The sequence below is a fragment of the Mixophyes fleayi genome, chromosome 10, assembly GCF_038048845.1.
Source record: "Mixophyes fleayi isolate aMixFle1 chromosome 10, aMixFle1.hap1, whole genome shotgun sequence".
Taxonomy (NCBI): Eukaryota; Metazoa; Chordata; class Amphibia; order Anura; family Limnodynastidae; genus Mixophyes; species Mixophyes fleayi.
In genome coordinates this window covers 53,739,738-54,893,170 of record NC_134411.1, presented here as the reverse complement: position 1 = coordinate 54,893,170, position 1,153,433 = coordinate 53,739,738, and the positions used below count along the sequence as shown (strand labels likewise).

Here is a 1,153,433-nt window from a genome sequence, read left to right as displayed (position 1 = left end):
GCAAATTGAAAAATATTCCAAATGCACTGACATTATCAAAAACAAGAGGTTGTCACACGCTAAAACTCCAACATGTATATGATGGAGAGGATGGAGGAGCAGCCGTATGTGTAGTGTAATGCAGATCTGTTGAAGGTTTTTTATATATTTTATTGTGGTGCCCAGTGCCCACTCCTCTACGCAGTCCAGATACATTTATTGGTGCGAATCATAAAAGTTCAGGGTTTTTAATATATATTGTGGTGACCCACTCCTCTACGCAGTCCAGGTACATTTATTGGTGCGATTCATAAAAGTTCAGGGTTTTTAAGATATCTTGTGGTGACCCACTCCTATACGCAGTCCAGGTACATTTATTGGTGCGATTCATAAAAGTTCAGGGTTTTTAATAGATATTGTGGTGACCCACTCCTCTACGCAGTCCAGGTACATTTATTGGTGCGAATCATAAAAGTTCAGGGTTTTTAATATATCTTGTGGTGACCCACTCCTCTACGCAGTCCAGGTACATTTATTGGTGCGAATCATAAAAGTTCAGGGTTTTTAAGATATTGTGGTGACCCACTCCTCTACGCAGTCCAGGTACAATTATTGGTGCGAATCATAAAAGTTCAGGGTTTTTAAGATATTGTGGTGACCCACTCCTCTACGCAGTCCAGGTACAATTATTGGTGCGAATCATAAAAGTTCAGGGTTTTTAAGATATTGTGGTGACCCACTCCTCTACGCAGTCCAGGTACAATTATTGGTGCGAATCATAAAAGTTCAGGGTTTTTAAGATATTGTGGTGACCCACTCCTCTACGCAGTCCAGGTACATTTATTGGTGCGAATCATAAAAGTTCAGGGTTTTTAAGATATTGTGGTGACCCACTCCTCTACGCAGTCCAGGTACATTTATTGGTGCGATTCATAAAAGTTCAGGGTTTTTAATATATATTGTGGTGACCCACTCCTCTACGCAGTCCAGAAAGATACCTTGTTGCAACGTTTTGGACTAATAACTATATTGTGAGGTGTTCAGAATACACTGTAAATTAGTGGAAATGCTTGTTATTGAATGTTATTGAGGTTAATAATAGCCTAGGAGTGAAAATAAGCCCAAAAACTTGATTTTTAAACTTTTTATGTTTTTTTCAAAAAAAATCCGAATCCAATACCTTAAATCCGAACCGAGACCTTTCGTCAAGTGTTTTGCGAGACAAATCCGAACCTCAAAAATAACGAAAATCCGGATCCAAAACACAAAACACGAGACCTCAAAAATCCCCGGTGCACATCCCTAGTATATATGTATGTATTGTGGCAAAGAGGAATATTTGCCACAGTTCCCTGTAAGGGAACAGATAGGAACACAGTTAGTCTGCAGCAGCAGCCTGCAAACAGGGTTAAGTTTTCCCTAGTTTCCTCTCTTAGCACACATACAAGCAGGTGTTCCACATGGGTGTAATTGGTTTGCTGTGATTTGCTTGTAGTGCTTGGGGTGGAGGATAAAGACAATGTCTGTATGTGTGGGTGGCACCACAGATGCCAGTAAGTGGCCGGCGAGTAGACAGGGAAGTAATGTCTAGCCAGATGTAGGTGGTGGGGATTTCCGTGTACTGTTACTGGATATGATTGCTGTACCAGCATTGGAGCTGTTTTACCATCCTAATAAACATCTAAATGGTTCAGCATACCTGTGTCCGATTCATGTGAATGGTGTACTTTCGCACAGTATATATATATATATATATATATATATATATATATATATATGTATGTATATTGTAACAAACACGTCCTTCTTGTAGCACTTCTGACACCTTCTGACACCACTTGTAGTACTTCTGGCACTGACAACCCGCAGACATCAGACACAGACAGCTTCAAATCAAACGGTTCTTTATTGTTTGCGCCACAATAAAGAGCAACTCTTAGTCAGGATGAAATCAGTAAACAATACCCTTTGCTTACACTTCCTGGTGACCCTAATGCTAACTATATACAGTCAGCTCTTTACTGACTGGCCAGCTCTCCCAGCATTAGTCACACACATAAATGAACAACACAGTCCTTTAAACCCCACTCAAACACAGCAATCAAACCAACCACAGACAATAAATCAATAGCATACATACGGAACACCTGTGTGTTTGTGTGAGATGGGAAAGACTGTGTGGGAATAAACTCTATAAGCAGCTTTCCCTTGCAGACTTCCCGGGACCTCACCTGTCCCTATACAGGAAAGGTGTAGCAAATAGGCCTCTTTGAAACAATACATATATATATATATATATATATATATATAAAATGTATGTATATATGTGTATATATATGTATATATTAGAGATGAGCGCACTCGGATTTCTGAAATCCGAGTCCACCCGAACGTTGCCGATCCAAGTCGGATCCGAGACAGATCCGGGTATTGGCGCCAAATTCAAATCTGAAACCGAGGCTATGACTCATAATCCCGTTGTCGGATCTTGCGATACTCGGATCCTATAAATTCCCCGCTAGTCACCGCCATCTTTACTCTGGCATTGATCAGGGTAGAGGGAGGGTGTGTTAGGTGGTCCTCTGTCCTGCTATATCTCGTGCTGTTCAGTTCTGTGCTGTGCAGTGCTGTGTCCTGTTCAGTCCAGTGGTGCTGTGTCCTGTGCTCTGTGCTTCTCTAAGGGCATAGTTATTTCCCCAATATTCCCAAGTGTTTAAAAAAATAAAAAAAAGTTATTTTAAAAAATACAAAAAACTAATTTTTACTTTTTTCAATTACAACAAAATTTGCACAACCAATCCTGCAGTATAAGCCCATTGGTACTGCAATATTACCAAGTTCACACATTCAGCAGTAAAAGTCCAGTGGTACTGCAATATTACAAAGTTCACACATTCTGCAATATCAGTCCAGTGGTGTTGTGTGCTGTGCTCTGTCAATTTTGAGTTCAGTGGTGCTGCTGGGTCCTGTGCTGTGTCCTATTCAGTCCAGTGGTGCTGTGTCCTGTGCTCTGTGCTTCTAAGGGCATAGTTATTTCCCCATTATTCCCAAGTTTTTAAAAAATGAAAAAAAAGTTATAAAAAAAATAAAAATTAAAAAAAGAAAAAATAATAATAATTATAACCAAATTTGCAAAAACAATCCAGCAGTATAAGTCCATTGGTACTGCAATATTACCAAGTTCACACATTCAGCAGTAAAAGTCCAGTGGTACTGCAATATTACAAAGTTCACACATTCTGCAGTATCAGTCCAGTGGTGTTGTGTGCTGTGTTCTGTCAATTTTGAGTTCAGTGGTGCTGCTGGGTCCTGTGCTGTGTCCTGTTCAGTCCAGTGGTGCTGTGTCCTGTGATCTGTGCTTCTAAGGGCATAGTTATTTCCCCATTATTCCCAAGTGTTTAAAAAATTAAAAAAAAGTTATAAAAAAAAAATACAAAAAAATAATTAAAAAAAAAATTAATTACAACAAAATTAGCAAAACCAATCCTCCAGTATAAGCCCATTGGTACTGCAATATTACCAAGTTCACTGATTCAGCAGTATAAGTCCACTGTTACTGCTATTACAAAGTTCACTGATTCAGCAGTATAAGTCCAGTGGTACTGCTATTACAAAGTTCACTGATTCAGCAGTGTATAAGTCCAGTGGTACTGCTATTAAAAAGTTCACTGATTCAGCAGTGTATAAGTCCAGTGGTACTCTCCTGTGCCGCACATAATTTTTAAAGGCTTCGCCGAGTGTGTGTGGCTTAGGGGTACGCTCTCTTGTGCTACATATAATGGTAAACCAAAATTTGGAGGATAAAGTAGGGAAAGATCAAGACCCAACTCCTCCTAATGCTGAAGCTGCTGCCACTAGTCATGACATAGACGATGAAATTCCATCAACGTCGTCTGGCAAGCCCGATGCCCAATCTCCTAGTACAGGGCATGTAAAATCCAAAAAGCCCAAGTTCTCAAAAAATAGCAAAAAGAGAAACTTAAAATCATCTGAGGAGAAACGTAAAGTTGGCAATATGCCATTTACGACACGTAGTGGCAAGGAACGGCTTAGGCCCTGGCCCGTGTTCATGACTAGTGATCCAGCTTCACCCAAGGATCTAAGCCCTCCTCCTCCCCCCCCTACAAAAAAATTAAGAGAGTTAGGCTGTCAGCAACACTTTCTAGCTCCACAGTCTGTGCAGCCTGTTTTTTTTTATCTTCAAAGTATTTATATTTACAAGCCTTGCAATCTAAATTAACTAGAGGTAGTGACGTGGTAGAACTCCAAAAGGCAGTTTGGAAGCCCCTGTACAAACTGGCTCTATTTTTTAACTGAGTTGTTCCCCCTCCAGTGTGTACTCGGAAAGAGTTTTTAGTGCAGCTGGGGACCTGGTCAGTGAGCGGCGAAGGAGGTTGCTTCCTCACAACGTTGAAAAAATGATGTTTATAAAAATGAATAATCAATTCCTCAATGAAGTACAGCACTGCCCTCCAGACAGTACAGAGGGACCTGTGGTTGTGGAGTCCAGCGGGGATGAATTGATAATGTGTGAGGAGGAGGAAGTACACACTGTAGGGGGAGAGGAATCAGAGGTTGAGGATGAGGACAACATCTTTCCTCAGTAGAGCCTGTTTAGTTTGTACAGGGAGAGATGAATTGTTTTATTGGTGTGGGGGCCCAAACAAACCAATCATTTCAGCCAAAGTTGTTTGGTAGGCCCTGTCGCTGAAATGATTGGTTTGTTAAAGTGTGCATGTCCTATTTCAACAACATAAGGGTGGGTGGGAGGGCCCAAGGACAATTCCATCTTGGAACTTTTTTTTTTGCATTATATTACCAATCAACAGTCGTTTGCCATGTTCAAAAAGTAAAACCAAATTTAAACAAATTCAGGAAATTAAACCAAAAGTAAAATGCCCTGTCATAATTTAAAACAAGAGGGATTGACGTGCTCTAGAACTACTGTATTGTTGTTTATATTTTATAAACACTACACTTGAAAGCTTGAGTCTTTCAATGAAAAAGTAACTCTCCATTGCACGAATATTTGCAACAGGGACAATTTTAGGGTTAAGAAAGTCAACAAATAACACTTTGACGCTGTCTGTCTTTATAAACACTACACTTGGAAGTTGGAGGAGATAATGTGGCCCCGGCACCAAATTTACTACCGGGGCCACTCCACTGTGCAGTCCATATTTAGGTGTATCAGATATTAAACAACGTTGACAGTTGATGCCCAATTTTTAAATTATATTGTTGGCGCTGTAAAAAATTGTGTTACAGGCACACCACACTATGCAGTTCATACCCTTTTTTGGTGGAATTCTGACCCGTGGAGGGTTTTTTAATTATATTGTGGCCTCGGTACCAAATTGTGTACCGGGGCCACCACACTACGCAGTCAAGAAAGATAGATGCGTATCATAGATAAAGTACATTCAGTGTTGTGGGGCAAATTGAAAAATATTCAAAATGCACTGTCATTATCAAAAACAAGAGGTTTTGACACGCTGAAACTCCAACATGTATATGATGGAGAGGATGGAGGAGCAGCCGTATGTGCAGTGTAATGCAGACCTGTTGAAGGTTTTCTATATATTTTATTGTGGTGCCCAGTGCCCACTACTCTACGCAGTCCAGATACTATTTTTGGGAGTAATTCAGACCTGTTAAAGGTTTTCTATATATTATATTGTGGTGGCCAGTGGCCAGTCCTCTACGCAGTCCAGATAATATTTTTGGGTGTAATGCAGACCTGTTGAAGGTTTTCAATATATTATATTGTGGTAGCCAGTGGCCAGTCCTCTACGCAGTCCAGATACTATTTTTGGGTGTAATTCAGACCTGTTGAAGGTTTTCTATATATTTTTTATTGTGGTGCCCAGTGCCCACTACTCTACGCAGTCCAGATACTATTTTTGGGTGTAATGCAGACCTGTTGAAGGTTTTCTATATATTATATTGTGGTGGCCAGTGACCAGTCCTCTACGCAGTCCAGATACTATTTTTGGGTGTAATGCAGACCTGTTGAAGGTTTTCTATATATTATATTGTGGTGGCCAGTGGCCAGTCCTCTACGCAGTCCAGATACTATTTTTGGGTGTAATTCAGACCTGTTGAAGGTTTTCTATATATTTTATTGTGGTGCCCAGTGCCCACTACTCTACGCAGTCCAGGTACTATTTTTGGGTGTAATTCAGACCTGTTGAAGGTTTTCTATATATTATATTGTGGTGGCCAGTGGCCAGTCCTCTACGCAGTCCTGATACTATTTTTGGGTGTAATGCAGACCTGTTGAAGGTTTTCTATATATTATATTGTGGTGGCCAGTGGCCAGTCCTCTATGCAGTCCAGATACTATTTTTGGGTGTAATTCAGACCTGTTGAAGGTTTTCTATATATTTTATTGTGGTGCCCAGTGCCCACTACTCTACGCAGTCCAGATACTATTTTTGGGTGTAATTCAGACCAGTTGATGGGTTTTAAATTATATTGTGGGGAACACTCCTCTACGCAGTCCAGAAAGATACCTCGTTGCAACGTTTTGTACTAAAAAAAATAAATATTGTGAGGTATTAGGTGTTCAGAATAGCCTTTAAATTAGTGGAAATGATTGTTATTGAGGTTAATAATAGCGTAGGAGTGAAAATAAGCCCAAAAACTTGATTTTTACAATTTTTAGTTTTTTTTCAAAAAAAATCCGAATCCAAAACCTTAAATCCGAACCAAAACCTTTCGGTAGGTGTTTTGCGAAACAAATCCGAACCCAAAACATCGCGAAAATCCGGATCCAAAACACAAAACACGAGACCTCAAAAGTCGCCGGTGCACATCCCTAGTATATATGTGTATGTATATATGTGTATATATATGTATATATGTGTATGTATATATGTGTATGTATATGTTATTAAAGTAATTCTATAGTTTTCAAATAAGCATTGCATAGGCAATTTTATTGTGTTTCTAACGCACAAAGTGATTTATTTTAGCAGATGTAAATAGTTAACAATTCAATACATTATTATATTAAGATACAGTACAGTACGGCCAATACCAAAAGATACATACATACCGCTTCACTACACTGCACTAATCACGGGCACCAGTGGACAGTAGTTCACCCTTGAATACTGTGATCAGAGTAGACTGAGGCTAGTGGGGGTGCAGCTATGATTATATATACAGTCAGTGTTACAGAGTGAACAATGGAGATGACGTGGCTTGCTTCTATAGGTCCAGACATCAGATGGGTCCAGAGTAAACAGGTCATAGGCTGGTTCAATCTAAGGAATCCAAAGGTGGGGGGTCATCTCTCCAGGGGATGTGCTCCATTTACAATTAGTTCATTAGCATTTAAGGGTTAGTATCATATTAAAGGTTTATTACCTAACATCAATAACTAGAGCATGCAATGTGCGATCTCTTCGCCGAATGCACCGGACAGCTGCTGATGATCAGGGGTTTAGTATGATATCAGACATGACACAATTCCTATGACCTGAACCTTAAATAACACTAAAGTGTGCATATAATCATAATATATAAACTAATAATAAACCAAATACTGTCAGCTCATAAATCACTTTGGAATGGAATCTATAAATACATATGTGAAAATAAATGTTATAGTGCGTGTGCGTGCGTGCGCATTTTTCTGTGCGATCGCACCATGCCACACGTTACGTGGCGTACGGATCGCAATCGCATGGCAAAACAATATTAACCAATATACTTTCGTTCATCCAATTATACGACTTCGACAGTCCATACTTTGATAGTATAATAAACTATCACCTTAAAGATGTTATATGCAGGATTTCCGTACTACGTTTCATTGCTATGTAATGCAAGTCCCCCTTGGTGTATGACCATGCTGTTTGTAGCTCTAAACGAGTTATCATGAGAGAGAGTCTTAATCCTCAAAACAATTTCTTCTTTTACTATAGACCGTACACTTCTGGAGCTTGGAGATAACCTTTTGTATGCCCTTCAAGTGTGCAATAAAACACGTAATACATTATTTGGAAAGGTACAAAGTACAATAGAACATGTATCAGCTATACAGAATACTCTACTATAGTTCTTCAAGTTAAACAGGTTCATCTGTCCAACGCATGTCTTTAAGCTCAGAATACATTTAAACACTTCGGGCTAGATTTACTAAGCTGCGGGTTTGAAAAAGTGGGGATGTTGCCTATAGCAACCAATCAGATTCTAGCTTTCATTTATTTAGCACTTTCTACAAAATGACAGCTAGAATCTGATTGGTTGCTATTGGCAACATCCCCACTTTTTCAAACCCGCAGCTTAGTAAATCTAGCCCTTCATGTTCATCGATAACATCATCCTATTTCTATCAATAATGCCATATACAATCTCCTTCAGCTTGCATTAATATACACACTTCTAATAATGTCATCAGTTCTTTTCATCAACACTTGTGGGCGGGCTATTGTCTGCTCGTTCTTCCCAGTCTCCCAATACTCAGGTTTTTACAGTGATCGGCTTGTAAACTATTGGGAGACTCCAGACTAAGGGACCTAGGTGTTGTACTTTTCCCCTAGTGACCTCCCACCCTTAATTCGGGTACCTCAAGAATATTTAGTGGGAAGAGAACTAGTCCTGTGTCACTGTATAAAGTCCTCTATGTAGTGTCCTAATCATGTGCTGGTATTGCTATAAAAAGATTTTTCAGTCGCCCCCTAGACTAGAATAATGCTGAAGACCAATGTATATCAATCGATTTTCCCTCTACCAACTCACATGCCATTCTCAGTACCTCACATTCAGCTACTTGACTATGTGAGAAAGACAAATTGGTCTATTTCTATAACACTTTCTTCAAATATAACAGTATCCAGTACATATCTGTCTAACCGTGAAAAAATATAAAATACGAAAATTCTACCTTTTCTGGGGTTTCATCATCATCATCATCATCACCATTTATTTATATAGCGCCACTGATTCCGCAGCGCTGTACAGAGAACTCACTCACATCTGTCCCTACCCCATTGGGGCTTACAGTCTAAATTCCCTAACATACACACAGACACAGACAGAGAGAGAGGGAGACTAGGGTCAATTTTTGATAGCAGCCAATTAACCTACTAGTATATATTTTTTGGAGTGTGGGAGGAAACCAGAGCACCCGGAGGAAACCCACGCAAGCACAGGGAGAACATACAAACTCCACACAGATAAGGCCATGGTTGGGAATTGAACTTATGACCCCAGCACTGTGAGGCAGAAGTGCTAACCACTTAGCCACCGTGCTGCCGTCATATCTTGTGGCAAAAATCCTACTCCAATGTTCTACACAGAGATGCATATCTGTATACCTAACCTCCAGCAATCTCCTCCTATCCACCCTTTGTTCATACATATAAAGGCACATTTTTGTACAGGAGGCACAAAACACAAAAAAACAAAACAGATATGTAATCTATAAAAACATGACTCGTATTTCCTCACAAAAAACTTTCTGCTTAAAATTAGCAGCTTCTATACACATAACACCAAACCCCTGACTGTTTCTGTAACTCATGTCAATCTAATGTGTGTATCCCTGAATTTGTCTTATGTAAAAAAAAAAAAAGATATGTCTTAGCCCTATTGATGAGACTGTGTCTGTCTTTTTTATTTATCTCTACCAGAGCAGAGAGAGAGAGAGAGAGATACTAGCATAGATGTAAAGAATTGAGAAATACGAAGGCAATGAATAATAGGAATACAAAGACTTGAATACAATGGTTTGAAAACAACCATACATGCAGAAAGGGAGATTTTTTTCAGCAAAAATGACAACTGGATTGGGCTCTATGGAAAAATGGCTGTATTGTTTCACTAATCCCCTTAGCTATTCACCAAATTATGATCCCTTCCCATACTTGACTAGGGGGTCTTAAATCAACCATGCAATCCAGTGTCGTCCGTCATATGTTCATTAAGAACTCGGTATCACATTAACTACATACCTTTTCAACAGACTTTCTGACTTATGACAGAGAAATATAGAAATTAACTCTTGATGACTCATCTAGGATACATAAAACAATATTTTGGAGAAAAGTATGTACATACTTCATTTTTGGATAATGATTCTCAGCCAAACAAATTATCATGTGTCACTGCAGCCTAAAACAGAGAATGTTCCAATGATCCATTGTTAATTTGTCTGTCAAGAGTAATTATTCTATTTCTCTATCCCACCCCTTTAAACACTAAGGGCTAGATTTACTAAGCCGCGGGCCTGAAAAAGTGGGGACGTCGCACATATACAGTCAGTGTTACAGAGTGAACAATGGAGATGAAGTGGCTTGCTTCTATAGGTCCAGACATCAGATGGGTCCAGAGTAAACAGGTCATAGATGTGTTCCTTGGTTGCCGGGGGTGACAGTGGGGAGTGGTTGGTGGTTGCCGGGGGTGACAGAGTGAGAGGAGTGTGATACTCAGGACCGCTGAGAGAGATCCCTGTGTCTGCATAGACATCTGGATAGATGTGGCGATGAAAATGAAGGATGAGGTGATGGAGAAGAATGATGAGGTGGTGACATGTGGAAAAAACCACGTTAAAAAAGGGCGCTTACGTCGGGAAGCTTGATTTGACTAGAATGCATGAGTATCATGCACGGGTTAACTTGTATATATATATATATATATATATATATATATATATATATACATTTAACATCTTTATAAGAATAGGATGTTGTTTATAAGAACATAAATAAATCATAGTATCAACCACAGATAGGTTGGATTTTGAAAACAGTTGGGTCGTTATTATTATCATCACATATTTTTTAAGGTCTTTGTTTTTATTTTTTGTGTCAGTGCAAGAAAATTAGACACTAAATAGTGTTCTGTATTTTAATTTTTAATCTGTGAAGGTTATTATAACAAAATGTTAGTTATATATTCTTTGAATGCTATTTTTGTTTTATGCTATTCGCAATAATTGAATGGGTCTTTATTATTATATAAGTGGTATTTAAATAATGGAAGTTAGCGATATTAGATTTTATTTCAGCTAAGAGTACTATAAACACAGCATATGAACAAAAGATTGAACGATATAAGAGACTTCAAACTTTAGTCATCTGTCGGCTAATTAATGAGAACGAAGGTATATAACAGAAGCCTTTATCGGAGCAATCCACTACCTCTGATGAAATCACCTCCAGGTGATGAAACAAGTCAGTCAACGTGAGATTTAGACATCACTGTTCCTTACAGCAACTCCACGGATTCAGTGCGAGTCTTTGTCACAAACTTACTTGCTTTCTGCTGCTGATTTCCTGTCTCTGTGTACAGCAGCACTTCCTAGTTTGGGTAGTCACATGATCGTGGTGGCTTTTACTATCCACAGACTATATTAAGCTCACCTGGACACTGCAGCCTTGTCAGAGCAACAAGTTCACTTCCAGTTCCTGGCTCCTGTGCTTCGTGGATTGCTGTGTCTTCCAGTCTCCTGTGTCTTCCTGTGTGCTGATCTCTGCCTGTTAGACTATCCTGGCTCTCCAACCCCTGTGTACCGACCTGGCTTGCTGACCATCCCTCTATTCTTGTGACCCGTGTACCGACCCCGGCTTGTTTGACTCCGAGTTGCCTCCTGATTCTGCCTCACTCCATTCCTGTGCACCGAACCGGCTTGTCTGACTCCGCATCTTCCGCTCCACTCCACTGCACTACATCTTGGGGTGAACCTGAGGACCGCGACCTGTGACTCCTGGCAGCGAAGCCCACCCCGCCTTGCGGCGGTTCTTGGTGAACACCGGGAGTTCGTTAGACTCCGCGCCTCGGGTAAGCCAGCGCTAATCAAGATTAGTAGTAGTAGAATCCAGTATCTGTTACAGTTTGCTCTGACCATGGATTCCGCAGCAAAAGACCTGTTGGAGCACTTAGTGGGAAGGATGGATAAGCAAGAGGCTAACCAAGAGCAACTTTTAAAATTCCTCAATAGTTTATCCACCCGATTGGGGATGTTGTGCAGAACACCCTAGTGGCTAGCGGACCACCTGCACCGGCAGTGGCTACCCCAGAACCCCAGCCCGTAGCGGCAGATTCTTCCTCGCAGTTACGGACACCTAACCCAACTAAGTTCGATGGGGACCCCAAATATTGCAGAGGATTTTTAAATCCATGCTCCATAGAATTCAAGCTATTACCCGGGAACTTCCCTTCCGATAAAGCAAAACTGGCCTATGTGATTTCTCTGTTGTCCGGTCAAGCCTTAGCATGGGCTTCCGCTTTATAGGAGAGGGATGATCCCATTCTATATAACTTCAACACCTTTTTGTCCACTTTCAAGAAGATATTCGATGAGCCAGGAAGGGTATCTAATGCCGCTACCGGCTTATTACGTCTTTGCCAGGGAAACCAGTCTGTGGGACAGTATGCGGTCCACTTCAGAACAATGGCCTCTGAACTTCGCTGGAACGACGAGGCTCTAGTAGCTACGTTCTGGCAAGGCCTTTCAGACCGGATCAAAGACGAGCTGGTATCTCAGGAACTCTCTACGTCTCTGGATGATATCATCTCTCTCTGTGTCAAGGTTGATTTGCGTTTTAAGGAGCGTAATTCCAAGAAGAAACAATCTCGGCGCAGTATGATTAGCTTTGCCCCCAACTTCCAAACCCCTGTTCTTCCTCCTGAAGAGCCTATGCCACTGGGGAGGACCCGCCTGTCGGCCAAAGAAAGGGAGAGGAGATTTCGGAACAAGCTGTGTCTATATTGTGGAGAGAGTGGGCATCTTCTGAGTTCTTGTCCTAAACGCCCGGGAAAAGACAGGGCCTAATGAGTTCGGGAGCTGTATTGTTGGGCCTCTTCTGTCAGTCTCAGTCAATTCCTTGTACTAATGATTGCCTGTCTATCCCCATTTCCCTTCAGTTAGGACAGAAGACTTTCCCGCAGTCTGCACTTCTTGACTCCGGAGCCGCAGGAAATTTCATCTCTGCCGCAGTAGTTAAACAATTCGCTATTCCCACACAAGCCTTGGAACAACCAATCTCATTGCTGGCCATTGATGGGGAAAGAATTCCTGAGGGGTCCATTCTGGTACGCACTATTCCCCTCCCTCTCCAGATCGGAGCGCTTCATCGGGAAAAGTTCTCTTTTCTAGTAATTCAGAAATCTACTAACCCAGTAATCCTAGGACTTCCATGGCTTCATCTCCATTCTTCCACCTTAGACTGGAAATCAGGTCACATATTGTCCTGGGGACAGTCCTGCTTCTCTCACTGCCTTCAGAAAGTGGTCCCTCCAGATATTCCCAGACGTTCCCAAAAATTTCCTGTGACTCTTTTGCCTGAACAATACCAAGCCTTCTCTGATGTTTTTTGTCAACAGGAGGCCACTAGGCTTCCTCCTCACAGAATCTAGGATTGTGGCATTGACCTTATACCTGGTAAACCTATTCCTAGGGGCCGTGTTTACCCCCTTTCCCTTCAGGAGTCTAAGGCTATGGAGGAGTATGTCCAAGAAAATCTAAAGAGGGGCTTCATCCGCAAGTCTGCTGGCTTCTTCTTCGTAAAAAAGAAAGATGGGGGTCTCCGCCCTTGCATAGATTACAGAGGTCTGAATGCTATTACCATTAAAAATCGGTATCCTCTGCCACTGATTTCCGAATTGTTTGACCGTATTAAGGGTGACACCATCCTCTCTAAACTTGATCTCAGAGGAGCGTATAACCTCATACGCATTAAGGAGGGGGGTGAATGGAAAACTGCGTTCAACACCCGAGATGGCCACTTTGAGTACCTGGTCATGCCCTTCGGGTTATGCAATGCCCCGGCTATCTTTCAGGGCTTTATGAATGAGCTCTTTCAAGATCTCTTATATCAATCCGTAGTCATCTACTTGGACGACATCCTCATCTTTTCTCAAGATCTAGTATCTCATTGCAGTCATGTACTGGAAGTCCTCTCTTGTATCCGGAGAAATCATCTGTTTTGCAAATTAGAAAAATGTACCATCGAGCAGAAACAAATTCCTTTCCTGGGATATATTATTTCTGGCACCGGTCTGCAGATGGACCCCACCAAATTGAAAGCCATACTTGACTGGCCTCAACCTTCTGGTCTTAAGGCTACCCAACGCTTCCTAGGATTCTCCAACTACTAACGTCAATTCATTAAAGGTTATTCTTCTCTTGTGGCTCCCATCACTGCATTGACCCGTAAATCTGCTGATGCTAGCAAATGGTCCACTGAGGCTATCCAAGCCTTTATATCATTAAAGTCTCTCTTCTCATCTGCACCCATTCTTCAACAGCCTGATTGATTACGTCCTTTTATCCTGGAGGTAGATGCGTCTTCCGTTGGTACTGGAGCCGTACTGTCACAACGTAGCCCTTCTGGCAAACTTCATCCTTGCGGATTCTTTTCCCGTCGCTTGTTACCTGCTGAGAGGAGTTATGGGACTGGCGACAAAGAGCTCCTGGCCATCAAGTTGGCTCTCTCCGAATGGAGACATCTACTAGAAGAGGCACAATTTTCAATCACCATATATACCGGTCACAAGAATTTGCTTTACTTACGTACTCCCCGATGTCTAAACCCTCGGCAAGCAAGGTGGTCCTTATTCTTCTCACGCTTTGATTTCAACATCACCTTTCACTCAGGATCCAAGAATACGAAGGCAGACGCCTTATCTCGCTCTTTTGATCCAGCTGATATGGAACCTATGGAGGACAATAAATTTATTGTAGACCTCTGTCAAGTATTGGCAACTACACTCCTGAACAAATGTTGCCCTCCGGGCAAAACATTCATTCTGCCACGTCTGTGCACCCAACTCCTTAGCTGGGCTCATCACTCTCTCTTCTCTGGGCATGCTGGCATCCGCAAGACCTGGGACTTGTTGTCCCGAAGTTACTGGTGGCCTTCTTTACGGGAGGATGTGAAGAAATTTGTTTCTGCTTGTTCCAAATGAGCTCAACACAAGACCTCTAGGAAAATACCTTATGGATGTTTGCTCCCATTACCCATTCCTGAATACCCGTGGTCACAGATTTCAATGGACTTTATCACAGACCTTCCACCTTCCAAATCCTGTACTGTGGTGCTAGTGGTCACAGATCGCTTCTCTAAGACAGCCCACTTTATTGCTCTTAAAGGCCTTCCATCTTCCTCCTCCTTAGCCGATATTTTTATTAAAGAAATATTTCTCCTCCATGGCTGTCCTCAACATATTGTTTCCAATCGTGGATCACAGGTCATATCAAAATTTTGGAGGTCCTTCTGCAGTAAGTCCTGAATTAAGCTTGATTTTTCCTCCGCATATCATCCCCAGTCCAATGGGTCTACGGAGAGAACCAACCAAGAATTAGAAAAATTCTTAAGAATATTTATCTCAAGTAATCAAGATAACTGGGTGGATCTTCTCCCTTGGGCCGAGTTTGCCCATAACAATCATTTTCATGAGGCCATCTCTAACTCCCCCTTTTTTGTTCTTTATGGCTGCCATCCTAGACTACCAACCTTCTCTCAAATTACACCTTCTGAAGTTCCGGCAGTGGACTCATTGTTTCGTAACTTCTCTTCTATTTGGGAACAAACCAAGAGGAATTTAAAGAGTGCAATCATTCGTTCCAAGAAATCTTATGATAATAGGAGAAGAGTAAGCCCAAGCTTTTCTATCGGTGACAGGGTATGGCTATCCACGTAAAACATTTGTTTAAAGCAGGGGTGTCCAGCCTTTTAGCTTCCCTGGGCCACATTGGAAGACGACGAGTTGGTTTGGGCGCTCCTGGGTAAAAGCCACTGATCTGCACGCTCCCCGTCTACTCAAACTGTTCCATAAAAAATTTCCCCTAAAACCCTGTTAGGTGTCCGGAGTCCACCCTTAAGGGAGGGGGTACTGTCACAAACTTACTTGCTTTCTGCTGCTGATTTCCTGTCTCTGTGTACAGCAGCACTTCCTGGTGATTTCCTGTCTCTGTGTACAGCAGCACTTCCTGGTTTGGGTGATCACATGATCGTGGCTGGGAGGCGGCTTTTACTATCCACAGACTATATTAAGCTCACCTGGACACTGCAGCCTTGTCAGAGCAACAAGTTCACTTCCTGGTCCTGGCTCCTGTGCTTCGTGGATTGCTGTGTCTTTTAGTCTCCTGTGTCTTTCTGTGTGCTGATCTCTGCCTGTTAGACTATCATGGCTCTCCAACCCCTGTGTACCGACCCGGCTTGCTGACCATCCCTCTATTCTTGTGACCCGTGTACCGACCCCGGCTTGTTTAACTCAGAGTTGCCTCCTGATTCTGCCTGACTCCATTCCTGTGCACCGAACCGGCTTGTCTGACTCCGCATCTTCCGCTCCACTCCGCTGCACTACATCTTGGGGCGAACCTGAGGATCGCGATCTGCGACTCCTGGCAGCGAAGCTCACCCCGCCTTGCGGTGGTTCTTGGTTAGACTCCGCGCCTCAGGTAAGCCAGCGCTAATCAAGATTAGTAGTAGTAGAATCCAGTATCTGTTACAGTCTTGTGCACCTCCAGACTATTCTCAGCTATTACCGCTACTTGGATAAACATACTCCGGTTATTTGGTTTTGCTTTTCAATTAAGGGGAGCCTATTGTTCCGGAGTTGTTCGAATTAAATTTACTGATTAGTTCTAGTGTGGCCACACTGTAATACACTTCAGGAATACAACACTGTTTTTAGCTGAGCAATTGGAGATTTGTTTCAAGGAGTATGATTACAATCTTCATATTCATTGTTGCCATTTTAACTTTTTTAACATTTTTAGATTCACACTATAACATCATATGATGCTAATTCAGTCATATTGCATTTACCTTACATCTTCATTGTGTGTTGCATTTAGTTCATATATGCTGTTTGGCCAGTGATTATTTGTCAACTGCATTTGCCATTTATTATTTACCTTATTAATTGTCCATTTGACATTTTTATTTTCATTTATTTTTAATTTGTTATATATTGAATAAATAACTATTGTATTTTTGTCTCACAGATTTATTATTGGGTGTTTAGTGTATTCAATTTCCAGCTGTTATGTTCGTTTAATTGCTGTCCAATAACGATTGTCCACTTCCAGTTATGTGGTTCCAAAGCACAATTCGATTTATTAGCAAAAAGTAGCAGAGTAACAAGTGAGAATAAAATAAGTACAGCCGTAACTTATCGCAGGTACTCTGGATCCAGTGTACAATCTTTCAGGTCTGAAGGCTGTGGTTAAGTAGACTGACTAGTGGGTCCAGAGCTTCTGCTTATATACAGTCAGTGAATACAGTGAAACATTACAGATGATGTAACAGGCCCTTCTCCTGCTGGGTCCCTGGCTTGTCTGCATCAACTGGTCTGCTGTGTACCGACCCGGCTTTTCAGTTGGCCCTTCTCCTGCTGAGTCCCTGGCTTATCTGCATCGGCTGATCTACTGTGTGCCGACCCGGCTTGTCAGTTAGCCCTTCTCCTGCTGAGTCCCTGGCTTGTCTGTATCGGCTGGTCTGCTGTGTACCGACCCGGCTTGTCGGTTGGCCCTTCTCCTGCTGGGTCCCTGGCTTGTCTGCACCGGCTGATCTATTGTGTGCCGACCCGGCTTGTCGGTTGGCCCTTCTCCTGCTGAGTCCCTGGCTTATCTACATCAACTGATCTACTGTGTACCGACCCGGCTTGTCAATTAACCCTTCTCCTGCTGAGTCCCTGGCTTATCTGCACCAACTGATCTACTGTGTACCGACCCGGCTTGTCGGTTGGCCCTTCTCCTGCTGGGTCCCTGGCTTGTCTGCATCGGCTGATCTGCTGTGTACCGGCCCGGCTTGTCGGTTGGCCCTTCTCCTGCTGGGTCTCTGGCTTGTCTGCGTCGGCTGGTCTGCTGTGTACCGGCCCGGCTTGTCGATTGGCCCTTCTCCTGCTGGGTCCCTGGCTTGCCTGCATCGGCTGGTCTACTGTGTATCGACCCGACTTGTCAGTTTACCCTTCTCCTGCTGAATCCCTGGCTTAACTGCATCAACTGCATATAAAACATTATTTTATATGCCATTATTTTGTTTTTCCTGATTGTACATTTACAAGTTTCTACTTTTTACCTGTTATTATTCTACTATTTATATGCCTTTATCTTGTTTTTCCTGATTTTATATTTACCAGCAACTAGTTTTACCTGTTATTATTCTTGCCTATTTTCATTGTCCTTATTACCTCTCCTTCTATTATTCTTTGCCTTCCATGCCCTAATTGGTTATTGTCCTCCATCTTGCTATTGTCTCCCTGCTTATTCTTACCTGTTATCCGCTGTCCTTACTATCTTACTGTTCTGCTATCATTCTTACCTGTCTTCATTGTCCTTAATATCTCACTGTACTGTTGTTCCATGCCCTCCACGCCCTAATTCGTTATTATCTTCCACCTTTTCATTGTCTTCCTGCCTTTGTTTTTACCTGTTTTTCACTGTCCCCACTATCTCACTGTTCTGTTACTCTCTCTCCCTACTATGCCTCCCCGCTCTCACTCCATACCCATACTCTCCCCCCGCCCTACCTCTCCCGTTCCTCCCCGCCATCCCCCGCGCGCTGCTCATCTTGCTAACCTCATCCCCATTTCCCCCCTCTCCTCTCCCCCTTTCTTCTGTGCCCTCTGGAATGCCAGATCCGTCCGCAACAAGCTGACTGCTATCCACGACCTCTTTCTATCCAACTCCTTTAACCTTCTTGCCGTTACTGAAACCTGGCTCTCCGATTCTGATACTACTTCCCCCGCTGCCCTCTCCTATGGTGGCCTCTCCTTCACCCACTCTGCCAGGGCTGGTGCCCACCCTGGCGGTGGAGTTGGCCTCCTCCTCTCCTCCACCTGTACTTTTCGTGTCATTCCCCCTGAACCCTCCCTCTCCTTCTCCTCTTTTGAAGCTCACTCCATCCGCCTCTTCTACCCCATCCATCTCCGCGTCACTGTCATCTACCGCCCCCCTGGCCCCACCTCCCTCTTCCTTGACAACTTTGCTAGCTGGCTTCCTCACTACCTCTCCTCCGATCTCCCCTCGATCATTCTCGGTGACTTTAATATCCCCATCGACAACCCCACCTACCCTGCTTCCAGCAAACTGCTCACCCTCTCTTCCTCCCTTGGTCTCACCCAATGGACCTCCTCCTCTACCCACTGCCTTGGTCACTCCCTTGATCTTGTCTTCTCCTACCTATGTAATCTCTCCGACTTCTCAATCTCTCCCTTTCCTCTATCCGACCACCATCTTCTCTCCTTCTCTCTCTCCTCTTCTCCTGCTCCCCTCCCCCTGCCCAAACCTACTCTGTCCATACGCAACCTCGATGCTCTTGACCCTGCCTCTCTGTCCTCCTCTCTCGATACTCTCTTTTCTCCCCTTTCCTCCCAGGCCTGCCCCAACCAGGTGGTCTCCCTCTACAATCACACCCTCACCTCCGCTCTGGACGCGGTCGCCACTGCCCACTCCGTCCACCCCCGCTGCTCCAAACCCCAACCCTGGCACTCCAAATTTACCCGCTTCCTCCAAAAATGCTCCCGTTCTGCCGAACGTCACTGGAGAAAATCCCGCTCCCTGGCTGACTTCCTCCACTTTAAATTCATCCTTTCATCCTACAGCTCTGCCCTCTCACTCGCTAAACAATCTTTCTTTAAATCCCTCATCTCTTCCCAGTCCTCTAACCCCCGCCGCCTTTTTGCCACCTTCAGCACTCTCTTGGCCCCCTCCCCTCCCCCCACCCCCTCCTCCCTGACTGCCTCTGATTTCGCCTCCTTCTTCTCCTCTAAAATCGAGGCCATCCGACTTGAAATCTCCTCCTCCACTCTCTCTTCCACCCCTCCCACTCTTCTGTCCTCCCCCCCAACCACCTTCCCCTCCACTCCTTCTGTCCCACCACCGGCGAGGAAGTCCACTCTCTAATTTTATCTTTCCCCCCCACTAACTGCCCCCTGGATCCCATCCCCTCCCACCTTCTTCGCTCCCTTTCCCCCACCACCTGCTCCCACCTCGCTCACCTCTTTAATCTCTCCCTCTCCACTGGCATCTTCCCCTCCTCCTTCAAACATGCTCTCGTATCCCCCATTCTTAAGAAACCTAATCTCGACCCCACTTCTCTCTCGAACTATCGCCCCATATCTCTTCTCCCTTTTGCCTCCAAAATTCTCGAGAGGCTCGTCTGCAGCCGTCTCACCTCCTACCTTTCTGAATACTCCCTCCTTGATCCTCTCCAGTCTGGTTTCCGCCCCCTCCACTCCACTGAAACTGCCCTGGCTAAAGTCACCAATGACCTCCTCTCTGCAAAAGCCAGGGGCCACTTCTCCCTTCTCATCCTCCTTGACCTCTCTGCAGCCTTTGACACCGTTGACCACCCCCTCCTCCTTCACACCCTCCAGTCTTTCGGCCTCTCCGGCCCAGTCCTGTCCTGGTTCACCTCTTACCTTACTCACCGTTCCTTCTCTGTCACCACCTCTGGGTCTCTACCCCCCATCCACCCTTCCAGTCGGGGTCCCTCAGGGCTCTGTTCTGGGACCCTTACTCTTCTCTCTATACACCTTCTCCCTGGGTGAACTCATCAGCTCCTTCGGCTTCAGCTACCACCTTTACACTGACGACACTCAACTATACCTCTCCTCTCCTGATCTCTCTCCCTCCCTCCTCTCTAGGGTGTCCGCCTGCCTCTCTGCCATCTCCTCCTGGATGTCCTCTCGATTCCTTAAACTTAACCTTGCCAAAACTGAGCTCATAGTTTTTCCTCCCTCTCATACCCCATCCCCTTCTGACCTCTCCATCACTGTCGACAACACCTCTATCTCCCCTGTCCCCCAACTTCGCTGCCTTGGTGTCATGCTCGACTCCTCTCTCTCCTTTGGCCCCCACATCCTCTCTCTTGCTAAATCCTGCCGCTTCCAGCTGCGCAACATCGCTCGCATCCGGCCCTTCCTCTCCCAAGATGCCACCAAATGCCTTATCCACTCTCTGATCATCTCCCGCCTGGACTACTGCAACCTCCTCCTCACTGGCCTCCCCCACTCTCATCTCGATCCCCTTCGATCCGTCCTTAACGCTGCAGCTATGCTTATTTTCCTCTCTCGCCGCTCCTCTTTTGTCTCCCCCCTCTACCTAGCCCTTCACTGGCTCCCATTCCCCTTCAGAATCCTCTTTAAGCTCCTCACACTCACCTACAAGGCCCTCGCCAACTCCACTGCGCCCTACATCTCCACCCTCCTCTCTATTCATGCTCCATCCCGACCTCTCCGTTCTGCCTCTGACCGTCGCCTCTCTTCCCCCTTATAACCTCCTCCCACGCGCGTATCCAAAACTTCGCCCGCGCTGCCCCCCTCCACTGGAACAAGCTCCCTCCCTCCATCAGAACTTCCCCTAATCTGTCCAGCTTCAAACGGGCCCTAAAAACCCACCTTTTTCTTAAAGCCTTTCTGTCTCCCACTTAACTTCCTACCTTATCTTCTGCCTCTGTCCCCCTACTCTCCCTCTCTCCCCTGCGTCTCTCTGTCTGTCCACCCCTCCCCTTAGATTGTACGCTCCTCTGAGCAGGGCCATCTCTCCTCCTGTTTCCACCACTTCTAACTCTGCTCTCCAGCTACTTAGCCCTCCTCCTCGAGGGTCCTCCACCCCATGTCCACTCTCGCTCCCTCCTCCCCCCTGGGGGTCTCCCTGTCTTCCGCGCCCTCCTTCTTGGGCCCCGTCATTTGCGGATCCTCCCTCCCACTTCCCCGCCCTCTCTAGCTGTGCATTGAGCGTACTGAGTTGCTGTGTTTACTGTACTGTGCTGTCTCCCATTGTATTGTGATTTTGTTTGTCTCTGTACGGCGCTGCGGATGCCTTGTGGCACCTTATAAATAAATATTAATAATAATAATGTGGCTTGCTTCCATAGGTTCAGGCTTCAGGAGGGTCCAGTGTAATGCAGGTCATTAGCCAGCTCAAACTAAAATATTCAAGGGTGGGGGTCAGCTCTCCTGGAGATGTATTCCAATTTTCCTGCCAAGAATTCAGTTTAAACTAGTCTATTTACATTACACAGACAATATCATTTTAATCATTTGTTCCCTACAATCTATCAATCTATAACTACTATACGCAATGTGCATTCTGTTTGTAGATAGAACCGGACGTCTGTGAATAACTTGGGGATTAGAATGGTACCAGACATGATATGTTTCCTGTGAACATTGGATATCACTAACGTGTATATAACTTATAATATCAACCATAGACATTGCTACACTTTGACATAAATAACTATGTGTTGCAACTACATTTAATATGAGCTAATTAAAAATTTGTATGTTCATGTGAATGTGTGTAAATGTGTGTAAAATTTTGCTGCCACGTGTTGCGGCTGAATACCCTCCTCCACGCCGTAGCGTGCTATATGCATAATTTCGGACAAAGACAATCAATTTGTTAGATATTAATTGAAATGACTTTATCCAATTTGCTGACTTCGACACAGAGCTGTCATTTGTTTTTTTCTTTCTGTTTAGTGAGACTCCACAGGTATGTACAGCTGCAGGCACTGATTCACTATCACCCTTCACTGAAGTTTCATATTCCATTGTGCCAGGTTTTTGTGCTTTACTTGTTCTTTAGGACACTTATTATCTGAAATAATCTGTGCTGTTTTATCTGGCTTAATTTTGTAAATACATCTATAGCAATAAGCATGATTTAAATGAATGTGAATTTCTGTTAGCAAGGAAACGGATAAAATATTTTGTAGGCACTGTGTATAGAATCATTTTCTCAATACTTGTGGAGTCTGTGCTCCTCCCTCAAATTAGCATGTGATGTGGGTAAGGCGTGGGTGTCGATGGGTGGGGGGTTGTTGCAGGGAGGGGGCTACCTGTTTCATCTGTACAGGGCCCCACAATTTTTGATGGCAGCCCTGATTGTACTGTGAAACATCAGAAATGCTGTGGACATCCTGCTTCAGACGTGTCAGTATCTTAATATACTTTCTGCATTAGAATAATGTACACAAGGTGCACTACTCCAATAATATAAATACATTTATACAATAAGTTATTTATTACCATCTTCCTGTGGGGGGATGGATCCAGCCTCATTCTGGTATCAGCAGCTGTGGTGTGCAGTAGTGTTTTGCAGAGCTCCTGACAACCAGTTATCCCTGGGATAATGCCCAGGGAAGCATGGAGGATCGTGAGGGAGGATTGGAGGAGATTCGCCAGGCTTCAGGGCATAGTCCAGGCCCAAGATCTAGGAAACAAGCCTGTGGGGGAGATTTGGAAGAGAATCCCCAGGCTTCTGGACCTTGCTCAGGCCCTGATTTATGCAAGCCTTATAACATCTTGGCAAGCAAAATTAATAAATTTGTTGCGGAAGACAGTATCCTGTCACAGGGACCTAATCCGGGTCCTATAGCAAATGAATTCCATCCAAACAATATCGTGGAGGATGTTCCAGCCACTCATAGCGATAGGAAAGAGCCCCTTTCACCGGGATTGCAAGGTCTAACTCACAGTGCCTTTGAGGAGATGGAATTCCCCATAGGGGTATTGGATTGTAAAGAATCCAGGAATGCGGATCCCGTCCCCACATTGATTGTGGGGATTGAGAATCAGCAGTGCCATTGCTGCAGCCAGGGGCTGTTGGAGAGGAGATGATGACTTCACAGCGTTACTCACCTGTGCAAAAGCAGATCACCGGTGTAGAGTCCATCACACAGCAGATTAATATAGCTGTAGCCCAGTCAGCATGCAGCACTGAAGCAATAGGTAGAAGGAAGAGGGCAGAAGATGTGTGTTTGCCAGATTCAGATGCAAGTGAGATTGATGAACCAACAGTTAAATCTCAAGCCCAGCAACTGGAATCTGCCATCATAAACATTAAAAGACAAATTCTTGTGAAAAAGAGAAGGCGCAACATTGCATTTAGTCCTGACAGAGCAGCTATTACTTTGGAGATTACAGGGATGGAAGAAATCCTTAAATAAAAGGAACAATTCCTATAGGATTTATTGTTTAAATTACAAGCCATGGCCTCTGTGGAATCCTTGTTAATAAAACAAGACGATTAAATCTCTTTACCTGCGAACTTGCCAGTTCCAGAGATGGGCAGTACAACAACAAATCCGCCCCACAACAATATCAGACTTTTGGAGGGTGAACTGCCAGTGATGGAGTCGGAGGGGGCAGTGGATGATACAGGTTTGGTTGTGAGTACTGTGACCGACTTGGCGTCCTCAACTCCCATGTTGCTTCAGGTGGAAACCGGAAGTCCTGATGTCCGGGGTGCGGCTATAGCGATAGCTGCAGAGAAACAACCTGCCCCAATATGCTCAGTAAGTTCTGTTATTCAGCAGTCAGGTGATGTCACAGCTAGTGCTTCTGTCCCTCAGCCTGTAATAGAGGCTAACTCTGTGAGCGAAGGTGACATGACAAGTAAGCCAACTGTAGCAAATGTTTTGTCAGACAGTGTAAAACCTGTTCAATCTAATGTTAATAATGTGAGCAATGTTCAGAGTACAGTAATTGACACAATTTTTGGACCTTTAAGTATGCATTTTAGAAATAAGAAAGCCTTACAATTGATAGAAAATACTGCCAAAAGCATGCCTGCGATGTTACCCCAAGTGTGTAAACAAGTTTCTGATGGTTGTCAAGTATTAACATTGAAGGGGGATAGCTCTGGTGCCCAGGAGGTTAAAAGGTTTATTGCTCCACTTGTTTCTTGTCAGGCAGTGGTTAATGCTACTTCAGCTGTTGCTAAAGCTTGCCTAACGAGTGAACCTGTGTCAGTTTTCATCTCTGGGAGGGAGCAGGGTGCTCAGGAGGTTAAGCTGTCTAATGCTCCAGTCAGGCAAAAGTTAATGATTCTCTGGCAGTAGCCACAACTTGTGCAGTGAACAAGCCCACTTTAGTTTCCACCCCAATTTCTTATGCAGGAGTTGTATCTGGGAGAACAGCACAAAATGTTCCAACAATGCCTGCTAGGGGACAGCCTCCCATAAGACGTAATGTGGTTCAACTTAAATAATTATGTGATAACTCTCCAGGCAGATATGCTTTTCTGGGAATATTCTTTTCTAGTTTTGAGATTTTGGATGCAGATCTGTTTGCCTGCATCCACCCAGTGGGGTTGCCTGAATATGATGTGAGTTTCATTAGTTACCAGGGGTTACAGGATTTTTGGGCCCAATGGGTGGGATGCAGGGGAACAGATCCGTGGTCAAAGTTTAGGGCTATTGCAATTACACGACACGAACGTGTGAAAGTAACCATTTTGGTAAGAAATAAATCTTTGCAAGTCTCAGATTTGACATTTTGGCTGAAACAGTATGCCAATATAATCCTTCTCTGATAAAAGTTCCTGATCCTAATCGGCACATCTGGGGTGGCGGTTGGTCAGCTACAGTAGACCTGCGGTACACAGAGGCTGGCCTGGAACATATACCATCATCAGCCTTTATTGGCTGTGACAGAATCTAGCATTTTTATCCAGGCCAGCCTAGGACGTGTCACCGCTGTGGCGACTTCCGCCACCTCAGTGCGAATTGTCCCTCGCAGAAATGTGGCCATTGCGGTGGGATAGGTAATGAAACTAAGTCCTGTGCAATAATACACCTCAACTTGTGAGGGGTTGAGGGACATCCGTTTAGTAGGTGCCCCTATGCCTCCCACAACAGTAGTGACAACACGGATCAGGTTTGGTTAGGATAGTAGAGCAGATGGTGGTTGGGGAAAGTACATCAGTGGTAAAAGGTTCTGCTCAAACCTCAGATCTTTTGAATGTGCCCAGTTCATCTCAGCCCGTTCCAGCCCATGTTCAAGCTTGGTGAAACAGTTGAGGTAGTAGGGGAGCAACCTTTTGCAGTCCAGAATAGGAGGGGGAGGAGGAGTCAGTTTCCGAAAGAGGGAAAAGAGGAGGTACTGTTAACATATCATTTCCTGGTATTTTCTAGTAATGAAGAGATGGAGGGGCAGGTTGTTAGGAGTGGGGAAGGTGAACTTGTGCTTAAACCAAAGGTTGCTAAGAAACAGAGGAAGACTAGGAACTTGTCCCTGTAGAAGGTTATGCCTGAGTATAAAAAGACGAAGGACAAGACAAAATCAAGGGTACGTAGTAAATCACCTGAGGTTAAGTCTACCAGGGAGGAGTTCTTGAAAAGTCCGGTAAAGTCTTGTTCTAGGCCTCTTTTTGTAGAAGAGCAGGACGCAGTTCTCTCTTCCTTAAGCCCTTCTGGCATTGTGGGCTGGGTTCCTGACCCGGATCTGTGTGACCATGGTCCTACTTTGGTGGCTCCTCTGGTTATTATGGATCCAGCCCCCCCAGTTTCTGGTCCTCCCGACCCACAGGGGGTTAATTTAGGATATTTAGTATTTAGTATTAGGGATAGGGGTGAAGATGAAGATGTCCTTGCCTCTGTTAGAACATGAAGTATTATTGTCTCCATAGACTCCAGCAATGAGGCCCCAGAATGCAAGGTGGTGGTTCTCTGGGATGATGACACCATGGCAGCTGGAGTTAGTATTAAGAGTTTCTCAGATGAGGATTCCATCAAAAAAAGAAGAAGTAAGCAGGGTCCTACTTTCTATAACTCAGAAGGATGGCTTTCCAAGCTGTAAAGTTTGCCACCATTAATGTGACATCCATGTTGTCCTAACATGGTCTTTGATTTTTTCAGCTTGGTTGAGGCTTATTTCAAATTTTTGCAGGAGACCAGAATAGGTCATTTAGCTGACCTTCATAAGACTAAAAGAGAGTGGAGGCGTGGGCCTTCATACTGGTCTCTTGCCCTCAAGCCATACGTTGGGATGGTGGTCCTTTTTACAAATATGATAACTGTCCAACGAGTTATAGAACTCCAAGTAGGTAGATGTATGATTTTGGATGTCAACCTGAGAGGACACAACCTGAGATTGATCAACATCTATAGTCCACAAACTAAATGGGAAAGGAAGTGTCTTTTCAGAGAGATAAACACATATCTTTTTCAGCCCGACAGATAGTCTTTGGTGGTGACTTCAAAACTATTATTAGGACCAAAGACAGGGAAGGTTGAAGGAATTCTCTGGGCTATGACTCCATTTTTCTAGTTAGTATGACGAGGCAGGCGGGTCTGGTGGATGTGCATATTCAACATTCTCCAGACCTCACGGATTTCACTTATTATAGAGGTAGCTCCAGAGCTAAAGCTGGTAGAGTTCTCCAACCATGGATACCTTACTGTATCCTTGAATGCTTCAGGGACTCTTGAGAAAGGTAGGGGCCTTTGGCACCAGAACTCTAAGCTTTTAGAGGAAGAGGTGATATTACAGTGCTTTAGGGACTTCTTTGAATCCCAAGAGACACTTTTGGAGGCAGGTTGAAGTGGGTCAGAGTAATGGGAGTTATTTAAAAAGAGGACCCTGGGTTTCTTCCATGGCCTGGTAGCTAAAAGCAACTTGCTAAGAGAAAATACCTATTCGGCATTGAGAAGGAAACTTGGATTCCTGATCTCTGAACAGGGAGATGGTAGGGAAATATCCAGAGTGAAGGCTCAGATGAGATAGGTGCAATTTGACTGGTTTTCTTCCTTGGTTCTCCTGAGGGAGACACCTGGTCTTGAGGATTTCAGCAGTTCACTTGAGTTTTTGGGCAGCAAGATAACGGTGGATGAAGTCATAATGGCCATTGACGAGTTGTCTAAAAAGAAATCTCCAGGCCCGAATGGCTTAATCTCCGAGTGTAAAGGCAATAGGGTTTCTGGGATCCGACTCAGAACCCCAGGGACTAGCTGTGGCAAGAGTGTAGTGGAAACTAGGGGGCAGGATGAATGTCTTGCTCATAGAGCTTGCTTGCATGTATACAGGATGATAGGGGAAGGAACCATACAGAAGACAACCGCTGGAATCAGTACACAAGCAGGTGCAAAGAAGGTGAATCAACACGAGGAATAACTAACCAAGGTATTTATTTCAGCAGGTAGAATGAAGCTGAATTCACACAAATGGTTATTGGTTTGTAAATCATATAACAGCAACAGATGAAGTAGAATGCACATGAATGGTTAATATTTTGCAGTTCATGTAGCAGCAACAGATGAAGTTGAATTCACATGAATGGTTAAAGGTTTGCAGTTTAAATAACAGCAACAAATGAAGTTGAACTCACTGAGAGAAGTCCATAGCACAGCAGCAGGTTGAGGCTGAATTCACTCAGAGGTAATGGTGGAGATCTGTACCCAGCGGGACGATTGAAGCAGCAATCTGGAAGAAGCTGAATACACATGAAGGGTAGAGCTCTGTAAACAACAGGCATGTTTGAGCAGGAAAACAACAGCAACTGTAGATCTGGAACCAGGAAGTAGGAAAGTGTTGCACTGGCAATTTGCTGAGTGAAGGAGGAGAGTCTTATAGTCTGCAGAGGAAGCCAGTTGGTGTTTAGACTCAGCAGGATGTTTAACAAATGTCTCACCCAAGATGGCAGCCTCCAGAACTGCAGACAGTAGTCACACTTATCCCAGGACAGAATGCCGCATACGACCAGGAGGGAGATGCACGGTGATATGGTACCGCTGAGTGGTGTAAACAGGGCTAAGACCCAGATTCGTGACAGTACCCCCCACTTTAAGAACTTTGTGGACATTCTGGCTCCACGCCTCATGGATTTTTTTTAATGAGAGCCTCCCTCCATGAGGGTTTCCACACTTATTTTGCTGTCCAAAGGGAAGGATCAGTCACGTATTGAGAACTGGTACCTATAGCCCTTCTCAATACCGACAGAAAGATTTTGGCAAAGGTGCTTTTTAATAGACTGACTCAGATCTCTGGTCAAATGCTTTCCCCCTCACAGTATTGCACTGTGAAAAGCCGAAGTACCTTTAGTGCTGTCCTGGGGGTCCGGGAGGCCATTGAGCGGTGTCAGGCTGAGAAGTGGGGAAAGTATCTTTTAGCTCTGGATCAGTCAAAGTCCTTTTGCAAGGGGGATCACGAGTACCTGTGGGCTCTGCTTCTGAGGTATGGTCTTCCAGTGCGGGTGGTGAATTGGCTTCGTACTATTTACAACAGGCTGAGAGCTTCCCTCTTGTGATTGTTTGGGTAGGTACATCCTTTGTGGTCAACTCTGTAGTAAGGCAGGGTTGCCCCCTGAGTCCCCTCTTGTATGTGTTTGCAATAGATCCTTTTATTCGAAGGATTGAAAGCGGCTCGATAGGAGGGGTCCTGTTGGGACTGGAGTGTCCTTTGAAGGTGGTGGCCTACGCGGACGATGTCACTGTAGTCTTGTCAAGACCTGCAGAAGCAATAGAGGTAGCAACTCTGGTCTGCAGGAACTCCGAGGCCAGTGGCTCGAAAGTAAACCAGTAAAAGAGTGAAGTTTTCTAGATGGAGGAGGAAGGTTCCGCGGGCCAGTAGCAAGATCAAAATTTTAGGAATCCAATTCGGTCCTGGCGATTATGCCATGCAAAACTTGGGAGAGGAGACTGGAAAGTGGAGAGCTGGGGGAAGTGGAAGCTTTCTCTGAGGGAAAGAGTAGACCTTGTTAAGATCTACCTGATCCCGGAGTTTGTGTACATTAGCTATGTGTGCCTTTTGCCGCAGTCTTTATGGTCTAGGGTTTATGCAGTATTCTTCCTTTTACTTTGGGGTAATAGACTGAACCTGATCAAGTGAACTGTGACCTACAGATCGAGGACCCACGATGGTGGCCTAGGTATGGATAACCCAGTGCTGTTCTTTCTAACAGCTTTTTTAAAGTTGCACCTTAGTAGTCTCTGTCTTGAGACTCCACCTCAATGGGTAGGTGGCTTTAGGGTCTGGGTGCATCCCCTTTTTAATGTTTGGATGGAAGGTGGCAGGGTGAGGACCTTCCGGGTTCGTCATGGGTATCTCTTGACCTATGTGTCTCTTGGTTTGAAAGTGACAAGGCGTTGGGGCCTGGAGGCAGGGGAAGTCAGAAACTTCTCTAGGAGGGAGTTGGAGAGGATAATCCTGCACTCTCACTTCTGGGTTCAGCTGTCACTGAGGGACTGCTCAGGAGATGTGTGTTCATAGGGTCTTTCCTTAGTTAATTCTGGGAGAGATTTCTCTGAAGTTTTGGGACATTGCCTGACTCTCTTTCCATGGGAGACTCTATGTGAGAGGGAACCTGAAGTATAGAAGTGCCGATGATCGTGGTTGTCCACGGGAGGAGTATCAGGGGAAGGAGGAGACAATGGACCACTTCTTGCTTGAGTGCCCCTTTAACATTGAAATTTACAGGAGGGTTTCCAGGTCCTTGGGCACCCCTTGCCTTACGGGGCACAGTTACCCTGAATGGGTCTACGGTGCATTCAAGGATAGGTGGCGGGATTTTGATTTTGAAGCATGAAGAGGATAGGAAGAATTGTGTATTGGAAGGCACTCAGCGATCTACTTGTTAAAAATAAAAAACTTGTACTTTATTAATATACTTAAAATAGACCTCCTAATTGAATAGCGAAATATTAAAGTGACTAAAGTGAATTAAAATAGCAAATTAAATTGCTATGCCCTGCTACTTGTTATCAATATATATAAAGCTAATCTATATATAATAGTCACTCCTCTTCTAATTATATATGACTACCTAAGATACCATTGCAACTGAAAATGTATGCTGTGTGTACTGAGGTTATCTTTATTGGAACCAATGGTCATATGATTATAGTTGACACAATTTATAAGGTAATGAGCTTATATATTGACTCAAACCTCTGGTGATGTAAGGAACATTTTATTATATAAGTATATTCTCATGTTTATATAAGCTCACACCAAGTTGAGTATTGATATATGTTATTATTAAGTAGTATTTCTGGGGCTAAAAGGAACTCTGACTAATGTTGATTAGTTTGTATAATCTAGTAATCCTTTGTCCCTGTAATATACTACTGAACTGCTAACAAACAGGCGCTTGATATGTCTGTAGTTCTCCTGCTAATATTGATAGTGCCGTTTGTGCAGTCCTGCATACACACACCAGTGGACTGCTACCAATCAAGCACCTGATATATCTGTTAGTTCACCTACTAAATAGCGGTAGTGCCGTTTGGCAATCATACACACACACATACATTTAGATTAATAAATGACCCATACAAGGGTGAGTGATAGTTAGGTTAATACAGGTAGCAAGGAGTGAATATTTGCAGCAGCAGGGTAAACGCCAACGCGCGTTTCGCTACATGCTTTTTCATGCCTTGAAAAAGCATGTAGCGAAACGCGCGTTGGCGTTTACCCTGCTGCTGCAAATATTCACTTCTTGCTACCTGTATTAACCTAACTATCACTCACCCTTGTATGGGTCATTTATTAATCTAAATGTATGTGTGTGTGTATGATTGCCAAACGGCACTACCGCTATTTAGTAGGTGAACTAACAGATATATCAGGTGCTTGATTGGTAGCAGTCCACTGGTGTGTGTATGCAGGACTGCACAAACGGCACTATCAATATTAGCAGGAGAACTACAGACATATCAAGCGCCTGTTTGTTAGCAGTTCAGTAGTATATTACAGGGACAAAGGATTACTAGATTATACAAACTAATCAACATTAGTCAGAGTTCCTTTTAGCCCCAGAAATACTACTTAATAATAACATATATCAATACTCAACTTGGTGTGAGCTTATATAAACATGAGAATATACTTATATAATAAAATGTTCCTTACATCACCAGAGGTTTGAGTCAATATATAAGCTCATTACCTTATAAATTGTGTCAACTATAATCATATGACCATTGGTTCCAATAAAGATAACCTCAGTACACACAGCATACATTTTCAGTTGCAATGGTATCTTAGGTAGTCATATATAATTAGAAGAGGAGTGACTATTATATATAGATTAGCTTTATATATATTGATAACAAGTAGCAGGGCATAGCAATTTAATTTGCTATTTTAATTCACTTTAGTCACTTTAATATTTCGCTATTCAATTAGGAGGTCTATTTTAAGTATATTAATAAAGTACAAGTTTTTTATTTTTAACAAGTAGATCGCTGAGTGCCTTCCAATACACAATTCTTCCTATCCTCTTCATGCTTCAATAATAGCTATTTGTGTAATAGTGCACCACCCAGTAAACTATTCTAACATTTGTAATTATATTTTGATACTGGAATAGCGATACCTAGTGCAGTGGTACCCTCCTTGTAGTAAAGGGATTTTGATTTTGGCAGCTTTTTTTATTTAGTTTAGTTACTAGATACTTCACTTGGAACGCTATGTGTCAGTTTTCCATCAGACAAAAGATCCTTCCCTGTGAAGTGGTGGTGGGTTACATCCTCCACGAGGTGTGGAAGATAAGAGATATGGAGAAGCGTCGGATGAACAAGGAAAACTGTGTCAGACTCTGGCGGGGTCTGAGGCCTCCGTAATGGGGTCACAGTCCGTTGGCTTTCTCTGTCTAAGGCTCTCTATTCTTTCACCCCTCCTAGATTTTCCGAATCAAATGTAATTTTTCAAATATGGCTTGGTTACTTCCTTTTTGCTTGAGTTGGAATTTTTTTGGCATAAGGGTTTGTATAGGTTTGATATGTTGTTATGATTTGATTTTTGTTGTTTTTTGTTGTAGGCACCCTTTCTGTTTTATGTTCTGTTTTTATTGATTATCTATTATGGACTTAAGCTGGACTTTTATGGAGAAATTTCCCCTAATATATATTTATGTTTTTATGCCTTGGGTGCTGCACTTGGATCAGATTGTTTATATAAGGTTGCAAGTTTAAATGAAAAAATGTTTTCAGCCACAGTAAGTATTATTAGCCTTTATTTATATAATGTGAGAATATTCTACTGTTCTGGAATTAAGGTTTACATGGCACACATACATATATGAACTTATACAAAAGAGCTTACAGTTTAAAGTGGTACATTATTTCAATGGCCTTGCAAAGCATGTCAACATAGCTACCATATTTATGTGACTTCCTCAGTGGGTTCTCTGTAAGAGTGAGTGTCTGTGCAGAGACGGCCCAGTATTCATCAGCTTTGGTCGAGTTGGATCCCATATTCTGTAATGTGATTTATTGGAAATCAGATGACCTAGCTGTATTGTACTGTTTAGCCAGTGACGTAGGTGGTGTTTGATTTTGCTGGTGGTACATTACCTATGACATCAACCAGGTTGTGCACATGGATTCCCTATGTTCTTGGATGTGCACTGTGGTGTGGGGTACAGGATCTGTATGCATCTCTGTTGTCTGAGTGGGATGATGTAGATTCTTTAAATCACCTTTCTCAGTTGGCATACTTTTCAGGTTAGGGTGCGCACACATCTCAGTGCTGGCTGCATTTGAGGGGGTCTAGTAGGACAAAGTACGGAGGTTGTAATTTTTGGGGCCTTAGTTGTGTGTGCAGACTATGGGAGTGTAGGAGGAATCTTGATGGAAAGTCCTTTATGTAGTGTAGTGGAGTTTTTGCATGTTAACATCTGTATATTAAAAGCATAAACATGACTTTTACGAGTGACTTATTTCTATAATGCCACTGTCATCATATATCAAATTAAAGGTCTTGGTGTGTAGATTTGCAGAACATGTGACCTGCTGGGTGGTCTGGAAAAGGTGACAGTTACTTTGTGCCTTGCTAGGTGACCTGGAACATATGACTTGCTGGTTGATCTGGAAACTGTTATTTGCAGCCACATGTATATCAGCACATCTTGCCGGCATATCAATCACGGACTGCTGTGTTATTTCTTTATTCACTTATCCTATCTTTGATAACAACAAACATGCCAATAGGCCACCCTTGAGGATGTCGATGTGGTGGACCACTTACAGGTCGCCCAGAGCGTGCAGTTCAAAGATCTTACAGTCAAGAATATTATCATCACAATCAACATATAACAAAAACAACTGATACGCTGCTTGCTTTGGATATTATGTATTCGCCACAATACTACTCTTTGGGTCCTATGGACATGCAATGTGTGAACTTTGGTGCCCTACACTATTGGTAGATGAGATTAACAGCCATTTTTCAGACTGCTGTCACAATGCAAAGGTTTCTGTCAGGATCTGCCAACGCTTCAACATCAGCATCATTTCAGCATGCTGTCTACTGGACTACTTTGGAGTTGATATTATTTGAATGTACCCTGAAGTAACTCTGAACCACCAGAGGTGCTGCTATCGTGCCTTCCTTATTCTCTCACTAGCTTGGTTTAACATGCTGCACCTGCTAATTATCTGCTCCTTATTTATGCCTGCCTTACTCAGTTCCCCTTGACTGGTCATTGATGTTGCTGCTCATGATATTGTTGTTCTCATTTGTTACTCCTGTTACATCTCCTGTTCCTGGGGACTACTGCAAGCTGCTAGCCAACATCCTGGTTTCTTTTCACTCTGCCTGTTAATTTGCACTAGCCGTATTCTTTGTTGCTAACTGTTTTCACTCTCACCCACAGATCCATTGTTTAGTGTTTGCATTGTTCGGTTTGTACCATTTTATGGACTATCTGGATCATATCTGCTCAATAAATGTTGTATGCTTTCACCATACTATGGACTACATAGCTGTCATTTCCAGCTCTCAGCACAGAAGTGGGACAGTTTTGTTGCCCGATTTTGTTGTTCCACAGTATTTAGCAGAACGGGTTATGACAAATACCCTCAATCTACATACTCATTATCTCCATAATATCCTCAGTTGCAACTCTGCATTTGTCTTTGCATCTTTCAAAGCTTATATTGCTGAGTTATCTGGCCATGGACCATACACCATTAAAATACATGATGCTGTACATCACTTAATAGGAAGCTTGCAGATATTGCAATTACTCCAACTTTTGCCCAACTTTATATCTTAGATATTCAACAGGCAAGTGAGCACCGTATGGCTAGAAATCCAAGCTGTAATAGAACATTGATGAATGATCTTAACACTATATTGCATCAAGTGAACTCTCTTGCACAGAGCATAATGATGATGCACAAAGTTGAAAAACAAGAGAAGGAAGATGCCCAAACATTAGATTGAGACAATTTTGAGTTACGTATGGTGATATTTTGTGACAAGGCAAGCGATAAGCATTGCTACAACACACCTAATGTCAGTGAAATGGCTGCTGTTTTTACCACTGTTAAAGGGGAACCTCCTTTATCCTGGGAACTGATGTTCATTCTAAAACTTTGCAAAGAAACAGTCTGCAAAATATTTCAACTGTTCACCCACTTCCTAAGCGACACTTTTTTCCCTTACTTGCTTAAATAACAGCAATTCCCTGTAATTATAGCATTCACCATGACAATAAACAAGAGTCAAGGACAAATTCTTCAAAAGATTGGCCAGTGGTTAGCAGAACAAGTATGTTTACACATGGACAACTTTATGGTGCATTACCCCGAGTGAAAACAGAAGCATCTATTAAAAGTAAAGTTGACCATGCTCAGCAATGTAACTTTGATTTAAGAATTTAACCAAATAATGTAGTGCATAAAGAAATTATTTAGTTCCTTTAATATAGTGATTTACAATATAGTTATTTATTCATTATACTCCATTGTTAATATTTCTACATGTAATGTAGTGAATAAAAAGTTATTGAATTCTATTAATAAAGTAATTTAGTCATTACATTTCGGTTTAATTTAAGGTGATTACCGTCGGGTTTCTCTGTAGTTATATAATTTTGTTAGTGTAGTAAATTGTTTAAGTATTTACAGTGAGTGTAGTCTAGGAAGAGATGGTTTAAATGAAATGAGGAAACTGAGGGAAGCCTTAATACACATCAGAGGTTACTGAACCTTACAACATTGAATTAAACAACATAACAAATAGACTTAACTTATTAAACAAAAATATCATAAAAAAGAGGTAACTATCAAGAGACACAGATGATTACAGAAAAGGAACACATAAAAAACTAACTATAGACACACATGGTCAAAAAATGAAAATCACAATCACACCACCACAAAGCACAAAACATGACTTACATAAAAACATAAATCATTCTACATATAGATAAAGCCAACCTCATAAAAGACCAAATCCTGAATTTACACATGAATAATATAATCATTCCCACCCACCTTCTACACTATAAAAACATGAAAGACCAGTCCAATTTCGTAAACCACAGAAAGACACAGCACAACTGGAGAATACCAGAGGAATACTAACCCTACCACAAAAATGAAAACACACAATATACCACCCAGAAATTACTAAATTCACACGCACGTGGACCACCTCTAACAATACCACAACAACACAACACAAGGAAACACTCACCAACCCAAAGAAAATATGCATACCACATCATATCCTCTCACAGGAAAACATAAAACCAACTAAAACACCATCACCACAAAAAATATTTTTAGAATTATATGACATGACCACAGATAAAGAAAAAATAGATGAAACCCAAGCATTAAAGCAAAAAAGACAAATAAAATCAAGGAATGTAGTGGAGGATAAAGATGTAGGCAAAAAGAAAAAAGCCCATGATGAATTAAACCAAACAAATACAAATTAGACATCTTTAATCTTAGCAGTCAAGCCCTAAACACTAAGGGTGTGCACCGGCCACTTTTGGTGTTTTGGGTTCTGATTAGCTTGAGGTTTTGGGTTCTGATTTGTTTTTCCAAAACACCCCACGAAAGGTTTTGGTTCTGATTTTGGGTTCTGATTTTTTTAAAAAAAAGCATAAAAAGTGCTAAAATCCAGTTTTTGGTTTTTTTTTCCCCCACTCCTACGCTATTATTAACCTCAATAACATTCATTTCCACTCATTTCCAGTCTATTCTGAACACCTCACACCTCACAATATTGTTTTTAGGCCAAAAGGTTGCACCGAGGTAGCTGGATGTCTAAGCTAAGCAACACAAGTGGGCGGCACAAACACATGGCCCATCGTAGGTGGCTGTGTAGGCTTGAATGGCATACACACTGCTCCTCCATCCTCTGCAGCATATAGAGGGTGGAGATCAAGCGCGTCACTACCTCTTGTTTTAGTTGATGGCAGGGCAGGTTCATGCTTTTTTGATGTAGCAGGAACAGTGAACGTAGTTTAAAATCTGATACTAATATTTCTGCACTGCAGGAACAGTGAACGTAGTTTAATATCTGATACTAATATTTCTGCACTGCAGGAACAGTGAACGTAGTTTAATATCTGATACTAATATTTCTGCACTGCAGGAACAGTGAACGTACTTTAATATCTGATACTAATATTTCTGAACTGCAGGAACAGTGAAAGTACTTTAATATCTGATACTAATATTTCTGCACTGCAGGAACAGTGAACGTACTTTAATATCTGATACTAATATTTCTGCACTGCAGGAACAGTGAACGTAGTTTAATATCTGATACTAATATTTCTGCACTGCAGAAACAGTGAACGTAGTTTAATATCTGATACTAATATTTCTGGACTGCCTATTGAAGTGGAATCTCGACGGGATTTGGTACCGGGGACACAATACCTCCGTCTAAATTCCACTGCACAGATGGCGGACACCGGATGCACGTCTAACACCAACATAGCTGTTACGGCCGCAGTTATCCGCTTTGCCATAGGATGACTATATAGGAGTGGCACTACAGTGGCAGACAGGATGGCAGTTTGAAAAACTAGGCCCCAAAGAGCACATAATGCCAAAAAAAGAGTTGCAAGACTGAATGGTCCTTGGGCCCTTCCAAACCCACCCTGATGTTGTTGAAATAGGATATGCGCACTTTAACAAAAAAATCATTTCAGCGAAAGGGCCTACCAAACTGTGTCTGAAATGATTCGTTTGTTTGGGCCCCCACACAAGAAAAGCTATTTATCTCTCCCTGTACAAACAAAACTGGCTCTACTGAGGCAAGATGTCGTCCTCATCCTCATCCTTTGATTCCTCGCCCCCTTCAGTGTGTACTTCCTCATCCTCACACATTATCAATTCGTCCGTGCTGGACTCCGCAACCACAGGTCCCTCTGTAGTCTCTGGAGGCCAGTGCTGTTCTTGATTGAGGAATTGATAATTCATTTGTATGAACATCATTTTTTCAACGTTTTGCGGAAGCAACCTCCTTCGCCGCTCACTGACCAGGTTCCCCGCTGCACTAAAAACTCTTTCCAAGTACACACTGGAGAGGGGACAACTCAGGTAAAATATAGCCAGTTTGTACAGGGGCTTCCAAACTGCCTTTTTTTCCTGCCAGTAAAAATAAGGACTGTCTGACATGTCTACTTGGATGGTGTCAGCAAAGTAATCCTCCACCATTTTTTCAATTGTGACAGCATCCAATGTAGCGACAGTAGACATGTCTGCAATGGTTGGCAGGTCCTTCAGTCCGGACCAGATGTTCTCAGCATCCCCGCCAGCGGGACTTTTAGGAAAACTGAGCTTTTTCCTCGCAGCCACAGGTGTTGAAGGAAAGGAAGGAAGAGCTGTTGGCATGTCACGGTCCTCTTCAGAGGACAATCTCCTGACCAGCAGGTCTTTGCACCGCTGTAGACTTGTGTCCGCCAGAAACTGAGACACAACATACGCTTTAAACCGAGGATCCAGCACTGTGGCCAGGTAGTATTCCTCTGATTTTAAAAGAGTGACCACCCTCGGATCCTGGCAAAGCGTACAAAGGGCTTCATCCACAAGAGCTACATGCTTTGTTGAATCGCAATGCTTTAACAGCTACTCCCTCACTTTCTCCAGCTGCTTCTGCAACAGCTTGATCAGGGGAATCACCTGACTCAAGCTGGCAGTGTCGGAACTGACTTCTCGTGTGGCAAGTTCAAATGGCTGGAGAACCTTGCACAACACGGAAATCAGTCTCCACTTTGCTTGACTCAGACGCATCCCCACTCCTTTTCCTATGTCGTAGGTGGCTGTGTAGGCTTGAATGGCCTTTTGCTTGTCGAAGTCAGCAAATTGGATAAAGTCATTTCAATTAAAGTCTAGCGAACTTGGTTGTCTTTGTCTGAATAGATGCGTACGGTACGCTACGACGTACAAGGGCACGCTGCGGCGTGAAAGGGCGTACGCATCCACTACACGTGGCAGCAACAGTAATTGGTCTTTTACCATACATTCGCACAAACATGCATACTTATAAAATAGTACACATTAATGGTAGTTGCAACACATAGTCAGTTATGTCGAAATATAGTAGTATTTATATGTTATATCAGAGTTACATGCATATTAGTGAAATACACGGAACGGGTTGAAGGAATAACATCATGAGTGGTATCATAATGAACCTTGTTACATATCCTACTGTTTGGTTCACTCTGCGAGGGAATCACAGAGTGCAAACACAAGTTATGAATGATAGGGAATTATGAACTACTTAAGACTAAGGAATCTTGGCGGGAAGAGCAGAGCATACCCCCTGCAGAGATGACCCCCTCCTTTGGATTCCTTAGGGTGAACCAGCCAATGATTGACAACCCCTTGGACATTACTGAGACCTGGACCAATAGATGCAAGCTATACCATCTTCATTGTATTACTGTATTTGATTGTGTATATAAGCAGCAGCTTGTGATCCAGTGTGCAGACATCTTGTCCTCAGACTTCAAGATTGAATGACTGCACTGGATCCAGAGCGCCTGCGATAAGTAACCGCTGTATTTACTATTACTTTGCTTGAGCATATTATTCTACTTATTGCGAATAAATCTTTGTGCGTTGGAAACACAACTCGAGGTTCGACAATCGTTATTGGTTAGCGACAATACGCACATAACAATTCGGGGGCTCGTGAGCTTTGGAGGTTTCGTTGCCGATGATACGCAAGACTAACAGATTTCGGTTCCACAACAAAGGGTGGAGACGCGTCATATACGGGTAAGAACGCATTGTATTCAAAACCTGAATTTTACTCTGTGTTGTGAAACCGAATGTTCGTTTCGCATTATCTAGGGCACGCTAACTAGAACCTAGGGACAAAAGAGAAAACTGTTTCATTTTACTGTCATTGTGCGTTTTAACTGTATTGCATTGCTTAGCGTATGTGTATTTCCTGCTGTGCGTACGCGAACTTCTGGTAGATTTGCCACGTGGTTAAACAATCGTTTTGATAGTTATTATACATGCATAGTATAATTACTTGTGAAAGCCTCTGAGATATTATTACTGTTGTTGGGAACTTTTGATTTTCTGCGCAGAAAAGGTGTATAGTGTGTGATGTTGTAACGTAGATACACTGTTCATTATTCATTGTGCTCAGTTGCTGTCTGACGAGGCGGATTGCCCAACTGAAGGACGGTATACAGGGCAGGGTTTTCGCAAAGCGCTACCAATAGATCGCAAGGTTTGCTAATAATTAGTGTTGGTAGGCAGTGCGATCTAACCGCATCTTTAGTGTGAATTGGTGAAGCAGCTAGGAGGAATTATATTGGAAAGGCTGGTTGATTGTATCGACTTTGTTCTCCCAGTTATAATAAACTCAACAGATTTCTGTGGTTGAGCCAGTGCATCGAGGAGCTGATAGCCCTTGGGGCCCACAGTGATATTTCTGTATTAGGGATCCTCGCCTGGTGCGAGAAAAGCGAGTGAATGCAGCTAAAGGAAATACGTTCACCGAGCATTAGAGATCTCTAGCTGTGATTATACAACAGAGTTGGAATTGTTAGCCGGAAGGAACAGAGCATTGCGGTGTGTCTGTGTTCCGGGTAGAAGGTATATTGTTCAACATGGGTGCTAAGCATACGTTAGAGATGGTCAGTGTACTGCCTAAGGAAGGCCCTATTGGTTCAGCGAGGTTTCTCATGTGTAAGAAATATGGTGCATACGCAACTGTGTATTGTGACACGTGGGTCAAGATGACCAAAGATTGTGATAGGCCTTTCCCAACAATAGGAAGTTTTAATGCAGAGGTACTAAATACTGTAAAAGATAAAGTATGGTTGATCAAGTCAACGAAAAAGAGAAATAGACATAATGATTGTTTAAAATTGTGGCAAATGGAAGGTAACACGTGGCAGAGCAGCGAATGCTAACCGGAAGTAGGCGTGGCGAAAAGCGCACGCAAGGCGGATGTAACCGTTGAGAAGCGTGGTGAACTCAGCGCAAGCACGCCCCCGCAACCTTATGTGGCGGGAGGGGTAAGTACAGCCGTTGTTAAAACTGAAAATAGAAAAATTGCTAAGTTGTATCCTGTTTTAAGCCAGTTTAAATCAAGTGTATCTGAAGATGAAGATGAACCCACTGTGATTTCGGCCATTGCCCATGCTGTTAGTGTACTAGAGGCTCAGCGCAAGTATGAGAAAATGGCTGAGATAGGTGGGAGTAGAGTGATCACTAGGAGTGAAAGCGTTCTAAATCTAGAACCAGCAAATTCTGTAGTGTCCCCTGAAGGCAGTGAACAAGAGGGTGCGTACCCAGTCCGCACAATATCAGTTCCCAATGGGAAACCGGATAAGGATGGTGTAGTTCCTTTAAGAAATGTTACAATGCATTGTCCCTGGACTAGATCAGAATTACGTTCCATTATGACTGAATTCCCAGATCCTAGAAAGGAGTTAGCTAAATGTCAGAAATTTGTTAAAGACTTAGGAAATGCCCACGAACCAACCAATAAGGATTGGCGTGTAGTGTTGAGGGCGTGTCTTCCTCCCAATACTAACATACAAAAATGTATTGAAGATTGTTTGTTGGAGGAAGATGACACCTTGACTGATGAGATTAACCAAAAGAATATAGAACAAATTGTCAAACACTTAGCCATCTATTTTCCAGTAGTAGTAAATTGGAGTAAGATTTTCACCATTAAACAAAAGGATAGTGAAACAGCAGCAAATTACTTCACTAGAGCTATAGCAGCGATAACACGGTTTACTGGGATATCCAACATAAGTGAGGACCCACATCACAGAGAGGTAGCTGTAGGAGAACTGATGGATGGCCTTAGAGAAAATTTAAAGACGAGAGTACAAACCACATTACCTAATTGGAGAGGCGTCACGGTAGACTCTTAGGGAGTCTGCTGTGGAGCATGACAAAAACCTTTTTAGAAAAACGGAAGAGAAAAGTGATAGATTAATTACGGTAAGTATACAGGCTCTAGAAGGGGTGCATACACGACCACCAGCATACAACCCATATAACAAGAAACCTAAAGTGATCAGGTGTTTCAACTGTAACGAGGAAGGACATTACATGAGAGATTGTAAAAACTAAAGACTCAATACACAGAGGGGTGGGTCACATAGATATCCTACAAGGAGGGATTCACATAGACTAGAAGACTCACAATCAATAGTCAGCGCTAGGGGTCAGGTCATACCTGTAGTCTACAGCCAGTGAGGTTAACTGAGAGTCAGAGTGAAGAACCAACAATGATAGTTGACATATCTGGTAGGAAACAAACCTTTCTTGTAGATACAGGGGCGGCCCGATCTGTGATAACCTCTCCTTTCAATCTACAGGTGACCAATAAAACCATTCCAGCTATGGGGGTAACGGGAAAAGTGTTACATTATCCTCTAACTAAACCCGCTGAAGTTACTATCGGGCCTCTGCATACTAAGCATTCGTTTCTCTTGGCTGCAGCGGCTCCTACTAACTTGCTAGGGAGAGACTTGCTATGTAAAATGGGATGTGTCATATACTGTACTTCAGATGGTGTGTTCCTAGATATACCCGAGAAGGTCGCACATGAGGTACAGGATATATTGGACACCCCTCAAAGGTTAATGTTACACTCTACTGTTATAGAACACAGTCCATCTCAAGTAAAGGGGATGTTGCTGGAAATACCAGGTTCCCTATGGACCAGAGATGGACAGTAGCCCCTGTCACGTAGCCCCTGTCATGGTCAATCTAAAAAGTGGTAGGGTAGCTCCAAAAATCCCACAGTATCCATTAAAACCGGAGGTGGAACTAGGGGTATATCCTGTTATTGAGAGGCTGTTACAACAAGGGATTTTAATTCGTACAGCCAGTACAGCAAATAGTCCCATTTTCCCTGTGAAGAATAATGGGGGGAGGGGCTATAGATTAGTCCAGGACTTAAGGGGAATTAATAAAGTTGTTGAGAGCCAATTCCCCGTAGAGCCGAATCCAGCTGTCATCCTCATGCAGATTGCACCGTCTGCCAGTCATTTTACTGTCATTGATCTATGTTCTGCTTTCTTCTCAGTCCCTCTTCACCCTGACTGCCAATACCTTTTTGCATTCTCCTACAGGGGAGTGCAATACACATGGACCAGACTATCCCAGGGGTTTATTGACAGCCCCGTAATTTTCTCCCAAGCCTTACATGACTGTTTGCAATCCTTTCAACCCCACAATGGGTCTGTTCTAATTCAATATATGGACGATTTGTTGTTGTGCTCTGATTCTTTTATGTCATGTTTACATGATACTAAATTGTTGTTGCTTCATCTTTCACAAACAGGGCACAAGGTGGCAAAGGATAAATTACAGCCATATCAGACTAAGGTCAAATACTTAGGACACTGCCTCACTAAGGGGCTAAGACACCTGACAACCGACAGAATTGAGGCCATACAACACATGACTCTGCCGCAGAGCCAGAAGCAGATTCGTACTTTCTTGGGGATGTGTGGATACTGTAGATCCTGGATCCCACGTTTTTCTATTCTGGCATTACCATTGCAGGAGCTAGTCTCTTCCTCAAAACCAGAACGTGTTGTACACACAGAAGAGTCAGAGCAAGCGTTCTTTAATCTTAAAGATAGTCTGACTAGAGCACCTGCATTCGGAATACCTTCTTATGAAAAGCCTTTTGAGCTATTTTGTACAGAAGCTGATGGTTGTGCAGCAGGTGTCCTCGCACAGAAACATGGTGACGCTAGCAGACCGGTAGCATACTACAGTGCACAATTAGACAATGTGGCAAGATCACTCCCAACATGTCTCAGAAGTGTAGCAGCAACGGCTCTTCTGGTGAGTAAGAGCGAGGACGTAGTATTAGGACATAATTCAACTATCTATATACCCCATGCTGTATCAGCTCTGTTAAATTCAGCCCAAACCAGACATGTTTCTTCAGCTAGATTCACAAAGTGGGAACTAGCCCTGATGGCACCCTCAAACATCACCATCAAACGATGTAGCACCTTAAATCCAGCTACATACCTTCCATATGTGTCTCTAGAGACACAAAGGGTGGGAGGTGAGGAGACCCTGGTTGATGATGAGTTAGGCAAGAATACTGACACGCATGATTGTATGGAACACCTGTATCAGACCTTTACTGCAAGGCCTTTTACATTTTATACAGATGGAAGTTACCATAGACAGACAGAGACAGGAGAGCTATGTACTGGTTACGCTGTTGTAGACGATCAGGATGTGGTAGAAGCTGAACCCCTTGGCCCACCTCACTCAGCCCAGGTGGCGGAACTAGTAGCACTAAGGAGAGCGTGTGAATTGGCAGAGGGTAAATCAGCCAATATATATACTGACTCTAGGTACGCCTTCGGGGTAGTGCACGATTTTGGGGCCCTTTGGCATCTTAGAAACTTTACGACAGCAGCAGGTACACCAGTGGCACACTCACAACACATAAAAGGACTTCTGACAGCGATACAGTTACCCAGAACAGTAGCCGTCATAAAGTGCAAAGCCCATACCTTTGAAGAAGACCCAGTGTCATTGGGCAACAACAGGGCAGACGAAGCTGCTAAAAGGGCAGCAGGGAAACCTATGACTGTATCGACCGAGACTATGATGGTTTTTCAGACATGCAAAAATTAATTGAAATGCAAGATTTGTGTTCCCTGCAGGAAAAGGCGGTCTGGAAGGCGAAGGGATGTGGTCAAGAGTCCTCAGGACTCTGGAGAGATGGACAAGGTAAGCCTGTAGCTCCCCGAACATACTATCCAAGCCTGGCTGAAGCAGCACACGGCCTGACTCACCTGGGTAAAGAAGGTATGTGCAAACTGGTGAGAGCATACTGGTGTGCTCCCGGATTTTCCTCTCAGGCTGGTAAGAAAACAATGTCATGTCTTACTTGTTTGACCAAAAATGTTGGGAAAACTATTCCAACTGAGCAATCCCACATCCCTCCTACAGACGGACCTTTCCAGGTAATACAAATTGAATATAATAAATTACCACCGTGCAGGAATCTAAAGTATGTGTTAGTGTGTATTGATGTGTTTTCCGGTTGGGTAGAAGCATATCCGGCAGCCACTAATACTGCTGTGTTCACTGCAAAGAAAATTGTACAAGACTTTGTGTGTAGGTTCGGTATCCCTAGAATCATTGAAAGTGATAGGAGTACCCATTTTACTGGTGATATCTTCCAAAATATGTGTAAACTCATGGGAATCAGTAGCAGACTTCACACCCCTTACCGACCACAAGCCAGTGGTAAGGTGGAGAGAGTAAACGGTACTATAAAGAACAAGCCTAGTAAGATAATGGCTGAAACTGGGTTGGCATGGCCTGAGGCTTTGCCGTTGGTCCTCCATAGCATTCGATCCACTCCTAGACCTCCTCTTAATCTGTCCCCCTTTGAGATACTGTTCGGACGACAACCTCATTTGATCGTGAGTCCACAAGACGACTTGAAGTGTAATACTGAAGTGACTGTACAATATCTTATAAGAATGAGCAGACAGCTAAAACAACAACAATAAAAACTAAAAATGCTGTCACCTGGTATGCCAGAAACGAACTGTCATGATATTGAACCTGGAGACTATGTTATGATCCGCAATTTCTTACGTTCAAGTTGTTTAACAGACCGTTGGGAAGGCCCGTACCAAGTGCTGCTGACCAGTACTACATCACTGAAGTTTGCAGAGAGAGACACTTGGGTCCATTCCACCCACTGCAGGAGAGTCCATAATCCGGAGAAAGTACAAGATAAAACTAAGACCGACCACACAGAGCTGTCACTTGTGAGCCTGTTCCGGGAGACCTAAAGCCTGCAGTCGAGACACCTGAACCAGAGACGTTGCCTCAGAACTATCTTTCCAGCGATGGAGTGGCGGTTTTTGTTTTTCTTTTGTTCCAGGATTTTCCTTGTTTTTACTCTTCTAGGACATTCTATTTTTGTGAAGGAGGATGGAGGGCATCCTTTGGAGGATTATCACTCCCTGGTGGGTAAGTTGTTAAACCAAACCGAGTGTTGGGTGTGCTCTCACGTGCCTCAAGGGCAACATAATATAGGACTAGTGCCATTCCCTCTAAACATATCTGAAGTACTCGAATTGAGGGGTGGGAGGCCCATAGAAGGGAGGTACAATAACACTAGGTCCCCTAGTCTGACGCTTCGACAATACTCCATAGGCAGATCTTTGCTGTGCCTAAACATATCTCATGCAAAGCGCCTGGAGAATTGGGAGGCTGACCTGTCAGATCAGATAAAGGCTCGCCACACTCATTTTAGAGGGAGACTCACAAAGTCACTACTAGGCAGGAATGTTGATGGAAGTCACAGATTAGGGCGTATAACCAAACATAAGAAGGTATCCATTGGAAAAGTCTCTACAGATAAATGTAAAAATGTCATTAATGCCGACACATGTCTAGAACAAATGGAGACACTGGGCATAGGTAGTTTTATCAAAACTCTGTGTGATATAATTCATGGGCATACTGCTCCTTATGTTCTCCCTGATGATGTGTATTTTGTTTGTGGGAGGAAAGCTTATTCCTGGGTGAGTCCGAGTTCCAAGGGCTTGTGTTTCTTAGCTAAACTGGTTCCTGAAATCATGACTATTACTCATGAAAAAATGGTTGGTATTCACTAGACTACATCACCACCATACATACACACACAGTATGAACACCGTGGCAAGAGAAATATGATTCCTGGTGAGGAACCCATAGCTACAAAATTGATTAGTGAAACTGCTGGTTTCCAAGTTATGGTTGCTCTAGAACTCACCAGGATCGCTCGGGGAACATTAAACTTTAAATATATCCAAGACCTAGCCAAATTAATAGATAATATCACCGAGATGTATGATGACACTTTCAGGTATACTGGAAGGGAGCTACAAGCGTACAAGAAGGAGTTGGTGCAACATAGACTGGTACTAAATTATCTCACCTCTATTACTGGTGGGTACTGTGTGACACTGGCCACCCAGTTCGGTGTCAAATGTTGCACGTACATTACTAATAATACGGGTGACCCTAAAGAGGTTATAGACCGGAAGATGGATGAAATTTTACAGCTGAAATGGGAATTTCGAAAGAGCCATAATTCTTCGTTATATGAGGTCGGGGAAAAGGTGGCGGGTTGGTTCTCGTGGTTGAACCCTGTGAAATGGTTCTCCGGTCTGGGGGAGTGGGTACAGGAAATGGTTGCTAGTGTAGGTAAGCTCCTTCTCCTTATACTGGGTGTCATCTTAGCAATTGGGTTAGTTGTCAAATGTGTTCCTACTGTGTTGAAGTGTGGAAAATGGTCTCATAGGAGTAACATTGAGAAAGAGACTGAAAGGGTGGTACCAGATACCGGGATCATGGTCTGTGAAGAAGCATCGTATAAACCTGAACTTGAAACGGTGATTGGGTGATAGTTTAGTACACTATCAAAGGGTGGAACTGTCGAAGTCAGCAAATTGGATAAAGTCATTTCAATTAAAGTCTAGCGAACTTGGTTGTCTTTGTCTGAATAGATGCGTACGGTACGCTACGACGTACCAGGGCACGCTGCGGCGTGAAAGAGCGTACGCATCCACTACACGTGGCAGCAACAGTAATTGGTCTTTTACCATACATTCACACAAACAAGCATACTTATAAAATACTACACATTAATGGTAGTTGCAACACATAGTCAGTTATGTCGAAATATAGTAGTATTTATATGTTATATCAGAGTTACATGCATATTAGTGAAATACATGGAACGGGTTGAAGATATAACATCATGAGTGGTATCATAATGAACCATGTTACATATCCTACTGTTTGGTTCACTCTGCGAGGGAATCGCAGAGTGCATACGCAAGTTATGAATGATAGGGAATTATGAACTACTTAAGACTAAGGAATCTTGGCGGGAAGAGCAGAGCATACCCCCTGCAGAGATGACCCCCTCCTTTGGATTCCTTAGGGTGAACCAGCCAATGATTGACAACCCCTTGGATATTCCTGAGACCTGGACCAATAAATGCAAGCTATACCATCTTCATTGTATTACTGTATTTGATTGTGTATATAAGCAGCAGCTTGTGATCCAGTGTGCAGACATCTTGTCCCCAGACTTCAGGATTGAATGACTGCACTGGATCCAGAGCGCCTGCGATAAGTAACGGCTGTATTTACTATTACTTTGCTTGAGCATATTATTCTACTTATTGCGAATAAATCTTTTTGCGTTGGAAACACAAATCGAGGTTTGACAATCGTTATTGGTTAGCGACAATATGCACATAACATGCTGCTCCTCCATCCTCTGCAGCATATAGAGGGTGGAGTTCCAGCACGTCACAACCTCTTGTTTGAGGTGATGTAAGGGCAGGTTCAGCCTTTTTTGATGTTGCTCGAGTCTGCGGTAAGCACTGGCAGAATGCTGAAAGTGTCCAGCAATTTTCTGGGCCACCGCAAGCATCTCCTGCACACCTCTGTCACTCTTCAGGTAATGCTGCACCACCAAATTAACGGTGTGGGCAAAACATGGGACATGCTGGAAATTGCCCATATGTAATGCCCGCACAATGTTACTGGCGTTGTCTGACACCACAAATCCCCAGGAGAGTCTAAGTGGGGTAAGCCACTGCGAGATTATTTCCCTCAGTTTCTCTAAGAGGTTGTCAGCGTTGTGCCTCTTATTAAAACTGGTGATACACAACGTTGCCTGCCTTGGAACGAGTAGCCGTTGTGGAGAGATATAGAAATAGACAGGTTCTGGGCGCTTGTAAAGAGGTATGAAATCAGTTTAATATTGATAGAACAGTGTGAACAATGTGTTCCGGCCGGAACAGAACAGCATAAACTGTTATTGTGAATACAATAAAATTACATACATGTGATGCAGTACCAACAATTAAAACAAATATTGAATCAGACTCCAAAGGATTGCACATAAGTCTGTGGAGCCGTGGGAATATGCTGTGCAACAATGAATATATCAGCGTGGTATACAATATAGAAAAGATGTCCAACAGTGTTGATATGACAAAGTCCACTAAGCATAGGAGTGTGGTCATGTAGATAAATCAAAAACTGCATTGAAGATCACAAACTACGGAAATATGGGTGGTCTAGGATTAAACAACGGTGGTCCCGTAATAATCCTTGTTATAATGTCCAGTATTGTGAATTGAATTATACTGATGAAGTCAATACAGGTATAATGAAGAAGTCTGAAACAGTTACTCACTTTATGGTGCCGGGACATCTAGGTGTCTGTAATGCAGACAGGCACTCAGTGGCAGTCGTTGTGGAGATGCTGCTACTGATGCAGCTGCTGCTGTTGCTGCGGAAGGCGATGCATCTACCCAGTGGGCTGTCACAGTCAAATAGTCCTTCGTTTGCCCTGAACCACTTGTCCACATGTCCGTGGTTAAGTGGACAGTGGGTACAACCGCATTTTTCAGAGCACTGAGGACACTTGTTTGTACTTCTCTGTACATCCCGGGTATCGCCTAAAGTATTGGCTAAAGTCACCAATGACCTCCTCTCTGCAAAAGCCAGGGGCCACTTCTCCCTTCTCATCCTCCTTGACCTCTCTGCAGCCTTTGACACCGTTGACCACCCCCTCCTCCTTCACACCCTCCAGTCTTTCGGCCTCTTCGGCCCAGTCCTGTCCTGGTTCACCTCTTACCTTACTCACTGTTCCTTCTCTGTCACCACCTCTGGGTCTCTCTCCCCCCCATCCACCCTTCCAGTCGGGGTCCCTCAGGGCTCTGTTCTGGGACCCTTACTCTTCTCTCTATACACCTCCTCCCTGGGTGAACTCATCAGCTCCTTCGGCTTCAGCTACCACCTTTACGCTGACGACACTCAACTATACCTCTCCTCTCCTGATCTCTCTCCCTCCCTCCTCTCTAGGGTGTCCGCCTGCCTCTCTGCCATCTCCTCCTGGATGTCCTCTCGATTCCTTAAACTTAACCTTGCCAAAACTGAGCTCATAGTTTTTCCTCCCTCTCATACCCCATCCCCTTCTGACCTCTCCATCACTGTCGACAACACCTCTATCTCCCCTGTCCCCCAACTTCGCTGCCTTGGTGTCATCCTCGACTCCTCTCTCTCCTTTGGCCCCCACATCCTCTCTCTTGCTAAATCCTGCCGCTTCCAGCTGCGCAACATCGCTCGCATCCGGCCCTTCCTCTCCCAAGATGCCACCAAATGCCTTATCCACTCTCTGATCATCTCCCGCCTGGACTACTGCAACCTCCTCCTCACTGGCCTCCCCCACTCTCATCTCGATCCCCTTCGATCCGTCCTTAACGCTGCAGCTAGGCTTATTTTCCTCTCTCGCCGCTCCTCTTTTGTCTCCCCCCTCTACCTAGCCCTTCACTGGCTCCCATTCCCCTTCAGAATCCTCTTTAAGCTCCTCACACTCACCTACAAGGCCCTCGCCAACTCCACTGCGCCCTACATCTCCACCCTCCTCTCTATTCATGCTCCATCCCGCCCTCTCCGTTCTGCCTCTGACCGTCGCCTCTCTTCCCCCCTTATAACCTCCTCCCACGCGCGTATCCAAAACTTCGCCCGCGCTGCCCCCCTCCACTGGAACAAGCTCCCTCCCTCCATCAGAACTTCCCCTAATCTGTCCAGCTTCAAACGGGCCCTAAAAACCCACCTTTTTCTTAAAGCCTTTCTGTCTCCCACTTAACTTCCTACCTTATCTTCTGCCTCTGTCCCCCTACTCTCCCTCTCTCCCCTGCGTCTCTCTGTCTGTCCACCCCTCCCCTTAGATTGTACGCTCCTCTGAGCAGGGCCATCTCTCCTCCTGTTTCCACCACTTCTAACTCTGCTCTCCAGCTACTTAGCCCTCCTCCTGAAGGGTACTCCACCCCACGTCCACTCTCGCTCCCTCCTCCCCCCTGGGGGTCTCCCTGTCTTCCGCGCCCTCCTTCTTGGGCCCCGTCGTTTGCGGATCCTCCCTCCCCCTTCCCCGCCCTCTCTAGCTGTGCATTGAGCGTACTGAGTTGCTGTGTTTACTGTACTGTGCTGTCTCCCATTGTATTGTGATTTTGTTTCTCTCTGTACGGCGCTGCGGATGCCTTGTGGCGCCTTATAAATAAATATTAATAATAATAATAATATCGCCTGCCTAGTGAAGTGGAATCTAGACGGGATTTGGTACCGGGGACACAATACCTCTATCAACCGTCTAAATCCCACTCCACTGATGGCGGACACCGGACGCACGTTTAACACCAACATAGCTGTTACAGCCGCAGTTATCCCCTTTGCAATAGGGTGACTACTGTCGTACTTTGTGCTCATGACAAATGACTGTTGGACGGTCAACTGTTTGGTGAAAGACGTAGCATTCTTACGACTTTCCCTCTAGGAAGATGACCGACTACCAGCAGCAACAGCAGCAGCGGCAATAGTAGGCGTACCGCTGCAGGATTCCTCGGATGAATCCCGGATTGAAGAGGACGCAGTCTGGCTGGTGACATGGCCTGCAGGACTATATCTGATGGAGATCGTGGAGGAAGTTGACGAGGAGGGTGTTGGTGGTGTGTATCCAACAGGACCAAGGGATTTAGGTGTCCCTGGACTGCTGACGGTCCTAGCCACAGGTCCTGAACTAAACACTGAATTATGAAGGTTCTTCAGTTGACGTATAAGGGAGGATGTCCCTAGGTGGCCAAGATCCTTACCCCTGCTTATTTGAGCTTTACATAAGCTACATATGGCCATACATTTGTTGTCCGGATTGGGATAAAAATAACTACAGACCGAAGAGGTGGATTTTTTGGTCTTCTGACCAGGCATGACGATGGGCTTTTTCATCCTATGGACAACAACTGTTTCCCCCCCTGGTGCCTCATTTAAGATAACCACATCAGCATCCTCCTCATCAAGTACCTCCTCAGCACCAGATACATCAATATCCTCCTCCCAGTGTACATTAGCCAAATCTGTAACTGGACTGTAGGTGATCCTTCCAGCATATGCAGAGGGCATGCTGCAAATTGTGGAAGGAGCCACCTCTTCCCGTACAGTGATGGGAAGGTCAGGCTTCGCAACCACCAACACCCTTGGTCTCGCCTTGGGGATTTGTGATGCCATCTCTTTAAAAGGCAGAGTTGTTTGCTGTGTTGTTGATGACAGCTTAAGTCTCTTAAATTTTTTAGAGGGGTGGGGAGGAGGAGGGCTTAGATCCTTGGGTGAAGCTGAACCACTAGTCATGAACACGGGCCAGGGCCTAAGCCGCTCTTTGCCACTCCGTGTCGTAAATGGCATATTGGCAAGTTTACGTTTCTCCTCAGATGATTTGAATTTTCTTTTTTTACTAATTGTAGTGAACTTTGGCTTTTTGGATTTTACATGCCCTCTACTAGGAGACTGGGCATCGCCCTTGGCAGACGACGTTGATGTCATTTCATCGTCTATGTCATGACTAGTGGCAGCAGCTTCAGCATTAGGAGGAAGTGGGTCTTAATCTTTCCCTACTTTATCCTCCAAATTTTTGTACTCCATTATATGCAGCACAAGAGAGCGTACCCCTTAACCACACACACTTTGGGACTGCAGAAACAGTGAACGTAGTAATATAGATTGCAGTACCTATTTTTTGGGACAGCAGAAACAGTGAATGTAGTAATATAGATTGCAGTACCTATTTTTTGGGATTGCAGAAACAGTGAACGTAGTAATATAGATTGCAGTACCTATTTTTTGGGACTACAGAAACAGTGAACGTAGTAATATAGATTGCAGTACCTAGTTTTTGGGACTGCAGAAACAGTGAATGTAGTAATATAGATTGCAGTACCTATTTTTTGGGACTGCAGAAACAGTGAACGTAGTAATATAGATTGCAGTACCTATTTTTTGGGACTACAGAAACAGTGAACGTAGTAATATAGATTGCAGTACCTAGTTTTTGGGACTGCAGAAACAGTGAACGTAGTAATATAGATTGCAGTACCTATCTTTTTGGGACTGCAGAAACAGTGAACGTAGTAATATAGATTGCAGTACCTATCTTTTTGGGACCGCAGAAACAGTGAACGTAGTAATATAGATTGCAGTACCTATTTTTTGGGACAGCAGAAACAGTGAATGTAGTAATATAGATTGCAGTACCTATTTTTTGGGACTGCAGAAACAGTGAACGTAGTAATATAGATTGCAGTACCTATTTTTTGGGACTGCAGAAACAGTGAACGTAGTAATATAGATTGCAGTACCTATTTTTTGGGACTGCAGAAACTGTGAACGTAGTAATATAGATTGCAGTACCTATCTTTTTGGGACTGCAGAAACAGTGAACGTAGTAATATAGATTGCAGTACCTATCTTTTTGGGACCGCAGAAACAGTGAACGTAGTAATATAGATTGCAGTACCTATTTTTTGGGACTGCAGAAACAGTGAACGAAGTAATATAGATTGCAGTACCTATTTTTTGGGACTGCAGAAACAGTGAACGTAGTAATATAGATTGCAGTACCTATCTTTTTGGGACCGCAGAAACAGTGAACGTAGTAATATAGATTGCAGTACCTATTTTTTGGGACAGCAGAAACAGTGAATGTAGTAATATAGATTTCAGTACCTATTTTTTGGGACTGCAGAAACAGTGAACGAAGTAATATAGATTGCAGTACCTATTTTTTGGGACTGCAGAAACAGTGAACATTGTAATATAGATTGCAGTACCTATTTTTTGGGACTGCAGAAACAGTGAACATAGTAATATAGATTGCAGTACCCATTTTTTGGGACTGCAGAAACAGTGAACATAGTAATTTAGATTGCAGTGCCTATTTTTTGGGACTGCAGAAACAGTGAACGAAGGTAAATTTAGCAGTACTAATATTTCTGGACTGCAAGAACAGTGAACGTAAGGAAATTTAGCAGTACTAATATTTCTGGACTGCAAGAACAGTGAACGTAGGTATTGCAGTACTAATATTTCTGGACTGCAAGAATATATTGCTCTAGAATTTTTTTTATACTTTTTAAATTATTTTTTTATGTATTTTTTTTATTATTTTTGTATAATTTTTTTTTTCTTGTTTTTAAGATTTGTTAATAATTATAAAATTACTATGGACTTATCAGAACAAAGCACAGTACAAAAGCACCACTGGACTCAGCAGGACAGACACTGGCCAAAGCACCACTGGACTCAGCAGGGCAGAGCACAGGACAAAAGCACCACTGGACTCAGCAGGACAGAGCACAGGACAAAAGCACAGGACAAAAGCACCACTGGACTCAGCAGGACAGAACACTGGCCAAAGCACCACTGGATTCAGCAGGACAGAGCACAATACAAAAGAATAAAGCACCACTGGACTGATCACACAGGAGCAGGAGCACCACTACCCTACAACCTCCCTCTTCCCTGATCACAGCCCAAATGAAAATGGCGGCCGCAAGCAGCGTATTTATGACATCCGAGTCTCGCGAGATCCGACGCGAGACTTGGATGTCATAGCCTCGTTTCGGATTTTTTTCCCGGCCGGAAGTTCCCGAACAGTGCTCGGATCCCGTCGGATCCACACTGTTCGGGTGGGCTCGGATTAGCGGAATCCGAGCCCCCTCATCCTTACTAAACACACATCAATTAAGACTTCTTAAAAATGGACTAAGCTTTGCTCCGACAGCATACACATCAAGCTTTGATACATACATAGGCACAAGCAATTTCTGCAGAAAACTAACACTGAAAAGATACTTCACAAAAAAGCACTATAGACAAACTACCATAACCAACCAGAGACACAGCACAAACAAACCACACTCAAACCAAAATATAAATTTTATTCCCACACACGTAAAGGAAACACAATAACACTTTTTGAGAAACTGGTCAAACAGGACATACAAGACACATTCAAAAGTTAAGACCCTGTTATGTCCTTTTCTATCATCACAAATAAAGATTGCCTGATGCGATTAATGTGGTTCTAACGCACAAGAGATTTTTTATAGCGAAATATAACAAAATACAATAAAGTGTAGCAAAGTGTAACCAATACATTACGCAGCACACTGAATCCAGTAAGCAGCCATCAATCCTGATGTCTGCTTTAGCAAAGAGGCTGAGATATACCGTCCAGTGGCTTTTTATACAGTTTGAGTTAACAAAAAACAGGGATGATGTCACAATGTACACAATCATATACTAAGGTCTTTCTTCATTGGTTCAGGGTGTAAAATAGCCCAGTGCAATGCAGATCATAGGTCAGTTCAAACGATTCTAAGAAAAAACTTTCCCCCAGTCTAGCATTTCCATCAGTCCAAGGCAAGTCTCTGCTTGTATAACATTTAAACAATAACCTAGAGGAACCTTTCTCAATCAATATTCTCTTATGCTTGTTAACATGACCTCGTTTATGACAGCCTTCTTAGTTATCTATATTCCAATGAGTATTTCATCAATACTTGTGTGGCGAGCTATTGTCTGATCATTTGGTTCAGCTTCTGTTAGGAGCCGCGGCGGCCTCGGGCACCGCCGCGACTCACTTCCTGGTTCTAGTGAATATCCCGGCCATCTCCACGACGACCGGGGCATCACTTCCGGTTCTCGGGCCCAACCGTGGCCAAGGCAACGGATGGACGCCGAGTGTGACAAGCAGTGCGCCCCGGCAAGTGAGCCAGCTGGGCGCATGCGCTAGGATAGCCTGCGGGTTAATTAATGTCAGGGGCATGGGTTGTGATGTATTGCAGGGCTAGGCCCTGATTGGCCAAAGTCTGTATATAAGGCAGGGAGGGCTTAGCCTCCCTGCCGGTTATAGCGTCCAGTTTGCCTGTTAGCTTAACTTGCTCCTGCTCCTGCCTTGTATTGGTGAAAACCTGTCTGACTGATTACCTGTGTATGACCCCTTGCCCGGATTTGGACCCTGCCTGTGTATCTTGAGACGCTGACCTTCTTGCCTGTATCTGGACCTAGCTATCGTGCCTGTGACCCTTGACCCCTGATTGTGTATTGGTTTCCCTGTCTGCTGCCGGCCCTCGACCCTTGCCTGGACTTACTCCGCTTTCCTGGGTTCTCCCTAGTCGGTACGCACTTCACGACCCTCTGCTAGTCTGCGGCCAAGTCTGTCCCCACCACTAGGGGCTCCAGTGAACACCTGACTGGCAGAACAGACTCCGGGTTAAATGACCAGTAAGGTTTAATTCTTTATAAGGTAGTAACAGAAATAATTCCAGAAAGAAGGGGAGACTCTACTAATATAAATAGATATGTCCACATTCATTCATACAATCAAGTGCTTTATCAGCAAACAGAAGCGTGCCGCCTGAGTCTTCAGTGCTACATACCTGGGTTAACTAAGCCTAGCAGATTGTGCCTCTATATATAAAGAAGGTTGGGTAATCTGGCTATCCCCCGGATTTCCCACTGTTTGTAATCTAATAGAGAAAGTTCCTGAGTTAACTGTAAACTTTACCACCTAGTAGTTCATTATTATGCATGATAAGGAGAGAAGAGTCGACGCATGTGAAGCCGACGCACGTTTCACTAACAATGCTTAAAATTAGTGGATTTTTTGGTTAGGGCAGTGATGGGTGTATCTAAGGAGGAGAAGCCTTTAATGAAACGCCAATAATAGTTGGCAAAATCTAAAAACCTGCTGGACCGGCTTGAGTCCTATAGGTTGAGGCCAATCTAATATTGCCTTAAGCTTCCCGGGGTCCATTTGGAGACCAAAGCCGGAGCCCACATACCCAAGAAAAGCTGTTCTTTCTCAAAAACACATTTCTCTAATTTTCAGGACAATCTGTGTTGACGAAGCCGGCTGAGAACAATAGAGACTTGATAACAATGGGTGACAATATTGGTAGAGACTATGAGGATATTATCTAGATAGATAACCAGGAACTGATACAGGATGTCTCAGACGATTTCATTAATGAAATTCTGAAAACAGCAGGAGCATTCCATAACCCAAAAGGCATAACCAAGTACTCGAAATAGCCATCATGCATATTACAGGCTGCATATTCTTAGTTCATATTCATATTCATATTCTTAGGGCTCTGCCTTCCCTCCCCCAAAACTAGGTTCACCTGGTACACCCCATCCCTTGCCTCTGGCACATCAGGACAGAGGACCTTGTCCTCAATGCCGATTTACAGTTCTTCTAGGTCATATTGTACAATGGCCACTGATACAGTTCTGGATACCAGGAACTGGTCTTTGGTCCAGGGACATTCCCTCTGGAGGTGCCCTATCTGGTTGCACAGATAACACCTCTTGGAGTTCAAGTCCCAGGCTCTGGATCAGGCTGGTTTCTTTCGGGGATTTGGGGCAGAGTTATTTTTAATAAAGGGGGCCCCCGACCTCACGGCCCTGCTGGAATTGGCCGACTGCCCATTCCCACAGCTGCTTGACTGGGCACAATAAGGGCTCTCTACCTGGGATGGCTAGCTATATAATTTTCAGCTAGCCCCACTGCATTTTCCATTGTCTCTAGTTTTTGGTCTGCCAATTGTTCCCGGATTTCTGGGGCCATTATTAAGTTTAGTTGCTCCAGCATTATTAGTTTATTATTTTGCTGAGTGGGCCCCTTTTACCTCCAACCATTTCCTGCAAGCCCTCTGTAGCTGGCTGGCAAACCCTTGATGAGACTGAGACCAACCCTTATTTAAGGTCTGGAATTTATACTGGTAGGTCTCTACACTGACTTGGAATTTGACTATCAGGGCCTTCTTTACTATTCCATACTGCCAACGTTCTTGAGGACTTAGAGCCTGGTAAGCATCCAGTCTTCTTCCTGTCAAGTTGGCTCACAAATATTTGGAGCACTTCTCCTCCTCAACACCATGTACCCCATTACACTTTTGAATATTTGTAGGTGGGTAGTGACCTCCATCTCTGATTCCTTAAAAATCGGGACTTCGCTGTACCCCACCTGGGGTCTCACTCAGACCTTTTTCCGACCTTCCTCTTGCAGTCTGGTGAGTACCGCAATCGTCACCCCAACACCAACTGCCCTTTCTTGTTGGGTAGCTCTTTCCCCCAATATTGCCTGCCAATCTTGCATTTCTGGTGGGGTGCCAGCCAGTGGGCTGGTTTGCTTACCACTGGGGAGTTTCTGTAGTTTGTCCACGGCCTCACCCTCTTCCCATGACTCTTACATCTACTCAGGGTGAACCTTTTCCCATTCCATCAACTTGAAAACCAGAAACTCCCACAGATCTGTGTCCTCAAATTGAACCTCCTTTGTTCGGCAGAACTCCTTCAAATGTTGCTTACTGGCCTTCATATAGAACAGTTCTATGGCCCTCTGGGTACTTTAGCTCGCTGCTGTGGCCATCATTGCTAACTTTTCAGTAAAGTTTTCTGCTTGCACTTGTGCTGACAGTGTATTGCCTTAATTCCTTACAGCGTGTGACTGTTTTTGTCCCTGCACTCTACCCAAACGTTGGAACAGCACCCAATATGACTGAGCAGGTTCCTGATTTTAATGGTCTCATCTGGCACAGATAGATTATGACTAGTCAACATCAGTCCAAGTGCTTCTCCCAGGAAATACCACAGCAACAACCACAATGTCCCTCCAGGATTCCCTCTTAAAATCCACTGGTCCTTGACCCCCCCCTGGGCCAACCCTCTGGGCCATGATCCCTTTTCATTTGTGGTGGCTGAACTCTTGGTGGCAACAGGGGTGGAGGTAGAATATAACCTCACCAGTAAACTAATTGCTGTTTCCCTGCCATCAAGTCTAGTTTTGGAATGTGCTGGGACAATGGTCAGTCTATAATCAAATCCCACTGTCTGATTTTAGATTTCATAATCTCCCGTTCTTAACCACTTCCACTACAGCTGTTGTATACTTTCGGTGAGCAGTCTCCACCTCCCTCTTTGGTCACAAAACAATGCTGAAACCAGCCAACTGGCGGCATTTCATAAACTGGGTTGGCCAATATAGCCCATTTGGCCCACTAACTTACAGACTGGGTTGGTCCAATGTTCCGACTGTGGTGTCCATCTCGTCACCCCATTGTTTTTTTTATTCACATTATTAAAGTAATTTCATTGTTTTCCAAGCATTGTCTAAGCGATTTCTTGTGGTTCCAAAGAACAAACAATTTATTAAGCAAAAGCAAAGGTTTAGCAGTTCCATAAATAAGCTACAGTACAATACAGCCGATACCAAATACATACATGCATACGCTGCGCTCTCTGCTGGATCCAGCGAGACAGTCTTTCAGTCCAGAAGATTGTGGTCAGTGAGGACTGTCTTAGCTGATCCCAGGGAGCTGTATATATACACTCAGTGATACAGAGAAAACAATGCAGATGATGTGGCTTGCTTCTATAGGTCCAGGCTTCAGGAGGGTCCAGTGTAATGCAGGTCATAGGCCAGTTCAAATGAAAATATCCAAAGGTGGGGGTCAGCTCTCCAGGGGATGTACTCCAATTTTCCCACCAATAATCCAGTTAAACTAGTCTATTTACATTACACAGACAGTATTATTTAAAACATTTATTCCCTAACATCGCTAACTAGAAGATGCAATGTGCGATCCCTTTGGCGAATGAGCCGGACAACTGTGGATAAATAGGGAATTAAAATGATACTAAACATGACATATTTCCTGTAACCTGAACCTTAAATATCACTAAAGTGCACATATAACCTTATAATATATATAACTACAAACCAAATACCAACTGCTCATAAACGACTGTGGAATGGAACCATTATAAATATGAAATATATAAGTAGATAAATGTAAAAGTGCGAGTGTATGCGTGCGTGTTTTATCCTGCGATCGTGCCATGTAACATATGGCGTACTGATCGCAATCGCACAGTAAAACAATATTAATCAATATACTTTCTTTTATCTAATTATACGACTTCGACAGCTCCACCCTTTGATAGTAGAATAAACTATCACCTTAAAGATTTTATATGCAGGATCTCAGTACCACGTTTCATTGCTCTGTAATGTAAGTCTCCCTTGGTGTATGACCACGCCGTCTGTAGATCCCACACAGGTAATCAACCTGAGTTAAAATATACATTCCAATATTATCAACATTTTCTTTTCTTCAACACTTGTGGGGCGGGTTATTGTCTGTTCGTTCTTCCCAGTCTCCCAATACTCAAGTTTCTTTGTACTTGAAACAGTGATCGGCCTGCCAAATATTGGGAGACTTCAAACTAAGGGACCTAGCTGTTTAACCTTTCCCCTAGTGACCTTCCACACCATAATTCAAGTACCTCAGGAATAATTAGTGGAAAGAGAACTAGTCCTACTCGATATAATCTCTGAGGCACGTGACAGCACTCCCAGCACTTAGTTTGGTCTAAAACCTTACCCACCCAAGAATCATAATCATTCTCAAGGATGCCTGCTCAAGTCCGAATATTACTGGACTGACATCGCTGGATGCACCTCTCTTCAACTATGGGGTCAACGTACTTACGGACGGAAAACTCCTCAGACAATAGCCCCTTGCTCTTTCTCCAGGCTCCCAGGTTTCCGAATTTTCCTTTACCCCTAAATTGAATAGAGTATTTGGCTGGACCGATTGTACTAACACCTTCTCCTTCATCCCCAACTATTCAATATCACTACCTGAACCAGCCTCTGTCACTTGTTCACAATTGAAAGAATTGAATGTCCTGAAAAGAGAATGAGATGAGAGAAACACAGCACAGAAAAAACAGGAAAAACTACTACTTCATGCTGGACAACTGTCTTTGCAAGGTCCTTGGCTCAGGTGTTGTTAACTGCAATTGGGGCCTCCCAGAACAGATACACGAGTGTAATTGGTACTTTCTCCTGGTGTTGGCTCCTCTGTAGTGGATGAAATGGGTACCAATGTCTCTCTGCTACCCCTAAGGACGTGATGCTGGTCGTCAAAACTTGGTACCTGTCTGTCGAACAACCTGAGCATAGGAAATTAGAGTTCCACAACTTACTCTCCCAGTCCAACATCCTGACAGTTGGTGTAACACCTCAGGAGACAGTGTTTTGAACATTCTCGGTTGCTGTCTCATTATTTGCTTTTCCTCTGAAGGTCTAGAACAGTCTCTCCGTTACAAACTCATTACAAGAAAAGGTCAAAAACATTTCAAAAGACAAAAGGTTAAGAGGCAGTTTAGGAGTGATTTTGATAGTGGGGAGGACTAGTTGCCAAAGCTACCAGCCACTCCAATCAACCCTCACTCTATTCAATTCATTCTAGCTAGCACTGTTACTTTATTTTCCCACTGGTTTGTGGCTAATAAAAAGTATGTAACTCACTATCACTGCTCATATATTATACAGTTATTACCAATAGCATGAATACCCCTATCACCTTTTATAAATCTAGGAATAGCACATCGAATAACAAAAGCCCTGAGTATGACACAGCAATACATTAGAAACATTTCAATACACCTTTACCCAGATATATTTCATTGGTACACCAGTGCATACTTGAGCATCCTGCAAAGTGGTAATTGGATGATGTGGATTTGTTTTACCTGGAGAAAGTCCATCTGTAGGAGACGTATGGGATGGCTCTATTGGTATCATCTTTCCGACACACTCTTAATCAAGACAGGACATTGCCTTCCTACTTGTTTGAGAAGAAACATCTGGTGCACCCCAATATACTCTTACCAGCTAGCACATACCTTCTGTACCCAGCTGAGCCAGACCATGTGCTGCCTCAGCTAGGTCTGGAAGATACACTCTGGAAGCTACTGGTCTACCTAGTCCATCTTTCCAGGGTCCAGAAGACCCCTGACCACCTCCCTTCACTTTCCAGACTGTTTATTCTTCAGGTAACACAAATCTCATATATTAACTAATTTGTGTGTGTAAGTGTGTGTATGTGTGTATGTGTGTGTGTGTGTGTGTGTACACAATTTAAAACAATACAACAAAAAACAAACAAAACATAGATTTATCGGCTGTCTCATAAAACCCTGCTGTCTATTTGACAGCCATGTCCTGGTGTGACAGTCATGTACAGTCCTGTGTGTAAGTGTGGACTTTACTAACAGCCACTTCAGTTAGCAACTGTGTCACTGTCACAAGTCCTCCATGTAATGTCCTACTTATGTACTGCCATTGCTATATAAAAAGTTGGTTTTTTTCAGTCGCCTCAACGTCCCCCTCTAGACTAGAAAAATATTGAAGACCAATGTATATCAATTTATTTTCCCTCTGCCAACTCACATGCCATTTTCAATTCCACATGTTCAGCTACTTGGCTAAATGAGAAGGGCAAAGGGATCTATTTCTATAACACTTTCTTTAAATATAACAGTATCCAGTACATGTCTGTCTAACAGTTAAAAAAATTAAAAAAATTACAATTTTACATTTTCTAGGGTTTCAGTTATGTCAGGTCTTGTGGCAAAAATCCTACTCCAGTGTTCTACACAGAGATGCATATCTGTTTGTCTAACCTCTAGCAATCTCTAGCGATCTCCTGTCTCCACCCTTTGTGCATATATAGAGGCACACTTTGCACAGGAGACAAAAAGGCAGATATGCAATCTATAAAACATGAATCATATTTCCTCAACAAAAACCTCTGCTTAAAATCAGCAGCTTCTATACACATAAAAACAGACCCCTAGCTACTTCCGTGACTAGGTCAATGTAGTGTGTGTTGCCCTGATTCTGTCTATCTGATGTCACAAATGTTGTGTTTTGTATCTCTCTACAAGAAAAGAGTGGGATACTGACAAGGGATGTAAAGACTGTGAAATAGGAAAGCAAAGAAGTAATAAGAACACAAGGATTTGAAAACAAACAGAAAAGCAGAAAAGGAGATTTTACAGCAAACATAACAGCTGGACTGGACACTATGGGACAATGGCTCTACTTATTCCACTAATACCCTTAGCTATTCACTAGACTATGACCCCTCCCCATTCTTCTCAAGGTTAACTGGGGGTTACGTGTCACCCATCCAATGCAGTGTCGTCCATCGCTAGCTCATATGGAACTCGGTATCACCATAACTATATACCTTTGCGACAGACTTCCTGACTTATAATAGAGAAGTGAAAAATTAACCCTTAGTGACTCATACTTTGTATCTCACATGTGTTTCTACCTGAAATACATAAAACAGCATTTAGAGCAAAGTATGTACATACTTCATTTTTAATAATAACTATCAGCCAAATAAATTATCATGAGCCACTGCAACCTAAAACAAAGAGTGTTACAATGATCCATTATTAATTTGTCTTTCAAGAGAAATTTTTGTACTTCTCTATCCAACCCCTAAATCACTAAGCATATATTTCTTTTGTTTGTCCTTATCTATGAGAAAGAAAAAAAAACAAGATAGTCATTTTTAAACAACAACATTTTTACAACCAAAGAAAGAAACATTTTCATTCCTTACCATCGGCCAGCGATCAGGAAAGTAAATGCAAGACAACATAAAACAAACAAGCAATAACAACAAAGTATACTTTTAAATCATTTTCTTTCTAAACCTGCACACTGATACTTACCATGGATTACCATTTACCCCGCCTGGTTGTAGGACTACAGGTATGACCTGAATTTTAAAGTTGACTATAGTTCTCCATCAAAGCATTTACTGCTATGAGGTGTGGCGGTAACTGTTGGGGACACCCCTGAGACTTGTGTCCACGCTCTTTGTAGGTTACTGCGTGATTTCCCCCCAGGTATCCCTTTTTCTCTCTTTACAGTTCCTCCTCATGTGTCCCTTTTTAAGGCAGTAGAAACACGTCCTTGTCATTTCTGAACAATCCTTTGCTAGGTGTCCTATTTTAGTGCATCGAAAACACTTCCTTAGCTCATGTTGTTTCCTTTCCTCATATCGGGTGTTATTATACTGTGGTCATGTGTGCAGCCCCTCTTGTGCTTGGATACTTACCATCATTAACCTATCACTTAGTGTCTCTTTCTGTTTATTTATTTTTCTATTGTGTCCTATAGCTGACTCCCTGAGAACATTTACAGTGCTTCTTCTCCAGTTCGGTAACGAAGTTTCACCCTGCTTTTCAAATGTCCCCTGAGGCCATCCATTAAGTCTGAAACAGCAACCTCCCTGTAGTGTACATCATCCTTTATGTCTGATACCCCAGTGTATTTGGCCATCGCTATCAGAGCTCTGGAAAAATAGTCTGCTGCATTTTCATTATCCTTTTGTTTGATAGTAAAAAAATTTACTCCAGTCCACTACCACAGGAAAGTATAAGGCCAACTAAGAGATTATGCATTTAATATTTTCATGGTTATCACCCTCTGTTAAGGATCTATTCTGCTCCAACATACAATCCTTAATAAACTTTTGTATATCAGTATCGAGAGGAAGACAGGCCTTCAACACCACTCGCCAATCGTTATTAGTTGGCTCATACACATTACCATAATATCTAATAAACTTCTGACACTTTGCCAAATCTATCCTAGGATCAGGGAAATTAGACATAATTGAAAACATCTCAGATTTAGTCCATGGATCATGCATTGCTACATGTTTTATGGGAACTACACCATCTTTGTCCGTCTTCCCATTGGGAACTGCTGTTGTGCGGACAAGATGTAAACCTACCAAATCACTATATTCTGGACTACTCTCTGGAATTACTGTTGCAGTACAACGAATTTCCACCTTTCTATTAATTTTTATATTATTCTCAGTAATTTCAAACGCTGCCCCTGCTGGTGGGACTGTTCCTTTTACTTGTCCGTGTGGTGCCCCTTTCACGTTACTAGCATGGGCAATGGCGAAATGACGGTGGGTTAATTTCCATCTTCTGAAACATTACTCTTAACATGACTTAATACAACATACTGTCAGGCGTCATCCCGCTGTCTCCTTGGGACGGCCGCCTGCGTCACTGCCAGGCAACCAGATGCGGAAGATCCAGCCGCCCAGTGCACCTTCTGCATATGCGCGTCCCGTTGCTAGGCAACAGGACGCTATTGGTAAATCGCTGCGGCAGCTGAGAACAGCGCTGCCGCCCACTACATTTCTATTGGCCCCCTGGACTTTATAAGGCACTTCCTGTCACTACACCTGTGCCAGAGTATCAGCTGTTCCTGCCTCCAGCGTTTCTAGTGTGTTACCAGTTTCTGCATTGTACCTGACCTTCCTTGTTTTGCCTGTGACCTTTCTGACCCAAACCGTTTGACCACCCCTATTTGGATTACCCTTAGTACTGCGCTTCCTGAACGTTACCGACCCGGCTTGTCTAATCATCCCTCTGGATATCTTTGTGAACCTCTTACTACCAGAACGTTACCAACCCGGCCTGTCTGACACCTCTTTGTATCTCGCTGTTGACTCGTGGGAGGACTGCGACCTGCGTGTCCCTGCAACGGAGTCCATACCTCATTGCGGGGATCCCTGGTGAACACCAGGGGCACGTTAGATTCTGCACCTTCCTCTGAGTTGCGCCAACAATAGCAGGTACGCAATATAGTTGTGACAGTATACTCTGGCCATGACGACTGAGGGGCTGGCGAACCGTCAGCCTGAGAATTACTCCTGCACCTGGGTCAGCGAGTGGAACAACAGGAAGTGGCTCAGGCTCATCTCCTGCAATGCATTCGGGGTATTGGAACCCGTTTTGATGTCCTACAGGGTACGTTGTCCACCACTACAGCCATAACCTCCTCTACGTCTGCATCTTCCAGTGTGGCTAAGGTCTCTACAGCGGCCTCCTGTCTGCGCATTCCGACACCTGAAAAATTTGACGGAGATCCCAAGAAGTGCAGGGGTTTTTTGAACCAATGCGCCATTCAATTTGAGGACAATCCAGGGCCCTTCCCATCAGAACGCACCAATGTGGCATTTATCATCTCCCTCCTCAGCGGTCAAGCTCTTGCTTGGGCCTCACCATTATGGGAACGAAGGGATCCCCTCCTCAGCAGCACAACCTCTTTCATCGAGGCCTTTAGAAGAGTCTTTGATGATCCCGGAAGAGTCGCTTCCGCAGCTACTAGTCTGTTAAACCTCCGTCAAGGCGACCTCTCTGTGGGTCAATATGCAGTTCAATTCCGGACTCTGGCTTCTGAGTTAAAATGGAACAAGGAAGCACTGGTGGCAACCTTCTGGCAGGTTCTGGTTGATCGGATTAAAGATGAGCTAATTTTCAGAGAACTCCCTGCTGATCTTGATTCCCTCATCTCGATGTGTATCAAGGTGGACTTGTGCTAGCAGGAGCGCACGCAAGATAGCCTCTCTAGTAAACGGTTCATACTGCGGCTGGCGCCTCTGTTCCAAAATCCCATCCTGCCAGTAGATGACCCTATGCAAGTAGGACGTTCCAAATTGTCCCCGGAAGAAAGGGAGAGATGCTTCAAGCAATGCATGTGTCTTTATTGTGGAGATCCGAGACATCTTCTGAGAGTTTGCCCCAAAAAGACCGGGAAACACTTCCTCCTGAACGGTGGCAGGGAGGCCGCTTTAGGAGAATCCACTCTTGCTCCCTACTCCAAAAATTCACCAGAATTTCTTATGGCTGTCATCCTGAGCATCCCTAAAGGTCCCTTCTCCACCACGGCCTTTGTGGACTCCGGCTTCTCCGGGAACTTCATATCTGTGGATCTTGCCTCGCAGCTCCAAATACCATTGAAATCCTTGCCTCAACCATTATCTTTGACGGCAGTCGACGGTAGTCGTGTCATCAACGGCTCCATCTCCTCCGTGACCTCTCCAGTTCAGTTGATGGTAGGAGCACTTCATAGCGAGATGATCCAATTTTTGGTTCTGCTTAAGTCCATTAACCCCCTCATCTTGGGGCTACCGTGGTTAAAGATGCATTCACCTCAAATGGATTGGGGCCGTGCTCAAGTTACAGCGTGGGGTTCAGGATGTCTTCATAAGTGTTTGACCAAGGTCTTGCCTCTCAAATCCCAAATTATGGCTCACTCCAAGCTAACCAGTCTTCCTGGGAGGAGACCCACATTTGGAATAATCCCCAGAGGGTGGCGAATCTGGTTTCCTGGCATCGTTTCATCGACGATATTTTATTTATTTGGAAGGGTGATGAATCATCTCTAACGGAGTTCTGTCAGGAGTTAAATACTAATCCCCTTAACATTAATTTGACCTTCGATATAAGTAAGAAAGGAGTGAACTTTCTGGATCTAAATATTTAAATCCAGGAGAGGAAACTATTCACTAAAAATTATAACAAACCGACAGATTCCAACTCATTTATTCCTGTAGATAGTGGACATTACAACAAATGGCTTAATAATATTCCCATGGGTCAATTTCAGAGATTTAGACGTAACTGTACGGAACTGGAAACATTTAAGTCACAAGCATCACTTCTAAAAGATCAATTCGTAGAAAAGGGATATCAGGCAGAAGTTTTAGATAGAATTATGGACCGAGTACAGGATATGAAACGTGAAAGTCTTCTCATTCCAAAGGACAAGAAATTAAATAATCATTTGAAAGGTAATGAATTCAATACAACTGTACCGTTCATAACTCAATATAATACTAATTTTAGAGATGTAGAGAAGATTATTAACAGACATTGGTCTATCTTACGGGCTGATGCGGATTTAAGTGATGTTATTAAGGATAAACCCCGTTTTATATACAGGAGAGCTCCTAATCTGAAGAACATGCTGGTTTAAAATGTGTTACCACGAAACCCTTGGAAATAAAAAACAATACCAAGGGATTCTTTAGGTGTGGATCTTGTCTAACTTGTAAAAATACCAGGTGTCATTCTACTAAAATCACAGAAGTTCAATCCTATTCTAATGGATATATGCATAAAATTGAGGATATAATAACATGTAACACCAAAAATTGTGTATATTTGGTAGAATGCATCTGTGGAACCCAATATATAGGAAGGACAGGGAGAAAACTAAAAGATAGGTGGAGTGAACACATTAGAAATATTAGGAAGGGATATGAGCAACACTCCCTGTCTGCCCATTTTAAAGAGGTGCATAATTGTGATGTTACAGCTATTAAGTTTTTCTGTGGAATAAAAAAAGTAATTAGGGATTGGAGAAAGAAAAACTCTAAAGTAGAATTAGCAAAGTATGAGATGAAAATGATTTAATCTATGGGTACTTTAATCCCCAGGGGCTTGAACAAGGATTTCGAAATAAAATGGTTCTTGGAAGAATAATGAAGGAAATATCAATCCATGATAGGGTCTATCTATTTCTCTTCAATTTTGGGATGTATCTCTTTAAATGCCTGAAGAAAAATATGCACAGGGAGTTTTTGAACTTCATGGTATTTTAGCAAAATGTGTGTATAATATTTTAGATCACTCATGTATTTTGAAAAGATTCTGGGTTACTATTAGATGGTACACAATGTAACATAAGTAAATGTATGAGATTGATGTATCGTATATGGATCCTGCTTACGCACTGTCAATTACGAGTGCACTATTTAAGACTGTCCGGATGTTCACCAACTATGCCTTGATAAAGATTCTATATTCGAAACGCGTGGGCAAGGAGGAGGTGACGTCAGTGAAAATTGAGAAGGAACTCCCTTCCATCCAGCGGTAGCGGGACTTGTGGTTGAAACAGCCGGCGGTCCAGTAATCGGACATTTGACATTTAAAACTACATGCCTGCTATTTCCTGAGTGGGGGTAAGAGTCCACCCTTCTCAAGTGGTCCTGACTTTAAGTTTTACCCGTTGCATTGCGGCTGATGTCGATTGTTTAAAAATAAATGTATGTACGTTTTTACACATGGGAACGTATATTTTGTCTTTTATATTGCATCGGAGTATATTTCGATTTTAAAGGAGTGGAAGTGGACCAATTTATGACACTGCAGATGAATCGTGTATTTGCTGTCGAAGTCGTATAATTGGATGAACGAAAGTATATTGGTTTAATATTGGTTTGCCATGCTTTTGCATTACAACATTTAGTTATTTATATAATTTCATATTCATATTGGTTTCGTTACACTGTAATTTATGAGCAGATAATATTTGGTTTATTATTAGTCTATATATATATATATATAGTATGATTATATGTACATTTTAGTGTTCTTAAAGGTTTAGGTTATAGGAAAGGTGTCATGCCTGATATCATATTGATCCCCTAATCATCAGCAGCTGTCCGGTGCAGTCAGCAAAGAGATCGCACATTGTATACTTTAGTTATTGATATGAGAGAATAAACCTTTGTATGATTCTGGCTATGAAAGGAGCAGACCCCCTGAAGAGACGACCCCCTCCTTTGGATTCCTTAGATTGAATCAGCCTATGATCTGTTTACCCTGAACCCACCCAACGTCTGGACCTATAGAAGCAAGCTACGTCATCTCTATTGTTCACAATGAAACACTGACTGTATATATAATGGCTGCATCCCCCACCAGCCTCAGTCACTTCTGACACAGTATTCTAAGCAGATATACTGTCCATTGGGTCCCGTGGTTGCCCAGCGAGCGCAATGCGATAAGAGAGCGGTATGTATGTATGTAACTTTTGGTATTGGCTGTACTGTACTTTATCATAATATAATAATGTATTGAATTGTTGACTATTTACATCTGCTAAAATAAATCACTTCGTGCTTTTGAAACACATACAATTGATTGGGCAATGTTTATTTTAAAACGATAGAATTACTTTAATAATTGAGGGCTCGTCAGTTTAGGAGTTACGTTATCAGCAGGTATGCAACGCTCACGGATGCGTCGCATAACAGGAAAGAACGCAATGTGTTTAAGACCTGTGGTTCACTGTGTGTTGCGAAACCGAATGTCCGTTGTTGCATAGACGGAAGGAACGCTAATTAGAATCTATGGACAAGAAAGTAAAATGTTTCTTTTTATTGTCGTTTTGCGTTTTAAAGGGTATAGCATTGCATAAGGTATGTGTACTTCCTGCATAAAGTATGTGTACTTCCGGTATTGTTGCCACGTGTGTAAACAGTCATGATCATAGTTTGTTATCTATGCATAGTGTAATCACTTGGTAAAATCTCTGAAAAGATAGTGCCATTGTTTGGGAAATTTATTTTCTGTACAGAAAACAAAGGTTATGTGTGTGTATGTGAATGTTATTTATACATAAAGGCAAAAGTATAATAGGCAACTATAGGTTTTTACACGTGTGCCTAATACTAATCACGATGTTCACAGATAACAAAAATCTCTGAGTATATGCGGTTGGACCGCATGGCAGGGCCTTGATTGAGTATTGGGAGGGCAGTGTGGAACTATTTAAAATTGATAGCGCTTTGGTTCAGGTGTGTCTGACGGGCACGATAAAAAGGGGACCTGACAACAAAGGTTCTGTTCACCGGGTGAGCAGGATATAAAGAGACCTTTGTGTGAGTGGTGTTCTGTTCTAATAAGAGCAGGTGATAAAGAGACACCACAGAGTATGCATGGCATACTCGAAGCGGAAATAACATGTTTTCGCGGCATTCCCAAATATTAATCGCAAAGCTTACTGATAGTTAGTATCCTAGAAGAAGAAAGTTATATTATAGGTGCACTAATATTTTTTGATGATTGTGTTTAATTTTAAGATATAACTTTTATTCAGTGTTAGTTAAAATTTAGCGAAATATAGGTTAAAAAGAATAAAAATACTCGCTATCTGGTTGAGTATTCTCTATTAATAATAGGACTTATGCTGATAAAGGTAGTGATCGTAGCAGTGTTTATTACAGCAAATGTGCTTATTGTTTGTAGCCACTCCTTGCTAACATTCTCCTGATGTAAAATTAGGCTGTAGTATTGCTAATCAATGACATGTTGTATACTAAGCAATAGTAGCAATAGTAGTAGCGTAGCGGTAATAATTTTAATCAATGTATTTATTATTCATAGCCGTTTTGCTAACATTCTCCTGGTATACAGTGAGGTTATAATATTGCTTGGTCAATGCCAAATTGATTCCTAAGTAAATGAAATCTACTAGTATTTATGGAGATATATGATAGAGGGAGTGAATTGCTAGCTACCTACAGATACCACCGAACTAACTCTGGGTATATCGGGGTATGCTTTCAGCTGCCAATATAAGAGATATCAGCTTCACAGATAGCGAGGACGCCGACGCGCGTTTCGCTAGAGTCTGCTTTGTCCAAGGCAAGCTGAGGCACTGATCTGACGTCTCTTTTATACACTGAGGGATGTTCCTAAGTGATCACATGAGCGGAACTTTATCCAATCATATTATGTTATTTCGGAGGTGTGTGATTTGCAGATACGCTATCTTATATTCAAGCTGTTTACATTTGTTATTTGTGTGTATTTTCTTCTTGGGATCGGTCTCTAAGTATATTAAAATGCTCATTTATAAAGGAGAAGGGGAAGAGTTTCAAAATTATCATTATTTTAGCGTTTTTATAATACTTAAGGGGACATGTTTTTCCGATGAACTAATCAGGGCTAGATACAGTCTGGCTATATATTTTGAATAGTATTTTATATTTATTTCATGTTATAATTTATCTATTTATCTCGATCTTTTCTTTGGATTATATTATACAGGTATATATCTATCTCATATAAATACCGCTTATTAAGGTATATTTAATTGTTATTGATCCTGATTTACATAATTAGTGTTTCTAAATCAATTAGATTCTTAGATTTAGAATATTTGACATCTTTTGTCTATATGGTTCCAGCATTTTATTATAGATGGATCTTCTTATTAGTTCTAAATCATTTGAGTTACTGTATTTTATTATTAAATTGATGAAATTTGTGGTTGATCCTGTCCTTTTGGTATAGATTAATTCTATGAGTGACTAACTGTAAACAAACTATGTGTGTTAAAGATAATAATATTTATTAAAAAGTGATAATTATGTGATTAAGGTCATATTATAGAAATAATCATATTTAAAGTGACTCTCAAATGGATCTAAGTATCTAATATTGATTAATGTGAGTTAATGTATATACTTTAGTATGTGAAGGATATTATTTTGTGTAACAATTATTTCAAGTGAATACCATGATTTTATTAATCTATTTTTATTTTTATTTTATTTTTTATTTTTTATTTTTTATTTTTATTTTTATTTTTATTTTTTATTTTATATTTCATTTTGGGTATTTAAATAATAAAGTTATGTAAGTATAAAATATTGCAAAAATTTGTGAATTTAATTATTCAATTCTAGATGACAACAAGGAAACCGGACCACATCCAGTCTCACTTCAACAAGTGTAAGTATAAGTATATTATCATAGAGTCTGTGAATTTGTAAAGTCTGATGAGTTCTTTATTGATTCTTGATTTATTAATATTTACTATAGTTTATTTTGAACTATTTTGATTTCTATAAGCTTTTGTTTATATTTTATGTTAGTTCCCTAATAAGGGATATTAAGAGTGTATAGTGATGTATATTTTCTAGATAAAATTATTTTCTTGTATATATCACTAGCTGATTGCTCAGAGAAAGACCATGTAATTATTATTATCATTTAAGCCTCCTGGGTATACTGTTCCCATCTGAAAGATCATTTTAGTTTCTCTTTTGAGAAGTTCTTGTTTCATATTACCTCCTCTTATACCTAGGTTTAGCTTTTCCATGCCAAAGGCTGTTAGATCATTGGGATTGCTATTATGTATTTGAAGAAAATGTTTAGCTACTCTTGTTATTGTTTTCATTTTCCTGGTGTCTTGTTCAGCATTGCGAATATTTCCAATGTGTTCTAAAAGTCTTTGTTTGAAGGCTCGATTTGTCATGCCTATATACATCAGGTTGCAGGTACATTTCAAACAGTAAATTACACTTTGTGTGTCACAGTTTATGAAAGTATTGATTTTGTGACAATAGTTATATTTATCAGTGAATTCTTTAGTTTTTTTTAGTGTATTTGCAGGCTTTACATTTTCCACAGGGATAAAATCCTGTGGTATGGTGAATAGTACCTGTTTGTTTGGGTTTTTCCTGAAAATGGCTATGAACTAATATATCTTTCAAATTTTTTGATCTTCTCCAGCTTATGGCTATATTTTCTCTGAGAATTTTGTTAAGATCTTGATCCAGTTTCAAAATGTGGCTGTGTTTTTGTATAATTAGATCTATTTCTTTCCATTTATTATTAAAGGTACTTATAAATCTAATTTGTTCTGTTTGTTGATCACTTTTCGTCTTTTTCTGAAAGATTAATTCTTCCCTTTTCATTAATTTGGCTGATCTGTACGATTTGCCAATCAGTTTATTACTGTATCCTCTTTTTAGCAGTCTTTGACTTAGTTCATTTGCCCTTTTATCAAAGATTTCTAAGTCTCCGCAGTTTCGTCTCATGCGCAGAAATTCTCCTTTGGGTATACTTTTTATTGTGGGTGGGAAATGTGAACTAGATGCATGAAGAATACTATTCGTGGCTGTATTCTTTCTAAAATTATCCGTTGTTAGTTCTTTTTGGTCATTAATGATTATGGTTAGGTCTAGGAAATTTATTTTATCCATTTTAATATCAAAAGTAAGTCTGAGATTGATTTCATTTTCATTTAGATGATTGACAAATTCTATGAAGGTTTCCTTTCGTCCCTCCCAAATTATGAAAATATCATCTATATATCTCAGCCAAACTGAGATATATTGGGTATAGATTTCATTTTCCTCGACAAAAAACATTTTTTGTTCCCACCAACCCAGGTATATGTTGGCGTAAGTTGGGGCACATGTTGTCCCCATTGCAGTACCTCTTACTTGTAGGAAGAATTGGTTATTAAATGTAAAATAGTTGTTCGGTAGGATGAATTCCAAGAGAGATAGAAGAAAGTTATTGTGATCATTTTTGACTTTGGTTTCTAGGAATTGTTTCACTGCTTTTATACCATTAGAATGTTCGATACTAGTGTATAATGATTCAATGTCACAGGTACATAACCATGTATTTTCATTTACTGTGATATTTTGAATTTTACTTAGGACATCTAACGTGTCCCGTACATATGAGGGTAGAGTATATACGAATTCTCTTAGATGTTTATCCACATATATACTGGCTTTTTCAGTCAGGTTATCGATACCCGAGATGATTGGTCTACCAGGTGGTTTTTTCTCATTTTTATGAATTTTAGGGAGTACATAAAATGTTGATGTTTTAGGATTTTCTACCCATAGAAATTCATAATCTTTATTAGTAATGTATCCGTTATCCAAGGCCTGCTTTATCAGATTTTGATAGGTCTTTAGAATTACATTTGTGGGATTATTGCTTAGTTTTCTATAGCACTTGATGTCATTTAGTTGTTTATATATCTCTCCTTTATAATCTGTTATGGGCCAGATCACGATATTACCGCCCTTATCTGAGGGTTTTATAACAACATTATCCCATTCCTTCATTTCTTTTAATATTCTTCTCTCTTCAAAGGTTAAATTATTGCTCCCTTTCGGTGTGGAGGTTATTAATGTATCTAGATCTTTAGATACCAATTCCATATAAATCATAATTTCTGGACAGATCATAGGGTTAGGACAGAAAGTAGATTTCTTTTTAATTTCTGGATTTTTATCCACATTCTGAATGGGATTAATACCTTGTAATGCTTCTCTTTGTAATTCTTCAAGAGTAACAATTATATCTCGTTCTTGTGTATCAAACTGAGACATTGGCATTGGTAGAGATACATCTTGATTTTGAGATGATAAGGTATCTAATGTGGTATCTATTATGGTTTTATCTCTTTTACAGAAAAACTTTTTTAAAAGTAATTTTCTCCCAAATAGATGGAGATCTTTTTCTACTTCAAATCTATTAATATTATTAGTTGGTGAGAAGGATAGACCTTTTGAAAGTACATTCATTTGTGTTTGTGTAAGCGGTTGATCAGACAGGTTAATAATTTTTAATGAGTTGTTTAAATTTTCTGTTTCTTCTAATATTTTGGTTTCCTTCTCTGTCTCTGTTGGTTGCCTTCCCATTCTCTTATTCCTCTTTTTCTTCCTAGCCCTTCTCGTTTTCTTATGTTCATTCCTTCTTCTACTGGTCTTGTATTTTTGCCTAAAAAATTAATATGTTGAAGAGATTGAGTAACTCTATTAACGTTAGGTGTTTCTGATGTTTCCCCATCAGATGTTTCTGTTTCTGAGGTTATGAGGACCTTAATCACATAATTATCACTTTTTAATAAATATTATTATCTTTAACACACATAGTTTGTTTACAGTTAGTCACTCATAGAATTAATCTATACCAAAAAGGCAGGATCAACCACAAATTTCATCAATTTAATAATAAAATACAGTAACTCAAATGATTTAGAACTAATAAGAAGATCCATCTATAATAAAATGCTGGAACCATATAGACAAAAGATGTCAAATATTCTAAATCTAAGAATCTAATTGATTTAGAAACACTAATTATGTAAATCAGGATCAATAACAATTAAATATACCTTAATAAGCGGTATTTATATGAGATAGATATATACCTGTATAATATAATCCAAAGAAAAGATCGAGATAAATAGATAAATTATAACATGAAATAAATATAAAATACTATTCAAAATATATAGCCAGACTGTATCTAGCCCTGATTAGTTCATCGGAAAAACATGTCCCCTTAAGTATTATAAAAACGCTAAAATAATGATAATTTTGAAACTCTTCCCCTTCTCCTTTATAAATGAGCATTTTAATATACTTAGAGACCGATCCCAAGAAGAAAATACACACAAATAACAAATGTAAACAGCTTGAATATAAGATAGCGTATCTGCAAATTACACACCTCCGAAATAACATAATATGATTGGATAAAGTTCCGCTCACGTGATTACTTAGGAACATCCCTCAGTGTATAAAAGAGACGTCAGATCAGTGCCTCAGCTTGCCTTGGACAAAGCAGACTCTAGCGAAACGCGCGTCGGCGTCCTCGCTATCTGTGAAGCTGATATCTCTTATATTGGCAGCTGAAAGCATACCCCGATATACCCAGAGTTAGTTCGGTGGTATCTGTAGGTAGCTAGCAATTCACTGCCTCTATCATATATCTCCATAAAGACTAGTAGATTTCATTTACTTAGGAATCAATTTGGCATTGACCAAGCAATATTATAACCTCACTGTATACCAGGAGAATGTTAGCAAAACGGCTATGAATAATAAATACATTGATTAAAATTATTACCGCTACGCTACTACTATTGCTACTATTGCTTAGTATACAACATGTCATTGATTAGCAATACTACAGCCTAATTTTACATCAGGAGAATGTTAGCAAGGAGTGGCTACAAACAATAAGCACATTTGCTGTAATAAACACTGCTACGATCACTACCTTTATCAGCATAAGTCCTATTATTAATAGAGAATACTCAACCAGATAGCGAGTATTTTTATTCTTTTTAACCTATATTTCGCTAAATTTTAACTAACACTGAATAAAAGTTATATCTTAAAATTAAACACAATCATCAAAAAATATTAGTGCACCTATAATATAACTTTCTTCTTCTTCTTCTATAATACTAGTATTCAAGTTTAGGTGGCACCCCCAAGTTGATATACAAATAAGATTATACATTTATTGGGGATATTTTTTCAGATGACAACTAGTGCGATAGAATCTTTCTCTTTTCAGTCCTGATAGTTAGTATCCGTAAGCGGTGCGATCGGACCGCATGGTTGATTTAGTGCAGCCGTGATTGCGACTTGGGAGATGTGGGAGGAAATACGCTGCAACCACTGATATTCTTGATTGATATCGGGTGCTAATAGTGGTAAAGTACTCAAACTAGGAAGGGCATTGATATTTTTAAGGGGACGTACCTGTTGAAAACGTCCACGAATAAAAAAAATATCTAGTAGGTTCTGTTTAATAGGAGAACAGGTAAAAGTCTTTTTTTTTTGTAGCATTGAGAAATAGGTTGTTTTCACAATGGATGCAAAGCAAATGCTAGAGATAGTTCATGTTGTGCTGCCTAATGAATGGCCGGTTGGTTCGGCAAAGTATGTTATGTATAATAAATACGGTGCGTATGCTACAGCATACTGCGACAAATGGGTCAAGATGACCCGGGAGTGTGTGAAACCTTTCCCAAACATAGGTAGTCTTGATTCAGAGGTGTTAAATAATGTTAGAGATAAAGTACGGTTGATTAAATCAACAAAAACGTGAATTGAACATGATGACTGTTTAAAATTGTGGCAAATGGAAGGTAACACGTGGCAGAGCAGCGAACGCACAGCGGAAATAAGTGTGGCGAAAAGCACGCGCACAGCGGAAATGAGCGTACTGGAAGTGTGCGTTCCGGAAGTGTACGTTGCGAAGTGTGGCGAACTCAGCGCAAACACGCCCCCGATAAATTCGGTCGGGGCGGATAGTACAACCAATACCAAAAATGTAAAAACTGTATCTAGTAACTTGTATGATGTCTTAAGTAATGTTTTAAAGGAAGAAAATGTACCCACAGTCATTTCAGCCATTGCCCATGCCAGTAACATACACGGACAAGGTAAGGGAATGGTTCCACCAGCAGGGGCAATAGCTGAAATTGGTGAGAATAATGTAAAGGTTATCAAAGGGGGAGACATTCATTGTACTGCAACAGCGATTCCAGCAACTAGTACAGAACATATTGATTTGGTAGGCTTATATCCTGTCTGCACAAAAGCAGTTCCCAATGGGAAAGCGGACAGAGATGGTGTAGTTCCCATGAAACAGGTAGCAATGTATTTTCCATGGACTAAGACGGAACTACTTACAATTATGTCTGATTTTCCTGATCCTAGAAAAGATTTGGCCAAGTGTCAGAAATTTATTAGACATTTAGGTAATGCACATGAGCCTACTAAAAAAGATTGGCGAGTGTTGTTTAGAGCTTGTCTTCCTCTCGATACTGATATACAAAAGTTCATTAAGGGTTGTAGGTTGGAGAAGGATAAACCCTTAACTGAGGATGACAATCAGGATAATATTGGACGTATAATCACAGAGTTGGCCGTATATTTTCCAGTGACAATAGAATGGGGCTAAATATACACCATCAAACAAAAAGGTAATGAGAATACAACTGATTATTTTTCAAGGGCTCTAGCGGCCATGATTAAGTACACAGGAATATTGGATATAAGGGTAAATCCACATTACAGGGAGGTAGCTGTTGCAGCACTAATGGACGGCTTCCGAGAGGATCTAAGGACCTGGATACAAACCTATTTTCCTAATTGGAGAGGTCTCACGGTAAATGATATTAGAGAGCATGCTATAGAACATTATAAAAATATATGTAAAAAGGAAAAAGCACAGAGTGATAGGTTAATTAAGTTGAGTATCCAGGCATTAGAAAAACTACATCCACAACTTCAGAATTATAAAAACCACTATAAGGGACGAAAGAAACAGAAATTTTTGAAGTGTTTTAACAGTCTTAAGAAGGGACATTTGAGGAAAGATTATAAAGAAAATATTAGAGCCAAGGCTAGGAAATTAGGACCAGGCAAGGCAAATAATAATCTGTTGTAAGTATTAATGTGTACTTTTAGAAGAAAGAAACTGAGTTTAAAAGGTAATCTTTATTGATTTTGTTTGTTTCCTTTATGTTGTCACATGTTTGTTTTTCTAAATCGCTGGCCGAGGGAAAAGAATGGAAATGTTTGTTTTGTTTGCTGTTTTAAGATAACTATCTTGTTTTTCTTCTCACAGATAAGGGTACACAGAAGATATATAGACTTAGGGCTAGATTTACTAAGCTGCGGGTTTGAAAAAGTAGGGATGTTGCCTATAGCAACCAATCAGATTCTAGCTTTCATTTTGTAGAAGGTACTAAATAAATGAAAGCTAGAATTTGATTGGTTGCTATAGGCAACAGCCCCACTTTTTCAAACCCGCAGCTTAGTAAATCTAGCCCTTAGTGTTTAAAAGGGGAGAGATAGAGAAATAGGAAAATTACTCTTGAAAGACTAATTAACAATGGATCATTGGAACACTCTCTGTTTCAGGCTGCAGTGACTCATGATAATTTGTTTGGCCGAGAATCATTATCCAACAATGAAGTATATACATACTTTGCTCTAAAATATCGTTTATGTATCTCAGATGAGTCATCAACAGTTAATTTTTACATTTCTCTATTATAAGTTAGGAAAGTCAGTTAAAAAAGGTATGTAGTCAATGAGATACCGAGTTCTTAATGAACAAATGACGGACGACACTGGATTGCACGGGTAAGACCCCCTAGTCATTCTTGGGAGGGATCATAGTTAAATGAATACAGCCATTTCCCCATAGAGTCAGAGTCCAATCCAGCTTTCATTTTGTTGTAAAAATCTCCCTTTCTGCATGTATGTTTGTATTCAAATCTTTGTATTCCCATCATTCATTGCTTACTTATTTCTCATTCTTTACACAAGCGCTAGTCTCTCTCTCTCTCTCTCTCTCTCTCTCTCTCTCTCTCCCTCTCTCTCCCTCTCTCTCTCTCTCTCTCTCTCTCTCTCTGCTCTGGTGGAAATAAAATCAGACACAGTCTCAACAATGGGGCTAAGACATATTTTTATTTTTTTTACATAAGACAAGTTCAGAGATACACACACTAGATTAACATGAGTTACAGAAACAGTAAGGGGTTTCGTTTTCATGGGTATAGAAACTGCTGATTTTAAGCAGAAAGGTTCTGTTGTGGAAATACGATTCATGTTTTATAGATTGCATATCTGTTTTGTTTGTTTGTTTTATGATTCGTGCCTCTTGTTCAAAAATGTGCCTTTATATGGATGCACAAAGGGTGGATAGAAGATTGCTGGAAGTTAGGCATACAGATATGCATCTCTGTATAGAACATTGGAGTAGGATTTTTACCACAAGATACGACATGATGTGAAACCCTAGAAAATGTAGAATTTTCATGTTTTATATTTTCACTGTTAGACAGACATTTACTGGATACTGTTATATTTGAAGAAAGTGTTATAGAAATAGACCCCTTTGCCTTTCCCACTTAGTCAAGTAGCTGAATGTGAGGTACTGAGAATGGCATGTGAGTTGGCAGAGGGAAAATCGATAGATATTGGCCTTCAGCATTTTTCTAGTTTAGGGGGCGATGTTGAGTTGACTAAAAAAATCTTTTTTTATAGCAATACCAGCACATGATTAGGACACTACATAGAGGACTTTACACAGTGACAAAGTTACCAACTGAAGTAGCTGCTAGTAAAGTCCACACTTACACACACGACCATACATGGCTGTCACACCAGGGCGAACATAGCTGTCAAATGGACAGCAGGGTTTTATGTGACAGCTAACAAATCTATGTTTTGTTTTGTTTTTCGTTGTATTGTTTTAGTTTTAAAATGTGAACACACACACACACACATGCACACATACACATATTGGTTAATATAAGAAGATTTGTGTTACCTGAGGAATACACTGTCTGGAAGGTGAAGAGATGTGGTGAGGAGTCTGGTGGACTCTCGAGAGATGGACAAGGTAGACCAATAGAGCCATCCCATATCCCTCCTGCTGATGGGTTTTCCTCCAGTTAAAACAAATACACGTCATCCAATTACCACCATGCAGGATCCTCAAGTATACACAGGTGTACCGATGAAAAACGTCTGGGTAAAGGTGTATTGAAATGTGTCTAATGTATTACTGTGTCATACTCAAAACTTTTGTTATTCAATGTGATAGTCCTAGAGTTATAATAGATGATAGGGGTATTCATGTTATTGATAATAGAGGTATAATGTATGAGTAGTGGTAACAAATCACATACTTTCAATTAGCCATAAACCAGTGTGAACATAAAGTAGTGGTACTCGGTAGAACGAATTGAATAAAATAAGAGTTGGAACTTGATTGAAGTGACTGATAGCTTCGGCCACTAGTCCTTTCCCGCTACCAAAAGATCACTCCTGGGCAGACTCCTAACTTGTCAGTTTTTGAAATGTTCCTGACCCCTCGTGAGATGAGATTGTAACTGGGAGGCTAGGTTAGACCTTGAGAGAAGGTAAATAGTGAGACAGCAACCGAGAACGTCCAAAACACTGTTTCCTGAAAAGTCACACTAACTGTCAGGATGTTGGATTGGGAGAGTAAGTTGTGGAGTAATAATTTCTTGAGCTTAGGTTCTTTGACAGACAGGTACCAGGTGTAGGCTACCAGCATCACGGTTTCAAGGGTAGCAGAGACACACTGGTGCCCATTCCAATCACTGCAGAGGGGCCAACACTCAGAGAAGGGTCCAAGGGCACTCACGAGTCTGTTCTGGAAGGCCTTAAATGCAGTTAGTAGCACCTGAGCCAAAGGCTAAGACTGTTGTCTAGCATGAAGGTGTAGTTTTTCCTGTTTTGTGTTCTCTCATTTCATTCTCTTCTAAGGGTGGTTAATTCTTTTGATTATTAGCAGGTGGCAGAGACTGGTTCAGGTAATGCTAAGGAGGTATTGGGGAGGAAGGAGAAGTTAGTAGCATAATCGGTCCAGCCAATTACTCTATTCAATTCAGGGGTAAAGGAAAATTTGGAATCCTCGGAGCTTGGAGAAAGTGCGAAGGGCTATTGTCTGAGTAGCATTACGTCCGAAATTACGGTGACCCCATGGTTAAAAAAAAAGAGATACACCCAGCGATGCCAGTCCAGTAATATTCGGACTTGAGCAGGCATCCTTGAGAATGATTATCATTCTTGGGAGGGTAAGGTTTTAGACCAAACAAAGTGCTGGGCGTGCTCACACGTGCCTCAGTGATTATATCAAGTAGGATTAGTTATCTTTCCACTAAATATTCTTGAGGCACCCGAACTATAGGTGGGAGGTCACTAGGGGAAAAAGTAGGACACCTAGGTCCCTAAGTCTGAAGTCTCCCAATGCTTTGCAAGCTGATCACTGTTAAATTTGAGTATTGGGAGACTGGGAAGAACGAACAGAAAATAGCCCGCCCACAAGTGTTGATAAAAAGAACTGATGACATTATTAGAAGTGTGTATATTAACGCAAGCTGAAGGAGATTGCATATGACATTATTTATAGACATAGGATGATGCTATTGATGAACATGAAGTGTTTATATGTATTCTGAGCTTAAAGACATGCGTTGGACAGAAGAACCTGTTAAACTTGAAGAACTGTAGTAGAGAATTCTGTATAGCTGATTCATGTTCTATTGTACCTTGTACCTTTCCAAATAATGTATCAAGTGTTTTATTGCACCCTTGAAGGGCATACAAAAGGTTATCTCCAAGCTCCAGAAATGTACGGTTTATAGTAAAAGAAGAAATCGTTTAGAGGATTAAGACTCTCTCTTATGATAACTTGTATAGATCTACAAACAGCGTGGTCATACACCAAGGGGGATTTGTATTACATAACAATGAAACGTGGTACTGAGATCCTGCATATAAGATCTTTAAGGTGATAGTTTATTGTACTATCAAAGGGTGGACTGTCGAAGTCGTATAATTGGATGAACGAAAGTATATTGGTTTAATATTAGTTTGCCGTGATTTTGCAAAGCGTACGCCACGTAACACATGGCGTGATGCGATCGCAACGGTAAAATACGCACGCACACACTCGCATTACAACATTTAGTTATTTATATAATTTCATATTCATATTGGTTTCGTTACACTGTAATTTATGAGCAGATAATATTTGGTTTATTATTAGTCTATATATATATATTTATATATATATATAGTATGATTATATGTACATTTTAGTGTTATTAAAGGTTTAGGTTATAGGAAAGGTGTCATGCCTGATATCATATTGATCCCCTAATCATCAGCAGCTGTCCGGTGCAGTCGGCGAAGAGATCGCACATTGTATACTTTAGTTATTGATATTAGAGTATAAACCTTTGTATGATGCTGGCTATGAAAGGAGCAGACCCCCCTGGAGAGACGACCCCCTCCTTTGGATTCCTTAGATTGAATCAGCCTATGATCTGTTTACCCTGAACCCACCCAACGTCTGGACCTATAGAAGCAAGCTACGTCATCTCTATTGTTCACAATGAAACACTGACTGTATATATAATAGCTGCATCCCCCACCAGCCTCAGTCACTTCTGACACAGTATTCTAAGCAGATATACTGTCCATTGGGTCCTGTGGTTGCGCAGCGAGTGCAATGCGATAAGAGCGCGATATGTATGTATGTAACTTTTGGTATTGGCTGTACTGTACTTTATCATAATATAATAATGTATTGAATTGTTGACTATTTACATCTGCTAAAATAAATCACTTTGTGCTTTTGAAACACATACAATTGATTGGGCAATGCTTATTTTAAAATGATAGAATTACTTTAATATTGCTCTTATGTAAGTGTTTATCCTTAAAGGTTCATTGGCTTTGCAAATTATTATCGCCAATTTATTCAGTGATTCTCCTCCATCATTGCACCAATCACAGCCTTAACCAGGAAGGCCGCAAATCCTAGGATTTGGTCCCCGGAGGCCACTTCTGCCTTTGCAATATTAAAAAAGGCATTCTCTTTAGCTCTAGTTCTCTCCCAGCCTGACCAGGAACGACCCTTCTTCCTAGAAGTGGATGCATCCTCTATAGGCATTGGAGCTGTGCTATTTCAAAAATATTCTTCTTGCTCGCACAACCCATGTGGGTTTTTCTCCAGATGATTTCTTCCTAGCAAATACAATTATGGAATTGGGGATAAGGAGTTACTGGCCATCAAGGCTGCCCTGGAGGAATGGCGACATCAGTTGGAAGGGGCTATATATCCTGTTACCGTGTTTACCGATCATCGGAACCTGGTCTTCATTCAGGAAGCACGTTGCCTTAACCCGCGGCAAGCACGATGGGCATCCTTCTTTGCTCGATTCAACATGACTCTCACATTTTGCCCTGGTACTAAGAACGGACTAGCAGATGCATTATCTCGCTCATTTGACGATTCAGATCGCCTAAAACCCTTGGTTCCTCAATATATCATTGATCCTTCAAAAATTGTGGCTCTCACTAGAACCAAGTCTTCCTCACCTCCTCCAGGCCGGTCATTTGTAGAACCCCAGCTTTGGCTTAAGACTCTACAGTGGGCTCATTCATTCCGCATGGCCGGTCAAGCTGGAATAAAAAAGACTACAGCATTACTTTGTCGTCGCTTCTGGTGGCCTATTGTACGTGCCGATATATGCAAATTTGTTGCCTCTTGTATTACCTGTGCCCAACACAAGACTTCTAGAAGAGCTCCGGCAGGGCTGCTTCGTCCACTTCCTATTCCCAATGCTCCCTGGGAGAGTGTGGCCATGGAGTTCACCACTATCTGGGTGGTCATTGATCGTTTCTCCAAGATGGCACACTTTATTCCTCTAACTGTATTGCCTACGGCCGGATGTCTTGCAGATATCTTTATCAAAGAGATATTCAGGTTACATAGCTGCCCTAAGGAGATTATTTCAGACCGCGGAATCCAATTCTCCTCCCGGTTCTGGAGAACCTTTTGCCGCAATCTAAGTGTAGAACTAAAGTTTTCTTTGGGGTATCACCCCCAAACCAATAGGCAGACTGAGTGAATCAATCAGGATCTGGAAACTTTTCTTCTGTGTTTTACTTCTGACAATCAGAACAACTGGTCTCAATTTCTTCCCTGGGCAGAATTCTCCCATAACCAACATGTTCATGAATCCACAGGATTTTCCCCGTTCTTCGTGGTATATGGAAATCATCCTGTCTTTCCGGATCTCTTTCCTGTATCCTCCTCGTCAGTGCCAGCCGTAGATACCCTCTATCGAGAGTTTTCTCTTATTTGGGCCAAGACCAAGACAGCTTTACTCAAGGCCACACAGCATCACAAGATCTTTGCAGACCGTCATCGTAGAGCCACTCCCCTCCTGAAAGTAGGGGACCAGGTGTGGCTATCCACCAGGGACTTGAAACTAAAAGTTCCTTCGATGAAGATGGCCCCACGTTTTATTGGCCCTTACACCATTCTGCAAGTCATCAATCCTGTGTGCTTCTCTGAAATGTCATAATACCTTCCACGTATCATTACTGCGACCATTCATACTCAATAAATTATTTTGATCTCCCTGCCGGCCTCCACCAGTACAAACTTCTTCCGGAACAGAATTTGAGATCAATCGGATCTTGGCCTTTCGCAGTTTCATGGCAAACAACAATATCTCATCCATTGGAAAGGATACGGTCCAGAGGAAAGATCATGCTGGAAGTTCCAGCTGCCGGCGCGGACTTCTGCGCATGCGTGTCCCGTTGCTAGGCAACGGGACCCTATTGAATATTCGTGGCGGCAGCTGAGAACAGCGCTGCTGCCCATTACATTTCTATTGGCCACCTTGACTTTATAAGGCACTTCCTGTCACTACACCTGTGCCAGAGTATTCCTGCCTCCAGCGTTTCTAGTGTGTTAGCAGTTTCTGCATTGTTCCTGACCTTCCTTGTTTTGCCTGTGACCTTTCTGACCCGGACCGGTTGACCACCCCTATTTGGATTACCCTTTGTACTGCGCTTCCTGAATGTTACCGACCCAGCTTTTCTCATCATCCCTTTGGATATCCTTGTGTACCTCTTACTACCAGAATGTTACCAACTCGGCCTGTCTGACACCTCTTTGTATCTCGCTGTTGACTCGTGGGAGGACCGCGACCTGCGTGTCCCTGCAGCGGAGTCCATACCTCCTTGCGGAGATCCCTGGTGAATACCAGGGGCACGTTAGATTCCGAACCTTCCTCTGAGTTGTGCCAACAATAGCAGGTACGCAATATAGTTGTGACACATAGAAGTTACTGGTTACAGTTTTTAAATTTTTGGTATCGGCTGTACTTACCACCCCAACCGCATTTTGCAGTGGGAGTGTGCTTGCGCTCAGTTCTCCATGCTTTGCAACGTGCACTTCCGAAACGCTTACTTCCGGTACACATGTACCCTGCCAGGTGTTGTTACCTTCCTGTTGCCACAATTTTAAACAGTCATCAGATTCAATTCTCGTTTTTGTTGATTCAATCAACCGTACTTTATCGCTAATATTATTCAACACCTCTGAATCTAAATTACGGATATTTGGAAAAGCCTCACACAATCCTTGGTCATCTTGACCCATGTGTCGCAATATGCCGTTGTGTATACACCATATCACTTTATCACAAGAAACCTCGCTGAACCAATCGCCCCTTCCTTAGGCAGAACATTGACCATCTCTAGCGTATGCATAGCATCCATGTTGAACCAGAAATCTCTAAGCGGACCACAGGGACATCAGCTCCTCGATACCCTATCTATCCAGCAAATTCTTTCAACACTCTGCTACACGCAATCTACCGCTAGAGATCTTTAACGGCCGTGGACGGATTGCTCAAGCTGCGTCCACTCGCTTCATCTCGTACCAAACGAGGACCCATAACACAGAAATATCAACATGAACCACAGGGATATCAGCACCTCAATACCCTTTCTCTCCAACAAATCTGCTGAGTTTATTATCACTGATAGCAGTAGTAGAATCAATCAACCAACCTTGCCAATATAATTCCTCCAGCTGCTCTCCCAAGTCACAATCACGGCCTTACTGTCAGATCGCACCGCTTAAAGATACTAACTATCAGTAAACGCTGCGATTACTATTGGGCGCGCTTGCGAAATCTTTCCTTGTTTTCGCCACCAGTATACCTGCCTCGTATACCAATCAACAGTTGTGCAACCTGCCTGGTCAGACAGCAACTGATACTTTCTGTCTCTAGATGACAATAAATTAATTCTTTCTACTCACACACTTTTGCTTTCTGCGCAGAAAATCAATTTCCCAAACAGTAATTATATCTTTTCAGAGGTTTTAACAAGTGATAATACTATTCAAATATAATAGACTATCAGAACGAATGTTTAAACACGTGGCAACAACACCGGAAGTGCACAGACACAATGCCGGAAATACACATACGCTATGTAATGCAATACATTTGAAACGCAAAATGACAATAAAAAGAAACAGTTTTCTTTCTTGTCCTTAGACTCAAGTTAGCGCTCCTTAGATTATGCAAAAACGGACATTCGGTTTCACAACACAGAATGATGAACAGGTTTTAAACACATTGCGTTCTTACCTGTATATGATGCGTCAATCCACCCTTTGTTGAGGAACCTGAAATCCGTAGGTTTTGCTTATTGTCCTGTAGCGTAACCTCACCGCTAAGAGCCCCCAAATTATTAAAGTAATTTCATCGTTTTCCAATAAGCATTGTCTAAGTGATTTCTTGTGGTTCCAAAGCACAAATAATTTATTCAGCAAAAGCAAAGGTTTAGCAGTTCCATAAATAAGCTACAGTACAATACAGCCGATAACAAATACATACATACATACATACGCAGCGCTCTGCTACGATCTCTGCTGGGTCCAGCGAGACAGTCCTTCAGTCCAGAAGACTGTGGTCAGTGATGACTGTCTTAGCTTGTCCCAGGGAACTGTATGTATACACTACAGAGAAAACAATGCAGATGATGTGGCTTGCTTCTATAGGTCCAGGCTTCAGGAGGGTCCAGTGTAATGCAGGTCATAGGCCAGTTCAAACGAAAATATCCAAAGGTGGGGGTCAGCTCTCCAGGGGATGTACTCCGATTTTCCCACCAAGAATCCAGTTTAAACTAGTCAATTCACATTACACAGACAGTATCATTTTAAACATTTATTCCCTAACAACCCTAACTAGAGTATGCAATGTGCGATCCCTTCGGTGAATGTACCAGACAACTGCGGATAGATAGGGGATTAAAATGATACTAAACATGACATATTTCCTGTAACCTGAACCTTAAATATCACTAAATTGCACATATAACTTTATAATATATATAACTATAAACCAAATACCATCTGCTCATAAACGACTGTGGAATGGAACCATTCTAAATATGAAATATATAAATAGATGAATCGCGCCATGACATGTAACACGTGGCGTACTGATCGCAATCGCATGGTAAAACAATATTAATCAATATACTTTCTTTCATCCAATTATACGACTTCGACAATATAATTGTCCAAATACCCAGGCAATACACTGCATGCTATCACAACTGGTCTATTTCTTAAGGTCTGAAAAAAGCAGAGAACAACAAAATGCTCGTCGGCAGTGTATCCTTCCTCCTTCTCTATAACAAGTGATAGAAGTACTTTGGAATTATGTGGTATAACCATTCATTTTATTGTAGCATCTGCCCAAACCCTGAGAGTTAGACAATTATAGGTAGATAGAAAATCACTCCCACTCACCGATTGCATTCAGGGAACCGCATAAGCTCAAGCGGTAATAATCTCTGTCAGCTACATTTAGGAAGCTACGGATACTACATATTCTTTTAACCTATGAACTGTGATGGGATTGATTTGATTATTCTATACCATTTGATCTGTCAATTGTATGTATTTAACGGAGCCCACAATAATAGGATATCACTTTGGATTCTTATATACCGACCTTTACAGTATGACCAATTATAAGTGCAGTAATAATTCAATTGAAGGAAAATATGGAAATACACACAGATATTTTAATTCACTGTTTCATTCACATTCACTTTTGTATACTTTGCTGTTTTTATTAATATTAAACTATTTTGGTTTAATGTATTAAAGGTTAGGTTTTATCAATCAATAGGGGTATACACCATTCTATCTACTCGGTATTGAACAAGATTGTAGTGCACTATTTCATGCCAGTCATTTTTTCTTTCTATGTTGCTTTAAACTGGTCAGTGGTACCTTGTTGCCACGTAAAAATGTAAAGTATTAGAAGAATCTGTAGTAAAAATAATAGCATATAAGACTTACATGGTATGGAGTAACAGTCTCGTATGGAATATACTAGTGTTACAACAGTTTTTCAAGTTGCTATTTTTTAAGGTGACTGCAGCAAAAAAACTATAATTTCATTATCTATTTACGTGTACAAATACCCAGGAATTACACAGTCATCTCAACTGATATATTTTTACAATGCAATGACTGGCGCAAAAAAACCCCAAAAAACACTTTGTTCTGCACTTGTCCCTATCACTAGTGAGTCTGTCCATTCTCTCTAATTGATGCCCTTATTGTATTCGGAAGTCTCAATATCATGTTACTTGTATTGACTGTCCGTCACTTTATATTGAATGATGACTTAAGTGAAAAAAAACAATAGTACCACAAAAATGGGAAAAATTTCCATTAGCCAACGCATAGGTTTTGTAGATATGAGTCAAACACATGAAATAATGGACTGGCAAGCGTATGTTGGCAGTTGATAATGAAACCTGTAAATCACTTTTTTTCCCATTGTGACACACTAACCATATAATTTATCATAAGCTAAGTAAGTGGATTTGAAACTTTCAAAGTTTGAGGCACCCTTAGAGCATCCATAATTTGTTCAAGGCACCCCTAAGTGAAAATAATTTCCAAGTAGTCCCCCGCCTTGCTTACCACTGGCCCTGGTCGTGGCACTCTTGTTAAATTGCTGCAGGATTCCAGTGAGCCTTGGGGCACAGGTTAGGAACCACTGGGCTAAGTGTATGTGAAAATTCAGTTCTCCAACTGTCGCACAACTTCTAGTACTACCAGAACCTTAAAAAACAAGAGCTAGCAATGTCAATTCAGGAAATATAAACCATACATACTTTACACCTTAAACAATAATGACCAATGCAATCTGAAAACAATTGGTTTGGATTTTTTTTACAGTTACATTGATAAGTGAATAGTATGTGCATAAACGAAATAAACTTTAGATAACTGTCCATGAACCATCATATAGAAAGGCATTATAATCTCCTTTCAGAGCTAGATACATGTCCTTACAAACTAGAGATGGGCGGGCTCGGTTCCCCGAGATCCAAATCCTACCGAATTTAGCTTATCCGAGTACCGAGCCGAGCTCTCCCGCCCATTCGGAATCGAAATCGAGGCAAAACGTCATCGTGACGTATTCGTATTTCTGAGCTCGGTTCTCGCGAGATTTTAAAAGCATAAATACCAGCCTCCACAGCAATCCATCGCCATTTGACAGAGGGAGAGAGCAGGGTTTGGTCACACTGGCTATATCAGCGCAGGGACAGAGCAGTAATTGGACACATTACTGTTTCTATTCAATACCATTCTAATCTTAATACCAGATGTTACAGCAGTAAGAGGAGGATAGAGGAGCATTTTTGATCAATTTCTGGCACTCCAAGTGCTTTTGGGGTGTTCCCCATTCTTTTGCATCATTTTTCTGTCTGTCAAGAGTCCTATTTGTCAGCAGTGTAAAAAAAAATAATTTAGCAGTCCCAAGTGCTTTTGGGGTGTTCCCCATTATTTTGCATTAATTGTTCTGGCTGTCAAAAGTCAGATTTGTCAGCAGTAAAAAAAATGTATTTAGCAGTCCAAGTGCTTTTGGGGTGTTCCCTATTCTTTTGCATTAATTGTTCTGGCTGTCAAAAGTCAGATTTGTCAGCAGTCTAAAAAAAAATTATTTAGCAGTCCAAGTGCTTTTGGGGTGTTCCCCATTCTTTTGCATTACTTGTTCTGGCTGTCAAAAGTCAGATTTGTCAGCAGTAAAAAAATGGATTTAGCAGTCCAAGTGCTTTTGGGGTGTTCCCCATTATTTTGCATTAATTGTTCTGGCTATCAAAAGTCAGATTTGTCAGCAGTATAAAAAACAATTTTTAGCACTCCAAGTGCTTTTGGGGTGTTCCCCATTCTTTTGCATTAATTGTTCTGGCTGTCAAAAGTCAGATTTGTCAGCAGTCTAAAAAAAAATTATTTAGCAGTCCAAGTGCTTTTGGGGTGTTCCCCATTCTTTTGCATTAATTGTTCTGGCTGTCAAAAGTCAGATTTGTCAGCAGTCTAAAAAAAAATTATTTAGCAGTCCAACTGCTTTTGGGGTGTTCCCCATTCTTTTGCATTAATTGTTCTGGCTGTCAAAAGTAAAATTTGTCAGCAGTATAAAAACAATTTGTAGCACTACAAGTGCTTTGGTCTCATTATAATGGATTCAAAGCAGTCCACATATGAGCATAATCAGCAACCAGGTTCTGTCACCAGTCCTGATGGTAGTGTTCCCAGTACATCATCTGGGAAAGGCGATGTCAAACTACATAGTCTTTTGAAATCAGGCAAAAAAACACACACCTAATTTTTTTTTACCATGTTGAAGCGAAAAAGAAGTGTAACTGAGAAAAAGTTAACTGCCGATAAAAAAAAAATTGCCAACATGCCATTCTACACACGCAGTGGCAAAGAGAGAATGAGGCCTTCGCCTTTCTTGATTAGTGGCAGATCCAAAAATGTTACCGAGCCTACAAGTGGCGCACAACTACTGTTACGCGTCAAAGCCGAGCTGCAAGATAACATAAAAGGCATTAGAGGATAATGTTTGCTCTGAATCAGAAATAACACCAATCCCTGTGGAGAGTCCATCCAACAGTGGGATGTCTAATCGGGAGCATTCTGTTAGTGTACCCATAAAGAGGGGCCCCTTCAGCAGTTCTGCTGATGTGTGCCTGAACAGCCCGAGTGTAGCCGGTGATACACAAATTGAGGATGCCACTTTGGAAATAGAAGAGGATGAGAGGGAGATTTGTGTAGACGACGAGGGCGCTAATGAGGTTGTTGATGAGAATGAGGTTGTTTGTGTAAGTCCTGCACCAGTGGCAGCAGTTCTGGCACGTGACAAGAAAAAGGCCATTGTCATGCCTGGCCATAAAACAAAAAAATCCACCTCTTATGTGTGGAAATATTTCTACCCCAATCCAGACAACAATTGTATAGCCATTTGTAGTGTATGTCAAGCCACAGTCAGTCGAAGGAGGGACCTTAACTATCTTGGAACCTCATCTATGTTATGCCATTTAACTAGAGTTCATGGCAAAGTGTTGGGAAAAGCTGAAAGTTTTTCCAAAGAAAATACCAGCACTCCATCATCAGCTAGGACCCTCCGGTCACCGACAACCCGACAGCTACAAAATACACCCACCTCACAATCCTCATCAATCTCCTCAGTAGCGCTCGGAGTTAGCCCTGCATCCCACTTATTAAGGCTGGATGACTCCTGCAATATAATCAATTACTCTGAAGAAAGCGTTAGTCCAACCACTGCAGTTGTTGCTGCTGCTGGGGGGGAATCGTCAGCCCAGAGGCAGGCCAAGAAAATGAGCAGTCCTACATTTCAGCAATTAACTGTGAAACAATCATTTGCTAGGGGAAGCAAATATGACAGCAGTCACCCAGGCGCCAAGCGAATCACAGACGCCATGGCTGCCATGTTAGTGTTAGATCTGCATCCAATCTCCACAATAAACGCAGCTGGTTTTTCACAGTTAATTGAGGTTTTGTGGCCGCGTTACAGAATGTCATTGCGACACCATTTCTCCCGTAAAGCAATTCCACAATTATACCAAAAAGTGTGTAAAAATGTAGAGATTGTGCTGAAAAATGCCATTCTGCCCACTGTCCACTTAACCACAGATATGTGGACAAGTGGAAGTGGGCAAACCAAAGACTATATGACTGTGACAGCCCACTGGGTTGGTCATTCACCTTCACCAGCAGGAACAGCAGCAGCATTTACACCACTACGTAACATTTGTCACAGGCAGGCCACTCTTTGTATCACCGGCTTTGCTAACAGGCATACAGCTGACAATTTGTGATTGATACATGGCTTATACCACTTGGACACTCCCCAGGATATGTCATTTCTGATAACGCCAACAATATAGTGCGAGCATTACAGCTGGGTGATTTCCAGCACATTCCCTGTTTTGCTCACACCATCAACTTGGTGTTGAGCAAACAAATGACCGTGAGGTGCAGGAGATGCTTTCGGTGGCCCGTAAAATTTCAGGCCATTTCAGGCATTCAGCCACAGCATGTAGGAGATTGCAGCAGCTCCAAGAGCAGTTTAACGTGCCCTGCCACCAACTTAAGCAAGAGGTGGAATCTAGGTGGAATTCCACCCTGTACATGCTTTAGAGGATGGAGGAACAGCGCACAGCCATCCAAGCGTATTGTACAAGCCATGACATTGGAAAAGGAGGGGGGATGTATTTCACTCTGGCATTGTGGGGAATACTTTCAGTGCTGTGCAAGGTGCTGAAACCATTTGAAGTTGTGACACGTGAAGTGAGTGCAGACTCTGCTAGTTTGAGCCAAGTCATTCCTTTAATTAGACTATTGGAAAAGCAGCTTGAGAAACTGAAGGAGGACATGAAAACTAGCAATTCAGCATAGTATGTTGGCCTTGTTGATCAAGTACTTAATTTGCTTCACAATGATCCTCGAGTTATTAAGATCTTGAACTCGGATCAGTACGTTTTGGCCACTGTGCTTGATCCAAGGTTTAAGACCTACATTGAGTCTTTACTTGTAAATGAGCGAGATGTGAACTTTTGCAAGGAGCTATTGCTCAGCAAGTTGGCCGCTGAACTGGGCCTCGGCTTGACGACGTGTCCTCCTTCACTTTCTCAAGCTGCTGCTGCTCGTAAAAAATTAAATTTCCCAAAAAGAAGCAGGGATGACGCAGGTGGCAGACCAGAACAATTTAACATCTGGGCTGGTTTGAAGGATTTTTCAAAAAAATGTGTCACCTTTGTCGAAGTCGTATAATTTAATGAACGAAAGTATATTTGTTTAATATTGGTTTGCCGTGCGTATTGCGAAGCGTACGCCACGTAACACGTGGCGTGATGCGATCACATGGTAAAATACGCACGCACACACTCGCATTACAACATTTAGTTATTTATACAATTCATATTCATATTGGTTCCGTTACACTGTAATTTATGAGCAGATAGCATTTTTCTTTATTATTAGTTTTTATATATATATATATATATATATATATATATATATATATATATAGACATTGATTATATGTACACTTCAGTGTTATTAAAGGTTTAGGTTATAGGAAAGGTGTCATGCCTGATATCATATTGAAGCCCTATTCATCAGTAGCTGTCCGGTGCAGTCGGCGAAGTGGTTGCACATTGCATACTTTAGTTATTGATATTAGGGAATAAACCTTTTGTGTGATGCTGGCTATGAAAGGAGCAGACCCCCTGGAGAGACGACCCCCTCCTTTGGATTCCTTAGATTGAATCAGCCTATAAACTGTTTACCCTGGAGCCACCCTGTGTCTGTACCTATAGAAGCAAGCTACGTGATCTCTATTGTTCACAATGAAACACTGACTGTATATATATTCATAGCTATGCATTCAGACGTCAGTCAACTCTGACACAGTATTCTAACAGATATACTGTCCACCGGGTCCCGTGGGTGCGCAGTGAGCGCATGCGATTGCATTGGTATGTATTTATCTTTTGGTATTGGCTGTGCTGTACTGTACTTTATCATAATATAATAATGTATTGAATTGTTGACTATTTACGTCTGCTAAAAATAAATACTTTGTGCTTTGGAAACACATACAATTGATTGGGCAATGCTTATTTTAAAACGATAGAATTACTTTAACAATTTGGGGGCTCGAAGGTGAGTTACGTTACTGGCAGGTATGCAACGCTTACGTTATTCGGTTCCTCAACAAAGGGTGGATTGACGGACGTGTCACATAGCAGGAAAGAACGCAATGTGTTTTAGACCTGTGGTTCACTTTGTGTTGAGAGACCGAATGTCCGTTGTTGCATAGACTGAAGGAACGCTAATTAGAATCTAGGGACAAGAAAGAAAAATGTTTATTTTTATTGTCGTTTTACGTTTTAAAGTGTATTGCATTGCTGAGCGTATGTGTATTTCCTGCTGTGCGTATGCGAACTTCCGGTAGATTTGCCACGTGGTTGAACAATCGTATTGATAGTTATTATATGTGCATAGTATAATTACTTGTGAAAACCTCTGAGACATTATTACTGTTGTTGGGAACTTTTAATTTACTGCGCAGAAAAGGTGTATAGTGTGTGATTTTGTAACGTAGATACACTGTTTATTATTCATTGTGCTCAGTTGCTGTCTGACGAGGCGGATTGCCCAACTGAAGGACGGTATACAGGGCAGGTATACCGAATGCGAAAACCGGGTTTTCGCAAAGCGCTACCAATAGATCGCAAGGTTTGCTAATAATTAGTATTGGTAGGCTGTGTGATCTAACCGCATGACAACCATCAGTGCGAATTGGTGAAGCAGCTAGGAGGAATTATGTTGGAAAGGCTGGTTGATTGTATCGACTTTGTTCTCCCAGTTATAATAAACTCAACAGATTTTTGTGGTTTAGCCAGGGCATCGAGGAGCTGATAGCCTTTGGGTAACACAGTGATAGTTTCTGTGTTAGGGGTCCTTGTCTAAGACAAGAGGAAGCGAGTGAACGCGGCTTGTAGCGAATACGTCCACGGCCAGTAAGAGATCTCTAGCGGTAGAGTGATTGTAGCAATTGTTGAAATCAGTATATCTGTGTTCCGCATAGAAGGTTGTGGTAGCCGGGCTATTTAAGACACTGTTCAACATGGGTGCTAAGCATACGCTAGAGATGGCCAATGTACTGCCTAAAGAAGGCCTTAGGGATTCAGCAAGGTTTTGTATGTGTAATAAATATGGTGCATACGCAACGGCTTATTGCAACACAGGGGTCGAGATGACCAAAGAGTGTGTTAGGCCTTTCCCAACAATAGGGAGTTTTAATGCAGAGGTCCAAATAACGTAAAAGATAAAGTACGGTTGATTAAGTCAACGAAAGGGAGAAATGCACATAATCATTGTTTAAAATCATGGCAAATGGAAGGTAACACGTGGCAGAGCAGCGAATGTTCAGCCAAAGTAAGCGTACCGGAAACGAGCATTCCGGAAGTGTGCGTTGCTAAGCGTGGCGAACTGAGCGCAAACACGCCCCCGACAAATTCGGTCGGGGCGGGAAGTACAGCCAATACCAAAAATGTGAAAACTGTAACTAGTAACCTGTATGTTGTTTTAAGTAGTGTTAAAAGTAATGTTTCAGGACAAAGAAGAGGGACGGTCCCACCAGCAGGGGCAGCGGCTGAAAGTGATGAGAATAATGTAAAGGTTAACACAGGGGGAGACATCCATTGTACTGCAGCAGCAACGTCAGCAACTAGTTCAGAACATAGTCATTTGGTAGACTTACATCCTGTCTGCACTACAACAGTTCCCAATGAGAAAGCGGACAGAGATGGTGACGTTCCCTTAAAACATGTAGCAAAGCATGATACATGCACTAGATCTGAAACATTTCCAATTTTGTCTGATTTCCCTGATCCTAGGAAAGATTTGACCAAATGTCAGCAGTTTATTAGATATTATGGTAATATGTGTGAGCCAACTAATAACGATTGGCGAGTATTATTGAAGACCTGTCTTCCTCTCAATACTGATATATACAAAAGTTCATTAAGGATTGTATGTTGGAGGAGGATGAATCCTTAACCGAGGATGATAATCAGGACAATATTAGACAAATAATCACACGGTTGGCCATATATTTTCCAGTGATAGTGGACTGGAGTAAAGTTTTTACTATCAGGCAAGAGGATAGTAAAAATGCAACAGACTATTTTTGCAGGGCTCTGATGGAGATGGTCAAATATACTGTGGTATCAGACATAAAAGATAATGTAGATTACAGAGAGGTTGCTGTTAAAGTTCTAATGGATGGCCTCAGGGAAAACTTGAAAAGAAGGGTGCAAACTTCATTACCATACTGGAGAGGAAGTACTGTATGTGTTCTCAGGGAGTCAGCTATAGGACATGATAAAAATAAACAGAAAGAGACACTAAGTGATAGGGTAATGATGGTAAGTATCCCAGCACTAGAGGGACTGCACACACGACCACCAGCATACAACCCACATAACAGGAAACCCAGAATAGTGAGATGTTACAATTGCAGAGAAGAAGGACACATTAGGAGAGATTGTAAAAAGGAAAGTGACAATACACATAGGGGTGGGTCACATAGATATCATCCAAGAAGGAATTAACATAGACTAGAAAACTCACACCTGCCCACACATGTTATAGCAGCAAATGCTGTGCGTGAAAGCAATAATCAACTCTAGAGTTCAGGTCAGACCTGTAATCCTACAACTAGACAACGTAAAGTTTAAAACTGTGGTAAGTATTAGTGTGCAGGAAACGGATTTAAAAAGTAATCTTTGTTGATTTTGTTTGTTTGTTTTATGTTGTCAAATGCTTGTTTTCCTAATCGCTGGCCGATGGTAAAGAATGAGAATGTTTGGTTTGTTTGTTGTTTAAAGATAACTATCTTGTTTTTCTTCTCACAGATAAAGGGGACAAACAAGGAGTATAGACTTAGTTATTAGAGGGGTGAGATAGAGAAATAGAAGAATTACTCTTGAAAGACTAATTAACAATAGACAAATGGAACACTCTTTGTTTTAGGCTGCAGTGTCTCATGATAATTTGTTTGGCTGAGGATCATTATCCAGCAATGAAGTATATACATACTTTGCTCCAAAATATCGTTTATGTATCTCAGATGAGTCATCAACAGTTAATTTTTACATTTCTCTATCCTAAGTTAGGAAAGTCTGTTGAAAAGGTATGTAGTCAATGAGATACCGAGTTCTTAATGAACAAATGACGGACGACACTGGATTGCACAGTTAAGACCCCCTAGTCATTCTTGGAAGGGATCATAGTTAAAGGAATACAGCCATTTCCCCATAGAGTCAGAGTCCAATCCAGCTGTCATTTTGTTGTAAAAATCTCCCTTTCTGCATGTATGTTTGTATTCAAATCTTTATATTCCCATCATTCATTGCTTTCCTATTTCTCATTCTTTACACAAACGCTAGTACCTCTCTCTCTCCCTCTCTCCCTCTCTCTCTCTCCCTCTCTCCCTCCCTCTCCCTCTCTCTCTCTCTCTGCTCTGGTGGAGATAAAATCAGACACAGTCTCAACAATGGGGCTAAGACATATTTTTTTATTTTTTTTTACATAAGACAAGTTCAGAGATACACACACTAGATTAACATGAGTTACAGAAACAGTCAGGGGTTTTGTTTTCATGTGTATAGAAACTGCTGATTTTAAGCAGAATGGTTCTGTTGTGGAAATACGATTCATGTTTTATAGATTGCATATTTGTTTTGTTTATTCGTGCCTCCTATACAAAAATGTGCCTTTATATGGATGCACAAAGGGTGGATAGGAGATTGCTGGAGGTTAGGCATACAGATATGCATCTCTGTATAGAACATTGGAATAGGATTTTTACCACAAGATACGACATAATGTGAAACCCTAGAAAATTTAGAATTTTCATGTTTTATATTTTTTCACTGTTAGACAGGCATGTACTGGATACTGTTATATTTGAAGAAAGTGTTATAGAAATAGACCCCTTTGCCTTTCCCACTTAGTCAAGTAACTGAATGTGAGGTACTGAGAATGACATGTAAGTTGGCAGAGGGAAAATCGATTGATATACATTGGTCTTCAGCCTTTTTTCTAGTCTAGGGGGCGATGTTGAGGTGACTAAGAAATCTTTTTATAGCAATACCAGCACATGATTAGGACACTACATAGAGGACTTTATACAGTGACACAGTTACCAACTGAAGTAGCTGCTAGTAAGGTCCACACTTACACACACGACCATACATGGCTGTCACACCAGGGCGAACATAGCTGTCAAATAGACAGCCGGGTTTTATGTGACAGTTAACAAATCTATGTTTTGTTTTGTTTTTCGTTGTATTGTTTTAGTTTTAAAATTTGAACACACACACACACATGCACGCATACACATATTGGTTAATATAGGAAGATTTGTGTTACCTGAGGGATAAGCTGTCTGGAAGGTGAAGAGATGTGGTAAGGAGTCTGGTGGACTCTGGAGAGATGGACAATATAGACCAATAGAGCCATCCCATATCCCTCCTGCTGATGGGTTTTCCTCCAGGTAGAACAAATACACGTCATCCAATTACCACCATGCAGGATCCTCAAGTATACACAGGTGTACCAATGAAAAATGTCTGGGTAAAGGTGTATTGAAATGTGTCTAATATATTACTGTGTCATACTCAAAACTTTTGTTATTCAATGTGATAGTCCTAGAGTTATAATAGATGATAGGGGTATTCATGTTATTGATAATAGAGGTATTTTGTATGAGTAATGGTAACAAATCACATATTTTCAATTAGCCATAAACCAGTGTGAACATAAAGTAGTGGTACTAGGTAGAACGAATTGAATAGAATAAGAGTTGGAACTTGATTGAAGGGACTGATAGCTTCGGCCACTAGTCCTATCCCGCTACCAAAAGATCACTCCTGGGCAGACTCTTAACCTGTCAGTTTTTGAAATGTTCTTGACCCCTTGTGAGATGAGATTGTAACTGGAAGGCTAGGTTAGACCTTGAGAGAAGGTAAATAGTGAGACAGCAACCGAGAACGTCCAAAACACTGTTTCCTGAAAAGTCACACTAACTGTCAGGATGTTGGAATGGGAGAGTAAGTTGTGGAGCAATAATTTCTTAGGCTCAGGTTATTTGACAGACAGGTACCAGGTGTAGGCTACCAGCATCACGGCTTCTAGGGTAGCAGAGACACACTGGTGCCCATTCCACCCACTGCAGAGGGGCCAACACTCAGAGAAGGGTCCAAGGGCACTCATGAGTCTGTTCTGGAAGGCCTCGAATGCAGTTAGTAGCACCTGAGCCAAAGGCTAAGACTGTTGTCCAGCATGAAGTTGTAGTTTTTCCTGTTTTGTGTTCTCTCATTTCATTCTCTTCTCAGGACAGTTAATTCTTTTGATTATTAGCAGGTGACAGAGACTGGTTCAGGTAATGCTAAGGAGGTATTGGGGAGGAAGGAGAAGTTAGTAGCATAATCAGTCCAGTCAATTACTCTATTCAATTCAGGGGTAAAAGAAAATTTGGAAACCTCGGAGCTTGGAGAAAGTGCGAGGGGCTATTGTCTGAGTAGCATTACGTCCGTAAGTAAGGTGACCCCATAGTTAAAAAAAGAGATACACCCAGCGATGCCAGTCCAGTAATATCCGGACTTGAGCAGGCATCCTTGAGAATGATTATCATTCTTGGGAGGGTAAGGTTTTAGACCAAACAAAGTGCTGGGCGTGCTCACACGTGCCTCAGTGATTATATCAAGTAGGATTAGTTCTCTTTCCACTAAATATTCTTGAGGTACCCGAACTATAGGTGGGAGGTCACTAAGGGAAAAAGTAGGACACCTAGGTCCCTTAGTCTGAAGTCTCCCAATTCTTTGCAAGCCGTTCACTGTTAAATCTGAGTATCGGGAGACTGGGAAGAACGAACAGACAATAGCCCGCCCACAAGTGTTGATGAAAAGAACTGATGACATTATTAGAAGTGTGTATATTAACGCAAGCTGAAGGAGATTGTATATGACATTATCGATAGACATAGGATGATGCTATTGATGAACATGAAGTGTTTAAATGTATTCTGAACTTAAAGACATGCGTTGGACAGAAGAACCTGTTAAACTTGAAGAACTGTAGTAGAGAATTCTGTATAGCTGATTCATGTTCTATTGTACCTTGTACCTTTCCAAATAATGTATCAAGTGTTTTATTGCACCCTTGAAGGGCATACAAAAGGTTATCTCCAAGCTCCAGAAATGTACGGTTTATAGTAAAAGAAGAAATCGTTTAGAGGATTAAGACTCTCTCTTATGATAACTTGTTTAGATCTACAAACAGCGTGGTCATACACCAAGGGGGATTTGTATTACATAACAATGAAACGTGGTACTGAGATCCTGCATATAAGATCTTTAAGGTGATAGTTTATTGTACTATCAAAGGGTAGACTGTCGAAGTCGTATAATTGGATGAACGAAAGTATATTGGTTTAATATTGGTTTGCCGTGCGTATTGCGAAGCGTACGCCACGTAACACGTGGCATGATGCGATCGCATGGTAAAATACGCACGCACACACTCGCATTACAACATTTAGTTATTTATACAATTCATATTCATATTGGTTCCGTTACACTGTAATTTATTAACAGCTAGCATTTGATTTATTATTATATATATATATATATATATATATATATATATATATACATTGATTATATGTACACTTCAGTGTTATAAAAGGTTTAGGTTATAGGAAAGTTGTCATGCCTGATATCATATTGAGGCCCTAATCATCAGTAGCTGTCCGGTACAGTCGGCGAAGTGATCGCACATTGCATACTTTAGTTATTGATATTAGGGAATAAACCTTTTGTGTGATGCTGGCTATTAAAGGAGCAGACCGCCTGGAGAGACGACCCCCTCCTTTGGATTCCTTAAAATGAATCAGCCTATGAACTGTTTACCCTGGAGCCACCCTGTGTCTGGACCTATAGAAGCAAGCTACGTCATCTCTATTGTTCACAATGAAACACTGACTGTATATATATTCATAGCTATGCATCCAGACCTCAGTCAACTCTGACACAGTATTCTAACAGATATACTGTCCACCGGGTCCCGTGGGTGCGCAGCAAGCGTATGCAATTGCATTGGTATGTATTTATCTTTTGGTATTGGCTGTGCTGTACTGTACTTTATCATAATATAATAATGTATTGAATTGTTGACTATTTACGTCTGCTAAAAATAAATACTTTGTGCTTTGGAAACACATACAATTGATTGGGCAATGCTTATTTTAAAACGATAGAATTACTTAAATACCTTGCCCATAACTCCATCCAATATGAGTATAGACATGCAAAGGATGGTGGAGGATTATTTTCAAGAGGTAATTGATATGGAAATGTCAGACAGTCCCTTTCCTTACTGGGAGGAAAAACAGGCCTTTTGGAAACCCATGTACAAACTTGCTTTGCAATACCTAAGCTGCCCACCCTCCAGTGTTTACTCTGAACGAGTGTTCAGCACAGCCGAGAACTTAGTCAGTGATCGCCGTAGAAGGTTACTTCCCAAAAATGTGGAGAAAATTATGTTTATAAAAATGAACTACATCTTCCACGAGGAAGGCCTTCACTATCAAAGACATCCAAGCACTGACTGTTCTCTAATTGCGGATTCAAGCTGCAATGAATTGATGGTCTGTGATGATGACGTACACACTGATAAGGGTGAGGATGAAACTCCAGATGATGATGATCACATATTTTTAAAACTTTCTATTTAAGTCTAGGGTGCAATCTACCCCCAAAGGGGAAAGGGAATTGGGACATTTCCATATCACGTACCATCTTGAAAGGTTGTTGTTTTTGCAATTTCTCATTATGGGTAGGGTATCATACACAGACTGACCCCAAACTGCCTTTGTCCATTTCAATTAATATTGTACAGTCTATAACGGGTGATTTTTTTTGTATTTTTTACAAGTGGATGGGAGCCTATAGAGACAGAAACCAAACTGGCTTTCTCCATTTCAATTAATATTGTACAGTCTATAACGGCTGAATTCTTTGGTATTTTATACAAGTGGAGGGGGGCCTAGAGAGACAGAAACCAAACTGGCTTTCTCCATTTCAATTAATATTGTACAGTCTATAACGGCTGAATTTTTTAGTATTTTCTACAAATGTAGGGGGGCCTATAGAGACAGAAACCAAACTGCCTTTGTCCATTTCTTTACATATTTAACTATAAGTGTAGGGTGTAATATACACCCATAAATGATGGCTGCATTGCCAATATGCATAGATGGAGAGGAAGACAATCTGGTTTGTGTGGAATTAATGAAGGCCTACCTACCAGGAATTAAACTGTTTTTTTAGAAAATTTATTAGCTTTACAATTACATTGCTTATCCAAGAAACAAGTGCAGCACTAAATTTGGTTATTTTAGACCCAAAAACATTGATTTTCCAACAAAATAGCAAAACAAAACTAAACGAAACCACAACCAAAACCAAAACACGCAATAGCGGTTTTGCAAAACCAAAACCAAAACACAACGGTAATCCAGATCCAAAACCAAAACACAGGGGTCAGTGAGCATCTCTATTACAAACCAGATGACATCTAAGATTGTTGTCCTTGTTGATGTCGAGAATTGATCACTTAGGCAATTGTGAAGTGGAAATTGTAGGTTTTTAGTCATAGTCACATAATGCCTCTAATAATTTAACAGGAAAACTCAAAAATCCATTGCAATTCATCATTGCTATAAATATTAGTCAGTTGGAAAAAACACTTTCTCTAAATGACCGGTGAATTGTGATGGTTTGTAAAAAGCACAAATTCTGAACTCCAGACTTCCTCTTGGGGGTTTCCTATTGGCTAGTTTAACTGTCATGGGATTTTGACCTCCCTAGCATTATAAAAGCCTGGGAAAGAAGAATTCCAATGCCCCTACCTTGCCGGTGAACAGGTCTGGGTATACTAGAAAAGGACAAGCCCTTCGAAAGAGAGAATAGCAGGAGAGGTGATGTAATGAAGGAAAAGCCAGATTTCAAAGATGGCAAGCAGATTGAAGGAGCTAGAGAGAATAAAATCATGGATTGAGGCAAGTTTGTTACATACAGACATAGCTGGACTGCAAGAAGAGGCAGTAAGGAACTGCGGTTGGCAGAGAAGTGGAGAAGATGCTGATCTGGGAATGGGGTGCATAGATAAGAGAGGCAGGAGAGTAGAAGAGAGGGAACTGAAATTGGAGGGACATGGGGGGGATATGTAGCAACAGAGGGTAGCATAAAGAAGAGCCGCAATGGGATGTTGCATTTGTAAAAACCTACACTTAGAACAAAGACACACAAACTAACACTGGATAAACAGCCTAACAACGTTAATTAGCCTATGATAAGTGTATTAAATAGTGTAACCAATGTCATGTGATCATTATTTGGAGTTAACCACCACTAATCTCACTCTACAAAGATAGCAATTTATTAAACAAAAAGTAAGTTTAGAGAAGTAAGCATGTCATGATCTAAATAAAAACAGCACATCTAATCCTAATACAGATAATTGATGCAGTGATTGTGAAGAAGATTATATATAATCTATTATATATATCTATATATTTGTGGCAAAGAGGGTTATATGCCACACCTTTCCTGCATAGGGTAAGGTAAAATCCCAGAGAGTTTGTAGGTACAGGCTGCAGCCAGGATTAAATAACCAGTTAGGGCTAGATTTACTAACAGGCGAGTTTGCCTGCGGTTTAGCCATCGCCGGATTTACTAAAGGTGAAACCGCCGTCCAAACGGGCAGAAATGACTTTTTCCAAAACCACTACTTTAAAAATCGCCATGACGATTAGAACAATGTTGAACATATAAACAGCCAGATTTACTATGGAGGGGTTTGTCAAACCACCGGAAAAGCGCCATTCAAACGACCAAATTAAATGAGCTGCTTGTGAGCGGCGAGATTGCTCAAACAGCATGCTGTTTGAGCTATTTTGCCAGTGTGAACATATTTTTTTTATTTTTTATTTTTTTTTTGCATTTTGCAAAGTTGTGTTTTTGGGTTTATTTAAAAAGGTGTAATGCGTAAAAATAACCCATATTTCTTTGCTTTTTCTGATCAAAGGGTAGTGAGTTCTGCTCATGTGCAACTTTTAATAATCAGTGTTAAGTGTCAGACAGGTGGCAATGCGTACGTACCAATAGTGATAACTTTTTTACATTCAGTATAATACTGTTTTACAGGCAGGACAGACACATTTTTTGGTGTTTAACTTAAACAACATTTATTGCAGTACAGAAGTTCAAGTATAGATGAATTTTGCATCCCCCACAATGTACACACTCAAATTCTGATGTGTGCAGGGTACACGTAACAGAAGTGTAACAGACTGTAAATAGTGCAACATTTTTCAGAACTCAGAAAATAAGAAGATTTACAAAATATAAACAAATTATTTTACAGGTTGTTGGTTACAACCACACACATTAGCCTATCTGCGCCTTTTCGCAGGTACATCAGAGGGTCGGGTGACACTCTCTCCTGTTCCTCGGTCCCCTCTTGTGCGAGCACCTCTCCTTGGCGGAGTACTTTGCACGGAGCGTCCTGGTATACTAGCCAAACTGGTTTCAGTAGAGGACACTGGCAAAGGTAACCGTACCGTTATGTCCTGGTGAATTTGGGCAGCCATCTGAGTCACGTTGGCATTGACCTCCTTTACTGTGGTGTGTAAAGCCTCCACCGCACCAGTCATTTGAATCATGCTGACATTCGATTGCTCAATAGCTGCAGCTATACGATTTAATGCCGAAGGAATGAGGTTAGTACTGCGGTAGAAATGCCTCAAATGTCCCACAATATGAGACATATGACTCGTTTGAGTGTCCATAAACTGAGACTGCAGGACCTGGAATTTAGCAATGGATAGGGCCATTTCTCGCCCTGTATCCAGCTGAGGAGGTGCAGCTTGTTGCTCAGATGACTGTTCCGCAGGGCCAGTTGCTTGTTCCTGGCGCGTAGACACGAGGACATCTACCATCTTTAAAGTGATGACTGTGTGTTCCTGTGCATCGTCAGGAGGTGATATGTGCACAGACTGGCGCTGGCTTTGCAGAGATGCTGAGGTTCCTGTGGTGAAATAACCAAGATAAGTATATAGGAACTAACATGTTTGTCAATTGCATTCTGGACACTGGTCAAAAAAACATAACCTTTAACAACTAAAGAATGGTTAACAATGTCTATCTTCCTCCTCTGCGACCTGCTTAAGGATGCTACTCATCTGTTTTTGGAACGAAATCTCATTTTGCCTATGTGTTAGAGTGATGGGATATAAATGTAAATCATTTTTAATGCAAACTTTGATGGTGCTGGTAGCAAAATGTCGCAAGACAGAGATTTGGGGTTAGCTTTTACTATTTTAGTTCTCCCTCTGTGTAGTACATGAAGCTGTTTTTGCAAACCGTATATAAAACAACCACTATAACATTTACACCAACATTTTGTTTACCAAAAATATCAACAACTTTTTTTCTCCCCCAAACAGGCTACACGCACCTGCTTGTTCTTCAGGTGCAGAATCCCTGACAGATGGTGGAGGAGTTGATCTTGGACTCGAAGTGGAGTCTCTTCCAGGCGATTCTGGATATGTTAGAAAAAACAGACACTGTATTAGCAGTGACAATCATTTAAACATGTATAGAGTATATTTTGATAATGTGCTTTTCAAATACATTTTAAAATGTAAAAAAATGCATGTGTACTTGCAAAACAGTTATAGTAAAAATTGCAAACAACTCACCAGCTGGTTGTGCAAAATAAGGTGCATCTGTGTCCTGGACATTAACCCCCTCTACAATTTCACGTGGCAGTATGTGGAACAGCTCCTCCTCATACGTGTTATATTCCACACAAAGTGGTGGGCCACCACCTGTTCCTCTTGCTGCCCTCCTTTCCTCAGCGATTATTTCTTTGAGATATCTGGAAGGTATAAATAACTTGGGGACTGGGGCAAGCCAGGACTGTTGGATACAAATTTATTTGGGACATTTATGACAGTCATTTTGGATTGAAAGCTGCTGACAAAAGAAAGAAGACTTCATCGGTGAGTATCAGGGGATTTATTATTTATATAAAAAATATATGGTGTAAATGAGGGTGCTTACTGTGTTTATTGTGGGTTTTTTATTTTTATTAAATGTTAGTGGTTTGTATGAGGGTGTGGTGGTTTTTTAAACATTTTTTTTGTGGAACTACAGGTCCAAGCCAGCCATGGATATCAGGGCATGTTGGCACTTGTGGTTCTCCAAGTGCCAACATGCCCTGGCTGCCATGGGTATGCTGGTGCTTGTAGTTATACAAGCAGCAGCATGGACACACTTTTTTGGGCAAACCTGGCTGGCTGGGACTTGTAGTTCCACAAAACAAAATGGCACCCGTTTATTTTTTCACTATTTTTTGCTGGTATTACCCTACTACCCACAGCCCACAGGGGTAGGAAGAGTACTAGTGCTATCAGCACTGAGCTGGGTGTCTCTAGGGGGGTGGGCACTCATTTTTTTTGGCGGACCCCACTCCCTAGGGAATCCAGCCCAGCGCTGAACAGCCTGGGCTTGGTTAGTCATTATGGCAAGGGGACCCCTGCTGCGTGTCCCCCCTGCTATAGTGCCTACAACCCCGGCTGGTTTGCCTAGTGCTGGTTAAGTGAAAATCGGAGGGACCCCACACAAAATTTTTCCCTGATTTTCACGGAACCAGCAGTAGTCAGGCAGCACTAGGATTAAGCAGGAATAGCAGGGGGACCACACGTTTTGTTTTGTTTTTAATTTCATCTATTCTTTACAATTTTTACACTGACAGGCAGTGTAACAGTGATGTGTTTATACAACACGCTGCTGTCAAGCAGCATGTTGTATCTGCCGTGTTTGAAAGCAAACTCTCCTGAGTTTGCTTACTCGCAGCTTCATACATTTGAGAGTTGTATAGCTACAGTGGCAAACAGTCGGGAGTTTGATCTCTGGCGATTTTGGAAATAGCGATTTTGACAGAAGCACAACTCTGACGATTTTGCATGAAATCTCTGCTTCATACATCTGCGAGTTTCAACTCTCCAGAGAAAATCGCTGATTTTGAAAAATCGGATCTTGATACATTTACCCCCTGAAGGGCTGATGCAGTACAAGGTATTGCCGATTGGCCTGCATGGAATGCCAGCCACATTCCAGCGGGCAATGGACAAACTTTTGAAGCCTCACAGGGAATACGCCACTGCTTACCTTGATGACATAGTCATCCACAGTTAGCACTGAGAGTACCATCTATCCACGGTGGAAGCTGTCATTAAGTCATTAAGGTGTTGCAGCCTTAAGGCGAATCCTCTGAGGTGTGCATTAGCCATGCAAATGTCTAAGTATCTGGGTTATGTGGTCGGTCGGGTAAAGAAAACCCCAGGTGGATAAGGTAGAGGCTGTGAGGAATTGGTCTAAACCAGAGAGAAAATCTCAGCTACGGACTTTCCTGGGATTGGTCGTGTACTAAACTACCCGAGCCACCCCATTGACCGACTATTTTAAAAATTAATAGCCCAGACAAATTAGGTTGGTCTCAGTCTTCAGAAGCTGCCTGGAAAGACTTGAAAGAAGCCTTGTGCACCCCACCAGTTATACAAGCACCTAACTTCAGGGAGCATGTCTTTCTCCAGACAGATTCTTCCAGGACCGGTCTGGGGACAGTATTGTCCTAGAGGGTGAAGGATGAGGAGAGACCAGTTCTTTTCCTCAGCCGAAAACTCCTCCAGAGAGAAAAGAGGTATGCCACGGTCGCACAGGAATGTTTGGCCATTAAGTGGGCAGTGGAGGCACTCCAGTACTATCTACTGGGTAGACCGTTCACCCTGGTCACCGACCACGCTCCACTGCAGTGGATGCATTCCAACAAGGAGGTGAATGCCAGGGTCACGCGTTGGTTCCAGTCATTACAACCCTTTAAGGTAGAACATAGGCCAGGGGCTATATATAAAAATGCTGATGACCTGTCACGGAGAGGTGCGCTCTCCAGGGCAGCCGATTCGCCTGATCTGGCAAAGCCAGAGAAGGGGGAGGTGGCAAAAAATAAGTTTTTGCCAAGAACAGTATCTGCTTTGCCAAGTATGGCAAAGCTATGGAAGGGTATGTGGAAAAGAGGGTTATTTGCCACACCTTTCCTGCATAGGGAAAGGTAAAATCCCAGAGAGTTTGCAGGTATAGGCTGCAGACAAGATTAAATTACCACTTAGTCTTTCCCACAGAACACAGACACACAGGTGCATGATATGGATGTGCTTGCTGTGGTGTGTGTGTGTAAAAGGATTGTGGGATCTGGTGGGCAGGTCTCCCGATGCTGCAAGCAGCTGGACAATAGTGAGTATATATAATATATATATATATATATATATATATATATATATATATATATATACTAGCTGAAGTACCCGTCGTTGCCCATGTTTAAATCTTAAGTTATTAAGTTCACAATAAGTTGGATGTAACTGTTAACATTTTATAAATAATTAGCAGCATAGAAGCTCTTCCAACACCCCCATTAGGTGGCTGCCCAGTGTTGTTTTTGTTTTTATATTAAATGTTATCCAAATCCATCCAGTGGAAAGCCCAGAACAGGCTCCCCGGGTCAAAGTTCTGGCCAGCGTACACCAACGGGAGGACTGACTTCAACACCCTAGTGGATCTTCTGCGATCCAATGTTACCAGTCTGTAAAGTTATTATTCCAATCCATCTAGTGGAATGTTGAGAATAGGCTCCCGGGGTCAAAGTTCTGCCCAGCATACACTAAGCAGGTCTGTCCGGGACCCTAACACCCCTTAAACCTGGCCAGGATCCAACTGGACTAACTTTCATTGGTTTCATCCTAATCCGTGAAGGGTGTCTGAATGCAGAACTGGACAGACAAACAAAACAAATCCATTCAGTGGAAGTATCAGAACAGGCTCCTCAAGTTAAAGCTCTGCCCAGCATACACCAGCTGGAGGTTCGATCGGTATCTGATGAAGAGTATATAAATAATATATTATTTTATATCTCACTTTATAGCATATAGCAGAATTCAGCCACAATTGAATTAGAAGTTGACTAGGCACAAAACTCTCCCTCCCCCGCCTGTTACTGTGGAACTTGAATACTAGAGAAACAAGTTTTGAGCAGTTGGTCAGTTATTAGCATGTGAAAGGCTGTAGTCTGTTTCCTGTTGAAAGCTAAACTCCACCCACAAGAAAGGTGTTTGATACATGTTTCACAAAAATCAGATTAACTCTGGGACATATAGTGAAAGGGATGGTAGAAATCAGCGAGAAGAAGGCCAAGGCTTAAGAAAACAGGGAAAACAGGGCTAGCAAAGCAGGCCAAGAAGTACAGAGGGTGAAGGAACAGTAGAAGGAGCACACAAGGAAAGAGGGCCCTGCTCATGAGAGCTTACATCCTAAAGGGAACGGGGAGACACAAAAAGGGTGGTACTAATTGGGGGAGAGAGCCAGGACAAGGAAGTTAGGAGGAGGACTGATAGAATTGAATAAAGAAATGAATCTTAAGGGCAGTCTTAAGCCTTTGAGAGTAGATGCTAACCTGATGGAACGTGGAAGATCGTTCCACAGCAGGGGAGCAGCCCGGGCAAAGTCCTGAAGACGAGAGTGAGAGGAGGTGATCAGTAAAGTAGTGAGGCGGCGGTCACGGGCAGAGCGGAGGGGCGGGTAGGAGTGTAGGTAGAAATGAGATTGGAGATGTAGGGAGGGGAAGATTGACTAAGAGCTTTAAAGGTGAGGGTGAGGATTTTAAATTTAATTGTGTAGGGTATGGGGAGCCAATGTAGTGACTGTTGGAGGGAGACAGCAGATACAGAGCGGTGGGAGAGAAAAATGAGGCGGGCAGCAGCATTGAGGCTAGACTTAAGAGAGTCAAGGCGAGAATCAGGTAGGCCAGAGAGAACGAGGTTACAGTAGTCAAGGCGAGAGATAACAAGTGAGTGAACAAGGGTTTTCGTGGCTTCCGTGGTGAGAAAGGGACGTATCATTTGTCGTTGGTTGTAGGAAAGTTTGTATACAGATGTTAAATGTGAATGGAAGTGTCGGTGTTTAGTACAAGAGTTATTTACAGCTTGTGTTGGTTTTAAAAGTGAAGACTTTGGTGTGGTATGGAGAGTGTTACATAACTGCATGCCTTGTAATAATGTTGCAATGCTGTGTAGATATAGCATAGGTAATGGTATGGTGTTAGTCTGATTACAAGCACATATGCCTAAAATGGCTGACAATGTGTTGACTCCTGTAATGCTGTACAATTCTTTGAATTCCTGTTATATTTGGGATGGATTGTTGGTTTAAATGGTAGCATTTGTGATATACATAGTTCTGTGTGGTTCTGTGTGGTTTTAATGTTGTAATGGAAATTGCAAATGTTTTGTAATAGAAGTGTATGGAAGTAGTTTGTTTTTATAGTAGATTTATGGAAATGGTTGTGCATAGTTTGTTTGTTTGATAGAATGGTGGTGTTGGAAAAGCATTTCGTGGAAAGTGAAGAAACCGCGTAGATGGTATTGGAAAGTCTGCTATGCTGCTGAGGATTTAGATGCATAGCAAGTGATTGGATTGCTGAGGAAGTGGTTAGATTGTTAAATATAATGTTTTGTTAGACTGTTGGTTTAAAGGGTAGTTTGTAACTCTGAATCTCTAAAATAATGTGGTTTATTGCTGGAAATGTTGATGTACTTAATATGGCAGTAAGTTTAAATACCATGTGTTTCGAGCATGCTGAGTTGAGACAATAGAGGAAATGTATCTAGTATCTGGCAAGCCTGTAAAAGGGTGGCCATCTAGAAACTCTCATGTGAAGGGAATGTGGATAGTGAATAATGGCTGTTGGACTTTGACTGAGATAAGTGAAATGAAATGATAGAGAGATAAATGTGGTAGAGTATGTGAGAATATTTGGAAGGCTAACATGTGAGCTTGATTGTCTGTGTGTTCCCCCTCCCCCACACGTCTTCCCCATCCTCCTCTGCACACAAACAATGTATTCACACATCTAGAACAATAGGTAGGCTTCACACACACACACACATACACACACACACACACACACACACACATTCACACATCTTTAGAGAATAGTTAGTCAAAACACACACACAATGATTAAATCCCCATAATTCTCCCAGGAAATCCGTTTACAGTATCTTAACCCCCCAAAAAAAATTCTAGGATCCATTAGAATGCCCAGAACAGGCTCCCCAGGTCAAAGTTCTGGCCAGCGTACACCAACCTCAATCCCTTGGTATGTCTTCTAGGGTCCAATGTTACCAGTCTGTGTCAACCAAAACCATCCAGTGGAAGACTCAGAACAGGATCCATGGGTCAAAGTTCTGCCCAGCGTATACCAACGATAGGTCCAACCGGGGCCCTAACCCCCTTAACATCTGCCCAGGATCCAACTGAACCACCTCACATTGGTTTCATCCCAATCAGTACATGGGTGTCTGAATGTATAGCTGGACAGACAAACAAACCAAATCCATCTAGTGGAAGTTTCAGAAAAGGCTCCTCGTGTAAAAGCTCTGCCCAGCATACACTAACTGCAGGTCCGATCGGTACCTTAACCCAAAAAAATGTTTTCTGGGATCCAATGTTACCAGTCTGTGAAGTACTTGTCCAAATGTATCCAGTAGAAGGTCCATAACAGGCTCCCGTGGTCAAAGTTCTGGCCAACGTACACCAACCTAAATCCCATGGTATGTCTTCTGGGATCCAATGTTACTAGTCTGTGAAGTTTTCAACCAAAATTTTCCAGTGGAAGGCTCAGAACAGGCTTCCTGGGTCAAAGATATTTGCCTATGAGCAACCAAACAAACAAACAAACTTCCTTTTTTTTTTATATATATATATATATATATATATATATATATATATATATATATCGATGACACAAACGATTAGTGTAAATGGCGCTAGTTACAAAATCAAGTTTAATATATAAAAATAGTCCCAAATTGTGTTGTCCAAAATGCAACACTATATATGTATAGAATTTTTCAGAATATCGTACACAGTCTTCTTTTCAAACGGCAACCCAATTGCGTGATACCAGATGGTCAATCCGGAGGAAGATTCTACAAAAATAACAAAGCAAGGCACCTTATGGTGTAGTATTATAAATATGCAGAAATATATCTTAGAGAAGTGGTATGCATACAGAACTGTGAATGTGCACTGTGGGAAGAGAGAAGTAGTCCAACCCCCCCTCCTTGTCTGCCTCCCGGTCTGGGGGTGTGGGTGAAATGGAGACCACCATGTGAGAGGGCTGCAGGTGAGGCAGTGTCTGATTGCGTGAGCCATGTTTCTGTTATTGCTAGAAGGTTGAGGTTGTTTGAGAGGAAGAGATCATGAATGGAGGTAAGTTTGTTACAAACAGAACGTGCATTCCAAAGGGCACATTTAAAGGACTTTGGAAGAGAGGGGAGACAGGAGATGCGTTTAAGGTTCGCTGGATTTCTGTAGTGTTCAGATATATGCATGTGGGAGAATTGAGGGGGAACTGGATTAGGTGATATGTCACCAGCTAATAGAAGCTGGGATGAAGAAAGGTAGGTAAGATGATTGTAAGATGTGTGTTTTTTTAGTTTCTGGTGGCATGGTGCGGCTGTTAAAGTTATTGAATTTAAATAGGAAAACAGTTCATGAGTGTTCACTAGAGGTGAGTGAAGTAATGAAGGTGCAATGTGGACAGAGGTTTGTGTTGCAGGATGGGTGAGGGATGATATAGTCCTAAGGATAATGCCATGAAAAGAGAGAAAGAAAAATATTTTGGCAAGCATTGGGATTTATGAGTCAAATAGCAAAAATGAGGGAATTAAGAAATTACCTCATTGCAATGTCCAGTGTAATCAGATAAGTAGTGCAGAGCTATGCTGCAGCAAATGTAGTTTATCCATGGATGTCTGGATAGTATAGAGTAATGATGTGGGAGATGTGTGGGGGAATGGGTTGAAGTGTTGAATGGAGAGTAATAAAGAGCAGGTGATTGAATAGCTGAGTTTTTGCAGAGCTTGTCAGTGCTCATAACATGTTGTCAGTCCAACTGGTTCTCAGAATATATCTCTGGATCTCACCACATAAATGGAAACCAGTAATAGTGTAATATTTTTGTTGGACTCACTTGTACACCCAGTGATGGATAGGTATATATCAACAGACCAAAAATAAGGTCTACTGGCCAACTTATTATAGAACACCACACCAGTGGAATATTTCACACAAAAAATGTGTTTCTGAAACACCTATTTGTATTCCGCGTTCCAGAAAAAATATAAGTATAACTTATCTGTCACCGGTCGCCTGAGTCATCCTCTTGCATATAAAGGTATTTTCCTTATTTTATGGTATAAAAGAATAAGCGGCTTATCTGTATAGCCCGACGTGGGACTGCAGCAGTGGGGATAAATCTGGCTCTTACCGCCGATCACACATAGTATCCCCAAGCACTGTATACCAGCAGTCTTGATGTTCGCAATTGACAGAGTACCTCAACGCGTTTCGTCTAATCACAAAATAGACTTCCTCAGGAGTGTTTTATAACAAGAATGCTTTGGCGCTTGCTTATATAGTGTGCTCCACCATTTTTTCATGCATACCGGACATTACCAGTGCACATGTGCAAGGAACGGTGTTTTCTAAACCTTATTGTCAAGAGACATATAGACATTCATATTTCCTTAAGTGCGCATGAGTAAGGTTATCAACAAGCGGAACTTTATTGTTCCTATGCATAATGCGGTCATGAAATGTGGAGAACCGCATTCCCAATTACTCATCCTCAAAAGTAGAGATAATTAGTTTTCAACATATAGAATAAAAACATACATAATCATTAATATATATAGCATCACTTGTATGAACTAAAAATACAAATATATAAATATATAAATAGAAAGTCATATAAAAGACATATAAAAGACATATAAAAGACCAAGATATAAGCAGGGTAAGTGAAAATAAAATTTAAATATATATATATATATATATATATATATATATATATATATATATTAGGGATGTGCACCGGCGGCTTTTGGTGTCTCGTGTTTTGTGTTTTGGATTCGGATTTTCTCGATGTTTTGGGTTCGGATTTGTTTCGCAAAACACCTGCCGAAAGGTTTTGGTTCGGATTTAAGGTTTTGGATTCGGATTTTTTTTGAAAAAAGCATAAACAGTTCAAAAATCAAGTTTTTGGGCTTATTTTCACTCCTACGCTATTATTAACCTCAATAACATTCAATAACAATCATTTCCACTAATTTACAGTGTATTCTGAACACCTCACAATATTGTTATTAGTCCAAAATGTTGCAACGAGGTATCTTTCTGGACTGCGTAGTGGAGTGGTCCCCACAATATAATAAGAAAACCATCAACTGGTCTGAATCGCACCAAAAAATGTACCTGGACTGCGTAGAGGAGTGGTCACCACAATATAATTTAAAAACCCTGAACTTGTATGATTCGCAACAATAAATGTATCTGGACTGCGTAGAGGAGTGGTCACCACAATATAATAAGAAAACCATCAACTGGTATGAATCGCACCAAAAAATGTACCTGGACTGCGTAGAGGAGTGGTCACCACAATATAATTTAAAAACCCTGAACTTGTGTGATTCGAACCAATAAATGTATCTGGACTGCATAGAGGAGTGGTCACCACAATATAATAAGAAAACCATCAACTGGTATGAATCGCACCGAAAAAATGTACCTGGACTGCGTAGAGGTGTGGTCACCACAATATAATTTAAAAACCCTGAACTTGTATGATTCGCACCAATAAATGTATCTGGACTGCGTAGAGGAGTGGTCACCACAATATAATAGGAAAACCATCAACGGGTCTGAATCGCACCAAAAAATGTACCTGGACTGCGTAGAGGAGTGGTCACCACAATATAATTTAAAAACCCTGAACTTGTATGATTCGCACCAATAAATGTATCTGGACTGCGTAGAGGAGTGGTCACCACAATATAATAAGAAAACTATCAACTGGTATGAATCGCATCAAAAAATGTACCTGGACTGCGTAGAGGAGTGGTCACCACAATATAATTTAAAAACCCTGAACTTGCATGATTCGCACCAATAAATGTATCTGGACTGCGTAGAGGAGTGGTCACCACAATATAATTTAAAAACCCTGAACTTGTATGATTCGCACCAATAAATCTATCTGGACTGCGTAGAGGAGTGGTCACCACAATATAATAAGAAAACCATCAACTGGTCTGAATCGCACCAAAAAATGTACCTGGACTGCGTAGAGGAGTGGTCCCCACAATATAATTTAAAAACCCTGAACTTGCATGATTCGCACCAATAAATGTATCTGGACTGCGTAGAGGAGTGGTCACCAAAATATAATTTAAAAACCCTGAACTTGTGTGATTCGCACCAATAAATGTATCTGGACTGCGTAGAGGAGTGGTCACCACAATATAATAAGAAAACCATCAACTGGTCTGAATCGCACCAAAAAATGTACCTGGACTGCGTAGAGGAGTGGTCCCCACAATATAATTTAAAAACCCTGAACTTGTATGATTCGCACCAATTAATGTATCTGGACTGCATAGAGGAGTGGTCACCACAATATAATAAGAAAACCATCAACTGGTATGAATCGCACCAAAAAATGTACCTGGACTGCGTAGAGGTGTGGTCACCACAATATAATTTAAAAACCCTGAACTTGTATGATTCGCACCAATAAATGTATCTGGACTGCGTAGAGGAGTGGTCACCACAATATAATAGGAAAACCATCAACGGGTCTGAATCGCACCAAAAAATGTACCTGGACTGCGTAGAGGAGTGGTCACCACAATATAATTTAAAAACCCTGAACTTGTATGATTCGCACCAATAAATGTATCTGGACTGCGTAGAGGAGTGGTCACCACAATATAATAAGAAAACTATCAACTGGTATGAATCGCATCAAAAAATGTACCTGGACTGCGTAGAGGAGTGGTCACCACAATATAATTTAAAAACCCTGAACTTGCATGATTCGCACCAATAAATGTATCTGGACTGCGTAGAGGAGTGGTCACCACAATATAATTTAAAAACCCTGAACTTGTATGATTCGCACCAATAAATCTATCTGGACTGCGTAGAGGAGTGGTCACCACAATATAATTAATAAAAAACCCTCCACGGGTCTGAATTCCCCCAAAAAAAAATCTGGACCGGGGCCACAATATAATTAATACACCCTTAACTGGTCAGAATTCCACCAAACAAGTATCTGGACTGCGTAGTGGGGTGGCCCCGGTACACAATTTGATACCGGGGCCCCAATATAATACACTCTCAACTGGTCAGAATTGCAGGGAACAGATGGCGGACACCGGATGGACGTCTAAAACTAACATAGCAGTTAAGGGCGCAGTTCCTCTTTTTTGTGACTGCAGAAACAATTAACGTAGTAATAGAAATGACAGTTTTTGTTTTTGTTTTAAATATAGAAAGAAAGAAGGTAGTACTATAAATGGCAGTTATTTAGTTTCTTTTAAATAGAGAAAGAAAGAAGGTAGTACTAGAAATGGCAGTTTTGTTTTTGTTTTAAATATAGAAAGAAAGAAGGTAGTACTAGAAATGGCAGTTATTTAGTTTCTTTTAAATAGAGAAAGAAAGAAGGTAGTACTAGAAATGGCAGTTTTGTTTTTGTTTCAAATATAGAAAGAAAGAAGGTAGTACTAGAAATGGCAGTTTTTGGTTTTTTTTAGATATAGAAAGAAAGAATGTAGTACTAGAAATGGCAGCTATTTTTTTTTTTTTTAAATAGAGAAAGAAAGAAGGTAGCAATAGAAATGGCAGTTCCTCTTTTTTTGGAACTGCACAAACAGTGATGAAAATGAAGGTGGAGCTGGTGGCATGACAATCTCCTGACCAGCAGGTCTTTGCACCGTCGGAAACAGAGACACAACATACGCTTTAAACCAAAGATCGAGAACGGTGGGCAGAATGTATTCCTCTGACTTTAAAAGACTGACCACCCTCGGATCCTGGCAAAACGTACGAAGGGCTTCATCCACAAGAGCTACATGCTTGGTGGAATCGCAATGATTTACCAGCTCCTCCCTCACTTTCTCCAGCTGCTTCTGCTTAAGCCTGATCAGGGGAATCACCTGACTCAAGCTGGCAGTGTCAGAACTGACTTCTCGTGTGGCAAGTTTAAATGGCTGCAGAACCTTGCACAACACGGAAATCATTCTCCAGTGCGCTTGACTCAGGCGCATCCCCACTCCTTTTCCTATGTCGTAGGTGGCTGTGTAGGCTTGAATGGCCTTTTGCTGCTCCTCCATCCTCTGCAGCATATAGAGGGTGGAGTTCTAGCACGTCACTACCTCTAGTTAATTTAGATTGCAAGGCTTGTAAATACTTTGAAGATAAAAAAAGCAGGCTGCACAGACTGTGGAGCTAGAAAGTGAAATTAAATGGACCACGTTACTTTGGTGGCTATCTATGCCCCCCCCCCCCGCCCTACACTTGTAGTTGAATATAAAAAAAGCAGCCTGCATAGACTGTAAAACTAGAAATTCAAATATACAAAGAAATGGACAAAGGCTGTTTGGTATCTGTCTGCATCAGATCCCCTCTCCAATAGGAGTAAAATAGAAAACTATTCACCCGTTATATAATCTAGAATATAAATAGAAATTGAGAAAGGCAATTTGGTATCTGTCTGCATCATAATCATCAACATCCTCCTCAGCGCCAGCTACATCAATATCCTCCTCCCGGTGTACAACATTCACACCTTCATTAGCCAAATCTGTAACTGGACTGTGGGTGATCCTTCCAGCATATGCAGAGGGCGTGCTGCAAATGCTGGATGGAGTCACCTCTTCCCGTACAGTGATGGGAAGGTCAGGCTTCACAACCACCAACACCCTTGGACTCGCCTTGGGGATTTGTGATGTCATCTGTTTAGAAGGCAGAGTTCTTTGCTGTTTTGTTGTTGTTGCTGACAGCATAACTCTCTTAAATTTTTTGTAGGGGGGGAGGAGGAGGGCTTAGATCCTTGGGTGAAGCTGGACTACTAGTCATAAACACGGGCCAGGGCCTAAGCCGTTCCTTGCCACTACGTGTCGTAAATGGCATATTGCCAACCTTACGTTTCTCCTCAGATGATTTTAAGTTTCTCTTTTTGCTATTTTTTGAGAACTTGGGCTTTTTGGATTTTACATGCCCTGTACTAGGAGATTGGGCATCTGGCTTGCCAGACGACGTTGATGGCATTTCATCGTCTATGTCATGACTAGTGGCAGCATCTTCAGCATTAGGAGGAAGTGGGTCTTGATCTTTCCCTACTTTATACTCCAAATTTTGGTTTTCCATTATATGTAGCACAAGAGAGCGTACCCCTAAGCCACACACACTCGGCAAAGCCTTTAAAAATTATATGCGGCACAAGAGAGTACCACTGGACTTATACTGCTGAATCAGTGAACTTTGTAATATATCAGTACCACTGGACTTATACTGCTGAATAAGTGAACTTGGTAATATATCAGTACCACTGGACTTATACTGCTGATTCAGTGAACTTTGTAATATATCAGTACCACTGGACTTATACTGCTGAATCAGTGAACTTTGTAATAGCAGTACCACTGGACTTATACTGCTGAATCAGTGAACTTTATAATATATCAGTACCACTGGACTTATACTGCTGAATCAGTGAACTTTGTAATATATCAGTACCACTGGACTTATACTGCTGAATCAGTGAACTTTTTAATAGCAGTACCACTGGACTTATACTGCTGAATCAGTGAACTTGGTAATATTGCAGTACCAATGGGCTTATACTGCAGGATTGGTTTTGCAAATTTTGTTGTAATTACATTTTTTTTTTATTATTTTTTTGTATTTTTTTTTTATAACTTTTTTTTTATTTTTTAAACACTTGGGAATAATGGGGAAATAACTATGCCCTTAGAAGCACAGAGCACAGGACAAAGCACCACTGGACTGAACAGGACACAGCACAGGACCCAGCAACATCACTGAACTCAAAATTGACAGAGCACAGCACACAGCACCACTGGACTGATACTGCTGAATGTGTGAACTTTGTAATATTGCAGTACCTCTCGACTTTTACTGCTGAATGTGTGGTAATATTGCAGTACCAATGGGCTTATACTGCAGAATTGGTTTTGCAAATTGTGTTGTAATTTAAAAAAAAATTAATTAGTTTTTTGTATTTTTTTTTTTATAACTTTTTTTAAATTTTTTAAACGCTTGGGAATATTGGGGAAATAAGAACTATGCCCTTAGAAGCACAGAGCACAGGACACAGGACCACTGGACTGAACAGGACACAGCACAGGACCCAGCAGCACCACTGAACTCAAAATTGACAGAGCACAGCACACAGCACCACTGGACTGATACTGCATAACACAGCACAGCACAGCACAGCACAATTCAGCACAGAACTAAACAGCACAGCACAGAACTAAACAGCACAGCACGAGATCTACCAGGACAGAGGACCACCTAACACACCCTCCCTCTACCCTGATCAATGCCCGAGTGAAGATGGCGGCGACTAGCGGGAAATTTATAGGTTCCGAGTATCGCGAGATCCGACAGCGGGATTATGACTCCGAGCCTCGGTTTCAAGTTTTCATTTGGCGCCAATACCCGGATTTGTCTCGAATCCGACTCGGATCGGCAACGTTCGGGTGGGCTCGGATTCAGGAAATCCGAGTGCGCTCATCTCTAATATATATATATATATATATATATATATATACATATATGTGTATATATTCTTCAACACTAATCTAAAAAGGGGGCAATTTCATAGGATTCATTTAGGCGAAAAGGTGCCAGAGTGCCTAATTTGTAAATCCAATGCATTTCACATTGGGACAGCCTTCTTTGAAGGTCCCCACCCCTAACATTTAATTCCACATGTTCAATTGCCTTAAAATTCAAAAATTGTCGATCTCCATTATGTTTTTAAATGAAGTGTCTTGAAATTTTATTTTTAATATTTCTAATATGTTCCTGTATATGCAGCTTCAAAGGTCGTTTCCTTTTTCCAATATACTTGAGCCCACATGTGCATTCAAGGAGATAGATCACAGACATGGTCAAACAATTCTTCTAGTGTTTAATGTCAAATTTTAAGCTGTTATCATGATTAAAAAGGCCTTCTTTATGGGGTTCATATACTTGCATATGTTGCAGTGGTTACAATTGTTTGCTCCTCTACGGTCAAAAATTTGGTCAGTAATGATGTGGTATTTGAAATTATATTCTTTGGTTTGTAGAAATGTTTGGGGCTGTGATGTTGTAACCTTGTAAATACACTGAATAAGTGACATTAGATGCAAACTAGCAAAAAGGTTATTGTGAGAGAGAATATCTGTGTTGTAAGAAGAATGAAAGGGTGTAAATGTATGAAGCTCCAACTGTAAGTCGCCGGAAATTGGCGACTCTGCAGGGGATATTTCAAGCGGTGATGGTTTATAAAGGCAAGTTTGCCTTTACAAGCCATTGCCGCTAAAAATTTCCCCTGCAAAGTCGCCGATTTCCGGGGACTTGCAGAAATCGGGATTCATCATGCTTGCCAACTTTTAAGATTTCTCCCTCGGGAGATCGGGGGGAGAAGTCATGTGACAAGGGGTAGGAGGGAGCGGGGCAGGGTGGGGCCAAATGATGCAATTACGCCCCGCCCCCTCCATTCAATGCCGTGAAATTTGGCGAATTCGGGAGCTTTGCCTACTCTTCCAGGAGTCCGGGAGAAGTTCCTGAAATTCGGGAGCCTCCCGGGAATTCCAGGAGAGTAGGCAGGTATGGGCTTCATACATTTACCCCAAGAAGTTCTTTGTTAAAAATGGCTGACAGAGTCCCAGGCCATGTAGTATAGCTTTTAATAAGTGTTTGTTTATAGGTGATTGAATACTAATATATATTGTTATATAGGAAGCTATAAGTTAAATGAGATAAGTTAGTTTAAGTGTTTGGAAATACTTACTTGGGGAAGATTGCATGCATTGTATACATTGAAATAATATTGTATTTGACTGTGCCTATAATTGCGTAAGCTGCCATGCTGACTCTCTCCCTCCCCCCTACGTGTGTAAAAAGGACAATATGTAATGGCTGCTAGCTTATCAGATGTGTGATAAGAGAGAAAAGACTTTTTGGTTGCATATAGTTTGAAGTGAAATTACTGAATGTTACTGGGATGTTTGTAGACATAACCTCCCATGTGAGACCAAAAGAAAATTAATCAACAATGTATAATGATTGCTACATAGAGAGATATCTGTGATGGACTTGTGTTATTGTGTTGCATTGGATTATTGGAGACGTATTGCTAATAAAATCTGGACCTACAAAGGTTGCATTGTTAGGAAAATGGCCACCATTGAGTCACATGCTGCTAACACATGTGCCTGTAACAAAGCATGGTATGAGATCTGCCATTTTGGGTAGTGATTGAGAAATCTTAGTAAGCAGAGATGTTGTATTGATGAGATTTGTCTGCTAGATAAGACTTGTTGCAAGTACTATTGTATATATATTGGAATAGTGACGTAATATTCAGTATATAAACGCCACTAAGCATTTATATATTTTATATATATATATATATATATATATATATAGTGCAATTAGGATTATACAATGCAGCAACATGGGGATTGTGATAAATTCTGAGATACATACACACACAAAATTTGCAAGAAATTAATAAGATAGAGTATTGTACCTACACACAGAATGTCATCTATTATATGTAACATAGTAACATAGTTGATGAGGTTGAAAAAAGACACCAGTCCATCAAGTTCAACCTATTTTGGATCTCCTGCGATCCTGCACTTATATTTGAAATTAATCCAGAGTAAGCAACCGCCAATCTGTTTCAATTTTGAAAATCCCCCCAGACTCAATATTGCAATCCAATTTTTACCCTATATCCACTACTATCCTTTATTTTAAATTAACGGTCGTATCCCTGGATACACCTTTCCGCTAAAAATTTGTCTAACCCTTTCTTAAACATATCTATTGAATCTGCCATCACAACCTTCCGTGGCAATGAATTCCATATCTTGATTGCCCTTACTGTAAAGAACCCCTTCCTTTGCTGGTTGTGAAATTTCCTCTCCTCTAACCCTAGGGGATGACCACGTGTCCTGTGTATGGTCCTTGGGGTAAAAAGTTCCCATGAAAGCTCTCCGTATTGACCCCTAATGTATTTGTACATAGTAATCATATCTCCCCTTAGACACCTCTTTTCTAAAGTAAACATGCCTAAACTGGCTACCCTTTCCTCATAACTTAATGACTCCATACCCTTTATCACAACTGTACTGCATATTCAAGCTGAGGTCTTACCAACGAGTGCCAAAATTACACTGTCTTCCCTTGCATCTATGCCCCTTTTTATGCATGCCAATACTTTGTTTGCCCTTGCAGCTGCTGCTTGACATTGAGCACTATTGCTAAGTCTACTGTCTACGAGCACTCCCAAATCCTTTTCCATTATAGATTCTCCTAAATTAATTCCATTTAATTTATAGATTGCGTTCTTGTTTTCGATCCCTGAATGCATAACCTTACATTTATCTGTGTTAAACCTCATATTCCATTTGGCCGCCCAATCCTCCAGTTTATTTAAGTCCCTCTATAGAGAAGCTACATCTTGCTCTGATTTTATTACCTTACAGAGTTTAGTGTCATCTGCAAAAATAGAAACTTTACTCTCTAAACCATCACCAAGGTCATTAATAAATATATTAAAAAGGAGTGGTCCCAGCACGGAACCTTGAGGTACTCCACTTAAGACTTTTGACCAATTAGAAAATGTTCCATTTATCACAACTCTCTGTTCCCTATTCTCTAACCAGTTTTCGATCCAAGTACAAATTTTGATTCCTAGACCCAGTTCCCTTATTTTGTAAACCAACCTCTTGTGTGGCAGTGTATCAAAGGCCTTTGCAAAATCTAAGTAGACCACATCTACTGTCCTGCCCTGGACTAAGTTCCCACTAACTTCCTCGTAGAAACTAATTAGATTAGTTTGACATGACCTATCCCTCACAAATCCATGTTGATTCCCACTAATAATTTTATTGCGTACCAAGTAATCCTGAATACTGTCCCTTAAAATACCTTCCAGTAGTTTCCCCACTATTGATTTCAGGCTTACAGGTCTATAATTCTCTGGTTGCGATCTCGTCCCCTTTTTAAACAACGGCACCACATCTGCTATTCGCCAATCCCTTGGTACTGAGCCTGATGAGATTGAATCTCTGAAAATTAAGAATAGCGGTCTAGCTATTTCCGAGTTTAACTCCATAAGGACCCTTGGGTGTATGCCATCTGGACCTGGAGCTTTATTTATCTTAATATTCTTCAGTCGCTTTTGGACTTCTTCCTCTGACAACCAAGTATTAATTAATGGCATGGTTTCATTTCCATTTTTATGTATTACTCCTGCCATTTGTTCCTCTCTGGTAAATACTGAAGAAAAGAACGTGTTTAATACCTCTGCTTTTTCCTTAGTATCATTTATCAATTCACCCATCTCACTTCTTAGGGGTCCTATAATATCTTTTTTAATCCTTTTGCCATTTATATACTTAAAAAACTTTTTGGGGTTTGTCTTACTTTCTTTTGCAACGTGCCTTTCATTTTCTAATTTAGCCAATCTAATTTCCTTTTTGCATGTTTTATTACATTCCTTGTACCTATGGAAGGACTCCTCTGACCCTTCAGACTTAAACAAGTTAAATGCACGCTTCTTCCTTTGCACTTCTTCCCTTACCTTTTTATTTAGCCACATTGGTTTAGACTTAATTCTTTTACATTTATTTCCCATAGGAAGGAACTTATACGTGTATGTTTCCAACAACATTTTAAAGACAGCCCACATTTCTTCCGTATTTTTTCCTTCAAAGGCTTTGTCCCAGTCTATGCTCTTTATAGACTCCTTTAGCATATTAAAATTTGCCTTTTTAAAGTTTAAAGTCCTAGTTGATCCCTTATACTGTTGTTTCTGGAAACTAATTTCAAATGAGACCATATTATGATCACTGTTTCCCAAGTGCTCCTTTACTTGAATATTTGATATTACGTCTACATTGTTTGTTATTACTAGGTCCAGTATAGTCCGGTTCCTAGTTGGTTCCTCTACTAATTGGGACATGTAATGGTCTTTTAGCGTGCTCAGAAACCTATTTCCCCTAGCTGTACCGCAGGTCTCAGTACTCCAATCAATGTCCGGATAATTACAATCCCCCATAATTAAAATTCGACCTTGTTGTGTAGCCTTTTCAATTTGCTGTAGAAGTTAGGCTTCCTCAATCGTACTAATATCTGGCGGTTTATAGCATATCCCTATCAGAAACTTCTCTGAACTTTTTCCTCCGCTGGATATTTCCACCCGCAATGCCTCTATATTATCACCAATATTCTCGTATATAACTTCCTGAATACTTGGTTTTAATTCTGGCTCCATTTTAACAGAGCATGGTTGGTGATTAACCTAAATTTCCGGCCCAAACGGTAATACCTTAAAGTTTCTAATGCCCATTTAATTGCTAGGGCTTCCTTTTCAATAGTAGCATAATTTCTTGCATGCACATGCATGCACATTCAACTTCCTGCTTAAATAAATAAAAGGATGCTCCTCACCATTTTTACTTTGGTATAACACCACACTTATCCCTCATCCCACATTTGATGCATTTGTCTGCATAACAAATTCATTTTTAAAATCACGCGTCATTAGGACTGGTTGGGTGCACAATGCTACATTTAATGCCTGGAAAGCATTTTCTACTTCCAGACTCCACTTAATCATAACTGACTTCCTCCCCTTTGTGTCAATGGGACCGCAATGGTGGCATAATTGGGAATAAATTTTCTAAAATACCCAGTGATTCCCAAGAAAGCTCTAACTTGTTCTTTTGTTTAAAGGTCTTGGCCAGTTTTGTATTGCCTCAATTCTATTAACTTGGGGCTTTATAAGATCTCTGCCTATGGTGTACCCTAGATATTTCACCTCCTCCATTCCTAAATGACACTTTTTTGGGTTGGCTGTTAAATCCGAATCAAGGATTGAGTCCAACATTGCCTGTACCCTAGGCAGGTGAGATTGCCAAACAGGACTATGGATGACTACATCATCAAGGTATGCCGAAGCATAATGTCTATGGGCTTTAGTATCTTATCTTATCACGTTGTGTGTGGAGCAGCTGCAGCGCTGGTGATACGTCTGTCCTTCCATGATGTCCGGTATGTCGGTATCTAGGAGTGTGTGGGACCCCTGTGTGTATACATAGCAGCTGACTGGAAGAAAGATCCGATATCTATGGGCTGATAAACATTGCTAAGGAAATCTGCTTATTATATATATATATATTATCAGCTACCTGTGAGAAAGTGTGTCCTGTATATAGTTTGTTCCTGTGATTGTTTTCTGCTTGGTTTGACATCACATACTTCAAGTTTATAAATGATCATGGTCTGCTGACTCGGACCCGCCTGGGTCGCCTCGTGTCTCCCACTGCCTGGACTCGCCTGCTGTCTCCTGCCGTCTTCCCCATCCATCCTCTACACGTGGCTCCTCTCTGAACGCCGCCGCCGTCTCTGGTACCGCTTCCTGCTCACCCTTATCCGTCCGCTGTCTCCTGCCGCCTGAGCTGCCTGTGTCTCCTGGTCACCGACTGGTCACCGCCGCCTGGTCTTCCTGACAAGTTCCACTGGACACCCACAGCCTTGGCCTGCCTTTCACACTGCCTGCTGCCCGCTGCCGTTCCTGATCTCTGACCCTCCTGAGGACTACAGCGACCTGTGGTAATCGGCCCTGCACTCCTCTGGACACCCGTTGCCTGAAGCTCTTGTTTCTAAGTCTCCTGGCAATCACAGACGTCTCAGACTTTCTTCCAGCGACTTTGTCTCATCTCAGACTTCACAGACTTTCGCCCAGTGACTTTGTCTCATCTCCCGAGTTTGTTCTCATTCTCATTCTCCTGTTTTCACCCTAGTCCATATTGTTCTGTATTTATTGTTCTCGGCTTCCTTTGTAGGCCTTATTTTTATTTTTATTCCACTTGTATTTCTTTATTTATTTCTTTATTTATTATATTTTTATATTTATTTTCTCCATTCTTTATTTTTATTTTTCGCTCTCTATTTTTATTGCATTTACTGTACTTATTTTTATTTTTCGCTCTCTGTTTTTATTGCATTTACTGTATTTATTTATCTCTATTTGCATTTCTTATTTACTTATTTACTGTATATAATTATTTCTATTTGCTTCTCTTATTTACTGTATTTAATTATAATTTAATTATTTCTATTTGCATTTCTTAATCTATTCCAACAGCATTTTATTTCTCCCTTGGTACTCCTCTGCTCTCCATCTATTGGCCTTTCTTGTCTCTTTGTTCCCCGTTTACGCCTCTCTGTCTCATTTAACACGGCTTGCCTTGCCTAGCCTCTTTGCCACACCTCTCCCCACCGTCATTGTCATTGTTGGCTATTACTTTATTTAACTAACTTATCTCATTTCCTCTTGTCTACCTTCTGACTCCCCCTGTCCGACCCTGCTTCCGTCAAACTCCTTGCCCTTTCTTCCTCCCTTGGCCTCTCCCAATGGACCTCCTCTTCTACCCACTGCCTTGATCACTCCCTTGACCTTGTCTTCTCCCACCGTTGCAGTCTGTCCGACTTCTCTATCTCCCCCTTTCAACTCTCAGACCACCATCTCCTCTCATTCTCTCTCTCCTCTACGCCTGCACCCCTCCCCCCACCCAAATCTACCCGATCCAGGCGCGATCTCGACACCCTTGATCCTGCTATTCTATCCTCTTCTCTCGAAACTCTCCTCTCTCCCCTTTCCACCCTGTCCTGCCCTAATCAGGCGGCCTCCCTCTATAACCAAACCCTCTCCTCCGCCCTTGATGCGGTTGCCCCTGCCCAGCCCATCCACCTTCGCTGCTCCAATCCCCAACCCTGGCACTCCAAACTTACCCGTTTCCTCCAAAAATGCTCTCGTACTGCCGAACGCCACTGGAGAAAATCTCGCTCCCTGGCTGATTTCCTCCACTTCAAGTTTATCCTCTCCTCCTACAGTTCTGCCCTCTCGCTCGCTAAGCAATCCTTCTTTAAATCCCTCATCTCCTCCCAGTCCTCCAACCCCCGCCGCCTCTTCGCTACCTTTAACACTCTCCTGTCTCCCCCACCTCCCCCCTCTCTTCCTCCTTATCTTCCACTGACTTCACCTCCTTTTTCTCCTCTAAAATCTCAGCCATCAGACTTGAAATCTCCTCCACCCACTCTTCTGCCACCCCCCTCTCGCCCTTCCTCCACCTCCACTCTCCCCCCCTCTCCCCCCAGCCACCAACTCCTTCTCTCCTTCCGCCCCACCTCGGGTGAGGAAGTCCACTCTCTCATTTCTTCTTCCCCCCTTCTACCTGCCCCCAGGACCCCATCCCTTCTCACCTTCTTCGCTCCCTTTCCGCCTCCACCTGCTCCCACCTCGCTCACCTCTTTAATCTGTCCCTCTCCACCGGCATCTTCCCCTCCGCCTTTAAACATGCTCTCGTCTCACCCATTCTCAAGCAACCCAATCTTGACCCCACCTCACTCTCTAATTACCGCCCCATTTCCCTTCTCCCATTTGCCTCCAAAATACTCGAGAGACTTGTCTGCAACCGTCTCTCCACCTACCTCTCTGAACACTCCCTCCTTGACCCTCTCCAATCAGGCTTCCGCCCCCTCCATTCCACTGAAACTGCCCTGGCTCAAGTTACGAACGATCTCCTCTCGGCTAAAGCCATGGGCCACTACTCCCTCCTGATTCTCCTCGACCTCTCAGCGGCCTTTGACACCGTTGACCACCCCCTCCTGCTTCACACCCTTCAGTCCATTGGCCTCTCCGGTACCGTCCTCTCCTGGTTCACCTCTTACCTTGCCGACCGTTCCTTCTCTGTTTCCACCTCTGATTCTCTCTCCCCTTCTTCCTCCCTTCCAGTCGGGGTCCCTCAGGGCTCTGTCCTTGGACCCTTACTATTCTCACTATACACCTCTTCTCTGGGTGCACTCATCAGCTCCTTCGGCCTCAAGTACCACCTTTATGCTGATGACACTCAACTCTACCTTTCCTCTCCTGATCTCTCTCCCTCCCTTCTTTCCAGGGTATCCGCATGCCTCTCTGCCATCTCCTCCTGGATGTCCTCTAGATTTCTTAAACTCAATCTTGCTAAAACTGAACTCATTGTCTTTCCTCCCTCTCGTACCTCCTTCCCCTCTGACCTCTCCATCACTGTTGACAACTCATCTATCTCCCCTGTTCCCCAACTCCGCTGCCTAGGTGTCATCCTCGACTCCTCTCTCTCCTTTGCCCCTCACATTCACTCTCTCGCCAAATCCTGCCGTTTCCAGCTTCGCAACATTGCCCACATTCGGCCCTTCCTCTCCCAGGATGCATCAAATCTCTCGTCGACTCTCTGATTATCTCCCGCTTGGACTACTGCAACCTTCTCCTTATCATTCTCCCCCTCTCTCATCTCGCTCCCCTTAGATCTGTACTTAACGCCGCTACTAGGCTTATTTTCCTCTCTCGCCGTTCCACCTCTGTATCCCCACTCTACCAATCCCTTCACTGGCTCCCCTTCCCCTACAGAATCCTTTTCAAGCTCCTCACTCTGACTTACAAGGCCCTCGCCAACTCCACTGCTCCCTACATCTCTAACCTTATCTCTATTCACACTCCCTCCCGCTCACTGCGATCGTCCAACGATCGTCGCCTCTCTTCCCCTCTGATTACCTCCTCTCACGCACGTATCCAAGACTTCTCCCGCGCCGCTCCCCTCCATTGGAACAAGCTCCCCCGCTCCATCAGAACTTCCCCTAATCTGTCCTCTTTCAAACGAACATTAAAAACCCAACTTTTCCTTAAAGCCTTCCAGTCTCATGCCTAAACTCCCACCGGTCGGCTACCTCTCTTTCTCATCCCTCCTTCCCTTCTCCCCCTTCCTCGACTCCGTCTCCGTTTCTCCCGTATCTCCGTCTCATCCATGTGTCTGTCTGTCTTCCCCTCCCTTTAGATTGTTCGCTCCTTTGAGCAGGGCTCTCCTACCTTCTGTTTCCATCACTTTTAACTGCGCTCTCCAGCTACTCAGCTCACCTCCTCTCAGTCCCTCTGCCCTCTATCTCCTCTCGCTTCTCTCCGCTCCCCTCAGTTAGTCTCAACCTGTCATCTGTGCCCACCCTCTTGGGCCATAGTTACCTGCCTATACTCACTTTTCCCCTCCCTCTCTTTCATGCTGTGCCTGAGCCCCCAGAGTTATAGTGCTTACTGTTACTTGTACTGTGCTGTTTCACCTTGTACTGTGCCATTGTTTGTCCTTGTAAGGCACTACAGATACTTTGTGGCGCCCTATAAATAAAAATTAATAATAATAATAATAATTATAAATCATTCACTGAAACATGGCAGGTGCCCCATGTAACCCAAATGGCAACCTCTTAGACTGGAAGTTACCACCCCAGGGCAGGTTATGGACCAACCTCTCTGGACACATTATTAAATTAATGTGTACCATTTATGAGGGGGTGCTTCTTCCGACATATATGGAGTCATTAAAAGAAGAAAGGGTCAGACACTGAAGCACTCCAGTCCTATATCCAACAAGTATTGATTAAAACTAATCTTTAATGATAACTTTTAAAAGCACTCATTTGTACATTAGTGACAGGTGAAATATTTTTAAAAAATATAAATGTAGAGGTGAAAAAAGGAAGAAATAAGTGAATTTAAAATTTAGACCTTAGGGAGGGACTGATCCTATTAAGTCAAAATTTCACTTATAATATGGAAAAAGCAGTCCAATTTATAATACTAAGATTATAAAATGACCTATAAATACAAAAGTCATTTTTATCTTGATCCCCTATGTCATAATGAGAGAACCATATATCTAGTTAAAGTCTCTCTTTGAGATTCAAAGTATAAATAAAACAAAATATTGTTGTAAAAGGATTTTCACCTTGATTATGGGGTTTTAATCTCCTTAATATGTATGTATGACCATTTAATACCGTTATATATGACTATTACCGTCAACCAACTCCTCGCAAAGGTACTTATAAATTAACCTAAGAAATATAATTCTTATATTCCCTTAAATCCACAGGATTAATATTCATATAATAGCTTATGCTAACTTCATTTAAAGTGTGTTGTATTACATTATAAAACAGTAAACAGCGTCACAATATTTTACACAAATTATAGATTTTGGTGCCATATATTACACTAGTTGCCTGTAATATAAATATATAAGTAATTGTGTGTGTGTTTTGACTAACTATTGTCTAAAGGTGTGCGTGTGTGTGATTATGTTTTAAGCTATACCTATTTTGCCATCCATGTGAATGCATTGTGTATGTGCAGGAAGGGGGGGGGGGTAGACTACACAGACACACTCCATTCATCTCACATATCTCATTCAAAATCCAACAGCCATTATTTACTATCCACATTCCATTCACATGAGTTTCTAGATGGCAGCCATATTACAGGCTTGCCAGATACTAGATTCATTTTCTCCACTGTCTGAAACTCGGCCTGCTCTGAACACATGGCACTTCACTCTGCTGCAATATCAACCACACCAACATTTCCAGCCATAAACATAAACCACACTATTTCAGAGATTCAGAGATACAAACTACCCTTCAAACCAACAGTCTAACAAAGCAATCCAATCACTTACTATGCATCTAAATCCTCAGCAGCATAGCAGACTTTCCAATACCATCTACACGGTTTCTTCACTATCCCACAAAATGCTTTTCCGACACCACCAATCTATTTAACAAACAAGCTATGCACATACAAATACTATAACTATTTCCAAACAAAACTCCATTACAGCATTAAACCAACACAGAACCACACAGGACTATGTATAACACAAATGCTTCCATTTAAATCAACAATATATCCCAAACACAACAGGAATTCCAAGAATTGTACAGTGCGCAGTGTCCGACATCCTAATACATGTGCTCGCAATGACCTAATTTACTGCCAATGCAGTCTTATTAAACAACACAATCACATACAAATCAGACTAACACCATACCTATGTTATATCTACATAGCATTGCAACATTATTACAAGGCAAGAAATCAACACAACCTTCAAATAACTCTTGCACTAAACTCAGGCAATTCCATTCAACCTTCAAATAATCTTCCATATTACTAACACGAAATGATCATTCATTCTCATGGTCCAGCTCATACTCACCTTTCATTCATTCCATTCGAAACCCCCATCATTCCTACTAGTCAGGGCCTTTGTCGGCCATGACATAACTCACTTGCCTGCATGTCCACCTAGGAGCAATGGCAGCATGTCCCCTCAGTCTGGGGACCAAGCATGAAGAGAGCCTTCTTCCTTGTGTGAATGTGTAAACCCCCTCTTGTGGGCGGAGACTACCTTTCACAGGGTGCGGGCTACAGTCTTTCATATGCTAATTACTGACCATTTGCTCCAAACCTGTTTATCTGCTATGTACAAGCCTCATGTTTCCCAGTGGGGGAAGGAAGGTTTTGTTCCTAATCAGTGTGCTCATTCAACTATGGCTAAATTCTGATATATGTTATAAAGTGAAACATAAAGAATAGATTATTTATGTACTCTTCATCATTCCCCCTGGTGTCAGATGTCTGTCATTAAAGTTAGACTGACAGATATATTTTCTCATCTATTATCAGTGTTCCTAGTGATTGTATGCAACATTTATGAGTGTGTGGGAACATGTAATCAATAGGGTTACACATATATATATATATACTTTTGAGTTTGGAAATAATTATGGTAAGGCAATTTTTAGTAAAGAATATCAAGTAAGAAAGGGGTGGGACGCTAATGGATCTCTTACGTTGGCATGGCTGATGAAAAAACCTTGTCTTATTTACTAACAGTAGGAAAAAAGATCAACACATATCAAGGTACGCCCCAATAAATTATCCCTCAACAATTAAATCTAAGATCCGAAGGTTGTTCCTTCTTTGGTGTCTCTTCTTCATCTTCGCAAAGTACGATGGGGTAGTCTTGTGGGGTACAGTCATCTTTGACATCTGGTTTGGATCTCATTTGTGTCCAAGTCCTGCCATTCTACATAGTAACATAGTAACATAGTTGATGAGGTTGAAAAAAGACACCAGTCCATCAAGTTCAACCTATTTTGGATCTCCTGCGATCCTGCACTTATATTTGAAATTAATCCAGAGTAAGCAACCGCCCATCTGTTTCAATTTTGAAAATCCCCCCAGACTCAATATTGCAATCCAATTTTTACCCTATATCCACTACTATCCTTTATTTTAAATTAACGGTCGTATCCCTGGATACACCTTTCCGCTAAAAATTTGTCTAACCCTTTCTTAAACATATCTATTGAATCTGCCATCACAACCTTCCCTGGCAATGAATTCCATATTTTGACTGCCCTTACTGTAAAGAACCCCTTCCTTTGCTGGTTGTGAAATTTCCTCTCCTCTAACCTTAGGGGATGACCACGTGTCCTGTGTATGGTCCTTGGGGTAAAAAGTTCCCATGAAAGCTCTCCGTATTGACCCCTAATGTATTTGTACATAGTAATCATATATCCCCTTAGATGCCTCTTTTCTAAAGTAAACATGCCTAAACTGGCTACCCTTTCCTCATAACTTAATGACTCCATACCCTTTATCAATTTTGTCGCCCTTCTCTGAACCCTTTCTAGTTCCAAATTATCTTTTTTATAGAGTGGTGCCCAGAACTGTACTGCATATTCAAGATGAAGTCTTACCAACGATTTATACAGTGGAAAAATTACAGTCTTCCCTTGCATCTATGCCCCTTTTTATGCATGCCAATACTTTGTTTGCCCTTGCAGCTGCTGCTTGACATCGAGCACTATTGCTAAGTCTACTGTCTACGAGCACTCCCAAATCCTTTTTCATTATAGATTCTCCCAAATTAATTCCATTTAATTTATAGATTGCGTTCTTGTTTTTGATCCCTGAATGCATAACCTTACATTTATCTGTGTTAAACCTCATATTCCATTTAGCCACCCAATCCTCCAGTTTATTTAAGTCCCTCTGTAGAGAAGCTACATCTTGCTCTGATTTTATTACCTTACAGAGTTTAGTGTCATCTGCAAAAATAGAAACTTTACTCTCTAAACCATCACCAAGGTCATTATTAAATATATTAAAAAGGAGTGGTCCCAGCACGGAACCTTGAGGTACTCCACTTAAGACTTTTGACCAATTAGAAAATGTTCCATTTATCACAACTCTCTGTTCCCTATTCTCTAACCAGTTTTCGATCCAAGTACAAATTTTGATTTCTAGACCCAGTTCCCTTATTTTGTAAACCAACCTCTTGTGTGGCACTGTATCAAAGGCCTTTGCAAAATCTAAGTAGACCACATCTACTGTCCTTCCCTGGTCTAAGTTCCCACTAACTTCCTCGTAGAAACTAATTAGAATAGTTTGACATGACCTATCCCTCACAAATCCATGTTGATTCCCACTAATAATTTTATTGCGTACCAAGTAATCCTGAATACTGTCCCTTAAAATACCTTCCAGTAGTTTCCCCACTATTGATGTCAGGCTTACAGGTCTATAATTCTCTGGTTGTGATCTCGTCCCCTTTTTAAACAACGGCACCACATCTGCTATTCGCCAATCCCTTGGTACTGAGCCTGATGAGATTGAATCTCTGAAAATTAAGAATAACGGTCTAGCTATTTCCGAGTTTAACTCCATAAGGACCCTTGGGTGTATGCCATCTGGACCTGGAGCTTTATTTATCTTAATATTCTTCAGTCGCCTTTGGACTTCTTCCTCTGACAACCAAGTGTCCTTAGCGACTGTCTCAGGATCTCGTGTCATCTGCCAGAGATATCATCTGCTACAGGTTTGGCAACGCCTTAATTCTCATCCATCTTGCAGAAAAGAAAAAAATATCAGTTGTTTTGAAATTTTTAGTTTTTCCTACCCATCTTTCGTTTTGCTGCATCCAGTCCACTTGTAGCATTCTGATATCCTCTGCAGTTGTTCACTTCTTGGTTCCTAATATGGGAAGAAAAAAAAGATACACTTCTGGGAATTCACCCTTCCGGGCATAGTTAGTATCCCATCCCGTTCTCTCTGATGGCTTACAAATTTCATTCCAGGTGTTACTACCATTATGAAATTAAAAAAATATATTTTGCTGTCTTTTGCAAGAATTATGGACCAAACTTCACATAATTTCGGTTAGTAGGTGGCGTCAGGGATCTGTAGACTGCCTTATCTAATTAAATTACCATAAAAATTCCTTCAAAGTTTTCCTGTACCTGGGAAAATTTTAATTTTTTTATACCCTTCTTAGCATTACCATTATCCCCCTTTTTCTCATTTCCAATGATCTATGTATCTGTTGGGAAGGAGAAACAAAGGAATCCTGTTCTTAGTAACCTGTGTCGACAGAAAGAAATGTGAGTATACATAATACATTTATGTCACATATTGGTGATGGCAATTTATTCCCGTAGAACCTATTTAAACATTTAAAAGCTTTAGACATTTTGTACATAACCACCTGTGCTGGGTAGCGGATCTGTATATCCACTACTGATGTTCTCTCTCTAAGAAAACTGATTTAGGCACACTATTACCCCTACTGGCCAGCAAATATTAATGCAACAAAATCACTAACCACCATTTTGTTTTAAAACATTTACTGCAGTTGGTAAACAATTACTGCTTAAATCTACTATATGATCCATATCAGTCCCCCTGATCCTGGTGAATAAAACAACTATCCACTGGGGTTTTATGTTATTTAATTAGGTTTTAGAGGTATTTATGAACACAAACTTTTAAAAAATTGTGCCTTTCATCAACAAGCACTATCATTCATGCCCTGGGTTTCTCCTTGACTCTAATTAACCATGTTTACATACAATTGTGTGATTCCCTACCTAGTCCTTATATAATGTTACAGCAGTTCTGATGACATTTATCAAATGATGTGTAACCTTACATAAGTGGAAATTTCCATGTCACATTTTTGAGTGGAATATACCATTTTGCATTAGGATCCCCCTTTTATCCTTAGCAAATAAACACATTACCATTATCCAGGGGTTTCATTAATTATAATGCTACATGTTGCCAAACACATAATGACATGTAAAATTATCAGATCTATATTTTATCCCACCCATTTCCAGAATACAACTAACTCTAATGAAGGGGCTGCAATAAATACCTGTGACCACTAGGTAGTGTGTCTGTTACTAATATTATTTGTTCTTTCCAATATACCATTATAAATTACCTGTATATACCTGAGTTTTTAAAATGAGTAGGATTTTAAATACCACCTCTCTATTATCCCATATATCCTTATATACAGTTTTAAAACAAATGCATATATATCTCAGACATTGAAAGGACTAAATAAATTTTCATTAAATAGTTCACTGTGTATACTCTTCGTTCTACACAATACCTTAAATAATATAAACAGCTTATATAAATAAAGACACGGAGACTTGTGTAAAGTGGCACTAAAAACTATTTTATTATAACCTATTAAAACCTGGTGGCGGAGAAAGGGCACTGAAGATCAGCTCCAGCGATACCCAACCAAGCGTGGACATGGCAATATAGCCTTAAGTCCACCCACTTCTCTCATAACTCCACTGCTTGGCCGGCCCTAACCTGGCCTCAGAGTAAACTGCACTCACCTCACTACTCACTCCCCCTCCCTCACTGAGCCGGGTGAGGCCCCTCCCCACGGAAGGGACAAGAGTAACCAATTGCCTTGTAAGGGGACAGATACCTGCGACCAATCATGATAGAGCCGTCTATATCAGCCGCTGATTGCAGTGCCTTCCTCCCCACCAAAACTGTAAACTACTAACCAGCATTATGCTAAACCACCATAATACACTAACACTTCTTTAAAAAGGCGTGGGTGGGCGGGATTTTGCCAGCCGAGAGACTCACCCAGGAAATTGCATCGCCTACAAAGCCACAAGGACCTCCCCTCAGCATCACTGGCCAGACCTACACCCCACGTTAACTTTTTCAGGTAAGTGCAAACACGAATGCAACACTGTCACTATTTAATTTCGTTCGTCTAAAAGGGGACTCTCTTGTACTAAATAGTTCACTGTGTATGCTCTTCGTTCTACACAATACCTTAAATAATATAAACAACTTATATAAATAAAGACACGGAGACTTGAGTAAAGTGGCACTAAAAACTATTTTATTATAACCTATTAAAACCTGGTGGCGGAGAAAGGGCACTGAAGATCAGCTCCAGCGATACCCAACCAAGCGTGGACATGGCAATATAGCCTTAAGTCCACCCACTTCTCTCATAACCCCACTGCTTGGCTGGCCCTAACCTGGCGTCAGAGTAAACTGCACTCACCTCACTACTGACTCCCCCTCCCTCACTGAGCCGGGCGAGGCCCCTCCCCATGGAAGGGACAAGAGTAACCAATTGCCTTTTAAGAGGACAGATACCTGCGACCAATCACGATAGAGCCGTCTATATCAGCCGCTGATCGCAGTGCCTTCCTCCCACGCTGCCGGCCCTAAGGGCCAAGCAGCCCACCACCACCAAAACCGAGCACTCTCCACACCTCCAAATAAATGCATTCCATAAAAATACGCAACCCCTCATCCGAGAGGTGCACACCGTCTCTCCTATACAGATCCACCCTATCCGCTGTTATCTCAGGGTGATCTACCACAAAACCTCCAAGGGACTAAAGACCTTCCGAAGCGCACTATTGAGTTTCCGCTCCATTATCAGGATCTCTTTTAAAGGGATCTGTGATCGCCACAACAGCCTCTGAATCATAGCGGACCAGCCCAGGATAATTGATGGCCATGCCATGTTAATATAGTGAAGGTCCTCCCTCATTTGAATAATTAGCTCCAGGGACTTACCCTTACCCAGGTCATTCCCTCCAAGGTGGATAACTAATATGTCAGGGGCTCCCCATCAATCAATCAGCTGTCTTAACCAGGGCAAGAGACCTCCCCATACTAAACCCCGTTTACCTAACCAAAAAACCGTCTATCTCCTATGCTGGTAAACCTCGTCTGCACACCCGTCTGGTTAGCTGCCCAGAAAATATAAGAGTGCCCGATGAACCACACATCTCTTGCAGTAACCCCAGCATCTAAAAAAGAGACAAGAGTTAATAACCGCAGTCCTTACCGGACCATCACACACAGCACGAAGGTGCACATAGGAATTTTGACGCAGGCAGCCCATAAAACGGGCATGGAGAATAGCTGGCAAAGGAAAAGTAAACGGGGAGGAATGGATTTGGGTAAGGGTAAGTTACTCACACGAAGGTGAAACCCGGTCAAACCCCAGAGGCACACCACTAATCAGGCCTACGGAGAAAAAAAACAGGAGAAAGGCCTTCGCGCCCTCGCTCAACGCGACGAGCAGATAAGCCTTGAGTAACAGGATAGGGAATAGCACTAAAAAGTAATTGATCTGATGTGGCGCTCCACTCAGTGTGCAGCCTGATGTATGTAGAGGAGTATCCACTATTCTCCACAAATAATACACAAACATAAAATACAGTTAACATAAAGTTAGCGCGCACCTTCTCACATCTCACAGGAGATAGGGACTTCTGTACTCCCTTTACTGGATGGATGACCCTTATCTCTCTCCTCAAATGGAATTCCTATAGTCTGAAAATCAGACTCATGGAAATAAAACAAATGGAGAGATAATAGGGCAGATTGACTACAATATACATATAAAAGTCCACAGAGTTCCCGGAAAAGAAGTATATTCTTCAACCTCGTGATGAAAACGAAGGGATACCACCGTAATTCTTGTGACTTTTTACACCATCTCCCCCAAAGGTATATGCTTACAAGATGTTAGCTTTAATAAAGCATCTCTAGTAATCCTTTCTGTGTGCCACTTTCAAGTTCCTCCACAGAGTATTAGCATGATGTGCCAAAAGGAAGAAATAAAAACCAATCTGGTGTATTATCATAAAAACACCATTTGATAAAAATGTATTATCTCCAAAAAAAGAGATCTGTACATATAAAACATGACATCAAGGATATCCCAAAATGGTAATGTGTATACTCATACCAGATGTATTCAGGATATTCGCATGAAAATTTCCTCCACAATGTCAGTTCAAAGATGTAACGAAATCCCGCTTACACTTATCCTTCCAACGCGTTTCGACTCTAGGTCAGAGTCTTTTTCAAGGTAGGATAACAGTGTATTATCGCCTCTATATATATCCCTATTCGTAGCGCGTGTCTCATAACAAACTCCGCCCTACTTCCTTTTCCGTCTAAAACGAGACTTGGATTAATCCAAACAGCCCTCGTCGACTTCCGGTATACGTGTGTCCCATGACAAATTTTACCCTACTTCCTTGTCCTCTGAAAACGAGGCTTGGATATAATCCAAAAGCACTCGTCAACTTCCGGTGTAGGGAGATTGTGAACCTTAAAACTTTATTCACAGGAACAAACATATCCTAATATGATTGCCTGGTGGCTAAATAACGGGAATAAGAACAGCTAAATTGCTGTTTCAGATACTATCAAAATTTCAACCTACTTAAAAAGGTTATTATGCGATCCTACATACTTCTTTCTGAGGATACACATTTACCATGTACATATAAAATACAAAAATACAAAAAATACAAAATACAAAATATTTCTATTTAAAATTAAGGTGGGTATATGAACATGTTTGAACACACATGAATCAACAATCTGGGTACAAATAAGTCCACATGTACAAATATACATAAATAAGTGGATAGGTAAAATCCGGATCACTTGGAATCTGTAAATCTTCATATTTTCCTCTTCAATTACCATCATGCTTCCCAATAAGTTTTAATCAAATTCCCCAACAAGTGAAAGGTGTAAGGAGACATGAAAAGAGGAAAAGACAAGAGCTTAATTAGAAATGCAAACAAATTATCTGTTTGCATCATAAAACTATTGTATTCGTTATTAATTCAATATAGAGGTTTTGTATTTATATAAACCACTTCAATTCAAACTCTATATTAAGACCCCTAGGGGTTAAGGTCTTTAATAAAAAAATCCATTTCATTCCGGCCTTTGAAAGGGAGCCGCCGTATCTCTATTCTTCCAACTACTCTCTATTGTCTGTATGCCACAAAATTGTTTGATATGTTCTGGTTTACATATATGTTCAGTCTTAAAGTGATTTGACACTGAATGGGTCTCTAGACATTGACGATATTTTTTTTGTATGGAGAGGCTCAGAGACAGATCTCAAAGCTTTCTGTGAGCATTTAAACAGGAATAACCAGTTTATTGAACTTACCTTCAATTTTAGTGAGTCATGTATATATTTTCTGGATATTACCATCTACATAGATGAGAAAGGTATACAAACTAAAACTTATAAGAAGCCCACTGATACCATGGGGTATATCCAGTATGATAGTCATCATTATTACAGGTGGTTGGACAACATACCGTATGGTCAAATGAAAAGAATGAAACACAATTGCAGTTATGATCATGTTTGTAGGGAACAGATTAAAGATCTAAAGACAGTTTTTGCGAATAAGGGTTATGATGTTAATTCATTAAGTCAAGCGGAGGAGAAAGTGCTAAAAATTGATAGGGACAGTCTTTTTACTCCGAAAGAGAAACAAATTAAAGATTGGAGTCATAAGTATGACTGGGCGTTTATATCTCAGTTCAATAGGGAGTTTAAACATGTTGAGAGAATTATTAGGAAATATTGGGGTATTCTTTTAAGGGATAATATTATAGGAAGTTCATTACCAGAAAAACCCGTTTTTGTATACAGAAAAGCCCCTAATCTTAAGGATCAATTAGTAAGAAGTTCATTACTAGAAGAAAACAGGAAATCAATAAGAACTATTGGCTTCCACAGATGTGGACTGTGTCTTGCTTGTAAAACAGTAAAATCAAAATCCAGTAAGACTACATGTCTAGACATCAATGGATATCAACTCAAAATAAAACAGTTCATTACGTGCCACACGACTAATGTTGTATATATTATAGAGTGTTAATGTGCCAAATTCTATGTAGGGAAGACGTCTCGCCCCCTGAAAACCAGAATTCGCGAACACATATACAATATTCGAAAAGGTCTAGAGACCCATTCAGTGTCAAATCACTTTAAGACTGAACATATATGTAAACCAGAACATATCAAACAATTTTGTGGCATACAGACAATAGAGAGTAGTTGGAAGAATAGAGATACGGCCGGCTCCCTTTCAAAGGCCGAAATGAAATGGATTTTTTTTATTAAAGACCTTAACCCCTAGGGGTCTTAAAATAGAGTTTGAATTGAAGTGGTTTATATAAATACAAAACCTCTATATTGAATTAATAACGAATACAATAGTTTTATGATGCAGACAGATAATTTGTTTGCATTTCTAATTAAGCTCTTGTCTTTTCCTCTTTTCATGTCTCCTTACACCTTTCACTTGTTGGGGAATTTGATTAAAACTTATTGGGAAGCATGATGGTAATTGAAGAGGAAAATATGAAGATTTACAGATTCCAAGTGATCCGGATTTTACCTATCCACTTATTTATGTATATTTCTACATGTGGACTTATTTGTACCCAGATTGTTGATTCATGTGTGTTCAAACATGTTCATATACCCAGCTTAATTTTAAATAGAAATATTTTGTATTTTGTATTTTTTGTATTTTTGTATTTTATATGTACATGGTAAATGTGTATCCTCAGAAAGAAGTATGTAGGATTGCATAATAACCTTTTTAAGTAGGTTGAAATTATGATAGTATCCGAAACAGCAATTTAGCTGTTCTTAATCCCGTTATTTAGCCACCAGGCAATCATATTAGGATATGTTTGTTCCTGTGAATAAAGTTTTAAGGTTCACAATCTCCCTACACCGGAAGTTGACGAGTGCTTTTGGATTATATCCAAGCCTCGTTTTCAGAGGACAAGGAAGTAGGGTGAAATTTGTCATGGGACACACGTATACCGGAAGTCGACGAGGGTTGTTTGGATTAATCCAAGCCTCGTTTTAGACGGAAAAGGAAGTAGGGCGGAGTTTGTTATGAGACACGCGCTACGAATAGGGATATATATAGAGGCGATAATACACTGTTATCCTACCTTGAAAAAGACTCTGACCTAGAGTCGAAACGCGTTGGAAGGATAAGTGTAAGCGGGATTTCGTTACATCTTTGAACTGACATTGTGGAGGAAATTTTCATGCGAATATCCTGAATACATCTGGTATGAGTATACACATTACCATTTTGGGATATCCTTGATGTCATGTTTTATATGTACAGATCTCTTTTTTTGGAGATAATACATTTTTATCAAATGGTGTTTTTATGATAATACACCAGATTGGTTTTTATTTCTTCCTTTTGGCACATCATGCTAATACTCTGTGGAGGAACTTGAAAGTGGCACACAGAAAGGATTACTAGAGATGCTTTATTAAAGCTAACATCTTGTAAGCATATACCTTTGGGGGAGATGGTGTAAAAAGTCACAAGAATTACGGTGGTATCCCTTCGTTTCATCACGAGGTTGAAGAATATACTTCTTTTCCGGGAACTCTGTGGACTTTTATATGTATATTGTAGTCAATCTGCACTATTATCTCTCCATTTGTTTTATTTCCATGAGTCTGATTTTCAGACTATAGGAATTCCATTTGAGGAGAGAGATAAGGGTCATCCATCCAGTAAAGGGAGTACAGAAGTCCCTATCTCCTGTGAGATGTGAGAAGGTGCGCGCTATGTGTATGTTAACTGTATTTTAGGTTAGGGGATAGGAGGATCAAACAAACGGTAATGAAGATAAGGTTCTAGAGCTATCTGACAGTGACGAACAATAATAATGAAAGCATAAAGAGAGAAATAGGCAAAATAAACACAAAAGGCAATAACCACAACATTCCGTGTATCATTAATCAACTTTAAACATTAGGCCTAATGTAACTTTGATAAGACGAAGATTTCCATCTCCCAAGTGATTTTATAGCCTCCACCGAAGCCCCCGACAAGGCCGCGGAGGTGGCCGCACCAATTCTAAAGGAATGTGAGCTGAAAAAAGAAGGGTTAAGGCCTAGCAACTTTATCGCCTGTTTCAGAACTGCATTAAACTGATATCTTGTTAGCTGTGCCTTATCCTTATGTATCAGGAAAATTGAGTTAGAAGGCCTAATTAGACTAAATTGGGTGGTTAATTCGACTGGACACAAAGCTTTATCTTTTTGGGCCTGCAACTGTAACCAGCAACCTCTCCCCCTCTGTTCCGTTTGTGATCGGGCTATCTTACAGCTTAGATGATCCTCACGTATGACCATGTCCTCAGTAAGCAGACCTGCGGAGACCTGACCTGCCGCTTGCCCTACAAGCTCCGAAACCCTGAAAGCCCCCAAAAATGCCAGGCTAAACACAGTACGAAAAAGCAGGACCTCATACTCGTCCCAAGCCACATCCACTAAAATCCTCATAAGCTGGGCTAAAATCTGTATGGTAATCGGGTGGCGCGTGTCAGTAGTGGTCGGTCTCTTTTTTGCCCAACCTTTCAGAACCTTAGATATCAAAAAGCCTTTAGTTATGTCTACCGTGCCATTCAGCCGTGACATAAACGAAATGCCCGCCAGTGTAGATGACATACTAGCCTTAGATGCTCCCTCACAAAACTTCAACCACACGAACTCCATCACTGCATCCCGCTGGCCTGACTCCGACTGGTCCTTGGAGGCGCTGAACAGGACCCACTGCCGCCATGCTGCTCGATACACCCGCAAAGTCGATTGTGCTAGGCTGCGTTCCGCTAGACCTTTTATGCCGGCGTGATGATCTGCCAAACACAAGGAGGACAGAGAATGCCTCTGCTATCTGCCTGAGGGGCCAATTCACGAAATCTCCTCCATTGAAATCGAGACAAGGCATCTGCTATTTCGTTGTTAACCCCGGTGACATGACGTGCATTAAAAGTTATTTCGTATTCAAGGCACCAAAGTATCAGGTGACGCAACAACTCTATCGCCTGCGGGGAAGATGCGCTCTGGCTATTAACGGACTGAACTACCCCTAGGTTATCACACCAAAAAACAACGTGCTTGCCCCGTAGGGCGACAGCCCATAGCTCCATGGCAACAATAATCGGGAATAGCTCCAACACAACCAAGTTCTTAACCCATCAGCTTCTATGCCATGACTCTGGCCAAGCCTCTGCACACCACTGTCCACCCAGGTACGCTCCAAAGCCCTGCGATCCCGAAGCATACGTGAAAAGCTCAAGGGTAGTGTTGTTTACCGGGGGGGTGGGCCAAATCCTTTTACCGTTAAGCTCCTTAATAAACCTCTGCCATACCTGAAGATCATCTTTAATTTCCTGTGACAGCCGGACCACTGCATGGGATTTACTCTTTCCCGCTATGGCTCTTTGCAATTTACGACAGAAAACCCTGCACATTGGAATCACTCTGCACGCAAAGTTAAAAAGCCCCAGAAGTGACTGAACTTTTTTCAATGACATGTAGGGGGAGCTAAGCGCCAGCCCAATCGCCTTCCCCAATTTCTTCAACTTATCCTCCGGGAGCCTACAACAACCTATTTCTGAGTCAATCTCAATTCCTAAAAAGGCTAAACAATGGGAAGGACCCTCGGTCTTATCGCTGGCAATGGGAACTCCCATCACCGTAAAAAGGACCTGTGCTGATTGTAGCACCTCTAAGCAACAACTGGACTTGTCTGGACCAATAATCAAGAAATCGTCTAGGTAGTGAGCAATCCCCCTGTGTCCCGTTCCAGCCTAAATGCACCAGTGGAGAAAGCTGCTAAACCTCTCGAAAATGGCACATGAAATCGAGCAGCCCATGGGCAGGCAGCGGTCGACGTAAAAACCGCCGCAGTGTCTAAAGCCCATAAACCGAAACGATTCAGGATGGAGCGGCAGCAGTCGAAAAGCTGACTCTATGTCCGTCTTGGCCATTAGGGCCCCCTCCCCACACTACTGAACTAGGGCAAGGGCATCCTCAAATGACTGATATTGGACAGCGCTAACTGCGGGGTCAATGGTGGCATTTACTGACTCGCCTAATGGGTAAGACCGGTGTTGAATGAGACTGAACTTCCCTTCTGCTTTTTTGGGCACTACCCCCACTGGGGACACTACCAAATTGGGAATGGGTACGTTCAAAAAAGGCCCCAACATCCTGCCTAACCGGACTTCCTTTGCAATTTTTTTGTCCAGAATCTCTGGGAATATAAAATCTAATTTCAGATTACGGGGCCATGGTAATTTTAATTTTTTAAAAATAGGAATTCTAAAGCCAAAATGAAAACCTTCCCGAATTATGGCAGCGGCTTCGGCGTCACTATAATGTGACAGCCACTTATCTAATAACTCAAGCTTAACTGGGGATTTGGCCTTGACCCGGAGCAGTTGTAACAGCCCCACGTCCTCTCCCACCCTCAACTCTGGTGCTAACACACTCTGATGGGGGGGGAAACCTGCCACAGTTGGAGCAGGAGTGGCGGAATCTGCAGGCCGCCCCCCTCTGACAAGACCCTGAATTGAAAGCGAAGCACTTTCCTTTGCCGGGGAGGGTTTGTTGTGCCTTCCCCGCCCCAGGAAACCTCCTCCCTTGAGACACCCCCTGCCGCTGATTACTTGGCCTCAAGAGGTTCATCCACGTATCTATGTCTTTAAAGCCTAACGGCAACTTCTCCCGCCCCGTCATCTTTTTGCGAAACATCTCATCATAATTCCTCCAAATAACCGGCCCGTCCTTTAAGAAAACATCTGCAATTAGGTGTAGATACTTCCATACCTCCACCTGTTCCTCTGGCCTAAAATCAGTGTACAGGGTTGCGAACACACAAAAACCTTTCACCCACCTAGGGGAAGTTTTGTAACTCTCCTCCCCTTCACCATTCCTATCCATCACGGCCTCAAGACCTTTTTTGCCCTCATCCGTCAAGGTAAACATATCCACGGAATACCCTTTTTTGATTTTGTCTCTGACACTAGGTCTAATGCCATATAGTAGAGCCTCATTCTCAACTCTTCCCGAATCCCCAGCTCTCGCAACTATGTCGGGGCCTAGCGCCTGCAAGGGCCTAGCGGTTCGCTTCCCCACTAATTGTGTCTGTAATAGTTTAATCAGTTTGCGGGGCTTGCTACCAGAACCCGAGGATTCCTCGCTGGTTGTAGACTTCAGGGGGCTAACACCACGTGATTTATGTGTACTAGCAGAAATGTTCTCACCTCTCTCCTCTGTGACCTCCACTTCCGGCCCGGGTCCCACCGGCAGCCCGACTGCCGGCCACTCCTCCACACTTGCTGACACGTCTCCCGCTGCCCGATCTGCCGTGCCCGATGAAGATCCACTAGCAGCTGCCCCCGACTCCACCACACGACCTCCTGTACTTTGAGACCCCGGCTGCTGGTTCTGTGAAGCTGAAAGAACACCGTCGTTAGTTTCGAACATACCAGGAGAGACATTCCTTACAAAACCTGCGTCTGGTGTGTTTACACTACTAGGAACGAAAGTTGCAGAGGCGCTTGGCCTATATCGGGTCCCACCACGGTATTCAAATTCGTCCCTCTCAGGCCTAAGCCCCCAGTCCCCTCCTAAAATGCTACCTTCCAGCGTGTCCTGCCCTCTGTGCCAATGACCCCCTAACTCGTTACCCCCGGCCGGTGACAACCGCTACGCTACAAACTCCCTATCTCCACAACAATAATCAAAAACTTGGCCGCTCACCCCCTCAGGGTGGGGACCATGGCTAAAATTATCCGCCCTCATATCCCTTCGTCCCGCGGACCTCCGGTAACCGCTCTCCCTCATCTGTCTATCTTCCGGAGGGGATAACTGGTGACGGTACAACCCGCTCGCCGACCGTGCCGGCTGAGCGCCCGGCCCACGACTTTTAAAAACCGCCCCGGGTGGCCCCGGGCCTCCCACCCCCTCTGAGTACCAAAAAGGGCCTGCCGCCAAGCCCCAATGTCCTCCTCCCTATTACGGGCAAAAAAGGCTCTGCGCTCTCTGGATGCCTCCTCTCGACCCGAAGGGGACGTGTATAGTGATCTGCGTACAGGCCTGGACTGGGACTGAAACTGAGCCCCCCATGCCGACCCTCTAACACTGCCTGTCAAAAAAGGGCTAGGTGGGAAATACAATTGGTGAGGGGTCTGACAAAAGACTTCCTTGCCCTGTTCCCGAGATGCCAGCACAGGGTGGGTTAATGGCAATACCACCCCTGTGCTGCTAAACCTATTCTCACTTCCCCCCCTGGTGGACTAATGGCTCCACCGATGTTGCTGAGGCCCTCATGCTGCCGTGGGGAAGGGGGGTGACTGCCCCCCCACCGCTCTCACTGCCTGCCGCCCTGCTGCCTAAATGAATGACCCCCACAGCTATTCTGTGCCCCCCCCGCCCGCCGACCCGATTACGGCGACGGGAATGGACTCCCTCGCCGGAGGACGGGATCTGCGCATGCGCGCGCGGCTTGGCGGTTCATTCTGAACAACCGCACCGCGCCCGGCGGTCCCCCGCCTGCCTCGGGTCCCCGAGCAGGACGGGGGATCACTGGCCACCAATGCAGTTTGACACCGGCGGGAGGCACTGACCATCCCACCGCCGGAAGCCCCGCTGTCGCTTCGGGGCCGTGTCCTCCTCTCCAATATGGCGACAGCCGTCGCCTGGAGAGGGGGAGCGGAGGCGTGCAGACCTCACAACGGTCCTTCTAGGATGGGGCATCATAGGGGCACAAGTGGGCACATAATAACAAAAAGGACAAAGGGGGGGAGAGAGAGAGGGCGGGGGGTCAAAAACGGGTAGAGATATACGGGGGAGAAGATAATAAAAAAAAAGATGAAAAGAAAAATACACAAAGATAAGGATATATAAGAAAATTGAAGTGAAACAACAGTAAATAAACTATCAAAAGGAAAAGAGAAATCAATGCACAAAGATCAGTTAAAGTATAAACTTATCCTTATCTTTCCAGACGTCTTCTCTCCCAGGATTTTGCCAGTCGAGTGACTCACCCAGTAAATTGCATCGCCTACAAAGCCACAAGGACCTCCCCTCAGCATCACTGGCCAGACCCACACCCCACGTTAACTCTTTCAGGTAAGTGCAAACACGAATGCAACACTGTCACTATTTAATTTCGTTCGTCTAAAAGGGGACTCTCTTGTACTTGTTGACATAACAGCAAGGAAGTCTCCTTGTATACATGCAACTACCTCCAATGACAAAACCCCAATTTTACTTATTATTCCCTCTTAACCATGTAACAAGGGCAATTACCTGTTCAATGCTCTGAGTACATATATTACCTTATTACTCAGAATTTATAATGTTATATATTTTACCATCTAAAATCAGGTCTTTTGCAGCCATGTATTCTATACATACCTACCTGTGGCCTGCTTTACTAAAAAAAAACTTGATTTAGACATACTAACATCTGTGGCGACTTGAATAATATAAATATTCATATTTTACCTGCAGTGAACTGTGATCTGGTCCACTTAATTACACCCAGTTTATCAATACATAACCTGATTATAAGCTTTTTACTGGTGATTACTATCCATTTTAGCAGGGTTAAACAAACAGTTTAAGCATACCACACTTTGCAAGTTTCTAAAATAATTTAAAAAAAATAAAAATAAATATGTTCCCTGTTATAGACTTGTGTGTTAGTGATTTGTATGAATATCCCCCTGTCTACTGAGTGGAAATGTTGTTCTCAATCGCATAATGATTGGTAAATTCATCTTACAGATCTGGTTGCACCCAGCCAGAATCGCTAATAATGGCTTTACCGGGGAACCATTGGCAATGATCCACTCATAATTTAAGTGTCGCTGAAGCCTTCCCACTAATCAACTGTCAAAGGCATGTTTCTACAGAGTTTACAGATTGGAGTGCCTCTATGGATTACCTAGTATACTTAATCTACAAGAGACAAGCAACTTGAACTATCCATTTAACATCAAATATTGTAACAACCCAAAGTAAATATGGGCGTATAATACAATTTGCTCCTTTTTCGCTATTTTAGTCACGCTGAATAATACGCACCCGTGACATCTCAGATGTACTTTAGAGGCATCTTTCTACACAATCTTTAAAACAATCATCTCCTACCACTACAATACAGAACAGGGTGTCCCAGCTTTCACGCTTATGCGTTCCTGCTAAGAATCTGTGAGCGCTACTCCCGTGATTCTTTTGTTTGACCGGGTTCTATAATACCCAGAAATCACACATCCCTTGACAAAAAAATGCCAAGTATCCAAGATTACCTCTCCAAACCTATTCTGTAGACAAGGTGTACAGCTATAACATAATAAAAGAATGTATTGGGAAAAATATAACTAAATGAAAAATATATAAAGCCAATTAAATTATTATGTGATTAAAATGATCCCTAATTATCACATAATTCGCAAATTTGGTCATTCAAAAAGTCCTAATTAAAATGTAAATTGCCACAGGAGAAATTATAACTAACTTTGATTCTGGGATTAAAAAGGAAGTGGCATATAATTTTTCACAAAAAACAAAATTTTCTCCTGAGTATATTATTTCTGTTATATGTCCCCACCAGTCGACAGAACCAGATTTAAAATATAAATATAACCGCTAAGTCAACACAAGTCCTTCCAACTACACTGTATTATAAGGGAAGACAAAACAATAACCATCATCATTTCTTGCAGTTATCATGAAATAACTATCAGATTACTTTGAGATCATACATAATCCTTACATACTACACCTATAAATACAGAATAGTGCAACAGACATATACTACCACCATTATTAAACATCTATTTGCCAAAACATTATGAAAATTAAAATTGAAAATCATAATCATAACTGGGTTCACTGCACATAATTATGGATTCTCTAGACTTTTGAAAATCATGGGTTCTCTAGGCCTATGAAATTCATAATTAAAGCAGAGCTTGTTCGGGCGCCAATGTAAAAGGATTTTCACCTTGATTATGGGGTTTTAATCTCCTTAATATTCCTGCAAATGTAACAGTATTTTCCACAAATTATAGATTTTGGTGCCATATATTACAGTAATTGCCTGTAATATAAATATTTAAGTAATTGTGTGTGTATGTGTGTGTGTGTGTGTGTGTTTTGACTAACTATTGTCTAAAGGTGTGTGTGTGTATGTTTTAACCTATACCTATTTTGCCATCTGTGTGAATGCATTGTGTATGTGCAGGGGAAGACCACACAGACACACTCCATTCATCTCACATATCTCATTCAAAATCCAACAGCTATTATTTACTATCCACATTCCATTCACATGAGTTTCTAGATAGCAGCCATATTACAGGCTTGCCAGATACTAGATTCGGGCTGCTCTGAACACATGGCACTTCACTCCACTGCAATATCAACCCCATCAACATTTCCAGCCATAAAGCACACTATTTCAGAGATTCAGAGCTACAAACTGCCCTCCAAACCAACAGTCTAACAAAGCAATCCAATCACTTACTATGCATCTAAATCCTCAGCAGCATAGCAGAATTTCTAATACCAACTAAACGGTTTCTTCACTATCCCACGAAACGCTTTTCCGACACCACCATTCTATTTAACAAACTATGCACAACCATTTCCATACAATTACTATAGCTATTTCCAAACAAAACTCCATTAGAGCGTTAAACCAACACAGAACCACACAGAACTATGTATAACACAAATGCTTCCATTTAATCCAACAATCTATCCCAAACACAACAGGAATTCCAAGAATTGTACAGTATTACAGGAGTCAACACAGTGTCAGACATCTTAATACATGTGCTCGCAACGGCCTAATTTACTGCCAATACATAGACTACACAATCACATACAAATCAGACTAACACCATAGCTATGTTATATCTACACAGCATTGCAACATAATTACAAGGCATGAAATCAACACAAGCTCCAAATAACTCTTGCACTAAACTCAGGCAATTCCATTCAACCTTCAAATAATCTTTCATATTACTAATACCAAATGATTATTCATTCTCATGTTCCAGCTCACACTCACCGTTCGTTCATTCATTCCATTCAAAAACTCCATCATTCCTAGTAGTCAGGGCCTTTGTAGGCCATGAGGTAACTCACTTCCCTGCATGTCCACCTAGGAGCAATGGCAGCATGTCCCCTCAGTCTGGGCACCAAGCATGAAGGGAGCCTTCTTCCTTGTGTGAATGTGTAAACTCCCTTTTGTGGGCGGAGACTACCTTTCACAGGGACTAGGCTACAGTCTTTCATATGCTAATTACTGACCAATCACTCCAAACCTATTTATCTGCTAATTTACAAGCCTCATGTTTCCCAGTGGAGGAAGGAAGGTTTTGTTCCTAATCAGTGTGCTCATTCAACTATGGCTAAATCCTGATGTATATTATAATGTGAAACATAAATAATAGATTATAATTTATTTATTTACTTTTCATCAATTGTATTCTATTTTAATTTCTAGAAAGAATCTATTGCGTGTGTATGGGGGAAAAACAGAAGCATATGCTGTACTATTTATAATAACCACTAATCTGGAGACATTTCTCATATACATGAAATGGTTTTAAATAACAATTATTCAAGTTACAATCTATTTGTTATCTTTTATCTATTCATATAATATTGAAAGTATCTCCAAACTCTTCAACAATATATTCAGTTATTAGTGGATGATGTACACATGCTTTTGTTAGCAAACTGTTAGGTTTACCCACTGTAGGGATGTCTGTAAGAGGGGTGGAGGTTATACTTCACCCTCTCACTTGATGTCAAGCTAAATTAGCTGCTTGTAAAACTATGCTAAATCAGATTAGTGTAATTGTATTCTTTATATGAGAAATTCAAAAATAATCCAAGATAAATGTATTATGTTGCTGATTGATTTACTACAAGCACTAAACTTGATTTCTATTGTCCTTAACCGGGAGTCATGCTAATGGTCTGATCCCAGTATCAATTTAATAAATAAGGACACACACATAATCCTCACATGCACAACTATTACTTAATTCCTCTAATCCATGGCTCAGTGTCTATATCATGATTAATGATTGTTGCTTTTCCCGGTACATCCAAAAATAAGTCTCTGTTTCTTATGAGAAACTCTTTAGCCTCACACTGTTGGACAGTGTGAGAGGGTTTTAGCTACTATTACTTCCAGAAACCTGGTTGCCGGGAAACCAGAGTAGCTGACAAAGCTACTCTGTCTTTCAAAGGTTTTATTAGCTTCACATGGTAAATCTGTGCCGACTTTCTTTTCCCTGGTTGATATACCTTATTATTAACTTTTTTCCTCCACTTTTTCCATTATTTCAAAGGGTCCTTGCCATTTATCCAAAAATGTACTTTCCACTGTGGGCACTAAAACAAGCACTCTATCCCCAGGTACCAGGGTGTGTACTTTGGCATTACGATTTTACACCCTTTGTTGTGACTGTATGGCTTGTTCTAGGTGCTCACTTACTATCTTCACCACTGCAGCTATATTACAAATAACAAATCAAAAGGTGAGAACCCTGTGGAGGACTAGGGTACCTCTCTAATGGCCAGTAACAAGTAGGAAAACAAATAGTCCTAATTTTCCCCATCATTATTCATTACCTTATTTAGAATATGCTTTATGGTCTTATTAGACCTCTCTACTAACCCATCAGTCTGAGGGTGAAACACAGAGGTCCTTAGCTGAGTAACCTTAAACAGGCGGCACAGCTCTTTCATAGTTCTGGACATAAAAGGAGAATCCTGGTCAGTGAGAAATTCTTTAGGTATCCCTACTCTGCTAAATACATGTACGAGTTCCCTAGCAATAGCCTTTGTTGAAGTATTGCGCAACGGGAACTCTTCTGGATACCTGGTAGCGTAATCTAGTATCACCAGAATATTTTGATGTCCCCAAGCAGATTTTATTGGAGGTCCTACCAAATCCATAGATATCCCATAGAACGGAACCTCAATAATGGGTAATAGAACAAGCAGACCTTTATAATGTGGCCTGGGAGCATGGTGTTGACACTCAAGACAGGATGAATAGTAGTCAGGTACATCTTCATCATCATCATCATCAACATTTATTTATACAGCAGCAGCAGATTCCGTAGCGCTTTATAATTGAAATATCTTTATAAATTTTTAGCCAGAAAAATCGATGCAAAATTCTTTCTGTGGTTTTTCCTACCCCCAGGTGCTCTGCAGTTATGTGATCATGAGCCAGGTCTAAAACTATTAGCTGTTCCACAATATCATCTCCCATTTGGGATATTTGATACAACAACTCCTGATGCATTGCCATGTGAGGATATGACAGCCTACCATCGGGCTCTAGGGAGTTTCCATCAACCACTTCTACACTTTCTCTAACCTTTAACAGAATAGGATCCTTTAACTGCTTGGAGGCAAACATATCTTTTCCCGCTTCCAGTTCAGACATACAGTCAACTGATTCAACAACAATTCCTACTTTAGTAGAAGGTACATTTTCCTGCGCCCCTGTCAGGCGCCGCCTCCGCACTGACAGTAGATGCGAGAGGCCGATGCCTGTAAGTACCGATCTGCTAGGCAACGACACGCCTTCTTACTTCCGAGTTCGGCAGGCGCATGCACAGTTACTTCTGCTTCTCGCTGCTAGGCGACACACCTCCCACCTATCAGTCTACATTTAGGAGGTATTTATAAGAGACTCTGGCACCACTAAGGTGCCAGAGAACCAAACTGAATGCTGGATGTGTTCTCAGAGGCCTCATGGACAAAATAATGTAGGACTAGTTTTCACAAAATTTCTATTAGGTTCTCGAATTACAGGGCGGGGGTACCAGTAGAAGGGGGGTATAATATTACAAAATTGACACTGTGCCAATACTCAGTAAACTGGTCTTTGCTGTGACTGAATTAATGACTGTTTCTTATGATGACATGACTGACATTAACAGAACAATCTCACCTCCTTGCTTACTCACAGAGTATGAGCAGAGCCGGATTTACACCTCATGGGGCCCTAGGCAAGATATCGGTTTGGGCCCCCCCCTTCACACACACAATGGCCCCTCACACACACCCACACATAATACACACACACAGCGGCCCCTCACACACACACATAATACACGGACACAGCGGCCCCTCACACACACACACACATAATACACGCACACAACGGCCCCTCACACACACATAATACACGGACACAATGGCCCCTCACACACACACACATAATACACACACTATTAATATACTACCCTACCCCTCCCCCAACTTACCTTTTTTCCATCTAGGAGCTGTAGACTGGAGTCTTCATCCCCTTCACATATGGGATGGCACATGTGGTGCACGTCCCATGTGACACAGAGCAGGTCACACAGAGGAGGGAGGGAGAAGACCAGCCACCACACTAGCCCCATGTGGCCCCTCCCCCAACTCGCGGCACCCGACCCCCCTCCCCGATTCACGGCACCCCCCCCCATGCTTGAGTCGCGTGGGGGGGGTTGTGCCAACAGTCAGGGGAGGGGCCGATTTTTTTTTTTTTATTATTGTTATTTTTTTTTAAATTGCACCTGTCCCCCCCAGCTGGGCCCCCCGAGAGCCGCTAGGCCCTAGGCAGGTGCCTAGGTTGCCTAGCTGTAAATCCGGTCCTGAGTATGAGAGAAATACTCTATAATAAAGAAATATGATCCCAGGGGAAGAACCTGTAGCTGTAAATTTAATTACAGAATCCACAGGGTTTCAGATCTTGGTTGCATTGGACCTCACCAAGATTACTTGGGGAACCCTAAATTATAATAATATATAAGCCCTGGCTAAACTAATTGATAATATTACTGAGATGTATGATGACACATTCAAGTATACGGGTAAGGAGCTACAAGCTGTAACAAAGAGAGGGGTTTGCCACAGGCTTCTAAGAGAGGAATAAACTATTTGTCTGACTGTGCAGGTAAAAGGCTGTAGACCAAGTTATATAAAGGTGTAGCACTGCACTTAGGTTCAGTTACACACAGGTCTGAGATATATGTGTTACAAAGTGTAAGTAAGAAATGTAATTTAACTTACATGCATTGAGTTGTCTTCCACAGCAATAGCAGAAGGCTGACAAGGTGTCTGCAATCAACAGTGGTTGCAGGAGGCTACAGGGTATTTCTTTAAAAGGCAAAGGGGGAGTTCTGCCTATCCATTGAGCCAAGCCTGTTGGAGGAGTCTCAAATATAAAAACCTGAACTTTGCAATTGTGCATTGTGACCGATGCCAGCTAATGGCCGTTGACCAGTTAGGGAAGCTGGGAATAGTAAGTAGAGATGTTCACTGACCCCCGTATTTTGGTTTTGATTTTGGATCTAGAATAAGTTCATGTTTTGGTTTTGGCAAAACCGCCCTCACGTGTTTTGGTTTTGATTTTGGATCTGTATTATTTAGAAAAATAGCTAAAATATGCTAAAATCAAATAATTTGGCTAATTATCTCACAGGTAACAATATTGTTTTCATCCATTTTAAGACAAAGACTGCAGCGAGCTGGCTGAATGCTAAGCGAAAGACTCACTACACAAACACATGGCAGTTCATTGCACACATAGGAAACATTACACACAGCAGTGGCAGAAAAGAAAAGTGGTGCAAGATGGAATTGTCCTTTGGCCCTCCCATCCACCCCTACGTAAGATATTGAAAAGGACATGTACAGTTTAACAAAGCAAGCGCTCCAGCAACAAGGAGTGCCACTTCTCTGGCTAAAGTGCTTGGTTTGTTTGGGTCCCCACAAAACAAGCTACCAATAGCTTAGCTGCCTTAAGCCCAACAGTGCTGTCAGTGAACTCTACATTATTAAACCATGTCTGCTCGTGCTGCATCTTTAATCTCCTTCTCCCCTGTGAATACCTCCCTCTCATCCCTGAAGAACTGCCAAACTTATGTAGACACAGGAATGGATATTACGACTGGAGAGGCATGGCACCTGCTTCAGACAGACTTGTGGGCAACATGGAATCCATCATGTTGGAATACGCAGCATTGAACAGAGATTTAAACCAACATACAGGCACAGTTGAGGAGACTGTACTTAAGTTAAAATGTGACCCACTGGATTAGGTTCCGGATTCAAGAGAGCTTGTACATGAGAGATTCACTGCGCTTCAGAAGAATAATACAGAGGAGGCCGTGAGGAAGAGCGAGAAATATGTCCAGTTTGAAAAACAGCTAAGAGACCTGAGAAAACAAATCGGTGTCACCGAGCTCTGCAGATGAAGCTTTGGAAGATAAAACGAGGAGATCGCCGTCACTCAGAGCACTCCTATAACACAATTGGAGATGGTGAAACCAGTGAAAAACAAAGTATGTGGTCACACGTACGAAAGAGAAGCAATTAAAAAGATGATTGAAAGCAAACTTCAGATGGATAAATCCACCAGGTACCCAAAAATTGGCTGTGACCATTCTAACATGAGTATTTCGGATCTTGTTCCAGACAATGCACTATAAAGAGCCATTGACATTCACATCAAAAAGCAAGGACATCACTGAGCTTCGAATCTGTCCCAATCCCTAAAAAATTAAATATAGCTACTTCCTTTTGACGTAAAGTGCAGATTACAAACACATACTGATGAAACAGCAGGAAAGTGGAAGGTTTGAGTAATACATATACGCATCTATTTAGACATCCATGCTTATATTACTTCTGCAAGCAACATTGTTCTTTGCTAAAAAAAACTGTTGTCTTTATACTGTTAAAAATAATACTAATAACACTCCACCATTCTTTGGATGTTGATAGTAGGATCAGTTGGAGTTGCGGCAGAGGTGTCACTAATTTTGGTCAATTCTAAGACAGTAGACCAGACCAGGTGTCAAAATGTTGTGCTGAGTCATCTGCGTCATCAATGGGTGTCTTGGTGAAAGCTAAGTTTTGCAAAGCACACAACAGTATATAGCACATGTAGGTAACATTGGCATACAGCAGTAGCTAAAAGGAAAAGTGGTGCAAGACGGAATTGTCCTTGGGCCCTCTAACCCACTCTTATGTTGCATCTTAAAAAGGACATGCACACTTTAACAAACCAAGTACTTCAGCAACAAGGAGTGCAACTTTTGTGGCTGAAGTGCTTTGTTTGTTTGGACCCCAAAAAAACAAGCTGGGCTTAAGGCACCTAAGCTAACTGTGCTGTTAATTAACTCTACTGTGGCAAGTCATGCACCAGTGGAAGCTGTTCTTGCCTGTTATTGGTTTTATAAGACCAAAAAATCCACGTTATGTATGGAATTATTTTTACCCAAATGGAAAGCTCTTGGGAAAATCAGAAACTTATGCTAAAAAACAACAAACTGTCCAGCATCAGCTTCCTCCCTTCTCTCAGCTAGATCCTAGCACCTACAATCTACACCCCCAGCACCATCATCATCAATATCCTCACTAGTGATCAGAGTTAGGCCTGCATCCAAGTTGCTAAAGCGAGATGACTCCTTCCCTATCCAGTATTTCTCAGAAGAATCCTTGAGTGTTACGCCCGCTGCTGCGGGTGGATCTTCAACCCAGAAGCAGACCAAGAAGTAGACTACTAGTAATTTACAACAATTGACTGTTAAACAATCCTTTGGAAGAGGAAGCAGGTATGGCAGCTGTCACCCAGTTGCACAGCAAATCACAATATCCACCATTGATGCAGCAGGTTTTAGACAGTTAATTGAGGTACTGTGTCCCCGTTGCCAAATTCCATCTCAACACCATTTTACTAGACAAGCAATTCCTCACCTGTACCAGGAGGTTACAAAAAAGAAAATTATTGGGATACAAAATGCCATTCTACCCACTGTACACTTAACCACAGATATGTGGACAAACGGAACTGGGAAAACTAAAGATTATATATGAATACCTTCCGTGTTGTCACCTGTGAAGGGAGTGCAGATACTGTTAGCTTGAGTCAAGTGATTCCCCTAATTAGACTTTTTGAAAAGCAGCTTGAGAAATTGAAGGAGGAAATGAAACAAAGCAATTCCACTAACTATGTTGAACTAGTAGATCAAGTGCTTTATTTACTTCGCCAGGATCCAAGAGTTATCAACATCTTGAAATGAGATCACTACATTTTGGCAACGGTGCTTGATCCTAGGTTTAGGAGCCATGTCTTCTCTTTGTTTCCAACTGACCCAGATCTCAAGAGATGCAATGAGCTCCTGGTCAGCAAGCTGACAGCTCAAGTGTAACATGACACATCAACGTCTCCTCCTTCAGTTTCTCTGGCAACTACTGCTAGGAGAAAACTTAGCATTCCCAAAACGCCAAAGGCTAGATTTGCTAAAGTACGGGTTTGAAAAGTGGAGCTGTTGCCTATAGCAACCAATCAGATTCTAGTTGTTATATATTTAGTACATTCTACAAGATGACAGCTGGAATCTGATTGGTTGCTATAGGCAACATCTCCACTTTTTCAAACCCGCAGTTTAGTAAATCTAGCCCCAAGTTGTGATGCAGATGAGTCAGCACAACATTTTGACATTTGGTCTGGTCTAAAAGAAATGCCCAAAAATCATGACATCTCTGCCATAAAATTAACTAGAAATTCCATGAAGAAGGCCATTACTGGGAATTACATCAAAATACACAGACTTCTATGATGGTGGATTCCAGCGGGTTTGAATTATTACTATTTGACGATGATGTACACACTGATGAGGGTGAGGATGATGACAGTGTAGAGTACAGGTGCTGGGATCTAGCTAAGAGAAGGGAGCTAGCTGATGCTGGTGTATTGTTAATATTTTGCATAGAATGGCATCTTGGCAATTTTATGTTTTTCTACAGTAAACTTTCACCTTTATTAGAGAGGTTTTTTTTCTTTAAGTATGTAAAAGCTTTTATTTACATTTTTGTTTCCATGACTTGAAACCACTATCCACTTGAACTTTATCTTTAGCACATGACGTAGAGGGATTTGTATCATCATGACTAAGACTACAGAGTGAAAAGAACACTGTGACTGAAGACCCGAGGGTGACAAGAACACTGCCACCCCTCCTGTTTCTGTATGAGCAATGGCACAGAGCATTGTGACTGGAGAGTGACAAGGACACTGCCACCCCTCCTGTTTCTGTATGAGCTATTGCACAGTACAATGTGACTGCAAACTTTTAAGAACACTACCAGCCCAATTATTTCTCTTGTAGCACTGACAATGAGCAATGGCACGTAGACTGTAGACTAGCAAGAACTCTGGCACCTCTCCTGCTTCTGAGTGAGCTATATTAACACAGTACAATGTGGCTGGAGACTTTTAATAACATGCCAGGCCTAATATTTGAATTTTTGTTTCAGCACTGAACACTGCCAACTATCCTGTTTCTGGGTGAGCTATGACACAGTAGAATGTCATTGGAGACTTTTAAAAACACTGCCAGCCCTATTATTAGAATTTCTGTTTCAGCACTGAACACTGTCACCTCTCCTGTTTCTATGAGAGCTATATCTCTGTAGAATGTCACTGAAGCCTTTGAAGAACACTGTTAGCCCTATAATTTGTCTTTCAGCACTGAAAACTGCCACTTCTCCAGTTTCTGTGTGAGCTATAACGCTTTATAATGTAACTTTGGACTTTCAAGAACACTGTCACCCCCCATTTTTCTGTTTTAACTATGACGCTGTACCAACTGCACTGGAGACTGCAAACAACCCTGCTACTCCTTTTGTGTCTTTCTGTGAAATAGCGCCGGATCTCCGTTGAGGGCGGTATTTATAGAATTCAAAACTCGTGATATCCGACGATGCGACAATGACATTTTGCCTCGTTTTCAGTTCCGATGGTGCGCGAAATTACCAAGCCGGCTTGGATTGGTACTCAGATTGGCCATGTTCGAGTGGGCTTGGTTTTCCGAAAACCGAGCCTGAGCATCTCTACTAGTAAGTGGTAGGTTGCCTTGTCTCATCCTTACATTTGCTGTTTATTGTGTAGCAACAATAAAAGTACTTTTTAATTTTTAGGCAAGAAGTTGTCCATTTGACTGTGACATGGGCATCTGAGGGTCCCCATGTCACAGAAGGGAGCTCTTGCCACAAAGCTTACAGGAAAGAATTAGTACAACATATAATGGTACTAAATTATCTGCAACAATAAAAGTACTTTTTAATTTTTAGGCAAGAAGTTGTCCATTTGACTGTGACATGGGCATCTGAGGCATCTGGAGAAGAAGGGTTAAGTAGAGCTGCATCTTTACTGTGTGTAGCCCCGGCATCACAAGAGAGGCAAGGGAGCTTTTGAAATCCCTATTTGGGGATTTACACCTAGGGATTAACCTGCAGTTCTATCCTACAGTGACTGCTGTGTTCTGACTGGCCATATTTAAGTTATGGTAATAATTTATAGATTTTTTAGTATTATAATCTTAAATTGTACTTCAAGGAGGAATGTTTTTTTTATTATCTTTTTATCGAATAATGCTGTGATACAGGACCCTGTAGTACTACAGAGGTAGTACTACAGAGTCCTCTCAAACCTTTTATGTTTCTCTCAAATATAAAAGATTTGAGAGAAGTCCTTTAATGGGCTAAATGAATAACAACCCCCAAATTCCTGAATCTAGGAACAAATTTCAATTGAAAAAGCATACTTGGCATCGTCCCCAGAACCAAAGACCTGGAGCCCTGCATGACCAGATATATGACTGCAGTCTCAAAGTTTTTTCTTCTACTTTCCTATTTGTTGCAGTAAAATCAGAATTGGTGACATAGAGGTTTATTCTTTATGTTCCTTATGTCCCTTTGTCCCTTCTGTAAAAACTACAGTAATTCCTCTAGAATGTAAGCTCTCATGGGCAGGGTCCTCTCTACCTATTGTCTCATGTCTATATCCATCTTCCTCTTTTGCTACAAACTGTGTACGTCTCTACAGATTGTTACTCACACTCAGTTATGTTATTTGGTGTAACTGTTACCGTGTAGTTTTGATTTTGTTCATTGTATTAGTTATATGTTATCTGTAACTGTATGATTGTCCGGTACTACAGAATCTGTGGTGCCCTAAATATAAATAATAATAATAAAGTAATTTATACTCTTTGGAGGAAATTCAATTGACTGCCAGTGCACTATTACTGTTAGTACGGTAATCTTAACGCAGATTTTTGCTTTCGGCTCACAGAGGTGTGATCAAAAATCAGCGTTGAACTTACCATAACTAAAGGTAATAATGCTTACTATTACCGTAGTAATGTAAATAGTGGGCTGGTCGCGTTGTTTGTGTCAATTGAATTCCCCCTTGGTGTGATATCAGGAGTAGAGCTGGTCACTGACCCCCGTGTTTTGGTTTTGGATTCGGTTTTGGATCTGGATTACCGTCGTGTTTTGGTTTTGGTTTTGGTTTTGCAAAACCGCCATAGCGTGTTTTGGTTTTGGTTTTGGTTTTGTTTGGTTTTGTTTTGCTATTTTGTTGTAAAATCAATGTTTTTGGGCCTAAACTAACCCAATTTAGTGCTCCAACTGTTTTAGAGATAAGTAATCTAATTGTAGAGGTAATAAATCATCCAAAAAGCAGTTTAATTCTTCGTTGGTAGGCCTTCATTTATTATGCACACAAAACAGATTGTCTTCCTCTCCATCTATGCATATTGGCAATGCAGCCATCGTCTTTGCATGTATATTACACCCTACACTTATAGTTAAATATGTAAAGAAATGGAAAAAGGCAGTTTGCTTTCTGTCTCTATAGGCCCCCCTCCACTTGTTTACAAAACCAAAAAATTCAGCCGTTATAGACTGTACAATATTAAATGACATGGAGAAAGCCAGTTTGTTTTCTGTCTCTCTAGGCTCCCCTCCACTTGTATAAAATACAAAAAAATTCAGCCATTATTGACTGTTCAATATTAATTGACATGGAGAAAGCCAGTTTGTTTTTGTCTCTCTAGGCTCCCATCCACTTGTATAAAATACAAAAAAATTCAGCCGTTATAGACTGTACAATATTAATTGACATGGAGAAAGCCAGTTTGGTTTCTGTCTCTCTAGGCTCCCCTCCACTTGTGTAAAATACAAAAAAATTCAGCCATTATAGACTGTACAATATTAAGAGAAATGGACAAAGGCAGTTTGGGGTCACTCTGTCTATGACACCTTAAGGAGAAATTGCCAAAACAGCAGCCTTTCAAGACGGTACGTGATATGGAAATGCCATAAGTCCCTTTCCTCTTTGAGGGTAGATTGCACCCTACACTTACATAGAAAGATGTTATCATTATCATCTTCAGCTTCATCCTCACCCTCATCAGTGTGTACGTCATCATCACAGACTATAAATTCATCGCCGCTTGAATCCGCCATTAGCGAACAGTCAGTGCTTGGATGTCTTGGATGGTGAAGGCCTTCCTCGTGGAAGATGTAGTTCATTTTTATAAACATAATTTTCTCCACATTTTTGGGAAGTAACCTTCTACGGCGATCACTGATTAAGTTTCCTGCTGTGCTGAACACTCGATCAGAGTACACACTGGAGGGTGGGCAGCTTAGGTATTGCAAAGCAAGATTGTACATGGGTTTCCAAATTGCCTGCTTTTTTTCCCAGTAAGGAAAGGGACTGTCTGACGCTTCCATATCAACTACCTCTTGAAAGTAATCCTCCACCATCCTTTGCATGTTTATACTCGTATTGGATGAAGTTATGGGCAAAGTGACACATTTTTTAGAAAAATCATTCAAACCAGCCCAGATGTTAAATTGTTCTGGTCTGCCACCTGCATCTTCCCTGCTTCTTTTTGGGAATTTTAATCTTTTACGAGCAGCAGCAGCTTGAGAGACTGAAGGAGGACACGTTGTCAAGCTGAGGCCCAGTTCAGCGGCCAACTTGCTGAGCAATAGCTCCTTGCAAAGGTTCACATCTCGCTCATTTACAAGTAAAGACTCAATGTAGGTTTTAAACCTTGGATCAAGCACAGTGGCCAAAACGTACTGATCCGAGTTCAAGATCTTAATAACTCAAGGATCATTGTGAAGCGAATTAAGTACTTGATCGACAAGGCCAACATACTTTGCTGAATTGCTTGCTTTCAGCTCCTCCTTCATTTTTCTCAAGCTGCTTTTCCAATAGTCTAATTAAAGGAATGACTTGGCTCAAACTAGCAGAGTCTGCACTCACCTCACACGTCAAAACTTCAAATGGTTTCAGCACGTTGCACAGGACTGAAAGGATTCCCCACTGTGCAAGAGTGAAATACATCCCCCCTCCTTTCCCAATGTTATGGTTTGTGCAATATGCTTGGATGGCTTTGCGCTATTCCTCCATCCTCTGAAGCATGTACAGGGTGGAATTCCACCTAGTTACCACCTCTTGCTTAAGTAGGTGGCAGGGCAAGTTAAACTGCTCTTGGAGCTGCTGTAATCTCCTACATGCTGTGGCTGAATGCCTGAAATGGCCTGGAATCTTACGGGCCACCGAAAGCATCTCCTGCACCTCACAGTTATTTTGTAGGAAGCTCTGCACCAAGTTGATGGTGTGAGCAAAACAGGGAATATGTTGGAAATCACCCAGCTGTAATGCTCGCACTATGTTGTTGGCGTTATCAGAAATGACATACCCTGGGGAGAGTCCGAGTGGTATAAGCCATGCATCAATCACATATCTTAGTTTGTGTAACAAATTGTCAGCCATATGCCTGTTAGTGAAGCCGGTGATACAAAGAGTGGCCTGCCTGTGACAAATGTTACGTAGTGGTGTACATGCTGCTGCTGTTCCTGCTGGTGAAGGTGAATGACCAACCCAGTTGGCTGTCACAGTCATATAGTCTTTGGTTTGCCCACTTCCACTTGTCCACATATCTGTGGTTAAGTGGACAGTGGGCAGAATGGCATTTTTCAGCGCAATCTCTACATTTTTACACACTTTTTGGTATAGTTGTGGAATTGCTTTACGGGAGAAATGGTGTCGCGATGGCATTCTGTAACGCGGACACAAAACCTCAATTAACTGTGAAAAACCAGCTGCGTTTATTGTGGAGATTGGACGCAGATCTAACACTAACATTGTAGCCATGGCGTCTGTGATTCGTTTGGCGACTGGGTGACTGCTGTCATATTTGCTTCCCCTCGCAAATGATTGTTTCACAGTTAACTGCTGAAATGTAGGACTGCTCATTTTCTTGATCTGCCTCTGGGATGACGATTCACCCCCAGCAGCAGCAACAGCAGCAGCAGTGGGACTAATGCTTTCTTCAGAGGAATCAATAATAGTGCAGGAGTCATCCAGCCTTAAGTGGGATGCCGGGCTAACTCCGAGCACTACTGAGGATATTGATGAGGATGGTGTGGTGGGTGTATTTTGTAGCCGTCGGGATGTCGGTGAGCGGAGGGTCTTAGCTGATGATGGAGTGCTTGTATTTTTTTGGGAAGAACTTTCAGCTTTTCCCAACACTTTGCCATGAACTCTCCTTAAATGGTGTAACATAGACGAGGTTCCAAGATGGTTAAGGTCCCTCCCTCGACTGACTGTGGCTTGAAATACACTACAAATGGCTATACAATTATTGTCTGGATTTAGGTAGAAATAATTCCACACATAAGAAGTGGATTTTTTTTTGTTTTATGGCCAGGCATGACAATGGTCTTTTTCTTGTCACGTGCCAGAACTGCTACCACTGGTGCAGGACTTACACAAACAACCTCATCCTCATCAACATCCTCATTAGCGCCCTCGTCACCCACACAAATCTCCCCCTCATCCTCTTCTAATTCGAAAAGTGGCATCCTCAATTTGGTTATCACCGGCTACTCTCGGGCTACTAAGGCACACATGAGCAGAATGCTCACGATTAGACATCCCAATGTTGGATGGACTCTCCACAGGGATTGTTGTCATTTGTGATTTAGAGCAAACATTATCCTCTAATGCCTTACAGTTCTCTTGCAGCTCGGCTTTGATGCGTAACAGTAGTTGTGCACCAATTGTAGGCTGGATAACTTTTTGGGATCTGCCACTAATAGCCAAAGGTGAAGGCCTCATTCTCTCTTTGCCACTGCGTGTGTAGAATGGCATGTTTGCAATTTTTTTTTATCGGCACTTAACCTTTGCTCAGTAGCACTTTGTTTTCGCTTTAACACAGTAAAAAAAAATTTGTTTTTTGTTTTTTTGCACTGATATGGAAACACTCTGTTGTTTGACTTCACCTTGGACAGATGACGTACTGGGAACACTAGCATCAGGACTGGTGACAGAACCTGGTTGCTCATTCTGATCATATGTGGACTGCTTTGAATCCATTCTGAGCACAAAGCACTTGTAGTGGTAAAAATTATTTGGTAGATACTGCTGACAGATATGACTTTTGACAGCCAGAAATATTTATGCACAATTAGGGGGGACACCCCAAAAGCACTGGGGAGTGTTAAAAATTAGTTGGTAGATACTGCTGACAGATATGACTTTTGAAAGCCAGAAATATTTATGCACAATTAGGGGGGACACCCCAAAAGCACTGAGGCAGGGCTAAAAATTATTTGGTAGATACTGCTGACAGATATGACTTTTGACAGCCAGAAATATTTATGCACAATTAGGGGGGACACCCCAAAAGCACTGAGGAGTGCTAAAAATTAGTTGGTAGACACTGCTGACAGATATGACTTTTGACAGCCAGAAATATTTATGCACAATTAGGGGGGACACCCCAAAAGCACTTGGGAGTGCCAAATATTAAAAAAAAAAAATTATAAACCTCTATCCTCCTCTCTTCTCTAGCGATTGCAAGAAGAATATTGTATTCTCTGTCCCTGCTTTAATCAGCCTGTGACTACACCCTGCTCTCTCCCTCTGTCAAATGGAGATGGATTGCTGTGGAGGCGTGTATTTATAATCTTCAAGTATCGCGAGAACCGAGCCCCGAGATCCGACGACGTCGCGATGACGTTCGGCCTCGATTTCGATTCGGAACGGGCGGGAGAGTACCAAGCTCCTCAGCTCGGTACTCAGATAGCCATCTCCTATCGGGAGTGACTTGAATAGTTATAAGATGGGGATTTGCAAGTAAAAAATAATAAAAGTGGAGTTAAAATTAGTTTTTCCTAGTAAGTCCATTGAATTTGGGCAGATTAAATATATTCCAGTCATTGAGAAAATTAGATTTAAAATCTTTACTTCTTAATGGACTGCACATTTCCATTAGCAATATAAATCGACTAAAATAGGAATAACAAAAGCTAAGACATCTAAGTCATCTCATAAGGCAGAGGAACATACATTTAAGAAATACTTATAGAAACTTGAGGGTGCGGAAAACCCCCAACCCCCCCTTCACTGTTTTATGCTGTTATTCATACTTCTGACTAGACAAGAAAGCTTATAGACCCTGAATAACTCTTAGACTTGGAACCACCTCCTCCTTATAAAACAAAATCCTCTGCAGTGTAGGGAGCAATAAGTCAGGTACCTGTAGTCAGTCATAATGTTTTGTCCAGCCTTTGAAAAAATATTTTGAATGCTCTGTCAGATATTTGCCTCAGAAAAGCTGATTTATCATTATAAACAAACCATACTTGAAGATTATTTAGATAGACTAAAATAGACATATTAGCCTAATTTAGGTATCCATAATGCTCAACTAGCTACTACAGAAGCAGTGGTGAATCATTTTGCATAGAAACTACTACCTAACATATAACCAATGATACATATTTGCAGTTGCATGGTCTACAAAATCACCTGTAGAATGAGTAACTAATCACTGCTTAGCCTGTCAGAATAACAAAAAAGCAAATTCAGAAACCAAATTAACGGCATAAAAATTACAAAATCTTTTAGGAGGGAAAAAAGAAGAGAGTAAGGGATGGAGTACAGTAGGGAAATGGGTGAGCATTTCAGCCTCAGAGTGACCCTGACACCTGTCACTACTGTGAACAATTAGGGCAATGGAAAACACAATATAGGTCAAAAACTGTGTAAACCTTCAATGTCCTACAATATTTTCAACTTTAATGACTACTCCCTGGGTCCAGTTCCGCAATTATGGCACCTTTGGTCAACCTTAAATTTATCAGGTCCTTCTGTTGTATTACAAAACAAAAAGACAATTATTGTCGGCACCTATCCTTAACACTGCAAATTTGTTTGTATCTAGGAAATTAAAAATAGGAGGTATCACAGAGTCAGAGTTACCTCAAAGTATGCAGGTCCTACACTGACCTATATGCTTAAAACACCATTAAAATGCAGCTAAAATCAGATGCATTCACCTCCCATGTACAGAGACTTACATCTAGTAAGGACTGGTTGTTGAGAGAAACCCAAAAGGGCTAAAATATAGCTGACTAGACAACACAAGGCAATATTTTGAATCAAAATCAGAGAAGAAATAAGACAGCACTCGGTTAATCCCATTTTATACATGCTACAAGCTGCACAGCAATATAAGTGCCCTATATGTATACAAAAAAATGTTATTGGCACTTGTCCTTAACACTGAATATTTGTGTGTATCTAGTAGACATGTGCGCTGACACTCGTGTTTTGCTTTAGGATGTGGTTTTGGTTCTAACAGGTCTTTGTTTTTTGGTTTTATTACTGGTTTTGCCCAAAAATCATGTAAGGTTTTGGTTTTGGATCTGGATTCAATTAAAAATTGTGAAAAATAGGTAAAATGTTGTGACTTGTGGCTGTTTTTGCTCCTATATTTCTATTTATAGTTACCATTAATTTCCAGTCATTTTCAGTCTAATTTCTAATGGTCTTTTCAGAACTGTCAAATTTTCACCAATTTGGCCATCGTCTGCTGAGAGCTGTCTTAATAAAGGATTTTGTAACTTTTTTAGTATGGGTGCAGGCCACCTTCATCTATTTACTTTTATAATTGTCCAACTCTATTCATTCATACCATTGTCCATTCAATGACCTCTGCCTGTTTTTGTAGCATTAATGTCTATGATGGATTCCCTCTTATGTTCCAAATTATTATCTCTTGCACCTTACACACCCTACACTACAATTTTTTTGTTTATTATATCTAATAGGCTTGCTTCAGTTGGTGACATGAGAGATGACATTTTTTTTGCAGTTGTTGCAATGTTCTACATGCGGAAGCTGAATGTTGTGTTATGTGCGTATTGTCGCTAAGCAATAACGATTGTCGAACCTCGAGTTGTGTTTCCAACGCACAAAGATTTATTCGCAAATTGTAGAATAATATGCTCAAGCGAAGTAATAATAAATACAGCCTTACTTATCGCAGGCGCTCTGGATCCAGTGCAGTCATTCAATCCTGAAGTCTGGGGACAAGATGTCTCTACACTGGATCACAAGCTGCTGCTTATATACACAATTAAATACAGTAATACAATGAAGATGGTATAGCTTGCATCTATTGGTCCAGGTCTCAGGAATGTCCAAGGGGTTGTCAATCATTGGCTGGTTCATCCTAAGGAATCCAAAGGAGGGGGTCACCTCTCCAGGGGGTATGCTCGGCTCTTCCTGCCAAGATTCCTTAGTCTTAGGTAGTTCATAATTCCCTATTATTCATAACTTGTGTATGCACTCTGCGATTCCCTCGCAGAGTGAACCAAACAGTAGGATATGTAACGAGGTTCATTATGATACCACTCATGATGTAATTCCTTCAACCTGTTCCGTGTATTTCACTAATATGGATGTAACTCTGATATAACATATAAATACTACTATATTTCGACATAACTGACTATGTGTTGAAACTACCATTAATGTGTACTATTTTATAAGTATGCGCGTTTGTGCGAATGTATGGTAAAAGACCAATTACTGTTGCTGCCACGTGTAGTGGATGCGTACGCTCTTTCACGTCGTAGCGTGCCCTTGTACGTCAATGTGTACCGTACGCATCTTTTCAGACAAAGACAACCAAGTTTGCTAGACTTTAATTGAAATGACTTTATCCAATTTGCTGACTTCAACAGCTCCACCCTTTGATAGTGTACTAAACTATCACCCAATCACCGTTTCAAGTTCAGGATTATACAATACTTATTCACAGACCATGATCTCGGTATCTGGTACCACCTTTTCAGTCTCTTTCTCAGTGTTACTCCTATGAGACCGTTTTCCACACTTCAACATAGTAGGAACACATTTGACAACTAAACCAATTGCTAAGATGACACCCAGTATAAGCAGAAGGAGCTTACCTACACTAGCAACCATTTCCTGTACCCACTCCCACAGACCGGAGAACCATTTCACAGGGTTTAACCACGAGAACCAACCCGCTACCTTTTCCCTGACCTCATATAACGAAGAATTATGGCTCTTTCGAAATTCCCATTTCAGCTGCAAAATTTCATCCATCTTCCGGTCTATAACCTCTTTAGGGTCATCCGTATTATTAGTAATGTACGTGTAACATTTGACACCGAACTGGGTGGCCAGTGTCACACAGTACCCACCAGTAATAGAGGTGAGATAATTTAGTACCAGTCTATGTTGCACCAACTCCTTCTTGTACGCTTGTAGCTCCCTTCCAGTATACCTGAAAGTGTCATCATACATCTCGGTGTTACTATCTATTAATTTAGCTAGGTCTTGAATATATTTAAAGTTTAATATTCCCCGAGCGGTCCTGGTGAGATCTAGAGCAACCATAACTTGGAAACCAGCAGTTTCACTAATCAATTTTGTAGCTATGGGTTCCTCACCAGGAATCATATTTCTCTTGCCACGGTGTTCATACTGTGTGTGTATGTATGGTGGTGATGTAGTCTTGTGAATACCAACCATTTCTTCATGAGTAATAGTCATGATTTCAGGAACCAGTTTAGCTAAGAAACACAAGCCCTTGGAACTCGGAGTCACCCAGGAATAAGCTTTCCTCCCACAAACAAAATACACATTATCAGGGAGAACAGAAGGAACAGTATGCCCATTAATTATATCACACAGAGTTTTGATAAAACTACCCATGCCCAGTGTCTCCATTTGTTCTAGACACGTGTCAGCATTAATGACATTTTTACATTTATCTGTAGAGACTTTTCCAATGGATACCTTCTTATGTTTGGTTATACGCCCTAATCTGTGACTTCCATCAACATTCCTGCCTAGTAGTGACCTTGTGAGTCTCCCTCTTAAATGAGTGTGGCGAGCCATTGTCTGATCTGATAGGTCAGCCTCCCAATTCTCCAGGCGCTTTGCATGAGATATGTTTAGGCACAGCAAAGATCTGCCTATGGAGTATTGTCGAAGCGTCAGACTAGGGGACCTAGTATTATTGTACCTCCCGTCTATGGGCCTCCCACCCCTCAATTCGAGTACTTCAGATATGTTTAGAGGGAATGGCACTAGTCCTATATTATGCTGCCCTTGCGGCACGTGAGAGCACACCCAACACTCGGTTTGGTTTAGCACCTTACCCACCAGGGAGTGATAATCCTCCAAAGGATGCCCGCCTATATTCAGAGTACTAGGGGACTGGCATCGTTGGATGCATCTCTCTTCAACTAGGGAGTCTCATCAGACAATAGCCCCTCACACTGCCTCCGAGTTCCTGAGCTAGCACACTTTTTCATAACCCCTGGACCAAGTTTGATAATGGGCTGCTCTGAGTATCCTATTAACTTTTCTTCTGCCTCCATTTCATCCGTATCACTCCCAGAACTCTCCTCCGTCCTCCATCCTCCTTCACAAAAATAGAATGTCCTATAAAGAGTAAAAACAAGGAAAATCCTAGAACAAAAGAAAAACAAAAACTGCCACTCCATCGCTGGAAAGATAGTTCTGAGGCAACGTCTCTGGTTCAGGTATCTCGACTGCAGGCTTTAGGTCTCCCGGAACAGGCTCACAAGTGACAGCTCTATGTCGTCGGTCTTAGTTTTATCTTGCACTTTCTCCGGATTATGGACTCTCCTGCAGTGAGTGGAATGGACCCAAGTGTCTCTCTCTGCAACCTTCAGTGATGTAGTACTGGTCAGCAGCACTTGGTACGGGCCTTCCCTACGGTCTGTTAAACAACCTGAACGTAAGAAATTGCAGATCATAACATAGTCTCCAGGTTCAACATCATGACAGTTCGTCTCTGGCATACCAGGTGACAGCATTTTTAGTTTTTGTTGTTGTTGTTTTAGCTGTCTACTCATTCTTATAAGATATTGTACAGTCACTTCATTATTACACTTCAAGTCGTCTTGTGGACTCACGATCAAATGAGGTTGTCGTCCGAACAGTATCTCAAAGGGGGACAGATTAAGAGGAGGTCTAAGAATGGTCCGAATGCTATGGAGGACCAAAGGCAAAGCCTCAGGCCATGCCAACCCAGTTTCAGCCATTATCTTACTAAGCTTGTTCTTTATAGTACCGTTTACTCTCTCCACCTTACCACTGGCTTGTGGTCGGTAAGGGGTGTGAAGTCTGCTACCGATTCCCATGAGTTTACACATATTTTGGAAGATATCACCAGTAAAATGGGTACCCCTATCACTTTCAATGATTCTAGGGATACCGAACCTACACACAAAGTCTTGTACAATTTTCTTTGCAGTGAACACAGCAGTATTAGTGGCTGCCGGATATGCTTCTACCCAATCGGAAAACACATTAATACACACTAACACATACTTTAAATTCCTGCACGGTGGTAATTGGATATAGTCAATTTGTATTACCTGAAAAGGTTCGTCTGTAGGAGGGATGTGGGATGGCTCAGTTGGAATAGTTTTCCCAACATTTTTCCTCAAACAAGTAAGACATGACATTGCTTTCTTACCAGCCTGAGAGGAAAATCCGGGACCACACCAGTATGCTCTCACCAGTTTGCACATACCTTCTTTACCCAGGTGAGTCAGACCGTGTGCTGCTTCAGCCAGGCTTGGATAGTATGTTCGGGGAGCTACAGGCTTACCTTGTCCATCTCTCCAGAGTCCTGAGGACTCTTGACCACATCCCTTCGCCTTCCAGACCGCCTTTTCCTGCAGGGAACACAAATCTTGCATTTCAATTAATTTCTGCATGTCTAATGTCTGAAAAACCATCATAGTCTCGGTCGATACAGTCATAGGTTGCCCTGCTACCCAATTAGCAGCTTCGTCTGCTCTGTTGTTGCCCAATGACACTGGGTCTTCTTCAAAGGTATGGGCTTTGCACTTTATGACAGCTACTGTTCTGGGTAACTGTATCGCTGTCAGAAGTCCTTTTATGTGTTGTGAGTGTGCCACTGGTGTACCTGCTGCTGTCGTAAAGTTTCTAAGATGCCAAAGGGCCCCAAAATCGTGCACTACCCCGAAGGCGTACCTAGAGTCAGTATATATATTGGCTGATTTACCCTCTGCCAATACACACGCTCTCCTTAGTGCTACTAGTTCCGCCACCTGGGCTGAGTGAGGTGGGCCAAGGGGTTCAGCTTCAACCACATCCTGATCGTCTACAACAGCGTAACCAGTACATAGCTCTCCTGTCTCTGTCTGTCTATGGCAACTTCCGTTTGTATAAAACGTAAAATCTACATTTTCTAAGGGGGTGTCACGTATGTCGGGCCTTGCAGTAAAGGTCTGATTCAGGTGTTCCATACAGTCATGCGTGTCAGTATTCTTGCCTAACTCATCATCAACCAGGGTCTCCTCACCTCCCACCCTTTGTGTCTCTAGAGACACATACGGAAGGTATGTAGCTGGATTTAAGGTGCTTATCGTTTGATGGTGATGTTTGAGGGTGCCATCAGGGCTAGTTCCCACTTTGTGAATCTAGCTGAAGAAACATGTCTGGTTTGGGCTGAATTTAACAGAGCTGATACAGCATGGGGTGTATAGATAGTTGAATTATGTCCTAATACTACGTCCTCGCTCTTACTCACCAGAAGAGCCGTTGCTGCTACACTTCTGAGACATGTTGGGAGTGATCTTGCCACATTGTCTAATTGTGCACTGTAGTATGCTACCGGTCTGCTAGCGTCACCATGTTTCTGTGCGAGGACACCTGCTGCACAACCATCATCTTCTGTACAAAATAGCTCAAAAGGCTTTTCATAATCAGGTATTCCCAATGCAGGTGCTCTAGTCAGACTATCTTTAAGATTAAAGAACGCTTGCTCTGACTCTTCTGTGTGTACAACACGTTCTGGTTTTGAGGAAGAGACTAGCTCCTGCAATGGTAATGCCAGAAGAGAAAAACCTGGGATCCAGGATCTACAGTATCCACACATCCCCAAGAAAGTACGAATCTGCTTCTGGCTCTGCGGCAGAGTCATGTGTTGTATGGCCTCAATTCTGTCGGTTGTCAGGTGTCTTAGCCCCTTAGTGAGGCAGTGTCCTAAGTATTTGACCTTAGTCTGACATGGCTGTAATTTATCCTTTGCCACCTTGTGCCCTGTTTGTGAAAGATGAAGCAACAACAATTTAGTATCATGTAAACATGACATAAAAGAATCAGAGCACAACAACAAATCGTCCACATATTGAATTAGAACAGACCCATTGTGGGGTTGAAAGGATTGCAAACAGTCATGTAAGGCTTGGGAGAAAATACTGGGGCTGTCAATGAACCCCTGGGGTAGTCTGGTCCATGTGTATTGCACTCCCCTGTAGGAGAATGCAAAAAGGTATTGGCAGTCAGGGTGAAGAGGGACTGAGAAGAAAGCAGAACATAGATCAATGACAGTAAAATGACTGGCAGACGGTGGAATCTGCATGAGGATGACAGCTGGATTCGGCACTACGGGGAATTGGCTCTCAACAACTTTATTAATTCCCCTTAAGTCCTGGACTAATCTATAGCCCCTCCCCCCATTCTTCTTCACAGGGAAAATGGGACTATTTGCTGTACTGGCTGTACGAATTAAAATCCCTTGTTGTAACAGCCTCTCAATAACAGGATATACCCCTAGTTCCACCTCCGGTTTTAATGGATACTGTGGGATTTTTGGACCTATCCTACCACTTTTTAGATTGACCATGACAGGGGCTACGTTTGCCATCAGTCCAGTGTCCTGTCCATCTCTGGTCCATAGGGAACCTGGTATTTCCAGCAACATCCCCTTTACTTGAGATGGACTTTGTTCTATATCAGGAGAGTGTAACATTAACCTTTGAGGGGTGTCCAATATATCCTGTACCTCATGTGCGACCTTCTCCGGTATATCTAAGAACACAACATCAGAAGTACAGTATATGACACATCCCATTTTACATAACAAGTCTCTCCCTAGCAAGTTAGTTGGAGCAGCTGCAGCCAAGAGAAACAAATGCTTAGTATGCAGAGGCCCGATAGTAACTTCAGCGGGTTTAGTTAGAGGATAATGTTACACTTTTCCCGTTACCCCCATAGCTGGAATAGTTTTACTGGTCACTTGTAGATTGAAAGGAGAGGTTATCACAGATCGGGCCGCCCTTGTATCTACAAGAAAAGTTTGTTTCCTACCAGCTATGTCAACTATCATTGTTGGTTCTTCACTCTGACTCTCAGTTAACCTCACTGGCTGTAGACTACAGGTATGACCTGACCCCTAGCGCTGACTATCATTTTCTCGCGCAGCATTTGCTGCTATAATATGCGCGGGTAGCTGTGTGTTCTCTTGCCTATGTGTGTTTCTCCGTGGAGGATACCTATATGATTCCCCCCTTGATGTTTCTTTCCTTGCTTCTGGACAGAATCTCCTTATGTGTCCCTTTTTCTTACAACGAAAACATACCATTACCTTTGTGCTTGAGTTGTATGCTTGGTATGTTTGTGTTTGTGTGTGTATTCCTTCTAAAGCCTGAATACTCAACGTCATCGACCTATCACCTTTCTCTTCTTTCTTTCTAAAGATATTTTTGTCATGTTCCACAGCAGACTCCCTAAGAGAGTCTACTGTGATACCTCTCCAATTAGGTAATGAGGTTTGTACTCTGGTTTTTAAATTTTCCCTAGGACCATCCATTAACACTCCTACAGCTACTTCCCTGTGATGTGGGTCCTCTCTTATGTCAGTTACTCCGGTAAAGTGTGTCATTGATGCTAGTGCCCTAGAAAAATAGTCTGCTGCTGTTTCACTATCCTTTTGCTTAATGGTGAAAATCTTACTCCAATTTACCACTACTGGAAAATAGATAGCTAAGTGTTTGACAATTTGTGCTATATTTTTTTGGTTAATCTCATCAGTCAAGGTGTCATCTTCCTCCAACAAACAATCTTCAATACATTTTTGTATGTTAGTATTGGGAGGAAGACACGCCCTCAACACTACACGCCAATCCTTATTGGTTGGTTCGTGGGCATTTCCTAAGTCTTTAACAAATTTCTGACATTTAGCTAACTCCTTTCTAGGATCTGGGAATTCAGTCATAATGGAACGTAATTCTGATCTAGTCTAGGGACAATGCATTGTAACATTTCTTAAAGGAACTACACCATCCTTGTCCAGTTTCCCATTGGGAACTGATATTGTGCGGACTGGGTACGCACCCTCTGGTTCACTGCCTTCAGGGGATACGACAGGATTTGCTGGTTCAAGATTTAGAACGCTTTCAATCCTAGTGATCACGCTACTCTCACCTATCTCAGCCATTTTCTCATACTTGCGCTGAGCTTCTAGTACACTAACAGCATGGGCAAGGGCCGAAATCACAGTGGATTCATCTTCATCTTCTGATACACTTGTTTTAAACTGGCTTAAGACAGGATACAACTTAGCAATTTTCCTTTTTTCAGTTTTAATAACAGCTGTACTTACCGCTCCCACCACATAAGGTGGCGGGGGCGTGCTTGCGATGAGTTCGCCACCCTTCTCAATGGCTACTTCCGCCGTGCGTGCGCTTTTCGCCACGTGCGCTTTTCGCCACGCCTACTTCCGCTGTGCATTCACTGCTCTGCCACATGTTACCTTCCATTTGCCACAATTTTAAACAATCATTATGTCTATTTCTCACTTTTGTTGATTTAATCAACCATACTTTATCTTTTACATTATTTAGTACCTCTGAATAAAAACTTCCTATTGTTGGGAAAGGCCTATCACAATCTTTAGTCATCTTGACCCACATGTCGCAATATGCAGTTGTGTATGCACCATATTTCTTAAACATAAGGTACCTAGCTGACCCCAGTGGTCCTTCCTTAAGCAGCACAACATCAACCATCTCTAGCATTTGCTTCGCACCCATTGTGAAAACAACCTATTTCTCAACGCTACACAAAAATACTTTTTACCTGTTCTCCTTTCAAACAGAACTTACTAGAGATTTTTTATCCGTGGACGGTTTCACAGGCTACGCCCACACACCTCCTAACACAGAAATATCACTATGGACAACATAAATATCAGCTCCTCGATATCCTGGCTCTCCACAAAATTCTGTTGAGTATTACTGAACTGGTAGTACTGGAGTTTATCCGTTTGTACCAGCGTAATTCCTCCAGCCGTTCAACCCAAGTCACCAGCACGGTTGCAAAACCATGCGGTCCGATCGCACCGCTTAGCAATACTAACTATCGCTAAACCTTGCGATTGCCCTTGGGGAGAAAGTTTCCAAAAGCTTTTTAACTGTTCTCTTTTCAAACAGGGCTCTTGTTGCCAGTATACCTGCCTTGTATACTACCTCGGTTGCAAGCCCACCTCGTCAAACGGCAACCGATATCCCTGTCTTTTTGACAGTAAATCAACTTTCACTTCAAAATCATACAATCACCAAACACATACACCTTAGTTTTCTGCGCAGAAAATCAACAATGTTCCCAACAATAGTAATAATGTTTCAGAGACTTTCACAAGTGATTTATACTATGCATATATAACTATCAAATTGATTGTTTAACCACGTGGAAAATCTACCGGAAGTTCACGTACGCACAGCAGGAAATACACATACGCTAAGCAATGCAATACAGTTAAAACGCACAATGACAGAAAAAAGAAACAGTTTTCTCTTTTGTCCCTAGGTTCTAGTTAGCGTGCCCTAGATAATGCAAAACGGACATTCGGTTTCACAACACAGAGTAAAATTCAGGTTTTGAACACAATGCGTTCTTACCCGTATATGACACGTCTCCACCCTTTGTTGCGGAACCGAAATCCGTTGGTCTTGCGTATCATCGGCAACGAAACCTCCAAAGCTCACGAGCCCCCAAATTGTTATGTGCGTATTGTCGCTAACCAATAACGATTGTCGAACCTCGAGTTGTGTTTCCGACGCACAAAGATTTATTCGCAAATTGTAGAATAATATGCTCAAGCGAAGTAATAATAAATACAGCCGTTACTTATCGCAGGCGCTCTGGATCCAGTGCAGTCATTCAATCCTGAAGTCTGGGGACAAGATGTCTCTACACTGGATCACAAGCTGCTGCTTATATACACAATCAAATACAGTAATACAATGAAGATGGTATAGCTTGCAGCTATTGGTCCAGGTCTCAGGAATGTCCAAGGGGTTGTCAATCATTGGCTGGTTCATCCTAAGTAATCCAAAGGAGGGGGTCACCTCTCCAGAGGGTATGCTCGGCTCTTCCCGCCAAGATTCCTTAGTCTTAAGTAGTTCATAATTCCCTATTATTCATAACTTGTGTATGCACTCTGCGATTCCCTCGCAGAGTGAACCAAACAGTAGGATATGTAACGAGGTTCATTATGATACCACTCATGATGTAATTCCTTCAACCTGTTCCGTGTATTTCACTAATATGCATGTAACTCTGATATAACATATAAATACTACTATATTTCAACATAACTGACTATGTGTTGAAACTACCATTAATGTGTACTATTTTATAAGTATGCGCGTTTGTGCGAATGTATGGTAAAAGACCAATTACTGTTGCTGCCACGTGTAGTGGATGCGTACGCCCTTTCACGCCGTAGCGTGCCCTTGTACGTCGATGCATACCATACGCATCTTTTCAGACAAAGACAACCAAGTTTGCTAGACTTTAATTGAAATGACTTTATCCAATTTGCTGACTTCGACAGTTGAAAATGCCCAGAAAAAACCCTCACACACAAACACCGCGTGGCCGGCTCCTAATATTGGCTGGCCATCGAATGTGTGCGGTGGCCATCCTTAATTGTCTTCCACCACGTATTCACCGCATGCACAAGTGGTGAATAAAAATGTATTTATTAACATAGAATGTATAGTTAAATGAGAGCTGCTCTGATGGGGAAGGAATACCCAGCGCCTCATCAGTGAATGGGTTAAACACTGGTGCTAGGCACTGGGGGGGATATAAAAATATGTATTTAAGTTTTTAAATAAATTAATTAATGAAATTAATGAAAATATGCTGCAACACTGGTAATGAATTGGCATGCACCACTGGAAGGGTTACCTCCCGGCGTTTGTGTAAGTACACTTCCCCTGCCACTAGCTTCAATGAAAGAAAGGTATTGACCCCTCCAGGCTGATTCATGTGCAGACTGCCTTGAAATGTATTATTCCATCTGGAAATCACTAGGACGACAAACTACTATGTACTTGCCCTTATAAGGGCTACTTGAGATAATAAAAATATCACTGCTTCAAGATCCTATTTTGACACCTATTTACCTGCTGTAAATTCCTGTAACCTACAGACCAATCTAATCTTTTATCTGGCTGTTCTGAGGTTAGGACCCAGCATCCGGTACCAAAGCTTTGCCTGCTACCCCACAGCTCTGGCCAGTGTGTCAGAACAGGGGGAACCATCCACAGCAACCCTGATCTACAGGAATAGGTCAGGTCTACCAGCAAGGGGGTAAACTAGCAGCACAAGTAATCTAGAAGGAAGCCGTTCTAGGTGCTGGTGAAGGGTCTATTGGTGGCAGTAGGTGCACCTGCTATTGCATTTTGAGGTGTGCAATTTGGCAAGTGTTGGGATAATCCCAGGCAGCTATTTGAGCACCAGTCAGGACAGCCGAGAGGAGATGAATAACTGCAACCAGAAGAATGCACAGGGTGTCTGAGTACACAAACATGTCCAGGGCAGACCTTGAGACTCTGTACAGTGCCAAGGGCATTGATATCAGGCATTCAACAAACAGGGCAGTGATATGAGTGGTGCTGAGAGAATGGCACCTACAGCATGATACCCTGGCAGGGGAAACTAATGGCAGCAGTGACCAAGGTGGTGGTCCAGTTGAAAACCAGGAACAAGGTGAATCACACCTCCAGAGAGCAGCACTTTCTTCTCAACAGACTGCACCAGCAGAAACAGTCCTTCTGTCCTATGATGAGCGCAAGGTAGCCAGGCTAAGGATCCAGCCGGTGGCCTTAGAGAACAAGGCAACGGAAGCTGAGTGGGCACAGGTCAACGAGGCATGGCACCAAGAGAGTGCCAGCCATGCAGCCCTAGGGGAGGTGCCCTCTAGGGGATCAGGACTTTCACCTTTACATTGCCCTAAATTTGAGAACAGTGTTGGAAATATTGATGAGCACCTGCAAGAATTTGAAAAGACCTGCTTGCTACATGATGGACCCAGAGTGGAATGGGTCAAGTATTTGGATCCCCCACTGCAAAGAACTGCAGTGGAGGCCTACTGTGGCGTGCTGTTAGAGGATTGTGCAGACTATGATATAGTAAAAAGGGACCTTCTTAAATGGTACACTATTACCAGAGAGACCTATCATCAAACATTATGGGAACTTGCCAGTAACCGCCACATCACCAATGAGAAGTTTGCCAACTTGCTGCAGGAGTCTGCCAGGAAGTGAGTGCGTAGAGCAGGTGCCCAGACCATAAAGTGTGACAAACGAGAAACAGAATGATTAGCGTATCACATTCGTTTTGTCACAGGAGGTAATAGACCTAATGTGCCAAGAGCAGTTTTACCGTTGGTGTGCACCAGAGGTGAAAGAATGGGTGCTGAATAGGAAGCCAGCCACCTTGGATGTAGCCACCCAGTTGGTGAATCAATATGTGGCTGCTAGCCCACACTGACAGAAGCACCAGGTTAACAACCAACCCCAAAGGACTGTATAGTCAGGGGGACACCCCTTTTCTACGCACCCATAAAAAGCCAGTATCCAACAATTTGGGTATCTCTCGCCAGCCAACAACCCGCCTTGTCCCTAAGAGTAATCAGAGACGATCGGAGTCTAGGCTGGAGAAGAAGGGCTACAGCTGCGGGGAAACCAGTCCCCTAAGGAAGAACTGTCCCACAGCCTTGTACCCCAGATTTGTGCCACTAATCCAAGTTCTGGGGCCTGGCTGACTTGCATACCTGCTGAAGGTGAGCCAGTAGAGACTTTTTCCACCCCTGTCAGCCCAATGAAGTGTGGCATGATTGAAAGTGACTTGGAGGGAAGAGTCACTTGTTTTTCCAAAACACCCCCAAAAACCCTGCGGGGGAAGAACTCAATCACAGTGAGTGCCCATCTTATTGAATCTGCTGCAGTATTGCAGGGTCTCACTGCCAAAGTTACTGTGGCAGATGGACTGGATAAGGAAGTGCCTGTAGCAAGGGTGTATCTGAAATGGGGAGATGGCCAGGAGTTGGAAGATGTTGCCATTATGGATCGCCTCCCAACTGATGTGATCTTGGACAACAATGTTTGGGGTGGAATTGTGACCGCATTTCTTAACTTCATTACACAGAGCCAAGCTGCCACACTACATTCTTCAGGATGTACACTTGCACAACCAAACCCAGAGGAAAAGACTACAGTTGCTAGACAACAGTCATCGCCAGCAACCACAGCATCAGCCATCACAGAGAAAAAGACCACAGCTGCTACATCTTTAGGAACCAGGCAGCTCTTTGCCTCTGGAAAGACTACATCCCCTAGTAATGCAGAGGATGTTGTCTTTGGCCTATCAGATCTTGTGGGGTTGCCTGGTGATGCTCCTGCCCCTAGCAGTATGCCAGCTACAGCAGTGAGTATAGCTGACCACAGTGACCTCTCTTTGACTGACCCCACTTTGACTGATCCTAATAAAACCAACATAGACCCCCCCAGCAGAGTGCCCTGATTTAGATGATAGCGAGGGCTGCAGGGAAAAGTGATGCCACACTGTAAGGCATGAGGTGCCAAGTTGACAGCGGCCTTTCAAGGATGGCAAGGATGGAGGTGGTGAATGTGACTTGATGTAAAGGATTGCTGTACTGTGTATCTAGGATGGTAGATGGGGATAGACCAGTCTGTGAAACAAGTCTCAACTGGTGGTCCCACGGAGCTTTTGCGTGCAACTGATATCAGTTACCTATGAAATTCCTATGGCTAGACACCAGAGGAGGGACCGAACACTGAAGACAAAGAACTTTTTGTGACCTGGCAGGTTGGATGACATCCGGGCATACTGTAAGTCCTGTGATGTGTGTCAGCGACGTGGACGCCCTAGCGCTCATGCTCCCCTCAGGTCCTTTCCAATAGTTGGGGAACCTTTCCAGCAAGAGGCTGTGGACATATTAGGTCCCCTGCCTGTGTCCAGTAGATAAGTAAAGAGGTACATACTCACTGTGGTGGACTACGCTACTTGACATCCAGAGGCTATGGTTCTGTCTGCCATTACTGATATTATTTGATAGCGACGGTAGGCGGCAGCGAATCTACCATATGAATATGTTGAAGGCATACCACGAGTGTCTGGAACTGGTTGCAGCAGTTTGCTGCTTCACAACTGAGGAACAAGGGAGTGACCCATTTCCTGACTTCCTCAAGGATGCCAGAGGTGAAGGTGGTGTAGAGGAAATGGGCTGGGATAAGCAGTTCAGTGGCCTCAAGATTGAGGAAGTGCTGCTGCCCTCTGTGACTCAGTTTAGTAGGAAGCACAGTCAGACTTCCTTGGTGGTGCACCATGTAAACACTGGTGAGCATAGGCCAGTTAGGCAACCCGCTTATCAGGTCTCACCGGAGACCAAGGAGTGCATATACAGGGAGGTGCAGGAGATGCTTGAGCTAAGTGTGATCAAACGCAGTCAAAGGACATCCTCCATTGTATTGGTTCCCAAAAAGGACAAGACAACGTGGTTTTACATAGATTACTGCCAGTTGAAAGAGATGACCGTGTCTGACGCCTATTCCGTGCCCCGCATTGACGCTCCGCTAGACGAGCTAGCTGGAGCAAAGTATATCTGTCACGAATCACCCTAAAAGTTAAGTTACTAGAATCTGTTGTTGACTAGAGCTTCACCTTTAGCAACCAACATTCCCATAGAACCAGAGATGTTCGCTGGTACTTGGTTGTCCCCAGGACTTAACCTCGTGTAGTGGTAGCTTAACTCAGGTAGGTGGGCACCACAGTGGACTAGACAGTGGGATGCTGAGCAGAGATGCAGTATCTATGGCAACAGGGATGCAGGATACACCTGGAGCAGATAAGGCAGGTATACTGAGTTGCAATAAGATGTAGTACCAATCTCCACCAGTGTAACTGTTTGGCAGTGTTGAGTAGAAGTTGGCTGTAGTACGTAGTAGCCTGTGTGGAGATGGAGCTGAGGGCAACACAGTGCAAGGTGCCAGAGCAAGATCGAACTGGAATTCTTGAAGGAGAAACACAGCTGACACAGGTGAGTCTCATGGACTAGATAGCCAGTCACACGATCCTGTGGCTGGAAAATGATCTCGCAGATGAAAAAACGGACTCAAAACGCAGGCAAAGAGTTGGCCCAGGCAGCGTCAGGGTCACAAGCAAAAGGTCTATCCAGGCAGCAACCGGGGATGGTTGGGTCACAGGCAGAGGTCCAATCCGTGTATCAATGAGGAGTAGACAATTCACAGAAACAGGAGCACGGAGAAAAAAGTGTGTGAATGCTATAACTGGCAAAGATTCAGTGAAACTGACAGGTATCATTATTATTACCATTTATTTATATAGCGCCTCTAATTCCGCAGCGCTGTACAGAGAACCCACTCACATCAGTCCCTGCCCCATTGGGGCTTACAGTCTAAATTCCCTAACATACACACACAGACAGACACAAAGACTTGGGTCAATTTGTTAGCAGCCAATTAACCTACTAGTATGTTTTTAAAGTGTGGGAGGAAACCAGAGCACCCAGAGGAAACCCACTCAAACACGGGGATAACATATAAACTCCTCACAGATAAAGCCATGGTCAGGAATTGAATTCATGACCCCAGTGCTCTAAGGCAGAAGTGCTAACCACTAAGCCAATTTAAAGCAGTAGTAGCCAATCAGGGAAGGTGTCAGATGGAGCTGCAGGTGAGAGGAGTTCAAGTGATCACAACTAGGCTGACAGCAGCACTGCAGCAGACAGAAAGAAAACAGCAATTACCTGCTGTTCCTAACAATATCTCAACATCTGACTCAAGGAAAGGGTTTAGGCAGATACCAGTGACCCCAGAGACTCAAGAAAGGTCAGAGTCCATCACCCAATTTGGCCTGTTTGAGTTTAAGTCCATGCCATTTGGGATGAAGAATATATTAGACACTTTCCAGTGTGTGGTTGATTTTCTGCTGGAAGGGTATAAAGGCTTTGCTCAGGCGTACTTAGATGACATTGCCATTTGTAGTAAGTCCTGGGAGGACCATCTGAACCACATAGGGTAGGTGCTGGAGAAAATTCAGTGGGCAGGTCTGACCATCACAGCAGAAAAGTGTTAATTGGGAAAGTCAGAGGTGCAGTACCTGGACATCATGTGGGTGGAAGGTAGGGTTAAGCCAGAACTAGCTAATCTAGAGGCAATCCGAGACTGTCACCTGCCCATGACCCAAAGACAAGTACTGGCCTTCTTAGGGACCACAGGGTACTACAGGCATTTTGTCCCGGACTTTATTACTGTAGCGAAGCCCCTGACAGATCTCACAAAGAAGAAACTCCCCAATGTAGTTGACTGGACAGCTGCTTGTGAGCTGGCATTTCAGTTGTTAAAGGAAGCCCTGGTTTGCAGTCCAGTACTGTTGGCGCCAAATTATGACAGGGATTTTATTGTTCAAACTGATATTTTCATATAATGTACAGAATGAGTTAGGCATCATTCTGAACTAACTGGTATTTAGTGGAGAAAAACAGTGTGCTTTTGCTATATGACTGGGAGCAGTACTTAGTCAGGTGGGGCCAGATGGGCAGGAGCACCCTGTGACCTATTAGAGCAGAAAACTGCTGAACCAGGAGGTGAGGTATGCTACAATTGAAAATGAATGTTTGCATATTGTTTGCGCATTGAAAAAACTTCAACCTTACCTGAATGGATGACATTTCACGGTGGTGATTGACCACAACCCTTTAAAGTGGCTACAACACACCTCAGGGGGGAATAGCAGACCATTGCGGTGGAGCCTTTTAGTATTTTAGGTGGGAGATATAAAAGATAAATTTCCTGCCTTAGACAGTCTGGCATCAGGGAGTACAGGAAGCTGCCTCCCTCTTCCCGGCACTAGTTTCAATGAAAAAAGGTGTTGACCCCTCCAGGCTGATTCATGTGCAGTCTGCATGAAACATTCTGGGATGGTTAAAGGGGCAGGAGGCTGGATTACCTCCTGCCAAGATGGTCTCCAAAAATTTATATAAATAGCCCTGTTTTACCCTGAAATGTATAATTCAATCTGTACCTTCTGGAGATCACTAGTACAACAAACTAGTGTGTACTTGTCCTTATAAGGGCTACTTGAGCTAATAAAAGCATAACTTCTTTAAGATCCTAATTTGACGACTTCTTACCTGCTTTAAATTCCTGTGACCTACAGATTAGACCAATCTAATCCATTATCCGGCTGTTCTGAGGTTGGGAACCAGCATCCAGTACCAATGCTCTGCCCGCTACCCCACAGTTCTGGTCAGTGTGATCGGTCAAGGGGAACCATCCACAGCAACCTTGATCTAAAGGAAGAATTTACGTGTACCAGCCCAGGTGTCTAGCAAGGGGGTACCCTAGCAGCGAGAGTTAGCTAGGAGGAAGCAGTTTTAGGTGCCAGCGAAGGAGCTTTGTGGTGGCAGCAGAAACTCTACCTACTGCGTTTGAAGGGGCACAATTTGGGATAAAGTAGGGTGACGGAGGCAAGGCAAGGCCAGCTGGTCCTCTGCAACACAGACAGGGTGGCATAGGAGGTCCTTCCTGTCTCACATAGTTTCTTCCACTTAATATAAAACTCAATGAATGACCCTCAACAACATCACAAGTATTGAAACATACAAAAAAGCTTAGAATATAGTCGTTTATTGAAGGGGTTCTGCTGCTGACCCTCACACACAAACACCCAGTTTTTTCCCACTTATTATAGATGTCATTGCCCCGCACAACATTACCTTCACTAGTAAAGTTACATTTTTAAACAAAAAAAAATGTAATTGTTTTTCGGGTTCTGATGCTAATAGTCATACAACAAAAGCAAACTGTTTTTCTCCACTAAATACTAGTTAGTTCCGCATGATGCCTAAGTCATGTAGTACTCTATATGGAAACAATGATCGGCAAAGTTTTCTACCTCACTGATCTCTGGAGATTTAAACTGCAGATATCTCCAAATCCGAACCACTCATCTTTAGTATCTAGCAAATTGAAAACATTAGGTATTAGTTCTGATTTTGATCAAAATGTTTAAGTTTGCACCCTAGCGTAAAGGTTACCTCAGTGTATACAGGTCCTACACGGCCCTATATGCTTCAAACAACATTAAAATGCAGTTAAAATCAGACACTAACCTCCCATGTAGAGAGGCTTACATCTAGCAAGGGCTGGTTCATCCTTCTGTTGCATTACACTAGGAAAAGGTAGAGGTAGAAAGTTTTAAAACACAAGAGGCCTCATTTAGATGTTGACACTTTTTTCCCCAAATGGAAACAGCTTGTCACAAAAATATCATACTTATGTGTGAATGTTGTATCACATGCATTTCAAGATGCATCCAGCACAAAACAAATTTATTTCTACATCAGGTGTACAAGTATATACACTTATACAAACAATAGCATAGAGGTGCAGCTTCATAGTGTTAATTATGAAGGTAAAAGTCACATTACCATAGTTCTATACAACATAATGCCATGAAGTCGGGGAGTGAGAGATCGTGTCACTGGAACTATGTATCTACTTTGAAGTCCAGGAAGGAGTCGGTCCGGCTATATCAGAAGGGAGCAATAAGAACACAGGCAGAGTGAGTTACATTTTGACGGACTTCTGTGATTCAGGTGACTGGGTGATTTCCTTAGATTCATTTCATATAAATCTAAGGAGGAGTCTACATCTTTGGATATCACTATTCATTCATTTTTATCTACAGTGAGTTGAGATCTTACAGCCAGTGTCTCAATCTGGATGTGCTTACATATTTATGAACTGGATCTAATAAGTGATGGCCACACTTTTATTTCTGGTTGCGCATTACAATGTCTAATTGATTTTAATTTACAGCCGTGGTTGTTTATATTTTCCAGTACTGGATTCCATATCTACGTGGTATACTTGTGATTTATTGATTTCTCACACTGGTTTAATATTGTGTAGTGTTTTTTGGCATATGTCAAATTTCGGTGTTGAATCTATATAAATATTTTTGTATATTAATGTTCAGTGCCTCTTCTTATATCTCAAGAGAACACCTATGTGAATAAGGACTACTTTTCGTGCTCATCTAGCAGCGCAACCCTTATGTTCTGGTTGTTTGTGTCCATGACTATTATTGGTGGTTGTCAACAATCCACAACGGGTGTGCAGCAGCTGAGGAGCCTAATTGCTAGGAGCGTCTCCTTTTTATATATATATATATATATATATATATATATATATATATATATATATTTCTATATTTTTATATATATTTACACATCTTTATACGTTTATTTTTATTATATTATTATTATTATTACTCTTTCCCTTCATCTCTCCATCAACACTTTTGAGTCATCCCGAGGTGTTCTCTAGTGTGCGCCAATTAACCCCTAGTGGGCTATATATAATGTCATGAAGTGTCATATGCGCAAGAGAGAATAATATCTTGACAGTGTTAACTCTCCATATAAAATGTTATTAAATACACTCCTCCCCCACATCTGTCATTTACCCCTTTAGAAATCCAGTAGGAATATTCTTTACTGCAAAGGTCCAATAAGAAATGTGAATTGATGGGTACAACTTAACATAAAATAGCTAATAAAGTAAGTAAAACTAGTTAGTACTGGCAACTGTATTTTAGATTCTAGTTCCCTAAGTAGCTATTTCGCAAATATTTTCTACTCTAATATTTCTCATCACCTCTCAGGAGAAAGTCTAAGTGTCAGCCTTGCTTGATACTGGGGCTTCAGGAAATTGTATCCCCTCTTCTCTTATTTTCATGTATAAGATACTCACTAAGGCTCTGCCATGTGCCATCTCCATAATCTTCATAGATAGTAATAAGATGTCAGAGGGTACTATTTCTCTCTGAAACCTACCCATTCTTATGCAAAATCGGAACTTTACAGCAGGAGCAGAACTCTTTTTATGTTTTTTCAAAGGCTATAAGTTCCATTATCTTAGGGTCACCATGGTTATAATCACAAACTCCTGTTCTGGATTGGCACACTGGTTAGGTCCTTTTTTGGGTATTGAAATGCCACCTGAAATGTTTGCAAAAAGAGTTTTCTTGCCCATCTATTTCCGTGTGTTCTTCAGACACAGAGATTCTTTTACCCTTTCAATATTTGTCCTTCTTGGTCTTCAGTACAGACAGATATGAGACACTACTCCCCCATAGGGAGTGGGATTGTCCCATCAGTCTCCTACCTGGCAAAACACACCCAGAGGTCGTGCCTACCCTTTATTCTTAGCAGATTTCGGAGTATATACAAGAAAATCTGGAACAGGTGTTCATACAGAAGTCCTCTTCGCCTGCTGGTGCCATGTTCTGCTTTGTAAAGAAGAAAGACAGGTGTTCCCATCCTTGCATTGATTTTTGAGGTCTCAATAATATCACCATCAAGAATAGGTACCCCCTTCCACTCATCTCTGAATTATTAAATCAAATCAAGACTGCCACCATTTTTACTAAACTGGATCTCCATGGAGCTTATAACCTCATTCATATTAAGTGAGGCGATGAATGGAAAACAGTCTTCAACACTAGAGATGGCCACTATGAGCACCTAGTAATGTCATTTGGCCTTTGTAATGACCCAGCAGTTTTCCTAAGTTTTATCAATTAAATTTTCAGAAACTTATTATATCAATTTGTTCTGATATATTTAGATTGTCTAAATAATTTAATTTCTCTGCAAACAGCTTAACGCCTTAACGCACGGTAGGCTAGATGATCTCTCTTCCTTTCTTGTTTCTACCTCCAGATTACCTTCAGACTAGGCCCCAAAAACAGTGAGATGAATGCATTTTCCTGCTCTTTTTCAGACAAAGATTCTTGTTCTACCCTTAAAACTATATTAGAAGCCAATAGCCTTATAATCACAACAACCATTGATACCGCTAAAATTCATCCATGCCTAATCTTCATCCTAAACTTCATAATTGGGCTCATATTTCACATTTTTCTGAGCATGCTGGCATCAAGAAAACCATAGAATCAATTTCCAGGAGCTATTGGTGGATTAAGGATTTTGGATCTGCTTGTACTGTGTGTGCTCAGCATTCAGTGCATTCTGGAGCCCTGCTGGACCTTTGTTATCTTTACACATCCCAGATAAACCTTGGAATCAATTATCTATGGACTTCATCACTGACCTCCTTCCATCCAAGGGGCAAAATACAATATGGATTGTGGTCCGGCTTTACTCCCCTCAAGGGTCTTCCATCAGCTCCTAACTTGGCCTCCATCTTTAGCCTCCATATTTTCCACAGTTGTCCATTAGAAATTGTTTCTGATCAGGAAACTCAATTCATAACTAAATTTTGTCGCGCACTGTGTAAGAGTATCGCTGTAAAATAATTTTTTCTACTACATACCATCCTCAGCCTAATGAGCAGATCAAAGAGTGAATCAGGAACTCAAAAATACCTAACAATGTATATTTCTGCGAGTCAAGATAATTGGGTGGATCTTAGGCCTTGGTCAGAATTCACCCACAACAATATTTATCATGAGGCTTCCTCTATGTCACGCTATGTCATCTACTTCACTCAATATGGGTATCTCCAACCTCTACCTACTCTACTTTTGCTCCCTCACTCAGATGGTCTGATAGTTCAGACACTTCTTTGGAAATTCACAGATATCTGAGCTTGGGTCAGGTCCAGTCTTGAAAGAGTTTATTACAAGATCTTTGCTGACAGGAACAGACGCAAGACCCCAAGGTTGAAACTTGGAGATAGTGTGGCCAACAATTTGAGATTATATTTGACTTTTTAAAATTTTGCGAACGGTCAATCCAGTGGCCTTCAGATTTGAGTTAACACCATTTCACCACATCCAAAAAATTTTACACGTATCTCGGCTGAAGCGCTTAATGATCAGTTGCTTTTCTTCTTCTTGTTTACCTCCTTCTCCCACTGTATTTCAAGCAAGAAGAATTTTTGGTAAAATTGAATTTGTGAAATCTTCAGTGGCATCCTGTATTTTCTGGTGGATTGGAAAGGATATGGCCAAAAGGAATGCTCTTGGATAAAAAATTATCTGATGTCCATGATACTAGTTTTATCAATGACTACCAAAAGACAAATACCTTTTGTGTGTGTGGGAGGGTGGTACTGTCACATACGAGTGCCATGTTTTTTATGTACCAGTCTTAGCACTGGGTGTTTTCATTTAGGCCTGCATCCTCTGCTTCAAGCAACTCTTAATTTCTCTTAATTTGTAGTCATGTGGTCTCTTGCTTCACTTCCTGGTTCATTTAAACTGTGTACTCCTGTTACAACTGACATCACTTCCTAGTTTTAGGCATGTGCTTCCTGACACATGACACAGCCTCTCAGCTATTTAACCCCAACGCTATGCAGTAATCACAGGCAGAGTATTAGGTCTTACCTGCTCTAGCTTTCCCTGCTGTTTGCTGCAGTTTAATCATTCTGTGGATTGTCTTCATTTTGCCTCTTGTTTTGAACCTGTGCCTTTGACCTCGACTTTAGCTCATCTCTCGTTTGGAACCTGTGCATGTGACCTAAACCTTCAGCTTGTTTCTGATGCGGCTTTTCCCTGCTGATTTGGGACCTCCCTCTTGATATCATTCCACAGTTTGTCACATCAGGTGGAAAATAGAAGGCCACCACTTGTATGCTCCTGACAGCAAAGTCCATACCACTTTGTGATGGTTCCTGGAGAAAACCAGGGGACTTGTTAGACCCCACTCCTTGACTCTGACAGTGTCAACCCTGTATGATGAACAGGAATTCTATTCCCTCAGTTTGTACACTGGTGAGATAGATGTCCAAGGCTCACGACTTATGTCACAGAATGTAAGTGAAATTTTTATTTTTTAATCATTAAAAGATTCACATGTTCTATTGGGGGCCTTCTGTTTTCCATATCTAGTGTATTTGATTTTTACTTACTACACTGTTCGGGAGGGGAATGGTACCTCTCTGCTGATAGCATAGAAGGCATTAGCAACATTCCAAGGCCCAGATGAAAACCTTTATGGGCAGGATCGGCTTTTACCACTACTGGATTCTAACATATGATTCACTTGTCAAACACTTTCAGGTTTTGACTGATATGAATATTCCACCACCTTTACACTGGGATACAAAAGCAGAAGAAGCTTTTATACCAATCAAACAGACAATTTCTTCAGCACCTACTCTGGATTTTCATAAAATACTAAACCTTTCCCTCATCACAGTCGTTGCTTTAGGGCAGTGTTTCTTAGCTCCAGTCCTCACGCATCTCCAACAGTTTAAGCTTTCAGGATTTCTTTAATCAGAAGTTACTAAGTCTACTTTGCTGTATTAATAATTGTCCTTCCTGTTTTCACAGACAGAAATCCTCAAAACATGAGCTGTTGAGGTATGTGAAGAGTGGAGTAAAGAATCACTGCTTTAGAGTTATTTGCCATGGACACAAAAACCTCCCAATTGCACATTGCTGTGTTTGATTCAGTATCCTTTGGTTTCCCAAACTGAATAATCAAATATGAATTTCTTTACTGTCTTATGAAAACATCACTCTCACCCAAGTGTACAGTGTTGATCCCTGCTTCCCTCTTACTTTCACCTACTGAGGGATATACTCCTCATTGCTGGGCACAACACAACTTTCTATGCTACATATAGATTTGCAAGACACATCTTTATACAAACCTGATTTCATATTCTATCTAGATGAGTCTTGTCTTAGAAATAACATAGGGACATTAGTTGCTGGATATTTTTGTTTGGTCACAACATGAAGTAATTGAAAGTGGCCATTTGCCATTTGTTTACTTAGCCAAGTTGCTCAGTAAATGAATTTCACAAGAGGATGCACAGGGATTGTTTAGGGAAAAGTTGAAAATATTTACACTGACTTTTGGTGTGCATTTGATGTAATACATAATTTTGACCAACTATGGAAACAAAGTTGGTTCCTCATTTCAGGGCTGCAAATCAAACATGGTTCTTATGTTGCTCAATTTCTAGAGAGGAATTTCTATTGTCTTCTGCTGTTATTATTAAATGTATTGCAATCTTTAAAGCACACAATTATGTCTCCAAATTAGATGCATTGGCTCACTCCACTGCAAAAATTGTGTCTCTATCTCACACAATTAACCAACAGTTGATTTTACAACCATTCTCTTACCTTGCCACATTAGAGAATCCTTCTAGACTCCCAAATGAAGACCCTGAGTGAAAAGGCTAAATGGAGATTTTATTGTTGCATATTGCAGTCTGCTCACTTGCTACACTCATATAAGGCTATTGCTAAGTATTGCTTGCATGCGCCAGGGAGTATGACTTAACTGGTGAATCATGATTGATTTGCTTAAAATTATATATCTTTTGCTAAACAGTATTGTAATTTTTGTACTTATCAAGCATATAATGTGGCTAAAGGATGAAAAGACAAAAAAAAACAGCACTTCCATCACATTGGTGACATTTTGTAAATATTCAAGTTAATTTTATTCAAATCAAGAATGTTCTCCATGTGGCTTAAAGCTTACCTATTTGTAAAAGCAGATACAATCACTGTCAGCAAAAGAATGTTTAAATAGTTTTATGCAAAGTTAAGATACCTTTGACCATCAGCTCAGACTGAGGTATCCTACTTACTGGCAAGGAAACCAATAAATATAAGGAGCTAGAGATAAAACAGAAATAACATCCACATGCTTCAAGTCAGGTAAAGAGAAAGAATGGTATCTTGAAAAATCAAGGTTGCTAAAATTTGTAAAGAAACAGGTCTTAATGCACTCATGAACATGAGATCCACCAACAACAGAAAACTGGTTGTACAAATGACATCTACCCATATAACCTCTATCCAGATTTGACCTTCAATAGATTGATGAACTGAACTGAATTTTTTAAAGATCTTAATAAAATGTATTAAGATTTAAGGTTTTTCATGTGCAAGCTGCATTCCCTCGAGAACAGTGTCATTTGATCCAGCCAGGTGATTGTGTAAATGTGAAGGTGCACCAGAGGAAGTCCTCCTTGGAACCCAGGTGGAAAGGCCCATATCACATATTGTGAATCATACAGTTCCCAAGCTCCAGGATTAGATACGTGGATCAACACATCACATGAAAACAATTGCTTTAAACCCAGACAAGAATCCTGACATTAAGCTAGTTTTAGAACAAAGGATTATGTGTAATCAAATATGTCATCTTATGTGTAGAGAATACAAAATGGTCTTTTTATATTCAAGACGGTCAAGTAAAGTTCAACTCTTGATATGTTTGACACTTGTGTAGTCACCAAGAAAGAAAAAAAATAGAGATATACATATGTAATAAAATTAGGGATGGGAGTGTATCCTATAGTTTACATGAGGAATCTATGTTAGTGTAAATGCTCACCCCCTTGTATGTACCTGATTTGTAAAATAAAACTTAACTATGGTCATTTTACTTTATAGAAAACTCCAGTTCTTGATGTCTTCAATAATATGCAGTATCAAAGCTTAATGGAGTTAATTTAAAGAACTCAAAAGATAATTGGTTGGAGAGAGTGAATTTTTAAGGACACTCCTTGATATGCAGCCATTTTCTTACTTTTCTTAGAATAGGACCCATTTTGCGCCTTCAAATGACACTTCAGCGAAGAATCACATTTCCAGATACACTCAAGCAATGTAAAAGAAATTCAAGACACACAAACCTACCACATGTATTAAAGACAATCCAGATATTTCCTCACCCTCATAATTAAGGCAATAAATGATACTATACTGGAAAATATTTAAGGAGAAAAACAGAAGTATATTTTATTGAAAGGTGTAGGAAGGTGACCTTGATGTGACATTTACACTTTTCTATTGGAGATTTTCCCGATTTCCTTCACACGCCCATGTTGTGGGAGCGTCTTCAGAGAGCAGAAGATAAGCATGCACATTGAACCATGGTGAGCAAACCATCCAGAAGTACCAGCAGAAAAGCCTTGTGGTTTGTAGTTCACATCGGGTGCATTATGTAAATGATCCTCTATCTTCTTCTCCAAACAGATGATGTACAATGTGTACTGCATCATAGATTACTTATTTTGGATCTGTTTATTTTCTGTGCTTTAGAAAATACTACTGTGTCCAACCCCTATAAATGGAACTTTTATTTTCACCCATAATACCCCATTTAGGAATAGTTTTATTTTTTTATATAAACTTTGTGCATATATGTATTACATTCATATAGTATCCAGTTAAAACTACAATGGATTTTTGGCAGTGTGCCTTCCACATTACAATATTCTGGTTACCCATGGAAAAGTTACAATTAAAATAATAATAATTAATAACAATAATAATATTAATAAAAATCTCCCTATAAAAAAACTGTGATAACTAGTGATAAAATGTAACAATATACTACTTAAAAGAACACATATGTATGAACATTTGTAAAATAAAGCTTCTACAGATATGAAGGAAACATATATTTTTTCTCTATTAGTATGTATTAGACCTTAAGTTGTCAATACTTGTCAATACTTGACACTGGTCTCTGACTAACATATTTAAACTTGTAGAAACTGGCTATTCTCTAGCTAAATGTAGGTACATGTAAGAAAAAAAATTCTGAAATTATCTTACAACAGCAGTATGGCATTGGTGTGTATATATATATATATATATATATATATATATATATATTTATTTATTTCGGTGGGTTTACAAAAATATTTTAGACCATGTACATGTTAAACCAAAACAACTGTACTATGGCACAACACATTACAGAGCAGAGACTGTAGCCTGGGAAATATGTATGCCAACCCATGGATAATTTGACACAGTTCATAAGGTCAATGTTATTGGAGCCAATTTGTAGCTTGTAGAGCAGTGGGTTATCACTGTGGGAGGTGGGTGGGTGTCTTATGAGGTCCAAGGGTACATTAGTTGCATTTCCTTGTATTATCAGATTCAGATACAGATTGACATTTGCTGTATATAGTTTAGCAGGATGGGTTCATTTCTAGCCTAGGTAACAATAAATATCATACATGGCAAGTATAGCCTTCCCCATACGCATGACTGAACTGTGTTACCTTTTGTGGGTCTACTGGTCAGGTAGTTCCACACAGGGCTTGTCCTTAAAGAAAAGAAACCATTTAAGGTGGTCCCGGGTCTTGCAGTAGTTGAGGTCTGGGTAGTAATTGCAGGCAGTGAGCGCTCATCCATCAGCTAAACAGCAGCCCAAGCAGAAAACATGCAAGGGCCAAGGGACTGCACATCTACCAATCAATCTTCTCCTGGTACACCATTACCACCTTCTTCCTAAGCATCTACAGCAGCAGCCAAAATGTATCCCCCTGTTTCTCTTCTCATATATAACCATTATACAATGTTAATACAATTTATAACATAGGGAGGCATTTAGCTGGCAATCTGCAGAGAAAGGATGCAAGCAGAGTAACACATTTGTACATCAGTGCACCTTGTTTAAAGATAAATAGGTGGAGGACATATGTGTGACACAATAATGGTCTGTTTAACTTACATGGTTTGAAAGTGCCTTTTCCTAGTGCTACAAGCCCTATCTCCAGTAAGAGTAATCAAACAGAAGCAGTTGGTGAGAACTCCCTTTTAAAGGGAAGGTGGGAGTGTCACCTTCCCATCAAGCTAGGGATATGGGAGGAGTATTAGGTTTAAAAACCTGTTTATTTCATTGTGCAGTGTAACCGATGTTAGAAAAGCTGGCCGGTTTCTAGAGATCTGGTCTCTGTTTACTTAGTGTTTAGAGTCTCAATATACTGTATGGAATCTTTATGTTGTCAAGTACTTTACCATCCTGACATTGAAACAAAGTAAAAAGATAGAAGTTACTTGCGTGTGTTTCCCCAGAAGTGTGCTCTTACCACAAATGATACAATGCAGACTCTACTTCTGTTTTATGCTATATAGTAAAGTGGTCCCTACTGTTATCCATTATATATGTACAGCATCTTCTGATATATATTATATAATCCAGAGCCCCTCCGCATAGCCAGAGTCCTGATCAGATCTCAGAGATGTGGTCTCAGAAGGACGAAAGGTGAACCTGGTGCTCCACGCGGGCTATGCAGAATCCAGGCTGCATTGAGCTGAGTGCTCTCTCCATAGAGGAAATATGATCTGATTGTGTGTGGGGGTAGGGAGATTTTGGCAACAGGAACACCCCCACCCCCTTACAAACATGCCTCCCCAATAGCAATATCAAAAATGTGTCGTTTATTTGAAGTTTGAAATTGTGATAGGGTTATAAATGCAAGTTTTTCTTACTTTTTCATTTTTTTCTCTATTATTTTCGTTTTTAACTTGAGAAGATCCTGGTTTGATTGATTATTCTGTCATTTTGCAGAAATAAAGGATTCAGTGTAAACTGGATCTGATAGATCTGCTTCTATTACATCAGACCTTTTTGTATCTAATAGTACTAGCAGGCAGCAGAGACCTCATATAGTTGTCTACTACACTACCCCGGGACTACCCCCTGCTGGGTGAAGTTCTTGTAATCACCACTTCATATCTACTGTTTTAAAACAGCAGTACAGATTGAAGTAGCCACTGCACTGTCATATAAATATGGCATGTTGATGATTGCAGGTTAAATACAAATCTCATTTTCATATGTTTGTGCAAATCAAAGAACTGGCACTAATGGTGTTTCTGACCTGTAGGCTGTAACTCTAAATAAATAATGGAAATTACAATTGCAGGGGATTGAAATCCACCTAAATCTCATACTAATTAGTAAATTTAGGCTTTCAATCATTCAACATACTTTAGCAATGTAGAGCAGATAACCAAGAACTATCATGGATTTACTGAAACTTTAGGTTGGGAAGCTGATGAGTTAAAACTGAGAGATGCACACAGTTAAAAGACATGTAATTACAATGGAGACTTTCCAGCGATCATACCCTTCACTGCCGATGCATAGTGAGACCTCTTTTGGTAGTCTAGCGTCATATATGAAGTTCACAATATAAATAGGAGACAAAACAGTAAATATAAACAAACTAAGCAAGTCTTTTTTTAATTGAGTCAATTGCATTATTTAATTATATTTATCTTTATGCTTTCAAAAACAAAATATTTTTAAAATATTAAATAAAGTTTGTTAAAAAATATTCTTAAAGAACTTGTGAGGCATCTTTGAGTGAGTTTGTCTTATTTGTACTCATTTGATAATACCGAGAAATATAAATTACTTTTAAACAAAGAGTTTGTCAGGTGAAATGTGTCATTATTGACAACCGTCACAATCATGTCAATGCTTTACCCTGTAATCTGGCCATTCTTGTGGCACTTGCATTGCAATTCTGGTTTCTATGTAACCAGTATATTAGTATGAAACAGGGTAAATAACAATGCAGTTCGCCATAATATCAACTACTAATGTAGTGTTTACTTCTTAATTCTTCATATTCTTATACTTCTGCATCAAAATTAGTAAAATGTATTGACAGTGACAAAGGGCTATTAGCTGAGGAAACATGTGACACATATTAATATTTTAAGTTACATACTCAGGCATTCAGAGGTAAACAAAATGTAACTAAGGAGCCTGTAGAAAGATGGTTTTGCTAGCAGGATGGAAGTTATTCTTAACTGTCAGGGTGGTTAGACTGTGAAATTCCCTACCATGGAAGGTAGTGATTTCCTATTCATTGACTGTATTTAAAAAAGGATTGTATGCCTTTCTTGTAAAAATAAAATTGTATATGTGGCTACTAGAGGACATTATAGAGGAGATTGATCCACAAAATGAGTCTGATTGGCAGTTATATATTTCTTAAGTTAATTTGGTAACTGCTCACTGTGGGGTCTGGGGGATTTGTTTTGTATTGCTCTGGATCAACACAAATAGAATTTATAAACATTAATGGACCTTTGTCTTTTTTCAACCTTACTATATAATTATAATAACCAAACATAAGCATGTCACTTTGCAACCTTTTACAAATAAGGCCAAGTTTTCAGTTGTGGTTTTACATATTTTCTTTGCAGTAGATACACTGTAGTAACTAGGCCAAAATGTACCTTCAGTACTACGTGTCATAATGAGGTTCATACAATGCAGAATTTCATAAAATATTGTAGTTTGTGAAATTCTCATCCTTCTCCAGAAGAGACAAGAACACACATACCAGATCTTATCTATGAATGCAAAAAAAGGAGAGTGACCTCTACCCTTTGCTTGGATGTCGGAACAGCTTTGTTTATGTAGACAATTAATTTAGACATTCGTTGCAACTCACTAAATGAATGAATGAACTGATAATTTAACAATGACCACTAAACATTGTGCCCTGTTAGCAGCAATATGTGTATTTAGCTGTACAGCTCACTTTTTTTTAAATACACAAACATATCAAAATGTTAATAGTTATATCTCTTTCTTTGCTTTCGGTATACATAACATAGTACCACCCATTTTGAGATAAACTAATATGGCAGAACCCAAACTACAAAAGCTGAACTGATGTATATCAGTATAAAATACCCATGTCTCTTACACTGAGGTTTAATGTTTATTTTTAAAAAAAACTATGTGTGTTTACTTTCTTGTTAAGCAGAGAACATGCATTGTAAAACACAATATGCTCCAATCAGAATCTTATTTTTGGGATACCAAGCACTGCATAAAAATGACTATTTAAAGTAATACAATATTAAAGCAGCAACCACAAGAAAAAAATAGGTTTTTTTAACATAAATCACAGTAGCAGGCTATAAGAAGAATGATGGTAATTACCATTTTCCTTGGTTTGTTTCTTCAATCTGCTATTAATGATTTATAATTCTGCAGGGTTTGCACAGTGTCATGCAACTTCCATGGCACATGATATAATGAGCAGTGAGGCTTTGGAATGCCCCTTAAACTCAATCTGCTCTATGCACTGCAACACTCTCCCCTTCTTCTCCCCCACTGCTATCACAACATACAAAAAGATGCCTTTAATCCACAGTTGTTTTCAGATGCATGCTTAAAAGATACTTGCTATCTAGAGAAAAATAAACGTAAATGTGAGATTGCTGCTTTAAAGTACATACTTAGTGGAGTGTTGTAATATTTTAGATAATGAAGCAGAGTCTTATCCTTTGAAAATAAAAGGTTGTAAGACTGTTTTCTGTAGTCGTTATCTATCTTATGGTATTTTTATTCCTTGGTTCCATCCAGTGAATATATAGTTATATATTAATTGTCTCAAGTCATTAAAATGTTCAACAGTACTAGTCTGATCATCTAAACCATTTTAACTGTTTTAACCACCTTTCATAACCATCAGTGGCACTTTCTTCAGATAGTAAATGACAAGTTGTACATTTTTATTTCATTGAAGACTTAGGGCTAGATTTACTAAATTGCGGTTTGAAAAAATGGAGATGTTGCCTATAGCAACCAATCAGATTCTAGTTGTCATTTATCTAGTACTTTCTACAACATGACAGCTAGAATCTGATTGGTTGCTATAGGCAACATCTCCACTTCTTCAAACCCGCAGTTTAATAATTATACCCCTTGATGTCCGCTACACATCTACTGACAAACTAGACACCTGAGTAGCTGAGATGCCTTGAATTGTTGGCACTGTATATGTAAGCGGCGTCATCTACTTTTCATTGTGTTTTTTTTGCTATTTGTATTCACCTTATTAATTGTCAACTTCTTATCAAAGAAATGGTGATTTTATACTCAAAATACAGCAGTGTAAAGTATGTCTCAATTTGAATATAGACAAGAATAAGAAACTGAAATATAAAATAGTCCTCTTCATTAACAATCTCAACACTTTTATACAAGGCCGTAACATTTGCTTTATTGATATCTGATACTCTCTTTTCCCCAGTACCCAAAACCACTTATTTCTAGTCCATTTTATTTGAAGGTGTATTGGGAGAAAGCCTGGGGTGGTACAATGGGTTTTGTTTTCTTGAGGGGTGTGGGGCAGTAGATTTAGTCCACGAAGAAGTCAAACGCACGGCTCAGCGTTCAAAAAACCAAGACAACACCACACAAACCAGAATAGAAATAACCTTGATCTTTAAGAGGGCATAGAGGAAATTGAAGGGCAATGAGAATAAGGGAGGGGAGAGCATAACCAAGGCCAGTCTTGTTAGCCCTCTTTCCAAAATATTTTACCAAGTCTCTAAATATGGTTTTCTCAACACACTACCATCCTCTCCCCTCAATGGCTCCATGTTGTTTAAGGATTATAGTTGATTGATCTTAAGTGACCATCTCTCCTAATTTCAAATTGTTTGTCCATGGAAAGAGATCTCCATACTACACCCCTTATCTGGTACTGCCACCTTTGGCAGCAACAATGTTCTAGGAGGTTAATTGTTTATCTGTAATCATTTTAAAGAGTTTCCAACACAAGAGGTCAGTGGAAATCTTGGTGTTTTCTCCTCAAGAAGACACAAGTAGAAAGAGAAATAGGAGTGAGAAAGAGATGTATTTGATTTTTTATGGTTAAAGATAAAGTTTAGGTTGGGAACACTGGGAACAGTATTGTTAAAAAGTAGAGGCATCTCTTGTTCTTAGCAGTTTCATCAGATGATCAGCTTACTGTCAATTAGTAGAAGTCTGGCGGGTGTTCATCCACTGTTCGGTGATTTGATGAGCAGTGGATATGTCCATGTATGTTTCCTTAGTTACTGTAGATACAGTACAGTAGGTTGGCTAATTTTTGACATTCAAATGGCTGACCAAAGGTTAATGTCTGGATAACCCTTAGTTGGGTTTTTAACGGTTGGCAGTTGTTTAAGCAGTGGATTGGTTGATTAAGGTGACAGCCAACTGTTGACCTGGGGCTTAATCACTGTTGCTTAGTCAATAATTGGTCACAGCATGGGGTCAGTCTGGTATCTCCATTGAATGGTTGGTTTGATGTTGCCAACCATACTCCCACATTTGGGAGAGTCCATTTGAAGCTCTCACACATAATACTCCTTGTCCTTATTTTTCTTACTCTTACCAACTGTTTTGGTTGCAGGTGCAGTCTTTTCTTTAACCACAGCACCATTACTCTGGGCGGAGTTGCTGATGTAGTTCCGGCTTTGGTCCACCTGGTAGGACCCCTCATCCCTGTTTCTGTACTTGTACATTGCGTAGAGGAGAATAAGAATGCAAAGTGCAGCTGCTGCCACGATTCCTACAACCATTCCTGTTGTGCTGCTGGACTCCCTGATAACTTCCACTGCTCCGGGGGACCCTTTCTCCCCTGAGCCCGTAGGATTTGCTGTAGGGAAATTGTGGAAATTAGGGGAAGAAGTTATAGGTGGAAGCCTCTGCTTGTTCAGCTTGTCTAGCTGGAAAGAGGTAGGGATATGGGGGTATTGGTCTATGTTGGGTTTTGGGGGTTCCCTGTTATTCATTTTGCCGGCAGGGATGTTCCGGACAGGGTCTGGGGATGTGGTGGAGGTGAGAAGGTCATAGGGGGAGGAAGTTGAACCTCCTGCCTTTGTATTTGGTCGAGAGCCAGAAGGTCTCCTTGCTGCACTATCTGATCTGGACAGCAAGGTTCTATCTGTTACCAATGGGAAACTGGTATAGAAGTCCTCATCATCAGTAGGAGGAAAACTTGATTCAAATACCTCCCCTGAGGCATAACCAGAGACCTCTATCCCTTCCTCGCAATCACTATCCTCTTGCTCAGAAGGGCATGGTGGCCTCAAGTTGGAAGGAACACTCAAGGAATCTTTGGTGGTGTCCAGAGTGAGGACAGTTCGATAAGTAGGGGGAGGAGGTACAAATGGGGAGCGGGTAGCAATGGGAGGGGTATCTAAGGAATCTTCGGTAATTATGGGTAATATTAACTCCCCTCCTGTAAACAAAGAAGAGAAAAACACACAGAAAACAGCAAAGAAAACTGTGTGAGTAAAAACCTCAGAAGGTCAACATATGATCAACACACTACTATCTTCTATCTCCCTTAGAATATCTAAGGCTACCAGTTTCGCAGTGTCATTACTAAACCCAAAATGTTCTAACATACAAAGACAGCTCTCTAATAAACACTTTGTGACATCATTATATTATGCTAAATCTCTCAAGTATACAACTGAATAAAGACTAATAAAACATAATTTCTTATCTACTCTTTATATTTATACCCTTCTCTTACTATTTCTTGACATTAAATTCCCTGTCAATATGCTACTGCTTCTTTTTTCTAGATTTCTCCTTATCACCTCTGCCGTATTGCCCATGCTTATTCAGTGACTATTTCTCACGCTGTATACAGTATTTCTTTTATACCCCATAGTGACCTGCCATATCTCACATAAATGTATTTGCTACTGATCCATACTAGAATTAAATCATAAAAATATTTAATTAAGCCTAATGTATTTCCTATGCCATAGGTTATTACCTTGATGTTTATTATTTCTTAGTTACTTATCTTTTCCTACACTACTTGTCTTTATCCCAGTGAAGCTGCATTTTTCTACTTTTATACCTCACACTAATTCCACCCTCTCTTAAATATAATAGTCCTTACTCCATGTCTGATTAATTAATTGTATTACTTTCATGTGTTCTTTTTCCCCAAATCTAGCAAAATGTCTGCCTGCTTCCTCATTGGTGTACTTTTTATTTTATTTTATTTTCTCACTATTTTCTATCTGTACTGGTGATTTTATAAAATTATTACTACTTCCTACATCATTTGTGCTTTCTTAAAATATTTTGTCCGTTCACTTTCCTTATAAATTTCCCACAATCTATCCTATATCTACATTAACAACTTTATATCTCCAACATGCCTCCCGCCCCTTCAAACTAACAATTCTCCCCCACCTATCTACAGTAAATTACTCTGTTTATTTCAGCTGTCCTGTTCTCATCAAATAAAATTGATTCAGAATATTTAGACAACTTACATCAAACAATTGGCCACATGTGATTTTAGCATGAAGACAAAAAAAAAAATTACAAAAGAAACTGTGAAACCTCTGGGTAAAAAAAAACACTTCTTCTTTTATTTACTTTACCGTTTCACGGTCATTTATTTTACTCAAACATCATATATAAAATATATTTTATTATTATCACTATTTAATTAGAACTTATTTCAGACTCAGTATAGCTTAATGAGTGTTCCTCCATAAGCTATGCTGTCCTTAAAAAGATGTAAAAAACGTAATGTCCTTGAACATTTAAACTGCATAGAGATTATGTTATAAAAATAAAAAAAAAACAAAGCAAAAAAGGAAACTATTAAATAGGGGTAAGGAAGACAGAAACACCCCAATATATAAATATGGCCTTTAATAACAAAACACAATATTTACTAACTTTTACCAATTTTATAGCAATTCATTAAAGTTTAAAAAATGTATCTCCTACATTATATATTTGGTTTGCACTTTTAGATCTGTAAACTAATGCTGGATTAACTACTCAATATAATTCTCTAAAGCATTGTATTTACATACAATACATTTTGATATATTAAAACTATGCTAAATGCCTTCCTTTCCTAACTCAACTGGCTAAGTTTAGACAGTTCGGTTTCCTTTTAATAAATATATTGTCCTCAGTTCCACATGCTTACGTGTGAGGCTAAATTACCTAGCAAATTACTGCTCCTGGATTAAACTGCCTGACCAGATTCTCTTCTAACTGAACAAAAGAAATGGGTTTGCGATTGCTAGGCCTTCATTTGTGGAAAAGCCACAAAGCCTAGGCTGAGGGCATCAAGGTGGCACCATAAGCCTAGGGCATCAAGTTATCATCCTGTTCACTTTTAACGTTATTAAAAATGAATTATTTAGATTTATCATATGTAATCAACATGTGTCTATGATCATACAGACACATTTTTATTATTTATCCATGGGCTAAAAATTAGGTCTCAAAATATTTTCATTTGTTTATTTTACACAAGTAGGACTTGGCAGTGGTTGGGGAATTGGAGTGCTGCAACATTGGGAGCAGTGTCTATAAGGGGCACAAAATATAAATCTGGGCATTGAAATTATACCCTATGTAATACAGATTGTCCAGTAAAGAAGGTGAATTTTGACTGATTTAATACTCAAGAAACTAAAAGTAGGAACAATAGCTGTAAACCAATCATTGAGCTGTCTGCTTTAGGACAGTCACAATGCTGCCCAACTGGGTTAGAGAATAACATGTAAAATATAGACAACAAAGTGCTGTTTTTTCTCTATTTTTAGTTTTAAAATGTACACACAAGCAAATTTACTCAACTTTTTGAAAAGATCTTGTAAATCTGTAAATCTAACGCAGCCACTCAATGATTTTGGAAAGCCCCACAATTACTTAAGGTAAGGAAATATTTCAGAAGCAGACTTAAATAAAACCCAAATTGAAATATTGGTAAATCCAAATAATACATTTTAGTGATATATGATTTAATACAATACTATTTTGTTTTTGTATCTCTAGTATTTGGTTAATACTTTAAACTAACTATGTTAAAAAAATATATATTATTTCCCAAGTGTCACCGTTTTATTAAAATTCCTTCCGAACACCTAATACAAGTAACTGAAATTCATTCTGGGTGAATTTCCAAAATGAAAAGCAGGAATAAATATATTAGTTATTGCCGACATGATTTGGTTATTTTAATAAATTGGCATTAGGCTGTCAACCCTACATACCTCTTCCTCGCAAACATAATCACTGCTAAAAGTATGTTCTCCCCTTAATTCTTCCTTGGTTGTAACGCAGCTTCACTAAAACACGTTTGACTATTTTACTTTAGCCCTTTATGTTAATCATTGAGATTTTATATAGCCTTAATTCACTTAACAAGTGTCTATATAGCTTCCGTATACTGTATATCACATTACTCCTACTCTCCTAAATGATCATCTTAATGTATTTAATAACAAAATGCCTTTCTAGATGTCTTTCTTTATTAGTAGTTATATACAGCTAAACATCTTGCTTCTTCACTGGTGCTATATATGTACATTTATCATAACATCTCCTTTTTCTAGTTATATTTCATGAGACTTAGTATTTGATTTTTTAGATTCTTGTCCACCTAATGAAGCAATAATTTCCTACATTTTACTAATTTTCCTTTTCACTATGCATCCTATCTACCAATGTCATAGTATTTCTAATTATCTTGCTAAATATTCCTTTACGTTTCAAAAGGTTCATCTGTCCGTCCTACTGCCCTACCATACTGTATAAGGTTAAAATGTGGTGGGGTGTAACATGAAAGGGTTGGAGCTTATAATCAGTACCAATGGCACACTATATAGAAAAGGTAACAATTGTGACCTGGCATAAAAGTTGCTATTTAGGGGATATTTATAAAAAAAACCTGTTAGTGCAGCATTTATAAATGGTATTTTTGTAAAACCATATTATAAATGCCCCCATATATATTGCATCATTGTACTGACCTCCATTCTCTTGTGATGCTCTAAAATCTTATATATACTTTTACACCTTAATATTTAATGCCTACACTCCCTAACACTATCTCAAACTTCCTAACACAATACAATATATACCTCATAAAGCATCTTATTATAAGTGTCTCACAATGCCTTATTAAAGTAGTGTGTATACAATTTGATATTCAAAAAACACATTTTTTTTTCTTCCTCCTCTATATAAACTGCTCTACACACCATGAGATATTGTATCTTTGATTTTTTTTATTTTAAAAAGTCAACCCATACTACCTTATCGCTATGTGATTATAAATATGAAAATACATATTTCTTCCCTAATTTCTCCTTGTCCCATCATCCTTTGCCATACGTGTTCCTATACATGAAAATTCTCCCGATATCTACTCTCTCTTATTCAAATAATCTGAGTACATTTGTGCAGTGTTTTCCTATTTTCTTACTGTAAATTGGTAGTATCTTTCATGTATTGTTCTACTGGTTAATACTGTGGTGAAATGTTACAGTTTAAGTCTTACCAGTGCTGGGCTCACATTCTTCCAAATCTTCATCATCACTGGGACACTCAGCTGAAGCTACAAGAAGATCATCAGAGTTCTAAAAAAGAAGATAAGGGATATTTGTTAAAATATAAAGTGTTTCATTGAGGAAATGTATCATTGTAAAACTACGGCAAACAGTGTAAATCTTAGGACATCATCATTTGTCATCAGAAAGAATCCTTCAATGGGTTTTCAATCACTTGTTCCGTTAGCCGCAATCCAGTATCTCTATTCTGTTTGACAAGCATGCTGGTGATATTCGTAGTTACAGCAAAAAACCTGACTCCCCTGCAGGTATATCTTCCAATCTAATGCTTTTCATCACAGATTGTGACTTTTTCAAAAGGTGTAATTTGTGCCTGAAGGAAGTTATTTTAAGTGTACCCGAATATTTGCAATGGAGTACATATTTGTCTGCTAAATGTCTCTGAGTGAAATAGCAAAGTCACCTGGAATCCATGCAAAACTTGAGCCTGGGGTTGAACCACCTTTACTAGTAACAATTTAATGACTGTAAGTAAACATACAAAATACACATATCACACTTATCTAGGGACAAACGAAGGTGCAGAGAAATTTTGAGTAGTTTTATAGCCTAACAGGCCATTTCGCAGAGGTTTGAGGTTCAATTGATATAATCTTTAAGTTCCCCTTTTGCTTCACTATTCAGCGTAATTTAAATCAACATAGTATTCATTAATTCAGACTTTGCAGAATTTATAGTTTATTAATAGAGGTGGGATGACGACAGTAATTCTGATGTGTGTAGTGTTTGAGGTAGGACTGGAAAAACTTGAAGCCAAGGTAAATATTTTACACAGTGCTCTTATTTGTCTTGGCAGCACTTCAAATAATTACAATCACATTTCATTAATTTAAAGGAGTGCACCTTGGTTTCACTGTTTTGCTCATCTCTACATCTATCTATCTATCTATCTATCTATCTATCTATCTATCTATCTATCTATCTATCTAGCCCTATTATTGTGTTTGAAAAAAATATTATAAGTTATTTCACCATTTAAAAAAAATCCCTTATTTAACGAATAGAACTTACTCTTAGGATTGCCAACAGCTCCATATAAATTGGGACCACCTGTCCCAGTCAAAGTAATGAAGAGGAAGAACACAGACTAGCTTCCTTTTTCATTTTTATATGAAGGCACTTATTATTAGAGATGGTCACTGATCCCCGTGTTTTAGTTTTGTTTTTGGTTTTGAAACTGGATTACCGTCGTGTTTTGGTTTTGGTTTTGCAAAACCGCCATTGCGTGTTTTGGTTTTGTTTTGCTATTTTGTTGGAAAATCAGTGTTTTTGGGCATAAAGTAACCAAATTTAGTGCTCCACCTGTTTCTTGTATAAGTAAGGTAATTCTAAAGCTAATAAATTAGGAAGAAAACAGTTTAATCCCTGGTAGGCCATCCTTAATTCTGCACACAAACCTGATTGTCTTCCTCTCCATCTTAGCCTATTGGCAATGCAGCCATTGTCTTTGGGTGTATATTACACCCTACACTTCTAGTTAAATATCTAAGAAATGGCCAAAGGCAGTTTGGTATCTGTCTGTATCAGCCCCCCCCCCCCCACACACACACTTGTAGTAAAATAGAAAAAAAAGCAGCCTTCATAGACTGTAGAACTAGAAATTCGAATATACAAAGAAATGGACAAAGGCAGTTTGGTATCTGTCTGCATCAGCCCCCTTCCCCCCCCATCCACTTGTAGAAAAATAGAAAAAAAGCAGCCTGCATAGACTGTAGAACTATAAATTAGAATATACAAAGAAATGGACAAAGGCAGTTTGGTATCTGTCTGCATCAGCCTCCCCCCCCCATCCACTTGTAGAAAAATACAAAAAAAGCAGCCTGCATAGACTGTAGAACTATAATATACAAAGAAATGGACAAAGGCAGTTTGGTATCTGTCTGCATCAGATCCCCTCTCCACTAGGAGTAAAATAGAAAACTATTCAGCCGTTATATAATCTAGAATATAAATAGAAATTGAGAAAGGCAATTTGGTATCTGTCTGCATCATAATCATCAACATCCTCATTAGCGCCCTCGTCGCCTACACAAATCTCCCCCTCATCCTCTTCTAATTCCAAAGTGGCATCCTCAATTTGTGTATCACCGGCTACACTCGGGCTGTTCAGGCACACATCAGCAGAGCTGCTGAAAAGGCCCCTCTTTATGGGTACACTAACAGAATGCTCACGATTAGACATCCCACTGTTGAATGGACTCTCCACAGGGATTGGTGTCATTTCTGATTCAGAGCAAACATTATCCTCTAATGCCTTACTGTTATCTTGCAGCTCGGCTTTGACGCGTAACAGTAGTTGTGCACCACTTGTAGGCTCGGTAACATTTTTGGATCTGCCACGAATAGAGAAAGGCGAAGGCCTCATTCTCTCTTTGCCACTGTGTGTGTAGAATGGCATGTTGGCAATTATTTTTTTATCGGCAGTTAACTTTTCCTCAGTTACACTTTGTTTTCGCTTCAACACAGTAAATTTTTTTTGGGTGTGTGTTTTTTTGGCTGATTTCAAAAGACGGTGTAGTTTGATATCGCCTTTCCCCGATGACATACTGGGAACACTACCATCAGGACTGGTGACAGAACCTGATTGCCCATTTTGCTCATATGTGGACTGCTTTTAATCCATTCTGAGCCCAAAGCACTTGTAGTGCTACAAATTGTTTTTAACACTGCTGCAAAATAGTACTTTTTTCACAGCCAGATAAATTTCAGCTTAAGAATGGGGGACACCCCAAAAGCAAATGGGAGTGCTAAATATATTGTTTTTACAGTGCTGCACAAAAGTACTTTTTTCACAGCCAGATAAATTTCTGCAAAAGAATGGGGGACACCCCAATAGCACTTGAAGTGCCAGAAACTGAACAAAAAACCCTCCTCTCTTCTCTTACTGCTGTAACAATCTGGTATTAAGCTTTCAATGCTGTTGAATACAATCAATCACTGTCCCTGTGCTGATATAGCCAGTGTGACCTAACCCTGCTTTCTCCCTCTGTCAAATGGCGATGGATTGCTGTGGAGGCTGGTATTTATGCTTTTTAAATCTCGCGAGATCCGAGCTCAGAAAAACTAATAAGTCACGATGACGTTTTGCCTCCATTTCGAAACCGAATGGGCCTGCTTGGCTAGGTACTTGGATACCCTAAATTCGGTAGAATTCAGATCTCGGGGAACCGAGCCCGCTCATCTCTACTTATTATTCACATGCTGGGAACTCAGGAATCCCGAGTCTCCATCTATCCTATAACAACTATACAGCCAGTACTTATCTACCATGGGTGACAACCTCTTGACTTATGGTCTCTCCCTGCACCAACAGGTATGCACCTTACTCAGACAGCCAGTGTGCTTATCCTCTCCCTTCTCCTACCTCATACAGAGAGTCGCTGCTCCTGATCAATGGAGAAGCACCCAGTTCCTGAACGGCTGGGATTTGGTGACCTCATCATTGTTGCCTCAGGTGGCTCCCTGTGTGAGGAGAAGTGGCAAGAGAGGATGACACAGTGTGCTGCTGTGTGAGTAAGATAAGTATATAATTTTACTCAGACAGCAGCAACTGTCGGACATCAGCCTTAAATCCATACTTTGCATACTATTAGGAAGAGGCAATATCTGAGCTTCCTACCAAAGTGATGGAGAATTCCTGCTTTACGAAGGACTATGTGCCAGAGGCACTATCAGAACAATCACCTGCTCATGATGTGTATAAGAAATAAATGCTTGGGCCATCTGCCACAATAAGGGATATCAATGAGCTATCAACCTGGGTTTCCTGTCAAAAAAAATTATATAGCTAGCCATCTAAATTGAGGTCCTATGTCCAATATCCCAGAGATCCCGGAAGGGATATCAAGCAGTAAACACAGTGATGTGAGGCACCATAAATAGCATCATTTTGGCCCCACCACCAGGGTGTCAGTTTGCTCAGTCACTCTGTCTTATTATCTGATGAAAGAGGCTGATATCCTCCATACAGAGAAAAAACTGTTATTTGTTAATAAGTAAATAAACTTGCCAAGAGATGTTTGTTTGTGAGCTGGATATTAGGGCCTTCTACACTTAGAGAGGGATTGTGAAATGTATTAGTTATAGCCAGACAGGCCAGGATTTATTGCAGGGTTAGAAGCACAGTCTGAATGGATGGCAGCCAAGATGTGCAGCATGTACATGCTGCACATCTTCTATGGTCAGACTGTGCGCAAGTCATGTATGTTCTGTGCAGGCTCCACATTTGTCCTGCTCAGAGTCTGACATTTTGATTAAAAGACAATAGCTGAAAATGCTAGCATAAACTGTAGAGGTGAGCGAAGTTGCATGGATGGGCGTGTTGAAAGGACAGGATTGTCTAAAATAATATTTCTATAATTCAAAGGCAATGCTCACCACTTAAATTACACTGTTAGGAGAGTTTTCAGAAAGAGTGTACATTAATTGGCTCACTGTGGCTTCAGCTCAATCACAGGCTGATCTATTGCGTGGATGGAACAACCAGGAACACATTGGTATTGAATGAAAAACCAGAAACACACTGGTGTCTGTGCAATACAGAATACATAGAGATTTACACACCGCACAATGTGGTGGAGTATACACTCTTCCACACTGAGCTATTTAAACAACTGATATATAAACACATAAGACCTATAGCAACCCTCCCTCCTAGTGCTACCCCTTCACATTTGTCCCCACCCCCCCTCTTTTCCTTCTCTCACCTACAGTTTAACTAGCACATAGTTGAAGAACAGACAAACCACAAGACAAATATGAACACACTACAAGGAGAAAAGATGCATCCCTACTTGGTCAATTGATACACCCTTATCCTCATGCAGAACAAACTCATACTTCAAACTATTACATCCATACCAGGACAACTGATACATCCTACATTTAAATGTTTAAACATCTACTCTCACCCACACCCTGTTTACACCAAGCCCGGGTGGTTTGTTACACACAGGTAAGTTCCACGCCCCCATTAACACCCTTCTTCTCATATATACAGATCCACCAACACAGAACCCCACCTTGCATCATGAAACCTATCTGCACTAACAAGTTAAAGAACCTGGGGATCTGTGAAATTGAACCGTGAATGAGTTTCTCCTGCCAAACTCGGGTCTCAAAATAAGGTGAAATGTCATTGCCGGGGACATTTTTGCAAAACTCTTGTGAGTTTTCTCAAGTGCCACTTTAGAAAAGACAGCGTGTAGGGAGGAGGTTAGCTACGGTGCTCTGCTCAGCAAATAGCGTTCATGGTGAACAAAGGACAAAGGCAAGCAATAGAATCCTGTCATTATATTAAAGCAGTTTAGTAGAGAATAGTCAGCTACAATAGTTTCTGATCTATTGTTTTTTATTTCAAGCTTGAAAACACCTTACATGGACTAGTGGCTACTGGTTGTTGTTAATGCATTGCATTACATATATCTAATAGTACTAGACAGTATATACAGACTGAGTTAGATAGATATCATTCTGAACTAACTAGTATATTTGAGAAAAACAGTGCTTTTGCTGTCTGACTATTAGCAGCAGAATCAAAAAAACAAACAGATTTCTTTCTTTTAAAATTGAAAGTTTTTCTATTGAAAGTAATCTTGTGTGGGGCAGTGACAACTGAAATAATTTTGAAATGCACTGGGTGTTTGCATGTGAGAATTCAGCAGAAGTTGCCCACCCTAAAAAAGGATATAAATTATTATATTCTAATCTGTTCTATTTTTCAATACTTGTAAATTTTGGAGGGGTCATTCAGTGAAATCTATATTTAAAAAAAGAGTGTTTGTGAGGGTCAGCATGCAGCTGCACACTCCAATAAAATGCTATATATTATTATATTATAATATTTCTATTGTTCAATACTTGTCCATTTTGGAAGGGTCATTCATTGGAATCTATATTTAAAAAGGAATATTTGTGAGGGTCAGCATGCAGCTCCACATCTCAAACACGTTTTAACACTTTGGAAACTACTTTGGAAGGGTCATTAAGTGACATCCTTATTAACAAATGGCGTGTGTATGTGAGGGTCAGCAGCAGTTACAACCCCCCAAAAAAATATAAAGTTGTTTTTTAGAAGTATATTGTGGAGCAGTGTCATAAGAATTGTACAATAACTTTCCTTCTTTCCCTATCTCACTGGGCATTCCCCTGGTGTGGTGGCAGGAATTTACAAGTAGCTCAAATCTGTTGAAGTAGCATTACTCCTTTTGACAACCATGGATCACTATACAGATCTGGAGCAGTCCAGTACCAATACTGACAGTAATACTACTGTTACGACCTCTACTAGTAAAAACAGTAATGCGGGAAGAAAGTTGACAAAAGCATCCTCAAAATCCAAACACTATTTGTCAAATTCAATCTCAAACAAAATATCAGCTCTTGATGTAAGCAGGAGGATTAAAAGGGGATATTTTGATGAATGTGGTTATTTGTCCAAAAAAAGAAAAATAGCTAACATTCCATGCATCACCCGCAGTGGCAAGAAAAGCTTACACTTTTTGCTGGTAGTGGTCCTGCTACTGCTGGTACTGGTATACATACTAGAATGGACATTCCAAAACAGAGGTCTCAACACGGTTGTGCATCTTCCTCACCTTCCCATGCACCACCTTGTCAATCAGAGTGGACATCTATTGCTGATATCTCCAAAACAGCCAAATCAGTGCCTCAAGATAACACTGAAGCTGAAGAACAAACTGAGCACTCACAGAATCCCAAAGAGAGTCTAAGGATAGTATTCATAAGTGCTGTATGTGAATCTGAGTTTTCAGATACAGACATTGCAATAATAGAACAGCCTCCTTAGAAAGTCATCAACCATGTGGAAAAGAGAAGATAGATAGTAGTAATATTAGTGCACAGGAAAAACTAGTAAAGCAATGCAGCGCTAATCTCTTGCACATAAAGATATACAAAGGGAATGTGTACAAATGTACAACAACTGGAACATCGAGAGTCTATTGTAAAAATCACAAAGTCACTCAATCTATATGATGTCAAGTTTTTGTTTTTCATAGATGATGATATCATGAAAATAGTTCTTCAAATGACATGTATGTAGGTATCCTCAGACAAATATAGTACATATAGTGTAATACGTTCATAAATAGCTGTTCCACCCTGTGAGGATACTTCTACTATACTAAAAGTGCTGAAATAGTGATCATACAGCGATCCTTAAACCCATACAGGTATAACACAGAGATGAAAAGTAGGTGTTGTTCAAATTACACATAGAGAATATGAGCTCTTTCACCTCTAATAGTCATACATAGAGTAACAACACTGTTATTAATTAACCTCTCTCGTGAAGAAACTTACGAGAGTAAGCAGGAAGCTGTAGTTTCAGAATAAGAACTGTGTGGAAGGTATATATCCATTGTATGGTTGCTGTTAATTATTTTGTTAATATGTATTGTGAATCTATTTTGTTTCCATTCATTTGAGATATAAGAGTATTGGTATATAACCTTTCTTTTATAATATTAATCTTATAGATAATGGTGATCTGTATTATGATGAATTTAGATAAACTGACCTATAATATTTCTATTTTAGGGTATGTGTTACATTTACAATGTCTCCATACTTTTGTTTTACACATTTTACACACATTGACAGCCGCCTTTGATTTTTCACATAGAGTGTTTCATTAGGCTGTATGTCTATAGAGGAGTTGTTAACAAAGTTTTTTGATTGGAAGATGTGTGTCAAGCCTCGTTTTCAAATCAATTCTTCATTATAATTATTACACCTGTGGATGATAAACTCCCAGCCTGTTTAATTACGGATGTTAAGCGTCATTCAATCCAACAACATTATATATAAGGAGACTATTCTATGTATAAACAGCATAAGCCTTGACAAAGACCAGAAATTCACAGGTTGAAACACGTTGGCGGAAAGAAATTGACAAGACCATTTCTACGGAGTCCGTGCAAGTTTATATTGCCATTATTGCTACAGCAATAATGGTAATATAAACTTGGCGGCTTTGTATGTATTGAAAGCTATTTATTCTCTGGACTCTGGTAGGCGGCTTTGCCACTACTGTATATACGTTACACTTGCCGATTGTGGCGCTGTTTATCTAATTTTTTATTTGTATTTATTTTTGTTTTGTTTATGTATGAAACTTGTATTAGAGGATAAAGCACTATGGTATCCTTTCTTTCCCTTATTTCTTGATTGGAGTACAATCTGGGAAATATATAGGATAAGATTAGATAATCACTAACGTGTGAAATATCAGTGCCTGTTCTTATTCTGAAACGACATCTTCCTGCTTACTCGTGTAAATTTCTTCACGAGAGAGGTTAATTAATAACGGTGAATGAGTTGTTACTCTATATATGACTATTAGAGGTAAAAGAGCTCCTATTCTCTATGTGTAATTTGAACAACACCTACCTTTAATCTCTGTGTTATACCTGTATGGGTTTAAGGATCGCTGTATGATCACTATTTCGGCACTTTTAAGTAAAGTAGAAGTATCCTCACAGGATGCAATCGTTATTTATGAACGTATTACACTATATGTACTATTTTTTTTGAGGATAGCTACATACCAGTGAATTGTTGTTTGAAGAACTATTTTCCTGATATCATCATCTATGAAAAACGAAAACTTGACATCATATAGATTGAGTGACTTTGTGATATTTACAATAGACTCTCGATGTTCCAGTTGTATATTTGTACACATTCCCTTTGCATATCTTTTTGTGCAAGAGATTAGCGCTGCATTGCTTTACTAGTTTTTTCTGTGCATATATGTTATAGAGGATACTTGGTGGAATCCTTATAGTTATAGTATCAGCTGCTATCCTTGTCTAGAGCTATTAGTACCCTTTCATTATTTTTCACTCAGTAGTAATATTAGTGTTGATGAAGATTTATCCATAGAAATTGAGGAGGCCACTATGGAAGTTGCAAATGTGCAAGAGGATGAGGGGGATAACTGTGGATCTAAAAATGAATGTGTTGTACATGAACGAGATAATGAGGAGGATGATGATGATTTTGTTGCAATAAGGCAGCCACCAGTGTTACCACCAGCAGATGCCCATGACAAGGGCATAATCGTGCAAGGACAGAAGATGAAAAAAAGGTCCTCTTTTGTTTGGAAATATTTTTATCTAAACCCAGACATTTCTCAAGGCATCTGTAGTGTTTGTCATTTCAAAATAAGTAGGGGTAGGAATGTTACTCATCTAGGCACCTCCTCCCTCATACATAATTTGCAGCAAGATCATTCAAGTTATGTTTCCAAAACTGGCAAATTGTGTTTAGTAGCAAGCAGCCCAGCATCAGCAAGCAGCTGAATGGATAGACAGTTGCAATCCTCAAAGGCGTAAACACCTTCATCAACAACCTCCTCATTATTAGTATGTAGTCCAGCATCCAATTTTCAAATTCAAAATGACTCCCTTAATGCAATCCATGATTCTGATGATACATCTTTAAACACTACAACTGCTGCTGCTGGGGTGATACATCAATACAGAAGGGAAGCAAGATGAATAAGCATAATTTTACACAATTGTCTGTGAAGCAAGAGGAAACAATTATGATAGTCAGCATCCTGTATGAAGAATTCCGTTCTTGCTGCCAATTTGCCAACAGAATGTGTAGATTCCAGTGCGGATAAATTAATATTGTGTGATGATTATGATCATTACATCAGTGATGAGGATGGTGGTAAGGGTGATGATATGGTCATCAACATAGAGGAAGATGACCACTGTTAGCCAAATGACCATTAGTGATTTGTAAAAAAATAAATAAATTAAACTGCTATCTATTTAGTCCAGTTCATCGACCAACAACCAAAATTTTCTCTTTTTTGGGGTCCAAAGAAATCAAGCACTTCAGCCACAAAACTGGTAGCCCCATCTTGCAATATTTTACATTTTGGCCTTGGTCTATCAGCTTGTATAACAGTCGACAATTTCAGCTGACAACAGTATTATTAGGTCGCCAATTCACATGGTGGACAGTATGATTAGGTAGACAATTCAAATGTCGACATTATTATTATAGGGTTAGGGATAAGCTAGGGATATGGTTAAGGACAGTGATAGGGAAAGGGAAAAGGACAGGGTTAGGTACAATACTGCCTACATTTGAATTCTCAACCTAATAAATACTGCCTAAATTTCAATTGTTGTCCTAATAATACTGTTGATGTCATTATATTGTCAAACAGACAGGGTTATAAAGTTGACAATATTTTTTACACTTCACTAACATAACATATATTTATTATTTATACATTCCATATTTATATAAATGACATATTGATATACATAACATATTTTATACATGATATACTTATATACTTGCAAATATATACAAGTGATGAGTTCCCTTGTTTGATTCACAATGGCAGCATTTCCAGTCAGATCTACCTTACTCATACCAAAACAAGCACTTATAGTAAAACAAGGTGTTTGAAAGCTCTGCACTTGGCTCCCAGTTAATAATCTACCCAACAATAAATGTGGGGAGGATATTCATTTTTACAGCATTGATACAGCCAATCCAGGAGATATAGGGATGTGGCCACATAGTAAGATCCAATTTCTATTATGGGAGCACATATGAGTGGTGAGAGGGGGAAAACCTGTTGCGTGCCATTAGAAATCCAGAAGGGTGCCAAGGTCAGACCATTTGCTGAAATTATGGCATATGGGGAGATGATACAGAGCCAAAAAACCTCGGAAAAATTTACCAGAGAATCTCATCAATCTGAGTACCCCATCCAAAATAACCAAAACATTACATATTTTATACATTACATATTTATATACTTGCAAATATATACGAGTATTCCTTGTTTGATTCACAAGGGCAGTATTACGGCACACACTTATTTCTATTCAGCCAGGTCTACCTTACTCATAGCATAAAAAGCACTTGTACTAAACACGGTGTTTGAAAGCTTTACTTTTGGCTCCTTGTGGATACTTTATTCAACAATAAGTGCATAGTAAATAAACAGATGAGGGTGCAGGCCACCTTTGTCTATTTAGTTTTATCAATGTTTAACTGTATTATTTCTAACACTTATAATCCAATGAACTCCTCCTGTTTCTGTAGCATAACTGTCTATGATGGATGCTCTTTTACGTTCCAAGTTTATTGTATGCCTAAAGTTTTTTATTATGGGTGCACTCCACCTTCATCGATCATCATCCAAATTTATTTATATAGCGCCATCAAATTACATAACACTTAGCCATTTTTTGGAAAGCTGACAGATCATCTATTGTGTCCCCTAGTCTAGGGATTTTATCTTTAATTAAACTGTTATGTATGTGTGCCATATAGTTGTGCGACTGCACTGTCACTAATTTTAGCCAGTCAGATCGCTGAAAACTTTGGTGAAAATTGGGACAGTTGTAAAGAAATCATTGGAAAATAGACTGGAAATTACTAGAAATGAATGTTAATGCTATAAATAGCAATATAGGAGCAAAAACAGCTCAAAAGGACATTATTTTACCTATTCTTCACAATTTTTAATTAAATCCAGATACAAAGCCAAAACCTTTCATTATTTTTATTCAAAACCTGTAGCAAAGCTGAAACACGAACGTGGTTTAGGACCAACACCAGTTTCAAAACCGAAATACGAAGGTCAGCACACATCTCTAATAAATACTACAAAAATATAATCTACAGGCCTATCAATCTGTTGATCTTACTTAGATGTAATTTTCAACTCTCATTTCACTACTAGTAAGACAGCTTATAATTTATACATAGTTATTGTCAACAGCAAGAAATATGGTTAACATCCATAGACTGGGGGTACATGCTCTGTTACAGAGGAGGAAAGTGAGGGTAGGCAAACCAATCTGCTTTTATATATCATTAAATCTCATATCTAGCTAAAAGACTTAAAATTTTCCAGCACACACCTGGAAATAAATAGCACCTATTAAAGATTGTAATGAATAGAGAACCCTTAATTATAGCCATAGGTGGTAATGCAAATTAGCTGCCATTTAAAATTCTTATATAAAATTGAATTAGACGTGCAGAGAGGCAATACAAAAATAGATATTGACAGAGCTTGAAAGGTATCACTATAGTTAATCAGTGAAGCAAAAATCTCACTCTTTTATCTACCCCATTAACAATAATTTTGTATTATCTTCTCTGCGACTGTCAGCTACATGCAAGCAGGATTCAAACACTAGCTGCTCCTATTTTTAGCATGGTTGATGCTAGCGTTTGAATCTTGCCTCCACAAAGTTGACAGTTGCAGAGAAGGTAACACAAAATTAAGTTTGAAGTGGAATTCAGTCATAAATCTTCATAGCACTGTGTTACCCAGATCAACCAAGCTTAACTGAAATATCCAAACGAAGGTTAAAGCAACAATCCTACATAGAATTTTTTTCTTCAAATAGCAGATTATGTACATTTAAAGCATGCATCTGATAGCTGTCCTCTTACAAATCATTATCTCCTTTTCAAATTATCTCTGGAGTGAAGAATTGCGACAAGCAAGAAACACAGACACACGACTCTCAGAATGTTATGTGATGCCACAGAGGGGAGAATGAGGAGGATGATGTTACTGTGCACAGAGCAGATAAAGACACCATGTCATCTTGGAAAATATGCATGTTCGGTGGAATAAATTTAAGGGAAAAGGGAAATGTTCTTTAAAGAGAAGGTTCTACATTGGCTTTTTTCTCTTTAGTATATGGTGTCTTGTGCATTACTGTATGTATTTAAAAAAAAAAAAACATGGCTCCACTGTAGCCCAATTTAAATGTAATAGTGCATGCTGACTAACAGCTTAAGTCTGCATATGATATGATATGATATTTCTCCAATGTCAGCTTAACCCAGGGACCCTTCAACCAATTCTTACTTGAGAGGACCATATTGGAAAGACAGCCTTCTAAAAACACACCTAAATTCCCTGGAGATCTAAAAGACATATAGCAGAAATCTGACACACACAAATACACCCTCCACTAGTTTTCCAGTGCTTCTCTCACAATTTTATGCATGCTCTGTTTTCCCCAGGAGAGCCCTATTGCGTCTAACATATTAATAATAATAATAATAATAATAATAATAATTAGGGATGAGCGCACTCGGATTTATGAAATCCGAGCCCACCCGAACGTTGCGGATCCGAGTCGGATCCGAGACAGATCCGGGTATTGGCGCCAAATTCAAAAGTGAAACTGAGGCTCTGACTCATAATCCCGTTGTCAGATCTCGCGATACTCGGATCCTATAAATTCCCCGCTAGTCGCCGCCATCTTCACTCGGGCATTGATCAGGGTAGAGCATACTTGCCAACTCTCCCGGAATGTCCGGGAGACTCCCGCATTTTGTGAGAGTCTCCCGGACTCCCGGGCGAGTGTGGCAATCTCCCGAATTCTGCCCACTTCACTAGGAAGTGCCCCACTTCCTAGTGAAGTGGGCAGAATTAGATCCCAAACGCCGCGATTCCCGGTGAATCGCGGCGTTTGGCCCCGCCCCCGCTGTCAAATGACGCAATTTGCGTCATGACGTCACAGGGGGCGGGGCCGAAATGACGCGATTTCGGCCACCCCGCCCCTTCACGCCCCCCTCCACTGGCTGGCTCCCGGAAGGGAGCTGAAGAAAGTAGGTAAGTATGGGGTAGAGGGAGGGTGTGTTAGGTGGTCCTCTGTGCTGTTTAGTTCTGTGCTGTTTAGTTCTGTGCTGTTTAGTTCTGTGCTGTTTAGTTCTGTGCTGTGCTGTGCTGTGCTGTGCTGTGCTGTGTTCTGCAGTATCAGTCCAGTGGTGCTGTGTGCTGTGCTCTGTCCTTCTGAGGTCAGTGGTGCTGCTGGGTCCTGTGCTGTCTCCTGTTCAGTCCAGTGGTGCTGTGTCCTGTGCTCTGTGCTTCTAAGGGCATAGTTATTTCCCCATTATTCCCAAGTTTTTAAAAAATAAAAAAAAAGTAAAAAAAAATAAAAAATTAGAAATTAAAAAAAATATATATAATTATAACCAAATGTGCAAAACCAATCCATCAGTATAAGTCCATTGGTACTGCAATATTACCAAGTTCACACATTCTGCAGTATCAGTCCAGTGGTGCTGTGTCCTGTGCTCTGTCCTGCTGAGTTCCGTAGTGCTGCTGGGTCCTGTGCCGTGTCCTGTTCAGTCCAGTGGTGCTGTGTCCTGTGCTCTGTGCTTCTAAGGGCATAGTTATTTCCCCATTATTCCCAAGTTTTTAAAAAATAAAAAAAAAGTAAAAAAAAATAAAAAATTTCAAAAAAAAAAAAAATATATAATAATTATAACCAAATGTGCAAAACCAATCCAGCAGTATAAGTCCATTGGTACTGCAATATTACCAAGTTCACACATTCTGCAGTATCAGTCCAGTGGTGCTGTGTCCTGTGCTCTGTCCTGCTGAGTTCCGTAGTGCTGCTGGGTCCTGTGCCGTGTCCTGTTCAGTCCAGTGGTGCTGTGTCCTGTGCTCTGTGCTTCTAAGGGCATAGTTTTTTCCCCACTATTCCCAAGTTTTTTAAAAATTAAAAAAAAGTAAAAAAAAATAAAAAATTTAAAAAAAAAAAAAATATATAATAATTATAACCAAATTTGCAAAACCAATCCAGCAGTATAAGTCCATTGGTACTGCAATATTACCAAGTTCACACATTCTGCAGTATCTTGTGCTACATATAATGGAGACCAAAAATTTGGAGGATAAAGTAGGGAAAGATCAAGACCCACTTCCTCCTAATGCTGAAGCTGCTGCCACTAGTCATGACATAGACGATGAAATGCCATCAACGTCGTCTTCCAAGCCCGATGCCCAATCTCGTAGTACCGGGCATGTAAAATCCAAAAAGCCCAAGTTAAGAAAAAGTAGCAAAAAGAGAAACTTTAAATCATCTGAGGAGAAACGTAAAGTTGCCAATATGCCATTTACGACACGGAGTGGCAAGGAACGGCTTAGGCCCTGGCCCGTGTTCATGACTAGTGGTTCAGCTTCACCCACGGATCTTAGCCCTCCTCCTCCTCCCCCCCCCTACAAAAAATTGAAGAGAGTTATGCTGTCAGCAACAAAACAGCAAACAACTCTGCCTTCTAAAGAGAAATTATCACAAATCCCCAAGGCGAGTCCAAGGGTGTTGGTGGTTGTCAAGCCTGACCTTCCCATCTTTGTACGGGAAGAGGTGGCTCGGGAGGAGGCTATTGATGATGTAGCTGGCGCTGTGGAGGAACTTGATGATGAGGATGGTGATGTGGTTATTGTAAATGAGGCACCAGGGGGGGAAACAGCTGATGTCCATGGGATGAAAAAGCCCATCGTCATGCCTGGTCAGAAGACCAAAAAATGCACCTCTTCGGTCTGGAGTTATTTTTATCCAAATCCAGACAACCAATGTATGGCCATATGTAGCTTATGTAAAGCTCAAATAAGCAGGGGTAAGGATCTTGCCCACCTAGGAACATCCTCCCTTATACGTCACCTGAATAACCTTCATAGTTCAGTGGTTAGTTCAGGAACTGGGGCTAGGACCCTCATCGGTACAGGGACACCTAAATCCCGTGGTCCAGTTGGATACACACCAGCAACACCCTCCTCGTCAACTTCCTCCACAATCTCCATCAGATTCAGTCCTGCAGCCCAAGTCAGCAGCCAGACTGAGTCCTCCTCAATACGGGATTCATCCGAGGAATCCTGCAGCGGTACGCCTACTACTGCCACTGCTGCTGTTGCTGCTGTTAGTCGGTCATCTTCCCAGAGGGGAAGTCGTAAGACCGCTAAGTCTTTCACAAAACAATTGACCGTCCAACAGTCGTTTGCCATGACCACAAAATACGATAGTAGTCACCCTATTGCAAAGCGTATAACTGCGGCTGTAACTGCAATGTTGGTGTTAGACGTGCGCCCGGTGTCCGCCATCAGTGGAGTGGGATTTAGAGGGTTGATGGAGGTATTGTGTCCCCGGTACCAAATCCCCTCGAGATTCCACTTCACTAGGCAGGCGATACCAAAAATGTACAGAGAAGTACGATCAAGTGTCCTCAGTGCTCTTAAAAATGCGGTTGTACCCACTGTCCACTTAACCACGGACATGTGGACAAGTGGTTCTGGGCAAACGAAGGACTATATGACTGTGACAGCCCACTGGGTAGATGCATCCCCTTCCGCAGCAACAGCAACAGCTGCATCAGTAGCAGCATCTACAAAATGGCTGCTCATGCAAAGGCAGGCAACATTGTGCATTACAGGCTTTAATAAGAGGCACAACGCTGACAACATATTAGAGAAAATGAGGGAAATTATCTCCCAGTGGCTTACCCCACTTAGACTCTCATGGGGATTTGTGGTGTCAGACAATGCCAGTAACATTGTGCGGGCATTAAATATGGGCAATTTCCAGCACGTCCCATGTTTTGCCCACACCATTAATTTGGTGGTGCAGCATTACCTCAAGAGTGACAGGGGTGTGCAGGAGATGCTTGCGGTGGCGCGCAAAATTGCTGGACACTTTCGGCATTCAGCCAGTGCCTACCGCAGACTAGAGGCACATCAAAAAAGCATGAACCTGCCCTGCCATCACCTCAAACAAGAGGTTGTGACGCGCTGGAACTCCACCCTCTATATGCTGCAGAGGATGGAGGAGCAGCAAAAGGCCATTCAGGCCTACACAGCCACCTACGACATAGGCAAAGGAGTGGGGATGCGCCTCAGTCAAGCGCAGTGGAGACTGATTTCCGTGTTGTGCAAGGTTCTGCAGCCATTTGAACTTGCCACACGAGAAGTCAGTTCCGACACTGCCAGCTTGAGTCAGGTCATTCCCCTGATCAGGCTGTTGCAGAAGCAGCTGGAGAAAGTGAGGGAGGAGCTGGTAAGCCATTGCGATTACACCAAGCATGTAGCTCTTGTGGATGTAGCCCTTCATACGCTTTGCCAGGATCCGAGGGTGGTCACTCTTTTAAAGTCAGAGGAATACATTCTGGCCACCGTGCTCGATCCTCGGTTTAAAGCGTATGTTGTGTCTCTGTTTCCGGCGGACACAAGTCTACAGCGGTGAAAAGACCTGCTGGTCAGGAGATTGTCCTCTGAAGAGGACCGTGACATGCCAACAGCTCCACCCTCATTTTCTTCCACATCTATGGCTGCGAGGAAAAAGCTCAGTTTTCCCAAAAGAGGCACTGGCGGGGATGCTGATAACATCTGGTCCGGACTGAAGGACCTGCCAACCATTGCAGACATGTCTACTCTCGCTGCATTGGATGCTGTCACAATAGAAAAAATTGTGGATGATTACTTTGCTGACACCATCCAAGTAGACATGTCAGACAGTCCATATTGTTACTGGCAGGAAAAAAAGGCAGTTTGGAAGCCCCTGTACAAACTGGCTCTATTTTACCTGAGTTGTCCCCCCTCCAGTGTGTACTCGGAAAGAGTTTTTAGTGCAGCGGGGAACCTGGTCAGTGAGCGGCGAAGGAGGTTGCTTCCTCATAACGTTGAAAAAATGATGTTTATAAAAATGAATAATCAATTCCTCAATGAAGTACAGCACTGCCCTCCAGATACTACAGAGGGACCTGTGGTTGTGGAGTCCAGCGGGGACGAATTGATAATGTGTGATGAGGAGGAAGTACACACTGTAGGGGGAGAGGAATCAGAGGTTGAGGATGAGGACGACATCTTGCCTCAGTAGAGCCTGTTTAGTCTGTACAGGGAGAGATGAATAGCTTTTTTGGTGTGGGGGCCCAAACAAACCAATCATTTCAGCCAAAGTTGTTTGGTAGGCCCTGTCGCTGAAATGATTGGTTTGTTAAAGTGTGCATGTCCTATTTCAACAACATAAGGGTGGGTGTGAGGGCCCAAGGACAATTCCATCTTGGAACTTTTTTTTTTGCATTATATGACCAATCAACAGTCGTTTGCCATGTTCAAAAAGTAAAACCAAATGTAAAAAAATTCAAGAAATTAAACCAAAAGTAAAATGCCGTGTCATAATTTAAAACAAGAGGTATTGACGTGCTTTAAAACTACTGTATTGTTGTTTATATTTTATAAACACTACACTTGAAAGCTTGAGTCTTTCAATAGAAAAGTAACTGTCCATTGCATGAATATTTGCAACAGGGACAATTTTAGGGTTAAGAAAGTCAACTAATAACACTTCGACGCTGTCTGTCTTTATAAACACTACACTTGGAAGTTGGAGGAGGTATTGTGGCCCCGGCACCAAATTTACTACCGGGGCCACTCCACTGTGCAGTCCATATTTAGGTGTATCAGATATTAAACAACGGTGACAGTTGATGCCCAATTTTTTCATTATATTGTGGCCTCGGTACCAAATTGTGTACCGGGGCCACCACACTACGCAGTCCAGATACTTGTTTGGTGGAATTCAGACCAGTTGAGGGTTTTATTATTATATTGTGTGGACCACTCTATCTATACCACACTACAACTCTATACCACTCTATTTCATACTTTAATTCTATTTCATACTTTAATTCTATTTCATACTTTAATTCTATTTCATACTTTAATTCTATTTCATACTTTAATTCTATTACTAATTAATTACCATAAAGAGGAACAAAATAAACCAATTTTACCAAAAGTATAATATGACTTAGACTTACAAACACTACACTTGAAAGATCGTGCCTTTAAATGAAAAAGTCAGTCTTCATTGCACGACTATGTGCAACAGGGACAGTTTTTTGGGTTTACAAAGTCAAACAATAACACTTTGACCCTGTCTGTCTGGGATCTCAATGACGAATTGTCTGTACCATGTTTGGAGGAGGTATTGTGGCCCCGGTATCAAATTGGGTACCGGGGCCACCCCACTATGCAGTCCAGATACTTGTTTGGTGGAATTCTGACACGTGGAGGGTTTTATTATTATTATATTGTGTGGACCACTCTATCTATACCACACTACAACTCTATACCACTCTATTTCATACTTTAATTCTATTTCATACTTTAATTCTATTTCATACTTTAATTCTATTTCATACTTTAATTCTATTTCATACTTTAATTCTATTTCATACTTTAATTCTATTACTAATTAATTACCATAAAGAGGAACAAAATAAACCAATTTTACCAAAAGTATAATATGACTTAGACTTACAAACACTACACTTGAAAGATCGTGCCTTTAAATGAAAAAGTCAGTCTTCATTGCATGACTATGTGCAACAGGGACAGTTTTTTGGGTTTACAAAGTCAAACAATAACACTTTGACCCTGTCTGTCTGGGATCTCAATGACGAATTGTCTGTACCATGTTTGGAGGAGGTATTGTGGCCCCGGTATCAAATTGGGTACCGGGGCCACCCCACTATGCAGTCCAGATACTTGTTTGGTGGAATTCAGACACGTGGAGGGTTTTTTAATTATATTGTGGCCTCGGTACCAAATTGTGTACCGGGGCCACCACACTACGCAGTCAAGATAGATAGATGCGTATTGCGTATCATAGATAAAGTACATTCAGTGGTGTGGGGCAAATTGAAAAATATTCAAAATGCACTGACATTATCAAAAACAAGAGGTTGTCACACGCTAAAACTCCAACATGTATATGATGGAGAGGATGGAGGAGCAGCCGTATGTGTAGTGTAATGCAGATCTGTTGAAGGTTTTTTATATATTTTATTGTGGTGCCCAGTGCCCACTCCTCTACGCAGTCCAGGTACAATTATTGGTGCGGATCATAAAAGTTCAGGGTTTTTAATATATTGTGGTGACCCACTCCTCTACGCAGTCCAGGTACAATTATTGGTGCGAATCATAAAAGTTCAGGGTTTTTAAGATATTGTGGTGACCCACTCCTCTACGCAGTCCAGGTACAATTATTGGTGCGAATCATAAAAGTTCAGGGTTTTTAATATATTGTGGTGACCCACTCCTCTACGCAGTCCAGGTACAATTATTGGTGCGATTCATAAAAGTTCAGGGTTTTTAATTTATATTGTGGTGACCCACTCCTCTACGCAGTCCAGGTACAATTATTGGTGCGAATCATAAAAGTTCAGGGTTTTTAATATATTGTGGTGACCCACTCCTCTACGCAGTCCAGGTACAATTATTGGTGCGATTCATAAAAGTTCAGGGTTTTTAATTTATATTGTGGTGACCCACTCCTCTACGCAGTCCAGGTACAATTATTGGTGCGAATCATAAAAGTTCAGGGTTTTTAATATATTGTGGTGACCCACTCCTCTACGCAGTCCAGGTACATTTATTGGTGCGATTCATAAAAGTTCGGGGTTTTTAAGATATTGTGGTGACCCACTCCTCTACGCAGTCCAGGTACATTTATTGGTGCGAATCATAAAAGTTCAGGGTTTTTAATATATATTGTGGTGACCCACTCCTCTACGCAGTCCAGGTACATTTATTGGTGCGAATCATAAAAGTTCAGGGTTTTTAATATATATTGTGGTGACCCACTCCTCTACGCAGTCCAGAAAGATACCTTGTTGCAACGTTTTGGACTAATAACTATATTGTGAGGTGTTCAGAATACACTGTAAATTAGTGGAAATGCTTGTTATTGAATGTTATTGAGGTTAATAATAGCCTAGGAGTGAAAATAAGCCCAAAAACTTGATTTTTAAACTTTTTATGTTTTTTTCAAAAAAAATCCGAATCCAATACCTTAAATCCGAACCGAGACCTTTCGTCAAGTGTTTTGCGAGACAAATCCGAACCTCAAAAATAACGAAAATCCGGATCCAAAACACAAAACACGAGACCTCAAAAGTCGCCAGTGCACATCCCTAATAATAATAATAATAATAATAATAATAATAACGTGAAACACTTTGTTTTTAAATGAGAATTACTGCATAACAGCATATGTGTTTTAATCTTATTACATGTTTAAATGATAATTTGTACTGATAATTTGTATTCTACATTTCATATGATATATCCTTACATAATCTATTCTTAGGTGGAATGTGTTGAATTTACTTACATGGAGATGCTGGTCATTTCTATTCGCATAAAGGAGAGCACATCTTTTAAAATTCTCAGGAAACTAAAGCTGGCCACATGTGGCTCAATTTGGTTGTTTGGATTGTCAAATAGCCTGATATGCATTCATTTTGGCCACACATGGATGCAGATATTTACATCAGGTACAATTCTGAGTGAATGGGTCACATTATATATTTTGCCATTTTACAAACCTATATACCTAAAGATTATTTAATGACCTCATATACACATTGTCTATCATTATGGTACCACACAGTCAATCAAGTTGGCCAAAATTACCAAATTAGCTAATCAAATTTCCATGTCTTTTGAACTAAGAGTCTATTGTCACGGTCATCAGAAGATGCTTGTTCTCACCAGTATGTGATATTGATCCATAATCTTTCCCTTAATCTCAGCCAGATAAAATTACCTGTTAAAACAAATTATTGTTTATTTTCTGTAAACTCTAGAGACTGTTCTGCATGAAAATCCCAGGAGACCTGTAGTTTCTCAGATACTCAAACAACCCTGTCTGACACCAACAATCATTCCATGGTCACTTAGTGCTTTGGTTTTGTAACTGCTCTTGCAAAAAAAAAAAAATCACAAAAGGGTTTGGTTTTGGTTTTGGATCTGCATCTTAATTTCTTAGAATGTGGACTTTCAATTGTATTGTCAAGACATGTTTTGAACAACCAAATCTGCGTACAATGTGAGTATTGTACATACTTGTGTGGGAAGGGTAATTATTGGCCTATATGAACTGTTTGTTTTACATATTTCTTACACTTCACTAATAGAACATATAAATATTATTTATATACATTCCATATTTATATATGGGTCTTGGGGACCACCTCCGCTGCAAGTCTCAGACAGTCACCTTTACCCCGGATTTGTGCAAGGTGAGGGTTCAGTCCCCACACCACTGCATTTTCAGGTAACCTACAGGCCCTGTTCCCCAGAGGCATAACTGTCCATACCATGTTTTAAATCACACTTGAGCTTAGCCAAACAATGAATCGTGATTGACATTTTAATCTCAAACTGAACATGGCAATTGGATGTAAATAAACATGGCATATATATATGAGAGTTCCCTTGTTTGATTCACAAGGGCAGCATTACAATACAGATCGACCTTACTCACAGCTCCACTCTTGGCTAACAATGAATGTTCTGCCCATTGAGAAATGCATAGTACTAGTCTTTGAAGTTTTTGGTATGGGTGTAGGCCACCTCCGTCTATTTACTTTTATAGATGTCTAACTTTATTATTAATTCCATTGACCATCCAATGACCTCTGCCTGTTACTGTAGCTTCATTATGCATGCTCTGTACCATTCAAAATGTATTGCGTGCACAGTCTGAAGATTTGTAGTATGGGTGCAGGCCACCTTCGTTTATCATTATCATCATTTATTTATATAGATGCAATGTATTTGAAAGCTCCAACCTTGGCTGACAATGAATGCTCTGCCCATTGAGTAGTGCATAGTACTAGTCTTTAAAGTTTTTGATATCAATGCAGGCCACCTTTGTCTATCATCATCATTTATTTATATAGCGACAGCAAATTATGCAGCACTTTACAATTCGGTATCTACTTGTTTAAATACCTAGTTATGCCTCTGTCCATCTAATGATATCTTACTGTTACTGCCTCTGCACTCTCCGTGATGCATGCTGTCTTATCATTCCAAATTTAGTGTGTGCGTAGCGTTTCAACATTTTTATCTCTTGAACATTACATTAATTTTGTTTGTTGTTGTTGTTTAGTTTATCTAATGGGCTTGCTTCATTGATGGCATGGCAGATGACATTTTATTTGCAGCCACTGAAATGTTCTATATGCAGTTGCTAAATATCGTAAATATTGTTGGAGAGTGGCACTCTATATTCGGTCACATCCAGACTGCCTGTCGAGTGTTATTGAAACATGGAAATATAGTATATGAAAAAATAACACCGAGTTGATACATATTCCCAGGCATCTGGAAGTCATTTTATCTTTATAACTCCAGGCTTTGCAGTTTATCTAATTATAAACTATTCGCCTGTATGAAAGAATCTGAGAACCTATATGTGGAATAAGACTATTATATAATATATTTTGGGATTATATGTATGGTAGTAAGATATATAACCAACTATCTTGTATATAAGAGATAGTTCATCTCAATAGATAAATTAATTCCTATAGATATATGATATATGCCATGATTACTTGAGCCATTTTGGAAACACCCAGCTATTTTAAATATACACTTATTTATCACGTATGCACTTGTTTGTTATATCTCACTGAGATTTTTAATCAATTTTGTTCTTTTAACTATTAATAATAAAAGTTAAGTATTATACTTTTAAATTACTACCACTATAAAATGATTGTATATTTTGGAGTAAGTAGTGCATTATCTTCGGAAAACCTTCTTTTCTCCTTCCCTGTCAATAACATGTGTATCCATCAGCCCTGGGCTCTCTTCCTAAAACAACAGTTACACACCCTTTCTTTAATATAGATGTCACTGAATAAGCCTTTATAAATTGACAAGTATTTAAAAATAGAAAAGATTAGGATATATAGAGTATTTTTGGGGTAGGTACCTAAATTGAACGACCTGTATTTGGCTACATAACAGTTTCCAAAGGTGACCTTATCAGCCATCCCTCTATAGTCAAAATGTAAATAGGATAACAGCAATTTTATATTAAATGGTACCCGGCAATATTACACTATGAGCGCTCTCTGGCTCTGTTTGTTTCTTTATCTTTAGATTTCTCACGATCTGGTTGGGGTGATTGAGCTGGAGTAGCTGCCATCAAACTTGTGGATGCAATATTTTGAAGCACTTATTACAGAACTTTTGCTATAAAAATATAAATTTGCCCCCCATATTACAGTCCCATTAGTCATAATTATAGGCACCCAGGGCAGTCCAACAATTTTACACATGACCATGTTGGATGATATATGCTTAATTAACACATATGCCCTTGTTTTCAATGTGCTTGGTATCCTTCCATTATCTAAGTGTTTCCATTTCCTTTCTATAAGCTGTATTGTACCTTCATGGTTTATATTTTAGAATTTCATTTTGGGGGTTTGGTGGCCCCTTAGATGATAACACAGTAACACTAAAATCAGTAGAAGACACCTAGAGGGTGGAAATGGAATCTACAAGATACCAGAAATTAACTCAATATCGGGAAACATATTTAGGATAATGAAAAAATACATTTATATTGACTAATTTTATAACCTGAGACACAATTCAATATAGATCAATATAAAGGACAATGGCAGCATCAAAATTAACAAAAACCTAATAAAAATATTGTTAGCTTAACTACAATCATAATATCAGGAGCAGAGACGTTACAAGTATTTGGGAATTATATAGAAATCGACAATCAATAATGAGAATTTACAGATTTTTGGTATTGTAACAGAAGATACATTTGTAATACTATTAAAGTAGTTTACATTTTTCCACATCCAGTTCCATAAATATTTACATCAATAAAGGAAAGAAATGGAAAATTGTGTGATTTTAAATGCTTATTACATCTTCATTTACACATGGGCAACCTATACAGTGGTAGTCAGCATATCGATGCTGACTACACTGACAAGACTTACCCCAACATCTTCAGTCCAGACGGCTGCTACCCAACGAGGATCCATGATGACTCTTCTGTGAACCAACTTCAACCAATCCCGAAGAAGGAAGACGCCGACATAAGTTCATGACGTTACTGACATAGGCGACGCTGTTAACGGCACTCTTAAGGGGGTAATGTAAGTATGCGACCATGTACAATGTAGAACCCTTTGTAAACTACAATGTACATGACTGCATACTTACATTACCCCCTTAAGAGCAGTGTTAAGAGCGTCGCCTATGTCAGTGACGTCATGAAGTCGCGCCAGCGTCTTCCTTCTTTGGGATTAACTGAAGTCGGTTCACAGAAGTGTTGCAATGGATCCTCGTCGGGAAAGCAGTCGTCCGGAATGAAGATGTCGGGGTAAGTCTTGTCGGTGTAGTCAGCACCGATATGCCGTACCCCACCAACCTATAAACCCCAATTACTGGCTTTATGCATATAACTATTGTATGTAGAAATCTAACTTTGCTACTAAACTTATGATAAGGCAACACTAATGTGTGAAAAATCAAATGCAGAAAGCTTAATTTACCAACTTAATTAAATACAATTTAAATGATTATAATGAAAAAAGAAAATAAAGAAAATCATTGCAAGTATCTTTGAAATGTGACACTTTTACATCCACTATATATAAACGGAATATTAATCATACTCAGTAAGAATGAACAAACAATTGCACTTACAACTTGTTGGATTTATTTAGTTTGTTGCATTTTTTTAGGGGAATAGTAAAACATTTAGGGTAAAACACCATAACTTGTGGCATGGCTAATCATTTTGATACAGGACTAGAAAAACTTCAGGAGCCATGCAGTCAATGTGTCTAAGAATTTACTCTTAGTGCCTAACAATTGTGTTATGTTATATGATGCACATCTTCCCTGTCTCCTTAAGAGATCCTTCTGACTGCTAAATATTATATCTTTTTTTTCTGCCCATGTTTAAACAGTATACTTGGCCAGGAGAAAATGAAGAAGAACTGGGGAGTTTCATATGTGACATGTCATTGAGTAACTGTTTCTCAGTACAATGAGCCCTGACCAGCCAATGGCATACAGCATGCCCTGATATGGATCCCTCTTAATTTGAGCAATTAGGAGGCATCTCCTGTTTTGGCATGGTTTGGGTTCCCAGCAACACTTGAATGATCAAGCTGAGAATAAAGGTTACATTTTGGGTGGATTAATGATTTAGGGATGCTAAGAAAACACTTGACTGCTCAGTTAGGTTTGGTGGTCAACCAAGTTCTAGCACAGCAAACTTTTCAACAGCTTCTGCATTCTGCTAATAAAAGTGTACATCTTCTCACACAACAACTCAGTTGTTTTCAATAGGTTTCACAGATGTTTCACATAATGGGGTCTATATAACACAGAGAAAATAGCTGTTTTGTCTGGAGAACGGCTATCACTGGTATTCAATTTCTGAAGGTGAAATTGGAGATTTCTCCTGTATTATCCTACCTTTCGATTGTTATCGCAGTTCCCATAGAACTCATTGCTTTTTGCTGCACACTGACACCATCTCAGGACGGCTTTACCTTACCTGTTCCTATGGGATCCAGTGGAGCTGGAAATGCTTTGCTTGGTCCTCACTGGGGCATATTAAATTAAGCGCGAAGTGCCTCTGGAACGGACCCGAAGGCACTTTGCGTTACTGCAACACCGCAGATTTCCGTTCGCACCCAATAGGGTTGCAAAGGGAAATCCATGATGTTGCAGTACCGAAATAACAAAAAAAATGTGTAGCCGTGATGTTGTAGCTTAATTGAATATGCCCCACTAAGTTAGTTCACTCTGTGTATATGCGGACATTAGCCATGCATACGCAATTCTCATCCAGCATTTGCCGGCAGTGTTAGGCGCTAGTGTAGAGTAAAATTACTTCATTGTATAGGGCATTGCATTGGGCAGTCTTCTGGACAGTACACAAGTTACAGTAGATATGGGGGAAAAGTGTAAGGAGCAGATGGGCACAGAGGGAATAGCCTTAGTATGTATGTGTCCCTATTGTTAAAAAGTATCAAAAAAGATGCAGGAGGCCTAGGCGGCCACCAGGCCACGGGTCATTCCCTTACATATTCCATACAACCTTCAAGAATTCTATTCTTGATTTCCACTTTTGCCACTGGTATAACCTGATGTTCAGTTGCAGAATGATGTGCATTAGTAGTAGAAGAGAGAAATAATCCTCAAATGCTCATGACAAGCAGCAAAGATCATTAGTTGCTTGAGGCATTAGCAACCTAACCAAGTAGAACTTTGTAATGAGACAAAGCAAGCAAAACAAATATTTTTTTGACTCACTTTTATTTAAAGTTCTTGAAAGCCTCTCTTTTTTAAGTGTTTGTCATATCATCAACAAACTCAAAACAGCCACACAAAAAGTTTGAACCACAAAAACGGAGACATTTAGTCTGCACATCCAAACTTGTCAAATGTATGAAAAGGAGCATTAGTGTTGTGACTAACTTTATAATAATAGAGGACAACACTGCAGGTGGTGCACCTTTTCATACATTTGACAAATTTTGGCGTTTGGACCAAATCCCCCCTATTTTCTGTCTAGCATTTTGAAGGCTGTGACTAACTTCACTTTGACCCTGCAAGCACCCATTTTTCCCTTGGTGTTTTTATTTAGGGCAGCTGTCAGCTAGATCCTATCATCATCTATAACCTGTAGGCAGCTGCAACATAAAAAGTTATGTACCTTGTTATAGAAATGAATTGTTTGTGTAAGTGCCCATCTGAATTAGGTAACCATGTAACAGTAGACATACAATTCGATCAAAATGTGCACTAAGAACCTCATATTTATTTCTGATGTGAATGACAAATATTGTATTTTCTGTACAGTGTTGCGGATTTGGTAGCACTGTATAAATAAATGGTGATAATGATAATGACAGTAACAGAGTTAATAAACAAATATTTCTTACTGTAATTAGTATGCATTTATGGGCTCATGTAGAGTAGGACACAATTTCCATCTAAAAAGCAGATGTAAATTTCATCCGAAAGAAAGACATATTGTACACAGGTATGTTGAGCCAGATGCATCTAAGTTGATTGTCATCATTATCAGTTTGTATCTTACACCAGTGATTGAGCACTAGCAATTTTCCTGTCTCCTGACGTGTGTATGTGAGACTGAGTCTCAGTCTACTTTGCTCCATCATGCTCATAAACCCCCCCCTCTTTTCCCCTTTCCATCTCTTCAATCGTCAAGGGTCCATCAGCAAAACCTGTGACTTAGTTTACATATGGCCACAACCGGAATTAATGATTTGTGAGCATGCGCAGAAGTAAAATGCATATTATATTCAGCATACTTGTCAGGTGCCGTCCCTGCTTCTGCCTACTTGAGCAGAGATGGCTGAATGTTTACTTTCTTAGGGGCGCGATTGGTTGCTTGGCAAGCAGAATCGATTCTTCTGGCCAGGCAGCCAGTCACTTTGTCTAGCAACAGGATGTGATTCTGAGCTCTGGCGGTGGTGGACGGTAACATCACTGACGCCGGAGATTACCGTCCTCCTGCTCCACTATATAGAGAAGGCTCTGGGACTATTAGAGTGCCAGAGTATTTGGTCTGCCACTACTCCAGCGCTGTTCCTGTTCCGGTGTCCATTTCCTTCTCCCTGCAATGGCGTTCCCTTTTGTTCCTGACTCAGCTACTTCTGACTACTCACCTGGATTATGCGTGGGCTCTATATTGTTCCTCCTGGCATCTGACATTTGTCTCCCCCGACCACTCACTTAGATCAGCCTTCTGTACTTTGCAAACTGGCTGGCTTGAACTTGGACTGTCTGACTGTTCTCATTCAACAATTACTTCACAGGTAACTGACTTGGAGAACTGCGACTTGCGAGTCCTTTGCAGCAAAGTCCATACCTTCTTGTGGGGGTCCCTGGCAAAAACCAAGGTGCATTAGACTCCGTACATCCTAGCTCAGTAATGCTAATCCCGGCAAGTAGGCACCATTCAACTACCCAGCTCGAAACAATACTGCACTTTTCATCCAACTCTATGTGAGTCCTTTAGTGTCTAAAGTGTACTCCTGCATTCTTGTTCTGTATTATACAAAAAAATTCAAACTAGCCTTCTGAATGAATCTATCATTTCATTTTTCTGAACTTAAGTATAAAAGGAAAGCATTGGTTTCCAATAAAAGGTAAACAATCAATGACAATGTTACATAAACCTTATATAACTAACACCAGCCTTTACATGTTATTACTATATTATTTACTGCTACCATCAGAGTATTTGATTGATTGACACTGTAAAACAAACTCTTGGGGCTAGATTTACTAAGGGGCGGTTAGCTAAAACCATCAGTTTTCAGTCATTGTTTCCGATTTTAATATCGCCGGATTTATTAAAGGCCAAACCGCCATTAAAACAGCCAGAATGAACATTTTTAAAAACCACCACATTACAGATGATGAACATACAGACAGTCGGATTTCCTAAGCTGGGATTTGCAAGACTGCAGCAAAACCGCCATCCAAACAGTCAAAGCAAAAGAGGTCTTTGTGAGAGACAAGATTGCGCAAACTGCAAACTGTTTGAGCTATCTGGCTATTCAGAACAAAAGAGGAAGCACCATTGACATATAAATTATGGGGACAATAATTTTATTTATTGATTAAGGGGCAAATCAAATTTATATTTAACTTAACTGTTATTTTTCATTATATTATGGGGACAATATTATTGTATAATATTATGGGGGAAACATGAACATATAATTATATTAACTGGGCAATACTGTCTGATTGCTAATAGGGGCAATCATTTATTCGATTGTACGCCCTTTAGATTGCACGCTCCTTTGAGCAGGGCTTACTCTCCTCCTGTTTCCACCACTTTTACTTTGCTCTTTATCTACTCAGCCCACCTCCTCTTGGACCTTCTGCACTCCGACTACTCTCGCTTCTCTCTGTTCCTCTCAGTGGCTCTTAACCTGTCATCCGCACCCACCCTTTTGGGCTCAGGTTACCAGCCTGTACTGACTATCCCTCACCCTTTCTCTCTAGCTGTGTTTTGAGCTCCCAAAGTTATAGTGCTTACTGTTAATTGTACTGTGCTGTTTCACCTTGAACTGTGCTATCGTTTGTCCTTGTATGGCACCACGGACACTTTGTGGCGCCCTATAAATAAAAATGAATAATAATAATAATAATAATTTATGATGCACATATGCCCCCATGACAACAACATTAATTTTGTCCCCTAAATATAGTGAAAAGTAAAATTTGCTCACATAAGTTAATTAACAATTTTTTTTCCCCTTAATCAAGAAATAATGATTACCCTCATAATTTATATGTCAATAGTGCATCCTATTACATTCAGAATGGCAAGATAGCTCAAACTAATACAGATATATAGTGAGTGCTTTCTAGGATTTTTAGGTATAATACTGCTTCCTTAGAAATAGTAGGCAAAACAACAAAGGAGGGAGCGCAAAAAACCACATAAGATCACATATAAACGTGTGTATTAAAAAATGTATATAGCTCTTTGTAGAACAGGTGAAGGGAGGCATCAGGCATAGAAAGGAAAAGCCACTAAGGCAGGTGGAAAGTTTCCCAAATGCTGTCCCTTAAAACCGAGGCAATCCACAGTGGAGGTTCCAACCACAGTGGATTGCCTGTGCCCATGTTTCCTCCTTGTAGATGTGCACTATCCCCTCCTCTCACTGCTGCAGCATTGTCCATTTGGCTTTGGAGTGGCGGTTGCTATGGCACCCGCCACCAATGTTGCATGGCTGCTGCAGACACCCAGGGCCACAGAGCTGGCAGCCAGGCAGCCCAGCTCTCGGTGCTAGAAACAAGCCTCATGAGTGTCGGATGGGGGATACATATCCCCTTCTACCACTTGCTTGCAGACTCTGCAGTGGCACAGACAGTGCTTGAGTCTGTGCCACCCGGGGACCAAAGTTCTTCCTGCCAATCGGGGTCCCGCTCTCAAAGGGTTCTAGTAGCCCCACCCTCCCCCCATCAGTATAGTAATATATATATATATATATATATATATATATATATATATATATAGTCGATTTAGGGTAAAGTCCACTGCAGGCCCAGCCAATTGAGTGTTCTCAGCCCCAGTTTAGAGACTCCTAACAAGGGTTGCTACGCCTCTTTCACTGCCTTCTGTCATATGTCCCTGCCATGGGCTAGGTCATTTTGCATGTCTAACACTTTTCCTCTCTCCACACAGAGCAGGCACAGTTCTGCAGGAAGGCATTTGTGAGTAGAAGAATAATTCATACGGAGCTTCCGCTGCCCTCATCAAAGTACTTTGGCTCTTGGTCACTTTGTGAGATGGATCCTTTGACCTGCTTTGTGTGGGCACATCATTGTAAGTCCAGAAGAGGTGTAGTCATGCTGATGCCAGATTTAGCACCGGCCAATCATAAGGGATTATATCCTGGCACCAGTGGTTAGTGCTATATGTCCATGCACTGTATGCTGCTGCCTCGCAATTTCCCTTCTCTGCCACCCTGTCTATTTTTTAATAAACTGTGACCTTTAATAGCCAGCAAATTGACAGTGTTAGTGTCTTTATTTTAAGTACAGGTTATGTCTTAATGTGTGGGTGGGGTTTGGTGCAGCAACATTAATTGCTGCTGACCTTCAACCCATATTTCAGAAATAGAATAGACTGAAGGAAACATTCCCAGATTTATCTCTCCTTTCATACAAACAGTCTCCAAATTTAAGAAATCTCCTTGTTAGAAGTGCCCTTTCATCACCATCAGAGGCTGGCACCTTCCCTTGCAAAAACAAAAAGTGCAAAACCTGCATCCATGTCCTACCAACAAACACAGTCCACATACACAACACACAACGGGACTATAAAATCCCTGACACATTCTCATGTACATCCTTCAATGTGGTGTACATGATACAATGTACAAGGTGCCCTGAGGGAATTTACATTGGAGAGATCAAGCAGTAACTGCAATCCAGGATGAATCTACACAGACACACAATAAAGAAAAGTCTAGACACCCCGTGGATAAACACTTCTCTGGACCAGGACACAGTATGACAGATTTAAAAGTCCTAATACTGAAAGGTCTTTTTAAAAACAACAGGGAGAGAAAAATCTGTGAATTTAAGCTGATAAGAACATTCCACTCATTGACACAAGGGCTCAATCTAACACCTGTATTTATGACCCACTACTTGGACACACTTCACACCCCACAGAAAAGTGACTCCAGATCTCTGAACTCATAGGACTTTACGCTTCCATCCGTAACAAAAACATCAGTTTTAATACTTTAGCTTATCTTAATGATATCCCCCCCCCTCCCCCTGTATAAATGTATTGATGTTACAGTTCTTAAATGGCGCCTTTGTGCTCTGAAAGCTAGCAAATATAATATTATTTTTTTGGGCTAGCCAATAAAGGTATCCCTCCTATAATAATTTTGTCTTTTTTGACACAAAAGTATTTAACATCACATAGATTTTTACGGCTAACACGGTATTGCAATAAAAATTTTTTTGCTACAAATGTTTATACCTCTTATGCATGATGTACGGTACTATAGTGTTATGTTAATACAGGGGCAGAAGACATGCTTCTACACACATCTACACAGATGTTTTGGTTATGACATGGACGGGTTTCTCTCAAGTGTAGAACTATAACTGCAAACACTGTGATAGCACAGTGTTATAGAACATTGTGCAAGGGTGAAGAACGGAAGCAGTTCTAATAGTTCCTCAGGTGATGCACTGACAGTCTGTTTCTGGTGCATGGGTCAACCTACTAACCAAGATTTGTCCTGCCGAGAGTGTTAGTAGTGAAAAAGATTGTAAACACCACTATTACAAATATATTAGTAATAGTTACACAACAGTTATTTGCTACTAGCAGCATTTGGGCATATGAATTTTGTAGGCATTTGCAGTGTATACACATTAAGAAAATAGGTAAACACAGATTTCAAGCAGATAAAAAATAATTACAAGCACAGAGAATAGTCTGTAAAGTGTGGTAGTGATAGTATGGACTAATAACCTGGTTAATGGATTACATTTATCATTTATTTATACTGGATATTCTTATTTGTCTATCTTTAGATAGATTTAAGATATATGGCAACTATTTTATATGTCTATATGCTGTCACCAGCTATTTGCTGTGAATTATTGTGACTATTTTCTACACTTACCAGCAAAACGGAGATCAAGTCCACATCATTGATGCGAATGTACCATCTATGGACTCACTAGGAGCAAGTTTGCGGTAGTGTTGTTTCCACAGATCTCCCACAGGTGCGCACCTGTTTTTCTACTTTCACATCGGAGCTACACGCTGACACACCAACAGCGCCAGCACGGATGAGTTCAAGTCGGGACTTTCCTTTTCATCAGCGGATTCCAAGGTGACTTGTAAGTGTGTACTATTCATGCTTATCCCCAGTTTATCATCCAGTCCCCAGATACTTTCTTCATTCCACCTCATCGGCATCCTTGCCGTTTACCTAATCGATTTATTGTCTATGTCCAGCTACCAGTCCATTTCCATTCAGGATTCACACTGGATTGAACATTCTCCCATCATTTATGATAAGGCAGTACCATCTATTTCCCATCATATGTTGTGTACATTTTCATTTTTATGATCTAAGGGGCACATTTAACAAATGACGGTATTGCACTATCGTGCACTTACCGTGAAAATAGGTGAAGGAAGTCTGCAATTGATATTTAAGACAGCTCCGTTCGACTGTTCAATCTTCAAAACCACTAATTTTCGCTGCAGTTCGTTTTTTCTAACAGTCACCATTCAACAGAATGGTGACTGCTCCTGGCCGCAATCTAACAAGTCCCGAAAAAACATTTTTTTCGGGAACTTGTCATGTTAATGTACGCCAGCTGCAGCTGGCGTACATGAGGAAATCTAATGCTGTCAGCTCTGCTCCGGAGAGCAGAGCTGGACAGCGCATGTGTGGAGGGATCACATGATCCCTCCCTGTCACTCACAGCTCTCTCTCTACAACGATAGTTGCAGAGACAGAGAGGGGATCTGTGTACTGGACATGCGCACTTGAAGAGTGAGGAGAAGACCCGGAGACAGCGCTTCCGAAGAGGCAGGTAAGTATGGTTTTTTTTATCACTGAAACAGCAGTTTTTCGGAATGTGAGAAGTATTTCAATCCTTATCATTGCGATAAGGATTGAAAACTACTTTTCACTTTATGTGAATAATGATAAATGTGCCCCTATGTCAGTTCTCATGATATCTGAGACTTACACGTTTCATTGTTTGCATTTTTATTAAATTATACATGTTTTATCCGAGATATGGATACATGTGATTTTTTTTATATTGATTGATATTGCACTAATTGATACACATTTTGGTTGATTCTCTCCCAGCGCTGTATACATTCTTGTGTTTTATAACTATTTTATCTTAAACTGATAATGTTGTAGGTAAGTTTTTAGTAATGTTATACCTATTTTTTATCCATTCTTTATTACCTGCAAAGTTTTTATTTCTCCAGTATATGATCTGATAAAATTAAAAGTCAACAAAGCACTAGCTACCTGATGCCAAATAACATAATGTTTTGTAATTGAACAAAGGTTATAAGTAAGGGACATTTGAGTTTGCACTGACTTTTTTTTTATTTGCTTGTTAATTTGTTAATTAAGCATTAAGTTTAGTATAGTAAAATTTTCCTGTGCAAATGATTTTTGGTAGATTGAGGGATTGGGTGGGAATGATTGAGCAAGTGACAGATTAGATTCACTGTAGAATAATACAAAATGTGCATTAAGAGTACACTGTTGATCAGACTGTTAGTTGAATGCTTGATTGAAAAATTTAAGAGTATTTGTAGACAATTTACTTTAAATCTCACGCATTATCAATCAGTGAAGGACAAAGTTAACAAGATATTGTTGTGTATTAAATGGGGACACTGTTTTAAAAAACAAAATATTTTTTTTATTAGGCTTTACTTTGCACAATGCAACCTTAGTTCAGTAAAGCATGTTATAAATGTCTAATGAGTTGCAAAATCAAAAGGTCACAAAATAAATGAAAAGTATACATATAAGTTAAGTATTGTGGAAGCACTGGTATATAGTTCAGTTTTTGGGATATTGCATTTGTCTGTGTTTCTATAAGCTAGTTGATCATGGAATATTCAATGAAGAAAACATTGCTCTCTTGATTCAAAAAATGTAGTTCAAACAAAACTTGCAGCAGTAATTAATTATTGACCCCCTTGATAAACATGCAGACTCGACTGTCCAAATATCAAATATTCATAGAAAATAGCTAATAGACCACAGGACCTTCTAGAATATTTTATTCTGTAGATAGTCCATCATCCATTCTGTGTGGTACAAATTTGTTTTGTTTACATGGTAGAATTGATATAATATAATAATAGTGACTAGAGAGTCATAAATGACTTGTTACTTTGGTGTAAGGAAATAGTTTCCTACTTACCCTGCAAAAGTGTAAAATACTTAAATGTTTTCTTTTGTTGCTTACTAAATAAACATCAATATAATTTTTTGTAATTGCATTACAAACTAAAGACAAATAATGTGCATGGTTGCTCATAGTAGTTGATTAAAAAATACTTAAATAAATAACTTAAAAATAAACAGGAAAAATGACTGAATGACAGAATGAATTTTAATAATAATAATATTGATGCAATTTTAGAATAATTGGTCTTTATCAAATTAGTGATGCAATCATTGAGATGATACATTGTATCACTCACAGTGTTCCCCAATAATTTAATATCTTGGCCTTCCAAACCTGCCCCGCACTCTACCAAAAGGGAAATTAACAAGCTGGATGCTACTACATGTTGTGCAATCTGCACTGCTGTTGCTGGAAAAACTTAAATTGCCTAAAATGTAGATGAAATGAGGTAAGTTGTTTTCTGGGAACTGCATACTTAAGAACTCTTAGTGCTTTCAGTTTTTTGAGGCTTTACAAATCAGCCCCTGCAATTGTCTACATTCAGTATCGCTTAAGTGCAATTCAAATTGGCCCTTACTGTTCTATAGAATTATAAAATATATTACGTTAACCTTATCCTGAAATGTATAATAATTCTTACTTCAAACACTATTGTCGATTATTACTGAATATCGGAACATGTTATTACATGTTTGTATTAAGTACTTACCTGACTGGTTTCAGCTCAGGCATACAGGTGCCCAACAGGCTACTTCATTTAATCCTTGTCAAACTGTGCACGCTCTAAAGTGAGTTGTGCCACACCTTTATAGGTGTGTATACTATTGTCTCAATTGTCTTTCTTTTTGATGACCTTTGCCTTGTTTCTGAATCATTGAAGGACTACTGCCCTTGCGTTGATCGCTAGTGGTATCCTTACTGGATAGCAACTAAATTTATGTGTACATGACTTGGGGGAAACTAAATATCATTGTGCTCATTAAGTTCTATGGAAAAGGGTGCTGCTAAAGTTGAAGGACACAACATGAATGTTTTGAGATTATATTTACTATGCAGATGACTTCTAACAGTATATCCGTGAAGGTAACACACACCTTAGGAGTCATCTCTTCAAAATAAATTAACATATTTCAATATGAATGGTGTTGGTTGCCCCATATGAAAATGTCCAAAACTGTATTGCTTATTATACCACAATACACTATCTTTATTGAATCATTTATTTCATCCAATAACACAATAACTGTTTATCAACCTAAGTTACCAACACATTACATAATTTTTTTATGATCCATGCTATTATAAACTTTTATCTATAATTCAAAATGGTCTTGTCCTTCAAATTTTTCAGCACAGTGTCAATGCTGACCAAAGCTTCAACTACTTATCAACAATAAGCTGTCAAGTTGCTCACCTTTTCATATATTTCTCAAACTTCAATATATTCCATGTAGTCCCAGTCCACATACATCCTCAACATTTATATTGATCCTACGCTCTTAAACAGAACAATATTGGAGTGATTTTAAAAAATAAGTCCTTGATTTCATTGAAAATATACCAATTAAAAGCCCTGAATTCTTTATGGGAACCATTTGGTAGAGAAGCATATTCGCAGGCCTTCTCACCCCCTGTAATAAAACACGTCCCATGCAAAAGGTAACTGTTAAAAAAAATAATTATATATATATATATATATATATATATATATATATGTTAGGTAATCAGGGGAATAGGTACCATCTCCTGGGGGTAGATGGCGGCGAACACCACCAATAAAGTCAGACATGTCCATTATTTTTGGTAGAACTGACCTCAGCCAGTTTTATTTAAGCACATTCAAAACATAAATGAAAAGCCGCCTTTCCTCTCCGGCACTAAGACACAGACACATACCAAACACAATAATATCTGCTCACCACTTGCATGTTCTGAGGAGGAGGCATCCAACTTCCTCCTCAGGTCTGAGACAGTGATGGCACATTCTACCTCCATTTTAACAGGCACCACACAGGTGCAACTCCTGATCAGTCTGCTTACAGACTGGCAGACCAGAAAAACCCGGACTGGGCCTTATGTATGGAGCCCACCCTTCTCTTTATCCATACATAACACCAGGGACCCTTACCATGTTTTGTTACAGCAGGGAAACACCCTTTGGGAAGCTCTTCCCACATACCTAAACATTCTCCCTGATGTTTTAACGTACACAAAGCAGAAAGCCTGGGACACATACCTCTGCCATTTAGTCTCATTCCAGTGACTCTGTCACTTTATATATGCACATATTACTGTGCACAAGTTTTAGGCAGGTATGGAAAATGCTACAAGGTAAGAATGCTTTCAAAAATAGAAGTGTTAATAGGTTTTTTTTATCAATCAACAAAATGCAGGTACTTATCCAGCATGCAATACCATCAGGGAGATATCTGATTGGCGCCAACTTTATTCTGCAGCAGGACAACGACCCCAATCATACAGCCAATGTCATTAAGAACTATCCTCAGCGTAAAGTCCTGGAAGTGATGATATGGCTCCCACAGAGCCCTGACCTCAACCTCACCATCATCGAGTCTGTCTGAAATTACCTGAAGAGACAGAAGGATTTGGGCAAGCCTACATCCACAGAAGATTTGTGCCAAATTCCTTCAAAAACTGTGTGCAAGTGTACTTAGAAGAAGTGATGCTGTTTTGAAAGCAAGGGTGGTCACACCAAATAATGATTTGATTTATATTCCTCTTCTGTTTATTCATTTTGCATTTTGTTAATTAATAAAAATAAACTATTGACATTTCTACATTTAAAAGCAGCCAATCACATGTGGCCAGGAAAACTTCTTGTGATTAGCTGCCATGGGCTCACAGCATTGGTCATTTAGGGGTATATTTACTAAACTGCGGGCTTAAAAAAGTGGAGATGTTACCTATAGCAACCAATCAGATTTCAGCTATCTTTTTGAAGACTGCACTAAATAAATAACTAGAATTTGATTGGTTGCCTTAGGCAAAATCTCTACTTTTTCAAAACCACAGTTTAGTAAATATACCACTTTGTGTGTTAACACTGATGTGTACATTGGAGATTTTAAGAGGATTTCTCAGTTGTTGTTGTTGTTTATACTCTGTTGGTATAATGGGCAGAGGTCTTAGAGCAGGCCTGTCCAACCTGCGGCCCTCCAGGTGTTTTGAAACTACAAGCCCCAGCATGCTTTGCCGGTAGACAACCAGTTGATAGCTGTAAGGGCATGCTGGGACTTGTAGTTTCACAACACCTGGAGGGCCGCAGGTTGGACAGGCCTGTCTTAGAGACTTGTTTTCAATATAGCGGTACCACGGGTTTCTGCTCCAGGGTCCCCAAACTAGTTTGTTCTCCCAACCATTGGGTGCTTTTCAGCATGGGGCTTGTAGCTTATGGAAGGGGGTGTATTTCCCCCTTTTCTTATTGTTTTTGCATAGTAAAAAATATAAGATTGATATTTATGAATTTAATGTTTCTTGCTGGCTGTATTTGATACTTATTAATTTAAATTAATTTTAATTAAAACTAGTTTACATATATAGATTTGCTAAGTCCTGGTTTTCTGAGTATCATGCAAAAAGATAAGGACACACATTTTGTTCTATTCAAGGGCATACTTGACTTGAAAGGGGCTGAAAAGTGTTATCTGCAATTCAACCATGTTATACAATCTTTATCTGTTGCCTCTAGCACCATATTCAATTTGAAGACTTGCATAGTTAAAATAAACATTGATATATAACCTAACCCTAAAGACATTTACTTATCTCAATAATAGTTGGGACTAAATGTAATTAGATCATAGTGTCTTGCTAAAGGAACTAATGCAAGACTCATTAAAGTTAGCAAGGTTGGACATGCGGTTTAGGCCAAACTGTCTAATGAAACCAGATGGAAAACATCTGCATTGTGTAAGAGCACAGTGCTACGCATCATGGGGCCCAGGGAGGGAGCCAAAACAAATAATCAGGTCCCGCACCTAGAAAGAAAAAATGTTAATATGTAGTGCAATCACCGGTGGCTCTACAAGACTGCTATTGCATGCTGGTGCTTATAGCACTAAGCGTCTACTTTGAACCATGCTCATCGGGCCAGAACGGCACACCAAAGGAATGATGTCTGCTTCTTAAATGTCCCCCTGAATTTTTTAGGGTCAGGATTAACCTAATAATGAAATCTGATTGAGGTGAAGTGACGATGCTATTTATAATATTTAGGGGCAGATTCAAGTTCCTGCATTATTCTTTAGAACAAGGTGGGCCACGCACTATTACCATTTCTACAGTAATAGATGCGTATTATTACCTTTACTGTGGTAATTTCAATGCTGATTTTGGCTTGCAGTTCTATGAGCCGCGAGTAAAAATCTGCGTTAAAATTACCATAGTAATTTGAATTAAATCTGCCCCAAGTGTGATAAACAAATCTTTCGAATTCAGCAAATCAACGCAAATAGGGTTTTATGTCTTTCTACACCTAATGAGAAAGATTGTCTCAACATCGAGCATTCTATAGCTTTATTAAAAAATACAATAACATAATGGTAAAAATGTTGTTATCATTATTATTTACTATAATTGTTGTTAATAATAAATAGCTCAGAATTATCAAAAGCAAAAACATAAATGGCATCAGACTGTCCTTCTATGGGATGACAAAGTCAAATGTACGTTACTCCCATTAAAAAAAATTCAAAACTATTTAAACCTTGTCTGACACTTAAGGACTACATTGATTTGACTTATTCAGGAGAATTGAAGCTATTACAATAACCTGTTTGGACATGCTAATTCTATCAGAAACTATTTCTATGTAAAAGAGCCCAGCTGTGATCAATCCCAGCACTCTCACTGGGAATTCAATTCTGGGCACTGAATGCCAGGGGACCTATTCAATTCCAGGAGATGCAAGCAAAACTAAGCGTAATCGAGCCCTATTTCCAGGCGCAATGAGCATTGCGTGTCCTGGAATTTAATAGCCCCCAACGAGTATAATAGACGCGTAAAGTAGTTCTCTCAGAATTGAATTCCCCCTCAGTGTTTGTAAAGTATCACTAGCTATGGAATGCAGGTATTGTTTTACAATCTTCATGGTCAAGCTCCGTTTCAGGGTTGCTTCATTCAAAAGTTCTTTCACTTCAAAATCAGGCTTAAATCTGTTATTCCCCCTTACAGGGAGATGCAGCAAAATACTATTTTCTAGTTAACAGGCTTCCATAAATAATATGATTACCTGTACATACAGATAAAATGTTGGCAACTCGTATTACATAAATATCAATGCATTTAGATTACAGAATAATTCTACTGGTGCAAATGTCAGCAGTAGCATATATGTACTTGGAACGATATCCCACATCATGTCAGATTATCATCTACTCCCCAAGGCTTCAAGCATGCCCTTAAAACTAATTTCTATGCTCAAGCCTCTCAGCATTCCTCCTAACTTCTTTGCCTTGGCCATCACCTCCACTCACCCACTCAGTGCCACACTACTTGTGTCTTCACCTTCCTTTTAGGACGTAAGCTCTCATGAGCAGTATTCTCTATCTTCGGGCTCACCTTCTACTATTACTTCACCCTATGTACAGCTAAGCGTGCTTCAATAGCCCTGTTTTCATGATCTTAGGCCTATGTCATCACAATCACTCTCACTCACTGTTCTGTAAATAACTTGATCTGTATTACTAATTAAGTTATCTGTGTGTGATTTGTTAATTAGCACATGTCTGGTATTTATATAATTATGCTGTTTTCTTTTCTTTTCATTATGTAATGTGTTATGGATCATTGTACACGACTGTGTATATACTGTAGGTGTACCTTTTGTGGTGCATTATAAATAAAATATATTAATAATAATAATATACATAGGCTTTCTTTCCAAAGTGTAAAATAGGTTTACTGAACAAGATAATAGCATTTATGTAGGGGTAAAAGTTTGTACTGGTGCATGGAAGGAGTTGAGCAGAGTGAGGTCATTCCTTGGAAGACACCAATACATCTAGTTTTGCAGGGCAGTACAAAAACGAGGTTTCATCTTGTAATGTGAGAAGATTGATTTGGGTTAAGAGATGCATAGAGTGCATTTTAAAATAATTGAAAGGGGGGAATGCAATTGACCACGTTACTTGTGAAAGTAACACGGTCCACGCATTATTACCATTAGTATGGTCATTTTAATGCTGACTTTTGCTCGCGGCTCTCAGAGCTGCGATCAAAAATCAGTAATGGCAATAATGTGCATTATTACGTAAGTAACGATAATAGTGCGCGGGCCACGTTACTTTCACAATTGAATTCCCCCCACTGATACTTACACACCTCAAAAGGCCTTTTTTTGGTCTCATCCTGTACTTTTAACGGGATGCATCTTGCACCTCCAATTGGACTTCAGTGTAGAAGCATTTCTAAAAGCACTTTAAAATAAAGCTTCAAGCACACAAAAGTGACACAAGTAACAGTCCCCTTACTAGCTGATTAATTCAATTTATAGATGAGGTTAAATTGAGCAAGAAAAACTGAAGGTTTATTTAATGAAACTGGTTGTTCTAAAGAGGTTGGACTTTCATTTTATATTTACACTGTGGAAATCAAACACCTAGCCATTTACACTTATAGATGCAAAATCAACATCTGTATTATGCACCTTACAACAACAATTACTAACTTCATCCAATACATTATTCTACAAAATGTTATTTTCAATATTCCAGGGAAAAACTAAAAGCTGCAGTTAAATATATCCTAAATATCACTTGGAGACCCAAACTTTTCTCAGGTAGCAAATTCCCATATGTGTGGACTCACAACACTAGCTGCAGGTGAGAGCTGTCAGACTACTTTAACTACTTTAAAAATTCACAACACAGCTGTCAGAAAATAGTTCATAATGACAGCTAAAAACACCATCACTTAATTCCTGTAATCAGCACTCTGTTAAGAACAGCAATCTAGCTAGTCACCTCACCTGGACTACTGTGCAGCTTTCTTAACTCTGCAATCAGTCCTTCAGTGAAAAGGTTAAGTCAATCAGAATAAGTTATCTCACCTGCTTGTAGCCTTTGTAAAGTCCCTCAGTTCTACTAAAGCTTTGAAGGAGCAAAGTTTTGTTTTGGATTTCTCTGTTTGTGTATTGAAGATGATTTGCTTTATTTGACTGTATATCATGATTATACCTTCTCCAATCCTTTGACATTGGTTTCGTTCCCCAGTATTCTACCTTCTCCAATCACTTGACTTTGGCATTGTCCATCACTGACAATCCTTTCATCTCAACTTGTACCTTACAGCCAAATCATCTTACCTGGGAGCTGCCAGCACTGTGACACCTTACTAACTGGGTCTATTTTTTATACAACCATTTCTGACTGCGAAGAATATCAGTCAGGTTCTGAGATTCAACATATTCCTATTTACTATATGTAGTAATTTAGTGTTGCAGTGTTCGGATTCACAGACAATTTAATTTGGCTGCAGAATAGGTCAGGATTTGGTCATTCTGAATAAATGATACCGTACACTGTACAACATTGTCAGCTTGATGGAAAACATCCATATTAGTAACCAATTTCTGCCTGTATGTGGCCAATTTAAATTACACTACATGGACAAAAGTATTTGGCCACCCCTATTAATTATTGAATTAAGGTGCTTCAATCAGACCCTTTGCCAGAGGTGTATAAAATCAAGCACATAGCCATGCAGTCTTCATTTGCAAACATTTGTGATACAAAATGAGTAATTCTGAAGAAAGTGGAAGTGTTTAGGAAAAATAGTAACTCACCCTAAGAAGCATGGTCCATAAAAGTCGCCAACTCTCTCCTGATTCCATAGCTGAAGAGTTCCGAACTTCCACTGGCATTAATGTAAGCACAAAAACTGTACGGCGGGAGCTTAATGGAACGGGTTTCCAAGGCCGAGCAGCTGCATGCAAGCCTCACATCAATAAGACCAATGCCAAGGGTCGGATCGAGTGGTGTAAAGCACACCGGCACTGGACTGTGGAGTAGTGGAAACATGTTCTGTGGAGTGACAAATCACACTTCTCTGTTTAGCAGTCAGATGGGCAAGTCTGGTTATGGCAGATGCCGGGAGAATGTTGTCTGCCTGACTGCATTATGCCAACTGTGAAGTTTGGTGGAGGAGGGATAATGGTAAGGGGTTGTTTTGCAAGGTTTGGGCTAGGCCCCTTATCTCCAGTGAAGGGCAATCTTAATGCTTCAGCATACCAAGTCATTTTGGACAATGCTATGCTTACAACTTTGTGGCAACAGTTTGGGAAAGGCCATTTTCTATTCCAACATGACTGTGCCCCAGTTCACAAAGCAAGGACTACAAAGGCAGGGTTTGATGAGTTCAGTGTGGAAGAGCTTGACTGGCCCACACAGATCCCTGACCTCAAACCCATCAAACACCTTTGGGATGAACTGGAACAGAGATTGCGAGCCAGGCCTTCTCGTCCAAAATCAATGCTTGACCTCATAAAAAATCTGCACAGTGAATCAACACAAATTCTTCAAGAAACACTCCACCATATTGTGGAAAGCCTTCCAAGAAGAGTGGAAGCTGTTATCGCTGCAAAAGGGGAACCAACCCCATATTAAAGTATATGTATTTGAATACAATGTCATTACAATGCCTGTTAATGGTTGAGCGTCCAAATACTTTTGTCCATATAGTGTATGTTTCATTTTAGTCTTTGCATAAAACCCTAACAAGGTCTGTAGATATGTCCATGTGTTGTTGATTATATATTTCCTATCGGATATAAGCAAACGGAAGGAGAACTTACAGAGAAATTTAGGGGAACTTATGTTGGGGAAGGCTTAAAAATTGTTTATCAAGGATATCTCTCTTTGGAATGTTATACAATCAAAAAAAAAATAACATAATATCACTTCAGTAAAAATTAACCAAAGTAAAAAATATATATTAATAATCACTAATAAATATTAAGGAATTGTGCAGAAATTGGAATTTTTGGGCATATGTGGTAGGAATGGCCAAAAACTAAAAAAAAACCGCAAAAGCAGAACAAAACTGGAAAGCGTAAGCTAATTAAAATTAAATGAACACATACAGTAAGATGCCCCCTGAAAAAAAACATGTATGCAGAGAGAGCTATAAAATACCAATTCTATCCAAATGGTGGCCAAGTTTAGCATCTAGTGAAATTTGAATACTCTTTCTCAAAATAGGTGGTGGCATTAGAAAATTAACCATGTGCTGAGAGAGTATTAAGAGATATAAAATATCTATTTATATACTGTGGGTAGCGGTTAATACTAAAAAACATTTAACGATCATAAAACATATAACTATCGCCAATTAATTAAAGTGACAAGTTTCCAGGGTGTCATTAGAAATCTTTGGGTGATAGAGTCCTATAATTTGCTGCCAGGATGGATGAAGTGCCTAAATCAAGCCTCCAAATGACTTACATACATTTCACCTACAGCCAATGACTATAAATGGAATATGCTTTGCATTTTTTTTTTCTTTTTCTTTTACTGAGCAATAATATTTGGACCTTTGAAACTTCACTATAACACCTAGCAGAAAGTTAACTTTGACGTTCCACATCTATATCTAAAATAGGTGAGTTTATCACCATATGTGTTATACCAGCATCTCATAGTGTGCACTATTGTTTTCTTCTTTCTTTTGTTTAGATACCTTGGATCTATCAATGGCATAGCACGGAGAAAGAATTATATAAATTATAACGCTTAGAGTTGGTGAGTGCACTAGATTTAACTACAGTTTGGTTTAACTTGTTTATCAACGATACACATTATGTTATACTTTAACTCTTTTTTGGTCATTCTGTGCCAGACTATCTACCATATCACATTTAAAAAGGTCTTATTTATGGATAATGTGTGTGTATAGAAATAAGCAGTTATTGTAGTTGGTAAGAAAATGTGCAATACCAAAAAATATAAAGAAATCAGATTAGTGAGTAACTGAGGGAATGCAGATAATGTGGCATCTACTGGACCCACCTTCTCTATAGAGTGCTCGTACCAGGTGCTGCTCCCAAGTCTCAAAAACTACTAATCAACAATTTCTGCTCCTGTCATTCCCGGAATATTGAGGTTTGACCGAATTAACCTTTTTGTGTTCAGATTTTCTGCTTAAGTGATCTCGGCTAATTATTTCAGCATAGGATAAAATCAGCCTATATGGAAGGTGAGCATCCATTTATTAAGAAAAATATAGAGATCACTGTACTCTACAATAATTTAGCTATAATTTACTACACTATAATGGTTCCTCGTTTTTCTGTCTATACTTATTCTTATACTGTATGCTGTGCTATTCCCAGGGTTTCCAATCTTTCAAAATATTTCTGCTAATAATATTATAAATATTTACTGACAGCCAACATTTTTACATTAGCTTTTACTGTAACCTATGTGAGTACTGCTGCTTCAAATCAGAGAAACAAACTGAAACTTTCTAGATTTTAACATGGCAAAATTTAAGTGAAAGTGCCACTGGTGAAATATTGTGGCATCCTTATAATTAACAAGTGCCATTTATGTAATTCTAAAACCTATTGAAAAGTAAGATTAGTCGTATCTAGAATAAAATGAGGTATGGGAATACAAATATAAGTCTCTTAATAGGATTCAGGAAAGCATAACTAATGGTGTGGTTCATTTCTTGTGCAATTTTAGTTAGTAGAGTCCTCTCCATATTTTTCTTACTAGTGGTCAAAAAGGTAACAAATCTTCAGTGACTTCAGTCATTTTACTTGGGAAGTATGGCTGTTTTGTGCCTCTTTTTACTGCACAGAGCATTCAATCAGGGCTGCCAAGAGGAATTCAGGGCCCCGGTACAACAAATTCATGGGGCCCCCCTTATAGTCGAGCATGCAAAATTTTTTGGGAGTGTGGTCATGCATTTGGGGGCGTGGCAAATGTGCCATTGGGGCGTGGCTAACATCAAAATCACTAGGCTCTCAATTCGCCAGAGCGTCACTTGTGTCCAAGCACTCCTGACTTTCAGGACATCTAGCATCACAGTGTAGTATAGAAAGAATGCAGTGTGTACACAAACAGTTCAGTCTTGGCCTGCACCTTACATTGGGCACAACACTCCCCAAAAATTGGTATTGTCCCTACTAGAATCACAACATTTCACACACTCTGCTGCTCTCTCCTACCTGTTCTTCTCACTTTCTCCACCTGCGGCTGCTGGTTTCTTTTGTTGTGGCTTGTCCGGATCCTGCAATGTTGAAGGGCCTATTTGGGAAAAAATGTCTACATTTAGAAAATTGCAGCCAGCCCCGGCGTTAAATCAATAGCACCCACGATTAATAATTAGGCCTTCCGCCAGCCCCAACATTAAAATAATAGTATTCACATTTAATAAATAAACCTATTCCCTTCCTGCAAACAGCAATACCTATTTCTCGCAATCATCACTGCCATTAAATAACTCATAGTCACATTTAATAAATAGACCTCATTCTCCCTAAACTCACCCCCATATTCAATAGCCCGCAAACCACCCCATCTTAAATTAATAGTCTATAAAATTGCCTCACCATCACCCTACAAACAAAATAGCACCAATTAATTAGCCACCACCTACCTCACACACTACATTGCAACAAGCCCCCTGTGCCATCACACACACAATACTGTGCCCCTTCATCACTACACTGTGCCCCCTTATGCTCACACTGCACCCTCCATGCTGCTTTCCCCCTTCATTTTTACTCTGTGCCTTCCCCCTTTTTTTTTTTAATCAGTGCTTCTCTCCCCCTTTTTTTTTAATCAGTGCTTCTCTCCCCCTTTTTTTTCTAATCAGTTCTTCTCTCCCCCTTTTTTTTCTAATCAGTTCTTCTCTCCCCCCTTTTTTTTTAATCAGTGCTTCTCTCCCCTTTTTTTAAAAATCTCAGCCTCTCTCCCCCTTTTTTATTTTAATCTCAGACTCTGTCTCTCCCCCCTTTTATTTTTTTAATCTCAGCCTCTCTCCCCCTTTTTTTTTTTAATCTCAGACTCTCTCCCCCGTTTTTTTACTCCCTCTTCTTTATAGTACTGTCACCTTCTGTTTTCCTCCCCTTGCCTCTCCGTTTCTTTCCTTACCTTTTGTCAGCTTCTTTCTTTTCTTCTTTTCTCTTCTGTCTTCTCTTCTTTCTTCTGGCTTGGTCTTGTCCGGCGCTCCTTACTGACTGTCGGGCGTGACTTGATGACGTCACGCCCGACAGTCAGTGTGAATGGAGCAGAGAAGAGAGGAGGGACGCCGCGTCGCGACCACGTGAATTTTGTTTTTGTTTTTTATGTTACAGCTCCCCCCACCAACGATCTTGCCGGACCGCCCCCCCACCCACCCACCCCCGCGGTAAAAAAAATTTAAATTAAAAAACGCAAGATGGAAAAAAAAATACAAATAAATAAAAATTAAAAAATTTGCATCGGGGGGCGTGGCCTGGACGAGCATGGAGTAGCAAGCACAGTTACGAGCTCTCCATCCCAGATATCCTGTTGATCTCCGTTATAGTGGAATAAAGAAACTTTTGGACCCAAAACTGTGCATCCGAATAGTTGCTGTACATAGTGTACCTGTTTTGATAGTGCTCTTGCCATTTTACCCGAGACTGGAAGAGAAAGAGTTGAGCATCTAGGTAGAGGAATACTACAGGCAGTCTGTGGCAGTTTGTGGCAGTTGATGACTGCTGGAACATAGCGCCTCTGTAATACCACATACTGGCCTAGGTGAACACAGCCTGTGATATCCATCTGATACAGGTACATTTATATCCTTATATTTATATTTATATCCTTGTACAAGTGAGGAGTAACTGAATTTGGCTCTGGACTTATTTGATTATCATTATCAGTGTTGTTGGAGGAGATATACCTTTCTCTGTGAAGATAACTGGCTGCAATGCACTGCTAGCAATACAATCTGAGCTGTACACCTATATGTAATTAAAGCTATACAGGTTACAGGGTTGCATATAAACTTATAGGATAAATATCATCCCATCTTTCCTGTGAAATTATGGGCAAACATAACCAGTCCACCGCAGCGGGAAAATTGGACCGCTTTGCTCGCTCCTCCACTACAGCCTCTGGTTCAGGAGATGCATCACATCCCGTTACCCCCCCTTTGTCGGCTCCACTGGCGGACCCTGAAGTTACATTACAGCAGGTCCTGCAGGCCATTGGGGCATCTGAAAAGCGTGTTACGGATAAAATAGGAGAGGTGCAGGTGGACCTCTCTCTTCTCCGGCAAGACGTGCAAAAAATCAGGGAGAAAGTGGGTGAAGTGGAGACACGTGTGTCTACATTGGAGGACACTTCTGCACCAGTTGTGGGCCGGTTGGAGAGTCTGGAGTCACAAGCCTTTCTGTTTAAGCAAAAGCTTACGGTTATGGAGGGGCGTTTGCATCGCAGCAACATTCGGTTGGTTGGATTGCCCGAGAAGGCAGAAGGTGTCTCCCCAGAATCCTTCTTGGGAAAAATGGTTAATCCAATTGTTTGGTACAGATTCATTTACAGCCCAATTCGCAGTGGAGCGGGCCCACCATATTCCAACTCAAGCACCCCCTCCTGGAGCCCGCCCACGCACCTTCATAGCCAAATTGTTGCACTATCGTGACCGAGATACCATTCTACGCTTGGCTAGGCAGAAAGGTTCAGTGGAATACAATGGTCAGCGAGTAGCAATGTATCCTGATTTCGCTCTGGATGTACAAAAGAACAGGGCTCAATTCATTCCGGTGAAGAGAAGATTGAGAGATTTACAGATCCCATATGCCATGATTTTCCCTGCCCGGTTGAGAGTGGTTTCGGAGGGCCATACATCCTTTTTTGATACTCCCCGAGAGGCTGCAATTTGGTTGGACCGCCTAGCTGCTGCTGGACGCTGATGCTGGATGAGTACTTTTTTATGTCTCTCCTGATAGTCCTATGGACATTGCTGATTTGTCATTGATATTATGCATGGTATTTGCTATACATAATGTAATTTCTCTTCTGTGGTACAAAAAAAAAAAATGTATTTCGCTCAGGTGGGGTCTGTGATTTTCAAACTAATATTGAAAGGTCCACTGTAAAAAAAAAATAAATGTAATGGGCTGGAGAGCCCATGGCTTTAAGGCCGTTCTTTACCTCTCTTGTCTCAATTCGCCCCTTTTCCTTCCTTCCTTTTCCTTCCTCTATCTTCTGGTATTTTGCGGGTTGGCGGGTGACCTTTTTTGGTAGTGTGCTGGCCTGCTGAATATCTTAAGGTAATTTTAGTTAGGGTTTAAGGTATACTTAAGTTGGGTGGAGTATACAGAGTGGGGGTATGGGTTTAGTATTAAAGTTATTTAAGTTATGGGTAGTTTTAATGTTATCGCAAATATATAGACAAGGATTATATGTGCTTATAAGTATGTCAATGTATGCTCTGCAGGGGTGTGGGATGCGGGGTAGTGAGATAAGAGGGACTACTATTATATGTATTCTGGTACATCTGATAAGGAGCTGAAAATTCTCTCCTGGAATGTGCGGGGCCTAAATAATGCTGTGAAACGTTCTCTTGTACTAAGACAAATTAGAAAAAATGATCCTGATGTTGTTTGTCTATTGGAGACTCACTTACATGGTGATAGAATACTCGCCCTTAAAAAAGCATGGGTAGGTAGGCCATACCACTCTACGTACACGACTAATTCTCGAGGGGTCTCTATATTGGTACATAAACGTCTCTGCTTCTCCTTGGAAAAAATTCAAGTGGATGCAGGGGGAAGGTTTATACTGATGAAGGCTGTCATTAATTGGGTTCCGGTGATTCTGTTAGCTGTATATATACCCCCACCGTATAATGGTGAGGTGTTAAGGAAATGTGGAGAATTCATAGCATTGTTCCCAGATGTTCCAGCCATTTGTATAGGGGATTTTAATAATGTGATAAATGGAGAGGTGGACAGATGGCGAGAGAAAAATGCTGTAGTTGGCAACTCTAAGTCGGCTTTTTCTGCTCTGGTTGAGGAAATGGGGTTAGTAGATGTATGGCGTTTGAGGCACTCAGAAGATGTCCAATTCTCCTGCTTTTCTACATCACATAATGCATTTTCAAGAATTGATCTGGCTCTGCTGTCACACTCTCTGATACCGCTGTTGAGGAGCGTGGAATATAGGGCTAGGGGAATCTCTGACCACTCGCCCCTCTGCCTATCTATTGATTTTGCAATTGATAGAGGCCAGTCCTTTTGGAAATTAAATCCCTTCTGGCTCTCCTTGATGGGTACAGGAGCGACCTTGGTGACACAGTGGGAAGGCTTCTTTGAAGATAATCTGGTAACAGCAAGGCCACCTATAGTTTGGGACGCTTTTAAGGCTTTCCTAAGGGGGACATTAATTGCTGGCATAGCTGAAATTAAAAAATCGTCCAGACAAAAAGAACAGATATTAGAGAAAAAGTGTAAATCCTTAGAAGCACAATACATTGCGGACAAAACTGAGGTTGCAAGGGGAACATGGCAGTTGGCCCAGAGAGAGTGGGTAGAGTATGTATTTGAGAAATCCAAACGTAAATTTCTGTTTTCTAAGCATGTACGATATGCAGAGGACGATAGAAATGGTAGCTTCCTAGCTTATCTGACAAGGGCGGAGAGGGCAGATGCAGCAGTACCGGTTATCTGTGATGACAGTGGGGTTAAGAAGTATCTGATGCCTGATATTGTTGAGGTATTTCATAAATATTACATATAAGTCACAGGTCAGATATGACATGGATACGTTACAGCAGTATTTGAATGGTATCTCCCTTCCTGTCCTCTCCGATGATAGCAGGGAGTTTTTGGACTCACCCTTTACTCTTGAAGAGATTGATATAGCTATTATGTCATTCCCTAATGGTAAAGCCCCTGGAGTAGATGGAATCCCAATTGAATTATATAAAAAACACCGGCCCTTTTTTGTGTCTAGGTTGTTGGATACATTCAGCGAGCTGGGTGAGATTGGCGCTCTTTCCCCTTCAATGGCAGAGGCAATAGTGGTGGTGCTGCCTAAGTCAGGGAAAGATTTGTTGTACCCTGAGTCCTACCGCCCGATTTCACTTTTGTCAAATAATGTTAAGATTCTAGCAAAATTACTGGCTTTGAGGTTAAGTAGAGTGGTGCTGGAATTAAATCATCCGGATCAGACGGGATTTATGCCGGGCAAGTCCACGTCTATCAATCTTAGAAGGCTGTATACTCTCCTGCAGGTGCGGTCACCCTCTTCTGAGAGCAAAGTTAGGGTGTCCTTGGACGCAGCCAAGGCGTTTGACTCGGTGGAGTGGCCGTACCTGTGGGAGGTATTGTCCCGATTTGGAGTGGGCCCGGAATTTATAAAATGGGTTAAACTTTTGTATTCACATCCAGTGGCGCGGGTCTGTGTCAATGGGCATCTTTCTCAACAATTTCAATTAGAGCGGGGTACTAGACAGGGATGCCCGTTGTCTCCGGCCCTGTTTGCATTAGCAATAGAGCCGCTGGCCTGTAAGATCCGGCATGATAAAGAAATTGTGGGACTTAGATCAGAGCACAGAGACGATAAGGTGGCATTATATGCAGATGATATGCTGTTGTTCCTTTCAGATCACGACACTTCCCTAAAACATTTGCTGCGGGTGGTTGATGGATTCGGGTTTTTTTCCGGCCTAAAAATTAATTGGGATAAATCTAGCGTGTTCCCTCTGGGATGGGAGTGTCCCGTGACAATGCCAGAAGGCTTACAGTTAAAATGGGCATCGAAATTCAAATACTTGGGAATATGGATCTCTAATACCCCCGCTGAATATGTAGAACTTAATTTGCGGCCCCAGATCAAATACATTAAAGAAAAAACTCATGTATGGAAGAAGCTCCCACTTTCTGTCTCCGGTAGGATAAATTTAATTAAGATGATGGTGCAGCCAAAGTTTTTATATATACTCCAGCAGTCACCTGTATATATTCCACCCTCCATTTTCCGATGCATTGATAGCTATTTGATTTCATTGGTTTGGGGAGGGGGAAGGGCTAAGGTCAAGCTCAGCTCGCTGTATAGATCCAGATCTTCTGGTGGATTTGCACTTCCTAACTTGAAATTATATTATTTTGCCTCTCAATTGGTCCACCTTAAGGCATGGGTTTCGGACCCCGATTACCATGAGCTACATTGGGTGTTGGTACACCAATTTAATTCTAATCACACTCCCTTACAGTCACTGCTGGCGGGGCGGCTTGGTATGCGGGCTCCTCCGCTCCTGATTCAGGCAGTTAAGATTTAGACAATCTGTAATAAAATAATGAAACAAACTGACATTGATCCATATACTCCTATCTGGGGGGCAAAGAAATTTAAGAAGTTGAATAGAGTGAAGAGGGCCAGGGAGTGGTCTCGGTTGGGTGTGGTGTCGGTAGGTCAGCTTTATGATACAAATGTATTTAAATCCTTCGAACAGTTGGTTGGGGAATTCTCTGTACCCAGAACAATGTTTTATTCTTACCTTCAGTTACGACACGCCCTAGACACACAATTTAAAGGGGAGACTTTGGTGTTTGGGGTGGATCCACTGAGGAAACAATTACAGGCCTTGGGTTATAGAGGTCTGATCTCTCGAATGTATTCATGTCTTCTGTATGAATCCACTGCAGATGATTTGGATGGTTTGAGGAATCAGTGGGAAATAGATATTGGCCCTTTATCAGACAAGGAGTGGGAAATGGTTACAGACAGTACTAAAGGTTATACTTCATCATTAAAATTTCAACAAATACAGGTGTTTATCTTACACAGGGCCTACTTTACCCCTATTAGATTGGCAAAATTTCGCCCGGATGCTACCCCTAACTGTCCGAAATGCAATTCGATCAATGCTAACTTTTGGCACCTTCTATGGGAGTGTTCATGTATACAAATCTTCTGGCGAAGGATCAGGAGATGTATTCAGGTTACTGGAATTGAAGTGTCTCTTAGTTCACCGGCCACTTGTCTCTTTGGGCTCCGATTGAAGGGGAAAGTTAATAAACTGACAAAAATGTACATTTCACAGTTATTGATGTTGGCTAAGGTCTGTATAGCGAGGCTGTGGTTGGCCCCGACGAGTCCCACGGTTAAAAATTGGAAGGCACTGGTCAATACCACCATAAGGCACGAGAGATTTGTTTATACTAGCAGACAGGCTCTGAAGGAATTTGAGAATATATGGTACAGATGGTTAGAGTCTCCATTCTATCCTATGTCATCTAGTACAGATGCTCTATCTACTTAAATGTATGGCTACCGCAGTTCTTATAATAAGTATCTGAGTCCATGTAATAAACCCTGCATGTGTAACATACTTATGTATAAGCATTTACGATGTATGATCCTGAATGAATATAGCACATTTATTATTATTATGCTTTAATGTAATCTTGTAAATTCCGTCATTTAATTCTGATATGTATGCGATTGTTTTTCTTTTCTTTTTGTTGTTTAGTATGTTTATATCTTAAAAAATTTCAATAAAAATACTGGATTTAAAAAAAAAAATTTGCAACGAGGGCCCGGGCCGGGACCCCTGGCAAGCCCGGCCCGGCAAGCCCTCCCCCCCTCTCGGTGGCCCTGCATTAAATTATGATGCATTCTGATGTCATATGTCACGCTGTAGTGTTCTAGATTATACTATATTTTATGCATACTGTGCAGACTGACTCACAGTTAATATTGTGAAGAGAGCTGTTTAATGTTTTGTGAATAATTTCCCTTTTTGTATACATGGAAGTTTGAAAATGAAAATGGTCTTGTCATCAAATATTCCAAATGCCATTTAAATACTTTTTATGACATCTGGCTCTCTACCACATAGGTGGCACTCTATAGCGGGAAAATGGACAACAACAATAAACTGTGCTAGGATACAATTATAACATACAAGCATGAGCTGATTGGTTTATATTAAACACCAGTGTTTCAGATGCAACACTACTGTTATCATTGTCATGTCAGCTCTGATTATACATGGCAACTGGTACAGACAAATCTGAATAAACTGTTCACACAGCTAATGCATTTAGAAAGGTAATTCCAGAAACTAAAGCTATTACAGCCATATTTGTTTTTAACAGAGCTAATTAATTATGCTAATATGTAACCTAGATAAACCCTATTATTTTTAAAAACAGATCACATAACAAGCAGAGACAATGCTTCTGACACACTAATTCCAGCTGGAAAGAAATATTTCATTCATATCAGACTCAGCCTAATGTAGCAACATTTTGCAAGGGTTAGGTGATAAATATCAAAGGGTTAACCAAAGATTTCAACTGCATCAAGCTTGAAAAAAGAAGGAAAAAAAAATAAATACATCTCAATTCTCAGCGGCTTCTCCCAACCCGGGTAATTACTGCGCCATCACCATGGCAACCCCTAGACGGCTCTGTCAGCATTTTGTGCTGGGATTAGGATGTGACCTGAGGGGGGAAACAGATTCTGCATATCAAAAGCCAGAGAACGGGAGGAGGAATGAGAGCGGAAGAACTAGTGTGGGGGTAGAACATCTTGTTAGAGGGACTCTAACTGTGTAGGTGAGAGAACTTATGATAACATAATAATATGACAATAAAGATCACAGATTGAGAAAATTATGTAAGGAAAGACATTGTGATTATGAAAAAATTCCATAGTCACAAAAATAAGACACAAGGTATCCTAATGCGAAACATATAGATAGTTTAAATAGTTTGTCATTTTTTAGGATTGATGACATCGGTAATAACAAATTAAATACAAATAGTAGGTTCATGCTATTGAGAGATGAGCATGCCATACCAAAACAGGGTTTATCACCTTCCCTCCTCCCCTCTCCATTACTGTCAACAATGCCACAATTTCCTCAGTCTTACAAACTCACAGTTTTGGTGTCTCTCCTGACTCCAACCTCTGCCTATTCCTCCTATCCAGTTTCAGTCAAACTATTGCTAGAAAATGCCCTTTTCTTACCTAAAAGTAAAACAAAACTATTTAACTTTCACTCATCATCTCATATCAATTACTGCAACCTATTCATATCAAGGATTCTCCTTACCCATCGTTACCCTACTTCAATCCATCCATGCTGTAGCAAGAATGATATTCTCAAATTTTGAAATACTCTCCCTCATACCCTCTTAAATTCACCTGTGACCTGTGACTTACCTCCTCTCTGACAACCACCTCTCACATCCACCAAGTCTTCTCCTGTGTCGTTACCCACCTGTGGAATTCCCTACCACTACTGATCAGAATTTTTACCAACCTTACAATCTTTAAACACTCTCTGAAAACCAACCACTTTAATAGAGCTTATCTTACTCCCACCTATACTATTCATGCTGTACACCCATGCCACTGTCTCAAACTCCTCTCTGAGCCACACCCACTCCTCTTGTCTCGGCTCTTCCCGTTTCCCTCTAGACTGTAAGCACTATCACAAGCAGGACCCTCCCTACCATTGCTTTCACATCTGAACTATTTTGTTTAACCTGTGCAATCCAGTTTTATATATTATCTGTTTTCATGCTATCCTGAAAGCAAATGACAGCAATTATATTACTAATGAGATGAACTCAATTTTTTTTATTGGTGAATCAAACCTCATCTCTACTTACATAGTACCGGTAGTCTGACTATTACCCAACCTTTCACGGTAATGCTTCCAAACCTGCACACAGTTAAGCTCTTTAAACATACATCACATAAATATAAACTATCCCATAAATGAAATAAAATAGCTGATGAACACGAAGTACAGTTCTGGCCAGAAGCAATATATGCAAACATAAGTGCATAGTCATTTATGATTATCTATGCATGGCATTATATAGGTATTTATATTAGACCTGTGTGAATTTATGTTTATATATATTGCTTCTGGCCAGAACTGTACTATTTTATTTTATTTTATTTATGATACACACAATAAATTGATACTATCATTACCATTTTTACTTATACACACTGTTATATTTATCACACTTTGTTTACTCTCAATCACCTTCTACCTTTTGTGTCTGGGAAAGTTTACATTTACTAGTTGTTTTTCGGACGAGTGAATCCAACTCCCCTCAGTCTTCCCTAATTTGGCAGCAATACTGAATTTAATTATCAAGAAGTGCAGTTAAGCTACCACTTTTTGACTTTAAAGATGCATAGTGGTTCTGCATAAAAAGTGCATTCCTTTTGGGATAAACTTCTAGTGACCATACAACATGTTTTGAATTCTCCTTTCATCTGTACTTTTCATAAAGAAACAGGTGTTTAAATTTATGAGAATTATAGGTAACATGCATAGTTCTCAGAGAACTTAGTGAACACTATTCTGCCTTATGTCCCTGAATTGTTTTGCATCTGTTGTTCACTTCCCAAGTGCATGTGTTTTTCAAAAACACTTTTTATGTGCTTGCATCAGCCCCTTGCTATGTTTGTATGTGCTTTACATCTTGGAGGGAGAAGACAGCGTGTGCTCTGTCAAAGACTTATCTTTGAGCCATGTAAAGAAATCTGAATGACACATTTCTTCATTGGGAACATCAAGATTTGGGAGGTTTTCAGTGAGTGTCATAGAATAATTTTACATCTCCGTGTCACTCTCCTTATGAATGTACAATGTGATGTTTTCATGGTATGAATTCCATCTCTAAGAGTGCTCACAAATGCAACTATTTTTTTTTAAGCATAATACATGTTTGATGTGATCTTATAAATATCACTATGTGTATAGACAGTGCCGTAACTAGACATTTTAGTGCCCTGGGCGGGACAGGACACCGGCGCCCCCCATCTAAGTGGGAGTGACATTTGCCAAGTGGGTGTGGCCAACCTAATTTGGGGGTGTGGCTAGCACTTTACTGAAATAATTATATTACACATACTTACAAGTGCTTGATATATATATATATATATATATATATATACACAGTGGTGCGTTTCAAATAAATTAACAACCGTTTCTCTGCCCTACTGACCATTTAATGACCAGGAGGTTAAGGGGGATACAACGCAATACAGTGCTTGCAGGAGTGGACAGTATTTTCCCAAGGAGCAAACAAATGGAATTTGCACCACTTGTATCACAACATCATGTGTCCAGGTGTACATCTGCACCCCTTAGATGGATTTACCCCTAATTTTAAATTTGGCCCAATGTGTTTTAATGATGTGATCTGGTAATTGGCGACAAATACTTTTACACCTTTATTGTCCTGTGTGTCTACTCTGTGTGTTCTACATATACAATTCCTGCTAAATATTTAACTCATTCTGCATCTGGCCTTAAATGTTCCCAGTCCTACCCTAGATACACCACACAGCAGAATAATCTGACTGTCATGATCCCAGCTCTATTCATAGACTATAAAGTCTGCAAAATATGAATTTACAAATACATTTCAAAATGACAAATGGAAAAGATTACTCTCTAAAACTTCACACTTCTGCGGAATGGCGAAACGGCCTGTTTTGCCTGGAAGTTTTACAAAGATCAAGTTGGTGAGAAATTTCCACACAATTTTGTTCATCTCTGTCAACTCTACAGTGGGCACATTTACCTAGATGTAGTGGTGTGCCATGAATATGTTACTTTAACAGTGTTATGTGTAGGGCTTTCACCAAACTGAATACCCCAGAATGCCGTGACAAATATTATTTGGAGTCAATAATATAATGAGGCTATATAAAGGCTATAAAAGTAACAAACCTAGTTATGTGTTATAAATTTTACTACATAATCCTGGAAATTTACAAAAAAAATAGGAATACAAACATCACAGTCAAGTAGTGACATGTAAAATGGCATTAAATAAACGAAGGACACAGTGACTGCACAGTGAGGTGGTCTACACAGAATATGGACCTCTGCTGATGCCCCCAATTTATTATCCATAAATCAGACTTTTCTTCTTTATGCAAGAACCACAGTAGACATGTGACATCAGATCTGTCCTCAGGTTATTGGAACTGACACTCTGACACAGCATCTTCTGCTAGTAGCCACACAAACATAAATGTTAGCATCTTTTGTAGGTACCAGCGACATTGAACACAACATGAAACATCCCAAGCGACAAAAGAAAAGAAAATGATTTTATACCCAACCTTACTGGAGACGTTATTACTTATCTGTAGGTGTATGGAGAGGGGTAAGATATAAAGAGAGCACTGTAGGCGGAGGAAGAGAGAGAGAGGGGGGGGTGAAGGGGGGGGAGAGAGAGAGGAGGAGAGAGACGTTCTTCCGCAGTCCACCAACAGGAAGTTAGGCATTTGGAACGCAAGTTTGCGTTCCAAATGCCGAACTTCCTGTCAGTGGAACGCATATGCGTTCCACTGCGGGAGAACGTCTCTCCCCCTCTCTCTCTTCACCCCCTTCACCCCCCCCCTCTCTCTCTCCCTTTGCCTACAGTGCTCTCTTTATATCTTACCACTCTCATTCTGCATCTGGCCTTATCTGGCGTATCTACAGACTACAGTAAATGTCTAGATATAGAGCCTGGTAGCGGACAGCTGCCGCGCCCCTTTGGGCTCTGCGCCCTGGGCGACGGCACCGCCCGCACCACCCTAGTTACGGCTCTGCGTATAGAATACATAAGATATTAATTAAACAATCAAATTGAAAATATCATTCAGATGTATGATCATTAAAGTTTAAAATTGTTGATCGCATATGACTTTAAAACAGTTATTTTACTATGTATGCAGACAAAATGAATGGTTGTGATTAAGTGATCTCTTTTCTGGGGTTGCTCACTCCATCAAGATTGTAAGATTTAGATTTTTTTTGTGTTTAAGATTTCTTTCAAATATCACTTGTAAAATAGGGTTCTTGTATTGTATCTTACAGTCAAGTCCATAAATATTGGGACATCGACACAATTCTCATATTTTGGGCTCTATACACCACCACAATGAATTTGAAATGACACAAACAAGATGTGCTTTAACTGCAGACTTTCAGCTTTAATTTGAGGGAATTTACATCCAAATCAGGTGAACAGTGTAGGAATTACAACGGTTTCTATATGTGCCTCCCACTTTTTAAGGAACCAAAAGTAATGGGACAAACTAAACAATCCTACATCAAACTTTCACTTTTTAATACTTTGTTGCAAATCCTTTGCAGTCAATTACAGCCTGAAGTCTGGAAGGCATAGACATCACCAAACGCTGGGTTTCATCCCTGGTGATGCTCTGCCAGGCCTCTACTGCAAATGTCTTCAGTTCCTGCTTGTTCTTGGGGCATTTTCCCTTCAGTTTTGTCTTCATCAAGTGAAATGCTTGCTCAATCGGATTCAGGGCAGGTGATTGACTTGGCCATTACATAACATTCCAATTGTTAGCCTTAAAAAACTCTTTGGGTGCTTTTGCAGTAAGCTTCGGGTCATTGTCCATCTGCACTGTGAAGCTTCGTCCAATGAGTTCTGAAGCATTTGACTGAATATGAGCAGATAATATTGCCCGAAACACTTCAGAATTCATTCTGCTGCTTTTGTCAGCAGTCACATCATCAATATATACAAGGGAACCAGTTCCATTGGCAGCCATACATGCCCATGCCATGACACTACCACCACCATGCTTCACTGATGAGGTGGTATGTTTTGGATCATGAGCAGTTCCTTTCCTTCTCCATACTCTTCTCTTCCCATCACTCTGGTACAAGTTGATCTTTGTCTCATCTGTCCATAGGATGCTGTTCCAGAATTGTAATGGCTTTTTTAGATGTTGTTTGCCAAACTCTAATCTGGTCTTCCTGTTTTTGTGGCTCACAAATGTTTACATCTTGTGGTGAACCCTCTATATTCACTCTTGTGAAGTCTTCTCTTGATTGTTGACTTTGACACATATACACCTACCTCCTGGAGAGTGTTCTTGATTTGGTCAACTGTTGTGAAGGGGAAATAATTCTTCTGTCATCCACCACAGTTGTTTTCCGTGGTTTTCCGGGTCTTTTGGTGTTGCTGAGCTCTCCGTTGCGTTCTTTCTTTTTAAGAATGTTCCAAACAGTTGATTTGGCCACACCTAATGTTTTTGCTATCTCTCTGATGGGTTTGTTTTGATTTTTCAGCTGGGATTTTTCAGCCTAATGATGGCTTGCTTCACTGATAGTGACAGCTCTTTGGATCTCATATTGAGAGTCGACAGCAACAGATTCCAAATGCAAATGTCACACCTAGAATCAACTCCAGACTTTTTACCTGCTTAATTGATGATGAAATAATGAGGGAATAGCCCACACATGTCCATGAATAGGTTTTGTGTCCCATTACTTTTGGTCCCTTAAAAAGTGTGATGCACATATAGAAACCGTTGTAATTCCTACACCGTTCACCTGATTTGGATGTAAATACCCTCAAATTAAAACTGAAAGTCTGCAGTTAAAGCAAATCATGTTAGTTTCATTTCAAATCCATTGTGGCGGTGTATAGAGCCCAAAATATGAGAATTGTGTTGATGTCCCAATATTTATGGACTTGACTGTATATATGTTTATTACATACAATGCCACTCTGCTCAAACAATTGAACAGAGCTCACCTCCACCATGACTGAGGTGGCAGAGGTTCTTACTTACAGAGAAGGGAAGAGAGCAGTGCACACATTGCATGGTAATTATTAATCTTGCCATGAGATCACAAACAAGTTTAGTCATGCCTCCCCTCCATGAATACCTAACAGCAGACACCCATGCAAATCAGCTGAGCAAATTAACCTTTCATAAGAAAGCGAAAAAAAACAAAGAGGGTGACAATTATCAATATAGCCTCTAAGGGTCTGAGTCATTAAGGTTAGCAAAGCATAAAAAAGGAGTAACTTTGCAACTAGGCAAATCCATGTTGCATTGGAGCAGGAGGTAAATTTTAAATGTGGGACAGATTTATAGTTGGGGTAAGGCATGTCCTAGATCAATCTTAAATTTCAACGTAAAAATAAAACTACCAATTATTTATGTGTTAGATGAAGAAACAGACAGTATTTAACTTATGTGCAAAATAATAAACTAATGTGCACCTCTTGTATTGTAACATGGTTTGACCCAGAGAACCTTTACTCCTTTTTTTTGCCTTACTTTCCTTAATGACTCAGGCCCTAAATGTCTAGCTGGGTCCTTAGTGCATTCAGAACCTGTAGCAGTGGCATGGATTCCACCACTTCATTCTAAGCACCCAATTAGTTAAGGACCTCTTCCTAAGGTTAGGGTAAGACCTTCATTTGATGATCAACTGATGATCCCTTGTCACCTGTATATATATATATATATATATATATATATATATTTATCTTATATATATATATATATATATATATATATATAAGATAAATATATATATATATATAACCACAACAATAGATATACACTGGCGCTGTCCACCACATCAGTTAGTATTATATATAAAGGTTCACAATACTATATAGTATCAGAATAATAATTAGTAATTAGGAGTCCACAATCACTTCACTCATGTATGAGTGGCAGCCACGTAGAAGCCTGTATCCAGATGGTCAATCCAGAAGAAAATAGTCACTAGAACAAAGCACAGGCGGGGCGCCTCATAGAGTTATACCAGGACAACAAGGAAAAAATGTGTATGTATATGCGTACCGTCAGGTAAAGATGTATAATCTAGACTTGAGTGGATCCTCTTAGGGAGTTGTAACACTGGATCTCAGCTCAGGAACAATCCAAAGGCATGGAAAAAGGCAAACATAGTATAATATTGTAATGCAAAGGATAATGCACCACGTGAAACACCACAGAATGTTCAAAAAGGTGTGATATTCAAGAATGCACCAGGGTATATGTATAGAACAACGTAGCCCAAGAAATACTTCCGGAAAGACCAGTGGTAGTTTTCAGAAAAAACCGATGTTTGAAAGATATGATAGCTCCAAGTTTATTGGAGAAAACAACAATAAGTCATAAACCACCTGTATTAAATACCAATGGTTCAGTGAGATGTAATCACTGTAATATCTGCAAGTTTATGGATCCTACTAAAACTTATTTTTTCAACTCAGATAATAGTAAAAAAATTTTTATTAAGGATAGGATGGATTGTTTAACAACTTCTGTGATATACATGTTGGTTTGCCCATGCAAATTAAAATATATTGGCAAAACAAAACGTACTCTTAAATTACGTATACAAGAACACATTCGTAATATTAGGAACAAAATTAAAAGCCATTCTGTATCTAGACACTTTAATTTGATACACAATGGAGATCCACATGGTCTTAAATTTATAGCTTTAGAGCATGTTACACTGGGTAAAAGGGGAGGTGATTTGCAAAGGAAACTTTCACAACGTGAAATGTATTGGATATTTGAATTGGATACCTTATCCCCTACCGGTCTTAATGAAAACTATGAACTTGCCCCTTTTTTATAAATTTCCCCTAAGGTTCTTCCCTCCCCCTTCTTTCCTTCTCTCCCTTATAAACACTTGTATGTGAGCTTTTTCCATAAGTTTTGTTATCTATGGATCACATATTAGATGCATACTATATAGATATGGGTTATTATATTGAATGTCTTTTTAGACATGAAGTATGTATTTGCACTTTATAAATATGTCTTCTGATAATATAATGTGTGGTTCTTTTATACACAAGTCACTTTACAATTCATTAGAATTTTTATACCTTATTAATATTGTATATTGTGTTACATGGATTACATGTGATGGTTACCATCTAGTGCTGATAAATGACATCTATTTCTTATATAGTTTCCTTATATAGCACTATTTGTTAGTTCCAGCGGTACTCTCTGCCGCATATATGGTGATGTAATGTTCTTGTTCATAAGCATATATACTCTGGCGCTGTGTACGGATCGCATCTAACATGCTGTTTTATTGTTATTGTTGGGATTGCACATAGAATCCGTTTACAATAAAGTTTTTTGAATTTTCGATCCCGCGCCTGCGCACACTGTGGCGGACTGTGCACATGCGCCAAAATGGCGCACGGACTCGATAAAAAGCCGGTTAATCCGGTGTTACACATCTCTGTGCTCCTGAGGAAGTCTTGTGATTATCAAGACGAAACGCGTCGAGCCTTACTGTTGATCAGCTGTACCTGGTGAACTATATGTGAGTTCAGTATTACTTTGTTTATTAAATTTTATTGCTCTTTACAATTGTATCCCCTTCCATTTATTATACCGCCGCTGGAAGGGTGTCCATTGCACGAGATACAGCTGCTTTTAAAGGAAACATCTTCTGGCTATTTTGCCCATATTCCTGGGTATCCATTGTATGAGATACAGCTGCTTTTAAAGAAAAACATCTTCTGGCTATTATGCTCATATTTCTGGTACGCATATGAATTATTACCTATACACAAAGTGGTGTGTGTTTTCTTGGGCTACGTTGTTCTATACATATACCCTGGTGCATTCTTGAATATCACACCTTTTTGAACATTCTGTGGTGTTTCACGTGGTGCATTATCCTTTGCATTACAATATTATACTATGTTTGCCTTTTTCCATGCCTTTGGATTGTTCCTGAGCTGAGATCCAGTGTTACAACTCCCTAAGAGGATCCACTCAAGTCTAGATTATATATCTTTACCTGACGGTACGCATATACATACACATTTTTTCCTTGTTGTCCTGATATAACACTATGAGGCGCCCCGCCTGTGCTTTGTTCTAGTATATATATATATATATATATATATATATATATGTATATATATATATATATATATATATATATATATATATATATATATATTGATTGTCACCTCTTAAGGCACCTTTTTTCCTATGCAAGCAAACCTAGTTTATGTGATCTCTTTATAATTTAACCTTTCCATTAACCTTTATAATGAGGTTCCTCATGTCTGAACCTTTTCAGATTCTCATATGTCTTTCTTCTTTCTTACAGTGAGGTCATTAACAATGTATGCCATGTTTATGCTGCAGACCCATGGCTGACCCTTCATAAAGCCCTGTTTTATCAAATTATGTTATAAAATTATGTTGCACAATATATTTAAGAATAGCATCCCTCGGAATCCTATCATATACTCATACTCACATTCCCACCACACATATCAGGCTAACATGCAATAATTCCTGGATTTGACTTTTTTTTTAAATATTGGTGCTTTCCAGTCCAATCCAAACTTGTGGCACTGACCCATTATGAGGGTCCATCATATGAATTATTAGCCTATCAATTACTTCCTTTAGCACCGGAGAGTTGATGCCAAGTGTTTTATCTGACATAATGTTATTTGGGTATAACTGCAACATTTTCTGTTTATGAAGGTATAATTTGTACTACATTTTGTTGTAATTACAACATTATTTATATAATTACTTTTAGAAATCCACTATATGAACTCTGTACTCTTATTTCCTGGTAGATTCCCCAGTCTATAAGTTTCTATGTATCCCTGAGCTAACTGAATATTGCCCGCCGTCTAAAATTCATAGTTTTTGTAGCTTACTTACAAAACATTTTATCAAACCTTTTGTAAGATGTTACTCTGTTGTGACTGCGCTGCCCCTCCCCTGTTAGAGATATGTCCTGTTAGATAACTCATTCTGCGCAATCATTTATGCTAAGTGGCTTATTAAAGATAAAGCCTAAATAGAACTTTAATGGTGTCTTTTCCCCCATGCATATTAATGTCATAATCTCCAAGTGGGGGGTCCAAAATAAGTTTTTATATATACATAAACCACTTTCCATCTCCAATTTTTTCTATCTTTCCTAAAAATGTACCTTCCAAATTCACTGCCAGTCATAACTTTCTTCCAACCAAGTCTCAGTTACACCCACTATGTCATAATTCACTCTCAATATTATTAATTTTAGTTCACCTTTTTTGTTTGTCAAATTTTTAGTATTTGTTTCTATATGTCTGATATTTTTACTGTAACATTTAAGTTTACACAACTTTTCATCGCCCATTCTAATCCCTCACTAACTACTCAACCACCACTCCCCTGCTCCTTGCCTACACTATCTTGCACACTGCTTCTATTTTCTCTGCAGTTCTTAAAATTTCCTATACCCTTGTGAGCCTTTTCCAACTCATCCCTAATGTAGAGTCAATGGCTGGGGGTGAAATTGCCCCAGTTCTCCAAATCTCCACAAAAAAACGTACTATAACAACTTCTCAGGAACTTATTTACCTTCCTAAGCTACCACTGAGTTTCAGGTGGTGATAGGTAGCCCATGGGGGAGGAGACTTCTCAAACCTTGTCACCTATACAGTCTAGTTTTAAATATGGCCCCAGTTCTTTTCCTTTTCTTGCTATACTGTACTGTGTGTACTGGGATTTTTTCATACTGCACTGAGTGGCTTAGCTGAGTTATAAACATCTATGTATGACAGAAGCAACATTCTGAACAATGGTAAAAAACATAATACACTGGTGTAGGATGTAGCTTACAACCAATATAGTGTGATATTAGGAACTGCTATATATGGAAGGAAACAGACTGTGGGGAAGCTTATACAGCCAATATAGCAATCGCCTGATAACTGTTAAAACGATTTATTACAATGATTTTGTTAAACAGTAAAACAAGTCAATTACATATACAGAATGAAAGAAATACATGCTATTTAAAAGTAATTAAAGGCAAATTTGTCTCTGGCCTTACATATTAGACAAAACAAACAGGACTAAAGATCATGACCTTCTGCACCAACAGGTGTCTACCTGCCACTCTAAAATATATGTTTCTTCTTATGTTGACATTTTGCATTTCTGTAAATATTGCATCATATTTATTTTGCACCTTGTGCTTTGGATAACTACTTAAGTTTAAAACTATTTCTTCCTGTTTTTTTCTTGCTTGCATTACACTATATTTGCTCTGCAAACATTTACTTTAACTTTGCAAGGATAATAAATGTTCAATTAAGAAATGATATTAAAACTTGACAAACTTCAATCTTTTTTAAATTAATTGCTGTTCTCTTTTAGAAGTGCTGAAAAGTAATAGATTTATTAGAGAAGAGAGAACATTGTAAATATCCACTATAAAATGTCATATAATGCATGTATAACACAGATCTGACCAAAGACCACAGCCAACTCTGACATTACACATCTTGCTATTTGATCTTCATGGATCCTTTTTCAGCTCCTCAACAACCATATATGCCACAAATTGTACTAAGAGAGGTGCCATGGGAGATGCACTGGAGATGAGGCTACCCATACTCAAGAAGAAGGCAGGTGATGCTGGCTGCTTCCTACCTAAATTGTCGTTACAATTCTGCAGAGTGAATACACACTACAGAATTGGAACGACATTGTTCCATCATTGAACAATATTTTTAGTACAGTTTAAAAATCTCAATCAATGATATGATGTGCTTTGGAACAATAACTGTTCATCGTTCCCGTGTACACACTACTGTGATATCAGTCATTTATCATCTGATTGGCCCGATAATCGGCTGAACACACAGTAGTGTGTACTCAGCCTTACACAGGTGTTTTATAGGAGAACATATTACTTGTAAACTTGGATGCAACTATGTGTGGGTGTGATTCAATTAATTGATCCCCTAAAATATCCTCATGTTAACTTTGAACATTGAATTGAAGAGGTTCAAATCAGAATTTGAATATTTTGTCATAATTACCTTTTCAGTAGTGTGATAAAGGGGACACAGTGTGATGAAGGTTAAACTGTGTGATGAAGTGGGAAGCAGTGTGATGAAGGGGCCAGCAGTGTGATAAAGGGGCAAGCAGTATGATGAAGTGGCCAGCAGTGTGATGAAGTGGGCAGCAGTGTGATGAAGGGGACAGCAGTGTGATAAAGGGGCCAGCAGTGTGATGAATGTGGCAACAGTGTGATAATAGACAGACATATCTGTTATTTGATGCTCTTATTGTTGAGATTTTATAGCTATATAGTGTTTTATCTAAATAAAAGCTAAGAACAAACCTGACCGACTTGTTTCCTAAAATACATTAATTTGTGTGACAAATAGGGTTGTAGAGAACAGGGCCTGAAGAAGTCAGAATAGGAGAGGGGAAGGAGACATGACTGGAGGAGGGGAGGGGTCGGGATTAATTGATAAACTGCACTCCCCAACCCAAAAAAAAAGTCTAAATCTGCCCCTACTAACACATTCATATAACCTGGGTTATTTATCAAGTGCAGAAATGGTACCCAATGTTTATAATTGTGATCATATGATTTCCATTACATAGCCAGTGTGAAAGAGCTTGGTGCGTTTGTAAGTGTAGAGCCACTGACATCTCTTATTCTGGTTCATTACATGTGTATGGGAGATTTATATTTCAGAGTTTAGTGACTGAGCTGTGATCACCACTCAACCCTTTGGGATATTCACATGAGCTGCTATATTTATCTGTACGGGTAGCACTGAACAAGTTTATCTACAGGTTATCCTAATGGCAGCACTGCATTAATGTAGAGTCTGAATGGTGAGAGGTGTCTCATAGTAGTTAGGTGATTGATAAGTTGCATTTTTACCCTGAGTGATCGTTGTATTGAAGATTATACTGTATATTGCATTTTGTATATTACATACTGTTCAAATTGGGCCACTGGTTAAATTCAAATGTACTTTCCAATTTCCCCTCCCCTTCAATAAACACCTATTGGTGCTTTTTGCTTATATGCTCTGCTATTTTATTCCTGAGATGTCTGTATGGATTCAAGAGGGTCTTCCAAGTCGTCCACTGGCAGGATAAGCTACCCATATGCCCACAGAGTGCAGAGAAAACTTGAGTGGAGACACTGCGCCATCAAGTAAGTAACACATACACAGCAAATCTGCAACACCCCTTTTAGGGACAGAGAGAGGGGGTGTTACACTCATAAAACCAGCATTATCCTCTTCATATCAGTTTCTGCCTTATTATGGTTTCACCAAGATTTCTTTTGGTAGTATATTTTAAACAATTTTTTATTACTTATGGACCTTGTATAACAAAATATAGGCAACAAAAGAAAGTACATGTAGTGCACAATAATGTTCCCTGTAGTTTGTTTATTGCAATTCATGTAACCCTAGACATTTTTCCAAAAATTGATTTAGCTACGTCTCCTGAGCATAGCAGTCCCAAGTGTATTTATCTGCTGCATGGGGAACTAGCAAGTTGTGGCTTCCAGTTCCCTCCTCCCCATTTCCGTGCATCGCGGCCCATAGCTCGCTATTTCTGCCTCTCCTCTGAATACATTGTCACTTGCACCATACAGGTCTAATGCAATCAGTTCCTGAACCAAGCTCTCTGCTATGTTAACAGTCTGTACCTGTATGTGGATACTGTGTTTAGTCTATTCGATATTTGTGTGCTGTTATAATGTTGGTCCTCTACAAATAAATGTTAAAATGATGCACCCTGCATGCAATCCCAAACAAAAGATTTTCAAGAGCAAAGTTAATCATGAAAACTGGGCAATTATTATAATTATTGTTTATTTATATGGTGCTGCCATATTATGCAGCGCTGTACAGAATTTATTTATCATTCACATCAGTCTTGCTTCATTTATGGTCACATTCTAAAGTCCCTTACACACACAGACACACACACAGACACGAACACGCACACTAGGATCCATTTTAGTCAGCAGCCAATTAACCTACCAGTAGGTTTTTGAACTGTGGGTTGAAGCCTCCAAACATGGGGAGAGCATACCAACCCCACACAGATAGGCCCCTGTTCTCAATTTAACTTATGACCCCAGCTCTGTGAACTACTGTGCTGTAATAACAAGGAGCATTAAATCTGCTTTGTGGGGTAATTTTGGCAAGATTACAAACACACAAACTACTGAACCAATACTGAGTGATCAACACATTAAATGTTTTTTTTGTGTAATATGGTGCTTCATTGTTTAGGGAAAAAGACAAGTAAACAGTCATGGAGAATAAAACCTGGTTCTACATATTACATGACTTTTCCCCTAAAAATAACAAGAATAGCACAGCATGGCTGAAAAGAAATGCCTCGCGATTAAGGTCCTGGAGTCAGACGCAACTTCAACTGAACAGTGCAAAAAGCACTTTTAGCCAAGGATCCATCTCAGTTTGCATTCAGACTGAGAGCAACCTCCCTGCACTTAGAGCAGTGGAACGTGGAAGTTAGTGGGTGAGCCTAGCAATGTACAGGCCTGTTCATGCACTTTACATACTATGCTAAGTTGAAAGCAGCAGCAGATAGGTCTCAATGAGATGCATCTTTTGCGGGTGCTTTCTCTTTGGGCAACAGACTTTGTTGTATTAAAAAAATTAGTAAAAAATTATTTACATTTTTTTAAAAAAAGATGTGCACTCCCTCCCAAACAGCATAACCAACCCTTGTGCTGTTTGGGCGGGGAGAAGCACATTTTTCTTTTTAGATTCATTTATTTAGTCATTTACCTGCTTTACAGGGCTGCTGTGACTGATGCACTTAAGTGTATCATGCACACCGGCCCATAAGGCAGATAAAGTGGTGTGTTTGTGCGATTTGAATAGTATTCTGAGATGCACAGCTCTAACGATCCATATGACTGGAATACTGTGTAAATTACAGGATGCATTTTACACTTATGATTTCAGTGTCAATTGCATCCGACTCTACATCAGGCCTTAAGCGAGCACTTGAGGCTTTAAGATGCTATTTTCTGGGACAAGAATGCTGTTTAGTAACAAGGTTAGGCTGGGTACACACTACAGGTTTTTCACCCGATTATTGTGACGATCACACAAAAAATACAGTTAGGTCAAATAACTCATTAGTGTGTACGCTCCTAAGATCATGTTTTATATTTCCAAAACCACATCATATCGTTTGATTTGATTTTATATACAGACTAAAAATCTCTTTGAATTATGGAACAAATTCTGCAGTTTATATGCACTTACGTCCAGCAGTGTACACAGATCTCCATAGATTTTGTACAGTCACAAGCTTTTCAGCAGATGGTTATGACAGTTGAAGAGCACAGATCTGAAGGTGAATCTTGTAAAATGCATATAGTGTGTACACATGAATCTGCAGGCTGATTGGGACTTTCAATCGTTGGTAAAATCATTAATGATATCGCAGCAGGAGAAATGTTGGGTATTGTGTACCCAGTCTTACAAGGTTAAGTAGAGAGGAAGATAATATGTGAGGGCTACAAGATTGTACGGAACATCAACAAGGATAAATTATTCTGATGTAAGGTATCAGGATACAGTTTGAAATAGTTGTAGGTCCATAATACTGAGCTACAGCAGAGATAAGCAATATGCCCATTTGACTGATTGGAAAATGACTGTTGGCATAAAGTGACCATGGCCTGTTAAAGGTTAAGGCTTAGTGTTTTCAATCCATGTGATCCACATTCCGCTGACTTCTGTGTGATCACTCCTGTGGGATAACCGATCTCTATATTTCTATGCCCTTCCCTGCATACTCCATTTGGAGTGCAGTTATACAATGATTGCTGTATTCATCTGAATTAACAACAATTAATTATGTCTTACTTAAAGGAAATACATCTACATGTTGTTTATTTTCCATTGTCTGTAGTCCTGCAATCTCTGCATACCACGCACAGATATTAACTTTATTGTGCTTTTTTTTTTTATAACACTCTACTTGAACATAATTAAAATAAACCTAGTGTTGAGTGAGGAATCTGTTACAAGTTTACATACATGTATTTATGGTATGGAAGTAGATAAGAGTTTCAAGTCAATGAAGTCTTCTAATATAATGTAATGTAATGTACTTTGTTCCACTGTGTGTAATTGATGTTTGACCACCTGGTGGCAGCAGAGAGCACTGAGATGCTTTGAAGACTACTAAAAAAATCTGCACAGGAGAGAAAGTGAATCTATATTCTATCTGATTCAATTACAGAGTGATATGTCTCCCATTGCTTCTTAGAGAGTGCACCTTAGAATATGTATTACATCAGAAAAGGACAAAGAGGAAAAAGTATTCTGTATGGAAGTCCTCATTAGTCCTCAAACAATAAATGTATTTAAAATCATATCTTTAAGTTCTGTATTAAACCTTATTCACACATCTTGATGATCTTACCATATTTGCAAAATATAAAACATAATTGTGAGAAAGCTAGGGAAAAAATGTGCAATCAAGTTAAAAATATTAAAGTTCAGGTCCCAAGTCTAGCATGTTATAATATATATTATGTATGAAAATATGACTTGTTGACAAATATGTTAAGAGGGATTAGATATATTCAATAGCAAGTATATAGAGAAATTGCATCACAGTATTTTAATAGATTTTATTATGTTGCATAAATATCCTGTTCTATCCAAAAATAAATGATCAATTATGTCACTATAGCACAGACTATGGTATAATCTAAAATTAGTGTGTAAATTCTTCTGAGTCACTCCAATTCTATAAATGGAGCTAAACAATCCCAAGTATTATCTGCCTCATTATAGACAGAAGAGCACAGCTACAAACTGATGTTGCTGTCACTCCTCAGTGTCAGTGTTACCATGTTGCAGGTTACAAGTATTGATACTATCACAGAGGAAATAAACAATTCTCATGAGTCTTATTAAGAGCCTACTGACAGCCTATGACGATGTTGTAGCAGTGCCTATTTCACAACTTCATTCATGTACTCTATTTTATGCATTGAGGACTTCCTGGAGCCTATTCACCTATAGAGTGAACAGTAAAACAACTTACAAAAATGTACAACTTAAGTTTCAGTAATTTTCTTTTTGTACTAAAGAGCAACACATCTGTGATATTTTTTGACCCTTTGTAATATGTCATAAACGCATATGATGGAAGTAAACAATCCACTTAATAAATATGTATTTCCAATTTATATATGCAACTGACTGTTTATAAGACACATTGTACCTATTACTAATTGAGACAAACGCATACAGTACTATAAGGGAAAGCTGGTTAAAATCCTTGTCTAATCAGCTATCGTGTACAATGGTATTTAATATAACATCTGTTGTATGTTTTCTTATTTCATATGACACATTTTTCATGACACACAACACTTAATAATTATAGCACCTGTGGATCTGTTCCAATATGTCAGTCAGTAATGATTACACCTGTGCTCCAGCAAGTTATATGGAAAACATGCACTGTTAGGGGTACTTGAGGACTGAGTTTGGGAAACACTGGTCTAATACAAAGAAAATTGGCAAAACGTAGTTCTAATATTGTATCTTCAGCAGCAGTGGTGTGACTAGATAATATGGCTGCTCCCAGTATACAGGCAAACTGGAGGGCAGGTATTTTTGCATATAAGTCCCAGAATATTTTTTTTTATGCTGGTAGGTATGTGTGCCCCAACACACCTCATTATCTTTAACACCAAAATAAGTACAAACACTTTTTAAAATAAGAAACTAATTTTAAAAGGAATAATGTTAAATTAAAAACCACCAGTGGCAGATTAAGAAAACATCATTCCAAAAATGTGGTAAAATGATGAAAGAAGCCAGATGCTCTGTGCTCTTTCCACAAATCTAAGCCTGCCATTTTAACTAAACATCCCTGTTCCCAAGACAATGGTGAAATTGTTGCCAAGACAATAGCTGATGTTCACGCCTTTTTTAAATTGCTTAAAATCCTCATAAATTGTGAAAAAAATGGTGGTTCCAACTCCCAAATCTGCTAAACTGCAATATGCTATCAATTTCACATGATTTGTACTTGTGTCCAACATGTAATGCATGATGTTTATGGGAAAAGCTCAGGCGATAAATGTCAATATTATGCAAATCGAACTGTAAATCCTTAAAAAATAGCTTTGCAATACTTGCAACTATTCTGCAAGTCTACCGTCAGCAGATTCCCCAGTGTTTTTTATGCCTTCATGTTGCTCTTGCTATTATTTTACATATTTGTCCCTGTGTAGTATAGATGGAAAATAGTTCTGGACAGGATTTAATCCAAACTAAAGAAGATCCTTCAGAATAAGTAAATGTTTGGAATTCATAGAGTTCCGTGATTTTGTGACCTATGCTTTCTGCTAAATAAATCAATCAATTTTATTCACACTGTGGCACCTAAACAAGAACATTGGGAGACTTGTAGCTAATTTGCATTATATGCTCTAGATTTGAAAATCCTCTTATATATTAAGCCTGAAAGAATTTACATATATTTATTGACATAAAATATGTCAATATATCATTGTAATCAAAGAGCTAAATATAATGATTTTTTTGAGACTTGATTTACTTTATTTTAGACAATATAATATATCATATAAGTTTAACGTGAACAAAACCTTTAGAAAATTATTTTCTATAAGTGATTTATTATGTGTGAGATAAATTGAAAATAATGTTATCATTGATGGTTTACTTAAAGTTCAAGGATATTTTGAAAGTGTTAGTAGCATTTGTACGGCTTTATAATATATGACAAACTCTACTTATAACTCAGATAAATAATGACTAACCAATAATTTCATATGAGAAAACATAAGAGCACCATTGTAACCTTCCTGCCCTACTCTGTATGCATAATGTGTTGATGTACTGTCACTGCCCCGCCATATCATTTGGTGTCACTTTTCTTAGCGCTCAAATGGTTATTGCCATGTAAGGTTGTGCCTTTATTTTTTACATTTCAAACAATAAATTGAGGCCAAGATCATTTGAAACCAGCTTTCACTGCCTTGTCAATGTGGGACAGATAAAATGCAGCACCAACTAAGGATGTCAAACTGTGATTTTATTTTTATAAGGATGCTCCTCGAGCAGTCTACTTTTGTGGAGATTTTTACAATAAGTGTAAGATTGAAGATACATAACTGTCTCATGACACTATTGACAATATTATTGAAGATGCAGCATGTCTTTCTCACAAAATGTGTCTTTTGTGAAACTTTCCTACTAATTAAAGCTCATACAGCACAGTTGGTCATTTTGATCAATACATAGACATCATTATAAAATGTAGCACATTACCATGCATTATAATATATAACATGTCTTAATTTTGCAAATAGAACATGTTACCTGTTAGTTATCAGGACACTTACACATAATATTGTTTCCCATTAGCATAATGCGTACTATAATGTTTGGTAGTGCAAAGTGTGTATCAGTTACATTCTTCTTACCTGTGTGATGCTGTCTCTCATGGTTGGGGACCTCCCTTTCCTTGTGGTTGTGGTGGCCATGGTTGTGGTTGTCTCCATGATGGTGGTAGACATGTCAGCCAAAAGTGTAGTGGCTGTAGTCTCTGTGGTCATGACTGATGGAACCTCACCAACAAGCATTAGATTGCCCTCTGTCCTGACATTTGGATCACTTTCTGCGGCTAGGGACAGCACTTTTAGCCCATTGTAGTATAAGCCTGAGATCTGACCCTGGAATGGACGTCCCTGGTCCTTTCCACCAACTTTGATAACCGCCTGGCTGTTGAAGATGGTGAGCTGCCGACCTGGCGGGTGACAGGAGAAATGATCCATCAAGTTTCAATGTTAACTTGAAATTCACCTCAACAGATTATACGACCTATAAGATTTGATAAAATATTGTTTATTTATATATATATATATATATATATATATATATATATAAATATATTGTACAGCTGATAATGTATCACATTTATAGACATTTTCTGGCTCCTCTTGTAAAGATTAACAAACCAATTTTTAAAATACTTTTGTGACGCCTTGTCAGAAAGACCCGCAACTCAGCTGATTGTAATGATATTGGCAGAACATATCAAAATAATTTACTAACATAATTTAATAATAAAGTAAAATCATTTACCATGAGACATCTCTAGACCATCAAAGCCTCCAAAAAAATATTGTAATACAACATATATAAAGTTAAGTTCAAACAAGTGGTATATTATATATTTTTTTATCATTTTACCCCAGAAAGCTATGTTGCTCTAAAATGATGTTTTGTTTTGGTAAATAAATATGTAATCAAATTAATGTCAGCATATCCAAAGAGGACTTCTCTTGCTCATTGTGGCACTGAGAACACCAAAATAATATGCCTGTTAGCATTGATTTATATATGGGGGGTCATGTCATGAAAAATTAAAATACGTGCTGAATAAAATAAGCAATGCCACATAATGCTCTTTCCAAAATGCTTGCCACCAAGAGGGTGGCACTTTTAATTCATATAAGTGGATGATAATACATGAAAACAAAAACAAACTGTTATTTACGGTTTGACAAAATACACACATCACAATAACAATGACAATCATCTGGATACCCTTTTGATATAATGTTAACAATTCCTTGTGTCAAAGGTCAAAATAGATACACTTGTAAAAACTGTTAGTTCTAAATCAATGGGAACACATTGATATATCTAGTCTACTTGCACCTACTTAAGCCTAGTGTAAAATATTAACTACAAAACATTAACTAGATCACACCTCATTAAGGGCCTGATGTAGAGATGGATGCAATTTATACTGACATCGTAAGTGTAAATTGCATCCCCGTAATTTACAAAGGATTCCAAGTCAAGTGTAACAGTCACAGCGGCCTTGTGAAGTAGATAAATGAAATAAAATAAAAGAGTGAAAAAAAAAAAAGAAAAACTAAATTGTGCTTCTGCCCCCTGAATAGCACTAGGGTTGGTTAAGCTATGTGGGAAGGGGTGTGCGCCTTTTTTTTTTTTTTTTATTATTATTACTATTATTCATTTTTTACTTTTTTTAATACATCAAGGACTGTTGCACCAACAGAAACCAACCGGAAATGATACGTCTGCTAGACACCTATCTGCGACTGCTTTCAACTCATCATAGTATATAAAGTGTGTGAACACAGCTTTACAGTGCTAGGCTCACCCACTATCTTCCACGTTCCACCTCTCTAAGAGGAGAGGTGTACAAGGGGAAGATCCATCTCAGTCACAGTGAGATAGATCCTTGTGTCCAACTCTACATAAGGCCCTATGTGTGAACTGTGACCTTGCATACCCCAAATCTACCACTTCTTACTTTCCTGTGGCTTTGGTATATTTCTAATAAACGCAGTAACTTGTACTGTAAAGTACTCGGTGGCACTGCTCCCAGTAACTGATCTGGAAGTTAAAGAGTTATACTTAATCTAAAGGGCCCATTATCACAATTTTTAAGTCTAACAGGACACCGAGTACAATACCTAAAGTTCTGCAAATGTCAACAACCTTTTGTGATAACGTTGAATGAATACATTTTGTTTCTATTGGTTTGCAAACATGGGTGCATGGACCCATTCTGTTCCATGAGTTACTTCTGTAAAGACAATTTACATGACAAATGGATCCATGCAAAAAGAGCCACTTTGTTTTGTATTGGGAAGAGGGCTGGGGGAAGACAGACCATTTTTATTCTATATTTGAGTATTATTTCCTAACCTTTTTATATTAAACATATTTTTCTGTAGTTATTGTAAACTGTAATTAGTCTAAAATACTTTTAGTTAACTTAAAGGTTTAATACCTAAGATGGATCAGGTCCCTTCACACCAATCAAGTCCCCTATTCAACTAAAGTACTTCAATTAAAACACTGCCAATTCCAATGTAAGCTTCTGCATGGGAGAATATAGTGTTCAGTGATGAAATGATTGAGTGCTCAGGATGTGGCTCCAGTGTGAATGGCCCACACAGGAGTAAACATCTTTCCTTTTCTTCACAACATCAGTAGTCCTGGAAGTGGTGTTTACATCTTGTGTATAACAAGTGGTTAGAAACACACTGCATCAAAATCTAAAAAAGGTCTGACCACATATAGTATGACAATTACTTTAAGAAACCAGTAATTAGCCAGTTGAAATCCCATGGAAAGAAGTACTCGTCACACAGCGAATCTCCCTCGTGCCATATTCCTTCTAGTGTACGGGAAATGCATGCACCTGTTGGCTTTCAGCAGAAAGAGATGGGAATAAAATTTTGAGATTCTTTCAGCTTTATACATTTTATAAATGTTGTTTGCAGTAAATGAAAGTCAGATATTTTATTTTAAGTAAACGGAGCACCACCATATGACACTTGGGTGAAAAATAAGTGAGCAAAATAATGTCTGTCCATGCGTTCTTCTGAACAATTACAGGGAAAAGATAAAAAATAAAATAAAAAAATATCTATATACATGGGGGATATATTCTGTATCTCTTGCTTGGTATCTAATATATATAAGCCTAGCGGCGTGTGTTAGTGTGTGTGTGTGTGTGTGTGTGTGGAAAAAACTATTTTCTCAGAAAGGGCTCATCCAATTGACCTGAAATTTGGTATACTGACATTATTTGACAAAAAAATTATAATAGTGAAGTCAGTTAACTTCCATCATCCCCCCTTCCCCCCGTGGGAGGGATAGTAAAGGCTAAATTTACCAGTTGAGGGCTCAAACTCTTGACCGTGTGGGTATTTATTTACCAGAGCCTGTGTTTGGTCATGGACAATTGTATGTCGCATTTTCACGAGTACGGAGAAGCAGTGATGTGAAAGTGCAGGTTATGAATACTGCCCTTCAAGGAAGACTGATTGAGCACAGCGATAAGGTGTTTAGCAGAAACATTGTGTATCAAGAGGTTTTAGAACAGTAAGACAATGGAGATTAAGGATGTGGCGATGAAGATGAAGGATGAGGTGATGGAGAAGAATGATGAGGTGGTGACATGTGGATAAAACCACGTTAAAAAAGGGCGCTTACGTCGGGAAGTAACGCTCTTCCCCTGAGGAGGCCTGGCCTAGCCCCAAATGCATGACAAGAACCTTTTTAACACCTTAAGTAGCTTGATTTGACTAGAATGCATGAGTATCATGCACGGGTTAACTTGTGTGATATAAATTTTATTCACTCATAGAGGTATATTTACTAACCGGCGGGGTTGAAAAAGTGGAAATGTTGCTTATAGCAACCAATCAGATTCTAGTTGTCATTTATTTAGTGCGTTCTACAAAATGACAGCTAGAATCTGATTGTATGCTATAGGCAACATCTCCACTTCTTCAAACCCGCAGTTTAGTAAATCTAGCCCATAGTGTGTTTCACGTTATAACACTGTATGTGTGGTTTTATTTGGCATTATCATTTGAATTTGGCACCAGCACCTCACATGCCGGCAATTTTTGTTAACTGCTATATTTTGGATAATTGAGTTTGACTCAAATTGTTCTTTCTTGCTGCTTCTAATAGGTCCTGTTACTTTGCATTTTTTCTCTCCAACACAAGACATCAAATATATTTCACTGTCAAAGATCTTAGGAAGAACTTCTCATTGGAATCTTGGTGTGACTGATTTGCACACGTTTCCAGAGTATCGTGTTTCCAAGATAAGAACACATTTGGAATATGATTACTGGTAGATATCTCAAGGGCATTCTTTGTTAAAGTCTATCTTTTTAGTTAGACTCTCTCATTGAGAAACAATTTTTAAAATATTAGAAAAGTCCAATATAGGAACACCAACTGTTTCTTATATTTGGCAAAAGTTTTGCACATTGGAAAATGTCATCAAAGCAGCATTTGACGAAAATTGCAGGTCATTATCATTTAAAACATAGGATGGTTTAATAAGAAGGCTTTTTTCCAAACTAGTTTATAGACCATTCTAGACATAATTTGCTTTTTATACCATTTTGTGGAATAATTGTCATTAGCTGGAAGTCTGACACTCTCACATACGTTTGCAGAAAGTCATCTCACAAGGTTAGTTTATGATGGTCTATTCAATCCACTGAGGGAAAACAAAACATAGAAGTCAGTCCCAAAGTCCCCTATAGGAGGACACCTAGAACTATATATGGAGATTTATTTGGCAGAAGTCTGCTACCTTCAGCACCCCAGCTGTTAATGGCATCATGGGAGATATTGTTCGTCAGTGGTTAGCGTATTGCAGATTGCCCTGGCTTAGTGCATCCTTTCATTCACGTGAAATATGTTTTCAGTCAACTGGAATAATAACCCTCTAGATAATATCTAAACAAATATTATCTGTCAAGTTTAATTGCTCATTTAAGGAGGACGGATTGCATAGTTATTTATTTTTCTTTAGCTTGTTTACAGATGTACCCAGGGATTTTATTACTACCACATTTTCCTGTGTATTTTGCGTATTTGATTGGTTGAAAATTACCATCAATCAGATATATGTAAAATGGAGTTAACAATCTTGATATATAATTGACGCATTAAGGCTCACCTTCTTGCAAAAGGAAATTACCCCGTTTTTATTTATGTAAAACATTTCAGGGAGATTTTCTGCCCTCCAAGTATACAGTATAACAAAAACATGAATAATATATATAAGCTCCCATTTACTTTGTTCAAAGATTTGGTGCATATAGTTTACCTCTTTACCTTATAGTGCAAGTCTCCATTGTAAGGTTAATAAGCACTTGGTTTGCCTGTATGCAGACAATGGCTATATACAGAGGCAAGATAAGTATGTGCACCCTTGGCAATGACCTGGATTTCTGCATAAATTGGTCATAAAGTATGATCTGATCTTCATCTAAGTCACAAGTATAGACATACTGGGCCTGAGTCATTAAAGAAAGTAAGGCAAAAAAAGAGTAAATGTTCTCTGGAACAAGCCATGTTACAAAGCAAGGGGTGTGAATTAGTTTATTGTTTTGCACATAAGTTAAATACTGGCTACTTTTTCATGTAGCACACAAATACTTGATAGCTTTATATTTACACTGAAATTTAAAGCTGATCTAGGACATGCCCTATCCCAACTAAAAAATCTGTCCCCACATTTTAAATTTACCTCCCCCTCCAATGCAACATGGTTTTTCCTAGGTGCAAAGTTACACCTTTTTTTATTTTTTTTTACCTTTTTTGCACTCCTTAATGACTCAGGCACCCACAGTCTGCTTAAACTAATAACACACAAACAATTATACGTTTTGATGTACTTATTGAACGCACTGTGTAAACATTCACAATACAGGGTGGAAAATGTATGTGAAGCCTCGGAATTAATAGCAATAATCTCAACCAAATGTTTCCTGTAGCTGTGGATCAGACCGGCAACACAACCAGGACAAGTTTTGAACCATTCTTCCTAACAAAACTGTTTCAGTTCAGCAATATTCTTGGGATGTCTGTATGAACTGTTTTGTTCAGGTCATGCCCCAGCCTCTCAATCGGATTGCAGTTAAGAAGGCTAATTTTCTTCTGTTGAGGCCATTCTTGCTTGATTTACTTCTGTGCTTTGTTATATAACTCAACTTCTGTGTATTAGTTTAGCAATGCATCACATATCACATGTTGAATCTGTAAACACAGCAGAATGTCAGGCAGAGGTTAAGTTTCCTGTGGAATCCTTCAGAAGTTCTTCAGCAGCCCTCCATAAATTTCTTTTGTCACATTCTGTCTAAGCACCAGCCTCCCTGGTGTATTAGTGTGTTGTTTCCATGGGAATAGCAAATTACAGGAGCTCTTGTTGATAAGAAAGAATATTTTGCTGTACCTGGGCTGTGCTTTGATAGTGCCATCCAAGCTATAAGTCCCACCCAGACCAATAGTCCCTGTTCTCCTCCTTGCTCTGTTTCACTGAACTCCCCACCCTCTGCTTCCCCAGTTGCTGTAACAGTAGGTGCTCCGTATGCTTGCCAGCTTGTACTGCCCCCTACTTCGAGCACTGCTTTGTGAGCATTCTGCACTCTGCTCTTGCAGTCATCTTTGCATGATGGCTACTTCTAGGGAGGAACAATGCTGAACTTTTCATGTATAGACAATTTGTCTTACCGTGGACTGATAAACATGAAGGGCCTGATTCATTAAGGAAAGTAAAAACATGTTATAATGCAAGGGATGCAAATTAGTTTATTATTTTGTACATAAGATAAATACTGCCTGTTTTCTCGTGTAGCACACAAATTGATAGCTTTATTTTTAAACTGAAATTTAAAGTTGATCTAGGATATGCCCTAACACAACTATGAATCTGTCCCCACATTTTAAATTTAGCTCCCCCTTCAATGCAGTTTTTTATACTTTCCTTTCCTAAATGAATCAGGCCCAAAGTCTTTGGAGAGACTTTTGTAACCTTCTCAATCTTTATGCAAGTCAAAAATTATTAATTTTAAGTATTTTGAGATCTCATTTGTTAGAGGCATGACCCACATCAGGCAATGCATAATGTGAATAGCAAATTTCAATTTGTGAGTGTTTTTTATAGAATAAGGCAACACCTACAATCATGTCTCACTGACAGGTTAGCTAACTCCTGACGCCAGTTAGCCTAAGGGTTCACAAAAGTACTGTAATTTGGGTATTATTAGTTTAAGCAGACTGCGTTTGTCTATTCCTGTGACTTAAATAAAGATCAGATCACATTTTATGACCAATTTATGCAGAAATCCAGGTAATTTCAAAGGGTGCACATACTCAGGGCCGTAACTAGGGCTGTGCGAGAGGGGCGGCCGCCCAGGGCGTAACGCTGAAGGGGGTGCAATTTAGGAATATTTTAGGTTAATTTTGTTAAAATTGAGGGCTAGAGGGGCGGCATTTGTCTTTCTCGCCCTGGGCGCTAGAATTCTAAGTTACGGCTCTGCACATACTTTTTTGCAATTTTACACAAGGGGTAATTCCCCTTGCATGTGGTGAGCCTTCATTAATTGTTCCCTGAGCAACTGAAAGCTCCCAAACTATTCTTATTACTGGTGATGTCAGTAGTAAACTTTTTGTTATGCATTTGGATCCATTCATGTTTATGTGATTGGTGGATACGTCCCAAATAATCATTAGTTTTACCAAATCAATTTCAATTATATGTCACTTTATTTCCTTTTTTATTTTTACCAAATAATGACAAAGGTAACTTGGAAGCTTTTTGTAGAGTGGATTTAAACCCAGTCTGTGCTTCTCCCAAGTCATATTAAATTGAGGACAAAGGATGTCACTTCCTGTTTTAGTCTTTTTAAAAACAGGTTGGTGGGGAATTAGAGGCCAGCACAGGGTTTTCACAAGGCCTATACCATTTTCACATTTCAGCAAAATGTTTATATTTTATTTATATATATACATACTATATTCTACATAAGCTCCATTAGATCTATGCACTACTCTATCTATTTGTCTAATATTTGACTACACCCTATAACAAGCTGTGAAAGTTAATGTGCAATGATAGAAGTGGAAACAGAAAAAGCTTTTTTCCATATCTTTAACAATATTAACAAAATTTACAGTCTGATTGATCAAAGAGAGAGAAAGCCACTGTGATTGGTTAGTGGTGACTGCACCCCACATGGGATCTAGCCGCAACAAATTTATATCAATGAGGTTCACTGATAAAATGTATCAATAAACCTCATTGTATAAAATTAATTACGGCTAGTTCCCTCATGGGGTCTAGCAGCAACGATCAAAGCTTCTTTCTCACACTCTCTCACAGCAAAGGCACTCTGCATTGATTAGTTGTGGATAGGCCTCTCCTTCCATATATTTTCTTATATGGCACTACAGAACCCTGCGGATCATGTTCTACATGCACTTGCATGCTATGTCAGCCATGGCTAAGCTGGCACTTGAAGTTCTACAAACGGAAACGTATCCAAGCAGTTTATGGCTGCCAGAGCTTACTGGGACCAGTAGTACCACATACAAAAATGTGTTTTTGCTATAGTTTAACACTTTATTACCCCTTCACCGACAGGTGGGATGAGCCCCAGTGCATTCAGTATAGGTTTTTCTTTCTAGGGGGCGGGGGGACCCGAGTTATTTTTACAGGCCCAAATCCCCTGGGGAATTAAGTCCCATGCTAAACAGGATGTGTCAGTTCATCATGATCAGCATGGATTATTGCACCAGGGATTGAGCACCCTAACAAATATTCCTCCTAACAGGCATAGCTGCAGCCGCATCCACTTTTGATTATATTGCAATTACTTGAACATGCCTTTGCAGTTCTTGTTTGACACTTGCCTGACTCTTCACTCCCTGTCCTGCTACTCTAAGAATAAAGAGTCACAAATGTAAGATGTAGCTGATCTGCATATTTAGGCATGTGTACATATTTCTTGTCTTCATGCACTGTATTTTATGCAAAAATGGGTTGTAGGTCAATCTCGTCAGCAGACCGTAAGTGTTTAAACGTCTTCCCTGTTGATTTCATGTATGGTATGGGTTCAAGGTCACGTGTTGGTATAATTGTCATGGAATGAGTTGCATGGCTGGCAGAAATGTAAAGTAAGGAATGAATCATTCTGCCTTAAGTATTGTCATTTTATAAAAAGCATCTACAAATCTTCCTAGACATCATGGTAAAGATGGCCTGATGGCTGTCTTCATGTTCTTTTGAAAATTATTATTTGAAAGGAAACATCATGCCAGCAGGGCGGATATTACGAGGGTGGTTGCCATGTGTGTCCTACTCTTCTACAACTGTTGCTAGATGGCAAGACTCCCAGTTACACTTCAAAGACTGTCAGAATCTGTCATCCAGCCTTTTTTCTTCCAAACACAAGAAAAGTCGGCAAGCTCTATTATACCTATTTTATTCATGTATTTTTTCTGTTTTAGCATCTTGTCCTCTGCGTAAACGTACATGAACATATGTATATAAGTCTTTAAATACATATAAATGCCAGAATCTAAAACATGACAAGTTTGATGTTATTCTATGTCGATTCACATGGTCATTTCTAAACCATAAGCTCAGTGTGAACCCAATAAGGCAACTATGATCTCCCGCTAATTTAAAAAAGTGATGTGCAATACATCCACATACTTCTCATTATTTAAATATCACAACAATGTATATTTATAATATCTCACTAGCAATTAGTACAATTTAACATAAATATTAAATCATTTAGGTTGAGGTATGTATGGGTGGTTCTCAAAAAACATTCTATTTTATTAAACCTGAACTCCTCTGCGTCTCACGACACTTTAGGGTACAGATATCAAACCCATCTAGAAACATGCACTGCTTCTTCATTAATATCTTCACAAGGTCTCTAAATGTAAGCATCTGCTAATTCCCAAGGACATTACTTCATTTACAGGGTTCTAGCAATGATAACTCAGTGGCGTTGTTAAACAAACATTCTTGCTTAACGTATTGAACAAACTAGACATTAGTTTGGTTACTACTACTATAGTGGAAGGAGATATGAGATATTATATAGAACTAACACGACAACTGACATCCACATTGTGGGCCTTATATATAGTAATATAAAAAAAACAAATGCATAGATATATAATCATCCAAGTAGCATTAAATGCAAATTATGCGTGTATGCAAAAAAATACGGTAACAGCAATTGCTGTGTATGACTTCTTGTAAGAAATAAAAATATATAATATTATTGTGTGCTCATAGTTAAGTTATGGCAAGCACATAATGTTTGTAGTTCAGTTGCTTCCAATGGAAAATATTTATCTGACTGCTTCATATCAATGTGAATCCCATCTTTAATTGAAAAAACAGAGATACATTTCTTGGGATAGTACTTACTGTGGATTTTTAGATTCTTGTAAAGTAACTATTCACATTCACTCAACACATTAGGGGCCTGATCCATTAAAGCACGCAAAACAGACATATTTTCTGTATTTTTAAAAACACACGTAAATCAGGTACACGCGCTTCTGTATTCAACTGCAAGCGGATCTGAAGAAACGTCTGTTGTTGAATACGGCTATAGGTACACTCTGCTCTGACAGGCAGTATACTGCAAGATGCGTACATTACATGTGCAATATATGGACCCGGCAGAATGCACAAAAATAAAAAGGATTTAATTATGGTCTCCTGTTAATATTTTTTTTCTCTACTTGAAATACATTTATTATTAAGATATTAATGTCTACTGTACATTAAATGTATTTTAACAGTTGCTCAGGATTTCAAACACTTGTTCTAGCATGTATACACGGCCGCCATCACTATCACTTGACACTTATACCTGACCTGTAACTGGTGCAAGTGATACGACTGAAAAATAAGTACCTTGGAAATTCCTAAAGCTTGTATCATATGCCGCTGTTTGCTCTCGAGCTTGGAACGCCTTTACTGTACACTGACTACGTGCATATGCCCATTACCCTCCCCATTCCACCTATGAAATTGTAGCCTGTAAGAAGTTTTCTTAATACTGGAAGATGAATTGCATACACTTGTATTCTCTGGCGTATAGTTGGCTACTGGGCAAGCGCAGAGCTATATAATGCATAATACAGCATGTATCGGCATTTACGTTCCTCTTAATGAACCGGGCCCTAAGTGTGCATATTATTTCCCTGTGTTATAAAAGAAATGTAACATTCATCCATAAGTATTTGTGAATGCATGCCCCCTGCCTCTTCTGATCCGCCTCTATAAGCATAATAAGTGGTATATGCAGGGAGTGACTAACTCTGCATACATACTGTATGTACGTGTAAGTCATTTTTGTGGGCATGCGCAGTAGTGAAATTCAGATCGTACAATAAATAGACTTGGGTTCAAGTCTACATGACACCCTGTATGTGAAAAAGAAAGCGAAGTCTGTGTACATATAAGGACATAATTAACAATCATATAGTCCTCATGTGACAAATAATCCATAATAGATTTTATTGTGTCATTAAATATTAAATGAAAGCTAAGCTATCGCGAAGAGACCATGTATGAAAAAGTAAGCCATTATTGCTTGTATATCAATAAAGGAGGCTGCTAATCATAACTAATCTAAGTCTGGAGCAATCAGGGTGGTTGTGTTAACTTTGCTAAGGAGAAATCAGCAGTGATTTCAGGGAATCAATTGATGTTGCTCATCACTCTAGAAAGGTTTAATAGCCATTTCCAAGTCCAGCACATTACAGCAGGAAAGATTATTTTCATATGGAGAAATCGAACATAGTTGCCAATCATAGCAGTTGGCATCCTAACTAATTCTCCCAAACATTAGACAGTATTATGCATAAATAAATGGCAAAAAAAACCTAGAAGCTACATCCTAGGATCTACAGGCTTCAATCAAAGTGATTAGACTTTACATCAAAAACACCTGCAATTTCCAAAAAAGTGTGTAGACTTTTTTATATCCACTGTATCTACTACCTTGCTTTACTCTATGGATTATTTTTACTAAGAAAACCAACAAAAATTCATGCAGATAATCTTTATCCAATAAAGAGAAAGCTCCTGAGTTTAAAATCAATTACGGTTAGGACATTTTAGATATTCTCACCCTACTGTTACACCACCATAATATCTTTTCTCTATAGGTACTGAATAAAGACCAATCCATTAATCATGAAGCTTGGTCTTGCCACTTCATCCAACAGTCAAGTATCATTGTTAATTTGACCATATATGTTGGTGGGTAAATCAGTTGACATCCTTATGGGTTTTCTGCAGTGCTGGTATGTTAATGTCATATGCGAGTAGCATTCCTATCTGACACGTATTTGTATTACCACCACAAATGTGCATAAGGTGAGTCACTGACCAAAAATGAGTTAAGAAAGTTAATATTACAATTAGGAATATTTTGTTTTTAGATTTAGATGACACTGTAGATACAGAACATCATGCCATAATTTGCATTCTGGTAATGATAATTCATCATGCGCCAACAGTAAAGAAAATGGAAAATATTATAGTGGTTGGAAATGAGGAAAAATCATTGCAATTTATGCAAATCGGGCACATTATTGGATGCTCTCAACCAGCATATTTGTATGTATAAAGCTCTGTGTTAATGAAGCATAATGCATAAGCTATGCATATATATGAACAGCTAAATACACCGATTTTACACAAAGTACAATCTTTATAGCCTATAAAATACTAAAGAGAGTGTAAAGGGAAAAACAGGTGAAAAAGAGGTGTTTTCTGAAAGTAGAGACTGCAAAAAAAAAGAAGAAAAATCAACTGACACAAACAAATTAGACACTGAATTGTGATATGCAGTATGTTACAGTGGTTTTTTTTTACTGTACAGTTTTTACTTTAACCACATTTTTCAAGCTTATGTTATATTTCACAAAATATAGGACCTTTATTGTGGAGCTTTGTCATCTTACTGTGATTTGACTTACTATTGCTTAAACAGTATTTGTTTTTAATAAAAACATTTATGTTGATAACAAGCTTCAGATATCATTCATGTGATTTTAACTTATCGTTACTGTAAAAATGAGTTTCATGCTTTGCTATATTCATAACCTTTGTTATTTTATAACTAAGAGGTACATTGCAAATTATATTGCATGAATTAGTTTAGGTGTTGTATGACCTATATTTTACAATAGCACCGTCAATACATTATAAAGATGCTGATAGTTTGGTTTGCAAGCGAGGCACACGGGAATATGGCCATTCAGAACAATAGCTACATTGGATTAGCTAGGAACGTGCTGCTAGTTGTCTTTTCTAAGCTTAAAAAAATAAGAACTGGATCAGAAGTGGAAACCTTACTGACCAGAATGGGTTTATTAAAAGACATGCATACTGCTAAGGTGTTACAGGACAAGACAGTGATGAGAGGAGAGATTGGAGCTAAGGCAGCATCTGGAATTATCTCAGTGTTGGCACAGATCTCTCCAGCGATGCTGGAGACTCAGTTGTAAGAGAAAATGGCACCCTGGAAATGAAAAAGGACAAGACCAAATTAAATACTAAAAACAAGTGGAAGGTGATATTGTAAGATTAAAGGATGAAGTTAAAAAACTTCAATTGCTTCATGGGGAAAAAAAGGGTCACAATTTACAGATTAGAGGAATCCCGGATGAGATTCCAGTTTAGAACACTTGTTTTCTTACTTAGCACCTGAAGTGACTGAAGCGTTATGACCCATGGAAAGAAAGTAAAGAGCCTCCACAAATTGAATGCAACATAGCCAAAATGCATTATTCTGAGGTGCCATTATTTTAAAAGGAAGCCCACTAACCAGGCAGCATCTTTTAGACACGTTGCAGATATTTAATGACCTGTCGTCCATCACTCTAAATGTATTATCTACAGTATATATTATAGACTCTGATTGGAGGATATGAGCAACACTTCCACTTTTCCTTTTTAGAAGGTTTGATAAATCTACCTCTTGGTGTGTAAAAGTGATCAACCCCTATTTGTGCGGAAACATGGACTACAGGGACACAGCAGCATTTTGCCTTGTGTAAATAACTTTCCCCAGAGTAGTCCCACATCCAATTTTAAGTTTACTAATCACAAGAATTCCTTTGTATCCTTATCCAATTGCACCTACAGTACTTGAGAATTTTACAGCTTGTTTAAATGTGTCCATTTATTCCAGTGGAGCCCTGAGGGTTGCCAGGCTGCTATCGCAAGCTTTTTTGGCGAATTTAAGTGAAATTTTAGAAGCTGGCAAGTTGCTCTTGACTATGGCAGGAGAGCACCAAAGCAGGTTGCCCCTAGTCTCAGTGTCTAGGTTTGCCCAGGACAAAATATGGTGCTATTTATTTCCATTAATTTATTATAGATGTGTGGGATAATTTATATTCATCCTTAATGGTTTTCCATTGCTTACTGGTCAACTCCATTTTTTATTCTGTATGTTTGGTCTTCAAATTAAGAGTTGATTCAGCATACTCATTCACAATGTTTAAATTTGTCTCATTAAATGTAAAGGACCTCAACTCATCTTTTAAATGTCAGTTACCATTACAAGAGATTTGTTCAATTGGAGCATATTTTTTTTATACAGGAGAGTCTCTTTGACAAGTTGGAGCATTTTAGGTTTAGTGATAAGTAGTATCTTAAGTCATTTTTAGATTCAACTAACACGAAAAAAAACTGGTGTTGCTCTCCTGGTTGGATAGAACAGCCCCTGACAGGTTACAATGGTTATTGCTAATTTCCAAGACTATTACTTGCTATTATATGGTTCAATAGCACTGTGGCTTAGTGATTAGAACTTCTGCCTCACGGCATTGGGGTCATGAGTTTGATTCCTGACTATGGCCTTATCGTGAGGAGTTTGTATGTTCTCCCCATGTTTGTGTGAACCCACAAACACGGGGTGCTCCGTGCTGCGAGTGCTCTGGTTTTGTATCACACTTCAAAAACATACTAGTAGGTTAATTGGCTGCTATTAAATTGACCTTAGTCTCTTTCAGTCTGTGGGTGTGTATATTACGGAATTTAGACTGCAAGCTCCAATGGAGCAGGGACTGATGCAAGTTCTCTGTACAATGCTGCGGAATTAGTGGCACTATATAAATAGTTAATGATGATAATTCAATCATAACTCAGTGGTGTTCTTAAATGTCTGTGCCCCAAATGTTAAACAAATATGCTTCCTTAGAGTGTTGAAGTGGAAATTTACAAGTTGTGGTATGCAAATTGTAATGGGAATGGAATTTAAGAGTTTTACAAGTAGTAAAAGTGGCAATATGGCATACCACTGAATACCAGACCATTTTGACCACTGCTTTTTTACAAAGGACTTGATGAAGCTTGTAAATAGTTTTGCTCCTATTACTATAAAGGATGTGATTTTCATTTTTTATTTTCAATAGAAGAACAAGCAGGGCACCTAAATTTAAAATCTAGTTTTTCTCTCAAAACAGTTTAGACAGATAATTAACCCTTCCTCCCCTGAGGCTTTCTTCACCTCAATGCTGAGCCTAATTTAGCATTTTTTGTGCTGATCATATTCTAACATCAAAATCAGTAATTTGTTTGTGCAGTTCTCACTCACATTATGCCTTGGGTTTTTTTCAGACGAATTTGACTTTTCAGAAACTGTCAATAGTTTGGTTATGCCTCCTTGCACAACATTAAAAAATCTACTCCAAATAGCCCAAACATTGAAATGGCAAGAGAGTGCATAAAAATCAAAAGTGTGTATTTTTTTTTCTAAACACCACCAAAAAATTGATGTGAATCTTGCTTTGGACTTTTCCAAAACAGCAAAAATAATAGTAGTATTATTCTACACATAATAAAATCTGCACTTGAAAATTATGCATTTTTTTCTTAATAAAAGGCATAAAATAGGTAGGAATAATATGGGTAGCCCAATAAGACATACCATTTTGAAAACTAGACAAGCTACAGTATCAAACGAGGATAACCCTGACTTTATTGAAGCCAAGATGGGGGGGATATGGGCATTATAACCCCCCTTTTCTGGACTTCTTAACACTCTCTGCAGTGTAGAGCGTTATTGTCTGGTGATCACCAGGCAATAACTAGTAAAATGTCAGATCACTTGAAAGAAGGGACTGTCCTCTTTGAAATGAGGGGTATCTGTAGTTTATTAGAATCAGGATGCAGGAGAAATAGACATTACAACACCCCTCAATCATCCCTGGACTTCTTAATGTTTACTGTAATGTCAGGTCACACGTGATCAGCAGACAATAACTTCTAAGGGACCATATTGTTTTAAAGAGGGGACTTCTGTCTTTCAAATGAGTCACTAGGCTTCAAGATGGGTGATATTAGGCACTTCTAAAGCTCACCCTACACCTCCTGGCTCTTCAGTTTTTTCTGTAGTGTAGTGGCTGAGCGGTCTTAGATGTCATCACGCACCAGCGCAATAACATCTTCATTCTAGTGACGGAGCTAACTTTGGTGCAGCAGGGGCCCATGGAGATAAAGGGGCCCACTACATGGCAGATGCATAGGGTTCGGAGTCCAAGTACCCTCCTCCCCACCTCAATGCACGGGGGCCCACAGTTTGCTAGTTCCACCTCTGCTTCATTCATCGATACTTCCCCCAGACCCAAACTACAAGACATCCTCACTGTTCTAGCAATACAGTAACAATGTGTATATTTTTTTTCAAATTTGAATCCCATAAGTGCTAAGGACAAGTGAGACTCATCCTTAGCGCATTAAAGGTATATGTGGAGGACAAGTCCCACTTGTCCTTAGCACTAAAGGGGTTAATTTGCTTAAATGACCCCTGAAGAATCCAAAACCACTTGAGTAAGTAGTTTTCTTTTTATTTCCAACACAACTGGTTGCATTTGAGGATTATTTCTTTCCATCTGCTCTTTGTTTACATATTCCCTTTAATTTGCATAGTAATCATATTATATGATCTCATGCTCCCATTAAACATGACTTACATTTAGATCCTCTCTTTTTTAAAGTTTGAAGTTGGTGAGCGAATGAGGAAATCCACAAATACTTGCTAAACTTTCTATTAAATGTGGTTTAGTAGAACTTTTTCAGCTGTATTATAGATCTGTAGAGGAAGTCTCAAATCTTTGGGAGACACCCAAAGACTGCATAAGGGGCCACATATCAGCTTAATCTTCAAAACTTAATAGAGACAGGAAGGCGAGGCAATTAGAATTTACCTTTGTACTTACACGTTTAGAATCACTTCATTTTTGAAATCCCATTGTTAAGGGGTTGCAGCAAATAATTTCTCTCTGCAATCAGCTCACGGAATTAGCAATCCACAAAGTGGAGCAATCATTGATTTTGATGAGACAAAAATGATTAAAATTTAGGGTTAAGGCTCCAAACCAAAGATCGTTCAGTTTGCTATGCCTCAAAGAAGGCAGCAGTTATGTTCTAGAGATTTTATATGATCTGTGGTTTACTTTCTTGGATCCTGGCCTCATCTGAATTACAAAGACTATATGTGGTGCATTTAAAATACTTGAATGCAAAATAGAACCTGAAGGTTTAGCTGAGGCTTATCTGAGATTCTCATGGATATAGCAATGGAGAAGCCTCTAATTTTAGGCTGATACAGACTAAAAACTGTTCACAAAATTGCTGGCTACTTTACCTAAGTTAATTCACAGAAGTTAGTTCTATAAAGTGTTCTGAGTCTTAAGATAACACTAGAAGGATAGCAAATTCGTTGAACCACATAAAAGAACCCACAGTTATTCTCAGTTTGGACACCACAAAGACATTCAGTTGGCTTAACTAGATATTTATTCTGGAAATGTTTTATTTCAACACAATGGTAGTAGTCTGGTTTCCTCACTCTTTTCATTGTTTAATGTTACACACTATAAATACCCCCTTTCCCACAGATATTAGTTTGAGAAAAGAGCCACTGGCAGTAACCAGAAACATTCAGGCATTGCAGGAGCCCAGATTTGAGACAGAGAATTGAAGTTATCATTATTCACTCATGCTTCATTTAACAATCTGACACTAAACTTCTGACACTTATTAAGTTTACGTTTGGTGATAAACTCACATAGCCATGGCATAAAATAATTCTACAATGGATGTCTTTTCCATTATTGTGCGTACATCTCTGTTGAAATCATTGCAAAATAACTCTTAACAATTTCTTGAGGTATTCAAGAATTACTTATTTTGATATCAAAATTGCTACCACCTATGCATCTTTATTTGCTAATAATTACTCATCCTGGCTAAGGACCATCTTTATTTGCTAATAATTACTCGTCCTGGCTTAGACACCTTTATTATATTTCATCTAAGTAGCATTCCCTTTGACAATTGCACAGTACAATGTGTATGTGCTTTTCCAGGAGTTTAGAGGTGGAGCTTGCTACTCGGACCTTCTTAAATACTACTATGCTTCAAACTTGAAAGCAAGATCCTTATGGTTTACATTATAAGAATAGAAAAAGGGGGTGGATGTAGAGAAACTGTGGCTGGCTTACTGTCAACCCAATTATCTAATTTGTGGGGATAATCCAAACAAAAAACAGATACCACATTACCAGATACCACATTACATACCATACATTGAGTATCACAAAACTAGCCATAAGCAGCTTCCTAAGATTTCTTTTTTATTTAAACCTAAATTCATATTAGGTTATGAGGGTCTGAGGAAACAACCATATTTAAGGTGGAGTTGTTTTAAATAAAAATACATTTTTATTTATTACGATTTTACAGTTGACATATGGCTTAACTAACTCTAGAGGCAGAACATTACATCACCGGATCCCATAGCACAATTCTGGGGCAATTTTGGTCCACCACAGCCCAAGTACCCTGGCCTGGTTTTCTGAGCATGTACAGGGGATGAAGCATGTGCAGTAAAGCCCCAAATGGGCTTCAAAACATTTTTTTTAATACTCTGTTACGACAGTCCCTCACATAAACAAAAATGTTCTCCAATTTATACCTTTTGTTGGTTTTTATGCCTGCAGTCTTGTTCCAGAAACACGAATATATGATTAAGTGGGAACTAGAGCTAAGAATGGAAATGAACACGAGTATCTGGACTAGAATCTTGGACAATGCCTATAAGGATTTCATTTCTTAAATGTACAAAAAGAACATTTACAATATTATATGAAAGTCAGAACACCAACACAGTTCGGCACTATTTCTTTGAATGTTCCATTCTTATGCTGGAGATATGGTTTAGAGGAGGGAACACTATATTATTGAAATGTTAACTAATGAAACCCTTTTCTCTGGTGCTGTCTCCATTGATGTTTAAATTAGGAAAACAGTCCCAACAGGGTCAGGAGAGATTGTCAATCATATATTGCCTGTGGTATGGTGCCTGATTGCTCTCAAATGCCAAATCCCTTTCCCTGAATGTAAGATAAAAAGACTTACAGCTATTGTAAGGAGATGACTTATTTCAGAAAATCTGCGACTCTTGGGATCGATTTGAGGTGATTTCAGATGTCTTGAGGACATTAGTGTAAGAGTAATATCCTTCTATTTATTGCCTCTGGATGACATGTTTAATGACTTGGGCTTTGTTGTTTAGATGTGAATTTGTTTCTATTAGTATTTAATTTGTTATGTCTTTTAAAAAAATTTACTTGAATAAATTGGATTAATCTGAGATAAATCTCTGTTGGCCTATAAATAACAGTTCTGCAAACTCCCTCTAGAAACACTGAGTTTGCCCTTGTTTCCATTTAAAACTCAGAAAAGACAAGAAAGTTCAAAGTATTAATACATCTGAATATGCTTTTCTTATGTAACATTGACATTATAATGCATTTTAAATGGTGATTCCATATTTAGAAGCCCTGGAAAAAAAAATTTAAAGCTAAAATACATGTTCTGTACTTCCAATATTTATTTTCCACTTTCACATTGTCTTGTACATATGATTTTTACTATACATTACTTTATCGTTCTTATATGCAATTCAACCATGCCTTAATTTGATCAGATAGAATTGCAAAATATGACTTAAAAAAGCACAGATTGAAACTAGAATGATATAACCATGTATTTAGTAAATGTTGCAGGATGGTTTGCACAAGCCAATTAATTAATGCCTGAAGGCAGAAACTTTAATATTGGAAGTGATTTATATGTGTTTTAGCATTACTTTATTTTACAGGGACATACAAATAACTATTTTCAATCTAAAACATTTAGTAGTATGTTTGTCAAAGACATTTGACAAAACTGGATCGGAAACAGAATAACTGTATATAGATTCAGTACTAGCTGCTGCGCTAATGACTGCGTCATACTGATATTTTGTAGCCACAGATATAATGTGAGGCTTCAAGCTCTGAAATCAGCAGCAATAGATATATAGTAGTGTGAAAATACAGCATCAAACTAGTCTGATAATACTGCATAATGCATCTTGTAGCAATAATAACAACTGTTATCACCAGACCGCCTTGTAAGTTCTTTTTTAGTGATGCCACAATGTAAAATGCAGCAACAAAATTGCACAAATGAACATGACCTGAATTATCAATATTGTAACTTCACACTGGATGTCATATTACAAGCGCTATATGAACTTTACCTGTTTTGTTACACCATAATTCCAAATATGTGGGTGCTACTTGCTTGGGAACATGCAATTAAAGTGGAAAAGGAATTATTGAGAAGAAGATTCCTGCGGCCTCTAAATTTACTAGATGCCTCCATAGACTGTAATATCTAACATTATCCTTTAATGTCTGCAATCATGCACTTTTAAAAGAGAATAAAGAGAAAGTGATGGGAGAAGCGAATGATGACTCATTCCATTATTTTTAGCATTGATTTATTGCAGCGATGCCACCTAGTTCATTTAGGACAAGACTATGTACCATGACAAGCGCTATGGACTATGTTGGCGCTATATAAATAAATGATGATGATGATGGTGATGGTGGATGCTCATAAACATTATTAGAGTCTATGACTGTTTTCTATCCCACATCCCGCCTGTGTACGACCATTTGGATAACTTGCGCAGATGTTAGCATCAAGCTTGTAAGGGTAAGGACTCCCCAATGCTACGATGGCCAGAGCAAGTGTGTTAAACCAAATAAAGCATGCATATCTCATTCATATCTCATTACAAGTGCAATACATATCATTTAAATACATAAATATTAACTTATTGGTGTTTACAATATTTAATGACATGTATTAGTTTACTAATTTACTATATATACCAATAAATACTGAATTTATTTAATGAACAATAGCTAGAGAGTCCTGTTCATGATATTGGCTATATTTTTAACACTACTTGTATATAATAGTACCATTACTGCTTGTATATAGTGTTGTATATTTAAAATATATTATTAACTCAAGTCCTATACAATAAGAGGAGAAGATAATCTATATTTCTCCTCTTCTTATATAGCATATATATATACAACGACTTTACCTTCGACCGATGGTCTGATTGCTCGGACGATTAATGCGTATACACTAGTCACATTTTAGACGATTAACGAAAGACCGACTGTCCGTGCAGCATCTTTTCACAGTCATATTGTCCTGAGCAATGATTAGAATTCTGTACACACTAAAACGACTTATGAGGTCCATGTAACTATACCCCAAAGTAACACATTTTCATCACACATTATTTAGCACGTGTACAGTGTTCGTTCACAACCGCACATAAACAATTTTTTTTTTTTACTATTATGGATAATTTTGAAGAACAACAAGCAACTGCTCTTTTTCTGCTCACTGTGGCACATAGCTATAATTAAGGAGGCAGACATAAGCAGTACACATATAAATGAAACATTGTGTTTTATAACAGTACACTGACAAATGTTTATAATTAAACTGGCAGACATATGCTTTACACACTAATGCAATAGACACCTGCTATTGCTTTACCTCTAGATGCACCTAATTACCAAATGAGTAACGTGTGGACACCACACCACGTGGGACTATATACACTAACCCGACTTCTGACCGAACGATCAAATGTCGGCTGATAGGCCCAATTATTGAACGGAAGCGCTCCAGCGTGTACCCAGCCTTATTCTAGCAGCAATCTAAGTGGAGCGCTCTAAAGATCTTACATATTGCTTCACTTATCAGAGAAGGCAAACTGTTACACTGAACTACAAAACATAGGATGCAGAGGTCAAAAATAATATACATGAGTTAACAATCTCCAATAATCCACAAACAAGGTCATTATGAAACCTTCGCAAGTAAGAGTTCCTGGATGAAGAAAAAAATCTTTTCCTTTTAAAACACTATCTACAAGATACTGCATAGCTGTTATAGAAAGTCCTGTGGTCTAACAATGTTTTGCCTGAATGCCAATATATATCATTCAAATCAAACACTGCACACCTGCCAGATACCACTATTTGCAGTGGGAAATATGGTAGCGGTGGTGACATTTTATGGGAAGGCTTTTCAGCTGTCGCTACTGGTGAATTCCTATAGAAAAACTTGCTACCCTCTGCTGAAAAGCTCAACATAGGGAGGAAATGTGTCTTTTAACAGGTCAATGATTCAAAACACACTGCAAGAGCAACATTGCAGTGGTTAAAATGAAGAAAATAGATTTCCTTGAGTGGCCCATTTAGGGTCCTGGGGGTAAATTTATCAAGCTGCGGGTTTGAGAAAGTGGAGATGTTGCCCATAACAATCAATCAGATTCAAGTTATCACTTATTTGCATAATGACAGCTAGAATCTGCAAAATGGCAGCTAGAATCTGATTGGTTGCTATAGGCAACATCTCCACTTTTCCAAACCCGCAGCTTGATAAATTTACCCCCTGACCTTGAACCCATAAAATATATGAGACAAGACCTCAAAGTGCTGTCCATTATTGCTCCCCAACTAACATGACCCAACTTAAGCAATTTTGTAAGAAAGAACATTGTTCCATCTTTGTGTTCATCATCAATAAAGACTTAACCAAAAATACTACCGGTTGTACTAGCTGCCAAAGGTCTCTTTTTGGTAGGGAATCTATAACAATGGATGCGTAAATCAGAAATAAAGATCCCCATTTTAGAGATTCTAGTCTGCTTCATTTGTAGGTCCTTTATGGACAGGTGTCAAAATATATAATTTTAATACCATTTTTCTCACACTAGTAAACGCAATAAATAGGAATATGAATGGACATTTTCAGTACAATTACCGCATACCCACTAGCACAGTGTTTCCCAAAGCCAGTCCTCAGGGACCCCTAACAGTACATGTTTTCCAGATGACAAGTGACATAATTAGTACCACCTGTAGTATTGTTACAATGTGTCAGTCAGTAATGAATACACCTGTGCTCCATCAAAGAGATATGGAAAACAAGCACCGTTAGGGGTCCCCGAGGACCAGGTTTGGGAAACACTGCACTAACATTTTAACTTATAGTCGGAAGCATCTGTTTTGTGGCACTGTGGGGGCTGCCAGCTGCATTTATGTACATTTGCTGCAAGTGATCATATCGGGACAAATGGAGTCTTCTCCACTGACTGTAACTGTAAGCAGAACATTTGAATGCAGTTACCACACAATAACTTTTAAATTATATATATTTCAGACATAAAAGTACCCTTATTTTATCTAGTGAGTACTGCTTTTATAATAGAATGTTTCCTTTAAATGTATTTAGATATGTTAAATTAATTTATATATATGTAAATTGTAAGTGGTGTAAAGAAATCTTTCAATTACAACAGGAAGTTCTTGAGCCTTTAATTTTCCTTTAAGTAACTATTTTATTAAATAATATTCTGGAAGATTGTTCCAAAAGCTTTGCTGGAAATCAACAAACACAGACATCTATTTAATCACACGTAAATGATAGGCTCAAAAAATGAACTTCCTCTGCTCTGTTGAATTGCAAACTGAGACATTTGTTTACATAAAAAAAATGTTTGACTATTTATTATTTATTTATAATAATCATGGGCTTTGTTAAATAGGGAGAACCTTAAGGGCTAGATTTACTAAACTGCAGGTTTGGAAAAGTGGAGATGTTGCCTATAGCAACCAATCAGATTCTAGCTTTCATTTATTTAGTGCATTCTACAAAATGACAGCTAGAATTTCATTGGTTGCTATAGGCAACAGCTCCACTTTTTCAAACCCGCAGTTTAGTAAATATACCCCTCAATCCAGCAAGAACTCTCTTTAAATAGATGCTTTAATATGAACAGATCAGTTTCCAAATCTGGACTATTGAGAGGTATAAGCCAAGCTGGGAAGTCCTGATTTTTATATACTTTTCGCTGTGTATTATAGTCTGTCTTTTTGTGACCTTATTTGAAAGCCTCTCTGTTTGTTGGTCCCATAAATAGCTAAGCAGTTTACCTTCTTTGGTGGTGTCTGAGTCCTATCTGTCTCACTTTCCTGATGTCCTAACTTTCTGACCTGACAGCTACAAACAAGGTCATGTTATGTTGCAATTCAAATCTGTTGGGAAATAGAGCAACGTGACAATGCATTGACCACTACGCTATACTGTGCATGCAGCCCTCTTAGATTGCAATTATTTATGCAAAACTATTGGGCCTCATTTAGAGATAGGAGTAAATCCAAATAGATGATTCAACTTTGTACTTTGGCAAAACCATGTTACACTGCATGAGGGAGGGGGATTTAAATTGTGAAGAAATATTTAGATATTCCAGGGAGTGCACCCTAGCTCAACTCTAAATCACAACTGTTAAAATTAACCTGCCCAGAAGTATTTTCCCTGCATGCAAATGTATTAATTATTATTCACATGTTATTATTTACTCTTGGAGACACTTGCAATTATAAGCTTATAAGTACAAATTAAATATAGACTGGAAACCATACTTGACACCTTTTTGAGATTCCTCTCCAGGAGTGTATGGGCAGAAGGGGCGGGGCTCAGGGGAAATTGTGTTCTTTTGGTCTCACCCCTGTGATGTAATGGTGTTTACGTGGCATTTTACAACAGGGGCAGGGCCAAAATGACGTCATTCCCTGAGAATCACGTCATGGCGGTTCTAACCCTGCCCACTTCACTAGGAAGTAGGCAGATCCGGGAGTTCGGGAGACCAACCCAGTATTCATGAGTATGCTGTAAACTTTCTAGATATTTTGCCATTTATATTTTTGAGTTTGAGCTTCAGTTTGAAAATGATTGATATAGAATATGTCACCAATGGGAAAAAAAAAACATGTCCCTGCCCCAGAGAATCTTATGTAACTTACAACAAAAACAAGATAACACATGTTTGTGCTCACCTGAACAGGCTAATTTTCATATTATATATAAATATGACAACATTAGCAAACAGATTCACTCATCTCTAGCAAGTGGTACCTTTACTGACCGATAAATCAGTAAACTGAAGCATGTGCTAGCTAAAGTGTACTTACCTGTCTCACAAAGCAGAAGGGAGAAATAAAAAATTATTGTAAATAATGTAGATTTATATTTGATGGGTGGAAGTAAAATTGTTATATGATAGAGTAGGATGTTTTAACCAGTTTGCAAATCTACGCATTCATAGCTATATATTGCCAACAAGTGCCGATACAAAGGACAATTGTTGTATTTAAATGTTGCCATTTTTGTTAAACTATCATCTTGTTGAGTAAAATAAACTTTCAGTGGAATTATAATGCATTGGCTATTATAAAATGGATTCCAAGATGTTTTAGCCTAATAAGAAAGGAATTTAATGACTTCACATCACATGCCCTAATGAAAAAAATGTTGGGGTTTAAAAACTGTTGACTATTTTGCCTGAAATTTGAACCAAAATACTGTAATAATTTCTGCAAAACAAGCATTTTTAAAAGATACAGAAAACGCTTCTGAAAAAACTGTCTTCCATTGTTTAGAACATCAGGAAAAAATTATAAATGGATCAAAATGGCATTACACGCCCATATATTAACATAGCAGTAATGGTTCTAGAGATGTCTCCACAGCAAAATCTCTTTAGACCTTTATCCTTTTGATTACAAAAACTGTCATTGTAATAATAAATAAATAACATGAAAACATTGTCCCAAATGATACACGCATATACAGAGTGTAAATGTACAAATAAATAGCAGGAACAGTAATGTATGCAGATACAGTTGATGCTGAAAATCAAAGAAGAAGTTAGAGTGACCGATGATGGTATGCACTGTTGGTACACATTGGAACATATCAGTTTAGGGATTATCAGGATGCTAAAAAGAAATGTTAGTCATAGTTATAATTTTATAGTTTGGTGCACAGATATTTTGTAACCAGCAATGGACCTGATGCTGTGTTGAACATACGCTCGTTTTCAAAGGGTAAAATTCCAAAATTTGTATTACGCAAGTGCACAAAAAAGCTGCATGAATATATGTGTATGCAGATTTCTCATATTGAGACAGGAAAGGCGGGGCGGGGCAGGGAAAGGCCAGACTAACGTAAGTAAGGTAAGGGGGTGTTTGCATAAATGCGAACAGATGCAGACCCACACGGAGACACGTATACGCCTGTCAGTAGCCTTAGCAATTAAGGGTGCCTGAGGTCTGTTGCAAATACACAATGATGATGATGACGATCACCAGGGTTAGCTAGCCGTTTCTGATTGGATGGTTGCAAATTCACCTCTGAAGTTAATAGATGCTTTATTCATTGCTTGTGCATAGTCCATATGATTCTGTGGTCATATTTTAAAATAATTTGTTTTGGTACTTTCATTCTTATGTGAGAAGGAATATTATATATGTTGTATTATAGAGGGCTTTATATTCAAATCAAACATAATAGTGAATGTATTTTTCAATATCAAAACAAATGCTAACAAACTACTCTTGTGCTTATGGATGTATTTGTATGTGAGAGTATGTATGCCTGATGTAAACCTGGTTCATATGTGACTGGTGCACAGCTGGATGCATCCTGGGATGCATACCCTTCTGCATATGTGTTTAAATACGCTATTTACGCTATGAAGTGCAGGTTTTTAGAGCTTAGTATCTGGATGCATATGCTGTCATCTCCGCATCAGCTCCAAAATGTCTTAATGAAGAAATCCAGTCTTCAATGAAATGTTATACAATCACCTACCCTCTATTATTATTGTCTTAAGCTCCCCTGCACCTCACATGTTCAGTATAAAGGAGGCAATTATGTAATTATCTCTTGTTGTGTTTGGTGAGTTATAAATATACTATAAATAGCTTATTAAATAATATACAAATTGTGTCTTTAAAATACTATTAGTATTAATGAGGATATTCAGTAGACATATACTATACCATATGTTTTGAATTGTGACTAGCATCCCCTCGTCATACATGTATTACATGTTTTATAATGTGCCTATTCTAATAGGCCTAGCAACAAAGTGTCTTTGTAACATTGGAAAATTACATTCAAATACTGTGGAAAATGCTAGAAATTGCTTTCAAAAGACAGCACAACAGATTGTAAAAGTACAGAATCCATACTGTTTATCTTATTTTATTGTATTGAAATTAGACACATGACACAGTGTTGTATGACCTGATAGGTAGATCTTTATACAGACAATTCGCAATGCACTAAACCAAAGGATTAGTGTGTCTATATGAGAACTCTACTGCTGCTGTTAAAGACCCACCCTGACAATGCAGGGTGGAGAGAGAACTGGACTGAGATGTGGAAAGCAAGGAGTAGGAAATATATGTTATAGATTGTGAGAGAGGGGAGAGAAGGTAATAATAATAATGATAAATGAAAAAGGGCAACATGGTGTCATGCTCCATGCAACCATCGACAGTACCATGGTCTGTTTTCATTCGGACAAATGGAGCAACACTACATTTATCTCCAATGTTTAAGGGTACATGTACATAGGCATTTAACAACCCTCTGGCCAACATTGCTGTGTGACTGATCCCACAACCCACTGAATACTTTTTACCTTTGCATTCTAGCTGGTCCAATGTGAAATATGATGTAGCACATGCCCTTGTGTTTCAAACCTCATTGTCCCATAGATTGTAAGCTTGCGAGCAGGGTTCTCTTACCTTTCTGTCTGTATGTATTACCCTGTATTGTTTTATTAATGTTTTTTTCCAATTGTAAAGCGCTACGGAATCTGCTGGCACTATATAAATAAATGATGATGATGATGTGTTGCCAGATTAAAGCTGATTCTTTAAAATGGATAATTTGTCCCTATATGAATCATTGCCCTCTGGGCTATGCAAGGAGAATGTTCAATGAAGCATATATGGAATATCTACTATATAAATGGCTAGTGGCGTGTGTGAAAAAAAAAAAACAAGCTGCAGCGCCACCTGCTGGGCAGAGTTATACACTGACCTATATATTTCTTGAAGGAGAAGTGACAGTTGGGAGTGGTTGGTGGTTGCCGGGGGTGACAGTGGGGAGTTTTTCACACCTTAAGTAGCTTGATTTGACTAGAATGCATGAGTATTATGCACAGGTTAACTGACCTACTAAATTCTTAGTGTGTGTGGAAAAAAAACCTCAAAAAGGGCTGAAATTTGGTATACTGACATTATTGACGAGTTGAGGGGTCAAACTCATTTTTGTGAGGTAATTTTACCTCATGAACACACATGTGTACAGTGGCAGATCCAGGGGGGTGCGATCGGGGCAATCGCCCCCCCCCCCCCCTAGCAGGGGTTTGCTGCCGACTGCTGCACAGTATGTGCAGGTCCGTTTGGCAGTGACAGTGTGCTGCCCGGCTGCTCTTATTGTGTTTTAAACACAATCAGAGCAGCCAGGCAGCACACTGTCCCTGCCTGTCACTGCCGAGCGGACCTGCACATAGTGTGCAGCCCCCGGCAGCCTCAGAAGTCGGAAAGGGGGTGGGGCCTAAATCACCCCGCCCTAACATCTCCCCGGGGAACAAACATTTTCTAGATCCTCCCCTGCATGTGTAGCGGTGTGTGTTAGTGTGTGTGTGTCTGTGGAAAAAAACTATTTTCTCAGAAAGGGCTCATCCGAATGACCTGAAATTTGGTATACTGACATTATTTGACAAAAAAATGCATGAGTATCATGCACGGGTTAACTTGTGTATAAATATATATATATATATATTAGTTTTAGCTATGTTCCATAGAGCATTCACCGTGTTGTGCCCTGAGTGACTTTGTGAATGGTCATTGAAATCTTATTAGGTATCAGTTCTGTTTGAGCTGCATACTGGTTTGTTCAACAGAAGCTGAATGGATTACAGCACAAGCAGAGGGGAAATGTGGGCTTAATGCCCATGAGCACGCACCCTAAATCTGCCAACTTCTGATTATTTCTTTTACACACAATAGATTTGTAATTGTAAGTTTAGTGTTCCTGGTATATTATACTTTGAGATAGAACAACAGATAGTAGGAGAAGTGATCTATGTTATTAGAAGGAAAAATAAGCTATATATTGTTACATTTTTAAATATAGAGATAATGTTATTTGCAGGTGGAACATTGATTTTTAAAGTAGCTTTCAAGAGGTAGAAAGAGTTATATATATTTAGGGGCTGATGCAGAGTGGACATATGCCTGTCTACTCTGCATGTAGGTATACTTGCATTTAATACTAGTGTCTCCTTCCAGTTTGAAAGGTGGGACAGGAGATGGGGCAGACAAGCAGAGGCAGTGTACACTAAAGGTGCGTTCATGAAAAAGTGACTGAGTCTGACAAGAACACATACACCAATCAGCCACATAATTAAAAACACCTCAATAATAATGTATAGGTCCCCTTCGTGCAGCTAAAACAGCTCTGATCCATTGAGGCATGGACTCCACAAGACCTCTGAAAGTGTCCTGTGGTATCCGGCAGCAAGACGTTAGCAGCAGATCCTTTAAGTCCTGTAAGTTGCGAGATGGGGCCTCCATGGATCGGACTTGTTTTTCCAGAACATTCCACAGATGCTCGATTGGATTGAGATTTGGGGAATTTAGAGGCCAAGTGAACACCTTGAACTCTTTGTGATGTTTCTCAAACCATTCCCGAACAATTTTTCCAGTGTGACAGGGTGCATTATCCTGCTGAAAGAGGCCACTGCCATCAGGGAATACTGGTGCCATGAAGGGGTGTACTTGGTCTGCAACAATGTTTAGGTAGGTGGTACATGTCAAAATAACATCCAAATGAATGCCAGGACCAATTGTTTCTCAGCAGAACATTGCCCAGAACTCCACACTGCCTCTGATAGCTTGCCTTCTTCCACAGTGCATCCTGGTGTCATCTCATACCCAGGTAAACAACACACATGCACCCAGCTATCCACATGATGTGAAAGAAAATGTGATGCATCAGACTCGCCACCTTCTTCTATTGCTCTATGGTCCGTTTCTGGCACTCACTTGTCCATTGTAGATGCTTTCAGTAGTGGACAGGGCACTCTGACCATCTGCAAAACACTGTGTGTTCTGACACCGGGCTATCATAGCCAGCATTAACTTTTTTAGCAATTTTTGCTACAGGCACTCTTGTATGGGATTGAACCAGATGGGCTAGCCTACACTCCCCACACGCATTAACAGGCGTGGGCTGGGAGAGGGATGGCCAGGGGGCACACAGGCGGCCGCATCCCCTGTCATGTGATGTGGCCACCTGTGCGCTGACGCGGCAGCATCTCATGTTATCAGATGTGGCCGCGGGTAAAAAGGAGATATATTGCCTACCCCCGGCCCTAATAGCGGTCTGACAGAGCTGCCCCCCCCCCGCTGCCCCCTGGGCCAGCCCGCCCCTGCGCATTAATTAGTCTTGGGAGCCCATAACCCTGTTGTCGATTCACCGGTTGCCTTTCCTTTGACCTCTTTTGGCAGGTACTAAACACTGGACACCGGGAACACCCCACAAGACCTGCCATCTTTGAGATGCTCTGACCCTGTTGCCTAGCCATAACAATTAATTCCTTGTCAGAGTCACTCAGATCCTTACGCTTGCCCATTTATCCTGCTTCTATCTCTCCAATTCGAGAACTGACTTTTTTTGTGCTGCTTAATGTATCCCACTTGACAGGTGCCATTGTAACAAGATAATCAATGTTATTCACTTCACTTGTCAGTGGTTTTAATGTTGTGGCTGATCGGTGTATATGCCTGTCGGAAACGGTGTCTGTTGCTGAAGGGTTGGTGCAAGATGCATACTGAATATGATGATCATCAGCATGGACCTTGTTACTGCTAATAAATAAATATAAAATGATGTACCAGCACCAGCACCAGTACATCATGGCCTTAGTTGCAGCAAATTCAGATGGAAAAGCTGTGGCTGTAAGCATTAGGCTATAACAGGTTGGGCTGGTGGCACTGTTATAGGGAAATTCGCTGTGTGACAACCTCCTGTCATTATGTTTAGCATGGGGCTGAATTTCCTAGGAGCAAAAGATGTGCACCCCCCACACCCCGCTTGAAGGAAACAGACCTGAGACAGTACTAGGGCTCCTCCATAAACCCCTGTCCAGTGAGTTTTGGGGTAATAAATTTGTAAAATATAGATATTAGCATTTTTTACATGTGCATAATAAGATCTGTACACATAAATGCATGTTTTTATGTGAACACATTTTGTATATACATTTTTTGATGCAGATGCGTTCAACTCAGCATCATGGCCATTCATGTTTCAATGCATACAACAATAAGAGAGACCAGACAGAAGTGACAATTCAGGAACTGTTTTCTTACAAAGAGGTTATTTGTAAATACATTATCATTTAAATGATGTGCATATCATACCAAGTGTAATAAAATGCATATCATTACACAATTGTAAACAGTTATGGAAAACAATTTGTCATCATGATATAAAACTTACACCAAACTCTGCACCCAATAAATGTTGAAAAGAGGGAGAGAGTTATGAAGATACACAGCCTGGAAATCTGGTTGACTGCAATTTGGTCCCCAAGCAATGCAAAAAATAAAGCCTGAACAAACAAATTCAAAGAGCTATACTATAGCACTATAACACATAATATAATTATTGTCGTTCCCTGATGTTCTTATGTCACACTAGATGTTCTTGGGTCGCCTGGTTAATGCCTCTGGCTTCTCCTTCTTTTGTAGAAGCACTATCCTCACATTTTCATCTGTTCTGTCTCTGATGCTACTACAGAAATAGTGTAAATAGTGTATAATTACCGAACTGCAGCCTGCCCCTAGTGGCATCAAAATGATTGTGTAATAATATATGATAATATATGTATCATTTTGTATAGCTGGAACATGCAAAATAATTATTAAGCTACAATACCGATCTCACAGTCAAACATGCAGTTGTATATACACAGGGAAGCACTCTTGGAATAACACACCATGCATAGTATAACCATTTTAATGAACATATTATGCAGTGTTAAAACTCCAGCCATGACCTTGTACACTACACACAGCACTAATTGGATGCAAAGTTAGTAAATGAGCAATGTAGTCCACTCATACACACAATGACAATGTATATCATGTATATATACATTGGATATAGATGAAAAAGCATGGCCTTTACGTACAATTTTACATTATTCTATAGGCATCATAAAACACCTGCAGTGCCACTTGTTTTGCTGTATACATACAACCACACCATGACATGACATTTATACACAACAACAGCTAAAGGAACAACAGTATCATTCACTCATCTGCATACAGTATTACTTCAACACATTTATCTCTATAATGCATGGAGCAATGACTGTATACCTCATAACTTTTTCTTGCACACACAGGGGTACAGAAGGACATACAACTGGTGCATATGTAGATTGCTCTCCAGTACACTATTACTCTATAATGAACCTTAATCACGTTGCCACAGTTCACCACAGACATCCTTTCCATTACATTTATAATGGTAGTTACTGCCTAATACACATCACATGGTAACTGTCGTACTAGCAGTACTAGACTTTTCTGAATAACAGAGGCATTAACTTCTCTTACACAATACTACTCCAGTTATCAAATATCCTTAGTGACGACTGACACACATACACACTCAAAATTCAATCTGATAGTACCACATAGAGGAATCAGAAGCACAAAATAGTATTTTGTAAGCATGAGCCCCACCCCATTGTTTGTTTCATCCTCCAAGGCAGAAAATGTTAAAGGGACTTCACATCCTTAAATCTGTTATTGATCCCACTTTCTGCCTTTTAACCCCCCTACCTGCTCCTAGATCATTGAAACAGGTTTATAAATGAATTTATTTTTTTAACCCTCTGTAGTTAATTGTCTATTTACCAATTGGGAGTGGGAGTACTTCGAGTATTTTTTTTTTTAGAAAAATTAAAAAATTATCAGTTAATGTATTATTTAGTGGTTGGTTAGAACAGTCGCAATTCCTATTGGTATCTTTAGATTTTGTTAGTCTTTTTTTAACATTTATTTCCTTTTTTTAGTTTTGGTTGTTAGATACAGTACCTCCATTTTTTCCACTAATAACATTTGGTTTTGCTCTGCCAATCTTGTTTGGTGGAATCTTTTATTTGGAATTCTGTTGATGTTTCATTTTTCACATTAAAAAAAAAATGGTTTCTATTCAAAATGTTTTCATAAATCAACAACTTATGCTAATTCTAGGAACTCAAACCCCATAGATTGTAAGATTGCGCGCAGGGCCTTCTTACCTCTCTGCCTGTCTGTATTACAAAGTATTGTCTTATTACTGTGTTTGTTCCCAATTGTACAGCACTACAGAATTTGGGCGCTATATAAATAAATGATGATGATGATAATGATGTATACACTGAACTCTTGTTACAAAAGCATGGACTTTCTCTACAAATACTGCTTATGTATCAGTGGTTGAGTGACAGGAGCCCAGAGCGTACCCTGCCTACTATGTGCAGGCAAAATCTGTATAAATGCCAAATCACTAAGGGCGTAGCAAGCTACTGTGTGACATTATTAGAAAAAGCTAGTAATTTAAATTAAAACAAAATGATATGACTGATAAATAATGATTACTCTGAGGCTCTAACTGTGGTAGTAAAATCAGATGGTGAAAATGAAACTACTATTGTGTTTGGGGTAGGTAAAAAAAAAGTAACATGTATCTACAGGGCATAAACTGTATTAAAATGAATATGGGTAAAAGGTTAACCTACCATATTGGTAGTGCGCTTCCTCTCCCTCAAACCAAGAACTGAATGCGTGTGATGTTGGGGAAAAAAGATTTACAACACTATGTGGACATTTGTTGGTGATACAGAATTATTCTCACAATGGACCAAATAAATCATTGGTCACTACAGGTAAAGAGACACCATTGTAATTTGTCTGTGTTAAGATTTTTAATGCTTTGTGTGTCAATGAGTAAGATACTCTGATCACAGATCATTTCGATCTTTGTAATAGACATGGTAGATAGATACCGAAGAATAAATAAATAACTATTATTGCTCAGATATGCCCTCAAATTACAATGTAACCTAAGACAAGTATTGACATTTGAGTATTATTCATTTGGTCTATGAAAACAAATATAATGGGATATACTAAAGGTAATATAATTATTTTCACATTGAGAAATTTTGGACGGCAGGTTAAGTACATAGCAACACGAGGATCGATTTTGTAAATATGCTATATTTTGCATCAAAGGGACGATTTTTAAAACATACCACTTTTACTGTATATTAAGTGGTTCCGAGCTCTCCCCTTCAGTAGTTCCCATGGAGATTTATTGGAGATAAAAGCAGTAATCACTGCTACATGGGCAACGGAAGATACTAGAGGACAAATTATATATATATATATATATATATATATATATATATATAGCATGAGATATGTGAAGTGCATTACTGTAATCATAGTTATGTTCATAACACACTCCTAACTCTGATCGTCTCAGCTTGTAAGTTTTAATTTCCCTCCACATGCAATGTACTAAGGACAATGTAACAAGCGTAGCATATGGAGGGCAATATAAAACATGTAGAAATAGATCATGGATAAAAGGACAGCATAAAATGCAAACATAATTTTCTGTCTGACCTCTTACATGTAATATTAGGGGTCTGGTCCAGTAAGTTTAGTCGTCATTGACAGAAAGGTGAAGGTGATTATTGTTGATACAGACGGATTTTCAGTCTGGAATATATTGGAATTGAAACTATGAAAGGTTGTTATTTAAGGTTGTGGCCTAATCTTCTAGTTTTAAAATGCATTGTCTGCCTTGGCTGCTCCATTTATACAGTAAGCTTGATTAAATATAGCAAAATGGAAAAGAGATTGAAAATTAAGCTCATCACAAAAGGGAAAGGTAGAAAGCAAATTTAAATGGCATACTTTGGCCAATGACTTAAGTCTGTTTTTCTCCCAGACCAAATTTTGTTTGTGGTAATGCTGAACTTAAATTTACCTATTGTCTAACAATCCATTCTTTTGACAGACATGGATTAAATTTGGTCTGCAGGAATAAAGTTATGGTATGGTATTTATATTTTCACTCTTATAAAAACGGCTTTTATCTTAGCCATGCTACTCATAAATTAATCTAGACTCCAAAGTCATTATTTATATTTATTTTAACATTTATCAATTGTCTCTGCTAGATTGGAAAAATACTGAATAATCTTTTTCAATTATTATATAAACTGTTTTATGATGCTTAGCCCATTGGTGCTACTATACTGTATATAATAATTTGGTACAGCCAATAACAGTCTAAAAGCACTTACTGTATAAAAAACAACAAACATAGAAAACTGCATCATGTAACTGCATTTCTATGATGTGTGTGGGGGGGTCATAATTCAACCTTTCAGTGTATGAGCTTGTGTCTAAAATAGAACCTGTGTTTTTATGGCACTTGTGCAGACAGACATTTCACATTGGGCCTGTTGCTGAGTTAGAAGTAAAGCAAAAAAAGAAGTAGATTTGCTTCTGGACAAACCATGTGACAATGCAAGGGGTCCAAATTCATGCATTATTCTGCATGCAGGGAGAATACTGGCTGTTATTTATGTAAGCGCACAATACTGGGCAACTTTGTTTTTACACTGTAATGTAAAGTTGATCTAGGACATGCCCTACCCTGAGTATAAATCTATCCCCACATCTTAAATTTACCATCCCCTCCAGTGCAACATGGTTTTGTCAAGGCACAAATATGCTCCTTTTTGTTCTCCTCAGCATCAGCTCCATTGTCTGTCCATCTGTTGGTGAATTATCAAAAGTTCTATAGTTGTTCATAAATTTTAGGCCAAGTCAACAGCCCTTACAATGGACACTTATATTATATATATATATATATATATATATATATATATGTTGTTTGCTTTTAGCACTTCTGCAATACCTGAACCGTCATGAAGTTCAGCCGGCTGGTAGCAGAACATTCTTCAGTATATTAGGGTTAATAAATAACAATGTTTCGGCTTACAAGAGTTTCTAACTTTTATCATTTGCTGTTGTTTTGTTATATTAAGACACCATGTCCTATTCAATCACTTTGTGTTTTTTTTCAACTTTAATGTATTTTCATATTAAAGATTAACTACATCACATGCTGTGATATGATTTGTTTTGTTCTTGTTTGCTTTATGTTAGGTAAAAAGATAGTCAAAGATGACAAAAATTTGCTAATCACTATTTCTCAATTCCAGTCCTTAGGGACACAGTGCATATTGTCTAGATCATCTCATGGAAACAGAAGTTAAGTAATAGTAGCAGTTGTGGATATTTTAGAATGAGTCGTGAATTAATAAATTGTGCTCCATGTGGGACAAATGGTAAACGTTCTCTGTTTCTCAGGTCTTGAAGACCAGGGGGTATATTTACAAAACTCTGTGTTTGAAAAAGTGGAGATGTTGCCTATAGCAACCATTTAGATTCTAGTTATCATTTTGTAGAATGTACTAAATTCATGATAACTAGAATCTGATTGGTTGCTATAGGCAACATCTTCACTTGTTCAAACCCGCAGTTTATTAAATATACCCCCATGATTGAAAAAACACTGTGATGTAGCACATAGCTGCTAAAAGTGAAAAATTGTAACTTAGGATGTGCATTGGACTTTAAAAGAAAAAATTTGTATGCACAGGAAATTGTTTCTGAATAATTACTGAGTAAATAGAGATTCTCTGACATCCAATAGTTCCCCTTTCTCGTGAATGTATTAAAATCTGTTTTTCTTTCGATAGTAAGAATAGTAAGAATAGTAATTTTGTCATAGAGGAGAAAATATTTAAAATAGAAAATTTTGGTTGTACCTGATTGAACACTTGGGGCTAAATTGATCAAGCTGCGGACTTGAATAAGTGGATATGTTGCCTATAGCAACCAATCAGATTCTAGTTATCATTTATTTAGTGCATTCTACAAAATGACAGCTAGAATGTGATTGGTTACTATAGGAAACATCTCCACTTTTTTCAAACCTGCAGCTTTATAAAGTTACCACGTGGTCTTTTCCAAATCTATCATATAATTACTGGATGGGATAAGACTATTAGCTATAGACAGATAATGAAGCACAATTGCAAGTTTGATTCCTCATCCAACATTACAAACATTTTGTTTCTCGCACCTTATAATAGCCAGAGGGATTCTGGCACCACTACCAAATATGACTAGTGACCAAAAATCTGTGGAACTATCTTCAATAAAATAAGTATCCATGGAAGATATTTCAAGGGCCTAAGAACAAGAAGATAGAACCTCAAGATATTTCTCTTAAAATATTTGTCATGAACATCAGCAGAATTCCATATCCCTATCCCGTTATTGGAGGATTTCAATTTTTATTTTCAGCAAAGGGTTAAAAATCATTAATTCAGTTTCCTGCATTTCAGTGAATTTAAATTAGTCCCTTTAACGTTTTTTTATCCTTTATGTTTAAAATCTTTAAGTTCTCTCTCTCTCTCTTTCCTATTATTTTCATTTTTAAACATATGAGCGCAAGTAAGAAATATGTTTATCAGCTGTTTAGCAGAATTATTAGAAGATTAAATTTAGATTAGACTTGTGTACATATGTGTATACATATATATATAAATATATGGATATTTATATATACATATACATTAAATTTAGGTTTGCAAGGAATGAGAAGGAAAAGAGAATTCATTAGGTATTATCTAAACACCATTTAAGAAAAAAAATAAGGATTGTGAAAGATGAAAGAATAAAAAAGAAAAAAACACATATGATGAGATTAGACAAAAATCAATTGATCAAGTGATAATAATAATGCATATGTTACATATATATATATATTCCATTACATCTTGTAATATTTACCACTTACAATAGACTGTTCACCCAGTATGAACCTTTAATCCCAAAATAGACAACACCTTTTTTTAAGCTACAGCTACCAGCATGATCTTTCACAAGTCAAAGCATTAGGATCTGTCTCTCATAGTTCAGCAAAGTCTGGCAAGCCACAGGAGAACTACGCTGGCTGTAGAAGATTTGCATGTATTCATTTTGTGTGGCTGTTACTAGCAATTGTTTCTTCTTAAGGCTTATATCACTTCAGCTTTAACGTGTCTTTCTCATAAACTTTTACACAATTTTTAACTACACTGTTAAATATCTTGCTAAATTAGAATAACATGGTGTTCTAAACTGGGACTACATCACTTGGGAATGGTACGTTCTCAGCACAGAAATATAAAGACTCTCCAAATCCCTGCCATTTTACAGATCTTAAACCAACTTCTGTAAACAAACACTTCATAAAATGATTGCTCTCAAACAAGCTGCTCTTACTTTGTCCTAACTCCTGGGTTCTTGGTGTACAAATCCCTTTGAGAAATAGATAACCTTTTCTACAAGTGTGTAAACATTCTGTCTGAAATCAACCTGCCAGAAGCATATGTGAATGATGCCTAACATAATTAAGACTTTGTGGCATAGTAAAGATGATGTTTTTTTCCAATCCTTTTTCAATAATTGTATTGTTGACATTTGCAACAAGGCCAGGATAATCTGCAATGGTGACACAAGATCTACTGTAGACATTGCCTATCTTCCATTTTTGATCAGCTTTGAACATTACTGTAAAAATGTCCTAGATCTGCCCTAATCTTTACTGATAGCACAGTCCTGTTTATAAATCATTTACTATAGACGTACACTATAAAATGCTGTGATCAGCTCAGGTTATACAATCTGTCAATTCGATAGCAAAATGAACCTGTATTTCCACTACAGTGCACAGCAGCTATTTGCAAGGAAGCCAAAGCGTATATGTGCATCATTTTCAATAGTGTTTCTTTTTGATAAATAGACCATCTGACATATGCAAACAAGGATGTATGAATCAGCAAAACTTATATTCACAAGTTTACACATTCCAGTCTTCAGCAAATTGAACTGGTACTTCAAGAATGTAATAAATAACTGTCCAGGCATATGAATTGGCCTTATGTTGTGCAGATTGCACATGCAGTTTTTTACATTGCATTTGTTTAAATCTAGTATCTGGCTTTGGACAGAGCACACACATGCTTATTGAAGGAAAACACATTTTTCTGAGTTTTGCTTCTATGATCTTTAGCAATGCTATACCCCTTCTTACCTCCCTTGTCACCCCAGACATGAACATTCTGGAATCTAATGAAAGATACATGGTGACAATACATACGACAGGCTTGTCATAGGCTTAAAAACTTCAGGACTACCATGTTAACTTCAGTGGCTATCAGACTCCTTATAGTTTATATGTAGTTGAACGCATAGGAAGAATTTGTTCAAGCAGATTTCCATCTTCAAATTTTTTAATTTAACCCTTCCCTTTCCCCTCTTCCCTGTACTCATACTATTTGTTCAGTGCAGGAAGGTCCTTGCACAAACAACTGCTGAGGATCACTGTTGGTTAGCATCAGCAATGAGCTCTGTGCGTTGCTGGACGGAGTGTTCTGGCACACAGCGAAACATGACTGGTCGGATCTATCTATCTATCTATCTATCTCATTAAATCATATATATATATATATATATATATATATATATATATATATATATATATATATAAACTATAGTATTTATACATAGTACATCGTATATTTATATTGTTTTTATGAATGATAGCTAGATAGATAGATAGATAAATAGATAGATAGATAGATAGATAGATAGATAGATAGATAGATAGATAGATAGATAGATAGATAGATAAATAGATAGAAATATTTGAAAGATACTGAAGATACTTGGTCTACTGGAAAACTAAAAGCTTCTAGACTTTATAAGGCTTTATTAAGAACTGCTACTTGCAAGAAATACACATCAACCAGAGAGTATCAGCACTATATATGTCTGCTCACTGCATTATATGCCTGTAAGACAAGTTTCCACAATAAATAAATAAATAATAAAAATAAATATAAAAAGTGTATTGATGCCTTTGTGTATTGTGTCTATACTGGGTACCAGTATGCTTTCCTTAACTTGGCATTACATAAATGGATTCTTCTCCATCAACTACTTAAGCCAATTCTACAGTAATCAACTAGAAATTGTAATAATTATGTGTGGTATTATATTTTCTAAATATTTCATTCTAGAAACCATCTTTCTGTAGGCCAAAGTGTGTACTGTACTTGTGGAATTTTACATATTACTGCCTTTGGGCGGCCTCCTATTTTTCAATTTGTCCATGAATAATTCATTCTGGCTTCACTGCAGCCTGTTAGACTGTTGGTGCAGTCAGAAGATGACATTATAAACACGCCAATTTTTACCATGTCTGATTATGGCAATTTTGATAGGATCATCAGGCATTGTGTTTGTCTTAGGGCTGCACACACTGCTATATTGGGTCAAATGCCGAATATTAGCTGTGATATTCCAGCAAGTGTGACCAGTTTTAGACATGCAGAAATGTTTACGGTGCCCTATCCTGAACCGCAGCATGGCAAATAGTAAATAGTATCTATCATGTTGCATTAGGGTCTGAATGTCTCCCATAGCTTCTCTCAAAGAGGAAATTATAACTTGTGCCCCTTTGTTTCACCTATCTTGCATATGTGGAAAAAAAAACTGTCAAATATTTGAAACTAAATTGTTTACATAATTACATAGTTTTGTATGTTGAAAAATGCAGATGTTCTTTTTGTTCAACTCAACAAAATGCTTCCTGGCTGCATATTGGCAATCTGACATTACCATACCATTATATGGTATTAATGCACAGTACGGACAAATATACCATTATACATGTTTGTTAAAGCAATATAGTTTTTGTTTTGCTAAGAAGATCTTCCATCCTTCCTTCAGTCTATCTACTTATGATAGACTGATACCAATTCTAGTTGAAGAACATTCCCCTGTTCCACTGCTCTTGCAGTAAAGAATCGCTTTTGCAGCTAGAGTTTTTGCTTACAAACTCAAGATATCCTGTGCAGAGATTTTATGCTGAACAGATTTTCTAATGGCCAATGTATTTATACATAGTGATTATATCTTGCCTTGGGTTTCTGTTTTATTGTATTGTAAATAAATCCATTTAACACTTTGCACATAACTGAGAATTTCCATGCCTCTTAATTTAGTTACATACTCTTATTACTTTGGAAAGCAAGCAGTCCAAAGAATATTTAGAAATAGCATTAATTACATTAGCTCTGAACCTCATATAAAATTATTAACAAATAATAAATAAAACTATACAAGTTCTTCATTTTGAATTAGAGGAAAAACAAGATGAAAAAAATCAACTTTTAAATTGGTTCTCTAGAGTAAAAGTAGTTTTATAATGAAGATGCATTGAGCAATACTATACACATTTGTAAAAGGTGGCAGTGTCAGAACAATAACACTAAATAAAAAGATATTTAAAAATTAATTACTTAACCCCTTCACACCTGAACAGTAGGGGTTTCTTCCAGAAGACACCCTTTTTCTGCTCTATGTGGACCATATGAAATTGGACTTTTACAAAGGAGGATCTAAAGTGTGGAACTTACTGAAGAAAAGAGTAGGGTGTCAGGTCAATCCCTTATCATTTCCTGCTACCTCTTCAGTTCCCTGACATAGTAAAATTTGTTATTCCTGGCCCTGTAGGTGTTGATGATCGGAATTTATGGTGTCAGTGTACTGAAGTGGTGGCATGGTGCAATTTTATCATGGATCCTCCTGCATAGGTGAAAAGTATAAAAGGGACTAACTATTGAGATAAGTGTGTCATTCATTAATTTTAAATGGGCTCTTTATATTATGGAATTGTCCTTTAAAGCTAATATTTTAACCAAAGAATGTTAAAGAGATTGTACGCTCCTTTGAGCAGGGTCTTCTCTCCTCCTGTCTCCACCACTTTCAACTCTGCTCTCCAGCTATCAACCCTCCTCCTCGAGGACCCTCTCCGCCCCCCCTGTCCCCTCTCGCTCCCCCCTCTCCCTCTGGGAGTTTCCCTGTCACCCGTGCCCTCCCTCCTGGGTTCCGTCGTATGCGGACTCTCCCCTACCCTAGCGTTGAGCTCATTGAGTTACTGTGATTATTGTTTACTGTACTGTGCTGTCTCACCTTGTATTGTAATTCTGTTTGTCCCTGTACGGCGCCACGGACACCTAGTGGCGCCCTATAAATAAAAATTAATAATAATAATAATAATAATAATAATAATAAAGAGTCATATTGATGGACTGCAACATCTTAAAATTTCTCAGCATTAATTTAAATGTCTAGTTGAAAATTCAACATGTTCACGCATTAGTCTCCAGTGGGAATGCCACTGTAATACTAAACTGTGACATTTGTTTTATGTGTACGTCTGAAAAACGTGCAACGTCTGGAATGGAAAGGCTCAGTTTGCATATGCCAGATGTTTTTAATAAGATTTGTATCCATTCAAAACAGTCCCTTCTTATATTACTTTTACATTTGTTTTAATGTTCTAAACATTTCTTATAATGGAAGAGCTTCAGATTTTATTCAGTTAAACATCAGAATTTTCCAATTATTATTATAAATTTCAGATAAGCATGTCTTGAGTGGCTTCTGGCACAGGTATGAATTAGGTACTTAGAAAATACAATCTCAAATACAGATTCTATAGACAGCTAAATCAATCAAAATTGTCATATTCCCATAACTGTCGAGCTTCCCTTTACCATTGGGATTATCTAGATTAAAAGCATATCGCAAAAATCTAGAATCATCTATAACATTTGTTCTTCAATGTAGATCATGGACAAAGGTATGGACAAAAATAAAATAGAGTAAAAGGGAAAGAAGATGATTGTTATGATAAAGTTTAGGTGATTTATAATCAAATGATTAAGCTTAATTTGTTTTAAAATTCTCTTCACCTTCTCACTACTCCATATTTTTAAACCAACCTCCCCATCCCCACAAAAGTTACCTTTGTCTAGCAGCCACTCGTCTACAACACGACCCAGGCGGTAGGGGATGCGTTGACGGGCAAGCGCCAATCTTTCACTATCTGGGTTCCCTTTATAGAGTTTTAATAAAAGAACATTAGAGGCATTAGAATCTGAAAGGTGAAAGGTTAGAGGTTAACAGGTCATGGAACAGTTACAATGGTTAGAAAATGGTTAAAAGAGATTTAAGGAGATTAGACCCATCATGCCCCCATTCACTGTACCCACCAGCAAAATCATTTTAATGATATGGATTGCAAGAATTGGGAAAACAACCATAAATGTGAGCTATACAGTGCATCTTTAAATGACTGCTGTATCTGTGTTATTTTTGTATTGACAAATGTTCAATGCCCTAAACCATCTTTACCCTATGAAATACTGCACAATTCTCAAATGCCAATTTATTAATCGCATTATAATAACTGTAACTTACATAAACAACATTTATCTTCTCTCATATACACCACTCTCATCTACCTGTTATTCAATGCCTGCACTGGTAACAAACATTTGTATTACTACTATTTAAAAGTAATAATTAAAATGTTGGCTGTTTAGTTTCAGCATGTGCTTTGTGACTTATATATTTAAAATTATTTATTAATATGTCCATTAGACACTCAACCGATAAATACCTTGGTATCAGATGCCTAGCCATAAAGTGGACTTCTGTTTAAATATTTAAATCAAGTTATTGTTGACCATTATAATTGTATTCACTCATGCTTGTTTCACCACATAGGCTTTCTATACAGTTGTGTGAGATTGTTTATGTGTGGTTTTAGAAACTATGCAGAGTTATATGCTTGGCCGTAGAGTTTTGAGATTACTGTTCATCTGATTTATTTTGTAAAGTAAGTGTTCAATAATATCTAAATAGTATTTTCCAATTCTGTAGTTTACTAGTTCCGGGAAATGAAGCTGAGAGGAAACAGTTCAGGGAGAGAAAAGGTGGATATATGACCTTGACATTCAGCAGTGGGGTCAAAGTTATGAACAAACCACAGAATTGTGATCATCTATGGAAATAAATCCTGAAATCATGGACATAGGGTAGTGAACAAAGAACAGGGAATAAACCAGAACCTCGGCAAGGAGATGAGAGACAGGAGCTTGGCAATCTTCATAAACTCTATATGTGAACATTATCTTACATTATTCCGTTTATTGTGGATGCAACTGGATACATGAAAACTATATTCTACATTTTCACCCAAAGTATATATTAAACAAATTATGAGTATTTTTTTCACTCAGCAAATTACTTATGTCAAATAACACAAGTTGAAATTGTGTATTTTTTTTCTAGATGCAAATAGCAAAAGATGTGTGAACAAACAAACCCATGACTCTCGTCTCCAGTGCTCAAAGTTTTAAGAATATCCATGCATGACTAGCACAAAATAATGAACGGTATAATCTGGCTACTGATACATCTCTATCTTAGAATACATAAAAATGGTTCTTGTTGAGAACCCCTACTCTAGAACAAGTTTCATGCTGTTGCATATATTATAACCAGGTATTACATTAAATAATCAGCTCATCCTTCGAGAAAGAATTGTAGATAATCATATTTATTGTACTTTTCCCAAATCTTGCATTCCAATTATATATTTTCAAGGTTCAATTGTCTAAAAAAGTGGTTGCAATGAAGGCAGAAGGGATTAAAGGTTAAGTACTAGTTAGTTCTGTTTAGTAATCAGTTAAGAGGGGTAGTGTGGATATTTTAATATCAAATTACCATTGGACTTTTTAGCACTAGGTTTATCAGTACTTTTTTCTTTAATTAATTAAAGTTTTCTCATTATTTGTGTAGTAAAATTCAAACACATACCTTCAGTAAAAACAATATATGATTTTTTCTATTTTACCCAGTATTAATCTCTCAGGAGAAAAAACAAATCAAAAGGTACAAATAGCAGCTAACTAGATGGTAAGCTGAACTTTGATTCACTAGCAACAGCTCAGTGCATTTGAAACATATTCAGTGCTCGGTGTAAGTAAAACATATTCCGTGAGTAGCCAAAGGTTAAGTACAACATGGTTTTAAGATTTCATCCACTGGGATGTGTTTAAAATTTAGTAACTGTACTATACTATGACTTTAGGAAGCTTTTTCCTTTCAACTTTATCATTCTTTCTGATGTCTTCAAGTTTTATTTTTTAGCATGCATGAGGAAACAGTGTGTAACCAAAGGAGAAGTAACTGTAGGCCACATTAGCATAGAGACATAGAGAAAGTATGGGAGAAAGCAAGAGAATACCAAAAATAAAGCAGGGGGTAAGAGAGTGGAGATTATAAGCAGAGAATGAAATGTTTTTTTTTTTCATCTCGTGCATTATTTATATATTTATTTGCAATTGAAATAGTAAGGACACAGTCTGTACACCTATTTGGTGTAATAAAAAATACTCTGTATCAAAATGTATTGAAATGGGTGGTTGCATTTTAAAGTGTTTCTGGTGTATATGTCTGCCCTAGGAGTGTGGAGAAATGCTCTATATTGCTCATCTGAGAAATTATTCACTTTGTGTGAATTTTTAACTATATTGTTCTCATCTCTGTCATAACTTTGGATCTAATACCATTTGTATAAACTATAAACTTTAAACAACAGCAACAACAGTTGCAATGACAAATTAGGATTAACTGCAAAGAGTAACAGTCTGGCTGCTACATGGCCCTGACAGTAATAATAGGAACAACAGTAAAAACAATTTCCATTAATCTTCAACACGGCTCCATGCACTTTCAGGAGAAGTGCTTTCCAGACTCCAGTATATGCTGGAGATTTCCTCACCTGCAGGATATCTCTCGTTGACTGGCCAGCTGTCCACCTGCAAGGTAGCATTACCCCCACTACGGGTAAATCGCACCACATGATACTTCCCATCGCTCACCAGGGCCCCTGGCTCTTCGATAGTTATATCATCTGTGCCCACGTTAAAAATCACCCCCACTGTGCCCTGGTCCTAGAGGAAGACACAAGACAAAAAAATAATTAATGTACAGCATAATAAAGCACTTCAATCTAGTTACTTGCAGAACCTTCTTTCTTGGCATCTTGCATTTGGTGATATGATTTGGATTTATCATGTTGCCTATGCAGACTAAAATTAAACTTTTATTATAGACCCCGATGTAACAGTGCAGGTGTGGCAAAATTGTCATAACAAGTTTAATCATTTTTAACATCACTACTGTCAACATACTAAATACACTATGGACCTCATTTAGAGTTGGATGCAAAGTCCGTTTTAGGCGCATCTAACGAAAAAACACTACCACGCATGTGCAGAAAGCACCATATCCGCCTGCATCTTGGACGCAATTAACACTTGCGACAGCTTGCAACTCACTACGAGAGAATGGGAGGGCCCCGGAATTGTGAAGGCGTGACCATGTAAATACATCCTAGTCGCAGTGAGGAGCAGACGCAACACACATCAAAACAGGGCTAAAGCTGTGCGGCAGGAATTAGGTGGTGCAAGCTTTAGCTATCTGCAGGAACTGCTCACAGCTTGATAGGATATTAAGAGTGGGTCGCAAATGGGGTTGCTTGCCACTTGTAATACCCTACCAAGCTGCGGCACACTCCCACTCCTACACTTCTTAAATGGAATTTGTGTCTGACTCTAAATGAGGTCCTATATGTATACATTTAAAGATATTATTGTGCTGTACTGAAATTCAGAGCTTCCAAGCTGATTTGAAATAACAATCGATTCAACAATCGAAAATATAATTGAAACAGTACGAAAGTGGAGTAAAGATAAAAAGGAGTAAAAAAGAAAATTTCATAATCATTGATATAGAATTACCAAATACCTTCACTTTTTATTGCAGGTTTTTTTCACTCCACTATAACGACTCCAATCGTACTGTGTCTGCCCACCTGGCATTCTATAGAGGATTAAGTTATCTTGAGCATGAGTGAGGAGCTTGAGATAACGAAAATGACAGGTGGGTGGAGAAACAGACTGTACACAGCAAGTCTCCATTAATTTCCTTACTGTGGCAACAACTCTGGTGATTCTAGTCTGGGTAAAGTGTCTTGAAGAATCACCAGGATAGCAGCATTGCTCTTGAGTGCCCCCTACTAGTGGTACCCTTATAATTAACAAGTACTTAATATATTATCAAGGCTTTGCAATTAATTGTGAATTTTATGAGGCTCATTTAGTTGGATGTACATTTTTTTTGCATAAGACACACAATTATATAAATAGTTATTAAATCATTAGTGTCACAGCTATATAATATTATAACAATATTAATATTTCTATTTGGACAACTGCAGCAAAGAAGATTCCCTTTGCATTTTTAAAGCGGAAAACAACAGATGTTATACTTTAATTTCATTTGTATTTGTAAATAATTACATTTTATAAATAATAATAAATAATAACTGTCATGCACCATTCTCTCTTTGACAGTACACAATATTATTATATTCTGTACAAGTAAGATAAAGTGACTTTAGCTGTTACTACCAGCACTGTCAAGCCACATCTCTAAGATATCTCTATGCTATCATGGGTTGTAAGTATACACACTTGTAATTCCTGTCATACACCTAATACAAAGCTACTGTTTTTGAGTTGAATACATCTTGTGATGCATATGAATGTAAAACGTGCTTACATGCTCCTTTTCCCCTATGAACATTCTGAACACATATGCGTCCACCTCAAAATTATCCCGTAATTCTATAGCAGAAGAACTAACCATTGTCAAAGCTGTTACTGCCTAATCTTACTAGAAGAGTTCTCTTTTTAAGTAGTTTAAGTAGAAATTTGCATACACAGTATTATTGTATTTGTATATTCTTGGAATATGTTATTTATGTTTTGGTTTGGCAGTAAGGTGACCAGTTTAACTAATGGGTGAAGCTAGTGTCAGACACCGCTAAGTCATAAGTACTGCAGCCAGAATTAATTAAAATATGATGGTAGTACTGTTTGATCACATCCACTATCATCTAGTTGACTCAGTGGTGAGCTACCTTGTCAACATTTCCCCTCCACGTTTCTTAACTATAATCATTATTAATATTATTCTAGTTGATTTGTAAAACACCACAGTGCTCATCAGTACCAGACAGTGGAGAAAAGAGAGCATACATAAAACAGGGACATAAAAGATAGACAAAATAAATGCAGATATAAAAAGTAAGGGTATTGAGGGCTCTGCTCTACTTGTGGAAAAAGGTTAGCATTGAGAAGAACCAGTGTGGCTCAGAGTGGTGATTGACACAGTACAGAAGATGTATAAGTGTGAATACTATAGGTGGGATTTGGGTAGACTCATATATCTATAGTGTATATATTTACAATTTGAATTTTGAGACTCCATATCCACTAAGAAAAAAGTATTTGTGGTAAATACCAAATATTTTTATTTCCGTGATAAGATGCAGGCTGAAGGTAAAATGATGCCACCTATTAGGGATCAGAAATATTTAAAATGAAACCTTTTTATTTGCTATAACTGTACTGACAAATGTTTTTTCACCTCTAGTTCTCCTCTAATTAATTCAAACCTAAACATCAGTTTTGCAACTTAATTAACTAAGGTTATTTGAAATCCATTATTCAAATGCAACCTCAATCGGTTTATTGCAAAGTGCATTCTGTATACTGCCCACTGCATTGTTCACTGGTGTTTTAATTGACAATGACAAGGTTTACATCAAGTTATATAATTACAGGAGACAAGCTCTGTTGCTTTCATTTCCTCTATAAAATACATTCACTTATTTCTTTTGAATATATTCTCCATATTTATATCATTTGTAGGATTACTTTCATGTCCCCTGTAATTATGGTTGTAAATGCTGATCTAACAAAGACCCAACAACTTGACATGGTTTTCCCTTAAGTTATGTAACTCTATTGACAAGAGATTTCATATAATTTCTATGGTCTGCTTATAACTATGTGTACTCAGTAAATAAGAGCAAACTAACATATAAAATACAAGATAACATTGTCCCATGTGTACAACTCAAAAGTCATACTCCAAATACTTGGTCAATCTCAAATCAACTGCCGATGTGGCGCTTCACTAGGTTTGCAGCCAAATAGGTTTCCCTGAAGACCCACTGATACTTCAAATTACAACATATATTAAACAGATGGATACCTACATATAGCGCTGCCTTCACGCACACCAGGTGTACGCTGGAAGATGGATATGTGGAAGGCAAATTTCAAATGATTCTGCGTAGCATTGCCTCCACATGCACTTCTAGAAGGTTGTGAGCGAACTTTCACAATGACTATCCTTACCAATTCTCTGAAATAAATGGTATTTGCATACAGAAACAGAAAGAAATTATAGTGTAGTCTGTATGACCCAGTACATAAAAACATCAAATAGACATATAGCTTAAATGTCCATGCATAATCCCATGTAAAATAGTGTTACACGGCCTCCGATAATTAAAACCTAATTATCGGAGGACAGCGGGACCCGACAGAGTGTGAAAGACCGATGTTACTCGCGGCGGTGGGAGGATTCTGATGTCATATACTCACCTGTTGTATGCGAATTCATCATCTTTCTCTGGTACGGGTTCATTTTTATGTTTTTACCCTCATTGTTTTAATAAAGGGTAATATGCCAGATATGCTTCTTTCATTTTTGAGTGAGGAAGATCGTCAGTGGGGAGTCTGACAACGAGAGGAGATCAACTCATTGTTTAAGAGCGAGATTACAGCTGAGTCTGAGTAAGCACATACCCATAAGGGAGGTGTCACGAGTGGAAATCAGGGTGCCGTGTAACACTATTTCACATGGGATTATGCATGGACATTTAAGCTATATGTCTATTTGATGTTTTTATGTACTGGGTCATACAGACTACACTATCATTTCTTTCTGTTTCTGTATGCAAATACCATTTATTTCAGAGAATTGGTAAGGATAGTCATTGTGAAAGTTCGCTCACAACCTTCTAGAAGTGCATGTGGAGGCAATGCTACGCAGAATCATTTGAAATTTGCCTTCCACATATCCATCTTCCAGCGTACACCTGGTGTGCGTGAATGCAGCGCTATATGTAGGTATCCATCTGTTTAATATACTCCAAATACTGTACATGTTCCTGCAAACAACAAAATTAATTTGTCTAGCTGACTGTTTTGGAAATTAATTTAATTATCTTTTCACTTTATTCAACACAGCTGAAGGCAAGGCCATTTTTCTTATTAATTTGCTACAGTATCTACTTAACCTCCCTTCCTTTGCATCCAATTCCATTGTTATTAGGGAGAGACTACCATTAGAAAACCAACATCCAGCCATTCAATTTATTAGCATATTTTATGCTGATCCAATGTGGATCAATAGTCTATTCTTAGCTAAATGACCAAATATAGGAGAGATCAGTTACAAAGTCTACCTTCATAAACAATTGAGTGCACAAAATTTGCAAAAACAAATATCTTACACAACACATTTTACATTTTAATAAGATTATTTTATACAGATCTCTGTATAATGGCAGCAAAAAATATTTTTTGCTCTAAATAATAGTTGTCTAACTGGCAGACCATGGGCTACCTGCATTCTTCCAAATTGTTTTGGTATTCCTCATCTTCCTGTCAATCTCCATACACTGACGGATATGTAGAGTTGGACATAAGTCCGATTTGTAAGAGCAAAATGCGTTTTTACCTACTCTTTATCTAGAACTCTTTATCTAGGGAGCTTGTGATGATTAATTCATTATGTAGCAACTGAAAAAATAACCTCTAAGAACTAAATACCCATTAAAAATAATCACATTGTGATTATTCCCATTGTGTAGCATAACATGGAAGTGGTACATAGAAATAATATCTATAGGTCCTAATTATATAAACAGTATTTGTGGCAATAGTTAATTTGAACTTGGGTAGTAGTACAAATAAAAAAGGACATTGTACTTCTATGTGTTTCTGTTGAGCAACACCCCCCCCCCCTTCCACACACACACATACTTGTGACAGAGGAGCAGTCTGTTGTAAGAGGAGAAGCAGGATAGAGGGCTGGCAAAGTTAGAGAAGAGAGTGACATGAGAGAGTGAGAAATGAGATTACTAGGAGGAAAGAGTGAGGAACTAGGTAAACTAACAGAAGGGAAAGAAATGAGAGAGAGAGGGAGAAACGAGAGAAAGTGAGAGAGAGAGAGAGAGAGAGAATAAGAGAAAGGTTGAAAAAAGAGCTCAGAAAAGAGAAAGACTGATAGGAAAAGAAGAGCAAAGTCAAAGCTGTAACTAGGGCTGTGCGATAGGGGGCGACTGCCCAGAGCGCAGCGCTGAAGGGGGCGCTATTTATTAATATTTTAGGTTAATTTGGTTAAAATTAAGGCTAGGGGGGCGGCATTTTTCTTTTCCGCCCCAGGCGCTAACATTTTAAGTTATGCCTGAGAACAAAGTAAAATCAAATCAAACAAAAAATATTGGTCTGACATTGTACGAGTACAAAGTCACCATTCCTATGCATCCTTTATCAAGGGCTATTTAAAGAAAAAACATTCACTCAATAGTAGATAATCTAACTTTATTACTCACTTATTAGGATTTGGACCAATATTTTGTAAATTGTATATAAAATATACAATTTGGGTATCATTATACACTTGCGTGTTGTAGAAATGCATATTAATTATTTGTTTCCATAGTTACAATTCACAAGTTTGAGGACATTTAGAGAATATTTTCATTGTTTTAAGCATTGTTCTCAGCAAACATTTTTCTGCATTTTACTGCTGACGTAGATTACATGGTAAATGACTGTTTGGTCAGATATTGCTGGAGTGTGTATGTTCCCACAATCACTTTTCATCGTACCAAACTACATATCATCGTTTGATTTGGTTTTCTAAACTTCCTAAAAATCACGATTAACAATGGAATAATGCTGTGCAAATTTGGAAATGTGTACATATTTTAAGGGCTGCCAAGAGGAATTCAGGCCCCCAGTAGAGCAACTTCATGGGGCCCCCCTTATAGTAGAGCATGGCAAAAAAAATTGTGGAAGTGATCATATAATTGGGAGCGTGAATGTGCATCATTGGGGCATGTCTAGAATGTGAAGAGCGCTAGGCCACCCTCCTACAGAAAAAACTCCTGCATTGCTATGTACACCATTGGCAGAAGTGTGCAGTGCACGCATGCCGGAGCGTGACATATGTCCCAGCAGTCCTGACTTTCAGGACAGTGTAACAGTGACCTCATAGTGCCTCTTAGTTGTGCCCTCATAGTAGAGGTCCAGTGTGACAGAATGGACCGCCTATGCCACACTGTCTGTTGTTGCTGGGAACCGGCTGGGCTTACTTTGCCACCGTCCCCTTTCGTTATTTCAAATACGCCCCTCCTGCCGCAGTGGGAGGGGCCTGCTGCCACCACTAAGCTCCTTCTATGGCACTCAGAACCACGTTTCTTCTGGGTAACTGATGCTGCTAGCGTACCTCATTGCTGGTGTACCTGGGCTGGTGCTCCTGATCTCTTACTATGGATCAGGGTTCCTGTGGATTGATCCCCCCTTGGCCTATCACACTGACCAGGGCTGCATGGGTAGCAGGCAGAGTGGTGGTACTGGAAAGCTCGGGTCCAAACCTCAGAACAGCCGGAGAACGGATTAGTTTTAGGGTCTAATCTGCAGGTTACAGGAATACAGCAATATTGAAGATGTTTCCAAGCAGGTCTTTGAAGCAAGATGTTTATTTGCTCAAACACTTGTTGAAGGTACCAGCGTTCAGGTCTTGAAATCAGAAAGAATACATTTCAGTGTACAAAACAATGGTTTAATACAGATTTGGACACAGGCTATTTTTAGAATCAGGATGTATCCTGCTTACCAAAACATAGAATTACATGAATTGCAAAACTAACAATATTTACACCTATCTGTGAAATATCTAGAAACGCTGTGATGTCTGGCATCTTTCTTTTAGACGCAGGAATTGTAGCAGCACGTTTTAAATTAAACCTTCCTGTCTCCAAGTGAAACCTCAGACATCAAAACACCCAATTAACATATGGGCCTTTCTTCAGACAGTTCGAAATACACATTCCCAAAGACAGGAACAACAAAGCAATTCCTTGCGTAAGATATGCAAAAAGGCTTTCAAAACAAAGACTTATTGTATCAGATATACATCAGAAACAAGGTATTTGCTTTTGAAGGGTTAGAACAGAAAAAACAAATTTTCTACCCTGGTCTCAGAGATAACGATTTCCTATCTCACAATATATATAGTATAAAAAATAAGTGCACGTGCAACAATATAAACAAGCGCCCTGCACTATTTTTTCTAAATAAATTTACACCTAAAGTTATTTATCAGTGATCCAGTCACATCCAGGGTTAAGGACTATTTACCACATCCTGTGGTAAATAGTCCTGCCCAGAATTAATAACATACCACATAGTAGAGTCCTCAGTTCATATTATACAACAGTAATGCCCCCAATTCATTTTATGCCATACATAAGTGCCCCCAGTTCATGTTATGCCACAGTAATCACTTCAATTAATTTTATGCCACACATAAATGCCCCAAATCATATTATGCCTCAAATAAGTGCCCACAATCACATTATGGCTCACATAAGTGCCCCCAATTCACACTCACAGGGGGGGAATACAATGGAAGACGCCCACCAGAGGGGGTGTGGCCAGTCACTTTCACCACATGTGGCTGCAGGTTTATTTTGTTGCGGCTTGTCTGGGTCCTGGTATGTTTGGGGCCCTTTTTAGAAAAAAAATGGGTATATTTAGAAAATTCCAACCAGCCCCGGCATTAAATCAATAGCACCCACGATTAATATTTAGGCCTTACTCCAGCCCCAACATCAAAATAATAGTATTTCCATTTACGAAATAAACCTATTTCCCTCCCTCCAAGCAGCCCCCACAATAAATTAACAGTATTTACATTTCATAAATATATCTATTTCCCACAAGCATCACTGTCATTAAATAATTCATAGTCACATTTAATAAAGAGACCTCATTCTCCCCAAACTGAACCCCACAATAGCCCCCAAACCACCCCATCTTAAAATAATAGTCCCCATTATTAAATTGCCCCACCATCACCCCACAAACAAAATAGCACCCATTAATTACCACCACCTACCTCACACAGACTACATTGCTACAAGCTCCCTCTGCCATCATACACACATTACGGTGACCCTTCATCATCACCATGCTGTGCCTCCTTATGATCACTCTGCGCCCTCCATGCTGCTTTTCCTCCCTTCACCTGCCACCCCCTTTCATCACACCGTGCCATGTTGCTCCCCCCCATTCATCACTCTGTGCCATGCTGCTCCCCCCCTCTCCTTCATCACTCTGTGCCATGCTGCTCCCCCCTCTCTTTCATCACACTGTGCCATGCTGCTCCCCTCTCTCCTTCATCACAATGTGCCATACCACCCCTTCTACATAACACTCTGCCATGCTGCTCCTCCCTCTCCTTCATCACACTGTACATTCCCCCCTCTCCTTTATAACATTGTGCCTTTTTTTCTCTCCCCCCTTCTTCATAACACTGTGCCTTGTTCCAGGGGCATCTTAACAACATTATGGGCCACCGGGCAAAGCAGTGCACCTGGGCCCCTAGATATAGATATAGATATAGATATATAGATATATACAGATACAGATATAGATATTGATATATAGAGATAGATAGATGTACTTGCTCAGTGACCCTTGAAGGTTTTTTTTTGCAGGTTTTTTTCTTTTGCAGGATTATTTATTCTCATTAAGAGCTGTGCCTATGGGGCCCCCTTGCCCGTGGGGCCCCCGGGCAGCTGCCCATCATGCTTAATGGAAAAGATGGCCCTGCCTTGTTCCCCCCTTCTTCATCACACTGTGCCTTCCCCTCCTCTTCATCACACTGTGCCTTTCTCCCCCCCTTCTACATCACACTGTGCCTTTCTCTCCCGCCTTCTTCATCACACTGTGCCTCCCCCCTTCATCACACTGTGCCTTTCTCCCCTGCCCCTTCTTCATCACACTGTGCCCTTCTGCTTTCCTCCGTTCTTTTACTTACCTTTGTATTGGCTTCCTTCATCTCTTTTCTTTTCTTCTCTTCTGTCTTCTTTGCTGGGTCCTCTCTGCGCCACTCCTCACTGAATGTTGGGCGTGACGTGATGACGCCACGCCCGACATTCAGTACGAAACAGAGCAGGGAGGAGGGAAGAGGGATACCGGTGTGAGTATTTGCATTTTTTTTAAGTACCCTGCTCCTCCCACCACATATATTGTGGCACGAGCCCGCTACTGCTGAAGCTCACGCGAACAACTTCTTCCTTTTTATGTAGTTTTATGGTCAGGATGGTAAATGTTTTGACACCGTATACTTTCACAGCAATTATGGAGACCCTAGACGCTAGCTATACATAGACCAGCTCTCTCTCAAGATCAGCCAGCTTCCCCAGCATTGGTCTCAGTGCACAAATGACACAAACAAGCTTTTATGCATGATACTCCTCCTCCAGCCCTAGCTTGATGGGCAGGTGACACACCCTCCTTCTCCTTAAGAGAAAACACCCATCACTGGCTCTGTTTGCACTAACAGACACACCCTGTTTGTTTGCTGAAAGGAGATCATGTAAGTTAACAAAACTTTAAACTATACATAAGTCTTTACTTGGTTTAACCTGAATCTAGGTGCATAACTGCACCAATGTCTTACTCTGCTTGTATGTTTTCTCTGCATCTTGTCAGATAAATGCCTCCCTTTGTTACAATATATATATATAAATATATATATATATATATATATATATATATATATATATATATATACATAAATATACATACACACTATTGATTTTAAGCCTGAAACTAAATTATATAATCAATTATGGCCAGTGTAATACATGGACAAAGTTACGGACACTTATGTATACCCTGCTTCTGTACAACAGCACATATCCACTGTGCAGGCCTTTATTTCAGGCTTACTAAGAAATGCCTCCAAATAAACCAGAATTTTCTTTCAAAATAATTTAATTTTCCAACAGGGAAGTATTTTTATAAATTGTCTGTCGAACTAATACAGAATACAGCATTCAACGATTGATACATAGCAAGATATACATATATGAACTGTTATGTGCGTATTGTCGCTAACCAATAACGATTGTCGAACCTCGATTTGTGTTTCCAAAGCACAAAGATTTATTCGCAAAAAGTAGTATAATATATTCAAGCGAAGTGATAATAAGTACAGCCGTTACTTATCGCAGGCGCTCTGGATCCAGTGTGCAGTCATTCAATCCTGAAGTCTGGAGACAAGATGTCTGAACACTAGATGTGAAGCTGCTGCTTATATGCACACAGGAATACAGTAATACAATGGAGATGGTATAGCTTGCTTCTATTGGTCCAGGTTTCAGGAAGGTCCAAGGGGTTGTCAATCATTGGCTAGTTCATCCTAAAGAATCCAAAGGAGAGGGTCATCTCTCCAGGGGGTATGCTCTGCTCTTCCCGCCAAGATTCCTTAGTCTTAAGTAGTTCATAATTCCCTATCATTCATAACTTGCGTATGCACTCTGCGATTCCTTCGCAGAGTGAACCGAACAGTAGCAAATGTTAAGAGGTTTATTATGATACCACACATGATATGATTCCTTCAACCTGTTTCATATATTTCACTAATATGCATATAACTTTAATATAAAACATAAATACTACTATATTTCGACATAAATGACTATGTGTTGCAACTACCATTAATGTGTACTATTTTACAAGTGAATGTGTTTGTGCGAATGTATGTAAAAAGACTAAATACTGTGGGTGCCACGTGTTGTGGCTGCGTTCGCCCTTTTACGTTGTAGCGTGCCCTTTTACGCCGTAGCGTACCGTACGCATCTTTTCAGACAAAGACAACCAAGTTTGCTCGATTTTAATTGAAATGACTTTATCCAATTTGCTGACTTCGACAGAACTGTTCACAGTAAAGATCTCAATAATCAACGCTATACAACTTTTAGATATATTAATTTGCCATCTCAATATAATCATTTTAAAAAAGGCATACATATTGGACCATTTCATGTACACATGCTGTCCAAAGGGTACAATATATATTCTCTACTGTGGTCCTCTCTCTATTCCTTAAATATGTATGATTTTTTTCCCCCATCAATAATGTTTCCCCTCAGTGCATTGAGATATTCTTGCAGCTTTGACATCATTTCAACCTGTTGCATCACCAGACGTCTGAGTACTTTTTGAACTGTTGTCTGAGATGACGATGGTATCTATTTGAAGAACATAATCAAAATGTAGTTAAATGTAATTTTTAAATGGGACACAACATATTTTTTTTTTAACATTCTCCTGGACTACTACCATTTGCTTGAAATGACTTTGTGCTGATGTCCCTCCTGGGTTTGTTCAGGTATGCTGTTGTGATGGTCCATGGCAACTGTAAAGACATATATGTTATATATTCCATATAGGCACAGGGTACACAAAATTACATTTTATTTGTTTATGATTGTTATTTACCTTCTTTAGGTTCTTCTTGTATTTCCACATTGCCAATGTCTTTGATTTACTCTTTTATTTCCACATTGGCTATGGCTCCTTCACTTACTGTATGTTTTTCTGTGTTGATATAGATAGTTAATTGTGTATTTTACTTTCAATTAATAAATGACACTGTTTGGTACTAATCATTATTGGCATTGGCGATTACATCGTTAACAAGTTCTTACCAAGTTTTAATACTCATTTGTTTACTGTTTGTTCGTATTTTCTTTAACTTTGCTTGTTCTTCAAATCTGACCATTACTTCTGTATCTGGACCTTGCTTCTTTGTTTTCCTCAGTTCATTTCTTTACACATTAATCAATCTTTGCTTTATAATTTCCTGTCTGTAATGTATTTTTCTGTCATTTATTTTGAGCGATCATGTCATGTTGGTCCAGAATTCTGACATCATCTCCATCTTCCTCTGAGTAATTAGTTTAAATATTTTCACATCATCCGATAGCCTCCCTTCTTCTCCTTCCTCTTCCACTCCTTCATCTTGTCACATTCCACTGGTGACAGTCTGGATCCTCTATGTTAATGAAGAATATTCTCGCGCATTGGGCATTAACAATTGATATTGACCAATCATGGTAGTTCTAGCTGCAAAGTGGAGCATATCATTTCATTGCTACTATAGCAAGAGAAGTACTTTATTACATCTGACTTTTCACTTTGAAATTTCTTCATGGCATCTGAGAAGAATGTAGAAGACATGAAGGATTTTTTTGAGGCCTACAAATAACATCTCTGCTTGTGGTAAAATTAGTCCAAAGACTACTCCAGCAGGCAGAAGAGGATGAAGGCTTATGAGGAAATGATCAGGGTCAGCCTTCCTCATTATCCAGAGGCAACTGCAGATTGTGTCAGAGGGAAAATGAAGTATATGCGTACTATGTTCCGCAAAGAACTCAATAAGGGTTGGCTAACCCCAGAAACACTGAAAAAAATTAACATAGGATTGGGAGTCTTTGGATATCTACAGTCGCTGTTACAACGGTCGTAAAACGAGATACCAAATGCGGGGAAAAAGGGGCTCCAGGCCCTCTAGTAGTCCTTAGCCTTTTACCCCTCCATGAAAATTTTCGTTCCTACGCCCCTGCCTGTGCTCATCTAACATCAGCAGATATTGAACAATATGTTGTATATCTATTTTTATAGTTATTATAGTGAAGTGATTTTGCTTGACTCCTCTGCTCATAGCCATTTGCTGCAGTAGGTCTGCAAACTATTTATAGAAAGAGTGAGGAAAAGCTGTTATTACCCAACTGCTCTGTATTGTTTAGCTCTGGTTTTAGTCATGTTTGGGAGAGCTGTATTGTTTAGCTCTGCTTTTAGTGTTAAATTACCCTTTAACATTATTATGCTAGTGCTGATTAGATTACTTGTTTAAGTTTGTGCTTGTTGGCTGCTGGAGCCAAAAGCCATTAATTATATGGACAGCATATAGTTAAAGCTATTGAACCTGAGTAAGGATTATATACAGCATCTGCTTAATATATTATACATTTACCAATTATGGCCACATAGAAGTTGAAATCTATATTGTATGCTGTTCCCTAATAGAAGAATACCACAATTTTATTTAATGTTTTAAGGTACTTCTACTCAAACACGCAATTTTTAGCAGCAGCTAATTTAGATGCACTAAAGGTAATTGTAGCCCTGAAGCACAAGTGCTGTTTGCTAAGAAAGGTCGGCATACAGGGGGTACAATACTTTTCATGTTCTGGTTGTAGGAGCTTTGTGGATCTGGATAATACATAGCTAAATACAGTTTTGAAATTTAATTGAAGTCCACATGCAAATCAAGATATTATTTTGCGGGATGAGATAATTAAATGATTTTATGAGGTGGAGAGGGTACATTTATGGGTGTTTCTTTTGTTTGCAAGCAGATTCAGAGACTTGTTATATATTTTTCTGTTTTTTATATATCTTATAGTAGAAACCAGGCCTAAACTTTCAATAAGATGCCTTTTGCAGGTACAGTTCATAAGTGAAAATCGCATTTATAGGCACCATTCCACCAATGAAACAAAAACATTAAAATATACAATAGTAAAATATTTAAAAAGGACAGTCCTGAAATCTCCTCAATCTCATGATTTTTTCTAAACACATGAACCTAAATGAATTGAGCAATATTTTAAGAAATAGTATTTAATGAAAAAGTTTATAAAAGAGGGTATTACATTGATAGTCAGGAAGGCTCTGAAGTACCCTTTTTACATAAAGATATTTAATGTTGGCACTTTCAAAAAGCACAATGTGTTCGTGTTACTCGTTACGTGTGAGATAGATAAATGTTTCCACATAATACAATGTGCTGTATTGTCCGCAGATTTCCACTGTTGTTGTGTTGAACATATATGGGGCGTATTCAATTGTTGCTCCGGGCGCCGCCGGAACGAGAGCGTTAAAACTATTACCGTTTATACGGTAATATTGCGCGTAATTACCGTTCATACGGTAATTTACTCGCTCAATTTCAGCTCGCTGCTCAGGGAGCTGCGAGCTGAAATTGAGCGAGTAATTACCGTATAAACGGTAATAGTTTTAACGCGCTCGTTCCGGCGGCACCCGGAGCAACAATTGAATACCCCCCTAAGAGTCTGATTTTGAGTTAGAAGAAAAGAAAAGGGGCAACTTAGCACCTGGACAAACCATGTTGCAATGCAAGGGGAACAAATTGACTTATTTTTTTGCACACAAGGGAAATACTGGTTGTTTTTTCATGTTGCACACAAATACTTTTTACATTTTTACACTGAAATTAAAGTTGATCTATGACATGCCGTGTTCCAACTATAAATCTGTTCCTACTTTTTAAATTTACCTCCCCCTCTAATGCAAGATGGTTTTGCCAAGGTGCAAAGTTACTCCTTTTATGTGCTTTGCTCCTAATTCAAAATCAGGCCCTATGTACATTGATCATCTTTGCTTAGCTAATGTCATCTATTACACTGACCTGTCTCTGGATCTTCCTGGTTTAGAGCTTGATCATACTTGACAACTCTCCCTGAATGTCAGGGAGGCTCCCTGAAAGAGGGGTGATCTCCCTCACTCCCTGAAGTGTCTGGCATTCTCCCTGATGCTGAGCCAGTACAAGACGTGGTTGGCTTCACCATCTGTGTCATGATGACACTGTTCAGAAATTGTGTCCTATGTTCATGTATTGATGCCTACGGAGGTGGCCATTTTCATGGAGACCAAGTTTTAATCAAAGACTAACAGGTAAGACAACATGACTACAGTAATGGAGACAGAAATGTAAAAGACACTTCAGCTTCTAGAGATTCATTAGCTGCTTTTCTTTAACGCATAGTTGCCTACTCTCCCAGAATGTCCGGGAGACTCTCGCATTTCTGGGAGCCCTCCCGGGCTCGCGGGAGAGCAGGGCAACCTCCCGGTTCTCGCCCCCGCAATAGATATGTTGGGGGTGGAGCTTAATGATGCCCCCTGATGTAATTGGACAAAATTGTGACAATCATTTAGGGGGTGGGGCCAAAATGATGCAATTCGTCAAGCCCCCACGCGACCACCTCACCCCGGGATCTCCCTGAAGCCAATGAGGAAAAGTTGGCAAGTATGAGCTTGATTAGTCTTGATCACTAAACAGACTATACATGTCACATTGTGTACAGAAATTAATCCAACTTATTTCTGTTCAACTGTCTAAAATTATTTCCTCTGATGACATTGCCAGAAAGTTTCCTTTTCCTTATCAACTTTGATCTTGATCTCTTGTTTTCAAATCAATTCATGCCTCTTTCTCCAACTCTGACCCCTATATAAACCTACACATTCAAGACATTGCTGTTTTCTTTCACAGTTTTATTCCAGTTTTATTAAAAGCAGCACATTAAACTGATTCTTAGAAAGCAACATTTTGACCTATCTTGTTTTGCTAGTTTCCATTTTGTGACATATATATCTCTAATCTCCTGGAAATCTTGTCTCTTCCTTAATTGCTAAGTACCTAAATGCTTAGACTCTTTAGTACTAAATGTACCCAAATGTTTTCTTCATATTTAAGTAGTATGGTCCTTTGCAAAGCTGCTAACCTCCAAGACCACTTTTATATCACTATCCTACAAAAAACAAAACAATAATTGTATGTGTTTGCTGGAGTTGTGCAATCAGTAATTCTACATTGTGACAAAGCTTTCTTACTAAAAAGCTTGTTCAGAATTATGGAAATTTGTTGTGATCGAGTTGCTTTCATTCAACTTATGTGCAGAAGACTGTAGACCATTAAATAAATATCTTGACATGATATGGGTAAGGCCGGGGCTAAAAACTATTAAATCGTAATCAGAGTGGCATTATTGAAATGAATCTAGGGAAACTTCCCTTTAAGAGGCAGCGCTGCTTTAAATTTAAGCTGTCATCTCGCCGATTTCCGGCGACTTGTACAACCCGCACTATGATACATTTACCCCAAGATTTCACCAAAGAATATGATGACCCAAATGTTGGGAATTTCATGAATATTCATGTGTCCAGCTCTACATATTCAAGATAAGCACTACACAGCACTGATACTGGGGAATGGGATGGTGCTGAGAAACTATTTAGGTACTTACGATTAGCCTACTTATTATTAAGGATGAGCGGGCTCAGATTCCGCTAATCCGAGCCCACCCGAACAGTGTGGATCTGACGGGATCCGAGCACTGTTCGGGTATTTCCGGTGCCAAAAAACAATGAAAGTGAGGCTCTGACGTCCAAGTCTCGCGTCGGATCTCGCGAGACTTGGATTGCATAAATTCCCCGCTAGCGGCCGCCATTTTCATTTGGGCTGTGATCAGGGTACAGGAAGGTTGTAGGGTAGTGGTGCTCCTGCTCCTGTGTGATCAGTCCAGTGGTGCTTTATTCTTTTGTCCTGTGCTCTGTCCTGCTGAGTCCAGTGGTGCTTTGGCCAGTGCTTTGTCCTGCTGAGTCCAGTGGTGCTTTTGTCCTGTGCTCTGTCCTGCTGAGTCCAATGGTGCTTTGGCCAGTGTCTGTCCTGCTGAGTCCAGTGGTGCTTTTGTCCTGTGCTTTGTTCTGATAAGTCCATAGTAATTTTATAATTATTATCAAATCTTAAAAAAAATTAAAAAAAAAAAAAAAAATGATAAAAAAATAATTACAAAAAAAATTCTAGAGCAATATATTCTTGCAGCCCAGAAATATTAGTACTGCAATACCTACGTTCACTGTTCTTGCAGTCCAGAAATATTAGTACTGCTAAATTTACCTACGTTCACTGTTCTTGCAGTCCAGAAATATTAGTACTGCTAAATTTACCTACGTTCACTGTTCTTGCAGTCCAGAAATATTAGTACTGCTAAACTTACCTACGTTCACTGTTCTTGCAGTCCAGAAATATTAGTACTGCTAAATTTACCTACGTTCACTGTTCTTGCAGTCCAGAAATATTAGTACTGCTAAATTTACCTATGTTCACTGTTCTTGCAGTCCAGAAATATTAGTACTGCTAAATTTACCTACGTTCACTGTTCTTGCAGTCTAGAAATATTAGTACTGCTAAATTTACCTACGTTCACTGTTCTTGCAGTCCAGAAATATTAGTACTGCTAAATTTACCTACGTTCACTGTTCTTGCAGTCCAAAAATATTAGTACTGCTAAATTTACCTACGTTCACTGTTCTTGCAGTCCAGAAATATTAGTACTGCTAAATTTACCTACGTTCACTGTTCTTGCAGTCCAGAAATATTAGTGCTGCTAAATTTACCTACGTTCACTGTTTCTGCAGTCCCAAACATTAGGTACTGCAATCTAAATTACTACGTTCACTGTTTCTGCAGTCCCAAAAAATAGGTACTGCAATCTATATTACTACGTTCACTGTTTCTGCAGTCCCAAAAAATAGGTACTACAATCTATATTACTACGTTCACTGTTTCCGCAGTCCCAAAGTGTGTGTGTGGTTTAGGGGTACACTCTCTTGTGCTGCATATAATGGAGTACAAAAATTTGGAGGATAAAGTAGGGAAAGATCAAGACCCACGTCCTCCTAATGCTGAAGCTGCTTCCACTAGTCATGACATAGACAATGAAATGCCATCAACGTCGTCTGCCAAGGGCGATGCCCAATCTCCTAGTAGAGGGCATGTAAAATCCAAAAAGCCAAAGTTCACTACAATTAGTAAAAAAAGAAAATTTAAATCATCTGAGGAGAAACGTAAACTTGCCAATATGCCATTTACGACACGGAGTGGCAAGGAACGGCTTAGGCCCTGGCCCGTGTTCATGACTAGTGGTTCAGCTTCACCCAAGGATATAAGCCCTCCTCCTCCCCACCCCTCTAAAAAATTTAAGAGACTTAAGCTGTCATCAACAACACAGCAAATAACTCTGCCTTCTAAAGAGATGGCATCACAAATCCCCAAGGCGAGACCAACGGTGTTGGTGGTTGCGAAGCCTGACCTTCCCATCACTGTACGGGAAGAGGTGGCTCCTTCCACCATTTGCAGCATGCCCTCTGCATATGCTAGAAGGATCACCCACAGTCCAGTTACAGATTTGGCTAATGAAGGTGTCAATGTTGTACACCGGGAGGAGGATATTGATGTAGCTGGCACTGAAGCGGAACTTGACGAGGAGGATGCTGATGTGGTTATCTTAAATGAGGCACCAGGTGGGAACATTTGTTGTCCATGGGATGAAAAAGCCCATCGTCATGCCTGGTCAGAAGACCAAAAAATCCACCTCTTCGGTCTGGAGTTATTTTTATCCCAATCCGGACAACAAATGTATGGCCATATGTAGCTTATGTAAAGCTCAAATAAGCAGGAGTAAGGATCTTGGCCACCTAGGGACATCCTCCCTTATACGTCAACTGAAGAAACTTCATAATTCAGTGTTTAGTTCAGGACCTGTGGTTAGAACCGTCAGCAGTCCAGGGACACCTAAATCCCTTGGTCCTGTTGGATACACACCACCAACACCCTCCTCTTAAACTTCCTCCACGATCTCCATCAGATTTAGTCGTGCAGGCCATGTCACCAGCCAGACCTCTTCAATCTGGGATTCATCCGAGGAATCCTGCAGCGGTACGCCTACTACTGCCGCTGCTGCTGTTGCTGCTGGTAGTCGGTCATCTTCCCAGAGGGGAAGTCGCAAGAACGCTACGTCTTTCACCAAACAGTTTACCATCCAACAGTCGTTTGCCATGAGCACAAAGTACGACAGTAGTCACCCTATTGCAAAGCGGATAACTGCGGCTGTAACAGCTATGTTGGTGTTAGAAGTGCGCCCGGTGTCCGCCATCAGTGGAGTGGGATTTAGACGGTTGATGGAGGTATTGTGTCCCCGGTACCAAATCCCGTCTAGATTCCACTTCACTAGGCAGGCGATACCCGGGATGTACAGAGAAGTATGAAAAAGTGTCCTCAGTGCTCTGAAAAATGCGGTGGTACTCACTGTCCACTTAACCACGGAGATGTGGACAAGTGGATCAGGGCAAACAAAGTACTATATGACTGTGACAGCCCACTGGGTAGATGCATTGCCTTCCGCAGCAACAGCAGCAGCTGCATCAGTAGTAGCATCTCCACAACGGCTCCTCGTTCCAAGGCAGGCAACGTTGTGTATCACCGGTTTTAATAAGAGGCACAACGCTGACAACCTCTTAGAGAAACTGAGGGAAATAATCTCGCAGTGGCTTACCCCACTTAGACTCTCCTGGGGATTTGTGGTGTCAGACAACGCCAGTAACATTGTGCGGGAATTACATATGGGCAATTTTCAGCACGTCCCATGTTTTGCCCACACCGTTAATTTGGTGGTGCAGCATTACCTGAAGAGTGACAGGGGTGTGCAGGAGATGCTTGCTGTGGCCCGCAAAATTGCTGGACACTTTCGGCATTCTGCCAGTGCCTACTGCAGACTCGAGCAACATCAAAAAAGGCTGAACCTGCCCTGCCATCACCTCAAACAAAAGGTTGTGAAGCGCTGGAACTCCACCCTCTATATGCTGCAGAGGATGGAGGAGCAGCAAAAGGCCATTCAAGCCTACACAGCCACCTACGACATAGGAAAAGGAGTGGGGATGCGCCTTAGTCAAGCGCATTGGTGACTGATTTCTGTGTTGTGCAAGGTTCTCCAGCCGTTTGAACTTGCCACACGAGAAGTCAGTTCCGACACTGCCAGCTTGAGTCAGGTGATTCCCCTGATCAGGCTGTTACAGAAGCAGCTGGAGAAAGTGAGGGAGGAGCTGGTAAACCATTGCGATTCAACAAAGCATGTAGCTCTTGTGGATGAAGCCCTTCGTACGCTTTGCCAGGATCCGAGGGTGGTCACTCTTTTAAAGCCAAAGGAATACATTCTGGCCACCGTGCTGGATCCTCGGTTTAAAGCGTATGTTTTGTCTATGTTTCCGGCGGACACAAGTCTACAGCGGTGCAAAGACCTGCTGGTCAGGAGATTGTCCTCTGAAGAGGACCGTGACATGCCAACAGCTCCTCCTTCATTTTCTTCAACACCTGTGGCTGCGAGGAAAAAGCTCAGTTTTCCTAAAAGACCCGCTGGCGGGGATGCTGAAAACATCTGGTCCGGACTGAAGAACCTGCCAACCATTGCAGACATGTCTACTGTCGCTGCATTGGATGCTGTCACAATTAAAAAAATGGTGGAGGATTACTTTGCTGACACCATCCAAGTAGACATGTCAGACAGTCCTTATTTTTACTGGCAGGAAAAAAAGGCAGTTTGGAAGCCCCTGTACAAACTGGCTATATTTTACCTGAGTTGTCCCCCCTCCAGTGTGCACTCGGAAAGAGTTTTTAGTGCAGCGGGGAACCTGGTCAGTGAGCGGTGAAGGAGGTTGCTTCCGCAAAACGTTGAAAAAATGATGTTCATAAAAATGAATTATCAATTCCTCAATCAAGAACAGCACTGGCCTCCAGAGACTACAGAGGGACCTGTGGTTGTGGAGTCCAGCGGGGACGAATTGATAATGTGTGAGGCTGAGGAAGTACACACTGAAGGGGGCCAGGAATCAGAGGATGAGGATGAGGACGACATCTTGCCTCAGTAGAGCCAGTTTTGTTTGTACAGGGAGAGATGAATAGCTTTTTTTGTGTGGGGGCACAAACAAACCAATCATTTCAGCCACAGTTTTGTAGGCCCTGTCGCTGAAATGATTGGTTTGTTAAAGTGTGCATGTCCTATTTCAACAACATAAGGGTGGGTGGGAGGGCCCAAGGACAATTCCATCTTGCAACTCTTTTTTTGGCATTATGTGCTCTTTGGGGCCTAGTTTTTCAAACTGCCATCCTGTCTGCCACTGCAGTGCCACTCCTATATAGTCATCCTATGGCAAAGCGGATAACTGCGGCCGTAACAGCTATGTTGGTGTTAGACGTGCATCCGGTGTCCGCCTACTGTGCAGTGGAATTTAGACGGTTGATGGAGGTATTGTGTCCCCGGTACCAAATCCCGTCGAGATTCCACTTCAATAGGCAGTCCAGAAATATTAGTATCAGATATTAAAGTACGTTCACTGTTCCTGCAGTGCAGAAATATTAGTATCAGATATTAAACTATGTTCACTGTTCCTGCAGTGCAGAAATATTAGTATCAGATATTAAACTATGTTCACTGTTCCTGCAGTGCAGAAATATTAGTATCAGATATTAAACTACGTTCACTGTTCCTGCTACATCAAAAAAGCATGAACCTGCACTGCCATCAACTAAAACAAGAGGTAGTGATGTGCTTGAACTACACCCTCTATATGCTGCAGAAGATGGAGGAGCAGCAAAAAAGCCATTCAAGCCTACACAGCGACCTACGATGGGCCACGTGTTTGTGCCGCCCACTTGTGTCGCTTAGCTTAGACATCCAGCTACCTCGGTACAACCTTTTGGACTAAAAACACCATTGTGAGGTGTGAGGTGTTCACAATAGACTAGAAATTAGTGGAAATGAATGTTATTGAGGTTAATAATAGTGTAGTAGTGAAAAAAAAAACGAAATATGGATTTTAGCACTTTTCATGCTTTTTTTAAAAAAAATCAGAACCCAAAATCCAAAATCAGAACCAAAACCTTTCGTGGGGTGTTTTGGCAAAACAAATCAGAACCCAAAACCTCAAGCTAATCAGAACCCAAAACCCCAAAAGTGGCCGGTGCACACCCTTACTTATTATTGCATGGTAGTCACTGAGAGGAGCAATTCTAAACCATGTACTTGACTGGTCTTCTTTACTAATTTATCTGAAAGATATACTGTGTATTTCTTCCCAATTCATAAAGACAGCACTGAATGAAAGCATGCCAAACTCTTAGAGTTATATTAACTTTTACTTTTCATTTAATTTCATCTTTTGTGTATAATAATTATAATGAATAATTAATGCTTCTGTTTAACATGTTCCTACCTCAATCATTGTCATGTGGTTTCATCAAAATGACTGAACCACTTCAGTCAGATGAAGTTATTTAACTGCTACGTCCTTGACATGCTATGTGCAGGGAAAATTAAATAGCTTTTGACTTCCTTACTGTCAATAACATGCTTTAATTGTCATTTGACATATTACTTGGTGTTGCATTCTTATTAAAACAAGTCTGTAGACACTACATCAATCACATATGAAAGGAGGACATGCGGTGCTTGTTTATAGGTTTATTAAATCTTCCCAAACAAAATAATTTGTGGCTTAATTGATAGATAACAGCTCCATCAAGTATCTGCTGATTTTGAGAGCATTGTAAGCAACATCACTCCGCACATGCCCAGAACCGGACCATACGGCTGTAAAAACAGCAGAGAACACATACTACAGCTTAGGATTTCTGTAAGTAAACAGGGCAGAGAAAGGGCATTTGGCCGTAGTCAATTTACAATAAAGGCGCGCCAAACTGAGGCGCATGCAGCCACGTGGGAATCAAGCTCTAGGCACATTAAAGTTACTTGTTTTTGTGCCGTATCTCTTGCTACAGTTACAGGGCTAGTCTGAGTCCTGAGTACTAGTGATGACAGTCTCGTATGCATATTAACATGTGATTGCAAACAGAAGCAACTGTAAAAAAAAAATTTATGTTCAGTAAACATTAACATCCTAATAAATGTATTTCATGGTACAAAAAATAAAATAAAATAAAACATTTTTTTATTTTTTTTACTGTTTTATTATTAAAGCCTTTATTATTAACTGGTGGAATTAATTCTATCTATAATTTTTTTTTGGATGTGCCTAGCTCCACCAATAGTCGTATCCATCTAACCATCCACCATCATCATAAGCAGAGAGCAAAAATTGCTGCACATGATGATGGTGGCTGGTTGCTATGTATAATAATGGTGAACGTTTTCATTGTGTGATGATGATGACGGCCATTTCCTGCACAAGAGAATGCAGTCATTTTCTGTGTAGAGGAAAAGTGATAATTGGCTCTGTAGGAGAAGAGCTGTCATATGCTATTTAGGGATCTCATGCAATGTTAGGTTGCCCTGAACATGTATGGGTCCTTTGAAAGGGTGAAAATAAAAATTATAGGCACACAATAAATAAAAAAAAATACTTTGAAAATGTGCATACCAATAATCAATGACATTTTTGCTCACTGGAAAAAATACTGCTCATGTGGTTAAACAAATTAGAGGGAAAATTGCCATAAGCTAACAGCCAAGAACAGCAAGTATTTATTTCATAATGCCATCAGTTCAACATAATAAACACACTAAACAAATGTGGTTTGTATGAAAGGAAAATAGATGGAAACCCCTTCTATTTAAAAATATCAATAACACCCACACAGTATTACAGCAAAAAGAACCTCCTCCAAACCCAACCATTAAGCAGGACATTGCAGTATAATAGTTTTGAACTTCTTAGGAGCTTCAGGCCCTGGATTGCTTGCAATCAAAGAAGGAACAAACAAATTGTTTTCTGTGCCTCTAATCTGGATGACAATATTAGGATATCTGTATGTGCAGCATGAATACAATCCTAAAGCTGGGTACACACTACAGAATTTTCCACCAACTTTTTATGCCGATCGATTTTACATGCGATCGATGGTCCGATCGCTCGGGCCAGGGACTGCATATACACTAGCCTTGTTTTAGACGATAAAGGGAAGAGTGGCCGCCCCGTTAGCGACTTTTTACAGCCATGTTGTCGTGAGCAATGATTTTAATTTTGAACACTCTAAAGCAAAATTTGTGGGGTATGTAACGATATACCAAAGACACTAGCATAAAGGGGCAGAGCTTTCACTGTAGTAAGGTGTCAGTGGGGGATGCAGCTATGGAGAAGGAGACAGTCAGAGATAGTGCTGGTGCTGTAAAGACCAAAAATTTTTGAAAAAGTTAAGGTGGGGGATGGTGATGTTGAAGATATGAAAGAAGTTAGACACAAAGGTATTTCAGTGAACATGTGTAGACAACAAAATGCTTTGGGCACATACCTGTACCGTTATAATAACCAAAATGGCGCCTGTTTTCCAGAATATATGGAAGCTAAGCCCACTATTATTGCGATTGTGCCAGGGGGACCACAACATAAACTGATCTCGAGCAGTGTGCAAGGCGAGCAAATATTTCCTTGTTTCGTAGGTAAAGAAATCAAAGGGAATATAAACCCAAGCGAGATTAAGAAAAAAATTTAAAAACCTTGACAAAAATGTTGTTGAAATGTGTATGCTGTTTGGAACTGTTCTGCCACAAACCACTAGCACCTTTAAAGTGTAATACTATTTTTTTCACTTGTCATATTCTGCAATAAAACATTTTGTACTTTTGATGCAATAAAACTGTTGCATTAACACTGTGTGGTTTATTCTGGGTATTTTACAAATATTAGTTAATAAAGGTTAATATGACTTTATTAGTTTAATAGTTTATAAAGGTATAAGTTTATAAAGGGTAAATATGAATAGGTTCCCAATATAGATGCAAAGGGTAATAACACATGTGCTTTACACAAGTGTAATGGTCTGCAACCAGACAGGTGCAATACACCTATATACAAAACACAAGTCAGTGATGTGCGGATACTGCACCACGTGCGACTGGTACAGCATCACAAATTTACATACACATGCCCCCCTCTGTATTGCGGTGAAGGGGAAGGGGCTTATTGGTTGTACTTGGTAAAGGTGGGACAGTACATGTCAAGACTGATCCTTCTACCCCACTGACAGTGTTAACCCTGTCTGTGGCCAATAAGAAGAGTAATACGGCTGCTTAACTTTTCGATCACAGGATCATATTTTCTGTGTCAAGGAGGGGTTCACAGCCTATGTTTTTTTGGCTAGAATACACAGTTTTTGCCAATTTTTTGCAGGTATGCCCTGCCCTTAAGTTTAAGGGGAAATAATTATAAGTAAAAGGCTGTGGTCATATTTTCTCCACTGCCTGGTGTTGTGTCAATTATTGGGTGGGTGATTAGTGTGATTGCAAGACAATAGGGGCAGACAGTATCCTGTTTAAGTCATGTAGAAATATTAAAACAGAAAAAGATTCTCCACAGAAGGACTTAGACAAATTGGTAAGATGGGAAGAGGAACGGTAATGCAGTTTTGTGTAAGGTTATGCGTCTAGGCATTGGTACTGTATGTGATATCATTTGGGAAATCTGAGAATTAAACGGATTTAGTTCTAATTGACAGTAAGCTGAATAGCAGCATTCAGTGCTAAGCAGATGCTGAAAAGGCTAATAAAATTATTGGATGGATAGAAAGGGGGGTGATGTAGGTTAATTGGCTGCTATTAAAATATTGACCTTAGCCTATCTCTGCCTGTGTTTGTTAGGGAATTTAGGCTATAAGCTCCAATAGGGCAGGGACTGATGTGAGTGTGTTCTCTGTACAGCACTGCGGAATTAGTGGTGCTATATAAATAGCTGCTTATATTTAGGATGATGATGATGATGATGATGTACATGATGCAAACAGATTTTGAATATTGAGTGCAATTTTCCGCAACTCTCTATTTGAAGGACATAGGTGAATTTGTGAGTTTATTCTAGGGAATAGAGGGTTTATATTTTAATTAAAGATTACATAAATTAAGATTCTACATTTTGTAAAAAGACAATTTCCATAATTAGTATGCATAAATATAGCAAAGATTAATATAAATATTTGTCTAATGATCTAATAAGTTTTAATTTGACAGGGGGTTGTCTTTTTTAATCCGCCTAACTATGTTACTATGTATGATTGCTCATATGTGGTGTTTCTGCACTGAAAGCAACTTTATCCATGCAGTGACAAAAATGGTCAGAATAGCTTTTAGTACAATTACTTCAATTTGTCTTTACATGTATGGAAAATGTATGGAAAATGTAAACTAAAGACAACAGATTACTCATATACAATTGGAAAATATACAAGTTAGCAAAGTAAATTTTTCATTGCTAATATAATAAGCTAATTTGCCATCTAGATATGAAAATTCATATTAATTTTAATCTATGAAAAAAATCATAAAACTATAGTTAAATTTAATTTGCACTATGGTCCCCAATTACTTAGGACATATTAGTGTATTTCAAGTTAATAAGGCAATTTTTGCAACATTTTCATATGCGAATGGGATGATTCATTAAGAGGTTAAATAATGACTGTGATTAAAGTTCCATTCAGTACATAAATTCAAGAATCAAGGTGAGCCCCTATTTGCAGTGAAAGTATACCATATCTTGCATTGCTGATGGATTGGTTGTTTGACTTTTCCTGATTGATCATATAGCCACTTTATTTAAAATTAAAAAATATTTTACTCATTTGAACCTCATTTATATTTCACATAATTCTTTACAGTAAGGGGACTGCTTACATAGTAGGTGACAAATAGTTTAACTTTTTCTTATTTAGATAAATTTGTGAGCATTGTGCCAAATGTCAAATTATTTGCACCTACAAGGGAGTTAACTGAAATGGTTGGGAGAGCCCTGATTTCTATGCTGGTCCTTTTGCTCATGCCACAATATGCCATGTAAATTCACATCCTGTTCTATATAAATAGGTAAGCACACAGTCTGAAAATATACCTGTTTGATATAGAGAGTTGAAAGTTCTGTACTGAAAAAAAACTTATATTTCAGACTTGGAGACTTTGCTGCAGCTAATTGAATAGTTATGATTCAAATTAATGTTGCTGTACACCATCACCTTTGTAAACGCCAATCCCTGCTTTCAGCAGTGATCTCTCAGCCATCTTGTCTTGGATGTCCCAGCACTTTCTTAAATTCAGTATTTCTAAGACTGTAATAATCATCTTCCCCCTCCCATCCACGACCCCTTCACTCCCCCTCTCCTTCTATTGATAACACCACAATCTTCTCTGTCCGCCAAGACCACGGCCTATGGGTCATCTTAGACTCCTCCCTCTCTTTCAAGCCTAATATTCAGTTACTCTCCAAATCCTGCCACCTCCACCTCTGGAATATATATAAGATGCAGCCCTTTCTCACTGTGAAAACAACCAAAATTTTTATTCCCTTCCTTGTAATCTCATGTCTTGACCACTGTAACCTAATTCTCCTCCTCACCTACAAAGCTCTCAACCAATCCCCCTCTACATCCCCAACCTCATCTCTACCCACACTCCTTCCTGCCACCTCTGCTCTGCCTACGACCACCACCTCACTACCACACCGATTACCTGTTCCCACTCCCACCTTCAGGACTCTGCACCGGTTGCTCCCTAATCTGTGGAACACTCTCATATTCCCTATAAGATAAGCCTCTACTCTCAAAGGCTTCAAGCGTGCCCTTAAATCTAATTTATTTATTCAAGTGTAAAAGACATGTTTCAGATATCACCTCCACTCCCCCCAATCGGTGACATCCTTTTTTGCCTTAACCTTTCCTTTTAGAATGTGAGCTCTCATGAACAGGGCCCTCTTTCCTGGTATACTCCTTCTCCTTCTACTATTGCATCACCCTATGTACCTCTAGACCTGAGTCCCTAGCCCTGTTTTCTTGAGCCCAGGCCTACTTAATAATAGATAGATAGATAGATAGATAGATAGATAGATAGATAGATAGATAGATAGATAACTATATAAAAATCAATGATGCCATGAGAAACTAAGTACAGAAAATACAGTTAGTAATATATAAATAAAGTCACAAAACTATTTATATGCATAACGCATTCTAAATGTATTATTGAAACAGACACTACTCAAATTTTGGTTGATTTGTTTGCAGACAAAATGTAAACATATGAAGACTGCACCAAGGTTTTCCTGTGATCTACCATTGCATACGAACTTACCCCAAAAATTTCTACAATATGTGGTACAAACCAATCACTTGCAGCCCTCAACTCAAAAGATCTCATCCACACAAAGATCCAAATATACAGTCACACCAATACAATTTTGAGACGAAATTGATGCTAGTGATCAAAAGTTTTCCCTAATTGGTAAAAACAATAGTAAATACTGAACTTAATATAATGTCTGTTTTGTTTTACATTTCAGTTGCAGAAAGACCTGTATAAACGTGATTTAAACATAAACTTACCCTGCCATAAAAACCCATCACATGGCACTCTTCCTACATATAAACATTACCCCTGACCACCCACTGCACCCACATATATCCTTCTCTTTCTGTCTCCACACAATCATTGCTGCAGGATTCCTACCCAGTCACCACTGAGAAGAACTATGAAATTTGATGGAGTGCAGAAAGAGAAAGCTCCACTTTGTTCACTCTGTGTTGGGAGCTTCCTGTTACTGGCAGAAAGCTAATAGTAAAAGGTGCATTTGTGGGATTATGGCTGTGTGTCCTCTATAGTAATTGTAAATGGCCAATCTGGCAGCCATTTGAAGTCGGTTGACAGGTCCAAAGGGATCTGCCTTTACCCAGAGGCCGCTGCTAGGAACCTGCCTAGCTGACTTGCATTTACCTCGTTCAGACCATATTTTTTAAACAAGTCACTATTTCTCTTCACCCAACAATCATCTTGTGAAAAGCATTTCATGTGATCTTGAGTTGTTTGGTTTTTTTTTTAGAGACGATATAATAGAGTCTCTTTTTTGCAATATTAATTTGTGTACAGGACTGCATTGTATTAGGTTATAAATATCCATTGCTGCAAGCAGTGACAAAAATAAAAGTACATTTCCTTACTATGTGAAGCTGTAAGTAGTCTCCCAAACCAGAAGCACTGTCCACTCGAAGTAACACTGCATCCTTCTGCTGTGTTGTGAAGCCAACTGCAAGCCGGTCAGCTCTTGTACTTGGTCGGTCATTGGGGGGCCAGGTGTATGTGATGAGAGCTCCCCCTTTTCCAAATATATATGTGGTACCAGCTAAAAGAGAGAAGAAAGAGGCGCTGAGAGTACATCAATCACTAGGCTAAAGAAAGACCTACATTTCTGTTAGACATTGATACAATTACAAAAAAGTGATATTCACTTGAAATCAAGCAGCATAGAGTTAAATGTGAAATCACAGACAGTGTGACACACACATATATATATATATATATATATAATTCTATTTTCATTTAACAACATGATGAAAATGTTATTATTTCTCCCAGTGAAAATATAATAGTGCCTTATCTAATAGAAACAAACCAGATATCAGCTTTTATCTATCTTGACCAATGAGGCAAATGAAAGCTAACATAATAAATAACATACTTTGAGTTTCAGCACAACCATTCTACTTGCATACATTTTGTCAAAGTTGAGAGGAAAAAAATACTTCAGGAACATTTGTGTGATTGTTGTATATACTAACTCATCATTCATTAAACAATATATGATAGCAGAAGGAGCAGAACAGTGTATCACCAGGCCACATAGTAAACTTTGTGTAGGAGCTCTGCGATAGCGCTTTAGCCTCCCTAGATTCCCTCTTTGCTCTCAAACAAGCAGAGAGCAGGGGGCCTCTTCTGAACATGTAAAGTCCTCAGATGCGGTGTTCAGGTATCGTCAGCCCCCCTTATCTTCAGGCTGGGAGAGGACATGCATGGGAATGTATGCAGCATACAAATTCATTAACAGTGAGCAATAGTAAAGGAGAATACAGTGTTAGGAAAAAAAGTGTATGTAAGGCAGTAAGCAAAATATGTTTTGTGCAGAAATACAAATGGATGAGAAGAGAACACTTTGCTAGTTGGAGCTTCAAAATGTTTATTGCCCTGCATTGTGAGGTCTAAGCATTGCCAATTTGCCACCTGCTGGCAACATGTGTTAAAGTCACATTCTAATTCTTAGGAAAACTTTAACAGCACTTCTGATATCAGAAACAATTCAGAATTAAAATGGCCATTGTTCACAATTCACATCACTTACATTTAATAGACATACAAGACTTTTGCACTGCTCTAAATGCACAATCAGCACTAAACAATGTCTTTTCTATCACTGCTTTCACCTTTCAGCCAGAAATCACTCTCCACTATGAATTATACTATTTTCCACTTAATACAATTCACTTCAAAAGGAAACATAACAATTGTTACATAAATCTTTTATGCTTTTAATTTAGAATAATGTTTTTCTACCAGAGATTAAATGTAAAAGCGTAATCAGTAGAACAATTATAACTAGCATGTGTGAGTCATAACAGGGAAAACGCAAACTAAAACAAATTAGATCACAGTTGTCTAATAATGAACAATGCACAGAGTTTACACAGTATAGTACAGATCTAAAATTGTGCTGTGTGCTATTGCTAATTGTAAAGAAATTCAGCCATCTCCTATGTAGACAGGTGTAGCATGTAGTATCACTATACCATAGATGGCAAAAAAGCTATTTAATCTGTGGAATTTAAGACAAATATTGCTTAATTAGCTAATAATATTACCAGATTCTATATCACAGAGAGGGAGCTTTATAAATGATGTCCTCAGTTTCCAGAAAACTAAAAATCCTAATAGGAACAAACTTACTCACTCAAGCAGAACTCAATATTTCTCAATTGTTTTTAGGTGTGACATCTGCACATAACTCTAAACTGTCCCGATTTCGACGAAACTGTCAAGATTTGAGGGGATGGAGGCATGTCCCCTCTCACTACTGTGGTAAGGACATGCCCCAAACAGGACATGATCACGCTATTTTATAAACTGGACATAACCACTGTTGGGAGGTTTGTCTCCATGTAAAAATTTCTGCTGCTTTTAGCAAAAAAGAGGTCTGAAAAATTAGTTCCTCAACACAACTGACCAATTGGTAACTGCAAACTTGTTAGTTATACTGAATGTGTAAGCTCAGCAGTCCAGCAGAGAAACACCTACAGTATTGCTATTGCACTCTGTTGTCTTTACAATTTATTATAATCAGAATTATTAACAATGATAATAATAATATTGGCATTATAAGGAAGTGTAGCTAAAGCACGCATTTTGCAGCATATTTTTATCAGCAACCAGAACCGCAGCCATTTTTAGTGCTACAGATGCCAACTGATAAATGAAATACACAATAACTTAAATTACACTACTGTGCTTCACAGAATCAGTTGTACTGGAATTAGTAAATGTTTCTGTTGGTCACATTTATGGTATAATGTAAAATCTACACCAACACCAATGAGACCCACTGATGGGATCTCTGGTAATGACCATTCTGAACCAGATTACTATATTGAATGTAAATGCACAAGCTCCCTTTTACTTGGAACGTATGAAAGTGTTGGACAGCACCTTCTGATATTCTAGCACTGACTGTTAATTTTAACTACATTTCTTGATAGCATGATAGCAAGAGATACCAATTATGGTCTGTGTCCATTCCAAACCAGTGATTAAACTATTTTTTTATTTGACTTAAATGCCAGTCGGCCATTGTTTTGAGACCCCAGATGAGGCAGTTCACAATAGGTTGTACTGCACATCTGACAATCAGGTGACCTCAAGCACAGATTCTGGCAGATGTTCCAGATGTTATGCATCTGTGTTCTAGGAAATAATATCTATTGGACAATATGATCAAATGTGTTGAATACTGTAGCAAATTATTAAACAAGAAAAGTAAGAAAACATTAAAATATTTTGTAATGAAATTGAAGGTATTGATCAATTTCATTTTATTTTGAAACAAGATATTAAATTGTACTTCATAATAGTTATTCATTTATGCTTAATTGTATTCATTATTGCTTTTAAGTGTTGAAATAAATCGTATCATCTGAAAGTGAATCTTTCAAGAATATTATGAAAGCAGCTATCATCGTCCTGGAAATAAGGTTACTGTGCATCCACACACTGATGAAAATAATGCAGTTAATCTTAAGGACGTCTTGACACTCTATTTGCTTAATTCATCTAAATCCATAATCCTGTTCAAATGGAAGTCTTAGCAGCCACCAACAGTGACTAAATCAAGAAATAAACCAGCACAAGTCCTATCATTTGATAAACATTCAGCTTGCAGCAAATCCAATTCTGAACTTTAACGACTGCTTCTCCTGCTGACTTAAGTGTTTTGAAAGAAAAAAAGGCATATTTCAGAGAAACTAAACTTTCAAATATGCAATACACACAATCTATCCTACTGCATTAATGTGTTTTAACTATATAACTAGTATTTGAGCATAGATCTCAAAGCATGAAACCCATGTAAGGGAGGAATGGGTCTTTTGAGTTAAATGACATATGTGTACTGTTGCGTGTAGATTCTGTAGACACCAATGTGACCATCGGTCCATCATATTTGGACATGATGCAATGTGTAATATGAGGATTATTTGTTGCCAAAGTTAAGCTGTATTCCCAGTCATATGCAGTGGACGTGGCATGTCATACTTATGTGACTTGCACCATGTTTCTCAACGTCAATCTTTATATAATTAAAATTCTATTATGATTATAGTTCAGAGTACTAACATTTAAAATTATTCTCATAGGTTAATTACTTTAATATTTTATGTTTATTCTTCTTTTATTCTATATTAATTCTACTTGTACACCAGTTAATTCATATGCAAGCTGTGCATATATTTACTATTCCATTGCTCATACTGACGTACATAAAGTGATCATTATTCTATTCCTACTGCAATGGTATTACAAAGAGATGAGTCTGAGAGGTAAAATCAGAAGCTTACTGAAATCAATGATGTCCAGAAGAATGTGTAATACATAAGGATGAGGTCCGTAGTTTGTAAATATTATTGATTACTGCTTGCCATCTAAGCAGCAATGAACAACCTGAAGAATCTTAGCTTCCACCTCCCTCCCACTGATTGAAACCAGCACTTCTCCAGCGTGCACCTCACACATTTACATTGCTCCTTTATTAAATGCACATTGGTGGTTTACCCTCCGCCCCCACATCCATTGCTCCATCCAGCTGTGGGAACACTGTAAACAGACGTTGTAAGTCATCATAGAGAACACACTCTGAGGAGTGAGTGGGTGAACATAAATTAACCTCTCTTTTACCACTAATCTCAAAATGTCAAACAACTGCACAGCATGTTTTCTCACATACATACTGTTTAGATAATTAACAATTAACCAGATTTTCCTGACACAACATAACAGTTTGTCTCTCTCCAGTTCCATGTCCTGACGAAGTACTGCATAGTGTCACTTCTACAGCATTAGATGGATTTATATTGTGTTGATCACCTAAGCTGCATTATGGACTTTAGCAGCTGATGTAACCAAAACTAAGACCATGGGGCTAAGAAGCAGTAAAGCAACCTGCAAGGGTCCTGTAGCTTCTTGCTGTTAAGGGAAGTCTAGTGTTTCTAGGATGTGAACCTGCAGGACTTCCAGTTATTTGTATCGGCATCCCCCAGGACTGGAATGGTTGTCAGTTGGTTGAGGGCTGGTAGGAGAGGAGTGGTGATACATCTTGCTGCTAGAGAGATATACGCACTCCCAATTTACTTAACTATCATCCACGTGGATGCAATATCCTCCTCCTGTTAGAGGGCTTTTTTTTTCAGGTTTAAACAGAAGCATGTACAGACGCTATAGAAATCAGTCCTTGGGCTTCATATAGACAAGTAAGCTGGACTTTAGAGTCAGTGTTGGAGATTCAAAATTAGTCCTGAATGGCTTGTGTCCAGGTTTCTTCCTTTTGTTGGCAATTCTGGTGTGCAGGCTACACCTAGGTCCAAAGGTGTGACTCCAGCTGTGACATGTGAGCTAGTATCACCCGTATATCCATGGTAATAGATAGTAGTCAATACAGTATAACCATTATTGCTTTATGGACAGTAAAACATTAATGGTGGAGAGACAACTGAAATCAGACTAGTAGGTATCCCACGTGGTGGTCGCAGGGGTATTTCATAACGTCATATATAGACTCAGTAGAGGCCGCAGCTAGTGAAACAGCACACAATCCATTCCTTAGAAAGATCAGGAAACCTTTCCTGTGTAAGAAATAGTGTAAAAGTACCACTAGAAAGAAGGCCATGACCTTCATCCAGTATATGTGACAGTGGAGTAAGAGAGATGCACCTAGGAAGGCCAAACTTTAAGCTAGATAAAGTTTAGAGCTTGTAAAGAGTCAAGACCCCTCTTGGGGCAAGAGAGTTTCAAGATTCCAAAAAATAGATAGGGTTTATACATTTTTAAAATGAAGACATACATTTGTAGGCAGTTTGCATAAGAGGACAATGAGTTTGGCATGTAGTTTGCTGCGTTCCTTCATTCTTTCAAACACAGAGGGCATCTTCTAAGACTTTGCTACACTTACTAGCATTGTTGGTGAAATGGCTCCACCAGGAATGTTCCACCATTTTTACATATGTCTTCATATTTGAAGCTTAAACTGATTATGGAGGCTTAGCATAGTGGTCCTGCTTGTTCTTTAACACAGGCTAGTGTAAGTATGACCCCTTATGTCATGTCCAGAATACTACTGTATTGTAAATGCACCAATTAAGATATTATATTCTTTAGAATAGGAAGATGGTCAAACCAAGTATTGGAAGGGCCTTGATGCCAGTGAATGTAGAAAAGATGGCTCCATGCTTCACCCAATACTCTGATAAAGTTATGGGGAATTTGCTGTTAGAAAGGTTTTCCAAATATTTTGTAATCCCTGTCGGTCCTGTTGAGAAGGAGAAGGTGGTTCAAGAGAAGTTGCCTCAAGAGTCGCCTTTAAGCTGCATGGCTGGTTCCTTACCTTCTCCTCCTTTTCAGTTTCTCAAGTCTCACTTCTATGCGTGGTCCCTGATAAAGCGCCTCTGGGTCTTTCAGAATGACTAATTCCACCTCAAATCCAAATGAGTGATCATGGATCAATTATTATTACTCTTTATTTATACCGATCTGACATATTAAGCAGCGCTGTATATTGAGAGGATCATAATACAAACAAATTACATATAATTACATGAGACAGAAGGTAAAGATGGCCCTCCCCAAATGTGCTCGCAGTCTAAGAAGTGCAGGGAACAATTGATAAATAAGGTAGCGGAAAAACAGTTGTAGCTGTTTGTGGGGCTACTGCAAGGAAGTATTATTAGCAACCAATATTAAAGCAGCTATTGGCAAATGAATGTTTTGTTTAACGAGGAGACCTGGCATATTAATCAGTCATTGTAGAAATCGTAACACAGTCAGCTGCTGGTAACCATTTTTCATTAATCAAACCACCTTACTCCTTCGTTCAAGACCTTCACTTTGTGCTTCATGTGCACTTTTGTGGTTATCCACCAGTTTGGAGCAACTGTGTGTCTGGTATATTTATTTGACAAATGTTCACTTCTGGACACAGAGCCAGGACACTTTCCCATGTTTGAAAACATTGTGGCGGCAGCTGCTGCAATCAAGGAGGCCATGGAGATCACCAAAGGAGGAACAGAGATGACAACTGCAATAGCCATTTAATTCACTAGGTCCAATAGTTGAACTGAGATAGTATTCCAGTAGCTCTTCACACAACACTCCTTGGTGTGATAACACTCATCAATACTACTCTATATTTATCCACTGCCTCCACAAAATAACTGTTTTATATTTGTGAAAAGTTGATTGTGTGGAAGGTAGGGTAACAGCTAATTTAAGTACATCCACATGCCATATCATAGACTTGTTATAAACATTTCCATTGATTATGTCATGTCCATGGTGATAGATCTCAGTGCTGGGGCGCTTCTGAACAAGGCAGATGTATACTCCTGTAATTTTGAGAAGCAATATTTTGTCAACTGCTGTGACCTATGGGCTGTGCAATTTCCTCAATATTTTGTAAGCATGTAGTACAACTTTAGAGTAGGCAACTTGGATGGAATGCAGTCATAGGTTTATCATTATTTGGAAAACTTTATTTGGCTGCCTACAAAGTCTGTTGTCTTGGAATAGTCTTGCATGTTTTCAGGCGTGGACACTGAGTTTGTTGCTCCCATAGCCCTTGACAAGCTAGTAGGCACCACAATTCTTTAATAACACAGGTCTGTTTTGGTTTAGTTGACTGATTCTTACGTTTTTTGGTGCGCTGAATCCAAAAATGACAGCCGTTTTGTCCTGGGGCATCAGGTTTTCGAACAAACGGGTGGTCATCATTTAAAAAAATCTCTTAACGCAAATATTTTATTTACATGAAAAATATTAACTCATTTGCACAGGTGACAACAAAATTAACACCACACTCAAGTAGATTGCTTGTGAAATTGTCTTTTTTTAAACTTTAAACTTCTTTTTGAGCTTTTCCTCTTATAGGTGGCTTCCGGAAGATACCTGTACAACATCCAGCAGTAGTCAGCCATCATCGTAATACTACATTTCCCTTGATACCTTCTTTCCATTTCTTTTATATCTTGATGGAATCGTTCTCCCTGCTCTTCACTCACTGCTCCCAAATTTGCAGGAGAATAGTCAAGGTGTGAGTTGAGAAAATGGACTTTTAAGCTTATGTAGCAGCCAAGCTTGTGGTACGCTTTCAACATTGTTTCCACCATTTCCTTGTAATTTGGGTCATTTTGGTTTCCCAAAAAGTTTTTTATGACAACAGTAAAGGCAACCCACGCTTCTTTTTGAGTTGGAGTCATTGAACTGATGAAGTCTTTGTCAGATATGAGTTTTCTAATATCCGGGCCAACAAAAACCTCCTCTTTCAGTTTTGCCTCCGTTAAACCTGGAAACTTGGATCCCAAGTACTTGAAGCATTCGCTATCTTTGGGAAGTGCCTTAACAAATTGCTTCATTAATCCTAATTTTATATGGAGTGGTGGTAATAAAACCTTCTCAGGGGGTACCAATGTATCTCTGAGAACATTCTTTTCACCAACAACTAGACTTCTTGGTGACCAATCATTTTGTTTCCAGTGATTTTGTTGGTCTCTACTGTCCCATAAACATAGAAAACAAGGGTATATGGTGTGCCCAGCCTGTTGTCCCAGCAGTATACACAATACTTTTAAATCCCCACAAACCAACCAGTTTTGGTTTCTGCAGTTTCTGCTGCTTTTTCACCATGAACTCTTCACATATGAAACAGAAACTGTCAGGCGAATTTACACACTTTCTTGGAGGCATTGCACTAATTTTGAACCACACAGACAATAGCAGGATGACGACTGAAATGAAATACAAGATTGTGGAGGAATCAGAGAACAAGTTAATGCATGAAAGAACATGTCCGGGCAGGCCCTAGCAAGCACACTCAACAATGCAGTGATCACCATCAGGACCAATAAACATGTATTTTCTTGTTTTTGAGAGCACTGGCAGTGAAAAGAAATTTGTTTTTCCATGTTCAGTTTTTTTCCCCCAAGTATGATGAATTTGAAATTTAGCGATTTCCAGCTACCTGTTTGACCAGGGCACATTTAGATTGTAAAAAAACCTGACGTCCCAGGAAAAACTGTGGTCATTTTCGAATTCAGCGCACCAAAAAACATAAGAACAAGATAAAATTATGAAAACAGCTTTTTAGTTGCAGACCTGTGTAATTGTTACGGGCCTACTTTTATGATGGCACCCAAATGATGCAATGGGCTCCTAAGAATCCTCACTCCCCACAAACTCATAAATGAGTGAGTAACATTAGCCTCAGGCTTATAGCATACAAATAAGCATGTGATGGTGTAGTATTTTAAAAACATAATGATCTACACCAATATAAAAATGTATATATCAATATTACAAACAGTGGCATAACTGTGGTTCAGGTACAGGTTCCATGTTTGGAAACTCTCATAGAGTAACCAAAAACCACCACTCTAGAAAAGCCCCCCAAACTTCAAAAAAAGATGGCTCAAGTACCAGTACTGATAATAGAAGATAGAGGTACACGTTTTGTCAGTTAGCAGCACATCACCCTGAAGAAGTTAACAGTATGGAGGGTTTTTATAGTATGGTGTGCATTGACATCCAAGCAATTATTGAATGATTCCAACCACATTTGTATAGTGAAATAAACACTAATGGGTACATTGTTGTCTGTATCCCCATAGAAAGAGATTGAACGTACAGTAATAGTAGCATTTAGACTTCTACAATGAGGTGGAGGTTAATGAGAGTGCTCTAGTGATTATGTTTCATTAAAGCTGTAATTCCACTTATCTAATTCTATAATATTAGCTTAGTTTTACTACTTTTTTCATTGAAGGTGATTAATAAAATAATTCAAAGTAGTAGACAAAACATCAAGAAATTAACTAGTTGTTTAAACGGGATAACCAGTTCTAAGATGGCCAGGTCCTGTTTAATAATCAACATAAATAAGCATACAGCCCACTTCACATATGGCTATGTGACTAAAGGTCAGGGTGTAAAGAAAGAATGGTGCAACAGAATAAATTACATCTAAACTGCAAGTGTTGTAACTTAGATCACACAATGTGTCTATGTCTCCATTATGAATAAACATTGCCCTTCACGCAGAATTAAAGCCTCATTATTCAAATCACATAATTGAAATATACCATAATAAGGTATATACCAGTGAACAATTAAGTTACTTATCTAGAGTGGTAAAGTTTGGGCAAGAAAGCTATTTTTCTATGACAAGGACTTGGTCCTGAACCACAGTAAAGTAATTACTTTTTAATATTTATTTAATATATTGTTGATGTACGCATTTTTGTAGTGGTTTAAACAAATTCTATATATTGTTCCCTAAACATGGCACCCGAATAGTATGGCACTCCTCTTTAACAGGTACTATGTAGCCACGTAATGATTTGTTCTGAGATGAACCATTGCTTAATTTGGAGATTAATACAAAGTGTCAGATTATCTCTAGGACATGGGCGCCTTCAGGCACCTATATCTTGAGATTCTTCTTCCTTCTATATGTCCTTTTATCAACAGGACAATGCATTGATATTTTTCACTTACTTTTGTCTACAGAAGGAAGTGAGGGGCATTGCTTTTGTTCTGGAGAAAAGCCCAAGTCAAGAGGTGAAATTACTTATTTGGTGGCAATTTAGGGGAGGGGAATTGTTTGTTGTGTACTGCATACATGTTATCAGCAACTCACAATGGGGGCTATGTCAAGTTAGTATTGGATGAGATCTCCATGTCTGGGCTTGAAGGCAGTACTTACCTGATCTGTAGTCATGGAATATAACAATACAGGTGTAAATCAATAACCTCCGTTGCTATAGTTATTGTATTCATTAATTTTATCTCCGTCCAGGCACTGCAGTCATACACATTCTGGATTTATAATACAGCAAGTTCATTGTAAAAAAACATTGTCCATTGTAAAAACCAACACCTTTGTATTGAACATCATGAAATCCTAGCCCTATAGTATTTTTACAGTATGGGTTTCTTTTGTTGGATAATGGTTTCCATTCTCTCAAAAACAAACAAAACACATAGATGTTAACTTCTCTGCCTAATAGAATTCTCCCCAGTTAATTAGTGTCCCCTGTTGCGAGCACAGAGATGTTAGGAGGAGAAGTTCTCCTTTAATTAAAAAATGATAACAAGCTCTAATTTCACATGGAAAAGAGGAGGAGGTGATGAGAGGCGACAAGGAGAGCAGGGAAATGAAAAAAAAAAAGGAAAAATCGAGTGACACAGAAAGAAAAAATAGCAAGACAGCAAAATGTGATGTGCGGGAGAATACACATTTCAGCTTAAAGTGTTAATAACCATTAATACAGGAATAGGCACAGTGAGAGATAGGAATAAAGTATGCAGTATAAGACAGAGGAAAGAGAACAATTTATCTTGTATTGACCTCTAACACAAAGCTGGAGAGAAGAAACAGTGGGATGTAGAGAAGAAAATAAATGAATGAAAAATATATGGGATGGTTGAGGAATAAAAGAAGGAGACGTTCGGTGAACCAGAATGTGCTATATGGTAGTTATCACAGTAATGAGTAGAAGAGGATGATAAAAGGTGAAATGAGTGACTGAAGAATAAAGGACAGCTGCATTACGGAAAAACTTGAACAACGACAGAGAAAAGAAACAAGGGGGTGATTTAGAATTGAACATAAAAGATTGCTGTTTGCTTATGTGCAAATATGCGTCTGCACATTTACGTTTCAGCATCTGTATTTCGTGATACAACATCTTAAGATACATGCAATCTTAAACCCTTCTTACAGCACTTGCATGTGAACGTCCCTAATCTGACAGGTGTAGCTCAAAATACCGACACAATCTGTGTGCATACACAGTGGAACTCATTTTATGTGGAACACTAAATTTTGCAGTGCAGATGCATTTATGTGCAATCCTAAAGAGGGAGGAAGTTGAAGTGGTGCGCAGAATCAAGCATCAGTGGAGAAACTGGAGGTAGAGTGAAAATGTAGAAATAAAAGAAAAGACAGATGGCAACGACATAGCCTGCTGGGGTGTAGATAGGAGGAGATGGTCTCCAACTTTGTTTATGCAATAAGTAAAATCTGCTGTCTTAATTTATTTCTGGATTTAAGTTGTATGCTATCATTTGTCATCTACATACATTGCACCTTTTTTTACAGAACAATGTAGGTCTCATTTAAAGTTAGGAGCAAATTCATCTAAAGGGTACAAATTTGCACCTGGACAAACCATGTTGTGATGCAAGGGGCGCAAACTACAAATATAATTTTGTTTGCATGCAAGGAAAATACTGCCTGATTTGCATGTAGCACACACATACTAGGCAGCTTTAGTTTACAGGCTTTATTGTGCAGTTTAGAGTTGGACTAGGATCTCTCCCAATTCTAAATCTAACTACATTTCTTACATTTGCCTCCTCTGCAGGGCATCATGGTTTTACTAAGCTGCCAGGTGCTGTGTATGTAGCTGAAAACAGCTAAAATGTGCTTGTCTGCAAATGTAAAAAGTCACCTCAAAGTAATATATGCTTTCAGATTTGTACAACCCCTTCAATTGTACTCTCTTTATTCTTCACCCAAAATATTTGTCCCTTGACTCTCATCTTGAGGCTCATGTAGAGATGAACATACGACTAAACATCAAAGGAAAACGTCTGCTTTGTTTTACTGCACAGTAAAACAACATGGAATGTAGAGTTTCACATAAGTTTCACTTGCGGCCCCTATGCCTAGTGTGATGATTCAGGGTCATGCACGTGTGTGGAGCACCCCCGGGAGATGTGGTCTATTGTCATGCCTATTTCCAGATGTATCTTTTGCAGGGACTCTATCCCTGGTCCAAAATTTTCAGTGTTAAAAATAAATAAATAAACAATGCCATTTTTTTATTAGTGAATAAAAATAGATTTTCAGAATTTCAAATAGAATGCCTTGTTTCAGCCATGTCTAGCAAGATCCACCTATTACCCTTAGAAAATAATTACCCATCCTGCATTTGATGAAACATTGTCATACTAATCAGGACGTCACTCCATAAGAGTAATAGCAATCATGACCAAAACAGGGGCTTGACTTCAATAAGCAGTCCCAGTTGTAAATTACCCTAATTATTTTAATTATTTTTACAAACCCGGTGTAAATTTTTTAACTGAAATATACTGCAGTTCATAACAATGTGGACTGGTATACTGTGGTATGTCATTGCTACTACTACTTTGATTGTAAAGCAATCAAATTCCATTCCCATTACATTTTCCATATCACCACGTCTAAGTTTCCAAACATAAGGTATCAGAGATAAATAAAATGGATTAAAGATAAGAACAGAATGAAATATGGGCACTGTACAAATAAGGTAAAATTAGTACGAAAAAATATAGACAAAAAGTTATAGGGAGAAATAGATACATAGTGATTCCATAAACACTGATAATGTAAACATCACATTATCTACTGACAAATTAAAAGTCCAATTATAATGTATTAAACAAAAATAAATATTTCATTGCAACTACCCCAGTGCCGGCATACACTACAGCTTGAGACAGTAGAGTCCCAAGTGACAGCTGGCCTTAGGTCCCTTCCATTGGACAGCAAGCGATGCAGTTCAGAGTCTGTGGCTCACATCAGGTAACAGCACTGACACATTAAAAGATGCATTGTTGACATTGCTTACACAACATAGGTTGGTAGATGAAAGTAGCAACAAACAGAGGTAAATTTGCCAGCAGATGCTGAACCCCAAAATGGATAAGAAATTACATCAGACATTCAAAGGGAGATGAGAGAGGCATATTTTACTACAAACACAGCACCTTTAGCTCAGGAGTCTTCTGAGGATCCCATTGATTATACTGCATTGTGTGACATTAAAGTTATAAAAATGCAAAGCAGGAGCACAAGGGTTCTAGTGAGGTTGTAGAGTGATGTGGTAGTAAACGCAAGTCTGCAGAGTAGTTGGATGCACAACTTATTAGGGGGAGGACAGTAGCCTTGAAAGGTTATGTCAGAACAGCATGTGCAGGTCCCATGGAAGTTGTTCAGCAAGTATTGACAAAGTAGAACTTTGAGAAGGAGACTATCCCCAATGTTTTCAGGGAGCCTGGCTGCAGCTGCATTGCTAGGGATAGAATTAGGACTCTAGTAACAGAGAAGTGGAGGTCAGGAACTAAGGGGGCAAGTTCCAGGGGATAATTACAAGGAGGCATATGTTTGCTTGGCTCTAACCACGGGCTTGTACTTAACCAAAGGCATAATAAAAAGCATATGAGAAGAGGAATATATACTGATTATCATGTTACTACCAGCATTTAAGGACCTGGTAACAAATCAGAGTGATAGTAGGGGGAAAACAGTGAGCTTAGACTCAAGTGCCAAATAATTTGGGGAATTGGTTGCAGACATTTGTGAGAGTGGCTAGCATTTTACAGGAGAAGAACCCACAGGAATGGTTAGCATTATGTAAGCATATACAAACAAGCATTTGAAGCATGTGAAGCATTAAGGCAAAAGACGGCCGTACACCCAGCTATGTCAAGAGTTGTAAAGATATGGATCTATATTTGTCTTTGATGTCAGGAAAGGATTCATATCCATTTCAAGTATGGGCTGTTAGCTTTCAAGACAACAGGCAAATGGCACCAGCTAAAGGTGTCTGCTGGGCATTTAATGATGATCAGTGCAAGAGAGGGGCAGGGAGCCATTATAGGCATGTCTGCTTGATCTGCGGTGGCACCTATCTATCTATCCATCCAAAAGATGTTTTAAAAGGAATAGAACAGCATTGGGAAGAGGGTAGACCAAAGGATTTAAATGAAAGGAACCTGACCCCAGTATGAGTGGAAAGGATGTAGTCATGTCTAAGACGTTATTTTAATAAAGTCTTAGCATATTTGCCATAGACTATAATACCAGTGTGCAGCATAGGAACATGGTATGAGAAAAACTGCAAAGGATCTGGTGCTAAAGGGGAAGGGTGAGTCCTTTTTATATGCTGCCCATCCTTGGTCTGAGAATGTCACCTTTGAGTTTGGTGCTGAAAAAAGAACCTGCACATTCAAAATGAATCATCTGAGGTATGTTAATTATGCCATTATGCAAAGTAGTGTATACCTCTTTTGATAAAGCACTGCAGAAAGTTAAAAACTGTGGGAAGGGAGGATTAATGGCCAAAGAAGATTTAGAGGTGGCATTTCGATTGCACCCCATACATCCTTCGTCTTTCCATTTGCTGGGTTGTAAGTTTGGAGGACACTGATTTGTGGCTAGATGCCTTCTTGTGGATTGCACTATATACTGTAATTTTTTTTTAAATATTTAATTCATTCTTTGAATGTATTATTGATTTAGGTAAAAGTAGAATGTGTCAATACTTTTTCTGGATTGTATGCTTACAGGCCCTGAGGGTCCTCAGTTTGTGGTGATACAATAGCAAGTTTTCATTACTCAGGATTTTTAAGTGCCACTAGCACCAAATTAGTTGGTAGGCACAAAGACAGTGCTGACATTATTGGGCATAGAGATTGATGAAGTAGAGATATAATAGATACATATAGATCAAACAGCTGGTTTATTTACCAGAACTGAAGCTGCGTGACTTGAAAGAACTCATCTACTCATCTTCCATGGCACACTAAAGTAACACGAACTCTACAAAAACTTTCTCGTAAAGCAGAACATCACTGGCGTAAATCTTGCACCTCTAATGATTTCATCACATATACTGGTGTCTACCACTCCTATTGAAATGCCCTGGACACTGCAAAACAAACATACTTCCAATCTCTCATCTATGCTTTAACCTCAAACGCCTTTTTAACACATTTAAATCTCTTCTGAATCCTCCCGCCCCAAATCCTCCAACTACCATCCGTGCCCAGGATCTTGCTTCCTATTTCAAGGACAAAATAGATAAGATAAGACTTGAAATGGTATCATTCTCCTCGACAAGCAATCAGCTCAATTCCTTTGTAGCACCCTCTGACACTCTCTCTTCATTTGATCCCACAAATGAAGAGGAAGTTTCTACTCTCTTCTCATCTTCCTACTCTACCTCCTGTCCTCTTGATCCCATTCCTTCACAAATTGATAGGTCCCTGTCTCCTGTGCTCATTCCCCCTCTAACTAAAATCTGTAATCTATCTCTTTCTGCTGGTATTTTTCCATCACTATTCAAGCATGCAGTGATTACTCCAATTTTAAAAAACAAAATTCTGACCCTAACTCTCTCGCAAATTACTGCCCCATCTCTCAGCTCCCGTGCCCTTCCAAGCTTCTCGATGGAATTGCCTACACTCGCTTCACACACTTTCTTACAGCAAACAACCTATTGGATCCTCTTCAGTCAGGCTTTCGCTCTCAACACTCCACAGAGACCAAGGTTGTCAATGATTTGATCACAGCAAAAACTGAAAGCCATTACTCTCGTTTAATTCTCCTAGATCTCTCTGCTGTATTTGACACTGTTGACCACACTCTCCTCATACAAACGCTACAATCCCTAGGTCTTGAAGGTGCTGTCCTATACTGGTTCTCATCCTACCTATCTAATCGTTCTTTCAGTGTTAATTTCCCTGGATCCACCTCTGCTCCGCTTCCTTTATCAGTTGGAGCACCTCAAGGCTCAGTCCTAGGTCCTCTGCTATTCTCTAACTACAGCACTTCTCTTGGAAAACTAATAAGCTCCTTTGGATTTCAGTATCATCTCTATGCGGATGATACACAAATCTATCTATCCTCTCCTTATCTTTCACCATCTGTGTTGTCTCGCGTTACTAACTGTCTTTCTGCCATTTCATCTTGGATGTCTTCTCGCCAACTCAAACTCAATCTTTCAAAAACTGAATTAATAATATTCCCACCCAAAAACAGAAGCTTCCTGTCTGACATTTCTATTTCTGTTGATAACATGACCATAAATTCTACCACACAAGCTCGCTGCCTAGGTGTTATCCAGGGGCAAACATAGGATTTGTAGAGGAGGGTTTTCAAATCACGCCATCAGTGGGCGTGACCAGCATGCATGCGGGCGTAGCTATAATTTTAGTCAGTGCTTGGCTGCTCTCCAACTCTTCCTATCCCCATAATATACATGGGCAATGCTGCATGCACTACTGTTAGGTGCACGCAGCTCTCCCTTTTCAAGCAGAGATGTGGAAGCAGGAGCAGGGTCCAGCCACCTCAATTATACAGTGCCCCAGACTAGGAGGGGGTTTCCATGCACTAGGAAACCCCCCTCGGTTTGCCTATGTTATCCTTGACTCACAACTATCATTTATTCTCCACATCAACTCCATATCTAAATCATGTTACATACATCTAAAGAACATTTCCAGAATACGCACATATCTCACACAAGACACCGCAAAAACCTTAATTCATGCACTCATCATCTCCCGCATCGACTATTGCAATTACTGGTCTTCCCAAAGTCAGACTTGATCCCCTACAATCTATTATGCATGCAGCGGCTAGATTGATTTTCCTTGCAAAACGTTCTTCCTCTGCTGAGCCACTCTGTCAGTCTCTACATTGGTTGCCTGTATTTCAACAAATCCAATATAAAATTCTTCTACTAACATACAAGGCCGTCAACAAAACTGCACCGACATACATTTTCTCACTTGTCTTAAAATATCTCCCTACTCGACACCTCCGTTCTGCACAAGATCTGCGTCTCTCTTCCACTCTCATCACATCCTCCCATTCTCGGTTACAGGACTTTTTTCAGACTGCACCCACTTTGTGGAATTCCCTCCCTCGCACAGTAAGACTTTCCTCTAGTCTCCAAACCTTCAAGCGTTCTCTGAAAACCCCACATCTTCAGACAAGCTTATAGTATTCCTCTACACCCACTTAATCTCCCCTATTACCACCCTCTACACAGCTAACACAAGACAACAACCCTCTGACCAACATTGGTACACACACAGCCCATTCAGTACTTTTACCTTTGAGTTCTAGCTGGTCCAGTGTGCAATATGATGTAGCACTTGTCCTTGTGTTTTAAACTCCCATTGTCCCATAGATTGTAAGCTTGCGAGCAGGGTTATCTTACCTCTCTGTCTGTATGTATTACCCTGTATTGTTTTATTAATGTTTGTTCCCAATTGTAAAGCGCTACGGAATTTGCTGGCACTATATAAATAAATGATGATGGTGATGATGATACTCTTTGCTGACTGTAAAGAAACCATAGGCTAATGCAGTAATGTTGGGCCAATTAGCTTTTGCAGATAGAATTATGCGCATGGGGATGAGTATTTGGCAGGTGTATCATCAGTCATAAGAGGGCTAATTAGGCATTGTCACTTTGTAAGACTTACAAAGGAAGTTAAAGAAGATATGAGGGCGTGGCTATATTTCCTAAATGTTGTGCAGAGCAGTGGCTGCTAGAATAAGTATGAGTTGGTTGGAAATGTGATATGGTGCCTTTAGAGCTGTTTCCAGTGTTAGTAGCAATACAGCTATGGATGATGAGCTACGGAATAGGCAAGTGGTATTCACGTCTGATAGTGAGGCGTGTTGGAGGTTCTAAACATATCAGACATTAGGTTGGCCAGACATGACATGGCAATTTAACATAAGGAGGATGTTGGCTGGTCATGTTAGACTTGCTTAAACAGATTATCGACAGAACATTATTTCAGGCAGTGTTCTTTGGGGCTATAAGGATTAGCGAACTTGTCAGTCCCAATAAAAGATAAACTGAAGGGCTGGACATAGGCGATGTCAGGTTAAGTGAAGGAAAGCTAATCTTTGTCATCTGATGGGCAAAAGAAGGTGGGTCAAGTTGAGAAAGCTGTATGAATATTTAATTTGCCCAGTAGCAGTATATCTTCATTCATAAGGATAAAATATCAGTTTGCAAGTATGTTGACATCAAGTTTGGGTGCAGCAGGGATGGAAGCAACACATTTGAGTACTTACTCCTTTGCAAATGCGCAGCAACAGAGGTGACGTGAGTATGGATGGTGCAGACATTAAGAGCTTAGGGATATGGAGGTCCAAAAGGTTAAACATAGAGCTGTAATTGCTTAGGAATGGTCTATATGCTGGATCACTAATAACATTAAAAAAATAAAAAAAGAGATTTTGAATCAGCCTGCGAAGAAAAGGAGATTGAATCATATATAAAAATGAATTTAAAAAAAAAATAGATTGAGAGAGTTGGTCAGAGAGTAAGAGTAAATGGTAAAGGTTGCAAGGGTAATTGCAACGGTATTACATACCTTTGCTGGTACTTATAGGTACCTGGTGTGGCTATGTAGGGACTCCAACGCATATATGCGCCTGTACAAAGGGCAGTGTAGATGCCCTGGGACAGTACCTGGGACTCAACTTTAAGGAGGCAGAACTCTGTTGGCTTGGAAGAAGAGGCATACAGTGAGGCCAGGTGATTCCAGAATTAGCAAGAATCTATAGGGCAAGCAATGTCCAGATATGATTTTATTACTCGTATGGCATGGGAAGTATTAAATCTTTACAGTTGGTGTTTAATATATGGTGCTAAATATATGCAGGGACATAGTCCTGGTCATGGAGTAAATTGAAGTGTTTATGGTGGTTTGGTCTGAAATGATACAGAAGCCTCAAATAAGTGAATAAGGGAGAGTCTGAGTATATGCGAATGCTGAGGTCATTTGTCATAAGGCATTGGGAATTAGAGAATCACACACCCATAATATATATGCAAGATGGGGGACATTTGTGATATTGGCCTGGGCAAATTTAATAAAAAGGCTATGTCCATATTCTCTCCACTGCTTGGCATACTGTATATTAGTAAATGAGTGATTATTGATTGCAGAAAGAGGGGCACATAGTGTCCCTGTTTAAAGTCATGCAATGTGTGGATTTGCAAACATTACCCAATGGTTAAGATTTTGCCCTCCTAGGACATTTGTAGTATAATTATTATGAGATTAATTTCCAAATTTCACAAATACTGTACTAAAATATATTGCTACAGTAACCTGTGTTTTGTAAAACGATTACATCTATGTTCATGCAATGTTCCTTAGTCTATGTGATTAGTAATTGTGTACAGCAGTTGTTTGAAGGAACTGAAACTTCAGACCAAAGGAGATTGAAGGGCTATCAGCTAATTTTTTTTTTATTGGGAAACACTTTAAATATAAGACACTGCCTGTATTGGTTTAACTTTCTTTTTTACTAATGCTATAAAAGATAATCGCAGACGCCTATAGATAGACAAGACAACCAACTTCCTTGGTTCTAATGAATTCGCCCATTCCTGCTCAATGACCTACAGAATCGGCCAGCCCACATGTTACGGAAACATCTGGGGGTCTATTAGACAGTGCAGTACAAATTATTTAGCACAGTTTGAGCGCATTATACTTGCCTGCCATGGAAATCCTACAATTGAGCCACTTATACCTTTCTTCCATGCCTTTGTATGGCACAGAAAGATGGGATTGTGCAATAAATAGCCTATGATATGGTCATCGGTCAACTAGTTCTTGTCGATCAGTATCTGGACATTTTGGCCTACAAATAAAATTATTTGAAACCAGTTTGGCTGAAAACAAACAAACTTGTCTGAACAAATCTGCAACTGGAAAACCTGCGAGAAGACAAGCAGAGAAAGCAAATGCAATTTCTGCAGCAAACAGACATTTAAGAAGAGGTATAACAGGTCATTTATGATACACTATGCATTTGCATAACTGATTTTGAGAGTTTGCACCTGCTTATGTGCTCAGTGCGACATAGATTCACTCCTTTATTGTGCATAAAATTCCCTATTTGCCCAGATGATTGTGCCTTTATTTCAGTTTCTATGCGCTAAGGTTAGTGCCTAATTTCTCACTTGGACTCAATATTTTCCTGATATTTTTCCATCCATTAGTAACTTGTATGACATTGTGTAACTTTTAGAATAAAGTATTTTATTGGCACTTAATATGGACCAGGAGCTTTTTTTGCACCTAGTATACGCAAATACAATTCCGTTTTAAAATACCAGTTTAGGAGTCTCTTTTATCAAAGATACTTCATAAATATTTACCAAAAAGGCTGGATTTAGATTATGTTTTGTCCATAAAGCAAAGAAACCAGAATTAGAAGTCATGTATCTTTTGAAGCTTCTTTATGATATATTGAATCTTATAATGTACTAATGTGTTGCAGTCTTTTAAATATATATATATACTGTTTTGTAACTGTACTGAACATTTTCCGCTTCTATCATTAAAGGTAGCAATTATGACACCTGCACCTCAGTCATTAGCAAAAAGGAAGGATGGGGGCTGTAAGACGTGGGTGTTTGATATGCAGATTGATGTAAAGAATGTTACTAGCAGCATGTAATATGAATGAAGCAAAGGAGAAGAGCAGCAAAAAATATCATATACTGGTATTACATAATCATAGTAAGACCCTTCACAGAGGCATATTTCATTTGTGAGGCACAAATTGAAGCAGCTTTTAAAGGGGTGGCACAGCATATTCATGCTTAATGCCGTTCTTCTGATCTTTTTTTTAATAGCCTGAGTGGCAGAGGTGAACACGCATGTCAATATGCATGAAAGGTGATGTTGTGCACTCAGCTCATGGGTACGAGTCCGCATGGGCCAATAGGAAGCCGCAAGTCACGCCTCCCACAGACATATTATTGACATTGTTCATCAGCTGAATAAGCAACGCCTATTTCACAGAAATGAAGGAGCCATGAGAAAAATGGCTTTACTATGTGGTTCCCAGGACTGCACTAAGGGGAAGGGGATGTGTGTGGTATATAAGGGAAAGGAGGATGGGGGGTTGACATCAACAGGAGTATAGTTACCTCTACCACACCAAACAACGTCAAGAAATATCCCTAACTTGCAACCTATAACAAAGCTACATTTTCAATTTAGTTAATTTGCTTTAAAAACATCTTTCATAGTCAGCTGTTGTTTTCTGGTTGTTTTAATAATTGATCATAATGAAAAAGCAGTATACAGAACTGTAACTTAGTTTTTGTTTTTCTCACTCAACACCTTATTAAACAGGAGTGACATTTTGCTTTACAACTAATTTGTATACTATTTATGCTACAATAAATTTTCTACTGTTTTTACTATTTAGAACATTACTTGTACTATCAGTCATACATACAGTGTAGATTGGTAACTCTCATTTCTTATGTTGGCCTTCTTTAATATATTTGTACTTTTTAACACCCTTTTTGGATATGAGCTTTCTGTCATTAATCTTTACCTGTTGTTGCTATGACTACAGAAGGTATAATATCAAACTGTATATTTACGCCCTATTCATTGCCCTGCGCTGGCATATGCACATTAGTTATAATGTGGGATGTTTATAACTAAAGCAATTATTTTACAATGCACATTATTTTTGCAAAAATAAGTGTTTAGTCACATGTATTCACAGAGCTATTAGATGACAGGTGTCAAATAGCAAGAGTTGCCACACTAATAAACAACTTGACCTGCTATTTTTTGTTACATTGTTTTTTTAATTTATTTTCAATTTTGTTTTACATTTTCAAACCTTTTAAACAAAGAACATTTGGAAAACGTGATAATTACTTTTTCTACATGAATTTGAATGTGCTCTTTCTTTAACCAATAATAAGGATATTGGTTCAGCAAATCCACCATAATATCTAGCGGTCTTCACAGAAAAATAATGAAAAGTCGTTTGTTAAATGGATATCACATATCTATTAGAATAGATCACTGAGTAACAAAGGCAAACAAACAGTCATTCAAATGGATACATAAAGTGAAGAAGAAAAAAGAAAATACTGGTGTTATGAAATCACACTGCACAGAATGCAACAATTTACAAAACAGCAGCTGAAGTATAAAGTTATAGCTTGAAATAAAAATATAATTACAAAACAGTAAGACAAATCTATAAATTATTTTTCAACACAGTATACAAATTATAAAAGATGTAAAACTTGGATAATTTTTACCAGTTCCGCCCCCTGTGTGAAGTGGAAGCCTATATGCATATCACAATGACAATTGTAAAGCTCTAACTTAAAGAGGATTTTTGCTATTTTGTAGTGAATGAAGCATATGATGATATATTTATATTTCAAACAAAGTTCCAGGCACTTCATCTGCCACACTCCCCACTCCTTACTTCCATACACCCCAATTACCACACTCCCCCTTCCCTGCTTCCTGGCAACGCATTTGACACACACTCCTACTGCCACACTTCACCTCCCTGCTACCACACTGGTCACCACTGCCAACCACCCCATGCTACTACTGGCCCTGCCAACACATTTCTCCTCACTTCTGACTGACATTTCCTGCTGCTGTACCTCGTCTACCACCATTGTCCTCTAACAGACTCTAGGCTGGCCTCACTGCACCACTTTCATAGCAGCACTGGTGAAGAAGGATGACTGAAGACAGAAAAAGTAGTGAGAGAGAAAAAAAGAAACAAGAGATTACGTTCACTTTGATCTAGGTAAGTGCATGTACAGTTGCTTCTTCACTGTGCGCAAAGTGTCGGCAAGCACACGCTGTTTCTTGGGCCCCTTGCATTGTCCTTCATGCCCCAGTCCGACATTAATTCTAGGGGGTAAATGTATCAAGCTGAGAGTTTGCCGGCGGGTTTAAAAAAACAATCAGATTCTAGCTATCATTTATTTAGAACATTCTACAAAATGATAGCTAGAATCTGATTGGCAACATCTCCACTTTTCAAACAAGCCAGAAAACTCTCAGCTTGATATATTTACCCCCAGGAGTCAATTGTGTTAGAGGATTGATAACATACACCGGACTGTCCAATAGAAATATAAAAGCTATTGTTTACAATATCAGGGCAATGGTATCACCTTATCAAGACTGACATATTTAAGTAAATGTATTGGGAGATGGGCACCCTTATTAATAAAGAGTAGCAAATGGATCATACTGTAAAGAAAAGTTAGTTTTAGTTTTAAGTATTAGGAAAGAGGGTAGAGGAGCGCATCACGGGGTACAGGGGTCAGCAGCGGAATATCAGGAAAGTCCAACCTGATAAGTAATATAGAGAAAAATAGTCTGCGCTTTAACCTGAGTTTTGGTAATAAATAAGAGCTGTATGTGGATAAAATAATATTTTTATCGAATAGAAATGTGTATCAACGAATGTAGATCAGCAAAATCCATAAAAACACATAGTAACATAACCATATGAAAACAGCATAGAGGTTATTACAAGTACATAACCGTGATGGAATACAAAAAACACATAGGATATAGTTCAATCTGAAATCGAGTGAAAAAGATGTCCTGAGAGATAAATTAGTCCAACACAGCTTAGCTGTGATATACCGATTGTAAGAAAGTCAGTACTTGCACTTTGTAGAGTAGTCCCATATGTTTCCGATAGTCCGGGTAGGGTCCAGTACAACTGATGCAAAGGTAATGATATTATGCAGGCAACACTGGCGTCCTAGATGGTAAGAGGAGAGCAGATGCCGTCAGTGGGATGAGTGATGTTCTTGACCGAACCTCCATGTGTTGTGTCGGCGTGCGTTCCAGCTTGGAACGCACGCTTACCGGAAGTGATGCAAAACCAGAAATGGCAGTGATAGGCCAACGCGTTTCGTCACCTAGGTGACTTTTTCAAGGCAGTAATGAGTGTAAGCAGGGGGATTGGCTATTTATACGATAATGTCCCGTGATTGACAGGTGTATTATACGGTCTTTAATGTTTGTTTGTATGGTGTTTTGAAGTTCTCTTTGTGATTCCAGATGCTTGATTTTTCACAGAATAAATGTGATTGCGTATGTCTTGGTTTTACTATGATTCAACATACATGTACAGCACAATATTAATAGAAATGCAGTTAAAATAAGGACAAAAACAACATAAATATAGACTTGAAAAAATGGAATCGAAGGTGATTGGTGAATTAAACAACATTGGATGTATCAAAACCAAACTGCTGGATTAAATTCATACATATACAATTGAACATGGGTAGCATGCATAGATAGATGAATATATATCTATATCTATATATATATATATATATATATATATATATTAATCGGAACATGAGAAGCATAAATAAACAGGTAAATAGGTAGTATTTGATAATTCAATCACTTGATTTATAGGTAGTATGCCGCAAATTGATTCATTAGGTGAAAAAATGCCTACTGGTTTATGTTAAGAGGGATGGTGACAGCAGCTTATAGGAATATGAGACATTGTCTGATATAGTAATCTTGATCTTGATTTGCAATGCACGTAACTATATATATATAGGAACATGTGGATTACTATCTGCCAAAAATACACAAGAATGCTACTCAACCTCCAGGTAGACCCATCATTTCTGGTATCAGTTCCATTACATCCAATTTGTCCCAGTATGTTAATCATTTTTTACAATCCTATGCTAAAGTCCAAAAATCATATATCAAAGACACAACTCACATTCTTAACACTCTGTCCAACATAGAGTGGAATGATGATCTCTGGCTTGTGACTAGTGACGTCACCTCTCTCTATACAGTCATAGACCACCATCAGGGACTGCAGAGTATCGAATACTTTCTTTCCAAAGACCTAACAATACAACCTCTACAAGCTCAATTTATTCTAAACAGCATCAATTTCATACTTAGCCACAATTACTTCTGGTTCGAGAACACCTTTTTTCTACAGACCAGAGGTACTGCCATGGGGACCAGATTTGCCCCGAGCTATGCCAACTTGTTCATGAGCAAGTGGGAAGACCACTACATATGGTCCAACCCTCAGCTCGGGGCAAGCCTGGTCCTGTGGCAAAGATACATAGATGACATTATTGCCATTTGGAGAGGTGATGAAACATCCCCCACCAACTTTTTACAAGAACTTAACACAAATTCCTACAATCTACACTTTACCACCAAAATCAGTCGAGATTCAGTAGAATTCCTATACCTACTAATCTTCATTCAAGATAACCATCTAGAAACCAAAACATATCAGAAACCCGTAGATGTAAACAGTTATATCCTTGCTACAAGCAACCATCATCCACAATGGCTGAATAACATTCCATACGGCCAATTCACCACACTACGGAGAAACTGTTCACAACTATGTCACTTTTTAGAACAAGGGGAACAATTGAAACAACAATTCATGAAGAAGCAATACCCCCCAGACATCATTGATTCTGCATACACTAGGGCTGCAGCCAGAGACAGAGAATCCTTACTACAAATAAAAAATCCTCAAACAATGAATTCTCAACCGAAACAGACACAACAGGATAAGATATTTTTATCACCAATTACAACAATAAAGCATTTAAAATTCAAAAAATAATTAACTCACATTGGAACATATTGATGCAGGACTCCTAGTTACGACATATCCTTCCCCCGAAACCAAATATTGTATTTAGAAAAGCACCTGATCTGAAAAAGAAGCTCGTCCAAATCATTTCATCCCCAAGTCCATTATACAAAGCACTCTGACTCCATATCAACATCAAGCCGGCTTTTTCAGTTGTGGAAAGTGCTTACCATATAAGACATGTGGTATGAGGAGCACAAATCCAATCAATACTTTTCAATCCTTTACCACCAAACAAACATATACCATCAAAGATCTAATCACTTGTGCCACCAAAGAAGTAATTTATCTCCTCCAGTGCTCATGCCCACTACAATACGTGTGTCACTCACCAGACTGTGAGTGCTTCTTCCCGTATGTTTAGGAACCATGGCCATCCACCATCCTGAGGGTCTGCGCATGTGCAGCCCTTTCAAACCTTCAGTATCTGTTCCTTTTAGTTAATTGGCTGATCAGGCAACACTCCCTATTTAAAGCACCTGCTGTCTATACCTCGTTGCCTGATCTTGGAGTCTCATTCCCCATGAGCCTCTGAAGGTGTTCCTGTGTTTCCTCGTGTATTCAGCCCAGCTGATTCCTGTGGTTTCCAGACCACTTCAACTCCCTTGTGGTTTCCGGACCACTTCAACTCTCCTGTGGTTTCCAGACCACTTCAACTCTCCTGTGTTTCATCGTGACTTCTCCAGCTGATTCCTATCCGCTGCCTCCGTGCACTACAGTTATCAGCTCACTTCAACTCTCCTGTGTTTCATCGAGTCTGCACCAGCTGATTCCTATCCACTACCTCCGTGCACTACAGTTATCAGCTCACTTCAACTCTCCCGTGTTTCATCGTGACTGCTCTAGCTGATTCCCATCCGCTGCCTCCGTGCACTACAGCTACCAGCTCTCTTCAACTCTCCCGTGTTTCATCGAGACTGCACCAGCTGATTCCTATCCGCTGTCTCCGTGTTCAACAGTTCCAGCTTACCTCAACTCTCGTGTTTCATCGTGACTGCACCTGCTGATTCCTATCCGATACCTCCGTGTATCTGCAGTGTCCTGCTTATCGCTACTCTCCAGTACTCCTCGTGTCTGCAGCCAGCTGATCCGCTCTCCGTGCTTCTACAGTGTTCCTGCCTGTGTCAACTCGCCTGTCTGCATTGGATCAACGCTCCGCTGCTGTCTTCTCTGCCTTACCACTTCTACTGTTCAGTGATCTCCAGGCCACCAGTCCTATATACTACTGCTTCCTGAGTATTGTTTCCATCGTTGCTGGTCTACCTACCTGTGCGCTGCACCTACTTGGATTCCGCTTCCATTTCCCTGGGACTTCGCATCCTGCCGGCCTCCCGCTCAGGTATCCCTGCACTCCTTTCTGACAGCCTGCTCTTCTGAACCACGGTATGCATACTTATCATTGACTGTGCTCGTGTATTGCATACCTTGCTGGACTGAGTTGTTCTTCTCTGGAGTTGCCTCTCCACTGAGACTATTGCCATCATTTGACTGTGTTACCTTGTAGTCTGGATAGTGACTTTGTATATTTGTGCAGTGCTGCTCAGTTATTAATACTTTGTGCATATCATCGTGGGATCAAGTTCAGTGTGCCCGTGTATACTCTGCATTACATTTATCTCCCCGTGCTCCTCCTCACATATATATTTCAGTGGTACAACTTGCTAGAGGCAGACCACTGATTCCTGTTCCCTGTGTCACCTGTTTCCAGTATCCTTCCACATAGCAGTGGTACAACTTGCTAACGCAGACCACTGACTTTCCGGATACCTCCACCTGGATTCCATTCCTTCACCTAGACAGCGGTACAACTTGCTAAACGCAGACCGCTGACTCTCATCACCTCCTCGTTACTTCTGGACATTCCTCCTCACTATAGCAGTGGTACAACATGCTATCCGCAGACCACTGACTACCCTCTCGTTTCCTTTGTCCATTCAGTTCCTCGTGTACTATTACCTATATATTACCAGTGCTGCTAGTCATAGACTTTCCACGAGCATTTTCTACCATCTGCTGTCTCCTGTTCCGTGATCACCCAGCTACCAGAGTACCATATTACCACCTATATTGCTCTGGTAAGTCCATCACCTGGTGATCCCTGGGTAAAGACTCCTAGTGCCCGTGACAGTAAGATCAGGCCATGACAGACCCAGATTCGGAACCTACAGCTAAAGAGATGCTGCAGCATCTGGTCACCCGTATGGAGCAACAGGATGCTCGCCAACAGCTGTTATTACAATGTTACCAGGCGTTAGCCTCCCAAGGAACATCTGGACAGAATATCACAGCTAATGCTGATGCTCCTGTGCTTTCCTCCGTTTCCCCAGTGCCATCCCAGGTGTCTACGGCTTCCACGCTTCACCTGCCTACTCTGTCAAAGTATGATGGAGACCCCAAAACTTGTAGGGGTTTTCTCAACCAATGCTCAGTTCATTTTGAGCTCCAACCTCAAAATTTCTCTACTCATCGTTCCAGAGTGACCTATCTTATTTCATTGTTTTCTGGACAAGCTCTGGCATGGGCTTCCCCTCTGTGGGAGAGGAACGATCCACTATTACAGGATAGTGCCAAATTTATTTCTATGTTCCGAAGTGTATTCGATGAACCAGGTGTTGTAATCTCCGCTGCTTCCAGCATTCTCCGTTTACGTCAGGGTTCTCGTACAGTAGGCCAGTACGTCATTCAATTTAGGATATTAGCCTCTGAACTTCATTGGAACACTGAAGCCTTAATTGCCGCCTTCTGGCAGGGGCTCTCCGATAAAATTAAAGATGCACTGACTACCCAAGAACTACCTACGTCATTAGAAGATCTGATTTCCCTCTGCCATCGTGTAGACATGAGGTTTCGTGAAAGGGAGTCTGAAAAAACAACTTCAGTTAAAGCACCTCTTCGCTCAACCCCTCAACTTCGTCCAGCTTTATCTCCTGTGATCCCCATGGAGATTGGACGTTCCAAATAAACTTCTGAGGAGAGGAACCGAAGAGTAAAGAATAGACTTTGTATCTATTGTGCTGATTCCACACATTTGCTTAATTCATGCCCTAAGAAATCGGGAAATGCCAGGCCCTAACTAGTTCTGGAGAGGTGAAGTTAGGGTCCCTGGAGTCCTCTCCATGTTCTACGAAATAAAAAGTCTGCGCTTTTGATGTTACGATTTCTTTTGCTACCAAGTCCTTTGAGTCCCAAGCACTTATTGATTCTGGAGCAGCGGGAAATTTCATTTCTAAATCCCTAGTGAATCAATGGTCCCTACCAGTGATTACTCTGAAGACACCGATTACTGTGACTGCTATCGACGGATCACGTCTTATCAATGGTCTCATCACCCAGAGCACGTCTCCAGTAACGCTTCAGATTGGTGTTCTACACCAAGAAGAAATTTTGTTTCTAATTCTTCCTGTTACTACAAGTCTGATTGTTTTAGGCCTTCCATGGCTTCAATGTCATTCTCCCCAGATTGACTGGCGCACTCCTCAATTTACGTCTTGGGGAGCTGAATGTCATCATTGTTGTCTCTCCCAAGTCATTCCTCTTAAAATACAGCAATCTTCCATTTCACCTTCCTCACCGGGACTTCCTCCTCAGTATGCTTCATTTGCCGCTGTATTTGATAAAACTCAGTCTGAACGTCTCCCTCCTCATCGTTCTTGGGATTGTCTGATCGATCTTCTACCTGGCAAGACTCCTCTTATGGGTCGTGTGTATCCACTTTCTTTACCTGAAACTCAAGCTACCTCTGAATACATCCAAGAGAATCTCCAGCGAGGATTCATTCGACCTTCCATTTCTCCCACTTGAGCCGGGTTCTTCTTTGTAAAAAAGAAGGATGGATCACTACGCCCCTGCATAGATTTTCGTGGACTTAACGCCATTACTATTAAAAATCGGTATCCCATTCCTCTGATCACTGAGTTATTTGATCGCATTAAGGGAGCTCGGATCTTTACCAAGTTGGATCTTCGTGGTGCCTATAATTTAATTAGAATCCGGTCCGGTGACGAATGGAAGACAGCTTTCAACACCAGAGATGGGCATTATGAATATTTAGTAATGCCTTTCGGGTTATGTAATGCCCCCGCTGTTTTCCAGGGCTTCATTAATGAGATCTTTCGGGACTTGCTATATGTATGTGTCGTTGTCTACCTGGACGACATATTGATCTTTTCACAGGACCTGCCGTCTTATCACCAACATGTGGCAGAAGTTCTTTTCAGACTCCGGAGAAATTCATTATTCTGCAAACTAGAAAAATGTTCATTCGAGTTGTCCCAGATTCCATTTTTGGGTTATATTGTCTCCGGAGTTGGCCTGCAAATGGATCCAGAAAAGGTGAATGCTGTGTTACATTGGCCTCAGCCAACTACTCTTCGTGCCAATCAGCGTTTTTTAGGTTTTGCCAATTACTATAGACGCTTCATTCAAGACTTCTCTTCAATTGCATCTCCTATCGTGGCCCTGACTCGTAAAGGGGCCAATAGTAAGCAATGGTCATCTGCGGCTCTCCAAGCCTTTCAATTTCTTAAAGAGTCCTTCTCCTCTGCTCCCATTCTTCGACAGCCTGATGTGACGCTTTCCTTCTTCCTAGAAGTAGATGCCTCTAATGTTGGCTTAGGAGCCATTCTCTCCCAAAGATCGGAGCAACAAAAATTCCATCCTTGTGCCTTTTACTCTCGGGGTCTCCTGCCTGCGGAGAAGAATTACACCATCGGGGACAAGGAGTTGCTGGCTATTAAAGTAGCATTAGAGGAGTGGAGATACTTGTTGGAGGGAGCTCGTCATCCTTTGACAATTTTCACGGATCATAAGAACTTGTCATATCTACAGTCTGCCCAATGCTTGAATCCTCGTCAAGCAAGATGGTCTCTTTTCTTTTCTCGTTTTGAACTAATCATAACCTTCAAACCAGCTGCAAAGAACAAGAAAGCTGACGCTCTATCCCGAGCCTTTGTGACGTCCTCTGACGTTGAAGAGGTTTCCAACCACTCTATACTAGACCCCAAATGTATTTCGCTGGCTGCTTCTTCCACTAAAGTGCTACCATTTGGGAAGACCCTCGTGCCTCCTACTCTTAGGAGAAAAATCCTTTCGTGGTTCCACTCTTCTCGTTTTTCTGGACACTCTGGTGAACGCAAGACTTTTGAGATTCTCTCTCGAAGTTACTGGTGGCCTTCTATGAGGAGAGATTTCAAAGAGTTTGTAGCCGCTTGTGAATTGTGTTCTCAGTTTAAAACCTCCCGCAGAACTCCAGTGGGTTTGCTTCAACCACTTCCCATTCCGTCCAAGCCCTGGACCCATATTAGTATGGACTTTGTTACTGATCTTCCTCCTAGTAAAAACTGTAATACTATTTGGGTAGTGGTGGACAGATTTTCGAAGATGGCTCATTTCGTCCCTTTGTCTGGTTTGCCTTCCTCTTCTACTCTGGCTGAGCATTTCGTCAAAGAAATCTTTCGTATTCATGGATGTCCGTCTGAGATTGTGTCAGATAGAGGAGTACAATTCGTTTCCAGATTCTGGCAGGCCCTTTGTAAGACCTTGGGCATACGATTAGCACTCTCATCTTCCTACCATCCTCAATCAAACGGACAAACTGAAAGGGTCAATCAAGATCTTGAGACCTTTATAAGGATGTTCTCATCAGCCAATCAAGACAACTGGGTAGAATTGCTTCCTTGGGCTGAATTCGCTCATAACAACATGTACCATGAGTCATCCTCCAAAACTCCATTCTTTGTGGTTTACGGTCACCATCCGTCTTTTCCGGAATTTCCTGCCCTCCCTCCCACCCAAGTTCCTGCTGTAGAGACTGTTTGTCAGACCTTCAAAAATATTTGGTCTCAGGTCAAAACCTGTTTAAAGAAGACATCTGCCAAATATAAGTCTTTTGCAGATAAAAAGAGGCGGGCTATTCCACCATTGAAAATTGGAGATCGTGTCTGGTTATCACCAAAAATATTCGTTTGAAGGTCCCATCTATGAAATTCGCTCCTCGTTTTATTGGTCCGTATAGGATCATTCAAGTGATAAATCCAGTTTGTTTCAAACTTCTACTTCCTAAGAATCTTCGTATTTCCAACGCCTTCCATGTATCCTTGCTCAAACCTCTCATCATCAACCGGTTCTCGGTCCCTCCTTCAGCACCTCAGCCAGTTCAAGTTCATCAGGAGAAAGACTTTGAGATTACGCACATATTGGACGCAAAAATTTCGCGAGGAGTTCTTCGTTTCCTCGTTCACTGGAAGGGCTTTGGTCCTGAGAAGCGTTCATGGATCAAAGCTGAAGATCTCAATGCTCCAGCTCTTCTTAAGAAGTTTTATTCCAAATTTCCGGAAAAGCCCGGTTCCAGGTGTTCTGTGCCCACCTTTAAAAGGGGGGGTACTGTCACTCACCAGACTGTGAGTGCTTCTTCCCGTATGTTTAGGAACCGTGGCCGTCCACCATCCTGAGGGTCTGCGCATATGCAGCCCTTTCAAACCTTCAGTATCTGTTCCTTTTAGTTAATTGGCTGATCAGGCAACACTCCCTATTTAAAGCACCTGCTGTCTATACCTCGTTGCCTGATCTTGGAGTCTCATTCCCCATGAGCCTCTGAATGTGTTCCTGTGTTTCCTCGTGTATTCAGCCCAGCTGATTCCTGTGGTTTCCAGACCACTTCAACTCCCTTGTGGTTTCCAGACCACTTCAACTCTCCTGTGGTTTCCAGACCACTTCAACTCTCCTGTGTTTCATTGTGACTTCTCCAGCTGATTCCTATCCGCTGCCTCCGTGCACTACAGTTATCAGCTCACTTCAACTCTCCTGTGTTTCATCGAGTCTGCACCAGCTGATTCCTATCCACTACCTCCGTGCACTACAGTTATCAGCTCACTTCAACTCTCCCGTGTTTCATCGTGACTGCTCTAGCTGATTCCCATCCGCTGCCTCCGTGCACTACAGCTACCAGCTCACTTCAACTCTCCCGCGTTTCATCGAGACTGCACCAGCTGATTCCTATCCGCTGTCTCCGTGTTCAACAGTTCCAGCTTACCTCAACTCTCTCGTGTTTCATCGTGACTGCACCTGCTGATTCCTATCCGATACCTCCGTGTATCTGCAGTGTCCTGCTTATCGCTACTCTCCAGTACTCCTCGTGTCTGCAGCCAGCTGATCCGCTCTCCGTGCTTCTACAGTGTTCCTGCCTGTGTCAACTCGCCTGTCTGCATTGGATCAACGCTCCGCTGCTGTCTTCTCTGCCTTACCACTTCTACTCTTCAGTGATCTCCAGGCGACCAGTCCTATATACTACTGCTTCCTGAGTATTGTTTCCATCATTGCTGGTCTACCTACCTGTGCGCTGCACCTACTTGGATTCCGCTTCCATTTCCCTGGGACTTCGCATCCTGCCGGCCTCCTGCCGCTCAGGTATCCCTGCACTCCTTTCTGACAGCCTGCTCTTCTGAACCACGGTATGCATACTTATCATTGACTGTGCTCGTGTATTGCATACCTTGCTGGACTGAGTTGTTCTTCTCTGGAGTTGCCTCTCCACTGAGACTATTGCCATCATTTGACTGTGTTACCTTGTAGTCTGGATAGTTCCTGTGACTTTGTATATTTGTGCAGTGCTGCTCAGTTATTAATACTTTGTGCATATCATCGTGGGATCAAGTTCAGTGTGCCCGTGTATACTCTGCATTACATTTATCTCCCCGTGCTCCTCCTCACATATATATTTCAGTGGTACAACTTGCTAGAGGCAGACCACTGATTCCTGTTCCCTGTGTCACCTGTTTCCAGTATCCTTCCACATAGCAGTGGTACAACTTGCTAACGCAGACCACTGACTTTCCGGATACCTCCACCTGGATTCCATTCCTTCACTTAGACAGCGGTACAACTTGCTAAACGCAGACCGCTGACTCTCATCACCTCCTAGTTACTTCTGGACATTCCTCCTCACTATAGCAGTGGTACAACTTGCTATCCGCAGACCACTGACTACCCTCTCGTTTCCTTTGTCCATTCAGTTCCTCGTGTACTATTACCTATATATTACCAGTGCTGCTAGTCATAGACTTTCCACGAGCATTCTCTACCATCTGCTGTCTCCTGTTCCGTGATCACCCCGCTACCAGAGTACCATATTACCACCTATATTGCTCTGGTAAGTCCATCACCTGGTGATCCCTGGGTAAAGACTCCTAGTGCCCGTGACAACGTGGGACGTACAATTAGACTATTAAAAATCAGATTGGACGAACAAATACGCAATCATCAAAAAAAGTCTACATACCCATAGCGTATCGAATCATTTCCACCTGAAACACAACAGTGATCCTTCTCTCCTTTCATTTATGGCTATTTCTAAGATTAAGAAAAATTGGCGAGGCGGAAATTTCATTAAGACCATTAACAAGGAAGAACATAGATGGATCTTTGAACTTGGTACACAGACCCCTAAAGGTCTCAATATAGATTTTGACATATGCAGCTGTCTGTAAGTCTCTATTCACCTACGGCAAGGTCAGATACGCACCATGATGGCATACCACCCCATCTATGCCCGAACTCGGAAGCGATACTGGGTGGGCCTGATCAGTACCCAGTGTGTGAACACTGGGGAGTATCAGGTCCAACATAGTGCGCTATCTGGAGAGTTGACCTCCATACCTAGTGATAGAGTCCAGACGCATACACATATATATATATGTGTGTTAAGACATTATTCATATCCACATGTTCCTATATATATAGTTACGTGCATTGCAAATTAAGATTACTATATCAGACAATGTCTCATATTCCTTTAAGCTGCTGTCACCATCCCTCTCAACATAAATCAGTAGGCATTTTTTCACCTAAAGAATCAATTTGCGGCATACTACCTATAAATCAAGTGATTGAATTATCAAATACTACCTATTTACCTGTTTATTTATGCTTCTCATGTTCCGATCAATATATATATATATATATATATATATATATATATATATATATATATATATATATAGATAGATAGATATAGATATATCTATATATATATTCATCTATCTATGCATGCTTCCCATGTTCAATTGTATATGTATGAATTTAATCCAGCAGTTTGGTTTTGATACATCCAATGTTGTTTAATTCACCAATCACCTTTGATTCCATTTTTTCAAGTCTCTTTTTATGTTGTTTTTGTCCTTATTTTAACTGCATTTCAATTAATATTGTGCTGTATATGTATGTTGAATCATAGTAAAACCAAGACATACGCAATCACATTTATTCTGTGAAAAATCAAGCATCTGGAATCACAAAGAGAACTTCAAAACACCATACAAATAAACATTAAAGACCGTATATTACACCTGTCAATCACTGGACATTATCGTATAAATAGCCAATCCCCCTGCTTACACTCATTACTGCCTTGAAAAAGTCACCTAGGTGACGCGTTGGCCTATCACTGTCATTTTTGGTTTTGCATCACTTCTGGTAAGCGTGCGTTCCAAGCTGGAATGTACGCCGACACAACACATGAAGGTTCGGTCAAGAACATCACTCATCCCACTGACGGCATCTGCTCTCCTCTTACCATCTAGGACGCCAGTGTTGCCTGCATAATATCATTACCTTTGCATCAGTTGTACTGGACCCTACCCGAACTATCGAAAACATATGGGACTACTCTACAAAGTGCAAGTACTGACTTTCTTACAATCGGTATATCACAGCTAAGCTGTGTTGGACTAATTTATCTCTCAGGACATCTTTTTCACTCGATTTCAGATTGAACTATATCCTATGTGTTTTTTGTATTCCATCACGGTTATGTACTTGTAATAACCTCTATGCTGTTTTCATATGGTTATGTTACTATGTGTTTTTATGGATTTTGCTGATCTACATGCGTTGATACACATTTCTATTCGATAAAGATATTATTTTATCCACATACAGCTCTTATTTATTACCAAAACTCAGGTTAAAGCGCAGAATATTTTTCTCTGTATTAGTTTTAAGTATAAATCGGAGTTGTTTTATCAGGAAAAAGGCTTAATAGACCTGATTATTATGTACAGATATGTTCAAGGTCATCATTAAGTTCAATATAGAGTTTTGTGCAGACAAAGGGGCATGTGCTGAGATGGAAGGAAACAGGTTTTCAGTATCAGCATAGAAAAAGGTTGAAAGTTAGTGGGCTATGGAATTCCCTGTTATAAGAGGGGTTTGTGGTATATCCACTAAATGGTTGTAAACTTCATAGGATGCCTTTCTTACTACGAATTGTATAAGTAGCTACAACCAGTAAATTACACTGATGGGAAATTTTAAAAATCTGTTCCCGCAAAGTAAGTTTCTTGATTCAGTCACCACCACATTGGTAAATTTGCTCCCTACAATGCATTACTGTTTGCATTACAGTGACCTCTGCATGTCTTTCTTCTGTTATAATGTGCATCTTACAGATGCGTGTAGCAAGTAAATTAGAGTGGTGAGTTCTAACTTGGAAGTTTAGATTTACCTTTAAGGTTTGAACTTTAAGGTGATATCTAGTGTGTCTCAACATAAATACCATAGAACAACGTAATAATAGAATGTACATGATGTTCACACTGGGCATCAGTTAAAACTAGACTGCATACTTCAATTGAACTTTAACAATTTCTTATCCCATTAAGATATAATAACCAACTATACTACGGGAAAATCAGAGCTGTCTTTTTTCTAGGTGTCAAACTAGTATAATTTGAAATATTATTTTTATACATTAGCAAGCTATGCACAACTTGTGCACCTAGGTTGAGCAAATAAAACTCCAGTAAAAGTATATGATAACACCACCACCTCTAACACAGTGTTAAAATTAAAGCTTTTTGCAATCTTCAAAAACTATTTGAAAGAAAGTAAACTGAGAATTGCTGCATCTTCAGTTCCACCATGTTAGTTCATTAACATTTAAGGCGTAGTCAGATCTTTTCACAATAAAGTCATCTTGTACTGTCTGACATGCACGAATCATTATACATAAGATCTGTGCATGTCAGACATAAGAAATGCCCCCTGTCTTATCAACAGGACCTGTGTATCTCTCTAAAGGGCTTATTCATTAAGCCTTCAACTATTGCAGAGATGGCTTTTTCCGCATGATTTAGGTATTTTTAAGCAACATATCTACTGAACAAAAGCCATTTGCAGGAAATATCAGAGATATCTCATGAATTAGGCTAAGTAGCGCATTAATCCACCATAACTTTCAATGAGGACTGTAGTCTGCACAAACTTAACAAGCTCAAAAAAGGTTAGGTTTTCGGCTCTTGACTCCAATGGCATTAGCCATTCTGCCCTATGGGTAGAGCATCGTAGGAGAGGGATCTTTGGATCCCTCTCAGGAGTCTTCGTACCCTCCCCTTGTTAACTAACGAAAATGGCTCTGAGCATGCGTGACCTAGGCCGCGCATGGGCAGCAAAGACTGTATCAGAACCTAGAGTTGTTAGTGAAGCAAAGTGATCAATGCGACAGCCTCTTATCGAATGCTCTATACCAGGATGGCTTTTTTTAATAATTGGGAGGGTAATATCATCCTTTATCATTGCTATAAAGGATAATAATTAACGTGGGCCATATGCAGTCATTCACAAATAGGCCCCAAGGTGTGTAGAATTTTGCTAAGATACATATGCTCCACCTAACAAAAATAGGTGTATGACATCACAAAAAAGTTATCCCCTTTACTGCTCACATAACATTTATTTTATTTAAAATTTTCTAATTTTACAACACATATATATTGCTTTCAAAGCATTTTAATACCCCTTTCATGTTTGTAATATTTGACTCCAATGTTTCTAATGCTCACTGATCAACATACTAATGTGATACATGACGAAGCCAATACTTCACTTCATTAAAGAATTGTTTCCTACCAATATAAGTTGGAACTATACCAGCTTATGCCATGCAAACAAAGTGAGATTTATAACAACATTGAAGTCTAATAAACCACAGTTAGGTGAAGTTATATTGTAAGTTACATTAGCTCTCATTAATTTGCTTTATATTTCTCTAGTTTTGTGGATGTCTTGTCACTGTAATGATATACCCAAGAGCCTATTAATCATACCAGGCATGATCCAAGCACAATACTTTAGGTTTATAAGATGTGCACTGCATTTGATAATAAATCTGCCTCATTCACGGTAATCTGCATGGAGAATTGTGTATCACATCATTCAGGCATGTACTTGGAGAAATCAATGGGCTTCTTACTGTGTTACTGGCACAATAAAGGCAGAAGAAAATGCAGTACCCCCTAAAGCATTTATTCTAGAGTACATTTTTTAAAATCTATAGATAAAATCAATGCTTATTTTAGGCAACAGACACTGTGTAAGGATCATGAAGTGCTGTTGACAAAAGAGGAAGAGGATTGAACGGTTAAGACAGGGAAATACAGTTTACATCAATGTGGACAATATTTATTTATTTCAAACCAAATTGGAGTGTTTGATACACTGTAATATGTATACATTCAATATTTAGTAGTGGATATGAAATATAATGTTTGAATACAATTATTCATAAGAGAAAGAGTGAAATAAACCAGTTTCTGTTTTATCATTTACAGAACTTTCTATACTACCTATAATATAGAAATATGATAATCCTTTACTTCTGAAACACATAAGTGTGTGTGTGTGTGTGTGTGTGTGTGTGAGAGAGAGAGAGAAAGAGAGATAGGGTGTGTGTTTGATAGCATGTATGAATTATTTGAGGAATAATTGATATTTAAATTATCCTACAGGGCCAAGGGACATATTTATCAAAAAATATGATTTTTTTTTTATTGACGCCTATAGTGGACAGGGAAATTAATTTATTGAAGTAATATATATATAAAAAGAGCCAGGGCAGCAGAGAGCTACTCAGATACCTTAGGGATACTGGCCCAGAGTGTTAAAGATTAAGTTACCAATTCATCAGGCCAGTCTCAGGGAATATGTGCATGCGGTACACGCCTTTGATAAATATGCCCCTAAGTGTGACCAAATAGAGGAAAAGATGGGACAGTGAGAGATATGGACAAAACAATCAGTCAATGTAGGGCAAGACTTAATAATGTAATTTAAAATAGACTACTATAAATCATGGTTACTTGTGTGATTAAGCATGCCTCAGGATTAGGCAAGGTTCATTGTGTTAAACAAGGTGGGTCCATGCAAATACAGGTCAATGCTAGTTATGTGATCAATGATGTCTCCAACTATGGTAGCATTAGATATTTGGTCAAGGATGGCCAAAAATGGGATAGATACATGAGAAAAACAGACACATGTTTCTAAGTGTGTGACCAAGGAAGAAGCTAAAATGGGATAGGGCTAAGAGGGCCCAAAATAAGACTAACCATGGTTTGTGACATAGGTTGGGTCAAAAGGTTAAGATCAAAGATGGGATAAAAAAGGAAAGAGTTAAACACTCAAATATGAATACTAATACACAGAAAACTGTTCAACAAAAGATGCTGTAGCTTAAAATAACCTAGCATAACTGTATATTTGGTAGAATATTTTAGTAAATGTAAGCAGTTATCACAGAGACAGTTTTCTTAAATGTTCCCGCTTCTTTTGGAGGCTAAGGGCTTTATAGAATCTCTGATGTAATCACCACCCTCCCCAAAAGATGTCAATGTTAAAGTAAAAAAAATGCACGCTGGCAAAATTGACCGCAGCTGTAAATGGGATATGCTATTCATGTTAAAAATTTGTTCAATTTCTGAAGACTTTGATTCAGTAGCTTGTGTGTACCCTCTTACAACTCCTACTAAATACATTGTATTTTCTTACTAACTTCCAATTGTACTTTCAATGTTCATTTTCATTGCTCTGTGAGCTATGATGTGCCATCTGCAATGGATGCACTTGTGTCCAGAAAGGTGCCATGTCCCAAGGCAACAGGAATAAACAAGTCTATCTGACGTTAGTTAGAATTGCAGGAGGACATTTACAATACAGTAACCAACCGAAAGTGATCTGAAGATCTAAAGCCTCATTAAACATGTTTGTTGTTGATTCAGAAGATGTTTAAATATCTCATTCAAGAGGAAAATATTCAATTCAAGAGGAAAAAATATATTCTTTAAATTTGCTAACTTGTATTTTACATATTATGTAATAGTCATATTTTTTGTCATGATTTGCTCACACTTCAAAAGTCTTAAACATCTTCACAACATCATTTAAAGCAGGGTTTCCCAAACCCAGTCCTCAGAGCTCCCCAACACTGCAGGTTTTCTGGATCACATGTGACATAATTAGGACCACCTGTGGATCTGTTACAATGTGTCAGTCAGTAATAAATACACCTGTGCTCCAGCAAGGAGATATGGAAAACATCACTGTTAGGGAGCCCTGAGGACTGGGTTTGGGATTTAAAGTGACTTTCCAATTTGTGGTATGAAGTATGAAAAACTTTAAACAGCAGTTTAATTGGCATTATTATATTATACTGCTGATTCACTAATTACTTACATGATATAGCTAGATATACACATTCAGCATTATTATTATTGTATATCTAGCTATCACATGTAAGGTATCCAAGCTGTATAAAATAATATAGCTGCAGGTCACCCAATGGTTTCTCTGTGTATAACTGTTCATTTATCTGCATGTGAAATTATTAGAGCGGAAAGAGAGGTGAAAAGGACAAAAGAAGGAGGGTATGTGGAAATGTCTATCTGAGAGAGAAAGAAGTAAATGTATGTATTAATGGACAGTCAATAGTGTTTCTCGATGACAGATGGTAGGATTTACAGTACAATTGTCCAGGAAGACCAAGCAGTACCCCTACTTCTAAGCCAAGGTACAGCAGTGGCAATCTTAATTTTCTCAACCCACTTCTTTGACTCTTCATTTTCTTTCTGCCACAATGTTTTCAATGTTTTATTTATCCACATGTGGCCCTTGAAATATATTTGGTAGTCATCACTGATATAAGCTGTATGTGGAAATTAGCCTATCAATTCCCTAGTAACAAATTATGTGAGAGTTTTCTGAAAGCTGGACTTCAGGTTATGCCATGTAATTAACATCATTAGAGCAATAAATGCAATGCAGCATATGTAAGTTGGTTTTCAAAAATGTTATCCCTCTTATGATCATGTTACATCTTAGTTGGAAAATCCAGAATGACAGGAAAATTATGGAAATGTTCATCACACATGCCTGTTCCCATTCATGCTTTATACCAGCATTTACAATTAGGTTATTTGACCAATTAGAGAACATTTCTGTCTACAATGTACACGAACATCAACATTCCAAATTTTATTCAGAAATCTTGTCATTCAAGTAGCTGAGAAAGCCTTATGATGGGATGCTACCCTTTCCTACATGTCTAGTTCTTTACATTACTTTAATGTGATTGACCAGAATTTTTACCTCTGAGAATGTAAATCGGGTATTGATAAATTTAGTCATGTGATAGTGATGTTGAAAATACAAGTAAAACTCAGCAGTGTGCATCTCGCCTCTTCTGTATTTATAACAGAAGGATGGTGCAGATACTAAAATGTTAATTCTACCACATAGTTATCATAAAATGTTATAAATATCACCATCAGACATAACGCAAAATCATTCCATTTCTGTCTGCGAAATAATTCGATTTCTCAAATGTCCCCTCTTGTGAGATTTCGTCCTACATTCCAGTTAGGTACTGCTAACAGGGTAAATAATATGTTACCTTGTACTCTCTTGCTGAACTCTGCGCAGTATCTGCAATTACTTTCAAGTCTTTCTCCATCAAATTCAGACCTAATCCTTGTCATGTGCACATTGCAATCTTACCGGAATTTTACAATCTATGCAGTATGACATTTATGCTTTTAAACTATCTTTCATCTTTTTTTAAGTCTAGTTGAAGAGAAAAAAAATTGTCTAGATACATTGTACAGGTCATTTTCTAATTAAGTTCTCTTAAATTCGGAATGTTGACAGGTATGTACTTTAAAACATTTGTTTAGTCTAAAACAGGGCTATATTTACCATGTAGTTAAAATAGGCACATGTCTAGGGCACCACAGTTTAAGGGACATATAGAAACGGTTTTACATATGTTTATTTATATTATTTTATATGTATTTTATATAGTACATTATATTTATTATGATTCACCCTGCTGCATCTAATCACCACTTTCAACCTTCCTCTTTTCATACAAACACATCACTTCATTGACCTTCACCTCATAGTTCTTTCCTGTTCTACTTTCTACATATCCAACAACTCCTTCAGTGTCTTTAGCTCTGGAGTGTCCTCCCCTTTACATCCATTATCTGCCAGGGTCCAAAAAGACTCTGTTGATGGCCTTCTGTGTTTTCCTGTCTACATCTCTTGGGGAATTTATTTGCATGTTTGGGACACCAGTGCCACCTTTTCACTGATGACATCTATATTTGTCTCTCCTCCTCATGCTTCTCCTCTTCTTTATTATCTTGTGTCTCTCTGCTACTCACATATGGATATACCAATGACACATAAAGCTTAACCCTCCCTCAAATATTCCTCACTACCAACAATACATAAATTCCTTTGTCTCCCAAGCACTCGCTCATGGTGTCACTCATAACCCCGGCCTCTGCTGTATTCCTCTATGGTAAATACTGTAGTAAGAATAATCTTAATTTCTTGTCACTTCACATGAGTCCCTAGATCCCATACAATTTATATTACTCTCATCTCCAAATACTCTCTCTCACACCCTCTTAGAAATGCCTCTGACCTCTACCCCTTATTCCTACCTATGACTTTTACAGTTCTTATAAACTTATGAAATTCCCTACTATGAGTGATCAGACTCTCCCCAGCCATTAAATCTTTAAACAAAACATTCTCTGAAAACCTCCCTATATGTTAGAAAATACCATAATCCCATCTATAATACTCACACTGGTTCTCTTCAGCTACTGTTACAATCTCCACTTTGAGCCACACTTATTCCTCCTTTTTCAGCTCTGCCCTTTCACCACTGGATCGAAAGCACACTCGTGACCAAGTCCCTCGTTACCATTTGCATTCATATCTGTATATACTTGTATACCTTGTATGTTACAGTTTTATGATTTTTGTGATACAGAGCATTATGATACCTTACATTTCAAATGGCAAAAATAATAACTTACTTTTTTATATTTTAGTTTTGCTGTTCTTTGTTTTTGTAAAACCTTCCACCTATGTTTCCCATCAAATATAATAAAAGGAGAGGGTTGGGTAGAAAGGCATCATTATGTGCTGTGTACTCAGGGTCAGGGGGCACAGGGCTACATTGGTATAGACTAGGGAGCTCAATCAATGCCATGTCCCTCCTTTTCTGCTATCCATGGGTCTTTGATGCACAGCTAGCCAGGATACTTAGCTGTTCATGGGAGGTGCCGATTAACATGTGTATTCCCAGCTAAGTTCTCTCTATAGCTCCCCATCCCTCTAGCCCATTGTTTCCCAACCCTAGTCCTCAAGTACCCCTAACAGTGCATGTTTTCCATATCTCTTTGCTGGAACACAGGTGTAATCATTATTGACACATTTTGAAAGATCCACAGGTGGTACGAATTATATCACTGGTCACCTGGAAAACCTGCTCTGTTAGGGGTACTTGAGAACTAAGGTTGGGAAACACTGCTTTAGCCAATTTGCCAGCATCTCTGAGGACTCAGGAGAAGCAGGTGAAAGCCTTGGCTGCCAGTACCTCACAGACTCTTGTGACTCTGAGGGCATTTGCAAAATGTAAAAATGGGTCTTTGTGAACAACTGATGCATGGCCTCAACTTGCACTTTGAGGCAAATTAAGTGTGCCAATGTGTAAGTGCAGTACAGTAAGGGTGAACAGATGCGAGTTAAGCAAATACTGTTAACATGTGTCTTATTTTGAGTTACATGGATCTTGAAATACATTAGCTATTAGACATAAATTTTGACATACATGAACTTAGTGCAATTTTTACAATTTATCATTGTTGCATCTTTGCTTGAGACAAATCTATATGCTAGATTTAAGCTTGCGTTTATAATATATGTGGATATAAAATACAGATGTGGGTATGCAAGACACATCTTTGGACATACACAAATAGGGCATCTTTATTTTGAACTCATTCCTTGTGTACTCAAGTCCCCACAGACAGGGGCAGGCTGGGCTGGACCATAAAAGACTATTTTGGGCCGGTCCCTCCCTAGTCTCTATTGGTGGCTGGCCCCTCCTCCAGGACCAGCCATCTTCTCACATTGGCCACGTCCGTCCCACATCCCTCCCTTCCACTATGTGTGGCCGCCTCCCATTGCTGTTATATGGGACGAGCACCATGTGACAGGTGCTGTCCCATGTGTGAAGTCTACACAGCGCGTAGCGCAGATAGAACCAGGTAAGAGGGGAGGGAGGTATATTGAGTGTGTGTGTGTCAGTACAGTGTGTGTGTGGGTCAATGGTTTATGAGTGGGCCAGTATATTGTATGTGTGGGTCAGTGGTTTATGAGGGGGCCAGTATATTGTGTGTTTGTGCCAGTACATTGAGAGGGGCCAGTATATTGTGTGTGTGGGTCAGTACTTTGTGAGGGGGTGATTATATTGTGTGTGTGGGTCAGTACTTTGTGAGCGGTCAGTATATTGTGAGTGTGGATCAGTGGTTTATGAGGGAGTCAGTATATTGTGTGTGTGGGCCAGTACATTGTGAGGGGCCAGTATGTTGTGTGTGGGGTCATTACTTTGTGAGGGGGCCAGTATATTGTGTGTGTGCATGAGGTGTGCCAGTATATTAATATAATGTATGAGGGAAGGGGGTCTTGATATAATGTGGGAGGTAGTCTATTAATTTAATAGTGGAGTACAGGTGTGGGATAATTATTAGGTGCTATTTTATTTGTGGGGTGATGGTGGGGCAATTTAATTTAATAATGGGGCCTATGAATTTAAGATAAGGCGATTGGGCTTTTAATCTAATACTGGGGTGGTTTGGGAGCTATTAATTGAACATGGGGCTGTTTGGGGAAAATGAGGTATATTTAATAAATGTGAGTGAATATTAATTATTTAATGCCTGGGATGGTTGAGGGAAATATTTATTTATCAAATGGGAGTACTGTTATTTTAATGTTGATGCTGGAGGGAGGCCTAATTATAAAAAGAAAGTGCTACATTGATTTAATGTCGGGGCTGGTTGAAATTTTTCTAAATTTCATGTACCCATTTTTATACCAAATAGGGCCCACAACATTCCAGGATCCAGGCAAGCAGCAACTGATCTAAAGAAAACAGGAGCCACTGGTGGTGAAAGTTACAATAACAGGTAGGAGAGCGCAGGACAGTCTACCAACTGTCCTGAATCTGGTGGGGCAGACCACGAAAATGGGGGCGACTGTTCCGCTTAGTCAGGATTTGGTATGACTGGAAGGACAGTTGGGATGTATGTCCCGCTTCACACCGCACTGCTCATGAAGGCAGAGCTGCGTGCATCTAACAGTAGTGCACACAGCCTTGCCAGTGTATTTGTTTAAAAATATAACAATGTTACATCATAGGATCCCCCCCCCCCCCTATTGAACGTGCCCCGGGACCCCCAGAGCCATAATCCAGCTCTGGACCAGGGTGTCAGATTGACAGCTAGTGATCTGCTCCTACCCCTCATATTATTTGTTTTAGGCTAACCCTAAAACAAATAATAACCCTATTAGTACTTATCTGTGTGGAGTTTGTATGTTTTCCCTGTGTTTGCGTGGGTTTCCTCCAGGTGTTCCGGTTTCCTCCCACACTCCAAAAATATACTGGTATGTTAATTGGCTGCAATCAAATTGTCCCTAGTCTCGTTCTCTCCATCTCTGTGTGTATGTTAGGGAATTTAGACTGTAAGCTCCAATGGGGCTGGACTGATGTGAGTGTGTTCTCTGTACAGCGCTGCGGAATTAGTGGCGCTTTATAAATAGCTGCTGCTGCTGCTGATGATAATAGTGCAAAGCAAAGACAAGTTCTTTTGCTGGCAAAAACATTAGGCTTTTAAAGCAAAAGGGCTTTATGCATTTTTATAAATCAGCCCATGTTCAGTACTGTAATTGAACATTATTATTTAATATATTGCTAAAATATGATTTTTACTCCATTGTAATCAGCCAGGTATATTAAAAAAAAGTGCTGTAGGGAGAAAGAACATATAACATAAAATGCAACATAAAGAGAGGTTTGTATTCTTGTTGCATTATTTGTTTTCATTATTTAAGCTTTACCATTTATAATATTAAGGTATCACTGGGTTAAACAACACTAAAAAAGCCTCTTTTTATATTGATAAATATATATTGTACTGAAATCCACCCTTTAAGGATGGACCGCTGCTAATGGACCAGTGCTACGCGCTTGCCCCCCGGGCTATAGTCTGCCAGGCAGCCTCTGCCCACAGAAGACTGTTGCAACTTGCAAGCAAATAAACTAAATTTACAATTAATATATTTAAAACTTATTGTGTTCTTTTCAACTGTACATGGTTAAAGTTATCCATACATTATACAATTATAACTTTAAGTAACAATCTACATTTTTTCTATTTGCATATAATTTAAGTGATTTAAGTGATTTGTATTTGCACTAGGTTTTGGTCTGGTTCTTATTTACATAATGTAAAGGCTATCATTTGTAGTTTCCTCAATGCACTTGTTTGATTCTTGATCTAGTTACAGTAGTTTTGCTTTTTGGGTTGTTTTACATTACCGCGATTGTGAAAACACCAACAAGAGTTTCCCCACCATGGACAGTGGGAACGAGTCTTTTACGACAGAATGGTAATCCTTACAGTTTCAGAAACAGACCTGCAACAATCGCGACAAATCAGCATCCTGGCACCACTAAATGACGACACTTTGAAGTCCGATACTATTATTTGTGCAGTTAAGGGGTAATGCAAGGAGCCGCCAGCTGTACAATGTTTTTTACTAAGGCTTCTACATAATACAGCCACCGCCTCCTTGCATTACCCCTTTAACTGCACAATAATAGTATTGGACAAATACAGTATTAGTATCAAAGTGTTATTATTCAGTGGTGCCGGAATGCTGATTCGTCGCGATTGTTGCAAGTCCTCATTCCACTTCCTATTTTAGGTAACAATTGGATAGATCCATCCCCTTACCTAGATCTAGACAGAAGCCATATAGTCACCAACTACTGTCCATAGTGAAGCCCTCAGGTAGAGCTCCTATATGTCCCACAGAGTCAGATCTCTATTGTATAGTCCTGGTGGCCATCAGGTAACGTATTCCCTTATGTCCAGTGTTCTTGTCACATTGTTTTCAAGTTTGCATTAATTTCAACCTTTCACAATTTTTATTGTAGTCAACGGCATTTTTGTTTTTAACTATTTTGTTTAACTAAAGATTGATATTTGACAATTTATTGATCTATACGTCTTTGCATGTGTGTGCATTTCCTATATTATTGCCTGATTTCAAATTTAGCTTTTAAATTGATGTTGCTTTACAGAAACGTTTTCTTTCATTGCTTTGAAAGTCTCATTTTTCAGGTATATATTTGTGTTGGGATTTTTTGTTGTTGTTTTTTTATTTTTACAATTGTTGGTACTTGCTGCTCTTTTTTTAAATACACATTTATTTCTATTAATACTACAGGTATTGAATAAGCCTCCACCTATAAAGAAAGATGCAGTGGAAAGCAATTTATCTCCTGAGGCAGAAGCTGAAGTCCTCAGTTGTAGAAAAGGAAAGTCCTTGCTGAAGCACATCCCTTTCTAGTGAGTGTACAGCTGCTGCAAGTCCAGAGCATAGCCTGATGTAGAAGAATAAGCTTTGAGCCACTCTTCTGGAAGCCACAATATTAATAATGATGATGTATATTGGAAGGATCCCACAATATGGCCAAATATATGTGAAGGGCAAAGACAAAGGATCATACTTACAGGCTTTAGCAACTAAGTTTAATTTAAGGAAATTATTAAATGCATGAGCAAGGATTGTGAATAACTTTTATTTAGTAATTTTCTTTTATTTGTTTTATTTATTTTCTATGCAAAATCATATAATGGACATGAGACACTTATAAGAGATTTAGGGGTATATTTACTAAATTGCAGGTTTGAAATAGAAGAGATGTTGCCTATAGCAACCAATCAGAATCTATCTGTCATTTTGTAGGATGTGCTAAATAAATGATAACCAGAATGTAATTGGTTGCTATAGGAAACAGCTCCACGTTTTCAAACCAGCAGTTTAGTGAATATACTCCTTAGATGGAGCAATAGGAATGTGTTTCAAATCTCATCAAGGTTTCCTATCTTCTCCACAGGAAAGAAGTCTTTGATCACTCTAAAACAAGTTACATTAACTTTACAATACACTGCCAGAAGATGAAAATAAACAACATTATTGGACCTGGAGAACACTGCAAATGTCTAGTAGAGGACATTGTTGGACTGGACATCGACATACACAGAGATCTATAAAGGGAAACAGAACTGTTTACTGTTTTACTAGAAAGACCACTGGATGGGACTTTGTATTTGGTAACCATGAATATGGTGATCAGATTAAGCTCTTAAAAGTATTGGAGCCTTAAACGGTCAATTTATCTGGACAACCAAAATGTCCAGATAAATTGACCGTTCATCTAGATAATTAATACAGTTAATCCAGATAATTTTGGATTATCCAAAATGGAAAAGACAATATAATTGCCTGTGATAAGTGGTGTCATAACAGAACAGAATGTCACTGCTCTGCAATATGTCCTTAGATTCACTGACAGAACACTGGATCATTCAAAAGAGGTTCACTAAATATTTTCACTTGTTTAACAAAACTAGAGAAGAGATTACTGAAATGTTGTTGTCAAGATTAAATGAACAATTCATCAATATTAAGGATTGCAATGGTCAAGGTTCTGAAAATGGGCCCCAATCTGTATGTCTGGTAAAATAAAACTAGTAAGAGGTCATATACAAGAGAAGTATTCAACTGCTAGATTGTTTTCTAGTGCTGCCCAACAGGGGTTAGAATTATTAGTTCTAAAATGAAAAGGTAGAGGTATTGCTTACAGCAAGTAATCAGATTCTGGATATTATTTAATTAAAATGTACTAGATAAATAATAGCAATAGGAATCTGATCGATAACTGGGCAACACCTACAGTTTTCCTTTTTAGAAGTTTTAGCAAATCTACCTACATTTGTTAAGATGTCTTTATGGGTGTTCAGATAATTTATTTGTCATTTTTACATATTGGAATATACATTGCTAACATATTTGAAATATGGGATTGGGTACAAGGTTGTTGTTCTCTCTGGTCTGCCTGGATCTCTCCATTGACCTTCACATTGTTTTTTGACAACTTTGAAAAGCTTTTAGTAATGGTCCTATGGAAAACAACACCCCAGTCGTTCTAGCAATGCCGTGAGTTTGGTACTCATGCTCTGCTGCCGTATGACCATTATATGCACTGGTTTGCCTCCTATTTATAGGAGGTCTGCGGGTCTAATGAAAAAAGAAGGTACAAATTAAAAACAGAAATGGAAGGTTCTTGCATGGCTTAAGTGATCCAGGTGGAGTGAAAAAGTGATAGCTATGTACCCAACAACAAGTGAGTCTTATTCCTGAAATAGAAGGTCTCAAAGATTACTTCCTCAGTTATAAATATATGCTACTTTCAGCATTCTGTATCACAATCATACAGTTTTGAAGCGATGAATAACATTCTTCAATCAAAATTGATTACAATGGAAATATGAGCAGCAAATATTAAGGATATTTCTGAAGAAATGCAGTCACTTCAGAAAAAAAGTGTCATGTTCTACCTACTGAAGCAAAACTCATTGCTGACAGTATAGAAAACAAGTTTTCTAAAGATTATGAAGAGGCACAGTGAATATGACCTGTCTCGCGATGTAGAAGGTGCTAAAACATCATTCAAGGTGAATGTGTTTCTTGTAGCACTTGATTCCATCATCAGTGATCTGAAACAGAATTTTCAATCAATGGAATATGATTGCAATTTGATTGCTACAATTGTAAAATTGAGGACTATGACAGAACAAAAATTAGTGATATCCACTACAGCTCAAAACACCTACAAGATCATACAACATATTTATTACATGAAAATTGACTCCTTCAGAAAGACACATTTAAGAGCCACTCAGGTCCCATTGGCTTTGGTTGGTCCTACTGCTAGAATTTTCACCACCCTTCTAATTTCTGGGGTAGAAGCATGACGAGCCTTTAGAAAACTGGTCTTGATTAAAAACTATCTTCATTCAACAATAGGTGAACAACATCCTCAAATTTATCTTCAATGGACATGAACTTGCACAGTAACAGACTTTTAAAGTACTTATACTTTACATCTTGTAAAGCGAAGCGATAATCAATTCATCCTTCTTAAAAGACTCTCAAAATGTTTTTGAAGATGTATATGGATTTAAGCTAATTCTTCTATCATGGCAATTTCTTCCTGTTTGTTTTTCTTACTAGATTAATATCAATTGTGTATTAGATTGAGTATATGTTTAAGAAAGTTCACAGAAGAGTTTGGTAATTTGCTACTATCAGGCAGACTGGCATCATAACCTCCGCTATTAGTGAACTATTTCCAGGAAAGTATACACAAACAGGATGTATATTTTCCCAAAATTTTAAACTAAAGACTTGCCGACTCTCTAAAGACTTGCATCTCATTGCACCAGACCTCCATCACCCACAAGAGATAATTCTACTCACAACTGTATATGTGTTTACCTCCAGGTCAATCTCAGTCACATTTACGTCAACATGCAATTATGTCAACATGCCCTTACTGTACTTGGCCTACGCTTGCCTGCCCCTTCCCTTTTCTGTGTCTTCAAATGTAAAGAGTCCTAAATATAAGATGCTACAAAATCTAGAAGTATGGGTGCACATTTTTTATGTGAATGCACAGTACAGAAATGCACATTTTACACAAAAAAACAGAAGCATTATGTGGTTACCACAGTGCAGTGCAAAACCATAATGCCGAATTCCTGGATTAATTATTTGGGCAGCATCATACTCTTTTGCAGAAGAACAAAGGACAGCTTTTTCTCTATTTCTTGTTCTCTGAACTGCCATGGTAACCCCGACCCCTTCTCACTTCTGATTGGTTGAACCTGCTCATTCACTGTTTTATTTACATGCCTTATTAAACCAGATATAGCAGAATGAATGTGGCTACTACAGGTAAAAATTCTACAGGTGATAACCTTAGTTTTAAGCCATCACTGGTAATATCCTTCTTTGGACTGATAAATGTAAATAATATTTTATGAGTTCATAATAAATGGCATGTAGTTAAAATAAGCATTAATCAAGTACTGCACTCATTTATTTTTTATTTATATAATAAATAACATAAAAATCTCCTCCTTCCTTCATTTCTCCCTCCCCAGATGCTTTCTGCATGCTTTAGCATGAAAAAAAAAAATCAATTGAGGTTCTTGTAAGATAGAACCTAATTAGCATCCTGTCTCTCTGCATTCATCACTGCTCTCTCCCTTTTTTTGCACATACTTTATCCTTTTTCTATGAATTCCATGGAAGCGCTCTTACACTCCATGTCATTCTCTCAGCCCTACCATTTTCTCTCTCCCCCTTTTCTCTATTCTGGTTTTATCAGCGTGGGAAGCTGAAAATGTGTCTGTACTAATTTTATCTGCAGCAAGAGAGACAAAAAAAAACAGAAAGTGAGAGGGAGAGAAGGGAAGACAATGCAATGCAGACAGAGAGAGGAGAATAATGGCTGAGAATGGTTATATATAGAGAATGGAAGATATCTGCACAAAATTGCATGTGTATTCATGTCACACATATTTAAATATCTGAAGATAATGCATACTATGAGAACATATATTACATGTGGAGAAAAAAAAGGCAACAACAGATGTAATAAAAGGAACATCAGGATCAGGATATATTTACAGCTCTCCAATCATTATCAGTTATTTTTACTGCAGGCTTCAAATGACCTTTATACCTCTCCCATTGGGACTGAATCTTTCATGCTATATGTCACTCCCTCTTCTCTCACTGAAGCCCCTATGCATCGACTCCTTCTATCTGCAATGGACTGTGTCCCTCTCATTCCCTCCTCATGCAGTGCATGCCCTTCATGCTCTTCAATTCATCCCCATCCTATATTTACATTGCTTCATCCTGTATTACTAATGAATGCATCCCCTCTGTGCCTCCTTTTTCCTGCTTTAATCTCTTAAAATGATATGGATCTCTCTCTCCTCAAATGCCTAGCTTCATCATTTTCACTCACACTTTATACCTGATCCCCCAAACTGTGTTTCACCACCTCCAACCTCTTTATTGTTTCCCTTATTCAGTTCCTTATCTATTCTCCTTCCACCCCTTTCTGCCATATTTTGCTGCTGTTACAGATTTTCATCTCACACTGAAATTGTAACACGGGATGGGTACTGACTACTGACATGTTCTCCATGGTACTGACATGTTACATGTCAGTACCCTGGAGAACATGTAGATGTAGACACACATAAACATTAAACCATAACATATCTCCAAACCTTTGGATGCAATTTGCAGTGAAGCTACTTGGGTAGGTGCATAAAAACACATACTGTACACTGTGAATGCTAAGCAGATGTAGGACACTTGAGCAATGAATATAACTATAAATATCCCAAATCCATTGCAGACAGCTGAAGTCCCTCCCACATAATTAGGACAGTGGACTGTATTAAACAGAGAAAAGTCCTATCTTTGGCGTAAATGGGTGGTTTTGACGGGGACAGGGTGTCTCAATATCAAGGGGTTAACACTAGAGATCATCATCATCATCATATATTTATATAGCGCCAGCAAATTCCGTAGCGCTTTACAATTTGCAACAAACATTAATAAGACAATACTGGGTAATACATAGAGACAGAGATGTAAGAGAACCTTGCTCGCAAGCTTACAATCTATAGGAGATAATGCTGTTATTGCTGGCTTTCTTTGTCGATAGCCTTCCTAAAGCATGGGGAAGCCTAGTTAGCATGGATTACAGAGGTACATGCACCACTGCAGTCCTTCTGTTATTGCTACCTCTGGATGGTGAGAGCAGAAAGTATTCAATTACAAAATTAATAGTTTTTTTTTATAATATTCTTTATAAATTTTCAATCATTTACTTTTCCAAGTGGATCTTAAAGCTAAAATCAGTGCTGAGCATGCATGATCTTGCTAGCTTAGTCACGCAAGCTCATATTATTGGACACTTGCTTGGCAAAGTGGTAAATCAACTCCTCCCACACCCGGATAAAATTGCAGGCCAGCTGAGTACCAGTATTTTATTAGTAAGCTATGGGGATATATTTTCTATCGCTGCAAACCATCCCTATCACCACATTTCAATAAAGAGGCCCCATGCATTTCAGCACAGCAAGTCTGCAGTGCTGTCACTCAAATTCTAGCTACTTGTAAGTAGGGGTGTGCACCGGGCACTTTTAGGGTTTTGGGTTTTGGGTTCTGATTAGCTTGAGGTTTTGGGTTCTGATTTGTTTTGCCAAAATACCTGACGAAAGGTTTTGGTTCTGATTTAGGGTTTTGGGTTCTGATTTATTTTTAAAAAAGCATAAAATGCGCTAAAATCCATTTTTTGGGTTTTTGTACACTCCTACGCTATTATTAAACTCAATAACATTCAATAACAATCATTTCCACTAATTTCCAGTCTATTCTGAACACCTCACACCTCACAATATTCTTTTTAGTCCAAAACGTTGCACCGAGGTAGCTTTCTGGACTGCGTAGTGGAGTAGCCCCGGTACCCAATTTGGTACCGGGGCCACAATATATCATCAAAGCGTACAAAGGGCTTCATCCACAAGAGCTACATGCTTGGTGGAATCGCAATGGTTTACCAGCTCCTCCCTCACTTTCTCTTGTAATATAGATTGCAGTACCTATTCTCTGGAACTGCTTAAAAAATCAACGTAGTAAATGTAATATAGATTGCAGTACCTATTCTCTTGCACTGCTTAAAAATTGAACGTATTAAATGTAATATAGATTGCAGTACCTATTCTCTGGAACTGCTTAAAGAATGAACGTAGTAAATGTAATATAGATTGCAGTTCCTATTTTTTGGACTGCTGAAACAGTGAACGTAGTAATATAGATTGCAGTTCCTACTTTTTGGACTGCTTAAACAGTGAACGTAGTGATATAGATTGCAGTTCCTATTTTTTGGACTGCAGAAACAGTGAATGTAGGTATTGCAGTACTAATATTTCAGGACTGCAATAATATATTGCTCTAGAATTTTTTTATACTTTTTAAATTATTTTTTAATATTTTTTTTTACTTTTTTTTTTGTATAATTTTTTTTTTTTTTTTAATAATTAGACAATTACTATGGACTTAGCACAAAAATACACAGGACTAAAGCACCACTGGACTCAGAAGGACAGACACTGGCCAAAGCACCACTGGAATCAGCAGGACAGAGCACAGGACAAAAGGACCACTGGACTCAGCAAGGACAGAGCACTGGACACAAGCATAAAGCACCACTGGACTCAGCAAGGACAGAGCACTGGATACAAGCATAAAGCACAACTGGACTGATCACGCAGGAGTACCACTACCCTATAACCTCCCTCTACCCTGATCACAGCCCAAATGAAAATGGCGGCCGCTAGCGGGGAATTTATGCAATCCGAGTCTCGCGAGATCCGACGCGAGACTTGGACGTCAGAGCCTTAGTTTCATTTTTTTGGCGCCGGAAATGCCCGAACAGTGCTCGGGTGGGCTCTGATTAGCGGAATCCGAGCCCGCTCATCCTTACTTGTAAGAGAAGAAAATTCCTCCTAACAACACAATTGCAGGGGAGTGACAGAGAGCATGGTGGATATATTTAATTAAACCAGCAGTCTGTCACAGAAGGTTTTACTTATTTTTTTCTTTACATTGCAAGTACCTTTAATCATGTATCTGATTCATTATCTCCTTTTCAAAATTTCTCTGAAGGGCAATAAGTATGGCTGACAGTCTCACACACACACACACACACACACACACACACACACACACAACATGTCATGTGAAGGCAGAGGGGGGAGAAGGGGCACTCAGAGAGGGGTAATAAAGCCTCTCTGCTCACTACATCTTGTGTCATGTGATTATAGTTGCCATGGTGCTCCAAAGATACTGTGTAAAATCATTAATAGCAGCCTGAGGAAACACAAAAAAGGCAAAATGGTAATTACTAAGATTCTCTTTATAGCCTACCACAGTAATTTACCTCATTGTGTTCGTAAGATTAGTTCTTTATGTAAAAACATTCCTTTTTTTAATGTACATTATTCAGCTCATGTATATACAGACTTTGCTATATATTAAGGTTGAATAGAGGCTTTACATGCTCTTCATATTATACAGAATACATATTGAAAGATTATACACAGAGGGTAGGATTCATTAATCATCATCATCATCATTTATTTATATAGTGCCAGCAAATTCCGTAGCGCTTTACAATTGGGAACAAACATTTATAAGACAATACTGGGTAATACATACAGACAGAGAGGTAAGAGGGCCCTACTCGCAAGCTTACAATCTATAGAACAATGGGAGTTAGAAACACAGGGGCATGTGCTACATCACATCATATTGCATATTGGACAAGCTGGAATGCAAAGGTAAAAAATATTAAATGGGCTGTGTGATTAGTCACACAGCAACATTGGTCAGAGGGTTGTTGTCTTGTGTTAGCTGTGTAGAGGGTGGTAATAGGGTAACCTAGGGAAATTAAGATGCTGGTTGAGGAATATTACAAGCTTGTCTGAAGAGGTGGGTTTTCAGAGAACGCTTGAACGTTTGAAGGGTAGAGGAAAGCCTCACTGCGCGAGGGAGGGAATTCCACAAAGTGGGTGCAGCCCAAAAAAGTCCTGTAACCGGGAATGGGAGAATGTGATGAAAGTGGAAGAGAGATGCAGATCTTGTGCAGAACGGAGGTGTCGAGTCAGGAGATATTTTGAGACAAGTGAGGAGATGTATGTCTATTCAATTTTGTTGACAGCCTTGAATTTTAGTAGAAGAATTTTATATTGGATTTTTTGAAATACAGGCAACCAATGTAGAGACTGACAGAGTGGCTCAGCAGAGGAAGAACGGTTTGCAAGAAAAATCAATCTAGCCGCTGCATGCATAATAGATTGTAGGGGATCAAGTCTGACTTTAGGAAGACCAGTAAGGAGGGAATTGCAATAGTCGATGCGGGAGATGATGTGGGGAATAAATGATAGTTGTGAGTCAAGGATTACACCTAGGCAGCGAGCTTTCAGGGTGGGATTTATGGTCATGTTATCAACAGAAATAGAAATGTCAGGCAGGAAGCTTCTGTTTTTGGGTGGGAATATTATTAATTCAGTTTTAGAAAGATTGAGTTTGAGTTGGCGGGAAGACATCCAAGATGAAATGGCATAAAGACAGTCAGTATCGCGAGACAACACAGATGGTGAAAAATTAGGTGAGGATAGACAGATTTGTGCGTTATGCGCATAGAGATAATATTGAAATCCAAAGAAGCTTATTAGTTTTCCTAGAGAAGTGGTGTAGATAGAGAATAGCAGAGTACTGAGCCTTGTGGTACTCCAACTAATAAAGGAAGCGGAGCAAAGGTGGATCCAGAGAAATTAACACTGAAAGACCAATTGAATAGGTAGGATGAGAACCACGATAAGACAGTGCCTTCAAGACCTAGGGATTGTAGAGTTTGTATGAGGAGAGAGTGGTCAACAGTGTCAAATGCAGCAGAGATCCAGGAGAAATAGAAGAGAGTATTGGTATTCAGTTTTTGCTATGATCAATTAATACACGTAAATGGCGATACGTGCCGCATTTTGTGTAAAATTGCATTGTGCATGCCCAGAAACTAACCATATGCCAGAGAACGTAGCAACATCCAATTAATCTTCGGATGGAAAGCACTATTATGACAGCCTACGATTTCAGGGGTGGGAACAGTATGCACAAAGTTATTTTACAGAAAGAGCATGTGGAGTTTGAGCGCACACAGCATCATCTTATTCAAGCATTGGGCATCTGTAAGGTACGTGTTTTTCTGTCTATCCCTTGCACCAGCTACAGGTCTGATGTAAATGGCAATTATTAGTGATGGCAGCTGTCTATGCATGCTAGAACATGTATTAGTTATCAGGAGCAACTGTAAAAGTTTATTTTATGGAAAAACATGCTACGGTAAGTGTCCTTGGTGCTCAAAGATTAATTGAACGTTGCTGTGTTATGTGGTGTATAATCTGTCATAATGGAAGTGCTAAATGCTAGGCCACCCTCAACCCTCTTTCCTGCCCTCGAGACACCTCTCCACAGCTGGTGGCATGAGTTCACTGCTGCTTTGCACAGTGCTCAAAATACCTTTAAGCTAAGAAAAGGGTGAAAAGCATATATGAGAATTATTAAACTGCAAATATTTTGCAAATTGATTCAATTAATTATTGCATCCTCCTTCCTGTATGGTCACATAAGAATTTGCCTATGTATCTATATAATAAGAAGAGCAATCAAACAAGCCTGAAACAATTTAGTTTTAAGAGTATGTTATTAATAAATAGATTGCAAGGCTTTGACTCAGATTCAGGCTTCAGACAAAAAAATCCATCCGTACCGTCTATTAACCTCCAAAGCTATTTTTTCTCAATATTGCAAGTGTCAGAAAAGAAAAGGACTGTAAACTCATATGCTGATCATATTTAGTTTACATTAATTATTTCATGTTCATTGTTTTTTTGTTTGCTTTCTTTGGGTGGTAGGCTTGTCTATATTCAAAATTTGTTAAAAAAGCAAAATAAAATGTTTGGTGGTAGAATCAATTTCCAATGCATTTTATGTTGAATGCACATTTTGTTCCATAGAAACACACTAATCTACAATATTGAATTGGTTAATACTTTGACCATATTAGAAGGACATTAATTTATTGTTGCTATATTTTCCTTAATCAAACATGCTGTATGGGCAGATGTAAGCTTAGGGCCCACTTTTGGTAGATTTAACAATCAGAATGAGGCAGCTTTAAATTCTAAAAACATTGTTTTAGATCTACTAAGATATGTTTAAATAATGTGCTAATTATTGTAAGGAAAACTACACAGAGCTGTTAAAGATATTTTGATCATTTGCATTTCTTTACATCTATTAAAATAAAGCAAAAAAAAATGTAAAATTGTTTAGTCAATGTAGTTCTAAATCATTTGTTTATAACTTAGTCAATTTGAGTGGTGAGGGGCAACAATTTAGTATACTTCTATAACAACATATTATTAGCTTTCTTTAAAGGACAAGTCATATTTTCCAGAGCTATAATTTGGAATTGCAAATTCAGGTTTGTTTATGAAGATTACAAATCATTACTTTTATTATATAAATAATTAGCACAAAAACATAAATAATAAAAGGGATATTAATTAAAATACATGTGGTCATTCTGGCGCTGCTTGAAATACATATGGTAGCATCTCATCACCCTTGAAAAAAATATATAAATGCTAAATCCTAGGTATAAAATAAATACATTATATGCAATATATTACATGATGACTTGAATTGATAGTCTGTGTTTTTACTGTTAAAGTTGTTCAGTTGGAAAACGTGTATTTATTATAGTACCCAACAATATATTCACTATTGTAAAAAGCTAATCAATTGCTGTCAATGTTGTATATCCTTAAGCAATAGAAACTTAGTAGGCCAAAGAGGGTACGGTTAGGATGCTTGTACTGGCAATGTGAAGCACTTGGAGCTGTCGTGTGTATGGCTTCTGCCCCATTAATCTGTTCTCCTGAGCTGGTTGGGCTGCCAGGCACAGTGAAGAGGCACTTGGTAAAGAATTATGATCCCCGCTGGCCTCCAAGACTGGAGTAAGAAGCGGTCAGTAAGTATATGTTAACAGCACCGGATGTCTACTCTTTTGCCTGACTGCCTTTATGTCTGTCTGCCTATGAGTCTAATTCAGTAGGATTATATTAATTTATATATTATTAATTTGCATATTAAATGCAAAAGAAACAAACACAGTAAATTAAACAAAAGTAATCCAAAATTGATAATGTGTCTTGCAGAAAGATATATCTGCAAGCATATGCATATGCAAAACTACCAGTATTTGCTGAATTCTTAATCTATGCTGTTTGAATTTGAAGCAGTTTATTTTTTTGAGTTATATGTAAATGTAACAGTACGTATAGTTGTATATTATGCAGCAATCATCATTTGGCTATATGATGCATATATGTATTTATATTTCTTTATGTGGCATGCCTAATGGGGAGTTTGCTGTTTACTAATCCCCTGGAAAAAGATCACATGGTATTCACTTTGAGAATTCACTGAAGAAAATGTGCTGTAATTTAAGTGTGTATACAGGAATTTTTTACTAAAGAGTAAATACATATAAATGAAGTAGGCATAATGTGTTAATGTAAAACAATGATATAGTAGTCTTTAACTAGACAAAAAAAGATATATGTAAGTCTAAGAACAAACAAGTAGACTCAAATACATACTTTTATTTTCTGTTGAAAATACAGTATATTGTTAATGGTAACTCTAGTGATAAAATAATCACAAAGCAGATTTTTGACAACATCCAATTAAATGAACATATCTTGTGACTTACTTGCTCCCATTCCTGGTTATAGATTTTTTTCAGGCTGCACTCACCCTTGTACAACAACACTTTCCCATAGACTCCAAACTTTAAATTGTTCCCTGCAAACTCACCTCCTTCGGCAAGCTTATCAAATTCCAGTACCACCTTCTTAACCCCACTAAAATATTCTACCAGATTACCAGTACTCTACACAGTTCTTCTAAAACTTAGTTCTCATTTTACACTCAACCTAATGGCCTCCAAATCAACACAGCTGTGTGAAATGTTTATATAGTTTTGCTAGGCACTGTTTTTCTAATGCAATATGACTGGACAAATATATGATCTATGGTACTGAACCTCCTCTTTTCCTGTAGATTATAAACTTACAACCAGGGTCTTCTTTCCATTTTTCACCAACCAATTTTGTTTGATTACTGTGTTTGTTCCAAATTGCAAAATACTGTGAAGTATACTGGCGCTATATAAATAGATATTAATAAATTAAATAATCAAACGGTTAGGATTGTAGGGTAGACCCTTTATGGGATATGAGAGTGTGATCTTAATGTAATGATATTTCTGTAGAACTTGGCGGATGGATAGCGAGAAAAGAGAGAGAACAAAAAACACCTGTAAATGTACATGGCCCAAGCAGAATTCAAAACATACAAGTAGTAACAAAATATGTTGTACAATATATATATATATATATATATATATATATATATATATATATAGATAGATAGATAGATAGTGGTCGAAGTGGGGACTATATGATGGTAAGTCATACCACCTATTCTACTGCTGCCTTCATTATGAAACTGTCAAATTCCCATTACCTTTTCCATACTGATATATATATATACACAGAGAGAGAGAGAGAGAGAGAGAGAGAGAGAGACAAATGAGAGTGGAATACGGCGCCTAGTAGTGTAGTATTTTCAAGGTATAGTCCCAAGAAAATAGGTGTTAGTATTATATGCGTACCAGATTAAAGAATAGTTCAGGCATATCTAGTTTAGTGTCGGGATTCCCTGTCTTTTTCAGGAAGAACTCCACAGTATATGTTGGGTAAAGAGGATAGGTAACAACCCAAAATAATGTATTATCGTTATTGTGATATGGAGGTGCACACCACTCCCCACCAACAGTGTATAAGTGTACCAGATGAAATAATGGTTTGCGCTTATCTGTATATATGCTGGATATTGCTGTGCTTCCTTGATGGAATTGGATACCTCAGGTGTAAGTAGATATAGAAACCATATGGCAATGTATTTTATTGTATGTATTTTTTTAATAAAAAAAATACATACAATAAATGCACTCACAATTTAAAAGTGCATGAAGGCTTATCTGTAGGGTAACTGGTGTTTTCCAAGTCCAATATGCGCTGGGTGTCAGAAGTTAGATCCTCCTTGGTAGCTCCCAGTAGTGATTGCTGCACAGATGGACATACAGAAATTACATCACAGGTTCAAAGTTCATATGTGTTTGCTGTCTCAAAGCGTTTAGTCTGAAAACACACTTCAGAGAGCTACCAAGGAGGATCTAACTTCTGACGCATATTGGACATATAGGCGCCGTATTCCACTCTCTTTTCTCTATAGATTTATTCCGGAATTACCAACTGACATAGGAAATTGGTAGCCGTCTGTACATTGAGAAGGGTGAAGAAGGGGATAAATATCAGTGACGGACTGTGTCCAAAATATTGAGCATAGCGTCATGTTTGGATCTGTATTTGTAATTATATATATATATCTATCCTGTTTTCACCTAATTTTTCTCTAATGTTTAAGCATTATTTATAATAAATTTTCTTCATGTCACGTCCAGGGCCATCTTTTCCATTGGGCACGATGGGCAGGTGCCCGGGGGCCCCACGGGCAAGGGAGCCCCATAGGAAGGGCTCTTAATTAGAATAAATAATCCTGCAAAAGAAAAAACCTGCAAAAAAACCTTCAAGGGTCACTGAGCAAGTACATCTATCTATCTCTATCTCTATATATCTATATCTATATCTGTATCTCTATACATCTATATATATATATATATATTTATTTATATATATATATTAATATATATATATATATATATATATATATATATATATATATATATATATATATATATACAGGGTGATTTAAAAGTCGCAGTACACCCTTTTATTTCAAAAACTCTACAGGAAATTGGGAAACCTGAATACTCCAGTAAGGTATGGGTGACGTGGTCTATCTTTTACGATATGTACCAAACATGGGAGCCATCTTGAAATCGGCCAATCGGCCCAATCCCTGTAGAGTTTTTGAAATAAAAGGGTGTACTGTGACTTTTGAATCACCATATATATATATATATATATATATATATATATGGGCCCCAGTGCACTGCTTTGCCCGGGGGCCCATAATGTTGTTAAGATGGCCCTGGTCACGTCAGTACAGCTGTGTAGTTGGGTAGGTCTGATACTTGAATACGCAAGGACAGACATATAGCTAGATTACATTTCTGCTTTTGATACAAAATATACATGAAAGTATGCCAAATGGTTTCATCTTTTCTTACATATAATATGTAAACACTTGAATGTATGTCCTCACTATTCTAATCATTTTTTCAACCCTCTCTAGTAGCATATACCGGACTCTAGGGGCAAGAGCATCATTGCCTGATATTTATTCTCATTAGAGGGTTGCTGAGACAATCCACATAAACAGAACAATAGCTCACTTTTCTTTCCAATTACAGACTGGGAATCCCCTGATCACCCCAGCAGGTCAAGGAGCAGACAGATAGGTTATTAATTATTCTTAAACTGTATTGGTCATTTATCATCTGGTTCTTGCAGCTGTTATTAGGAGCTCTGCATACATGGCAGTACTGTCCAAATGGTGTCCCAGATATGTCTCTGTGTGGCTCTTTGTGACCCACTACACCATGACAACTTTCAAAGCTTTATTAAATTACATTTTTATCAGGATCTGAAACAAGCATGCACCATTATTTATAGAGCCCACTATGGCAAAATCCAAGTCATACTTTTGTTCATTGCTGCTGTGCATTCATGAGTAGCTCATTCACCCTGTCAGACAAATCATTCTATAGACAGTGAACAGAAGATGCCATTTATAGCTCTAGGGTTTTCAACTATGAAAGTACATTATGTTATTTTCAAGGCAGCTTTCATTATGCCCTCCTTCATGTGACAGGACTATGGGTCACTTCTTCTGTGATCTGTGCAAATACAAGTCTAATTGAGGCTAGAGAGGGATTTTTCTCATTTGTGTCTGCAATGAGTGATTATTTCTAAACATTGTCTTTATGTCCTAAGTAAACTTTGATAACCCTAAAAGAACTGACTGAAATATTAAACTATGTAATAAAAAAACTAGAGCATGTTTATATCTGATTACCAAACGAAAGGTAAATTTCTTCCATACAGCGTGTAAGACTAGGTAGACATGTGGTCAAAAAGAATTGAGAGACAGCGTTTGTCAATCAGCAAAGACATTTTTTGGTTAACATAAGTGAACCCCCCTTTTCAACATAGTTACCTGTGGAAAAGTATTCATAAATGTACCTCTGTGGTTGTGTATATACTGTATATCTGACAGCTACAATGGAAGATACATTCTTAGAAATTATGTTAATATTGATGGTAGAATACTATATAAAGCCCCAAAACCCAAAACATGCAATTGTATTTTTCTCCTTTTGTACTTTGATAAAATAATGTCAAATCTGCATTCCTGTGTATTCCTGTTTGGACGAGATGTGCAAATTAAGGCTGTAGGGGAAAATTGTAATATAGCCTTTGTTGAAATAAATTAGCATTTTTTGGCCAGATGGGAATTTTGTTTTGTCATGCGAATCAATATACACATATTATATGCTCTTGAAGACATACCATAACTTATAACATGAATTTGATGGGCATACCTACATGCAACATCAGCTAAGTACTGTATAGTATACACTTGTCTGTGATTTAATCTGTCAGTCAGGATGAAAGAAAACATTCATTCAAACTGACAAACACCATAACTGGTACAACTGAAATAATAATAAGAAAAAATAACATAGAGGATAAGAAGTCAATAAAGCAGACATATGAACAGAATGACCATTCTAAATTCCTCTGAGAGAGTAAATAATCTGCTTGCCTTATGGTCACTGCTTGAGTGTAATCAAACTAGTTACTGGAGCATGCCCAGGCTCATGATAAGAGTTTATAATAAGGTTCTTCCAAATTATCCCAACATAAACCTCCATCTTTCTTTGATTTATTTCCATACCAGTGTGTTAATCATGTATATGGCAGTAATTATATATGGAGCTGGAAACACTTCACATGATGTATGATATAGAGCAGAGGTTGTTAACCTATATATTAAACCCAAAAATATGGAATAATTTATATTGAGGCTAGTTGGCATACCTCTTTTTTTTACAAAACTATACAGTCAACAAATAAAATAATTATTATTACTCGAACAACAGTACTAACAATAGTACAGTTTCAGTAAAGTAAGTAAAACAGAACTTTTTTTATGGCTGAATCATGTATCGCACTATCGTCAATTTTGTGCATCCTACTAGTGTAGAACGCATATGCATTTGCCATGTTACTCCCCTTCTGAGTGTTGTGTCATTATTTTGGTGCCTTTGACATACAGTTTTATTGTCGTTTACACTTGTAATTTAAACACAGATAAAATGCCACTTGTTCTCATTTACATAGTCCTCTACAATGCTATACCCACTTACAGCTCTTTTCTTATTTCTGTTTATCGCCCACCTTTGCTCTCCAGTCTGACAATGACCTACACATATTTTCCTCCCTTACCACTCTCCCACACCAAAACCTCTCATCTGCTGAATCTATACTGTATAATTGCACAACATCGACCAATTAAGGCTGTCCCCTAACCATCAAAGATTTACGCATGCCTAGAAAACACATAGTTTCAGTTACATTTATCACATTTTCTAAGCACCTTGGTATTATATATCTTGATTCAGCAGAAACCACATCCCCTATCACCTTTACCTGCCCTCAATAGCATATTCACTCTTAAACTCAAATATTCTCACCCCCATGGCATGGCATATCTCCCATCACTGTCTCCTCTTCAACACACTTTATTTTTGTGCTTTCAAAGAAACTAGCTGGATGACTTCACAAAGTTCATCTTTGTGATTTACATGTGGTTGGATCACTATACAAAACAAGCACTTCTATCTTATGTCTCATTCCCTTATCGCCTTTATATTGTAAGCTCTAATGAGCAGAGCTTTTTCGCAAACTGTTTCATTGGTTGTCACTGTATTGTTAACCATGATATGTTTAACAGTTCTCCCTAAGGCTAGGTACACACTGGAAAATTTTCCAACCAATGTGTTATCTACAATGATTGTACCTATGACTGAATATCCAACCGGTCGGGCAATTCATGCATACACACTAAACACTTTCAGATCTGTGATCTTCATCTGGTCCTATAGTCGTTTAGAGAATAACAGCACAATATGCATTCATTCATTCATTCATTCCTGTCACACTGATTAACCGCCTTGCTACAGCTATCCACGTGTCAAAATTAATTTTGTTAGCTTCTGCGACTCTGAAACGAAATATTCAGTCTCGGAATGAACAAACTAATTATTCCATCTACAGCACTCTCTACATTTAGTCACCAGGACATGTTCATTGCCGGCTTCGGCTGAAAAGACCATGGGGTATATTTGCTAAACTGCGGGTTTGAAAAAGTGGAGCTGTTGCCTATAGCAACCAATCAGATTATACTGTCATTTTATAGCATGTAGTAAATAAATGACAGCTAGAATCTGATTGGTTGCTATAGGCAACATCTCCACTTTTTCAAACCCGCAGTTTAGTAAATATACCCCTATGACTCTGTAAATTCTATGGAGATCGTGATCTTGAGTACATACACTCTACATGATTGGAAGATGATTGGAACGAGATTATTAAACAGTACAACCAACCAAATGAAAAGAAAATTGGCACTTTGCAACGACTGTCGTTAATCGTGTAAATATACAAACTAACGTGATATGTGGCCAAGCGGGCGTTTATTGGGTGATTGGCCCGATAATCGACTGAAAAACCTCCGGTGTGCAACCAGCCTAATTGTATACAGCTACAGAATATGGTAGCACAATAAATATAAGGTATAATAATATTTAATAATAATATTTAATGTACTTACATTAACTTGATGACTGGAAGATCTAGTCTTGGGATGCATCAGTTAAATGGCAAAAATGATTTCTTATGTAGTGTACAGAAATTAATTGTGTATTATTTCAGTGATAGATTTGGTAGTAAATTAGAACAAATATCTTTCCATTTTATAAGTGTTATCTAGCAGGCAAAAATAAGAAAGCATTAATTATAGCTTTATTTGCTGTACCACACATGCCCAGTGTTTACTATCTCCAAATACTGTGCTTTGTGTTATGCATGACATTCTAAATGGGTTTTTTTTAGTTGTACTATGCAAGTATACTATATGCCGAGCATGGCTAAAATTGTATTAAATGTAATGTAAGTATGTTTGTCCTTTTGAAATGTGTATTTCTATTAGAAAACCCTATCAATTACTCTAATAAAATCATTTTCAAAAAAAAAATAAGAAAGCAATAGAGTTTTCAATGATTTTTCTCCTATTTACTCCAATGTAATTAGTGCAGCCCCTGAAACTAGCCAAATAATTTAATTGGCTAGATCCCTTGAATTCAGTGATTTCAAATATATGTTCTTTATTCAAAGTTTGACATAGTTATAGGAGTTGTCGTGGTTACAGGGTTACATCAGGGTTACATTTCCTTTGGAAAAGGAAAAGTATACATCAAAGCAATATTGTTCATAATTTATATTTGGGATGTCTGCTGTATATTTTTATAATCCTTTCAAATAGATGTATCACGTATGTCAAATATAAATGTTAGCCATTCAGGAACTGTAGTAATTAAGTATCTCCCTAAATCATGGACCTAGTATGGTCATGTTTGTTGTGCAAATGTTTGGGAAGGTATAACCTGTTAACTGCATGTATTATTATGTTTATATGATGTTATGGTAAAAATAAAATTAATTTCAATTATCCCTGAACAGAAAATTTCTTTGAATACAGTTCCTAAATTAATTGTAAATCACCGATAGTATAGACACCAACCTCTTCTGGGGTTTAACAATCACAAGATCCTGTTATCCACCTGTTCAATGTTTCAGCTTGCTTCAGCAACAAATATAAGAAATAACATGAGTTTTTCTGTTCCTGTATTTCTCCTTTTTATTTTAAGAAAATCATTTTCAGAATTATATATCATTGTGTGTCATTTTTTAAAATATATTTTTATATATTTTATATCAAGGGCAGCACAGTGGCCTAGTGGCTAGCACTTCTGCTTCACAGCACTGGGGTCATGAGTTCGATTCCCGACCATGGCCTTATCTGTGTGGAGTTTGTATGCTCTCCCTGTGTTTGCGTGGGTTTCCTCCCACACTCCAAAAACATACTGGTAGGTTAATTAGCCGCTATCAAAAATTGACCCTAGTCTCTCTCTCTCTGTCTGTCTGTCTCCCTCTCTGTCTGTCTGTGTGTGAGCGTGTGTCTATATTAGGGAATTTAGACTGTAAGCTCCAATGGGGCAGGGACTGATGTGAATGAATTCTCTGTACAGCGCTGCGGAATTAGTGGCGCTATATAAATAAATGATGATGATGATATCTTATGCATAGATACATTTTTAATCATTTTACACTCTTATTAATCACATGTTGCCTTTTTGTTCTTAAGGGATTAACATATAGCTCGGTTATTAGAAATGTTATTAATGTGAAATACACAAGATTGTTAAGTTTACAATAACACTACTTAATTTAAGTTTTGATTGTAGTGGGACATAAGTCAGGGATAACTGATGACCTTGCAACCCTGCAAAAAAAGAATCAACTCTGTGAAAACTGTTTTGGGTTGGGAGTAAGGATAGATAGGACAGACAAAAATGTTTTGTGGTTTTGGCGTTTCACACACTTGTGCAGTAATAAATGCAGACATAAAAACGTAGAGTAGAGACAGCCCCACTCATGAGAGAGCTTACATTCTAATTGGAAGAGGGCACCTTACAGTAAGGGCAGTCAAGATATGGAATTCATTGCAAAGGAAGGTTGAGATGGTAGATTCAATAGATATGTTTAAGAAAGGATTAGACAAATTTTTAGTGGAAAAGTGTATCCAGGGATACGACTGTTAATTAAAACTAAGGATAGTAGTGGATATAGGGTAAAAATAGGACTGCAATATTGGGTCTGAGGAGATTTTCACAATTGAAACAGATTGGCGGTTGCCTACTCTGGATCAATTTCAAATATAAGTGCAGGATCGCTGGAGATCCAAAATAAATTGAACTTGATGGGCTGGTGTCTTTTTTCAACCTCATCAACTATGTTTCTATGTTACACAGGATGTATGTTACATATACTCTGCATTGTATTAGCATTTTTTACTTGTTTACTTTGTTATTGACGTTATTACTAGCATTTGAAACTCTCTTGGTGATCCCTCTAGGCTTCCAAACCACTTTGTGGATTGAACAAGATTCTTTCTGAAAAGTGGAACACAAACAAAAGTTCTACCACATCATCATCATCATCACCATTTATTTATATAGTGCCACTGATTCCGCAGCGCTGTACAGAGAACTCACTCACATCAGTCCCTGCCCTATTGGAGCTTACAGTCTAAATTCCCTAACATAGACACACAGACAAAGAGAGAGAGACTAGGGTCAATTTTGATAGCAGCCAATTAACCTACCAGTATATTTTTGGAGTATGGGAGGAAACCAGAGCACCCGGAGGAAACCCACGTAAACACGCAATATTATAAAACAATTGTAACAGCAGTAGAAGATATGTTTTTAGTGCCACTCCATTTAAATGTATTTTACTATTACTAGCATTAAAATTTCTGAAGTGGGTCGGGAAGGAAGAATAATGCATATGGATTTAATGCATGGATGAAACAAAAAATTTAAATTGTGCTACTGAAAATATTAATGAGAGCAAGAATTATGTTACTGCACAGAGTAACATGGAATGTGCTGATCAGTACACATGGGATCTGCTCTCCTTAATCTCTCAGCAATATGCTGAAAAGATTGCTTTACACAAAGCTTGAAGGGAATATATGATTTATTTAAAATTGCATTGTTGCCAATGTCTGTTATCACCCTGTTTGCATCTATGAAAAGGGATCCTCTTCAAACACTGCTTGCAATCTATAACCCATATAAGCATAAACACATTTGCCAATGGTTGGTTCCATACATGCATGTATATAATGTCCAGGCAGTACATACAGAATATTAGATATAATACGGTCATTTTCATTAATGTACCAGCTTTGAAAATGGTCACTGTCAATCATGAACATAAAAGAAGAGTAACATCCATTATTTTTTATTTTATAGCTAAGCAGAAACACTTTTTTTAGAAAAGGAAAGTTAATATACTTATGCTAAAATGATTTATATTTTATATACGTGCTAATGTTACACAACTCTTTCTCTCTTCTCCAGATCTTCCATCTCTCCCTTCTCATCATCTCAAGTTAAAACTCACATGGTTTAAACAAAACCATGCTCCAAGCTCACTTAATATTATGACTCCCCATATTCAAGCTCTCACAGCTGTCTATTGTATGCTACTTAAAACACATCTTGCAGTCACCTATTCTAAATGCAGAAGACAACTAGTTGTGATGACCGCTAATGTCCTCCTCTGTCATCTTCCATTAAATAGATTCATTCTATTCTATTACGAAAGCAGCAGCTATATTCTTTCCTCCTTCTGCTTTTCAGTTGACAAATCAAAATTCTAGCCCTCACCTGCAAAGTCTCTCCTTGTTACATCACTTTCTATATTTCCCCCAAATGTAAACTCCACTCTGTACATGAGCTCATGGTCTCTCCCTTGTCACTCCAACAGCCAGCAATCCTCTTGCACTATACTTATCCTATGGAACTCTCTTCTTCATGCCATTTGAAGATTTATTACCATCCTGAAAAATCCATCACTGTAACAAGCCTATAACCTAAACCTTATAATAACTTGGTTTATTTTACCTATATCTCACATAACCATGCAAACCGATTTACAATGCACTAGAGTAAATTACAAATGGGGAAAATGTGGAGATGAAGCACTAATGCCAAAGCTTTTTCTTTTGTAACATCATGTGTCTATATTTGCCTATTTGTGTCAGCGTTTACATGTTCATGATCACCAACCATTGCTTTCAATAGGATATATCTTGCAACATACAGAGGCATTTAATAAACTCTCCCATAGCCTTCACAACTTTAAACTCTCTCTGAAAACCCATCTCTTTCTTAGAGCTTTTCCTACTCCCACCTGTACTACTCCCACTAGTAAACCTTCCCTACTGACCTACTCTCCAATCTGAGCCACATTCGCTCATCTTGTTTCAGCTGAGCCCTCTTCCAATTAGAATGTAATCTCTCTGATGAGCAGGGCTCTCCCTACCCTATGTTTTTATGTCTGCATTTATTTTGTCTACCTTTTATGTCCCTGTTTTATTTATGTCCTATTTTCCCCACTGTCCTGGGATGTGGATCACTGTTGCATTTACAAATCTACGTTAATATTAATATTTTTTATTTTGGAAAGTTAATTTATATGTAAACATAAACCAATGTAAGTAAAATATAAGAAGGTCCAAATATAGCACATAAAATAAAGATAGACCAATGCCCCCTTACTCTCATTTCTTCTTTAAGACATAAATGAGGTTTTAAAAAAAATGTTTTTGGCACTTTTTAGGCTTGTCACATTCCAACACCAGAGACCATACTTTTTCTGTGCAGTACAAATCATACTTCTTTTAGGAGACTTTGTTTTTCCCCAAAATACCATTGGTGTCATACATTTACCAGATGCTTACATAAGCTGGATTACTATACATTGTTGAATAGCTCATGGTATTCTGGGGAAAAAAAATGTACCACCACTTTCCTTTTTATTTCACATTTCAAGTATACTGCTTTTTTAATTTGCTGTAGTATAGTAAGTATATGGCCTGGAGATCAAAAGTGATCCCCCCACATACCTGCTAAGGGTAACCACTGTTTAAATGACAGGTCTCTGCTCTTTCAAATGAGGGTAACTCTGTGATTGTGGAGCCAGGAGGAGGGAGACAGAGCTTCTTTTAGTGCCTTTCCCATCCCTGGACTTGTTCCCTCTGGGGCTGGGGGTGTGCCGCACACTCTGTGATGTCATTGCACATATGTCCTAAAGAGGAAGGACAGAAATAACAGTCCATTGATTTGGGATTGGTATTTTCTTTCTCTCCGTAACCCTTTGCAGTCTTGGTGTATATCTGCAGGGCAAGTCCCACTAGCCATTATCTGTAAAAGGTTAAGGGATTAAGTCCATAAGTAATACCAGGCAGGACTTTGAAGTGAAATTTTTACTTTTGCTGATATGTACAATCCCACATTCATGAAAATATTCTGCATGGAGGAACCGCAAAAATAGTATAGGAATGCAACCATGTTTGTGCAGACTGCACATATGTGCATTTTTTCTGGTTAAAAAATGACCTACACTATTTGACATGTTATATTTGAATCCCCATTTTCATTTTAGATTGTAAACTCCTACTGTCTAATTGTATAATGTCATGTATGTGCTGATGCTTTATAAATCTATAAATAATACATTATAATATTGGTTGAGATTCAGATTCTAAAACCATCAGTCACGTTATAAAAAGCTCAGAGTGGTCTTTGGATTTCTCTTTTAAAATTCTGTCTATTTAGCCAATAAAAATGATCCCCTTGGTTACACTTTTTTTCATGTTGTAACTAAAGCAACTAGATGGCCTTCTAATGCTGGACTGGTATAAAAATGCATGCTGCTGGAATGCATTGTTTGCTGTTCAGCCCTGCAGAATACATTTTTTATAAGCATCATACATTTAAAAAGAGGTCTGCTAACCTTCCCATGGGTGATGCTCATACTAAAAGCAGCGTACCCAGGTAAATGTGTCAGATGCTCAGCAGGCTTAAACCAATTTACTAGGCTATGCGTCTTTATCCTGCAACACTATTGTACAATCCTTGTATTTTAGCTCCCAGAAAAAAAAGATTTTCTAACTATTTTTTTGAAAATGCTTTTGTTGTGTAACTACACTAAGGGCTTGATTCATTAACAAAAAAATGGCAAAAAAAGGAGTACATTTTCTCCTGGACAAACCATGTTACAATGCAAGGGGTGCAAATTAGTTTATTATTTTGCACATAATTTAAATACTGGCTTTTTTTTCATGTGGTGCACAACACTTGATTTTTACACTGAAATTAAAAGTTGATCTAGGACATGCCCTACCCCAACTATAAATCTGTCATCACATTTTTAATTTACATCCTCTTTCAATGCAACATGGTTTTGCCAAAATGCAAAGTTATTTTTTTTTAATTTTGCTGTACTTTCCTTATTGAATCAGGCTCTAAATGTCTTTATCGGTAAAAGAGAATAAGCTGCCACCATGTCTATCCCTACAATCCCTCTCAGCCTTGCTGGAAATTTGATTGGAATCTTTACCCCTCTAATCTACTTTACAATTAGTAAGATTGGATACCAAAACAACACAATGCACTCATTATTATCATCATTTTTTCTTAGATGCCATAGTTCCTCAAGCAATATGTACAGTACACTTATTTTACTCAGTAGCACCCTGAATTAAATTTACATGCAACCAAGTTTAAGGGGCATTTCTTCCTTTGTGCTCTGTACCTCCTATACTGAAGAGCCCCTTAACATTCACACAGGATTCTGATTCAAAATAGCTATTTATACTGGCTGCTTAGTTAAATGCTAAATGAAATTAGACACAAGTTCAATTCCCAGCTGATGTTTTTTTTAAATTTTACATACACTGACATTATACCCTCGGCACAAGTTAGCAATTTTCAAATGTGGCAAAAATAAAAAATATCTCACCAGCAGCAACTGATAAAATAACTCCTACTGCTTGATTCATAACACAGTCGTTATAAAATGACATCTAGCATTTGGTCCATGTGTCTAAAAATATAATGGTCTTTGAAAACAACAGAAACATTTGGCAGAAAGCAATTCCAGACAAGGGTCACATTTCTCAAGAAAATCTTCTAATAAAATTCAAAATGATAGTAAAACAACAAAGTTATTATGATATCACAATTGTAGATTGGTGCAGAATAACTCAATAATTTTGATAAGTAATAGATAAATGCTAAATGTGTTGAAGCAACCCACCTGAAGTCAGTGGTGCTAAGGGCAGGGTGTAATTACTCTTGCCAGTAGGGGCTGGCAGGGCTGAAGGGCAGGGTCCAGTCCCATAGTAGGCTACCTTGGGCTAGGTCACTGTGCTACCTGCATTTTTTATTCCTTTAAAATGTTCCTAATAGGCTGCTAAGTCAAGTCTAGCCCCCCTCACCCCCTCCCCCCCATCCGTGGGTTAAAATTTGCCAGCCAGCCCCTGCATGCCAGCAGACCAGTACTGTGTTATCAATGAACAAAGCACTGGTTGCATGAAAAAAGGTTGCCTCAACAGGAATGAGGAGGGTGTCCTGATGTCTGCTGTGTCCTGGGTTACTTTCCTCTCTCCTGCTGAGGCATACTTTTTTCAAAAAGACAGACTATCTATCAAAACCTAGTTGTCAAAAGGAGCAATGACAGCCTCCCTTGATTACTGTAGATGTTGGGTGAATCACAACAATACAAGCAAGTAATAATTGACTTTTGTAATTGCACTGGTTTGAGTGGAATTAGCTGTTAAAGGTTTCTCCTATGGACATTGCATATTCAAAGAGTAGTACTCATCCAGGGGCGGGCTGGGCATATGCCCCCCCGGGCCAGACAGACAAAGTCTATTTTGGGTCGGTGCAAAGACCGGCCCAAGTCTGTATTGCTTGGTGGCTGGCTCCTCCTCCGGGACCAGCCACCTTACATCATTGGCCACAACGGATGTGGAGATCCGCCCCCCCTCGCCTATGCGTGGCTCGAGACACTGGAATCAGATGGGACGTGCAACAGGTGCCGTCCCATGTGCACATCACGCAGATGGAACTAGGTGATTTGTAGGGTGTTAATAAAATATATGTTGGGGGGAGCAGTGTATGTGTGTGTGTGTATGTGCATTCTATGCGTGTGTGTGTGTGTATGTATGAGGAGAGGGAGTATGTCACCATTCTATGTGTGTGTATGATGGGAGGGAGCATGTCAGCATTCTATGTGTGTGTGAGGGGGGGATGCCAGCATTCTATGTGTGTGTATGTGCATTCTATGTGTGTGTGTGAGGGGGGAGCATGTCAGTATTATATGTGTGTATGTGAGGGGGAGAGCATGTCAGCATTCTATGTGTGTGTGTGTGTGTGAGGGGGAAGCATGTCAGCATTCTTAATATAGTGTTGGAAGTAGGCTATGTAATGGTGAGGATTAATTATTTAATGGGTTCTATTTTATTTGTGGGTTGATGGTGGGCCTAATAATTTAAGGTCAGGTGGCGGGACCTTTAATTTAATGCTGGGGTGATTTGGGCTATTATTTGAATAGGGTGCTGAGTTGGGTGAGAAGGGCTATTTATTAAATGTGAATATGAGTTATTTAATGCCAGGGAAGGTTGTGGGAAATGGTTATATTTATTGAACATAAATGCTATTTAGTTTATTGCTGGGGCTGTTTGGATGGAGGGAAATAGGTTTATATATTAAATGTGCATACTGTTAATTTAATGCTGGGACTGATTGGAGAGAAATAGGTCTATTTATTAAATGCATTTGCAATTAATTTAATGTCAAGTTTTTTTTTGGAGGAAAAAGATCTATTAGCAAATGTAAATATTATTATTTTAATTTTGGGACTGGTTGGAGTTTTCTAAATGTTATGTACTCAATTTTTTTACAAATAGGCCATCCAACATTCCAGGATCCAGGCAAGTAGCAAATCAGCTAAAGAAACCAGCAGCCACAAGAGGTGACAGTTGACAAAAACAGGTAGGAGAGAGAAGGACAGTCCGTCAACTGTCCTGAGTCTGGTGGGACAGTCCCGAATTTGGGTGACTATTACGCTTAGTCAGGATTTGGTCTGACTGCAAGGACAGTAGGTAGGTATGTGCCAGTTCACAGTGTACTGCTTGTGAAGGCAGAACTGCGAGCATCTAACAGTAGTGCACACAATATTGCCTGTGTATTTGTCTAAAATGATAACCATGTTACATGCTAGTCCCCCCCCCTGTCTAAAGTGCACCGAGCCCCCAGAGCCTTAATCAAGCTCTGGGCCAGGGTGTCAGATTGACACCTAGTGCTCTGTTCCTCCTCACAGTACCACCCCTAATATTGTTTGGCTTAGGTTAATCCTAAAACATTTAATAACCCTATTAGTATAGCGCTTTTGCTTTGAAAAACATCAGGTTATTAGAGCAAACAGGCTTTTAGCATTTTGGTAAATCCCATTATAATCAGTGCTGTAGGGAGGAGGAGCATATAAAATGCAATATAAAGTGAGGTTTGTTATTTATTGTTTATTTTATTTAAGATGTATCACTTATAATAATAAAGTATCACTGGATTAAGCAACATTAAAATAGACTCTTTTTATATTGATAAATATGTATTGTACCAAAACCACCCTTTAAGGATGGGCCGCTACTTATAGGCCAGTGTTGTGTACTTGCCCTCCGGGCTAAAGTCTGCCAGCCAGCCCCTGTTCTCATCTACAGGTACCCCTGCCATCTCTTTAAACGCTAATGTGTAATGTCCTGCTCCTCTGTACATGGCTTGGCTATTCTACAAGCTGTAAACAGGGGGAAGGACAACAATTGGTACTTCAAATTGCAGGGATTCTGCTTAGCAAAGTGCACAGAGAAAACAGGACCTGGGAGTGCCAAGAGACGGATGTCAGCTAAAAACAAGTACAATGTAGTCAGTAAAAATTAGAACCCTGTCACCACAACAATTTAAAAAAAACATTTGTGTGACCATTATGTTGTAGATGCCACCTTTTTCAGTTTTGGACACATTTTGGTATAGCATAGTAATGTGTCATTTATGAGGAGTTGAAAAGCAACTCACAAACACAAGTGGGATCATCTTTGTGGACTGTCAATGGGATGCTAGTTGTCCAGCTTTTCAAGGGAAATCTATTTCACCAACAATTTCATACACACTGAAAATGCTCATGTAGAAGCATTTAACACAAAAAATAAAAACCTCACACTAGACTGAAGCACTTCACTTGTTTCCCTCGCTTTGAAGTTTTCTAAAACATAAGAATTTGGTTAACTTGGAGGTATTCTTAAAAGAAGAAAAGCATAAAGCTAGGTACACATCGATGCAATTATTGAGCAGATCACACGATAAACGACCGTTTGGTCAGATATTGCAAGAGTGTGTACGCTCCCAAGATCATGTTTTATCCTACCAAATCACATCTGTTGATTTGGTTTGATAAACTTATTTTAAATCACAATCAATGATGGAACAATATCGGACAAATGTGAAAGTGTATATGCACTGATGAGCAGCAGCGTAGGCAGGTATCTGTGTAGTGTACAGAGTCACAATCTTTTCAGCAGATGGTTATGAGAGATGAAAATCCCACATCTGAAGGGAAACTGTGCAAGTTTGTACGCCTGAATCCCCATACTCATCAGGACTTTCTGTTGTTGGTAAAATCGCTACATAAATTGCATCTGAAGTAAAATGCAATAGTGTGTACCCAGCTTTATTTTCGTGTTCTATGCTTCATTAATGAGTGCCAACTGAAAACAGATCCAGCCAATGAAAGATTTGTTTACTGACTAATAAAACATAAAAATAGAAAATCATAAGAGTTCCCATTGCTGAATATAGTTATATCCATGCACAAAAAACATTAGTATTAATATTAGGATTTGTCTACCTGTTTTTTCTTTACAAAAAAATGGGAAACGTGTTTGCAAGAACTTTATTTATTCCACTAAATGAGACTATACTGTGAAAGACCATATTACTGCTTGTTGTCTCCTGATTCTCATTTGCAATCAGTATTCCTGACAGAGGATATAAAGAAGGAAGAAAAGATAAATGATCAAAATAAGTAATAAAACATTTAAAAATAAGCATTTCTGAAACTAATGTCTTTCATGAAACATGGTTGATTGGTTATGGTCTATTGAAAATGTTAATTCATGATGATAAGTTCAGCACCGTTTCTACAGTAAACTAATGAGTTAAAGAGAAGAACACCTTGCCTATAGCTTGGTATTATTATGCGACAGTGGGGAAGGGAAACACACTGATCTAGTTTAGTATGTGCAGACAATATAAGTCCTCTACGTTCTGCATTATGCATGGCTTTCTGGGAGCTGTCATATTGGCCTTGTGAAAGGCAAACATGACAACTCTCTCCAGACAGTTACTGTATCATTAAATACCCGGATCCCATGCTCTGTTCTATTAAAGCAAATTTACAATATCATAGCTAACACAGCTGATTAACATATAGAAGAAAAAAAGGAAAAATTCTAGTATGAGTACTGGGTTGCATGGTGTAACTACATACTGCTACATGAGCTACCACTCGAGGAAGAAACCAAGTTTAATGAGGCATAAACCTGTCAGATTTTACTCAGTGTGGGGGTTAGATAAGCTTCTGAAATAAAATTTAAAACTGTTAAATTATTTGTCGGTCCATAAGTGCGTGTGAGGATGGACATCCCTCACATATTTGCAAGCAATCCTAAATGCTTGATTTCCTGTGATTTATTTATCCTCAGTAATATTAATGTTGTACAATTTCTTTAAGGGCGGTTACCCACTGGCTTAAAATAATGCCAGAGACTCTGCAGGTCAAACATCAACGTATTTGACACGTGGTATGCAACCACTGGTTACACCTGTGGTTGGGGAATGGGGGGTTATGGAAGACACTTCCATTCAGTCAAGCATACAGAGTCCAAAGGGCGCTGCAATACCACCGCCCATCCCAACAACAGATGCATGCCAAAGTGGGTATGTGGTCATTGCATGCATACAGGCTTTTATTTATTTTATTGGCATTAATCAGGACTGGTAAGGGCATGGTGGTTAGTCCCAGTGGGTAACTGTCCTAATGCTCTCTCGGTTTTCTGCTTATCCTTTTATAATAAAGATTGTACCCTCAGAATGTACATTATAAGGAGGTTAATGTACACACTAAACTTATACCAAGCATACATAATATCATATTTCCAGGTAGCTAATAATAAATTCTTTATAAAATACAGCACATCAGCATCGGTCAAGTGTTACATAAGAAACAATGGCAGCTAGTTTTGCTAACTCCATTTCCAATTTTATTTCCTAGTTATTTGAGGTTGTTATTTAACATACTACAACATCTGCCTTCACAACCTTTTTAAGTAAGTAATGATAACAAAGGCCTAACCACAAAGATCATATTGAAAGAAACTACAAGTGCATAAGGAATATTAGCAATTCTACAACTGATAACTGTGTATCTTATGATGAAAACAAATAATTATATCATAAATGTAAAACAGTCATTATATACCAACTATAGTTTAGTTGGTATTCAGTGGTGAGAAAAGACAGAACAAATTTATGCACAATCAATTGTTATTCCTATTTGTTGGTACAAACGTTCCATGTTGTATGAATCCCTTTACAAATAAAGAAATAGCTTTGCCCCTGAACTTTCATTCTAATGTTTATCCTTGTAGAAGCAAAGTGTATAATGACTTGCCTAAGGCCAAGAAAACGTAAGCACTAAGATTAAAAAATGGACTTCAAGGTACTACTACAGCCAGGGCTGAAGCTGGCATCTCCAGAGTCCCCCTGCCCTTTCATGCATGTGCAATGCCCCTCTGGGGCTTCACTGCACATACGCTGTCCCCACATACTGAGATACCTATTTCAATCCCTGCTCTTCTGTCCAGAGCAGAGACTAAGAGACTAAAGGAGAAAAAATGGCGTGGATGGACTGGCGGGACTCCCTAGAAAGCGTGGGGCCCTCCAGCTACGTTTATCAGGCTCACCATGTTCCGCCAGTCCCGGCTACATCATTGATAAAGCATAAGGCTATCAGAAAGACACCCCATAAGTAATTAGCATGGGGAAGTCTTTGTTTGTTTATTTTTATTATTGATATTTTTTCCCCCTTCTTTACAATTTTATTTTAATAATTTATTTTTTTAATAGAATCTGGAACTGGAACCGCAAATCCGAGGAGGGGGGTCCTTTTGTAAATTCTTATATCATATTTCCCCTCTGGTTTGCAGTATACTGAATGCTGTATTTTTGAAGTGGAAGTATGCAGTGTGTGATAGAAGTCCAATTCTTGGACTATCCAAGGGAACACGGTTTCCCTAATATTTGAATTGCCGTACTAACGGGAGTTGAGTTTCCCCCTACACCTGCAATGTGAAGTATAGGGCACTCCACCTTCAATAGGACATGGGAATGAAATACACTATCACTACCATAAAAAAATACCATTAAAAACTCACCTGCAATAAATCTAGCAAAGACAATGTAGAATATAAAATGCAGCTGGATAAAATGAACAAAAATAAACAAAACTAGGACTGAATTAAGGGTAGTCCATGGTTATGTATGTTTGGTATTTAAAATACAAAAAAATGCAATTAATAATGATTATTTCTTGATATATCATGTAGGTATAGTGTCACATTAGCATATTAAAGTGCATCTATCCAGCAAAATGATGTCCCTGGATAGTCAGACTGGCAGATGTATAATCAATTATAACATAAAACAATTGTTCTTAATTTAAGGAAAGAAATCTTTAGCAATGAACTAGGACAGCATCTTTATCAAAAAACAAACAAACAGTAGCAATAGCTACTAAAGGAACAACAATTAGTTTAACAGCAAAACATTTAGTGAGTACTTGGAAAAGTGCATTCAGTTTTGCACATTACAAATAATGTTCGTGGGAGTGGTGAAATATCAACCTAAATATCTATCTAAAATCCTTTATGTGTACTTATAAGCTGCAATTTCCTATAAATTGTTCCATCACAGCAAAAGAAATGGAAATGACTTCATGGTAAAAATTATACTGCAATCCATTGAGCACAATATTTTATCATGTTTATATACATATTTGATGAACACTACACAAAATCTTGCAATCAAAAAATAGCAAAATATCCCCTATGTGAAAAAAAGCGCAAAGTAATATGTAAAAACATAAGTAAAATATTTTATCCTTAGAAAATCAGACATAAGTTTTCTTCTTTTTCTCTTCTATAAAGCTAGTGGTACTATTGCTATTGCATTTCATGAGAGGTGCTAAAATTTTCTGTCATGTCCACAATATGGCAGCTCTAAGCAACGCATAATATGATTATATGTATGCATAAAGGAAAATACAAATCTGCAGAGAAGAAGTTCTAAAATATCTTTATACGCATACCCAGGGCCGCCATCAGGGGGTTACAGGGAGTACAGCTGTATGAGGCCCAACAGAAGAGTGGGGCCCCACTAGTCCTGGGCCCAAACAAATTTATTAGGAGTGGGGTCCTCCGCAGTGAATTAAAAGAGGTAGCGGGCGCCATTTCTAGGCAGCAGTTGCATCTGAGATGAAGAGTTAGTGTGGGGATAGACCTCTGCACGTAATTAAGGATGCTGCTACGGTCCCCCTTGTCTACCTCCACTCCCAAGATGTTGGGGCTCCACAGTTGCCACTATTTGCTCCAGTATTAGCCCTTAATAAAGTCACAACGCTGTCAATAGAAAGGAGACAGCAAGAAGACGCAGAGAGGTAAATAATACTGCAGGGGTTAGATGGAACCGGGGATGGGGGGTGACTGTAGAGAATGGGAGGGGAAGCAAATGTTGGGTAGAGAATAATTTAAAAATGAAGGTGGGGTGAGAGAAGGAAGAAGAAGATCCCTGCCTGTTACATTTGTATTAGGTCCCGCAATTTCTGGTGGCATGCCTGCGCATACCTCCAAAATACAGACATACTCTTATACACATATAATTTTTGTGAGCACACACACACATATATATATATATATATATATATATATATATATAAAAATATATATAGTGTTAATTAATCAAGGTTTCCAAATAACGTTTTCAATTGGAGCATACTGTGAATATGGATTTCCGTTCAGCTTTTTTCGTTGATTGTGACTGTACTGTTGTATATTAGATTACTGTCTATGCTATGGTTTCTTATCACCATAAGTCATTTAACAAGTTTATCCCCAAAGGACCATTCAAGAAACTTCAAGATACCAGTCAATTCTTAGAAAGAGTTCTTATAACTTTGCAGAAACCTTAGAAAAAGAATGAAAAAAGTAGCCTGATGATCACATCTCCTGCTCGAAATTTCTTTTTCTTTTTGTGAAAGTCTGTGCAGAAATCATTAGAAATCAGGATTTTGAGAAGGCCATTGGAGTTCACCACCAAACATTTGCATCTTATAAGGAAAATATATTTTGCTTCCCAAAGTTTGCCAAGTGCCTGGTAAAATACTTACATCTTATATAACACAAAGGTTATAAACAAAATTAAAAGCAGCTAATTGGAGTTGTTTTACCTTACCATTTACAACATTATATGTTAGTTAGGTCTTAGTTACTTAAAGCACACAATTTAACTTATTACAGAAATGCGAGTTTCAAGATAGAACTACTTACAGTGTTTCTTAACATATGTACAGCCATCTTGAAACATACCACAAATAGCTAAACTTCACAAATGTAAACAAAACAGTGAATGCTATTATGTGCCAACAACTAACCCCTCCCGAAAACATGTCTCAAAGCCCTGTAACAAATATATATTTTTATATTTTTAGTTCTTGCAGTGTATCATTCCAATATGCAATATAGGCACTTATACAATTCCTTTATTGGGTTCCCTTAATAATTCAAGCCAGTAAATCATGTTTCTTTCAGGAATATCATAAAGCTGTTCTAGCATCAAATAAATATGCCTTATAATCAGCCTATGTTGAGCATGCTCCCAGCCCCTCTGTCAAAATCAATAGCCATTCTACTCAATATGGCTACCCTACAGAGAGTGATAAAATTTCCTATTATTGAGATCTTATATATTTCAGACTCAGGTGCCGTTAACCTCAAAATATCTTCATATAAATGTATATCTGAATATCTGCCTAATTAGAAAAAATGTAAACCAAATTTTCAGAAAAATGATGCTTCATTGTAGACCATCTATTTTCATGATCATTGTATGGTTACTGGACTTAAGAACAGGGCCAGGTATGTGACAAGAGTTTGCTGTCACCTTATCATGTGGGGATATCATTCCATTGTCAACTCCATAGGGTGAGATAGATTCAGACCAAAAGCACTTTATTAAAAGCAACACTTTGACCATAGTACAAATAGAAGATTCTACAATTGCCCCAAGAAATCTCTAGTCCCAAAAATAAACTTGAAATTCCCTGTAGCTGCAGACATTTTTATAAAACCTAACCCACAGCAGCATATTTGTATCTTGAAACCTGAATCTAAGCAGCATTTATATGTTTTAAAACCTGATCCCAAGTAGCATATATCCATCTAAAAAATGTTCCCAAACAGCATATATCCATTATAAACATGACAACAATTGTTAACAATGTCTTCCCTCTACTCCCCCCCAAAAAGCACTAACAGGTGCTGAATTTGGAATGGCACCCTTGAAACATATTTTTATTAAAACCACCAAACACAGTAAAATAATCCATATCTTATACATATATCATAATAATACCCGCTAATTTGAAATGGTCACCATTACACAAAAGCTAAATATCAGACTCAAAATCTGAAACTACAGATTAGACATGTCAGCTGTAATCTGCACAATGTTCTGCATGATCCTTGCTACAATACAGTGCAATATGCACAAATCACAGAGGCTTGTAAATAATAACTAATTTCTATTTATTTTAAGATTGCCTTTATCCTTAAATCAGTAAGCTTGAAATTACAGAGTAAAGCCACCCCATTTCCCATCCAAATTAAACACAATATCCTCAAATATGTATAATAGAGAACAGACCAGCAAAATAATCATGTTGTAGGTTTTACTATTGCCATGTTTGCTATAATTTGCATGTAATAGACTTCTTACTGATTGGTCAAGATTATATACTCACCATGTCCCCCTCTTGTTAAGAATGGGGTCCTGTTAATGGCAATGGGGACTGTTCCATGCTTGTTATGGAAATGGTGCACATGGTGAGTGGTACTGAGGCTGGATGATACCCGCGCTGTTTCCGAGACCCTGGCCAGTGTTAGAAGGCCAAGGGGCAAAAGGGTACAAACCCAGTGGCCGAGACTGGCCATGACCCCCAGGGGGCTGTCCGATGCTCCTCTGGGGGCCAGGGGAAAGGGCAAGCACAAGACTCTCCTTTCCCAAATCAGCATGTCATGCTGACCCCCATTGCCCGTCTCAGACTATCTCCCCTTTTGATGCCCAAGTGGGGAGGTAGAATTCTTCTGTCTGGGAAGAAGATGAAGGGTATTACATTTGTGGGCTTCAGCCTCCTCCAGCATCCATTGATCCCCCAAGAAAAACAGACTTAAAAAGATGAACAAGCAAAAAAATAAATAAAAAATAAAGAACCTTTATATTTGGGGGGATCTCCCCCCCAAAGCTCCCCCCCAAAAATCAGTCCTTCTTTTTCTGACAACTGAAATCCCCAAAAATGTCAAAGCAAAGGAATAAATGAGTGCCCTGCTTTATTTCAGAAAGCCTTCACTGTGAATAAATCTCATCCGGTAAAGCTGTAGAAAATTCAACATCATGGACAGCGAAAGAGAGAAATGGAGGAGGAAAGGAGGATTGTGGCATAGTGAAAAAACAGATTCACCACACAAATGTTCCGTTTCAGATGCTCATGTATCTTCAGAGATGGTCTGCTAACATTCCTCACCCTTAGCCAAAAAATACATACTATCCAACCCTTATACGTCTTTCTTTCCCCAAAAAGGAAAAACAAAAGAGGATTATAAAAAAAACGAGATAAGAATAATCAACAGCAGTGGAAAGAGAGAGATCTGCCTGTGTGTGCTGCAGAGAGAAAGAGGAAGGAGGGAGGGAGGAAAGAGGGGGAGGGTGGGAGAGATGAGAAGAGAGAGAAGGTGGGGGACAGAGGGATCTAGAGAGAGAGAGAGAGAGATACAGGAGAAAAGAAAGAATCACATATAGTATGGACAGAGACTGAGAAATTACAGGTGTATACAGAGAGGGACAGTTAAAAACAGTTGGTGCCTAGGAAAGGTAGGCAGAGAAAGGTGGAGAATAGACAAAAAAAATCCTGTGACAAGGAAAGAGGGGGAGTCACAGGGCAGACAGCAAAATACACTAACCCAAATAGAGTGGGAGAAGAACAAGAAGAAGGAGAGCGAGAAAAGGAAATAGAAGGTAGCTGAGAGATTTGCAGAATAGAGGTGAGATAAGAATGGGGAAGGGAGGGAGAACAGGTGTAGGATGCAGCATAAAAAGATGACGAGAGACCAAGAGAGAGAAATTAAGGTAGAGTCAGAGAGAAAAAGTAATGTATAATGAAAGTATAAAACAGTATGATGGCAAACACTGAGGGATGGCTAGAGACGGATGATTACAAGGTGAGAAAGAGCATCATATGAATATATAAAAGACAGTAAGGAGTGTTTGAAACAGGAAAAAATGCAGAGATAAGACTGAAGGAAATATTTTATTAATATAAACATAGAAAGACAAATAGGTAACATGATAAATTAAAAGTTAAACAGGAAATAATTAAGAAAGTGAATGTTGGTGATAAAAAAAAAACAACTTCAAAAGTTGGAGTTAAATTAGGTACCAGAACAGAAATTGACTAGAAGCTTGGTTAATTATTTGGGTAAAATGTCAAAGTAGAACTCAAACCAGTCAATAAGGAACTGCAAAAAGTAAATATATAATGGGGAGGATAGAGAGGTACTAAAGGAGAGTCATAAATTTATCTGATGTAAAAACACATCACATTCTAACTTGGGAGATACTGAATAATGCAGTGGGATTTTTTTAGGAGAAGAAGGGGGTTTAGCACACTGTGATTCTTCACACCAATAACCCCCCCCCCCAATCCCTCCATCAAGCACAGAGAAATAGCTTCCTCCTACGCAACTATCCTATAGATTCACCTATTTAGGCAGTTAGGAATAAGATGGAGTCGTGAGAAAGGGATGCTGGGAGAAAAGAAACACTGGACAAAGCAACAAGAGAAAACAAGATGATACTCATGTATGTATAACAATTACAAAAAAATAGCAAGATAGCAATATTATGAGGGAAAAAAGAAGAATTTGTGGACGCTGTAGAAAATGATCAGTGACATAGAGAAGGTGACAACTACTAGAGCGGAAAAGGTGAAATAGCAATGTGTAGAGAGTGAAAAGATTAATTAAAAGGTGCTGAGTGTAAAGTAAGACAAAACAAAATATATGCATTTTAAGAAATACTTCAGTAAGATTTTTTATATCGACTTTCTTAGCTTGCTTTATTTTAGGACATCAACATTGCTATTTGTCCTTAGAGCTTCTTATTGTTATCTTTAAAGACAGAACCATAGAGATGAACTTACATTTTTTTATAAAAATATTATTATTGAGATTATATATATAAAAAGAACGACTAGTACTTAGCACTGAATAGCTTATTGTAAATTATATCTACAATACAAGCTTAGTTTCATTGATGAAGTATTTTCCAATAATACATTTCTCACTTTTACTAATGGAAAATGAATAGTTTATAAAAAAAAGTATGATCTGGCTCTGGTCGCATGGCCTACATGGCACAACTGGTCCAGCCAGACAAATTGTACACACAAAAACACTGTATGCAAGTTAGAGGAATCCAAACTGCCTGATCCAGTGCATGTGTACTATGCTGTCCTGCTTCTGGCATTCTCTTTTATTTCAATGAATCCTAATCATAGAAGACTTAACTCATACCTCCTAATATTATAATCTGAACAATTGGTATACCTCTGGAAAGAGTGTATTGTTGTATCACAACGGGAGTAAAGCTACGTCACAACAACAGAGGCTAGTCTAACTCTTCTGAAGCACAAAGTTGCCCCCAACCCAACTGCTTTGCTTTAGCCCAACACTGAATTGCGTCACAAAACAGTACCAGGTATGTGGAGCACCTGCTTACGGTGGTGAGAGGGACATAATTCCAAACAGAAAGTTTTGACTGGGAAATGGGACTGTCCCACATAAATCAGAACAGTTGAGAGAGATACTTAACTACTGAGCACGAGTAACTCATCTCTACGACATTTGGTCTATTTCAGGCAAACAAGGGCTCTATACACTTGAAAATTTCCTCACTTGTCTCTAAAATCTCACCTTTGATAAATATTAACTAAAATGTACACTCAAATACAATAAAACAAATAGCAAGCATTACATTTACCACACAAATCAAGACAAGTGTACTTTGCAGATAATTATTATAGAATAGATATATTGTCGACAAAATCATTCAAAGCCAAGGAGAACACTAACTTCACCATAGTACAAAGTAGAGGATAACACTAGTTTTCTTCATCAGATTTCCTTTAGAGAGTACCTGATAAATTGCATAAAAAATGCTGAGAACTCAATAAATCATTGATCACTGAAGTGAAGTGTGTACAGTATAATACAACCAACATAGGCTTTTGCCTTTTGATTCATACAAATTGGGCCACATATGCAACCACTTTCTTTGGAGTTTTTTTTATAATTTTTATTTAGAACATCTAACATCTAAGTAACCAACATAGCCATGGAGGTGCACATCAACATTATAAACAATATTTGTGTTGCATGTATGAAAAGGCCAAATATACAACTATATGATTGTATATTATGGTATATTTGTTTTGAAATCTCAGCCTTTTTTTTTTTAAACTGATAAAAATCTTGATTTTGATTTAGCAATTTTTAAATAGAGAAATTTTATGTTTTAGAATTTTAGCCAAGTAAATCCAATGTTCTTATCTGTAGGTGATTAATGAGATATTTTCATAGTTCTACCATGTATTTATTTACCCTATCTAAAGTATTTTGCTACTTTGAAAATATGCCCAATAGGTTAATGCATGCCTTTGTCTCTGGAGTAGTAAATAGGAACCTTTGATGAGTATAACGTTTTATCAGTTGCCGTTGTCTGTTCTCTCCTTACTGAATCCAAATAACTCTCTATCTCATTGCTTTTCCCATCATTCTCCATTATGTCTCAACCCCTTACTGGAACTGAGTTTCTTGCATTTCCACACATTCTTAATTCCACTAAACTGAAAATTCCATATTGTTACAGGGAAAAATATACTCTAAAACATGAACATAGCATAAAATATATATTTATTTTCTCTTAAATTGACACTGAAACATAATGGTTGGGGACAAGGTAAGTGTCATATGCATACTTGCCTACCTCTGAATGATCAGGAGGCTACAAAATTCTGGTTAGTTCTCCTGGACTCCCAGCAGAGCAAGCCTTTCTCATGGATCCTGCCCACGTCCTGGGGATGGGGCTAAAATAATTTTCTTTCAGCTTCTCTTTCCCCATGTCCCCCCTTGTATTTTGCCTTAGCCCTAGCCTGAGGTCTTGTTCATTCTGTTTTTCCATTAGTCTGTGTTGTGTGTGTCCTGTTTTCCTATCCCATTATTTAGCCTCTGTCTTATTGTTTGGTTATAAATTTCTTCTTTCCTTTGTCTCTCTATCCTGGTCCTGCAACCCTCAGCTTGCCCTGCTGAAACTCATCATGCTGCCCAAGTCCGGGGGGAATACAGGTAAAATAGAAGAAAAGTGACTGCTCTAGTCTCAAGAGCAAGATGAGACTGATAACTTGGTACTGCAGTTGTAGTTTGGGTATCAGGTCCATTCCCTTGCACATCTTTGTGTTATTCCCGCCTCAGAAATGTCTGATATATTTTTGCGTTTGTGACCTGTTTGTATTTCCCTTCACTTCAAGTATCGAACCCTGTCTGACTCAACACCTTCTTGTTTTAACTATTTGATGTATGAATGCCCTCTCTGGTCTCCTGACCCTGTCTATTCTCTTGTTGTGACTATTACACTTGGTTACTGTATCTGTTTTTATTGTATCCATGAGTCATAATCCCTCTCTGCATAATATCCCAAACCACCCATGCTCTATTTATGTTATATCCCTTCCCTGTGATCAGAGCAGCATTAACATAGCGGCTGCTAGAGCTACAGCTCCAGTCTCTTCAGAAATAGGCCCACGATATGAGCAGTCCAAATCTTTTTTATTATTATTATTATTATTTTTTATTTATTATAGATTTTTTTTCCCATAATTTCCTGTAGGGAGACTGGGATAATGTTTATAATTTACTGGAAGGCCAGGAGGAGGTTGAAGAATACATTTGCAGGCTGAATGGTGGCCTTGAAAGACAGAATTGGGCCTATTGTGCTGTTTGTTGGCTTTCTCTGTTACTGCTAAGTGTTTCCTGAAGATGTTACATCACGTTAAGTACTGCTTTGCTCACACTTCATTAGAGTCTCAACCCCAGTGAGATGGCAGCATCCAATTGTAGGTTCTATGCAAGCTTCAGCTGGGTGCAACTGTATAACCAGCAACAACAGGCGCAAACTTAGGGAGAATTTTCTGTTGCCCAGAAACCCCTCCTTACATTTCAATGTTGCGCCACTAGCATGCAGCATGCCTCTTTTCTTTTTCACTTGTTGCCTGTACACTTATATGTGTGGAGCCAAATAAGTGCAACACAGGTCTGCCAGGTCCCATAATAATCAGTCACTTTATTCCCCCCAGTGACCTGCAACGCCCCCTAAGTTTTGAAGCTCTCTGATTTTTAATAAGCTAAGTCGAGACCAGGGGACTATAAGAGAGGAGGAACATCAAGGCTGTCACTGCTGCTCGAAAACTCCCCAACCCAACATCAGATGGGCTGTCCATTCCTCAGGTGAGTACCATAGGGAGTCTCAAACAGATATAGTGTGTAGTCTTATATGCACCCATACTGTGTCATATGTCCCCATATTTTGTATGTGGACATATGAGGCTTTAATGTATATGAGGCTATATTGGTTATGTGGGGGCTTGTATGGGCATATTAGCTATAACTTGGGCATGTATGGGGATATTGGCTATATGGGGCATGATCAGGCAATTGGCTTTATATGGGTATATTGTCTATATCGAAGTATGTATAGGCATCTTAGCTATATATTTGGCACATATAGGCATTTTCAGCAAACTAAGTGTCAGAAATATAATTTTTTGCAGTATCATGTACACTACATATTTATTTTGCCTTGGCATGGTGCTCTATATATTTCATTATTCCTTTTTTTGTATGCTAGTTAAAAAATTAAGCGTGGATCTCTCGTGCTGCACTATTTTAACAAATAAATTTGAGGTGTGTAATGCACTACCTATCATTTTAAAACTAGCAGCATGTTAACTTCTTAATGCACTCAGTTACTGCGTTCCTTTTGATGTACTATTTTTATTTATCATAGTTTATATTCCATTATGTAGTGCGTGTAGTATTAATAAAGTTTTGTTATTCCTTTATCACACACTCATCTTCCTTTTTATATTTTTAACTTTTTTTTTAATTTTACTTTCTTACCTACATACACCTCTGGAGGAGAGACTAGCATCCAAATAGGACAAGCAAGGATGAAAACATACAGGTACCTAATCTGAAAATAAACATTATCTGTATTTCATTCTTTCAAAGGAAAAGGAAGACTACAGAAGGGCTAATCTATAATGACTGTTATATGCAAACATATGTTTTAATCTTAATTGGGTAAAGGTCTATTCTGACCATATTGTGCCCCTACACTCATTTATATATGCACTGTTTGTTATTAATTGTTATATTTGTTACTATGTATTCATTGTGCATCTGGTCATATTACTTACAGTTGTTATTTAATCATCAGAGTAGATTGTGATATAGTTTGAGATAGTAACATCACTAGGGTGCTAACATTCAATAACGGTTTTAGGTGTTGTTAGTTAGTGCTTGCAATCCCTTATTGGTTCATCTGTTTGTAACGCCCCCCTAGTGGCATTTTAGTAAACCCTGCACCTCAGTGAATACAGGAGGGGTCACCGAGAGGGCAAGCTAGATATTTATGAAAAGTTAAATAAACTGGTTACCATGGTGATAACCCAGCCCAGCCTGTGAGACTAAGTGAGAAGAAGGAGGGGCTGTCAAAGAGGGGGGAAAATAGATAGAGGGAGAAAGGAGACACAGGAGAGATGTAGCTGGGGACCTCGGAGAGTGGGGTGGAAGCTCCAGGATCCCCCAGCATTGCCTGGAAGTCTGAGCGCGGTGACTGCACCAGGGCAAGGAATGTGTGCCCTGGATGAGGGGGAGAACTCCATGTCACTATAGAGAACCCAAGAGAAAGGGGGACACTTCGCATGGAAGAGACCCTGGAGTGAGGGTTGCTACAAGAGGCATGGTAGCTGTATTGTCGGAGCCCGAGGCTGGGAGTACACAGAGTGAAGTGTCAGAGCCCACAGGAGACATCATCCCCGCAAAGGAGGGGTGAACTGTAGTTGAGAGTTACACAGTGTGTCAGAGCTGCATTGAGATGAAGCTGCCTGCCTGTTAGCATCCATGTGAGTGCCCCTGCAGAGAAAGGGTGATCTGCAAGACATGTGATTTATGTTATATAACATCCGGATAACATTAAGAACTGTGCAGGAGGAGTAATGAGATATATTTGCAACCATATTCGTATTGCTCATTAAGAAATGTGCTGGAGAGAGTAAGGAGCTGTATATATTTTTTTTTTTATTGCTGCAACCATTATGATTATCGTGCTGGAGAAAGAGGAGTGTAAATAAAGAGTTCAGTTTGTGATAGAGATGGTCTGGTGCCCAAATTATTGTGACTTTTATTACACTGCATCACAAAGTGACATCACCTGTGTCCCACTAACTACAAAGAAACACCTGCATGTGCAGGGACCCCCTGATTATTTACACCCATACCCATCAGCTTGCCAGGGCTTGAGAAGGAGGTGCACTGTGTACCCTTTGCACCCCATACTACACACAGTGACAGGGGGTTACATAATGGCGCCCAACGTGGGACTCGAGCATAACAGATGGAGCAAGTGATTGCAGGATACAGGGACTGAGTGCAGTGTGCCCACCCAGAGTAACACCCTTGGGGCACCATGTCTGACCGTGTCTAGGTGCCCAACAGAGACCAAAAGTAATAAGGAGGAGGTGAAGCAAGTTGTTTGCTGAGTAATTCTGTCCGGGACAGTATGTGGAGCAGCAGTGTGCTTGTTGCTGAGACTTGTAGTACCACTTAACCCAGCTGAGTGGGAAGCAAAAGAAGAAAAGTTTCAACATGTGATGTGTAATTGCAATGCAATCTGTATATTGCCTTTCCTGAGGATTTGGGGGAGCAAAGAGAGGCAGGCTGTACAATGTGACATCTGTATATTGCCCTTCCGGAGGATTAGGGGAAGCAAAGAAAGGCAAATCGTCCACATTGGAGAGAAAGGGGGGGAAGGCAACCCTGCTGGTCAAATGCCACCCCTGCATATCTTGCTGATATGAGAGTTGGGGGAGATTATTTGTTAGGAGAGGCCCACGAGAGCCACCTTTCTCTTTTTGACCCAGGAGGGGGGAGACATGTGCAGGCACGGGCAGGTGCTACATTGCTTTGGCATAAAGCCACATTTGAATGTACATTGAAAGAAAACAGGACACCTGTGGCTCACATATTTACATCCATTGGGAGTGTTGTGGGGTATGCAATGTGAAATATGTTTTATATTCATACTGCCATTGTATTGCTATGCTGTATTCACTTTACACTGTGATTTTTCATGCACTAAAGATGTAGAAAAGTTTACGTGTGTGTGTGCATATGTGAGTTAGGTGTGAGTGAGATTAGCTAGGCAGCCCCACTAGGTGTAGTTTAGGGTGCCCAGCTAATCGGGGGAGAATGTTACGCCCCCCTAGTGGCGTTTTAGTAAATCCTGCACCTCAGTGAATACAGGAGGGGTCATCTAGAGGGCAAGCTAGATATTTATAAAGAGTTAAATAAACTGGTTACCATGGTGATAACCCAGCCCAGCCTGTGAGACTAAGTGAGAAGAAGGAGGGGCTGTCAAAGAGGGGGGGAAATAGATAGAGGGAGAGAGGAGACACAGGAGAGATGTAGCTGGGGACCTGGGAGAGTGGGGTGGAAGCTCCAGGATCCCCCAGCATTGCCTGGAAGTCTGAGCGCGGTGACTGCACCAGGGCAAGGAATGTGTGCCCTGGATGAGGGGGAGAACTCCATGTCACTATAGAGAACCCAAGAGAGAGGGGGACACTTCGCATGGAAGAGACCCTGGAGTGAGGGTTGCTACAAGAGGCATGGTAGCTGTATTGTCAGAGCCTGAGGCTGGGAGTACACAGAGTGAAGTGTCAGAGCCCACAGGAGACATCATCCCCGCAGAGGAGGGGTGAACTGTAGTTGAGAGTTACACAGTGTGTCAGAGCTGCATTGAGATGAAGCTGCCTGCCTGTTAGCATCCATGTGAGTGGCCCTGTAGAGAAAGGGTGATCTGCAAGACATGTGATTTATGTTATATAACATCTGGATAACATTAAGAACTGTGCAGGAGGAGTAATGAGATATATTTGCAACCATATTCGTATTGCTCATTAAGAACTGTGCTGGAGAGAGTGAGGAGCTGTATATATTTTTCTTTATTGCTGCAACCATTATGATTATCGTGCTGGAGGAAGAGGAGTGTTCAGTTCAGTTTGTGATAGAGATGGTCTGGCGCCCAAATTATTGTGACTTTTATTACACTGCATCACAAAGTGACATCACCTGTGTCCCACTAACTACAAAGAAACGCCTGCAGTTGCACGGACCCACTGATCATTTACACCCATACCCATCAGCTTGCCAGGGCTTGAGAAGGAGGTGCACTGTGTACCCTTTGCACCCCATACTACACACAGTGACAGGGGGTTACATGTTAAATTAGGGAGATCGGACACCTCCCTCCCTTTGCTAAGCAGCTTCTAATTAGAGATGCTCACTGACCCCCATATTTTGGTTTTGGTTATGGATATGGATTACCTTCATGTTTTGGTTTTGGTTTTGTTTGTTTTTGTTTTACTATTTTTGAAAAAAATACAATTTTTTTGGTCTAAAATAAAATTTAGTGCTCCACCAGTTTCTTGGATAAGTGAGGTAATTCTAAAGCTAATAAATTATGAAAAAACAGTTTAATCCCTGGTAGGCCGTCCTTAATTCTAACACTTGCCTGCAAATTATACAGAGAAACCTGGTTGTCTTCCCCCTCCATCTTTGACTACTTGCAATGTAGCCATCGTCTTTTATATTACACCCTCCACTTGTAGTTAAATAGAAAAAAGCAGCCTTCATAGACTGAACAATATAAAAAATAAATGGACCAAGGTAGTTTGGTGGCTGTCTATGACCCCCCCCCCCCTCCACTTGTAGTTAAATAGAAAAAAGCAAACTGCATAGACTGAACAATATAAAGAATCAATAGACCAAGGTAGTTTGGTGGCTGTTTATGACCCTTCCCCCCCTCCACTTGTAGTTAAATAGAAAAAAAAGCAGCCTGTATAGACTGTAGAATTAGAATATTAAATTAAATGGATAAAGGCAGTTTGGTATCTGTCTGCATCCTCTTCTAATTCCAAAGTGGCATCCTCAATTTGTGTATCACCGGTTACACTTGGGCTGTTCAGGCACACATCAGCTAACTGCTGAAAGTGCCCTTCTTTATGGGTACACTAACAGAATGCTCACGATTAGACATACCACTGGTGGATGGACTCTCCACAGGGATTGGTGTCATTTCTGATTCTGAGCATAAATTATCCTCCAAAACCTTACTGTTTTCTTGCAGCTCGGCTTTCACGCGTAACAGTAGTTGTGCACCACTTTTAGACTCCAAATTACTTGATCTTGCTTGGTCACGAGTGACCGTACAAGAGGAAGGCTCAGTAACATTTTTTGATCTGCCACTAACAGAGAAAGCCAAAGGCCTCATTCTTTCTTTGCCACTGCGTGTGTAGAATGGCATGTTGGCAATTTTGTTTTGTATCGGCACTTAAATTTTCCTCAGTTACACTTCTTTTTCGCTTCAACACAGTAAATTATTTTTGTGTGTGTGTTTTTTTCCCTGATATAAAAAGACTATCTACTTTTACATAGGCTTTACCAGATGACGTACTGGGAACACTACCATCAGGACTGGTGCCAGCACCTGCTTGCTGATCCTGCTCATATATGAACTGCTTTGAATCCATTTTAATGAGCCCAAACCACTTGTAGTGCAATTTTTTTTTATAGATACTGCTAATAAATATGACTTTTGACAGCCAGAAAAATTTGTGTTTCACACTGGGGAATATGGGACAATCCAAAGCACTTGTAGTGCAAAATATTAAATAAAAAATGCATCCTCTATTCTCCTTTCTTCCTGCTCTAACAATTTCTAATATAATTGGTAATAATAATAGAATTGAATAGAATTGAAATAATAATAGAAAGAATAAGGTGTACAATTATTGCTCTGTCCCTGCTCTAATACAGCCTGTGACCTAACCCTGCTCTCTCCCTCTGTCAAATGGCGATGGATTGTTGTGGAGGCGGGTATTTATGCTTTTCAAATATCGCAAGAACCGAGCTCCGAGATCCGACTACGTTACAATGACATTTTGCCTCGATTTAGATTCCGAACGGGCGGGAGAGTACTGATCCTGCTCGGCCCGGTACTCGGATAGGCAAAGTTTGGGTGGGTTCGGATCTCGTGGAACCGAGCCCGCCCAACTCTAGCCTGCATAGACTGAACAATATAAAAAATAATTGGACCAAGGTAGTTTGGTGGCTGTCTATGACCCCCCCTCCTCCACTTGTAGTTAAATAGAAAAAAAGCAGCCTGCATGGACTGAACAATATCAAAAATAAATGAACCAATGTAGTTTGGTGGCTGTCTATGACCCCCTTCCCCCTCCACTTGTAGTTAAATAGAAAAAAAGCAGCCTGCATAGACTGAACAGTATAAAAAAATAAATGGACCAAGGTAGTTTGGTGGCTCTCTATGACCCCCCCCCCACTCGTGGTTAAATAGAAAAAAAGCAGCCTGTATAGACTGTAGAATTAGAATATTAAAAGAAATGGACAAAGGCAGTTTGGTATCTGTCTGCATCAGACCCCCTCTCCACTAGGAGTCAAATAGAAAACCATTCAGCCGTTATAGACAATAGAATATAAATAGAAATTGAGAAACGCAATTTGGTATCTGTCTGCATCATCAACATCATCATTAGTGCCCTCGTCGCCTACACAAATCTCCCCCTTATCCTCTTATAATTCCAAAGTGGCATCCTCAATTGGTGTATCACCGGCTACACTCGGGCTGTACAGGCACACATCAGCAGAACTGCTGAAAGGGCCCTTTTTTATGGGTACACTAACAGAATGCTCACGATTACACATACCACTGGTGGATGGACTCTCCACAGGGATTGGTGTCATTTCTGATTCTGAGCTTACATTATCCTGTAATGCCTTACTGTTTTCTTGCAGTTCGCCTTTCACACGTAACAGTAGTTGTGCACCACTTTTAGACTACAAATTACTTGGTCTTGCCTGGTCACGAGTGACCGTACAAAAAGAAGGCTCAGTAACATTTCTAGATCTGCCACTAATAGAAAAAGGCAAAGGCATCATTCTTTCTTTGCCACTGTTGACATTTTTTTTTTCCGGCAGTTAACTTTTCCTCAGTTACACTTCTTTTTCGCTTCAACACGGTAAATTATTTTTGTGTGTGTGTTTTTTTTTTCCTGATATAAAAAGACTATCTACTTTTACATATTCTTTACCAGATGACGTACTGGGAACACTACCATCAGGACTGGTGCCAGCTCCTGCTTGCTGATCCTGCTCATATGTGAACTGCTTTGAATCCATTTTAATGAGGCCAAAGCGCTTGTAGTGCAAAATATTCAATAGATAGTGCTGCAAAATATGACTTTTTGCAGCCAGAAAAATTAGTGTTTCACACTGGGGAATATGGGACACCCCAAAGCACTTGTAGTGCAAAATATTGTATTAGATACTGCTGCTAAATATGACTTTTGGCAGCCAGAAAAATTTGTGTTTCACACTGGGGAATATGGGACACCCCAAAGCGCTTGTAGTGCAAAATATTCAATAGATAGTGCTGCAAAATATGACTTTTTGCAGCCAGAAAAATTAGTGTTTCACACTGGGGAATATGGGACACCCCAAAGCACTTGTAGTGCAAAATATTGTATAGATACTGCTGCTAAATATGACTTTGGCAGCTAGAAAAATTAGTGTTTCACAATGGGGAATATGGGACACCCCAAAGCACTTGTAGTGCAAAACATTGTATTAGATACTGCTGCTAAATATGACTTTTGGCAGCCAGAAAAATTAGTGTTTCACACTGGGGAATATGGGACACCCCAAAGCACTTGTAGTGCAAAATACTGAAAAAAAAGCCTCCTCTATCCTCCTCTAACAATTGCTAATAGAATTGGTATCATAATTGCAATAATAATTGAAAGAATAAGGTATACAATTATTGATCTGTCCCTGCTCTAATACAACCTGTGACCTAACCCCGCTCTCTCCCTCTGAAAATGGCGATGGATTGCTGTGGAGGCCGGTATTTATGCATTTCAAATATCGCGAGAACCGAGCCCTGAGATCCGACGACGTCACAATGACGTTTTGCCTCGGTTTTGATTCCCAACAGGCGGGAGAGTACGGGTGGTTTCGGATCTCGGGGAACCGAGCCCGCCCATCTCTACTTCTAATATACCTATGCATTACTTTTTCAAATTGAGCACTTGTGTATTTCTGTTTTCATCAGTGAAGGTGTCACTATGTAGTGTATGGCTGACAATTGTGGGAAAGCTATCTCTGTGAAAATATTATGCCTATCAATGGGGTATGCTGTTTGCAGATTTCTTAGAGCCTGCATCTTCACATTGTTAGCCTGCAAATATAGAGCCTGAGTCTAGGATATGGCCTACCCAAACTATAAATCTGTCCCCAGATTTTAAATTTACCTCCCCCTCCAATGCAACATAGTTTTGCCCAGGTGCAAAGTAACTTATTTTTTATGCTTTGCATTCCTTAACGACTCAGGCCCAAAATGTTTAGCCTTGGTATATAGCTATAGGTCTGATTTATAAATATGAGGATATTGAATAATGATTTTATAATTATTGTGTGAAGAACACAAGACTTGCTGAGTATGATGAATACGTACAGTTACTGTATAGAAAATGGTCATTTACTGTAGAAGGAACATTGGTCATCAAATTGTGAAATTCTGTATGGTTTACTGCTCGGTCACCAGGTGATGAAACTTTGCCTAATATATTGGCAACTATACTGGTAACTAGATGGTGGGGCTCTGCATGGTGTCCTGGTCACAAGATAATGGGTCTTTATTAAGTATAGTGATCCACAGTTGATGATAGGAGCTAGAGATGGGCGGGCTTGGTTTCCCAAGAACTGAACCCGCCCGAACTTCAGGTATCCGAGTACCGAGCCGAGCGGTACTCCCCGCCGATTCGGAGTTGAAAACGACGCAAAATGTCATTGTGACGTCGTCGGAGCTCGGTTCTCGCGATGTTTCAAATGCATAAATATCCGCCTCCACACAGTGGCGGATCCAGGGGGGGGTGATCGGGGCGATCGCCGCCCCCCCTAGCAGGGGCTTGCTGCCGGCGGCTGCACAATATGTGCCCGGCTGCTCTGATTGTGTTTAAAACACAATCAGAGCAGCCGGAGAGCACATTGTCACTGCCGAGCGGACCTGCACATATTGTGCAGTCGCCAGCAGCCTTGAAGTCAAAAAGGGGGTAGGACCTAAATCGCCCCCCCCCCCCCTAAATCGCCCCGGGTAGGATACTTTTCTAGATCCGCCCCTGCCTCCACAGCAATCTAGCGCCATTTGACAGAGGGAGAGAGAAGAGTTAGGTCGCAGGATTAGAGCAGGGAGAGAAGAGTTATTACAGCAGTTATTAGTGCAGGAAGAGAGCAGTAATTAGAGCAGGAAGACAGGAGTATAGAGAAGGCATTTTTCCAAACATTACAAACTGTTTGGGGTGTCATATTCCCTCCTAAAGAAACTATTTTCTGCCTGCAGAAATTGTAATATACAAGCACAATTTATTTCTAAATGTTGGGTGTCACAAATTCCCCTGTTCTGCTGCTGAAATAATTATGTACCAGCAGTATATATTTCAGAATTTGCAAGTGTTTGGGGTGTGACATTTTCCACAATGCCCAAAAATCTATTTTATGGTGTTGAAATTATTAGATACCAGCAGTACATATTTCTGAATTTGCACTACAAGTGTTTGGGGTCTCATTAAAATGGATTCACAGCAGTCCACTTATGAGCAGGATCAGCAAGCAGCTGCTAAAACCAGTAATGATGGTAGTCTTCCCTGTACGTCATCTGGTAAAGCCTATGTAAAATTACATAGTCTTTTTAAGTAAGGGAAAAAAAACACACAAAAAAAACCCTTTTACAGTGTTGAAGAGAAAAAGAGCTGTAACTGATGAAAAGTTAACTGCCGAGAAAAAAAAATAATTGCCAACATGCCATTCTACACATGCAGTGGCAAAGAAAGAATGAGGCCTTCGCCTTTCTCTATCAGTGCGAGATCTAAAAATGTTACTGAGCCTTCTTCTTGTATGGTCACTCGTGACCAAGCAAGACCAAGTAATTTGGAGTCCAAAAGTGGTGCACAATTACTGTTACGTGTGAAAGCCAAGCTGCAAGAAAACAGTAAGGCATTAGAGGATAATGTATGCTCTGAATCAGAAATGACACCAATCCCTGAGGAGAGTCCATCCACGAGTGGTATGTGTAATTGTGACCATTCTGATTGTGTACCCATAAAGAAGGGCCCTTTCGGCATTTCTGCTGATGTGTGCCTGAACAGCCCAAGTGTAGCCGGTGATACACCAAGTGAGGATGACACTTTGGAATTAGAAGAGGATGAGAGTGATATTTGTGTAGTCGACGAGGGCGCTAATGAGGATGTTGATGAGGATGAGGTTGTTTGTGTAAGTCCTGCACCAGTGGCAGCAGTGTGGCACCAGTGGCAGCAGTTCTGGCACCAAATTGCACTTTCCAAACAGGAGCAGGGATGATGCATGTGGTAGACCACAACAGTTTGACATCTGGGCTGCTTTGAAAGATTTTACCAAAAAATGTGTGACCTGGCCCATAACTCAAACCAATCCTACTATTAACATGCAAAGGATGGTGGAGGATTATTTTCAAGAGTTAATTGATATGGAAATGTCAGACCATACTGGGGCATTTATATTTAACGTACATTCTTTGCAGGCTGCTGTTTTGTTAATTTCACTATAAGTGTAGGGTGTAATCTAGACGCAAATAGACAATCTGCTTTGTGCATTTCTATTTTATTGTAGAGTCTTTGCAGGCTGCTTCTTTCTCTATTTAACTATAAATGTAGGGTGTAAAATACAGACAGACACCCAACTGCCTTTTTTGCTATGAATGTCAATAATGTCAATTGCTCTTTTTAGAATGTTGACTGCCACCCTGGATTGGTGTGTGTAGCTGTAGAATTAAGGAGGGCCTATCAGGGATTAAACTGTATTTTTCCTAATTTGCACTAATAAGGTTTGGGTGTAATATACACCCAAAGACGAGTGCTCAATTGCTAAGAGTCATTGATGAAGAGGAAGACAAGCAGGCTTGTCTGTAGAATTTGCAGGCAAATTCAACTGTGTTATATAGGTAACACCCAAAGAGAAGAGCTCCATTGCTCCATTGCTAATTGTAATTGCTGAAATTGAAATTATAAGCCTGCCTGGCTTGGTCTAAATCTGCAGTTACATTTTAATGTACCATAGCTCACTCAGAAACAGGAGCGGTGACAGGGTTCAGTGCTTATCTTCCTCAAACAATACTAATTCATCCCCGCTGGAATCCACCATCATAGATGTCTGTGTACTATGATGTAATTGCCGATAATGGCCTTCCTCATGGAATTAGTAGGTAATTTTATGGCAGAGCTGTCACGATTTTTGGGCAATTCTTTTAGAGCAGAGCAAATATCAAAATGTTGTGCTGACTCATCTGCATCACCACTGGGTGTCTTGGGAAAGCTACGTTTTTTTTCTGACAAGCAGTTGCCAGAGAAACTGAAAGAGTATACGTCATTACAAGATGTTGATAGCTCTTGGATCCTGGCGAAGCGAATTAAATACTTAATCTACAATTACAATATAGTTAGCAGATTTACTTTCTGTAGCTCCTTCTCAAAAAGTATAATTAAGGCAATCACTTGACTCAAGCTAACCGTGTCTACACTCTCTTCACAGGTGACTACTTCACTGGACTAAAGTACATTCCCCTCAAATACTAGTCTTTTTGCAGCTGCTGCATTCTCCTACATGCTGTTGCAGAATCCTGAAAATAACCCAAAATTTTTCAGGACACAAACAGCATCTCCTGCCTGTCATTGTCATTTTTTAAAAGTTATGTAACACCAAGTTGATTGTGTGAGCAAAACAGGAAATGTGATGGAATTCCCCCCCCCGCTGTAATGCTCTAACAATATTGATGTCGTTATCAGAAATCACATATCCTCAGGAGAGTCCAAGCAGGGTTAGCTATGTCACAATGACATCCCTTACTTTTTGTAACTGATTGTCAGCTGTATGCCTCTTACTGAAGCCGCTGATACACAGAGTAGCCTACTTCCGAAAACTGTGACGTACTTGGATACATGCTGCTGCTGTTCCTGCTGGTGAAGGCGAATCACCAACCCAATGGGCTGTCACAGTCATATAATCTTTAGTTTGCCCTGTTATGCTTGTCCCCATATCTGTGGTTAAGTGTACAGTGGTAGAAATGCATTTTGTAGAGCAATAATTACATTTTTATGAACCTTCTGGTATAGGTGAGGAATAGATTTTCTAGTAAAATGGTGTAGTGATGGAATTTGGTAATAGGGACAGAAGACCTCAAGTAACTGTCTAAAACCAGCTGCATTAATAGTGGACATTGGACGCAGATCTAATACTAGCATAGTCCACATGGCGTCTGTGATCCGCTTTGCAACTGGATGACAGCTTTCTTACTTTCTTCCTCTAGCAAAGGATTGTTTAACAGTCAATTGTTGTAAACTATTACTAGTCTTCATCTGAGTTGAAGATCCACCCCCAGCAGCAGCAGCAGGACTAACGCTCAAGAATTCTTCAGAGGAATCATGGTTAGTGTAGGAGTCATCTAGAATTAGGAACTTGGGTGCAAGACTAACTCCCATCACTTCTAGGGATATTGATGACGAAGGTGTTGGGGGTGTAGATTGCAGGTGCTTGGGATCTAGATGAGAGAAGGGAGGTAGATGATGCTGGACTGCTTGTTGTTATTTTTTTTAACATAATTTTCTGATTTTCCCAACAGCATTCCATGAACTTGCTTCAAATGCCGTAACATGGATGAGGATCCTAGATGGTTAAGGTCCCTACCTGTACTGAGTGTGGCTTTAAAGACGCTACAAATGGCTAGACAACTGTTGTCAGGATTTGTGTAAAAATAATTCCACACTTAAGAGGTGGATTTTTGGTCTTATGCCCAGGCATGACAATGACGTTTTTCTTATCACTGGCAAGAACTGCTGCAATCTTTGTTTGAAAGTGTATGAAAATATTGTGACCTGTGAGATGGTCAAAATTGAATGGAAATGAATGGAAATTAGTGCTAGTGAGGTTAATAATAATAATGTAGGTACAAAATAATACCTAAATTATGTTATTTTAGCCCAAAAAATAGAATTTTGTAAAAAATACCAAAACAAAACAAAACAAAACAAAACCAAAAACAAAACACGCAAGGGCGGTTTTGGCAAAACCAAAACCAAAACATGAAGGTAATCCAGATCCAAAACCAAAACCAAAACCAAAACATGGGGGTCAGTGAGCATCTCTAAAAGGAGCATTCTATACTGTTCTGATGACAAAATGTTGTATTTAATTTTAACTCTTTAAAATGGCAATTTGCCATTACTTTTATTGGGTGTGTAAAATCATGCTTACTGATGCATCATGTGACAGGCCTGCCATTGTTCTCAGCTGGAGGCCCACTAAGCCCTTAATCAGGACTGCTTGTGATTCCATTCTTTCTTAGGTACTGATGAGCAATTCCCTGCTGATTGTTACATATACTCAATAACTAACAATGAAAGTAATTGATGAGTCATTTGTAACCTTCCCATAACTAACACTGAAACAATAAAAATCTAAATTTATGGGTCCTGTGCAAACAAATTATATGCATTACTGTGTATGTGTTTCCAAGTCAAGTTATGGTGGAGAGTAGGGAAATATTATGCCCGTTGATGGCATTCCTTACTATTTGATAGGGGAAAGGCAAACCATGCAGATTACATATATTTGAAATTGTGCCTGGTTATGCAGGATTTAACAGGAATTTATGGACCCACACATAGGATATTACAGTCAACCAGCAAACAGGTTGTGTAATTCATGATTTTAACCAGAAAAGAAATACGTCCAAATGCATAGCATGGTGTGAGTAGCATGGAATATGTTTAATAAGCTGCTGGTACACAAATAAATTTAAATATATGTAGTACATATATTTGTACATATAAAATTAAGACAGAACTGATGTCTACTTGTTTTCAACATTATATTATATCAAATATCAAGTATTTTATGAAAAGTACAATGAATGAGGGGAGTACCTATTTAAATACAGGTATTCCTCACTTAACAACCTACTCATTTAATGACCGCTCGGACTTACAACCAGGTTCTCCCTGGGTCCTCATTGTTATAATTGCTGCTGTTTGTAGAGCTTTACTGTACACATGTTTATTTTCTGTTATGCAGTGTTATGTAATGTAAAGCAAACTAACAAAATACAGTTTTCTTTAGTCTATTTCTTCATTCAGAATCAATAAAAATGATTACAATACATGTAGGTGCATATAACAGTACTGTACTCACTTAGCGACCAATTTGCTTAACGACCTAGTCGTAGGAACGGAACTCGGTCGTTAAGTGAGGAATACCTGTAGTAGGCAGTGTTGGGTGATGATGTTTTACTTCCCTGGCCATGCATATAAAAAATTTAACCAATTCTATAAGATTCTTCAAAGAGCTGAAGTAGAGGAATACAACAATGTTCATGCCTCTATTTCCATGCAAATCCCTAAATCTATGTACAGTTATGACAATAAAGCTATACTGTATTCTACTTAGAGTGGCAAGGATACAGTTAACGCTGCAATTCAATGAAAAAATTATGTATTTGTTTTTTAACATAATCATTTTATTCTATTTTTCTTAATACTTTTCCACAATCTGCTATTAATGATTTACAGTTTGCAAAACTCTTGAGATTACCATGACAACCACGGTCATATGACAAGTGATGCATTCTGAAGAAAGGTTTGGAATGGCCCTCTTCTCAGCATGCACATTCATGGCACAACCTAGGGTTTCTCTGCCATTTTCGTGACCGACTGGCTCAGATCCCGAGATTAGATTACAGTCTCCTCATGAATACGCTTTAAACACTTTCTTGCAGTGATAGTAGTATTAATTTGACCCACAGAGAGATTTTGCAAATGGAAGATGAGTTATGGGAGAACATCCTGGAAAAACAGATCCATTTTACAAAGATACAAAACTTGTTGTTTATGAAAACAAAAAAATGTCTATGTGGGGTTTAAATGAGAAAAGGCATATACAGTCATGGCCAAAAGTTTTGAGAATGACATAAGTATTGGTTTTCACAAAGTTTGCTGCTTTAGTGTTTTTAGACCTTTTGTAAGTTGTTGCTATGATATACTGAAGTAAAATTACAGGCATTTCATAAGTGTCAAAGGCTTTTATTGACAATTGCATTAAGTTTATGCAAAGAGTCAATATTTGCAGCATTGACCCTTCTGTTTGAAGACGTCTGCAATTCGCCCTGCCAGGCTGTCAATCAACTTCTGGGCCACATACTGACTGATGGCCACCTATTCTTGCATTTTAAAGCTTGGAGTTTATCAGAATTTGTGGTGCTCCATCATGCTGGAAATGGCATTGTTTGTCACCAAACTGTTCTTCCATGGTTGGGAGAGATTGCTCTTGGAGGATGTTTTGGTACCATTCTTCATTAATGGCTGTGTTCTTAGGCAAAATTTTGAGTGAAACAGGAGGGGGTGTGTGCACTGGGGCAACTGGGATATACGAGCAGCTAGGGAAAAGGAGTAAACCGGACTCCTATTAAATAGATAGAGATGGGGGGTTTTCCCTTGCGCTCAAGTATACCAATGAGTATCAGCAGAGTGTGGTGAATAAGTGTGGCTGCGGATGGTGGATGCTATGAAATGGGAGCCAACTCAGAAGATGGGAAAGGACAGTGTGAGGCACTGTTAATAACACCTCCATCACTTCTGTCACCCAACTTCGCTGCCTAGGCGTTACCTTCGACTCTTCTCTCTCCTTCACCCCCCACATTCAATCCCTTGCCCAAGCCTGTCGCTTCCAACTTCGCAACATTGCCCACATCCGACCTTTCCTCTCTCAGGATGCCACCAAAACTATCATCCATGCACTCATTATCTCCCGCCTGGACTACTGCAACCTCCTCCTCTCCGGCCTCCCCCTCTCCCATCTCGCCCCCCTCAACTCTATTCTTAACGAGGCTGCTAGACTCATCTTCCTATCTAGCCGCTCCTCCTCCGCATCCCCTCTCTGCCTTGCCCTACACTGGCTCCCCATACCCTACAGAATCCTTTTCAAACTCCTGACCACAACGTACAAGGCGCTCTCCCAGTCCACTGCCCCCTATATCACTGACCTCCTCTCCATTCACACTCCTGCCCGCTCTCTGCGCTCGGCCAATGACCGTCGCCTCTCCTCCACTCTGATTACCTCTTCCCACTCCAGAATCCAAGATTTCTCCCGCACTGCCCCCCTTCACTGGAATGACCTGCCTCGCTCCATCCGTCTCTCTCCCACTCTTAGCTCCTTCAAACGGGCACTAAAAACCCACCTGTTCCTCAAAGCCTACCCACCTTCCACCTAACCCTGCCTCCCCTCCTTTATACGCCAACTCACTCCCTCTGCACTTGTGTTTTGTTCACCCTCCCTTAGGATGTAAGCTCATTGAGCAGGGCCCTCCTCCCTCTTGTGTCCTTACCAGCTCTTCTGCTCCATCTCTACCGCATTAGCCTGCTTAGAGCTCCTGAAGTGTCAGTATTTTTTGTTTACTGTTCAGTAATGTAATACCCTGTACTGTCTACTGTTTGTGCATTGTACGGTGCTGCAGAACTCTTGTGGCGCCTAACAAATAAAGGATAATAATAATAATAATAATAATAATAATAACATGTGTCAAAACATGTTGAATTATGTAACAAAGGGGAATGGCAGAAATGGGATGGATGCAAAATACAAAAACAAAACACAAAACAAAACACAAAACAAAAACAAAAATAATGCTAAATGGTGAATATTTGCAGTCTCTACAATCTCGATAACAGTCCTGGGTATCTTGGACTTGACGACCTGGAGTGTCTCCAGGATACCGATGTGTAGAGGATGTGGCTGAGAAGTAACCCCACACATGAATGGTCTCAGGATGCTTTACTGTTGGCATGACATAGGACTGATGGTAACGCTCACCTTTTCTTCTCCGGACAATCGTTTTTCCAGATGCCCCAAACAATCTGAAAGGCGATTCATCAGAGAAAATGACTTTACCCCAGTCCTCAGCAGTCCTGTACCTTTTGCAGAATATCAGTCTGTCCCTGATAATTTTCCTGGAGAGAAGTGGCTTCTCTCCTGGCCATTTTGACATCAGGCCATCCTCTCTCCTTGAAGTTCTTGATGATCCGATAAATGGTTGATTTAGGAGCAATCTTACTAGCAGCTATATCCTTGCCTGTGAAGCCCTTTCTGTGAAAAGCAATGATGACTGCACCTGTTTCCTTGCAGGTAACCATGGTTGACAGAGGAAGAATAATAATTTCAAGCACCATCCTCCTTTTAAAGCTTTCAGTCTGCTATTATAACTCAATCAGCATGACAGAGTGAACTCCAGCCTTGTCCTCGTCAAAACTCTCACCTGTGTTAACGAGAGAATCACCGACCTGATGTCAACTGGTTCTTTTGTGGCAGGGCTGAAATGCAGTGGAAATGTTGTTTTTGGGATAAGTTCATTGTCATGGCAAAGAGGGACTTTGAAATTAATTGCAATTCATCTGATCACTCTTCATGACATTCTGGAGTATATGCAAATTGTCATCATAAAAACTGAGGCAGCAGCCTTTGTGAAAAATAATATTTGTGTCATTCTCAAAACTTTTGGCCATGACTGTACATGTAATACCCTCTCAGTGACTGAGTGTGTGACCCAGCACAAGGACTCAGAGGAAACACAGCAGAAATGTTGCTTAGCAACAACAGGCTGGTATAAGGGGATCAGAACCTGTGTGGAAAGGGACAGCCAAGGACCCAGGATAAAGGGGAGGAGGTCCTGGGACCCTCCCTTGTAATCTGGGGAGCTGGTCCATTGCCTACTGCCACTAGGGGACATAGTACAACAACACAGACAGAATACTAGTGACATGGGGCAGATATTACCCCCGCAGAGGAAGGGTGAGAGATATTACCCCCACAGAGGACCGGAGAGAGATAGTACCCCTGCAGAGGAGGGAAGAGAAATATTACCACCACAGAGGACGAGAGAGAGATATTACCACCACAGAGGACGAGAGAGAGATATTGCCCCCGCAGAGGACGAGAGAGAGATATTGCCCCCGCAGAGGACGAGAGAGAGATATTGCCCCCGCAGAGGAAGATTGAGTGAACACTGCTGTGAGAGATAGATAAGGGTGAGCTAAAAAGCCACCACTTTGTATGTGACTGTCCCATTGATATTCTGTCCATGTAGCTGTTAAGAATTATACAGGAGGAGACTGGAGATGTACATCGGAACTGTACATATCTAATTTATCATTACAACCATTTAAGAATGTGCTAGAGTGAAGGAGTGTAAATAAAGAGTTTACTTTGCAATACAGACATGGTCTGGCGCCCAAATTATTGAGAGATCTGATTTCACTGCACCACTAAGTTACATCACCTGTATCCCAACATCTTTACTTCCACACCCAGGAGAGAGCCAGGTCTGAGAACACTACACACAGTGACAGGGGGTTACATACATTATGTGCTACATATAATTATGTATGAATAATGTTTCTTTTACTTGGATTATCCATTGTAGCAAGGTCACTGAAATAAGACCACCGGACAATACAATAGACTGCAGTCATCAACCAACAAACAAATTTAAACAGTAAAAAATAAACAGGAAATAATAACATGTACAACTTTATTTTGTGAAAACAACAAGGGTCATTAATGATGACTAAATGCTAAAATTAAGAGGTGCTAAATAATTGCACCTATTATACTGCACCATACTTACCCTCAATCTGTTTATTTATGGTCCATCTGCAAAGCACTTTGCATGATATTTGCATTGTGACTAAAATGTGTGTGTTCACACCTCCCAACTGTTTCAATTTAGGAGGGATTGTCCAAATTTGAGGGCTCTATCCTACCATGTCAATCCAGACAACTTTGTCCCGATCAGTGGGAAGGTTGGGAGGTATTCTCTGCATGGCACAAAGGGTGTTAGGAGGGGAGGAAAGTACAGGTCAGCATAGTACTTCAACGGTACTAGGCACGCCCTGGCAATGTGACATGCCCACGCCACCATCCCACTGCCAGAAAAACTAATGTTGGGAGGTATGGGATGTCTGAAAACTTCACCTCAAAGTACTGAATGGTATCACATTTTCCTCCACAACCCAAATTCATTAATTTTATGTTTTTTTTATTCAAAAATAATGCTTGTGTAACTACAACTAATGTATTCTAATTCATACACACAGTAATGGGAAATCAGTGCTTTAGAATGGACTATTCTCCAAGCTGAGTATAGCAGGATGAGACATCAAATTGATGTGTTTATTTCCATACAAGAAACTGGAGTGAGAAGAAGCAGCCATGAGTAGAAGCAGCCATGAGTGTATAGAGTCAGTTTTTTTCTACAACACATAAATCAGAAGTGGTTGTTCACTATGTTACTTCACAGACAGTACAATAAGAGGGAGATTCAATTACTGATGTAGTGCCACAGCAGCAACACACGGTGTATTACTGGGTGATGCTTTGGTAAAGACTCTGCTTTGGTAACTTTGCTCCTTTTTGCTCGCATAGACTGGTGAGTAAAAAAGAGGGACATTTTCATCACCATAATTGAAAGTAATGCACACATAACCATAGACATGAGGTCCTGTAGGATAATTGAATCTCTCCCTAAATGAGAAAAAGCCCTTATATTTTTGTGGAGGTGTGGGGATCATTATTTACGATTATTTACGATAACATGTATACTTCAAACAGATTGGTGGATGAAACAGAGTTACAAAATTTGATGCCATTACATCTTGGAAAAACCATCAATGCAATACATTAAGATTTTGCAATAACATTTGGGAAAGAGTGGGGAGGTGGCGACACGGAGGCATTCCTCAGACCCCGATCCTCTTCTCTTAAATTGTTCAGTTTTACATGCTGTTAGCTAGCTAGCAGGCTTTTTCAATCTTACCATGCTTTAGAGCAGGGGTGTCCAACCTTTTAGCTTCCCTGGGCCACATTGGCAGACGACGAGTTGGTTTGGGCCGCACTTAAGATACACTAACAATAACTAAAGCTGATCATCCAAAAAACCATAGAAAACATAGTTAACATATATATATATATATATATATATATATATATATATATATATATATATGAGAAAAAAGTGATATATATATATTTTATATATAAATATATATAGATATCACTTTTTTTCAAATCCCCCTATACTTACCTTTCAATCGCCCTGTTCAAAAAATCCTCTCTAGTTATTATACTATAATCACTTTTTGTATTGTTTCGATGCAATATCATTTAAGCCAGGTATTGTATATCAGGGTGCCCTGACCAGGCCTGCGGTACCTGACATATACACCACTGTGAAACCAAATTGTGACCTGTTTTGATAATTACACCACTATGTTAGTAAAGGGATAACAACTTATAATGGGCCAAAGAGAATAATATTGCCCCATTAGTAATACAAGTAGAAGTATGTAGCAGGGAGATAAGGTCCATGATGCTCCAGGACCAGGTGACTTTTATTCACTTGTCAGCATCCCTTGAAATAATAAAAAAAATCCCCCTTAACCTACCTTTTAATCGGCTTGTTCTCCTGTCCTCTTCTCTTCTTTTCTCCAATCTGTGCTGCTGATTGTTCTTCTCACGCGGGTGTCTCCTCCTCTGTGCTGCGCTCCGCAATGGATGTTGGGCGTGATGACATCACGCCCGACATTCACTGCGAGCGCCGCATGGAGGAAGAGACAAGGGAGGGAGCCGGAGTACCAGCTGACGTGACCGTGTGACCGCAAGGTAAGTAGTTTCTTTTCTTTTTTTTTTGCAGGATTTTTTTTTTTTCATTAAGAGCGCTGCCCCTTGCCACAACCAAAACTCCTTCTGGGCCACATTTAAAGGCATGCTGGACCGCATGCGGCCCGTGGGCCATGGGTTGGACATCCCTGCTTTAGAGTTTGAAAGCTTACTATCTTTTTATTTGGATAATGCTGCTATCACTGACCTTCCAGGCTGTCACTGACAACTGGGCTGCCCAGCATCAGCCACACAATAGTTATGCCACTGATTTTTGATGCTAATGAATATAACAAGTAAAGTGGGAGAAGTCTGGAATTAGTTCAAAAACTAGCTGTACAACATAAAGCAGAGGAATAGAATTGTATTCTGAAAGTTGTTGGTGTTAGGACCTGGTCTTTTCTTTTTATTAATGACCTTGTAAATGACCTGGTAAGGTGACACAAAACTATGTACTTTTATTAACTCAGAGCAGAACATTTGCCTGCTAAAGAAAGATTTGTAAAAAATTGCAAAAGATTATGGTACTAACACAATAAATTGTATAAAAATGATGAAATCTTGAGATTGAAAGGAGTTTAGGAATAATAGAAGACTGTAAGCTAAGTAGCAGCACTAAAAGACAGTTTATGCCAGCCATGTGAGTCATTCAAATTTTTGGGGATTCTGATTGTTTAGAGCGATCATTTCATAATTGGGACATGTGTTACTAACTTTAAGGGTTACTTAATTAAAGCATCAGTCTCATGGAAAAATGAGGTGTATTTTTTCTATAATATTAATCACTGTAACGGGCGGTAAGAAAGATCTTGATTGATCTATCAATTATTTATGATTTTGCAGGTTATGTTCAGTGTCATGTAACTACCATGACAACCACATTGCCATTGCACATGATGTATTGAGCAAAGAAGTTTTGCAACACCTCTCTGAGCTCAATTATTATTATTATTATTATTATTATTATTATTTTATAGGGTTCCACAGGTTCCATAGTGCCAGACAATTGAACAAACACAGATAAAACATAACTAATACAAGATCTAACTAATACAAGATCACAAGCCAGATCAAATACTTGAAAACAGTTATACCAAAGGAGCATAAATGAGTGTGAGTAAAAAACACTGTAAGGACTCACACAGAATGTACTGTAACTAGAGACATAACAAGGATATATGAGGAAAGCGAACAGTAGACAGCCATGAGACGATAGAGAGAAAGAAGCTTGCCTGGGAGAGATTACATTCTAGCACTTTAAAATCTCCCTTTCTTCCTCCCCTTCTTCCTCCCCTCTCTGCCATCACATGACATGCTGAGAGCTGTAAGTCCAGGGGGTATATATACTAAACCGCGGGTTTGAATAATACTAGAATATACTAAATAAATGATAACTAGAATTTGATTGGTTGCCATAGGCAACATCACCACTTCATCAAACCCGCAGTTTAGTAAATATATCCCTAAGTGTGTTACTGAGAGCCATACTTGTCTGCCCTCAAGAGAGATTTTGAAAAGTAATAATGATTTGTAGGAGGACAAAAGATCTCAACATTGCCCCAAGTGTTAATCTGAATTTATTTGATTTATTCACAGATCTTAACAGGTATGCAAGTTGTTTCTGTAAACAGTGGTAGTAGACATATACATATATGTATGAATAAAGTATTAGAATTAGAAAGGCAGCCCAATTCTTCTAGATGTAAAAGACTCTAATGGTTTAGCACTATTGGAGGATCTTTGGAAAGAAAATAATGTATAGAAAAGGAAGAGGAGAATAGATGAGGAGAATGTAATAAAGCCTATATTTCATGGCTCAAATCATGTAGTTAAATCAAACATAACAAGGTTTACGATGAAGTCTGAATTCTTTCCTGTTAATCAGAAAAGTGCTGCAAAATAAATATTTTATAAGAATACTTTGAATGATTTTAGGGACCTATGTAATATGAATCTAAAAAGGGATTTAGATAGAGCAAATCTATCTAGAGCAGAAAGAAAAGCTCTCAAAGCTCTACTGGAAAACATGTCTCTGATTATCAGGCCTACCAATCAAGAGAACTATATAAAAGAGGCAGTAAGATCCTTACTGGGGATCCTACTAAAAATTTTCATATTGAACTGAGAGTACTTCTTGCACTCGCGAGGGAATAATAACTAAGGAAAAGTTTTGTTTTTTATTTCCACTGCAGCCTGTTATAACTTTATTTTATTGTTTGCCAAAGATTTACAAATTACTTCACTCACTCACCGCCATGGTAGCCTATTACTTCAGGTATTATGTCTTTGACTTCATATTCATCGTTTTACATTTACTATTTTCTCCTGAGCCATGTTGTCTCCCTAAGATCTTGTGTTAGAGACATCATGCATATTCTCAGTCTGATAGAAGGGGTCATCTGGTGTTCATAGTATGGCTTTCTGGCCCTGGATGTTCAGGCTTTGTATAACCACATCCCACATTTAGCAGGAATTGCAGCTATCAAGAAAACACTAAGTCAGGAAGTGGGGATCTCAGGAGACACATACTTCTGGATGCATTTATTTTTATACTCACAATTATTTTATTTTTGATTCTGTTTTTAATTTACAGACATTCGGGAACAGCCATGGGTACCACAGTCACCCCTAGTTTTGCCAATCAGTACAATGGGACTTTGAGGATCGATATATTTGTGGCGGTCCATTTGGGGTAAACCTGGTGCAGCCATTACATTGATGATCTCTTTATTTGGAAAAGGCGTTCTGAATTAGCATTGAGTTTGACATTTTTTTTTTAAAACAAATATATTTAACACTTTCAATGGTTTTCCAACTCTCTTCAACACCTTCTCTACCCAATTTCTACATTCTCCTGCCCTGATAGGGCAGTACCCCATTTTCATCAAACCTTAGCAACTGCAGTTGATCAGGTGGCTCCAGCGACTCTACATACTTCACGTAGACTTCTTTACCAACTGTGGCACACTAAAGCAACACAAACTCTACAATAACTTTCCGCAAAGCAGAATGTCACTGGTGTAATTATTGTATATATAATTATTTCATCACATATACTGCTATCTACCACTCCTATAGAAATACTCTGGATACTGCAAAACAAACATACTTCCAATCTCCCATCAATGCTCGGGCTTCTAGCCCCAAATGTTTCAATCTCTTCTCAATCCTCCCACACCAAACCCTCCGACTACTATCAGTGCCCAGGTTCTTGATTCCTATTTCAAGGACAAAATAGATAAGATCAGACTTGAAATGGTATCATCTCCCTTGCCAAGCAATCAGCTCAATTCCTTTGTAGAACCCTCAGACAGTCTCTCTTCATTTAATCCCACAAATGAAGAGGAAATTTCTACTCTCTTCTCATCTTCCCACTCTACCTCTTATCCTATTTACCCCATACCCTCACAAATTGGTAAGATCCTGTCTCCTGTGCTCATTCCACCTGTAACTAAAATCTATAAACTCTCTCTCTCTACTGGTATTTTTCCATCACTACTCAAGCATGCAGTGATTACTCCTATGTTGAAAATACTTAATTGTGACCCAAAGTCTCTCTCAAATTACATCCCCAACTCTCATCTCCCCTACCCCTCCAAGTTTCTCAAGAGAATTGCCTACACTCACTTCACACACTTTCCTACAGCAAACAACCTACTGGATTCTCTTCAGTCAGGCTTTCGCTCCCAAAACTCCATAGAGACTGCGCTGACCAAGGTTGTCAATGATTTGATCATAGCAAAAATGGAAGGCCAATAATCTCTTCTAATTATACTGGATCTCTCTGCTGCATTTGACACTGTTGACCACTCTCTCCTCATACAAGCGCTACAATTCCTAGGTCTTGAAGGCACTGTCCCATCCTGGTTCTCATCCTACCTATCTAAACGCTCTTTCATTGTTAATTTCTCTGAATCCACCTCTGCTCCTCTTCCTTTATCAGTTGGAGTACCACAAGGCTTTGTCTTAGGTCATCTGCTATTATCTATCTACATCACGTCTCTTGGAAAACTAATAAGATTCTTTGAATTTCAGCATCATCTCTATATGAATGATACACAAATATGTTTTGCGTTATTGACTGTCTTTCTGCCATTTCATCTTAGATGTCTTCCCGCCAACTCAAACTCAATCTTTCGAAAACTGAATTATTAATATTCCCACCCAAAATTAGAAACTTCCTGCCTGACATTTCTATTTCTGTTGATAACATGACCGTAAATCCACCCCGCAAGCTCGCTGCCTAGGTGTAATCCTTGACTCACAACTATCTTTTGTTCCCCACATTGACTCCATATCTAAATCATGTTTTATACATCTAAAGAACATTTCTAGTATACGCACATATCTCACACAAGACACTGCAAAAACCTTAATTCATGCATTCATCATCTCCTGCATCAAATTGCAATTCCCTCCTTACTGATCTTCCCAAAATCAGACTTGAAAATCTCTACATTGGTTGCCTGATTTCAATGAATCCAATATAAAATTCTTCTACTATCATACAAGGCTGTCAACAAAATTGCAAAGACATACATCTCCTCACTTGTCTCAAAATATCGCCCAATTAGAGATGTTCACTGACCCCTGTGTTCTGGTTTTGGTTTTGGCTCTGGATTAACTTCATGTTTTGGTTTTGATTTGGTTTTAGCAAAACCGCCCTTGCGTTTTTTGGGTTTGGATCCCTATTTTTTTTTAAAACCCTATTTATTTTGCTAAAATCACATAATTTTGCTTTTTTTCCCCCTTCATTATTATTAGCCTCAATAACATTAATTTCACAGGTCACAATATTATTTTTATACACTTTCAAACAAAGACTGCAGCGACCTGGCTGGATGCTAAGCAACAGAGCAATGACTCAAACTCATGGCAGTTCATAGCACATCTTGTAAACATTGCCACACAGCAGTGGTAGAAAAGAAAAGTGGTGCAAGATGTGATTGTCCTTGGATCATGAAATCAGTTATGGTCCATTTGATCGCTCCTCCCGTTCCTTGGATAACTGTGGTAAATATACAGCTAATAAATGGCGATGAGCGCTGACCCCCCCAGGATGCATGCTTTTAGCAGACCCAGACCTATCTAGGGTGCCAGACAATGCACTAAAAAGAGACATTGTAATTCACAGCAAAAAGCAAGTTCATCAATTACCTTCAAACCAGCCCCAATTCCCAAAAAATTATAATATAGTTGGAAACCTTTGACGTAAAATGCAGATTACAAACACTTTGTACAACACTGATGAAATAGCAGCAAAGTGGAAGGTAATACATATACACGTCTATTTAGACATCAATGCTTACATTACCATCCACTTAACCTCTCACCTCTTCTGTTTCTCACTGGCTCCTTTTTCTCTCCCCTTTGCTTCACTGGCTCCCTCTTGTGCCTGATTTTGTCTACCCTCCCTTAGGATGTAAGCTCGTATGAGCAGGGCCCCTCTCCCCTCCTGTCTCCAGACCTGTTCTTCCGCTCCGTCTTTACAGTATTTGCCTGCCTGGAGTTTCTGAAGTTCTGGTACTTTGTGTTTACTGTTCTGTATTGTTTTACCCTGTATAGTCTACTGTTTGTACCATGTACGGCGCTGCGGATACCTTGTGGCGCCTAACAAATAAACGATAATAATAATAATACTGTGGTTTTACAAACGCTACAAATGGCTAGACAACTCTTGTCAGAATTTAAAAACAATGGCCTTCTTCTTGTCATGTGCAAGAATTGCTTCCACTGGGGCAGAACTTACACAAACAACATCATCCTCATCAACATCCTCATTAGTGCCCTCATCAGCTACACAAATATCCCCCTCATCCTGTTGCAATTCCAAAGTGGCATTCTCTGTCAAAGTGGCTCTGTTCTTGGCCCTCTACTCTTTTCCCTCTACACTTCCTCCCTTGGTGCTCTCATCTCCTCCTTCGGTCTTCAGTATCACCTTTATGCTGATGACATTCAACTCTATATCTCCTCTCCTGATCTTTCCTCCACCCTCCTCGCTCGGGTATCAGTCTGCCTCTCCGCCATCTCCTCCTGGATGTCCGAGCGCTTTCTCAAAATCAATATCTCTAAAACTGAACTCATTGTCTTTCCTCCGCCCAGACTCCCATCCCACCATGACCTCTCTATTGTCGTCAATAACACCACCATCTCCTCTGTCACCCAACTTCGCTGCCTGGGTGTCACCCTCGACTCCTCTCTCTCTTTTGCCCCCCACATTCACTCCCTTGCCCAAGCCTGTCGCTTCCAACTACGCAACATCGCCCGCATCCGTCCTTTTCTCTCTCAGGATGCCACCAAAACTATCATCCACGCACTCATCATCTCCCGTCTCGATTATTGTAACCTCCTCCTCACTGGCCTCCCCCACTCCTGTCTCTCCCCCCTCTGCTCTATACTCAATGCGGCTGCAATACTCATCTTCCTCTCACGCCGCTCCTCCTCTGCATCCCCTCTCTGCCTTGCCTTACACTGGCTCCCCTTCCCCTACAGAATCCTTTTCAAACTCCTCACCACCACTTACAAGGCTCTCTCCAACTCTACTGCCCCTTATATCTCTAACCTACTCTCCATTCACACTCCTGCCCGCTCCCTGCGCTCGGCCAATGACCGCCGCCTCTCCTCCACTCTTATCACCTCTTCCCACTCCAGAATCTAAGACTTTTCCCGTGCAGTCCCATTCTCTGGAACGACCTCCCTCGTTCCATACGTCTCTCTCCTACTCTGTGCTCCTTCAAACGTGCACTCAAAACTCACTTCTTCCTCAAAGCCTACCATCTACTTAACTCCCATCTCCTCCCTTTTGCTCGTCCTCCCTTCTCTCCTCTTGCCTTAACTGGCTCCTCTTGTGCCTGGTCTGTTTACCTTCCCTTAGGATGTAAGTTCGTATGAGCAGGGCCCCCTCCCCTCCTGTCTCCATACCTGTTCTTCCGCTCCGTCTTTACTGCATATGACTGGCCGGAGTTTCTGAAGTATTGGTACTTTTTGTTTATTGTTCTGTATGGTTTCACCCTGTATAGTCTACTGTTAGTACTGTGTGCGACGCTGCGGATACCTTGTGGCGCCTAACAAATAAATGATAATAATAATAATAATAATCATTTTCAATTTGTGTATCACCAGCTACACTTGGGCTGTTCATGCACACATCTGTAGAAATACTGAAAGGGGCCTTCTTTATGGGTACACTATCAGAAAGATCAGGATTACACATAGCACTCGTGGATAGACTTTACTCAGGGATTTATGTAATATCTGAACATACATCTTCCTCTAATGCCTTACTGTTTTCTTCCAGCTCCACTTTTACACGTAAAAATATTTGGACACCACTTTTGGAGTCCGAATGACAAGGTCTTGCTTGGTCATGACTGACCTTACAAGAAAATGCCTCAGTGAAAGTTGCAGAACTAGTACTCAGAGAAAGGCGAAGGCCTCATTCTTTCCTTGCCACTGCATGTGTAGAATGGCATGTTCGTAAATTTATTTTTTTCTGCAGATAACTTTGCCTGGATTACAGGTCTTTTTTTCTTGACCAAGGTAAAAGGAGTTTTTTTACATTTTTGTTTCCCTGAGTTAAAAACACTATGCACTTTAACATAGGCTTTAGCAGAGGACATAGAGGGATTACTATCATCATGATTGGTGTCAGCAGCTGCTTGGTGCCCCTGCTAGCCTTATTATTTCTATTTCAGCAATGACATTTAGCAATAGAGCAATGAAGCTCTCCTCTTTGTGTGTTACCTATATAACACCATACAATTTGACTGCAGATTTAAAAGACCAAGGGCTAGATTTACTAAGCCGCGGGATTGAGAAATTGGGGATGTTGCCTATACCAAACAATCAGATTTTAGCTGTCATTTTGTAGAAAGTACTAAATGAACGAAAGCTAAAATCTGATTGGTTGCTATAGGCAACATCCCCACTTTTTCATACCCGCAGCTTAGTAAATTTAGCCCCAAGTCTTCCAGCCTTATTATTTTTCTTTCAGCAATGACAATTAGCAATGGAGCAATGGACCGCTCCTCTTTGTGTGTTACCTATATAACACCGTACAATTTGAATGCAGATTTAGAACACCAAGACTTACAGCCCTATTATTTCTATTTCAGAAATGACAATTAGCAATGGAGCAATGGACCTCTCCTCTTTGTGTGTTACCTATATAACACTGTACAAATTGACTGCAGATTTAGAAGTCCAAGACTGCCAGTCCTACTATTTCTATTTCAGCAATGACAATTAGCAATGTAGCTCTCCTGTTTGCATGTTAGCTATATAACACCGTACCATTTCACTGCAGATTTAGACCAAGAGTGCCAGCCCTATTATTTGTATTTCAGCAATGACAATTAGCAATGAAGCAATGAAGCTCTCCTGAATATCACTGGAGACATTGAAGAACACTGCTACCCCTCCTCTTTCTTTTCTACCTATGATGTTGCCCAACTGCACTAGAGACTGCCAAGAACCATGCTACCCCTCTTGAGTCCCTCTGTGAAATGTCGCTGGATTGCCATGGAGGGCGGTTCTTATAGAATTCAAAACTCGCGAGATCCAACGATGTAACAATGACATTTTGCCTCGTTTTCAATTCTGAGAGTGCACAAAAGTATCGAGCTGGCTTGGCTCGGTACTCGGATCTGCTAAGTTCTGGTGTTTTCGGTTCTCGGGGAACCGCGGCGGAGCATCTCTACCTCGAAACCTCCATTCTGCACAAGATCTGCGTCTCTTGTCCACTCCTCCCATTCCGGGTTATAGGACTTTTTTCTGGCTGCACTCACTTTGTGGAATTCTCTCCCTCACACTGTAAGACTTTCCTCGAGTCTTCAAACCTTCAAGCATACTCTGAAAACACACCTCTTGAGACAAGCTTATGATATTCCTCAACCAGCATCTTAATCTCCCTAGGTTACCCTATTACCACCCTCTACACAGCTAACACAAGACAACAACCCTCTGATCAACATTGCTGTGTGACTGATCACACAGCCCACTCAATAGTTTTTACCTTTGCATTCTAGCTGGTCCAATGTGCAATATTATGTAGGACGTGTCCTTGTGTTTCAAACTCCCATTGTCACATAGATTGTAAGCTTGCGAACAGGGCCCTCTTACCTCTCTGCCTGTATTACCCAGTATTGTTTTATTATGTTTGTTCCCAATTGTAAAGCACTATGGAATTTTCTGGCGCTATATAATTAAATGTTGATGATGATGATGATTGATGAGAAGTTTTTAAAAAGAATAATAATGGAAAAATCGTTTTACTCCCTGTATGATAAAACTACCTGTAACTATTAAACTGAAGACCACTTGGTTACCGGCGAGACCAGTAAGGTGTTTTAGATGTAACAAAAGGAAATGCCTAACATGTAAGTTCATAAAGAATGGAGTGCACAATGTGAGGCTGCAGTTAGTGGCACAGAATACCCTATATCACAATTTGTCAACTGTCTACTAATGCTATCTATGTATTGAGGTGCATGTGTGGCCTTCAGTATGTGTGCTAGACCACAAGTTCCCTGAAGGCTAATTTCAGGGAGCATAGATTTAATATTAAAATCTTGTGAAGCATTTTTATGAGCAACATGATTGTAACCCATTTGTCCTATCTATTTTAAGAGTGGAGAGGTTTGACATTACGTTAAAAGGGGGAGAAAGATCTTGCAAATAATGCTAGGTGGAAATATCATGGATGTATGAATATTCAAATTACAAACTCTTTGCCCAGAGGGTCTCAGTGAAATTATGGAATTTAATGATAGGTATGTATAAATACTAATAAAATAATATGCGAGTTAGGAAGAGCTTGCACATTGTTCCCTCTGAAAACATTTTAAACTCCATGTGACTAAGCAGGAGGACATATGTGTATAAGTTAAATGGTAGGAAGTACATTGAGGGCAGTGTGAATTTTGTAAAATATTTTCTGATATAATTTTGAGATATTTTGTGTACCTGTAATTTCTTATAAGTGTTGTCTACAAATTTTCAAAGGTGAGAAATCTTGTCTATTGCTTTAATAATTAGCTATGGATCTGGGATTAGACTATATAATGCATTATTGCAATTATTATTATTATTAGTTATCTTTTGATTCTACTTTATTATATATTTAGTTTTATATGTTAATATATTTTATTACTGTGTATATATATATATATATATATATACGTATACATATATATATATATATATATATATATATATATATATATATGTCTATCATACATGTCGGGGACGTTGAGTGGAACATTTTATCTTTATAAATGGCTAAGTATAATTAAGTACCTTCTGCTCTCTGAGGTTTAATAACAAAAATGTCTTTCAAAATGCAAACATAATAATTCAATCTTGGATATCCATTGGGAACACTAAATAAATATTCTAACACGTTTATACAAGTAGAACCGATAACATTCTTTTTTGCTCTGACAAGTTTACTGTAATGACATCTTTTAATATTAGGAGACAATGTGTTAATTATAACAGACAGGTAGAGGTGGTGACAGAGATTGTGGATGTTAGGATTCTCCCCCTATATAAATGGGGAGTACCTGACCAAGGGGTCTATTTAACAAGCTGCAATAACCCAAAAATCCAGAGAAAACAGCTGTTTTCTCAAGAGATTGTCTATCACAGGTCTTCAATAAAATTATGAAGAGGTTAACACAGGAGAAATCAGAGATTTTTCTGCATTAACCTACTTTTCATTTGCTACTGCAGTCCCTATGGATGCAATGCTAGGGATTTGTTAACCATTGCTTTTTGCTGCATACTAATGCCATTTCCGGATGATATTATCCTACCATCTCCTATGGGATTCAGTTCGCATGTGTAGACTTAAGCCCTGTATGCGCATTGCACATTTTGCATTCGCCAGCAATGCTAGGCTGCCGGCGAACAGTAAAAATATTGTCTTTGCCTGGGCTATCATGTCTTATTAAGGATATAGCCCAGCAAAGTTATGTGAAGAAAGGTTTTAGCTATCCATGAGGACTTAATCTGTTCCTCATATGTTGCAAATCTCCACCCTGCAACAGTGTAAAAGGCTAGGATGCCAAACAAGGATGGCAAACTGCTCCCTGCAGTCCCTGGATATGCACTTTAGCAGTTCGATCCTGGTATTAACATCATATATAACACAGGTTAGACATATCTCACAAAATTTTAGTTTATCAAAGATGGACACAAGCAAGTAAAATTACTGTGCACAGCATGGAACTATTGGGAGACTGGCTCTGAAATCCTTGAGACGGTGACCCATTTGTATATCTGGCTGGAGTGAGCGATATTAGGGGCACAATGACCAAAAGTAGTAAACGTTAGGGAACAGTAAACCTCTGGCATTTTGTTAATAATTTGCTTTTATATATATATATATATATATATATATATATATATATACACATATACATAAATATACATATATCTATAAATATATATGTATATATCTGAGTGTTAATATGTAATGAAATATAGTTAGGTTTTACACCGGTTGCCTGAGTGTCCTCACACATAGCAAACAGCATTTTAATTTTTGTGTGTATCGTTAAAAATGTGCTCTGACCCTAACAGGTAAGAAATAAGATACTGTAGCGAGCATGTAGAATAATTGCTTTAAGTAATGTATGTAATTAACATTCTGTCCAAGCCTCTTTAGATTAACACAGCCTCATTCCACTCACCTTAAATGCAGGGAGGATCAAGAATGTGGATCCCTAGGAGCCCAATCGAGTAGAAGACAATAGGTACAGACACTATAAAACTTTTTGGTCATCTCTGAATGCTGAGACACACCCACACCCACACCTTTACTGTCACTGCACCTGGATCACTTTGGAAGGGGTCACTGGTGGTTATTGAATGTTTACAGTTCCTGTCATCCAAGACCCATGTGTTTGTGCCCACTGCAAGACGTGGAATTTGCAGTTTGCTGTTTATTGAAGACAGAGTACAATTTTGACCTGATTTAGAATTGCATTGAATAGAATTGTAAAGATAATAAAGTCCGTAAAGTGTTTCAGCAAAGATGTGTCTGAAATCTTGCGTTTCTAACTCTGCATTTTGTGTTGCTCTCCTCTTAAGATATCTGTAACCTTAAGTCTAGTGTACAGATACGTTCACACCAAAGATTCTACAGTTATCATCATCAACTCCAACTTACATCTCATAGCTAATGTTGTCACGGTCCGTGTAACTCAAAATAAGACTCATCTCATAGGAGTGTGTTTAACTTGCCCTGACTGTAGTACTTGTACAGTTAACACCCTTAATCTAGATGTGTGCAATGCTAAAGACGGAAAGCGCAAAGTGCATTAAAATTAAAGTATAGTATGAGACCTAATCTCCGACAGAGGTGGTGCATAACTCAAGTTGTTTTATGGAGTGAAAATGGCTGTGTGTTCCTCTGTGCAGCACAGAAGGATCTGTGAGCACAGTTATCCATGTAATACATTCTATTTGCAGTTCTTGTTGATATGTGTTAATTATTCTGCCAAAACTTTACAGCAAGAAAAACAATGGTTCACTGGAACACTAAACCTCTGACTAGCATCACTTAACATTTCTGATCATACAATCCTACACATTTTCACTTAACCCTTACTTAGTTACTTAATCCTCTTCCACTTAAGCTGGGTACACACTACAGAATTTTCCACCAACTTTTTATGCCGATCGATTTTACATGCGATCGATGTTCCGATCGCTCGGTCCATGGACTGCATACACTCTAGCCTAGGGAAGAGCGGACGTCCCTTTAGCGACTTTTTACAGCCATGTTGTTGTGAGCAATGACTTTAATTTCGTACTCACTGTTGTGGATCGGTCGGAAGTTTATACACACTACACAACGGAAACGAGATTGGAACGCAAATGTTAAACGGTAAGACCAACCAAATGAGGCGACAATCATCCATTTGGGCAGACTTTCGACCATCGTGTCACTGCACACACTGACCCGACTTTTGAACGAGCGGTCGTATGTCGGCTGATTGAGTCGATTATTGGACGAAAACCGTGTAGTGTGTACCCAGCTTTAGAGTGTAAATCTCTAATGAACAGGTTCCTCCTCACCCTTTGTTGTCATGTCATTTATGTTGTCTGCCTTGTATGTTCTTGTTTTATGCATGTCCTGTTTTCCCTACCATGTGGCACTGCAGAGCACGGTGGCGCCTTACAAATCTACTATAATAATAATAATAATACTTAGGCTACACACCCTCTGCCATATGAAAAGTGTTTTTTAACACTAGCAAAAGTGCAAATTAAACATATACTGTACATCTACGTTACGCATGTGATATGCATTTTTTTTTGCAATTTGACTGACATTTTAGAGATGATTATGTTTTCAAATGCATTAAAATGCAGCAAAAATATATGGAAATAAAACAAGTAGTTTTTTTAAAAAAAGCAACACAATGCAAGTAAAAAAGAGAATTGTTATGAACAACATTTTACTTATTATAGTTTACTTGAAAAGTACAGTGATGTCAAAAGTCTGATATGATCACTTCAGCGTTCCATAGTCTTTTATATAAAAGTCTTTTACATGGTCACTAAACTCCTTGATGAACACTAAGGGCTAGATTTAGTAAGCTGCGGGTTTGAAAAAGTGCCTATAGCACCCAATCAGATTGTAGCTTTCATTTATTTAGTACCTTCTACAAAATGATAGCTAGAATCTGATTGGTTGCAATAGGCAACATCCCCACTTTTTCAAACCCGCAGCTTAGTAAATCTAACCCTAAATCTCCATAATTTATAGTAGGTTGTATATTATCCCATATGTGAATATCACTTGTATGCTGCATGTATAGAAAATTAATATACATACATTACTTTTACAAGTAAATTGTTTTGTGGGCAGAATTTCCAGTCCACTTTTAAAATTTTAAAAGCACAAAATAACTGGCATGAATATATCACTGATGGCCCAGGGGCTCCCCAAGATATCACTGGTTACCCAACGACTCATTCACCAGCGGCCCTTGTGGAATCCCCCCAGCCCATTGACCAGCTCCCATCCCCGGGTATTCTTCCCCTAGAGGAGCTATCTTCAGACAACCACAGTGAAAGTTAAAGTTAATATGTCTTACTGTTTCTTATAGTTGTAAATACATATTGTTGATACTGTGTGCCTTGATTTAATTGAGTGATTCCTTTCCCCCTGCGTGGGGAACCCCTATGTGTGTCCCTTCGTATGTAATTTCTTCTCCCCCCTTTTTTTTCTGTACCCCATATACTTTTGCAAAATCTGAATAAAAAAAAAAGCACAAAATAACTTTACTTACTACCTTTTATTCCAGTGTCTTGCAGAAAATTATAACATAAGCATCTCATCACAACTATTTACATAATCAATTAATCAATATTCCCAATAGAAGTGTCTCCTAGTGTCAGACATCTACTATCTGACAGGATGCTTGTATTGAACAAGCTAACATTGTTCAATACAAATAATCTTTATTTTAAATTTTAGCACAATCAGCTTACATTTCTCGTGCAATATGCTTACAAAATATCAGTTAACATCTACCCTAAAACAACAATGATAATATCTACAGGTGAGGATGCTTTCTGTGGCCCAGAGCTATACAAATGCACTTAAAAGCAACCTATGAGCAGAGCTGGATTAAGGGAGGACCTAGGAGGCAAGTACTCCCCTGTCTTGTGGGTTCCGTGGACCATGTGGTATCAGCTGTCCGGGAACAGGTGCAGCTGGGGCTTTTAAGGTAGCAGCGGCTGCTGCCTTAACACCCCAGAGGCACCTATTCCTGTATGTGACAGTATGCAGCCAATCCTGACTCACTTAAGGATTGTAGCGTTAACACGTTATGGCTGCGATGCTTAATGGAGCTGAGAGCCTCTCTCTGCATACAGCTCAGAGAGAAGGCAGAAGAGAGAAGCCCTAAAGTAAGTATATAATCAAGGGGGCACTATTATTAATTAATATCATAAAGTGGACACTACTCTTGACATAATCAATGGGGCCCTATTATTAACATCATCAAGGAACACTATTATTAAATAACATCACTATTATTTATTATAATAATTAAGGGGATATATTATTCATTACACTCATTTAGGGGCACTATTATTAATTACACTCATCAAGGGGGCACTATTATTCATTATGATCATGAAGGGTGCCCTATTATTAATTAAGATCAGGGGGGTACTATTATTCTATGCATTAATCAAAGGGGCATGATTATTCAATGGGCACTATTATTCAATGCATTAATCAAAGGGGCATGATTATTAATTTAGATCATCAAGGGGTCACGATTATTAATTTAGAGGTATAGAGGGAGCGATGCCACACCCTGTCACTGTTGTTATATAGGTGTTGTGTGCTTTGCTGTAATCCATACAAGGAATGTGCAGTCATATTGGTTATATTTATGATGTGTTTTAATCCTTTTAAGATATCATCTAAACCCAGACAAATTTCATAATACAGTGTCCAGAAATAGGTTGGTTAGTTCTGGAAACATCTCTACCAAGTGAAAGCGGTTGGTGCAGACATTAAGCAGTTTATACTGTTTTATGTATCGCATTGTTTGTTAGTTACTTAGAGGTTGTGTTACTTTTAAATAAATAGTATATTTCTCATTTTGATGCATCTTTATCCAACATTGCTCCTCTATGGTTTATTTTGCAACAATGGAAAGCTGGTACAGAACAGCTAAGTCTCACATAATTAAGTGAACTATGGTACAGTAGATGTACCTCTCAACTTACTAATATGGGCTGGGTCTTGATCTGATAGGGGGCATAGATAGGTTTGGAGTACTCATCTCTGATATAAAGCACACACTGCATATTTACACTGTACCCTCATGATTATTCCTTCAACTGCCCCACTGCAGGGATGAGGATGTTCTGTTGGATAATCCCAGCAATATGCTCTCCTGTATCCATACCTTATCTAAAGGCTTACAGCAATTATGGAGGCTTAAAATAGTGTTACTATGATGTAGAGATGGGCGGGTCCGGTTCTCCGAGAACCGAACCCACCCGAACTTTGGGTATCCGAGTACCGAGCTGAGCAGCTCGGTACTCTCCCGCCAATTCCGAATCCAAATCGAGGCCGAACGTCATTGTGACGTCGTCGGATCTCGGGACTCGGTTCTCGCGATACTTCAACTTTATAAATACACGCCTCCACAGCAATCCATCGCCATTTGACAGAGGGAGAGAGCAGGGTGTAGTCATAGGCTAATTAGAGCAGGGACAGAGAAAGAATACAATATTGTTCTTGCAATTGCTCTAACCAAAATCGCTAGTGCAGAGAGGAGGATAGAGGTTTATTATTTTTTCTTCATATTTGGCACTCCCCAGCGCTTTTGGGTTGTCCCCCATAATTGTGCATTAATATTTCTGGCTGTCAAAAGTCATATCTGTCAGCAGTATCTACTCAATAAATGTTAGCACTCCTCAGTGTTTTTGGGGTGTCCTCTCTAATTGTGCATTAATATTTCTGGCTGTCAAAAGTCATATCTGTCAGCAGTATCTACTCAATAATTTTAAGCACTCCTCAGTGTTTTTGGGGTGTCCTCTCTAATTGTGCATTAATATTTCTGGCTGTCAAAAGTCATATCTGTCAGCAGTATCTACTCAATAATTTTAAGCACTCCTCAGTGTTTTTGGGGTGTCCTCTCTAATTGTGCATTAATATTTCTGGCTGTCAAAAGTCATATCTGTCAGCAGTATCTACTCAATAATTTTAAGCACTCCTCAGTGTTTTTGGGGTGTCCTCTCTAATTGTGCATTAATATTTCTGGCTGTCAAAAGTCATATCTGTCAGCAGTATCTACTCAATATTTTAAGCACTCCTCAGTGTTTTTGGGGTGTCCTCTCTAATTGTGCATTAATATTTCTGGCTGTCAAAAGTCATATCTGTCAGCAGTATCTACTCAATAATTTTAAGCACTCCTCAGTGTTTTTGGGGTGTCCTCTCTAATTGTGCATTAATATTTCTGGCTGTCAAAAGTCATATCTGTCAGCAGTATCTACTCAATAAATTTTAGCACTCCTCAGTGTTTTTGGGGTGTCCTCCCTAATTGTGCATTAATATTTCTGGCTGTCAAAAGTCATATCTGTCAGCAGTATCTACTCAATAAATTTTAGCACTCCTCAGTGTTTTTGGGGTGTCCTCCCTAATTGTGCATTAATATTTCTGGCTGTCAAAAGTCATATCTGTCAGCAGTATCTACTCAATAAATGTTAGCACTCCTCAGTGTTTTTGGGGTGTCCTCTCTAATTGTGCATTAATATTTCTGGCTGTCAAAAGTCATATCTGTCAGCAGTATCTACTCAATAATTTTAAGCACTCCTCAGTGTTTTTGGGGTGTCCTCTCTAATTGTGCATTAATATTTCTGGCTGTCAAAAGTCATATCTGTCAGCAGTATCTACTCAATAATTTTAAGCACTCCTCAGTGTTTTTGGGGTGTCCTCTCTAATTGTGCATTAATATTTCTGGCTGTCAAAAGTCATATCTGTCAGCAGTATCTACTCAATAAATTTTAGCACTCCTCAGTGTTTTTGGGGTGTCCTCCCTAATTGTGCATTAATATTTCTGGCTGTCAAAAGTCATATCTGTCAGCAGAATCTACTAAATAATTTTTAGCACTCCCCAGTGGTTTGCGCTCAGAATGGATTCAAAGCAGTCCACATATGATCTGAATGAGCAACCAGGTTCTGTCACCAGTCCTGATGTTAGTGTTCCCAGTACGTCATCTGGCCAAGGCGATGTCAAACAACAGAGTGTTTTCAAATTAGTGCAAAAAACAAAAACCAAAAAATTTTTTACTGTATTGAAGCGAAAAAGAAGTGTAACTGAGCAAAAGTTAAGTGACGATAAAAAAAAAATTGCAAGCATGCCATTCTACACACGCAGTGGCAAAGAGAGAATGAGGCCTTCACCTTTGGCTATTAGTGGCAGATCCCAAAAAGTTACCCAGCCTACAATTGGTGCACAACTACTGTTACGCGTCAAAGCCGAGCTGCAAGATAACAGTGAGGCATTACAGGAGAATATTTGCTCTGATTCACAAATGACAACAATCCCTGTGGAGAGTCCATCCAACAGTGGGATGTCTAATCGTGAGCATTCTGCTGATGTGTGCCTTAATAGCCCGAGTGTAGCCAGTGATACCCAAATTGAGGATGCCACTTTGGAATTAGAAGAGGATGAGGGGGAGATTTGTGTAGGCGACGAGGGCGCTAATGATGATGTTGATGATTATGATGCAGACAGATACCAAATTGCCTTTCTCAATTTCTATTTATATTCTAGATTATATAACGGCTGAATAGTTTTCTATTTTACTCCTAGTGGAGAGAGGATCTGATGCAGACAGATACCAAACTGCCTTTGTCCATTTCAATTTATATTGTACAGTATATAACGGCTGAATTTATTAGTATTTTATACAAGTGGAGGGGGGCCTAGAGAGACAGAAACCAAACTGGCTTTCTCCATGTCAATTAATATTGTACAGTCTATAACGGCTGGATTTTTTGGTATTTTATACAAGTGGAGGGGGGCCTAGAGAGACAGAAACCAAACTGGCTTTCCCCATGTCAATTAATATTGTACAGTCTATAACGGCTGAATTTTTTGTTTTTTTAAAAAAGTGGAGGGGGGCCTATAGAGACAGAAAGCAAACTGTCTTTTTCCATTTCTTTACATATTTAACTATAAGTGTAGGGTGTAATATAGATTCAAAGACGATGGCTGCATTGCCAATATGCATAGATGGAGAGGAAGACAATCTGTTTTGTGTGTAGAATAAACGAAGGCCTACCAACGAAGAATTAAACAGTTTTTTTGGATGATTTATTACCTCAACAATTAGATTACTTATCTCTAAAACAGTTGGAGCACTAAATTGGGTTATTTTAGGCACAAAAACATGTATTTTCCAACAAAATAGCAAAACAAAACCAAACAAAACCAAAACCAAAACCAAAACACGCAATGGCGGATTTGCAAAACCAAAACCAAAACCAAAACACAACGGTAATCCAGATCCAAAACCGAATCCAAAACCAAAACACGGGGGTCAGTGACCATCTCTACTATGATGAGACCTTTCTGAATTGGAAGGTGAATGTCTTGAAGTTGTAAGGTTATAGAATCAGAATGGCTGTCTTCCATGTTGGAAAAATGATCTAAACTTTTCACACACAATGACTGACAGCTCTCTTTATTGAATGTTAGTGTAAGTTAGGCATCTTGAGCCACTTCAATCAAGAATCTTTTAGCAAAAGTACCCTTTCAGCTAATAGGTGCTTTTAAAAGGAAAGGGGCCTAGAGGGAAGGTAAACCACCTAGAAACTAAGGGTAAGGGCCCCAATGCCAGTAAGGTGAATGATGCCAAATATTCTGCCAAGGTTATAGTGCATTTGTTGCCAGGGATGCAAGTTACCAAGGCTTTAGTTTTACAGCATATGGTGGCATTTCAAGCATTTTCTAAAGAGGCATCATTTCACTGACTGGGACGCCAGACCAGTATAAATTGTATTTGTATCCTAAAGATTGCATTGTTATATTTTAGGTGGCAAGACAATTACTATTTGGATATTCTTAAGGATGCAAGCTGTATGGTCACAGTGACATAACTGTGACCATACAGCTTTGCAAATAGAGGCATGGAAAAAATTATTATTGTTATTTTTAACTTGCTTTATTTTTGTTGAGAGAAGAGGCCAATTAAAGGTTTGAATGGCATCTTTTGTGGCAGTTTAGGAGACTTTCATGTGATTTGGGCACGGTACCTTGAACCCTTAAAATGTAGCACAGTAAAGACTGTGGCAGTTTTCTCACAGGGGTAGAACTCTGCATCGCCAGACCCCCTAACAAAGCTTGGGCAGAGGTCCTGATATGCAGCTGTAACCTCCCAGACACCTGTTCATACTGACTGAATATTGATTCTTTAACCATTTCTAAAAATAAAACATTTGCAGAAAGTTCTCAAATTTTAGATTGATGAAAAAAATAGACCTAAATATAAGAAAGTTGAACAGATTTGATCATGTTTTGGCTGGTTCCACCATGTTCCAGCCAGCTTGACCAGGTTCAAGCTGGTTTACACACAATTGAGCGGTTTGCATGTGCAAGCTGGCTTAATCAAGTTCAAGCTAAATTTGCTACATTTTGGCAAGCAGAAAATTTTTAACACAGTAATGTTTAATGTTTGATTTAAATAAAAATGTTAAAATACATTTTTATTAAATAAAAATAAAAATAGTTTATATAATGTTTTAAGAATCTAAAAACATAAAACCTGGAACGTGAATGATGAAACTAAAACACGAATCTCGAAGGTGAATGAAAAACCTTGCAAGCAAACTTCTAATGCGGGTTGCAAATTTCAAAACAAAATTTGAGTTGGGTCTATTAACGATTAAACCACAAGGATGTTTGTGGACACTGTACAGATGAAATTAAATCAAATTAGATCAAATTCATTCCAAATTTCTAAAGCATCTCTAATAATAAACTACATATGTTTTCACCATACACCAGGAAAAGGGAGGTTACCTCGAGATGGCCCAGATGTGAAGGAGGAGAGCTAGGAGAAAAATGGGGTATGTTTTTGATGATTTGATTAAGGCCAGTGGCATATAATCTTTAATGATCTGAACAGCTTCCAAGTTATTTTAACATCATCATTTCCTAGAATAGTACCACAGTATATTCTTGATTCAATTTAAATCTCCTCCATGTGAAGTCACAAAGATTGTCACTTAATCCCTAAACTGACAAATCCTTGCAAAGCAAAACACACTACTATATTTCAAAAGCTACTTGGATAATGGCTTTGCTACACTATCTGCTTATACTGTCTTATGGTGCATCACTATCTCCTGCAAAATTGTTGTTAACCACTGTGTGAGAATATGGGGTTCTAAGATTATTCAATACAATGACAGATGAAGATACAAAGGTGCTTTATTAAGTAACAATGTATGGCAATGGAATGACAACAGTCTTTAACAGGCAATGTGCTCTTTACCAGGTGGATAGCTCGATGGCAAAGCCCCAATACAGGAACAAAATAGCTAAATCCCAGACAATGTTAGTTCACCCCTGTTCACAGATGTTGAGATTACTTAATTCAGAGTTTGACCTCTTCAGTCCATCACTCCAAACTAGCACCCCACTGGATTTGTGAGCTTTGGAAACAAAGTCTTAAACTTCACCATCAGATAACACACACTGACACCACTCCATGCTCTGGCATACATATTTTTAGAAGCACAGAAATAGCCTTCTCTTATCTGAATATTCAGCACTCCTTTACTCCCAAGACATACTTTTACTATCAAGATGTGTATTTGGATAACAGAAATAAACTAAATTGACCCTGTCAATGACTCACACTTTATTTTAACCTGTTCAATTAGCAAAGTTCTGCTAGACATTCTGGCATTACAGTTGAGCAATTTAATGCCTCTCCTATACACAGCACAACACAATACTCTCTTGGCTTGGCAATACAGTTTGTTATCAATTACACTGAGGCAAAGAGTTCGCTATTCAATTGCAATCAGGACTAGAAGGACCTCTGGTGGTATACTGTGCAAACAATAGCCTGGCTGCTGACTATACAATAAAATGTTGATCAAGGCCTGGCTAAATAATTGTATTAAAACATAAGGCTGCTGCAAACACAGTCTTAGGCTAGGTACACACTGGAGTGTTTTCGTCTAATAATCGGGCAAATCAGCCGACATTCGGTCGGAAGTCGGGTCTGTGTGTATAGTGACAAGATGGTTGAAAGTTGTTCCAAAGTGACGATTGTTGGCTCATTTGGTTGGTCGTACTGTTTAATATTTTCCGTCCAATCACCGACTTATCATGTAGTGTGTTTGCACTCATGCTCATGATCTCTATAGAGTTTACAGAGTCGGGCTCCTTTCAGCCGATGCTAGCAATGAATGTCACGGTGCATAAATATAACACGTCGCTCAGAAATTTGTTCAGTGTGTACCTAGCCTTAGGACATTAAACTAATTGGAACCGTGGGCATAATCTAGCTACTATCTATGCACATTTTACCATCTAAGTTATGACATTACACAACTAATATTATACTCAAGTCCACCATTTTAACTTACACAGAGGAGTTATTGAACACACGTTGCCAATTTATTTCACCTACCTGGTGTAATTTAAACATTACTTCTCAATATACCATAATTCACAGATAACACCACAAAATAAGAAATATGACAGACACACAATGCATAATAATAATGTGTCAACCTTGCAACTGCACCATCCGCGTACTTTACTGTTCGCATGTATATTGGTGCCCGAGCCTTACACATCATAATGTTCATAGCAGTTGCATTATGATTTGTAATATTGTGTCCTTAGCATCTTGCTTTCCTCAGACACTGAATGGATGAATTGTGTCACTTCTGCCAATTTGCAGCACAACATTATTTTAGAAGTGCGGCACATCATTTATACCAAGTGCAACATCTCTGTCTGCTACTGTTACTGTGTATAAGATCATGCTGCTATTCCCTATCAAGGTCCTGTGAAATATTACTCAACTCCATTTTCATACTGTACAGTAGTAAGTCATTTAATCCTCCCCATGAGAAAATAATAATCACTATTCTGCCATAGATCTACAGTATATAGCTTAACTGCTTGCCTACTTAAGATCTGCAGGGCATCATTTAACATCTCTAGTGTTAAAAACACTTATATTGTTTAACAGTTTCTATCTTCCATTCCTTATCATCACATCCATGTCCCACCATATGCTGTACTCTCCACTCTATTTTTATCTTTTCACCTTCTCCCTCTAATTTTCTGACGCATGACTAACATTAGCATAGCAAATTCTCATGACACCTACCAGAAAATCAGAATGTATAAACAACTGTATATATTTATAAGTACACAATGTTCACCTTCTAATTGAGAATGCAATAAATACATTTAGCAAATAATAATATATAATGATGCTTACACTCTAAGAGGAATGTGTGAAAATATATAGTAACCATGAACCTACTTATGAAGGAATATATGCATAAGTGTATTATCACAGCACTACTGGGTACAACGTTAATAGGGGTACAATACACAAAATAAATACTAATTACTTCGATAAATAAGAAATGCAAAATACAATTAAGATGCCCCTGTTACAAAAAGCTTACAGTATAATGAGGTGTAATGAAAGATTAGATAAACAATAGCTGGCAAAGCAATAGTGTAAAATAAAATTGCTTATTAAGCAATGAATATAATTTTGAACCACTTCACTAATTAGCTGGATAAGTATAATTAAATAAGTTTTGTATATTATGGGGTGGGGCATTCCAGCGGTAAGGAGTGGTATAAGAAAAAAGTTCTAGACATAACAGTAAGTGTTCAGAACTTAAAGGATGATATTTGCCCAATAAAAGCTTGCTAGCCAGATCATTTATTTAAATTTGAGATTAGTGTATTGTAGAAGCAAAAAAAGAGGTAGGCTCTGCATACCATTTAAACACTAGACAACCTAACATGTTAATGGGTATATTTCCTAAGCTATGTTAACTGTCAATTCTAGCTCAGTTAACACTTACAAAGGCTCTGTTAAAACATAGACAATTTATCATATGTTATGGAGCTAATTGATGAAAAGCAATTTCATCAATTATCGCTGTCCCCATAGAGCTCTAAGGATGGTGAAAATAGTCTATCTATCAAGCTCCAATAAGCTTTGCTTTTCACCACTTGGCCAGTACAGACATCTCTAGATTATTTTAACCCATTTGCAGCTTGATATATTGGAAAATAACCAGTATGATATCTCTGTCTGTGTGTCAGTGTATTGAAGAATCCATAAAGGGTGGAATCCCGAGTATGCAATAACATCAGCGAATACAGAAGAATGTACAGAAAGTTCAGAGGCCTGTACACACATAGCTTAGAAGGAGGATATCAATGATTGCAGAACAGAAAGGGGAGTGATCTTGGTGTTGGGATTGGCTGTAGCTGTAGAGGTTTGTTCAGGATTCTCCTGAGCTTCAGTCAGCTGTGTCACACACTGTGGTGCCATGTGTGCACTCTCAGGGGTTGCTAAGGACACACATAGATGGACATTTGCTGTGTACAGCCAGAGGCGGTGCAGGGCATCTGGCTGCGGAATACATGGGTGATGGTGTCTAAATAATATTCAAAACATTATGGTCCCAGGGCTGCCAGGGTCCCCCAGGACAGAAGACGAGCTGCATTCAGCAAAGCCAATAAGCTCTGCAGGGGGTCCAGTTGGTTCTTGCTGCAGAGCTTCAACTTTTGCCCCACTGTTTGCCCAGGGTAAGTAGTCCAGCATACGTAGCCTGATTCTACAGTTATCTGTGCTTGAGAAAAAATCAGTCGGAACAAGTAGTCACTGTTGATGTCCTGGCAAGCTGAGATTCATAAATAGTCTAGAGAACATACTTTCTATTGCTGCGAAAAGCAGCAGTATTAAATGTACGTTTTCACCAGATCAGAGAATGTAATGATAAATAGGCTCCTAAATGAGGTGTTAATTACTGTTTAATACCAAGACAGGTATGCACAATAGTTTCTGGGAGCTGGTGTCACGAGCCGCGGCGGTACTCGCAGCCGCTGCGGCTCGCTTCCCATGCGCCCCAGCGTCCCGGCCGTCACCTTGACGACCGGGACGTCATTTCCTCCTCCTGTCCGGCCGTCACCAGGGCAACGGCCGGACGCTACTTCATTAGCGCTGCGTCCCGGCGGTGCTGGTAGCCGGGCGCATGCGCATTAAGTGTCAGTCGTTAGGGCTGATTATCAGGTGTTAGCCTGCAACTGTGTGTGTTCAGGGACAAGCCCTGATTGGTACTGCTCTGTACCTGTAATTACTCTGCAGGTGTGTGTACAAGTCCTGATTGGTCTATGTCTGTATTTAAGGCAATGAGGTCTGCTGCCTCATTGCCGGTTATAGCTTCTGTGCTCCAGTCTGCTGACCTGCTTGTTCCAGTTCCTGTATCCTGTATCTACGTTTTGACTTCCCGTGTATGACCCTTGGCTTCGTATTGGACTTCGCTTGTGTTTCCTGTGACCCTGATCCTTGGCTCGTTTACCTGTTCTGCTACTTTGCCTGTGACCTCTGACCTCAGCTTGTTCATTGTTACTGTTACCTGCTGCCGGCCTTTGACCTCTGCGTGGACCTGACTCTTCTTGCCTGGGTTCTCCCCAGCCGGTACACACTTCACGACCCTCTGTCAGTCTGCAGCCCAGTCTGTCCCCACCATCAGGGGCTCCAGTGAACACCTGACTGGCAGAGTAGACTCCGGGTTGTGTTGTGCCGGCTGGAGGGGTTCCTAACAGCTGGTACAATAGAGGAAATTGTTTCACATTTTTTTAATTTATCTAGTAAATTAAAGTTGGGTAAAAATTTGAAAAACAGGCATTTTCATACCTTTCTGAATAGTTTCTGGTCTCCTGACAAGAATGGTACACCTCTTGTATTGTGGGGGTTTTGTTTGATGATCATGATTGATTACCAAACACTAAATTAAAAAGGGGCACCCTAGTTTCTAGTTAAGAACATTTTTTTTGACCTTTATAAAAATATATTAAAACAAAAAAGAGGGGCTCCATAATTTGAAGTAAGATGCTCCCTCTTTAAAATGAGGATGACCCTATTTACTTTGAAACTGGGGAGTGAGGTCTGAGATCTTTAAGAGCCCATCACCTATTTACTTTAGTGCTATGTATTTCCTGCTGATCACAAATTTTCTGAGAAAGAGAAAAGACGATCAAGGCTCTGAAAGAGTTTTCCCTTATCTCTGGAATTTTCACTACATGTTGTGATGTCATGACATGTGCACATGTAACGTCAGGATGCTGCAGCAAGTCAATATAATTTACTGCTGAAATTCTTAGGAAAGAAAGTCCAAGGCATCTGTGAGTCTTACAACCACCATTGATAAAGCAAGTTCCAAGTTCCGCTATCTTATGCCTTTACCATGTGCAGTCAAAGTTAAAGTGGGAGGGGCTTGAGCAACATGTGGCCTATTCAATTATCTACACATCAACCACAACAGAGAGTATTGATCTGAAAAAGTTCAGCTTACATATTTAACAAATTTTTTTTGTACTTACTAGTCCTTTAACACAAACCAAAAATTATGTCAATTAGTAGGAATTTTTATATGCATATTCAGTTCAGACTTTCTTATGTGCCTTTTATTTTGTCTGTCTCCTTGATTCTATCTGAGTGGGTTTCACCATAGATTGGAGAACTTATTATATCATGGTGCTTCCTCCTTATGCTAGAAACAAAGGTTTCTAATGTCAGACCAATTTGCATGCATTTTACAAACATTAAAAACATGTAAAATGAATGTAAGAAACACAAGTGAATATAAAGCATACCTCCCAACATGTCTGTCCCCGGCAGCGGGAACAGTCTAGGCAATGAAATAAGCAGACGATGGGCCGGTCAGTTATTTTTTGCAGTCAAGCTTTATGTTTATAACAAGACTAAGGGGTCTTGTCTGGACATTCAGTTTCACTGCACATGCAAGGGCAGTACCTGGGTCACACAATGCTAGTCAGGTAGCTCATGTGCATATCTATTCAGACTGGCATAGCAAAGTAGTAAGTTAACCTTTACTATCCAAGGACAGTATCACTGAGGCAGCTTGTTAATGGTAAATTGCAGTGATAGTGAATTTCTATTTCTATAAGCAGTGAAATAAAACCAGCCTTATCGCCGAATTTTCAAAAATACCAATGAGCCTGGTAGATTTGTAAATGGCAAAAACCAAAGCATAATATAGGAGAACAATATTTACAATGATGCCCATTTGTTCAAACATTTTTTGCTGGTTTTCAGGCCTAGATTTTTTCCAATACATGGGCTATGGAGGCAGGCTGTTTCTTAAGTTTCAGAAGAAATATTGTAATTTAATATATTTTTCTTTTTGTAATTCTTATTGTAGATTTAAAAGGTGCCACAGTGCTGCGCTGAGACAGGAAGTGAGGGTCAGTTAGAAGCCTTGAAACGTACCAAAAGCAATGGAAGAGGTTAATTTCAGGAGGACTGGGTGCTATCTAAGATCTGGAACTGGGGAAAGCCAAGGATTACCCATTTTCTTCCACAGGACTGGCCCACACATTGTGGCAGGGAGACAGCAGGGGAGCCACTGTGGAAGGCTGACTCATCTCCACTTCCGTTTCAACCCCCCAGGTCCAGCATCCACACATGTTTAAGGAGGAGAGACCCAGGAGTTTATTTGGGAAGGGAAAAACACAGTGGGAATTTGACCATGGGTATAAGGAGCCACTCAGGGGAAGGGAGTGTGGTGTGTCAAATTGCTGAGGATTGATTTCCTGGAAGGTACAGGGCTGAGTTGAGATATTGGGAGATACTCGACCAGGTTCTGGGTAAATTGGTGCGCCCACAGGAGTGGGGAGACTGATACCCAAAGGCCCACCACAGAGTTGGCCAAGAAAATATCAGGACTCCCTGAACACCCTGTTTACAGATTATGTTGCCTGTGGAACTGTTGCATGACTAAGGTGGGTGGGGAAATTTGCTGGGATTTCTATTGATACTGATGAAACAGTGACCTATTGTTTAAAGTGTGCAGTCTTATGCTCTGTTGTGTTACTATGGAAAAAGTAAAGAGAGTGTTGTATCTTTCATTTTCCTCCTTGCCTGTGTGATTCCTGAACCTGAGAGGACAGGGTAACCTAGTGAACTTTGGTTCTAAAAACTCGGTATCATCACACTTAATATAGGGCTAAATATATTTTCTTGTTCTATATTTGCCTGTACCTCTGCTGGCAGTGGTGTATTGGTTACACTGGGACACGCATGTCTATCAGTATAATAAAAACATTACTAGAGAGCTCACAGTGCTTCTGCCGGCCCTAAATCCACCTGACATTGCTGTATGTAAAGCCTGCAGATAGAGTAGGTCAGAGACAAAGCCAGACAGATTTGAAAACACCAGAGTTGCACTACAACATAATAAAACATCAAAACATTAACAATAATCACAAAATAAAACACACAAAATAGTAGCATTTTCTGATTCTTACAACCCTTGTGAGTTTGTTCTTTTATTTTATTTTCAGAAATAGCCCTGAATAGAGGAAACAACAGTGGGTATTACATTTAAACCTCAGATAGATATGCTCTTTAATTTCTATTTTAGAAGTGCAATTGAATGTTTTACCCTTGCATGAAAGGTTCTTTAAGTTCAGTTCGGTCAACTGAAATAAAGGTCCAATTCCTACATATCAGAATATGAATACTGTTTAAAAAAAATCCTGTTGAGAGATCTTCTTTCCTACACATTTTCAGTACAGAGAGGAGGTGTAGGGGAGATTCTAAAAATTGTAAAATCACCCTTTCTAATCTGGAATTTGTATTTATTAGAGATGAGCAAATGTGCAATGAATATTTGCGCAAATCAGGTTTGCAGCAGAACAGGCTGTTTTAGAAACACTGTTTACAGAATTATAGGGGTAGATTTACTAAAAGTTCTAAAAAGGATAAGAGGAGGTATTGAACATAGCATCCAGTCATATTCTAGCTATAATTTAACTCATACATTCTAGAAAATGTTAGCTAGAATCTAATTGGTTGCTATGGGCAACACCTCAACTTTTCCCATTTAGAAAATGTAATAAATCTGTCATACCAACAAAAAAGGTCAATTCATTCTATTGTGCAGTGTGATTAGGTGTGATTGGGTTAGGACTGGGAATACCTTCCACAGAAGATCTTATACAGACTTCTCTTTGTAAGGAATTTTGCTGTTTAAACTTTATACTTTTTACATAATATTTGTTTACAATATATTCCGAAAATGTTGAGTTTACAGAGTATACAAAAATAGCATCTCTTTTCTCATAGTCCTTCATACTTTTTGTTAACAATAACTATTATTATACTTTGGTTGTTCTTAGTTAATTATATGCATTGTCAGGTTTGTCACATGACAGTTTCTAGTTGCCAAAATTATCACTGAGTTAGTCTGAGATCAGGGATAAAAAAATATGTGTATGTTGTGTAATTATGTAGCAGAATTTAATAAACTGAAACAAGGTTCTGTGTATGTGTATATGTCAGGATGAGAGCATAAATCTGATATGCTGAAATAGAATATTGGATGTCAGGACCCAAAATAAATCTTTGCATGAATACCTAAATTAACCTCAGGCGCGGGCTGGGAGAGGGATGGCCGGGGGGCACACAGGCGGCCGCATCTTATTACAGGGGATGCGGCCGCATCATTGATGACCCGGCTGCATCCCCTGTCATGTGATGCGGCCGCCTGTGCGCTGATGCGGCCGCATCTGATGACATCGGATGTGGCCGCGTGGGGAGAAACTGTTTTTTGCATCCGGGGGGAGGCGGCTGGCCGGCCTACCCCCCGGCCCTAATAGGCGTCTAACCCAGCGGCCCGGGGGGCCGCTGTCCCCCTGCTCCCCGGGCCAGCCCGCCACTGATTAACCTGATCTTCAATTCAGATAAATGTGTGACCAACTGAGCCCAGGAGGAGGAAATTGAATTAGGTAAACCCTTTGTGCAGAGACCAGCTTAAGATATGCAGATCACAGACATCCATTGTATTTGATCCTGTATTTCCCTAGCTAATGGACTTCCTTTCAATAATGTTATAAACACAAACTAACCCCTAGGTGTAAATTGGAGAGCCAGACGCCTAGGTGAGGATATTGGAGACTCTTGTATAAAACCTCTATGGTCTATGCCGGTATATAGAAATGTGCACTTGAAAGGAAATTAATTCATTTTTCATATTTTGGGAAATTCGGATGCCACTCTGTGCTGAGGGGCCAAAACCACACAAGGGTCTTGAAACATAGATACCCACTACACAGGGAACAGCCATAGGCACATGTATTTCAGGATGAGATTGGATATTGTTGTAATTCCATTATGTTTGGTATTTAAATGTGCGGGAGAATATGACTGGTTTATTGAGGGGGTGTTATTTCTCTGAGATATATCTGTGAAGCATTACCAACAGGTCAAAACTTAGAAGTAGTTTGACCAAACCTGAGGTAACACCCAGGGGACATTTCCGCCCCCACATTAACATTCACACTGCCCCTGTGAATGCCGTCCCATTTGAGTTTGCTTAAAAATCTGTGTTCTGAGGGGAAAAACTGTCAGACTTTTGGGGATCAATCTAATTGAAGGACTGTCCATCTTTCCTGCCTGCCCCAGGCATACAGATTATTATTTGTAAGTAATGCTCTGTACTTTCATCCCATTTATTTTACAAGAAACAATTGCATTATATTTGTATGTCTGTTATTATCTTTTTATCTTAAGCATTGTGGATGTATTTTCCATATTAAATTACACTTAATAAGTTCAAGTCTCTGTGTTCTTACGAATTCACGCGACAGTTTGGTCCAGACGCTACCTAATTGAAACTGTGCAAACCTTGTGGTTTATGTGAACTCTGATTAAAGTAAATTGTGCTAGATTAATGCTTGGGAGAACCGAAGGCTTCCTAAATAAGAGTGTCAGCTCTTGTCCGAAAAACCTTGGTGGTGGTAATTAGTATCGCAAAGCTAGTGTGTGGCATAGATAGGGAAGGATTTAATCATTTTAGACAGACCAGGTGGTTGTTGTTTGGTTAACCCTGTGTCACATAAGCATCACACAGACTCAGGTGAGTGCTGTTCGTGACAGTATACATGTATGATATGTGTGTTTTCTCATCTGATGTTAGATCTGCCTGATATTGTGAGGTTTGAACATGTGATCATCTTGAATAGATTTACTTAGAAAGGGACCAGATACCCATTTTATTTGCAACACAGTGTACTATATAAATAATGAATGAATAAAGGTATATTGGAACAACTCTGCAATTTGTCCGTAAATTTGTCACCACACACAATAGTCTATTTAATATGCTTGGAAATTTTTTAGAACAAGATATATAAAACGCCCAAAATATTTTAAACACCAGGTGGTTGCATGGTGCACACACGGGTCCACCATGTGGACAAAAATATATCCAAAGTATTAAAGAAGTTTTATTTCTAGCATTTGATAATTTGTTCTCATGTCTAATGAGAGTTGCAATCACACAGCTATGGGAAAATGCCTGAAGAAACAATAACGGTCTAAACATGCGTTTCTAAGCAAGAAGTTGATTGTCGATGCTTGTTTAATACAGAGAAATACTCCACCAAGCTTACTTCATTCCAGGTGGTTAACACCAAACTAAAGATTGCAATACATTGCAGAGCCTACAGATGGCAGCACAAAGCTACTCAATGCTCTGCACTCTATTCAAAAAGTAAAACTAAGGAAATTTTGCTGTTTCTAGGTGCTGTATGGGATATTCTGTGAATGTATACTGTAGTTCTTGACATCAGCACTTATGATGCTGACACTCAGCTCTTGATATTAACACTAATAACTGTCCATTTCACTCAGAACTAGAGATGGGCGGGTCCGGTTCTCCGAGAACCGAACCCACCCGAACTTTGGGTATCCGAGTACCGAGCTGAGCAGCTCGGTACTCTCCCGCCAATTCCGAATCCAAATCGAGGCCGAACGTCATTGTGACGTCGTCGGATCTCGGGACTCGGTTCTCGCGATACTTCAACTTTATAAATACACGCCTCCACAGCAATCCATCGCCATTTGACAGAGGGAGAGAGCAGGGTGTAGTCATAGGCTAATTAGAGCAGGGACAGAGAAAGAATACAATATTGTTCTTGCAATTGCTCTAACCAAAATCGCTAGTGCAGAGAGGAGGATAGAGGTTTATTATTTTTTCTTCATATTTGGCACTCCCCAGCGCTTTTGGGTTGTCCCCCATAATTGTGCATTAATATTTCTGGCTGTCAAAAGTCATATCTGTCAGCAGTATCTACTCAATAAATGTTAGCACTCCTCAGTGTTTTTGGGGTGTCCTCCCTAATTGTGCATTAATATTTCTGGCTGTCAAAAGTCATATCTGTCAGCAGTATCTACTCAATAAATGTTAGCACTCCTCAGTGTTTTTGGGGTGTCCTCTCTAATTGTGCATTAATATTTCTGGCTGTCAAAAGTCATATCTGTCAGCAGTATCTACTCAATAATTTTAAGCACTCCTCAGTGTTTTTGGGGTGTCCTCTCTAATTGTGCATTAATATTTCTGGCTGTCAAAAGTCATATCTGTCAGCAGTATCTACTCAATAATTTTAAGCACTCCTCAGTGTTTTTGGGGTGTCCTCTCTAATTGTGCATTAATATTTCTGGCTGTCAAAAGTCATATCTGTCAGCAGTATCTACTCAATAAATTTTAGCACTCCTCAGTGTTTTTGGGGTGTCCTCCCTAATTGTGCATTAATATTTCTGGCTGTCAAAAGTCATATCTGTCAGCAGTATCTACTCAATAATTTTAAGCACTCCTCAGTGTTTTTGGGGTGTCCTCTCTAATTGTGCATTAATATTTCTGGCTGTCAAAAGTCATATCTGTCAGCAGTATCTACTCAATAATTTTAAGCACTCCTCAGTGTTTTTGGGGTGTCCTCTCTAATTGTGCATTAATATTTCTGGCTGTCAAAAGTCATATCTGTCAGCAGTATCTACTCAATAAATGTTAGCACTCCTCAGTGTTTTTGGGGTGTCCTCCCTAATTGTGCATTAATATTTCTGGCTGTCAAAAGTCATATCTGTCAGCAGTATCTACTCAATAATTTTAAGCACTCCTCAGTGTTTTTGGGGTGTCCTCTCTAATTGTGCATTAATATTTCTGGCTGTCAAAAGTCATATCTGTCAGCAGTATCTACTCAATAATTTTAAGCACTCCTCAGTGTTTTTGGGGTGTCCTCTCTAATTGTGCATTAATATTTCTGGCTGTCAAAAGTCATATCTGTCAGCAGTATCTACTCAATAAATTTTAGCACTCCTCAGTGTTTTTGGGGTGTCCTCCCTAATTGTGCATTAATATTTCTGGCTGTCAAAAGTCATATCTGTCAGCAGTATCTACTCAATAAATGTTAGCACTCCTCAGTGTTTTTGGGGTGTCCTCTCTAATTGTGCATTAATATTTCTGGCTGTCAAAAGTCATATCTGTCAGCAGTATCTACTCAATAATTTTAAGCACTCCTCAGTGTTTTTGGGGTGTCCTCTCTAATTGTGCATTAATATTTCTGGCTGTCAAAAGTCATATCTGTCAGCAGTATCTACTCAATAATTTTAAGCACTCCTCAGTGTTTTTGGGGTGTCCTCTCTAATTGTGCATTAATATTTCTGGCTGTCAAAAGTCATATCTGTCAGCAGTATCTACTCAATAAATGTTAGCACTCCTCAGTGTTTTTGGGGTGTCCTCTCTAATTGTGCATTAATATTTCTGGCTGTCAAAAGTCATATCTGTCAGCAGTATCTACTCAATAAATGTTAGCACTCCTCAGTGTTTTTGGGGTGTCCTCTCTAATTGTGCATTAATATTTCTGGCTGTCAAAAGTCATATCTGTCAGCAGTATCTACTCAATAAATGTTAGCACTCCTCAGTGTTTTTGGGGTGTCCTCCCTAATTGTGCATTAATATTTCTGGCTGTCAAAAGTCATATCTGTCAGCAGTATCTACGCAATGGATTCAAAGCAGTCCACATATGATCTAAATGAGCAACCAGGTTCTGTCACCAGTCCTGATGTTAGTGTTCCCAGTACGTCATCTGGCCAAGGCGATGTCAAACAACAGAGTGTTTTCAAATTAGTGCAAAAAACAAAAACCAAAAAAAAATTTACTGTATTGAAGCGAAAAAGCAGTGTAACTGAGCAAAAGTTAAGTGACGATAAAAAAAAAATTGCAAGCATGCCATTCTACACACGCAGTGGCAAAGAGAGAATGAGGCCTTCACCTTTGGCTATTAGTGGCAGATCCCAAAAAGTTACCCAGCCTACAATTGGTGCACAACTACTGTTACGCGTCAAAGCCGAGCTGCAAGATAACAGTGAGGCATTACAGGAGAATATTTGCTCTGATTCACAAATGACAACAATCCCTGTGGAGAGTCCATCCAACAGTGGGATGTCTAATCGTGACCATTCTGTTAGTCTACCCATAAAGAAGGGCCCTTTCAGCAGTTCTGCTGATATGTGCCTGAACAGCCCGAGTGTAGCCGGTGATACACCAAGTGAGGATGACACTTTGTCTTTAGAAGAGGATGTGGGGGAGATTTGGGTATCCGACGATGAGGATGCGGTTGATTGTGTAAGTCCTGCAGCAGTGTGGCACCAGTGGGAGCAGTTCTGGCATGTGAGGTTCTGGCACCAATATGCACTTTCCAAACACAAGCAGGGATGACGCAGGGGGCAGACCACAACAGTTTGACATCTGGGCTGGTTTGAAGGATTTGTCAAAAAAATGTGTGACCTTGACCATAATTCCAACCAATCCTACTATTAACATGCAAAGGATGGTGGAGGGCCTATCAGGGATTAAACTGTATTTTTCATAATTTTCACTAATAATGTTTGGGTGTAATATACACCCAAAGACGAGTGCTCAATTGCTAAGAGTCATTGATGGAGAGGAAGACAAGCAGGCTTGTCTGTAGAATTTGCAGGCAAATTGTGCTGCGTTATATAGGTAACACCCAAAGAGAAGAGCTCCATTGCTCCATTGCTAATTGTAATTGCTGAAATAGAAATAATAGGGCTGACAGTCTTGGTCTAAATCTGCAGTTACATTTTATTGTACCATAGCTCACTGCGAAACTGGAGAGGTGGCAGGGTTTAGTGATAATCTTCCTCCAACAATACTAATTCATCCCAATATCCCAATATCATAGAAGTCTGTGTAGTATGATGTAATTGCTGATAATGGCCTTCCAAAGGGAATGACTAGTTGATTTTAGGGCAGAGCTGTCACGGTTTTTGGGCAATTCTTTTACAGCACAGCAAATATCAAAATGTTTAGCGGACTCATCTGCATCACCACTGGGTGTCTTGGGAAAGCAATTTCTTTTACTACAAGCAGTTGCCAGAGAAACTGAAGGAGAAGACGTCCCAACAAGATGTTGATAAGTCTGGGATCCTTGCAAAGAAAATTAAGTATTTCATCTACAATTAAAATATAGTTAGCACATTTACTTTGTTTTATTGCACACTATAATTTTATGTAGCACCTTTTCAAAATCTATTATTAAGGCAATCACTTGACTCAAGCTAACCGTGTCTGCACTTTCTTCACAGGTAACTACTTCGCTGGACTAAAGTATATTCCCCTCAAATGCTAATCTTCTTGCAGCTGCTGTATTCTCCTACATGCTGTTGCAGAAACCACAAATTGACCCTAAATGTTTATGGACACAAACAGCATCTCCTGCATGTCATTTTTCAAAAGTTCTGTAACACCAAGTTGATAGTGTGTGCAAAACAGGAAATGTGATGGAATTCAGCCCCGCTGTAATGCTGGACCAATATTGGGGTCGTAATCAGAAATGACATATCCTCAGGAGACTCCAAGCAGGATTAGCCATCTTTCAATGACATCCCTTAGTTTTTGGAACAGTTTGTCAGCTGTATGCCTCTTAGTGAAGCTGCTGATACACAGAGTAGCCTACTTCTCAAAAATGTGATGTACCTGGGTACATGCTGCTGCTGTCCATGCTGGGGAAGGCGAATGACCAACCCAGTGGGCTTTCACAATCATATAATATTTTGTTTGCCCAGTTACGCTTGTACACATATCTGTGGTTAAGTGTACAGTGGGTAGAATACCATTTTGTCACCCAATAATGACATTTTTAGTAAACTTTCGGTACAGGAGAGAATTAGCTTTTCTAGTAAAATGGTATAGTGATGACATTTGCTAACAGGGACATAACACCTCAATTAAATGTCTTAAACCAACTGTATTAATAGTGAACATTGGACGCAGATCTAACACTAGCATAGTACCCAGGGCGTCTGTGATCCGCTTTGCGACTGGGTGACAGGTTTCATTCTTGCTTCCTCTTGCAGAGGATTGTTTAACTGCCAATTGTTGGGGGGGAAGACTGCAGGTGCTGGGATGTAGATGAGAGAAGGGAGGTAGATTATGCTGGAATGCTTGTTGTTATTTTTTTTTTAACCGAAGTTTCTGATTTTCCCAACAGTTTTCCAATAACTCGCTGAAAAATGACGAAACATGGATGAGGATCCCAGATGGTTAAGGTCCCTACCTCTACTGAGTGTGGCTTTCAAAATGCTACAAATGGATAGACAACTCTTGCCAGGATTCGTGTAAAAATAATTCCACACTTAAGAGTGGATTTTTGGTCTTATGCCCAGGCATGACAATGGCCTTTTTGTTATCACTGGCAAGAACTGCAGCAATTTTTCTTTTCAAGTGTATGAAAATCATATTGTGACATAGGAGGTGTTCAAAATTGAATAAAAAATGACTGGAAATTAGTGTTACTGAGGTTAATAATAATGTAGCTACAAAATAATACCTAAATTATGTTATTTTAGCACCAATAAATGTAATTTTTATAACAAATTGCAAAACAAAACCAAACAAAACCAAAACCAAAACCAAAACACGCAATGGCGGTTTTGCAAAACCAAAACCAAAACCAAAACACAACGGTAATCCAGATCCAAAACCGAATCCAAAACCAAAACACGGGGGTCAGTGACCATCTCTACTCAGAACCCTCACTTCACCCATGAAGGGCAAACAAATGTGTCAATTTATATTTCCATTGCTATTGCCAAATAATTATGGATGGACATTTTTAAATAGAAGATGTGTGATAACTGCACGGGAACACAAAGAAAGCCAACCACAGTAGTAAATCAGCTCATTTTGCAAAAAATATATTGTTTCTCAAAAATCAGAAAAATAATGCTTCAAAGATGATTTAACTTGGTAGATAATTTTCCATTAAACACAGCAGAGTAGTGCCTACAGGGCCATAGCTAGTGCTGGATGAGACAGGCAACCTTCCAGGTTGAAAAGTTGAAGGGTGGTGCAGGGACATGAATACTTTAGATTAGTTGGGTTCAGGGCTTGGAGGCATCAATTCTCTTTCTTGCCCCAGGTACTCTAATATACTATGAAGACTCCACCCCACCACCAATTAGTAAACGTCTACTTTCTATAGCAGGTAATAAAAAAGTAACGCTTAACAACATTGCTTAAACTGAAAATATACAGTAAAATGACTAATTTTCAGTAAAGTATGTAATTAGATGTATTACTATTGTTTATTTGTTTTTCTGAGCAATTAGATGTCACAGATAATTTATGTAGTCTCAATACTATCTAAGCACGTACAGCATGCAGCACCAACCCACCCTCAATATTACATGACCACTGGATAGAGACATAATATTGTACAATCATTTCCTTTTTTAATGTGTAAAGTCACATGTAATAAATCTCAACATGCATGAGATAGGGTCATGTTGGTGTGTGTGCTTCCCCCAGAAGTTTTGAAGTTCTGGGTTACCCCCAGCACCCTCATCTAAAAACACCCCTTCAATTTTGTGTATATCTGCTTCTGATATGCGCTACAATGAAGGGGCATCTGTTAGTAGGGCACACCTTCCAACTGCCCTGGAACCAAATTGGCACTGTATGTCCCACCTAGAACAGGACGTTGAGGGTACGGAGATGTATTGATGGATGCAGATAAATTGTCAACTAATCTTTTAAAGAATAAGGAAAGAACTTGTGAATTAAACTTTATATTTTATATTGTAGCTCTGATATACTAATTACATTTGTTTTGGTTTTTTTCCCCGCAGTTTGCATAAATTATGTCAGTGTCCCATTTAATGTGAAGTAACATGGCTGTGTGTAATTATATCCACTTCCAGTAAACTGTGACAGACACATAGCCTCAAGAGTTATAGAACTTATAATAGCCACTTGTCTAACATGTTATCTGAGGTTTTGAAATTTCATATTTGAAAATATGAAATCTTCATCAGCCACTAATTCCACAGCACTGTCCAGAGAACTCACTCACATCAGTTCCTGCCCCATTGGAGTTTACATTCCCTAACATACACACACAAGGACCGAAAAAAACTAAGGTCAATTTAATAGCAGTCAATTAACCTACTAGTAGGTTTCTGGACTGTGGGAGGAAACTGGAGCACCTGGTGGAAACCCAAGCAAACATAGGAAGAACATACGGACTCCACACAGATAAGGCCATGGTCAGGAATCAAGCTGATAACTCCAGTGCTGTGAGGCAGAAGTGCTAATCACTAAGTCACTGTGCTGCCCCCATACTGGTCCTTTGGGTGAACTTTATCTACATTCATAGAGAGGGAGGTGCCAACTGCACAACATACCAGGCATCAAACTCAACCAGCAGAGGGGCAGGGACTATACAGCCAAATAATGGAATTGACAACAGTGACTGAACTGGAGGATTGACAGCTCTGTCCTGTCTAAGCTGCGGGCCCTGTGCTATTGCACTATACCACCCACACAGTAAACCACCACTGCAGGGCACATAGAGAGTGGGGACCACTGGGGATTTCCCCAGTATCATAGTGGGCCAGTGAAACACTGTCCTCATGGGAAAAGATTTTGCAGGACAGACCTGGAGATCACCAGCAGTGTAGACTTCATTTTTACCCCAAAAAATAGTTTTGTTCCTAAAATATATAGGTCCCTATGTATCAGTTAAGCAAAATGTAATTGTGTGTGTGCAAAAAAAAAGAGATCGAGAAACTATAACACCTGACGGCATTTTAAAATTCACTTAGTCTCTGGTGATAGCAGGTGAGCTCACTGGGAGGGTAGTTTATGAGCTGGCGTACACTGGGGTGAGGAGAGGTTCCAATAGCCTGGATCATCCCAGGGTGTTAAATACTAGTGTAAGTCACCAAGTGTTGAAGAAACTAAGTCACACAGTGTTTTTTGTGCACCCTCTCTGGAGAGCTCTTCCTGAAGTTAAATTAAACCAGTTTGTATGAAGTTTCTTTCCAAATAATCATTCTGGTTATCAGGATCCCTCTTATTCCTGGAATTTCCAACACAATGGCTTCTAGTGCACTTTGAGATCACTGTGAAATGACTATAATACAATTTATTTCTTTTAAGTTTATTGGTGTCACACTGTTGTTTTAAACTTTAGAAATACCGCAAACCATTATTTCCCATGTTTTATTCTTTCGATACTACTATATGTAAGGGTCAGTGTAAGTGAAACATAGACCTGGAGTAAGAAGACTGAATAATACCAATACCTGTGACAATGATTGAATTACAACCTTTTTGAACTGAGTTTGAATCTTTCTGTGTCTACAATTTGTGAGAGTTAAAATTTTCCTTATCCGTATTGGTATATACAAGTTGAAGCGGGATTAGATGGGTGAGGGAAATACCAGATTACAGACTGCTGCAGTAGTTGAGGTAGGTTCTGATGGGGAAATGGATAATATATTTAGGAGACTGCACGTGGGGTAAGAAAAGGACATAACCTAGTGATATTTCAAACCTGGAGATGACAAGACTTTAACTGATATTATATTTGTGAGAAGATGAATATGTGGGAGGCGGGGCACAGAGCTGATCCAGATTGCCACTATCTTCCCTGCCATCTGCATGCTACCCATGAAAAATGCAAAACTAACATGTCCATCTTTATTCCTGGACCTTATAACAATGTCAGACCTTTCCATAAATTGCTATTATTTGGTATTGCTATACTCGGGAGAACTAGATGGCTGTATTGTGGTGTAAATCATTTTGTCAAAGTAAATATGGGAAGAATCAAAGAAAATATTATTTTTCTTCATATTATTTTCCAATATGTGTCGCATAAAAATAAAGCAATGTATATTACAAATCTAATACAGTCTAATGCCACCAAAAGAAAGTTTGTTTTAAACCCACAAAGCAGATACATCTATAGACTAAGGAAGGAAACATGTATTCCCAATAAATTGGCAGATCAGTAACATATACAAGTTGGTCATAAATGGTTGAACACTCAGGATAACAAGGTAGAAGTAACTAATAGTACATTACTCACTGATCAAAGCATGGAGTAAAGTGTTAATAAAAAGAGCAAGACAGGTAACCTTTAAAGCAAAGGCAAAATTATGTAGAGCACCTTAACTAACATCACTTACTTGTTAGATTACTTATACCTATAGATACTGATACTTACGTATTTTGAGATACATGCAACCAAACATACACATGCAAATACACATTTTTGCAACGGAATCTTTCCATGTACTTCTGGCTTGAAAAATGCATCCAACTTTAAATGAGCCCCAGAATTAATCCCCATTGGTAGGAAACCCCATCACACAAACGTGTGCTAAATGTAATAGAGGTTAACAACTGCTCCATGAAGAATGAATGGATACCATGTATTTGTAACTAAAGGAATAATTATTTATATATTATTATGCTTGTATCGTTAAAAGTATGTTATAAATTTGTTAGTGAGTCGCCAATTAGTTCTCTTTTAATTTGTAAACTATTTATTAAATATAGCACATAACTGGATCTTTTCTCTAATTTCTTTACATGCTCTTCTAACCCTACCCAGTTGTATTACAAGCTGCACATTAATGCCTGGACTGTGCATCTGGAGTCTATGCATTTTTAATTTTCGGTGTGCGTTGATATGCTTTGTTTTACTGTATCTGCAGAACTTATCCTCAGGGACTCTGGAACTGGTTTTTAGATGTTATTACAGCCATAACAGCATCAAACAAGAATACAGAAATAAAAATATTATTGCTGCTTCAAATAAAAGGAAGAATTCACAACTAAGCTCCCTGTGAATAGACTTAGCCTTTAATATAATTGTCATTTTAAATACTGACAGCAAAATGCTGAAAATCTGCAGTTTTAGATAATCAGCGATTGATGCGTTTTCTGCTAAACGTGACTTCGTTGGGACAAGCGGTTCATTTATGACCCTTTCATTAGAGCTTTTTAAATAAAATTTCTATCCCTTAGAACAATGGTAACAACTAGCAAATCACCTGTAAACTAAGGACCCAGTCTGATGCCACCAGTGTCACTGGAGTCCCTCAGTGTCCCAGGTACAGACAGTTAAATTATTGTGGGGGGAGCTGGTGGAGGGAGTCACACCTCTGCTCGTATAATCATATATAGGCATTGCAAGTATAATAATAAACAAAAGACTTCCGCCTTTTAATTACAAATAGTAGGCAGCTTTAATTATTCTTTCTTTACTGGCTAACAACAATGTGCTGGGGGATTGTGTGCGTTTCAATTAGAGATGGTCACTGACCCCCGTGTTTTGGTTTTGGATTCGGTTTTGGATCTGGATTACCGTCGTGTTTTGGTTTTGGTTTTGGTTTTGCAAAACCTCCATTGCGTGTTTTGGTTTTGGTTTTGGTTTTGTTTGGTTTTGTTTTGCTATTTTTTGGGAAAATCCATGTTTTTGGGCCTAAATTAACCCAATTTAGTGCTCCAACTGTTTTAGAGACAAGTAATCTAATTGTTGAGGTAATAAATCATCCCAAAAAACAGTTTAATTCTTCGTTGGTAGGCCTATTCTACACACAAAACAGATTGTCTTCCTCTCCATCTATGCATATTGGCAATGCAGCCATCGTCTTTGAATGTATATTACACCCTACACTTATAGTTAAATATGTAAAGAAATGGAAAAAGCCAGTTTGGTTTCTGTCTCTCAAGGCCCCCCTCCACTTGTATAAAATACCAAAAAATTCAGCCATTATAGACTGTACAATATTAATTGACATGGAGAAAGCCAGTTTGGTTTCTGTCTCTCTAGGCCCCCCTCCACTTGTATAAAATACTAATAAATTCAGCCGTTATATACTGTACAATATAAATTGAAATGGACAAAGGCAGTTTGGTATCTGTCTGCATCAGATCCTCTCTCCACTAGGAGTAAAATAGAAAACTATTCAGCCGTTATATAATCTAGAATATAAATAGAAATTGAGAAAGGCAATTTGGTATCTGTCTGCATCATAATCATCAACATCATCATTAGCGCCCTCGTCGCCTACACATATCTCCCCCTCATCCTCTTCTAATTCCAAAGTGGCATCCTCAATTTGGGTATCACCGGCTACACTCGGGCTATTAAGGCACACATCAGCAGAATGCTCACGATTAGACATCCCACTGTTGGATGGACTCTCCACAGGGATTGTTGTCATTTGTGAATCAGAGCAAATATTCTCCTGTAATGCCTCACTGGTATCTTGCAGCTCAGCTTTGACGCGTAACAGTAGTTGTGCACCAATTGTAGGCTGGGTAACTTTTTGGGATCTGCCACTAATAGCCAAAGGTGAAGGCCTCATTCTCTCTTTGCCACTGCGTGTGTAGAATGGCATGCTTGCAATTTTTTTTTTATCGTCACTTAACTTTTGCTCAGTTACACTTCGTTTTCGCTTCAATACAGTAAATTTTTTTTTGGTTTTTGTTTTTTGCACTAATTTGAAAACACTCTGTTGTTTGACATCGCCTTGGCCAGATGACGTACTGGGAACACTAACATCAGGACTGGTGACAGAACCTGGTTGCTCATTTAGATCATATGTGGACTGCTTTGAATCCATTGCGTAGATACTGCTGACAGATATGACTTTTGACAGCCAGAAATATTAATGCACAATTAGGGAGGACACCCCAAAAACACAGAGGAGTGCTAAAATTTATTGAGTAGATACTGCTGACAGATATGACTTTTGACAGCCAGAAATATTAATGCACAATTAGAGAGGACACCCCAAAAACACTGAGGAGTGCTTAAAATTATTGAGTAGATACTGCTGACAGATATGACTTTTGACAGCCAGAAATATTAATGCACAATTAGAGAGGACACCCCAAAAACACTGAGGAGTGCTTAAAATTATTGAGTAGATACTGCTGACAGATATGACTTTTGACAGCCAGAAATATTAATGCACAATTAGAGAGGACACCCCAAAAACACTGAGGAGTGCTAACATTTATTGAGTAGATACTGCTGACAGATATGACTTTTGACAGCCAGAAATATTAATGCACAATTATGGGGGACAACCCAAAAGCGCTGGGGAGTGCCAAATATGAAGAAAAAATAATAAACCTCTATCCTCCTCTCTGCACTAGCGATTTTGGTTAGAGCAATTGCAAGAACAATATTGTATTCTTTCTCTGTCCCTGCTCTAATTAGCCTATGACTACACCCTGCTCTCTCCCTCTGTCAAATGGCGATGGATTGCTGTGGAGGCGTGTATTTATAAAGTTGAAGTATCGCGAGAACCGAGTCCCGAGATCCGACGACGTCACAATGACGTTCGGCCTCGATTTGGATTCGGAATTGGCGGGAGAGTACCGAGCTGCTCAGCTCGGTACTCGGATACCCAAAGTTCGGGTGGGTTCGGTTCTCGGAGAACCGGACCCGCCCATCTCTAGTTTCAATACAAGTATTTTGACATGGACACCTCTGCCCTGGGGTGTTCAAAGCTATTCTGCTGCCTGAGGTTGCAGAAAAATGACACAATTCAGATCCTTTCTACAAACTAACAAATATGAGCTGATTGCACTTTAAACGACAAATATGATAATTTGCCTATCTGCATATTACAAGCATTGTTATTAATTTGTAAAACACAGCCCCTGTTAGTAAGGAAAACAGAGCATACAAAAAAACAGAGACATTCAATGTAGACAAAATGAATACAGACATGAAAATAAAATAATATAAAGGGAGGGAGAACTTACAATCCAATTGTAAAATGGTAGAGTACTGCTGGAGGCTCATAGTGGAGATTGGGACAACAGTGTTGGTTATACCTTTTGATGTTAATAAAGGTGTTTAGCGGTGTTAATGTGGATTTTAGGTGACAACGCTTTTGTTTCTTAAACAGGGTGCTGTTTATTAAAAATGATAACAGCAGTAGAATGCAGTTACTCACAGTTGCTTGTAGTACAGCAGGCAATATACACTTTTTGCAGTACAGGTCCCTGTATGCAGTAGTAGATATAGTTGTATATGGTGGCACACTCTTATACTGTATGCATACGGATGCAGGCACATTATATATATATATATATATATATATATATATATATATATACTGCATGTCTGTGAAGTATGTTGTGGTGGTACAGACTCTCCTAATATGATACAGGAAGCCTCTGATCACTGTATAATCAGTTTGAGGGTTTTTGTATGAGCATATGAGCAACTGTACGCAGCACTAGATAGTGTGTCCGTCTCTCTCAAGCTCTGATAGAAGAACAGCGCAAATAAGTCGAACTTCCAGTTTCGGGGTTTGGAGCATGCGCAGTAGCACAATCAGGACATTAGAGTCATGCCCCACTTCTGGTGTCTCCACTAGACCACTGGGGAAACAGGTTGCTATAGAAATGGTAGGAGATGGAGCAAAGTGATCCCATATGCTATCAACCAGTAATAGTGTACTGCACTGAATAGAATAGGTCTGAGTAGGGTAGCCTCTAGTAAAGAGGTGGGAAAAGATAGATGGAGAGTCTATTTGATCTCCAATCGAGTTAAATATTAATTCAGAATTCAAATTTGAATCGAGAATTCAGACAATGATTTCTCTTCATTTTGCTGCTGCCTCTGATCAGCAATACCTCTAACTGGTGTAAAAAATGGTCCTTGTAAGGATCCTTTAAGAGCAATAAACATCTTTCTACTTCAAAATCCTACCCGACTCCTACAGCTTGCTGTAACCTGTTACCAACAGTTAGAAGCTAAATGCAATATGTTCACCCACTATGGATAGCTGCCTGATATCCAGCAATCCTAATTCCAAATTAAGCAGTTAGTAAGAATCAGTCAGTCAGCAGTAAAGATGCGCCACAGCAGCTATAGTACACCCAGGAATAAGCAGTTCCAGGTGCCAGTGAAGGTCCCTAGTGGTTGCAATGACTACTCTCCTACAACCAGTGTGCACTTGTCATTCATAGTCGGTGTTCGGTGTCATGGTTAGTAGTGGCAGGCTACCAATGAAGAAAGGGGACGCTAGATAAACTATAGTTGATAAACAAAATTCTTACATATGCTTACCTCCATTTTTCTCTTTAATCCATTTTTGTAAATTTCCCCCATACAAAAACAAATTGCATACACATATTGCATATTTGGAACAAACTTTCAATCATTTGGTCAAAAATATGGGCCTACAAACAGTAATTTCCGAAGTGTTCTATAATAAGCACAGGAGAAAAGGAGAGAAGGGCTTGAATGCAGTATAGAACCAAAGTAGTCTCAATATGCAAATGTCTACTACCAGAGCTGTAACGACGGCGGTGCGGGCGGTGCGACCGCCCCGGGCGCAAGCCCAAGGAGGCGCAGCCGCCCGATACGTGCCTTCATGCCCAGAGGATTCGCCGCTCTAATTCAGCTCTCCTACAAGCATCAATCCATTCCCGGCAATGCAGTGGAACGCATGTGAAACCAGGAAGTTCGGCATTTGGAACGCATTTGCGTTCCAAATGCCGAACTTCCTGTTGTTGGAACGCACATGCGTTCCACTGCATTGCCGGGAATGGATTGTTGCTTGTAGGAAAGCTGAATTAGAGCGGCGATTCCTCTGGGCATGAAGGCACGTATCGGGCGGCTGCGCCCCCTTGGGCTAATCCTTGAAGTGAGATAGTGTCCCCCTCTAGCCCTACAGGGCTGAAAACAAGAGTTAGGTTTATTACATTTTAGTGTACATTTTGCTTTGTTAAGTATGTAGTATTTGGAGGGACCCTGGTCATAGTGTTTGTCCTGTACAGTTACAATCTATAAAAATTACCTATTTCACCCTGAACATAAAGATCTGTCCCCTTCTTCCTACTCACTTTCTAATTGCAGAATACTGTAATCAGGACATAAGTTTTAAACATGTAAGAGAACCCTGGTGTGACTGATAATTGGGACATTATGGAAGATATAATATAGAGCAGACTCCAGACAAACAGCCAGAGGCAAAACACATGTCAATACTAGGGATGTGCACCGGCGACTTTTGAGGTCTCGTGTTTTGTGTTTTGGATCCGGATTTTCGTTATTTTTGAGGTTCGGATTTGTCTCGCAAAACACTTGACGAAAGGTCTCGGTTCGGATTTAAGGTATTGGATTCGGATTTTTTTTGAAAAAAACATAAAAAGTTTAAAAATCAAGTTTTTGGGCTTATTTTCACTCCTAGGCTATTATTAACCTCAATAACATTCAATAACAAGCATTTCCACTAATTTACAGTGTATTCTGAACACCTCACAATATAGTTATTAGTCCAAAACGTTGCAACAAGGTATCTTTCTGGACTGCGTAGAGGAGTGGGTCACCACAATATATATTAAAAACCCTGAACTTTTATGATTCGCACCAATAATTGTACCTGGACTGCGTAGAGGAGTGGGTCACCACAATATATTAAAAACCCTGAACTTTTATGAATCGCACCAATAAATGTACCTGGACTGCGTAGAGGAGTGGGTCACCACAATATATATAATAAGAAAACCATCAACTGGTTTGATTCGCACCAATAAATGTACCTGGACTGCGTAGAGGAGTGGGTCACCACAATATATTAAAAACCCTGAACTTTTATGAATCGCACCAATAAATGTACCTGGACTGCGTAGAGGAGTGGGTCACCACAATATATATAATAAGAAAACCATCAACTTGTTTGATTCGCACCAATAAATGTACCTGGACTGCGTAGAGGAGTGGGTCACCACAATATCTTAAAAACCCTGAACTTTTATGAATCGCACCAATAAATGTACCTGGACTGCGTAGAGGAGTGGGTCACCACAATATATATAATAAGAAAACCATCAACTTGTTTGATTCGCACCAATAAATGTACCTGGACTGCGTAGAGGAGTGGGTCACCACAATATATTAAAAACCCTGAACTTTTATGAATCGCACCAATAAATGTACCTGGACTGCGTAGAGGAGTGGGTCACCACAATATATATAATAAGAAAACCATCAACTGGTTTGATTCGCACCAATAAATGTACCTGGACTGCGTAGAGGAGTGGGTCACCACAATATATTAAAAACCCTGAACTTTTATGAATCGCACCAATAAATGTACCTGGACTGCGTAGAGGAGTGGGTCACCACAATATATATAATAAGAAAACCATCAACTTGTTTGATTCGCACCAATAAATGTACCTGGACTGCGTAGAGGAGTGGGTCACCACAATATATATAATAAGAAAACCATCAACTTGTTTGATTCGCACCAATAAATGTACCTGGACTGCGTAGAGGAGTGGGCACTGGGCACCACAATAAAATATATAAAAAACCTTCAACAGGTCTGCATTACACTACACATACGGCTGCTCCTCCATCCTCTCCATCATATACATGTTGGAGTTTTAGCATGTGACAACCTCTTGTTTTTGATAATGTCAGTGCATTTTGAATATTTTTCAATTTGCCCCACACCACTGAATGTACTTTATCTATGATACGCATCTATCTATCTTGACTGCGTAGTGTGGTGGCCCCGGTACACAATTTGGTACCGGGGCCACAATAAAATAAATACACCCTCCACGTGTCAGAATTCCACCAAACAAGTATCTGGACTGCGTAGTGGGGTGGCCCCGGTACCCAACTTGATACCGGGGCCACAATAAAATAAATACACCCTCCACGTGTCAGAATTCCACCAAACAAGTATCTGGACTGCGTAGTGGGGTGGCCCCGGTACCCAACTTGATACCGGGGCCACAATAAAATAAATACACCCTCCACGTGTCAGAATTCCACCAAACAAGTATCTGGACTGCGTAGTGGGGTGGCCCCGGTACCCAACTTGATACCGGGGCCACAATACCTCCTCAAAACATGCTCCAGACAATTCGTCATTGACAGACCCCAGACAGACAGGGTCGTAGTGTTACTGTTTGACTTTGTAAACCCAAAAAAATGTCCCTGTTGCACTTGCACATAGTCGTGCAATCAAGACTGACTTTTTCATTTAAAGGCACGATCTTTCAAGTGTCAGAAAGAGAGAGAAGACACAGGAGAGGAGAGTTGTAGCTGGGGACCTGGGGTGGAAGCTCCCAGGCTCCCCCAGCATTGCCTGGAAGTCTGAGCGTGGTGACTGAGCCAGGGCAAGGAATGTGTGCCCTGGATGAGGGGGAGAACTCCATGCCACTATAGTGAACCCAAGAGAGAGGGGGACACTGCACATGGAAGAGGCCCTGGAGTGAGGGCTGCTACAAGAGGCATGGTAGCTGTAGTGTCAGATCCTGAGGCTGAGAGTACACAGAGTGACGTGTCAGAGCACAGGAGACATTATCCCCGCAGAGGAGGGATGAGCTGCAGTTGAGAGGTCTGCTGTTGAAATAGGACATGCACACTTTAACAAACCAATCATTTCAGCGACAGGGCCTACCAAACAACTTTGACTGAAATGATTGGTTTGTTTGGGCCCCCACACCAAAAAAGCTATTCATCTCTCCCTGTACAGACTAAACAGGCTCTACTGAGGCAAGATGTCGTCCTCATCCTCAACCTCTGATTCCTCTCCCCCTACAGTGTCTACTTCCTCCTCATCACACATTATCAATTCGTCCCCGCTGGACTCCACAACCACAGGTCCCTCTGTAGTATCTGGAGGGCAGTGCTGTACTTCATTGAGGAATTGATTATTCATTTTTATAAACATCATTTTTTCAACGTTGTGAGGAAGCAACCTCCTTCGCCGCTCACTGACCAGGTTCCCCGCTGCACTAAAAACTCTTTCCGAGTACACACTGGAGGGGGGACAACTCAGGTAAAATAGAGCCAGTTTGTACAGGGGCTTCCAAACTGCCTTTTTTTCCTGCCAGTAACAATATGGACTGTCTGACATGTCTACTTGGATGGTGTCAGCAAAGTAATCATCCACAATTTTTTCTATTGTGACAGCATCCAATGCAGCGAGAGTAGACATGTCTGCAATGGTTGGCAGGTCCTTCAGTCCGGACCAGATGTTATCAGCATCCCCGCCAGTGCCTCTTTTGGGAAAACTGAGCTTTTTCCTCGCAGCCATAGATGTGGAAGAAAATGAGGGTGGAGCTGTTGGCATGTCACGGTCCTCTTCAGAGGACAATCTCCTGACCAGCAGGTCTTTGCACCGCTGTAGATTTGTGTCCGCCGGAAACAGAGACACAACATACGCTTTAAACCGAGGATCGAGCACGGTGGCCAGAATGTATTCCTCTGACTTTAAAAGAGTGACCACCCTCGGATCCTGGCAAAGCGTACGAAGGGCTACATCCACAAGAGCTACATGCTTGCTGTAATCGCAATGGCTTACCAGCTCCTCCCTCACTTTCTCCAGCTGCTTCTGCAACAGCCTGATCAGGGGAATGACCTGACTCAAGCTGGCAGTGTCGGAACTGACTTCTCGTGTGGCAAGTTCAAATGGCTGCAGAACCTTGCACAACACGGAAATCAGTCTCCACTGCGCTTGACTCAGGCGCATCCCCACTCCTTTGCCTATGTCGTAGGTGGCTGTGTAGGCCTGAATGGCCTTTTGCTGCTCCTCCATCCTCTGCAGCATATAGAGGGTGGAGTTCCAGCGCGTCACAACCTCTTGTTTGAGGTGATGGCAGGGCAGGTTCAAGCTTTTCTGATGTGCCTCTAGTCTGCGGTAGGCACTGGCTGAATGCCGAAAGTGTCCAGCAATTTTGCGGGCCACCGCAAGCATCTCCTGCACACCCCTGTCACTCTTGAGGTAATGCTGCACCACCAAATTAATGGTGTGGGCAAAACATGGGACGTGCTGGAAATTGCCCATATTTAATGCCCGCACAATGTTACTGGCATTGTCTGACACCACAAATCCCCATGAGAGTCTAAGTGGGGTAAGCCACTGGGAGATAATTTCCCTCATTTTCTCTAATATGTTGGCAGCGTTGTGCCTCTTATTAAAGCCTGTAATGCACAATGTTGCCTGCCTTTGCATGAGCAGCCATTTTGTAGATGCTGCTACTGATGCAGCTGTTGCTGTTGCTGCGGAAGGGGATGCATCTACCCAGTGGGCTGTCACAGTCATATAGTCCTTCGTTTGCCCAGAACCACTTGTCCACATGTCCGTGGTTAAGTGGACAGTGGGTACAACCGCATTTTTAAGAGCACTGAGGACACTTGATCGTACTTCTCTGTACATTTTTGGTATCGCCTGCCTAGTGAAGTGGAATCTCGAGGGGATTTGGTACCGGGGACACAATACCTCCATCAACCCTCTAAATCCCACTCCACTGATGGCGGACACCGGGCGCACGTCTAACACCAACATTGCAGTTACAGCCGCAGTTATACGCTTTGCAATAGGGTGACTACTATCGTATTTGGTGGTCATGGCAAACGACTGTTGGACGGTCAATTGTTTGGTGAAAGACTTAGCGGTCTTACGACTTCCCCTCTGGGAAGATGACCGACTAACAGCAGCAACAGCAGCAGTGGCAGTAGTAGGCGTACCGCTGCAGGATTCCTCGGATGAATCCCGTATTGAGGAGGACTCAGTCTGGCTGGTGACTTGGGCTGCAGGACTGAATCTGATGGAGATTGTGGAGGAAGTTGACGAGGAGGGTGTTGCTGGTGTGTATCCAACTGGACCACGGGATTTAGGTGTCCCTGTACCGATGAGGGTCCTAGCCCCAGTTCCTGAACTAACCACTGAACTATGAAGGTTATTCAGGTGACGTATAAGGGAGGATGTTCCTAGGTGGGCAAGATCCTTACCCCTGCTTATTTGAGCTTTACATAAGCTACATATTGCCATACATTGGTTGTCTGGATTTGGATAAAAATAACTCCAGACCGAAGAGGTGCATTTTTTGGTCTTCTGACCAGGCATGACGATGGGCTTTTTCATCCCATGGACATCAGCTGTTTCCCCCCCTGGTGCCTCATTTACAATAACCACATCACCATCCTCATCATCAAGTTCCTCCACAGCGCCAGCTACATCATCAATAGCCTCCTCCCGAGCCACCTCTTCCCGTACAGTGATGGGAAGGTCAGGCTTGACAACCACCAACACGCTTGGACTCGCCTTGGGGATTTGTGATAATTTCTCTTTAGAAGGCAGAGTTGTTTGCTGTTTTGTTGCTGACAGCATAACTCTCTTCAATTTTTTGTAGGGGGGGGGAGGAGGAGGAGGGCTAAGATCCGTGGGTGAAGCTGAACCACTAGTCATGAACACGGGCCAGGGCCTAAGCCGTTCCTTGCCACTCCGTGTCGTAAATGGCATATTGGCAACTTTACGTTTCTCCTCAGATGATTTTAAGTTTCTCTTTTTGCTACTTTTTCTTAACTTGGGCTTTTTGGATTTTACATGCCCGGTACTACGAGATTGGGCATCGGGCTTGGAAGACGACGTTGATGGCATTTCATCGTCTATGTCATGACTAGTGGCAGCAGCTTCAGCATTAGGAGGAAGTGGGTCTTGATCTTTCCCTACTTTATCCTCCAAATTTTTGGTCTCCATTATATGTAGCACAAGATACTGCAGAATGTGTGAACTTGGTAATATTGCAGTACCAATGGACTTATAATGCTGGATTGGTTTTGCAAATTTGGTTATAATTATTATATATATTTTTTTTTTTTTAAATTTTTTATTTTTTTTTACTTTTTTTTTATTTTTTACAAACTTGGGAATAATGGGGAAATAACTATGCCCTTAGAAGCACAGAGCACAGGACACAGCACCACTGGACTGAACAGGACACGGCACAGGACCCAGCAGCACTACGGAACTCAGCAGGACAGAGCACAGGACACAGCACCACTGGACTGATACTGCAGAATGTGTAAACTTTGTAATATTGCAGTACCACTGGACTTTTACTGCTGAATGTGTGAACTTGGTAATATTGCAGTACCAATGGACTTATAATGCTGGATTGGTTTTGCAAATTTGGTTATAATTATTATATATATTTTTTTTTTTTTTAATTTTTTATTTTTTTTTACTTTTTTTTTATTTTTTACAAACTTGGGAATAATGGGGAAATAACTATGCCCTTAGAAGCACAGAGCACAGGACACAGCACCACTGGACTGAACAGGACACGGCACAGGACCCAGCAGCACTACGGAACTCAGCAGGACAGAGCACAGGACACAGCACCACTGGACTGATACTGCAGAATGTGTAAACTTTGTAATATTGCAGTACCACTGGACTTTTACTGCTGAATGTGTGAACTTGGTAATATTGCAGTACCAATGGACTTATAATGCTGGATTGGTTTTGCAAATTTGGTTATAATTATTATATATATTTTTTTTTTTTTTAATTTTTTATTTTTTTTTACTTTTTTTTTATTTTTTACAAACTTGGGAATAATGGGGAAATAACTATGCCCTTAGAAGCACAGAGCACAGGACACAGCACCACTGGACTGAACAGGACACGGCACAGGACCCAGCAGCACTACGGAACTCAGCAGGACAGAGCACAGGACACAGCACCACTGGACTGATACTGCAGAATGTGTAAACTTTGTAATATTGCAGTACCACTGGACTTTTACTGCTGAATGTGTGAACTTGGTAATATTGCAGTACCAATGGACTTATAATGCTGGATTGGTTTTGCAAATTTGGTTATAATTATTATATATTTTTTTTTTTTTTTAATTTTTTTATTTTTTTTTACTTTTTTTTTATTTTTTACAAACTTGGGAATAATGGGGAAATAACTATGCCCTTAGAAGCACAGAGCACAGGACACAGCACCACTGGACTGAACAGGACACGGCACAGGACCCAGCAGCACTACGGAACTCAGCAGGACAGAGCACAGGACACAGCACCACTGGACTGATACTGCAGAATGTGTAAACTTTGTAATATTGCAGTACCACTGGACTTTTACTGCTGAATGTGTGAACTTGGTAATATTGCAGTACCAATGGGCTTATACTGCAGGATTGGTTGTGAAAATTTTGTGGTAATTAAAAAATATTAAAGTAGTTTTTGGTATTTTATAAAAAAAACTTTTTTTTATTTTTTTAAACACAGGGGAATATTGGGGAAATAACTATGCCCTTAGAAGCACAGAGCACAGGACACAGCACCACTGGACTGAACAGGACACAGCACAGGACCCAGCAGCACCACTGACCTCAGAAGGACAGAGCACAGCACACAGCACCACTGGACTGATACTGCAGAACACAGCACAGCACAGCACAGCACAGCACTAAACAGCACAGCACTAAACAGCACAGAACTAAACAGCACAGAACTAAACAGCACAGAGGACCACCTAACACACCCTCCCTCTACCCTGATCAATGCCCGAGTGAAGATGGCGGCGACTAGCGGGGAATTTATAGGATCCGAGTATCGCGAGATCCGACAACGGGATTATGAGTCAGAGCCTCAGTTTCACTTTTGAATTTGGCGCCAATACCCGGATCTGTCTCGGATCCGACTCGGATCCGCAACGTTCGGGTGGGCTCGGATTTCAGAAATCCGAGCGCGCTCATCCCTAGTCAATACCGTCAGAGATATTAGTCAATTGGTCTAATACAAGCGCTATGCTCAATAGTGTACAACTGAAAATGATTAGATCATTGCTGGGCATGTCTATAAACCTTATTGAAGAGAACAATCACTATGAGCATATGTGCTAGGCATATTTGCCTACAAATGGAAATATACTATCCCCCCCATCGTTTAAGGACTGGTTCAATAGACTAGACCAGAGCCGTAACGACGGCGGTGCGGGCGGTGCGACCGCCCCGGGCGCAAGCCCAAGGAGGCGCAGCCGCCCGATACGTGCCTTCATGCCCAGAGGAATCGCCGCTCTAATTCAGCTCTCCTACAAGCATCAATCCATTCCCGGCAATGCAGTGGAACGCATGTGAAAGCAGGAAGTTCGGCATTTGGAACGCATTTGCGTTCCAAATGCCGAACTTCCTGTTGTTGGAACGCACATGCATTCCACTGCATTGCCGGGAATGGATTGTTGCTTGTAGGAGAGCTGAATTAGAGCGGCGATTCCTCTGGGCACGAAGGCACGTATCGGGCGGCTGCGCCCCCTTGGGCTAATCCTTGAAGTGAGATAGTGTCCCCCTCTAGCCCTACAGGGCTGTTACTGGCTGTCCCCAGGTGTTGCTGAGCTGTCACAGGAGCTGGCTGGCCGGTATGAGAAGAATCCTAGCTGCCCCTCACAGCTGTCCAGAGTTATTGTATGAGGGGGTCTCATAGCTGCACCCCCAACCCCCGTCCCATTACAAGAGCCAGTGACAGACAGCTCCCAATGGCAGCCACCTGGCCTCCATCACCCCCGCCCAGTTGGAAAGTGGGACTCTAGTAAACCACGTTATTTATAGAAAAACATCTACCAATTATTACCATATATATATATATATATATATATTATAATATACAAATTCTTTCAGTAAAGTGCTAGCCACACCCACATTAGGTTGGCCACACCCACTTGTCAAATGCCACTCCCACTTAGATGGGGGGCGCCGATGCCCAGTCTCGCCCAGGGCACCAAAATGTCTAGTTACGGCACTGTCTACTACTGTCAACCATTAACAACATAAATAACTTACTTTACATGTCATTATAACATTATGTAATTATATTAGAAAAAAACCTTAAGATCAAGTTATGTTACATGGACAAGTTAACAGCAGCATATAGAACCACAAAGGAGCGTTGTTATACTAGCCTATCCCTTTCAATGCGTCTGACTGGAATTGATTTCGTTTGCCTAAATTGTGTTGATCTAGAGGTGACAACTCAGTTCAAAATATTATTCTTTAAGATCTCCTGTGTATGTGTTATTATTGGTTTAAACAAATTATTGTTATAATCTATATAGAGAGCATTGGTGTTTAAAACCGTACAATGTAGAGCAAGCTAAACTGCAGGGAAGGCTGTGAGCACTGCAAAGATACATCTGTATGCTATAAATAAATGGCTGAATTCCTCCAGCAGATGTCTCCAGAGTGCCCATTTTTATACCTTTTACCTAAACTACCTAGAAGGATTGAGCTAAATTCTGACGAATGTAAGGGGTTTAGTCGCTGTGTCACATAAAATGTGTGCAGACTAGGGATGAGCGGGCTCCGATTCTTGCAATCCGAACACCCCAGAACAGTGCGGATCCGAGCCCGACCGAGCACTGTTCGGGTATTCCCGCCGATCGCAGAACTTAAAACGAGGCTTAACGTCAGGATCGCGCCGTCGGATCTTGCGAGATCAGGATTCTTTATATTCCCCGCTTGCCGCCACCATCTTCACTCGGGCATTGATCAGGGAAGAGGGAGGGTGTGTTAGGTGTCCTCTGTCCTGCTCTTTCTCGTGGTGCTGTGCTGTACTGTGTCCTGCTGAGTCCAGTGGTGCTGTGTCCTGTGCTCTGTCCTGCTGAGTCCAGTGGTGCTGTGACCGGTGCTCTGTCCTGCTGAGTCCAGTGGTACTGTGTCCTGTGCTCTGTCCTGCTGAGTCCAGTGGTGCTGTGTCCTGTGCTCTGTCCTGCTGAGTCCAGTGGTGCTGTGTCCTGTGCTCTGTACTGCAATATAACTACGTTCACTGTTCCTGCAGTATATAAGTCCAGTGGTACTGCAATATAACTACGTTCACTGTTCCTGCAGTATATAAGTCCAGTGGTACTGCAATATAACTACGTTCACTGTTCCTGCAGTATATAAGTCCATTGGTACTGCTGTATAACTCTAGTGGTACTGTCCTGTGCCGCATATAATTTTTAAAGCCTTTGCCGGGTGTGTGTGGTTTAGGGGTACGCTCTCTTGTTCTGCATATAATGGAGTACAAAAATTTGGAGGATAAAGTAGGGAAAGATCAAGCAACACTTCCTCCTAATGATGAATCTGCTGCCACTAGTCATGACATAGACGATGAAATGCCATCAACATTGTCTGGCAAAGCCGATACCCAATCTCCTAGTAGAGGGCATGTAAAATCCAAAAAGGCCAAAGTTCACTAAAATTAGCAAAAAAAGAAAATTAAAATCATCTAAAGAGAAACGTAAACTTGCCAATATGCCATTTACGACACGGAGTGGCAAAGAACGGCTTAGGCCCTGGCCCGTGTTCATGACTAGTGGTTCAGCTTCACCCAAGGATCTAAGCCCTCCTCCCCCCTCTCTAAAAAATTTAAGAGAGTTAAGCTGTCATCAACAACACAGCAAACAACTCTGCCTTCTAAAGAGATGGTATCACAAATCCCCAAGGCGAGTCCAAGGGTGTTGGTGGTTGCGAAGCCTGACCTTCCCATCACTGTACGGGAAGAGGTGGCTCCTTCCACCATTTGCAGCACGCCCTCTGTATATGCTGGATGGATCACCCACAGTGGAGTTACAGATTTGGATAATGAAGGTGTCAATGTTGTACACCAGGAGGAGGCGCTGAGGAGGAACTTGACGAGGAGGATGCTGATGTGGTTATCTTAAATGAGGCACCAGGGGGGGAAACAGTTGTTGTCCATGGAATGAAAAAGCACATCATTATGCCTGGCCAGAAGACCAAGAAATCCACCTCTTCGGTCTGGAATTATTTCTATCCCAATCCGGACAACAAATGTATTGCCATATGTAGCTTATGTAAAGCTCAAATAAGCAGGGGTAAGGATCTTGGCCACCTAGGGACATCCTCCCTTATACGTCACCTGAAGAACCTTCATAATTCAGTGTTTAGTTCAGGAACTGTGGATAGGACCGTCAGCAGTCCAGGGACACCTAAATCCCTTGGTCCTTGTATCCACACCAGCAACACCCTCCTCGTCAATTTCCTCCTCGATCTCGATTGGAGATAGTCCTGCAGGCCATGTCACCGGCATGACTGAGTCCTCTTCAATCCGGTATTCTTCCGGAGGATCCTGCAGCACTACGCCTACTACTGCCACTGCTGCTGTTGCTGCTGGTAGTCGGTCATCTTCCCAGAGGGGAAGTCGTAAGACCACTACGTCTTACACTAAACAATTGACCGTACAACAGTCGTTTGCCATGAGCGCGAAGTACGACAGTAGTCATCCTATGGCAAAGCGGATAACTGCGTCCTTAACAGCTATGTTGGTGTTAGACGTGCGTCCGGTGTCCGCCATCAGTGGAGTGGGATTTAAACGGTTGATGGAGGTATTGTGTCCCCGGTACCAAATCCCGTTGAGATTCCACTTCACAAGGCAGGCGATACCCGGGATGTACAGAGAAGTACAAAAAAGTGTCCTCAGTGCTCTGAAAAATGTGGTTGTACCCACTGTCCACTTAACCACTGACATGTGGACAAGTGGTTCAGGGCAAACTAAGGACTATATGACTGTGACAGCCCACTGGGTAGATGCATCGCCTTCCGCAGCAACAGCAGCAGCTGCATCAGTAGCATCATCTCCGAAACGCCTGCTCGTTCCAAGGCAGGCAACGTTGTGTATCACCGGTTTCAGTAAGAGGCACAACGCTGACAACCTCTTAGAGAAACTGAGGGAAATCATTTCGCAGTAGCTTACCCCACTTACACTCTCCTGGGGATTTGTGGTTTCGGACAACGCCAGTAACATTGTGCGGGCATTACATATGGGCAATTTCCAGCACGTGCCATGTTTTGCCCACACAATAAATTTGGTGGTGCAGCATTACCGGAAAAGTGACAGGGGTGTGCAGGATATGCTTGCGGTGGCCAGCAAAATTGCTGGACACTTTCGGCATTCTGCCACTGCCTACTGCAGACTCGAGCAACATCAGCAAAGCCTGAACCTGCCCTGCCATCACCTCAAACAAGAGGTTGTGACGCGCTGGAACTCCACCCTCTATATGCTGCAGAGAATGGAGGAGCAGCAAAAGGCCATTCAAGCCTACACAGCCACCTACGACATAGGCAAAGGAGTGGGGATGCGCCTGAGTCAAGCGCAGTGGAGACTGATTACTGTGTTGTGCAAGGTTCTCCAGCCGTTTGAACTTGCCACACGAGAAGTCAGTTCCGACACTGCCAGCTTGAGTCAGGTGATTCCCCTGATCAGGCTGTTGCAGAAGCAGCTGGAGAAAGTGAGGGAGGAGCTGGTAAACCATTGCGATTCCACAAAGCATGTAGCCCTTGTGGATGAAGCCCTTCGTACGCTTTGCCAGGATCCGAGGGTGGTCACTCTTTTAAAGTCAGAGGAATACATTCTGGCCACCGTGCTCGATCCTCGGTTTAAAGCGTATATTGTGTCTCTGTTTCCGGCGGACACAAGTCTACAGCAGTGCAAAAATTTGCTGGTCAGGAAATTGTCATCTGAAGAGGACCGTGACATGCCAACAGCTCCTCCTTCATTTTCTTCCACACCTGTGGCTGCGAGGAAACAGCTGAGATTTCATAAACGACCTGCTGGCAGGGATGCAGAGAACATCTGGCCCGGACTGAAGGACCTGCCAACCATTGCAGACATGTCTACTGTCGCTGCATTGGATGCTGTCACCATTGAAAAAATGGTGGAGAATTACTTTGCTGACACCATCCAAGTAGACAGTCCTTGCTTTTACTGGCAGGAAAAAAAGGCAGTTTGGAAGCCCCTGTACAAACTGGCTCTATTTTACCTGAGTTGTCCCCCCTCCAGTGTGTACTCCGAAAGAGTTTTTAGTGCAGCGGGGAACCTGGTCAGTGAGCGGCGAAGGAGGTTGCTTCCGCAAAATGTTGAGAAGATGATGTTAATAAAAATGAATTATCAATTATTCTATAAAGACCAGCAATGGCCTCCAGAGACTACAGTGGGACCGGTGATTGTGGAGTCCAGCGGGGACGAATTGATAATGTGTGAGGATGAGGAAGTACACACTGAAGGGGGCGAGGAATCACAGGATGAGGATGAGGACGAAATCTTGCTTCAGTAGAGCCAGTTTACTTTGTACAGGGAGAGATGAATAGCTTTTTTGTGTGGGGGCCCAAACAAACCAATCATTTCAGCCACAGTATTTTGGTAGGCCCTGTCGCTGAAATGATTGGTTTGTTAAAGTGTGCATGTACTTTTTCCACAACATAAGGGTGGGTGGGAGGACCCAAGGACAATTCCATCTTGCACCTCTTTTTTTTCTTTGCCAGCTTGTTTTGTGGTGGTCCAAACGAACCAATCATTTCAGCCACAGTTTTGTAGGCCCTGTCGCTGAAATGATTGGTTTGTTAAAGTGCGCATGTCCTATTTCACCAACATAAGGGTGGGTGGGAGGGCCCAAGGACAATTCCATCTTGCACCTCTTTTTTTGGCATTATGTGCTCTTTGGGGCGTAGTTTTTCAAACTGCCATCCTGTCTGCCACTGCAGTGCGACTCCTAGATGGGCCACGTGTTTGTGCTGCCCACTTGTGTCGCTTAGCTTAGTCATCCAGCTACCTCGGTGCAACCTTTTGGCCTAAAAACAATATTGTGAGGTGTGAGGTGTTCAGAATAGACTGGAAATTAGTGAAATGAATGTTATTGAGGTTAATAATAGCGTAGGAGTGAAAAAAATAAAAAAAACTGGATTTTAGCACTTTTTATGCTTTTTTTTAAAAAAAATCAGAACCCAAAACCCAAAATCAGAACCAAAACCTTGAGTGGGGTGTTTTGGCAAAACCCATTCGAACCCAAAACCTCAAGGTAATCAGAACTCAAAACCCAAAACACGAAAAGTGGCCGGTGTACACCCCTAGTGCAGACAGGTGATTAACAGATTATGTGGCCAAGGCAGAAGTCACAGTGGGAGAGAGAAAGTGGGGGTAATGTTATCAGAAAGGGAAGTGTGAGAGGTACCTGCAGGATATATCTCAAGTTTGTAAGAATTAGTGATGCTCAGGCTCCAATCTCTGAAAACCGAGCCCTTCCGAACTTAGGGGATCTGAGTAGGCTTGCAAGCCGGCTCGTTACTTTTGCGCAGCTTCGGATTTGAATCGAGACAAAACGTCATTGTTGCGTTGTCGGATCTCGCAGGTTTTGGATTCCATAAGTACCTTCCTCCCCAGGAGATCCAGCCCCATTGCTCACACAGAAACAGGGGTAGCAGTGTTCTTGTCACTCTCCAGTCTCCACTGACATTGCTCAGTGCCATTGCTCACACAGAAACAGGGGTAGCAGTGTTCTTGTCACTCTCCAGTCTCCAGTGACATTGCTCAGTGCCAATGCTCACACAGAAACAGGGGTAGCAGTGTTCTTATCACTCTCCAGTCTCCAGTGACATTGCTCAGTGCCAATGCTCACACAGAAACAGGGGTAGCAGTGTTCTTATCACTCTCCAGTCTCCAGTGACATTGCTCAGTGCCATTGCTCATACAGAAACAGGAGGGGTACCAGTGTTCTTGTCACTTGACAAGAATTGACTGGAAATGAGTGAAAATTAATGCTATTGAGGTTAATAATAATGTAGGGATAAAAAAGAGCCAAATTATGTGATTTTAGAAAATCGGGAACCAAAACCAAAACACGCGAGGGCGGTTTACCAAAACACACAGTTAATCCAGATCCAAAACCAAAAACCAAAAAACGGGGGTCAGTTAACATCTCTAGTAAGAATGTTATGTTAAATTCCCAGTATTGAGTATAATTAATGAATAAAATGAACTTATGTGCAATACAGAATCAAAATACATTTTTCTGGTACTTTCATTGTTTCAGTAAATGGTTTTGCTTCATTCCTGAATCCCATGTTAACATAATATATGTTAAAAAAAATACCTTATGTTTGTCCAACATATGTGTTTGGATTTTTATTTCTGTGACCCCAGAAGTTTGTTCTGTGAATTCCAGTAACAGTTTTTTTTGTATTCTTTTAAAATGCAGTCCAGGTGGCATATTTACTAAGGTTTGAAAAAGTGGAGATATTGCCTATGGCAAACCAATCTGATTCTAGCTATCATTTATATAGTACATTCTACAAAATGACAGCTAGAATCCTTCCGGGAGGGGAGATCTTGCTGGCGATTTATTGGGGGGACGTGGCCAAGCAGGACTCGTCACGTGGCCCTGCCCCTAAGCTGTCTAAATCATTCTACCCTTTTACAGCAGGGGGCGAGGTCGTGATGATGCGTGAATCGCGACACTAACCCCCGCCTCACCAGTTAACTTAATAATAACACAGGTCTGCAACCAAAAAGCTGTTTTCATAATATTATCAGATTCTTATGTTTTTTGGTGCGCTGAATTCGAGAATGACCACCGTTTTTTCCTGGGACGTCAGGTTTTTTCACAATCGAAATGTGCTTTGGTCAAACAGGTAGCTGGAAATCGCTAAATTTCAAATTCATCATAATTGGGGAAAAAAAACTGAACATGGAAAATCAAATTTATTTTCACTGCCAGTGCTCCCAAAAATATGAAAATACATGTTTATTGGTCCTGATGGTGATCACTGCATTGTTGAGTGTGCTTGCTAGGGCCTGCCCAGACATGTTCTTTCATGCATTAACTTGTTCTCTGATTCCTCCACAATCTTGTATTTCATTTCAGTCGTCATCCTGCTATTGTCTGTGTGGTTCAAAATTAGTGCAATGCCTCCAAGAAAGTGTGTAAATTTGTCAGACAGTTTCTGTTTCATATGTGGAGAGTTTATGGTGAAAAAGCAGCAGTTGAATATTACGTATTTTGTTAAGAAAGTTTATTTCGTTTATTTTAAATTAAAACTTGGTGATCCTCATAAAGTATGTAAGCGGTGCGTCGAAGATCTTTGTAATTGGTCAAAAGGCAAGATAAAAGCTTTTCGATTTGGAATTCCTATGATGTGGCGCAAGCAAAAGAATCATAGTGATGATTGTTATTTCTGTTCCTGTGATGTTAAGGGGTACAATTCAAAGTGGAAGTACAATTCAAAGTGGATTCAACGTGCACCATCACGTATCCCAATCTTCCTTCTGCTATTCGTCCCATTCCCCATAGTCCAGACGTCCCTGTGCCTGACCCTCCTACAAACCTGGATGAAGTCAATTGGCCTGACGAGAATGGAACTTTACCTCAGCCAGAAGATGGATCAAGTTCTTCAGATGTTGAAGTTGACGAACCAAAACTTTTCTCGCAAGAGGAACTCAATGATTTGGTGAGAAACCTAGATCTACCTAAGCAATCTGCTGAATTACTTGGTTCTAGACTTAAAAGCAAAAATTTGTTGATGGAAGGTACACCTTTTGCATGGTACAGACATCAGGAAAAAGACTTTCTGTCTTACTTTTTTCATGAGGGCAATTTGGTGTTTTGCTCTGATTTAGAGGGGTTGATGGCTCAGTCCCACATTCAGTATGATTCTTCTGACTGGAGGCTTTTCATTGACACTTCCAAAAGAAGCTTAAAAGCAGTTTTACTTCACAATGGTGGCCGTAATGCGTCCATTCCTGTTGCTCATTCGGTGTACTTGAAGGAGACTTATGAGCACTTGAAGTTGGTACTCAAGAAAGTGGGTTATCAAAACCAAAACTGGTTGGTATGTGGGGATTTAAAAGTATTGTGTATGCTGCTGGGACAACAGGCTGGGTACACCAAATACCCTTGTTTTCTATGTTTATGGGACAGGAGAGACCGACAAAATCACTGGAAGCAAAAAAATTGGCCACCTAGAAGTCTAGTTGTTGGTGAAAAGAATGTTCTCAGAGATACATATGTACCCCCTGAGAAGGTTTTATTACCACCACTCCATATAAAATAATAATATAGGATTAATGAAGCAATTTGTTAAGGCACTTCCCAAAGAAAGCGAATGCTTCAAGTACTTGGGATCCAAGTTTCCAGGTTTAACGGAGGCAAAACTGAAAGAGGGGGTTTTTGTTGGCCCGGATATTAGAAAACTTATATCCGACAAAGACTTCATCAGTTCAATGACTCCAACTCAAAAAGAAGCGTGGGTTGCCTTAACTGTGGTCATAAAAAACTTTTTGGGAAACCAAAAAGACCCAAATTACAAGGAAATGGTGGAAACAATGTTGAAAGCATTCCACAAGCTTGGTTGCTCCATGAGCTTAAAAGTCCATTTTCTCAACTCACACCTTGACTATTTTCCTGAAAATTTGGGAGTAGTGAGTGAAGAGCAGGGAGAACTATTTCATAAAGATATAAAAGAAATGGAAAGAAGGTATTAAGGGAAATGGAGTGTTATGATGATGGCTGACTACTGTTGGATGTTGTACAGGGATCTTCCGGAAGCCGCCTTCAAGAGGAAAAGCTCAAAAAGAAGTTTAGAGTTTAAAAAAAGACGATTTCACAAGCAATCTACTTGAGTGTGGTGTTAATTGTGTCATCACCTGTGCAAATGAGTTAATATTTTTCATGTAAATAAAATATTTTCGTTGAGAATTTTTTAAATGATGACCACCCGTTTATTTGAAAACCTGATGTCCCAGGACAAAACGGCTGTCATTTTTGGATTCAGTACACCAAAAAACGTAAGAATCAGTCAACTAAACCAAAACAGCTGTCCAAAATTTTTTTTTTGCAGACGTGTGTAATTTGAGAGGGGGACAGAGAAGGGTTAGGTCACAGTAGAGCAGGCAAAGTGATAGAGTAGAAATAGGAGGGTGGGTATTTTTCTGAATTTGCACTACAAAGTGTTTGGGGTCTCACATACCCCCTTATAAAAAAGCTGTATTTGCTGAGTGCTGAAATCCTAATATAGCACTGTATTTTTATAAATTTGCACTACAAAGTGTTTGGGGTCTCATGTACACCCTTATAAAAAAAAGCTGTGTTTGCTGAGTGCTGAAATCCTAATATAGCACTGTATGTTTCTGAATTTGCACTACAAGGTTTTTGGGGTCTCATATACCCCCTTATAAAAAATAGCTGTATTTTCTGAGTGCTGAAATCCTAATATAGCACTGTATATTTCTGAATTTGCATGAAAAAGTGTTTGGGGTCTCATATAGTCCCTTATAAAAAAAGCTGTATTTGTTGAGTGCTGAAATCCAAATATAGCACTGTATATTTCTGAATTTGCACTACAAAGTATTTGGGGTCTCATATACCCCCTTGAAAAAAAACCTTTATTTTCTGAGTGCCGAAATCCTAATATAGCACAGTATTTTTCTGAATTTGCACTACAAAGTGTTTGGGGTCTCATAGTCATAGTCTTTTGAAGTCAGGGAAAAAAATCAAACAAAAAAACACCTTTTACCGTGTTAAAGAGAAAATGAGCTGTAATACAGGAAAAATTAAATGGCAATAAAAAAAAATTGCCAACATTTTATTCTACACACGCAGTGGCAAAGAAAGAATGAGGCCTTTGCCTTTCTCTATGAGTGCGAGATCTAAAAATGTTACTGAGGCTTCTCCTTGTAAGGTCATTCATGACCAAGCAAGACCAAGTAATTTGGAGTCCAAAAGTGGTGCACAACTACTGTTACGTGTGAAAGCCGAGCTAAAGGAAACAGTAAGGCATTAGAGGAAAATGTATGCTCAGAATCAGAAATGACACCAATCCCTGAGGAGAGTCCATCCAGGAGTGGTATGTGTAATCGTGACCATTCTAATAGTGTACCCATAAAGAAGGGCCCTTTCAGCATTTCTGCTGATGTGTGCCTGAACAGCCCGAGAGTGATACACCAATTGAGGATGCCACTTTGGAATTGGAAGAGGATAAGGGGGAGATTTGTGTAGCCGATGAGGGCGCTAATGAGGATGTTGATGAGTATGAGCTTGTTTGTGCAAGTCCTTCACCAGTGGAAGCAGTTCTGGCACGTGACAAGAAGAATGCCATTGTCATGCCTGAACATAAGACCAAAAAAGCCACTTCTTATGTGTGGAATTATTTCTACCCAAATCCTGACAACAGTTGTCTAGCCATTTCTAGTGTATGTAAAGCCACAGTCAGTCGAGGGAGGGACCTTAACCATCTTTGAACCTCATCTATGTTACGCCATTTGACGTTAGTTCATGGCAAGGTGTTGGAAAAAGCTGAAAGTTATGGTAAAAAAATAACAACAAACAGTCCATCATCATCTAGGACCCTTCTCTCACCTAGATCCCAGCACCTGCAATCTACACCTCCCTCACCAATATCTTCACTAGTGATCAGAGTTAGTCCTGCATCCAAATTGTAAGGCTAGATGACTCCACTATCCAGGATTCCTCAGAAGAATTCTTGAGCGTTAGTCCCGATGCTGCTGCTGGTGGTGGATCTTCATCCCAGAAGCAGACCAAGAAGAAGGCTACTTGTAGTTTACAAGAATTGACTGTTAAACAAGTGGAAGCAAGTATGAAAGTTGTCACCCAGTCGCAAAGCGGATCACAGGCCCCATGGTAACTATGCTAGTATTAGATCTGCATCCAATATCCACTATTAATGCAACTGGTTTTAGACAGTTAATTGAGGTCTTGGATCCCCGTTCCAATGCCTGCAATCTACACCCACAACAACGTCCTCATCAATATAAACAGAGTTAGTCCTGCATCCAACTTGGTAATTCCTGATGACTCCTGCACTATAATTGATTCCTCTGAAGAATTCTTGAGCCTTAGTCTCACTGCTGCTGCTATTGCTGCTGCTGGGGGTGAATCTTCCTCCCATAAGCAGCTCAAGAAGAAGAGCACTAGTACTTTACAACAATTAACTGTGAAACTGTGAAAAAAAAAATTGTTAGAGGAAGCAAGTATGACAACAGTTATCCAGTTGCAAAGCGGATCACAGATGCCATGGCAGCTATGCTAGAGTTAGATCTGTGTCCAATATGCACTATAAACGCAGCTGGGTTTTCACAGTTAATTGATGTTTTCTGTTACAAAATTCCATCGCGACACCATTTTTCAAGAAAAGCCATACCTCAACTGTACCAAAACGGTCACAAAAATGTATTAATTGGGCTCAAAAATGCCATTCTACCCACTGTACACTTAACCACAGATATGTGGACAAGTGGAAGTAGTCAAACCAAAGATTATATGACTGTGACAGCCCACTGGGTTGGTCATTCGCCTTTACAAGCAAGAACAGCAGCAGCATGTACACCACTACGTAACATTTCTCACAGGCAGGCCACTCTTTGTATCACCGGCTTCACTAACAGGCATACAGCTGATAATTTGTTACGAAAACTAAGGGATGTCATTGATACATGACTTATACCACTTGGACTCTCCCCAGGATATGTTAGCTGGGTGAATTCCATCACATTCCCTGTTTTGCTCACACAATAAATTTGGTGGTGCAGAGCTTCTTGAAACATAACCGTGAGGTGCAGGAGATGCTTTTGGTGGCCCGTAAAATTTCGGGAGATTTCCGGCATTCTGTCACAGTATGTAGGAGATTGCAGCAGCTCCAAGAACAATTTAATTTGCCCTGCCACCAACTTAAGCAAGAGGTGTTAACAAGGTGGAATTCCACCCTGTACATGCTTCAGAGGATGAAGGAACAGCGCAAAGCCATACAAGCGTATTGAACAAGCCATGACATTGGGAAAGGAGGGGGAATGTATTTCAGTCTTGCACAGTGTAGAATCCTTTCTGTGCTGTGCAAGGTGCTGAAACCATTTCAAGTTGTGACGTGTGAAGTGAGTGCAGACTCTGCTAGCTTGAGCCAAGTCATTCCCTTAATTCGACTTTTGGAAAAGCAGCTTGACAAACTGAAGAAGCAGATGAAAGAAAGCAATTCCGCAAAGTATGTTGGCGTTGTACATCAAGTACTTAATTCGTTTCGCAATGATCCAAGAGTTATTAAAATCTTGAAGTCGGATGACTATGTTTTGGCGACTGTGCTTGATCCTATGTTTAAGACCTACATCGATTCTTTGCTTCCAAATGACCGAGATCTGAACAGTTGCAAGGAGCTCTTGGTCAGCAAGTTGACCGCTGAACTGGGCCTTGGCTTGACGACGTCTCCTCCTTCAGTTTCCCAGGCAGATGCTGCTCGTAAGAAATTGCACTTTCCAAAGAGAAGCAGGGATGACGCAGGTAGCAGACCACAACAGTTTGACATCTGGTATGGTTTAAAAGATTTTACCAAAAAAAGTGTGACCTCGGCCATAACTCTATCCAATCCTACTATTAACATGCAAAGGATGGTGGAGGATTATTATCAAGAGTTAATTAATATCGAAATGTCAGACAGTCCCTTTCCATACTGGGAGAAAAATAAGCCATTTGGAAACCCATGTACATACTTGCTTTACAATACCAAGATCAATTCCATCTTGCACCATTAATCTTTCCTGGCACTGATGTGTGTTTCTGCCATTTCTCTAACAAGCCCATTGTTAACTTGTTTAGGGAGGGCCATGTTGGACTTGCACTTCAGCCACAAAAGTGCCACTCCTTGTGGATGAACTGCTAGGCTTGATGAATTGTACATGCTACCTCTCCTAATTGTGGGTGACATTGTTATCATGTTTATTGAGGGTCGAAAGAAAATAAGCACTTCAGCCACAAAAGTGGCTCTCCTTGTGGATGAACTGCTTGGCTTGATGAATTGTAAATGCTACCTCATAATTGTGAGTGAAATTGTTATCTTGTTTATTGAGGGCCAAAAGAAAATAAGCACTTCAGCCACAAAAGTGGCACTCCTTGTGGATGAACTGCTTGGCTTGATCAATTGTACATGCTACCTCTCCTAAAATTGAATGAAAATCAATGGAAATTAGTGATAGTGAGGTTAATAATAATGTAGGTGCAAAATAATAACGAAATTATGTGATTTTACCCCAAAAAATGAAATTTAATAAAAAATAGCTAAACAAAATCAAAACCCAAAACTAATCCAGAGCTAAAACCAAAACCAAAACACGGGGGTCAGTGAGCATCTCTATCTTGTACATATTTTTCACACATACTTGCTAAATTAATTTATGAATTAGATTTCATTATTGGTAGCTCACAATGAACAGTGAGGACATTCTCCTTTTATATAAGTAGGTCACCTTTTTTGTGATTCAGATAAATGCATTTTATCAAAGTAATGCAGGTGCTTATATGATATATCACATTAATAATAATTCCTGGTTGCTAATTAGTTATTTGGATTATCAGGTACTTTATCCATACTAGTCAGGAACAAACTCAAGATTTCTAAAGAGGGTTTTCAAATTTCGGAAAGCAAAATAAAAGCTTCACGCATACCTTCTCTAGTGCATTAAAAAAGAACGTAAAAGAATACTTGTGACTTGATCACTTATAAATAACTTATGGTATAAATTTATTTAAAGTAAATAGCGCAGGGCGCATATTTATATAATTGCCAATGCAGTTATATTTGATATTGTGAATATTTTCATATAGGAAATCGTTATTTCTGAGATCAAGGTAGAAAATTTGTTTTTTCTGTTTTAACCTTTCTAAAGGAAATGTCTTATTTCTGATGTATATATTTGATACAATGAGTCTTTGTTTAGAAAGTCTGTTGTATATCGCGATGGGTGGAAATGACTTGTTTGGGGTTTGTACCTTTCTTTTGAAATGTGTATTCTTCAACTGTTGAAAGAAAGGACTCATGCTAAATTTATGTTAATTAGACATTTTGACTCGCTAGTAGACTTCCTGGCTCTGAAATGAGATGCAGGAAATCACAGCAAGGTTTTTAAGATATCACAGATAAGCCTACATATTGTTAGCTTTGCAATGCATGTAAATCCATGTTTGTGTCAACACATGACATCTTGATTCTAAAAATAGCTCAAACTTCAAGGGGGCTGGCTTACCCATTGAGGTTGTGTCCAAACTGTATAAAAAGCACTGGCTTGTATTGAAAAATTGTTCTTCTTGTTTCATTTGACCTGATCACTGGTACCTTTAACCAGTGGTGGAAATCAGCCAGTTCGCCAGAACCGATACCTAATTTTAGGCTCGGTTCGACGAACCGGTGACTACAGGCCATTGTGTTGGTGGGGGAAGCAGGCAGACTCCTTGAAAAAAACAACAACAAAAAAAACCCTCACCTCTCCGTGGCGTAAGCACCTCCTCCTCCCTGCTCTCTCCACACTAAATGTCGGGCGTGACGTCATCACGTCGTGCCCGACATTCCGCGAGGAGCGGCGCAGAGAGGAGTTGGCGGTGGCAAAAAGAGGACAGAAGACAGAAGACCAGACAAGAAGAGACGAGAAGAGAAAAAAGAAAAGAGAAGAAAGAAGCCAATAAAAAAGGTAAGTGAAGGAACGGAGTAAGGGGGACCAAAGGAAGGCAGCATAGCAAAGTGTGAAAGAAGAGCAAAGGAACTAGTATTCTTGAAAATGCAGCCATTCAATCCTAATATGAACTGAGGGCATTTTACTATGGCCTGATATGAACTAGGGGCATTTTACTGTTGCCTAATGTGAACTGGGAGCATTTTTCTTTGGCCTAATGTGAACTGGGAGCATTTTACTGCGGCCTAATGTGAACTGGGGGCATTTTACTGTGGCCTAATGGGAACTGTGGGCATTTTACTGTTGCCTAATGTGAACTGGGGCATTTTACTGTGGCCTAATGTGAACTTGGGGCATTTTACTGTGGCCTAATGTGAACTGGGGGCATTCTTCTGTGGCCTAATGTGAACTGGGGGCATTTTACTGTGGACTAATGTCAACTGGGGGCATTTTACTGTGGCCTAGTGTGAACTGGGGGCATTTTACTCTGGCCTTATGTGACATGGGGTAATTTTTCTGTGGCCTAATGTGAACTGGGGGCATTTTTCTGTGGCCTAATGTGAACTGGGAGCATTTTTCGGTGGCCTAATGTGAACTGTGGTTATTTTACTGTGGCCTAATGTGAACTGGAGGCATTTTACTGTGGCCTAATGTGAACTGGAGGCATTTTACTGTGGCCTAATGTGAACTTGGGGCATTTTACTGTGGCCTAATGTGAACTGGGGGCATTTTTCTGTGGCCTAATGTGAACTGGGAGCATTTTACTGTGGCCTAATGTGAACTGGGAGCATTTTTCGGTGGCCTAATGTGAACTGTGGTTATTTTACTGTGGCCTAATGTGAACTTGGGGCATTTTACTGTGGCCTAATGTGAACTGGGGGCATTTTACTCTGGCCCAATGTGACATGGGGTAATTTTTCTGTGGCCTAATGTGAACTGGGGGCATTTTTCTGTGGCCTAATGTGAACTGTGGGTATTTTACTGTGGCCTAATGTGAACTGGGGGCATTTTACTGTGGCCTAATGTGAACTGTGGGCATATTACTGTGGCATAACATGACTCATTACTATTAATATCTCAATATGAGCAGCATAAAATAAGAAATATTTTATTCCCACATGCACACCTGGGTTTGACTAGATAACTGCCTCTTGATATCATCATCATCATCATCACCATTTATTTATATAGCACCACTGATTCCACAGCGCTGTACAAAGAAACTCACTCACATCACTCCCTGCCCCATTGGAGCTTACAGTCTAAATTCCCTAACATATACACAGAGAGAGAGAGAGAGAGAGAGACTAGGGTCAATTTTGATAGCAGCCAATTAACCTACTAGTATGTTTTTGGAGTGTGGGAGGAAACCGGAGCACCCGGAGGAAACCCACGCAAACACAGGGAGAACATGCAAACTCCACACAGATAAGGCCATGGTTGGGAATTGAACTCATGACCCCAGTGCTGTGAGGCAGATGTGCTAACCACTTAGCCACCGTGCTGCCTCTATTGATATTGATATCTTTTTGTATACTTAAAACGGTCATTAAGGCAGAGAAATGGCTGTTAATTTTTTTGATTCCCACCACTACCGTCAACCAGTGAAGAGCAAATAAACATCACTTGCTTCAAAGACCTGCTTGAAAATATCTTCCATGCTGAAAATCCTGTGACCCACAGATTAGACCCAAAATCTAATCCATTCCAGGCTGTTTCTGAGGTTTGGACCCAGCTTTTCCGGTACCACAGCTCTGCCTGCTACCCTGCAACTCTGTTCAGTGTGATAGGCCAGGGGGATCCATCCACAGCAACCCTGATCCATTGTAAGAGGTCAGGAGTAACAGCCCAGGTACACCAGCAAGGGGGTATACCAGCAGTAACAGTTACCCAGAAGAAACCCGGTACTGGATGCCGGTTAAGGAGTCCAGTAGTTACAGCATTGTAAGCCCCTCCTACTGCGGAAATAGGGCGCACTTGGGATAACAAAAGGGAATGGTGGCAAAGTTAGCCCAGCCGGTTCCCAGCAGCAACAGACAGGGTGGCATAGGCGGTCCATCCTATCACAATATTAGTCTCACTTCTCAAGAGAAAAATGCTAAGGTAGGTTTTTCAATTCAGTAGTAATTAAGTTTTTGTAGAACAACTGTGTGCAAATAAAATTATATAAATGGGTTAAAAAGGATGACAATCAAATAATTAGATTACTAAGGGGTAGATCTAAAATAACGATAACACATGTGTCAGTCAGTGGTGTAATAAAGGTCAGATGACGATTCATCAAACCTCAGTGATGTAAAATAACGGAACTAGACCAAATTAGCAATCTCAGTATGCATTATGATCCGAATGATTAGCATGCAAGACAAATAAGTTATTCGATAATATGAGTGCTGTGCAGGGTTATGAGGAGTAGCTCAATGACATATAAGGCTAATAAGAAATATATAGAACTCTGTTATACAAAATACTTAAAGGGTATCTAGCTCTTGGAGGAAGAAGGGGAATACAAAGATAAAAGGGAGGAGATGTAGTGGGGATAAAAAGGAAAACAACAATCATACTGGACCTCAGCCATTCTGAAGGACATTAGTGAGGGCATTATTGATCCACACATGTTTAAAAATTAATTAGTGAAGCCCTTTTAGTATATGTGGTTTTGTATTGTGGTATAACTGCAGTAAGGAATGTACAGTACCTAAAAAAGAGTTTTCGAGAACTTGCATCTTTCAGTATAGCTATGAGGGGGGAAGGGGGGCTATCATTCACCAGAAATTTGAGTCATAATGAGTTGCCAAGGCTAGTTTGCTTCATTAATGAAACAAAAGTGTAACACAGCATAAATTTGGTCTTTTCTCTTTGTGACTTCATGTGATTGTGTTTTTGGGCTGCCTGAGCTCATGCTCATGGCCACTGATGTGCAGCGTAGAATGATGTTTATGAGACATTACAAGCTACTTACATATTTTAGTATTAGTAAAAATATATTATTTCCCATCACATATATTATATGTAGGAAATGTATTACTTCAGTAAGCCCCAAAGAACAATGCACTACTGGTCAAAAGTGCCCTGAGCAATTTTAGACATTAATACGCTGTTCTTTAACATCACTGTTATAGGCTGTGTTAGACTTGCCGGCAGACTCCTCATTCTTGGCAGGCAGCACAGGATCCCAGTTGCGGCAGCTCAGTCCTCTGTCTTACAGGAACACAACTGACTCTGTGTGCCACAGCTATGCTGCCTCTGGCCTGCCAGGCCCAACAAGAAGAGAGGCAGAAATTGAGAAAGGATGTTGGCCAGCCGGTAACTTTCAGTGTCCCCCACCCCATGAGGAGGGTGCCCTGCACGTGGCCCTGGGAAATTCTATCCCTCCATAATAGTAGTCTTCATTATCAACATATGAAGCATCTATGAACTGGGTGTTTACCAAGACTTTCAGGCATTACTAGTAGAATAATGCTTAGAAATTAGCCAATCACTTTTGAGAGCTGCATAAATTAACAGCCACATACATTTGCATGAGTGCATTAGATCTCAGGACATAGCACCTAGGTACATACCTCAAAAGAAGTACCCAAACTCTGTATGATCAATATGTTACTTAACATTTATGGATAATTTAGTCTTATCCGCACAATTCATATTACATCAAGAAATGTATTGATCCTTATTACACATTATATTCAAGTATGATGCCAATAAATAAAACAGCACCATATCTGGTGCATTTCATATTCCACACAAAGGCAGTGTAATTTCAGTCTATTTGGATTGATGGTAGAGGTTGTCTGGAATTAAGTAAATTTGGCAGTACAGCTACTTCAGTATGGTTTAGTAATATGGCATGGGGATTCTGTGAATCTTTTTTTCATATTTTTTTGATATTTGACATAATGCAAAGAAACCATAGACTACATTGTACAAAGGCGATGCATTTATCACTTCCCAAGTAAGCATGAATGGATTTGCATACATTTGGAGCCCCTATAATCAAGAGCTATGCTGTTTAGATTTTTGGAATAAAACATACAACATGTGCAAAGAATCACAAATAACACAGTATGACATAGCCTAACTCAAGCTGGTGTCAGCCAATGCATAAAAGTGGCCAATTTTTGGACAGAACAATAATACAATACATTCAATTATCCGCCCCTCCCCAATTTAAAAACCAGGCATGAATGTCCTTTATTGGATTTCCACTGTTTACATCAAACAATTGTTTTTTTTCTGCTTTACATTTCTAGTGTCTTTCTACATAGGACATAAATTGTGATTTGTTTGCATGTATTTGATGCTTTCAATAAAAAATTCTTACGAACAAAATTGAATAATGCAGCTGAGAATGTGATTGTACAATGAAGATATAAGTCTCAATTTCTGAGTTTATAGAAAACTGCATAGTGCTACTGCTACTGCGCATGATATATTGTGCTATAGTTGTCATTACCTTGTATGATATAGCATGATAAAGACAAGAAAGATAGGAATTAAAGCAGCTTGAAACATATTGATATACACTATATGGACAAAGTATATTATTGAATTAAATTAGGTGTTTAAATCAGACCCGTTGCCAGAGGTGCATAAAATTAAGCACCTAGCCATGAAGTCTCCATTTGCAAACATTTGTGATAAAAGGTGGGTTGTTCTGAAGAGGTCAGTGACTTCAACCATGGTACTGTGATAGGATGCAACCATTGCAATAAGATGGTTCATAAAATACGATCCTTGCCAGATATTCCACGGTCCACTGAAAGTGATACTATTTGAAAGTGGAAGCGTTTAGGAACAACAGCAACTCAGCCAGAAAGCTGAAGACCATGTAAAATCACAGAGCAGGGTCAACGACTGCTAAGGCGCATGGTGCGTAAAAGTTGACATTGCTCTGCTAATTCCATAGCTGAAGAGTTGTGAACTTCCAGTGGCCTTAATGTAAGCACAAAAATTGTGCAGCAGGAGCCTAATGGAATGGGTTTCCATGGCCGAGCAGCTACATGCAAGCCTCACATCACCAAGACTAATGCCAAGCGTCGGATGGAGTGGTGTAAAGCACACTGACATTGGACTGTGGTGCAATGGAAACGTGTTCAATGGAGTGACAAATCACACTTCTCTGTTTAGCAGTCAGATGGCCAAGTCAGGGTTTGGTGGATGCCATGAGAAGGTTACCTGCCTGACTACATTATGCCAACTGTGAAGTTTGGTGGAGGAGGGATAATGGTATGGGGCTGTTTTTCAGAGTTTGGGCTAGGCCCCTTATTTCCAGTGAAGAGCAATCTTAATGCTTCAGCATACCAAGTCATTTTGGACAATGCTATGCTCTCAACTTTGTGGCAACAGTTTGGGAAAGGCCCTTTTCTATTCCAACATGACTGTGCACCAGTGCACAAAGCAGGACTACAAAGACATGCTTTGCTGAGTTCGTTGTGGAACAATTTCACTGGCCGGCACAGAGCCCTGACCTCAACCAAATCGAACACCTTTGGAAAGAACTAGAATGGAGATTGAGAGCCAGGCCTTCTCATCCAACATCAGTGCCTGACCTCATAAATGCTCTGCAGAATGAATGGGCACAAATTCCCACTGAAACACTCCAACATCTTGTGGAAAGCCTTCCAAGAAGAGTGGAAGCTGTTATCACTGCAAAAGGGGGACCAACTCCACATTAAAGTATATGTATTTAAAATCATCACAATCCTGTTGGTGTAATAGTCAAGCGTCCGAATGCTTTTGTATATATAACATATATTAGATGTATAGATTTCTGACATATTATTAACATAACATTAATAAAATAACATATATCAGCACTAGTATATTATAACATATCGGCAGCACAGTGGCCTAGTGGTTAGCACTTCTGCCTCACAGCACTGGGGCCATGAGTTCAATTCCCGACCATGGCCTTATCTGTGAGGAGTTTGTATGTTCTCCCTGTGTTTGCGTGGGTTTCCTCCAGGTGCGCCAGTTACCTCCCACACTCCAAAAACATACTGGTAGGTTAATTTGTTGCTCTCAAAAATTGACCCTAGTCTCTGTCTGTCTCACTCTCTGTCTGTCTGTGTGTGAGTGTGTGTCTATATTAGGGAATTTAGACTGTAAGCTCCAATGGGGCAGGGACTGATGTGAATGAGTTCTCTGTACAGCGCTGCGGAATTAGTGGCGCTATATAAATAAATGATGATGATGATGATGACATATCCATTAAAATACTTAGTTTAGGAACCTAGCTATACTGATAACTTTACTTTTTATTCTGGTATATTTTGTTCTATGCTAACGAACTGACTGATTGTAAATGTCAATTTTATGCGTTTCCATATAGAGCTGTGTCTCAGTAGTAAATGACCCACAATATTAATGACAGAAAATTTATGGGTAATGTAATTCAAACAACAGGGAAATTAAACAGAATAATGAAATATTACAAAAATGTTTGTATTGAAATGTGTATTAATAAATGACCCACATAAAATAAATATATTTCAAACCCAATATCACTGGGTTGCAGTGCTGGTTGCCATGGAAACTTTAGAGGCAGTGAGAGAGAGAGAGAGAGAGAGAGAACTAAAGTAACTTAACATGAAACCATTTCCTCGTCCTTCATCCTTTCACATGCTATATTATACCATTGTAAGATTATCCTTTGCAAACGTGTGTATTTATCACTTGTGAGGCCAGATATTTTAAGGTCACACAACCCATATCTAGCATATCCAAATGCAATTGTAACACACTGGTCTATAAGCATCTTTAGTGTGTATCTATGTTCCATAATATAAATTTAATATCAATGACTGAATTCCCTACAACACAATTATTTTAAACAGTGTTTCCAAAAAATAGCCAGGAAGAAAGTAAGAGTAATTATTTGTAAATTGAATTATTACTAATGGTGGAGTAATGGGAATACAACAAAAATTATTTGATTCATTTACAATTAAACACCATTTGTGATATCCTTTAGGCTCTATTCTCAACTTCGAATACTTTATTCTCAACTTCGAATTTTATCTTCACATGCAAACACAGTATTGCTCACTGTTTGAATTTTAAAAAAATATGTCTAAAAAATTATAAAATAGTCCTTTAAAATCGAGCAGAAAACATTGTGTAGATTATTTTAATGTCTTTTGTTTTGACTGTAAGTTGGGAACTTTATCTTTGAACCATCAATTTGGCCTCAAGAGTCAAACCACAATCAAACTGGCTCAAAATAATGACTGTACTGTGAATAGGTTTGAGGTCCTCAGCCAAATTTGAAGGAATTTCAAACTGGTTCAAATAATACAATCACTTATATTCAGTAAGCATGCAAAATAATGTAGACAATAACAAGATTTCATATCTTCCACTTCCTGCAAGTGAATTGAGACCACTTTGTAAATGCAGGCAAAAAAATGTGTTCATGTGGGTGCAAACTGATGTACTGCATTTAAAAAAACAAATGTGTAAATGGATAATTGATTACAGAGCATGTTAACATAAGCCAGAAAAAAGCAAAAAGACATAGAAATGTGAAATAGCTGTAATAGTATGTGAGCATAGAATAGCGATACTAGTCTATAAATGTATAATAATTGTAAGTATAAGAGGACATGTCATATGAGATCATTGAAATATAAGAAAGACATGTCCATCCCATCCAAATGTAAGAAAACCAAATTTAATGTGGATATGACACAGTCATTACACACAAAAGAAGGTTAGGGATATTATACTGTGTGCCAACAGGTGAGCTAAGAAAATGTTACTCAGACAGGTCAGACATTGGACATTTTATACAATTTAATATGTCATATTAAAGTAAATTAATAAAACATTTCTCATTAATTTCAAAATACGTGTAATTGCACATCCCCAAGCGAAAAGTTGTGGTGGTAATGATTTTCCTAAATAGGGTACACGTATGAAGCAAATTCATGATATTGTCCGTTTTAAAATACAGCATGTGCAGTTACTTGCATATAGTAGATGTTTATAATATGGCAGCCAGAGATAGACATCCATATTAATAATTTCATATGTATGAAAGTATACAAATATGAAGGTAAAAAAGACATAAAGAAGTATGTCTAGTTCAGATATTATGTACAGAGATTATGCAGGTTCTATGGGTGTAATAAATTAGAGCAAGCAAATGGAACAGGGAGTAGGACTGTGCTGTTGGCTCATTTGAACATTAGCACTTTTAACAACAAAAAAAGGAGAAAAAGCAGTTAAAAAGCAGTCACAAAAACAGACAATTTCTACGCATTTGAAACGGTTGTTCTCAGCATTTTGGCTGAAAATCAAGTGTAGTATCAGTTCTTATCAGGAGGGCCCAGTCTCAGGAAGGTGGCTCTCTGGAGAAAAGGAGAGTAGCTAGAAAGCCCAGAAAGAGGTGTCCTCCTGAGTAGCGATTAGGGGGGTGCCTGAAATTCTCATTGAAAGCAGTTATCTTTGTACAGCATGTGTACTAGTCTCACTTTTTTACTTGTACCTTCTAGCTGGGTGAGAAAATCTTTATACTTTCAGACTAAGGGCTGGGGTCATACAGCACGTAATTTTTCTTCACGCATGTCATTTTCACTTTTTTTTTTTAAGGACGAAGGAGGGTGGGTGCCCATATGGGCTCCAATCCCCAAGATCTAGGAGAGGCTGAGTGGCCACTTGGTTCCTTCCTCCCTGCAGTTCCTACATTCCGTCTCTTCCAGGATAGGGGCTGAAGGGGAATCCTGGGTGGAGATCCCAGGGTAAAGAGATTTCCCTTAGCCTTGGTTATCAGGGTCAGGAATAGAGAGGCACTTCCTCTTGAGAGGAGAGCCTGAAGTTCCACACCCCATTTGACAGTATTCAAAGATAGCTGCTTGCAGTGTATAGTCCCTCCATTCCTGTATGCTTCTATCTTCCACTGAAAGTTGACCATGTTGTTGCTACTAACTTTTTAACAGATTTTTGCCAACAACTTCAACAACTATATAGGAAATGCGGAAATTTGCAGCTATGAGGGGTACAAGTTTTTGTGTGAAATGCCAAACATTGCATTATAGATATTGTTTACACAATTGAAGTCACGTGACCATGAGTTAAATAAAATTAACTAACGTAAATTTGACTATTTTAATCACGCTGTCAAGCAATATGTTAACAATTATATAAATTGTAAACCATATAAAGTATTATTTTCTAGACGTTTCTTGGAAGAATAACCAAAAATATAACAGAATGGTGTTTCCACATGAAGCAAGGAGCAATGATATGTTCTAACCCATTACAACAAGTCAGATATGCTCTTATAGCAATCTGGTGATTATTAAAACTGACATTTGATTGGTTGCTATGGTTATAACATAACACATAAAACCACTTTTGTGAATGTGCAATATAAAATGGATATTTAAGAGGTATTGTTAAAAAAAACAATTAGAGTTTCGTCCACTTGGGCACATGTGGGATGATATTTCCAAAAGTGGGAGCCAAAAGAGAAAAAATATCTGCTAAAGCATAAACAGTTATGTTAGTTTCAATTGCTCTTTAATACCAAACTATTCAGTTCAGTTTAAGGAAAATAGTGATTGCTAAATTACATGATTGTAAAATCTGTAACTAGCATATTTTTGATGTGTGTCCTCATATGTCAGTTAGGACACTTCCAAAAAGGTTCACATGGACAATAAAGTAACATCCAAAATGAAACTTTGCTTTGTAATATAATAAACTTGGAGTTTGAATATGTAAACACAAAATGTACCCCAAAGTGTATGATTAGGACTTGGTGTTGAAGGGCCCTACTAGAGAAAACGCAAAATTAAGGCCTTGCACACAACAATGTTAGTTTTAAGTGTTTAAATGCACCTTGGCACTAATAGTCGACAAATTAATGTAAGTGAATGTACCTGTACACATTGAATTGTTTTTCAGTCTTTCTGTTTGATATCATAGATCTGCAAAATGCATATTAATTAATACATCTCGGAGACTTTGTAAAAATGTATTATATTTGGACCAAAATATCATAAGATTCCATATTTGCTAATGTAAGCTTGCTTATTGTAAACATTGTTTAAACATGTATGTAATGTATGTATGTCTATATTAGTGTTATAAGTATAAAGTATAACAGGTGAGGCATAAGTCAAAATCGTGTGTTTGTGTGTGTGTGTGTGTCAACGTCATGCACTTACACATATATATGGGGGGTATTCAATTGTTTGCGTTGACGCTCTCAAACGAGCGCTCAAAAAATCTTAGCGTTAATACGGTAATTACTCGCGGAATTTCAGTTCGCAGCTCCCTGATATTTTTTGAGCGCTCGTTTTTTTGCGTTAACGCTAACAATTGAATACCCCCCTTGAAGTTAAGTCTCCTGCAGACACAGACAATAAGATCCACAGTGATGGTCCTAAGCTTCCCTATATATTTTCCTACCAGTGGATGCTGGGTCTCTTGTTTTCTTCAGCGAATACCTCCCTCCTTCCCTGCTACTGTAATGACTGTCTTGCATTGATGTACTGCGAAACCATATGTATTTCCTTCTCACAGAGGAGGCACAGTAGGCAGGAGAGCATTGCAGTCAGCAACTAGTAAGCATATGGTGCTACTGCTGATTGGTAATGGGTCACTGCCCCTTTCGAAGTTACCCGACTCTTGGTCCTATTGTGTGGAGGACCCCTTCACCTGCTTTGTGTGGGGACATCATTGTCGAGTCCAGAAGGGGTATAGTCACTCTGATGCATTCCAGATTTTACTACCAGCCAATCATAAAGGATTCGTGCCAAATGTTTGGTTTTTGAAAATTGTTTAACTATCTGCTCTGCTCTCACTGCCGCCCTGGATATATATTTATATATATATATATATATATATATATATATATATATACACATATAATCTAAATAAACTGAGACCTTTTGCCACATTTAATCTTGTGTCCGTGTGGTTATTTATGATATTAATAAAGTAATATATATATGAACATTCAAAGTAGGTTGGGTGCATGAAAAGAAAGACATCAACACTATGCAGTTTATAGAAACCTTAGATAAGACAAAAGATGGGCTGATAGAACACAGATCATCAGATATTAGTAAGAAGACAAGTGAGAGGCTTTATGAAGAGACACTTTAATATAAAATGAAAATAATGTTAAACTTACGATCATTGCAGACGGGTCCTCCATAGGAGGTCATGGTGCAGTCACATGTAAAGCCATCCCACTGTTGTAGGCACACACCGAGGTTACCACAAGACTCCTCTGAGCATGTAGTGCTGGGACCTGGTGGTAAAGGAAACAATAACTACAGTGTTTGTAGCATTTTCAACTTACTGTTAATTCATGTCATTTTATCCTACCCTTATCAGTTACAGCAAATTTGGGATCTATCCCCTTGTTCTTATAGTCACGTATTTGTCATATATGTATAATCAATAAATAGTAAAATTATATGAAGGTGAAAATTAATTTAGAAACTATGACTTTGCAGATAATAGTGCACACATTGCCATTTAATAGGCTACTGCTTAAATTGTCTTTACTATCTATGGTATTCATGATTAAAAAGAGGATGTTACAAAAAATAAATGTGTACAATTATTCTAAATAAGACTTCAAAAAGCTATTCTACTAATCACACTATTTGTAATTAAACTGTTTCCATGTTTTAAAGTACTTAGGAACACTTGCATTTTAATTTTATGAAGACCATTAATGTATAATTCTTTGAAAACAGTATAACCACTATATACATTTAATATAGATTTAATATGCCTGTCATGACTATAGCCTATTCGGATAATTGGGAAAATAAATTTTAATGGGATCACAATCTCTCCTAAAGATATTAATTGGTTTTAATAACATTGTTTGCAGCGAACCACTGTGTGTAAGTAAATGTCAATATATGCTTCAGAAGCTGCTTTGTGTCACCCAGTGTTTGTGTTTATGCAAAGATGCCTGGTGTCACAGATCTATTGCACTGTCCCCGGATGCTAAAGGACCAGGAAATTGCTTTGACTATAAGGACCATTTCTGGTCACTTCAAGGGCATTATATAGTCATATAGGAAACATAATAGCTCAAAGCACTACCTTCCATAATGCATGTTTGAAAAGACCTCTGTTTACATGTGTAACCAGTGGAACAGCCACATGTGCCAATGATTGATACCGGCCCATAAAAAAACTTTGGAGATAATATATCTTCCAAAGATCCTATATAATCATGTTTTCTATACAGAAAATTATTATCAAATCTATACAATGCTATAGAAAAGTTATACTATTTATAGATTACTAGAAATATTTGTAAACACAAATGCAACATCATAGAGAAAAAGGAGGAGACAGACTAGGAAAAATGTTCAAAAGTAATGATATTATTTTAAAAACTGTCAATTCTCAGGACACACTCTTTCTACCGATATTGGCAATACATTCTAGCTTGCCCTAGCTTATCTGTTGTTATTACTGTATATTTTAACAAACCTGTTTTGCATTGTTTTAACAAACCTGTTTTGCATTATCTTTGAGTGAATTTGTTAATGACCATTTTTATTCAATAAGCATTGTGACTTTTGTCATATTAAATTCAATTTGATAACATTCTGCCCTTGTGTTCTTAAAGAATTCATATGTCAGATAAGATTGGTTTTTATAATGAATGCTGCATTTATGCAAGTAATTGTTTGGTTTGCAGTATCTCTGATTAAGTTAGATGGTTATTGCAGTTTCAGATAAGCCAGGGAGAAACAGAATATGTCCTAAGAGTGCCATCTCATGGACTAAATCTTAGTGGTGGCAGAACTGGGTGTTTAATACTAAGACTGTGTACACACTACAGAATTTTTCAACCAATTTGTTATCTATAACGATAACTACTAACTACTGGAAAGAAAAAAGTCTCGATCAGCATGTCTACTCACTATACAGGTTTTAAAAGATTTACCCTCAGATCTGTGCTCTTCAACTGTTATAACCATCGTCTGAAAAGATCATGACACTGTAAAGTCTATGGAGAGCATGATCATGAGTGAATACACACTGCAGAATTGGAAGGATGTAGCGGAATCAGATTTATAGTTCGGCTGAACAATCAAAGCAAACGATGATGCTTTGGAATGACTGTCATTCATTGCCTGATTGTACATACTAATGCGATATCGGGCTGAACGGTCGTTTATCTGGTGATTCGCTCAATAGTTGGCTAAAAACACTGTAGTGTGTACCCAGCTTAAGTGTGTTACATTATTATGGATTTTAGTTATTTCTGGACAGACCAGGTGGTTTTGTTTTGATTAAGCCTTTCAACCCCATATCAATGCATGCCCAGGTGGGTTTTGTTTTGTCAATGTCTATTCAATGGAAGATCAATGTTTTGTGCTCTAGTGTAAATTCAGTCAGTATATAACACGTCATATACCATACATGTTATTGTAACACTACTTAAATAACTAAGCTGTGGATTATACTATAATTTATTTATTTAGAATAAATGAAGAATTGATTGTGCAATGCAAAACCAATTGTGAAAGAAATTGAGCAAAAGGAACTACTAATATTCACAGCCAGAACAATATATATTAAAATCAGTTTGTCTGAAGCTCTGAAAAAAAGCAATCTAACATATATCCTTAATTTACGACTTTCACAGGAACGCAATGCATAATCAGTGCTACATTTTTGCACTATTCATTTTAACAGGTATTCAACAACATTTAATTATTCAAGTATTTTTTACATTTTATTTTAAAGTATCCACAGTGATCCTATTATAACAAATAATAATTTCTATTTCACCCATACTTCAAACAATACCTATAAATAATGACAGGTGTTGTTTCCAGGAAAGCTTTATTTTTATTGTTTGAAGTCATTTATGACTGGCATATGCAGAACAAAAGTCAAGTTTGTCCAATTGTCTTGTATTGCAGCTTTTGCACTTTGCACGTGGTTAAAATGTCAGAATTGATTCTATGTGGACAAACATTTTTGCTTTGCAGATAATTTTCATGGGCAATTGGTGAGTCACATTGGTATGTAGGTGTACTTACCAACCTTCTGTTCTTCAAATCCGGGAGCCTGCGGAGGAGGTGGGTGTAACGGGGGCGGGGCTCCAAAATGCGCGTCATTCACCGGGAATCGCGGCGTTTGGGATTTAATTCTGCCCACTTCACTAGGAAGTGGGCAGAATTATCCAGATGCGGGAGATTGCCACACTTGCCCGGAAGTCCGGGAGACTGTCGCAAAATGCGGGAGTCTCCCGAACATTCCGGGAGAGTTGGCAAGTATGAACTAGGTATGCACATTTTCTTAATATCTGAAAACATTCTTAAGTGGAAAACCAGGAAAAATTAGGCCATGCACTGTCTCTCCTTGCCAATGCCCAAATCCTCCCAAATAATGGATATTTGTGGCAAAGATAAACTCTTTACCAGTAAGCATGCACTTCCATAAAAATCAGGACTGTTGGCAGGTATGTAGAAGCAAATATAACCTAAATGGGGGCTTTGTGAGCAAGATAGTCAAAAGAGCAAACGAAGGTTGAGCGCTTGATTTCTGAGGAGACACAACATTTACTGCCATGGGCACAAGACAGTGCCGTTACCCTGAGATTTCCCCATGTGTGGAGGAGGTGCCATGGGGCACGGTACTTCATTGTGGCCCTTGTATGAACTGTTTGGTGACACCATACACACATAGTACAACAAACTCCATAGGTGTTTTATTTTCTTTCACTTCCGACACATATGGAAATGAGGAGAAAGTTAGAAAAAAGTGTCGCTACAGAAGGTCGAATTTGTGCATGGATGGTACTGCCATACAGGAGTCAGTGGAGATAAGTGAAGTATTGCAGTTTAAGTATTGCTCACAGCTGTAACTGTCAGAATGTCTAGCAATCCTTACAAGTTTCGTAGTTTCCTCTCTCGTAAGAGAAACCATGAAGACTGGGCCAGTCAGGTGGGATGCACAAGTGAAACCTGATGTGGTCTTCTGTTGCTGTTTCCCATTCACTTCAAGTTTCAATGTGCTGTGCATTCAGAGATGCTCTTCTACATACCACTGTTGTAACACAGGGTTATTTGAGTTACTGTTGCTTTCCTGTCAGCTTGAGCCAGTCTGGCAATTCTCCTTTGACCTCTCTAACAAGGTGTTTTTGCCCACAGAGCTGGCACTCGCTGGATGTTTTTTTTTATTTTGCACACCATTCTCTGCAATCTCTAGAGACTGTTGTGCATAAAAAATCCCAGGTCAGCAGTTCTTCCACATGATTGGCTAGACGTGACATCACAGTAGGTTGACAGCACTCCCATAAGTACCTACAATCACTTCCATCAATATGGGGGGGCGCCAGTGATCTCTATCGCCCAGGGCACTACAATTTCTTGTTACTGCCCTCTATAAAGTACAAGGATTTGTCAATGCTTTTAAAAGGGTTAGGTTTTTTTAATGGCCTAAAGAGAATTAATAAAGTGATCAAATAAGTAGTTACATAACAGCAGTTTGAGATAAAGACTTCACAAAATATGAAACCACTTATATTACAATGCATTCAAATATGTAATAGTAATACAAGTATTATACTGACTTAAATCACTTTTGGATTCTCAGCCTCATGTCATATGGAGCTGTTATGATAAGAGGTCATTTCTAAAGTACAAAACAGGCACTCTACGGCTGTGCATCCATCATTCACCTACAGACATGGCCAAAAGTTTTGAGAATGACACAAATATTATTTTTCACAAAGTCTTCTGCCTCAGTTTTTATGATGGCAATTTGCATACACTCCAGAATGTCATGAAAAGTAATCAGATGAATTGAAATTAATTTCAAAGTCCGTCTTTGCCATGACAATGAACTTTATTCCAAAAACAACATTTACACTCTATTTTAGCCCTGCCACAAAACTGCCAGCTGACATCAGATCAGTGATTCTCTTGTTAACATAGGTGAAAGTGTTGACAAATATAAAGCTGGAGATCACTCTGTCATACTGATTGAGTTAGAATAACAGACTGGAAGCTTTAAAAGGAGGGTGGTGCTTGAAATCATTGTTCTTCCTCTGTTAACCATGGTTACCTGCAAGGAGACACGTGCAGTCATCATTACTTTTCACAAAAATGGCTTCACAGGCAAGGATATTGCTGCTAGTAAGATTGCACCTAAATCAACCATTTATCAGATCATCAAGAACTTCAAGGAGAGAGTTTCAATAGTTGTGAAGAGGGCTTCAGGGCACCCGAGAACGTTACAGCAAGCGCCAGGACAATCTCCTAAAGTTGATTCAGCTGCGGGATTGGGGCACCACCAGTGCAGAGCTTGCTCGGGAATGGCAGCAGGCAGGTGTGAGTGCATCTGCACGCACCATGAGGTGAAGACTTTTGGAGGATAGCCTGGTGTTAAGAAGGCCAGCAAAGAAACCACTTCTCTCTAGTAAAACATCAGGGACAGACTGATAGTTTGCAAAAGGTACAGGGATTGGACTGCTGAGGACTGGAATAAAGTCATTTTCTCTCATTAATCCCCTTTCAGATTGTTTGGGGTATCTGGAAAAACACTTGTCCGGAAAAGGTGAACGCTACCATCAGTCCTGTGGCATGTCAACAGTAAAGCATCCTGAGACCATTCATGTGTGGGGTTGCTTCTCAGCTAAGGGAGTGGACTCACTCACCATTTTGCCTAAGAACACAGGCATGAATAAAGAATGGTACAAAAACATCCTTCAAGAGCAACGTCTCCTATCCATCCAAGAACAGTTTGGTAATGAACAATGCCTTTCCAGCATGATGGAGGACCTTGCCATAAGGCAAAAGTGATAACTAAGTAGCTTGGGGGTCAAAACATCAAAATTTTGGGTCCATGTCCAGGAAACTCCCCAGACCTCAATTCCATTGAGAACTTGTGGTTAATCCTCAAGAGACGGGGGGGACAAACAATAACCCACAAATTCTGACAATGTCCAAGCATTGATTAGACAAAAATGGGTGGCCATCTTTAAGTATGTGACCCAGAAGTTGATTGACAGCATGCCAGGGCAAATTGCAGAGATCTTTAAAAGAAGGGTCAACACTGCAAATATTGGCTCTTTGCATAAACTTAATGTAATTGACAATAAAAACCTTTGACACTTATGAAATGCTTGTAATTTTACTTCAGTATACCATAGCAACATCTGACAAAAAGGTCTAAAAACACTGAAGCAACAAACTTTGTGAAAACCAATAATTGTGTCATTCTCAAAACTTTTGGCCATGACTGTATATGTGCAAAATGAGCCTCAACTTCTGCCAGGCTGCATTGCTTTGCAGTGCAGAATGGGTACATTTGCCAGGAGCAGCAGTTTGCACAGGTAGAGGGGAGAAGTTGGACAAAGTAAAGGCATTATCAGTGAGGCATAACCAAAGGTGCAAAAGAGTGCCTACATTAGTGGAGCAGTATAGAAAGGAGTTTTCACTTTCCAGAAGGTGATTATTTAAACTAACTGAAAGGGTGGAAAAGGCACATTCTGAGGGGTATTTCTTGCCATGCAGATAGGTGCTCAGCCATTACAGTTGTGCTTTATAAATTACGTCTATGACCTCTCAAAGTGGATGGTGTGGTTTCTTCTATGGTGAGAGCAAAGAAAACGATATAATTAAGAAAATGCTTAGTCGTGTATTATCCATGTGTAATATGGCAACAGGCAAAGGAAAACAAGTTGGTTGCAGCATACATTGATACTGGCATCAAAACTGCAAACAATGGAGGGTAAAGCAAAAGTTGTGACAAATGTAGCCACAGTCCCAATCTGGCCAAGCATGCCCTCTAGTCTGAGTATAGAAAGGACATGTTCACATTATTGCGACTAAGGCAGAACTGCACAGAGACGCAGATACTCCTGCCAGTAGCCGTATCACTTGGAGGTGCCTGAGGGCCAGTGGAAATGCACACTTATGATGATGAAGGTTTCCAGCACTAGCTAGCTGCTTATGATTGGCTAATTGCGGACTCACCTCTGAAGCTGACAGTACTTTCTTCATTGCTTGTGTCTATGTGATATGATTTTGTGAGTGTATTTTTTTTAACATTACATTTACACTAATTTCTTTGGTACATTGGAGGGTAGATTATTACTGCTGTTGTACAGAGGATTTTTTTTTATTTAGCTCACGTCTAATGGTGATATGAGCATAAATACAGTATTTTTAGCTTTTTTTTGGACACATATAAGACCAACTCGGCATTAGCCTCAGTGTGTCTTCGTACAGGTAACCGGAATGAATTACGTTGAGGAGATTGCAACATTAAGTTGTACTTATGAAGGGCAGAAGCAAAGAATCAGTGTTGTTGGTAGCTGCTCACTAACATTAAGGTGTGCAGGATGTTATCAGGAAAAAAAATGGAAGGTGCACATTTAAAATATAATCCATATTTTCTTTTGTTTTCAAAATATAAAGTAAACCTGCGTCTGGTTCATAACTGCTGGAAAAGAAAGTATCTCACAACTCTGGTCTGATGGTAGATTGGACACAGTACACATCCAGTATACTCAGTCGTAGGATATGTGCTTGCCACAAATAGGAAGAAACACCAAAATTGCTGAGTTTAATAAACTGAAAAAAAAATTAACATAGATCTATGAAGACTATTAATTTTAATCTATAAAGAAAATAACTCCCATGAATGCAATCTCTGTTTCCTGACTCATAACCTTTTCATTTGTCATGGCAGTTAATTTTCAGGTCTTATACCTGAGGATGGTCTTCCATACACTCTTTCTTAACTGACTTACGTTCTTTCACTTCCTGAGCTCTTCCTTTGTGTAGTGCTTGTCTTTGCTTCAAGCTTCAGTTTCTAATTGTTCATTGCCTGCAGTGTTTTCACTGTTTAATACAAATTATGTTGTTTAAAAACTATCTTAATGCATGTGCCCCTACTGCAGTTGTCCCTGCTTAGATCATTTTGTCAGATTTACAAATGCAATCATACCTTATAAATAATATATACTATATCACACTCAAAGCATGACTGGAGAATATTAAGGAAATTCTGCTTACATATTTAATTTTGTATGTATTCTGCTTTATTAGCAAATTGCAAAAGAAAAGCAATGCAAATCAACTAAAATATCCACAGGTAAATTTCTTGGGACAAAGACAGAACCATTTGGTGGGAGTGTTGCAGGGTGGAAGGATTTTATTGGAGCAGGTTAACAGACAAGGGGGGGGGTCATAAAACAGGGGGATCAAAGGGTAAATAGGGGAGAACTTGAATTTTGATTGCGTTATTTGTTTCAAGAAATATGTTTATTATCAGGATATCTAATCTTCAATTATGTTTAAGTTTATTAAAAGCTCGGACATCCAATGTTTTCACAGGAAGGGATGGTAGCTGAACAATCACTTGCACCCTTGCTGAGGGACATGAGTAAAAAAAAATGTCATATCGGGATTCGGGATCAGTTTCAACCCCTTGAGAAAGACAAACTGGAAGTCCCTATCTACTCTGCTAAATGCTTTCTCAGGATCTGTATACAGAAGCGGAAGAGAATGCTGTGTCAAGGTGAGAAACTGCTACATCTGAGAAAACGGTTAACTTCCTGGAAGTGAAGACGACTTCCACCCATTCCTCAAAGGGGAGGAGTTTGGACCTATTTAAGGACTCAAATACAGTCTAGGCTTAGCGGGAGGGTCTGTGGAGGATGGAAGTCTCACTCCTCTCCACTGAAGCAGCCTATATATACTGAAGTATCTGCATTGCTTTGGTTTTGCTGTTCATTTGTATTGCTGTGTATGCTGTGGATCCTTACAATAAAACTCCAATTTGACCCTGACTCAAAACTTTGTCTGGTGACTTGTTGTTTACCCATTAGAGATACTCAGTGGACACTGCTGAGCGTATTACTGAAGGATATATAGATCGTTTTCTTAAGCTGATTTAGGTATTCAGATATTTAGGTATTAACCCTTCAGGGCCTGGAGAGTTACCAGACAAGATCTTTAATCTCTAATTCTAATGCACACACTGCAATATTGCTATTTAGATCAATGAAAGGCAACCTTATACAGTTCAACAGCAACATTACTCTTATTTTCAATAACAAAAAAAACTTCTGCATTCCCATATCAGCCAGTCACTTGTTCCAAAATGGCACTCAAACCCCACATGTACTCCAATCTTCCTTCAAATTTTCCCACATAACACAACAGGTGCCCCCAAATTCCTTCATCCCCATCCAATGGGAGTACCAGTTCATCCTTGTTAATCTAATGACCAGTAATTACTCGGAGCATAGGCATAAAGCTGGAAGGCCTCAAATGAAGGTACTCCTGATGCCCATCACTTCTCTAGAGTCTGGAGTCAGGAGGTTAGGATTTGTGAGCCTCCAAAACAGAAGTCAGGGAGCCTACCTCTTATAATTTGAAAATAGTTTGAAAATACAATTGAATCATCTTTTTTACACCCTTTGAGCCACTTGGACTTTTAACAAGTATTCATTAAGCCTTTAGGTTCAAAATCGAGATGAGGAGGTAGGCAGGGAAATCTCAAAAGAAACTAGAGAGTAGTGGGCTAAATTATTAGAGTAGATCTGTGCTGATACAATACCAACCAGCTAGTAGTGATCCACTTACAGTAGACAAAATTGCATGTGAGAAATAAACATAATTCTTGTCCCTGGGTTGAGCTATACAGCAGCAATTTACCAGGCAAACCTTCAGTAGACCTCCAGACTGTTAAGCTTGAGGATATGTTCTCCCAGTCAGTGTTGGTACTGGCTTAGCAAGGCGTGGAGTCTAACAGACTCCCTGGTCTTCACCAAGAAGGCTGGATGGACTTAGCGGCCGGGAGCCCGCAGGTCGTGGCCCTTGGTTGAGCCCACTGGAGTGAAAGACAGGATGGAGGGAGCAAATAATAAAAGTGATACATGCGCTTCTGGGGACCTCTCATGAGAGGAGTGAGACTACTCTAACCTATTAACATCTTGGATTCAGCTGAATCACCCAGCATTATTATTCCTGGGAAAATTTAAGATCTTTATGTGCTGCTTGATCATCTGTATCCTTCTGGCATGAGTTTTCCCACACCCAATACTTATTTGTATTAAATATATTTTTATATGAGACAATATTGCACTAGATCTCTTTTTTTCATTTATTTCCTATGAATATGGACGATCAATGGGAGAAAGTGCTGTATACCCTTTGAGAGGTCTTTACAACAAAAGGACTCAAGATCTATGATTAAGGCTCAAATAAGTTCTAACTCTGATGAGTTTGATACCACTAGGGGGAAGTCACCTTTTCATTTGTTAGAACACAGATTGGAATATCTTTATTGATGAACTTATTTGATGTTTTATCTATATAATCCTAATAGATATATTATTTGGTGTTGATGGTATTACACTATTGGAATGTTTTATTTTATTTTTTAAATGTTTTTGTTGGATATCTTCATGAAACATGGAAATAAGAAGCAATTTGACACATCAAGAAAGTAAGAAATATGAAATATGTATCTATTGGTATTTGAATATATCATGTTTGGATTAGGGTGGGAGCCAAAAGAAGCGCTTGTATCACTTTTATTACTTTCTCACTGTTTATTCACAATTAGTGTATGGTTGTATATAGTGAAGTTAAGCTGCATTTGGTTATAGAGTGCTGGTGAGATTTTAGACACTATATATATTCAGGAAGGAGCAACTGCTGGCAGCCAGTGATCAGTAGGGCTCGTAGCTGTAAGAAGTACAGGAAAGATCAGCCAAAATCCAAAATCAGCCAAGGTCTGGTACACGTATCTAGGAGGTGCAGTACACAAGGAGAATCCAGGGGCAAGGTCAGGAGGTAAGCCGAGGTCTGGTACACATATCAGGTAAGACAGTACACAGGGAGAATCCGAAGGCAAGGTCAAACCTGGCTGGTTCAGAACACAGGAGAAAACACAGAGAGACTAGGCACAAATGGGTAGGGACACTGGAGTCAGACGATGGGGAAACTTGTTGCTCTGACACTATGCAAGTGTCAGAGTGAGTTTTATATAGGAAGGGGTAGTTCATATTCCCTACTGGTGGTCACATGACCACAAGAGCAGGGAGAGCCATATGCCCGGAAGCACTCGCATGGCTGTAGGTATGGGAGCAGGAGCGTAGACCATGTAAGTTTCTTACACAGACTTGTCTCACAACTCTGTTGGATAGGGGAATATTTTCAACAGAAAAACTCAACAGCAAATGAAGGCATATGTTGAAATCACCTGCTGTAATGGTGAACCGCTCTGTGAATATTTATAGTTTGCATAACTGTATCCAACAAGGAGATCTGCTTACTATTAGGCACATTTACAAATGTATACATAACCTTCTAAATGGACCCCTTAAGTATTGATCTTCCTTATCCTCTAGTTCTGTGGGGATACAGGGTGCTAAGCATCACGAATAAGCCCACCTGACATCCCCTCCCAGCTGGCAATGTAACTGTGCTTTGATATAGAGATGTTCACTGACCTCATGTTTTGGTTTTGGTTCTGTATTAACTTTGTGTTTTGATTTTGGTTTTTGTTTTGGCAAAACCGCCCTTGCGTGTCTTAGTTTTGGATCTGTATTTTTTAGTTAAGATATGCTAAAAATCTTTTTTTTGTTCCTACATTATTATTAACGCCAATAACACTAATTTCCATTAATTTCCATTGGTTTTTGACACCTTACAGGTCACAATATTATTTTCATCCACTTTCAGCCAAAGACTGCAGAGAGCTGGCTGAATACTAAGCAACAGAGCAATGACACTAACACACGGCAGTCCACCGCACATCTAGGAAACAATTCCACACAGTAGTGGCAGAAAAGAAAAGTGGTTGTCCTTGGGTACTCCGACCCACCCTTATGTTGGATCTTAAAAAGAACATGCACACTTTTACAGACCAAGCACATCAGCAACAAAGAGTGCCACTTTTGTGGCTGAAGTGCCTGGTTTGTTCGGCCTCCACAAAACAGCTAACAATGGGCTTAAGGCACCTAAGCTAACAGTGCTGTTAATGAACTCTACAGAGGCAAGATATGGTTGTCATCATCCTTAGCCTCATCCTCATCCTCATTAGTGTCATATCATCCTCACACAAAATTAATTCATCCCCGTTGGAATACACAATTACAGAGGTCTCTGTACTTTGATGTAATTGGTAAAGGCCTTCCTCATGGAAATTGTATTTTATTTTGATGAACATCATCTTTTCCACATTTTTAGGAAGTAGCCTCCTACGCCGGTCGCGAGTTTGTTCATGGGTCTCCAAAATGCCTTTTTTTCCTCCCAGTATGTAAAGGGACTCTCTGATGTGTCCATTTGTGTGCTGTCATTAAAATAATTCTCCACCATTCTTTGGATGTTGATAGTAGGTTCAGGTGTCATGGTTTTTGGTCAATTAATTTAGACCTGACCAGATGTCAAAATTTTGTGTTGAGTCATCTGTATAATCCCTGGTTCTCTTGGGAAAGCTAAGTTTATTTCCTAGCAGCAGTTGCCTGAGAAACTAAAGGAGGAGATGCCATTGTGCCACGTACCATTTGAGCTGTTATCTTGCTCACCAGTTTTTCCTTGCATCTCTTGTGATCTGGGTAAGTTGGAAACAAAGAGAAGACATAGCTCTTAAACCTAGGATCAAGCACAGTCGCCAAAATGTAGAGATCCGTTTTCAAGAATTTGATAACTCTTGAATCCTGGCAAAGAGAAAACAATAATTGATCTACAAGTCTGACATACTTAGTGTAATTGCTTTGTTTCATCTCCTCCTTCAGTTTCTCAAGCTGCTTTTCCAAAAGTCTAATTAAGTGAATCACTTGAACTCACGTCACAGGTGACTACTTCGAATGGTTTCAGCAACTTGCACAAGTTTTCTCCTCTGAGCTGGACTAATATACATTCCCCCTTCTTTCCCAATGTCATGGCTTTGTGGAGTAAGCGTGGATGGCTTTTCACTTCCATATAAAGGGTGGAATTCTACCTTGTCACCACCTCTTGCTTCAGTTGGTGGCAGGGCAAATTAAATTTTTCTTGTAGCTGCTGCAATCTCTTACATGCTGTTGCAGAATACCAAAATTGTTCCGAAATTTTACGGGCCACAGGCAGCATCTCCTGCACGTGCCTTTTATTTTTTAAAAATTTCTGCACCACCAAGTTGATTGTGTGAGCACTACAGGGAATGTAATAGAATTCACCCAGCTGTAATGCTCTCACAATATTGGTGGCATTATCAGAAATGACATATCCTGAAGAGAGTCCAAGTGGGATAAGCCATATAGCAATGACATCCCTTAGTTTTTGTAACAGATTGTCAGCAATATGCCTCTTCGTGAAGCTAGTGATACACAGAGTAGCCTGCCTCTGAAAAATGTGACGTAGTTGGGTACATGCTGCTGCTGCTCCTGAAGGCAAATCACCAACCCCGTGGACTGTCATAGTCATATAATCTTCATTATTTTGCCCAGTTCCGCTTGTCCACAAATCTGTGGTTAAGTGTACAGTGGGTAGAATGCCATTTTGTAGCACAATAATTACATTTTTAGGAACCTTCTGGTATAGGTGAGGAATAGTTTTTCTAGTAAAATGGTGCCGTGATGGAATTTGGTAACGGGGACCCAAGACCTCAATTAACTGTCTAAAACTAGCTGCATTAATAGTGGATATTGGACAAAGATCTAATACTAGCATAGCTTGTGATTTCCACTGCTGTTTTATTTCAAGTGTTGTTTGTTTAAAGAATGGAGTTAGATCCAGTAAGGATTGCTGTGCCGTGTTGAGAGAGTGATATAGTTTGGGGAATTATTCTGTGTGTTTATTCAAGGGGATTCGTTTTTCTGTGTGTTTATTAGGTGTCCCTTTTTTCTTTTTTTTCTCTTTTTTTCTTTTTTCCCCTTCTTTCTGTTAGAGCTAGTGGGTGTGGTTTAATTGCATAGTTGATACAGCTGGTTAGTGCAAGCTCTATTTAACAGATGGTGGTAAGCGATTTCATTGAGCTTGCGATTTCCACTGCTGTTTGTTTAACGTGTCAAGTTAGATCCAGTAAGGAGTTGAATCCAGGAAGGGTTTTAATCCTGTAAGTGCCTAGCAAATGTTAGTACTCTCGAGTTCACTGTAGGCTATAAGAAGTTAGGTTAGCCATAATAAGATAAGATGAGTGTTAGCAGGATTGATGATCTCACGCAATGCATATTTGGTCATATGTATGCACACTTAGAGCAATTGTTCCAAGGTTTATACCTCTGTGAGAAATGTGAGCAATTGGTCTCTTTGGAAGCCCAGGTAACTGATCTAAAGCAGACCATTGCAACATTGAGAGAGATTGTCAACCTGGAGCAGAGTTTACAGCTCACCGTTGATGCGTTAGCTGAGCAGGGTGGAGCAGAGACAGAGGAGGATGCACAGGTAGGCAGCTGGGTACTAGTTACTAGGGGTAGCAGAGGTAGGAAGAGGAAGGCCAGTTCTGAGCTAAGCAATCCCAGCAGATTTGCCAGATTGGATGAAGATATTGTGGAAGGCAGTTCAGAATTGGTAGAGTTGGATGAGACTGCTTCTTCTAGCAACCAGGGGAATGGTCTCTCCAGCATAGAGGGGACCAAAGGTACTCAGGGACCCAGGCAGATTGTGGTGGTAGGGGATTCAATTATTAGGAAGTTAGATAGGGCAATCTGTTACCGGGACCGTGCATGCCGAACAGTGTGTTGTCTCCCGGGTGCTCGGGCTCAGCATATTGTGGATCGGGTGGACAGATTGTTGGGCGGGGCTGGGAATGACCCAGCGGTTTTGATGCATGTTGCCACCAATGACCGAGTTAGAGGAAGAAGGGGTGTCCTAAAGAATGATTTCAGGGACATAGGTCGCAAACTTAAGGCAAGTACATCCAAGGTAGTATTTTCAGAAATACTACCTGTGGCACGCGCTAGTCCAGGGAGGCAGCGGGAGATTAAGGAGGTTAATGCGTGGCTAAAAGATTGGTGTGGGAAGAAGGGTTTTGGATTCCTAGTCCACTGGGCTGATTTCTCGGCCAGTTGCCATCTATATTGTCGAGATGGATTGAACCTGAATGAGGAGGAGGCTGCAGTGCTAGGAGAGAGGATGGTTAGAAGGTTGGAGGAGATTTTAAGCTAGGCTCCGGGGAAGAGGGGCAAGCAAGTATTTATGGGATAGACATTGAGAGTAGCAAGAAGGAATTTAACAAGAGTCAAGGGGGTGGAGAGGGGGGGAAAGGGAAGCATAGTCATTAAGGAGAGGCCCTTTTTAAAGCAAAAGGAAATACCTAAGGGAGGCAATAGACCTAAGTGTATGCTTGCAAATGCAAGAAGCCTGACAGGTAAAATGGGGGAGTTAGAACTTGTAACAATGAAGGAGCAGTATGATATTATAGGTATTACGGAGACCTGGTGGGATGATACACATGACTGGGCAGTCAACTTGGAAGGCTATTCTCTCTTCAGGAGGGATAGGGTAAATAAAAGGGGGGGAGGAGTATGTCTTTATATTAAGCCAGAATTAAAACCAAGTATTCAGGAAGTTATATACGAGAATATTTGTGATAATATAGAAGCATTGTGGGTGGAAATGTCCAGCGGAGGAAAAAGTTCAGAGAAGTTGCTGATAGGGATACGCTATAAACCGGCAGATATTAGTACTATTGAGGAAGCCCAACTTCTACAGCAAATTGAGATGGCTACACAACTAGGTCAAATTTTAATTATGGGGGATTTAATTATCCGGACATTGATTGGAGTACTAAAACCTGTGGTACAGCTAGCGGAAATATGTTTCTGAGCACGCTAAAAGACCATTACATGTCCCAATTAGTAGAGGAACCTACTAGGAACCGGACTATACTGGACCTAGTAATAACAAACAATGTGGACGTAATATCAAATATTCAAGTAAGGGAGCACTTGGGAAACAGTGATCATAATATGGTCTCATTTGAAATTGGTTTCCAGAAGCAACAGTATAAGGGATCAACTAGGACTTTAAACTTTAGAAAGTCAAATTTTAATATGCTAAAGGAGTCTATAAAGAGCATAGACTGGGACAAAGCCTTCGAAGTAAAAAATACAGAAGAAAAGTGGGCTGTCTTTAAAATGTTGTTGGAAACATCCACGTATAAGTTCATTCCTATAGGAAATAAATGTAAAAGAATTAAGTCTAAACCAATGTGGCTAAATAAAAAGGTAAGGGAAGAAATGCAAAGGAAGAAGCATGGATTTAAATTGTTTAAGTCTGAAGGGTCAGAAGAGTCCGTCCATAGGTACAAGGAATGTAATAAAACATGCAAAAAGGAAATTAGATTGGCTAAATTAGAAAATGAAAGGCAAGTTGCAAAAGAAAGTAAGACAAACCCCCAAAAGTTTTTTAAGTATATAAATGGCAAAAGGTTTAAAAAAGATAATATAGGACCCCTAAGAAGTTAGATGGGTGAATTGATAAATGGCACTAAGGAAAAAGCAGAGGTATTAAACACTTTCTTTTCTTCAGTTTTTACTAGAGAGGAACAAATGGTAGGAGTAATACATAAAAATGGAAATGAAACCATACCATTAATTAATACTTGGTTGTCAGAGGAAGAAGTCCAAAGGTGACTGAAGAATATTAAGATAAATAAAGATGGAGTTAAACTCGGAAATAGCTAGACCGCTATTCTTAATTTTCAGAGATTCAATCTCATCAGGATCAGTACCAAGGGATTGGCAAATAGCAGATGTGGTGCCATTGTTTGAAAAGGGGACGATATCACAACCAGGGAATTATAGACCTGTAAGCATGACATCAATAGTGGGGAAACTACTGGAAGGTATTTTAAAGGGATAGTATTCAGGATTACCTGGTGCGCAATAAAATTATTAGTGGGAATCAACATGGATTTGTGAGGGATAGGTCATGTCAAACTAATCTAATTAGTTTCTATGAGGAAGTTAGTGGGAACTTACACCAGGGCAGGACAGTAGATGTGGTCTACTTAGATTTTGCAAAGGCCTTTGATACACTGCCACATAAGAGGTTGGTTTACAAAATAAGGGAACTGGGTCTAGGAATCAACATTTGTACTTGGATCGAAAAGTGGTTAGAGAAAAGGGAACAGAGAGTTGTGATAAATGGAACATTTTCTAATTGGTCAAAAGTTTTAAGTTTTCTCCTTTTTAATATATTTATTAATGACCTTGGTGATGGTTTAGAGAGTAATGTTTCTATTTTTGTAGATGACACTAAACTCTGTAAGGTATTAAAATCAAAGCAAGATGTAGCTTCTCTACAGAGGGACTTAAATAAACTGGATGTTTGGGCAGCCAAATGGAATATGAGGTTTAACATAGATAAATGTAAGGTTATGCATTTAGGGATCAAAAACAAGAACGCAATCTATAAATTAAATGGAATTAATTTAGGAGAATCTATAATGGAAAAGTATTTGGGAGTGCTCGTAGACAGTAGACTTAGCAATAGTGCTCAATGTCAAGGAGCAGCTGCAAGGGCAAACAAAGTATTGGCATGCATAAAAAGGGGCATAGATGCATGGGAATTTTTCACACTGTATAAATCATTGGTAAGACGTCATCCTGAATATGCAGTACAGTTCTGGGCACCACTTTCTAAAAAAGATAATTTGGAACTAGAAAGGGTTCAGAGAAGGACGACAAAATTGATAAAGGGTATGGAGTCATTAAGTAATAAGCAAAGGCTAGCCAGTTTAGGCATGTTTACTTTAGAAAAGAGGCGTCTAAGGGGAGATATGATTACTATGTACAAATACATTAAGGGTCAATACAAAGAACTTTCATGGGAACTTTTTACCCCAAGGACTATACACAGGATACGCGGTCACCCCCTAAGGTTACAGGAGAGGAAATTGCACAATCAGTAAAGGAAGGGGTTCTTTACAGTAAGGGCAGTCAAGATATGGAATTCATTGCCAGGGAAGATTATGATGGCAGATTCATGTTTAAGAAAGGGTTAGACAAATTTTTAGCAGAAAAGTGTATCCATGGATACGACAGTTAATTAAAATGGATAGTAGTGGATATAGGGTAAAAAATAGGACTGCAATATTGAGTGTGGGGGGATTTTCACAATTGAAACAGATTGGCGGTTGCTTACTCTGGATCAATTTCAAATATAAGTGCAGGATCACAGGAGATCCAAAATAGGTTGAACTTGATGGACTGGTGTCTTTTTTCGACCTCATCAACTATGTTACTATGTTACTATGGCGCCTGTGATTCGCTTTGCGACTGGGTGACTGCTTTCATACTTGCTTCCTCTTGCAAAGGCTTGTTTAACAGTCAATGGTTGTAAACTACAAGTAGCCTTCTTCTTGGTCTGCTTCTGGGATGAAGATCCACCACCAGCAGTAGCAGCAGCTTCAGGACTAATGCTCAAGAATTCTTCTGAGGAATCCTGGATACGGGAGGAGTCATCTAGCCTTACAACTTGGATGCAGGACTAACTTCCATCACTAGTGAGGATATTGATGAGGAAGGAGTAGATTGCAGGTGCTGGGATCTAGGTGAGAGAAGGGAGCTAGCTGATGCTGGACTGCTTGTTGTCATTTTTTAGAGTAAGTTTCTGATTTTCCCAAAAGATTCCCATGAACTCTCTTCAAATGGCATAATATGGATGAGTTTCTAGATGGTTAATGTCCCTACCTCTACTGACTGTGGCTTTACAAATGCTACAAATGGCTAGACAAGTGTTGTCAGGATTTGGATAAAAATAATTCCAAACATAAGAGGTGGATTTTTTGGTTCTATGCCCAGGCATGACAATGGACTTCTTCTTATCACTGGCAAGAACTGCTTCCACTGGTGCGGGACTTACACACACAACATAATCGTCATCAACATCCTCATTAGCGCCGTCATCAGCTATATAAATATCCCCTCATCCTGTTGCAATTCCAAAATGGCATTCTCACTTTGTGCATCACCGGCTACACTTGGGCTGCTCATCCACACATCTACACAAATGCTGACAGGAGGCATTATGAGCACAGTATCAGAAAGGTAAGGCTTACACATAGCACTTGTGGATAGACTCTCCCCAGGGATTCGTGTAATTTTTGAATCTGAACATACAGTTTCTTCTAATGCCTTACTGTTTTTTTCCAGCTCGGCTTTTACACTTAAAAGTATTTGGGCACCACTTTCTGAGTCAGAATGAGAAGGTCTTGCATCGTCATGACTGACCTTACAAGAAGATGCCTCACTGACAGTTGCAGAACTAGCACTCATACAGAAAGGCAAAGGCCTGATTCTTTCCTTGCCACTGCGTGTGTAGAATGGCATGTTGGCAATTTTATGTTTTTCTGCATTTAACTTTGTCTGGATTACAGGTGTTTTTTACATTTTTTACATTTTTTTCACTGACTTAAAAACACTATGCACTTGAACATTGGCTTTAGCAGATGACGTAGAGGGATTACTATGATCATGAATGGTGCCAGCAGTGCTCCTGGTCTTCTGTGGATTGATGTGAACCCACAGAGACTGAAGACTGACAAGACTAATGTGACTGGAGACTGGAGAGTGACAAGAATACTGTGACTTGAGAGTAGCAAGAACACTGCTACCCCTGTGTAACCAATGGCACTGAGACGGGAGAGTGACAAGAACAATGTGACTGGAGACTGAATAGTGACAAGAATACTGCTACCCCTGTTTCTGTGTCACCAATGGCACTGAGACTGGAGAGTGACAAGAACAATGTGACTGGAGATTGGAGAGTGACAAGAACACTGCTTCCCCTGTTTCTGTGTGATGAATGGCACTGAGACTGTAGAGTGACAATAACAATGTGACTGGAGAGTGACAAGAAAACTGCTACCCCTGTTTCTGTGACCAATAGCACTGGGTTTAGAGAGTGACAAGAACAATGTGACTGGTGAGTGACAAGAACACTGCTATGGCTGTTTCTGTGTGATCAATGGCACTGAGACTAGAGAGTGACAAGAACAATGTGACTGGAGAGTGACAGGAACACTGCTACCCCTTCTGCTTCTATACGAGCAATGGCACTCAGTAATGTCACTGGAGATTTATAAAAACACTACCACCCCTCTTGTTTCTGTATGAGCAATGGCACAGAGCAGTGTTACTGGAGACTGATAAAAAGAACACTACCTTCCCTCCTGTTTTCGGTGTGAGCTATGGCACAGTACAATGTCACTGGAGACTGCCAAGAACACTGCCACACCTTCTCTTTCTGTTTTAGTTATGACCCTGGCCAACTGCACTGGAGACTGCCAAGAACGATGCTATCCCTTCTGTGCCTGTGAAATGGTGCCAAAACTCCATGGAAGGCAGTACTTATAGAATCCAAAACTCGGGAGATCAGACAACGCAAAGATGACGTTTTGCCTCGTTTTCAGTTCCGGGCACGCAAAAGTACAAAGTCGACTCAGCACTTGGATCTGCAATGTTTAGGTGGGCTTGGTTTTTGGAAAACCAAGCCCAAGCATCTCTAGCTATATATTAATGTAGGCGGTGGTGTTCTTCTATGTTGTTTGATTTGTTCTTAAATGTTCCTGTGTGAGTTCATTAGATAACACCAGTTAATACAACATGTCCCCTAAGAGAGCTATTGGGGCACCCAGTCACTCAGGGGCACCCAGAGAAACTGAACTGACTGACTAAAAACTTTGAGGGACTGCCTCTGTTTGTGGTCAGCCCTGTTGTGCCAGAAGTGCTGGTCAGCTGTGGCACCCCTTTTCGCAGCCACTCTCCACAGGGTGTCTGTTGTAACCCGAAGACATGGAGGAGGCTCAGTAGATGCCCCCCGATAAGCTTGTACCTAGTCCAGCAGAGAAGTTGTATCTAAAAACATCCCCATGGAAGCCACAGCACCATGAGAACCAGTTTTAGCTCAAAAGAGCGAACTCAGCTGTCCTTTGGGGGTTCTACTTTGGGACAGACTGACTAGGACTGAACTGTTTTACTGGTCCCGGTTCGTGTTGAGGATATATATATATATATATATATATATATATATATATATATATATTATTAAGTAATTCCGGATCCAATTGTACTGGCCATCCCAAACTAGTACATACAGCTGCCTATAGGCAAACTAGTTAGCCTGAGCACGAAGACAACAATACATAAGCCTGGTAGCCTCATGAGCTCCCCATTCATTGCTGTCATATGAATTACTGAAATACCCCTGTGAAATTTTTTATAACATTTACATTTATCTATAGCACAGAAAACAAGGGCATATAAGGGATGGAATGAAAACAAAAGGTATGTGGAGAATAACACATAACAGAGGCGGAACTAGTGAGCCGGGTGGCCCATAACTCCCTAGTTTCCTGTACAGCGTGCCCCATTATCTCCATGGGACCTGGTGCACTGCACCTGCTTCACCAATGATAGTTCCGACACTGTACTACAACAAACAAAATGTACCAAAGCCAGGAGATTAAACCTACACCTCCAGGATCACAGCTGGGATCTATTTTCCCTATCCAAAGGATTATCATTCTATTGAGAACACTATATCCTATTCCTAGCAGTGTAGCATATATAAATGATTGTGAAATATTTAACTTACTTGATCGCATTGTGGAGGCCTAAAAGTAATGTGTATATATTAAGTGGAACGCCAATTCACCAGAAAAATAGAAAAGGTAATGTAACGTAAGAGAAATGTCATTACTAGGTCAGCTGATTAGAATGTATTCTATGGTAGGCATGGGGATTTCTAGAATAATCAAAGAGGAGATCCTCTGAGAATAACTGTGTGGCTGATTTGACAGTCTTGTGAGCTAGTCCCAGTGATACCGGATATTGTGGGTTTTGAAGGATTCCAACAGAGGTTTTATGGAGCTTCTCTAGGTCAAAGTCGATAATGCAATTCAGGAATTGAGGCACTGTTGTAGTCAATAGATGCCAAATTTAATTCTTCTGCAATTATTTCTTCCTTACCCAAGTAATATTCAAATCTGGAAATAACCTCTCAGATTCTGTTACGTTAAGCACTTTTGGGCTTAACACTGTGTGCACACCTTTAAACAACATAGTAGTGGACAATAACTTCCCTAGCACTATACTGGATATACTCTTCAAGAATATCTTCAAGTTCTCAACCCCCGTAGCCTCAGGAAGTTCTCTCATAATATTGTTTAGTCAGTTGCAGTTTACTTGATCCTTGAACTGTTACTGCAGGTGGTGGATTGGAGTGGTTTGCTTATTTACCACTATTTGTATTTAATTGACTCAGTACCCTTCAGTCTGTAAGCCACCTGACTAATATCTGGCCACAGGCTTGTAAGTTTACACTTTTGCCCAATTCTCACCAATTCTCAGAATTAGAGACTCAGCACACCTAAACTGAGTTGTTCAAACAATGGTATAGGTAAGGGATGAAGGCATAGGCAGATTGGACGGAATAGTTCTGTCGCAGACAGGACTTTGAAGTGATATTTGTACTGTTTCCACCACGACTATTTCCAGTTAGACCCACATCCCCATAAAAGTAGATGCAAGCTAAGTTTTTGAGGGAAGTTGCAAAAACCAGAAGGTGTTAATTTACCTTCTTATGCGCAAGGTGGATGAATATGTATATGTGTCTCCTGGACAAAATAATGTTACAATGCAAGGGGTGCAAATTAGTTTATTATTTTGCACATAAGTTTGCCTGTTTTATCATGCAGCACACAAGTAGTTATAATAGCTTATTTGTACACTGAAATTTAAAGTTGATCTAGTATATGCCCTACCGCAACTACAAATCTGTCTTCACATTTTAAATTTACCTCCCCCTCCAATACAACATGGTTATACCAAGGTTCAAAGTTACTCATTTTTTTTTTTGCTTTACTTTCCTTAATGAATCAGAACTGCAGTGTCGATATCCATTTGATATAGGTCTTGGACAAAAACACTGTGTTTGTCTATTGCAGTGAATCTGTTTGCTGCAAGGTTTAATCTGCTCTAGTCCCCTGTTGAGATCAATCTCATTTTGTATATGTAATCTGAGCCTTTGTTCAAGACTGCAGCGGTTGCAGGTTCTGACAAGCATGGACCGTATTTCGAGTTTAAGCTGTGAGGTGCAAAATTCTACCTGGACATCATTTTTTGCAAGCAGGGAAAATACCATCTGCTTTTGCATGTAGTACACAAATATTGAATGACTTTATTTTAACATTGTGACTTAGAATTGAGTTAGGAGGCACCTCCCACCCAATTGCAAATATGTTAACATATTTTTTTTGCACCCTCGTCCTGCAACTTGGTTTTGCCAAGGTGCACTCTTAAGTCTAAATGAGACCCCATCTACCTACATTTTTATCATGTATTGCCTGTTAGGAACCCCTCCAGCCGGCACAACACAACCCGGAGTCTACTCCGCCAGTCAGGTGTTCACTGGGGCCCCTGATGGTGGGGACAGACTGGGCCGCAGACTGACAGAGGGTCATGAAGTGTGTACCGGCTGGGGAGAACCCAGGCAAGCGGAGTGGAGTCCAAGCAGAGGTCAGGGGTCACGAGCAGACAGGGAGATCGGTATTCAAGCCAGAGGTCAGGGGTCACGAGCAGACAGGGAGGTCGGTATTCAAGCCAGAGATCAGGGTCACAAGATACACAAGCAAAGTCCAAATCCAAGCCAAGGGTCATACACGGGTAATCAGCAGCAAGTCCAACAGGCAGGAACAAAGCAGGGAGCAGGTTAAGCAGACTGGACACAGAAACTATAACCGGCAATGAGGCAGCAAGCCTCATTGCCTTAAATACTGTCAGCAGCCAATCAGAGCCTGGCTCTGACAATACACAGCCCCTTGAATAACTACATTAATGTATTAATTAGCCCACAGGCTGGTAGCGCTGGTGTGCGCCCGCGCCCGACATAGCTTCATTGCCGGGACACGGCGCTAGATAGAAAGCATCCGACCGTTGCCTTGGCGACGGCCGGGTCCTGGCCGGAAGTGACGTCCCAGTCGTCATAGCGACGGCCGGGACGCAGGTGAGTGAGTCGCGGCGGCTGGGCACCGACACGGCTCGTAACATTGCCTCTATATTTCTGGGTGTCAAACTGATATCTGTCTGCTCCTGAACTTAGCACAGACTGTCACTGAATTAACCTGTGTTAAACTAATTGATGTAAAAGATTTGTTTTATATCAGTTAATTAGTAGACCTATATTAATTAATTAAGCCCAAAATAACTTAATCCAAATGAAAAGAGCAGCCAAGTATCTCCAAGCTCATAACATGTCTTTAATCTTGATGGCTCTATCATAGCACATTTCACAATTCATTCCCATTTAAGATAACTCATGTTCCTGAGCTACAGGTCCCCACTGCTAGTTAATTTATCACTATTCATATCAGATGAGTTTTCTAATCCCTTCAAGTGGATCTGTTAGCAATTCACAACTGCACATTAAAAAGATATCTGAATAGATGGTGTTTATAAACTGCATGAACCTTTCAAACCCACACCAAAAGCTAATTTTAAAATCAAATCCTAAGGCAGTGGTGAGCAGCCTGTCATGATCATGTAAGAGCATGGCTTATGCAGCAGGGCTCATCTATACATACAATTGTGCACACAAAAGTATATGCACCCATTGAGCACATTCATGGTTTACCAGGAGCAGACGTGAAGGTGCACATCTTGAAAAAGTCAAAATGTCACCACAAAGCACAGCCTACTATGGCATTTGGTCTACATGCTCATTCATTTAAACATTTCCTTATTTCTTCCTATTTTATTGCTCATTTTAATAGCCCCTGAAAGTAAGGGTAAATTGAGACTGCATATCAAGTAGTAAATATTTACATTTCCACAGTGGGGCCCATTCTGCCATGCAGAATTTAGTTCTGTAAATTATATATGTGCCAAGCTTGAATATACAGATTTGAAATTATAACAACACTTGCAAGCAACCTGAGTTTTGCCACCAATTCACATATGACCGCGGTGTGGCATATTGGTGAAACACAGAACAGCAGTTATTTAGGAGTGATATTTGTGAAGTCTTATTATAATTTAGAAATAAATACATGATTATACAAGTGAAAAAATACAAATGAAAAAACAAGATTTACAATGTAACAAGCTCATTTTACAACAACTCACAATTCTCATGAATATAAGGGTCCACTGGAGGTTTGGTGTGTCCTGTCATCAAAAACATCAGACGCATAATAACCTAGTGAATACTTCACTAGCAGATTGGCACAGTTGCATAGCAATAAGTGTCACAGCAGTTGCACTTGTGACCAGACCCCTGATCCCAAAGAGACAAGGGGCTAGATTTACTAAACTGCGGGTTTGAAAAAGTGGGGATGTTGCCTATAGCAACCAATCAGATTCTAGCTTTCATTTATTTAGTACCTTCTACAAAATGATAGCTAGAATCTGATTGGTTGCTATAGGCAACATCCCCACTTTTTCAAACCCGCAGCTTAGTAAATCTAGCCCAAGGCTGTGACCTTGTAAATGGTTCTCTTATTCTTCTAACCCCCTAATGGTTAGATTTACTACTGCCCCTAGACTCAACAAGTATTCAAAATTGTTTGATGTGAGAATTCCACATCTCACTAAAATACATGTAGTGTAATGACATAATTTTAATACAACAAGTCCAAAATGTAATAATTTGTACCTAAATATTTATTTATATTGATCAAATATATTTTAATGTTGATCTACTACACTGTATCAGTTGTCTTGTGCTGTGTGCTGGATTGTAATTCTGAGCTAATGTTTTTATTCTGTAGGTACAGATGCATAACACCAGCTCTTTTGTTTTAAATGCTGGATTATCAATACCTCATGGTATTCTATTTTTGGGACAACTGCAAAGTGCCACTTCTGTACTGGAAGTAATTTTCAGTGTCTAGTTCTTTTCCTATAGGTTTCAGTAGAATTTTCCTAGGTATTTAAACACAATGTAAATATATTATGATATTGACAAGACGTAATGTCACATTGTAAAAGCGGTACCCATTCTGTGCCTAGAGTACATCAATTGTGATGTTTATAAATGCTAAAGATCCATTGCATAGTATTTGATGATATTGTGGGTGCAGTGGGAGGGGGTTCAACAACAGGTTTTTACTGGGAAAAAGACATCATAAGCTTTTGCTTCTGGATTTGTATAAGCTAAAAATGAAACTGTCCATTAGTCCCAGAGCTATAACAGCAATAAAAGGAATGATAATGTATTCTGACAAATGTGAATGCTAAAGTCAAGAGAGAATCCTTTTACCGTAAAATGTCGTACCCCACTCACTTTCAGATTTCACTATAAAATCTGTAGAAAACTAAAAATTGGAACTGCTATGTGTTATGGCTCACGCCCCAGGTATCAACTCCTAGAACCGCTTCAGAGGTCTTCGCCTTTAGCAGCCGCCTTTCCCATAGAGCTAGACGCGCTCACAGGTACTCGGATGCCCCCAGGTCTTGTTCTCTAGTAGTAGGAGCTGATAACCTGAGATCGTAGCGCAGGTGATTACAAAGAGGAGGAATCAAGTATCCAGGCAAAGGTTTTAGGGTCACAGGCAAATCAGTGGAGTCAGTATTCAAGCAAGGGGTTAGGGTCAAATCAGCAACGCCAAAATCCAGGCCAGGGGTCAGCAGCAGCAATATGGAAAACAGCAGGAACACAACAGCAAGAAAAGTATGCTTGGGAGCAGGGACTATAACCGGCAATGAGGCCCAGTCTTCACTGCCTTAAATACTTTGATGGAAAAATCAGAAATGAGGAGGACAGGGCTGACAATCAACCTCAGGAGGCTGCTAATTAATTACTAGCTTAGAACTAGCATAGGTCATATCACAAACCAGGAACATGTATGAAAATATAAATGACAGATTAGAATAATGCGAGAGCTCCCCCTGCAGTTGGAGGATGTCCCTACACCCTCCTACTCTTACACAAAGATAACAGTGCATTGTAACTAATGCACATGCTCGACTGCTACCTCAGGATGCGGTGTACCACCGCGGCTCGTGACACTATGATAGCAACACATATTAATAAAGCAAACTTATAAATAATATCTGGATCAAATATAATTACAGCACGCTGAGAAGTTTCACCCATATATAGTGTAGCACTGTTAACCTGAGCAGGCCACACATGCACTTTAGATACCTCCTCTGCAGGCTGAGAGCAGCATCTCACAGCATGCATTGGGGAAGAGGAGCTCGTGAAGAAGCAGTTGAAAAACAGCAGTTTGAGATTCTAGGAGTGCAACAGTTGGGAAGAGGAGCATGGAGAAGAGAAGAGGAAACAGTACTGAGAAAGGGCTACTGCAGTGATGAGAGAGACCAGCACTGTATAGACAGAGGAGAGTGCTGTAACAGGAGGCACAATACTTTGGACTGCTGTGAGAGATATGAAGAGAGGTGTAAAGAGAGAAATAAAGTCTGATAAACACCAATGTTTTTATATTGTTCATATGATTGGACTGAGCCATGTTATTAGTCAGGTAGGACACAGGTGGGGAGGCCTAAAGAATATTGTATTATGCCCTTTTGCTGGACTGAGATATAACAATAAGGGTGAAGTGCAGGGACAGTCAGCTAGGGGGAAGAGACTGTGTTTAAACTGTGAGAAACTGCAATAACTTTGGCATTATTTGCACTTTAGATGATTTGAAGTCTTTTTCTAGGTGGCTTAGTGACAATACTTGGAGTTTGAAGTTCACCTAAAGATTTGATATTGGTACCATTGAATTTCTGGATTTTGTGGAGTTGTGAAGAACAAGGATTCATCACCACTATCACTTTCATTGATACATTTTTGTAATAGTTTAGTAATAAATAGGGCAGATGACCACTATTGTCTAATTGTCTGTTTTTTTAATTGTTTGCTGTGTATTTGTATATGCATTGTAAGGAATTAAGTATATTTCTTAGTTATATGTAAGAATGTGGGGATGTTCCTATATTGAGATACCAGGGAGAAAAAGGCGATTGGGTTTCATAGAAACGTCGAAGTCACAGGTGTTACAGCTGCCTGTTCTACAGATATGTAGGCCCTCTGCACTTATTGCAGGTTTCATATACATCATCATGGGTGATAAAGTTGTCCCTTGCTCATTAACTTCCAGTGTTACTCTACAGGTCTCTATGAGCAGCTCTGGAAGTTCATAGTAAAGTATAACTTTATAATTCATCCTGAGTACAGATAATTAAATGATTGATAAATACATTGTAACAGGTGAAATGTGTGCACATTATCTCTGGTGAGCTGAAAAGAGTCCTGGGACACAATGCAAAGTGTGGCAGTGATCTGGTACATACTGCTAGGTGTCATTTTACAATATGCTGCGCAGGAGCAGGCTGGGCTGGGGGGGAGGGGGGTACCTGCCACCCAGGCCGGTCCCATAGTAGGCTATCTTGGGCTGGGTTACTGGGCCACCTGCATTTTTTTTCCTTTAAAATGTACCTAAGAGGCTGCTAAGCCGAGTCTTGCCCCCAGGCTAAACTTTGGCAGCCCTCTGTGGCTTTATCTATATCACATTACAATACGTTGTTTAAACTTTAGCAGCTGTTGTAGTCTTCTTTTAAAATTCATGATCTGAGCCAGTTATCTGCCTAAAAGTCTGCATTGATTGAAACATAAAATCATTGTAATAACATTGGTTTCTATGAATTAAAGCAAATGTGGGGTAAAGAGTGACACATTTCCACTTTTTCTCTATATGTATCTATTCTTTACCACATTTCTCTGCCGTCTATTAAAGTAGCCTGCCCAAAAGTGGAGCTGGGGCAGAGCAAAATGAATCCTTAATATTTTGTGTGTTGCACCACTCTTTCCCTTCCTCCCTGCTTTGAAATCCCCTGTCACTACTGAGATGATGGAGATCAGCCCTGCTACATTTCTGAGCGGAGCTGTGTTATATGTAATGGCTAAATATAACATTATATGGCTCAGCTTTGCTACATATTAATACATATTGACCATTGTTTGTAACAATTGCAGTTTGTACTGTTTCATTAACTATGCTGTCATATCAGTGGGATTAAGTCATTCCAATATCTGGGATAAGGAATTTTAAGTAATTTTTGTGACTTTCTGCAGGGGTTTTAATGAATTTACTGAATGTAATTGATTGGACATATTGTGTATTACTATTTAAGAGGCATGATAAGGATTTAGTATATAAAATACAACATGACTATCCTCATCATTTATTTATATAGCGCCACTAATTCCGCAGCGCTGTACAGAGAAATCACTCACATCAGTCCATGCCCCATTGGGGCTTACAGTCTAAATTCCCTAACACACACACACGCACACAGACTAGGATCAATTTGTTAGCAGGATGTAAGCTCTCATGAGCAGGGCCCTCTTTCCTTGTGTGCTCCTTCTACTATTCCATCACCCTCTGTACCTCTTGGCCTGCTTCGCTAGCCCTGTTTTCCCAAGCTTCGGCCTTCTTCTCGCTGACTTCTACTATCTCTTTCACTATCTGTCCCAGAAATAATCTGATTTGCTTTACCCTGTCACCTGTGTTTGTCTATATTTTTGTATCATGTTGTGTCTTGGTTCTCTGTTTTCTGCATATGTAATGTACGGCGCTGCAGACCCTTTGTGGTGCCTTATAAGTCAAAGATAATTATAATAATAATTAGCAGCCAATTAACCTACCAGTATGTTTTTGGAGTGTGGGAGGAAACCAGAGCACCCGGAGGAAACCCACGCAAACACATGGAAAACATACAAACTCCACACAGATAAGGCCATGGTTGGGAATTGAACTCATGACCCCAGTGCTGTAAGGCAGAAGTGCTAACCACTTAGGCACCGTGCTGCCCACAGGGTGCCCCTTGCATGTTCTGGAATGAGGTTTGTAGGTTTTAGATTTTAATTGTGTTTCTCTAAAATAATGGTTTATTATACTACATGGCAAACTTTCTCTCAGGTTTGTTTTATCTTACAGAAACCTGTATTGTTTTTAATTAATGTTTTCATTTACTTGAACCTAGAACATACTGTATGTAGATCTAAACCCATAATATAACTTTTTCCCTTAAATTATACATTTATTTATATTACAGCAGCAATCACACATAGAAGGTCTTTTTTCCTTTAAATAGCAAATAAAGCACCTATTAAGCATGCATCCTCCTACAAATTATTATCTCTTTTTCAAAATCCCTCTGGAGGGCAGGCAGATATTTGTGCCAGTCACACACACAGGCTTAGACTCTCAGCATGTTATTTGAATGCAGATGGGGAGAAATAGGGGGGGAAGGGGTGTTCTAAAGACTTCCTGCTCACTATATCATGTGTCATGTGACTGTGGTTGCCATGGTAGTTACTTGACACTGGAAACTGTGCAGAATTATAAATCACTAATAGCAAGTTTAAAAAAAAAAACAAACCAAGCCTGCCACAATGATTTATGTTAAAAAAAACACACTTAATTTTTTATGGGATATCAGATTTGATGGCTGAGCATATAGAGCTACATATTTATAAACTTATATTTAATTTGTATTTGGGTTCTGTTCAACTTCATAGTACAGTTGTTCAAGTGATTGTAAATCAATACTTGTGTACTGTACTGTACAGTACTGTACTGTGTACTTTACAAGCACATGCTCTTTAAGCTCTTACCATCACAGCCTCTCTCCACCGGGCCGACTCTATGAAGTGCATCAGTCAGGAGATCTGGGAGACGACCATTGAGATCCACAGATGCGAGACAACCCTGGAAACCATCTCGAGATGCAACAAGCTTGGGAAGAGCAGCATACATATTTCTAGGGAGCCCACCAATATAGAGTTCACCTGTATATGAGAATGTGACAAGCCAGAGAAGACAAAGAGAAATGGAATAGGAGAATGACGTAGTAGAGGAAGAAAGGATGATGGGATGAGATAATGGGAGAAGGATAACAAGAAAAGTAAAACATAGGGTTTAATATAAAACTTTATAGTTCACTATCAAACAAAGATCCACAACAACAGTAGTCTTCACACAGAAAATATGCACACAGCTGTTTCCTTGTCCTTCTCATCACAAGATTAATAGTCAATACATTATTATTGTTTATTCATATAGCACCTATCATATTACGCAACACTGTATCATTCATATTAGTCCCTATCTCATTGGAGCTTACAGGCTAAATTCCCTATCACTCACACTGGGGTCCATTTGATGCAGCAGCCAATTAACACACCAGTATAGTTTTGGACTATGGGAGGAAACTAGAGAACCAAAAGGGAACCCAAACAAACATTGGGAGAACATACAAACTCCACATAGATAGAGCCCTGCTTGGAATCAGACCCATGACTCCAGCTCTGGGAGACAGCAATGCTAACCTCGTGCTTTCCTGATTACATAAAGTAAATATTTGACTGGCTTAAAATAAAGTACAGGGGATTACATTTCAAAGAGTTTGATCCCTACACCAGCAATAAAGTACAGGAGATCAGAAAGTCAGAAAAGAGTAATGAAATTCATTGTTTCAGAAATCAATTAGGCTTTATTATGACATTTTCCAATATATATTTCAGAGACATTAACATCACTCATCATCCACTTTCCTATTACACTGTTACCTTAGTTTTCTATAACAATTTTCAAAATCCAGTTTTCTGGATTCTGTAAAAAGCTTACAATTATTGCCTAAGCAAAGTAAGAGAAATCCTCAACAAATACTTTACATGTACATACGGTAAACTCCTGCAGAGTATGTTCTATTGAAGGAAGATAATGGTAATGTGTTTGTTGAGAATGATAGAGGCATACCTTTAGGATTGTAGTCTCTAATGCTTTGAAAATGCGGTAAGATTCTACTGCTGCTAAATCAAACAATCAAAGGCAGTGTAATACTGATGCTTTTAGTATAGTGTATTCCTTTCCTCCAGAAAAAATGTTCAGCCCTTCCTAATGCTTCATCCTATTTTTTAGTTGTGTTGTGGAGATATCCACCATATAGTGACACAGTAAGTGTTCAAGAGACCCGTTATATTGACCTTGTGTGCCATATCCATCTGCTGGTAGTAGCTGACAGAAAAAAGAGCCTCCACACAGGAGCAGTACATGTTATACAGGTCTGGTCAAAGCACAGGAGTAAGGGAGCCAAAGTGTCTTACAAAATTACTGGTGGTCCCTAACTTTGTCGAGTAATTTTATAGCATCAATAGATGCAAATTTTTTTCTCTGACACAATGGGGTTTTATACACAGTGGCAAGAAATCTGTGCATTGTACTAGTACTTTTAATGTAAGTGCAATAAACAAAAACTGGTGTGACAATGGAAACCCATAGGTTTCATTGATCACATATCCACTCTCAATGTTGTTCAGGAACACTGCGGTAGCTGCCTACCCATTCAATGCATTTAAAGCAATACTGTACCGTATTGATCTAGTTCCACTGTATTATATATGTCACTGCTATCATTTTATTTGTAAATTAATTACATCTTATGTACAGTTACATTTAGATTTAATTCTATTTGAGGTAGCTTTGACCAATTGTGTAGATGTTAATCCCTGGCCGTTGATAGGACATTTAGCAGATGGAGGCATGCTAAATCTAAATCCTATGTCCAAACTGTAAACAAATCAGCACTTATGTGACAAATAGTACCAATCAAGCTTAGAAGCATTTTTAAGCTTTGGGGATAATGGTGCTAAGCTACAATTCATTCCTTGCTTTATTTTTAATTTCTTAACTAAGAACAAGCTCAGTACAAGTTGTCCACAACTGCTCATTAGTATAGTTCTGTGAAAGGTACTGTGACTGGATCACTGATAAATAACTTCTGGTATAAATTTATTAAAAGGAAATAACGCAGGGCGCTTATTTATATAATTGCACATGCACTTATTTTTGATATTGTGTATATTTTGGTAAGGGAAATTTTTAATTTCTGAGACCAGGGGAAGAAATTTGCTTCTTGTTTAACCTTGCTAGAGGAGATGCATTATTTCTTAAGGTATATATATATATACAATAAGCCTTTGTGAATGGAAGTCTTTTGTGAGTTGTGATGTGGGGAAGTGGTTTGTTTGGGGTTTGTACCTTTCTTTGGGAATGTATATTCTGGACTGTCTGAAGAGGAACCCCATGCTAATTAGATCTTTTGATGTGTGAAGATCCAACATTGAATGCAGGAACTTTTATTTAAGACTGGCTCCTAGATTCTTTGCATCTGAAAACCAGATGCAGGACATCACAGCATCTCTAGAATTTCATAGATAAGTGTAAATATTATTGGCTTTGCAATGCATGTAAATCCATGTTTATGTAAACACATTGCATCCTGATCACTGGTACTTTTAACCAGTGTGAGAGCAAATAAATATCACTTGCTTCGAAGACCTACTTGAAAACATCTTCAATATTGCTGTATTCCTGTGACCTGCAGATTAGACCCTAAATCTAATCTGTTCTCCAGCTGCCTCTGAGGTTTGGACCCAAGCTTTTCCAGTACCACCGCTTTGCCTTCTACCCATGCAGGCCTGATCAGTGTGATAGGCCAGGGGTGATCCATCCACAGCAAACCTGATCCATAGTAAGAGGTCAGGAGTACCAGCCCAGGTACACCAGTATTGGGGTACACTCGCAGCTTCAGTTAATCAGAAGAAACCTGGTACTGGTTGCCAGGAAGGCAGCACGTGTAAGCAGCAAGAGGGCGCATTTGGGATAACGTAAGGGAGTGGTGGCAAAGTAAGCCCAGCTGGTTCCCAGCAACAACAGACAGGCTGGCATAGGCGGTCCATCCTGTCACAAGCGACAAGGAGCGAAATGAAAATGGCTCGGAGAGCCTGGGATGCACAGTAGGGTCAGCAGATGAGAAAGCTGACAGTGACCTGGAGGAGACGTTAGCTTCGCACATAGAGGTACCTGCAGTAACATCCCAGAACACAGCACATGTTTCCCGCAACAGTCCCCTTCCACAGAGTGAACCAGTGATGTAACAGCGTGATGAGGGTAACTTTTCTGTACTTAGGCAGCAGCTGGGTTCCCTGGGAGACAAACAACTGAGACGGAGGGGTTGCTTATCATCCAGTTGTGGGGCAATCGGTGGGCACCCCCTCCTGCAGCAGCCCATGAACCGTCATCTGCTGCGCCCAGATTGGAATCTTTTCACTTTACCAAATTTGATGGCACTGTTGGAGGCATTGATGGATATTTACAGGTGTTTGAAATGTTTTGTAGCCTCCATGACTTGCCCAAACAGGAGTGGGTAAAGTATCTGGTTCTCAAGCTTCAAGGTCATGCAGTGGAAGCTTATCGCGGAGTGGCCCCAAAGGACTGTGCGGACTATGAAGTGGTAAAATGGGCCCTCCTTAAGCTCTATGTTATTACCCTGTAGACCTACCGGCAGAAGTTTCAGGACTTGGCTAAAAGCACCAATATCAGTCATGAGGAATTTGCCAACCAGCTGAGGCAGTTGGCAATAAGATGGATTAATGGATCTAACGTCTAGTCCTGGGAAGAAATAGTAGACTTAATTTGCAGAGAGCAGTTTCACCGCTGGTGTGCACTGAAGGTGAAGGAGTGGGTACTTGACCGTAGCCCGGCAACCCTGGAAAAAGTGGTCCAGTTGGCAGATCAGTATGTGGCAGTGAGGCCACACTGCCAGATGCACTAGGTTAACAGCCAACCCCAAAGGACTGTACAAACAGGGAGACACCCCTCTTCTATTCACCCCCAAAAGCTAGTACCTAACCCTTCGGGTACCACTCGCCAGCCACCGCCCCGTCCCTGGAAATTACCAGTGACCATCGGAGACCAGGATGGAGAGGAAGTGCAACAGCTGCGGGAAAACTGGTCATTTAAGGATGGACAGTCCCAGCACCCCAGACTCGTGCTCCTAATCCGAGTCCTGGGGCACTGCTGACTTGCTTAACTCATGAAGGTGAGCCATTTAAGACTGTTTCCACCCCTGCCAGCCCAATGGAGTGTGGCGTGTCTGAAGGTGACCCAGCAGAGAGAGTCACCTGCATGTTCAAAAGACCCCCCAAAAACATGTGGATAATCCCGCAGGCGGTCCCAAGAGTTTGATTCCTACACCAGCAATAAAGTACAGCAGAATAGAAAGTCATAAAAGAGTAATGAAATTCATTGTTTCAGAAATCAATTATACTCAGGGGCCTTAATTACTCTTGTGAGTCCCCATCTTATTGATTCTGCTGCAGTATTACAAGATCACACTGCCAAAGTTACTGTGGCAGATGGACTGAAGAAGAAGTGCCTGTAGCAAGGGTGTATCTGGACTGGGGAGATGGCCAGGAGTTGCGAGATGTTGCGGTTATGGATGGCCTCCCAAATGATGTGATTTTGGGCAATGATGTTGGGGGTTGAGTTGTGACCGCATTTCTCAACTCTATTATCCGGAGCCAAGCTGCTAAGCTACAGTCTTCAGGATCTATACCTGCACAACACAGCCCACCGCTGCTAGAAAACAACCATCACCAGCAACCACAGCTTCAGCCAGCCCAGAGGAAAAGACCACATCTCTTATTTCTTCAGGAAAAAGACAGCCCTTTGCCTCTGTAAAGACTACGTCCCCTAGCAACGCAGAGTTGTCTCTTGCCAACTTGATCTTGTGTGGGTGCACGGTGATGTTCCTGTCCCTAGCAGTATGCCAGCTCCAGCAGTGAGTATAGCTGACCACAGTGACCTCCTTTTGACTGACCCCACTTTGACTGACCCTAGTCACCCCAACATAGACCCCCCTGCAGCATATCCTGACTTAGACGATAGTGAGTGCCACAGGGAAGAGTTCAGGGCAGCGCAGCTCTCTGATCCCTCCCTGGAAGGCATGAGGCGCCAGGCTAACGGTAGCCTTCCAGCGATGGAGGTAGGGAGTGTGACTTGGCGTAAAGGATTTTTGTACCATATAGCTAGGAAGGTAGATGGGGATAGACCAGGATAGTCCGGGAACAAGTTCAACTGTAGGTACCATGGGGCTTTCGCACGCAACTAATGTCAGTTGCCCATGAAATCACAATGGCATGACACCAGGGAAGAGACTGAACACAGAATTTTTCTGGCCGGGAATGTCGAATGATGTCCGGGCCTACTGTAAGTCCTGTGATATGTGTCAGCATCTTGGGCTCCCCAGCATTTGTGCTTCTCTCAGGTCCTTGCCGATAATTGGGGAACCTTTTCAGCGAGTGGACATAGTAGGACTCCTGCCTGTGCCCATGTCTGATACCTACCCCCTGGCCTGTATTAATGCTTTTGTAGATGAGTAGTACAGAGTTCGGGGTTATCAAGATATTTACATTTTCGGTAAGATTTGGGTAGATAAACTGGAGCAAATAGGGCTGGTATTAGGGAAGATTGGGTGGGCATGTTTGACTGTTAGGGCAGAGAAGTGCCAGATGGGGATGTCAGAGGTACAGTACTTGAGTGATCGTGTGTGGGGAGGAAGGGTTAGGTCAGAACCAAGGTAGAGAAAATCCGCGACTTCCCCCAGCCCACGACCCAGTAACATGTACTGGCATTCTTAACGACTGCAGGGGACTACAGACATTCTGTTCCAAACTTTAGCACTGTAGCGAAGCCCCTGACAGATCTCACTAAGAATAAACTCCCCAAAAAAGTTGACTGGACACCTGCTTGTGAGCTGGCATTACATGCGTTAAAGGTTCGTGCTCCAGTACTGTTGGCACCCAATTATGACAAGGACTTTATTGTGCAAACTGACGCATCACAGTATGGACTGGCAGCAGTACTTAGCCAGGTGGGGCCAGATGGACAGGAGCAGCCTGTGGCCTCTTTGAGCAGAAAACTGCTAAACCGGGAGACTGCGGACCAGTGGCCAAATCGTTCGGACATGCATGCTGGTTGCCGCATGGACAAGGGGGGAGGAGTGTAATTGGATCACTGATAAATAACTTCTGGTATAAATTTATTCAAAGGAAATAGCGCAGGGCGCTTATTTATATAATTACACATGCACTTATTTTTGATATTGTGTATATTTTGGAAAGGTAGCTCTTTAATTTCTGAGACTAGGGGAAGAAATTTGTTTCTTGTTTCACCTTGCTAGAGGAGCTGCATTATTTCTTAAGGTATCTGATACAATAAGCCTTTGCGGATGGAAGTCTTTTGTAAGTTGTGATGTGGGGAAGTGGCTGGTTTGGGGTTTGTACCTTTCTTTGGGAATGTATATTCTGGACTGTCTGAAGAGGGGCCCCATGCTAATTAGATCTTTTGATGTGTGCAGGTCCAACATTGAATGTAGGAACTTTTAATTAAGACTGGCTCGTAGATTCTTTGCATTTAAAAAACCAGATGCATGACATCACAGCATCTCTAGAATTTCATAGATAAGTGTAAATATTTTGGTTTTGCAATGCATGTAAATCCATGTTTGTGTAAACACATTGCATCCTGATTCTAAATATAGTGTGTGTTCAAATCATTATAAAAAGCACTGTCTTGTTTCATCTCACCTGATCACTGGTACCTTCAACCAATGTGAGAGCAAATAAACATCACTTGCTTCAAAGACCTGCTTGAAAATATCTTCAATATTGCTGTGTTCCTGTGACCTACAGATTAGACCCTAAGTCATATCCATTCCCCAGCTGTTTCTGAGGTTGGACCCAGCTTTTCCAGTATCACCACTCATATTACCCAGAAGAAACCCGGTAATGAGTCCAATGGTGGCAGCATTTGTAAGCCCCTCCTTCTGTATCAGGAGGGCGCATTTGGGATAACGAAAGGGAACGGTGGGAAAGTAAGCCCAGCCGGTTCTCAGCAGAAACAGACAGGGTGGCATAGGCGGTCCATCCTGTCACAGATTTCTGCCCAGCTGGTACCCAGCAGCAACAGACAGGGTGACATAGGCGGTCCATCCTGTCACAGATATGCAAAGTTTGGTGGGCAAATTGGACATGCAGAGTAAGTTACTTATCTTTCTGTACTCTTTTTAGTAGCATCTTGGGTCGATTACGGCCTCCTTGTGGTCTGCTCTGAGCCTTGTGCATCTGCTGGTTTGAGTACATTAATTTAAAGTGACAGCCCATATGTAAGCCAGACCCTGGCATCACTAAGATGCTTCTTATAGACTTTTATTGCTAACCTGGGTGCTATTTTCTATTGGAATATTGTTGTCGTCCTTTGCTATGTTCCTGACCATAATTCTTTGCTGCCTGACCTTGCTGTTATTGATACACAGGTTTATACACAGAGAACCTTAGACCAGGATATAATAGCCTGGGAGTGTGTGAGAGCATAGCATATGGTGCATGTTTGATCTATATGAAAAAGGGTGCACAAGAAACACAAGAATTAACAAACCCCTTTGTTTTCATTTTTCATGAGAAGACTTATAGGGTGTATTTAATAAAACTGTAAAAAAAAACAATAATGTGCGTAACTCATAGTACCTAATCAGCTATTGGTATTGATCAGGTTAGAATAGTAAGACCAGGGCAATTTTGCCATAGGCTCCATCTAGATTATTCCAAATAGGTTGGGATCCTCATGACATTGCGAAAAAACAATGGGCATTTTGAAATGACTTTTCATGCCATTTTCATTTTTAAGCCTGAAAGAGGGTAGATTGGAGACGCATGGTCTTATTGGCATTGGTATGCTTTCATATGGCTGGCACCAGGGACTAGCCATGTTATATGCAGTGCAAATTATCCCTGGGCTAATCCGTTCCTATCTTAGAGCCTCTTTTGTCTGTCCATTTCTTTTCCTTACTGCAATTTGCGTGGGCCAGTCTAGCCCTCACATCCCAGTAATGGCGTTGAGAGCATCATGCAAAGTCAGCAGTCAGCAGCAGGAAAAACTACACCACATGTAACCTGCTTAAATAGGAAGAAAACGTCCTCTCTAAGCAGGACATGCAGATAGCATGCAGCAGAGTAGCAGACTGGGCAGAAGAAGATAGCCAGCCTAAAATTGTATAACTAGAGTGTATGTAAGTGAGTCTACAGGGCAGGTAAGTGCGGGTGTATTGATGTAATATGGGTTGTTCTTAATGCAATGTGGGGGTATTGATATAATGCATGTTGCTACTGACATTATGAGGGGACTGTTAATGTGATGCTGTAGGAGTTATTAATGCAGCGTATTCTCTGTATTAAATGTTATGCTAATAATCTAATGTTTGGGGCTCGTTCGAATAAATAAATCTATTTATTAAATTTCAATGCTATTTATTTAATGTTGGGACTGATTAGGTTAGGATATTTTTCTATTAAACATGGGTGCTATTGATATAATGGTGGGGCTGGTTGGTGAATAGTACAGTTTCTATCCTTCTCCCCAACATTTACAGATCCAGAAAAGCAGCAACAGAACATAAGATACAAAGAGCATTAGATAGTGAAAACAGCATAAACAGGCAGACGAGAGACTGTCCTGTGCAGTCAGCACTCTGCCCCAACTACAGGAACAGTCAGGAGGTATGTCCCACCTCATGCTGCGTTGCATGTGCACCTAATAGTGGCGTGCACAATATTGCCTTGTCTTAACCATAGCCCTTGTACACCTACTGGTGGTACTAGTGGTTGCGACATAAAGGCTATATGGTAGCACATGCATTGCTCTACCTCCTCTCTATTTGACCCCAGCTACTGACGATTTGCCTGCACCTGAAACATGTGGCCAACCTCAGAATTTTTCCAGGGACACTTTAATTACAGACTATTAAAAGCTAATATCTGATCTATTTCCAGCACATGTTCTTTAGTCCATTGATTAAGCCCAATAAAATGATAAGTACGGAAAGAGAAAATAAAGTCAATTATATGTACTAGGGACAGGCAAAAGCTCTACATTTGCATTTAGTTCCTTTTATCCTTTAATTCTTATATGTTAATATTTCTACAATGCCCACTGTGTAAACTAATCCAGAAAGCAAAAAACATTCTTCTATTAAGTCTGACAGCTCATTAGTTACTTGTATAGATTTACAAATATGACTAAAGAAATATGCAAAATCTACTACTTGAGTTGTCGAGAATCTTGCATGGTCCTAGAGATGCTGACCCAAAGCTTGCAAGAAGTATGTCAATACACTTACATACCAGATTTGGTCCCAAAACAAAACATACCAAAGAGCTCAGTTTTTCTACATATAGCTATGTGATAATATTATTTTGAAAATGTTATATTAACAATTATTAAATTAGCATTGTTATGGTTTTTATACAGACATTTTTTCAGCTTTTCAGAATGAAGTAATACATGGTAGCTTATTGTATTAATGCAATATATAATGGTTTGTGAGTCAATCTCCTTATGCGAGTCTACATTAATAAATTCAACTTGAGCAAACTGTGTGTGTTCTTGACTTACAGATCATATTTTAAATATATTACTCATCACAATAAACTATCCTGTGCGCAAGTATAATCTTGGACATTTATGGACATTGAACTGTAGAGTGTAACAGCGCTTAAGTGAAATGTATGACTTTTCAAGGTAATCTGTGTTAAAGACATGCGTAAGCATACACTAAAACATGAATGAACATATGATTAAGTGATAAGAGAAAATCTATCTTTTATTAGAACAGATATCGTCTGAATTGCTCTATTTTTTCACAGCCCTCCACCAGCAAAGTGAAAGAGAGCAACCATTGAGATTATTACATTCTGTTTTCTAGACTTGCTGGATCCAATTAATTCACTTGTATAATTTAAACAGACAGTACCATAAAAATAAATGGTTTATATGTATGCTTCTTAAAATATAGTGTAGCTGCCTATGATCCTATGGTTATCAAACTGGGAAGGAGACAGGCTTTATTGGAAAGGTAATTTGCTGAAATGACATAGATAATATACACAGGCTAGAAAGTGAAATGGTATTGAGCATGCACAAAGAGTGTTCAATAGGGAAAGGCATGGCAATACACATGGAGCTAAAAAGAAATAAATTGCTAAATATATTTAGTACTTATTTCATTAGATCCCAAGTTTCAATCCATTTCTTAGTGCAATTTAGCATATTGGTAAAAGGGACACATGATTTTATTGCTATTAAGTGCTCCTTTTATTAGATCTACAATAGGAAAAAAACTAACATTTCAATAAATATCTCAATGAATGCAAGATTTCCAATAGAAAAAAGGGACAAATCAGACTAAACCCAAAATCTATCTGTAACTAGACCAAACCGCTAAATTTTGATCAAAACAATTAGGTATGTCTCACAAACCCACACTTGCTCGATGTAAGCACCTATACCTAAGAGGTGAGTGCATCTGATTTTAACTGCATTTTAATGGTGTTTAAAGCATATAGGTAAGTGCAGGACCTGCATACAATAAGGTGCCATTGACGCTGGGATGCAGGCTTAAATGTTTTGATCAAAATATGAACTACTATTTTAAGTTTTCATATTGCTAGATACACACAGATATGCAGTGTTAAGAATAAACACTGACAACAACTGTCTTTGTGTTTTGTATACATATATGAGCATTTATATTGCCTTGCAGCTGGTACCATATATAGCATGGGATATATCGAGTGCAGGCTTATTTCTTCTCTGGTATGGTCTTATATGGACCAATGATCCTGGGTCCCAGCTGTGTGTAGACAAATAAGGATGTTTTTTGTTGAAAGCCTAACATGGTCCCCAAAGTGGAATTTTAATTGTCTGTGATGCTTATCAATTTTTTTTGTCTTGAACAGCTGCTTGGGACAAGGGTTTATGAACTCTTCTCCAAACTGATTCTCACAGACCTCAGAAGAGTGTGCAGGAATAAAAAAAGATTTGGCTTAAGGTTGAACCACATAAATGCAGTACAAATTGCATATTCCAGAAAATGTATGTGGAGAGTTATTATAAGTGAATTCAGTCCATGGTAGATGAATGCCCAATAATCCTGCAAAAGAGAGGCATAACATCTTAAATATTGCTCCATGGTTTAACTCTCTCTGTCTGCCCATTTATCTGTGGATAATATGCAGATTAGAAATTGAAACCTATTCCAAATAGATTACATAATGTTTTCATAAAATGAGCTGTGGTTTTGCATGCCCCAGCCAGACACAATATTTTCTGGGATACTATGGAGTCTAAGGATATGCTGGAAAAATAATGGAGCTAACACTGGGAAAATGAGACAGCAGAACAAAATAGTCCATCTTGCTAAATCTATCAACGATTATCCAAAATACAGTTAAACCCTTGGAAACTGGATGTTCATTAACAAAATGTGTGACCATTAGCAAGTTCAGCAGATTATAGGGAATGTAGATTACAAAATCACAAATGTCTTGTCGCCAGGTTGGCCATCCTAATGGAAAGGGTAGAAGTTTTCTTTCTGATACCATGGTGTCCATAAGCCTTATGATCATGGAACTCTTGACAGGACAAACCACAGATTTTGAGGAGTTTCAGATGAAGGCATGCCCTGATTCTATTTCAAAGTGTCAGACAGATCAGGAGTCAGACTAGCCAGAATTACTGTGGATTACAGTATTGGATTGTTATAAGGAATGCTCTTATGAGATGGCAAGAAGTTTCTAGAAATAGCTTTGATATTTTTTGACTCTGGCTAGTGCATAATTGTGAAGTTAAATTTGGTAAAAATGAGCTCCCGTCAAGATTGCCTAGGTGTGAGTCTCTTAGCAGAACTGATGTATACCAAGTTTTTATGATCAGTAAAAATGGTTATTTTGTGACTTGCACCCTTCAACAAGTTCCGCCATTCTTCTAGAGCCCATGTTACAGCTAAAAGCTCAGTTTGTTGATGAAACACTGTTAAGAGAACAATGCACAGGGATAACATTTCTGAGTCTCTGGATCTGCTTCTGAGAGAATTGCTCCAGCCCCCACATCCAAGGCATCAACCTCAACAAAGAAGGGTAGTAGTGGTTCAGGATGTTGCAAAACTATAACAGAAGTGAAAAGCCTGAGGGACCAAGAGGACAGATCTGCACTTTTCTTTGGGAGTGCTGTGATTGGTGCTGCTATAGAAGAGAAGGTTGGTTTCAATCTTCTATAATAGTTAGCAATCCCCATGAATCTTTAAATTGCCTTGAGATTAGTAGGTACTATCCAATACAATATGGGTTTCAGCATAACCATGGAGAATTCTTCATATGATGTAGCCCAATAAAGAGACCTGGAGCATCTCAAATTCTCATTTTCCTCTTTTGGCAAACAACTTGCAAAGCCTTAAACATTTAAGGATTTGGCAAACATGATCGATATTCTGTCAGACCAGAGGAATAAATCAGGTAATCTTTAAGATAAACTGCAACAAAATGTCCCAAGAATTCCAGGAGAGTATCACTGATTAGATCTTGGAACACGGCAGGAGCGTAGCAAAGTCCAAATGGCATCACCAGATAATAATGTTCTGAATTGGGATGAGTAACTTTTCATAATGTAATACAGAAATCAAATGAGTAGTATAATAATCTTTTGTTGCAACACAGATATAAACAATATCTCTAAAGAAATACTGGTGCTGGTTTACATAGTCTGAGACAATGCAAGGATATAAACAATGTATCAGAAGTAATATTGGTGCAGGTTTATACAATCTGAGGCAATGCAAAAGAATAAAGAATGTCTCCACAGAATCCACTACTGCAAAGTCCCACAAAAGAGCAATAGATAGTTAAGTCCATGCCTGGGGATCCTGAGTAGAGCTTTACACTGATCAGCCACAACATTAAAACTACCTTGCTAATATTGTGCAGGTCTCCTTCGTGCTGCCAAAACAGCTCTTCTCTGCATCGTGGTGCCATCTCTTCCCAAGGTAATCATGGCACCTGACCGTCCACATGATGTAAAGGAAAGCTTAATTCATCAGACCAAGCCACTTTCTTCCATTGCTCCAAGGTACAGCTCTGGCACTGATGTGCCCATTGTAGGTGTTTTAGTGGTGGACAGGGGTCAGCATGGGCACTCTGACCCGTCTGCAGCTACGCTGCCCCATATGCAGCAAGTTGCGATGCACTGTGTGTTCTGACACCTTTCTATCATAGCCAGCATTAACTTTTTAGCTACTCTGTGGGATTGGACCAGACAGGCTAGCTTTTACTCCCCACCAGGGCCGCCGTCAGGGGGTTACAGGGAGTAAAGCTGTATGGGGCCCAACAGCAGAATGGGGCCCCACCAGTCCTGGTCCCAAACACATTTATTAATTGTGGGGTCCTCCGTAGTGAATTAAAGGAGGTAGCTGGTGCCATTTCTAGGCAGCAGCTGCGTCTGAGATGGAGAGTTGGTGTGGAGAGAGATCTCGGCACGTAAGTAAGGATGCTGCAACGGTCCCCCTTATAGGCAGCATGTCTGCCTCCACTCCCAAGATGTCGGGCCCCACAGTTGCCGCTATTTGCTCCAGCCCCAGCCCTTAATAAAGTCAAAGCGTTGTCAATAGAAAGGAGACAGCAAGAAGACACACAGAGGTAAATAATACTGCAGGGGTTAGATGGAACTGGGGATGGGGGGTGACTGAAGAGAATAGAGGGGAAGCAAATGTTGGGTAGAGAGTAATTTAAAAATGAAGGTGGGGTGAGAAAAGGAAGAAGGAGATCCCTGCCTGTTACATTTGTACTGGGTCCCGCATTTTCTGGTGGTAGACCTGCTCTCCATGCACATCAATGACCCATGTGTGCCCATGTCCATGTCACCAGTTCACCAGTGGTCCTTCCTTGAACCAGTTTTTTTAGGTACTAATCGCTTCATACTAGAACACCTCACAACAACTGCCATTTTGGAGATGCTCTGACCTAATCAACTAGTCATCACAATTTGGCCCTGGTCACCACATTCAATTCAAAAACTGGTTGCTCACTTGCTGCCTAATATAGCCCACCCTTTGATAGGTTCCATTATAACAAGATAAAAAATATAATTCACTTCATTTGTTAGTGATTTTAATGTTGTGACTGATTGGTATATATGAATAACATATAGATGTAGACTAGTAAACAGGAGTGATGAGACAACTATAAGAAAAGCCAGGAACCAAAAGACTTGTATGATGCAATCCTGGTATCAGGATACAAATGAATGCAGAGCTAGGAACAACAGATACAAGATCAGGAACAAATCGGTACAAACACAGGTACAGGAACCAGAAAGCTAGCGTGTCCAATGATATCTTTTGCAATGAGTGCATGACAGGTGAGGATTTAAATAGAGGAGTCTTTCAATCAGCTCACAGGGTAAGACATAGTTGAAGAGCAGATCTGAGTATCCAGCAGGATGCAAGGCTGGTTTAACCCTAACAATAAGACTAGGTTTTTCAATTCTGGGCTACAAAAAAACACAACCACCTAATTAGTTATACTACATCTACTTATAGTAGTCAATCAGAGTGAAGGAGAAAGACTACATAGGTAACACATGCAGCTTCAGCATGCAGGGATATTTATTCCAATGATAAAATAGTGTATGAAAATGTAAACTTCCATATAAAACAGCTAACTGTACTCTGCTTACAAATAATAATGACTTTATCCTTTAATTTCTGCTTTTGCATAACAGTAAATTATATACAACTTTAATGATACAGGGGAAATAAATTGTCCAAACACTCTAATCTCTTAAATAGCTTTTTACTTTCGTATAGATATAAATTATAAACAACTTTGACAATGGAGTGGGTAATGTCCAGTTGAACAGCAGGTTTTGACCCTTCTAACTGCTTCATCACCAGGTCCGGCACAGATTGTTCATTGCTAGGTTAAGTGATGCTGGGAGTTGTCATTAACAACTAGCAGACAGCCCCAGAGCTCTGATTTGTTAGAAATATCAGAAAGATGCAACCAAGCATCCAATTGGGCTATAATAATCAATTGGAGTACTACAAACTGTCAGTTAGTTGTTAACAACAGCTCCTTGTGGCTCTTCCCCTTACTGTGAGCAGCACACCATGACCCAGACTGGAGGTAGGTACTACATGGGGGATTTTTAATTGTTACTAGCCACCAAATTGTAGGTCTACTTTATACACAACCCATCACACTGGACACAAACATTACATAGTAGCTGTCAGATTAGAGATCTGCTTTATGTATTGGTCACCAGAGTAGCGGTCTGCGTTATATACTAGATACCATATTCCATTTCTGTTCTTTATATTAGCCACCAGATTCCAAAAGGTCAAGGTTTGTCTGTGTATTGTAGTCACCACCTTAGTGATCTGATTTATATGCTATTAACGAGATTGGAAGTATACTTATTTATTTTTGGCTTCATCTTTTAGCCTCTATATTGGGAACTGTACTATTTATTGACCAACTGGTCAAGGGAATACAATATATATTAACCACTAGATTTGCTTTGTACACTTGCCACGAGATTAAGGGGCTGCTTGGTAGGAGAAAAGCTTCTAATTTGTATACTTTTCACCAAAGTGGAATCTGCTTTGTATACTAGCCACCATGTGATTCAGCTGTTGTGTTATACTTGTACCTGTGAAACAACTATCCTTCTGGGTGAGAGACATTTATTTTTTAATATAACAAGTGGTCTAATTATCAAAGTCAGATTGTGACATGCTTTCTGGGTTTTTTTTAAATTAAAGTTGCAATTTTCATATGTGACCAGTTTATCAAGTAATATTATTTCTTCAGCATTTAAATCCAAATAAGGGAATGCTTTTCGCTTGGTACATGTATACTTAATTTGCATTGTATGCAGGACCAACTGACTCATCAAAGATGTATTCCTTATAGAAAGTATGTTATATGAATCCTTGGTCACAGAGACTGCAGCTGACAATTAAAAATATCATAGGCCAGTATTGCAAATCCTAATAAAATATTTTGTAAAGCATATGTCAACTGATAAGGTTTTAGAACCAGACGAGTAGAGGTCTTCACCTTTAACAGCCACTTTTCTCGTAGAACAAGATGCATTCGGAGGTACTCAGATGCCCCCAGGTCTTAATTCTATTGTAGTAGAATCTTATCAGTGTAACCGCAGTGCAGTGTAGGGAACCGGAATACTAGAGGCAGAAACCAGGGACAGGCCTAGGTCATGGGTCTGTGGCCAGCAGGAAAGTCATTATACAAGCTGAAGGACAGGGCAGGTAGAAAACACAGAGAATCTAGGAAACAGGCAAAAGGTCAAAAGGTCACAGGAAAACGCTCAAGGTCCAGAAAATGAGCCAGGGTCAAAACAGGTAAACAAATCTAGGACAGCAAGATATCCAAAGGAGCAGGTCAGCAAACTGTGAGGCACACAAACTCTATAACCATCCCTGCCGTAAATCTAGGCATGACCCAATCAGAAAGCAGGCAGCCGGGGGGGGGGGGTGGACTTACCAGCCACAGTAGGCTGTAATAAATTAAACACAAGCTGCCTACCAAACCTAATGCAAAAACTCTAAATGCGTACGTGCCTGGCTGTCACAGTTGCTGAGACGCTGCGCTAATTACCAGGGTGTCTCAACCGTTGCCACGGTAACGACCAGGATGAGGAGGGCGTAAATGACGTCCCAGCTGTTGCCAGCCAGGACACAGGCCCGAGAGACAGGAAGCAAGCCGTTGTAAATCATGACAGAGCCGCTGTGGCTTGTAACAGCATGGACATAAGTAACTCCTATTCCCTGCCTATATTGTTTCAGAATTCCAAATTTAAGAATTTACATTACCAGAACAATCTATTAAAGGTTGATGTTCCCATCTTAAATTGATCAAATTTGCTACACATCTTTAAAAAATGAAAATTCATTCTGCAAACTCTAATCTGTTGACCAGCAATTTTCTTTTGCAAAGATACACATTATACACAAATTTGATGATACAGTGGGAAACAACCAGTTGAATAGCAAGTGTGAAGGGGGTCTCACACTTTCATTAAATTTCATTACATTTTAAAAAAACATAACTTCAACAGCAATGTTTTAAAAATCTGCAAACTTTTATAATGAATTTACAAGCATGTGTGCTACATGTAGTAACCCCACTGAAATAAATGGGCCCACTGAAATTAATAGGATAGTCCTCTTATCTAAATTCATAACCAGCCCTATCGGCAGACGACCCCTAGTGTGGGGTTCCCTTGCCATAGTGGAAACCAGCCACAGACTTGTCAACACAGGGGAGGTTCCTATATGGGAAGCATTATTGGACACAGGTCATTCAGATTCCAAGACTCCCCTCCCACCAGTCAATTACAATTGATTAGCATGAGCAACCACTTGTGATTGGCTTCCAGGCCAGACTCCATCCGTTGATCACTTGCAGGTGGCCAGCATTATTAAACTGATGTGTCAATTTGTATTGGGATTTTTCTTTCTTTTTCCCACTTGGACTACAATGGGTTAAGATAGAAGAAAAAAGAAAAGAAGATTTTATTTCCCAATTGAACCTAACAAATATAGGCTCTTCACTGACCAGACCCGGAATAGTTATTATTATAGCAGAGGGACCACATACTTGTGGTCTTCTTGTTTAATGGAAACTAGTGGAGTTGTTTGTCCCTGGGGCTAGTTGACAAATTAGGAGCAGAGACACACTGCACAAATGTTATATTTATTTATTTGTTATTGATGCTTTCCCATTCATTTCATGGGCCAGTTCATATCAATGTGGTTTCTACATGTAGCACACACACTGGAAACACCACTGACATAACATAACATAGCATAACATAATAGACTCAGTGGGCCTGATTTATTAAGGCACGTAAATGCCGATACGTGCCGCATTTTGCGCACAATCGCACTGCACATGCCAAGAAACAAACTATACATCAGAGAATGTAGCAATGTCCAACTCATTTTCGAGCGCAAGGGGCCCTTACTACATCCTACGATCTCAGGGGTGGAGCGAAGCGGGCTATGCACGTAGTCAGTATACAGTGAGCTTGAGTATGTGTTTTTCTGTCATATCATTTGCACCAGTCACAGGTCAGGTGTAAGTGCAGATTGACTAATGATGACAGTCATGTATGCAAGCTAGAACGTGTTTGCAATCAGCAGCAACTTTAAAATGCATCTTATGTACAGTAGCCCTTAATAATATCCTAATAAATGTATTTTATGGAAGAAAAAAAATACTTTTTTAAAAAAAAATGTTTTGTCATTAATTACTATATTATTAATAGGTGACATTAAATAATTTTTTTAATGTGCGTTTCTGTGCATTCTTTTGTGATTTTATATTCCACATATGTATTGGAGGTATCCTGCAGTGTATTGTCGTTTAGAGCACAGTGGACCTAGACTCGTATCTTTCCATTTGCTCCTTGTTGAAAATGGATGTGCGTATGCCCAATTTATTTGCACTTTTTTAAAAACGAATATTACTTTCGCATTGCGTGCCATAATGAATCAGGCCCAGTATATCTTAACAGAGTGGTCATGAAACTGTTGCTATTTATCTTTTTAGTGATCTATTAGCTCAGGCTCTCAAGAGAACACATAACTATAGTTCAGTACACACCTATGCAATTAACACGCAGATCACAAGATTCACAACCGTTTGGTCAGATATTGCAAGAGTGTGTATGCTCTCATGATCATGTCTTATCTTACCAAAACACATTGCATTGCGTGATTTGGTTTTCTAAACCTCCTAAAAATCACTATCAACGATGGAATGATGTCACACAAATGTAGAAGTGTGTGCGCACTCATGGCCAGCAGCGTAAGCAGATATCTCTAGAGTGTGTACTGAGTAACAGTCTTTTCAGCAGAAGGCTATGACAGATGAAGAGCACAGATCTGAAGGTAAATCGTGTAGGTATGTACACCTGAATCAACATGCTCATCAGGACTTTCAGTCATTGGTGAAATCGTTACAGATATTGCATCTGAAGTAAGAAGTAAACATAGGTGTGTATCCAGCTTAAGAAATATGTTTTGCATATCTCCTATTGCTAAATAAATCAAAATAGACTCCTGACATCAGCGAGATACTTAATTCAGTCACTATAGAATTGTAATACTAAAATAACAAGTGATGTTGAAAGATTAGTTGGATACTATGTGCCCTGTTCAGTTGTTGACTATGGATGATATTTATATTTACTTCAGCAGAGCTATTTATATTTTTCATTCACATTATTAAGTGCAAATACACAGAGAAATTTGTTTGCAAATCATATATATTTTATTGTATAATAATGGCAATGTGCTTTCTCACCTTTTAGATCTAAATTGCTGGCCCCTGTAGAGTGCTGTGTGACTGTCCTTCCATCAATTCTCAGAGTATGTGCATTCCCTGGATCTCTGGAGACAGCAACACTGTGCCACTGATTATCATTTAATGTCCGCTCCGAGTTGCCTTTCATCAAGGATGGACCATTTCCAAGGTCAAAAACATAGTGTATATACCTGGAGATTTCAAATAAACAAATCTATCTTTAGAATTTATATACCGGTAGTTTGTCCACAAAGGTGCTTGGTGTACTTTATTTTAATGTCTTTCCTTCTCAATGTCACTGCATCGGAAATTAATTTTCTTCTCCAAAAACTCATGTGAACTTTATATAATTTATTCCAGAACTGCTTGCTGATTTTATTTTATTTTTATTTTTTTATTATTTGTATCAGTTTTTTCACTCTCTGAATAACATGGCATTTTAATTAGTTTATAGGAAACACACACAATAGTTTTAAAGAAATATATATATATATATATTCCCACTGTTAGCCAATATCAATGCTCCTGTTGGTCCAGCTTTTAAACTGTGCATGGATTTGCGCAAAAAAAATGTCATCACATGCAAAGGAGCAATGAGCATGTCAGGTACAGATGTAGCAAGCACTAAATTAAATACAATTTTATAATGCCATTTCTTAATAATGTAACTTAACTTTTGTAACTGTCAATCAGCATTAATGTTTTATTACCAGTATTGGCCACTTTAGGGGAATCTTAACACACATTGTGAACGTCAGTTAATCTGAACAGCATTACCCGCCCTAATTGAATAACCTGCACCAATGCTGTAGCCTGTGTTGATACTGCTACAGCAGGGGCATAAAGAGTGTAGCGTAACCCTGCAGAAGCAGCATCTAACACCAGGGGGTAAATGTATGAACGTGCGGGTTCTTCAATACCCACGTGTTCAGCGTGTTTGGCGATTAAATTTCAAGCAGCGCTACATTGTAAAGGGAAACTTCCCTTTACAATGCAGCACCACTTGAAATTTAATCGCCGAACACGCGGGTGTTGAAGAACCCGCACGTTCATACATTTACCCCCTGGAGTCTTGCAAATGATCCCACCGTTAGATATACCGAATACCAATATTGTTTCATGTGGGAATAAAAGATCCAGTTTAAACATGAATTATTTTCATTAGACAAAAAAAACATGAATCAATTTTTAGCTGCAGTTAATGCGGGTATTAATGAGCCACATAGCTGCCGTTGAATATTACTGGATCACATTTTAGAAGCATCTCCTATACTGTTAAGTTTTCTTACTGTATGAGTGGAGTTTCAGGAATAGGATACTAAAGTGAGTGAAAGTCACTAACAGGAGTTGGCTGTAATAATGCTCCAGTGTGGGTACTTTATAAAAGTAGGACAGTCATTTTTTTTTAGATTTTGAAAAATGTTGACAGTTAAGCTTAAAGTAATAGATTAACAGAACATAAAAATTTAAACCACAATCCCAAATTTTAATACATGGAAGGTATAGAAATATTTCCGTAAATGAAGTGGCGGATTGCCAAACTGCATGAAAAACCACTACTTTTTTGTAAAAAAAAAATGATGCTGTTTACACAGACAAGCACTGCATGCTATTTGAACTCTCTTGCCTGTTAGACATGTTAAAAAAAATAAACAAACAAAGTATAAAAATACACCCCCTTCCATTTTCTACAAGGCCACCCTACTCACCATCAGGTCTGGTCCTTTAGGGAAGGGAACAAACAATTGGGCCCTGCGCCTGAGATGACCCCAGTGCTTAGTAGCAATGGTTCTCTTCTGGAATTTTGGCTGGTGTGTAGCAAGGAACATTTTTAAAATCTAGTGTAAGCTGGCGCTTGTGGAACTACAAATGGCAGCATGCACATGGGCGCAAATGCATACTACCACTTATAGTGCCACAAGTGTGCACTATAGGTGTTGCCCTCCCAAATAAAGCAAATACATTTTAGTGCTCCCTTTATATAACTAATTAATTATATGGGCCCCCCTTTTGATTAAATAAATAATTGTGTCACCTTTGGATTAGCTAAATATTTGTGCCCCCTTTCAATTAAATAAATAATGCTATGTGCATACTTTGTATTAAACAAATAATTATTATGGTTACATTAATATTTTGATTATTATTAGCCCCATAATTTTATTTTAAATGTTATTATGTTGTATTAGAAAAAAGAAAAAAATCTTGATGGACGGAACATATCGATCCCTAGGAGCAACATCACAAAATTAGTTAATCTCTGGTGAATCTGTCTACTTAATAGCCAAGCAGCCAATCAGGAGTGGGCTCTTAAACCATTCAGACCATAATGGATAAGAGTTATGATCCATGGAGATCGACACATGGACTCCTCTATTATCAGGGTAAGGACTTGGCACATTGTCTTCTCACTTTTAACAGGTGCACAAGGTGACACAGCCAGTGGAGACTTTGAAGATCCCAGTTTCCGGCAAGACCCCAAACCTGCCCAACAAGAGCCGAAACTCCTAGTCAGAACTGTTTTCAGGTATAAGATGGGACTGCCAATACAGCAGCACATGCTCCATTTAACGATATCCACCCCTGCCAATTATTCAAATATAGCACCAATCCTAGTCAATGTTTGAGCAGGGTGGTCAATCTAGGTGAGGGGGCTGCTCACATTGAATAGATTTGACTGGACAAATGAGCAAAGACTAATTTTCACTGATCAGTTATGAGGGCAGATCTCTGGCTTACAAAGAGGACAGCTTCAACACTGTGATCACTAAATAACACTATTTAGCACTAGGAAATAGCTCTGGTCATAGAGTTAAATGAGCTATCTAAAATTGTGATTCAAACACAATAAAGTTATAAAATAATCTGTAATTTAACAAAGAATTGTAGCATTGGAACATTTTCGCATTATCTTTAACACACGGACTTTGTGTATTCCAGCATGGAATGAGATGTTCAAGATAACACCACTCCCCTTCTATTTGAGACAAGAGGCTAATTAAATATGATATCCTGTGTATAGACTCTTTAAAAATGCCAATACCTAAAATACATTTACTGCATTTACTATAATATACAAGGCACACTGTACTAATGTATCATACATGTGGAACCCACCGGCCAACATTTAAGAACAGTGTAATTGTAAAATAAAGCACACATATGGTAATACATTTCTAACATAAGCTATTTAGCAGTGGCTGCTGAGAGGGAATGCAAAGCAGGCTCTTCCTTATTTTAACTTATCTGCCTGGCACTCCGCTCTGGCCACAGACATAATTATATGTTTGTAACACAAATACTGTTAAAAAATAAAAAAAATCTGTGGGGCCCATTTAAGAAAGGGACAAAAGCCCTATCGCCGGCGAAAACACCTACTATGAAAGAGTTACCGCCCGGAGAAACAAGGATAGCAGTTGTACTTTTTTTAGAAGTAGAACTGAGAGCTCCTATCAGGACTTCCAGTTCCACTGCACACGTGTGAACCAGCAAAGCAGGGTCACGCATGAACAGATACAACTAAAGTGGCTAGCTAAGCAATAAGACTCCTCTTACTGCAGCCAGACAGTACACTCAATTTATTAGTAACTTGTGGAGATTTTTGACAAAGGCAGCAATGTTAACCACTGTACCCCTATCCAGCCACAGCTATGGTCTGACTTGTTAACAGCCCTGAGCGCTGATTGTATTGTGCGCTAAAATGGCTGATTTTGGCACCCCATACAAGCAGGAGTCCTTTTCAGTAATGGCTTTGCTTGCCATCCTGTTACTTACACATGCAGAACAGACCAGGGACAATGCTGGATAATGTGACTTCCCTCTGTCAAGCACGTAAGTGACGTGCATGTCATCATGTCACATGAGCATCTGATAGAGTATATGCCATGATGAGTTGATGTTATTGGCTACTCACATTCTGTGGCATCAGCTGTCTGTGTCACAAGAATGGCTCAAGTAGGCCCTCCATGGAGCTTCAGATTAGCAAAAGCTGTTCATTCATTTAAAACATTGTGTGTTGTTGATTTCATTTTTTTTAAATAAAAATGTTTGCAGTTTTTCATGTCCACAATATAACTGCAAATGTTACATATGCAGCAATTGGCCAGACAACTCACAGCAGCCAACTCAATTAATGATCTTAATAAGTTTTGCCATGACATTGTTATCAGTGTAATTTCCCTGGTTGACCACTCTGACAGATGCACATATCAAAGAGCACTGGGAAGCAAAACTTTTAATGTACAGTAAAGCACTATATTGTTTACTATAAATTTAATCATAACTAGTTTTGTCTTTTTTTATTTTTCTTATTTATTACAGAACTGTCTAATTAATTGAATAACACAAATATAACTGCAAGGTAGGAGAAGATTAGTGGTAGTCTATAGGTTTCATTTCAGACTGTACCAGTAGATAGAAAATATTTAAAAAAATGATGCAAATGCAGTTTCATTATTCAATATAAGACAAACTACATGAACAACTCTTAAATGGGTTGCACAAATAAGTGGCCTTAAATGGTCACCTCCAGTTCTGACATTATTGAGCCAGAGTTGAAAAAGGGGGAGCATATAGTACACTAGAGGGTGGCATCTGGTTGGCTGTGAGATATTAATTCTGTACAGCACTGTACACACCTTTCTTTAAAGCTCACCACTATATGCTGCTCAAGTATAGACCGTATGACGAAAGGGTCTACAGTTGCCCATTGTTGTCCATTGTACTATTTGTCACAATGAACCAAAAGACAACATCTGGACATAGATAGTCCATATTACATCATTCTCCATCTATTTGGACTTCTGTTAATTCCCTGGTTTGGAATATATGGACCCAGAAAGAGAGCATCCAAAGCATGAGATGATGGTCTACAACCTCGAATTCTTAAATGTTGTTCTGAGAGCTTCACGTATATCAGATGGATTATAAAAAGGCTGCTGGACTATTTCTTGGCCAACCACCCCCTCTCACTTTGAGAACAAAAAGCGTAAAGCACCTGGAACCCCCCCTCCCCCCAATTTAAAAACAGGGAGGGTGTTTAAAGATGGAGTTCCTCTTCATCAACAATCTCAGCAGGGCGGGATACATTTGGGACTGAACATCTATTCCAATCATTTCCAATCCCTGGTCAGTTCTCAGCTAATTACAGGTTGACCTTGCAGGGTGGAACTTTCCAAGTGGAATTTTGGATCTGTTAAAAGTTAAATTTATGTATGTTCAGGATTCATCTGAGCTCGGTGTTGGAGATTTGTCTTATACCAGCTCCCTCATAACTCTCTCCTGAGATTCTGTGAGACCTGTACTGCGATCCTGCTGTTGTTTTCAACTTGTAGGGGACATTCTGCTTGGGAGAAAATTCTGCTCCTTCCGGAACAGCTTGTGAGTGTGTCCTCCTAGTGTGCCTGCAGGAGTAGAGTGACTGGGGTTCAGACTTCCACCACGCTATTGGAGAGCATGCGGCCAAATGGCCAGAACCATTAAAGGCATAAGACGGGATTTTCAGCTCTGTAGGAAGAGTTCTGTCTATAGCTTAAGCGGGAGAATCATATCTTACAGTGTGGTGAGAAGAAATGTATGCTGAGGTGGAAAGCATTTTTACAGCTTTGCCAGGAAGAAAGTGTATTCGTAGCTTAGCCGAGAGAAACACATTTGCAGCATGGCCAGGAGTAACTAGGAGTGCTTTAACTCACCAGAACGCTGTACTCCCATTCAAAGCATAGGAACTACAGCTTGGCCTGGGAACTGTATATCTTTATTCAGCTAGGTAATTTTTTGGGAGTTTTATAGCAGATTCTATATTATTAACTCTGGAATGCTGTGGGGAGTCTTGTGAGACATTCTGGGTATTGTTTTTAACATATTTATTTGTGGTCTACTTATTGGTCTTACAGTTGTGTTTTTGCATTTCTGTAATAAAGAAACTGTTGTATCATCCATCTCTTCTTGCTTGTGTGATCTAAGAACCCCTGGATACCAGGGTCACCCATTTAAAGTGAAACGTCAACCTTGTCAATAACTTTAATACCCTGTGTGGAATGCTGTTGATCACTGTTCTTCCTTGCAGGTAGAAATTGGCATGCCTACAGATACACCATTATTTGTTCTGAATGTGACTTATTGGTGGGTATGTATTATATATGCTTGCAATCTGCAGAATTACTTAAAATGGAAGCTCAGACTTCAATGTAGCCTGAGCTGCCTTTTTAAAACAGGAGATAAAACTGGCACATGATTATTCCAGGCTCTCTTGGAGATCCTACAGGCAATTGCAGAGGGGCATGATGCCATGAATAGGGTCATTTTGTCCCCCACCCCAGTGTAATGTTTCAATCATGGCATTTCGCCCCCAGGGAGTCTCATCATTGAAGCCCTCAGCTCGCTTGTGGGTCTGAGAGAAGTACACTAAATTTGGGAGTCTCACAAACACTCCAGGAGAGTAGAGAAGTGTTATGATTATGTATTATGTCTAATCACTGATTGTTATCTTTCCTTGAATTTTCATGTTTGAAAATGTTTATATTGCATGTAAAGTGTGCTCTGCTGACTGACACCAGTGACCTATACAAGTGTCAAGAGTCTTTTGAAATGATATATTACAGTATTTAGGTTGAAGCGTGCCATCCTTCTCAAAGTGCACTCCTCTCACTCCAAGTCTTACACTAGTAAGTTGGTGATTCTGGTTTTAGTTCCTATTTCATTTATGAAACTTATTTGTGCAACTTTTTTTGTATGTCTTGTTATTAACTGTTTTGTAATTAAGCCTTGGAAACATTTTTCATATTAAATACATTTATTCTAGCTGTGATTCTTTGTGAACATGTGAAGCCAAGTGAGGCTCATGTTACATGTGTGTGTGATTTAAGTGTGTAATATTAATAATTAATTTTGGTGAACGTAAGGACTCCATAGTAAATCCTTTGTGGTGGCAGAAAAGGTATATTCATTGGTAAGTGACCTAGGTAACTCCAGTTACAGCCAGCTGTTTCAGATTGCTGTACCTGAGACAGGCTGGGCGTTCGTGACAACAAGTATGCTTAGAGTTACATGACCTTATTAAAGCACAAGGTCTCAATGCTTATATACTGGTCACTTAACTCTGAGGCGAGTTATCATACCCTTATATTTCACATTAGAGTTCATTATTCCTTATAACATACACATAAACACAGGCATACACACACTGAAACAAATATGGATATATTAAGAGTGACATTTACATGACACTGATATTATCAGTGACACTGGCAGCCTGACCTTAGCACAGACAGACTGACACTGACACACACAGAGTGATATCAAACTTTTACACATACTGAGCGACTGAGCTAATATTGCTCATCAGTTTGGTGCTGATCATGGCTTAATCGGAGCTCAGGGAGATGAACAGTAAGTCATTCAGTAAAATGGAAATTAAGATACCATTACTTCCATTTATTGAATAGGCTGTCTCCCTGCTCTCCATTGCTGCTGCTCACTCCTAGCATTGGAGTGGTCAGAGTGGAGAGGGACCCTGTATACTAGGGTGAGCAGGTCACTCTATAAGGCAGATGCACAGCAGTTGGGAAAGATGTTTTTGTCTAAGGATAAAGTTTACTACTAATTATACATATATTATTGTCATAGTATTGTTAAATTGTACACACATAACCCTCTGTTTTACATAATATATATTACATGTATGTCCTACTTATAAATAATAGTGAAATAACTGACAAAGTGTGAAATTAATAACACACTTTTTGAGTATGATCAATCTGTGTTATTCTACATTTTAATACCATGACTCCTTACATTCTCAGATCTAAAAATTATATCAGACTGTATTTTATATGTGAATCACAGTATCATTTATGTCCACCACTAAACATCCCAATAGAGAACAAATCCTTTTCTAAAAAGTTATGTAAATGCAAAGACAAATATTGTTTACTTGATCCATGTGGCTTCTGCAACCTTACTGATGCTACATTGCTCTTGTATTAATATTGCTTTCAATATTACTAAAGTTAGCTCTATCTAATAGACACCCATGCTACTGAAAGAAAATGTGTAAAATATGTAAAGAATTAAATTATATTAAGTCACTCACCCCTTCACAAGTTCCACAGCAATGAAGTCAGGCCCCTGTCCTCCATTATACAATAAGAGACCATCAGGGTGCCGTCCACGGAACATGAAGAGGAGATGCATAGAGGCATAGGCTTGAAGTCGAGGAAGGGCAAGGTGGGCTGGCCCTGAGCGAAAGACTACTGGATCAGCTAACAGTGGACGAAGACCACCAGCTCGAGCATTGAGCTCACAACGTCTGCCTAACTCACCATCTTGACATAAGTCAAGATATGGGGCCCCATTATAGCGGAGGGCTGTCAAGTGACCCAAGAAGTTTGAGGGTGGAGCCGAAAGGAAACGACGCTCAGTCATTATGCCTGTTTCCAGGTGGTGAAGCTCCAGTCGAGTATGGTCACCAGCCATGTGTCCTACAGAAGCAAGAATTATAAGAAAAAATGGCACATGTGTGAAAAAGAACAATTCCCAAGGAAAATGTAAACTCATTGATTTTGCATTAAATTATTATTTGCATAATAATACATGTACCACACATACCATTATATATAAATAATAACAACATTACATGTCCCCAAAAAGTACTGTAATTATTTCCGCCTTTTGTAGAAGTATAAGAAGACCTCTTGTCAAGTACCTTTATAGATAGCTATGTAGTGTTGTGTGGATTACTTCGATCTGGGTAGCTGGAGGGGTAATTGATATATTGCTATATGTTATTTCCTACCTCTCATGTTATGCTCTCCTATACTTCATAGCAAACAACACAATTACAACTTCATAATACTACTCCGTTTTCTCAGAACCTCTGCTTTATATGCCACAACACTCCAGGGGGTAAATGTATCAAGCTGAGAGTTTTCCGGCGGGTTTGAAAAACCAATCAGATTCTAGCTATCATTTATTTAGTACATTCTACAAAATGATAGCTAGAATCTGATTGGTTGCTATAGGCAACATCTCCACTTTTCAAACTCGCAGGAAAACTCTCAGCTTGATGAATTCACCCCCAGATATCCAGATATAGACATGGCATTCAATGGTTATAGACAGTTACGTATCATTCTTATCTAGCTTTATGTGGAGGACTCCATGTTTGTAGTGCACATGCAAATTCTCTCCCATAAAAGCTAAGCACATAACTATACCTGTTGCTGTACCTATAAGTAGACAGAGCTCAGAGGATTATAGAGGATTAAATGTTGTATACATGTAGTATAACTTATTGTAAATGCAAATGTGTTTTTTTTGGCACCTCACAGTGATTAAATGCATATAATATTTTAGTTGCATAAGAACATTTTATCAGGTGTCAAGTGATTAATATTGGTTTGGCCATAGCTAAAAGTTGAAGTGTAGGGGCCTGATTCATTAGAGCACGTATCTGCAGATTTTGACCATATCGTGCGCAAGTTCCCTCTGCGCATAACCAGAAAAGAACATTACGGGCGAGATGCAAAGAGATATGGGTGTGCACGCAAGCAAAGTCTGTGTGAAAGTGAGTGTAAGATACACTTACAACAGCCTATGACCTTGGGGAGTAAACTGGGCAGGAATGGAGCATGTTACAATATTTGCTTCACAAAAGTAGCATGCCAAGTTCAAGAGCACACAGCCACGGCTCTACGGCTGTGAAAGTAAATTGTTTTTCTACCGTATCTATTGCACCAGCTCTGAGGCTAGTCTAAGTCCCGATAATTAATGATAACAGTCTTGCATGCATGCTGTAAAGAAAAAGTTTTAAAGAAAGAGCTTGGCAAGAGTTATCTTAACAAGGTGGGGTCTGGAAGTTTTTAGCCAATCAGTTTAGAGATTAGGGAAGTCTTATAAGGATGGTAAATGACAGTTAGATTTCTCTTGGCTTCTGGAAAGTATTCATGCTTGTCAAGTACCCAGACTCCTGGGATAGTAGCCGCACCTGCCCACTACCTAGTGAACTGAACAGGATTAGAGCCTGCATGATGCGATTCTCAGGTAATTGTGTCATTTTGGTCCCAAAATTGGCATGACTCTCCAAGCCCCGTCCCCTCTGCCCATACCCTCCTGGAGGGAAACATCAAAAAAGGTGGAAAGTATGTAAGTATTGCCTAACTGATCTGGTTGGTAAGTATTAGTAGATAGTGATTTTACTGGGCTCTTATTTCAATTCTTTATCTTATCCCGTTTCTTTACATTTTTCCTCACAATTTACTCATTATTTTATTTTTATTTTTTTCTCGGCTTGTTGTTTATTTTGACAATTTCTCATTCCCTCTATCCTTTGATAATTTTTCTTTAGTCTATCTGTTATACTTTTAACCCCACCCCTCGGTATGTCCTCTGGTATGCTGCACTCTAGGAGACCCTGGATCCCCCTGCATGGCCTCATAAAGGCTACGCTGGGTCCCCCATTCTTGCCTTGCAGCGAGTCACAGTTGCGGACTCACCACAGATTGCACTCTGCAACTCCCCTAGCTTGCCAGGCTCTGGACAAGCGAGGGAGGACAGAAAAACAAACACGCACTGCAGACCGTAATTCGCCTGTGCATGCGGGGCATCGTTTGTATGTGCATGCGAGGGACGATTCCACCGTGCATGTGTGGTTATTGTTACAAGTTCCGGTGGCCATGTCAGCTGTGGGAGTTCACAGCTGACTCCACTGACACTAATGATGTGATGGTATTTAATTTGTTGATCCTACGGTGTTATTCAAGATTCTTGTTCGGGGTGATTACCAACAATATGAGCTACAGGGTGTCACGATCTGCCTGCAGCTTGCTGCTTTGTATTGGCAGATCCTGCCTCCAGGACTATTAGATTCTATTATTTGTGTTTCTTTTTATGTGTTGCAGCAGTACCTCTATTGTGCCTTTCTAGTCCCTTAGGAGTTAACCTGCTGCACTAATTATCCCTGGCACCTGGGTGTTCCCTATGTATACCTGTCTCTCCCAGCATTTATTGCTGGCTATTGATGTTACTCTCTGTTGTCACATCCTGTTCCTACTTGTTGCTCCTGGCTCCTGATATGCTTCTGGTTATTTGTTGCTCAAGAACTCTCCATACCTCCTGCTTCCCTGCATCAGCTGTGTACCTGGTGTTTTCTGCAAGTTCATATTACCTCCTGCTTCCTGCATCAGCTTTGCACCTGGTATTTACTACAAACTCATGATTACCTGCTATTTGTACACCTCTGCAAATAAACATAGAGTGTTTTTTCACCATATTCGTGGCTCCTAGCTGTATTTCTGTATTTAACCGTGACACAGAGGTGTAATTTCACCCAGCAATGTTTTGTCCCCTACATTCATTGGTGGCAGTGACAAAACAGCAAAAGTTTCTCAATCCCTCCTCTCAGTCTGCTCAGGAAGATGTAATTGCTGATAAACTTTCAAATAACTGAAATGATCCTAATGTGTCTGCAAACATTGCCCCTTTGCTTCAGAGTAGGTTTTCTGGCCTGCCTCACCTATTGTTAGACAGTCCTATGATTTCAGCGTCTTATGCTCCCCTTCTGTTTTGCCAGCAGCCCTGCCTGCGCAAGTTTCAAGTGCTATTGCCCCGTTGATTTTTTAAACAGTTTGGTATAATACATTGCCTGCATCTGCCACCCCTTAATTATCTGGGCCAAACATTTGCATTTCTTAATGGTTCCAAACCCCTTAATGCTTTGGCCTTTATTTCCTAACTCTCCTTTTTTGCCCAATTCCATGTTGAGCTCTGTCATTTTACAAAGCCAATTTAGAGCTCTTGGTCCAGGCTCTGGTAAAATGCAGGGTCCAAATTTGTCATTAGTCAGAGGCATGCCTAGTAGTTACATAATGCCATTTGCCCCTTCCTCACCAGCAATTTCTACTTTAACACAGGCGAGGTCTGATCAAGCCAATGTCTCTAGTTTAACGCCATCTATTCATATAGCCAATAGCACTGTGGCGTTGACCACTGGTGGAGCAGGTCCCGTGATGGTTTGTGCATTCTCCCTGTCGGCCCCTCTGGTGGTTTCCCACACGGTTGTGTCCACACTGGCCCTTATGAGTCCACAATTTAGTCAGACTGTAGTTACTGTTATGAAATTCTTTTTAGTGTGCAAGGCGTTGAAAACAGGCTTAGAATTTTTCCGGTACAGGATGATAGGAGGAGACCTATTAGACGTTATTTCTGACATAGGTAGCGATAGCTTTGAGGTTTTCCTTATCCACTTAGCTTTCTTTGAGGCTTTTAGAATTAGTGAATTGGTGACTTCTGGCAAGTTGTCAGCTTGTTCTGGTTTGCTGTATAAAATTGTGGTGTTTATGGTGGATGCCATAGTTTGCAAGATCCACCAGTCTACGACGGACCCACTCGGTAAAGGGCACTGAATTACTTTGCAGAGAATTTCGGACTCCACTTTATGGGTAGTAAGGTTGGCTTTGTTTTTTCAGAGTATGGAGCTGGCACCTAGCAGTAACTCAATTTAATGCGATATTCAAAAATGTTAGCCTTGGTTTGAGCGTTGCAGATCATGGGTCTCATTCATTTGCCATTGGTGCGGCTACTGTAGCAGCTTTGGAGAGTAGTTCAGCGCAAAGTATTATGGCTTTATGTAGATGGAGGTCAGGGTTTTCTAACAAAACACATCAGGCCAGTCGCAGCATCATAGCTAGTTTTTGCCATGTTCCTAGCGAGGTTTAGCCATGACGTGCATTGCTTGTCTTGTTCAAACGAGGCATCAAAGGATTTTCCATTATTTCTCCTCTAATTGGCATGACTCTCATTTATAAGTATCTTTTTTGTTAGTTAGGCTAAGTTTGGGCGTCCAGGTACTTTAGTTATTCATTTGGGTGGGAACAATTTGGGTAAGCTGATAGCCCTGGATCTCATTGCCTATATTAAATCAAATTATTTGTAGGCCTAGGGGGTGCAGTTTTTTAAAATGTCATTTTCAAAAAAAAATTGTGATCTTTCATTCCCCAAACAAGTTTCTTGTGTCTTTATTTTATTATGTTAAGGTAACTGTTGGTAAGTGAAATAATGTTAAAGGTAAAGTGATCTACTGTTAACTGGCTTAAAGTGCACCAAGGCACATCTAACATGTCACACAAAAAACTAGGCTCCATGGGATACTGGAGCTAAGAGATGTATATTTTATAGTGATGTTTTATCGTTTACACATAGGCAAATTTATGTTCTGTTGATTGCATGTATTATTATGATTATTTTCGGATATTCAAGAGGAAAATTATGGCTCATAAAAGAATTTATGCTTAGTCTTGAATATACTGTGTCTCACACCCAGGTGTGAAGTTTTCCCTTATTAGCATTCACATGGCCCTTATAAGTGACCCCAGAGGGAAGGAGGCTCAAAGGGGGAAGCTGATGGAGGGAAAATCATCGTTGTTCAATTTACATGGAGACCAATTTTAAATAGGATTATGATCCAGAACTGCGTTCTCCCGCAACAATGGTAAAAAGTAAGTTATTCTGTTTCTGAATTTTCTCCCTTTTATTTTAAGAAACAGTTCTGCATAATATTACTGTATATTATCTATTTTTTTTTATATACTTTAAGCATTGTGGCTATTGTGCTATATTAAAATCCACTTAACATTCTATTTTTTTTTCTTAACAAATTCATGTACTATTTTATCTTGGTGATTTTTAATGCTACATGAAATAAAGGGTATTATGTGGCTAATGAAACTCTCCTGTAGTTTGTCATAGGTCATGGAAAAACCTAGGGATTCCTGTAACAGTTCTGATCTTGAAACAAACCTTGCGGGTGGCAGAATTTTGGAATATTGTGATATAAAAAGGGGTTTATAATCATTGCTAGACAGACCAGGTTGGTTTGCTGTGATTAACCCTTTGTCATACACATTACGCAGGATCAGGTGAGTGCTATTTGTGACAAATTCATTAATATGTTGGTAAAAAAATCAAATGTGGTTTTGTGGTTTAGTAGTTTGATAGATTATATTTAAACTGAGCACATGTTGAAAAGAGCTTATAGTATCCTCATTGAGACTAAAATGACTCAGCACACTGAAGGCATCATCACAAGCCTATAATAACCTATTGCAGGACAGTGAGGTAATCATCACAAGCCTGTAATAAGCACCCTGAAAAGGAGTTGGCAGGTCCAGCACTAACATTAAGAGAACCTAAGCTGTTGCACAAAAAGCTTACTGTCTTTCATCCAGTGTTTTTAATGATGAACTCCCACACAGGGTGCCAGCTGATGACATGAAGGAGAAGCAGCTAGCAACTTCTTACATGTGAAGTTGCAAGCTGCTGCTTCACAATGTCAGTGTTATGCTGGGAGTGTGACACTTGGCTATGATATTACAGTTAAGCTCCAAACTTCAAGTCTCAGGAGAGGATGCCGCCATCACATCCCATCTGCGGCAGTACCCAGTGGAGGTGGGGACTCAATGTCACATGGGGTGCCGTTTCAAACCTTGAGTGGGGTTGCTTCTGCATAATTTTTTAGTAATGATCTTTACTCATTTCTATGAGGTGCGAGCAAAAAGAGCAAAGTTTTCATTACCATGATTGGCAGTAATATGCACATAAGCACAACAACCCTATGAAACAGTTATCATTTAAACGTATTTACTAACATTTTAAATAATAACCATGCTGCTGGGCAAGTGCATTTAAGCACATTATGGGGTTCAACAATAGTCCCATAAATAATATATAGACAACAGCATATATAACACAGCATAAACTAAAATAAAAAAGGTCTATAGCATTCTTATAAATAAGTCCTCATATATAACGTAACGCCTTCACACCTGCCCCCTTGTGATTCTACTTAAAGAATGTAGAGAAGAATCAAGCTCAGCAAACAGGGTGATTCTGACGGCTTGTTGTGAAATGATCTGTGCTTTCCCAAGAGCCAAATAGATGAAGCGAAAACTTCCCAATCCAAAATAAATGTCGAACCCATGTGCAGAGTGGAATCCGATTCAGCAAACAGGAGGATCCCGATGGCTTATTGTAAGACAATATCTATTTTCTCAATAACCTGATGAATGAAGACCGAATCCTCAATCTAGAGCAGGGGATAAATGTATCATCCTCCGATTTTTTTCAGTTCGACGGTAATCGGCGACTTTGCATTGAAAATTTAAAGCGGCGATGGCTTGTAAAGGCAAGTTTGCCGTTTTAAATTTTACCTGCAAAGTCGTCGTTTTCCGGCGAGTTAAAAAAATCGGAGGATGATACTTTTACCCCCAGATGTCGGACCATCCGGTTTCATTCAATATTCTAAAGATTACAAGATTTTACATGCTCCATATGTTTGTATGTTTCATTTTTTACAGATTTAATGTGAGTTTGATATAAAAAATAACAGATTTTTTTATATAAGACAGTATTATGCAATGTATGTCCCATTTTTTTCTTCTCCTATTAAATGAAATTGGATGTTTGCTGAGCTTGATTCTACTCTGCATTCTGTAAGTATGATCACATGGGGGCCATGCCTTTTTTTTATTTTATTATTTGAGCACATTTTATTACTTTAAGAATGCCATTCATCGTTAAGGTGATGATGATGAATGGTGATGCTGCATGATGATACGCTTAAAGAGTACCTTGATGAACTTTAAAAACATATCTCCATGTTCACACATATAGGTGTTCATTTTGAATTGCATGTATTGTAAGATATGTGCAACTCAAAATAAACACAAATATTTTTGTGCAACATATTTTACTCCTGCGCTTTTGATGCAAATACATCAAACTCTATGTGCTACTGTCTAGGAAAAGTGCAGTAAAATTCTTGTTACAATATGTTTACAGAACTTGGGTATATGGTTATTTTATATTTTAAATGTTTTTCAAAAAGTTTTCAGGTTTAAAGCAAAGGAATAAAAATTATATTGTACAAACAGAAGAAAGGATTAACACTATGTATGCATAATAATCTCTCCTATGCATCAAGAGATTGAAGAATTTGATGAAAAAGATATTAGAGTTGTCTGTATTATGTTTATAATGGTGTAATTAATTATACTGGATCAGTTAGCTAATTAAAGCTGAAAGACACCTGTGGTTTAAATACAGCATGGACCTGAGTCATTAAGAAACGCATCTACTAGTTTTGTGCATACTGTTCACAAAAATCATGCTGCGCATGCTCAGAACCGGATGATACGCAACAGAACGCAGCCATGTCCAAATTAGCTTTGAGTGCAAACAACACCTACTACAGCCCACGATTTAGGGCAGTGAACGGGGTGGGGAATGGGATTTACGTAAGCAATATACAGTAAGGGCGTTCTCGTGCAGCCACAACCAAGTCAAACTCAGACGCACACAGAGGTACGCTGGTTTTCTGCTGTATCTCTTGCTCCAACTGGGGGGCTGTTTTAAGTTGTGAATACTAGTGCTGATGACTGAGTATGTATGCGAAAACAGGAACAGCTGTAAAAATGCATGTTATGTACAGTAGACTCTAAGAGAAGCCTAATAAAGGATTTTGCAATGAAAAATATATATATAAAAAACCCTTTTTTTTTTTAAAAAAAATTCCAGAAATTATCATAAATGACTATATTATTGACAGGTAACATTATTTGCTTAATTTGTTTCCCCCTGTGCATTCTTTTTATATTCCACATTGGTATTGTACGTATCCTGCAGTGTCTGGTCTAGTAGTGCAGAGTAAGCCTACACCCAGTAGTAATCACCACACGTCTTTAGATCTGTTCCTTGTTGATTTTGGACGTATACAAAGCCAAGTTACATGCAGTTTAAAATAACTCGCACTCTGTGCTCATTATGCGTGTCTTAATAGCTCAGGCCCTATATGTTGTCTCATACACCAACAATGCTTCATAATTGTCCAGGGCAGCAAAGGTGTAGAAATTTGGAATAAATTGGCTTTTTTTGACCTAACTTCCTGCCCAGTTGGTCTTGCATTAAGAGAGTTGGCTAGTTGGTGTGGGTGGGAAGTATGTAGCACTATTCATGAAGTGAGGTAGTGCTTTTTATATAACAAAGCAAGAAAAAAGAAGATTCAAAGGCTTAGTACAATTCTGAATCAGGCTTACATGTACCCTATATTGCCCTAAAAAGGGTGAGGAGAAGAAATATAATGGGGGAAAGATTGAGGAGAGTGAATACAACAAGGGCTGGTCGGGATAAACTAGTTAGGTGAAGCATTTTGCATGCATCTATATTGTTTTATATGACCATATGTCCCTCTTTCATAAGCAGCAACAGCTTAATTTTATCTACATAGTGTTTTTAGTGCTGAACTGTACAGTACATTACTAAAATGTTACACTGTGGTAATTTCAATTTAATGTGTATAATATAGTGCAATTGCATTTTATTAGTTTTATTGCTGTATTTATTATTTTATTGCAGATTAACCTTTTAGCAGATATTATAATATTTATCAGTTACCTTAATTCACTCTTATGTATGATATTTATCCTTTTTAAGGAGCATTTTACTAGAGTCAAAGCACTTTACTGTATTATATCTTGATACCCTGATAAGTAGAGCTGGAAAAGAACAACCTGTAGTCAATCAGAACATTGGAATGTTCACAGCAGTACAGATTATTTCAGGTGCTGGGTGTACAAAGGTTGTGACATGTCTACTGGTATGATTATGGTAGTGAAGGCAGGGCTGCATGTGAGAGGGGCAGGAGAAAAATGGAGTCAAGCAAAAAACCATTGAGGTAGGTAGTGAAAGTAACAATATTCCCGAACACTACAGAATAGTGATGTAAGCTCCTGTAAAACTGATGCACAAAGCTCTATATGAAAAAAGTTTATACATTCAATGTGTAATTATTTTCTATGTTTTAGTCTAAACTTATACATTGTTTGTTGCTGAGAGCAAGGTGAGAAAAGATTACATTGTTGGTTAGGGCAGACTGGGTAGTTGGGTACCTAAGACATAGACAGGTCTGCCCCACCGTCCTGACTGTAGGAATGTTGTAAGGTATGACAGGTTCATGTGCAGAGCAGCAGTGAAAAGTTGATGTACAAACCAGTGACAGTGCACCTGAGATTTTAGGGGAAGAGGTTAGGAGAGGCCTAACGCTTCAGAAGTACTAGGCATGTCTCAGTATGTTTGGCTATGCCCCACTGTGATGTGACCAAGCCTCATCTGCCCGTGAAGCAGTGTTGTGCATTATTTGTCTCAATTAGCCAACTACTAAACTTTGGAGTTATGAGCTAATATAATTGATACATTTTATAGAACAGTTAAAACGTATGTAGAATCTGCAAAATGCAAGGTAACTGTAAAATGTCAGCATATAACACTGTGAACAATATGCATGAAAAAGACCAATATGGGTAAAAATACACAGTCCTTAGGTCAGTACCAAGATCGGTATGTGTGGTAAATGAGTCCACTGGTAAGAGAAAATAAATTCTTAGAGTTACAGTCTCTTGGTGGATCACCAATGGGTGCAGTTTCCGTAGAACCAGAAGGTGAAATTGTGGCGGCACAGATGGAAGGGATGTTAAAAGAGGAACATTGCTACAGCCCTAATCAGGGTAAGTTTCTACATCACTCTTGGTCCTGGTACCGCTTCACCCAGATTGATTACATCAACATGTGACTCCAGATGTGGACGGAGGAAGCGTCCTTGACAACATTCACGTATTGACTTTACTAATTTTAATTCACCATCGAGACAATTTCACCTTCTGGTTCTACGGAATCTACATCTATTGGTTGGTCCACTAAGAGACTGGAACTCTAAGCATCAGGTCCCTCCCACCTACTATATTTGAAGTTACCTGTTGCATTTTTCAACATCATCCCAATCAGACTAAAATCATCATTTATTTTCTCTTACCAGAGGACTCATTTACCACACATACCGATCTTGGTACTGACCAAAGGATGGTGTATTGTTACCCATGTTGGTCTTTTTCATGTATATTGTGCACTGTGTTATATGCTGACATGTGATATAGTTTGCCATAGTTAATGGCTGATAAACTCTGCTACAGGTTGCAACATTTTTTATGCAGCATCAAATAAATGTTTATGCCAACATCGAAATTGCCTTCACCTTTGTGATAAATACCATTTGCATTACCTATTTTACAATATTGTGCCAAGGGAATTACCGTATTTCCCCATGTATAAGCCGCACCTTTTTCCCCAAAATTTTGGGTCTAATAACTGGGTGCGTCTTATACAGGGGTAGTAGCACTTACCCTGTCAGATGACTCCTCTGTCCGGTAAAGTCTTCTCTCTGTCTGATCCTGATGCTGGAAATCCGATTAAGGTCCTCTCTGCGATGTCCGGATGTACTTTCAGGACCTTGTCAAGGTCCTGAAAGGACATCCGGACATCGCAGAGAGGACCTTAATCGGGTTTCCAGCATCAGGATCAGACAGAGAGAAGACAAAAGACTTTACCAGACAGAGGAATCATCTGACAGGGTAAGGCAGAATTGACCATAGTGTTGTCTCTCCTCTGTGTATGCTGCACAATTACTCTGTGAAAAAATTGAGGATAATGTTTATCCTCAATTTTTTCACATGATTTATATAGGTGCGTCTTATACAGTGTAGCGTCATATACATGGGGAAATAGGGTATCTCTTTCTGTGTATTCCCATTAAAGAGTTGGAACTTCCCTTTATTCTTTTTTCCCTCAGGCAGCATTTTTCAATACATTCAATATCATTCAGGAGCGCGGACCCTCACCCCCCTATTTTATGTTTGTACTAACTGTAAAATGTGTCGGAGAAGCTGGCAAGATGAAGAACCAATGTACATTTAGATACCACAGGCCAGAGCATTCTCTTTGAATTAACCTGCATACTTTTAGAAGTACTGCCATTGGCTTACAGAGTTTTAGTTGGTGCTTGATAAGTCTTTCTGCTAGGCACAAACAACTTCTGAAACAGGACAACCTTGATAGGCTGGCAAGCATGTAATACAGCCAAAATGCCTGTGTGTATTGAAATTTATTGAAAATAAATTAAAGTGGTAGCAACTAAAAAGCAGGACCAATTAGCCATCAGCCACTCAAAAAGCCAGAATTATGGCAACCAATGTATTTGGACACTTCTAGGCGGTGGAGCCCAACTTTACCCTGTTTTAGCTCAATAGCTGTAGTTGCCTGGAAGGTTGGTGTCTCATAACAGTGGAAGTGGGAGTGTTATTAAATGAGCCTCACTATTAAGGGACAGTTCCCAACAGCCACCGGAATGTGTCATTATGGCTGCTGATTGGTATGCTTTTCCATCCAGGGTCCTAGCACCTGGGAGCAGCATATTGGTGGCAGCGGGTGCAGCACCGCATGCTGGCCATGCACCTGGTGCTGCTATGGGATGAAGAAGGGTGGATTGCCAGCAGAGGGGTGGATGTTGCAGATGCCATCTGTGCGTCTGGTCCCTGGATGCGCCAAGGCCCAACAGCGAAGGAGCCCGGGGAAGCCTTGATGAGGCAGTGAGGGAGCACTCTGGACCTCTTCAAACACAGATGCTTGCGGGAGTTGGTGGGGGTAAGCAGGGTGGAAAAATGGGTACAAACAAAAGTGCTACAAAATGAAAGAACGGGGGGGAGGAAAAGAGGAATGAGGAGGAAAAGGTAAAGAATGAAATAGCTGAGAAACAGAAGTGGGAAAGAGGAAAATAGAAAAATAGAAAAAATGCAGAAGGAAAGCAACGACATACATGTGAAAAGAAACAGCAAGAGGACAGAAAGGAAAATCAAGCAATTATCACAGGTATGATTCTCACCAGCAGGACATTCAGCATGCACCTACCAGAATTTTCCATTGAAAAGTGAAACTACACTAATCCTGTCCTTTGAAGTCTTCCCCATCTCAGTCCATCCCCAGACATCCTTACTGATCGGCTGTTAAACCATAACAAAAACCCTGTAATATTAACTCTTCTCAGGCTCAAGGTTTTTTTTATCTTTTACAACCTGGGCGCTTATAGTTCCTCAGGCCAATTCCTGTCCTCTATTATTCTACTTCTTCTAGTGCAGATTTGAAAAAAAAAGTTAATTTCTCATTGGATACCAGGGTCGGACTGGCCATCTGTCACTACTGGTAAATGCCAGAAGGGCCGATGGCTAAATTGGCCGATCCGGCTTGCTGGCCACCCTAGCTGAATCTCCCGGCAGCACATATTTTTTCCCATCGGGCAGCATGCAGGGGACCAGAATCCCTCCTTCTGGGCCTGCTGGGAAGAGAGACAAGCAGGATGGTCCCTCACCTAGGGCCAGCCATCTTACAGCGATTGGCTGCGGATCATACAGATCTGTTTCTTCCCTCTGTGCACGCCCCTCTCTCCCCATGGAAACATTTGCATCCCCTTACTTCATGAAATGGAGCTGCGCAAGCCCGGCTGCGGAACGTAAGACTGCTATGTCAAGGGCCTGAGGTGAGTGCACTTGCACATAACAGAACTGTCTGTGTTTATGTGTTTAATGGCAATGTGTGTGTTTGTGCAGGGTATAATTTGAAGGGGAGGCATTACTGTGCATAATGTAAACTGGGCCACTACTGTGGCATAGTATAAACTAGGGCACTACTGGGGCATAATAAAAACTTGGTGCACTATTGTGTGCATAATAGGAACTCTAAGGTGGCATAATAGGAACTGGGGACACTAAGGTGGCATAATAAAAACTTAGAACACTATTGTGTGGCATAATACGAACTTAGGACACTATTGTGTGGCATAATACAAACTTAGGACACTATTGTGTGGCATAATACAAACTTAGGACACTATTCTGTGGCACAATACGAACTTAGGACACTATTCTGTGGCACAATACGAACTTAGGACACTATTGTTTGGCATAATAGGAACTGGCTGCACTACTGGGGCATAAAATGATCTAGGGGCACTACTATGTGGTTTGATATGAATTGGTGGCACTACTGTGTGACATAACATGAATTGGAGATAAAACTGTGACATAATGGGAACTGGGGCATTACTCTGGCATAATGTGAAGTGGAGGCATTACTATGGCATAATATGAATTAGGGCACTATTATATGGCGTAATAGAAACTGGTTGCGCTACTGTGTGGCATATTATGTAACCAAGGTAATGCTAGACACACCCCTCCAGCGGTTAGCTGAGGCGCAGAGTATCCTTTTCTAGGTTGCCCTTGGTGCACACCCTAAAGAAATATACTGCGCACACCTATGTGTAACACGTGGGGCGTGCACCACCTGACATGTGTGCCACCAATGTGTGATTGTAACAGGTGAGTTAAACAGAATGGAAGAAGGTTAGTGTGGGGGGAGGACGGGTTAATGTAATGTGGATAGAGGCTTGAGGGTGGGAGTTAATCACTTAATGACGGGTGTCTAATGCTTTGTTGAGTATCTGCTTAAGATATTTAGGTCTGTCGGTGTGCCTATGTAAGTGTTAGCTGGTGGTGTATTTCTGCACCTGTAGTGTGTATACACACCTCTCTAGTATAATACATAATAATTCACTTGGGAAGGTTTTTCTCCAGTGGTCTGAGACTTGACAACTTTATGGATGAATTCACTTGAACTCATTGGGCATACAGAGTGCACAGTGACATCAGAGTGCTGTGCCAACACTTGTTATACCAACTGTGCCCACTCAGTGTTAGCTGTGAATGTCTCTGTGTGTTAGATGGCAAAAGATGTATTTAGCCGGGATACTAGTGGGATTTCATTATTCTCCCAGGGAATGACTTAATTTAATGGGGGGGGGTGAGGGTTAATCATTTAATTGTGGGTGAGAACTAATAATTTAATGGTGGGATAATGGTTAAGTCTATTAATTTGATGGAGGGGGATATTTAATGAAAGCGGGTCACAGTGTTACCTATTTAAGGCTGTGTGGGAGGAAATATGTGTATTTATAAAATGTGAATACTAGTAAGGACTGGCAAATTTTAACCTGGGGGGCAAGAATAAACTCAGCAGCCTATTAGGAACATTTTAAAGTAAAAAAAATTCAGGTGGCCAAGGTACTCCCCTTGTCTTATATGTCCCGGCCCTCCCGAGCTCTGGTTAGCAGGAGGGAGCTGATAGCTGCTCCTGGGCCCCAGACAATATTTGGTAAAGCTTTGCTGCTCACTCTGCAGGAAGTTCCCACCCTGATGGATTTCAGCAGCAACAGAAGCATAGATAAGTAGCTTGGGCTGGGGGTGTCATAATGTGTCAGGGGGTGGCAGAATGTGGCTGGGGAGGGCATAATAAATGTAATGTTTTATTATAATGTATGTCGTTCCATAGTGACCACGGTGGTGATACCAGAAGGCCTGCTCAGTAATAGACAGCAACCAGCTGATTCACAGAGGACTGTAGTAACATACCCCGACATCCTGTAGTTTTCAAGCTGCTGTGGACTGGAAGTTTAAGCATACCTGGCAGTTTATTGTGGGGCATGCTGGGATTTTTAGTTCCACATAAACTGGAAAGCAACAGGAGGCATAAGGGAGCTGTTCCTCAAGCATAGTTATGTTTGACAGCAGCTGGTTTCATAGATTCTCTGATTATGATACAATGAGCTTTGCAAAAAGTACTGTAATTATTATTATTATTATTATTATTATTATTATTATTATTATTATTATCTGGAACAGAGGTGGATCTGTGTGCTTTAAAATGACGGGGCTGATTTTCAGGCCTAGTCTGGCCCTGTTGGATAGTATGGGTAAAAACAACTTTTTTAATTTGTACAAGTTTTTTTTATAAATGTTCCAGATTGTTTGCTGCTCCAGTGAATGCACTACATGGATTTGTGGAGACCATATGAGGATATTTCAATAATGATGGCATAAACTTAAAAATAAAGACCACTTTAGCTTCAGAAAGAGTCAACATCCACCAATTGTCACTCATAGCTTGTAATACCTTATTTTCCTAATAAATATATACTGTATGTATGTGTAAATATTCAGCATAACATTTATACACCACAGCTGAAACAGATATAAATATACAATCCTTAGTAAACCCATAATTTGACCTCTCTTTGTTCTCACCTTGGTTGGTACACTTTCTGCTTTTTAGAGCATGGAAAGAGATAACATGCTCTAAAAGAGACATTAAAGGTTATTTACCAATATTGATTAAAGGTGTAAACCACCAATCAATCATATGCTTTTATTGTTTAACTTGCATTTATTATCATCAACATTTATTTATATAGCGCCAGAAAATTCCGTCGCGCTTGCACTAGACAGGTTTTTAATTTTATCCTTTTTAAAGACATATTATTCAGCAATGTACATTGCGTAGACCTTGATATAAACAAATTTATGTACATTGACATGTAATCTATTCTAACTGCTATAGGTTTGATGCAGATTTGCGATATTTGTCTATATTCTAAGAAAATTCACCTACTGTATGGACACATTTTCTACAGAGTCTGAGGGGGACAGAAAAACTGCTAGTATAATTGTGAGCACTACTAGTTTATTATGAGTTTGGGCTGCTGGTAAAATAATGTATAGGGCTCAACTGTCAGTAGAATATTTGTGGAATATCAAAGGAACAGTGTGAAAATTGGAGAACATGCCAAAAGGAGTTATACTGCATAAGACTCCATTAGGTCTTAATTTATTTTGGGGAATGGTCAATAACAAAAGTCTGACAATTGTAAATGTAAACACAGTCAACTAAATACATTGATGCTGAACAAGTCAAGGATTTGGATAGCTAAATATCATCAATCAAAAACATGAGCTACCTTCTACGGTGACATTGTCCACGCTGAGCTGAAGATATTTCCCTCTGCGAAGTACTCGAACTGTGTGCCATTCATTGTCATTCAGTTTTTGACCCGCAAACAAAGTCTCTGGGCCCTTACCTGCAAGAAGCAGGGTTACAGCATGAGAGTTTGTAGCAACATTTAAGGAAACACATAACTGTATCCTGAGGTGGCAGTGGCTACCGCATCAAGATATGTAGAAATTGGTGTTTATGTTACATATTAGTAAAGTGACAAAAACCATAATCGCTTGAATTTTTTTTTTTGCCATGTACTAACTAAACTGGCTTTTCAAAAAGCTTTGTAAAAATATAAAGGTAGTTGTGGTAGTTTTGTATCTTTGTTGCTTTTCGATTTTCTATCTGTGTACCTTATGGGTGGGTATTTGATACGTTTTGTGTAATGCTCTACAGAAGCAAATGGTTACAGAACAAAACTACTTATATGTACATAGGATATTAAGGAAACTGACAAAAAAAAGGAGAGACAGAAAATAAATAATATGAAACGTGTAGATGATAACCCAGCATTTTGACAGCCAACATATTCTGGAAGCCACAAAGCATAAGAACCTATAGGGAGATATGAAGTGATGCAAAGATTTAACACATCGACCTCATTCTGATACCAAAATTTAATGGCTTCATAAAACGCCATGTAAGAATAATATTACTTTAATACTTAAATGTTTCACAATTTGTTTATTCTTTCATATGCTGAATAAAATGTATGTCTTTCACTACTTTTGTTACCTTTATTTGGGGAGTCACAGTTTTTCGTCTCAAAATATGAATTGTCTTTTTGTGTGTCTATGATGCGGTTTGCATCAACTAATAAAAATAAAGTTTTAAATATATATATATGACTACTTTGTGTCATTTTAGTATGGATTGATAAGTAAGGGACTATTGTTTAACAAAATGTTCTGAGAGATTGAGTTTCTGAACAGAGAGAAAGAGATACAGATAAGAGAGCGAAGGGCAAATAAATGGAAAACACAGAGAGAGGGCTTAGAAAGAAAAACTCACTAAAACTTGTATGTCATTTTGCAACTTTGTCAGTTAACTGTTATTTAAATGAATGGCAGTGGGTCAAGAACTGTTTAGAAATTCCTTGGTTGATATTTTGAGTCCAAGCTAAAAAGGAAACAAAACCAACAGACCTATACAGTTCAAACAATAAAGAAAATTATACATTAATAAAAAATAAAAAGATTCAAAAAAGTGTAATAAATAAAATGCTTAACAGTGACAGTCATAAAGACACGCAGAAAGAGAACTGTGAAGGTATGTAACAGAGAGAGTCAGAAGAGGAGAAGAGTAGACAGGCTGTAGTAGAAGATAAAGTGGGAAGTGGAAAGTAAATAGCAAAACAGATTTTGTAGAAAGCGCAGTTAGAGCAAAGAGACAGCTTGAGACTTACTGGGCCCGCATACTATCCGTATACAGTCTGGGGGGAAGAGAAAGAGACAGCCTGGGTTATCCTTCAGATCTTTCTGCAGACAGAACAATTCAGCACCCACATATTCCGGGGACGTACATGTGTCTCAGGGGCCATTTCATATCCAATGTAGCACATACTGATAATGTAACAGACCACCCACTAACAAAGCATTTAATATAAAAGCTTACAACCAGCAAAGCTACAAGTCCCAAATGTTTACATCTAGCAATGGAACAAAAGAGAATTTTGCAATATGCAAATTCGCAATCACCAACAAAAAAATTACATTTAGTTAGTATACCATGCATAATTTGAATACTGAAGATCAAATCATAAATCCATATATGAGAGAGCATTTATGGAAGAAATTTACTATGGATTCAATAATGAAACTTAAAAATGTCTTAATATGTTTAAATATAAATTTTTAAGCAAACTAACTTCAAAAATTCTATTATAATGGGAAAATAGGCGAGTATTAACAGAATCTAATGCTTACATTTCCCACTGTCATACATATTAGTCTCTCATGAAATGGCCACCTTGCAAACTACAGCCAAACAGCCAGACAAGGAAGGGGGTGGTCCCACCACTCTTGTCCTCTAAACTCAGATGTCAAGGTTGAAAGGTTAGTCAGAACCTGTTCCTGTTATATACCAATCAACCACAGAGTCTAGAGGGGGGACCAACGCCCCCCATTCTGTCTTCTTCAGAAACATCCCTATTGGGATGATCTGGGGCTGATAGCTGTTGTCACCACATGTCGTCAACCGCTACGGAAAAGGGGATGTGGACAAAACAAAGGCAGAACCAGGCCCCACTTAGACTCTTTTGAAGATTAGCAGAAATTGTATGAATTGCTTCATATTCTTATTAATGCATGTTTCAAATGAAGATGAGAATGATTTATTTTTATTGTTTTAAACAACATAAAATTAAAATTTTGATTGTTAAATGCTCCAGTTAGCAAATCAATTTGTTAAAAAGACTGTATATGCAAGAACATATTATGTTTTATTTACAACTTGCTCCCACCCACCATATTAGAAAGAGGTGACAATATGGCTGGTCCCATTTTGCTATTATCAATTTTATTTTATATTTGCTATTGATTTGCTATTTGAAAAGTATAATTTAATCAAACACAGCTTATTACATTGATGAAAGGAGCTGACTAAATGGAACTTTCTATCTTAGCCTGAGTTCACAGGACGAGCTTGTCTACTGCTGCTCTGAAACTTAGAGGTAGATTTATCAAACCTACTAAAAAGGAAAATTGGATGTGTTTCCTATAGCAAACAATCAGATTCCAGCTACCATTTACCCAGTACATTCTATAAATTGGTTACTATGGGAAATACTCCACTTTTCCTTTTTAGAAGGTTTGATAACTGTACACCTTACTGCCTGGTGTTTGGATTGTGTGCCCCGGCATCTTTGGTTTCATTACAATTCATTACAAGCTACTTGTTCTGTAAATGGTGATATGCAATATTAGCAACAATATGTGCTTTCAAAATGTACAGTGGGCCTGATTCATTATCGGACGTAAGTCCATTTACGTGGTGCGTCTTGTGTGAAATAGCTCAGAAACAGACCTTATGCCACTGAATGCAATTGCATGAAATTCATGTCTGAATACAAATGGCACTTACAACTACCTACATCTTGAAGGGCAGTACTGGGGAGGGAAGGGACAGATGAACGTAGGCAATGTACAGTAAGGGCATGCCGAGTGCATGCTAGCACAGTTGCGGGTGATTGAAGACCTGGGGTTACATGTTTTCTAGCCGTATCAATTGCACCAGCTACAGGACAGGTGTAAGTGCCGACTAATTGTGATGACTGACGAGACATAGTATTTGTAAGAAAAACTACACATATGTGTAGCACAGAACATGTGTATGCATATAAACTAGATATAAAAACAGATTGTAAGTACATTAAGCATTAAGAACATCTTGATTTATGTATTTACTATTTTTTTTTAACAAATATAGTTTTTATTAATGATTGTAGTACTAAGAGTTTATTTTATTAAACATTTTTAGTGCATTTGTTCTGATGTGCCTTTATATTGCATATATGCATATCCTGCACTCTGTTCTGTCTACTTATGGCAACTAACTTTTAGCCAGAGTGTACTTATACCCAGAGTCAAATGGAAATGTATATTGAGATCCCCTTGTATTTGAAAATGGTTGGAACTATGCTCAAGTTCTGTGCTCATTTTATAAACGCAAGTTGCATACAGGTTGTGTCTATAGATGAATCAGGCCCAGTTTGTACGTACTATTTTTGCTCTGTTATCTTTAAAATTAACCAAGTGATAGCCTGAAAACTGATAAGTCAAAACCCATTTTTGGGTTTTACATGATACATTTTATGCTTTGTTAATCGTGTCTAAGCACTGTTCAAATAAGGGTTTTTAGAAATGAGAATTAAAGCAGCATAGGTGTAATATGACAGTTCATGGATGGTTGTTTGTATAGAGCATGGTGGGGCTCGGCTTTGTCATACTGTAAAGTCCACTCCGTGCCTGACAGACCAGATGTGTCTGAAGGTTTCTAGCAAAGCAAACAATGTGAGGTTATAAGTGACTAGCCAGTATGCCAGTATACCACTCAATCATGTTTCCATTGATAAACCATGTTAGACTGGTAATGTGGCAGCAGTCACAGAGACAAAAAACATGCCCTCTTAAACCTTTGTAAGTGGATACTAATATTCAAATTTCACCTAATGGTAGATGTGTCAAACATCAGCTTGCACATTAAAAAGTAGGGTGGCAAAGGGCTTACCAGATATAGTGTATATATTAATACATATCTAAATATATGGTATGGATGTAGTTTTTGTAAAAAAAGAATATGTGAACTAAAGTTCTACAACTCTATACAACATTTTATCTAAATATTTTGATAATGTAAAGTACAAGTAGTATAAGTAGTGAACTCTTTTCCAAATTGGATAATGCAAAGAGAAATAATTTTGTAGTGACAATGGGCCTGATTCATTAAGGAACTTAAGCAACAAATTTCTTACTTAGGTCTCCTGGACAAAACCATGTTAAAATGAAAGGGGTGAAAGTTATTTTTCTATTTTGCACATAAGGTAAATACTGTCTGTTTTTTCATGTAGCACACAAATATCAACTTTAAATTTCAGTGTACAAATAAACTATCAAGTATTTGTGTGCTACATGAAAAAAAACAGCCAGTAGTTAACTTATGTGCAAAATAGAAAACTGATTTTCACCCCTTGCATCGTAACATGGTTTTGTCCGGGAGACTTAAGTAAGAAAATTCTTGCCTAAGTTCCTTAATGAATCAGGCCCAATGTTCTTCAACAGCTTCATTTATATATTCATTAAAATATTCTGTTGTAGAAGAACTTTGAAGGCCTGTCTTTTTTATACATTAAATTAACTGCAAAGTGCTGCCAGAACCTAACATGACGTGCTTCTTCGTGCGCTTACAGTTTTACAGTAGAGGAATTTCCTCTAATTTTTACTTGGATCTTTATGAAATTACAAGCAGATCATTGCTGCAAAGTCTCATCAAGCGAGATCTGGCGGCACTTTACTTACAATTTAATTCCCCCCCCATGGTTTTGATTAAGTTTGATTAAATGTATTGCTTTAAATTATTACTGAGATTAATGGTAATGTGTGGCCTCTCACTGCCTTACACATAATTATAGTTAATTTGTCTCTGTGACTCTAGCCATTGGCTTTATAAGGTTATGTTCTAGCTAGTAAAGTGTACTTTGAATGGATACCTAGGTTTACGGTGAGTTTCACTTTTCCTCCATCAAGTTCTAGCCTTAGCGTATCTGCAGACTCTTTGGAGGTGGTGGCCAGAAGAAGTCCATACGCTCGTTGGGACATGAAACGTAGAGAAACATCCTCTGCTTCTGTGTGGGTGACTCCGGGGAGCAGGACCTTGAGGTACATGCTGCCGTCGTAGCTCAGGATTGCTGCTTCTGTAACAAAGAGGAACAGCGAGAGAGAGTGAGAGAAGTAATGGGAATGATGACAGCGCTGAATTGATAAAGGGAGTTTGCTGCAAAGGTATTTTTGTGGCTAGAACAAGTTAAATAACAAAAAAAGCATTATCATAACTGTTGTAAGAGAAAAAGCTGGAAAAGTTTAATATAAATTTAGAAATTATCTTGCATAAAGTAGAGAAATGCTCTATATTATAAAAAAAATTCTGAGTAACAAATTGTAAAAAAAAATGCATACTACATTATAAATACTTCTTTAAAACGATTTACTCTTTGTTTATTATAGTTATATAGCTGGCTTTGATTGCATGATAATACATGTTTACCAACATTTCCATGTGAAAAGATCATTTTAGATAGCACTGTCCCATAAATCACGAACCATTACTTTAGATAGACCCAACTGCAATCATCTTACAAAACACAACTTGGTAAATAACTTATTTTGTCCCCAACACAACAGGTAAGGAAATCTGTACCACTTCAGTAATTTAGAACATAAGTGGTCCATGACTGATTTTGAACATTTCCATGTAAAGTCCAATATGTAAAGGTAATTGAAGGGGAAAAAACATTTTATTTTGCAGTTCTTTTTATGTAATTTCCATTTGTATCAATTTGCCATCATAGTATTGTTCCACCAATGAATGTAATTTATATAGAAGCTAAAAGTTAATGCAAGTGTAGAAGTTGCTGTTTTACTTCTTGTTGTATTATATAACCCTAAATTATGAAGTCCACTGGCTGGGAAATGTAAAATGTATTGGCTTTGCACCAATGTTCCAAAATAGTTCTCCTAGTGCATTTCAAGGTATGTGTAATGTATGCCACCAGATTCCCAGATAAACTGATATAACTGTGTATGCTCTTCACCTATAGCTCACAGCTCCATTGCTCCAAGGGGCTGTGTGCAGAAGCATAGGCTTATATTCACGGCTGATGTGTACAAATAGAATAGTAGAGACTAAATCCCTATGCAGAGACAAGGAAACTTTCAGGTAAACAGACAAGGAACCAGTAATAAAAACTGCAAGTATAGTGAGGAACAATCCAATAATCGGAGAGGTGGCTAAAAGAATTGTCAGGGTCACAAACTTTGGGCAGGGTGAGTGACAGACAAAGGATAGTCAGAAGAGGCAGGGTCAAACAATGAGCAGACCTCAAACTGATTCAGCACACAATGCCTAAGTGAGCAAATGCTATAACAGGCATTGAGCAGTGGCGGAACTAACATTAGTGCAGCATGAGCAGTGCACCTGTGCCCATGAAGATAATGGGGCCTGCTGCACAGGGAATTAGCGAGCTGTGGGCCTCAGTTCCCTTCTCCCCTCCTACCCGCTTCCCTGCACCGGGGCCCACAGCTCGCTAGTTTCACCTCTGACAATGACCAATCCGAGCAGTGGATCAATCAGCCCTCTGAGCACTAATTTTAAGCATCTGAGCAACACTGAAGTCAGAGAGATGTCATCAGAACCAATGTAAAGTTTAAACAGCTGAGAAGCTTTGGAAAACCTGAATTTTGGTTTCAATCCAGACAGCCTGCCTACTGTCTACTCTCTGATGAATGTAAAAACACATTTACAAACTAAAACCTAGGTTTTACATAGAGGTAGAAAAATTTAAAGAGGTGCACTGTACAAATGTATAAACAACAAATTGCAGTCCACCCTACTACAACTTTAGCTGCAACTATTATAATTTTCTAAAATACTGCTTGATTTAAACTAATTCATGATTTAAATTGACCATAACCAAGAGGAGACATTAGGAGACGTTTTATTACACGTGACACCTTTGTGTTTTAGAAGATTTTTTTTACTTTGGGCAAAGTACGGCTAGAAATGTCTTCTCTGCCAAAGTGTAACTAGTAGGTACAAAATATGTTGCATTAAAATTCTAGGAAGAGACATGACCTCCGCCTGATTAGAACTAATGCAATATTCAACTGTTTTTGCAGATGTGACAATTGCTGTGCCCCCTTACCAAAGGCAATGAGCATCACTACAAATTTAGTGTATTACAATTTAATACCAATAGTGATACATAAAATGTGATAGGTACCAATAAAACAGCTTCTTAGTGGTTTATCTGATGCAGGAACAAGGAGTAAATGCTCTTCCTCTTCAATTTTCCATGTTATGAGGATGGAGCCAAAGTGAGAACTAGAACTCCAGAGACTGCAGTGTAGTGTAATAAGTTATTTTAAACATCCAAACAGATAGAAACTTATAGGTATATGTGTACCATATCAAGCTTTCTTAGAAGCATATAATCAAATCAATAAGGCTGCCAATAAATATTGCGAAAACTTTAATAATCATAGAAAAGGCAAGAAATCAGAATCCCTAATGCCCGTACATTAAGATAATAAAAGTGAAGCTTATCTGCACTCCTCAAACAGCAACGATGTTCTGGTATGAGACACATTTCTGGCCAGAAAGGAAGTCCCAATGTAAGCTACAAGGAAGAAGAAGTACAATAGGAATAGCCTTGACCCATTTCACCAGAATGACTTAATCAAGAGCTCTCACATTTTATGTATCACTATTAGTATTAAGTCGTAATACACTATGTGTGGCACTTCTGTTTTTTGTATTGTATTTTGGGTATTACACTTTCAAGCAGGTGCTTAAGGACAAGAAGCAGCCTAGTGTATGTTATATTAAAATTGTTTTTGGTTTGTTATAGCCCTAATCACTTGTTGATTGCCACCTAGTGCCGTTACTGCTTATTATTTTAGATCATCCCTACACATTTACCATTTCCACTCCTTTTATCTAATTTCAGTCATCTTGAAGCTTTGCAAAACTAGGTGAATGAGAGCACCTACTTTCTAATTAGCAAGGAATGCCCTTACTCAGCCCAATTCCTCCGATTACCAAGGACCAACTTATACTTGTCCACAACTGCTACCATCTTGCTTTGCTTTGAATATATTTGGGTAGATTCAAAAAAATCTAGCATCTAATCACGGCTCATTTGGCTACAGTTATTGAGTGATTTAGTCAGCTTTTATCTTGAGTTCATCAGTCAGTCAGAACCATGTTACTTAGGGAACAATTACCAACATTGCTATACCATTGGATTGCTGTATTGAGGCCATTACTGTCAACTGCATTGGGTATGTTTAGTGGCACAACTAATCATGCAATACTACTTGCATTTATACACAGTGGGGCTGATGCAGTGTGGGATGTACTCCAGTTTTCCTTTGTGTCTTGCGTGAAATCACTTTGCGCATGCTCAGGAAGAGGGAATACATATCCAGTAGTAAAAAATGTCAGGGTACCAACCAGTCTCTGCTCTGCAGACATGGTTCTCTAAAATATGTTTCCTCCTTTTGTATGAGTTGCAGTTGCAGAAGCTCCTGAAAAGTAGGGTCATTCATCTGCAGTAAATTCCTGAAGTTATCAGGATTATTCTCCAATATCTCCTGTAGCAGTGGCATATTTGAAAAAGACTCTCTCCTCAGCAACCAGTCCTTGGTCCAAGAACTGCGTTTTTTCTTCTTCTCCTTTTTCTACTGTTTACTGTTTCCAGCACAGTCGCCATTGCGACAAGCAAATAAGCACACAATTTTCTTTTATATGGCATGCTCATAAAAAAAATAAACACTACCTTGTGTACAGTTCTGCAGGGAAAACATACACAAAGCAAAACAAAGCAATGAATGGCGATGATACTATTTCATCTTCCTGGATATATGTGTGTGGGTTTGTGTGCGGTGAGATTCAGACCATTATTTAAATTAGCTTTGCATATTGCTGCAGGGTAGACAGATATCTGTAGAGTATACACGGAGTCACAATCTTTTCAGCAGACGATTATGAGAGATGCAGATCTCAGATCTGATGGTAATTATGTAGGTGTGTACACATGAATCGACATGCTCATAGACACTTTCGGACGTTGGTGAAATCGTTACAGAACTCGTATCTAAACTAAGATTGCATAACTGTGTACCCAGCTTAAGATGAAATGTCAAATAGATTTATAGTATTTTTTTTTTAGAAGAATCCACTATTGCGAAATGTCATTTTCAACAACATCCATTATGCAGCATATATGTAAATAAAGCGGAAATCCCCTGTAAAAATGATGTCTGCTTTATTTACATAAAGATGACACATGGAGTTGTTCTATTTTTTTTAGTGTATGATTCAAGCTGCTACTAATGATTTACGGCTTCTTGCGAATCATACAATTGTCATATCACATATAATGTAATGAGCAGTTAATGTCCACTCCTAAGTATGTATATTTCTAAAATAAAACCCTGCCCGCTCTTTGCTCTGTCATCATGTGACCACTGAGGAGCTGTGTGGCTTACTGGTTCAGACTCAGAGATCAGGATAAACCAAATGTTTTCATCTGATAGACACTTTTATTTGTAGTGGCATCCCTATCAAATCTCCCCCACAGATTAATGTTGCAAAAGGAACTGAAGGGCCACCTGGAAAATTTACTTCAGGTTCTAGTTAAAGAGGCTTCAGCTACATATTAAATAGGTTAGGGATTATAGCTTTATTAAGTTTTACTCTTTTTTACTGTATTAACATGTATATGATTGAGCAATGCTGCCAGGCCTGCCATCGAAATTGTGAGGTCTAGTACAAATTAAATAGACAGGCCTTCCCATGGCAGACACCGAGGTGTAGCATGTTGTCATGGTGCCTAGAGCAACCACATGTCCTTCAGACCTCCCAGATTATTCCAGCCATAAACTGCTCCCAATTCACAGAATGTCTGGAATCATTAGCGACAACGAGCCCCCTGCCAGTCAGGGCCTGCTACAACTGTAACCCCTGTAGCCCCCTTTTGGTGGTCCCGAGAGATGCTATGTGCGGAGCACTGAATTTTCTGAGGCAGTGAGGCAGTAATGTTAAAAGAATTGTGGCACGTATGATAGTTAAATTTTGTCAAGTTTGGTAGTTCGTGACCTAACTGTCTTAAAACTTTGTTGAGTTGAGGGCAACGGTTGGAGTGTTGCTGGCAATTATTAGTGAGACATCATATCCTCAAAAGATAAGTGGTGTTCTTTAAGAACACAATAAATATTTTTGTTTGAAGCCATTCTATGAAGTTTATTTACAAAGGTCACTTGGTGCGCATTGCGTAACAATTTGGTTTTGTACTGGACCCCTTGGTGCACAATAGCCATCAACATGCACTCCTCTTCTCAAAATTTGTAAAGGACCTCTGTAACCTTAAAGTACTGCTCAATAAGTGGAGAGTCTGTTAGACATACTAGCGGGTGGACAGGAGCTAAACACTTTTGTCTGGCATTCTTATCCTAGTTAAATTTCTTTCATGATACGAGGAGTCTGTCACGAATCGGGTCTTAGTCCTGTTTACATCACTCGGCGGTACCATATCAACATACATCTTCCTCCTAGTTGAATGCAGCATTCTATCCTGGGACAAGCATGACTTCTGTCTGCAGTACTGGAGGCTGCCATTTTGGGAGCGACACTTGCTATACATAGTGCTAAGTCTGAACACCTGATCTTATCCACCAATTAGCTTCCTCTGCAGACTATAAGAGTCTCCTCCTACACTCAGCTAATTGCCAGTGCAACACTTTCCTAGTTCCTGGTTCCTTATTACCTCATTTGCTGTTTGTTTGCTGCTTCATTCTGCCTGCTGTATACAGATCTCAACCATCAACCCTTCGTGTGAATTCAGCTTCATCCTGTTTGCTGCTTCTTTCCACCTGCTGTATACATATTTCAATCATTTACCCTCTGAGTGAATTCAGGTTCATCCTGTTGCTGTTATATGGACTTCAACCATTTACCCTCTGAGTGATTTTAGATTCATCCTGTTTGCAGTTATATGGATTTCAAACCATTAATCCTTTTTGTGAATTCAGCTTCACTCTGCTTGCTGTGATACAAACTTTTAACTATTAACCCTTTGTGTGAAGTCAGCTTCATCCTGTTGCTGTTATATAGACTTTAAACTATTAACCCTTTGTGTGATTTTGGCTTCATTCTGCCTCCTGAAATAAAGACTTTTGGTATTTATTCCTTGTGTGGATTCACCTTCATTCTATATGCTCCTGTACAGATTCCAACTGTTACCTTCTGTGTGAATCCTCCTCTCACCAGTCTATTCATGTCTCTCCTACTGCCTATCTGGGGTAGTAGGTTGTTGTTCTTAGTCATCTACTTTCTGGAGCCATCTCTGATGTATATTTAACTCTGAACTAATTTTGTTATTTTGACTACAATTCTTTATATTCCCGATGTATAAAACACTAGAAAGCTATCCTGTAATAATTTATAATTTTAGCATAATTATAAAATATTATTATAAATTTTCCAAGATATGTGACCTCCATTTAGCCAGCATACTATTTATATGACTTACTGTCCATCATAACTCACCTCTTTCACATGTGTCCCCAAGGTACCCTGTCCCCACGCAGTCACAGATAAAGCGGTTCCAGCCTTCTTTGCATTGCCCCCCATTCCTACATGGAGAATTCGTGCATTGGCGCTGGGTCTCCCGAGTACAGAATGGAGTGACACCAGCAGCCGCCCCTGATAACTCAGCCAGCCATCTGATGTCTCTGCTTTTCCCATCTACAAAAAGGTCCCGTACGCAACCTACAAATCCCAATCCAAGGGAGGCTGTCCAGACTTCAGGGGGAAGTTGAAGATATTCTCTTGGTTCTGGAAGACCTCCAAGGTACATTTCTCCTTCAAGATCAAGGATTTCACTTTCACCTCCAACCTGAAAGGGTGTATTTCGGCTGTTAACGGAGATAGAGCCTGAGAAAATATAAACATTGGCATTTTAATGAGAGAAGATAGGTGGCCAAGGTCATAAAGACAAAACAAATAGGAGATTAATAACACTGCTTTCACAGGTACCCACACATGTTACAATCTTTTACAAATCAATCACAATTTTTGATTGCACTTAGTATTCTGCTGAATGGTAGTCTCTTATCATTTCTGATGCTGAATTGTTTATGCATGCCTTGCAAATTCTTCTATTAACTGCATTTATTATTCCTCTGAATTATACCCTCATACCTGTTACTATGCTTACTGTTCTCATGTATGTCATATGTGTCAAGCACTACAGAATCTGTAAACAAAGATTAGTGGAGAATTAACCGCGCTTCCCTTATATGTCATATGTATACTGCTGCCTGCTGTGGGAATAATTCGTTAAACGGAGTGGGTCCGTTCCCCTTAAAATCTTTAGTAATAGTAGAGCATTATAGCCTGCGCAAAATTGTGATGATGTAAAATTATATTCATATATTTATTCAAATAGAAAGAGGATATAACCCATAATATGCATAAGTGGTCCGGACCAATAGTAATACAGTATAAATAAACTTGCAATGGTTTCGTATTCAAAAAGAAGACCTCAAATACCCCTAGTAGTTCAGCAAAGTCAATTGTTCCACAATAAGTGCTGGATAAAAGTCCCACATTAAGGTACAGACATTACAGGTCCCAAATGGGAAAGTCAATAATGGTAATGAAGAGATTACTATAATCTCTTGAATAAATATATGAATACAGTTTTACATCCTCACAATTTTGCGCCAGGGAATAATGCTCTACTATTACTACAAAAACTTTGGTGCCATATAAATAAAGAATGATAATGATTGTAGATTGCAACAATTATTTTGAATTTATTTATTCACCACACGCTGATTATTTTTAATGAGATCCAGATAGAAACTAATTGGATTACTTTAAAAAAAATTGAAAAAATTGCAGCACCACCTCCAAAGATTCTGCTGTTTAGGAGTACTGAAAGAGTTGTAAAATTACAGCACAAACACAACAATTTGATTGCCTTAACAAAAAATGATTCCAACTCATACAATTTTAATTGTATACAATATGATAGAAACTCTGTACAATTCAATCAACAGAATTTAAATTGTATGTCTAAATTGTAATGTGTAAACATATTTGAACAATGTTGTGATTATTTTTTTAAAATCCAGAGTTCATTGTAATAATTAATATTGTTGCTAAAAATATTGTGGGAAAATCCAGTTGGTCATTTGAAGTCATTAGTACAGTCAGACGATGACTGTGCACACAGTCAAATCAGGTAATTAATCAACCACATATATTTTCCACTCATGCAACAACTTATAGATCCCAATCAGTCACATAGACTAGTAGTTTGCAGTCAGTTTGATCTAAAACAGCATTGCTAGTTGTCACGATAGTTGCATTTTTGTGCACTATTAAGGAGACCAAAACTATTTACTTGTGGATAGGCAGTGCAACTTAAAGGACTGTGTTACCTAAAATACAAGTTGCCTTGTATGAATATGTAACATGTTGCCTACTCTGCAGGAATGTCAGGGAAATTTCTAGATCAGAATAAGATCCTGGACTCTCTGGAGAGTAGTCAATTCTCAGAAAAAAGGACTTTCCTGCATGCAGGGTGGACACCCACCACAATGAAAACAGAGTGGGTAAGGGTGCAATTATTCAATTAGTCCACTCGATGATGTGAATAGCGTCAAGTCACGCATACCTGTTTTTTTCATACCCCTTGCATCCCCTGGAAGCAGAGGCGGATTGCCCATAGAGCATACCGGCACTATTCCCGGGAGGCCAGTGGCCTCAGCAGGTTGCCAAATTTCTTTTTTGGAGGCTTTAAAAAAAAACAAAAAAAAAACGTATGTGTAGTGGCCGGTCCACAGCCTCAGGATTATAGATAGAGCACGATTGAGGGGCGAGGGTGGGTGCCCAACAAGAGGACCAGCCACCTTCCTTAATGTGGCCACAGATCTGTGGATCTGTTCCTCCTATCCTTCTCTCCCTGTGCGTGGCCTCTTTAAATCCCCATACAGAGGTCACATGGGTCGTGCACCACGTGACAGGTGCTGTCCCATGTGAGAAGAGAGGAGTCTCTTTATCAGGGCTGCCTGCCTGCAGTAACAAGGTAAGTGTGAGGGAAAGGGGGGGCTGCTCTAATGTGTAAAGGCAGGCTGCTCTTATGTGTGAAGGGGGGCTGCTCTAGTATGTGAGGGGGGCTTCTCTAATGTGTAAAGGCAGGCTGCTCTTATGTGTGAAGTAGGAGGCTGATCTAATGTATGAAGGCAGGCTGCTCTAATGTGTGAAATGGGGCTGCTCTAGTATCTGCAGTGGGGGTTGCTCTAATGTATAAGAAAGGGCGGGTTCTTAGTATAATGTGTGATATGAGGGAAGGGGGGGCTGTCTTAAAAGTACATGGCTGGTAGGTAGGCTATTAATTTTATAGTGGCGTTTAGTTGTGGACTAATTATTTAATATGTGCTATTTTATTTGTGGGTTGATGGAAGGGCAATTTAATTTATTGGTGGGCTATTTAACTTAAAAGTGGGGCCTATCAAATTAAGATGAGGTGACGGGACCTTTAATGCTGGGGGGGTTTGTGAATATTAATTGAATGTGGGGCTTAGTTTGGGGAGTAGGACTATTTATTAAATGTGAATATGAATTATTTAATGCCAGGGATGGTTGTGTGAAATGGTAACTTTAAACGTAATGGCTATTAATATTTTGCTGGGATTAGTTACAGGGAAATAGGTTTATTTATTAAACATGTATACTATTAATTTAATGTCAGGGCTTGTTGGACAGAAATATATATAATTATCAAATGTGAGTACTATTATTTTAATGTTGGGGATGGAGAGAGGCCTAATTATTAAACGTGGGTACTATTGAATTAATGCCTTGGCTTGTAGTTTTACTCTAAATTACATGTATTCATTTTTTTCCAAATAGGGCACTTATCATTCCAGGATCCAGACAAGCAGCAACTGGTCTAAAGACACCAGCAGCCACAGCTGGTGAAAGTGACAAGAACAGGTTGGAAAGAGCAGGACAGTCTGCAGACTATCCTGTATCTGGTGGGGTAGTCCCGAATTTGGGTGACTGCCTTGCTTGGTTCAACTACAAAGACAGTTGGGAGGTATGTCCTACTTCACACTGTACTGCTTGTGAAGGCAGAGCTGCGTGCAACAGTAGTGCACACAGTTTTGCCTGTGTATTTGTCTAAAATGATAACCCCCCTGTCTTAAATGCCCTGGGTCCCCCAAAGCCTTGTTCCAGCTCTTGTGATACTTTAGTGGCTCTTGCATTGATTCCATTGCCTGCCTATTACTTTGCATGATCCCATTCTCAGATCACTTTGTAGAACATATGGCAAGCCCCATTGCACTGAAAATATCATTAATCCCGCCTCCTTTGCACTTAGTATATCACCAGAAAATCATTGGAATAACTCTCCCCTTCACTTATACCATTGTCTGCCAACCGTTCCTGCACTGTTATCAATTCAAACCACCACCAATGACTGGGCACATTTAGGGCTCATACCCAATTGTTGCAAAAGAAGTGTTTTCTTGCAGATGCTTGCATAATTTCACCTTTAAAGTGATCGCACCTGGACAGCCATTTATTATAAGGATTATTATTAATGCATTTTTTGAAACGCACAATGCACATATTTATATATTATATATATAGAGAGAGATTTGACTGGTAGTCTGCATCTCAGGACATTCGGAAATTATGTAACAGTGGGGTGAGGTGCTTAGATGCTGCTCTGGCAGACTGTTCAATTAAGATTGTGCCAACATGTTTCATAATAAAGTTTTTTAAACAAAGTCAGATATGTTTCTATGAAGGAAATATTGGAAGGATGTGTTAGTAGACAAATAAACAAGTTGGAGCAGAGCAGGGACGGATATAGAAAAATGCTGTACCCGGGGCGAGATAGGGGGGGGGCGATTTAGGCCCCGCCCCTTTCTAACATCTTAGGCTGCTGATGGCTGCACACTATGTGCAGGTCCGTCCAGCGTGACAGGCAGGGACAGTGTGTTGCCCGGCTGCTCTGATTGTGTTTTAAACACAGTCAGAGCAGCCGGGCAGCACACTGTCCCTGCCTGTGACGGCTGGACGGACCTGCACATACTGTGCAGCCGTCGGCAGCAAGTGTCTGCTAGGGGGGGCGATCGCCCTGATCGCCCCCGTTCCCCCTGGATCCGCCACTGGAGCAGAGAGGCATAAACCAGTCGCAGCTAATGAAAAAGTTTTCATGCAATTTTATAACACAGGACTGACAGCTTTTGCCCACCATTTCTTTAAAGATAATCCACTGTGTCTTAAGTCCTCACATCCAGGGTTTCCTAAATGTTACTACAACCAAATTACAGTAGTTCTAAATCCCGACTACTTTTGTGTTAGCCCCACCTACAGTTGTTTTGGCTCCGCCCACATGAGGACACTACAATATTTTTTCCAGGGCCACTTTAAGTTCACAATCCGCCCCTGGCTGGGAGCAAGGTATAAAAAGTAGGTAAGTATGACATATGTAAACATTTCAGAAGTTTATCTGGACTGATCTTCTTTGAGATCATGGAGAAAGATTTTCCTTTGGATTTTCCTATAAATAAAAAACTTTATAACAGTGCTGGTGTTATTATTTTGCAGTGTTTTTTCAAGTGGACTACAGGTTGCAGCAGGTCCTTCTACAAATGCCAGCATGGCCTGACGTCTTAGGCATGACAGAGCTTGCTGGGACCAGTAGTTTAGCAGCAAAAAAAACCACTTTGATCTACAATTAAGCCATTTATTACCCACTCACTCCACACCTTTCAGCCCAGGCTGGTTTTCCTAGGAAGGGGGGGGGGGGGGTGTTTCTAGAGAATTCAGCTCTATGTTGAACGGTCGAGGGCTGGTTGACAGCAGTATGACAGGGGATGTCCCTGCTGCAGGTTTACCTGCTAGAGTGTCACCAGTCTGTTATAGTCTATTGCTGGTAGTGGCTTTTTCAGGAGAACTACACGTGATTTGTTCTCCATTTGCCACTAGCAGCCTAGGCTATGGGCATAGCAATTTGGGGGAGCTGGCACGTTGATTTGATTTTTTTTTTAAACACATTTGCAAGGTCTGTGCTGATGTTCATGCACAAGGGGTTGCAAACCTGCTACAGATATGACTCCTGCCAGACACATCTGCTCTGTCTTTACCATTACATTAAGCATGTGAAGACAATTTACTGTACATGGCCTACATTGCAATGCTACCTCCCTCCCCTGTACCACCTCTCTAAATGTGAAGACAGTAGTAATTGTGATTTTAAGATGGGTTTTAGTCTACATAGGAAGTTAGGCTTCTGCAATTTTTGTGTATATATGTGTGATAGGAAAATGCATATTTTATCCAAATATGAGGGACCAGCATCCAACTCTACATGGTGCTCATGATGAGTAATCCATGCCTTTCCTGCATCGCATAACTCTCCTCCTAACTTCACAATGCATTCTATCTTAACGAATGGAGTAAAGACAGTGGTGACGGAGGGGAAAGATTGGCTGACGAGGAATAATCAAAGGCTGGTTTGCATAAAAGCAATCCATTTGTGAAGCAAGTTTCATTATTTTTAGGTTTTATTAACTCTCCCCACCTCCTGCAGCCCCCCACATACTGCGATACGATCGGTGGTAGTCACGTTAACGGTGGGGATAACACCAACAGTGACTACCACAAACCCACAAACACAAAACCCACTTTGGCGGACTGATAATAAATGATGACTGACCTGAACAATGACACAAGTCCCCGACAGTCTGATAACAAATCCTGATCACCACTTTTCATGTCATTTTCAAATGCGATCTCTATATCAGTCTTTTTAAAGCAGCAATGCTGATTCTCATACGATCTAACTCTTACACTTAGGCTTAGCGTTAGGGTTAGGGTTGGGGTTGGGAATAAAGTATTAGTTGCAAATTAGTATTCTGTTTTGCACATAAGGTAAATACTGGCTGTTTTTACATGTAGCACACAAATATCAACTTAAAACATTTAACTTATGTGCAAAACAGAATACTAGTTTGCACCCCTTGCTTTGTAACATGGTTTTGTCCAGGTGACTGAAATAAGAAGCTTCTTAAGTTAAGATCCTTAATGAATCAGGCCCTATATTATTAACAGGTGACAATCATTGAATAGATTTTTTTCTGTGCATTATTTTGGGACTTTATATTCCACATATGTTGGATATGGACGTACATATGCGCGATATATGTGCATTTTTTTAAAGATCGCACAATACGTTTGTTTCGCGTTCTTTGAGGCATCAGGCCCTTAGTGTCCAGCTTAAGTAAATGTCATATATTTGATGGAAATGATTAAACAATGCTAATTAGATATAACAGTCTAATTGCATATTTCATTTAAAAATTTTAAGCTGGCAGAAAACTGCTACAGAAACTTAGCTTTGCTCCACTCCAGCTTCAGTATGCCAGCTGCAGCTTCTATCCCTGCTGCACAGCACCACTTCATCATCATTATCAACATTTATTTATATCGTGCCAGCAAATTCCGTAGCGCTTTACAATTGGGAACAAACATTTATAAGACAATACTGGGTAATACATACAGACATACAGGTAAGAGGGCCTTGCTCGCAAGCTTACAATCTATGGGCTTCTGCTGTTCAGTATGCTGAAAGTAATTAATTTATATTGTGTTATTTTTTGTATATGCTTTTCACCCTTTTGTTCTTGTGGTTTTTTAATTAAATTCTCTGCCCGTTATTATTGTGTAGTTTATATCATTTTCAGTGTCTGTGGAAGTTTAAATTTATTGAGAAAAACGGTCTTTATCGGTCACATGTTCAGCATATGTGCTGTATATATACATGTCCAGAGTAGATGTTTTACATGCAAAATGTAAATTGTGTTATTCATGTGATATTTACTGCTTTTATTTTTATACATTGAATTGGAGAATTAAACATATGGTTGTTGATATAATGAAAGAATGTTTTGGATTGTATACCCACCCCCTGATTTCCTACTTTGTGCATCCAAGGACATAAAGGGGGGTATTCAATTGTTCCTCCGGGCGCCGCCGGAACGAGCGCGTTAAAACTAGTACCGTGTCACGGGCACTAGGAGTCTTTACCCAGGGATCACCAGGTGATAGGCTTACCAGAGCAGTATAGGTGGTAATATGGTACTCTGGTAGCAGGGTGATCACGGAACAGGAAATAGCAGATGATGAGATGCTCAGGAAAGTCTATGACTAGCAGCACTGGCAATATGGAGGTAGTAATACACGAGGAACTGTATGGACAAAGGACACGTGAAGGTAGTCAGTGGTCTGCGGTAGCAAGTTGTACCACTGCTATAGTGAGGAGGAATGTCCAACAGAAACGAGGGGGTGATGAGAGTCAGCGGTCTGCGGATAGCAAGTTGCACCGCTGTCTGAGTGAAGGAATAGAATCCAAGTGGAGGTATCCGGGAAGTCAGTGGTCTGCGTTAGCAAGTTGTACCACTGCTATGTGAGAGGATACTGGAACAGGTGAAACTGGAAACAGGGGTCAGTGGTCTGCGGATAGCAAGTTGTACCACTGAAGATATATGTGAGGAGGTGCACGGGGAGAGACTGCAACACAAGATATACACGGGCACCTTGACTTTGATCCACAGTAATATGCACAATATAAATGTATAGATGACTGAACAACACTGCCAATATAGAAAGTCTCTTGAAGTAGTCCAGCACGAGATAACACAGTCAATGATGGCAATAGACTCAGCGGATAGCACACTCCAGAGGAGAACCAACACAGTCCAGCAAGGTATGCAATACACAGCACAGTCAATGAGAAGTATGCATACCGTGGTTCAGGAGAAGGCAGTCAGACAGGAGTGCAGAGATACCTGAACGGCAGGAGGCCGGCAGGATGCGAAGTCCCTGGATGGGTGAAGCGGTGGTCTAGTAGGTGCAGCGCACAGGTAGGTAGACCAGCAGGGAACACAGGAAAGCGTGGAGAGCGGATCAGCAGTAGATGGATGAGTAGCGCTGAGGAGTAGCAGCAGCGGGTCTCTGCGGGAACACGGAGGTAGCCAATAGCAACCAGCAGGTGCAGTAACGATGGGACACGGGAGAGCAGAGTTGAACTGGAACTGTTGATCACGGAGAGTAGCGGGTAGCAATAGTAGCAGCAGACTCAAGGAAACATGGGAGAGTTGACAAGGACTGAAGACTGAAGCGCACAGAGGCAGCGGATAGGAATCAGCCAAACAGTCACGATGAAACACAGACGCGTTGCAGGTTGAAGACTGTAGTGCACGGAGGCAGCGGATAGGAATCAGCTAACAGTCACGATGATGAAACACAGACGAGTTGCAGGTTGAAGACTGTAGTGCACGGAGGCAGCGGATAGGAATCAGCTAGCAGTCACGATGATGAAACATAGACGAGTTGCAGGTTGAAGACTGTAGTGCACGGAGGCAGCGGATAGGAATCAGCTAGCAGTCACGATGATGAAACACAGACGAGTTGCAGGTTGAAGACTGTAGTGCACGGAGGCAGCGGATAGGAATCAGCTGGCAGTCACAATCATGAACAGGTGAGTGGAAGTGAATGAAAGACTGTAGTGCACGGAGGCAGCGGATAGGCATCAGCTAACAGTCCCAATAATACATGGTAGAGTTGAAGTGGTTAGAAGACTGTAGTGCACGGAGGCAGCGGATAGGAATCAGCCCACAGTCACGATGATACACAGAAGGGAAGCTGTGGTATGGGAACCACAGTAGTAGAAGTGGTTTGGAAACCACAGAGGTAGAAGTGGTTTGGAAACCACAGGAATCAGCTGGGCTGAATCAACGAGGAAACACAGGAACACCTTCAGAGACTCATGGGGAATGAGACTCCAAGATCAGGCAACGTGGTGTTGACCACAGGTGCTTAATATAGGGAGGTTGCCTGATCTGCCAATTAAGTTAAAGGAACATACACTGAAGGTTTAGAAAGGGCTGCGCATGCGCAGTCCCTCAGGATGGAGGACGGCCACGGTTCCTAAATGTCCGGGAAGAAGCACTCACAGTCCGGTGAGTGACAGTACCCCCCCTTTTAAAGGTGGGCACAGAACGCCTGGAACCGGGCTTGTCCGGATTTTTGGAATAAAACTTCTTCAGAAGGGCAGGAGCATTAAGATCTTCAGCTTTGATCCATGAACGCTCTTCAGGACCAAAGCCCTTCCAATGAACGAGGAAACGGAGGACTCCTCGCGAAATTTTTGCATCCAATACCTCAGTAATCTCGAAATCCTCCTCCTGATGAACTTGAACTGGCTGCGGTGCTGAGGGAGGAGTCGAGAAACGGTTGATGATGAGAGGTTTGAGCAAGGACACATGGAAGGCATTGGAAATCCGAAGATTCTTAGGAAGAAGAAGTTTAACACATACTGGATTGATAACTTGAATGATCCTATATGGACCAATAAAACGAGGGGCGAATTTCATAGATGGAACCTTCAAACGAATATTTTTGGTAGATAACCAGACACGATCTCCAATTTTTAGTGGTGGAATAGCCCGCCTCTTCTTATCTGCGAAAGACTTATATTTGTTAGATGTCTTCTTTAAACAGGTTTTGACCTGAGACCAGATATTTTTGAAGGTCTGACAAGCAGTCTCCACAGCAGGAACTTGGGTGGGCGGGAGGGCAGGAAATTCCGGAAAAGACGGATGGTGACCGTAGACCACAAAGAATGGAGTTTTGGATGATGACTCATGGTACATGTTGTTATGGGCGAATTCAGCCCAAGGGAGCAATTCTACCCAGTTGTCTTGGTTGGCTGAAGAGAACATCCTAATAAAAGTCTCAAGATCTTGATTGACTCGTTCCGTTTGTCCGTTAGATTGCGGATGGTAAGACGATGAGAGTGCTAATCGTATGCCCAAGGTTTTACAAAGGGCCCGCCAGAATCTGGAAACGAATTGTACTCCTCTATCTGACACAATCTCAGACGGACATCCATGGATGCGGAAGATTTCTTTAATGAAATGTTCAGCCAGAGTAGACGAGGAAGGTAAACCGGACAGAGGGACGAAATGAGCCATCTTCGAAAATCTGTCTACCACTACCCAAATAGTATTGTGATTCTTACTTGGTGGCAAATCAGTAACGAAATCCATACTAATATGGGTCCAAGGCTTGGACGGAATGGGTAGTGGTCGCAGCAACCCTGCTGGAGTTCTGCGGGAGGATTTGAACTGAGAACATAAATCACAGGAAGCAATAAACTCTTTGACGTCTCTCCTCATTGAAGGCCACCAGTAACTTCGAGAGAGAATCTCAAAGGTCTTGTGTTCACCGGCGTGTCCAGAAAAACGAGAGGCATGGAACCACGAAAGGATTTTCCTCCTCAGAGTAGGAGGCACGAGGGTCTTCCCAAATGGTAGCATTTTGGTGGATGAAGCAGCCAGAGAAATACATTTGGGGTCTAGAATAGCATGGTTGGGAACCTCTTCTGCATCAGAGGACGTCACAAAAGCTCGAGATAGAGCGTCAGCTTTCTTGTTCTTAGCGGCTGGTTTGAAGGTTATAATTAATTCAAAACGGGAAAAGAAAAGAGACCATCTTGCTTGACGAGGGTTCAAGCATTGAGCAGATTGCAAATATGACAAGTTCTTATGATCCGTGAAGATCGTCACCGGATGGCGAGCTCCTTCCAACAAATATCTCCATTCCTCTAATGCAGCTTTGATGGCCAGCAATTCCTTGTCCCCGATAGTATAATTTTTCTCTGCGGGCAGAAGACCCCGAGAGTAGAAGGCACAAGGATGTAATTTTTGTTGCTCCGAGCGTTGGGAGAGAATGGCTCCTAAGCCCACATTAGAGGCATCTACTTCTAGGAAGAATGGGGAGTGTCACATCAGGCTGTCGAAGAATGGGAGCAGACGAGAAGGACTCTTTGAGAATTTGAAAGGCTTGGAGAGCCTCAGATGACCATTGCTTAGTATTAGCCCCTTTCCGAGTTAGGGCCACAATAGGAGATGCAATGGATGAAAAGTCTTGAATGAAGCGTCTATAGTAATTGGCAAAACCTAAAAAACGCTGGATGGCACGAAGAGTAGTTGGCTGAGGCCAATGTAGTACAGCATTTACTTTGTCTGGATCCATCTTCAGGCCAACTCCGGAAACTATATACCCCAAGAATGGAATCTGGGGTAACTCGAATGAATATTTTTCCAATTTACAGAACAATGAGTTTTTCCGTAGTCTGGAGAGGACCTCTGCCACATGTTGGTGATGAGAAGGCAGGTCCTGTGAGAAGATCAATATGTCGTCCAAGTAGACAACGACACATACATATAATAAGTCCCGAAAGATCTCATTGATGAAACCCTGGAAAACAGCGGGGGCATTACACAGCCCGAAGGGCATTACTAAATATTCGTAATGCCCATCTCTGGTGTTGAACGCGGTCTTCCATTCGTCACCGGAACGGATTCTAATTAAATTGTAGGCACCACGAAGATCCAACTTAGTAAATATCCGGGCTCCCTTGATGCGATCAAATAGCTCAGTGATCAGCGGAATGGGATACCAATTCTTGATAGTAATGGCGTTGAGTCCACGAAAATCTATACAAGGGCGTAATGATCCATCCTTCTTTTTGACGAAGAAGAACCCAGCTCCAGCGGGAGAGGTGGAAGGTCGAATGAACCCACGCTGGAGATTCTCCTGTATGTACTCAGATGTGGCTTGAGTTTCAGGTAACGAGAGAGGATAGACCCGACCCCTGGGAGGAGTCTTGCCAGGTAGAAGGTCGATCGGACAATCCCAAGAACGATGAGGAGGAAGACGTTCAGACTGAGCTTTATCAAACACATCGGCAAATGAAGCATACTGAGGAGGGAGTCCCGGGGAGGAAGATGAGATGGAAGATTGCTGTACTTTAAGAGGAATAACTTGAGAAAGACAACGATGGTGACATTCAGACCCCCAAGACGTAACTTGAGGGGTGCGCCAGTCAATCTGGGGAGAGTGACACTGAAGCCATGGAAGGCCTAAGACAATCGGACTTGTCGTAACTGGAAGAATTAAAAACGAAATTTCTTCATGGTGTAGTACACCAATCTGAAGGGTTACTGGAGACGTACTCTGGGTGATGAGACCATTGATGAGACGTGATCCATCTATAGCCGTCACAGTAATGGGTGTTTTTAAAGTGATCACTGGTAGGGACCATTGATTCACTAGTGATTTAGAAATGAAATTTCCTGCTGCTCCGGAATCAATCAATGCCTGTGACTCAAAGGATTTGGTAGCAAAGGAGATCGTAACATCAAAAGCGCAGACTTTAGATTTCATAGACAATGGAGAGGACTCCAGGGACCCTAACTTCACCTCTCCAGAACTAGTTAGGGCCTGGCATTTCCCGATCTCTTAGGGCAAGAGCTGAGCATATGCGTGGAATCAGCACAATAGATACAGAGTCTATTCTTTACTCTTCGTTTCCTCTCCTCTGAAGATAATTTGGAACGTCCTATCTCCATGGGAATCACAGAGGATGGAGCTGGACGAAATTGAGGGTTTGAACGAAGAGGTGCTTTGACAGCCGTTGTTTTCTCAGACTCTCTTTCACGAAATCTCATATCTACACGATGGCAAAGAGAGATCAAATCTTCTAGTGACGAAGGAAGCTCTTGGGTAGTCAGTGCATCTTTAATTTTATCGGAGAGCCCCTGCCAGAAGGCGGCAACTAATGCTTCAGTGTTCCACTGAAGTTCAGAGGCTAAGATCCTAAATTGAATGACATACTGTCCTACTGTATGGGAGCCTTGTCGCAAACGAAGAATGCTGGAAGCAGCGGAGGTCACACGACCTGGTTCATCGAACACACTTCGGAACGTGGAAATGAATTTGGCACTATCTTGTAGAATTGGATCGTTTCTTTCCCACAGAGGGGAGGCCCAAGCCAGGGCTTGTCCAGAAAACAATGAGATAAGATAGGCCACTCTGGAACGATGGGTAGAAAAATTTTGAGGTTGGAGTTCAAAATGGACTGAACATTGGTTAAGGAAACCTCTACAAGTTTTGGGGTCCCCGTCATATTTTGACGGAGTAGGCAGGCCTGATCTTACTGTCACGGGCACTAGGAGTCTTTACCCAGGGATCACCAGGTGATAGGCTTACCAGAGCAGTATAGGTGGTAATATGGTACTCTGGTAGCAGGGTGATCACGGAACAGGAAATAGCAGATGATGAGATGCTCAGGAAAGTCTATGACTAGCAGCACTGGCAATATGGAGGTAGTAATACACGAGGAACTGTATGGACAAAGGACACGTGAAGGTAGTCAGTGGTCTGCGGTAGCAAGTTGTACCACTGCTATAGTGAGGAGGAATGTCCAACAGAAACGAGGGGGTGATGAGAGTCAGCGGTCTGCGGATAGCAAGTTGTACCGCTGTCTGAGTGAAGGAATAGAATCCAAGTGGAGGTATCCGGGAAGTCAGTGGTCTGCGTTAGCAAGTTGTACCACTGCTATGTGAGAGGATACTGGAACAGGTGAAACTGGAAACAGGGGTCAGTGGTCTGCGGATAGCAAGTTGTACCACTGAAGATATATGTGAGGAGGTGCACGGGGAGAGACTGCAACACAAGATATACACGGGCACCTTGACTTTGATCCACAGTAATATGCACAATATAAATGTATAGATGACTGAACAACACTGCCAATATAGAAAGTCTCTTGAAGTAGTCCAGCACGAGATAACACAGTCAATGATGGCAATAGACTCAGCGGATAGCACACTCCAGAGGAGAACCAACACAGTCCAGCAAGGTATGCAATACACAGCACAGTCAATGAGAAGTATGCATACCGTGGTTCAGGAGAAGGCAGTCAGACAGGAGTGCAGAGATACCTGAACGGCAGGAGGCCGGCAGGATGCGAAGTCCCTGGATGGGTGAAGCGGTGGTCTAGTAGGTGCAGCGCACAGGTAGGTAGACCAGCAGGGAACACAGGAAAGCGTGGAGAGCGGATCAGCAGTAGATGGATGAGTAGCGCTGAGGAGTAGCAGCAGCGGGTCTCTGCGGGAACACGGAGGTAGCCAATAGCAACCAGCAGGTGCAGTAACGATGGGACACGGGAGAGCAGAGTTGAACTGGAACTGTTGATCACGGAGAGTAGCGGGTAGCAATAGTAGCAGCAGACTCAAGGAAACACGGGAGAGTTGACAAGGACTGAAGACTGAAGCGCACAGAGGCAGCGGATAGGAATCAGCCAAACAGTCACGATGAAACACAGACGCGTTGCAGGTTGAAGACTGTAGTGCACGGAGGCAGCGGATAGGAATCAGCTAACAGTCACGATGATGAAACACAGACGAGTTGCAGGTTGAAGACTGTAGTGCACGGAGGCAGCGGATAGGAATCAGCTAGCAGTCACGATGATGAAACATAGACGAGTTGCAGGTTGAAGACTGTAGTGCACGGAGGCAGCGGATAGGAATCAGCTAGCAGTCACGATGATGAAACACAGACGAGTTGCAGGTTGAAGACTGTAGTGCACGGAGGCAGCGGATAGGAATCAGCTGGCAGTCACAATCATGAACAGGTGAGTGGAAGTGAATGAAAGACTGTAGTGCACGGAGGCAGCGGATAGGCATCAGCTAACAGTCCCAATAATACATGGTAGAGTTGAAGTGGTTAGAAGACTGTAGTGCACGGAGGCAGCGGATAGGAATCAGCCCACAGTCACGATGATACACAGAAGGGAAGCTGTGGTATGGGAACCACAGTAGTAGAAGTGGTTTGGAAACCACAGAGGTAGAAGTGGTTTGGAAACCACAGGAATCAGCTGGGCTGAATCAACGAGGAAACACAGGAACACCTTCAGAGACTCATGGGGAATGAGACTCCAAGATCAGGCAACGTGGTGTTGACCACAGGTGCTTAATATAGGGAGGTTGCCTGATCTGCCAATTAAGTTAAAGGAACATACACTGAAGGTTTAGAAAGGGCTGCGCATGCGCAGTCCCTCAGGATGGAGGACGGCCACGGTTCCTAAATGTCCGGGAAGAAGCACTCACAGTCCGGTGAGTGACATACCGTTTATACGGTAATTACTTGCTCAATTTCAGCTCGCAGCTCCCTGAGCAGTAATTACGCGCAATATTACCGTATAAACGGTAATAGTTTTAACGCGCTCGTTCCGGCGGCGCCCGGAGGAACAATTGAATACCCCCTTAAGAGACGCATACCAACAGAGTAGGAAACCAATGATTTAAGTAATAGATGAGTCTCAACTGAGCAATTTTTAAGGAGAAAAAGGAAAATTTGAAGTCATTGAAAGTGATGGTTATTTACTGATAGTAGGTAGCACTTCAAAGTGTCATGTATTTTCCAACATGAACATTTTCATCTTAACCCAACATTCCACAAATGGTTGTGCAGTGCAGAGGTCAGTTCCCACAAGTGTAATGGAGATGTGCAAATGTGTATGTGATAGTTGGGCAAATGGGCGCATTTGTGCAAAATAAAACCACAGCCTGCTTTGCAATGTACACTCACTGTGGCACGTGACATGTTCTCCTACCCCTTTTTTTTTTTCCTTTTTCTTGTTGATTGTAATGTCTTATAAGTAGGATATTTATTCCAAATGCCTTTCCATGTTGCATACAAGTTAAAATTATGTATTTGCTATAATGCTCTGCTTACTTTGTACTTTTACAGTTATCTAAAGTCTGAAGAGGACACAATTTTCTGCCCATCATTTCTAAATGAAAGTTATATGACCCCCACACAGCCATATCTGCACAGCATGCATTCAACAAGTGGGTAAGAATAATCTGTCCATTGAGAGTCTTTCTTTAGTGACTACAAGAGGTAATCTGTCTGGAATAACTAAACTACCTTTTTGTGTTTTCCAATAGAACTCATTTTCATTCATGGAACTGATAAAACTATTATTGATTTCTGCCTCCATCCAGTACAGAAAGTCATATAATTGATAGTGAGTAATTAGTCTAGTTTAGCATTCTAAGATCCTCTATAATATATGATAAAATAGAGCATACCTTTTCTGCCATCTCTCTGGATGTCAACATGGCACCATTCTCCATCATTGACTTTTTTGTGACTTGCTTTCACCTTAATTCCGCCAGATCCAAGATCAAGCAAAAGATACAGTGTTCCCTCAAGTAACTCCACTGCAAAGTAATCTGCTTTTGGTGGTCTTTCTGGTCTTCCCGTGGCCACTGTTCCTGGCGCTGCTCCTGGTGCACCACCACCACCAGTACGTGGTCTTCCCTGACCGAAAAGGAGAAGCCCACTAGGCTCTGTGGTCTTAAAGTCAAAAGATATTGATCCTGCTTTTTTGGTCTCCCATCGAGGAAGGCGTAAAAAGGCCTCAGGTACTTGAAATGTCACAGGGTCTAAAGAAGGAACATTTTCACAGCGGAAGAGAAGGTCACCACTTAGTCGCATCTTTGGATCACCATCTGCGGCCAGGCGTGAAAGTTCTAGTTTGAAATCGTTATTTTTGTATACAACCTGCAAGAAGAAAAATAAAGAAGAAACAATAGAAATTACAATTCAGAATATACGTACACATTAAACTCTTAAGTGTAGAAAGATGTATTGAAACTTTCAATTTGATAAACACACAAAATGAAACAATGCTCTAAAAGTGTTGTATATATAGGTATAGGTGGATGGAGAAAGCATATCCATAAGTAGTGAACAGTCACATATTTTCAGAATTAATTACTGGTAGTATAAATTTATTTCATACAGCAAATTATGATGTGATTGTGGCCCGACAGTTCTGCAGTGATGAGGCAGTACCATAAATAGCACATCGGGGCCAAACATGTAAATGCAGACCTGGAAGTGATTAAAGATTCATCAATTCCCGATCAAATACAACCTCAAAATTTGCATATTGTTAGCATTTTTCTATTTTTACCTGCTGATTCGCCTCTCCAACTTCCTGTCAGCCATCTTAACTCTTTGTGAGGATACCAGACAGCAGAACACAATGGGGGTCATGTAAGTCTGACTAATAAGCGCAAAAAAAACCAGTTCTTATAACTACACATACGCAGTAGAAAAACTTACGTCTCAGTCCGCCCTCGACTGAGATGTATCTCCCCCTTGCACCTCTTTACGCTTAAAGCGTGTTAATACTTCTTACATACTATGCTGAGGGAGAAATAGCCACACATACACCTGTAGGAGGAGTATCTGTTGCAGCTTCTTTCTCTCTTGTGCAAGATCCTTGCTAATGATGATATTCTTGTCTATAAAATATATAGATAAATAATAATGATTTTAAAAAAATGTGAGAGGATTTGAGTTCAAGCAGTGTAGATGCAGCTCTAGTGCTTCTGTTGGAGGTGTCAGTAATGTTCTAATGCTCAAGTTTTGAGAATGACACAAGTATTGATTTTCACAATGTGTTCCTCCCCTTTTTTAGACCCATTTGTCAGATGTTGCTATGATATACAGAAGTAAAATTACAAGCATTTCATAAGTGTGAAAAGATTTTACTGACAATCACATTAAGTTTATGCAAAGAGGCAAAATTTGCAGTGTTGTCCCTTCTTTATGAAGACTTCTGCAATTCACCCTGGCATGCTGTCAATCAACTTCTGTGCCACATACTGACTGATGGCCGTCTATTCTTGCCTAATCAGTGCTTGGAGTTTGTCAGAATTTGTGGGTTTTTGTTTGTCTGCCCGCCTCCTGAGGATTGACCACAAGTTCTCAATGGGATTAAGGTCTGGGGAGTTTCCTGGCCATGGAACCAAAATTTTGATGTTTTGATCCCCGAGCCACTTAGTTATCACTTTTGCCTTATGACAAGGTGCTCCATCATGCTGGAAAAGGCATTCTTCATCACCAAACTGTTCTTGGATGGTTGATAGAAGTTGCTTTTGGAGGATGTTTTGGTACCATTATTTATTCAGGGCTGAATAAATGAATCTCATAAGAGTAATCAGTCCCATGGCACTTTGACAGGAAGTAACACTGGCTTCCAAAGCCTAGTGCTGGTACTGGTAAATACAGGTGACTCCCTGATTTTGCTAATACCAACCTAAGATGGCAGCACTAGGACTGGTTAAGCTTGTTGTTTTTGGGAGGGGCACACTTTTTAAAATTAACATTTAATTGCATTGGGTAGGATACACTCAAAGTGTATACTGCACTTTTAACTTAGGATACACTTTAATCATATCTATCAAAAAAGTATGTGCAGCTCAGAATACTAAGCATACTATGATTTTACACTTACATTGTAAGCATAGATTTATCCAACTCTACATAAGACCCAATGAAATAAACTGAGGGAGTATACATGAAATGTACTATTATTTATTTAAATTTTTTAATGTTTGTTTTAGCTAGAGTCAAGTTTGTATTGAGTGAAGTTGATTTTGTTTTGTTTTTTAAATTTTGCTTTTATTTTGAGGTAGACATTAACAAAAAACACATTGTGTACAATGAGCAAAGAGTCACACAGCATGTTTACATATTTCAGGACATTTAGAAATTTAGAGAATTAGATAAGCGTTACAGACATGTTATAGATCACAAGAACATCGTATAAACACGATTGATTTATTTTTGTGTCATTATAATAACTTTAGTAATTCATTTGTTTTTGTTTTGTTATTTATAGCTTTTGTTATTTAGATGGTAGATTCCATTACATTTACATTTATTTTTGTATTAGAAATATTCAAACGAAAATAATTGTTATTATAAGAATGAGGAGGAGAATAAAATCAAGGCACTTTGGCAATCTGCAAGATTCTCTCCAGCCCTTGTTAGCTGTGACTGCAGAGAAGCAGTTCAGGCAGCTGGAGCATCAGAACATTTCTGACACCTCAAACAGAAGCACTAGAGCAGCATCTACTGCTGCGCCACCTGCAGCTGCTGTGAGTATTCAGTCTTAATGAACAGGCCAGCAATGTAGGCATTACAGACTAGCCAGGTAGTCCTAGTTTTCAGGACATTTGTTTAAGCAGGTAAGTGCCAAGACCCTGGGACCATGTGGAGACTCACCCACTGTTCTTGCTAGTGATGACAAACAAATTCATGTCAAGTTACAAACATTGTTTGTGACAGAAGTGGATATGTTGGTGGCCATAGATTTACCCATGTCATGACATCTGACAAAGATAGTGCTGGCCCTATTGGACTGATTGCAGTACTCAAGCAGTTTTGGCCACTTCATCAGAGGACAGCTTTCTTTCTGCTATTTGCAAAACTAAAACATTATTAAACATTAGTGGTAGTACTCAGGTACAAACGCAATAGATGCTCCCTTCTCCACAGGATTTATTCAGTGCAAGAGTGTCCCAGGCAAGCACCGGTGTCCAGACTCAGATCTTTTACAGCATCTTTTACAGATGTAAATAACACACAGTCTTGCCCATAGTTGCCTCTGTCCTGAGAGTATTTTATACTACCAAATGGAAGATCTATGAAGGACTTCATGATGGTTATCTACAATCTTTACAGTATGACTAACATCTCCGTAATTTATCAGGATGGACTTTAATCAGGTTAACGCAAACTGCAAAGGCTCCAACTTAGTATAGCTTTTACTCCATGTGACAGGGTTGCCAGAAGCATTGAAACCCCTACCAAAGTGGAAAGTAATCCTGTTGAGGTTGACAGGGCCAAACCCAGATGCATGCTGCCTGTCTCAAATGCCTGTGAAAAATCTCACCACAATTGTTTTTTACAGAAGTAAATCTAGAAGTATGTCTATAATACTTAGAAGTATATTTAGAAGTATATCTGCAGACTTTGTTGGGAATGTGTAATGTTTTTTTCTTATTTAAAAATAACTAAATTGTGTACAGCTCCTCACACTCACCTACAAGGCCCTCGCCAACTCCACTGCGCCCTACATCTCCACCTTCCTCTCTATTCATGCTCCATCCTGCCCTCTCCGTTCTGCCTCTGACCGTCGCCTCTCTTCCCCCCTTATAACCTCCTCCCATGCGCGTATCCAAGACTTCGCGCTGCCCCCCTCCACTGGAAAAAGCTCCCTCCCTCCATCAGAACTTCCCTTAATCTGTCCAGTTTCAAACGGGCCCTAAAAACTCACTTTTTTCTTAAAGCCTTTCTGTCTCCCACTTAACTTTCTACCTTATCTTCTGCCTCCGTCCCCCTACTCTCCCTCTCTCCCCTGCGTCTCTCTGTCTGTCCACCCGTCCCCTTAGATTGTACGCTCCTCTGAGCAGGGCCATCTCTCCTCCTGTTTCCACCACTTCTAACTCTGCTCTCCAGCTACTTAGCCCTCCTCCTCGAGGGTCCTCCACCCCACGTCCACTCTCACTCCCTCCTCCCCCCCTGGGGGTCTCCCTGTCTTCTGCGCCCTTCTTCTTGGGCCCTGTTGTTTGCGGATCCTCCCTCCCCCTTCCCCGCCCTCTCTAGCTGTGCATTGAGCTTATTAAGTTACTGTGCTTACTGTTTACTGTACTGTGCTGTCTCCCATTGTATTGTAATTTGTTTGTCCCTGTACGGCGCTATGGACACCTTGTGGCGCCATATAAATAAAAATTATTATTAATAATAATAATAATAATACAGTCTTTACTTATGAGATGCTTATCATACCTTGAAAAAGTCAACATATCACAATTAGGTTTTGCTGGAAATGTGTGAAATGATGACAAAAAATGTTTTTTGCATTGCAATAGTTTATGTAATATAGGTTTTACTTGTTGCAGAATATTGATTTCTCTCTATTCAATGTAATGTTGCACAAGAAGGCAATTATTAATATAGAGCACATTACTTTTGTAATTGTTGCAATACAGGGGTAAATTTAGAATTTAGTAAATTTTCATCTTTTTCATCCCTGCATATTGTTTCAGTCGAGGACTTGTAAAAAAAATGCATTGTTTGATATCACAACGTATATTTGTATTTCTAAACAATATAGATAATGGCACTAATGACAAGTGCCAAAGCAACAGTTAAATTCACAATGGATTATTTGAGAATTCTATAGTAGTTTCAAAAGAAGAAATTATCACTGGAAAACATCAAATGGACCAAAAATAGATAAAAGTGCATCTAGATAGATAGAAAAAGCTGATGTTAATAATTTCTACCCTTATATTTGTTGCACCATATAAAGCTTTGTGCGCTGTATGTATGCCCCTCACAATGTAGTTGTCTTGATTACCTCTCTAGAATTGCCTAAAGTAAAACCAAGTGTAAAAGCTACCAATGGACATCAGATAAATCTTTAGAACAGCGTAGGAGAGAGATCTGCACCTATAGCAGTCGCCTTACAGAATTCTCACAGGTACTCAAATGCCCCCCAGGACATTGGCTCAAAGTAGTAAAGATTCATCTTTAGTGTCAGGTAACCAAGGGGTATAGAGACTGGTAGTAACTGGTGGATGAAATAATTGTACACTAGGCTAAGTACACAAGAGTCATCCAGCAAAATCCAAATGTTCGAGGCAGGCAGCAAGCAAGGGTAACCGGAGACAACTTCTGGTGGCCAATCACAGAGGTGCCCTGAAGACAAGCCCCTCTGCTGTGATATGAGGGAAAATCAGCTGACCACAATAGCATCCGGAAGAAAGCATAACTGCTACTAGGCAATCAGCCAAGACAGAGCAGCAGTATCAAATAATGTCCCGGCTGTCTAGAAACCAGCTAGAATGAAAGAACAGAGCGAGCTTCGTGAGTAGTGTGATGGCTCATACACCATGCTACCAATAGGTCAAGAGGGAAACAGTTATTGTAGCTAAAAACATAACCTTATGCACTTACAGTTTTAGTAAAATTTGGGAACTTATGCCAAAGATAGAACAAGTTACACCGCTGAGCCATTATGCTCATAAATTTCTTCCGGTTAATTGCGAATTTATAGGGAGACATGTGGTTATTTTTCATTCAATCTCTGCCTGAAGAAGAAGTTTCTATACTTCGAAATGCCTTGCAGAACACATATTGGCTCAAGTAAACCTATTGTATGCTTAGCCTGGGGCTGCTATAACTTCCTAGTGCAATGCCTTTTTACTAAAACTGTCAGTACAAAAGTTTATGTTCTTAAAGACATTTCCTACTTGATTTACTGCTTGGTATTACTTCCACCAATTAATAACCTGGAGAAGTAACCTAGATAACTACCCAATGAGGGGACTGCCTAAAGTAGCTAAGGGTTTCTATACAACTGTAAGTAAATAAAGAGCAGCTTTAATTAATAAGAAAGCACTTCATTTATTGCTAGTCCATTATTGCTAGTCCATGTAACCATCAAGTGCCGTCCTCACTCTCTTCCTTTGCAGCGGTGATGGACACCTTCGTCTCCCTGCAGTGTGGCCCATTTTCCAGCTACATTGCTAGCGACTGGCTCTCGGGGGCTGTGAACTGCACATCCCACGCAGCTAAGACCAAACCTTCTTGCAGGGGTCCCTGGTGACCCATGGGGAAATGTTAGACTCCTCAACTCTTTGCTCAGTAGCCTCATCTACCAGCAGGCATATATCCATTCTCCTTAGTGTAGTTTTGACAGGATACTCTGGCCCACATGGGCAGTGCTGGAGATCCATCGCCTTGTGATTTGCTTCAATATCTCACTATATGAGTAGAATCAACTCAGACTCCACTTTTCAATGCCTGCAATGACTCACTGTTTACATGAATACTATTCAAGCTTCTCTGAAGCCACCAGTACTGGTACCTATGAGGCTACGACCTTTAGAAAATCCTTGAGCCTGGCTCCACGGTGGTGGGCAAATGTGCTGTGCAATTCCCCACCCTTGCTTCTGAGATTAGAAGGAGCAATGAAGCCTTTGTGGTGGTCTTTTGGCAAAGTTTGACTAATTGAATCAAGGATGAAACTTCTTTCAGGCCTATATTAATTAATTTCCTTATGCATCAGGATTGACATCCACTTCAGTGAGCGGACCCAGGAGAAGGAACACTCCCATCAGCCTCCAGAATGAGTGCAACCCAGGTTCCATACTCCTATTCTAACATCAGAAGAGCCCATGCAAGTGGTTTGTTCCTGTCTTTCACAAGAGGAGTGAGAAAGGAGGTTTAAAAACAACCTATGCCTCTACGGGGCAGAACCAGTCACATTCTAGTGAATTGCCATAAGAGACCGGGAAAACAAAATCCTAACTGGTACTAGGGAGGCAGAGTGAAGAGGTATGAAACAGCCTCCCTTAATTAATAATTGTTCCAACTTTCTCATGCTGATGACGATCCACAATTCAAGGAGTCCCATTACTCTCTCTGAATTGTAGAATCCGGTTCTGCTGGCAATTTGATTTCTGTCTCAATGGCAAGGAAACTTTAATTATTCACCCAACCCTTGTATAATGCCCTATCTTTAAATGCAGGGGACGGTAAGAGTCCTTAATGGAACAAACTTCAAATGAACCCTCCCTACTTGACTCCAAGTAGGGTTGCTCCACTCAGAATGGATCAACTTACTAGTTCTACCTCAGGCTGTTAACCATATCAATTTGGGCCTAACGTGGCTCCAGATGCATTCTCCCCAGTCTGATTGAATGAAGTTACTTCTTGGGGTTGATCTTGTTCTGAGAACTGCGTTCAATCATCAGAATCCATCAGGGTGATGAATGGAAGAAAGCCTTACAAACAGACATCACCCAGTCATTCTAACTTGGAATGGATGCCTCCACAAAAGGGATTAATGCAGTTTTGTCCCAAAAAGATTCTTCTGGGAGGTGTTATCCTTGTGGATTTTTCTCAATTATGTTCTTGCCAGCCAAGAAGAACTACAGAAGAGGTAATAAGGAATTAATGGCGATTAACACAGGACTGGAGGAATAGCATTACCTCTTATAAGGCACTGTTCATTCAATCACTGTATTCACTGACCACAAGAATTTAGTCTACCTTCAGACAGCTCATTGTCTTAATCAAGGCATAGCCTTGGCCCAGTATCTCCACGGACTTTATAACAGATCTAACTGATAGTAAAGGGTTAAACACTGTCTGGGTAATGGTTGAGCCAAAATGTTTCACTTAAAGGACTACCTTCTGCACCAGCCTTGGCCAATCTCTTTATTAAAGAGATCTTTTGTATTCATGGCTCTTTATTTCTGACTGAGGTGTTCAATGCATCTCCCGATTAGGGGGGCTTCTGTAAAGAATATGGGACCAATACGCAGTATGTAGATTTAACCTCATGTATCCAACTCCCATTCACCTATAGATTGTTAGCTTGCGAGCAGGGCCCTCTTACCTCTGTCTGTTTTACCCAGTATTATTTATTTCTGTTTGTCCCCAATTGTAAAGTGCTACGGAATTTGCTGGTGCTATATAAATAAATGTTGATGATGATGATTAAACTCAACTTCCTCTTTAAATATTATCCCCAGACGAACGGGTAGACAGAATGGGTGAATCAAGACCTAGCGCTCTTCTTGATAGTTCACTCTTTCAAGAATCAGGGTAATTGGAGTGACTTATTTGCATGGGCCAAATTCTCCCATAACAATCATCTACATGGATCCTCTGGCTCCACTCCCGACTTCATTGTCTTGGTACCCACCCTGAATTGCCTGTATTTTCTTCTCTCAAGAACTCAACCAAGAACCAAGATTTCTCTCACATTTGGTCCCAAACAAAGGAAATTGGTAGAGATGTCTTTTCGCTACAAAAAAAGCGGCTGGAAAGAGACGGTGACCAGAACTGGTATTGCAAGTAGAAGTCAGAGTTTGATTATCCACAAAGAATCTGAAACTCCGAATATCTACCAGGAAACTGGCTTCTCGCTATATTGGACCCCACCGCATCTTACAAGTTACTAATCTGGTGACTTTTAAACTGGCGTTATCCTCTTCCTTTATAACCCACAATATATTCCACATTTCCTTGTTGAAAAAACAGTGGCTGGATAAATTCTTTAAAGAGCCAGCACATCCCTCTTCTATCGAGACCCAGTTTGGAGAAGAAGTCTAACCGTTATTGGATTCCCGGTTTTTCAACTCTTAATTGATGGGAAGGGCTACGGACCTGAAGAAAAGTCCTGGGTCAATTTAATAGAGGTTCATACTCCACGTCTTCTGCAGTTTTCTCCCCAGACAAATTTGCCAGCTGGGTGGCATTAAGAAGCAGTCGGGTGGGGCAGTTGTAATACTTTGCAGTAATAATGAAAAATGTTGGAGGTTATTGCCTACACCTGCCATGACTGGTCAGACTGGTAGTCAGTGGTCTAACACACACTGCTGGCTGTGGTGCTCACATAGTGTCTGTTATAATAGGAGAAACAATGGTTTACTCTATTATAATAGGACTCTGTTGGGCTCCAAGAGTCGGATGGCAAGTAAAAACAGCCGGGTGCAGCACCCGGGAAATAGGTGCTGGGGAGAACACTATTCTAGCCAAATTCAAGAAAAATTTCCTCAAACAAGTAAAATCTTGGCTAATTATGCACATGCCTCTAAGAGGTGGGTACTTCAGGCGCCGTCCCTGCACTTTTCCAAGGACAGATTACTTCAGCTCTCAGCATTGATCGCATTGCCTAGCAATGGGATATAACTTTCTAGAATTCAGCCGGCCAGCTAGAATAGAAGTATCCCATTGCTAGGCAATGGGGCGCAACTTTTAAAAGACATACTGGAAATACCTCTATATAGGACAGGCTCTAATAATCATACAGCACCAGAGTGTTGGATCACTTCTAGGTCTGGTCTTGATTCTTGTCAGTAACCTTCACCTCTGGTTCTTTTCTATGTTGGATTTCCTTTTACTGACTTGCTTGTTCCTGATCAATTCTCTGCTCATGTTCTGGTTCTGTTTGGACTTTCTGGTTTGACCTCGGCTACCCTGGCTACCCACCTGCTTCATGTATTGGCTTTGTTTAGATCTCCTGGTTCTGACCCAGCTTGTCTACTATGCTCTATCTGTGATTCCAGGTACCTTGCTTGTGACTGGCTCTGAGGGTTACAACTTTCTTGTCCTACGCATTTAAGACCAAACCTCCTTGCAGGGGTCCCTGGTGATCATTGTAGGCATGTTAGACTCTGCGCCTCTTGGCTCAGTAGTGTTAACTAGGACGTTTCCTCTTAAAATGGAAGTTGAGGCTGGAACCTAAATATCACTAATTATATACAAACCTGAGGTGCTGTAAGGTTGTTTCATTGGGCTATAGCCATGAGCCATGATGCTCATAAGCCTCTTCCATGGGCAGATATTAATACATAATGAAGATCAACCACAAGGCTTAGCCTATAAAAGATGAGGTTATTTGAGAATTATAGGGCAACATGTGGTTAGTTTTCACTAGTGTAATTCTCCTCCCATTACTTTTTATGACACTACAGTGATACCTGGCGATAACATAGTTGATGAGGTTGAAAAAAGACACCAGTCCATCAAGTTCAACCTATTTTGGATCTCCTGCGATCCTGCACTCATATTTAAAATTAATCCAGAGTAAGCAACCGCCCATCTGTTTCAATTTTGAAAATCCCCCCAGACTCAATATTGCAATCCAATTTTACCCTATATCCACTACTATCCTTTATTTTAAATTAACGGTCGTATCCCTGGATACACCTTTCCGTTAAAAATTTGTCTAACCCTTTCTTAAACATATCTATTGAATCTGCCATCACAACCTTCCCTGGCAATGAATTCCATATCTTGACTGCCCTTACTGTAAAGAACCCCTTCCTTTGCTGGTTGTGAAATTTCCTCTCCTCTAACCTTAGGGGATGACCACGTGTCCTGTGTATGGTCCTTGGGGTAAAAAGTTCCCATGAAAGCTCTCTGTATTGACCCCCAATGTATTTGTACATAGTAATCATATCTCCCCTTAGACGCCTCTTTTCTAAAGTAAACATGCCTAAACTGGCTAACCTTTCCTCATAACTTAATGACTCCATACTCTTTATCAATTTTGTCGCCCTTCTCTGAACCCTTTCTAGTTCCAAATTATCTTTTTTATAGAGTGGTGCCCAGAACTGTACTGCATATTCAAGATGAGGTCTTACCAATGATTTATACAGTGGCAAAATTACACTGTCTTCCCTTGCATCTATGCCCCTTTTTATGCATGCCAATACTTTGTTTGCCCTTGCAGCTGCTGCTTCACATTGAGCACTATTGCTAAGTCTACTGTCTACGAGCACTCCCAAATCCTTTTCCATTATAGATTCTCCCAAATTAATTCCATTTAATTTATAGATTGCGTTCTTGTTTTTGATCCCTGAATGCATAACCTTACATTTATCTGTGTTAAACCTCATATTCCATTTAGCCGCCCAATCCTCCAGTTTATTTAAGTCCCTCTGTAGAGAAGCTACATCTTGCTCTGATTTTATTACCTTACAGAGTTTAGTGTCATCTGCAAAAATAGAAACTTTACTCTCTAAACCATCACCAAGGTCATTAATAAATATATTAAAAAGGAGTGGTCCCAGCACGGAACCTTGAGGTACTCCACTTAAAACCTTTGACCAATTAGAAAATGTTCCATTTATCACAACTCTCTGTTCCCTATTCTCTAACCAGTTTTCGATCCAAGTACAAATTTTGATTTCTAGACCCAGTTCCCTTATTTTGTAAACCAACCTCTTGTGTGGCACTGTATCAAAGGCCTTTGCAAAATCTAAGTAGACCACATCTACTGTCCTGCCCTGGTCTAAGTTCCCACTAACTTCCTCGTAGAAACTAATTAGATTAGTTTGACATGACCTATCCCTCACAAATCCATGTTGATTCCCACTAATAATTTTATTGCGTACCAAGTAATCCTGAATACTGTCCCTTAAAATACCTTCCAGTAGTTTCCCCACTATTGATGTCAGGCTTACAGGTCTATAATTCTCTGGTTGTGATCTCGTCCCCTTTTTAAACAACGGCACCACATCTGCTATTCGCCAATCCCTTGGTACTGAGCCTGATGAGATTAAATCTCTGAAAATTAAGAATAGCGGTCTAGCTATTTCCGAGTTTAACTCCATAAGGACCCTTGGGTGTATGCCATCTTGACCTGGAGCTTTATTTATCTTAATATTCTTCAGTCGCCTTTGGACTTCTTCCTCTGACAACCAAGTATTAATTAATGGCATGGTTTCATTTCCATTTTTATGTATTACTCCTGCCATTTGTTCCTCTCTGGTAAATACTGAAAAAAAGAACGTGTTTAATATCTCTGCTTTTTCCTTAGTATCATTTATCAATTCACCCATCTCACTTCTTAGGGGTCCTATATTATCTTTTTTAATCCTTTTGCCATTTATATACTTAAAAAACTTTTTGGGGTTTGTCTTACTTTCTTTTGCAACGTGCCTTTCATTTTCTAATTTAGCCAATCTAATTTCCTTTTTGCATGTTTTATTACATTCCTTGTACCTATGGAAGGACTCCTCTGACCCTTCAGACTTAAACAATTTAAATGCACACTTCTTCCTTTGCATTTCTTCCCTTACCTTTTTATTTAGCCACATTGGTTTAGACTTAATTCTTTTACGTTTATTTCCCATAGGAATGAACTTATACGTGTATGTTTCCAACAACATTTTAAAGACAGCCCACATTTCTTCCGTATTTTTTCCTTCAAAGGCTTTGTCCCAGTCTATGCTCTTTATAGACTCCTTTAGCATATTAAAATTTGCCTTTTTAAAGTTTAAAGTCCTAGTTGATCCCTTATACTGTTGTTTCTGGAAACTAATTTCAAATGAGACCATATTATGATCACTGTTTCCCAAGTGCTCATAACAAACTTTTCTCCTTAAAATGGAAGGTGAGGCTGGAACATAAACATGACCAATTATGATTCTACTGAAAGCATGTAGAATCACCTTTATTTATCCATATACACTGTCAATAGCTTAGAGGTATTTTTATATATGTGTATTTTTTACATTTATGGTGCTAATGACCACAAGGGAAAACATTTGTGTTTTGTGCTATTCATTGTGTTATGGTGAGGGTATAAAATGTGTAAGAAAATAGGATCTATATAGATCAGGCAAGCAATGTAGTAGTATTATCCCGACAAATATGTAGCAAAAACAGTGTGCACTCGTATGTAAAGCAGTCATGGAGAGCATCCATAGAGGTTTTAACCTAGTACAATCCAGGAAGAATGTGGCCAGAGGTGCTGTACGGTTGTTTCATTAAGCTATATACATGTTATACTTTGCTGTTTGCTAATTGGCATATTTATGTCTCATGCACTGTAGTTGGCCTAAACACCTGTATGTTTTGTTTATATACCTGTCACCCCAATGGATCTGCTTGAATTGTCTCTGCATTTTACTCCTTTTTTGTATATTTGCTATCAGAATGGGGTCTCCTTTGTATACTGCTTAAAATAATAGACCTTGCTTTGAATATGGACAACCAGGATGAACTTATGTTAGAAAATATTTTCTTTCTTTATCTAAAGCCTCGTGTTGTTTTTTACCCCATGCACAAGCTATTCATAAATTCACATTGTGGTTTCCCTTGTTATGTAAACTAGACTAATTCTTTGTATCTGTTTTATTCTGTATATTTGGTCATGATAATTTTTATGGGCAATTCTAGCAAAAGAGCCCCCTATATTTGTTCTCTACTTTGAAGTTACCATAAGGTTTCAGACATCAATGAACTGGTCTTGTTGTTCTGAAAGTAGATTGAGAACCATTGCCCGATCAAAGCAAGCACTACACACATTGTGAATGATAGATGAATTAATGAATAAATAAATAATGGATACTAGAATTTGTGCATTACACAGTGATACTTATTTGTCATAATACTCACATCTTTAAGGCAGCCCATAAAGTTGTTACTGACAGGGGACCCTGGGAGATCAGCTGTGTTCGGACTGCCCCCAATGTAGAAAAAGTCGTCACTCCCCAACATGGTGTAATCCTCTTGGGTGTAACCCGTTGAAGTGAGAATCCCATCAACTGAAATGGTGACCTGAAAGTTGAAGTGGATGGGATCCAAGAGGAAAGAGAGAAACAGGGAAAGCAAGGAAGGCCGACAGAAGGTCCAGAAGAAAGGATAAAGATTAAAGAAAGAGAGAGAGAGATCCAAAGGAAGAAAGTGAGGAGAGAGGGAAAGGAGGGTGAAAAAACAAAAGTTAGGTGAAGGTACAAAAGCTGTTGATGTCTCACCATTTTCATGTCTGTTCTGTCTCTGGGGTAAGACCAGCTCTTCACCATTGGCGGAAAGGGAGGGAGGATATAAGGAGATTGGTATAGGAAGAGTTTGAGAAAAAAAGCTATTGGTAAAGGAATATTTGGACTGAGAAACATAGGTTTAACAGAAGAAGATAGGGTAAGAGTTTGAGATGGGTGATAGAGTGTGTAAAGAAAATTGTGTTTTTTGTGGGAAGTAGGTATTGAAGGGAAGCATTGTATGTTTATTTGAACAGCTCCAAGGAGGAAAAGCAGGGCTGACCTTACCTTCCATGAGACATCTAGTCTTCTCCCAATTCTTCACCTGTCTACTTCACTTTTTCTTTTTCAAATATGTTGCATTATCTATTTTCAAGTCATGTCCCTTCCCTACTATATCTTAGCCTAATTTGGCATACCAGTAATTTGGTTTACCCTACCTTCCCTAATAATAAATTAGCATTTTCACCATTGTACTTTTCTAAGTCACTTTTTAGATCTTTAATTAGGATGACCTAACCAAAATTAATAATAGATAGCTATGGAAATGTCTCATATTGTCTTCTACATTTTTATAGTTAAATCAGAATAAAGGTTTATACAACTAAGCTCTCCATTAAGAAAGGGTGATCAAGATGAAATAATAAATTATAATAATACACTACACTTATGTATGACTCGTTTGTTCTTTAGAGTTATTAATGTGCCAATGGCTATAAATATAGGTTATTTACCAATAAATAAATTAATATTTAAATGGGTAGATTTATCAAGCATTCTATAAAGGAAAATCGGATGTGTTGTCCATAGCAACCTTTGTATTCTAATTATCATTTATCTAGTACATTCTAGAAAATGGTAGCTAGACACTGATTTTTAGGAAGGTTTGATAAATCTACCCCAAAGTATTCTCAAACTAGTTTGGAATGTGTAAAGAAAAATTGCAAGAAATTCTCAAACCTTTGTAAGTTTGAAAGGCATGCATTATGATCACATTTGATGTGAATAATTCAGACTCAAATCAAGTGAACAATAAACAGGTTTGAGGGCATCAAACAGTTTTGATCACATTTCAAACAGTCAGAGACGGGAGAGACTGTACCTGTCCACCTTACACGGCAACCACTGTGCACTCTAAATGACTTTGTTTTTTCACATACAGCTGACCACACCTATGCTGACCATTTCCCTATACTACTGAACCAGGAAGGAGCTTGTTTTGAGCATGCGTCTAGTAAGAGTGTTTCAGTTGTGTGACGGACATCGTGTTAAGAGTTGGATCTGTGTTTAACCAACTCTTAAACTCTCAACTCTACAGGCCATAATACATATTGAGGCATATGTCAAGGGATCTTTTATATGTGGACTTTCTTTTATAATGATAAAAATTATACTTTATAACAGTAGTATGCTTTAATATAACGTAGCCTTCTATTGAGTCTGTAGGCGCAAATTTGTCAGATGGAAAATTGTTGTGCTCCATGTGTATTCTGAAGTTGAAATCTGTTGAAACTACATAATGCATTTCATATGACAGAGAGTGCATTATTATGTGAGATTTGTACTGCTCTGTTTTGGGCATTTTTATGTTATCAAAGGATGACTTTATTTTCCAGCACACCCTGGTCATTTGTGGATAAAAACCTGTTCACAGCTTTGTTGTGTTTGTGTTGCTTTGCAGCCACTGTTAGTAACACATGGACATGCAGTTAGCATATAAAGTAACACTGTGCTGGTGTTTTCATTTTAGGTAACAGCTACTATCCCCCCAAAATACAAATACATTAAACTTGACACAATTGCACAAACATGAATAGACATTACAATGTTTTAGAAGGTTTACCCTGCCAGGCAGTTACTGTGGGTTCATGTAAGCTGATAGTAGTTGAGTTTTTGATAACTATTAGAAAGTGATTCAGACTACATGGATCTGCTAGTTCTGATAGATTTTGTTTTCCCATTTTATTGGAGTCCAGGGGGTAAATGTATGAACGCGCGGGTTCTTCAACACCCGCGTGTTCAGCGTGTTCGGCGATTAAATTTCAAGCGGCGCTGCATTGTAAAGGGAAGTTTCCCTTTACAATGCAGCGCCGCTTGAAATTTAATCGCCGAACACGCGGGTGTTGAAGAACCCGCACGTTCATACATTTACCCCCTGGTCGCCAAAATCTTCTGCAGTCTTCAAACAGCACACTGTGGACAACATTTATGAAAAAAGGTGCACAGGATGAAAAATGTGTTGTAACCCATAGCAACCAGTGGATGTTTGATTAGGTGTTTTAGATTACAACACATTTGTACCCATTTTGATAACTGTCCTCCACTCTGTCTGATCTATAGCATAGCATGGTAGGCAGGCCACTGTTACACTGCTGATATCAATTTTGATGTTAGACTGGATGCTACTGACCCAGCAAAAAAGTAATGTTAAAGCCTTACCAATTTCTAAAATGTTTCATATAGAGCATAAAACATGACGGTAATTATCATGTATCTCTTTATAATTTGATAAAGGATCCCGTTTACATTAATTTTAACCTGCAATAAGACATATAAGACAGTCTCCTGTGATTCCTCTGAATTTCTACTTAAAAATAAAAATAATTTATAATTGGAAAAATACTTAAAAAATAAAACATTTGAGGATTGCAGTGAAGCAGGTCAAGTAATAAATGCATTGGCAAGGGTGACAGGCCTAAAATTCTCAGAAATGCAGAGTTTCTGCTTTCTTGCTAGTCTACTAATGCCTATAGTTTACATTTTTTAAAGTTTAAAAACAAACTCCTCTTTAGACCCCATTCAAACATTATCTAAGTTCCAGTTATATGTGATATTATAAATGAAAGAAAAGTAAAAAAAAAAAAGTACAGAGAAATCATTTCTTTATATAACTTATATACATGAATGAACTAAAACATGTTATTGGATCAATATATTTTGATTTAGGATCACTAAAATAAAGAACAAAAAGATATTTTAGGTCTTTGGTAGGCCTAGGGCAAAAATTACATTAGTGGGTTTCATTCATATATGGAATGTTTCCACTGGTACAAGTACTTTAATAGTTTTAGATAACGGGATTGATATAAGTCTAGGGTTAAAGCTGGGGGATAGGATTAAGATTATTAAGGTTAGTACATTTTTTAAAACTTTTTTTTCATAATTTGATCTAGGGTATTTCAACATAAATTGGTCAACCAACAATTCACTTAAAAGATGACACTTCCCTCTTTGAAAGAAGGAACTTCAGGGCTGAAATACAAGTTATTTTAGGCTCTTCCATTTTCAACTCTATTACTATGAATTCTAATTGTGAGCCATCTATCATATATGGTCCAAATTGTATTCGACTGCATTAAAAATGTCCTGAGTATCACTGCCCCATGTAAATAAATCTAGACGAGACCATTGGAGGAAGCCTGTCACAGCCACAGCTGGATGGGTGATCATATATATTAATTACTGTAATTGTGCTCATATGTATGGGCTCCCTTAGTTCCGAGTTTTGATGGATATGTTTTAATGTCAACAGTTGGGATATTAAGTATCCCAACTGTTGATGGAGTGCAACTGGCTAAACATACAGTCTTCCAAGAACTTGAGTTGGCTACCTCCGAGGCCCCACCATTCCTGTAATAGATGTCTCTTTGGCTGGGCATTGCTCAGTGTGTGGTAACAAAAATTGCATAGAAATTCATTTAGTTGTTAGTAAGTGTTATGGGCCTATGACTGCTTAAGCATGTTTGCAGGCATAAGCTTGCCGACCTTGCTACATTAGAACTGTTCAATCTAGAAATGTGCCTGAGCTGGCCAGACTGTAGTTTTGCCACCAAGCTCTTTAAAATAAACATGTATCACATGCAATTTTTTTTGAAGATATATCTACACTTATGGCTAAAAATCACATCCAAATAACTAGATGCTTCTTTCTGTGCATCGGGGCTGATTTACCACCAGAAAACTATGAAAAAACATGATTGCCCAATTCTACTTTAAACTTTTAATACCTTTCTTTTATAAACATGTTTAGTAGAACATCTTTAGATGTATTTCTTGAACAGAGAACGGTGGACCTCAATAACCTGTCACATAAAATACACTAATAGGACACCTGATGCACAGAAAAGCAGTTGAATTACAAATACAGCTAGGATGTTAAGAAAAATTTTGATTTGTAGTGAAATATAAAGTAGTACAAGTCTCAGGAAAAAGTTTCCAATATATTTTACACTTTTGGATTTACATAGAATGTTGCAGTATAAAAATCTCAAACAACTTACATAAATCAGAGGCAAAGCAGCCAATGAAAATACTATAGATAAGAACACACACTGCTCTCCAAAGATCACATAAAATTGTTTTGATGGAAATAATTGAGCAATCACTAATCCACTCATAAATTCTCTCTGTAGCAACTGTTAACAAAATGCAGTTAGGGTTAAGGTTAAGAGGAAGACACTTGAACATAAAAGGAACCCATACCCCAATATTTATCTAAAGTGCTCCTTATTTATATGGCCCTACTTCATATCATCACCAGGAGTTGCTGTGCTCCATAGCAAAATGTTGTTGGGTTATTGACAGCCCCCCCCCCCTCACTGTCAAACCTTGTAGCAGCCACATGGGTTGCTGTGGTGATAGTTACTCAGCTGATCATCATCCCATATCCCCCAACTTTCCCAATATAGGCAGCCAGACAGTCCTGATTTCAGGAATTTAACGCTGTCCCGCCATTCAGATCAGGACAGCTTTGTCTCATGGGGTGGCAAATTTGGGAGGCATGTGTCTTTCTCTGCTACTCTGCATGGCAGAACAGCAGTGAATAGGAACCGCAAATGATGTTTGGAGGGGAGAACGGGGCACCCCGTGGCATATGGCCACGCCCAATTATGACTTGACCACAGCCCTGTCCCGCTGCCTTAGAGACAAATGTTGGGAGGTATCTCATCCTGTTTTACCACCAGGTATTGCTTAATGTCATTCTATGTTAATCTTGCTACAATATATAAATAAACAATAGAACCATACCACACTTTTTTTAATCTAAAATATTTTGTTTTATTTCATTACATTTGTATTTATTCAATCTATGTGGCATCTATACTTCATCATCAGGACTTCTTTTAGTGTAAAATTTAAATTAAAAGAAAGTCATTATTATAACAGTAAAATATGCAGTGTGCTTTTTTTGTTTAACAACAGTAATCCATGTTTTTATTCCTAACAAATAGGAAAATAAATGAATGAGCCATCAGCAGCAAACTTGGTATGATGCATGGCTGCAAAATGTTGTGGTCCCTCAATTATTATTTGACATGCTCTTAGCCAGGATTGACAACTAATGCACTTGTTATAGGCCACCATGTGGCGCTGCAGAATATATGTTTTTTCCTTTTCAAGGAAAGGTGAACTTATTTTTTACGTATACTCTTTGCATTTTGTTTACATTTTTACATTATACCCCATTCATACTGCACCAAAAACCCGGGTTTTTGCAGAGGCACGCTGAAAAACCCGGGTCTTGGTGCAGTATAAATAGTCCAACCACAAAATCGCGGGACTTAGACCCGGGATTTTGTGAGGGGTAATTCCCGTGTTGGACCCCGCTCGCCTGCAGTATGAATGGTGCAACCCATGTAATTCCCGGGTCTCACCATTCATACTGTAAAAAAAAAAAATTGTGCAGTAAAAAAAAAAGATTTTAATTAATAAAAAATACATAAGAAATGTTTACTTTACTTATTTTCAGCCAGCGGTGTCTCCGGTGCGTTGCCGGCTGTCAGGGGGACCTCTGGGTACTAAAATGACGTAATTTCTAATGGACTAGAAATGACGTCATTTTAGTCCCCCTGACAGCTGGCAACGCACCGGAGACACCGCTGGCTGAAAATAAGTTAAGTAAACATTTCTTATGTATTTTTTTTTAGTTAAAATCTTTTTTAACACTTTTTTTTTTCTAAAACCCGGGTCGGGCAGGTGCAGTATGAACCCGCCCGACCCGGGAATCTTGTTATCTTTACTGCCCTGTGCCCCGGCAATATCCCGGGTTAACAACCCGGGATATTGCCGGGGCGGCAGTATGAAAGTGGTATTACAGAGCTTTAGATTCAATGCATGACTGTCAAAACATTTTTTTGACGGACAATTTGGAGAAAATTGGTAATGGCCACAATTTGTTACCGACACTTGCTTTAAATAATATGAAAATTTATCATAAATTAAATTATGAAGAATCTAGAAAATATTGCAGCTCAGAAAATGAAAACAAGGGTTTCACAACCATACCCAACCATACTCAAGTCCCAAACACTGGTGTGCTACATGTGTGGTTTAATAGTGTTAATAAGATGATCTTTACATTTATTTTTTAATTATGGAGCTAAATTGAATTTATTTTATACTGGTAGTCGGCAAACAAGTTTGAATAGAGTGAGCAATATGTTTGTATGAATTTCGTAGTGTAGAAATGGATAGTGGAGTGTACAGTATGGTGTTTGTCTAATTGTTTCACAGTGTCTACTCTATGTGAAATATATTAATGTTTGGTAAATAGTACAGATAAAATCCTTGTGCCTTAGTTGACCACATTAAGGACAGTGACACAGCTTTATGTACCCACGTATGTCAGTCTTTGGGAATTCTCTCACTATTTACCTGTACAACGCAGGCAATGTTAGCCCAACAATAAAGTGAGAGGGGAACAGCATTCCCCATATAATTTAATGTTATGCTGTCTGAACATATCATCATTTGAGAATGCTGAGGCTTCCTGGTCAGAAATTCCTGGAGATGACGCATGGAGGGGCAATGAAAGGACAATGAAAATGAACAATCTATCTTGTGGGTATAGATATATGCCTGAAAAGAACAAGCATTAAGCAATAACATAGACCAATGTATTTGAGCAATGTTGCAGGAAGACATGTACAAGTCAACAAATAAAAAATGTTAACATTTCCAGGCACACTTTAGTGTTCTGGAGAAGCATCTGTTCATTTCACATTAAATATAATACGCTACATTCATGGTCTAAACCAGTGAGGGGCAACTAGAACATGGGCAGGCTGGGACGGTCCGGTCCCATAATGGGCTACTTTGGGCAGGGTCACTGGGCCATCTGCATTTGTTTTCCTTTAAAATGTTCCTAATAGGCTGCTGATTTGAGTCTTGCCCCCGGGCTACAATTTGTCAGAACTCCCGTGAATGTGAAATAGCTGGAGGACCAGTAGCTCGATTTGCTCCCAACTTAAGATCATCCCTCTAATGTACAAATACACATTGTGAATATCTTACAACATCGGAGACAAATGAATATGCCCCATAGAATTAGGGGCATACAGGGACGGGGGGCAGGACCCCAGGCCAGTTCTATAGTGGGCTATCTTGAGCTGGGTCACTGGGCCATCTGCATTTTTTTTTTCTTTAAAATGTTCCTAATAGGCTGCTGAGTCGAGTCTTGCCCCCCAGGCTAAAATTTGCCAGCCAGCCCCTGCATAGAATGCTAGGATATGATTACAGTATAACAATTACTTAAGGAAAACAGAAGAGGCAGGCACCCATTTAATGTGATTTGAAAATGGAAAATGTTAACGCAATCTCCATGGATATTTACCCTTTAACCAGAGCATCAATGCATATCATGCATATCCCTACGTAATACGATAACTGCACATTAATAATTAAAATATTGTTTATTTTAAATTATATCCTTCAGTAAATATTAAATTATACACTAGTTAAGGCATTAGCAGATACTGGGAATTACACCCAAGATATCAGTTATTGTGCATTTTGGCAATATTTAATATGTCAAGGGTCTTTAAAACAAATATTATATTTAGCAATTGGGGACATTTAGAATTTATATTTTTTCTGATGTTTATGAACTCAGGCTGCGCAATGCAAGTAGACTATTATTGGATGGGAACATGTTTTAACCATGTGAAGTGTGCTGTACCGTGGGATTTGCAGAGATTTAATTAAGTGGTGCTATGTTTTCAGTACTGAATTCACATAATTATAATCTGCCATCTGTGAGAAGAGGATTCTAAAGATCCATAAACTATCCAGCATCAATAGCACATAGTTCCCTAATCTCCTGCAATGTCCGGGAGACTCCCGAATTTGTCGGAGTTCTCCCAAATGCCTGAGAGAGCAGTGTTACCTCCCATATTCTTGCTCCCTCCCATGAAAAGTGGGTGGTGATGGAGCCTAATGATGCGATTCATCTTAGTCCCACTCCCTGTTTTATGCTGTAGACCGCAGTATTTGATCAACCTAAAGAGGCGTTTTGTGCAGCCATGCCCCCAGCACTTGGCACCATGATGCAATAGCAGAAGGCACCATTATGAGATTGCTCCGACATGTTTCCTCAGGGCTTACCTATCTGAGCACAAAGCACTAACTTGCATATAAGTCTAAGTACTTAGCCTTATGTAAATAGTTAAGTACTGGGGAGGAACGGTGGACACTGTTGGAGCTATAATAATTTCAGGATAGTGACAATAGACCAAAAGTATTTAAAGAAATGTTTTATCCCTTTTAATGCTTAAAATGTTTTGGTTTTTTTAAGTCTTCAAATAAAATAAATCTTTTTTGAAATAATATATATATATATATATATATATATTTTTTGTTTAAAAAAACAATATTTTTTAAACAATATATATATAGCTCAAGCATGCACCCATCTACCAGACTGGCCTGGCTCTTAGTGATCTGGGAAAAAAAATTCAGTTTACTCTTAGCGTACTGAGCTAGGATTGCGAAGGCAACTCATTTTCGCTCAACTGCCTCAGCAATTTTGTTTTTGATAAATTGTTCTGATAAAAATATATTACTTATCGCCACAAAGGGATTCTTAGTAACAAATCTGCCGCACTATCTTCAGGAGGAATGGGTGCCACACTGCTTACTAGTCAAATGGGTGCTGTATTAAATAGTAATCAAGTAGACACTTCATTGTACTTATACCATTCCTGTCTGTGGTAAATAGGCTTCCTCATGTTTTGTATGTGTAAACATCGCAGGTGGCCCCCAGTGATGGCTACCTGCCTGCGATAGCCTTTACCTGCTGGGGGCCTAGGAAGAAGCCAATCTGCAAAAAAATCCCATTTTTGCAGGATTGAGGTTTCTCTCCCTCTAATAAATAGATAATCTGCCACCAGATTCCTAAAAGGCTTGTGTACAATATTAATTTACATAGGGATGAAAGATCTTGATGCTTAGCTCAATTAGTTTTCCATTCAATAAAAGGTGAATTAAGCATTTTACAGACAAATAAATATCTCATGTTAATACATCTTTAGGTATTTGACAATACCATTCTTTCCATTTTTAGATAAGAATAAAATACTCTTAATCAATGTCCCCAATACTAACTATAAAAAATCATTGCTAAGACATTTCAATAACGCTGCCACATCGGTAATTCTGATACACTGGAAATCTCCCAAAATTTGAGGATGAACTATGTTATTTGTCCCAGATATTATAGCTGAATTGTTTCATCTGTTACGTTTTCACCTCAAGAAAAACAGATTATACAAAAAAATAATAATATCAATCCTGCTAAAGACTTCACCTCCATAGAGGGACTCCATACCAGCCATACGGTGTAGAGACCCTGCCACACACTGCACTTCCCCTACACTGCTCTGCACAGCTCTTGCTGGGCGGTGTTCATTAAGTACATTAACAAGCATTCACATGATGGTTCTGGGAGTGACAAGGAATGAATTGCAGTCGCTATCTGACTCTGCATATTAGGTCCCTTTCCCCAGATAGGTGGTTGCCGTATGATTATAGTTACGTAATTGGGTATTCCTGGGTTTTAAAATTGTATTGTTTTACATATGAATTGCTCTGTAAAGTCACTATTTAATTTAATACACTACCAAAGCTGCTATACTAGGTACATGTAATTCTTAAGCTGTCTTTTCCATTTTTCCTTTCTGATTGTATAACACAGTTTTTGTAACCTCACAAAAACTGCCTTACGGGCACAGGCTGGCTAATAAATTGTGAAAAGAAATGTAAGCATATAACATAACATAACAAAAGTACATCTAATGCGTCCTTTTATTTATGTATGTTGCAAACCTACTGATTATCCCTGTTTTGATTGAATTGTAGCATAGTCTTATATTTAGCAATGATTTTTACAGTTTCGAAAACTATTACTTCAGATAATTATTTCCAAGTTCAACTACTGCCAGACTTGGACTGGCCATTTTATATGAGAAAATAAACTTTATTTCCCAATAATGTATAAAGAATACTGGTAGTTTAGGGTCTGATTTAAAGTTGAAGTCCTGCTTAACCTATATGTTCCTGTACTTCACTCATTATTTTCCATGGTTCTCCACACTGCCCCACCACCTGGTCCATAGTCCAAACTAAACTATCTCCAAACTATGTCCCTTGTCATGTCGGAAGCTAAATTTTTCTACATGCCATGTGATTTGCTCTGTTAATTGCATCCATGCATTCATTATTCTGCTCACTTGTACCTGCTATCATCAGTAAACATGTTATCATGCTAGCTGCTTTCATGTATGTTTTCATGTATGTCATGTATGTCAACTATGTCAGGCACAACAGAATCTGTAGCATCATACAAATAAATTATGATGATAGTTGATGGTTATCACAGCCACATTTCAACACTGGATATATTTAAACACTATATTTAAAGCAGCACATATCTTAAGATACATGCAACTTGAAATACTGTACAGACCCATTTTTGCATGTAAGAAAAAGTCCCATTTTTATGTTTAATTTTGATCAAACACTCTGTGAGGAAATGTGTTTTCTACATCTATTAAATAATTTTGACCTTAAAGTGGATATTTGTAACTGGACCTAATTGTGGGCCTCACAAACTTCCGTCTGCATGACTCTTTTTCAGACTCCATGCTAGCCCACATGAACTGGTTAGTCCTAAATCAACTGAGTAAAGGTATATAGTGTGACTCCTAATTTCTTTCCTTGCCTCAACATCATTGTCTTCTCAGATTCTTCAATATGGGATATCATTTACAGTTTATGTGTCTAGCATTTGGCCTCTCAACTTCTCCTAGAACATTCACAAAGGTTCTGATGGTCCTGATGGCCATTCTCAGGAAACAGGGAATTGAAATGATGGACGATATTCTGGTAATAGGAAAATCGGAACACAGTTGCAAAACCAAGATACTCAAGGTAATTAATTGTGTTTGTACAGGAACATGGCTGGATCATAAGCTTCAGCAAGAGTCATTTTGTGCCATCTCAACACATGCATTTGTGAATACAGATAGATAAAATGAGAGAATCCAAATATTCAAAAAAAATGTCTTCTCTGAGGGAGTGCATCTAGCTATTAGGAATGTTCTCCTCAACCATAGGTATTCTCTCATGGGTGGTCTGTCACATGAGTTATCTAAAACTAGAAGTACTCAAACAATGGAATCACAATTCAGAATCCCTGGCTCAGCATCTAAGACTTACACATAGCATGAGGAGGTCTCCAAAATTAATGATAACAGCACTACACCTCTCAGAACCAGAGTGGACCGTGGTAAGGACAGATTCGGGCTCCAAAGGCTAAGAAACTCATCTCAATACATAGGAAATACAGGGTGTATGGAATCAAAAGGAAAAGAGGTTACATGAAAACATTCTGGAAGCAAGAGCAGTGTGGCATTCAATGCAACACTTTATAGCCTTAATTGCAATAGAAACATAAAAGGAGTTTTTCAGACAATCGGATAGTGATAGACTTGATAAACAGACGAGTAGGCACCAGTAGAAAACAATGCTAGAGAAGATATCAGCAATCATATCATGGGCAGACCCTTAGCAGACCTTCTACCATAGGTGACAATTTCTCACCCAAATCCAGAGGATCTATCTTTGATGGTGTGGCTATTAAACGGTGACTGTCAGTGACACCTTCACTAGAGTAAAGGTATGAAAGAATGTTTCCATAACATACTACAGGGTCTGGAAAACCTTTATATGTTGGTACATGTCCAAGTTAATCAATGCATAACTCAGATACTAGACTTTCTTTAACAAGGTTTACAAAAATACTTTGCCCTTAGTATACCGAAGGCATAGGTATCGACATTTAATGTTTTTCTGGACACAAGATCAATATCAGATGATCTAATCAAGAGACTCTTTAAAGCAACAAAACATATTTGTACTAGCATAACATTTTTATGGGCACATTGAGATATCAATTTGTTTTCAAAAGCCCTAAATATATAAACCATTTAACCCCTACAGAAAGTATCACTCTAATGGCTCAAGCTGAAAGTAATATTTTTGATGGCTATCACATCTGCTTGAACAGTGGAAGAATGGTGTGTGGTAGAAAGAGCCTTTTCTGAGCATACAGGCAGATAAACTGGTACTGGAAACAAATCCTGCACTCTTGCCTAAAGTAGTTTCCATTTTTCATGAGAACCAAGAAATTATCTATCCAGCTGTTTGTCCAGAGCCAGCTAATGGGAAGGACGAAAGATTGCATACATTAGATCTGGTCAGATCAATATATGTGTATCTCTCCAGAACAAAGGATGTCAGTAAAACAGACCTCTCTCTTTGAACTCCCTGAAGGTCCAAGTCAAGGTCAAGTTCCTTTCAAACTCAGACCTGCAAGATGAATTAGAGAAAGTATTTAACAGGCTTATAAAAGTGAACGACATGGGGTCCAAAAAATATTCCACAAGAGCAGTGGTGGCCTCATTGGCTCACAGGGTGCAGGCTTCAGCAGGAGGTCTTTGCAAGTTAGCAGCATAGTCATCATTTCATACATTCTCCAGACACTATGATCTGGATGTCATGACTTCTGAGGACACTTGCTTAGAAGAAAAATTCTGCAAGCAGTTGATCAATAAAATCTCATTTATGTGCATGAATTGATCAGTGTGCTGATTGAGTTCTCCTTTGACACCCCCCCCCCCCACACACACACACACAAATAGTTTGATGCTTGTGTTCTTCCTATTCGTGTTGGCTGTCGAGTAGTCTTAAAAGGAAATAGGCAATGTTAGGAACCCCTCCAGCCGGCACAACACAACCCGGAGTCTACTCTGCCAGTCAGGTGTTCACTGGAGCCCCTGATGGTGGGGACAGACTGGGCTGCAGACTGACAGAGGGTCGTGAAGTGTGTACCGGCTGGGGAGAACCCAGGCAAGAAGAGTCAGGTCCACGCAGAGGTCAAAGGTCGGCAGCAGGTAACAGCAACAATGAACAAGCTGAGGTCAGAGGTCACAGGCAAAGTAGCAGAACGGGTAAACGAGCCAAGGATCAGGGTCACAGGAAACACAAGCGAAGTCAAATACGAAGCCAAGGGTCATACACGGGAAGTCAAAACGTAGATACAGGAAACAGGAACTGGAACAAGCAGGTCAGCAGACTGGAGCACAGAAGCTATAACCGGCAATGAGGCAGCAGACCTCATTGCCTTAAATACAACCCACAACCAATCAGAACCTGCCCCTAGACATGGCCACACTTGTAGGCTAATTGCCAGCACCTAGCAAGACCAATCAGGGCTTAGCCCTGAAATCCACACCTGCAGGCTAATGCCTGCTAATTCAGCCACAGGCTAAATCTGCCTGATTGTCCCTAGAGCGCATGTGCGCCTGGCTGCCAGGACACGGCGCTGAGGAAGCGTCCGACCATTGCCTTGGCAAAGGTCGGGAGTTGGAAGGAAATGACGTCCCGGTCGTCATGGTGACGGCCGGGACGTTGGGACCGACAGGAAGCGAGCCGCGGCTGTGAGTATACCCCCCCCTTGAGGAGGGGTTAAGGAACCCCGACATCCCGGTTTCCTTGGAAATTTTTTAAAAGAACTCCTTCAACTGTTAAGGAGCATCGAGTTGTCTCCGTGGGATCCAAGACCGTTCTTCTAACCCACGATTCCTCCACTGCACTAGGAAGTGCACCTGACCTTGCACTTTTTTGGAATCCAAGATCTTCTGAACAACGTATCTTGGTGATCTGTTTGATTTTCTCTCAGGCAAATTTGAAGACTGGATTTGAGTAGGATATAATACCGGCTTCAATAGAGAACAGTGAATTGTGTTGGGAATTCTCAACGAGCCCGGAATTCTTAACCTAAATGCGACAGAATTAACCTGCTTGATGATAAGGAACGGGCCGATGAACTTGGGGCCAAACTTTTTGCAAGGCTGTCTGAGTTTAATGTTTTTTGTAGACAGCCACACTCTCTGGCCCACCTTGAAGGAGCAGATGGTACGGTGGCGATCCGAAAAAATTTTCGCGACAAATGAAGCTTGTTTCAGAGATGCCTGTACTTTCCTCCAGATAACTCTGAGATCTCTTGCAGTGGAACGGATCTCCTGGACACCAACTGGGTTAAGCGAATACAAGGAGTTAGATCTGGGGTGAAAACCATAATTGCAGAAAAACGGAGAAGTTTTAGTAGAGGAATGACAGGAATTGTTACAGGCAAATTCCGCCCAGGGTAACAAGGAAGACCAATTATCATGGAACTCTGATGTGTAGCATCGTAAAAACTTTTCTAAGGACTGGTTAACTCTTTCGGTTTGCCCATTTCACTGAGGGTGATATGCGGATGATAAACTAACCTTGATTCCGAGAAGGGTACAGAAAGATCTCCAGAATTGCGCTATGAACTGAGAACCCCGATCGGAAACTATGTCAGTAGGGAGTCCATGGAGCCGGAAAATATGTTGAATGAATAAGACGGCCAAATCCCGAGCTGTAGGCAGTCTGGGTAAGGGATCGAAATGTGACATCTTGCTGAACCGGTCTACCACGACCCAAATGGTATTGTGTCCTGCAGAAGGTGGTAGATCCACTATAAAGTCCATGGACAAGTGGGTCCATGATTTTGCAGGTGGTGCCAAAGGAACTAACTGGCCTATTGGGCGGATCCTAGGAACTTTGTTTCTGGCACAAACCTCACATGAGAGGACATGACTCTTGACGTCAGCAGACATAGATGGCCACCAGACTGTACGGGAAAGGATTTCTAACGTCTTGAAAATTCCAGGATGCCCCGCAACCCTACTGTTATGCGCCTCTGCAATAACCGCCTTCCTTAGATGGACTGGAACAAAGAGACGTCGCTCCGGAGTAGTATCAGGGGCTAATTTCTGGAATCTCTGAAGTGTGATACTCAGATCTTGGGTCAACCCGGCATGGATTACAGAAGGAGGAATAATCGGCTCTGGGATAGTGACTGGAATGTGGTGTGCCGAGAAACTTCTGGAAAGGGCATCTGCCCGGACATTTTTGGAGCCTGGTCGGTAGGTGATCAGGAAGTTAAACCGGGTAAAGAATAACACCCACCGAGCCTGTCTGGGATTTAAACGTTTGGCTGACTGTATATATTGTAAATTCTTGTGATCGGTAATGACAGAGATCTGATGTGAAGCACCCTCCAACCAATGCCGCCACTTCTCGAAGGCCCATTTGATTGCCAATAGTTCTCTATTACCGACATCATAGTTGGCCTCCGCTGAAGAGAACTGACGGGAGAAATAAGCACATGGGTGCAGACGATTAGTATGAGGATCCTTCTGGGATAGGATGGCACCGGCACCGATGTCAGAGGCGTCGACCTCAAGAACAAATGTCCTAGCTGGATCCGGATGTCTAAGGACCTGAGCGGAGACAAAGGCCTTTTTCAGGCTTTCGAATGAAGCTACTGCTTGGGACGACCAATTAGTTGGATCCATTCCTTTACGGGTCAGAGCGACAATGGGAGCCACAATGTCAGCAAAGTTGTGAATGAATCTCCTATAATAATTGGAGAAGCCCAGGAACCTTTGCACCGCCTTAAGATTGTTGGGTTGCACCCAATCCAAATTAGTCTGGACCTTAGCTGGGTCCATGGAGAATCCCTCAGAAGAGATTACATAGCCTAAAAAGGATACCCTCTGCACCTCGAACTCACACTTTTCCAGCTTAGCGTACAGGTGGTTCTCTCGTAATTTCTGTAGAACTTGTTTGAAGTGAGTCTGATGGGCGGGCAAAGATCTGGAATAGATGAGGATATCATCTAAATAGACGACCACGAAACAACCAAGGAATTCCCGAAGAACTTCATTGATCAAGTCCTGGAACACTGCAGGTGCATTGCTAAGGCGAAACGGCATGACCAGATACTCGTAGTGGCCAGAGTGCGAATTGAATGCCGTCTTCCACTCATCTCCTTCCTTGATACGGATGAGATTATACGCTTCACGAAGGTCGATTTTTGTGAAGACCGTAGCCCCTCTCAATTGATCAAAAAGTACGGAAATGAGCGGGAGAGGATAGGTGTTCTTAATTGTGATAAGATTCAATCCCCGGTAATCTATACAGGGTCTTAGCCCTCCATCCTTTTTGGATACAAAGAAGCATCCTGCTCCTACGGGAGATTTAGATGGCCTGATAAAGCCTTTCTCCAGATTTTCATCGATGTATTCCTGCATGGATTTGGTCTCGGGAACAGAGAGAGAGTACAGGTGACCCTTAGGCAACTTGGAACCAGGAATAAGCTCGATGGCACAGTCGAAGTCACGGTGAGGTGGTAAGGTGTCAGCAGCTTTCTTGCAGAACACATCCCAGAACTCATGATATTGTGAGGGAAGCTGCTCCGGAATAGACTGAATCACCCGCAGGGGCAGTGACAAGCAGGACTGTGTACAGTAAGAGATCCACTGGACAATTTCTCCTTTTACCCAGTCCATGACAGGGTTATGACGGGAAAGCCATGGGTGGCCCAAGATCAAGGGAACTGATGAACAATCGATAAGGAGGAAGGTTATTGACTCTGAATGGAGAGCTCCGATTTTTAATTGTAGTGGCGAGGTCTCCCAGGAAATCTTGCCACCAGGCAACGGACCTCCATCTAAGGAACTGACAGTAATAGCGGACTTGAGTTCTATCATCGGAATTTTAGCGGCGCGGGTGAACCCGATGTCCAGGAAGTTGCCTGCATCTCCACTATCAACGAAGGCGGACAGGTCCATTGAACGAGCACTAAACGTGAGTTGTGCAGGGATCAATAAGGCGTTTTTCGGGGAGACAATCTGTAGACCTAGGTGAACTTTCCCCTCGTTCCCTAGGCATGCTCTTTTCCCGGCTTATTTGGGCAGGAACGGGAGAAGTGGCCTTTTGTGCCGCAATAGAGACATAAGCCCTGTGATCTTCTCTTGTCTCTTTCCTCAGGGGAGAGACGATACGCTCCCAATTGCATGGGTTCCTCACCATCCGTGGGAACAGGAATGAAGCCGGATAGATGTGATGATGTCTCCTTTTCGGTTTTCCGCTCTTTAAATCTCCTATCGATTTTAATGGAGAGGTGCATCAGATCCTCCAGAGAGGTAGGAGATGGGTACTGCACCAAAGAGTCTTTGACCTGTTCCGACAGGCCAAGACGGAACTGACTCCGCAAGGCAGGATCATTCCATCCACTATCAGGTGACCATCTATGGAATTCAGCGCAGTATTCCTCTGCCGAGCGCCGGCCTTGTTTCAAGGCCCGTAGATGAGCTTCAGCGGAGGCAATACGGTCCAGGTCGTCATATAATAGACCTAACGCCTCGAAGAAAGCGTCTACTGACTGCATGGCAGGACTGGTCTGCGGCAAGGAAAACGCCCAGGACTGGGGGTCACCCTGTAGAAGGGAAATGATAATCCCGACTCTTTGATGCTCTGACCCAGAGGAGCGGGGTCTCAATCGGAAATAGAGCTTGCAGCTCTCCCTGAAATTCCGAAACAGGGACCTATTTCCAGAGAAGCGATCCGGCAAGTTCATCTTAGGTTCACAGACGGAACTTGAAATGGGTTGTGACACTTTTGCGGCTTCTTCTTGAACAGACAGACGCTCAGCCAATCCCTGGATCATCTGATATAAGGACTCAACATGGGCTGCTAGGGCTTGTGCCGGAGACGGTGAGGATCCACTTGCATCCATTCCAACCTCGTCTCCGTGAGTGGGCCGGTTATAATGTTAGGAACCCCTCCAGCCGGCACAACACAACCCGGAGTCTACTCTGCCAGTCAGGTGTTCACTGGAGCCCCTGATGGGGGGGACAGACTGGGCTGCAGACTGACAGAGGGTCGTGAAGTGTGTACCGGCTGGGGAGAACCCAGGCAAGAAGAGTCAGGTCCACGCAGAGGTCAAAGGTCGGCAGCAGGTAACAGCAACAATGAACAAGCTGAGGTCAGAGGTCACAGGCAAAGTAGCAGAACGGGTAAACGAGCCAAGGATCAGGGTCACAGGAAACACAAGCGAAGTCAAATACGAAGCCAAGGGTCATACACGGGAAGTCAAAACGTAGATACAGGAAACAGGAACTGGAACAAGCAGGTCAGCAGCCTGGAGCACAGAAGCTATAACCGGCAATGAGGCAGCAGACCTCATTGCCTTAAATACAACCCACAACCAATCAGAACCTGCCCCTAGACATGGCCACACTTGTAGGCTAATTGCCAGCACCTAGCAAGACCAATCAGGGCTTAGCCCTGAAATCCACAAATGCAGGCTAATGCCTGCTAATTCAGCCACAGGCTAAATCTGCCTGATTGTCCCTAGAGTGCATGCGCGCCTGGCTGCCAGGACACGGCGCTGAGGAAGCGTCCGACCGTTGCCTTGGCAACGGTCGGGAGTTGAAAGGAAATGACGTCCCGGTCGTCATGGTGACTGCCGGGACGTTGGGACCGACAGGAAGCGAGCCGCGGTGGCTGTGAGTACCGCCGCGGCTCGTGACAGGCAACTTATGTTTGCCTGATCATTTATTTCCTTGAGGAGTCCCCCAATGGTTCCCTCATGTTTCTTTGGTTGTATGTTTCAGAGGCAGCTTGGGAAGTCACTCAAAAGACAAAGAAAAGGAGGAGGTAAACATAATTTGCTTATTTAGTTATCTAGTTACTCTTGAGTTTACCCATTCCAACATAGTTCATATTGTTTTCATTTGAAATATACTGTTGGAGTGTTTTTTATGTACAGTATTAACACTTTATACACTAATCATAGATGTCCTCAATATATGGACTTTGATTATTAACTTTTATCCATCAAGAGGCCCATACAACTAGGATTTTTGGGTGAACCAATTTATTCTATTTGCATCATTGAGCAACCAGTAAGGTTAAAAGGAACCAGAACCCTGCCACTGTGAATAAAATACAGTAAAAAAAAACCTTTAAAAACAGAAGATATTCACATGCTCTCTACTAATAAAAATAAGGGATTTAATGCTCACTAAGAACTTCAAAGCACTCCATGTATGTCTGGCAAATTAGCTATGCATCTGAATTACATGTGTGGTAGTATCTATGTCAGAAAGCAGGACATATAAAGAACAATTTACATGTCTTCACCCACAATTTCTCTACTGAAGATGAACTCCACCACATCATGTTCTTGTGGCTGATGATCATATCACACCATAGGGACAATGATATTTATCAAGGAAGATCACACACAGATGTATTTTCATTTGAGATGTTATATATATATATATATATATATATATATATATATATATATATATATATATTCTTGTTAACATAATCTTCAATAACACAGAACATGAAACAGCTTAGTATAACAGATGGTACACTATTTTACCAGGTTGACTTTACACTGTATTTTATATGTACATTAATAGTGTGTACGCATGTGTGTATCCCAGACGCCATTAGAATCACAGACGTTCTGTAGTTGCTGGCATTGTGCGTGGCCCGATGCCCACGCACCACATCGCCAGCAATTGAATTCCCGTCTTACTGTGACAAAATGAGATCCCCCAGACAAACTGTACAGCGTTTCTCACACTAATAGGGGATGAGTTCCCTCATCACAGACTTTATAAAAGTAGAACACTAAGCAGGAATGAGGTATCCCAGGCCAGGAGACACAGGAATGCTGCAGGTGTTACCTCACAATAGGACCGCATACCTTCGCAACTCAATATCAGTATGGACCCCAGCAGTGGAAAGTCTATGGCTTGGGACTAACTGCCAACCAGGGCTTAGCTAGCGGGTATTCATATTTCTGTAATTTTCTAATGTTATTGTACTGCTATTATTCTTACGTTGTTCCATGTGTAAACTGCACATTTATATTTGTACGTAATCCTTACCTGAGGGATTTATAATTATGTGACGACACCCCAGAAAAGTATCCCCGCACATACGTACTACATGTTCTATTATTTTTCATTACACAGAGCACTTCAAACTCCATTATTAACTCTGTTATGTACAATACTACAATTATCATTATTACTAGCTACAAATCACAACATAAACCATATATTCTAATATACCTCTTTATTACTCCACACATGCATCTACATTATAAAATACTACAATTATTATTATTTTATTATTATTAATTTTTATTTATAGGGCGCCACTAGGTGTCCGTAGCGCCTTACAGGGACAAACAAAATTACAATACGAGGTGAGACAGCACAGAACAGTAAACAATAATCACAGTAACTCAGTGAGCTCAGGGCACAGCTAGAGAGGTGGGAGAGGGGAGAGGGGTAGGTCCGCCAACAGCGGCACCTAGGAAGGAGGGCACGGAAGAGAGGGAGAACCCCAGGGGGAAGAGGAGGGAGCGAGAGGGGACGGGGGAAGAGGGTCCTCGAGGAGGAAGGCTAGGTAGCTGGCGAGCAGAGTTAAAAGTGGTGAAGACAGGAGGAGAGAAGACCCTGCTCAAAGGAGCGTACAATCTAAGGGGTGGGGTAGACTGACAGAGAGACACGGGGGAGAGAAGGAGGAACGGAGGATGGGGATAAGGGAAGGGGAATGAAGGGGAAGAGTCAGAAGAAAAGGTAGGAAGTTAAGTGGGAGACTGGAAAGCTTTAAGAAAAAGGTGGGTTTTTAAAGCCTGTTTGAAACTGGACAGATTAGGGGAAGTTCTGACGGAGGGAGGGAGCTTGTTCCAGTGGAGGGGTGCAGCGCGGGCGAAGTCGTGGATACGCACGTGGGAGGAGGTGATCAGGGGGAAGAGAGGCGACGGTCATTGGCCGATCGGAGAGGGCGGGATGGAGCATGAGTAGAGAGGAGGGAGGAGATGTAGGGTGCTGTGGAGTTGGCGAGGGTCTTAACAATAATCATAATTACTCTACAACCTATATACAGTATATGCATTACAAGCAACTCCATCATATGTAAACACAGCAACCATTGCAGCCATTAGTCGTTAAACATTGTGCAGCTTTTAATCATTGTGCAGCCATTTACCCAATTGTAGCCATTAACCCACTTGCAGCCACATGGTATTTAACCCCTTTCAGCCATTAAACACAGCCTCCATTAAACATCAACTTATTTGTTCTAGCATATACAATCCATATGCCTAGTGTCATACTGTCCCACCGGGATAATAGGGAAATCCCTTAGGGTGTGGGGCCAAGACCATGCTCTATAGTTGAAATTGCGCCCCAGCTCTGTGCCCCCGATCAGGCATACACTAAGGGGGCTTCCTGTAGTGCAGAACCACCATGCAATCAAAACTTAGCACAGTCAGAACCAGACAGCTCATCGCAGCGACTAGCTGAGCAGGCTCAGAGTGCTGACACTGGCCATGCCATGTTCAGTGAGAAGAAGGGGGTGACGCATGTATAATGTCATTAAGTGAGGAGCCAGCATATGAAAGAGGGTCAGACTGCAGCTCACTGTCCTTATTCCCCCACATTACTGACTGCAAGAAGCAGACAGCACATCTGGGGAGAGGTGAGTGGCTGTCACCAGTCAGTAGACTAGTTTATACTAAAGAGTTCCACTGCCAGACTGAGGTCCTTAACATCTGATGGGGAACTGATTTACATGGGTCCAATGCTACATTCACTTTATATAATATTGTGTATGTCCAAGAAATGGCTCATCAAGTGAACTCTTGCTTTATAGGGGCTAGTAATAATAGCCAAATATGTATACAATTGGCTGTAAATAAAAAAATAAAAATGTATATGAAGTAAGAAAGGCAAAGTGTGGTTTATGTCCTGGCCACCATGGATAAAGAGAAAGAACCACTGATATGTGCGGACAATTAAGGAGAACTCCCCAGGAGAGCTGTGTGTGTGTGTAGCCCTCTTTAAAATCTGTTCATAGAGATTCTGCCCCCTCATGTCTCACAATGGAATCATTAACACAATGCTGCATGTGTGAATACTGATGTATACTTGTGTGTATATCATACTTGCCAACTTTCTCAAGTCGGCGTCCGGGAGCTGCCTGGGGGGAGGTGGTCATTTCGGGGGCAGAGCTATGCAAATCAAATGCAAATGTCACGATTCCCTGAGAATCGCGTCATTTTGGATCTAATTCTGCCCATTTCATTAGGAAGTGGGCAGATGCGGGAGGCTGCCATACTCTCCCGGGAGTCCAGAAGACCTGCCCGAAATCCCGGAAGAGTTGGCAACTATCATGTATATCAATAATGTGTCCTCAAAGCAGTCAGTGTATGTGCTTACATCATCTAAGCCAATGGAGTTAAGTTACATGTGTTTACTAGCATTTATAGCACTAGTGCAGTGCATGTAAACAGCTCTGACACTGCTCACACTGTTGCTTCCAAATTCGGCCTACCCAATCACATGTTCATTAGAGTTTGAGTATGCTGTGCTGCAGTATTCAAAATGCTTCAAGCACCATTTAATGCATTTAGCCCAAGTTAAATGCAAAGAGATCAATGACATGCTCTACCAAATACGGAAAAACAGCAAATTTGCATGCAAATACAGCACATATATAAATGTTAAATCATTCATTCATGGATGTATACAGAGTGGTGTCTTTTCCCACAAAACCCTGTTTCTATGAGCCTCATACACTGTGTGAGATGTCTGCCTGCAGCTGCTGCTGGGAAAATGTTCTCAATCAATGGTTCAGCATAAGGAAGTGGAGGGAGGGCTTAGTATGCCATCCCTATTTTTCCTTTCTAAGTGTCTGTTTCAGGCTGTAAGCGGCAATGTTCTTTGTTTTTATCAAAATCAAGAATTTGGAGACCCCGTTCTACAACTCGAGCATTTGGTTTGTCATAAAGCAGCGAATAAGACTGAATGGAAGCTGCCAGCTTCCATGACAAGTGATCTCTTTTGCATGATGCAGGGCGGTACTGCAGCACAACCAATCAGAGCAGGACGGTGAGCATTACATTCTGAACCACATGCTCTCCCTCCTCTGTAGGTACTGGCTTTGCAGATATGTGTTTTAAACATTTAGGGAGGTGTGAGTGGCATGTTGAGAGGTGTGAGTAGCATGTGGAGTAGGTCTGAGTGGCGTGTGCGGAGGTCTGAGTTAGATGTGTCGGAGTTTTGGTGTATATGTGAGGACTTGTGAGGGTGCATGTGGGGCTAATTTTGAGCATCAGGTCTGAGTGGCATGTGATTGAATTTTTGAGCAAGTGAGGGGTATGTGAGTGCATTTTGGGATGAATGATATGGGCTGTCAAGGATATTTTGGGGCTGTTTTTTTCTTGAAATTAAGGGCCATGGCAGCACGGTGGCTAAGTGGTTAGCACTTCTGCCTGACAGCACTGTGGTCATGAGTTCAATTCCTGACCATGGCCTTATCTGTGAGGAGTTTGTATGTTCTCCTCGTGTTTGCGTGGGTTTCCTCCGGGTGCTCTGGTTTCCTCCCACACTCCAAAAACCTACTGGTAGGTTAATTGTCTGCTAACAAATTGACCCGTGTCTGTGTGTGTGTGTTAGGAAATTTAGACTGGACTCCCTTTTTGCTGACCACTGCTCCCATGATGTCGGCAGTGGGAACACTCCTTCACAGTGATGCAATGATATTTTTAGAGCAAGAAGCATATAAGTACTTTGTATTATAAAAAGTATTTACTCTACATACATTATGCGATACACTATGTAAGGATTGAACAAAACCCAGGACTAGGGGCATTACAATGACCTTTGCAGCTCTTGCAGTTGCTACGGGGCCAAAGGCTTCTAAGGGTCCAGTACTTTTATGCTGTGTTATCCTACACATATTATGCCGCATATGTGCTAAATGCCTGAAACACAAGCACACTGCTTTTCTCTGTGAAAGATGTCGACAGCATTCAACAAATGTTATTATTATAATATATTTAAAAAGTGTCAAAATATTATGTAACCAAAGTACATTGAGGGGGTTGTCATATAAATAAATAAGATAAAATGGCAGAAGTTAAAGATGCCCCAGCCCTAATGAGTTTGCAATGTAAAAATCTTAATCTGAATTACAATCTAAAACGAATATAGAGTTTACACCACCTGCTACCGGGAAAACAGTGTAATATAAGCAGACTTCCCTAAGCTAATCAATGTGACTGCCCTTTCAAAATATTGTTATGGGGCACCTTTTAATTATACCATACATCCTGGGGCCCTGGGCACCAGGATATTTCCTACAAAATCCTACAATTAGGATAAATTAGGGTAATAATAATAATAATAATAATAATAAAAAAAATAATCATACATACATACTTACCTCCCAACATTTAAGTTTCCGGCATCGGGATAGGGGGCATGGCCACAGAATGATGGGAACATGGCCACTCCCCCAGAGGGCTGCCTAGCATTGTAGTAGACTGTCCCTTAGAAACCTCCTTTCACAGAGCAAAGCAATGCTTTTGGTAGGAAACATTACCTGCTCAGGACACCAGGCTGCTATGGAATCTACAACATAGATCATCTAGACTTACAGAGGTTTGTATATGCATACTCTTGTTTTGCGTTTGACAGAGGTGTAGCGGAAATAATATCCTTCCTTTCCAATCTGTTAGTTTGCTGCATGAAAATGAGGGCAAGCTGTTCTCTGCGTGTTAATCTATTGCTCACCAACCCTCATTTTTTCTCAGTGACTGTGCACAGGAGCAAACTCCTCATCAATACCCCATCTCCACCCCAACCGAGCTCTAACTCAGATTTTACTTTTCCCAAATGGTTTGGTGCTTGTGAATTATATTTTATGTTGCGCTTATTTTTATTATTGGTGTGTTATATTGTGCCTGTGATAAATTATGCTGCTGGAAAGCTGTAGGTTAAATTATTAATTAAATGTGCTGTAAAGTGTGGTGTGTTGGAGGTATATTATACTGTATTAGTCTGTGGATTATATGCAGCTGCATACCTGTGCATTGCTGGCATTTATCAAGCCTTTACTGGAATTATACTAAAACAGAGAATGACAAGATAGTGTTGGATTTACGTGACCTGCTACTTCTCCTTGTGTCAGAGACAGGTTGGGAGTCCAGCCTTAAACGTGTAAGTTTTAGTTTATTAAACACACCTCCCCATGCTAAGTGATGCAACTGTCCTTACCAAATAAAACTATTTAAGAATGCCAGAGTACAATTGTGTGATTATGAGATCTGGGAAACCAATACACCTCCCATAACTTAATCTTTTTTATCGGATATTTACAATGCCCGTACAGGACCCTCTCTTATGAGAAAGTGTTGTTAATCTGTGTTTTTCATAAATATATTGTAAGTAATGGTTGTGCCATCCACTTCAAGGAAATAGCCTGTCTACCAAAAATAAAGATTACATGAGAACTACTCAAGTATAATATGATACGACCATGCTTCATCAACCAGTAAACCAAATAACACAATTTAGGGCCAACTAGGATTGGGGTCTGTAATGATGCTGAAAGAAAGGATACCACTTATTTGCACAACTGTCTAGTAATAGAACAGTCCATACAATATGGCAGAATTGTCATTTATTAATATATGGAATTCTATTACCAGGGCTGGTTGAAGGGTATGATGTGCTCTAAGCGTCCATCCCATTTAGGCTACCACACCCCAAGAATTCCCCTCACTCCTCAGACACTGCAGTCGGTGGTGGGCATGGGAGGGGGATGTCAGTCTCAGCTCTGCTGCTTCTCCTCATGTCAGTGACAGGTTGGGAGCGTGGTGCTAAGCCTTAAGCGTGTTAGTTTTAGTTAATAAAACACAGCTCCCCATTGTCAGCCAATGAGAAAGGTGTGCATAATTTATTGTACTTTTACACACTGAACTGTAATAAACACTACACTATTTGTCCCACTCTTCCCTAAAATAGGTATTCATTCTGATTCCAGAAACTAAATTGTAAATCTATAATAAAATAACTAAGCTGTGTGTGATGGTTGATATCTGAAAACTACAATAACTCCTCTCAGGTTTTTCTTAAGTTTTGAGCATGAGCCTGCCACTAAGGGGCCTATTTATAAAAACTTAAACCTTGCAGAAACAACTGTTTCTGCATTGTTTAGGCAAATTTATGTATCTGGCCTTTTTAGCAATAGCTTAACGCAGGAGATATCAGGGATATCTCCTGCAAAAGGCGAACTGCAGCAGAATACTGCAGTTCCCATAATTCTCAATGGGGACTGCAGTCTGGACCAATTTATAAAGGTTGACCCTGATAGCTAAGAATAAGATGGTGTTAGCCGTTCTATCCAATCACAGGAGAGGGATCTTCAGATTCCTCCCTGGCAGACTTTGTGCGCCTATCCCTCTATCCTATCACTATTTTTCTTCTGAGCATGTGCAGCCTTATGTCCGTGCATGTGCAGTGCATAGGCCAGTTTAGAACCTGGAAGTAAAGTGATCTTGATAGTGATCATTTTACTATAGACTCTTCACTGAGACGGCTCTTATAGGTGCACAATTTTATTAAATTGCTATGTTAAATCATATCACATCACTGCTATAATAAATGATAATTAATGTAGAGAAAATGTGACGGGTCATAAATAGACTTAGGCTAAAGAGCAAACTAAGGGCCCATCTATACATTTCAGGAGGTAACCCAGCAGGTATGCTTTTGGTGTCAGGTCTGTACTGCATTAAAAACTTTGGCTTTTTTTTAAGGATCACTGACAGTGGGGATCCAGTTTAGACAGGATATGAAATACAGAAATGGTACATTTGTAAAGAGGAATTTTGTATACTACCACCTAAACACCACACCCAAGTATAACTCAAATCCTACGACTGCACACTAATAAAAACAGTTGCTTGACAGCTGTAAAACAGAGTTATTATTTATTGCCGAAGTAAGTATTGAAAATTATATATTTTATTAACTTATTATTGCAAAATAATAAGCAACCTCTGAATGTATATAGCTTCTACAACTGCAACACATTTCCTTCATTGTAAAGAATTTATGAATATATTTGATTTAAACCCACTTTAATTAAGATGTATACACCAGCACAGTGTCCTTCCAAAGTCTCCCCATTGTTGGAAAGGATTAAGGTTAAAGGTTAGAATTAGGAAGGGGAGAAGCTTTGCGGTAACGGGACGGGGGTGATAGTTAGGGGGGGTACAGGGAGAGATGTATAGTATTAGTGAGAAGTTAGTGGACCCCCTCAGAGGAACAGACCAGACACAAAAATGTTGATTAGTAAACAAGTCATTAATTAGATTTCAGTTTATTAGTAATCAAACCTCAAGTTAAACATGTCACAGATCACAAGAGAGGGGACATGCAGGAGGGGGGTGGGATCATGCAATTAATACCTCCATGAACAAAGAGACAAGAATATCTTTGGCCAAGGAGGAATTAAATTATCAGGCATGCAGTTAATGAGGTTAATGGAGGTAGGGGTGGTCCATTCATTGCATGCTAAAGCCCCATGCTTGTTGAGAAACAGCAGCCAGGTGCATTTATAACAGTAAGGAAGATGTGATACAGACAGATAAAGAGAGTTGTGTAAGAGCAAACACATTGAGAAATTAAATTATTATGAGAGATACATGAAAGTGAGATTGTAATATACATATAATAATGCAATCTGTAAATAACGTGTAGTACATGTGAAAAAAGATAGAGAATGTGGAAAATGTGAAGAAAAAGCAAATGTGGAGAAAGATTTTGTGTGGGTCATGAAGATTCAATAAAAGAAAAGATAAAACTTTTATCTTATCTCTCACTGCACTTTATGACTCTAATAGAGAAGAGAAAAGAGATATCAGAGCAGGTATCAAGGAAAACAGAATTATGTTAGTGGAGTTACAAGAGGGGTTAATGCCAAGGGAATGAACTGTGTTAATCATGCCTTGTTACAGCCCCCTCCCACTTATAACATGCATTGTCTAAGAAGGAGGGTGATCTATAATGGCAGCCCGACTAATCCACTGTAAAACAGCAAAAGACAGGTGAAGGGAGACAAGGTTGGCTGGGAGGAGTTTGGTGAAGTCGCTAAATGATAATCTGAGTATGATGGGAGTATTATGTATAAGTGGGAGTAATATATGGGAGTAGTATGTTTACCCCAGAAACCACACACCACAACCTACACCAATGGCTGCCATGAAAGACCCCACCCTCCAACCTCAGCCCATCCATTAATACAATAAGCAGTGTTTAATGCTGGGAGAGTATGTGCATGAGTCAGTGAGGTTATTGAGAAAGAGGAAAAGAGAGGAAGGAACGAGGATTGAAGAAAGGGAAACAGGAGACCGGAAATTAAACATACACAAAATGTTATATGAATAAACAAAAAATCTATTTAAAATGAGATTGTAATATAAAGCCATACAACTATACAGACTGAACTTTTAAATTGCAAAGCTAATTAAAGATACAATCAGTGGATAGGTCTCTGTATAAACTGTCTCTTCCATGTGATTATAATATGCATAATCACTACATGATGTCACTCTAATCTCTGACCTTAAAGGAAGCCTTTTCACAAATTACATTTGCAAGACTTCAATCATTTATGAATTCCAGTATGATATGTATCCACAGGTTGTCAGTGAAACAATGAATGCATGAAATATTCCTGCTATTACTCCTTGTACCACAAATTCACGTTCCTTTGCTTACGTATACTATAGTAGTTGACCTTAGCAGACACACACCAGCATGAAAAAAATATACAGTGACAATACAACAAATGCTGCTCATTGGTTACCCTCATTGAGTGAACATTAAAATAAAAGGCACCAATTTACTAATCAGAAAGAAAAGAACCTAAACAAGCCCAAAATTATAATTATTTATAGTGAAACAGCTCTGCAACTCAATCTATGACCACATGGTGTCACTGCTATTCCAATACATTTATATTTGCATGTACACTGCCTGGGATTCAATAATGATTTCATAATGCATTGCTGAATGCACTCTGCAACACACAGACTGACCACATGGGAACACCATATTTCTACAAACCCCCGTATAACAGATTTCTGTGCCTAATATATGAAATGACGAGTGGGTTGCCATCAGTCTTTTACATCCATGGTGACTATTAGCAGAAAATAGTAAGCAAATGTGTTTTATGTTCATAAGAACATGTAATCTCTTCTGAACAAGCAATGAACAAAGATATAAAAAAACACAGCCACTATTTAGTTCTAAAGAAAAGATAATGTAAAATAGACACTTTCAATTCAATTTCACTTCCCTGTGCAACATGCTTGATAGATATTAGAAATCTACTATGTTTAGGTTTCTCCTATCAAAGTCTATCCTAACAAAATATTTTTACAATAACACATATAACAAAATAATAAATAAAAGGTATAAAGACATAATAAAATAATTGTACACTGACAGCTATAATAAAATAATAAAAATAAATAAAAAAGCAAATAAACTATAAAATGTGAATGTGATTTTAAAACTATAAATAAAAACAATAAGAGATGATAACATTGGTTGGAAGAAAAATAGTAAGGATATTGTAAAGAATACAGTTTGAGGGTAGGAGGTGAAAGGGTACAGTGGTTGAGGGACTTTTGGTTTTTGAGCTGTGAACGGAACAGAAGACAGGAGCTGGAATAAACCCCAGGGGTACAATTGGAGTGATATCTACCAGGTAATGGAGTTTGTTTACCAGAGCATGTCCGATGCCTGCATGCTTTAACACGAGCGGAAAGAGAATAAAAAATATATATATAATACAAGTGGGGAGAATGAAGGAGAAGCCCCCTTCCTGTTACCCTCCATTTTGATCCCCTCCCATCATTCACCTATTCCCTTTGACCTAAAAACACACTCCCACCAGAAAACAGAGAGGACAGTCTTATATTCCAGCTGGCAAAGATAAAACAATTAGTAGTGAGAACAAGTGAGAGAGATGGGGAAGGAGGGGAGTGAAGTGAAAGCTTTACAGGTTGTATAGGCTACATAAGTTAGATATAGAAATACTCAAAATAGAAGGGTATGATAGGTAAAAGAAGTAATATGTAAGAGAAAGGGGATTTATTTGTTTGTAACTTTTTTGTTATATAAGACAGGAAATAATACAATTTTGGCTACGATAATACCTTAATATGAAAAAGAGAAGCCTAAATTGTCTTAAGTGAAGGTTTATTTCAGTCTAGAGCCAGTCAAAGCTTGTAAAAACATAACATAAATGTCTTAGGTATATTTGTTCTTTAATAGCCCAATGTAGTAAAACAGAAACAATGTCAATACAATGTTATACAGTGAGGCAATAGCTTTCAAACAATATATACATTTTGTTTTACAAATCAATAAGAAGAGGATAGTTAAATAAAAGCCTTTATAACTAACATTCACAGTTAAATGTGTAAACATTTTGGGTTCTTGTTTGAACTGATGGTATTTCAAATAACTGAATTTAATAAAAGAAGCAACTTTCTTAATGCACACCAGCTTTCATTTCTTGTGATTATTAATTAAAACTGTGGAGATCCAATCTTTGCCTACAGTGCTGGGCAGCGTTATGTTTTTCAAGGGCCTTACAACTCACCTTTATTTGCAGAAGGGGGGGCACAGATTACTTTTGCAGAGGACCAGCATTATAGTGCTTACACAACCAAGGGGTATATTTAACAAATTGTGATGGTGCACTAACGTGCACTTAACATAGAATCCATGCCCCGATGTGTCCCCCGCATATTTATTAAAGATGCTTCGCAGCAGATAGCTTTGCATTCTGCTTCGTTTTGGGGAGTAGTCACCATTCAATAGTATGATGACTGCTCCCTCTTGCAATCTAACAAGTTCCGAAAAATAGATTTTTTCGGGAACTTGTCTTGATAATGTACGCCAGCAGTAATGAAAAGTTTCAATGCTGTCAGCTCTGCTCCGACGAGCAGAGCTGGACAGAGCATGTGTGGAGGGATCACATGATCCCTCCCTGTCATTCACACTTTCTCTCTGCAAACTATAATTGCCGATAGAGAACAGAGATGTTTGTGCACATGCCCGAGGGTTTCACTCGGCGCATGCGCACTGGAGTAAGAACAGGACCCCCGTTGACCACATACTGCTTCGGGAACGAAGCAGCTGTGGTAAGTATGATTTCAACTTCACAGGAACAGCAGTTTTTCGGAACTGCTGTTCCTGTGTTGCTTTTTTAATAAATATGAGAAATAGTTCAATCCTTATCAATGCGATAAGGATTGAAAACTATTTTTCATATTTTGCGAGTGATGATAAATGTGCCCCCAAGACAGTAAGTTAACTACAGAAAACTAGTCAAGGCAGTGATAAAACTGCAGCACATGTTTGACTAATTTACTACATAGAGTCACTTTAAAGAGGGAAATGACTCTAGTCATGACAGCCCACCATTGGCCTAAAGTGTCTCTTATAGGAATGTTATGTGAACATTTACACAGATATCTGTAAATGTTACCAGTCGTTTAATATTGAATCAACTTCTTTTTTAAGGGGAATTATCACCACTTTTATTTCCCCTCCTTCCCCATATTAGCAGTGTTCTTTGAGATTTAACATTCATATGATACAGACCCCCAAATCTAGAATTTTTGAGTTGCCCATGTTTAGACAAACATTAAACAAATGAAAGCAATGTTGTTAGGTGGCTACACATGAAAAGTCAGATAACATTACCCACATCTCATTACCCTAATCTGCAATATTATTTGGTGAAGCCAACTTACAAGACAGCATCACAATTTTTAATTGGGGGTGGTATATTGGTAATAATTATTTTTTTTTATCATATAAAAGTGCAATACACTGAAATCAGATAGTGAATTAAATATGAACATGCATTCATGTAGCAATATAAATATAATCTTTCAGTGAAATAAACATTTACTGTTATAAATGCAATTTTTATAGTTCTATATTAACCATGCAGTAAAATAGTTAAAACATGACATTAAAAGAGGAAATTAGCAGTAATCTTGAACATACAGTGTTAGAGATAGATAGATAGACAGACAGACAGACAGACAGACAGACAGACAGACAGACAGACAGACAGACAGATAGATAGATAGATAGATAGATAGACAGATAGATAGATAGATAGATAGATAGATAGATAGATAGATAGGCAGATAGATAGATAGATAGATAGATAGATAGATAGATAGATAGATAGATAGATAGATAGATAGGTAGATAGATAGATAGATAGATAGATAGATAGATAGATAGATAGATAGATAGATAGATAGATAGGTAACATTTTAAAACTCCATTTAATGAAGACATTAACCTAGTTTTACAAGTGTTTGTATGCTGCACTGCAGTTCTCCATCATTCATTATTTCACTTTTTCAAAAGCACACAGATAGAACCAGTTTGGTTATGTATAAACAAATCTCGGGCATGGGGCCTTTCAGATATTTTAAAATTTGAAAGAATGTAGAGAGAATTTATTTGAGCACACAGAGCGCGGGGAGAACAGGAATACAATGCTTTTGCTCACTAGACAAATAAGTCATTGCATAGAGGCCATGGCACAAATGCTGGTTACCGCTGCCTTCCGGCTCCCGAAAAAATAGATAAACTTTCTGGAAACTCATGAACACAATAATTTGAATACATTCTACACTAGTGTCTATTGTATTAGCCATTCAAGAGAATATCTAAAGGTGAAGAACATATTCTTTAGTGCCTTCCACAAAGTACAAAAGCTTTACAGAAAACGCACAATAATGAAGTAGGAAAGCATGAGTGGGCTACAGATAAGCATCTAAATAGATTTTGGAATCAAAATATTAAATTACTTGGTCTGTTCAGTATCATAAATGCAAAACTATCTGGCAATAAATTCTATATATATATATATATATATATATATATATGTGTATTTATATAGTAAAAGAAGTAAACCTAAGATATTTGAAATTGTTCAGTAGATGACAGTGATTGTAAGCAACAGAATGAACCCCAAAGCAAGGAAACTTTCAGGACATACCTGCCGTAGATTCCTTGTGACACGGACGTCATGCCAGCTGTTATCGTTGAACTTGCCACTGACGGGCTCCACTAAAGCTTCAAAGGCTCCAGATCCAAGGTTGATTACCAACCCCACTGCACCACTCTTCAATGAAAGGTTGACATAGTCTGCAGACTTTCCGGTATGGAGCATCAAACCATTTCGCTGGAGGGTTCTAAAGGAGAGGGTAATTTCATCCGAGCTGCTCTGGATTGGGCTGTGGGACAGGTCGTAGCAGAAGAACTCATTTCCTCGGAATGTAGCCGCATATTCTTCCTTCCCTAGAAAGTACGGAAGAGGAATGTGGAGGAAGCCAATGTGAGAAAGTAGTGAAAGGGTACCACAGTGAGTGTGATAGGAAGCAATAGTTTAATAACTATTGTAAACCAGAAAATGATAAATAAAGCATGAATAAAGAGAAGTAGAAGCCAGAGGGTAAAATGCAAAGTAAACACAGAGAAAGTAGAGAGACTAAAGGATCAAGATGAGTCATTAGAGAAAACGATAGAGTGGACAGATATATAAACATTATAGACATTGTAAAGTAGAACCAAAATGACACAGAGGAAAAAAGACATTAGGAAGTAAATAGGAAATACATTACAGAGAAGGAACATTAAATAGTTGTATTTTGGTGTACAACCCAAAGCTAGAACATCATGCAAATATACAATCATGAAATCCTGTAGAAATCTTCCAAATGAAGCTCCTGAATCATTTAATTGCACTTCTCCAAACATGTGAAGATCACACATTCACAAGACAACATCACTCAAGTGCTGGTTTTAACTGTTGTTTTTGCAGAAGTGTCAATATGGCTCAATTTCTCTTAAACAGTATGATGCCTGTTTAGCTAAGCGATAGTTCAGAAGGATTCCGGAATAGTATACAAATGGTAATATAAGTTGAAAATAATAGTAAATCATTCACTATAGGATTAAAAAAAAACATCACTCCTTCAGTGGGACATGTGATTTAGTTTGTGAGATAGATTCTTCACTATGGGGCCTATTTGTCAATTATCTGGGTTTCCCCCAGATATATAACAGTTGGTTTCAAGGTCTTCCCTCCTACTATTGGAGCTATTTACCATTTTGGGGTAGCCGGGACAGTGCTGGAAAGTCTGTCTCTCCCTGCAAAGACTTTACCCCCCCTGTGATCTCTATCGCTACTTGCTTAACCCAGCGACGAGTAGTCTTCCAGATCTGGTCTGGTATTTTGACTCCATGGATCACACATTAGACCCTATTCCTTATTTTACTACTACCAATTAAGTAAAGACAACTCTTACATTTTTTAAAATATATATAATTTACATAATTAATTAAAAAAAATATTAATATTAATAATAACATTTGTGCTATCACTGACAGTTTATAAAATATTACCTATTTATAAATTATTATGAGTATAATTATATTCTACAGTAGTTGCTTTAATACAGGAAAGAGATGAGACATGTTTATCCTGAAAGTGGAGGATGATAAAAGAGGTAAGAGCACCCTCTACACAATGCTCTCTCCGCTCCAGTGGGACTTTTCACAGGGATCACTGCTGCTGAAGTTTATGAAGCCCTCCCTTAGGAAGATAGCTTTCACTGGGTCTGTCCTGCGAACCATCACTCAGCGAGCTAAGATTTTCTACTGCTGCGATAGAAAATCTTCACAACAGAAAGGTCTTAATAAATAGATACCTTAATATTAATATTACAGTTAATAGGATGATTAGGATGATAAAAGGATATATTCTATTATTAATGTAGGATTAAAATCCCCGAAAAATATTATGATGTTGTATAAGGGGGTGACATGAACTGTCTGACCTTTTTTTACTTGTATTTCAACACAACTTTAGTAACTTGACTCAATAAATAAACTGCCCTTAATTGTAACAATTTCTCTCAGAAACTTTTTAAATCTACTTTACTAAACAGACATTTAGGGCCTGATTCATTGCGGAAAGTAAGACAAAAAAATTAGTACGTTTGCTCCTGGACTAAACCATGTTACAATGCAAGGGGTGCATATTAGTTTATAATTTTGTACATAAGGAAAATACTGGCTGCTTTTTCATGTAGCACACCAATACTTGATAGTTGTATTTTTACACTGAAATTTAAAGTTGATCTAGGACATGCCCTACCCCAACTATAAATCTGCCATCACATATTAAATTTACCTCCCCTCCAATGCAACATGGTTTTGCCTTACTTACTTACCTTTGCTTAACTTTCCTTAATGGATAAGGCCCATTATTGGTAATTTGAAGTCCAGAGGGCCGCACCACGCGGCCCTTAAAGTGTATTGGACTGCCTTTCACTGTTTTAGAGGGATGTCAGATCCTTGACATTACAAGTTATTCCCTGTTAGAATTCATTAATTATTTCATATCAACTTTCAGGACCAGGGTCTCCTATACACATTTATCATATTTTGTATGTTAAATGTTCGAGAGCATATAGAGTTTATGCAACAGAAACAGTATGGTGAGAGTGTAGAGGATTTTTTTTGTCCCAGTACCATATATTTGCAACATTTACCACATTTAAGACAGTTTTGCAAAACACCTTTCTATTGCATATGTGAATATTAAAAGGCTCCCAATGTAAGGCTTTGGGGGTCATAAAGAGATGTGATGCTATGGTTTTCCATAATTAATAACAAGTGTGACAGTAACTAGTTACCTGATTGAAGCAGTGCAGAAAACAATAACTTTACATACTGTTCTATCACCTAAAGCTGTGCATCCCTTTATACAATAGATTTAACTTTCTGTCTTGTTGCACCAAGCAATGTGTCGCAACAACTATAATAACTACTGGAAGATTTGCACAGTTGGGATCACCAGAACAGGAGCTGTCCAGTAACATTCACTTTGCTTTATATCCATATATCCCTGTGGAGGGAGAAATGCATTGAGTGTTTGTTACTATAGCAACTGCCACAACTGCTTGCAACCAGCTGTATAAATCCGACCAGAAGAATTAAGGCAAACTCAGCCCGTCCCCTTATAACACTTCACATTCCTACAGATCTAATACTGCTATGTAACATTGTCCATAAAGAACTAAATATGTATACATGTGTATTTTCCTGCACTGTGTTCTGTGATGGTCAGTAGGTCATCTCTTTTCACATTAGGTAATAAATAATTAGATGAGAGCATGCTAACTTTTGGATGAAATTCTTCGCTCATCACACATGCATGCTTCATTTATTCTTTCACATAATGTCATGCTTCTTACATTAACATTTGCACACACCTCTCAACAGTTATATAACAAGATATATCAACAGTGAAAAAATCTATGCAAAATCAGCAGCACTTCTATATGACACATGCAGCAGCAAACATGCATGGATTTAATGACAGATTTTTAAAGAGCAGCACAGCGACACACTACAAATTGGATAATGCAGTTACAGAAATTATTCTCTAAGTATCCCCACACTGTCAATCTAAGTGACACATGCACATAAATCATGTCACACTTATCATCACACAGCATCCAGAAAACACAGAAATGAGATATGCACAAATGTGTACAGACAGAAAAAAATAGATAGTGATGAGCACATTCATGACGTATGGTGACAGACCTTCTCACATAGGGAATTGTAAACCTATACCCAGCAGTATTAGCATCCTTAATGAGTATACATATATACAGAAATATATATCCAAATTAACCAGATCTCTGTTTAACGCAAAACACAGGGAATTTCCCTTTCATTTAAGCTCCATGTATCAACAGAAGTAATGTGTACCAAAAATAGAAACGATGACATAAATCAGACACACTGGAGAGAATTTTACTGCAGATATTGTCTAGCTATCTGGTGCTGCATTGATATCGATACTTGATTTTCAAATAAAGCCACACTGGTGAGTTTAAAACATAAAATAAGAATGCCTCTTGCTAATTGTCTATTACAGTGAACTCACTGACTACACATTCATATCTGCCTTCTCATGAAGAGTGGTTCTGCCCACATAATGGCTATTTTCACGGTCTGCAGGCAAAATATTAATTTTAGGAACACAAGGAAAGTTTTAGAATGATCTCTTTACTAATTCCGAGTGCAACACTACCAGGGCCATATTTATTTTCAACAAGTAGAAATTGTACTAAACTTGTCATTTCTGAAGAAAATGGATGCGAAGCATGGGGAAGACTATTCAAAAAGGATTGCGGTGGTACCAAATACCAACACAATCCTCCTCCTATTATTGCCATCTCAGGAGGGTAAAAATAGAAGAAAGTGAATGGAAAAATACTTTATTATTGAATACTTTTTCAATGGACAATATTTTTTAAATATTTAATTTTTTAAAATATTTTAAAGTATTTTAAGTAAAAAACTTTTTTTTAATTAGCGGAGCGGAAGCCTAAGACTGGACTTACAGTTCCACTATGATTGTGTGTACCGGCTAGCCAGATGATGTATTGCTTTGGTCTAGGGACGGAGACGTGCTCCAAGCCACTATTGCTCATCTGCCTCAGCAATATTTAAATAATAAATTATGACAATAGATGATCTTCTATTACCATGATAAGTGGTAAATAAGCCCTATTGCCCTATATTAATCAATAGACCTATAGGTGTGGCTGACAGGAAAGGACTGACAGGAGGCAGATAACTACTTTCAGAATACATTTCTGGTATAGCAGCACAGTGGCTCAATGGATAGCATTTTTGCCTCACAGCGCTGGGGTCATTAGTTCAATTCCCAACCAGGGCCTTATCTGTGGGGAGTTTGGATGTTCTCCCTGTGTTTGTGTGGGGGTCTTCCCTTGTCATCCCAGACTCCAAAAACTAGTTTAATTGGATGCTGACAAAAATGAACCCTAGTCTGTGTGTTAGGGAATTTTGGCTATAAGCTCCAATGTGGCAGGGATTGATCTGAATCACAAATATTTTCAGTACAGGGCTGTGGAATTGGCGCTATGTAAATGATGATGTTATTTGGCCAAATTGCGACTACATGAATTTATATACTGTTACTCTTTCATTACACTAATTTTAAAGGGAATGCCATGGCGTAGGAAATATAAGGCAACATTTTCTTATGAATATTCCCTCCTAGGCCAGTGCTGGGCAACAGGTGACCTCAGGTTTGTATGCGCCCTCTGAGGCTTCACCTGTGGCCCCATCACTTTCCAGCTTTATTGTCAGACTTGCTTGTTATATATTGTAGCACTTGTTTAAAACGCCTGCTGATATGTTAATATAGTACATTTCATTCATTAAATGTATTGTTTTAACTTATCAATATCATTAAGGATTATGCAGACTTTTGGAAGGTTAGAGGGCCACCCATGCAGCCCTGAAGTGTTTTAGGTTGGAGATTTTTTCACTTGGAAGGAAAGCTAAAATAGTGTAGGTGACATCTATATTAATCAATGCAATTGTGTCTGTACACAGTGAGTTATATATTTCAAAGTCCCTTTAAGTACTATAATTAAGATATATAATTCTATATGTAAACGGGACGTTTCCCACCTCTAACTGTTCCTTTTAACTTATTTAGCTGAAAGTGTTTTGATTGATTGACTAGTAAATATAGATCCACTTCTTCATTACCTCTTTTTCACGATCATAAAGTTTGGTACAATTTTAGTAGACATTAATCAAAAACATTGGAACAAAAGATTTTTCTCTTTTGTACAAAGCACTCAGATTTATTGCAGATTAGTAAATCTCTCCCAGTGTGCCATACATACTGTCATGCTTACAGTAAACTTGAACACCATCATAATTCAACAGAGGCAGCAATGTTCAGTGACAAAGTGCTATCTTACTGTGTCCAGTGATACAACAAGTAAAATAAGTGACCAAAATAAGCAATGGCTGAAATTTTTGCTGCAGCTAAGAAGACATAAATAAAAGTACAAGTCCCGCTAAATGTACTGTATATATTACAAACTATTGCCTAATGCTATTGATCTATTGATATAGATGGCATGTATTCCCTTGTCTGATAGTGATACTTGATAGAAGGGTCATATGAGTTATATTTGGCACTGTCTCATGTAAAAATTGACCCAGTTACTTTTCTCTCAAGTTATTATCTTAATGAGTTACATATGGTGCCCAGATCATAACTATAATAACAGTAAGGCAAATGTTTTTTAAACCCCGAACATCTTATATTTGTCATTTTTATGGGCAGCAGCTTTGCGTCTAAATCAACATCCTCCATTCTCACAGCAGCACCCTATCATGACTGCAAGGAAGAAAAGCAGAATATGCAAAACAAACACATACATACAAATTGTCAACAGCATTGACCAAATAGGTATACAATACAAAGACTTATTGACATTGAACAAATCACACAATTGTGCTGTAACGTGTAGCAATGGCTCCATATGCAACAATGTTACTGGTGTTATTAGATAAGTGACCTGGTATTACTGCACATAATCCCAAAGCCTGATGCATGAGAATGGACTGATCAAAATTGGAAATGTACTGAAATTGGAAACTGTTCCTGTAGCTCAGGCCAAATGGAAGATTGCCATTGTGACATCAACATAACTTAATCTAGATAGAGAAAAACTAACTTCTGGTGGTTGCTATCGGTTATAGCACAATGCAAGAAAATCCTGAACAACAGAGGTGAAGGCAACTAATAGTACACCTGTTGCTGAACTAAATCTCTTGTCATCTCAAGTAAGCTAGTTGCTCACTGACAAGGATTTCTGTTTCATAAACAGCTGAATGTGAAAAGTTGCTTACACCTAATTAAGAATAAAGACAAATGAAAACCAACATACAACATTGCAGATAGTGAATGCATGTAAACTACATGAATAAGGTTTGGACACAAACATACAATATTTAGAAAGCTATAAATTAATGTAATGAGGCTGTTTGGCCTTTTGTAGATTTTTCTGACTTCTAGCTAAGCTGGCCCTTGACAGTCTCCTCTGTGTTTCATTAAAATTTACTTACTGATTTTGTGCAGCAGGATTCAATTATGGCAAATAAGGGGATGAACCTGACATCTGCACCATGTAGAGGTTTGTCAACGGGATATTTATCTAGAAGTCGGAAAAACCTGTATCTTAATATAAATTATTATATGCTGAAAGATAAACTTAGTGACAAACATGGAGATAAGACAAGAAGCACACACATGCTAACACACACAAACACACATACGCGCGCACACATACACAATATTCTCTGGGTTTGTATGTGTAATGTATCCTGCAAGAAAGAGCTGGCAGATCATGCAAACAGCAGCACATGATGAAGAAACCAGTGACAGGTGAGTACATGAAAATAATAGATCCCACTTTTCACGGAGCATGCAGAGCTGACCAGAGAGATACAGTGACCATAATGTGGTGACTATACAATGTAAAACAATAGAGATAAAAGAAGATAGGGAAAGCGATACAAATAGAAAAATAGAAAAGAGGCAGTAAAGAGAAAGTGATCCTTGCTTTCAAATTATCTATGGATATTTTTGTTTTTTTTTTATTTAGAAATAACATATTATTCTCCTAATAAATTAAGCATATACATTGCATTTTCCAGCCTCTACGACAAACTAGATAGTAATAAATAGCTTTACTCTAAAGGAAGGAAAATGGAAACATTACAGAAATGCTAATATTCTACCCTTTTCATTTCTGGAAATTGATTGGTAATTGTACAGTGCTTTGTATTTGACAATGTACATAATATAAATTAAAGATGATTAAACCTAACCTACAACTTGTATTGTTTAAAGTAGCTATTAGTAAAATCAACAGATATATATATATATATATATATATATATATATATATATATATATATATATATATATAATGACATTGAAGTTATAAATGCACAGGAACGCTCAGATAATATTTAAGATTTGGACCATATGGGAATCATTTTTCTCTATTTTCGCAAAACTTCCTATGTAAAAATCTTTTGAGAGACACTACAAGTTCCTGGCTTCAAATATTAATATATATTTAAAGAAGCTTTTCATTGGGCTAACTTCTATGTTAGGCTTAGTGAACATTAGTGAACTTTAACAATGTTGCATCACTTATCCACAGGGATTTCAATCAGTTCAGTCTTCATCACTCTCCCCTGAAAATGGTGGAGGTCTATTCTATGGTAAGTCAACGTATTGGGCAATGGGCATATCAACAATTCTACACATGATTGTAAACACTTGTCTTCAATATTTTATATATTTCTCATGTGCTCAGACGTTTCCTCTTTTTGTACATGGCATTAATGGCATGAGTGCCTGGTGTAACAACTAGCTTAGTGAAGTAGATAGACCAGGATAAGTATTACTTTTTTGCCTCTGTGGGGGAATAGGGTAATATCTCTACTGTTTTCACTGAAAAAGATTCAGTTCAATATTTTCTTAGTTATATTTTGCTTTATAGCAAAACAACATTTGAACTTTTAAGAAACAGTCTGCATTTCATGCATCCTTTAAGTTCCATAAAAATAGCCTATTACAAGCTCTAGTTATCATATCATTAGAACGTGGCTCTGTCATACAAGTATTATGTTCTTAACCCATAAAAAAAATCATATTTTACATGGAACTGCTGTGTTATAGTTTAATAATCTCTTATTTGCTGTTATTAAAAAGGCAACATATCAGTATGGGACATTACATCCCAAATTATAGATTTTATCAGGGTATTTTTATCATTAATATATTTAAATTGTACTACTGTACATTTATGATAGTTGTGCATTTGTATCAGCAAGTTTTCTCTTAACTAATTAATAATGACTCTTGATATGTTTGCATTTAATTTTTTTATACATATTCCAATTTTTCTTAGTGCAGTATATTTTATTTTATTTATGTAATGAAAATTATGGAGTTTAATTTTATATTTTAACTATATTGCAAATCACTTTTAACTACCATTACTTTTTTTACTACTTCATATTTCAGTAACTGTGCAATACAATTATGTAAATGTCTGGTGCCAATTTTTGTGTTATTAATGGAAGTAAAGTATCCATTAATCTTTTGGTTTCCCTTGCATTTTCCAGTTTTCATGCCTTATTGTATTTCTGTTCAATTCCAGGCATTATGTAATTTGTTTCTACTATGTTGTCCCCCTCAAGCCACCACCTTCTGATGGCAATCCACAGTTCATTACACTCCTGCCATGTATGTGCACACTATATATACCGGTTACCCATATCTATAGCTAGAGTTCTTCATGGTACAATGTTATCCTTTTTCTCTGCTGTATGTATTCTGCGGACATTGTTGGGATCACATAAGATAAAAAGAAGGGAGGAAGGAAGGAAGGAAAGAAAGAAAGAAAGAAAGAAAGAAAGAAAGAAAGAAAGAAAGAAAGAAAGAAAGAAAGAAAGGAAAGAAAGTTTTCAGCAAGAATACATTTATATGCTGTCTCTTCCCCCAATGAATTATATGATAATTGTAAATGATTGAAACCAATGATGCATGAGGCACACATGGAGGAAAGAGAGAGGATGTGGAAGTCAGAAATGGAGTGATGAAAGATTGAAAAAAGGGAGAGACAGAATGAAGGGTTGAAAAAAAAAAAAATCTAGGGATAAGGAAAGAAAAAAAGAAAAAGTGGATTAAATCCGTACCTTGGTTGATTACCGTCAGATGTGCTGGAACTTCGGATTTTGGGTATGGGAATAAAATCAGAACAGAGTGGGAGTGGGGAGGGGGGATAGAGGAGGAAAGAAAAAAAACGAATAAACGACAAGTTTAGAGAAACGTCACAAAAAAGAAATGAAAAAAATATAAAGACGTTTTCTGAGGTTTTTTTTTTAAAAAAATGCCACAATTTAAAAGTTCGGATTAAAGGGGATGACTTATATATATTTTTAATTTGTGACAGGCATCTCACCCCATTGATGGGTAGGATGGGAAAAATGGGTAAAGGGTAGGTATAGATAAGGGTCAGAGGAAGGAGAGGGGGAGATGCCAAAAAAACAGAAACAAAAGAGAGAGATATGGGTTTTTTTAGCTTTGGTTTCATTGAAAAAAAGAAAAAGCATTTGGAAGAGAGAGGCTGGGGGAAAAGAAAAAAAACGAAAAGAGAAACAGAATACAAATAAAGAAACCAAAAGGTAGAATATATCCAAAAATAAAGTCATAAAACAACCAAAAGGAAAAAAAGTGAGCCAAATGCTTTTTCTTTATATATATTCATATATATACAGTAGGATGGAAACACACATAGAAAATATACAACGTAAGGCAAAGAAAGCCGAGTGTTGTATGCAAAAGTGTAACAGCTACAGTCAAAAGACATATCCAATGTGTTATTTACACAATAACCACAGGAGCAAAAAGTCATTCTGACATACATACTGTATATATTCACTTTACTGTATATATTACCATTGAGCAAAAAGGATGTGCAGTTCTATAAGAGCTAATAAGAAAGATATGGAAATAAAAAAGCAGGTTTGTCAAACAGTGACATTTTTCTTCACATATTATACCAATCTGCACAATTCAAGAACATACCATTCGGAAAAATATTCTCAACAGTAATAAAATGACACTGTGTGATAAATCTATGGAAAAAGCATAACCTTGTTATTTTCTATATAAACCATGGTGTAATATTAACATTAAATATGTCATATATAATCAGAAGAATAACCAGTTTATTAAAATGAGTGACAAAGAAATATATATATGAAAATAGATATATAATAGTTAACAGTGTAATCCACTTAATAATTTTCAGCCTTAAATAATGTAAATCATCAACATCAATATTATATTAGCCCTTCTTTGGTTTTTCTGTATTTTGTCTCTATAAAAAAAAGTAGTTTTCCAGATGTGGTCCGACCTGAGATCTGTGAAGTACAATCTTTCTTGTGCCTTTTCACACACATAGGACAATATCCTTATGGCTTTTCCAATGACCTGCTTTGTGCATATATAAGATCCTACAATTGTTCATTCAAGGAACTCCGTTGGCACCTTTTGAATGTAAGCTACTATACTTACTAGTGTTTAATGCCTACACTCCCTTCAATGATATATCCCTTAACAAGTTAAAAGACCACTAACCTCATCACTTAACTATGTTTAGCAAATATGAATTCATGTGATGTGCTAAGCATATAACTCCAATTGTCAATCAGTCAAACTGCCCCAATCTATGTCTGTTTCAAGACTTCATTATGCACCAAGACAGATTGAAATCTTTTTTTAGTTATTATTTCATCTATACAATACCTTTCAATGCAAATCTGATCCTGAATAGGTGCTATATTGATGATATTGATTCAGAAGGACAAATATTCACAGCTACTGTTTTGAATGTTAATAAATAATCAGGAGATCATCTTTACTTCAGCGTTTGACATAGAGATCAAATTTCTTGATGTTATTCGTGCAGCAAATAAAGGCAGAAATATCATACAAAGTTATTTTTAAGACAGTAGGTTACACCAGTTTTTTTTGTAGTTTTCTAACTGCAATTCCTATCTTTTAGGCAATTCAACAGAATATTGAGCTACTGTATCATAACCGTAACATCAATACATTTTATGAACAATACAAGTTTCTAACTGAAAGATTTTCTCAATAAAGTTTCTTAAAAACCACATCAATAACTATTTACCAAAGAATAAGAAGAGCTGATCAGAGAGAAAGCCTTAAGGTAAAGAACAAGGGGTAACTGTCAAAATATGTAAATCCAAGGTTGACATCTTTTTCCTTTCTGACCCAGTATAATGATGTACATAGTCAGATTAAGATAATCTTCCAAACATAAGAATCTTTTCATATTTTCAATCTAACCTAGTATTAATTTTAGGAGATCTCTTTGAATAACATTTTAGCTTCAAAATAAAATTTTAATATTAAGTGTGACTATGTAATTTACCTTTTATGAGTGTTCATGTGGGTTTCAATACTTGGTCATAAAATACCACACTTGTGAGACAGGTTTAATAAACAAAGGTTAAATATATAATTTTGTGAAACTGCAAGGTTCCGAAGTAATCTCATGCATTATGTTTCTGTGTGTTGTGTAGGTGAAGATCTTAGCCATGTGGCTAACTGAATCAACACCAAAGAGTCACTTACAAACTCTACATTTACACTCAATGCTTCTTTATGAGCAAAAGTATGTCTATGTTTTCAGTTAGTGTATTTCAAGCTGCACACAAACTGCACGGCATTTGGATGCACTCCTATAAAAGCAATTGGGTTGGTGGATGCTCCAGGTAAAATTGTCACATCAAAATCCAAACTATTAGCACTTTAGGATGACACTATTTATGCAATTAAACTTTCCAGTTTTTGTTGTAAAATACTGCAGCTTAACCTCATGCTTTATTACTACAGCTGTCACTTTTGAGTGTTTCTATATTTGTATTACATAGTTTTAAGCACACCAGTGCAAAAGTAGACACACTTGTGATTTTATGCAGTGTTCATTTCGTCTATGGAACTAATCTATTATGAGATAGGAAATACTTTTATTTTTGTTCTTTTAATGTAGATTTAGCTTATCGGTACTACAATTGTAATCAGTGATATTACTATTTAAATTATGCGTTCCAAGCTTTTTTCCGGCTCTGTTTCCAGACCTTCGCATTTTTATGTGATAACACCTGATGAAGGAGAATAAATCGAGAAATAAATTGATACGTTTTTTTTGTCACGTTTGATAAATAAACTCTTTGAGGTTACCCATTGTTTACAATCTCCTTTATAGGGCCAATTACTGTGGTTGCCTTATAGCTTGCAGGCTGGTAAAGGACTGATATTCCTATCAGTCATACAGAATATTTACACCATGTTTTATTAGCCAGTGTAGGTTGCTCATAGTATGTGACCCTGGAACACCATGAAGAGGAGGACCAGTTGTTACGGCATTACAAGCAAGTATGCTGCTTTTACTTTAGTATGCTTTAGTCATTAATCAACTTCTTTGTATGATCCTACCTAAAACTAGTCTCTTGAAACTGAGTTTATTTTATTTCTTTAATATGACACAGGAGACCTTAGGATCACCTTTAAACCTTGCATTCTTGGAGCACCAGGGAGAATAAGAAAGGCAATCTGTTCTACATTCCATTCAAAACCATTTTTTGTGCTTTTCTTCCATCACATTTTTCAATTTTCCTCTATATTTTACAGATGCTAAGTTTAATTTTACAAAGTGTCTTGTGCATGGAAATGTAATGTATGTTACTGAAAAGTGTTTTCCTGTTGGAACTCTAAGTGGCCAAAGGCATGATCATGCTATCAGCATCGTACGCCTTGCCACCCACTTGGTGATGTGAATGGCTTCATCAAGTCATGCCCACCTCTTCTTTTCATGCAAAGCTACCACATTTCTCAGAAGTGAGGTATGAAAAGCAGACAAGTACATTTAATATTGTAAGGAATTAGTGTTATTTAAAATGCACCTCTCCCTAAATGGTATAAATAAATAGATGAATGTATATGCACAAAAAGGACATCCAGGTTAAGTCACTTTACTCAATTGATTACATTGATGATATGCTATGGTTTTATTTACTTTACTGTTTACAACTGTTACTTGGTTAGCCAGAAAGACAAAATATTCTGAAAAGGGGAAATAAAATACTCTTGTCACGAATGTGATTTGTTCTCAGAAAATGCTGCATTACAATGTATTTAGGAACACTGAAAATGTTGTATTACCCGGACTGGCAATATGGCAATCCTGGCATTTGATAGATACATGTAGAAGCCGCCCAATGATTGACAGTGCCCTTTATGGTTATGGGGAATTTGTTTAGCTTTAAAAATTAATATAGTTTAAAGTCCTTTGTTCACCTAGGCTGCTTTTTAATGTTCCCCTTCTATAAATTACTTTATGAAAATGAAAAATGCATCTTTAGTCTATATACCTTACTTAGGCATGGCTTGTGTCTCTTTTGGATGATTGTAAATTTACATTTTGCATATTTTTTATTCTATTAATTTTTAACCTATTTTTAGTAGTATTTTCACATGACTCCACTCAACATGGCCTTATTTTCTTGCATATGTATCTTTAACAATATTGATCTATTCTTTTCTGTCCCGCCACACGCCTCAAAATTCTTAGCATATCAGCAAAATTGTAACTTTCTAACTCACAAGTCATGTTGGTGAGCTGATCCAGGCACATAGAGAAAACGTAGGAACAAGTATGGGACAAATGGGGAATCTTGAGATTAATGTGTCATAGTTTTAATGAAACACAACAATGTTAATGAACTCTTACAATTGTCACTGAAAACAATTTAAACCCCAAAAATGTGATTGAATTTTTTTTCTCTCCAAGTAAATTCTAATAAATATGTTAAACTAATCCAATGGACTTTGAATATTAGATATTTATTATCCAAACTACCACTTTTGAATGCTACTTTAACTTTCACTGGTGGTCTTTTTGTATTTACATAAGGTTATTTGGATAGTATGTTTGTGCCAGGACCCATTGCCAATGCTTGCAAACAGTACATTAAATAATAGCAGTTCAAAAAGTGAAATGCTTTACCTAGCACAGCACTCCTGTTATTGATAGTATAACAATTAACAAACAAAATACAATCAAAAATAAAATAGATGTTTTCTTGCAATATCCATATGTTTGTATAATGGATGTACTCAATTCTTATTATTGAAAATGCTGTTCATGTTATCTTAAAGGACATTCTCAGTTTGCAATGTTGAAGTAACACTGAAGCAGAAGCACAAGAGGTGATGTTATTCTTTTTTGTCTAAACCTGAACACAGAAACGTTACCATGAGGATTTATTTAAAGAAGAAGTGCCCAATAGGAATATTCAAGTAAGATCCTTGAAATCTTCCAGGACATGAGCAAACCGTTAAGAGGAACCATGAAAGCTTGTGTACATGTGCTAGCATAAGAGCTGAAATAGCAACAAGAATTGATTACAAAGTGTACGTTTATTCAGTTCACATGAGTGCAATTATGAAATGGGAGCATAAGTTGACTGTTTCCCCTTCTTTCATTTCTCCAACACTGAATTGCATGCTTTTATGTGCTCAATGAGAAGTGCCCTTCTAGATAATATGAACAGCATAATAAGAGTTGAGTACATATATTATATGAAAATAAGGATTTGCAAGAAAATATCTATTTTATTTTTAATTGTAATTTGCTAGTTAATGCAGACTTTATACTGTTAATAACAGGAGCGACAGTTTCAGAATTTAACTTTGTTGTTATGAGTTATGAGTAGTCCAGATGTGGTAAAAAGCCTGTTTCATTTGAATTAGGACACTGTGATAATAGATGTAAATCAAATTGGAAAAAATAAAATTAATTTAATGGTGGCTTCCTGGAAGGTGATCTGAAATGAGGATTTATTTGCTGTTGTAAAGCTTTTTCCCCTACTTAGCAACGTCCAACCAAGTTTGCACTTCTGGATAAGATTAGGTAATGGATCGAGACTTCTGTCAAATGTGATCAGGAGATTTGTGATACATAAACATAGATTGCAAACAATTTGAATTTCTATTTTCTGAGTGGAAATTAGATTTTTGATAACATATAGTTTATCGCTATAGCCACCAGTTGGATGAAATTATTTTTATTACAAGTGAAAAGCTTCCAAGGTCAGGAATTTTGTGTCATGTATAGTATAATGTTTATGAATGATAATATACAGTCTCAGCTCCTTTGCCGTAGGCCAGTTATTTACAAAATGAGATCCCATCAAATACAAGTTTGCAGGGGTATGCCCTCTTATATGTCAGTCTGGCAAAGTGACCGTTGGCCATACTTCAACCAAACCTGTGTATGTGTGGGTAAGGAATAGAGATTGCAAGCTTCACTGGGGCAGGGACTGATGAGAATGATTAAATATTCTCTGCAAGGGGCTTTGTAATATTGTAATATGTAGGTACTAAAATAAAGATAACATAAATAATTGTTGATAAAATAAATAAAACAATTTTCTGTGCTGATTTTAAATTGGGAAATTAACCATCTTTATATTCTCTGTGAATAATGAGAGAACACTGTATAAATATACTATTAAATACTATACTGACTAGAGTGACTTGGACAGCACTGAGTAAGCCCATCCTATAGAAGAAGCCTTCAAGCTTATAATCACTTATAGAATCTTCCTCTGTATGGTGAGGGATCTATGGCATCTTACTGTGATGTGAAAAGTCAAGTCAGCTTGCAAAAATGAAGTGACTAAAGATGTAGTGAAGGTTTAACAGTGTGCTTCAAATTTTCCAGGAATTGCTCCTTCCCCTGCAATCACATAATGCTGACCCCAGAAACAGAAAAGAGATATATTCATTTGTATATATCCATTTCTGTGGGTGTTTTTGCAGCTCAATGCTGCCATCTACTAATGGTTTTATTGTATTTCACACATTTGCCACCATGCTAGTCATAAATAAACACAGGATCAAGTGAACGGATGGCCTTATGTAATATTCCATACAGAATTTAAAATATTCCAAAAAGTTATATTACATTAAATTGTGTAAGCATTTTTAGGGAAAATTTATCAATAGCGAAAACTGCAAATTTTAACTCTAAAGTGAATGTCTTGTACAAGTTAAAACATTGACACAAAGCACTCCCTACTGAAGCATTTGTTCTACCATCTCATTGCTTTCAACTTTCCACAGTTTTGCAATATACTGCTTGTGTTTCATATAATGTCACATCAGGTCTGCCTTTATTTGAAGTGATAAATATTTGCATTTGCTTGTGCACAGAGCTAGGGACCTGGGGGTAAATGTATCAATGTCCGGATTCTTCAACTCCGGCGAGATCGGCGTCTTCAGCGCTTAAATTTAAAGCGGCGCTGCCTTGTAAAGGGAAACTTCCCTTTACAAGGCAGTGCCGCTTTAAATTTAAGCGCTGAAGACGCCGATCTCGCCGGAGTTGAAGGATCTGGACAGTGATACATTTACCCCCTGGTTGAGATTTCTAAGAAAGCAAGTACTGATTTCAAACACCTTTGAATATCAGGTGTTGTAAGTTTCAGTTTAGTTTGGCTTTGTAAAAAACAGTTCAGTTCCTCAGAAAAAAAGGAAACTGCAGTTTGCAGGGGGCGCATCATAGCTGAACTATAGCTGAATGCTAAAACGCAGTGTAAAAATAAAGCTACCCTGTATTTCTGTGTTACATGCGAAAGCAGGAGGCATTTTCTCTGAATGTAAAAAAAATGCATTTGCAGTGCACCATTTAGCTGAATTTGCTCCTAAATATGAATGAGGCCACATGTGCATAGTGAGGGGTATCATTGTGCCTATCCTGGTGTGTTAAGAATGCCAAGGTCCACCCATCATCTTATGCAAAATGTACTTACTGTGCATTTTACTGCACGAGTCTAGGCATAGGTCCATACCAATAGGTGCACAGTCTTCATAAAACAACTTAGTACACTGGCTGGTCAAAATATGTCTATGAAATATGGCTATAGCGGAAAATATGCTCTGTAAAATGGAATGTGTTCAGCACAAAAAACATAAAAAAAAGAACAATGTACACGGTAGATACAAATCTCTTGAGTTATTAGTCTATGACATAAAGGACAACACAGCATTCTCCTTTCTCACTTTTAAATGCATAAAAGGAAATAACTAACTAACATGTCTGTCTAGTTTACCCATTGTGATTTCTATTTCATGTTTTTGTTTAGATTTCATTATGTTATATTTAAAATGGAACCTTATCCATATTTTTCATTAATATTCATCAATTGACAGTAAGATGATTTGAAAATAAGCTATATTAATATACAAGAAGTGAAATACTACTGAAGGTAATGATGAGAGAGCTAAAACCAATCAGGAGACATATATCGATAAACATACAGACCCACATTTACACACACTCACAGAAACACATGTCGACACTCAAACTCGCATATACAGACACACACACATCGAAATACATAAATACCTGGCTCATATGACTTCCAGTTAACACCTTCCATCCTGTCCATCTGTTCCTTCTCTCCACTTTTCTTTTCTCCCTCCAGTACCTTTCTTTTGCTGAATATCAATTAAATCAGTTCAAGTGGCAATGGCTTACACTATGTCAGCATCTCTCCATAGTAGTAATATTAAAATCTCCACCAAACCACACCTTTTTAATTCTCTGCCAGGGGGCAGCTACCAAGCTTAATGTCCTCCTGCTTGTTTTAGATCCACATAGAAGCAAAATCTTTGGTGGAGCTGGTCTCAGATAACCCTTCATAGCTGCATTGGATACTTGCATAATGAAGGGAAGTCACTGAGCCTCCCCCAAGTCCTTGGATTACAGCAGGCACCTAGCGGCAATTGCTCTGGGTAATCTAGCCAAAGTTACAGAAGAACAAATCTTTGGCCATAAAAGATAACTCACTTAAGTCATATCCCTGAATAAACCTATGAGTGTCATTTTGGGCAAAAGTGGTTCCAGAGCTGGCTGGTTAACATGGCCAATGTTTGCAGAAAAATCCATGTAAAGTCTTTAGCCAGTGGCCAGCACAACTCCTCTGGGGGCCCGTATGTGATTGTGTGCCCTGATAAGTCCAGCTGAAGCTATCTCTTTTAGAGAAGTCAGCAGTACCTAAAGAACCCATCTGGCCATCTGGTGACATTTAACAATATAAAACATCACACTTTGAGAGGGGATGCCAAATGGGCTTAACCTTTATTTTCAATATGCCCAGCAACCTTCTCTTGCACATTCCTCCCCCTTCTTAAATCCAGAGTCCAGTTATTTTACCTAGGGCAATTGGAAATGTCAGGGTCAGGTGGAGTTCAGATAGGGGGATCAATTTCCTCCTGATGAAAGAGTCCATCTGCTTTCCCATAATCACAACCTTTTTTTTGGGAAATCACAAAATTGAAAGATTGCAAGACCAAGCCCCAAAGGAAAAATCGTCCATTGTCTTCTGCAGTCCTTTGCAGTCAGTTAAGTGGATCATGGTTTCTCATCTGAGCGCTTCCGTCTGTACAGATATGGCTGGAGTTATACTATGGCATTTCACTCCTTGAAGTACACTTGATGCACACTTTAATTTTACTGAATTTCTAAGAACGTTGAACTTTCCAAGGATTTTGGATGAATTTACCTAATCTTTCTATTTATGGCCTTTTCAAAAATGTCAACTCATGGGGGTAAATGTATCAAGCTGAGAGTTTTCCGGCGGGTTTGAAAAGTGGAGATGTTGCCTATAGCAACCAATCGGATTCTAGCTATCATTGTTTAGAATGCACTAAATAAATGATAGCTAGAGTCTGATTGGCTCTTCAAACCCGCCAGAAAACTCTCAGCTTGGTACATTTAGCCCATGGTCTTTTTCAAAGGTTTCTATCCATTCATTGACTTTTTAAAAAAAAATACTCATGGACTTTTCAACAATTTTACATGTTGACATTTGAAAATTACTCATTGTTTCTGTGGATCTGAAAATGACCATTCATCTGAACTTAAAGAATGCTAAAAGTCCGCCCCTCGTTTATCATAATATTTTCCGTTCCCATCAAAACTGTCAGAAGTGTTAGATTTGTCACCCTAGAGAAGTGAGTTGGTGGTAGTAATAACAACACTGATATATTGACATGTAGTATTAAGTTAATTTTCAAATTATTGATGTTGGGTTTCTGACAACAGGGGGACTGTGAAGCTTAAACCTGTGCTGCCTACGCCCAGTGCATTTACTGAAGAATTATCACTCCTACATATTAACTGTTTCCTTGAAATCTGATCTCTGCAATACAATATAATGTTCTTAAGTCACCCTATTTATACTACAATGGAGGCTGCCCCTGGAAGCATCTCTCTCGCTCCTCCTTGCTCACCTTCCTAATCATATCCATACATCCTCTCTCATGCATGTTTATGCTTGCTCATGTGTTCAATCATGCTTTCTCTCTACTCACACTCACTCATACATGCTTTCACATGCTTTCTCTCTCTCCTTCCTAAACACATATGCAAACACACATGCCAGCATGATCACACATGTTCACATTCCACTCCACTCATCCACATTCATGTGTGCTTGCTCTCTTCCTCTATTTCTCCAAACATATACATATAGACACACGTAAACAGAGAGGAAAGACAACACTTATGCAAACGGACATTATTTCTTCCACTTTATAATGTTACTAAACATACTTTATACCCACCCACTCTCTCTGAGCCCCAGGGGACCCATTTCTTTACCTACTAGATATTATTTCTATCTTTATACATACACATCTATACACATGTGCATGTACATACATTCAGGAACACACCCTCTAAATATTCCCTTTAGATAACTACATACTTGTATGCACAAATAAAATATTTATAAAATATGGAGGTAAACTGCAATGTAATGTATGTAAGGATTATATATACAGTATATATGATCTCTATGCTATCTCTTTAAAGTAAAAGATTTTGTCTCCTTTGTTTGTATCTCTGATAACGGAAAGGATAAATGGAAGGTTTGTCTATACTTGTAATACAGTATAGCGAGTTGATAACAGAACTGTGGGGATTTAGCAGCTAACCTGGATTTGTGTGCTCTTGTATGTGGAGGTCAAGAGATGTGTGATACTTGAATGATATAATATATGGTCAAACAAGGGAATAACGTAAGTAGCTCTCATGGATTCTTAGCTGCGATGATTTAACGTTACAGCTGGGACTCCCTGGCAGGGTTCTAGGAACCAGGGGGCAGAGGGGGCAGTTGCTCCTCCATGATTTCTGTTGGGTGAGCAAAGACTGTGTTCTGTCCCCCCATGAACTTCTCAACAAAAGCCTGCATGCTACTTTCTGAAGCCATGGTATCTGTTCTAAACTTGTGAAACTTTTTTAAATGATAGATTGTCTTAGAATAGCTACCAAATGTTTGTAGATTGCCTTAGTATAGATTTAATACAGATTGATTGATTTGTTATTTAAAAAAAACTCTTCCAATCTTAAATATTTAGTAAGTATTGATGATAAACAACTATTCACTTCATGTTTACCCTGAATTTTGTGTGGTGCATCCAGTAACAAACATGTATATATAAATACATTTATATATTTAAATTTATAGCACACACCATAACCAGTGAGGTAGTGACTATAGATTTAAAAAATACTGCCAATCAAATGAGAATATGCGATCAATGAAATCTGAATGAAAACTAGGTTAATGACTATGAAAAATGTAAATATTTAAGATGAACAATTTAATTTATTTTTATCTTTCTAACAGCTATTGTACTAATTGGTAGTTAGTATTAATGATAATATGTATTTAATAATGTATATATACATTTTTATAGTAAAATAAACAATGAAACTGACACACTGCCAAAAACTAACATAGGAATGGGAGTCTTTGTATATCTATAGTCACTGTTACAAATGCCCTAAAACGAGATACCAAGTGCAAGAAAAAGGGGCTCCAAGCACTATAGAAGTCCTTGGCAGTTTCCCCCCCCCCCTTCCTCATTAAAATTGTTGTTCCTACGCCCCTGCTACGTGGTCTAGAGTTGTAGAGGTAGAAGGTGAATGTTTAAAAGGGTTCAGTAAAAAGATGTCTCCTTAGAACATCTGACATGTCACAGGTTTCATAGGTCATTTTCGATCTGACAAAACATGTGAATGAGCCCCAAACTGCATCATGCCCAATAATCAATGAGATTAGTTATTAGTAAAATTTATGATACTTGTTTTATTATTATTATGAGGAATAATACATATTTCCTAATAAAAGTCCAACCGTCTGCCACTTTAGTACCACCCCTCTCATTAACATAATTGTTTAAATTTTTTCCCTAAAATACTGTAAAGTTTAGCCTCATTTATGGCTTAAATGAATAATAATGATGTAATTACAAAGATCTTGCTTCGCAAAAGGAAATCTCTTTTCTGCAGTGCCCCTGCAGAACAAGATTCACAGGGGCGGCAACTACTTACCTGGCAAGAACTTACCCCTCACTGTGGAAATGCTGCCTTTTGCTTAATAAATGACCTCCAATGCAGACAACATATAGATGCAAACAGGTCCTTAAAAATACATCAAACCATTTTTAAAAGCAACAGTGGTTGTAAGATCTGCCAAGATCTGTTGGAGTGAATTGGGAAGAAGGAAGACGTAAAAACCCACAGTAGCATCTAGTTTGGGCTTTAAAGCAGAATAATTCAGCAGACAAAACACTAACAATGATTTGGAAAGAATTTTATCATCAAGTTAGGGATATAAATTTAAACAAAAATATTATATATGACTTTTGATAAACATGAGCATTTTTAATCTACTGTATTAGGACAAACAAGATTTGCTCACAGTTGTTTTGCAAATAAAGGGGCCTAGAAAGATTGCCATGATTAGCTAGTTATATAATTAGCTATTAAAGGTATCACCTATTAAATCATTCTAGTTATTTTTATTCACAAGTTGACTTTATCCTGTCATTTCTTCCTAGTGATCTGATGATGTATGCGATTAATATTATAAGGAATACCTGTACAAAATTGCACCAATACAAATCCACGGGCCTCATTTGCCATGTTGCAATGCAAGGAGAGTTTTAATTTGTGCATGCAGGGAAAATTGTGGCTGCTTTTCCTTGTAGCACACATATACTGAGCAACTTTATTTGTACACTGCAATATATATATATATACAGTATATAATTTACCACACAGTTAGACACACTTCTAAGCTGCTGTGGTATCTCCTGAGAGTGGAAGGTAGACATGCAGATTGATGTGCTTATAGTAGACCATCATGGTGCAAAACCAAGGTGTTTTGCAGTGAACATTGTGTGCATTTTGCAAATGACCATCACTGTGTATTCCATGCTTACCTCACCTCACCCTCATTATATGCATCTGTCTGGACTCAATCATATGTGGTTTGTTCATGCAGGATGGACCTATGGTGTCTTGGTTACGTAAACATCTTGGAATGAAGATCCAGGCAAGAGAACATAAGACATGTGCAGCAAGAAATGAGACTTTCTAAAGCTTGGTACACACTACAGAATTTTCCACTAACTTTTCATGCCGATTGATTGTACATCCGATCGGTGGTCCAATCGCTCAGTCTATGGACTGCATACACACTAGCCTTGTTTTATATGATAAAGGGAAGAGCGGCCGTCCTGGTAGCGACTTTTTACAGGAATATTATCGTGAGCAATGATTTTAATTTCATACACACTGAGGTAACATTTGTGGGGCATGTAATCATATACCAATGACATTAGCATAAAGGGGCAGAGCTTTCACTATAGTTTACACCCAAAATCGCATAAAAAGAGAAGACAACACTGTCTCTTCATTCATTCATTCATATTTTTTAACCTACAATGGATACAGTAGAAGAAGAACAAGCAACTGCACTTTTCCTGCTTAATGTGGCAGGAAGACTGCAGGTACGGAACTAAAGAAGGAGAAAGAATAGATCTTGTTGGTGCAAAGATTGGTTAAAGAGGAGAGACATATTTTCTCATATGCCCCTGCTACAGGAAATAGGGGACAACAACCCAGGTGACTTTAAGAATTTCCTTCGTATGAATGATGACAATTTTCAGGAACTGCTCCAACAAGTAACCCCTTTCATCGAGAGGGAGTACACCTATTTAAGTAGACCCATACCGCCAGAGCAAAGATTGGTTGCAAAGCTAAGATTTCTGGCAACAGGGAGGACACTGGCAGATCTGAAATAAAGCACAGCTATTTCACCTCAAGCTCTTGGTATGATAATACCTGACACCTGTAATGCGATCATCAAAGTTCTCTGTGAACAGTATATGAAGGTTGGTATATAAGCGACATCAAGAAAAAAATTAAAAACCTTGAATAATTTTGTTGAAACGTGTATGCTGTTTGGAACTGTTCTGCCACAAACAACTAACACCTTTAAAGTGCAATACTATTTTTTTCCACTTGTAATATTCTACAATAATTTTTTTTGTACTTTTTCCTGCAATAAAACTGTTGCATTAACACTGTGTGGTTTATTCTGGGAATTTTACAGATATTAGTTAATAAAGGTTATTATGACTTTATAAGTTTAATCATTTATAAAGATATAAGTTTATAAAGGGTAAATATGAATAGGTTCCCAATATAGATGCAAAGGGTTACATAACACATGTACTTTACACGAGTGTAATGGTCTGCAACCAGACAGGTGCAATACACATCTATACAAAACACAAGTCAGTGATGTGCAGATAACGTACCACATGGGGCAGGTATAGGCATCACAAATTTCCATACACACGCCCCCAACCGAACCCCAGCTCGAGGAAGTATAGGAGGATTGTCGTGGATCGGTCGGAAATTTATACACACTACACAATGGAAAGGAGATTGAAACGAAAATATTGAAAGGTACGACCAACCAAATGAGGAGACAATCTTCCATTTGGGCAGACATTCGACCATCGTGTCACTACACACACTTTCGAACGAGCGGTTGTATGTCGGCTGGGTGAGCCGATTATTGGACGAAAACCCTGTAGTGTGTACCCAGCTTAACAGTGAAGTTTTCATAAAATACAACTGTATTCCTATCTTTTGACTAGATTATTAGTAGTTATAAGCAAGTAGATTATAGATATTAAACAATAAAGAAAAGCGCAAATCTCTTATAGCAAGTAAATCATACGATCACAAATTGATCTAATTATCATAAATCGATTTTATGGGATACACACAAAAATATAAAAATATTTAGAAACATTATATAACTTAATTTTTAAAAAAAATAAAATAGATAAACAAAAAGAAAAAAAGTCCAATTGATTCCAATATCGAGGGCACTGCGTGCTATTATTGTTCACTTGTTAGTTCGTCTACAGTGCACTTGTAGTGGACAAATTACTCATATTCAATATTCAAAGGTTCAACCATTAACAGATTTGTGATTGTAAAATATCAATTGTATCAATATTCGGAACCACTTAATACCTCTACTTTAAACAGGAACTATATGTTGCTGGGACATAGGTAAACATAGGTAATCAGATTCTAGAGGAAAGGGTTTATGGATGGAACTTAGCACACTAAGTCCGTGGCTTAACTTTCCATCGGCTAAGGATGGCTCCGTTCCCTTATGATCCACTCTACCACTGTCTCCAGATAAATAACCAATTTTGTTTGCTCACACAGAGTTGATTGTTCCAAAGTAGAAGATTTGTAGCTGACGGATCTACAACCTCAGATGCTAATCTCTACCTCCAAAAGATCAAGGATAAAGTAATGCACGCTGGCCTTTGCAGTAATAATTCTTACGTGTTTGTCCACAAACAAAACGTGGTTTCATCAGAAATATTATTCCTAAAATCCAGACTTCCTTTTAAATAGTTTGTATCCAATCAAAAAAAACGGATGTTTAATTAACTCCCACATATGTAATTTGAATTAAACATGTACATTATTAATCAATTTGTAATGGTAATAACGGTCAATAATAAGAGTATGGATAGGCATGCTATTGTCATAGTATTCTAAATGTCTGCGTATTTATAAACATATATACATCTATCTATATAAATATATATATATATATATATATATATATATACACACACATTTCTTAGTAGTTAATAATAAAGCACTATAGCAGTATATAGTGAGGGCAATATCCAATTGTTTTGGTGTTTTGGTTTGGTTTAATACTTCAGAAAAGGGCTTTTATGCATTAGCACCTGTGTTTTGGAGACAACATTTCTTTATTTTGATAATAAGAATTTGTATTTCAGCGTTTTTGTAAAACACATTTGAAGCCTTTTATTTGCATTGCAAAATGCCTTGGTTTTGCACTTGACCGCCAAGATTATCTATAAATCAAATTACACCTGCCTGCTGTTGCCTATGCAACCTAAACACACACCTAGGTGTGGTGAGCACATTATGCAAAACTGTAAATGTCACAATAAAGATCAACCCCTACCACCTTAGTATCATCCCTTTCAATAACATAAACTTTAAATTTTTCCAATAGAATAACGCTGTATTTAGCCTCAGTTTAGTTTATCGGGCATATTTATTATTAACCACATATTCAATTTCAACCATTTCGATCCTTATCGCAAATATATATATATATATATATATATATATATATATATAGTGACTATTTATTAAAAATCTTCACTAGGAACAGCAGTTTTTCGTGACTCCAGTGTCCTCTATGGTCACTATTGCAATGTGGTCACCTTTGCAATAGTAACTTGAGGGAAGGCAGGTAGGTTGCGGTACACGATCCGATGATTCCTCTACCGCAATGCTCTCCCCTTAGGCTTCAATGACTAACACCAGCTTCAGTGGAGAGCGCCAGTAACTGACTCACTTAAAAGATTGGAGTAAATGAAGTAGGAGAGCCTTCTTTAACCAAGAAGTTGAAGTAACTTTTTAATGGGGTCCTCCACCAGGTACGGGAACCCATTGTCAAACTGTGCCATCAAAGCATTTGCATTTTACTTGTTATGTGGATAACAGCAACTATAACATGGGTTGTTTATGCACAGCAGCAGTGGGAAGTGGAGAACCATGTAGATGTGAGTTACAAATCCTGCTATGAGGTAATGTTTTAACAGAGTGCTTACTGCATAAGAGTAAAGTGGAGAATTCTGTGTTGGAATAACATAACAGAGTAAATGTGTTTGCAAAACCATTCAGCAGCAGTTAAAGAATGTTCTACTCTACAAATAAGTTAAGTCTTTCCATGGACTATGTTTAGGTTAATTGCTGTAAAGCAGATGTGTTCAGTAGGACTGGAAATAAGGGGTTAAAAATGAATCTGCAACACAAGGTGGGTATGGAATGGACCTGTGCAAAGATAAAAAGCAAGATGTTTCTATAAGAAAAGTTTGTCACTTCTATGAAAATAAAACTGGCTGCTTTTCAAGATACCTTGGGCAAGAAAAAGCCACAGATTACTGTTTTAATACCAGAAAGATTGCATACAAGTGTATCAAAATATCAAGGTGGAGAGAGGAAACTTTAAAGGGCCAGATACCCATTTATTTTGGATTTGGGAAAAGACTGCTACAGTGCACTAGCATTGAGGATATGGTCAAAGCATTGCTACAAGCTAAGAGTCCTTAGGGTTATGAATGGAGAGAGAGGGCGAGAATCAGGTCCATTCAATGTCTTCTGGGCCTTCAACCTAAGTATAGGCTGATTTGCAACTGCACCTGTGTTTGGGTGTTTAAAAACCAGTCAGGGAAGGAGGGAGGAGGTTGGATGCATTCTGAGAGGCTCTGCAAATGGTGAGCAATTACACCTATATTTTGTATGTGTGTGGGACACAAGGTTCTTCCCAGGAGAGAGACTTTTCCTGTGTGTTTAGTTAGGGCTAGACAGGCAATGTGTTTATTTTGAAGTTTTCTTAGTTTTTTCTGTTTAATAAAACTGCCTGAGGCCAGTTGTACCCAAAACCCTGTTTTATGTGACTTCTCTGCTGCTGTTCACTACCATCTATCCCTGGAGATGGCAATTGTTTCCCTACACAGTAGGTTAGGGGAACAGTTGCACCATTCACACATACTCTCGCTGCAGGGTTAGAGATTAGAGACTATCCATTTTATATAGAAAGGACCAACCTCAAAGCAGATCAACACTTCTTGAAAAAGCTTTTTTATGACTCTGGTTACATGGCTACCAATTGTATATACATGGGGAACTGGATATACATTTCTACACCCAGGGGAGGTGAATCTGTTCCAGTGGTGGGGATCAGGGGAGCGGGTATACACAGTGTTCCCCATGTTTTAGGAGTGAAAATATCTTCATAAAAGAAGAGGGCATCATTTTGAAGATGGCATTTAGCCCCCAAACATCCCAACAATAGCCCTGGCCAGACTATCTCATAATATTGGTGATAACCTTTAGAAGTAGAAACTGATTACTTTAATTGGCCCAGATTATATATTAAGGACTAAAGACTTATATTTAACATTAAGATTACATTTGCTCTCAGCCAGCCACAGAAAACTGCTCAGTCCACTTTAAGAAAAGGGTCCTCAGTTATACCATGCAGTATACGTTATAGTAGGTTTAGTGCTTCATTTTGTCAGAAAAGTATAAAAGAATCTATCTTAGTCTCAGACACTTTATAAAACAAATAAAGGTAAGATAATGTAGATGGTTAGAAATTTAGAATTTGATGACAGATAAGACCCACATAACCCCTCTACTCTGTCCATTTTTATTCCTGTTCGATACGTAGCGTTTTTCAGAGTAACTTTGTTGGAATTGGCTATTCTACCCTTTCAAAAAAGTAATTATCCCTAAAATCCAGCTTAAATCTGCTACCTTACAGTTTAAGCATGTGCCCTATTCTTCTAGTCACAGTAATCTATTTTCCATTTTATTCAAGAGTATAATTTAATCTAGCTTAAAGAAACTGAAAAACAACATTAAGGGGCATATTCAATTGTTGGCAGTTTCCGAACGCGGAAAAGTATTACCGTTATTACGGTAATACTAAGCTGGATTTAAGCTCACAGCTCCCTGAGCCGCAAGCTGAAATCTAGTGAGAAAAGTACCGCAATAATGGTATTTACGCGCACTATTACCGTAATGACGGTAATAGTGCGCGCGCCGCGTTACTTTAGGCAGTATCGCCAACAATTGAATATGCCCCTTAAAGCTTTCAGTTCCCCAAGATGTTTTTCAGGGACCTGTAACATTGTTGTAACAAAGTAAACAAGTAGGATATAGTAACTTTGTGTCACGAGCCGCGGCGGTACTCACAGCCGCCGTGGCTCGCATCCTGTGCCTCCTGATGTCCCGGCCGTCCCCTTGATGGCCGAGATGTCACTTCCACCAAGGCAACGGTCGGACGCCCTGCACTGTAGCACCACGTCCCGGCAACAGGGAACAGCCGGACGCATGCGCAGAGATAGTTAATAGCATGGAGGCTATTAAGGTTAAATTAATTCACTATTTGGCACCTGTGTGTTTTTCAGAGTTAGGCTCTGATTGGTTGTTGGGAGTATTTAAGGCAGTGAGGTATGCAGCCTCACGGCCGGTTATAGCTTCTCTGTTTCAGTTTTGCTGACCTGCTCCTGCTTCCTCTTCCCTGTCCTGTGGATACTCTGTTTGATTCCCTGTGTATGACCCCCTGGTTGGATTATTTAACTCTGCCTGTTTTTGCTCGTGACCCTGACCTTTCTTGCCTGTACCTTGGACCTTGCTACCGTGCCTGTGACCCCGACCTCTGGCGTGTTTATCAATTACCCTGCTTGCCTGTGACCTTTGACCATGGCTATCGTTTTGACTACCTGCTGCTTTCTACCAGTCTCCTGGCCCGCCGCTGTGGTTCCGCACTACCAACCCACACTACACGTGGACCTAAGTCCTGGGGGCATCCGAGTACCGTTGAGCGCGTCAAGCTCTAAGGGAAAGGCGGCTGCTATAGGCAAAGATCTCCGTCATCTAGTTCTGTGGGTTGGTGATCAGGGCCAGCAGCCTAACACTTTGCTTCATATAGAGGTGCATTTGCCACCACTGCTTTCCTACATCAGATAGGAGCCTTACACCATTATTTTTTACTCTTGGAGGACACTGCTCATTATTGCAGTACTAAAAGCAAGGAGGGGTATATGAAAGTCAAGACTAATATGTTTGTAAAGGGCTATGATACACCTCAACTGAAATCTCCAGCATACATATAAATAGGTTAGAACAAGGTAAATAAATGGTTATTTTCCAACAGAAGACTTTGAAAGCAAGCATAGAAGTCTATTTCACTGCAGTCCCAGAACACAGAGACTTGTTTGCATTGGGGAGCAAGTAAAATATGAAGAATATACAGTTTCTCTGTTGTTTAGTGAAATAAGTAGTAGGAAAACTTTGCTTGGCTTACATAGAATTATTTCCTCTTGACTCTAAATCAAGTCACATATGTGCTTTATACAGTGACTATATCCTGCTTGATGCACAAATATGACATAACCATAATAAATCCCTGCTTCATTAAGGCAGACCATCATCTGTAAAAATAAGAGCAGGCTGGGGGACATTTGCGTTCCTGCCCCTTGCCAGCCATATACTGGGTGGCAAGGGGAAGCAATATGCCTCCATAAACACCCTCAGTTTTGTATATTTTTGATTGCTATAAAAGTTGTTATGAAAGAGTTGGCAGAACTCTGGAGCTGATAGTGTTAACAGTTGTAGATCTTAACCCTTCATGTATTTGATTAGACCGATTTTCGCATTTTCTCTTTAGCTCACTGTTAACAGCAATAAAGTTAATTTAATTAATATCCCAATTTATTTTGTAGTCCAAACAAGTATGTTTTAGTTTTTGAGACAAATTTTGGTATCATATTGGGATAAACACTTTCGTGTGAAGAAAAAAAAAGAATATTATAAGAAAAATCAGCAACTATTGGAATGGCGCTTAGCCATAGATTATTATTTTTAATAAATAATATATCCCCAAGAATATATTACAAGGATTATTCTATGACTTATCACATTTATAGGCATCCTAATATGTATATTTTTTCCACAAACTATACTGATTATATTAAGAAATGTTTTATATAAATGGTGTGTATCTATTTGTTTTTTATTTATTTTTTTCCCATTGTTTTTTATTTTTGTGTTTAAGAGAATCACTATGTATTTAAATATGAAAACATTAGCATGCTAACATATGCTCTAACAATACGGGCAGGGATGAAACCCGCAATGTGTACATCTGGATTCTGAAATCACCTAAAACTAAAAAGTCAGTTAGAAAACTGTGCGCTTCAAATAAACATTGGCCACATAATTAATTAGCAAAAAGGTTTTATTATAACAGGAGTAAATGTGTTGAATCTTTTAAAGTTGTTTACTTAATAAAATACGTGTGACAATGACACATTCAGTGTCAGGATATTAAAACAAATCACAAGAGGAAAACCATATGAGTATTCTCTATATGGCTCAGAGAATATGTTAGTTTCTTGAAATGGAAATATCATGGACCCAGGGGCGAATGCAGGATTTAGAAGGGGGGGTTTCCACCCCCCCGGAAAAAAAAAATATTGCGAGAGGGAGCTGTTGCGCATGCATAGCAGCTCCATTTCGGCGCGTTTGAATTATACTACAATACAGCACTGCCGCGGACGCTTCTTTGACAGCACCGCGGCTGCTGCACAGTACCGTTGGTTCGCAGAGGGGAGGGGTTTCTGGAGAACCAGAAACCCCCCCTGCGTGCGCCACTGGGACCATTCATATTTTGGGTGTATAATGTTATGAAAATTGAATAAACCATTATCATCATATGTTTTTTGAGGAAGAAATTATCAGTTTTAGCCGTCACTACTCTCACATCATTAATGAGAGGGAAAGTGTTTATAAATCTCACTCTAAAAGGAGAAACACTTTTGTACATGATTTTTGATATAGTGGAACAGAGTGTATGGGTTTTCTGTTATTTCTATTTCCTTTTGTAATTGTTCACTTATTAGGGTATCATTTTTATAACCTTTTTATGCATAAGTACAGTACTTTTTATATTAAAGGTTAAAAAGGTTTCCTGTTACTTGATTGTGTTAACCCTGCTGAAGTGCAGCATGTTAGCAAACTTCCGTGTAGTCCTTCCTCCTATAATAACTAACACCAGGCTTTTACCAAGTGCAATTGGGGCATTTTTTTCATAATGGTTTAGGACACCTGTTTTTTAATGGGATCTTTTTTTTAATCAAAAAACTTCCACATTGCAAATGTCTGCACAGAAGTAACAGTAAGTAAAGATTAATGCACACACTTCTGATACATGAATGGAGCACTTTCTCCCTTTCCCTGAATTATTTAACGAGAACCTGTCACATTTTAAGTAATACTTGTTAGCACATCGTGTATACAAATATAATCATTTTCCTCTGCTTTTTCGCTGGTTGGGAGAGAGCATAGAAAATAAATGCACTATTTATGCCAATGTGGGGACTCAGTACAAAAGCCTCCAATCGGACTATACTCGATCATGGCTGTCTTCTTACGTCTCCCCTGAGGAAACAGAAAAACTGAGATATCTTTGTACACTTACGTAATGCCCTAGGCACTATGTACAACAAAAAATAATTACAAATTGTAACAGATTCACTTTAATATTAAAGTAGAATAAAAGTGCTATACTAATGGCCTTTTGATGAGGGTAGATTAAGAAAATGGCACACATGTATGCTTATAAATGACTGCTCAATCACATTGAGGGCCTCGTTCATCAAGGAACGCAAAGTGAACACAATTTGCGGTTTTTAAAATCGGACAGAAATTGCACGCATGTATGCCCATATTCATGTACAAGCACATCTCAAGAAATGTTTCCAGTTTAATACAGGTATAAGTACATTCTGCCTATACAGCACTTGCCGAATGCAGACACGCAACAGGATACACACAATGCATATGTGCAATATCAAGTCCCATCAGAATGCACAGAAAAAATACATAGGGATATGTAATACCATTCTGTATCCACAGCTTACATTAGGCAATATATGTACATTATAAGGAAACTTCTGCGATGTACACATAGGAAAAGTGTTTGTGCACAAACAGATGCACACTATTACTATGAACAGCCTGTGGTGGTAATGACACCAGTTATATCATCCACGAGTCATGACTGTAGCACATTAGTTGTTGTACTACAGCAAACGCAGTTCACTTTTCTCTTTACACTTGTCACATTTAATATACAGGAGCTTTTTAAAGCTGCAATTAAGTGACATTTTCTACACTTGTTTGAGACATTCCCTATGGATTATGAGCATATTCCTGAGAAATGCAAATAGGACAGGTGAATTGCCATTACAGTTTTGATATTCCCCATTTGCTAATGTGTGATTTCACAATTTAAGCATTAAATCACTCATCAAAATCATATCTTCTACGCAACAATTATAGTAACTAGATTTTTTTTTACTTTTATTTTATGCCAATCTATATTGTAAATGATGTTACTTTTATTATGTTGTACCAGAACATATTGTTTTTCTGTAATCTATTACTCTTAATAAAACATAATGGTGTAGAGTAATGTATAAATATACAGTAGAAGATCACATTGCTTAGTAAACATTAAAGTACTTATGCTGTTAGAGGACCATAATGGCAAAATTGCTCACTTAATCCTACTGCACTTCCATGAGATGTGGAGACGAGGTAGGAAAAGAGGAGGTCTGTTGGACTTGATGGCACGAATCATATCACCAAGTGTTTGGAGCAATCACATAAACAACCTGTAAACAGTGACTGGCAGGGATATGATGATGATGCAAAACACTTCATCATGTACCGGCCACTTGATGCCATGTCACTGCCCACATTGCAGTACGTTAGAGCCTTTTTGAGGAATCGCCTGCTCTCTCAGGAATCCAGGAGGTCTCCCCTTAATTCCAGGAGACTCTGCGACATTCTGGGAGAGTAGACAAGTACATAGAAGGGTTAAGTAGTAAACATTTCTATGCACATCACCAATAACCAAAATGTTGTGATGCCTCAAAACAGTATTCTGCTATAATCTTATATGACCAGTAAGGCCAATGAACTAAACATGTCTGCACACTGCACCAACAAACAAATGTAGTACGACTACATGTAGTTGTACTACAAAATGTAGTACGAAATATGTTATACTTATTTCTTTCTATAATTGAAGTATTGTATTAAGTCATTAAGTCATAAAGTAATTAACATAGCATATGCAGTAACACTTATTGGCTAACAAGGAAAACACAATGTTTTATCTACTAGTTGTTTATGTTTTATCTTGAAAACGCACTTTTGGGCTTAATTTCTAGACACCAAAGGGCCACCAGTCCCAATTATTATTCAAAACGTCCAGTTTCACTAACTGCTATGATTTGATGTAGAAACATCATTTTGCTACAATGTTTCTAATAAGTACAGACTTCAAACTTGTAGGAAGTTAAGAGAGTAAAAAGCACCTAAATAATTTAAAAATAACACCACCCATGCTCAGAACATATAAATAACATTATGCCCAAAAAGAATGTTCCTGGCATCTAAAGCATGTGAAAACTAAATTAAAATAATAAATTTTAGGCACTTTTATTAGTGTGTAAATACCTCTATATTTATTTCCTCTCCCACCATGTGGTCAGCAGTAGTTGCAGCATATGGCGACAAGGCTTGCATTTGGGAAAAGCAGTGAAGAACACCAGCTATTTTTGATGTATTAATATTACTCAATGAAGATCTATCGCCACTTAGTTCTTAAAGGAGCAGTCAATTTTTGTGGACATTTTCTTTATCCTAAAATATAGTAACGACCCAAAAGGGCAATTTTCCTAAAGTCCCTGAACATCTGTTTTAGTTTGTTAATTATGTGCATATCTGCATAAGCATAATTACTGATTTTATATCATTAATGCATACATTTATACGACATCCTACCTTAGATGGTCTGCTAATGATTTTAGATGCTGCATCACAATATTCACAAAAACACATAGTGCCAACCCCCCCCCCCCCTCCCCCTCCCCAACACAGTTGTGTCCAACCGTGCTGCCTGCAGCCGGATCTGGCAGCAATACAGCCGCCGGATCCACTGGCACAATACAAAAATAAAAAAAGAGAAAGAATAAACAATCCCCCCCTCATGGTACTAGCAAGATCGGGGGGACAAAAAGCATGGAGTCCCCCCCATATTACGAGTCCCAGCACTAGGCTTTGCCAGCCGGAGATGGTGGCACTATAGCAGGGGAAACCGCAGCGTGGGGTCCCCCTGCCATAATGACAACTAACCTCAAACTGGTCAGCACAGGGCTGGATTCCCTAGGGAGATGGGGTCGGGGAAAAAAAAAAAAGCACTAAGGTTCTTCCCACACCCCTGGGCGATGGGTGCGGTGTAATAAAACATATTTTATAGTAAATACACCATTTTGGCTTGGTGCACTACAGGTTCCAGTATGCTCATGTAGCCATTAACAGGTTGGTCATGCTGGTGCTTGCACTACTATGAGCTGGGACCTGTAGTTCACCAAGCCATAATGTAAATAAACCAAACACCTCGTTTGAAAAATATCTTTATTTTAAATAAATTAAAAAAGCCCTGTATTACTCACCAACATCCAGGTTCTTCATGCTTGCCCCCTAAAATAAAAGGTTATCCCTCAATCTGGCTGCTTGCATCTAAAAGGAAAGCCATGCTCATTAAAAAAGAACAAAAAAAATCACCCACAGACACATGCTTGAAAAAATAACAAAACCTTTACAAACAATGCAAACAAGCATTGGCAGCAAGAGCTATTGCCATCACTAGCAATCTGCACTACCACCGACCTGTAGCTAGTTCAAGTGATACAACAGAAATACATGCACCTTTGAGATGCCCAAAGCTTGAATCGGACATTGCTGTGTGCTCTCGAGCTTGGCATGTCCCCTTACTGTACTTTAAATATGTGCATATGCCCACTACCCTGCTCCTGAAATCGTAGGCTGTAGTAAGGGTCCTTTACGCTTGAAGATGAATTGGATGTTGCAGGCGTATCATCAAGTTCTGGCCATGAGCTGAGTGATTTCATTTACCTTCCTTAATGAATCCAGCCCATGTTGTTTATAGTAATTTCAGTATTGGCACATGTGTCTGATATGCAGGTCACATGCAGTAAGTCCATGGTTAATATGTGCTGGATGCATTTGCACGGGTTTGCAAATGATTCCAGAATACATGTAGCATGAAGCTTTTTTCATTTATATCAATAACCCATTCATTTAATTTGGACTTCCAGCATGTAAAAATCCCATTAAAATGAATTGACTATTAAAAATGAATGTGAGAAGCTCCAGTAGTAAATAAATATAAAAATCAGACAGAGTGACTCACCTCAAAATTCTTCAACTGGCTCCAGCACTAGATAGCCTGGTCCGTTTTCCACTATTAGCAGCAAATTCCACAGTGTCGAGTCCCATTGTCAAGGCAGAACAAATCTAGGCCAGTAAGCAAAGGGCTGGAGGTCTATGGGGCATGCAAAAATGCAGCATGGTCTCCCCCTCACAACAATATCAGCCCCATGCTGAAAAGATCTAGGTCTCTTCCAGCACCCCCAGATTAAGGGTTTAGGCAGCCCTAGGCTAATACGCTCATAGCTCCCCTTCTAGCCAGGCTAATTCACAGATTGGAAAACGAGCTCGATCTTAATATAAAATCTATCTTCTTCCATTCTAACCCCCCCTCCTTAACAACAATTTCATATCCCTGTGTTTCTTAAATTCGCCTCCACTTGTATTTTTAAAGAGTCACAGCAATCTTTGTCACTCATTTCACTTTCATTTTACTTTGGAGAACAACTCATATTTTAACATTTACTTCAGTTTACACATCTCCTGATCACAATCTTGCATGCCCAACAATTTTGTGCCCCTAGGCTGCAGCCTATTTGATAATCAGGCCTTGCCTAGCCTGTAGCTACCAGGGTAAGAATGAATATTTGGACCCTTGAAATGGCTACTTTGCCAACTCAGCAGTCCCAGTATAAAATTAGGGGGTCCCTAATATACCTGACCATTACACAAATGAAAAACACATACATTTTGAAAATAAAATATAATGAAATATAATGCACCCTAATACCATCATTCACCACTTTATTATTAAAAAAATCTTCCTTTCTTTTTCTTTCACCATAATTCAGTGGGGATTACTGAAATTCACAGGGGAAATCTGGCATTTTTAATGCAAAGAGGAGTCCTGAAGTTTTTAATCCAAAGGGAAATCAAAAGTGAAATCTTGAAGTTTTTAATCCAAAGTGAAATATTACAGCTCTTTACCCAAAGCCAAATCTATTATTTTTTTTATGGCATGTGAGATCTTCTCCTTGTAATCCATTGGAATTAAAAAGAAAACTTAAAACATGAAATGTCCTGCCAAGGATTGAGAGACAAGTTAATTGACCAGGAGTGTCAGTAGCTGCTCAGCCAATTACAAGTGGTTTTCCATGCTAGTCCCTTGCTAGTGGCTGGTCATGAGAGGGAATCTTGGGGGCTCTCTACTTTTATTCTACTTTTATCACACATTAGTAGACAATAATTGAATCTCTATTCTATTGGTGTGGTGAGAGAACAATTACCAGTGATGTGCAGCTCCATACATCTCTATGGCCCATTTATTTCTATGGTCATCCATTTCAAAGAGACTTTCCATTGAAATGAATGAGCCATATAAAATTAATGGCCCATAGACATGATTAGGAAAAAAACAGCACAACACTGGTTAAACTGCTTGTGATGATCCTCAGTGGGTATGTATGCAATGCACTCCCATAGAGATTAATAAACTTTTTCCCAGTGTGGTCATTAGAAATGTACATGGATGAAAGCATGAATTCAAATGGGTATGAACCAGTAGGTTATAATTTGTTTTATTCTAACATGCGTTTGTATGCTTTCCAAGTCATACTTATCAGTAGAACGCCAGTGGGTGGCCACCCATAGGTTCAGCTGTAAGTTAACAAGAGCAGAAATAATGACACTTGAAATCACATACCACCTCAATTACTCAATAAAATATCACCGGGTTAGTTGCCTCAGCAATACTGGCCTAGGGCGGTAAGGCTTTACTTACCGGCTGGTCCAAGCTGAGGGGATATGTGCATGCAGGACTTGGCTAGCTGCTTCCCGCATGCGCAGTGGAAGTGAATGTCCAGACTTGAGCTTTCAGTTCCACTTAGTAAAATAAATAAATAAAAATATAATTGAAAAATAAATAGATAAAAATGTAAATCAAATACCTTTTTAAAGTATTGTTAGTTGGAAAAATGCTTTATTCACACTGTAAAGCATTTTTTCATTTATTTTCTTCTGTTATTACATTCATGATGTACCGCTTGTATGCTTGTAAAATTGTCATTCCCATCAATTGTATAGGGTAGCTTATCTCCGGTGAAAGCAAAAGAATTGTATCACTGGCAATAATCACTTGATATTTAGTAAGAAGCCCTATAACCATTGCTTTTCACCCTCTTACAAATATTCCCCATAGTCACAAATCACTGAATAATGGTATTAAATCTATCACAGTGAGTGGACACAGGTTCCCTGCTTTGGACTGTCTGTTCCTTCCATATATTCATAATATGTCTTATCAAACTAATCAAAGTAAAGACAAATTGTGGCATAGAACTGAATACACTAAAAAGTAATATACAGTATGTATTTATTGGTGCAATATATATATATATATATATATATATATATATATATATATAAAACAATTCTAATACAATCACTTCATGTTTTGTATAATAAAACCTTAAATATGGCAATAGTTTAAATTAATTACCTTATTTATTATGTTTATTCCTTATGTTTAACTGTTTTTTTATAACAGTTAAGTAAGAAAGGGGTTTAAGGAAGTAATTAATTTGAATTTCTCTACCATATTTAACAGTGTTCAATGAATTAATGCAAGTTATTTATAGCATTAACATTTTAGTTCCTCAGCTTGTATAGCTGTTAACTCACATTTTCAATAAAGAAAATGTAATTATCACTCTAAAATTTACAAGTCTGTTTTATTGTTCATTTTACTCTTGTGTTAAATAAATACTTGTCAGTTGTAAAAGAATGGCTAGAAGTGTGCTGTGAACATAAAAAGTCCATCTTTTTCTAAACACCTGACTATTCCCCATTATTGTGTTTGCAGCTATTATTCATGCATACAAAACAATATATGCAATGCATAACATGTATAAAAACCTGTATAATTGCTGAGATTAGTCAGAATGAAAGCTTTAATGCCAACATTAATCAAGCCTTTCTGAGTTAGTTCAAAGAGAAGTTTTCATTTAAATTAATAAGGTTCATAAGGTGATGGGTGCAGCCTGTCTAATGTTGAGAGCCTATGCCCCACAAAAACCTCAGATAATAGGCTATCTTGTTTTTATCAAAGTCCTGTGAATGCTACATTTATGTATGTAAGTGAGTGTGGCTTGCTTATGTATTTAATTTATAGTTTACTGCATCTCATTACAGCATGGTAATCATTCCACAAGCATTTACTCAAATAACTAGAAAACTATATACTTACCTATACTACAAAAACCTTAGTTCTATCCTCTTCCAATTCCTAACTCACCTTTGTAACCTATCCCTAACACATCCATAGCATAAGCCTAACAACCTTCTTCCTAAGCCTAGGTTATCCCTACTCATAAGACTAATGCTAATCAGCTGCAGCCTAACCCTAAAATCCACTAAGTCTAAACTTATCCCCACAGCATTACCTCATTCCACAGACATCAGGGGAAGCAGTGCATTGGAGGTGCCCAAGTACCAGGTTCTTCATGATGGTAAAAACAATTGTGCTCATGAGCATTGTAGTCATTCACAACTAGATATTAATCTGCCTATTGTATTCCTTGAACAATAGTATCAGATCATATTTCTTGTAAAGAATTATCCAAAATGTATTTATATAGCACCACTAATTCCACAGTGCTGTACAGAGAATGCACTCACATCAGTCCCTGCCCCAATAGAGCTTACAGTCTAAATTCCCTAACACACACACACAGATAGACTAGAGTTAATTTGATAGCAGCCAATTAACCTACTAGTATGTTTTTGAATTGTGAATTAACCTACTAGTATGTTTTTGAATTGTGGGAGGAAACCCACGCAAACACAGGAAGAACATACAAACGCCACACAGGTCATGGTCGGGAATCACACTCATGACCCCAGTGCTGTAAGGCAGAAGTGCTAATCACTAAGCCACCATGTTGCCTACAGTTGCAAAATAAACAAAATAAATAGTAATTAAGATGCTTTCATTTACAAAATGGATAACATAAACACATTGTAAATTAGATATTTTCCATCAATAGCCCCAGTCTAAAACTTGAAGCAATTAGTTCACCGTGAAAATTTGAAAGATACTTTATAATAGCAGCAGGGTGGGTGCAGGATATTTTATTTTTTGACTGCTAAATTAAAAAATAAACATAAAACAAGTGAGGTTAAAATAGCATTAAAGGGTCTAAACTGTGTATTATAATAGCACCATACAGTCCGTCTTCACTGTAACACTTACCTGTGTACCATATAGTCCCAGTGCAAATCGTGCTGCCAATGCTAATAATTTCTGATGCTATTTAAACAGGCTTGATTAAATTTATTAACATTAGCCAGACAAATAAAACATTGTTCAAATATAAGGGGCTTATATCTACATTAGCAATATATTTTTTACATTGTCCATAAAAAATATGAGTATACCTTTATTGGAATTCCATGGCTTTATTCTTAATAAAATATGGATTAGATTCTGATATGTCACACAGTATATCTCAAGCATTACAGTGACAAATTGCCACGCTATGAACACGCAGCTATCTATCTGTGTGTGATGCACAGCTGGATATTATTATCATTACTACTCTCTACAAAGAAAACATTGACAGCTGTCTTGCACTAGAAAATGCATAGCTATTTCAGTAATATTCATTGCTATCTCTCATAGAGAAGACATGCACAGCTATTGTAGAATTCATTAATCTAGGTATATCCACAATACTCAAAGCCATCTCTCCCAGTGTCGACATGAACAACCATCTTTATTGTCCAGGGAAGAGCATATGAAAGTCACAGAGCATTTGACTCTTATCTATGAGCCACAGCATGGAGATAGCAAATAGAGAAACCCCAGGGGAGGAGAGAGAGAGAGTGAGGTAAAAGAGATTTTAAATTTGAAGAAGAAAGATTTGGTGAGCCAATTGGGGTGTAGAGCAAAGAGAATTATACAGAGTAGGAGAAAGTATAGAGGTGGAACAGAAGAAAATTGAAGAAAGAATGTAAAGGAAGTTAGTGTCACAGCAAAAGGAAGATCACGTATATGGTAGGTTACCAAAGTTAAGATAGTTGAGATGAGATGAGATGACAATAAGAAGCAAAAGCAAAGCAAGACCAATATTTGATAGTGTTTAATTCTTTTTTTAGTTCATATGTCTTACTAATTACTTGTTCAAAATCAGAGATAGTTGACCGTAGTGCTGTGCATACAGCCTGTGTCCTGGCACCTCTCCAACTCCACGCTTCACTAAATGGTTCTCCAGAACCCAGACTCAATCATGGCAGCAACCACTGTGACTGCAGTAGCTTTGTTACAGCGATTGTTTTTATACTGACTAAGTATTATAGGCGATTTACCTCAATTATAGCTGGAGGACCTATAGACTCCACCTTTGCCTGAAATCCCTGGCCCTCTTTACTCCATCATTAGTTGCCGAGGAATTAATGGCCAGATTGAATGCAACTGTATAGACAGATATCCTCTAACCATTGCATTTATGCAAGGATTTATAATCAGCTAATAAAAGATTTCTGTTTACCCACCTGGCTGTAGTTAATCTATTTAATACGTCCATTAAATATTAACTTATTTTCTTATTTTCCTCCCCCAAAGATGTGCTATGATTAACTTATATATTGTCCATCAATACATGAGAGCTTTCACTCTCTTCTTTTCTGTTTTCCAACCATTTATGACATCAATCCTACTTTTAACTGACATTCCTTTCAACAGCAGCCATTCCTGAGCTCATTTATCTTCTTGTCTGTCTACCACTTCCTTATTTACTTTTACTACTTATTCCTCCGTTGTTATTTTTAATATAATATAGTACTCATTTAGTTGTCTGGTTTGCAATAGTATAGTATAGTACAGTATAGAATAGTACTCTTTTGATTATCCGGTTTGCACTAGTATAGTATAGTATAGTACTTATTTTGTTATCTGGTTTGCTCTAGGCTAATTTTAGTGTTTTATGTACCAATCTGTCTTCCATCCTACCACTCACTTTATCGCATGCTCATCTCTCCTTATTTCTTCTCTTTCCTCTAATTCTCTCTTGATTTCCAGTCATGTGCTCTCCCATTAAAGTCTAATTAACATAATTTGCATAATGTCTGCTCATTATTATGTTCAGAGGAGTTAGGTGATAGGAAAAGCAAGATAATAGGGAGGGTGTGTGTAGAAAAGAAGAGAAAAGGAGAGAACAGTGGTTGGAATAGAAAGTGAATGGTTAGAAGAAGAGATTGAGAAACTGAGAAAAGGACGGGGAGGGGAAGATGTAAAATGTACTCTGTGATACCGAACCCTTTGCCTCACTGATCCCTGTGGAGTATCACATAATATTACTTAAACAAGCAACTACTCACCTTCAATCACACGATCCTCTGCATAAAAACAGGGAGAGAAAAAAAGAGAAGTATGTGTCAGTTACTGAAGAAGATAATGGAGCATAAAATTACAACCGGAGATGACAGGCATATAAAGAGAGAGAGAGAGAGAGAGAGAGAGAGAGAGAGATAGGAATCTATTCTTATCTCTTTCCTACCCAGCTTTTGCCCCAATCCCTGTATTTACTGTATTTATAATTCACTTTCCCACTCTCTCACTGTGTCTATCTTTTTACAGAAGTACACATGCTTCCTCTCTCTTGTGTAGTTTTAATCTATATCTCTAGCTATTTTCTCAATCCATTGCTATCTCAGTTTTGTCTCTTACTGTGACCTTCATCTTCCTCCTTGCCCCTGGACTACCACTGCCCCAGGCTAATGTTCATCCAGCCAGCTGAGCCCCCTAGAGGCGGCCCCCCTCTTTGGATATGAATAGACCACTAGACCTCAGGCTGAGAATCAGTGTCACTGCTGGTGACATCCACAAGAGACCAGAAAGCGGGAGGGGAGATTGTGGAAGTGATTGAGATGAAGAAAACAGAGAGTGCTAAAAAGCAAGATGATGAAAGAGAACAGACAGTGAAATGTTGCACAGATATGTAGTGAAGTTGGTTATTTACTATAATAATAGCAGTTTTAGGGGAAGTATTGAGGGGAAGGTGGTTTAAAAAAGTAACTCAATAAGAAGAGGTGATGGGGAGTGGCATGGACAAATAATGAAGCTAACCGTTGGGATCCACATAATGCATTTTGTTTTTTTGTTTTTACAGAAGTCACAGTTTATTGAAGTATACAGATCAGTAGTATAAAAATAGCCAGCTAATGTGGCTTGTCCAGGACCCAGAGGCACAGAGGGAATGGCCGGATTCAGTCCCCCCTAGGCTTTGAGGAGAGAGCTATGGGGAGGTACTAGTTACTACTGGTAGGTGCCACCAGGCCTTAAACAGCAATAATATTAAAGAGATGGAGTTTTGACAAACGCTGAAATGCTATATCCTGGATGCTTGCCTAAATATATATTCATTAAAATTGTTCAATTTTTACTTATTATGAATTATATCTCCTTCAGATAATACATTTACCAAAACAACTCTTGAATATGCGTTTTTTGCTTTATATAGTGTTAAAATGTAACCTTTTTTAAAAAAAATGTAAAGGTGTTTGGTATGTCTTATTGTTTGGTAGTAGATTATTGTTGCAAATATCAATAGTGCTGTATTTATGACACTCATATGCTATTATGGAGTAATACGTTTGTGGTAACTACAGTACAGTCTTTCTTATTTACAATTACACAATAAAGTTATCAAATGACAGTAGAAGCAACTCTTTGGAGTTATGAAACACTTATGGATAAAAGGCACATTAGCACACCATATAACCAGAGATCTTTGTTTAATAGAAATTTGTGCCATCTGTAGCACAGATTTCTTGCTGGTGATGTCTGTGTGAAGGCCAGTCATATCACTGCTCTAGATTACCGAATCTATATGCAGATAAACTAGAAATCCAGGTAAAATCATTTTTCCTTCAGCCAATCAGGCTTGTGGAAGCCGTAATATTTCAGCACCACACCACTGAAAGTATATTATACACAAGTTAACCCGTGCATGATACTCATGCATTCTAGTCAAATCAAGCTACTTAAGGTGTTAAAAAGGTTCTTGTCATGCATTTGGGCCATAGCCCAGGCCTCCTCAGGGGAAGAGCGTTACTTCCCGACGTAAGCGCCCTTTTTTAACGTGGTTTTGTCCACATGTCACCACCTCATCATTCTTCTCCATCACCTCATCCTTCATTTTCATCGCCACATCTATCCAGATGTCTATCTAGACACAGGGATCTCTCTCAGCGGTCCTGAGTATCACACTCCTCTCACTCTGTCACCCCTGGCAACCATCAACCACTCCCCACTGTCACCCCCGGCAACCACCAACCACTCCCAACTGTCACTTCTCCCTCAAGAAATATATCAAAAGACAAGAAAGGGCGCCAAACATAGTGTACTAAATGTGACTCTTAGTGAATTTTCCACATGCGTGTAATTCCCGTACCAGAGATCCAGATAATATCAGCTTCAGTGATTGCATATGATGGTCTTCTCTAGGTACCGTCTAAGATGGACATCTGGAACCAGTTATAGATACTCCCAACAGTGTAACTCCAGGGTAGCTGGAACTCACAAATAAGCACAATAGTGTGATACCGCCAAGCAGGACTACATACAAAGGGATATTTATTAAAAAGAGCCACAGGCCTTACACTGCAGCTCCAAATATAAATTGCTCGTACATTAATACAAATAAAAAACAGCTTATCTGTCCTAATCCTCGTGTGTTGAAAGCATCAGGTGGGGCAATCCTGGCCAGTAAGTCCAAACTGACGACACGGGTCCTGGACAGCAAGCACACAAATCGCCAACGCGTTTCATCCTCCAATGTAAGACTTTCTCACTAATATCTTATTGGACAATGGATGTTTCAGGTTTTGCTTCCACTGCAGCGCAGGATGATTTTTATTTGTATTAATGTACGAGCAATCACTGAAGCTGATATTATCTGGATCTCTGGTACGGGAATTACACGCATGTGGAAAATTCACTAAGCGTCACATTTAATACACTATGTGTGGCGCCCTTTCTTGTCTTTTGGTTTAACAGGTGACATCTGCAGATAGGTGTCGTATGTTGGGAGCTGCCATCCTATTTTAAATTAAGTATACATTTCCAATTCATTTGTGTGTCTGCACTGTTGAGCGCCTGTCAGCTTAAAATTTGTTTGGGATTAGTTCAAGAAATATATATATATATTTTTTAAATCTTTATAAACACTTTTAACAATTAACAAATGAAATTAACAAAATAAAAACATCTTAGTATACCAAATTTCAGCCCTTTCTGATTTTTTTTTCCACACACACTAAGAATTTAGTAGGTCAGTGTATAACTCCACCCAGCAGGTGGCGCTGCAGCTTGGTTTTATTTTTTCCACACACACACACACAGACAGAATAACACACGCCACTAAGCATTTATATTATAGATATTTTCTTTATTAATTGGTGATTTTGCAGCATTTTCTTATATTCTCAATCATGTCTAAAAGTAAATATCTTCTGCTGTTTCTTGTTCCTATTTCGTATAGTGTGTCAGTAATAGGTCATTCAGTGAGGGTAAGCTAAAAACTCAAAATATTTTTGAAAGAGCTCGTTGATACATGCATTTTCAAAAGCATAATTTAGGAAATGTTGGGTAAATATCAAAAAAACAGTAAACCCAATATCTAAGCATAAAGCCTCCATCTGCCCAATATTGTTTGCAATACAGGGCTTCAGATAGCGGAAACCAGTTCAACACAATTTGTACAATGTCTGTTGGCCATCAGTCTTTCGTTTATAGACCAGAGGGATGGAGCTGAAAGTAATTTTGTGATGGAGATCTGCAGGGATATAATAGCAGTTGCTTGCAAAGAGGTCTACTGTCGAATGGGTGTAATTTTGGAGAAAAGAGGGGGGAAAAGTGTGGGCCAAGTGAAAGGTGCTTGAGATGAAGATTTTTGCAGATGTATGCATTTCAGCAGAGGACCAATAACCTGCAAAATGTTGAGTAAAGCATATGCAGTAAAAAACAATACTAGAATTACATCTTGGGAATATGCTGCATGTTTCCAGTTTGTAAATTAACCTTCTCAGGCTCACATGTCATATACATTAAGAGCATGCATTAGGGGACAGTAGGTGGTAGGTAGCAATATAATAAAGTCCAATAAATAGTCCCTATGATTTTTAATCCACCAAAAGTAGCTGGGAAGTGTGCTGAAAACAGAGTGATATATGGGAAAGATAAACAGATATTCAAGGAAGATCGCAATAATAGCTGAAATGTCACCACCTGAATAATATTGATATTAATAAAAACAAATCTTGTAAATAAGGAAGAATAGAGGCAAAACATTGTTATTGTTCTTTGGATATCATCCACAAAGAAACAGAGATTCCAATGTCTAGTGTAGACTGAAGCTCTCATTATGGGCTTGATTTAGAGAAAAACATAAATACGTGTATTTTCAGCTGCATATATCACCAATTACAAGTATATGCTGTCTAACACTACCTGTTTTACATTGATAAATTTATTTTTTTCATCAGTGTAATGTATATTGGCACAACTTTATTTAATTTACAGGTATACAGTCATAGCCAAAAGTTTTGAGAATGACACAAATATTATTTTTCACTAAGTCTACTGCCTCATTTTATGATGGCAATTTGCATATACCCCAGAATGTCATGAAGAGTGATCAGATGAATTGCAATTGCAATCCCTCTTTGCCATAACAATGAACTTTATTCCAAAAACATTTTCACTGCATTTCAGCCCTGACACAAAAGGACCAGCTGACATCAGGTCAGTGATTCTCTCGTTAACACTGGTGAGAGTGTTGAGAGGACAAGGCTGGAGATCAATCTGTCATACTGATTTAGTTAGAATAACATACTGGAAGCTTTAAAAGGAGGATGGTGCTTGAAATCATTGTTCTTCCTCTGTTAACAATGGTTAGCTGCGAGGAAACATGTGCAGTCATCATTGCTTTGCACAAAAAGGGCTTTACAGACAAGGATATTGCTGCTAGTAAGATTGCACCTAAATCAATCATTTATCGGATCATCAAGAACTTCAAGGAGAGAGGTTCAATAGTTGCGAAGAAGACGTCAAGGCGACCAAGAACATCCAGCAAGCACCAGGATCGTCTCCTAAAGTTGATTCAGCTGCGGGATCAGGGCATCACCAGTGCAGAGCTTGCTCAGGAATAGCAGCAGGCAGCTGTGAGTGCATCTGCACGCACAGTGAGGCGAAGACTTTTGGAGGATGGCCTGGTGTCAAGAAGGCCAGCAAAGAAGCTACTTTGTCTAAAGGAAAAACATCAGGGACAGACTGATATTCTGCAAAAGGTACAGGGATTGAACTGCTGAGGACTGGGATAAAGTCATTTTATTTGAAGAATCCCCTTTCAGATTGTTTGGGACATCTGGAAAATGCTTATCCGAAGAAGGAAAGTTAAGCTCTACCATCAGTTCTGTGTCATGCCAACAGTAAAGAATCATAAGACCATTCATGTGTGGGGTTGCTTCTCAGCCCAGGAAGTGGGCTCACTCACAATTGTGCCTAAGAACACAACCATGAATCAAGAATGGTACCAAAACATCCTCCAAGAGCAACTTCTCTCAACCATCCAAGAACAGTTTGGTGAAGAAGAATAATGCCTTTTCCAGCATAATGAAGCACCTTTCCATAAGGCAAAAGTGATAACTAAGTGACTTGGGGATCAAAACATTGAAATTTTGGGTCCATGGTCAGGAATCTCCTCAGACCTTATTCCCATTGAGAACTTTGGTCAATCCTCAAGAGGCGGGTGGACAACCAAAAACCCACAAATTCTGACAAACTCCAAGCATTGATTAGGCAAGAATGGACAGCCATCAGTCAGTATGTGGCCCAGAAGTTGATTGACAGCATGCCAGGGCGAATTGCAGAGGTCTTCAAAAAGAAGGGTCAACACTGCAAATATTGTCTCTTTGCATAAACTTAATGTAATTGTCAATGAAAGCCTTTGTCACTTATTCAAATGCTTGTAATTTCACTTTAGTATACCATGGCAACATCTGACAAAAAGATATAAAAACACTATAGCAGCAAACTTTGTGAAAACCAATAATTTTGTCATTCTCAAATCTTTTGGCCATGACTGTAGGATAAGACCCAATCACTGCCAGACTACAGTGGAGAAGTGCATTTCTAGACTCACTGAGCAATGTAATAAAATAAGTGGCAAATGTAATAAAGGCAGTCCCAATCTCATTGTCTATTTGAACAATAAATAATGTGAAACCAAAATGTATTTTAGGAAACAAACTTAAATATTTAATTGAAAGTGTTTAAAGAAGTAAAAGGTTGGACTTTAATGTTATAATTACACTTGCAATGCACACCTCCTAAAGTTTTGGCTCATCTGTGCAGGTCGATGAGCATTTTTATTTTGTGGCTGATGTCAAGTGTGGAGTAGAGGCATGTTCCTTTATGTCCGGTATGAAAACCATGGATTCTTGTTTTTAAATGTAATCAACTTAGAGAACCAATAAAGTTCATGGACTGAGACAGTGTCCTATAAAAGCACAGAGGACAAATGGGTAATTTTTAAAAAGAGAGAAAGAGAATATAACTGCCTCTAAAAGTGGGATATTGTATGGTAAAAATAATAGACCCCACTCTATACCCACCTGAGTGACAGCGCCCCAATAGGCGCTAAAATAGAAGATATACCTAATGGTGGGTGCTGCTTGTTAATGGTGAATCTCTAAGATAAAATAGCTAAAAGAAAAGAATAGTGATTGCGCTCTTATTTGGCATATAACAGTATTAGTCACATTCATTTTACAATTAAATATTAATGTTTATTCATATACAATAAACTAATATAAAAGTATTATAAAAAATAAATAATAGACAAATTGTACATTACATATTCAAAACCAGCAGCTTAAAATATGACCTGTAAAGCTGATATAAGAAAAAGTGGAACAGACTTTGAAGGAGAAATACTCCTTGTATATAGATTATAATTAATATGTCCACTAATAATAGTGTTAATGGCCCAGATTGAAAACAGCGTGTTGAATCAAGGATAAGAGTAAATGTATATGCCGTTACTCACAGATGCTAATAGGATTCAATGGATATCAATCGTTCCAATAACTCCTTAATGTTGGTGACAATGCATTGTATTTTAAGGTTCATGTACCTGCTCCTTTATGCTATTGGAGCCTTCATTCTTGAATACAGAGTCTATTTCCAGTCTACCAATTACTAGCTTCGGTCTCAATGATATCTGGCTATTCAGGACAGTTGATCATCTCGGTGCGTACTCCCTTTGCCCTTGAACTATCAGCATCACACAGCTGTATCTGAGTGGTCGCAGCCTGAACGTATGAACTGTGTGCAGTGCGCCCTAATTTCTTCAGATACAGACTTTCCAGTGGTCTCTTAAGCTGCAATCGATTGACCACTTAATAAAGTACCATTAGCTGCATACATATCTACAATGGGGCTTATGAAAACGGAACCGCTTCCACCTTCTGTTTGGCCGTATATAATGCATTGTTTACCAACATTGAGGAGGTATTGGATCGAGTGATATCCATTTCACAGACAGACACAGAAGGGGTAGGATAGTTCTTGGCAGTGTCCAGTGCAATTGGTCAGCGTCATAGTTCATACAGATACATGAGGGGTGGCAGTGTTCTTATCAGTCTCCAGTGACATAGCTGTGTGCCATTGCTCACACAGAAAACAGCTGCAGCAGACAGTGTTCTTGTCATTTTCCAGTCTCCAGTCACATTGCTAAGTGCCATTGCTCACACAGAAACAGGGGTAGCAGACAGTGTTCATGTCTCTCTCCAGTCTCCAGTCACATTGCTGATTGCCATTGATATGGACTCTAATCAGTCCACAGAAGAGCAGGAGCCCCAAACAACCCCTGGCACCAGTCGTGATAACACTAGTCCCTCTACATTATTTGCTAAAGCCTATGCGCAAGTGTATATTGGTTTTAAGTTTAAGGAACAGAAATGTAAAAAAAAAAATTGCCAGCATGCCATTCTATACACTCAGTGACAACGAAAGAATCAGGTCTTCACCCTTTCTGTATGAGTGCTAGTTCTGCAACTAAGGTCTGTCATGACGATGCAAGATCTTGTCATTCTGAGTCCAAAAGAGGTACCTAAAAACTTTTATGTCTAAAAGCCGAGCAGGAAAAAAACAGTAAGGCAGTAAAAGAAATTGTATGTTTAGAAATGACACAAATCCCTGTGGAGAGTCTATCCACGAGTGCTATGTCTAAACCCTAACATTTCTGATACTGTTCTCATAAAGCAACCTCCTTTCACCATTTCTGCAAATGTGTGGATGAGCAGCCCAAGGGTAGCCGGTGATTCACAAATTGAGGACGCCACTTTGGATTTACAACAGGATGAGGGGATGAGGGGGGTAACTGACGACAGCGCTGATGAGGATGTTGATGATGATGATGTTGTTTGTGTAAGTTCTGCACCAGTAAAAAAAGTTTTTACCAGTGATAAAAAGGAGGCCATTGTCATGCCTGGGCATAAGACCAAAAAATCCACCTCTTATGTGTGGAATTATTTTTACCCAAATCCTGACAACAGTTGTTTAGCCATTTGTAGCATTTGTAAAGCCACAGTCAGTAGAGGTAGGGACCTTAACCATCTAGGAATGTCATCCATGTTGTGCAATTTGAAGCAAGTTCATGGCAAGCTGGTGGGAAAATCTGAAACTTATGATAAAATAATAACGACAAGCAATTCAGCATCAGCTCCCTTCTCTCAGCTAGATCCCTGCATCTGCAATCTAAACCTACAACATCTTCCTCATCAATATCCTCACTAGTGATCAGAGTTTGTCCTGTAACCAAGTTGCTAATGCTAGATGACTCCTCCCAAAACCAGGATTAATCTGAAGATTTCTTGACCGTTAGGCCCGCTGCTGCTGGGGGTGGATCTGCATCCCAGAAGCAGACCAAGAAGAAGGCTACTAGTAGCTTACAACAACTGACTGTTAAACAATCCTTTGCAAGAGGAAGCAAGGATGAAAGCTGTCATCCAGTCGCAAAGCGGATCACAGACGCCATGGCGACTATGCTAGTATTAGATCTATGTCCAATATCCACAATTAATGCAGCTGGTTTTAGACAGTTAATTGAGGTCCTGTGCTCCCCTTACCAAATTCCATCACAACATCATTTTACTAGAAAAGCAATTCCTCACCTCTACCAGAAAGTTCAAAAAAATGTAATTATTGGGCTACAAAATGCCATACTACCCACTGTACACTTAACCACAGATATGTGGTCAAGCGGAACTGGGAAAACTAAAGATTATATGACTGTGACAGCCCACTGGGTTGGTGAATCGCCTTCAGCAGTAGGAATAGCAGCAGCATGTACCCAACAATGCAAGCTTTTTCAGAGACAGGCTACTCTGTGTATCACCGGCTTCACTAAGAGGCATACCACTGACAACCTGTTAGAAAAACTAAGGGATGTCATTACAACATGGCTTATCCCATTTGGACTCTCCTCAGGATATGTCATTTCTGATAACACCACCAAAATTGTGAGAGCATTACAACTGGGTGAAATCCATGACATTCCCTGTTTTGCTCACACAATCAACTTGGTGGTACAGAGCTTTTTGAAAAGGGACGTGCAGGAGATGCTGTCTGTGGCCCGAAAAAAATTTAGGGACATTTCCGACATTCTGAAACAGTATGTAGGAGATTGCAGCAGCTACAAGAAAAATTTAATTTGCCCTGCCACCAACTGAAGCAAGAGGTGGTAACAAGTTGGAATTCCACCCTTTATATGCATGTGAGGATGGAGGAACAGCGAAAAGCCATCCACGCTTTCGCCACAAGCCATGACATTGGGAAAGCAGGGGGAATGTATTTTAGTCCAGCGCAGTGGAGAATACTTTCCATGTTGTGCAAGGTTCTGAAACCATTCGAAGTAGTCACCTGTGAGGTGAGTTCAGACACTGCTAACTTGAGCCAAGTGATTTCCTTAACTAGACTTTTGGAAAAACAGCTTGAGAAATTGAAGGAGGAAATGAAACAAAGCAATTACACTAAGTATGTCGGACTTGTACATCAAGTACTTTATTTGCTTCTCCTTGATCCAAGAGTCATCAGCTTCTTGAAATCGGATCACTACATTTTGGTGACTGTGCTTGATCCTAGGTTTAAGATCTATGCCTTATCTTTACTTTCAACTGACCCAGATCACAAGAGATGCAATGAGCTTGTGCTGAGCCGCTCAAGTGGTACGTGACACGACAGTGTCTCTTCCTTCTGTTTCTCAGGATACTGCTGCTAGGAAAAACTAAGCTTTTCCAAGTGACCAAGAAATGATGCAGATGACTAAGCAGAACAGTTTGAAATCTGGTATGGTCTAAAAGAATTTCCCAAAAATCCTGGCACCTCTGCTGCATCTCCACCTGATCCTACTATCAACATTCAAAGAATGGTGGAGGATTATTTTAATGACAGCATAGAAATAGATACGTCAGACAGTCCCTTTTCATACTGGGAATAAAAAAATGCAATTTGGAGACCCTTGTACAAACTCGCTTTGCAATACCTAAGCTGCCCACCCTCCAGTGTTTATTCAGAAAGAGTTTTCAGCACAGCCGGGAACCTTGTCAGGAGGCGTAGAAGGCTACTTCCTAAAAATGTGGAAAAGATGATGTTCATCAAAATGAAGTACAAATTCCATGAGGAAGGCCTTTGCCAGCATTTATATCAACGTACAGAGACTTCTGTAATGGTGGATTCCAGCGGGGATGAATTAATATTGTTTGAGGATGATGTACACTCTGATGAGGGTGAGGATGAGCCTCAAGATGATGACAACATCTTGCCCCTGTAGAGTTAATTATCAGCACTGTTAGCTTACCTGCCTTAAGCCCATTGGTAGCGAGTTTTGTGAGGGCCCAAACAAACTAAGCACTTCAGCCATAAATGTGGCAGTCCTTGTTGCTGAAGTGATTGGTTTTGTTGAAGTCAAATAATTGGATATGCTCATTTCAATTTAATATCTATCAATCTGATTGTCTATTTCTGAAATTTTGTGATGGCTATGGCGTGGAGGAGCGTAATTAACCACAACATGTGCGAACACTTATACACACAGCTTAGAAATAGTTAGTATTTCTAAGCAGTGTGATTGGACCGCACGGTACAGCGTGAGACCATGATTGTGACTTTGGAGAGTAGCTGGAGGAATTACGTTGGCAAGGTTGGGTAAAACCAGTTGTACCAGTGGTAATACACTCAAACATGTGTTCTGGGAAAGCAGGGTATTGCGAAGGTGATACCTTTGTGCTCCCAGTTTCTGTGTTAGATTTTCCTCGTTGAGTACGTTGACAAGAAATATGGTGCGTAGGCAATGGTGTACTGTGACAAATGGGTCAAGATGACCAAGGATTGTGTGAGACCCTTTCCCAAGGTTGGTAGTTTAGATTCAGCGTTGTTAAATTATGTTAGAGATAAAGTACGTTTGATTAAAACAAAAACGAGAATTGAAAACGATGACAGCTTAAAGTTGTGGCAACTTTAAGGGAACACGTGGAAAGGCAGCACATGCACACTGGAAGAATGTGTTGCGAAGCGCGTGTGCACAACAGAAGAAAGCGTTGCAAGGCGTGGAAAAGTGAGCGCAAGCGCGCCCCCGCCGCCCTATGCAGTTGGGGGAGTAAGTATAGCCGATACCAAAAATGTTAAAAATGAAACGAGCAAATTATATTCTGTTTTAAACCAGTTTAAAGGTAATGTTTCTGAAGAAGATGATGAACCCACTATTATTTCAGCCATTGTCCATGCTATTAACATGCTAGAAGTGCAGCGCAGACAGGGAAGGGGAGCGGTCCCACCAGCAGGGGCAGAGGCTGAAATTAGTGAGAATAGTGGAGGAACTAATACGTGGAGAACATTCATTGTACTGAAAATGTGGTTCCAGTAATTAATCCTGAATGTAGCGATTTGGTTGGTGTTTCTCCTGTCCACACAATAGCAGTTCCCAATGGGGAAGCAGACAAGGATGGTGTAGTTCCTATAAAACATGTAGCAATGCACTGTCCTTGGACCAGGTCTGAGTTACATTCAATTATGTCTGATTTCCCAGATCTTAGAAAAGAGTTGGCCAGATGTCAGAAATTCGTCAAAGACTTAGGTAACGCGCATGAGCCAACTAATAAAAATTGGTGAGGGGTGTTAAGGGCCTGTCTTCCTCTCAATATTGACATACAAAAGTTTATTAAGGATTGTATTTTGGAGGAGGACAGATCCTTAACAGATGAAGATAACCAAGATAATATTAAGCAAATAACATCACAGGCCATATATTTTCCAGTGGAAGTGAACTAGAGCAAAATGTTCACTATCAAGCAAAAAGACAGTGATTATTCTGCAGAGCTCTGTCAGCAATGACACAGATCACTGGGATATCTGACATAAAGGATGATGTGTATCACAGGGAAGTTATGGTACTAATGGATGATCTCAAAGAAAATATGAAGACCAGGGTACAAACCTCTTTGCCTAACTGGAGAGATATCACGGTAGATGCACTTAGGGAATCTGCCGTGGACATGACAAAAACATATTTAAAAGGAAAGAGGCGCAGAGTGATAGGCTAATGATAGTGAGTATCCAGGCTTTAGAGGGGCTGCACACATGCTGACAACATACACAGAAAGAGACATGCGACAGTGAAGTGCTATAACTGCCATAAAGAGGGACACATAAAGAAATACTGTAGAGAGAGAATATCAAGGACACCTAGAGGGGAATCACATAGACACCCACAGAGGAGACACACACAAGGTTTAGAAAATTCACAACAGTTACACGTACACGTCATAGCAGCAAATGCTTTGCAGGAGAATGATAGTCAACGCTAGGGATCAGGTCATACCTGTATTCTACAGTCAGTTAGGTTAACTGAGAATCTTAGGGAAGAACCTACAATGACATTTAATATAGCTGGTACGAAACAAACTTTTCTTGTAGATACAGTGGCGGCCAGGTCAGTGATAACTTCTCTTTTAAATATACAGGTCACTAACAAATCTGTTCCAGCTATGGGAGTAACGGGTAGAGTGTTACATTACCCGTTGACTAAACCCGCAGAGGTTACTATTGGGCCTCTGCACACCAAGCATTCATTTCTCTTGGCTGCAGCAGCTCCAACTAACTTACTGGGCAGGGATTTGTTGTGCAAAATGGGATGTGTCATTAACTGTATCCCTGATGGTGTATTCCTAGACATACCAGGGAAGGTTGCACATGAGGTACAGGATATATTGAACACCCCACAAAGGTTAATGTTACACTCTGCGGTTCTAGAACAAAGTCCATCTCAGATAAAGGAAATGTTACTGCAAATACTGGGTTCCCTATGGACCGAAGATGGACAGGACACTGGATTGATGGCAAATGTAGCTCCTGTAATGGTTAATATGAAAAGTGGAAGGCAAGCCCCAAAAATGCCACAGTACCCATTAAAACCAGAGGTGGAACTAGGGGTGTATCCTGTTATTAAGTGGCTGCTGCAAAGAGGGATCTTAATTTGCACGTCCAGCAGAGCCAATAGTCCCATTTTCCCAGTGAAGAAGAGTGAAGGAGGGGCTATAGATTAGTCCAGGACTTAAGGGGAGTTAACAAAGTTGTTGAGAGCCAATTCCCTGTAGTGCCCAATCAAGCTGTCACCCTTATGCAGATTCCACCATCAGTCAGTCATTTCACAGTCATTGATCTTTGTGCTGCCTTTTTCTCGGTTACTCTTCACCCTGACTGTTAATATCTTTTTGCATTCTCCTACAGGGAGGTGCAGTATACATGGACAAGACTTCCCCAGGGGTTCATTGACAGTCATAGTATTTTCTCCCAAGCCTTACATGACTGTTTGCAATCATTCCAACCAAGCAATGGGTCTGTTCTAATTCAATATGTGGATGATTTGTTTTTGTGCTCTGATTTGTTTATGTCATGTTTACATGATACTAAATTGTTGCTGCTTCCTCTTACGCAAACGGGGCACAAGGTTGCAAAGGACAAGTTACAGCCAAGTCAGACTAAGGTTAAATACTTAGGACACTGTCTCACCCAGGGGCAAGACACTTGACAGCGGACAGAATCCAGGCAATACAACACATGACTCTGCCACAGAAACAATAGCAAATCCGTACCTTCTTGGAGATGTGTGGGTATTGTAGATCCTGGATCCCAGGTTTTTCTATTCTGGCGTTACTATTGCAGGAGTTATTCTCATCCTCAAAACCTGAGCGTGTTACACACACAGAGGAGTCAGAGCAATCATTCTTTAATCTTAAAGATAGCCTGACTAGAGCACCTGCCTTGGGAATACCGGATTACGAAAAGCCCTTGAGTTATACTGTACGGAAGCTGATGGTTGTGCAGCAGGTGTCCTGACACAAAAACATGGTGATGCTAGCAGACCGGTAGCATACCATACTGCACAAATAGACACTGTGGCAATCACTCCCAACGTGTCTAAGAAGTGTAGCAGCAACTGCTCTTCTGGTAAGTAAGAGCAAGGATGTATTATTAGGACATGATTCAACTGTCTATATAACTAATGCGGTCAACAGAGAACCATTGTGTTTTATTTGGGGCACTCATAGGATATCTTGATAATAAAACATATTAAAGTTTATTGATATCTGAGCAGGGTGGAGCAGATACAGAGGAGGATGCACAGGTAGGCAGCTGGGTAACAGTTACTAGGGGTAGCAGAGGGAGGAAGAGGCAGGCCAGTTCTGAGCTAGGCAATCCCAGCAGATTTGCCAGATTGGATGAAGATACTGTGGAAGGCAGTTCAGAATTGGTAGAGTTGGATGACACTGCTTCCTCTAGCAACCAGGGGAATGGTCTCTCCAGCACAGAGGGGACCAAAGTTACTCAGGGACCCAGGCAGATTGTGGTGGTAGGGGATTCAATTATTAGGAAGGTAGATAGGGCAATCTGTTACCGGGACCGTGCATGCCGAACAGTGTGTTGTCTCCCAGGTGCTCGGGCTCGGCATATTGCGGATCGGGTGGACAGATTGTTGGGAGGGGCTGGGAATGACCCAGCGGTTTTGGTGCATGTTGGCACCAATGACCGAGTTAGAGGAAGAAGGGGTGTCCTAAAGAATGATTTCAGGGACATAGGTCGCAAACTTAAGGCAAGGACATCCAAGGTAGTATTTTCAGAAATACTACCTGTGCCACGCGCTAGTCCAGGGAGGCAGCGGGAGATTAGGGAGGTTAATGCGTGGCTAAAAGATTGGTGTAGGAAGGAGGGTTTTGGATTCTTAGAGCACTGGGCTGATTTCTCGGTCAGTTGCCATCTTTATTGTCGTGATGGATTGCACCTGAATGAGGAGGGGGCTGCAGTGCTAGGGGAGAGGATGGTTAGAAGGTTGGAGGAGATTTTAAACTAGGCTCTGGGGGGGAGGGGCAAGCAAGTATTTATGGGATAGACATTGAGAGTAGTAAGGAGGAATTTAACAAGAGTAAAGGGGGTGGAGAGGGGGGAAAGGGAAGCATAGCCGATAAGGAGCTGCCCTTTTTAAAGCAAAAAGAAATACCTAAGGGAGGCAATAGACTTAAGTGTATGCTTGCAAATGCAAGAAGCCTGACATGTAAAATGGGGGAGTTAGAACTAGTAGCAATGAATGAGCAGTATGATATTATAGGTATTACTGAGACCTGGTGGGATGATACACATGACTGGGCAGTCAACTTGGAAGGCTATTCTCTCTTCAGGAGGGATAGGGTAAATAAAAGGGGAGGAGGCGTATGTCTTTATATTAAGCCAGAATTAAAACCAAGTATTCAGGAAGTTATATATGAGAATATTGGTGATAATATAGAGGCATTGTGGGTGGAAATATCCAGCGGAGGAAAAAGTTCAGAGAAGTTTCTGATAGGGATATGCTATAAACCGCCAGATATTAGTACGATTGAGGAAGCCCAACTTCTACAGCAAATTGAAAAGGCTACACAACTAGGTCAAATTTTAATTATGGGGGATTTTAATTATCCGGACATTGATTGGAGTACTGAGACCTGCGGTACAGCTAGGGGAAATAGGTTTCTGAGCACGCTAAAAGACCATTACATGTCCCAATTAATTGAGGAACCAACTAGGAACCGGACTATACTGGACCTAGTAATAACAAACAATGTAGACGTAATATCAAATATTCAAGTAAAGGAGCACTTGGGAAACAGTGATCATAATATGGTCTCATTTGAAATTAGTTTCCAGAAACAACAGTATAAGGGATCAACTAGGACTTTAAACTTTAAAAAGGCAAATTTTAATATGCTAAAGGAGTCTATAAAGAGCATAGACTGGGACAAAGCCTTTGAAGGAAAAAATATGGAAGAAATGTGGGCTGTCTTTAAAATGTTGTTGGAAACATACACGTATAAGTTCATTCCTATGGGAAATAAATGTAAAAGAATTAAGTCTAAACCAATGTGGCTAAATAAAAAGGTAAGGGAAGAAATGCAAAGGAAGAAGCGTGCATTTAAATTGTTTAAGTCTGAAGGGTCAGAGGAGTCCTTCCATAGGTACAAGGAATGTAATAAAACATGCAAAAAGGAAATTAGATTGGCTAAATTAGAAAATGAAAGGCACGTTGCAAAAGAAAGTAAGACAAACCCCAAAAAGTTTTTTAAGTATATAAATGGCAAAAGGATTAAAAAAGATAATATAGGACCCCTAAGAAGTGAGATGGGTGAATTGATAAATGATACTAAGGAAAAAGCAGAGATATTAAACACGTTCTTTTCTTCAGTATTTACCAGAGAGGAACAAATGGCAGGAGTAATACATAAAAATGGAAATGAAACCATGCCATTAATTAATACTTGGTTGTCAGAGGAAGAAGTCCAAAGGCGACTGAAGAATATTAAGATAAATAAAGCTCCAGGTCCAGATGGCATACACCCAAGGGTCCTTATGGAATTAAACTCGGAAATAGCTAGACCGCTATTCTTAATTTTCAGAGATTCAATCTCATTAGGCTCAGTACCAAGGGATTGGCGAATAGCAGATGTGGTGCCGTTGTTTAAAAAGGGGACGAGATCACAACCAGAGAATTATAGACCTGTAAGCCTGACATCAATAGTGGGGAAACTACTGGAAGGTATTTTAAGGGACAGTATTCAGGATTACTTGGTACGCAATAAAATTATTAGTGGGAATCAACATGGATTTGTGAGGGATAGGTCATGTCAAACTAATCTAATTAGTTTCTACGAGGAAGTTAGTGGGAACTTAGACATGGGCAGGACAGTAGATGTGGTCTACTTAGATTTTGCAAAGGCCTTTGATACAGTGCCACACAAGAGGTTGGTTTACAAAATAAGGGAACTGGGTCTAGAAATCAAAATTTGTACTGGTATCGAAAACTGGTTAGAGAATAGGGAACAGAGAGTTGTGATAAATGGAACATTTTCTAATTGGTCAAAGGTCTTAAGTGGAGTTCCTCAAGGTTCCGTGCTGGGACCACTCCTTTTTAATATATTTATTAATGACCTTGGTGATGGTTTAGAGAGTAAAGTTTCTATTTTTGCAGATGACACTAAACTCTGTAAGGTAATAAAATCAGAGCAAGATGTAGCTTCTCTACAGAGGGACTTAAATAAACTGGAGGATTGGGCGGCTAAATGGAATATGAGGTTTAACACAGATAAATGTAAGGTTATGCATTCAGGGATCAAAAACAAGAACGCAATCTATAAATTAAATGGAATTAATTTGGGAGAATCTATAATGGAAAAGGATTTGGGAGTGCTCGTAGACAGTAGACTTAGCAATAGTGCTCAATGTCAAGCAGCAGCTGCAAGGGCAAACAAAGTATTGGCATGCATAAAAAGGGGCATAGATGCAAGGGAAGACAGTGTAATTTTGCCACTGTATAAATCATTGGTAAGACCTCATCTTGAATATGCAGTACAGTTCTGGGCACCACTCTATAAAAAAGATAATTTGGAACTAGAAAGGGTTCAGAGAAGGGCGACAAAATTGATAAAGGGTATGGAGTCATTAAGTTATGAGGAAAGGTTAGCCAGTTTAGGCATGTTTACTTTAGAAAAGAGGCGCCTAAGGGGAGATATGATTACTATGTACAAATACATTAGGGGTCAATACAGAGAGCTTTCATGGGAACTTTTTACCCCGAGGACCATACACAGGACTCGTGGTCATCCCCTAAGGTTAGAGGAGAGGAAATTTCACAACCAGCAAAGGAAGGGGTTCTTTACAGTAAGGGCAGTCAATATATGGAATTCATTGCCAGGGAAGGTTGTGATGGCAGATTCAATAGATATGTTTAAGAAAGGGTTAGACAAATTTTTAGCGGAAAGGTGTATCCAGGGATACGACCGTTAATTTAAAATAAAGGATAGTAGTGGATATAGGGTAAAAATTGGATTGCAATATTGAGTCTGGGGGGATTTTCAAAATTGAAACAGATGGGTGGTTGCCTACTCTGGATTAATTTCAAATATAAGTGCAGGATCGCAGGAGATCCAAAATAGGTTGAACTTGATGGACTGGTGTCTTTTTTCAACCTATGTTACTATGTTACTATGATATGCATTAAAAAGATAGTGTTAATAATAATGTACCTTCTCTAGGTTTGGTGAATTTATATAAATAATAACAAATAAATAATAATAAAATATAATGGAATAAATGACTAAATAACCATAACCTAGAAAATATTAGGATTTTCCTGGTGCGATTTACACATGTTTTGCTAGACTATAACTCATGCGGTATCTGCTCTGTTGAATTCAGTTCAAACCAGACACGTCTCTTCAGCTAGGTTCACAAAGTGGGAACTAGCTCTGATGGCACCTGCAAACATCACCATCAAATGATGCAATACTTTAAATCCAGCTACATACCTACCATATGTGCACAGAGATGCACAAAGGGTGGAAGGAGAAGAGACTCTGGTACGGGATGAGTTTTGCAGGTATACTGATACACATTATTTTATGGAATATCTGAACCAGACTTTTACTGCGAGACCCAACATATGTGACACACCCTTAGAAAATGTAGATTTTACATTTTACATGGACGGGAGTTGTCATAGAAAAATGGAGACGGGAGAACTTTGCACAGGTTACGCTGTTGTAGACAATCAGGATGTTTGTGGAAGCTGTACCTCTTGGCCCACCTCACTCAGCTCAAGTGGCTGAACTAGTAGCACTAAGGAGAGCGTGGAAGTTGGCAGAAGGTAAGTTAGCTAATATATACACTGACTCTAGGTACGCCTGTGGAGTAGTACATGATTTTGGGGCCCGTTGGCATCTTAGGAACTTTACGACAGCAGCAGGCACACCAGTAGCACACTCACGACACATAAAAGGACTCTTGACAGAGATACAGTGACCCAACACAGAAGCCATCATAAAATGCAAAGCCCACACATACGAGGAAGATCCGGTGTCAGTGGGCAATAGCAGGGCGGATGAAGCTGCCAAATGGGCAGCAGGGTTACCTGTAACTGTATCAACGAACAAAATGATGGTTTTAGCTGCCGGAAGCCCACAGGTTGCTGCCCCTAGGTTAGCCCACCGGCATGGTAGAGAGATGGTAGCAAGGTGAATGGTTCTGGGAACACAGAAGGTCAGCCAGTGCGTGTTGCCAGGGATACAGCAGATGCAGGGTTAATCAGACAAGCCGGGTTGGTACACAGAAGGTCAGCTAGTTCGTGTTGCCAGGGATTCAGACAATAGACACTCAAAAATTGATTGAAATGCAAGATTTGTGTTCCCTATGGGAAAAGGTGGTCTGGAATGCGAAGGGAACTGGTAAAGAGTCCTCTGGACTCTGGAGAGATGGACAAGGTAGGCCCGTGGCTCCCAGAGCATATTACCCAGGCCTGGCTGAGGCAGCCCGTGGTCTGACTCACCTGGATAAAGAAGGTATGTGTAAGCTGGTTAGAGCATACTGATGTGCACCAGGTTTTTCTTCTCAAGCCGGTAAGAAGGCAATGTCTTGTCTTACCTGTTTGAGGAAAATTGTTGGGAAGACAATTCCAACTGAGCCATCCCACATCCCTCCTACAGACGGACCTTTTCAGGTAATACAAATTGACTATATCCAATTACCACCTTGCAGGAATTTCAAATATGTAATAGTTTGTACTGATGTGTTTTCCAGTTGGGTAGAGGCATATCCAGCAGCCACTAATACTGCTGTTTACACTGCAAAGAAAATTGTTCAGGAATTTGTATACAGATATGGTATCCCTAGAATCATAGAAAGTGATAGGGGTACCCATTTTATCGGTGATATCTTTCAGAACATGTGTAAGCTTATGGGAATCAATAGCAGACTTCACACCCCTTATCGACCACAAGCCAGTGGTAAGGTGGAAAGGGTAAACTGTACCATTAAGAACAAGCTGAGTAAGATAATGGCTGAAACTGGGTTGGTGTGGCCAGAAGCTTTGTCACTAGTCCTCCATAGCATCAGAACCACTCCCAGACCTCCACTTAATCTGTCCCCCTTTGGGATACTTTTTGGCAGACAACCTTATTTGATCATAAGTCCACAGGATGATTTGAAGTGCAATAATGAAGTGACTGTGCAATAGGTCATAAAAATGAGTAGATAGCTAATACAACAACAACAAAAACTGAAAATGCTGTCACCTGGTATTTCAGAAACAAACATTCATGATGTTGAACCTAGGAAATATGTTATGATCCGCAATTTCTTACACTCGAGAAGGCCCGTACCAAGTGTTGATGACCAGTACCACATCTCTGAAGGTAGCAGAAAGAGATACTTGGGTCCATTCTACTCACTGCAGGAAAGTCAGCAGCCCGGAGAAAGCACGAGACAAAGCTGAGACCGAATACACAGATCTGTCACTTGTAAACCTGTACCGGGAGACCTAAAGCCTGCAGCTAAAACACCTGAGCCAAGGACATTGCCCAGACTATTATCACAGCAATAGAGTGATGGTTTTTACTTTTTACTTGTTTCAGGATTTTTCTTATTTTTATTATTTTTAGAGAAAGGATCTGGTAATGATATTGATGAAGTGGAGTTAGAGAGAGGGTTGATAGAACCATCAGTGCAGCCCATTCTCAAAACTCGGTTCAGGGGTTATGAAAAGATCTGCTACCTCTGGAACTCTGAGGCAGTGTGAGGGGCTGTTGTTTGAGGAATATTGTATCTGTAAGTACTGTGACTCCCTAGTTGAAGAGAAGTGCATCCAGCAATGCCAGTCCAATAGTAATCTGGACTTGGGCGGGCATCCTCTGGAGGATTATCACTCCCTAGTGGGTAAGGTCTTAAACCAAACCGAGTGCTGGGCGTGCTCTCATGTGCCTCAGGCACAGCATAACATAGGACTAGTATCATTCCCATTAAACATCTCTGAGGTCCTCGAATTACAGGGAGGGAGGTCCATAGACAGGCGATATAATATCACTAGGTCCCCTAGTCTAAAACTTTGCCAATACTCCTTAGATCGGTCTTTGCTGTATCTCAATATCTCACATGTAAAAAGGCTGGCGAATTGGGAAGCTGACCTACCTGATCAGACAATGGCTCGCCACACCAGTGTTGATAAGAGACTCTCAAGATCACCAATAACCTGGAATAGTGATGGACATCATAGACTAGGAGGTATTAACAGACATAAGAAATTACTCGTAGCGAAAGTTCCTCTAAATTATTGTCAAAATGTTATCCATGCTGAAACTTGTCTTGAACAGATGGTGACAATGGGTATGGGTAGTTTCGTCAAGATGCTGTGTAATGTTATCAGTGACCGTACTGTACCTTATGTTCTCCCAGATGATGTTTATTATGTTTGTAGAAGGAGAGCGTATTCCTGGTTAACGCCGAGTTCCAAGGGTTTGAGTTTTCTACTTTAATTGGTTCCCATGGTCATGACCATTACACATGATAAAATGATTGATATCCATAGGACTACATCACCTCCATACATACACACACAGTATGAAATTCGTGGCAAAAGAAATATAATTCCTGGTGAAGAACCCGTAGCTACAAAATTGATTAGTGAAACCACTGATTTCCAAGTTATGGTTGCATTAGATCCCACCAGAATCGCTCTGGGAACTCTAAATTTTAGGTATATTCAGAATGTGGCTAAATTGATAGACAATATGTTACGTCTCACTGGAGACAACTACCAACCGGTATTGGCATTGCCCTCTCCAGGGCGCGGAGTATAAAGGACCCCCCGGTTTTCTCCAAGAACCGCCGCAAGGCGGATGGTTTTAGCTGCCGGAAGCCCACAGGTTGCTGCCCCTAGGTTAGCCCACCGGCATGGTAGAGAGATGGTAGCAAGGTGAATGGTTCTGGGAACACAGAAGGTCAGCCAGTGCGTGTTGCCAGGGATACAGCAGATGCAGGGTTAATCAGACAAGCCGGGTTGGTACACAGAAGGTCAGCTAGTTCGTGTTGCCAGGGATTCAGCAGATGCAGGGTTAATCAGACAAACCTGGTCAGTACACAGAAGGTCAGCCAGTGCGTGTTGCCAGGGATTCAGCAGTTGCAGTGTTAATCAGACAAGTCTGGTCGGTACACAGAAGGTCAGCCAATATTCACAAGGATAAGTGCACAGGGAAAGCACAGAGATCAGGAACAGCCAGACGCTAAGTACACTTGTTTCTCTGACACAGGAGAGTGTCAGAGTGAAGACTAGATAGTGGGGAAGTTTGAATTCCCCGCTTCTCAGGTCACATGATCAGACAGACAGACCTAACACAATATCACCGAGATGTATGATGACACTTTCAGGTATACTGGTAAGGAACTACAGGCTTATAAAAAAAGGGGTTGGTGCAACATAGACTGGTGTTGAATTGCCTTGCGTCTATTACTGGTGGATACTGTGTGACTTTGGCCACCCAATTTGGTGTCAAGCGTTGCACGTACATCACCAGTAATACTGACGACCCCAAGGAAGTCATAGACCGGAAAATGGATGAAATTCTGCAACTAAAATTTCGGAAGAACCATAATTCTGCATTGTATGAGGTTGGAGAAAAGGTGGCAGGATGGTTCTCATGTTTGAAACCGGCAAAGTGGTTCACTGGTCTAGGAGAATGGGTACAGGAAATGGTTGCTAGTATAGGTGAGCTCATTATTCTTATACTTGGTGTCATCTTAGTAATTGGCTTATGTGTCAAATGTGTTCCTACTGTGTGGAAGTGTGGAAAACGGTCTACTAAGGTAAACACTGAAAGTGAGACTATAATGGTGGTGAGGAGTACAGGTATCATGGTCAATGAAGAACTGCTGTATAATCCTGAAATTGAAAGCATAATTAGGTGATAGTTTTGTGCACTATTAAAGGGTGGAGCTGCTGAAATCAAATAATTGGATATGGTCATTTCAAATTAATATCTATCAATCTGATTGTCTATGTGTGAATAGTATGCTACGGAGTGGAGGAGCGTAATTAATAGAGATGGGCGGGTCCGGTTCTCCGAGAACCGAACCCACCCGAACTTTGGGTATCCGAGTACCGAGCTGAGCAGCTCGGTACTCTCCCGCCCATTCCGAATCCAAATCGAGGCCGAACGTCATTGTGACGTCGTCGGATCTCGGGACTCGGTTCTCGCGATACTTCAACTTTATAAATACACGCCTCCACAGCAATCCATCGCCATTTGACAGAGGGAGAGAGCAGGGTGTAGTCATAGGCTAATTAGAGCAGGGACAGAGAATACAATATTGTTCTTGCAATTGCTCTAACCAAAATCGCTAGTGCAGAGAGGAGGATAGAGGTTTATTATTTTTTCTTCATATTTGGCACTCCCCAGCGCTTTTGGGGTGTCCCCCATAATTGTGCATTAATATTTCTGGCTGTCAAAAGTCATATCTGTCAGCAGTATCTACTAAATAATTTGTAGCACTCCTCAGTGCTTTTGGGGTGTCCTCCCTAATTGTGCATTAATATTTCTGGCTGTCAAAAGTCATATCTGTCAGCAGTATCTACTAAATAATTTTTAGCACTCCTCAGTGTTTTTGGGGTGTCCTCCCTAATTGTGCATTAATATTTCTGGCTGTCAAAAGTCATGTCTGTCAGCAGTATCTACTAAATAATTTTTAGCACTCCTCAGTGCTTTTGGGGTGTCCTCCCTAATTGTGCATTAATATTTCTGGCTGTCAAAAGTCATTTCTGTCAGCAGTATCTACTAAATAATTTTTAGCACTCCTCAGTGTTTTTGGGGTGTCCTCCCTAATTGTGCATTAATATTTCTGGCTGTCAAAAGTCATAACTGTCAGCAGAATCTACTAAATAATTTTTAGCACTCCTCAGTGTTTTTGGGGTGTCCTCCCTAATTGTGCATTAATATTTCTGGCTGTCAAAAGTCATATCTGTCAGCAGTATCTACTAAATAATTTTTAGCACTCCTCAGTGTTTTTGGGGTGTCCTCCCTAATTGTGCATTAATATTTCTGGCTGTCAAAAGTCATATCTGTCAGCAGTATCTACTAAATAATTTTTAGCACTCCTCAGTGCTTTTGGGGTGTCCTCCCTAATTGTGCATTAATATTTCTGGCTGTCAAAAGTCATAACTGTCAGCAGAATCTACTAAATAATTTTTAGCACTCCTCAGTGTTTTTGGGGTGTCCTCCCTAATTGTGCATTAATATTTCTGGCTGTCAAAAGTCATATCTGTCAGCAGTATCTACTAAATAATTTTTAGCACTCCTCAGTGTTTTTGGGGTGTCCTCCCTAATTGTGCATTAATATTTCTGGCTGTCAAAAGTCATATCTGTCAGCAGTATCTACTAAATAATTTTTAGCACTCCTCAGTGCTTTTGGGGTGTCCTCCCTAATTGTGCATTAATATTTCTGGCTGTCAAAAGTCATAACTGTCAGCAGAATCTACTAAATAATTTTTAGCACTCCTCAGTGTTTTTGGGGTGTCCTCCCTAATTGTGCATTAATATTTCTGGCTGTCAAAAGTCATATCTGTCAGCAGTATCTACTAAATAATTTTTAGCACTCCTCAGTGCTTTTGGGGTGTCCTCCCTAATTGTGCATTAATATTTCTGGCTGTCAAAAGTCATTTCTGTCAGCAGTATCTACTAAATAATTTTTAGCACTCCTCAGTGTTTTTGGGGTGTCCTCCCTAATTGTGCATTAATATTTCTGGCTGTCAAAAGTCATAACTGTCAGCAGAATCTACTAAATAATTTTTAGCACTCCTCAGTGTTTTTGGGGTGTCCTCCCTAATTGTGCATTAATATTTCTGGCTGTCAAAAGTCATATCTGTCAGCAGTATCTACTAAATAATTTTTAGCACTCCTCAGTGTTTTTGGGGTGTCCTCCCTAATTGTGCATTAATATTTCTGGCTGTCAAAAGTCATATCTGTCAGCAGTATCTACTAAATAATTTTTAGCACTCCTCAGTGTTTTTGGGGTGTCCTCCCTAATTGTGCATTAATATTTCTGGCTGTCAAAAGTCATATCTGTCAGCAGTATCTACTAAATAATTTTTAGCACTCCTCAGTGTTTTTGGGGTGTCCTCCCTAATTGTGCATTAATATTTCTGGCTGTCAAAAGTCATATCTGTCAGCAGTATCTACTAAATAATTTTTAGCACTCCTCAGTGCTTTTGGGGTGTCCTCCCTAATTGTGCATTAATATTTCTGGCTGTCAAAAGTCATAACTGTCAGCAGAATCTACTAAATAATTTTTAGCACTCCTCAGTGTTTTTGGGGTGTCCTCCCTAATTGTGCATTAATATTTCTGGCTGTCAAAAGTCATATCTGTCAGCAGTATCTACTAAATAATTTTTAGCACTCCTCAGTGTTTTTGGGGTGTCCTCCCTAATTGTGCATTAATATTTCTGGCTGTCAAAAGTCATATCTGTCAGCAGTATCTACTAAATAATTTTTAGCACTCCTCAGTGCTTTTGGGGTGTCCTCCCTAATTGTGCATTAATATTTCTGGCTGTCAAAAGTCATTTCTGTCAGCAGTATCTACTAAATAATTTTTAGCACTCCTCAGTGTTTTTGGGGTGTCCTCCCTAATTGTGCATTAATATTTCTGGCTGTCAAAAGTCATAACTGTCAGCAGAATCTACTAAATAATTTTTAGCACTCCTCAGTGTTTTTGGGGTGTCCTCCCTAATTGTGCATTAATATTTCTGGCTGTCAAAAGTCATATCTGTCAGCAGTATCTACTAAATAATTTTTAGCACTCCTCAGTGTTTTTGGGGTGTCCTCCCTAATTGTGCATTAATATTTCTGGCTGTCAAAAGTCATATCTGTCAGCAGTATCTACTAAATAATTTTTAGCACTCCTCAGTGCTTTTGGGGTGTCCTCCCTAATTGTGCATTAATATTTCTGGCTGTCAAAAGTCATATCTGTCAGCAGTATCTACTAAATAATTTTTAGCACTCCTCAGTGTTTTTGGGGTGTCCTCCCTAATTGTGCATTAATATTTCTGGCTGTCAAAAGTCATATCTGTCAGCAGTATCTACTAAATAATTTTTAGCACTCCTCAGTGCTTTTGGGGTGTCCTCCCTAATTGTGCATTAATATTTCTGGCTGTCAAAAGTCATATCTGTCAGCAGTATCTACTAAATAATTTTTAGCACTCCTCAGTGTTTTTGGGGTGTCCTCCCTAATTGTGCATTAATATTTCTGGCTGTCAAAAGTCATATCTGTCAGCAGTATCTACTAAATAATTTTTAGCACTCCTCAGTGCTTTTGGGGTGTCCTCCCTAATTGTGCATTAATATTTCTGGCTGTCAAAAGTCATTTCTGTCAGCAGTATCTACTAAATAATTTTTAGCACTCCTCAGTGTTTTTGGGGTGTCCTCCCTAATTGTGCATTAATATTTCTGGCTGTGAAAAGTCATATCTGTCAGCAGTATCTACTAAATAATTTTTAGCACTCCCCAGTGGTTTGCGCTCAGAATGGATTCAAAGCAGTCCACATATGATCTGAATGAGCAACCAGGTTCTGTCACCAGTCCTGATGTTAGTGTTCCCAGTACGTCATCTGGCCAAGGCGATGTCAAACAACAGAGTGTTTTCAAATTAGTGCAAAAAACAAAAACCAAAAAAAAATTTACTGTATTGAAGCGAAAAAGAAGTGTAACTGAGCAAAAGTTAAGTGACGATAAAAAAAAAATTGCAAGCATGCCATTCTACACACGCAGTGGCAAAGAGAGAATGAGGCCTTCACCTTTGGCTATTAGTGGCAGATCCCAAAAAGTTACCCAGCCTACAATTGGTGCACAACTACTGTTACGCGTCAAAGCCGAGCTGCAAGATAACAGTGAGGCATTACAGGAGAATATTTGCTCTGATTCACAAATGACAACAATCCCTGTGGAGAGTCCATCCAACAGTGGGATGTCTAATCGTGAGCATTCTGCTGATGTGTGCCTTAATAGCCCGAGTGTAGCCGGTGATACCCAAATTGAGGATGCCACTTTGGAATTAGAAGAGGATGTGGGGGAGATTTGTGTAGGCGACGAGGGCGCTAATGAGGATGTTGATGAGGATGAGGTTGTTTGTGTAAGTCCTGCACCAGTGGCAGCAGTTCTGGCACGTGACAAGAAAAAGGCCATTGTCATGCCTGGGCATAAAACAAAAAAATCCACTTCTTATGTGTGGAATTATTTCTACCCAAATCCAGACAACAATTGTATAGCCATTTGTAGTGTATGTGAAGCCACAGTCAGTCAAGGGAGGGACCTTAACCATCTTGGAACCTCGTCTATGTTACGCCATTTAACGAGAGTTCATGGCAAAGTGTTGGGAAAAGCTGAAAGTTCTTCCCAAAAGAATACAAGCACTCCCTCATCAGCTAAGACCCTCCGCTCACCGACATACCGACGGCTACAAAATACACCCACCACACCATCCTCATCAATATCCTCAGTAGCGCTCGGAGTTAGCCCGGCATCCCACTTAAGGCTGGATGACTCCGGCACTATTATTGATTCCTCTGAAGAAAGCGTTAGTCCTGCTGCTGCTGTTGCTGCTGCTGGGGGTGAATCGTCATCCCAGAGGCAGGTGAATAAAATGAGCAGTCCTACATTTCAGCAATTAACTGTGAAACAATCATTTACGAGTGGAAGCAAATATGACAGCAGTCACCCAGTCGCCAAGCGAATCACAGACGCCATGGCTGCAATGTTAGTGTTAGATCTGCGTCCAATCTCCACAATAAACGCAGCTGGTTTTTCACAGTTAATTGAGGTTTTGTGTCCGCGTTACAGAATTCCATCGCGACACCATTTCTCCCGTAAAGCTATTCCACAACTATACCAAAAAGTGTGTAAAAATGTAGAGATTGCGCTGAAAAATGCCATTCTGCCCACTGTTCACTTAACCACAGATATGTGGACAAGTGGAAGTGGCCAAACCAAAGACTATATGACTGTGACAGCCCACTGGGTTGGTCATTCACCTTCACCAGCAGGAACAGCAGCAGCATGTACACCACTACGTAACATTTGTCACAGGCAGGCCACTCTTTGTATCACCGGCTTCACTAACAGGCATACGGCTGACAATTTGTTACGCAAACTGAGAGATGTGATTGATGCATGGCTTATACCACTCGGACTCTCCCCAGGGTATGTCATTTCAGATAACGCCAACAATATAGTGCGAGCATTACAGCTGGGTGATTTCCAACATATTCCCTGTTTTGCTCACACCATCAACTTGGTGGTGCAGAGCTTCCTACGAAATAACCGTGAGGTGCAGGTGATGCTTTCGGTGGCCCGTAAAATTTCAGGCCATTTCAGGCATTCAGCCACAGCATGTAGGAGATTACAGCAGCTCCAAGAGCAGTTTAACTTGCCCTGCCACCAACTTAAGCAAGATGTGGTAACTCGGTGGAATTCCACCCTGTACATGCTTCAGAGGATGGAGGAACAGCGCAAAGCCATCCAAGCATATTGCACAAGTCATGACATTGGGAAAGAAGGGGGGATGTATTTCACTCTTGCACAGTGGGGAATCCTTTCAGTGCTGTGCAAGGTGCTGAAACCATTTGAAGTTGTGACATGTGAGGTCAGTGCTGACTCTGCTAGTTTGAGCCAAGTCATTCCTTTAATTAGACTATTGGAAAAGCAGCTTGAGAAAATGAAGGAGGAGCTGAAAGCAAGCAATTCAGCAAAGTATGTTGGCCTTGTCGATCAAGTACTTAATTCGCTTCACAATGATCCTCGAGTTATTAAGATCTTGAACTCGGATCAGTACGTTTTGGCCACTGTGCTTGATCCAAGGTTTAAAACCTACATTGAGTCTTTACTTGTAAATGAGCGAGATGTGAACTTTTGCAAGGAGCTATTGCTCAGCAAGTTGGCCGCTGAACTGGGCCTCGGCTTGACGACGTGTCCTCTTTCACTTTCTCAAGCTGTTGCTCGTAAAAAATTAAATTTCCAAAAAAGAAGCAGGGAAGACACAGGGGGCAGACCAGAACAATTTAACATCTGGGCTGGTTTGAAGGATTTTTCAAAAAAATGTGTCACTTTGCCCATAACTCCATCCAATATGAGTATAAATATGCCAAGGATGGTGGAGGATTACTTTCAAGAGGTAGTTGATATGGAAATGTCAGACAGTCCCTTTCCTTACTGGGAAGAAAAGCAGGCCATTTGGAAACCCATGTACAAACTTGCTTTGCAATACCTAAGCTGCCCACCCTCCAGTGTGTACTCTGAACGAGTGTTCAGCACAGCAGGGAACTTAGTCAGTGATCGCCGTAGAAGGTTACTTCCCAAAAATGTGGAGAAAATGATGTTTATAAAAATGAACTACATCTTCCACGAGGAAGGCCTTCACCATCCAAGACATCTAAGCACTGACTGTTCTCTAATGGCGGATTCAAGCGGCGATGAATTGATAGTCTGTGATGATGATGTACACACTGATGAGGGTGAGGATTAAGCTGAAGATGATGCCGATAACATCTTTTTAAAACTTTCTATGTAAGTGTAGGGTGCAATCTACCCCCAAAGAGGAAAGGGACTTGTGGCATTTCCATATCACATACCATCTTGAAAGGCTGCTGTTAGGGCAATTTATCCTTAAGGGTAGGGTGTCATAGACAGAGTGACCCTAAACTGGCTTTGTCCATTTTTCATAATATTGTACAGTCTATAATGGCTGAATTTTTGGGTATTTTATACAAGTGGAGGGGGGCCTAGAGAGACAGAAACCAAACTGGCTTTTTCCATGTCAATTAATATTGTACAGTCTATAATGGCTGAATTTTTTGGTATTTTATACAAGTGGAGGGGGGCCTAGAGAGACAGAGTGACCCCAAACTGTCTTTCTCCATGTCAATTAATATTGTACAGTCTATAATGGCTGAATTTTTTAGTATTTTATACAAGTGGAGGGGGGCCTAGAGAGACAGAAACCAAACTGGCTTTCTCCATGTCAATTAATATTGTACAGTCTATAATGGCTGAATTTTTTGGTATTTTATACAAGTGGAGGGGGGCCTTGAGAGACAGAAACCAAACTGGCTTTTTCCATTTCTTTACATATTTAACTAGGGTGTAATATACATTCAAAGACGATGGCTGCATTGCCAATATGCATAGATGGAGAGGAAGACAATCTGTTTTGTGTGTAGAATAGGCCTACCAACGAAGAATTAAACTGTTTTTTTGGATGATTTATTACCTCAACAATTAGATTACTTGTCTCTAAAACAGTTGGAGCACTAAATTGGGTTAATTTAGGCCCAAAAACATGGATTTTCCAAAAAAATAGCAAAACAAAACCAAACAAAACCAAAACCAAAACCAAAACACGCAATGGCGGTTTTGCAAAACCAAAACCAAAACCAAAACACGACGGTAATCCAGATCCAAAACCGAATCCAAAACCAAAACACGGGGGTCAGTGACCATCTCTAGTAATTAACCACAACACGTGCGAACACTTATACACACATTCACACGAACACATACACTTGTAAATAGTTCATATTAAAAATAGTTGCAACACATAGTTATTTATAATGAAATGTAGCAGAGTTTATAGTTAAATATTATAATGTTATATACACTTTATTGAGATCTAAGGTTCAGGTTACAGTAAACACATATTCTTTGGTATCATTCTAATTCACTATTTATTCACAGACGTCCGGTTCTATCGGCTAAGATATCGCTCCTTGCATATGCAAGTTATTGATTATAGGAAATAAATGATCAGAATTGTATTGTGTGTGTAATGTAAATAGCCCAGTTTGAACCAGCTTTCGGCGGGAAGATTAGTATGCATCTTTTGGAGACCTGACCCCCACCGTTGGAGGGCATCGTTTGCACTGGCCAATGACCTGCATTACACTGGACTGTCCTGCAGCCTGAACCTTTGGAAACATGCCAAATCATCTGTATTGTTTTCACTGTATCACTAACTGTATATAAGCAGGAGCTCTGGTCCCAGCAGACACTCTTTTGAACCACAGACTTCAGGACTGAATGACTGAATGCTGGATCCAGAGTGCCTGCATATGTAATCGGCTGTACTTATATTATTGAATTGTTGCTGCTGTTTGCCATTAAATGGCATCGTGCTTTGGAACCACACAATTGGAAGCGGACAATCGTCATTGGATAGTGACTAGACACACATAACAGTCCATTAAACTGTACCTGCTACCCCTCCTGTTTCTGTGTGAGTTTGTTAAACATTTTTAACATATGGGTGGTCTTTTCTGCCACTGCTGTGTGACAATGTTTCCTAGATATGCTACGAACTGATGTGTGTTTGTGTCGTTGCTCTGTCGCTTATCAACCAGCCAGCTTGCTGCAGTCTTTGGCTGAAACTATGAAAATAATATTGTGACCTGCGTGGTAGTGAAAATTTACTGGAAATTATTGTAAATTAGTGTTATTGTGGTTCAGATTAATGTAGAAGCAAAAAAAGAGCAAAATGATTTGATTTTAGCATATTTTAGCAATTTTTCAAAAAAATAAAGATCCCAAACTAAAACCAAGACCAAAACACATGAGGTCGGTTTTGCAAAAACCTAAAAAAAAACCAAAACACAAAGTTAATACAGATCCAAAACTAAAACCAAAATCAAAACATGGGGGTCAGTGAGCATCTCTACTCTAAGCTACGTGGTGTTATAAAAACTGGAGAGGGAAGCCTGTCACTTTATTTTTGCTTTGTCATCTTACGTGTTTTGCACATCAATTTTACAATGAAGAAACATCTTTTGAGTACCTATGTGGTTTTTTTGTGATGACGGTACACCTTTAAGAGAGAGCAAAGACTTACTATGTTATCTGTAACATTGGCTTGTGTACATGCCAACAAATTGGACTTTACCCTTCCCACATTTTTTTGATTGGTAGTCTGTATTTAGGTACCACCTCTATTACCTATTTAAGACTACTGAGGAGTGTATATAGAACATTTCACATTCCCTGAGGAAGCCTGTCGTGTACGCAGGTGAAACGCGTTGGGTTCAGCCACATACACCCAAATTGATTGCAATTCCAATCGGAGAAACAGAGAATATCAGATGGTAGCACGGTCATCTGAAGTATCCCCCGTTGCGCCTCTCTACACCTAAGGATGCATAACATGGAAGGGAATAGTATAGTAAGGGTGTGTTAATGAGCCTTATGTATTATCTTGAGGAGGAAGCAGCTGCAGATATGCCACAAGGAGACAACTTTCCCCCCGGTGCAAGACCCTTACTGATGATGATAATCGGACTATGCATTTAGTGGGAAAAATGTAAACAAATCATTTTTAAAAATGAGCATGCTCACCCTCCCCCCGATGGAAATCCAAAAAAGTCCTAGTGCTGCCAGCCTAGCCTGGTACAAGCAAAATCAGGGGGATAAAAGGCGAATGACTGGCCAAAAAACACCCTTTCTTTTTCCTAAGTAGGATACCTTTTGCCCTTTATGGCACTGGGAGAGCATCACAAATTTTTGTTTATGCTATGTTTATCTCAAAAATGCCCCCATAAAGCTCTTTATGACATTATATTATGTATTTAAAGCACACAATGCTTTTGGCTACATAAATTAATTAAGACTGAACAGTTGGTGTCTAGTGTGCTTAAGACTTCAGTGTGCTAGCTAGATACTAGATAGGACTTTGAAAGCTGTAACTAAAGACGATGATGAGATAAAGCTGCACATTTTGTACGTCTTCTATAATCTGCCAGAGTGGGCTCAGCTAAGTGTACAGTCACCACAGCCTGCTTAGTAGATTAGCATAGAGAAGCAACCCCAACTCACTCTAACCTTAAAGAATCAGACTGAGTTTTCAAGAATCCACTGAGCAGTATATTGTCTTTCTTTAATTACGATATCTTGACAATGTCCTAATTATTATTATTTTTATTATTGGGATTATTACTATTAGAATTATTATTGATTTGTAAGGCACAATGGTGGGGAAAACAGGACATATACCAATGTACAAGGCAGACAAAATAAATGCAGACTTGAAAACAAATGGTAGGGAGGGCCCTGCACATTAAAGTTGGATGAGGGGAGTTGCATTATTGTGGGTAGTATAGGTGGGAGTAGGGTAAGCTCTAATAAAGAGAAGCATTTTCAGAGAGCGTTTAAATACTTAATGCCTATGGGAGAGTCTGATTGGCCATGGTAAGGAATTCTGAAAGTGCATAGCAGCACAGAAGAAGACTTTTAGACGTGAATGAGAAATGGTTACCAGAGACAAGGCGCAGGTCAGAGGTAGATCTACAGGGGCGAAAGGGAGAGTATTTTGATATGAGATTTGAGATGTATGACGGAGAGGTGTTCTTGAGGGCTTTAAAGTAAGGGTGAGTAATGTGAATTGGATTCTGCAGGACACAGGAAGCCGATGTAGGGATTTGCAAAGTGGTGCAGCATATGCGGAGTAGCAATAGAGGAAGATCAATCTTGCTGCAGCATTTAAGAAGGATTAAAATGAGGATAGATGGGAGAGTGAAATGCAAGAGGCAGCTGCAGTAATCAAGATGAGAGAGTTTTGGTAGCATCTTGAGTAAGAAAAGGACATATTCTGTCAATTAGGTGGAAGAGGCAGGACTGGGAGAGACTCTATGTGAGGAATAAAGCAAAGGGCATAGTCAAGTGTGACACAAAGAGATCTATCTTAGAACACAAAGGAAATTGAGGTGTTATTGACATTGAGGACGATAGGAGGGGAGGCCGTGACTCTGGCAGGAAGGAGCCTAATAATTATTATTTTTATGCAACAACAGCCAAGGGATACCACAAGCCACTGGGAAGCTGATAGATGGCCAGTTGTTTTTTCTGCTTATAGTGACCTCCATGCCTCGCACAAAAACCTTAAGCACACAAGGACTAAACTATAGGGAGTTTTGAGGGCAAGTCAATGGCATGCATGTGGGGAGGTCTGATGGACATGTAAGGGGCATGATGGCCATTTTTGACTTTTGTTTAATCCTCCCCCTTCAACAGTTCCCTACATAGCGACTGGGGATGCGGTAGCAGCGTGACTAGTAATAGTCCTTTGAACCTTGTTCCACTAGACCTAGCAGCAAGGTAGGAGCTGTGCTTATACAATGATTATTGTCAACATTTTGACAATGTCCTATATTTTCACCCCCCCTAGGCAGTGCTCCCTTGGCAGTGCAGACATGCCACCTCAGTGGCGCAGTTTGTTTAAAAACAGGCAGTAAAAATACGAAATCTAGACACTGAGGCAAAATCTGGGCAGGCAGCAGAAACAAAGTTATTCAATAATGAGCAAAGGTCTGTATGAGTAATGAGAAACAGAGTAATAGTAGTCAGAAGTACCAGACTAGACTATCATTGAGCATGGAGCACACAGACTAGTTGAAATTGGCAAAACCAATCATGTGAGCACAGGTATGTGAAGAAATTGAGTTGCTTGCATTATTTTGTCAGGCAACAGGCATCCTGTTACCAGAGAAACCTGCTTTTGCAACTCCACTAAAGTCTATATAAGAGCACAGAGAAGTGAAACAACGTGTGGTCACAAAATATCTGGTGAGTGAATAACAGTATTTTCCACAAGTAAAAATAATGGATGTTTTACTCAGTATCCTGCAAGTCAATATCATGCAAGTGGTTTTCAAGCACAGCACCTGTTAGTAGACATTGCTTACACACTGTCCCACAGCCAGTGAATGAAACTAGACTATACCTACTCATTGGTATAAAGGCCAATGAATGATAAAATCAGCAGGACTTTAAAATGTATGTGGATATGGGCAGGCAGAGCCTGTGACATAGAGGGAGCTGGTAAGCTGTTCTGCCAGAAGATACCAATTATAACCTTACCAAAATGGAGACCAAGGGGCTGATGTTGGGTTGGTGGTTTGCCAGTTTGATTAATTTCAGAAATTTGTACTACTTGTGCTCACCAAAAATTAAGCAAGGTAAGGGAAGTTCAAAAGTAGAAGCTGTATCACATGCGGGTGCTTGTGAGCTGGTGCAGATATATTCTGCTGATGACGATGGTCATGATACATTTATTCTCATAGGCTGATTGCGGATTGACCTCTGAAGATATTAAATAATGATTTTGTGGATTATATTAAAATTATTCTTTTGACAGTTTCATTAGTACTTGAAAAGGAAGATTATAGCTCCTGTATTTTAGAGTTTGTTTTACTTAAATGAAACCTAATAGTGAATGTTAACAAACTTTTCTTGCGCTTATAACCTGAGTGTCAGTGTATGTGGGTGTGAGTGGATCTGATGAAGACCTACTGAAGAAGAGCTGTATGCATCTTGTGATGCCTCCTACTCAACATATGGGTGTAAATACGCTATTTTTATTTGCGGCTGTTTAGAGCTTTTTTTTACGTATATGCCTCCGATTCAGCATCAGGCGCCAAGATTCTGACAGACGTCTAATTATATTATTATTATTTTGAGCCAAGTTTGTTATGAATAGCCTCACTTATGTGCATAAGTGTTTAGAAGGGATCACTTATCTGAGCTGGAAAGAAGGGAGGAGATATAATAGATCTCTGTCCTTCCTCTTTCACATGTGAGTCAACCAGCATGCAGACAGTGTTTCTCTGCCCCTAGGTGGCGGTTTCTACCTCTGAAGAAACTGCCACATAGGGGCTGTTTTTCAGGGTTTGGACCTGGTCCCTTATCTGCAATGAAGGGCAATCTTAATGCTTCAGCATACCAAGTCATTTTGGACAATGCTATGTTTACAACTTTGTGGCAACAGTTTGGGGAAGGCCCATTTCTTTTCCAACATGACTGTGCCCAAGTGCACAAAGCAAGAACTACAAAGACATGGTTTGATGAGTTCGGTGTAGAAGAACGTGACTTGCCTACACAGAGTCATGAGCTCAGCCTCATCCAACACCTTTGGGATGAACTGGAACAGAGATTGTGAGCCAGGCCTCCTCGTCTTACATCAGTGCCTGACCTTATAAATGCTCTACAGAATGATTGGGCACAAATTCCCACATAAACACTCCAACATCTTGTGGAAAGCCTTCCAAGATGAGCGGAAGCAGTTATCACAGCAAAATGGGGACCAACTCCTATTAAAGTATATCTTTGAATACAATGTCATTACAGTCCCTGTTGGTGTAGTGGTCAAGTGTTCGAATAATTTTGTCTATATAGTGTATACTATAACTTCATTTCAAAGAAAAAATCCTTTGAGAATGTTTGTTCTTTTTATAGGTGTATATAATTTACTAATGCACACATATACTGGCCTAATTCCCCTTATAAACCACTGACACTGACTCAAGCCATGGAAACTAGTGTATTTGATGAGCCAAGTCTTTTAGGCATATTCAAATTTTTGACAGGAGTCTCTGCTAAAAATTTGTAATCAATTTGATTTCCTAGGGCCTCAGTGAGTCAATTCATATGGCCTTAGTAGGAGGATTTGTTTTCTTATTTTCTTATTCTTTAAAAAAAAGGAAACATCTGCAGTGAAATAACAGACAACAGAAAAATGTTGTGTTCTTCCTATAAATAACATCAGATAGTGTATCTAGGGAGGCCACCTGTGGAGACTGCACCACTGTAATGGTTGGCATACTTATCATAAATGTGAAAATCTTTGGGCATGTCCAAAAAACATGAAACTAGGAACTCCATGATGGAAATCACCTAAAACGGCACATCAATTCTAAGAAGACATGTTGGGGTGAATTATGTACAATGTATAAACATAAACTTTGTATACATATTACACTGAAACATCAAACACATGGTGATGACTGAAAGAAAGGTGCCTGACACCTTTCCCCAATCATCATCAGAATGACCATTTATCTTGATGCATCTCCATGGATTACAGCCAACAAATTTTATATATATGCATACAGACAAGAAATGGTATTAGACAGGTGAGTTGAAGAAATGACCTCATTTAGTTTAGATAATTGACCTGAGTCCATATATTGTGATGTAGCTGCAAGTAGTTGAAAAGCAGCCTTCCTAAACAGAAACCCAGAGATACTATTTACTCCAGTTTGCATGAATTTGGACACACTTTTGAAAATCATCAATTTTGCAAATTATAATTTCAAATTGCCAATTCTCTTTCATTTGCCAATTTGCTTCAGCAAATTGCTGTTCGCCTTACCGAATTCTCAAAATGTGTTTTTGTAAAGTGGAACTGGCTGTGAGCCTTTCCACTAAGCAAGGAATGCACTGAAAATGCCCCCTTTAATCTTATTTTACTAAACTTGCTCTGTAAAATTAAATGTAATTATTGGACGGATTGCAGTCAGCACTTTGAATTTTCTGTTGCACCTGGTAGTGTTGTTCATTGTAAATGACCTCCTTGGTGTTCGGGTCATCATATCTTATAGAAACATAGAATTTAATGGCATATAAGAATCACTTGGCCCATCTAGTCCGGCCATTTTTTTCAATAGGGTGCTGGTAAAAATGTAAAGAGTTACAGCAAAAATATTTAGCTATATATTAATATCTTATGGGACATATTTTGTACATGTGTCACAATATTTATTTTTCCAAAATCAATATAATGCCCCTACTCTTATTTATAATGTTATAGTATATTCTTTAACACAATGCACTTCTTGTCCCTGTGAATCTTGTGCAGAAGGGGGACGGGGGATTTAAGAGTTATTCATTGTTGATTAATTTTCACATCTTTGACTGACTGTGTTTTTCAATTTTAATTCGACTGGAAACACTGAACACATGTTAAGATAGTATACTACAACAAAGATATGAAAGTATTTAAATGGCAAATGTTGAGAATTCTACCCACTTGATATCCTTCTTCTACCAATACTCCAGTGGCTCTTAATCATTTCAATGCCAATTTTTCATAATTCAGCCCACTTGCCAACCTTCTTCTGCCAGTATTTCAGTGGATTATAAGGAAGTACTGAGAGATCAACTGTGGTGTGATTCCACCAATTTTTGATCTTGATTTTCAGAATTGGGTGCCGCTTCTTCCACTAAAAATAAAACCCCAAAAAACATCTGCATCCTACCCATCAAATGGAGTAGTTGGAGATTGTTAATAGATTTTCTTTTTCCTTGTGAGGGAGGCTTGGTAACAATTTGCTGAATTTCATTATTACATTTATTACCAGTGGCATAAGGTTGTTGTAAACACACTAATGCATTTTTTATTTAACATCATTTTTCTTTCTGCGTGAATGATTGAAGAGTTTGTGGAAGCTTTTTTGGCAATACTAACTGATTTTCAGATGCTGCAAATAAGTACCAATTTTCCATTTGTAGAATTGTAACACATACTTTGGTTGATATCAAAATGCATTGCCTATGTATTCCTATACCTACTATAGGATATAGAAAATAATTGCGAGTTATGGCGGTGTGTTTTTGAAAAAATACACTAGTTGAGAGTATAATGTGCATTTCTACACCTTGATAGCTAATGATAATTACAGAAAGCAATTGCATTTTGCCGCAGTCAGTGTTTTTGAGTAAGATTGTAAAATGTGTAATGGATAAATCAAGCAGGCAATGCAGCAGTACTGTTTCAATAGTCACAAAGCAAATCCAATGTGCACACAAGTGTACTGTAGTCTGGCTTAAATAATAGTCACAGAGAGCATGCACAGACATTTTTCACTAGTACGATTCAGAATGGAATAGTGTATAACAGGCCATAAATACTTTTTAAAAGACTTGTGTGGTGTGCCATTCATTGATGTTTGTTGATTAGCTTATTTGTGTTCAATGCTCTGTGATTAGCTGATTCTCCCAAGAGAGTTATTTATTCTGTAAGTATTTGGTGGGTTGAAATCAAATCAAGAATCAATCTATAAAGTTTGGCAGAATTTCACAATTTGCCAAAACGTTATGTTCATCTCTACTTTTAAAAAAGAATAATATCTACTCAGTGGATTAAAAATTACTGTTGAAATCTTCTTTGTTATAGAGCAGCTCTTAACTAACTGCAGTATTGGGTTTTGTGCAGGGTGCCACCAGGAACAGTATAAAGATAACCTGTTACCTACACAAGCACAATCAGCAAGCCCTTCAAATAATACTGCATATGAAGACAGTTATAGCTACATCCACTATTCAATATAGCCATATATAGCCTTATATAGTTAGGCTTTTTTTGTGATTTCACTCTTGTATTGAAAAATATGGGATAGGAGAACAAAAAAAATAGCTGTAAAGTATCTAATGCTTGCCTATACGTGAATAACATGGAGTTGTGCAATAAAGCTTTCCCATAAACTAAACCAATTTTTTTCTACCAAAGAATCATTTGAATCATGCATACTCGACATACTGATCCACAATAACAGCAACAACTAAAAACAAGCAATTATTTTAATCAGCAGAAAAAGAAACAAAATGTGTTGATTTTGTTTGTTTTGTTTGATAGGAAACTGGCACCTTTGTATTTTGCTTTCTACCAATTCATAAAATAGGCTTATAATGATTTTAAATCCCAAGCTCATAAGTCTCTACTGTATGTTCCAACTTAAAAATTCTAGGGAAAAAGCAAAACACTACAGAAAATATAACTAATGGAATATCTAGCAAGGACAAACACAGAGTATGAGAAAAATATATCTAAACCATTAATTTTAATTAAAAACAAGAATATAAAAGTAAACATACCCATGGAAAAAGGCAATAATCTCACCTTCAGAACAATTTTCTCCATGGTATCCAGTGTCCCGACAGTCACATCGTACATCTCCTTCCACCTCATCTCGGCATCTTCCTCCATTGAGGCAGGGGTTTGCTCCTCTGCACAATTGGGACTTCCCCTGTTCTTCCCTCCTCTCTTCCTCCACCTCTGTTCCTCCTACCCCTTGGCTTGCCAAAAGTTGTCCTGGCCTTCCCCCCAACCTTAGACCTTCCAATTCACCAAGAAAAGGTAGCTCATATTTGGCCCCATTCAAAGTTAAGGCTGATAAACGTAGATCAGATGGGAGACCACCAACAAAAAGGTCACTGCGAAGTATCATTTCTCTGCGCTTTGAGCGCACTTCTCCTGCTCCTCTTTCTCCATCTACAGCCAGCCAGCCTTCACGCCCATTGCCTCCAATTACTATGCCATGCCAGAGCCCATCTGATAGCAACCGAGGTAAGCGTACAACAGCAGGCTCTGAACAAGAGATGGAGAACCTCAATCGTGGACGCCCTCCATCCAAAGCTAACTCAAGAAAGTCACAGTCACCTTCATCATCTTGATAAAGGAGAAGGCCACGGCTGGCATTGGTCCGAAGCCGGAAAGTGAGGTCCTCTCCCCACCCACCATTACCACTGGCTAAAGTAGGACGAGAGTAACGGACCCATTGACCAGGTGCCCCATAAAACTGGAGGGAGAAGGAACGGAGGGGAAGGGAGAGCAGAGAAGATAGGTAAAGAAAGGACCACATGGATAATGGAGGTGGGAGAGTAAGAAGAGAGAAAGTAAAAGAGAAAGAAAATAGGGGTAGAGAATGAGTTCAAGAACTATCGGAAAAACAAAACCATATTGATTGTAACGAAGACAAGAAACAATTTATGTTAGTATGAGAAACGTTTAGGGAAAGCAATGTAAAGTGAAATTTATAAACATTAATGAGGTTTCAATAAAGAGATAAGAATAATTAAGATAGGGAAAACTAGAAAACTAAGGATAAAAAATAAAAAAATGAAGGAATTGGAAAGAAAAAACTGCAGATAGGGAAAGAAGGAAACAAGGAAGGGAAGGATGGAAGGGGAAAGAAAAAAGGGGAGGTTATCTTTACATTCCTGTCTTCGCAGTTGCCCTATTGAAGAGACAAGTAGATTCTGATAACTCAAAATGGTGCAAAAGACTCCCTTCCAAACTTACATGAGCCTTAAAGATTTCTATGTCTGTTTTTCCCCAACTTAACTAACAAGTCCCCCCCTGTTCCCTTCCTCCTTGTTTGTCCCTAGAATTTAAGCGTTTCACTGAGATAGGAGCACTATGAAGATGGTGTCTCAGGCACAGTGGGGTTCTTGACTTCTGGAAAAAATAGAGATAAGAAGTATGGTTAGAGAAAAAAATGTTTGTAACACATTATGAGTAAAAAAAAATTATTCTGTGCATATATATCTGGTTGTATGCTAACCTTGCATTCCAACCTGTGCAACACAAAACTGATTAACACATGCAATTAAGGTCTTAATTACTAATTTTACAATGATTCTGAACTCACAAAGCACAAATTATCACAAAAATACTAAAATACCTGATTTTATATTTTCTGTATTGCAATTATTCATATCTTAAAGTATATAGTGATAAAAATGTATATTCATCTCATATGTTTATTTCATTTTATATTTTTGCAATTTGCAAAGCATTATGGTTCATGTAGTCTTGATCTGTCGCTGAAATGCAATACCTCTTTTCCTCCTCTGATTCACTCACTTGCATCTCTTGGGAATAACCCCTCCCAAGATATGAAAAAAGATTAATTCCCATCCATCCTTCTCACCCCCCTCCGTGATCTCTCTTTAAGTAACTGACAGAAAAGTAATTTGTATACAGACTCCAATCTGCATCTCCTTAAATGCGAAAGCGCTAATTATTTAAAAAAAAAAAACCTTGCATGTTGAATATTATAGGAGAAAGAAGAAGGAGGGGTGGAAGAAGGGAGAGAGCTGTAAGGATGCTAAAAAAGGATAGTGGGTAAGTGCAAGGATGGTAGAAGAAAAACACTAGAATGAAATCACTAAACTGACAATGATTATTCTCATTGATCACTGAGATTTTCCTGAATTAGATAATGCAATAACAATGTGCTTATCATTATCGAAGAAACATGTATATAAATGTAAAAAACATTGCAAAGTGTCACAGGTGAAAAATTCACTTGGTTAAACATTATATTTTGCAGATTTCTTTCTTTCAACAGTTTTGTCCTTAAAGCATAATTATGCAGTGTCTTGTTCAGACATACAGGGCCTGATTCATCTTTAGATGTAAGTCCCATTGCATGCAGTATCTTGTGTGAAATAGCTCTGCGCATGCTCAGAAACAGACATTACGCCAGTGAACCCAATTGCACGCAATTCATGTCCAAATGCAAATGACACTTACAACGGCCTACCACTTGAAGGGTGAACCCAGGGAGTGAAGGGGTGGGCACACATAGGCAATGTACAGTAAAAGTGTGCCATGGTGGAGCGCATGCACATTCGTTTTATTCAATCTCTTAGGCACTTTATTATAGCCATAAAATTTTCACCAGCCAATTTAGAGTTGGACACGTTTACGATACGTGCAATTCAATATAAACCGTAATTGAGTGCACATGAAAATACATTTTAAGTTCATCAAGATACTGACACGAGCTGCGGAGGTGTCCCAAGCCGCCACGACTCACATCATACTAACAACCACTGTCCCATCGTCATGACGATCGGGACGTCACTTCCTTTCTTGTCGTTCCGATCTGGATGCTCTTCTATTATAATTAGCTAGGACTTAATTAATTAATTTGTCCCTGGGCCTGATTATTCACCGAGTGAGTGCCTGTTTCTTCATTGGCCATCTTGTGTATTTAAGGCAGGGAGATCTTAGCTTCCCTGCCGGTTATAGTGCTTGTGTAGACACGCGTTGCAATCCAGCTACCCTGCACATCCTAGATACTTGGCTGTGACCTGTTTTCTCTGTTGTGACCTTGGCTTATTTTCTGGACCCTGCTTGTTTGCCGGAGCCCTTTGGCCTTTTTGCTTGTTCCTGGATTTTACGAGTTTGCTACCAGCCCTGACCTTCAGCTTGTACCTTAAGCTTCCTGCTTGCTACAGACATAAGACCTAGGCCTGTTCCTGGTTTCCTCCAGTATTCTGGTTCCCTACCATGCGCTGCGGGTATCCTGATAAACTTCTATTACCATAGAGTTAAGTCCTCGGGGCATCTGAGTACCTCTGAACGCATCTTGTTCTACAGGATAGGTGGCTGCTAAAGGTGAATACCTCTACTACTCCAGAACTGGCCAAAAATCAAACAACTGGAGATTCCGTTTTCATGGACCCCAGCCAGACAACTTCCGGTCCTACCCAGGCGTTGTCTCAAGTTGTCCAGGATCTGTTCTACTGGCTGTCTCTTCAGGAGGTGGTGTCTAAGGCCTCACTGTCCAACAGGCAGATGAAAAAGGTAAACCAGTCCCTTGAACAATTTCTCCACTTGAACATCTCCAAATTTCTTGAACAAAATTTTTATTGATTTTTACAATGCACAAAGGTGAAAAATGGGTCAAGTCAACAGGTGCATGGGTACAGGTGCATATCACAGTCATAAGAAAGTCAAAAACACAAGGTCAAAGGGCAAAAATATGATCTAAGCTGAGGAAATTAACCCAAGCATACTGAGAGGTATCTATATGCCATGTTTTTTAGGGTAAGACATACAATTGGACGGAGGTTAGGGGGAGGAGACCCAGGGAAGAGAGGGTGGAAGAATTATGTCGGCCAGCGATGAATGAGCTGGCATCTCCATAGTGATTGGTTTATGGTGACTAAACTGCCTGGAAAGTATTGAGGGTATTGTGAAGTGTCGTTGCTATGCTCACTATATGCTCTGAATAGTACTGGAGATAGTAGGTGGGGTGATGTTTTTCCAGTTGGCGGCTATGAGATATGTTGGGCCTGATGTGCTGCAGCCCCAGGCATTTCCACAAAAATCGGCCCAAGCCAGCCAGGAGGAATTGCTATTTTTATCCCTTCATTTTATTTTTGTTTTTACTTTTTCTGCACCACCTGGGGGAGGGGGGTCAGGACAATGAGCGATACCTGGTGCCACTGACAGTTACCTATGTTTGACCATTTGAAGTCTGCTCAGATGTATAAACACTTGAAGAAAAATAAGTTATATGTAACAAAGCTTATACATTACCCATTTTGAGGTAAGAAAATGACCAATAATCCAGCTAATAATCACATTCTCACACATTAACTCTACAGTTTGTATCAATAAAATTCATATTTTACTTTCTGTATTGTTTGCTGGTATCTGCGTTGTGAGTCGGTCGCAAGAGTGCTCTGTATTGTGTGGCAGTCAAAAGGGTGCTATGTATTTTGCGGTGGTCACAAGGGTACTGTGTGGTCTTCTGCTGCTGTGGCTCATCAACTTGAACGTTGGATGTGATGAGCATTAAGAGATGCTTTTCTGCATACCACCCATGGTTAATTGTGCTACTGCGAAATTCCTGTCAGCTGGACAGGGCCGCCGTTTTTTTTTCTTTTTTTCGCGCGCGCGCACCCTCCGCCGGGGGGGTGGGGGGCGCCGCTGGTGTTCAGTGGGGAGCAGGGTAGTGGGAGAAAAAAAAAAACCACAGATACTCATCTGTGATGACAGCGCCGGCATCCCTCCTTCTTCCTCTCTGCACTATTTACACTGAGTGTCAGGCGTGGCATCTTCAAGTCACGCCTGACACTCAGTGAGGAACTGTGCAGAGAGGAAGAAGACAGAAGAAAAGAGAAGGGAAGAGAGGGAAAAAAGCTAATACAAAGGTAAGTAAATGAAAAGAGAAAGTCACACCATGAGGAAAAAGTAGGGACGAGAGACACAGACACCATGAGGGAAAAGAGGCACAGACACCATGAGGAAAAGTAGGGAAGAGAGGCACAGACACCATGAGGAAAATGTAGGGAAGAGAGGCACAGACACCATGATGAAAAAGTAGCAAAAGAGGCACAGACACCATGAGGAAAAAGTAGGAAAAAAGGCACAGACACCATGAGGAAAAAGTAGGGAAGAGAGGCACAGACACCATGAGGAAAAAGTAGGAAAAGAGGCACAGACACCATGAGGAAAAAGTAGGAAAAGAGGCACAGACACCATGAGGAAAAAGTAGGGAAGAGAGGCACAGTCACCATGAGGAAAAAGTAGGAAAAGAGGCACAGTCACCATGAGGAAAAAATAGGAAAAGAGGCACAGACACCATGAGGAAAAAGTAGGAAAAGAGGCACAGTCACCATGAAGAAAAAGTAGGAAAAGAGGCACAGTCACCATGAGGAAAAAGTAGGAAAAGAGGCACAGACACCATGAGGAAAAAGTAGGAAAAGAGGCATAGACACCATGAGGAAAAAGTAGGGAAGAGAGGCACAGACACCATGAGGAAAAAGTAGGAAAAGAGGCACAGACACCATGAGGAAAAAGTAGGGAAGAGAGGCACAGTATGAAGAAAAAGGGGGGGGGAGGAGAAAGTCACGGAGTGATGGAGAGGGGGTGTAGGATGGCACAGTGTGATAATGGGGAGCCAGGTGAAGGGGGAAAAGCAGCATGGAGGGCGCAGTGTGATCATAAGGGGACAAAACATGGTGATTAAGGGGCACAGTAATGTGTGTGTGATGGTACAGGGGTCTTGTGGCAATGTAGTGTGAGGTAGGTGGTGGCTAATTAATGGGTGCAAGTTTGTTTGTGGGGTAATGGTTGGGCAATTTTATAGTGCAGACTATTATTTTAAGATGGGGTGGTTTGGGGGCTACTGAATGTGGGGGAGAATGAGGTCACTCTATTAAATGTGACTATGAATTATTTAATGTCAGTTATAAGTATATTTCTGAAATGTAAATACTATTAATTTATTGCTGGGGCTGTTTGTAGGGAGGGAAATAGGTTTATTTATTAAATGTGAATACTGTTATTTTAATGTTGGGGTTGGAAGAAGGCCTAATTATTAATCGTGGGTGCTATTGATTTAACGCCGGGGCTGGCTGTCATTTTCTAAATGTACCCATTTTTTTTTTTCCAAATAGGGCCCCCAACATTCCAGAATCCAGAAAAGCTGCAACTAAAGACACCTGCAGCCACAGGTGGGGAAAGTGAGAAGAACAGATAGGACAGTCTGTGAAATGTTGTGATTCTAGTAGGGACAATACCAATATTTGGTGAGTGTGTGTGTGTGTATATATATATATATATATATATATATATATATATATATATATATATATATATATATATTAGTGGCCCCCTTAACTTACCTGAACCTAACTCATTAAGTTCAGTGATTTTTTTTTTCATTGCCATGGGCCCCCTTTTCCCCTGGGCCCCCGGGCACCTGCCCATTGTGCGCAGTTGGAAAGATGGCCCTGGTTCATTGGGGGGGGAGGGGTGATCATCGGGGGGGCCCTGCCTGCTTCATTTGTACTGGGCCCCATGATTTCTGATGGCGGCCCTGCAGCTGGAACCAGGCTGGCCATTCTGCTCTGAACTCTCTCATTAACAAGGTGTTTCCTCCCACAGAAATGCTGTTAACGGGATGTTTTTTGTTGTCCATACTTATTCTGTTTTTATGTGTGGTAGTAAGTTGTATGAGTTGTAACTCTCACTGTCTGGTGTTGTGTCAAGGTAATTTTATTTTTATTTTGCATTTTAGAAAAAATATTATTAGTAATACAGAGGGGAAACGTAGAAATGACGTACCCTTTCTTGTACTTCACTAGTAGATTTCTTTCTTTTATTTTAGGACTGGGACTGATACCCTGCACAAGAACTTTGAGTAATCCACAGCACAAAAACTGGGACTGGTCCACAGCACAATAAATGGATAGGTACACATAGCAGTGAAGCAATCTCCATGTATATCAGAGATGAAATACCATATATGTATATATAATATATATATATATATATATATATAGAGAGAGAGAGAGAGAGAGAGAGAGAGAGAGAGTAAAGATTTCTGTCTTCCACAAAAAATATATTGCGTCTTTATTGCAGGGCAAAAGTGGCTCGCATCTAACAGTAGTTTTTCTTCGTTTGAGTAAATGTATTATTTATTGCAGTCAAGGGTAACGTGCAGCCCTTGAAGTGTATCAGGTTGCCCATCACTGGTTTACTGCAAGCTCCCATTGTTTGTATGAAATCTACATCCCTATTCTTCTTAACAAAAATTTCACAATTTTTTCACTGTTAACCATCTTTTACTTTCCCGCTAAGGAAGACATATCTATAGAAAGTGTTGTGCAGAATGTGTGTTATGTGTATTTTCGATTTGGAATATTTTAAGACCAAATTTTCTTCATAGTTGTTTGCAAGTCAAATAGTATTTGTTTATCGTAAAATAAATCTGTCCAGCTTTACGGAAGTCAAACATTTATACGTAATGAGTTATTTTTATGAAATAGAGTATTTGTAATGCTAGATGACATGATTGTGTTTGATTTGCTTAGGGGGGAAGGAAGATGTTGTTAGAGTAATAGACAGAGGAGTTTAAATACCAGAGTTCAATGGTTACTGATTGTTTAACTGCCCACATTATAAGTTACCACAGTTTGCAGTAGGGATGCTGTTGAGATGATTGCTCTGACTCTTATGAATGTTTAATGTTAAGACAGCTACTGTATATTAGAACGTTTGCTTCTTTTATATGTACATTGAGCTGAACATGTTATGTTGCTTTTCATTAGTGCTAAGTGTCCATAATAATTTGGACCTCACCACTGGAGATGTTGGATAGCAATAATCCAGAGCAGACATGTACTCCATTGCAAACCTATTATCTTCTTGTGCAAAGCTGTACATATCACTGCAAGACTTGGTGAAGAGACAGGAGCACACCCATTATGTCACAGCAGGAGAAAAGCAGCTTTTCCACCACTCCTTTGTAAATATTTCCCAATATAAATCTATGCAATACACCCAAATGAGAGACACTTGGCACTGAAAGAGGTTTGATAATTAAAAGGGGACTATCCAGTTAAAAATTTAGGAAATATGGAAAATATCAGCTGTTTCTTACATTTCTTATTGGCAATATCCTAAAAAAATATTTGTTCTAGTATGCATCACAATCATCATTTATTTATATAGCGCCACTAATACCACATCGCTGTACAGGGAACTCACTCACATCAGTCCCTACCTCATAGGAACTTACAGTCTAAATTCCCTAACATACAGACATACACACAAACATAGCGACAGAGACTAGGGTCAATTTAAGAGCTGCCAATTAACCTACTATAGAAAATAAAAAGGAAGCACCGGTACAACTGTAATTAAATTTAATAAATATAAACAATAAAAAGCCTACATAGGCAATGCACATATAGATATCAATGCTGACTAGAAGCCCGCAGAATAGATTACGACCAAAATTACAAGTAGGAAATGAGTCACCAGTAAAAAATGGCAAATGAAATAAACTGGTATCCCAGTATAGGCATTATAATATATAAAACACTCAGTATCAACATTATGTGTGCATTACTAACTATTTAACACACAGTGGTCCGGACCACACAAATAAAGCCAATAAAACAGATGTTAATATAAACCGTGGCGAGTCTCCTACACAGAAATAAGGACACCCGGATTCCATCTTCAGTCTGACGGCGGAGCAAGAAGAAAGAGGACGTGATCAAGCCCAGAAGCAAGGAAGACAGTGGAGAGCATCAGTGGCGGCAGAGAGTCCTTGTCAGGGCTAAGAGCGCCGCTGCTACCTGAAGATCGTTGCGATCAAGCCCAGAAGACCGCGGCAGAACCCTGAAGCGGCGGCAGTGGGGATGGAGTCCAGTTGAAGATCCCCGAAGACCAGGGATGTAAGTCAGGCCCTTCCAGTGGCGGATCCAGGGGGGGGCGATCGCCCCCCCTAGCAGGGGCTTGCTGCCGACAGCTGCACACTGTGCAGGTCCGTTCGGCAGTGACAGTGTGCTGCCCGGCTGCTCTGATTGTGTTTTAAACACAATCAGAGCAGCGGGGCAGCACACTGTCACTGCCGAGCGGACCTGCACATACTGTGCAGCCGCCGGCAGCCTTAGAAATCAGAAAGGGGGCGGGGCCTAAATCCCCCCCCCCCCTGAAATCGCCCCGGGTAAAGTTATTGTCTAGATCTGCCCCTGGGCCCTTCTGGGCACCACCACTACCAGACCCCTGCATAACGCAACCTATATTAAGGGCACAAGGCCCTGGGGCACTTTTGGGCACTAGGCCCGTGGCAACAGTTAGGGGCACAAGGCCCAGTGTTAATTGGTCACAATGCCCATATAGGTAGTTAGGGGCTTTAAGCCCATTGTAGCAAAAGGGCGCAAGGCCCTAGGTAGTGGGCTAGAGCCCATAGTCAGGTAAGACCACAAGGCCTCGTCAGGGGGCATACAGCCCATAGTTGATAGGGCACAAGGTCCTAGGTAGGGGCATAAAGCCCATAGTGAAGAGCACAAGGCCCTAGTTAGTGGGCTCAGAGCCCAAGGCAGTGGGGGTAAGAGGCCCATAGTCAGGGCACAAGGCCCTGTAGGTAACTGGGCCTAGAGCCCATAGTGTGCAAAGTGCACAAGGCCCTGAGGTAGAACGGGCATGAGACCCCATAGCTAGAGTAGGGTGTAGTCCCTGTGTGTTGTGAGTATGCTAGGTGATAGTTCCAGGCAACAGTAGAGCAGAAGGCTCCTGTTAGTGACATAGTAAACCACCCATTTGAGTTCCAGGGGGCGTCCCTTTTGGGTGCTCCAGTTCTAAGATCCGGCAGGGTCCCTGGCAGTTCCAGACTGGGGCGACGGTCTGCTTGGGTGAAATCGGCCATTTTGAGTTCCGGTAGTGACGACTGGCGGTTCCGTGCGGAAACTGACACTCCGGTGAGCCTCAGTTGTGCTACATGCGACTGGTCCTTGGTATTCTGTGAGTGACCCCATAGTTAGAAAATAGTTTTCTCGGTACGACCTGGGTGAGGGTTTTAGGAACAGAACATCTCTCTGGAGTAGGGCGTGAACACTGGCTGGTGTTCCCCGTAGGCAGAGGGAGGAGGCTTAGGAAGTACACTACACCCAGTTTATAGTAAAGTTGCGTTCCTGACCATTGGTTGCTAGTTTGTTTTAGGGTCAGTTAATTACACCTCAACCTTTATTAAATACAGCCACTATTTATTTTGTTTTTCTGAAACCATGTTAGTATGGAAGGGTCTCCTACAGATGAGGACCACCTTTTATGAAGTAATAGATCAAGGGTTGGGGTGGGGTATAGATGTAGCTTACCTACATTTTATTAAGACGTTTAACACTGTCCCACATTGCTGACTGTTAAATAAACTCGAAAACTGGGGATTTGATCTAGGGGGTATATTTACTAAACTGCGGGTTTGAAAAAGTGGAGATGTTGCCTATAGCAACCAATCAGATTCTAGCTGTTATTTTGTTGACTGTACTCAACAAATGATAACTTGAATCTGATTGGTTGCTATAGGCAACATCTCAATGTTTTCAAACCTGCAGTTTAATAAATATACTCCTAAGATGGTTGAATGGATAATATCTTGGTTGAATAGAAAACAGAGAGTTGTAGTAAATGGAGTGCATTCACAGGAGGGAAAGGTTGCCAGTGGAATATCCCAGGGATCGGATCTGTTCTTCGACCAGTGCTTTTTAATATCTTTATTGGTGCCATTGCAAATGATATTGAAGGAAAAGTATGCCTTTTTGCAGATGACGCAAAGATATGCAACAGAGTAGACACACCAGGAGGGGTAAATCAATGATTGATTGTCTGGGTAGAATTGAAAAATGGTCAAGAGTGTGTCAACTATAGTTTAATGCCAAAATATGCTCTTGGGTCTCAAAAACCCAAAGGCTAAATATTTTATTAATGACACTATAATGGAAACTACTGAGGAGGAAAGGGCTATAGAAGTCACTATTTAAGGTGACTTAAAGGCAGATAAGCAATGAAACAAAGCAATGAGAAAGGCAAATCAGATGCTTTGTTGCATAGGGAGAGGAATCTGTAGTAAAAAAGTTTTCAGGTCTGGAGGCCATGGGCCTGATTCATTAAGGAAAGGAAAGCCAAAAAAGAACAACTTTGCACCTTGGCAAGACAATGTTGCATTGGAGGGAGAGGTCATTTTAAAATGTGATGCCAGATTTATAGTTGTGTTAAGGCATGTCATAGATCAACTCTAAATTTCAGTGTAACCCTAAACCTATCAAGTATTTGTGTGCAACATGAAAAAACAGTCAGTATTTAACTTATGTGCAAATTATAAACTAATTTGCACCCCTTGCATTGTAACATGGTTTGGCCAGAAGAAAACTTACTCCTTTTTTACCTTACTTTCCTTAGTGAATCAGGCCCCATATCTCCAGAAGGATATAAATGTATTGAGAATGTACAAAGAAGGGCAACTAAAATGATGCATGGCTTAAAGCACAAAACTTACCTTGAAAGACTAAAAGATCTTAATATGTACAGATTGGAGCAGGGAAAGAAGGGAATGAAGGGAAAGGGGGTGGGGGGCATGTTCGAAACTTTCAAATACATCAAGGGTTTTAACAAGGTACAGGATGGAAACATTCTTCAAAGGGTGATAAGTATTAAAACACATGAACGTGCTCTGAAACTGGAGGGAAGTAAGTTCAGAAGAAATCTGAGGAAAAGCTACTTCATAGAAAGGCCAGTGGATAAGTAGAATAGCCTCCCATCAGAGGTGGTAGAGGCTAATACAGAAGAGCAGTTTAAACGTCCTTGGGATAGACAAAAGAATATCCTTACAAAGAACTAAGGATCAAATAGGGTTAAGCTTACCATAGATTAAAAAATGGGCAGACTAAATTGGCCAAGTAGTTTTTATTTGCCATCAAATTCTATGTTTCTATGTTTATGAACAAACTTGGATTTAATTGTTTAAATTGCATTGGGACAGCAGTGTATCATTTTGTATGAATGATTACATAAATTACTATTTTTTGTCATACTGTCTAAATGCTTAAGTAAGCAGCTCCTTCCTTACACTGAAGTATCACTGTCCTGAACATGCTCTTACATAATGATCAGGAATACAGTGAACAACAGTATGCCATATAACAAAAAAACATAATGAAAGAACAAAAGGATGGAGATAGAAAAAAATATATAAATTTTTAAAGTGCTTGAACATGGGACAAGTGAATGTAAATGAATTGTCAAATCTGTACAAAATATGTATTATTTAATTTCATTTTCAAACTTTTAAAATATTAATTGAACAGCCTTAAATTGGAAGCCTTATGCAAATTAGACACTGGTTTATTTATAGTCTACATCTCCTCATTGGTTGATGGTTTTAATTAGCTTTCACAGGCTAATTATCCAATCAAATTAAAACAGCACCTGTTCTGATTCTTGATTACAGATCTGAATAGTAGAGGGGATCCCCCAGCAATCCCAAAGTGTAAAAGCAGGAAGTGTCCTGCACTACAGAGCCCAGGATTCTTTGCAAAATTAGAGAAAATTGAGATCTGAATGCAGTGTGGATGCAGGTCATGAGAAAGATTGGAACAAATGGAATTACAAAACTGAAATCAGTGGTAGATTTAATAAACATTCTAAAAAAGGAAAAGTGGAGGTGTTGTCAGTACCAACCAACCAGATTTTAAAATATAATAGAGTGGGTGGATGTCATAATACTGATGACCGCTATGCTCATTTTGCTCTGGTAAACCAGCTGGGAGTATACAGTCATGGCCAAAAGATTTGAGAATGACACAAATATTATTTTTCACAGTCTGCTGCCTAGTTTTTAAGATGGCAATTTGCATATACTCCATAATGTCATGAAGAGTGATCAGATGAATTGCAGTTAAATTCAAAGTCCTTCTTTGCCATGACAATGAACTTTATCCCAAAAACAAAATTTCCACTGCATTTCAGCCCTGCCACAAAAGGACCAGCTGACATCAGGTCAGCGATTCTCTCATTTACACAGGAGTGTTGACGAGGACAAGGCTGGAGATCACTCTGTCATGCTGATTGAGTTAGAATAACAGACTGGAAGCTTTAAAAGGAGGGTGGTGCTTGAAATAATTGTTCTTACTCTGTGAACAATGATTATCTGCAAGGAAACACGTGCAGTCATCATTGGTTTGCACAAAAAGGGTTTCACAGGCAAGGATATTGCTGTTAATAAGATTGCACCTAAAGCAACCATTTATCGGATCATCAAGAACTTCAATGAGAGAGGTTCAATAGTTGTAAAGAAGGCTTCAGGGTGCCCAAGAACATCCAGCAAGCCCCAGAACCCTCTCCTAAAGTTGATTCAGCTGCACCACCAGTGCAGAGTTTGCTCATGAATGGCAGCATGCAGGTGTGAGCGCATATGCACGCACAGTGAGGTGAAGACTTTTGGAGGATGGCATGGTGTCAAGAAGGCCAGCAAAGAAGCCACTTCTCCACAGGAAAACATCAGGGACAGACAGAGGCGGGTGGACAAACAAAAACCCACAATTTCTGACAAACTCCAAGCATTGATTAGGCAACAATCAGTTAGTATGTGGCCCAGAAGTTGATTGACAGCATGTCAGGGCGAATTGCAGAGGTCTTCAAAAAGAATTGTCAACACTGCAAATATTGACTCTTTGCATAAACTTAATGTAATTGTCAATAAAAGCCTTTGACACTTTTGAAATGCTTGTAATTTTACTTCAGTATACCATAGCAACATCTGACAAAAGGTCTAAAAACACTGAAGCAGCAAAATTTGTGAAAACCAATACTTGTGTCATTCTCAAATATTTTGGCCATGACTGTACTTACAGGGGCCTGTCCTGTTTTGCCTGCAGCGCACAAAGTAGGTTCTTCCCAGACGCAGCTGGTTGATAAGGCGTCTGCAAAGCACAGATTTATTTGCAAAATTAGATGTCAGAAAAATTGAGATCTGAATGCAGTGTGGATGCAGAAGATTATGAGAAAGATCGGAAAAAATGGAATTACAAAACTGAGAACAGGGGTAGATTTACTAAACATTCTAAAAAGGAAAAGTGGAGGTGTTGTCAATAGCAACCAACCAGATTCTAGAATATAATAGAGTGGGTGGGTGTCATGATACCAATGAATGCTATGATTATTTTGCTCTGGCCAACCAGCGGGGAGTATACTTACAGGGGCCTATACATTCAAAAAGGGACCAGAATTACTGGAATGGGAAAAGGGGTGCCTTATAATCTGGTTCAGGACAAGTTCTTTGAAACACAGGACAAGAAAAGTAATACTTTTTGACTTCCATATACATGCCTGGCCAAGAAAAACTAATTCTTTCTCAGGTTTTACCCTTTCCCAAATTCCCCCCACAAACCTGTGTATGTACTGCCTTTAAGAATAATGGAACATGTATTTACAGTACCAACAATTGTTCAACCATTTTCCCCGGCTCATTACCAACTTTATACAGCAAGTTGTTTTTAATGACATTGTAAGGCACACCTTCAGCTGGCCTAGTGACCTTTTTTACATGATTAACTTTAAAAACATTTTCAAGAGTAGCATCATTAGTCTGGCAACGTGCAAAGCTTTTTCAGAGCAGATGCAGACTTAGATGGTTCCATGTCTGCAGTATCTTACCCATTGACTCACATTGAAAGGACAGGTAAATCCGGCTTCTGTTGGGACATTGTCTTTAGAAGCCATGTTGGAGGTTTATACATTTGTTGCCAGGGCCGGATTTACCACTATGAAACATAGGCAATTGCCTAGGGCCCAGCGGTCCCCAGAGGGCCCTCCCAGGGCCGGCGGTGAGACCAACCTTTAAAAATGGGCTGCTACTTTTGGGCCAGTGCTATTTGCTTGCCCCCCTGGGCTAAAGTCTGCCAGCCAGCCCCTGAATAGGGGTATATGTTATGCTAAAGACTATAGTGCTATGGATTTTTTCAGGGAGGGGGCCCCAAACCAGTATCTTGCCTAGGGCCCCATGAGGTCTAAATCCGTCTCTGTTTGTTGCAGCACTCTCCATGTCAGTAGCAAGTTCTTCAAATTACTGTTGATCAGGCTGCATTATTCTCCTTTGCAACTCTCAGCAAAAATCATGGATACAGTAGACTATGGTCAGGATTTCAATCATCCGGGTGGGGCAAGTGTTTCTCAACTGCAGACAGTTTTTGCAAATCTTAGAGAGATTAGATAGTTGTGCCTGAATTGGTTTTATGCAACAAAGCGCCATTCATGGAAGCGCTGGTCTCTGGCCGGTCTTGTAACACCAATGCAGGCCAATTTTTCTGTGCCTCTTTCAAGTCCATGTAAGTATTCTGGCTTTGCCAACCAGATAACGTACCAGATACTAGCACTGATTAGCACAGCAACACTGTCTAAACACCGGCCCACTATTTAAGCATCGGTCACCTTGCCCCTATCAAAAGGATACACTTAAGTTCCACCCAAGCACCAATCTAATCACCCATTAATCATATGGCTACAAACCTGTTTGATTTTACACTCTGTGTATGACTGTGTAAGGCTGTCTTCCCACATTGGCTTGGGGAATGACTCTTCCCTCTTCCTTCTCTCTCTCGCTCCCATATATATATATATATATATATATATATATATATATATATATATATATATATACATGTATATATATATATATATATATATATATATATATATATACATGTAAATATATATATATATATATATATATATGTCCAAGGTCAATACACGGATTGGTCTTACAAAGCAAGCTTAGTATGCATACTCAGGGTTGTGAAACTGACATCCACTGTGCTCGAAGTAAAGGTGGTTTAACCACCAGCATAAGAAGGATTTCTATACTGTAAGGCTGATGCATTTGCTACCATGGTGGTATTCAATGCTTTTATGGGAAGATCAGAAAATATAGTTTTTCCCACAGAAAGGTTGAACTTGATAGATTTAAGTCTTTCAGCCTAACTATGTAACCATATAACCTTGTTCATAACACAGCACATAGAAAAGTAATGCACAATGACATCAAGGCGCAATCTTGGCTGCCCTGGCAGCAGTAAATCCAATTAGGGAGAAGTCTGGTCAAAGGATCCATAACTGAACACCTCATAACATCCACAATTAGAAAGAGCAGAACCAAATAGGCCAAACACTCAATTTGTCTATTTCCCATGAGGACATTTCCTTTACCTGTAGTGCACATTCAAATATGCAATGTATCGGCTCCTGTATTTTAATTCATGTCAATTTATGATATAAATCCTTCAGGTTCCTGAACAATTTAAAAGATATTGTGACATTGCCTGTGTTCATGCCTGACTACTTACAGGAACCTCAGACATACTAGGGGTCATTCAGAGTTGAACGCATATCTTGCATTTTTTTGCAATGCAAATGCTCAAAAAATAGGCGCATGCAATAGCGATTGATGCAAAGTTGTACATATCTCAGACACATCGACCTATACGTCTGACTGGACTGAAAAAAGCATGAATGAATGGGCATTCCGAAATTCCGAAAAATGTACAGTAAGAGCATGTTCATGCAATTGCGATTAGAAAACAAAAGTAAATATCACAGGCATTTTTTTTGCACCTACAGGACCCTGGTGCATTACTAGTGATGGCGATACTAGTAATGACAATAGTAGGGATGACTATAGGAAATGTGACACTTGTATGGCAGAGACTAAGGTAAAATCCTAAGAATATTACTTACAGTATATGTACTTTATAGAACCCCTTCATGTATGTATTAATAGCAGTGTCGGACTGGGGCATGAAGGGTCCACCGGGGAAACCAATGACTGGGACCCACCTAATAACAAGTAGCACTGCAAAGCGGAAATATTGGGGGGCCTGGGACACTTAAGACAGGGGGATATAATTTTAGACAAATTTTAGACAAATACGCAGGCAAATCTGTGTGCACTATTGTTAGGTGCACGTAGCTCTGCCTCCACGAGCAGTACAGTGTGAAGAGGGAAATACCTCCGAACTGTCCTTGTAGTCGGACCACATCCTGACTAAGCAAGACAGTTACCCAAATTCGGGACTGCCCCACCAGATTCAGGATAGTTGGCAGACTGTCCTGCTCTCTCCCAACTGTCTTGCCACTTTCACCACCTGTGGTTGCTGGTTTATTTAGATCACTTGCTGCTTGCCTGAATCCTTGGAGGCCCTATTGGAAAAAAAGGTACATAAAATTTGGAAAACTCCAACCATCCCGGCATTAAATCAACCCACATTTAATAATTAGGCTTCTCTCCAGCCCCAATATTAAAGTAATAGTACTCACATTTGACAAATAGATCTATTTCTCTCCAGCCAACCCCAACATTAATTTAATAGTATTGCCATTTAATAAATAAACCTATTACCCTCCCTCCAAACAGCCCCAGCAATACATTAACAGCATTTACGTTTAATATAACCATTTCCCACGACCATCCCCAGCATTAAATAATTAATATTCACATTTAATAAATAGCCCTCCTCCCCAAACCACCCCAGCATTAAATTAAAGGTTCATTTTAATTTAGTAGGCCCCACCAATAAATTAAATTGCCCCACTCTCACCCACAAATAAAATAGCATCCGGGTCCAGCCACCTACTATCATTGGCCGCGGATCTTCTGATCCCTCCCCTTACTTCCCCTCTCCCTCCCTCCCCTCTCTTTTTGAGCCCCGGTGTCACATGGGACATGCACCACGTGCTAGGTGCTATCCCATGTGTGAGGAGCAGGGCGCGGATGGGATAAATAAGGTAAGTGATGGGCAGCATGCTAGTAAAATGTGTGTGAGTGATGGGCTGCATGTCAGCAAAATGTGTGTGTGTGATGGGCTGCATGTCAGTAAAGTGTGTGTGTGATGGGCTGCATGTCAGTAAAGTGTGTGTGTGTGTGTGTGTGTGTGTGATGGGCTGCATGTCAGTATAATGTGTGTGTGTGTGTGATGGGCAGCATGTCAGTAAAGTGTGTGTGATGGGCAGCATGTTAGTATAATGTGCGTGTGAGATGTCAGTAAAGTGTGTGTGAGATGTCAGTAAAGTGTGTGTGTGTATGATGGAAAGCATGTTAGTAATATGTGTGTGTGTGTGTGTGTGTGTGTGTGTGTGTGTGATGGGCTGCATGTCAGTATAATGTGTGTGTGTGTGATGGGCTGCATGTCAGTAAAGTGTGTGTGTGATGGGCTGCATGTCAGTATAATGTGTGTGTGTGTGATGGGCTGCATGTCAGTAAAGTGTGTGTGTGTGTGTGTGTGTGTGTGTGTGTGTGTGTGATGGGCTGCATGTCAGTATAATGTGTGTGTGTGTGTGTGTGTGTGTGTGTGTGTGTGTGTGTGTGTGTGTGTGTGTGTGATGGGCAGCATGTCAGTAAAGTGTGTGTGATGGGCAGCATGTTAGTATAATGTGCGTGTGAGATGTCAGTAAAGTGTGTGTGAGATGTCAGTAAAGTGTGTGTGTGTGTATGATGGAAAGCATGTTAGTAATATTTGTGTGTGTGTGTGTGTGTGTGTGTGTGATAGGCAGCATGTCAGTAAAGTGTGTGTGATGGGCAGCATGTTAGTATAATGTGCGTGTGAGATGTCAGTAAAGTGTGTGTGAGATGTCAGTAAAGTGTGTATGATGGGCAGCATGTTAGTATAATGTGTGTGTGAGATGTCAGTAAAGTGTGTGTGAGATGTCAGTAAAGTGTGTATGAGATGTCAGTAAAGTGTGTGTGTGTGGAGCATGTCAATATAATGTGTGAGGGAAGGGTGGTCTTAATTTAGTGTGGGAGGTAGGCTATTTAATGGTGGAGTGCAGAAGGGGGCTAGTTATTTAATGGGTGCTATTTTGTTTTTGGGGTGGTGGGGGGAATTTAATTTATTGGTGGGGCTGTTTGGACGGAGGGAAATAGGTTTATATATTAAATGTGTTTGCTATCTAATGTCAGGGTTGGTTGGAGGGAAATAGATCTATTTAGCAAATGTGAATATTATTATTTTAATGTTGGGGCTGGAGGGGGGCCTAATTATAAAATGTGCGTGCTATTGATTTAACACTGTGACTGGTTGGAGTTTTCTAAATTTTATGTATCCATTTGTTTTCCAAATAGGTCCTCCAATATTCCAGGATCCAGACAACCAGCAAATTAGCTAAAGTAATCAGCAGCCACAAGTTGTGACAGTGACAAGAACAGGTAGGAGAGAGCAGGACAGTCTACCAACTGTCCTAAATCTGGTGGAACAGTCCCGAATTTGGGTGATTGTTTTGCTAAAGACAGTTGGGAGATATGTCCCTCTTCACCGTGTACTGCTCATGAAGGCAGAACTGTGTGAACCCAACAGTTGTGCACACAGTATTGCTTGTGTATTTGTCTAAAATGATAACCATGCTACATCATAGGAAGTTACCCTGTCTAAAGTTCCCAGCCCCCCTCCCTCCCACCAGAGCCTTAATCCAGCTCTGGGCCTGGACATAAAAATATATATATGGATTAAGCAACACTAAAGTAACCTCTTTTTATATAGATAAATATATATTGTACCAAAAACCACCCTTTAAGGATGGGCCACTACTTATGGGCCAGTGCTGTGTGCTTGCCCCCCGGGCTAAACTATGCCAGCCCTCCCCTGGCACCCCCTCTGTATAGTTTAGCATAAGCAGCCGCCCTCCCTATAGTTTAGGATAGACAGCCGACCTACTTACCTTTAGCTGCTCTGGTCCTCATATCAGGCAGACAGGAAGTGAAGTGAGACTTCCTGTCTGCCGCACAGTACTGTGGGACCCGATACAGAAACAGGCAGCTTAACGAATGGCTGTCTGTTGCAATTCACTGACCACCAATGCTTTTGATCACTTTCCTTCCTCCCTACCCTCTGCCGCCCCCTCTGCACACCCCCCCCCAGTGACCGTGCCCAAGCCTGTGTGCATCAAAAAACAAAAACAAAAAAAACAAAAAACAAAAATGAGCTGCTCACTGCTCCGTCCCATCAATGAAAGAGGCGGGGCTATGAAGCATAGTTTAGCATAGGCAGCCCCCCTCCCTATAGTATAGCATAGACAGCCTCCCTCCCAACAGTTTAGCATAGACAGTCCACCTCCTGTAGTTTAGCATAGGCAGCCCCCCTCCCTATAATTTAGCACAGGCCGATCCCATAGTGAGCTACCATGAGCTGGGTCTCTGGGCCACCAGCAATTTTTTCCTTTAAAATAGGCTGCCGAGTCAAGCCTTGCCCTTGGGCTAAAATTGGCAAGCCCTCCCCTGGTTCCCTCCCTATGGTTTAGTATAGGCAGCTCACTTACTTTTAGCTGCTCTGTTTGGCATCTCTCCTCAGATCAGGCAGACAGGAAGTGAAGTGAGACTTCACTGACCACCAATGCTTTTGATCACTTTCCTCCCTCCTCACCCCTAGCACCCCCTCCGCCCCCCCCTCGTTTTGCCTGCACCCCTTGCCCTTCGTGCGTCAAAAAAACACACAAAACCAAAAACGAGCTGCTCACTGCTACGTTCCACCAATGACAGGGGGTAGGGCTATGAAGCATCGGGGCCCACCGGGGAATACCCCGGTACCCCAGAGGGCCAGTCCAACGCTGACTAATAGCCATATAGTCCCCCTATATGTGCCACAAGGCTCTTTGTCTTTATTTCAAAGTGTAAATGTGTATAACACAATGTTTAAAACATGTCAATAAAGACATGTATGCATGGTTTATTTTATTTTTCCTCAACTCGGGGTGATCTTTTTTGAATGGTATAGCAATGATTAAGACAGAAAAAATAAATATATAATTTAATATATTAATAATTGCAGGGGTAAATATAGGATTTTTAGAGATGGATTTCTGTCTGTCTGTCTGTGTCTTGCTGGCTGTCTGTGTGTGTGTGTGTGTGTGTGTGTGTGTGTGTGTGTGTGTGTATGTGTGTGTTAGAGAATTTAGACTGTAAGCCCCAATGGGGCAGGGACTGATGTGATTGAGTTCTCTGTACAGCGCTGCAGAATTAGTGGCACTATATAAATAAATGATGATAATAATAATAATAATAATAATAATAATGTAGTTTCCACATTTTTTGTAATATAAGCTCTGTGTGTCTTTTGATTTAGTGCATTCTGCTGTTCAAAATATCTATGAGTAATAGTTGTTGTAATTCATAAGTGTATTATTGACAAATAAAGAATGTTATTTCCCTTTTAGCCTGGCCTAATCAAATACTCCAAGTGCAAACATATAATCAAATTCAAGCAAGATAAATAATTATGTGTATGAGTATGTGGATATTTGCTGACAACTATTTACATAGAAGGATACTGAAAAATGATCAAAAGTGTAAATGTTCAAACTCCTATCACTTTGAAACCACTACTTCCATTATTTGCAAAGTTTTAGTTTTTTCTTCAGAAATACTGCTAGATTTGATTTAATTTATGGCTTACAATAATAATGTGATAATGTGTTTGAAGTTTTTCTTTAGGTTAGGCAAAGTACACCTAGAAATGTGCTTCTATACAAGTGCAACTGGAAGGTACAAAATGTGTACCATCAGATGCGTACATAAAGACCATCATGATCTCAGCCAGGTCATACCTAGTGCAAAACTCAGGTCCTTTTTCTTTTAACCCGAAATTCACATGTCAACTCCTTCACTTTATGCAGATAGAAGGGGTATCAGAAAACTAACGTTGTTAGGGGCCGATACAATTTGGCCGCATTATTCTAGGAATAACGCAGCGGTAATAGTATTACTGTTAATACGGTAATTTTCACCCGAATGTTTGCTTGCGGCCCTCAAAAATCAGCGTTAAACTTACCGTATTAACGGTAATACTGCGCAGGCCATGTAATTCCTAGAATACCGAGACCGAATTGAATAGGACTTAGACTGTAATTCATAACACTTTTGTACTGTCTCCCCTACTAATATGATGCTGACGGCATTGTACTGTATAGTTTGCCTTGCACATGAGAATTGTTATAACTGTGGAAAATTCAATAAAGAAAGATTAAACAAAACAAAACAAAAAAACCCAGCTAATTTTACAGAGTGAAAATGCCTGTGTGTCCTTCTACCCTCTCATTTCTGCACTCCTCATTAAAACTAGAGCCACTTATCAATGAGTGTCCTCACTCCGCCTAACTTCTTTCAGCTAGTTCAAATTAAATTCAAACTTCTGCACCTTAATAAAACCCCATCTTTCCCTGAACACTCAGACACTTTGGCAGAAATCTAGGCACACCTGTGCAAAACAAGGTGCGCTGTACCGCCAGAAAGGATTTATACATTATCATTGGCTGTTTTACACCTCATAAATGAGATCCAGTGTGTCAAAGTTGCTTCAGCTAGGGATATAGGATTTTCCGTCTCTGCACATTATGGACCTTCACTAGTTTAGCTAGTAGGAAGGTATTGGGCTGTTTGACTACAATGAGGTAGCCAGGTTATCTCCCTAGTATATAGCTCAGAGACAGTGTCCTGTAGTGTGTATAAGGAAATATTAATTATATAAGTGTACTATAATTGTGCCCTGCTATAATTATGATCATCCAATACCCAGGGCCGTCTCTTCCATAGGGCACGATGGGCAGGTGCCCGGGGGCCCTGCAGCCCAGGGGGCCCGTCAGAGGCAGCTAAAAAAAAAAGTTCCTTTTTCAGGAACTTTTTTTTTTTAGCTGCCTCTGACGGGCCCCCTATATATAATCATTTTTTTTTTCATATATATATATATATATAGGGGCCCCTGTGCACTACTTTGCCCGGGGGCCCTATATGTTGTTAAGAGGGCCCTGCCAATACCATCTGGATGTGAGGAGGAGGCATTCTTAGGAGGCCTCAAATGGATGGTCACACTGCTGTCCACTGGAAGGGTATCCAACTCTATTACATGCATTACATAAAGTAACACTGTCCTAGGACATATGCACAGTAGATTCTCTTGTCAGTGGTGAACACAAACCACATAGCATAGGTGCCCCTAAAAGATTGAGCCTATATTATTGTTTATGTATATTTTATGTATATTTTGCATTTTGTTTTTGTAAATATTGTTGGTAAAACTGTTATTCAATTACATTTAATTACATATCTGCTTCTGTGATTATTTTTCTCTATTACTGTTCCGTCACTGGGAGGTTTTTAGGTTCCTTGCAGTGGGTGAAAACACAGAAATTTTATTTAACAATGCCCCCACATTTAGTGGAGACTCAGGACACTTAGTTATCACACAAATAAGCCATCCCTCACCCCTTGCACACTTAGCTACATTCTTAAACTCCCTTCGGAGGTGTAGATTTACATTTGCATATAAGGACAAAGCAATAACATAATTTGGCACATATAAATCAATTACTGTACTATTTTATTATGTATATTAAGGGTTTTTCTTTAAAAAAAAGTATATACATATTCAAGCACCAACATATTCCACAGCACTGTGCATTGAGAGGATCATGATATAAACCTATTATATAGAATGACATGAAACAGAAAGTAAAGATGGCTCTAGGGAATAATTAATACTTTGTGAAAATTGGGAGTTAAAATACAAACCTAACAGGTCACAACAGTAAACGTTTAGCTTACTGCGGCACGGCCAAAGAGAATTAAAATAAATGGATAGTGAGTAATTTCAACAGCATCTTGATAATAACAGAAAAGAAAATCCTGTTCACAAATTAGTATTTAAAACACAAAAGGGGAAGTGCAGAGGAGGTAACAAAGGAAAACAGGGTTACTTACAAGATGTGCCAGGCAAATGTGAAGGTGTTGAGTGCTCAATTTTCTGATTATTTAAATGCATGGATAACCCCTTGGTTCTCAAGATGTTGTCCACCCCTGCAGGAAAGTCAAGATGAAATTACATTAAGTCCACTGAAAACATAGAAACAGATGGAGAACAACAGAGAGATGATGCTTTAAAGTACTGTAAAAACAGTTGAGTACAGATTTAAGGTATTGTAAAAAATAAAATAAAAATAAAATGACCAATGATGCGTTAAAATTAAAAATAAACAATTCAAGCCTTCTTCTGGCAAGATATAAAAATCATTAAATAATCCATGTAAATCTAAGCTGATAATTGCGATCAAAATGAACTTTGAATGAATTGGTCATATCTAAATAAAACTATGAGGTAGGGCAGATACATGTTCTTAGCAGCATGGGCAAGCTTCACTATAAAGCGAAAATACTTTAGTTCTGCCATTTTTTATTATTCATAGCAGTGAAAGCATTAGGCAGTAATACAATATCACCACAGATAGATAAGAGTGGAACCGAAGAGCCCAGACTTACGAAACAATATCATGATTTATGTAAGAAAGGAGTGTCAAACAACTGAATCCCTAGAAATTTTAGAACACATTCTTCAACCTTTAAAATTACGCAGTCATTTTTCAATAAAAATGATCATGTTCAATCATTTGATTAATGTTAATAGAATAATTATGCACTACTAAGCGTAACGTGTTTGAAAAGCAATTAAAACTTTACTTATGAACCTATATTAAAATGTTTGTTAAGCTTAACATAAATATAACACATCGATAGTGTATCCATACAATAAAACATGATATGGATATTTTTAAATGAAACTCTTAAATGAAAAGTAACTAGAAATACAGTAAATTAAGGAGATTAAGAGATAAATTTCCTAACGGGCAGTTCAATGAAACCAACAGTTTTCTGCCATTTTTCCAGCAGTTTTATATGCTAAAGGACAACCCGCCATTAAAACAGCCAGAATGAACAGTTTTAAAAACCAGCACATTACAGATCGCCATCCCGATTTTAACAATGATGAACATACAAATAATTGGATTTACTAAGCTAGGGTTTGCAAAACCGCCATCCAAATGGCCAAAACAAAAGGGGTAAGGGGTGGTTGCAAGAAGCGAGTTTGCTCAAACTGCATGCTATTTGTGTATCTTGCCATTTAGAATATAAGAGGAAGCACCACTGACATATAAATTATGGGGGAAATCATTATTTATTGATTAAGAGGCAAAATTAATTTAAAATTAACTTATGGGGTAGATTTAATTTATAATTATATTATAGGGACAATATTATTGTATTATATTATGGGGAAATGTAAATATATAATTATATTAAATGGGCAATACTGTTTGATTGCTAATGAGGACAATAATTATTTATGATGCACACATGTGGCACTACATAGTGCTCCCATAGTATAATAATTTAATAATATTATATAACAATTTAATAATACAGTCCCCTTAATATAATGAAAAACATAATTTTCATAAGTTAGTTCTAAATTATTTTTGCCCCTGAATCAATAAATAATGATTATCCCCATAATGTATATGTTAATAATGCCTCCTCTTATGTTCTGAATGGCAAGACAGTATGTTTAAGCTATCATGCCAATCAGAAACAGGTATAGAAAAACCTGCCTTTATCCTGGCAGTTTTGATGGTGGTTTTGGTCAAACTACCGGCAGATTTACTAAACCGCTGGGGGTTTAGCTTTTTCAGTCCAGCATGCATCCCAGGCATTTTAGTTTGCAGCCTCAAACCGCCCTATAGTAAATGTGGAGGTTTGGAGCATTAACCGCCGGCTATGTGTGGATGTTTATAACCGCCACCAAACACGATTCTTAGTTATTTTACCTAAGTATACATATTGTGAAAACATTACACTGGGATCAGAAGTCTCCTCTGCTCACTTGTATAAAGCTTAAGTTTAGTCTGCCTGTAAAAATAGTCTGCAGAGTGACTAATGGTGGAGTCCTTTTAGCTTATATTGGTATGGCATATAAGAAAAGGACATAGATGTTTTTATAATACTCTTCAAATGCTGTACAAAAGCTTGTTGTGTATGGTGGGAGAAGACATATGGTTATTGCAGATTATCTCTGAAAAGTTCTTTCAGAGCCAAGATGTGAAACCAAGACAGTATTTTTGGCTTTCCATCTAGGAGACATTAGTAGACCTACTTACTTTCAACCTATGGAGTTTTCTATCACCCCTGATCAAGATGTTCCCCAAACTGACCACTTCCACTCTACACCTCCACCACCCCCCCCCCCCACACAGACTGTCCCCCAGCGTTTAAATCTTTAAACGCTCTCTGCCCTTTTCCTTCTAGATTATAAATTTGTTCATTCCCCTCCACCAGCTAAATTTGTTATTCTGCTACCCTACTTTTCTGTTGTTTTCGAAAACAAAAGTTTTGGGTAACAATTTGCAAAATTACATATTGCAAAAGCTGTTCCATCTTTGGTTTCTGTTTCATGTAATTGTAGTTTATCTATTTGTATCACAATGCCCTCAATACAGCGTGTAATGTGTTGGCGCTAAATAAAAGATAATAATAATGGTGGTTTATAGGCCCCCTGCTAAGAACCATGTTACTTACATTAGTCTGCCATGCATGGTCTACAAAACAGTGAGGGGTTTAAATAATATGTTAATTAAACTATATATGATCAAGGTATTTGAATGTACTTGATTACTATACATGCCAGCTCTCACATTTTATGTGGGACACACCTGCTTTTCAGTAGTTACTGATCAGGACAAAGGCATAAGGTAGGGTTTATGGCCCCTCAGAGCCCACCTTCCTCCACCTCTATCATCAACCCAGTGAACGTGCTCAGGAACAGAGTGCTACCCCTTGGTCATATCGAACTTCAGATTAATTTCAGATTAACAGTGAAATATGTATTTTATCACTACGGTTTATATGGGAAAAATGCTATTTTGTGGTTTAGTGACCCATTAAACGGAAAGCAAAATAAAGCAACCACATGGAATATTGTTCCCATTTGGCATATTGTCCTGTTTGTTTACAGTGTAACTCGAGCTAAACTGTACTGAAAAAAGAACCTGATCTTTGACAGAATTGAAATGTAGTATGTCTATTTTTTTGTGATATAAAGGACCCACAGTGGAAGGCAGTGACCCACAGAAAAGTGTGCTGCTTAAGGTAGTGTGGTCTGCCAGTGGAAGTTATGACTAGTCACTAGTGCTTAACAACTCTGCTTCTCTTCCTCACCATTACCTGTGTAATGGAGTGCACACCAGTGTTTGGATAAGCTCAGCTGAGCAAAGAAGGTCCGTAGTAGTTAGTTAGTCAGTATTAGGATTGGGTCCCTCAGGTAGTGAGACCTAACTGGAATCCCCATGTATTCTGGTGGGCCAGTCTAACAATGTGTGCAATCAATATTAATAAATGCAGGCACTTCCCAGGACAAATTAAAAGCAGATACTGTGTCTAGAAATTTGGCCCAAATAATAATTATGCTAATTACTGGAGAATTACAGGTGCAAGGAATTTCCACAAGACTAGTGGTCTTGTGTAATATAAGCTCAGAAAGTGTGAAAACAAAACTGTAGTACCATCTATGGCCACTAGTCAATACAAAATTAATTCATTAAAATCTTCTTATTTTGTGTAATGTAGTTCTTAGAATACACTAGAGCAGTATGCATATATGATAATATGTTCAGTATTTATACAATATTCATATGAAAAAAAGTTATGTGTGGAAATCCCAAGATGCCCCCGGCCATGAGTCATCCTATACTACTGTACCTTTTACATTTGTAACCCCCTTCCAAAACTCTTGCCAGTGGCATGTCCCAGGGGCTCCCGCTGCCTTTAAAGCCAGTTGTTTAATTGCTGTTTTAAAATGTCAGGGAAGCTTCTACAATGGTGTGTGCTAGAGTCAAATGAACCATTGTAAAACCATAAGACTTAGTTAATAAGCATGTGTAAATACTGCATGACAAATGTACTGTAAACCATTTAATTAGATATACGCTTTGAACAGTCTAAATCAAGTAATACTAATGAAGGTGACTGGTTGCTATGGGTTACAACATATTGCACTCTGAACCATGTTATTTAATAAACATTTAATATATTTACATTTATATTTTTCCTCTAGCCTGAGAATACATATTCTCATCATATCAACAAAATTATATTTAAACAATTGTGAAGAAAACAGGCCTTCAAACGATGGTCTGATTGGGGTAGTTGATAAACTTGAAGAACTCGGATGTAAATTACACAAACATAACTCCAAAATTTTTATATATTTATACAAAGACCTATGTTCAAAATACAGTACTGGACTGGTGATAGCTTCTTTCTTTTTTTAGGAAAGATTAAACTTGCAAAGATTTATTTGTGTTCTTCAAATATATCCATAGGGGCTACATGTGCAAAAGTGGATTTAAGCTGTAATACCATGAAAAAAACACTGTGTCTTTTTTTAACATAAACTACTCTGGTTTAATCTAAGAAACCACATTGTTTTGTTCTTTTATTCTTTATTTTTCTTCAAGTTGTTATTTATAATTTACAGCAGTGAAGGGCAACTGGTGGCTCTAGGGCCACATGTATCCTCCAAGCTTTCACCTGCGGACCCCCAGCTCTTTCCTACTTTATTGTCAGATTTGTTTGTCATAGCTTGCAGCACGTGTATAAAATGCCATGTATTGTTTAAACATATTACTGAGATTAAGCTAAGTGTCATATTCCTTGACGTATCAGCCATAAGTCCTAGATTCAAGTTAAAAAGGTACAAAACTTGCTGAAATTACAGTTTTAATATAGCTTCTGTAACCATTTTTCATTGGAAACATTTCCAAGTATGGAAATATAGTCAACAGGTCAAGTATGGATTACACATTTACAATGTTGTGTTATATGTAAGGCAGATGAGCAGACTAGGGAGCCAAATTTATTATCTTAATATCTTCAGTATGTTATAGAAGGCACCATGTCATGTCACACATTTAAGATCAGCTTTGTTATTCGGTAGCATAGCAAGAAATGGAAGCTCACAAATAGACATTTATTACATTTTTCCTCCGATGGCACACCTGTGCACAATTTTCTGGGCCCCCATGTACTTGTCCAAACTATCCAGGCTAAACTTGTAGCAAGTATTCCTACTGGCACCTTCCCTTCACCCATGTACTGTCTGAATGTTTTGAAGTCATTCAGCGTTATGTGCACCTCTCTACATTTAAAGTTATATAGACAAGTGCAATGGACAGTATCTATTTATCATATATTTTTGGCAATGGGGCATATGTATGTGCATTCCTAATTACACAAACCGCTAGAGAACACCACTAATCAAACCTACATAATCAATTAATGATAATTAACCATTATGGCAGAATTACCTCAGAAGATTGTTTACAAACACATTTTAAACATTCACAATTAAAAAAACATTAGAAGCAACAACTGATATGAGGAGAGCATATCCCAATTCTAGATAGACATAAATGGAGCATATTTAATCAATGGGGTGAAGCACAGTGTCCAGCTTATAATATGTAAACCTAATACTGATACAGGTATAATATAACTATCTAAACAAGGAGCGGATCTAAAGAACCATGGTTTGATGAATACGGCACTAAAATCACTTATGTTACGTAAAAACTGGCACACGTTGCAGGGCATTTTCCTCTATCCAATTCACTGGCAGACATACGTGTGAGTACGATATGTAGTTGTCTTGCCAATTTAGAGTAAATCGCACAGGTATGCAATTCCTTTCTTACACTCATGGTTTATCATCATAGTTGTTATAATTTCCTACTAACTATTTATTAATCCTTTGTAAGATATTGTATGTATGATGCCTGTATGATATTGTCTGATATGAAAAAAGCATATACAATGATAGTGAGAGAATGGCTATGCTGCCATAATCTGTGTGATTATAATGGCTGGGCTGCCATAATCTGTGTGATTATAATGGCTATGGTGCCATAATCTGTGTGATTATAATGGCTGGGCTGCCATATACTGGGTGATAATAATGGCTGGGCTGCCATAATATGTGTGATTATAATGGCTGGGCTGCCATAATCTGTGTGATTATAATGGCTGGGCTGCCATAATCTGTGTGATTATAATGGCTGGGCTGCCATAATCTGTGTGATTATAATGGCTGGGCTGCCATATACTGGGTCAGGAAAGGAAACGATTATCGCAAAAATCGTATCTTGTTTTTCACCGTCATAGTGGACGATTTACTACAATTTTTATCCCAGATCCCCTCTTTACAGACTTCATTCCAGTACAAAATGCATTGGAGTTCATGCAGCGTCTAAGGAGACAAATGCATTTCATATATCCGGTTATATTGAAAACGTCCCTTCATTATGGTACAAATGTACCTTAATACACATTTTCTTAACAAAAATAAATCACAGACACACATTTTTTTTTAAATGGTTTATTAATGTTTTGGTCTAAAATTTCTTTTTTAAAACTTTTTTTATATTGTTAATCAAAACATGGGTGGGGGATTTGTATTTTGGCCGGTGGGATGGGTACTTGGTCGGCTGGGATTTGATCAGGTGGTGTTATTCCTTCGTCGGCTGGAAATAAAAGAAAAAGGTTACAATCGCAATCTTATCCAGTTTTAAAACATATCTTAGCTCTATGGGTGTACTTTGCTCACACATTTTTCAAGCTCAGTAGATTTCAAAAGTGGTACATTAAGTGAAACTCTCTGCAAAGGTTCATATTATGTTGAACACAGCAGTAGCAAGATGATTACTACTATTTGGAGGCACATACATGTGGTTTTTTTGAGGAGGGGATTGCTTGGCAACAAACACTTAGGCCCACAATGTCAGACACCTGTGGAATGGCTAGGCCTAGGCCTAGAGAAAGTCCCATTTAAGAAAGAAAGGCTTTCTGAGGACTACACTTTTATGCTGCAAAACAAAATAATTAATATTAGGCTACATTATAACAACAAGATACTTTCATTCTTCTGCAGTGGCCAGTGATTGACTTTCTGCTTGCTCCACTTTGGCATCCTGTCTGTGGGGATGGAATGGAAGGTGGAATGGGGAAAGGGAATCTTTGGGGTTGAGTGAAAAGGCAACTAGGGAAAGGGACACTTCTTCTGCCTCCTCCTGGGCCTCCTTTGGGGGCTCTTCTTGGGGGTCCCTTCCTAGCCCATATGTCTGCAGAGTAGGCAGCGGCAGAAGCGTTCTGTTGGAATAAACATAACACATTAGTTTATTAATGAAGCTTATCACTGTCTTACACATACATAGAGATATCCAGATGTTAATATGTTAGGCTGTAATGTTAAATATCCAACACCATGCATGGACCATCATATAAACACACCTCTAATCCACTTTCATGTGGATTTGACCTGGGAGGTTTATATTAATCACATACTGATTCTGAAACATCACTTTTACAATGAAGGTTATTACAAGCCATATTGCTTTACAATGAGACATATGGTAAATAACAATAATCTTAACTTGGAAAAAAAAATACAAATTGAGTTTAATAGTAAAACTTACTCATAGCAATTTCACCCCTCAAATCGGAGAGGAACTCTGCCTCCTCCTCAGATCGCTCCACCACCACTAGAGTTGGACTATGCTGCGGCCAAACCAGCACCGCAGACACAGCTTCACTGCCCTGTAGCTTTCATTTCTCTACTCGTTCTTAATGTACCAAGCTGCAGGACCAATGCAAAGGTCCATGGTTGCAATAAGCCAATGAGACTTTTTAACATTCTCATCACTGATTGGTTCTCAGGACACTTGTGTACGTTGGCACTTCAGTTCCAGATCCCTTTTATACCATATGTAAAATGGCTGACTTTCATCTGTCAATTTATCTTACTAAGCATCCATATCCAGGGAATTAGGGGCGTGACAACACCTAGCCGTTCAGGCGCAAGCAATTGCAGGAGAAAGCACCTGCATACCCTATTTAACAGCTGGGAAGGCAATCTTTCAGGCCTGACATTTTGTGATTTAACACTTCAGAATAGAAAGGTTCTAAATAAATGTTAGTGATTTTTTAGCCATCACTTGGATTTCATCTTGTGTTATACTGGTGAATACAAGTCCATATGTGAGACTGTTTAGAGGCCTTTTAATGCATTTTACTAATGACTGCCCATTCTTCCCTATTTAGATTAATGGCAGTGCCACAGCAACCAGGGCTAAGTCAGGGCTCTGGCTCCTCCACTTCAGCCTCAAAGCGGTGGCACCCAAATTTTAATTAACAACAGGTGGAAGTGCTGGCACAGCTGGTGAAGAAAAGGCTGTACTCTACCTACCGGCAGCTCTCTGCCCCAGCTAAAATGAGAATAAGGGAGGATGTCACTATGTAGGTCAATGCCGTGGCTTCAATTCAAAGAGCAGTGTCTGAAGTAGAAAAACAGTGTTTTTTTTATTTTGGGACTGAAGTTATTATAATGTGCTTTGCATACCTAGTAAAGGTTTTGTAAGTTTGAGCAACCTTCAAATCATTATCCAATGCATTTGTCCAAAAACTCCAAAAACATACTGGTAGGTTAATTGACTGCTATCAAAATTGACCTTAGTCTGTCTGTGTGTGTGTATGTTAGGGAATTTAGACTGTAAGCTCCAATGGGGCAGGGACTGATGTGAATGAGTTCTCTGTACAGCGCTGTGAAATCAGTGGCGCTATATAAATAAATGGTGATGATGATGATGATTTGTCTCTTTAGACTTTGCGTGACCACAACAGGTATGCTGGGGAACAGGCGTTGGTCCCCCATCTGTGTTGACCATGGCACTGTCCTGTATAGATAATTAGTTGGTGTAGGGGGTGGGTAGGAATGACACTAGCCCACCACTAGCCACACCATTATCTCCCACAAGTAAGTTTCAGATCACAATATATGGATAAAAATACTAAAGACTGATGGTTTTTTTACAAAAAATATAAACATACCCAATAACAACAGCTGTTTTTAAGCAAATATAGACAAATCAAATTTTAATACTTGCCAATAAAACTCCAGCCTGTTGTAAAATCTGGCAATGGTCTTCAAGATTTCAAAAGGATGTCTAGGTAACATTCCATTCAAGGCACAGATATGCTGGCTGTTAGATTTATATGTTACAAGATTTGATGAACATCGACTTTCACTAAGAAAAATAAATGAAATTTACTAATATTATGCAAAAACATAGCTGTTTATGTTTCTTTTTCTTCCTTCCACTATGTTAGTTACCGTAAATATGTAGATGCAGTCGAAGAAGAGGCGGACCTGGCGGAGGTGCCCTGTGATGTGGAAGAGCTGGAGATGTAAGAGGAAACAGGAGGTAGAGAGCTGTCTGCTCACATCAAAATCTTTACAATAAAATGCTTCACTCTAATGAAGTCCTACAATGCACCACCTGTGACATCAGCACATCCCTAACCCATATCCATCACACTTTTCAACATATTGACACTACCACAAGTCTCCCGGAATGTCAGGGCTACCCTTGAAAAATTTGGGTGATTTCCCTAAAGTGGTTGGTTCCGCCCTCTGTGTCATGATAACAGTGTTCAGAAAATGTGTCCTATTTCCATGCATTGATTCCTATGGAGGTGGCCATTTTCATGGAGACCAAGATTTAATACACTGACAATTTAGGTTATTATAACTTCGGTAATGGAGTCAGAAATGTAACAGACACTTCCACTTCGGTCTCCAGAGAAGCAGTAGCTGCTTTTCTTTAATGGGGAAGAAGTTAGTGGAGCTACCGTTCACAGGTTTGCTAACCAGTGAACAAACTTTTTCACTGACAATTTTGTTGAAAAAAATTACTGATGGCTGTCATTTTTTATTATGACATTATACGACAAGGCCATGCGTCTACATGTGGCCTTGCACCCCCTTGCATTTTTTGCAATGTGAGATACATGCCTTGCAGATTTTGTAGTCTCCTTACACATTATGCAGTATAATCATACATACAAGTAGCATAGATCTACTAATGCTCATCCCAAGTTTCTGTAAAATAGTCATAATATATAAAAGTAAACATGACATGATATTTAAGAAACAAGACCATTTAATTATTTAAAAAGACTAAAACAAATGTACTATATAGGTATACACAGTAGACAACATAGACAAAATATTTGAAGCACAAAACCACAATGCACATGTGGGCAAGTATGAAGGAACTATACAACACGCACATAACATTTAACAACAAATATGCATTGGTAATGTCCAGACTCATGTGTTAAAAATGTTAAAAAATGTATATAAAAAAAAAAAGCAGAGACAATTTCAACATTCGCACAAGTATGCAGTACCTGTGAAATATAAAATAATGCACCTACCTCTTTGGTGTATATATAATCCTCAGCAAACACTAGTATGAGCAATCCTTTTAACAAAGTGGCACCAAAGTCTTCTCCCTCTGGCAGATGAGTGTCTGCAGTTGAATAGTCCAGTCTCCCATTAGATGGCAAGATTGTTAATGCTGTGTTTGGTCATCACTATCATCTGTGAGTTAGATATGATCCTGAGTAGGTGCAAAACTTACATAAAAACATTGTACTTCTATGTGTGCCAGAGTTTGAACCAATTGTATCTGCAGGGGAATGCCTTTACTGTACATTGCTTAAGTACATCCGCCTCTTTCCCACCCCGTTCCCTCCCTGAAATCGTACGCTGTTGTATGAGACTTTTGCGCTAGAAGGAGAATCGGGCGCTGCTGCATTCTGTTGCATATGGTCCTGTTCTGGGCAAGCGCAGAGTAATTGTGCACAATAAATGCAATGAATTGCCAGTTACTCTCCTTAATGAATCAGGCTCCTGGTGTCTTTGACTCTTGTAGTATTTTCCAATACGCTGTAATGTTTAACTTTAATAATTAAATAATTCTAAGCATAGTCGATGCAGCAAATACATTTATGATATTCAGTGAAGTGTAATCTTTATGCAAAAAAAAAAGATACTCAAGTCAAGAAGACTTCTATTTGAACTAGTATTGATCATTATTGATTACTATGCTGAAGTTCTTTTCACATTAAACACTATTGGGCCTGATTCATTAAAGAGCTTAAATGGCTATACGTTGTGCAAAATGCACACAACTACTCCCAAAACCGGACCAAACTCCGAAGAACGCAGCAGCTTCATCTTCGAGAACAAAATACACTTAAGACAGTCTACGATTTATGGGGCAGAATGGGGAGGGGACTGGATGTATGCACGCATCATTGTACAGTAAGTTCATGCCAAGCTCGAGCACACAGCACCGCCCGAATTAAGCTTTGGCATTTTCAAGGAAAGTGATTTTCACTTGCCCCAACTACAGGTCTGGTGTAAGTGCCGAATACTAGTGATGACGACGACTGTGTATGCAAGCTAGAACATGTGTTTGCAATCAATAGCAACTATAACAATTTATTTTATGCATATATATTATATTTAATGTTTTGTCTTTAATGACTATATTATTAACATGAGACATTAATTGTTAAGGGTTTTTTGGGGGGGTTTCTGTACATTTTTTTGACTTTATTTTTTTGTATTGGACACATCCTGCAGTGTCCTGTCTGTTACAGCAGAGCGCACCTGGACCCATATTCATCAAGGGACTTCAAATCCGCTCCTTGTTGAACATGGACAGACGTATGCCCAAGGTATGTATGTTTTTAAAAAAACGCACATTAAGTTCTTTTGCATTTGTTAATGAATCAGGCCCTATTGTGTGTGTGTGTGTGTGTGTGTGTGTGTGTGTCAGGACATTTATATGGTTGGCTTGGCCCAAATATAGAGCCACCTCTTTTTTTGTCAAGCCATTTATAGCCTTTATCAAGCCAAAGTAAGAGGTAGCAACTGCAAATAAACTTTCCTAAATCAATTATGTCTTCCAAAGAAGAATGCCTGGGTACTAGGGCTGCTGTTGCTGAAACTGAACCTCTATTACAGAGAGGAACATATGAGAAATATAATCATTTTACAACTTATAAGTAACAATTAACTGTAAAACAATTATATGCAAGAGAAATTAAGTATGACAGCCAGCATAATATTGCACAACAGATCACTATAGCAGTGGCTGCTGTGATAGAATTGAATCTATGCCATCAGTTCATCTATTTTTTTTTTTAAATAGTTGACATCATATGCCTATGCTTCTAAATTCTATCTTGGTACAGAGAGGTTAAAGAAAACAGCCATGAAGTCTCTTGAAGATGCCATTGTGTCAACCATCAACTTAACTATGGATATGTTGAACAGGGGTACTGTTCAAACAAAGGTCTAAATGAGCTTTACAGATGATTGGATGAGTGTATCATCTTCAGTAAGAGCATTATCATTCTCAGCAGCACCTCAAGCATCATCATCATCATCATCATGTCAGTATAGTACTACTAGCACACAACAGCAGTTCATTAACAGGTAAGCTATTTTATTTATTGCTGTCTTTGCTAAGAAGTATAGAAAAATGATTCATCCCCTACCCCAGCACACTGAAGAATCCTTTTGATTTTATGCAAGCTAATTAAACCTTTTGAAATAGTAACAAGTGAAGTGTGTTCTGTGATTTTATAGGGACCCAAGCACTTCAGCCACAAATGAGTCATTCCTGTTGCTGAAGTGCCTGGATTGTTAAACTATGCATGTCCCGTTTAATCTATAATATAAAGTGTGGGAGTGCCCAAGGACAATACCATTCCCTTGTATTATTAAGAAATGCTAAGCCTAGCCAACCTTTATATTTTATAAAACTAAAATCTTACCTGTCTTTTCTCTGATACTCTGTTTCATTTGCGTCCAATACCATCTCACATTATGGAGAGTACAAGCACATTTTCCATAGACCTCGCCATGATATATTGGGTGCAGATAACATTTTCAGGTGGCCAACACTCTGCAGCCTTTAGCCAATGTTGCTCATAATGGAAGGCGTTGGATTGATCAGGTTGTCTCAGAATCTCAGCTGAAGAGAAGGCTTCTTTGAGAGATTTCAATGCAAGGACTGCATCTTTAGGCCAAGATTTAACTTGACCACCTTTACGAGTAAGGGATGTGATAGGAGAGATCACAGTGGAGAAATTCTTGATAAACTGCTGATAGTAATTAGTAAATCCGATAAAACATTGGGTGGCCTTAACCCCGTAGGTTGGGGCCAATCTAGAATGGCTTTCACCTTGCTAGGGTCTATTTGAAGACCAGTCCCGGACACCAAGAAGCCTAGGAAGGGTACTTGAGGTACTTCTAAAAGACATTTTTCTAGTTTGCAATAAAGATGATAGTTTCGTAGACGAATAACCACTTCTCTGACCTGTATTTGATGAGAATGGAGATCTTGCAAGAAAATTAAAATATCATCTACATAGACAACAACGGATACATATAAAGGATCTCGAAAAATGTTGTTAACAAATTCTTGGAAGACCGCAAGGGCATTACAAAGCCCGAAGGGCATCACGAGATACTCGTAGTGTCCGTCTCGAGTGTTGAAAGTGGTCTGCCATTGGTCTCCTTGTCGAATCCTGATCAGGTTATATTCACCCCTATGGTGCACTTTAGTGAAGATTTGTGTCCCACGGATGCGGTCAAATAATTCGGAAATAACAGAAGTGGGTAACGATTCTTCACTGTTATGGCATTGAGTTTACGGTAATCGATGCATGGTCTAAGTGAACCATTTTTCTTTACAAAAAGAATAGGATTTTCGAATGAAACCTCTTCTAAGATTCTCAGAAACGTACATAGCTTGAGTTTCTGGTAATGATAATGGAAAGATTCTACCCCTAGGTATAGTTTTACCTGGGTCCAAATCGATGGGGCAATACCAAGGACAATGAGCAGGTAGTTGTTCAGCGGCAACTTTGCTGAAGATGTCCAAGAAGTCAGAGTAGGCTTTGGGGAGGATCACCTGAGGAGAGCTTACTCAACAGGAAATAATCAAATTACCAGGAACCATTGGCATCAAACGACGTGCATGGCATAACAGACCCCAATAAATCACTTGAGCATGATGCCAGTCAAATTGTGGAGAGTGTGTCTTCAACCAGGGTAGGTCCAAAATAATTGGGTTGAGAGATTGATTGGATACATTTTCTGGTTGTCCCGCAGAGTAGAGCGCTCCTACCAACAGCCGAATAGGAACCGTAAAGCAGGTGATAGAGCCATTGGAGACTCGGTTTCCATCTTCTGCAGTCAGCTCCAAAGGCTGTGTTAAACGAGTGGTCTGGAGGTGAAGCTTAGAAACCAGACTGGAGGATATGAAGTTTCCTGCAGACCCCGAGTCCACAATGGCAGACAGCAGTTGAGGACCATCAGGAGAAAGAATGGTGATGGGCATAAGAAACTCAGATTCTTTTTAGAAACAGGGAGAAATGGACTGGGATCCTAGGCTGGCCTCCCTGCTATCACCTAGGTTGGAGCGTTTCCCGGTCTGTCTGTCGCGTTCTTTGGGAGAAAGGCGTGACCACCCTATTTGCATAGGCTTCTCTGTGGGAGGTACAGGAGGCAGAAAATGAGGTGCCAGGAAAGAAAAGGAGTGACGACCCTGATCACGTTCATGTGTGCTTTCGCAATGACGTATGTCCACTTTAATACATAGAGAGATCAAATTGTCAAATTTGGAAGGAAGATCTTGTGATGCCAGATCATTTAGTCCTTGCCAGTAGGTAGCAGATAGGGCCTTGTCATTCCAGCGAAGTTCTGATTCAAGGGTCCGGAATTGCACAGCGTATTGACAAGCTGAATTCTGACGTAGAATTAAGAGCCCAGATGCAGTAGTGGACGCACACCCAGTTTCTTCAAAGACCTTATGAAAATTTTCGATGAAAGTCGTAGAATTTTGGAGCTTGACCCGAAAGGAGAGAAATAATGTATGCCACTTTGGTTCTGTCTGAGGAAAAGTTCTCTGGTTCCAATTCAAATTGTATGGCACATTGATTGAGGAACCCACAGCACTTCTTGGGATCACCGTCAAACTTCTCTGGAGGGGGTTTGCGTAAACCCCTGGTGCTAGTAGAACTGGTGGAGACGATGGCAGAAGAGGTGGTTACCATCACGGAGGGTACGATGGAACAAGCTGGTAAAGAACCTTGCAGGGAGTCCAGGCGGGAAACCACACCTTGAATGCATTGGTGAGCTGGGCTTGGTTTTCTTCCTGCTGGTTCACTCGCTGGGCCAAGTGTAGGAGAAGATCCCAGGCTGATGGTTATTTCTGTGTACTCATGGCCAGAGTATACTGTCACATTTGTAGTACTGAAGTAGCCACTCACTGGTATTGACACAACAAGATTGAGAGGCACAGAGTCTAATGCACCCCCGGTATTCACCAAGGACCCCCCGCAAGGAGGTATGGGCTTGGCTGCGTGAGGTGCGCAGGTCACGGTTCTCCCAACTAGCCACCAGTGCAATGGAGTATACACAGGATGGCAGGATTAGCGAGAGTGGGACAGCCGAGGCGAGGTTCAAGGGGGAATCCCAGAAGTGTGGTCAAGGTAAGCCGAGGTCAGGAACTGCTGGACACTAATGTACCGAATCACAAAGCTAAAGGGGAGGTCAAATAATGAGCCAGCAGTCAGGAACGTTAAGCAACAAACAGGAACAAGGAGAAGGACACTGGAACACTGGAGACTGGTGAACCAATACTTTGGCAAGGAGCCAGTGAAAGTGAGGTCCCTAAATAGGAGGTCCCCCTGATTGGGGGGATGAGGATTTTGACGGTCAGAGCACAGCTGACCATCGATGGAGCCACGGCTGATGCGCACTGAAGGAAGCCGACAGCCAGAAGAGCATCCTGTTGCTAGGCAACAGGACACGAGCAGGGAGACAAGCAGGCAGCCGTTCCCCGGCACCTATGAGCAGTGCGGGGGCAACGCCTGACAAACTGATGTAATGAGCCTGAACCTTCAGGTACAGAAATCTGCTTTTCTTTACTGTGAATACTAAAGTAAAACAATGTGGAATTTTGAGTAAGGTGTAAGTTACATGCCCTTACTTTAAGTAAATGGAACTTGCAGGCCCTCAACCCTATTTCTGGCACAGAGAGTGCTAATGCATGGGGACAAAGAGAGTGTTTTTTGCCACATTCTTTGCAGGCTTGATTACCTTAGTAGATTCAGTCCCATGCTGACTAGGATATAGTGTGACCAGCCCAGCATGGCATAGCCTGGTGTCTGGTACCGCATTTGAAGGGGGATTACATGTGCATTGTCCACATTAGCAGTAGGCAAACCAGAACATGCTTAAAGAGCATCTTGAGATGGGTACACACACAATATTTTGAGTTGATTTTCAAATATATGGATATACACATTAAGCAGCAATCTTACCACCGAAATTTTAAGTTTCTGTTCGGGCTGCAAATTTGCAGCGGATTCTAAATCAAGCACAATTTTGCTACTTATGAGGTAGTCGTTACAATCTAGACTGTAAAAAATATACAGGATATAAATTTAGTGTTCTTTTAGTAATAATTTATAACAACGTAAGGGGGGGTATTCAATTGTTAGCGTTAACGCTAACAAACGTGCGCTCCAAAAATCTTACCGTTAATACGGTAATTACTCGCGGAATTTCAGCTCGCAGCCCCCTGAGCGGCGAGCTGAAATTCCACGAGTAAACTACCGTATTAACGCTTTTCGCGCGCAATATTACCGTATAAACGGTAATATTTTTTGAGCGCTCGTTTTTCAGCGTTAACGCTGACAATTGAATACGCCCCTTTAAATTTAATTTATTATAACGGTCATTAGAAGATGTCTTTAAGAAACAACAAATCAAAAATTATGTATTTTCATTAGAACCTGGTGTTATTCTATGTTCTTTTAATAATTTTTATTTGACATATAATTTTCCAAGATCAGTGAGGTATAACAAAATTATTAGGACTAATCAGGTAGGCGAAAGTATTCAAAAGTGTTTTTTGAGTCATCCATTTTTTGACAGTATGTGCTCAAACCACATATATTCATACCAAGGTACAGATTCAATTCCTGGGGTTGTTCTTTAGGACAACGCGGGCCATGCACTATTACCATCATTACGGTAATAGCTGCACCTTTATTACCGTTACTACGATAAATTTAAACTGGATTTTTGCTTCTGGCTCACAGAGCTGCAAGCAAACATCAGCGTTGAAATTAGCATAGTAACGGTAATAATGCGCAGCTATTGCCGTAGTGACGATAATAATGCGCGGCCTGCGTTGTTCTAAATAACAATGCTGGGAATTGAATCTGCCCCCAAGAATTGATTGGTACCCTAAATAAACAGCATAGAACCTTTTATAGTTGCATCCAGAGTTCTCTGTTTGTAAGGTTACTTCCTATCATAGAATTGTAATTGGAGTCTGCAGTGGATTTAATGCATTTGACAATGTAAGAATTTCATGACACATTGCATCATTGTATTATATGGGCGAGTTAGCAATACAATCAATTTGTGATATAAATGATAATTTGTGTTAATTTTATTAATATAGAACATTAAGGGCGACACCTTTATCAAAATTGTATAGTGTATAGTCAGACAATGACTGGATCATACATGGGTGCCTTTATTTAGCTTCATTGGATTGTCACTTTGCACTCCGCTATGAACATTTACTAATAAGCTGATAGTATTGTCACCAAAGTCACCAGGAGTGTCATAGCTACTTTGTAATAACCTTGTCAACACATACTTACAGTGATTCCAAATTAATGAATCATATTGAAAAAAATATCTAGAGCTCTTTTGCAATGTCAATTACTGGAAACTTGCCTTTTAAACAAAACACATAGTAAAAAGTCTAATTTTTCATTATATATTCATTTTAAAATATACTGCGGCTCAGTAAGGCCAGATATTGAAATAGTGTGAGTCTATGGAGGTAAGTAAATAGATGAGAAGTTGGTGCTAAAAGGAGGATTTGACAAGAACTGTTCTCTCTTGGATACAGGCTCTTCACTTGGGGACAGGGAGCACTCCAATAGGGTGAAGGTGCATGGTTAGAAGGATGGAGGAAATTTAGAAAATCGGTAGATGGTGAAGATATAAGCATTGTTCATGATAGAGTAGACAGGAAACAAGGCTTAGTCAGGGGAAATGGGAGATGAGTGGCTTGGATGGAAGAGGTGATAATGCATAAAATTAAAAGTGGCAGCAAAAATACTAAATTTATAATAACAAATGTTAGGAGTCTAGTAGTAAATGAACTAATGTAGTAAATGTTGTAGTAAATTATTAAACATTTTGAAACTCATGACTGGTGAGTGAATTTAGAAGGGTATAGCGTGTTTAGGAATGATAGAAAAGATATGAAACGTGAAGAGGTTTGTGTATTTGTAAAAACCTGTTTAAGACCTGCCCAGTGGAAATCATCTGTGAGCCAGAAAACAATGTACAATTTGTATGCGTAACATAAAGCAAAGTAAACAGCGGTTCTGGCATAGGAAGCCAATATTTATTTATTAAAAAATACAACTTCCTTTCCCAAATAGAGAAACCAACTAGATGGGTGTGCTGTTGAACTTGGTATTGTCTAATTCAGCAATCATTATATCTAATATACAGTTGAGTGGGAAATTAGGAAATTGTATCAAAATAAGGTGACATTTAACCTGTTTCAAAATTTTTAAAGGTGTCACAAACATTATGAATTTTATGTTTATTGTGCTCATATAAACATTCGAGCTTCATTCTAAACTGGGAAATGTACTTGTAAATAAAAGTATGGATATCACATTCAGAAGTTTTAAAAAATATTTAATTAAATACTGTTATAACTGCAACATGATTTAAACATGTTACCTAACACAACAGGAGGTGCAGTTTTGCCTAAACAAGATTAAGACAAATAAAACACCTTCCCACAGATGGCATCCACCCATGTGAGCTAAATGAACTACGTAAAGTAATTGATACATCAAAATGTATTATATTTATGTAATCCTTCATAACAGAGTCAGTGCCAAAATAATGGCAAAAAGTAGCAGAATTAGAACCAGTATATTATAGATCAGTGCGTATGATCTCAGTTGCTGGTAAATTATTTGGATTAAGGGATTCTAAGGATACAGATAAATATTGTTCTAAGCATCTTTCTGGAACAATGTTATAAAGATAGAGACTCCATTTAATACACATATAATAAACGGCGGGTTTGAAAAAGTGGAGATGTTGTCTATAGCAACCAATCTTTTTCTAGCTTTCATTTATATAGTGCATTCTACAAAATGACAGCTAGAATCTGGTTGCTATAGGCAACATCTCCACTTTTCAAACCCGCAGTTTAGTAAATATATCCCCATATAACATATACATTAATCTGCATTCCCTGTGGTAGCAACTACATGCTATGTTTTTTATCTTTAAATTCAATTTATACACATGCATGCCTGACTTGTTATACACAATGGGCTGTATTTACGAACTGAAAACTGCCAAGGCGTAGCATGGGTTTGCTAAGTAAGATGCCAGCTTATGGAGTAGGTGCATCTCTGCACCTAGTTTTGCTTAGCAGTGCAAAAAGAAGATTTTATTTTGTGGAGTGAGATCATTCAAATGAGAGGTTGGATTTTTAGGGGTATTTGCAGAAGGGTGCACATTTGTCAAAAATATGCTTGGGTAGATTTCCTAAACCGTCTAAAAAGGAAAACTGGAGGTGCTGTAGCACCTACTAGAAAAGTATAACTAGAATCTGAGCAAAACCTCCACTTTTTATTTTTAGAAGGTTTAGTAAATCTACCGCTTAATCTTTGCATCGAACACAAAAGTATTACATGAAATAAAGGCAGTCCCGATCTCCCCTCAAAATTGGAATTATTTTAAGACATAAATAAGGGTAAGCCAAGGAATATTTAAGTAGCAAAAAATGGAAAAGTGGTTGATAGATGTGACTTTTTGCACAGTGTCCTACTTCACCTATAGGAACCTCTTATTTGTAGAGGCATCTCCTGTGAGTGGAGAGAAGACAAGCACCCTGAAATACACTGTACAGACCATCTAGTGCACTTGTAGATGCGCTTTTTCTATTACAACACAATTGAGGCCTCATTACAAATATGAGTCACTGTGGTTAGTCAGCATGGATTCATTAAGCAATGTATATATTTGAAAAATATAATGATAATATAAATATTTTTTTTTTTATCAGGAGGTAATTTTGAAACAGAATCTTGGTAATACAATTGATGTGATATATTTTGCTACTCCTTAATTTGTTTAATGAATATTGCATACAAAAGATGATTATTATATCCTGACATAGTGCATGTCGTATACCTCAATACACTGAGGCTTTTGTAAGTTGCAATTGCTATTTACAACAAAGATGTTCTTACAATAATTTTTATTGAGTTTTTCATCTTTACTAAGTTGCTTTATACACAGGCATCTTGGGAGTCTGGAGGTTTACCTCTGGCCACTACAGTCTATATATCTACTCTGGAGGGTTGGGACCCCCTCCCCCACTATTCCCATCTGATTGGCAGCCATTACACATTTTTTTCCGGGAGAAGCGCAGATACTTCCAACTCCTCACTGCTTAAACTTTATAACTATGTATCAAACTACCATAAAATCATTGGATGCAGTACAAAAGGCCATATAACCAAAATATATTAACAGTAAGAGTGATCATTACTGAAGTGATCATAATACAATACAAATCATAAACATAAAATATCTATATAAACAGTTTTTACTACTACAACCTTAAAGGCACTGAAAGTGTAGAACTCAAGGAGCATGCGATCAGACCATTCACATATTTTACAATAAAAATATATCCAAAGATTTGATTGTTTATTATTGTTCTGCCAGTCTCCTTTCACTTACCTCATTTACAGATGAGATTCTAATGTGGAGAGACCCAGTTGCTTCCTGTCAACTATGAAAACATTCACCATCTTTGATACCTAAAGTCCTCTCTGATTCTTTATTTTCCACATAGGAGATGAGAGTTCTTTACACATTTTTTCATCCATTCCCCTCTATCATTCCATCCCCCTCCCCTGCCCTTCCCTGCCTCTTTCTCCTCTTACTAACATCGTCCGGTTCTCTCTTCTCCTCCCTCTTTCCTCCCCTTGTTCCCTTTCTCTCTTACGATCTATACATCTGTCAGTACTATTTTGATTCATATATCTGCAATCTCACACTGAGATACTCATACTTTCATTTCTTAATAAAAAAAATTGTATTGTGGATTTGCGCTTGTTCTGATATGTATATGTTAACATTCCAATCCACTCCCTCCTCTTTTCTTTTTTGTACCCCTCCCTCACACCCTTAATTTCAGTGAAATTTCAATAAAAGTTTATTTAAAAAAAAAAAAAAAAAAGAAAAAAACTCACCATCTATTAACCTTCTCCTGCCTCCTACGTGTCTTGCTCCAGATGATTGAAACAAGTACATTTTAAACTATCATTTCCAGTGCTAAAATGCATAAGCCATCGGTTAACATATTTTTTTTTTACTGTTTAAATATTTTATTGCGTTACAAGTTGTAAGCAAAAAAAAGAGGTACTGTATAAATTAAAAACTACTTACTACATAATTACTGTATAAACTGCACATATAATCATTATAGAGCAAATAAAGGTTAGAGATAATCTGCCAGACCCAAATCTATTTATGTAATCCCATCCTATCCCAACCTGTTCTAACACCCCAATTTTCTATTATTTCAATCCCATCCCATTTTAGAAATTTACACATATCTTAAACCAGAGTTGTGTTCTCTAATCCTAAATAATAGATACAGTATACCTAAATAAGAGGCATTATGAAAGGCGAAGCTGTGTGGTAGTTTCTGCTACTACATTTTGCTGCAGCCCATTAGAGGCCTGCTGGCTACTGGACAGTCACGTATTTGTTATTAATTTACCACTCTAATCTGTAAGTTATCACCACCCCAAAATAATTAATCAGTGACAGCAGCAGTTTTGATCGCTGGAGAAATTAAGAAGAAATACATGCACAAATAAGCAATTCCAAATATATTGATATGGATTGAACTTTGATAGATATTTGAATGAATTTCTTGATATAAGCCAGGAATGGAGGTTATGCACAGCTCTATATGATCCATTTAGACTTTAGCCTGGGCTTCTCCTTTGTTGGAAAATAAATACCTAATTCTGCACAATAGTTTTCTTTTTATTCTGGCATTCCTTTAAGTTACTTGACGAACCCACTTGCATCTGCTAGTCTTCTACGTTATAGGCAGGGTACTCTGACAATAAGCCGATGTGCTGTACAATTCTCTACTACAAATTCAGAATTGGACTGGAACAAAGAGGTATTTGTCACCACCCCTGATGATCTTATCACCTAATACAATAATGTAGATAAGTATTTCAGGAAACAAAGTTTGGAAAAGATAGGTATCTGGTAGGCTATAGTAAAGAGATATATTTCAAGAATGTGTCTTATGATTTGAAGGCTCGGCGAGAGTATGAGGAGGTGTACTTGGGAATTCCAACTGGGTAGCAGGAGGGGGTAAGTTTAGTAGGCAAGAAAGAGAGGCAGTTATTAGAGGGGAGGCAACACACGGATCAGGGCATGAGGGAGAATAATTTAAGATGAGCTGTGTGATGTATGATCTGGTGGTATAGTTGAGAGTTCTGTAACAACCTAATCCAAGGGGATGATGAGCAATTTGAGTTGTATTCTAGAGGTTATGGGGAGCTGTTGTACGTTTTCGTAGATTGGTACAGCAGATGTGGAAGGTGAGGGAGAAAGATCCACCTTGCTGATTGAAATGGGGAAAGAAAGGTGGGAATGCTAGATGTGCTGAGATTGAAAAAGAGGTGGGAGATGATGAGAGAATCGATAAGAGATTGCATCTTGGATAAGAAAAGGGCACATTGTAGCAATATTTCAAAGGTAACAATAACAGCTCTGTGATAGAGACTTGCATGTAAGGGGTATGCAGAGGATGGAGTCAACAATGACACCAAGTGGGCTTTGGAAATTAAGGAAAATGTGGTGTTGCTAACGGTGAGGTAGATTTGAGGAGAGGTATTGACTCTAGGAAGAGGAAAGATGATAAGCTCTGTTTTGGACATGTTGAGATTTAGGTAGCATTGGGATATTTACATGGAAATAGCAGGAGACAGTTGGTCATAGTAGAGAAGAGGAGAAGTAAGGGTCGGAGGACAGGTAGATTTTGGATGCTCTCAGTGTAGTGGTGGTACTGGAGACTGATTAAGTACATTAGTTCACCAAGCAAATGTGTACAGTGAGAAAAACAGAGATCTAAAAACAGAGGGAGAACATACAAACTCCACACAGATAAGGCCATGGTTGGGAATCAAACTCATGACCTTAGTGTAGAAAAAAAGGTCCCAACAGGTCCCTAATTTAAACCCTCTACCCTTCCCTTGTTTCCAAGATGGACTATGGGTGGTGTCTCAAGTCCCCAGGATCATTTGCACGAGTCATGATGCGGATCTTCACACCTCTAATTTCAAAATGAATCACTTGATGCCATTGATATTTGTATTTATATCTAACAACATATGCCTCATACATCATTCATGCAATTAACATTACATGTAATTAAATGTATAAAGATCCCTGTTTACTTTCCTTCACACTTTGTAATACCCACATCATGTGTAATACCCACATGACTGTGTAATACTCACATCGGAGATGGGTTCCTGATCTTTTATTTAACTAATTATTAATTATCTACATATGTACATTGGGTGGCTATTGTACAGACAGATGGCTCCCTATAGACCACAATCGGGACACATGGGTCTTAATTTAGCTATTTTCACACTGTATAGTTAGGCCTAATGAATGACTGATGCATAGAATCTGTACACCACTGTTACTTTGCTACAGTTAACTACATATAGATCATAATCAATACACACTTATGGGGCCATTAAGGTCTTGGGGGTTGGGTGGGATGCATACTAAGCAACTACAGTTAGATAAAGAGTACTGCAACAATCTGACACGGAACATTTTCCCTTGAGAACATCCCTGTGAGAGACAAAATGCAATGGGACAATACACAATGCAATACACTCAGTAACAGGGAAAGTTTTACCCGTTTTTCTGAGGATTCTGGGTATAGACTACATAAAATGTTGAATACAGAATGAGAGTAGGGACGCAGCCTGGATTTAATAAGGCACACACCACCTTGCCAGTCAGACAGACATTGTTTTTAAAACAGTTAAACACATGACAGACCTTCTAGCAAGGAGCCTAATTTTTCTAAATAAACATATTACAATTTTTTATGAATGTTCTTACTGCAATGTTTGTAAACTTGTGAACTCACAGAGTAGAGCTTTTTTGATTCCTCTAATATTATTTTTACGTATAGGATAAAACTAGGATGAACTGTCAAACAGCATCAGTAATTTACCTCCTGGAATACCTATGCAGATTGAAGTATGAGGCAAAGCCAATAGTCTACTGAAGCTGTATATACAAGAACATGTGAGGAAAAATGTGAATAAGGTCGATACACATTCTGTATCAAGATATTTTTTAATTACCATAATGCAGACCCAAGTGACTAAAGCAACTGAAATGCCACATTAGGCTGTAGAGGGGGCGATCTACCGAATAAACTAGCATACAGAGAGATGTTTTGGATTATTATGTGCCCTTTGGATGATATAAGGACTTTGAGTTCTACTAGTTATCTGATATATCTATGTGCTCTTTGGGGGGAGTTCAATTAGCCGCGAGGTGTCTCCAAAAAGTCTACAAAACACCTTGAGGTGTTGATTTGACAGAAATCTCAACTCATTTTTTCGCGCCTCATGTAGCCAACAAATGGTGGCTAGCTATTCAATGAATAGGATTGTTCATGTCTATGACAAGATGGCTCCACCCTTATATGGTAATTGAGAAATTGCCATCTGTGCATCTATCAATTCCAAAATGGCGCTACTCTGTATATATGGTAATAAGGCCATGAATATATGTTCTTACCTATGAACTTTGGATAAGCAAAGTGGTGCTGTTTATTAAGGTAATGAGATTTATGCATGTGCCTTTTACATAACATTTTCAATGATGCTGTTTTTCTGTTTATGGGTGGAAGTGATGTAACACTTACTAGTCTGAGGGTAAGAGAGGCTGTATTTAAACTGCTTCATTTAACATACCCATACCCCCTGAGGAAGTACAAAGGATGAAAGTGTAGGATTGGCCATCGCTTGACATCTGAATTCTTTTTAGTGATTGTGGGACTCTTCTCCTTCCAGGGACTTTCCCCACAAATGGGCAGCTTCATTTAAAGGATTGTAGATAAGCCTAAGATGTTTTTATTTAATGTATAAGCATTGTAGTAATCTATTTATTATTTGTAATTAAAGTTTTGGGAAATTTAAAACATGGCAGTTTTTACTCTTTATAAACATAAGGTATATCTCTATGTGGCAAAGTGAATATTCTTTCTGGTATCCACATTTATAAATATACTTTTCTCGCAATATGGTTTAAACATGTACTAAACTATATGATTTTTGCTTTGTGGAGTTTTTTAGCTTCTTGACTTTTTGGAGCCCAAGCGCTAGGTTTACTAAACTGCGGGTTTGAAAAAGTGGAGATGTTGTCTACAGCAACCAATCAGATTCTAGTTATCATTTATTTAGTACATTCTACAAAATTACAGCTAAAATCTGATTGGTTTCTATAGCCAACGTCTCCACTTTAAAAACCCTCATTTTAGTAAATATACCCCTAAGACTCTTATATGAATGTACTCCTAAAAGTTTGAATAAGATATCCTCATTCTAATTTCCACACAATATTTAAATAAGCTAATTTTAATTCACTTTTGATATGCGGCCACATGTTGTATCACACTTTTATCATTTTATTTATTACTATATACTAGAGATGGTCACTGACCCCCGTGTTTTGGTTTTGGATTCAATTTTGGATCTGGATTACCGTCGTGTTTTGGTTTTGGTTTTTCAAAACCGCCATTGCGTGTTTTGGTTTTGGTTTTGGTTTTGTTTGGTTTTGTTTTGCTATTTTGTTGTAAAATCAATGTTTTTGAATCTAAAATAACCCAATTTAGTGCTCCAACTGTTTCATAGATAAGTAATCTATTTGTAGAGGTAATAAATCATCCAAAAAACAGTTTAATTCCTGGTAGGTAGGCCTTTATTTATTCTACACACAAAACAGATTGTCTTCCTCTCCATCTATGCATATTGGCAATGCAGCCATCGTCTTTGGATGTATATTACACCCTACACTTATAGTTAAATATGTAAAGAAATGGAAAAAGGCAGTTTGCTTTCTGTCTCTATAGGCCCCCCTGCACTTGTCGAAAATACAAAACAATTCAGCCGTTATAGACTGTACAATATTAATTGAAATGGAAAAAGCCAGTTTGGTTTCTGGCTCTCTAGGCCCCCCTCCACTTGTCGAAAATACAAAAAAATTAGCCGTTATAGACTGTACAATATTAATTGAAATGGACAAAGCCAGTTTGGTTTCTGGCTTTCTAGACCCCCCTCCACTTGTCGAAAATACTAAAAAATTCAGCCGTTATAGACTGTACATTATTAAGAGAAATGGACAAAGCCAGTTTGGGGTCACTCTGTCTATGACACCCTACCCTTAAGAATAAATTGCCCAAACAGCAGCCTTTCAAGACGGTACATGATATGGAAATGCCACAAGTCCCTTTCCTCTTTGGGGGTAGATTGCACCCTACACTTACATAGAAAGTTTTAAAAAGATGTTATCATCACCATCTTCAGCTTCATCCCCACCCTCATCAGTGTGTACGTCATCATCACAGACTATCAATTTATCGCCGCTTGAATCCGCCATTAGAGAACAGTCAGTGCTTGGATGTCTTGGATGGTGAAGGCCTTCCTCGTGGAAGATGTAGTTCATTTTTATAAACATCATTTTCTCCACATTTTTGGGAAGTAACCTTTTACGGCAATCACTGACTAAGTTCCCTGCTGTGCGGAACACTCGTTCAGAGTACACACTGGAGGGTGGGCAGCTTAAGTATTGCAAAGCAAGTTTGTACATGGGTTTCCAAATGGCCTGCTTTTCTTCCCAGTAAGGAAAGGGACTGTCTGACATTTCCATATCAACTACCTCTTGAAAGTAATTCTCCACCATCCTTTGCGTGTTTATACTCTTATTGGATGGAGTTATGGGCAAAGTGACACATTTTTTCGAAAAATCCTTCAAACCAGCCCAGATGTTAAATTGTTCTGGTCTGCCCCCTGCATCTTCCCTGCTTCTTTTTGGGAAATTTAATTTTTTACGAGCAGCAGCAGCTTGAGAAAGTGAACGAGGGCACGTCGTCAAGCCGAGGCCCAGTTCAGCGGCCAACTTGCTGAGCAATAGCTCCTAGCAAAAGTTCACATCTCGCTCATTTACAAGTAAAGACTCAATGTAGGTCTTAAACCTTGGATCAAGAACAGTGGCCAAAACGTACTGATCCGAGTTCAAGATCTTAATAACTCGAGGATCATTGTGAAGCGAAAGAAGTACTTGATCGACAAGGCCAACATACTTTGCTGAATTGCTTGCTTTCAGCTCCTCCTTCTTTTTCTCAAGCTGCTTTTCCAATAGTGTAATTAAAGGAATGACTTGGCTCAAACTAGCAGTGTCTGCACTCACCTCACACGTCACAACTTCAAATGGTTTCAGCACCTTGCACAGCACTAAAAGGATTCCCCACTGTGCAAGAGTGAAATACATCCCCCCCCATTTCCCAATGTCATGGCTTGGGCAATATGCTTGGATGGCTTTGCGCTGTTCCTCCATCCTCTGAAGCATGTACAGGGTGGAATTCCACCTAGTTACCACCTTTTGCTTAAGTTGGTGGCTGGGCAAGTTAAACTGCTCTTAGAGCTGCTGTAATCTCCTTCATGCTGTGGCTGAATGCCTGAAATGGCCTGAAATTTTACGGGCCACCAAAAGCATCTCCTGCACCTCATGGTTATTTCATAGGAAGCTCTGCACCACCAAGTTGATGGTGTGAGCAAAACAGGGAATGTGTTGGAAATCACCCAGCTGTAATGCTGGCACTATATTGTTGGCGTTATCAGAAATGACATACCCTGGGGAGAGTCCAAGTGGTATAAGCCATGTATCAATCACATCTCTCAGTTTGCGTAACAAATTGTCAGCTGTATGCCTGTTATTGAAGCCGGTGATACAAAGAGTGGCCTGCCTGTGACAAATGTTATGTAGTGGTGTACATGCTGCTGCTGTTCCTGCTGGTGAAGGTGAATGACCAATCCAGTGGGCTGTCACAGTCATATAGTCTTTGGTTTGACCACTTCCACTTGTCCACATATCTGTGGTTAAGTGGACAGTGGGCAGAATGGCATTTTTCAGCGCAATCTCTACATTTTTACACACTTTTTGGTATAGTTGTGGATTTGCTTTATGGGAGAAATGGTGTCGCGATGGAATTCTGTAACGCGGACACAAAACCTCAATTAACTGTGAAAAACCAGCTGCATTTATTGTGGAGATTGGACTCAGATCTAACACTAACATTGCAGCCATGGCGTCTGTGATTCGCTTGGCGACTGGGTGACTGCTGTCATATATGTTTCCCCTAGCAAATGATTGTTTCACAGTTAATTGCTGTAATGTAGGACTGCTCATTTTCTTGACCTGCCTCTGGGCTGACGATTCACCCCCAGCAGCAGCAACAGCAGCAGCAGCAGTGGGACTAACGCTTTCTTCAGAGGAATCAATAATAGTGCAGGAGTCATCCAACCTTAATAAGTGGGATGCCGGGCTAACTCCGAGCGCTACTGAGGATATTGATGAGGATGGTGTGGTGGGTGTATTTTGTAGCCGTCGGGATGTCGGTGTGCGGATGGTCTTAGCTGATGATGGAGTGCTTTATGGGAAGAACTTTCAGCTTTTCCCAACACTTTGCCATGAACGCTCGTTAAATGGCGTAACATAGACGAGGTTCCAAGATGGTTATGATCCCTCCCTCGACTGACTGTAGCTTGACATACACTACAAATGGCTATACAATTGTTGTCTGGATTTGGGTAGAAATAATTCCACACATAAGAAGTGGATTTTTTTGTTTTATGCCCAGGCATGACAATGGCCTTTTTCTTGTCACGTGCCAGAACTGCTGCCACTGGTGCAGGACTTACACAAACAACCTCATCCTCATCAACATCCTCATTAGCGCCCTCGTCGCCTACACAAATCTCCCCCTCATCCTCTTCTAATTCCAAAGTGGCATCCTCAATTTGTGTATCACCGGCTACACTCGGGCTATTAAGGCACACATCAGCAGAATGCCTACGATTAGACATCCCACTGTTGGATGGACTCTCCACAGGGATTGGTGTCATTTCTGAATCAGAGCAAACATTATCCTCTAATGCCTTACTGTTATCTTGCAGCTCGGCTTTGACGCGTAACAGTAGTTGTGCACCAATTGTAGGCTCTGTAACTTTTTGGGATCTGCCACTAATAGCCAAAGGTGAAGGCCTCATTCTCTCTTTGCCACTGCGTGTGTAGAGTGGCATGTTGGCAATTTTTTTTTTAATCGGCACTTAATTTTTGCTCAGTAACACTTCTTTTTCACTACAACACAGTAAAAAAAAAAATTGTTTTTGTTTTTTGGACTGATTTCAAAACACTGTGTAGTTTGACATCGCCTTGCCCAGATGACGTACTGGGAACACTTACATCAGGACTGGTGACAGAACCTGGTTGCTCATTCTGATCATATGTGGACTGCTTTGAATCCATTCTGAGCCCAAAGCACTTGTAGTGGTAAAAATTATTTGGTAAGATACTGCTGACAGACAGTAATTTTGACAGCCAGAAATATTTATGCACAATTATGGGGGACACCCCAAAAGCACTGGGGAGTGCTAAAAATTAGTTGGTAGATACTGCTGACAGATAGTAATTTTGACAGCCAGAAATATTTATGCACAATTATGGGGGACACCCCAAAAGCACTGGGGAGTGCTAAAAATTAGTTGGTAGATAGTGCTGACAGATAGTAATTTTGACAGCCAGAAATATTTATGCACAATTATGGGGGACACCCCAGAAGCACTGGGGAGTGAGAAATATTGAAAAAAGAAAACCTCTATCCTCCTCTCTTCTCTAGCGATTTTTGTTACATCAATTGGAATCAGAGTATTAGATTCTCTGTCCCTGCTCTAATCAGCCTTAGACTACTGCTCTCTTCCTCTGTCAAATGGCGATGGATTGCTGTGGAGGCGGGTATTTATAATCTTGAAGTATCGCAAGAACCGAGCCCTGAGATCCGACGACGTCACGTTGACGTTCAGCCTCAATTTGGATTCAGAGGGGGCTGGAGAGTACCGAGCTACTCAGCTCGGTACTCGGATACCCAAAGTTCGGGTGGGTTTGGTTCTCGGGGAACCGGACCCGCCCATCTCTACTATATACTATTTTTGGCACTCGTGTGTTGTTTAACATAGGATCTTACTCTCCAAATGAAGAGAGAATGACCAACAGCTGTTAGATATATAATGCTCCTACTGTACAGGTAAGGTAAGGAGTTGAACCTCATACACATAATAGTTAAGGATTATATAGTGTATATGTCGTACAGTTTTGATATTTTTAGATTTGTACTTTAACAGAAAACTGCCCCTGCCCGTTCTGTCTTCTTGTATGCCTGACTATCCTAGGGCCTTCCATTCATTCAGACATAAATAATAATAATATCATATGGACAGCTAAGGTCACCAGGAAAATAGCTACAATTAGGCATAGAAGATGGATACATGCATGGTAATTTCAGAATAAAACATCACATCATAGAATCTGATATGAGTTACCCTTTGTAAAAATGCACAATCATGAAGATGTATATATATTTATATATATATATATATATATATATATATATATATATAAGTTAACCCGGGCATGATACTCATGCATTCTAGTCAAATCAAGCTACTTAAGGTGTTAAAAAGGTTCTTGTCATGCATTTGGGGCTAGGCCAGGCCTCCTCAGGGGAAGAGCGTTACTTCCCGACGTAAGCGCCCTTTTTTAACGTGGTTTTGTCCACATGTCACCACCTCATCATTCTTCTCCATCACCTCATCCTTCATCTTCATCGCCACATCCTTAATCTCCATCGTTTTACTGTTCTAAAACCTCTTGATGCACAATGTTTCTGCTAAACACCTTATCGCTGTGCTCAATCAGTCTTCCTTGAAGGGCAGTATTCATAACCTGCACTTTCACATCACTGCTTCTCTGTACTCGTGAAAATGCGACATACAATTGTCCATGACCAAACACAGGCTCTGGTAAATACCCACACGGTCAAGAGTTTGAACCCCTTAACTGGTAAATTTAGCCTTTACTACCCCTCCCACGGAGAGAAGGGGGGATGATGGAAGTTAACTGACATAACTATTATAATTTTTTTGTCAAATAATGTCAGTATACCAAATTTCAGGTCAATTGGATGAGCCCTTTCTGAGAAAATAGTTTTTTCCACACACACTAACACACGCCGCTAGGCTTATATATATTAGATATATACGTGCTTCTATTAGATATGCAAAAAGTTCTGGCATCATATGGCATAATATTAATAGCAATAAAACCTCAAATCTCTATTTGTAAGACAGAAATGCAGATCAGCCTTGATGACGCTAGAACAGTGATGGGCAAGAGGAGGCTTTACTGTTACTGTTTTATGTTACTATAGTACAGTTATGTTACTATAGTACAGTTCTGGGCACCACTCTATAAAAAAGATAATTTGGAACTAGAAAAGGTCCAGAGAAGGGCGACAAAATTGATAAAGGGCATGAAGTCATTAAGTTATATGGAAAGGTTAGCCAGTTTAGGCATGTTTACTTTAGAGAAGAGGCGTCTAAGGGGAGATATGATTACTATGTACAAATACATTAAGGGTCAATACAGAGAACTTTTTTGGGAACTTTTTACTCCAAGGACTATACACAGGACACGCGGTCACCCCCTAAGGTTAGAGGAGAGGAAATTTCACAACCAGCAAAGGAAGGGATTCTTTACAGTAAGGGCAGTCAAGATATGGAATTCATTGCCAGGGAAGGTTGTGATGGCAGATTCAATAGATATGTTTATGAAAGGGTTAGACAAATTTTTAGCAGAAAAGTGTATCCATGGATACGACAGTTAATTAAAATGAAGGATAGTAGTGGATATAGGGTAAAAATAGGACTGCAATATTGAGTCTGGGGGGATTTTCCCTATTGAAACAGATTGGTGGTTGCTTACTCTGGATCAATTTCAAATATAAGTGCAGGATCGCAGAAGATCCAAAATAGATTGAACTTGATGGACTGGTGTCTTTTTTCAACCTCATCAACTATGTTACTATGTTATTTGTTTATTATAGGTTGTAACGCTTGTTTAACAAGCCTGTTTATATGTTATTGATTAATTGTATTCTTTTAACTTATTACAAAGGTTAATGGTAATATGCAACCTTTTTAAAAAATTTACAGGGCTGAACCATGTGGTCCTTGAAGTAGATCAGTTTGCCTATAACTGCCATCTTATTTTACTATTGTGGCCAGTATTTTATTTTTCTATTTTTCCAAACCAATTTACAATTAGAAAGGGACTGTGCAAGAAAACACATTCTTTCAGGATTTCTTAATATATAATGAATATAGAGAGTAGTGGTGTATCTCATATAATCAACTTGTTTTGCTTCAAAATGAAATAGGAGTAGTGAGGAAAATGTTGTACATAATAAATGGGATATTAATAGTCACCTTGTAAATTCATCAGATGGGAGTGAGCCTGCTTCAGAATTAGCACATGGAAGAAAAGTCGAGTAAGAATATTAGGTGATATGATATATCACTGCCCTTTTACAGGTCACCCTTTAGTATGGAAACATACAGTTAATTTTTGCAAATTAATTAAAGGAAGAGTGTGAATGTTCAATACCTGAATCCAATACCTTTCATTTGCTATTTATTTTAACATTCTGTAGAAGTTAGTGGAAAACATGACATTCTAAAATTTGTATTATTTTATACTAGTGTTGGTTATAAAAAATTTAGTTGTGGGTAGAGTATTCTGAAACGAAAAACAAGTGATAGTCAATAGTTTCAGCAAAGATGCTGTAAGGTTCTGCCTGGAATTAAAACAAGGCCCTCCTGGCTGCTCCTTAGTCTCTAAGGTATTGGAGCAGGTGCTACTGTTTACCTCTCCTCCTGCTCATCTGTTATGTGTGTTGATTTTTTTTACTGTTTTGTCTGTCTTCTCTATAAACGGTCTGCCAAAATGCTAGAGGTTTCAGCTGAATTTGTTTTACTTTATCCATGTCCCAGCCTTGTTCTTGGTTGTGTCTGTGGCCTTGTTCCTTTAGTCTCAGTTGACTCATGGGTATGTTTACTAAACTGTGGATTTGAAAACTGGAGATGTTGTCAATAGCAACCAAACAGATTTTAGCTGTCATTTTGTAGAATGTACTAAATAAATGATAACTCAAATCTGATTGGCTGTTATAAGCAACATCTCCACTTTTTCAAATCCGCAGCTTGATAAATTTACCCCTTAGACTATCTTGTGTATCCTGCACTAGCTGCAATTTCTGTTTATTCTGTTTCCTTGTTTTCTTCTTAACCCAGTGTTTGCCTTGTTCCTTTTATTGTAAGCACCTTTTTCCTAATGTGTTTGTCCTGGTCTTGTTACCCCTGCTTGATTTGTTGTAGATCCAATTGTTTTTATGCATTTGATTATCCAAAGGCTCATCCTTAAGGTCTAATGCACCTATCGTTAAACAGTGCAGCCCACCCTTCCCCACGACCTGGTGACGAGAGGCAAGGTCACCTAAGAGGGATTTGTAGGAAGCGAAGACTCACGAGACTATAGAGTGATGATGCAAATAAACCTGTTATCCTGAGTCACAGGGGCAGGCTTATCCATACCGGGTATGGGCACCCCATGTGGGTTCCAGAGTCTATTTAACACTCTGGTTTCCATCTTTAGATACAGGCAACCATATTTAGCCGGTACCTGGAAACTAAGCTGGGTCCCCAACAAGTGGTGAGATACCATATTAGAGCCCAGTAAGGGCAATAAAAAGAACCTCCAATTCTAAGGAGCCCCTGAGAGGGGTGGTTTTAGAGGGGTGAAAAGCCCAATCAAATAATAACCCTATGAGAGAAAGGCAGCTGCAGCAGGGGGTTCCCCACCTTTACGGGTAGCCCACGAAGAGACATCATGTATATATGCAACAGTGTAAGAGCTGCACTTGGACAAGAGTGGGAGAGTTCCCCCACAGCAAAGGTCTTAAGGATGCTAGAGCAATTGGATGGAAATCTGCCTGGAGAAGCTTGCCTTGAAGAAAAGCATTGAATGGCAGGCAGAAACCATTGGAAGGGGTGAATGCAACTGGCTGCAAGCCACATTAATGTTAGAGAAGACCCTGTGAAGACCCCTCTTGAAAAGCCCTCCACACTGTAGGGGGGGGGTTGCTGGAGTGGCATCTGACTAGCAGAGCTGAATTAGGGAAAGAAATTCCCCCTGTAAAAGAGCCCCCTTGAAAAGGCCCCCATAATATGAGGGGAGCCCAGTGCAATCAGGCAGTCAGCTACTCTGGAGAAAAGGAGTCACCACAGTTAGTGATAGATGGAGTCCTATGGTTTGTAGCCATAACAGTAGTGGGTACTGGTACGAAATTGGGAAACTGCGCTCCCTGTAAAATCACAGACCTGCTGCCGTGGAGGGCAAATAGTTAAGACTGAGGAGTTTCAAACCTCCTGGAAAGATAAAAGAATTTATTGAAGTGTAGAAATGGGTATATAAACTATATCATGTGTACATTTCAGGAAAAGCTTTGAAATAATATAGCTTCTTGCATAAAGTTTTTGCAACAGTTTGAAATAAAGCAAACAAAATGTATTATAAGCTGAAGCTTATATACACAGTTATACATTGGTTGTCAATCAATGTCTCTAAATAAGTATACACATGGAGGTCAATGGTATATATGTTGTTGTTAAGCCTTTGCATATACCTTTTCAATACATTATACACAGATGGGTCAGTAATGAAGAATAATGGTGTAGAGCAGTGGTTCCCAAACTTTTGCAGTTCGCGGCACCCTTAGAGTCTCCATAATTTTTTCAAGGCACCCCTCCAAAATAATTACCGAGCAGTCCTGTTATAGAAGTAGTTGGGTCAAAAAAAAGTAGTAAGTATTTAGGTCAGGACAGAAATACTTATTAAGTTGTATGCAAAAATAATATATAAATATATAAATATAAATCCAAGGGAAAAGAATATTTTTATATATTTCTTTCAATTATATTTCTGTCAAAGAATAATTTACAGCTAACTCACTCTGTGCCCTCCTTCATCTCCACACACTCTGTGCCCTCCTTCATCTCCACACAAGCTGCCCCCTCTGTCCCCTCACTCTGCCCCTTCTCACTCTGCCCCCTCACTCTGCCCTTTGTCACGTTGCCTCCTTTGCCCCTTGTCACGCTGCCCCCTCTGCCCCTTGTCATGCTGCCCCTTCTGCCCCTTGTCACGCTGCCCCCTCTGCCCCTTGCACGCTGTCTCCTCTGCCCCTTGTCACGCTGCCCCCTCTGCCCCTTGTCACGCTGCCTCCTCTGCCCCTTGTCACGCTGTCTCCTCTGCCCCTTGACACGCTGCCACCTCTGCCCCTTGTCACGCTGCCACCTCTGCCCCTTGTCACGCTGCCTCTTCTGCTGCAGCCAGCCAAAGAAAAAAAAACTTACCAATCTGCACGGCGCCCGGGACCAAGCATTCTCCTCTCTCCCGCAGCTGTCAGCTATCTTCACAACTTGTAGAAGGGATGGCTCAGACCAGGTTTGAGAAATAAGAGGATAGTCAGGAGCAGAAGGTTGCTAACAGGTGGTCACAATGTCCTCTGAATTGGCAGGCGTAGATCTTGCAAACTTCTCCAGGCACGCAGCTACAACAACAGTTTGGTTGAATTTACCCATTTAAACTAGGAGCCCCTGATTATTTTGGTACTAGGAAAGCAGGGATGTGGAAGGGAGGCACAAATACCACAAATATGTACTGCTGCGGTATAAATAACAGGTGTTTCCTCACACTGCAGGTAGTTTGTGACGGCCAAGAAGAAGCGGCTAAATACTAAGGCAAAGTATTGAATGTTTATAAAGTCAGGCACTTTTCTCTCTGTCACAGTGTATACAACCTCACAGTATTTATTATCAAATATGTGCACTGAAACACTAAGGGCTCAGAGACTAAAGTTCCTCAGCCAAGTGCAAAACTCCAATACAATGTTCTCCACATACAGTCCTTAATTATAGGCTGGCATATGCATCATCATCAATTGACAATTATTATCTATTGGTGCCCAATGCTGGAACTTGAAAAGCACCTAGTTGTGACAATTTGATGCACCACTGTGTAGAAAAGTGTTGCAGGATTCAAATACCCCAGAGCCCAGGGACAGTTACTGGAGTGTGGCACAGATACTGGCAGACAGCCTACTGTTCATTTTTCTGCCACTCCTATGCTGTGCGGTAAGCGTAATGCTGTGTAATGGTGACTCCTGTTGCAGAAATAGAAAGGTACTCACTCCCCGTTCTCCCAGCATTTAGTGAAACTGATGCAGTCTAGTGACCACCGCTATCTGCGTCCTCAGAGCAGACCACTGATTTGCAATGAACAGCAGAGGCTCTACAAGCTGCAAGGCAAGAAGCACAGGACCAAGTGTCTGTGAGTAGCTGTCTGCAGAGTCCAGTGCTGGATAAAACTGTGCTCGAGTTGTCAGCTGAGGGAGAGAGGAGGATGGTGGTCCCGGGCGCCGCGCGGATTCGCAAGTATTTTTTTTTTGTGCTTTTTGTTTCTGCCTTTTCCGCGGCACCCCTGTGACAGCGCCGCGGCTCACACTTTGGGGACCGCTGGTGTAGAGTAAAATATCAATTTCCAACAATGACATAGATATAAGCTGATTAAACAAGCAGGATGTCCCACTTGGGTATAGATCGTATATGGCTAATTTTGGTGATGAGTCTGATATTCGTAGCTTCCTTGTATGAGCATGACATTTTGTCCTCAAATATGATTCAAGGTCCAGATAATTATCCTCTGATAGGGACAAAGAATTGTTCCAAACTTAAAGCTGTGTGATCACAATAGTGTTCCTTCCTGATGGAATCAATAGTCATATATGTGTCCACAATGGCAGCCCCCATTATTCCGATGGCAATTGGAGTGTCAGTAAAATAGACATATGCTGCTAGCAAATCCACTATAGTCACACGGTCGTGGGACAAAAAGTAAAAAAAGACTTACACTTTCGAAAGGTTTCTTAGATGAGTTCTATGCTTCCTTAAAGTGCCTCCGTGATTGCGCGACTACGATTATAAGCTGATATTTTCAGGACAACCTGAAGTGAGACAGAGTCTCTAGCCATTGGGGTGTTTAAAAGGTCTCTCTGAATATATAATGTTGTACAGTACTGCAACATGGTTCTTAAGAATGGAAGGGTCCCTAGATGTTGGGATGACACCTGAAAGTGGCAGTGAGAGATGTAGCATAGGCGCTGGAGTAAAAAGATCCCTGTAAAATATTGGGTGCACCGTGGCAAGGAGAATCCCTGTTGGTGCGTGAGCATGAAAATCTGACGTATGCCCATTGTGTGTTTCCTCCTGTCAGAGAGAGAGACAAGTATTCTTAGAAAGTGTGGAACTGCTGCATTCAGCAACACCGGATACTCAGCTCTGTAGTTTTGTGTGCTGGATTTAAACAAGTAGGGCCTGATTCATTAAGAAAAGTAAGGCAAAAAAGGAGTACGTTTTCTCCTGGACAAACAATGTTGCATTGAAACAGGTGCAAATTAGTTTATTATTTTGCGTGGAAAGAAAATACTGACTGTTTTTTCATGTAACACACCAATATTTGATTGCTGTATTTTTACACTGAAATTTAAAGTTGTTCTAGGACATGCCCTATACCCACTATATGTCTGCCATAACATTTAAAATTTACCAACCCCTCCAATGTAACATGGCTGTGTCAAAGTGTGAGGGACTTACCTGGATGTGAGGCATCCAGTGGGTCCCTCTCTGCTCCCACGGGCACTCCAGCGGCGCCCGTGCGGTTGACCAAGATGGGGAATTAATCGGAGTTCCCCGCTCTGTCATCTGTATAGCGGCACCACGGCACCAATCGGGGCTCACCACGGTGTTGCGCAGGGACGCAGTGGCTTTATCAGATGTTGCTGCGTCTATTTAAGGCACCAGCTTTCACGAGAATGCGTCATTTGGCGGCGGTGCAGGAACAGGGAGGAAATAGCGCGCAATGGGACCGAGGAAGGAGAAGAAAGCAGTAGCCGGCAGCAACGAGTGGAAGCAGAGAGCCCTTGTCAGGGCTAAGAGCGCCTCTGCCTCCTGAAGACCCAACGGGGACCACTGGAGAAGCTGGCGTTGAGCAGGGAGGACAGCAGCAGCAGCTGGGGGGACCCAAGGAGAAGACCCCTGAAGACGGCAGAGTACGATAGGGCCCTATTGGAAAACCCTTCTCCCAGGTCCATGCCCGCACTTCTGTCCATAACCCTGTGGTCAGCCTTCAGCATTGTTTTCTTTCTTCAGGCGCAAGGCCTGTGAGCACAGTCAGGCATTAGGTCTGTGTTCGGATAGTGAGCACAAGGCCCGGACGCAGCTAGGTTTAGGTAGGTAACTATTTGAGCACAAGGCCCCAGTGCTAGCCACAGGTCAGTAGGCCCCTAGGTATTGTTTAAAGGGTACTAGGCCCTATTTGTAGGTTCAGGGCAGTAGGCCCTAGGTAGTGTTTAATTGGCACAAGGCCCTAGTGGTAGGTTCAGGGCAGTAAGCCCTAGGTAGGGTTTAAAGGGCACAAAGCCCTAGCAGCAGGTTCAGACTAGTAGGCCCCATCGGTAGTGGTCCCCGGGCACAAGGCCCCAGCGAGCGGTTGTATATGCTACCTAGAGGTAGCATATACAAGGCAAGCAGGCCCTCGGAGGAACATTAGGTCCTTGTTGTTGTAAGTGTGCAACGGGTGGGAAGTAAACGTGTCTTGCTATTCTTTAGTCCGGGATTAGAGCCATCTAGGGCGCGTCGTGTCTCATTGTTATACCGTATCGCATTGTGTATTGCTTGTGGTGGTATTGTTGTACATCTCTCTCTAGGTGCAAGTCGTCAGGCCCCTATCCTCGGTAGGCTCTTGGTTTTGGTTTTTTTCCTTCCCTCTCCTTCGCCTGCCTCCCCTTAGGGACATAGTTAGTAATGCCCTTCACATACGCTTAAAGGTTAGGTCACACAGTAGTATTCCATCCCATATGTCCCCAGGGTCACAGCGTTAGGGGGGCAGTGGTGGAGTTCCCCATTGCCCACGCAACACGCTCCTGGTGAGTTTTGGCAGGCCCCACCTCCAGTTCCACTTGGGTGCCTGACGCTGAGTTCCGGCAGCTCCGCCTGACGGTTCCAGTTCAGGCAGTGTTACTACTGTGTTGGGCGGGTCTAGCCTGAGTTCTGGCAGCGGCCACTGTCGGTTCCAGGTGGAGGCACCTGACCAGGTGGCGTTCGATTCTGTGGGTTCCACCGCGATGCCCTGACATGGTGCATGTTCCCCTAGAAGTAAGTCTGGCGACTTGGTAGAGCCCTATAAGTTGGGTAAGGATAGTCCCCCACCATCTTCTCACGGTCAGAGGTAGTGGATGGTTCAGAGTGCCTTTACAGGTGGCAGTAGGATGCACGGAGGTAGGAACGAAAGAGAGGTGGTATACGGTGAGTATCTTCCCGAGTTTCCTTGGACACTACGGGCTCCCGCCTTCTGGCTGGTGGAGTACTTGAGCAATATCGTTCCTAGGTCCTCATAATCGCAATGCCATAGTAGTAGCCCAGAGCAAAACGAGGTGTCAACGGCCGGGGTAGAGTGGGTGTCTCTTCACCTGTGGGTGTGCCGGAAAGAAGGAGAAGCCAGGTGAGTTCCGAATCGAGAGCACACGTGCGGTAAGGTGTTATTCCATAGTATTCCGTCGGGATCAGGTGAGTAACTGAGGTGTAGGATAAGGGATTGCCTGTGGGTTGTGTACCCCTCTTAGCATTCGTAACAAAAGTACAAAGTTACTCCATTTTTTTTCCTTTCCTTTCTTTAATAAATCAGGGCTGTAAACTGCAGGTGGAGACCATGGAGTAAAGGAGTACTATAGCTTATTATCTACTGAAATTTATATACTTGAAGTGTTTGGAGAAAACAGTTATAGTCTGTGCTGGAGAAGTTTGGCAGTTATTTATATGTCTATTGCAACGGTTATGATATGTGCAAGAGAAGAAGGCATTTGAAAATTAAGACTCTTTATTTTTGCTATGAGATGGTCTGGCACCCAACAGTTATTTGACTTTGCACTGCACACCACTAGTGACCACTTCATGTTTATTGTGTTTAAATATCTAAGTATTCAGGGGACCCTCTAGTCGCGTGTCCCACACACACGCCATAGCCTGAGCAGAAGAATGTGTCTCTGTACTGCATATGCTCCTTATGATATTTTTAATGTGACATCTTGCTGACAACCCATCTTAGTTTTGACCCGCACCTACCAAATTATTCTCTCCAGTTTCCTCACCTCTGCCCTTCCTGGCTCATTATGCCTTTATGACATAGTCCTCTGGGCAGAGCCACCAACCTACCCTGCTAGTTCCTTCACTTGGATTCCATAATCCTTCAACATTCCTCTGCTCATTGTTAACAGATAGATGGAAAACAGAAATTTGAAAATAAGAAGCTAGAGTGACTTAGAATGCTGGTAAGTTATAAAATATGTAGGACACTTCTTACAAACAGAAACTCTCAAAATTCCCCCCAAAAAACTTGCAACATGCCAGCTCACTATTGTAGATCCGAAGTCCACCCTGAAAATTGTACTTTTATAGAAAAAAAAAAAGTTCCTCAAAGAACCAATCTCCTGTTTAAATATTCAGCAAATTTAGTAAATATTTTATTGTCTTCTTCTAGGCCGTAGTTTTAGAATATTTTTGAAATATTAAAAACCTTGCTCTATTAATATAAGTATCAAAAATGTAAAATTGGATATGGCATGTAGCAATTCTTACAGAAGTAGGATCTGGTAGCAAATATAGGTTTATTATATATTTTCTAGAAACCGGTAAACTAAAGGACTTATAAGGTGGAGGGAAAGAGGAGATTTAATCCATATTATAAGTTGTCTTACATATTTAGCAAAGTGCATATCATTTCAAATTAACAGGGTATTTTTCCTGTAACCCTTAGTATCTAGAACTGTGTAACATTTTTCCAAATTTCATTTTTTTGCAGAAGCAGAAAGTAATAATGTTATTATGCTCCTACAAACTTAGGGTTTTATTTATCAACATCCAGTTATTTTGAACATTTTCTATTGTTGCCTATGACAGCAATGTTGATACCCCCAGTGATACTGGCTAACAGCAGTAAGTCTCCTTCCCAGGCCAGTCTGGGGCAATCTGCGCGTACGTGTGCTAGGTAGCTGGTTTGCAAATGCGCACTGGAGCTGAAAATCCAGACTTGGCTTCTAGTTCCAGATTCAATAAAAAAAAGAAAGGTATTAAAAAAATTTTAAAAAAAATATGAAAACATTAAATACTCTATATTTAACAGGAAGAAAAGTATTTATTTAAATAATAATCCTGAGATAATATTAGGAGTATAGCAGCGGTATTTGTACAGATGCTGTCCATGTTAAATAGGCTTTGTGTGGGGGAGCTTCACCTGACAGGGAGGGCTTGTTAAAAAGACAGAAGCACTTGATCGAGTGAAATACTCTTTTCTCAACAGATTTAGAACTTTTCACTACTTGATAAATAGACCCTATTTTTGGGACCTCATGTCTGCCTAGGTATTTTAAATGCTTGAAACCTCATTGAACTACCTAAAATTGAAGGAGAAATCTGCTTAACACATTCAATTGTCACAAAATGTCATAGCTATGGACCCACTATGCCAAATTAGTGCTGGATAACCAAGGGCCCAACAGAGACCCTCACAAGAGTGTAAATGAAACCCACAGGTTACAGCCCCAGGCTAGATAATTGCTGATAAAAGAAGAGTGAATATAGGTTGTTATAAGGACAGGAAGCTCAGGACTGAAAATCAGAATACAATCCAAGGTCAGGGGCAGGCAGCAGATGCAAAACAGGATAACAAGGCAGAGGATCAAGGTTGCAAGCAGTAAAATCTTCTTAGTCTGTATACAATAATTCAGCAACGGGCACTAACATTCAGACAGCTAAGGTACAGAGGGGTTTATGAATGATGACTATGCCCTTGATTGGCCACGAGAGAGCTGCACTGTGATCTAACCACCAGGTTCTGTATAAAACCCAGAAAAAGAGAGCCAAAAGTAAACTACAAACTATGGGCTATCTGAAAAGTCTGTTTTCCGAAAGATAGGAGTCTGGGTCAAATACTTTGACAAGCTATCCAATGCAATCAAATGTATATTGACAAATTGATCAATAAGGCATAGGTTTTCAGTGAACATTTTTCATTTTAAAGCTAATGAAGCTGATTGAAATGTATACATTGTAACTGTGTAAATTTAACAGACCTACAACTTTCCCACCTTTCACACAAAAAGTCTTTCTGTCTGACAAATCTAAATAGCAAAGTATGTAAAGTAACTGCTTGCTTTTAGTGACAAATAGAAGTAAAATTGTCAGACTGTGTGTACAAATGATAACTTGTTTGGGAATCAAATAAATATTATGAGTGTGTGCCCAGATCTAGAGTAAAAACCTAGCATGTCACAGAACAGCAATCACTGTCAAATTTGTAAAACAGTATCATGTAGTGAAAGAGGTATAATGTTAGGTGATGGATGTAAACTCTTGTTCTACAATATGATTCAGAAGATCTATAACATGCAGTGTTGTTTTGTTTTGTACCAACTGTGAACACAACGACAGGGTGACCTCCTGAAGGGTTTCTGCTGCAGGAGTATTATGGAAAATAGAAGGTTCAGAGTGTCTACATAAACAGGGTATGACAGAATATATATAATTCATCAACTCAACATAGTTCTCTGCAATTGACCTAGAGGACATCTGAGCTGCCCACCTGCACAGAAGTCTAAAACAAACCGATTGTACTCTTTGGCAATTGAGACCTGGTGGATAATCAGGACTTTTCTACCCTCTCACCCTGCATGTCACTTGCGCTTCTCAATCTCACTCGTGATTCAGAAGAAGTACTGGGAAGGGATCTGCTCCCTTGTACCTCTACAGCACCCATACTCTGCACTCCTCATACTGGACCAAGAGCCTGTGTGCTTTGATTGTACCATTCACTGACCATTTTTTTCAATGTATTAATAAAAAATAAGTATGTGAAATAAGTTATACGGTACTGTGGGAAGATGTGTTTTAGTGAAGCAAAGATTTTAACCATGCATGAGAGACAATATATTAGTATTTTTGTCCTTCTTTATTTTTTGAAATCTTGCAAAGAATAACCAAAGGAGACATTGCTTACTTAATAAATACAGAAGTACAGCGCCTGGTTATTTTATTTTAAGCCAAAATTAGAATTTGACTCAAACAGCTGTTATCAATGTTACATATCAGCACACATAGAAATCATTTACTAATCCATTTATGTGCAAGCAATGGAAGAGGATGCTAGAGGGCATGGAAAGTAAAAACAGACCAAGAAACATAGGGACAGCTGGTACCAGTAGAATGGAAGAACAATTTATACTTTTAAATTCACAAATCTATGTAAAACACCATGGGTATTTTTTCTAATGCTGCTTCTTAAAATATAATTGTAAGGGAAATATTTTTTCTAATACAATGATGGTTTGTTAGCTCATCAATGTCACTATAATTTTATCAAATGATAAGAGTTACATCAAGAATATATGAACACACTCTGAAAAATGGCAAGGTGTGTAGTCATTCATCAGCACCTTTGGTCTTCAGTGACTGCAAATTGGTACATGGGATCAGCATTACAGAGGTCCTAGAAAACACAAATACTTCAACATTGTGGGCCTGTTTCATTAACGAACATAAGTCCATATCACTTTGTGCAAACTGAAACAGAAAAATACGCCAAAGAACGCAATTCATGTTAGCAGGAAAACGGCAGTTCCAACAGCCTACAATTTCAATGGCGGAATGGGGAGGGGAAGGGGCGTATGCATGTAGTCAATGTACAGTAAGGGTGTGCCAAGGTTGAGTGCACACAGCAGCATCCAATTTAAGCTCTGCGCATCTCCAAGGTAATGTGAAACTATTAACTTGTTCTTTGATTTGAACTTGTTTATGTGCTGTATAGATATTTTAATAGCTTTGATTTATTAATCCTAGAAATAAATCAAAACATTTGTAGAATATTTTACATCAACTAGCTTCAGATAACCATGTTCCAGTTTAGAGAGCAGCACTGATGAGTAATAGTATATCAATATGATAGTCTGTCATTGGAACACCACTGCTCTATCATTTTATTCTATGGGAGTTTTTCTCCCAGCGGTAGCTGGATCAGCTCAACCCAATAGACTTCAGTGCTGGCTAAAATGGCAAGAAAAATAATAAGAAAGAAATATGTGCAGCATTTCACCAAATCCTCAACCAGCCCCAACACTGGACAATCTGGGTTGATTTCCAATACAAGAGGTAGATCACAAGTGTGGTGTCTCCTAACTATAGTGAAAACAAAAGTCAGGGGTGCAAAAATAGCATGTTCACTTTTGGGAGCGAGGTTAATGAACTAGATTGGGATGCTTGAAGGGGCAAAACTTGCACACTAGTATGACTCACACTAAACCCAAGGCCGCCTGCACTGACTAGCCAATCGCAAGCATTTTCTCACTTTGACCTGTGGAGGCGAGACCTGTGAACTCCTGGTAGAGATGTGCGCTGACCCGCATGTTTTGGTTTTAGACGTGATTTTGGTTCTAAAATGTGTGTGTGCTTTGGTTTTGCAACTGGTTTTGCAAAAAAAAAAAAAAAATTGCAAAAGGTTTTGGTTTTGAATCTGGATTTAATTAAAAATTGTGAAAAATAGGTAAAACAATGTAATTTTGAGCTGTTTTTGCTCCTATGTCACTATGTATAGCATTAATAATTTTTTCCAGTAATTTCCAGTCAATTTTCTAATGATCCATTGACAACTGTCCTAATTGTCACCAATTTTGGCCAAACTCTGCAGCGACCTGTCTTATTGAAGGATTTTGCAATTTTGCATCGTTGCATTTGCTTTCTCCCATTCAAATCTAAAAATAATTAATCAGTCTATATGGTTCTCTAACTCCATCACATAGCGTAAATCGTTATCCTTCATATCTCTGTCTCTACAGGTATTTTTTGCCAGGGCCAAAATCTGTCCTCTTAATATCTCAGAAAGTGGACTTTCAATTGCATCGTCAAGACATGTTTTAGGCAACCAAATCTACATCAATGTGAGTATTATACATACTTACATGTGTGGGAAGTCAACTATTGGACTATCTGAACTGTCTGTTTTACATATTTCTTACACTTCTCTAATAGAATATATAAATATTATTTATATACATTCCATATTTATATACACATGGGTCTTAGGGACCACCTCCGCTGCAAATCTCGGGCAGTCCCCTTTACCCTGGGGTTGGACGAAGCTTTCTCCGGAGGACTAATTCTGCAGCCCTCCCCCTTAAATATATACCCCTTGTTTGATTCTGAAGGGCAGCATTACAACACAGAGCATATAAGTAAAACAAGGTATGAAAGCTCTACTCTTGGCTACCGATGAATGCTCTGTCCACCGAGAAGTGCATAGTACCAGTTTTGAAAGCACAGGCCACCTTCGTCTATCATCATCAACATTTATCTATATTGTGTCAAAAAAATTACATAGCACTTTACAATTAGGTATCTACTTTTCTAAATAACTACTGATGCCTCTGTCCATCTAATGACATCTGATTGTTACTGCCTCTTCACTCTGGATAATGCATGCTGTCTAACATTCCAAATTTAGTGTGTACATAGTGTTTTAAGATTTTTATCTCTTGCACCTTAAACTGAATTTTTTGTTTTGCTTAATTTATCTAATGGGTTTGCTTCAGTAGGTGGCATGGTAGATAACTTTTTTTTTTGCAGCCGCTGCAATGGTCTACATGCGGTTGCTGAATGACGAAATGCTCAGAAAAACCCTCACACACAAACACCCTTTTTAAATATAGATGTCACTGAATGAACTTTTTAAAATTGACAAGTATTGAAAATAGAAAAAAAGTTTACAATATATAGCATTTTATGGAGTGTGCATCTACGTTGACACTCACACGCAAACCCCCAGTGTTTTGATAAATGAGGACCTGCATAGTGATGAATGAGTTTAGGCTTGTAGGCTCACTGCCTGCTTGCCCATGCCTCCTGCCCCTTTCCCAGACAGGATAACACACCTGGCAGCACACATCATATGCCAACATGCAGTTGTGCCCAACCAAGATGCTTCCCAGCCCCAGGCGTGCCAGGCCCCCTCCATTTCCTCTCCTTCCCCCTCATCCAGTATTGTCTCCCTTACAAATGCTTTTGGGCATTCTTCGCCAGTATTGGACAGATTCCCCACCCCTGAAAATCGACCAGATTACCTGTGGGCACACCCATACAGTCGCTTTCAGCATCACCCTTTATTTTCCACAACCCCCCCATTTTCTGGGAGGAACAATTGCTTTCAACAACTCCCAGTGCAGTAAAGGAGCCCAGTGTACATTCAAACATTCTTGCTTGCTCTGCGCCAGGCAGCACCTGGCCAAGGACTGTAAAAATGGATAGGGTCCCCAGGCCAATAATAGAGCCCCACAGAGGGCCCCTCCTAAGTAGAGTCCCTTCCCCTAACTCCGTAGCTGCCATGTCTCATTCACTTCAGCTATACCCCGATCAAGAGGTAGCTTTGTTCCAGGGTTTTAGGTTACCTGTAACAGGGACCGTGCATGTGGTTGCTAATAAGAATTTCCGTCTGGCTTTTGAGCACCCAGTAATACTGGCAGAAAAAATAATTACAGAAGTTCAGCTGGGAAGCATGTGAGGCCGTTTCCCTTCCCCTCACTTAGAAGGTCTAGTGGATTTTCTGTGGATGGGGTTCCCAAGAAGACCCCTGACAAATTTTGATTCATACATCACCTTCCCTGGATGATGGTTCGGTTAATTATTCTATTGATCCCTGATACACGCCAAAGTAGTGTATTTAGACTTTGAGTTTGCCCTGGCTTAGTGAAAAAGTTCGGGCTGGGTTCCTGGAAGGTGAAGGTTAACAATGAATTGGACTTCGACCTGCTTATATTACACACGGACTCATATGGGCTTCTGTACCACTAAAGGTGTTTTCGTGGACAGATGCATATCAATGGGGTGCTTTCTATCGTGATCCTACTTTGGACATTTTAGTTTGTTTCTACATTGGTGCATAATGACAGGCACCAGGGCACCCCTAGAGTCACTCATTACCTAGATGACTTCATAAGCTTGGCCACTCCCAACTCCTTTCAATGCGCCAGGCTGCTGTTTGACACCCAGGCCTTGTTTCAAATTTTTGGCATCACAATTGCACAGGACAAGACAGAAGACCCAGCTACGTACCTATCGTTCCTTGGCATATAAATAGACACGATAGCGGGTTGCCTCCGCCTCCCAAGGACAAGTTAACAAGATTAAAGGAGCTCATTTTGTCAGTTAGGCATGCGGTGAAGGTGCCCCTCAGATAGGTACAATCACTGTTATGATCTCTAAATTTTGCTTGTCGCATAATATCCATGGGGAAGATATTTTGCCTGAATTTGCAAAGGGCGACGACTGGGTATAAAAAAAGCACACACGCGCATTAGTTTGTTTTGGGAGATTAAGGAATATTTGGTGGTGTGGGTTAGATTTTAGACAAATTTAAAGGGGTGTGCATATTGCCAAAACCTGCAGTCTCCAGTCGCGAGCTGCAGATTTTTACGGATGCTGCGGGTGTCACAGGTTTTGGGGCCTACCTCGACAGGGCTTGGTGCTCGGCGTCGTGGCCTGTGAAATGGGCTTCATCAGGTATGACAGCTACTCTAATGGTGCTGGAACTCTTTCCCATTATAGTTGCGATTGAACTTTGGGCTCCTCACTTAAAAGATTGTGAACTGATCTTCTGATGTGACAACTTAGGTTCGGTATAGTCCATTCATAGATAGAGCACTACGTCTTCCCATGTGATTAGATTGATTAGGCATTTGGTTTTATGCTGTCTTGAACACGTTACCTTAGCTGACTAAATTTTTCACTTCAACTGGGGTAAATGCTGACACTAATGGTATGCATTGTCCTTCTCATGTTTGGCAGATTGTCGAGCCGGCATAAAGGGACTTGCGGAGGAATCACTGGCTCTTTCCACCTTGAGGGCATACAAAACGGCTAGGCGTGATTGGGTTCAATTTTCCACCAATGCAGGATGACAGTATTCGGAACAACGGCAATGTATGCTTGACTTCATTTGGCACAAATACAGGCTAGTTGTATCCAAGGCGTTTGTGTCATCTATGCTTACCGGCATCTCCTTTTTTGCTCAATTGCAGGGGATGGGAGACTTTACAAAAGGTTTTTTAGTCAGGAAAGCATTGCAGGGCTGGGCTAGGACCCAACCCATTTCTGATGACACTAGGCGACCTATAGACCTGAATATGTTGCGCAAACTGATAGAAACAGCGCAGGCGGTGACAGTTTCTGAATATGAAACCCTGTTATTATGGACCGCTTTTTCAGTGTTTTTTTGTGGTGCTTTGAGGGTAGGCGAGTTAGTGGCCTAAGCTAGGTGTTCCATTGACTCTGGCTTATTGACTAAAAATGTTAGTCTGCGATATGCATCCCTGCTTTGCCATCTGCATGAACCTAAAATGGATCAATTTGGCAGGGGGCATTGCCTCATGTTGGTGGCACATTCATATCCAACAGTCTGCCCAGTGGAGTTGGCTAGTGCTTACTCTCTAGTCGAACCTCTTAGGAATCAGGTTTGGTTGCTCCATCTTGAAAGTTCATCCCTTACCAAATACCAGGTTAATTTTATAGTTAAGAAATGTGTTCCTGAAATGTGTTTGAACCAGGCTGAGTTTGGAACACTTTCATTCAGAATTTATGCGACCACCTCTGCGGCAGTAGAAGGGCACTCCATGGAGAGCATCAAGTGACTGGATGGCTGGAAATCATCTGCCTATTAGAGATACATTAGACCCACCAAATTGTGATCTTTCAATTTGCCTTGGCAACTGCTTTTGCCCCTTCCCCTCCCACCTCATAGTCAGCACTAAAGATTGGGGTGCGTCGCTTGCTTGCTTGCATGGATGCATCTTGTGTCATGCAGGTAGTGTGATTCATACTGTGGTTTATTCTGCTATTATGATCAAGTAGCCTTACAGTGCCATTATATGTGTAATTTAACCATCGGGACGCTGTTACATACCATTCCCCAAAGCCTCTTCAAGTATGGGTGGTTGGGCACTCTTTTGTCTAATGAGCTTCCAGACACTCGTTGGCTGAGGATACATCCACCTGTAACACCCTGATGAAAGTCCAGTGAATTGATAGGGGGAATGTGCTGGCCCAACTTTAAGGATACGCTCTTCAATAAGATATTCCAGAGACTCAACACTGATCGCTTAATAATTCACATATGGAGTTACATTTTGGGAAAGGACAAGACGATTGGCCTTATTTGGCGTATAATAGATGACCTACAGCTTATAGACAATAACTGGCCTGGGATCAGAATGTGCTGATCCAATATCATCCCCAGATAAATTTGGACATTGGCCCATAGTGGACTTGTCATGGCTAGCATGAATAGACAAATTAATCACTCGGTTTCTAAATGTTTGAGGGGCGCGGCTGGATGGGCTATATAATACCCCTTGATAAAATTCTGTCACCTTACAGAAGCCGATTTGAGATTATTTAACAAAAATATGGGATTTTGGCAGAATTATAGGGTCCGGTGGGCTGTCTGTCCGTTAAAGGACAACAATTTTGGCAAGAATGCAGTGCAGAAAGCATGTTGGCTGCAAGATTCTTCCCCCTTCGATCTTGTCTCTGTCTGGGTCACTTGTGCAAGTGCCCTGGGTATCGTTTGTGAAAGCGTGCCCCTTGAGGCCAGAAGGGGTGGAGTCTTTCTGATGCTATAGTGCCAGCCCGGGATTCTGTGCTTGCTGGGAATCCCTATGTTTGGTTGAAATTAGCTGGTAGCTGTATCTGCATCTGCTTTTTTTGCCACCATTATTTCACAATTAAAAAGTTGTGAAGTCAGTGCTCCAAAATTCGAGCATGTGTCCATTCCATTATGTCAGGTATTAAGTAAAGCCATATATAACTTAAGGCTACAGAAAGGTGAGAATATGAGTCAATTATCATTTATTCAAAATTAATTCAGATGTCGCTGCCCCACACAAATTTACTGTCACTAGAAAAACTTTAAATTTTAAAATAAATAAATCAATTTCTTTTGGATTATGCTGCTACTAGTCATACAGCAAAAGTACACTGTTATTCTCCATTAAATGTACTACTTAGTTCAGAACAATATCTAACTCAGTCTACACACTAGTACTATTATATATGCATTAATAACAACCAGTAACCACTAGTTCGTCTAAACTCTCTGAAAAATTTAAATTAAAACCAATGATCAGCAAACTATTCTAGCTGACTTTAACGATGGCGGGTGCGCACAGCAGGGATAGATAAAAGATAGCTATATAAAAGACTGCCCATACTCAGCTGCTAATACAAGGGAGAGTCCACTCCCTAAGATATAGAACAAGAATAAACAGCGCTATAGTCTGACTAGTGAAATGTACTGTTAGTGACTGTAAAAAAACTTAACTTAAAACATGCAGACATTTATTGAATAACTTACTTTAAAAAATATTAAAAAGTATTGCAGATGTATTTGCACAAATGGAACAAGTCAAATAAGAACCAGATCATGTATCCTCTAAGATGGTAATGCTGGCATCTGCTCAGAGGACAAACAGAATACACTCTAACATGGATACAAAAAGTCTTAAGTCAATTGTTGACTGGAGGATAAATACTATACAATAGCGAGTCCAAAAAATGCTACAATGGTAGCTCCAGATACTTGCAGTTAGTATGTCCTAGGTGATAAAGTCCAAGAATGCGCGCCGAGAAGATTTGGGCTCAATATGTAGGATGTACCATCAGAACCCTCAATATTAGGATAGCCGAGCATGTTAGAAACATCCAAAAAGGTCTTGCAGCTGACTGATCTCTACAGAACTGCTTTAAAATAATCACATTATTCTATTGCTTTCTATGTCCCTCTTTTACCCTGAACACTATTTTCAGATCAGAGCACTGCAGCTAACCTCCTCCTTACATGCTGTCTATTCTAAAATGGCACTTGAGAAAATTAAGGATGAGCGGGCTCGGATTCCGCAAATCCGAGCCCACCCGAACAGTGCGGATCCGACGGGATCCGAGCACTGTTCGGGAACTTCCGGGTGCCAAACGGAGCCAAACCGAGGCTATGACATCCAAGTCTCGCGTCGGATCTCGCGAACTCGGATGTCATAAATACTCACCTTGCGGGCGCCATCTTCATTCTGGCTGTGATCACTCGTGAGGGAGGTTGTAGTTAGGGAGCTCCTGATTAGTTTAGTGGTTCTTTGTGCTTTGTCCAGTGCTCTGTCCTGCTGAGTAAAGTGGTGCTTTGTCCAGTGCTCTGTCCTGCTGAGTCCAGTGGTGCTTTTCTCCTGTGCTCTGTCCTGCTGAGTCCAGTGGTGCTGCCTGTGTCCTGTGCTCTGTTCTGCTAAGGGCATTGTTATTTCAAAATTATTCAAAAGTTATAAAAAATTAAAAAATTTTTTTATAGAAAACCTATACAAAAATTATTAAAAAAAATATAAAAAAATTATACAAAAATTATACAAAAATACTTGAAAAAAAATATAAAAAAATGAGTTAAAAAATACTAGGTACTGATATTTCAAAGTCAAACTACGTTCACTGTTGCTGCTGTACCAAAAAATACTAGGTACTGCTATTTCAAAGTCAAACTACGCTCACTGTTGCTGCTGTACCAAAAAAAAACTAGCTACTGCTATTTAAAAGTCAAACTACGTTCTCTGTTGCTGCTGTACCCAAAAATACTAGGTACTGCTATATAACTCCAGTCCAGTGGTACTCTCCTGTGCCGCAGATAATTTGTAAAGGCTTTGCCGAGTGTGTGTGGTTTAGGAGTACGCTCTCTTGTGCTGCATATAATGGAGTACCAAAATTTGGAGGCTAAAGTAGGGAAAGATCAAGACCCACTTCCTCCTAATGCTGAACCTGCTGCCACTAGTCATGACATAGACGATGAAATGCCATCAACGTCGTCTGCCAAGGCCGATTCCCAATATCCTAGTAGAGGGCATGTAAAATCCAAAAACCCAAAGTTGACTAAAATTACCAAAAAAAGAAAATTAAAAACATCTGAGGAGAAACGAAAACTTGTCAATATGCCATTTACGACACGGAGTGGCAAGGAATGGCTTAGGCCCTGGCCCGTGTTCAGGACTAGTGGTTCAGCTTCACCCAAAGATTTAAGCTCTTCTCCTCCCCCACCTCAAAAAAAATTAAAAGAGTTATGTTGTCAGCAACTACACAGCAAACAACTCTGCCTTCTAAACAGATGACACCACAAATCCCCAAGGCGAGTCCAAGGGTGTTGGTGGTTGCGAAGCCTGACCTTCCCATCACTGTACGGGAAGAGGTGACTCCATCCACCATTTGCAGCACACCCTTTGCATATGCTGGAAGGATCACCCACAGTGTAGATCCAGATTTGGATAATCAAGGTGTCAATGTTGTAAACCGGGAGGAGGCTATTGATGTAGCTGGCGCTGAGGAGGAACTTGACGAGGAGGATGCTGATGTGGTTATTTTAAATGAGGCATCAGGGGGGGAAAAAGTTGATGTCCATGGGATGAAAAAGCCCATCGTCATGCCTGGTCAGAAGAACAAGAAATGCACCTCTTCGGTCTGGAGTTATTTTTATCCCAATCCGGACAACAAATGTATGGCCATATGTAGCTTATGTAAAGCTCAAATAAGCAGGGGTAAGGATCTTGGCCACCTAGGGACATCCTCCCTTATACGTCACCTGAATAACCTTCATAGTTCAGTGATTAGTTCAGCAACTGGGGCTAGGACCGTCATCAGTCCAGGGACACCTAAATCCCTTGGTCCTGTTGGATACACACCACCAACACCCTCCTCATCAACTTCCTCCACGATCTCCATCAGATTTAGTCCTGCAGGCAATGTCACCAGCCAGACTGAGTCCTCTTTAATCCGGGATTCAACCGAGGAATCCTGCAGCGGTACGCCTACTACTGTCGCTGCTGCTGTTGCTGCTGTTAGTCGGTCATCTTCCCAGAGGGGAAGCCGTAAAAACGCTACGTCTTTCACCAAACAGTTGACCGTCCAACAGTCGTTTGCCATGAGCACAAAGCACGACAGTAGTCACCCTATTGCAAAGCGGATAACTGCGGCTGTAACAGCTATGTTGGTGTTAGATGTGCGTCCGGTGTCCGCCATCAGTGGAGTGGGATTTATACGGTTGATGGAGGTATTGTGTCCCCGGTACCAAATCCCGTTGAGATTCCACTTCACTAGGCAGGCGATACCAAAGATGTACAGAGAAGTACGAACAAGTGTCCTCAGTGCTCTGAAAAATGCGGTTGTACCCACTGTCCACTTAACCATGGACATGTGGACAAGTGGTTCAGGGCAAACGAAGGACTATATGACTGTGACAGCCCACTGGGTAGATGCATCGCCTTCCGCAGCAACAGCAGCAGCTGCATCAGTAGCAGCATCTCCACAACGGCTGCTCGTGCCAAGGCAGGCAACGTTGTGTATCACAAGTTTTAATAAAAGGCACAACGCTGACAACCTCTTCGAGAAACTGAGGGAAATAATCTCACAGTGGCTTACCCCACTTAGACTCTCCTGGGGATTTGTGGTGTCAGACAACGCCAGTAACATTGTGCGGGCATTACATATGGGCAATTTCCAGCACGTCCCATGTTTTGCCCACACCGTTAATTTGGTGGTGCAGCAATACCTGAAGAGTGACAGGGGTGTGCAGGAGATGCTTGGGGTGGCCCGCAAAATTGCTGGACACTTTCGGCATTCTGCCAGTGCCTACCGCAGACTCGAGCAACATCAAAAAAGGCTGAACCTGCCCTGCCATCACCTCAAACAAGAGGTTGTGACGCACTGGAACTCCACCCTCTATATGCTGCAGAGGATGGAGGAGCAGCAAAAGGCCATTCAAGCCTACACAGCCACCTACGATATAGGAAAAGGAGTGGGGATGCGCCTCAGTCAAGCGCACTGGAGACTGATTTCCGTTTTGTGCAAGGTTCTGCAGCCGTTTGAACTTGCCACACAAGAAGTCAGTTCCGACACTGGCAGCTTGAGTCAGGTGATTCCCCTGATCAGGCTGTTGCAGAAGCAGCTGGAGAAAGTGAGGGAGGAGCTGGTAAACCATTGCGATTCAACAAAGCATGTAGCTCTTGTGGATGAAGCCCTTCGTACGCTTTGCCAGGATCCAAGGGTAGTCACTCTTTTAAAGTCAGAGGAATACATTCTGGCCACCATGCTGGATCCTCGGTTTAAAGCGTATGTTGTGTCTATATTGAAGAGGACCGTGACATGCCAACAGCTCCTCCTTCATTTTCTTCAACACCTGTGGCTGCGAGGAAAAAGCTCAGTTTTCCTAAAAGACCCGCTGGCACAGATGCTGAGAACATCTGGTCTGGACTGAAGGACCTGCCAACCATTGCAGACATGTCTACTGCAGCTGCATTGGATGCTGTCACAATTGAAAAATTGGTGGAGGATTACTTTGCTGACACCATCCAAGTAGACATGTCAGACAGTCCATATTCTTACTGGCAGGAAAAAAAGGCAGTTTGGAAGCCCCTGTACAAACTGGCTCTATTTTACCTGAGTTGTCCCCCCTCCAGTGTGTACTCGGAAAGAGTTTTTAGTGCAGCGGGGAACCAGGTCAGTGAGCGGCGAAGGAGGTTGCTTCCGCAAAACGTAGAAAAAATGATGTTCATAAAAATGAATTATCAATTCCTCAATCAAGAACAGCACTGGCCTCCAGATACTACAGAGGGACCTGTGGTTGTGGAGTCCAGCGGGGACGAATTGATAATGTGTGAGGATGAGGAAGTACACACTGAAGGGGACCAGGAATCAGAGGATGAGGATGAGGACAACATCTTGCCTCTGTAGAGCCAGTTTCGTTTGTACAGGGAGAGATGAATAGCTTTTTTTGTGTGGGGGCCCAAACAAACCAATCATTTCAGCCACAGTAGTTTGGTAGGCCCTGTCGCTGAAATGATTGGTTTGTTAAAGTGTGAATGTCCTATTTCAACACCATAAGGGTGGGTGGGAGGGCCCAAGGACAATTCCATCTTGCACCTTTTTTTTTCCTTTGCCATCTCGTTTTGTGGGGGTCCAAACAAACCAATCATTTCAGCCACAGTTTGGTAGGCCCTTTAGCTCAAATTATTGGTTTGTTAAAGTGTGCATGTCCTATTTCAACAACATAAGGGTGGGTGGGAGAGCCCAAGGACAATTCCATCTTGCAACTCTTTTTTTGGCATTATGTGCTCTTTGGGGCCTAGTTCTATCTCCATCAGAGATATTCCTGCAGGCCATGTCACCGGCACAGCTATGTTGGTGTTAGACGTGCGTCCGGTGTCCGCCATCTGTGCAGTGGAATTTAGACTAGTTGACGGAGGTATTGTGGCCCCGGTACCAAATTGGGTACTGGGGCCACTCCACTACGCAGTCCAGATAGCTGCGTATCAGATATTAAACTACGTTCACTGTTTCTGCCAAATCCAAAAATAATGAAAATGCCCTGTCATCATCGAAAACAAGAGGTAGTGACGCGCTAGAACTACACCCTCTATATACTGCAGAGGATGGAGGAGCAGAAAAAGGCCATTCAAGCCTACACAGCCACCTACGATGGGCCACGTGTTTGTGCCGCCCACTTGTGTCGCTTAGCTTAGACATCCAGCTACCTCGGTGCAACGTTTTGGACTAAAAACAATATTGTGAGGTGTGAGGTGTTCTGAATAGACTGGAAATTAGTGGAAATGATTGTTATTGAATGTTATTGAGGTTAATAATAGCGTAGGAGTGAAAAAAAAAAAAAAAAATGGATTTTAGCACTTTTTATGCTTTTTTAAAAATAAATCAGAACCCAAAACCCTAAATCAGAACCAAATCTTTTCGTTAGGTGTTTTGGCAAAACAAATCAGAACCCAAAACCTCAAGCTAATCAGAACACAAAACACAAAACACAAAACACTAAAAGTGTCCGCTGCACACCCCTAGAGAAAATGAGGGACGGCTATATGTATACAAGATAACGATCCAAAACTATAGCAAGATATGCTACAAAATTTTCCCAGAAATGACGTTTTGCCTCGTTGTGAGATCTGAAATTAGCACACTTTCAGATTTTTCAGAATCTGAACCACTCATCTCTAACTCCTGGCCACAATAATTCAGTGTAGGTCAGTGCTAGCATGCAAAATGAGGTTCGTTTTTTAGGTGGCTTTTTATTTTTTATTTTTTTTTCCCATTTGTCAGAAAGAAGAACTGAAGATTTTTTTTCGTGGAGAACGTGGGTTTGATGAGTCATGATTCTGCTACTGAAATAAAGTTATTTAAATTAGAAATTATTTGAAATGGTTTCTTAAATCCCTATCCATTATTCTGGATTTAATTAGGTGGTGAAATTAACCAAAATTTTTCATTAGCCAAAAGAGCCATTTTACTGTTTTTTATTTTTGGTGCTATTTGTGACAATATTGTGTAATTCCTTCCGTTTCACAAATTTCAAGCCAAAGAAACAGACTGAATTTCTAATTAATAAACTACCTTGGTATACCTGTTTGTTTTCCACTGTACAAATATATAGAGTATAATTCTAGTAACGCTCAGTCTCTATATTCATATTTTAAAATAGATATTTTTATATATGTATTTGTAAAACTATCCTTGATGTGTCTTATTCAGTCCTATCTTTGCTGCAACCATTAGATGGAATTTACACTAAACCTCTGCATTTTTATTGAACAGTAGGTGTACAGTATAAATTGAGAAGCGCAGCTGCCCCTGGTCAATCAATCCTCTTAATCGGAATGTTGCAGACTTTTTACTATCAAAGAGAAGAATCAATCTTCATTTCTCCTGGAAGCCACACAACCAGCAGAGAAGCATACTGTGACATTAGAGGAGAATCACTACTATCCTGACCTCAACAAACACAGGATTGTGGTAGCAGACAGCAGGCAAGAGACGCTGCAAAGTGGGTCATGTACTTTGTGACTAGAGGACTTAATATCTCCTCTGTCCTTGATGAGACAGCAGGGATTCTCTGAAGAAATGTACATTAGCATGCTAGAGTTAAATATTTAATTTATGCAATATTTTTATGTAAATGTATATGCACATGTTTTCTATTCCTATATACAGCACATCCCACATAATATGTCTAAAAATGTAATTTTTCATGAGCACTATGCCAATTTTACTCTTCACTTTTAAATACAAATATGATATGTTTTATCATTATTGGTTTTAACTCATGTACAACTTACAGGGCAACTTATCCATTAAACACCTTGGGGTCTATGCATCAAGCTAATTTTCCACTTAAAAGATGCGGAAACGGCTGTCCCCACATCTTTTAAGTATATTTGCTATGCATTACATGCCTAACAGAGGAGATTTCTGTGAAATCTCCTCCATTTAGGCTAATACCGTGCAGCATCGAAGTCCCCATAGATTGCTATGGTGATTGCGATATTCTGCAATGCATAAAGCTTTGGTAAGCTTTGCATTGCGCAGACAGCAGACAGGTAACTCCATCTCAGGGTGGCGTTACCCGTCATTTCCTATGGGATTCTGCTGAAGCCTCTCTGGCTTTTCAGAATCCGATAAAGTGAAAGTGCTTCCGCCTATCACCAGCAGTGCTAAGCTGCCGTTAACGAGGAAAAAGTGTACGCATCAGAGGGGTCACTTCGCCGAGGCTCCCAGAGTAGCCCGGCATGATGCACCTTAGCAGTGCGTAAATATGCATCACACGATTTGCAGTGATGCATATTTATCTGCACCACATCTTATGATGCATTGACCCCCCTGTAACAACATTCACAAATATATAGGTAACACTTCCCTTACCTTGACAGAACAGGAGTTCTTTCACAGTGCCATTTTCTGCAAAAACTTACCGACAGGAAATGTGTTGTGCATAGGAAAATAACTTATTATATATTTGAATGTTATTAGTAGTTTTTTTATATAAGGAAACTTGTATTTTGGATTTAAAGATCCTTTTTAGCTCAGATTGGCAAATGTGCAAACCATTATTTTATTGGCATCTGATCTTACACAACAATTATGGCCACCTGTTAATTATGTGGAGGCCACTGTAATGCACCAGCACCAGGCTTCTTCCACTTGAACCATTCTTTCAAATCTCTCGCTGCCTGGCTCAAGACAGTAAATAAATTATGACATAGACAAGGCAACAGGAGATGTAAAGCTGTTGCAGCTGCTTTGCTGACTGTAACTTACCAGTGCCACTGCGTGCCAAAGTCCTCCAAGAAGGCTTTGAACACAGACAAGAGCCTAAAAAAGGTCCAACAACCAGTGGATGTTTTCAAATCTCCCACTGTATGGCTACCATGATAATTTATTCACAGATTTGAGTCAGGCAGCATGAGATTTGAAGCAATGGTTCAAGTGTAAGTGGTATGGTGCTAGTTAGCCGTAATGGCATCCCTATAATTAATAAGTATCCAATTATGTCCATGTTAGTAGATTACTGTGTATTTATGGTGTAAAATGTGTTACTTAAAAGTATATTATTTTCCATTCGACAATGAATCCTTGTAATTAATTTCACTTGTGGGTCTGCATACCTCAGTAACACATTATTTAAGCAGACCCAAATAAAGCTACATCAAAAACATTAATTATGAATTTGTATAGTTGCTGATAAAAACAGAGATCCACTTTAGCAATTACATTCTCAGGGGTATATTTACTAAACTGCGGGTTTGAAAAAGTGGAGATGTTGCCTATAGCAACCAATCAGATTCTAGCTGTCATTCTGTAGAATGCACTAAATAAATGAAAGCTAGAATCTGATTGGTTGCTATTGGCAACATCTCCACTTGTCCAAACCCGCAGTTTAGTAAATCTAGCCCCCAGTCTTCGCTGTAAAACAACCATGGAAGGGGTCATATTTCTTTTCAGACTACAAAATTCATTGTTTCCCTCCCACTCTCTTTTACATACAAAGTCAATAGCAAAGACAGAGGAGAAATAGCTAAACATGATCAAAATTAAACATTTCTTTCACATGTTGATAAGTTGAGAAGTTAGTAACTTTTAGGTACTATAGAATTAAAAAAAATGTTGATTTGCGGTAACATCAAGGATGATTTTCATCAGGGTCATGCACTGCTGAAAACCTGAAACCGTTTTTCATTGCAATATGCAAGAAATAAGAACTATTTATTTTTAAATTTAATCCAAAGTAGCAGGATTAGCTATTTTCTACTCTACTTGCAAATAAGGGCATTTTCATAATTGGGTAAACATGAGCATATGCCCAGGCATGGACTGAAGGTCCACCATTAGAATTACAAGAAACTTTGCCAGGATGGCAATAGCCACTGAAAGAGACCTTATATAAGCTTCCTTGAAAGATAAGAGATGCCGCATTTAAAAGAGCAGTATCATATTTTAAAACAAGGATCAAATCTGGAACATATCAGTATTCTATCCTTTACACTAGTTCGGCGATCTAGGTGCAAGTTAACTCTCATGTGTTCCAAAGGTTTATGTGTTTTGACACTGTAATTTATGATTTCACCAGGGTCTGCTAATACTTTAATGCAGTGGTCAGGGAACAGGGGTAAATTACCCCATATGGGGTAAAAATGAAATTCCTGGGGGTAATGCTGCAGATTCACATGCTGTCAGTTGGATTGTAAACCTCTTTAAATGTGAAATTGCTGCTGTACCAGAAGAGCCTCAAGGGTTGGCAGAGGCACTTCTTGAGCTTCGATGCAATAATGAAGCAGGTATTGCATTTGAAAACAAAGCAGATCTGTCATATTTTCAGATGTCAACAGCTGTAAAGGCATTCAAAATTGCACATGAGGAGGCAGTCAAAAAGTTGCTGCCTTTTGCAATAAATTACCTTTGCGAACAAGGATTTTCCACTCTAACGAACATAAAAACAGAGCAGAGAAAACTTTTGGACGCTGAAGACTGTATCTAAATTGCTCTGACATCAAAATGCCCCAATATTGATGTTCTCGTATCAAAAATGAAGCAACATCATTTTTCCAAAACCTGAAGTTTTGAAGTTGAAGCTTTCAAAGAAATTTTGAATAGATTCAATAAAATTTTGAATTCCAATAATTAATATATGATTTCCTTCCTTTCAAATCAAGGGGGTAACGTCAGCATATCTAAATATATTTGGGGGTAAAAGGTAAAAAAGTTCCCTGACCCCTGCTTTAATGTGATGCCAATTGTGCATGTTGGTACCTTAAATCAGTATTTCAGGTTCACTTACTATAGGGGAGCTTATTTCCATATAAGGAGACATCATAACACTGTAAAGTTGAGATATAACACTAACATTAATAGACATAGAAGGAATGTTTGTAGGTAAGCAGTCACTAATCGAAATTTTGAGTATGTTTTTCCTCTTTAGTGTGAAACAGTCAACCAGTCAGGGAGAGGTTATAATTCTCTATCTCCCCCACACAGTGCTAGAAGAAATAAATGAGACTTCTCCCCCTGCATTATGACAGAGTGAGAAAGAACTCTGTCTGTTCCTCCCACAACAATATGGCAAAGACATACAATGGGTCTGCAAATCTCTCCATATTTTCTTCACTCAATGCTTTTGTGCTTTGCAAGGAGCTTGTACCTTTCACTTTTTCTGACATCACTGATTATTGCAATGCAATTCTGCAGAAATTAATTACCACCAATGCCATATTTTAACCATATTTGTATTAATGTACACGCATGACAATGAAAATGTAAAGTATCACCTGTACTTTTAACATGCATATGCATCTAAAAACACAGACGCAAATTGGTTTCACACAAAAACAAGTATTTATACGTAGTAGTAGCGTGGATCTTAAGATCCATGAGAGTCAGCATATATGTGAAAATGTGTGTATGAGTAAAGCCATTAAGCATATCATCTTGTTGTTGATACGGCGGTCATTATCGCCATCATCTCAATGATGAAGACTGGTTTCAAATGTAGTTATTTAAAAAAATAGATGGTGTGCCCTCCAACTGTTCCCATTACCAGCTCTCATAGTCTAGGCTGGTAGTGGAAAATTTAAGGGGATGAAGAGCATCCCCCACCTGAAAAAGTTGCTACCATCATTAGGCTATAATAGGCTGCGTTGCTGACACTATAACAGGTAAACTCAAAGAATGGGGTCCCCCTGACATGTTACTCAGCCCTGGCCTGTTCACGACTGGGCTAACTTTCCTAGGGCCAGTGGATGCTAATGGTAATAAAGGTGTTAAAAAATAGATAAAGGCATTTTTATGCTAGTGCACTACAGATCCCAGCAAGCCCTGGCATGCTTAAAATGTTTGGATATACTTTTGTAGAACTACATGTGCCAGCATGCCCAGTTCCGGCTGGGACCTGTAGTGCACCTGTAATAATTACTGTAAATGAACACACACACACAAATAAAAAAATTTAAATCCCTGTTGCTGTGTGTGGTATAGTGGTGGGTCATAGCTATATAATGTATCTCCGCACATCCGCTGGCTAGCTTTTGGGGCCTACGTCACAAGATGGTGGACATACAGTAGGTGTAGTAAGGTGGTGTTGCAATGAAACAATTCTCACAAAATTGAGTGCCAGACCATCTCTGAATTGCAAAATAAAGATTTTATTTACATTCCTCTTCACTGCAGCACGAAATTTGCAAAAACTAAAATAAATATGTACTTATATCTCCTTATCTCCTTTCTCACTCCTGCACAATTAATTGCTACTCCTCTGCAGGGGCCTTATCCCTTGTACTATAACACATGCTTACTGTGCTCTTTCTGCCCCTCCTGGGACTCTCACACTCACTGGAATTTGCACAGGCTCTGACACCCTCTCTCATCTGGTGCACTTTCAGCTTTGGGCTATAGCACCCTCTCTCTTGTCCATTCTGCCCTCTCGGCTACATCACAGCTACACTGTGTTACTGCAGCACTGCTTCCCTCTCCATAGGGATATATGGTCTCAGATCTCAGATATATCCTCACTCAGCAGGCACAGTGCTACAAGCAATGATCCTCTCTTTTTCTTGGGGTTCTCTCTAAATGGGTCTCTCCCCCTTTATTCAATGCAGTCATGCTACTAGGCAGTGACCCCCATTCTTTATTGGGGTTCCCCCATTTTTCTTTCAAAGGCTCTTCTTTGTTATTATTAGGACTTCTTCCCTCTTTATATGCAGCCACGCAGGTAATTTCTCCCTCAATTTCTACTATTTCACTTATATACTCTCAGTCATGATGTTCTTTGACTCCTTGTAGCAGCAAGTCAAGGACCAGCTCCTATATTTCCCAGGGGATCACAGGACCCCTTCCCCCCTTCATCCGTGTCCCTGGCTGTCACTCCCTCATCGTATACTTTTCCTCAGCTCATACCATCCCTGCTGTGTCACCTCTGGGTCCTAGTGCTGGAGCCACACATTCAGCCACTGGGGGTGTCAATTACAACTCCAGAGGGGGTGTTAAACTTTATTGAAAACAAACCACCCTCATTCACCACTTATTGCTTCCCTAAATTCTGGGGGGAATCCTCTTCTTTCTTTCTGCTTGCAATTCATGCGATTGCCTGTTAGCTTATAATCAATACAGTTTCCCTTTCATTGTATAGAGCATGGAAAGCAGCTCTGCATTGGTTACTAGTTGAGAGTCCCCATGTAGGGTGTATCAATGGAAATCATTGACAGGCGTTTCTGCATGTCCCTACAGGTCAGCATCTTTGGCAACTACGCAAACACACCTTTACTATACTCGACCTGCATTGGCAAGTCCCTTCCCTCCCACATTCCTCCTCTCCAGTCTAAATGAGGTGCAAGTGTCAGTTGCTACCAAGTCTGCATATGGGCACATACATACATACATACATACATACATACATACATACACTATTGTGTATGGGCATGCAGATTGCAAATTAGCATATTTTAAGATAATCAAATGGGTGTATGCCCAATTTAGTATCGGCCCCAGAGTGTTAAAACCTCGTTGAGCATTTCTACAGATATTTTCTTTTGCTTCTTGCTTCTTCTTTTTTGCATATCAATTAAATCTATCACTTTTTTAATATGGTGAACTCAACTCGCCAATGATGAATGGATCTACACCTATTGCACATAACCTGTAATGAAACATTTGCTGGTTAAGTTTTGAAGATATGTTATTGCAAGATATAAAATATGACACTACAATTATTTTAGAACACTATTTATGCACATTGAATTGTATTATGTGTTGTGGCAAATAAATAAAGCACATAAATAAATGCACAATTTCATTATTGTTTTTTTCTTAAGTTATCTCTTTTTTGTATGATGATGACAGGGGCTGTTAGACTTTCAACCATTGTAACTATATACTGTGAAGCCCGCCACAAGGGTTATTATTGACTCTCATAGACTCTAAGCCCAAATAAAGTAGCTACTGCGCAGCAGCCCTCATAACCCCTACACCACACATAAGCCAATTTGGAACATCAGTGTGTGAAAACTATTTGCATCTAATCTGCTTTCACACACTACAGCGTTTATAGAGCACAGGAACTCAGCATTGACATTGCCTGATATGTGCAGGCATTGAGATTGAGGGTCACAATTGATATGTGGGCGCTTAAAGTGCCATTGTGTCATTACCCTAAAGCGGTCTTGTTATCACCACCACTACAGTAGTCCCTAAAAACTCAAATGTTAGATTTGTCAAAAGTTGAGTATGTGATAAAATCATAAAGAGTGTTTATATTTTCTGCCATTACTCTAAAGCCACACTACTAGAAAACTGTCTCCTCTCCAGATTTCACTCTTTTAAAATAATTTTAATTTCATATGTTATTGGGGCCACTACTGAACTGTATGCATTTTGTTAAGATATTTTCAAAGCTATAAATAAATAAAAAACATTGAAGATAGGAAACTAGAGACTTCCAGTTGACTGTGATTTGTATTTTGTAAGTGTAAGAAACAGGTTGTAAGATGAGCTCTATCATAAAAACATCTTCAACACACCTAGATAATATCCAGGATTATCTGATAACAAATTATGGTCCCAGAACAGGGATGAAATAGGGAAGCGTAAAAAACAGCAATTCAATGAGGTTCACTGGCCAATCTTACAAGTCAGTATTACTGCTTATGGAAGTTTAAAGGGAAGATGCTGCCAATAAGGAACATGGTAATAAACATAAGAGACCAGGTCAATTCCACTCAGAGATATTTGGATCAAGAGAGATCAAAAGGCCCAAAGTATGATCTTGGTAAGCATAAAACATGACCAAATTATGCAAATGTAAAACTGGAAACTAAATGTCCAAGGAGCTGCACATGCAATGCTACATAAGGAGTACGGTGGCTAGCACTTCTGCCCCACAGCACTGTGGTCATGAGTTCAATTTCCGACTATGGTCTTATCTGTGAGGAGTTTTTATGTTCTCCCCGTGTTTGCGTGGGTTTCCTCTGGGTGCTCCGGTTTCCTCCCACACTCCAAAAACATACTGGTAGGTTAATTGGCTGCTAACAAAAAATTGACCCTAGTCTGTGTGTGTCAGGGAATTTAGACTGTAAGCTCCAATGGGGCAGGGATTGATGTGAGTTAGTTCTCTGTACAGCACTGCGGAATTAGTGGTGCTATATAAATAAATGGTGATGATGATAAGGAGTACCTTAGAAATGGAAGAGCACCTATGCAGTTTTAAGGAAGACACAAAAGACTTCTATGTAGCGGCATTGAGATAGAATTAGGGTAAGGACTACTATCAGCAATGTGACACACATAATTATTTTGTATGCAAGAAGCCTGATCACCTTAAATGTTGACAGTTGAGTTTGGAAAAAAATGAATCAGCTGAAGCAAATTTAGACAAAATTATTCAAAAGGTGCTATAAAAGAAAATGACAGCTCTTCAGGTATTAACAGTGCCCTTGGTACCAGTGTGGGTTCTAAATCAAACCATACATACTATTGACTCAAATTCACAATTCATACGACTAATCCATCTCCTCTACACTCACCAGAAAGATACTCGTAAAGAATGTATCAGCCTGGTCTTGTAAGCAACCTGTTGACAATAAAGAAACTCTCAAAGCAGGACAATGTTGTGTCATTTAAGGATGACAGCTGTATTATCATAGAATTGGGTCACAATCTTTTCATAGGAAAAAAAATTACTGATATATTGTACCATCTGAGGCACAACGAAGAGGTGAACACCAGAAAGCAGAATTAGCATATGAACGGAAATATCTTCCAAAAACTAGCAGTTCTAAGCACCCTCTTGCCTTTATAAGCATGAATGTGTGTTGACCGATAGGCACTGAGACTCCAGGAAAAAGTAAAAAATGTTTTACACATTCATCGATGATCAGTCAAAATATACAGTTTCCTACTTGCTTCACAGCAGAGATAAGGTACCAGAGAACCTCAAAGAAAATCTTGCTCAAGTGAGCAACACATTTGGCAGGATACTACAGATACTAAGTGCAAATAATGAGGCTGAATACACAAGTGGCAAGACATAAGTTATCTTGAAAAAGAATGGAATTGTGTTCCAGACTGCAGTGCCAAAGCAGGTGAAGTATGCACTTTGATGCAAATATGCCAATGAAATATTGTGTGAAGTAAATTATCTGTTATCTCGAAAATACTTTATACAGTTTGGCTACAGTGAAAACAACACATGAATAGTGTAACTGAAAGAAGCATACTAGAATATTTGGAACAAAGGCCTATGTACATATTCAAAACAAAAGCATACCAAGTGGGAAGTTCATATAAAATAATGAATTCTGGTAGGCTACAGTGAGAGCCAATGAGGATACAGAATTCAGCACAAAGACAGTGAAAATTAGCAGTGATTGGCAAAGACTTTGTGTCACTCAAATTTCACAAGTAGTGCAGCCTGAGCAACAAGCTAAATCAGAGGCTCAAGAAAATATGTGAGTTTGAATTTGAATTAGATAAAGTCACACATTGAAGGAAAGGTACCACCTCTACCATCAGTTTGAAGGTCAACAGAATAGACCAAGGGCACTACAGCCAAACTATCCAATATGGTTCAAACAGCACCACAAACTGAGCCAGAGTTGTTGACGGAAATGCAAAGACTGCCTATTCAAGAGAAGCAGAACTAGACTAAAGCTGCTGATGTCAACTAGATACAGACCTACGTACCTACCAAGTTACCACCAGGAGGCATGCAATTGGATGTCAGTAGGCTTTTAAATCCATGTGTGACGCTGAAGGCAACATTCACAGACAGAAGGCAAGGGATATTTGCAGAATATGGGTGTTATGACTCACCGGGCTCTCTGTCAGAGTAACTACATAGATAGGTAGATAGATAGTTAGTTAGCGATAGGTAGGTAGTTTGGAAGGTATTAGATAGCCACTTGGGTGTTTTGATAGGTAGTTAGTTTAGTTCTTAGATAGATTAGGTAGATCAGATAGGCAGATAGATTAGCTAGATTAGATAGGTCTTAGATAGAGTCAGTTAGGTCTGTTCTTTGTCAGAATCTGCCCTCATTCATGCTGTCATTTCTATGTAATGCCTCACTTGGCCAGCCTGTTTCTCTGAGCTCACTCACCTGGCTCCTCATTATCACTTACAGCCCATTGGTTCTGTTCTCCTTAAATAGCCGGCTAATCCTCTGCAGGATTGCCGGTAATACCTTAGTGTTCTACTCCCTTGTGTTTGCCCTGTTACCTGCCGGCTTAGTGTATTCCCGTGTACAAGACCGTTTCCGTTCCTTACTATTCTTCATTGGATTTCACTGTGTACCGACTCGGCTCTGCTTTGACGCTTCTCCTATGTTGATATCCAGTGTACCAGACCTGATTCTGTTCCTGACAATTCTACTATCTACTTACCAGTTCCAGTCAGTTTTCTCCTGGACCCCGGTAAAGTCGTGCTCCCAGGCATGGCTCCGGCGTGATCTGCAGCTCCTCTGCTCATCCTACCTTATACGGAGACGCAGCCCCTGCAGCATCTCGGTTCTCAGATTTCAACAATCTTCCTTTGGCTCCGGACTCAACCTTGCCACAGGTACTACTGACTGTTTACATAAATCACCGTGTGCCTATAATTGTAGTTACCCCTGGCAACCGCCAAGGAACTGTTTCCCTCCAATCTCCAGACTCTCACTGGTACTGTGGGTTGTAATTACCCCTGGCAACTTTCTAAGAACTGTTACCCCTAAATCTCCGGACTCTTACCAGTACTGTGGGTTGTAGTTACCCTTGGCTACTGCCTACGTTCAGTTTCATCATCTTTACCTATCACTGCAAGTTCCGTTCCTTTCCGGACAAGCACCGGTACAGAAGTCACTGTGGATCAGGGGACTTCTCTATCAACTGTTCCTTATTTATTCCAGTGGCCACGAGTGATATATCAGTCTTGACACCATCCACTCTGTGTCTCACTGGACTCCCTCCTGCACTTCCTTCTCTACGGCTTCGGTAACTCTATTCCTGGGTTCTCCCCAGCCAGTGCACATCTCACGACCCTCTGTTTGTCTGCAGCCAAGTCTACCACTAGGGGCAACAGTGAACACCAGACTTTTGGAGCAGACTCTGGGTTTTGCTGTACTTGCTGGGGGGTTCCTTACAATGGGAAAGATTATGATGTCATTTTCTGAATATAATGAAGCTCCAGTCAATAAATAAAGTACAGTTAGGACCTTGGTAGCTGTGGCAGTTGTATGGAAGAGGAAAGTGAGGTTGTATGGCATTAAAAAACCCATCCACAATGGTGACATTGAAGAGAAGTTGTACATGTGAAAATTGAAGGATATGCCAAAAAAGGAGAAGAGCACCTTGTTTGCAAGTTAAAGCGATCACTTTACAGACTCAAGCAATCAGCCAGAGCACCTAGCTCTGTGTTTGAACCTTGTCATCCAGTAAAAAATTACTCCAATTCAAAGGGGATGATCCAATTCGGCCACGTTAGTTAGTATTTGTAAGGGCCGCTGAAGATGCTATACATTGACTAGTACGAGCATAATTTATAAAAGCATGTTGCAATACAGCAGTGCACCATGGTTTTCTATTGAAAACTACAAAGATCGAAGGTTGAAGAATCCAGAACTAGCATAGGACTAACATGATAAATAGTGAGGTGTGACAGAATAATGTTTGTTTGTTTATTTGCTTACTATTACAACTACTGTACTGTCATGTCAGTAATACAATGTGAAAATATATAAATAAAAAACTTAGGAGACAGGAAACTCGGAATTGAAACTTGACTGGGATGTGAATTGAGTAAGAAGCAACTTGCAAGATTTACTTTACAATAAAAACATATTTTTTTAACTAAAACATGCCTCTATGTAATAAATTATCTGCTGCTCCTTTCTAGTTACTCTACTAAAATGTCTGTTGAAGCTTTCTCCTGCCCAGATTTAAATGCTACAGGCATTAATAAAGCAAAGCAAAGCAGAGGTAAGAGGAAGCTGTTGCAGATGAGGCCCAGCAAATCTTGTCACAGGCTGATGCTATCAGCACTGCTATCACTGGCATTGTCCTCTTAATGTATATGGCAATGCTAAGGCTTTTTACCCTTTAATTGTGTCCTAATAACCAAAATGTATGACCTTATTGATAAGTGGGTTAGTATGTACTTTTCAATCAGAAACTATGAATGGATTATGTCGTTCATGCCAACTTTTAAGAAGTCATGTGACATGGGGTAGGAGGCGGGCATGGTGACATTGTCGCATCACCACAGCCCCGTCCCCACTTTAAAAAGCCGAAATTCCCAACATTAAATGGAAGGGGCGGAGCTTAGTGACACGATTAAGCCCCACCACCTCCATTCATTCCATGTCGTAAATTTCGGCAAATGCGGGAGCTTTGCCTACTCTTCCAGGAGTCCGTGAGGACTCTCCGAAATTCGGAAGCCTTCTGGAAATTGCAGGAGAGTAAGCAAGTATGGATTATGCCAGATCAATAACCATAATCTACATCCTTACTATTAAAGTAATCTGGTAAATTAGCAGTATTTTGCCACCAACATTTTGTTCAGAAAACTTTAAATTATTTGACTGTAACTGTGCACTACTCCTAAGGTAACTTTGGAGGAAAGATTCCCAGGGCGCAATGTATGCAATTATTATTATGATTGGAATGCAATGTAAGGGTATACTAGGTTCACAGCAAAGAAGTACAGATGTATAATAGCATGCAGTGTATTTATTTAACATATTCTTGCAGATTGTGCTGGCCATAACTACTGTAGAATAATAATAAAAGCATGTACACATGCAAACGAAAGAAAAAACAGAACAAATGAACAATAAATAAAACTAGGGAACATCTTATTCACTATATGTGGGATTGAAAGAGCTTCCCATAGGCCTTTTTCTGATTGTTGCATACAAGTCAATATAAATGTTTCATAGCAATATAAATGAAAATACTACTCCTAAGGTGTCTGTGGCCACACATGTAGAATAAAGTATCTTTTCATGTATAGACCAGAAATCTAAATGCAAAATGGTGACCAATTTAATGATCATCTTTAGAAAGACCGTAGCAATTGATTGCTACAAATAGCAATTAACATGGCATAAAAGCTGTATCAGAAAAGCAGGAGATCAGCAGGGAAAAGGTCAGCGGGCAGACAAGCATGCAAAGAGTTACTTGAAAAGTCACATTTCTGTAAGGGCTTTCATGTTCACAGCACACACATATAAGACATGTTTAAACATGTGCCAGATTAAAAACTGAAACAGTATGGGAATTCTGCTCAGTCAGGCGGATATAACATACACACATAACAGCTCTCTTTGCCAGGCAATATATACAGAATGGACATTTAGAGTCAAATGCACTTACAATGTTTTGCCCAAGATACGCATTTATATACTGTACATGGCCGCCAAAAATGCATATGTATGCATCCATATGTAGTATTTGGCACATTGTTTACTACTTTTAACTGTTGATGCAGAACAGGAGCGACAAATGTAGGCTGTGTATAGTAAGAGTGTGCTCACATACCTAGGACACAATTAGATGTGGTTGCATTTGCATATATGCCATATTGAAGGTGTTTCTCTTGCAGGTGCAATGATACATAGTGATCATTATTAACACTATCTAACTGCCCACGATTGTCTTGTTGCCTATTGACCACTCCATGTGATAGTACTTAGGTCATCAGCTGTTGATTTGCATTTCCATTCAGACTGCTGCAGGAAATAAGATTCCCAATTGATTTTAAAGAGTTAACATATGTTTGTATTTAACTTGTGTTTGTATTTAATTACAATTTATATTGAAAATGTGACTTTTACATTTATTAATAACTGTCCAGAGAATATTCTCTCGAGTATATGAGACTTCATTATTTTATTATATTATGGACTAATAGGGTAATGCGACTTTAGCATTTACTAGGTAATCCCTATGCTATTGTGGGGCATAGAAATACACACTTGTTAGACCTGACATATACCTGGCACAAAGGTTACTGTTTTAAGCTTGTAACATTATGCGTGTTTTGCTGCCTACATTCTGAGTCCAAACACGTACTCCTCTAAATGAGCCTCTTTATGTATAGTGTTAGCACGCTTGCTCTTATGTAAGGTGCAAAGTAAAATATAGAATTTAGACCTGTTACAATGTCAGTGTCATACTGGGTGAGATTGATGCTGTAATTTGTATAATGGGGAATTTAGTAGTAGATTTAACCTATGCTTTTTATCATGGCTGTATGATTACAACCACACAACTCTTGCCACTCTATGTCACAAAGAATCTGTAACTCACACCTCTTTTACACAGAACCCATAACTTATTTGGCTTTTCACAGAGTGTTTTTTTTCTGCACAATAATTAATTCCCCTTCTCAAATAATGTAACATTTTCCCACGTCAGTTAATCCCACATCATTTGATTTTCTCATTCCATCTGTTATTTCTTATTTGCTGATAAAAGAAAAAAACACTTAACATAATAAAAGCTGTGCTGGAAAATAGTCACCTGTTAGCCTTTAGGGCCATTTGGCATAGTCTTCTCTTTTTTGATAATCCCAGTACAGATTTTTACAGTGTACTGCCAGTACCATAAAGTCATATATTTACTGGATGGGTCAGTAAAATACCGGCCAGGTGGAAACCCAACTGTGCATCAAACTTTCCAAAGGAAAGTTCAATAGGCCCCTATCTGGACACTTCAGCCACAGCTGTTATAGATAAAGGGCCTCATTTAGAGTTAGGAGCAAAGTAAAAAGCCCACCATGTTGTAATGCAAGGAGTGCAAGCAGGGGAAATAATGGCTGCTTTTCTATGTCGCACACAAATACTGGACAGCTTTATTTTTAAATTGCAACATAGAACATGCCCCCAACTCCAAATCTGTCCACCCATTTTAAATTTGCCACCCCTACAATTCCACATGGTTTTACCAAAGTGCAAATTTGTTAATTTTTTTTTTTTTTTTGTTTTGACCAAACATTGGAAAATGTGGTATTTCTGACCAATAAGAATCAGGTAACCACTTCCTATAATATAAAACAGGTCAGGAATTGATTAGTTAGAAGTTAAAAAAAGATCAGCTTACCACCTGAATGGCATAGAGATCTGGCAGTGGATGCCCAGAGTCTAGCAGAGTAAAAACTGAGGCATCGTTTTTGGACCTATTGGTGCAGGAGAAGAGATTATACTACTTAAAGGGTAGCAATGGAGAACCCACTCTGGTTGGACTGTACTGTATCTATGAAGTTATTAAGAATTTATTTTTGTAATAAACAAATGGCACAATAATCATAAAGCATTCATTTCCAGCTTTAGAGAAAGTACAACTGCAAAAAATATTCCAATGAATAAGCAATCTTGGCCACCATGTAGTATTGATACTGTGACTAGCATGGGCAAATCAGGTTACTACTTCATTATTAAAATGTTTTTAGTGTCCGGACATTTACAGACACTCATTGGCTCTACCTGTATGACTACACAATGGAATGCACACATCAGATGCCTGAATATAGTAGAAGTAGTATGTAGGAAAAAGAGACATGTGAGTAAGAGTCATTTGGGGTGCTGTAACCCCTTAAGGGGCATGTCAAAAACACTTCAGATTTAATATGTTCATTGTACCTTAACTTAGATAAAAACATACAATGTATTAAAAATTATAGTGCGTGGCCAAATTAGCTGCATTAATATTTTGGTGACAAAGATTCTATTTATTGTCATTCTCGCCTGCGAGGACTGAGTCAACCAAAGAATAACTATTTCCCACACATGCAGGGGGTGATTTTTCTATCTTAAAAAAAAAAGATGGTAATAATAATCCAAGTTCTGTCTCCCAGCAATGAGCTCATTGATTTTACATTTATGATATTCAAGTATAAATAATGTATACACCATACCTAGCGTTGTACAGTACATTATGCAATCCCTCAAACACTCACATTCAAAACTTCTCCCTCTAGTTTTCACATATGCACACAGACATACAGCGGCCCTCTGCTGATTGCTCTTTTTGCAATAAATGTGCTTTGTACCACAGGCATAATGGGTTTCAGAAAATAAATTTGTGCTATTACAATTGTTGTGGTAATATGGGCTCTATACTAGTATGCACTTTTTCAACCAATATAATACTACAAGGTTTTACTAAGAGATGTGGTTGCAAAGACATGGATAAAACCCTGGGGGAAAAATATATATTTATATATTTTTTTAGTGAATAATAGCTCAATAAAGTCAAATTAAGACAGCAACAAAAACGATTGATGACAATTTACAAAACAATCCTCACATTCATATTACCCCATTACTAACACAAAACTACTGCACTCTTGTTATATCTGGGGGTTGTGTAAGTTACCTTTTTCTCATTAAAGAAATGGAGTGCTTCTGTCAGTATAGTCAACCCTAACATGCTCCAAGATTTTATAGGTCCAGGCTGCAGCTTATATATGCGTTTCCAGTTTGTCTACAATTACAAGTGTTTTAATAAGACATTGCCAGATCCCTTACAGACACATTAGATACTGAATAATACTAATTAAGAATGTCTTCTCCAGTTCTTTAGAGTACACAGCTATCGCTACACCTCACATTTATTTTACGTGCTTCAGGCTTGTGCTGCAGGTGCTTCAGGCATTACTCACACTGATCCTTATTATAGTGAACCACTGTAAAACAAGGGTGGATTGGTCATAGGCCTTACCGGGAATTTTCCTGGTAGCACAGTGGCCTAATGAGGCCGTCCGTAGGCCGCTTGCTGTATTTTTATTTTTCATTACATTTTTTTATCACTTTCAGGGGGCCCCCCAGACTAGGGGTGCCAGCAGGCAAGCATTGTGGTGGTTGGTGGCTGGTCCCTTCCCTGGCCTGTGGCCACAGATCTTATCCTCCCCATGTGTGGCCTTGTCCTTTCCTATAGTAAACAGGTGTCACATGGGACGCACACCACATGACAGGTGACATCTCATGTGTGCAGTACAGGTAGCGTGTGTGGGCAAGGGGTCTTGTGGCAATGTAATGAGGGTGAGGGCTGGGGTCTTGTTATAAATGAAATGGGGGTGAGGGCAAGGGGGACTTGTTGTAAGTGAAATAGGGGTGAGGGCAGGGGGGGGTTGTTATAAGTGAAATTAGGGTGAGGGCAGGATGGCTTGTGGTAATATAATGTGGGTGTCAGGTAGGTGGTGGCTAATGATTACTTTTTTATTTGTGAGGTGATGGTGGGGCAATTTAAGTTAATAGTGGGGCCTATTAATTTAAGATGAGGTGGTGGGATCTTTAATTTAATGTTGGGGTGGTTTGGGACTATTAATTGGGCTGAGTTTGGGTAGGAGGGCAATTAATTAAATGTGAATGTGAATTATTTAATGGCGGGGATCGTTGTAGGAAATGGTTACATTTATTAAGCTTAAATGCTATTTTTTGCTGGCCCTGCTTGGAGGTAGGAAAATAGGTCTATTTATTAAATGTGTTTGCTATTAATTTGATGTCAGGGCTTATTGGAGGGAAATAGATCTATTTATCAAAAGTGAATACTGTTATTTTAATGTTGGGTCTGGAGAGAGGCCTAATTATTAAACGTAGTTGCAATTGATTTAACGCCGGGGCTGGTTGGAGCTTTCATAATTTCATGTACCCATTTTCTCCAGATAGGACTCCCAACATTCTATGATCCAGACAAGCAACAACTGAGATAAAGGTATCAGCAGCCACAGGTAGTGAAAGCGACAAGAACAGGACACACAAACTCAGATACATACAGTGGGTGCTGCGACACAGTGGGAGCACAGACTTACAATGGGCACACATACATACTAAGCCCCACCTGCCATTTATTTGGCCCCGTCTACATGAGGCCACTTTCAGACTTTTTTCCAGGGCCACTTTAAATTCATTATCTGCCCCTGGTGACACACTATTGTTTCATTATGGAAGACTCCATCTATAGTAATCCATGATCAGCTTGTGCTATGACTTTATGTATAAAAATACAGAAACCTTGGCGCTGAATAATTGTCGCATATGGAAAGAGATGAACCCTGCAGCTATCAAGGGGTGGTGCTGACACCCCTACAATATTGAATAAGAAACAAAAAATGTAGACAGCGCTGGGAAAATCTCAGACCAAGACAAACATCATAGGTGAGATGTCAGTCAATAAAATAATCTCCAAGTATTATGAACAAAGGAGATTATATTCCGATGATTTAATCACATACACAATAGAGGATAAATACACATCTCTATTTTCTCTATTTTCAATATAAAAATTCCATCACAAAAAATACATGTCAAACAATAAAAATAAAAATATTCTTCAATAGATATACCATTGATGGTTTGCCTATAATAGCGTTATAATGAAAAGTAAAATAAAAATGGATGCAGATAATAATGGATATTCCTAAATAGGCCTATAAAACCAATAAATAAATCTGCACAAGGTGGATCATCGAGAAAAATCCAATTATATGAAAGAAAATAAATAAATGTCAGTAGATTGGAGACTACATAGATGCTTAAGATATGTGAAACACAATCTTACTGATTTACATGGAGTCCTCCGATATTTTGGATAGAATGGAATATATCCAGGTTACTCTTCGATCAGGTATTAAGTCTGGGAGCTTAGTACCTCCACAATCCTCATAAAATGCCAAACTTCCCATAAATGTTGGAGGGATCCCGATTGCAGCTCCTTGATAGTATTAGTCGCAGCATGCCAGCTTGCTAGCTCCGCTGTAGAGAAATCAGTAGAAGCAGGTGCGCACCTGATGTTAGTCCGTGGGAAACAGAATAGACGCCGGAGTGTTCCTGATGTGTCCTTAGTCAGCGTACTCGCATCAATAGATAGGACTGGGTCACTTCTCGGCTGGTCAAGATGTAGATAAGCACAGATAGCTTACAACATGTGCTGGTGTGGTAACAAATGGCAACGCGTTTCTATTATTTTCTTTCATATCATTGGATTTTTCTCGATGATCCACCTTGTGCAGATTTATTTATTGGTTTTATAGGTCTCTTTAGGAATATCCATTATTATCTGCATCCATTTTTATTTTACTTTTTATTATAACGCTATTAAAGGCAAACCGTCGATGGTATATCTATTGAAGAATATTTTTACTTTTATTGTTTGACATGTATTTTTTGTGATGGAATTTTTATATTGAAAATAGAGAAAATAGAGATGTGTATTTATCCTCTATTGTGTATGTGATTAAATCATCGGAATATAATCTCCAGAGTCTCCTTTGTTCATAATACTTGGAGATTATTTTATTGACTGACATCTCACCTATGATGTTTGTCTTGGTCTGAGATTTTCCCAGCGCTGTCTACATTTTTTATGACTTTATGTATGCCACACCTAACATTGGTATAACTGTACCAAGTATGGTACTAACCTTAAAATTATTCATCAGTAATCCACAGTATGGAATCTCCAAATCCCTATGTATAGTAAAACTCATCATACATTTAGTCATCTTACTTGCTGCCTAATTTGCTACATTGCTATGCATAAATACTATACTGAAGCATGATAAATGAACAAAAAACTGACATGTAGATGTTAAATAATACAAATAGAGGTGAGGGCACTGCTGGTGACAGTGTGTAATCTATAGCGGTTTCCAAACCAGTACTCAAAGACACTTATCATTATATTTGCTTATCTTTAAACACAGTGTTATAATGCAGTATAGCTTTTCATTTTACAATAGATGTGGTATAATTCTTTGCTACCGTTATTCAGTATACAATTTTTGGGTGCTGGTTGCTTAGAAAGAAGATTATACTGTAGTCATTTTTGTTTATAAATTGTGGAACGGAGCAGATTATAGCGATGTATCTCATATATAATGAGTATTGGACATTAAAAATACAAATTTCATAAATCCACAAAACAAAAGTATCATTTTCATACTATTTTCACACATCCCCCTGTCTTTCTTCGAGTTACATCTCCCTTTCACAGCTGTAATAGCTGTGGAAATGGCTTCCGCTTGGTTGCTAGAGAAATCACCTTAACCTCAAGACTGATGTGCATGCCGAAATACCTACCATGCCCTCTGGTACATCATTAATCTGTTGTTCAAACTCTTAATGAGAATAGATTGAAGATAGGATAGGTCTATATTGAGTGAAGCCCGGTGGATGACAAATCAGAAAGTGCGATTCATATACAAATCTGTTTTCAGGCAGAAATACTTTCCCCTACCTACAGGGGGAAGTCTTTTCTAGTTCTAGAACCATTGTAGATGCTAACTACACTGCTATCTCTTCCAAAGTCATGTTCTAAACTGACATATTTAATGAGATGTACAGGGGTATAGGGGGCACAGAATCTTTCATCATGTAGGAATCAGGGAAGTGGAAAGGTTAAATGTGAAATACAGAAGATTCAATGGAGCATGTTCCACTTTGCTTTAAAGCTTTTTGACCCATGCTAGCAGTCATTTACTCACTGTCTGGAAGCTGTGTAATGTTTATACCTACTGCTCTGGCCACTGTGCAGCTAAGTTCTGTGTGCACATGCAAAGTGTTTCTCGTTCTGTATATCTTTTAGTGAAGTGGCAGAATGTAGAGAGGTGTAACAGCATCAAGCACTGTCATGGAGATTCTTGAGTTTTTTCCTTGGCATTAATTAATAATTCATTGTACAATTGCCCGTCAAAATTAATGGTGTCTGCAGAAGATATTTCATTCAGCAGAGAAGGCAACACGGCAGCACTCAATTCTAAGAAGAATTGAAAATATGCAGACAAATAAAATGTTAGTTCAATTAGCTATCTATAAGATCACCAAAAATATTCATTGCATCAAATAAATGTAAGTTGGGCTTTTTTGAAGACTTTTGCAAAATATAATTTTTTGCTTGGATTCATATCACAGCTAAGTTTCATACCATATATCTGACTCTTTCGATGGAAACATTATATAGAAATCACCAATAAAAACACTCAATAGTGCAGTACTATTACAAATAGCAGTAGTATCCTGTTTTCTCACCACACATTTATCTAAATTCTATCTGTTTATCACTAACAACAATTCAATCAAGTTCCTATATATTATATTTACCGCTAGAAATAATGTTACATAAATATAGCTCAGTATCTATTCTGAGCTTTAAATGTACATTCTATAAAAACAGTGCAGTATTTGTATACTTCTTTACTCTATTATTTTCTTTCTAAATATCTTGCACTAACTCTATTCTTCGCTTATTTTCATTTTCATCTATTCTCTCCTTCTCATATTTCATCCTGCCACATTCCCCACTTCATTTTTCAACATTGGTTAGTGGTCACTGTCTTTATCCACTACTATTGTCCACCCTGCATTCATTTAAATTCAGTTTATATTCAACCACATATGTAACATAATTTGTGCTAGCCTTCGTGACAGTTCACATTACAATTTAATGCAATTAAGTGACTGCAAAATGTCAATATTTAGGGTACAAATTAGCAGGTGAACATTAAGGGGATGAGTAGCGACAGACAACCAATTTCATTTCAAGATCCATGTTGTTGTATATTCAGATAACCCGCACAGTGGGCCTGATTTATTAATGCACATAAATGCCGAAACGTGCCATACACTGCTCCAGAGAACGCAGCAACGTCCAATACATCCTGGAGTGCAAAGGGGCCAAACTACAGTCTATGATTTCAGGGTCGGAATGGGGAGGGGAATGGGCGTAGGCATATGGTCAATAAACAGTAAAGGAGGGCCAAGTTCAAGCACACGCAGAAGAGTCCGGTTCAAGCTTTGGGCATCTCAAAGGCTTGTGTTTTTCTGTCATATCACTTGCACCAGCTACAGGTCTGGTGTAAGTGCAGATTACTAGTGATGATTGCTTGTATATGCATGCTAGAACATGTGTTTGCTATTAGGAGCAACTGTAAAAATGCATTTTATGTATAGTAGGCATTTATAACATCATCATAAATGTTTTTTATGGGGAAAAACATGAAAAAGAACTCATTTTTATTTTTAAATATTTTGTCATTAAAGGCTATATGATTAACAGGTGACATTAATTGAATAGTTTTTTTTCTGTGCATTCTTTTGGGACTTTATATTTCATAGATCTATTGGATATATCCTGCAGTGTCTTTGTCAATGCGGACCTAGACCCATATTCATCAACAGAAGTATCTTCAGATCTTTTCCTTGTTGAATATGGACATGCGTAAGACGGATAAATGTTTTATGTTAATATTGTGTTCCTAGATGAATCAAGCCCAATATGCTTAACTTGCTTTCTAAATTGTGTTACAACAAGACCTTTATACAGTAAATAGGAAGAAGAAGACTAATATTACTGCACAAATCAAAAGTCACTAAATATATTTAGTGTTTTGTTAGAGACCAGAAATGCAGGATGCACTTACCCAATCTATTTGCCTGCTTGAATATGCTTAATAAACAGAAACTACCTTACTACATCATAATTATGGATTAGATGATGGTTCATGGCCTGGATTGATTGTGACTATGACAGAGGCATATTAGGGCACAACCAAATGTGTCCCAATTTTGTTATTACAAATATCGGGAGATGTGTTTGATGATTCTCCCTAATGCTCATGTTGCTAGAGGTAATTTTGATTTTTATACTTCCCTTAACCAAGACCCAAAAGACATTCAGTAAAGCAGTAAATGGAAAGGCATCCGTGTTTTTGTTACACAAATTCACTCAGTAATAAATATACAGTAGTCGAAGTATGGGTGTCTACAATGGTATACCACGTCACTCTCCTATTGCTTTCATTATAACTAGGGGTGTGCACCGGCAACTTTGAGGGTTTTGGGTTTTGGGTTCTGATTAGCTTGAGGTTTTGGGTTCTGATTTGTTTTGCCAAAACACCTGACGAAAGGTTTTGGTTCTGATTTACGGTTTTGGGTTCTGAATTATTTTTTAAAAAGCATAAAAAGTGCTAAAATCCAGTTTTTGTTTTTTTTTCACTCCTACGCTATTATTAACCTCAATAACATTCAATAACAATCATTTCCACTAATTTCCAGTCTATTCAGAACACCTCACACCTCACAATATTGTTTTTAGTCCAAAGCGTTGCACCGAGGTAGCTGGATGTCGAAGCTAAGCGACACAAGTGGGCGGCACTAACACGTGGCCCATTGTAGGTGGCTGTGTAGGCTTGAATGGCCTTTTTCTGCTCCTCCATCCTCTGCAGCATATAGAGGGTGGAGTTCTAGCGAGTCACTACCTCTTGTTTTTGTTGATGACAGGGCATTTTCATTCTTTTTTTATTTGGCAGGAACAGTTAACGTAGTTTAATATCTGATACAAAGCTTTCTGGACTGCGTAGTGTAGTGGCCCCGGTACCCAATTTGGTACCGGGGCCACAATACCTCCTCCAACTTGGCCTAATTCCACTGCACAGATGGCTGCTCCTACATCCTCTGCAGCATATAGAGGGTGGAGTTCTAGCGCCTCACTACCTCTTGTTTTTGTTGATGACAGGGCATTTTCATTTTTTTTATTTGGCAGGAACAGTGAACGTATTTTATTATCTGATACGAAGCTTTCTGGACTGCGTAGTGGAGTGGCCCTGGTACCCATATTGGTACCGGGGCCACAATACCTCCTTCAAATTGTCTGAATTCCACTGCACAGATGGCGAACACCGGATGCACGTCTAACACCAACATAGCTGTTAAGGCCGCAGTTATCCGCTTTGCCATAGGATTACTACTGTCGTACTTCGTGCTCATGGCAAACGACTGTTGGACGGTCACATAATGCCAAAAAAAGAGTTGCAAGAAGGAATTGTCCTTGGGCCCTCCCACCCACCCTTATGTTGTTGAAATAGGACATGCACACTTTAACAAACCAATCATTTCAGCGACGGGGCCTACCAAACAACTGTGGCTGAAATGATTGGTTTGTTTGGGCCCCCACACAAAAAAAGCTATTCATCTCTCCCTGTACAAACTAAACAGGCTCTACTGAGGCAAGATGTCGTCCTCATCCTCATCATCTGATTCCTCTCCCCCTTCAGTGTGTACTTCCTCATCCTCACACATTATCAATTCGTCCCCGCTGGACTCCACAACCACAGGTCCCTCTGTACTATCTGGAGGCCAGTGCTGTTCTTGATTGAGGAATTGATAATTAATTTTTATGAACATCATTTTTTCAATGTTCTGCGGAAGCAACCTCCTTCGCCGCTCACTGACCAGGTTCCCCGCTGCACTAAAAACTCTTTCCGAGTACACACTGGAGGGGGGACAACTCAGGTAAAATAGAGCCAGTTTGTACAGGGGCTTCCAAACTGCCTTTTTTTCCTGCCAGTAACAATATGGACTGTCTAACATGTCTATTTGGATGGTGTCAGCAAAATAATCCTCCACCATTTTTTCAATGGTGACAGCATCCAATGCAGTGACAGTAGACATGTCTGCAATGGTTGGAAGGTCCTTCAGTCCGGACCAGATGTTCTCAGCATCCCCGCCAGCAGGTCTTTTAGGAAAACTGAGATTTTTCTTCGCAGCCACAGGTGTGAAAGAAAAGGAAGGTGGAGCTGTATGTATGTCACGGTCCTCTTCAGAGGACAATCTCCTGACCAGCAGGTCTTTGCACCGCTGTAGACTTGTGTCCACCGGAAACAGAGACACAACATACGCTTTAAACCGAGGATCCAGCACGGTGGCCAGAATGTATTCCTCGGATCCTGGAAAAGCGTACAAAGGGCTTCATCCACAAGAGCTACATGCTTTGTTGAATCGCAATGCTTTAACAGCTCCTCCCTCACTTTCTCCAGCTGCTTCTGCAACAGCCTGATCAGGGAAATCACCTGACTCAAGTTGGCAGTGTCGGAACTGACTTCTCGAGTGGCAAGTTCAAACGGCTGGAGAAACTTGCACAACATGGAAATAAGTCTCCACTGCGCTTGACTCAGGCGCATCCCCACTCCTTTGTCTATGTCGTAGGTGGCTGTGTAGGCTTGAATGGCCTTTTGATGCTCCTCCATCCTCTGCAGCATGTAGAGTGTGGAGTTCCAGCGCGTCACAACCTCTTGTTTGAAGTGATGGCAGGGCAGGTTCAGACATTTTTGATGTTGCTCGAGTCTGCGGTTTGCACTGGCAGAATGCCTAAAGTGTCCGGCAATTTTGCGGGCCACCGCAAGCATCTCCTGCACACCCCTGTCACTCTTCAGGTAATGCTGAACCACCAAATTAACGGTGTGGGCAAAACATGGGACGTGCTGGAAATTGCCCATATGTAATGCCCGCACAATGTTACTGGCGTTGTCTGACACCACAAATCCCCAGGAGAGTCTAAGTGGGGTAAGCCACTGCGAGATTATTTCCCTCAGTTTCTCTAAGAGGTTGTCACCGTTGTGCCTCTTGTTAAAACCTGTGATACACAATGTTGCCTGCCTTGACACGAGCAGCCGTTGTGGAGATGCTGCTACTGATGCAGCTGCTGCTGTTGCTGCGGAAGGCGATGCATCTACCCAGTGGGCTGTCACAGTCATATAGTCCTTCCTTTGCCCTGAACCACTTGTCCACATGTCCGTGGTTAAGTGAACAGTGGGTACAACCGCATTTTTCAGAGCACTGAGGACACTTGTTCGTGCTTCTCTGTACATCCCGGGTATCGCCTGCCTAGTGAAGTAAAATCTCGACGGGATTTGGTACCAGGAACACAATACCTCCATCAACCGTCTAAATCCCACTCCACTGATTGCGGACACCGGACGCACGTCTAACACCAACATTGCTGTTATTAACGCAGTTATCCGCTTTGCCATAGGATGTCTAGTGTCGTAGTTGGTGCTCATGGCAAATGACTGTTGGACAGTCAATTGTTTGGTGAAAGACGTAGCGGTCTTACGACTTCCCCTCTGGGAAAATGACCGACTACCAGCAGCAACAGCAGCAGTGGCAGTAGTAGGCGTACCGCTGCAGGATTCCTCGGATGAATCCCGGATTGAAGATGACTCAGTCTGGCTGGTGACATGGCCTGCAGGACTAAATCTGATGGAGATCGTATAGAAAGTTGACGAGGAGGGTGTTGGTGGTGTGTATCCAACAGGACCAAAGGATTTAGGTGTCCCTGGATTGATGACGGTCCTAGCCCCAGTTCCTGAACTAATCACTGAACTATGAAGGTTATTCAGGTGACGTATAAGGGAGGATGTCCCTAGGTGGCCAAGATCCTTACCCCTGCTTATTTGAGCTTTACATAAGCTACATATGGCCATACATTTGTTGTCCGGATTGGGATAAAAATAACTCCAGACCGAAGAGGTGCATTTTTTGGTCTTCTGACCAGGCATGACGATGGGCTTTTTCATCTCATGGACAACAACTGATTCCCCCCCTGGTGCCTCATTTATGATAACCACATCAGCATCCTCCTCGTCAAGTTCCTCCTCAGCGCCAGCTACATCAATATCCTCCTCCCGGTGTACAACATTCACACCTTCATTAGCCAAATCTGTAACTGGACTGTGGGTGATCCTTCCAGCATATGCAGAGGGCGTGCTGCAAATGGTGGAAGGAGCCACCTCTTCCCGTACAGTGATGGGAAGGTCAGGCTTCGCAACCACCAACACCCTTGGACTCGCCTTGGGGATTTGGGAGTTGTTTGCTGTGTTGTTGTTGACAGATTAAGTCTCTTAATTTTTTTAGAGGGGGGGGAGGAGGGCTTAGATCCTTGGGTGAAGCTGAACCACTTGTCCTGAACACGAGCCAGGGCCTAAGCCGTTCCTTGCCACTTTGTGTCGTAAATGGCATATTGAGAAGTTTTTCGTTTCTCCTCAGATGTTTTTAATTTCCTTTTTTTGGTCATTTTGGTCAACTTTGGGTTTTTGGATTTTACATGTCCTCTACTAGGAGATTGGGCATCGGCCTTGTCAGACGACGTTGATGGCATTTCATCGTCTATGTTATCAATAGTGGCAGCAGGTTCAGCATTAGAAGGGAGTGGGTCTTGATCTTTCCTTACTTTATCCTCCAAATTTTGATACTCCATTATATGCAGCACACGTTGTATTACAGTACTATTTTTTAAATACTGCTGGAACAGTGAACAATTTTTAATAGATTGCAGTATTAATGTTTCTGGACTGCAAGCACAGTGAACAATTTTTAATAGATTGCAGTATTAATGTTTCTGGACTGCAAGAACAGTGAATAATTTTTTATATATTGCAGTATTAATTATATTTTTCTTTAATGATTTTTGTATACATTTTTTTTTTTTTTTAATTTTTTAATACTATTAAATTAACTATGCACTTAGCAGAACAAAGCACAGGACAAAAGCACCACTGTACTCAGCAGCACAGAGCACAGGACAAAAGCACCACTGGACTCAGCAAGGACAGAGCACTGGACTGATTCACCACTGGACTCAGCAAGGACAGAGTACTGGACTGATGCACCACTGGACTCAGTAAGGACAGAGCACTGGACTGATGCACCACTGGACTCAGCAAGGACAGAGCACTAGACACAAGGACAGAGCACCACTACCCTACACACCCTCCCTCTTCCCTGATGTCAGGCGAAATGAAGATGGCGGCCGCAAGGTGAGTATTTATGACATCCGAGTCTCGCGAGATCCGACGCGAGACTTGGATGTCATAGCCTCGGTTTGGATTAGTTTGGCGCCCGGAAGTTCCCAAACAGTGCTTGGATCCCGTCGGATCCGCACTGTTCGGGTGGGCTCAGATTAGCGGAATCTGAGTCCGCTCATCCTTAATTATAACCCTATCAAATTCCATTCACTTGCATTCCCATTACAGTTTTCATGCCGCCACTTCTAAATTTTCATTCTGCCACTTTATCAAAATCTGATTTTTTTTGGCTTACTGGCACCAAAGCAAATTTCAAGGTACAGTCGATGTTGCAGTCCTGTATAATCTTTTTCAAAAATATCAAGGCGATGTGTACTTCTTATACAAAGCATGGGGCAGCCTATTTACCAAAGATCGCAGCAGTACAAGTATCACCACAAACCTCCATCTGTTATCGCCATCTCAGGATTGAGACACACAGTGTCGTGATCCATAGAGTGCGTACCTCGGTTTTAGACCATCTGGATGTTATCTGCCATCACTACCTATGTAAGTAATAAGCCTCATTTTACAATAAATAGAATCCCCCCAAGTTTACTAGAAGATACAGCAAGACTCTTAATTCAAATGTCCCTTAATCTTTTGTGAGGTTAATAAGTGCAACAGTGTTCCCTGAGCACTGGTCCCTGAGCTTTCGACCTAAATGTCTCATTATAGTCTAACACTAACACTGGGTACACATTACAAAAAATTTCACCCGATACCATAATTTTAATGATTTTACCAACGACTGAAAGTCCTGATCAGCATGCCGATCCATGCGCACACACTTACACGATTTCACATGATTTACCTTTAGATCTGTGCTCCTAACCATCGGCTGAAAAGGTTGTGACTCTATAAACTCTATGGAGATCTGCCTACACTGCTAGTCGTGAGTGCATACACACTTCAGAATTTACCCATCATCCTTCCATAATTTATAGAGACTTTTTAGTCTGGTTATAAAATCAAATGAAATGATAGGATGTGCTTTCGTAGGATAACACATGATCGTGGGAGCGTACATATTAATCTGATATCGGATCTAACAGGCATTTATTGTGTGATTGGCAAGATAATCAGGTGAAACACCTCTAGTGTGTACATAGCTTTAGTGCACCACCCCAGTCATAAACATTAATGGACACTTTGGTTTGTGCATTATATAGCCCCTCTACAGATTTGCCCTTTTTGCAGTATGTGAGGGTTTGGATTTCCTGGGTATTACAGTCTGGACAATTAATTAAAAATGTCACATTCAGATAACTTTAATTTACTGGTATATGCCCACAATGTATACATACATTGCTTTACCTTTGTTGCTTATTTCTGTTCAATGTAGTTAGCATCTGTAGTTACCACTATGCCCAGACCTGTGTCATCAGGCAGAGTTGTTTACTTTATTGTAGATACAAAGTAAAGTAATATGCAATTGTATCCAATGTAGGGCATACAGCAGAGATGTGGCAACAAGTATAATCAACACTAACTGAAGATATAAATACAACTCTAAATCAGGGCCATAGCGTATTGAGGGGCATATTTATGTAGCATCGCATAATATGAAAGATAGTTTTCAATCCTCATCGCATAGATAAGGAATGAACTATCTTTTATATTTATTAAGAAACCTTCACATGAACAGCAGTTCCGAAAAACTGCTGTTCCTGTGAAGTGCAAAACTTACCTTTCACTTGCCTCTTCTCTTCTCCTCCCATTGGATGCCGACTGCGATGATGTTTATTCCATCAATCCCTGTGTGCATGTGCCGACCGAAAACTTCGGGCATGAAAACAGAGATCCTGGATTGCCAGAAGGTGAGTCATGTGACAGGAGGGATCACATGATTCCTCCACACATGCGCTGTGCAGGTCTGATCTTCAGAGCAGAGCTGTCTTCAGTGAAAGTTTTCAACTATGTTAATGTCATTAATAAGGGAAACAAGCAAAATACATTTATTTTCGTACATTAGCAAATAGCGTAACTGGACACTTCCCATACACTGTTATGGGGAGTGCTTAGAAAAAAGGAAGAGAGATGCAAAGCATCATCATAAATCTGAATTTTGTGGTTAATTCCCAAAAACCTCTGTTTTCGGGGATTTTACTAAGAATTTATGTTTGATAAATATGCCCCTAAGTAACATTAGAAATAAATGCTGTTCATTTCTTGTCACACTCAATGCAACAGTATGCTTTATTAATCATAAAGAGAATTAGGTAGATAATGTAGCCGTCAGCTGCGCCCAAGGCCGCCACCAGGGGGGTATGGGGGCCCCGGGTCTGCTGTCCACCTCTGCTGTCTCCTCCCCAGCATCCGCGCTGCTACTGTGAGCCTGGCAGTGACAGGCAAGCAGCGGTCAATGCGATCGGTGGTGAACTGCAGCAGAATGATCGCTCTGCCCATGTGATAATGTGACCGGCCCCCTTGTCAGTTGACCAACTTCCTGCTGCTGCTGCTGCTGTGGTAAGAAGGAGAGCCCTACTATCAAGAGAGGCTGCTGTAATCAACACCTTTTTCTGTAATCTGGACTGTGTAAGTTTTTTTTTTTAGTTTCTATAAATATGCATGTTAGTATCACTAGTTACAGAATGTGGTAGCAGTGAGTTATTTTGTCAGGGCTATCATGATAGAACCATTTTAGCCACCAGCTGTAACAGAATCTCTGGGTAAGATCAAAGAGTGTATTTTACTTTCATGTGTTATGCATAAATCTTTCACTTTTGGGGGCTACATAATTCCAGGTTTGTCATCTGGTAAACTGCAAGCCCCCTGTTGCAATATTCAGGTATTTTAAGAAGAAATTGTAGCAGACTGAAATTAAGTACAGAAAAAAGACTGAATGGTTTCACACTATAAAAGGTAATATTTAAAATTCTTACTTGCGTGTAGACTTATTTTATTTGGTTATTCTAAACCAGTCGCAGTACATCATTATCTGCAAATACTGTACAATAGCACTGGGATTTTTATATTCATTCGAGTGAATTTGTTTAGAATTTTATTTACAAGAAATAATTTAAAATAATTTCATTTCTCTACATGAATTTGATTTTATTTGATAAATAGTTATTTTATTAGATATGGTGACCTAAACAGATGAGATATTATAGAAACGAATGATGAGATGATGTCTGTTTCATTTGTACTGGGCCTCACAATTTCTGATGGCAGCCCTGGCTGCGTTTGCAGAACTTTGCAGTCAACAACTAAGCTAAAATCTAAACTAACCTAAAATCTCTTTAGCTTGCCTTCCTTTTATGAGATGTAGTCTTACATTACTGCCGAATTTGCTGGCATTATAAAAATATATTTTATTAATAATAATAACAATAATAATGCTACTTCATCTGAAGGACGTTCTATGTTTATATTCATACTCCAGTTGTGGTTTATTTCTTTTATCTTTTTACAATGACTCCCTTCTTTTGTTTAGACTACAACCCGACATCTAACCAAATCATTTTTATGACATATTGGATCAGAGCTGTATTTTAGACCCAGATGATAAACTGTCTCTCAATAACAGTTCATCTCAAACATTTTTTCCAATCTCCATTCTTCCCAAATAGACAAGACTGAACTACAAACGAATGACCAATTCAACCACCTTTAGAAAGACCACTTCACAGCTTAGTACATCACTGGAATTTAACAGCTATTAATGTTTCTTAAACGTTATGTAAAATTTAATTTCACTATGAAAAGTACAGGTTTTTTGGCCAAGATGACCGAGTATGCAGAGAGGAAAAAGTTTGCACTGACCAATGGGAGGAGCTTGGTGGATTGAAACATTAGAGTATATTTCTGCTTATTTTTACACCAACATATAAAAACATTATTTAATTGTTTGGTACAACATTATTCAAATCAGAAAAAGGGTGTGGATATGCCTACCCCACTCATGTTCAGAAAAGCAGAGTGGTGTGCTTCTGCAGTGTGGACTGACATGACCAGGCCATTCCCCATGATTTGCTATGAAGCCTAGCAATGCCATCTTCTGTCCCTGGATAGAACACCAGAAAAAGGGTGCGGGAGGGTGCACAGCCCTCCTCAGGGTTGACAGAGACCACATCTTGCCCTCTACATTTAATGTGATGCATTTTGCATCTTCCATTTGCACTTCTACTGGAAACCCAATTTTTTGTTTACTTTGATCAATGTGTAAAAAAGTTCAAACACACAAAATTCCTCATAATTTATGCTAAATACAGTCCTCTTTTCTCCTCCCTCTTGATTAATTGATGCCATTATTGAATCTAGAACAAGAAGAATTTAGGAGAACAACAGAAAAGTTTTGCCATGCTTCAAAGTAAATCACAGGTATGGAGCCCGGGATGTGATAAAGAATAAAGGTGCTTATGGATCAAAATACAGATAAATAGTGCGGACCAAAAAATGCTGAAACTCCACAGGAATATCTGACATGACTGAATACTGGTTGCAAGGAATACTGCGAATGCAGGTGAAATGGTTAAATGAAGAAAGATCCGGAGTAATTATGTGAAGTCTGAGAGCACAGGAGAACCAGGAGACAAACCAAAGTGGAAGGCAACAAAACAACAATAACTAGCACAGGAAAGAGAGAGAGGCAAACATAAATAGGGAACAACCAGGTGCAGGAGATAATTGGTGCCCATACTGGGCACACTTGGGCCGAACAACACTGGGAGAAGCCACGGACCGGACAGCACTGGAAGAAGCCTCAAAGCAAACAGCACTGGGAGAAGTCTCAGAGTGGACAGCACCAAGTGGCAACTCGGGCTGAACCCTATCAAATGGCGTCTTGGGCTAAACCGCATGGAATGGCAACTCGGAGAGAACCGCGTGGAATGAAAACTCGGGCTGAACTGCATGGAAGGTCAATTCAGGCTGAGCCACATAGAAGGGCAACTCGGGCTGAACCATATCTAGCAACAATGTCTCTGGAGCAGATTGGAGAGGCAGAGCCCATACTGAAGCAAATTGTAGTGACTGCGCCCTTTCTGGAGCAGGCTGTAGGGGCAGTGCCCTCTCAGAAGCAGGCTGTAGCTCAGGAACAGACACAGCAGCTGGCAACTCGAAACTGGGTGCAGAGGCTGGCAACTCGTAACCGGACAGAGGTTGGCACCACAGAAATGGAGGCAGAGGCTGGCACCTCAGAACTGGAGGCAGAGGCTGACACCTCAGACCTGGATTGCACCTCGGAACAGGAGTCAGAGGATGGCACATAGGAACTGGAGGCAGAGACTGGCACCTCAGGACAGGTGACAGGATCTGTCAACTCTGGACTGGCATCAGAGACTGGCGCCTCTAAACAGGCCACTGGAACTGGCAACTCTGGACAAACGACTAGAACTGGCACCTCTGGACTGAGGCCGAAACTGGTACCTCAAGACAAGCGGCTGGAATTGGCATCTCTGGACTCACACCTCGAGATAGGCCACTGGAACTGGCACCTTTGGACTGGTGGCTGAAACTGGCACCTTGAGACAAATGGCTGGAACTGGCACCTCTGGACTGGCAGCCGAAACTGGTCCCTAAAGACAAGCAGCTGGAACTGGCACTGGTACCTCGAGACAAGCGGCTAGAACTGGCAGCACTGGACTGGCATCCAAAACTGGCTCCTCAAGACAGGCGGCAGAGACGGGCACCTCGATACAGGTGGCTGGAACTGGCACCTCTGGACTGGTGGTCAAAACTGGAAGCTTAAGATAAGCGGCTGGAACTGGCACCTCTGGATTGGTGGCCGAAAATGGCACCTCGAGACAAGTGGCTGGAACTGGCACCTCAAAAAAAAGCGACTGGAACTGGCACCTCTGGACTGGCAGCCGAAAACTGGCACCTCAAGACAGGCGGCAATGATTTCCGCCTCAAGCTGACGGCTGAAACTGGCACCTCAAGACAGGTGGTAGAGACTGGCGCCTCAAGATAGGCTGCTAGAACTGGTGCCTCAGGACAAGCAGTTGGAACTGGTGCCCCAGGACAGGCGGCGGGAGCTGAAGCCTCAAAACAGGCAGCTGGAACTGGTGCCTCAGGTCAGACAGTTGAACTGGTGCCTCAGGACAGGCAGCTGGAACTGGTTCCTCGAGAAAGGCAGCTGGAACTGGTGCCTCTGGACAGGTAGCAGAGACTGGCGCCTCGAGACAGGCAGCTGGAACTGGTGCCTCAGGACAGGTGGCTGGAACTGGTGCCTCAGGACAGGCAGCTGGAACTGATGGGCTTAGCCTCATCTCAGGGAGCAGAACAGGCTGTAATGTGGGAACGGGAAGTGAAGCACAAACAAATCCAGAATGAGGAGGGGAATAAACTGAATATGGTTCTCTAGTCTGTCGTGGTCTGCGGAGAGAACAGTCTTGTAAAAAGTGTATATTACTGGCACAGTAGAAACATAATTTATTAGTTCTTCTTTGCCATCACTCCTCTTCGATCAGATGGGCACGAGGACAACGTGTGAATCTGGAGTTTGTTACACCATAGTTCTTGGTAAACAGTAAATTTGTAGTAGCACTATTAAGAGATGATGTTTGAAATGATTCAGCAGCAGAGAAGGTTGGATGTGACAAATCAACAGGATCAGAACTGGGATAGACAAAATCTGACAGTCTCCGGAGTGGGTCCATAAGTAATGCAGAAAATTGAGCCAACTGAGAGTGTAGTAAAATTATGTCTACTTGTAGAGTGTGTAGCAAAGGTAGTTCAGAAATTTGTGAGGCAGACATGTTGCAAGAAGAAACAAATTAAAAACAATTGCAGAAAGAGTGCCATAAGAAAATCTTAAACAGGATCTTTCACACGACTCCAAAGCTGTCTTTTTGGCTGGTCATACTGTCACGCTTCAAAGTAAATCACAGCTATGGAGCCTGGGATGTAATAAAGAATATAGGTGTTTATTGATCAAAATACAGATAAATAGTATGAACCAAATAATGCTGAAGGCAAATAAACAACAATGACCAGCATAGGAAAGATAGAGAGACAGACCAGACATATATAGGGAACACCCATGTGCAGGAGATAAGTGGTGCAACAAGTTAACCCCTAGTAATGACAAAGAAGAAAAGGAACAATAGCAGCACCTCTGGTGAATAGAGGTACTGCAGGATACACATTTGTGTAACAAGTCCAAGGTCCTGGAGGCAGGAGCTGGCAATACAAGCAGCATGCAATGTAGAAAGCTGTTAGGCAGATCCTGACAAGTTTGCATGAATACAGGAGGTGGTTTTTAAGTGGTATATATTAAGTGCTATTATGTAAAGTGGTATATATGTTGGATATAAAAGTGACATTTTTCACTTTTTCCACAATGCTCTTTTTCAGATGTAAAGATAGACACAGATTTTTGCACTTTAAAACACAATGCATACATGTAGGCTCCCTATTGTATATAAAGAAGTACTGGTTTGTAGCCCACCTTTTCTATTTATAATATAAATTTACTCAATTTCTAACTATTAACTTTTTCAAACAATTGTTCAAAAAATACATTTTAAAACACAAGACACTTTGGCTAAGCGCAACACTCTAAATCAAAGTTGGGTACTGAATGTTGCATTTCAGCTCTGAGACACTAAAATTTTGAGAATTTAAAATGTTGATGAATTGATTTGGTCATCTTTAGTTCCAAAATTTCTATTTCTACCCAACCTTACAATTAATATTAATTAATTGATATATCTGATGAAACCACCTCTTAAGAGGCGGAGACTAGGATGTGCAAGCTATTCTGAACTATCTCCATTGGAACACTGATCCCTCAGAAACCATCTTTATTTGCAATTAGTGCCATTAAAGCAGGTTCAGCGTACATTTCATTTGAGACGCTCGATTAAGGATGTAAGGTACAGCTGGTTTTTTTTTTACTATCAGAAAGTTGATGAACTTTCCAAATGGCTTCTCGTGTCACCTAAAATGGATTTGATTTAACATCTGTACAATTAAGGAGCCTACTGATGTGTTATGAATATCGTGCAAATATATGGCAAACATTTTATGTGGAATATAGCAATCTTTGCTTTTCCTAATGAGGTAAAAATAAAAGTGGTATTCCCAACATATTGAAGTATACCCTTCTATTTCAGGACCATTGGTTCCAAAGGACTATTGCTATTAAAGGACATAGAATCTTTTTATATGATTGTTTTATGCGGGATTGTGTTTGAGTACTATTATTTGGCGTTACTATAGCTTGTCACATTCAGCGTTTTATTCTCATTTATATGTGGATATTATATGGTTTTAATTGAAGATTTGTGTGAATATAATTAATAACATACTATAATCACTTTAACCTGTGCTCTTTCATTTAGCTAGTTTTTGGCTACCTAAGAATGCTGGGATCATCTACTCATGCAGAATATATCTGTAATTTGACCCTATAGGTGTTGGACATTTTTGCTGTGCATTGCAAAAAAATTTTGTCTCTCTTTGCTTCAGTTTGCGATCACTTTGGGCCTAATTTAGAGTCATTCATAAAATTGCTTTTGCGTATATGCAAAAATGTGTCCACTTACGTTTCTGCAACGTAATTTTAGTTGCATGCATTTTAAAATGTATTCAAATTTAAATATAGCGTATTGAAATATTTAATGGAACATGCAACTGTCATCATTATTAATTTGCACCAAGCCTATAGGACCCTTATTTATATTCATATCTTATACAGTGGTAGTCACTTTTACGAACATGTAAAAGCCGACACTACTTAACCCAGCAGGAAGAAATCGAACAGATCATCGCCGACTCACTGAAAAGACTGACACCGTCAAACTTAGACTTTCCTCAATTGCGGCACCTGAAGCAGCTGGCAGCGGTTGATGACGTCACATTGAAGAGACTGAATGTGATCCGAATTCTTCAGTTAATAATTGAAGGAGGCAACACCTGTACAAGGTACATGGTTTAATAATGAACCTTGTACAGGCGTTGCCTTCTCAGAGGCATATCTGGTCTACTATAACTAGGGTGTATCTCCAGGGCACATGCTACACACAGGTGTGCTTGCCCTGCTGTACATAACTTGTGCTACTATGGAGACTCTCCAGTAAGAACTAGAGATGCTCAGGCTCGGTTCCCCGAGAACCGAAAACACCTGAACTTAGCAAATCCGAGTACCGAGCCAAGCCGGCTTGGTACTTTTGCGCGCCCTCGAAAATTGAAAACAAGACAAAACATCATTGTTACGTCATCGGATCTTGTGAGTTTTGGATTCTATAAGTACCGCTCTCCATGGCGATCACATAGGGACACAGAAGTGGTAGCACAGTTCTTGACAGTCTCTAGAGCAGTTGGGCAACGTCATAGGTAGAAAAGAAAGAGGAGGTGTAGCAGTGATCTTCAATGTCTCCAGTGACATTCAGGAGAGCTCCATTGCTAATTGTCATTGCTGAAACAGAAATAATAGGGCTTCCAGGCTTGGTCTTCCAAATCTGCAGTCACATTGTACTGTGTTATATAGGTAACACACAAAAAGAAGAGGTCCATTGCTCCATTGCTAATTGTCATTGCTGAAATAAAAATAATAGGGTTGACAGTGTTCTTCAAAATCTGCAGTTACATTGAACTGTGCACACTCACCCAGAAATAGGAGAGGTGGCAGTGTTTAGTGCTGAAACAGAAATTCAAATAATAGGGCTAGCAGTATTATTAAAAGTCTTCAGTCACATTTTACTGTGCCATAGTTCATACAGAAACAGGAGGAGTGGCAGTGTCCTTGTCACACTCCAGTCTTCAGTCACATTGTTCTTGTCACTCTCCAGTCTCAGTCATGATGATAATAATCCCTCTACCTCATGTGCTAAAGCCTATGTTCAAGTGCATAGTGGTTTTAAATCAGGAAAACCAACATGTAAATAAAAAGCTTGTACCTTTTAAAAGAATAAAACACTTCTCTAATAAAGGTGAAAGTTTACTGTAGAAAAACATAAAATTGCCAAAATTCCATTCTACCCAAAATATTACCAAGCATACCAGCATCAAATAGCTCCCTTCTCTCAGCTAGATCTCAGCACCTGCAATCTACACTGTCATCATATTCACCCTCATCAGTGTGTACATCATCCTTAAACAATACTAATTCATCCCTACTGGAATCCACCATCACAGAAGTCTGTGGACTTTGATGTAATTGCCAGTTAAGGCCTTCCTCATGAAATTTGTAGTTCATTTTACGGAAGAGCTGTCACAATTTTTGGGTAATTCTTTTAGACCACACCAAATGTCAAAATGTTGTGCAGACTCATCTGCATCAACACTGGGTGTCTTGGGAAAGCTAAGTTTTTTCCTAGCAGCAATTTTCAGAGAAACTGAAGGAGAAGATGTCATTGAGTCATGTATTACTTGAGCTGTCAGTTTGCTGACCAGGAGCTCATTGCATCTCTTGAGATCTGAGTCAGTTCAAAAGAAAGAAAAGACATAGCTCTTGAACCTAGGATCAAGCACAGCTGCCAAAATGTAATGATCCGATTTCAAGATGTTGATAACTCTTGTATTCTGGCGAAACAAATAAAGTACTTAATCTACAAGTCCAACATAATTAGCGGAATTGCTTTGTCTCATTTCCTCCTTCAATTTATCTTGCTGCCTTTCAAAAAGTCTAATTAGCGGAATCACTTGACTCAAGCTAACAATGTCTGCACTCTCTTCACAGTTGACTACTTCGAGTGGTTTAAGCACCTTGCACAACACAGAAAGTATTCTGCGCTGGACTAAAGAACATTCATCATAAATTCTATTCTTCTTGCAGCTGCTGAATTCTCCTACATGCTGTTACTGAATCCCGAAAATGACCCTAAATATTTCGAGACACAGAGAGCATCTCCTGCATGTCGTTGTCATTTTTTAAAAAGTTCTGTACCACCAAGTTGATTGTGTGAGCAAAACAGGGAATGAGATGGAATCCCCCCCCCCCATTCCGCTGTAATGCTCTAACAATATTGGTGGCGTTGTCAGAAATCACATATCCTCAGTAGAGTCCAAGCAGGATAAGCCACGTTGCAATGACATCCCTTAGTTTTTCAAACAGGTTGTCAGCGGTATTATCTCTGACCTGCGCCTTGTCTCGTCTCTGATAACCATTTCTCACTCTTGCCTTCAAGACTTCTTCCGAGCTGCTCCCCACTTATGGAATTCCCTACCACGCTCAATCAGACTTTCCCACAGCCTTCAAATCTTTAGATGCTCTTTGAAAACCCATCTCTTTTTTTAGAGGTGACCTTATCCTCGATAACACTATTTACACTAAAGCACCCTCACAACTACCCCAATTTTCACTCTGAGTCCCACTCGTTCCTTTTGTTTCAGCTGTGCCCTCTTCCCTTTAGAATGTAAGCTCTCTAATGAGCAGGATCCTCCATACCCTTTGTTTTCATGTCTCCATTCATTTTGTCGGCCTTGTCTGTTCTTGTTTTACATATGTCCTGTTTTATGTCTTCCCTACTTTAGGGCGCTGTGGAGCACTGTGGTGCCTTACAAATCTACGATGATAATAATAATAATAATATTAATAATAATAATAATAATAATAATATGCCTCTTAGTGAAGCAGAAGATACACAGAGTAGCCTGCCTCTGAAAAATGTGACGTCCTTGGGTACATGCTGCTGCTGTCCCTGCTGGTGAAGGTGAATCACCAATCCAGTGAGCTGTCACTATCATATAATCTTTAGTTTGCCCAGTTCTGCTTGTCCACATATCTGTGGTTAAGTGTACAGTGGGTAGAATGGTATTTTGTAGCCCAATAGTTACATTTTTATGAACAATTTGGTAGAGGTGAGGAATGGCTTTTCTAGTAAAATGGTGTTGTTATGGAATTTGGTAATAGGGACAGAGGACCAGCTGCATTAATAGTGGATATTGGACGCAGATCTAATACTAACATAGTCACCTTGGCAATTGTTGTAAACTACTAGTAGTCTTCTTCTTGGTCTGCTTCTGGGTTGAAAATCCACTCCCAGCAGCAGGAGCAGCAGCAGTGGGCCTAACGCTCAAGGATTCTTCTGAGAAGTCCTGGATAGGGGAGGAGTCATCTCTCCTTAGAAATTTGGATGCAGGGCTAACTCCAATCACTTGTGAGGATATTGATGATGAAGGTGTTGGGGGTGTAGATTGCAGGTGCTGGAATCTAGCTGAGAGAAAGGAGGTAGCTGATGTTGGACTGCTTGTTGCTATTTTTTAGCATAAGTTTCTCATTTTCACAAAAGCTTTCCATGAACTCGTTTCAAATGGCGTAACATGGATGAGGTTCCTAGATGGTTAAGGTCCCTACCTCTACTGACTCTGGCTTTACGATGCTACAAATGGCTAGACAATTGTTGTTAGGATTTGTGTAAAAATAATTCCACACATAAGAGGTGGATTTTTTGGTCTTATGCTCTGGCATGACAAATGCCTTCTTCTGATCACTGGCCAGAACTGCTTCCACTGTTGCATGACTTGCCACAGTAGAGTTCATTAACAGCACTGTTTGCTTAGGTGTCTTAAGCCCATTGTTAGCTTCTTTTGTGGGGGCCCAAACAAACTAAGCCCTTCAGCCACAAAAGTGGCACTGCTTGTTGCTGGAGTGTTTGCTTTGTTAAACTGTACATGTCCTTTTCAATATCTTAAATAAGGGTGGGTGGGAGGGCCCAAGGATAATTCCATCTTGCAACACTTAACTTTTCTGACACAGCTATATGGCAATGTTTCCTAGATGTGCTATGAACTGCCATGTGTTTGTGTCATTGCTCTGTCACTTAGCATCCAGACAGGTCGCTGCAGTCTTTGTTTGAAAGTGTATGAAAATAATATTGTGACCTGTGAGGTAGTCAAAATTGACTGCAAATAACTAGTGTTATTGAGGTTAATAAAAAAAAGCAAAATTATGTGATTTTAACCAAAAAATAGGGATTTTAGAAAAAATAGGTATCCATAACCAGAATCAAAACCAATACATGCAAGGGCGGTTTTGCCAAAATCAGAATCAAATCACAAAGTTATCCAGATCTAAAACAAAATCCAGAACATGGGGGTTAGTGAACATCTCTAGTAAAAACATGTCTTTTTTTCTAGAGGATTTGAATAGCCTGTACTTAAAAAAGAGGACTAATCATATTCACATATCAGACAAGTTTTTGCTGATTAGTCATATACCAAGTGCAGAATACCTCTTATTAACTGTCCACCAATGCTCATTGCAAAACCTGTTCCTGAAATAACTTGCATAGTATGTCAAATACTAATAATGAAGTAAAAACCACTGTGCTTTGTAAATGCTAACATTTCGGTTCTTGAGATCCTTGGTATAATTCAAGATGCTATCGTATTACCTTTTCTTGCATTCTTATTAGTTACTTGACCACACCTTTACCCGAATCCCAGAGAAATATGTTTGGAATCCCAAAATCAAACAAATTCTAGCAAAATTCAAACCTGATAAAATATTTATCTCATCTCTAGGACTGAATGTATCTAACTTTACTTTTATGTTGATTTAGGTATACACACTCCCTAATCTAATTTATTTTGATATTAGGTGGTGCTGAGAAGTTCTGTGATCATATAAGAGCACGAGGCTCTATGCCAAGTGTTTTCATACAGATCACAGAAATCCAAGGTGACTTCAAGTTTTCCTAATGAACACGGAAGTAATGACATCAGCACTCAGAGATAAGAAGCACTTACATCAGAACTCACCATTTATATCTACAATATATACAGGAGTTTATACATATAATAAATGCACTTGAGTATTATAATATTATAAACCTTTTTTGCGATGGGGATAATAGCCCCATTACAAATATCCCATCTTGAGAGATATTTATTGATACCTTTTGCAGAGCATCTCAATTAGAAACCAGGAAGAGAACTGGATTTATTTTGACCCATTCCTGAACATTTGCCGCATAGAGTATTTCATTCTTCCAAATGATTTCTTACATGAATTCTGTTCCTGCCTGTCCTTCCTTACTTGTACCACAGCCATGGCATTAAGTATCCTTAAACGGAGATTCTTTTTTAAGAACTTAACATTTTCATGTAGCTGGAAAAAACAGCACTAATCACAGCTACTTTCATACGATTCATCTGCATTCACCATGATACCAGTAAAAGGCAATCTCCCGCAAGATGAATGTCAATGTGTTTAGAAGCTAATGAAATCCTTTCCTCTAAACATTTTTTGTGCAAGACAGGACTGTGTGCAAATAAACCCTCAAGGTCATGTATTTATATTATGGTTTTGTAATTCCCCTTTCATATCCGCCAATTTGTTTTTCATACTACTAAGTAAGCATTTTTATATGGCTACACCAACATCTTCAAAGATTATTGGTTTCTGTCTATAACTTGAAAATTAATATGGTCATGACAGTAAAATTTCCAGCAAATGAAAAGGATTCAGAACAAAAAAATCAAGAAAGCTCTTTCAACTGGTTCTTCACATTAATATTTAAATCATTCTTTGCCCATGATTTAACAATTTGTGACTGAAAATAACATCTAAACATTCATATGTACATACGGCTGAGCTCTGTCACTAAAGTGTTGATGTTGTGGACTGCAATTCTCAATTGTATAGTGTTCCTTGGTGGTAATTTACAAACTATGACTGTTTTAATTATTTTGGTTTATGTACCCATATAAAATGTGGGTAGATTGCGCAAAAGGTGTCTGATTGAAAGTAATGTCTGTCAGTCTATAACTGCCACCTTTAAAGACTTAAAAAAATTTAAATTGTTTTACACATTCAAAAGGGCTCTACAGGCATCACTAAGCAATAATCCCTTACCTGAATAATGTAATCAGAATGTAATCTAATCTTTGCATTTGTACACATAATCAGGTGTGTACTGAGGATAGCCAGTTGTAGCACAGAAAGCCATGATTGACCAAGCATTTCTCCATACAAGGAGCAGCATTTTGCTCACCTGAGCCATCTTCACGTTTACCAATTAAAACCATGCTTGTAAACATTAAATATAGCTAGACACATAAAAGATGAAGACAAAGCACAATTTTATGTGTACAGAAATTACATCAATATTTTGATTTCTTTTTATTCTTGCATGGTTTATTTTGTAAGAATGAGGAATAACTGTCATAAATAATGGATTCCTATTCATACATTACAACCTATAAGATAGCTGCCCACTAGCACTTGCCATACAGCTTTGGTATGATTATTAGCTAGCTACCCTTCAAGTGGAAGATATTACATCTGCCAGAGGAATTATCCTGAAGTTTCTGAGTCACATTTCAGATATGAATTAGAGAGCAGAGGGCAGGAATAAATAGTGTCCATTCTGCCAAGGGCAATCTGAGCCATTTTACAAGATAATTAAATCTGGGTGTGTCCAGCTGAACTTCTAAGGGGATACTGCATTTTGCAGACAGTAAATGAGGGATGCTTGAATTTCAGAGGTGGGTGGAAGAGTGATAGAGTATAATCATCATCATCAACAACATTTATTTATATAGCACCAGCAAATTCCGTAGCGCTTTACATTTGGGAACAAACATTAATAAGACAATACTGGGTAATACATACAGACAGAGAGGTAAGAGAACCCTTCTCGCAAGCTTACAATATATAGCAATAATCTCAGAGGTGGGTGGAGCAATGTTATATTGAGTGATATAGAGATAGAGCAGTGTAACAGGGTATAATCTCAGAGATGGGTGTAGCGGTGGTACAATGAGCGGTATAGGCATAGTGCAGAGTAATATGGTATAATCTTTTTTTTTTTAACGAATTATATTTTTATTGGTTTTTAAAGTTTTTCAAAAAGGGGTACAGAAGAAAAAAAAGGGAAAAGGGTACGTAAGGGGAATGGAACACAAACACAATGCACCTGAAAGCATACAGAATCGAGATCAAAAGCATCTGACTATTTAATGTGTACAATGAACTTAATTACTTAATACACTGTAAACCGACACACAAAAAATCATTCACCAGCGTCATAAGAGGGTGGGGGTAAGGAACGTGAAGGGTTTCCCTCGCCGTCAGTCACATAAATGTGCCAAGCTCTCCATTTGATCAGCGGGGACGATGTAGAAGTGGAGTATGGGACCCCCAGGGTTTCCATTTCAAAATTGAAATTGATTTTAGAGATCACCTTGGCCAGGGGGGGGAGAAGAGGCTGTTTCCATGCCTGAGCTATAGCTGCTTTGGTTGCTATCAATATTTGGCCTGTCACGTATCTATCCCAACTGGGAAGAGAAGGGGGATAGTACTGCAGTAAAGCTAATTCTGGCGTGGGGAGGACTGAGTGGCCAAGAACTGTGCTAATCAATTGAAAAAGCTTATTCCAAAAAGGCCTTACTAGAGGGCATGACCAAAATATATGGAAAATATCACCCCGCTCAGAACATTTGCGCCAACATAGCGGGGATATGGAAGGCCAAATTTTATGAAGTTTGACTGGGGTGGCGTACATTCTATTCAGTAATTTTACCAACATCTCAGTATGATTGAGGCACTTGGACATTTTAAAGGAGTTGGCAAAAATATGCTCCCAGTCTTCTTCTGATAATTCTAACTGGATGTCTGATTCCCATTGGATCTGAGGTTTAGACTTAGATGTCGTATTATTGAGACCCAGCAAGGTTTTATACCAGATGGTAATGCTGGCTCTATTACCCCCTTTAGTTAACAGGGAGTAATACCTGGCCAGGGGAGGACCTATTGCCATACGTCTCAACGGAGGTGAGGTTAATAAATGCCTAATCTGGAGATATTTATAAAAATTGCATATGGTATAATCTTAAAGGTGGGTGGAGCACAGAGTAATTGGTATTAGTTATTAGAGTGCTGACAAAGACTGAGAAAACTGTAGAGGAAAGAGTTAGGGGAGAGTTTTTAACTGCACTCACAGTTTTACATTATACTATGTTTTAAATTCAAAGTCTAGTTGCAGTTGGCTGTTGCCAGCAAGTATTATGCGTATTAATAAGCAGTTCTCCCTGTCGCCCTCAATTTTTGATCAGTCAGTACATTCAGATAAGATGTTAATATATCTGAGGTATATAAGAAAACTCAATAAACTAATGAGATCTGATCCATACCAGATTATTTGTAAATGACTAATGACACTGATCTCAAGCTTACATGGCACTTTGCTATTGCCCAGATGAAGGATTCTTGTCAAGTGACCACAAGAGTACTGAGTTCGATGTATCCCACTTGCAGTAAGTGGACAAATTTAAAGTTGTAATGTTCATATTGCAATTGCCCAGTTCAACTTCACTATATGTTACATCTGATGGCCCAGTTCAACTTCACTATTTGTTACATCTGATGGCCATTACATTTTAAATTGTTGTCAAGCCAAAGAGTCGTAGTCAAATACAGTAAAATGATAGGATAATAGAGAAAGTTATTTAGAAACACTGTTGTATATACTGTATGAATTGTTGGGTATTTTGTTCAGTGTGTTAATCTGCATTACTGTATAATATAGCTTCTTATTGATTTCTTATAGTGTTGCTCATGTTGATAGCCTTCCAACAAAAAAAGCTGGGATTGGTGTTTGATAAAATACTGATGTGTGCTATGACTGGGGTGTGCTATGACTGTGATGTGCTATGACTGGGATGTGATATGACTGGGGTGGGCTGTGACTGGGATGTGCTGTGACTGGGTTGTGCTATGACTGGGGTGGGTTGTGACTGGGATGTGCTATGACTGGGTGCTATGAAAGGGGTGTGCTATGACTGGGGTGTGCTATGGCTGGGGTGGGCTGTGACTGGGATGTGCTGTGACTGGGATGTGATATGACTGGGGTGGGCTGTGACTGGGGTGTGCTATGACTGGGATGTGCTATGACTGGGGTGGGTTGTGACTGGGATGTGCTATGACTGGGTGGTATGAAAGGGGTGTGCTATGACTGGGGTGTGCTATGACTGTGATGTGCTATGACTAGGATGTGATATGACTGGGGTGGGGTGTGCTATGACTGGGATGTGCTATGACTGGGGTGGGATGTGACTGGGATGTGCTGTGACTGAGTTGTGCTATGACTGGGGTGGGTTGTGACTGGGATGTGCTATGACTGGGTGCTATGAAAGGGGTGTGCTATGACTGGGATGTGCTGTGACTGGGTTGTGCTATGACTGGGGTGGGTTGTGACTGGGATGTGCTATGACTGGGTGCTATGAAAGGGGTGTGCTATGACTGGGGTGTGCTATGACTGGGATGTGCTGTGACTGGGATGTGCTGTGACTAGGTGCTATGAATGGGGTGTGCTGTGACTGGGATGTGTTGTGACTGGGATGTGCTATGACTGGGTGCTATGAAAGGGGTGTGCTATGACTGGGGTGTGCTATGACTGGGATGTGCTGTGACTGGGATGTGCTATGACTGGGTGCTATGACTGGGGTGTGCTATGACTGGGATGTGCTGTGACTGGGATGTGCTGTGACTAGGTGCTATGAATGGGGTGTGCTATGACTGGGATGTGCTGTGACTGGGATGTGTTATGACTGGGTGCTATGAATGGGGTGTGCTATGACTGGGATGTGCTGTGACTGGGTGCTATGAATGGGGTGTGCTATGACTGGGATGTGCTGTGACTGGGATGTGCTGTGACTAGGTGCTATGAATGGGGTGTGCTGTGACTGGGTGCTATGAATGGGGTGTGCTATGACTGGGATGTGCTGTGACTGGGATGTGCTGTGACTGGGTGCTATGAATGGGGTGTGCTGTGACTGGGTGCTATGAATGGGGTGTGCTATGACTGGGATGTGATATGACTGGGATGTGCTATGACTGGGTGCTATGAATGGGGTGTGCTATGACTGGGATGTGCTGTGACTGGGTGCTATGAATGGGGTTTGCTGTGACTGGGTGCTATGAAAGGGGTGTGCTATGACTGGGATGTGCTGTGACTGGGATGTGCTGTGACTAGGTGCTATGAATGGGGTGTGTTATGACTGGGATGTGTTGTGACTGAGATGTGCTAAGGTGCTCCACTAGGGTGTTTCAGCCATGCCTTGCAAATCCCAAGCCAAACCTCTGAAAGGTCACGTTACTTGAAACCACTTGCACTACAGATGGTGAAGTGTTCCATTGTGAAATGCAGAATGGACGGCTTGTTTTTAATATACCATCAACTAGATTAAGTGCTGGATCTACTATAAATCAAACAACCAAAAGTCAAATTCACTTGTTTGAATTATCAAGAATTGATAAAGAACCAACTTGAGCAACAATGTGCAGTTTTTTTACTCAGATATTACGGTAAGGGTCATTTCCAAAGCTGCAAATATGGGAACGCGAATTGCATTTTATGTATGCAAATCCATCTATGAATTCTATGGGTGCATAACAAGGTTTAACTTCTTCAGTACACAAGTTCTGTGCAACTGTTTACAGGATGGGAATGTGCATGCTGATAAAAAAAAAGTAAGCTCAAAAGTACTGTCTATTATCATGCTTATTATTAATAAGTAATCTTAACTTTTTCAATATACACCTAAAATATTTGTCATTTTAACCTCAGATATATCTTAAACTAGTCACAAGTGTAAGGGCACATGAATGCAGTTATTTAGTGTGTAAAATTTGCACTTTTATTTAACTGGTATTGACGTACCTATAAATGTGTTTTCCATCCACAAAGTGACCTGTGTAAAATGGGTGTGTGATCATGTGCAATCCCTTTATCCACATTTTCCTAATTTATGGTTTTTGGGGAGTTTATAAGAGTGCAGCCAGCTGGAATGTTTGACTAAACCAAATAAGTCACCTCTAGTTCAAAATTCCATTTATTCAGCAAAGGGACCTATATACTAATGTTTATGGCTCCCCCTTAGTATAAAGATACAATTTTAGCAGATCTCAACTTGTGTTATATGATTCTTTGATTTGCAGGGTTGGAGGGAATGATGGCCCTTCATGGTTGACCTGAGGCATCCAAAGTTCTGTAAATGCTCTTGAGTGTTACATCAATTTGAATCACACGTTTGTTAAAAGCATTGTTTTTTGTGGAATTTTCAGTTTTGAGCAGGCTTAAACAAACTTCACACTTAGTTGATACATTTTAATAACATTTTTAGGGTCTAGTAATCTAGAAAGAGTGATTATCATTAGCATGATAAAAATATAATTAAGCAATTTGAGCAATAAAATGGTTGAGTTGAAAGTCCCTCCAAGGTCACTTACAGTTTTGAGCCTTATCCTGTACTGCAAGCCGATTGGCCATCAGGTCTGTCATTTTACCTGTCTTATTGGATGGTTTTTTGATGGGGATGGATCATTTGCCATGTTATTATATATTAATCCAGAGTTGGATTTATTCAAAATTTCTTCTTTCATTGTAGCCAGGCCTGGATTTGTTGAAAGGCCATATATGTGTTGGTCTAGGTTGGTACAAATCCAGGGTCAATGTTGTGTACAATTGATATCATAGGTTCTTATTTTAACTCTATATATTAATAATTTATTATTTGAATACTATAAGCATTTAATGATTGTCAAAATTAGAACGGAACCGTTTTGAAGAACTTACTAAAAAAGGATGGGAGACAATAATGGTTTGAACCACCAAATGTAAATCTGGGCTAACAAGTCCAACATTTTAAAATTTAATTACCTAATCTATTATTTTTGTATTTGCAATTGACATAACTAACATTATTTTCAGCTATTATAATTACTTATAAATAATAAGTCTTGGGTAAAACCAGATGCTTAATTGTGAAATAAGAAAATGCATTAACCACAACATATTTGACAGTTTTTTTTACAACAGTGGTTCGCAAGCATATAGTTCTAGAGCACTTCACAGTACGCATCCCTTGTCAATTAACACTTAAAGGATTGTAGCAGAAGATACTTATCTGTACTGCAAATTCCAGATTATGCACATCTGGCTCATCATGTGGGACTTTAATGTCCTTAACCTTATACTGTCGCATGTATATATTGTGTGATATTTACTTCTGACTCACTAACTTAATGAAATATTTAACACACCCTTGATTCCCCCCTCTTCCAATAACAATGTGCTATTTTTTTAAATCTAGTCAAAATATCTATGTTTACACTTTTTTAAATAACAATAGATAAAAAGATACTGAATGTTAATTACATAGCAAAAGTAACTGTATCACAAAAGCATTTTGTCACCTTTAGTGATGTCATGAATGATTAAATGTCTGTAGTGCCAGATTTTATTTAGATGCTCATGGATTTTCGTAACAACATGTCCTCTTTTTAAAAACAAAATATTAAACATAACCATCTCATTGCAATGATGTGTTTGTGCATGGTTCTAAAGTGCTAAATAAAGGTGTATTCTAGATAGTACATTGATGGGTGGAGAGACTTCTAACTTTAAGGCATTTCCAATTTTGTGGTATCACAAAGCAAAAGACCTTGATTTTAGCATTTCCTCAGCAGTGGAGTTATCTAGATTTTCACTTGCTGAACCCTCTATTATCCTAATGTATTTTAAATAACAATCTGCACAATTATGATGTTTAAAATAAAGGCTTATAACTTATTTAAGACTTGAAGGAGGATCACTGAAGCACTTTAGGAAAAATTGGGATAATTTAGATTTAATACCATTCCCAATCTGTCAAGTGTCTCTTTTTGCTGCAAATTTAGAATTGTGTAGCGAAAAGAATCCCACACATAACAAACCAAACAAAGGCTCTGTACAAAACCTTTCATGCCCTCGTGTTGCACTATATGTTGTATGGATTTAATGTATTCTGCTTGACTTTGTTATAAAATACACTATATTTAGTAATATTTTAAATCAGTTCTAAGACATTGATGTAAGTATGGCAGCTTGGCATACTCAGCACTTGGATGAATAATGTGTAGATTAACCTAGTTCATTGATATAATTAAAAAGGAGATTTTTCAATACCTAGTATTGAGCAAACAGGAAAAATCTAAATGGTGTCTTTGCAAGCTATACTTCAGCAAAAGGGGTGTTCACTTGGCCAACTGAGGCATCTCCTTCATGTGCATATAGACATAGATTCAGTAAGGAACGTAAATGACGATAACTGCTGTATTTTGCATTAAATTGCACTGTGCATGCCCAAAAGCTAACCACATGCCAGAGAATGCTACAATGTCCAATAATCTTCGAGTGCAAAGGACCCATACTATAGCCTACGATTTCAGAGGTGGAATGGGGAGGGGAATGGGCGTATGAATATAGTCTACATACTGTAAGGGTGTGCCAAGCTTGAGCGCATGTGGTAGCATTCGATTCAAGCTTTGGACATCTCAAAGGTACGTGTTTTTCAGTCATACCACTTGCACTAATCTACAGGTCTGGTGTAAGTGCTGATTACTAGTGATGACAGTCTCGTATGCAAGCTAGAACGTTGTGTTCTACAAGTAAAAGCAACTGTAAAAATGCATTTTAAGTAAATTATCCATTCATAACATCCTCATAAATGTATTTAATGGGGGAAAAAAAACTTTTTTAAATTTTTGCATGTTTTGTCATTAATGTCTATTTTATTTACAGGAGACTTTAATTGTATATTTTGAATTTTGTATTCTTTTGGGACTTTATATTCCACATATGTATTGGACGTATCCTGCAGTGTATTGTCTGTTAGATCAGAGCAAACCTACACCCGTATTCACCAACAGCGGTATGTTTACATCCATTCCTTGCTGAATACAGGTGTGTGTGTGTGTATGCACATTTATGTGCATTTAAAAGAAAAACGTTTTGCGTTCCATTATGAATCAGGCCCAGAGTCCTTCAACACAAACAGGCTGGATTGTTTCTAGTCAAAAGTGGTCTCAATTCAGATTTTCAATGCAAAACTGGGTATACACCTAGGCAAACAAAAAGGAATGGTGGTCATTTGTGTGAGACATGACATTCATGAGTTTCATTTCAATATTTTCCACTACAAGCTCTTAAAGCTCATACAAATTTACAGCAAATGATAGGTTTTAAATTTTGACCACATCTCTGCCCACTAATCAATCTCCTACGGTGTCCATTTATCTTCCTCCCACACCAACTGGTATCTAAATTTATCAGTCTCTTCCCAGTACATTAAGACAGCAAAAGTTATATTAACCTTCAAATGTTTGGGTTTGTGTGTAAAATGCAATGCACATTAATACAGCACTTCAACAGATCAATATGGGGCCATAAAAAGATATTTAGCTGCTAAATATTCTTTCCCATCTACACTTCCCTCTGATGTCACTCACCAGGCTACAATTTCTGTGAGATATCACTAGATGGTTGATGACAGGGGCTTTTTGATGTTATCTATTTCGGAGTGGTGCTGAATTCACTGGCACTGGTGTAATAAATACTTGCTGCAGGGCAGACTGTACATCAGCCCTCTTGAGCCCTAGCTAAGCCTGTTTATTATGTTAACACATACTCAAACATAATTTTTAATCAGGGACAAAGGTAAGCAGATACCTAAGGGTGCCTTAGCTTTACGAACATAGCTAAATTATGAAATATTTACATCTTTTATTTAGCTTTTTGTCATGTATTGTCTGCACTTTTCAATGTGCAATAATTTAATATAACAGACAATGGTTAATATCAATCATAAAATAACTGAACTCCACTACAACTCAAATGAAACACAAACTCCATGTAGCTTTCAAATGCATATACCTTACACAGAAACTGGCAGCTGCCCACAGCACATATAAAACACTGTGGGTCAATCAGGGATTGGCGGCACTTTAAGCACATCAGGACAGAACATCAATGTGTAAAATATTCAGGCATAGTTTATTTAGATAGCAGCATATGACCCTGCATGGCACTGGTAGGTTATAAAATTGAGGCTATGAAGCAGAGAGCTCACTAATCAATAACTGCTGTGCTGCAATGCACAATTACATGCTGTATCTTCCCAGTGTCACAATCCATTTCTCCAATGACCTGTGAATGTAACAGATATAATGCATTCATATTCAGAAAAGTATGAGTGGTGTGTATGATTACATGTATAGATCTTAATAGAGAGATAATCTTATGATACTTGTTGATACTGTTACTCATTTCATCACAATTTATGCTACATTTACAAAAGAAATGTGTCTATGTGAATATGAACAGGGTTATTTACTCCAATGCAGAAACAAAATTAAGAATAGCTGCGCAATTTTATTTATTAGACATGTAAAAGACATTTCACTGAAACTAATAGCAGTTTCCAATCTTCATGACCAAAGAAAAAGTACAAAACTCAAGTAGTTTTGCAAAATAATAAAACCTCCTCGGGCATCCGCTTAACCGGGAATGTCTCCTGTGCAGTTTCCACTCCCGGAAGCATAATTTGTAGCATTACTGCCTCTGTACTACATATATCTGGCTAACATCTTTCATCATGAAGAGCTAAAATTTGCTGTATGTGCAGTTGCAGCCAGCTTGACCCACTAACCCATGAGACACTGCAATTTCAGCATCCGTAAATTAGCATTAGATTCAAAATATTTTTAAATCTGAATGCTTTTTTCCCTTAAAATAATAAACTCTCTAAAAAGCAGTCCAACAGCAGCAAACGCTTTATAGAGCCCTACCAGATTTATATCATAACCCAATATATACAATAGATATATATATATATATATAGTCAGTATTGGTGTCTACATTTACTTGCACCACCCCTCAGGCAAGCGCAAGTGTAACGGCTACTGTCAGCTGTAAATGCTTCTCCATGTGGGTCTGTCTTAGTTTCTAATTGTACTGGTCCTACGTTTTCACGACCCTTTCCTCCCCTGTTCCACCTCTCCAATCATAAGGAGGTGTATAACATATACATAAGGATGTAGGTTAATGCTTTTTTTTTATTGTGGACAGGCCCAATACAAATTTGTGTATTTTACACTAAGCAAATGGGCGTATACCCAGCTCTGCATGCACTCCATTGACTTCAAGCCTGAAATGCCAAACACAGATATGGGTCTGCCATGACATACAAATAACTAAGTGGTCTATTTATCAATGGGAATAAAAGCCCAAAATACATAAAAAAAATCTCTAGGTTTCACTTAATTTATGGCTTCTCCCTATTTATCATAGTTCCCTGGTCAATGAAGACAATCGCCGGCAACATTCTTCGCAAGGACCCTCTTGCAAATTTTTCCCATGCAAAGCATTTATCATACACAGCGGCATCTATTTAGTTTTTCTACTTTGCTTTTCCACTATTCTATTGCCAGACATTTTATATAGAAATGAGTGGAAGGAGACAAATTCAGCAGACATTCTAATAATTTAAAAGGACCTGTGAGAATAAAGAAGGGGCCGTACTTGCTATGGGGAAAAGTGATTACCATACCTTAGGATGCCATTTTGACTGCCTGGAAAATCAAGTTAAAAGCACCCTCATCAGAGCACATTGCTGTCTCTTACTTTAAATACTGTTCCTGAGCATTGTGGTAGCTGGCTGACAGTGGACTATATCATGCTCACAGACTCTGTCAGCCAGTCTCCCAAAATTCTCAATAACAGCATTCCCTAAGTACGTGATTCAGTAACAAAGAATGGCTGTCATTAAGGCTGTTAAGAGGAGGGATGAAAGACACAGTCCACGCCACCCCAGGAGCTTCATTGTTTTGGGGGATGAGAGTGCTCGGATTGGCAGTGCTCACTAGCAGAGTAAGCCCATTTCCTTGAGCTTCAATTACAGCAAATTTGTATAGCATAGAGTATCGGGATACACTATCCAAAGGCGTGCCTCAGAAAACGAAGACTGTACTTTACTTGGCAATACAAGTTTGACAATAAATTGTATGATGAACAATGTGCTTGGAACAGTTTTACAGAACAGAGTTTAGTTATGTTCAGTTTTAATAAATGATGAATAAAATATCTATGTTAAAATGAAAAACCTCTGGAAATGGACTACAGACAAAGGGCCTGACTCATCAATGCACGTATCTGCCAATTTCGTGCATATCATAAGCAAAATCCCTCTGCACATGCCCAGACCTAGACCATGTGCATCTAATTGTAACTACGTTCAATTCAACGTGCGCAAACGACACTTACTACAGTCTACGATTTCTGGGAAGGAATGGGGTGGGGAATGTACAGTTAGTGGGTGATAAAGCTGATCGCACGCAGCCAGGTCCGATTCAAGCTTTGGGCATCTCAAAAATACTTGTTTTTCTGCCATATCTATTGCTCCAGCTACAGGGCTAGTCTCAGTCCTGAGTACTAGTAATGGCATATGCATGCTATAACATGTGTGTGTAAATATTTTTTCTTCCTATGCTTTCTTTTGCAAATTTATATTCTACATAGGTATTGGACATATCCTGCAGTGTCTTATGCAGTAGAGCTGAACAGGCCTACACTTGAATTCATCAGCACGTATCTTCAGTTCCACTCCTTGTTGAACTTGGGCGTGCATATGCCTGAATTCTGTGCGCTGTAAAACAAACGCCCGTTGTGCTCTGTATGCGTTGCCTTGATGAATCAGGCCCAAGAATAGTTTCATGTGCCAATATTCATAGTAATTTACAAATCAGAGGAACAACTGTCACGCCACTGCCATTGTGATATCACAAAGGTGTATTTATGAATTGTGCTTCTATTTCTATAGTGCTTAGTGCTGTATATAGATGTGACAAAAACATGGGTGGTCCTAGCTCGATTGGATTTGATCCTCTTACTATGAGGAATTATATGAAACATAAATGAGGGAGAAATGAGCAGTACATTTGGTGAAAAATGTAAAAGTCTTTATTGGAAAAGGACCAATATAATAGTAGTCAAAGGGTGGTAGTGGGACTCTGGAAGTGGTGACATGGAAATCTAGAAGTGGCAGTAGGCAAAATGTAAGTGAATGTAATGTTATAGTTTTACAATGATGACAGTATGATAAGTGGAGATATGGCAGGCCACCGTATACACCCCCACTTCAACCACTGATAGTAGGGATAAGCAAATTATTCCATCCAATGTTAAAATTAGTACTAATTTCTTAAATTCACTGGATCAATTTGTGAATCAAACCTAATTCGGATGAGATACAACAAATGAAATAGGCCCATATTATAATCAGACCAGTCACAGTAAAGTTTACAAGAAGGAGCAAGCAACAACACAGCAGTCACCATCAGATGACCAAAACCCTAAAAAAATACAATGTAACCAGTCTTCCAGTTTATGAGAGAAGAAATGTCTTTCAGTGTTTGCATAGTGACTCCTTAACAATCCTACATAGCTCTGTTATTTCATCCATCAGTACTGTTTACACTACTCAGTTTCTTTCTGCAAACATTTCTCAGTGTACTTACAGTATTGACCACACTTATAGGGTAACACCAGTGGATGAAGTGGGGGTGTATATGGTGGTATGCCATACAAGCCACTTCTCCTGCTGCCTTCATTGGAAACCTATGAGATTCCATTCACTTACATTCCCACTACATATTTCATAACGCCATCACTAAATTTCCATGCCACTACTTCTGTATTTCCACTTTGACCACTGCCGCCACTTCTAAAAGTCCACTTCAACCACTGGGTAACACCTCAACATTAGTGATGCATATACAGTGTATAAAAAAATGAAGATCAATGTATTGGAATGACCCATTAAGTGCCAAGAGCTCAATTCCATTGAAAACCTGTGGAATGCCTTAAAGAGGGCTGTGCACAAGAAGACAATCAGGCTTCAAAGTGTCATCAGTGTAGGTGTCGGCATCTTTATTGATCAGAATCCTTTCAAGCAGTCAGTCTGAAGAGTGTGTCGGGGATGACACCATTGCTGTGATCATGACGTGGTATGTGCTGTGGGGGTTTTCAGCGTCACTTTGAAGACTATCACCAGTGGTAGGAATTATACACTGTAAGCTCCACTAGGACAGTTACTGATGCGAATCATTACATATTTTCTGTAAAGTGTTGCATAATATGTACATGCTATATAAAAAAAGGTGATGCTAGATATATAGTTATTATACCTTATTGCATGTGACAACGAAGTGGGTATTTTAGGAATTCTTTTGTTGGTAGCAGTGCCTCAAAGGACGAATTGATATTCCACAATAAATACTGACAAATTACATGTTTGTCAAGTGCTGATAATGGCGATGAGACTTAAGCATTAATGCAGGTATACCTCAAAAAGCTCTAGAAAACCACCAAGAAATGTGTGACTCACAATACCTGCATCACTAATGTCAGCAACTAGGGCAGTAACAAGGGCTGTAAAAGAGGAGCAACTGCCCAGGTTGCAAAGCCGAAGGGGGGAGCAGGGAAATTAATATTTTAGATGAATAAGGTTACAGTTGACAATTGGGGGCGACAGTTTACTTTTTTGGCCCAGCCACTAAAATTTCTAGTTATGGCCCTAGTATTTTTAGGAGCAAATATGGAGAGGAAAAGAATAGCCACTACACGGGATCTGCAACCCCGTAAATTCAACAATATAGACAAAAACAGAGCGCAGTGGACTAACAGATCCTCCACAGAACTGGAAGTGCAATGTGAGTTAATTAAAACAGATTTATTAAAACAGATTTGTTAAAACAATATCATCAATATTTAAAACATGGATATTTCAATGTGTACACAAACACAGGCAGGTCTCTATTCATAGGGAGTATCAAATATAAGGTGCACCTATTTTGATCAATTCTCATCTGATAGTTTTCATTCCCTTTGGACCATACTTGTTAGAAGCTCATATGATTGGTTACCAGGTATTCGATACAGTGGATACCAAATTATATATATGTATGCCCGGGACGGGGAGAGTTTTTCCACCTTATCAATAAGTCTGTATAATAGAACAGTTCGTATAACCACGATCAACGGGTCCACCAGCTTGAATGTCACTTTTGAACACTGACACGTGTATATATTAGCAGACGATTTGGGATCGTATAATTGTTTCGCAATCAGGGAAAAAAACTTCCTTCTTGTATGTAAAAAAAGCAAAGGTTCATATCATGATATAAAGAGTCCGTCATAGGGTGCTAGCTTACCCACACTAGACGTCTCTGCGAGGCCACCCGCTCTGAATCCTTTCGTCTCCCGCAGGCACGCTCTGAGTGCCAATGATTAGTTTCCTCCGGGGACTAGGTGGCATAGGCTTAGTTCCTATCCGGAGCCGTGGGCTGTATATTCTTGTTTGGCCAGTGTACGGCCAATGGTATGTTCAGAGTATATCCTCCGCTGAAATGTATCGGATCTCCCGTGTTTTAACAAATCTGTTTTAATAAATCTGTTTTAATTAACTCACATTGCACTTCCAGTTCTGTGGAGGATCTGTTAGTCCACTGCGCTCTGTTTTTGTCTAGTTATGGCCCTGACCGCAACCAAAATAACATTAAACACAAATGGAAAATGTACAATTACAAACCGAAATTTACACTGCAAAAAAGCGAATGCTTCATAGTTCCTCCTCACATACATCCTTTCAAAGAAGGGCCAAAAATTATTCCCATATAAGTAATGTTAACCAAACATAAAATTGTCTTCCTTACAAATTCCTATTTTTCGCTGAAATAAATATGGCAATAAGTTTGCTTATAGACTCTAGGAATAGACTTTATTCAAATTGTGACAGAAAATTGTCTGTTTTTGTGATGTCTTTTAATGTTGTTACTGAAATGCAGCAAGAATGAATATTTTCTTCAGCCTGATTTCAGAACTTTCTGGATAATGGGGTTACCAGGTTACCCAGGTTATGAATCCCATACCCGTACTAACATTACTCATGTCTCCTACTATAATTAATGATACAGTAAATTATATATTCTTTGGTCCTTACTAACCAGAAAATATAATGAATGCAAACATGTTATAAATCATATTAAAAGTATTAGCATTGTTGACATCAATCTAGATTTGCCAGGCATACTTGAATAGTGTCAAGTCTAATAAATTCTGTGGCTGCTTTAAGGATTAGCTTTATCCTGGGAGTTCTGCAGCGATACAAGTGATAGGGTTGGACATTTACGATCAGGAGAGGCATTTATTTTAAGAAGGGCCTGTTGCCTATGCAAATCAGATACTGTCATTACTGTTCAATATTGCTAAGAGTGCAGCCTACCAGGGAACTGGAGGATTTTTGTCCAAAATTCGGACTGTCTGTTCTAAAGAGAAACAGTTTGTAAGTAAAATAACTGCTTATATGCTTTAATCACTGCATTTTCCTGTGTACTGTATGAGACTAGTAAGACTAATTTTTTTGTCCTATTGACATGTTATTTTAATGTAGAAGTAAGGTATAGGCGTTACTCTTACCACAGAGAAAGCCACAGGGATTCTTTTACTTAACTATTTTCTATTTTTAACTATATAAATTAAACCATGTAATAGTTAATTACCCAGTGAAACACACTTAAAAATAGTGATAATGTCTTACTTAATGTGAGCCTTATGCAGAGACGGACACAATTTATGATACAGCATAAATGGAAATTGCATCTTGTAACTTACTTAGTATTCCGAGCCTCACATATCTAAAGATACATGTGACTCCCAATGGTAAGAATATTGTGTATTTTACTGAGACACACTTAAAGTGTATCCTATGTCTGAAATGCTTTAAGCGTATCACTCACTGAGTACCCCTAAGGTCCATAAATAAATATATTATTTTTAAATAAAACAGTGTGTCCGTCCCCAAACATCTTAATCTCCCTAGTTCTTTCAGTCTAGACAGGTATTAGCAAAATCAGGTGGACAAAAAGCATTTGGTCCCCCTGAATTTACTATTATCAGCACTATTCTTTGCCAACAAAGGCTGGTGGCACTATAGCAGATTGGGGACCCCCTGTCCAAATGCCAAACCAACCCTAGGTCAGACAGCACATGATTGGATTTCCTAGGGAGATAGTGCCCGCAATAATAACTGCGGGCTCTCCCACACTTTTTTTCTTTTTAAATATTTTTTGTAACACAGCCAGGTGCACACTGATGGCCGTTAACATCAGCATGGATTTTGCACTAGAAGGGAAGCATCCGCAACAGATACATCTCCTAGAGACTACTTCCCTCTCAGCATTACGTAATTTGCAAGGCTCTCCTAATACCTCCCCCCGTTTCACCTCTCTAAGCATGGTGAGGGAGATACTGACTGAGACATATCCTTAGATACTGCATGTGCAGTTGTAAAAAGCACTTTTTGTGCTTATGAATCGGACTCACGTCTGACAATTTTGGGAACAACCAAACAACTTGTCAGCTGTATAAAAATGTTGCAGGTCGGTTTATTTAATTGTGCACATTTTGCCATTCCTCTTCCTGCTGACAAATGTCTGAATGAAGTAAAAAAAAATCCCTGGATAAATTTCTACTTGTATCTTAACTGAGCAAAAATGTCCTTACCACTACCAAGAGGCAATCCAAATTTTCACTGGTAAAACATAGATAGACAACCTAGCAAAATCAGCCATAGAATTCACCTGCCATCCATTTCCTAACATATCATTATGGTTTTGGCCAATGCTTATTATGTTTTGGTAAATGAAATTTTTTGGAAATCTGTCTGACTTTTTAGACATGTCAGGAAGTCAGTTTTCTTAATGAGACAAACTATATATGATGCTGAAAAATAGTCTTTCCATCTGCCACAGAGATGTAATTGTGTCTTCTTGGAAAGCATGTTATTACATTTTTAGTAGTGCACAATTATGAGTGAGTACATTTTTAATTAATTTAAATTCCAATTGGGTGTAAAGAATTCCTAATCTGGATAAATATATACTTGTATACCAATGTTTTTGAAGGAAGAAATTAAAGTTTTCCTGTCCCCACACTTTCAATGGATAAATGAGAGTTATGCAAGCAGTATATTGGGAGAAAACGAAAAACATTGAAATTAATGCTAGCGTGGGTCATAAGTGATAGCAGGGCAGGCTTTCTGACAATGTTGTGAGCAATATGCACCAAGTTCTACCTTCAAAACTGCAATAATATTAAACATTATGAGCCTAAGTCATTAAGGTGAACAAAGCATAAAAGGCAGTAACTTTGCACCTGGGAAGAACCATGCTGCATGGGGGGGTGGGTAAATTTAAAATGTGTGGACAGATTTATAGATGGGATAGGGCATGTCCTAAGCCATCTTAAATTTCAGTGCAAAAATAAAGCTATCAAGTATTTGTGTGCTACATGAAAAACAGCCAGTATTTTCCTCATGTGCAAAATAATAAAATAATTTGCACCCCTTGTATTCAAACATGGTTTGTCCAAGAGAAAATGTACTCTTTTTTTGCTTTGCTCTCCTTAATGACTCAGACCCTAGGAGCACAGACAGACTACGATCTTGCTTAAAAGGTACATAGACCTGTACATGGTGGCCCTGCAAAAATATGCACAATGTGTCAGTAAGAAAAAAAATTGTATGTGCTTGTCTGATTTACAATAATGTATCTCTAGATATATACAGATATATACAGTAAAGTTTAACATTTGATTATCCGAATCCAAATCCTTTGTTTATTATTAACTCTCAAACGAAAGTCTGTTTCAGGTACATATCTAATTTTAATACATGATGAATAATAATTAATGCTCAATCCTATCATGAGAAAAGTGAAATAAATGAAAGAATATGAATTAATAATAAATTGAAGGTTGTGTGTGTGTCAAAGCATTAGTATATTACTTGTAATAAATTCTACATATATTAATGCTATGAATAGAACAATGACCACCAAAATTGGATTTTATGAGGTATCTCTTATATGTTCACACAGAGGCCAATTTAATTAGCCATGAAGATTCACCATAGGGGTGAAAGCAAAAATTACATAGAAACTTAGTGGCGAGGTTACTACGGAAATTTGCTGCTAATTGAATCGGTCACTATGTGTATGAATTTTGTTATATATTCCATCATGAATAATAATAGAAAACAACTGGGCAGGGCAACCACTTGACCACCTACTGACAGGTAAAGATTTTAGGCTAGGAAAATAATTAGTAAACACACTCAAAAAAGGATTTAGATAAAGAATTGTAATTACTGCTGATGATGGAGATGTGGATGGTTGGGATCAGGTTCATTGATAAACATAAATCAAAACCAATGGGCATTCCTTAAATTAATGAATTTATTGGCAGTCACAATTGTTTAGTTAGTTTAGTAAAGCTATGGCTTCTTCTGCCAGCAGGTTAAGCAACTTATCACAGCTTGAGGTGTTTTTAATATGAACATATAACACATTGTAAACAAATACTAATCTCCATTCTACCATTTGCATAGTTCCCAACATTTGGGAATCCGGCATCGGGACAGATGGCGTGATCATATCAGGATGGGGGCATGGCCACGCCCCAATTGGATGTGACCACTCCCCCGGGGGTGGTCCTAGTGCTTTTGAAATGCTAGACTGCCCTGCATTATCTTCCCCTGCCTCCAAACAGCTCCATTGCTGAGCGCACTGACACGGCACACATTCACCACTAATCTGCCATGTACAGCAGCAGTGAATCTGATCTCTCAAATTTCTGACCTGCAGGACAAAGCTGTCTCAACCGGTAAGATGGGACAGAGCCCTCAAATAGGGACTGTCCCGCCTAAACTGGGAGGATTGGGGGGTATACATCTGGTAACAGTGGGAGTAGAAAATGTTTCATGGTTACATAGTATGTAAATAGAAATAAGTAAACCATAACACACTGTAACATGGAGCAACCATTCTAACTGTATCAGGCCTCATAAAGCCCTAATAGATGAGTTTATAGCACCAAGGTCACTGACATATGAACTGCTTTCAGCAACATGCACTGGTATAGTCAGTGAAATGTACATATTTGCACAGTCAGGCTTGATGCACATGTTTATATTAATATTCCAAAGTACAGTGGTCGCTAGGGCCATTAATTAGAAACTGAAAAAGTAGTTTATAAACTACTATAATTATGCTTTTATGAAAAATCATAGTTATGATCTGTCCTAGTGCTGAGCATGCTGGCAAATCTACATATAATCCTGTCTGCTACTATTTTGGATCACCTTAAACTGATAACAACTTTTTCTTTGTTCTCCTGATGTGCTGCTAATTTGAACCTCACATATGTATTTGATAATTCATGAGTGTATGGGGACTTTGTGACTATTTATTTTAATTGTAGATTTTATTACATTAAATAAACTAGGTTCTGCATGCACATAAACACTGTTATCTGCATCATTGTTGCTTACTCTCCCAGAATGTGCGGGAAACTCCAGAATTTCTGGGCATCCTCCCGGACTCCTGGGAGAGCAAGCAATTCTCCCGAATCCCGGCCACCTCTGTAAATTAAATGGGGCTGTGGGGCTTACTGACGTCACGCACGTGTCACCGTGGCCCCACCCCCTGTTTTTATTGGTCCAAAAATAGTGATGACCGTTTTGGGGGCGGGGCTAATGGCTTAGTTCTTTGAGCCTCGCCCCCACATACCCAGGGACCTCCCAAGAAACAACTTGCCTATGCTAGCAAGTATGATCTGCATATAATAGATCTGGATGTTGCAAAGAAATGTGCCAACATTTCTGAGGTCATGGAAAAATCAAGTTATTTTATGGAGATGCAGCAACACAGTAAAGAACACCCCGTAAATGCACACTCTCCACCCATTGAAGGACATTTGAATATTTCTTCTATAACACTCAATCATGTTTTTGCATTGAAGTGCAGTATGAGGTGCATTACTACAGCTAGCATGTATTTGAGAGTGAACAACACTCTATAAGACTCATTTTGAGCTGAATGCAAATTGTGATTTTGGAGTATAATACAATCTTTAACATCTGAGCATGCGCACAAACCACTCGTTTCAGAACTAGTCCTTTGTGCACTTGCACAGCAGAAAAACAGTGTAATATACTCCAAAAACACAATTTGCATTCAATTCAACATGAGTCCTTATATAGACAACTACTTCTATCAGAAGATACAAAAAATTTAAGCCCTCCCCCCATAGCTGCCATCATCTTAAACTAGAATAATGGGGGATGTCAAATAAGAAGAAAAGAAACGCCATTTGCTATGCTTGTTTGCCTGTTTGCTGGTTTATGAATTAACATTTGAAGGTTATTTACAAACATTGCTCAAAGGTTAAAATGTTCATTAAGGTAATCAATCACCAATTAGCTTTGGCTAGTGTAAGTTATGCTGGATGTACAGACTCCAACATTTTCACGGATATCTAGCCTGTGTGCACGGTCAGCTTCTGTCCACACTAACATGGCCAAGTCATGCTAAAAGTGGTCTGACTGCATAGCCCAAACAGCTAAATGCCCAGATCTTATTTAATTGGCCCGCTCACCCAACAGCCGGATTAGCTTGTTTGTGGCCAGCTTTAGAGAATAAAATAAAGTGTAGCTATAGTTGCACATTTACATATTGACCATATTGATGTTAGTAAATAACCTTTGCTGCATTCTATCACAGATCGAAGCACTCTGAGATTTTCTGTGTGTAGAGAACTTGTTAGACTGGATAAATATACCAGCTGCATCAGTCTGCAAATACTGTGAGCATCTGATGTCATGGAAGCCAAAGCAAGGATATTTTATACCCATAATAGATGCATTTGTGTTCAGTACATTAAGCCCAAACACAGATACTATGAAGCTCTGCATTTTTCAGTATTCATTTTTTCTTTTGACTTCAGTTCAATTTCAGTTTCAGTTTCAAATGGAGACACTGAATACACACAAAACATCATGGGCAGAATTCCCCTACACATCTGAGCAATAATGAATGTGTGACCTTGATATGGAAAGACTAGACCAAAAAGGACAGAGTGAACTGTAATTAGTCTCATGTTCAATGGGTTTGATGTAGCTTGTGTGATAGCAAAGCCTGATCATATCTTTTCAGAACTGCCTACAAGTGTTGCAGGTGATTTTCAGCTTATGAGAACATAAATATACCCTTACCCTTCCTGCTGGTAATAACCCTTGTTCTTAAACTATGCATTTTAAATTATACTTTCCCCAGATTCTATTGGCATTTTGATGGATTCCTTTACACGCACAACATTTCTTTTTACATGGAGCTGTGTCACCATGTAATAAACTATGACATATATTTTAATTAAAATATAATTTAAACCTGAAATGTGTTAGGCATCAATGCAAATATTATACACATATTCATATCACACAGTGATTGGTAGCTGGAGTTACCAAACAACATATTTCTTCCAGCCATATAGCCAGGACATCAGCCTCACAATAAGGAAGCACTATGAACATTGACATGTAGAGATGAACTGGTCCACAGAGATGGACTGGTCCACACGGTGGTGGTGTTAAACTTTAGGCAGTGTTAAGTAACCCATGCCACATGCCATTGACTAAATATTGTCAGGGTCACTGGACCTCCCAATATGGAACAACAACAGGTGAAAATCAGGACAAGAAGTTTGTGGCTGTTATTTAAACTATGGAATATAGCTGAGAAAAACATTCCTGGCATTATCTCACTTTTCTCCCCGATGTTTATGCAGCTTTCTAATGTAATACATGAAGGTGATATAACATTCACATATGCTTCTATACATCTTTTACTCTTTAGGGCTCCTTTAAAGTGGATGGCAAATAATGTGCCTTGTTTATCTCCAGAAAACCTGCTTTTGCACTCTGTACCAGCAAATAATATAGTTAATTTCCAGGCCGTAACTAGGGCGGTGTGGCATGTGCTACCGCAGCAGGGTACCAGAATACAGGGTCCAGCTACCACCTGACAATCTTCTCAATTTTTTCTTCCTCGCAGCTATTGTGGTGCTTCTGGTGACTGGCCCCACTGCCAGGGCCAGCCTTTTTGTTCTATATGCTACGGATCTGAGATCTATTTCACAAATATGCTATCCTGCGAAGCCATGTGTTGCGGCATACAACCAGATGGAACACTACAATAGCAGTTGTATTACATCACAACAGACAAAAATGATTTTTATACAGCACAGGACCATACAGTTTCAAATGTCAAATGTAAAAGTACCATGACAATTCTATATTGGTGTTTAGAAAAAATCTTTAAGTTGCATACCACATCAAACAATTATTGGCATATACATTTTTAACTGTATTTTAAAATGAGAAAAAAAATAAAAATAAGGGACCTAGTTATATACATTATTTCACAAGAGTAATATACTGCACATTATGGTAAAGAAGTTGTAACAGGCTTGTGTCTCCATTATTGCTTATAGTACATCCACAAAAGTATTTTTTAATGTTCCTATAACATTAGCCAGTCAGATTTGGTTGATGTCCTAGGTGTGACTGTCTATCCCCCTTTGCCAATTGCTGCAAGCAATAGGAGGAAAATGACAGTTAGAGAAGCTTCAATTTAACATGGTTAAAAAAGTCAACCATTCATAGCATTGTTCACACTAAGATAATCACACTCATTGATACAGTCATGCACACTAGCAGTCACACTCATTAATATGTGTTCTCCTTGACAGACACATTCAGTCTTTCAGTGTACAAGGATGGAACTGTAGGACACTGGAGAAATGTTCTGCTTGGTGTAATTTGGCAGCTGGAATGTTGCTGGCTGGATGGTAAAAAATAAGAGTGCTGGCTTGTGGAATGTGGCAGCAGGGAAAGCCACTGCCACCATTAGACAACTAAGGTGGCCTCTGCTGAAAGTTACAGCACACTGGAGCTTGCAGCCTAAGTTTTGGAGGACCATGTTACCAAGGCAGAAGAATGGACAATTTCTGCAAATCACATATCTTACAGATTTTTTTTCCAGACATGAAAAGTCAGAGTAGGATAATCTAATCCAGACAATTATATAGCAAAAAGAACAATATAACATTAAATTTCAAACTGAAATAATTGAAAGCTATAATCGTATCATAAATCTTTGTGTACTTGTATAATAATAAAAGTGAGCTGCACAAATATTAGAAATATTTATGGTAACAGATGCATGTGATCTGCACAACCTCCACTCCTAACCTACACATGTGTACAAGTATGAATATATAATATATATGCACACATTAATACACATTGCATACACACTGTCTACAAAAGAAATGCAAAGGTCATAACAAACATACAAGAGAAATGTACATTTTACATTTACACAAGATAATGTGTACACACATATGGACACATGAATGGACATAATATTTACTATGGCTGTATACTGATGTGAAAGCATTTGTTTAACTCAATGTATCTATTTCCCCAGCTAACTTACTCCTCCTCCTCCCTCCATCTATCTTTTTCTCTTGTCTTCTTTCCCTTTCTCCTTTTAATTACACCAATCTTGTTTCCTCCCAATGCATCTCTGTCTCATTCTTCCTCTTCCTCCAGTATTTCTCCTATGTCTGTTTCTCCCTGTTTGTCTGTCTCTCCCCTCCCCCTCTCTCTTCTCTCTTCTCCCATTCCGTATGTTTCTATGTTTCTCCCTCTCCCTGTCTCTACCAGTGCCGCCTCCCCCTATAAACTGCACCAAAGGCTGTCAAACATCACAGCTGCAACATTTCCATGCCCTGGTGTCACAGCAAAAGTAATAAATAAACCAATGTTTCAGATTTATTTTTTTTACAAAAACACCACAACCATCTGCTGTCACTTTGACAGAACAATAGCTGTTTTACAATGTGTAAAAGTGATTTTATTCACATGTTAATAAAAAATATGCTCCTACAGTTGCTAAAATAAATACACTCTCATGACTCGTGTTTGTCCCTCAAATGTTGTAAAATATATATGTTTGTTTCCCTAAATACCTTTATTTCTTGCTGCCATCCTAATATAATTGTTTATATAGTCTGTAAGGAGGTTCTCCCTGTGTACTCGGCATTGCAAAACACAATCCCATTCATTTATATTATTTGAAACTGAAAATCAGGATTTGAAGAGAAAAACTGAATTTGTTGTGCTATGCCATTCTGCATTGTCCTTACGCTCAAGGCATAGACAATAAATCTCATTTTAACAACCTTTATATTGACAAAAACATGGCAACATAAAAAAATCTTGCTCATTTTGTTATTGCACAAGCCGACAAACATATGCACAAATAACAGTATATGTATTTACAAATAAGTACACAAATAGATATAAAATGAAATGCACACCTTTGTTACAAATGCTGCCATTAGGCAAAATGATCTCCTATCTATTTTTCCACCTTCGTATGAGCTATTATTGTTAATAATGCAACAGTTGCATTAATTACATTTTACCAATCGAGTAAACTGCATTCTTTAAAAGAAACACACATTTTTCTTTTTTATATTGTGCAATGAGGCACCACAAACAATATAATAGGTTACATGAAAAGGATATCATTGATTCTTTAGCCTGTAAAATTTCCCATAGATTCATAAATACTATGAGACATAACTGAAGCTGCTGATATGTTTGTGATGTGTGGAAACTCAGACAACTTCGCCCTACAAACTCCCATAAAATAAAACTGGTTCTGTAGAGAAATTCCCTGCAATGCATTGGCCTGGCCTCCAGAAGAGTGGATGCATTTTCTATCACAGTCTTACTTATATGCTAAGAAAAAGACCAATGTGCATAATGTCATATTGATCTTCTGAAGGATTTAAAGGGTTTACTATTCTAACATTATGCTAAATACATTTTAATGTACAACTGCACATTTTCTTTATTACTACATTTAGATTACCCAATTTCCAGTTACATACATGTAAAAGAAACACAGGTGTGTTTATACACACACATACATATATAAACACAGTATATACATAGATGCCTCTATAGCGACTGTGTATTGGCTATGTAGATACATGTATCTACATAAGCACAAATGTATAGTATCTGTCAATGAGTTACTCTGACTTCCCCAGTATAATTTGGATAACATGAAAGTGTAGCAATACAAGAGAAGAGTGATACGTTTTAACAGTAAAGCACATTACACACCACTGACTCTTTTTTTTTTGCCACCTACCTTAACGTAATTTGACCCCTAATCCCATTACACTGTGAAAAAACCTGACAGAAAGCCATTTGAAATGACTATTTAATATAATTGTCTTAAATAGCATGTATTGTTCTAGAATATTTCTGATATGGACCCCAAATAACTCACTTGAATTAAAACTGCAGAATGCTAATCGGATTCTATAATGGTATATTTCTATATCATCCTTCCCACAACAAGGCAATAAGCATTCATTAAAAAACAGATTCAGAATGCAGTGTTTCCTTTTCTCTATTTTGATTGTGTTCTTGCACACTGATTACTCCTGTACCTTAATCCATGTAGGTATAATAGAAACAGTAATGATTAAAACATGATAATAGTATAGGTTGCTTGTTTTGTCCATATTGCCTAAAATGATCTGACCCTTGAACATGGGTTACACCCTGTATGGTTTATACAAGGTCTATATGATATCTACCATAGCAACCATATTTCAGTTTAAAAAAAATACAATTTCCATGTTGCACATTTTTTTTACCACTACCTGCAGCATTTATGGGCAATCTACCGTACTACCCTTTTCAACACCCATGGGAAATCTGAAAACTACGGTGCACATATTGCTGTTTGTAAAATGAAGCAAATTGAGTTTTCATACAAAATCCAAATATTGTTCAGGCTCTGATGCATTTGGCCTAGCCATAAACATTGCAGACAATTTATCATTCCTAGCTATAGTCAGTTTTCTCCAGAGCAACTCTGCCAAGGTAATATACATGTCTATTTACAATGAGACAATAATCAATTTTCAGCAAACATTCTGATTCCTAAATATTTTACAGTTTACAGTATTGTAATGTGCATGTAATTAGCTGCATCATTCCTTGATGATTTACCCTTTTTCCCAATCTGTGTACCTGATCCAGAGAAGGACTGCAGTCTAGCAGGGATGGATCCTTTAGAAGTATGTGCAGGCCCATATATTGCTCACAAAAGGCGATGCTGCTGCCTGCCTGTATCACAGCAATGGAGAATATGCCAGCATCAGGACCAGAAAAGACCACACCCACTAAAGGTCTTATCCACGCCTGTTATCTCTGATTGGAAGAAATGCTATGGCTGCTCCTTTTCAGCACCAGAGACAGAGGCAGCAGAAGTGTGTGAGGGTTGTAATAATGGGAGGTTTGATTGACAGTGATGAAGGCCTATGGGAGGAGATAAGGGGGTTGGGGAGACGGTGAGTGAGTGCAAGAGGAGAGAAAAAAGGGAGGGAGGGAGAGAGATAGAAAGAAACAAGGAGAAGGTATAAAGATAGAAAGAGAGATATAGAAAGCTACTGCGAGAAAGCAGCAGAAAAATGTGTAGAATAAAGAGAAACACAAGCAGTAATATATAATTTTCACTTAAGCTTCAAGCTTCTGGTAACCTCGTGTGTCTGTCTGACCATGTATCACTGTATTCTATTTCTCTCTTCTATTTCCCCTGTCCATCTCTTGTACACATACAAATCGCTTTTATTCCCTTGTTCACCTGACTGATTTCCTTTAGATTATTCCTCTTGTTTGTTTGTTTGTTTATCTCTCTTTCTGTTTATCTCTCTTTCATCACTAATTGAAGATATCTAATATTCCTTTCTACTACTCTGTTTTTCTCAATGGTTTTCTGGCTAAATCATCTTACCCTGCTTATCTATCCTGTATGTTCTCTCTCTCGATATTCTCTTCTCTCCCTCTTTCCTCTCTCCCTCTCCTTTACTGCATCTGTTCCTTGTTCTCTCTGCCTGGGCCTCTCTCTTCCCGCAAACACTTAGCAATCTGTTCTTTCCTCACACAGAATGCCTCCCATATTGTCACTGTCACAATTACACAGTACATTGAATTCTCACACTGTCACCAAGGCAGCCAGTGTCCTCTGTCCTCTGAGACCCTGTAACCTGTCCCATGACAGATCTAGACACCTGCCAGTTGTACTGTAACATCTAGTAAGAGTAAAAGAGAGAGAATGAGAGAGTGTAGGCAGAGAATGTGTAAGAAGAAGACAGGTGCAGAGCAACAGGAAAAAGAAGAGATTACATTAGCTGAATAGTTAGACAGACAGACAGATAGATAGATAGATAGATAGATAGATAGATAGATAGATAGATAGACAGACAGACAGACAGACAGACAGATAGATAGATAGATAGATAGATAGATAGATAGATAGATAGATAGATAGATAGATAGATAGACAGATAGATGCATAGATAGATAGATAGATAGATAGATAGATAGATAGATAGATAGATAGATAGATAGATAGACAGATAGATAGATAGATAGATAGATAGATAGATAGATAGATAGATAGATAGATAGACAGATAGAAAAAAACATATAATGTTGAAATAATACACAAATGATGGACAATGTGGTTTCCACTAATTTTCGTAAATGCTAATTTTCGTAAATGTCTAGAGTTAGGAGGGCAAAGGAGTGTTGAAGAGCAGAGAAAAGCTGAGTGGAAAGGCAGGTAACACACACAATGAGGAAACGTATTATTCAATGTCCCAATCCATCAAATGCACAGACAGGCAGGGCGAAAATGAAATATTGATCATTAAATGACAATAATTCCCTTATCAGTGTTAAACAGTAACCTGCTCACTGGCAGCATAGATATTTCTCTGCATGAGAACTGAAAGGTATGGGAAGAGTTGTCCATGTACACAGTACTGTGTGTACATACACTGCAGGTGAGGGAGAGAGAGCGAAAGAGGGAGAGGAACAGATAGATGCAGAGGGGAGGAGAGAAAATGGTAAAGGAGGAGGTAGGAGACTTGTCAGCTGCTGGACATGATAAGACCAGGATTGTGACTCAGAGTGACAAAGCGAAGAACCAATGTATTGATCCATGAGGGAATGTCTGTCACGGAGAGAAAATGAGGGAGGGAGGGAATGAAGGAGTGCAAATAGGAAGGTAATGAAAATGAGAAATATAAAAGATAGAGAGACACAAATAAGAAGGAAACTGAGGGGTATAAAGGAAAGACAAAAGAGATGAATGCCCTTTCCACACCAAAGATGCATGTAGCCTTATTATAATTAGGTTGGTACTGCCCCCCTATGGACAAAGACTAAGGTGCAGTTATCTATACAATGTGAATGGCATCAGGGGAAATTTAACAAAGTTTGTTTTTGTGTGTGGTTTGAAAGCTGCCACACATCGCATGCAGTTTTCAGCGCCAAACCACAGTATTTACTATCCAGTGGTTTTGAAGATAAAAACTCAAACCGCATGCCATGTGTGGTGGTTTGAAAATTGCACATGGTTTATAGCAAACCATGTGCGCATGAGGCTTGGGCTTGCCATTCACAACATAAGAGGAGTCAAATAGACATATATATATATAAATGTATTTAAGAGCCAGTAATTAATTATTGATTATTGACACTTGTGACACTAAAATTGCCAGCATGCACATGGTAGCAAATGTATGCTGGCACTTGTAGTGCCACAAGTGTGCAATATAAATTAAATTAAATAATAAGTGTTGCACCATCAACAATAATACAGTATTGCCCCAATATATATATTATACTGCTATTGCTCCCTTAATATAATTATACATGTATATTGCCCCCTTAATATAGTAATAGACAAATATTGTCACCTTAATATAATAATACATTAATATTGCCTCCATAAGATAACAAAATATAATACTACCCCTCAATCCATAATTACTGATTACCCCCATAATTAATGCGTCTATTGTGGCTCCTCTTATGTTCTGATGTTCTTAAGTCACAGAAGCTATGAGGTTGACTTTGCTCCAAATACAAGACTGTTTTAGGATCTACTGAACATGTTCAGCCGTGGGACCCACAGAACTCAACTGTCATTGCTGTTTTAATATCTGTTCAGCTGCCCACTGAGCTTAATTGCAATTGTAGTTACCATCTCTTCCTAGACCTTGCTTTGTCAGAGCTGCAGAAACTGCCTACTCGATTAACCCCAGCCAGGGGTATGGTAAAGTACCCTTCACCTCCTGCATTGTCCTGCACATTTTGGATCAATTGTTCCTTACTTACCCTAACTAATGTACATTTATCCACATCTCTCCATCATGTATCTACTCAATTTACACCCAATCTTTCTTGTATTCATTTTCACCACACTTCTCTCCAAACTCCCCTTCTCTCTCCATCATCCTATTTTTCTCTCCCCTATTATTATTTCTCCGTCACTACTTCCCTCCTTGCTAGTGTGCACAAATGAACTGTTTTGTACTCACAAGCCTACATTATCAGAAATAAACCCCACAATCACTTATTATCCTCACATGTCCACTTTTTCACCCTGCTCCTTCTCATGGTTGCTGGTGACATCTTACCCACATATCTCAGTTACTTTCTCTTCATTTCTCCTGTGCACTATCGAAATCAAATAATTGGATATAGTCATTTTAATTATTATCCATGAATCTGATTGTCTTTGTCTGAAAATATGTGAATAGCACGCTAGCGTGTGGAAGGGCGTATTTAACCACCACATGTACAAACACTTCGCTACACCTTTACACTTACACATTTACTTGTAATTAGTTCACCTTAACATAGTTATAGCACATAGTCATTTATAATAAAATGTAATAGAATTTATAGTTAAATATAATAATGTTAAATACACTTTAATGAGATCTAAGGTTCAAGATACAGGAAACATATCATGTCTAGTATCATTCTAATCCCATATTTATCCTCAGACCTCTGTTTCTATCGGTTAAGATTTTGCACCTTGCGTATGCGAGTTATGGATTATAGGGAATAAATGATCAGAATGGTATTGTGTGTGTAATGCAAATAGACCAGCTTGAACCAGCTCTTCGGCGGGAAGATTAGTATGCATTTGTTGGAGAGCTGAACCCCAACCTTGGAGGTCATCTTTTGAACTGGCCAATGACCTGCATTTCACTGAACTGTCCTGAAGCCTGAACCTATGGAAACATGCCAAATCATCTCTATTGTTTTCAATGTAACTGTGACAGGATGGACCACCTATGCCACCCTGTCTGTTGTTGCTGGAAACCGGCTGAGCTTACTTTGCCACCGTTCCCTTTTGTTATCCCAAAAGCACCCTCTTGCAGCAGTAGGAGGGGCTTAAGCTGCTACCACCACTGGACTCCAGAACCGGGTTTCTTCTGGGTCAGTGACGCTGCTAGTGTACTTCATTGCTGATGTACCTGGGCCGGTAACTCCGGACCTCTTTCTATGGATCCGGGTTGCTGTGAATGGAACCTCCCTGGCCTATCACATGGACCAGGGCTGCATGGGTAGCAGGCAGAGCGTTGGTACTGGGAAAGCTTGGGTCCAAACCACAGAGTCAGCCGGGGAACGGATTAGATTTTAGGGTCTAATCTGTAGATCACAGGAAAACAGCAATATTGAAGATATTTCCAAGCAGGTCTTTGAAGCAAAATGGTTTATTTGCTCACACACACTGGTTGAAGGTACCAGTGGGATCAGGTCAGATGAAAATTCAGAAGAACAATTACATGCTGACAGAGCTCATCCTTTATACAGTTCAGAAAAAGTCTATTTTTAGAATCAGGATATACTCTATTCACACAAACATTGATTTGCATGCATTGCAAAACCACTAGTATTTATACTTAGCTATGAAATTCTCAAAAACCTTGCTGTGATTTCCTGCATCTTTGAGATGCAGGAAATGTGGCAGCACGTAAACCTTCCTGTCTCCAAGTTAAAAGATCTAATTAACACGTGGCCTTTCTTCAGACCGTTCGGAATTCATATTCACACAGAACAACAAAAGGACCCACAACAAGCCAGTTTCCCAAACCACAATACACCAAAGGCTTGGTAAACACAGGCTCATTGTATCAGATATATGCATCAGAAATAGGCATATCCTATAGCAAGGTTAGACAAGAGACGAATTTCTTCCCTGGTCTCAGAAATAACGATTGCCTATCCCACAATATAAACAATATCAAAAAATAAGTGCAAATGCAATTACATAAATAAGTGCCCTGCGCTATTTGCTTTAAATAAATTTTTACCAAAAGTTATTTAATAGTGATCCAGTCACAGTAACACCAACTGTATATAAGCAGGAACTCTCGCATGGTACAGCGTGAGACCGTGATTGGGACCTGGGAAGTTGTGGGAGGAAATACGCTGGCAAGGCTGGTATTAGTAAATACTTAGTGCTACCAGTTGAAAAATACTTAGTTTTGCTGGAAAGGCAGGGTATTGCAAAGTTGATACTTTTATTCTTCCAGTTTCTGTGTTAGGGGTCCTTGCTGGATACGCTGACAGTCGTGGGTGTTGTTTAGTTGTACACAGTTGAGAAGAAGTGAATGGACGCAGTTTGTGTAATTCGTCCCTGGCCAATAAAAATCTCTAGTGGTAATTGTGTGTTGCAAAGCTTTGGAAAAGTCTGTTTCCACATCAAATGCTAGAGATGGTCGATGAGGTGCTGCTAAGGAAGGGCCAATTGGTTCGGCAAGGTATATTATGTGTAGGAAATATGGTGCATATGCAACAGCTTACTGCGACAAATAGATCAAGATGACCAGGAATGTGTGAGACCTTTTCCCAAGGTTGGTAGTTTCGATTCAGAGGTGTTAAGTAATGTTAGAGATAGAATATGTTTGATCAAATCAATAAAAAAGAGAATTAAAAACCATGACTGCTTAAAACTATGGTAACCGGAAAGGGAACACGTGGCAAGGTAGCACGTGCATACCGGAAGGAAGCGTTACAAAGCAGGGAGAATGGAGCACAAGTGCGCTTATCCCCCCACCACCCTATGCGGTTGGGGTGATAAGTACAGTCGATACCAAAAATGTTAAAAATAAAACAGGTAACTTATATCCTGTGCTAAGCCATTTTAACGACAATGTTTCTGAAGAAAATGATGGGTCCTCTATCATTTCAGCCATTGCCCATGCTATTAATGTGCAAGAGGCACCACACAGACCAGGAAAGGAAGCGGTCCCACCAGCAGGGGCAGCGGCTGAAATTGGTGAGAGTAGTGGAGAAAGTAATAGGCGGGGGAACATTCATTGTACCGATAAGGTAATTCCAGCAATTAATCCTGAATGTAGCAATGCATTGTCCTTGGACTAGATCTGAGCTACATTCAATTATGTCTGATTTCCCAGATCCTAGAAAAGAGTTGGCCAGAAGTCATAAATTCGTCAAACATTTAGGTAATGCGCAGGAGCCAGCTAATAAAGATTGGCGAGTGGTGTTGAGGGCCTGTCTTCCTCCCAATATTGATATATAAAAGTTTATTAAGGATTGTATATTGGAAGAAGATAGATCCTTAACGGATGATGATAACCAAGAAAATATTAAACGAATAATCTCACAGTTGGCCATATACTTTCCAGGTGTAGTGAACTGGAGCAAAATTTTCACTATTAGACAAAAGATAGTGAGACTACAGCAGATTATTTTGCCAGAGCTCTGTCAGCAATGACCCAGTACACAGGGATATCAGACATAAAGTACAATGTGCATCACAGGGAGCAGCAGTTACGGTACTAATGAATGGGCTCAAGGAAAATCTGAACACCAGGATACAAACCTCTTTATCTAACTGGAGAGGAATCACAGTAGATGCACTTAGAGAGTCTGCCGTGGAGCATGATAAAAATATATGTAAGAAGAAAGAGGCGCAAAGTGATAGGCTAATGATGGTGAGTATCCAGGCTTCAGAGGGACTACACGCACGACCACAAACTTACAACACACACAGAAAGAGATATGCAACAGCGAAATGTTATAATTGCCATAAAGACGGACACATAATCAAGTACTGTAGAGAGAGAAGATCGGGGACACCTAGAGGGGAATCACATAGATACCCACAAAGGAGACACACACAAGTTTCAGAAAATTCCCAACAGTTAACACACACGTCATAGCAGCAAATGATTTGCGGGAGAGCTAGGGATAAGGTCATACCTGCATTCTGCAGCCAGTTAGGTTAACTGAGAATCTTAGGGAAGAACCTACAATGACAGTTGATATAGCTGGTACAAAACAAACGTTTCTTGTAGATATAGAAGCGGCCAGGTCAGTGATAACTTCTACTTTAAATCTACAGGTCACTAACAAATCCTTTCAAGCTATGGGAGTAACGGGGATAGAGCTACATTACCTTTTGACCAACCTGCAGAGGTTACTATCGGGCCTCTGCACACCAAGCATTCATTTCTCTTGGCTGCAGCGACTTCTACTAATTTACTAGGCAGGTATTTGTTGTGCAAAATGGGATGTGTCATTTACTGTACCCCTGATAGTGTATTCCTAGACATACCAGGGAAGGTTGTACATGAGGTACAGGACATACTGAACACCCCACAAAGGTTAATGTTACACTCTGCCATTCTAGAACAAAGTCCATCTCATGTAAAGGAAATGTTATTGCAAATACTGGGTTCCCTATGGACCAAAGATGGACAGCACACTGGATTGATGGTGAATGTAGCTCCAGTAATGGTTAATCTGAAAAATGGCAGGCAAGCTCCAAAAATCCCACAGTACCCATTAAAACCGGAGGTGGAATTATGGGTGTATCCTGTAATTGAGAGGCTGCTGCAACAAGGGATTTTGATTCATACAACCAGCACAGCTAATAGTCTCAATTTCCCAGTAAAGAAGAGTGGGGAGAGGGGCAATAGATTAGTCCAGGAATTAGCAAGGTAGTTGAGAGCCAATTCAACATAGTGCCCCATCCACCTGTCATACTTATACAGATTCCACCGTCTGTCAGTCATTTCACTGTCATTAATCTTTGTGCTGCCTTTTTCTTGGTCCTCCTTCACCCTGACTGTCAATATCTCTTTGCATTCTCCTACAAGGGGTTGCAATATAAATAGACGAGGTTTCCCCAGGGGGTCATTGGCAGTCCTAGTATTTTCTCCTAAGCCTTACATGAATGCTTGCAATCCTTCCAACCAAGCAATGGGTCTGTTCTAATTCAATATGTGGACGATTTGTTGTTTTGCTCTGATTCGTTTATGTCATGTTTACATGATACTAAATTGTTGTTGCTCCGTCTTTCGCAAACAGGACACAAGGTTACAAATGACAAATTACAGATATGTCAGACTAAGGTTAAATACTTGGGACACTGTCTCACACAGGGGCTAAGACACTTGACAATGGAGAGAATCCAGGCAACATGAACATGAACATGAACATGAACATGAACATGACCCTGCCGCAGAACCAACAACAAATTCGTACCTTCTTGGGGATGTGTGGATATTGTAGATCATGGATCCCAGGTTTTTCTATTCTGGCATTACCATTGCAGGAGTTAGTCTCATCCTCAAAACCTGAGTGTGTTACACACACAGAGGAGTCAGAGCAGATATACTTTAACCTTAAAGATAGTCTGACTAAAGCACCTGCCTTGGAGATACCTGATTCCGAAAAGCCCTTTGAGTTATATTGTACGGAAGTTGAGGGTTGTGCAGCAGGTGTTCTAATACAAAAACATGGTAACGCTAGCAGATGGGTAGCATACTACAGTGCACAGTTGGACATTGTGGCAAGATCACTCCCAGCGTGTTTAAGAAGTTTAACAGCAACTGCTCTTCTGGTAAGTAAGAGCGAGGATGTAGTATTAGGACATGATTCAACTGGCTATACACCACATGTGGTATCTGCTCTGTTGAATTCAGCTCCAACCAGACATACCTCTTCAGCAAGGTTCACAAAGTGGGAACTAGCTTTGATGGCATCTGCAAACATTACCATCAAATGGTGCAATACTTTAAACCCAGCTACATACCTACCATATGCCAGGTTTGGATATTGAGCTCTGTATGGGGCTATATGTTATGTTTTACTTGCCACTATTATTGAAGGCTCTATCTAAATGAGCTATTCTTATGTGAGAACGAACTGGATCATATTTGATATGTTAATTGTGGCCATGTGACTATGTCCGGCTATAAATAAACATATCTTTGAAGTACTCACTATTCCTCTGATGAAGCCATGTTGAACGGAGAAACGCATCAGAGTTGGTGGTTCAGGAATCAGCTGACTAGCTGACTCCGCCCTGCTTACCCCGGGGTATTGCACTGTTGAAGTCAAATAATTGGATGAACGAAAGTATATTGGTTTAATATTGGTTGTCGTATTGCGAAGCATACGCCAGGTAACACGTGGTGTGGTGCGTTCGCACAGTAAAATACGCACGCACACACTCGCATTACAACATTTAGTTATTTATATAATTTCATATTGGTTCTGTTACACTGTAATTCAGGAGCAGATAGTAATTGGTTTATTATTAGTCTATATATATATATAGTGATTATATGTACATTGTAGTGTTATTAAAGGTTTAGGTTATAGGAAAGGTGTCATGCCTGATATCATATTGATCCCCTAATCATCAGCAGCTGTCCGGTGCAGTCGGCGAAGAGATCGCACATTGCATACTTTAGTTATTGATATTAGGGAATAATCCTTTGTATGATGCTGGCTATGAAAGGAGCAGACCCCCTGGAGAGACAACCCCCACCTTTGGATTCCTTAGATTAAATCAACCTATGATCTGTTTACACTGGACCCACCCAACATCTGGACCTATAGAAACAATCTACGTCATCTCTATTGTTCAAGTGTAACAGTAGCACCTGAGCCAAAGGCTAAGACTGTTGTCCAGCATGAAGTTGTAGTTTTTCCTGTTTTGTGTTCTCTCATTTCATTCTCTTCTCAGGGCGGGTAATTCTTTTGATTATTAGCAGGTGACAGAGACTGGTTCAGGTAATGATAAGGAGGTATTGGGGAGGAAGAAGTTAGTAGCATAATCAGTCCAGCCAATTACTCTATTCAATTCAGGGGTAAAGGAAAATTTAGAAACCTTGAAGCTTGGAGAAAGTGCGAGGGGCTATTGTCTGAGTAGCATTACGTCCGTAAGTACGGCGACCCCATGGTTAAAAAAGAGATACACCCAGCGATGCCAGTCCAGTAATATTCGGACTTGAGCAGGCATCCTTGAGAATGATTATCATTCTTGGGAGGGTAAGGTTTCAGACCAAACAAAGTGCTGGGCATGCTCACACGTGCCTCAGTGATTATATAAAGTAGGATTTAGGTTTAGGTTATAGGAAAAGGTGTCATGCCTGATATCATATTGATCCCCTAATCATCAGCAGCTGTCCGGTGCCGTCGGCGAAGAGATCGCACATTGCATACTTTAGTTATTGATATTAGGGAATAATCCTTTGTATTATGCTGGCTATGAAAGGAGCAGACCCCCTGGAGAGACAACCCCCACCATTGGATTCCTTAGATTGAATCAACCTATGATCTGTTTACACTGGACCCACCCAACATCTGGACCTATAGAAACAATCTATTTTATCTCTATTGTTCAAGTGTAACACTGTACTGTATATAATCATAGCTGCACACACCCTGGCCCTCAGTCAACTCTGACACAGTATTCTAAACAGATATACTGTCCACCGGGTCCCGTGGGTACGCAGCGTGCGCAAGCGATTGCATTGGTATGTACTTATCTTTTGGTATTGGCTGTCTTGTACTGTACTTTATCATAATATAATAATGTATTGAATTGTTGATTATTTACATCTGCTAAAATAAACCACCATGTGCTTTGGAAACACATACAATTGATTGGGCAATGCTTACTTTAAAATGATAGAATTACTTTAATAATTGGGGGCTCGTGAGTTTAGGAGTTACGTTATCGGCAGGTATGCAACGCTCACGGTATTCGGTTCCTCAACAAAGGGTGGATTGACGGACGAGTCGCATGGCAGGAAAGAACGTAATGTGTTCAAGACCTGTGGTTCACTTTGTGTTGAGAGACCGAATGTCAGTTGTTGCATAGACTGAAGGAACGCTAACTGGAATCTAGGGACAAGAAAGAAAAATGTTTCTTTTTATTGTTGTTTTACGTTTTAAAGTGTATTGCATTGCTGAGCGTATGTGTATTTCCTGCTGTGCGTACGCGAACTTCCGGTAGATTTGCCACGTGGTTAAACAATCGTCTTGATAGTTAGTATATGTGCATAGTATATTTACTTGTGAAAACCTCTGAGACATTATTACTGTTGTTGGGAACTTTCAATTTTCTGCGCAGAAAAGGTGTATAGTGTGTGATTTTGTAACGTAGATACACTGTTATTATTCATTGTACTCAGTTGCTGTCTGACGAGGCGGATTGCCCAACTGAAGGACGGTATACAGGGCAGGTATACCGAATGCGAAAACCGTGTTTTCGCAAAGCGCTACCAATAGATCGCAAGGTTTGCTAATAATTAGTATTGGTAAACAGTGCGATCTAACCGCATCGATTAGTGCGAATTGGTGAAGCAGCTAGGAGGAATTATGTTGGAAAGGCTGGTTGATTGTATCGACTTTGTGCTACCAGTTATAATAAACTCAGCAGATTTTTGTGGTTGAGCCAGGGTATCGAGGAGCTGATAGCCCTTGGGGCCCACAGTGATATTTCTGTATTAGGGATCCTCGCCTGGTGCGAGAAAAGCGAGTGAACGCGGCTAAAGGAAATACGTTCACCGAGCATTATAGATCTCTAGCGGTGATTATAGCAACAGAGTTGAAATTGTTGGGTGGAAAGAACAGAGCATTGCAGTGTGTCTGTATTCCACATAAAAGGCTATTGTTGGCCAGAAGGAACAGAGCATTGCGGTGTGTCTGTATTCCGGGTAGAAGGTATATTGTTCAACTTGGGTGCTAAGCATACGCTAGAGATGGCCATTGTACTGCCTAAGGAAGGTCTTATTGAGTCAGCGAGATTTCTCATGTGTGAAAAATATGGTGCATACGCAACTCTGTATTGTGACACGTGGGTCGAAATGACCAAAGATTGTGATAGGCCTTTCCCAACAACAGGGAGTCTTAATGCAGAGGTACTAAATACCGTAAAAGATAAAGTACGGTTGATTAAGTCAACGAAAGTGAGAAATGCACATAATCATTGTTTAAAATCGTGGGAAATGGAAGGTAACACGTGGCAGAGCAGCGAACACACAGCGGAAGTGAGTGTAGCGAAAAACGCATGTTCAGCGGAAGTAAGCGTACCGGAAACAAGCATTCCGGAAGTGTGCGTTGCAAAGCGTGGCGAACTGAACGCAAACACACCCCCGACAAATTCGGTCGGGGCGGGAAGTACAGCCAATACCAAAAATGTAAAAACTGTTACTAGTAACTTGTATGTTGTTTTAAGTAATGTTAAAAGTAATGTTTCAGGACAAAGAAGAGGGACGGTCCCACCAGCAGGGGCAGCGGTTGAAAGTGGTGAGAATAATGAAAAGGTTAACACAGGGGGAGACATCCATTGTACTGCAGCAGCAATTTCAGCAACTAGTTCAGAACATAGTCATTTGGTAGACTTACATCCTGTCTGCACTACAACAGTTCCCAATGGGAAAGCGGACAGAGATGGTGACGTTCCCTTAAAACATGTAGCAAAGCATGATACATGCACTAGGTCTGAAACATTTTCAATTTTGTCTGATTTCCCTGATCCTAGGAAAGATTTGACCAAATGTCAGCAGTTTATTAGATATTATGGTAATATGTATGAGCCAACTAATAACGATTGGCGAGTATTATTGAAAACCTGTCTTCCTCTCAATACTGATATACAAAAGTTCATTAAGGATTGTATGTTGGAGGAGGATGAATCCTTAACCGAGGATGATAATCAGGACAATATTAGACAAATAATCACACGGTTGACCATATATTTTCCAGTGATAGTGGACTGGAGTAAAGTTTTTACTATCCAGGAAAAAGATAGTGAAAATGCAACAGACTATTTTTGCAGAGCTCTAATAGAAATGGGCAAATATACTGGGGTACCAGACATAAAAGATAGTGTACCCTACAGAGAGGTTGCTGTTAAAGTTCTAATGGATGGCCTCAGGGAAAACTTGAAAAGAAGGGTGCAAACTTCATTACCAAACTGGAAAGGAATCACTGTAAGTGCTCTCAGGGAGTCAGCTATAGAACATGATAAAAGTATGAATAAAGAGAAAGAGACACTAAGTGATAGGGTAATGATGGTAAGTATCCCAGCATTAGAGGGTCTGCACACCCGACCACCAGCATACAACCCACATAATAAGAAACATAGAAAAATCAGGTGTTTTAAGTGTAACGAAGAAGGCCATTTCGCAAGAGATTGTAAAAAGGAAGAGAAACAACATGAGTTGAGGAAGTGTTTTCAATGCAATAAAATAGGACACCTAGCAAAAGATTGTGCAGACATGACAAGGACGTGTTTTTACTGCTTTAAGAAGGGACACAGGAGTAGGAACTGTGTAGAAAAAAAAAAGGGACACCTGGGTTGGGAACCACATAGACACCCACAAAGGAGGCGTTCACAAGTTTCAGAGGTTCCCCAACAATTGATTGCATACCCCATAGCCATTAATACTTTGGGGGAGAACTATAACCAACTCTAGAGTTCAGGTCAGACATTGCAGTCCTACAACCAGGGGGGTTTAATCTATGGTAAGTATTAGTGTGTACTTTTAGTAAGAAACTGAGTTTAAAAAGTAATCTTTGTTGATTTTGTTTGTTTGTTTTATGTTGTGAAATGCTTGTTTTCCTAATCGCTGACAGATGGTAAAGAATGAGAATACTTGGTTTGTTTGTTGTTTAAAGATAACTATCTTGTCTTTTCTTCACAGATAAAGGCAGACAAAAGAAGTATAGACTAGTGTTTAAAAGGGGTGAGATAGAGAAATAGAAGAATTACTCTTGAAAGACTAATTAACAATAGACAAATGGAACACTCTTTGTTTTAGGCTGCAGTGTCTCATGATAATGTGTTTGACTGAGAATCATTATCCAACAATGAAGTATATACATACTTTGCTCCAAAATATCGTTTAGGTATCTCAGATGAGTCATCAACAGTTAAATTTTACATTTTTCTATTATAAGTTAGGAAAGTCCGTTGAAAAGGTATGTAGTCAATGAGATACCGAGTTCTTAATGAACAAATGACGGACGACACTGGATTGCACGGTTAAGACCCCCTAGTCATTCTTGGGAGGGATCATAGTTAAATGAATACAGCCATTTCCCCATAGAGTCAGAGTTCAATCCAGCTGTAATTTTGTTGAAAAAAAATCTCCCTTTCTGCATGTATGTTTGTATTCAAATCTTTATATTCCCATCATTCATTGCTTTCCTATTTCTCATTCTTTACACAAACGCTAGTATCTCTCTCTCTCTTTCTCTCTCTCTCTCTCTCTCCCTCTCTCCCTCTCTCCCTCTCTCCCTCCCTACTCTGGTAGAGATAAAATCAGACACAGTCTCAACAATGGAGCTAAAACATAATTTTATTTTTTTACATAAGACAAATTCAGAGATACACACACTAGATTGACATGAGTTACAGAAACAGTCAGGGGTTTTGTTTTCATGTGTATAGAAACTGCTGATTTTAAGCAGAAAGGTTCTGTTGTGGAAATACGATTCATGTTTTATAGATTGCATATCTGTTTTGGTTTTTTTTTGGTTTGGTTCGTGCCTCCTGTACAAAAATGTGCCTTTATATGGATGCACAAAGGGTGGGGAGGACAGGAGGACAGAAGAATGCTAGAGGTTAGGCATACAGATATGCATCTCTGTATAGAACATTGGAGTAGGATTTTTACTACAAGATACGACATAATGTGAAACCCTAGAAAATGTAGAATTTTCATGTTTTATATTTTTTTCACTGTTAGACAGGCATGTACTGGATACTGTTATATTTGAAGAAAGTGTTATAGAGATAGACCCCTTTGCTTTCCCACTTAGTCAAGTAGCTGAATGTGAGGTACTGAGAATGACATGTGAGTTGGCAGAGGGAAAATTGATTGATATACATTGGTCTTCAGCATTTTTCTAGTCTAGGGGGCGATGTTGAGGTGACTGAGAAATCGTTTTATAGCAATACCAGCACATGATTAGGACACTACATAGAGGACTTTATACAGTGACACAGTTACCAACTGAAGTAGCTGCTAGTAAAGTCCACACTTACACACACGACCATACATGGCTGTCACACCAGGGCGAACATAGCTGTCAAATAGACAGCAGGGTTTTATGTGACAGCTAACAAATCTATGTTTTGTTTTGTTTTTCATTGTATTGTTTTAAGTTTTAAAATGTGAACACACACACACACATGCACGCATACACATATTGGTTAATATAGGAAGATTTGTGTTACCTGAGGGATAAACTGTCTGGAAGGTAAAGAGATGTGGTGAGGAGTCTGGTGGACTCTGGAGAGATGGACAAGGTAGACCAATAGAGCCATCCCATATCCCTCCTGTTGATGGGTTTTCCTCCAGGTAAAACAAATACATGTCATCCAATTACCACCATGCAGGATCCTCAAGTATACACTGGTGTACCAATGAAATATGTCTGGGTAAAGGTGTATTGAAATGTGTCTAATGTATTACTGTGTCATACTCAAAACTTTTGTTATTCAATGTGATAGTCCTAGAGTTATAATAGATGATAGGGGTATTCATGTTATTGATAATAGAGGTTTAATGTATGAGTAGTGGTAACAAATCACATACTTTCAGTTAGCCGTAAACCAGTGTGAACATAAAGTAGTGGTACTCGGTAGAACGAATTGAATAGATTAAGAGTTGGAACTTGATTGAAGTGACTGATAGCTTCGGCCACTAGTCCTTTACCGCTACCAAAAGATCACTCCTGCGCAGACTCCTAACCTGTCAGTTTTTGAAATGTTCTTGACCCCTCGTGAGATGAGATTGTAACTGGGAGGCTAGGTTAGATCTTGAGAGAAGGTAAATAGTGAGACAGCAACAAAGAACGTCCAAAACACTGTTTCCTGAAAGGTCACACTAACTGTCAGGATGTTGGATCGGGAGAGTAAGTTGTGGAGCAATAATTTCTTAAGCTTAGGTTATTTGACAGACAGATACCAGGTGTAGGCTACCAGCATCACAGCTTCAAGGGTGGCAGAGACACACTGGTGCCCATTCCACCCACTGCAGATGGGCCAACACTCAGAGAAGGGTCCAAGGGCACTCGTGAGTCTGTACTGGAAGGCCTCGAATGCAGTTAGTAGCACCTGAGCCAAAGGCTAAGACTGTTGTCCAGCATGAAGTTGTAGTTTTTCCTGTTTTGTGTTCTCTCATTTCAATTTCTTCTCAGGGCGGTTAATTCTTTTGATTATTAGCAGGTGACAGAGACTGGTTCAGGTAATGATAAGGAGGTATTGGGGAGGAAGAAGTTAGTAGCATAATCAGTCCAGCCAATTACTCTATTCAATTCAGGGGTAAAGGAAAATTTAGAAACCTTGAAGCTTGGAGAAAGTGCGAGGGGCTATTGTCTGAGTAGCATTACGTCCGTAAGTACGACGACCCCATGGTTAAAAAAGAGATACACCCAGCGATGCCAGTCCAGTAATATTCGGACTTGAGCAGGCATCCTTGAGAATGATTATCATTCTTGGGAGGGTAAGGTTTCAGACCAAACAAAGTGCTGGGCGTGCTCACACGTGCCTCAGTGATTATATCAAGTAGGATTAGTTCTCTTTCCACTAAGTATTCTTGAGGTACCCAAACTATAGCCGGGAGGTCACTAAGGGAAAAAGTAGGACACCTAGGTCCCTTAGTCTGAAGTCTCCCAATGCTTTGCAAGCCAATCACTGTTAAATCTGAGTATTGAGAGACAGGGAAGAACGAACAGACAATAGCCCGCCCACAAGTGTTGATGAAAGGAACTGATGACATTATTAGAAGTGTGTATATTAACGCAGGCTGAAGGAGATTGCATATGACATTATTGATAGACATAGGATGATGCTATTGATGAACATGAAGTGTTTAAATGTATTCTGAGCTTAAAGACATGCGTTGGACAGAAGAACCTGTTAAACTTGAAGAACTGTAGTAGAGAATTCTGTATAGCTGATACATGTTCTATTGTACCTTGTACCTTTCCAAATAATGTATTAAGTGTTTTATTGCACCCTTGAAGGGCATGCAAAAGGTTATCTCCAAGCTCCAGAAGTGTACGGTTTATAGTAAAAGAAGAAATCGTTTAGAGGATTAAGACTCTCTCTTATGATAACTTGTTTAGATCTACAAACAGCGTGGTCATACACCAAGGGGGATTTGTATTACATAACAATGAAACGTGGTACTGAGATCCTGCATATAACATCTTTAAGGTATAGTTTATTATACTATCAAAGGGTGGACTGTTGAAGTCGTATAATTGGATGAACGAAAGTATATTGGTTTAATATTGGTTTGCCGTGCGTATTTCGAAGCGTACGCCCGGTAACACGTGGTGTGGTGCGTTCGCACGGTAAAATACACACGCACACACTCGCATTACAACATTTAGTTATTTATATAATTTCATATTGGTTCTGTTACACTGTAATTCGGGAGCAGATAGTATTTGGTTTATTATTAGTCTATATATATATATATATATATATATATATATAGTGATTATATGTACATTGTAGTGTTATTAAAGGTTTAGGTTATATAAATGTATTGAGCTGGTTTAGCTGGCTTCATTTGCATGAATACCGGTGCAATAATTCTAAGATATTATTGTTTGAGCCTCTTAGGCATTCATTTATGGATGTGGAGTCCTTCCAGTATTAAGACGTTTTATATGTCTAATGATTGTTGATGGAGCCCGGGTGTTCCTATAATTGTATATGAGACTTGCAAAGGCTATTATCAGCAGTTTTAGTGGCTATATTTATGTGGTCCGGACCACTGTGTGATTATTAGATATCATCACACATATAATACTGCCAACAAGCGATATTTATACTGAGTTTTTTGTATTTTCTATTATTTGCCCAACTTATATGTTGAATTATATTTGTCTCATTTTGTTGTGTGGACGACTAGTAATTGCTGATTTTTATATGCATACCGCTGTTAAGGGCTTTTTTAATGTTTATTGAATAAATTTATTACAGTTATACCTACGCTCCTTTATTATTTTATACTGTTTATTATCTTGGTAGACTCAGATATCTACCATAAGGTAGCAACGGTTTTCTGGTATAATTAATTAGATTATTTAGCGCCTGATATATATCCACCTACAATATGTGCCTCGAGATGCACAAAGGGTGGAAGGAAAAGAGATTCTAGTTGGAGATTAGTTTTGCAGGTATACTAATACACATGATTGTATGGAATATCTGAATCAGACCTTTACTGTGAGACCTGACATACATGACACACCCTTAGAAAATGTAGATTTTACATTTTACATGGATGGTGTTAGGCTGTCTGGTCAGATAACGAACCTGCAGAAATGATAGGCGGAGGTCTTCACCTATAGCAGCCGCCTTTCCCGTAGACCTAGACGCGCTCACAGGTACTCAAATGCCCCCAGGACTTAACTCCAATGTAGTGTATGTTCGTTATACTAACTGCAGCGCAGGCCCGGAGACAGTACAGATGTTAATGGGTGGTCAGGCTAAAGGCAAGGTCAGGGGTCACTTGCAGGGTAGAATAGTCATAAAACACATGAAAGGTCAAGGTCACAAGCAGAACAGCAGAATCCAAGATATAGGCAAAAAGGCCAGGGTCACAGGCAATCAGGTAAAATTCAGTAAATAGGCAGCAGTTCACAACAGAAATCCAGCAGAGAATCAGAGTAGGTCAGCACAAGTACAAGACTAAAACGCTATAACCGGCAGGGAGGCTAAGCCCTCCCTGCCTTAAATACAAGACACAGCCAATCATAGCCTAGCTCTGAAATTATCCACAGCCCCTGGTAATTACCACCAACACTGTTTTTAGTTAGCCCACAGGCTGGTTAGCATGGTGCCTGTGCGCCTGTTTTCCCTACCTTGCCAGGACGCGGCGCCGAGGTAATTCAGCGTCTGACCGTTGCCTTGGTGATGGCCGGGACGCTGGAGGGCACTGGAAGAGTGCCACGGCGGCTGTGAGTACCGCCGCGGCTCGTAACAGTTGGGAGTTGTCATAGAAGACCAGACACAGGAGAACTATGCACCGATTACGCTGTTGTAGATGATGAAGATGTTATAGAGGCTGAACCCCTTGGCCCACCTCACTCAGCCTAAGTGGCCGAACTAGTGGCACTAAGGAGAGTGTGTGATTTGGCAGAGGGTAAATCGGCTAATATATACACTAACTCTAGGTATGCCTTCGGGGTAGTACATGATTTAGGGGCCCTTTGGTGTCTTAGGAACTTTATGACAGCAGCAGGCACACCAGTAGCACATTCACTTCACATAAAAGGACTCTTGACAGCGATACAACTACCTAAGGCAGTAGCCGTCATAAAATGCAAAGCCCACATTCGAAGAAGACCCGGTGTCAGTGGGCAATAATAGGGCAGATGAAGCTGCCAAATGGGCAGCAGGGTTACCTGTAAATGTATAAACTGACAAAATGATGGTTTTTCAGACAATAGACACACAGAAAATAATTGAAATGCAAGATATGTGTTCCCTACAGGTAAAGGTGGTCTGGAAGGCGAAAGTATGTGGTCAAGAGTCCTCTGGACTCTGGAGAGATGGGCAAGGTAGTCCCGTGGCTCCCAGGCACATTACCCAGGCCTGGCTGGGGCAGCACATGGCCTGACTCATCTGGGTAAAGAAGATAAGTGTAAGCTGGTTAGAGCATACTGATGTGCACCAGGCTTTCCTTCTCAAGTGGTAAGAAGGCAATGTGTCACTCACCGGACTGTTAGATCCTCTGGCTCAAGACCTAGGTCTCTCTGTGTCTTGCCGGCGCCTGTCTTGCGCCGCAGCCGTCCGCCATCTTGACCAGGGGTCTGCGCATGTGCAGACCTACAGACTGTTAAAACCTTGTTTCTCTCCTCATTGGATAATTAATTACTTCTCACTATTTAAGACACCTGTGGTCCTTCTACCTTTGCCTGTTCTTGGTCCTCATTCTGCTGAGGTACCAAGGAGTTCCCTGTTCCTGTTTATGGTACCTGTTTGCTGTGGACGCTACCTGCACCTGGACAAGTCTCCATTCCACATCAGTGGTAATACCTGTCAGCCGCAGACCGCTCCATGCTACCTCGTATTCTACTTGCTCCTGGACATCAGTGGTAATACCTGTCAGCCGCAGACCGCTCCATGCTACCTTGTATTCTACCTGCTCCTGGACGAGTCTCCATTCCACATCAGTGGTAATACCTGTCAGCCTGCAGACCGCTCCATGCTACCTCGTATCTTTTCTGCAATTGGACAAGTCTCCATTCCACATCAGTGGTAATACCTGTCAGCCGCAGACCGCTTCACGCTACCTTGTATTCTACCTGCTTCTGGACAAGTCTTCACTCCATGTCAGTGGTAATACCTGTCAGCCGCAGACCGCTTCACGCTACTTCGTATCTTACCTGCATCTGGACAAGTCTTCACTCCACGTCAGTGGTAATACCTGCCAGCCGCAGACCGCTTCACGCTACTTCGTATCTTACCTGCTTCTGGACAAGTCTTAACTCCATGTCAGTGGTAATACCTGCCAGCCGCAGACCACTCCATGCTACCTCGTATCTTACCTGCTCCTGGACAAGTCTTCACTCCACGTCAGTGGTAATACCTGCCAGCCGCAGACCGCTTCACGCTACTTCGTATCTTACCTGCTTCTGGACAAGTCTTCACTCCATGTCAGTGGTAATACCTGCCAGCCGCAGACCACTCCATGCTACCTCGTATCTTACCTGCTCCTGGACAAGTCTTCACTCCACATCAGTGGTAATACCTGTCAGCCACAGACCGCTCCACGCTCTCTTCTCGTTATTACTGGCTATCATACTTGCCGGGTTATCATTGTTTCTACTACTCATAGACTATATATATCTTCTGGCATTTCCTCTTCTACTCAGATTGAGCAGATCTGTGTACTCATTGTGTATAGCTGTATCCGCATATTCAACATACTCCCCAGAGGGCCGCGACCTGCGCAGTGGAAGCCGCTAAAGCCCATACTTCCTTGCAGGAGTTCCTGGAGAAGACCAGCCACTGTGTTAGACTCCGCGCCCCTGGTGGGTAAAGCTATATCTGGGGAATTCTGGGTCAAAACTCCTAGTGCCTGTGACAGTAAGAACAGGCCATGACAGACCCAGGCTCGGAACCAACAGCTAAGGATTTACTGCAACACCTGGTTACTCGGGTGGAACAACAAGATGTTCGTCAACAATAATTACTCCAATTTTTTCAGTACCTAGTTTCTCGGGGAGACCCTGTGCAAACTTCACCTTCTATTTTGAATTCTCCGGTGACTTCTTCTCTTCCAGTGCCATCCCAGGCGTCTACATCCTCTGCTCTACACCTGCCTACTCCTTCCAAATTTGATGGAGATCCGAAAGCTTGTAGGGGCTTTCTCAATCAGTGCTCCATTCATTTCAAACTTCAACCTCAAAATTTCCCTACTCATCGTTTTAAAGTGGCTTACCTGATTTCTTTGTTTTCTGGACAGGCTCTTGCATGGGCCTCCCCTCTTTGGGAAAGAGATGACTCTCTCCTGGAGAATAGCACTCTGTTCATTGCAACTTTTCAGAGAATCTTTGGCCGTGTTATTTCGGCGGCATCTAGCATCCTTCGGTTACGCCAAGAACCATGTTCAGTAGCACAGTATGTAATCCAATTTCGCACACTTGCCTCTGAACTCCAAAGGAACAATGAGGAGTTAATAGCTGCCTTTTGGCAGGTTCTTGCCGACAAAATTAAACATGTATTGGCTTCGCAAGAGCTACCTTCTTCCTTGGATGCTTTAATATCTTTGTGCAACCGAGTGGACATGATATTCCGAGAAAGAGACTTTGAAAAGGAGTCCTCGTCTAAAACACCTGTCCGCTTGGCATCCTGATTTCGTCATCCTTCTCCACCGATAGAACCCATGGAGGTGGGACATTCTAGACTGACTCCAGAAGAGAGAGAACGATGGTTGAAGAATAAACTATGTAACTATTGTGCTGATCCAAATCATATGTTGAATTTGTGCCCCAAAAAGACGGGAAACACAAGGCCCTAACCTGTTCTGGAGAATTAAGGTTGGGGTCCCAGGAGTCCTCTCCATATCATATGGATTTCAAAACTTGTTCTTTCGCTGTTACTGTTTCCACTTCTGCTGAAGACGGCGAACTCGCGGGAGTTCAACAATCCGGAGGTTAATACATTTACCCCCTGGACTCTGGAGCGGCTGGAAGTTTCATTTCGAATTCCCTAGTATGTCAGTGGTCCTTACCAGTGATCCCTTTAAAAAAGGCTATTGTCATCACGGCCATTGATGGCTCACGAATTACTAATGGAACTATTACTCAACGTACCATTCCTCTATCCCTCCAAAATGGAGTCTTACATCAAGAGCAAATTTCCTTGTTTGCCCTGTCTGTTACCACTAGTCCTATTGTACTTGGTCTTCTTTGGCTTCAACTCCAATCTCCACAAATTGACTGGAACGTTCCGCAAGTTATATCCTGGGGTCCAGCTTGTCATAATAGATGTCTGACTCAAGTCCTTCCGGTGAAAGTAAATAAATCCTCTATAGAACCTTGTTTGCCTGGCCTTCCTCCACAGTATGCTTCGTTTGCTGATGTTTTTGATAAGGCCCAGTCGGAACGCCTTCCGCCTCATTGGGCTTGGGATTGCCCAATAGATTTACAACCTGGCAAGAATCCTCCAAGGGGTTGTGTGTATCCTCTCTCGTTACCTGAGACCCAGGCGATGTCTGATTATGTCAAGGAAAATCTCCATCGTTGGTTTATTCGGCTATCTATTTCTCCCACAAGGAGCGGGTTTCTTTTTCGTGAAGAAAAAAGACGTTTGTTGAGACCTTGTATAGACTATCGGGGTCTTAACGCCATAACCATCAAAAACCGTTACCCTATTCCCTTGATTACTGAACTCTTTGACTGCATCAAAGGAGCTTGGATTTTTACCAAGTTAGACCTTCGCGGTGCTTACAATTTAATCCGGATTAAGGCTGGAGATGAATGGAAGACAGCTTTTAACACCAGGGATGGACACTATGAATATCTTGTCATGCCATTTGGGTTATGTAATGCCCCAGCTGTCTTCCAGGGATTTGTGAATTAGATCTTCCGGGACCTGCTGTATGTATGTGTCGTTGTCTATCTAGACGACATATTGATTTTCTCTCAAAATGTATCATCTCATTGACAGCATGTTGCAGAAGTTCTCTCCAGGCTTCGAGAGAATTTATTATTCTGTAAACTGGAAAAATGTTCCTTCGAATTATCCCAAATTCCTTTTTTGGGATATATTGTGTCTGGAGTAGGCTTGGAGATGGATCCGGAGAAAGTGAATGAAGTTTTACATTGGCCTCTGCCAACTACATTTAGAGCTACCCAACGCTTTTTAGGGTTTGCTAGCTATTATCGACGCTTTAATCAAGGATTTTCCTCCATTGTCTCTCTGATAGTTGCTCTTACCCGCAAGGGCGCTAATACCAAGCAATGGCCTCCTGAGGCTCGCCAAGCATTTTTAGTTCCTCAAGAAGGCGTTCTCTACTGCTCCTATTCTTCAACAACCTGATGTAACTCTCCCATTCTTCCTCAAAGTTAATGCCTCTAATGTTGGACTAGGGGCCATTTTGTCTCAGAAGTCGGTACTAAGGAAATTCCATCCTTGTGCTTTTTATTCTCGAAGTCTGTTACCTGCTAAGAAAAAGTATACTATAGGGGATAAGGAGCTATTGGCTATTAAAGTAGCCTTAGAGGAATGGAGGTACCTGTTAGAGGGTGCTCGTCATCCGTTAACTATATTTACCGACCACAAGAATCTTCTCTACCTTCAGTCAGCTCAATGTATGAACCCCCGACAAGCAAGATGGTCACTCTTTTTCTCTCGCTTTGATTTGATTATTACCTTCAAACCAGCTTCAAAGAATAAAAAAGCGGATGCATTATCTCGGGCGGTTGCTCCTTCTTCTGACCTTGAAGATTATATGGATCGTCCTATACTTGATCCTAAATGTGTGAGTCTAGCTCTTTCTTCTACCAACGTTCTACCTTTTGGGAAAACCTTTGTGCCACCACTTCTTCGAAAAAAGCTCCTTTCGTGGTATCATTCCTCTCGTTTTGCCGGCCATTCGGGAGTACGGAAAACATTGGAGATTTTCTCTCGAAGTTATTGGTGGCCCTCTATTAGAAGAGATGTCAAGGAATTTGTGGCTGCTTCTGATGTTTGTTCCCAATTCAAGTCTTCCCGTAGAGCACCGGCGGGGATACTTCGACCACTACCCATTCCTTCTAAACCATGGACCCATATAAGTATGGATTTCGTCACTGACCTTCCTCCCAGCAAGAAATGTAATACCATTTGGGTGATCCTTGATAGGTTCTCTAAAATGGCTCATTTTGTCCCTTTGATAGGCTTGCCTTCTTCTACATTGGCTGACCATTTTATCAAGGAAATATTTCGAATTCATGGATGTCAGTCTGAAATAGTTTCGGATAGGGGAGTACAGTTCGTCTCCAGATTCTGGCGAGTCCTTTGTAAAATTTTGGGTATCTGATTGTCATTATCATCCTCATACCATCCTCAATCAAATGGACAGACTGAGAGAGTCAACCAGGATCTAGAGACTTTCGTGATAATTTTTTCTTCAGCCAATTAGGACAATTGGGTAGACTTACTCCCATGGGCTGAATTTGCCCATAATAACATGTATCACGAATCATCTTCCAAAACACCATTCTTTGTGGTATACGGTCACCATCCGTCTCTCCCAGAATTTCCTTCCCTCCCTCCCACTCAAGTTCCTGCTGTTAATGTATTATGTCGAAGATTTAATTCCATTTGGACTCAGGATAGATCCTCTTTGAAGAATACATCCTCGAGATATAAATTCTTTGCTGATAAAAAGAGGCGAGCAAATCTGGCACTTAAAGTTGGAGATCGTGTATGGCTTTCTACCAGGAATATTCGCCTGAAGGTTACTTCCATGAAGTTTGCTCCACGTTTTATTGGTCCATATAAAATCACTCAGGTGATAAATCCTGTCTGTTTCAAACTGTTATTGCCCAAGAACCTTCGTATCTCAAGCTCTTTCCACGCTTCATTACTAAAGCCGCTCATCATCAACCGATTTTCAGTTCCTTCTTCTACACCTCATCCAGTCCAACTTCAACAGGAGGAGGAGTTCGAGATTACTCATATCCATGATTCAAAAATTTCCAAAGGAGTTCTTCGTTTTCTGGTTCATTGGAAAGCCTTTGGCCCGGAGGAGCGCTCTTGGATCCGTGCGGATGATCTCAATGCTCCAGCACTTCTGAAAAAGTTTTATACCAAATATCCGGGCAAACCCGGTTCCAAGTGTTCTGTGCCCACCTTTAAAGGGGGGGGGTACTGTCACTTATCGGACTGTTAGTTCCTCTGGCTCAAGACCTAGGTCTCTCTCTGTCTTGCCGGCACCTGTCTTGCGCCGCGGCCGTCCGCCATCTTGACCAGGGGTCTGCGCATGTGCAGACCTACAGACTGTTAAAAACTTGTTTCTCTCCTCATTGGATAACTAATTACTTCTCACTATTTAAGACACCTGTGGTCCTTCTACCTTTGCCTGTTCTTGGTCCTCATTCTGCTGAGGTACCAAGGAGTTCCCTGTTCCTGTTTATGGTACCTGTTTGCTGTGGACGCTACCTGCAAGTCTCCATTCCACATCAGTGGTAATACCTGTCAGCCGCAGACCGCGCCATGCTACCTTGTATCTTATCTGCACCTGGACAAGTCTCCATTCCACATCAGTGGTAATACCTGTCAGCCACATACCGCTCCACGCTATCTTGTATTCTACCTGCTCCTGGACAAGTCTCCATTCCACATCAGTGGTAATACCTGTCAGCCTGCAGACCGCTTCACGCTACCTTGTATTCTACCTGCTCCTGGACAAGTCTCCATTCCACATCAGTGGTAATACCTGTCAGCCGCAGACCGCTCCACGCTACCTTGTATTCTACCTGCTCCTGGACAAGTCTCCATTCCACATCAGTGGTAATACCTGTCAGCTGCAGACCACTCCATGCTACCTCGTATATTATCTGCACCTGGACAAGTCTCCATTCCACATCAGTGGTAATACCTGTCAGCCACAGACCGCTCCACGCTATCTTGTATTCTACCTGCTCCTGGACAAGTCTCCATTCCACATCAGTGGTAATACCTGTCAGCCTGCAGACCGCTCCACGCTACCTTGTATTCTACCTGCTCCTGGAAAAGTCTCCATTCCACATCAGTGGTAATACCTGTCAGCTGCAGACCACTCCATGCTACCTCATATCTTATCTGCACCTGGACAAGTCTCCATTTCACATCAATGGTAATACCTGTCAGCCACAGACTGCTCCACGCTACCTTGTATTCTACCTGCTCCTGGACAAGTCTCCATTCCACATCAGTGGTAATACCTGTCAGCCGCAGACCGCTCCACGCTGCCTTATATTCCACCTGCTCCTGGACAAGTCTCCATTCCACATCAGTGGTAATACCTGTCAGCCGCAGACCGCTCCATGCTACCTCGTATCTTATCTGCACCTGGACAAGTCTCCATTCCACATCAGTGGTAATACCTGTCAGCCACATACCGCTCCACGCTATCTTCTATTCTACCTGCTCCTGGACAAGTCTTCACTCCACGTCAGTGGTAATACCTGCCAGCCACAGACCGCTTCACGCTACTTCGTATCTTTCCTGCATCTGGACAAGTCTTCTCTCCACGTCAGTGGTAATACCTGCCAGCCGCAGACCGCTCCATGCTACCTCGTATCTTACCTGCTCCTGGACAAGTCTTCACTCCACGTCAGTGGTAATACCTGCCAGCTGCAGACCACTCCATGCTACCTCGTATCTTACCTGCTCCTGGACAAGTCTTCACTTCACGTCAGTGGTAATACCTGCCAGCCGCAGACCACTCCATGCTACCTCATATCTTACCTGCTCCTGGACAAGTCTTCACTCCACGTCAGTGGTAATACCTGCCAGCCGCAGCCTACTCTAAAGCTACATTGTATGTTACCTATTATCGGGACTGAGTTTTTCTGTGCACCCATAGTGATAGCTGCGAGTCGCTGACTCTTCCACTACACTGTGTTATTGGCTGTCCGTATAGACTTTTCCTTCGATTGTCAAGTATCTGCCTGTTTTAAGTTACCTGCGTGTTAGTCACCTTGGAACTCTCTCTCCTCGTTATTACTGGCCATCATACTTGCCGGGTTATCATTGTTTCTACTACTCAGAGACTATATATATCTTCTGGCATTTCCTCTTCTACTCAGCTTGAGCAGATCCGTGTACTCATTGTGTATAGCTGTATCCGCATATTCACCATACTCCCCAGAGGGCCGCGACCTGCGCAGTGGAAGCCGCTAAAGCCCATACTTCCTTGCGAGAGTTCCTGGAGAAGACCAGCCACTGTGTTAGACTCCGCGCCTCTGGTGGGTAAAGCTACATCTGGTGAATTCTGGGTCAAAACTCCTAGTGCCCATGACACAATGTCTTGTCTTACTTGTTTGAGGAAAAATGTCGGGATGTCAATACAAACTGAACCATCCCATATCCCTCCTACAGACGGATCTTTCCAGGTAATACAAATTGACTACATCCAATAACCACCTTGCAGGAATCTCAAATATATATTGGTTTGTACTGATGTGTTTTCTAATTAGGTAGAGGCATTTCCAACTGACAATAATACTGCTGTTTTTACTGCAAAGAAATATGTTCAGGAATTTGTATTGTATTGTATTCAGATATGGTATCCCTAGAATCATAGAAAGTGATAGGGGTACTCATTTTACCAGTGATATCTTTCAGAACATGTGTAAACTTATGGGAATCAATAGCAGACTTCATACTCCGTAACGACCACAAGCCAGTGGTAAGGTGGAAAAGGTAAACGGTGCCATTAAGAACAAACAGAGTAAGATAATGGCTGAAACTGGGTTGGTATGGCCAGAAGCTTTGCCACTAGTCCTCCATAGCATCAGAACCACCCCCAGACCTCCACTTAATCTGTCCCCTTTGTGACACTTTTTGGCAGACAACCTCATCTGTTCATAGGTCCACAGGATGATTTGAAGTGCAATAATGAAGTGACTTGAATATCTCATAAAAATGAGCAAACAGCTAAAACAACAGCAATAGAAACTGAAAATGCTATTACCTGGTATGCCAGAAACAAACTGTCATGATGTTGAACCTGGGAAATATGATCCACAATTTTTTATGCTCAGGTTGTTTAATATACCATTAGGAAGGCCCGTACCAAGTGTTGATGACCAATACCACATCCCTGAAGGTAGCAGAAAGAGACCCTTAGGTCCATTCTACTCACTGCAGGAAAGTCAACAACACGGAGAAGGTACAAGACAAAGTCGAGACTGACAACACAGATCTGTCACTTGTGAACCTGTTTCAGGAGACCTAAAGACTGCAGCTAAGACACCTGAGACAAGGATGTTGCACAGACTATTATCCCAGGAATGTAGTCGTGTTTTTTATTTTTTTCTGGTTCCAGGATTTTTCTCATTTTAATTCTTTTTAGGACATCCCATTTTTGTGATGGAGGACAGATGACGGAGAAAGGATCTGATAGTGATATTGATGAAGTGGAGTTTGAGGAAAGGTTGATAGAACTATCAGTGCAGCCTATGTCGGTTCAGGGGTCATGAAAATATCTGATAGCTCTGGAACGCGGAGACTGTGTGAGGGGCCATTGTCTGAGGAATATTGTATCTGTAAGTACTGTGACTCCCTAGATGGAGAGAAGTGCATCCAGCGATGCCAGTCTAATAGTAATCTGGATTTGGGCATTATTATACCTTAGTGGGTAAGGTCTTAAACCAAACCGAGTGCTGGGTGTGCTCTCATGTGTCTCAGGGACAGCATTATATAGGACTAGTACCATTCCCATTAAACTTCTCTGAGGTCCTCGCAATACGGGGAGGGAGGTTTCGTACATGGGAGGTATAATATCACTAGGTTCCCTAGTCTAAATCTTCACCAATACTCCTTAGATCGGTCTTTGTTGTGTCTAAATATCTCACATGTAAAGAGACTGGAGAATTGGGAAGCTGACCCACCTGATCAGACAATGGCTCACCACACCAGTATTGATGGGAGACTCTCAAGATCACCAATAACCAGGAATAGTGATGGACATCAAAGACTAGGACGTATTAACAGACATAGGTGAGTATCCATTGGGAAAGTTCCTGTAGGTTATTGTCAAAATGTTATCCATGCCAACACTTGTCTTGAACAAATGGAGACACTAAGTATGGGTAGTTTCGTCAAAACTTTGTGTGATATTATTAATGATCGTACTGTACCTTATGTCCTCCCAGATGATGTGTAGTATGTTTAAGGGAGAAAGTCTTATTTCTGGTTGACTCCAAGTTCCAAGGGTTTATGCTTTCTAGGTAAATTGGTTCCCGAGGTCATGAACATTACACATGACGAAATGATTGATATCCATAGGACTACATCACCTCCATACACACACACAGTATGAACATCCTGGCAAAATAAATATGATTCCTGGTGATGAATATGTAGCTACTAAATTAATTAGTGAAACTACTGGTTTCCAAGTTGTGGTTGCATTAGATCCCACCAGGATCGTTTGGGGAACTTTACATTTTAGGTATATTCAAGACCTGGCTAAATTGATAGACAATATCACTGAGATGTATGATGACACTTTCAGGCATACGCATAAGGAGCTACAGGCTTATAAAAAGGAGTTGGTGCAACATTATTATTACCATTTATTTATATTGTGCCACTAATTCTGCAGTGCTGTACAGAGAACTCCCTCAGTCCCTGCCCCATTAGGGCTTACAGTCTAACTTCCCTAACACACACTCAGACTAGTTAGCAGCCAATTAACCTACCAGTATGTTTTTTGGAGTGTGGGAGGAAACCGGAGCATCCGGAGGAAACCCACGCAAGGGGAGAACATACAAACTCCTCACAAATAAGGTCATGGTCGGGAATTGAACTTATGACCCCCGTGCTGTAAGGCAGAAGTGCTAACCACTTAGCCACAGTGTTGAATTATCTCACATTTATTACTGGTGGATATTGTAAGACTTTGGCCACCCAATTTGGTGACAAATGTTGCACGTACATTACCAATAATACTGACAACCCCAAGGAAGTTATTGACTGGAAAATAGACAAAATCTTACAATTAAAATGGGAGTTTCGGAAGAACCATAATTCTTCACTGTACGAGATTGGAGAAAAAGCAGCAGGATGGTTCTTGCAGTTGAATCCTGTAAAATGGTTTTCTGGTCTAGGAGAGTGGGTACATGAAATGTTTGCTAGTATAGGTAAGCTCCTTATTCTTATACTTGGTGTTATCTTAGTAATTGGCTTTTGTGTCAGATGTGCTCCTACTGTGTTGAAGTGTGAAAAAACGTTCTACTGAGGTAAACACTGAAAATGAGACTATAATGGTGGTGAGAAGTACAGGTATCGAAAAACTGCATTACAATCCTGAAATAGAAAGTATAATTAGGTGAGAGTTTTGTGCACCATCAAAGGGGGGAGCTGTCGAAGTCAAATAATTGGATACAGTTGTTTCAATTATTATCCATCAATCTGATTGCCTCTGAAAATATGCGAATAGCACGCTACGGCGTGGAAGAGCGTATTTAACCACCACACGAACGAACACTTCTCCACACACTTACACTTACACATTCACTTGTAATTAGTTCACCTTAAAATAGTTCCAGCACATAGTCATTTATAATCAAATGTAATAGAGTTTATAGCTAAATATAATAATGTTAAATACACTTTATTGATATCTAAGGTTCAGGATACTGGAAACATATCATGTCTAGTATCATTCTAATCCCCTATTTATCCTCAGACTTCCGTTCCTAATGGCTAAGATATCGCACCTTGCGTATGCGAGTTATGAGTTATAGGGAATAAATAATCAGAATGGTATTGTGTGTGTACTGCAAATAGACCAGTTTGAACCAGCTCTTCGGCGGGAAGATTAGTATGCAACTGTTGGAGAGCTGACCCCCAACCTTGGAGGGCATCTTTTGAACTGGCCAATGACCTGCATTTCACTGGACTGTCCTGAAGCCTGAACCTATGGAAACATGCCAATTCATCTCTATTGTTTTCAATGTAACACCAACTGTATATAAGGAGGAGCTCTGGGACCAACAGACTTCAGGATTGAATGACTGTATGCTGGATCCAGGGCGCCTGCGTATGTAATCGGCTGTACTTATTTAATTGAATTGCTACTCTGCTACTTTTTGCTATTAAACTGCATTGTGATTTGGAACCACACTATTTGAAGTGGACAATCTTCATTAAATAGCGACTAGACGTACATAACAGCACGATAGATCACCAGATCTGTTTGTAACAAATTTGAATCCATTCATTAATTTCTAAATCCCTCAACCTTCTTGCCATTGCAAAAACCTGTCTTACCTCCTCTAACACTACATCACCTGCAGTGCTCTCCTATGAGAGACTCTCCCTCAGCCACATTCCCAAACCTGGAAACAGACAAGGCAGTGGAGCAGGCATTCTCCTTTCTCAAAGCTTTGCCTTCCAAGTCATTTCCCATGAACTCTCCCTCTCATTCTCTTCCTTTGAAGTACACACTATCCATCTATTTTATCCTCTCTACTTTCCCCAAACCTTGACAACTTTGCACTCTGGCTCATTCATTTTCTATACTTTGACCTGCCTACTATTATACTAATTGATTTCAACATTCCCATTGATAATCCCACTCTTTCTTTTGCCACTAAGCTTCTTTCACTTACTTCCTCCTTTGGTCTCTCCCGGAAGATCTCATCTCCCACCCACTTTGATGGACACTCCCTTGACCTTGTCTTCTCCCACTACTGTTTCTTCAAATTAGCCTACTCACTCTCCCACAACAACCTCCTTTTTTTTTAGTATCACCTTACCTCATACCCTCCCCTTACACCCATAATCCACATGTATGTGATACCCAGAAACTGCGGGGCATTAGGACCCAGTGGAACAGGACTGTCTCAAATCATGATTCAGGAGAGACTCTAGAACCCAGAAAAAGTCTAGTCTGTGAGACTGCTGGAAAGTTCTGGGGGGTTTTGTGATTGAGACTGTTGAGAGGAGAAGCCTGAGTCTGAGGAGACATTTTGTGAAAAGAGACAGGTTTGTCAGCTATGCTGTTGCGAGAAAAAGTGAGACAAGTGTTGTTGCTGATAGACTGCTGCTGAGGCCTGAGGTGTGTTGCCAGGCCAGCCAGAATACTGCATGTAAAAAAGGACTTGAAGACAAGGGCTGATACCAGTGACTCAGATTGGAGCTGACAACTATCTACACAACAGGAAACAGGTCTGTGTAATCAAACTGACTGTGTATTCTCATACACTACATAGCATATCCTAGATTTTATAAGCTGTGAGCTAGATTTACAGAGACATTTGTTTAAAAAGTGGAGTACCTCACCCAACTTTCCAGTACAGACCTGAGACAGTAACTGCTATTTTTGATCGCTGTACTGAAATGATAAGACTGCCATTATAATTGTGTGCCTCCATTAAAATAAGTATCTCCTGTCTGGTTCTAACGGGTATGTGTACAAAAGTCTGGCCAGTGGAAACATTAATGCTAATTCGCTCAGCTGAGGATGGACTTCATTAAAGGGAATTTATAGACTAGACTGTGATATAATTTGCTTGTAGTATATTATTTGAAATGAATGATCTTTATGACATTAGAGACTAGGGGGTATATTTACTAAAATGAGGGTTTAAAAAAAAGTGGAGATGTTGCCTAAAGCAACCAATCAGATTCTAGCTTTCATTTGTTTAGTACATTCTACAAAATGACAGCTTGAATCTGATTGGTTGCTATTGACAAAATCAAGTTGAATATACCTCTAGAACTGTATTACTTTATTCTTAGAATGTTTATATGATGGTTATAAAAAGGTACTCACAGTACTGTGAAGCATAGTTGTAATCAAACTGTTTATAGCTATAGAAGTATTAACATATAGCAATATTGTTACTGCTTTTGTTATTTTGAAATAAGGCCTGATAATGTTGCCCATAGTAATGACCAAGTTAAATGCACTATAAGATACTGTGACTGACACCTATATTAGCTAAGGCCTGTTAATACTGTATTTATATTTTACTTACTGCTAATCATTCTTAGTTAAGAAATATTTTAGTGACGCTTTGTTCCTGTATAATAAATCTGATGTCACTTCACACATTTAGTGTTTAATTTGTATTGGGGACTTGAGGGTTCTCTGTCCCACTGCCATGCTGAGACTGAGAGAAGAGCATCCGGAAACTAGGTATGATCTGCAATACACACCTATCAACACATGTCTCTAGGGCTTGTTACAGTACGTGTACACAGCGACACCTAAACACTCTTAACCAAGTCCACTTCACATCTTCACTAAAACAAATACTTTCTCTTATTACTGCTTTGTCCTGCAACAAAACACTTGCCTTAGACAATGCAGCTCCAGCTACTACATACAGTGTCTGACGATTTGAATCCCAATTATGGCACACCAATCAGACCCACTACCTGCAAAACTGTTCCCTCACTGCTATGCGCCACTGGAGGAAATCTCATTGCTATCCTGAATTCCCCCACTATAAATTCAACCGTTCAATTGTCAAACAAATGTACTTCAAATCTGTAATATCCACCCAGTGATCTAACTAATTTCGTCTATTTGCCACCTTTAACTCACTTCTCTGCCCACTGCTGCCTACTTCAAAGTGAAAGTCAACACCATTTTAGAAGATATTTCCTCATCCCAAACTCCACCCACTCCACCCAATCTACCCACCTTCACCTACACTCCATAAGCCACCTTCACTTCAATCTCTCCAGTAACTGAAGACAAAGTCTCTGCACTTATCTCATCATCTCACCCTACAGACTTTCCTTTGGACCCTGTTCCCTCCCAAGTTCTCTGTTTCCCACCCCCCCCCCCCTCCACTTCATGCTCACCTCTTAAACCTATCTCTCTCCACTGGTATATTCCCATCCTCCTGTCAACATTTGCTCATCTCACTAATTTAAAAGAAACCATCTCTCATTCCAGCCTCTCCCTCTCCAACTACCACTTTTTTTCTCTCCTCCCCTTTGCCTCCAAACTACTTGAACAAATTGTGTATAACTGCCTGTCTCACTTTATGTCCTGTTACTCCATTCTTGAATCTCTGCAATGAAGCTTCTGTTCCAAACATTCTACTGAAACTGCTCTCACATTTCACACTGCATACATACCTCCCATTCTCCAGCACTGTGTCCTCCCATCGCAACCGCTGTAACAGCGCAAGCGCAGAACTTTTGGGTTGTTTTCCAATCATGTCACATGACTGCTTTTATAGGCGGTCTTTTCAAATTCATTAATCTATTCAAATCTGCTCTGACACTACAGCAGTGTCAGAAAATAGAGTTGTCTCCTATTTGTCTGGCTTTATATTACTTACCTTTGGCTGACTCCTGGTATCCTGACCTTGGCTAGTTTTGTGACCTTTCTGTGGATTCTGATTGTGTACTTCTTGATTGTCTAGTGTACCAGTCCCCGGCTCATCTGACCTTCCCTGGATTCTTCTTGTCCTTCCTGTGCCCATCGTACCATTCATTTATTGCCGTCTCCGCCATATCTCTGTGTTATGCCAAAAGGCAGTCCAGAGGACCAAGATCTGTGAGTTCCCGGCAGCAAAGTGCATCCCACCGTATGTTGGTTCTTGAGAAAAAGGTGTTGGACTCCGCACCTCTGCTCAGCCAGTGTTAATTTTGCCTATTACTAAGATCCATTTTATCTTGGAGTATAAATGACATTACAAAAGTGATCAATGATCTACTTACTGCAAAGTCTAAGGGTCATTTCTGCATACTCATTCATCTGGACCTCTCTGCTGCTTTTGACACTTTTGATCACCCTCTTCTCCTACACACCCTTCACTCCATTGGCCTTCATGTCTGTTATGATCTGCCTCTGGACTATTTTGGACTGTGTGGTTATGTTACTCTGCAGTACCTGTAGAACACCAGAGGCGCTGATGTTCTGTCTTTTCCCACTAACAGGGATTAACTAGCACAACTAGCACAGCTAGTTAATCACCCACACTCTCATATTTATACCTGCCTCTTCCAGCTTTCCTTGATGGTCATTAATGTTTCTGAGCATGTTTGTGTTTGTACCCTGGATCATTGCCTGCTTTCTCTGTTTCTGTGGATATCCACGATTAGCCAGTTCCTCTTTCCTTGTACAGCATTAATCAATCACCTGTATCTGTTCTGGAGGTAACCTGGCAATTGTATTACTCCTGCTAATCTGCTATACCTGAAACTAAACTTTTTCCTAGTATGTGTCAGGTATTTTAGCTGTCCCTCACTTCCTGACCCTCCTATCTTACTCCCATGTGTGTCCGCAGTAAGCCCTCCACCTATATGCCAGACTAAATTTAAGAACTGGCCCTGTTGTGACAGTCCATGTAACCCTGTGAATTGACAGGCCGGTGGGAGATGTTATCTTGGCAGTGTGGCCCGCTCTCGTCAAACCATGTATTCCCACTTCAATCCATCCTAAATGCTACTGCAAAAGTGATCTTCCTCTCTCACCACTCCACATCTGGTGCACCACTTTGCAAATCCCTATACTGGCCCCATGTGTCCTTCAGAGACCAATTCAAATTGCTCACCCTTAACTACAAAGCCTTCAACGACAACACCACTTCCTACATCTCAAATCTCATATCAAAATACTCTCCCTCCCACCCACTTAGATCTATCTCTGACCTGCGTCTTGTCTCATCTTTGGTTATCACCTCTCCAGCCTACAAGACTTCTCCCTCCCAAGCTGCCTACCCACTTATGGAATTCCCTACCATGCTTAATCAGGATTTCCCACAGCCTTCAAATCATTAGATGTTCTCTGAAAACCCATCTATTTTTTAGAGCTTAATTTATTCCCAAGATAATTCTCACACTAATGCATCCTCACTACTGTCCAAATCTCCACTCTGAGCCACACTCGTTCATCTTGTTTCAGCTGTGCCCTCTTCCATTTGTAAGCTCAGAATGCTTAGAATGTACAGTCATTGCCAAAAGTTTTGAGAATGACGCAAATATTATTTTTCACAAAGTCTGCTGTCTCAGTTTTTATGATGGCAATTTACATATACTTCAGAATGTCATGAAGAGTGATCAGATGGATTGCAATTAATTTCAAAGTCCCTCTTTGCCATGACAATGAACTTTATCCCAAAAGCAACATTTCCATTGCATTTCAGCCCTGACACAAAAGGACCAGCTGACATCAGGTCAGTGATTCTCTCGTTAACATCAAAATTTAGGGTCCATGGTCAGGAACTCCCTAGACCTTAATCCCATTGAGAACTTGTGGTCAATCTTCAAGAGGCGGGTGGAGAAACAAAAACCCACAAATTCTGACAAACTCCAAGCATTGATTAGGCAAGAATGGGCGGTTATCAGTCAGTATATGGCCCAGTAGTTGATTGACAGCATGCCAGGGTGAATTGAAGAGGTCTTCAAAAAGTATGGTCAACACTGAAAATATTGACTCTTTGCATACACAAGACATGACAAAAAAAGTCTAAAACACTGAAGCAGCAAACTTTCTGAAAAACAATACTTGTGTCATTCTCAAAACTTTTGGCCATGACTGTAAACTCTAATTAACAGGGCCCTACGTATCTTTTGTTTTCATGTCTGCATTTATTTTGTCTACTTTTTTACCCTGTATTATGTGTGTCCTGTTTTTCCTACTATATGGTGCGGTAAAGCAAGGTGGTGTCTTACAAATCTATGATAACAAAAATATAATGATGCATGTGGTTTGAGCTATCTTGCCTATCAGAAGCTGATGTAAAATCCTGATTTTTTCAGATGTTTTGACATGTGGTTCTATATGCAGTTTTTGTACATTTCACATTTCCAAAACCACACATGAAACCCACAAGAGACAGCAGAATGTTCTTGAACTAAAGGAGTCAACATTAATCCAATGAGAATGGCACCCTGAGGACTACATTAATAAGCTGCAGTCCAGTGCAACCCTGCCTAATATAAAATAATTACATTTTTAACTTTGTTGCTTAGCCTTGGAACAGTACCATATACCAAACTATAGTGTTTATGTAAATTAATTTGTACTTGTAAGAAAATATTGGAAATTCTGCTGACTTAAAATAAGTTTTTTAAAATATTAAAGTAGAACTAAGTATTGAAGAAAATACTTGAATATGTGGAGAATTAAGCAAACCATTTGATCGTTTCTTGCTGTATACTGCCATTTTTTGTAAGGCTGATGTAAAGCATATCATCAAGCCTGATCCACCCCAGTAAATAACTAATCTTATATTAGTGACACTTGAGTGAGTATGGCTTCATATCACTATTGCCCTAATTACTTTTCACTGTGTACCATGTCATTAAGTCCTACCTAAAGGTAGACAAGTGTCATTATAGTACCAATAAGGTCATTTGGAAACTAATGGACTGCAAAATTGTGTGAACCCTGAAATGGACTTCGTAATGACATGAAAATCCAATTGGACAATGACTGCATCTGACAGTGTTTGAGGCTATTGTATCCTTTAGAATCCAAATGCTCCTTTCAGATTTGGCCATATAAAAGGTATCTTCATGCCTGTACCAATTTCACTTTACCTGTAGCATTTTACTGCAAAAATATGGTGCTCTGAACACAGCTTTCATTGGAAAGACTGGAAAATCTGACTGTGTCCATTAGAATCCAGCTGCTCAACCCAGCCTCCTTTCAAATTTGGCCACATAAATTGAATCTTCATGTCAGCAATGACAGCATTTTATTGGGAAGAGCTGGTGCTGTGCACACAGCTTAGGGACATGTGACCTTGAGAACTACTAGGAAGATGCAAGCTTTTTGTTATTGGTTCACACAAAAACACAACCAAATGTATGGGTAACTAATTGCAGTTAATCGATTGTGAGGAGAGAAGGGGTTAATTTGACACCACCGTTTCTCATTTCTCAAAATTTGGACTGTGGTCAATATACTTATAGCCCTGTTGCCACCACAATCCTCCAGCTCCCTAGTTCTGTTTTAAGAGTGATTATCTGTGCATTAACAAGAAGGGCTCAACCATTTCACATTACCCATGATATTAAATCAATATTGATTACACGTCCTGTGTTTGAGTTGCAGGACAATGCTTTTGCTAATCAAAGTATGATTTTTTAAGTTCCATTTAGAAGGTCCTTTGTGTAGACTCGGAATCTGTCAAAAGCGTGAAGCCACGGAATCTGACACAAAGATGGACAGGATCTGAGCCATTTCCCAGCCTCCAGGGATAATGCCAGAGGATTTTTTGTTTGAGATCCAGGAAAGTGCCTCATTAATTTTGTAAACGGTGATCCAGCTCCTCTTGAGAGCATGGGTTCACTGCTGGAGGGGTGAAGACTGGTTTGGAAACTATATGAAGAGCACATACACACTCTACAACCTGAAAGGACTGAGTGTCAGGGATGGCGTGTTGTTAAGGCTACAGGTGGGGCACTACAGATTTTTTCAAGTCCTCTTCCGTCTTCTGAAATCTTTCTGGGTCTTGTGGATCTTTGTTTCCACAAAAAGCAAAGTGGCAGTGAAGCAGGAGCACTGACTTGGGAGAAATTTCGCTGCAGCATAGGAGCCAGCCCTTGTTGGACCCCCCTTTGTGGCTAATAGAATACCAGTATTGTGTGTGTTAGTACCCCTTGTGTGATGTATGTCTCATCTGTTGGAGTATGACTTAGGTAACCATTTCTTGAAAGTGCTATAATTGCTTTTGGTATTTTTGGATAATCTAATGCATATTCTTATCCGGATATTTGCCTGGGTGTGAAGGTATGGTCCCTCGTCCATGGTACTGAGGTTAAATAGCCTGTCGGTCCCCCAGTATTGTGGCATGGACCAATGAGTTTGCCGGGGTTCTAAGGCTAGCGTCACTTTTCTCACCTCCTGATAGTGACCATTGAGGTTATTTAAAAAGCTGATGAATACAGTTATATGAAGACCCACAGACATTGAAGGCTATGAAGAGTACATAAAGGTGAAAATGTAGTTTTTTGGGGTTTATTTAGTGTCCGCATATAACATTTCACACTGTCCCTGTAAATTTGCAATTTACAGAATTTACAGTCTATAACTAGAGCTGTACTGACAATGGTGCCAATTGATTCTGTTCTGTGATGTATTTGGCGTAAGTATTATGGAATTCCTCACGGAATGCTTAATGTAAAATTTGGACGGTGAAACTTGCAAAATTCTGTACCCAAATGTGAAATAAGGTGAATTAGGTTTTCAACATTTCACTCACATCCATTTCTATTTGTGGAACTGCCACCTGGTTTGTCTTGCTTGTTTCTCCAAAAGAAGACTATGGGGTATATTCAGTAAACTGCGAGTTTGAAAAAGTGGAGATATTGCCTAAAGCAACCAATCAGATTCTTGCTGTCATTTTGTAGAATGCACTAAATAAATAATAACTAGAACCTGATTGGTTGCTATAGGCAACATCTCCACTTTTTCAAACCTGCAGTTTAGTAAATATATCCCTATGTCTATGATGCCTTTCAAGCTGTTCAGGTCTTCTGAGCTTTGTTCCATTGTGGCCTAGACTGATCCTTTGGACACATCTTTGACCTTTGCCATGTTATTTATGTCACTCATGTCAAACTTTCCAAACCACTAATTTACACTTGCAACAGTTTCCTTTTATATCATCAACATGGCAAGTAAAATAATTAAGATAAGTAATTACTGGGGGGGGGGGGGGGGCACGATTGTGATCTTAAGCCTTCAAAATTAACCAAAGCCCCAACATTTATAGCCTGGCCTGGTTACAGCTAATGTAAAATCTGGAAACAACAGAGCTGTGCCTGGTTGAGATGGTTCCACTGCACCTGATAGACCCGCATTGTGGGGACCCAGCCACACCCACAGCCTGGTGAACAACCCCCTAGGTTAATCTTTTTTTTATATATATATATATATGACATAACTATTTCTGTTGATAACATGACCACAAATCCCACCCATCAAGCGCGCTGCCCATGTGTGATCCTTGACTCACAACTATCTAAACCATGTTACATACATCTAAAGAACATTTCCAGAATTCGCACATATCTCCCATAAGACACTGCAGAAACCTTAATTCATGCACTCATCATTGTTCCCAATTGTAACGTGCTACGGAATTTGCTGGCGCTATATAAATAAATGTTGTTGATGATGATGATGATGATATATATATATTATATATATATATGAGAGAAAGAATCGAGATATCAATGTGGCGCTTAACCCAATAATTGGATATATGAGAGACTTAATAGTGATCTTATCTTAGAGCACCTCCACAATTATGTGTGGCAGCCAGACTTTAAAGAATCGGACGATATATCCGGAAACAATAAGAAAGATATAAGAGGGAGAAGGACGGCACCTTCTGGTGCAGTATTGTGAATATAACAACAAATAGTATTATGGAGACATTAAACTGTACATATATATTTAGAGTCCCAAGTATAAGGAGTTCATCACAACATGTTGCTTCAAAAAAGTAGGTAAGTGATACAGAAAGCCCAAAGAAAAGTTCTTAATGGTGTCACCAATGGTCACCCGATGTGTGTTGCTAGATGTGCGCACCAGATATTGTAAGAATATACACTCATTTGAGTGGTGAGCTGGAGATGGTATTCATCTAAATCAGCACAGTACTCCACATATACCGTAATATGTCAATACATAATAAATCTTCCACTCGGTGATCTCTCTGTGCCACCCTGCTCCCCCCTTCATCACTCTGTGTTATCCTGCACCCCCTTCATCACTCTGTGCCATTCTGCTCCCCCACCTACTTCATCACTCTGTGCGATTCTGCTTTCCCCCTTCTTCATCACTCTGTGGCATTCTGCTTCCCTCCCCTTCTTCATCATTCTGTGCCATTCTGCTTTACTAACCCTTCTTCATCACTCTGTTCCATCCTGATCCCTCCTTTAACAGTCTGTAGGTCTGCACATGTGCAGACCCCTGGTCAAGATGGCGGATGGCCGCGGAGCAAGACAGGCGCCGGCAAGACAGAGAGAGACCTAGGTCTTGAGCCAGAGGAACTAACAGTCCGGTGAGTGACAGTACCCCCCCCTTTAAAGGTGGGCACAGAACACTTAGAACCAGGTTTGCCCGGATATTTGGAATAAAACTTTTTCAGAAGAGCTGGAGCATGAAGATCATCTGCACGGATCCAAGAGCGCTCCTCTGGACCAAAACCTTTCCAATGCACTAGTAAGCGAAGGACTCCCCTAGAGATTTTAGCATCAAATATATGAGTAATCTCAAACTCCTCCTCTTGTTGAGCTTGAACTGGGCGAGATACTGAAGAAGGAACAGAAAATCGGTTGATGAGAGGTTTGAGTAATGAAACGTGGAAGGAATTGGAGATACGAAGGTTCTTCGGTAAAGACAGCTTAAAACAAACAGGATTTATCACTTGAACGATTTTATAAGGACCAATAAAACGTGGAGCAAACTTCATGGAAGGAACCTTCAGGCGAATATTCTTGGTAGAAAGCCATACACGATCTCCACTTTTAAGTGCTGCAATTGCTCGCATCTTTTTATCAGCAAAAAATGTATATCTTGAAGATGCTTTTTTCAAAGAGAATTTAACCTGAGCCCAAATGGATTTAAACTTTTGACATAAACCCTCCACAGCAGGAACTTGGGTGGGAGGGAGGGCAGGAAATTCTGGGAGAGACGGATGGTGACCGTATACAACGAAAAATGGTGTTTTAGAAGATGACTCATGATACATATTATTATGGGCGAATTCGGCCCATGGAAGCAAATCTACCCAATTGTCCTGGTTGTCTGAAGAAAAAATTCTTATGAAAGTCTCTAGATCTTGATTGACTCTCTTGGTCTGTCCATTTGATTGAGGATGGTATGACGATGAAAGTGACAGTTGGATACCCAAGGTTTTGCAAAGGGCTCGCCAAAATCTGGAGACAAACTGCACTCCTCTGTCCGAAACGATTTCAGAAGGACATCCATTAATTCGAAATATTTCCCTGATGAAATGATCAGCCAATGTAGAAGAAGAAGGTAATCCTATCAAAGGGACGAAATGAGCCATCTTAGAGAATCTATCTACCACTACCCAAATGGTATTGCATTTCTTGCTGAGAGGAAGATCAGTAACAAAATCCATACTTATATGGGTCCATGGTTTAGAAGGAATGGGTAGTGGTTGAAGTAGACCCGCCGGTGTTCTACGGGAAACTTTAAATTGAGAACAAACATCACAAGCAGCCACAAACTCCTTGACATCTTCCCTAATAGAGGGCCACCAGTAACTTCGAGAGAGAATCTCTAATGTTTTTCGTTCTCCAGAATGCCCAGCAAAACGAGAGGAATGATACCATGACAAAATCTTTTTACGAAGAAGTGGTGGAACAAAGGTTTTCCCAAATGGTAGAACATTGGTGGAAGAAGCAGCTAAACTAACACATTTAGGATCCACTATGGGACGATCAAAACAATCTTCAATATCAGAGGAAGAGGCCACCGCCAGAGACAATGCATACGCTTTTTTATTCTTAGAAGCCGGTTTGAAGGTTATAATTAAGTCAAAGCGAGAGAAAAAAAGTGACCATCTTGCTTGTTGGGGGTTCATACATTGAGCTGACTGTAGATAGAGAAGATTTTTATGGTCAGTAAAAATAGTCACGGGGAAACGAGCACCCTCTAGTAGGTATCTCCACTCATCCAAAGCCACCTTTATGACTAATAGCTCCTTATCGCCGATAGAATAATTATTCTCAGCAGGTAATAAACTTCGTGAGTAGAAAGCACAAGGATGGAATTTCTTTTGTTCAGATTTCTGAGATAGAATGGCTCCTAGTCCAACATTAGAGGCATCTACCTCAAGGAAAAAAGGAAGGGTAACATCAGGTTGTCGAAGAATAGGAGCAGTTGAAAATGCCCTCTTGAGGAACTGAAATGTTTGAAGAGCCTCAGGAGACCATTGCTTGGTATTAGCACCCTTACGGGTAAGCGCCACAATAGAAGAGACAATGGAGGAGAAACCTTGAATAAAACGTTGATAATAGTTAGCAAATCCTAAAAAGCGTTGAATAGCTCTGAGAGTAGTTGGCTGGGGCCAATGTAACACTGCATTCACTTTCTCCGGATCCATCTCCAGACTAAGGATGAGCGGGCTCGGATTTCTCTAATCCGAGCCCACCCAAACAGTGTGGATCCGACGGGATCCGAGCACTGTTCGGGTATTTCTGGCGCCAAAAAAAAATTAAACTGAGGCTCTCGCGAGACTCGGATTGCATAAATTCCCCGCTCGCGCCCGGCATCTTCAGTCGGGCTCAGATCATTGAAGAGGTTATAGGTTTAGTGGTGCTCCGTCCTGTGTCCTGTGTCTTGTCACTCTGTCCTGCCTAATATCCAGTGGTTACTTGGTCCTGTGCTCTGTCCTGCTGATCAGTCCAGTGGTTATTTTTTCCAGTGCTCTGTCCTGCTGAGTGCAGTGGTGCTTTTGTCCTGTGCTCTGTCCTGCTGAATCCAGTGGTGCTGTGTCCTGTGCTCTGTCCTGCTGAGTCCAGTGGTGCTGCCTGTATCCTGTGCTCTGTTCTGCTAAGGTCATTGTCATTTATAAATTATTCAAAAGTTATAAAAAATTAAAAAAAAAATTATAAAAAACTTAAACAAAAATAATTAAAAAAAATTATAAAAAAATAATTGAAAAAAAAGATAAAAAAATGAGTTAAAAAATACTAGGTACTGCTATTTCAAAGTCAAACTACGTTCACTGTTGCTGCTGTACCAAAAAATAATAGGTACTGCTATTTCAAAGTAAAACTACGTTCACTTTTGCTGCTGTGCCAAAAAATAATAGGTACTGCTATTTAAAAGTCAAACTACGTTCACTGTTGTTGCTGTACCAAAAAATAATAGGTACTGCTATTTACTATTTATTTATTTATATACTTTTCATTATTTCTGTAGTTCCAAAAAATAGGAACTGCCAGTTCTATTACTACGGTCATTGTTTGTGTAGTTCCCAAAAAATAGGAACTGCCAGTTCTATTACTACGGTCATTGTTTGTGTAGTTCCAAAAAATAGGAACTGCCAGTTCTATTACTACGTTCATTCTTTCTGTAGTTCCAAAAAATAGGAACTGCCATTTCTATTACTACGTTCTTTGTTTCTGTAGTTCCAAAAAAGAGGAACTGCCATTTCTATTACTATGTTCTTTGTTTTTATAGTTCCAAAAAAGAGGAACTGCCATTTCTATTACTACGTTCTTTGTTTCTGTAGTTCCAAAAAAGAGGAACTGCCATTTCTATTACTATGTTCTTTGTTTTTATAGTTCCAAAAAAGAGGAACTGCCATTTCTATTACTACGTTCTTTGCTTTTGTAGTTCCAAAAAAGAGCAACTGCCATTTCTATTACTACGTTCTTTGTTTCTGTAGTTCCAAAAAAGAGGAACTGCCATTTCTATTACTATGTTCTTTGTTTTTATAGTTCCAAAAAAGAGGAACTGCCATTTCTAATACTATGTTCTTTGTTTTTATCTGTGCAGTGGAATTCAGACCAGTTGAGGGTGATATATTGTGGCCCCGGTACCAAATTGGGTACCGGGGCCACTCCACTACGCAGTCCAGATAGATGCGTATCAAATATTAAACTACATTCAGTGTTGGGGCCAAATCCAAAATTTATGAAAATGACCTGTCATCGTCAAAAACAAGAGGTATTGACGCGCTCGAACTACACCCTGTATATGCTGCAGAGGATGTAGGAGCAGCCATATGTGCAGTGGAATTTAGAACAGTTGAGGGAGGTATTGTGGCCCCGGTACCAAATTGGGTACCGGGCCCACTCCACTACGCAGTCCAGAAAGCTACCTCGGTGCAACGTTTTGGTCTAAAAACAATATTGTGAGGTGTGAGGTGTTCAGAATAGACTGGAAATTAGTGGAAATGATTGTTATTGAATATTATTGAGGTTAATAATAGCGTAGGAGTGGAAAACAACAAAAAAACAGGATTTTAGTGCTTTTTATGCTTTTTAAAAAATAAATCAGAACCCAAAACCCGAAATCAGAACCAAAACCTTTCATCAGGTGTTTTGGCAAAAAAAATCAGAACCCAAAACCTCAAGCTAATCAGAACCCAAAACCCAAAACCCAAAACACTAAAAGTGCCCGGTGCACACCCCTACTCCAGACACAATATATCCCAGGAAGGGAATCTGAGATAATTCAAAGGAACATTTCTCCAGTTTACAGAATAACGAATTTTCCCGGAGTCTAGAAAGGACCTCTGCCACATGTAATCGATGGGATGAAAGATCTTGAGAAAATATCAATATGTCGTCTAGATAGACAACTACACAAACATACAAGTCCCGGAAAATCTCATTCACAAACCCCTGGAAGACAGCTGGGGCGTTACACAACCCAAAGGGCATGACAAGATATTCATAATGTCCATCCCTGGTGTTAAAAGCTGTCTTCCATTCGTCTCCGGCCTTGATCCGAATTAAATTATAAGCACCACGAAGATCCAGTTTAGTGAATATCCGAGCTCCCTTAAAGTGATCAAAAAGTTCAGTAATTAACGGAATGGGGTAACGATTTTTGATGGTTATGGCATTAAGACCTCGATAATCTATACACGGTCTCAAAGTTCCGTCCTTCTTATTAAGAAAAAAGAAACCCGCTCCAGCGGGAGAAATGGACAGTCGAATAAACCCACGATGGAGATTTTCCTTGACATAGTCAGACATCGCCTGGGTCTCTGGTTAAGCAAGGGGGTAAACACGACCCCTAGGAGGATTTTTGCCAGGTTGTAAATCTATTGGACAATCCCAAGCCCGATGGGGCGGAAGACGTTCTGACTGGGCTTTATCAAATACATCAGCAAAGGAGTTGTACTGTGGAGGAAGACCAGGTGGACAAGGTGTTATAGATGATTTATTTATTTTCACTGGAACCACTTGAGTCAAATATCTGTGATGACAATACGAACCCCAGGAAATAACTTGCGGAACATTCCAGTCAATCTGTGGAGAATGGAGTTGAAGCCACGGAAAGCCAAGTACAATAGGACTAGTAGTAACCGGAAGAACTAAAAACGAAATTTGCTCTTGATGTAAAGCCCCGATTTGAAGGTTTACAGGAATGGTACGTTGAGTAATAGTTCCATTCATAATACGTGAACCATCTATGGCCGTAACAGCAATAGCTGTTTTTAAAGGAGTCACAGGTAAAGACCACTTACACACTAAGGAACTTAAAATAAAACTCCCAGAAGCTCCAGAGTCCAGAAGTGCTTGCGATGTAAAAGACTTAGTAGAAGTGGAAACAGTAACAGCAAACGAGCAAACTTTAGAATTCAAAAGGTGTGGAGAGGATTCCAGGGACCCCAACCTTACCTCTCCAAAACAGGTTAGGGCCTCACGTTTCCCGACTTTCTAGGGCATGAGTTCAGCAAGTGATTAGGATCAGCACAATAAATACAGAGCTTATTCTTCAACCGTCGTTCCCTCTCCTCTGAAGTCAATCTAGAACGTCCTACCTCCATGGGTTCCACTGAAGGTGAGGGATGACGAAATCGAGAAGGCAGGCGACCCGATACTTTAGGTGAAGACTCCTTTTCGGAATTTTTTTCTCGGAATCTCATGTCCACTCTGTTGCACAAAGATATCAAAGCATCCAAAGAAGATGGTAACTCTTGGGAAGCCAGCACGTCTTTAATCTTGTCAGCAAGACCTTGCCAGAAGGCAGCTATCAATGCCTCACTATTCCATTGGAGTTCAGAGGCAAGTGTGCGAAATTGAATTACGTACTGTGCTACTGAACGGGATCCGTGGCGTAATCAAAGAATACTAGAGGCAGCAGAAATAACACGACCAGGTTCATCAAATATTCTTCGGAAAGTTGAAATGAACATGGCTCTATCCTCCAGCAGGGGGTCATTTCTTTCCCACAAAGGAGAGGCCCATGCCAGAGCCTGTCCAGAAAACAGAGAGATTAAATAGGCCACTTTAGAGCGATGAGTAGGGAAATTTTGAGGTTGGAGCTCAAAATGAATAGAGCACTGATTGAGAAAGCCCCTACAAGCTTTTGGATCTCTATCAAATTTTGAGTATAGAGTATAGCAGTATAGCAGGTTTGCTGAGGGGAAGACTTGTCCAGGCGCAGGCATGGACCGGAGTAACGTGAGTGGTCTGCAATAGGCAAGTTTTACCACTGGTGTGTAGAGAAGACTTGTCCATGTGCAGGCGTGGAACGGAGTAACGTGAGTGGTCTGCAATAGGCAAGTTTTACCACTGATGTGTAGAGAAGACTTTTCCAGGTGCAGGCGTGGAACGGAGTAACGTGAGTGGTCTTCAATAGGCAAGTTGTACCACTGATGTGAAGGGAAGACTTGTCCAGGTGCAGGCGTGGAACGGAGTAACGTGAGTGGTCTGCAATAGGCAAGTTTTACCACTGATGTATAGAGGAGACTTGTCCAGGAGCAGGCAGGTAACGGAGGTAGCGAGAGTAGTCTGCAGCGGGTTAGTTCTACTACCGATGTGGAGAGGAGACTTTGTCCAGGGCAAACGGATAACACGAGCAGAAACAGGAAACACCTCAGAGTCTCAAGGAATGAGAACCAAGAACAGGCAAATGTAATAGTGCAACAGGTGCCTTAAGTACTGAGAGGTGATTAATTAACCAATGAGACTAGAGGAGAGGTATTAACAGTTCAGGGTTTCTGCACATGCGCAATCTTAGTCAAGATGGTGGACGGCCACGGCTCAGGAGAGGCGCCGGCAGGAGCGAGAGAGACCCATGTCCCAACCTAGAGGCGCTAACAGTCCGGTGAGTGACAATCACACTGTGCCTTCCTTCTCCCACCCTTCATCACTTTGTGCTATCCTGCTCGTCCCTTCATCACTCTGTGTCATTCTGCTCACCCCCCTTCTTAATCAATCTCTGCCTTTCTGCTTTCCTCCGTTCCTTCACTTACTTTTCTATTGGCTTCTTTCATCTCTTTTCTTCTTTTTTACCTTCTTTCTTGCTTGCTCCTCTCTGCGCTGCTCCTCACGCCCAAATGTTGAGCGTGATGTGATGACATCATTCAATACGAACAGAGCAGGGAGAAGGGAGGAGTGGTGCCGGCGTCACAATCATGTAAGTATTTCTTTTTTTTTTTAAAAGTAACCCCACTCCCCCCACCAACGAAGAGGGCAGAGCCATCAAGCGTCAGGTCCCACCCGGGAATGCCCTGGCTCCTCAGTCCGACACTGTTCATGCCCACTGTGCACATTCTGGAGATTATACTGGCATTATGGTAATTATATTATGCACATTATGTAGTTATGTGATATAGAACAAATGTAGGTTTTTGTAGTATAGGACCATACAGATTAATTTGTGAAGTAATATAGGAGTAAATGGTTGCATTTGTAGTTACAATTGTGGTAGGGTTGTGTGCAATGGAGTATCATAGCAATTATAGTATGCTATATGTGTTTATACACAGGAACGGCGGATGGGTGGTAGACAGGACTGGAGTAGGAGTGCCTTATGAGGAAAAGTATAATGTGTGGGTTTTTAATAGAGATGGTCACTGACCCCCTGTGTTTTGGTTTTTGTTTTGAATCTGGATTACCTTTGTGTTTTGGTTTTGGCTTTGGCAAAACCGCCCTTGCGTGTTTTGGTTTTGGTTTTATTTGGTTGTTTTTTGCAATTTTTTTAAAAAATACAATTTTTTTTGGTCTAAAATAACCTAATTTAGTGCTCCACCTGTTTTCTTGGATAAGTGAGTCAGTAGAAATGCCCAAAGCATCTTTTCTGTTGGGCTCTAGTGTCCACCCAAACCTTCTTAGTGTAAATTAAGAAAAATACAGTTTAATCCCTGGTAGGCCATCCTTAATTGCCTGCAAATTATACAGAGCCTGCTTGTCTTCCTCTTCATCTTTGACTATTGGCAATGTAGCCATCGTCTTTGGGTGTATCTCACCCCCTCCACTTGTAGTTAAATAGAAAAAAAGCCAACCGGTATAGACTGTACAATAAAAATAGAAATGGACAAAGGCAGTTTGGTTTCTGTCTGTATAGGCCCACTCCACTTGTAGTTTAATAGAAAAAAAAGCCAGCCGGTGTAGACTGTATAATAAAAATAGAAATAGACAAAGGCAGTTTGGTTTCTGTCTGTATAGGCCCCCCTCCACTTGTAGTTAAATATAACAAAAAGCCAGCTGGTATAGACTGTATAATAAAAATAGAAATGGAGAAAGGCAGTTTAGTGTCAGTCTGTATCTTACACCCTCCACTTGTAGTTAAATAGAAAAAAAGCCAGCCAGTATAGACTGTACAATAAAAATAGAAATGGACAAAGGCAGTTTGGTTTCTATCTGTATAGGCCCCCCTCCACTTGTAGTTAAATAGAAAAAAAGCCAGCCGGCATAGACTGTACAATAAAATAGAAATGTACAAAGGCAGTTTGGTGTCAGTCTGTATCTCACACCCTCCACTTGTAGTTAAATAGAAAAAAATTCAGCCGGTATAGACTGTACAATAAAAATAGAAATGGACAAAGGCAGTTTGGTGTCTGTCTGTATCAGACCCCCTCTCCACTTGTAGTTAAATAGAAAAAAGCCAGCCAGCATAGACTGTACGATAAAAATAGAAATGGTTTTAAGATGTATAGGTCTTAAACCTTGGATCAAACACAGTCGCCAAAACGTAGTGATCCGAGTTCAAGATTTTAATTACTCTATGATCATTGTGAAGCAAATTAAGTATTTGATCTACAAGGCCAACATACTTTGCGGATTTGCTTTCTTCCATCTCCTCCTTCAGTTTCTCAAGCTGCTTTTCAAATAGTCAAATTAAGGGAATTACTTGGCTCAAGCTAGCAAAGTCTGTACTCACTTCACACGTCACAACTTCAAATGGTTTTAGCACCTTGCACAGCACAGAAAGGATTCCCCACTGTGTAAGAGTGAAATACATCCCCCCTCCTTTCCCAATGTCAAGGCTTGTGCATTACGCTTGGATGGCTTTGCGCTGTTCCTCCATCCTCTGAAGCATGTACAGGGTGGAATTACATCTTGTTAACACCTTTTGCTTAAGTTGGTGGCAGGGCAAGTTAAATTGTTCTTGGAGCTGCTGCAATCTCCTACATGCTGTGACAGACTTTGTACTTTTACATAGGCTTTACCAGATGACGTACAAGGAAGACTACAATCAGGACTGGTGCCAGCACCTGCTTGCTGATCCTGCTCATTTGTGGACTGCTTTGAATCCATTTTAATGAGACCCAAACACTTGTAGTGCAAATTCAGAAATATATAGTGCTGTTAGATAATACTTTCAGCACCAGAAAAATTGTTTTTTCCCACAGGGGAATATGGTACACCCCCAAACACTTGTAGTGCAAATTCAGAAATATATAGTGCTGCTAGATAATGCTTTCAGCACCAGAAAAAATGTTTTTTCACACAGGGGAATATGGGACACCCCCAAACACTTGTTGTGTAAATTCAGAAATATATACTGCTGGTATATAGTATTTTCAACAACAGAAAATGGCTTTTTTAGAAGTGGGGAATATCTGACACCCCTAACACTTGTAGTGCAAATTCAGAAATATATACTGCTGGTATCTAATAATTTCAGCACCAGAAAATAGATTTATTTGAACTGGGCAATATGTCACACCCCAAGCACTTGTAGCGCAAATTCAGAAGTATATCCGCTGGTATATTACTATTTCTGCAGGCAGAAAATAGTTTCTGGAGGAGGGAATATGACACCCCAAACAGTTGGTAATGTTTGCAAAAATGCCTCCTCTATCCTTCTCTCTTCCTGCTGTAAGAAGTGCTATAAGAAGTGCTATAAGTAGTGCTATAAGAAGTGCTATAAGAAGTGCTCTCTCCTGGCTCTAATGCTGCCTGCAACCTAACCCTTCTCTCTCCCTATGTCAAAAGGCACTGGATTGCTATGGAGGCGGCTATTTATGCATTTCAAACATTGCGAGAACCGAGCTTTGAGATCCAACGACGTCACAATGACGTCGTCGGATCTCAGACTGCTCGGCTCGGTACTAGGATACCTAAAGTTCGGGCGGGTTCGGTTCTCGGGGAACCAAGCCTGCCCATCTCTAGTTTTTGACAAGGCTCTCGAGAACAGAACACAAAGAAAGAATGCGCAATTAAGGCACCATCCTCTATCTTTAACAGGGCACTTTTTTCACATAAGACATCATTCTCTACAAAGCAAAAACTAGTCAATACAATAAATTTGATATTGGAGTTTTCAATTACAGGACTTGAAATGATTGACTGGTTATAGTGAGTAGTGCATAAAAAATGCACCACTCAATACATTATAAAAAATACCAAACATGAGATAGTCTTGATATTTGTACATGTAGATAGTCAATGTTGCTAATGACAAATGGATAAAAAATATTTTTCTGTGCTAATCAGTGAGCTGTAAAAATACATCAGTGGAACAGCAAGTTATTCCCTGTCTGGGTATTTGAACACCTCATATCACAAGTCACAATGATAAATAATAGTATTCAAATACATTTTCCCCTTGAGCAATCTAGGAACAATCAGTGCAAGAAGTCTGCAAGCTCTTTCATAAGGCTATACAGTCATAACATTTGTTTATCCTTATCTTGATTGGCTTTTTTACATTCCTTACATTGTGATTGGCCTGATTCTCTAGAGATAAAATTGCCCTGCAGAGATCTAATAAGCTTTTCAGAGCTGTGAGACATTGTGGGTTAGAGAAAATTATTGTCATTCACAGTACAGTATTAACAATAATATTTAATTAATTGGAGCACATGGAATCAAACTGCCATGGAATATATAATGTAGCATCTGTTAAAAGAGCTTTATCGACACTTAAAGTATGAACTTACCCAATCAAAGTAGGGACTCGAATGGAGTTGGGATCAGCAATGACAATAGAGCGATCTGGATAGATTTGGAAGCTGATTTTGGTAACCCATAAATAGGTTTTGAGTCTTTTAGTACAGTCAAAAAGCTGTCCATCAGGAACACGATCTTTCCAAATCAAGTGGAGTTACAGTGAAAAAATGTTACAACCAGTTTTGTTAGTTCCTCTTACTAACCTCAGGGGATACAAAGTGTAGTTTAAATTAGTATGAAGTAGGTGGAGCTTACAAACACAGATGGATATATAATCACTGTGTACTGTTTCTCTTGTCTGAATTTGATGGAAACACCAAAACTCTTATTCACTCCCTTGTAAACTTTCCTCTTGGTTACTGTAACCTTCTTCTTACTCAACTTCTGCCTTGCCCCTTTTCTTTCATCAGTGCTGCTGTCTGCATTATTTTTCCCTCCTGCCATGTTATCTCTGGTGTATCTCTCTCACATTGGCTACATTGGCTCCTTGTGGCCTACAGAGCTAAGTGTAATCTAATTACCCTCACCTACAAAACTCTCAACCAACTGCCTCTCTCTAAATCTCCAATGTCAACTCTACTCATGCTCCTCCCTGTCCCTTCTGCTCTACCTACAACTGCCATCACACTACCACACAGATAACCTCTTCCCATTGCAGCTTCCAGGAGTTCCCCCAGGCTACTCCGCACCTGTGGAATGAACCCCTATGCCATATCAGAATAGTCTCTACTCCCCAGACTTCAAGCATGCCCTTAAAACTCTGACCTTTATTCAAGCCAATCAGCCCTTCTCCTAACTCCTTTTCCTCAGCTACCAGCTCCACTCCCCCACTCGCACTATTTGCATCTTTCCCTTCCTTTCAAGATGACAGCTGTCATTTGCAGGGCCCTTTATCCTCTGTTCTCCTTCTACTATTCAGTCAAGACAATTATGAAAAATAATTTATTCCCTACTGGGCTTGTATTCACCTAAGCCTAATGGTAACAGGTTCTCATTCACAATAAATTATTGTTGTTAAGATTGGCGCCCTCAAGGCAGAAAAAAAAAAAATTTGGCACAGATATTGTACCACTTTAAATTCCAAGTCCCTGCTCTGTGAATAACAGTGCAAGTTATCAGAACAAGGTCCGGGGTGCGGGAGAATGACGCATTTGCAGTAAAGACATTTTTCTCGCATGCATCGTTGAGTTCCAAAGGTGCTTCACTGCACATGCCCCAACTATGGACAGGGGGCAACGAAGATCCTAGCACTGGCCCTGACATAGGGGTCTATTTATCGTAGGGAGAAAAGCCCCAACTAAGATAGGACTTATTTATATTTACCAAGCCTTGAAGCTCTAAAAAGCATTTTTTGCTGATGATTGCCTTTCTGGCTGCCTCCGGCATTAAATTTCTCCATGCAAGGCATGTGGAAGCCTATTTTAGAAGTATCATGGTGGTACCTCTATCGCCTCAATCCACTGATTGCTATCACCATCTCAGGATGTTCTTAGAATATATTTTATTTAAATATTTTTTTTTTCCTTTAAATATTATTGTTTTTTTGTTGCTTACCTATTTGGCCAGTGAATAGGTAAGTCACCCCTTAACACCTACAGGTGCATCCATCGCCCTTATCCTTTAATTCTAATAACCCGTTCTATTGATTTTGCACAAATGAGGAGATATGTGTTTGTCATGCTAATGCTTGCAACAGTAAAGGGTCAGGTATCTGCGTTAAGAAATGAAACTGCTTTCCTTTCAGATGACAAATACATGTACTTTAATTATAACTGAGACATATTTAAGACTGAGAGAAATTAAAAGCTGAGGTGTGTGTTCAAACTATATTGGTCCTTTCTCCAAAGGGGTAAAAAGTGGGCAGGCAAGGTGAGCTGGGTACACCCATTTTGTGAAACTGTGGGAGGCACTTAGGCCACATTATTAATTTCCCTGGCTGGATATGATCTCCCTCTTTGTCTGTTAGTCAAGTTTCAGATAAGTGCCCTGTGTAATTTCCCTCTCAGTTTTCAGTGTATCACTCTAGTTTTTATAGTCTTTGTTCGATTCTTTTTCCCCTGCTCTTCTTTTTATTTTCTGGTAATTTCTAGTGTCTTTTCCTCCTTCATGTCCCTTCCACACTCTTTGTGTTTCCCCTCAGATCCATACCCTGCACACTAACCCCCCACCCCCCGCCCCCCCACCATCTCCATTTTCCCTTTTTCAGTCCATAGTGTTCTGTTGCCATACATATTGAGAGCCCATCTGGTGCGTCCCCGGACCCATCCGCTGCAGGTGTATGTGCTCCTCCACCATTTCCCTACCTGTGCGGTTTTATCCTTCTTGCTTCCGCCACTTAGCCTCCAGGCGAGTGAGTGGTCCCATCATTCAACCAACAGCATGGTCTGAGGCCCAGCATGCACGTCGGGCTGCAGGGCTTTCCAGTGTGGATACAGTGGTGGGGGAATCCTGGTCACTGCTGATGGGATGGTGCTCTGACTAACCCTAGAGAATTCAAAGAGGACATGAAGCTATCCCCTTACATAAGTCCCCCTGTTCACTGCTCATCCTCTCTCCCTCCCAGAACTTGTTTGGCAGTAATGCCTATTACTTAGATGTGGTGGCTAGTCAGTCCATGACCTGTTCAGAAACCTTGTTTTCCATTATGGCCCTTACATTCCCTGGGAGTGCCTATTGCTCATGATAAGACTGAGGGTCCCACTATTCGGTTGTCTTGACTCAGTTCAAGGGTTATGTTGGGTGCCCGCTTATAATGTCTGTAATCTGTACTCAATGATCAAACAGGTTTGGGGGTCCTCAAAGGTGGTGTTGAAGAACGCGCAATTTATTTTCAGCCTTTTCAATTTTGCCTGTCAGTTTATTCCTATTGGCAGGATTTTTAGCTGGAAGTTTTAAAGGGCGACTGCAGTCTTTTCCAGACCTCGCTGCTGCATGTCTCTTTCCGAAGTGATAAGGGAGTTTCTCATGATGCTTTTGAAGGTCTGTTGTTTAGTGTATCATACGTTATATTTTATATTGGATTCGTTGAAATACAGTCAACCAATGTAGAGACTGACAGAGTGGCTCAGCAGAGGAAGAACGGTTTGCAAGGAAAATCAATCTAGCCGCTGTGTGCAAAATAGATTGTAGGGCTTCAAGTCTGACCTTGGGAAGACCAGTAAGTAGGGAATTGCAATAGTTGATGCGGGAGATGGTGAGTGCAAGTTTTTTTGCGGTGTCTTGTGTGATATATGTGCGTATTCTGGAAATGTTCTTTAGATGTATGTAACATGATTTAGATATAGAGTTGATGTGGGGAATAAATGATAGTTGTGAGTCAAGGATTACACCTAGGCAGCGAGCTTGTGGGGTGGGATTTATGGTCATGTTATCAACAGAAATAGAAATGTCAGGCAGGAAACTTCTGTTTATGGGTGGGATTATTATTAATTCAGTTTTTAAAAGATTGAGTTTGTGTTGGTGAGAAGACATCCAAGATGAAATGACAGAAAGACAGTCAGTAACGCGAGACAACACTGATGGTGAAAGATCAGGAGAGGATATATAGATTTGTGTATCATCCGCAAAGAGATGATACTGAAATCCAAAATAGCTTATTAGTTTTTCAAGAGAAGTGGTGTATATGGAGAATAGCAGAGGACCCAGGACTGAGCCTTGTGATACTCCAACTGATAAAGGAAGCGGAGCAGAGGTGGATCCAGAGAAATTAACACTGAAAGAGCAATTAGATAGGTAGGATGAGAACCAGGATAGGACAGTGCCTTCAAGACCTAGGGATTGTAGACTTTGTATGAGGAGAGAGTGGTCAACAGTGTAAAATGCAGCCCAGAGATCCAGGAGAATTAGAAGAGAGTAATGTTTTTTTCTTTTTGCTGTGATCAAATCATTGACAACCTTGGTCAGCGCAGTATGTATAATCTTGTCCACCTTTATCAAGTACCTCAATATTAGACATGTGCCACTGTCAGGGCAGGAACTCTGTTAGGAGTTGCAACTGAACAATATTTACCCCCTGCCTTTCCTGCAGAAAACAGGAGGTAAAGAGACAAATGATCTCAGTCTTCTATTGTTAATTACTGACTATTAAAATTCAAGTGCTCTATTAAAGTTGAAAACCACATAGATGGGTTCTACCTTTGTAACATATTGTAACATGACACATACATTTCTGTCATTACAAAAAAGTGTCTCTCACCCTGAAGCATTTCATTTGAACTCATTCTGAAGAGAGTGTAAACTTAACCTCAGTGGACACTTGATGACAGCAGAAGAAAGGGGAGATTATGAACAGAAGAGGGGAATTCCAAAGGGGTTTCTGCTCACTACATCATATATTAAGTGACTGTGATTGCCATGGTAAAAGCATGAAGAAAAATTAGAAGGAAAATATAACACTACCATGTTCCTTTCTACAAGTAACCAGAGTGATTTATGGTAAAACTTCCCACTTCAGTTTTTTCATTCTGCATATTTAACTTTTCTACTGTGAATGTTTTATTATTCTCATAGTTTGCAGGTGGCCTTGTCCTGTAAATGTTCTAATGATTTGATTGACAGCATGGTAGTCTAAACCTGTGAGCATTCTAATGTTTTGAGTTGCTACAAGTTGGTTCTAGCCATATGGATGGGGTCTTAATTGCTGAATACAGATTGTTCTACAAATCATTTAATGATCTGGTTACAGGTTGTTCCAGCCTTGTGAACGCTCTATTACTCTTACTGGCTACAAGTTGGTTCTAAACCATGTTTAGTCCTGGGATCTGCGTGTTGCTTTGATTTGGTACAGGTTGGTCTAGCCTTGTGAATGTCATACTACTCTGGTTTTAGTCTCAATTTTTTCAACATTTCATACAAATGAATAATGCGCACACCCCAGATCAAAAGTCCAAACATGCACAGAGATAATGAAAATAATTACTATTCGATCAAACTGCTATGGTGTCATTAATTGAACTGGGGAAATATTTTTATCCATGGCCAGATGTCCAAAAAACTTGTTCCTACTGCTTAGCAGCAGCCTGGTGCTTCACATCCTATCCCATCTCTTTCATATTCAATGCCCAGCACACTAACACTACATACAGCTGCAGTGTTTGTTACATTACTGATGCACTGTGGCAATATTATATTATGGAATGCAACAGACACTGTGCATTGCAGCTCTCCATTCAGAGAGGCCAGTTCAAACAACGCTCTCGCTGCTTTGCATATTGTAGACAGCTTTCATTCAAAGTAATTTCTTCGAAAGCAGCACAGTTTGAGACAATATCTGCCACACAGGAAGGTAACAGGCATGAATCACTATATGTACCAGTAGTGTAACGTATGCTGCAGCCAGGGCCTCCAGTCAGATCCATGTTAATGAAAGCTCTGCCTACATATTGAAGGGAGAGCATTCATTGTCAATGATCTGATTGGGATGCAGCACAGGCTAGCATATAACTAAAATGAAGGCTCTACAGTTGATATGTCTGAGGCACTGGAGGCTGCATGCTGCTGTAATAAACAGGTGCATAAAAGACTTGTAAAATATGTTCAATGTGCAATGCAATGGTGTAATGTTGAATCATAAAATACATTGGAAATTGTCCCAGTAAATATGTGATAGTATGTAATAGCTCAAAAACATTTACAGTATGTCTGACGTAAAAATGCAACTTATCTAGGGTCGAATAAAAATGTATTTTTTATTGATTACAAGAAACAGACAATCAAAATGACATCTAATAGAATTTCTGCAGCAAAAAATTCCTTTTGTGATGTCAAGTTCTTCCTTTTGTGCAAATGTTCTTAACTTAAAGGAAATCCATATGATGCAAAAATTTATCCTATGACAATTTTACACCTTCCAGCTGTACTTTGGAGAAAAAGTGCATTTTTTACACACACATTTAGCAGTGCAATAAAAAAATTTAAACATAGGAAAGTAACTCATGCAAGCGTGAAGGCGGTGCTCCTAAAGTGAGTAGAACTTTGTAGTAACATTTTTATTTTCACCGTGCACATTTTCAGAAGCAAAACCACAAAATGTATTTTTCATCTCCCTTTTATAGGGCTGTTTGCAAAGCCTAGAAAATAAGTGTTCTTGGCAGCCAGTGAGACTTGCATAACTAAACAATGCGGGTCCACATTTTTTGCACTTCATAAATAATGCTTCTAGTAATAAACAGTAAAAAGTCTGGAAACAAGAGCTTGAAATCTAAGCTTTTCTGATTAGTCAGTTTTGCCCCTCATATAAAATAATATCACTTTTTCATTTATTCATCGCACCCTTTGAGCAAACTTGTAGCCCACAGACCTGAGACCATATTTATGAAACTTTACATCTCAATATCTAAACATTTCCATTTATCATTAGTCCTAAGAACTTTACAGCTGAGTTTTAATTAGTTCATTGTATATAGCAAAACTAGCAGAAAAACACAACTTAATGCATACAATATACTAAATCTCTGTTCACACTAAAGGATGTGGTCAAAATAATACCTAACTGGGATATCTATAAACTTTAATATGATAGCTTTAATATGATAATTATCTCTGTGTGTGAGTGTGTATCATGTATGTGTATGTAGAAATAGAAAAGAGAAAAACAGTGTATTCAGCAGTCAGGAACAAAAAGTAGCAATATAACAAGCAAAAAACAATAACCAGGAAATCTTCACTATGGGACCAATTCATTAAGTCACAACATTCCGTAACCTCGACAATGGTGTTATTCTGGCAACAAATCATAATGAAGAGCTTCACTCTTCACTGCCAGAATGCTCCAGTACAGGTGGGGAATGTGTTGCTACAGGAGGGATAGGTTGTGTTAATTGCTAAAGGGGAGAGAATGTGTTTCTGCAGACAGGAGGGGTAAGGTGTTGTTACTGGGGGTGGGAGGATATGTTGCTACAGGAGGGAGATGGGATTTGTTTTACTACAGATGTGAAGGGTGGAATGTGTAACTTCAGAGCTGATAGAGGGGATGTGTAACTAAAGAGGTGATGTGGGAAAAATGTTACTTCATATATAACGGGGTAGGGAATGTGTTAAAGGGGTGGTGGGGACACAAATGTACTGCTATAGACATGAGGATGTAAAATTAGCTACTAAAGAGGTGAGAGGGAAGGAACTACTGCAGAGGTGGTGGGTTGGATGTGCCACTACAGTGGTAATGGAGGAGAATGTGATATTATAGAAGTGATTAGTGAGGGGTGGATGTGTTACAAAGTGGGAGTGGAAGGAAATATTTTTTTTGTATAGGGTTGAGTGGGGATGTGTTATTGCAGAGGTGAGGAGAGAAATGTGTTACAGGGTTGGACATGGTTGGCTTCCGATGTAACCACACCCACCACATGGAATGGTCATGTCCTCTCTGCCATAGCCATCCCAGGTATACAGTAATATATATCTAGCATATACATAAAGGACGTAATGTCAGTAGCTGTTATGTTATACTGGAACATTTGAGAGAAGAGTTATCATGGCACAGACATTTTTACTAGATTTTATTTTTGTAGCTGATTTATACCCAGATATGCCACACCATTAAAACCACTGAGAAGTGAAGTGAATAACATTGATTATCTTGATACAATGGCACCTGTCAAGGGATGGGATATAATATGCAGCTAGTGAACAGTCAATTCTTGAAGTTGATGTGTTAGAAGAAGGAAAAATTGACAAGTGAAAGGATCTGAGCGACTTTGACCAGGGCCAAATGTGCTGGCTAGACGACTGGGTCAGAGCCAAAATGACAGGTCCAAACACCAACCATGGGTACCCAAGACTCATTGATGTGCATAGGGAGTTTTCGAAGTCAGCAAATTGGATAAAGTCCCTTATTCATCAGCAGTTGTCCGGTTCATTCGCCGAAGAGATTGTACATTGCATACTCTAGTTAGCGATGTTAGGGAATAAATGTTTAAAGTGATACTGACTGTATAATGCAAATAAATTAGTTGAAACTGGATTCTTGGCAGGAAAATCAGAGTGCATCCCCTGGAGAGCTGACCCCCACCTTTGGATATTTTGGTTTGAACTGGCATATGACCTGCAGTACACTGGATCTTCCTGAAGCCTGGATTAATAGTAGCAAGCCACACCATCTGCATTGTTTTACTGTTTTCTCTGACTGTATATAAGCAGGGGCTCTGGACCTAGTGACCAGTCTTCTTGACCACAGCCTTCAGACCTGAATGACTGTATACTGGATCCAGGGCACCTGCGATAAGTAACGGCTGTACTTATTTTATTCTGACTTGTTACTCTGCTACCTTTGGCTATTAAATTACTTTGTGCTTTGGAACCACACATTGGGATTCAACAATTGTTATTGGATAGCAACTAGACGTGCATAACAATTTGGGGGCTCGCGGCGGAAGTTACGCTACCGGACGATACGCAAGACCTACGGATTTCGGTGCCTCAACAAAGGGTGGAGACGCGTCATATACGGGTAAGAACGCAATGAGTTCAAAACCTGTTTATCATTCTGTGTTGTGAAACCGAATGTCCGTTTTTGCATTATCTAAGGAGCGCTAACTCGAATCTAGGGACAAGAGAGAAAACTGTTTCTTGTTATTGTCATTTTGCGTTTTAAATGTATTGCATTGCATAGTGTATGTGTACTTCCTGCATTGCGTATGTGTACTTCCAGTAGATTTGCCACGTCTTTAGACAATCGTTTTGATAGTTTGTTATACATGCATAGTATAATCACTTGTTAAAGCCTCTGAAACGTTATTACTATTGTTGGGAAGTTGATTTTTTGCGCAGAAAAGGTGTATGTTATGTGATTTTGTGACTTAGATACAATAAGGTTTGATTTATTGTTGAATAGTCTCAGTTGCTGTCTGACGAGGCAGGTTGCCCAACTGGTGAACGGTATATGAGGCAGGTATACCGGGAGCGAAAACAAGGAAGTTTTCGCAAGCGTGCCCAATAGTAATCGCAACGTTTACTTATAGTTAGTATCTTTAAGTGGTGCGATCGGAAAGCATGGTAAGGTCGTTATTGTGGCTTGGTAGAGCAGCTGGAGGAATTATGTTGGCAAGGCTGGTTGATTAATTCAACTATGTGCCTCCAGTGATAATAAACTCAACAGATTTGTGGAAGGGACAGGGTACTGCAGTATTCCTGTGGTCCACGTGGGTATTTCTGTGATAGGGGTCTTCATTTGATACAAGAGGAAGCGAGTGGACGCGGCTTGAGCAAATATGTCCACGGCCATTTAAGATCTCTAGCGGTAGATTGCGTGTGGCAGGGGGTTGAAAGTAGTGGCTGGATAGATAGGGTACTGTGGTATTCCTGGGGCCTGAAATTGTTTAACATGGGTGCTAAGCATTCCCTAGAGATGGTCAATGTACTGCCTGAAGAAGGGCCGATTGGTTCGGCGAGATTTCTTATATGTAAGAAATCTGGTGCATACGCAATGGTGTATTGTGACAAGTGGGTCAAGATGACCAAAGATTGTGTTAGGCTTTTCCCAACGATAGGTAGTTTAAATCCAGAGGTATTGAATAACGTTAAAGAAAAGGTGTGGTTGATTAAATCAGCAAAAGTGAGAACTAAACATAATAACTGTTTAAAGTTGTGGCAAATGGAAGGGTACACGTGGCAAGGCAGCGAATGCACAGCGGAAGTAGGAGTTGCGAAAAGCGTGCGCGCACAGCAGAAGTAGCCATTGAGAAGAGTGGAGAAGTATGCGCAAGAGCGCCCACGCCGCCGTATGAGGTAAGGGGCATAAGAACAGCCGTTACCAAAAATGATAAAAATTAAATTAACAAGCTATATGCTGTTTTGAGTCAATTTAAAACAAGCATTTCTGAGGAAGAGGATGAACCCACCGTGATCTCAGCCATTGCCCATGTTATTAACATGTTAGAAATACAACGCAAGTATGGAAAGGGAGGCAAGGTACTGAAACAGCAGCTTCTGTGATTAATCCTGAATGTACTGAACCAGTTGGTGTTTATCCTGTCCACACAATAGCAGTTACTAATGGGAAATTGGATAAGGATGGTATAGTTCCCATCAGGAATGCAGCAATGCATTATCTTTGGACCAGATCTGATCTACATTCTATTATGACTGATTTCCCAGATCCTAGAAAAGAGTTGGCCAGATGTCAGAAGTTCATAAAAGACTAAGGAAACACGCACGAGCAAACTAATAAAGATTGGCATGTGGTGTTAAGGGCCTGTCTTCCTTCCAATACAGATATACAAAAGTTTTTTAAGGATTGTATATTGGAGGAGGACAAAACCTTAACAGACGAGAATAACCAAGAAAATATAGCTAGAATTATCTCACAACTGGCCCACTATTTTCCTGTAGTAGTGAATTGGAGTAAAATTTTCACTGTCAAACAAAAAGATAGTGAAGCTGCATCGGATTACTTCACTAGGGCTCTGTCAACAATGACACGGTTTACTGGGATATCTGACATAAGATAGGATCCTCATCACAGGGAAGTGGCTGTAGGGGTATTAATGGATGGTCTCAGAGAAAATTTAAAGACAAGGGTACAAACCTCATTACCTAATTGGAGGGGTATCATAGTAGATTCCCTTAGAGAGTCTGCTGTGGAGCATGACAAAAATATTTTTAGGAATAAAGAAGAGAAAAGTGATAGGTTAATGACGGTAAGTATACAAGCTCTAGAGGGAATGCATACATGACCACCAGCATACAACCCACACAATAGGAGACCTAGAATATTGAGATGTTACAATTGCGATGTAGAAGAACATATCAGGAAAGAGTGCAGAAAGGAAAGATACAGTACACATAAAGGAGGGTCACATAGATACACACCAAGGAGAAATTCACATAGGTTAGAAGACTCACACCTACCTACGCATGTTATAGCAGCAAATGTTGTGAGGGAAAGCGATAGTCAACGCTAGGGGTCAGGTCACACATGTAGTCTACAGCCAGTGAGGTTAACTGAGAGTCTGAAGGAAGAAACTACAATGATATTTGACATAGCTGGTAGGAAACAAACTTTTCTTGTAGATACAGGGGCGGCCAGATGAGTTATTTACCTCTCCTTTAAACTTACAGGTAACTAGCAAAACTATTCCAGCTATGGGGGTAACAGGGAGAGTGTTACATTACCCTTTAACTAAACCCACAGAAGTTACTATCGGGCTTTTGCGTACCAAGCATTAATTTCTCTTGGCTGCAACAGCTCCTACTAACTTGCTGGGAAGGGATTTGTTGGGCAAAATGGGATGTGTCATATACTGTACCCTTGATGGTGTATTCCCAGATATACCAGAGAAGGTCGCACATGAGGTACAGGATATATTAGACACCCCACAAAGGTTAATGTTACACTCTACCATTATAGAACAAGGTCCATCTCAGATAAAGAGGATGTTGCTGGAAATATCGGGTTCCTTATGGACCAAAGATGGACAGGACACTGGATTGATGGCAAATGTAGCTCCTGTGATGATAAATCTAATAAGTGACAGTATAGCTCCAAAAATCCCACAGTATCCATTAAAACCGGAGGTGGAATTAGGGGTGTATCCTGTTATTGAAAGGCTGTTGCAACAAGGGATTTTAATTTGTACATCCAGCACAGCTAATAGTCCCATTTTCCCTGTGAAGAAGAGTCAGGGAGGGGCTATAGATTAGTCCAGGATTTAAGGGGAACTAATAAAGTTGTTGAGAGCCAATTCCCCGTAGTGCCCAATCCAGCTGTCATCCTCATGCAAATTCCACCGTCTGCTAGTCACTTTACTGTCATTGACCTTTGTTCTGCATTCTTATCAGTCCCTCTTCACCCTGATTGCCAATACCTTTTTGCATTCTCCTGCAGGGGGTGCAATGCACATGGACTAGACTGTCCCAGGGATTCAATAACAGCCCCAGTATTTTCTCCCAAGCCTTAAATGACTGTTTACAATTCTTCCAGCCGAGCAATGGGTCTGTTCTGATATGTGGACAATTTGTTGTTGTGCTCTGATTCTTTTATGTCATGTTTACATAATACTAAATTGTTGTTACTTCATCTCTCGCAAATAGGGCACAAGGTGGCAAAGGACAAGTTACAGCCATGTCAGACTAAGGTTAAATACTTAGGACACTGTCTCACCCAGGGGCTAAGACACTTGACAGCAGACAGAATTGAGGCAATACAACACATGACTCTGCCGCAGAACCAGAAGCAAATCCGTACTTGTGATGTGATGTGTGGATACTGTAGATCTGGCATTACCATTGCAGGAGTTAGTCTCTTCCTCAAAACCAGAATGTGTCGTACACACAGAGGAGTCAGAGCAAGCATTCTTTAATCTTAAAGATAGTCTGACTAGAGCACCTGTATTGGGAATATCTGATTATGAAAAGCCCTTTGAGCTATACTGTACGGAAGCTGATGGCTGTGCAGCAGGTGTCCTCACTCAGAAACATGGTGACGCTAACAGACCAGTAGCATACTACAGTGCACAATTGGACACTGTGGCAAGATCACTCCCAACATGTCTAAGAAATGTAGCAGCAACTGGTCTTCTGGTAAGTAAGAGTGAGGACGTAGTATTAGGACACGATTCAACTGTCTATACACCTCATGCAGGATCAGCTCTGTTGAATTCAGCTCAAACCAGACATGTCTCTTTAGCTAGGTTCACAAAATTGGAACTAGCTCTGATGGCACCCTCAAACAACACCATCAAACAATGTAGCACTTTAAATCCAGCTACATACCTTCCATATGTGCCTCAAGATACACAAAGGGTGGGAGGTGAGGAGACCCTGGTTGGTGATGAGTTTTGCAGGAATACTGATACGCATGATTGTATGGAATATCTGAACCAGACCTTTACTGCAAGGCCCGACATACTTGACACCCCCTTAGAAAATGTAGATTTTACATTTTATACAGATGGGAGTTGTCATAGACAGATGGAGATGGGAGAACTATGTACTGGTTATGCTGTTCTAGACAATCAGGATGTTGTAGAAGCTGGACCCCTTGGCCCACCTCACTCGGCATAAGTGGCCGAACTAGTAGCATTAAGGAGAGCATGTGAGTTGGCAAAGGGTAAGTCAGCTAATATATATACTGACTCTAGGGGTAGTGCACGATTTCGGGGCCCTTTGACGTCTTAGAAACTTTACGACAGCAGCAGGCACGCCAGTGGCACACTCACAACACATAAAAGGACTTTTGACAGCAATACAGTTAGCCAAGACAGTAGCCATCATAAAATGTAAAGCCCACACATAAGAAGAATACCCGGTGTCATTGGGCAATAACAGGGCAGACAAAGCTGCTAAATGGGGAGCAGGGCAACCTGTAACTGTATTAACAAAAACAATAATGGTTTTTCAGACATTAGACATGCAGAGATTAATTGAAATGCAAGATTTGTGTCCCCTACAGGAAAAGACGGTCTGGAAGGTAAAGGGATGTGGTCAAGAGTCCTCGGGACTCTGGAGAGATGGACAAGGTAGGCCTGTGGCTCCCAGAGCATACCACCCAAGCAGCACATGGTCTGACTCATCTTGGTAAAGAAGGTGTGTGCAAACTAGTGAGAGCATACTGGAGTGCACATGCTTTTTGTTTTCAGGCCGGTAAAAAGGCAATGTCATGTCTTACTTGTTTGAGGAAAAATGTCGGGAAAAGTATACCAAATGAGCCATCCCATACCCCCCATACAGACGGACCTTTTCAGGTAATACAAATTGACTATATCCAATTACCACCTTGCAGAAATTTAAAATATGTGTTAGTATGTATTGATGTGTTTTCCAGTTGGGTAGAAGCATATCTGGCAGCCACTAATACTGCTGTGTTCACTGCAAAGAAAATTGTTCAGGAATTTGTGTGTAGATACGGTATCCCTAGAATCATAGAAAGTGATAGGGGTGCCCAATTTACTGGTTATATCTTCCAGAACATGTGTAAGCTCATGGGAATCACTAGCAGACTTCACACCCCTTACCGTCCACAAGCCAGTGGTAAGGCGGAAAGAGCAAATGGTACTATTAAGAACAAGCTTGGTAAGATAATGGCTGAAACTGGGTTGGCATGGCCAGAAGCTTTGCCATTAGTCCTCCATAGCATCCGAACCGATCCCAGACCTCCTCTTAATCTGTCCCCCTTTGAGATACTGTTTGGCCGACAACCTAATTTGATCGTAATTCCACAAGACGACTTGAAGTGTAATAATGAAGTGACTGTACAATATCTCATAAAAATGAGCAGACAGCTAAAACAACAACAACAAAAACTAAAAATGCTGTCACCTGGTATGCCAGAAACGAACTGTCATGATGTTGAACCTGGGGAATATGTTATGATCCGCAATTTCTTACGCTCAGGTTGTTTAACAGACCATTGGGAAGGCCCGTACCAAGTGCTGCTGACCAGTACCACGTCACTGAAGGTTGCAGAAAGAAACACTTGGGTCCATTCCACCCACTGCAGGAAAGTCAGTAACCCGGAGAAAGTGCGAGATAAAGCTGAGACTGACGACACCGATCTGTCACTCGTAAACCTGTTCCGGGAAACCTAAAGCCTGCAGTCAAGACACCTGAGCCAAGGACGTTGCCCAGACTATCCTCCCAGCAATGGAGTGGCCATTTTTGTTTTTCTTCCAGGATTTTTCTTGTTTTCATTTTTTGTAGGACACCCTATTTTTGTAAAGGAGAATGGATGACAAAGGCAGGATCTGGTAGTGATACTGATGAGATGGAGTTGGAAGAAAGGTTGATAGAATACACAGAGCAACCCATTATCAAGCTTGGTCCAGGGGTTATGAAAAGGTCTACTAGTACTGGAACTCGGAGACAGTGTGAGGGGCTATTGTCTGATGAATATTGTATTTGTAAGTACTGTGACTCCCTGGTGTAAGGGAAATGCATCCAGCGATGCCAGTCCAATAATAATCTGGACATGGGCGGGCATGCTCTGGAGGATTATCACTCCTTAGTGGGTAAGGTTCTAAACCAAACTGAGTGCTGGGTGTGCTCTCATGTGCCTCAGGAACAGCATAACATAGGGTTAGTGCCATTCCCACTAAACATCTCTGAGGTCCTCGAATTAAGGGGAGGGAGGTCCATAGAAGGGGAGTACAATAACACTAGGTCCCCTAGTCTGAAGCTTCGGCAATACTCCTTAGACCGGTCTTTACTGTGTCTAAATATCTCATATGTAAAACGACTGGAGAATTGGGAAGCTGACCTGTCAGATCAGACAATGGCTCGCCGCACTCATTTTGGAGGGAGACTTGCAAGGTCACCAACAGGCAGAAATGTTGATGGACACCATAAACTAAGACGTGTAAACAGACCTAAGAAAGTATCCATTGGGAAAGTTTCTATACATAATTGTAAGAATGTTATCCATGCTGACACGTGTCTTGAACAAATGGAGACACTAGGCATGGGTAGTTTTGTCAAAACTTTATGTGATATTATTAATGGGCATACTGTACCTTATGTTTTCCCAGATGATGTGTACTTTGTTTGTGGGAGAAAAGCTTATTCCTGGGTAACTCCGTGTTCCAAGGGTTTGTGTTTCTTAGGTAAAACTGGTTCCTGAAATCATGACTATTACACATGAAGAAATGGTTGGTATTCAAAAGACTACATCCACACCATACATACATACACACACACAGTATGAACATCGTGGCAAAAGAAATATGATTCCTGGTGAAGAACCTATAGCCACAAAATTGATTAGTGAAACCTCTGGCTTTCAGGTTATGATTGCTCTAGATCTCACCAGGCCCGCTTGAGGAACTTTAAATTTTAAGTATATTCAAGATCTAGCTAAATTGATAGATAATATCACCGAGATGTATGATGACACTTTCAGGTATATGGGAAGGGAGCTACAAAAGTATAAGAAGGAGTTGGTGCAACATAAACTGGTATTGATTTATCTAACATCTATTACTGGTGGATATTGTGTGACATTGGCAACCCAGTTTGGTGTCAAAAGTTGCACGTACATCACCAATAATACAGATGACCCCAAGGAAGTCATAGACCGGAAGATGGATGAAATTCTGCAACTGAAATGGAAATTTCGAAGGAACCATAATTCTTCGTTGTATGAGGTCGGGGAAAAGGTGGCAGGGTGGTTCTCATGGTTGAACCCTGTAAACTGGTTCTCTGGTCTAGGGGAGTGGGTACAGGAAAATTATTGCTTGTGTAGGTAAGCTCCTTCTCCTTATTATCAGTGTCATTTTAGTAATTGGCTTATGTGTCAGATGTGTTCCTACTGTGTTGAAGTGTGGAAAGCAGTCTACTGAAGTAAACACTGAAAACGAGACTGAAATGGTGGTGAGGGATACTGAGATCATGGTCTGTGAAGAAGTACAGTACAATTCTAACCTCGAGAATGTGATTTGGTGATAGTTTAGTACACTATCAAAGGGTGGAGCTGTCGAAGTCAGCAAATTGGATAAAGTCATTTCAATTAATATCGAGCAAATTTGGTTGTCTTTGTCTGAAATTATGCGTAGAGCACACTACGGCGTGGAGGGGTGTATCAAGCCGCAATACGTGGCAATAACAGGTTTTACACTTTTACACACATTCACACAAACATACACATTTGTAATTAGTGCACATTAATTGTAGTTGCAACACATAGTTATTTATGTCGAAATATAGCAGTATTTATGTTTAGTATTATGAGTTATATATATAACATATATATATATATATATATATATATATATATATATATAAAAGTTTTAGGAACTATGTCATGTTTAGTTTCATTTTAATCCACCATTCATCAGCAATTGTCCGGTTCATTCGCTGAAGAGATCGTACATTGCATCCTCTAGTTAGCGATGTTAGGGAATAAATGTTTAAAGTGATTCTGACTGTATAATGCAAATAGACTAGTTGAAACTGGATTCTTGGCGTGAAAATCGGAGTGCATCCCCTGGAGAGCTGATCCCCACCTTTGGATATTTTGGTTTGAACTGGCCTATGACCTGCAGTACACCGGACCTTTCTGATGCCTAGACCAATAGAAGCAAGCCACACCATCTGCATTGTTTTACTGTATTCTCTGACTGTATATAAGCAGGGGATCTGGACCTAGTGACCAGTCTTCTTGACCACAGCCTTCAGACCTGAATGACTGTACACTGGATCCTGGGCGCCTGCGATAAGTAACGGCTGTACTTATTTTATTCTTACTTGTTACTCTGCTACTTTTGGCTATTAAATTACTTTGTGCTTTGGAACCACACATCGGGATTCGACAATCGTTATTGGATAGCAACTAGACGTGCATAACAGAGTGAAGGCTAATTTATCTGGTACAATTGAGCTACTTTAGCAAAAATTGCTGAAAAGTTAATGCTGGCTATGATAGAAAGGTGTCAGAAAAAACAGTGCATTGCAGCTTTCTGCATATGGGGCTACATAGCTGCAGCCCGGTCAGAGTGCCCATGTTGAACACTGTCCACCACCGAAAGCTACAATGGGCACGTGAGCCCTAGGACCATGGAACAATGGAAGAAGATGGCCTGGTCTGATGAATAATTTTTTCTTTTACATCATGTGAATGACCGGGTTCATGTGCGTCGTTGGAACCAGGATGCACTGTAGGAAGAAGGCAAGCCGGTTGAGGCAGTGTGATGATCTGGGCAATGTTCTGCTGGGAAACCTTGGGCCCTGGCATTCATGTGGATGTTACTTTGACACGTACCATCAACTAAACTTTGATCCAAGTACACCCCTTCATGGCAACGGTATTTCCTGATAGCAGTGTCTTCTTTCAGCAGGATAAGCGTCCTGCCACACTGCAAAAAATTGTTCAGGAATGGTTTGAGGAACATTACAAAGAGCTTTATTCCCCAGATCTCAATTTGATCGAGAATCGATGGGATCTGCTGGAAAAAACAGTCAGTGCCATGGAGGCCCAATCTCGCAACTAACAGGACTTAAAGGATCTACTGCTTATATCTTGGTGCCAAGTACCACAGGACACCTTCAGAGGTTTTGTGGAGTCCATGCCTCAATGGGTCAGAGCTGTTTTGGAAGCACAAGGGGGACCTACACACGGGTTGGCGGGTGCTGTACCTTTTTACCATTTGTACCCATTTGAAGAGGACTCCAGTGTTCTGTTTTTAGGGTACATATATATTTTTGGGTTGAAAACCCCTCAATTTCATATGCATGCAATTATACTTTTTATATACACATAATTTTATGGACTGTTATTTTGATCTTTTTCTTTATTTTTGATTTTCTACTTTTGTCTGCAGACAATTTTTACTCTTATCCATTTCATATGTGTTTGTGTCTATTACAATGTTATTTAGAAATCCTAAGACATTGTACAGGCAGCGGCTCCTTAAAATAGCAGGTTAAGAACAGCAAACATAATGTGCAGCTTCAAAGTGATGTCATCGTTACCTGCCGGCTTCATCATTCGTCGCCACGGTTTCCGGTCACTGTTTCCAGCTGTCAGTATTACCAGTGTGCTGGGGAATACACCTTCGCTGTATTCCTGCCAGCGTATCTGGTATCGGCGATCCAGTCATCATCTTAATGATTACCACGATATACACAGGTGGTTTTAATGGTGTGGCTAATCAGTGTATATCACAGTCAACTGTAATATGAATGTGTTTAAAAAAAACAACTCATATTCTTTAAACAATTTGGGTCTCAATTAGAGTTGGATGTACATCAATTTTTGGTAAAGATACACATTTCTATACTGCATATACATATCAAGAAAACGCACACATAAGTCATACACAGATTTTTGTGCATCCACTTAAACTTGGAAACATACAATGGAGGGGGGCAGAGGCATAATGAGTACATTAAGGGGATGTATACATAATGTATATACATGCATAAGTATTTGCAACATAATTAAATGTGGTCGTATCCACAGATAATCCTTTTAGTAGACATATCTCACGTGGGTATTGGAGGGATGGTGCAATGACACAAAATGATGGCAGACTATCTAGCTGCTTCTGGCTAGCTGCGTATAGATCCCTCAAGCTGCTAGTTCTTATATCACTAGTGTTGTAGCTATATTTTATCAAGTCATAGCTGCAAATAAAGAAGATTTTGATTTGATTTTTAAAAGGGAGAACAACAGATGTGGAGGTGTTTGTATTTTAATTCCATTTTATATGGAAAATGTGACTTTCACATTTACTAATAACTGTCAACACAATATATTCTCCTACAGTATTGTGTACAAATAGTTTTATGCAACCTTAGTATTTACTAGAGATGTGCGCTAACCTTCATGTTTTGGTTTTGGATGTGGTTTTGGTTCTAATATGTGTTCGTGCTTTGGTTTTGTAATTGGTTTTCACAAAAAATCGTGAATGGTTTTGGTTTGGGATATGGATTTAATTAAACATTGTGAAAAATAAGTAAAATAATGTCATATTAAGCTGTTTTTGCACAAGTATTACTATTTATAACAGTAACATTCTTTTGCAGCCATTTCCAGTCTATTTTTTAATGATCCCTTTACAACTGTCCCAATTTTCACCAATTTTGGCCAAAGTCAGCAGTGAGCTGTCTTAATGAAGGATTTTGTAATTTTGCAATTCTTGCATTTTCTTTTTCCCATTCACTTCCAAAGGTAATTAAACTGCATAGTGTTGGGATCTCACTTTCATTGCAGCCAAACCTCCTTTGCATGTTCAGACTTACTATTACTGTAATTAAATAAATAAATAAATAAATAACCACATGGACACCAATGTAAATTTGGCAAAAGGTCACAGTGTTTATTTAAACAAAAATGGTGGCGAAGAGAGCAATGTGAGTAAGCTAACAACTAATAGCAAAACCAAATAGTGAAAGGTCAAATTGCCATTGCATTGCACCACTGGTCCCAGGATATAATCCTTTACGATTGGCCAGTGCTAAATCTAGCATCAGAATGACTACACCCCTTCTGGACTCACAATGACGTGCCCACACAAAGCAGGTCAAGAGATTCTCCACACAAAAGAACCAAGAGTTAGGATACTTTGAAAGGGACAATCAGTGGTAGCTGATTTAGTCGCTGACTGCAATGCTCTCCTGCCCACTGTGCCTCCTCTGTGATAGGGAAAAAGCAAAATTGATTAACAGCGACAGTAATGCAATAAAACAGGTACATTTGCATGGCGAGAGAGAGGTATTTGGTGCAGCAAATAAAGAAACCCAGCATCCACTGTGGGGGAAATATGGAGAGAAACCTAAGACCTTCCCTGTGGATCTTATTCACTGGGAATGTAGGGAACTTAACCCCAAAAGGGTAAGTGAATGACACTTGCACAAACTCATGAGTTTAAATATGTTTGGTTTATGGTCTCTCTTGTCATAATCAGTCTAAATGGTTCTCTAACCCCATCACATAGGAAAAATTGTCATCCATCATATGACCATCTCTACATGTGTTGTTTGCTAGGGTTAAATTCTGTCCTCTCAATTTCTCAGAATATGGACTTTCAATTGCATTGCCAAGACAGATGTTTGGGGCAATCAAATCTGCATCAATGTGAGTATTTTACATGCTTATTTGTGTGGGAAGAGCAACTATTAGTCTATCTGTATTGTCTGTTTTACATATTTTTTACATTTCACTAACAGAACATATAAACATTATTTATTTATTATCATTACTTATTACTTAACATTCCATATTTATATCCATGAGTCTTGGGGGGCACCTCCACTGCAAGTCTCGGGCAGTCTCATGTATCCCAGGGTTTTGCAAGGTGAGGGTTCCAGTCCCACCACCACTGCATTTTCAGGCAATCTACGGGCTCTGTCCCCTGGAAGCACAGTCACCTCAGGTTCCAAACACCACGGACCATACAGCATCAAACCAAGGGACCATCCAGGGCGTCCCGAACCAACCGTACTAGGTAAGATACTACACTTTACCAAAGGATTAATTGAGATTGACACTTTAATTTAAAACTGGACATGATACCTGGATGTAGATATACATGGCATCTATATATATATATATATATATATTTATTTATAGATATATATCACAGTTCCCTTCTTTAAATCACAAGGGCAGCAATATGGCCCACATCTACCACAATAGTACAGTAAACAACTACTTAAGTAAAACAAGGTATTTGAAAGCTCTACTCTTGCCTAACAATGTATGTTCTGCCCATTGAGAACTGCATAATACCAGTCTTTGAAATTTTTGGTATGAGTGTAGGCCACCTTTGTCTATAATCATCATTTATTCATATAAAGACAGTAAATTACATAGAGCTAATTGGCTATCTACTAGGCTAAATATCGACTAATGACATCTGATTAATACTGCCTCTTCACTCTCCATGTTGAATGCTGTCTAATGTTCCAAATTTAGTGTGTGCTTAGCGTTTCAACATTTTTACTTCTTGCACCGTATACTATTTTTTTTTTGTTGTTTAATTTATCTAATGCCCTAGCTTCAGTTGGTGACATGATAGTTGGCATTATTCTTGCAGCCACTGCAATGATCTACATGCGGTCGTTAAATCTTGAAAATGGCCAAAAAAAACACTCACATGCAAACACTCTTTTTTCAAGTATTGAAAAATAGAAAAGATTACAATACATAGCTTTTATTGGGGTGCACAGCTGTGTTGACACTCACACGCAAACACCCTTTTTTAAAATAGATGCCACTGAATGACCCTTTAACAATTGACAAGAAGGGAAAAATAGAAAAGGTTACAATATATAGCATTTTTTTTGGGGTGTGCAGTTGTGCTGTATTGTGCTCCTCAGCTAGTAGTCATTAAACCCGGGATTTGGTCTCCTATAAGCCATGGTTTCCTAGATTAGTGATGCCATCCTGCTGACAATGACTGGAGGCTTGTGCCATCGCCTCAATGTTACTCTACACACTCCATTTCCAGTGCTTCTGTACATGTATAGCAATCAAAACAAAATTTAGAACTACTTACTAAAGATATGTGCAGACCCCTTTGTTGTGGTTTTGGTTCTAAAACGTCTTCATGTTTTGGTTTTGTTACTGGTATTGCCCAAAAGTCCTGAATGGTTTTGGTTTTAGATCTGGGTTTAATTAAACAATGTGAAAAATAAGTAGAATACTTTTTGCTCCTATATTACTATTCATAGCATTAACAGTCATCTCCAGTCCTTTCCAGTATATTTTCTAATGCTCTCTTCACAACTGTCCAAATTTTTTACCAATTTTGGCCAAAGTCTGCAGTGAGCTGGTTGGCTAAAGTAAGTGACAGAGTAACGGCAAAAATACATGGCAGTTTAATGAATTATACAATGCCTAGTGGCACAGCAGTGTGCATAAAGTATCTACTTGCGGTTTGAGATTAAAATGTCAATCTCAATTCATCTTTTTGGCTAAGCTCAAGTGTAGTATCTGACCTAGTACAGTTGGTTCGGGACTTCCTGAAAGGGTAGGTCTTCTTGGTCTGATGCCAGAAGGTTGGTGGTGTTTGGAGACCAAGGTGCCTGTATACAAATTCTACTTTGTTTTATTTTTAGTTTTGCTCGAATGGGGTTTGGGTAACAGCCTCTTTACGGGCTACCTTCTCCACTTGTTGTTGGAGGCACCCTCCTTATGGGAAGGGCTGCAGAACCAGTCACCCGGGGGAATATTTGGCCAACCCTGGGGTAAAAGGGGACTGCCAGAAAATTGCAGCGGAGGTGGTCCTGCAGACAAATACAAATTTATAAATATGTAGTCTATATAAAATATATGAAATGTATAAATATGTAAGTAAGTAGGGCGTATCGATCGTCTCCATCTCAAAACTGTGCTGAATTTTAGAGATGATTTTGGGTATTGTAGGGGGAGTAGCAACCTTCCAATTTTAGGCTATCAATGCTCTGGTTGCTATAAAAATTTGGACCAAAAGATATCTGTCATGTTTAGGGAGAGAGGCGGGGTAAAAATGAAATAGTGCCAGGCCTTGATCCATGTTGATAGGGCCACCCATAACGGAAGAGTAAAAATCAAAGACCTCTCAACAGAGAGGGCATATGATAGGGCAAGACCAAAAGACATGAAATATGTCAGCTATTTGGTCGCAGTGACGCCAACATAATTTTGTCTGGGAGGGCCATATAGCATGGAGCCTGGCTGGGGTGAGGTATAGTCTGTTAACCAATTTAACGTGCATCTCTGTATGGTTGATGCATATGTGGTGTGAGGTAGCGTATATACTTACCCACTTTTGGGGAGAAAGGTTAAGGTGGAGGTCTAGTTTGGTTTGGGTTGAAGATTTTATGGAGACTGCAAGAGACTGAAGGTATTGATACCAAAAAGTTATACCTCCTCTGTTAGGACTTTTCAACAATCTGTCCGCCATAAGGGTGGGAGGTAGGACTAAGGAGTGAGGTGTCTTGGAGACCGTGCTTATTCAGTGACAAATTTGAGCATATGTCACGATCTGCCTGCAGCATACTGCTTTGCCTGGCAGCTCCTGCCTCCTGGACTATCAGACTTTATCATTGGTGTTCATTTCATGTGTTTGCAGCAGTACCTCTGAAATCCGAGCCCACCCGAATGTTGCCGATCCGAGCCGACCCCGAGACAGATCCGGGTATTCCTGCCAATTGCGAAACTGAAACCGAGGCTCTGAGTCATAATCCCGCTGTCGGATCTCGCGATACTCGGATCCTATAAATTCCCCGCTAGTCGCCGCCATCTTCACTCTGGCATTGATCAGGGTAGAGGGAGGTTGTGTTAGATGGTCCTCTGTCCTGCTATATCTCGTGCTGTGCTGTGCTGTGCTGTTCAGTTCTGTGCTGTGCTGTGCTTTGCTGTTCAGTTCTGTGCTGTGCTGTGCTGTGTTCTGCTCAGTCCAGTGGTGCTGTGTCCTGTGCTCTGTCCTTCTGAGTTCAGTGGTGCTGCTGGGTCCTGTCCTGTGTCCTGTTTAGTCCAGTGGTGCTGTGTCCTGTGCTATGTCCTTCTGAGTTCAGTGGTGCTGCTGGGTCCTGTGCTGTGTCTTGTTCAGTCCAGTAGTGCTGTGTCCTGTGCTCTGTCCTTCTAAGGGCATTGTTATTTCCCCATTATTCCCAAATTATAAAAAAATTCAAAAAAAGTTATAAAAAAAATTACAAAAAAAGTAATTATAAAAAAAATAAAAAAAATATCCCAAAACAATCCTGCAGTATAAGTCCATTGGTACTGCTATATTACAAAGAACACTGATTCTGCAGTATAAGTCCACTGGTACTGATATATTACAAAACTCACTGATTCTGCAGTATAAGTCCAGTGGTACTGCTATATTACAAAGTTCACTGATTCAGCAGTATAAGTCCAGTGGTACTGATATATTACAAAGTTCACTGATTCAGCAGTATAAGTCCAGTGGTACTGCTATATTACAAAGTTCACTGATTCAGCAGTATAAGTCCAGTGGTACTGATATATTACAAAGTTCACTGATTCTGCAGTATAAGTCCAGTGGTACTGCTATATTACAAAGTTCACTGATTCAGCAGTATAAGTCCAGTGGTACTGATATATTACAAAGTTCACTGATTCAGCAGTATAAGTCCAGTGGTACTGCTATATTACAAAGTTCACTGATTCAGCAGTATAAGTCCAGTGGTACTGATATATTACAAATTTCACTGATTCAGCAGTATAAGTCCAATGGTACTGCTATTACAAAGTTCACTGATTCAGCAGTATAAGTCAAGTGGTACTGCTATATTACAAAGTTCACTGATTCAGCAGTATAAGTCCAGTGGTACTGATATATTACAAAGTTCACTGATTCAGCAGTATAAGTCCAGTGGTACTGATATATTACAAATTTCACTGATTCAGCAGTATAAGTCCAATGGTACTGCTATTACAAAGTTCACTGATTCAGCAGTATAAGTCAAGTGGTACTGCTATATTACAAAGTTCACTGATTCAGCAGTATAAGTCCAGTGGTACTGATATATTACAAAGTTCACTGATTCAGCAGTATAAGTCCAGTGGTACTCTCCTGTGCCGCATATAATCTTTAAAGGCTTTGCCGAGTGTGTGTGGCTTAGGGGTACGCTCTCTTGTGCTACATATAATGGAAAAGAAAAATTTGGAGGATAAAGTAGGGAAAGATCAAGACCCACTTCCTCCTAATGCTGAAGCTGCTGCCACTAGTCTTGACATAGACGATGAAATGCCATCAACGTCGTCTGGCAAGCCCGATGCCCAATCTCCTAGTACAGGGCATGTAAAATCCAAAAAGCCCAAGTTCTCAAAAAGTAGCAAAAACAGAAACTTAAAATCATCTGAGGAGAAACGTAAAGTTGGCAATATGCCATTTACGACACGTAGTGGCAAGGAACGGCTTAGGCCCTGGCCCGTGTTCATGACTAGTGGTCCAGCTTCACCCAAGGATCTAAGCCCTCCTCCTCCCCCCCTACAAAAAATTTAAGAGAGTTATGCTGTCAGCAACAACAACAAAACAGCAAAGAACTCTGCCTTCTAAACAGATGACATCACAAATCCCCAAGGAGAGTCCAAGGGTGTTGGTGGTTGTGAAGCCTGACCTTCCCATCACTGTACGGGAAGAGGTGACTCCATCCAGCATTTGCAGCACACCCTCTGCATATGTTGGAAGGATCACCCACAGTGTAGATCCAGATTTGGATAATCAAGGTGTCAATGTTGTACACCGGGAGGAGGCTATTGATGTAGCTGGCGCTGTGGAGGAACTTGATGATGAGGATGGTGATGTGGTTATTGTAAATGAGGCACCAGGGGGGGAAACAGCTGATGTCCATGGGATGAGAAAGCCCATCGTCATGCCTGGTCAGCAGACCAAAAAATGCACCTCTTCGGTCTGGAGTTATTTTTATCCAAATCCGGACAACCAATGTATGGCCATATGTAGCTTATGTAAAGCTCAAATAAGCAGGGGTAAGGATCTTGCCCACCTAGGGACATCCTCCCTTATACGTCACCTGAATAACCTTCATAGTTCAGTGGTTAGTTCAGGAACTGGGGCTAGGACCGTCATCAGTACAGGGACACCTAAATCCCTTGGTCCTGTTGGATACACATCACCAACACCCTCCTCGTCAACTTCCTCCATGATCTCCATCAGATTTAGAACTGCAGGCCATGTCACCAGCCAGACTGAGTCCTCTTCTATACGAGATTCATCCGAGGAATCCTGCAGCGGTACGCATACTACTGCCACTGCTGCTGTTGCTGCTGTTAGTCGGTCATCTTCCCAGAGGGGAAGTCGTAAGACCGCTAAGTCTTTCAAAAAACAATTGACCGTCCAACAGTCATTTGCCATGACCACAAAATACGATAGTAGTCACCCTATTGCAAAGCTTATAACTGCGGCTGTAACTGCTAAGTTGGTGTTAGACGTGCGCCCAATGTCCGCCATCAGTGGAGTGGGATTTAGAGGGTTGATGGAGGTATTGTGTCCCCGGTACCAAATCCCATCGAGATTCCACTTCACTAGGCAGGCGATACCAAAGATGTACAGAGAAGTACGAGCAAGTGTCCTCAGTGCTCTTAAAAATGTGGTTGTACCCACTGTCCACTTAACCACGGACATGTGGACAAGTGGTTCTGGGCAAACGAAGGACTAAATGACTGTGACAGCCCACTGGGTAGATGCATCCCCTTCCGCAGCAACAGCAGCAGCTGCATCAGTAGCAGCATCTACACAACATCTGCTCGTGCCAAGGCAGGAAACATTGTGTATTACAGGCTTTAATAAGAGGCACAACGCTGACAACCTATTAGGGAAAATGAGGGAAATTATTTCGCAGTGGCTTACTCCACTTAAACTGTCCTGGGGATTTGTGGTGTCAGACAACGCCAGTAACATTGTGCGGGCATTGCATATGGGCAATTTCCAGCACGTCACATGTTTTGCCCACACCGTTAATTTGGTGGTGCAGCATTACCTCAAGAGTGACAGGGGTGTGCAGGAGATGCTTGCGGTGGCCTGCAAAATTGCTGGACACTTTCGGCATTCTGCCAGTGCCTACTGCAGGCTCGAGGCACATCAAAAAAGCATGAACCTGTCCTGCCATCACCTCAAACAAGAGGTTGTGACGCGCTGGAACTCCACCCTCTATATGCTGCAGAGGATGGAGGAGCAGCAAAAGGCCATTCAGGCCTACACCGCCACCTACGACATAGGCAAAGGAGTGGGGATGCGCCTGAGTCAAGCGCAGTGGAGACTGATTTCCGTGTTGTGCAAGGTTCTCCAGCCGTTTGAACTTGCCACACGAGAAGTCAGTTCCGACACTGCCAGCTTGAGTCAGGTGATTCCCCTGATTAGGCTGTTGCAGAAGCAGCTGGAGAAAGTGAGGGAGGAGCTGGTAAACCATTGCGATTCCACCAAGCATGTAGCTCTTGTGGATAAAGCCCTTCGTACGCTTTGCCAGGATCCGCGGGTGGTCACTATTTTAAAGGCAGAGGAATACATTCTGGCCACCGTTCTCGATCCTCGGTTTAAAGCGTATGTTTTGTCTCTGTTTCCGGCGGACACAAGTCTGCAGCGGTGCAAAGACCCGCTGGTCAGGAGATTGTCCTCTGAAGAGGACCGTGACATGCCAACAGCTCCACCCTCATTTTCTTCCACATCTGTGGCTGCGGGGAAAAAGCTCAGTTTTCCAAAAAGAGCTGCTGGCGGGGATGCTGATAACATCTGGGCCAGGCTGAAGGACCTGCCAACCATTGCAGACATGTCTACTGTTGCTGCATTGGATGCTGTCACAATAGAAAAAATGGGGGAGGATTATTTTGCTGACACTATTCAAATAGACATGTCAGACAGTCCATATTGTTACTGGCAGGAAAAAAAGGCAGTTTGGACGCCCCTGTACAAACTGGCTCTATTTTACCTGAGTTGTCCCCCCTCCAGTGTGTACTCGGAAAGAGTTTTTAGTGCAGCGGGGAACCTGGTCAGTGAGCGGCGAAAGAGGTTGCTTCCTCAGAACGTTGAAAAAATGATGTTCATAAAAATGAATTATCAATTCCTCAATCAAGTACAGCACTGCCCTCCAGATAGTACAGAGGGACCTGTGGTTGTGGAGTCCAGCGGGGACGAATTGATTATGTGTGAGGAGGAGGAAGTACACACTGTAGGGGGAGAGGATTCAGAGGTTGAGGATGAGGACGACATCTTGCCTCAGTAGAGCCTGTTTATTTTGTACAGGGAGAGATGAATAGCTTTTTTGGTGTGGGGGCCCAAACAAACCAATAATTTCAGGCACAGTTTGGTAGGCCCTGTCACTGAAATGATTGGTTTGTTAAAGTGTGCATGTCCTATTTCAAAAACATAAGGGTGGGTGGGAGGGCCCAAGGACAATTCCATCTTGCAACTCTTTTTTTTCTTTGCCAGTTCTTTTTGTGGGGGTCCAAACAAACCAATCATTTTAGCCACAGTTGTTTGGTAGGCCCTGTCGCTGAAATGATTGGTTTGTTAAAGTGTGCATGTCCTATTTCCACAACATAAGGGTGGGTGGGAGGGCCCAAGGACAATTCCATTTTGCAACTCTTTTTTTTCTTTGCCAGTTCTTTTTGTGGGGGTCCAAACAAACCAATAATTTTAGCCACAGTTGTTTGGTAGGCCCTGTCGCTGAAATGATTGGTTTGTTAAAGTGTGCATGTCCTATTTCAACAACATAAGGGTGGGTGGGAGGGCCCAAGGACAATTCCATCTTGCAACTCTTTTATTGCCATTATGTGACCATTCAACAGTCGTTTGCCATGAGCACAAAGTAAAACAAAATTAAAACAAATTCAACAAATTAAACCAAAAGTAAAATGCCCTGTCATAATCAAAAACAAGAGGTATTGACGTGCTTGAACTACTGTAGTGTTTATAAGTTAGAAACACTACACTTGAAAGCTTGAGCCTTTAATAGAAAAAGTCACTCTTCATTGCACGAATATTTGCAACAGCGACAATTTTTGGGTTAACAAAGTCAACAAATAACACTTCGACCCTGTCTGTCTTTCACATACTTGATGGGATCTCAATGATGAATGCTCTGTACCATGGTCGTCTAAAACAAGAGTTATTGACGTGCTATAACTACTGTAGTTTTTATAAATTATAAACACTACACTTGAAAGTTGGAGGAGGTATTGTGGCCCCGGTACCAAATTGGGTACCGGGGCCACTCCACTATGCAGTCCAGATAGAGGCGTATCAGATATTAAACAACGTTGACTGTTGCTGCCAAATCATAAATTAATGAAAATGACCTGTCATCGTCAAAAACAAGAGGTATTGACACGCTCGAACTACACCCTGTATATGCTGCAGAGGATGTAGGAGCAGGCAGCTGTGCAGTGGAATTCAGACCATTTGAAGGCGGAGGTATTGTGGCCCCGGTACCAAATTGTGTATCGGGACCCCTGCACTATGCAGTCCAGAAAGCTACCTCGGTGAAAAGTTTTGGACTTAAAACAATATTGTGAGGTGTGAGGTGTTCAGAATAGACTGGGAATTAGTGGAAATGATTGTTATTGAATGTTATTGAGGTTAATAATAGCGTAGGAGTGAAAATAAACCAAAAAAACTTGTTTTTAACACTCTTTATGTTTTTTTCAAAAAAAATCCGAATCCAAAACCTTAAATCCGGACCAAAACCTTTCGTCAAGTGTTTTGCGAAACAAATCCGAACCCAAAACCTCAAGCAAATCCGAATCCAAAACACAAAACACGAAAAGTGGCCAGTGCACATCCCTAATGAAAAGCAATAGTTTAAATTTGGTTTAACTTACATGACTTGAAATCCTTCCTCTCAGCAAACAGACAGGGTGTGTCTGAATTACAGAGCCAGTGATGGGCGTTTCCTTTTAAAGAGAAGGTGGGTGTGTCACCTGTTCATCAAGCTAAGGCTGGGGGAGGAGTATCAGGTATAAAAGCTTGTTTATATCATTTGTGCACCGAGACCATTGCTGGGTGAGCTGGCTGGTCCTGAGAGAGAGCTGGACTATGTATAGCTAGTGTTTAGGGTCTCCATGATTGCTGTACAAGTATACGGTGTCAAACATTTACCATCCTGACAATAAAGCACCATAAAAAGGAAGTTGTTGTTCGCGTGTGCTTCTGCAGTAGCGGGCTCTTGCCACAATATATATATATATAATTTATTTTTTCATAGGTATCCAAGAAAAATGGAGATTATAGAGAAAATATCACACCCTGAACAGCAGACTTAGAGACTCTTACCATAGTGATTTAAAAAGTAAAACCAATGCTAACTATAAGACCTATATAAAGAATAAAATATATATCACCTCGGGATGGAATTAGCCCGAGGTGATATAAACGCTGCGGGGGGCAGGTAGATGAAAAAGTTTGGGCATAGCAAGAGTTAACTTATATGGGTGATAGTGTAAAACGGAGTCATCCAATCGGGAAGGACAGAAGGGGAGAGCTTAGCCCTCAGGGAGGCTTATAACATATAGGAGAGGTTTCAACTTCCTTTTGCCGTCTGGAGAGTTTAGAGTGAGTATATCCTGCTCTGCTGTCCTGGTGAGTATTGCTGTATAATCCTGTGTATTCTGCGTGATGCTGCGTGATGCTGCGTGATGCTGCGTGATGCTGCGTGATGCTGCGTGATGCTGCGTTATGCTGCGTTATGCTGTGTTAAACTTTGATATACTGTGTTATACTGTGTGATTTTGTTTTATACTTGTGTTATACTGGTATAGTGCATTGTCATTGGTGCTGTGTTTCTTTGCATTTTGCCTTTCTCTTTCTCCCTCCTCTTGTCAGTATTTTCCCTGTTTTTTTTTTCATTTTACTTCTTTTGGCTTAATTCTTTGCCTTCTTTTCCCCTTTTATTTCCCCCTTTGCTGGTTCTCTGCTTTCTTATTTCTCCTCTCTCCCCCTCCCCCCTGCTTATAGAATGCTTAGGGCCAAGCGTGTCCGTGTCCCTCCTCACCGCCTCTGTGAATCCCCCCCCTGCCGGAGACCAGTCCGTACTTGCAGCTCGGGGGGGAAAACGCTGCAGGCTGTGCTGGTCCCAATATATTAATGTTCAACCCCCTCCCTCAACCCCTCCATGGCTACAAATGCCTGCATTGTCCAGTGAAAGCAAGGCTAGATGCTTTTAATAATTAGATGGAACACTGAATATAAGCAGCACCCCATTATCCCCTCACAAGTATCATAACATAGGTGTATATACAAACCAAGCACGGAAACTGATTATCTCCTTGTGGGGTTTATATCGTATAAAGGTATAATAGTCAGTATGCAGAGCTACTCTATATTCTAACCCCCCCCCCCCTCTCCCTTCTGCCAATATGCTTAGCACTTCATCGGCAACCCCTCTTTCCCCCTCTCCCGGCAGCAACCCCCCGCCTCCCCTGCCCTTCATGTTCATCTTTGTCCCCCCACCCTACCCCCCCTATTTTTTCCTTATCTCACCCTCCCCCCCTCTGCTTATGGCCCCTGCTTCTCTGTCCCTGCTTGTCCCAGTAATCTAGGTTTAACCACAAGGCTTATTCTTCACAGTTTCGGTTTGTTTCGGTGCACGCGTTAACCCCCTCAGTGCCATTGGGAACTCGCGAAGTGCAGATGGTGGCTGGTGGGCCAGGTGCAAGGCAGGATTATGCGTCCTCCCTGGTAGGTTCTCATGTCACTCCCTGCACGGTTGCGTCAAATTTAGTTGATGCGGTTCAGAAGTCCGATTGCAGTTACTGAACCCGGTTCGTTAGAACATAATTCGGCACTGTTATTGGTTGCAGGGATCGTGGCGCCTGGTCCAGGGAGCTCTCTTTCTGTTTCCTCCTCTGAAGGTTCGGCAAGGAGTATGGCAGCAGGACTTGGGCCAGGCGTGCTTCTTTGTGAAAGCCGCAGTTAAGTCTGCTCCGGGCCATCGTCACGGGTGCCCGGTGATGGGCATAGAGCAGCCGGTGAGCATGCCAGTGGTGTCTGGTGATAGCTCTGATTCAGTCTTCCTCTGAGAGTGAGGTTCAGAAGTGCGGGCGCAAGGTTGTAAGGCTGCCGAAGAGGAAGTTGGGCGGTACCCCTTAATTTCGCTTGTAGAGGGATACCCATGAGAGAGGGCTACGGTGGGAATTACAAAGGCAAGGCATTTTGTGAAAATATCCAAAGAGATTAGGGACGATTTGGCTATGTGGCGATTGTTCTTGGGAAGTTTTAATGGAGTTTGTTTGTGGCCCCTGCCTGTCGCCAATAATGTGGAGTCGCAATTGTTTACGGATGCTACTGGGTCTTCCTGGTTTTGGCCTTACCTGGATGGGGAGTGGTGTGCAGCAGCCTGGCCATGTGCTTGGCATCAGGAGGGTCTCACAAGGAATCTCTTGTTGTTGGAATGGTTCCCTATCATTGTAGCTATCTAGTTGTGGGGTGTTCATCTGCAAAATAGAAGTATATCTTTCTGGTGTGACAATTTGGGGGTGGTGCTTGCCATTAATAATCAGAAGGCTACCTCCCTGCCAGCGTTGAGGCTATTGAGACAGTTGGTTTATAGATGTTTGACACTTAACATTACCTTTAGGGCGAGGCATGTTCCTGGGACTGCTAATGGGATTGCGGATACCTTGTCTAGGTTTGATTGGCAGAAGTTTCGCTTGCTAGCCCCCCATGCTAATGTTACTGGTGTTTCATGCCCTGATTTTGTCTGGCAGATTATAAGGTCGGCATAGAAGAGCTTGCTAAGCATTTGGTTGCACCTGGGACCTTGAAGAAGTATCGGGAGGCTTGGTCGTCCTGGGAGGGGTTTTTGTGAATCGGGTGAGGCTCGAGGTAAGACGGAGCAGCATTGTTTTCAGGCTGGTAGGTCAAAGGCATATATGGTGTCTGCTTTGACTGGTATTTCCTTTTTCCGCAGATTAATGGTAGTCGGGATGTGACCAAGCAGGCATTGGTGCGTAAAGAGGTGGTTAGTTGATCTTTTAAACGTTATTTTGGTTGTGACTACTGATGAGTTTGAGGCGGCTTTGTTTCGACTGGTGTTTGTAATGGCTTTTTTCGGGGCTTTCAGAATAAGCAAGTTGGTAGCTTCGTCTAGAGCGGCAATTGGTGCAGGGTTGCTTTACAGGAATGTTGTGCTTAAAGATGAGAATATTGATTGCAAGATACATAAATCAAAGACTGATCCTTTGGGTAGGGGGAAGTGAATTACTTTGCATCCTAATCAGGATATAACAGTTTGTCCGGTTGAATTGACAAGATTGTACAGGGACATGTCTCCTGCTCCCGGTAGTAATTGGCTTAGGCATCGTGATGGTTTTCCCCTTACGAAGTTTTCAGTTTTCATCAGTCTTCAAGAATTGTGTTCTTAAGCTTGGTCTGAGTGCAGCAGAATATGGGACTCATTCCTTTAGGATAGGGGCGTCTACAGTAGCAGCGGAGGAAGGTGTGTCTGAGCAGAGGATCATGGCTTTAGGTAGATGGAGGTCTAATGTTTTAAGCGGTATGTTAGGCCAGCTATTACGCTTTAGGCTTAATAATGCGATGTAGTAAGGCTGACCCATGACATGCGTTGCTTGTCTTGTTGAAAGGAGGTGCGGAGGGATTTGCCATTTCTTTTCCTCAGGGTCCTTACCTCCGTATGGGTCACCCTGCGTTGCGCGCAAATGTAGCAGTGCTTTCTCTAATACTATATATTATGTTTTGACATTTATTTTATATGCATTATTACTCCATGTTGCAGGTTCTAGACAAGATGGGAAGAATATTTGGCTGGTGGCCATTCATTTATTTTTTGGGCCGGTAAGAGCGGCCCTGCTAATAATTTGAGCAAATTCCCCAGGGCGGAGTTAGTAAGATGGTTAGGTGTGTCACGGGCCGCGGCGGTACTCACAGCCGCAGCGGCTCGCTTCTCGTGCGCCCTGGCGTCCCAGCCATCACCATGATGACCGGGACGTCACTTCCTACTGACTCCCGGCCGTCGCCAAGGCCAGGAGTCAGCGGCCAATTTGGTTACATTTAAGCGTAGTAGGCACTCTCCCCTTAAAGGAATTGGGAAATTAGTCAGAATAGCCCTTCGGTGTTAGGGGGCTCCGCTTAGGCGGGCGGGCCTCAGCTAATGTGCCAAATGGGGGAGTTTGGCATTTTTACGCCTAGTCGGGTCCAAATTAGTTTGGATGGAAGTTACAACTTGCAGGTGTGGCCTGGAGGCTGATTGGTCTGCTTAGATTTGCCACCAATTTTTTCCAGCAGATTCGCCTTTAATAAATTCCTGACCTTTCAAATGCCAATGCAAGTCTCTGTGTCGTTATTTTATTTCGTTAAGTTAACTCTTGTAAGGGTAAAATATGGTAAAGGTAAAAGGTCCACCTTAAGCGGTTTAAAACAAACTCTAGAAAGGTTTTCAATGCAATAGGCAAAAAAGACAGTAGCATTTACTACTTACAGGTTCAGGCTGGGTGGCGCTGCAGGGGGGCATATGCCCCCCCCCCCCTTTCCCCAGGCCGGACCAAAGAAAAAATATTTTGGGCCGATGCAGAGACCGGCACAAGTCTCTATAACTTGGTGCTGGCCCCTTCTCCTGGACCTGCCCCTGCCGCTTTCCATATTGGCCGAGGATCCTTCTGATCTGTTCCCCCTACCTCTCCTGTGTGCAGATTATTAGTGAGAGCCCCATTGTCACATGGGAAGCACACCACGTGACAGTTGCTGTCTCATGTGTGAAGATCAGCAAGACCACACAACACGAGCAGATGGAACAAGGTAAGTGGAGTGGATGGTATGTTAATATAATGTGTGTGAGAGGGGGGCTTTGGCGATTATGTATGGCGTCTAATTACTGATTGTTACTTTACCCTGGATATTCATGTATGCCCGTGTGTATTTTGTATGTAACCTTGTAAGATAATGTCATGGTGTGCTTTGCTGAATGAAGTTTAACAAGTGTCAAAAGTCTTTTGAAAGTAACCAGGCTAGACAGAAAACATTTCTGAAGCTTTACAGAGTTTATGTAAACAGTCTGGCCAGCCAGGCAGAGCAGAGGTGATAAATCCTGTCCTTTGAGATGCCAGACCTAGATCTCAGGAAATAGATAACTCATTTCAAAAACCCTGTGTCATTCTGGCAGCCAATCTGCCCTGACATTGGGAGAGTTGATTTTCATAGGAGGGGGTGAGAGCAGTGTGAGGAAAGTTAAAATCAGCTGCATTACCCATTAATGTTGTTCATTCTAGGGGGAGACCTGTCTAGGTTGGAATGTGCCAACTTTTCCAAAGTGTATCCCTCTCACCTCAAGTCTTAAACTAGTAAATTAGTGACTCTGGTTTTATGTCCTATTTTATTTCTGAAACTTATTTGTGCAACTTATTTGGTATGTCTTGTTATTAGCTGTTTTGTACTTAAGCCTTGGAAACGTTTTTCATATTAAATACATTTAGTCTAGCATATTCTCCATGATTCGTTGTGAACTTACAAAGCCAAGTGAGGATCATGCTATATGTATATGTATTTAAGTGTGAAACATTGACAAGTGGTTTGGTGAGCGCAAGGAAACAATAGTAAATCCTTTGTGGTGGCAGAAAAGATGTATTCATTGGTAAATGACTAATGTGAGACCAGTCATGGCCAGTTGTTTCAGATTGCTGTATTGAGGCAGGCTGGGCATTCGTGACAGGGGTGTATGTTCATATAATGTGTGTGGTGGGGAGTATGTTAATATAATGTGTTTGTGAGGGGGGGAGTTTGTTAATATAATTTGTGTATGGGGGAATTTGTTAATATAATGTGTGTATGAGACGGGTGGGGAGTATGTTATTATAATGGGCCTGATTCCTTAAGGAAAATACTCTTTTTTTTTACTCAAGTTTTCTCCTTGACAAAACCAGGTTACAATGCAAGGGTTGCATGTTAGTTTAATATTTTGCACATAAGGAAAATACTGGCTTTTTTTTTATAGATCAACTTTAAATTTCAGTGTACAAATAAGCTATCAAGTATTTGTGTGCAACATGAAAATAGAGTCAGTATATATCTGTGTGAGAGGGACGGGGGAGTATGTTAATATAATGTGTGTGTGAGAGGGGTGGGTAGTATGTTAATATAATGTGAGTGTGAGAGGGGGGAGTATGTTAATCTAATGTGTTTGTTTTGTGTGTGTGTGAGAAGGGGGAGTCTCTTAGTAAAATGTGTGTAAGAGGTGGGGGGGGGTGTATGTTAATATCATGTGTGTGTGAGGGAAGGAGTATGTTTATATAATTTGTGTGTGATAGTTGAGAGGAGTATGGTAATATAATGTGTGTGGGGGTGTGTGTTAATATAATGCTGTGTTAGGGGTGGTATGTTAATATAATGTGTGTGTGTGTGTGTGTGTGTGTGTGTGTGTGTGTGTGTGTGTGTGTGTGTGTGTGTGTGTGTGTGTGTGTGTGTGTGTGTGAGAGAGGGGTAATATGTTAATATAATATGTGTATTTGGGGGGGAGTATGTTAATATAATGTATGTTTGAGAGGGGGATATGTTAATATAATGTGTGTGTGAGAGAGAAGGAAGTATGTTAATATAATGTGTGTGAGAGAGGGGGAGTATATTAATATAAAGTTTGTGTGAGAGGGGGGAGTATGTAAACATAATGTGTGTGAGGGGGGAGTATGTTAATACAATGTGTGCATGAGAGGGGCAGGGGGGAGTATGTTAATATAATGTATGTTTGAGAGGGGGGTATATTAATATAAAATGTGTGTGAGAAGGGGGTATTTTAATATAATGTGTGTGTGAGAGGGGGCAATATATAAACTTATCTCTGCTGTTTCCCAACTCCGCTGCCTAGGTGTCACCCTTGACTCCTCCTTCTCTTTTGCCCCCCACATTCACTCTCTTGTCCAATCCTGTCGCTTCCAACTTCAGAATATTGCCGGCCCTTCCACTCTCAGGATGCTGCCAAAACTATCATCCACGCTCTCTTCATTTCCCAACTTGATTATTGCAACCTTCTCCTCACCGGCCTCCCCCCTCTTCCATTTCGCCCCTCTACGCTCTATTCTTAATACGTCTGCAAGACTTATCTTTCTTTCTTGATGCTCTTCCTCCCCTTTTTGCCTTGCCCTACACTGGCTCCCTTTCCCCTACAGAATCCTCTTTAAACTCCTTACTCTCATTTACAAGGCCCTCTCCCAATCCACTGCCCCTTATATCTCCTAACCTCCTTTCCATCCACACTCCTGCCAGTTCCCTGCAATCGGTCAATGACCGACGCCTTTCCTCCACACTGATCACTTCATCCCACGCCAGAATTCCAGACTTCTCTGGTGCTGCCCCCTCCACTGGAACAACCTGCCTCCCTCCAACCGTCTGTCCCCTAATCTTGGCTCCTTCAAACGGGCTCTCAAGACCCATCTGTTTCTCAAGGCCTACAATCCATCCACATAACCTTCTCCTTCCTTGTTCTCCTTTGCACCCACTCCCTCTTTCCTGGGGCACTTGATCCCCTCTACTGACTCCTCTTGTGCCTGCTGTCTGTCTCCCCATCCCTTAGTTTGTAAGCTACTATGAGCAAGGCTTTTCTGTCTCAATTCCATTTCTTCCTCTCCTACTCCACTGTACTTATTTTACTTGGAGATAGAAGTCTTGATTATAATTGTTTTACCCATTACTGTGACACCCTGGTATACTGTCTGTACTGTTAATCTGTATTTTGTACGGCGTGGCGGATACCTTGTGGCGCCATATAAATAAAGAATATTAATAAAATAATAATAACAAATTGTGTGAAAGGGGGGTCTTAATATAGTTTTGGAGCCAGGCAATTTAATGGTGGAGTGTAGGTGGGGGTAATTATTGATTGGGTGTTATTCTATTTGTGGTGTGATGGTTGGGCCAGGGCTGGGGTAACCATTAGGCAGCTGCCTAGGGTGTCAGCTCTGGGGGTGCACCAATTCGGCCACCTAAAAACACTAGTAATGTCTCATAATGAGACATTTTTAGTTAACTTAACGCAGGCGGTGCAAGCTCCCGTCCACTACTTGTCAATTCTGCAGACCGTTAGATCTGCGGTGCCGCTACAGTGCAGCACCGCATTTCACTGTGTGTGCCCCCAGCTAGATCCCGGCTCCTCTCACTGACGGCTTAGTTACGTCAATGAGAGGACCAGAGAGAATGGAAAGCAGCTATAAGAAGCAGGAAGCAGAGAAGCAAAAACAGAAGAAGGGAAGCTAAGTATAGTATAGCATATAGAATAGTTGCAAAAAAGGGGTGGGAGTAGAGAGAATATTGCAAAAAACGAGGGGAGAGAGAGAAAACTGCAAAATAGAGGGGGGAAGAGAGAGAAAGTTACAAAAAACCAGGGGGGAGAGAAAGCTGCAAAAACAAGGGGGAGTGGGGGGGGGGGGGAAGCTGGCTTTTTCCATATGGTTTAGGCATTTTTAAGTAACCTAGCTATCTAATAAAAGTTTCTATTTAAACTGAAGTCCCCATAATTTTCAATGGGGTCTGCGGTCTGGGGCAATTTAACAAGCTCCAAAAAACCTAGCTTTTCACAGCTTGACCCTGATAGCACTAGCTGTTCTACCATATGGGGAGAGCATGGTGGAGAGGGTATGTGGTTAGTGACAAAAGCTTATGGGCAAGGGGTGGCATATGTGAGAATAGCTAGTGGGCAGATGGGCATATGTGAGAAAAGTTGGTGGGCAGCGGGGGATATGTCAGTATGTATTAGGTGTGTGATGTCAAGTTTTTTCTTTTGGTTTTGTTCTGAAATCTAACATTTGGAGCTTGCTCTCTAGGTATCCTGCGTTTGCTCTTGAGTAGCAGTGAAACCTGGATAGCATTTTTCGACAGACATCAGTACGTCTGGACATCAGTGCATTTGAACTGCAGGAGGAGGTAAGAGTTATTATTTTTATTTTACAAAATGTCAAGTGTGTGAGGGGCTAGGAAGTGGGAATTGGTGGGAGGAGGGTCAGTAGGCAAAAGTTTTGCCTAGGCTGCCAAGAAACCTTTCACAGGCCCTGGGTGGGGTAATTTAATTTATTAGTGGGGCTATTTCATTTAATAATGATCCCTATTAATTTAAGATGAGGAGACGGGACCTTTAATTAATTTAATGCTGAGGTGGTTTGCGTTATTAATTGAATATGGGGCAGAGTTTTGGGAGGAGGGCTAGTTATTAATTGTGAATATGAATTATGTAATGTCGGGATGGTTGTGGGAAATGGTTATATTTATTAAACGTAAATACTATTTAATTTATTGCTGGGGCTGTTTGGAGGGAGGGCAATAGGTTTATATATGAAATGAGAATACTATTAATTTATCGTTGTGGCTGGTTGGAGGAGAATAGATCTATTTATTAAATATGTTTGCTATTATTTTAATGTCAGGGCTGGTTGGAGGGAAATATATATATATTTAGCAAATGTGAATGTTATTTTAATGTTGGGGCTGGAGGGACGCCTAATTATAAAACATGAGTGCTTCTGATTTAACATCGGGGCTGGTAGGAGTTTTCTGTACCCATTTTTTTTTTTCAAATAGGGCATCCAACATTTCAGGATCTAGACAAGAAGCAAATGAGCTAAAAAAAACTAGCAGCCACAAGTGGGGAAAGTGACAAAGTGACAATAAGTAGGAGAGAGCAGAACAGTCTGAATCTGGGTAACTGTCTCGCTTTCTCAGGATGTCGTCCGGCTGCAAGGACAGTTGGGACATGTGTCCCACTTCACAGTGTACTGCTCATGAAGGCAGAGCTGTGTGCACCTGACAGTAGTGCACACAGTATTGCCTGTGTATTTGTCTAAAACTTGTCTAAAGTGATAACAATGCTACATTATAGGGGGTCCCTATCTAAAGTGCCCCAGGCCCCCCCAGACCCTTAATCCAGCTCTAAAACATGGTGAGACCTAGTGCTCTGCTCCTCCTCCCCCTGTACTGTTCCTAATATTAGTTGTTTTAGGTTAACCCTAAAACAAATAATTACCCTATTAGTAAATAGGATGAAGCAAAACCAAGCCCTTTTGCTGGCAAAAAATATCAGGTTTTTAAAGCAAACAGGCTTTTTGCATATTGATAAAATCCATTAGAATCAGCCAGCTATGTAAAAAAAAAAAGGTGCTGTAGGAAGAAGGAACATATAGAATAAAATGTAATATAATGTAAGGGTTTTTTCTGTTGCATTACTTATTTTCATTATTTAAAATGTATCATTCATATTAATAAAGTATTGCCGGATTAAGCAACACTTAAACAGCCTCTTTTAATATTGATAAAAATATATAGTACCAAAAACCGCCCTTTAAGGATGATTTAAGGATGTAGATGTAGCTTATCTAGTTTTTAATAAGGCTTTTGACACTGTTCCACATCGCAGATGTGGCATGTGTAAGATCTTGGTTGCAGGATAGAAAACAGAGAGTTATAGTAAATTGAGTACATTCACAGGAGGGAAAGGTTACCAGTGGAGTAGCCCAAGGATCTGTACTTGGACCAGTGCATTTTAATATCTTTATTGGAGACATTGCAAATGGTATTAAAGGGAAAGTATGCCTTTTTGCACATGACACAAAGATATGCAACAGGGTAGACAAACCAGGAGGGGTAAAACAAATGATTGATGATCTAGGTAGACTAGAGGAATGGTCAAGAGAGTGGCAACCACAGTTTAATGAAAAAAAATGCAAAATCATGCACCTGGGTGTCAAAAACCCAAAGGCTAAGTATAGTATTAATGGCACTATAATGGAACTACTGAGGAGGAAAGGGATCTAGGAGTCACTATTTCAGGTGACTTAAAGGCAGGTGAGCAATGCAACAAAGCAAGGATGAAGGCAAGTCAGATGCCTGGTTGCATAGGGAGAGAAATCAGAATCAGTAAAGCTGGGTACACACTACAGAAATTTCGACCAACTTTTTATGCTGAGCAATTTTGCATGCGATCGATGTTCCAATCGCTTGGTCCATGGACTGCATACACACTAGCCTTGATGAAGTTATGTCAGCTATTAAGTCATTAAACCTATATAAGTCATTAGTCCAGTTGGGTTTAATGGAAATTATTATAAACTTTTAGAAGGCAATATAGTTCCAACTCTAACACCCTTGTTCCAATAAATCCATAAGTACAATTCATTTTAAGCTACTAGCCAAAATAACAGCAACACAATTATAAGAACTATTACCAGAGTTACTAACTCCACATCAGTTACTCAAGAGCAAATTAATAATAAATAAGAAGGAGGAATATGAATAGCAATTACAGCAGTTATAGCTTCACCCAAAGGTAAATTGACTAAAAATATGATGTTAAGTTTGGATGCAGAAAAGACGTCAATAAAATAATGGAAATAGTCACATTTCAAAACATATTTGAAATATGAGCATTTGGGTCGACCTTCACTAAACTTGTTGAATACTTTTATCATAACCCAAGTATAAGGCTATTTGTTAACAAGATTGGAGGGAAGTCTATCCATATGTCTCAATGAAAGCCCCAAGGCTGCCCACTGTCAGCACTCTATAACTTTGGATCCTCTCCTCAAAATTTTACAAGCCTGGCATTTATTTCAAGGGATCAAGATAGGAGAGGCTTAAATTGAAATAACATATTGTTATTATGCACAGCTAATCCTAAACATTGCCTTTTCTTGTTCATAACAGGTATATGCCTAAGTGGGGAAATATCTGGATTCACTGTAAACATAATAAGATTTACAGCCTATCATTAGGAAAAAAATGAAACCACCTTCAGGTAGGTCACTTTACTAATCATGAGCAAGACAAAGTATGCCATACCTGGGTATTGAACTCCTCCAAAAACATACATAATCTGTATAAATACTAAAAAAAATGATATCAGAAATGAAAAGCTTGCATACCTAGACAGACACCTTCCCTTATCTTCCCTAAAACACTATACTCTCTGCAGACATTATTTATTACTATAATGACTACATATGAAAAATTGATTATTACAACCTTTACACATTTTACCTGGAATGGTGAAAAACAAAAATTAGACTTAAAATCCTCCAAAACTAAAATCAAAGGGGCATAGATTTTCCAGATATGACTTTATATAGCCAAGTAGCCATATGCTACCAAATGAACCTAATCTATTTTCTCCATCTCCACAATGGGGAACTACCACCAAAAACTTTGGAGAATCTATTGCTAATGTCCGCATGGTCAGTGTAGTACATAATTAGGAATAAGTGGAATCTCAATGAGTATTACTCCCTTTTCCTCCCTCTGCTGAATAATAACAAATTCCAAATGAAATATTTTTTTTTCTTTTTCAGACTGGGCAAAGAGAGGACTAACATCCATCAGAGCTCTTAATGATCCTAACTCTAATAAGCAAGCTCTCAACTAAAATATATTCATTCAAATACCTTTGCCTTAACTTAATACAAGCATTACCATCCACTATCTATAGCTAAATGATATGCCAATTTTTTTCTAGAGGACACCTCTCTCCCTCTAGATGTCAAATGATTGGTACGACAGACTCCTCAGCATGCTAAAAGTGTACCATGAGAACAGCTACTTTATATTTTCTTTGAGATTGTCACATGATTATTTGGATACAAGTCAAATCCTATGTACCTTAACATTATTAAATACTGGTGCGCTATTTTGGGCAGCCCAGGATCGAGGCAAAATTATTGAAAGGAAGCAGAAAGCTTCTCATTATTAGCAGTTGCTAAAAATATTTTATAACACTGGATTCATTCCAAACTTCCAACTTTGTCACTTGGAAAAAAAAAGCTATTTACAACAGTTACAAATAGAGATGAGCGCACTCGGATTTATGAAATCCGAGCCCACCCGAACGTTGCCGATCCGAGTCGGATCCGAGACAGATCCGGGTATTGGCGCCAAATTCAAATCTGAAACTGAGGCTCTGACTCATAATCCCGTTGTCGGATCTCGCGATACTCGGATCCTATAAATTCCCCGCTAGTCGCCGCCATCTTCACTCGGGCATTGATCAGGGTAGAGGGAGGGTGTGTTAGGTGGTCCTCTGTCCTTCTTTATCTCGTGCTGTTCAGTTCTGTGCTGTGCAGTGCTGTGCTGTGCTGTGCTGTGCTCAGTCCAGTGGTGCTGTGTCCTGTGCTCTGTCTTTCTGAGTTCAGTGGTGCTGCTGGGTCCTGTGCTGTGTCCTGTTCAGTCCAGTGGTGCTGTGTCCTGTGCTCTGTACTTCTCTAAGGGCATAGTTATTTCCCCAATATTCCCAAGTGTTTAAAAAAATAAAAAAAAGTTATTTAAAAAAATACAAAAAACTAATTTAATTTTTTTTTAATTACAACAAAATTTGCACAACCAATCCTGCAGTATAAGCCCATTGGTACTGCAATATTACCAAGTTCACACATTCAGCAGTAAAAGTCCAGTGGTACTGCAATATTACAAAGTTCACACATTCTGCAGTATCAGTCCAGTGGTGCTGTGTCCTGTGCTCTGTCCTGCTGAGTTCAGTAGTGCTGCTGGGTCCTGTGCTGTGTCCTGTTCAGTCCAGTGGTGCTGTGTCCTGTGCTCTGTGCTTCTAAGGGCATAGTTATTTCCCCATTATTCCCAAGTTTTTAAAAAATTAAAAAAAAGTTCTTAAAAAAATAAAAATAAAAAATTTTAAAAAAAAATAATTATAACCAAATTCGCAAAAACAATCCAGCAGTATAAGTCCATTGGTACTGCAATATTACCAATTTCACACATTCAGCAGTAAAAGTCCAGTGGTACTGCAATATTACAAAGTTCACACATTCTGCAGTATCAGTCCAGTGGTGTTGTGTGCTGTGCTCTGTCAATTTTGAGTTCAGTGATGCTGCTGGGTCCTGTGCTGTGTCCTGTTCAGTCCAGTGGTGCTGTGTCCTGTGCTCTGTGCTTCTAAGGGCAGAGTTATTTCCCCATTATTCCCAAGTGTTTAAAATTTTTTAAAAAAGTTATAAAAAAAAATACAAAAAAAAAATTAATTACAACAAAATTTGCAAAACCAATCCTGCAGTATAAGCCCATTGGTACTGCATTATTACCAAGTTTACTGATTCAGCAGTATAAGTCCAGTGGTACTGCTATTACAAAGTTCACTGATTCAGCAGTGTATAAGTCCAGTCCAGCTATTACAAAGTTCACTGATTCAGCAGTATAAGTTCAGTGCTACTCTCCTGTGCCGCATATAATTTTTAAAGGCTTTGCCGAGTGTGTGTGGCTTAGGGGTACGCTCTCTTGTGCTACATATAATGGAAAACCAAAATTTGGAGGATAAAGTAGGGAAAGATCAAGACCCACTTCCTCCTAATGCTGAAGCTGCTGCCACTAGTCATGACATAGACGATGAGATGCCATCAATGTCGTCTGGCAAGCCCGATGCCCAATCTCCTAGTACAGGGCATGTAAAATCCAAAAAGCCCAAGTTCTCAAAAAATAGCAAAAAGAGAAACTTAAAATCATCTGAGGAGAAACGTAAAGTTGGCAATATGCCATTTACGACACGGAGTGGCAAGGAACGGCTGAGGCCCTGGCCCGTGTTCATGACTAGTGGTCCAGCTTCACCTAAGGATCTAAGCCCTCCTCCTCCCCCCCTACAAAAAATTTAAGAGAGTTACGCTGTCAGCAACAACAACAAAACAGCAAAGAACTCTGCCTTCTAAACAGATGACATCACAAATTCCCAAGGCGAGTTCAAGGGTGTTGTTGGTTGTGAACCCTGACCTTCCCATCACTGTAGGGGAAGAGGTGACTCCATCCAGCATTTGCAGCACGCCCTCTGCATATGCTGGAAGGATCACCCACAGTCCAGTTACAGATTTGGCTAATGAAGGTGTGAATGTTGTACACCGGGAGGAGGATATTGATGTAGCTGGCGCTTAGGAGGATGTTGATGATTATGATGCAGACAGATACCAAATTGCCGTTCTCAATTTCTATTTATATTCTAGATTATATAACGGCTGAATAGTTTACTGTTTTACTTCTAGTGGAGTGGGGATCTGATGCAGACAGATACCAAACTGCCTTTGTCCATTTCTTTGTATATTTGAATTTCTAGTTCTACAGTCTATGCAGGCTGCTTTATTTATATTCAACTACAAGTGTAGGGCGGGGGGGGGCCATAGATAGCCACCAAAGTAACGTGGTCCATTTAATTACACTTTCTAGCTCCACAGTCTGTGCAGCCTGCTTTTTTTTATCTTCAAAGTATTTATATTTACAAGCCTTGCAATCTAAATTAACTAGAGGTAGTGATGTGGTAGAACTCCAAAAGGCAGTTTGGAAGCCCCTGTACAAACTGGCTCTATTTTTTAACTGAGTTGTCCCCCCCTCCAGTGTGTACTCGGAAAGAGTTTTTAGTGCAGCTGGGAACCTGGTCAGTGAGCGGCGAAGGAGGTTGCTTCCTCACAACGTTAAAAAAATGATGTTTATAAAAATGAATAATCAATTCCTCAATGAAGTACAGCACTGCCCTCCAGACAGTACAGAGGGACCTGTGGTTGTGGAGTCCAGCGGGGACGAATTTAAAATGTGTGAGGAGGAGGAAGTACACACTGTAGGGGGAGAGGAATCAGAGGTTGAGGATGAGGACGACATCTTTCCTCAGTAGAGCCTGTTTAGTTTGTACAGGGAGAGATGAATTGTTTTATTGGTGTGGGGGCCCAAACAAACCAATCATTTCAGCCAAAGTTGTTTGGTAGGCCCTGTCGCTGAAATGATTGGTTTGTTAAAGTGTGCATGTCCTATTTCAGCAACATAAGGGTGGGTGTGAGGGCCCAAGGACCATTCCATCTTGGAATTTTTTTTTTTGCATTATATGACCAATCAACAGTCGTTTGCCATGTTCAAAAAGTAAAACCAAATTTAAACAAATTCAAGAAATTAAACCAAAAGTAAAATGCCCTGTCATAATTTAAAACAAGAGGTATTGACGTGCTCTAAAACTACTGTATTGTTGTTTATATTTTATAAACACTACACTTGAAAGCTTGAGTCTTTCAATGAAAAAGTAACTCTCCATTGCACGAATATTTGCAACAGGGACAATTTTAGGGTTAAGAAAGTCAACTAATAACACTTCGACGCTGTCTGTCTTTATAAACACTACACTTGGAAGTTGGAGGAAGTATTGTGGCGCCGGCACCAAATTTACTACCAGATACTATTTTTGGGTGTAATTCAGACCTGTTGAAGGTTTTCTATATATTTTTTATTGTGGTGTCCAGTGCCCACTACTCTACGCAGTCCAGATACTATTTTTGGGTGTAATGCAGACCTGTTGAAGGTTTTCTATATATTTTATTGTGGTGCCCAGTGCCCACTACTCTACGCAGTCCAGATACTACTTTTGGGTGTAATTCAGACCTGTTGAAGGTTTTCTATATATTTTATTGTGGTGCCCAGTGCCCACTACTCTACGCAGTCCAGATACTATTTTTGGGTGTAATTCAGACCTGTTGAAGGTTTTCTATATATTATATTGTGGTGGCCAGTGGCCAGTCCTCTACGCAGTCCAGATACTATTTTTGGGTGTAATGCAGACCTGTTGAAGGTTTTCTATATATTTTATTGTGGTGCCCAGTGCCCACTACTCTACGCAGTCCAGATACTATTTTTGGGTGTAATTCAGACCTGTTGAAGGTTTTCTATATATTATATTGTGCTGGCCAGTGGCCAGTCCTCTACGCAGTCCAGATACTATTTTTGGGTGTAATTCAGACCTGTTGAAGGTTTTCTATATATTTTTTATTGTGGTGCCCAGTGCCCACTACTCTACGCAGTCCAGATACTATTTTTGGGTGTAATGCAGACCTGTTGAAGGTTTTCTATATATTACATTGTGGTGGCCAGTGGCCAGTCCTCTACGCAGTCCAGATACTATTTTTGGGTGTAATTCAGACCAGTTGATGGGTTTTTAACTATATTGTGGGGAACACTCCTCTACGCAGTCCAGAAAGATACCTCGTTGCAACGTTTTGTACTAAAAAAGAAAAAATATTGTGAGGTGTTAGGTGTTCAGAATAGCCTTTAAATTAGTGGAAATTATTGTTATTGAATGTTATTGAGGTTAATAATAGCGTAGGAGTGAAAATAAGCCCAAAAACTTGATTTTTACACTTTTTAGTTTTTTTCAAAAAAAATCCGAATTCGAAACCTTAAATCCGAACCAAAACCTTTCGGCAGGTGTTTTGCGAAACAAATCCGAACCCAAAACATCGAAAAAATCCGGATCCAAAACACAAAACACGAGACCTCAAAAGTCGCCGGTGCACATGCCTAGTTACAAATCAAAACTTCTTTTAAATCATGGCATTGTATGAAACCAGATTACTTTTACATAGAGATGTTCACTGACCCCAGTGTTTAAGTTTTGGTTATGAATCTGGATTAACTTTGTCTTTTGGTTTTGTTTTTGACAAAACCGCCCTTGCGTGTTTGGGTTTTGGATTTGGTTTTGGATCCCAATGTTTTCTAAAATCCCTATTTTTATTGCTAAAATCACATAATTTGGCTCCTTTTTTTATCCATACATTATTATTAACCTCAATAACATTAATTTCCAGTCAATTTTTGTGAAGTGACAAGAACACTGATACCCCTCCTGTTTCTGTATGAGCAATGGCAGTGAGCAATGGCACTGGAGACTGGAGAGTAACAAGAACACTGCTATCCCTGTTTCTGTGTGAGCAATGGCACTGAGCAATGTCACTGGAGACTGTAGAGTGACAAGAACACTGCTACCACTGTTTCTGTGTAAGCAATCTCCTGTGGAGGGAGATACTTATGGAATCCAAAACCTGCTAGATCCGACAACGCAACAATGACGTTTTGCTTTAATTCAGATCCGAGAACGAGCGAAAGTACCGACCCGGCTCGCGAGCCTACTTGGATCCCCTAAGTTCGGGTGGGTTTGGTTTTCAGAAAACCGAGCCTGAGCATCTACTTTTAGATGAACCACAAATACTACTCTAAACAATGAAGAGCTTGTTGATAAAAGAAAGTTTTTTTTTTACAACTTTGTGGGGTACATGTGTCCTCTTCCTCCTCAACTGTGACAAGAGACTAATATCTTATTTTTCTCCCCCCTAGTAACAAAAATGCACTTTGTGGACCATTGTAGATGCATCAGTGGACAATCAAGGCTTTTAGGGCTACACATCCAGTGTGCTTTATAACTGAAATCCAATATGGGTTCATGCCAAACCAGCCTAATTTGTATTCAAGATGAGGTAAGTTGTTAATTAGATCTGGGTAATACAGTAGTTGTAATATATTTGGATTTTTAAAAAACATTGGATACTGTCACGCATAACAGATTAGTACGAAGAGGAAAATGCTCGTACTTGTTAGACTGCCACTCTGATAATAAACTTACAGAACTGATGGAAGAGTTCTTCGCCTATAGCAGCCACCTTTTTCGTAGAGCTTTATGCGCTCATAGGTACTCGGATGCCCCTGCCCCCAGGACTTTACTCTTAATGTAGTGTAAATTTATTAACAACACTACAGTGGCGGGGCCGGACAAGGCTGTATAGATGCTAACGGATGGTCAGACGTAAGCCGAGGTCAGGAGTCAGAAGCAAGCAGAGTAGTCAAATAACACGCCAAAGGGTCAGGGTCACCAGAATCCAGGATCAGAGCAATAAGGTCACAACAGAAGGTGCAATAGTAAACGGGCAGAGTATCCAGAGGAACACTTGGGCAAGACAGGAACAGGACAGGAGCAGGTCAGCAACAGACAGAATCCACGCTATAACCGGCAGGGAGGCTAAACCCTACCTGCCTTAAATAGTCAAGACAGCCAATCAGGGACAGGCAAGGAAATGGTATAATGACTCCCCCTTTTGTGGCCTAATAAATGTAATAATTGTTATCAGCCCACAGGCTTAATGGCGCATGAGCCCGGCTGCTCTGTGTTCGCCGGGGCACAAAACATTGACAGCTCGGCATCCTACCATTGTTCTAGCAACGGTCGGGCCGAGAAGCGAAACAGAAGGGAGCGAGTCGTGGCGGTGCCCACGGCCGCCGCGACTCGTAACAGTTCTAGGGGACAAAGTATGCACATGGGTAAACAACTGGATAAAAAAAAGGCTTTTTATCAATAAAATATGTTCAGATTGGGTTAAAATTATTACTTATATATACAGATCTGCTTTGGCTTCTGTCCTATGTAACATTGTTTAATAAGGACCTGGTTGATGGCCTACAAAATATGGCATTCATATTTGAAGTTTACACTAAATTTTGTAGAGATAAGAACAGAAAAGGGGATAATATGCAGATGAAATTTAATGAAGTTAAATCTAAGATTATTCAACAAGACTATAGTAATAGTTATGCTATTTACACTTTAAATGTGATACAATTGTGAAAATTTGAGATGTAATAGGATTTAGAAATACTAGTACACTAAATGACAATGAAGACAGGATGCAAACATAATTTTACCACTTTTCAAACCCTGTGTAAAATATGGGACAATGTCTTGAGAATCTGTCTACAAGAAGGACCTAACGCAATGTGAGACCCTGCCCCCTTGGGGCTTACAGTCTAAATTCCCTAACATACACACACACACACAGATTAGGGTCAAGTTTGTTAGCAGCCAATTAACCTACCAGTATGGTTTTTTTGGAGTGTGGGAGGAAACCAGAGCACCCGGAGGAAACCCATGCAACACAGGGAAAACATGCAAACTCCTCACAGATAAGGCCATGGTCGGGAATTGAACTCATGACCCCAGTGCTGTGAGGCAGAAGTGCTAATCACTTATCCACCGTGCTGCCCTATATTATACAAGAAAATATAAGCAATGTTTACACTGGGAAAAAGTGCCTTAGAGAAGACTGAATTTGCATGTATAAATTCCCAAGGTGAATACAAAGATCTATATAATGATCTTTCCATGCCCCGGGCCTTTGCTGTAAATAATGGGACAACTACTTCCAATGTTTTGCCATCAGCCCAGAAAAAGGTTCTTCTCTATTAGGGTAGTCGGATTATAGGACTCATTACCTAGGAAGGTGGTGATGTCCATTTAATTACATTAACTTAAAAATAAGAGGATGTCTTTTTTTACAAGAAATTGTATCTCCAGGTATAATTATTGCAATCATTATTAGGGTGATTGATCCAAGGAATTAATCTGATTGCCATTTAAGTGGTCAGGACGTATTCTTTCCCACAGCAAATAAAAATTGTCAGTTTCCTTGATTTAGGGTCCAGGGTTAAGCATACTGTCTTTCATGAATCTGTTTGACCTGAGGCAACTGTCGTGTTTGTACTGTGTGCAGTACCTATCTTAGGCTTGATCCAATGCTGTTAGCAAGCAGATAATTATTTCATCAGCTTTGAAGGAAAGCAATCCACCTGTCCCAACTTCTTTTTTATTCCATTGTAGTTACTCTTGCTGTTTTGGAATCAGATCTAAAAAAAGCCACTTGCTTTCCTGTTCCAGATTATTGATCACCCCAAATTCTATTCAGGTCCTGTTATTAGCATTTGATTCTGCCTTCCATCCCTAAATACTTGCTTAAACTTGAAAATATTTTGCTTTCCCAACTGGAGCTTACCAGTCTCTGAAGGCTTGTTGCTCCTACTATGTTTTTCTTGCTAAACAGTATGAATCTGGCATAATAATCTGGCCTAAATTATGGTGTCTGCACAAACAGATATCAGGCTAACCAACCTATTCTTTAGGCTACAGGAACTTCAACACCAGTTATACATACAAGCTACCAGTTTACAGATATTCTGTGCCCTAATGCAGACCCAAAGAAGTTTGCCTCATTACCTGGATCATAACATGGTTTTATCCGACAAATCTAGAGGAGAATACTTGCTATGTTACAGATTCATTTCAGAGTGCTGTCTGGTGTTCAATTCACCAGATGTACATAGCCACGGAGCGCAGGATGTAGTAGGTTGCCGTGGTGTAGTGTCTCGGCGGTTGTCTGTGGAGTGTAGTTTTGGTGGTGGGGTCCTGGTCTGTAGAACTGGATGGTTTGGTATGCGCCGAGTTAAAGATAAGCTGGGTAAAAGTGTGTGTAAAAAAGGATATTGTTGGGGTTCAGACAGCCGGGGTAAATTGTAAAGACATGCAGGCGGGTTGTACAGGAAAGAGCATCAGAATAGAAGAAGGCAAACAATGGAGAATGGTGGGCAGACAGGAGATATAGTAAAAAGAGAATAGTGAGGGAGAAGGGAGTAAGCATACTAGAGAGAGGTATGTGTATAAGGTGAAAATGGGAGATCAAGAATTAGAAAGTTAGAAACTTGGAGATAGTACAAGAAAAATATGAGGAAATAGATCAAAAGGAAAATGAATAATAATGGTAGGAATGTAATAAATATAGAAATAGAAAATAGTATAGTTGCAATTATGGTAAATCAAATAGAGCGAATATAAACAAATGAAAATGATATAAATCAACAATATAAAAATAAAAAAGGAGGAAAAAGGAAATGAAAATAAAAATAAAAACATACAAAAGAAACAAGAGCAGAAATGTAGAGATAAATAGAAAAATATTAGAACAAGAAAATAAATAAAAGTCGTTTTAAAAGCATAATAGAAAAAAAAATAATAAAAAATGAAAGATAAAGAATAGAAAATAAAGTCAAAAATAAAAATGAAAAAATGAAATAAAAAAGTATAAAATGAAAAATAAAATCTAAATCATAAAAATAAAGGTGAGAATAAAAATAGCAAATGATTACACAGATAAATGAACAAATAAAATGATAACTGAAAGACAAATAAAAGTTAAAAAAGAATGAAAATTAAGTATTATAAAAATAACAAAATTAAAATATCAATTGTTTACTGAAGGGGCAAATTGTTTTAGGAATGTAGGTATATTTAAAACACATTTTACCATGTATAGTGGCATCCTCAGTGGGTTCTGCGGTCAGAATGATCTGCCATCTTGAAAACTCCACCTATTTAATTATTGACCTGAATTTGGTACCAAAAAAATGTAGAATCCATTTGGTTGTGGATGTGATTGTTGATGGTATAGTGTTTTTTGATTGGTCTATGAGGTATTTATGTCGGTGGTATAGTGGGCGAGATGTGCACTGTATGTTAATTGCGTTGTGTCACTTCCAGGCATGCTCATTTGCATGCCCGGTCACCTGAGTGTGTTACATTGGTGGTATAGCGGGGAGATGTGCACATAAATCACCTATGCTTGAAGTTGGCGCCATCTCTTTTATGGGAGATGCACACACATCTATTTGTTTTGCTTCACAGATATGCTAGTGCACATACCTGGATTTTTTTAAAAGATATAGTCCCGGCTGAGTTATTATGCTAAGTGTATTTAGAGTATTCAATCGGGACATATGTCTTTAGCAAGTTGTGGGGGGAGTTGACAGGAATGATAAATAAGACATATGTGAAAACTGTGGAAAAGTAGGTGGAAGAAGATGAATATGAATGACCAAGGTGTAAAGATATAAAGAATGATAAAAACAGTGGTGAAAACAAGAGTAATCTTAGAAGTAAAATTACAAATAATAATAATACAAATAATAATAAAATTAATAGAAAATAAGTAAAACAAAACTAAACAGAAAAGAAAAAGAGAAATTAAAAATAAAGGTGGGTAAAATGTCAAGTGGTGTATAAATAGGGAGAATGAATGGAATGGAAGATTTTAAGAGGATTCATGAAAAGTAATGAAATTTGGTAAAAGAAAGGGAAATACGAGTATGGTTGAGCTTAAAGATGTGGCATGCATGGTGTCGAAGTCGTATAATTGGATGAAAGAAAGTATATTGATTTAATATTGTTTTACCGTGTGATTGCGATCAGTACGCCACGTGTTACATGTCATGGTGCGATTGCACGATAAAACACGTACGCATATACTCGCACTTTCACATTTACTTATGTACATATTTCATATATTTATAATGGTTCCATTCCACATTCGTTTATGAGCAGATGGTATTTGGTTTATAGTTATATATATTATAAGGTTATATGTACACTTTAGTGATATTTAAGGTTCAGGTTACAGGAAACATATCATGTTTAGTATCATTCTAATCCCCGATTTATTCGCAGACATCCGGTGCAATCGCCAAACAGAACGCACATAGTGTATGGTAGTTATAGCTTATAGGGAATAAATGATTACAATGATATTGTCTGTGTAGTGTAAAGAGACTAGTTTAAACTGGATTCTGGGCGGGAAAAGTGCATCATCTGGAGAACAGAATGCCACCCTTGGAATGTTGACCCCCACCCTTGGAAAGGGTTGTTTAACCTGGCCAATGACCTGCAATGCACTGGACCCTCCTGAAGCCTGAACCTATGGAAGCAAGCCAACTCATCTGTATTGTTTTCACTGTATAGCTAAGTGTTTATATACAGCTCCCTGGAACCAGATAAACACTCATCTCTGACCACAGTCTTCTGGACTGAAGGACTGTAGCTGGTACCAGCGAGCGCAGCGGGCGCAGCGTATGTATGTATGTATTTGGTATCGGCTGTATTGTACTTGTTTATTGAACTGCTAAACTTTTGCTTTTTGCTAAATAAATTGCTTGTACTTTGGAACCACATAAATCGCTTAGACAATGCTTATTGAAACAAACAATGAAAAACTTTAATAATGGTGTGTTTGTGTGTTGGGTAGGTAGTATATCGGAGGAAAATAGGGGTTATAAGTGATGAGGTAAAGGTATATGTGGGAGTTGAGTTGTAATTAAAGGTTGGTCTAGTGTCATTTTAATGTCAGATATCAAGTAAGGTTTAAATTTATTTTTTCAATTTTGTTCTTATTTTTAATTACAATTTTTATTCAAAGCTCTATATTTATTTTATTTCATTTATGTTTTTTGTTTTGGGATGGGGGGGTGGTGATAGTTGTGGAGGTGTGAGGTTTGTGGGTAATCGGGTGGGAAGTTGAGAAATTAGTGTTGCCGTGGATATAATGGATTTGTTCGGGGTGGGTTTACAAAAGAGATAAGTCGGCTCGGTACTCTCCCCCAATGATTCGGAATTCAAAACGAGGCAAATCATCATTGTGACGTTGTCGGATCTCGAAGCTCGGTTCTCGCGATGTCTCAAATGCATAAATATCCACCTCCACAGCAATCCAGCGCCATTTAACTATTTTCTGCCTGCAGAAATTGTAATATACCAGCACAATTTATTTCTGAATTTGCACTACAAGTGCTGGATGTAACATATTCCCCTGTTCCAAAAAAATCTAATTTCTGGTGTTGAAATTATTATATACCAGCACTATATATTTCTGAATTTGCACTACAAGTGTTTGGGGTGTCAGATATTCCCCTCTTTGAAAAAGGCTATTTCTGGTGGTGAAAGTATTATATACCAGCACTATATATTTCTGAATTTGCACTACAAGTGTTTTGGGTCTCATTAAAATGGATTCACAGCAGTCCACATATGAGCAGGATCAGCAACCAGCTGCTGGCACCAGTCCTGATGGTATTCTTTCCTGTATGTCATCTGGTAAAGCCTATATAAAAGTACATAGTCTTTTTAAGTCAGGGAAAAAAATACACAAAGAAAACCCTTTACCGTGTTGAAGAGAAAAAGAGCTGTAACTGATGAAAAGTTAACTGCCGATAAAAACAAATTGCCAACATGCCATTCTACACACGCAGTGGCAAAGAAAGAATGAGGCCTTCGCCTTTCTCTATTAGTGTGAGATCTAAAAATGTTACTGAGCCTGCTTCTTGTAAGGTCACTCGTAACCAAGCAAGACCAAGTAAATCGAAGTCCAAAAGTGGTGCACAACTACTGTTACGTGTGAAAACCGAGCTGCAAGAAAACAGTAATTCATTAGAGGAAAATGTATGCTCAAAATCAGAAATGACACCAATCCCTAAGGAGAGAGACATTCCACAAGTGGTATGTGTAATCGTGACCATTCTGATGATGTACCCATAAAGAAGGACTCTTTCGGCATTTCTGCTGATGTGTGCCTGAACAGATTGTAGCTGGTGATACACCAATTGAGGATGACACTTTGGAATTAGAAGAGGATGAGGGGGAGAGTTGTTAGCCAACGAGGGCGCTAATGAGGATGTTGATGAGGATGAGGTTGTTTGTGTAAGTCCTGCACCAGTGCCAGCAGTGTGGCACCAGTGGCAGCAGTTCTGGCATGTGAGGTTCTGGCACCAAATTGCACTTTCCAAACAGAAGCAGGGATGACGCAGGTGGCAGGCCACAACAGTTTGACATCTGGGCTGGTTTGAAACATTTTACCAAAAAATGTATGACTTTGCCCATATCCCTAACCAATCCTACTATTAACATGCAAAGGATGGTGAAGGAGTATTTTCAAGAGTTAATTGATAGGGTAATGTCAGACAGTCCCTTTCCATACTGGGGCATTTCTATTTTATGTACAGTCTTTGCAGGCTGCTTCTTTCTCTATTTAACTATAGATGTAGGGTGTAAAATACAGACAGACACCCAACTGCCTTTTTTGCTATGAATGTCATTAGCTCTTTTTAGAACGTTGCCTGCCACCCTGGATTGGTGTGTGTAGCTGTAGAATTAAGAAGGGCCTAGCAGGGATTAAACAGTATTTTTCGTTATTTGCACTAATAAGGTTTGGGAATAATATACACCCAAACAGAAAATCTGTTTTGGGCATTTCTATTTTATTGTACAGTCTTTGCAGGCTGCTTCTTTTTCTATTTCAATTTTAATGTCTGGGAATAATGTAGACCCAAACAGAACATCTGTTTTGGGCATTTCTATTTTATTGTACAGTCTTTGCATGCTGCTTCTTTTTCTATTTCAATTTTAATGTCTGGGAATAATCTAGACCCAAACAGAACATCTGCTTTGGGCATTTCTATTTTATTGTACAGTCTTTGCAGGCTGATTTTTTTTTCTATTTAACTATAAGTGAAGGGTGTAATATACAGTTAGACACCCAACTGCCTTTTTTGCTATGGATTTCAATAGCTCTTTTTAATGGGTTGTCTGGCAGCCTGGATTGGTGTGTGTCTGTTAAAAGCACACATCCCGGGGGGGGTCAGCGCTCGTTGACATTTATTACCTGTAGAATTACCTCACTTATCCAAGAAACAGGTGGAGCACTAAATTATGTTAATTTAGCAAAAAAAAAATATTTTTTTTAACAAATTGCAAAACAAAACCAAACAAAACCAAAACCAAAACACGCAAGGGTGGTTTTGCCAAAACCAAAACCAAAACCAAAACACGAAGGTAATCCAGATCCAAAACCAAAACCAAAACACGGGGGTCAGTGAGCATCTATATTTGACAATATTAATAGTATTTATTGGAAGCTCCCAAGGTGTATGTATGTTTAAACAGCTTGTGTCTATTCCTATGAATTGCAAGTTGTCAATTTTACTTTTGTGTGCTGTTTGGAAGTGTTCAACTAGATTTTGTTATTTTGTTTTTTTTTGTGTATTGTACATTTATTCAAGCATCCTTATGTTTAGGGGTCTCACTGTATGTCCTATATATTGTAGGTTTCAGGGGCATGTGATGAGGTAGACAACGTTTGTGGATTTACATTTTGTGTTTTTTGTGATTTGGATTAATTCTTCAGTTGATGTGGAGGTAAAAGTGTTTTATTTTCTGATGATGTTTTTGTTGCAGGCATTGCAGTTTCCGCAGCTTTTGTATCCTTAGGGACTAGCATGTTCGCTTTGCTAATAGAGGTTTTGTGGGTTTTAAGGTGGCTGGCTACTAGGAGATTTCATAGGTCTCTAGCTTTTCTCTGTGATGTAGGGACTGACTTGTACCAGGGGGCCTAGGTAGTGGTCGCTATTTAGGATGTCCAGTGTGCTTGGAGTATCTTTTTCATTTTGAAGCTGTCTTTGGATTTTAATTAAATTGGACTTGTCAATTTGTGCAACTGGTTTTGGCTTCTGTTAGAGATGGGTAGTCACAATCTCTTTCTTTGAATCTGGTTGTCATGTCTTGTGTTTGGTTTAGATACGTGGTGTTCTTTGTGCAGTTCCTTTTAATGCATATGTATTGGTTGAAGGGAATGTTATTTAGCCATGTGTTTGTCTGGCAACTACTTCCGAGGATGTAGTAGTTTTCTGTCTACTGGTTTGTAGGATGTTTTAGAGTGAATTTCTGAGTTTTCAATGTATAATGTTAGGTCTAGGAAGTTTAAGTTTTTGGTGTTATGTTCTTCTGTGAAATTCAGGGTAAGTCTGTTTTTGTTTATGTGTTTAAGTAGAGACTCTGTTCCTTCCGATATAAGTAGTATATCACTAATGTAGCTTGTCCAGAGGGTTATGTGTTATGAGTAAGGGTTGTTATTGTTGATAAAGTCTTGTTCCCAGGAATTCATGTATAGTTTGGCATAGATCTGGGTGATTTTATTTCCCATAGCTGTTTCTTGTGATTGTAGGTAGTAGGTGTTTTAGAATATGAAGTAATTGTGTGTGAGTATGTATTCTTTGCTTTTGGGTATGAACTGTGTCTAGTCTCTGTCTAGGGAGGGGTTACTTCTAGTGTTCTGACAATCGCTAGTATATCTTTTCAGTGTGGGATGCTGGTATAGAGTGAGCAATTGTCTATTGTGCACCATATGTATTTGTCTTTCCAAGTATGGTTTTTGAGGATGTGGAGTATGTGTTGTTTCTCTGAGTGTTAGTAACATAATACATTGTAGGAATGTATCTATGTATTGGTTTTGTGTTCTGCAATCTATTCCTGAGATGTTTGGTCTACCATGGGGGTTGCTAATAGATTTATGTATTTTTGGTTGGAAATAAAATGTTGGGATTTGGGGTTGTTTTGTTAATAAAAATTGCATTTTGTGCTCATTAAGGTTATTTTTCTGTGTATTCTTTGTTTAGGGATTCAAAATTATTGGCACCAAAATCGTTCCAAACACTTACGGCAGTGTTTTCAAGATGGACAATCATTCTGACTGCAGAACCCACTGAGGAAGCCACTATACGTGGTAGAACACATTTGAGACCTACCTACACTTCAAAAACAGTTTGCCACTTCAGTCTACACTTGATATTTTAATTTTAATCTTTTTATTATACTTCATTTTCATTTGTTTTTTATTGAATTTTTATTTGTCTTTCAGTTGTCATTTTGTTTGTTCATTTTTCTATGCAATTGTTTGCTATTTTTGTCCTCACGTTTATTTCTATGATTTATCTTTTATTTTGTATATTTTACTTTTTATTTTTTATATTTTATTCCTTATTCTTTAATATTTTTTTCTTTTCTATTCTTAACCTTTTATTTTTTAAAAATGTATTCTATTATGCTTTTGATTATTACTTGTATTTCTGTATTTGTTTTAATCATTTTCTATTTACTTCTATCTTTTTGCTCTTCTTTTTGATTTATGTTTTTGTTTTTACTTTCATTTCCTTTTTCCTACTTTTTTGTTTTCATATTGTTTTCATTTGTTTATATTTGCCATTTGTTTATATTTGATTCACCATAATTTTATTTGTCCTATTTTCTATTTTTTTATATATTACATTTCTACCATTTTTATTAGTTTTCTTTTTTATCCCTTACTTTATCTTTTTTGTGTTACCTCTAAGTTTTTACTTTTCTAATCCTTGATCTACCATTTTCACCTTATACGCATACCTCTTTCTATTATATTTACCCACCTTCTCTCTCACTATTCTCATTCTAGTACTATATATCTCTTGTCTGTCTGCCATTCTCCTTTGTTTACATTCATCCACCCTGGTGTTTTGTCCTGTACAACCTGACTACCTGTCCTTACCATTTACACTGGATGTCTGAACCCCACCAGTATCCTTTTTTACTCACACACTTACCCAACTTACCTTTAGCTTGGTGCATACAGAACCACTGCAAGTACAAATGCCAAGAGATTACACAACGGCAACCTGTTACAGCCTGCGTTCCACGGCTACGTACAGATAAGTTTAACTTTTTTCTAGTTCTACCAGATGGAGGAACCCATGTTTGCAACGAAAACACACCCACACCAGTCAAGCACATTAGGATACTCACATACTGGTGTTCAGCTCAACTTACTAACTTATAAGACAGTAGACCTGCTGAAGTCAGGTTAATGACATCTCTGTTAAGAGATAATGCACTAGTCTGGATGACTCCACTTATGGAACTGGACACAAAGACAGTAGAACACACAAAGAGAACAAGAAACTTTTTTCCAACTTTTAACCCCAAACTTGAATGGCCTTTAGTTCTGTCAAATGCTGTCTCTCTGCATCTGCTTCAGGACAGCCGACTGTTACTTCTTCCCCATCCATCCGGCCTGCTGGCTTGTGGGCCTCAGTGCGCATGCACGTCTTGTTGCTAGGCAATGGGATGCAATTATGGACATGTCGGTGGCTTGTGATGTCACTGCCGTCTGTAATTAGCCTTTGCCCCACACTATTTGAGGAAGGAGTATTTGGTCCCTACCAGTGCTCCAGTTTCATCAGTGCAAATACCAGCAAAATAATGGGTTCTTTTCTGTAAGGGCAAACAAGATATCGAATTTACTGCCAGAGAAGGTTGCAATGGCAGATTGAATTGACATGTTTAAGAAAAGGATAGATAAAGTTTTAGCATAGAAGGGTATTCGGGGTTAGGATAGTAGTGGATCCAGGGAGAAATAGGACTGCAATATTAGGTCAGAGTTTTTTTTATTATCCTGATTTAAACGGATTGGCGGTTGCCTCAACTGGATCAATTTCAAATATAAGAGGGTTTGCAGGAGATCCAAAATAGATTGAAATTGATGGACTGGTGTCTTTTTACAACCTCATCAACTATGTTACTATGTAATATAAGTAACTCATTCTCTTCAGAAAGCCAATACCAAAACTCTCCATGATGAATAAGGTTTTATAAGGTTTGGAGATAAGCAAAATGAATATAGCTGATGAAGAAAACATAAAACAAATTTTAGAAGCAGATTAAGGAGGTGCAGAGGTGACTTTATTGGTCAGTCCTGGCAAGGTAACGCAAGAGGTTAGAATAAGGAATGGTGATTTGGATACAGATACCATAACATGGATTATGGTGGTTAGGGCAAACTGGCCTAACAAAACAGCTTCACATGACATGTTTAGTTCAGGTTGGAAAGCACAAAGTACTAGCAAGTCTTGTGGACTAAATGCTAATGATGGGATTTGGGAGGCAGGTTATCCAGAAGAAGACACAACTTCTAAATCTGATGAGCCTTCTGGACAGTGCATTTTATGTTCCCCATTGCCTTCACCTAAGAGGTATTGCTTAAAGAAAAAAAAAGCAGTGAATCTTTTCAAAAGCTCCATCCAGCAGTTATCTCAGTAAATGAAGAAGAAAAACAAGAGTGACAAGATCATAAGAGGTTTTGTAGCACAACTTGCCTGTGAGAGGCAAGAGGCAGAAATACATTCCAGATTTTAGAAAACAGATGTAGAGACAGTGGAACCTAGACTTCAAGTTGGAGAACAAGTTTTGTTGTTAATTCTGCAGAACATGTAGAGACTGATGAAGTAGACAAATGAGCTGAGGAGAGGATGTGTACTCCTTTATTATCTCTGTTTATGGAGATGGATGCAGAAAGTCAGTAAATATGCTGCTATTTCATTTGTTTATAAATGATATAATGAGAACCATGGCATGTTCAGTAATTTCTTTGTGTTTTACTGGTAGTCCATTTGATAAATTTTCAAGACTTTTGTACAGCTTTATTACATTTACTTATATAACATAATTAAACCTGCCATCCCAAATGTCCTAGTTAAAAGATACATGGTACCAACCCTACTAACATGGGTCACCTAAATACCATGCAATATTTACTGGGAATCTATCCTCTTTAAAAAAAACACTCTTTTGGTTTATGTGCTATTGGATATGCCTATGCAGAAAAATATATAGTTTATAGATGGTCGACATTTTCTAGTTTGGTTGTCAATAATGGCAGATTTTTTAGCCCTACCTTAATGTCCTCTACTAAGTTAGGACAACTGTGATTTATACGGTCTCTGAATAGCAAAAGTTTTCTTCTTAACAAACAGGTTCCTCAGGATGCACTAGTCACAGTGGCTCATGTGATACCAACAGTAAAAGTCAAAAAACAGCTTGTGTTTTGGCTGCTTACTAGCACAGTTGTCAGTGCTACTGCCCCTTACACAATTGCTTTTACATTCAAAACTGTTAATATTTCTGCAGTAAAATCACAGCTATTTCAATACGAGTTATATCTATTAAATAAGGGGACTGTGATTCCACCTAGTAAACAAAACAGTCAGAACCGGTTATAAATGCATACGTAGCAACCTTGAACCTGTCTGAACCAGCATGACAAGCTGCAACACTCTATGACGTTCAGTTGATTGTGAGTCGCCATTTAGCTTACTTGTGTTTTCTGTAGAGTGCCGAAAAACTGCTAAGTTTAAAATTTGAAAAATGTGTCAATTTGAAATGTTTAGTAAAATTGCACAAAACCCCAACAGAATGTTTTCAAATGCTTACTACGGCCTATGGGAATGACTGCCTGTCTCATGTGCGTGTGTTTTAGTGTAGTGGCACAAAAGATTTAGCTAGGGACGTGAGAATGTCGAAGATGATGAATGCACCGAATGACTTCGCACTTCAAGAACCGAAGAAAATGTAGAAAAAATCAGTTAGGTTGTTCGAAAAGATCGCCGACTCAGTGTTCGAATGATAGCTGAATTTGTGAACATTGACAAAGACACCGTATGGAAAATTTTGCGTGAGGATTTTAACATTACAAAAGTTTGTACAAAGATGGTCCCAAGGGTTCTCACACCAGAGCAAAAAGAACGTTGCAAGGAATGTTGTGTTGACATTCTGCAGCAATTTGACACAGATCCAAACCTGTTTCATAAAGTAATCACTTGTAATGAGACCTGGATCTTCCAGTACGATCCTGAAACCATAAGACAGTCAATTCACTGGAAAATATCGTCATCACCAAGAATGAATAAAGCTTATCAAAGCAAGTAAAAAATCAAAGCAATGCTCACTTTTTTTTTCGATATCAAGGGTATCATTTTGGAAGAATGGGTTCCAGAAGGCACAACAGTTAATCAGCATTGTTATAAGCAGGCCCGGCGCTCCCATTAGGCAACCTTAGGCAGTTGCCTAGGGCACCGGGATCTGCAGGGTGCCGCTGACTAGATTAGAAAATCGAGTCATCGGCTTGGGGGTGCAGCGGCGGCGGGGTGTCGTCGCTGTTTTTCACTGTCCGCTGTTCTCTTCATTCCGATGCGCCCAGGCTGCCCGGCGCATCTCACACATGATCACTGACATCATTCAGTGACAGTCTCTACCTGGCGGCGCCTGTGTGCAGTATCACACTGTCTGTCAGTGACAGACAGTGTGAATAAAGTTCCTTCCCAGCATGCACCGCTGTGCTCGGCTGCTCCACCCCTCTCCTTTGTTGTAAAGAAGCCGAGGAACGGTGGGCATCCATTAAAGAAGAGCCCCCCTGCATCTGCTCACCAGCCTTCGGGAGCAAAAACGGTGAGTATATATAATTTTAAAAAAAAATTGTATTATTAATTTATTTATTTTTTAAAAAAAAGGGGTACCCAAAGGCTAATCCATAGAGTGTGGAGGGAAATCATAGATAGAGCATGAAGTGCCAAATAATAGTAATTTTTCTCCCACATAGCTTGAAATTCAAATATAGAGCATGAGGTGGCAGTAGGCCGAAAGCTTGCCTAGGGCGCCTACCGACCTTGCACCGACCCTGATTATAAGGAAGTTTTGCAGAAGCTGAGAGAAAGAGTCAGAAAGAAAGGGCTGGAAAAATGGTTTCTTTCTTCACCAGGGCAATGCGCCTGCTCACACAGCACTTTCTGTGAAGCAGTTTTTGACCGACAAACACATTACTACATAAAAAGGAAGGACAACTATATATATAGAAAATCTCTATCCACAACTCGCAAGGGCCAACATTTTTCTGGAAATTATGTTTTGCCAAGTTTGCAAATCCAAAGTTATTGCAAGAAACTGTTATGGCTAATGGCTACCAATGATAAACTTTTAGAATAGATGAAATAGAGGTCTTTACCTTTAGCAGCCACCTTTCCCATAAACCTTAATGTGCTCGCAGGTACTTAGAATCCCCCAGGTCTTAAGCTCTAGCGCAGTAAATCTGTGGCGGCCATAATGCAGCTGGTAAAGGAGGCGGTACAGCACAGGAGTGGCTAGCCAGAAGCAGGCCGGGGTCTTGGGTCCGTAGCAGGGAGAGTAGTCAGGGACAGGCCAAAGGGTCAGGGCTGACAGCGAGCAGGAATATCCAATGACAAGGCAAAAGGTCAAAACACACAGAATACAAGCAGATTGCAGAAACAGAGCCAAGGGTCACAATGGAGAATCAGGTCAGATAGTAAGGACTATACAGGAACCCAGCTGGTTAGCAAAAATGTGCACACACAGGACGCTATAATGGGAAGGGAGGCTATGCCCTCCCTGCCTTATATATTACAACTGACCAATCGGGGGACAAGAATTAAGAGGTTCTAATTAGCTTCCAGGATATAGCTAATTTATTACATGGTAATACACACATGCCTGGCTGCCCTGTTGGCCGGGTAGTGGCAATAATTGCAGAGCATCCAGGCTATTACCATTGTGACGGCCGGAATGGGGATACAGGAAATTACATCCCACCTGTTGCCATGACAGCCAAGACGTAAGGTTAAGCTAGTAGCAGCAGTCCGCGGCTCATAACAGAAACTGAGTCATGGCTAAGTTTGACTCGGTACCCCAAAATAAGGTTCAGTTGGATTTCTCCGAAAACAAACTGCTCATCTCTATTCATGCGTGAGAACTCTATTTGGCCAGAAATGTAAAAAAACTAAAAGAAGCATTCTAATTTGTTTTTGCCTGCATTCATTTGTGATGTATCAATGATTTTATCAGTAGATGTCTTGGTTGATTCTGGATCCTGTGGCAACTTTATTGATTTCTAGTTTCTCAAGCACAGGATAGTGTTGATCTTTTTCCAACTGAGATGATTGGTGGCTGCTTGTCTATTTTGAAAACAGTGAAAAGTGAAATACTTCCATTGATGAGCGTGACCTCTGAAAGACATCAGGAGATATTTCAACCAATGAAGCAATGATTCAGATGGCTGCACCCCATTTTCAAATACTGCTAGGACTGTCTTGGCTGATTAATAATCCGATGGGAAGAGAGGTTGGCTCCGCACCAGGTTATGACCTTCCTCACTATTAATGTGTATGTATTACTATACTGTAAGGGGGTGCTATATTCAACATATAATTATCATGTAAAAAAGAAAAGAGCAAGAGTTGAATCTTGAAGCCCTCCATTCTTAAACAGACACTATAATAGTTAAAACCAAAACCTTATTAGGTATATGACCAGAAGAGTGTAGGCGAATATATATAAAAATATAATTATAATGTAAAAAAATAGGTGTTTAAAATAAATAGACCCTAGAGTGGGACTGGTTACAAATATTATATACCCCAAAACTTAGATCTCACATGGTGACACTTGAGTGAATTAATTTTATTACTATATTATTTTCAAGTACGAATCAATTTCTTTCATTAATAAAATCATTCTCATTATGTGACTTCAATACCTATTACCCAACATCCACAAGAATGCTAATACACCACCTGGAAGACTAATTTTTGGGGGAATTGGCAGCCTAACTGACCAGGCAAGCATCTTTGTGGATTTACATTTACGTGATTATGTGACCCCTTGCCCTCTTATATAAAAGACATCACTGACATCCTAAAGCATTTAGATGGCATCACACTGGATCAGGATATCTGACTAATAACGTGTGATGTCGACCACTTTATACCAGCCTTCAGCATCAAGTGGGAATTGAAGCAAGTTTTTTCTGCAAGTGAATGACAACCCAATATTTAATTCATTTCTGATGGACCTTCTTTAATTTATCTTGAAGAAAAGCTTCTTTGTTTTCGAAAACAGGTTCTACATACAGGAGTGGGGTACGGCGATGGGAGCAGCGCGTGCCCCCACCTTTGCCAATTTATATCTAGATGGGAGAGAGAAATAGTTTTCAACGACAATCTGAGGAAATATACAGATGAAACCTGCATGCTTTACATAGATGACATCCTCATTATTTGGAAGGGTAATCGGGAAACATTTGATGAATTTGTAAACATTCTTAATGACAACTCTAATAACTTATGTCTGATATATGAAATACATCAAGAGAGCATAAACTTCTTAGATCTGACCATCAAGAAGATGAGTGATGGTAGAGTGGCCAAGGATTTATTCCGTAAAAAAACAGTAGTTGAACAACAATAACTTGAGACATATCCAATCACTCCCTATAAACTGGAAGGTTTGTTGCATAATAGTTAATATAGTCTTTGATTGTGTCCTATATGAGATGTGCCTGTGATATGAGAGAAATCGCCCTCCTAATACATCACACTGGAGACCTATGATTAGCTGATATATGAGTCAATCTAAATGAAGGATACTGACTGGCCACTCAAAGTATATTACAAATATCCTTTTAACAAACAAGTAATTCCCATGACTAAGCCGTCATAGGCGAAACATAGGTCTGGCCAGACGTCCCGTTATGTTCCCGGAAGTGGAACTGATTGCGGCGTATGGCCAATATTTAGCTTTGTGATTGCCTCCTTAGATATACACAGTGCAGATTAGTAACGTTTCTCTTTTTATAATATATAGAGGAGGGAATGTGTATAGCTACAGATGTTTGCTTGATATGACTGCTTAGAATTTTTAGAAGGCAATATGCGCATAATTGTCCTTCCAGCATAGGGGGACGGTAAATGACAGAGCATAAAGCAATATAGTCACACATTTCTGACCTCTATTGGATTGCACAGATAACCAATGTGGTCAATAAAGGCTTAAGCACTCCGTTTTAAAGATATGTATGGTGTCAACAAGGGGTAACCAAGAAATAGATAAACCTGAACACACCAATTGGGAATACTATGTCTCTCTATATATGTAATTTTGAATATGCGGGACATACACAAACTGAGATATTATATATTAGATGTTATATCTCATATTTAATATTGAATCATCTCTTATTTAGGTCTCTCAGTTTGTTTATGTTCTACATATTCAAAATTGCATATATATAGACATAGTATTCCCAATTGGTGTATTCAGGGTTATCTATTTCTTGGTTTTTCCTTGTTGACACCATACATATCTTCAATATTAATTCAATATTGATTCAATATTAAATATGAGATATAATATCTAATATATAATATCTGCGTTTGATAAAACGAATTGGGACATCCTTGTGGCTCCTGTTTATCTTTGTATAAACATTAAAAATATATATAGGGGTGCGATATATAACAACTATAGTTTGGACAATATCCATATATCCCCTGATATGAATAAGAGTCCTAGGATGTAACAGTATGATGACACAAAGCTATTGAAGTCATATAATGAGAATGATTTAATTGATGATGAACTAAACTGATTCTTACTTGAGAATAATATAGTTATAAAATGAATTCACTCAAGTGTCACTTTGTGAGATCTAAATTTTGGGTTATATAATAGGGTATTTCCATTTATTTTCATCACCTTTTTTTTCTTACTTGATCACTATATTTTTATATATATTCGCCTACACTCTTCTGGTCAATTATTATATTTTAATATTACCTAATAAGGTTTTGGTTTTAACTATTGTAGTGTCTGTTTAAGAATGGAGTGCTTCAAGATTCAACTCTTGCTCTTTTCTTTTTTACTGATTAATAATCCACCTCTTGACTCGGCTGACCATTCACTCCAGTTGAAGTCTATTTTCTGCAAGGATAAGTCTAATTCTAAGGCGCCAGCAAGCCACCCAGTTCAATATTCTGCCTGGACATTAGTCCAGTGGTTCAACAGTCATGACACAGACACTGTGTCATTGCCTGCTCCTCTGCTTTTCCAGTCTCAGATTCTGCACCTTCAATTTTTGATGACTCTTAATTTCTGAATTCATTTGTGAATGTGGGGGATATGGAGCTTAGTGTATTTGAAGAATGCCAACATCTAGAATGTATTTCCCGTAGAGTTCCCTGCTTCAGCTTCTCCTAAAATTGCTACTGCCAGAATGTAACTCAACTTTTCTAAGAGTCTCATTGATGATGAGTCAACACAGTGCATCAATGTGAAAGATTATTATGACATGTGGTCAGGCTTAAAAATAATTCTCAGATATATTAACATCTCTACCACTTTTCAATGTGATACACCTTTTAATAGAAAAATGGTGGAGAATTACTTTAAGGATAATGTACAAAATACCATCTCAGACAGTCCCTTTGAATTTTCTGAAGGCCCTTGTACAAACTAGCGAACTTAAGCTGCCCAGCCTCATGTGAGTACTTGGAAACAGTGTTTAGCACAGCCAAAATCATTGCTAGCAATTATCTTTGAAGGCTACTTCCCAAGAATGTTAAAAAAACTGGTGCTTATCATTATGGACTACATATTTTGGGAGGAATACCATTGTTGTCGCCAATTACAAATAGAATCTATTACTCTGAATTCCAGTGGTAATGAACTAATTTTGTGTGATGATGATCTTGACATCAGTCATGAGGATGATGATGTGGGTGATGCCATCTGGAACATTAAGGAAGATGACCACTGCCATTAGTAAATTGATAAAAATCCCTATCTATTCTACAGTTCAAGAAGCAACAACTAAAATGTACTCTATTGTGGAGACACAATCACATCAAGCACTTCAGCCACAAAAGTGACATTCCCTGTTCCTGAAGTCATTGGTTTGTTAAACTATTCATGTTCTTTGTCACAAATGGGTAGGTGGGTTAGAGGGTCCAATGACAATTCCATCTTGCACTATTTTACATCATGGCCTTTGCCCACTTTCGTCTATCAACATATCTAAAATGTCTATTGACGCGGCTGCTCTCTGTCTGATGAGCTCTCATTACTGCCACTGATGTCCCTCTCCATGTGTATGTGTCAAATATTCTATCTAACATTCACCTACTTGGTGCTTATTCTTTTCTAAAATGTAATTAAATGTAATTTTATTAGTGGTGCTGCTAACCTTACATGTCTCACAAATACTGTCTAACGTTCACTTACTTAGTTTATCTTCTTTTTTTAAAATGTCAGTTGCATTGATCTTGACATCAGTGGTGAATATGTGAATTACATTGATCTTGACATTATTGATGAGCATGATGATGATGAGAGTGATGACATTGTCAACGTTGAGGAAAATGACCATTGTTAGCCTAACGCCCATCAGTACATTTTTCAATTCCCTTTCTATTCTACAGTTCAACAAGCAACAACAACATGTTCTCTTTTGTGGAGCCCCAAACATATCAAGTACTGCAGCCACAAAAGTGGCATGTCCTTTAGACATACATGTGGGTTGGAGGGCCCAAGGGCAATTACATCTTGCATTGTATTACATCTTTGCCCACCATGGTCTATCATCTTGTCTAAAATGTCTATTAATGGAGCTGCAGGCATATAATGAACTTTTATTACTGTCTATGTTCAATGTGTCACAAATGCTGTATAATGCTGAGAATTACAATTAAGTGGATGGTTTTTCTCCCACCATTTCACTTCTTGGTGCAGACCACCTTGGTTTATTGTCTTGCCTAAAATATCTATATATGCTGCTATCCATCTGTGACGAAATGAGTGTGATAACCCTGTGAGCATTCGGTGTCTCATTTCTCACATAATGGGGATTATAGTACTTTTTATAGCCCATGCTTTTGTTCCCCAGCTCACCAGACTACAACTACATTGTCCAATAACATGTGGCTAAGGGGACATTGTAGTTCAGTGTACATATGTATATTGTGTATTATATATTGATGCCTTGCAGTAATGTTATTCATTGTCCTTAAGCTGAAGCCAGGAGGGTTATGGGTAAAGATCAGGTGGTGTCCACAATACATTCATTCTCCCCCCCCCCTCCTTCCTCTACAGGAAGCATGGAACAGCTGGGGACCCGGTGACATCACAAAGTAGTGTAAGGGGTTAATTTTAGGAGGGACTCACTGTTACCTTATCCTTGGAATTAGGGGAAGCCAATTAGCATCAATTGTTCTCGTTAGGACTAGTCCAGACGTTCTGTCTGCATCCCAGCAGGGGGCTTCTGTGAAAGGACAGCTCATCTTAACTGCCCTGTCCAAACCCCCTAGTCCCGCACTGGCCAATGGTTAAGAAGAATAGACCCAGGGGTTTGCTCAGGGAGGGGAAAGACTGTGGAAATTAGACCTGAGCTATAAGAAACGACTCCAGGGGGGGAGGGGTGTTCATTCTGGGATTTCATTCATGAAGGTGCAAGATCTACTAGTTTTGAATTGTTGTTTTCTAACTAGAGTCTATATATGCAGCTGAGAGAGAGATTCATGGGTCTTGAAGTCTGGACAGTCAGTTGACTATTGCTCCTTAAACTATTGGGGTAAGGGACAGATAATGTGGTAAATCTGCCTGCCATTTATTTACTGTGTGTACATAATATTCTAGTGTTGTTTGTATGACAATAAATATACTGTTGTATTTTTATAACTGCATTTTGCCTGAGTGACCATACGAATCCTAGAAGGTACTGGGTAGACTTCCCTGGCATAGGAAGGCACCCGTGGGTGGCCAGCCAGCGTGAAGTGGGTAGCATTGGGCCAGATACACCCGGTATCTTCACACCATCTAATGAGCTTTAATTACAGCCTCTCTCCATTGTGCCACAAATGGTGTCTAACATTGAGAATTATAAACAAGTTGGCAGTTTTTCTCCCAGCATTTCAATTGTCACACACCAGGCTCTCAGGTTCTGTCACTTACCTCTTCACTGCCTTTCCAAGTTGTCCCTGCGGTCCTCAGGCTCTGCTGGTTTCAGACCTCTCTGTAAGATGCTGTCATGTCTGTCTCCACTCCAGAGATCCTTCCAGAATCAGAGTATGGGCATGGCCATCTTGGGTTCGGTCACATGATTCCTCTCAGCCAATAAGATGATAACAGCCTCCTTTTCAGATTCCCTCCAAAACCAGTCCATAGGAGCTGCCATATTAGATATAGTCACTTGATCCATCTCAGCAACTCAGAATGCTGCTTCTGCCCAGCTGGTTGTAGTCTCCAATCAGGAATCAACAATAACTATAAAAGTTTAACGTTGTATTTCGGACGCCAACCTGATTCCCAGCAGTTTGCAGTCTTGCTATTTATCCACTTCGGTTACAGCAATCCTCTTCCAGCAGTCTGGTTATAGCATTCTGTTACGGTCCATTCCAGCAATCCATTTCCTATTTCCTGTTTGCTCTTCACTGCTAGTGTAATCACCATCTGCACCAGTCCATTCCCTACACGCAGAGAAACATTATCAGGCCACCCAGCTTTGTCTACGTAGTCATCAGTCCAGCTCCAGAGACACAACCCAGTCTGGGTACAGACAGATCCTCAGACATGACATTAATTCTGGGAGCGATCCACCATGGTCTATTTACTAAAATTTGTATTGATGCTTCTATTCATCTACTGAACTTTTATTACAACCTCTCTACATTGTGTCACACATGCTGTCTAATGATGAGAACAAGTTACTTGTTTTTCTCCCACCATTTTATTTCTGGGTGCAGCCCACCTTCATCTATCTATATGTCTAAAATGTCTATGTCGCTGATATCTTTCTAATTAGATTTTGTTATTGTCTTTCTAAAAAGCATGTGTCCCACATGCTGTCTAACATTGAAAATATTATGTCCATTGTCTTTCTTCCACTGTTTCACTTCTATAGGTCTATATTCTTTTCTACGATGTCTATTGCTGCCATTGCTATCTGTCTGCTGAGCTTTTATTACTGCCTCTCTATAATGTAATAACAAATCAGTTGATCATTTTCTTACTCTGTGCAGAACATCTTTGTCTATCTTCTTTTCTAAAGTGACTATTGATGCTCCTTCTAAAAGCTTTAATAACTGGAGCTTTTCTTCATGTCTACAATGTGTCACACACACATGTTTTTTTTTAAAAAAAACTTTTATCTGTTTTTAAACTTTTAACAGCTGCTGGGACCTCCGGCTCTATAGACAGGGCAGTGTAACAGTGATGTGTTTACTAATCACACTGCTAGATGAGGACAACACAGGAGAGTTAGCTAAACACAGGAGTCTTTGACATCACAGCAAATCGCCAGAGATGACCAGCGATTTTTAAGATCAGAGTAAAAAGTTCACAGTTTAATACATCTGGCGACTTGTCGCGATTTTAAAAAGCTGAAAAAATCGGACCTTGATACATTTACCCCACACTGTTTTTTCTGCTGCATGGGTGTGGCCATCTTGGATGCAGTCAGGTGATCATTCCAGATCAAGCAGATTCAGCAGCTGTGATCAACTGTGCAGCCATTAGTTGTTTGGAGCACCCTATTTGAACCTGCTGCTTAAATCTGTTCATTGCCAGGCAACACACTTCTCTCCTGAGGATAATTCTTGGCTCCAGGTTCCAGTTGTTCCTGCACTGTTCCTGATTAATCTGCGTTTACAAAGGGTTCATCTTCAGTAAAGATCCTGCATTACCAACTGAACTTCACTTTGCAAGTATCCGGCATTTAAAAGTGCACATCTAGTTTCAATTACCTGCAATTCCAAGTGCACATCTTCCTTCAAGTGTTCTGCATTACCCGGAATTCAACTTTCTGCAAGTATTCTGCACTTCCAAGCTGCTCATCTTCCTGCAATATTCTGCATTTATCAAGAGTGCATATCTCAATACGAACTTTGCATCATCCAGTATCTATTCTGTAGTATCAGTGACTTTACAAGTATCATCAGTTCTGTTGCTATGCCTGGTTCTGAGTCTATAGGGCTTATTTCCAGTTCCATGTATCTGTCCGTGAGTTCCAGGTCTGTGGTCACCGTGCAGTCCTGAGTTCGCCATTTTGTGTTACAGTTCTAAGTTCCTAGTCCCTGTTTTCAGTTTCAGTTTGTTCTGTTCTGAGTTTCCGTGTGTTTTCTATCTGAGTTCTTATTAGTGGGTTCCATTCTTGCATGCTTGGCCACAGGTGCCGGATTGAGGTCCTACGAACAGTTCCAGTCCGTAATTACACTGGATTCCAGTTCAGTACCCAGGCACAGACTCCGGTCATAGAATCCTATACTGCTTGTGCTACTCTGAGTACTCTAGATGAACAGAGAGATCGTCAACACCTCCAGGTTCCGTTTCAGTCCTGCTTCAGCTAGGCCCAAGGGTCCTGAATCAGATTGAGAAATACAGACAACCATGACACTGTGTTATTGCGTTGCCAAGTATTACCGTCTTCAGCCGTTCCGGATTGTAACCACGTTATCCGTAGCTAATTGAATATGCCCATAGATGACTGGAAATTAATGTTAATAATATAAATTATGAAAAACACTTTTTAACAACTAAAGTTTTTTATTGTTTTTTTTATGGATTTTTCAAAGGGGTACAGAAAAGAAAAAAGGGGGGGTTGCATAGTGGGGATGGAACACAATAACATTGAAAGCATACAAAGTCAGAGAAATATCTATCTGACTATTTGCCAAATATGGTAAGCACAGCTAATTACCTACGAACAGTAGCTCATTCACCAAAGTCATTAGTGGGCGAATTTGGGGAATGTGGCGAGGCTTCTTCTCCTTCAGTTGCATAGATATGCCAAGCTCTCTACTTGACCAGCGGGGGTGATGTTGACGTAGAATATGGGACACCTAAGGTTCTATTTCAAGGTTAAAGTTTATTTTGGAGATCACTTTGGGCGGGGTGCAGCGAGAGATTGCTTCCATGCCTGAGCGATAGCTGCTCTGGTTGCTATCAACATCTGGCCTGTTACATATCTATCCCAACGTGGGAGAGCAGGAGGATAGTGTTGTAATAGAGCCAACTCTGGCGTGGGGGAGATCGAGTGGCCAAGGACTGACCTTATCAATTGAAAAACTTTGTTCCACAGCTGACGCACAACAGGCCATGACCAAAATATATGGAGAATGTCACCATGTTCTGAACAATTGCACCAACTGTTATGCATGTTTTGTCGCTATCCAATAACGATTGTCAAATCTCGATTTGTGTTTCCAAAGCACAAATATTTATTCTCAAAAAGTAGCAGAATAATTCAAGCGAAATAATAATAAGTACAGCCGTTACTTATCGCAGGCGCTCTGGATCCAGTGAACAGTCATTCAGGTCTGAAGTCTGTGGTCAATATGACTGAACACTAGATGAAAAGCTCCTGCTTATATGCAAACAGAAATACAGTAAAACAATGCAGATGGTGTGGCTTGCTTCTATTGGTCCAGGCTTCAGGAAGGTCCAGGGGGTTGCAGATCATAGGCTAGTTCCAACTAAAGAATCCAAAGGTGGGGGTCATCTCTCCAGGGGATGTGCTCCTTTCTTCCCGTCAAGACTCCAGTTACAACTAGTCCATTAGCATTTTATAGTCAGCATCATATTAAAGGTTTATTCCCTAACATCAATAACTAGAGTATGCAATGTGCGATCTCTTCGCCGAATGAACCGGACAGCTGCTGATGTAAAGGGGATTAGTATGATACCAGACATGACACCTTTCCTTTAACCTGTATCATATGTATTACTAATATGCATATAACTTATAATATTACACATAAACACTACTATATTTCGACATAAATAACTATGTGTTGCAACTACAATTAATGTGTACTATTTACAAATGTGTGTGTTTGCGCAAATGTATACAAAAGTGTAAAAACTGTTATTGCCACGTGTTGCGGCTGGACACGCCCTTCCACGCCATAGCATGCTCTACGCATATTTTCAGACAAAGACAACCAAGTTTGCTCGATATTAATTGAAATGACTTTATCCAATTTGCTGACTTCGACACAACATAGCGGGGATATAGAGGGCCAAATTGTATGGAGTTTGTCTGGGGTGGCATACGATCTATTCAATAGTTTTACCAACATGTCTGTGTGGTTAAGGCTCTTAGATATTTTAAAAGAGTTGACAAAGATACGTTCCCAGTCTTCCACTGAAAATTCTAAATGGAGGTCTGTTTCCCATTGGATCTGAGGTTTAGATTTAGGTAAGGTGGTTTGGCACAATAGGATATTATACCAGAGGGTAATACTGGCTTTACTGCTACCTTTGGTTAGCGGGGAGTAATATCTGGCCAGGGAAAGGGCCTATCACCAAGTTTCTTAACGGTGGAGAAGTTAATAGATGCCTAAGTTGGAGGTATTTATAGAAGTCGCCTTTAGGCAGTGAAAAAAGGGCACTAAGATGCGAGTAAGAGAGAAGCTCTCCCGAGTCAAACAAGTGTCCTAGAGTTTGGATGCCCCTACTGACCCAACCAGAGAGATTTGGATCTGCTATTTATCTGGCGACCGCCTGCAACGACACACCTGTCATGGGGCGTAAAAGCCCCTCAGTGTCCCGGCATCAGACGGCACCACACAGCCAAGGTGTCCCTAGTAAGGGCTGGCAGGGCCTCAGCGGGAGGTCTCCATTGTCCGAGCATCCATAAAAGGTCCATCAGAGGGAACTCTGAGTTACACAAAGTTTCCAGGTCAACCCAGGGTTTCCCATCCTGTGGAAGGTACCAATCACGCACCTGGGACAAGATGCATGCCTTGTGATATTTTGTCAAATGAGGAAGGGCCAGTCCCCCTTGTCGTTTCTCTCTGGTCATGTGCTGCATTGCAATACGTGGGGGTTTGGCCTTCCAAACATAGGTTTTCATCAGAGAGGTCAATGTGGCTAGTAACACCGGGGGGAAGGCAAAACGGAAGCATATGGAACAGATATGTTAATTTAGGGAGGAGCATCATCTTTAATGCTGAGATTCTGCCCAACCAGGAGACCTCAAAGCACATCCACAACCCTTTGAGCTTCAATAGTTGTTGGTGCAGCAAAGAAAAATCTATGATTGAATCTAAATGAGGGGTTATTTGGATCCCAAGATAGGTAAGCCCAGTAGATTTTCAGGGGTAAATAAATTTATCCTTTAAGTCCTGCAATCTGGCCATTGGGACTTTTATGGGGAGTACTTCTGTCTTTGAAGTATTCAATTTATAAAGAGAAGCTCTACCAAACTGAAACAGTAATTCATGGATTGCTGGCAGTGAGGTCTCTGGATTTGTCACAAATAGAAGTACTTCGTCAGCGATGGAATGTCCCTCTCACCTCTAGTCCCGTGCACCTTTGCTCAAGCCTTATTCGTGCCGCCAGAGGTTCTATAGCCATCAAATAGATAATAGGGGACAAGGGGCATCCCTGTTGGGTTCTGTTGGTAATTAAGAAGTTCAGGGAGTGAAACCCATTGCTATACACACACGCGGATTGGTTCAAGTACAGAGCTAATAAGGCGTTCAAGATGTTACCGGCAAACCCGGATGTATGGAGAACATGAGTCATATAGGACCAATGTAGCCTATCAAACACCTTTTCGGCATCCAAAGATAACAATAGTGTTAGGAACCCCTCCAGTCAGCACGTCAAAACCCGGAGTCTGTTCTGAAGTCCAGTGTTCACTGGAGCCCCTAGTGGTGGGGATAGACTTGGCCGCAGACAAACAGAGGGTCGAGAGATAAGCGCTGACTGGGGAGAACCCAGCTACAGAGGGTAGAAGCAACGGCAGAGTGAAAACCAGGCAGGGGTCGAGGGCCGGAAGCAGACAACGAAATTCCAAGCACAATCCGAGTTCAGAGGTCACAGGCAATATAACGGTCCAGAAACAAGCCAGGGGTCATACACAGGAGATCAGGTCTAAGCAAAAAACATTCAAGGAGCAGAAACAGGGAGCCTAGCTACAATGGGAGCTATAACTGGCAGTGAGGCTCAGTCCTTACTGCCTTAAGTAGTGAGGGGAGCCAATAGGAGAGAGTGCCAGCCCAGGCAACCGGGACGTGGGAAGCGGAAGTGACGACCCGGTCATCATAGAGATGGCCAGGACGCCTGGGACTGCCGGAAGTGAGTCGCGGCGGCTCTTCGGGGAGCCGCGACTCATAACAAATAGCATGTTTTCATCATTTTTATGGCACTGTTCTATTAAGTGGAGGATACGTCTCGAATTGTCAGGGGCCTGTCTACCTGCCGCAAAACCCACTTGATCCAGGTGGATCATTTCCGGAATGATAGGAGGAAGTCTGATAGCAATAAGTTTTGTGAATATTTTAACATCAGTTTTTAATAGGGCTATAGGGCGATAATTTTAAGAGTCAGTAGGGTCTTTTCCCGGTTTGGGGATAACCACAATATGGGAAGGAGCCAAGACGGGTTCCGTCTTCGTACAAAATTATACATTTTTAACAGAAACAACCCATCACCTAACAATATTTATGAAAGTTATAGTTGTGACTGCACCTATTATATTATAATTAAGATAATCACAGTAATATTGTCTTAAAAAATAAATTTGCATTTTGTGTGCTTGCTGCAGAACACCATCAATAAATATGTTTTACTAGTAATCAAAAATGTCCATGAATCCTTTATTAGAATCATATATGAAAATTGGATAAGAGCATAAAATAAGACACCACCATCCCTCCAATACTTCTCTCCTTGACCTACGCCTATGTTCGGATCTAATGGCAACTTTAAAAAGTATGCCAAAAATGCATCCAATGAGTTTCTAATAAGACACACAATTTGTGGAAACATCTTTGTCCTCGACTGAAATGGTAATCTGGTAAATTTAAATATCAACTATTGGTAAGACTTAACATTCTATGTTATTTGCATGTTTCTAATTTGTTATATTTATGTTTTGTACACTAATGTACTGTTATGTGCGTAGTGTCGCTAACCAATAACGATTTTTGAACCTCGATTTGTGTTTCCAACGCACAAAGATTTATTTGCAAATAGTAGAATAATATGCTCAAGCGAAGTGATAATAAATACAGCCGTTACTTATCGCAGGCGCTCTGGATCCAGTGTGCATTCATTCAATCCTGAAGTCTGGGGACAAGATGTCTGAACACTAGATGTGAAGCTGCTGCTTATATACACACAAAAATACAGTAACACAATGAAGATGGTATAGCTTGCATCTATTGGTCCAGGTCTCAGGAAGGTCCAAGGGGTTGTCAATCATTGGCTAGTTCATCCTAAGGAATCCAAAGGAGGGGGTGACCTCTCCAGGGGGTATGCTCGGCTCTTCCCGCCAAGATTCCTTAGTCTTAAGTAGTTCATAATTCCCTATCATTCATAACTTGTGTATGCACTCTGCGATTCCTTCGCAGAGTGAACCAAACAGTAGGAAATGTAAAGAGGTTTATTATGATACCACTCATGATATGATTCCTTCAACCTGTTCCGTATATTTCACTAATATGCATGTAACTCTAATATAACACATAAATACTACTATATTTCGACATAACTGACTATGTGTTGCAACTACCATTAATGTGTACTATTTTATAAGTATGCGTGTTTGTGCGAATGCATGGTAAAAGACCAAATACTGTTGCTGCCACGTGTAGTGGCTGCGTACGCCCTTTCACGCCGTAGCGTGCCCTTGTACGTACCGTACGCATCTTTTCAGACAAAGACGACCAAATTTGCTCAACTTTAATTGAAAAAATGACTTTATCCAATTTGCTGACTTCGACAGTACCATGACACATTGCTAAATAATTGCTGGATTCATTATGCTGATATCTACCACTTACTCACTTACTTTTTTAAGCCAACGCAGTAAAAAAAAATGTGGGTCGAAGTAGATATAACATTTTAGTTGGTGGAATTTTAAACAGCTAAAACCAATTAAAATGCCTTCAAATCATCGTTTTGTTGAGCAAAAGCAATGGAAGATTTGTAAAACCTGGCATAAAAGACTACAGCCTAATTGTAATTAAAGCTATACATACCATTTGTTGTAAGAAAGGCATTAAATCCATTTTTAAATGATATCACCACCATCAAAGAATTCCACAGCTTGACCACTCTTAAAGAACCCATACCTATGGTGATGGTGGAACCATCTTTTCTCTATTCACAACTGATGTTCCTTTGTCCTTGAGGTTAGAAACAAGAGTCCTCATACTATATAGCAATTAGTTGCACATATATGTATGTATATATATATATATATATATATATATATATATAGCTTATATATATATATATATATATATAGCTTATATATATATATATATATATATATATATATATATATATATATATATATATATATTTATATATATAGCTCACTCACAGCTCCAGAAGGGCAGTAACTGACCAGCGCAGGCAATATTTGTAAGAAGAACAATGTAAAAACAAACATAGTGATGACCAAACACAGCCATTCATTAATGGAAGAATTTGACTAGTCACCTGCACACCTGACACCACTCTTGTTATACACTATAGAACCGACAGAGGGAGATACTATAGTGCCATTTCGTCAAAGGGAAGCTGTGTTCTGACAGTTAGCATAGAGATGTGTGCTGACCGTCATGTTTCAGTTTTGAAACCGGTGTTGGTTCTAAACCGACTACGTGTTTCGGCTTTGCTACCAGTTTTGTTGAAGAAACGCAAAGAGTTTTGGTTTTGGATCTGGATTTAATTAAAAATTGTGCAAAATAGGTACAATAATGTCATTTTAAGCAGTTTTTGTACCTATATTATTATTAATAGTATTAACATTCATTTACAGCTCACTGATCCCTGTGTTTTGGTTTTGGTTGTGGATCTGGATTTACTTCGTGTTTTGGTTTTGTTTTTGGCAAAACTGCCCTTGCCTGTTTTGGTTTTGGATCCCTGTTTTTTTTTCTAAAATCCCTATTTTTTTTGCTAAAATCACATAATTTTGCTCTCTTTTTGTTCCTACATTATTATTAACCTCATTAACATTAATTTCCAGTCATTTTCAGTAAATTTTTGTCACGTGACAAGAACACTGCTACCCCTCCTGTTCCTGTATGAGCAATGGCATGAGCAATGGCACTGGAGAATGGAGAGTGACAACAACACTGCTATCCCCTGTTTCTGTGTGAGAAATGGTGCTGGATCTCCTGAGGAGGGAGGTACTTACGGAATCCAAAACTCACGAGATCCGACAATGCAACAATGATGTTTTGCCTAGTCCCAGGTTATAATTTTGTACAATGTTACAGCTTCCTAGTGTCTATCATAAGCTTTAAGAACCAGCAGGAGAGGTCTTATAGCAGCCGCCTTTCCCGTAGTATTGGACGAACTCACAGGTACTTGGATACCCCCAGGACTTTACTCAATATAGTAAAAGCTTGTGAGCAGGAACTGGTAGCACGGAGATAGGAGAAATGAGGCCAAGAGGATGCCCCACACGTCCACTCAGGAGGCAGCAATAATTTAATTACAAATGCGCGCTTTGGCTGCCTGTCACTAGCCGGGACGCAACAGAAGTGTGAGGTGTCCCAGTTGCCCTGGCATCAAAGTGAGTACTCCCCTTCTTGGGGACCGCCTCTGCTGCAAGTCTTGGGCAGTCTACGTTACCCCGGAGATGGACAAAGCTTTCCCCAGGGCAATGATTTTTCTGCCATCTCTCCTGCGTAAATATTTACGAGTCCCCTAGTTTGATTCAGACAGACAGCATTACGGCAAAGAGCCTATGGGAAAATAAAAGTAGGAAAGCCCTGCTCTTGGCCACAGGTGAATGCTCTGGCAAAGTATTGTGTGCCTAATCTTTGAATTTTTGTAGTATGGGTGAAGGACACTTTTATATATTTGCTTTCTAACATGTCTAACTCTATTCATACCTACTACTGTCCATTCAATGTCCTCTGCCTGTTAATTTAATTACAGCCACACACCCCAGCTACCTGTCACTAGCCTTCTTGGGGACCGCTTCTGCAATGTATATTTTTCAGTCTCGGGGAGACCTCTTTACTCCGGTGTTGAACAAAACTTATGCTGGTGCAATGATTTTTCCTCCCTCTCACATAAATATTTACAAGTCCCCTGGTTTGCTTCAGAAGGGCAGCATTATGACACAGATCTACCTCACTCTAAGGACAATGCCATCTTGAATTCCACAATTTAACATTATGCCCTCTCATCATTGTTTAAATATTTACTAATACCGCTATCTGTAGTTGTCCACTGTTGTCTTAATGAAGGATTTTTTAAATCTGCCACTGGTGCATTTGCTTTCTCCAATTCAATTAAAAAAATATCTATACATCTCTCTAACTCACATACATAGCATAAATCATCATTCATCATATCTATATCTATATATGTATTCTTTGCGAGGTCCAAAATCAGTCCTGTTAATTTCTCAGATTGTGGACTTTCAATTGCATTTTCAAGACATGTTTTGGGCAACCAAATTTGCATCAATGTAAGTATTATACATACTTAAATGTGTGGGAAGGGCAACTATGGGCCTGTCAGAGCTGTCTCTTTTACATACTTTTTACACATCACTAATAGAACATATAAATATTATTTATATAGATTCCATATTTATATACATGGGTCTTGGGGACCAACTCCACTGCAAGTCTGGGGCAGTCCCCTTTACCTTCTGGTTTCCCCCAGGGTGAATTGTTTTTCAGCCCTTCCTCCCACATAAATATTTTTCCCCTGTTTTTATTCAGAAGGGCAGCATTAAGTAAAATAAGATAATGAAAGCCATGCTCTTGGCAACCAATGAATAATCTGGTAATGTTTTGTGTGCTTAATCTCTAAATTTTTGTTGTATGGATGCAGGCCACCTTTATCTCTCAGCATCATGATTTATATATAGAGCAGCAAGGTAATGAAAGCCATGCACTTGGCAACCAATGAATACTCTGACAATGTATTGTGTGTCAAATTATTTTTTAAATGTAAATTTCTCTGAATGACTCTTCCAAGATGGACAAGTATTTAAAAATAGAAAAGATTACAATATTTAGCGTTTTTTGGGGTGAACAGCTGCATGCTGACCCTCACACACAAACTCCGGTTTTTAAATATAGATTTCACTGAATGACCCTTCTAAAATAGATAAGTATTGAAAAATAGAAAATATTAGAATATAATAAAATATAGCCTTTTTTGGGGGGGGGGGGGTGCTACTGCAGCTGAATCTCACACGCAAACATCCCCACACAAGATTACTTTCACTAGAAAAACTTTACATTTTGTTTTTTGGATTCTGCTGATAGTAGTCTGTCAGCAATAAATATACTAGTTAGTTCAGAATATCTATCTCAGTCTGTATATACTGTCTAGTACTATTATATACTATATATGCAATGCATTAACAACAGCCAGTATCCACTAGTATGTGTAAAGTCTATTTAAGATTGAATTTAAAGCAAATAATCAGCAAACTATTGAAGCTGAATATTCTTTACAGAACTGCTTTACAATAATGGCAGGATTCTATAAACTTCATACCACAGATTCATTCTTCCACGCACAACCTCTCCTCCGCTTTAACCATATCTCTTACCAACTAATAAATAAAGACACCGACAACTTCAGCTTTGGCTTAAAAAGGTCACAGTTTATTAAAGTATATATATAAACCTGGTTGTGGTGAGAACACTAGCCTTCAGCAAACCACTAAAGGCTAAACCAAACAGTGTACGACCATTCGGTCTACCACTGGTACCGGGACCTAGTCCCCTACGATTGGCCGGCGCTAAATCTGCCGTAATAGTGACCACATGACTTCAGGGCTCACAAATGAATTGCCATACAATGCAGATCAAGGGGTCCCCGTACCGGGTAACCACGAACCAGGGTGCTTTGAAGTATGTGGTGGCATTAGCCAATCAGGGATAACACCGTACGCCCTATTTGCCAACTGCAAGGGCTCTCCCGCCAAGCTGATGTCCTTTAACGGACAACCAGCCTGCCACCAAGTGACCTAACCACTAAGGCCAAAGACGAACCAATCTGCTCTATAAACAAACTATTGCCCTCATGTGACAGATGTACCCCATCCTGCCTATATAAATGAGCCTTTCTGGTTGTAATCAAGGGATGAGGAATAACTACCCCTCCCAGGGACAGTACCGTTTTGCTCGCCATTCAATTGGCTTTTGAAAGCAGTGTTTTCATAATAGACATCGATATTGGGGACCTCCACCTAAGCCTAGGTATGATGTTAGACCAACAGATACGCACTTGCGGCCAGTAAGCCTGGATAGCATGCAGATCTTCTCTTATTGATATAAACAGGTCAAGGGACTTCCCTTTACCCAAATCGTTACCTCCCAGATGTAACACTAAAATGTCCGGTCTCCCTTCACTAAGCTCTAGTTTTTTTTAGCAACGGGATAAGAGCACTCCAATGCATCCCTCTGTTCCCAAACTATTTAATTTGAAATGAATAAGGTATCTCGGAACCTCTTACCTCCCTATCGTGTCTGGATGCCCAGTACCCGTAGGAATGACTTACCAACCATATCTGCCTCTCTGGATCCACCGCACCTGCAAACAAAATCTGCATTAATACCGGATCGCACGCAACGATTAAATCTCTCCATTACCACCAACTCCAAACTCCTTCACCTGTCACCATTACCGCTCCTCAGGGAAAAATTCTTACCATCCCTTTACCAGTCCCCCACCGGGGATATTGTTTACAGTACTGATAATCCATACCATCGGCACCAACACACTCCTTACCTTATACCGTGGGAAACAATGCCAGAAACCCAGTCTTACCGTAATCAAGCAAAACATACACAGTAACATTATAAAACTACAACCAACAATTCCGCAGTTTTTTTTGTGGGGGGGGGGTTTAACGTTGACCCAGGTGAAGATAAAAACCCATCAAATCGTGGAGGCGCACCACTAATCAGGCCTTGATCCAGAAAGATGGGAAAAATCCCTCCACGCCCCCGCTAAAAGCGGCGAGCAGCAAAGCCCTGTGCTAACGTACGGTGATGGGGACTACTAACTCAGTTCAGGTCTAATATATTTCCTATAAGCATTGGACTTCCATCTCCCTAAAGATTTAATTACAGATATGGACGATCCACTCTCCGCTGCTGCAGTAGCTGCACCAATTCGAAAGGAATGAGTGCCATACAACGCTGGATCTAAACCGACATACTTAATCGTAGCTTTAAGAACAGCATTTAACTGGAACTTCATCAATGGGGCCCCATCCATATGAATCAACCATGGTTCAGATCCACGGGGTCGGACCCCTTCAAACTTGGAGCATAGCATGACCTCACAAATACTCTGGTCCCCTTGAGCCTTTATCGACATCCAATGGCCTCTGCTCATTTGATCGGTCTTTGATCTGCGGATCTTACAAGAGAGGACATTATGTGCAAGCAAAACATGCCTAGCCACAAGTGCATTACCCATATCATGCTTTGAAGGGAAAACCAACTCGCTAACTCTGAATGCTCCAAAAAATGCAAGGGAAAATGCAACACTAAACAACACAGTTTCATACTCAGACTTTGTAACATTAGGAAGCGCAACCAGCAACTGTTTCAATAAGCTTGCATCTATCGGCCTGATCTACCAGTGACGGTCGTTCTTTCGCCCATCCTTTCATAGCCTTTGATATGAGGAAACCTTTCGTTAAGTCACTAAACCCATATAAGTGAGACATAAAGGAGATGCCCGCAAGCACTGAGGACATAGCCGCCTTAGATACACCCTCTTTGAAACGTTCCCACAAAAAAGCGTCCATATCATCTCTCTGACCTCCATCCTGCCGACCCCTTGATTCCAGAAAGCTACACCACTGCTGCCATGCTGCCTGATACGCTCTCCTAGTAGAAGGGGCCAACAATGTTACTGCTAGATCTTGCAAGCCTGCTCGACAATCTGCCAAATAGATGGGGGACACGGGGAGCCAGTGAGCTTGGCCTGAGGAGCCAAAGTTCTAAACCGAGACCATTGAAAGCGCGATAAGGCATCTGCTATATTGTTATCCACCCTCGGGACGTGCCTAGCGCTAAATGTAATGTCTTTTTCCAGGCAACGCAGGACCAAATGTCTTAACAGTGCTATGGCAGGTGGGGATGAGGAACTCTGGCTATTAATGCATTGTACAACTCCCAGGTTATCACACCAGAAAATGTTTTTCTTGCCTACCAGCTTATCTGACCACAACTCCACAGAGACTACTATGGGAAAAAGCTCCAAAACTAGCAAGTTTTGCACTAGTCCCCGAAGACGCCATGAATCAGGCCACAATGCCGCACACCAATCGCCGTCAAAGAAAGCTCCAAAACCCATCGACCCAGCTGCATCTGTGTGTAGATTCAGCTGCTCATTAGATGTGGTGGGACAGGGCCATATACGAATACCGTTAAATTGAACCAGAAACATCAGCCAAATGCGCAAATCCTCCCTAATTTCTCGCGACAGTGTCACCCAGGCGTGAGGGTGAGTGAATCCTATGATTGCCATTTGCAGCTTCCTGCAAAATACTTTGCCCATAGGTATGATCCTGCACACAAAGTTAAGAGAACCTAATATAGACTGTATGCTCCGCAGCTTTAGGGACCGAGACCGCAAGGCCACTTGAATTAAAGCCACCAACTTGGCAACTTTTTCAGATGGCAACCTACAGTATCCCATAACCATGTCTATTTCTATGCCTAGAAAAGACAGGCGGGTCATAGGACCCTCCGTTTTATCCTGCGCTACTGGCACTCCTAAAACTGAGAACAAATATTGAGCATCGCGCAATAAGCCTGAGCAGACTGTGGAATTGGCTGGCCCTACAAAAAGGAAATCCTCCAGGTAATGAGCAATACCCAGATGACCCGTTCCTACCTGCACGCACCAGTGAAGGAAGGAACTAAACTTTTCAAAATAAGCGCAGGAAATAGAACAACCCATTGGGAGGCATAAGTCAACATATACACCGTCCAAGAGCTTGAAGCCCATGTAACGGAAGGATTCTGGATGCAGGGGCAATAACCTAAAAGCTGATTCGATGTCCAGCTTCGCTAATAACGCCCAAATGACCTAACCAAGTCCAATGCCTCCTCAAACGACTGGTACGTCACAGAGCTATCCTCTGGGTCTACAACATCATTGACTGAGCCTCCTTGAGGGTGTGATAGGTGCTGTATCAACCTATATTTCCCTGACTGCTTCTTTGGGACCACACCTACTGGGGATATAGCTAAGTCTGCAATTGGAGAAATTGCAAATGGGCCTGCCATGCGACCTAGAGCCACTTCCTTTAAAACCTTTGCCGACAGAATTTCTGGAAAAGTATATGCAGACCTTAAATTCTTTGTAGCCTGAGCGCGCACAACCCCCTTGATAGGTAAACTAAAACCGCAACTAAACCCTCTAAACCCTCTAAATAAAAATTTGGCTAGCCGCTCATCTAGCTAATGTTTGCACCCTCACTGGTGAGCGTGCCTTATTGTTAGCGCCTGATATCGGTCCTCCTCTGCCTGCCCCTTTCTTAATTCTTGCGCAATCCCGGGCAGGGTGAGCCCCTCTGCATAGGGTGCAGATGTGCTTGTATTTGCAAGCGGCCCCCCTTGAGCATGTACCGCTATTGAATGCAAAGCATTTGTTGTGAGCGGGGAAGGAGGCTCCCTGCCTCCGGGGCCCTGGAAACCTGTGTCCCATGTTACCTCTTAACTCTGATATGGAACGTCGAACCATATCCATTCACGTTTCAACATCTTTTGTACCAAAAGGAATGTTTTTTCTGCCGCTTAACCTCTCTCTAAACACCTGATCATACTCCCTCCAAATAAACGGAGCATCCGCCTCGTACATTCCGGTTATCATATGCAGATAACACAGTATGTCCCGCATGGCGTCCGGTCTGGTTTCCAAATAAACAGAGGAAAAGGAGCAGAAACCTGATATCCACTTTGCAAAAGACTTGTTAGCCTCTTCGCCTATACCGCCCCTACTTGCTGCCTTTGCTAATTCTTTCTTCCCGCGGGCCGTGATCGCAAAGATATCAACATAGAAGCCTTTATTTTTTTCTATCTCTCACACATGGTCTAATTCCACTAGTCAAGCCTGTGTTAGCACAACGCACCTTGTCACTACCCTCACCCATTTCCTCAAGACTAGATCCTGCAGAATCCGCGTTCCCTAACCCTTTAGCCCCGCCAAAATGCTGATCCAACACTTTCATGAGCTTGCACGGCCCTGCTTCTGTGTCTGAATCATTACTACCAGATGATGACATGGGAGGACTGGCTGCCTTATCTCTAGGTGTTAAAGGATTCAAGTACTCACCGCTGCCTGCTGCTTCCTGCCTGGGCGCCGGAGACGCCTCCAGATTCCCTTGGAGTGTCAGAGGGTCACCTTGTCCTTCTGCCTCACCGTGCCTTCCATCCGAAATGTAACCGCCTCCCGATGTATCCTGTAATACTAAATGACAAGACATATCAACAGCAGGACCGTTCATGGACAAAATCGCGCCCCCCCCACCCCTTCATTGAATCCTGGTCCAGAAGCTAAACCTCGTGCGGGAAGTGGCCCTAAGTTGACACTTTGCGGCATGGGTGAATGGCCAGCCGTGACTTGTTATCTATTAATTGCGTCCTGTGACATCTGCTGCTGGGCACTAGGTGCGAAAGAGTTTACGCTCCCTGAGTAGGGACGGGGCATGGAGAAATTGAAATTAGGCGGGGGATAAGGAGCAGACCAACTGGCTAAGGAATTATCCCTAATAGGCACACAATACTGTCCCTGCGAATGCACCACTGGGTGGAACTCCATTTGTGTGGGGTGAGGGGTCAAACCTTGAGGAGGGGGGTAAGCACCGCAACAAACCGCTGATGAAGCAGGCACCCCCAATGTATTTGGCGGGAGCTGCCACTGAAACACGTTTCTAACCGGGCCAAACTGATGGGACCTAGGCTCTACATTATTCCAACTGGCCAAATGCACTTGTGTGACGGTTTGTGGGGTGTGGAACGGGCCATGGGATAAATCCCTATTGTCCTGTGAAAATAACAGAGGAGACCCCATATCTGCGTGAGTACTAAAATGAGGCTGATTACTAAGAGCTGTAGTTCCCCAGGCCGAACTCTGCCTGCTACCTGCTAGCCCTAGCACATTGGGATTGGGTATGGAATAAGGGACCTGCACCGTCCGGACCAGATTACTCAAAGCCGGATCCGTTCTAGTCACTGGCCGTGTGACTAAGGACATGAGAGGGGGGGCGCTGCTGGGCCTCCTGCCCTGTGGCTGTGTTTGTCCCAAGGCTCCTACCATCCTCTCTAACATAGGAGGGGCTACTCACTTCTCCCTGCTGGCCTACTGCCACGGGACCTTGTACACTGGTGCTCATTCCTACATTACCGCTAGTCTGACTGACACCGTCCATAACCACAGACCGCATATCAGCAGGGGAAGGGGAACCTCTTCTGCCCGAACTCCGTCTGCTCATGTCCAAAGCTGGAGCGCCGGAGGCAGGAACCGTAGCCTCCCTCTCTGGCGAATTCGCCCACTTACAAATGGCCACCGAGGTTGCGCCCATCCCCCTCACTGTACGACCGCGGCGGGGAGAACGTCCGACTCTCTCCTACCTCGCCCGGCCGTAGCCGCCAACCTCCACTTCAACCCGCTATTCCCCCGGCGAGCATTGCTCATTCTAGCGCCGGAGGACATATCTGGCACCTGATCTGCAGAGGCGGTGGGTGGGAGACCACGAGGGGGGGAAGCAGAGCCCCCGGTGAACCTGACGGGGACCTGAGAGCTTCTCTTAGGGCGAGACATCACAGCGGGGAAAATAAACTAGCAGGACCGTGCCCCAAGACAAATAAAGAAAAGAGCAGGGCAAATACAATGATAAAATACCAGAAAAAACTAAAAGAGAAAACACAGCACTTAATTGGGGTGACACTAAGACTAGGGAAACAATAGGGAAAGGAAAGAAAGAAAATACAGTTTACAGCAATCACTACCAGAAAGGCACTAAAATACAGCAAACAAACTGTAGCTACTCAGCCTGAGAAAGGGAAGAGATTACCAATCCGCTCTAAGGTAAGGACAAACCTCAGTGAGTATAATACATAGTATGAGGTGGTGCTCTCCAAACTAGACGAATCTAGGAGTTGAAAGGAGTTCAATTGATAATAGACATCAACTGAAAAAAGTAGTGTGTGGGGCACTCCTGTCCATAGAAATTTTAGGGATACTATAACCATAATCAGAGGTTAGGGTCAATAGAATCTTCCACCTTAACTATTTATTAACAAGGACTGTTCCCCCGTGTCACAGGACGCAAATCTTTGAGTGCTTATATATTCAGTTGTTGAGATTGTTGAATACAATCAACTGAAAATATAAACTGTTTTAACACCATTCTTGTGACAAGATATATAAAATGAATAATGTATATAAAATACATACAAATAATAAATATCAAGCTATTTTTATACCGATGTCTATATAACATATAAACTCATATTCTGGGTTGCATGATAGAAGACCACATAACAATCCTATCCGGGGCATGAGTCCACATTTCATTGAACTTTTATGTGGATTAACAGGAAAGACAGATTGATTTCCCTGTCCAACTATATTTTGGGGGAATTTATCCCTACAAAGGTTTAATCACACATGGTTCTTTTCTAATATATATTGTGTCCTTATTGGTAGACACCCATTAACATTTCTCTGTTCCACACTTTATTTACAACAAGCTTATCCTCATTTCTTTCTCCATCTAATGAAGGAGGTACTAATAATTTCAAGTATGTGATATTTGTGCACATACTGTAAGGAGTAATAATAACATCCAGAAGTGTGGGGAACCAATATCAACCCCTAACTAATATAACGGTGACTGCATATATTGCAGGAATCATTTTGGTGAGACTTAATGTATAAACTTACCTGGTCTAATGATATGGGATCTCCATAATAATTTAATTGGAGACCAGACCAATTATTAATATTTTAGCTATACACTCACCAAATAAGGAAACTGACCAGAAATTGTGACTGGCTCCCCCTATGGGTCAAGTTTTATTTTTATTTCTTTAGCACTTTATTCTTATCTTCTGCACCACTATATATTTTAATTCGCCTATTTTGATGATATTTTGATATCTGTCTGAATTTTAAGCAAATTACCAATAAAGTTGATTTTATCTATATGTAAAGAGAAAATTACTAAGAGAAAATTATCAATAAAGTTGATTCATTTATATAAAAAATCTCTTTATGGACAGGAGTGCCTCATATACTACTTTGTACGGTTGATATCAATTATCAACTGACTCTTTTCTCACTTTCTTCATAAATTTCATGTCATGCTTGCTTTTATATCCGAGTCCTCTAGATTCCCAAGACTATTCTAGCTATAAAGAATATGTGATTTTGGTCTTTGCATAAAAAAACATCAAAAACCACAAATGCAAATATACATTTGAAAATAATACTATTTAGATTTGTGACCATGCTTGACCCCTGGGCCAACATTTTGAATGGTGTTTACTTTTATGACTACGGGTTACACATAACGTTGACCATCGGTTGTGGAGGAGCAGGTGCTGCATTAAACGGTGTAAGGTCAGCAGAGGGTGAAGGGGCAGCAAAGGGCATTGAGGTAGGATATGGCAGTGGGCCTGGTTGGTATACATAGGGAGGATAATGATGGTAAACCCGTGGTGGATAATGGGAATAAACTTGGGGAGGATAATGATGGTAAACCTGGGGGGGATAATGAGGGTACACTTGGGGAGGATAATGATGGTAAACCTGGCGTGGATATTGAGGATAAACTTGGAGAGGATAATGAGGGTAACTTGGGGAGGATAATGAGGGTTAACTTGCTTGGAAAATGTGGGTAGACTTGGGGCGGATAATGAGAGTAAACTTGGGGCGGATGATAAGGGTAAACTTCGGGCATAGGGGCAGGAGAGATGAAACATTGCATAGGGGAAGGATGGAAATATGTGTCATAGGGGAATGAGTTGTATTATTTTGCAAAGGGGCAGGAGGTGAAAAATGTGGCATAGGGGCAGGAGGGTTATTAGTGATAAATTGGACATTGAGGTTGGTGAGACAGGTTAAGGTAGTGTCAATGTTTTGGAAAGTATGAAGGCTAAGGGTGAGGCTTATGTTCAATTGATTGATGCTTGCTTCCAATTTTTGATTTGTGGCATACATATGGAAATAAAACTTTTGAAGGTTTGCCCATTGCCTCCTGCTTCCTCATCCAGGGATGTAACATCCTTAACATCATGGGTGTCCTCCACGGTGGCATCCTCTTCATATTGAGTAACTTTATAAATATCCATTTTTTTGATCATATTAGTAGATTTCCTAACAATCTTTTTTTTTTAAAATATATTGTAAGTCTTTGGGCCTGGATCATTAAGGAGAGCAAAGCATAAAAAAGGAGTAACATTTGCACCTGGGCAAAACCATGTTGCATTGGAGGGGGAGATAAATTTAAAATGTGGGGACAGATTTATATTTGGGGTAGGGCATGTCCTAGATCAACTTTAAATTTCAGTGTAATAATAAAGCTATTAAGTATTTGTGTGCTAGATGAAAAAACAGCCAGTATTTAACTTATGTGCAAAATAATACATTTTTGCACCCCTTGCATTGTAACATGGTTTGTCCAAGAGAACATTTACTCCGTTTTACCTTAATAACTCAGACCCTTTGTGTATAATGTATGTGTGGTCATGCTTTTTTTTTAAAAAAAAAAACAGCATATCTTTGGCTTGATGGGAAGCATGTGTTAGGCTTTTAGTAATGTAAAGGGCTTTTAGTAATGCTTTAGGGCTTCATAAATTGGCCCCTGTATATATATATTTCATTCAACAAAACTGTAATCATTTGAATTCTTTATGCATTTACTGTAATCTAAAATTTACCTCTGGGGCATAGTGGTGTGGTTAGGGGGGCTTTTGCCTGTGTCTATACGGTACATGCCCCGCACCAACTGATCAACTACGCAGGCCAATGTCATGGTGTAGAGGGTACTGAAGTCCAAGAACACCATGGGACCACCACTGGTGCCCCTAGCATATCTACGGTGGTCCCTCAACTTGTCCTTAAGACAACCGTTAAAATCTTGTCACCTGTGTGAAATGTTCCAAGTTAATATTGCAATGTATATTTTTCAAAATAATCTCCAAAGACATTTACATATAGATAGAAATGTGTTGGGCCTAAAGGTCACATACTAATAACAGAAAGCTACTCAGACATAAACCTTTTTAAAGATTTAAAAAAAGTGGTAAAATAAGATTGATAATGTAAGATGTTAGTCTGCCACACCTTGGACAATGTATTTATGTTTTGTCAAATTAGAACTGTACTTGGTATGCACAGAACAACTTAATAATTTAGATTAAAAAACTAAAATAAAACAAACATTTTTTTTTTTTTACCTCAATCCCCAATCTTCTAATTGGAGCCATGGCATTGACCAGCACAGTGATCTCCACGGGTGGGCTGAACCGGGGAGCATGGGGGCATATTTTGGGCCCCTGGTGGTCCAGTGGTAATGCGGTGCAGACAGCCTGTGCGGTCCATGCATGGGCTGTCACATTGCATAGTACTCACTGTGGCCGCATCATTCATTCATAGAATATTGTACTACAGCTTGAAGTAATGAGGGGGACAGCTTGTAGTGCAATATTCTGTCAATGAATGACACAGCCACAGTGAGTACTATGCGATGTGACAGATCCATGCAGGGATCGCACAGGCTGTCTACATCACATCTCCATAAGGTAGTGGCTAGATCCCGGTCAGAGTGTGGCATCACCAGGTCATGTGGCAGCAACAGTCGCATAGTACAGAGTGCTAGTACACAGTGCAGGAGCTGCTGGAAATCTTCATGTTCCTGTTTAGCTGGAACTCACTGTTGGAAAAAAAAGTAAGAAGAAGTGGTAATGTGATGGTGAGGGGGCATATGTGATAAAAATTGTCGGGCAGAGAGGGGCATATGTGATTAAAGTTGCTGGGCAGAGGGATGCATGTGTGATTAAAACTGCTGGGCAGAAGTGTGTGAGTAAAGCTGCTTGGCAGAGAGGGCATGTGTGTGTAAAGCATGTGGGCAGAGGGGGCATGTGTAAGTAAAGCTTGTAGGCAGGGAAGGCATGTGTAAGTAAAGCTTGTGTGCAGAGGGAGCATGTGGGAGTGAAATGTGAGCATACGGGGACAGTGTGATGAAGGGGCACAGTGCAATGAGGGGTCACAGTACGATGAGGGGTCACAGTATGATGAAGGGGGCAGCAGTGTGATGAAGGGGGCAATAGTGTGATAATGGGCTCAGTGTGATGAAGGGGGCAGCAGTGTGATGAGGGGAACAGTGTGATGATGTGACAGACATATGTGTTATTTGTTGCTCTTATTGTTGATCTTATAGCAATATAGTGTTATATACTAACATACTTCTCTCCTCTTGCTGTTCTTTTCGGGTTCTTCCCCCTGAACCCTCTCTCTCTTTTTCCTCCTTTGAGGTACACTCTATCCGCCTATTCCACCCAGTCCACCTTCGTGTTGCTGTTATCTACCGTCCTCCTGGTCCTGTCTCTCAATTTCTTGATCACTTTGCCACCTGCTCCCTCACTTTCTCTCCTCTGACCTTCCCTCCCTGATCTTGGGGGATTTTATTATCCCTATAGATAATCCCTCAGACCCTGCTGCCTCCAAACTTCTCTCCCTCTCCTCCTCCCTTGGTCTCTCTCAATGGACCTCCTCTCCCTCCCACCGCAGTGGCCACTCCCTAGATCTGTTTTTTTCACACCTCGGTACTGTCTCTGACCTCATTAATTCACCTTTTTCTCTCTCAGACCACCATCTCCTCTCTTTTAGCATCTCTCCACCCCTCTCATCGTCCCCATCCCCCAAGGTTACTCTAACCAGGCGTAATCTTGACACAGTTGATCCTACCAGTTTCTCCTCCTCCCTGGGCTCGCTCCTCTCCCCCATCACCACTCTTTCTTGCGCCGATAAGGCTGTCTCCTTTTATAATCGCACTCTTATCGCTGCACTTGACTCTGTCGCCCCAGCTGTCACCGTCAAGCTTCGTCGGTCCCCGCCACAACCGTGGCACACTAAACTTACCCGCTATCTTCAAAAATGCTCCTGCAGTGCAGAACGGCTTTGGAGAAAGTCACGCACTCATGCTGACTTCCTCCACTTCAAGTTCATGCTTGCCTCTTTTAGTTCCGCCCTTTCCCCCTCTAAACAATCTTTCTTCAAAGCTCTCATTTCTTCCCAATCCTCCAACCCCCGTCGGCTTTTTGCCACCTTCAACTACCTCCTCTCCCCTCCCCCTCCCCCACTCCCCACCACACTCTCTGCTGTCGACTTTGCTACCCACTTCTCCTCCAAGATTGAGTCTATACATCATGACATCTTCCAGCAGTCCCTTCTTACCCCACCCTCTCCCCCCTCCATGCCCATTCTGTCCCCCTTCTCACCCTCCTCTGCTGCTGCTATCTCCTTTCTCCCCTCCCCTCCAGCTAGTTCACCCACCTTCTCTTCCTTCACTCCGGTATCTGCAGATGAAGTCCATACCCTTCTCTCTTCCTCTCCCCCCTCCACTTGCACACAGGACTCAATCCCCTCCCACCTCCTCCGCTCCCTCTCTCCCGAAGCCTGCACCCACCTTGCACACCTCCTCAATCTCTCCCTCTCCTCTGGGATATTCCCCTCCTCTTTTAAACATGCTCTTGTCTCCCCCATAGTCAATTACTGCCCTATTTCGCTCCTCCCTTTTGCCTCCAAACTCCTTTAACGGGTTGTCTACAACAGTCTCACCTCCTTTCTTTCCTCTCACTCACTAGTTGACCCGCTCCAATCTGGTTTTCCCCCCCTCCACTCCACTGAAACTGCCCTCACTAAGGTCACTAATGACCTTCTCCTCGCTAAATGCAATAGGCACTACTCCCTTCTTAGCCTTCTTGACCTCTCTGCTGCCTTCGATACCGTTGACCACGCACTCCTTTTGCAAACGCTCAAATCTTTAGGCCTATGTAACACTGTCATCTCCTGGTTTTCCTCTTACCTCACCAACCGCTTCTTCTCAGTCTCTACTCATGATTCTACATCACCCCCTCTTCCCCTACCCGTTGGCGTTCCTCAAGCCTCCGTTCTTGGCCCCCTGCTTTTCTCCCTCCACACCTCCTCCCTTGGTGTCCTCATTCACTCCTTTGGCCTCCAAAACCACCTCTATGCTGATGATACCCAAATCTATCTTTCATCCCCTGACCTCTCCCCTTCCCTTCTGTCTTGTGTCTCCTCCTGTCTCTCAGCCATCTCATCTTGGATATCCCAACGCTTCCTTAAACTCAATATTTCCAAGACCGAGCTTATAGTCTTCCCCCCTGCCAGGACTCTCCCACCTCCCCCCTCTCTATTTCTGTTAATAACACTACCCTCGTTTCTGTCCCCCAAGTCCGATGCCTTGGGGTCATCCTTGATTCCTCCCTCTCATTTACGCCTCCCATTCTGTCCCTCTCTAAATCCTGTTACTTCCACCTTCGGAATATTTCTAAGATACGTCCCTTTCTCACCACGGAAGCCATGAAAACCCTTGTTCACTCGCTTATTATCTCTCGCCTTGACTACTGTAACCTTCTTCTCTCTGGCCTACCTGATTCTCGCCTTGATCCTCTTAAGTCTATCCTCAATGCTGCTGCCCGCCTCATTTTTCTCTCCCGCCGCTCTATCTCTGCGGTCTCCCTCCAACAGTCACTACATTGGCTCCACATACACTACAGAATTAAATTTAAACTCCTCACCCTCACCTTTAAAGCTCTTAGTCAATCTTCCCCTCCCTACATCTCCAATCTCATCTCTACCTACACTCCTACCCGCCCCCTCCGCTCTGCCTCTGACCGCCGCCTCACTACTTCACTGATCACCTCCTCTCACTCTCGTCTTCAGGACTTTGCCCGGGCTGCTCCCCTGCTGTGGAACGATCTTCCACGTTCCATCAGGTTAGCATCTACTCTCAAAGGCTTCAAGCGTGCCCTTAAGACTCATTTCTTTATTCAAGTCTATCAGTCCTCCTAACTCTCTTGTCCTGGCTCTCTCCCCTAGTTAGTACCACCCTTTTTTGTGTCTCCCCCTTCCCTTTAGGTTGTTAGCTCTCATGAGCAGGGCCCTCTTTCCTTGTGTGCTCCTTCTACTGTTCCTTCACCCTCTGTACCTCTTGGCCTGCTTCGCTAGCCCTGTTTTACCTGTTTTATTAAGCTTCGGCCTTCTTCCTGCTGATTTCTACCATCCCTTTCACTATCTGTCAGATATAATCTGATTTGCTTTACCCGTGCACCTGTGTTTGTATATATTTGTGTATCATGTTGTGTCTTGGTTCTGTTTTCTGTATATGTAATGTATGGCGCTGCGGACCCTTTGTGGCGCCTTATAAGTCAAAGATAATAATAATAATAATAATAATAATGTAAGGTCCCTAAACGGAGATGTGCCTCACAGGGCGACTAACTCCTAATACCTCCGAATTTACCACGATCCGCGTGGATGACTGGATCCTACCTCGGCCCCTGATTGGTGTTTCTCCGGACGCCCGCAGGTAACACCTAAGAGGGAAAACACAGTTAAACCGAGCCTACCAAGTAAGGGCTGTCCGAGACTATGGCAAAGAACAAGGACACGGTCAGTCCAAGTTCACTTGCCGCCTCCTCACTTTGTTCTTGCCAAGACGCGGGGGACTACAAGCACTTAAGACCAAGACTAGTCCGAGGACTAATCCCGCCTCATGTACCTCACACACCTGCCGGTGAGGGCCTAACTGAAAGGGGGAATCGAGCGTGATACTCACCGGGACACTCCCACTTCCGATCCGGTCCCTCTGCGCCTTCCCGACTCCTGCGGATGACAAGAACACACAGCCTCCCTCTATGCTCTCAGTGAGACTAAGATGGCACCCACAAAACTGGACTGACTACAACAGCGACCCGACCCTAACAACGTTCTAATGGTCGGCAACGCAACTAAGTCAAACCACTATGACTAACTAGGTGTGGTGCACTAACGGAACTGCTCACTTACACACTACGGGGAACACCAGCCGGTGTTCATGGACTAAACCGGAGGGCGGTTCCTAACCCCCTCACCCAGGTCGTACCAAGAAGCTGCCTTCTTACTATGGGGTCACCCACAGACCCTAAGGACCGGTTCTTTAAGCTCGGCTGAGGCTCAGTGGAACAGCACACTAACTCGCGGGCCGACTGCCGCACGGAACAGCCGATTGAACTGAACCGCCCGACTGCCTGTACTAGGGTATCTCACACGTGTCCCTACGTCCGGAACCACAGGTCCACCTGCATGGAACCGGCCTTGAGGACCCTCAATCAGAACCACGGCCGCCCCTGGAACTGCCTCAAGGTGTGCTGCACTGCCACCAACTCACTCAGCCACCCCCTCTGGGTACCAGTGTGACCCCGGGGACCTAAGGGACAGGAAAACTACGTGTGTTCTCCCCTGACTATGTGTATGCTGGTAACTACACTTGTCCCCACAGCACGGGTTAGCACAGGAAACCACAGGAACAAGAGCCTACCTTTAATGGGGGCCTGACGTCTTGCCCCTGGACACAACTACGTAGCACACCCAAAATACTGTAATTCAACAATACCCGCCGCACAGACAGAATACAATATACAGTACTTTGTAAGCTACTTACCAGAGCACACCGCTGTTAGCCAACCAGCCGGTTGCTACAGCACCACAGGAGCCTCCGCTCTACTGTACCTCCTAACCACGTGTGCTCACCTCACACAGGACCGCGCCTACACTCACGAGGCTCCCACTCCTCTACCTCATCACCACCAGGGCAGTCTGCCCTTCACACCATGGGCCTCTGCCCAGCTACACAGAGCCTTGTACTCTGATTAATGGGCCTCAGCCCCCTCTCTACCTCAGGGCTCTGAGCCCACTAACTAGGGCCATGTGCCCTGCTACCTAGGGGTCCTAGCCCCTGCCTGAGGCCTGTGGCCTCCCTGACTGAGGGCCTTGTGCCCTTAATAGCCTACGGGCTACCAGCCCCTAACCAGGCCCTCTGGCCTCTAGGCCACTAACTACCTAAGGGCCTTGTGCCCTTGTACCTGGGGCTCTCACGCCCCCTGTCTAACTAACAGGGGCTTGTCCCCTTTATCACCAATATTATGGCCTACTGGCCCACTAATTAGTAGGGGCCTAGTGCCCAGGTCCCTGGGCCTTGTGCCCCTAATTTACTGTGCCAACGGGCCTTGTGCCCGACTGTGCCCACGGGCCTAGTGCCCGACTTTATTGAGTGTGCTGCGGGCGTGGGCCCGGGAGAGGAGTTGCCTGGCAAGGGCCTTACCTGGTGCTGTCTTCGGGGAGCTTCTCCTGGACTCCTTCCCCGTCTGCCGCTGCTTCCACGCTCTGCCGTCGGCTTCTTGTCTTGATCACGCCGGTCTTCAGGCAGCAGAGGCGCTCTTAGCCCTAACAAGGGCTCTCTGCCGCCACTGCTGGTCTCCGCTGTCTTCTCTTCTGTTCTTGATCCCGCAGCTCTCCGCGACACGTCCTCTTCCTTCTCTCTCCGCCGACGAACTGCCCATGGCGGCGCGCGCGCCGACTTGAATAGTCGGCGCCGCGCTAACGTCGTCACGTACCGTCGACGCGACGCCACGTGACGACATGGTGGGTCCGGATTGGCCCGCCGCCATTCTCCTTTTTGAAATGGCCGGGAGGTGAGCCCTGATTGGCTCACCTTCCCGGCTGAACCAAGGGAACCGCCGCCCGAGGAACGACGACGGCCCCGGACAGGTAAGCCCTCTACAATAATAATAATAATATATTTATACCCCTTTATAATCAGCCAGGAATGTACAAAAAAAGGTGCTGTAGGGAGAAGATATAAAAAATAAAATGCAATATAAAGTGAGGTTTGTTTTTTGTTACTTTATTTTCATTTTTTAAGATTTTTCATTTATAATAATAAACTATTGGTGAATTAAGCAACACTAAAATAGCTTCTTTTTATATTGATGAATAAATATTGTACCGACAACCTTTAAAGATGGGCCACTACTTCTGGGCCAGTGCTGTGTGTTTGCCCCATGCTTAAATCTGCCAGACAGCTCCTGGTGATCTCCTCCCGTATCCACTGTTTAGCTGGGGCAGAGTGCTGCCAGCTAGTAGTAGACAGCCTATCCACCACCAGCTCTGTCAGCACTTCAATCTCTTTTGTAGTGAAATAGGACTACCTCTGCTTAATCCTTGGCTTTGCGCAGGTTGCTGTGGCTCAGCCATCACCAAACAATCCTAAACTGGAATTTAAAAAAAACTGTACAAACATGTGTGTTTCACCTATCATGAACTGCAGGTCCTCACCTGCACAATGGACAGGTGTCTGGGTTCAGAAAATGCATACATATCTAATGATCAAAGAAACACTGCCTATAGAGCTTCAAGACTCTATTGTTGAAACATCTCAGATGCAGACTCAGTTTTGTGCAGCTCCAGTGCAAATGGAGCGACCTCAGGAGGAGGTCACCCGAGCTCCTAGTGGAATTGAGGAGTAAGAGTAAAAGGCGTAAGTTCACAGTTAATAACAAATACACATGATTACACTTACATCTGGTCTGTTTAATTATTTAAAAAACTATATGGCTTGTAATAACTTTCATTGGACAAAGTACAAATCCTGCTATGTAATAGTGATGTTTCTGAATTAGTATGTGATGTAATATAGGTCAAGTCCATACGAAAATGGTGTAGACAAAGTAAAGTTACTCACATCCAAAACAAATGGGAAAAGAGAACATGTGATGCAGCAAAAGAAACAGGTTCACACAAAAAACATGTGAACTATGGAAAATCTGAGGAAATCAGAACACCTTTAAATAGAAACAGAAAAAAAGAACACAAGGGGGTGGCAGAAGACTCATGACAGCCCAGGAGAAAACACATAACTGGAGAACATAGTGCTATGCTCATGGTTTTCACAATGGAACAAGAAAAAAGCACTTGGTTTGGTGAGGGATCCCAGGAGAGTACTCAGGTGAAATTATCTACCACTGATTGCACTGCGTATCTAGATTTAGCCCATCTGGACCATACCTTGAAATATTTGTGCATGGCATTTGGAGATTGATAACTGTATCTCTCTATACCTACAGCCTTGTTAACTAATTCTATCCACTTACGGAAGTTGGGGTATACGCTGGCCATCCATGATCTGGTAATTATTACCTTGGTCAATACAAATAGATTAGAGACATATTGCACTGATCATTTAGTAAACAACAAATCCAGATCCAAAAATACAAGTTTTAGGGAAAAAGGGGCATACTAATACCTGTATTTTGAATAACATATACCACTGCTGACCACAAAAGATGAACCCTTAGACAGTCTCATAGAAGATACCAAAAAAAAAATGCATAGTGTTGTAGAGGAGACGCACTATGCACTGTCTCTGGACTTCCTAGTGTGGCCGAAGTCAGGTACCACCGGATCCTGTCTGCTTAGCGCTACTGCGCGTGTGAGGGCTGTCTCCTTGGTCACTGCACTTATGTATATCCAACTGAACAGTGAATGAGTTGTGTATGTGCCCTGTGTGTCTGCAACAATGCAACTGCACAGATATGCAGTATATAGTACCTGAGTCTGCCTTACACATGCTACATGAATAAGTAGCAGTACTTCACGGCTGTGTAGTACATAGTTCTCACTGAGACTGTCCATATATCCAATATTACATTACATGTGATCCACAAAACTACTGTTCACCAACTGATTTGGTAGGTCTGACCAGTATAGAATGAGGTGATCTCGGTGATAGGTTTGGTACATCTGCAATCTGTGGATATTAGAGATAAGCGCACTCGGATTTTGTGAATCCGAGCCCACCCGAACCTTTCCGATCCGAGTCGGATCCGAGACAGATCCGGGTATTGGCGCCAAATGAAAACTTGAAACCGTGGCTGTGAGTCATAATCCCGCTGTCGGATCTCGCGATACTCGGATCCTATAAATTCCCCACTAGTCGCCGCTATCTTCACTCGGGCATTGATCAGGGTAGAGGGAGGGTGTGTTAGGTGGTCCTCTGTCCTGGTAGATCTCGTGCTGTGCTGTTTAGTTCTGTGCTGTGCTGTTTAGTTCTGTGCTGTGCTGTGCTGTGCTGTGCTGTGCTGTGTTCTGCAGTATCAGTCCAGTGGTGCTGTGTGCTGTGCTCTGTCAATTTTGAATTCAGTGGTGCTGCTGGGTCCTGTGCTGTGTCCTGTTCAGTCCAGTGGTGCTGTGTCCTGTGCTTCTAAGGGCATAGTTATTTCCCCATTATTCCCAAGTGTTTTAAAAAATAAAAAAAAGTTATAAAAAAAATACAAAAAAAAAATAAAAAAAAAAATTAATTAAAACAAAATTTGCAAAACCAATCCTGCAGTATAAGCCCATTGGTACTGCAATATTACCAAGTTCACACATTCAACAGTAAAAGTTCAGTGGTGCTGTGTGCTGTGCTCTGTCAATTTTAAGTTCAGTGGTGCTGCTGGGTCCTGTGCGGTGTCCTGTTCAGTCCAGTGGTCCTGTGTCCTGTGCTTCTAAGGGCATAGTTATTTCCCCATTATTCCCAAGTGTTTAAAAAATAAAAAAAAAGTTATAAAAAAAAATACCAAAAAATAATTAAAAAAAAAATTAATTACAACAAAATTTGCAAAACCAATCCTGCAGTATAAGTCCATTGGTAATGTCTGCAATATTACCAAGGTCACACATTCTGCAGTATCTTGTGCTACATATAATGGAGACCAAAAATTTGGAGGATAAAGTAGGGAAATGCTGAAGCTGCTGCCACTAGTCATGACATAGACGATGAAATGCCATCAACGTCGTCTTCCAAGCCCGATGCCCAATCTCCTAGTACAGGGCATGTAAAATTCAAAAATCCCAAGTTCTCAAAAAAAAGCAAAAAGAGAAACTTAAAATCATCTGAGGAGAAACGTAAAGTTGGCAATATGCCATTTACGACACGTAGTGGCAAGGAACAGCTTAGGCCCTGGCCCGTGTTCATGACTAGTGGTCCATCTTCACCCAAGGATCTTAGTGCTCCTCCTCCTCCCCCCCCCCTACAAATAATTGAAGAGAGTTATGCTGTCAGCAACAAAACAGCAAACAACTCTGCCTTCTAAAGAGAAATTATCACAAATCCCCAAGGCGAGTCCAAGGGTGTTGGTGGTTGTCAAGCCTGACCTTCCCATCACTGTACGGGAAGAGGTGGCTCGGGAGGAGGCTATTGATGATGTAGCTGGTGCTGTGGAGGAACTTGATGATGAGGATGGTGATGTGGTTATTGTAAATGAGGCACCAGGGGGGGAAACAGCTGATGTCCATGGGATGAAAAAGCCCATCGTCATGCCTGGTCAGAAGACCAAAAAATGCACCTCTTCGATCTGGAGTTATTTTTATCCAAATCCGGACAACCAATGTATGGCCATATGTAGCTTATGTAAAGCTCAAATAAGCAGGGGTAAGGATCTTGCCCACCTAGGGACATCCTCCCTTATACGTCACCTAAATAACCTTCATAGTTCAGTGGTTAGTTCAGGAACTGGGGCTAGGACCGTCATCGGTACAGGGACACCTAAATCCCGTGGTCCAGTTGGATACACACCAGCAACACACTCCTTGTCAACTTCCTCCACGATCTCCATCAGATTGAGTCCTGCAGCCCAAGTCAGCAGCCAGACTGAGTCCTCTTCAATACGGGATTCATCCGAGGAATCCTGCAGCGGTACGCCTACTACTGCCACTGCTGTTGTTGCTGCTGTTAGTCGGTCATCTTCCCAGAGGGGAAGTCGTAAGACCACTAAGTCTTTCACAAAACAATTGACCGTCCAACAGTCGTTTGCCATGACCACAAAATACGATAGTAGTCACCCTATTGCAAAGTGTATAACTGCGGCTGTAACTGCAATGTTGGTGTTAGACGTGCGCCCGGTGTCCGCCATCAGTGGAGTGGGATTTAGAGGGTTGATGGAGGTATTGTGTCCCCGGTACCAAATCCCGTCGAGATTCCACTTCACTAGGCAGGCGATACCAAAAATGTACAGAGAAGTACGATCAAGTGTCCTCAGTGCTCTGAAAAATGCGGTTGTACCCACTGTCCACTTAACCACGGACATGTGGACAAGTGGTTCTGGGCAAACGAAGGACTATATGACTGTGACAGCCCACTGGGTAGATGCATCGCCTTCCGCAGCAACAGCAACAGCTGCATCAGTAGCAGCATCTACAAAATGGCTGCTCGTGCAAAGGCAGGCAACATTGTGTATTACAGGCTTTAATAAGAGGCACAACGCTGACAACATATTAGAGAAACTGAGGAAAATTATCTCCCAGTGGCTTACCCCACTTAGACTCTCATGGGGATTTGTGGTGTCAGACAATGCCAGTAACATTGTGCAGGCATTAAATATGGGCAATTTCCAGCACATCCCATGTTTTGCACACACCATTAATTTGGTGGTGCAGCATTACCTCAAGAGTGACAGGGGTGTGCAGGAGATGCTTGCGGTGGCGCGCAAAATTGCTGGACACTTTCGGCAATTAGCCAGTGCCTACCGCAGACTAGAGGCACATCAAAAAAGCATGAACCTGCCCTGCCATCACCTCAAACAAGAGGTTGTGACGCGCTGGAACTCCACCCTCTATATGCTGCAGAGGATGGAGGAGCAGCAAAAGGCCATTCAGGCCTACACAGCCACCTATGACATAGGCAAAGGAGTGGGGATGCGCCTGAGTCAAGCGCAGTGGAGACTGATTTCCGTGTTGTGCAAGGTTCTCCAGCCGTTTGAACTTGCCACACAAGAAGTCAGTTCCGACACTGCCAGCTTGAGTCAGGTCATTCCCCTGATCAGGCTGTTGCAGAAGCAGCTGGAGAAAGTGAGGGAGGAGCTGGTAAAGCATTGCGATCCAACAAAGCATGTAGCTCTTGTGGATGAAACTCTTTTAAAGTCAGAGGAATACATTCTGGCCACCGTGCTCGATCCTCGGTTTAAAGCGTATGTTGTGTCTCTGTTTCCGGCGGACACAAGTCTACAGCGGTGCAAAGACCTTCTGGTCAGGAGATTGTCCTCTGAAGAGGACCGTGACATGCCAACAGCTCCACCCTCATTTTCTTCCACATCTATGGCTGCGAGGAAAAAGCTCAGTTTTCCTAAAATAGCCACTGGCGGGGATGCTGATAACATCTGGTCCGGACTGAAGGACCTGCCAACCATTGCAGACATGTCTACTGTCGCTGCATTGGATGCTGTCACAATTGAAAAAATGGTGGAGGATTATTTTGCTGACACCATCCAAATAGACATGTCAGACAGTCCATATTGTTACTGGCAGGAAAAAAAGGCAGTTTGGAAGCCCCTGTACAAACTGGCTCTATTTTACCTGAGTTGTCCCCCCTCCAGTTTGTACTCGGAAAGAGTTTTTAGTGCAGCGGGGAACCTGGTCAGTGAGCGGCGAAGGAGGTTGCTTCCTCACAACGTTGAAAAAATGATGTTTATAAAAATGAATAATCAATTCCTCAATGAAGTACAGCACTGCCCTCCAGATAGTACAGAGGGACCTGTGGTTGTGGAGGCCAGCGGGGACGAATTGATAATGTGTGAGGAGGAGGAAGTACACACTGTAGGGGGGGAGGAATCAGAGGTTGAGGATGAGGACGACATCTTTCCTCAGTAGAGCCTGTTTAGTTTTTACAGGGAAAGATGAATTGTTATTTTGGTGTGGGGGCCCAAACAAACCAATCATTTCAGCCACAGTTGTTTGTAGGCCCTGTTGCTGAAATGATTGGTTTGTTAAAGTGTGCATGTCCTATTTCAACAACATAAGGGTGGGTGGGAGGGCCCAAGGACAATTCCATCTTGCAACTATTTTTTTGGCATTATGTGACCATTCAACAGTCGTTTGCCATGTTCAAAAAGTAAAAGAAAATGTCAACAAATTACAAAAATTTAATCAAAAGTTAAATGCCCTGTCATTATTTAAAACAAGAGGGTTTGACGTGCTAGAATTAGTGTAGTGTTAATATGTTATAAACACTACACTTGGAACTTGGAGGAGGTATTGTGGGCCAGGTATTAAATTTAGTAGCGGGGCCACCCCACTACACAGTCCAGATTTTTTTTGTGGAAATTCAGACCCGTGGAGGGTTTTTTATTAATTATATTGTGGTGACCACTCCTCTACGCAGTCCAGATACATTTATTGGTGCGAAACATACAAGTTCAGGGTTTTTAAATTATATTCTGGTGACCCACTCCTCTACGCAGTCCAGGTACATTTTGTGGTGCGATTAAGACCAGTTGATGGTTTTCTTATTATATTGTGGTGACCCACTCCTCTACGCAGTCCAGGTACATTATTCGGTGCGATTCATACCAGTTGATGGTTTTCTTATTATATATATTGTGGTGACCCACTCCTCTACGCAGTCCAGGTACATTATTGGTGCGAATCATACAAGTTCAGGGTTTTTAATTTATATTGTGGTGACCCACTCCTCTACGCAGTCCAGGTACATTACTCGGTGCGATTCATACCAGATGATGGTTTTCTTATTATATATATTGTGGTGACCCACTCCTCTACGCAGTCCAGGTACATTATTGGTGCGAATCATACAAGTTCAGGGTTTTTAATTTATATTGTGGTGACCCACTCCTCTATGCAGTCCAGGTACATTTTTTGGTGCGATTAAGACCAGTTGATGGTTTTCTTATTATATTGTGGGGACCACTCCACTATGCAGTACAGAAAGATACCTCGTTGCAACGTTTTGGACTAATAATTATATTGTGAGGTGTTCAGAATACATGGTAAATTAGTGGAAATGATTGCTATTGAATGTTATTGAAGTTAATAATAGCATAGGAGTGAAAATAAGCCCAAAAACTTGATTTTTGAACTTTTTATGCTTTTTTCAAAAAAAATCTGTATCCAAAAACCTTAAATTCGAACCAAAACCTTTCGGCAGGTGTTTTGCGAAAAAAATCCGAACCCAAAACATTGCGGAAATCCGAATCCAAAACACAAAACACGAGACACCAAAAGTCGCCGGTGCACATCTCTAGTGGATATACATCCCGGACATCCGCCACATTAATAGAAACCACTGGGTTTCTTAGCTGATGTCGAGGTCATTTGAATCTTCTGTTTGAGTTTTATATGGTTTATCACTAACCTCTTTGTGGCTGGATCACTTATAAATAACTTATTGTAATAGTATAGTTAAATTATTAGCACAGTGTGCCAGTTTATATCATTGCAAATGTACTGATTCTTGATACTGTGTATTGGAAATGTACTTATTTTATTATATTGTGTGGCACTTTGTATAGGAAATGCCTTCATTTCTGTGGTATTGATTTGTAGCTTCTGAGTCAGGATGTCATGATTAGATTTATATAGCTTTGTAAAGAAAGTCCCTCATGTTAATTGGACATTTTCATCTCAGTGGCCAACATGTTTGTTCAGCCTGTATACACGGCAGGGGTGGCCGCTGCCTCTCTGTCTGTATGGCTTGTATCTTGCATCTCAGATACTGTCCGAATAATGCACACAGAAGGTTATGGGATATAGCAGATTAGTGTGAATTTTGTTAACTTTGCGTTGTATTGAAATCCATGTTTGGGGAAACATATTGCATCCTGATACTAAAAATAACTCAGACTTCTTGGGGCCTGCAAAGAATTCAGGGGGCTGGCTTACCCCATTAGGCTGTGTCTAAAACTGTATAAAACAGCACTGATTTGTACTGAAATCTATCATTATTCTTCATCTGACTTTCTGATCACTGGTACCTTCAACCAATGTGAACTGTCTTTATCAGGACACTTGAGTGAATAAATATTACTTGCTTCAAGATCCTGCTTTGACAACTTCTTCCCTGCTGTAATTTTCTGTGACCTACAGATAAGACCCAAAACTCATCCATTTCTGACAGTTCTGAGGTTTGGACACAGCTTTCCAGTACCACAGCTCTGCCCGCTACCCAAAAGCTCTGGCCAGTGAGATAGGCCAGGGGGATCCATCCACAGAAACCCTGATCTATAGGAAAAGGTCAGGGGTACCAGCAAGGGGGTACACTAGCAGCGACTGTTACCCAGAAGGAACGCGGTTCGGGATCCCATTGAGTTCAGTGGTATCAGCAGCTTAAACCTCTCCTACTGCGGTTAGAGGGCGCAATTGGAATAAACAAAGGGAACGGTGGCAAAGTAAGCCCAGCCTGTTCCCAGCAACACCATAAAGGATGGGATACGTGGTCCATCCTGTCACACTCTTCTTTAGGTCTGGTGCCTTTCTAAATATTATACTGCGTTGTGTCGGTAAGATTGTTTTAAGGTCTTCATCTTGTAGGAGAAGTTGTTTTTGATAATTTGTTTAATTCTACCAGCTGACTGATTGTAATAGGTCATAAAGTATAATTTATTTTATGCCTCTTCATTTTGCGATTTATCTTTATAAGTTAGGAGGTCTTGTCAGTCCATATTTTCTACCTCTGTGTAGGTCACCTCTAATTTGTCTGTGTCATAGAGCTTCTCCTCGAATTGTGTCTTTAAATGTCTGGTCTGTGCTCTGTAATTATTAATATCTGAGCAATTCCTTCTCACTCTTTTGAATTCGCCTATTGAAATATTGGAGAGCCATTGGGGATAGTGACTACTCGTAGCCAGGATGTAACTATTAATATCTATCTGCTCATAATGTGTCTTAGGTTCTAAGCTGTATATATAATCACTAGATAAATGTATTGATAATTTTATTATTAATATAATCTTTTACTCTGCATCCACTTTTAATAGATTATGTTAGCGCTGTATTAATTGTTAACTGTTTCGATCTTCAGCAGCTGTCTATCTAGTTAGCTAATATAAAATACTGTGTATCTGTGTGCACATAATCATATGGTGTGTTGTATTATTGCCAGTAGGTTATGCCCATACATAGCGCATTTAGGACAGAAACAGTCATGGCACCCATCTGGGAGAGCCGGTGAGATTAGCATACCCTATGCAAAATATATAATTGAATTTTCTGGTATCTAGTATAGGAGGTGGCGCCTAATCATCCAAGGGTCAAAGATATACCTCCCATTTAACTTTTAGGTTAGCCAAATCAAATTAAAACAGGGAAGAATATTTGCATAGAGAATAGATTGTTTTTGTGGAGACCACATGACAGAACATGAGAGGGGCCTGACTAAACCCAATTGTGAAGCTCCGAGTCAGGTGCTATCCCTGCAGTTCCACTGCTGCTAGGAACTGTTATCAGTGGAGTTTTTCCGTTGTGCAACTCTGTGTGTTGGTTGTAACAGGTGTAGTAATATAGAAATACGTTTCAAGTTACCTTACCTGGGTTGTTTTCTGTGGTGCTTTCAAGCCGTATTCTGTTTTTTAAGTGTTCTTGTTTGTACTTATGTTTTCTGTTTACTGCACTGTGCGTTCCAAATGCCAAACTTAAGTTTTTTGGCTTCAGTGACTGTGGGCTGGGTGTTCTCTGGGGTAGTGCTTTTTCGCAGTTCCAGTCAGTTCAGGGATGATGTGGAGGCTAAGAATGCTTGTATATGAGGTATATTGGCTGACCAATGATGTGCTGGTGCTAGTGGGGGCTGCAGTTGGTGTGAGGAAGGTGTCAATCTGTGGGGGGGTGCATGTGGAGGGGGTGGGCGTATAACTTATAGGGTTCTCATTGGTAAGATGTGGGAGGAGTGATTTGCTGATGTATGAGATCGGAAATGTGGGGGCAGAGTTATATAGCTTAAGGTGTATGAAAATTTGGGATTGTGTATTCACCGATAAACAAACATTTATTTTATGTGAATAGAATACTATAATGGTGACTTTTATAATTGTTTCTAATTGTAAAATAATGTTTGTTTTGTAACTACATATTAATATAAATAAATAAAGAATTTCATTTAGATATAAAGGGCAATATACTCTAACAATAATTTAAATATTATGCATAAGGTATATAACTATTAGGAATATCAGTAATTGTTAATTGAGATAAAAAAATCTATTATAGATTAAAGCATAAACACTTTGGATGCTAGGGTGTTAGTCCCTCTCATTCGTTTGGGCTGTACCTAGTTATGATAAATTATTGGTGTGGGGTATAAAAGGGGTGAGGTTACTTCTAGGTTGCAATGATTTTGGTGTGGGCTGTGCAGGTTTTGGCCAGTAAGGGGTATTTTTGAATCTGGGGTGTGTTTGTGGGAGGGGGGTAGGTTATGGTCGTGGTGTGTCTTGAAATGTTCTGTTCATCCACTGGTCCTTCCTTTGGAGCTTCTGTGAGTTTCGTACGGAACATTTCGTTCAATTTGTCACGCCACGGAAAGACCCCACTGAAAACCAGTACACACAGACCTGGAACTCCTGTAAAATCTCAAACGCAGCAACCAGATACAGAGTCCAAACACACAAATACAAGCGCAGATGTCCAGACCCCAGACTCCAGCCCAACTCCTTATGGCTGCTGCTAAGCAACGTGATGCAGTTGTTCCCGGCCAGCTCCCCCATCAGCGCACCTGCTAGCCAGCTGCGTCCCCGTTGCCTAGCAGCTCTCCACATTACTGTTGGTGGTTAGTGATGTCACTGACCATCAGTGGCCACCAATTAGGAGTTTCCTGCCTCTATTTAAACAAGTTTCTGGCACCGTTAGGGTGCCAGAGAATTAGGCTTACACATGACTCTGCAATGTTGCATTTTCAAACGCCAACCTGGTTACCAGCAGTCTGCAGTCTTTCTATCCTTCTAGTTCAGACAGTGCAGTCTGCATTCCGGCTCCAGTTCGGTTCCAGCAAATCAGTTCCATTACAGTTCCAGCATTCTGGATCCATTATGCAGCACTCCGGTTCTAGAATTCTGGTTACTAGCATTATGGTTTCCAGCATTCCGGCTCCATTCCGGTTCCAGCATTTTGGTTCCATTCTGGCTTCAGCAATTCAGCGCCTGCTTGGTCTCCTCTGCTAGTTCATCACCACCTGTACTTGTTCTTTCATTTACTTGCAAAGGAACATCATTAGGTTACCCAGCTTTGTGTATCTAGTCACCAGCCTTCCTCCAGAGACTCCAACCGGTCTGGGTACAGACAGATCCTCAGGCGTGACAGTTTGCACTGGCCTCATGAATTACGCTGGTGATCTACCCCAAGGAGCGGGCTCACTGCAAAGCCTGGTGAATCGGTTTGTGAGTCATGAAACCACACAGGGACAAATCATGCAGTTCCTTCAAGAATTGTCCTCTCTTTTGTTCCTGCACAATCTCCACCTGCTCAAGTTCCTGCCACAGCTTTTCATCTTCATCTGCCAACTCCTGCTAAGCTCGATGGCGATCCAAAATTGTGCAGACGGTTTCTGAACCAATGTGAGATCCATTTTAAGCTACAGCCCAGCAATTTCCCTACAGAGAAAGCAAAGGTTGCATTCATTATCTCTCTGCAATCGGAACAAGCATTAGCCTATGCATCGCCATTGTTGGAAAGAGCAGATCCCATGCTTTCCTCATGTTCTGGATTCACCGCAGCCTTCCGTTGGATCTTTGTCGAGCCTGGCAGAACAACTTCAGCATCCTTAGATATTCTACGCCTACAACAAGGCTCTTGTCTTGTGGGCCAATACCTGGTTCTGTTCCAAATATTAGCTTCTGAATTGAAGTGGAATGACGAGACCCTGATCGCAGTCTGCTGGAGTGTTTTGTCTAATAAAATTAAGGATGAGCTATCTATTTGTGATCTGCCTTCTACACTTGATGAACTAATTTCCCTGTGTAATAAAGTTAATTTACGCTTTCGGGAACATACCCTGGAGAAAGGAAGGGGTGAAAGTTTTAAGCCACATCACTAACTTCGGTTCCGGCAGTCCTCACTGCCAAATGATAAGGCCATGCAGGTGAACTGCACTTGTTTAACCAAAGAGGAGCGTCAGAGACACCAACTGGCGAACTTATGCTTATATTGTGCAGCTCCGGGACATTTACTTGATTTCTGCCCCAAGCGTCCGGGAAACTCCCACTAACTCACAACTCATAACTGGTGATGGAGAAGCTACTGGAAACTTCATTACTTCCACAGCGGTTCAAGAGTTGCGGTTACCCACAGAGCCATTACCTCAACATTTCTACATCACGGCAGTGGATGGAACTTGCATTGCAAATAGTATTATCACCCACCAGACTCATCCTCTCAAGATTAGAGTGATCAGAATTTCTTAAGTTTCTTATCATTGCCAAAGCTTCACATTCCTTAGTCCTAGGGTTATCTTGGCTCCAGTTACATAACCCCCAGATGGATTCAACTATGTCTAAGATTACATCCTTGGGTATATCTTGTAAGGACTCCTGCTTCCACTTCGGACCACAGTCTTCTCTGGTCAAGAGCTTCCACCCTTATCTTACAGGGACTTTTCTGATGTCTTCAGTAAAGCTCGCGCTGACTCCTTACCACCACAGAGAGAGTGGGATTGACCTATAGATTTGATACCACAGAAAACAACTCCTAGGGGGCATGCCTACCCGCGCTCTCTTCCTGAGACTAAGTCAATGTCTGAATATATCCTGGAGAACCTTGAGAAGAGGTTCATCTGTTCATCTTCCTCACCTGCTAGAGCAGGTTTCTTTTTTGTGAAGAAAAAATATGTCGATCTCGGCCCCTGCATTGACTACAGAGGTTTGAAGGATATTACAATTAAAAATCATTATCCATTGTCCCTTATCATGGAACTGTTTGATCGTGTCAGAGGTGCCACCATATTTAGCAAACTAAACTTGAGAGGGGCTTACAATTTAATTTGAATTTGTGAAGGAAACGAATGGAACACCGCTTTTAACACTCATGATGCGCACTACGAGTACCTTGTCATGCTATTCGGATTGAGTAATGCCCCAGCGGTATTCCAGCATTATGTCAATGAAATATACCGTGACCTCCTCTACAAAACAGTTGTTCGCTATTTGGATGACATTCTTATCTTCTCCAATAATTTGGAATCACATCATGCCCATGTCAAAGAGGTTCTTTCACAACTCCGTACCAACCGGCTCTTATCTAAATTGGAGAAATGCACCTTCGAAGTACCATTCATCTCCTGTTTAGGTTACATTAGTTCTAGTATTGACTTACAGGTGGACCCAGAGAAGCTCAAGGAGATTCTCATCTGGCTTCTTCCAAACACTCTCAAGGCGGTTCAACGCTTTCTTGGTTTTGCGAACTATTACTGGAAATTCATTAGAAATTTCTCCACTCATGTGGCTCCCATCACAGCCCTTACCAGAAAGGGGTCTGATCCCTCCAATTGGTCTGAAGAAGCTAAAGCAGCATTCCATTGCATCAAACAACTTTTCATTTCTGCTCCAGTTCTTCATGATTTATCCTGGCCTTTTATCTTGGAAGTGGATCACTCTGCAGTAGGTGTAGGTGCTGTTTCATCCCAGCGTTTCGAAGATGGATATGTTCATCCCTGTGGCTATTTTTCTCTTAAATTTCTGCCGGCAGAGAAAAACTACTCTATATCAGAACAAGAATTATTAGACATTAACTAATTCCATTTCTGTCGTCACAGATCATAAAAACCTTCTGTATCTAAAGTCAGCCCGGTGTCTCAATCCTAGACAAGCTAGATGAGCCTTGTTCTTTTCCAGAAAATGAACTTAATGTGAAAGGGCGTAAAAAAAGGGGGGCGGGGAGAAAATAGGGAGAACAGGGTCAGAAAAAGTATGTGTACATGATTCAGGAGAATCTGTCAGAGTACTCCATCCTAATTGCAATAAGCATAAAGCACAAATAGTAAAAAACTTAATGGAGTAAGTCACAGTGCATATTCTGCATAAACATGTGTTGCTGCCATCTAAAATGTGCCATGCACAAACATTCAGGAATAAGGAACAGCTGGGAATAATATATTGTAAATAGGATAATGCAAGTAAATTGTGCCTTCGTTGTTCAGACTCTGAGCGGGGCTCCCAGCATTGTCCAAAAACCATGCAATATCACAATATGCTGCATATAGAATCAGTACAATCTCAAGAGTTCCATAAAGAATAAATGTTTCAATCCATAATCTTAATTCCTCCTTTATATGATGTTTTTCACACCTCCATAAACATGTAAAGTAAGAGATAGAAAAGGACAGGGTAGTGTAATACCATTTTTAAATTTATTCGCTACAAATTCTGAAGATAAAAACACTCACATTTTTCAAATTTGTACGTTCTTATAGCAGTTTCGTTACCCGATCGTTCAGATGAGATTCCTTCCAGGCTACATGTACTGAAGAGAGATGCATTCATTCCTGTCAGCTACCAGAAGCGACTGGTGATAAAATGTTCCCCGGGGTCTCAGTTGAGGCAAGAAATCCCTAGTGTCTCGGTTTGACGAGCAAAAATGATGTCAACCCTACGCATTTCGTCATTCGACTTCGTTAGGGGATTCCTTAGCGTTCACTAGAATTGGTTTACATAATGGCAACATCCAATCAGATACATCGGAGATGCTTTTGGATATTGTATACTAGCACATGACATACTTGTGAATATCATTGATACTTAGGTTGCAATAAGATAATTAACAAAGCGATACAGTCATATAAATAAAAATACATTGATAATAGGTATAAAGGATGAATAAATACATATTTATAAAAAAGGCTGAAAATAAATATAAATAAAAACTAATTTTAAAATGACTCACAATAATCTATAGTAAGATAAAGAGAATGGTATTGCTAATGGCATCTTCCTTGAAATATTGTTAAGAACAATATATATCAATAAAATGTATTGGACCTAGACTTAAAATATATAGGACCTAGACTTAATTGAATAATCTTTATATAATGCCACAAAGAAATGGTTAAACACTTTCTGTGATATAATTCTGCTACTGAATTGAATAGGTGAGAACTAACTGCAGTTTTATAGTAAAAGGCCTAATCCTTTAAAAATTATGCTAATTCAAAGTCCAAATTTAACCCACCCGGGGCAAGAGTTCCCAGCATGTATATCCGCTTGGATTCACTTTGATTAAGTCTCTTATCAAAGTCACCACCTTGCCAATCTCTTCTCACCAATTGGTACCCATAAATTCCATTTTTGATGGATCCATGTTTTAGTTTAAAATGATTTCATAAACGTGTCTCCAGCCCTTTTCTCACATTCCTCACATGTTCAGCCAATTTGACCTTTTCCAGGTTTGACTTCAAGGTATCCTACCGGCCAGGATCCCAGAATTGTAAGGGCGATGCCCTTTCTTGGTCCAAGGTTCAAGATGTGGATCTTTGTCTCACCCAAAAAAGTCACATCATTGATTCTGTGTCCGTTTCTACCACCAATATTGTCCCCACCCCGTCTTGCAAGAAATTGCTTCAATGGGCTCATGCATCACAAATTTCCGGACATTCTGTAGTTCAAAAGACTCCCAAATTTGTCCAAAGGTCCTATTGGTGGCCTACTCTCAAGCAGGACAACCAATAATTCATAGCTTCCTGTTTCAGGTGTGCCCAACATAAAATATCTTGTCAGCCAACTTCAACCATTGACTATTCCTCACCAACCCTGGACTTATCTGTCTATGAACTTCATTACTGATCTACCAGTCTCTAATGGGTACTACACCACTCGGTTGTAGATGAAAAGTTGTCTAGGATGGCCCATTTTATCCCTCTCACTGGACTACCCTGCGCTCCAAAACTGGCTCAATAGTTTTTTCAGAAGATTTTCAGACTCCATGGCGTGCCTTCAGAAATAATCTCTGATTGAATGGTCCAGTTCATGGCCAAGTTCTGGCGGTCTTTGTGTTTAGCTCTCCAAGTGAAGCTCAAGTTTTCGTCTGCCTATAACCCCCAAACTTAGAAACTTTTGTTTACATATTTGTCTCATCTTCACAAGACAACTGGAAAGAACTTTTACCCTGGGAAGAATTCTCCCACAATAATCAGTACCACTCCTCCACTGGGTCTACACCCTTTTTCACGGTCTATGGTCTTCATCCTTGAATACCTGAGTTCCAGCCTCTTCCTTCTGCCATTGTAGCTGCTGCTGATGATACTTTAAGTTAGTTAACTAAAATATGGAAAGAAGCCAGTTATTTTCTGTTAAAGGCTACCTCCAATTTGCTGATTGCAAACATCGAGCAATATCCAACTTCAAACCAAGGGATTAAGTCTGGCTATCCACTCGCAACCTGAGGTTTAAAGTACCTTCCATGAAGTTTGCCCCTCGCTACATTGGTCCATTTCACATAGAGCAAGTCAACAATCTAATTTCCAAACTGAAACTTCCTCCATATCTACGAATCCCAAACTCCTTCCGTATATCCTTGTTGAAGCTTTTAGTCTTGAATAGGTTTCATTCTGCACTCCCTAAGACTTCTAAAGTCCAAACTCAATGAGGAGTTGAATATGAATTGGAAAGGATACTTGATTCACGCATTTGTCATAGTCATGTTCAGTATCTTATCGAATGGAGGGGTTACGGCCCAGAAGAACAAGCCTGGATTAAAGCCACTTATGTGCTCCACGCTTGGTCCGTATCTTCCATGCAAAATTCCCTTTGAAGCCCAAGAGGTGTTCAGGGTCCACCATCAAAAGGGGGCATACTGTCACACACCAGGTTTTCAGGTCCTATCACTTACCTCTCCGCTGTCTTTCCAAGCTGTCCCTGTGGTCCTCTGATCTCTCTGCAAGATGCTGCCCAGTCTGTCTCCAATCCAGAGATCCCTCCAGAATCAGGGTATGGGCGCTGCCATCTTGGATTCGGTCACATGATTCCTCCCAGCCAATCAGAGAATAGCAGCCTCCACTTCAGGTTTCCCTCCAAAACCGGTTCCTGGGAGCTGCCATTTGGTTATGGTCAACTGATCCATTTCAGCAACTCAGAGAGTTGCTTCTACCCAGCTGACTGCAGTCTCCAATATAGAATCATCAACTACTATAAAAGGACTTCCTGGAGCCCTTGCCTGTTGCCAGTGCACATTGTATTTTCAAACGCCAATCTGGGTACCAGCAGTCTGCAGTCTTTCTATCCTTCCAGCTTGGTCAGTGCAGTCTGCATTCCGGCTCCAGTCCAGGTCCAGCACTCCAGTTCCAGTAGTCTGTTCCATTTTGATTTTATTCCGGTTCCAGCATTCTGATTCCGTCATCCAGCATTCCAGTTCAACCATTTTTGTTCCAGCATTCCGATTTCCAGCATTCCGGTTTCATTCTGGGTTCAGCAATTCAGCCCCTGCTTGGTGTCCTCTGCTAGTTCATCACCACTTGTACTTGTCCTTTCATTTACTTGCAAAGGAAAATATTTAGGCCACCCAGCTTTGTGTGTCTAGTCACCAGCCTTCCCCCAGAGACAGCACCCAGTCTGGTTACAGACAGATCCTCAGGTGTAACACCTACTTTATTATTTACTTCAATAACACTAATTTCCAGTAATTGCCAGTCAATTTTGACCAACTCACAGGTCACAATATTATTTTCATATAGTGTCAGCCAAAGACTGCAGTGAGCTGGATGGATGCTAAGCGACAGAGCAACGACACAAACACACGGCAGTTTATGTAACATGCAGGAAACATTGCCACACAGCAGTGGCAGAAAAGAAAAGTGTGCAAGTTGGAATTGTCCTTGGGCCCACCCACCCACTCATATGTTAAAAAGGTTTAACAAACTCACACAGAACCAGAAGGGGTAGCAGGTACAGTTTAACAAGCCAAGCACTTCCTCCTCTTTTCTTACGTCCTCTCTTTTTATGGGATATCCTCGGAGTAGGAGCCTGAACCAACTTGGAGGAGCACAACAGTAGTTATTGGACTGAGGTGATAGATGACACTGCCGAAGGCACAGAAGAGCCGTAAGTTGGCACTGCGGGAGATGGTGTAAACTTTCTGTTAAATGCCTCAACAAATAGTTGAGACACACAGATAGTATTGGATGGTTAGTCTCAATCAAAGGGTTTGCTCATTCCAAGGCTTCTCCTTTAAAATTTGTTAGCAAGAACAGAACCTGCCTCTTTAGGTCACTGACAGGGCCAGGTACTGAGGATAAATATGAAGCACAAAACCTCAATAGAGCACTAAATTGAGAAAGTTGTCCCTCAAAGGTAGGTGACGTCTCGAACTGGACAACCTCAGCAGAAAGCAGCTCGGATGGAAGATCCTCGGCAAGAGGCGGCTCGGACAGGACTGGACAGCACTGTGAGAAGCCTCAGAGCGAACAGCACTGTGAGAAGCTTTAGAGCGGATAGCATTGTGAGAAGCCTCAGAGCGGACAGCACTGTGAGAGGCCTCAGAGCAGACAGCATTGTGAGAAGCCTCAGAGCAGACAGCACTAAGTGTCAACTCAGGCTGAACAGCATTTATTGTTAACTCAGGCTGAACCGCATTAAGTGGCAACTCGGGCTAAACCGAACTAAGTGGCAACTCCGGCTGGACCGAATTAAGTGGCAACTCGGACTGGACGGAATTAAGTGGCTACTCGGGCTGAACCGAATTAAGTAGCATCTTGGGCTGAACCAAATTAAGTGATAATTCAGAAAGGATGTTGATTCAGCGCTCCCTATACAAATAAATCTGTATAACCTGCAGCCATTCAGGACCGGAGGGGAAAATGGGAAGGGGAGGGGGGAGGATAAAGGGTAGCTCAACCCTTGGACACAGTATTTATGATATTAATAAGTCCCTGTGGCACAATCCCTGAGGAAGCCCCAAGGTGAAACGCGTTGGATTGAAGCCAAAAAACATAATACTGCTCAGCTCTCTGTAGTTATTGCTGAGAACACCTATATTCAAACCCACCGCTACGAGCGGCGGCATCACAGGCGCATGCGCAAGAACATACAATCTGAGACGGACACTTCCGCCAGACAACGGGACGGGACAAACATCTCCACGGCAACAGGCCCAAAGCACAAGGGAGCGCGCTCAGGTTAGGACTATCCACACTATGTGATTCGCGATCTGCCTCACTAAGGGTAAGTCTTTCAACCAGCCTCCATAACTGGGCTCACCCGATGGACCTGTCTGGCTTTTACTAATACTCTCAAACCAGGACTTTGATTTTGAACCAAACTATTCCTATTTGGGGATTATCCAGCATCTGCACCTTTATCTGTTACATATCCTCACTCAGGAGGAATGAACTCATGGAATCCAAATTTGGACATTATTAGTGACTATTACCGGTGTTTTTTCTGTTTGGCTTTAACTCAGTGTTGATGCACACACAGACAGCCCTGTATACCACCAGCTGCTATACATCTATTACATGTGTATCTGTTATAATATTGCTTTTTTAAGCTGTTACTTACTGGTGTTATATGCAAGGGGCTGGTGGTTATCTACCACTGAATAGGTCACAGACTGTCGTTATTTTGTGTATATGTCTATGTACAGCACTGTATAACTATTACAACATATGATGCATTAAAATTGTTTTATACATAACCACATTGTCCATGCGCCCAGGGACTTATTAATATCATAAATAAGTGATAATTCAGGCTGGACTGTACTACCGGCAACTCGGGCTGGACTGTATTGACTGGCAACTCGGGCTAGACCATATTGAGTGGCAACTCGGGCTGGACCGGCAACTTCTCTGGAGCAGCCTGTAGGGGCAGCTCCCTCTCAGAAGCAGGTTGTAGGGTTAGTGTCCTCTCTGAAACAGGCTGTAGGGGCAGCGCCCTCTCTGAAGCAGGCTGTAGGGGCAGCGCCCTCTCAGAAGCGGGCTGCAGCTCAGGAACGCAGACAGCGGCTGGCAACTTGGAACTGGAGGCAGTGGCTGGGGACTCAGAACTGGAGACAGCGGCTGAAGACTCGGAACTGAAGATAGCGGATGAAGACTCTGAACTGGAAACAGAGGCTGAAGATTCGGGACTGGAAACAGAGGCTGAAGACTCGGGACTGGAAACAGAGGCTGAAGACTCGGGACTGGAAACAGAGGCTGTAGACTCAGGACTGGAAACAGAGGCTGAAGACTCAGGACTGGAAACAGATGCCGAAGACTCGGGACTGGAAACAATGGCAGGAGACTTGGGACTGGAGACAATGGCAGGAGACTTGGGGCCGGAAGCAGAGGCTGTCACCTCGGAACTGGAGACAGAGGCTGGCACCTCGTAAAAGGAGGCAGAGGCTGGAACTGAAAGCAGAGGCTGGCACCTCGGGATTGGGTAGCAACTTGGAACTGGAGATAGAGGTTGGCACCTCGGAACAGGAGGCAGAGGTTGGCAAATTGGAACTAGATGGCTGTCACTCACCGGACTGTGAGTGCCATTTCTCCTGTGTTCAGGAACCGTGGCCGTCCGCCATCCTGAGGGTCTGCGCATGTTCAGCCCTTATTAAACCTTCAGTACCTGTTGCTTTTAATTGATTGGATGATCAGGCAACCCTCCCTATTTAAACCACCTGTGATCATTACCTGGTCGCCTGATCTTGGAGTCTCATCCCCCATGAGCCTCTGAAGGTGTTCCTGTGTTTCCTCGTGTATTCAGCTCCAGCTGATTCCTGTCTTCTACGTTTGTGGTTTCCAGACCACTTCAACTCTCCTGTGTTCATCGTGCCTGCACTCAGCTGATTCCTATCTGCTACTGCTGCCGGATTCCAGTCCGCCTCAACTCTCCTGTGTTCATCGTGCCTGCACTCAGCTGATTCCTATCTGCTACTGCTGCCGGATTCCTGTCCGCCTCAACTCTCCTATGTTCATCGTGTCAGCTCTCCACTGATTCCTATCTGCTTCTACTACTGGATTCCAGACCGCCTCTACTCTCCCGTGTTCAGCGTGTCTTCCCTCCGCTGCCTCCGCTACTACTGCCGGATACCAGACAGTCTCAACTCTCCCGTGTTCATCATGTTTCCAGTTTTACTTACTACTGCTTCCTGAGTATTGCTCCGTTGATACTGGTTACCTGCCGTGCGCTGCACCAACCTGATTACCGCTTCCATCCTCCAGTGGTTTCTCCTCCTGCCGGCGTTCAGCCGTTCAGGTATCCCTGCACGTCTCACTGACAGCCTGCTCTCCTGAACCACGGTATGCATACCTTCCATTGACTTTGCTTTTGTATTGCATATCCTTCTGGACTGTGTTGTGTTCACCTCCGGAATCTTCTATCTACTGAAGCTATTGTGACTATTGACTTTGTGTCCTATTACCTGGATCGCTCTAGTGACTTTGTATACTTCAAGCAGCGCTTGTCAGTTATTATTGTATTGTGGATATCATCGTGGGATCAAGTTCCGTGTGCCCCGTGTATCCTCTGCATTACATTCATCTCCTCGTGCCTCTCCTCACATATATATAGCAGTGGTACAACTTGCTGACGCAGACCACTGACTCCTGTTTCCCTGTGACACCAGTTTCTAGTATCCTCTCACATAAGCAGTGGTACAACTTGCTATACGCAGACCACTGACTTCCCCGTTACCTACTTGCACCTGGAATCCATTCCTTCACTATAGACAGTGGTACAACTTGCTATACGCAGACCACTGACTCTCACTACCTCCGCGCTACTCCTGGACATTCCTCCTCACTATAGCAGTGGTACAACTTGCTGTACGCAGACCACTGACTCTCCTCACGTTTACTTGTCCATCTGGTTCCTCGTGTACATTCATCTACTCATTACCAGTTGCTGCTAGTCATAGACTTTCTTTGAGCATTCTCTCACCATCTGCTGATTCTCCTGTTCCGTTGTCACCCTGCTACCAGAGAATCATAGTACCAGCTATATTACTCTGGTAAGTACATCATCTGGTGATATCCTGGGCAAAGACTCCTAGTGCCCGTGACAATGGCAACTCGAAACTGGGAGTAGAGCCTGGAGACTCGCAACTGGAAACAGAGGCTGACACCTCGGAACTGGATGGCACCTTGAGACAGGCAGCTGGAACTGGCCCCTTTTGACTGGTGGCTGGAATTGGCACCTTAGGACAGGTGGCTGGAACTGGTGGGCTAGGCCTCATCCCAGGGAGCAGAACAAGCTGTAATATGGGAATGGGAAGTGAAGGCTGCGGAGAGGACAGTCTTGTAAAAAAGTGTATGATACTGGCACAGTTGACACATAATTTATTAGTTCTTCTGCGTTATCGCTCCTCTTCGGTCAGATGGGGGCGTGGACCACCTGTGAACCTGGAGTTTGTTACACCATAGTTCTTGGTGAACAGTAAATTTGCAGTACCTCTAGTAAAAGATGATGTTTGCAATGGTTCAGCGGCAGAGAAGGTTGGTTGAAACAAATTAACTGCATCAGAATTGGGATAGACAAAATCTGACAGTCTCTGGTGTGGGTCCATAAGTAAAGCAGAAAATTGAGCCAACTGAGAGTGTAGTAAAATTATGTCTGCTTGTAGAGTCTGTAACAATGGTAGTTCAGTAATTTGTGAGGCAGACATGTTGCAAGAGGAAACTAATGAAAAACAATTGCAAAAAGAGTCCCAGGAGAAAATCTGAAACAGGATCTTCACACGGCTCCAAAGAGTCTTTTGGGCTGGTCATAGTGTCACGCTTCAAAGTAAGTAACAGCTATGGAGCCCAGGATGTGATAAAGAATATAGGTGTTTATTGATCAAAATGCAGATAAATAGTACGAACCAAATAATGCTGAAACTGCACAGGAATATGTGAGATGACTGGATACTGGTTGCAAGGAATACTGCAGATGCAGGAGGAATGGTGGATGAAGAGGAATCTGAGTAATGATGTGAAGTCCAAGAGCACAGGAGAAGCAGGAGACAAACCAAAGTGGTAGTCAACGAAACAGCCATCAGCACAGGAGAGGCAGGTATAAATAAGGAACACCCAGGTGCAGAAGATAATTAGTGACACAGGTTAACCCCTAGCAATAACAATAGAAAAGGCACAATAGCAGCACCTCTGGTAAACAGAGGTACTACCAGAATATATCCAATGAACACAAATATAAAGTCATATAGTCCTGGAGGCAGGAGCTGCTAAAGCAAAGCAGAATGCAATGCAGAGGGCTGCAGGCAGATCCTAACATCCAGCTTGGACTCTCGTGAGCATATGTGATTTCTGATAACGCCACCAATATTGATAGAGCATTATAGCAGTGAGAATTCCATCACATTCCCTGTTTTGTTCACACAATCAACTTGGTACAGAGCTTTTTAGAAAATGATAGTGACATAGAGGAAATGCTGTCTGTGTCCCGAAAAATTTACAGGTAATTTTCGGCATTCTGCAACAGCATGTAGGTGATTGCAGCAGCTGCATGTATAATAGAATTTGAGGGGGAATGTACTTTAGTGCAGCGCAGTGGAGAACACTTTCCGTGTCGTGCAAGATGCAGAAAACACTCGAAGTAGTCAACTGTGATGAGTTCAGACACTGCTAGCTTGACTCAAGTGATTCCCCTAATTAGACTTTTGAAATTGAAATTGAAGGAGGAGATGAAACAAAGCAATTCCACTAACTATGCCAGACTTGTAAATCAAGTACTTTATTCGCTTCACCAGAATCAAAGTTATCAACATCTTGAAATTGGATCACTACATTTTGGCAACTGTGCTTGATCCTAGGTTTAAGACCTATGTCTTCGCTTTCTTTCCAACTGACCCAGATCTCAAGAGATGCAATAAGCTCCTGGTCAGCAAGTTGACAGCTCAAGTGGTACATGACATGACAAAGTCTCCTTCTTTAGTTCCTCAGGCAACTGCTGCTAGGTAAAACTTAACTTTCCCAAGACACCCAGTAGTGATGCAGATGAGTCAGCAGAACATTTTGACTCTGGTCTAAAAGAATTTCCCAATAATCGTGACAGCTCTACCGTAAAATGAACTACAAATTCCATAAGGAAGGCCTTTGCCGACAATTATATCAAAGTACAGAAACTTCTGCATGGTGGATTCTAGCGGGATGAATTAATATTGTGTGAGGATGATGTACACACTGATGAGGGTGAGGATGATGGCAGTGTAGATTGCAGGTGTTGGGATCAAGCTGAGAATAGGGAGATAGCTGATGCTGGAATGCTTGTTATTATTTTGAGTAGAATGGCATGTTGGCAATTTTATGTTTTTCTACAGTAAACTTTTCCTTTATTAGAGGTGTGTTTTTTCTTTACCAATGTAAAAGGCTGGTTTTTGGATTTCAGGTTCCCTGACTTAAAACCATTATACTCTAGAGCATAGTTTTTAGTAGATGACATAAAAGCACTAGTATCATCATGACTGGTGCCAACAGCTGGTTGCTATATCGATGGTGCTGCACTGGAGACTGACAAGAACACTGCTACTCCTTCTGTTTTTGTGTGAGCAATGGCACTAGAGACTGGAGAGTGACAATAACACTGCTACCCCTTCTGTTTCTGTTTGAGCAATGGCACTGAAGACTGGACAGTGGCAAAAACACTGCTACCCCTTCTGTTTCATTGTGAGCAATGGCACTACACACTGGAGAGTGACAGGAACACTGCTACCCCTTCTTTTTCTGTGTGAGTAATGGCACTGAAGACTGGACAGTGACAAGAACACTACTACTCCTTCTGTTTCATTGTGAGCAATGGCACTAGAGACTGGAGAGTGACAATAACACTGCTACCCCTTCTGTTTCTGTTTGAGCAATGGCACTGAAGACTGGACAGTGGCAAGAACACTGCTACCCCTTCTGTTTCATTGTGAGCAATGGTATTAGAGACTGGAGAGTGACAAGAACACTGCTACCTCTTCTGTTTCATTGTGAGCAATGGCACTAGACACTGGAGAGTGACAGGAACACTGCTACCTCTTCTTTTTCTGTGTGAGCAATGGCACTGAAGACTGGACAGTGACAAGAACACTGCTACCCCTTGTGTTTCTGTGTGAGCAATGGCACTGTACAGTGGCACTGAGCAATGTCACTGTAGACTGGAGAGTAAAAAAACACTGCTACCCATTCTGTTTTTGTGTGAGCAATGGGACTATACAGTCATGGCCAAAAGTTTTGAGAATGACACAAATATTAGTTTTACCAAAGTTTGCTGCCTCAGTTTTTATTATGACAATTTGCATATACTCCAGAATGTCATGAAGAGTGATCAGATGAATTACAATTCATTTTAAAGTCCCACTTTGCCATGACAATGAACTTTATCCCAAAAACAACATTTCCACTGCATTTCAACCCTGTCACAAAAGAACCAGCTGACATCAGGTCAGTTATTCTCTCATTAACACAGGTGAAAGTGTTGACGAAGACAAGGCTGGAGATCACTCTGTCATGGCGATTGAGTTAGAATAACAGACTAGAAGCTTTAAAAGGATGGTGGTGCTTGACATAATTGTTCTTCTCTGTTAACCATGGTTATCTGCAAGGAAACACATGCAGTCATCATTGCTTTGCAAAAAAATGGCTTCACAGGCAACGATATTGATGCTAGTAAGATTGCACCTAAATCAACTATTTATTAGATCATCAAGAACTTCAAGGAGAATGGTACAATAGTTGTGACGAAGGCTTCAAGACGTCCAGCAAACATCAAGATCGTCTCCTGAAGTTAATTCAGCTGTGAAATCGGTGCACCACAGTGCAGAGCTTCCTCAAGAATGGCAGTAGACATCTGCATGCACAATGAGGTGAAGACTTTAGAAGATGGCCTAGTGTCAAGAAGGCCAGCAAAGAAGCCACTTCTCTGCAGGAAAAACATCAGGGACAGACTGATATTCTGCAAAGGATACAAGGATTGGACTGCTGAGGACTGGTGTAAAGTCATTTTCTCTGATGAATCCCCTTTCAGATTGTTTGGGGCCTCTGGAAAAATGCTTGTCCAGAAAAGGAAAGGTGAGCGCTACCATCAGTCCTGTGTCATGCCAACAGTAAAGAATGGTACCAAAACATCCTCCAAGAGAAACTTCTTCCAACCATCCAACAATAGTTTGGTGACCAACAATGCCTTTGAAATGAAATGAAAGAGCACCTTGCCATAAGGCAAAAGTGATAACTAAGTGACTCGCAGATCAAAACATTGAAATATTGGGTCCATGACTAAGAAACTCCCCAGACCTTAGTCCCATTGAGAACTTGTGGTCAATCCTCAAGAGGCGGGTAGACAAACAAAAACCCACAAATTCTCACAAACACCAAGCATTGATTAGGCAAGAATGGGAGGCCATCAGTCAGTATGTGGCTCAGAAGTTGATTGACAGCATGCCAGGGCGAATTGCAGAGGTCTTCAAAAAGAAGGGTCAACACTGCAAATATTGACTCTTTGCATAAACTTAATGTAATTGTCAATAAAAGCCTTTGACACTTATGAAATGCTTGTAATTTTACTTCAGTATACCATAGCAACATTTGACAAAAGGTCTGAAACCACTGAAGCAGCAAACTTTGTGAAAACCAATACTTATGCCATTCTCAAAACTTTTGGACATGAATGTACAATGGCACTGGGTTCTGGAAAGCAACAAGAACACTGCTACCTCTTCTTTTTTCTGTGTGAGCAATGGCACAGAGCAATGCCACTGGAGATTGACAATAATACAGCCATTCCTGCTGTTTCTGTGTGAGCAATGTCACTGGAGACTGATAAGAACACTGCCACCTCTTCTGTTTCTGTATGAACAATTGCACAGAGCACTGTCACTGGAGACTGGAAAGAACATTTCCACCCCTCCTGTTTCTGTGTGAGCAATATCATTGAAGAATGATAAGAACACTGCCACCCCTCCTGTTTCTGTATGAACAATTGCACAGAGCACTGTCACTGGAGACTGGAAAGAACATTTCCACCCCTCCTGTTTCTGTGTGAGCATTGGTGCTGAACAATGCTACTCGAAACTATCAAGAACACTGCTACACCCCCCTCCTCTTCACCAGTGTCTGCCTCAGAAATGGTGCTGGATCTCCAGGGAGGGAGGTACCCATGGAATCCAAAACCCACGAGATCCGACAAAGCAACAATGATGTTTTGCTTCAATTTCAGTTCCAAGGACGCAGGAAAGTACCGAGCCGGCTCGACTCAGTATTTGGATTTGCACAGTTCAGGGGGCTTTGTTTTAAAAAAACCTGAGCCTGAGCATCCCTTGTTGTATATGTTTTTTTTAATACCAAGCAACATCATACAACCAGCATACATACTGCATCATACAAAGGTATGAGCTATGTTGAATATGCTTTTTTTCATATTAGACACTATCATACAAACAGCAAGCATACTGCATCATACAAAGGTATGAATATACCTCCCAACATGTCAGTTATTGGGGGTGGGACAGGGGTGTGATTGCATCATTATGGGGGCTTGGTCATCCCCCAGAGGGCTGTGCTAGGCTGCCAATTAGATATCTCCCTTCCTCCACTATTCTAACCCGCTTGATAAACATATTCCTGGGCGGTACAGTGGGACAGAGCCCTAAAATGGTTTGGTATTATGTATGCTCTATATGTTTTTTTCCAAGCATGCAATATCATACAAACAGCATATACAGGGTGATTCAAAAGTCGCAGTACATCCTTTTATTTCAAAAACTCTACAGGAAATTAGGAAACCTGAATACTCCAGTAAGGTATGGGTGATGTGGTCTATCTTTTACGGTATGTACCAAACATGGGTGCCATCTTGAAATTGGCCAATCGGCCCATTTCCTGTAGAGTTTTTGAAATAAAAGGGTGTACTGCGACTTTTGAATCACCCTGTATACTGCATAATACAAAGGTATTAGGTATGTTGTATATGCTTTTTTCATATCAGGCAATATCATACAAACAGCATACATACAGCTGCATCATACAAAGCGTTAATAAGCAGGGTTAGTATAATAATAATAATTATGATATTAAAACATTTGCGAAGTTCAGGGGGGCTCCGTTTTCAGAATAACTAGCTTGAGCATCCCTAATTGTATATGTTTTTTTTCATACCAAGCAATATCATACAACCAGCATACATACTGTATCAAATAAAGGTATGAGGTATGTTGTATATAAATGTCGTACACAAATCTACATCTGTCAATGAATTAGATAGAGGGGAAAATAAATATGCAGTGCTAAGTGTGCCAGTTTTTACATCACTAAGGAATGTGTTGCCTATGTACACTCTGCCTTGAATGCATATACCCGATGTTCTTGCGTTTTAAAAAAAAAATACACATTACATTTGTGTTGCATTCCTTAATGAATCAGGCTCTGAATGTTTAGCCAGAAGCAGGGAAATTCTAAATACTGATTTTTGTTTGGTTGCTGGAACTGTACCATTTTCTGAATGTGCCATTCTGACATCCCTGAATAAAGTTCAGCAAAACTTTTGAGCACTATCTGTTTGCCGTGCTTATCACAAGTGGTAGCACCGTGGCAATACAATGGACAGCCAGATGTTGTCCACCCAGCCAACAAACCTAGCGTGGTGAGTGATGCAAAATCTAGTTATTACAAATATGTTTGCTGCAAATGTGGAAAATGTATAGATAATGCAAACCGTAAACTGTTATGGAGGATCTTCTGAGGGCTTTGGTGAATGTGGCCACAACACAGCAGGAACAGCAGGGGGATTTGCTAATTGTGGTCACTAGACAGCTGCAGCAGCAGGCCAAAATGCTGTGGGTCACAGAGGCCTAGGAAGAAAATACTAAGCTCTTGTGTGAATATCTGGCTCAAGTGAGGCAAGATCATGATGTGACTGGGCTGTCTGCACTGCAGAAAATTTCTTCCTCACATGATGTAGAGGCGTACCTCTTAGCCTTTGAGAATACCACCTGAAGGCTTGACTGGCTGCCAGAAGTCTAGGAACAAACATTGGTGTCAGGCTTATATTGATTTATTTGATGAACAAGTTTCTGAGTATCACACAAATGAAGGCTGAGATTTTGGCCCAGATAGGAGTGACGGGACTGGGGAAAGCTCAGCGCTTCTATTATTGGTGTTTTCTCAAGGGTAAAGCATTTCATTCACAGCTAGCAGTGCTCTCAAAAGTGTCAGGGAATTTGTGTTGCAGCCAATTACCAACTCACTAGGCTGTATGGTGGAGATTCTAGCTATTGATCATTGTGTCTGTGGTCTTGACTGGAGCTAACACAGGTGGGTGCTCCAAGTGGCTCTGCAGTCTTACGAGGAGCTTGCTACGGCAATAGAACACTATTCAGCACTACAAAACATGTTTAAGGCTCTAGAGGAGAATCCACATGTCCCAGTCGTCAGGAACCAATGGATTGTTCACTTGCTCGGCTGTGTCCCTCCTTCCCTAGTAACTTCATCAGGTCTACATCCAAGCGAGTCTGTTACTGTTTTGGGTAACTGTTTTGATAAACCAACATGTTGTTTTGACCCTGGTGGACTCCAGAAGTGAGCTAACATTGGTCCACAGTTCTGTCATTCCAAAAGTAGTGACGACAAGCTTGCCTAGCGTAAAAGTGCTATGCATCCATGGAACCACCATGGAATATGATCAGACTTGCCTTCCACTTACTCTAAAAGGCCAAACAGTTAAGGGTATGGCTGCCATAGCCCCAAAACTACTGTATTCATCCTGGGGTCAGGGTTTCCCCTGCTCTTGCTGATCGGATCTAACAGGACACATCGGCAACTGATACATCGGCAGAAAGTCCAACCTTAAAGGAACCTGTCTGTTAGGAACTTACCTTGTTCCCGTTCCGCTGCGCTGTCAGCGGGAGCTGACAGCGGTGTCCATCTCTTCAGCGCTTCTTCTGTTAGCGCTGCCGCACTTCCGGGTTCTCTCTGCTGCTGATCATGTGACTCCTGGGCGGGGAATTCAAACTCCTATATCTCCCCTGCTCTGACACGCTGCCTGTGTCAGAGCAATGTGTTTCCTGTTCCTGGCTACAGTTCCTGTGTCCTGACTCCTGTGAACCTGCTCCCTGTTAACCCCTCTATTCCTCCTACTCCTGTGTACCTACCTGGCTGTGACCTGACTATTCTTTGGCTTATCCCTGGCACTACGCAACTGGACTATCTTCTGTGTACCGACTCGGCTGTGTTACCAACTATTCTCTGGATCTCCCTCTGGCACCGCATACCTGATACCTTCTGTGTACCGACTCGGCTGTGTTACCAACTATTCTCTGGATCTCCCTCTGGCACCGCATACCTGATACCTTCTGTGTACCGACTCGGCTGTGTTACCAACTATTCTCTGGATCTCCCTCTGGCACCGTATACCTGATACCTTCTGTGTACCGACCCGGCTGTGTTACCAACTATTCTCTGGACCCTGCCACGCACCCATTGCCTCCGTGCATCTACCGGTTACTGTTCCAGACCTACAATGCCTGGAATTAACGGTTAGTGCCTGTACTTGCACCGCATTGTCTATTTTCTTGTCTACCTGCCATCACTTAGAACTTTCTCCCTTACGTCAGTAGGCTATCTGGGGGCCGCGACCTGCGGTTCTTCGGCAGCTAAGCCCACACTACCTTGCGGTGGTTCTTGGTGAAGACCGGAAGGCCGTTAGACTCCGCGCCCTAGGTAAGCCTGTGCTAATACTGACTAAGGCATCAAAATCGTAACAGTTTGCTCTGACCCTTATCTAACTGATGGAAGCGACAGGGAATCCCACTGCGAGAGTACTACTGGATAACTTAGCGGTTCAGTTTGAGGAACAGGGGAAAAATCAAGAACAGTTATTACAGATTCTGCAGACTCTGTCTAACAGGTTGGATACGCTCCAAGCAGCTCAGGTGGCAGCTCCTAATCCTCCACCTGCTCCGGCCCCACAGCCTGCCCCCGCTCCAAGCGGTTCAGCTGTATCTGCTCCCACCACCTCTCAACTCCGCATACCTAATCCACCCAAGTTCAATGGGGATCCCAAGGAATGCCGAGGCTTCTTGAACCAGTGTGCTATTCAATTCGAACTTTTGCCCGGAAACTTTCCTACACAGAAAACTAAAGTCGCTTATATTATTTCCTTATTGTCTGGTCAAGCGCTTGCCTGAGCTTCTCCTCTCTGGGAACATGATGACCCCATTCTCCATAATTGTGCCACTTTCTTGGAAACCTTCAGACGCATCTTTGATGAACCCGGACGAGTCTCCAGTGCAGCTTCTGGACTCCTCCGTCTGCGCCAGGGTACCCTTACTCTGGGCCAGTATGCCCTTCAATTTCGCACTATGGCGGCCAAACTTCGTTGGAACAATGAAGCTTTAGTGGCCACATTTTGGCAAGGCTTGTCCGATCGTATTAAGGACGAGCTAGCAGCCCGAGAGTTACCCACTACCCTGGATGCTTTGATCTCTCTCTGTAACCAGATTGATATACGTTTCCGTGAACGCACTCAGGAGAGAGAGAGTTCCCGTCGATCTACTTTCCGTTTGGCTCCTCGCTTCCAAAGTCCTATTACACCGGAGGAATAGCCTATGCAGTTGGGAAGAGCACGTTTATCCCAGGAGGAAAGAGAGAGGCGGTTCAAGAATCGTTTATGCCTTTATTGCGGGGAACCCGGTCATGTCCTCAGTCAATGTGGGAAGCGCCCGGGAAACGATCGGACCTAACTGATGACGGAGAGACTAAGTTAGGTATGAACATTCTCTCTCCTATGGATTCTAGTTTTTCTATCAAAGTTCTTCTGCAATATACTGATAAACAATTGTCTCTTCCAGTGCTTATTGACTCCGGTGCAGCGGGGAACTTTTTACGAGCTGACATTATAGAGCGGTTATCATTGCCTAGGCAACCCTTAGATCCACCTATTGCCATTACAGCTATAGATGGCAGTCGTATCATTGGAGGATCCATTAAGAACAGAACTGTCAACATGTCTCTACGCATTGGAGCCCTACACACTGAGGAAATCTCCTTCTTAGTCATTCCAAAGGCTATCAACCCGTTGATCTTAGGCCTACCTTGGCTCAGACTTCACTCCCCCACTTTAGATTGGCAGAAACCGGAAGTTCTTGCATGGGGTTCAGAGTGTCATTCCCGATGTCTTCCCAGGATTCATAGACCCGCTATGGGCTGTCTTCCAACACCCTCCGGTATTCCTCCTCAATATCATTCGTTTTCTGATGTCTTTGTGAAAAGGAGGCTTCCAAGTTACCCCCTCATAGACCTTGGGATTGCTCCATTGAATTGTTGCCGGATAAGATACCACCTAGAGGACGGGTATTTCCATTATCTCTACCCGAATCAGAGGCCATGTCCCTATTTATTAAGGAGAATTTAAACAGGGGTTTTATCCGGAAATCCTCGTCACCAGCAGGAGCAGGTTTCTTTTTCGTAAAAAAGAAGGACGGCGGATTGCGTCCTTGCATAGACTACCGTGGCCTCAACGCCATAACGAAAAAGAATAGGTACCCCTTACCATTAATCTCTGAACTCTTTGATAGGATCAAGGGAGCTTCAATTTTTTCTAAACTAGATTTGAAAGGGGCCTACAACCTTATCCGTATTAAACAAGGGGATGAATGGAAGACGGCGTTCAATACGCACGATGGGCATTTTGAGTATCTTGTCATGCCATTTGGACTTTGTAACGCTCCTGCGGTTTTTCAAAATTTCATTAACGAAGTTTTTCAGGATTTCCTGTATCAATTTGTTGTCATCTACCTAGACGATATTCTTATTTTTTTCACCTGATATTATTACTCATCGCCATCATGTCTCCTTGATTCTTCAACGCCTTCGGTCGCATCATCTGTACTGTAATGTGGACAAGTGTGTCTTTGAAAAAACGCATCTTCCCTTTCTTGGTCACGTGGTTTCTGGCTCCGGATTACGTATGGACCCTGAGAAATTAAAGGCGATTTCTGATTGGCCCCAACCGGTTGGACTTAAGGCCATCCAGCGTTTTATTGGGTTCTCTAATTATTACCGCCACTTTATCAAAGGGTTTTCGTCTGTTATTGCACCCATCACTTCCCTGACCAAGAAATCTGCCAACGCTAAGACCTGGCCACCAGAGGCGATAGAGGCCTTCAAGTATCTTAAAGAAGCCTTCATATCGGCACCTATTCTTCAACAGCCAGATTCTTTCTTCCCCTTTTTTCTCGAAGTTGACGCATCCTCCACTGGAGTAGGAGCTATTTTGTCTCAGAAGAATTCTACTGGAAAGTTTTCTCCCTGTGGCTTCTTTTCTCGTAAATTCTCACCCACCGAAAAAAACTACGGCATTGGAGACAGAGAACTACTTGCTATCAAATTGGCCTTGGAGGCCTGGAGACATCATTTGGAGGGAGCCAGATTTCCTGTTACTATTTTTATGGATCACAAGAACCTGCTTTATCTACAAACTGTATCCTGCCTCAATCCCCGTCAGGCCAGATGGTCTTTATTTTTTTCACGATTCAATATGATCATTACCTTCAGACCAGGGTCCAAGAACAAGAAGGCTGATGCTCTCTCTCGTTCCTTTGATTCTATGGATACCGAAGAAGAGAGTGTTAGGTCTATTCTAGATCCAGAATGTATTTTGGCTACTACTCCTACTCGGTTGATCATTCCTTACGGGAAGACTTTGGTTCCTCCACATCTCCAAACTAAACTCCTTAAATGGGCTCATGCCTCCCGTTTTTCTGGTCATGCCGGTATAAAGAAGACCTTGGAATTTATCTCCCGTAGTTATTGGTGGCCGGCTATCCGTTCGGACGTTCGACAGTTTGTGACGGCGTGTTCCACTTGTGCTCAAAATAAAGTTCCTCGTCAAGCTCCATACGGTCTGCTGCAGCCTCTGCCAATTCCGGATCGACCTTGGAGTCATCTCTCCATGGATTTTATCACAGATTTACCCTCCTCCAGAGGGTTCTCAGTAGTGTGGGTGGTCACTGATCGCCTTTCCCGAGCCGCTCATTTTGTGGCATTAAAAGGTCTCCCTTCTGCTCCTATTCTGGCTCAACTCTTCATTAAAGAAATTTTCCGCCTACATGGCTGTCCAGATATTATCGTTTCTGATCGAGGAACTCAGTTCGTGGCAAGATTTTGGAGGGCCTTTTCTCGTCTTTGTGGAATTAAGTTAAATTTCTCTTCTGCATATCATCCGCAAAGTAATGGTCTCACGGAAAGGACGAATCAAGAATTGGAGAAATTCCTCAGATGTTTCATTTCAGCTAAACATGATGATTGGGTTGATTTATTACCTTGGGCAGAATTCGCCCACAATAATAATTCACACGACTCTACCTCCACTTCTCCCTTTTTTGCTCTTCAGGGATTTCATCCTAAAGTTCCACCCTTCAAAGAGTTAACCGCTTCTGGGGTTCCTGCAGTGGATTCCCTTCTATCGGACTTCTCGTCTAGGTGGGATCTTATCAAACGCAAATTACTTCACACCTCTGCCATCAGTAAAAAAGCATTTGACAAAAGAAGAAGACCGTCTCCACTACTTGCTCCTGGTGACAAAGTGTGGTTGTCTACAAAGAATCTTCGCTTGTTGGTTCCTTCTAGGAAATTCGCTCCCCGATTTATCGGTCCCTTCAAGATCATTGAGGTCATTAATCCGGTGGCCTTTAGATTAAAATTACCCCCTACCTTGAGGATTCCCAATGTCTTCCACATTTCCCTTCTCAAACCACTTGTTGTTAACAAATTCTTCTCTTCAAGAAGACCTCCTGCTGCTATTTCTGCACCAGATCAGGAATTTGAGGTGAAGGAGATTCTAGATTCTCGGATTTCCAGAGGTTCCTTGCAGTTCCTGGTTGACTGGAAAGGTTACGGTCCAGAAGAGCGTTCTTGGATTCCTGCACGAGACCTTCATGCTCCGAGTTTGTTGAAGAAATTCCATACCAAGTTCCCTCTAAAGCCTTATAGGTTGTCCGGAGGCCACCCCTGAAGGGGGGGGTACTGTTAGGAACTTACCTTGTTCCCGTTCCGCTGCGCTGTCAGCGGGAGCTGACAGCGGTGTCCATCTCTTCAGCGCTTCTTCTGTTAGCGCTGCCGCACTTCCGGGTTCTCTCTGCTGCTGATCATGTGACTCCTGGGCGGAGAATTCTAACTCCTATATCTCCCCTGCTCTGACACGCTGCCTGTGTCAGAGCAATGTGTTTCCTGTTCCTGGCTACAGTTCCTGTGTCCTGACTCCTGTGAACCTGCTCCCTGTTAACCCCTCTATTCCTCCTACTCCTGTGTACCTACCTGGCTGTGACCTGACTATTCTTTGGCTTATCCCTGGCACTACGCAACTGGACTATCTTCTGTGTACCGACTCGGCTGTGTTACCAACTATTCTCTGGATCTCCCTCTGGCACCGCATACCTGATACCTTCTGTGTACCGACTCGGCTGTGTTACCAACTATTCTCTGGATCTCCCTCTGGCACCGTATACCTGATACCTTCTGTGTACCGACCCGGCTGTGTTACCAACTATTCTCTGGACCCTGCCACGCACCCATTGCCTCCGTGCATCTACCGGTTACTGTTCCAGACCTACAATGCCTGGAATTAACGGTTAGTGCCTGTACTTGCACCGCATTGTCTATTTTCTTGTCTACCTGCCATCACTTAGAACTTTCTCCCTTACGTCAGTAGGCTATCTGGGGGCCGCGACCTGCGGTTCTTCGGCAGCTAAGCCCACACTACCTTGCGGTGGTTCTTGGTGAAGACCGGAAGGCCGTTAGACTCCGCGCCCTAGGTAAGCCTGTGCTAATACTGACTAAGGCATCAAAATCGTAACACTGTCCAATTCTCACTGGATTTGGAAAAAGAGGCAAACAGAACTGTCATTTATGTATTTGGAATACAAGTCCACTACAGCTACTCTTCCCAATTCTTATTCAAGCAGACTAAAGGAGCAGCTAACACAATCATTGACCGGTGACATAGTCATGGATACTTTGGTGCCACCAGATGAAGCTGAGGACTGGTCGTCAATTCCAAATCTCATCTCATTACAAGAATTTGCTAGCGATCAGATTAATGATGCTACACTGGAAAATGAATTTAAATCTGTTGTTGAAGTTAATGGTGTGGTGAAAGCTGCCAGGCCTGCAGAAGGTGTACATTATTTGTCTGCTAATGGGGATTTATTGTATAGAGAAGGGGTTGTTCAAGAGTGTTACTATGGTTTTAATGGTCAGGAATACGTATGGCAGCAAAAGGGTACTGCCAGTCCTGCTCATTGGGTCAGAAAACTTCTCCAAAACCTGATTACAGGACTCACTTGATTCCTATTCCAGTGGTTCAAGCCCCCTTTGTATGGATAGACCTGGTGGATCCATTAGAAAAATCATCTCAGGGGCCCCAGTGTGTCTTCATTATGTCACGCGCTATCCGGAAGCCATTCCGATGCGCAATATCAAGTCAAGTACTAGAGCCAAGGAGCTACTACTTCTTTATATGAGGTTGGGAATTCCCAAAAAAAATCTAACTGACCATAGCACTCCTTTCATATCAGAGTTAATGAAAGAAATAACTCGATTACAATTATCTCCCATCTTGGCCTATCATCCGCAAACTGATGGGCTGGTGGAGCTTTATCATCATCATCATCATCAACATTTATTTATATAGTGCCAGCAAATTCCGTAGCGCTTTACAATTGGGAACAAACATTGATAAGACAATACTGGGTAATACATACAGACAGAGAGGTAAGAGAACCCTGCTCGAAAGCTTACAATCTGTGGGACAATGGGAGATAGAAACACAAGGGCATGTGCTACATCATATTGCACAATGGACCAGCTAGACTGCAAAGGTAAAAGTATTGAGTGTGCTGTGTGTGTGGCAATGTTGGTCAGAGGGTTGTTGTCTTGCGTTAGCAGTGTAGAGGATGGTAATAGGGTAATCTAGAGAAATTAAGATGATGGTTGAGGAATATCATAACCTTGTCTGAAGAGGTGGGTTTTCAGTGAACGCTTAAAGGTTTGAAGACTAGAGGAAAGTCTTACTGTGCAAGGGAGGGAAATTCCACAAAGTGGGTGCAGCCCGGAAAAAATCCTGTTACCGAGAATGGGAGGATGTGATGAGAGTGGAGGAGAGACGTAGATCTTGTGCAGAACGGAGGTGTCGAGTAGGGAGATATTTCGAGACAAGTGAGGAAATGTATGTCGGTGCAATTTTGTGCAATTTAAAACAGATGATTAGAAGGACGATTGCACAAGAAAGAAAAGACTGGGATACTCTCCTCCTATTTCTAACGTTCGTGGTTCAGCTGTTGTATGAAAGACAGTCTAGGGGCATTTTAGATATCCTGTAGGATGGTTGGGAACAAGAAAAATACAAGGAACCCAATGTAATTCACTTTGTACAGTTATATAGGAGGATGACACAAATAGGTTGTCTGGTGAAACAATGTTTGGGGGCAGATTCAATTAGTTGCAATGTTCCGAGGAACATTGTGGCTGTGCATTTTTACATCTTATATAGTTTTGCTCGCGTCTCTATGGGGCACGAGCAAAAGCGAGCGGATATTTCACTAAAAAAATGTACGCGTAGTGTTTTGCGGTCGTTTCGGGACAGTACGCAGCAATTTCTTTTAGAATTGAATCTACCCATTATAGGATGCTGACGAGTGTGGAAAAGGCATTATGACACTCAGACAGTAGTCTGTTCTTTCAACCCAGCTGACAAAGCATTAGTGTCACATACCAGGCTTTCAGGTCCTGTTACTTAACCCTTCGCAGTCTTTTTAAGCTGTCCCTGCAGTCCGCAGGCTCTGCTGATCTCAGATCTCTCTGCAGGATGCTGCCCAGTCTCTCTCCACTCCAAAGATTCCTCCAAAACCAGTACATGGGTAATGCCACTTTGGATTCAGTGACCTGCTCTCCCTCAGGCAGTCAGAGTACTGCTTCAGCTGAGCTGACTGCAGCTTCCAGTGAGGGGATAGCAGTCTCCATTCCAGATTTCTTCCAAAGCCAGTTCAATATAATATAATATAAGGGCACACTATACCTGGACCACTATTATATGTTCATCCGGCCAAGTTGTTAAAATTTTACTCGAGGCCAAGTTGTAACTCTAGGAGTTGTGCTGATGTAGTTTCTATGGTGATCCATTGAAAGTACACCAGTAGACAGGGGGGTATCCAGAGTCCAGCCAAGTTCTTTATTTCCATCTTCTCAATGTTACAGCAATGTCTAAAGCAGAGGCTGCGACAATCTACGGCCATGCTGCTAAATCTGATTCTTTCCCATATAAATATACCTCAGCCAAGTAAAATATCTGTCCAAGTTGTTAGTCCCATACATGTTAATGGCAACTCCCAGCCAAACTGTTGCACCACTCTGCCAATATTGTGGATCCCAGACTTCGGCCAATGCTCTCTACCAAGGTGATAAGGAACTGCCCCCCATTTACCATACTCTAGTAAGAATACCTGGTGTATCAAATCCACAAGCAGCCACCAATGGAGCAGAGTTCCCCCAGGCAAATCATGCTAATGAAGATGCGACTGAGATGCAGAATTTGAGGCAGGAACCAATATTGAGTTGATAGGAGACAGAACTCCAACATAAGACTCAGTAGATCCTTGAACACACCTTGGGTCCCCCATGCAGACCTTTCTAAACTGTACAAATTTCCCACAATGGAAATCTTATGTTGCAGGGTAATCTCATGCTCACCTAGAATGTCATTGGTCAGAAAGTTCCTAGGGGTTGGAGATACGAGTTGAAAAAGAGCACCTCCAAGTGGGCTATTCCTCTGCTGGATTGGTGCCCAAATGTCTAGCAGAGTCCAGGGGAGAACAATGGTTGCTCAATCCATGCTTTTGTGATGTGGACTCCAGATGCTTCCAGCTTTCTGTTTATCCCAGGGGAGGGAACAGCTGGCCAGGAAACAGTCAGGAATTTTAGATTCCAAAAAATGCACAACCAGCCCATCTGGCTACATTTAAGAACAAGGTGGTTAAGCCATCCCTGATAGGGAGTATTCATAGTTAGGTATTATAACAGTGGGATTAGTGAACATAAAACAATGTTCATAAAAACTGTTCAAACAAGCACATTCCATCCTTTTCAAGGGACAGATGGGAAAGATGGTACTTGCCAGACCCATCCAATCACAAGAAGCTAAACAAGACTCTGCCCTAATGCAATTTTAATCTAGGTGCGGGAAATACTTGATTCTTAAGGTTGTGGAGATACATGCTCATGGATACAGCCACTGTGCTAATATTTGTCTTCAGGCAGTTGATGGATACAAATACAGTGTTAGTTTGTACCTCTGGGCAGTTCACCAACACAAGCAGAGCAACAGTTCCCGCAGTTGGTAATTACTTGAACAATGCCAGTTTCTGGCTCCAGGCAGCTGGTAATTGCAACTACAGTAAAAGTTCACTCCTGTGTCCTTCTTACAGTGTAGATACCGTCAGGGCCACCATCAGGGGGGTATGGAGGATACTGTTGTACCGGGCCCGGGCTCACCAGGTGGCCCGGTACAACAGCGCAGCACAGACTTACCTGGGGCCCCGCTGGTCTCCGCTACTCTGTCTTCAGCCTGGCTGTCACCGTGACAGCCAGGCACCAAGATGCGATCGCAGGGGTGGAGGATTCATTCCCCCTGCGATCATGTGATCTGGCTGTCAGTGACTTATACAATGTTAGTACTATGTTTCCATGTGCATTTATCCTCCTTTTTATGTAGCTCATTATTTGCCTTTGCAGCTGCTGTCTGCCACTGTGTGCTGCTATTAAGCTTTCTGCCATCTAGAATTCTCAGTCAATTTCCATCTCAGTTTTCCCAGTTGCATTGCATTTAGTGTATACATGGCATAGTTATTAACATGGCCTAGGTGCTAAACTCTAAATTTATCTACATTAAACTTAATCTGCTATTTCATGGCTCAGTTTACCATTTTGTCTAAATCTTTCAGTAGTAAGTTACTATTCTGTTCTGTGTTATTAACCCTACAGAGCTTAGTGTCATAAACAAATATAGAGACCTTTCTTTCCAGGCATGGTCATTAAAAAATAAAAGAAAAATATTTACAGTGCTCAATACGGATCCATGTGGTACAACACTAATACATTTATACCAGTCTATATTCCTTTCATAATAACCGTTTATCTTCTATCCTTTAACCAGTTCTCTTGCCTGTCGAAGTCAGCAAATTGGATAAAGTCATTTCAATTGAAGTCTAGCAAACTTGGTTGTCTTTTTCTGAAAAGATGCGTACGGTACGCTACGACGTACAAGGGCACGCTACGGCGTGAAAGGGCGTACGCATCCACTACACGTGGCAGCAACAGTAATTGGTCTTTTACCATACATTCGCACAAACACGCATACTTATAAAATAGTACACATTAACGGTAGTTGCAACACATAGTCAGTTATGTCGAAATATAGTAGTAGTATTTATATGTTATATCAGAGTTACATGCATATTATTGAAATACACGGAACAGGTTGAAGGAATTACATCATGAGTGGTATCATAATGAACCTCGTTACATATCCTACTGTTTGGTTCACTCTGCGAGGGAATCGCAGAGTGCATACACAAGTTATGAATAACAGGGAATTATGAACTACTTAAGACTAAGGAATCTTGGCGGGAAGAGCTGAACATACCCCCTGGAGAGGTGACCCCCTCCTTTGGATTCCTTAGGATGAACCAGCCAATGATTGACAACCCCTTGGACATTCCTGAGACCTGGACCAATAGATGCAAGCTATACCATCTTCATTGTATTACTGAATTTGATTGTGTATATAAGCAGCAGCTTGTGATCCAGTGTGCAGACATCTTGTCCCCAGACTTCAGGATTGAATGACTGCACTGGATCCAGAGCGCCTGCGATAAGTAACGGCTGTATTTATTATTACTTCGCTTGAGCATATTATTCTACAATTTGCGAATAAATCTTTGTGCGTTGGAAACACAACTCGAGGTTCGACAATCGTTATTGGTTAGCGACAATACGCACATAACAATTTGGGGGCTCGTGAGCTTTGGAGGTTTCGTTGCCGATGATACGCAAGACCAACGGATTTCGGTTCCGCAACAAAGGGTGGAGACGCGTCATATATGGGTAAGAACGCATTGTGTTCAAAACCTGAATTTTACTCTGTGTTGTGAAACCGAATGTCCGTTTTGCATTATCTAGGGCACGCTAACTAGAACCTAGGGACAAAAGAGAAAACTGTTTCTTTTTTCTGTCATTGTGCGTTTTAACTGTATTGCATTGCTTAGCGTATGTGTATTTCCTGCTGTGCAAACGCGAACTTCCGGTAGATTTGCCACGTGGTTAAACAATCGATTTGATAGTTATATATGCATAGTATAAATCACTTGTGAAAGTCTCTGAAACATTATTACTATTGTTGGGAACATTGTTGATTTTCTGCGCAGAAAACTAAGGTGTATGTGTTTGGTGATTGTATGATTTTGAAGTGAAAGTTGATTTACTGTCAAAAATACAGGGATATCGGTTGCCGGGCTTGCAACCGAGGTAGTATACAAGGCAGGTATACTGGCAACAAAAGCCCTGTTTGAAAAGAGAACAGTTAAAAAGCTTTTGGAAACTTACTCCCCAAGGGCAATCGCAAGGTTTAGCGATAGTTAGTATTGCTAAGCGGTGCGATCGGACCGCATGGTTTTGCAACCGTGCTGGTGACTTGGGTTGAACGGCTGGAGGAATTACGCTGGTACAAACGGGTAAACTCCGGTACTACCAGTTCAGTAATACTCAACAGAATTTTATGGAGAGCCAGGATATTGAGGAGCTGATATTTCTGTTGTCCATAGTGATATTTCTGTGTTAGGAGGTGTGTGGGCGTAGCCTGTGAAACCGTCCACGGATAAAAAAATCTCTAGTAAGTTCTGTTTGAAAGGAGAACAGGTAAAAAGTATTTTTGCGTAGCGTTGAGAAATAGGTTGTTTTCACAATGGGTGCAAAGCAAACGCTAGAGATGGTTGATGTTGTGCTGCTGAAGGAAGGACCGCTGGGGTCAGCTAGGTACCTTATGTTTAAGAAATATGGTGCATACGCAACTGCGTATTGCGACACGTGGGTCAAGATGACCAAAGATTGTGATAGGCCTTTCCCAACAATAGGAAGTTTTTATTCAGAGGTACTAAATAATGTAAAAGATAAAGTATGGTTGATTAAATCAATAAAAGTGAGAAATAGACATAATGATTGTTTAAAATTGTGGCAAATGGAAGGTAACACGTGGCAGAGCAGTGAATGCACAGCGGAAGTAGTCGTGGTGAAAAGCGCGCGCGCGGCGGAAGTAGCCGTTGAGAAGCGTGGCGACCTCAGCGCAAGCGCGCCCCCTCCGCCTTATGTGGCGGGAGCGGTAAGTACAGCTGTTATTAAAACTGAAAAAAGGAAAATTGCTAAGTTGTATCCTGTTTTAAGCCAGTTTAAAACAAGTGTATCAGAAGATGAAGATGAACCCACTGTGATTTCGGCCCTTGCCCATGCTGTTAGTGTACTAGAAGCTCAGCGCAAGTATGAGAAAATGGCTGAGATAGGTGAGAGTAGCGTGATCACTAGGAGTGAAAGCGTTCTAAATCTTGAACCAGCAAATTCTGTAGTGTCCCCTGAAGGCAGTGAACAAGAGGGTGCGTACCCAGTCCGCACAATATCAGTTCCCAATGGGAAACCGGACAAGGATGGTGTAGTTCCTTTAAGAAATGTTACAATGCATTGTCCCTGGACTAGATCAGAATTACGTTCCATTATGACTGAATTCCCAGACCCTAGAAAGGAGTTAGCTAAATGTCAGAAATTTGTTAAAGACTTAGGAAATGCCCACGAACCAACCAATAAGGATTGGCGTGTAGTGTTGAGGGCGTGTCTTCCTCCCAATACTAACATGCAAAAATGTATTGAAGATTGTTTGTTGGAGGAAGATGACACCTTGACTGATGAGATTAACCAAAAAAATATAGCACAAATTGTCAAACACTTAGCCATCTATTTTCCAGTAGTGGTAAATTGGAGTAAGATTTTCACCATTAAGCAAAAGGATAGTGAAACAGCAGCAGACTATTTTTCTAGGGCACTAGCATCAATGACACACTTTACCGGAGTAACTGACATAAGAGAGGACCCACATCACAGGGAAGTAGCTGTAGGAGTGTTAATGGATGGTCTTAGGGAAAATTTAAAAACCAAAGTACAAACCTCATTACCTAATTGGAGAGGTATCACAGTAGACTCTCTTAGGGAGTCTGCTGTGGAACATGACAAAAATATCTTTAGAAAGAAAGAAGAGAAAGGTGATAGGTTGATGACGGTGAGTATTCAGGCTTTAGAAGGATTACACACACAACCACAAACATACCAAGCATACAACTCAAGCAAAAAGGTAATCGTATGTTTTCATTGTAAGAAAGAGGGACACATAAGGAGATTCTGTCCAGAAGCAAGGAAAGAAACATCAAAGGGGGAATCATATAGGTATCCTCCACGGAGAAACACACATAGGCAAGAGAACACACAGCTACCCGCGCATATTATAGCAGCAAATGCTGCGCGAGAAAATGATAGTCAGCGCTAAGGGTCAGGTCATACCTGTAGTCTACAGCCAGTGAGGTTAACTGAGAGTGAGAGTGAAGAACCAAAAATGATAGTTGACATAGCTGGTAGGAAACAAACTTTTCTTGTAGATACAGGGGCGGCCCGATCTGTGATAACCTCTCCTTTTAATCTACAGGTGACCAGTAAAACTATTCCAGCTATGGGGGTAACGGGAAAAGTGTTACATTATCCTCTAACTAAACCCGCTGAAGTTACTATCGGGCCTCTGCATACTCAGCATTCGTTTCTCTTGGCTGCAGAGGCTCCTACTAACTTGCTAGGGAGAGACTTGTTATGTAAAATGGGATGTGTCATATACTGTACTTCTGATGGTGTGTTCTTAGATATACCGGAGAAGGTCGCACATGAGATACAGGATATATTGAACACCCCTCAAAGGTTAATGTTACACTCTCCTGTTATAGAACAAAGTCCATCTCAAGTAAAGGGGATGTTGCTAGAAATACCAGGTTCCCTATTTACCAGAGATGGACAGGACACTGGACTGATGCCAAACGTAGCCCCTGTCATGGTCAATCTAAAAAGTGGTAGGATAGTTCCAAAAATCCCACAGTATCCATTAAAACCGGAGGTGGAACTAGGGGTATATCCTGTTATTGAGAGGCTGTTACAACAAGGGATTTTAATTCGTACAGCCAGTACAGCAAATAGTCCCATTTTCCCTGTGAAGAAGAATGGGGGAGGTGCTATAGATTAGTCCAGGACTTAAGGGGAATTAATAAAGTTGTTGAGAGCCAATTCCTCGTAGTGCCGAATCCAGCTGTCATCCTCATGCAGATTCCACCGTCTGCCAGTCATTTTACTGTCATTGATCTATGTTCTGCTTTCTTCTCAGTCCCTCTTCACCCTGAGTGCCAATACCTTTTTGCATTCTCCTACAGGGGAGTGCAATACACATGGACCAGACTACCCCAGGGGTTCATTGACAGCCCCAGTATTTTCTCCCAAGCCTTACATGACTGTTTGCAATCCTTTCAACCCCACAATGGGTCTGTTCTAATTCAATATGTGGACGATTTGTTGTTGTGCTCTGATTCTTTTATGTCATGTTTACATGATACTAAATTGTTGTTGCTTCATCTTTCACAAACAGGGCACAAGGTGGCAAAGGATAAATTACAGCCATGTCAGACTAAGGTCAAATACTTAGGACACTGCCTCACTAAGGGGCTAAGACACCTGACAACCGACAGAATTGAGGCCATACAACACATTACTCTGCCGCAGAGCCAGAAGCAGATTCGTACTTTCTTGGGGATGTGTGGATACTGTAGATCCTGGATCCCAGGTTTTTCTATTCTGGCATTACCATTGCAGGAGCTAGTCTCTTCCTTAAAACCAGAACGTGTTGTACACACAGAAGAGTCAGAGCAAGCGTTCTTTAATCTTAAAGATAGTCTGACTAGAGCACCTGCATTGGGAATACCTTATTATGAAAAGCCTTTTGAGCTATTTTGTACAGAAGCTGATGGTTGTGCAGCAGGTGTCCTCGCACAGAAACATGGTGACGCTAGCAGACCGGTAGCATACTACAGTGCACAATTAGACAATGTGGCAAGATCACTCCCAACATGTCTCAGAAGTGTAGCAGCAATGGCTCTTCTGGTGAGTAAGAGCGAGGACGTAGTATTAGGACATAATTCAACTATCTATACACCCCATTACTGTATCAGCTCTGTTAAATTCAGCCCAAACCAGACATGTTTCTTCAGCTAGATTCACAAAGTGGGAACTAGCCCTGATGGCACCCTCAAATATCACCATCAAACGATGTAGCACCTTAAATCCAGCTACATACCTTCCGTATGTGTCTCTAGAGACACAAAGGGAGGGAGGTGAGGAGACCCTGGTCAATGAGGAGTTGGCAAGAATACTGACACGCATGACTGTATGGAACACCTGAATCAGACCTTTACTGCAAGGCCCGACATATGTGACACCCCCTTAGAAAATGTAGATTTTACGTTTTATACAGACGGAAGTTGCCATAGACAGACAGAGACAGGAGAGCTATGTACTGGTTACGATGTTGTAGACGATCAGGATGTGGTAGAAGCTGAACCCCTTGGCCCACCTCACTCAGCCCAGGTGTCGGAACAAGTAGCACTAAGGAGAGCGTGTGAATTGGCAGAGGGTAAATCAGCCAATATATATACTGACTCTAGGTACGCCTTCGGGGTAGTGCACGATTTTGGGGCCCTTTGGCGTCTTAGAAACTTTACGACAGCAGCAGGTACACCAGTGGCACACTCACAAAACATAAAAGGACTTCTGACAGCGATACAGTTACCCAGAACAGTAGCCGTCATAAAGTGCAAAGCCCAGACCTTTGAAGAAGACCCAGTGTCATTGGGCAACAACAGGGCAGACGAAGCTGCTAAATGAGCAGCAGGGCAAACTATGACTGTATTGACCGAGACTATGATGGTTTTTCAGACATTAGACATGCAGAAATTAATTGAAATGCAAGATTTGTGTTCCCTGCAGGAAAAGGCGGTCTGGAAGGCGAAGGGATGTGGTCAAGAGTCCTCAGGACTCTGGAGGGATGGACAAGGTAAGCCTGTAGCTCCCAGAACATACTATCCAAGCCTGGCTGAAGCAGCACACGGTCTGACTCACCTGGGTAAAGAAGGTATGTGCAAACTGGTGAGAGCATACTGGTGTGCTCCCGGATTTTCCTCTCAGGCTGGTAAGAAAGCAATGTCATGTCTTACTTGTTTGAGGAAAAATGTTGGGAAAACTATTCCAACTGAGCCATCCCACATCTCTCCTACAGACGGACCTTTTCAGGTAATACAAATTGACTATATATCCAATTACCACCGTTCAGGAATTTAAAGTATGTGTTAGTGAGTATTGATGTGTTTTCCGGTTGGGTAGAAGCATATCCGGCAGCCACTAATACTGCTGTGTTCACTGCAAAGAAAATTGTACAAGACTTTGTGTGTAGGTTCGGTATCCCTAGAATCATTGAAAGTGATAGGGGTACCCATTTTACTGGTGATATCTTCCAAAATATGTGTAAACTCATGGGAATCGGTAGCAGACTTCACACCCCTTACCGACCACAAGCCAGTGGTAAGGTGGAGAGAGTAAACGGTACTATAAAGAACAAGCTTAGTAAGATAATGGCTGAAAATGGGTTGGCATGGCCTGAGGCTTTGCCGTTGGTCCTCCATAGCATTCGGACCACTCCTAGACCTCCTCTTAATCTGTCCCCCTTTGAGATACTGTTCGGACGATAACCTCATTTGATCGTGAGTCCACAAGACGACTTGAAGTGTAATAATGAAGTGACTGTACAATATCTTATAAGAATGAGTAGACAACTAAAACAACAACAACAAAAACTAAAAATGCTGTCACCTGGTATGCCAGAAACGAACTGTCATGATGTTGAACCTGGAGACTATGTTATGATCCGCAATTTCTTACGTTCAGGTTGTTTAACAGACCGTTGGGGAGGCCCGAACCAAGTGCTGCTGACCAGTACTACATCACTGAAGGTTGCAGAGAGAGACACTTGGGTCCATTCCACCCACTGCAGGAGAGTCCATAATCCGGAGAAAGTGCAAGATAAAACTAAGACCGATGACATAGAGCTGTCACTTGTGAGCCTGTTCCGGGAGACCTAAAGCCTGCAGTCGAGACACCTGAACCAGAGACGTTGCCTCAGAACTATCTTTCCAGCGATGGAGTGGCGGTTTTTGTTTTTCTTTTGTTCCAGGATTTTCCTTGTTTTTACTCTTTATAGGACATTCTATTTTTGTGAAGGAGGATGGAGGACAGAGGAGAGTTCTGGGAGTGATACGGATGAAATGGAGGCAGAAGAAAAGTTAATAGGATACTCAGAGCAGCCCATTATCAAACTTGGTCCAGGGGTTATGAAAAGGTCTGCTAGCTCAGGAACTCGGAGGCAGTGTGAGGGGCTATTGTCTGATGAGTATTGTATATGCAAGTTCTGCTACTCCTTAGTTGAAGAGAGATGCATCCAACGATGCCAGTCCCCCAGTACTCTGAATATAGGCGGGCATCCTTTGGAGGATTATCACTCCCTGGTGGGTAAGGTGCTAAACCAAACCGAGTGTTGGGTGTGCTTTCACGTGCCGCAAGGGCAGCATAATATAGGACTAGTGCCATTACCTCTAAACATATCTGAAGTACTCGAATTGAGGGGTGTGAGGCCCATAGACAGGAGGTACAATAACACTAGGTCCCCTAGTCTGACGCTTCGACAATACTCCATAGGCAGATCTTTGCTGTGCCTAAACATATCTCATGCAAAGTGCCTGGAGAATTGGGAGGCTGACCTATCAGACCAGACAATGGCTCGCCACACTCATTTTAGAGGGAGACTCACAAGGTCACTACTAGGCAGGAATGTTGATAGAAGTCACAGATTAGGGAGTATAACCAAACATAAGAAGGTATCCATTGGATAAGTCTCTACAGATAAATGTAAAAATGTCATTAATGCCGACATGTGTCTAGAAAAAATGGAGACACTGGGCATGGGTAGTTTTATCAAAACTCTGTGTGATATAATTCATGGGCATACTGTTCCTTATGTTCTCCCTGATGATGTGTATTTTGTTTGTGGGAGGAAAGCTTATTCCTGGGTGACTCCGAGTTCCAAGGGCTTGTGTTTCTTAGCTAAACTGGTTCCTGAAATCATGACTATTACTCATGAAGAAATGGTTGGTATTCACAAGACTACATCACCACCATACATACACACACAGTATGAACACCGTGGCAAGAGAAATATGATTCCTGGTGAGGAACCCATAGCTACAAAATTGATTAGTGAAACTGCTGGTTTCCAAGTTATGGTTGCTCTAGATCTCACCAGGACCGCTCGGGGAACATTAAACTTTAAATATATCCAAGACCTAGCTAAATTAATAGATAATATCACCGAGATGTATGATGACACTTTCAGGTATACTGGAAGGGAGCTACAAGCGTACAAGAAGGAGTTGGTGCAACATAGACTGGTACTAAATTATCTCACCTCTATTACTGGTGGGTACTGTGTGACACTGGCCACCCAGTTCGGTGTCAAATGTTGCACGTAAATTACTAATAATACGGATGACCCTAAAGAGGTTATAGACCGGAAGATGGATGAAATTTTGCAGCTGAAATGGGAATTTCGAAAGAGCCATAATTCTTCGTTATATGAGGTCGGGGAAAAGGTGGCGGGTTGGTTCTCGTGGTTGAACCCTGTGAAATGGTTCTCCGGTCTGGGGGAGTGGGTACAGGAAATGGTTGCTAGTGTAGGTAAGCTCCTTCTCCTTATACTGGGTGTCATCTTAGCAATTGGTTTAGTTGTCAAATGTGTTCCTACTGTGTTGAAGTGTGGAAAACGGTCTCATAGGAGTAACACTGACAAATAGACTGAAAGGGTGGTACCAGATACTGAGATCATGGTCTGTGAAGAAGTATTGTATAATCCTGAACTTGAAACGGTGATTGGGTGATAGTTTAGTACACTATCAAAGGGTGGAGCTGTCGAAGTCAGCAAATTGGATAAAGTCATTTCAATTAAAGTCTAGCAAACTTGGTTGTCTTTGTCTGAAAAGATGCGTACAGTACGCTACGACGTACAAGGGCACGCTACGGCGTGAAAGGGCGTACGCATCCACTACACGTGGCAGCAACAGTAATTGGTCTTTTACCATACATTCGCACAAACACGCATACTTATAAAATAGTACACATTAATGGTAGTTGCAACACATAGTCAGTTATGTCGAAATATAGTAGTAGTATTTATATGTTATATCAGAGTTACATGCATATTATTGAAATACACGGAACAGGTTGAAGGAATTACATCATGAGTGGTATCATAATGAACCTCGTTACATATCCTACTGTTTGGTTCACTCTGCAAGGGAATCGCAGAGTGCATACACAAGTTATGAATAATAGGGAATTATGAACTACTTAAGACTAAGGAATCTTGGCGGGAAGAGCCGAGCATACCCCCTGGAGAGGTGACCCCCTCGTTTGGATTCCTTAGGATGAACCAGCCAATGATTGACAACCCCTTGGACATTCCTGAGACCTGGACCAATAGATGCAAGCTATACCATCTTCATTGTATTACTGAATTTGATTGTGTATATAAGCAGCAGCTTGTGATCCAATGTGCAGACATCTTGTCCCCAGACTTCAGGATTGAATGACTGCACTGGATCCAGAGCGCCTGCGATAAGTAACGGCTGTATTTATTATTACTTCGCTTGAGCATATTATTCTACAGTTTGCGAATAAATCTTTGTGCGTTGGAAACACAACTCGAGGTTCGACGATCGTTATTGGTTAGTGACAATACGCACATAACATGCCATATTCATATTTTCCTCTAGACTTAGTTCTCACATCTTTTGTACCAGCCTGCTATGTGGAATATCATCGAATGTATTTGCAAAGTTCAAATACACCACAACCAAGATCCAGTTTAAAGTTTACCTTCTCAAAGCAGCATATCATATTTACATGTCATTACTTTAATGATCACATCTTCATTCTGTCAATATTTTGGCACTGACCCTGTTAGGGAGTCCACAAATATACGAAATAGGGGTTCATCAATTACAGAAGTTCGTTTTCCTTAGCACATGTGGGCCAGGTACTTTATCTGTCTTAAACTTGTTTAGGCATAATTACACCTCCTCTTGTCTTAGACCTGTAACACTTTGGGGTATATTTAAGAAAGCACGGTAGTGCACTATCGTGCACTTACCGTGTAAATTAGGCCAGGATGTGCTCTCCGCAAATTTATTAAAGGTGCATCGCAGCAGATATCATTGATATCTGCTGCTTTGCACTCCTGATCGTTTTTGCGACCAGTCACCATTCAACAGAATGGTGACTGCTCCTGGCCGCATTCTAACAAGTCCCGAAAAAATATTTTTTTCGGGAACTTGTTGTGTTAATGTACGCCAGCTGAAGCTGGTGTACATCATAGGAAATGCTTGTAAAACTTGTGTTCTTCAGTATGTCCAGCTCTGCTCCGGAGAGCAGAGCTGGACAGAGCATGCGCAGGGAGTGATCTTGTGATCCCTCCCTGTCACAGCCTCAAGTTCTCCAGTCGGCACAAGAGCAGTAGCATAAGGAAGAGAAAGTAAGCCGAAGAGGAGGAGATCCGGAGCCAGCGCGACCGAAGAGGCAGTGGTATGTTTTTTTTTATCACAGAAACAGCAGTTTTTCGGAACTGCTGTTTCTGTGTTCCATTTTTAATAAATTTGAGAAATACATCAATCCTTACCCATTCGATAAGGATCGATAAGTATTTCTCGTTTAGTCCGATACATGATAAATGTGCCCCTTTGTGGTTTGCATAGACTATTGCTATGCAAAATATTTCCAGGTATTTTACCCCTGCTGTGAATATAGAGATTAGAACACATTAAAAAGATCAGCTTCAGATCAACTGCAATTATTTTCCTACTTTGACCTTTAGTGACTCAATATTACACATTATTTTTTTTTAGTGTTTATTTTGGGGTTAGACTTGCTACCTGTTTCTCATCTTTAGTCTTTGCTAATCTTAATTCCTCTTAACATGTTGCTCCATAACCTGTATTTTCATAATTTATTTTAAGTTCTTTCTAGTTGTAACATTTTAAATTAATTGCATTTAATTTTTATTCATATAAATGATGTTGCCAAGTGCTACGTACTTTTGAAAGTATTCATTTAAAATATGTTTTTTTAATTTTCTATGCAGGCGCTTTGCTTGCTTCGCTGATTAAACTTTGCCCTTCTAAAATTCATAGTTTTTGTTAATCCATTACAAAATGTTTTATTGAATCTCAAGGCAAATGTTAATATTATGTTGTGATCATGATTCCCTAGTGCCTCTCATCTGTAAATAAGTTATGAGGTTGAGCATACTTTTGCAGTCCAAACGTACCCATAAAACACAGGTAATCTTAGTTGATTATTTTGAGTTGCACATCTCTTAAGAAACGTGCAGAATAGTTAGAATGTAACCACATCTAGACATGCTTTAGACATTCTAGATGCGGCCACATACTAGATACGCCAGTCATCATCATCATCAACTTGATGATAACTGGCATTTCCACTGCATATTAAAAATATATAAACAAAACTCCAGAGGTAGCCCACCCACCAAAATGAAACTAGCACGAGCGCTCATAGCCTTGGCTGGTTACAGCTAATGCTAATGCAGGAGGACAAACAAGGTGGGGTCCTCACCAGGGGTGCTGAGAGGGGAGGTGGGTAATAATTACCGGGGAATGGTCATGTCATGGAGCCCAGGCCCGCACTGCAGACAACAATTTTAATTTTTTTTATTCCCATTCACCTGGCCGGGAAGGACGGGCCTAATCGGGACGGCCCTGTTAGTAACAGGCTGACACTGAACTAATGGAGACAGGCAGCCAGGCAACAAATCAGACTGCTGCTAGGCTGCCTGTCATTTCAGAGCATGGCTGCTGAGCTATCAGCCTCTGGAGATAAGGTGATAACAAGGGACTGGGGGTGGGGTGTTATAGCCTGGCTTTGTGTATATATGTGGAATTGTGTGTGTATGTATATGGCAGTATGTATGTGCATGGCAGTATGTATGTGTATGGCAGTATGTATGTGTTACATTTTGTATGTATATATGGCATTATGTGTGTATGTATATGGCATTGCGCGCATGTATGCATATGACATTGTGCACGTGTGTGGTGTGTCTGGGGGGTGCCGTGATGGGTGATGTGGCAGTGGGTGGCGTGATGTGTGATGTAGCTGAGGGGTGATATAATGGGTGATATAGCTGAGGGGTGGTGTGATGTGTCTGGGGGGTGACGTGGTGTGTCTGGGGGGTGGCGTGATGGGTGATGTGGAAGGGGGTGGAGTGATGTAGCTGAAGGGTGGTGTGATGTAGCTGAGGGGTGGTGTGATGTGTCTGGGGAGTGAGGTGATGTGTCTGGGGGGGTGACGTGATGGGTGATGTGGCTGGGGAAGGTGTGATAAATGTAATATTTTATTATAATGTATGTATTATATAATGCATGATCTGTATTATGTACGGTGTTCACTTATTGCTTGCATTTCCATATTCACATTTTCCAACAGCTAACAACATTCCAGGATCCATACAAGAATCCAGTACCAGGTTGTGAAAGCTGCAATAACAGGTAGATGAGAGTAACACCATTTTAATACATAATGGGGGAATTCAATTAGCCGCGAAGTGTCTCCAGAACGTCCGGTAGACACTTTGCGGCAGAGATTTGACAGAAATCTCCTCCCATGTTTCCTTGCACCTCTATGAGTTGCGAGGGAAAATGAGCGGAGTTTTCTACCATAATTGGAAACAATGTGCGCTGCGCAATGTCTGTATGTTACAATTGAATTTCCACCAATATGTCATGTCTAAAGAAGTGCAGCCATGCCCATGTTGACCACGCCCCCAACATTATGTGGCCACGTCCCTTTGGAGGCACCGCCGTTCAGCGGCGGCATACAGCACCCTTGCTGCCCGCCTGTGCAGTGGGGGGGCAAAAAATGTACTGTACCGGGGCCCAAAATTTCTTTTGGCAGCCCTGGTCCTCAGACAAAAGCCGCAGTCAGCACCGGGCTATCATGTTTTATTTGTATATCTGTTTATTCAGTATGTCTGGTATTTGTACTTTGCTCTTCTTGAATCATGTATTTTGTAATGGATCATTGTGTTCTGTTCTATGTCATGTACAGCACTGCGGACCTTTTGTGGCGCCTTATAAATATTAGATAATAATAATAATGATGGCTTGTTTCCTGTGTTAGATACAGTAATGTGAGACACTACCTCAAGGTCCATGAGTATTAGTATATTAAATGTATGTATGTCACACAGTAACAGTGATATTAAACGTATTACATTTATATCTGTAACACTTTTTTTTATTGTATTTATCATGTTTTGTATAACAATTTATATTTTTTTTTTGTGTGTATATGCATGTGTGTTTTAGTTGTGGCAAACAATACTGGTACCCATGCAGTTTTTTTCTACTAATGCACCATTTGTTCCAGAAAATTGTTAACATGAAATCTATTAACTCGTAGGTTATTCTACATAGAAATCCTTAAATGGGAAGGACACAATTATTGACACTTTTTAGAAGAAGAAATAATTAGATTTCAAGGAGATGATCACTTTGGAAATGAACTCACTTAGGGTGAGTAGTTGGTGCTGCAATATAAAAATCACTCATTAAACAAGCTTGAATACAGAATAGGACTAATTCTCCTGTTTTGTGTCACTGCGTTTACTGCAATGAACATGGAGAAAAGAAAGTCAGATAAATGTCTGGGGTCATACAGAAGATTGTAGCCAACCATGGGTAATCTCAAGGCTACCAATTTATGTGCAGAGACCTTGACGTTTCTGTTTGCACCATACATAATGTAATTAGAAGCGTTAAGGCCCATGGCACTGTAATGAAACCTTTCTGGAAAGAGAAGCCTTGTTCGAATGGTGAAGAAAACATCTTGATTAACTGCCAAACAGATTTAAACTGACCTTCATAAACAAGGTACGACAGTTTTAAATCACACCATCCATTACAAACTCAATGAAAGGGGGCTAAAGTGTAGGAGACCCAGGATGTGAGAGAGGCATAAGAAAGCCAGAATGAAGCTTTCCAGAAACCACCTGAACAAGCCAAATTCCTTCTGGAATAATGTCCTATGGACAGAAGACACAAAATTAGAGTTTTATGGCAAAGGACATCATCCTTGTATTTACAGAAAATAAAAATTAAAACAACACATTCCTTACAGTCCTGCCACAAAAGGACCAGAAGACAAAAAGTCAGTGATTCTCTCGTTGACACAAGTGAGAGTGTTGATGAGTACAAGTCTGGAGATCACTCTGTTAGAATAACAAAGTGGAAGCTTTTAAAGGAGGGTGGTGCTTGAAACCATTGTTCTTCCTCTGTTAACCATGGTTACCTGCAAGGAAACATGTGCAGTCATCATTGCTTTGCACAAAAAGGGCTTCACAGGCGAGGATATTGCTGCTAGTAAGATTGCACCTAAATCAACCATTTATCGGATCATCAAGAACTTCAAGGAGAGAGGTTCAATAGTTGTAAAAAAGACTTCAGGATGCCTGTAAAGATACCACGTTTTCTGGCCCAATTCTACCCACTTCACTCAAGCTGGCCACCCACAGGTGCCTTCCTAGGCCAGGGAAGCCTACCCAGTACCTTCTAAGGTTCTTATTAGTCACTCAGACAAATGCAGTTAGAAAGTAAACAAATATATTTATTATAAAAATAAACAATCACTAGATTATTATGTACACAGAGTAAATAAATACCAGCAGGTTTACTACATCATCTGTCCCTTACCCCCACTAACTTAAGGAGCTACAGTCACCTGGATGTCCTGACTTAAAGACCAATGGAGTTCTTCTCTTAGCTGCAGCTGTAGTCCATTGATAAAAAAACAAAAACTCAAAACAAAAACTGCACCTTCCATGAATCAAATCTCAGAATGACTATCACCTCCCTCCCTGGAGTGGCTCCTTATATCTGGAGTCAAATTTCCACAGTGCTTTCCCCTCCCTGGGCAAATACCTGGGCCTCTCTTGTTGAATATTGGTGAGTCATGGACTAGGGGGGTTGGAGAGGGGAGTGGAGATGAGTTGTACTTCCACAGAACATCCCCTGTCAGATTGTAGCTAAAAACGTCTGGAGTAGTCTTGTGAGTACAATGGGTACTAATTAGCCTTCCCTCTCACCAGTATCTTGAAACCTGATACCTACCCATAACCCCACTGGCTTCGCTTTAAGGACAATGAATAGCAACCTCGCTGCCACATCAACAACATACAATAGCCAATATACATATTTACAATGAGCAACACAATGCTGATCTCTTGCACATATCGTAATAGTCAACAATAGCTTGTTGACTATTACGAAATAAAAGGATGCTATTAGCGCATATACAGTAAAGCTTTGAGAAAGATCTACAATATATGGGTCAAAGCGCATCGGAGGGTGAGAGTGATAGAAAGTGAATACCGTGGTCACAGACGCAAGTCATCATCTGTGCAGGAGGAGGTCGGCGGGATTTGCATGCTACACGCTGTTTTCTTTATGGGACTCTGATGGAGTATACCAACATTCAGATATAATTGAGAAGAGGAACTTAAGAAATGTAGTGAGAAGATCTTGGTACTGGAACAGCCTTGATATCTATTTAATTTGCATTTGTGTAAGTGCATTTTCAAAATGGGCTTTCAAACTAAAGGTGAAAGCGATCTCCTTTATTTATTTGTATTTTTAAAGATCTCTATATTTTACTTTGTCGTATTGGGTATTTGGATACTGTACACATTTTCAGACAACCATATGGCATCTTGCCATAAGGCAAAAGTGATAACTAAGTCACTCAAGTATCAAAACATCGAAATTTTGGGTCCATGATAGGAAACTCCCCAGATCTTAATCCCATTGAGAACTTGTGGTCAATCCTCAAAAGGTGGATGGACAAACAAAAACCCACAATTTCTCACAAACTCTAAGCATTGATTAGACAAGCATGGGCAGCCAGCAGTTAGTATGTGGCCCAGAAGTTGAATGACAGCATGCTAGGGCAAATTGCAGAGGTCTTCAAAAAGAAGGTTCAACACTGCAAATATTGACTCTTTGCATAAACTTAATGTAATTGTCAATAAAAGCCTTTTACACTTATAAAATGCTTGCAATTTTACTTCATACCAACATCTGACAAATATGTCTAAAAATACTGAAGCAGCAAACTTTGTGAAAACCAATGTTTGTGTCATTCTCAAAACTTTTGCCCATTACTGCATCATTTAAACATGGAGGAGGTTGTGATGTTTTCGGCTTGCTGTGCTGCATCTAGCACTGTGTGTCTTGAACATGTACATAGCAACATGATATCTAGATATTACCAGGCCTTTTTGGAGCGCAATGATGAAACCAGTGTTAGAAAGCTAGGTCTCCATTGAAAGTTACGGTTATTGTAGTAGGATTATGAGCAAAAACACACTTTGAAACACTCCCATGAATGGTTCAAGACAAGGCTATTCTGAAGAGGCTAGATCTAAATCCCATAGAACACACGTGGAGAGATCTGAAAACAGCAGTTGGAAGAAGGTACCCTTCAAATCTGAGAGGACAGTAGCAGTTTTCACAAAACGAGTTGACCAAACAGCCAGTAGAGAGGTTCAGGAAGCTCATCAATGGCTATAGGAAATGGTTGGTTGATGTTATTTTTACAAAAGGCTGTGCAACCAAATATTAAGTCTAAAATGTCAATCGTTTTGTCAATGCCATTTCTTTTTATTTGAAAAGAAAAACAGTACTAAATTTTGAATTAGAAAACAAAGGTTCTTATTATTAAGATTGTGGAGACAAAATACTAATGTTAATATCACCTCATGTTTAGAGGAAATTGTGAATTATTTGAAAAAGTGTAAGCCTTAGTTGTATGGGTAATGGCACATATAGTTCATATTTCGAAAATAGTACTACTGGTATCTACTGTCCAGACTTAGTATTGAATCACAGTTGAATAATTTTATGAAACTTGAGAATGTTATAAAAGAACTTTAAAGGGAGAAATTCATGGGAACCTCCGTGATGGATGAAGAACCACTACAATTTGAAGATTATCTTGAAAATTATGCATATTCCAAATCTGGCTAGAACTTGAGCTGGAATTCTTAGGTTGATTCAGAAAATCTTATTTTATTTGTCAACTTTATTAATCACAGTTAAGTAAAACATTTTCCTATACATTTTTTGTGACAGTTTGTCTTTCTTAATTTGTGTTAGTATTTAATAATTTTAATCTTGTAAATCTGTTACAAGTAGGAGTAAAAATCATTGACCATATTTATGAGCATAGCCTTCACAGATTACAATTGAACACACAGGTCTTTATTAAGGGGCAGAACTTGTGTTTTAACGTCCCTGTTCCTTGACAGTGTAAGAAGAAAATATTACAGTTGCTTTTCAGTCTTTGGCAAAATAATGATATCCACTATTTGTGTGCTTTGATTCCTCCATTGTTTCCATAACCAGCTCCAAATGCACAGAATAGCTGCAACAACATAAGGAAGATTGGTCTTGGTTTTTGTGGTGTGCTGTGCATGCATTGCTTGTCATACACTGACTTAAAATAATAGAGTGACCCCCATTAGAGGGTAACATAATAGAATATACTTTTTCTAAACCATCAACAAGAGCTAAGCTACAAACTGCACAATATATAAAACATTGCACAATGTGATAGTAAATTAGAGTTTATGGGGCTCAAATAGATTTGGATGCATTTTCTCCCTCAATGTAAGCAGGAAATGATAAACACATAAAAAAGCATTTACGTACATACTTTAAGTCAGACGCATTTTGCTTACGTCCAGATGTACATCACTAGCATATGCACCAAGTTTACACCAGGCGGTAAATGTATCAAGGTCAGATTTAGCAAATCCAGCGATTTTCTCGGGAGAGTTGAAACTCGCAGATGAAGGAAGCTGAGATTTCATGTAAAATCGCCAGAGCTGTGCTTCTGTCAAAATTGCTATGTCAAAAATCGATAGAGATCAAACTCCCGACTGTTTGCCACTGCAGCTATACAAGTCTCAAATGTATCAAGCTACAATTAAGCAAACTCAGGAGAGTTTGCTCTAAAACACGCAAGATAGAACACGCTGCTTGCTAGCAGCGTGTTGTATAAACACATCACTGTTACACTGCCCTGTCATACTGCCGGAGCTCCGGCAGTTGTCAAAACAATAACAAATAGATCAAAGTTTAAAAAAAAAAAAAGAGTGGGGTCCCCCCTCTTTACCTTATAACAATATGTCCCCAAGTCAAAACTTTTAGGGACATGGTATCCAAGGATTTGAATTTACTCTTTTCTCAACCAAAATACCTCAATAGACTCACTAATAATTTATCTAAGGATGAGAGGCTAGCATTAAAGGAGATCAAGAATTGGAAGGTCATTATAGTAAAACCCTTGGATAAAGGGGGGAACATTGTGCTTTGGCCCCGTGAATTGTATCTAAAGGTAATCTACCATCAACTCAACTATAAAGAATGCTATAAGCGCTTAATCTTTAACCCCACAGCAAACTTCCTAAGCCAATATAACAAGTTGAATGGAGATGCATATCTGAGGGGAGTGATAACACAATCAGACTTCCAGTATCTTTCAGTTGAGAATCCTAAAATATCAATGATCAACTTACTCCCTAAGGTCCACAAAACGGAACGTAATCCCCCAGAGAGACCTATAATCTCTGGGGTGGGTTGCATAACAGAGAAATCCAGCAGATATGTAGATAATTATCTACAAGAATATGTAATCAGTCTGGATTCCTATGTGAGCGATACTATGGATGTACTTTCAAAATTAAACAACATAACTGTTAATGAGAACACTTTGTTGGCTTCATATGACATTAAGTCCCTCTACTCTAATATCCCGCATAATCTGGGAATAGATGCAATACTTTTTAAAAATGGGCTCTGCGAATCGTTTTAATGATTGTTTGATTGCACTGTTGGAATTAATTTTAACTAAAAATTATTTTGTTTTTGAAGAATTTTTTTTCCTTCAGATACAAGGCACCGTGATGGACACTGTATGTGCCCCCACCTTTGCCAATTTATTTTTGGGATTGTGCGAGAGGGAGTTTGTATTCAATGACACCAACGAACTGTACACTAGACACATCAATGTATGGCTAAGATATATTGACGACGTCTTTATTTTGTGGGACGGCAATGTTAAGTTATTTAATGACTTCACTACTCTCCTCAACACTAATGTGTTGAATTTGAAATTGACCTCGGAAATACATGACACCCATTTGAATTTTTTGGATTTGACCATTTTTAAATCAATGGAAGGGAAATTAAGCTGACATTTACCGTAAACATACGGCCACAAATAGTTTACTACATGCAACAAGTTCACATTATCCTGAAGTTATCAGATGGATTCCCAAAGGGGAAATGCTCCGAACCCGCAGAAATTGCTCAGATGACGATTTGTATTGTTTAAGGATAAGTGAACTTAAATGTAGAGGCTATAGTAATAAAAATATTAATAGAGCCTAGAAAGTAGTCAATTTGAAGAATCGAGATACCCTTTTGCATTCTAACCCCAGGGTAAAGTCTCCTGATACTAAAGTACGTATGATTGGGACTTTTTGTCCTGAATGGAAACAAATTACTACTATTCTTCAGAAACATCTGAACATACTACATTCGGATGAGGACTTAAAAAAGATCGTTGGGGATAGAATCTCCATGACCTGGCAGAGATCTAAAAATTTGAAGGACCATCTTGTTCACAGTGTGCTTACCTCAGATAAAATGAATAACAACAAACCAATGGGTTTTTTAAAATGTGGTCTGTGCATGTCAGTACATGAAGCAGGTCAAGGAATACAATGATCGATATTCGATAACGTGGAGAAATAAACAATTTTTGAATTGCAAATCACCAAACGTAATATATTGCCTTACATGTCCTTGCAATTTATACTACATAGGCATGACAAGCAGGCCATTCAAAGTCAGAGTCTTAGAGCATGTGGGCCATATAAGAAGAGCTAAAAGAGATAAAGAAAATTACAAACAACTCACAACAGTCACGAGACATTTTTTAAAACATCATAACTCTGATCCGAAATTGCTTCAAGCCTTTGCTACAGAACAGGTCACTCTGAGCCTCAGGGGAGGTGATATTCAGAATGAACTACTCAGAAGAGAAAAAGATTTTTCTAATGAAAAGCTTAACTCCAAATGGCCTTAATGATTACTATAATTTTATGGTGTATTTGTAATCATTGCATACCAAAACATGTAGGGAAATGTGTAAGGGAAATAAGATCAAGCTAGTGAGAAATGAGATTAAAAGAGTTTGGGGTTCGCATTGTAATGTGCGTATTGTCGCTAACCAATAACGATTGTCGAACCTCGATTTGTGTTTCCAACGCACAAATATTTATTCGCAATAAGTTGAAAAAAAATATGCTCAAGCGATGTAATAGTAAATACAGCCGTTACTTAACGCAGGCGCTCTGGATCCAGTGCAGTCATTCAATCCTGAAGTCTGGGGACAAGAAGTCTGCACTCTGGATCACAAGCTGCTGCTTATATACACAATCAAGTACAGTAATACAATGAAGATGGTATGGCTTGCATCTATTGGTCCGGGTCTCAGGAATGTCCAAGGGGTCGTCAATCATTGGCTGGTTCATCCTAAGGAATCCAAAGGAGGGGGTCATCTCTGCAGGGGGTATGCTCTGCTCTTCCCGCCAGAATTCCTTACTCTTAAGTAGTTCATAATTCCCTATCATTCATAACTTGCGTATGCACTCTGCGATTCCCTCGCAGAGCGCACCAAACAGTAGGATATGTAACAAGGTTCATTATGATACCACTCATGATGTTATTCCTTTAACCCGTTCTGTGTATTTCACTAATATGCATGTAACTCTGATATAACATATAAATACTACTATATTTCGACATAACTGACTATGTGTTGCAACTACCAATAATGTGTACTATTTTATAAGTATGCGTGTTTGTGCAAATGTATGGTAAAAGACCAATTACTGTTGCTGCCACGTGTAGTGGATGCGTACGCCCTTTCACGCCGTAGCGTGCCCTTGTACGACATAGCGTACCGTACGCATCTTTTCAGACAAAGACAACCAAGTTTGCTAGACTTTAATTGAAATGACTTTATCCAATTTGCTGACTTCGACAGTTCCACCCTTTGATAGTGTAATAAACTATCACCCAATCACCGTTTCAAGTTCAGGATTATACAATACTTCTTCACAGACCATGATCTCGGTATCTGGTACCACCCTTTCAGTCTCTTTCTCAGTGTTACTCTTATGAGACCGTTTTCCACACTTCAACACAGTAGGAACACATTTGACAACTAAACCAATTGCTAAGATGACACCCAGTATAAGGAGAAGGAGCTTACCTACACTCGCAATCATTTCCTGTACCCACTCCCCCAGACCAGAGAACCATTTTGCTGGGTTCAACCATGAGAACCAACCCGCCACCTTTTCCCCGACCTCATATAACGAAGAATTATGGCTCTTTCGAAATTCCCATTTCAGCTGCAAAATTTCATCCATCTTCCGGTCTATAACCTCTTTAGGGTCTTCCGTATTATTAGTAATGTACGTGCAACATTTGACACCGAACTGGGTGGCCAGTGTCACACAGTACCCACCAGTAATAGAGGTGAGATAATTTAGTACCAGTCTATGTTGCACCAACTCCTTCTTGTACGCTTGTAGCTCCCTTCCAGTATACCTGAAAGTGTCATCATACATCTCGGTGATATTATCTATTAATTTAGCTAGGTCTTGGATATACTTAAAGTTTAATGTTCCCCGAGCGGTCCTGGTGAGATCTAGAGCAACCATAACTTGGAAACCAGCAGTTTCACTAATCAATTTTGTAGCTATGGGTTCCTCACCAGGAATCATATTTCTCTTGCCACGGTGTTCATACTGTGTGTGTATGTATGGTGGTGATGTAGTCTTGTGAATATCTACCATTTCTTCATGAGTAATAGTCATGATTTCAGGAACCAGTTTAGCTAAGAAACACAAGCCCTTGGAACTCGGAGTCACCCAGGAATAAGCTTTCCTCCCACAAACAAAATACACATCATCAGGGAGAACATAAGGAACAGTATGCCCATGAATTATATCACACAGAGTTTTGATAAAACTACCCATGCCTAGTGTCTCCATCTGCTCTAGACACGTGTCGGCATTAATGATATTTTCACATTTATCTGTAGAGACTTTTCCAATAGATACCTTCTTATGTTTGGTTATACGCCCTAACTTGTGACTTCCATCAGCATTCCTGCCTAGTAGTGACCTTGTGGGTCTCTCTCTAAAATGAGTGTGGCGAGCCATTGTCTGATCTGATAGGTCAGCCTCCCAATTCTCCAGGCGCTTTGCATGAGATATGTTTAGGCACAGCAACGATCTGCCTATGGAGTATTGTCGAAGCGTCAGACTAGGGGACCTAGTGTTATTGTACCTCCCTTCTATGGGCCTCCCACCCCTTAATTCGAGTACTTCGGATATGTTTAGCGGGAATGGCACTAGTCCTATGTTATGCTGCCCTTGAGGCACGTGAGAGCACACCCAACACTCAGTTTGGTTTAGCACCTTACCCACCAGGGAGTGATAATCCTCCAATGGATGCCCGCCTATATTCAGAGTACTGGGGGACTGGCATCGTTGGATGCATCTCTCGTCAACTAGGGAGTTGCAGAACTTGCAGATACAATACTCATCAGACAATAGCCCCTCACACTGCCTCCGAGTTCCTGAGCTAGCAGACCTTTTCATAACCCCTGGACCAAGTTTGATAATGGGCTGCTCAGGATATCCTATTAACTTTTCTTCGGCCTCCATTTCATCCGTATCACTCCCAGAACTCTCCTCCATCCTCCATTCTCCTTCACAAAAATAGAATGTCCTAGAAAAAGTAAAAACAAGGAAAATCCTGGAACAAAAGAAAAACAAAAACCGCCACTCCATCGCTGGAAAGATAGTTCTGAGGCAACGTCTCTGGTTCAGGTGTCTTAACTGCAGGCTTTAGGTCTCCCGGAACAGGCTCACAAGTGACAGCTCTATGTCGTCGGTCTGAGTCTTGTCTTGCACTTTCTCCGGATTATGGACTCTCCTGCAGTGGGTGGAATGGACCCAAGTGTCTCTCTCTGCAACCTTCAGTGATGTAGTACTGGTCAGCAGCACTTGGTACGGGCCTTCCCAACGGTCTGTTAAACAACCTGAACGTAAGAAATTGCGGATCATAACATAGTCTCCAGGTTCAACATCATGACAGTTCGTTTCTGGCATACCAGGTGACAGCATTTTTAGTTTTTGTTGTTGTTGTTTCAGCTGTCTACTCATTCTTATAAGATATTGTACAGTCACTTCATTATTACACTTTAAGTCGTCTTGTGGACTCACGATCAAATGAGGTTGTCGTCCGAACAGTATCTCAAAGGGGGACAGATTAAGAGGAGGTCTAGGAGTGGTTCGAATGCTGTGGAGGACCAACGGCAAAGCCTCAGGCCATGCCAACCCAGTTTCAGCCATTATCTTACCTAGTTTGTTCTTGATAGTACCGTTTACTCTCTCCACCTTACCACTGGCTTGTGGTCGGTAAGGGGTGTGAAGTCTGCTACTGATTCCCATGAGTTTACACATATTTTGGAAGACATCACCAGTAAAATGGGTACCCCTATCACTTTCAATGATTCTAGGGATACCGAACCTACACACAAAGTCTTGTACAATTTTCTTTGCAGTGAACACAGCAGTATTAGTGGCTGCCGGATATGCTTCTACCCAACCGGAAAACACATCAATACACACTAACACATACTTCAGATTCCTGCACGGTGGTAGTTGGATATAGTCAATTTGTATTACCTGAAAAGGTCCGTCTGTAGGAGGGATGTGGGATGGCTCAGTTGGAATAGTTTTCCCAACATTTTTCCTCAAACAAGTAAGACATGACATTGCTTTCTTACCAGCTTGAGAGGAAAATCCGGGAGCACACCAGTATGCTCTCACCAGTTTGCACATACCTTCTTTACCCAGGTGAGTCAGGCCGTGTGCTGCTTCAGCCAGGCTTGGATAGTATGTTCGGGGAGCTACAGGCTTACCTTGTCCATCCCTCCAGAGTCCTGAGGACTCTTGACCACATCCCTTCGCCTTCCAGACCGCCTTCTCCTGCAGGGAACACAAATCTTGCATTTCAATTAATTTCTGCGTGTCTAATGTCTGAAAAACCATCATAGTCTCGGTCGATACAGTCATAGGTTGCCCTGCTGCCCATTTAGCAGCTTCGTCTGCCCTGTTGTTGCCCAATGACACTGGGTCTTCTTCAAAGGTATGGGCTTTGCACTTTATGACGGCTACTGTTCTGGGTAACTGTATCGCTGTCAGAAGTCCTTTTATGTGTTGTGAGTGTGCCACTGGTGTACCTGCTGCTGTCGTAAAGTTTCTAAGACGCCAAAGGGCCCCAAAATCATGCACTACCCCGAAGGCGTACCTAGAGTCAGTATATATGTTGGCTGATTTACCCTCTGCCAATTCACACGCTCTCCTTAGTGCTACTAGTTCCGCCACCTGGGCTGAGTGAGGTGGACCAAGGGGTTCAGCTTCTACCACATCCTGATCGTCTACAACAGCGTAACCAGTACATAGCTCTCCTGTCTCTGTCTGTCTATGGCAACTTCCGTCTGTATAAAACGTAAAATCTACATTTTCTAAGGGGGTGTCACATATGTCGGGCCTTGCAGTAAAGGTCTGATTCAGGTGTTCCATACAGTCATGCGTGTCAGTATTCTTGCCTAACTCATCATCAACCAGGGTCTCCTCACCTCCCACCCTTTGTGTCTCTTGAGACACATACTGAAGGTATGTAGCTGGATTTAGGGTGCTACATCGTTTGATGGTGATGTTTGAGGGTGCCATCAGGGCTAGTTCCCACTTTGTGAATCTAGCTGAAGAAACATGTCTGGTTTGGGCTGAATTTAACAGAGCTGATACAGCATGGGGTGTATAGATGGTTGAATTATGTCCTAATACTACATCCTCGCTCTTACTTACTAGAAGGGCCGTTGCTGCTACACTTCTGAGACATGTTGGGAGTGACCTTGCCACATTGTCTAATTGTGCACTGTAGTATGCTACCGGTCTGCTAGCGTCACCATGTTTCTGTGTGAGGACACCTGCTGCACAGCCATCAGCTTCTGTACAAAATAGCTCAAAAGGCTTTTCATAATCAGGTATTCCCAATGCAGGTGCTCTTGTCAGACTATCTTTAAGATTAAAGAACGCTTGCTCCGACTCTTCTGTGTGTATGACACGTTCTGGTTTTGAGGAAGAGACTAGCTCCTGCAATGGTAATGCCAGAATAGAAAAACCTGGGATCCAGGACCTACAGTATCCACACATCCCCAAGAAAGTACGAATCTGCTTCTGGCTCTGCGGCAGGGTCATGTGTTGTATGGCCTCAATTCTGTCGGTTGTCAGGTGTCTTCGCCCCTTAGTGAGGCAGTGTCCTAAGTATTTGACCTTAGTCTGACATGGCTGTAATTTATCCTTTGCCACCTTGTGCCCTGTTTGTGAAAGATGAAGCAACAACAATTTAGTATCATGTAAACATGACATAAAAGAATCAGAGCACAACAACAAATCGTCCACATATTGAATTAGAACAGACCCATTGTGGGGTTGAAAGGATTGCAAACAGTCATGTAAGGCTTGGGAGAAAATACTGGGGCTGTCAATGAACCCCTGGGGTAGTCTGGTCCATGTGTATTGCACTCCCCTGTAGGAGAATGCAAAAAGGTATTGGCAGTCAGGGTGAAGAGGGACTGAAAAGAAAGCAGAACATAGATCAATGACAGTAAAATGACTGGCAGACGGTGGAATCTGCATGAGGATGACAGCTGGATTCGGCACTACGGGGAATTGGCTCTCAACAACTTTGTTAATTCCCCTTAAGTCCTGGACTAATCTATAGCCCCTCCACCCACTCTTCTTCACAGGGAAAATGGGACTATTTGCTGTACTGGCTGTACGAATTAAAATCCCTTGTTGTAACAGCCTCTCAATAACAGGATATACCCCTAGTTCCACCTCCGGTTTTAATGGATACTGTGGGATTTTTGGGGCTATCCTACCACTTTTTAGATTGACCATGACAGGGGCTACGTTTGCCATCAGTCCAGTGTCCTGTCCATCTCTGGTCCATAGGGAACCTGGTATTTCCAGCAACATCCCCTTTACTTGAGATGGACTTTGTTCTATAACAGGAGAGTGTAACATTAACCTTGGAGGGGTGTCCAATATGTCCTGTACCTCATGTGCAACCTTCTCGGGTATATCTAGGAACACACCATCTGAAGTACAGTATATGACACATCCCATTTTACATAACAAGTCTCTCCCTAGCAAGTTAGTAGGAGCCGCTGCAGCCAAGAGAAACGAATGCTTAGTATGCAGAGGCCCGATAGTAACTTCGGCGGGTTTAGTTAGAGGATAATGTAACACTTTTCCCGTCACCCCCATAGCTGGAATAGTTTTGCTGGTCACCTGTAGATTGAAAGGAGAGGTTATCACAGATCGGGCCGCCCCTGTATCTACAAGAAAAGTTTGTTTCCTGCCAGCTATGTCAACTATCATTGTTGGTTCTTCACTCTGACTCTCAGTTAACCTCACTGGCTGTAGACTACAGGTATGACCTGACCCCTAGCGCTGACTATTGATTTCCCGCGCAGCATTTGCTGCCGTAATATGCGCGGGTAGATGTGAGTCTTCTAGTCTATGTGAATCCTTTCTTGGAGGATATCTATGTGACCCACCCTTATGTGTATTGAGTCTTTCTTTATTACAATCTCTAACGTAATGTCCTTCCTCGTTACAGTTGAAACACCTGATCACTTTAGGTTTCCTGTTATATGGGTTGTATGCTGGTGGTCGTGTATGCACCCCTTCTAGAGCCTGTATACTTACCGTCATTAACCTATCACTTTTCTCTTCCCTTTTTTTAAAAAGGTTCTTGTCATGCTCCACAGCAGACTCCCTAAGGGAGTCTACCGTGACGCCTCTCCAATTAGGTAATGTGGTTTGTACTCTCGTCTTTAAATTTTCCCTAAGGCCATCCATCAGTACCCCTACAGCTACCTCTCTGTGATGTGGGTCCTCACTTATGTTGGATATCCCAGTAAATCGTGCAATCGCTGTTATAGCTCTAGCAAAGTAATCTGAGGCAGTTTCACTATCTTTTTGTTTGATGGTGAAAATCTTACTCCAATTTACTACTACTGGAAAACAGATGGCTAAGTGTTTGACAATTTGTTCTATATTCCGTTGGTTAATCTCATCAGTCAGGGTGTCATCTTCCTCCAACAAACAATCTCCAATAATTTTTTGTATGTTAGTATTGGGAGGAAGACACGCCCTCAACACTACCCGCCAATCCTTACTGGTTGGTTCATGAGCATTCCCTAAGTCTTTAACAAATTTCTGACATTTAGCTAACTCTTTTCTAGGATCTGGGAATTCAGTCATAATGGAACGTAATTCTGATCTAGTCCAGGGACAATGCATTGAAAGGAACTACACCATCCTTATCTGGTTTCCCATTGGGAACTGATATTGTGCGGACCGGGAACACACCCTCTGGTACACTAACTTCAGGGGACGCTACAGGATTTACAGGCCCTAGATTTAGAACACTTTCACTCCTAGTGATCACGCTACTCTCACCTATCTCAGCCATTTTCTCATACTTGCGCTGAGCCTCTAGTACATTAACAGCATGGGCAATGGCCGAAATCACAGTGGGTTCATCTTCGTTTTCAGATACACTTGATTGAAGCTGATTTAAAACAGGGTACAACTTAGTAATTTTTCTATTTTCAGTTTTAACAACGGCTGTACTTACCCCTCCCGCCACATAAGGTGGCGGGGGCGCGCTTGCGCTGAGTTCGCCACGCTTCTCAATGGTTACATCCGCCTTGCGAGCGCTTTTCGCCACGCCTATTTCCGGTTTGTATTCGCTGCTCTGCCACGTGTTACCTTCCATTTGCCACAATTTTAAACAATCATTATGTCTATTTCTCTTTTTCGTTGACTTGATCAACCATATTCTATCTTTTACAGTATTCAGTACCTCTGCATTAAAACTCCCTATTGTTGGGAAAGGCCTATCACAAGCTTTGGTCATCCCGACCCACGTGTCACAATACACAGTTGCATATGCACCATACTTCTTACACATGAGAAACCTCGCTGAACCAATAGGGCCTTCCTTAGGCAGTACACTGACCATCTCTAGCGTATGCTTAGCACCCATGTTGAACAATATACCTTCTACCCGGAACACAGACACACCGCAATGCTCTGTTCCTTCCGGCCAAATGTGAAATACAGACACACCGCAATGCTCTGTTCTTTCCACCTAATAATTTCAACTCTGTTGCTATACTCACCGCTAGAGATCTATAATCCTCGGTGAACGTATTTCCTTTAGCCGCGCTCACTCGCTTTTCCCTAATACAGAAATATCACTATGGGCCCCAAGGGCTATCAGCTCCTCGATACCCTGGCTAAACCACAAAATCTGCTGAGTTTATTATCGCTGGGAGCGCAAAGTCGATACAATCAACCTGCCTTTCCAGTATAATTCCTCCTAGCTGCTTCACCAATTCGCACTAACGGTGCGACCGGATCGCACTGCCTACCAATACTAATTATTAGCAAACCTTGCGATCTATTGGTAGCGCTTTGCGAAAACCCAGTTTTCGCATTCGGTATACCTGCCCTGTATACCGTCCTTCAGTTGGGCAATCCGCCTCGTCAGACAGCAACTGAGCACCTCAACAATAAAACAGTGTATCTACGTTACAACATCACACACTATACACCTTTTCTGCGCAGAAAATCAAAAGTTCCCAACAATAGTAATAATGTCTCAGAGGCTTTCACAAGTAATTATACTATGCATGTATAATAACTATCAACACGATTGTTTAACCACGTGGCAAGTTTACCGGAAGTTCGCGTACGCACAGCAGGAAGTACACATACGCTAAACAATGCAATACAGTTAAAACGCACAATGACAGAAAAAAGAAACAGTTTTCTCTTTTGTCCCTAGGTTCTAGTTAGCGTGCCCTAGATAATGCAAAACGGACATTCGGTTTCGCAACACAGAGTAAAATTCAGGTTTTGAACACCATGCGTTCTTACCCGTTTATGACGCGTCTCCACCCTTTGTTGAGGAACCGAAATCCGTTGGTCTTGCGTATCATCGGCAACGAAACCTCCAAAGCTCACGAGCCCCCAAATTGTAATGTGCGTATTGTCGCTAACCAATAACGATTGTCGAACCTCGATTTGTGTTTCCAACGCACAAATATTTATTCGCAATAAGTTGAAAAAAAATATGCTCAAGCGATGTAATAGTAAATACAGCCGTTACTTAACGCAGGCGCTCTGGATCCAGTGCAGTCATTCAATCCTGAAGTCTGGGGACAAGAAGTCTGCACTCTGGATCACAAGCTGCTGCTTATATACACAATCAAGTACAGTAATACAATGAAGATGGTATGGCTTGCATCTATTGGTCCGGGTCTCAGGAATGTCCAAGGGGTCGTCAATCATTGGCTGGTTCATCCTAAGGAATCCAAAGGAGGGGGTCATCTCTGCAGGGGGTATGCTCTGCTCTTCCCGCCAGAATTCCTTACTCTTAAGTAGTTCATAATTCCCTATCATTCATAACTTGCGTATGCACTCTGCGATTCCCTCGCAGAGCGCACCAAACAGTAGGATATGTAACAAGGTTCATTATGATACCACTCATGATGTTATTCCTTTAACCCGTTCTGTGTATTTCACTAATATGCATGTAACTCTGATATAACATATAAATACTACTATATTTCGACATAACTGACTATGTGTTGCAACTACCAATAATGTGTACTATTTTATAAGTATGCGTGTTTGTGCAAATGTATGGTAAAAGACCAATTACTGTTGCTGCCACGTGTAGTGGATGCGTACGCCCTTTCACGCCGTAGCGTGCCCTTGTACGACATAGCGTACCGTACGCATCTTTTCAGACAAAGACAACCAAGTTTGCTAGACTTTAATTGAAATGACTTTATCCAATTTGCTGACTTCGACAGCATATAATAACATAGAAGAATATCTGAATCAATAACAATATTATGGTTCATACTAGTTTGATTGTTGTTATCAATCCTTACACATTTTTTATTTTATTTTATTTTGTTTTTCAATATATTTTTTTTATCACTTTGTTGTTTCATATCAGCTGGTTATTAAGATTTAATTCTGGTCGTTTGATCCAGATCTTATACTTTTATATACTAAGTAATATTATATGTGTCATCAGCTATCTTTCTTAATTCACTTACCACTTCACCTCTTTATTTACAATACTATGACACAGTATTATTAGTTATACACAGATGTTTCACATTATATGTTGTTATTTCTTTGGATTTAATAAATAGTTTTTAACCACAATAATTTTTACAAACAGATGCCATTTTGTTTTGTAGAACTACAAGTCCCAGCCAGCCCGGGTGCCATAAATAGTGTGGTCATGCTGATACTTGTATAACTACAAGCACCAGCATACCCATGGTAGCCAGGGCATGTTGGCACTTGGAGAACCACAAGTGCCAACATGCCCTGACACCCATGGCTGGCTGGAACCTGTAGTTCCACAAAACAAAACGGTTGTGGGAAAATTCCATAATACTATAAATAGACCTAGCGCAATGTACTACGTTCATTGCGTATCGGAGCTTCTAGCTAGTAGAAGCTGTTTGCTGTGGTCTAGCTGTTTTTTTTTTTCTTCAATCAAAACAAAAGAATCGTGGATCTTACAATATGGGGCCCTCCTGGCTGAACACAAGAAGACATCAATCAACACAGGGGGCTTTGGGCCCAAGAAGAACTGAAGAGATTTCAAGCATGGACTTTTGGATAAAAATACTTTGGTGACGTTACAAGCAAGGACTTTGGGAATTACAAATTTATTCTGGACTTGTACAAGCCAGACTTTGGATACAAATTTATTTTGGACTTTGGTGACAGTCATTTTTGGTTTAAAATCTACTGACAAAAGAAGAAAACTTCAATGGTGAGCATAGAGAATTTATTTATTTTTAAAAAAATATATGGTGTAAAGGAGGGTGTTTACTGTCTTTATTGTGGTTTATTATTTTTATTAAATGTTACAAGTTTTAATGAGGGTGTTGTGGTTTTGTAAACATTTTGTTTTGTGGAACTACAGGTCCCAGCCAGCTGTTGGTGTCAGGGCATGTTGGCACTTGTGGTTCTCCAAGTGCCAACATGCCCTGGCTGTCATGGGTATGCTGATGCTTGTAGCTATACAAGTATCAGCATGCCCACACGATTTATGGCACCTGGACTGACTGGGACTTGTAGTTTCACAAAACAAAATGGCGTCAGTTTGTTTTCTTAATCTATAATAGCCGTTATTACCCTACACCCACCGCCCAGGGGTGTAGGAGGAGCCCTAGTGCTATCAAGCACTGGGCTGGGTGTCCCTAGAGGGGGGGCCCGCTCATTTTTTTTAGCGGACCCCACTCCCTAGGGAATCTAGCCCAGCGCTGAACAGCCTGGGGTTGGTTGTCATTATGGCAGGGGGACCCCTGCCGAGTGTCCCCCTGCTATTGTGCCACCAACCCTGGCTGGTTTGCCTAGTGCTGGTTCCGTGAAAATAGCGGGGACCTCACGCAAATTTTTTCCCCGATTTTTACGGAACCAGCAGTAGTTTGGCAGCACTAGGGTTAAGACTGAATAGAGGGGGGACCCCACGCTTTATTTTTTTAAACTTTGATCTATTTTTTACTGTTTTGAAAGCTGCCAGAGCTCCGGCAGCTGTATGACATGCAGTGTAACAGTGATGGGTTTATACAACACGCTGCTACAACACAGGAGAGTTAGCTAGACACTGGAGTGTTTTACATCGCAGCAAAGTGCCAGAGATGACCAGCGATTTTGAGGATCAGGGTAAAAAATCGCAGCTTGATACATTTGAGAAATTTTGGACTAAAATCGCGGGTTATCATGCGCGACTTGCCGCGATTTTAACATGCTGAAAAAAATCGGACCTTGATACATTTACCCCCAGGAGTAACAAATGTGTATACTTATCTCTACGTAGAGAAAGAGCAAAGATGTGGCTGGACAGCATTAGTAGTAAATATGACTTTCACATTATCCTATTTGTGCACAATCTAATAATGTAATAAAGTGTCATATACATATGTGAGAATAGTGTCTTGATAGTTATTAATAAATGCAAAAGTCACATTTACCAAACAAAATATAATGAAATACAATTTAAATTAAGTTAAATAGCAACATTTTTGACCTTTAAAAATCAAATCTTTTTTTTATGCTACAGTCCAAGTGTAAATATTAATTAACTAGTGATAACAGATGCAACTTCATTTAACATAGCAGCCAAACTAATTAATTAAGTATTATCAGCTAGAGGGGACAATTCGCCATTCATTCGGCTTACTGTACTCGGTCTATGACCCCCTGTCCCTGACTCTCCAGCCATAAGAAGCTGAAAGTGTAGGAAGCAACAAACGTACATTTAACTTTACATAAGCCTCTATGTTTAAAACCATTATCCATGCACTCATTATCTCCCGTCTTGATTACTGTAACCATCTTCTCACCAGCCTCCCCCACTCCCATTTCACCCCCCTTCGTTCAACACTTAACGCGGCTGCGAGACTTATCTTCCTTTCATGCTACTCTTCTTCTGTCTCCTGTCTCTGCCGTGCCTTACACTGGCTCGCCTTCAGAATCCTTTTCGGTAGGCCCTTTACCTAATTTTTCATACTCATAATTCATTGTTTGTCTGCAGATTCACACAAAAAAAAAAAAAAACTAAAAATGCTGCTTGCATAAGTATTCAACCATAGCAGACTAGTACTTGGAAGAACCCCTTTTTGCTGCAATAACACCTTTAAATCTGTTGCAGTAAGTTTCTACTAGGTTTACACTCTGTTTGGGAGTGATTTTTGCCCATTCTTCCTTGCAGATTTACTCCAGGTTGTTCAGGTTGGTTGAGTAACGCTGCAATTTTCAATTAGTTCTACAAATTCTCAACTTAATTTGGATCGAGGACTTTGACTTGGCAGTTGGAGAACATTCACCTTTTTGCTGTTAAGCCACGCCAGTCTTGCTTTGGCTTTGTCCTGCTGAAATGTGAACTTTCTCCCAAGATTTAGTTTTCTAGCAGACTGAAGCAAATTCTCTTGCAGTTTCTCTCTGTATTATCCAACTGTCCATCAAAAAGATGCCCCATCCCTGCTGAGGAAAAGCATCCCTACAACATGGGACTGCCACGCCATACCTCAATGTTGGAATGGTTTTTGTTGAGGAATGAGAAGCGTTAGGTTTATGCCACACATGGCATTTTGAACTGGGGCCAAAAAGTCTCATCCCACCACAAAACCTTAACCCATATTTTACCTAGTTCACTCTGATGTTTTCTGGCAAAATTCGGACATACTTTGATATGTTTTTTTCTTCAGTAATGGCTTCTTTCTAGCCACCCTCTCATACAGGCCAGTTGTATACAGAGCTCTTAATATGGTTGACTGGTGCATCTTTACTTCAGTCTCAGCCATTGAACTCTATAGCTTCTTCAAATTGATAGTTGGCTTCTCTTTGACTCCCCTCACAAGTCTCCTTCTTGCTTTGATGCTGTGTTTTGAGGGAAGGCCTTGTCTAGGTGGTATGATGTATCTTTCATTTCATCACGATTGATTCAACAGTGCTCACTGGGATATCTAAGCACTTGGATATTCATTTGTAGCTTCTTCCTATCTTGTGCATGGCCATAACAGTATCTTTACTTTTTTTTTTGGTCTTCATTTTCGCAACTTTTCTTCAGATTCACAGTATGCCCAAAGTTATTTGTATTAGTGGGTCTTTCATCCATAAAAGCTGACCACTTCAATGATTCAGTTACTAGCCGGCTTGGCTAACCTGTGGCACTCCAGGTGTTGTGAAACTACAAGTCCCAGCAAACCCTTCCAGCAATAAGCTGATATATATTGGCAAAGCATGCTGGGAATTGTAGTTTCACAACACCTGGAGTGCCACAGGTTAGCCAAGCCTGCTATAGAGTCTAACCTGAAAGCCAATTGTTAGGGCAATAGCTTTCATCTGTGTAAACTGGGAGCTTCCATATTACATGGGGTTGAATACTTATGCAAGTATCATTTTTCTGTTTTTATTTTTTGCAGAAAAATAATGAATTATGAACTGTCTGCAACAATATGTGCAAGTGTCATTTGTAATACAGACAAATCTGCTGACAATTTAGAGGGTTGAATAATTTTGCAAGTCATTGTATAAAACTGCTACACATTACACACTGCTTTACAGACAAAATGTAATAATTTACATCAGACCCTCTGGAACATACACACAAAGGCTAATTTTTCTTTAGCCGATTCAAGTATGTCTTTTCAAATGTGTGAGGAAACAGAAGCCGCAAGACACATTACTGGGAGAACATACAACCTCGTTCTGCTGTCAAACAGATGAACACCTTCTTTGAGAAGTCATAAAGTGGGCTGGCTAGTTATCTAAGACCATGAACAAACAATGAAATGGAGCCTGTCACATTGGGGATAATTAGTTGTTTACATAGTACCTACTTTATTAAGTAAATGCACAAAAATCTTTTTTTTTATGCACCCTTAGCTCAGGAAAAGAGTGTGTGTTGTATGTGTACGTGGGATTATAGGCCTTTGAAATTGCACAAAGGTCTTGATTTTTACTAGATATGAGCGGGCTCGGATTCCGCTAATCCGAGCCCACCCGAACAGTGCGGATCCGAACGGGATCCGAGCACTGTTCGGATATTTCCGGCGGGCAAAAAATTGAAAACGAGGCTCTGTCGTCCAAGTCTCGCGTCGAATCTCGCGAGGGGTGGCCCAGAACAATTCCATCTTGTACCTCTTTTTTTGGCATTATGTGCTCAAACTACCTCGGTGCAACCTTTTGGCCTAAAAACAATATTGTGAGGTGTTCAGAATAGACTGGAAATTAGTGGAAATGATTGTTATTGAATGTTATTGAGGTTAATAATAGCGTAGGAGTGAAAAAAAACCCCACAAAACTGGTTTTTAGCACTTTTTTATGCTTTTTTAAAAATAAATCAGAACCAAAACCTTTCGTCGGATGTTTTGGCAAAACAAATCAGAACCCAAAACCTCAAGCTAATCAGAACCCAAAACCCAAAACACTAAAAGTGGCCGGTGCACACCCTTAATTTTTACATCAGCTTTGAGTTGGCAGAGATTTGGGCTCATTCAATACTTTTAATTAAATGCATCTTGCACCTTCCAGTTGCACCTCAGTATAGAAGCATATGTAGGTGCACTTTGCTCAACCTAAAAGAAAGTTTTAAACACACAAAAATGTTTTAACTAATAAAAAGTGATAGGCAGCTGGACTTTTCATGTGATATTTTTTAATTCTGACTCCCTGCAAACCTAGGTGCCTTTCTAGTTTGCAGAGGTATCACCCAAGAGTGGAGAGTAGCAGTGTACCTTGATATGTGCTGGGAGGACCGTCTAGGTGGAGTCTTGTGTTGCGCAGTGATGGCCTGATGCAAATTTGAACGTAACATGTACATAATTTGATGTCTCTAAAATGTACATGCAAAAATAGCGTATTTGGGCCATATGCTGAGCCGGACACATCTCAAGAAGCACCACGTTTATGTCAGGCGAATTTACACCCACATACACAGAACTATGTCGTAAGTGCAATAAAAGTTTGTAAACATTTGATTTCATGGGGAAAAGCACATTTGCCTTTAGGCTTCAGATAATACAGCAGATATAACCTGCCACGCATACAAATGAAAGAAAAAAAAACCATTATCTTTAAATGCACACGGCTGTAAAATATATATTTATGCCTGCATTCAGGTCTGCATTGGATAGCAATGCCTCGAACAAGCGCTTACTGTACTCGGACTGTGTTAGAAAGCCTCTTCCCGGCACCATCATCCATCTTCAGGCACAAGCAGACACAAGTGTGGATGCGTGCAAGTCTACATAGGCGTAGATAATTGCTGGTTTTCTAGATGGTATGTGCAGGAAGAAAATATTTTGTGCATATGTACCTCAGACTTTTTTCACCAATAAGGTTTAGTGCAGTAAGTGAATTTTTGCAATATGTTTTGTTTGTTTTGTTAATATTGTACAAAGAGGATTACGGAGATAAAAAAAATTCTTTTAAGTTGGGGCACTGAAATCAATCAAGTGATGAGTCATCATCAAGTGATGTTATAGATGAAGGGAGAAAATGAAGGAATTAATATTATTAATTTAAATCATAAGTTATTAATATTTGGTGCACCCTCTACAATGGCGACATATATTGAAAGAAATATACTGTCTTCTATATTATTCATTTCTTTGTTAACTAAAAATGATTAAATTGTTACAGAGTGAACATATGAATATAACTTGAGTTGATACATTATTATGACCCTACAAATGTAGAACATTTTTTCTGAACAATGCTGTGTAAAAAGAAACCATGGAACACAAGATTTAAGAATTCTATGTACAATTGCATCATATTAACTATGAGGTTAAAACTAAGGATGAGAGGGCCCGGATTCCGCTAATCCAAGCCCACCCGAACAGTGCGGGCTCACGCTGCAACCGCTATCCCAGCGGCCATCTCTGCAAACCGCTATCCCAGCGGTCATCTCTGCAACCGCAGATCACCTCAGCTCACGCTGCAACCGCTATCCCAGTGGCCATCTCTGCAAACCGCTATCCCAGCGGTCATCTCTGCAACCGCAGATCACCTCAGCTCACGCTGCAACCGCTATCCCAGCGGCCATCTCTGCAACCGCAGATCACCTCAGCTCACGCTGCAAACCGCTATCCCAGCGGCCATCTCTGCAACTGCAGATCACCTCAGCTCACACTGCAAACCGCTATCCCAGCGGTCATCTCTGCAACCGCAGATCACCTCAGCTCACGCTGCAACCGCTATCCCAGCGGTCATCTCTGCAACCGCAGATCACCTCAGCTCACGCTGCAACCGCTATCCCAGCGGCCATCTCTGCAACCGCAGATCACCTCAGCTCACGCTGCAAACCGCTATCCCAGCGGTCATCTCTGCAACCGCAGATCACCTCAGCTCACGCTGCAACCGCTATCCCAGCGGCCATCTCTGCAACTGCAGATCACCTCAGCTCACGCTGCAAACCGCTATCCCAGCGGTCATCTTTGCAACCGCAGATTACCTCAGCTCACGCTGCAACCGCTATCCCAGTGGCCATCTCTGCAACCGCTGATCACCTCAGCTCACGCTGCAAACCGCTATCCCAGCGGTCATCTCTGCAACCGCAGATCACCTCAGCTCACGCTGCAAACCACTATTCCAGCGGTCATCCTTGCAATCCGCAATACCTAACTCGCTGAACTCCGTGGGTCTTGCCCCACTCCCAGAGGACCGCGACCTGCGTAGCGGCTGCCGCAAAGTCCATACCGCCTTGCGGGGGTTCTTGGTGAAGGCCAGCTGCCGCGTTGGACTCCGCGCCTCTGCTGAGTGTTAGTATTGGCAGGCCAGGGGTCTAGTATCCCAGCGCACCGTGACAAGCAGCCATATGTGCAGTGGAATTCAGACATGTTGAGGGTGATATATTGTGGCCCCGGTACCAAATTGGGTACCGGGGCCTCTCCACTACGCAGTCCAGATAGATGCGTATCAGACATTAAACTACATTCAGTGTTGGGGGCAAATCCAAAAATAATTAAAATGCACTGTCATGATCGAAAACAAGAGGTATTGACACGCTAGAACTCCACCCTCTATATGCTGCAGAAGATGGAGGAGCAGCCATATGTGCAGTGGAATTGAGACCAGTTGGAGGAGGTATTGTGGCCCCGGTACCAAATTGGGTACCGGGGCCACTTCACTACGCAGTCCAGAAAGCTACCGCGGTGCAACGTTTTGGACTAAAAAGAATATTGTGAGGTGTTCAGAATAGACTGGAAATTAGTGGAAATGATTGTTATTGAATGTTATTGAGGTTAATAATAGCGTAGGAGTGTAAAAAAAAACCAAAATAATGTATTTTAGCGCTTTTTATGCTTTTTTAAAAATAAATCAGAACCCAAAACCCTAAATCAGAACCAAAACCTTTGGCCAGGTGTTTTGGCAAAACAAATCAGAACCCAAAACCTCAAGCTAATGAGAACCCAAAACCCAAAACACTAAAAGTGCCCGGTGCACACCCCTAGTTAAAACTAGCTTTTGGATGTGTTTATTCTACTTGTTCAGGGAATGGATTAATGCATTTAAATATGTAGTTCATTATACTAGCATGCCTAGCTTACATTTGATTATATTTAGTGCTTTGTTCACGTGTTCCCCCTGTTTAGTATATTACTGTGTGTCTAAGGCTAAGTACATACTGGAGCGCTTTCGCCCAATAATTGGGAAAATCAGCCATTCGATCGGAAGTCTGGTTAATGTGCATAGTGAAACAATGGTCGAAAGTCGTTCCAAAGTGTCGATTGTCGGCTTATTTGGTTGGTCGTACTGTTTAATATTTTTCGGCCAATCCCCGACCGATCATGTAGTGTGTATGCACTCATGCTCACTATCTCCATAGAGTTTACAGAGTCATGTTCTTTTCAGCTGATGTTAGCAATGAATGTCCCGGGGAATTAGCTTCATGTGGATAGATATAACAAGGCAGTTTTAATCACTGTGGCAATGTGACAAGAATGAATTAATTTTGTGCTGTCATTCTCTGAAGACAAGAGAACCAGATGAAGGACCACATGAAGAGCACAGCTATAAAGGTAAATTTGTGTCAGTGTGTACGCATGAATCGTCAGACTGATCGGATTTTCAGTCGTAGGTACAATCCGTTTGAGATAATACGTTGGTCGGAAAATTCTTCAGTGTGTACCTAGCCTAATACTGGTCCGCATGCTCTTCTAGGTCAGTTGAAGAGAGAGAAAAAAGTATTTGATTATTGATATGTGATGGTTTGGGGCACCAGATTCTTTGTCCTTGAAGAAAGGCTTTGCCTTTTTAGCAATTGG

At 40.2% G+C, this 1,153,433-nt stretch overlaps 1 protein-coding gene across 19 annotated transcripts; it reads right to left on the bottom strand.

The window, feature by feature from the left end:
- Positions 1–198,541: 198,541 nt before the first annotated feature.
- Positions 198,542–924,501, bottom strand: NRXN2 (neurexin 2). Of its 19 annotated transcripts, none has more exons than XM_075188775.1 (23): positions 924,379–924,501; positions 799,155–799,250; positions 775,451–776,788; positions 735,661–735,678; positions 703,133–703,162; positions 693,504–693,805; positions 690,192–690,215; positions 659,998–660,159; positions 646,302–646,776; positions 629,818–630,204; positions 623,201–623,404; positions 619,400–619,426; positions 617,957–618,076; positions 601,325–601,712; positions 593,236–593,426; positions 573,790–573,963; positions 543,360–543,479; positions 353,941–354,122; positions 325,082–325,253; positions 322,256–322,345; positions 279,021–279,343; positions 204,712–204,790; positions 198,542–200,613 (listed from the first exon to the last, which is right to left on the bottom strand). In XM_075188775.1, the coding sequence occupies exons 3-23, from the start codon at positions 776,190–776,192 to the stop codon at positions 199,724–199,726; spliced, it is 5,100 nt and encodes a 1,699-aa protein (XP_075044876.1). In that variant the 5' UTR covers positions 776,193–776,788; positions 799,155–799,250; positions 924,379–924,501; the 3' UTR covers positions 198,542–199,723. The 19 variants fall into 19 exon arrangements, with proteins under 19 accessions (XP_075044876.1, XP_075044885.1, XP_075044878.1 ...); XM_075188784.1 differs by having other exon boundaries at positions 198,542–200,028; XM_075188777.1 differs by having other exon boundaries at positions 924,358–924,487.
- Between the last annotated feature and the right edge of the window lie 228,932 nt (positions 924,502–1,153,433).

Excerpts from the sequence above, each read along its gene's own strand:
- NRXN2 (XM_075188775.1), bottom strand. The coding sequence starts at position 776,192 with ATGTGGTCCTTTCTTTACCTATCTTCTCTGCTCTCCCTTCCCCTCCGT. Across the intron at positions 623,405-629,817 it reads TGGGGACACATGTGAAAGAG|AAGCAGCAATCCTGAGCTAC; the intron begins GTGAGTTATGAT and ends TCTTTGTTACAG. Across the intron at positions 279,344-322,255 it reads CGAGTGGCTGCTAGACAAAG|GTCGGCAGCTCACCATCTTC; the intron begins GTAACTTTTGTG and ends GTCACCCGCCAG.